This window comes from Stegostoma tigrinum, chromosome 33, assembly GCF_030684315.1.
Source record: "Stegostoma tigrinum isolate sSteTig4 chromosome 33, sSteTig4.hap1, whole genome shotgun sequence".
Classification (NCBI taxonomy): Eukaryota; Metazoa; Chordata; class Chondrichthyes; order Orectolobiformes; family Stegostomatidae; genus Stegostoma; species Stegostoma tigrinum.
In genome coordinates, this window is record NC_081386.1 from 23,476,413 (window position 1) to 24,562,544 (window position 1,086,132).

Here is a 1,086,132-nt window from a genome sequence, read left to right on the forward strand (position 1 = left end):
TAAGGATGTTTTGGAGAGGGTACAGAATATTCTCAAAGGGGAGAGAGACCTGCAGAAGGCAACATTGGAATAGCAAGGGAGTCTTGCAGAGAGAATATAGGAAACTAGACAGGACGTTAAAAAGTAGGTCCTTGAGCAGAGTAATATCTGGATTACTCCCAGTGCCATGTGCTAGGGAGAGTAGAAATAGGAGGATAGACCAGATGAGTGTGTGACTGAGGAGCTGGTGCAGGGGGCAGGGATTCACATTTTTAGATCATTGGAATCTGATCTGAGGTAGAAGTGATCGGTTTAAGAGGGACAGGGTGCACCTGAATTAGAAGGGGACCAATATCCTGGCAAGGAGATTTGCTACTGCCACCTAGGAGGTTTTAAACTAGTGTGGTGAGGGTGGACTAAAGAAGCAGTGAGAAAAGAGATAAGTGTGGGGCTCGGACAGTAGAGAAGAGGAGAAAGTTAAAAAATCAAGGCAAGCAAAAGGAAGGGATATGAATATCATTGCAATTACAGAAACATGGCTCAGGGATAGACAGGATTGGCAACTTCATATTCCAGATAGATGCTATAGGAAGGACAGAAAGGGGGGTGCAGGGGACGAGGGAGTGGCATTTTTTGTTAAGCATGGTATTATGGCTGTACTTAGGGAGGATATTCCTGGGAGTACGTCCAGTAAAGTTATATGGATGGAATTGAGATATAAGAAAGGAATTATTATCTTGTTGGAATTGTATTATAGGGCCCCCAATAGTCAGTGGAACATCAAGAATCAAATATGTAAGGATATCTCAGATATCTGTAAGAATAAAAAAAATTGCGATGATAAGGACTTTTAACTTTCCAAACATAGGCTGGGACTGCCATACTCGTAAGGGCTTGGATGGAGAGGAAATTGTTAAGTGTGCACAAAAGAATATTCTGATTCAGTATGTGGATGTACATACTAGAGAAGATGCAAAACTTGACCTACTCTTGGGAAGTAAGGCAGGAAAAATCATTAAGGTTTTGGGGGACACTTTGGGGCCAATGATCATAATTCTATTAGTTTTAAATAGTTATGGGAAAAGATGGACCTGATTTAAAAGTTAGAGTTCTAAATTGCAGGAAGGCCAATGTTGACAGTGTTAAGCAAGAAATTTCAAATGTTGTTTGGGGAAGGCTATTCACTGGTAAAAGGACAGTTGGAAAGTGGAAGGCCTTTAAAAATGAGATAACAAGAGTTCAGAGACAGTATATTCCTTTTAGTGTGAAAGGCAAGGCTGGTGGATGCAGGGAATGCTGGATAATTAGAGAAATTGAAGCCCTGGTCAAACAAAAGAGGGGTATATCAGGTTTAGGCAGCTAGGATTGAGTGAATCCCTGGAGGAGCATAAGGGCAGTAGGTGTATTCTTAAGAGAGAAATCAGGAGGGCAAAAAGGGAACATGCGATATCTTTGGCAAATAATGTTAAACAGAATCCAAAGAGATTCTACAAATACTTTAAGGGCAAAAAAAACTAGATAGAGAATAGGGCCTTTTAAAGATCAGTGAGGCTGTCGTCTATTCGTGGATCCATAGGAGCTGGGTGAGAGTATTTCACGTCATTATTCACTATAGAGCAGGATATGGAAGCTAAAGAACTTGGGGAATTAAATAGTGATATCTTGAAAAGTGTCTGTGTGAAAGAAGAAGAGATAAATCCCCAGGAAATGAACAGGGAAGCTAGAGAAAAGATTGCTGCAACCCTTGCTAAGATATTTGTATCATTGATAGGTGGAAGACTAGAGGTCGGCTAATGTGGTGCCATTATGTAAGAAAGATGGCAAGGAAGGGTCAGGGAGCTATAGACCAGTGAACTTGATGCAAGATATTGGAGAGGATTCTGAGGGACAAGATTTAAATGCATTTGGAAAGGCCAGGACAGATTAGGGATAGTCGACATAGCTTTGTGAATGGGAAATCATGCCTCACTAGCTTGGTAACATTTTTTGAAGAAGGGACAAACAAGATTGATGAAGGCAGGGCAGTAAATGTTGCATATATGGACCTCAGCAAGGTGTTTTAGATTAGATTACCTACAGTGTGGAAACAGGCCCTTTGGCCCAACAAGTCCACACCACCCCTTAGAGCATCCCACCCAGACCCATCCCCCTATAACCCACACAACCCTGAACACTGCGGGCAATTTAGCATGGCCAATCCACCTAGCTTGCACATCTTTGGATTGTGGGACGAAACTGGAGCACCCAGAGGAAACCCACGCAGATACAGGGAGAATGTGCAAACTCCGCACAGACAGTTACCTGAGGCTGGAATCGAACCTGGGTCCCTGGCGCTGTGAGGCTGCAGTGCTAACCACTGAGCCACTGTTCCACCTTGTTCAACAAGGTTTTGCATGGTAGACTGGTTAGCAAGGTTAAATCACATGGAATCCAGGGGCATCTAGCCAACTGGATACAGAAACAGACTGGCTACAAGAGCAGGTCAGAAGCTAAGAATACTGCGGAGAGTAACTCACCTCTTGGCTCCTTAAAGCCTGTCCACCATCTACAAGGCACAAGTGTGATGGAATACTCCCCACTTGCCTGGATGCATGCAGTCCCAACAATACTGAAGAAGCTTAACACCATCCAGGACAAAGCAATCTGCTTGATTGGCACTATATTCACAAACGTCCACTCCCTCTATCACCAACGCTCAGTAGCAGCAGTGTGGGCCAACCACAAGATGCACTGCAGAAATTCACTAAAGATCCTCAGAGAGCACTTTCCAAACCCACGATAACAAAGTGTGAAGCTGGATGAACACAGCAGGCCAAGCAGCATCTCGGGAGCACAAAAGCTGACATTTCGGGCCGAGACCCTTCTTCAGAGAGGGGGATGGGGAGAGGGTTCTGGAATAAATAGGGAGAGAGGGGGAGGCGGACTGAAGATGGAAAGAAAAGAAGATAGGTGGAGAGGAGAGTATAGGTGAGGAGGTAGGGAGGGGATAAATCAGTCCAGGGAAGACGGACAAGTCAAGGAGGCGGGATGAGGTTAGCAGGTAGGAAATGGAGGTGCGGCTTGAGGTGGGAGGGAGGGATAGGTGAGAGGAAGAACAGGGTAGGGAGGCGGGGACAAGCCAAGCTGGTTTTGGGATGCAGTGGGAGAAGGGGAGATTTTGAAGCTTGTGAAGTCCACATTGATACCATTGGGCTGCAGAGTTCCCAAGCGGAATATGAGTTGCTGTTCCTGCAACCTTCGGGTGGCATCATTGTAGCACTGCAGAAGGCCCATGATGGACATGCCATCTAAGGAATGGGAGGGGGAGTTAAAATGGTTCGCGACTGGGAGGTGCAGTTGTTTATTGCAAACCGAGCGGAGGAGTTCTGCAAAGCGGTCCCCAAGCCTCCACTTGGTTTCCCCAATGTAGAGGAAGCCACACCGGGTACAGTGGGTACAATATACCACCCCAACCTCAAGTTCACCTGGGCCATCTCCAACACATTCCTCACCTCTCAGTCTCCATCTCAGGTAACCAGCTAGAAGCTGATTTCCATTTCAAGCCCACCGACTCCTTCAGCTACCGAGAATACACCTCCTCCCACACACCCTCTTGCAAAAATTCCATCCCCTATTCCCAATTCCTCTGCCTCCGCTGCATCTGCTCCCAGGATGAGGCATTCCATTCCCGCACATCCCAGATGTCCACGTTCTTCAAGGACCGCAACTTTTCCCCCACGGTGGTCGAGAACACCCTTGACCGCGTCGCCCGCATTTCCCGCAACACATCCCTCACACTCCGCCCGTGCCACAACTGCCCCAAGAGGATCCCCCTCATTCTCACATACCACCCCACCAAACTCTGGATACAACGCATCATCCTCCGACACTTCCGCCATCAACAATCCGACCCCACCACCCAAGACATTTTTCCATCCCCACCCTTGTCTGCCTTCCGGAGAGACCACTCTCTGCGTAACTCCCTTGTCCGCTCCACACTCCCCTTCAACCCCACCACACCCGGCACGTTCCCCTGCAACCGCAGGAAGTGCTACACTTGCCCCACACCTCCTCCCTCACCCCCATCCCAGGGCCCAAGATGACCTTCCATATTAAGCAGAGGTTCACCTGCACATCTGCCAATGTGGTATACTGCATCCACTGTACCAGGTGTGGCTTCCTCTACATTGGGGAAATCAAGCGGAGGCTTGGGGACCGCTTTGCAGAACACCTCCAATCGGTTCGCAATAAACAACTGCACCTCCCAGCCGCAAACCATTTTAACTCCCGCTCCCATTCCTTAGACGACATGTCCATCATGGGCCTCCTGCAGTGCCACAATGATGCCACCCGAAGGTTGCAGGAACAGCAACTCATATTCCGCTTGGGAACCCTGCAGCCCAATGGTATCAATGTGGACTTCACAAGCTTCAAAATCTCCCCTTCCCCCACTGCATCCCAAAACTAGCCTGGCTCGTCCCCTCCCCCACTGCATCCCAAAACCAACCCGGCTTGTCCCTGCCTCCCTAACATGTTCTTCCTCTCACCTATCCCTCCCTCTCACCTCAAGCCGCACCTCCATTTCCTACCTACTAACCTCATCCCACCTCCTTGACCTGTCCGTCCTCCCCAGACTGACCTATCCCCTCCCTACCTCCCCACCCATACTCTTCTCTCCACCTATCTTCTTTTCTCTCCATCTTCGGTCCGCCTCCCCCTCTCTCCCTATTTATTCCAGAACCCTCTCCCCATCCCCCTCTCTGATGAAGGGTCTAGGCCCGAAACGTCAGGTTTTGTGCTCCTGAGATGCTGCTGGCCTGCTGTATTCATCCAGCTTCACACTTTATTATCTTGGATTCTCCAGCATCTGCAGTTTCCATTATCTCTGATCACCTTCCAAACCCACGACCACTTCCATCTAGAAGGACAAGAGCAGCAGACATAAAGGAACACCACCACCTTCAAGTTCCCCTCCAAGCCACTCACCATCCTGACTTGGAAACATAATGCCATTCCTGCACTGTCGCTGGGTCAAAATCCTGGAATTCCCTCCCTAATGGCATTTTGGGTCAACCTACAGCAAGTGGAGTGCGGCGGTTCAAGAAGGCAGCTCACCACCACCTTCTCAAGGGCAGCTAGGGATGGACAATCAGTGCTGGCCAGTCGGTGACACCCACATCCCACAAACGAATAAAAAAAAACTACAGGCCAATGAATCTAATATCAGTGGGAGGGTAATACGTGGATAAAATTCTGAGGAACACAGATTAATTTCAACTTGGAGAGACAAGGAATAATTAAAGATCGTGAGCATGGAGCTGTTGGGGAGATCATGTTTAACAAATTTGACTGAATGATTTGAGGAGGTGACAAAGTTTTTTGATGACGTTAATGGTAGTTAGTGTTAACGATGTTGACATCAGTAAGGTTTTTGACAAGGTGTTACATGGAAGAATGGTCAATTAGGTAAAAACCCATTGGGTCCAGGGCAAGAGACAAATTAGATCTAAGATTGGTTTAGAGGCAAAAGGAAGAGGATGCTGATTGAAGGTAACTTGAGGCGTGTGCCCAGTGGCACCAACAGGGTTGAGTGCTGGATTCCTTGCAGTTTGTAGTGTATGTTAATGGTCTAGACATGAATGCTGGAGATTTTGATCAGTAAGTTCATAAATGACATGAAAATTGTTGATGGTAAACTGTGAAGCAGAAAGCCTTGACTACAGGACAACATAGACAGGCTGGTCAGATGGGCTGAGCAATGGCAGATGGAGATTAATCCTAATAAGTATGAGGCGATGCATTTTGGGAGGATTAAGAAGACAAAGGAGTATACAATGAATGGTAGCATCCGAGGAAATATAGAGGACAAGAGGAGCCTTGGTGTGCATGTCCACAGATCCTTGAAGGCAGGACTTCTGCATAAGGTGGTTAAGGAGGCATGTGGGATATTTACCGTTATTAGTCAAGGCATGGAATACAAGAGCAAAGAGGCTATGATGGAGTTGTATGTAATGATAGTTAGGCCAGAGCTAGAGTACTGTTTGTAGCTCTGATTGCCACATTTTAGGAAGGAGGTAATTGTACTGGAGAGAGATGGTCTAGAGTGCTTCACATATGAAGATGGAACATATAGACTGGAGTTGTTAATGTTAGAACAGAAAAGGCTGAGAGAGAGTCTGATTGAGGTGCACAAAATAATGACGGGCACAGATGGGGAGATAGAACGCAGTTTTCCCTTTAATAAAGGACATAGATATAAAGTAAGGGCAGGAGACTTTCAGGGAAGTTAACGATTTTTTTTTTCATCCAAAGGATGGTGTGTTTTTGGAGCTCACTGTCTGAAAGTTGGTAGAAGTAGGAACCATTACAAAAGTTAAGAAGTATTCAGTTGAGTGCTTGAAATGCTGTAGCATACAAGGCGATGGGTCAATGCTGGAAAATGGGATTAGATCAGAAAGGAGGTGCTTGATGATTGACATGGATATGATGGAACAAAGATACTTCCTTGCTGCATTATACTTTGACTCTATAAAGTCACAGCTCTCAAGAATATCATGGTTGTAGATAGAATGTGATGGAAACACAAGGGGAGAAATTGTTGGAAGCATAACCGCTCACTAACAAGCTCTTGCCACAGGATCTCTCTGAACAACCTTGGGTATATGTAAAATAAAATCTGAAAGGACTGCGCATGCTGTGAATCAGAAACAAAAAGCTAAGTTGCTGGAAAAGCTCAGCAGGCCTGGCATCATCCGCAGAGAGAAATCAGAGTTAACATTTCGGGTTTAATAACTGTTCCTCAGGACCTTCCTTTGGTATATGTTATTGCTTAGGGAGATAATAAGGGCTTAACATGTGAAGTGTAAATTATATCTGAAGGTTGTTTCATGCCATTGATATTGAGAGCATGTGGTAAAGACCTTAGAGGATAATGCAACTCCCTGTTTAGGAATATAACCCGCTCACTGTGACGGATCTGTGCAGGATACAGCACAGCAATGTACCAAGCTTTCTTTGGCAGCACTTCCACAGGTTTGAAGGGCAAGGACAGCAGTTGCTTGGAGATAGCAACTTTCAAATACCTGTCGATGTCACACATTGTCTTAATTTGGATATAATTTACCATTTCCTACCTTTCCTGATCAATGTCATGGAAAGCACTACCATAATGGTGCTGAGCGAGCACTGTAACCACATGAAACTGTGAGGGTAGTTGGGGATGGGCAATATATACTCACCTTCTGAGCAATGCCAATACCCAAATTGCAAAAATTGTAATGTGAAGAGGACCTAGGATTCATTGCTTCAAGGCAGAGGCACAGACTGCATTTATTTTTACTACTTTGGATTTCAACATTTTATTACAGTTTTAAGATCATATTCTGAAATTTAGTTGTTTTTGTCACATGTTGATGAAGCCCATCTCAGAGGACATAGAACATAGAACATAGAACAGTACAGCACAGAACAGGCCCTTCAGCCCACAATGTTGTGCCGACCATTGATTCTCATGTATGCACCCTCAAATTTCTGTGACCATATGCATGTCCAGCAGTCTCTTAAATGACCCCAATGACCTTGCTTCCACAACCGCTGCTGGCAACGCATTCCATGCTCTCACAACTCTCTGTGTAAAGAACCCGCCTCTGACATCCCCTTTATACTTCCCTCCAACCAGCTTAAAACTATGACCCCTCGTGCTAGCCATTTCTTCCCTGGGAAATAGTCTCTGGCTATCAACTCTATCTATGCCTCTCATTATCTTGTATACCTCAATTAGGTCCCCTCTCCTCCTCCTTTTCTCCAATGAAAAGAGTCCGAGCTTAGTCAACCTCTCTTCATAAGATAAGCCCTCCAGTCCAGGCAGCATCCTGGTAAACCTCCTCTGAACCCTCTCCAAAGCATCCACATCTTTCCTATAATAGGGCGCCCAGAACTGGACGCAGTATTCCAAGTGCGGTCTAACCAAAGTTTTATAGAGCTGCAACAAGATCTCACGACTCTTAAACTCAATCCCCCTGTTAATGAAAGCCAAAACACCATATGCTTTCTTAACAACCCTGTCCACTTGAGTGGCCATTTTAAGGGATCTATGTATCTGCACACCAAGATCCCTCTGTTCCTCCACACTGCCAAGAATCCTATCCTTAATCCTGTACTCAGCTTAAAGACGTTCTGTATGTAGGAGAGTGTTGACAGGGAATTGGAGAGGCTGATGCTTCGACAACCAACGATGTGTAATTAAAACTGGGAATGCAGCAAGAGGAAAGGGTTAGAGGGGTTCTGATATCTCGAGAGGGCCGTGGAATTGGAGGAGAAAACAGAAATAGTGAGGGGCAAGGCCATGGAGGGATCTGAAAAGCAAGATGAGAATTATTTTTAAACAACTAAGATGTCGCTTGAGCAGGAGCTGGTGTAGATCAGACAGCAGAAGGACAGATAAGGAAACAGACTGGCTGCAAATTAAGGCAAAGGAAACAGCATCTTGGATAATTGAGCTTCCAGAGGATTGCATGTCAGAGAGGAGCCAGGAGTATTTGAGAATAACCAAGTCTGGAGTTGGATGAGAATTTCAGCAGCAAATGATCTGAGACAGGACGACATCATGTAGGTGGAAATTACTGGTTTTAGTGAGGAGATTGGAAGCTCATCTTGGGGTCAGGTGTGACACCAAGTTTGTGAACAGACCGGCTTCATCCCAGACTGTTTCTAGGAAGAAGGATGGAGTCAGTGCCTAGGCAACGGAATTTGCGGCCCGAACTGAGAAGAATGGCTTTCAATTTCTTACCCCTCCTCCCTATTGGGTATTTGAAGAAAGAACTTGCATTTACATGACGCCTCAAACTCCCAAAACTCAATACTTTGGAATGCTGGAAACCTCCGGCAAACTTACTGACAGTAACGATAATAATATTTACTGAAGGATAACTGTTGGCCAGAGCACCAGGGTTAACTCTGCTACTCCACATTAAACAGTGTCACTCACTCATTCGTGTTGACCTGTTAGGGCAGAAGGGCCTGTGGCTTAATGCTTTGTCAGAAAAATGGTGCTTCTGACAGTGCAGTGGTCCTTCAGCAATCAGCCTGAATTGGTTGCCACTGCATGGCTTTAGCCCAGAACTGGACTCAGTTGAGAGGGAGCCGAGAAGGGTTTACATACAATACTGCTGACTGGGGTGGAGTAGAGAGAACGAGGTTAAAACTGGCAAACGGAGGCTGTTAGCACAAATATACAGTGCTAGAGACAGGGCTGTTGTGGTGCAATGATAGTGTTCCTACTTCTGAGCAGCAAACCGAGGTTCAAGACCCATGTGCTCCAGAGGTGTGCAACACCATCTCTGAACAGGTTGATTTGAAATAGCCACTACCTGGAGGCAAGTTCACTCATTGACTCTTTTGGATATATTCAAGCGATCGGGCAGGATATAGAATCTCAGAAACCCAACAGTATGGAAACAGGCCATTTGGCCCATCGAGTCTACACTGATCCTCCGAGGAGCATCTCACACAGACATGGGAAGAATGTGCAAACTCCACACAGACAGTCACCCAAGGGTGGAATCAAACCTAGGTCCCTGGTGCAATGAGGCTGCAGTGCTAACCACTGAGCCACAATTCCACTCCCGGGGCAATGAAGCAGCAAACCCTGCTCTTTGCCATTTTTAAGATCTGTTCAGTGTAGGTCACGATCCCCAATTGCCCAGAGGTCACATTGTTGAGAGTCTGGAGTTACAGGGAGGCCAGACCAGGTAAGGGTGGCAGATTTCCTTCCTTAAAAGACATTAGTGAACCAAATGGCATTTTCTCCCAAATACAAGATCTTCGTTGATATGTCATCCAAAAGATGCCATTCGAGTGTTGTACTCTCTTTTTACTTCACTGGGATGTCAACCTTACTGACATGCTCAAGTCTGTGCAGTGTCCCACAACATTCTAACTCAGTGGGAATGCTTTATTGTACTAAGGCTCTCACTTGTGGTTTTTTTTTGTTTATTTCATCACAGGAGAGGGTGTCACTGGCCAGGCCAGCATTTATTGTCCATCCCTAACTGCCTCGAAGACACACAAGAGTCAACCACAGTGTTGTGGGTTTGGAGTCACATGTAGGCCAGGCCAGGTTAGGATGGTAATTTTCATTCCCAAAAGGACATTAGTGAACCAGATGTGTTTTTGCACCTCACAATCAACAATGGATTCATGAGCATCACTAGACTCTGAAGTCCAGATTTTTATTGAATTCAAATTCCATCATCTGCTATGGTAGGATTTGAGCCTGCGTCCCTAGAACATTACCTGGGTTTCTGGATTAACAGCCCCAGTGATAATACCACTCAGCCGTTGCCTCCACTGGGGATTAGAGTGGCTGCTACCTTCCACAGTTCTTGTAAATCATGCCACAATCTGCAGCACAGCTGTTTTATGATTTTTGCTAGATATTTTGTTTTAAAAGTACACTGTTTTATCTCTCCACTGACAATGCGGAATCACAGCGTTCATTCACTGATCTGTTTTGGCCCTGTGTTTTTGCTTGGGAGAGGCAGCATTACCAGTTGTCTAGGCAGAGTAGATAGATTTGTTGTTAAAAATTCAGATCATTGCTTGAAAAGAGGCATATTAAATAATGATTGGGCTGAACAGAAGAGTGCTGCAATCAGCCAATTAATTTAAAACAAGCACTTCGCAATCAAAAGCCCATTGAATTTAAATCTGATGATTTTGACAACCTCAGAGTAACGCTATTGTAAGAAAATTGATATGTCATCCAAGGTATAAAAGGAGTGGGTTTTTGAAAATTAGGATGAGAACGAACTGCCACTTGAGAAATAAACACCTGGCTCTCACAAATAATTGCTAAGCTTGCTAAGAAACACTATTTTATCCAGGAAAGGTACCACAACACTTCTAACTAAGAGACTTCACAGAGAAAACATCCCTGGCAGCAGGATCAGCGGAAGAAAGGTGTTTATGTCGAGAGAGACAGTGGAAATGGCTCTTAACATTGCTAAAGAGGTTCTTGGTTTGAAGATGCTTCCCAAATTTGCCATGAAAGTTTAGAATAGTTGAGAAAATATTTTGTTTAGACTAAGCAAACAGGCTAGAATTTGTTTTAACTAAAGCTAAGGGGAAAGCTAAAATTGTAATGGAGTTGGTCAAGTATTTAGGCATGCCAGAGAAAATGGCAAGTGCAGTGGAGTTAGAAAATGTGAATTGAAAATTAGACAATTAGAGTTAGAACATAAAGAGAAGAAGTACCAGGTCAGAAGAGGAGGAAAGGGAACTGAAACAGTTTGAATTACAGTTAAAAGCAGAGGGGGAAAAGAAAGAAAGAATTGCTGTGGCCGAACATAAAGAAAAAGAGAGAAGAAAGGGAAAAAGAGAGAGAAGAGAGGGAAAAAGAAAGTTTGAACTTCAGAAGTTGCAAAGTAAACAGAATAGCTGACATAAAAGGATGGAAATAAAGGTGGAAGATAAGTTGTTAAGGGGACTTCTACTCCCACTGTAACAGACTGGGGGCTTGTGTTTTCATTTTAATTATCAGAGATGTTTGACTTCCCCTTTCCTAACAATATCATATACCTAAGTACAGGGAATGGAAACCAAGTGAAATCATCATTCCATGGAAACTTATTGTATTTCCATGTAACTGCTCTTGACAGGGGTCCTAGTTTTTTTTTCTGCTTCCACTGTTCAACTTAAATGCCAGTTCAAGTGCTGACTGCTCTCTTGAGAAATGCTTCCTGACATATTCTCTTGTCCTGAAGCTATAGCTTAATGTTCCTTGTATGTCTTCAATTTGCTGTTAAAATGTGTACTTTACTGGCTGGGCCAGTATTTATTGTCTGTCCCTCGTTGCCCTGAGGACAGTTAAGAGTCAACCACATTGCTGTAGGTGTGGAGTTAAATGTAGGCCATACCAGGTAAGGACATCAGATTCCTTGACCTAAAAATCATTAGTGAACCAGATTTAAAAAAAGGTGCAATGCCTAATGTTTGCCACTAAATTAGCTTTTTCTAATTCCTAATGTTTTTAGATTGAACTTAAGTTTCACCATCTGTCATGACAGGATTTGAACTCATGTCGCTAGAACATTAGCTGGAATCCCAGATTATTAACTCAGCGACATTATCACTGCATCACTGCCTCCATCTGTGCATGCATCAATAATGTCATGTTTCATCATCTCGTGTCAAGGCTTGTAAATCTAGGAATCCTACATTTCCCTCTTATCTCGGTCCTCTGACATCAGGGTCATTGGGTTGGTCTGTCCCTCTGCACCATTTCCAGGGCTTGGTCAGATATTTTGTTCCTTAGTCACCTGCTGAATGTAGACCACCAGGTGCAATCTGGCATAATCTTCCAAAGTACAGACTTAGGTCTGTGCAAATTAGAAATTCACAGGATCAATTTTTACCTTCTCCATGGAGCTTTCCAGCACAGGGTAGGCAATGGCCTGGTGGTAGTATTGCTCGGCTATTGATCCAGAAAGCCCGCTAATGTTTTGGGAATCCGGGTTAGGTGAGTAGTATGGCATAATGTTTACTTTCCAATTGTGTTGAGGAATACCAGGTTCAAAGTAGTACTCTGTTACTTCCATAGTGAAGAATATTGGCCCAAATGCTGTATTACTGGTCAGAATGAGTAGCATGTTGAATTGATTGCTAGTCCCTGTGCTAAAACTAGTTGTACAATAGCATCCAAAGAGAACGGTTTTGACTCTGACACTGTTTCTGATAAGTAGGGTAAATTTCTGAAATCTCTGTGAGTGTTGGTCAGGAGTCTTGCAAGAGGGTTTTGATTTAGTGGCTTTTAGATTGAAGTGCAAGACTTCAAGGAGAATTACCTCAGAATTTCTCTGGAGAGAAAGGGGTTAAACATGTCAACACATTTAACCTACAAGGTTATAGACCAGGTGCTGGTAAATGGAATTAGAATGGGCAGCTTGTTCATTCAAGCTGGAATAGACAAAATTGGCAGTAAGGGCTTCTTTCTGAGTTGCAACTTTTGTATGGTTGCACTCCTAGAAAGATAGTGCGATAGAAAAGCTTACAGATTTTTAGTACATTCAGACAGGTGGAATAAGTCACGTTGATATCTATTGCATTTAATATCTTGGAAATATGCAGAGATGATACACTGCAGGTTATGTGACTTAACATTAGATTTATACAATGCTTTAAAATATCTGCTCTCATGCATTCAGCTTTTTGTTTCGTTTTAGTTTCTGTTTGTTGGTCACCATAATCAGTTTTAATTAATTGCATATATGAGTGGCCTATAGACGTATGTAAAAAAATAAACAGTTGAGCACCACATCATAAATGACTATTCAAAGGAAGTAGGTAAGCTTTTAGGGAAGGATTTCAATCATATGGCAGTAGAAATGGCCATGAAAGTTAATTGAAAGAAAGGAAATCATTGTGGCATGTTTGGTCGTACGTTTACTGTAACAATTGCTGAAAAAGGCGTTGGAGTGTGTCTGCATTACTGTTGAAAGTTGGAGCTTGTAGCAGTTGGTTCTTGTTTCTCTTTGATCAAACTTTGAAATAAAATCAAACCATAGCTTTTGCATTTCACTAAAAATAATGCTGAGGAACATTGGAAGATGTGAACGCTGCTTTGCTCCTTGAACCTTTCATTGAGATCATGGCAAAAAGACAACCTAATTAATGTCTTTGCACCGGCTTCCTAAATATTTGCAACAAAATATCTATCACTCCCTGATTTAAAGTAAACAAGTTAGATAATATCAATGGTCATTTGCAGAAGAGAATTCCAAATTTCGACCATCCTTTTTGTGCAAAGGTGTTTCCTTATTTCAGTCCGGAAAGATACGGTGCTAAGTTTATGACTATGTCTCAGTCATAATTCCAACACCTCCCCTCCCCCCGACAACCCCACAACTGGTGGAAGCAGTTTCTCTCTCTACTATTTCAGAGATAGTAGGAACTGCAGATGCTGGAGAATCTGAGATAGCAAGGTGTAGAGCTGGATGAACACAGCAGGCCAAGCAGCATCAGAGGAGCTGGAAGGGGCTAGGCCTGAAACTTCAGCCTTCCTGCTCCTCTGATGCTGCTTGGCCTGCTGTGTTCATCCAGCTCTACACCTTGTTATCTCTCTCTGTACTGTGTCTGATTAAGGTCAAGAACTACTGCCAGCACCCATCGTCTGAGTGCTACCCTTTGTGTTTGCATTTATGACGTACACCATAAAGATTGTGTTCTTGTTAAGACAGATGTCTTGCAGTTGATTAACCATCACTAATTGCTTATATTACCCACAATATCACAGATTTATGCACAGCCTGGGGTTGGTGCTTACTAATGTTATTGTACATTGCATGCACATAACTGAATACTCTACACTTAGTTCATTGTGCTGAGGGAGTGATTGAAGGTGAGGCGGATAGCTTAATATTGGAAAGCCACAAATTGTGATGTCATGTACATGTCTTAAAGGTACACTGCTCATTTGGCCTGGATTCTATGCAATAACGCAACAGTATCTGCTCCTTTTAATATATTGAAAACTTTGAAAAAATCTCTCCTTAATCTTTTAAATTCCAATGTATGCAATGCTTGTCATTTCTCCTCATGGTTTAACACTTGGAGTCCAGATATTATTTTCATAAACCTATGCTGCTTCCCCCATATCTTTCCTAAGGTGCAAGATCAAACAGGAGATCAGAAAACTTGAGAGTGAAATCTTTTTTCAAGCGACTCATTGCTGCTGCAAATATAGATGACAATGTAACACAGTGATGGTTCAGAGGTTCCTTGTGGAGATTTATCAGGATGGGTGAGTGAGGGGAGTGATCAAGGGGTGAGCGAATAAATGAGAATGATACACAATCATTCTGATGTTGACTCAAGTCTGATGTCCAGTCATGGTAAATAGAATTCCATCAGGTTATTGTCAACGACTAACGCTCTTCAATAAATATTTAGGGCTTTCTTAATGTCAAGAGAGAATATTACACTGAGCTTCTCCCTGACCCTGTAAGCCCCAGTGTAGATCCATCTGTGTGAGGGCAAGAAAAGCATGCGTAGTTTAATGGAAAGATTTAATGAGTCACTTCAGCAGAAGGCAATGGATTCCGCATTAATTTCTGCCAGACAAATGATTGGGCAGCTAAAATTGATGATTTTCCCAATTTGTTAAAGAATTCCTCCAGGTAAAGAACATAGGAAAAACCAAGAGAACAGAGAGGTCAGGAATCAAGCGGCTATCTGAAGGATCAATCCTCTCAAAGTTCCAGAGGTCACCTAAGGTTCCAGAGGGTGAATTCTACTGAGATGACTAACTGCTCTGGATTAATGCTGATCAGTTGTAATGATGCTTTTTGGGATTTTTGATACACTGATATCAGATGTACCAGCGCCCTGGAGAGATTGCAAAACTTTAAACCTTAAATTAGTTTTCATTAAAAAAAACATGAAGTGCAGGCTGTGGCCTGTGAAAGACATTACTAAGGAGAAATATTGCTGTTAGTGATATTCATAACGCTCTTAAGCATCTGATGTGTAGCCCTGAAGACCTAGCTGGAAGTTTCTGGTAGCAACTGATTGATTCTTGAATTCGATCCAGGGCATAATATCTTACTTCAAAATGATTTTAACATTGCATAGCTTCAGAAGCCATCTCTCAGTGAGGGAGCAAGACAAAGACAATATTGTCCAATGTAATCTATCATAGTCACTTCCTTCATCAGAGATATTTGGATCGCTTCATAAGGAGCAGTGTCAGTGTCTGCTCTCCAGATCCCCAACAGAGGCTTGTGTTTGTGTGTTATTGTTAGGCAATTTGTCATCGCCAAAACTGCTCTGCTGATTTCTCAGTTGTTTAATTTGGACATACTGGAACAAACGCTTGGATTTCCATGCAGGAGATAATGAAAGAATTCATTTCTGTGGCCCTTTGAAGGACTACAGCAGGGAACACTTTTGAAGTAATATTGATGATGTGTGAGTCTGTGGAACAGAGAGAGATGTTTCATTGTGCGCATGGGTTCTAATTGTTATTAGTCTCCCAAATACCAGGTCTCAAGTCCTGGGTGTATCTATAGCATGTCTTTATTTCCAACATTGTAGATGCACATTCTGTCTCGGGACTCCTATTTTCTGCACCCATCCCGTCTATTCACATAATCACGAGACACCGACATCACCATTGTGCATTCTCTTGATATCTCATTATTCTACAAGATGGTCTTGGTGTTGCAAATGTTTTCACTAATATCAATAACAGAGACTGTAATATTTATTTATTTGCCACGTGGATGGGCTATAATGTACTTTGGGATTGATGCCAGAATGGTGTGGTTTGAGGGCTATTATAATATGATATGTAGTGTGTTCGTGCCTGAGGTAATATGCTCACATACAACAAATGCATTTTTCTGGGCTAGTAATGGGTTAGGTATTATGGGATTTTGGGTTTTATTTTGTTTCACTTTATAGCTCTTCATTAGACTGATGGCATATTAAATGAAGAAGCCATGTGATTTGGGAAATAATATGCATTATAAAACACCTTATCATGTTGAAATCTCTCTGGGTACTTCAATTAATTCATTTGCAATGCTGTGACAGTTATGTTGACAAACCATAACACATCACCAACAGTAAAATGAAGAGTCGGTAATCTTGCTTCTAGTGGAATTGGCTGAAAAGAAAATTTTGACTCGTTGTCTGTGAGTGGTTTCTCATCATTTTGGAATAATGTCATGGGGTTTTTAATTGCCACATGAGCCACTGAAGCGGTTGGAAGGTTCTTGGGTTTCCTTTTTATGAGACATGGACATTTTTTGTTCATTCCTGACTGCCCATGAACTGAGAGGTTTGCTGGGCCATTTTAGAGGGCAGTGAAAATGTCAGCCATATTTCTGTGGGTCTGGAGACACATGTAGGCCAGACCAGGTAAGAATGGCAGATTTCCTTCCCTGAAGGACATTACTGAACCAGATGAATCTTTGGTGACAATTGATGATAGTCTGACCATTACCAAAAGATTTGAGTTTTCAATACCAGATTTATTACCTCAGTTCAGATCTTATCGACTGTTATAAGACCATAAGACATAGGAATGGAAGTAAGGCCATTTGGCCAAGGGGTCCACTCCACCATTTAAATCATGGCTGATGGGCATTTCAAATCCACTTCCCTGCACTCTCCCCATTGTCCTTGATTCCTTGTGAGATCAAGAATTTATCAATCTCTGCCTTTTGTTATGGTGAAAATTGAACTAATATCTCCAGCATATTAGCCTTGGCCTCAGAATTACCATTTGACATGACCATTTTACTACCATCTCCCTAGAAAAATTGAAACCAAAGAATGTCACGCGCAATGATGCAACAATCCCTCAGTAATTACACAAAAAGTTGAGCCCAGACTTCCAGAGTGAAATCCCTTGGGAGACAATTTACATTATGATTATCCCCACCAGTGTTTTCTAGCAGTAAATTGTCAGAGTAATATCAGTCAGGCCAGCATTGGTGCCAGTCCCTTTCAAGGACAAGCAACTCATTTTTGGGATCTAAGCCTCTTCCCTAGCCTAAATGTTTTTGAAAGGACTCGCCACTACATGGATGGAAGCTGGTATATGTGAGTATGCCAGTTTACACATTAACCTCTGGAACAAGGATTTCCACAAATAGATATCCCCTAACTGGCTCTGCCCCAAGGCATCATTTGTTTTGTGAAAGGAGCCAAATAGATGCTTACTTAATAATTAGATACCTGTCTTTGACTCTCCTAACTTCTGACATACCATTTGCTGGATGATATCAAGAGGTATAATTGCAGAAACACTATCCTTGGGAGTTTTAGCTTTTATTTGGTATTCCAATCACAAATCAAAAGCTTCCGTTTGACAAGCATTTTATCTGTTTCCTATCAGAGTTATGCCAGGCAACCAAAAAGCATTAGAATTTTGGCTAAGATAATAAAATGTGAGGCTGGATGAACACAGCAGGCCAAGCAGCATCTCAGGAGCACAAAAGCTGACATTTCGAGCCTAGACCCTTCATCAGAGAGGGGGATGGGGGGAGGGAACTGGAATAAATAGGAAGAGAGGGGGAGGCGGACCGAAGATGGAGAGTAAAGAAGATAGGTGGAGAGAGTGTAGGTGGGGAGGTAGGGAGGGGATAGGTCAGTCCAGGGAAGACGGACAGGTCAAGGAGGTGGGATGAGGTTCGTAGGTAGCTGGGGGTGCGGCTTGGGGTGGGAGGAAGGGATGGGTGAGAGGAAGAACCGGTTAGGGAGGCAGAGACAGGTTGGACTGGTTTTGGGATGCAGTGGGTGGGGGGGAAGAGCTGGGCTGGTTGTGTGGTGCAGTGGGGGGAGGGGATGAACTGGTCTGGTTTAGGGATGCAGTGGGGGAAGGGGAGATTTTGAAACTGGTGAAGTCCACATTGATACCATATGGCTGCAGGGTTCCCAGGCGGAATATGAGTTGCTGTTCCTGCAACCTTCGGGTGGCATCATTGTGGCAGTGCAGGAGGCCCATGATGGACATGTCATCAAGAGAATGGGAGGGGGAGTGGAAATGGTTTGCGACTGGGAGGTGCAGTTGTTTGTTGCGAACTGAGCGGAGGTGTTCTGCAAAGCGGTCCCCAAGCCTCCGCTTGGTTTCCCCAATGTAGAGGAAGCTGCACCGGGTACAGTGGATGCAGTATACCACATTGGCAGATGTGCAGGTGAACCTCTGCTTAATGTGGAATGTCATCTTGGGGCCTGGGATGGGGGTGAGGGAGGAGGTGTGGGGACAAGTGTAGCATTTCCTGCGGTTGCAGGGGAAGGTGCCGGGTGTGGTGGGGTTGGAGGGCAGTGTGGAGCGAACAAGGGAGTCACGGAGAGAGTGGTCTCTCCGGAAAGCAGACAGGGGAGGGGATGGAAAAATGTCTTGGGTGGTGGGGTCGGATTGTAAATGGCGGAAGTGTCGGAGGATAATGCGTTGTATCCGGAGGTTGGTAGGGTGGTGTGTGAGAACGAGGGGGATCCTCTTGGGGCGGTTGTGGCGGGGGCGGGGTGTGAGGGATGTGTCGCGGGAAATGCGGGAGACGCGGTCAAGGGCGTTCTCGATCACCGTGGGGGGAAAGTTGCGGTCCTTAAAGAACTTGGACATCTGGGATGTGCGGGAGTGGAATGCCTTATCGTGGGAGCAGATGCGGCGGAGGCGGAGGAATTGGGAATAGGGGATGGAATTTTTGCAGGAGGGTGGGTGGGAGGAGGTGTATTCTAGGTAGCTGTGGGAGTCGGTGGGCTTGAAATGGACATCAGTTACAAGCTGGTTGCCTGAGATGGAGACTGAGAGGTCCAGGAATTTTGGCCCCTATTTGACTGTGTCTTCAGGTAACATGAGTGTTGACAGTATCAGGGGACAAGGACAATAGTGACATTAGATCCACAGTGGAAAAATACTCAATTGAGCTCTTAGAATTTGTTGCATTCACCACATAGGGTTGAGTAATCTGTTCCTCAGCATCTACACCATTCATTGCCATGTTTAAATGTCTTTAGAAAGATAAGTGACGGCCAGCACTTTAGGAAGAACTCCCCTGCTCCTTATTGAGTAATAGCGTGATAATCTAAGTAAGAGAGTAGAACAAAGAATACCAAAGAACAATACAGCTCAGGAACAGGTCCTTCAGCCCTCCAAGCTATTCCACACTAAAACTGTATTCACTTACAGGATCCATATCCCTCCATTCCCTACTTATTCATCTATTTAGCAAGGTGTTTCTTGAATGCTGCTATTATGTTTGCTTCCACCACCTCCTCTTGCAGTGTGTTCCAGGCACTCACCACTCTTTGTGTGAAAAACCTGCCTCACATGTCTCTTTAAAACATTGCCCCCACCCCTCGCCCCCACCCCTGCACCCCCGGCCCCCCCAGTCCTGCACCTCAAACCTGTGTCTTCTAGTTATTGACCGCTCCAACCTGGGAAAAAAGCCTCATACTTTCCACTCTATCCATGCCATTCACAACCTTATAAACTTCTATCAGGTCGCCCCTCAACCTCCTGTGTTCCAGTGAAAACAAACTATCCAACCTTTCTTCACACCTTAATCCCCCACATCAGGCATCATTCTGGTAAACCTTTTCTGTACCCACTCCAAAGCATCTACATCCTTCTGGTATTGTGATGACCAGATATTTGAAAGATGACAGCATTGGACACCCCCTAAACTGTACAGGAGTTCTGGCTTGGATTAGTGTTAATCAATCAGACTCAGATTAGAAGTATGGCTAACTTGCATCCTTTTTGAAACTTATCCTATTTAACATACTCGCCTCGGTATGTTAGCCCAGTACCTGTTTGAATGTTGGCTCTTTGTTGGTGTCATTTTACCTTGTGATGCATGATGATGAATTTTGTACATTATACATCAGGAAGAAAACACTCTTCTCTGCGACATTCTGATTGCTTACAGTCCTTGGAACTCTGAGCTCAATGTTCCTCTTAAATAACTGACAGTGATCGATGGGTCCATATCAGGCATATTATAGTCAGGCATCTAAATGCTGTGTCATCTCCGAGGACAGAATGGAGATTAAGGAATAGGGTCAGTGAAATCATCTGGGAAATCATTTCCTGATAAGTTTATTCTCATCAACCAAATTATGCCTACATAAAGCAAAGATAACGTAATTACATGTGAACCCTGAGTGATTGCTTGATAGGCAAGTATTGAGCAATAACTAATTGATCTCTGAAATAAACCTGGAATATATGAAATGAGACTGCAAGAGGTTACATGGCTCTGAAGATGACTGTCCTTTATCAGCAGCATGTATTTCTACATCAATTCACAGAAGCTCTTTATTTATTCTTGGATGTATTTATTATGAAGTACTAATTGTTGAGATCAGGAATACCTGAGTTGGACAAGAGTTGGTATCGATATTGTGGATATTTAAGATTTCCAATATTGCAGGCTCGCAACTAATCAGGCTTGTAACCTACATAATGAACAAGCCAACACTGACATAAATAAAAACAAAAGTGACCTTGGGCACAGTAGCTGCACCAACTAGTTCTGGTTTATGAGGCTGTTCCTTTCAGGTCGTGATCCCCTCTAATAAACTGTGAGTCGAATGAGGAAATACTAAATTATGAATTTACTTTGCTACTCCACTCAACTTCAGTGGCTGAACAACTCAGAAAAAGACTTGAAATCGGCAGCTAGTCCCTGGAAAGGATCAATCCCACTTTCTACTCCTTTTCCCTGCAATAGCTTACCAAGGCTCGACTGGCAATATCTTCCAAGCCCATGGACATTACCATCTAAAAGGATAGGGCCAACAGGCATGTGAGCACCACTATGCCAGCCTGACGTGGAAATGCATTACTGTCCCTTCATTGGCCCAGTGTCAAAATCCTGAAATTCCTTCTGTAGCTACACTATGGGTGCACCTACAATTTTGGTTTAGCCAGCATTGCCAACTCCCATGAGAGAACTTTTAAAAGTCTTATACCAATAACCAGGAGCCCCCTAGATTTGGAGTTCCCATGTACAAAGTCCAAACCTACCACTGAGCCTGGAGTCCTGGGGTCAAGTCCCACCTGCTCCAGAGGTTTGTAATAGAATCTCTGAACAGGTTGATGAGAAAATATCTAGGAAGTTCTTGTGGTGCAATGATAGCATCCCTATCTCTGAGCTACGAGACCCAGGTTCAAGGCCCATCCACTCCAGAGGGGTGTGACATCATCTCTGAGCAAGCTGATTATCTAACAGATCCATATGGGAAACAAGGCAATATCGATGTTAATGGACGGTGGGATGTGGGATTCCAGAAGAGTGCAAGTGGGTCACAGAAACAATCCAGATATAGAAGGCTGTCAGGGCTGAATCACAATTGGATAATTTAAAAAAAAAGACAACTTAATTTTCGTCCTCAGACACATAGGAGGCAATCAATGGGTTTAAACAGCCAATAGAAATTTCTAGAGAGTCTGGGTGCTGGAGTTTCTGGTAGCACAGGCCAGGCAGGTGCCGGAGATATAACCGTGGGTGACTGAGTTACTAACTAACCCTATGCAGGTGAGGTATCTCCCCACTGTGCCTGCTAATGTGGCCAGACTAATGCTGGAGGAAACTGACAGGCATACAAAAGCAGCTGAGATGGTGTTGTATGGATATTCAACACTCAAGTTCCTTGTCTTTAGGAGGTATTTGCTATCTCCCTGTTTATTAGCTTCCATTATAATTCTCATCTACGCCCTACCTTCTCTCTCCCACCCCTTCTTCATCCCTACTTCTGTTTTACCCTTTCTTCTCTCCCCTTACTGTCTCCATGCGTCCAATGTTCTCTGCTGTTCTTCTTCCCTCACCCTTTTGTTCCACAGATCAATGCCTTTATGTTGAAGTAGGCAGCAAAAGATGCTTGGAGATTTACAAAGGTTTTATTGCAAATATTTAGTTTAGCACAAATATCAATGTTCACTTTTCCATTCTGCACTCTTTTCCTGTTCAGAAGCCAACTCTTCACTGGGGAAGAATCCAACTCATTTTTTTGCTTGTTATAAAATACATACATGAGTTAAATTACAAACAGAAACAAAACTCCCCACCAGGAACAAGAATCCAGCTCTCTTTTTTTCCATTCAGAAAACCCACTGACAAATTGACCAAAACACCCAATAAACAAATTAAAAATGCTGCCCTCCAGGAATTGTGTAAAAACCACAGAACCATAGAAGGAGGGCTGCAGTGGGGTGCATATGGGATGGAATTAAACAAAATGGTGCTATTGAGGGAAATAATTCAGTCCTGCTCTTGTGTCATACACAAAATATATATACTGACAAATTATTTTGTATGTCCTTAACCATCCAGTAATGTTGCCCTCCATGCTTAATCACTTTGCATCATTGATCATACAAATTTGACATTTCATTGAAACTGGGAGCAGGAGTAGGCTATTCAACCCTTTGAGCCTGCTCTGCCAATCAATATGATCATGGCTGATTCTCAGTTTGAGTGCCATATTCCCATTCTCCCTCCTACTGTTTGATGTCTTTGAAATCTAAAACAAAACTACCTTTTGTGAATGTATCCAGTGACAAGGCCTCCAAGAATAGGGAATATTTGTATCATGGATTATTATTAACTTCCGTCCCGAATTCCCTCCATTCAGTTGTAAACAATGGCCTTTGCATCTGCAACCCTATTTTAGATCTCATTGTAGCTTTACTTGAAAACTAGTTAATTGTTATTGACCCTCACTAAAGAGCCTTGGCCACACTGACCAATGCTTATTCCTCTCAAGCTGCTACAAGGTATGCCTTGTCTTCAAGTTGTATCTTGACCTCTCTCCATTCCTCTGGCACTTTCTTCATCCTCATTCATTGCAAGTTTCCAACCTTCTCAAATTTCACACAAAATTCTCATTGTCTATATCCTCAAGCCCAATCCAGAGTTGCTCCTTTAGATTCCTTCCCATCCTGCACTATGTGACTCCTCATCCATCTTTATTTCAATCCCCATTTTTTTCCCTTCCCTTCTCTTTTCACCTGTGAACTTAAATGTCCTCCTTTCCTCCCCAAATCTCTTGCTCCAGATAACCTGCCATCCAAATTCACAGTCACAATCCTTGAGATTTCCATTTGCAGGGTTTCTTTACTCCCAAGATCCTGATCACTGACAAGTCCATCTCTGGCCACTTCCTCCTATGCCTCGCCACTTTTATCCTCTTCCATACTTCAAATCTATTTCTATCTGTACCTACCTTTTTGTGGAACAGGACTGTCAACTCCTAAATGACTACAACTGAGCTCCCATTTACTATGAGGTCTATTGCAGCTGTTGATTTGCTCATTGAATTCCTCAGTAGTCCATTTGACCCCCTAACCCTTCGCAAAAGCCTTGGCTCCCCTCATGGGCCCTGGTTTGGCCTCATTATTGATTCTGCCAGTCCAAGCAGTAAAATCTGTGTCAGGCAGACTAACCTGTATCAAATGTTGTTGACCCCATGATTCTTTACAAACACTATACTACCAAAGATCATTCTGAAGAATAAAGGCATCTTTCAGTTCTTTTTTTGTCTGCACTACCATTTATCTCTGTAAACTCTCTCTCCAACTCCCTGTATCCTCACCTTCAACATTAAATGTGAGTTCATAGACTTTTCACTACAATTTATCCCTTCAATGGCCTATATGGCCATTTTCCTTTAGTAATTAAGCAAATTTTCTGGGTCTGAAGCCTTTTGTTCTTTCTCTTGATGTTGAGGTCCACCTCCTACCCATTGCCTGTGTTTCTACTAAACTGCTGGCACCCAAAGTCCCTGTTGGCCCTGATAAAGGATAACATTATTTTCCTCGACTTCGGTACATTCTTCTTCTCTTTCAAAGCCCACGCTATCAACCAATCTCAATGATATTGAAGAATATCAGCCCATCTACAATCGCTTTGTCCTCTTCAAAAACTGCAGGGTTTTTTTTAGCCTTTCGGGTGTCTGACCATCTTGCTTAGAGTGCCTGGATACAATCAATATAAACGGATTTACATTCCTGGTGTTACACTGGAACAAGCCTAACCAATGACATTATCTCTGACTGAGATAATCTCTGTTAACTTCTTTCATCCCTCTTCTGGGAGTGATGAACAATGAGATCTCCTTTAACACTTTTTCTCCACTGTCTATCTCAGTTCTTGTAACAACACTGGTTCATCCTTTCCAATCCAGTTGTAGTCAGAATATCTCCAACAGTGGCCTTGCATCCCATTCCAGCACCTATACCCCTGAAGTGTCCCAAGGATCTACCCTCTCCTCCCTTCCCCTTTCTCACCTCTATGATGTTGTTTCTTGCTGTTATTATTCACAGATAGAGAACCTGTTTCCATTTTTTTTTGGCAAAATCCAGCTTGAACCTGTTCATGACATTACTCAAATCTTCACTATTCTGCCCTGTCAGATTGCTTGCTCCAGTCTTAGATATGATGTAGTTACAGCAATCAGAAGACTGAAGCCACTATCATAAAGCTAGTGCCTGACATTCCTAATATCCACCTTTGTGTTTGCATTTAGTAACAGTGTCTGTGTTTAGGCTGTTTTCTTTTTGCATTAAATTTATTGCAGAATTACGGTAAATGTATAAAACAGGGAATGACCAAGCAACTTCCATGCATCAATGAGAAACTGGTGGCACTATTTGGAAGTCACTCCTTCAGGCTTTGAAGTTATAACCAAACAATATAATGTTTTACAGAGTGGATAAAACCCTGCAAAGTGTTAAACCACAGTAAAACTTAATGTTCTATTAAACTGAGCTGTTTTCACATTGAGGTACAATAAATATTTAAATAAACACTGAATTGGATAACTGCATACAGGCTGTGTACCACAAGCACCAATTAAAGGTGGAACTGCTTTTTCTAACAAATCTGTAAAGATTAGACTGGCTTGTTCTGTGTTATCACTAATAACAAAAAGGTAAATTGTTACATTTCTTTTTAGAAAAGGCACAACTAATAAGAAAGAGAATCCACCCAAAAGAAAATTTTGAGCCAATTTTAAGTTTTTATTTGTTTGTGGTATTATGTTGACAAAGCCACAGCACTATTGCCCTTCCCTAATTGCACGCAACAAAGTGACGGTGAGCGACCTTCATGTTTGTTAATGCTCCAAAATGCAGGGGAAGCAATAGCCTCGTGGCATTGTTGCTGGACGATTAATCCAGAGACCTGGATAACATTCTGGGGATGTGGGTTTGAGTCCCACCACAGCACTTGGTAGAATTTGAATTCAATAAATTATCTGGAATTAAGGATCCAATAATGACCATGAAGCCATTGTCAATTGTCAGGAAAAACTTACCTGGTTTACTAATGTCCTTTAGGGAAGAAAACTGCCATCCTTACCTGGTCTGGCCTACATCTGACTCCAGTCCCACAGCAATGTGGTTGACTCTTTAACTGCCCTCTGGGCAATTAGGGATTGGCATTAAATGTGGCATTCAAACTGTGAATGAATAAAGGAAAAAAAATGCTCCGAGCTACAGTGAATGAAGAGTGATATTGTTCTGAGCCAGGATGGTGTGTGACCATTCTTATTCTTATTGAACCTTTCCTTAGTGGTTTGAAACACCATTTCAGAGGGCTGTTAATTGTTGTGGGTCCGGATCAACATATGGGTTCGAGTTGGATAAAGACAAGAATGTTCTTTCTCTAATGACTGGCTGTGAACCAAATAAGCTTTTTTTTATTCATTGGAGAGAGGTAGGTGTTGCTGCCTGGTCAGCATTTATTGCCCATCCCTAGTTGCCCTTGAATAGGCTGGTGGTGAGCTGCCTTCCTGATTCACTGCAGCCCATGTGCTGTAGATAGACCCACAATGCCCTGAGGGAGGGAATTCCAGGATTTTAACCCAGCGACTGTGAAGGAAGGGTGATATATTTCCAAGTCAGGACGGTGAGTGGCTTGGAGGGGAACATGCAGGTGGTGGTTTTCCCATGTATCTGCTGCCCTTGTCCTTTGAGATGGACATGGGCATGGGTTTGGAAGGTGCTGTCTCAGAATCTTGCAGTGCATCTTGTAGATGGTACACACTATTGTGACTGAGCATTGGTGGTGGAGAGAATGGATCCTTGAGAATATGATAACCGACCAATCGGGCTGCTATGTCTTGGATAGTGTCAAGCCTCTTGAGTGTTGTTGAAGCTGCACACAACCAGGCAAGTGGGAAATATTGCATCTCATCTCTGACTGGTGCTTATAGGTGTTGGACAGGCTTTGAGGAGTCAGGAGGTGAGTTACTTGATGCAGTCTTCTGAAACTCTGACCTGCTCTTGTAGCTAATGTATTTATATATATTTGAGTTTCTGTTCAATAGTAACCCCCAGAATGTTGATGGCAGGTGATTCACTGATGTAACACCATTGAATGTCAAGGAGCAGTGATTTGATTGTCTTTTATTAGCGATTGTCATAGAACATAGAACATAGAACAGTACAGCACAGAACAGGCCCTTCAGCCCACGATGTTGTGCCAACCATTGATCCTCATGTATACACCCTCAAATTTCTGTGACCATATGCATGTCCAGCAGTCTCTTAAATGACCCCAATGACCTTGCTTCCACAACTGCGGCTGGCAACGCATTCCATGCTCTCACAACTCTCTGTGTAAAGAACCCCCCTCTGACATCCCCTCTATACTTTCCTCCAACCAGCTTAAAACTATGACTCCTCGTGTTAGCCTTTTCTGCCCTGGGAAATAGTCTCTGGCTATCAACTCTATGCTTCTCATTATCATGTATATCTCAATTAGGTCCCCTCTCCTCCTCCTTTTCTCCAATGAAAAAAGTCCGAGCTCAGTCAACCTCTCTTCATAAGGTAAGCCCTCCAGTCCAGGCAGCATCCTGGTAAACTTCCTCTGAACCCTCTCCAAAGCATCCACATCTTTCCTATAATAGGGCGACCAGAACTGGACGCAGTATTCCAAGTGCGATCTAACCAAAGTTTTATAGAGCTGCAACAAGATCTCACGACTCTTAAACTCAATCCCCCTGTTAATGAAAGCCAAAACACCATATGCTTTCTTAACAACCCTGTCCACTTGGGTGGCCATTTTAAGGGATCTATGTATCTGCACACCAAAATCCCTCTGTTCCTCCACACTGCCAAGAATCCTATCCTTAATCCTGTACTCAGCTTTCAAATTCGACCTTCCAAAATGCATCACCTCGCATTTATCCAGGTTGAACTCCATCTGCCACCTCTCAGCCCATCTCTGCATCCTGCCAATGTCCCGCTGCAGCCTACAACAGCCCTCTATACTGTCAACGACGCCTCTAACCTTTGTGTCGTCTGCAAACTTGCTGACCCATCCTTCAATCCCCTCATCCAAGTCATTAATAAAAATTACAAACAGTGGAGGCCCAAGGACAGAGCCCTGTGGAACACCACTCACCACTGACTTCCAGGCAGAATATTTTCCTTCTACTACCACTCGACATCTTCTGTTGGCCAGCCAATTCTGAATCCAGACAGCTAAGTTCCCCTGTATCCCATTCCTCCTGACCTTCTGAATGAGCCTACCATGGGGAACCTTATCAAATGCCTTACTGAAGTCCATATACACCACATCCACAGCTCGACCCTCATCAACTTTTCTAGTCACATCTTCAAAGAACTCGATAAGGTTTGTGAGGCATGACCTGTCCCTCACAAAGCCGTGTTGACTGCATTTGATCAAGCCATGCTCTTCCAGATGGTCATAAATCCTATCACTCAGAATTCTTTCTAACACCTTGCAGACGACAGACGTGAGACTTACTGGTCTGTAATTGCCGGGGATTTCCCAATTTCCTTTCTTGAAGAGAGGAATTACATTTGCCTCTCTCCAGTCCTCAGGTACGACTCCAGTGGAGAGCGAGGATGCAAAGATCTTCGCAAGTGGCGAAGCAATTGCATTTCTCGCTTCCCAAAGCAGCCGAGGACAAATCTGATCCGGGCCTGGCGACTTGTCAATCTTAATGTTTGACAAAATTTTCAGCACATCAGCTTCCTCTATCTCTATCCATTCCAGCATGTACACCTGCTCTTCAAAGGTTTCATTCACTACAAAGTTCGTTTCTGTCGTAAAGACAGAAGCAAAAAACTCATTTAGGGCTTCCCCTACCTCCTCAGACTCCACACACAAATTCCCTATGCTATCCCTGATCGGCCCTACTCTTTCTTTGACCATTCTCTTATTCCTCACATAAGTGTAAAATGCCTTTGTGTTTTCCCTAATCCGTTCTGCCAAGCCTTTCTCGTGCCCCCTCCTGGCTCTCCTCAGACCATTTTTGAGCTCCTTCCTTGCCTGTGTGTAATCCTCTCTAGCTGAACTTGACCCTAGCTTCCTCCACCTTATGTAAGCTACCTTCATCCTTTTCACAAGAAGCTCCACCGCTCTCGTCATCCAAGGTTCCTTTATCTTACCCCTTCTTGCCTGTCTCAGAGGGACATATTTACTCATCACTCGCAACAACTGTTCCTTAAACAGTCTCCACATGTCTATAGCGCCCTTACCATGGAACAATTGCTCCCAGTCCATGCTTCCTAACTCATGTCTAATCGCATCATAGTTTCCTCTTCCCCAATTAAATATCCTCCCATTTTGTCCAATCCTCTCCTTCTCCATAGCTATGTAGAATGTGAGGCAGTTATGGTCACTATCACCAAAATGCTCTCCCACCACAAGATCTGATACCTGCCCCGGCTCGTTTCCGAGCACCAAGTCTAGAATGACCTCTCCCCTCGTCGGCCTGTCAACGTACTGCGTTAGGAAACCCTCCTGAACACACCTTACAAAAACAGCTCCATTCAAATCTTCTGCTCAAAAAATTACCTGACTATTTACGTGGTGCAAATGTTACTTTCCACTTGTCAGCCCAAGCCACATATTTTATGCATCTGAACATGAGCTACCTCAGTTTCAAATGATATAGAAAATTGTGTAATTGTGTAATTGACGAACATCCCCACTTCTGACCTAATGATGGAGGGAAGGTCATGGAGGAAGCAGCTGAAGATGGTTAGGCCTAGGATACTACCCTGAGGAACTCCTGCAGAGATGTCCTGGAGCTGAGATTACTGACCTCCCACAACCACAACCAGTTTTCTCTGTGCCAGTTATGACTCCAAGCAAAGAGTTTGCTTCCTGATACCTAGAGATTCCAGTCTTTCTACAGGTCCTTAATGCCACACTCAGTCAAATACATCTTTGATGTCAAGAGCCGTAACTCTCATCTCACCTCTGGAATTCAGCTTTTTTGTTTATATTTGAACCAAGGCTGTAATGAAGTCAGGAGCTGAGTGTCCCTGGCAGAATCAAAACTGGGCGTCACTGAGCAGGTTATTGCTGAGCGTGTGCTGCTTGATAGCACCGTTGATGGCACCTTCCATCACTTTACTGATGATTAAGAGTAGGCTGACGGGGAGGTAATTTGGGGCAGGTTGGATTTGTCACGGTTTTTGTATACAGGATATACCTAGGCACTTTTCCACATTGTTGGATCGATCCCAGTGCTGTAACTGTACTGGAACAGCTTAGATAGGGGAGCGGCAAATTCTGGAGCACAAGTCTTCACTACTGTTGTTGGAATATTGTCAGCGCCCATAGGCTTTGCAACATCTAGTGCCTCCAACCATTTCTTGATATCTTGTTGAGTGAATTGATTTGGCCAAAGACTGGCATCTGGGGATGCTAGGGACAACTAGAGGAGGCCAAGATGGATCATCCACTCGGCACTCCTGGCTGAAGATTGCTCTGAGTGCATCAGCCTTATCTTTTGCACTTGTGTATTGGCACCAATCGGATCGACATGAGCCATCTAGCTGGCACTGCATGGTGCATGCCAGCTGACTGGCCATAAGATCCAACCCAGGGGCAGAAGTAGGTCATTCACAGCATCGAGTTTGCTCAGCATTCAACAAGATCCCTGCTGACCTGAAAACCCTCAAATCCATTTTCTATTTCTGATTAAAAAGCTCTCTAGCTCAACCTTGAATATAAATACTTCCTTGACAGCCCCCCTGTGGTTAGGTAGTCCTGTGACATGATATTCCCCATCATCAGGGTGGCTCGGTGGTTAGCACTGCTGCCTCACAGCGCCAGGGACCAGCCTCGGGCAACTGTCTGTGTGGAGTATGCACATTCTCTCTGTGTCTGCGTGGGTTTCCTCCCACAGTCCAAAGATGTCCAGGCTAGGTGGATTGGCCATGCTAAATTGCCTGTAGTGTTCAGGAGTGTGTATGTTATAGTGGGATGGGTCTGGGTGGGATGCTCCAAAGGGTGGTGTGGACTTGTTGGGCCGAAGGGCCTGTTTCCACACTGTAGGGAATCTAATCTAATCTCTGTTTTAGACAAGTCGCCCCTTCTTCTGAGATTATGCCTTGGCCTCCAAGGAGTCTTAGTTATCATGGTAATGCCTATGACTACTACCTGTTGCCGCCTGAAGCTATGGTTCATGATGTTAGAGGATCCAATGTCTTTTCAACACAGACTAACCAGGAACCTCTGCCACATTTAGCACCTGCCATCAGTGTATGTTGGAAAGATTTACAATTTGCTAGTTGGACTGCTTCGCTGTGTTATGAAGAGTGAGGACCATCAAATTTTGAAGTCAGACTTGGACTCGGAGTTTCTGATTCAGAGATGGATAAGCTTCATACTGCACCACAATGATCTCCACATGATACAACTACTGACATCTAAAAAGACAGTTCAGACCCCGCAGAGATTCTGTGCAATCCAGCTCCATTCAGTTCTACACACAGTAGGCACAATTACACCCTGAGCTAAACTGAGGACGTCTTTCCCTATAACTGCAGGGCAACTGCATGATAAATGTTGTTGCCGTTGCCTCTCATTGAATCACGAAGTTCTTTAATCCACATTGCTGCTGTGTGTTTACCAATTTCTCATTCTCCTTTCCTGAACATGAAGCTGTGGGAACAGATAATGTTACTTCCACAGCTCGGTAAATGGTGGAACTTTCTACCTGAGCATTATTTTAAGCTGCCAGAATGGGATTTAACAAGAGTGATAATGGTTTCAAAACAAGGATCAAAAAACCTGTCACCTTTTTAATGGCATCAATCCTCCTATTGACTGCCCCGTGTAGAATGTGCCTGCCTGTTCCAATGGCCTTGAATGTGTAATAAGTTGATTCTGGATAAAGTTTCCCCACCTTCATTGTGATTATCCCCTCAGGGTCCCAATGTTACACATACCACCCCAAGACTTGAATTTCTCACTTTCCATTGTACTGCTCCCTGGTATTGCCTCTTGACAGTACCTGCCCAAATCCCAGGACTAACTGTGACTGGATTCTGGTCACATCATGGTCAACGTCCTGGATTGGGGTCACATAATATCCATGACTGAATGATGCAGCACCCCAACTGATTATTGTCCACTTTCATTTCACTGAAGATTATTCTCTTTTGATATTTAAACGTGGCCATTTGGTTGAAGCATGTGCAATATGTCTGCAGTGTAAGCTGCTGGTACATACCGTGAGTGTGATGTTGATGCAATATGGTCCAGCAAAATTTCCATCCCTTTGACTGTTCAGTGCAGCAACTATGATAAGCTACATGGCTTTTCTATTTGTGTTAAAATCAAGGCAAGCCTGACACACTGTGAGCTTGTAGGTTCTCACTCATTGAAGTGATAATGTGCTAACAGGCAAGGCAAGACAAACATGCTATGAGCGCCCAGGAAACAGCAAAAAAAGCAAGCTAAGAGTCCTCAGATCCATCATTTATTGATGAATGGTGTTTACCTATTGGATGAAGAGTGGATGTGGTTGCTGGCTGATGAGTGTGCAATGAGAAGGTGGTGAATAGACTTTAGCATGGAGAGCCAAGTGTAACAAGTGGCGAGCTGCATCTGCCAGGAAACCTCTTTGACTTTCAAATTGGGAGTTGGCACCATCTAGTTCCTCACCTGCACATGAGAGAACTTTGGCCTGCATAAAAAATGAGGTGACATTAGCTAATCATGACATGAGCACACAAAGAAGTAAGGTGCTAAGCACTTTCTAGCGAGATTCTCATTCAACTGTTTCAACCTTAAGGGGGAAATCAGACGTTTTCAGAATCATATATTTTCATTCTCTCTCTATTCTTCCACATTTTGCAGCTGTGCCCAGGCCACTCAAGGGCTGGGAAAAATCTGGCCACTCTGTCTCTGTCACACTGTGTGGGTGGAAACTCATTGAGGTTTTAGAGCTCCTGCCCACTGGTTCAAGAATTGGCAAAGGACCCACACTGCTTTTCATTGGGCAGGCCTCCCAGAACTGCCAACCAGGCAGTGGAGAGTCCACTAGTGGACCTTTTCCTGGCAATAAAAGACGGGGGGAGGAACTCCAGCCAACAGAGAAATGTTGACCATTCAGAGGTGGTGATCAGCAACATTTGGGAGGTGGTAACATTTGTAGGACAAATACCTTCCAGAGCCCTAGGATCACAGGATGATCTAAGCCACAGGTAAAGGATATGATTAAGTCATTTATTTTCCCTCTTCCAAGAATAGCACCAAGAAGAGCAGTATGTTCCACCATCTTTCTCTCTTTCTGCCATCACTAAACCTTTGTCTCTGCCCTTTATTCAGTCATCTCTGGTCCACACATTATATTTGACTGCAAATGCCTTCTGTCATGCAAGATCATGCTGTTGTTGAGAGAATGAGGAACGCAGAATAAATGCAAATGCACAATCCTGTTCACATTCTGTGAGTAAATAAAGACAAAAAGATATCATGGAAGATAGTAAGAACTGCTGATTCTGGAGACTGAGATAACACAGTGTGGAGTTGGATGAACACAGCAGGCCAGGCAGCATCAGAGGAACGGGAAAGCTGATGTTTCGGATCTGGACCCTTCTTCAGAAATGCGGATATGATATAAAATGATGTAAAAGGATATCAAGGTTCTGGTTAGATTAATTGAAAATGTTTTATCTGTCTTGATTATTATTGATTGAAGGTAAAATCCAGCCTTGACATCTCTAGCAATATATAGCACATGTTATAAGGCTTCTGGCCCTGCAGTTTTGGTGCTCCAGAGGAATGAGTTAGTGATGAGTATGATGATGAAACAGTGGAATCCGCAGCCATGTGTAAAAGTGATGGAACAGTCTGCATAAGAGAGGGATGTACTTGCCCAGCAGTTCAGAATGTACCACAGCATAAATAAAGAGCATTGAAGAAACCAGACTGAGGTCTAAGTACTCATATGTGGAGGAATCTTCCTGATCAAGAACCAATTACAAGTTACCCAAGGAAAGAAGTAAATATTATGCAACACTGAACCATGATGCATACCTTTTCAGGTAACGTCTTTGCCCAGGTCTCCTGAAAGCCTGATCACACATTCTCACCACTTAATACTGAGAGATTTCAATGTTAAAATTAAATTTATTTCTACTTTTTAATGTTCATAAAACTGACAAGTGCTCTCCTCAAGGAGAATGGCATACTGTTTCATTATTGATTGACAAGCACCAGAAACTGGCTTTCTTGCTTACAAAGGTACATTTGATAGCATGCAGAGCTGGGCTGTGAAGTGGCAGTTGGAGTTTAATCCTAAAAAGTGTGAGGTGATTCATTTTGGAAGGACAAACTTGAAAGCAGAATATAGGGTTAACGGAAAGATTCTTGGCAGTGTGGAAGAGCAGAGGCATCTTGGGGTTCACGTCCACAGTTCCCTGAAAGCTGCCACCCAGGTGGATAGAGTTGTTAAGAGGGCATACAGTGTGTTAGCTTTCATTAACAGAGGGATTGAGTTCAAGAGCTGTGAAGTTATGCTCCAGCTATACAAAAGCCTGGTTCGGCCACATTTGTAGTATTACATCCAATTCTGGTCGCTTCTTTACAGGAAAGATGTGGGAACAGTGGAAAAGGTGCAGAGGGGATTTACCAGGATGTTGCCTGGAATGGAGGGAAGGTCTTACGAGGAAAGATTGAGAGAGCTAGGGCTTTTCTCCTCAGAACAATGAAGGGTGAGCGGAGACTTGATAAAGGTGTACAAAATGATCAGAGGTATAGATAGAGCAGACAGCCAGAGACTTTTTCCTCGGGTGGAGGTAGGTACTACGAGGGGGCATAGTTTTAAAGTGAGTGGAGGTGGATATCGCGGAGATGTCAGAGGTAGGTTCTTTACTCAGAGTGGTAGGGGCGTGTAATGTCTTGCCAGAGAGGTCAGTGGAGTCGGCCTCATTAGGGGCATTTAAGCGGCTATTAGATAGGCATCTGAATGATAGTATAAGGGAGGGGTGGAGGTTAGATAGACTTTAGGTTTAGGGTAGAAGTTCAGTACAACATCGTGGGCTGAAGGGCCTGTACTGTGCTGTACTGTTCTATGGTCTAACTGACCCAAGCATATGTAACAACTGACGTATTTTTAAATCACTGCATGAAGACTGTTAAAGGTACAGCCCATCACATGCGACCTATTCTACACTATTCTCATTTTTCTAAATGATGCTAAGGTATATGAAGGACAGTAGTACAGCTTGCTGAAGGAAAAAACATGTTTCTGCGCAGGTTGTAGAGCCCAGTGATTATCTGTGGCTGCTCAGGCAAGGTAAGCTCCATTACTGACAAAGTCAATGGAGCAACTTTCGCATTGGCTAATGGGAAGGGAAATGTCAAGAGTGCAGACAGAGGCCTGTCTGGACAGGAAGGGATGCCAGAGACATCGTGGAGTCGATCGGAACCAATCTGGCTGATGTATTTTGCAAAACAATTCAATTTCCAGCTGTTATCTCATCAACTAGAAGGAAAATTGTCATGACAAAGTTTTCACAATGAGATTCAAGTGAGCTTATGACAGTCTGATAATACAACACGTGTCTATATGTCAGCATCATACCACTTCGAAATATTCCAAAGTTTTCTGAGCCTGCGTTAATGCGGTATTTGCGTTTGAAAGATGATTGCTGCGCTGGTGCTGATTGCCCTCTATGTTAATTCCTGACCAAATGGAAGAATGTAAATAGATGATTTGGGGTTGGTTCTTGGTCAGGGTGCCCTTCTGTTTTGCAATTTTGTTTGCACTTTCTATTGGAGAAAAGTGACCCACTGTTATTTCATGCCCACTTCAAGAGTGGGGAATAAAATCTAGCACTTTCCTTGGATTAGGGGATCTGGTCTGATAACATATGATATGAGCAAGAGGCACTAAATTTAATATAATTTGAATTTGACACAGTATGCAAAACAGACTCCAGAACATTAGTCTGGGAAATGGGTGCAAATAACAGCATTCCAGACACTGTATCAATCACTGATCCTCCTTCAGTTAGCTCCCATTATCCCAACATCATCATTTTCCATCTAATATCATAGAGACAGCAGTTCAGTGTCAGATCCACATCCATAATTTCCCAATATTCACCTTCAATTTTTTCGCTAAGACAATTTGTAAACATCATCTGTGTGAATGCCATGTGTGTTGGAAGTAGGCACCTGGTATAGTAAGTGGAAGAGATTGAAGGAATTAAGTCAATCAAGAAGAATTTTTCTCATGTTATTAAATCCCTTGGGTTATTTATGCTAAATTGATCCTATTGTTCAGATAATTTGACTTTCTACTTAAAATCTGCCAGATTCGTTCCCCAGAAACACATTGTGAAAAATAGTTAAACTGAAGCTCAGATATGCTGCTCACAAGTCCATCTAACCTTTGCTTTGAAAAAAAATCCTCAGACGTTTTCCCAATGTAGGCCACCTTCTAAAAGAAGAACCTGATGATTTAGCAGATTGATCATTTCTAAGTGGAAGAGCACAAACTTTATTGGTGGGAGGGTGTTTAGGTAAAGAGTTCATAGAACATAGAACATAGAACATTACAGCTCAGTACAAGCCCTTCGGCCCTCGATGTTGTGCCGACCTGTGAAGCCAATCTGACGTCCATCGAACCTACACTATTCCATTATTCGCCATATGTTTATCCAATGACCATTCAAATGCCCTTAAAGGTGGCAAGTCTACTGTTCAGCGCTTTCCCATGTATAACAGCAAGGAGAGGTGGGCAACAAGATGTACAAGTGCTAGAGCAGCTGTACTTGAGATCCTGAACAAAAATAGGAAATAGTATTCCAGTTAGGTGTGGGTTTTTGTGAACCAAATAGAGACAACATAGATCTGCCTATGTACAGGCACATGTAGTATCAAGCAGTGAAGGAGAATGGGACCCGATCAAGGGTCAAGTAGAGTAGACATATTCCCATAGTCATGATCAGAGATAATGGGAACTGCAGATGCTGGAGAATCCGAGATAACAAAGTGTGGAGCTGGATGAACACAGCATGCCAAGTAGCATCTTAGGAGCACAAAAGCTGACGTTTCGGGCCTAGACCCTTCATCAGAGAGGGGGATGGGGAGAGGGTTCTGGAATAAATAGGGAGAGAGGGGGAGGCAGACTGAAGATGGATAGAGGACAAGATAGGTGGAGAGGAGAGCAGCCCGATGGTATCAATGTGGACTTTATAAGCTTCAAAATCTGCCCTTCCCCCACTGCATCCCAAAACCAGCCCAGCTCGTCCCCGCCTTCCTAACCTGTTCTTCCTCTCACCTATCCCTCCTCCCACCTCAAGCCGCACCTCCATTTCCTACCTACTAACCTCATCCCACCTCCTTGACCTGCCCGTCCTCCCTGGACTGACCTATCCCCCTCTACCTCCCCACCTATACTCTCCTCTCCACCTATCTTCTTTTCTCTCCATCTTCGGTCCGCCTCCCCCTCTCTCCCTATTTATTCCAGTTCCCTCCCCCCATCCCCCTCTCTGATGAAGGGTCTAGGCCCAAAACGTCAGCTTTTGTGCTCCTAAGATGCTGCTTGGCCTGCTGTGTTCATCCAGCTCCACATTTTGTTATCTCATATTCTCATAGTTATTTTCTCATAGAGTGGGGTCTGTGTGAGGGTCTGTACATTCTTGCCCCCCGTTGTCAGTCTCAAGCAAACCCAATGCCATGAGTGTTGGTAGTGGTTGTAACTTGACTGAGTTTACTAACAGTAATTGTCTTCTTGTGCACAGTATTTGAGTGAAGCAGCCGGGACCCATCACTCCCACCCTGTACAGCCCCATATCTAAACAGTCATACAGTGCACACAATAAACTCTAGCCAACCAAAGCTGATCAAAGTGAGAGAAACTGAATACATTTTAACAGAGCAAGGGCTGGAGGCAAATTAACCCAGCCTTACATAGCCATATTGTGACTGCATCCAAATTAACACATTTATGATACCACCACACATTGGAAGCTGAGCAATTCCATCCTCAGCACTTTGAAAGATTAAACAATAAAACTCCAAGGATAAGACTGAAATGTCGGAATTGCTCTGCATCTAAAAATAGCTGACTATCGATTATGTCAGCTTGCTGAAGTCATACTTGCACTCCATCGCTCTAATACACAATAGCCATTGAACAAATTCATACACATGTTTCACTAAATAGATAAAACTGATAGGTAAGATCAGGAATGCTGAACAGACCATGTCAATCATTACTGAAATCACAGTGAATATGACTGGCCTCTTCAATCAATCAATCACCTCCCACATTTTTAATGGATTGGCTTTTGGCAGTAGATCAAATCTCTGATTTTTCTCCACCAACTCAATAACCCTTCAAGGTCCAAATGAACACTGTCAAATCCTTTATTTCAGAGTCGTGAATTCAATGAATTCTGTCTTAAATGAAGGCTATAATTTTAAATTAGCAATTTACAGTGATATCCATGGAAGCACATTGTCCAGCACCATTCTTCTACTTAATCTGGACCATAGAAATGTGCAAATAAATAAACAAAAATTGAGGGAAATGTGGATGGAGGTATTCAAAACAGAGAAGTATGTATGAGATAATGGGAACTACAGATGCTGGAGAATCCAAGATAACAAAGTGTGGAGCTGGATGAACACAGCAGGCCAAGCAGCATCTCAGGAGCACAAAAGCTGATGTTTCCTGAAACGTCAGCTTTTGTGCTCCTGACATTCTGCTTGGACTGCTGTGTTCATCCAGCTCCACACTTTGTTATCTCGTATGTACGAGATAACAAGGTGTCGAGCTGGATGAACACAGCAGGCAAAGCAGCATCAGAGGAGCTGGAGGACTGACGTTCCAGGCCTAGACCCTTCTTCTGAAGAAGCGTCCACACCCGAAATGTCAGCCTTCCAGCTCCTCTGATGTTGCTTGGCCTGCTGTGTTCATCCAGCTCTACACCTTGTTATCTCAGATTCTCCAGCATCTGCAGTTCCTACAATCTCAGAGAAGTATGTACACTCACTTTTGGTCATAACATAATGAATATTGGTGTGGGGAAAGAAGGAAGCTGCAAGATGAATATGGGGTAATTGGAGGACAGTTTTAAATCTGTCAACAAAGGAATACTCAGCTAACCACCTTGCAAGAAAACTTCAAATCACTGAGGAATGAATTCCTTGCAAATGTGGAGGTTGGTACAATTACAACATTTAAAAGGCATCTAGATGGGTATATGAACAGGAAGGATTTAGAGGAATATGGGCCAAATGCCGGTAAATGGGGCTAGATTAATTTAGGATATCTGGTTGGCACGAATGAGTTGGACCAAAAGGCCTGGTTTCATGCTGTACATCTGTATGACCCAGTGGCTCTATGAATGTGGAATTTCTTGTGTAAGGCAATGTTAGCTCTCGAAATAACAGAGTGGATCACACCATCATAAACACTGTGGTAACTGTTAAATTTATAACATAGAAGATATAAGATGATATAAAAGTTAGAATACACATATGAATAGATTCAAGAAAAGCTTCTCTTCTTATTAGACTTCTGAATGGACCTCTCAAATTTTAAATTTACTCTTGATCTCGCTCTCTATGCTCCTTCGCTGCAGCCATAACATTTTATTATTTTTCATTACCCTTTGTACTTTGTATGATATGATCTTGCCTGTGCTATACGCAAAATTAAACTTTTCACTGTGCCTAAGTACATGTGAACGAATCAAATATAAACCTGAGATTGTGATCTGAGATGCAGTAAAAGGAGTTATAAGGAGTTGGATGAAGATGTTTCAGTTTTGAGTGCACATGTGATGGAAATGCATTAGCTGTAGCCTCGTCAATCAGTAGATTGTATCTTTATGGTGATGGCTTTTTGTATGTGGAAGTGTGTGTCAACTATTTTGAGAAGAAATTTTTGTTGCTGATTTATACCTGTTGTCCTAAAGTAATTTAAATTCTATTGCTCCTGGAAATTTCTGCTCTCCTAATGTGCTGTGTCATTAGGTTTAATGGGAAGATTATTTTTGAGGATATTGATGAATTATTGTAATTTTGTTCCTCCATGACTCCAAATACTCTACCAACACAAATACTAAAGGTAGTGTTACAATGTGACTGCTTCACCTGATAAATTGTAGTGAGAATGAAAACATAGGCCTCAAAAGTAAAAAAAAAAGGTGTGCGAAGTTAAAAAGCAGCGTTCTAGAAATTCTCAAATTGACCCCTCAAAAAAAAATTTTGACCACTGTTTGGACCCCTGCAGAGGTGCAGATGGCACATATAGTTCACCCATCTCAAAATGGTACCTACTGCTGGTCAGAGCCATGAACAAGCACACAGTAAGCAAAATTCAGAAACTTGGAATAGCGGTCAACCCTGCAACAAATGCCTCCTTAATCAGATTTCCAAATTTTTAATGAAATCTCGAGAGAATCTATGTTTTTAGCCCCTTAATGGTCCAGCAACTAACAATGCCTATCATGAAATATTGGACTCTAACCTTAGTACAGCCTGCTTTGGCTAGTTATGATTGTGCAGTTGTCTGACCCTATCTTCAGTCCTAGCCTGCCAATGCACCTCCCAGTCGCGAACCATTTCAACTCCCCCTCCCATTCCTCAGACGACATGTCCATCATGGGCCTCCTGCAGTGCCACCCGAAGGTTGCAGGAACAGCAACTCATATTCCGCTTGGGAACCCTGCAGCCCAATGGTATCAATGTGGACTTCACCAGTTTCAAAATCTCCCCTTCCCCCACTGCATCCCAAAACCAGCCCAGTTCTTCCCCTCCCCCCACTGCACCACACAACCAGCCCAGCTCATCCCCTTCCCCCACTGCATCCCAAAACCAGCCCAGCCTGTCTTTGCTTCCCTAACCTGTTCTTCCTCTCACCCATCCCTTCCTCCCACCCCAAGCCGCACCTCCATTTCCTATCTACAACCTCATTCCGCCTCCTTGACCTGTCCATCTTCCCTGGGCTGATCTATCCCCTCCCTACCTCCTCACCTATACTCTCCTCTCCACCTATCTTGTTTTCTCTCCATCTTCGGTCCGCCTCCCCCTCTCTCCCTATTTATTCCAGTTCCCTCTCCCCATCCCCCTCTCTGATGAAGGGTCTAGGCCCGAAAAGTCAGCTTTTGTGCTCCTGAGATGCTGCTGGGCCTGCTGTGTTCATCCAGCTCCTCACTTTGTTATCTCAGATTCTCCAGCATCTGCAGTTCCCATTATCACTAGCCTGTCAATGACCTGTTTCTGTTGTGTACCCACGTCCGTCTGTCTCTCTAATTCAATGTATTAATGTGGCATGAGGCAGCGGAGTGGAGCAACACTTGTCATGGTGGAGAACCATTGAAGTAGTTTGGACCACTATAGTACCTCACTGCCAAGGTTCAGGAAGCAACTTCTTCCACCAAGTGAGATAACAAGGTGTAGAGCTGGATGAACACAGCAGGCCAAGCAGCATCAGAGGAGCAGGAAGGCTGACGTTTCGGTCATAGACCCGTGTCCTGTTTTGTTTCTTCCCCAACTTCCAACTCTGAGCCAGGATGTGGATAATCGAAAAGGAAGAAGCTGGCAGTGCTACATAAATGTGCCAAGCACTCCATGGTAAAGGAATTGATTTAACAACTACAAAGCACTATTTGTTCCAAATATACAGCGTGTTCACTCAGCAGTTGGGACATGACTACAATTCAGAATATTCCATTGACATCCCTGGAAAGAAACAGCGTGGAAATGTTCAGTGGTATGTGCAAGGGAGCACTGCAAAATGCTGACGTCCTCTTAGGGTTTTTTTCAGTTGCTATGAGTTGAGTCAAAAAGAAACAATGTGCCTGCTTGTCTGGGGAGTAATCCATATATTGTCTTCACCGAAAAGCTTTGAATGTCCATGGAATGATTCATCTCACGAGTTACTCATTAGAGTCCCAATGCTTTGATGTAACCTGTGTCTGTTACTCAGCAATCAGTTTGAAGATTTGGTGAATAATTCTTCTCCGTACATTGGTCGCTCTACAGTTTGGAGCGGAAATTGGAACCCTATTCCAATTCTAGTCTACATTTGCTTGTTTAAATCAAATATAAGTGTCTGAATAGAAGGCGCGATCCACCCAAAGTCTTTAATTAACAGAAAATCGCAAAAAACCCTACAACGGGTCAAGGAGGATAATTCTTTTTTTAAAGTTCTACTTTTGCAACCAAGATAGCGTCAGACAATGACGACTTTGTACATTTTTCACTGTACTCAGGTACTCCTATACTTGAGTACGTGACAGTAAAACCTAATTTTAAATACGGTTTCAGCAGAAAACGCATCAGCGTTGAGAGGATTCAGAGCAAATCAGAAATTATTCATGTTAAAGATTAGAGTGGAAAGGTTTCTATCATTCAAAGAAGGAATCCTATGATTTAACACGAGTCATTGCCAGATAATCAAGTGGAATGGATTATTACAGTCCCTATAAGATTATCTTCCGGAGGAAGAATTGAACCGTGAGTCACTGTGTCAGAAAGCCAAAGTTAGCAGCTCTCTTTCAGCCTTGCCCTGACAAAGCTTGTCCTTTGAGGCCAGGCGTGTGTAATACTGAGACTGTCTTCTCCGTGGGTCCCCTCAGACAGTAGGAGACTGACAGACCAACCGGCAAGGGACACTGGGGGTTACAGCGAGGCTTTAGGCAAGAGATAGCATATGCATCACAATGAGTCACTGTCTAAGACTCACTGCACAAAGGTTAATCTAGATGTCGGATTTCCTGACAGCTCTGAAATTGCTTCAAGGCAGCTCTCCATCTGAAGTCTTAACATACCACTCAATCTTACCCTGCCTTTAGGAAATGAAAGATTTTTTTTCAACTGTGTTGCTTTTTCTACCAAATCCATGTCACAACTTTCCCAATGCTTGATACGATGTCTCAACTCTGTGTGCGTGTGTTTGTGTGTTTTTCACCCGAGTTATTTAATGCCAATCTCACACTGCGCCGTCCCCAGATTTGCCATTCCCCAGTGATATAGGCACTCAGGAAACTCCTGCAACATTTTTTTTAAAGAAAGGTCATGTTTTATTCAGGCTCTGATTGATTTTAACAATGTCCGCTCTGTTGAAAGTGAAGCAGTTCACTATTGTTCTTATTAAATGGTTTGCCTATAAGTGAAGTTTTGGAAAGAAAACAGTCAGACCACTGCCACGTGATCCCTGTCTTTAGCAAATGATATCATTCTCCTGTCACGGTGCCAGCTCGCAAGATAAATTGGATGTCAGCACAGAGCACTGGGCACCTCAGGGGGCAACACTCCTTGTTAGTTGAAGGGCACTTGCCCTGCCAACCCATCATCATGTTTTATTCGCAGCTGGGACATGCACAATGATTTCCATTTTTTGTACCCCCGCTGTTCAAGCTGCAGAAAAATATCATTTTTAACATAGCAATGTCATTCCATTCCATTCTAATTACGTTGCATTCCAGTGTCATGAGGTGTTGAGCAATGACCGGAAAATTATTCTCCAGTCTGTGACAACACGCATCAACCATGTCATTAAGAGAAGTGTGTTCACTCAGCCGCTCGCTCTTTCTTCATTCGCAGCTTCTGACCTCATTGAGATGCAGGGCGTACTGCATCCCACTTGTTGGCGTGTCTCGCAACAAGAGACCTTTTCAGTGCGAGTGTGATCTGAGCGATGTCTACATTTCCGCCACAACTCTGCGGCAGCTGCGTCAGTCAATTCAGAGACAGCGCAAGAGAGAGAGAGAGAGGGGAAAAACACACAACACACACAGCATGAGAGGAATACTAAAGGGATCAGGTGAATTGGCTTTAGAGGCACTTCAGAAAAAGTAACACAGGAGCTGGCCTGAGCTTGAATTAACACTTGGAATGAAAGATCTTGGCAGACTACTTATGAACTGCACCCACGTCCTTATTAAACCCTCAGTAACACTGCAATGCTGGCCTCTCCTCATGGCCTTGCATTGCACTCACCGTCAGAAAGACGAAAGCAAAGTCGTAAAAAAATCACATAAGACAAAAGGATTCCCAAAATGATTCTAAGTCTATCATCTATTATTGAGGGGCTCCACCAATTTAGATCGCGGTGGGGGAGGGTGGGGAATACCTGATTTCTCCTCCAACTCCATTGTGATTTAGTCCCCTTTTTCTCTTCCTACCTTTTCCTCAGCTATTTTGTCATTGTGTTGCCCCTGATGGGATTTGCATGTAAATTGGTAACTTAATCAGACAACAAAATGTGAGGCTGGATGAACACAGCAGGCCAAGCAGCATCTCAGGAGCACAAAAGCTGACGTTTCGGGCCTAGACCCTGCAGTTCCCATTATCTCTGATACTAACTTAATCAGACAGATGGATGATATAGTGATGGTGGATAAAGGGAAAACTAACATTGTGATTTAGTGGTGGAACAAATAAACCATTCAGTGGCGACTACAAGCATCTCTGGATATAAGATAAAATACATTGAGAGGAGTGTATCGTGACTTATATTTTACACTCACAACTCATGGTGCTACTTGAACCATATTCAGTTAAATAATTACCTCACACTTGCCTACAACCAGCTGCTATCTCACCTTCAAGCTTTCTCATTTGGCATCACGGTGACTCAGTGGTTAAACACTGTTGCCTCACAGCACCAGGGACCCGGGTTCAATCCCTGTCTCGGGCAACTGTCTGTGTGGAGTTTGCACATTCTCCCCGTGTCTGCCTGCGGGTGCTCCATTTTCCTCCCACAGACCAAAGATCTGCAGGCTAGGTGGATTGGCCATGCTAAATTGCCCTTGGTGTTCAGCGATATGTAGATTAGGTGGGTTATTGGGGAATAAGTCTGTGTGGGAAGTGCCAAGGGTTGGTATGGACTTGTTGGGCTGAAGGGCCTGTTTCCACACTGTAGGGATTATATGATTCCTACACATATACCCCAGGTTTAGAATGGTTGGAGTAGAGAACTAATCCTGCCAAGCAATTGTATTTTCTTTTTTTAAAAGGGAGCCCATCGGACTGAAGGAGCTAGATTTAATACAGACATCTAGGTAAACTCTTACCAAACCATAGAGCTAGTCTCCCATCAGAGAGAGAGAAATGTGACTGGTGGTGGGGCGGGTTAACCTAAGGGTCACCACATCTCAGGTGAGGGGAGATGTTGAGAAGGAAAGTCCCTCATAGTATCCTCAGCCATTGCAGGAACTGAATCCACACTGTTGGCACCATTCTACATTGCAAACCAGCTGTCTAGCCAACTGAGCTAAGCAGCTCCCACACAGCATGCATTATTATCACATGGTTTGCTATTACACACACCCCACTGTTAGCCACTAACAGTCCCCATTAGCAGCCATTCATTCTCTTAAGCTGACCGTTATCCACTCCTTTGTCTGTCCTACTGTTCTTCTCTCACTTTGGTCTCCATCTCCACCTATCATTTACTTCTTACCACCTCCTCCCACCCTATCTTCTGCATACAATACAATTGTTTCCTAGCTATTCTCAGTTCTGAAAAAATGTCACTGGACCTGAAACGTTAATTCTGATTTCTCTCCACTGATGCTGCCAGACACGTCGAGCTCCCCCAGCAATTTCTGTTTGTGTTTCCGATTTCCAGCATCCGGCAGTGCTCTCAGTTTTCATCTCACACAAAAACAGCCTGCTTTGAGAAGGGGGAAACTGCCTGACCTTGACAGACAGTGCAACCATCTGCTTGTGCAGTCTACATGGGGTTACCTGGTTCTGTTTTCCACCTAATTTTGAGGATTGGTAAAGTGATTAAATTATTATGAATGGAGATTCAGAATGTAACCTTAGATTCAGAATAGCATTAATACCAGAGACTTTGTCCCACTCATTGGATTGTTCACCATCAGACTGGGATTCACAAGCCTGGCGCCACAGAACCTACAATAGAGCTCCAAGTACCACTGTCATCAAAGTCCCTGATGGATAGACGGCAGTGTGAGACTCGCCTGCTAGAATATATATGTGTATGTTATGTAGTTTCAGCTAATAGATTCATTCATTAGCTGGCATGTCACTGACATATATAAGTAGATTAAGTAAATAAATTTGATTCACATTAAAGTGTAAGTGTCTTCTTGTGTAAATTTTGATCAGGCCTGAAGGAACCTGTTTGCTACTTTCAGCCTGACAATATAACAAAAATCATACAGCACAGGAACAGGCCCTTCAGCCCTCTAAGCCTGCGCCGACACACTTTGCCCTTCCATATTAAAACTATCATCACTTACAGGATCCATATCTCTCTACTCCCTTCCTATGCATATATTCGTCCAGGTGCTTCTTGAATACTGCAACTGTGTTTGTTTCCACCACTTCCTCTGGTAACACATTCCAGGCACTCACTACCCTTTGTGTGAAAAATGTGCCTTGCGCCTCTCTTTTAAACTTCCACCTTTGCACCTCGAATCTGTCTCGCCTAGGAATTAGCCCCTCCAACCTGGGAAAAAGCCTTATACTTTCCACTCTATCCATGCCATTTGCAATTTTACAAACATCTATCAAGTCAACCTCCTGCATTCCAGTGAAAACAAACCCAGCCTAGGCAACATTTCTTCATAAGTAAAGCCCCCATACCAGGTAACATCCTGGTAAACTTTTTCTGTGCCCTCTCCAAAGCTTCCATATCCTTCTGGTAGTGTGGTGACCAGAACAGTACTCAATATTCCAAGTGTGGCCAAACTAAAGGTCTCTAGAGCTGCAGCATAACTTGTCTATCCTTACACTCAATGCATCTTCCAATGAAGGCAAGCATGCCATAGAGATAATAGGAACTCCTTTTTTATTACCTCATCTACCTGCATTGCTTCCATCAGTGATCTGTGGAACTGCACACCCAGATCTCTCTGTGTATCAGTACTCCTAAGGGTTCTGCCTTTCACTGTGTAATTTCCACCTGTGACTTGACCTTCCAAAATGCATCACCCCTCATTTGTCTGGATTAAATTCCATATGCCATTTTCTGTCCATGCTTCCAATTGATCTATATCTTGCTGTATTCTCTGACAATCCTCCTCCAAAAGTTCACCAATATTTCGATCGTCTGCAAACTTACTAATTAGACCAGCTACATTTTCCTCCAGATCATTTATGTCGATCACAAACAGCAGAGGTCCCAGCACTGATCCCTGTGGAATACCACTCGTCATGGACCTCCATTTCTAAAAGCATCCTTCCACAACTACCCTCTGTCTCCTGTGACAAAGCCAGTTCTGTAACCATCTTGCCAGCTCACCCCGATACCATGTGACTTCACCTTTTGTACTAGAATGATCTTTTACATCTGCCCACAGGAGCCTTAGTTTGATGTTCATCTGATTAGCAAATCTCCTACGGTCAGCTCTCACTCAGTACTGGAGTATGGCCTTAATTCTGATGCTGAAACTCGGCAGAAGGTCATTGTCTCCTCCCCTCTTCCCAAAACCAATGACGAAGGGGCTCCTTGGCTGATTGGTGAGACCCCTGTCAGTCCAGCAAAATTCCAGCCAGATATTCCAATTAGACCTTTTCAAGGGAGATAACTGAAGCATTGGAATTGGCATCCATACACACTTCAAAATAAAAACAAAAATTTGAACTGTTTGGTTACAAGGTGAGAAATCTTATCAGTAGCTTGGTTGGTTACTCACCTTGGAGTATTAACGTTTCATTGTTCAAGTCCTGATTCTGGGTTTCAGTGTCGAAATTACGCTGATACCTCAGTCCTGAGTGAGAGCTGAATGTAGGAGGTATGGCTGGTTGGATGAACATTAAACTAAGGGTCCCTTGTGCAGAGATGAAAGATCCTTTTGCCTTACTTCCAGGATGCCCAAAGCAGTTATTCCCCCAAAGAGTCTCAAAAAACTGATTTTCCATTCATTATTGTATTCATTACTGTTTACAGGAGCTTGCTGTACATAAATTGGCCTCTGTGTTTCCCATATCAATGACTACTCCTCAAATGTACTTTTTGTCTGTTAAGAACTCTGTGATGTTGACAAACATGAAAGCAGAACTTTTTGCCAACACCACAGAGTCACCTTTATAAAACTCTAAGCATCACAAACAGGATAAGCATTTTTAGGCATGATTCAGTAAATGTTACAGATACATACACGAGATCTACAATGACTAGAGGAGTTTCTGTAACAACTTTTCATAGTACACCAACCATATTATCTGGCAGTGTATTTTCTTTCTGCCACTCTTCATGTAATATAATCAACCTTGTGTCACACAATAGAAAACAAAATAAAAGAAAGGAATCTTCTGGTAACATTGACTATCAAAGTTAATATGTCTGTAGCCTCTTAATTGGTAACTGAATAAACTCATCTTGTATTTACTTAACAGCTCCAGCATCTTAATTGATTTCTGTATAAATTTAGCATTTGCTTAATGACCATCAGACTGTGGGGTCAATATTCAACTTAGGCAGGGGGGCTGTGAAATGGAAATTTGACAGTTTCTTTTTACGTACTGAAGTCTTCTTCCAAAACTATTTATTCAAGAATGAATGATCAATTGTTAGGCCATCACTAGGTTATCAGCCATTAATGAGAGTGCTTCTTTTGTGAGATTGGGTTACAATAGAAGATTTAGGATTTCAGTGAAGGAGGTGGCTGATTACACATTTGGTAATTACTACAATTATGCTCTTATTCTTAAACCAGCCACAGAAACAGGCCATCCAGTCCATTCATGCTTACACACCACACACCACCCCGGTCCTTCTTCCCATAACCTTATCAATATTATCTTGTATTTGTTACTCACTATTGGGTTGATCTTCCTTTGGTTGAGACAGTAAGCCAAGGTTTGTCTGCCCTCTCAGGTCGATGTAAACAATGCCATATCTCTCTTCAAAGAAGAGTAATGAAATTCTCACGGGTTAACAAGGTGTAGAGCTGGATGAACACAGCAGGCCAAGCGGCATCAGAGGAGCAGGAAAGCTGACGTTTCGGGTCTGGACCCTTCTTCAGAAAATTCTTCATTCTCTAAAATTCTCATGGGTGTCTCATTCCACATCTATGCCTCAATAAATAACTGTAGTGGATTGTCTGGTCATTTATTTTCATCTTTGTTTGTAGGATCGACTAAACTGTCTGCTGTTTTTCTCCAGTGACTTCACTTCCCAAGTAAATAATTGTTTAGAAATGTCCCAGAGCACATTGTAAAGCTGTGAGAGATACAAGAGGAACGCAAGTTCTTTCCTGATGGTGGTTGCCTATAACTGCCATTTGTTTTCAGGATGTGGTCAGAGTTAGAGATGCTGTGAAGAGATCGGATAGAGGTTCTCAACATTACAAGGCATCTACACACAATGGATTGTCCACTGGTGGAAAGGTCAGGACAAGGGGATACTGGTTGAAAGCAACCTGGAAAATACATAATGGAGAGATGAAGACATTTTTTTGCACATGCAGTGAGTGGTTAGGATCTGGAAAGCAGAAAATGAGATGGCGGTGGAGGCAGATTTGATCATGGCATTCAAAAGTGAATTGGACAGATGCCTAAGGAGAAACAATTTTCCAGTGGCCAGTGGAAAAGAGTGAAGGAGTGGGATTAACTAACCTGCTGTTGCAGAGAGCCAGCATGGACACAGAATTGAATGGTTCAAACACACTAGGTGATAGCTGTACTCTTGAATTCATCGTGTTATCAGCTCTTGTTAGCAGCTGGAAGTGTGGAGAAATAGCAATGTCAAAAAGTGCAATGCTAGAATCTCCCACTGCTCGTTATATGCTTCCAGGAACACTCTGAGAAAGAATGGCTAAAATAATTCCAGAGGTTTTTGAAAATGCTGGCTTCCACATTGTGGAGAGCACATTGTAACTGAACATCTCTGTTTCTGCTAAAATATATAGAACACCGAAACAGATTTTCAGAGCAGAAAAGTAACTTTAAAGCTTTGGCTCCAGTGGAAAGAAGCTACCAATTTACTGATTTAGCAATGTTATACAATGGGAGAGTGACTTTTGGCATATATTTACATTAGCACAATGTCTTCTCTGCAAGGAGGCTTTGCTTTCTGTGTGAAACTTTGCTTTGACTCATGGGTGTTTTTTGCTGCATGCGAGAGAACATGATGTCAGCTGCAGCTCATAGGCTCTGAGTCAGGTGTCAAATCCCACCTAAAGCCTTGACAACACAATCTAGGGTGACATTCCAGAGCACTGCTGAGGGAGAACTGAACACTCAGAGGTGTTGTCATTTGGATGAGACATCTGCCTGCTCAGGTTAATGTAAAAATGAATCCCCTGCACCAGTATGCAAAAGAATTCTCCCTCGTGGCTTGGTCAATGGTTATCCCTCTGTCAACAATGCTAAAGTAGATTGTCACACCATTACTGCATTGCTGTTTCTGGGATCTTGCAATGCACAAGTCACTTGCTATGATTCCCGTACTGTGGCTGTGAATTTGTTTAAGAGATTTCATTAGTTGTCATGAGGTCGTGGCAGAACTAACGTGAATGTAAACAGAATGGACTGGGGAAACACAGCAGGACTGGCAGCATCTGTCGAGAGAGAAACAGAGTTAATGTTTCATATCCAGTGTGAGTCTTCCTCAGAACTGAAGGGTGGGCTGGAAAAATGATCAGATTCTATGATGGAGAAAAGGTAGGGAGGGGGAGCAAGGAGAACAGATGGTAAAGGTGCCCCAAAGCAATTGGTAAAGTGTGCTGAAGAGGTGCTCCAGCAATGAAGAGTAAGTTTTACAACATGGATGTAGGTGGGCCCTTTTAAATTGGGAAAAGAGAACCTAGAGTATTTTGTGGGCTCAGATGGAGCACTCTGTGGGATATTATCAGGGCAACCTGCACGGTGGAGGCTGTGGCCAAAAATGGCAACCTGGGATCTTACTAATCCTGGACTCTCTTCCTCTCAGCGCCATTGGTGCACCTATACCACATGGATTCCAGCTCAACATCATGTTCCAAAGGGCAACTCAAGGTGGGCAATACATAGTGGCCTGGTTAGCAATGCTTACATCCCTTAACTCAAAATGAAATAACATCATGGAACCCCAGTTTACAATGGAGGAATGAGTTCAAAGTAGATAGCAATGGGTGGAGCTGGATGAACCCAGCAGGCCAGGCAGCATCAGAGGAGCAGGAAAACTGACATTTAGGACCTGGACCCTTCTTCAGAATTCCTATCGCAGGCGATGCTGCCTGGCCTGCTGTGTTCATCCAACTCCACCCATTGTTATCTCAGACTCCAGCATTGGCAGTTCCAACTATCTCTGAGGATTCAAAGTAGTCTGGTCCTTTCGACATCTAAATTTCAAATAATTATGGCTACTATTGTTTGTTGTGTCAGACGGCTACCATCTGCATCCTTTATAACCCCATTGCAGTCAAAGTGATGGCAGGAAAGTCACCCCAATGTATTTGGAGGTGCAACATACTCACAGGTTGCTCCCCAACCCTTGCCCTAGCAGTCATCCAGTTGCAATGTCTCCTGTCACTATCAGCTAATGTGCTCATGCACATAGCACATTTAAAACGCATAGTCTAAGGACACTCAGACACTGAAAGCTTTAAGAAGGTCATAAATGTGATTACATTTAAAGGGCATCAACAATAGAGACATTAAATCTAATATACCAAAATGTTTCTAAATACGTGGAGCAACTCGGAGACATTTAATTCCAAAGCATAAATTTTGTTTTTGAGTTAATTTATAAACAAAGCTCTTTGATTCTGGTCCCCTCACACAATGGACACTTAGCTCATGAGGGCGATCCAGGGGTAATGGAGCATTTTAATATTGTGGGGCTGCTGCAGCCCTTGCTGTCCTGTAACCTTGACCATCAGTGTAGGGCTGCATCAGGAGACATTGATCTATCTACACAACACACACTGTTATGTCAGCTTTCCCAGACTTGCCAATAAAATCCCATCAGTTCTGAGAGTGATATTGCCAGAGCCCATCTGCCACCCCCAATGGGCTGTAAATCACATTTATTTTACAACAGTAAAACTTTATTGTGTGAAAGATGAGATGTAATTTAGAACAGTGCCAGTGAATGCAGCAGTTGGAGTCTGATGGTCCTTGTGATATCACTTATGATTATGTATTCCTTTGTTCATTAAATAAGTGCAGATTTTCTGCCTGTCCCCTTCCATTAGTTGTATGAAACACAGCACATTCTTGGTAAGCAGGAGGGAGGGACGTTTGAGACCTAAGGGCCTGGAACATGAAACTTTATGGTTGTAATCAGCGTCACTGTGTGAGTAGTAAGTATGCCTTCTCCAAAGGGAGAGACTGTGCGGTGTCATAAAAAAAATTCTCAGGGCTAACTGTGGACATGGATACAAATGCCACTGCAGAGACTGGTGGTGATTAAATTCAATTAATAAATCTGGAATTGAAAACTCGTCTCAGTAACGATGACTGAGTCAATAATTATCGATTGTAGTGAAAGCTTACCTGGTTTTAACCCTACCTGGGCTAACGGTCCCTTTAGGGAGCAAAATGCCTGCCAACCTTACCTTGGTCTGGTCTAGGTGTGAGCTAGCAATGTGATTGACCCTTAACAGCATCTCTGAAATAAGCCAGTGAGCCAATCAATTCAAGGTTAATTACTCGGAAGATAAAACTGGGATGTTCCAGGGCAGCCAGTCAAAACCTGTCCTCATTTTTGGAAAGAGACAACTGAACCATGAAACGCCAAAGGAAATTTCCAAGCCAAATATATGGCCAATGTCCAACATTCCGAACCTGATAGTGGATTTTCAATTTTTTCATTACAAGGGCATGGCTTCCGCAAGTTGGTTTAGAATTCTTTCTCTTTCCTTTTTTTTCTGTATTCAAAAGTGAGATGTGGGCGACCCTGGTTGGGCCAGCATTTATTGCCCATCTCTAGTTGCCCTTGAGAAGGTGGCAGTGAGCTGCCTGTTGTCGACTTTACAAAGCAACAAGAGAAAAGACTGGAAGCTGCCAACAAGTCAATCAGCATCGATGGGGAGAAAAGAGCTGCTCGGCCTGCTGTGTTCATACAGCTCCACACTTTGTTATCTCGGACTTTCCAGCATCTGCAGTTCCCATTATCTCTTCACGGGGAGAACGTCTGAGTTAAAGTTTCAAGAGATGACTTATCCGTAAAACTGAGCAATACAAGGCAAACAGGCAGGCATAGTAACAGAAACAGAGAAGGGATGGAAGCTACATGTGTATATGTATATATAGAAAAATATGGGGTGATCACATCAGCCTGGTGACAAAAATAAATATTGAGACATTAAAGAGACAAAGTGTGTGTTAATAGCCAAGAGGGAGTGGGGCCTAAGCAAACAGCAGAGTTGGGAAGTAGAGGGGACAGCTTTGAATTCCAAACAGGTTTGAAAATGAGTTCCAGGTAACTCAGAGCTAACATCCACAGAGAGGACAGGCCAATTTAGCCAGTCTGAGTGTGGTCTGCATGGGGGTAAAGGAGATAATAAACTTGAAGATTTGCAAGATTGGAGCAAGCACAGTTGCCAAGTTAACTACCCTGCCATTTTCACTTTGGTGTATGATTGGATAGCAAGGTGCATATTTAAAATGTTAGTTTCTCTATTTTGTCTATGTTTGCTGACTGAGCAATAGCATTAGTTTGTTTCAGACTTTCCATTGGCACATGACTTTTACACTGACTACTCTGTCATGGGGGTCCTAAATTATCCCTGCATCTTTCTGATCGAGTGTGTATTTTATGACCCTCTAGTCTCAGTGCTAACTTCAACCGTATCCTCATTTTTAAACCAATTTGTAAAGAGAGATGGAGAGACAACTAAAAAGAGAAGCACACACAAAAAGACAGCACGAGAGGTTTGTGTGAAAGTGAGGAGCAGAAGGCCTTTATTTGATACAGTCATTATGTGGCTGATAATAGAACTGGTAAAAACTGTCATGGTCTCATGCCCACATATGACTATACATTTCACTCACACAAACTGTCATCAACAATAAGTTGCATTTATATAGCGCCTTTAATGTAGAAAAATGTTCCGAGTTGCTTTGCAGAGGCGTAATCAGATAAAAATGGACTAAGAAAGTAAGACCTGTTGGGTGGGACCTGGTCAAAGAGGATCTTCAAGGGGGACAGTGCGGTGAAAAGTAGGAGGTGATTAAGAAATGAATTCCAGAGCCCAAAGTTTGGAAGGCTAAATGCATGCCTGCCAATGGCAGGGTCATAGGCAGGGGCAGAGGGAAACAGAGAATATGCTAGCGTCAGAACCTTGGTAGAATGCGAATTCCTGGCGTGTAGGGTAAGCTGGTGTAAACTTCTGTCCCCTTGTGAGCTAGTAGTGTGGTGGAGAGTTCAGGCCTTCGACCAAGCCAGCAGGCACAAATGCTATGAGTGCTCACAGGTTTGTTGGACTCTACTTTTCTAACCATATCTCGCATTTGTTATTGAAGTATACTGTTAGTCGTCTGATGAAAAGTAGCATACGTTCCTTCCGTCACAAAATTTCTTCTCACTTGGTTTACTTGACATGGAATACCCCTGGCAAGCTGCTTTGATCGAGATTTGTTTAAAACACTCGGATGATTAAAAGTGAGTTACAAAACAGTTACTCAATCCATTGAGTTCAGCTACCAAGTACTGACTGAGCCTCACAAGGTTGTGGATTTATGACACTGTGTTGAACCTTTACCTTCTATCCATCCTGGATGATTGCTCTACCTGACCAGCACTATTATTAAGTCTGAACAGATAGTTTATCTGCAGTTTTGTTCGCTGCAGAGGGTCTGCATTAAAAAAAACTTCTGTTAAGGTTTTTACTCAGAATTTTACAAAACATTTTTAGACTTTTACTGCTTTTAATCAGTTTACGAATTACAGAGTATCAGTCAGCTATCAGATGATGAATATATTGCAAACTGCAAAGACTGTCAGATTCCAGTCTACATGGAATAACAGGGCCTTTAATTAATGAGTCTTTAATGAGCATTCCAGCTGACTGCATTTTCAAGGCAAAAGAATGTTAGAGTTACATAGTCACATACAAACTACTCCATTCATCTGCACTTCTGAACAGGAGACAGAGTAGAGAATTGGGAAGAGGGGCAACGATTGTATTCTGCACCCTGTTGACAGAGATTTGAAACAGATAAATGCTGGAACTTGGCAGCACTCACTTTCCCATTCTCATATCACCGTCCTTCAGCTGTGGTGTTGCAGAAGCTGGGCCAGAGTTCTTGCGGTACATTCATTTGCTGTATGTGTGTGGTGGCATCATAAATGCATTGATGAAGATTTCCTCTGCTCAGCAGTTGCAATAAAATTGGAAATGTGTTTATAAAATAGCAAGAGATACAAGAGAAATATTCTAATAACATTTTTATGATTATGCCACACACAAATTAAGTGCCCAGAATAATTTTTACCCCCTTATTAATTAAGTTCATTGGAGTCAGTGTCACTCCCAGGTTTGATCCTGGTGTCATGTAACCGTAACTCCCAGGATGGTGATACTGTTCAGTGGGCGAAGTGCCGAAACTGGGTAAATAATAACCATTTGATTTTCAGGAACTTCCAAATCTGGAAGTTCACAGTGTAGCGATGAAGAAAATGGTCATACGTAGCAGCAAAACATTACAAGGTGTTGCTTAATTCTCTTTTGCCAAGAGCAACATGACATAGATGGTAGAGATTAAAAACATAATAAGTTAACAGCAAAACAAAGTGTTTTCTGCAGGATTACAACACTTCAGCTCCTTTTGGAGTACTGTTGAAACAGGAACACCCTATCAAAAAAAATGAACATCTGAGCACTGTCTCCAGCTTTTGTGGCTCAGTAGATCCCATAAAATGTCATGTGAATGCAGCAATTCAGAGCCACTTGTATCTCCCCCTCAGTTTATGCCCTTGAGCTCTTGTTCAAAGGTTTATAATGCCAAGCCTTCAGAGGTGCCTGCTATTACTTGGTACACAGTGCCATATCCCGCTGGGCTTCTGAAACATGACTGTTGTCAGCAGCGCTTCCATCTTTTGTTCAGTTGTCAATCCAGCAATTTTGTAAGTGTCCACGAATGTAAGAGAATAGCAGGTAGAGCCATGATTGGGCCACTGTACCTTCACCTTCTCTCCATTTCAGCACAAGTCCCAACTGTACACAAGGGAGTTAAAAGTTTTCTCAATGCACGAAGGAAGCTTGGGGTTGATGAAGCAGAGGACCGGTGTGCTAAGCTCACTGCTTTCTTTGAGACAATGCAGGTTTCTTCAGGTTTTCTGGAGAGTGTCATCTACAACATAGATATTAGTTCTTTGCCCATTTAGTTAGTCTCTGGGAGCACAGGATTTGAGATTACTCGGAACAAACGTACTAACGGAAAACTCTACAATGTGGCTGAGAAGGGATGATACTCAGCAAGTTTAAAGTTCATCGTCACATTCTGATATCCTACAAATGCTCACCATTCTGTCCTTTACTTCCTTTTGCTAAGGAACAGGTCTGCAGTTGGCATTAATCTGGATAGCAGGCAGTCCACAGACAAAGACCAGGTTGCCAATAGCCAACAGTAGGAAGAGGTGGAAGAGGTGTCTCAGTGCAATATAGGCATTCCCTTAGCTCATACAAACATGAGGAGGCAAGATTAATGCCAACTGTGGGAAGCGGCTTTGAGTGATGGGCTCCCATCTGCTTGGCATGAACAGTTGCTATCGCTGGCAGAACATCCAATGCTTTTCAAACGGGCATGTGGTCTACAGATGTTTTACCGGTAACTCACTGGGATACAGCGATTAGGTTTCACTTCACTTTACCCTCCTGTGATAGGCATCAGTGCCTGTGACTCATTGCTCTATGACCTTTAGCTCAGGAAGTAAATGGAATGGAGCTCTTCCTGCCTCCACATCATTAACATGGAGTTTATTTTCTCTTCAAACATTGCTGAGTCTTGTAGCCTGGAAATTAAAAGTAATGTGAAAAGATTTCTGCTTATAAATATACAGATGGATAATACAGGCGTCTATTAAAGCATCATAACTGCAGCACACAAGGTAGCTGACAACAACTTTGAAGTAACAGTTGGTTAACAAAAAAAAGTACAGAATTGGCCACAGTAGCAGCCAGATTCGACCTACAGCAAGCGCTTGTTTGGACAATAAGGACCATCATGGCACCTGCCTTTGACCACTGGGTACTGCAGCTCAGTAGCCCAACCAACCCTAGAATTCTGTTCCTGTCGCACTTCCCTCACTTTATCGGGCAACCTGCAATCATCAGACAATTGCCCTTAAAAGATTTACAACGTTCCAAACATTGTCGATCCCTTATAAGTGACCTCGGAAAGGTTGCCCAAATGTGGTTGATGCAGATTCCTTTCAGCATCTGAATTCACTGCCCTTGCTGAGGGCAGATCAGCTTCATGCCATGGGCAGCTCACCAGGTGAAATCTACCAGAACATAGGAATGGATAAAAGCATCCTCGTCACAAGTTGGCTTTGTGGCGAAGAAATTGGTTGGAACCAGTCATCCGAGGGGGCCCAGTGGGTTGGAGGATCCCAATAACATTGCGGATTTTTCTTCTGTTCTGCCCCCCACCCCAGGCAGAGGCTTCTCGCCTCATTACAATCGGTTGGGACGTGGTGACAGGGTGTCGCCAGTTTGGAGGGATGTTGTTTGGAACCAAACTTCCTTTGCAATTTCTTCACAGGAGCTTTCTGCGTGCAGATACCAGGAAAACTGCCTCAGAAACAACTGTACATTTTATATACAGCAGGCACTTCACTTTTTTATTTTGATATTCCCAAATGAAGCCAAAGTTTACTGTTGGGATAGAGTACATTCAGGAGGGGGCTGGTGTACTTGGTCCACTAGCCGAGAATATCCAGGTATATGGGGGAGGTCTTGCCGAGAGCCTGGAGGATCCGATGAATGTCTTTGATACTCAGCCTCTGCTGTGGCTCTCGCTGCCAACATCCCAGCATGATGTCGTAGACCTCCTTAGGACACACTCTCGGCCTCTCTAAAACACGGCCTTGCGTGATGCATTCAATCACCTGCAACAAGACATAAATGCTCTGTGAGTGTCTGTAATCAGCTCCAGCCGCTTTCCTGTTATACACTAACTGGAGATGCCTTCTGCCATAAGTATGAGTGCATTTACAGAATGTGCAGCAGCAACTGATAATCACTGGTTGCTCATGCACTCACAGTCAAGAATCTGAGTGCCACATTAGACAGCGAATGATAAAATTATCCTACAAGAATGGCCTGATCAGAACAGATGCAGGCCAGTGTGATGTTCTTGTCATTTTCTGTATTAAATACATACTTTCTGAATTTGCTCAATCACAGCCCTTCAGTAACTGACGGGCCATATTCTGTCCTGTCGAACTACTGCACTGCCTGTTCACTAAGAAACCCATCAAGTTTGAAAGACATTATATTTGAGTTTTCATTTCGCTGGTCAGTGTTTTAAACCAAGTGGATTTCCTTAGTACCTACGCAGATCTTCACCTACTTCTATCATCATAAATGAAACTTAGGGAAGACCTTAATCTTCTTTCGGATTGACCTTTCCAATCCCGCCAATCCAGAACTGCACACTCCCTTTCAATGATTCAACAATTTTCAATTCAACCACCAAATGGCGTAATCTTTCCAGATAGCCACCAACCTGCAGGTGAGGACAATTTTCCTAACGTTTCTTTGTAACTTTTATCTGATCACCTCAAGTCTGTCCTTCTCCACTAGTTGAAACAGGTTATTCTTATCTACTCTGTAGAAACCCTTCATTATTTTGTACAACTCTTTCAAGTCACCCCTCAGCCTCCTCTGTTCAAGGGAAAAAAATCACCAGCTTATCTAAATCTTTCCTTATTCCCGAATCTTTAAACCTTTTGTAATTTTATTGTAAAACTCCTCTGCTCTCAGTCTTGAGAAATTATGTCCTTTCTGCAATGTGGTCACAAAAAATTACAGAACATAACTCCAACTGTAGCTGAACCACTGTCTTATACAGGTACATCTTTACAGCCGATCTCTTGTATTCAATAACTTGCTCAATGAATGAATCTGTCCTATATGCCCTCTGTGCCATCTTATCTACCTGATGTGCCACCTTCAAAGGACTGTGGATGTGCACTCCAAGGTCTCTCACTTCCTCTCTCCTTCTGTATGCCCTCCCACCTATTGGATATTCCCTTGTTTATATTTTCCGTCCCTGAATGAATTACTTCATGCTTCTCTAAACTGAATTCCATTTGTCCCATTTCCGCCCACTCAACCAAACCATTTATCTTCCTCCAGTAGTCAGCCATCCTTTTTACTATCAACCACTTAATACTGTCAGTTCGGCATGCAGTGGGGTGTATGTGCAAATGCTGGAGGTTATACATATTCACACACAGATGCTTTGCAAGGGAAAAAGCAACATTGATACTGTATGAGAGGAGAATGCTGATTGGAAGCAAGTCGACTCTTATTGATAGAGATGTTGCCATGGAGAAAGCACCCATTAATGCTAAATGACAGCAGCAAGCTCTTTTTACATTTTAAATCAAGCACACTGACCCTGTTTGGCCAGGCCAGTGCTTTCAGAATTGAACCAGCAAATAGTTCTCACCTATTTTGTTGAGGTGAATCAGAAGGAAAGAACATACATATACATTGCACCCTGTTTCACCTCAACAGAGTAGGTGAGAGCTATTTGTTGGTTCATTTCTCAGACTGCTGGCCTGACCCAACAGGGTCAATGTGCTTGATTTAAAATTGCAGCATTTCCCAATCATGCCTCTTGAATTTAATGCTAAATTATTAATCTTTAACACAAACATCAAGGGAACCAAAACTGAGTCATGTGAACACCATTGCAAGTCACTTTCCAAATGCAAAATCATCCATCAACCATTGCTTTTGATTTCCTGTCAACTTCTCCAATATTCTGTCCTAATACCTACATCTTCTCTGTAACTCTTAGTTAATGCTTCCCTTGAGCTTATTCTGCTCTCCATTAGAAGTTTTTTTACTCATTAAATGCTCTTCTGACTCATTTAAATCTTTCCCCAAACACTTTATTATTTTCTACCTGTCCAAAAACTTGTCATGGAGATGTGATATATGGAATATTCGGTTTGACTATTACTGAAAAAGACACATTTTGTCCAACCTTGTCAACTTGCACACATCAGGTCTTTTCACAAGAATTGGACAACCTTTGCTGAATAATCTTGCATTTGCAAGAAATTGTTAAGACCACCAATTAGGATTGGTTCCGATAGTTTCTGAGGAAGGGTCACTCGACCAGAAACGTTAACCCGAATTGGTTTCCACGGATGATGAGTTGTATAGGTGCTGTGACACCAGCTGAGTTGCTCCAACAATTTCTGTTTCTGAAGATGCAAAGAACATGCATATGCACAACACCATTTCACCTCAACAACATAGGTGAGGGCTATTTGCTGTCTCATTTCTCAGAGCACTGGCCTGACCAAACAGGGTGCTTGATTTAAAATGTAAAGAAAGCCTGCAGCTGACTGTCAGTCAGCATTAATGGGTACGTGCTCCATGGCAACACCTGTATCAATGAGAATCCACTTGCAACCAGCAAAGGGCCCTGCTGAAATCAAGGCAAAAGCTTTGACAAAATGTGTTTCATTCAGCAATACTCAATTTTTGTACTGCCAAATGAGTACTTGAATATTAAATTGTAATTTTACTGGCTGTTTGTATATAGAACTTTTATATCTAAAAAACAGGATAGAAATTTGCATAGTAGTTTGGAAAGAAATAGCGCTCAAAGCTATGGGGGCAAAGTAGGAGGTTGGCACAAGGTCATGTGGCTGGTTTGAAAAGCCAGAGTGACACAATGGGCTGAATGGCCTCCTTCTCTTCTGTAACATTACTGCAATTTTCTGAAGTTCCTTCCTATATCAAAATGTCGGATGAATCATTCGTGGATCAATGGCTTGGCCATGAAAGCTATCACCTTGGCTCTGGAACAATGGCTAAAGGAAAGCTTTATGTGACATGAGATGTAGCCCAGAGTCATTGCAATATGCAAATAACATGGAAAGAAGTTATGTGATATAACCGTTTGTGCAAATGTTCAAATTTAAACTTGAGCAGGGTACACATAAGCTGCCATAAAAAAAATCTCTCTCCACAACATACTGGCTAAGCTTTGACCTCTGTTTTGCTGAGAAAGAGAAATGCCTTATAAAAACCAAAAGAACTGCAGACGCTGTAAATCAGGAACACAAACAGAAGTTACTGAAAAAGCTCAGCAGATCTGGCAGCACTTATAAAGAAAAAAATGTTTTGGGTCCAGCTCTGAGGAAGGGTCACTGGACCCGAAACGTTAACTCTGATTTTTTTTCTTTGCAGACGCTGCCAGATCTGTTGAACTTTTCCAGCAATTTCTGTTTGTGTTCAAAAGAAATGCCTTAACAGTCTTGCAGCAGACAGAACCTCTACTGAAAACCAATAGAGTCCTTCAACAAGAGGCAGTAGGAACTGCTGATGCAGGAGTCTGAGATAACAAGGTGTGGAGCTGGAAGAACACAGCAGGCCAAGCAGCATCAGAGGAGCAGGAAAGCTGAAGTTTCTGGTCTCGACCTTTCTTCGGTATTTTCCAGGGGAAAAGGGATAACTTCAAAGCTAATAGGAACTGTAGATGCTGGAGAATCTGAGATAACAAGGTGCAGAGCTGGGTGAACACAGCAGGCCAAGCAGCATCAGAGGAGCAGGAAAGCTTTCTCTGATATTCTAAAGTTGCATTTTCCTGCATGCTTTGAGTGTGTTTGTGGATGTTAGTGAAACACGTGATCAATCAGCATATTTTGGTTCATCGTATTTTCTAACCAGGAGGATTTTAGCAAGAAATGTAATTTATATTGTGTTTAACTCAAGAGTACCTGTCTTTCTAAATCCTTATGATCCTACATGGCTAAATACAGACTGAATTAGAAAACAGCATCCATTTTTAACTTTAAAAATCTATTGTAGTCAAGTAAAGAATAGGGAAAAAAAAAGCCACATCTCCTCAGCCCTAGTTGTAAAATACTTCTGAAAGCTCTTCTCTTTAATTATCTGTAATAACTCCATAGAGGTCAATGTCCTGCCACCAGGTCACCCTCTACTTACAAATGATCAGACCTTGGCTTTAATACTGCCTCTTCAGAGCTGGCGATCAGAATCTCTAACACTCCTCTTTTTACCTGTCAGCCAAGGCTCCCTAATTGCAGTTGTTAATCTGGTCCAATCAGGGAACTTATATTCTATGAGGTTCAGCTGGCTGTTCTCATTACAATCACTACATTACCTTCCTTTCATACTGAATGGTTTGAAAGGCCATTCCCTTTGTGTTTGTGCTGTTCCTGTTTCTATGTGAAAGCATTTGTAATTCTTTCAGTTTTGCCTTGCCTCCCTCCCTCTAAAACATTTAACAGTGTTTTTTGCTCCTTCATTCCCCGACCCCCCCCCATCTTTGACTCGACCTTTCCCTCTTCTTTACCTCTTTGAGACACTCTGTCAGGTGCCATTAAGCCAAACATGTAACAGAAAGAATGAAATTAGCTATTGTTTATGCACATCAGGAAACAGAAGGGACCTTAATCATGCGGGAGCTTACATCTCCTTGGTATTTCTAGTGCTCAACTGACGTGTTAGGTAATTAATTGCAGGCACTGAATGAAAGCACTATGGAGCCCTTGAGTTAGGAAATCAGTTATTACAGAGAATTCTAAAGAGGAAGCCAGCAGACAAAATAAAAGTAAAAGAATACAAATTAAAAATGGTGGAAAAAAGGTATAGAGTACATGTTAAGCTGTACCTCTCAACTCAGTTGGCCTTGGTTCTGTATTTTCAATTATGTGATAGTTCTGCTTACTGTGGTAGGCAATGCCCAAGATTTATCAGTTAGGCAGAGGATATGGAACAAAGGCAGAGAAAACAGTGTTGTGGTAAACAGTAGGCATGACCTAACCGAAAGGCAGAGCATGTTTGGAGATCTGGGTGGAGGTCCAAAAGGGTGGAGTTCCATGAGAATTGCAGGACAGAAAATAATTCAGGAACTACTGAAAAACTGAATCTTCCTACAGAGAGCACTGGAATACAAGTGAGTAGAAGACATGCCTCAGATGTACAAAGACCTGGTTCAGCCATACCAGAGCAGTCTCGTGAGCAGTTCTGACGGTCACACCTGAGGAAGGCCTGAGGGAGGGAGTGCAGATTGGATTTACGTGAGGAAACCTGGACTCCAAGACTCAAATCACAAGGGCAGAGAAAGTAAACGACGATTGGATTCCTTATAATTTAGAAGGTCAAGAGGTGACTTGGACAAACATTTTAAGATTTGACAAGATATTGATAGGATGAACAGAAAGAAATTATTTTTGCTGGACTCTTAGTCCAGAGGGTGTAGCAGGTCAGAGTGAAGTTTTTATGGAGTGAAATTAGGAAATATTTCTTTGAACAGTGTGCTGGAAATTTTGAACCTTCTTCCACAAGCAGCAACAATTTGTAAATCTTAATTCTGAGATTGATAGACTTGTGTATTCCAAGTTATTTGAGATATGAGGAATAGGTAGGTATATGGAGTTTGGTTGCAGATCAGCCATGATTGAATTGAACAGCAGAACAGGGTCTAAACAACCTCATTCTGTTATTATGAATAGTGTAATTGTGTCTCTAGAGCCATGAGACAGTGTGAAAATTACAGCAGTCTATGGTTAATATCAGTCAGCAAGTAAAACCTAACATTTCCGAGATTAATATCACCAAGGAAGGAAATGGCCAGTATTTTGGGGGTTGATATCACACTGTGAGGAAATGATGAGTGCTCGAGGGGTTAATATCACTGAGTGGGGTAATGATGGGTGTTTGAGGGGTTAATATCACCAACGAGAGACCAGCTAAGACCAGATTGAGAGGGAATAATGAGTAATCAAGGGGTTTAAATCATTCGGAGAATGAATCATCTTTTTCTTCACAGCTACCTAACCTGTATATTTCAGGAAGTGAAGTTTTAGTTGAATTTCCTGCCTGGATGTGACATTGCAAGTCACTGTGTGTCTAATTGACTGAGCTGAGTTCCAATCATGGCTTGGTAATTATGGGAGAATGACACAGATAAAATCTCCCGTTGAAACAGCTCCATGGCAGAGGGCAGTTACACCTCTCCACAACATGAGAACACTATTTTGCTAAACAATATTCTGCAAACAAATAGAAAAGCTCATCTGGCTCATCGTAGACTCAAATACACCACTCACTCCACAGCCTGCAGAGTGCATTTCATTACCAGGTAGGATGTGTGCGTGGATGTATCGGGAACTGAGTGAACATTAAAACAGAATAAATTAAGTGACAATAAAGTAAATGAAATCTTCCCAGCTTTACAAACAAAGTGGTTAATCCCTTCCTCTCATATTATATATGGAGCTAATTTGTTTAATTAATTACATTGCAACCATTGTGGCATTCAGTTGCGATCACCTGTTCCTGAGGACAACTAGCTGGCAAGACAGTGAATCCCAGGAGGGCACCTGTGCCCCGGGGGATGTGGCACGGAGATTGTTAGGAGATTATCAGAGTCTGTGCCACCAAAGTCAGGTTCAAGAGGAATAATGACAACAACAACCTGCATTTATAGAGTGTCTGCAACATAAGAATGGATTCTTGTTAGCTTGTTTATAAGACAGACAATTTTAGGAGCTTCAGCAAAGTCAGGTGTAATGGATAAGTGGGACTTGATGCAAGAGGGAAAGTCAGTAGCAGAGGTTAGTGAGGGGAAAACATGGGAGGTTGTGCAGGAGGACAGTGCGATAATTGAGTGTGGAAGTAACAGAGATACACATTAAGGTGAGTTAAAGTATGTGAATCAGCAACATTACAGGGATGAAAATTGTTCCCTTGGGGTCAGCAAAAACCTCAGAAGATGCTGAAATTACACAGAGTCTGGTTCAATGTGATACATTGTCTAAAAGGAATGAAAGAATTGGTGACAAGCATAAGACTTCCTAGGACAGGAAGTTTGAGGCATCTGAATAAAGTCACACAGCACGGAAACAGACCCTTCATTCCAAACAGTCCATGCTGACCACAATCCCAAACTAAACTAGTTCCACCTGCCTGTGCTTGGCCCATATCAATTCAGGCACTTTTTATTCTGTATTTATCTCAATGTCATTTTAACATTGTAACTGTACCCATGTCTATCACTTTGTCTGTAAGTTTATTCCACAGTGAACCACACTCTGTGTGAAAAACAGTCCCTCATGCTTTTTTGAAATCTTTCTCTTCTACGTTTAAAATGGGTGAATGGACGGTCACATCATCATGATTAAGTCACTTCTCCAGAGGGGCGGGAGGGGGTTATTAATGAAGAAAAAAGGGCATTTTTGTTTTTAAGAATAATTTAAGCAGTAATGAGGGGCATAGATGGGGTAAATAGTAAGGTCTTTTCCCGAGAGTTGCGGAGTCCAAAGCTAGGGGGCATCGGTTTAAGATGAGAGGAGAAAGATTTAAGAGGGACCTAAGGGGGAACTTTTTCATGCAGAGAGTGGTGTGTGTATGGAATGATCTGCCAGAGAAAGTGGTGGAGGCCAGTACAACATTTAAAAGGTATTTAGATGGGTACATGAATAGGAAGGATTTAAGAGGGATATGGGTCAAATGTTGGCAAATGGGACTAGATTTATTTAGGATATCTGGCCAGCATGGATGAGTTTGACTGAAGGGTCTGTTTCCATGCTGTACAGCTCTATGACTTTATGATTGTAAGTAGTTGTTTTTTACAGACAGAAATTGATGCCTAGTAATCCATAAGATCGAGGTCAGGCAGATTTGGTAATGGATAACCACAACATTGGTGTGCCAGCTAGGCTCAAAAGTACCTTGCTTGGACTTTAGGGATCAAAGACAGGAGTGAGGGAAAATTTTGACGGACACAATAGCATACCTGCAAATTAAAAGGCACAAGGTACTTTGCACGATTTTTTAAAAAATTCATTCATGGGATGAGGGCATTGCTGGCTAGGCAGCATTTATCACCCATCCCTAGTTGCCCAGAGGGCAGTTAAGAGACAACCACATTGCTGTGGGTCTGGAGTCACATGTAGGCCAGACTAGGTGAGAATGGCAGATTCCTTCCCTAAACGACATTAGTGAACCAGGTGGATTTTTCCAACAATCAACAATGATATTTGTACCCTTCAGTGCAGAACTGTCCCCAGTTTTCCAAGACAAGGTTACTTACAGGACTTCTTCCAAATGCTCAATCTCAGCTGTCTAGAAGGACAAGGGCAGCCGAGGCAGCAGAGACAACATCACCCTCAAGTTTGTCTCAAATACCATCCCAACATGGAAATATATCACTTTTCTGGTACAGAGTCAAAATTCAAGAAATCCTTCCTGGACAGCACTGTGGGTAGTACCCAGATCATATGGGTTTCAGAATTTCAAGAATGCTGGTCACCCATACCTTGTCAGGGGCAGTTAGGGATGGGCAATAAATACTGGCTGAGCCAATGACGAAGGAATACAAAAAATGATCAAGTGAAAGAATAACAATAAGATATATTATACCAAGGTGTGAAGTGTTAGCAAAAATAAGGATGATATTTAATTGGGAGTACAGACGGAAATAACGCGGGCTAACGGTGGGGAATCTAAGGGGACGGCTGTGACGGCTTAATGTTCAGCATGGACATTGAGTTACACTCAAAGGAGAGAGATACAACAAAGGATTATAAAATTGAAGGGATGAATTACAGATTCATTTTAGTCCAAAGAAATATATGATGGTTGTATAGTAGCTGTTTTACTGAAAAATTACTTCATTGAAGTGGAACGGTGCATGTCTTCCATGAATTATCAAAACATAAAAAGGCAGAGTACTGTGTTAATCATTGAAAAGGAGAATATTGGTTATTCAATGTAATCTGTACTTGGCCACTCAAACTAATGCATCACTTCAGTAAAGCTAACTGACCAATGCAGAATTAACAGCCTGAGAGACTGCAGAGTGAGTTTGAGAATCTTCTGCTCCCAGTGGCTTGTGTCTCTAAGCTCCATGTTCTTTGTAGCAGTGCTGGTCTTTCTCCCCCCCAACTCATCCCAATAACAGAATAGATATCCAGGAATGATGCTTTGAGCCTCTTACCTCGTTATTTGAGAGCTGGAACCAAGGCTGTTTGCCATAGGTGAAGATCTCCCACAGGATCACTCCAAAGCTCCAGACGTCACTCTCGGTGGTGAACTTGCGATACATTATACTCTCAGGAGGCATCCAGCGAATTGGAAGCATGGTGTGACCACCCACCTGGAATACAGTCAATCATTGAACTCCAAGAATGACTCAGTTACAAAATAGTGACAGATACAGTTACATTATGTTGTACCCTGTCACAATATAACACAATTATAAAAATGTGGCACAGTATAAACTAACAGACGGATGGAAAGCTGTGAAATGTAAAAGCCTGGTGGAACGTAATTTTATGGATCTTGATCTCAGCCACATTGGGCAAATGTCACGTTATCCTCTAAAGTGATACATGTAGATTTTCCCAGTTGGTAAAGACTTGAAAACCTTGGCTACACTAAGTATGAAATTAAAACACAAAAAAGCATTGACACCCAGAAATATGCATACATAGATTCATGTCTGCACAAACATACAAAGCTAAACATGATAAGTAACATGATAATATCATAAGGACTAGGAGCAAGGCTAGATGATTTGGTATTTCAAACTGTCTCCACCATTCTACATGAACACAGCTAATCTTGTACCTCAACTCTACCTTCCAGCTCACTCCCTACATCCATTGAATGATCTCTCCACAAAAGTCACAACATTCTGTGGCAGAGAATTCCAAGGATTCACACCCTTTGGAGGCTAGGGATTTCTCCTCCTAAATGGTTGGCCCCTGTGCTCCTGTATTTGTGACTCCCCGTTAGTATTCTCTTGTTAATAAGATGCTGAGGAGACAGTGGCCTGGTGATAATACCACTGGATCTGGACACCCAGAACCATAGGCAATGCTCTGGGGATATGAGCTTGAATCCTATCGTGGCAAATAGCTCAATTTAAACATAATAAAAAACCTGAAATAAAAATACGTATAACGATGATCATAAAAACTTAAATGGTTCACCAATGTCCTTTACAGAAGGAAATTTGCCATCCTTTCCTGTTTTGGCTAGGACTCCAGACCCAGAGCAATGATTCCCCTCCTGACTCTTAACTTCCCTCTGGACAATTAGGGGTGAAAAATAACTGCCTGCCCACAGTGACGCCCACATTCCTAGGAGTTTTGACTGTGCTCCTGAATTTGAGTACATGTGAGAAAAGAGCTTAAAGCATACAGAGCTAAAGAATAAGAAGGCCAACAAGTGCAGTGAACTGATCAGTTACTTGTATTCAAATATATATAAAGAAGAATAGGCTCTTGTGGCACAGTGGTAGTGTCTCTATCTCTGAGTCAGAAGGTCTGGGTTCAAGTCCCAGCTGCCCAGACACAAATGGTAACGCATCTAAACAAGTAGATTATGAAGAAATTAGTTTATTTTAATTGTATGTGTTGGTTTGAAAGAAAACTCTAACTAGAAAGTATGTGGTGGGCTCAGTCCAAGCTTTCAACTTTGAGCGTACAATAATCCCAGACAGGGAGAAACAATCTTTCAGTTTTGAGCCAGTCAAGTCCCTTCAGAACCTTCTCTGTGTCAATGAGATCACTTCTCATTCTTCTTAGCTCCAGGGAATACAGGCTCAAATCAGGGCATCCCCAGTAACTGATCTGCTCAAAGTTTGCTAAGTTGCCTTTGGGTCACAAGTGTTTTCCCTTACAAAGGGTCTTGTGGCATAGTGGTAGTGCCTCTATTGTTGAAGCAGAAGGCTCAGGTTTGAGTCCCAACCTGTTCTGGAGGCGTATTGTAACATGTCTGAAAAGGTTGATTTTTAAAAATATATATTCTTCCTTAGGTCACGGAAACCAAAAACTACGTATAGTATTCAAAATCCTTTTGCAATGAAGCAAGACCTGTTTACTCTTGTACTCCAATCTCATTGCAGTGAAGGGCAATAGCTATTCAACCTTCTAATTGCTTGCTGTACTTTGCTCCTTCTATGAATACACCCAAATACTTTGGAAATTTCAGGCCTCTTGAAAAATATTCAATTTTTCTTCTGTCATTATCGAGGTGAATCGTTTCACACTTGCTCATGTTATAACCCATCTCCCACCTTATTAACTGTCAATATGACACAAAGGCTGCAAAGAGGTAGAGACAGATTAAGTGAGTGACCTTGTTTTAGCAAGTTGTCTTCATCTGAGTCAGTGACACAGATCAGAAGGACAGGTTCAGCAACTTGTTCTGTTTTCTTGCTCAAAGAATTGAACTAATTCTCAGGTTAGAAATGGTACCCCATTCCAAAGTCAAAGAAACAATTGTTCCTTAATTAAAAGTGTCTCTGTTCCAACCAAAAGAAATGAGTTCACATCATTCCCCATGCAATTTACTTCTCATTCTTCCACCCTTCTCTTGCTTCAGCCTGTCTCACTACCTCTTCCCTGTTTTGTTGACCTGCCTTGAGTGCCCCATGATAGAAAGTAGCTGAAGGTACCGAGTGAAACATCCTCCCTGTGCATTGTCTGATAGAAGTCTGCGTCAATTTGAAAGATAGAGATCTTTAATCTCTCTCTGACTTCTCTCTACGTCTCAATTCACCTATATGCCTGTCTCTCTTCATCTCTGTATGTGCCAATATGTCACTCTAATGAGTGCAATAACTGTTATTAAGTCACTTGCAGATGTTACTGTTTAGATAACTCAGCATTTGTTGGAACAGCACATTCATCTAATTGAAGGTTTAGACAGCTGGATGTAGGTTATCACCTGTTACTCATGGTAACTACTGTGTGATTACAGTCAGCTTGCACTGCCCCTTGCTTATATGAATAATAACATTTCTTTTTCCAATTCACACACCCCGACACTCACTGGATTTTGAAGTCTGTTGCCTGTAATGCATAGTTTGTGAAGATCACCCTTGTGTTCAGAAAATGAACAACTCCTCTGGCCCAGTAATGAGTGAATCCCACTGACAAGTGGGTGTATTAAAACAACATCTAGTGTCCGACTAGGGATGTGCATCAGACCCGATTCTGTACATGAACACAGATGAAGAGATGCACCATGAACACCTTTGGGAGTCAACAGGCCAACGTTTCCAGCTACTTATGGTCAACATTATCAGCTTTTCTTTCTCTCTGGCTTACCATTATATATCCCTTTGTTTCCCTAACTGCCTTTCTTCCTGGGCTTTATCTCCACCTTTTTGCTTACCCCTTCACAACCCCGATCCACCCCCTGCCTTCAGCATATATACTACTTTTTCCTAGCTACTAATTAGTTCTGAAGAGGGATCATTGGATCCCGAAACATTACCTCTGTTTCTCTCTCCACAGATGTTGCTTAAGCTGCTGAGTTTTTTCCAAAAAGTTTAATTTTTATTTGTTTTACAACAGTTAATGAAAATGAACTTGGTTACCATTAGTCAGACTATCTGTATGTTTCAAATTTATTAATTAAATGTAAACTCTACTAGTTGTCTTGGTTGAAATTTGCTGCCACGCCACCAGAGTGCTAGTCCAGTGCCATCTTCTTTGGGAATGCCTTGGAGCTGTGTATCTCAAATGTTTGTGCATCGTAAAGTTACTGAAATCAAGCATCACAGAGGATATAACAGAGAAATACAGAACCTAGGAGCAAGAGGAGCCCATTCAGCCCAACAAACCCGCTCCACCATTCAATATAGTCATGGCCGATCCTTTGTTTTAGTGTCACAGTCCTGCTTTATCTCTATATCCTTTGATGCCCTTAATATTATGACAAGTTGTGCCTTTAAGAGGGATTTGTTCTGTCCTGTTTCTCTTGAAGAGGTTGTAAACATGATGCTGAGGTGTCTATTCCATTGAAAGTAGAGTAAATAGTACTTTTTTTAAAAGCAAGGAAGCTTGAGTGGGTGCAGCTGGGCACAGACAGATCCAATGTTTTAGCTTTACTTTCAGTTGTTGAAGCAGGGGTTTTGGAGTTGAAGCTGCTAGATATAGCTCTACCTCCACTGCTGCAAAAGCTTGAGTTCCCTCTTTGCTGCTTGATTCATTTGTCGGGGTTCCTTCTCCTGGACTGGAGGAGATTGCAAGTTCAAGAAATCCGTTTTGCTGAATTTGCCTTTGCCAGAGGGGTGTTTATGGGATGTTGCTTCTATATTAGTACAGTTGAGGAGTAGTACTTAAATAATGCATTATTTTGTAAAGTATTTTGTTTTAGTTATGCCAATTCTTTTTCTGTTTGTATTTTAATTGTGGTATAAAAATGCAATGTGTTTGCTTAAGGCCGAATAGTCTGACTAATGAAATCACATCTGGAACACAGCACTTCATACTCAATTTCAATAAGGTAAAAGTTAGGGCTGGGGCTATCTCCTTGACATGTTTTGAGGGATTTGGTTTGACTTGCAACAACATCTAAAAAATTATCAATCTCTTTCTTTCTTATATGCTGTGACTCAGCCTCCTGCTGTGGAAGTGAATTCCATAGGTTAGCTACCACTTTGAGTGAAGAAATGTTTCCTCATCTCAGCCCTAAGTGACCTACCCCTTATCCCAAGACTGTGACCCTGGTTCTGAACTCCCCAGAGAAAACATCCTCCCGACATGTAGCCTGCCCAGCATTAGAGTTTTATACGTTTCAATCACATCCCTTCTCATTCTTCCAAATTCCAATGACCACAGCCCTGGGTGAACAAATTTCTGTTAATCCAACAGCCTGACAAAGCACCATAATTGCTCAGCACGTAAACCATGGTTAGGTCAAGGCAGGTTCTATGCGATGAGCAGCTTGCAAATCATGTTGGTAGATGCTGGACAGGGAAGGAATTTTACGAGAAATTGACAAGACAGTTTGGAGGCAACAGCATGTTCTGAGACCCAAAAAAAAGTAGGAAATAGAAACTGTTTGGAGCATTTGCTTAAACTTCTGAAGGCATAGAGAAAAGTATCAATAGGAAGAGACTGTTTCAAGTAATTGACAGGACAAAGACATAAATGTAAGATTTTATCTAATGTAACAGCCCAGGAATGGGTATTTTGGCTCACCATGATGCCATTCTAAACTAATCCCATTATTTTCTCTCTGTTCACTTGTGGGACATGGGCATCGATGGCCAACATGGACTGCCTGTCACTAGGGAAGGTGGCGGTGAATGGCCTTCTTGAAACACTACGGTTCATGTGCTATCGGTTGACCCACAATGCCTTTGGGGAGGGAAGCTCCCTGCATGTGATCCATATCCCTCTGTTCCCTGCCTTTTCATATGTCTGTCTAAATGCCTCTTAAATGTTGCTATTGTTATCTGCTTCAACCACCTCTACTCGCAGCACATTCGAGGCACCTGCTGCCCTGTATGTTAAAAAAAACATTTCCGCTGTGTATGAGGCTGTAGAATTTACTCTGGAGTTAATTTGTGAAGCACAAATCACAGCAAGAGAAACTAATGATCTTATTGGGTAGTGGAGGGAGATGGAAACAGATTTGACACGAGGACTACCACTCACATGGAAAAGAAACCCAGCTGCAATTGTTGACCAAGTGACAGGTGGCAATTTGCAAGTAATTCTTTTTCTTCTGCTATCAATGTCATTAATCAGTTCGAAGGGTGTGCAAACACAACTGATTACAGAGAAACATTGTTAAATTTGAGAAAATTGGGTTGCATGTGATTGTTTAATCAAGGTTACCATCAGATGGAACAGAAGAGAGGTCCGAGTGTTGCAGTAACCTGATGTGATGCTTCACAAATCCACAATTTAATGAACAGCAGTCTCCTTTCTCTTATTCTCAATGCCTGCAGCATTTACATCAGTCGCATGGGAAGCAGACTAACAGCTTCATCATGGGAACAGTAAGTGATATTGATGGGATTTGTGTCTCTGAATTGGTAATCGACAGTACAGCAATCTCTGAACTCATCCGAGTCTTTCACTAATCTCTTCAGGCTGAGGGTCTTACAACCCTCTCAATCAGCATGGCAGGAAGGATTACTGGCCAATGTTTAATAAAATATAAATTAGACATTGGCAAGATTGAGAAAATATTATGTCCCGACGGTGGTGCTGTCTTTCAATAACAAGGTCCCCTCCTCCCTCAACATGGTCCCACTTTCTCTTATAGCCCTTTGCCTCCCTAAGGGAACATACAAATTACTATCCAATAAGGGATAATACTATCCAATAATGTGATGGATCAGCACCCTGTTGGGAACATCGTTTCATTTGCTTTTGTGTAGACTTGGGCGGAATTCTGGGTCGCAAGGGGAAAATGCACTGACAACATAAAATCGATGTGTATGAGACTTCTTCAGAGTTGTGATACAGTAGTAATGTCCCTACTTTTGGGCCAGATGCCCTGGGTTCAATTTCCCATCAGGACTTGCTAATCAGCCTATCAGCATTTATATCACTTCCCCAGTATTTGTCAAAGGGGAGAGAAAAAGATTGCATGAAGATACTCTATGAAAAAGTGCTGGACAATGGTATTCACAATAGTTTTATCCTCATGTCACTGGACCATCAGTTTCAGGAGGACTACAAAAGGATTTTGTGTGGTATTATGTTGGTCAGGTTCCATGAAGGTCCTTTCTTCTCCACCTTGCCTGAGACATGCCCACCCTCAGGTTAAACCTTTACCATGCGTCTCTCTCTCTCTCTCTCTCTCATAAGAAAGTAGCCCCATGGTCCCCTGAGACTATGGTGACTTTATCCTTACTGTACACCAATGTTGTACAGTACAATGTTGTAAGAATACCCAAGGTCTTAGTGAACAATGAATTAAGTAATTCACTCCCTCTACCACCAACAATCAGTAGCAGCAGTGTGTACTATCTGCAAGAAGCACTGCAGAAATTCACCAGAGATCCTTAGAAAGCAGATTCCAAACCCACAACCACTACCACCTAGAAAGACAAGGATAACAAATACATAGGGACACTCAACATCCTGATTTGGAAATATATGTCCGTTCTTTCACTATCTTTAAGTTAAAATCCTGGAATTCCCTCCCTGACAGCATTGTGGGGAAACCTACATCTGGACTGCAGCAGTTCAAGAAGGCAGCTCACTAACACCTTCTCAAGGGCCAACTTAGGAACAAGCAATAAATGCTAGTCCGGCCAGAAATGTCCACATCCCACAACAGAAAGAAAAAAGGCTGTTAGTAGCTGGTGTGAACGAATATGCATTACCTCGGTCTCAAGGTGTCAATTCCTTCCTGACTTCACACTGCAGAGTTCTTAAAATATATCACAGAGTTTAAAATTATTTTAAAAATAAACAAGATAAAACTGAAGAAATGAACACTTGGGAACCCAAGGGACCCAGAAGCTTCAAACATGATTCATTTTTGTTCAATGTGGCGCGTGACCGTAGCAACGGGTTTTTGTTTGTGAGACCATGGGCTGCAGTGTCTAATAAGTCTTGGAATAATTAAATCTTCCCATGGTAATTTACAATTGTGAAATGCACTTGGTCCCAGTTAGTATCAAATAACCTCTAATTGATTTTACAGCAACAAGCACAAAGCGAATCCTAGAATTCACTACAGTTGATTTGTTTCAATGATACATCTTTCATGCATCTGTGAAACTAATATTCATGAGTTTCAATCATGAGCTATCATTTAATTTTAGGGAGACAGTTGTTAAGTGATACCCTATTGATATATCATTCATAGTTATCTTGGTTCCTGTTAAGACTGCTAAGTGAGACTGGGCAGCAACAGTTGACGCGTCAATTTTAACACGGAACTAAATAAAAAGCGTTCAAATTGACAACCACTTGAAGCAGCTGCTCCTTTAGATTCAGCGTCTTCAGTGTCAGTTCAGGAATGTTGGTTGTGTTTTAGTGGGAATGAAATCAACAGGAGCTGGGTCACTTTTCACAGAGAGCTTCAGTGACACTGGAAGATAAACAAGGTGTTGTTTATAATAACTCATACTTAATGAGAAACCTCCAACAATAGGGATGTTTGTGCTGAATAAGCAGAGGAAATCTGGAGGTTGGGGTGCAATGGGAAGTTAAAGCTGTGCTCGTCAATCCTGTAAAATATAGAAATAGCCTACGGAACAACAGTGAATGCTGCACTTGCCTTTAATTCTTACAGGTAATAGCTCTACTGAATTAATCCTGTAAAATATAGAAACAACTGGGGCGGCACGGTGGCTCAGCGGTTAGCACTGCTGCCTCACAGCACCAGGGACCCGGGTTTGATTCCAGCCTCAGCGACTGTCTGTGTGGAGTTTGCACATTCTCTCTGTGTCTGCGTGGGTTTCCTCCGGGTGCTCCAGTTTCCTCCCACAGTTCAAAGACGTGCAGGCTGGGTGGATTGGCCATGGAGATGCCACGTTATAGGCTACAGGGGTGGGGTCTGGTTGAGATGCTCTTTGGAACGTTGGTGTGGGCTGAATGGCCTGCTTCCCCGCTACAGGGATTCTACGTCTTCACTCAATTCTGTGACATCTAGTTTGTCAGTGGTATGCTGGGGCTTGATGTACAAATATAAAATGCTGGAGGAAACCCAGCATGCCTGGCAGCAGTATTTGTAGAGACAAAAAGAGTTATCGCTTTTGAGTCGAAAGACTCTTCTTCAGGATGAAGAGGTCCATGCTGTTATTCCTATGCCTGCCCTGGTATTCTCAGCTGTTGGAAAACAGGGATGCAATCTTTCCATCTCCCCTTAAGTCCCAATGAATACCAATTCCCTGATTGGGAAACTACAATATGACGATATAGTCTCAGAATAAGGAGCTGATCATTTTAGAACGTGATGAGGAAAAGTTTCTTTACTCAAATGGTCCTGAAGTTTTAGAGTTTTCTTCCTCACATCTTATTGTATTAAATAAGATGTTGGCATTCTCCCTGGCACTGTGTCCTTACAGCGACCTGTTGGAGCTTTCAGTGTAGCAATTCACCATGTACCCATTGCAATGGCTCCAATCTCATTTGCCAATACAAGTATTGGAGTGCAACCTCCCTGGCATTTTATGCTATTACGTTAAGACCGATCCTTCAGAGGTAAATGTTTTTGCAGAAATTTAAACAAGCAGCCTGGTGCAAAAGCATGAACAGAACCTTTTAAAGGGAAATAAAGAGTTTGAAATTAATATTGAAGAGGCATCTACCCTATCATGAAATATACTGAATGTGGTAGCTAACCTGTTATAGCACATGAGCAATACCATCTTACATGTATGTTGGGCTTTCAATGTAGACAAACATCACTAGACACCTCGTAGAGACAAAACAAAACTTTTAAAAATGGAATACGTGGCCGACGAAGGAGTCATTTTTAACTGTGGTCAAAGGTGTGAGGCAAAGAAGGAATTAAGGGTGGGATGGTACAGTGGTTTAACCAGTGAATTCAAGAGCACGGGCTCAATGCCTATAGTTACAGTTGTCATTTGTGGGGTAATGAGACAATGGATTTACTAGGAGCCAGAATCAGACCAATGGTGAGCTTGAAGTTGATTATCGGGATGGGTGAGGGTTACAAGGAAGAATTTTTTTTTATATACAAGAATGAGAATTTTAAAACAGAGGTTTTTGAGAACTTGGAGCCAATGTAAAGCTGGTCAGGCTTGGTGTTAAAGATGATAACGTTTATTTGATTTTGGGTGACCTGAAGCTGACAAATGTTGGAGTATGGTGGACTGCCCACATGGGCACTAGCATTGCCAATTCAAAACACATGATCAAAGGTTTTGGCATCCGACACGTTCTGCGAGCAGTAAATGTGGGCAGCATTGTAGAGTTGGGAGTATTATGGAGTGAAGTGAATTATTATGGAGGTGATGGTGGTTTTTGTGAAGGAGAAAATGTTGAATCTGAATCTCAGCTCAGCATCGAGATTGTAAACAGCCTGGTTCAGCCTGACAAAGTGGTCAGGAAAAGAGAATCAGTTTGCCCATGAAGCCTGAGGCAATAACTTAGCTCTTTCCAATGTTTGATCTGCAGAAATAATGCTTCAGTCAAGAGTAGATTGAACAAATAGTCTGACAACACAGAGGTTGTAGCGAAGTGGTGATAAGATAGATTTAGGTATCACCATTGCATGTGTACAAATGGATCAAATGCCTGTGAATGATGTTAATGAGGGACTGCATGTAGTTTAGGAAAATTGCCTTGTCGGAGATGGATCTATGCTGAACAGCAGGCATTATGGTGAAGAGGTGGGTCTATGCTGAACAGCAGGCACTATAATGAAGAGATGGGTCTATTCTGAGCAGCAGGCACTATGGTGAAGAGATGGATCTATGTTGAACAGCAGGCACTGTGGTGAAGAGATGGATCTATGCTGAGCAGCAGGCACTATGGTGAATAGATGGATCTATGGTGAACAGCAGGCAGTGTGGTGAAGAGATGGATCTGTGCTGAACAGCAGGCACTATGGTGGAGAGATGGATCTATGGTGAACAACAGGCACTGTGGTAGAGAAATGGATCTATGGTGAACAGGCACTATGGTGGAGAGATGGATCTATAGTGAACAACAGGCACTGTGGTGAAGAGATGGGCCTATGGTGAACAACAGGCACTGTGATGAAGAGATGGACCAATGATGAACAGCAGGCACTATGGTGGAGAGATGGGCCTATGGTTAATAGCAGGCACTATGTTGGAGAGATGGATCTATGGTTAACAGCAAGCACTATGATGAAGAGCTGGAAAGTGAAGCTGTTGCTGATTAAGAGACAATAGTTAGAGTGGCACTGGGCTGGAAATAGGTAACAATGCAGCTGTTAGCTACGCCACGATGAAGGATGAACATAAGAGCTAGGAGCAGGACTAGGCCATCCGGCCCCTCAAGCCTGCCTCGCCATTTAATAAGATCATGGCTGATTTTTGAGACTCAGCTCCACTTACCCACCCACTCACCATAACCCTTAATTTCTTTACTGTTCAAAAATTTATCCAACCTTGCCTTAAAAAACATTCAGCGAGGTAGCTTCAACCACTTCCCTGGGCAGGGAATTCCACAGATTCACAACCCTTTTGTTGAAGAAGTTCCTGCTGGCCTCAGTCCTGCATCTACTTCCCTTTATTTTGAGGCAATACCCTCTAGTCCTAGTTTCACCTGCTAGCGGAAACAACCTCCCCGCCTCCACTTTATCTATTCCCTTCATAATCTGATATGTTTCTTTAAGATCTCCCCTCATTCTTCCGAATGAGTATAATCCCAGTCTACTCAGTCTCTCCTCATAATCCAACCCTCTCAACTCTGGAATCAACCGAGTGCATCTCCTCTGCACCCCCTCCAATACTAGTATATCTCTTCTCAAGTAAGGAGACCAAAACTGCACACAGTATTCCAGGTGTGGCCTCACCAGAACCCTATACAGCTGCAGCATAGCCTCCCTGTTTTTAAACTCCATTCCTCGAGCAATGGCAGACAAAATTTAATTTGCCTTTTTAATTACCTGCTGCACCTGCAATCCCACCTTCAGCGATTCATGCACAAGGACACCCAAGTCCCTCTGCACAGCAGCGAGCCGCAGTTTTTTACCATTGAAAACATAGTCCATTTTGCTGTTATTCTTACCAAAATGGATGACCTCACACTTATCAACATTGTACTCCATCTGCCAGAACTTTGCCCACTCACTTGAACTATCTACATCCCTCTGCAGACTTTCAGTGTCTTCTGCACACTTTGCTCTCCACTCACCTTGGTCTGCAAATGTTGACACACCACACTTAGTCCCCAAATCCAAATCATCTAAGTATATTGTAAACAATTGAAAATTGAAACAGAAACATTGTACGGTCACTGTCACTGTGAAATTTGCCAGCAGCTTTGATATTGACTATTTGATGGTGTGGCCAAAATGTGGAGGAGAGATTCAAGCATTGAGTTGTGGGGCAGGTTGGAATGAATTTGGGATGTCATAGCATGTTTAAGAGCTTTGAACAGGATGTGAATTTAAAGATGTGATAGTAGTTTGCAAAGACAGAGAGATGACCATCGGTATTAGTGATGATGGGAACTGCAGATGCTGGAGAATCCAAGATAACAAAGTGTGGAGCTGGATGAACACAGCAGGCCCAGCAGCATCTCAGGAGTACAAGAGCTTTTGTGCCCCTGAGATGCTGCTTGGCCTGCTGTGTTCATACAGCTCCACACTTTGTTATTGTGACCAACAGTATTCTTGGGGAAGGGGTTCATGGTTTTGAAATGGAAGCAGGTGGCACATCAATACTCAGAAGTTATTGCAATTTAAGTTCAGAAATGTTGGCAGATCAGAGCTTTGGTGGTGGGAATGGAGTTAAGGGAACTGGAGCTGGGTCACTCCTCACAGAGCACATCAGTGACAATGGAAGATAAACCAGATGGTGTGTTTACAATAACTCATACAGAATGAGAAACCTCTAACTATAGTGATGTTTGTGCTGAATAAGGGGAGGAAACCCAGAGATAGTGTTGCAATGGGAAGTCAAAGCTGTGGTGGTCAATCCTTTAAAATGTAGAAATAACCCATGGAATAACAACTGATGCTGCATTCATCTTTAATTCTCACAGGTAATAGCTCTACTGAATTAATCCATTGTCACAATGAGGAACTTACCCTGTAATAATCTGTACTGTAGACATCTCTCGACATTCCAAAATCTCCAATTTTAACCTGCACATTTCCTCCAACCAGACAGTTGCGAGTGGCCAGATCCCTGTGAACAAAGTGTTGTGAGGCCAGGTACACCATACCAGATGCAATCTGTGTGGCGATGTTTAACATCTGAGAGATACTCATTTCCCCTTTCAACCGTGGTTGCCCATCGACCAGAATCATCGCATCTGGGCCACGAGCCCTGTGAAGCAAAGAGTGGACAATCAGTGGGTAGATACAAATTCCCAATTCAGATCAACTGAAATATGACTGTCCTGAACATCTGTTTTTGTTTTTATAAAATATGGAGTTAGACAAGATCATCCCACAGAGAGGCTCATTGAAAATGTGGGACTGGATTACTCTTCGGGCATTGAAGTTGTATAAGGAGAATTCCCATTGCGGCTTTCTCCCATGGCCCAAACGTATAATTGATTCACTATTTTGAACCTTAGATTTTTCAAGCTCTGAAGTATCAAGCAATGAAAAATATGCAGTTCCGATTCAGGCACCTAATCCCGTAAAAGTATTCCTTGTTTAAGCATTCCCAGTCTTTTTAATTCATTCATGGGATGTGGCCTCACTTTTCCGGGCCAGTCTTTTTTAAAATCCATCTGTACTTACCCTGGAGAAGGTTGTGGTGAGCTACCTTGGGTGTGAGCACATTCACTCTGCTCTTCGGAAGGGAGCTCCAGGACTTTAAACCAGTGATAATGAAGGAACAATGTCAGAGTTCCATGTTGGAATGGCATATGAGTTGTGATGGTTTTCCCACATATCTACTGCCTTTGACATTGGTGGTGGTAAAGGTCACGGGTTTGGAAGGTGCTGTCGGAGTAGTAAGAATGAAATAGAAGGTAAAGCTTCCCAAAACTATGCAGTCAAGCTCTCTCACCTCAGGTACAACATAGATCACATATAGAGAAAAGTTCCATGTACCCTCTCTTCCCACTTAATCTGCCTCATCACAAAATTCAGAAGAGCCTCCTCTTCCATTTTGTTTCTCTATAACACATTCCTTCTTCATCCCTCAGAGTTTTTTGACCTTTCTCAATAGAAAAGCACGAATAAAGTAGAAATCTCTGTGTTGACACTGTCCCTCAGGCTATTGGAACTCTCCTGTCAGTGGCAGTACACTGATATCTGACTGCCTATTTGTTAACTTCTGTGTAATATTAGATTGATGACTGAAAAAATAGGTTATCTTTCAGCAGTACAAATACCACAATAAACACGGCCCTTGATCTGTGGTAAATGCACAGAGCAATTTGCGAATGAATGTCAGGATTTTGTTTCAGACATGACGAACAATATAAACAACAGTTAGAAGGGAGTTTCAGTGTGGAATTGGAGAGAGCTCCAGAATGCATGCAGAGATGAAGTTGGCAATTTCCCCCACAATGCACTAGTTGGTTTGTAGCATTTACCCACTCCTTAGAAGGGTCATAATTATATAAGCACATTAGGACATTCCAAGGAATAAAATCAACACCATGGAATTAAACAGTCAAACCCCTGCCATGGGCACATGAGCAGCAAATAGGATAACCTGCCTGGTGTTAGCACTGGAGGAGAATCCCACACAGAATGGGCAAGGGAAGAAAATCCAGAAGTTAAGCACTTGGGAAATAAAATCCTTCATGGATCTAACTGGAGGGTGCAATATCCTCCTACAGGAATACCAGTGGGATAAAAATCCCATTGTCAAGACTTCTAATGTTCCATGAGATTTCACTTAATGGGCAAGTTACATTTAAGAATTATTATGAATAGCATGTTATGATTTTCCACCAGCCCCCTTGGTTTTGAGATGCTCATCTGACATTTGCATTGTACCTCTCAAACCTCTCCCAGTAAACCACACCCGATTGTCTCATTTTTCAGAAACCAAAAGATGCTTAAAGATGAGGAAGGCCATTCCATCTATCTTAACTCACCATAGCCCAATGCTCCCCCATTGCTGCCTCTGTTTATTCATTAAATTATCCCAGGCACCTTCCCCGGACCACTTTATCTGGAAGTTCATTCTAAGTGCTGATCAGTCTTTGCCTGAAGTGAAACCTGGTTTATCATTCTTGTCATATCTTTACTAGTTATAAACCCCTGTCCTCTTGTCCTACTTCCCCTGTTTATTTTAAAGTAGCAACCCAAATGGATCGTTTCAATGCATTTATTACCTTAACTATTAATGTGGGCTTTGGCTTGGTGAGACATGGTATTGCTTCCAAATCTTCATAGAATAGAACACTTGGTAAACTGTGACTGCTTTACTGTCTAAGCTTTGTCTTTCAGATAGCACAGCAAACCAAGGTCCATCTGTCCTCACTGAAGGATTGAAAGATTTTCACTATTGCTTTGCAAAACAGCTGGAGAGGTATCCTGGCCAACTTTTTGTTCCCCAAACAATCTCATCACTAAAAGAGAAGTCTCATTACTGATTGAGGAATTTGTTGTCCACCATTTGGTTTTACAACAATGACTACATTTCAATAATGTTTCATTGACATTCCTGGAATGTCTTAGATCCATGAAACACGCTATAGAAATGCAAGCTCTTTTTTTCTGAAGAGGATAAATATATAGGAAGAAAGGAAGTATTTCATGAAGTTCTGAATGAATATAATGCATCACAATCTGAATCCAGGAGTTTATTATAAAATTCCAGACAGGTTTTAGAGTCATTGTGGGCATTTGGAATCCTCTCAATCTTCGGAATGGGTTCACAGGAATGAGGAATTACTTGTGGAACAGTCCCCTTTGATAATTGCTTCAGTGGAAGTGATGTCTCATACCCCTAAAACCTGATGGAAAAAACTTTTCCAACAAGTTGCAAAAACTGATTAAATGCAGATTTCACTGCAGGTAGAAATATTTTCCCCAATGTTATGGCAGGATTGTACTGTGGCTGGTTTCAAACAGTCTGTCAGAATATTGGCTCTAAACTATCTCATTCCTCAGTACCAAACTGCTATATCCATGAGATGTAAAGAACGATCATAATTTGTTTAAAAAGTAAAACTTTATTCTTAAAATGAATTTTCCTGGTCTAAAAAATTGTCATTGCAACTTGCAGGATGCAAACTGGCCATAATCTCAAGAAGGATTCCAATCCATAAACAGCTGCACCTCCCAGTCGCAATAAACAACTGCACCTCTCAGTCGCAATAAACAACTGCACCTCCCAGTCGCAAACTATTTCCACTCCCCCTCCCATTCTTTAGATGACATGTCCATCATGGGCCTCCTGCAGTGCAACAATGATGCCACCCGAAGGTTGCAGGAACAGCAACTCATATTCCGCTTGGGAACCCTGCAGCCCAATGGTATCAATGTGGACTTCACCAGCTTCAAAATCTCCCCTTACTCCAACGCATCCCAAAACCAGCCCAGCTTGTCCCCTCACCCCACTGCACCACACAACCAGCCCAGCTCTTCCCCTCCACCCACTGCATCCCAAAACCAGTCCAAACTGTCTCTGCCTCCCTAACCTGTTCTTCCTTTCACCCATCCCTTCCTCCCACCCCAAGCCGCACCTCCATCTCCTACCTACTAACCTCATCCCACCTCCTTGACCTGTCCGTCTTCCCTGGACTGACCTATCCCCTCCCTACCTCCTCACCTATACTCTCCTCTCCACCTATCTTCTTTTCTCTCCATCTTCAGTCCGCCTCCCCCTCTCTCCCTATTTATTCCAGAACCCTCACCCCATCCCCCTCTATGATGAAGGGTCTAGGCCCGAAACGTCAGCTTTTGTGCTCCTGAGATGCTGCTGGGCCTGCTGTGTTCATCCAGCCTCACATTTCATTATCTTGGATTCTCCAGCATCTGCAGTTCCCATTATCAAGGATTCCAATCAGTTGTTATGAGGATAGAACTCAGATAGCATCCTTTTTCAATATTATACCTTTGCATTGTGTATGTCTTGCAATAATGTGTGTGTGTGTGTGTGTGTGTATATGTGAGTGAGTGTACATGTGTGTGTATGTGTGTGTCGTTTGTGTGTATGTGGTTGTGTGTCATGTGTGTGTGTGTGTGAGTGTATGTGTGTGTATGAGTGAGTGTATGCATGTGTGTGTATGTGTGATTATATGAGTGAGTCCATGTGTGTGTATATGAGTGAGTGTACGTGTGTGTGTGTGTATGAGCGAGTGTACGTGTGTGTGTGTGTCTGTGTGTGTATGAGCGAGTGTACGTGTGTGTGTGTGTGTGTGTGTGTGTGTGTGTATGAGCGAGTGTGTGTGTGTGTATGAACGAGTGTACGTGTGTGTGTGTATGAACGAGTGTACGTGTGTGTGTGTGTGTGTGTGTGTCTGTGTGTGTATGAGCGAGTGTACGTGTGTGTATGAGCGAGTGTACGTGTGTGTGTGTCTGTGTGTGTGTGAGAGCGAGTGTACGTGTGTGTGTGTGTATGAGCGAGTGTATGTGTGCGTGTGTGTATGAGCGAGTGTGAGTGAGTGTATGTGTGTGCATCATATCTGTGTGTATGAGGTGTGTGTGTGTATGTGGTTGTGTGTCATGTGTGCGTGTGTGTGAGTGTATGTGTGTGTATGAGTGAGTGTACGTGTGTGTGTGTGTGTGTGTGTGTGTGTGTGTGTATGAGCGAGTATACGTGTGTGTGTGTGTATGTGTGTATATGAGCGAGCGTCCGTGTGTGTGTGTGTGTGTGTGTGTGTGTGTGTGTGTGTGTGTGTGTGTGTGTATGAGCGAGCGTCCGTGTGTGTGTGTGTGTGTGTGTGTGTGTGTGTGTGTGTGTGTGTGTGTGTGAGAGAGAGAGAGAGAGAGACTGAAAATCATTATGCGTGATGTGACATTAATGCTTCACCATCGGTCTCATACAAATGAACAATAGTATTGGCCAGAGAAATAGAAACCAATTGTTGAATTGAAACTCACCCCTTAACAGTTGTGTCACATGCTCAAAGCTCCTACGGTTTCTCAAGACATTACCTCTAGAATCTGAACATTGTTGCTTCAGTCTGGGAAGAAGCAGTCTGCTCTTAAAATTGAGTAATTCTGCTAAGAATCTAAGTGGTGATAACAAAGCAAGACTACAGGCTTAGGTAAGCCTACACCTCATCTAAATCTCTTCAAAAACATTGCTCAGGAAGAAGAAAATCTTGTATTGGCTAAATGCCAACTTTACCTCACTGTGCTTTCATCAACTTCAAAAGGAATTCTGCATTTGGTCAACAGCACCCACATGAACATGCCAACAGAAAATATCTTTCACTGGATGCTGTCTTCCTGGAATCAGTCAAAAATCACAATAATCAACGTCAATCTCTTTGATTTATAAGTTATTGGTAATTATAGCCTCATTCCTTTCCTTCTTTATTTTCTTCCTTCCTTGCTTGGGGTATGTATTTGCATTGAACAATCACCTTTTTAAATGCAGGAATAAACCATACTTCCATTTTAAACCCTAGAGAGGGTTTGTGGGAGATCATTTAAAGAATGAACTACACTAACAGAGGGTTCAGAGTGCAATGCATTCTACAGCCTATTTTAAAAAGTATAACAAAATGAGAAAAATTTAAAACACCTCTGCTGGTTGATAGGAGAGGGGAAAGATAAAAGAATTCACTTCACTTCTCCTTATAACACAAATCTGTCCAGCAAAAGCTCATGAAAGAAAAGAGAGAGAACAAGAGGACACATATTTAAAGTGATGCGCACATGAAGCAAGAGTGATGTGGGAATTTTATTGCACACAAAGCACATAGCTAGGGTCCGGAATGCTCCACTTGGAAACGTGGTGGCGGCAGGTTCAATAAAAGCTGTCAAGATGGCTTTGATTTTTTTAATTGGATTGAGCAGGAATATGGGAGAAAAGCAAGTGAATGGCACGAGGTAACAGAACTGCTGCAGGTATGATGGGCTGAATGGCCTCCTTCTGTGCCATTACGATTCCGTGATTTGGTGAAATAATTGAAGGAAGGAATTGCGCACCAAAGGATGAGAAAAGGAAGCAAAGATAATGCGAGAATGGTTGACACAAACCAGATGTTTCATTGTCAGACATCTCCAGCCTTCAGAAAGACTCCACTTATACAAATTGAAATTGTATTCATCCGAAGAGGGTGTATTCTGTGTTTTATTTGTTGTATTAAAAGATATTAAACAGTCAATACAAATCAAACCACATCTGGAACTGGAAGTTTGACTCACTGGAGTCAAACACAACACAACACACTGGAGTCAACACATAACACAAACACACACCCATGCCAGGAAAGAAGAAAATAAAGGAAGAAAGAAGAAAGGAAAGAGGCCACAATTATGACTATCTTACAAATCAAAGAGATTGACATTAATTATTGTGATTTTTGATTGATTCCAGGGAGTCACGGTGTTTTGCGACAGCTTGTTCTTCCTGAAGCATGAAAGTGCAGTGACACTTACAATCAGACTGTTGCTGAACATCCACATGTTTTAACTGAGGGGCTAATGCTATGTTTGCTAAATGTTTATGCAAATGCATGACAAGCAACCAGTGACATTTAATCCAATTCAATAGTTCAATAATGGAAGAAGCATTGGTAAAATAATGCAGCCATTTAGTAGTTTTGACATCACCTTCAACAACTGCTCCTGCTTGCTATCTCAATGAAAGAAGCAACTTTCCTGTAGATTTCCATTGTGGCTTCAAGTTTAATCTGCCTCCAAACAACAGCTTTTTAAAAAATTATGAATGTTTAGGTAATTTCATTCTTATCAACTCATCTTAGGGATTACTGATCACTGGAATAAGGACTGAGGTTACTTGTATAAGTGGAGGTACAACAGAAAAAACTCTCACTTATATAATTAAACAACCGAAAGAACTCCAGCTGAGTGCAATACAACAAAATATGACACTTAAGGAGATACAAGATCAGATGACCAAAAGCTCAGTCAAATAATTTTTAAACAGTGTTTTAAAACAGGAAAGAAAAAGTGGCCAGGGAGACTTATAAAGGTACACGTGGGCAGAATTAATCAAAGTCCACTAATTTTTGAGTGATGAAAGTTGGGGACATGCAAGTGGCCTGAATTAGATGAGTGCAGACAACCTCTAAGGGCTGGATAAAATTATAAAGACACAGAGGGGTAAAGCTACAGAGGACTGGAAAACAGGAATGAGCAAATTGACCAACTGCTATTTTAAACCCCCTCTTTCACATCCTTAGAATATCCCTGGGCACTTTAGAGTCATCGAATTCTGGAGTCAGACAGCGTGGAAACAGACCCTTCAGTCCAAGCAGTCCATGCTGATCATAAGCCCAAACTAAACTAGTCCCACCTGCCCTGCATTTGGCCCATATCCCTCCAAACCTTTCTTAGTCATGAGCATATCCAAATGTGTTTCAAACGTTGTAACTGTACCTGTATCCACCACTTCTTCTGGAAGTTCAGTCCACACACGAACCACTCTCTGAGTAAAAAGAATGCCCCTTATGTCTTTTCTAAATCTTTCTCCTTTCATCTTAAAAAAATGCCCCTTAGTCTTGAAATCCCCTCCCCTAGGGATAAGACCTTTGCTATTCACCTTATCTTGCCCCTCATGATTTAATTAACTGTTATCAGGTCGCCTCGCAACCTCCTACACTCCTGTGAAGAAAGTTCCAGCCTCTCCTTATAACTCATGCCAATAAAGTGCTGTTCCTATCATAATGAAGGGAACACAGCAGCATGCATGTGCACAGAAAGCTCCCACAAGCACATCAAAAAACCCTTGATTTTTTCCTGTTGGCGAAATGTTCGTGCAATTTGTTTCAGATTCTACAATTTAAATATTTATCACGTACAGGGTTTAAATTGAATATTTATGCTGAAGAAATCTCTCTTTTACCAACTGTGTTGTTCTCTCTGAGACACAAACAGACTCCAAATGGCTTGATGTTATATTTACGCTGAATATTTTGATGCAAAGTGGGAATAAAACAAGACAGATATTTCACATTTCCCTGTTGGTTTCTGGATAATAGAAACTTTGAAAATGTAATTCCATGCCCTATCTGCTTCTGACTTGCACGTTCCTCTTTGTTAACTCTGTTGTATGACAGAAAGACTGCCATGTCATTGAATGCTCCCAAGCAGGAGGCAGATAGACCTTTACAGTTGCTTTCGATGATTGCAGAGTAATCATTGCCTCAGTAAAACCAATCAGTTTAACTAGCAGACAGGTTCAGTCTTTCGCTCCTGCTCTTTTTTAAGTGCTGTGGGTTTTTAACCACCTATTTGTTGAAAGCAAAGATCAGAGGGATTATGCAGAGTCTGCTCTGTCTGCTCTCCTTTATGTTCCTTTTCTTTCTCTACACCCTTTCTTCTCTCTTTCCCTTCTGTTCTATTTTAATTTATTTCCATCCTGGTGAAGAGTTTGATTATGGTGACGACATCAGTAATGGTGAGTAGGCCCACAGCGCAGGCTCGGGGCAGCAGAGTTGGAGGCGCATTTGGGTTCCCCCAATGGCTTCTGCTTTGTCGAGGTGGTCTCAATGCTGACTCATAGCTGTTTGGGCCAAGTCTGACACCGGGCAGTAGTTGCATTGACGAGATGGGCCCGAAGCAGACTCATGACGTTGGTGGAGGAGCTGTGTTTGGGCCAGTGCAGTGCCCCACAACATTGGATGGCACCTGCATTAGTGATGCCCACTGAGGACTCATAGTGCCGATGGTGGTGGTGGAGGTGAGGTGGCACTGAAGACTAGCAAGTTTTGGTCCAGTGGCAGTACAATGAAGGGGACTCGTGCCTGATCACCAGGTCCATGGCTCTTGGTGGAGCACTTAACAAGAAGGACTGTAAAGTTGGACACTTTCTTTATTTGTTCATTTTTCTGCTTTCATATTCTGTGTTTTGGTTTATTTTTCTGTGTTTTAAGATGGCACCAAAGAGCTGCGACGCTGAACAATCACTGCATTTTGTAACAGGATACATGTGACAATCAAATAAGTAAATCAAATCAAAGCAAATCAAAACATTTATTCCCAAGAAGAGACGTGCACTTGTACAGCACCTTATCACATCTCAGGACCGTGACATACTCAATTTATTTATTTTTTAAGGACTCAATTTCATACTCAATTTAATTATTTTTTAAGGACAGTGATTGCCTCTTTGTGACAATGGGGCAATTTTTTTTCTATAAAGTAACGATCTCAGTATCCATTTAATCTGGTCCTGGTGGCTGTTCAACGAATGTTGCCCAGGACAAACTGAGTGTGTGAGAATAAATTATACACCCATATCTCACATTTTTTTGTTCTTTCACGGCATTGCTGGCTCACCAGCATTTATTGCCCATCCCTAATTGCCCAGAAGGCTGTTTAGAGTTCACCATGTTGCTGTGGGTCTGGAGTCACATGTAGGCCAGACCAGGTAAGGATAGCAGTTTCCTTCCCTAAAGGACATAGTGACCCAAATGGCCTTTCCTGAAAGTTGGTGATAGATCGTCATCATTAGGCTGTTAATGACAGGTTTTTTAATTGAATTCAAATTCCACCATCTGCTGTGGTGCAATTTGAATCCGGGGCCCCAGAACATTACCTGGGTTCTGGGTTAAAAGTCCAGCACTAATACCACTTGACCATTGCCTCCGCAACGCTCCCAGCCCTTCAACCTTGACAGCAACATTACCCAAACACATTGCACCATTCCAAATGACATGCTTTCCTCTATCCTACAGGACAAGTTGTCACATAACTGGAGGCAACAGGAGCTAAACTGCTGGAGGTAGAGTTCATGCCTTTTAACTGATTGAGGAAAAAGCGGTTGCTATCATTCAAGCAGCTGTCTGAGGCCTAAAAATGTTGGAAATGATGCTAACTTCATTTGTAATTGTCCTTTTGGTATCACAGAAACAGAAAATAGGAGCAGGAGTTGACCATTTGGCCCATCAACCTTACTTTGCCCCAGGCCTGTCTGAGTTTTATATGCTTCAATGAGACATCCTGCTTTCCCCCAACCTAACCTTGCCCCAATGCCTCTCTCATTGAAGACAGCCAACAACTGTCAGGGATTGCTGGAAGAGCAGGAAGTAGTCCAACATCAACCTGGCACAAGAAACTAGCTTTTCCAGCGTGGCCACTCAATAAGCTTCCTTCTCGTCACAACATTGATGCAGTGCCTGATGGTTGACATCTCACTCCTGTCGCAGCACAGACAGGAGTCGTTGATGTGGGCGTGCTGTGGTCGAGCTCAGATATCTGTAATGCATGGCCAGTTTGCTGCCACACAAGCCTGGACTGCTCTCTTGCAGCAAGAGCTGGATAAAATGCAAGTTTCGTCTGCTGCTGCTCAGCCGTTCGAAGGAACTTGCAGGGTGCACAACAGTCCAGCAATCTGTCCTGCAATGGATTTCTCTAATTGCTGAGGTCCCAGCCAGGGAAGTTGGCATTGCTGTCCTCTCTCAAGATGTTGTGTCCTTGTACTCCTGCAGTCGGCCACTGATGCTACTGTTACCCGTCAACCAGGAAACTCACACGGCTGAGACCCTTTCCAAGGTGGTGCAGAGATGCTCAAGGCTTTCCCCGGTGCCATCTGTATTGTTCATGACTGAAATTTTACAGCCTTGCATCAGCCATCACTGGTCGCTGTGTAGGAATACAATGACAGAATAAGGCTACTGGAAGATCAGTGGCAAAGAATGGAAAAAGGTGATTGCTGAATATCTGTAATACAGCCAAGTTTGATTGCAGATTCGAATTACAGTATTTACTTTGTGCTGGCTTTTACTTTCTGCATTGTTGCCCAAGCAGAGGCTATGGTGGTCGGTAAAGGGAGGTAAGGTGTCGGACTATTAATGAATGGGGAATGAAGAATAGGGATGCATTCACAGGCACTGTAGTTAGATAAGGTGATTAGGCTTAGCCAGAAAGGGACTGTGTTGAACCTTTCTCTCTTCCGCTCCTCAGCGAGGGGCAAAATCTGTGTCCATGTTCAGTCCACACACCATCACCAATGGCACACACTCTGTCGATCATTGCAGTGCTCTTTATCATGGCTTGGGCAGAATTGACTGTGAATCCCAGTGGCCTGTTCTATCACATTTAGTTGGATGCAGGACTTCCATCATAGTTACAGTGCCAAACTACATAATGATGAACCTGGTGGGTGGCTGATAACACTTTTTGCCCAATATCCTCAGGTTAGCTGCATAGCAGGCCATTGTGCGCACTGAGATCTTTACGGTCACTATCTGGACGCTTGGTATTAAAATGAATGAATCAGTGCCTAGGGTCATACCCCAGCCATGCAATGGAGATGTGGAATCCCTGTTGCTTATACCACATTTGAGATTTGACATGCGGCATTCACAAAGCATTCTACGGCATCCCGCACCACTGAGGAGTTTGTTATGGTGGAGCTGTATTTTTCATTCTGACTGCTTCTGCCTATCAAGGCAGCATGAGTATCAGTGACCTCCCTTACGCAACAATGGATGGGAAACTTGCCTGGGACAGGTGTATTGTTTCATCAGCTCAGTTTCTTTCCACGGACAATGCTGTTGCTACCCTACTCAGAAGCTCAGAGGTTATGGCTGTGACAAGTTTATCCTAGCAAAGTGCAGCTTTCCTCTTCCTCTGAGGCTCAGCTTGGAGAATTCTTCCCCGAACACTGGGCTCAGTTTGGCTTCCTTCTGAGAGCTCTTCTCTGTCTTCTCCTCCTTCTTTCAGCAGCTTGCCCTGCGCTAGCATACCTCAGTAGAAAGCACAGATGAGAGCGAGTGGTTGGTTCAGAAACCTTAAAGCCAGGGAAACTTCCTTCAGCATGTGCCAAAATACTCCCTGAGACATCATCACATTCAGGTAATCTTTAGAATCTCCTTTCTCCACACACACAACAACAGTCAGTAAATATCAATGAGCAACAAACATATAGGTTATTAAAGATCATTTTAAATAGCCAGAGTCTTACCAGACCATTGTGTTGCTCTTCCATTACAGAGAGACAACAGGTGATGATTTAAACCCAAGGGCTATCACATCTCAAGGTGGTGGGGGCGGTGGGGGGGGGGGGGGTGGTGGTGGTTTGAGAAGGAGGGACCTTCATAGTAGCCTCAGCCAGCGTGGGAATTAGACCTACACTGTTGGCATCACCTGATTGTAAATCAGCCATCTAGCCATCTGACCTAATCAAACCACTGGAGTGGGCATCAATCCTGCTGCTGACAACATAGTCACTTGTCTGCATTTAAGAGGCGATGTTAGCTAGAATGTTACATTATGTTACTTTGCAAGCTTCCAGTGCGTCTCGTTAATACTCTTCTCAATCTAACATCTGGAAGAGCTCCAGAAGTGTGCACTTGCACTGAGATTGCCACTTTAGAGCCAAAATCAATCTTGCTGTGCTGAAAGAACCAGGGTCTCAGGATCTGAAAGATGCAGCCATGAGCCTTTTGTAAAAGCAACAACACTTAAAAGCTTTTCTCAAAAGCACTTCGCAACTTGACTTACATGAATCTTGGTAACTGCCTCTGACAGCCAACTACATCTCCCTCTGATCAAACTCACCATGTAACAAGTTGTGGCATCAATCTGATCAATTAGTTTTATTCTGCACTTCCTGCTGTTGCTAATATTTGTGACAGCATTTGCAAAGATTACAGGGAAAGTAAAACAGATTAGATTTAGCAAGTAGACAATTGCTCAGCAACCACATTGATTGTGAATTTGGTGAGGGAAGAGAGACGGAATGGCTGTCTGAGGTATTTAAAATGATTAAAGGATTCAATAAAGGTACAGACATAGGAACAAGTCCCTCGGGTGAGGGAATACAGAACTAAAGGGCACATTGTTGAAGGTACAGCTCAGAATTAAGTCAAAAAGGACTCTTCCACGCCAAGTGCAGATGAAATCTGATGCTTACTGCCAACAGCATGACTGCAGACACTGGACCAATGGAAATTTCCAACAGTGAGATTGCTAGATATTTTTCTGGTGAGAATATCACGGAAAAATGTAATAAATCCAGGCTACTGTAGCTGAGGGTCAGATCGGCCTTGTTCTAATTGAATGGTGGGTGAAATTTGAAGGGTTGAGTGGTTTCTATTTCAATAGGCAGAAGGTACAACAGAAAAAGTGACAGAAAGAATCTGAATTCTTGATCATGTTGTGTTAACTGCAGGTAATTACGGTGGAGGAGGAACTCCAGGCCATCGCAGTGTCATGTCACTCCTTATCTGATGCGCGCTTTTGACCTTCCATTTCCATTCTTCTTTCCCTGCTGTGAAAACAGCCTGTTTGCTTCTGCATTTCTCCTTTGATGGGCACTTCCAGGAGGAAGCCACTTGCTGCCTCCTTCCTTTCATTAACGGTGACAATATAATTTGTGGCCATTGCTTCTCAGTGACATTTCCATGGCCTGCTGGGCCAGTGATCTAGTAGCTTTTGAATGATTGAATCAGTGAAGTACAGCAGAAACACAAGGCATTCGGAGCAATTTAAATCCCTGAAGGAAGGCCTTTTTAAATTAAAAAAGCTGTTTCTGCGCATCGGTCACCTTTATGGCTGAGTGTTTCCTCTAAACACAATAAGCAATAAAACACCAACCTTTCGCACTGACAACCTCTGTGTTCCCTCTGAATGGATTAGGTTGATAAGACTGCATGCAGAAATGCTACATATCTTCTGCATGCATAGCACAGCAGCATTTTAACTCTCTCCTACTCACCAATAAGCACTATCCAAACTGCACCGCGTTTTATTCCTAATTCTGGGACATTATCTCTGGTTTGACATGCCTAACAGTTCAAGCAGAGTTTTATTCCAAAAGACGTAGTTGTGAGCATAAACTCAATTCCCTTCCTGCGGACTCTAGCCCTCTCCCTGGTAGTAAGCTGAGGCTGAACAAGACTTTTCACAACGTTGGTGCCATATTCCACCAGAACAAGTCTACATTTTTGTGCCATCATTAAGATCAGCTTTTCTTACTCTACAATGCTACCTGGCTCAGTCTCAGTTTCACCTCAGCAGTTGCTAAAATCCTTACTCATTGTCTTTGTCACCTTTGGACATGACTATTCTAAAACAATTCCAATAGGCCTTCCATGTTTCAACTTCTGGAAACTTGAGGTCATTCCCTCGTTGTTTTAAGTTCCAGTTACCCTCTATAGCAAGTTCCTTCTATTCATTCCTGGTTAAATCAAATCTCAACTTTAAATTTTCATATTGTTTTTAACTCCCTCCACAGTCTTGCCCTTCCATATCTCTGTGATCTCGTACGGATTTAACAATCCTCTGTGATCCTCTAATTCTGGCCTCCTGACTTCAATTGCTCCACTATTAGAAGCTGTGTTTGCAGCTCCCGATATTCCAAATTCTGGAAATTCCCTCCATAAACCTCCCTCCAACTCTTCTCCTTCCTTTAAGATGCTTCTTAATATTGAAACAAAAGCAGAAATTGCTGGAAAAGCTCAACAGATCTAGCAGCGTGTGTGGAGACAAATCAGTTTTGGGACCAATGATCCTTCCTCAGAACTTAAAAGTGACCTGCATACATGCCTGAGAAAAACTTTGGTCTTCTATTTCTAAAGCTTTCGGCTTTATGTGGCTTGGCGTCAAAGATTATGTGATAATACCTCTATGAAGTATATTGGGACATCTGATGATATCAGGGTTTCCATGTTAATGCAAGCTGTTCTGGATGTTACCTAAAGCTTCATCCTGGTAATTGTAACATTTGAAGAATTCGTCATTTCTCAATTTCAATTTCTGTTGGAATTGCCTGTAGCTAATGGGATGACACCTTGATGCCTCTTTGCTGCGAGCATAGCTTCCCTGAGGTTGACAGTTCATTTTAGAATCCACAAAAGTCAGGAAGCAAATCATTGGTCAAAATGGGGCTGCCAGCCCTCATTGAATCCAGTTTTGGCCATGTCATCATGTGAAATGGGAGATTGTAGTGCACTTATAATATCATTGCAAGAGTAATTCAGAACACTAGACTATTGTTCTAGGGACATGGGCTCAATTTCCACTCTGGTAGATGGTGAAATTTGAACTCAATAAAAATCTGGAATAAAAAACAATACTGGAATGGTTTCAGAGATAGTAGGAACTGCAGATGCTGGAGAATCTGAGATAACAAGGTGTAGAGCTGGATGAACACAGCAGGCCAAGCAGCATCAGAGGAGCAGGACGGCTGACTTTTCAGAATTTCTGAAGAAGGGTCTAAGCCCAAAACATCAGCTTTCCTGGTCCTCTGATGCTGCCTGGCCTGCTGTGTTCATCCTGCTCTACACCTTATTAACAATGGAATGGTGATTGTGATAAAAACCTATTTAGTTCACTCATGACCTTTAGGGAAGGAAATCAGTCATCTCTTTCTAGTCGGGCCTACATGTGACTCCAGAACCACAGCAATGAGGTTGACTGTTGACTGACCTCTGAAATGGACTGGCAGGTCACTCAGATCCAGGGCAGTGAGGGATGGGAAATAATGAATGACGCAGCCAGCAACACTCACTCCCTATAGAAGAATAAAGAAAATGACTTTCCCTTTTAACTGTCCTGGTCCCATAGTCCAATCGAGATTGTCCACCACATCCATCACCATGGTGCCCCTGCATTCCTACACCAACCAGAAAAGCTCTTCATTATGAAATAGAGGTTCCTTGAGCATCAAACATCGCTAGTATGCTTTTATCATGGAAAAGTATTGTTTTTACAGTGCTTTCCAGTGGGCATATCACAAAGGTCTTTTCAACCATTGCAGTTCTTTCTCTGTGCAATCACTGTTGGAATGTAGGAAATAGTCAATTTGTGCATAGGAAGATCCTGCAAACAGAACAGAGACAATGACCAACTAGTCTGATTTTTGAGTAATACTGTACTGAGAGATGAGTAGCTTCCAGCATTCAGAGCTTACCTCACCTCACAACACCACAGAATCCCTTATATCCAGCTGACAGTAAAATGTGGCCTTGGCTTGACATCTCATCGGAAAGATTGCATGCCTGACACTACAGTACACCCTCAGTATTGCACCTGAGTGTTAAACTAGGCTTCTGTGCTTGAGGGGGTTGTGAATCCAGAACCTTCTGCCTCAGGGGCAATAAATGCTGCTCAGTCAGCCACAGCTGACAGGAGCTAACACCAAAAATTGTCATAGAAAGCACACAGTTTTTTTCAATGGCTCTGCGATTGCTCTAAGCAATAACCTGGCAGCAGTCTTTGATATATGGTAATTCTGGGATAACCTGAAAGGTTTGGCAATCCCAGGTCAAAAGTATTATTGCAGAGTTTGGAAGGGACATTAAAATTTTGTAATTTTAATTACAATGGGTGGGCTGGAGGGGAGTGTGGAGCCATGGAGAGAGTGATCCGTCTGGAAAGCAGATAAGGGAGGAGAGGGAAAATCATCCTTGCTGGTGGGGTTGGATTGCAGATGGCGGAAGTGCTGGAGGATGATGCTTTGGATCCGGAGGTTGGTAGGGTGGTATGTGAGGATGAGGGGTATTCTGTTTTGGCTGTTATTGTGGGCACGGGGTGTGAGGGATGAGTTGTGGGAAATGCAGGAGACACGGTCGAGGGCATTCTCGACCACTGAGAGGGGGAAGTTGCAGTCCTTGAAAAACGAGGACATTAGGGAGTGGAATGCCTCATCCTGGGAGCAGATGTGGCGGAGGCGAAGGAATTGGAATAGGCGATGGCATTTTTGCAGGCAGGTGGGTGGGAGGAGGTGCTTTCTCGGTATCTTCCTATGCTTTCTATGACAGTTTTTGATGCTAGCTCTTGTCAGCTGTGGCTGACTGGGCAGCATTTATTGCCCCTGAGTCAGAAGACCCCGGATTCAAGACCCCTCAAGCACAGAAATCTGGTTTAATACTCAGATGCAAAACTGAGGATGTACTGTAGTGTCAGAGGCGAAATCTTTTCGATGAGATGTTTTTGAGGCCTTTGGTACACTTTATGGGTTAGCCTTGGCTCAGTTTCTGCATTTAAATCCCACGTTAGAGTCTGAGCACAAAACAAACATGGAGACCCTTGCTGCAGTATTGAAGGAGTGCTGCACTGTCTTTCATCTGTTCTGGTGCCTCCTATGCTTTCAAGCCACGTAAATAATTTGGAAGTATGTTGGCAGGAGAAAACAACAGCCAGATGTCTCTCAATGTCGATGCCACTGCTTGAGCACTCAGTTAGATCTCCCATGGCCACAGTGGGCCCTGTTAAACTGAATAAAAAAGAACTGCGGATGCTGTAAATCAGGAACAAAAACAGAAGTTGCTGAAAAAGCTCAGCAGGTCTAGCAGCATCTGTGAAGAGAATATTAGAGTTAACGTTTTGGGTCCAGTGACCTGTTCCTCAGAACTCTGAGGAAAAGTCATCGGATGTGAAATGGTAATGCTGATTTCCTCTTCACAGATGCTGCCAGACCAGTTGGGCTTTTCCAGCAACTTCTGTTTTTGTTCCTTTTAAATTGAAGCTGGACTGGCTAAGGCCTCTCTGCAGTCCCCCAACATCATCAGCATGGCTACAAAGAACATCCAGGCCATAGCTGTGGAGCAGTTTGAATATAGTGAAGCACTGTCACTGATTCAACTTAAAGCTGAGTCTCAGAAACTTTTACTGACCAGGCTATTACTTGCCTCTGAGAGTATGCACACGTGCTTAATTAAAGCTAAATTCTGATGGAACATTGTGTTGTCAGAGGTGTGGTCTTTCACATGTATTAGGATCTCTTTTGTTTTCTATTTACTGAAGTAACTTGGATATATGTGCGTAAGATGTGTTAAGTAGAAGCTTGATGACAATACTAAATTAGGGAACATAGCAAACTATGAGAAGGAATGTTTAGAAAATTGTAAGACCACACACATTAGGAGTGGGAAAGTACATGGCAGAGAATGATGAAGTTGTTCATTTTGGGCAACAGTGAAGTGTATGAAGGTATAATGGTGTGGAGGAACAGAGAATTGTAATCTGGTATACAGAGATCTCTAGAGTTGCACCTTTTTAATCTTACTTACTCCATAAGCAGTATAGACTTACACACCAGGGTTCAAGCCCCTTGTGATGCTGTCTCTTTTAGGAAGCAAACATAACATATGGGAAAAACACGTAGATGTCATGACAAAAATCACAAAATGACAATGTATCTCGGAGCTTACATTAATATAAAAGTGAGGAGATGAATTTTTGCAGGTAATTACTTGACCACAGCTGGAGTATATGTGGACAATCTAATTGACAAAAATATGTTTGGCTTATGGAAAACAAGCAATGAGCATTCACTTGGAGTATGTCAAGCAGAAACGGGAAAGAAAAGACACAAATATTGGAGCAATTTAAAATAAAGAATAAAAACAGACATCTATCAAAACTTGTACCAGTTATGAAATTATTTCAGAGCTTAAACTATTTCTGCTTTTTGACTGATCAGTACACTGGGGAGCACAAACTGAAGACAAGTGGTAGATTAACGACAGAGGTTAGAGTATACAAAATTTTATGAAATAAGCAAAGGATAAGACTTGCATTTATATAGCTCCTTTCACAACCTCAGACATTGTTAACTGCTTTGCAATCTGAAGTATGTTTGAAGTGTAGTTGCTGTCATAATGTGGGAAGTGATGATAGCCAATTCATCCACAGCAAGCTCCATTGAAGAGAAATGTGATAATGGCCAGATAAAATTAGCCAGGACACTTCCTGGCTCCACATCAAAGCACTGTTATGAGATCTTCACTGTCTCGACTGAAAGTTGGCAACTGCCACAGTTGGCATATTGTCACTTCAAAAGAAATTAGTTTTTTTAGAAAGGTGCCACACTATCTGACTCCATAGGGAGCCAGGTGAAGCTGCTGAAAAGGTGCGATAGGCAAAGGTCTTTCAGTGGGAATGAACTAGGGGTTTGGAAACTGCGTGGAACCCCTCATGTTGCATGCCTCATATGGAATATAAACACAAAGACCATTGAGATGAGTTGAAGCACCTCAAAATGGAATATAATGTATCAAGTGATAATGGGAACTGCAGATGCTGAAGAATCCAAGATAACAAAGTATGGAGCTGGATGAACACAGCAGGCCAAGCAGCATCTCAGGAGCACAAAAGCTGACTTTTCGGGCCTAGACCCTTCATCAGAGAGGGTTGGAGATGAAGAGGTCAAGGGAGGGTAGGAGGCCTGGGGGCGGTGTCCAGGAGGAGGACTTGTGTTGGAGGAGGGTGAAGGGGTCAGTGGAGGGAGCGTTAGGCTCCCGGTTAAAGAAGTAAGCGTGGAGGCGAAGGCGGCGGAAAAACTGCTCGATGTCCAAACGTGACTGGTATTCGTTGATGTGTGGGTGGAGGGGGACAAAGGTGAGTCCCTTGCTTAGGACTGACCATTCGTCCTCAGTCAGTGGGAGGTCTGCGGGGAAGGTGAAGATGCGGCAGGGCTCAGTGTGACTGTCTACTCTGGGGTTGCTGGCTGTGGAGGTTGTGGGCGGGGTTCCGTCGGTGTCGGCTGTGGGTGGGGTTCCGGCGGAGGCGTCGACTGTCGGCGGGGTTCCAGCGTCGGCGTCGGCTGTGGACGGGGTTCCGTTGGCATCAGCTGTGGGCGGGGTTCTGTCGGCTGTAGGCGGGGTTCCGGCGTCGGCGTCAGCTGTGGGCGGGGTTCCGTTGGCGTCGGCTGTGGGCGGGGTTCTGTCGGCTGTAGGCGGGGTTCCGGCATCAGCGTTGGCTGTGGGCGGAGAGGAGTTGGCAGCAACAGCAGCAGTGAGGGTGGTGTGTGTGGTGTTGGTTCTGGAAATGGAGGCAATGACTGCAGCAGCGGTCGCGTACGCGGTCGCGGAAGTGACGTCATCTGTGGGGTCACCGGCCGTGACCTCATGGTCAATGGTGGCGGGTGCATGGTGGGGGAGGGGCAAGGACAGGCTGGGGATTTGGGAGGTGCAGGAATCCTCTTGTGGGTGGCAGGAGCCAGTGAGTTTGTAGTACTTACGATTTTTGGTGTCCAGTAAAGCTGAGTAGAACTGGGTGTTTAGTCTGTGGATCCTGCGGAGGATAAAACACAGCAGAGGTCCTCTGCAGGTCTGGAAGAGGGAGGCTCTGAGCTGGGGCAGGCTGGGTTGCAGTGCCTGGAGGTGCCGGCGCATGGCTGCGAGTGTCTGTTTCAGGACTCGCAGGGTGAAACGCTTCTGAAGGGCCTGAATGCTCTGGGTGTAGAGGTGGTCACGGGTTGGGGCCAAATTGGGAAGGCTTGACTGTAGGCTGTAGGCCCAAAACGTCAGCTTTTGTGCTCCTGAGATGCTGCTTGGCCTGCTGTGTTCATCCAGCTCCACACTTTGTTATAATGTACAAAAACGTTTTCTATTGCACTTCTAGCAATATTTAATTTGAAAGGTTTTGGTATGTACTTTTACAAAGTTTATGAATAAAGTATACTTTGGGGAACAAAACAAAATCCACTCATCTTAGACAGTCAGCATCACAGTAACAGAGCCCTGTTCAAATAAAACAAATAAACTCTTTTGTCTTACTCTTAGCGTTAAACACTTTGAAAAATCTTTCAGAGCTTGTGGAGAAGTACAGAAATGCAAATGATTTGCTGTGACAGCTCTGGGAGTTTATGGCTGATTGACGTGCCGAGTGTAAATAAATTCCTACTTATCTAAAGAACAGATAGCAGGCCTCATGGGATTCACACCCTGACTTTTTGCATTGGAATCAGAACATTACTTTGCAGCTGGCAAGCGCTGCGCTTATTGTCAATTGACAAACATTTCAAGAATAATCTGAGCTACTCAGTCTCAGGAATTTCTTGCCTACATTTGTCTCATTCTTTACCTCCCTTTCTTCTTTTGGGACCCTTCTTAATAACGTTTTTCATCCACACCTTCTTGTACCTGAATATAAAACAAAGGAAACTGCTCAAAATTTGAAATGAAAACAGAATTTGAGAGAAAAACTCAGCAGGTCTGGCAGCATCAGTGAAGAGAGAAAGTAGGGTGAAGGTTTTGACTCCCGTATGTTTTCGATCATGCCTCTGTGAAACATCTCAGCACTTTATATGTAGGAGACTTAAAGATGGTGGGGGTCGAGTGGGTAGTATTCGGGGTCTTCAGCCCAAGGTTCATCCATCCATCCGGTTTTTGCCTTTCCTCTTCCTCTCTCTTTATTTTCTAAGATTTTAAAGTGTTTTATTTTGATAAGAAAAACTTACCTTGGAGCAACAAACAGCAAGAGTGAAGCTGACTGGAGGCATGGAGTGGAGGGACTGGGAGTCAGGGCGGGGTGGGCTGGAGACATAGAGCGGAGCGGCTGGGGGTCAGGTCGGGGTGGGCTGGAGACATAGAGTGGAGCGGCTGGGGGTCAGGGCGGGGTGGGCTGGAGACACGGAGCGGAGCGGCTGGGGGTCAGGGCGGGGTGGGCTGGAGACACGGAGTGGAGGGACTGGGAGTCAGGGCGGGGTGGGCTGGAGACACGGAGTGGAGTGGCTGGGGGTCAGGGCGGGGTGGGCTGGAGACATAGAGCGGAGCGGCTGGGGGTCAGGGCGGGGTGGGCTGGAGACATAGAGCGGAGCGGCTGGGGGTCAGGGCGGGGTGGGCTGGAGACATAGAGCGGAGCGGCTGGGGGTCAGGGCGGGGTGGGCTGGAGACACGGAGCGGAGCGGCTGGGGGTCAGGGTGGGGTGGGCTGGAGACACTGAGCGGAGTAGGTCGGAGTCAGGGTGGGGTGGGCTGGAGACACGGAGCGGAGCGGCTGAGAATCAGGGTGGGGTGGGCTGGAGACACGGAGCGTAGCGGCTGGGAATCAGGGTGGGGTGGGCTGGTGATATGGAGTGGAATGGTTGGGAGTCCGGGCAGGGTGGGCTGGTGATATGGAGTGGAATGGTTGGGAGTCAGGGCAGGGTGGGCAGGGAGTGAGGGTGGGGCGGGTTGGAGACACGGAGCGGAGCAGGAACAGTAGTTGGACTAGAGTACAGCGTGGGCGGTCAGTGTCTTGCCATGCTGGTAGGGCCACGTATGGAACTTCTGCACTGAGCTACTGCAACGTATCGTTTGTCTGTAATCCGATCGACTGTAACGTATATCCTTTTCACCATATCTTATTTCTAACTTGTACTATGAATCACTGTAACGTAATGCAACACTTTTTCATCTGTATTCCTCTTTCTGTACCTCAGACGGTGTGCCATGAGAGGTGATGTTGTGCACTTTTTATCGTATTCCTGCACTTGAGTACATTTGACAATAAAACCTAATTGTAATTCTAAGGAAAGAAGATATTTTTTCTCTCACAAGGTCATGAATCTTTGGGATTCTCTGCACCAGAGAGCTGTGGAAGCTGAGTCAGCCAAGGCTGAGCTGTGCAAACTTTTGATCTGCAAAGAAATGATTACTAGGAACAAGGAAGAAAGTGAAGTTAGGGCTGCGGTATAACCTCAAAAGATCTTATGGCTTATTCCAGCGTCATGCTTAATGGTACCGAATGGAATTATTTTTGTTCTACAAATAGCTTGACATTGTACCTGCATATTTACTCATCCTAGTACATTTCAAAAGAATAAATTATGTTTGAAAAGACACTAGGATCATTGAGGAGACCCAAAACCTTCCTACTAAACAATGATTGGCTCGTATCGACCGCAGAGTTATTTATCTTATGGCATCTCCTGCACAAATATTGGTCTGGAAATGGAGGATTGCCTCAAACTGATTTTAGGCACATGCTCTTCATGTGAAAATGGTTTGAGATTTACTCTAATTGACTTCATATCCAAATTGATTCCCTGGTTCTCTGTTGTAATGATTCAGTTCACGCACATTGACATTAAAATTCTCCTCCTTGGTTTTTTTCAATTTCCATGTGGTCTCTTCCCCTTTCTATCTCTGCAATCTTCTGCATAGCCCTCCAATTTTCCTCTAATTTTGGTCTCTTGACCAGACCTGATTATTGTGGAACACTGTGTACAGTTCTGGTTGCCCTTCCATAGGGAAGATGCAGTTAAACTTGAGAGGGTGCAGAAAGGGTTGATAAGGATGTTGCCAGGATTGAAGGGTTTGAGCTATAGGGTGAGGCTGGAAAGGTTGAGGCTATTTTCCCTGGAGTGTTGGGGGCTGAGGGTTGACCTTATAGAAGCTTATCAAATCATTAGTGACATGAATAGGGTGAATAGCAAAGGTCTTTTCCCCAGTGTCCAAGATGAGAGGGCATAGGTTTAAGGTTGGAGGGGAAAGATTTAAAAATGACCTAAAGGGGCAATGTTTTCATGCAGATGGTGGTGTGTGTATGGAACGAGGTGCCAGAAGAAGTGGGGGAGATGGGTACAATTACAACATTTAAGAGGCATCTGGATGGGTATAGGAATAGAAAGGGTTTAGAGGGATAGGGGCCAAATGCTGAAAAATGGGTCAAGGTCAGATTGGGATGTTTGGTTGGCATGGATGAGTTGAACCGAAGGGTCTGTTTCTATGTGGTATAATTCCATGACTATGATTATATAACTGTTTTACCATATTAGGTTTTTCTGAGCACTAGGCTCTGGAACTGCCTCCCTGTGCTTCTCTGCCTTTTTATCTCGCGTTCCTCCTTTAACTCATTGCAAAACCTTCCCCATTGACCAATTACTTTTGGTGTTTGGCTTAGTGTCACATTTTGATTTTTCATGCTTTAGTGAAACACGCTTACTGTCTTAAACATAAGTAACTTGCTGTGTTGGACGGCGATCCAAACCTATGCAGAGGGTGTTGCATGGTCCAATGATAACACTAACATCTTAGAAGACATGGCCTCAATGCTCACTCTTTCTTAGAATCACTGCCATGTGGAAACAGGCCCTTTGGCCCAACAAGTCCTCACCAACTCTCAGAACATCCCACCCAGACCCATCCAATCTGCTCATCCCTGAACATTATGGACAATTTAACATGGCCAATCCACCCAGCCTGCACATCTTTGGACTGTGGGAGGAAACCGGAGCACCTGGAGGAAACCCACACGGACACAGGGAGAATGTGCAAACTCCACACAGACAGTTGCCCGAGGGTGGAATCAAACCCAGGTCCCTGGCGCTGTGAGGCTGCAGTGCTCACCACTGAGCCACTGTGCCATTCTTTTTTTTCTGATGCATGTCAAACTTATGCGCATATCTCATTTAGGGTAGCTTCCTGAAGTCCAACTTCCAGAAGCAGTGATTGCACTGATGTTAAGCTTCCCCAGGGCAGCCCATCAGCCTTACCACTCTGCTGCCCCTCTTCCCTTCATAAGTGTAGCAAAGAAACAGGGGGGAAAGTTACAGGTGCAGCAAGCTCGAAATAAAAACAGAACATTCAGTAAATACATGGAGGTAAGTTAACATCTATTAAGAAATAAACCACAATCAATGGTAGAGGCTTGAAATGCAATACCCTGGCTGCAGATGTTGACTGAGCTGCTAATATAGTTCCTGAATTTTGTGCAATATTATCTCGCCTGAAAAGAAGCAAAGGTTTTTCCACAGAGGCATGGTTGACATGATTGACAACCTAAAAGGAAAAACAAACAGAACTTGTGAATGATCAATTTTGGTCCCACTGTTGCATAAAAGGGTCTGCTGATCCTCAGGATGTTAGACTGAGATGACATTACTGAGCCGTCTTCTTCCTTCAGGCTGCTGGGCACAGAGCTCTCCCAGTGCACCTTCTGAAAGAAGGAACACAAACACATCTCATTCTCCTCCACAGAGCGGACCCTGGGCAGGAAGATTAATTTGGATGCCTCTGAGGCAAAGATCGATGCTTGCTGGCTCTTCACCTCCTGGAGACCCTCCATAACATCGTCAAATAACTCATCCAAAGCTATTCCCTGGGAGTTTTGCTGTTGGATATTTCTGGTTCCCTCCTGGCAAGTGAGTGCGCTGTCTATCTTCTAACATATCTCTAATGTTTAGAGTATGGTTATTTAGTTATTGTGTATTCATAATTACAATGGTCTGTATGATCTTTTTTCAGGAAATAATAGCGTTTTTTCTAAATGGGGCTCCTGTGTCTCTCTGGTTTCACGATCATCAAGTTAATAACGTTTCCCTTGCTACCTCTTCCTGAGATTCAGATTTAACTAAATGAGTCACCTATCAGCTTTAACGCTAATTATCTTGGTTAAGAATAGGCTCTTTTTAGCTGCTCTCTTCATTATTTTAATCTTTAAGGAAACAACTTGAATCATTGTCAACTCTGAGCAGTTTGGACCAAATGGTCTATTCCTGCTCTTAATTCTTTTCTTGTTATGCTTTAAATTTAAGTGGCGTCTAATTCCAACTGCACCCAATCCAGAGGGTTAAAAAAAAGTGAAAAAGTGCGATACTTAGCAATGAATGCATTTTTCGTACTGTTTTGAATTTTAAAACATGAGTTGGACCTGTGTGTTTCATTCACCAGCTTTACTGGTTTCTCCTTCTGCGAAACTGATTCCATCCAACTGCAGATCCTGGTTGTGTTGATCATCATTGGTATGGTGAAGTAGCAAAGCCAGATTATTAATAAGGCAGCCAAAGCTCTGAGCTAAGCTTATACTGTCATAAAGTCATACAATACAGAAGCAGATCCTTCACGCTAAACATAATCCCAAACTAAACTAGCCCCACCTTGCTGCTCCTGGCCCATGTCCCTCCAAACCTTTCCTATTCCTGTACTTGTCCAAGTTTAAACATTGTAATTGTACTCACATCCACCACTTTCTCTGTGTAAAAAAAAGTCCCCCATGTCATTTTCAAATTTCTCTCCTTTCATCTTAAAAATGTGCCCCCAATCTTAAAATCCCTCATCCCAGTGAAAGGACACCATTAATTCTATCCATACCCCTCATGATCTTACAAACCTGTATAAGATCACCTCCCCCTCAACCTGCTATGCTCCAGTGAGAAAAGTCCCAACCTATCTGGCCTTCCTTGATAACTCAAAACTTCCATATCCAGCAAAATCCTAATAAATTTCTTCTGAACTCTGTCTGGATTAATAATATCCCTCCTGTAAACAGGGTGACCAGAACTAGACAAAGTACCCCAGTAGAGGTCTCATCAATGTCCTGTACAACTTCAACATGTTTGTGAACAGATAAGGAGCCATAAACATCATCTGTTGCACCTGAGAGCTGCTGGTTGATGACAGAGGAAATGGTAACACCTTCTTTGGCTGGCACGTACAGCCACAATGGCTATAACAGCCTGGCAACAGATATTAGATATATCAGTTAGCAAGGACAGCTGGCAGCGAGATATGTGATACTTGTTTCAGAACCTCTCTCTCAAACAGTGGCATCAGCAAATGATTCGCCATATAAAGATTCCCCATCTGAAATGGGTTTTGTCACTGACTGTACATCCTCTTTCATGCATGGAAGGGTGCTTACAACATCCAATATCATTAAATATTTAGCCTAAAACATAGGAGAAGGTCAGGCAATGTGACCTAGACTTGGTTCAGCTCAAAATTGAGCTTCACCCAATGGTTAGTGTCTGCTTCAGGTAATCTCTGATACCAGCTTCGGCTAGCTTTTATGACCAGTTCCATTTAACTAAATATATAACATTCATCCAAGCACCCAACAAAGCCACTCTGTTCAAGGGCAATTAGAGATGGGCAACTATAACTGGCTTTGCCATTGACACTCACATCCCATGGAAGAGTAAGTGGAGAAAAACTACCTTTATCTAATGAGAAGCACACTGCCCCATCTCTGAGCACTCATTATTTGCTTTCTAGCTTGGAAGCCCAGACATTCTGCATCAAAAAACAAAAGAAAAGTAATCTGAAGAGCTCAAGAGTTGCTTCTCGAGCAAGGCGGAGTGATAAAAGCTGCAGGTTGGCAAACAGATTTAATTAATTCAATACTTTTACAAGGGAAAAATAACACAACAGGAAGTTTTTTAAGGAAAATATTGCACTGTTTTCTGATGAAATTGGCCAGTGGAGCAAATCACATGAAATTACTGAGTCTGCCGAAATAGCTTCCTCTCCTTGATGATGGAACTGGTACTGATAGTTAAAATTGAGGCATTGAAATAAAGAGAAAAGCAAAATGCTGCAGATGCTGGAAGTCTGAAGTAAAAGGGGAAAATACTGGGCAGGCAACAACAGAACCTAAACAAGGACGTTGGCCTGGATGGGTATTTCTGTTCCTTTCTATACTGATGCTACCTGACCCGCTGAAGATTTCCAACATTTCGATTTTCAGTTAGAGTGTAACAAATGGAAGTTTACACATTATTTCTAAATGCCTGCACTGCAAATACTGGTCGATTGTGCAAAAGTAATAACGAGACGGAGAACCTAAGGAAGCAGAAACTGAGATAACAAAGTATGGAGTTGGATGCAGGCCAGCAGACCAGGCCGCGTCTTAGGAGCACAAAAGCCGACGTTTGGGCCTAGACCCTTCATCAGAAAAATTTCTGATGAAGGGTCTAGGACCGAAACGTTAGCCTTTGTGCTCCTAAGATGCTGCTTGGCCTGCTGTGTCCATCCAGCTCCACACTTTGCTATCTTGGACTCTCCAACATCTGCAGTTCCCATTATCACTGAAGCAGAGACTGAGCTATTTTGAATATGTAGCTATTTTGTTGCCATCGGATTCGTTTTGTTGTTGCATGTAAAAATTTCAGTTCAGAAATGTCAACAGTTTGTCAATCTCTTTCCTATTCTACACTGTTCTCACAATATTCCAATCAACATCGGACGAAGTGGAGACAATTAAGCAAGATCATGTTAAATTCTGGCACTCTACAAGTTTAGCTTGGAATTTTTGAGAAGCCTTGCAAATCTATCAAAAGTGAAAGTGGCAATAAACACACAATTACAGTCACACAATTTCATGTAATTGCATTCAGACAAAACAGCTAAAAGCATTTGGTAAGAAAATCACAATGAAATAAGTCAATTAGTCTTCTGTCATTTGACGGAGGTTATGATTCTGTTTACATTTAAACCTGAGTGAGCAACAACTGAATGGTAATGACATGCAAAAGGGCTGAAAAAATATGAAATTGACAATAGATTGGCAACTGACAACACTTTTATTAAAGTAGTGAAGAACTTCCACTGACTGCTTGATAAAAATGAATAATATTTTATTTAGAAGAATTGAAACAGCAGAAAAGTAATAAATGAGATGCCTAGAATCTGATGCTATTGAAATTTCCAAAAAGTGAATTGATTAAGGAATGAAAGCCATTCTAGAAGCACGAATTAAACACACAATTTCTGGGAATATACAGATCGGAAGACTAAAAGGCAGGTGAACGTTTAAGGTGAGATTCTTTGTGGATATCTGCGGAACAGTTACATGTGAATGTTACAAACAATTTAAGACACTAGCCAGAAAGTCTGTGTGATCTTAGACAGTGCAAAATGCTTCACTCCAGTTAAAATCCACATGTGGAAGAATCGAGTTAAAGATCAAATCAGTGCAGGTTTGTTCTAGTTCACATTTCGGGCATGTAGTCACTGACAGAAAATGCTGTGCCTATGTCACACAGGCAAAGTGCAAACTGCACATATACAAATAAACCTCTCACCAGCAAGCAAACTACAGGAAAATAAAACCAGCACAAAAACTGAAAGAACTACGGATGCTGTAAATCAGGAACAAAATCAAAGTTGCTGGAAAAGCTCAGCAGGTCTGGCAGCATCTGTGAAGGAAAAAATAGAGTTAATAGTTCGGGTCTGGTGAACTTACCTCAGAGCAACCTAGACAAACCTTCTGAGGAAGGGTCACGGGACCCGAAATGTTAACTATGTTTTTTGCTTCACAGATGCTGCAGATCTGCTGAGCTTTTCCAGCAACTTTGATTTTGTTCCAAACCACAGGAAAACCTCACCTGTATGCAATCTCAGACAAATGCATGAGACTTCAGGCATGCATCTATAAATATATAAACCTGACGCACAAATGGCAGGCAAATTTCAATTACATAAACTTCATACATGTACATACCGGTATACAGCCCGCATTCTGACTCGGACACACAAACTTCAAAAAATGTTCTTTCCAGTAAGTCTGATTGTCACAACAGATTTGGAAGCAGATGCTATTTTCATTGCAGCTGTCACTTATGAAGCAATATGTTAGCAACAATTCACATCAGGTCCAATTGCTTGAACAACTGTAGTTAGTAATAACTAAAAACATGAGGACAGAGGCAAAAAAAATACCATTTGAGCAAACCTTCAGGCCGGTACATCCCACATAACTCTATCACAAGATGCTTGTCAGTAAAGTTTTGTGGTTCTTGGCTTATAGATCAATTTTTGTTTGTAAACTGCAAACCTGAAGTTAGTTTGAGTGATGTTTGGACTGAAAGTCATTATGACACAGAAGGAGACCATTTAGTTGATAAGGACCATGCCATTTCTCTACAAAGAGGAATCCAAATAGTCCTTTATCCCCACTCTATCCCCATACTGCTGCAAGCTCATTTCAAACACTCTGAAACTTTGCTTCTCATACACATCCCCACACCAAGTTGACCCTGTGATTAGACAAACCGATACCAATTGTAATCACTGTGATAATCAGGGAATGGTCATTAAGGGACCTCAATTGTACTACAAGAATTGAAATAGCGTAATGCATCATTAATTCCAGCACTTTCTGTGGCAATTAAACACTCTGTAATTGAAAAGTCTTCTCATGGTTCCTTTCTTAATCTCATTTGTGTTGATCTATCATAATTTTTATGACAATTGCAATAAATAGTGTGAAACTGCATCTTTGTTGTAAAATCACCAACTGTTTATATGCCTCTCTGTAAACTGCTCAAACTGCATCCGCACGCTAATTAATTCTAGCTCTGGGCTTCTGGTTAGATTTTAAATATAATCATTACCTTATTGTCAAAGGAGATGAGGGTAAGTGTTAACATGAACTCTAATGTCCAGTTTTCAGTCAGTTTACACTGGAGGCCACCTTTTGCACAACTGTCCTAATAATAACTAAAAACTTGTGTACCGGAACAAAATTTAAATTAAATGGCCCATAGAAGGTTGCTGTTTATTTCAAGGGATACAGCATGGAAGTTAGATTATATAAAGGTCACACCAGATGCAATATGGAGTACAGGGTCAGATCTGTTGGTAAGCCTCAAGAAAGACTTTGGAGAGATTGGAGCACGGATTTGAGGCTCATACAGTTAAGCTCTGAGGACAGGCTGCATTAACTAGGCTTGCATTCCACGTGAGTACAGAATATGCACTGTCGTTGAGGTGTCTACAGAGATTAGCAAATTTGATGGAACAGGCAGAGAGAAATTTTCTTTTGCTAGGGAGGTCAGAGCAAAGAGGTGGAACCTTGAAGTAAGAGTGAGGCTGTTTGGGGAGTGGGGTCTTAGGGGACAACAGGAAGCACATAATCACTACCAAAATGGGGTGGAAATCAGGAATCCAGTCATTGAAAAGGAAGGAGAACAATTGAATATGTCAAAAACCACATCAATAGATTTTTGTTAGGCATGGGTAATAAGGATTTTAGATTCAAGACTGGGACTGGAGTTAAGATACTGATCAGACACGACTAACTGAATGTTGTCTTTTCGGCCTCTTTCGTGAAATGCTAATAATCTATTCTCCAGGAGCAGTGACTCCTGGCGCTAATAAAGAGTTGATTGCTTCACCAAGAAGCAGCTGGTGGCAAAACTGCAAACTGAGGAACACACAAACATATGAAAAGTGATGAACCCGATAAGACCCACCAGCCCTGTGTTCATCTTTGTGAATACAAACACTCCTCAGCCTTTGTGAATACAAACACTCCTCCTCACTCCATTTCTGATCAGTATCTTAACTCCAGTCCCACACCATGCAAATCCTGCATTGTGTTGTGTGGCTACCATCATGCTTAATGGAAGACTATCATTGCGCTTAATGGAACAGACCGAACAGAACTCAAGACTGGGCATCCATAAGGCACTGTGTTCCATCAACAGTAGCAAAATTGTACTCCAGCACAATCTGTAACCTCATGGCCTGGCACATACCCACTCAACCATTACCATCAAGTCAGGGGATCAATGCTGTTTAGTGGAGAGGGCAGGAAGGCATGCCTGGCATTGTGGTTGTTGGAGGGCATTCATCTGTACTCCTTGCAGGATTTCCTTAGGGCAGTGTCCAATTACCTTCAACTGCTTCATCAATGACCTTCTCTCCATCATCAGGTCAGGAGCTGGGATGTTCGCTGATGATTGAACAATGTTCATCACCATTCACAACACCTCAGATACAGAAGCAGCCCATGTCCATATGCAACAAATCATGAACAATATCGAGGTGCGTGCTGACAAGTGGTAGGGAACATTTGGACCATAAAAATACCAGTGACCATCTCCAGTAGGGGACAATCTAACCAGTATTTGACAGTGAATGGTGCTACCATGACTGAATCCCCCAATATCAAAATCCTGAGGTCACCATTGACCTGAAACTCAACTGGGCTTGCCATATAAATGCAGTGGCTATAAGAGTAAGTCAACGACTAGGAATCCTGCAGTGAAAAGTTCACCTCCTGATTCTCCAAAGTCTGTCCACCAGTGTGCTGGAATACTCCCCACTTGCCTGGAGGGTACAGCTCCAACAACACTCAAGAAGTTTGACATCATCGAGGACAAAGAAGCCAACTGGATTGGCACCACACCCACAAGCATCACTCCATTACCACTGATGTTCAGTTGCAGCAGTGTGTACTATCTACAAGATACATTGCAGAAATTCATCAAAGGTCCTGAAACAGCATCTTCCAAACCCACAACCATTTCCAAATAGAAGGACAAGGGCAGCAGATGCATGGAAACACTACCATATGCAAGTTCCCCTCCAGACCACTCACCATCTGGACTTGCAAGTATACCACTGTTCCTTCACTGTTGCTGGGTTAAACTCCTGGAATTCCCTCCTAACAGCATTGTGGGTCAATCTACAGCACATGGGCCAGAGCAGTTCAAGAAGGTAGTTCACCACCACTTTCTCAACTGGGAATGGGCAAGCAATGTTTGCCAGCCAACAATGCCCATGTTTCATGGTGAATTAAAAAAAAGATAGACTATAGGTTCTTGAATTAGCCAAATTCAGTTCATGGTTAGACATAGGGGATTCAACATAACAAGGTCAGATGGAGGAAGACAGAGATAAACAAAGGGAATACTAGTTGCTGGTGGATATAATTTCTTTGATGAGTGGCCCAGTCACTGAAGTTTTTGCTGTTTTCCTTCAAAATAAATGAGGTTGAGGATCAACCTTTGTATGAATTGGAACAGTTCCTCCAACAAAATGTTTGTCAAAAATTCTAGACAAACGTTCTAATTTTAAGAGGAACTCCCATTGAGCAGCACAGTGCCCAGTGGTTAGCACTGCTGCCTCACAGAGTCGGGGGCCTGGGTTCGATTCCACCTTCGGCAATTGTCTGTGTGGAGTTTGCACATTCTCCCCGTGTTTGCGTGGGTTTCCTCCGGGTGCTCCGATTTCCTTCCCACCGTCCAAAGATGTGCAGGTTGGGTGGATTGGCCATGCTAAATTTCCTGTAGTGTTCAGGGATGTGTAGATAAGGTCTGGGTGGGATATCCTGAGGGCCAGTGTTGGGCCTGTCTGGGGGGCTTGTTGGGCCGAAGGGCCCACTCTACGGATTCTATGAAAATTTCTCAGCCCATGAGCGTTGAATCCTGTCATATCCCAGACATACAGGGACAGTTGTGGAGACTCTTCAGATTCAGGAGAGGGGCTGTGTCATGGTAAAGTCATGGACTTACAATTGAGAGGCTCAGACTAATGTTCTTGAGCCAGAGGTTCAAATCTCAACACAAAGCTGGTGAAATCTAAATTTGAAAAATAAATTGAGAATTTGAATGTCACTTATCATAAAAATCCATCTGCTTATGAACAACAATTGAATTTTAAAAAATCTGTCATCCAGAACTGGTTTGATCAATATGTGACTACAGACCCACAAATTGTTTGCTCTGACCTTTCCTCAACAACGCTCTGGGAAGCTACTCAATTCAAGGTCAACATCATGAAAGAATAAAGAAAAACAATTTCCAACCTCTTGGTTATTGGAAGATGCCCAATAGGAGACAGGTGGCACAGCAAAAGTTAAAATGTAAGCATTTCAACAAACTGAAAGAAAATGCGCAAAGAGCACAGAATCCTCGACCAGTTAGTCTTAAAGGGGGTTATTTAGGCTGTGAAACCTGTGCTAGCCTTGTAAAAGGAATGCAGGTGGTCCCACTCCCTTGTGTATAGTTCTACAAATGTCCAACATACTTTGCATAAAGTGAATTTATATTAAATTCATAAAATTACAACATGTTCTATTGCTCAAACATGCTAACTTACCAATCCAGCATGCAATGATGTTTCTGGCCAGGCTAATCTTATGCATCATGAAGTTGAATATTACATTGTTTTTCAACCTTCCTAATTTCCTCCAGTCCTCCAGGATCTGTAAGCTTTGCCTAGAGCCTATTTACTTACCAGGCCAACAACTGATTCAATTACGAGATTGCAACCCTCATTTATCACTTGAACGATAAAGCCATTTCTTGCAGGTCTCTAAAAGATCATCAGGAATAACAGTGGAATGATCTATTGGACAGTACTTTTATGCATAATTGACACTTTCTGTGGGTGTAAGTGTATTTGTAAATGTGGAAATGTAAAAGAGTCAATATGGGAGGACTTGTATCCATTCTCGTGGAATGTTTGAAGATAGGGAAGGCAACTGATCGAGCAGGAGGGTGGCAGAAAACACTCTGCCAGCTTCCCTCCTCCAGCAAGAATGAAACCAGGGCAAGAACATCTGTGATCCAATCTCCTGCTCCACCAATAATTGGAACTCTTAAATGGGCAATTAATGACCATGTGCAGGCTCCTGATGGTCTCTAGGTGGGGGAAGGTGTACTTCTCTCATTTTCAAAGGCTCTCAGTGCCAGGTCAAGGAACCTGGCATTGGGAAGGAGGACTCAGGTGAGATGCCTTGCTGTCACCTTCCGTCCTCCATAATCCTCATCCGACAGAGCCTCTTTTATCATCACTCACCTGCAGCCTGGGCCATTCCTTGATTCTGGGACTCCAGTGCATTTCACTTCAACAGCATTCACTGATTTCCCTAGTCATGCAGGTAAGCAAAAGAGCAGTGGGAGGCATTTCTATTCCTGGGGTCACTGGTCCATGGGAAGACTTACTGGTAGTAACTGAATTGTCTGAGGAGCACCTGATCCTAACCAGCCTTTTTCAGAAGAAGTAACATGAGTCACTCACCAGGAGGCACTCAAGAGCTGTGATCCCTCCAAAAAATTCTCCGAGAGTCTGTGACTGTGTGTGCGCGTGTTTGAAAATGTGTGTGTGTTTGTATGTGTGTGTTTGTATGTTGGTATGTGATCCTGTGCTTGTTAGTATCTGTATGCAAGTGTCCATATGTGAATCTTTGTTCCTGTCAGTGTGCAAAGTGCATGTTGATGCCTGTGGATGTGAGTGTACATCAGTGTAATGAGTACATCTGAGCACGTGTATATGTATTTAAGTGCACACGCCTGCTTATCTGTGCACGTATCCTGGATTTGCATTTCCACCAACGGTACCTGCTATCTCGCAAGAGAATTTGGCGACAAGACAAAATTAAAAATAACTTGGAGGCCCATCGTGCTGGACTCAACTGTGTGGAGATCATCCCGCAGAAAGTTCAACTTAAACTGCCAAGCCACATGGATGAGTATAGAATGCCTGAGTAGATCTTCTTTTGGGGACTATCACAGCACACGCGATACCGAGACTGATAGTACAAATGATATAAGATCACCCTGAAAAGGAGCCTCACAAACAGTGTGAACACATGTCTTGTGAGAGCACTGCAGCCAACTGACCCACATCGTACCAAGTGCTGAAATTTGGATCAGTTTGTTTTGAAAACCACCCATGTCAAGGTCTCAACATCTGCTATGACCTGAGGAATGTCAGACGTAGCACAGCTGCAGACCTTCCTCTGAGCACCAGCAACTTAATTGTCACTTCCATGATCATCCGTGTCAATCCCAACTCAGAACCCTTCATGGTGAGAGGGCCCGCAGAAGATGACAACATCATGTAGAACTTCTTCATTGATTGATTGATTTATTGTTGTCACATGTACCAATGTACTGAGAAGTGTAGTTTTGTGTGCTGTACAGCTGCATTCTACCATTCAAAGTGCATCAGAGTAGCAGAACAGAGAGCAGAATACAGCATTATGATAGCAGAGAAGGTGAGAGAGAGAGAGAGAGATCAGAATTAAGATTTGAGATATCTGTTCAGAAGTCTGATAACAGTGGGGAAGAAGCTATTCTTGAATCTACTCTACACTTATTCAAACTTTTGTATCTTCTGCCCAATGGAAGAGAGCATAGCCAGGGTGGGCAGGGTCTTTGATTATGTCGATTGCTTTCCCAAGGCAGCAGGAAGTGTAGATGGAGTCAATGGATGGAAAGCTGGTTTGTGTGGTGGACTGGGCTCTGTCATACACAAACAGCAGGGAATCTACCACAGTACGTATCTTTATGTTTCTAGAAGTGCTTGTATTTGTCTTTATACAGGTCTGAGTAAATTGGAATGTTTTCAGGTGCCTCATAAGTATATGAGTAATTACAAAGTTTACTGGTAACTGAGTTGTTATGCATGGGTGTAAAAGTGCTTTCACTGTTAACAGAAAGCATTGCTTTAGTAATTAAAACTGTGCAGAAAAAAAATTAAATAAGTCTTTTTAACAATTCTTTAAGAGAACTGAGCTCTCTTTTTATGCTTACTCATGGAAAATGGACATTGTTGGCTGGCCAGCATTTATTGCCTGTCCCTAGTTGCCCTTGAGAAGGTCGCGATGAGCTGCTTTCTTGAACCGCTGCAGTCCATATGCTGTTGATAGACACACAGGGCCCTTAAGGAGTGAATTTCAGAAGTTTGACCCAGTGACAGTAAAGACACGATGATATATTTCCAAGTAAGGAAGCTGAATGGCTGAGAGGGGAATCTACAATTGGTGATGTTCACATATATCTGCTGCTCTTATTCTTCTGGATGGAAGTAGTCGTGAGTTTGGAAGTTAATTCACTTTCTCCCAGCTTTCGTGCTGCAGCCCTTTTTATACAGAAACTTCAATGTCTAAGAGCATTATTAAAATGTTACTCAAACTTGCTCATCAATGAGGCTGAACTAGGTCTGTATGAGCCACTGAAAGCTATGTTGCAGCTTGCTGCTATCATCAATTTTCTGTCCAATTCTAAACAGCCCTCCCTCTGACCTTGTCAATCAGACTGGTAATCCCTGTAAAATGCAGGAAACAAGGGAGCCACATTCACACTTTTAAACATTGCTTGAGGGCTTCAGTGTAAGTGCAATAACATTGAATCAGCTGATTTTACAACTTTTTCAATGGTGTCCTTTATGTTCCTATTTCAAAGCCCAATCTTTTTAAAACTCTAAATTTCTTTCTACCAACAATCTCTAAGTCACTCTCATAAATTATGAAAGATGCAATATCAGTATGTGAAGTAAGAGACAGTAGGGAAACAGAAGATTAACAGCAAAGAGACTAAGCATTGTTGTTGGAAAGGAGAAGACCAGTATTAAAAGGGCAAAAAATTTACATCCAGGAGCTAAGGATTGACTATGGGAAAGAAAGGATTCACATCAAAGAGAAAGGTGGCATTTTAACACCTTGTTGCAATTATAATGCAATTCTGGTTAGTGAACCTGACTGTCTAATATGCACACTTTATGGTTCCTCATTCCCACAGCCCACTTTGAGTTTCTTGATGAAAAAGTGAATGCTGGAGAGTGGGCTGGAAGATGTGACCAATTCACCACCGAAGCTTCTCGAGCTACTGAGATCCCAGCAGCACTCACAGAATATTCACAGGGATCACAATAAGAAGGATTCAATGCTGTGAGCAGAAGTCTCAGGTGAGGTGAATTGGGACTGGGGCATCACCGTATTCTCAGGCAGACATCAACGGTTGCACTAGGCTGCTCCTTTTCATCCTTCATCGGTACTGGGGACTCTCCATGTTTTCTTGCTGTCAGCTTCGGTCCTCTGCAGCGCCATGTTTTACAGGGCACAGACCACAACTCATAACCTGGTGGAGCCAGTTGGAACTTACTGAAGGGAAGTTGCAGATCAAGGTAACTGAACTCCTGTCGGTTCCGCTTATGGCGAGCTCTTAGTTAGCAGTCCAGGTGGTATGACTCCAACTGCACCTCACCTGTGCCTCTGTTGAGAGGGTGGCATGGTGGCTCAGTGGTGAGCATTGCTGCCTCACAGCACTAGGTTCCTGGGTTTGATTCCACCCTTGGGGGACTGTCAGTGTGAGGTTTGCACATTCTCCCCTTGTCTGCGTGGGTTTCCTCCGGGTGCTCCGGTTTCCTCCCACAGCCCAAGGATGTGCAGGCTAGGTGGATTGGCCATGCTAAGTTGCCTGTAGTGTTCAGGGGTGTGTAGATTAGGTGAGGTATGGGGTGGATGGATCTGGGCGGGATGCTGTGAGGGTCGGAGTGGACTTGTTGGGCCAATGGGCCTGTTTCCAGACCGTAGAGACTCTATGACTCATGACTCCCCAAAGCTTGTCCAATGCACAAGTCAGGAGTGTGATGGAATACTCCCCACTTGCCTGGATGGGTGGAGCTCCAACAACACTCAAGAAGTTTGACACCATACAGGACAAAGCAGCCGCTTGATTAGCATCACGTCCACTCCCTCCACCACTGACGCTTTTTAGCAGCAGTGTGTATTATTTACAAAATGCACAGCAGGAATTCACCAAAGATCCTTGGACAACTCCTCCCACAGCTATGAGCACTTCCATCTAGAAGGACATGGGCAGCAGACATATGGGAACACCACCACCTTCACGTTCCCCTCCAAGCCACTCACCATTCTGGCTTGGAAATATATCACTGTTCCTTCAGTGCCACTGGGTCCAAATCCCGAAATTTCCTCCCTAATGGCATTGTGGGTCAACCCACAGCAGGAGGACTGCAGCATTTCAAGAAGACAGTTCACCATCACCTTCCCAAGGACAACTAGGGATGGGCAATAAATGCAGGCCAGTCAGCGATGCCCACATCCCACAAACGAGTAAAACAAAACATTTTGGTCATCTCATCTGATAACCCATATGTGGCCTGGTGTTAATTTTTCTTCAATAAAACATCAGGTGAAATGCCTTCGTACATTTTATTACATGAATGACACTATACAAAAGCGAGCCATTGTTGCATAAAGGATCCAATTTATGTTCAGTGTGGGTCCACTGATGCGGACATAATTAGCGCTTGCTACTCTAATGCTTGTCTAGATCCATTTTAGGATCGGCTGACAGGTGGGTGTGATCTCAGGTCCACTGTTAATCAGTCAAGAAGAACTTAGCTATTTCAGTGTGAATTATCTCACATTTATCAATATTAAAATCCATCTGCCATCCATGTTTAGTTCCTTAATTTATTTGCATTTCTTAGAAATTAAATAAATTTACTTAATTGTTCCCCTGAATGCCATTAATTTCCATGAAACTAGTCATCTGGCCAGATAGGTGGAGTGCACTGCAAATTATATTCTACTGTAAAAATTCTTTTCCTGATAATTTCTCAACATTGAAAACAGCAGGCCACAGTTGGAGTATTGCCTGTAGCTCCCAGCCACCCTATTATAGTGCAGAAAAGATTTACTAGGATGTTACCTGGGCTGGAAGGTTTGAGTTGTAAGAAAAGGCTGAATCGGCTGGGACTTTTTTCCTGGAGCATAGGAGACTGAGGGGTGACCTTATAGAAGTTTATAAAATCATGAGAGGTATGGATATGGTAGATAGCCAACAGCTGTTCTCCGTGGTAAGGGACTCTAAAATTAGAGGATATAGATTTAAGGTGAGGGGGGGAGAGATACAAAAGGGTCCGGAGGGGCAATTTTTTTCACACAGATGGTGGTGAGTGTTTGGAACAGGTTGCCAGATGTAGTGGCGGAGGCAAGTGCAATTTTGTCATTTAAGAAACGTTTGGACAGGTACATAGATGAGATGGGTTTGGTGGGATATGGACCAAATGCAGGCAAATGGGACGAGAATAATTGTGCAAATTGGGTGGCATGGACAAGTTGGACTGAAGAGCCTGTTTATTTGCTGTAAATCTCTTCGACTCTATTACCTTGGACAGAGGTCTTCAGAATGCCTCTAGTCAGAGCCTTGTTCATATTTTCTTATTACTATTCATAATCAGTTGTTGGCTCAGCTAACTAATTTAGTAATTTTTGCATCAACTTTGAGTTTCAAAAGCCTCACATGTGGAGCTTAATTAAATTTCTTCTGAAAATCGAATCAAATGAAACTCATTCGAATGTGCTGATTCACGAATTCAGCTAGGTCTTCAAAAGGAATTCAGCTGATCCATGGAATATGTCATTTCACATTTTTTAGACTCGATCAATCATCTGTTCTTCAATATATTTCCAACTCTAGAATTTGGGTGAACTGACCTATTCCATTTGGGGTGACACAGTGGTAATGTTACTAGCCTAGTAATCCAGAAATGCAGGCGAATGCTCTGGGGGCATGCTTTAAAACCCTTCAAACAATACCAGTGGAACTTAAATGAAATAAACTTTTTTAAAAATATGGACTTGGAAGCTCATTTTAGTAATGTTGACCATGACACTACCATCAGTTATCATAAAAACACATCTAGTTCATTACTGCACTTTAATGAGAGAAAATCTGCCAGTCTTACAGATGTACATGAGACTGACTATGAGCTATCCATGGAAATAGTGTACGAAGCCACAGTTCAAGGGCATTTATGTTTGGGTAAAAAATGCTGGTCTTGCCAGCGGCCCCATGTTCGATTAAACAATAGAAAAATATTGTTTCTATTATAGGTGCAGTTTTTTTACTGTCAATTTCATATCTGTTAGACCTTACTTTCGTAGTTTGTGTCTATCTAGAAACATTTCATGTGAAACTTCAACCAAAGCGTTTTGGAAGTCTAAGTTATACCACACTGTCATGTTTATCACAAATGATCTGGGTTATCATTTCTTCAAAGAGGGCGAGGAGATTGGCAGATCATTTCCATTTAAAATCACATTATTAACATTGCTTACAAATCCTTCTGCTAATTGATTTCATTATTTTACATTGCATTGAAGATTAATGAGTCTTTAGTTGTCCATACCTGTTGGGTGACACTTGCCACGTATGGGCATAGCATTGAGCTGACCCATTTCCTGATACTTGCCAGATTCCACTATAACGACAATTAGGGTCTCTCAAATCTCTTTGCTGTTCTCTTTCAAAGTTCTGAGATTAAAAAAGAGACATCTGTTCTTTGAGATTTATCTGTTTTAAGTCCTTTCAGCTTATCGAGGCTGTCCTCTATTCTGTATTTCACTCTAGCTACCTGTTTTCATTCACTTCTGGGGTGTGTGTGTCACTGATTTAACCAGAATTTATTGCCTATCCTTAGTTGCTCTTGAGAAGGTGGTGGTGATGCTGCCTTAGCAATCCGGAGCGCCTGGAGGAAACCCACGCAGACACAGGGTGAAGGTGCAAACTCCACACAGACAGTTGCCTGAGGGTGGAATCAAACCTGGGTCCCTAGAGCTGTGAGGTAGCAGTGCTAACAACTGAGCCACCGTGCTATCCCTGACACTGAGATACTGACGCTCTGGTCCCTCAATCTATGTGCGGCAGTGCTAGAGTCAAGGAATGTTCATGTGCAAATAAAGAGTGATTTGGTGACAAGGTACCAACCCTTGTGGAGTTATTTCAGGAAAGGAGGTCCACATTCAACTGACCAGCTCCGCTACCAATTGGGAATTAAGTGGTCAATTAATGAGCATTTAAGGATTTTTATCCTGCCACTATGGGTATTAGCGTAGTTGCCTTTGGGCATGTTGGTATGTGGGATGCACAGTACCTAAAACCATGGTGATTGAACCATGTCGAGCTTATGGCATCTTTCAATCACAGGCACTCAGTGCAATAAAGGACTTGACATCTGGAGGTGTAAGAGGACCGGGGCAATCAATTATACGACTCCCCCACCCCCAACTCCGGTCTTTCTGAAACCACACAGCTCTGCTCCCCACCCCCCACCCCTCCCCTACCTTACAAATCTCTGGCCTGGATCACTCTACAGGGGTCTCACTGGACCTCCAGGAGGCAAGCAAGACCTCTACACAATTCCATTCATTGTCACCATGACTCACTTGGAAATCCAGATTCTTTCCCAACTGGGATTCAATTTGGAATTGGGAACCTTGGGCCACTTGGAATAAATTGGACAATTGGGAGAAAAAGATCAAAAGCCAGTTTCTAGCTATTGCTAGAGACTAATGCTAGAACACACACAACCAAACAATTTCATATAGCAGCACCTCGGTGATAGTAAATCTCCTTCACTGCATTCCAATGTAGCAGGTGAAAACCACCTCATGCCATTATAAAGTGGAAATAAATTTAAACATAAAATGAAGCTACATAATCCTGGAACATTTCCTTGTTGAGCAGATGTTAGTGCTGAGGCATTCTGTAGATGCTGTCAAACTTCATCAAACCCACAGTAAAGACATAATAAGCGTTAGAAAAAATTTAGTTGATATTTATGCTTAGCTGCACTGCAAACAAATTTAACATTCAATGCAAGCAGAAATTAAATTACTCAGCTCTGCTGCTTTATGTAAAATGTACAATGTTCCAATTCTACCCCTATTTTTAAACCAATTTCCTCAGTTGCTCACATTGGATGCTCAAAATCAATTCCAAGATGTACGTGCATTGTGTTCCTGATACAATCACAGGCACAAAGGTTAGGGGAATTTTAATTCCTTCTGTCCAATGAAAAGTAAATAAAAATGGTAGTTACTCACCTCCTATGTTGGCGGATGTATTACTGCTGCTGCCCTTTGTGCAAGTGAGACACCCAGCCTGCTTATGTGGGGACATCAGACGTGTGCCAATCAGTCATAAGTACCAATGGGGACCTGTCACTTTGACTAGATGCCAATGCAATTACCATAGTCTCAGTGAGCAGCACATGTGGAAGCCAACTTGCTGATTGAAGCTGGTGGGCACCAGATGAAGGCCCTGAGAGGTCATTCTTCCTCTTTGTAGGATCAGGAAGATTTTCAACAAACCACAGGCCGTGGTATTGCTAAATCAATGCTGAGTTTTGGTGATTTAAACTCAAATATTTAACACTTCATTGCTGGCCACTGAGGTTTGCCAATTTAAATGATTAGTAGAATATAGATTTCTGCCAGTTTTTATACTTCTTTTCTGATCATAAACTGACTGGACAGTGACTGTGAACTGTCCTAAATTGACCACAAGATAACTGGACAGAGATCATAAACTAGCTACAACAATAACTGGACAATGATTGAAAAATGACACACAACTGGGAACGCAATGGCCTAGCTGCATTGTTACTGGACCTTTAACCAAGAGACCCAGATTATGTTTGGGCGATCAGGGTTCGAATACCACTACAGCAGATGATGAAATTTGAATTCAATAAATACCTGGAATTAAGATTCTACTGATGACCATGAATGCATTGCCAATTTGTGGGAAAAAAAATCCATCTGGCTCACTGATGTCCTTAGGGAAGAAAACTGACATCCTTACCTGGTTTGGCCTAGATGTGACTCCAGACCCACAGCAATGTAGTGAACTCGTAGCTGCCCTTTGGCAATTAGGGATGGGCAATAAATGCTGCCTGGCCAGCATTGCCCTCATCCCATGAACGAATAAAGAAAAAATTAAATGAAGATAACCAGATAGTGACTGTAAACTGACTTGAAAATGACCACAAGGTGACTGGGAAGTGATTATAAACTGATTGCAAACCATTACAAACGGCACTGTGAGCCTGTTGAATGAAAGCCTAACATAGCGTAATGAGGTGTGCATTGGAAGAATATTAAGACATCTATTTAGTTTACGTCACTATATTATCCCTGATCTATCAGGATTTTCCATCCCTGTCAGTCACCTGGAATAAAGACCACTCTCCATTTACTTGTAAGCGTCTCACAGATGCACAATGAAAATGCTCGGGAAATTAATCATGGGAAAACAACTACATCTCTGGAACTGAGACGCCCAAAATATATTTACATCAATAAAATTATTGTGGAACCTAGCTCCATCTGTACAATCTGCAATCAAATTAAAACCCATTATATCATCTTGAATCTTACAATTAAGAACTTAAAAAGAACATATGACTTCAATTAGTGCCTCTGAAAGTTGCCTCAAGATATTTGTAGATCAGAGATCATAGAATCCCTGCAGTGTAGAAACAGGCCTTTCAGCCCAATAAGTCCACACCGACCCCCAGAGCGTCCCACCCAGACCCATCTCCCTAATCTACACATCCCAGGACACTACGGGCAATTTAGTATGGCCAATCCACTTAGCCTGCACATCTGTGGACTGTGGGATGACACTGGAGTACATGGTGGAAGCCCACGCAGACATGGGGAGAATGTGCAGACTCCACGCAGACACTTACCCATCCACCTACTTTGCTACCATTTATTTGCCATGTGCCATTACAGCTCTCATAAAGTGCAGCTGATGCACTCACCTCAGGAACTTGTTCAAATCTCCATTCTTCATGTATTCAAAAACCATGATGAGAGGATCACCATCAACACAGACACCGTAGAATTTCACAATGTGTTCATGCCGAAGATTGGTGAGGAGCTCGGCTTCTCGTTGGAAGTCTTTTCGTGCCGAGACAGTGGCATCTTTCAGAGTCTGCAGAGAGTGAGGAGGGTCATGGTTACACTGGCATAATCATCCTTGAGCAGGGAAACTTTGTAAAGCCATTGTGCAGTGTGCAGGCCTAAGCGGGCGGGAATACCGTGTCCAATCTGAGCTGCACACTTTTGAAAGGATGTTGAGGCTTCGGAGAGGGCGCAACAAGGTTTTAATTAGAATCAAACTGACATTGAGGAACTTTAGCTATGAAGAGATTGTGGAAGCTGGGATTGTTCTCATTAGAATGCAGAAAGGAAAGGGGAGTTTTAATACTGGTGTTGAAACCCAGAGACTCTGATGGAATAGTCGGGACACAGATTAAAGACAATTGGCAAAATCACTGAAGATAGGATAACTAACTTTTCTTTTGTTGCAATGTGTAATCTTAAACTGGGGTACACTACATGGAATGGTGCTCGTGGTAGATTCAATACTGCTTTTCAAAAGTGAACTGGACACTTGTTTGAAAATTGCAGGGCCAGGAGGAAAATCTCCACAGTGGATCGAATCGCATAGTTTCTGCAAGGAGCCAGCAAAAGAAGTGTGGACAAAATGGCCACCTTCTTTCTTGTATGTTGCTCTAAACGGGTTTTGGCGAAGTTCTCAAACTGCATCGATTAAACATTAGCCTTATACGGTGGAATTTCAGGACATGTTTGCTGAAAGTGGAACAGTGGGAGGTTATAAATGCCATGAATAAACTTCTCTCAATGCGAATCAGTATAGTTATAGAATCGTAGAGATTTAGAGCATGGAAACAACCCTTCAGTCCAACTTGTCCATGCCTCCCAGTTTTCACAATTAAACAGGTCCAATTTGCCGGTGTTGGGCCATATTCCTCTATACCTATCCCATTCACAAGCCTATCCAAGTATTTCTTTAATGACAAAATTAGACCCGTCTCCACCACTACATCAGGAAACCTGTTCCAGACACTCACTACCCTCTATGTGAAAAAATTGCCCCTCTCCACCCTTTTGTATCTCTGCCCTCTCACCTTAAACCTCTGCCCTCTAGTTTTAGAGTCCCCTACTATGGCGAAAACCTTTTGGCTATCGACCTTCTCCATGTCTCTCATGATGTTGTAGACTTCTATATGGATTCTTCCTCAGTCTCTTACTCTGCAAAAAATAAAACCCCAGCCTATCTAGCCTCTCCTTTTAAGTCAAGCCTTCCAGTTCAGGTGGCACCCCAGTAAATCCTTTCTGCACTCTTTCTAGTTGAATAATATCCTTCCTATAGTACGACAACTAGAAAGTGCAAGGCAGTACACCAAATGTGACCTTACCAATGCCTTAAACAGCTGCAACAAGATGTCCCAACTCCTAAACTCAGTGCTCTGACCAATGAAAGTGTGCATGCCAAAAGCCCAGTCTTTCCAAATGGTACTTGTATCTTTCTAAGGGTGACATCAAGGGGTTAGTAGAAGATTCAATCTTATCAGATGAATAGGTAGTGGATTCAATGTACACTGGTGCTATGTGAGCTGTGACAGATAGTGCTAATATGAGGTCCTGCTGGGTGAATCCATCTCAGTTCAGGAATTTGAAGTAAGTTGTTTCAGTCAGATCAAATAAGGGGAGGCCAGGGCCTACGGCCAAAGTTGTTTGTAGTCCAAGACCCTTCACATTCCACCGCTGCAGAGTTCTACTTGCTCCAGGCCCTGGTCTCCATTCTGCACTGGAGATTGGACCAGAGTTCAATATCAGATCTTAGTTTAAGTCATCAGAGTAAATAGTTCACACACAGCACTTGGATTGCAAAGTACAATCAGAATTGAAAGCTACTCTGCACAAACAACCACAGGGTATTTCAGTGAGCAGGAGAATTATCTTTAGCACAGGTGGTGCACTCACCTTAACTGCCACCAACATCTTGTCCTTGGTTGGGCTCAAATTGTAACATTCGGCCAAGAAAACTTTCCCGAAAGCTCCCTCACCCAGCTCTCGTTTCAGAACAATGTCCCTCCTCTTGATGTGCTGTACATCTGTGAGACCAGAATGACCAAGACAATGAATGCCTGAGATTGAGGCAAACACAGGAGGTTAGACACAGATTCAGATGGTCCCCATTCAGCACCTGTAGGCTGTAAACAGTACGAGGTGGATCCTCTATAGCCTGACAAAAGCTGATTATAAAAGAGTTTAAAAGGTGGGTGTGTGGGGGGGCTGCTGCTGCTACCAATTACTAGGGCAATAGTCTTGTCCAGCCCCTGGCAACCCCACAGCAAACCTGCCTGGTTAAGCTAGTTGAGAATCAACATCTTAACCAACCAATGGGCAATCAAATAAATAACTCAGGGTTCTGAGGGAAAGTCATTGTCCCTGAAATGTAAATTTGTTCCATTCTACAAAGACAGACCTGCTAAGCATTTCCAGCATTTTTCACTTGAGTGTAAGGAAACTGGGGTTCCTCCTCTTGATACTATATTCTGTTAGGAGGGTTCTTTTTCCCTGATTACTACCTGATCCCTGATGGAAAGTGTGTGGCTCTTAAACACAGGGCAGAACTGCACTCTGCCGTAATGGGCTCACTAACAAAGGTTAGGCACTCAGACTGGCAGACAGATGGCACATGTACAAATTAGCAAAGAGGCAAGACTAAATCTGCAGCCTATCAGGATGTTGCTTTTCTCAAAATTGTAAAACCAGAGGCATTTTTTCTAGTCTTGATGAACTTAGACATGGTATTAGCAGTGGGTGTCAGCTCCTGATAGGCAGGTCCCCACTGATCCCATCACAGAAAGTTTAAAGTATTGGGAATTCTAAGTGATGGAAAGCTGGAATTAAGGGAAGATTATACTGGAAATAGAAAAGAGCTATCCATGAAGAGAAAAGCTAAGGCAACTAGCTGTAGGAAAGGACCACACTCCAAATACTGTCTTTATGTTCACAGTACAACATTGCTTTTTAAATCCTCAAACGTGCTTGGGCTAAGTTTAACCAAAGAAGAAATAAATTTACCACATCTTTCCTGTGACCAAATGGAGTGAGTTGATAACTTTAGTCTCTGGATGAATATCAAGATCTGTCACTTGATTTGACATATTGTTGTTACTTGTACCTATGTACAGTGAAAAGTTTTGTGTTGTGAGCAGTAAAGGCATATCATAACAAACAAGGAGATATAGGGTAGTTAGACAGAGTGAGGCATACAAAGCTACAACTACACAGGACGTGCACAAAAGCAAGATCAATATTATATTTGAAGTTAGACAGGTCCATTCAGCAGTCTAATAACAGCAATGAAGAGATAGCAAGGTGTAGAGCTGGATGAACACAGCAGGCCAAGCAGCATCAGAGGAGCAGGAAAGCTGACGTTTCGAGCCTAGACCCTTCTTCAGAAATGGGGGAGGGGAAGGGGGTTCTGAAATAAATAGGGAGGGGGGGCGCGGAAAGAAGATGGATAAAGGAGAAGATATTCATCTTCTTTCTTCAAAATAACAGGAGAAGCAACTGCAGTACTGGAGATATCAAATAGGTTGGGGAATAACAGATAAAGCATCAGAAACAATGGATACTCAAATCTCTTCATTTAGTCAAATAAATGATGCTAGAGTTCAAAAAACTGAGAAAATCCTGCCAATTCTGGTGTGAACAATCTCCAAGAGTGTTAACAGGATCAGTTGTGTAATGCTACACGAAACACAAATACAAGGCACTGAGATTTCTTGGGCTGTAAAGCGCTTTGTTAATATGCAGCAAAAAAACACAGCAGAGCCTCTCAGAACAGTCACGTGGATGCTAGACTCTAGGCAACATGTGTGTAAGGACAACAACCCCACAGAGACTCAATCACACAGACAGCCTGCTAGTGAGCACACCTCACGAAAGCTGGGAATTTATATGAGCAGCCAGAAAGTTCAACAGGGATTGACTTGACACAAATGAAAGGATATTAAGAGCAATGGCCTAGGAAGCCTGAGATGGTCTCTGCTATTGTCAAGCCATACTTTACATGCACAGCCACTCAATCACTGGCAATGGATCTGTATGTGACAGCCCAGGAGAAACAGCTGCTCTGATCTTGATCATTGGCTCCTGCTTGGATTAGCTCCTTGAATTCCACTCTAATATGAAAGGACTTTTCTCACACCAGCTCATAGTTATTTAACAGATGACATTCAATTGAATCAATTTTCTTATCCCTGCAATTTAACTCCATGTGTTCTTCCCGCCAATATTGTAAAAGCTGCTGATTTTCACACAATACAGTCAGAATGAAAGTATCTATGTACATAGAGTAAGGGCTTGTGGAGTGGGAGTGTGGGTAGGAGATGAAAGGATTAGGAATCTACTGTCTCATTTCTAAACTGTAAAGTGCAATTTGTTATTAAAGATGATATGCTGAATACTTCCAGTCCTGCAGAGATGAAAACTCTTCTGTTCGGATGGAGCTGCTTTGTATACATATCTCAGGGCGATGCAGATCTGACTGCAGTTCCAAATATAAATATTTCATTTTCAGGGCTTTATCAGTTACAGAACTTTCACTTTTCATGCTGCATTTACAAGGAGCCCACATGTTTTGGAGTCTTCTCTGTGTGCAGCTCGATGCTTGAATTTCTGGCTCCACCCACAGGCTTAAGCAATCTGGCACCTTTGCAAAGATCAGTGAATAGACTAACACAATCAAATATGAATGAATGACTATTAAACAGTACAGGACCAGGAACACAATTATAGATTCTCGTGTCAGGGTGATAATGTGTTCCTACTTCTGGACACTCTCCAAAGATTTAATGTTTCAGGGAGTTTGGTTGTAAGACAAGAGAGAATGACTGACAGAAGAGTTGATTCCAAGGCCAAATGGGAATCAGGCAAGAAAAGAAATTAAGAAATAAATGATGGGCCTAGAGCTGCAAATGGAAAGAAGCAAATGAAATATAACAAAACATAATGGGCCAAATGGTCTCCTATTGTGTTATAACATTTCTGTGATTCTTGAAATGGAGGAGGGATGGCAGCCTGAAATCTCCCCTGTCTTGCGTTCAATTACAGGCCATCCTTTCATTCTTGTCTCATTCGACCCTTCTTCAAAACCTGCTGAGCGCTTCAAACATTTTCTGATTTTATTTCAGAGTTCAAGCGTTTGCAGTATTCCATTTCTTGATTTGGGTCAATTCAAGCCCATTTAGTGGGTGAAGTGGGTAAACGCTTTTGGGATCTTCCTGGTGCCAGATGTTCCCCATCAGCTCCTCACCCTCCCACCTCGTCTGAAGCTGTGGAAGTCAGAAGCTTGCAGCTGTAACAGGAGGTCAGACTGTAGAGGATATTTCTGATTTGGTCTGACATTCATCCTCACTTTTCTTGTACAGCTGACTGAATGATCAAGAAGGTGAAATAAGGGAAAATCGTTTAAATCACAGGACAGTTACTCAATCTAGCAGTGTTTCAGGTTGTAGAGGTTTCTTCCACTATATTACAATATTACTATGTTACCCACTCACTCCCTTCCTCTTGCAACCTACACATGACCTGAACAACATCCAAGTGACCAGTATTAGGACTGGGATGGGAGCGCACTGTTATTTTCCTAATCCCACTACTCCAGGGTCACAACATAAATTTAATTGCTTGCTTTAGTCTCCAGTGGGGATAATTATTTTTTTTTCATTAGAATGGACACAGAGTGAAAAGATGCATGACCTGGGATTTCCTTAATGAACATGAAATGACTGATATTTAGAAAGAAAACTACTCAATGAAGATGTAGACTTGATTAAAATGAACAATTCTGAACATGAAATTGAATTTCTATCTCTCCAGATAACCGAAACCGCCCCCCAGCCACCCTCCACACACACACACACACACACACACACACACACACACTCTTCAGGAAAAGGTTTTAAAAATCTCTGCAGATCATTCATTTAAAAACACACTTGTAGCTAGTGATGATTATTTTTGAAGGTAAAAGCATAAGCTGCAGAATGTTACAAGGTTTTTTGATCTGTGTAGGCAAGTCCTTAATCAGACACAGTCGTCTCTCAGGTATTTGCAGACATATCTTACAGAGAAAATGTAATTTGAGATGTTCTTTCAGCCACTCTTCTAGAAGAGCAATCAGGTTTCACCCTCATTTCACAGCAACAATATTTCAGAAACAGAAGAGCTGAATAGGAAGCTGCTTTCTCTTCATCTGGCTGTGTTCCAACTAATTCCAACACAAAAATCAAGTACTTTCCATGCCTAATCTATCCAAGCAGACCCCAGCACAGATACCTAATGAAACAAGCAACCACCATAAGTAATATGATTTCCAAGAAACTATGTTAAATAAGGGTGTCAATGCCTGCAGACATCTGAGCAATTCTTTTCTTTCCAAATGAGCTCCAATCCAAACAGAACTTGTATTACATCAGTTTATCACAACCATTTCAAAGCACAACTCTTCAAAGCAATATTACGTTTCAACTGATTTCATAACAGCAAGATGCAATGTAATGATTTCTCAGGAAGCCATCACATGCGCAGGAAGTGACTACAATGGACTTGACAAAACCCAAAAGTTAGGGCCTTATACTACGACATTTCAAAAACTACCTATTTGGCTGTGCAGTGCTTTGGGATGACTGAGGATGTGGAAGGTGTTTTACGAACGCAGATCTTTTGTTTCTAGCTTGAAGACGAGGAGCAGAGGTAGTTGTGTATGATCACGGTCAGTTGTGAAATAACTCCACAGAGGCTGGTATCCTATCATCAAGTCACCTTTTATTTACACATGGAATCCAGCTCCCTGAGGGCCAGCTCTCAGAATGAACAGAGCTTCTGACTCTCCTGTCTATATCTTTCAGCCAGGCCTCCCTGATTGGACCAGATTAACAGCGCCCATCAGGGAACTCATATTCAATGAGTTCCACCCAGCTGACCTCATTACAATCACCACACTTGGTACATGGATATAGTGAATCTGCTCCTAGGTTATTGACCTCTGAACTCTACTGTGCTTTAAATTGTACTAACTAAAACAATATGCATTTATTTTGTTTTTTGTTAGAGGTATGTAGGGATGATAACAGTTCTTATGTGCACAGCAGATTTTATGTGGCGTGCTTTATCCATTCCATTGTTCTTGCTTCTGGCTCTTTCTACACCAATAGCGCACAGACTTAAGAATTAAACGCATTACCATTGTTGCCCCAGTTTGAGGTTCAGATGTTGTTGCAAACCAATTAGTCTGCAGAATCTGGTTAGAATCCCTACAATGTGAAAACAGGCTCTTGAGGCCATTGTGTTCACACTGATCCTCTGAAAGACAACCCATTAGACCTACCCCTATCCTTTTCCCTGTAACCCTGCACTTCCCATGGCTAACCCACTTAGCTTGCACATCCCTGGACACAATGGACAACTTAACATGGCCAATCCACCCAACCTGAACTGTGGGAGGAAACTAAAGCAAACCCATACAGGCATGGGGAGAACGTGTGAATTCCACACCGAGGGTGGAACTGAGCCAGGGTCCCTGGCACTATGAGGCAGCAGAACTAACCAGTGAGCTGGTTCTAACGTCTAGCATTTCAAAGACACTCACATATCATGTCTGAAATGGAAGCGGAAACTTAGACATATCTACTAGCACAGACTTATGGGACCAGAATTTATTTCCCCCAATACCTACATAGTAATGCTGTGGAGTACCTCACAGGGGCTGGGCGCACTCAAAGCTGATTCTAACAACAGAAAATCCATTACATAGTGGCTCTTCATCCTCTTTTTTATTTGTAATGCTAAAGAACATGAAGTTGAGTAGGATAAATTCAGTGAGACTCACGTAATCACGCACAGAAGCATATCTCAAACACAGGTGTGCATGCATTTCAGTACGAATGGCAATTGCACATACACTGTAACAATGACCTTCTGAACAAATCAGACAACTGAACAGCCCAATAGGCCAGAAAGAACATGGAATGTTAATACAGGTCAATTTCCTGGGCTGTTTCCTGAGACTAATGCTTCATTAAGTTGAGGAATAAGAGATTGGAAGAGATGACCAACAGCTTGGTCAAAGGGCTAGGCCTTAAGGGAAAATACACATTGAGATACAGAGGCATTTAGAGAGGGAGTGAAATCTGGTGAATTGGCTGCCAATGGTGTGTGAGGAATGAAATTAATGCAAAAAAAAGGACAGAGTCAGAGGAATGTCAAGGTCAATGGAAAGATTCAGGAGGCAACAATTTTGTAATGTTGATTGTTACAGAGAAGAAATATAAAAATATACACAGAAGCTCACACAATTAATTACACACACATACACCCACACACATCACCTTTCTTTGCACAGCACTATCGAATCACATAACATATCCACTCAGCCTCTGTACAAAACTGACGAGTCCATTACCTCAATGAGAGCCCAGTCACCATGCGCATAGCAACTCACTTATTCACATATTAACCCTCTTCACAGTCTCATGTCTTCCTAAGTCTGTAGCCTCCTCCAACTTTATAGTCCTCCGCAGTTCTGTAGAAGGATATTCTCTCTCAGGTTTCATGTGAACCATCCTTCGCATTTCTCTATGATTCATCAGGAAGTAATCTTATGATGTGAAAGATGAGCAGTGAAGAGACAGTGCTTAGAATGAACACTGAAGGGTTCGCTCCTGTTACTAACCCAGAGAACAGTGAGAATCACAAGAGAATGAACAGAATGAAGAAACTCTCTCAAATTCAGCTAACATCAAAAGCAAATGAAAGGTCTTCCACCAGCAATTTGACAGTAATGAGGTTGTCAGAGCATTGCTGAGGCCAATGAGAAACCAAAATGATGATCTATTGTTGAAGGAACAAGGCATTGTTGAAATGTAACTGAGCACTTTGCACCAATGTTTGCCCAGGAAGAGAAATTTTCCAACTTTAAGGACAACAAAGTGGTTACAGGGATACTAAATGAAATAGCGTTCAATAAGAAATTACTTGAAGGAGAAAAATTTGGAGTGAAATTGGGAAGAAGCAGGAGAATGTAACTCATGAGGTTGTATTTTAAACACAAAGCACAGACTTGATAGGCTGAGTGAGCCTCTTTAGTGCTGTAGTAAGCATCAATTCTGTGATAAATGTTTGACTACATTAAGGGCTTGCAGAGGACTTTTCACTGAGAGTAGACATAATTGTAAAATCAGACACACACACACACACACACACACACACACACACACACACACACACACACACACACACACACACACACAAAGCATATGCCGGAACAGATAACCAAAATTTTGGTCACAAAGGTAGACTTTAAGGAGCTTCTTAAAAGGCAGGGACCTGCAGTGTTTCTGGTGAAGCAGTTTCAAAAATTGTGACAAGATGAAAACTGGGAGTGAGCAAGTGGCCAAAACCGTTAGAAAGTTGAAATCTTAGAGGATCATAGAATCAGAGGAGGCTGCAGATATCGGGAGGCATGGAGCTGGGAAGAAATTTGAACTCAACAGTGAGAATGTTTGAGTTATTGCTGAATGGGGAGTCAATGTGGGACAACATGCACAGCGGCATTGTGTGAATGGTACTTGATACAGGTTAGGGTATGGGCAGCAGAGTTTTAGATGAACTGAAGTTTAAGGCGACTGGTGAAGAGTGTATGGAAAACTAACTCACAGAAATCTGCAAAACACAGCTTTCTGTGTTCAGCTCTGTTTTGACTCTCTCTGGTGAATGCAATAAGCAACTAGATCAATACAGCTTTAGCCTTTTGGAACAGCACACCAAACATCAAGTGTCATTCCTGAATCTCTTGGAAGTATTCAAACAATTTTCCCTTGTTGAACTGCAGTCTGTGCTCCTATTAGCTGCTATTTCTAATACACTAGCATCTGCTCACACCAAGGAATTCACTCTGTAATGCTGAAGTTCCCCACAATAGGAGTCTTTAACACTGTCAGACAAATCAAGTAAAGTGCCACATGTCACATAAACCTGTTGGATTAATTAAAACCTTTCAGCTGACACGGTGTGCTGGGGATGAGGCATATGTGACAGCAATATTAATGACAAATAATTTAATTAAATACCAAACAAAGTGTTATCTTCCCCCGTACATCAAGGGATGATTGTGATGTCAAGAAAAGAGTTTGTTTCAGTTACACCCCCATGCACCCACATGCATTTGACACCCACACATCATGTGCATAATCTTCAGATTTTGTTGCTGTGTGCAGCCTTCAGCTAACTGGTTTTTCAGATTCCAAATGCTGAACCTCACTCTTATGCTAATGAAAGCAATATACAGTGGATGCTGGGGATCCAACCTGAAAACTGAAATTACTGGAGAATCTCAGTAGACGCTGGCAGCATCTGTAAAGGAAGAAATGGAGTGAACATTTCAAGTCCGAGGTCACTTTTCTTCAGAGCCTGAAGCTCCAACGAAGAGTTATGTTGGACTCAATAAGTGCTAACTGTTTTTCTCTTTCCACAGATGATGCCAGATCTGCTGGATTTCTCCAGTGCTTTCTGTTTCCACAGTGTCCCTCATCTGTATGTCTTCCATGAGTTTTAGACAAATGGACAAATCTTCCAAGTCCGTGCAGCAATACATGTTGGGCAGTGTCCCCTAATTTTTATAAAAGATAACCAGCAGAGTTCTGAATAGCAACAGGATCTCAGACAATTGCCCCACAATGAATATTCAATTGCACTTGGGAAACAGTGATATCATGAGACCAATAGTCCAAAAGTCTATGGGCTAACGGTTCCAATCTCACCACAGCAGGTGATAAAATTTGAATACAATTCATATATTTGGACTATAAAATTGATAATAGTAGTGGTGACCATAACTACTATCATTCATTTGTTTAAAAACCCACCTGGTTCACTGCTGCTCTCATCTGGTCTGACTCACATGTAGTTGACGGTTAACTGCCCTCTAAAATGCTGCAGCAAGCCACTCAGTTCAATGACAATTAATGATTGGCCAACAATCCTGGCCTTGGCAATGATGCCGACATGAGAAAATATTGAATAAATCACGTGACTCTGTCATGGCTGCCAAACTCAAACAAAACCTGACTGCTAAGCGTGAGCTCTTTCACTCACTTGAACTTCAGCAGTTCAAGAAGATGGTCAACCATGGCCTTCTCAAGGACAACCAGAGACGGATAGTTACTGCCATCCTTGGCAAGATGGCCATATCGGAAAATAAATAAAAACATTTGTGAGCTGAAGCCAATGAATTGCTGTTGCTCTACCATGATTATTAAACAAACCTTTGCTAGCTACCGATCAATGATCCATCGTCTTTTTGGCAATCATGTAAAGTTCATCCATGTGAGAGGAAAAAAATTCTCTTCATTTCCATCTTAACAGCAAGACCCCTTAATTATATTTTCTGTTCCCTATTTGTGGTCTCTCCTGCAAGAGGAAACTTCCTTTCAGCATCTACCAAGTCTCCTGAGAGTCTTTCATGCTTCTTTCAGAACACCTCTCATTCTTCTAAACTCTAATGGAATCAGGCTCAACCTGTCCAATCTTTCCTCATCAAATAGTGCACCCAAACCAGGTATCAATGGAATGAAGCTTCTCTCAAGTACTTCTAATGCATTTGCATTCTTTCTTCAATAAGGAGGCCGAAGCATATGCAGCACTGAAAATTTAACCTTTTGCAATACACGATAGAATTTCATTTGCTTTCCTCATCACTTGCTCTGCCTGCATTTGAACTTTGTCCCATTCATGGACTCAAATCCCTCTCCACTTCAAAGACCTGCAATCTATCTCCTCTTAAACAATATGCTGCTTTCTATTCTTCCTTCAAATTTACGTTTTTCCACATTATACTTTATCTATCCTTTCTTTTGCCCATTCACTTAAACCATATCCCAGCCCTGCTGCGTATCTTTGGTTTTCTGTGTGTTTGTTTCAGATTTCCATCATCCACAGTATTTTGCTTTTATATCTAGATCCCATTACAGATTCTTTATCTCCTCTTCTTGCTTGCTTTCCTACATATCTTTAGATCATTAGTAATTTAGCAACCGTACATTTGATTCCAACGGGGATCTTATGGCGCAGTCGTCATATCCATATCTCTGGGTCAGAAAGTCTGACTTAAGTCCAACTTGCCCAGTTCGTCCCCTCCCCCCACTGCACCACACAACCAGCCCAGCTCTTCCCCTCCACCCACTGCATCCCAAAACCAGTCCAACCTGTCTCTGCCTCCCTAACCTGTTCTTCCTCTCACCCATCCCTTCCTCCCACCCCAAGCCGCACCTCCATCTCCTACCTACTAACATCATCCCACCTCCTTGACCTGTCCGTCTTCCCTGGACTGACCTATCCCCCCCTACCTCCCCACCTATACTCTCCTCTCCACCTATCTTCTTTTCTCTCCATCTTCGGTCCGCCTCCCCCTCTCTCCCTATTTATTCCAGTTCCCTCTCCCCATCCCCCTCTCTGATGAAGGGTCTAGGCCCGAAACGTCAGCTTTTGTGCTCCTGAGATGCTGCGTGGCCTGCTGTGTTCATCCAGCCTCACATTTTATTATTTCGGGTGTTCATCCAGCTTCACACTTTGTTATCTTGGATTCTCCAGCATCCGCAGTTCCTATTATCTCTGATCACATTTATGCCCACCCTCTGTTTTGTATTAGCCAATCACTCCTCTATCCATACTTAAATGTCACTCTCTACATGATAAACTCTTACTTTGCATAGTAACCTACCAAGCACTTTGTAAACTGTGTTATAACATACTAAATTCAGCACATCCAGTAGTTACCCTTTATGTATGCTGCTTTTCGCTTCCTCAAAGAACTCTAATAAACTAATCAAACATGATCTCTCTTTCACAAAACCATATTGACTCTCCCCGACTGTGATAAAATTTCCGAAACTACAATCTCCTTCATTGCAGTTCCCAGCAATTCCCCATAACAGTGTTCAGTGAACAGATTTGTGGTTGCCTTCCTTTTGTTCCCTTCCTGTCTTAAATAGATGAATCATATTCACCACTTTCCAGTCTGATGGGACCTTTCCAGAATCTAGGAAAATTTGTTAAATTGAAGCTAACATGGCATCAGCTTGGCTCAATAGCAGAAGGTCGTGGTTGTGGCTTTGAATTCCACTCCAGAGATCTAAGATCAAAATTCAGGTGACATTTTGTTGAACGACCGTGGGACTGCTGCATTATTGAAGGGTCTGTCTTTTAGATGTGGCATTAAACAAAAGTCCTGTCTGCTTTTCCAGATCAAGCAATTCATTATGCAAAGCACAGCAGGGGATTTCTCACAGTATTCTGGCCAACAGTCATCCTTCAGTCAAAATCACCAGGAACAGGATAACTGGTTATTTATCCTACTAAAATTGTAAAACCGAAGAAATAGGGACAGAATTAGGCCATTCAGCCCATTTGATCTGCTGCACCATTTGATCATAGCTGATATGTTTCTCAACCCCATTCTCCTGCCTTCTCCCTGTAACCTTTGGTAAGAGTGGAGCATGGAGAAAATAGACGTACAACCTTGTAAGCATCAGCTGTAGTGTGCTAAGTTTAAAAAGGTCCGGTCTTTGAATGTGAGCTGAGAAGGTGAATGGATGAATGTGTGAGTCAGTGAATGAGTGAATGAGCAATAGTTAGGTGGGTGAGTGGGGCCAGAAAAACACACCTCCTGCAGAGTAAGTCTCTCTAAACCCAGCCTCAATAACAGGCCTTGATTTCGTAGCACGCTCTACTTCTATTATCAACATCCATCAATCTTGACTCTTCCTTCTGAGGGGTACTCTTAATCCAGCAGTTATTGGTTGAGATTTTACTATGTACAACATGTAGAAAATACGAGCGGGGTAGGCCATTCAGTCCTCTCAGCCTGTCCTGAGATTCAATATGGTCATGGCAGTTCATCTAACCCAATATTAACTCGCACCTGCTTTCTCCCAATACCCTTTGATCCTTTTGCCCTGAAGAAGTATCACAGAATCCCTACAGTGTAGAAACAGGCCATTCAGCCCATCAAGTCCACACCACTCCTCTGAAGAGCATCCCACCCAGACCCATTCCCCTACCCCTGCATTTCCCGTGTCTGACCCACCTAACTTAACCGAAACATCCCTGGGCACTATGGGCAATTTAGCATGACAAATCCACCTATCCTGCTCATCTTTGGCCTGTGGGTGGAAACTGGACCACCTGGAGGAAACCCAAGGCACAGGAAGAATATGCAAACTCCACACAGACACTCACCTGAGGGTGGAATCGAACCTGGGTCCCTGGTGCTGTGAGGCAACTCTGCTAACCACCATGCCACCTGCCTAACTCATTCTTGAGAGCATTCAATGTTTGGTCTCAAATTGCTTTCTGTGATCAGGAACTCCACAGACTCCTGTTTAGGTGAAAAACTGTCTCCTTATCTGCTCTGACAGCCATGTTTGCTGACACAGCACTATCTAAACTCCAGAAGCAATTCAATCCCTCCAAAGCCTAGAAGATTCCTGCAGGATATGACTGCCACAATATACGTGCAAGTATTTTCTTAAACATCTCAATCCTTGTGGGGAAGAAGTCCTGTCTTTGCACTGAGCATATCAAATGTCATGTTATATGGCAATATCATCGTGCTAGATTTTGAACAGGTCCAGCAAGACAAAACCCATGAAGTACTGTGGGAATCTGCTGCAGAAGTATGTAGTCAACCAAAATTTGTTACTTCATATTCTGGCATGTCCCCCACACTATGATTGCCATCAAGCTGATGGCCCATCTCAAATTTAATGGAGAGTATAAATCGGCATGCTGGGAGTAGCACCAGGCATATCTGAAATGAGACGTTAACCTGTTAAAGCTAAGCAGTGGAAGTAGCATGTGATACACAGAGCTCAATGATCCCACAACCAATGTATCAAATTTAATTCTACGGAGGAACTACATGGGGAGGCAATTTCCTAGTGATATTATGGCTGGACTCTTAATTTAGAGACCCAGGTAATGCTTCAGGGATCCGGGTTCAAATCCCGCCATGGGAGATTGTGGAATTTGAATTCAATACAAAACCTGGAATTAAGAATCTCATGGGATAACAAGGTATAGAACTGGATGAACACAGCAGGCCAAGCAGCATCTTAGGAGCAGGAAAGCCGACATTTCAGGCCTCGACCCTTTCCTGCTCCTAAGATGCTGCTTGGCCTGCTGTGTTCATCCAGCTTCACACTTTGTTATCTTGGATTCCCCAGCATCTGCAGTTCCTATTCTCTCTGATACAATTAAGAATCTCATGATGACCGTAAATCGTTGCCGAGTGTCAGAAAAACCCATCTGGTTCACAAATGTCTTTTAAGGAAGGTAATCGCCATTACATGGTCTGGTGTACATATGACTCCAGGCCCACAGCAATGCGGTTGACTCTGAACTGCCCTCTGGGCAATTAGGAATGGGCAATAAATGCTGGCCTAGCCATCTATGCTGTCATCCTGTGAATGAATAAGAAAAACACAAGTCAGGAATGTGGTGGGCAATTAAACAACTAGCAAGAGGTGGAGGAAAATGAGGATACACAAATACCATCCTCAACAATAGGGGAGACCAGGGCCTTAATGCAAAAGATAAGGCTGAAGCATTTGCATCCATTTTAGCCAGAACTGCCGAGCTATAGGGAGGGGGCTAAATCGACTGGGACTATTTTTCCCTGGAGCGTCGGAGGCTGAGGGTGACCTTATAGAGTCTTATAAAATCATGATGCGTATGGATAGGGTAAAGTCTTTTCCCTGAGGTGGGGGATCCAAAACTCGAGGTCATAGACACAACAACAAAGTTGCTGGAAAAGCTCAGCAGGTCTTTGAAAACAAAAACAGAGTTAATGTTTCTTGTCTGGTGACCTTTCCGCAGAACAGATGCTGCCAGACCTGCTGAGTTTTTCCAGCAAATTTGCTTCATTCCTGATTTACAGCACCTGTAGCTCTTTCTGTTTTTACCAGAGGTCACAGGTTTATGATGAGAGGGGCAAGATATAAAAGGAAGCCAGGGGCAACATTTTCACGCAGAAGGTCATGTGTAGAAGGAATGAACTGACAGAGTAAGTGGTGGAAGCTGGTACAATTACAACATTTAAAAGGCATTTGGTTAGGTACATGAATGGAAAGGGTTTTGAGGGATAAGGGTCAAATGTGGGAAAATGAGACTAGATATATATAGGATATCAGGTCAACATGGGCGAGTTGAACAGAAGGGTCTGTTTCCATGCTGTATATCTCTATGAGTGATGGTCTATCTCAGCGTCCTTCTGAGATCCCCAGCATCACAATTGCCAGTCATCAACCAATTCAGCTGATTCCATGTCAAGGCACTGGATACTATAAAGACTGTGCGAAATCAGAAGATTCCACCAGTATTACTGAAGACCTGGCTTCTAGAAGTAGCCCACACTGTTCCAGTACATCTACAATGATATCTAATCTTGCCATATAAGGAGTGGTTGAGGACTCTGGGACTGTGCTTGTTGGAAGTTAGAAAAATGAGCTGATTGAAACTTTCAGATTACTGAGAGGTCTGGAGGGGCGTGGATGTGGAGTAGATGTTTCCATTAGTAGAACCTGAGGGCATAGCCACAGAATAATAGTACAATCTATTAGAAATGATATGAGGGTAATTTCTTTAGCCAGAAGGTGAGAAGTCTGTCAAACTCATAGCTGCAGAGGGTGATGGAAGCCAGGTCATTGGGTGGTTGTAAACCGAGATAGATAGGTTCTTGACTGATAAGGGGATCAAGGGTTACAGGGAAAAGACAAGAGATTGGAGTTGAGAAACATATCAGCCAGATCAAATAGCAGAGCAGAATCAAAGGGCCGGATGGCTTCACTCTGTCCTATATCTTATTGTCTAAGGTGCCTTGATGGGTTGCTGCTGTGAATTGTGTGGATGTCACACAGTGTTGCTATATGCATCAGTGGTGGATGTGAATGTTTATGTCGGTGAGTGAGTTGTCAATCAGACATTCTTCTTTCTCCAGGACAATGTCAAGTTTCTTGAATGTTGTTGGGTCTGCACTCATTCAGGCAAAAGAATGGATAGCTACTGTCTTGTAGATAGTAAACAGGTTTTGGGGATTTGGGTGGTGATTTAATTACTGCAAAATTATCTTGTAGCTATTGTATTTGTATGGCTGGCTGTGTTTGGTTTCTGATCATAGGTAACTCCCAGCATATTAATAAGAAGTAATGGGAACTGCAGATGATAGAGTTTCCGTTGTGTTCATCCAGCTCCACACTTTGTTATATTAATAAGAGGGTTGGGTTTCAGTCATGATAATGCCCACTGAATGTCAGGGGCTGATGGTTAGATTCTCTCTTCTTGAATATGGTCATTGCCTGACGTTTGTGTGGCATGCATATCACTTGCCACTTACCAGCTGAAGCCTGAATTTTGTCCAGGTCTTTCGTATATGGATATAGATTGCTTCAGTTTCTGAGGAGTCAGAATGTACAAAATATGACGTAGAACAGTCCAGCACAGGTACATGCCCTTCGGCCCACCATGTCTGTGCCAACTATGATGCCATTCTAAGCTAATCCCATCTGCCAGCGAATGGCCCCTATCCCTCCATTCTCTGCCTGTTCATGTATCTGTCTAAATGCGTCTTAAATGTTGCCATGGTAGCTGCTTCTACCGCTTCCCCTGGCAGTGCATTCTGAACACCTATCACACAGTAAAAAGCTTGCCTTGCACGCCTTTAAACATTCCCCCTCTCATTTTAAGTCTTTGATCTCCTGGACCGGGCAACCCTGAGGAATCTTTTCAAATGCTTTACTAGAGTCCATATAGACAAAATCCACTGCCCTGTCCTCAATCATCTTCATCACATCCTCGCAAAATTCAAGCAAATTTGAGAGACAAGGCCTCCCCTACAGAAAGCTATGCTGACTCTCCCAAATAAGTTCATTCTTTTTCCAAATACGAGTAACGCCTGTCCCTAAGACTCTTCTCCAATCATTTCCCTGCCATTGATGTAAGGCTCATCAGCCTATAGCTTCCTGAATTATCCCTGTTGCACTTCTTGAACAAAAGAACAACATTGGCTACTCTCCAGTTTTCTGGGCTAAAGTGGATTCAAAGATCTCTGCCAAGGCCCCAACAATCTCCTCTTTGTCTACCTCAGGATCCTCGGATGGATCCCATCAGACCCTGGGGACTAATCTACATTCATGTTTTTCAAGGTACCCAACATCTCCTCCTTCCTAATATCGACATACTCCTCCCTAATATTCTCATTATCCAAGTCCTTTTCCTGGGTGAATACCAATGCAAAGTACTCATTAATTACCTCATTCACTTCCTTTGGTTCCACACATAAAATCTCAAATGGTCCTACTGTTAGCGAGTTTTGAGAAGATTTGTAGCTCAGGTTGAGGTTCTGGATGTGAGTTTGCTCGCTGAGCTGGAAGGTTAGTTTTCAGACGTTTCGTCACCATTCGAGGTAACATCATCAGTGAGCCTTCGATGAAGCGCTGGTGTTATGTCCCGCTTTCTACTTATCTGTTTAGGTTTCCTTGGGTTGGTCATGCCATTTCCTGTTCTTTTTCTCAGGGGGTGGTAGATTGGCTCCAAAATCAATGTGTTTGTTGATGGACTTCCGGTTGGAACGCCATGCTTCTAGGAATTCTCGTGCGTGTCTCTGTTTGGCTTATCCTAGGATGGATGTGTTTTCCCAATCAAAGTGGTGTCCTTCCTCATCTGTATGTAAGGATACGAGTGATATGAACATCAACTAGCCACAAAACAACATGACCCACTATCACTCGTATCCTTACATACAGATGAGGAAGGTCACCACTTTGATTGGGACAACACATCCATCCTAGGACAAGCCAAACAGAGACACGCACGAGAATTCCTAGAAGCATGGCGTTCCAACCGGAACTCCATCAACAAACACATTGATTTTGGAGCCAATCTACCATCCTCTGAGAAAAAAGAACAGGAAATGACACCACCAATGCCGGAAATGACATCACCAACCCAAGGAAACCTAAACAGATAACTAGAAAGCGGGACATAACACCAGCACTTCACCGGAGGCTCACTGATGATGTTACCTAGAATGGTGACGAAACGTCTGAAAACTAACCTTCCAGCTCAGCGAGTAAACTCACATCCAGGTCCTACTGTTCCATGGCTACCTGCTTGCTCCTAACATATGTACAAAATACCTTTGGGTTCTCCTTAATCCTACTTGGAAGGGCATTTCATGGTGCAATTAACCCTCATTAATTGCTTGTCATTTAAAAACCTACCTTTCGAGTTCTCTCAAAAGCTGTTCAGTGGTAGACTGTTTCAATGGCAGCTCTTGATCTGATAGATCAAACTCACAATTAGTCGTACCTTCCCCTGGAATCTGGAGACTACATTCCTGTATCATCTTGTGAACATAATTTCAACTTTTCACAGACACCTAGCTTCACAGAGCTGCTACTATGTGTACATTTCTCCAAATTTGAATCTTGCTCTGCTGCATGAAACAAGTGCTGTTTGAAGACTCCATTCATCTTTGCTCTTAGCTGCATTGTTTTTTCTGAGCTCCTCACAGTTCCCACAGCTTTTCCTGAGCCCTGATCACAATATTTAGTTTCACCTTCTGGTCCCCAATATGTCCTGAGTCCTGACAGTTCAGTGTCTGCTCCAGGACCATCATTTCAGTTATGACCATTTTCTTCCTGCTTCTATGTGTTACAATGCAAGTGGCCAAAACCCTCTGATAATGAAAAAGAAACAAGCCCCAATCTGCTGTGACAGGATTAGAGGTTCCCTTCTATTACTCCCCAAAACACCCAGAAAAGCTCATCTTTCCCCTCATAATCTGTTAAAAGAATGGCTAAGAAAGAAAGAATATCCCTGATCCACTTTATAAATTCCCAGATTAAAATTCATTTGTTTAACCCTAACAATGAACAAATTTGCAGAATGATTAAAAATCAAATAACTTCCCCTAGGCTACTAACTACTTCCTAAGTGGTCTAAATTTTATTGGAATGCTGTTTAAATAAAAACAAGTCCCACTAATATAAACCCAATTAATAAAAAGCAATAAATTATAACAACCTCTCCAAATTCACACAGAATGCTTTCTGAAATATCCTATTGTCTCCGCTCACTTCACAAATGCCCTTCTTCCAACAATTCTGCTGTCAGGGATGTTTTATCTCCATAATTTCTTCAATGAGGGCTTTGAGCTAAAATGCCATGACACCTTTGATTAATCGGATGAGCTTTCTCTGAGAGCGGATTGGTGCTAACTCTGGCAAGTGCATTCTTCTCTCTTTTAGATGGCAGTTAGTCCACCCTGATTTTCCAAACACCAAATTCCAAATATCTTTTATACCCGTTATGACATAATCAAATTCTTATAATACGATCGGTTTTAGGTTGTCAACACCATCAGATTTAAATTCAGTTGGCTTTCTGTTTCTAGGTGTTTCATTTAAATTAATTGCCCAAATTTAAGCTTGTTATCAAAACATCAAAATAAGACTGTTTCAGAGACATCCTGCAGATGCTGGAGAATCTGAAATAACGAGGTGTAGAGCTGGGTGGACACAGCAGGCCAAGCAGTATCACAGGTGCAGGAAGGCTGATGTTTCACGCCTAGACCCTTCTTCAGAAAAGTAGGAGGGGAAGGGGGATCTGAAATAAATAGAGAGTGGGGGGTGCGGATAGAGGATGGATAGAGGAGAAGATAGCTGGAGAGGAGACAGATTGGTCAAAGAGGCAGGGATGGAGCCAGTAAAGTTGAGTGTAGGTGGGGCGTTAGGAAGGAGAAAGGTCAGTCAGGGAGGACAGACAGGTCAAGGGGGTGGGATAAGGTTAGTAGGTAGGAGATGGGGGTGAGGCTGAGGTGGGAGGAGGGGATAGGGGGGAGGAAGGACTGATTAGGGAGGCAGGGATGAGCTGGGCTGGTTTTGGGGTGCTGTAGGGAGAGGGGAGATTTTCAAGCTTGTGAAGTCCACATTGATACCATTGGGCTGCAGGGTTCCCAAGTGGAATATGAGTTGCTGTTCCTGCAACCTTTGGATAGCATCGTTGAGGCACTGCAGGAGGCCCAGGATGGAATGGGAGGGGGAGATGAAATGGTTTGTGACTAGGAGGTGTAGTTGTTTATTGCGAACCAAGCGTAGGTGTTCTGAAAAGCAGTCCCCAAGCCTCCGCTTGGTCTCCCCATGCAGAAGTGGCCACAACGGAAACAACGGATGCAGTATACCACAGTAGCAAAAGTGCAGGTGAACATCTGCTTGATGTGGAAAGTTATCTTGGGACCTGGGGTGGGGTTGAGGGGGGAGGTGTGGGGGCAGGTGTAACACTTCCCCATCCAGCACTTTTCCCTGCAACCGCAGTAAGTACGCCTTGTTATCTCTGTTATATTAAAAAAAACTGCTGTTTCGGTGCCACCTGTAATGATGTGCTTGTTTCAGCTTTTGAGGCTGTCTGTACCAGCTACTTCAAATGCTGCTCAAAGAAATTTCAAAGTACAAATCTCTTAAAGGAACCACAAATTTTAGCTTCCAGCATTCCACTTTACAATTACTCCACCCAATTTCATAACATAAGTAGCCTTTCCCTTTGACTGTCTCTTTCCAACTGCTGACAATAGACCCTTCAGTCATCCTTGAACTATTACAAGTGACCTACTGAAAGAAATTACTATAAGAACCAAGATAATAAAATGTGAGGCTGGATGAACACAGCAGGCCAAGCAGCATCTCAGGAGCACAAAAGCTGACGTTTCGGGCCTAGACCCTTGGATGGGGAGAGGGAACTGGAATAAATAGGGAGAGAGGGGGAGGCGGACCGAAGATGGAGAGTAAAGAAGATAGGTGGAGAGAGTGTAGGTGGGGAGGTAGGGAGGGGATAGGTCAGTCCAGGGAAGACGGACAGGTCAAGGAGGTGGGATGAGGTTAGTAGGTAGATGGGGGTGCGGCTTGGGGTGGGAGGAAGGGATGGGTGAGAGGAAGAACCGGTTAGGGAGGCAGAGACAGGTAGGACTGGTTTTGGGATGCAGTGGGTGGAGGGGAAGAGCTGGGCTGGTTGTGTGGTGCAGTGGGGGGAGGGGACGAACTGGGCTGGTTTAGGGATGCAGTAGGGGAAGGGGAGATTTTGAAACTGGTGAAGTCCACATTGATACCATATGGCTGCAGGGTTCCCAGGCGGAATATGAGTTGCTGTTCCTGCAACCTTCGGGTGGCATCATTGTGGCACTGCAGGAGGCCCATGATGGACATGTCATCTAAAGAATGGGAGGGGGAGTGGAAATGGTTTGCGACTGGGAGATGCAGTTGTTTGTTGCGAACTGAGCGGAGGTGTTCTGCAAAGCGGTCCCCAAGCCTCCGCTTGGTTTCCCCAATGTAAAGGAAGCCACACCGGGTACAGTGGATGCAGTATACCACATTGGCAGATGTGCAGGTGAACCTCTGCTTAATGTGGAATGTCATCTTGGGGCCTGGGATGGGGGTGAGGGAGGAGGTGTGGGGACAAGTGTAGCATTTCCTGCGGTTGCAGGGGAAGGTGCCGGGTGTGGTGGGGTTGGAGGGCAGTGTGGAGCGAACAATGGAGTCACGGAGAGAGTGGTCTCTCTGGAAAGCTGACAGGGGAGGGGATGGAAAAATGTCTTGGGTGGTGGGGTCGGATTGTAAATGGCGGAAGTGTTGGAGGATAAAGCGTTGTATCCGGAGGTTGGTAGGGTGGTGTGTGAGAACGAGGGGGATCCTCTTGGGGCGGTTGTGGCGGGGACAGGGTGTGAGGGATGTGTTGCGGGAAATACGGGAGACGCGGTCAAGGGCGTTCTCGATCACTGTGGGGGGAAAGTTGCGGTCCTTAAAGAACTTGGACATCTGGGATGTGCGGGAGTGGAATGTCTTATCGTGGGAGCAGATGCGGTTGAGGCGGAGGAATTGGGAATAGGGGATGGAATTTTTGCAGGAGGGTGGGTGGGAGGAGGTGTATTCTTGGTAGCTGTGGGAGTCGGTGGGCTTGAAATGGACATCAGTTACAAGCTGGTTGCCTGAGATGGAGACTGAGAGGTCCAGGAAGGTGAGGGATGTGCTGGAGATGGCCCAGGTGAACTGAAGGTTGGGGTGGAAGGTGTTGGTGAAGTGGATGAACTGTTCGAGCTCCTCTGGGGAGCAAGAGGCGGCGCCGATACAGTCATCAATGTACCGGAGGAAGAGGTGGGGTTTGGGGCCTGTGTAGGTGCGGAAGAGGGACTGTTCCACGTAACCTACAAAGAGGCAGGCATAGCTGGGGCCCATGCGGGTGCCCATGGCCACCCCCTTAGTCTGTAGGAAGTGGGAGGAGTCAAAAGAGAAGTTGTTGAGTGTGAGGACGAGTTCAGCTAGGCGGATGAGAGTGTCGGTGGAGGGGGACTGGTCGGGCCTGTGGGACAGGAAGAAGCGGAGGGCCTTGAGGCCATCTCCATGCGGAATGCAGGTGTACAGGGACTGGACGTCCATGGTGAATATGAGGTGTTGGGGGCCAGGGAATTGGAAGTCCTGGAGGAGGTGGAGGGCGTGGGTGGTGTCACGGACGTAGGTGGGGTGTTCCTGGACCAAAGGGGAGAAAATGGAGTCCAGATAGGTGGAGATGAGTTCGGTGGGGCAGGAGCAGGCTGAGACGATGGGTCGACCAGGGCAGGCAGGTTTGTGGATTTTGGGAAGGAGATAGAAACGGGCCGTGCGGGGTTGGGGAACAATGAGGTTGGAGGCTGTGGGTGGGAGGTCCCCTGTGGTGATGAGGTCGTGAATGGTGTTGGAGATGATGGTTTGGTGCTCGGGTGTGGGGTCATGATCGAGGAGGCGGTAGGAGGTGGTGTCGGAGAGTTGGCGTCTGGCCTCGGCGATGTAGAGGTCAGTGCGCCATACTACCACTGCGCCACCCTTGTCTGCGGGTTTGATGGTGAGGTTGGGGTTGGAGCGGAGGGAGCGGAGGGCTGCCCGTTCTGCGGGGGAGAGGTAAGATTGTTTACTTGCCAACATTGAATGTAAATGATGTTTTGGAACAAACAAATTAGCAACTCCTTCAATCCACCTGTTTCCTGAATGATGCAATTTTTACACATTTCTGGCTTGCACTATAAAACATGGATACAAAAGGAGGATTTCACTGTAAGGGGCTACGTAGCCTTGGCATACCCCAAAATGAACATCAGGCTATCGTCGAGTAAGTGTTATTTGATATGTACTCCTGGATAGTGTTACGATGTTTCTTTTGAAAATTTTCAGGTTAGCAATGCGAGGGGAGGTCTCCATTACAATAACCCCAGCATTAAGGTTATCAGTGAGAGGGGAGGTCTCCATTACGATAACCCCAGCATTAAGGTTATCAGTGAGAGGGGAGGTCTCCATTACGATAACCCCAGCATTAAGGTTATCAGTGAGTGTGGAGGTCTCCATTACGATAACCCCAGCATTAAGGTTATCAGTGAGAGGGGAGGTCTCCATTACGATAACCCCAGCATTAAGGTTATCAGTGAGAGGGGAGGTCTCCATTACGATAACCCCAGCATTAAGGTTATCAGTGAGAGGGGAGGTCTCCATTACGATAACCCCAGCATTAAGGTTATCAGTGAGAGGGGAGGTCTCCATTACGATAACCCCAGCATTAAGGTTATCAGTGAGAGGGGAGGTCTCCATTACGATAACCCCAGCATTAAGGTTATCAGTGAGAGGGGAGGTCTCCATTACGATAACCCCAGCATTAAGGTTATCAGTGAGAGGGGAGGTCTCCATTACGATAACCCCAGCATTAAGGTTATCAGTGAGAGGGGAGGTCTCCATTACGATAACCCCAGCATTAAGGTTATCAGTGAGAGGGGAGGTCTCCATTACGATAACCCCAGCATTAAGGTTATCAGTGAGAGGGGAGGTCTCCATTACGATAACCCCAGCATTAAGGTTATCAGTGAGAGGGGAGGTCTCCATTACAATAACCCCAGCATTAAGGTTATCAGTGAGAGGGGAGGTCTCCATTACAATAACCTCAGCATTAAGGTTATCAGTGAGAGGGGAGGTTGCCATTACAATAACCTCAGCATTAAGGTTATCAGTGAGTGTGGAGGTCTCCATTACAATAATCCCAGCATTAAGATTATCAGTGAGAGGGGAGGTCTCCATTACAATAACCCCAGCATTAAGGTTATCAGTGAGAGGGGAGGGCTCTGAAAAGCACTTAGAATCAGAAAAAGGAGGCAAAATGACAGCACAAAAGGCCCAAGACCCTGTTTGAGAATTAATGGGGCACCTAAGCAACTCCTGTACCACCCCACCACCAAAAAAAACAGAAAAGTAAAGAACTTAACTGGGCCTATGCAGGGTTTTTCTCTTCCTGGCACTAAGTTTTGTTTTGATACGTTGAAGTTGAAGGAGTATTGTGATGCTGTGATATAATCAGTCCTGACTTATTAAGTAAAAATAAGGTCATTGTCTTCCTGCAGTTGCTAGGCCTATTGTGCCCAAACTGAGGAGCATGACAGGAGGGACAAGAATAACATTATATTCCCTGCAAATGTAACTCACCATCTGTACCTATCATGTAAGTGAGCACAGTTAAAATCAGTACTTGGAGAGCTCAAAATCATCACTATTTGTTAACGTGTAGATTATGTTTGGATGGTATTGCTTACTTCACTCCTTCCCTTATCATTTTCCATTTCTTTGCCTCTTCCTGTACTTCTTTTTGGGCCTTTCTCTCTTATCATTAGCATTACCATTAGCAACAAGAGATAGTAAATGCAGAAAGTATCTCAAAATGTACTTATTTTGAAACTAGAGACATTTATCACATTAGAAGTTGTAGTCAAGTTGAGTAGAGTCCTTGTGGATTGGAAGGCAGAATGTTAGAATTTGGTTGTAAAATAATAGGGGCAGAAAATGTGTGGTCCCCTTAAAAGATGATGTGCTTTTTTCTAGGCTTGAAGTTTAAAAAAAAAGTCTGCAGGCAGCAGCAGGTATAGAGACTTTCTGAAATTGAAACATTTGTAATTTTTTGGAACAGCAAACTATTTGAATTTTGTTTTGTGTGGGAATAGTTAGTAGTTAAAAGGGAAATTGTTTGGTTTGTTAGTAATTGTGTTAATTTATTTACTGTTAGAGTTAGGTAAATATATTGTTACTTGTTGGTTACAGAGTGACTGCCCATTTAACTTCCAATTTAATAACAGACAGGGGGCTCGGGTCCAGGATCTGGCTCAGGTCTGGGGCTACTTTTCACACTTCTTTTAACAGATTATGAGGTGAGGCAAGCTTCTCTAAATATTTTGGTTTTCATTATTCACAATGTGGGGTCAACCTTCACTTGGGCTATGGCAGGTGTACAGGCTCTCTCCCAGCACCATCTAAACATTAACAATACCTTGCATTCTCTCCAGGTATTATATAGTGATTTATATGTAGAATCATTTATATCAAGAGTAAGATACAGACTGAATCTCATTGCTGGGTTGAATTGGTTTATATATGGCATAACTGATACCCATGAGTAAGCTGCAGACTGGAATCTAATCAAGTGCTTGGGATGGATCGAATATACAACAACGAATATACAACAAATCAGGAGTGAGTGACTGTATGAATGGAACAAATGTTTATTAAAATGTCACTTGGATGGATTAAAATGAAGGGAAGTTTGGGGTGTGTTGTAAGTCTTAAGTATGCAGGGAATATAATCAACATTTGAGAGGAAAATGGGTAAAATAAAGCAACAGCTGGTGTAAAAGCCAGCTCATGCCCATATTATGGTGCTGGCTTGGTCATGAGAGGGACAGCTGGCTTCATGATTCCAAGCTAAATGAAGCTTTAAAGGAGGTACTGAAATTTTTGAGAAACAACCACTTCTAGCAAGGGTGATTAGTCATTCAGTTCTCCACAACATCTCAGCTTCCAAACAGCCCTGGTTGATTGGCATAGGAACAAAGAGAGTTCAAGTCTGGGTTTTGCTTTCATACTTGTATGATGTTTCTTAAAATATCATTGCCAGAGTTATAAATTCTGGCATTGTAGAAATGAAGCACATCTTTGGACAGCTTTCTGGACGCTCACACTGAACATTCACTAGATGTGTGGGCCTCAGTCAGGACAGAGGTTCCAATTGTCATCCATGCTGTGCTTAGTCATGTCCAAAATGTTACATGGCATAGAATTAAACTCAGAGACATTAATTGCTACTGACATTTGATAATCACAGCAAGGTCAACGAAAGCATTTTTTAAAAATTGACTTCTGGGAACTCAGTCAACTCTCTTACCCCATTTCTGTTGAGTTGAATTCCAATCTTAGGCATATTTTGTGTGAGCTGAGAGTCAGAAAATTAAGTGGGCAATGGGATATTTCTTCAGGACTGGCTGTGGGGGTAGGTTTGATCTCACCGACGCAGAGGTGACTGGTTTGCCAAGTATCTTCGCCTGGCCCATTAACAGCCAGCCTAATCTCTCGGTTACCGCCCATTTCAACTCCTGGCCCCAATCCCTCTCCGATATGTCTCTCCTTGGCCTCCCCCAGTGTCGCAGTGACTCACAACACAAACTTTAGGAAAAACTCCTTACCTTCCACCTGGGCACCCTGCAGCTTGGATAACTCAACATTGAATTCTGTAATTTCAAATAACCTTCCCACCCATCCCCTGTGTCCCTTTCAGTCCCTCCTCCTCCCTTCCATTCCACCTATTGACCCTCCCATTCCAGCTACCAACGGGCTTCATCCCTCCCATTGACCAACCAGGTCGTACCTACTACCAGTGTATACCACCACCACCATTCTGTTCCCTCCCCACCTTCCCACCTTAATTGGCAGCTCTGCCTAGCCCTGCATCAAGCCCTGAAGAAGTGTCATAGCTGAAACATTGACTTCCCTTCCTCCAGATGCTGCCTGGCCTGCTGTGTAATTCAATGACTCTATTGCAGGAAGGAGAAACACCATCCACAAACATGGCACAAACACCTTGAACAAAGGTAACAGCTCAGGAGTAAACAGATTCTCTGTCTAAAAGCTCTGAGTGCCAAATCTATTCCAAAACATGGACCTTGGCACCCAAGGATCCCTGGACACAAATCATCAACTCTGTTTTTCTCTCTGTGGATGCTGCATTTCTCCAACGCTCCCTGTTTTTATTTAAGATTTCCAGCCCATCCATTTTCGCTCCTGTTATTGGCCATGCCTGTGGTGGCAAAGTCCATGTTTTGCAAAAGATTTGGCACTAAGTGTATTTAGTCAGAAAATCTGTTTACTCCTGAGCAGTTACAGAACATAGAACAGTACAGTACTGTACAGGCCCTTTGGCCCATGTTGTTGTGCCAACCTACTATCCTATTAAGATCAAACTACCCTGCATACTGTACATTATTCTATCATCCATGTACCTTTGTTGCATGTGTTTGTCAGGTTTGTCAGAAGTGTTTCTTCTCCCTACAAAATGAGGTAAACTGTTGTTATTTTCTGTTTTTTGTGCCAGTAAACAGGTGGTTGAATCAAAGAATAACTGTAGTTCAGAAAGAGGCCATTTGACCCATTGAGTCTTTACAGACCCTCTGAAGAATATCCCACCTAGATCCACCCCCCTTACCCTATCCTGTAACACTGCATTTCCATTGCCAATTCACCTGGCCTACACAAGTTTGGACACTGGGAGGTAAACAGAGCATCTGGAGGAAACCCATGCAGACACAGGGAGAATGTGCAAAACTCCACACAGACTGAGTCTGGAATTGAACCAGGCCCCATAGCACTCTGAGGCAGCAGTGCTAACCACTGAGCCACAGTGCTTTCACTAGCCTTGCTCTCATGAACCAGGTTGCAAGCTGACTCAGTCATACTCAAGAAATCTCTCCCTGATTTTGTCGTTTTTTTTTATATGTAGGGGAACCCATAACAAAGTTGAGATTGACAATAAAATATTTCTATTCAGCCATCCTAGAAAATTTTTTCAACAAAGTAAGAACTGTTTAAGTCCTTGAACCAAGACCGCAGAGATGAGTAGTTGTAAAGTTGCAATAGTCCCTGAAGACCAAAGTGCTGCTCTCTCATTAGCGAGCGACAAGTGGCCGTGAGTTTAAACTGAACGTGACCATGTCTCGGTGAGGGGTCATGCCAAGATGGTGGGACCTACATCGTTACATCAGCTGGTATGAGCAGTAATGTGAATGGCTTCACTGAGCCCGAGGACAGGAGCAGCGATTGTCAGCCTGAGGGACAGGAACTTGGGAAAGTTACAGAATCCACTGGCTTTGGTAGGAGAGGCATGAAAGACCTGGAGTGAGGGTGGGATGAAAGTCAAACAACAGCCTGAGCTGGCAGGCGTATTAGAGTTGGGCTGAAGTTTGGAGGTTTTGGGCATTGCCTGGACAAGGGGTTTTACAATGAGAAAAGACATGAGACCTATTGTGAAAGAGTGGGGAAAAGGAGGCTATGGGGACCCTATGGCAGCAACCTGGGACACCTGGAGTGTTAGACTGGATGGGTGGAGGCATTTGTTCACAGCTATCCTCCACTCATGACATGAGTCATTACCGCACCAGGGCCTGTGTGGTTAACAGAGTGCAGACGAGTGAATGAGTGAATGAGGACGTGGACGTTAGTGAGTTGGATACCACCCAAACCTTCCTTCACAAAGCAAACTGCGAGAGGAGGAAAGCCTGGACTGAAACACAATCTAGTGAATGCGAATTCCATTGAGGTTTGCTTAGAAAGTGCCTGCCAGATATCAACCAAGGTCATTGTTAGAAAAGCCCAACTCCTTAGCTATGACGCCCACACACACTTCCCTTCTGATCAGGAGTTGCGACCTAATCCTTTATCCTTCTAACCAAAAAAAATGAAAAGAAAGGATTAATGAGTTAACTCTGCGCCTTGGCCCTTTTTAATGGTCATTTTTATGAATTACTCATTTAAAATTTCAAGTTGTGTCTTTGGATTGCTTTCTGAAATTCTTATTTACTGTTGTGCCAAACCTTATCTTACTGAAACTTACTCACCTTACCCCCCACCTCCCCACCCCAAGTAAGTGAATGAGTGAAATGTGGTGCCCAGTGCATAACTTTGGACACCCTGCTCCGTGCCCTGCTGTGCGATGAAATGAGCACTTTACTACATGAGATCCCACAGTCATAGCTCCTGAAAACATGGCGAAGTTCTTGAGGCAGAAACAGTCGTATATTCAGCGAGAGACATTTAGATTTTGAGCTGCAAGAGCTGAAAAGTGTAGTGTTGTTTATGATTCTTGTGCTAACAGACACTTCCAGTGTGTACATGTGCCTCTGATAGCTTCACGTTGACAAGTCGTACGATACTATTTTCCATACACTGCAAACATCCACAAGTTGGTACTGTATTAGTTATTCTATAACTTTTGTACATTTCTGAAATTTCCTTGAAATTCCTCTAAAGGTTTCCCACTAGTCAGTTTAAAGAATACACCCAGTTGTGTAAAGGGCCCTCTTTGTTTTAGCACAAACTAAATCTTTTCTGTCACTGATGCTTCTAGGAGATCCTCTCTCTCAAGTACTGTAATATTTAGCTTCATATATGCCACCACTCCCATCTGTTCCTTTGTAAAATACTTCATTAGTAGGAATATTTAGTGTCTAGTTTGCCCTTTCATGAGCCAGGTCTTCAATATTGCCACCATCCTCACATTCCCAATCTGTACCCTACAACTCACTGTCGATTTATAACACTCCATCCACTCACACAGATGTACTACAAATCAAATTTAAAGGTTATTACCTGCCTTTTTACTCTCACCTGTTGCTCCAGTGCCATCTGTCTCCCTTTCTATCCTCTCTAATGTTACTTCCTGATTCCCATTCCCCTGCCAACATAATTTACACCCTCGCCAGTAAAACAAACAACTATTGGTCTCAGCTCTGTTGAGGTGGCAACCTGTGTAGATCCTCCTCCCTCAGATCCAGTGCCAATGTGCCAGGTACTTAAAAGTCCACCCTACTGCACCTTACCTCCAGCCAGCATACATCTATTCAAATCGTCTTTGTTAACTTTGTAACACATGGGATAAGGAGCAATATGGAGGTTTTGAGCTTTGGGACTCTGATTGCTAGTCCATTTCCCAAAGGCCTTTCTCCCTTTTACAACATACATTATTGGTACAAGAGTGGACCATGACCTCTGATTGTCCACGTTCCCCATCACCATGGCTTAAGGGTCCTGTGGTTGCTTGATGAACTCCTTGGCTAATGGACCCACAGAACATAACTGAAAACATCAAACCGCTGAGGATTATCACAACATTAGACATTGTTTCAAATATTAACTCACAAATAAAATAGAGATAAGCAGACAGACAAAAGTAACACAACATATTGCTCCCCAGATAGAAAATAATAGATGCTTTTACAAACAATCATAAATTATATGTAATTTTTACCCGTTATGTACACAATTACTCTTCCTAAAGCTAGTTCACATGACTGTTTGGAAATGTTACAGGCAAATAGGACATGAACCCAAATCTTCAGGTCTGGAGGTAGGGACATATTACTGCGCAACAAGATCCATGTGTTGCTCTCCATATATGTTTACCAATTAAATGTCTTACAAATGCATTGAAAAGATCCAATTCAGTATAGTGATTTGAACAGACCAGTTTCAAGTAAAATTTCTCTACAGTCTATGGGGCTCAAATTCAAGGGAATTGCAAGCCACAGAAATGGCCAAACGAAGGATAGAGTGAGACACTTTTTCAGTGTTCCATTGAAGTACATGAAATGCCAATCAGATGGGCTGTATAAGGAATGGGCAAACTTTTTCCAGTGGAATAACAGTCAGTCAGTGATGGCAAAAGTGCTATCCCAACATATTTTTATTTGAATAGGCGTCCTTTCCATCCTCCAAGCTACTTGCGCAGAATGTACGCAACATTAGGTTCCAGGTTCCAATCCAAATTGCAGCCCGCTTTCAGATTCCCTTTGTGTTGTGACTGAATTAAAGGGATCACTGCCAAGCTAAAACTAAACAAAAAGGCTTCAGATTTCCTTACACCCTGCGAATGGTGTTTGGGCAACCAACAAAAAATCTGAACAGTGATATAGCATCTTTGAGGATCCAATTATATCCAAAAATACAAAAACCTCATCTATTGAGATGTAATCAATGTTGCAATATAAGAAACATGGTAGGCAATTTGTGCATGGTAAACCTCACATAAATAGCAATGTGTCAAGGACCAAAGAGTCTGCCTGGTTGCGCTGTTGACTGTGGGATAAAATATTGATCAGGGCACAAGTGATAACCTATCTGCTCGTCTTCAAAATAACACTCTTAAATTCACCTGAGAGAGTGGATGGCCTTGGTTTTGATGTTTTATCCAAGAAGTAACATCTTTGGCATTGCATTCTGTATTGCTGTTCTCATTTCTTAGAGTGGGACTTGAATCCACAACCTTTTGGTTCGGGGGTAAGACAGCTTGATTCATGACTGCCACACAATGTGGGATCAATGGAATTGCTCACTAATAATCAGAATCTATTCCCGTTCTATTTCTACAACATTAACATATATTCTAGAGGTCTTCTAGCACAGTGACCTTGCCTCTGATCTCGATGCTCCATGCCTAAGCACCACCTCAGGATTGATGATCAAGTCATGTTCATGAGTGGGCAAACAAGGTGAGTCAATTTGCAAATCTTTCCAATATACACCAAAGGCAGGAAGCAGGACAGGGAGAATTTCCTAGTCAGCCACGTGATAGAAAGGAGACTGGAGCTTCTGTCGTCACTATTTGTAACTCTAAGCACATTGTCACAGCAGCCCTGACTCCTTGAGTGAACTGCAACACACTACCATCAAAATGTGTTCCAAGAAAGCCCCCAGGTAGTTCAGGCCGATCAAGAATTGGGGCATCTCATTAGATTTAGTTATACTTCAAAAGAAAGCAAAATCTTTTTGCCAAAATACAATGAGAATCAGTTGAGTCATTGGACACTCTCGTTGTCTCCATGTATGTAAATAGTGTACTGCATGCATTGGAACTGCCTTTGGCTTTTTCCAATGCAAGAAATGTCAAATTTCAACGTTTGCTTTTCTCTTGATATACAAAGATGGTACAGAACCACTTTAGTACCTGCGTATGTACACAAAGTGTTTTTGTGAACAAAGTGCATTTTTGCAATAAAAAGAAATTCTGCCTTTAAGTTGCTACTGATCTCATGGCCTGCTAACATGTGCATAGCTTGCACAGTCCAAGGCCATGCCAGTATGTCTTTGAAAGATTTATTAATGCCACTGGACAGAAATATTCTTTTTCTTGGGTCTTTCTAGTTACCAGCGTTAGGTTTTTTTTATACACACGTCATTGTTGAAGATACTTTATGAAAGCTGAGCAACCTTGAAAAGAACATTGATGCATTCATGACAGCCAAGGATTGAAACATTGATAGCCATGGCCTCGGGCACTTAAGTCTGAACCATCACAGAACTGAAAGACAATCAATGTGTAGGCTGTGAACAGTTTCTGTTTAATCTGCATAAGATATGTAGCAGAGCAATTACTCTGACTGACACTTACTCCATTGTGAGTTTCTGCTCCTCTGTGGAATATGATTGACTAAGGCCTCACTTTACAACAAACAATCTTTGCAAAAATATACACAGATTTCTCACTGGGATTTCTGCTCTTAACGTCACATTAGAATAAAATGAAACTTTTGCATTCTTCGTAGCTGTTAGTGCTTCATCTGACTTCATTTCTGGAAGAATATTGCCAGTTTGATTTCTACAGTGTACCTGAACTAATGTTATTGTTTTAGTAATGTTTCAGTAGTGGCTGTGCTGACACAAATGTAGATGTTCAATGAGTAGGGTGGCAGTGCATAAGACAAAACCTTAAACCTGGCAGAGAGATTGACCAATGTTATTCACCATGACATTTCAAACAAATTTCTCTTCTGAATCCCAACAGTCAAGGATATTTTATGTTAAAATATTCACTTAATGTTCTGTAACACTGGAATAATGCAGTCATCTTAACCCCTCCTGGAGACATCTTTTTAAAAAAATGGTAATTCAATCAATCAATAAATAAATGTAAAAGGGGTTTAGGAAGGCCTGTGCTTGCATCAACGTCCAGATTTTGATCCAGTTAACAACATAGTAGATCTGAGGAGACAATAAACTAATCATGCTGCATCCATTTGGCTGGGTCTGGCAATTTTGCTCTAAGTCCTATTGGCCTCAGACTTTCTCACTAATTACAACATACTGCCATCTCATTTAAAGCAAATCGTAATGTCTCTCATTAATTAAAACAAACCCACATCTCTTGTAGTAATTGGCAAATCGCAATCTTCCACTAATTACAATAACCTGCGATTTCTCTTACTAATGATACCACACCACCATCTCACCATCACCATCTCTCTCAGTAATGACGACAGATCTCGATCTCCCTCACAAATTACAATTCAGAAGGACACAGGGAAGAACAACCGATGAGTGCAGCATCAGGACCAAACGTGAAACAGTTGGGAAGTACCACCCATTGCTACTATGTTATAACCGATTTGTAACGGGATAGTTGAGTGCAGCGCATCCCTCAATGACCTGTCATGCAGCTGATTAATGATATTCAAGAAATTGAAGGCATAACTATGACTTTTCATTCAGGTCTCCAAAATTACACAACACCTCATTAAACAAAGGAGTGAAGCAGTGTGATTACTCATCACAAAATAGACATTCCTATCTATTTAATCTTGTCTAATATCTTTGCAACAACCTGACCTGATAAAATGCCTTCAACACAGGAAAGGTGGAGAAATGGATTTCAAAGAGTAGCAGAAGAATGGTTAGTGGGGTAAAATGATGGCTTAAGTAACTGTTTTTGAAAAGGTCTCAAAGTTGGAGCATACTAGCAGGTTAAGCAGGTTTTCGGTCCAGAGCAGAGGGTCAGAACAGTTTGAGGGATCATCAAATGATATGGGAATAGGGAGAATGCACAAGAGATTAAAGTGACAAGGATAAAGTTTATACATTAGCTTTTGGTAATGAAGGCATTACAGAAGGCAGGAACATCAAAACAGGGTCAGGTTATTTGGCTCCCTGAGTTTATTCTGCAATTAAGATGATTGTATCTGGTCTACATTTGCCCACCTTGGTTCGATCACCTTTTACCTTCCTGGCTCCCAAAAGCATTGGTCAACCTCAGAATAAATGTAATTAGTGGGACTATCAACTACTGCTTTTTGTGGGCAAATGTCTCATACATCTACCACTCTTTGCATGAAGATTTTTTCCCTAACTACTTTGCTGCATGCCTTGATGCTGATCTTAAGGTTATGTTTGTTGAGTAGCATGGGAATGGAGGGGCATTATAACTGAAGAGAATGTTGTTTGGATGGAGACAGGTATGAACTAGAGTGAATGTGTGCAGGGATTACTTCAAACTAGGTGCCATTTTGATTAAGTTTGAATTTGTGGTGTACATCTCAGATTAGTGTTAAGTGGAAAATTGGAGAAGTTGAGGTTCGAGAAGAGAATCCTTGTGGATTTCATTGATAGTGTAGGCTGACTCAGGGATGGAAAGTAAGGAAATTTTGAGATGGGAAGTGAGGGTGATTTCGATACTGGATTTCAAGTTAAGTTTCAAGGATGAACTGTTGCTGAGTGTGCACAGCACCAGTTTCAGCCAGAGACAGTAAGAACTGCTGATACTGGAGTCAGAGTTAACACAGGGTGGAACTGGAGGAACACAGCAGGCCAGGCAGCATCAGAGAAGCAGGAAAGCTGACATTTCAGGTTGTTTCTGGTCAGACTAACCAGTGACCCCAGAAGATGTAAGGGGATGGATTGCTCAGGCTTTGGGATTGAATGGTGGAAGCTGAACAGGGTAACACTGGTTTTTCCATGCCTGGAGTGGTTATATCTAGACTCAGCTAAATGTGGACTCATTAATGATCATAATCACGAAGATCAGTTCATCAGAGGTCAGTGCATCCTTCTTGATGATGCAGAGTGAAATAAAGACCCCAGGATGTTAGCTGAATATTGGTTGTAATTGCAGATTTGTTGTGGTCTCAATTCCTAACTCCAAGAATTCTGCCATGTATTGAACTGTCAAAATTGCAGACCACTCAGGATGATGTGGAAACCAAGGATTCTGAAAGAAAGGGGAGTTCAGGAAGCAAATCAGATCTGTTGAAGGCTTGTGAATAATTCACATTTGCATCAGCCTGCCAGATTCCTTCAAAGACTTATCTAAAAAAAATCATTGGGTTATTTTTACATACAAGTTAATTCAGCACAGCCGTTTAAAACATTGTCAGTCGTTGGTGGTGGCAGTCCCATTTCAGTCTTGTTTTGTACAGACTCAATGTCCATATACAACAGTATACAGTGTTCTTGAAAACTTCATCCTTATAATCTGCTGCAAACAGGCAGAGTCAGGTTACACTTGACTTTATTGATCAGACCATTGTTTACAGGAGTTGGGGCATCATGTTAAGATTGTCTATGATGTTGATGAGGCCTCTTTTGGAGTACTGTGTGTAGTTCTGGTCAGAAGGATATGATTATATTGGGGAGGATTCAGAAAAGATGTTGCTGGGACTGGAGAGTTTGAGTTACAGGGAGAGGCTAGGTAGTCTAGGACATTTTTCACTGGAGCTTAGGAGGTTGAGAGGTGACCATAAAGAGGATTATAAATTCAAGAGAAGCATAGATAAGGTGATAGCAAGGGTGTTTTCCCTAGGGTAGGGAGTTCAAAATGAGATGGCATTTTTTTTAAGGTGGGAGGAGAAAGATTTAAAGACGATATCTGGGCAATGTTTTTACACAGTGAGTGTCTTGTATGTGGAATGAACTTCCAAAGGAAGTGATGGATGCAGGTATAGTTATAATATTTAAAAGACACTTGGTCAAGGACATAAATATGTAAGGCCTAGAGGGATATGGGCCAAACACAGGCAAGTGGGACTAGTTTAGTTTGGGAAGCTTGGTTGGCATTGGCTAGCTGGACTGAAGGGTCTGTTTCCATGCTCTCTGACTCTATGTATGACTCTAAGGACTCCAGTTGGAAAGCAAACAGGATTCCAAACCTGACATCACATATCTCAGCAATGGGGCTGGGATACAACGTCTCAGCACTGGAAACAATAGAGACTCAGCAAACAATGGGGTCCCAAACCCACTGTCAGACATCATGGTGCCATCAGCAGTGAAGATTACGCAGTGCATCAAATATGAATAAATATTTCAAAGTCTACATACCAGGAATTACTTCCAGTGCTGGATCACAACATCTCTGGCCATTATTGCAAAGCACATAGAAGGTTACCCTTGTCTCCTCTTGTCCTAATGCACTGCTTCTCCCCGTCCTATCCCCTCATTAGCTGCATTTCCTTTAGTCTGCTCGTGTACTTACATCATCCACATGATGAATTTGATCTCTCATTAGCCTGGGGCAGGACTTCTGTCTGGTCCATGAGAGGAACTAATTTAAAATGTAGGGGGGAACATCAGTAAGAATCTTGCTCAGAAGTGGATCTTCAGCGGTTAGAGGGTGCTGGAGGGATTGGGGCATCATGGAAGGCAATGAAAGGGAAAAGATTGTTGCAGTACAATTGGCTGAAATATGCGATTTCCCCCCCACAAAAAAAATGGGAGGGGGCAGAGGTGGGTGAGGAGAGCAGGATGGCAGCAGGAGTAGGTGTCATTGGAAAGGCCAAGATTCTCTGACGCTGATGGAACTAAGACTGAGCAAAAAATCACATGCAAACAGCCATTTTAGAGCTCAGTTTGATCCAAAGAAGGTCAGGAGAGCAGATACCAGCCCTCCCTGATGGTAAAACACTAGTGTAAATGGGCAGCCAATGGGCACAATTCAAGCAAACAACCCATCCAATTCAACAGCAATTCCCCTAAGTATCACCTCCTTCAACACCCCCCCAAACTGCTTACCCACCCCAGGGCAGCAGAACGTTCCGGCCTATGTCTCTGCAGCCAGCTATATAGTCCCAGAAGCAATTTGATGATTTCAGTTGCCTTGAACAGCAGTTGTCACTTTTGGAGAGACTACACTGACAACTTCCATTAACGTGCCAGGGCTTCCCAACCTGATATTAGGATTACGTGACCTGCTTTCACATAGCCCATTAGCTTAGCTGAGCTTATGCCCAGGGTGTATGATCTGTAAGAAGATCAATGCATCGCCATTAGCACATGCCTCCCCACCAGGCCATTCATGAGCCTCCAGACTGCTTCTGATGGTAATCGGATTTGCGTGCAACCTGACAGTGAAGACAGGTCCTTTAAGCTGCATCAGCCAGATCAGCCAAAGTCTTACTAAAGGGCCAAGCAGGCTCGACAGTCCAATGGCCTATTCCTGCTTCTTGCTTAGGCATAAACTCTCTTGAGAGGCACCTCATTCCTCAAAAGATTTATCAATACAGCCCCAGTCACAAACTCTGAAGCTTCCTACACTGAGGTGGTACAGTACATGAAGAAGTAGTTCAAGCCATAAATGGAAAGTAATAGCTTCAGTGATGAGTTAGTGAGTGGTTGTGATAGTTACGGGGTCGCAGAAGAAAGACACGACCGCAACGGATAAGATGGTCACATACGAACACTTCTACAGGTAAAATCTGGTTTGTATTTACAAAGACACCTCTGCCCCTCCTACTATGTGATGATTAGAATTTGCAACTATCTTCTCCCAGAAAGGATATTGCAGATTTGCTGAATGATTATTTGACAACCAGGAAAAGGCTGGTGCTAGATTGGTTGAGAAAGAACAAAGGAGGAATCCTGAGGCAGAATTCAACGGAACGTGAACAGAATGAGCGAACATCATTCACTATCTGGACCTTCAAAGAATTGTCATTTTCTGCTCATAATCTTGATGGGCTTTTCAAATGGGGCTGCTATAAACACAAGGTTGGCATCAATAACACCATTCACTGACGGGCATCCAGACACTTGGAAGAAGCTGATGGTTCTCTCTTTTTCTTTTTACTTTGCTAGGTCAGCATGGAGCTGCACAAACTCAAAGGGTGCCTCAACTGAGCATCGATAATGAGTCCAGCAGTAATGTACTGCAAACTGACTGTGACTAGTACCAGCAGATGCTGCTGATGCACATAAAGATAAGCACTGTGGTCACCTTCACAGTCACAGACAACACAGTGTTCCTGCTCAGAGGATCCTGGAAGCTTTGTAATGACTGGCACCTTAAAGGAATGAGGGATAAAATGGAGATAGAACCTCTCTAACCTCTGTGGCTCAGGCTCCTTTGGGCCAGGAGTTGTCACTTTTTTTCCATCCACAGGAGGATAGTGTTGCCAGCTTGGTCAGAATTTATTGCCCATCCCTAATTGCCCAGAGGCAGTTAAGTGTCAACCACATTACTGTGGGTCTGGAGTCACATGTAGGCCAGACCAGGTAAGGACAGCAGTTTCCTTCCCTAAAGGACGTTAGTGGACCAGATGGGTTCCTTTTCCAAGAATCGACAATGAATTCATGGCCATCATTAGACTCTTAATTTCAGATATTAATCGAATTCAAATTTCACCATAGCGGGATTCAAACCCGGGTCCCTTGTAACGTTACCTGTATCTGCATTAACAGCCCAGCAATAATACCTTGAGGCCATCAGTTTCCCTCATGCCTACATGCAAATGCTAGGCTCTAGTGAGCTCAATTCTTCCATCTTCCATTTCTTTAACGCAGAGAGATAATGGAATCTCCATTATCTCCCATCTCTTAAATTCACAAAATACCTTTAACTGCTCACAACATGCAACTTCAAAGAGCAATAAATGACTCTTGGCCCAAACAATGTTGTAAAATTGCATTCCTCTGTCACCTTCACCTTCTTCAGCTATTCTTGCCTGTGGGATCCAGTTAAAAATGCCACCATCACCATCTCACTCGTGCTAAAAGTCCTCGCCACTGTTGAGTTGGTGTAAACACAGTCATGCCTTCCTCGTGGCAGCCCAATTCATGAATATGCAACATACCCTGGTACCAGAGGGTGCATCAGTGGTGCAGTGAGAAGAAACTCAAGGAGCCTGTTTAGGGAGGAATTTTGCTGAAAGACCTCTTTGCTCTATTTTAGCAGACCACCTAAATATGGGTACATTTTATTTGACGTGCCTACAAAGTAGCTCCAATTCTTCCGGCTAAAGACATGCACAGAGAAGAGCAAATCACTTGCTGAGATCATGCCAGATACCTTGACTGCAGAAGTTCCAACAGCAGAGCTGAACTACAATAAGCCTGAAATGGAGATTCCAGACACTTTTGAGTTAAATAAACTAATAGCGCTCCATGAACAAGCTACCAGCGCCAAATCATCCAACAGCATTTTCACAACACAGAGAAAATAAATTCTGCTGTGGGCGTTGTTAGTTATCAAGATCAGCCATTAGTGACCATGAGTAATTTACAAACTCACTGATGAGACACTGGAAAGCTGTCTCTGAGATCAACCAAGGTCAAGCAGCATGCATTGAATGGCCATACCTCATTACATAAAGATGTGCCAGCATTTAATATCACTTATCTATGGCATTTTGATGTTTTTTTTAGAATATTGAAATGTCAAACCATGAGAGGCTTGTTCACATCTCTGAAAATCCTCAGTCACAAGGAAGTCACATTGGCCGCAATGGAGGCGTTGCAAAATTTATCAAATGGAAAATATATCAGTTTAGAACATTCAGATAGAGTTCCCTGATGCTTTAGTGAGATGATTTAATACCTGGTGCGTGATAGTGAGCCACACAAACTGGCAGGACTTCAGATGTTGCACTGAGTTGTTTGATTTCAGTCAGTGGCTCTACCACTGCTCAGATGCATGCCAGTAGCTAGGGTCCTTAACTCTGTGATACAGATCTAACTCCTCTTCCTTGATCCATGCATTGGCATCAAGGACACATAAATCTCATGGTGGGAACATTACCACTTTAGAAACTAAGGAAGAAATCCTTTTGATTGTAAGAACGAAAAACACATCAGAAAACATGAGTTTTCTCATCTCAGTTCAAATGTTTCCTCAAATCTCTTTCATTTCTGTGTGAGTATCATGGGGTTATAGAGGTCTACATCATTGCAAAAGGTCCTATGGCCCATTGAGTGTGCACTGATCTAAAATAAGCCTCTCTGTTCTAATTCCATTTTCCAGCACTTAGTCTTGAATGCCTTGGCATTGCAAGTGTTCATCTAAATACTTCTCAAATGTTATGAGGGTTTCTCCCTCCACCACCTCTGCAGGCAGTGAATTTCAATTCCCAGCACCATTTTGGTGATAACAGTTTTCATCACAACCCCCCTGAAAACCTCCTGCCCCCTACCTTATGTGACAATACTGTAGCTTTAATAGATCTATTCTGAGATTAGATTCCCTGCAGTGTGGAAACAGGCCCTTCGGCCCAACAAGTCCACACTGCCCCTTGGAGCATCCCACCCAGACCCATCCCCCTATAAACCCACACCCCTGAACACTACGGGCAATTTAGCATGGCCAATCCGCCTAGCCTGCACATCTTTGAACTCTGGGAGGAAACTGGAGCACCCGGAGGAAGTCCACGCAGACACGGGGAGAATGTGCAAACTCTGCACAGTTACCCGAGGCTGGAATTGAACCCGGATCCCTGGCGCTGTGAGGCTGCAGTGCTCATCACTGAGCCACCGTGCCGCTCTTTTGTCCTGGCTTCTTTTTGAATAGAGATTTTAAGACAAAGGTACAGAGCTGTCTATTTAATCCAATGAAGTAAACAGCTTTTGAAGCCAAAGGTGGTGGGGGGGGGGGGGGGGGGGGGGATTAAATTTCAGAACAATAGAAGCGGCCTGCATGGGTGGGGGGTCAAACTCCCACAGAACCAGGATGTTTAATTTTAGTTTCTCAGCAGCAGTTGCTGGGTCTGGAAGCTGCAGTACATCTTTTAAAGGTGGCACAGTGGCTCAGTGGCTAGTATTGCTACCTCAGCACCACAGACCTGGGTTGATTCAACCCCCAGATGACTGTCTGGGTGGAGTTTGCACATGGGTTTACTTTGGCTTCCTCCAATAGTCCAAAGATGTGCAGGGTAAATAGATTGGTCATGCTAAATTGCTTGCAGTGTTTAGGTTAGGTGGATACAACGTGGGGGAATGCAGGGGTAGGGGAATGAGTCAGGGGTGGGATGCTCTTCGGAGGGGCTGTGTGGACTTGTTGGGCTGAATGGCCTATTTCCACACTGTAGGGATTATATGATCACTTCCTATTGCTGCCTCGCGCAGAGTTTTTTCTGGATGTTCTTCCTCCTGTAATGGAGAATTGTTTCTGAGACAATCTATTTTACAGTATTTGCCTTTGCCAAGTGCATGTTTATGGGATGTTATTATCTTGGAACAATTACCTTTTAATAATCTATTATTCTGTCGTTTTCTCATAGAGTTAAGCTATTCCAGTTTCTTTCTTTTGTTGTATTTTTACTATAACATATGCATATAATGTGTTTTGCTTCAAGACTGGTAGTTTGGCCAATTGAATTGCATCCAGAATATAATCCTATCACTTGCCTTTAAAATTAGAAAATGTTAGGTTTGAGGTTTTCTTCTTCATATATGGTGAGGGGGGTTGGGCTGGTCCATAACACTTAAATGAATGACATTTGATCATTGATCCTTCAGCCATTGTTCAGGTGGTAGCACTCACTCCTCTGAGACAGAAGGTTTTTGTTCAAGTCCCACTCCAGAGACTCGAACACAAGAATCCATACAGATTCTCCAGTGCAGTACCCAGGGAGTGCCGAGCTGTCAGGGATGCCATCTTTCAGATGAGATATTAAATACTGGCTCTGTTTCGCTCTTTGGAGGGGTAAAAGATAACACAACACTAATTCAAAGCGCAGATTATTTCTCTCTGGTGCACTGGACAATTTTCATCCCTCAGATGTGAGTCATTTCCTGTCAGCAGGAGCGTGCTCTACACAAATTGGCTGTTGCATTTCCATTTTAGCAGTGTACTTTGTCAGTTGAAAAACACTTTGGGACTCCTTGAGATTGTAAAAGCTGTGACTGAAATGTAAATCCTTTTCAAATCTATATAGCCTCCAATGCATCAGATTGAGCACAACTGTGGAATTCTGAATGCAAGGCAGTCGAAGGAATGCAAAGAATATGCAGTCTGGGGACTCTAAATATAAATAAATCTCCAAGTAATAATATCAGAGATAATGAGAACTGTAGATGCTGGAGAATCCAAGATAATAAAGTGTAGAGGTGGATGAACATAGCAGGCGAAGCAGCATCTTAGGAGCAGAAAAGCTGACATTTCGGGGTCTAGGCCCTAAAATGTCAGCTTTTCTGCTCCTAAGATGCTGCTTCGCCTGCTGCGTTCATCCAGCTCCTCACTTTGTAATCCAAGTAATAATACATGTGAGCAACTCAGAACATTTGAGATCAGCTGAGGACTGGGTTTCAAATGCTGATGAATGTGTGTGTAAATGTAATACTTTGGTGCCTTATTAAGAACTGTTGAAGGTAATTTAAAGAGATGATTTTGAATACTGATATTAATGAGTTGCAGACCTTTTTCTGAACTACTAATCAATTTGATGTTCACTTCTTTCAGCTCCATTATTTTACCATATCCCTTGTTCGAATTCAATTCAATGGAAATTAATTATTTAGGTTACTATAGGGAGATCGGCCCACTGGAATGCGGTATAAACTCCCTGATTACTTCATTGTGCCCTGCTCGATTTTGATACCTCTGAAAGGGACAACTAAGTGACAAGAAACACATGTATGTGCACTCTTCCTGCTCCTATACCCATCAGAACATGAAACACAAGCGGTTCTACCATTGCTATTACTGGTTTCACTCTTGAGTGTCACTCCTAAACCCTAAACCTACTCAATGTAGTAGCATCAACGCCTTCTCTCTAATCAACTTGTTCCTATATAATCATAGCCTGTCTCAGAATCAAGTGCCATTTCAACAGCAACACATATTGTTTCACTATAAAATACTTCCTACACCATCACACCATGTCTAGCATGCAAATACACATTGGTGCTCACAGCCTGTCTGTCTCTCAAATGGATGTTCCTATCTTGTCACAGAGACTGCTGGAAAGGCTCAGCAAGTCTGGCAGCATCTAGTGGAGAGAAATCAGGGTTAATGTTTCGGATCATGTGACCCTTTGTTAGAACAGTCACTGAGCCCGAACATTAACATTGATTTCTCTCCGCAGATGCTGTCAGACCTGCGGAGCTTTTCCAGCAATTCGTTTTTGTTTCTGATTTCCAGCATTTGCATTTTTTTCTGTTCCTCTATAGACACAGCTTGCCTCACATAGAAATTCCTGTTCCTACACTGTCATATGTTTGTGTCATACTCAAATAACTGCACCTTCATCTCCACTACAAAACCATCCTATTCTCCATCGGCAAATTTTCCAATGTTGATATTTAGCCTGTATCCTTCTCACATAACAGGTTCATCCCAAACCAAGACCAGCTTTCAGAAATCAGCTTTTCCTATGTCAATAACAAGCCGGTCTCTTGTGAAAATAGCAGATACACCATCAGCAGCATATATCCTATCCCATTCTGAAATACCTTTCCCAGTCACTGGCTTTCTCAGATTTCACACATGGGATAAATTTCTTCTGACTTTGGACACCCATTACCCCTTCTGCATCATCTGAATTTCCAGGCAAAGTCTGTCTCTCCCCCATCAGCACATGTTCAATTAATGGCAGATACGGAAACACCAGGCAGTGTAGTTGTTCCATGGCTAGCATTAAAGAATCATGTGTTGGGTAATATAGGATGTGGGATACTTTGAGAATCTTGAATTTATAAATGAACAGTTAATTTGATTTAATGGTGTTGTTTGAAGAATAAAGGGTAGCAATGGCGTCTTTAAACGAGTCAGTTTTATAGGGCTTCAATCTAATATGTCTTCTGAGAGGTGAACTGAAGTACAAGCCTTGATTATATTCTCAGTCTCTGAATGGGGCTCGACTGTATAATTGCCTGACTTTTGGTCAAGAGTCTTGCCCTTGAGCCTAAGCACTCTTAAGTTTAAAGATAACCTGCTTCAAACTCTCTAAGGATCTTTGCTTTCTTTTGAAACATTCTCATCTGTTTACCATAGTATGCTGACCTAGAACTGATGCCAAAATTCCTATTTGTGAACACTCTGAAACTAATATTATTCATATAAAAATTAAATGATTGCTTGAAGAATATATCTTATTTATAATTCTATTCAATTCAACTGAATCATTGACATGCTAAAAATAAAGTTTTAAACAGAAAATTGGAAAGAACGGTTTCTAAACTACTAATGAGAGGCAAATTTTAGACAGAGTCTGGTTTGTGTATGGAATGACTTCCTGAGGAAGTGATGGATGTGGGTACTATTAAAACATTTTTAAAAATCATTGGAATATGTACACGAATAGGACGACTTTGGAGGGATATGGGCTGGGAACAGGCAGGTGGGACTAACTTTGGGATTATGTCTAGCATGGACTGGTTGGGCCAAAGGGTCTGTTTAAGTGCTATGTGACTCTATGGCTACTAAATGAGAGGTGAAAAGATGGGATTTGTTGATGCAGTGAATAAAATATTTTTCTTTCCCTTATTCAATTTGGGTTTTTATTTGAGTTGGACCAATGGGGTGAAACACTCTAGTCATTGGCACCTGTTTCGTATTTGAAAGGATTTCTATCTATTTCTCAGCACAGTCCACAAAACACAGTCTATGCAAAAACATTCCTGAAGAGGCACAGAATTGCTGACAGCTTATTTAGAGACTAGGAGGACAGGGAACTAATGCAGTAAGAAATTTCCAGAAGAGGACTTTGCTGGTGAGAAAGATACAGTGCTTGATATTTCAGAAACAAAACCAGAAATTGCTGGAAAATCTCAGCCGGTCTGGCAACATCTGTGGAGAGAAATCAAAGAAAATGTTTCGGGTCGACCTGAATTGTTAACTCTCTTTTTTTCTCCCTATTTAGTCTTTTTTTAAATCCAAAAGGAAACTGTGAATGAGCCACAAAAAACATAAGCCCTGTGTTTTTCTCACCAGCAAAAGCTTCTGGAAATTTCTTACTGCTTTAGTTCTCCATCCTCTCAGCCTCCAAATAAACTGTCAGCAATTCAGTGCCTCTTCTGGAATGTGTTTGCATAGACTGTGTTTCGTGAATTGTGCTGAGAAATAGAGGGAAATCTTTTCAAATGTTAAACAGGTCCCAATGAATGTTTGAATGTTTCACCCACTGGTCAAAGCCAAATGAAAATCCAAACTGAATAAGAGAAAGGAAAACATTTTATACACTGCATCGACTAATCCTGTCTTTTTATCACTCTTTGAGCAGTTTAGAGCTGCAGGAACTGGAACGTATCCCACTTTGAAGCAGACATTTGCTGCAAACACACCTTCGCTCAGAATGTCTGTCAATAGCACTGTATAAATTTTACACCAGAGTTTATTCAGCAGCACCCTGTAGCAATTGAGCTACAGAGTCTACTTGGAGGAAATTATCAATGAAATACAGCGAGCAGAATGGACGACCAAAATTACAGCAGCGTCATCTCATAAAAGCATGGGTGATCAAGAATGATTAGGGAATAACTGTGTACAAATTGTAGGCGTAAAATCAAGCCAGTCACTTCAATCAAAGATAACAAAGTGTGGAGCAGGAGGAGCACAGCAGGTCAAGCAGCATCTCAGGAGCACAATAGCTGACGTTTCAGGTCTAGACCCTTCATCAGAGGTCTAGGCCTGAAACGTCAGCTTTTGTGCTCCTGAGATGCTGCTTGGCCTGCTGTGTTCATCCAGCTCCACACTTTGTTATCTTGGATTCTCCAGCATCTGCAGTTCCCATTATCACAGTCACTTCAATCAGTTGGCTTCCAGGCATGATTGATAAAGGAAACGATATAATCATCTCCACTCTGGCTGGGAATACTGGTGTCACTATCTGCGGCCAATTTTGGCAGCAGCAACAAGAACAAATGGGCAGCCTGATCCCGTAGGTATCCCTATCAGTAAGAAACCTTCTGTTGCAAGTTTTAGATTTGTCTCACCTCATGCATTTCCCAATTAGTCTGCTGAGAATTCCCTTTGGATGCATTCTTGAGTGCCTCGACTGATATCAAGAGTCACATTCAATTTTGCAAAGCCGTTATTCGTCCAGTCTGTGATGTTACATTCATGGGGGGGCATGTGTAGTCTTTTTATTAAATAAACAACACTGCCTTCCCAACACCAGGGTACCATTCTTGAAAATAGGTTTAAAACACAATAAACTAGTCCGAATGCATAGGACAGAACAAAATGAACACTTCACACTTCTTTATTATTATAGCAAACATAGCAGCTGCTCAGTTACAACCTGTCCTCTATCCCCCTGCATTGCATTGTCCACACAACACGCAGTTATATTCCTGTCTGCAGCATTCTGTCATTACCAAAGCCAAGTATCATAGCAGCTGGAAATCGCAGATGAAGACAGAAAATATTGAAAATAATCAAGTCAGGCAGCAATGATGAAGAGAGGAAGAACGATCAGGCTGGAGGTTGATATCCTTACCTCTGAACCACCTGATAAAGGGTAATTGAAGAGAAATGCTGACTTTTTTTTCTCTCCACAGATGCTGCCAAGTGTCACTGGGTATTGTGAGCATTTTCTGTTTTGATTACTGTAATTACTGCTGTAATTACCAATGCAACCAAACACTATGGGTTTAATATATTCCACTCTTTCTTCTTTTACACATGAGATTTGTTACACTGAGGTAGCCACCTCCTCCCTCATATGTAATGTGGAAATATTGAGACAGGCAAATTCTCTCTCACAGGATCCTCGATCATAGATCATAGAACATTACAGCACAGGACAGGCCCTTCGGCCCTCGATGTTGTGCCGACCTGCCATACCAATCTCAAGCCCATCTAACCTAAACTATTCCATGTACGTCCATATGTTTATCCAATGACGACTGAAATGTACCCAAAGTAGGTGAATCTACTACCATTGCAGGCAAAGCGTTCCATTCCCTTACTACTCTCTGAGTAAAGAAACTACCTCTGACATCTGTCCTATATCTTCCACCCCTCAATTTAAAGCTATGCTCCCTCATGCTCGCCGTCACCATCCTAGGAAAAAGGCTCTCCCTATCCACTCTATCTAACCCTCTGATTTTCTTATATGTCTCAATTAAGTCACCTCTCAACCTTCTCTCTAACAAAAACAGCCTCAAGTCCCTTAGCCTTTCCTCGTAAGACCTTCTCTCCATACCAGGCAACATCCTAGTAAATCTCCTCTGCACCCTTTCCAAAGCCTTCACATCCTTCTTATAATGCGGTGACCAGAACTGTACGCAATACTCCAAGTACGGCCACGATTGGTATGGCCAGAGTTGTGTACAGCTGCAGCATAACCTCTTGGTTCCAGAACTCAATACCTCTATTAATAAAAGCTAAAACACTGCATGCCTTCTTAACAGCCCTGTCAACCTCGGTGGCAACTTTCAAGGATCTGTGTACATGGACACCGAGATCTCTCTGCTCATCTAAACTATCAAGAATCTTACCATTAGCCCTGTACTTTGCATTCTGGTTAATCCTACTAAAGTGCATCACCTCACACTTGTCCACATTAAACTCCATTTGCCACCTCTCAGCCCAGCTCTGCAGCTTATCTATGTCTCTCTGTAACCTACAACATCCTTCATCACTATCCACAACTCCACAGACCTTAGTGTCGTCTGCTAATTTACTAACCCATCCTTCTATGCCCTCATCCAGGTCAGTTATAATAAAAATGATGAACAGCAGTGGACCCAACACCGACCCCTGCGGTACACCACTCGTAACAGGACTCCAGGATGAACATTTCCCATCAACCACCACCCTCTGTCTTCTTTCAGCAAGCCAGTTTCTGATCCAAATGGCTATATCTCCCACAATCCCATTCCTCCGCATTTTGTATAAGAGCCTACTGTGGGGAACCTTATTGAAAGCATTGCTGAAATCTATGTACACCACATCAACCAGTTTACTCTCATCTACCTGTTTGGTCACCTTCTCAACAAGGTTTGTGAAGCACAACCTACCCTTCACAAAACCGTGCTGACTATCCCTATTCAAATTATTCTTTTCTAGATGATTATAAATCCTGTCTCTTGTAACCTTTTCTAACACTTTACCAACAACTGAAGTAAGGCTCACTGATCTATAATTACTAAGGTTGTCTCTACTCCCCTTCTTGAACAGGAGAACCACATTTGCCATCTTCCAGTCTTCTGGCACTATTCCTGTAGACAATGATGAGTTAAAGATCAATGCCAAAGGCTTGGCAATCTCCTCCCTGGCTTCCCAGAGGATCCTCGGAAAAATCCCATCCGGCCCAGGGGACTTATCGATTTGCACACTCTGTAGGATTTCTAATACCTCTTCCTTGTGAAGCTCAATCCCACCTAGTCTAGTAGCCTGTATCTCAGTATTCTCCTCAACAACATTTTCGAAAGTATTTACGCTAGAAAACAACAAATATTCATTTAGTGCTTCCCCTATCTCCTCTGACTCCACACACAACTTCCCACTACTATCCTTGATTGGCCCTAATCTTACTCTCATCATTCCTTTATTCCTTAAATACCTATAGAAAGCCTTAGGGTTTACCCTGATCCTCTCCGCCAACAACTTCTCATGTCTCCTCCTGGCTCTTCTGAGCTCTCTCTTTAGGTCTTTCCTGGCTACCTCGTAGCCCTCAAGCGCCCTAACTGAGCCTTCACATTTCATCCTAACATAAGCCTTCTTCTTCCTCTTGACCAGAGATTCCACCTCCTTTGTAAACCACAGCTCCCGCACTCTACAGCTTCCTCCCTGCCTGACAGGTACATATTTATCTAGGACACACAGGAGCTTTTCCTTGAATAAGCTCCACATTTCTAATGTGCCCATCCCCTGCAGTTTCCTTCCCCATCCTATGCTCCCTAAATCTTGCCTAATCTCATCGTAATTGCCTTTCTCCCAGCTATAACTCTTGCCCAGTGGTATACACCTATCCCTTTCCATCACTAAACTAAACATAATAGAATTGTGATCGCTATCACCAAAGTGCTCACCTACTTCCAAATCTATCACCTGGCCGGGCTCATTATCCAGTACCAAATCTAATGTGGCTTCGCCCCTTGTTGGCCTATCTACATACTGTGTCAGGAAGTCCTCCTGCACACACTGGACAAAAAAGTGACCCATCTATAGTACTCAAACTGTACTGTTCCCAGTCAATATTTGGAAAGTTGAAGTCCCCCATGACAACTACCCTGTCTCTCTCACTCCTATCGAGAATTATCTTTGCTAATCTTTCCTCTACATCTCTGGAACTATTCGGAGGCCTATAGAAAACTCCCAACAGGGTGACCTCTCCTTTCCTGTTTCTAACCTCAGCCCATACTACCTCAGTTGACGAGTCCCCAAACATTCCTTCTGCAACTGTAATACTGTCCTTGACCAACAATGCCAGACCTCCGCCCCTTTTACCATCTTCTCTGTTCTTACTGAAACATCTAAATCCCGGAACCTGCAATAACCATTCCTGTCCCTGCTAGGGATCTCATTCTAAGCTTCTCCAAAATCACAAAGACTGCTTAACCAAACCAACAGAAATACTTAGTTATAGTTTACTGCTCACACCGGGAAGTTATTTTTTCCCAAAGCTAACTTGAAAATAATCCATTCTTAACTGTTGATTTTATACTCTGTTCCACAAGAAGAATATTCAGTGCAATACTGAGGCAATAGTAGGGGGTATGTGGCAGAATATATATTCTGCACTAAAGTGACTGAGAATGAGATCTGAAATGAGTCTGCACATACTCAGTTAACACAATAATGGTGCTAAGTCCTGCACTGGTACTTAGGTATTGAAGACAATGATGGAAAGCTAACAGTTGGTTGCAGACTGAATCTGTGGCTGTACATGGCAATATGTGGATCCATGATGGTGCTGATATGGGATTGAATTCAGGAGCAAGGGGAATCTCAAAAACTACCTTGTTCTCTTCTGGAGAGGGTATGATGACACAAGTGCACTTAGTGGATTCTGTTGAAATGCCTGCGTGATATTAATCTCCACATTGTTCAGAAACCTTACCAGAAGCAACAGCAAGCTGAGAATTTATGACTTGATCAGTTGGCATCATTTTCCCACCAGTCACCAAGTACAAATTACAATTTAAGAATGAGTATCAGCTCAGAAACCCAGTGATTCCATATAATTGGCAAACAAACCATTGAAAAAGGTACAGCGAGTTAACACGGCAGGCTGTTGTGATATGGAAAGCACAGGCTGAAAGAAGCAGGTTCACTACTAACTTTCAAAAGGAAACTGGATATATTCTTTAAAAAGGACCCAGCTGCAGGGTTCTGGAAAAAAGGAAGAATGATTAGTTTTTGCAAAGAGCCAACTTAGGCTAAAAAGGACCAACATTTTATTTCTGGGAAGTTGCTGTAAGAATTCCATTAATGTGGTCCCATCAGTCCAAATGCTAGCATTCATTCACCATTTATGGCAAGTGTTTTATGTCACAAAATCTCTTAGGTAGAAACAATGTTCTGTCAACATTAACATGCTGCTCATCCATTCTCCTTGAACACAACACATTCATGTTGGAAAACTGGCACAGTAAGCCCCAGTGTCCCAGAACTGACACTGCCACAGGAAAACAATCTGATGCATTTTTCAACCTGGAGAGCAGTGCATCGGATAAGCACCAAACCCCATCTCACACACAGTGTCTCCAACAACAGTGACACCCCTTCCATCCCTTCACATGATATCTAACCAGATTCCTGTCTCTATCTGGTGAAAGTCTAAAGACTCCAAAATGAAACTCCTTGGATATTCTGAAAACGCATGAAGTTCCATTGCTGATGCCCACCTTGTTCCCATTTCTAAGCAAGCTGACAGTTTATGACACTGTCTGCAATTCTTTCTGAAGTCAGTACTGTCTCATAACTGTTTATAATCCAGCAACGTTGCAAAAGGACTGCCAACCATTTTAAATAAACTTTATTACTTCATTTATAGTCAAACAGGGAATGGCAAACAGCAAACAAAGAAACAATATCTATCTGTTGATAACTTTACAACACTTTCAATCTAAATTTAACTTGTATAAATAAACATTCATCCCATTGGGTTTACTGCATGTTATAGAGCACTGTTAGTAACCAATAAAAAAAAACTCATTTACAGATCAGGATGGCATGTTTTAAGAAACTCTACCTATTGTTGCCTCAATCTATTTTCAAAACTCAGCAAAAAAGCCTTCATCTTCTTTAAGTTTAAGGTCCTGTAATTTATCTGACTATTGTCAAGGAGACTTATTGAACATTTATTGGAGGTAACACTTGTCACAGGCACCACAAGCAGATGGGCAATTTAGACATGGAGCAGTTACAAAGCTGCAGTTCAGGAAAAATTGTTGTTTCATTCATCAAACACACTATCAGTGGTATTGTCTCCCTCCCTCCTCTGCTTTGATGCTCATTGGTGAGCGAGTGGACTGAGGTCCCCCTACAACCACTTCTGATTCAAACTGCTTGGTTTGAAAATATGAATCAAAATTGCCTGCTTTGCAAATTTCCAATTTCCCTCATTCCACAATTGGTAGCTACACTTTCAGGAAACTGCACTTTAAATCCTGCGATACATTTCTAAATCTCTCCCTTTCAGCTTCTGTTTCTCTTTTAAGTTAATCCTTAAAACCTACCTCTTCTGCTCACCTGCCTTAATAAATCTCTATGAAACCTGATGTCAAATATCGGCCGACAACATTCTCCTGAAGTGCTTTGTGATGCTTTCTACATTAAACTGCTATATAAATAAAAATTGCAATGCGGCTTGAGATTTTCGTCCAACAGTGAGAATTATCCTCAGGCTCTCAACTTCAGACAGCTCAATTCTGAGTTTCATCAACTTCAGCTTTCTTTGGGCACTGAGAAACTATTATTTACCTGTACTCCACTGTGTAATTGTATAGAGTTGGATAATTGTACCACATTTCTTTGCTGCATTGTAAAGCTGTATGTTACCGTAAATATTGACAATGTACAGTACTGTTTGCCCCATGGGGTGGTATACAGTAATATGCTGTGTAAATGGCTGGTGGAACATATATGAAGGGTACCTGTGCTGCATTCTTGCTTCCCATTCTTATATCATCGTAAAACCTTGCTAAATAATCAGACAACCACATTTATAATAAACAATAAAACTTTAATTTCATTGAATAAATCTTCTGAAGTCATTACAATTTCACTTATGACTTTGAGAACATGAAAAAAAATTGATCAAAATAACCTGAAGTGAAAAAGGCAGATTAAAGCCTGATTGTAGGCGAGGGGGGAGAAAAGTTTCTTTCCTCTTAGTTTCTCTGAGGCAGTGTGAACTGAAGAATCCTTTTAAGCTGAGTCTGGGCTCTGCACTGGGGACTCTAGGGGTCAGGATGCAACAATCAATTCTCACTGGTCTGCTACTGATTTATATTTGGGTGTTGTAATTCTCAGACACCCAGCCACTGCTTCAACCTTACATACAAATGTCAAGTGGTTTTACATGATGGAGAAGTTAAAAAGGGATAAAGGGAAAAGTGGGCTTGGGGAGACACTTGGAAAGGGAGTGTGACATGGTTTTATTTCTGCAAATATTATGTGACGAGCCATCTTTCCTCCTCTAGAAGCGATGGCGTCGGACCTTGACAACAAAACACCCTCAGCAGTGTCAGAGATAATGGGAACTGCAGATGCTGGAGAATTCCAAGATAATAAAATGTGAGGCTGGATGAACACAGCAGGCCAAGCAGCATCTCAGGAGCACAAAAGCTCCTGAGATGCTGCTTGGCCTGCTGTGTTCATCCAGCCTCACATTTTATTACCCTCAGCAGTGTGTAGATCCGACCTTGGGAGCCAAGGGCGGGGTGGCTGGGCAGAGGCAGGGATGAGGCAAGGGTTTCTTCTGGTTACAGGGAAATTAATTGATACGCCCTTTTCAAAGAAGAAAAATATTAGTTTACATACTTAAAATGGCACAATCACAGACATGTTCCAGCAATGGAGTGGGCCAATTGACCCATCAGATCTATGTCACTGTTTTTCTCAAGATGTGGCACATGTCTTTTCACCCAACTGTCCTGCTCCATCCTCCTATACAGTTCGAACATGTCTCATTATTCAACTATTTCATCCTCAAATTCTGGTTTCTACTTCAGCAACAGTTTGGATCAGCCAACACCACATTCTAACAGGCTAACAGCCTCAGGCTGAGGCATTTTTTCTTAATCTTCCTTTTGCCAATTTTCACAAGGTAATACCCTCTCCTTACTATAGAAACAGTCCAAAGCTTTAACCCTTTGATAGCCTTTTGTAACCTGGAATTTCTCAACTGGGCCATCCCATTTCAACTACTTTCAGCTCTGATAAGGAGAACACTAATTTCTCATTGTTCTATAGCCAGGTGCCTGGGAGGAAGTACTTTGTTTGTACATCACATGCCGTGCTTGAACAGATGGTGACTTCAGAGGACACAGCTCCTTGGAGGGAAACAAACTCGAGTCTTAGCAATGACAAGGCGTGAGCCTAGACTTTTCAATCAATATTATTGTATTGCCACCAATGGCATCAGTTGGGAAAATCTAGTCTTACAGTTTGTTTAGGGGGAGTCATGGGAGGTGCTGGTTACTTCAACTCTTGGCTATGAGACTTGGTGGCATCGAAAAATTCAGATAGCAGTTACTCCATAAAACAGAAGCAAAGGCCCCACTCTGCTGGAACCAGCAGTGAATCACAAACAAAATGACAGAGCTGCACATTTTGTATCAAATAGCACGACTGCGTTTCATTGCTGCCACAACGCCACAACTGCCTTCTGAAAAGTCTTTGAGAGCTTGGCAATCCCAGGTTCCATCCCCAGTGGGTCCTGTCATCTGAAGGCAGTCATTAGGAGCTAGGATCAACCTCAGCACCTCTGCATGAGTGAGAGGCAATAGGAAAATCAGTGAGATTCCCTGCTCCTGTTTACTAACCAGTGACGCCAGCTTGGAAGGGAGTATGGAACAAAGGGAAAGGATAATTGCGAAAATGTTAAGTGACAGCATTGCAAAAAGGAGGGTTATTGTAGAGTCCAATAACCCATAGAAGTATTTCGGAGTGCAGGAACACTAGATTTTCATAGAGAAGGTGGTAATCACTTACAGAATTCTGAAGGGCACAGAGCGTAAAAGCTGGCAATATAACCATTATCTTCAAGAAATAATTTGGGCTTCAGTGCATATGAGAGAAGAAATTTTCGAACCCATAAATGTTCGGGCACCTTTGTTCTTTCTTAGAAAGATGGGAGAACTTGAGGCCCAGTTCAGAGGTGTTGGGGACTGTAGCCTTACTTGGATCTAAGAGGTGGGTAATTCCCTTGGCCACATTATGTGGATGGACCACAGCAGAATGTGAAATTCTCACCCAATGCCATTGAACCATGGCACAGTAGAGGATGTGGGCTCACGATGGCCTCCCTCTCTGATCCCTGCTGCAGTCCAGCTTCTGTGCCCTACACCACCTCACGCAAAAATGACTGCTTGGATGTGAAAGGCTGGTCGGCTGCTTTACTGCGATGGGCATCACATTTAGGTCAGACTCCATTCTCACCTAGCATCATGCATGCATCCACTCACAGGATAGCGGCCAGAAGTCAGTACTTGGGTTGATCTTCACCCTCACCAGTCATTGGATTGCCGTGTCAATTGTAGGCCTGCAACTGGACTTGGGGCTTTCTATCCTGCACTCACTACATCAAGAGAACAGTGAATAGCTGCTTACAGAGAAAGTAAATTAGCAAGGACACGAGGATAGCCACGACCAGAGACATAGGTTTTAAGAACTGAGCAACTGGTGAAACACACTCGAATCTTTGGCATCTTGAATCTAACACTCGCGGTTCAGTAGATCAGGTCCCAGGGTGGGTTAGGTATTGTGGCCCTCGGCTCTTTAAAACCTACAAAAGAAAAAAAACACACAAACAAAATAAAACAAAAAAACATCAAATTAAAACCATGCAAATAAAAATGTAACTCAAATTAAACAAGGCGAAACTGAACTGAAAAACACAAAAGAACCTTTGGCTGCCTGGAGATTTAGCCCTTTCTCAGAAACTACTTGAAGTATGCCATCAGATATAATGGGAACTGCAGATGCTGGAGAATCCGAGATAACAAAGTGTGGAGCTGGATGAACACAGCAGGCCAAGTAGCATCTTAGGAGCATCCAACTCCACACTTTGTTATCTTGAAGTATGCCATGTACAGTTAGCAGCTTTATGCGAGGCGATGGCCAAAGTGTTATTATCGCTGAACGATCAATCAAGAGACCCAGGTAGTGTTCTGGGGGCCTGGCTTCAAATCCTGCCATAGCAGATGGTGGAATTTGAACTCAATGAAATATCAAAATAAGAGTCTAATGATCACCATAGTCAATTGTTGGGGAGGAAACTGCCATCCTTACCTGGTCTGCCCTACATATGACACCAGACTCACAGCAATGTGGTTAACTCTTAGCTGCCTCCCAAACCATAAATGTTGTCACATCCCATGAATGACTTTTTAAAAAAAGTGCACCAGTGACAAATGTTGCTGTTATTTTGTGCTGAGGAGGACCTCATAAAGCACAAATAAGATGAGTGGCCAATTAATCTGTTTTTGGTGATGGTTAAGGGACAAATGTTGGCCAGACAGCAGGAAAATTGTCAGTTTTCAAATAGTCCTATGGGAGCCTAATGGCTGGAACAGGCAGATAGAAACCTCATGCTGATGCAGTATGAGAGGTAACCTCTTCAACAAGGCAACACTGTGTCAGAGAACTAGCTTAAATCATGTGAAAATCTGACAAATCACTCAATTCTATCTCACTAAACGCAAAACCTTTTAAAATTAGCAGCAACAGCTGAAACCTCAAAAGGCACAATCCTGGAGAAAATGGGACTTTGAACATTTTAAGTCAGGAACATTGTTGTTTGAAAGAGACTGGGAGCATACCTCTATTACTGGAGTAATGTTCCAGTTGTACGGAGAGCTGAAATGGGATTTGGAGATAGGTGCCAAGGTCTACTATCTGAATTTGATTCTTTAAAATGCTGTCAAAAACACTCCAGTTGAAATGACAGATGACACAACAGATCCACAGTCAAAGCCTCTCCCATTAAGGAGGTGTAGACTGGAGGTAAGTACCTTACTTGCTGAAACCGGACAGAGCAGGTACACACCAGGGAAAGTAGGAACTGCTGATGCTGGAGAGTCTGAGATAACTCAGTGTGATTAAGGTTATCTCAGGTACACGCCAGGAGCTGGTTACTGAGCAGAAACAGAGCAGGCGTGAGTGAATGTACAGATACAGACTAGGAGTGAGTGACTGAGCAGAAATAGACTGGGAGTAGGTAAATTGGCAGATACAGAGTCGGAACAAGCTACTTAGCAGACACAGAGTGGGAGTAAGTGATTCAGCAGTCACAGCTTGGGAGAGAGTGGCCCAGTAGATACAGACCAGGGGAGAATGACTGAGCAGATAAAGACTGGGATTAGGTTATTGTGAAACTAGAGAAAGAGAAAGAATGATCAAACTGATACAGATTAGGAGACGGTGTGCCAGCATTTACAGTGCAGGGTTGAGTGACCTGAGTAGGTACAGATGGAGACTTAGAGATCAGGGGAAAGCGATCTAGCCGATAGAAACTGGAATGAGTGACTATACAGATACAGATCAGTAGTGAGTGACACAGCAGTTACAGTTTAACGGGCAGTAGCCTGAGCAGATACAGATCTGGAGTTATTGACTATGCAGACAAAGGGGACGGACCCAACAGATACAGACTAGGGAGTGTCATATAAGGTAGATTCTTAAGGGTTTAAAATTAGTGTTATATTGGCTCCACCCATCCTACTGATATCACATAGTTTGTGGGTTGGTACAGTGGATTCCGCTGTAGCCTTCAGAGAAATCAGATATTCTCTGGAAGCTCCTGAACTTCCAATATTTATGCTTTGACCAAATATTGTGATCAGGCAAGAAATCCCCTTGTAATCTAAAATAAAAGCTTCTTTTGATACTTTACTGTATGTTTCGTCCATCAGCAATCACTAGATAGGCTCAAGATAAAGCATAAATAAATGAGGATCAATGGCAGTAAGCTACCTCAAACAGCCCTTACCCAGTAGGGCAAAGTGGGTGAGGTGGCAACTTCTACAGGGTGCCAGTCACGGTCATCTGGGAAAGTACCACAAGAGTGACTCAGCAGACATAGACTCGGAGCTAGTGATCAAGCAGATACAGTCTGGAAGTAAGTGATTGAGCAAACACAGACTGAAAGTGAATGATTCAGCAGATACAAACTGGGAGTGAGTGACCGAGCAGATACAGGCTGGGAGTGAGTGGCCCAGCCGATACAAACTGGGAGTGAGTGGCCCAGCCGATACAAACTGGGAGGTGAGTGGCCCAGCAGATACAGACTGGGAGTGAGTGGCCCAGCAGATACAGACTGGGAGTGAGTGGCCCAGCCGATACAAACTGGGAGGTGAGTGGCCCAGCAGATACAGACTGGGAGTGAGTGGCCCAGCAGATACAGACTGGGAGTGAGTGGCCCAGCAGATACACACTGGGAGTGAGTGGCCCAGCAGATACAAACTGGGAGTGAGTGGCCCAGCAGATACAGACTGGGAGTGAGTGGCCCAGCCGATACAAACTGGGAGTGAGTGGCCCAGCCGATACAAACTGGGAAGTGAGTAGCCCAGCAGATACAGATTGGGAGTGAGTGGCCCAGCAGATACAGACTGGGAGTGAGTGGCCCAGCCGATACAAACTGGGAGGTGAGTGGCCCAGCAGATACAGACTGGGAGTGAGTGGCCCAGCAGATACAGACTGGGAGTGAGTGGCCCAGCAGATACACACTGGGAGTGAGTGGCCCAGCAGATACAAACTGGGAGTGAGTGGCCCAACAGATACAGACTGGGAGTGAGTGGCCCAGCCGATACAGACTGGGAGTGAGTGGCCCAGCTGATACAGACTGGGAGGTGAGTGGCCCAGCAGATACACACTGGGAGTGAGTGGCCCAGCAGATACAGACTGGGAGTGAGTGGCCCAGCAGATACAGACTGGGAGTGAGTGGCCCCGCAGATACAAATTGGGAGGTGAGTGACCAGGCAGATACAGACTGGGAGTGAGTGGCGCAGCAAAACCAGACTGGGAGTGAATGACGCAGAGGATATGGAAAGGGAATAAATGAGCCATTAGATATAGACTGGGAGTGAATGACCCAGTAGATATACAGAGACAATAAATGACTGTGTAGATGAAGAGAGGAAGTAAATGACTCAGTAGATATAGACAAGGAGTGAATGATACAGAAAGGGATTCAGTGACGCAGTTGATATAGACAGGGAGTGAATGGCCCAATAGATACACACAGGGAGTGAGTGATCTGAAAGATGTAGGCAAGGAGTGAGTGATCTAATAGATACAGGCAAGGAATAAGTGATCCAAAAGATGCATACAGTGAGTGAGTGATTCAGCAGATACGGAGTGGGAGTGAGTGACCTAATGGATAGAGACTGAATGAATAAACCCAGCAGAAACAGAAATCTCACGCACACATCGAAAATTTTACAATAAGCAGATTCCATTAAGATATTTCACCAAATGAGGCAGGAATGTATTTTCTTTTTCTCAGAGAATCAATTTGTTTGTCTCCCTTAGGTGACATATTCAGACAGCTCAGATTAGATTGTTATCCTGTTGTGCTCATCCTTAGTGTTTTCTGAAGTTGGCAAGGTCAGAAATTGAACACAGACAATATAAGGAAGCTGTAATATTCATGAGAATATGTTCCCTGAACTAACTGTAAAATTGAAGTAATTAAAACAAATATGCATCAAGGGCAGTTTCTCATTGTCAGAGTCTTTCTCTAGTCTGCAGTTCATATATATTGTTCAGAGATGAAAGGCTTGGAAATGTGTAGTGGAACATTAAATGTTATAGGTAATCATTCAATAAAAATAATAGAGAAAAGAATGGTGATGGCAAAGAGAAAACGAGAGTTATAGAATTCCTTGAGTAGAGTATAATCAAATCCAATTACCTCAGTGAAATCTGCTCCCTGAATCAAACCAATTAACCTCAGTTCATGAGAAGATGAAGAGATTATTCAGCCCCTCTAGTCTGTTCCATCATTTAATTAAACCATAGCCGATCTGTGATTTAAATCAAGAAAAGGTGGAGGTGACAGAGTGGCGTAATGGGTCAGACACTGACCTTACATGTAGGGTGGCAATCTGAGAGATTCTGATGTCTCTGACCATTTTGAAGGTCTTGTGAATGGGCTTCACCCCAAATGACAGATTCAAGTGATGTTATAAACGATGAACAGATTACAACCAACATCTGAACGTCCCGATGAACCAGCAGCTCATTTTGTCAGTTATTTTCACTCTGCCGCAAATGACTGGTTTAATTTATTCCTGGGGGACAGTGGCTCAGTGGTTAGCACTGCTGCCTCACAGCGCCAGGGACCTGGGCTCGATTCGTCTGTGTGGAGTTTGCACATTCTCCTCGTGACTGCGTGGGTTTCCTCAGGGTGCTCCGGTTTCCTCCCACAGTCCAAAGACGAGCAGGTTATGTGGATTGGCCTTGTTAAATTATCCTTAGTGTCTAGGGATGTGCAGGATAGGGTGGATTGGCCATGCTAAATTATCCTTAGTGTCCAAAGATGTGCAGGACAGGTGCATTAGCCATGGGAAATTCAGGGTTACTGGGATAGGGTGGGTCTGGGTGGGATGCTGTTCAGAGCGTTGGTGCAGACTGGATGGGCCGAATGGCTTGCTTCCACACTGTAGAGACTCTATGATATGATTCTACGGTGTTGCCCGGGCTTAGTGACCCAAATCAATCCCCAGATTCGGTCTAAAGTTGTGTCAGCAATTAGAGTCAGCAAAACCGCTCGGGATGCAGCAAACACCTTCCTGACAATGACTCCACTGTAAAAGAAAAGGTACAAATCGCCACATCTCACACAGGCAGGTCATTTAACTTGATGAAAGAATTTGCTGGTTGCTCTACCTTTATATGTGTACTGCTGCAGGACTTGGAACAAGCAATTCATGGCTCCATAAATTCACTAATTAATCTGAAGCCTGCCAGGCATACCACTTCCTCCAACACAGCAGGAAGGGTAAGTAGTGCCAGGGAACTGGAGTCATTTATGGGGCAGTGAATTATTGCAATTGAAATGCAGCAAGCTTGGGATTCTGGATGGTTGAGCCTAAAGGGATCATGGGGTCATTTTGTTGGAGCCATTCTTGTGAAACTATTCACATCATTATATCCTTGAAACGCACATAAAAGCTTGCATCCACACCTCAAATACCATTACTGGTGTGGCATATTTGCATTTGATTGTTGAAAAGTGACATTTACAAAACTGTGATTGATCCGAACTGAACTATCAGGTACGTACCACTCAAAAACTGTGCTCAGACTCCCATTGAGAGACTACATGTGAAAACAACAGATCAAAGATGAAAAGGTGGCAAAAAAGGCTTCTCAGAACAAATGAAGACAAACTCAAGGATTTGCACCAAAAATGCCGGGGAAGTCTGTGCAATTGATTTGGATTTTTCTTGGCTTCAATAAAAATAAAATTTGTAGCATAACACAAGCATGAAAAGTTGAAATGTTGTAAAATTAACTTGCTTATGTAAAGTTATTTTCTTTGTTCAGAATGAGTAAGTCTGAATTCAGCAAAAGGCCTGTTTCCTTCCTGAGAAGCTAACAGCTAGGTTTCATTGAATCTCCTCAGAGACTTTTCCCACATGCATTTACACCTATTACTGCCAGGATTATTTTATCAGGGACTCAGAGTCTTTGTCAAGCATGCCAGCACTTACCAGTTATCAGCCAATTTTTGAGATGTCTTGTGGCACAATGGGTAACGTTGTGGATTCAAGTACCATTTCAAGACTTGATATCCTTGGGAGCCATGCTCATAATATAGCCAAGCAGGTTGTATCAGCCTGAAAAACCTTCCAATATGCTTCACTCATGTCTAGCAGGAGCTACTGATGCTGGACTCTGAGATAATAAGGTGTGGAGCTGGAGGCACACAGCAGGCCAGGCAGCATCAGAGGAGCAGGAAAGCTGACGTTTCAGGTCAGGAAGAAGGGTCCCTACCGAAAACGTCAGCTTTCCTGCTCCTCTGATGCTGCCTGGCCTGCTGCGTGCCTCCAGCTCCACACCTTGTCATTCTTATATGCCTGATGCCAAGTGGTAAGATTAAGTGAGGTTTCTGTCACATTGATGACAAGGCAATGGCAAACCACTTCAGGAACTTTTCAAGGATTACCATGGACCGCGATAAATCTAACGGAAATCCATGATAACCGATACTGCCTTAGAGCATGGCACCTATAGTTCACTGTATATGTATCAGGAAGGCACTGTACTTTCAAGACAACTGTATGTCATCATGACAATATGACATATGATGGTGTAGAATGAGAGGTCATCTTCTTCCTGTCTATACACTCAGTTGCTAGTCAGTCAGTATCGATGTAATATAGTAGCAATGTGAGTCAAGAATATAACTCAGACTGCATACGTAAAGCTGAGATACCACAACAATGTTCATAGTAAACTTCCTGACATCTGACTCAACAAGAACTCTGTTTTAGTGGTATACATTGCATAGCCTAACATATAGGAAACCACAATCACATTAGTACCTTCATTCTTGAGGACTAATGGACAATTACTGAGAAGACCTGGAGGCACACCTTTCAGAAACTGTTAAAGTAACATAATTTATGAAATCATTGAATGATATTGCACAGAAAGAAGTCCTTCAGCGTATCATATCTATGCCAACTCTTTGAAAGAATAATCCAATCTGCTCTCTTAGTCTTTCATTACGGCCCTTTGAATTAATTCTTCTTTAGTCTTTGTTCAATCTTTGTTTGTAAGTGACTATTGAAACTGCTTCTACAATCCTTTCTGACAGTGAATTCCATTTCACAACAACACATTGTGCAAAAAGAAAAGTCTCCTCTCAAGTATTTTGTTCTTTTAGCATAATGTTGGTTCTCCTATTTAAAGGATTGTTCAGTTATTAAAGACAAAATCTTTACGTCAGTGACAAAAATAGTTTTGGTATTGAAACTTGGGATTTTTATGTCTTTCGGTATGTTGTTTGTTTTATTTGTGCTCACCACAGAACCTGATAAGCTGCAAAGTAATTTGCAAAACAATAACATCAGCCACTCTTTCTATATTCCAGATTTGTGGGAGGTTTTCAGTGAAAATTTCAACTGCTAAGCATAATGGTCTAGAATGACATATAACTGTCCAACCAACATTTACCTATCATTAGTTAAACTTGTCCTTGACTGTTTAATCTCCATGTCGTTACATGCTACAAGTTGAACGGTGTGAGAGATGCAAATGAAGCAATGACCTTCACAGGTCACCTGGGGCCCGAATGAACAAACAACTGTGTCCCCTTAACAAATTAGATGGGAAGAGAATGAAGTGAATAGCAAAAGGGTTGAACATGTATGTGTAAATTAAATCAAAAATACTCTGGGTGATATTTAATTTTCCCAATGCAGGCCCTTTCTGGCAGAAAACACACATCTCATCCTTGGGGGAGGCCTGACCAAGTACGGTGTCTCTCAGGCAGTAACTGGCCAGAGTCCCTGGGATTCAGGACCCCATCCTGCCTCTGAGAACTGGCAGTTATCCTGCAACAAATGGGTGTGTTTCCCATTAGGGTCCTTTCCTGCCTCGGATTAACTGGGGGAGGTACTGCTGCCACTGGGAGATGGACACAGGCCCTTTTCAGCAACTACATTGCCCTTCATGTTTACTTCCCTTGAGTCCTGGTCCAATTTCCTTTCAGATCCTCAATTGTTTTCACTTCCACCATCTCATGGGCATGGAGTTCCAGGTGATTAAAGTAAGTCCAAGAGGAGCGTAGGGGCTGTGCTCTTATCAGAGAGAGAGAGAGAGAGAGAGAGAGAAAGACCGCTGGTGGTGGTTTAACCCAAGGGTCACTATGTATCATGCAAGGGGAAAAGTTCAGAAGGTGGGAACCTCTGCCAGTGCAGGAACTGAATTGATCATAGAATCCCTACAGTGTGGAAGCAGGCCATTTGGCTCATCAAGTCCACACAGAACCTCTGAAAAGCATCCCACCCAGACCTGCCCTGTGCTCCTCACTTAAGCCACTATAGGCAATTTAGCATGGTCACCCCACCTAACCGGCACATCTTTGGACTTTGGAAAGAAACTGGAGGAAGCCCATGCAAACACAGGGAGAATGTGCAAACTCCACACAGACAGTCACCCAGGGCTGGAACTGAACCTGGGTCCCTGGTGTTGTGAGGCAGCAGGGCTGACCACTGAGCCGGCCCGATACATCAATGCATCGCAAACTAGCCATCCAGCCAGATATGATAACTGACCACTGGTAAAAGGGGTATTTACCTTGAAATTTCCTGATTTAATGCTCATCAGCCAGTTTCCTAAGTATCTACTGTGCAAATAAAAGAGCTTCATGCTGCTTATTGGAAAAGGAAGGCAATGTGAGCTCAAGGTACAATTTCTTATGAAACCCAATGGTGGGGAATAGGCCTCCTTGGGCAATCTCTCAAATTTCACATTGAATTGAACATCTGCCACTGCCCAAATTTGCTGTGGCATTTGCCAAGGATCAGTGACAACTGTTAGCCTCACTGTTATTCTGAGAAAGTTAAACCTTTCACTCAGACAGAGAGCACAGCTTGCAAAGATGCTTGGTAAAGAAGGAAAGCTGAAAATTAAAATTAATCTTTATAACATATTTATTGGCATTCACAATAATATTCCACATCCTTCAGCAGATGGGCAGCATAGGTGATGGGCTGCCGATGTCTATGTTAAATTGAAAGATTTAAATATTTCTCTAATCGTGGTGCACAAGTGATACAAATTAAACATAATTGTCTTTCTGACCCTTTCAATTGCAATTATAACTATCATGACCCCAGGACACTGCAAAGTGTTTTAAAACCAAGGAAATACTTTGGAAGTGTTGTCACTGTTGTCATGTAGGAACTACATATAATACATCATTTATATTTCATCTGACAAGCTTTAATATATTATTGAACTTATGCATAAGAAATTTCATATAAGTGTCACACTTCCCATAGATGCTTCCTGTCACTGATATTAGTTTTGTGCTTTTATGATCCAGGTTTGTTACAATTCCTTTCAAATTTACTCAAAATGGATGAGGTTAAGAGGAAATATAATGCAGAAGATCAAAATCATGAGAGCTTTATTGAAGTAAGAAAGGAGAAACTGTTTCCAATGCAAAGGGGTTGGTAACCAGAGGACAAAGCCTGGGACAAGATGTTATTCAGAGCCTAATAACAGGGGTAAGGACCCCCTGTGATTGCTTTGGGGATGGTCCTGGGGTCCAGGCCTGGACCATCACTGGAAATGTGATTTCTGTCTTAGCATAGGACACAAATTAATGTTAACTGCCAAAAGAATTAATGGTATAAACTAGGGGTGCAGGCCAATGGGCGGAGGAGTGGCAGATGGAGTATAATTAATGGTAGGGCCTTGGGGAGCGTTGTTGAATAAAGTGTCCTATGGTTGTAGGTACACAGTTCCTTGAAAGTGAATTCACAGGTAGGCAGGGTGATGGAGAAAGGGTTTGTCAAACCTGCCTTCTTTGGACACTGAATGGAGTATAAGAGTTGGAATGTCATGTTGCAGCTGTACAGGACATTGGTTAGGTCACTTTTAGAATACTGTATTCAATTTTGGTCTCCCAGCTATAGGAAGGATGTTGTGAAACTTGAAAGAGCTCAGAAAAGATCGAGAAGGATGTTGCCAGGGTGGGAGGGTTTGAGTTGCAGGGAGAGGTTGAATTGGCTGGGGCTATTTTTCCTGGAGCATCAGAGTCTGAGAGGTGACCTTATACAGGCTTATAAAATCATGAGGGGCATAGACAGGGTGAAAAGACAAGGCCTTTTTCCCAGGTCTGGGGAGTCCAAAACTAGAGGACATAGGTTGAATGCGAGAAGGGAATGTTTCAAAGGGATTTAAGGTGCAATTTTTTCACACAGAGGGTGGTGCATGTATGGAATGAGCTGCCAGAGGAAGTGGTGGAGGCTGGTAGAATATAACATTTAAAAGACAGCTTGATGGGTATATGGATAGGAAGGGTTTAGAGGGATATGACCAAACGTTGGAACATGGGACAAGATTAACTTAGGATATCTGGTCAGCATGAATGAGTTGGACCAAGGAGTTTGTTTCAGTGCTGTACAACTCTATATTGGAAGGGGAGTATAAGTCGACAAATCATTGAAGTTGGCCAGGCAGGTTGAAAATGAGGTTCATAAAGCTGTCAAGCAGCTGAACTCTAAAAACAGCAAAATCAAATATGAAAGTCTTTATTAATGTATCTCAAACCCTGGTTTGACATTGACTGGATTATTGTGTCCAACTCTGGGCAGACCACACACTTTCAAAAAGATGTAAAGGCTTTACAGAGGTTGCAAAAAAGCCTCATGGAGATTGTATAGACATTTTCACAATCGTGAGGAGTATGGACAAGGTAGACAGAGAGAAACTGAGATAACAAAGTGTGGAGCTGGATGAACACAGCAGGCCAAGCACCATCTTAGGAGCCCAAAAGCTGACGTTTCGGGCCTAGACCCTTCATCGGAAAGGGGGGATGGGGAGAGGATTCTGAAATAAATAGGGAGAGACTGTTGCTGTTGGTGGAAGGATCAAGAACCAGATGACCAGCTAAGCAAAAGCAGCAACAGTGATATGAAGAAAATCTTTTTGTGCAGCCTATGATTAGGATTTGGAACGTATTGTCTGAGAGTGTGGTGGGGGCAGATTTAAATGAAACCTTTAAAAGAGAATTAAATAATTATCTGAAGTGAAAGTATATGCAGGACTATGGGGAAAGGTTAGGGAGCAGGATTATGGAGCAGAACTGTCTTCCAAAAATACAGCATATATATGGAGGGGCAGAATGCTCTCCTTCTCTATTTGTAAACATACCCTGATTCTACACCATGAGGATGTTTTCAATACATATTATTTGGAAAGTGTCAGATGGTGGAAGCATATTTAACTTTCGAAAGAGGATTGGAGAAATACATTAAGGGACAGCATTTGTAGGGCCATAGGGAAAGCGCAGGGAAGTGGGATGAATTGGGTAATTCTTTTGAAGAGCCAGCGATGAGTACAATGGCCCTTCTGTGTTGCATCAACCTTTGATTCTGCACCATTGTCTGAATAGGTCTGCAAAATCAAACCTTGACATTCACCTCAACCCCAATCACCCAACTGGGATGTAATCAATTTTAGTGTGAAAGTAAAATAAGGCCTCATGTGAAATGGGTGGCATGCTTACCCAGCAGGAGGGGGTGGGCTCGAGCAACTAAAATTGATCCACCTAGGAACCTGATTAGACTTTTGATTCTGTGATACATATTCTCACTGCCCAATGCTCTGTATCAGACACAGTGGTTCAAGCCATTCCCTTGTAAAGAGGGCTTCCTATGTTTGAACTGATAATACTTGATTCATGGTCTTGTCAGTTGTGGCTTAGTGGGTCTCAGTCTCATTTCTGAGTTACAAGACTCCAGATTTGCCACTCCAGGACTCAAAGACAGCAGAGATAAACTATCCAGTGGAACACAGTCAGAGATGCAGTCTTTTTGGATGAGAACAAGGTCCTACCTACTCTCTCAAGTGGATGAAAAAGATTGCTAGGTACTATTTTGAAGAATAGCAGTGATTTATTCCCTGCGTTCTGTCCAATCTATATCCTTCAACTTACATCAGAACAAAGAGGAAACCTGATCATTATTACTGTGCAAGGTTCGTAAAGAGTTAATATTGAACCTGCGTTATAGAGCCACAGAGTTAAAAAGTACAGAAATAGACCTTTCGAAGCAACTTGTCTACTCCGACCAGACATCCCAATCTGACCTCGTCCCATTCACCTGCATTTGGGCCATATCCCTCTAAATCCTGATCAGAGTTTGGCCTGCTGTGTTCATCCAGCTTCACACTTTGTTATCCCTCTAAATCCTTCCTATTCAAGTATCCATCCAGGTGCCTTTTAAATGTTGTAACTGTACCCAACTCTACCACTTCCTCTGGCAGCTCATTCTACACACACACACACCATCCTCTGTGTGGAAAAGTTGATGCTCAGTTCCCTTTTAATTCCTTTCCTTCTGACCTTAAACCTGTGCCCTCTAGTTTGGGACTCTGGGAAAAAGACCTCAGTTATTCTTCAGATCTGTGACCCTGTTAATTTTATAAACTTCTATCAGGTCACCCCACAGCCTCTGACGCTCCAGGGAAAACAGCCCAGTCTCTTCGGCCTCTCCCTATAGGTCAAATCCTCCAACCCTGGCAACATCCTTGTAAATCCTTCATGAACCTTTTCAAGTTTCACAACATTTTTCTTGTAGCTGCAAGACCAGGATTGAACTCAGTATTCCAAGGTGAGGTAAACTGTTGTTTTACTGCATCATTGATAAAAGCATTTTGACATTAAGACAAGTGCTTCTTGTAGTTACAGCCTACTCGTGGTTTATTGTCTCCCGTTGCTAACTGAACAGGTCCTCAGAAATAGTATAGAAAGGAGGATGTGGGCCTTATGGCACAATGGTCGTGTCCCTATCTCTGGGTCAGAAGGCCTGTGTTCAAGCCTCACCTGGCCCTGAGGTGTTTGAGCAGGTTGATCAATAGTTAACTAGAAAGGAGAATTTGTAGCAGCACTCTACCCCAACCACAAGCCACCAGTTTGTGTTACTGCAGCATCAAACATTGATCTCATAGCTGCTTTGTCGAAGTTTTGATGTTCACAAATTGCTGCCATGATTCCTACAACAGTGACAACACCTCAAAATAAGGTAACTGAATGGTTGCAAAGTGCCTTGGGATATTCAGTGGTTATGAATAAAAGAACTGGGAGCAGGAATCGGCCATTCCGCCCTTGAGCCTGCTCCGCCATTTAATACGATCATGGTCAATCTCATCTTGGCTTCAACTCCACTTTCCTGCTCACACTCCATAGTCCCTCACCCTATTACTCCTTAAGGATTTATCCCCTGCTCAAATAAACTCAATGTCCCAGTATCCAACACACTCTGGGGTAATGAACTGCACAGACACATGACCCTTTGAGAGACATAATTTCTCCTCATCTCTGTTTCTAATTTGCTATCCTTTATCCTAAAAGGCGGCAATTCACAAAATCTGTTCCATTTAAATTTTCAAGGCAACTGTTAGCCATGAATTTGCATCGGATTGTCTTGTTTTCAATCCCTTCCCAAATGGGCACCTGACCATCCTACACAATTTTCTGTAGAATGAACCTTTTGCTTTTTCATGGATGTGGAGGCATCACTGGCTTGGCCAATATTTCTAGTCCATCTTCAACTGCCCCGGGAAGGTTGGGGTGAGTTGAAAAGGTGCAGTCTATTTAGTGCAGGCACACCCTCAGTGCTGTTAGGGAGAGTGTACCCAGGGAGAGTGGATCCAGTGACAGTGAACATCCAGTAATAGGCTTCCAAGTCAGGATCATATGCAACTTGGAGAAATTGCAGGTGGTGGTGTTCCCATGTTGCTGCTGAGCCTGTCTTTCTCGATGGCAGGGAAGATAGGTTTGAAGTCGCTGTCAAGGCAATCTTGGTGAGTTGCTGCATTGTTTCTCATATATGATACACACTGTCACCATGGTCTGCCATGGTGGAGGTAGTAAACATTTACCTTGGTGGCTGGGACAATGATCAAGCAAGTTACTTTGCGCTGAATGGTGTCAAGCATCTTGAATGCTGTTAAAACTGCACCCACTCAAGCAACAATACTCCCTTACACACCTAACTTGTGCCTTATAGATGGTGGGAGTTAGGGGGACAAGTTACTCAACTCAGAATTTCCAGTGTCTGACCTGCTTTTGTAGTATTTACCTGGCCAATGGTAATCACTGTGATGTTGAGAGATTCAGCAAAAATATTACCATTAAATGTAGACAATTCAATGGAGGCCATACTATACCACAGTCTACTGAATTCTTTAATTTAACATAATTTTAAGTAATAGATGGTCATTTATAATATAACTAGCTGCACAATAACCCAATTTATATTTTGTAAAATAACAATTTGTACAACATCCAACTACATAATATACTCTGCAACTCATCGCATTGCTTATGATAATTTAATCTGCAACAAAATTTAGTCAGCAGTAGTATTTATTCTGCAAATTAAGTATATTCTGTAATATATTGTAGTCCAAGTTATAAATACAATGGAGTGTAATAGAGTTTCTTATGCTACCAATTTATCAAGTGCTGTGCATTCATATGAGGTGCTCTGCTATAAATTCTTTCTGTGGTAAGATAGAACATGTAGGTGCTAGAGACTGATTCCATTGAAAAACCTGACAAGTGTTTAGTGATTTTGTGATCCGTTTCTGTTTCTCTCTCTCTCATGTCCGGGCTGGAAGTGCATTGGGGCCACCCTCTTTCTCAGGCACTCATGTTTATTTAATGCCACTGACGAGAACAAAATGAATTTGAATGGCGTTTTCTTTTTGTTGCCCAGCAGTTAAATAATGCATGGTTAAACAAATCCCTGCACCAGATATCACTCTCGGCCAGGCTGCATGAAAATAGGGTGAATGAACAGTGCGCTCGGAAATGATAGAACTATCACTCTGTGACCAAAAAGAGAGGGCTTCAGTTTAACAATTGATTAACCTTACAGCTGGTTTGAAAAGATTCAGTACACTGAGGCCAATGCCTGAAAACCCACTTCTCAGAGGTAACTGCTGACACGAAATGACCTTAAAGAACATGAAGTAAACAAGCCAGTCTCAGGATTGAGCCAGTCTCTGCTCACAATCTATCAATATTGTGGTGGGATGCTGCCAAATTTATCACAGCTGTGATATGCCTAGCAAACCGCTGACACTCCAGCCTCCACCCTGACCATCTCTAGTTTTAATTACTCCATCATTGGTGAGTGTGTCACAGCCCCTCTGAACTCTCAAGTATGTTTCCCACACCTGTCCAAGCTGCTTTCCTCATTAAAAATGCATTTTGAAAACCTATCTCCTTGGCCAAGGTTTTGGTCACCTGAAACAATGTACCTTTTGCCCCTCCATGTCATACTTTACCTCTTAATGCTCTTGTGAAGCATTGTGGGATGTTTCATTATGCTAAAGGCTTTATATGCATTGCTGATTTGATTTGATTATTTATGTATTGTCGCACACAGTGAAAAGTGTTGAATAGTGTCGACACTCACTGCTGCCATCTAAAAACACAGAAAAATAAACCAAAACACAGAACACGAAAGCAGAAAATTGAAGAAATAAAGAAAAAACGTCCATCTTTACAGTCCTTCTTTTTAAGAGCTCTCTCATTGGCCATGGGCCTGGTGACTAGACATGAGTCCCTTCACAACCCTGCTGCTAGAATGAAAGTTGCCAAACTTGGGTGCCATCTTACCTCCACCGTCACCCTCACCAACGTAGATACCACTGATACTGCTGGGTATCATTCTGGCCCAAACTCAACTCCGCCACCACCATGAGTCTGCCTCAAGGAACGCCCCCCACCCTGCTTCAGGGTCTTATACTGGGCCCAAACTCGCCTCTGCTGCCATCTCCAGGAATCTGTGCTGGATGCCGCCAGGGATCTGAACTTGCCTCCACCGCAGCACGATCTGATGCTAGGGCTGCCTCAAAGATGTCCGCACTGCCAGGCCCAGTCGGATTCGCGCTGCCGGATCCAATCGGATTCGTGCTGCCGGGCCCAGTTGGATTCACAATGCTGGGCACAGTTGGATTCACACTGCTGGGTACAGTTGTGCCGGCGCCGTCGGGCCTACTCGGGTCGGCGTTGATGGGCCTAATTGCCACTGCCGATGCCATCGCCATGACCGAGCTCTTCAACAAGAGGTAATTGAAATGAAAGAGAAAGAAAAACAAGAGAGGAACAAAAAAGAAACAAAAAAGCAGGGCAGACGGAGCAGATGAGTCCCGGGCTCATAAGAATTAGTCCACTGCCATCTCACAGAATACCTGGCAGAATCTGAGGAGATTGCTGTAGTTATTTATTTTAAAGTGAACACAACCTCGTGCTGGGAAAGGTAGTTAGGACACCAACACTAGGTGTGGAAAGATTCAGTTCTCACTATTTTTGGCAGAGGTTATTGACTGATTCAGTTCCTGGATCAGAGCTCAGCAGTTAGTAGGTTCTGAGGAAGGGTCACTGGACCTGAAACGTTAACTTTGATTTATTTTGCACAGGTGCTGTCAGACCCGCTGAGCTTTTCCAGCAACTTCTGTTTTCGTCTCTGATTTTCAGTATCCGCAGTTGTTTCAGTTTTAAATCAGTAGGTTCTGCTGGTTCTGACGATCAGTTACTAGTCTGGGTGGTGCCTGTTTTTATTTTCTTTATCAGATGCTGAATGACTTGTTGTCGATCTCCCATATTTCTTTTGTTTGACTGTACAAATCTTCACATCAGTTTTCTTTGTGATTGTCCAGAAGGTGCTGATTCATGTCAGAGTGCCGCTCCAATCCGTGGGTGCACGTTTCAATAGTGATTTTTGACAGGAGTAAGGACCATCACAACAGAGCCTGATCCTGTTCTCATTGAGACACATATAACCAGGAGCACTGAGCCCATCACCCATGCTGGGATTTTCCTGAAATGTTTGGATTAGTTCATCAGTGAATGGCATGACTGAGACAACACCAAGATTCATGGGGAGATGGCATTTTGTTGGACATTTTCATTTAATACGTGTCATTTATTCTGTTCACTGCCTGCAACTCTCAGGTGATGCATTAAATGAACAACTGTGCAGCTATGAAAATATTGCTCCTGATTCCTTACTCATCCCTCATTTTCTTCTTGGAACCACCACAGAAGTAATCAAAGGACTCCATATCCCACTGTAGACCTGCCACTACCAGTCGAAAGGAGAAAGTGGACGGCTTCGTATTATGATAACAAAGTGTGGAGCTGGATGAACACAGCAGGCCAAGCAGCATCTCAGGAGCACAAAAGCTGACATTTCGGGCCTAGTCCCTTCATCAGAGGGCTTCGTATTATGTGTGTTTAGCTGTTCTGTGTTTGATAATGTGAATTTGTTTACAATTAATGCTCACTGGTTTGATTAATTAAGCCTGCGTGTGGATAAACAAATGATTGAAAGAACTGGAAGCCGAAACAATTTGATAATTTAAGTAGAATTCAAACCCAACAGCATGCTCAGGCCCATAAACAGCTGGTACAAGGTTTGAATAAGTGCTGTGATTCACTGCACAGTGGCTAATCTCATCAGGAAGAACACAAGGCTGTAGAACGATTGGATACCCAGCAGAGATTGCTTTGAAAGAGGAGCACATTACTGCAGATGCTGGAATCTGTACCGAAAACAACAAATGCTGGAGCTCACAGCGGGTCAGACAGCATCCATGGAGAGAGAAAGCAAGCTAATGTCTCGAGGCTAGGTGACTCTTCATCAGAGCTGAAGTGATTTGTGGAGGGGCAGCATCGATGCTATTGTTGGGGGGTGGTGTGGCACTGCTAGGTGTAGAGTGCGGGGGGAGACAAGATGTTGATAGTTCAGATTAAGTGATCGGCACTGAGAATGGCGGAACAATGGTGTGTCTTGAAAGAGAAGACAGTCCCACTGGGGTGGTGAGAAGGGAGGCGGTGGGGGGGAGAGAAGACATGATGATAGCGAATGTAACTAGTAAACTAAAAGGAAGGGAAGAAATGGAAGTTAGTTCACAATTTGAAGGTGTTGAACTCAATATTAAGTCCAGAAGGCAGTAAACTGCCTAACCTGAAGATGGGATGTTGTTCCTCCTGTTTGTGCTGTGATTCACTGGAACACTGCAGCACGCCAAGGACAGACAAGTGGGTATGTGAGTAGGACGCTGTGTTAAAATGACCGGCTACGGGAAGGTCGGGGTCATGCTTGTGCACCAACCAGGGGTGTTCTGCATATCGGTCACCCAGTCTGTGTTTGGTTTCTCCAGTGTAGAGTAGGCCACATTGGGTGCAGTGAATACAATACGCAAGATTTGAGGGGGTACAGGTGAAATACTGCTTCACCTGGAAAGACTGTTTAGGGCCTTGGATGGTGAGCAGGGAGGTGGTGAAGGGGCAGGTGCTACACCTTCTACGGCTACGTGGGAAGGTGCCCTGGGAAGGGAGGGTGTTGTGGAGGTCATGGACTAAGATGTTCCGGAAGGAATGTTCCCCGCAAAATGCAGATGGAGGGCATGAGGGGAAGGTGAGCTTGGTGGCGGCTTTCTGGAGAGTGACTCGAAGATTATCGAGGTTCTGAACCAAAAGCTCACCTAGAAGGGTTGTTAAGGCACAGTTTAACTGAAACCGTCAGGAAAGGGCAGTCTAAGGTGTTCCTGCTGAAGCAAAATGGGGGTCCATCCTGTTAGCGAACCTCCTAGTGCCTCAAATGCATGTAAATACAGTATTGTATATGTAAGTGGGGTCTTTGGTTTGTTTGGATAGAGGCAAATTCCAACATTTGTTTGTTTCCTTGATATACTACTGTTTAGAACTGAACTGCATTTGTGATTATGTTTATACACAAAGATATTTTTTATGAATAAAGCATATTTTTGAAATTAGAAAGAAGTGAAAACGAGAAAATGCGAGAAATATTCAGCAAATCAGGCAGCAACTGTGAAAAGGTACAGAGTTAATACTTCCAGTCAATGGCATTGCATCAGAACAGGAACATCATTCAAAAAATGAATCTTCCTTGCATCCAGCTTTGGTAAATTCTTGTCGATGTCTACTATACAATATCCAAATTTCAGGAGCCATGACCGATCATCCCATGGGCTCCCTAAAAAGCAGCTGGATACCACATACAGCACAGTCACATTATAAGAACTTATTTAAAGGATGTGTGAAGGAAGTCTCACATTTAATTAAAAAAGCTGAAAAATAATTTTCTATCGGTTTTGCACACTTTGCCCTTTAATTGTCCTTTAATTCGGAGGCTGAAACAGTAACTCCTATAACTGCACTAGAGGGGGGAAAGCTCACTGCTTACAGATGTCTGCAATGGCTTGTGAATTATGAAGCTTTCACAGTATGAAATTAGCACAGCAGCCGCTGCTATGGAGGTGATATCCCACACATTCTGATTATTTGAAACAGTGAAGCAAGAATTTAATAAGAAACAGAGATGAAGATATTTCTGGGCTAATAGCAGTTCACGAATGAATCTCATAATATCATGTTAAAAGCCGCACTGGAGATAATGGGAGCTGATGTTTGTTTAATATTTATGAAATACAATCTTCTTCTGAAACAGAGATGCTGATATAATTCAGCTTATTATTAAAACACTTCAAATTCAGAAGAAAAACTGTGAGTTCTGTAATGTCACCCAATCCTGCTCTCATGATTGCCTGATTTCTCTTTTGTTTCTACGACATCCATTTTTTTTTGTCCATTGCTTTAAGTCAACTTACTAGGGTCAACTGTGATCAATCCACTCCAGTTAATTATGGTACAGTGATCAAACTTACACTTTCCATTAACCATGAATGAGTCAACCTGTCAACCCAGGACCCAATTTAGTAATCTTCTAAGGGAAGCTCTTTCAAAAGGATTCTGCCTCCAGCTACAGTTAGCATTTCTTGTGCGGAATAGTCCATTTTTAATCACAATCGCAAGGAGTGAAAGAGAAGACACTGCAATGAAACTGAGTCAGATGGAAAGGGGAGTCTTGAAGCAATCTTAGACCTGAGACGGAAGCAGATGAGGATAAAACGGGAGGTTTGGTGAGGCTTGAGGTTGCAGGAATTTTATGAATCACAGAATGGTCATTCAGCCCATCATGTGTGCCCCGAATCTCTGAAATGAGTAGTGTGCTGACAACTATTCCCCTGTTCCTATAATGCCCACACATTCTCCTCTTTCAGGAAAAAAATCCAATTCCTTTGTGAATGTTGTTGGAAATCGGGGTGCTCTTTAAAACTGAAATTCTTTCAGCCTTTCACATTTAGTATTTTTGTGTATAGCCTGAGTGTTATAGCAGTAACTACCCTTCTCCAAATGGCAATAGAGTATACAAGAACAAAAAGGAAAGGTTAGAAGGATCACCAATGCCATTACTTACATCAAACTCGAGTATCGATGTAGCGCTTCCAAAAATAAGAAGTTCTGCTCTTGAGAGGAACAAAATCAAACCTACAGATGGGGATGGGAAATTAGACAATGGCTATCCTGATATCATTGGCAGAGAGGATTTAGACAGCAACAGGTAGGCAGCCCCTAAATAAGTCATACATAGGGCTAGGTGGGGAGAGTCAGTTATAAGTGAAACAATCCAGGGAAACAAACCACCATCCTCTAGGGAGGAGACCAGACGTCTGCTATGTCAGCTCAAGGGAAAAACAAGACTATTCAAGATTACTACCAAAGACTACAAGTTATTTTACAATCAAAGAAGTTTCCTGCCTCTACTTCTCCCTTCTTCAAAATGGCTTTGTGGTCAATAAAACATTCTCATCTGTCATGGATCATATATTTCCTTTCTTTACTAATGTATCATATCTCTAGTGGCTCAGTGGTTAGCACTGCTGCCTCACAGCATCAGGGATCGGGGTTGGATTGTAGCCTCTAGCAACTGTCTGTGAGGAGTTTGCATGCTCTCCCAGTGTATGCATGGGTTTCCTCCAGGTGCTCTGGTTTCCTCCCACAGTCCAAAGATATGCAGGTTAGGTGGATTAGCCATGCTAAATTGCCCCATAGTGTCCATGAATGTGCTGGCTACTTGGATTAGCCATGGAAAAATGCAAGGATACCGGGATAGGGTAGGGGCATGGGTCTGGGTGGAATGCTCTTCGATGGTTCGATATGGACTCGATGGGCCGATGGCCTGCTTCCACACTGTAGGGATTCTATGATTCAATGACTGCTGCTTTCGATAAACTATTCCAAAATTTCTACAAATTGTTGACTGCCTCCAGTTGTGTTCGCCTCCAAAATCAACAAAGCCTCGATTGATCCTACTCCCAGTACACTCTCTGGCAGCACACTGCAGATCTCAACTGCTTGCCTTGTGAGCAAGGTTTCCCTCAGGCTCCCATTGCTTCTTTTGCCAATGATCTCAAGCCTGTGGCCTCTCATTCTTGATGCGGCACCCTTGGGAATGGCTTTTCCCAATCAATTCTGTCCAGATGACCTTTCATGATTTTGAAAACCTTCATCAAAACTACTCTTTGCCAAGGGAAATAGTCTCAACATTTCAAAGGTATTGCTGAAAGGGACGTTCCTCACCCCTGAGGCTGTTCCTGTGTATCTTTCCTGTTCTGTTTCTCAATCTTTCCTAACCTTTCCCAATGTGAGGCAGCCAGAGGTGGATGCAATAGTCAGTTCAGGGTGAACAAATGGGCTGGATGTTCCGAGGAGTGGCAATTTCAGGCAGACTTTTTTTTACAAAAGGAGAAGTCTCTGGATTTCTGACAGCAGATTCTGATCAGGGTTCTTTCGGAAATGTAGAACCATACTTCCATCCTGACGGTTCTCTCATAATGCAGAGCGGTCAGGGGAAGGCAAATATTGTCCCCACTTCAGACCGGTCAGTTGCTGTATTCTGGAAATTAAAAGGCTCAGAACCTCAGTCAGCCGCTTTCATGGATACTGTCCCATACTAAGTAACAGGAAATGTATTGCCGTTCTTTCGCTGTCGCTGGGTGAACATTCTGGAATTCCTTCCTTAATTGCATTGTAGATCAACAGCGGTTCAAGAAGGCAGCTGACCATCATCTTCTCAAGGGCAACTACGGACAGGTCATAAATGCTGGCCAGCTGGCGACAATAAATAAAACAAAACACAACATAAGTGTGAGCTTATGTTGCCAAGTGGGTGGAGGGAGGATTGGTGGGTTGTCAATTTTTTTTTTATTCATTCATGAGATGAGGGCATCACTGACTAGGCAGCATTTACTGCCCATCCCTAATTGACCAGAGGGTGGTTAAGAGTCAACCACATTGCTGTGGGTCTGCAGTCACATGTAGGCCAGACCAGGTAGGAATGCCAGTTTCCTTCCCTAAGGGGACATTGGTGAACCAGGTGGGGTTTTTCTTTTTCCGACAATTGACAATGGATTCATGGTCATCATTAGACTGCTAATTCCAGATATTTATTGAATTCAAATTCCACCATCTGCAGTGGCAGATTCCCAGAACATTGTCTGGGTCTCTGGATTAACAGACCTGTGATAATACCACAAGGCCATCGTCTCCCCCATATTAATAGGGTGCCAGTTGGGTAGGTTGCCAAAGTGAAGAGGCAGGAGGGGGCCTGGGATGTACAATGCCAATTGATAAGGGGTACTGTGGGTGTTGGGGTGTCAGTACTCAGGATAGATAGGAGCCGAGAGAGTGGTGCAAATTGAGAGTAGGTCAGGGTGGGTGAGAGAAACAGGGTGGAGACAGAAGGTGGGGATGGGGGGAACGGTGGTCAGATATATTGTGGGGAAAGGCTGTTTGGTTCCTGAGGCTGACTTGGTTTATTTCCTCTCTGTGTTCACCCCATCAAAGTAAATCATTTCTGTGCCCTGAATTCTATCCACCACTTGTTTAACCAGGAAGTGAAAAGGATGGTATATGAATGGAAACTATTACACTTTCAGCTCTTTGATGGAAGTTAATGATTTTACCTCAGGAACAGGACACACTCTCCAAGATTGGACATGCAGGCAGAATGTGGGGAGAGATGGAAAATCACTACACGTTTTATACTGGGTTAATACTTTATACAAGTGATTATTTTTAATCAATTATCAAATGAATTATCAAATCAAGGGTTTGCTTTTCATGAAATTGGTAAAGCTAACCACCTCAGTCTGTCTGTAATTGATTCCATAATGAGCCTGATACGATCTATAAGTCTTTATCAACATAGCAGCCATTTGTATATGACTATGAATAAAAATTCAGGTCAAAACTTTAGATAAATCTGACTTGGGGATTAGTCAAAATAAAAACTTAAAATCTGAATAATTTACGTATTATGTTTCCCATCATTATTACCAACTGCCAAAGCAAATTTAATGAGAGAGGTGTTAAGATGCAATTATCTGCACTGCACATAGCGGCCTGTTTCAAAATAATTGAATCAGCCACAGGGAATGGAAATTACGACATAATTAATTCAGCAACGTAATCTGGTAAGATTGGGTTATGTTTTAATGGCATTTCCTACCCTTTTAAGGTGCTGTCTTTCTGTGCTCGCTGGCTTCTGAATGCCCCACAGCTTCTCACTAAAGGTCACCATTGCACATGTGCGATGGAAGGCAGTGACTGCCAGCGGGATGCTGGAGCACAAGGCGGTATTACAATTCTGCTTGATCACATCCTCACCAATCTCCCCTTTCACTGTCTATCAGGAGTCACCAGGCAACAATGAGGAGAGTTTGCACCGCCCTCCCTCAGCCCAAGGATGCTGAGACCAAATGTGTGTCTTCTCCTGCTGTCCTGAGTGAAACAGGCTAACTCAGTGGAGAGAAAACCTCTCTGCTCTACATAGCAGTGTATGGAGAACCTCTCTCCATTAGAGAAAGACAAGCCGGTTATGTACAGCGTGAGGGTAATCACTCCACATCATGAGGAGGCCGCACCTCCATGAGCTACTAGTCAGTACGGGGAATGAATCTGGCCTGTTGGCTTTATCCTGCGCCTCACTCTTGCTATCTCTGTCAACTGAGCTAATGGGCCTTCCCTCTGCTGTATACAGCTTAGCAATATGCAGGGTGACATCTGTACCTGAAAATCATCCGTGATATATTGAGCAGAGTGCTGTTTGCACTGTATGGGGCATTCAGACATTCTGTGGACTTTAGTAACCTCTGCAATTTGGGATCAATGCTCAACATCAGACAAGAGTGTTCAGGGAATAAGTGTAGAGACTAAGCATGCCCCTGTGACATTACTGATAAACAAACAGATTTATGGCTCCACAAATGCACACTATCTGTAGTCTGATTTTTCAGGCAAGAGTTTTTTTTTAACTAAAAGATGACAAAATGCCATTCCATATGAGGACTGGCAACCGCTCCACACCTATCTGCACTAATATATTACCACCATTAAACTTCACACATACAGCAATTTTACCTCAATAAGCAAGTGCTTTGAGTTATGTATCATAAATCATTCATAACACAGGTAGGCAGACATGAATGGTATGTTTAATACATGGTTTCTGTAACTTATTTATTAACCTGTGAATCTTGACAAGGAGTTATGTATTATAAATCATCTGCATCCTCAGGCATTAAAAATTTATATGATTTATAATGTATAAGTTCAGTCACTTATTTATCAATGATAAATCCGAATTTTTAGTTTCATACTAATTTAAGTTTGTGACGGAGAGAGGTTCGGCAATAGGTGTTTAACTGTGGGGCTTTGCAATAGAACCTGATCGAGTCTGTACCTGATAAATACAAGAATGTGCTAAAGCAGTCTGGCTGATTTTTCTACTCTCTAGCCTGGGGCACTGAGCGCCAGCAAAAATTAATAAAGCCAACAGAGACCGGAAATTATATCACAGGTTTGAAACAGAATTATAATTACACCATTTTGCCTGATGCTGTCCAATAATATGCTGATATTTCGCTCGGACTGTTAAAGAATATTAGACAGTGATGGAGGAGATCATGAAAGATTGACCATGACTGACACAATATCGCATTGTATGCTGAGGAGAATTGTAGAACTCACTGTAACATTCAACTTAATTTTTTAGCCTTTGCCAGTTATCATCTTTCCCTCCTGAAGAACCTCTGTTATGCATAGGTCCAGACTACATTTTGCGACATCAACCAAGTGATCTATGTATCTCTAGACAATGAGTTATTTCACTGTGGGGGCCTACTCCTGTCCTCACAGTCATCAGCACTTCTGAAAAGAGTCACCAGTTGGCAAACAAACCCAAATGACATTTTTCACTTGGTTTCTGAGCCACTCAATGAGTTGCACTGTGTTAAAATGGGTTAGCACAGATGAGCAAATAGGATTTATTTTAACAGTGTACCACAAAAGTCTACAATATCTATTTAGAAGCAATTTCCATAAGCAAATAGAACTCATGACTGAGAACTCTCAATAAAAGTATGATTTTTTTTTCACCAGGAAATGATGTGAGTGATGGTAGTTACACAATTTGCACTACATCAAAACAATTCCAGTCAGTTAGGCTGTTTTCTCATCAGCCTGTTCAAAGATGCCAACACATACCTCAGGAGCAGGTGAGACTTCATCCCAGGTCTTCTGGTTCTGAGTTAGGGGCACTTCTGTTGTGCCACAAGAACACAGACTTATTTTTTTGACTAATTAGCATTACTATTTAGCAGATGTAGCTACTTCACCTGTTCAGAGATGTCAGTAGACACCACAGGGCTAGACCCCGGACCTCCTGGCTCAAAGGTAAGGACAATACCAGTACACCACACAAGCCAATCATTTATACTAGTCTGGCCTCCTGGTGGTAACTGTCATCTGAAATGCAAAATCATCTTTATTCTAACCAGGGATCGTAGCGACACTATTTTGATTTTGACCAACTCAATCCAGAACAAATGAAATTAATTGTGACATCTGACCTATGATTATGTAAATTAGCCGTCAAGGCACTAGAGGCCTGGGACTATCTAGGTTGTGAGATCTAGCTACCCAGTGGGTTAAATATATAGGTCCTCCGAAAGCTATACTCTGTGAGATTAAGATGATTTTATAGTGTCGTCATCTCTGGGGCTTCAGCTTGCAAATTGAAACACCTGATTGACTGGAATGGAGATATTGCCAAGATCACAGCAAACCATGGTCTTGGATGGTATACTTGCAAAACGTTTAAAGAAGTGAACCTATCAAAGGTTTAATATTGACTAATTTTTGCAATATCTTCAAACATTGTTCTAGGTCACAATGGAGAACCTTGAAGTGTATCAGGACATGGTAGAGAATTTCATACCTTATCGGAGTGTGAGCTCATGGGAAATGGGGATGTAATGTTCACGTTAATGGGATAGCGCGGGCTGATCTTCAAGCAAATATGGGAATGTGATTCCTGATATCACAGGATTTGACGTAGGATCTCATGGAATATTGGAATCTGTTGTAGAATCACTTGAGATATTAGGATTTTGGATCGCACCAGATATTGCCACCTAATATTGGGTCTCAATTGTCTCTCTACTACATTATTTTACCAAATGCCACTTCAATTGCTTTTGCAGGGAAGAAATCTAAAACAAAAGGTATTTGGACAGAAATGAAATGCGACTTCCCATCTTACAAACGTAATCAGAATTAAAGGCTTCAAGCCAACCAAACTCACAATTTAATTATCTATTTAGGTTACACTGCAATATTAAAGCCAATAAGAATCAGAGCACACAGTATTTCATTTTTCTGACTTTATAAGTCTTTACTTAAAACAATGGCTACGTAAATTGTTTAACTTAGATTTTGATAACAGCTTTTGTCACCCAGAATCAAAGCTACCAGTCAAAGCAGAAGTTCAGAATTCCCTGGGTTAAGGTTTGATGAATTTTTCTGCAATTAGCATTGACAGGAACTGGGATTATTCTGATAGATAATAATTGGGTCATCTCAGTAAAAGCAAATGAGCTACCTTATCTCCCTCATTCCTATCATGGAGATTTAATGTTGCTTTCCAGTCAGTTGTATTTCCACAGCAAACTGATCCCTCCATCAAACATCAACTCTCTTTGCATTTGTTTCTTGAAATCTGAAATTGATTGAAATCTGCATACCTATGGAAATGTTCATGCCACCAAGATATAGCATTAGCATTTTAAATCATATAATAAAAATGTGGAGAACACTTTGAGGGAGTTCAAAACAAGGGGTCATAATTAGAGGAATCATGATTAAAACCAATGACCGACAAAACATTTTTCATGCTGTGACTAGCTCGGGCATGGAATGAACTGCCTGGAAGCATGTTGGAGGCAACTTCCACTGATAGAAATCATGGTCAAGGGTGCGAGGTGAAAGCAGCAGATTGAAAGAAGGTAAATGATGCTCCATTGAAGAGTCGGTGCACAGCGTTTCCTCTCATTTTTTTTACTGGCTGCATGGGCCTCGGGGGTCCGTGTGGAGCAGCGACTTTCAGGAACCAGAATGTCAATGCCATGATCGGTTTTCCAACGCCAACACTGTGCATGGAACTTGGAGCAGTTGCTTTTGTCTGCAGTCGCACAGCTTGGAGGGACTGTTGCTGGTGCAGGCACAATGGGCTGAATGGCATCCTTTCACACTGTTAACACTGCTGAGATTCATGAGAAACTTCTTTGTGCGGGCATGGGGTGGGTCAGATACATAACACATTTACAAACAGGCACTATCCAGGGGAAACTAGATAAGTACACAAGAGGGAAAGGAGTGGTAGGATAATAGAACATAGAATTGTACAACACAGGAACAGGTCCTTCGGTCCATGATGTTGTGCTGAACATGATCCCAAATTAAACTTATCCCTTCCACATGTCCATGGTCCATATCCTTGCCTATTCATGTGCGTATCTAAAAGCCTCTTAAATGTCCTTATCATAAATGCCTTCACCTCTACCTCTCCCTCTGACAGCACGTTCCAGACACCTACTGTTCTCTCTGTATCATAAATATTGTCCGCATTACCTTAAATACATGCCCTCTGTGGGTTTCGACTCAGGGAAGGGGGTTGTGTGAAGTACGATAGGGAGAAGTTTTATGTGGAGCATAAAACCTGGCATGGACTGATCTCTGTGCCACAAATTCCAAGTAATTCTAAGCAAAAACTCTTGCTGCCCAGATTTGTGATTGATTTGGTGAACATTGGAGAGTGGTTGGAAGCAGAGAAGGGAGAGCGTGATAGAGAGTGGTCGAGTACAAGGAGAAATGGAAAAAGCAAAGAGAAATGAAAGAGAGGCTAATGGAGAGAGAACATATAACTAACTGAAAAGATAATGGTGTAAAATGAAGAACGCAATGGGAAAGGTGGAAAAATAAAATGAAGGTAGGATTCATGAATGTTATCATGAGATCAAATTCCGTGCATAGGGAAAATAGGGAAGAAGCAGGAAACAGTTGTGATTCACAACCAAGATGGTGGATCATAGCAGGAGATTATGGAGGAGGAGACAAGGTAGAAAGATGAGGCAGTAGCAGATTGTCTGGTGAGCTTGGTTGATTGTGAACGTTTTGCTGGGCAGTGAACAATTAATGACACACTAAGCGCTTCAGTTTTTCCTTCCTTCAAATGTTCCCTGCAGTAAGAACCAAGACCAAACAGACAGTAGCAAGACAGAATCATACAATCCCTACAGTGTGGAAGCAGGCCATTTGGCCCATTGAGTCCACACTGACCCTCTGAAAGGCATCCAGACCCAACCCTCAACCCTATAACTATGTATTTCCCACGGCCGATCCAACCCAACTGCACATCCCTGAACACTACGGGCAATTTAGCATGGTCAATCCACCTAACCTACACATTTTTGGACGGTGGGAGAAAACTGGAGCACCCAGAGGAAACCCATGCAGACACAGGGAGAATGTACAAACGCCACACAGACAATCGCCTGAGTCTACAATAAAATCTAGGTCCCTGGTGCTGTTACGCAGCAATACCAAGTATTGAGCTACCATGTTTCTCAAAATGGCACACAGAGAGCAGTCAGGCCTCAAGATGGCACAGAGAAAGGAGCCAGGAGGGCAAAAGAGAAAAGAAAAATATGTGAGTGACAGTTTCATAACTCAGTACTAGCCTTGCTAGAAATCCACTTACAACAAAATATAAAGTGTATGTTTTCCATACTTCATAGTAAGCTTTGATAGTAAACAGAACAATCAAAAATGACAAAGCTAGGCAATCACAGTAAGAGGAGGTCAAACACCACACGACACCAGGTTATAGTCCAACAGGTTCATTTGAAGACACAGGCTTTTGTCTCGCTCCTTCATCAGGTGTTAGTGAGGTTGGTGGCATCAGACACAAAATTTATGGGCAAAAGATCAAAAGGTTATAGAGCTGATGTGAATGCATTGAACAAATCTAAGATGTCTGTTAAATCTTTAATCTGCTAGAAAAGATAAATATGCAAGTCCCAGAATTGCGTTCAAGACACTGCCCCGAGATAACTAAAGGTTTTATCAATATACCAGAGATGCCTTCCCAGGTCAGACAATGTGTATCAGGTGTGAGGCCTTGTTTCAAAGCTGGCTGTGTATTAACTTGAAGTCAGACTGGTTTTATTTCCAAAGTAGGAATTTATAAAATGCCCCATTGACTGTCTACAAATTGTGTGCTTTCTGAGCAAAATAGAATGTATATGTGTGAGTGTGCGTATGTATAGGTGTGCGCATGTGTCTGAAAAGCGTAATGACAGACATAGGATATGAGCGATAGGGTACCCTTTGTCATCCAGTACGTCCCAAGAGTTGAGAAACTACACCCTATTCTTTGCAACCTTCAACACATTGATGATGATGAGCACCTCACCAAGATCCTTCCCACGCCTCTACTTCTTGCAGTAAACAACCATCAAGCCTGAAACAGACTATCATTTGCTGCAAGCTACCCAGCCTTCAGGACAACATTGTCCACTACATCATACAACCGTGCCATGGCAACCTCTGCAAGACATGCCAGATCATCGACATGGGCACTACCATCACACGTGGGAATACCACCCACCGTGTACACAGCAGAAACTCATGTGACTCGGCCAATGTTGTCTATCTGCAGGCAAGGATGCCCCAGGACATGGTATACTGGTGAAGCCATGCAGATGCTATGACAACAGATGAATTGACACCACACAACAATCTCCAGACAAGGATGTTACCTCTCAGTGGGGGAACACTTCGGTGGTCAACGACAGTTGGCCTCAGATCTTCGGCTAACGTCCTCCAAGGTAGGCTTCGGGATACGTAACAACGCAGAGTCACCGAGCAGAGGTTGATAGCCAAGTTTGGTAACCATGAGGATGGCCTCAAACGGGATCTTGGATTCATGTTGTGCTACAGGTGACCCCACCGCACCATACACTGTCTCATACACACACTCACACACATGCACTCTCATTCTAACACACTCACACACATATACTCACACATTCACACAGACCGTCTCTGAGACACATACTGTCTCTCACACACACTGACACTCACACACGCACACAAATAAAATATACACATAAATTTCTGTTATTGCAGATATATTCTATTTTGATTGAAAAGTACACAATTTGTAGACAGTCAATGTGGCATTTTATAAACTCCTACTTTGGAAATAAAACCAGTCTGATTCCAAGTTAATAAACTTATAAACAGGGCCTCACACCTAAAATGCATTGTCTGAACTGAGATGTCATCTCTAGTATACAGATGAAATCTCTGGTTATCTCAGGGGGTGAGGTGAAAGAAATTCTGGGATTTGCATATTAAGCCTTTCTAACTAATTAAAGATTGAACAGTCAGCTTAGTTTGTTCAATGCATTCACATCAGTTCTATGGCCCTTTGATCTTTTGCCTATAAATTCTGTGTCTGATGCCACCTGTCTCACTGGCACCTGAAGAAGGAGCAAGACTCCAAAAACTCGTGTCTTCAAATAAACCTGTTTGACGAAAACCTGGAGGTCATGTGACTTATGACCTTGACCATCCTAGTCCAACATTAGCACCTCACATCACAGTGAAAGAAGCCACTGATTGTGTTCACAGCATGCTTATATATAGCAGTTAGATCTCACAGTCTTAAAGGGGAATGCCTGTTGGTTATATAGGTCAGGAAATCCCTCAGAAATGTTCCCACATTGTTGGCAGAAGTGAACTGTTTCAGTGTTTCAGTGAACTCCTGCAGGCAGAGTAGCCACAGTTCTAAGGATTTTCCCGCTCCGCAGTTCCCCCCGACTGACCACATGGATTCTGATATTGTTCCTGTTTTTTAAGCATAAAGTGCTTGCTTTGCATACAGTCAAATCGAAGTGATGCTATATCACCTCTTGCTGTTTACAATATCTACAAAGGGGCTGCCAGCGCAATACAAAATTTGCACCAACTAAATCACATTGTTTTCTTCAGTTTCCATTCTTTTGAAACACAAACAAAAGGGCGTGACTTCATTTGTCTACTATGAGGTCAGGTTCACTTCTAAGCACATAGCTGTACTGAACTCTTGAATTAAAATGGGGATGATTACAGTGCACATTTCCAGGTTAAACAGCCACGGACTGAAGGACTTGACTGTCATTCACATAAAAGGTTATCAGAATGTGGTCAGGCAGAGTGGAGCTGGAAGTTCATCCGTCTCCCAGGTTATCTTCAGCCTGCCAGCATGCTGCGCACAAAGCTCACTATTATTCACTCACATCCATTATTCTCTCCAAACACTCCACCCATATCTGTATGAACACAGTTCATTCCTCATAAAAGGCACTTGCGAGCAGTGCTGGTCCCATGTCAAAAGCTAATGTAGTAGCCACATCTTATTCAAAATAGCAATAACAGAACGTCAACAATTAGAACAAGAGTAGGCTATTCAATTCTTCAGTACTGCTTTTCTATTCATTGGCTGATCTTTGATCTGAATTGATATTCCCTGAGGTCTGGGTTAATGCTCTGGGACACAGGCTCAAGTCTCAGCCCAACAGTTGGTGGCATTTAAATTCTATTAATACATTTGAAATTGAAAGCACATGTCACTGATTGTGACTGCTGTTAACACCCGCCTGATTCATCTCTCTCATCAGCCTCTGATGAAGGGTCTAGGCCCGAAACGTCAGCTTTTGTGCTCCTGAGATGCTGCTTGGCCTGCTGTGTTCATCCAGCTCCACGCTTTGTTATCTTGGATTCTCCAGCATCTGCAGTTCCCGTTATCACTGATACATCAATGTCCTTTGGGGAAGGGAATCTGTTGTTCTTACCTGGCCTACGTGCTACCTCGGATCCACAACAATATGGTTAACTCTTGACTGCCACCTGAAATGGTCGAGACAGCCACTGAATTTGAGGGCAATTAGAGATGGACAAGAACTGCCAGTGGCACCCACGACCCATAAAATAATTTTAAATAGTCTACACTACTCCTCTATCATTGAATCCAAATGTCTATTAATCCATGATAACAAAATGTGGAGCTGGATGAACACAGCAGGCCCAGCAGCATCTCAGGAGCACAAAAGCTGACGTTACGGGCCTCGACCCTTCATCAGAAAAGGGGGATGGGGTGAGGGCTCTGGAATAAATAGGGAGAGAGGGGGAGGCGGTCCGAAGATGAATAGAGGAGAAGATAGGTGGAGCGGAGAGTATAGGTGGGGAGGTAGGGAGGGGATAGGTCAGTCCAGGGAAGACGGACAGGTCAAGGAGGCGGGATGAGGTTAGTAGGTAGGAAAAACCTTGGCATGCTGCGTTCATCCAGCTTCACACTTTGTTATCTTGGATTGTCCAGCATCTGCAGTTCCTATTATCTCTGTCTATTAATCTATGTCTTGAGCATTCTCCATACATCCAAAAGGCGCAAGAGGCCTGCTGCATCCACTCATTTCCTTATTGTTAGATGTTTCTAATTGTTACCTTTTCTTGTTATTTTATAGTTATTCCTGTCTATTGCAATATTATTGCTGTCCTTCCAAACACTGCAGTAGCTGTGCTGCCATTGCTACCCAATTTATTTCCAGCACTGCAGCGCTCAGGGTGTCCATCACAGTACCTACACTTTTATTATTATTCTTATTGCAGTTCTTTCTAAGTAGCAGAATGGTGACCATATTGTTTCTGCTGACAATGGTGCCCCAAACTACAATCTCATCTTGAATATTAAGAAGGAATCTAAGGTTACTATCAGTTTGTACTGGCTCCAAGCCAACAATAGCACTTCAATAAATTGATCCATAATAATTTAATCTTTTTTTGGTGAATGACCAGTAATCACGGTTTAAAATCAACACATAGAAAATTAAAATACACTCAGGATATATGTCTCTTAGCACTAAAATACTAGCCACAATTTATTATTTGAAGGATGGTTTAATAAAAGTTATCCCTAAAAATCCTTCCAGTCTAAGATTAAACTCAAAACTTCCACTTATACAGGTACAGTACCCACGCCTGAAAATCCCAGAACTGATCAAAAACCACATGTTTGTCTCTCTCTGGTCCCTGCTTAACATTTACAGCATATCAAGTCATAATGTGCAATGTTATGAGGTGAAAGCAGGAAATTGGTGGTAGGCAATGATACTTATTTGAAGAGCGTGTGCAGACATGATGGACTGAATAGCCTCATTTTGTATTGTAACACTTCTACGATTCCACGGTATGATTAACTCTGTCCACTTGTATTTATTGTTGCATTAATCAGCTGCCCTGGACTGTAGTTTTCATGATCAAAAGATTTCCTGGAATGGTGCATGGACCTTTCACTGAATACAAATGATTTAAGTAGAGGCCAAAAATCTATTGTAGGTTTGCATGTATTGGATAAAGGATAACTCAAAATCCACAGAAGTCTATAATCCAGCAGGGTGCTGAGGGTGCAGATTTGACAGCAGGTGTAGTTTCCTTTCCATACCAAATTTTCATTGTATCTCGATGACTGGAGAATACACACTCAATACTTTGATTCCTCTTAACAGCGAGGCACTGAACTTATTAATTAATCAGGCAAGGATGAAGGACATAGCAAGGTCTGAATGTGCTCCATGCAGCTTTGATAATTTTCAGGTGTTTAGCTGTTTGGCACCTGCGACACAAGTGCTCAGCCTTGGTGTGCATAGACCACGGAGGCTTCATAATGTCTGAAAGATGACATCTTTACATTGTTAATTGACAATCTAAGTGACTTGTGAAACCAGATTGCATCGAATGTCTGGTGCATCCACTCAAATAATTTTCTGCAGGATTCTGACTATCAAGAAACGTGTTCCAGACCTTAGGCAGCTTGCCACTCCTTGAAGATTTCAGCACAGTCCTCTTTCCAGTAGCTCATAAAGTAAGGCGTTATCGTAACCTTTCAAACATGCCCCAATCACTCTCACATCCTGGGGCCTTGTTATGTTAATCAGCTGATGTAGAGAACTACTGACCCCTACTGGTACACCACCAGGAGTTTAGGAGCCTTTCCACTAAGTGTCTCAAGGTATGTTGATCATCTGATTCATTTGGAGGATCTGACATTATCAACAATGCAAAGTTGCCCAAGTCAGGGGTTAGATCTTGTTACAAACCTCAATGTTCAAGCTCCACAAAAAAATCAAGGATACAATAAGCTTTCAATGCTTCTTTTAGTTTTTCCTCACCAACCCATTGTCAGGGAATCCCATTCATTGTATTCATTGCAAAAGACTGAGACAGTGATGATATCAATCCCATCATTGTTTTGTAGTAACGTTCCCTGTTTTACAGCCAGTTGGGGTGAAATTTCCTGACGCTGCCACCTAACACCAGACATCTACTTGTCTCATCTATCCAAAGATGCTGGCAGCCTGTAATGTATGGCAGCATTTTCAACTTCTTGTGGAGAGAAATGGACTAATTGAAGACAGTCAATATTAATTTGTAAAACGAAGGTCATATTTAGCTAATTAATTTTGTTATTTTGTGGACATCACAGGACATATAAATAAAGAATATCCAACAGATGGTTTGCTGAAAGTAATTGAAAGAGTTCCAAAGAAGAGATGTGCCCTGGAACTTCAAGGACATAAAAATTATAATAATAATTATAATAATAAAGAGAATGTGCTGCATGGATAGTGAGATGCAAAGCTTCAGACTGCAACGAGGTCAGATGAATGGATGTTGAGAGGATGGTGGCACATACTGTGCTCCAGGGTTCAGTTCTGGGTCTACTTTTGCTTCCTACCCCAAATAATACTTTTGACGGAAGCACAAATGGAAGAATATAGATGTTTGCTGATATCAGATCGTGAAGGATAATGCAGAAAGCTGCAAGAAAGCATAGACAGTTATTCAACATTGTGTCATGTTTGGACGAGGTAAGGGGAGGAAACCATTCCTACTTGGAGTATCTGAGTGAAAACAGCAGATAAGGAAGAATTGATTAACACATTTAAACAGGATGCAGATAAAGTCTGATACAAAAATCAGGAAAGCACAGATGAGAGTGATTAGGTGAAGGTCAGAGACAGAGAAAAGTCATGATGGACTGAATGGTTTCTGTCTATGGTGTAAGTATCTCTATTCTATGTAAGCAGTGAGGTAATAAATTCTGGAATGGCAGAGAGGGGGTATGTGTGATAAATAGTGAAAGTTAAAGTGGCAGAGATATAGAATGGAGCAAAAAAAACAGATTTCTTATGGGTTAATTTATGGATAAAAATGGACAAATATATATTTTGGATATTATACAGGAAAAACTTGAAGAAAAACATTGAGCAAGGTGCTATTGAACTCCATGGTGGAAAACAGCACAAGCTCAGTAGCTCATTGTCATAAGCATAATGGAGTAATGGACAAACTGACCACAGTGATGGCAAGAAAGAGCAATTGCAACTATTGAGAGAAAGTTTCAAGAATTGGAACACCTTTTACTCAAAAGTAAAAGGTGCAGTGGAAATGAAAAAGAGATTTTCAAAATTCTGAATAGATTTGCGTAAGTAGAGAAATGCTGTTTTCACTGGTTGGTGAATATGGCACGAAAGGACACAAACTGAGGAAACTCACTTGAAAAATGATATCACCTTGTGGTTATTAATGCATAGAATATTTTTGGCGAATGTTAAGAGATAAACAATAAAAATATTTAAAAGGGGATTGGTTAAGCATTTTAAATTTAATAACATGCTGTTTACATGGAACGGGTAAGAAATCTGGATAAAACTAGATAGTCCCAGGTGAAGCAATAGTACCGCCATGAGCGTAATGGGTGAATAGCTTCCTTCTGTAAGTTCTATGATTACATCTGTTGATTGTCATGATGGTGTCCCACAAGAATCTGTTTTGGGGCCTCAGTTATTCGCATCATTTACTTATGATTTGGATAATGGCACAGAAAGTGTTATATCCTAATTTGCTGGTGATATAAAGTTAAGCAGCATTATAGACAGTGCAGGCGATAGCATGAAATTACAAAGGGATATTAATACACTAAGGGAATGGGCAAAACTGTGACAAATGGAATTCAATGTAAGCAAATGTGAGGTTATCCACTTTGGACTGAAAAATGATAGATCAGGGTACTTTCTAGATGGTGTAAAGTTAAACACAGTGGCTGTCCAAAGAGTCTTGGGGTTCAGGCGCTTATGTCTTTAAAGTGTTACAAATGGGTGCAGAAAATAGTCAAAAAAGCTAATGAAATGCTGGCCACTATATCTAGAAGACTGGAGTACAAAGATGTAGAAATTATGCTGCAGTTATACAAAACCCTGGTTAGACCCTATTTGGAGTACTGTGGGCACACCTGGGGGCATCACACCTTAGGAAGAGTACATTGACCTCGGAGGCAGTACAACGTAGGTTCACAAGAATAATACCTGGACTTCAGGGGCTAAACTATGAGGAGGGATTATACAAATTAGTCCTGCCTTCTCTAGAATTTAGAAGGTTAAGGGTGATCTGATAAAAGTCTTCAAGATATTAACAGGAAAAGTCAAGGTGGATAAAGATAAATCATTTCCACTGGCTGGGCATTTAGTACTAGGGGGCACAGCTTGAGAATTATTGCCAGACCATTCAAGGAAGATGTTCGGAAGAACTTCCGTATGCAAAAGTTGGTAGATGTTTGGAACTTTCTTCCACAAACAGTAGTGGATGTTGATCAATTGTTAACTTTGAATCTGAAATAGATTTTTTTTGTACAACAAAGGTATTAAAGTCTGTGGGCCGAAGGCAGGTATCTGGGACTTTGGCCACAAATCAGCCATGATCTCACCGAATGGTGGAAACAGCTCAAGGGACTGAATAGCCTGTTCCAGTTCCTATATTCCTAGTTGCTCATCATTAGTGTTTAGAAGGAGAGGCCATTGAATCAGTTTCATGTTTACTCCAGCACATGATGACAGATATGATTGTGAAAGTCAGGGTTTTATGAATGATTTCTTTGTGTTTTCTGAAGTTCACAAGTGTGAAGAACAATCATTACTCTTCACTGAAAGTGAAGCTCAGGGGCTATGCGTCACTCCCTACAACTACACATCAGTCCACCACCTGAATGGGAAAGTTGCAGCAAGACTCCTGAAACGTGCCAAGGATTTGATGATATTGCAGGATTGTTTCAATAGAAAATAGTTACTCAGATGCTTAAGTGCATTGTCAGGCTCTTGTAGACACTTACTTTTGGTATGTAGGATTCAATCCATACTCATTTAACATTGCTGGTATAGTCCTTAGCTCATAAAATTTTAAAGTGAAGAGATTATGGCTTTATGAGCTGTGGATAGCTTGGTATTTAACCATTACTTGTGAGGATTTGTGCTATTGTTGAGATTGGTTACTTATATGTGGCATCTAGATAGATACTGTTGGATACAGTCTTCAAAGGATAAGTAGCTCTAATGATGATGATAAGATTGGAAATAATAGAACGTTGTGCACTGTGTGAGTGCTGGTGATCACAGTGGGGTCATTGAGATTGTTGACTGCTCCTAATCATCACCTGGACAATCTTCAGCTGACCCAAAGCAAATAGGTGAATGCTTTGCTGTCATAGCCCTCGCTGCTTTGTAGGCATTCTCTGATTCTGTGTGTTCCCTTTTTATGAAAAAAAACAATGTTTACTAGAATAATCTGTACTTATAGAAACTTGCATTGAAAAAATGTGTATGGCTAACTTAATTTCATCTTGCTAATGTCTCCTTTGGCTAGGATATCTCTTTCCCGTCAATAGTGAATCATAATACACCTCAAAATACTGGAACGTTTCAAAAGTTTGGAAGAAAAGACATTCACCTGTACATTTTACAGAAGCAGAGCTCCACTTTGTATCTTAACAAAAACTCCAACACTACAAAAACACTTCAGTCAATTTCAGTTTACCCCTTAATAATTGATGGAATATTCAATATCGGCAGTTTATGTCACAATAGGTTAATGTCCCACTTCACATTCAGCGTCACTATCTATTGTACGACAAAAATCAGATCAGTGTATTTCAATATTCACAGACAAACAGAATCTTTACTGCTAAATATTACCTGAAACACAACTAGAAATCTATAGTAAAAAAAAGGAATTCAATGATCATTTAGCATGAAGCAGTCAGTGGCTTGGCCTCTATTCAGGGATGTTTTCTCAGGTGTACATTTTTATAGACTTGCCAGCTTTACTGAGTGCTGTTCACCGGCACGTATGTTTACAAGGGTCTTTTCATAAATCAGTTATAAATACAGTGGGGCTTCCAAATCTTCTCCCCATTCCTGCTCACTTTCCAGGAAGTCAGTGCCTTGATCTTGGCCTTTGGGAGCAAATTTGCAAATGATGGTAGTCGACACTGACATTATTTCTCTGGGAATTAGAAAGCTCCCAGAAAAGAAACTATCACATAATCAACAGAAGTTTTCCCCCTCGGCATTGCATAAACACCACCAGTTAATTTCTGGAACTTTGTGCCTCAATTTTCTTGGTTTGAAACAAAACATGACAAAGAAACAGTTTGCTGCTGTTCTCCAAAGTTTAGCCTGACCAGCTTTCAAATTCAGTCTTGAACTAAACTCTGAGACAGATTACAACTTCCACCCCAAACTCCCCATGCAAGAAGTGGTGTCTTGCAGGATTTGATACTGCGACTGGCTACTAAATAGTTTTTACAGTGTTTTAGTGCTCACCTATACACCTGCTATTTGTTACTTAGTGTTGTACGGCAAATATAATACGGCAGATGGTGCACATTGCTTTAAAAAACATTGTACTTACGTGTCTCTGGATATTTCCCGAGGCTGTGAGCCTGACGGAAATACTGAGGATTTTCAATCACTGGGATCCGGGTCATCCCAATAACGACAGCGTCTGGTCCAACATCCATAGATGAGGGTGTGATAATCCCATGGTTGATGTGGTGGAGTGGGCTTCCAGAATCTTCCTCACCACTGATCACAGCTACTGGCCCTGAACACAGAAGAGGAAATGCTCATAAAGTTTTCCCATACAACCTTCACCAGGATTAATCACTTTCGAACACGGTATGCCATAAAACAATATACTGCCAAATCTCCACCTTAACAAGACAAACCTAAACATTCACCTCGAATAATTTAACAAGAAACACTATGAATGAGCATGCATTCCCATATACTGTGTGTCTAAGGTTTTAGAATAGATTTGCAGCTCGGGTGACGGGCATTGTGGTTGGTTGGTTCGCTGAGCTGTTTCCTTGTTCCAAAGACATTTCATTACCCTGCTGGGTAACAGACGCCAGTGTGTGACCCGTGAGCAACTCTACTTCTTACATGGATACCTCAGGAACCAGGTATTACCACGCAGTGTGAGATACAAACCACCCATCAACAACACACACGCCCGGAAAACAGCAGAAATGCACTGATGATGTTACCCAGCAAGGTAATGAAGTGTCTGCGGAACAACGAACCAGCCCGGCGAGCCAACCAACTACAACATATTGTGTCTGAGGTGTGGTTCCTCCATTCCTCCATAGCTTCTAAACAATGTTGCTGACAGGTAATTACAGAGACAGGGGATTTAGTGATTATGATTTTGGCAATTAATTTCATTCCAATAACCATTTTGTTTTTTTGAATGTTGCATTCTGTTTGATTGATGTGCATTTGCTCCTCATTCATTGGGGCTTACATCAGGATAGGGCACACACACTGTGGCAGGCATAATTATTTACTCATTATTGGGACTGATGTCCACCGTTTCTTTGATTTGGATTGATTTCCTTAAAGTAATTTGTCCTCTAAAAGCTCCAAATGCCTATCAGAAGCAGTTGCTTTGTATTTAAAATTCCACAGGCCTAGAGCTTTCTATTATCTGAGCACTCTAAGGTCACACTTCTGTTCAGAACAAGATTTGATCTCAGACCGAGTTAAGCAGATTTAAATACAATTTCAATGCACAGAACAGGGTTTATTCCCTTTAAGGGACAGATAAATTGAAATAGACTACTTCTTCAAAGAAAACAAAGGAGTCCGAGTGCTGGTGAGATAACAAAGTGTAGAGCTGGATGAACACAGCTGGCCACGCAGTATCTTATGAGCACAAAAGCTGACATTTCGGGCCTCGACCCTTTACCAGAAAAGGGGGAGCTGGAGAGGGCTCTGAAATAAATAGGGAGAGAGGGGGAGGCGGATCGAAAATGGATAGAGGAGAAGACAGGTGGACAGGAGAGTTGCAGTAGGAGAGAGATTCCCTGAGGTTTGTCTGGAGGGAGGAGGGTAACTTCTTCAGATTAGGCATCCCTGGAAGAGGCTCGCAGTGAGGTTAAAATTGTATCAGAGATAATGGGAACTGCAGATGCTGGAGAATCCAAGATAACAAAGTGGAGAGCTGGATGAACACAGCAGGCCAAGCAGCATCTTAGGAGCACAAAAGCTGACATTTTGGGCCTAGACCCTTCAACCAGCGCTGGTGAGTCCTGGCAGATATAGCAGTGTATCAAGCTCACCTGACAGCCTCATTCTAAACATCCCAGCGTAACACTTCACCTCCCCCTCCAACACGAGCAATGTCAAAAGTGTCAAATTTCTCTTACTCTGATGGCAGGAGCTAATGTTTACCTGAGACTAGAATAAAGAATTAACATGAAACTACCACGACTGCCAATGAAAGAAAATGGGAAATGATCAAAGGTGTCAGAAAATAAAATATAGACTCAACAATCTTAATGTATTGTAAAAGCACAGTGAATGTAGTTAGACGGAAACTTAGATTCTATTAACTGTTTAAAAGTGCTTAATCTCTACCAAATGATCAAAATTTATTTTAACAAACATAGCTTCTGGAATAAAGTTACTTGGTGTTACTGAAGAATATATTCTTGCACATTTTCAATATAATACACAACAATGTAATTTGGTTTGATTTATTATCATCACATTTCCCGAGACAGAGGGAAGAGTATTTATTTTCTTCATTCATTAACAGGATGAGGACATTATTGGCTAGGCAGCATTTATTGTCCATCCCTAATTGCCCAGAGGGCAGTTCAGAGCCAACCACATTGCTGCGGGTCTGGAGTCACATGTAGGCCAGACTAGGTAAGGATGGCAGTTTCCTTCCCTAAAGGATATTAGTGAACCAGGTGTGTTTTTTACCCCTACAATTGACAATAGATTTATGGTCATCATTAGATTCTTAATTCCAGCTATTTTATTGAAATCAAATTCCACCATCTGCCATGGTGGGATTTGAACCTGGGTCCCAAGAATGTTGTCTGGGTCTCTGGATTAACGGTCCAGCGATAATGCCACTAGGCCATTGCCTCCCCTGTTTTGCATGCTGCCCATACAAATCATACTTTACATAAGTACATCAGGGTAATAGAAGAGGGTGCAGAATATAGTGTTACAGCTACTGAGAAGGTGCAGAGAAAGATCAGGTTTAGCATTTGAAAGGTTTGTTCAAAAGTCTGACGACAGTAGGGAATAATCTGTTCTTGAATCTCTTCGGACTTGTTTTCAAACTTTTGTATCTTCTGCCCAACAGAAGATGGTGGAAGAGACTATAACTGGGATGGGAAGAGTCTTTGATTATATTGGCTGTCTTCCCAAGGCGGCAGGAAATACAGATGGAGTCAATGGAATTGAAGACTGGTTTGCATAATGGATTGGGCTGCATTCACTATTTCTTGCAGTCTTGGTAACATTTACTGTACCAAGCTGTGATGCTGTAGCTTTTAGATAATACATTTCTTTTCCATTGTAAACGCTTGTCAATGAAGTGGCTTGAGAAATATGACCATATCACTTTGTGGCACCACATTAAGTCCCTCTCACATTTATTGTTTTTGATTAGTAAGCCAAACAGTTTAACCCAGGGATGATCAACATCGATTTGCAAACGGCCTCAGAAAAGTCCTTGCTGAGTGCAATGCAGCAGCACAAAAAGCAAAATTAAACCTCCATAATTGGATGCTAGGATCTATGGCTGGCAGAGTTGTTTCTCTTGTCATTTATTTTATGCATGAAGGCAGTGTGACAACGGTTTTGCTGAGATGAAAGAAACTCATTATTACTGCTCTTGGAATTAAATGGTGCTATTCAGATATTTATTTACTGGCAAAGACAGGTCTGAATATACCATCTTATTGTGTTCAAGTGAAGCATTTTCTTTAAAGGTAAGTGCTTTGTACAGTTACTCACATTGAAATGCATTTTTCTGGATGCAACTCACACCAAATGCAAACTCCTGAACACTGGACAGCTGCCAAAATAATTGAGAATGTTCCTTCCTTTTTGATTCTGACTTGACTAACACACTATGAAGAGCTCATCCATTCTTTGGATATCGCGAAACAGATATTCAGTATCAAGTTGGATAACTAAATTTGGGAAATTTCCAAACTTGATAGTCTTCCCTGCCTCAGTTGAGAGCAGCCTGTTACACCCAATTACAGTTTCAGGAATGTGAATTGGGATAGATTCTGGTATGCTGTTCCTGGAAGTGGATTCTAGATGCCATGTAAATGTCTGCCCTAGGTCTCCAAAAGGAAATTGCTGGAGAAAAGCATTTTCAGAGAGAAAAGAGAGTTAATGTTTTGACTCTACTCTGAAGAAACAATTTCTGATTTTGTTTCTGATCTGCAGCATCTGTAGTTCTTTGTTTTGTTTTGGTTCTCTGAGATGCTGGGATATATTTTTAGAAACTCATCCCTCACACCTAACCCACCACTAAAGCTCAAGTCCCTCTTACACTTACCATCGGCCTTCTTCATCTACTCAGACCCACAGACCGCATCTAAAGTCCCTCAAAGCCTGTGCCACTTCCATAACCATACACACAGTGCAGAATCAGCAGAACTTGGGAGTCATGTAAAGATGTAAATAAAACTTCTAACAGCCAAGTACAACCTTCTCATGTACACACTTGATAATGAAAAGAACTCCCATTCATGAGACAAAACCAAAATGTTTATATTTCCTCATGTGTTCAATCTAAAAATAAACTTCTATTCAGACTCCACATGAAAGGAAACTAATTCTTTAACTGTCACTTTACATTGTTAACAGAACTGTGAATTCAGAATCCTCACTAAGATAATTGGTAGCTTTTGAAACACAGCCAAGTATTCATAATGACATATTTGACAAAATGCCATCAAAGGACTCTAATTAAATTGCACAGAGAGTTGGAATTCTTTCCATTCTACAGCATCTGCCCTGTCAATCAAAACAGGCCATTTCTTTAAAAATAACCTTTCCTAACTTGTGCCTGATCTTATTTTTCAAATTTAAAAAGCAGCAAATTTTGAAAAACTTGAAATTAAAATTAAACAGACTTTATTCAACCTTGAAGACATTTGCATCAATTCAAGCAATTCATGATTCCCGTTGTGTGGGTTGAGCACCTTAGAATTAAGAAATTAGAATAGACAAAATGTGGTTTATCTGAACTCAGAACGAAGTTCAAATGGCTCTGCTTAGTTCAGGCTTCCTTCTTGTGCAAAGATCTCAGGCAGAAAGTGAATCTGTGGCAGGACTTTGACATTCATGCCATTTTTAAGGGTCCATGGAATCTTCCTGGCCCCACAAAAAGTCCAGCCCATATCTAAGCCTTCCCTTCATTTTGACAGACAAAGATTTATTGACTGTTTGTGCAAATTTCCCTGAAGCATCAGTAACACATCCACATTCACTCAAAACAAATATCATGTGAGAAAAAAACATCCGAATTATGAGCTTTATAGATTAATTTGAATCTTGCACTCGGTCACCTGCTGAAATTACCATTTCACCATTCCCCTGGTAATAAAAAGCACTTTACCAGATATACTTGTCCGTTACTTATTTACATCAAGGCCATGGCACAGACTTCAGCCATTTGGCATCTGCTCAATGCCGCTACTGATACTCCACATCAGCCTCCTTGGAAGCACCCTCATCTAACATATTCAGCATATCCTTTCCATTGTTATTCCCCAATGTGCTTATTTAGCTTTTCTTTAAATGAATCCTATTTTTCTCAATCACTCATTATGATAGCACATTTACCACCCTTCAGGTACAAAATTTTGCCTTGAGCTCTCTGTTGGATTCATCAGTGACTATTTTATATTCATAGCTCCTAATTATGGTCTCCCCACAAGTGGAAATATTCATTCCACTTCTAGCTTATCAAACTCTTCTTATTATCTTAAAAATCAACGTCAGGTTACCCCTTGGCATTCTTTTCTGTAGAGGTACATCCTGGGTTGTTCTAGGATTAAAGTCATTCCTGATACTTATAACCTCTTGATTTGGCCTCTGAATTGTCAATCATTTTACATTTTCTTCATTGCAATTTGGAAGCTGCAGCTGTGCAAAGTACTTCAAATGTAATCTAAATAAGGCTTATTACAATTCCTGGACCTAACCTCAGGAGTGCTTGCCAATGTTCCTAGCATGCAGTTGCCTGGTTAGAGAGGGGGAGGCCTGATGGACTAACCTTCCAATGCAGCATTGCAGTGACTTTGCTACATGTGGACTGATCTGTGTGGAAGAGATAACATGGTGTACTGTGGGCTGATTTAATATGCCCAAAAATGGCAAGTTCTAAAAATTTGATCTAAGAAGTATGAAACAGAGCCAGAACTACTGAACATTGCAAACACCTACAGTATGCATACATACTCTCTGCTAAACCTCTTTCGGTTCCCATCCTCTAACTTTACATATGTACTTTTCCCCAAAGCTCTGGACCCATCTCTCATCCTCATACTTTATATAATTACTTCTCCCCGAAATCAGCACAGGACCTGACCTACAGGTGACCCTTCTCCGAAACCAGAGAGCCAATAATAAAATTCCCGTTTTTAAACCGGGAGTTACTCAAAATAAGTGGCAGATCCATCAGCAAGCAACGAACCTTCCCTGCATTCCTAATGCTTCCCAGTTTTATTGCAGGTTTGAGTTATCAGGGTGCATTTTTTAATTCTAATTTAACAAATATTTCAATGGTTTTTCCAAATCCAGTTTTGTCCATTAATTATACAACCAGGAGTGATATACATATGGTAGAATCTGTTAACAGCAGCAATATGCCATGACCCAGAATAACAGCATGTTTACTCCTCGTGGACAAAGTTAGGAACATTTCAATGGTCCCCTTCTGAATATAAACACCTCAAGACACTCTGTCCCTCCAAATAAACACTAAATTGACTCGCTGTATATAGACAACCTCTACACAACTCCCTGAGAAAGACTGTTCCATGGCCAACACTCCATAGGGAGTCCTTTCTTGTACAAACTCCTTTATACAAAAATACACTCTTCATCCTGAAGCCCCTTTGCAAAAAACACCTTTTTTACTCCTCTACACAGAGGAATTCTTTGCAGCTATGCCCCCTCCACATTAATCCCTTTTCACACCAGGGCCCCCTACCCACACTGACACCTTTGCTGCTTTCGCGATACTGTCAGTCCCTGCACTGTGAATGTGTTCCATTCTGGAATTCATTTGCAAGTTGATTTGCACACAAGTTGGAATACAATACAGGACAACATAAAGGAGCCATTCGTAATTATAGGAAATGTTCACATGTTGGATCTTTAAAAGTACACTTCTGTATGAGGTCATGTCTGTAAATAAGAGAAATCGTAAAACAGGTTTGTAAATCCTGTAGGTTTATCTGGTTAAGAGACACTGACTTTCTTGAATTTCACTCTGAGGCGCAATTACCAGAGAAAACATTGGAGCAGCAAGTACAAATCAGTTGAAGGGGCAATTAGATCTGAAGGGCATAGAGATTGAGAAACTAAAAGGGTATTTGTGATTCAACGAGGAAAGGACTATTTTTATTTCAGCCGATGTTTCCTGTTCTTAAAAAAAACTTGTTTTCTATCTAACAGCACAGTTTGAAGAGCTTCCAGTAAACAATCATTTGTGAACGAGAATTCCGTTTAATAACTAAATATTAAAAATGCATCATATAGGTTTGCGGTGCCCTTGCAAAATGGATAGAACTGCATTGGATAATTGTTTTGTACAAACTCCAAATAATCTTGAGATTCATTCTTTATTTCTCTGTCGATAGAGCTCAAGATTTTATCTGCTGCCCCCTATGAATGTGGCATCTTCAATGATTTATTAACCAGTAACTCTAAATCCCACTTCTCTATGTCATAATACCATTTAAATAACATTGTCTGCCCTTGGCAGTCATTAGTTTTACACAGTGAACCTGAGCCTAAATAAAAATGTAATCGGGCTAAAAAGCTTGAAAGGGGCCTTGTAAAGTTTGTGGATGAGAATATTATGTCACGGAAAAATTTTCAAAGAATAGAATCTTCACTCAAATCCAGAACAGTTTAGCCCTTGAATTGTCCTGGATTATAATAGCCAGGTAATTTGCACCTCTCCCTTTGTCCACATTCCTCCTTATCACAGGAAAATTCTGTCAATGGCATCTTGCCCAATTGAATGGCCTTCATGAATAAACCTTGACATTAAGTGTTGGCAGAGAGCTGAAATTACAGAATGTCTTCAAATTCAAACCCAATCCTTTCCTCACACTATTTTGATGCAGAAACACATGTCCTAGTATGGATCAGTGAATAACTGGCAGCAGGAAGCCTGCTTGGTGTTTTTGCCCCTTTGTACCTGAGATGGCGTCAGGAATGGCGACTTTGTACACTTTGCACTGCACTCCTGTATCTCTGTACTTCAGCACATGTGACAATGAAACCTAACTCACCACCTGTGCAGAAATTGGAATCAGAAAATAAAGTCTGGGATCTTCGAGGTATGCATGGCTGTTATGAGTTGTGTTCATTACTGCACATGAATGAGGAGCAGAAGAGGATGATTCTGTCTCTCAAACCTCCTCTAACATTCAAGGAGGTCACGGCTGATCAGTTTGTGTTTCAAATTTCACATTCCTACTTATCCAAATAACTTTTGATGCCCTTGTTCAACAAGAATCTATCTGTCTCTATCTCAATGCCTTTTGAGGCAAAGAGTTCCAAAGTCAAACAACCCTTTGAGAGAGAAAAAAATCTCACCTTATCTTTGTGCTAAACAGGTGACCCCTAAATGCAGAACAATGGCCTATTGTTCTGTACTCTCCTGTAAAAAGGGAAGATCCTTTCCATGTTCACATTATCAAGACCACTTAGGGCCTTATACACTTCAAGCTAGTCACACCTCACTCCTCTAACCTCCAGTGTAAACCAGTCAGGCCAAACTCTCCGTATGCGACAACCTTCTCATTCCAGGTATAAATTTAGTAAAATTCCTTGAACTACCTCAATTCACTTACTTGCAAGCTCTAAATAAGAAGACTGAAACTGCACTGTCTTTGAGTTGTAAATCACCAAAGCCTGTATAACTGAAATATAACATCACAATTTTCTAAAACAGGCAACTGTGGATGCTGGAAGTCTGAAACAACAAGGAAAATTCCTGAAGAAAGATTTTTGCATCATCTGTGGAGAGAATGCAAAGTTAACGCCTGGAGCCCAGTCTCTCTCTTTCAATACAATTCTGCAGTCATTCTCTGTTTTAGTAATTTTCTGTTTTTTAAAAAAATTCTTCCTGCCAGTATCAACAACTTCATGTTTTCTCACATTATTCACCATCTGCGAGAGTTTTGCCCACCCACTCAATCAATTTATATCTGCCTGCAATCTCTTTGTTTCCTCTTCACAACTTCCTCAACTATTTATGTGTCCTTTGCAAATTTAGCTACCATGTCTCCTCTAAGTCATTGATATAAACTGATATATTCTGAGGCCCAGCACAGACCGCAGTGGGATCCCATTTGTCACATCCTGTCAGACAAGCACCCATTTATATATACCCATTGTTTTCTGCTAGCCAGTCAATCTTCCGTCATCAACTACTCACGAACTGCTTTTTAGGGGGACCAGCTAGTTATCAAATGTTATGTGTTCTACCTTCATGGATGAAGATTTTGTTTTTATTTGGGAAGAGGAGCTGTAAAATTATTATTACATTCGTTTCTAAAATAAGAGTTGTCTTCATCTTTAAAAAGGACAAAGACCCACGAAGAAAGATAACCAGGGTGGATTAGAAATCCTAATATTAGAGTGTAAAATACATAGCCACTTGCATCCAGGAAATCTTACCCTTTGAGCGATCTCACAGTCACCAGCATTACTGTCAACTCCAAACGGTAACAGGTGCACGGGGACAAAAGTTAAGTGTTAATTGTACTAAACTACAACTTGATAAATGCTGTTAAGAAGAGGTAAGGCAGCAGTTGGTGCTGAAACTAGAGGTCCTCTCTTAAATGTTGGTATCCTTCCAAATATCTTAGCCACATTTGGAGGTTGAGACAGCAGCTCCTGGCTGAGAATAGCTGAAGGGAAATATGCTCTCTCCAGTGAGAGAGTTATGTTGCTGCATACTTCCATTGCAAGTTTTAAACAATTATATCTCATAACGAGGCATCACTCAAATAGGTGAGAGCATGAGTGGAGATATAAAAATCTGTAGTTAAAGTCATCTTAAAATACAGTTGTGGCACGTGATTGCTAATCAAAAGACTGTATTGTCAATTCCAATATTAAATGTGTGCTGTTCTCAATTAAATAAATCAATTAGTGTTCCTGCAATATTAAGGTGACAACACCATAAGGGAAATATCTTCACACTGATTAGCTCAGGCAGTCTGAACTTTGTCCTAGTGACAGACATCGAGACTGTTCATAGTTTTATACAAATTGGAAATCTAAGTGTGAATTCACAAAGCCAGTTTATCAGGCACAAGAATCCCCACCTTCGTCAAAGACTTCCCACTGAGAACTTCCATATTAAAATGCCAGTGCAGTTCATTGTTAAAGAAGAGGACGTGGTTGGAAATAATGTGAGAGATAATGGGAACTGCAGATGCTGGAGAATCCAAGACAACAAAATGTGAGGCTGGATGAACACAGCAGGCCAAGCAGCATCCCAGGAGCACAAAAGCTGACGTTTCGGGCCTAGACCCTTCATCTGATGAAGGGTCTAGGCCCGAAACGTCAGCTTTTGTGCTCCTGGGATGCTGCTTGGCCTGCTGTGTTCATCCAGCCTCACATTTTGTTGTCTTGGAAGTAATGTGAGTTAGCTGGATCCAACTGAAATGAAATTCACATACTTAAATGTCAAGCCTCTCCTTTGAAGGCCTGGCTGGATAAACCAAACTTTCCAAAAGTGCCAATCTTACAAACTAAATAGCATATCAAAGAACAAAGCAGCAGACCAGGGTGTAATGTTACAAAGGTGACTGTTATTTTTCAAGAAACCAATCAGGACTTGGAGAGACATGACCAATCCAATCCAGGACTGCTCATGCATGGTTCATGCACTGATAATCCAACCAGCATTCAGGATGTTTTGGACCATGCAGGGAGTATTGGACAGCAAGAATTAATAAGCATGGATTCCTATTGGGTTAATGTACTGAGGACAGAGGGAGAACTTCAGCCAACAGAAAAAAAACAAGAGACCTGTGTGCAGTTGACCAGAGTTTGTGATCTAGTGTCCTGAAGTGGGTCAATTGAAAATCACTGATAACAAAGTGTGGAGCTGGATGAACACAGCAGGCCAAGCAGCATCTTAGGAGTACAAAAGCTGACGTTTTGGGCCTGGATCCTTCATCAGATGAAGAATCTAGATCCAAAATGTCAGCTTTTGTGCCTGCTGTGTTCATCCAGCTTCACACTTTGTCATCTTGGATTCTCTAGCATCTGCAGTTCCCGTCATCTCTAATCACAGTTGAAGATCACTGCTTTATTAAGGAACATGACTTTTGTACTTGTTATGATAAACTTGACAAATTCTATGTTGTTGGACCAGGATGAACAAGGTCAGAAGTCATACAACACCAGGTTATAGTCCAACAGGTTTATTTGAAAACACAAGCTTTCACAGCGCTGCTCCTTCATCAGGTGAAGCGAAAAAAGGCACACAGACACAGAATTTAGAGGCAGAGAGATCAAAAGATATACAAATGGTGTGAGTGGGGTGTCGATAGGCTGAATAATAAGTCTTTGCAGGTGATTAAGAGCATCAGACAGTGTGAGTAAACTGTAAACTGCTGAACAACAAGTGAAGGGATGATATACTATCCAATTAAATGAGGCAGAGAGATAATTACATAAACTTAAAAATAAGATGGTGCTGGAGACAAACCAAATGGCTAGAATAACATGTTAGGTGTAAGAGTTGTATACCAAGAGTCTAACCAAAATAACAAGTAATTCAAAATTGTACAAACTAATTAAGGTAGAGAGATCATAACAAATTATCAAGGTGATAGTGTCAAAATAGGACAGTAAGGAAGATCTTACAGATACAGAACAGTGTGGTGAGGTCACATGTAGTGTGACATGAACCCAAGATTATGGTTGAGCCCGTCTTCATAGGTATGGATCTCTCTACCTTAATTTGTTTGGATCTCTCCAGCTCAATTAGTTTGCACAGTTTCGGGTGACTTGTTACTTTGGTTGACCCTTGTCATGCAACTCTTAAACCTGCTATGTTATTCCAGCCATTTGGTTTGTCCCCATCACCACCTTATTTTTAATTTTTTTGTAATTATCTCTGTGCCTCAATTAATCAGATTATAGGTCATCCCTCCACTTGCTATTCAGCTGTTGACACTTTACTCTCAACATCTCACACTTCGATCACCGGCAGAGACTTGTTATTCAGCCTGCGGACTCTCCACTCACACCATTTGCATGATCATTTGCTCTCTCTCCCATTGATCCATCTGCGTATAAATTCTGTGTTTATATGCTTTTCTTCATTTCACCTGACAAAGGAGCAGTGCTCTGAAATCTTGTGATTTCAAATAAACCTGTTGGACTATAACCTGGTGTTGTGTGACTTCTGACTAAACTTATACCTAGAACAGGCCTTGTAACAAACAGGTCAAGCAAATCTTCAGATTGGTTCTCTCAAACCCATCTTCTATTTGCGATTGGCTTAGGTTTAAAATGAAAGTTAAAGGGTTCCTCAAAATATTGCGCTTGTGTTCCTTATTGAGGAGATCTTGTGCCTCTATTGGTAGCCTTTGAGTCTGAAGGTCCAGATTTTAAGTACCAGTTCAGAAGCTGTGGCCATAACAGAAGCTTTATAGATATATTTCAACAGGTTGATAATTAGTCTGCTAATTTTTTTAACACTTCTTTGTTATTCAAGGATAAAAGTGTGCATGAGATACCAAACAACCCTACATTTTCTCCCTCTGAATAGACATGAATGCTTGACTGCACATTTAATAAAATCATTAATGGGACATAAGTATCACTGACAATGCTTATTCCAGGTTGTTCTTGAGAAGGTAGTGATGAGACACCTTATTGATTTGCTGCCTTCCTTGTTATGTTGGGAAACCATCAAAGTAGTCACGAAGGGAGTTCCAAGAAATGGGTCCAATGACAGTGAAGGAACATTTTCAAATGCAGTTGGGGTGTAACTTGGAAGCAAACTTGCAGTTGGTTCAGTTCCCATGTATTTGTAGTCTTTTATTCTTCCTGTTAGTCGAGGTCATGGGTTTGGATATTATTGTTGACGGAATGTTGATGAATTGCTGCAGTGCATTTTGTGCATGGTACACCCTGCCATGGAGTGTCAGTGTTTGAGATTGGTGGATTTGCTGTGAAACATACAGACTGCTTTGTCCTGGATATACTGAGCTTTTTGAATGTTGTATTCATTCCAGTAACTGGGGAGTTATCCATCAGACCCCTGACTTTTCCCTTTTCGATGGTGAGAAAGACTTTGAGGAATGAAAAGGTGAGATAATCAACATAGAATTCCCAGCCTCTGACCTGCTCTGGTAATCATAGTTTTGATATGGCTCATCCAGTTAGGGTTCTGGACAATGGTGGCCCTGTGGATGTTAATGCAATTTAATGTCCAGTGAAATGTTCCCCTTGTTAGATTCTCTATTTTTAGAGATGGTCATTTGTATTGTGTGAATGTTAGTTGCTACTTAAAATCCTAAGCCTAAATATCATCCAGAAGTTGCTGCATATGGACATGCACTGCCCAACTTGTCCATGCTGACCAGGTTTCCCAAACTAAACTCGTCCCATTTGCTTGTGTTTCGTCCATGTCCCTCTCAGCCTTTCCTACTCATGTACCTGTCCAAATGCCTTTTAAATGTTGGAACTGTACCTGCAACTATCACTTCCTCTGGCAGTGCATTCTATCAATGCATCACCCTCTGTGTGAAAAAGTTGCCCCTCAGGTCTCTTTTAAATCTTTCTCCTCTCACCTTAGCCTTTGCCCTCTAACTTTGAACTCCCCTACCCTGGGGAATAGACTTTGCTATTTCAACTTATCTATGTCCCTCATGATTTTATAAACCTCTTTAAGGTCATCTGTCAGCTTCCTGTTCTCCAGGGAAAAAAATCCCAGCCTCTCCTTATAACTCAAACTCTTCAATATCAGTAACAGCCATACATATCTCTTCTGCACCCTTTCCAGTTTAATAACATCCTTCTTATAGCAAAGCAACTAGAATTGTATGTAGTGATCCAAATCTTGCCTTACTAGTGTTTTGTACAACCGTAACATGACATCAATAATGATAAAGGCAAGTGTGCAAAACACATCCTTCACACCCTGTCTACCTGTGATGCCACTTTCAAGGAACTATGTCCCTGTATGTGCAGGTGTCTCTGTTCGACTACACTCCCCAGGTCATTATTAACTGCATAAATTGTGCCCTGGTTTGACTTACCAAAAACATTTTGAATTTATCGGAATTAAACTCCATCTGCCATTCCTTGTTCCATTGGTCTGGTTGATCAAGTTCCCGTTATAGTGTTAGATAACCTTCTTCACTGACCACCAATTTTTGTGTCACATCTACACAGAGCCTTTTTATTAGTATGTGATCTACTGACATAATTTGCTTCTCACTTATTCACATGTTAACTCTTTGCATTGGCCATGCTACTTCTGTTGCTGAGCGTGACGTGAAGTTTTTTGCTAATCTCTTAATATTTAATGACTATTGTGTGTCAGGGTAAATCTGTTTATGCATCTCCTGTGCAATCACTACCTATATATCTCCTCTTTAGTTTCTTATCCATTTATCCTCTTGTATGTAATTACAATGGACAAATTCCCTCTTAATTTCCTCCGTATATATTTCCCACTTTAATCCACAAGTATATGTATTAGATATTTCATGTAATCTCTACACATAATGCCTAATCTTCATCCATACAAATCCCTTGTCATTTATCTGGCTAGATACTTCTACTCAACTCTCATCTATCAACCTTGTGTTGGTGATAATTGTCTGATCTGATTCCAATTAAACACAAAAGTATGAAAGAGTCTAAGAGCCAAGAAAAAATAATTTGCTCACCAATTTACCAATTAGTATTAAACTCAGTAAGTGACCTACTTCAAAGGTAGATGCTGAGCAAAGCAATTAGAGTACAGTGGGTGGCAAGTAAACTAAATTCAACCACCTATGGAGCTGTTCGATGTTGGAAAGGCCTAAAAGCAGTCCCATTGCTCATACAGAATTTTTATCACAAACACTACAGACTTATTGAAAGTTTATTGAATATAAAGAAGTTGAAAGGAGACAGCGGTAGCATCTTAACCCAATTTTTAGCCCATTAAAAACTGAGGCAAACATAGCACTGGTCGAAATATGTAAAACAAAGAAGATAGATGCGATTAAAATAGTTAATCATATTCCATGTGGTGGACATGAAACAAAAACTGCTGGAATTTGAATAAATTAGAAACTTTACAAATTAATGAGGAAATGCAAATGTCAAATGTCAGTTTGGCATTAAAGTGCCATATTGGGTAACTTTAGAGGAAGTGTTACTTTGCACATAGCCAGCATTGTACTTCAACAGGAAATGATGGAGATACAAGGTCCAAAGGTGCAAATAGATTTCATTTTTCAGCAATGACGTGCCTCACCCTAATGAGGGCAGAATTTGGAAAAAAAATTCCTTTAATAAACACCATTTTACATTTTCAGCTACATCAGATATTCATTAGAGGGTTACACCTTGTGAAATTAAACCCATTGCAAAGGTCATTAATTATCTCTAACACTAAAGCAGATTAATTGCTTAGATCATTCAGCTGGAAACTGCTCTTCCTCCTACTGTTCTGGGAGGGTCTTGTTGATTGGGTACTTAAATATTATTGACCTAATGAAATACAAATTTGAAAGGTGATCTTCTCTAGCAACAGGAAGATAAATTCAAAATTCATTTAAGGATTGGAGCGGAGAGAGTTTTTAACACTTGGCAGCAATAGCAAAATATCAGCAATATTCAAATTCCAACAGGAAAACATTTCTGATTCTTCCCTGTCTCATATAATGCATTACCTTTTTACTGGAAGGACCCTAAACAAACATACATTTCTTACTGAATCAGAGAAAAAAACAAACCTGTCCTCCAGATTCTCACCCAAACCCTATACAATCATATCATGATTCTTTTAATCTGGCGCTCCAGTTACCTTATAATAAAGGCCAGCATGATATTTACCTTCAGAATTGCTGTGGGATAGATCAATGATGACTAGTTATTATTCAAACAGGGGACAATGTACTGAAACTGATGAAAAGTGACTTTGAGGTGCAACTGCGAGGTGTAATCCTCTAATGAATGTCAAAATGTGTACAATCACTTTTGGCAGGGCTACTTTGCTCATTATAGTCACTCTTACCATCAATTGCCACAAGTCTAATCATTAGAATCATTCTTAAGCACCACAACTGTGTACACATGATTGCTCTCATTGCTCACTTTTACTCAGCAGTCATCTAAAGTCCATGCCATTCTGCTCTATGAGTTTCTATCCAATTCATAACATATAAGCACTGCTAATACAGTTAGATTGCTCATAATTACCAGCAAGATTCACCTAAGATATCTAAGTACCTACAGCCCATCCAGTTTCATTCACAATTATCATCAAATCCAGTGTGAGAGTCCTCAAATTTTGTCAAGTTCATCATTATTTGCATCTCTTTTTGTGAAACTTGCTTTTGATTGATCCTCTACTTTGGATTGTTTCCTTTAGATACTGTAGTGATTTTAAAGCTAATTCCAATTGTTCTATTTCAGCTATCTTTCATATATTCAACATCACAGTATTTACCTAAACCTGGAAAAATGCCATGTTAATCTTGTAGGGAAGATGAATTCTCAATCGAGCTGAAGGTGTTCTAACCTCAAATTTGTTACAATGTAATTTTTTTTTCAAAACTTACTCTAATTTTGGCAGATGCTTACGTTCCAAATGTTTTACACCTCGGGCAGAAACAAATGTTTGCACTCAAAAATCCAAAGCAAATTGGGTTTTGCAGCATATGCCATTTTGTGGGATGCAAACAATAGATTGTCTCACCAATGGAATTTGGCAGCAGTCATCCAAATCCACACTAATATAATCAGATTTGTTGGACAAAGAGGGCATTGAAATTCACGTTGCTAGTAACTGAAAGTTTGACCAAGCAACCAGGGATAGCTAAAACCTCACAGACTGCAATGACTGCAGGCTACTCATTACATTATAGAGGTCAAAATCTCAATAGACCAACATAGGCAATTGTGACCAGCAGCAGGAACAAAGCATGCTTATCCCTGCACTGATCCCATTTCACAGGCATTAAAGTCAGGCCACCTGCATCTTTAAGGGAACTTAAGTGGCACCTTTAAACATGGAGAAGCCAGCATCTGCGATGGCCTTCTGGGCATCATGAGCATATCAGGGTGTGTATTCACAGTAATGAATGAACCATGAACTTATGCTGTTCATTTACAGCTGGCTTTTAGATTTCATTTTTCAATTTGAAATAAAACGGCTCAGCTTCAGTCTTAAATAAGATAAAGGTTAGCTTATTGCAAAATTATTTCTGTAGTTATTCGAGTGATAAGGATACTAACTAAATATATACATACAAAGATTAAGCATAAGTAAGGATAAAAGGAACTTATAAAGATACAAGTGAAATTGGTTGCTAAGACTGTTGCAGACCTGTAACTTGCATGAGGCTGCATTTTCCAAAGTGAAGAAGATAAAGCTTGAAATCAGATTTAGCAGCTGTGATAGCTTCTGAAGTTAAGTAGATAGCGTTTGTCTGTAGAAGTAGACTTATTTCATCAGTCGCAATTGGGAGAGATGGTGAAAGTTTTTTTTTAATCTCATGAGTTCTATGGTTACAGCAGATTCAGATTTCCTAGATTCTTTCAGAAGAAGAGCAGTTGATTTCTGTACGCCTTTTCTCTTTGTTCTCACTTTGTCCTTCCCTCTTGGTGGTGCCTCTCAGCGTTCTGCGGGGAATTGTTGTGGTGGGAGTTTTGCTAACAACAAGCTGCTCACAGCTCTGTATGAGACACATCAAAACCTCAAACAATTATTACCCAAAACCACTGCAGCATGCTTCCGCATTAATTGTTAAGATTTGCCCTGGTTTGGGGCATAGATCCATGAGCTTCTTCACCTGTTGCAGCCATTAGCTTGGCTGACTCTTAGTCTCAAGTTGTGATGAGATAGGAAGATGTATTCACACCTCCGGGGGAATCACTGCCAAGGAGTTTCTGTTTCCTCTTGGAAATGTTTACTGAATTTCAAAAAAATCTCTTGAGATTTTCTGCTGAGATAGTTACAATCTGGTTGCAACACCAGCTGAAATCCACAAGGGTAAGTCACATGACATCTGGAAGCCATTTTGTAGGGTTTGTTGCCTATTTTAAAAGTGGATTGGCATAATTTGCAACTTATATATTAACTACATAGTTGTAACATTAGGCTAATGGAAAAGTGCATGTCAAAAATAATGACCTTCAAGTTAAGCCACTCAGATACTGCATAGGGATGGTCAATATCTTCTGAAATTGAGCACCTTCCTCAACAAGGGTTTAGAGCCATTCCTTGTTGAAGCACACTGCAATTCCCAGCAGAGGAGTGTTTGGCTGTGACTTTCTGAGGCATAACAGTAAGATTGCCCAACAACCCAGCCAAGCCTGTTGAGATGAGGACAGGGATTTGTGTTTTCTGGTTGTAGGTAGAATAACACATCCACCACAAACAAACACAGCACATTGCAGAAATCAGACTCACCTAGGCCAATTAAATTTAAGGCACATACTGGTTACAAAGATGTTTTGAACCACCCACTCTCTGTCATGCTGGTTCTTCAGGACTTTCTATTCTGAACACATTGCTCTGCCCTTTAACAATTTGTCATCCTCAAACACAAGCTCAGTTTCCTTTAAAAGCAATGTGATAGTGTGTGTTTTAGCAGTGTATAGAAAAGCACAGGGTCTAACAAAAATCTGAAAGAGCTGATTAGTGAAAAGTGCTGATTATTAAAAATTATGCTATTATGCAGATGCCGGAAATCTGAAACAAAAACAGAAATTGCTGGAAAAGCTCAGCAGCATCTATGAATAGAGATCAGGGTTAGCGTTTCAGGCCCAGTGACCCTTTAGATCATAAAAATCCTTAACTGTGGAAATAGGCCCTTTGGCCCAACAAGTTCACACTAACCCTCAGAGCATTCCACCCAGATCCATTCCCCAACACTACAGGCAATTTGGCATGGCCAAACCAGCTAGCTTGCACATCTTTGGACTGTAGGACGAAACCCATGCAGATATGTAGAGAATGGGCAAACTTCACACAAACAGTTGCCCAAGGATGGAATTGAGCCCAGGTCCCTGGCGCTGTGAGGCAGCAGTGCGCACCACTGTGTCACCATGCCACCAGTTCATCAGAACTGATGCTCGCAAGGAAAAGGTTGATATTTACAGAGAAGATTATTGGGAGGGGGGAGTGTAAATAATACGTGGTGATAGGGCCCAAAGAGGGAGAAATTCATCTGGACAGACAAAAGAGTGATTAAAGGTCAGTCTGGGGGAAAGAGCAGCTACGTCTGGGGACGATTAGTTGCTGACAATGGATGGTGTATGGAATCAACTCATGTGATGGTCTAACAACTTAGTCTCTGAAATAAAAGTCTTTCCTCTTCCCCTTTATTCTTCTAGTGCCTTGTCACTAGTTCATTGAACAGGGAAACCAAGTTGTTCCACTTCCTTTCCAGAGCCTTTCATAAAATAGAACATCTCCACGAGATCTTCCTTAGTCTTTTCTGTTCCAGTCACAGAATCATAAATTGTTACAGCACAGAAGGAGGCTATTCGAGCCGTCATGCCTGTGCCAGCTCATTAAATGAGTTCCATTACCTAGTATCAACCTCTGCTGTCCCATGATTCTCCTGCATGTTATTTTTATTCAAATAATTAAGCAATACTCTCTTGAATGCCTCAGTTGAACTTGACTCGATCACACTCCCAGACAAGCACTCCATGCACTAACAACAGTATTCACTATGCGAAAAAGAACCCTTTTTTTCACTTGCCCCTCACTTGTTTTGCACATCACTTTAAATTTATAAGAGATCCCAAGTTATCTTTTTTGCCATTATTCAGAAAAATGGAGCTATCTATGTAGCCGTGGAAGAAGGGAACAAAAGGAAATGTTGGTTGCTTTCGCTAAAGGTGAGGAGGAGTTTGGGAGGAGTATTTAAACTGCGATAGACCAATTCAGTTGAACAGTGTTTTTCGAAACTGTAAGCATTATGTGATATCATCTAATCTCTCTTATCCAGATTACTCTTTTAAGGTAACTGGGCAAAGGAATTACAATAAATGCAACTACTACATCTCTTTGGCCATGTCTCAGAGCAGGCCAAAGATAAATCATGGTGCCTTTTAGCCTGTAATGTATGAAATATTGCAGACAATGGTATGTAATGCTCTGAATTTCACTGAGTAATTAATGATCTCTATGACGTTCGAGAGATACACCTATTGAAGTATCCTGATAACAACAGATGATCTAAATTTTCTCCATGATAGTTTCCCCTCAATTTTTGGCCCAATGAAGTGCTGATTATTAAAAATTATGCTATTTGAAAGTACACTAATAACACATGACAGAATGCTTTTATAAATCTGTGTACAAGCAATAGGAGGATGAAATTATTGCATTATTTTATTGCACAATTAAAGTTTCTTCCAAAATTTATATCTGGGGAATGAGGCACACCAATAAATTAGTAAGATGGCACTGAAGATTGCTTCTTTAATGATCTGCACAACATTCTCAACAATATAGTTTGTTGGGATATTGACAGCTCACTTGTACTTCTGAAAATGTGCAAAAAATCAATAACTTACAGAGTGCAGCACATTACTGAAGACTGTATAGTGTCTACATATTGAGGGGAATGATGGAATCTCCCAATGAAAGGGCACAGATCAAATTGTATGAATTTGGTCATACAACATGAACCATGAGCAGAAAGAGTTCACTGGTAACAAAGTTAGAGCAATGAGGACCTGTAATTAGAGATATAAATATGATTTACAGGAGCCAATAGTTTTACTCAGAAAGAGAAGACACTTAATTTATAAATGTGTTTTGGTGTGATTGAATCAGCCAAGTATTGTATGTTGGTCATTCAGGTAAGATAGGGATGAAATATCATGAGCTGGCCTTACTCTTAATGAGAGAATTTCTCAATAATAATCCAACAGGCTGAGAAGCATGCAAACTGTGATAGAAAATGTATTAATAAAGAGGAAAAGTCCTTTAACGGAAACATACTGACAATGAAATTACACTGACGAGAAGGTGGCATTGACAATAGGAATGCACGGATAATGACAGTCACTCAAGATACAGTTATGCTGACAATGGAAATGTGTTGACAACAGGAATGAGAATCTATTGACAGTGGGATCCACAGATAATGAGGTCATCCAACCAATGAGGTTCCACCGAAGGGAAACCACTAACAATGAATCACACTGACAAGGTCCTCTAATGACAGGAATATACTCAAAACAGAATTCACTGGCAATAGGAAACTGCTCAGAGGAATACAGACACAATGTAGTTGCCTTCATAATAGAGATGCTCTGACATTGATAATAGGGAAACTGACAAAGGAAAATCCATTGATGATGATGTGTACAAATGTGGCATGTGTGGGTAGACAGTTATCTTTGCATTTACACATACACAACTGTCCCACGCTACATCCTGGCTCCTTCAATTTTGCTTTGAAATTAAAACAAAACTAGAATTGAGTGCATTTCGGATCTATTAAAATCCGATTTTCATGAAGATCTCTCCAACAGAGAAAAATAACTCTCTGAATCAAACTAATCTGTAGCATATTAGTTGGGTAATGGTCTTCATCCTTTTACTTTTCATGCCAATTAACTGAAGAGAAGGTCTTAGAGCCAACAACAAGTTGCTTTTTTTGACACAGTAAATCTTTCCAAAGTGATTCAGTAGATGCAAACTTAAACAAAATGTGACATCAAACTATACGAGAATATTTTAGGGTGAATGGTCAAAAGCTTTGTCAAATAGGTCAGTTTGAAAATACATTATAAAGAATGATAGGAATGATGAACTGGAGAAGTTAAGGAAAGGAATCCAAAACTTAGGGCTGCAGAGCTGAAGGTGTGGCCACCGTTGGTGGGACCATTAAAACTGAGGATGCACAATAGACCAGAGGCGACCTCACCTGGTTGTCAGGCTGGAGGAAGTTACCAAGATTGGGAGGGATGAGGCTATAGAGGGATTTGAAACACAGATGAGAATTCTAAACTTGAGCTGCTGTTTAACAAAAAGGCTACATCGGTCAGTAAAAATAGGTATGATACATGGATGGCACTTCATAAGTGTTAGGGCAATGGCAACAGAGGTTTGGACAAATTTAAATGGACAGAGGGTGTAATGGGAAGATTAGTCAAGTGTGCATTGGAATAGTCAAGTCTAAAGGTAACAAAAGAAAGGTTGAATGAGTTAGCATCAGATGAGCTGAAACAGTGATAGACTCAAGCCTTCAGGGTGCACCTTCTTGACTTTCAAATAATCCAGTTTACGGTTAAGTTCTGACCAAAATGGATTCCACTGGATTTATTATATTTTAATGTGGACTTTGTGCCTCTCATGTCCATATTTGTGTAATAAGGGTTAGAAGTGATATCCAGTGTGAAGAATATTGAGTGCTCTGTAGGGCAGGTTTAAACTGATACAAACTAAACAAAATCTATAATCTTGAGTCATATGAGGAGACATGATTACCAAATAATATGTCAAAATCAATAGCTGAATGTTACCAAATCGGCTTGGGACTTGGACATCTCCTATTAGCCTGGGGCAGCACTTGGTCAATCATATGGTGATCATCATGGCCAGATGGACACTTACAACTCAAAAACAATCTTAGTGTGTAATCAAACTCCAGACACTATGGATACACAGCAGACACAATGACAGAACTGCTTAATCCCATGAGGAATGTGGTCACTTGTTTGCTTATGAAAACTGGGATTATACAGGATTTGCACAGCTCTTATTCCGACATTGAATATCCAGGGTTGGTGTCACTTTCTCTTGGTTATTCCCAAATCAATGAAAAATGTTTATGCGCTCATATAAGAGCCTTGAAAGTAATTTTTTGTTTGTTTCAATTAATGAGAGATCATTTTGGCCCTGGAACATCACAAAATCATTTGTTTACATCAGCAGTTGACCTTACTGAAGCCTCTAGTCTGATTCAATATTATTCTGTAATTGTTTTCAATACAGTGCCTGATAACGATACCACTTTGTTGGTGCGGATTGTAAGTTATATTTTTAATCAGGCCAAGACTGCCTTTAAACTCCTTTCCATAAGAAGCAATGTTTTCCTGTTTAGTAAGTGCAAAACAAAACTGTACAAAAAAACTAGTTGCCTCATTAAAATGCGGTGAATTGGATGGAACTGATTTTGAAGGTAAAACTTGACCATTTGTGGGTTGTCACAATGTTGCATGAAATTCCTTGCCCTCCTCTGGTAATGTATGTCCTAACCTGTTTAAAATAACCACTCAATGCCCCTGTTAAATTAGTGGACAGAAAATGCACAGGCACCAAATATTCATTGAAGTCTTTCAAGTGCTCAGTATCATGGCACAACAACAAGAGCAAGAGCAGCAGAGGCTGCACTTTATAGAGATTGCTGTCAGCTTCATTTAACTTTATTCTATGTCTGAGATCTATGAGCATTCTTATGCATGAAGGGAGCAGCTTATTAACTGTTAACCGTGTGTAGCTGTAGACAATTAATTATTTGAAGCCTGATTAGTTTGGAAAAGGAAGACTTTTTTTTATTAACTACAGCTTTCCACACTTTCAATTTTACTTTTATTATTTTGCTTCTTTTAATTTTTTTTTCCATAGGCCAGAACCTGAACTTAGAAAGCCACTATTAACAAGCAAAGTGCAAAGAACTAAAACAATAAACACCTGCCAAGTGCATGAAATTGGCTTTACACAACTCTCAGCCAGTCTTTGTCAGAGATGGGCTGTGATCTTCTGGGAACACTGGCTGTTATTGGAACCCAAGCTTATGCCCACCAAATCACAAAGCTCAGGTCTTCCTTTTTAAGAGTAAGTACAGGTGTCTTGGACCTTTCTGAACCTTTTGCTAAACATCCAACAATCTCAGAAGATTTTTCCTCCATTTACTGGTTCTTGAAATAAAGCCTTGGGCAGTCAGGAGAGGAGATGGAAGTCTGAGCAATTAGCTGACCATTCGTATAGAGGTCTTAAAAACAGCCACAATCTTTTTAATTTTGCTCAAAATTGGCACCTTGATAAAACTCTCAGACTCACTCAACCAAATGATGTCACAGTTTGCAGCTTTTACTGACTATTTCAAGGAAATATGGGACACCTGTATTTAGTGGTTCTGAACTGGGGCAGCTTAAACTTCACCATGAGAATTGAATGGAGCTTTAAACTGGGATAATGCATCAATCTGACTGCGTAGTGGTTTGCTCACAATAAACAATTAACACACTGGAGAGTATTGGTTTGATATATGGGAAGATGAGGGTTATAGTGTACAGGAGAGCACTGGTGATGCTGCACAATCTATAAAAAATTGTGCAGTACTTGGTGGAAGGAATATTTTGGTATTGGTGATAATATGAGATTTTTGATTATAATATTTGAGATTATACTGGTTATATTCAAATTCCATACTGTCACCAGTAAGTGCTGAATGATAACACATAAAGTGTTTGGCAAGTTGGTGCAGAACTGTTGTAAATATTGTGCTAACAAAACCTAGAGCTGAGAATATCCCTATTGTGAAAGCATCTTTTTGCTTGATAATTTTCCAGTCCCCTGCAGGGTCTGGTGCATATTTACCCAAAGTATATGGAAAGGCAGATTCAAAAAGAATGTTCCTTCAGCTTACACAGCACCTGCACAAATTGAAAAGATAATGAACACTCCTAAGGCCACAGTTTTTTAATGAATTTTTTTTTCACATTGAGAGAATGCTTAGTTCTGTTGGTTGGTTGGAAGGAAAGAGAGAGTACATAGCCAAAGGTTAGGCTGCACTGTAATTTAATTGGATACAAAGCAACAATATGACACTTGAGCTATCAGCGTGAGAACAAACTCAGTTGGGAAATGAATGTTTGCCTATTTTGAGTGGAAGGTATGGTAATTGGGCCTATCACTGGACAGTACTTGTCATAGAGAAGGTCTCAATAGGAAACAAAGTTCAGTTGACAGTGAAGTTAATTAGTTAGAATCATGAAGTTCAATTGTATTCCTATTTGTACTGCATCCAACCTTTTCATTTACAAAATACTGGCAACCATGGTGCTAATGTTTAAATGTCGGGCAGAATGGGTGAAAGGGTTGCCGAGGGCAAATGTGTATTTCAGTCACCTTTTCAGAGGCTGTAGCCTCAGGGACTGGCACCATTGTAACCATTTAGAATCACAGGGAACTGATTAGCTGCTTTCAAGCTTCATCAATCCTTTCTCAGCAACAGGTTAAGAACAAAACCTCATGGAGGGCAGGTCGGTTGAGAAACTGCCTGCTCATTATGTTTTCCTTTCAGCTCTAAACTCCATAAGACCAGCCACTTTACACAGAACATGGTCCTGTAGGGAGAATAGGAAACAGCCACGCTCATGTTAGTTAGAAGTGCAATGGTGTTGATGCCTCAGGGAAGGTCACTAATTCATCACTAAATAGTTTATCAGATCAGCATGGGTTCAAGTCCCACATCGGCTGAGGTTACCATGAAAGACTCTCCTTCTCAACTTTTCCCCTCACCTGAGATGTGGTGACCTTCAGATTAAACCACCACCAGCCATCTCTCCCTAACGACAGAGCTGCACTATGATCCATATGGCTGTGGTGGACCTTTGCCTTTACCTTTATGATGATCAAATAGAGGTCTATACCTCCATAAGTCTTGAGCCCAGCAGAACTGTTTGAAGCCAAGTGTGGAAAATGATTCAGAGGAGGAAACCAGCAGAGCTGGACTAACATACCTCCCAGTCACTGTCTGTAATGCAAAAGGCAGCCTCAACGACTATATTACCCAAGGAGATGTGAAGCTGCAGGTAGCTTGTTCCTTGATCTATTGAGCACTTTGCACATCAAAGTCTGTTTTACTGGAGGCATTTGAGAAAAGGATAAAGAAGCATGGTCATGAAACCCACATTTAAAAGATTTAACTGTAAAATCATGAACTGTAGATGCTGAAAATCAGAAACTGCTGGAAAACTCAACAGGTCTGGAAGCATCTGTGGAGAGAAATCAAAGATAACATTTGGGGTCCAGTGGCCTTTCTTGTAGCTAGGAAAGGGTTGACATATGTGCTGAAGATGGGATGACGGCTACAGGGAAGAGGAGTAAACAATAGTTGACACCTCATCTACCAATTGTTTACTACTCCCTGCTCTCTCTCCACCCTATCTGCTGCATAGATATCAACCTTTTCCCAGCTACCATCACTTCTGAACAAGAGTCACTGGATCCAAACTGGTGACTCTGCTTTCTCTCCATAGATGCTGCCAGGCCTGTTGAGTTTTTCCAGCAATTACTGTTTGTGTTTTCAAAACGCTTATATTGATTTTTAAAGAAGCATTATGTGTTACTAATGCTCTCCCATTGCTCGATTAATCTCAAAGTTGATTATAGCCAAAGATGTGCAGTAGTGAGGAAGTGTTCTAGTATCAGAGGCAAAGTGTTTCAGAGGGGTATTAAATCTATGCTCTGCTCATGTCTGATACTCAGGTGGGTGCTGAAGATCCTATAGCAATGTTTGAAATAAGAGCAGAACTCTCCAGGGCAAAAATCCTCTCTTAACCAACACACCTATTCATTTAAGGTGAGAGGGGATAGATTTACCAGGGTGTTGGAGGGCAACTTATTCATACAAAGTGTGTATGGAATGCGCTGCCAGAGAAAGTAGTTGTGGCTGGTACAACATTTAAAAAGCACCTGGATGGGTGCATTAATAGTAAGGTTTAGAGGGGTATCGGCCAAATGCTGGCAAATGGGACTAGATTTATTCAGGATATCTGGTTGGCATGGGCAAGTTGGACCAAAGGGTTTGTTTCCATGTTGTACAGCTCTATGAGTTTATGAGTTCATCTCTATGCAACTTGGGATGCCGCTACAGAATGGCTGCCAGTTTAGAATACCTTCCAAAAGGAATGATAGACCAGCAGTAATTTTATGGGACACTTCATACAATTTAGAATTCAAATGAACTGCTTGTACAGAGGCACTAACAACAATTTATAAAAAAAAGCCAGGAATGCGGAATCAGAGGAATCTACTGGAACTTTGCAGGGGTGAATTTCTATGCTGCACATCTAATGCCCATTTTCTAAAGAAGGTCTCAGACCCGAAACATCAGCTTTCCTGTTCCTCTGATGCTGCCTGGCCTGCTGTGTTCCTCCAGCTCTACACTGGTATCTAAGACTCTGGCAGTTCTTACTATCTCTAATGCTAGGGTCTCTTTGTTATCGATGATGAGTCATAATGGAGCCAGAAGGCTCGAGTTCAAAACCTATCTGCTCCAGGGGTGTGCGATAACATTTCCTAAAAGGTTAATCAGAAAATATCTGCAATACTAGTACATACACTCACCCACTCATATACCAGAGGGATACCACAAAGACCAGAAAAAAATGTAAATGTAATAACAGAATGGTAAAAATGGATCTGAACATTGATGAGATTGTGGTGAATTATTACAACCGTTTCACCAAACCAATACATTGAGATAAACCAGATCGTAAAACAGTCCATTTCACAGTTCCAAGTTCAACGGACAAACTTTAGTCTCTATCTGAGGAGTCTCTGAGAAACCTAGCATGAATCTTCTGGCAGAAGAGGATTTGATATTGCAAGATTTTCTCAATATAATATATCGTTGTTCAAAGTTTAATCGGTTCCTAACTGAGAACGGACAGTGTTCCCATCTAGGCTGCAGTGTTTTCACAGATTCTTCACCCTCTTCCCCAGAGTGATGTTTTACTAAAAAAGGATGTATTTTGGGGAAAATAACCATGTCAGGACACCATGGCTTCATCCTTCTCCAGTATGCCCACAATACAAGGCAGGCCTCAACTTTCTCCTGTTCCTCTCAACTAGAACACAGTCCTCACCCTTTTCCCACACTGTATAGATAAAAAACATCCTCTCTCATCCCCTGTGCTGAGGATCTTTGAGATCACACTCAATTAACACCAAGTAGATAAAGATGTCACACCATTTGAAATACATCTACTCTCTCCCGCCAATGTTAAATGGATAGAAGCTACCTACATTCTACTTCAAACACTTCCTAGATTCTACAGCCAAAAGATTTTAAATAGTTCTTGCCTTTCTGCATGCCTGTGGGTATGACACAGATATCATTGCTTCCACATTTAACAGTGTACCTTTTACTACACAACACTATCACCTTCAGTGTAAACATCTTTCTGTTAGACATGAAACACTCTTATCTGGATATGAAGCATGGGCAAAAGATTGAGAACATCACCCCATAAAATGTAAAATAATACCCAAGCTTCACAGATCGGGGATATTAATCTTTACCTTCATAGATAAAAGACAGCCACAACCAGCAGTTTTCCCACAGATAAAAGCTCTGATCTACTACAATCTGCTTTCAGCATTCCTTATCTATCATTCTGTGGTAACATTTGTGCACAAGGCTTCCAGGTTGTGTCCTATTTGCAGTCAAAGTGCAAGTACATGTGTTAATGTATTATTCATTAGACTGCACATTATGAGAACCAAGGTAAATTTGAAAGGGAAAGAGCCTATTCTGAGGGGAGCTGACTGCACAATCAGAAAAAAAACACATTCTCCAGTTATTTTGTTGTTGCTTTGGCAAAGGCAGATGGGCAGATGGATGGCTAGGAACACCGGTGGATCTCATCTTCCACAGGGGAGAGAGGATAATGAGGAATGATGTTCTCCAAGGACCTACTGTTTTGCCAAACAGAAAATTGTGTTTATACACAAAGCTGCCAATTGGGATTATCAAAGACGGGGGCAGAAAAACTCCATACACAGATTGCAGCACAGTTTTCCACGGATTGGATACAGCTTTCTATCAGGAACAAATATGGCATTTCTTCAAAAGAAAAATCGTTATTGCAACTCGCATTTTTGTTGTTTACTTTTTCAGAACTGCATTTCTATCATCACTATGGCAACAGCTGAGGCTCTTTTAATTGATTATCAAACTAGCCCGACTTCTGGATTCTCAGCTGATGTGTCGGTGGTGGAAAAGATTTGGGGACGAGTTTGGTGGTGGGGGGAGGCGCGGAATGCGGGGGAGTGTGCGCATGGCAAATTGAATACAAATGACCATTTTCTGCGGATTCTGCTTTACAATCTCAAAGTAAAAAGCCACAGTTTGTTGATTAACTGGAATGATTTATGAGACACTCTCTCTCCAATGTTGCTGCTCGACTCTCAAGGGTCAATTTTTCCAGATCAATAGCCCACCGTCTGAATGCTAAAAAAAACGACTAAGAAGTGGAAAACTGTGAAAAAAATGTCAGAGCAACATTTTTGAAAAGGAATCCCCACAATTTGGCAAACGCAGCTATCGTCCAGATGATCAAGGCTAAACTTGCTTTTTTAGAGGAGGTTCTTCAGGAAATCAAACAGAAGTGTTCAGCCTGGTGCTGTTATCGCTAGACTATTCATCCAGAGAGCTGAGGAATGTTCTGGAGACCCTGCTTTGAATCCCACCATGGTGAAGTTAAGAATCAAACAATGACCGTGAATGCCTACTGTCAGAAAAACATATCTGATTCACTAATGTCCTTTCAGGAAGGAAAGTACCACATTGGCTCCAGGTCCACAGCAAAGTGGTTTACTCTCAACAACACTGACTAACACTTAACTGACTCTTAACTAATTAACATCATTTCAGTTTAGTTTGTAGCCAATTTCTCCCTTTTAAGTCCATCCCTTTGAAGCTTCTTTGGTACTTCATCAGGCACAACATTCTAGGCTGTCTCTCGCAAGCCAGCAACTAAACTGACATCCAAAGTCTCAAGTTTAGTTCTAGTCGCCCTCATTTAAGATAAAAAGAAACAAAAGTCACAGGCTGAAATTAAAAATTCAATCTATCCAAAGGCGATCCAAGATTATGATCCATGGTCATGACACTTTCACTTACAAACCTATTTCTTTATACTGTTATCTAAACAATAAAGTCCATTCTGTCAATAGCCAAACCCTGCTATCAAAGCCTACTCCTCTAATACTCTAACAATCTTTTTAATTAAAGGCCACTCTTCTATATATTAAATGTCACATCTGACACTGTTTTCCTCATTTCCTAATCTTTCAATGAAAACCCTCTCCAATTACTCCAACCATCCCATCTAAGCTCATGTCTCTCTACCCTAAACCTTCACATGAAGTTTGTCATCAATATTCTGTTTCCCTCCATTATGTCCCATTCCACACTCAACTCTAACTCCTCAACAATATAATCAATTCTCCCTCTATGAATGTCCCAAACTCATGTTCCTTTCCACTCTCATACTGTTAATCCTAGACAAGCCCTATTACAGCAATATCTACAAGAACAAGTCAGAGGCTAGGGGTGTAGCAGCAAATAACTCTCCTCTTGACTCTCCAAAGCCTCTAGGCCATCTACAAGGCACAAGTCAGGAGTCTAATGGACTAATCCCCACTTGCCTGGATGAGTGCAGCTTCAACAATGCTCAGGAAACTTGCCAACATCTAGGTCAGAAGAGCCTACTTGATTGGCATCACATGCTCAAACATTCACTCCCTCCAAATCTGACACTCAGTAGCAGCAGTGTGTGCTATCTACAAGATGCATTTCAGAAGATTTTCAATGCTTCTTGGAAGCACCTTCAAAAACACAACCACTACCACCTTGAAAGATAAGGGAAACAGACACATGGAAACCTATACATTCCTCTCCAAGTCACCCACCATCCTGACTTGGATATCTATCACCATTCCTTCGTGTTACTGGGTCAAAATCATGCAACTACCTCCTTATAGGCATTGTGGGTATGCCTACAGCAAATGGACTGCAGTGGATCAAGAAGGCAGCTCATTACTATCCTCTCCAGGGAAACTAGGGACACACAATAAATGCTGGCCCAGGCCGTGAATAAACAAAAAACAGTATTCTATTTTCACTCTGTACTCTAACTCACCACCATGTCGACAGCCTTTGCCACATTTTACCATTTTTCTTGTGTCTTCTGAGCTTTTCCACAAACAATAAAATCTGTCCTTGCCCGATCTTTTTGGTAAAAAAAAAGCCAGCATCCAAGTTTATGGACATTGAATGTTGGTATTTGTTTCAAGGGGAATAGAGTATAAAAATAGGGAGGTCTTGCTAAAAACTATGCAAAGTACTAGTTAGACCACCACTGGAAAACTGTGAACAGGTTTGGTTCCTTTATAGAACAGAGAACAGTACAGGCCCTTCAGCCCACAAAGTTGTGCCAACCTATTATCCTACTCTAAGATCAAACTAGCCTGCATACCCTTCATTTTACAATCATCCACGTGCCTATCCAAAAGTCACTTAAATGTCCCTAATATATTTGACTCCACTACCACTGCTGGCAGTGCATTCCATGCACCCCCACCACTCTCTGTGTAAAGAAACTACTTCTGACATCTCCCTCCTTACAATTAGAAGGCCATTCCTTATGTGGGATGTGGATATACTGGCATTGGAGGCAGTCTGGAGAAGGTGTATGAGGCTGATCACAGATGTGGGGTAACGTCTTATGAGGAGTGGTTGAAGAAGTTGGGCTTGTACTCATCAGAGTTTAGAAGAATGAGAGGCCACATTATTGAAACACACAAAAGTCTTAAGAGACTTGACAGGGTAGATGCAGAAAGGTTGTTTTTCCTTATGGGAGAGTCTGGGACCAGAAAACATTATTTCAGGGTAAGAGGTTGCCCACTTAAGATAGAGATGAAAATGAATTTCTTCTTTCAGAGGATAATGAATCTGTGGAATTCCTTACCACAGAGGGCTATTGAGGCTAGGTCATTAAGTATATTCAAGGTGAAGACAAACAGCTTTTTAAGAAGTATCATCAAAGGTTATGCAGAAAAAGCAGCAAAGTGGAGTTGACGATTACTGAATCGGAGAGTAGACTCAACGGGCTCAACAGCCTACTTCTGATTCTCCATCTTACGGTAGTCAGGTTAGGATTGGGTGGGTGGGTGGTTTAAATCTGGGCTGCATCCACACCAATACTAGCACTACTGAAAGTTTTCTTCAGCTCACGTAAACAATCAGCTGAAAGCTGAAGTATCGTTTCAACAAAAAATGCAGCTAAAAGTGATGAACAGAAAGAAATAAGAGCGAGCTATTGGAGGGAAACGAGTGAGGATAATCATTCTTCTTTTCAGCAGGGTAAAGAGAAATTGATAACATTGCACCATTTGAATTAAAGGCAAGCGTAGGGAAGGTATTAAACCCAACCCATTAAACATTTACCATTATTACTGGTGAAAGGAAAATGAAAGGATCTTTTGTGCCAAACAAGAGAGTAATCAATCTCATGCCAACTCTGACTCTTGAGACAGTCCTTCTCATTCCAAATGAATTCCTCCTTATTTTTCCTCTTTATTTGCCAAGCAGGGGAGAAATGATTGCAAATTTCTGTTGCAAGAAATCGTGACCAAACTTGATTATTTGAGAGATATAAGATCACAACCTGTGAATATCAACATCCCTTGCCCACAGCTAACGACTTAACTCCCTCAGTTATAATTGTCCCTTGATCCAGATTCAGTGTTGTCTTAAGGCACAGGAATAAACCTTTAAAAGGTATGTTCCTGGATATAAAAACACACAAAGCATGCTTTTGCAACTTAATTTGAGACTGATGAGCAAGAAATCTTTTTGCTTTATTTGGAACAAAGGAGATCACAATCAGACAGAGATTACCTCCATATAGTTTCCTAGATAACAGAGTTAATGTATGAATTAAAACTTAATGAAAAACATGCAGCTCCAACACCTGGTTAGTGGTAGGACTGTGTGTTATAATGCTAGGTTAAGCTATGGATGACAGGTGGCTGTGTGAAACCCCGTGGGTATAAGGCCAAGGAAGGCAATTTGCATTGAAGCTTAACATAGAAAGTGAGTGTTGGGAAGAGCTCTGGAAAGATAGTGGACAAGGGTGTAATGTTTCTCCACCTGCATTCAATGCATTGTAGTTTCTTCTGGCACAGATCGCATATATATCATGTAAGGAGTTACTAAATATGACAAATGGCCTTCTACCTCATATATTCTTATCTTCAAATCAAAGAATCATGGATAGTCAGGCACAGAAAAAGGCCAGTTCATGAACTACCAGATTATAGAGTCATAGTCATAGTGCCATGCAGGACAGAAACAGGGGTACAGGGGATACAGGGGAACTTAGCTGCTTGGATACAGAATTGGCTGGCCAACAGAAGACAGCGAGTGGTTGTAGAAGGAAAATATTCTGCCTGGAAGTCAGTGGTGAGTGGAGTTCCACAGGGCTCTGTCCTTGGGCCTCTACTGTTTGTAATTTTTATTAATGACTTGGACGAGGGGATTGAAGGATGGGTCAGCAAGTTTGCAGACGACACCAAGGTAGGAGGTGTCGTTGACAGTGTAGAGGGCTGTTGTAGGCTGCAGCGGGACATTGACAGGATGCAGAGATGGGCTGAGAGGTGGCAGATGGAGTTCAACCTGGATAAATGCGAGGCGATGCATTTTGGAAGGTCGAATTTGAAAGCTGAGTACAGGATTAAGGATAGGATTCTTGGCAGCGTGGAGGAACAGAGGGATCTTGGTGTGCAGATACATAGATCCCTTAAAATGGCCACCCAAGTGGACAGGGTTGTTAAGAAAGCATATGGTGTTTTGGCTTTCATTAACAGGGGGATTGAGTTTAAGAGTCGTGAGATCTTGTTGCAGCTCTATAAAACTTTGGTTAGACCGCACTTGGAATACTGCGTCCAGTTCTGGGCGCCCTATTATAGGAAAGATGTGGATGCTTTGGAGAGGGTTCAGAGGAGGTTTACCAGGATGCTGCCTGGACTGGAGGGCTTATCTTATGAAGAGAGGTTGACTGAGCTCGGTCTCTTTTCATTGGAGAAAAGGAGGAGGAGAGGGGACCTAATTGAGGTATACAAGATAATGAGAGGCATAGATAGAGTTGATAGCCAGAGACTATTTCCCAGGGCAGAAATGGCTAGCACGAGGGGTCATAGTTTTAAGCTGGTTGGTGGAAAGTACAGAGGGGATGTCAGAGGCAGGTTCTTTACGCAGAGAGTTGTGAGAGCATGGAATGCGTTGCCAGCAGCAGTTGTGGAAGCAAGGTCATTGGGGTCATTTAAGAGACTGCTGGACATGTATATGGTCACAGAAATTTGAGGGTGCATACATGAGGATCAATGGTCGGCACAACATTGTGGGCTGAAGGGCCTGTTCTGTGCTGTACTGTTCTATGTTCTATGTTCTAGAAACACATCCTTTCAGTTCAACCAGCAACAATAATTCCAAACTAAACTAGTCCCACCTGCCTGTGCTTGGTGCATATCCCTCCAAACATTTCCCATTTATGTACTTATTTAAATGTCTTTTAAATGTTGTCCTAACATCCACCACTTCCTCTGAATATTCATTCCACACACGAACCACACTCTGTGCAAATAAAAAATGTCCCTCATGTTTTTTTTAATCTTTCTCCTCTCATCTAAAAACATTCTCCTTAACTGAAGCTATCCATTATTTCCCTTCCTTTCTAGATATCCTTTTTGTTGTTTCTTTTTAAACACATCCAGTATCCTTTGATATGATATCATTGCTTCTGGCTTGATGGCGAATATGTAATACATTCCACATCTTCATAACACTCTACGTGAAAGTATTCTTCAAACTTTCCCCCTTTGTTCTTCTGATTATGTTTGGTCTTGTCCCTTTGTTACCAAATTACTAACGACTGATGATATTTGTACTCTTCATCCACTCGAATCCTTTAATATCTTGAAAGCTTCAATCATGGTGCCTTGAAACTTCTCTATTCCAGTTTAAAAAAAACAAGTTTTGAGGCATCCTTTAAAACCATAACCTTTGATTCCTGTAATATCATACTCAATTTTAATTGTAGTCTTTCTATTTTATAATGGAGCACTCAGATCAATGCACACTATTCCAAAATGAGTTTGCACACCACAATATAGGTGCATACAAGCAGTCATTGGGGTTGTGAAAGTGTCCCATTCTTGAGTATGTTTATAGGCCTATTTGTACACAAGTGAGAACACAATGCAGGACAATATAAAATAGCCATTTGTAAGTACAAGGAAATGTTCGCATGTCAGATCTTTAAAATTAATATTCATGTAGCCCTATATGAGGTAATATTTGGAAGTATGAGTATGAATAAGTTGGACTTTCCTAAAGTGCACAATGGACCATTCTAATTTCAATCTAATCTTGATCTTGATTTTGTGCCCCTCCTGCGCAGACATAACCTTGTAGGCCTCAATCTGCCTAAACACCCCATGATCTGTATGTCCTTTATATTACGATCTGCCTGTACTGCTCATAAAACAAAACTTTTCACCGTACTCAAGTACATGTGACCACAACAAATCAAAGCAAATCAGATCAAAAATTGGGGACCCCTGCTGTAAAGCTTCTCTTGAGTACTATGGAAGGATAGACTAATATATATGCACTTCTATACAGTATTGTAATTGAATAGTCATCTTGCTGTTTCTAATTCCATTTATCACCACTGCAGGACTTTTCCAAACTGAATTTGATTGTGGTGCAACAGTGAATAGTGAATGCAGCCTTATAGCGGATGAGGAGATGAGGCAGGTTCATGAGACAAGGACTGACTTAAGATCATTCAACAATGTAAGAGCAAAACTCTTCCCCTTTAATTAATGCAAACTCCTGGAGATAAGAACACAAATATTACTGCACCAATAGTGCGCTTAGTTCCAAAGTCTTAATGCATCCTGTAACTTACTGAATCCTAGCCAACTGTCTGCAAAGATCTATCAATCCACACTAAGGGAGAGATAGATGGCACACACTGTTAGCTTGGGCTGACAATTGAATGATTGGAAGTCAAGGGCTTTGCTCTGCACTGGGTAACTCCTCTCTCTGCATTATCTTTCATCATGGAACCTATGATCCATTTCTCTCCTATCAATGTCCAAAAGGTTAACAACTGAGCCCACCTTCAGAGATGTCAAACCCTCATTTCTGTTAAGAAGAATCAGAGCTCAGTCTTCTGTGACTGCTGAGTTTTGATTCCTTTTCCTGGGCTGAGTTCAGACATCTGTCTCCAAGGATAAGGTTTGTATTGCTGTGGTATTGTTTCCCAATGCACCATGCCACTGGCTGTCTTTGAGGACTTCAGCTCATGTAAATGAGCAGCTCTGTGTTTCTTACTTACTGGTTATGTAAATTTTGGCACAGGCAAAAATACCCTCCAAAGCATTTAAGCTGCGCAGAAATAATGAGACACAAAAAGTTGAGATAAACGACTTCTGCAACATAGCACGAGTGACTATATTTCTGTATCTATTATAACCATTCAATTGAGCCTATCATGGTTGAAGTTTGAAAGATTGGAGATAATTCTGGAAATTATTATGGCAGCAGACCTTAGGCACTCTGTCAAACCCCATTTCAGGGAACAAAAAATCTTTTCTGTTGTGGTCCTTATACCTTTTGTGTAAATTAAGGTCACAAGATTTGGTTTTGTTTTGAGCTTAAAATGTTTCTCATGCTCCCATTTCATCCTCCCCCATACCCAGGTGTTACTTATTACACAGATCACCTTCCTGTATCCCTACGAATGAACTCTATACGTTCATTCTCTCCTTCTCCCAAAGCTGAGGTTCATACTGAAAGACAGTCCCATGCCTTCCAAGTATGAACTAAATCACCAGCATTATTAGTACAATGGAAATGCGGGTGGTCTGTGCCTCTAGCCCCATCAAAGGGCAGCCACTGCATTTTAATAGAATCTGGGAGCTAAATGTCTTCGAACAATGGGTGTGCTCACTAACTTCACCAGATACCCTGAGCACCATGAGGACAATGTAGACTTCAGATCTTTGTCGGCAAGTGTGAGGTGCAGGAATCTGCCTTACTGGTGTCGAAGCACTGATCAGCAGTCCTTACATTATCCCTTGTAATGTAAAAAAACTAGGATATGGATTATGTGGTATTAAAAGATCCAATAGACATTTATTACAGTTTGCTAATACATACTAACATAATCACACCACTTCAGCGCTTGACCTAACATTAAGCTGTTCAGATACAAAGAGTAGCATTCTTCCATCATTGGGTTATGCTACATATGACCTATCTTAGGTTGGCAACTGAGGTCTTTCTACACTCAGATCACATACTATGATACAGGATTGATATCATGAACATATCTCTTAAGGGTGTGCTTACGTAGTGACTATGAGACATAACACAACATTACATTATGGAACAAATGACTGCCCTCTTCAAATGAATGGTCACATTAACTGAGACATTTACTTATGTGCTCCATTTTCTTTCATCAGGAACAAATTTCAGCCCTACAAATGTCAGCTACGGGTCAGTTATACCATTCTTGCCTCTGATGTTTAAGATGAGAGATTCAAGTAGGGCTTTATAGAAATAAACAAGGCTGATATCTCAATGTGATACTGAGGGAGAGCTTCATTGTTGGAATTGCTGTCTTATTAATGTGCCATTAAACTGAGGCCTCATTGGCCTTGTCAATGAATGTTAAAGATCCCATGACATGACTTCAAGAACAGAAAGTGAATTATCTAGAGTACCCTGGCCCGAAGGTAACACTCAACCATAATCACCAGAACAGATTATCTTATTCTACTTATTCTACTACTCTTGAGAGGTTGTCATGATGTGCAAATTGGTGCTGCATTTCCTCATGACAACAGTGACTAAATGTGCAAAGTACTTAATTGGTTGGAAAGTATTTTTGAATGTCCAGGGGTTGTGAAAGACACTGCATAAATGTAAGTGGGATTAAAACTCACTCAGAGATAGTAAGAACTGCCGATGCTAGAGAATCTGAGACAACAAGGTGTGAGCTAGATGAGCACAGCAGGCCAGGCAGCATTAGAGGAGCAGGAAGGCTGACGTTTTGGGTCTGGACCCTTCTTCTGAAGAAGGGTCCAGACCCAAAACGTCAGCTTTTCTGCTCCTCTGATGTTGCCTTGCCTACTGTGTTCATCCAGCTCTACACCTTGTTATCTCTGTACAAATGTAAGTCTTGCTTTCTTACAGAACATGGCCTTTCGATGAGAATCAGAGAATGATGAGTTCCAGGCTGAGCAAACAGAGTGGAATGTGCAGATTTAAATCTGTGCAACTAAAGCAGTTTTTGAAAATTTCCTTCACATTGGACCAAAATCAGATGACAAATTTTATTTGGTGCATTGGGCATAAGGTACATAGAAAAATAGTTTTGAACAAACTATTCCATTGATTAACCCACGCAGCATCATGCATCACCTTGCTGTGTTGCGAATTAAGTGGCTCACTCCTGGCAGATTGTAGATTATTCCTGTTAACAGGGTCATATATTTATATCCCACACACAAAAAACACTTGTCACCATTTGACAGGCTTTTCTCAAGGTCGTGTGTGCATGCGTAAGGCTGTATCATGTTTAATGGGACGAAACCAACTTTTAATTTATGACCAAATTTGGGTCCATTGAGAGATTTGTCTTTGCATCTAAAAGGCAGAAATTTAACACAATGCCACAGATTTGTGGTGGAATAATGAATTGCTGCAGATGTTAAAGTGGTAGATTATTACAAGACAGGAAACAAAGTAAAGACATGCCCCTAGCATCACTTAGATTCAGGCTGCTGGTTTGGGTTTTGAATGTCAATTAATAATTGGAGAAGCTTCAGAGGAGAGGAAAGAAATCATTTGGGGCTTAAGGACCCTCAGGTTATGGAGAAAGTCTCACGGATTCATAGTGGCATTCACTGCAAAATGAAGATGAAGGAGAGAAAAGATTTTGGTTTCTCTCACGTTTAGAGGACCGAATAAATGAGAGGTAAACAAGCTACTGAAGTTGGATAGCTCTAGCTGACACCAGTTAGAAGCCTTAAAAAGCTTTAGGTGGAAAAACAAGGATTAGAAAACCGTATTACCTCTCCATCACGTTGTAGTAGATAGACAGAAACACCTCAGGAAATGCGGTGAATGTGGATTCATTATGCAGAAAAGCAACAGATTAACTGGATAGAAATGGAGGGAGCTGTACCAAGAATATGTCCAGCTGCAGTCTCAAAAACACTCAATTAATTGCAAAGATTTAACTAAACACTGTGGTCAGCCATTGGAAAGGCAGTGGGTTAGTTCTGAGAAAGGGGAGGCGATAACAGGCACGGAAGAGATTATAAATTTGTCAAGTGCAAAGATTGTATAATTTCATTTCCTGCATTTTTGATTGTGGACTACAATGGAAAAATTAACAGTTTTAAAAGCAAAGGACTGAGGAAGGAACTGGTGCACAATTAAAAACAAGTTACTGAAACTCACTAAGTATGGCATTTATACCGCTGCTTTGCTTTATTCAAGAAATGGATGAAGCTAGTTGCAGATGACATGTGAGAAGGGTATGTGTGCAGAGTGAGATTTGGTTGGCAACAAATAGCTAATCGGTTTGTTGCATTGTGACTAATCAGGAATGCTTGATAGTAACTGTCTGATTGGTTACTAGGTATATGAACAGCTTGCAGGTGTGAACAATACCCTGAGAAGTTTTTGGACTGCTGGAAGGGCCTGCTTGTGTGTCTCTGTCTTTGCAGTTAAAAATACCTGAAGCCTTAGGAAAGCCAGTTTTCTTCTCCCACCAGTTCATGTTAACTGTTGCTTTCAACTCATAACTAAGAGACTTTGTCATTTGTGCATCAATCACTCTGTATCTTCTACAAAGATGTAAGAGCAGTGAGAAGATTAATGACCGGAGAGTCTTGGAAAGAAACAGATCACCTCAGCAAACCCTGTGGACTAATGCTATCCAACTGTGGTTTGCACTTTTCTTTCCCCCTCAACCCACAAATCCAATGTTTATTTTGTTTGTCTGTGTGTCTCTCTGTATGCATGCACAAAACTTAGTGTTTAAACCATATATTAGCCATACGTTGATAGTTCAGTTGTTTAGCTGTAACTAGAGCTTTCTCATTTATTTGTAATAGACAGTAGATTAGATTCCCTACAGTGTGGAAACAGGCCCTTCGGCCCAACAAGTCCACAGCTCCCTTTGGAGCATCCCACCCAAACTCATCCCCTTATAACCCACACACCCCTGAACACTACAGGCAATTTAGTATGGCCAATCCACCTAGTCTGCACATCTTTGGACTGTGGGAGGAAACTGGAGCACCCGGAGGAAACTCACGCAGACACAGGGAGAATGTGCAAACTCCACACAGACAGTTACCCGAGGCTGGAATCGAACCCGGGTCCCTGGTGTTGTGAGGCTGCAGTGCTAACCACTGAGCCACCATGCTGCCCATAAGTAGTTGTTGTTAAGTACAGAAACCTGGTCAGTGTTTTCTTGTTAACAAAGTGTGTAGCTGGATGAACACAGTGTTTTCTTGTAACGTGATTCCTGCAGGCAGGCAAACTGGGGACTTTACATGCTTTGATTAGATCATTAACTTTTGCAGTTATCTGGGAAATAGTGGGACTTGAGAGTCAGCGCTTTTTCCTCAAGTCGGTCATAACACAAGGTTATGATGAGGATCATTTACTGCAGTAAGGTCTGTCTGCTGCTTCCAATCCAATGGCATGAAAAGTAATCTCCTTGGGATCATTCAACTTTCTTCTTGTTTTGAAATAATGTTTTTGTTATGGTAGAGCAAGGTAAAGTTGCTACAGCCCCAGAGGGCCATGGGGTTGCTCTCTTATTAGACAGATGGTGAGCTTAACCTGAGGGTCACCATGTCTCAGGCAAAGAGAGAGGTTGAGAAGGCAGGAGCTTCACAATAAACTAAGGATAAAGTTTCAGGTAAAATGATCAAGGTTATGGCTTAAAACCAATGGAACCCGACGCAGAATGATCAAGAAAGATTGCCAGGAATAGGTTTAATTGGTCAGCTGTGCCGTAGAGCTGGCACGTGCACAATGACTGAATGGCCTCCTTTTCAAATGTCTAATTCAATTTCCTCTAGGCTGAGGGCAAGAGCTGATATATTTTCCAACACTGCATTTTTAAGATTACTCACAAGAGCCTGCCGACTCTCTGCCCAGTTGTTATAATGACACCATCTGCTATCTCAAGTCCCTGGGAACAGGGATTGCAGTGGGAAAAATGCCAAATGGTGTCTTTAGTTAAGGGGTCAGAACAGTTCAAACCATTTGCTGGAAGCCAAAGAAAACAAAATGAACAGCTTTGATGATGCTTAGTTCAGTATCTGTCATACATTCTGAGTTGTTAGTGATACCACAAATGATAACAGTGGCTTCACAATGATGTTGAGGTTAATGGACAGTCCCATCCTCAGAGGGCATTGTGCACTATCTTTGACAACACGTGGACACAAAGGATTGAGTCTTTAAAGGAGGCAGCTATCAATGCTTTGCTCTACACGCTCCCAAAGGTTATAACAGCATCAATATCTTGGAGAGGGCACCCGATGCCAGCATAAAATGTGGTAGTGTGATACAGCCACCATATGCGCAGGCCATTGGTGTCATTCCTACTATGAGCAGAGATTTTCAAAATGTTGCTTACATTGTATATCTGAAAGCTAGCCAAATTTAGGAGGTTAAATACAAGACCCATTTTCAGGGGAGGCAGCTGTGCTTAGACAACACACTACCACATTCAATTGGAAAAAAACCCAACATGTTTTCTGCACTAAGATTCGCAATCCCAGATTGGATTTTCCGAACCAATGCCAATGTTTTCCGAAAGGCAGATATTTCAGAGGATACAGGGCAAGCCTCCTAATAGCCAAATGTGCAGTTACATCTGTAGAGATTCAGAGGAAGCCTTATGCCCAGCACCATTGGCAAAGGCTCAGACATGAGGACGAGGCATACTGAATTAGTTGGTGAATGAAGTGTGATCACCTACTACTTGCAAAGCATATAAATTCTGCAATCAATCTGCAGATCAGCTCCATTTTACTCATGAGAAGCGTTAGAACAAGCTTTATACTTTGGAAGGAGAGAATTTGGGAGACATTTTTGAGCAAACTTTTTCAACTGCTGGTCTACAAATTGCAACAATGACAGAGCTCTTACTATCTCTTTTTGTTACAGATCAGAGTTTCCCTTTAAGATGTGCCTTAGTCCTGTATAGGTTCATTCCTAAAACTGGAGTCAACTCAGGAAGCAGTGACACATGAGACAAAATTCACCTGTCCTGCAGATCCACAGTAATGTGGTTGACTTTTAACCGGCCTCTGGGCGATTAGGGATGGGTAATGAATATTGGCTTGGCCATTGATGCCTAAATCCTGTGAGTGAATTTAAAAAAGAATCTGGTCCAGAGTTGTGACACTACCCATTGTGCTCGGGGTTGTCTTTTCCAACACATGACATGAAAAGTTCTTTACGCAGAGGGTGGTGGGTGCATGGAACGCGTTGCCAGCGGAAGTGGTAGACGCAGGCACGTTAGCGTCTTTTAAGATATATTTGGACAGGTACATGGATGGGCAGGGAGCAAATGGACACAGACCGTCAGAAAATAGATGACAGGTTAGACAGAGGATCTTGATGGGCGCAGGCTTGGAGGGCCGAAGGGCCTGTTCCTGTGCTGTAGGTTTCTTTGTTTCTTTGTTTTGTTTATGACATGGCCAGACATAGAAACTTCACAAGCCCAGGCACGATGTGAAGTGTATGATCTATAAATAAGAGTGGTTTAGGCTACATGTCAGAGGGTGGAGGTCCTACTTATGTTTCTACATTCCTACTTGTAATTATTACTTGGCTAAAGCAATGCAGAAATCATGTTTACTGTTCTAATTTATGAGGCAGAGTAGAGAATGAGTCATATCTCTATGACATTCTGATAGGTTGCACTATGCAAAAGCTCTCTGTGTAAATTCCAGTAAATGCAATTTGGCCGGCTTTTCTGACAGGCTGAGGCCCTTTGTTAGAAGGCAGCACCGAGAGATATGTATTTGTTCAATGATTTAACTCTTTGACCTTCCTGGGTGTCTCATTTTGAGAGGCAAGAAAGCAGGTAATAGGCAGCCACTGCTAATATTAGTCAAGGCATTGCTCAGCAAACAGAGAAATATCTTCAGCCTCTTGTGTAGAGCACCATGAGGAAATGGCTATTACTTGTAACTCTATCGTTTGCACTTTCAACAGTGACTGGAAATAAAGCAAATCCGTGTTTATGAAAGTCAGGCTACAGCAATCTTTTAGAGGGTGTCCCTGACTGACCTTGTAGTGCACAAGCTTTGCTGCCTTATTAATGAAGTTGGTAAACTTTGCAACGAACGCAACTGTCAGGAGATGTTACAGATAACCTCACAGTGCATGGAGATGGCGAGGGAAAGTATTATTAGTTTCCCAATTCAATGGCTCTCCTTCCAGGTCAATTGATGGTAGCAGGTGATTGATAAACACTAGCAAATGACTCCATCAAATCTAACAATTTCAATCCAACATTTAGAGTTGAATTTTGCAATGCTGTGTTCAGTTTCACATTCCTTTTGGACCCATTCTATTTATCCTGAATCGACAGACAATTGACCCCAGTGCTCAGCACAGAAAACTGCTTTCCCACGCTCCCCATTGTACCTGATACCTGCCTGCAGTGCTGCACTAGGGCCCAAAATATCTCCCTACACTTGCTGCCTGTATAGGCTGCACTTACCGTATATGCATGTGCATTGCAGCCAGGTAGGGTCCTCCAACAAGGAACCTTGCTCCGGATGTCTGTCCATCTGTCCCATGCCCAACCTCCCACTTCCTCACCCACCACCCTTCCCTGTTACCCTGTTTATTGCTCTGTTTGACCACCCGTACCCACCCGTCCAACCTGTTCCCTCACTTGATGTGCTTTGCAAGCTGCTAACCCCCTCCCAAAGCTCTCCCTGGATAACTGGTGAGTGGCACAGTAAGCAAATGAGTGAGCCCAGGGACAGAAAGTGAAAGTGAAACAGAATGTGGGACAGCAAAGGGGCAACAATGGGTCAGTGAGCAAGAGGCAACAAGTGAGGGGGAGGTGAAGAGGCAGCAAGGGATGAGAGAGGGCTAGCGAGGAGACAGTAGGGGGGTCAATGAAGGAGACAGCAAGCAAAGTGGTGAGTGGGGCAGTGAGGTGGGTAAAGAGTGGGAAGTGAGCAGAGCAAAGAGAGGACGTGTAGTGAGCAAAGGGCAATAGGAGGATGCCAGATGGCCCCATGCCCTGTTCCTGCTGGAAGTAAAGAGCTTGAAGGACATGCCTATCTGTGATATAAAATCATAGAATTCCTACAGAGCAGAAGCAAACCTTTCAGCCCTTCACTTCACACTGATCCTCTGAAAAGCATCCCCCCCACCAAGACTCGCACCCTACGCTTTTCCCTGCAGTTCTCATGACTAATCCACTCAGCCTGCACATCCCTAGATACAATGGGCAATTTAGCATGGCCGATCCACCCTAACCTGCACATCACTGGTCTGTGGCAAGAAACCACAGCACCTAGAGGAAACCCACACAGGCACAGGGAGAACGTGCCAACTCCACTCAGACAGTCACCCGAGTCTAGAATCAAACCCAGATCTCTGGGGCTGTGAGGCAGCAGTGCTAACCACTGAGACACTGTGCGACCTGCATGTGGTGAGCAATTACTCCAGACACCCAAGACTTTACTTCTTGGAACCTTGTGTCCACAGAATTGTGGGTTCAGACAGGGGAAGACCTGACCTGGATTGTTTTCTGTGCCTGCGTGACTCATTACTGATCAGTGTGAATGCTCAGCATTCAACTAATGGTGGGAGGGTGGCCTTTGAGGCAGGAGTGTTCTCTCTGCAAAGGTACATCAATGTTCCCACTGTAGGAGAGACAGAGGCAGGGCACCACCACCTTGAAGCGCCCTTGGAACATTTTTTTAAAAAAACCGAAAGAATTGCGGATGCAGTAAATCTGGAACAAAAACAGAAGTTGCTGGAAAATCTGTGAAGGGAAAAACACAGTTAACGTTTTGGGTCAGGTAACATTAACTCTGTTTTTTACTGGGAACATTTTTTTGACTGTCTTTCCACCTGGAGGGCACTCCCCTCTACAGGGCAGACCTGTCACTGCAGTGTGGCTGTCACAGTATGGCAGCTGTGGGTATGGGCTGGCTCTTCAAAAGCCCCTTCAAGTGCGGCCCTCTCCTGTGCCCTCGAGATGCAGCCACCAAATGTCACCCTTTTGCTGGTTGGAAGCTTCTAGTTTTTGTGGAATCAGAGCTTACCAACCATCTTGTCCCTTGCAGTAAGTAATTTTGCCATAGGTTCGTCCGATTGTAAAGTGGCCTTAGGTTAGAAATGTGCTTGCAAACTAACATTCCAATCAAAAGTGGAGAATTCCAGGCCAACAGCCCAATGGAAATCCGGCTCCACAACTTAAATGAAAATGGCCAACTGTCCATGGCTCACCAGAAATAATGAGGCATAGTGTTCTGAGGAAGTGTCACCGGACCAGAAACATGAACTCTAATTTTTTTCCTTCATAGATGCTGCTGAGCTTGTACAGCAATTTTTGTTTTTGATGTTGACTGTGAGGCCTAGGTCAGGTTAAAGCCCCTGTGTGTTCTACTCCCTGGTTCTGTACACCGAGGGAAATTATCAGGGGGCCTGCAGATGCTTGCAAGTGCTCATGCTGCTTTATGATCAGTTCTGTCAAATTATATCACCCTCAGAGAACTGGTTGATGTTGGGCCTCGGGTTAAAGTTACTTAGAAGAGTTTGCAACCAATGTGGGAAAGATGAGGCAAAATGTGCACTGAAAAGTCTACATCACAGAATTTGCAAACCCCAGGCGTCGCTGCTAGTACAAAATTATAACCTAATGAAAATGGAACAATTCTATTCCCAGTTCAAAATGTTGAAAATGGCTATGATATGGATTCTGCAGAGACCACATGTGGCTGCAACAACAGATTCTATCATTGAGTCAGTTTTATAATCAGTTGCACTGTAGCCACAGCTGACGCAGGAGTTAGGTCCAGCTCTGTTATTGCTTATTAAAATTAAACATTGTGGGAGTTGTTCCTGCCTTGCTCATCAGTAATGTGGCAAGACGCTTGGCTCACTGCAAATTAGGGACGCTAATGACACTGGATTGGAAGAGGTCCCTCAATGGGAAAAGGTAAATGGAGAAGCTTGATGAGATGTCATAAGTGTTTGTTCATTTAACTATTGAACACAATTTTCAAAGATCAGGCTTTATGTAGTGTGACTGTCAATAGGGATCTTAACTTCTTACATTAATCTCCAACTCTCAGCTGTCAGAGCTGTTCACCTTATCATCCACCTCCTCAACACTTCATATTCTTCAAGATGCCTGCTCCTGACTGTCCTAACTGCCTTATTTCTCTCCTCTCCTGTGCTACATTAAAAATGTGGTTACAAAGTTCATACCAAATAAACTCAATGCCAGCAGGTGTGAGCTCCAGGACTCAAGTTAATAGGCATCCCTGTGATATCTCATTATCTTTTCTGATATGGAAATGTCAAGCAGACAATTGAGTAATAATGGGGGATCAAAGTGTAGAAACAGCTCATCTGTGTGAAGGGAAATATGAAGTTTTTGCTCCGCAACTGAAGTCAAAACATCAATTGTGTAAAAATGGTCATCTCCCAGCGATTTGAGTCATTTTAAGACCTTAATTTTGCAACAGGTTACACAGTCCGTTTGTGCTGACTAACTAGCTGCCTAATAGAAATCAGTTTGCCACAGGCCCCACTGAGTTTGTCCCATTTGGAGCTGATCCATTCATTTTGATTTAATCATGTAGCCGATTGGGACACATCTCAATCGTAAAAATAACATCCAGGTGTTCGGGATCAAACCTATTTCCGTGATTCTAAATCTCACTCCGAACGTTTGGTCAAAAGCTGGCGGCTCAGTAAATGTTCCCCAATGATTGCCTGATAGTAAAGGTTATGATCCTGGTTTACTTTTCAATCCTTTGTGTTTCAATTCAGTGACAAAGAGAAAATTTGCGCATTTACAATGCCTTTTCACTTCTCTTAGAAATGTCACCAAGCCTTTCACAAGTAATGGATTAACTTAAACTGCCATAACTGCTCATCAGGGAAATTTTCCAGCTGCTTTGCACATTGCAATATCTCCCAAACAACAAAAAGATGATTAAAGATCAATTACTCCTTCTCTGATGTTTGAGGAGGACAATCGCTGGTGACAACATCAGGACAATTTCCCATTCTTCTCCACATAAATTCACTTGTGCAAACACAGCTGGTAAACGGGTCTAGGCTTCGTGTTTCTCTAGTAGCCATGTTGTGGAGGTGCTGGTGTTGGGCTGGGGTGGACAAGGTCAGAAGTCATATGACACCAGGTTATAATCCAACAGATTAATTTGAAAACACAAGCTTTCAGAGCGTCAACAACTGAAGGAGGACCAAGGCTTTGAAAGCTTGTGTTTTCAAATAAATCTGTTGGACTATAAACTGGTGTCATGTGATTTTTGGCCTTATTCACTAGTAGCAAATCACAAAGCAATTTTGTTCAAGATTTAACTCAGTTGTGGGTTTTTTAAAGTTCTTACATTAGCGTACCAGGATCATTTGAAACCTCAGTGAAAGGTTACCCAAGTGCCTTTCTGTGAGTCCACCTCAGCCCAGGTAAGGGACCCACATCCAGGATTACAAGCTATGGCCACCCAATGAATTTTCAGTAGTTACAGCGGAAGATGATGAGATCAGGAGGTGTGTCCCCCTGGCGGAACCCAAAGTGAACCTTGGGGAGATCGTTATTCCTAAGCAAACACTGCTTGACAGCACTGTCGGTGACACGTTCCATCAATTCGCTGATAATCGAGTCTAGATTGATGGGTAACAATTGGCTGGGTTGGATTTGCTCTTTCATTTGACCTGGTGTGCCATCCTGCACTCTTCAGTGAACCAAGCTGATCCCGAGGTTTGAAGGTAATAGTTGACTGAGGGCATATGCCGAGTCATTAGCTGCAGATTGTGCTGGAGGTGGATCCTGCTGGTGCTGAGGTAACAAAGTGCCTCACGGATGCCCAGTCATGAGTTGCTTGAACTGATCTATGTTGTTCTGTATTACTTCATTTCTCATGGTAATACATCCAAAACAATACAATGGATTGATGGGACTTTGTATCCACAATGATGAAGTGATGGTCACTCTTCCCAGTACTGTCACAGACAGATGCATCTGTGACAAATTATTAGAGAGGATGAGATCAAGTATGTTTTCCCCACTCCAGCTCCCACGGGCTCAGGCCAGCAGCCATGTCCTCTGGGGCTCGACAAAAGTAGTCAGTACGAGTGCTGCCAAAAAACTCCTGATAGTGAAGATTGACTTTCCCAATTGGCATTGAACATGGAGGAGTATGGGTTTATTTCCTGGTGTTTGTGGGGTAAGGGGGTGGTGAAAGGGAGAAGGGCTGTGTATTGTCAGGAGGCTTCCTTGCCCACATTTGACCTGACATTGTGAGACCTCATAGGGTTCAGAGTCAATATTGAGGACTCCCTCCCAACTGTACACCACTGTACCACCGCCCCTGTTGGGCCAGTCTTTCTTTGGAATAGGACCTAGCCAGGGATGGTGATGGTTTTGTCTCGGTCATTGTTAGTAAGGTTTGATTCAGTGAGTATGACTAAGCCAATCTGTTGCTTGAATAGCCTGTGACGCAGCACTCCTAGTTAAGGCACGAATCCCCAGATGATGGTAGGGAACACTTTGCAGGGTTGAAAGTGCTGAACTTGTCATTGTCCATACTTGGTTCACCTTTCATTTCTATTTTGAGGTTGGTACAACTGAGCAATTTGCTAGGCCAGTTTATGAGGCAAAGAGAAGTCACTTTTGGCCATCTGGTTCACTAATGTCCTTCAGGGAAGGAAACCATTGTTCTTACCTGGTTGGGCCTACACATGACTCCAGACCCACAGCAATGTGGGTGACACTTAACAGCACTCTGGGCAATTAGAGATGCAAGTAAATGTTGGCCTGCCTAGTGATACTGACATCCCTGACTGAATTTTTCAAAAAATGACCAAATAGGGAAAACACATATTCTTCCCTAAACACCTCCGCTCGGTTCGCAATAAACAACTGCACCTCCCAGTCGCGAGTCATTTTAACTCCCCCTCCCATTCCTTAGACGACATGTCCATCATGGGCCTCCCACAGTGCCACAATGTTGCCACCTGAAGGTTGCAGGAACAGCAACTCATATTCCGCTTGGGAACCCTGCAGCCCAATGGTATCAATGTGGACTTCACAAGCTTCAAAATCTCCCCTTCTCCCACTGCATCCCAAAACCAGCCCAGCTTGTCCCTGCCTCCCTAACCTGTTCTTCCTCTCACCTATCCCCTCCTCCCACCTCAAGCCACACCTCCATTTCCTACCTACTAACCTCATCCCGCCCCCTTGACCTGTCCGTCTTCCCTGGACTGACCTATCCCCTCCCTACCTCCCCACCTATACTCTCCTCTCCACCTATCTTCTTTTCTCTCCATCTTCGATCCGCCTCCCCCTCTCTCCCTATTTATTCCAGGACCCTCTCCCCATCCCCCTCTCTGATGAAGGGTCTAGGCCCGAAACATCAGCTTTTATGCTCCTGAGATGCTGCTTGGCCTGCTGTGTTCATCCAGCTTCACACTTTGTTATCTCCTTCCCTCAAGGTCATTTTGGAAAATGGACAATGGCCCTCATGAAATTGGATTTAAATTCCACTCCCTGCTGTGGCGGGTTTTGAACCCATGTCCCCAGAATATTATGAGGATCTTTGAAAGGTTTGTCTAGTGACAATACCACATCACCATCACTTTGCCTCATTACTTAGGGCAAAAACTAAAGCTTGGAGTTTAAACAAAAGTATCCTGTGAGATTAAATGACTTTTCTCCAAAATGCCAAATTAATGAAAACCTGGCAGTAGTTTCTAAGAGTATTTAAAAGCCCTCACACCTTAAATCAATGAGCATATGATGAAGAATTCAAAGACAGTCTGACTGAAAGCTTTTAAATATTATTAGGTAAGGTTAACAACAGTAGATGATGTGAGGAGGATAAAAATAGAGATAGATTGCAATTAATTTAGAACAGTAGTACAAAATATTCATTACCTTCAAAGTTTATAGCGACTTAACACAATTTAACAACTATATCTTGAAACTATATGTCAAATATCTATCATTTATTCACTTGTTCATTTACTGCACGTATAACTTTGATAGTTATAGCATAAAACAAAGTCAAGTGCAGTGTAAAATTGTCACTTCTTGGAAATGAAGAGGATCCTACACAGGCACAAACCAGAATTAGGAACTAAACTTAATTTGAAAAATAAAAATCTGTTCATTATGATGCATATTAAGGTCACTTTTAAAATAATGCATTCAATTCTGGTCTCCCTACTATAGGAAAGATGTGAAACATGAAAAGGTTCAGAAAAGATTTACAAAGGATGTTGCCAGGATTGGAGGGTTTGAGCTACAGGGAGAGGATGGGCTGGAGCTATTTTCCCTGGAGAGTCGGAGACTGAAGGGTGGCCTTATAGAAGTTTATAAAATCAAGAGGGGCATAGATAGGGTAAATAGGCAAGGTCTTCTCCCCACAGTAGGGGAGTCCAAAACTAGAAGGTATAGGTTTAAGGTGACAGGGGAAGGATTTAAAAGGGATCTAAGGGGCAACATTTTCATGCATAGGGTTGTGCATGTATGGAATGATCTGCCAGAGGAAGTGGTGGAAGCTGGTACAATTACATCATTTAAATGGCATCTGGATGGGTATATGAGTAGGAAGGGTTTAGAAGGATATGGGCCAACTGCTGGCAAATGGGACTGGATTAATTGAGGATATCTGGTTGACATGCATGAGTTGGATAGAAGGGTCTGTTTCCATAGTATGGAGCTGAGGGAACACAGCAGGCTGGGCAGCATTAGAGGAGCAGGAAGATGCTGCCTGGCCTGCTATGTTCCTCCAGCTCCACACTGTGTTATTTCAGGTTCCAATATCAGCAGCTCTTATTATCTTAGAGCCTGTTTCCATGCTGTACAACTCTACAACTCCATGCCTCCATAAGCTGTCAGACATTTCTGGAGAGTAATAAGAACAGAGTTAATGTTTCAGGGGTAATTCATTTGAATAATTGTGAGTTTTAGAACAAAAAGGATATAGTAGAGGCCGGCCTTAGTTGATAGCGCAGAAACTTGGGCAACATGCATTACATGAAGACTGCATACTAGTGAGACACAGTTGCCGAGACAGCTCTATGGAGTAACAAGAAAGGACAAAGGCAGGAACCAGAGCATCAGATTGTTGGTGAAGATGACGGAAATATTGAAGGATGTTGTTGCAAAGAGAGGGAAGTGGGACAGTTATCTGTTGTGGAGAGAGAAAATGCAGCGAGGTGAGAATGGAAATGGGACTGTTAGAAAGAAGCAGAAGGCTCCAGACTGGATGGAAAGGTGCTGTGGCTAGAGACATAAATACAGTGGGATGGAAAGGGGAATAGATGATGGATTAGCAGGATGAAATGGAAAAGGGGGATCAACAGGCGATTGTGGCAACACCCAGCAATGACATAGCTGAAGAAACCTGCCCTGCAGTCATAACATGCTAGCAGCCAGTAGCCTAACCAGGCTGAGTATGGGAATTCCACCTCTCAGTCACATCTATAGTAATCCCTGCACCACAGGAAATCAGTAGCTGGTGTTGCTGGGATCGTGAGCAGGTCCAGGAAGAGCTGTAGATAGATGCAAGTCAGTCAGGCCTATTTGGGTTCAGAGGGACTGGGGAGGTTGGGGAAGGGTGAAACATAAACTGGAGGCACAGTGCCCGCTGTACACAGAGGACGACCATCAACTGGTGTGCTAGCTCCTTCTTCCTTACTACTTTTCAAAAAGCGTTTTTCAAAAGTGACCTGCCCATACTCACCTGCCTACCTATGCCAACTGTATTATGGCATGGGCAGCATGCAATATTGGTCAGTTGGCTTGATGGAAAGGTCAGTTGCCCATTAGCTACTTATTTAGAAATGGAGGGGGGTGGAGGAGGTTGATGCTAATTTTGGGACAGGAAGAAAGTGGTTCGGAAGACAGCACACTGGCACTGCCTCATAATGATGTTTGTCTCTGTCTAAAACACTAGTGATAACAAGTCATAAATCTTTTAACCAGTTTAAAAGCAATGAAAATGGAAAGCCAGTGTCATTTGGAAAAGTGATACCAAGTGTACTGTGGGAAAAGGGATGTCTTACATAACTATTTGTTCTTCCAATCTTCAAGATACAGTGATTGTAATAAGGTTCGCCAGGTGGACCTCACAGAATATAAGATCCCTGATTGGGGTTGTTAACCTGATCCAATCAGGGAGTCCTGGCTGACAGATAGGAACAGGAGCATCAGACATCCTGTTCACTCTGAGAACCAGCTCTGAGGAAGCTGCATCGATGTCAAGGGCTTTCCATATGTAAATAAGGGGGGACTTGGTGATGGGATACTGGCCTCTGTCAAAGTTATTTCGCAGGGTTTAATTCTTGTACAATTCTTGAGAGATATCATTGGGCTATCCAAAACAAAATCAGAAGTTGCTGGAAAACCACAGCAGCATCTGTAGAGAGAAAGCAAGTTTAATGTTCTGAGAAATGATCACTGGACCTGAAACATTAACTTTGCTTTCTCTTCACAGATACTGCCTGGCCTGCTGAGTTTCTCCAGCCATTTCTAATTTTGATTCTGATTTCCAGCATCTGCAGTTCTTTTTTTTGTATTGGGCTAGCCAACCTCTTCTTTCCATACATTATGTCGAGTCTGATCTCCAATGCTGTAGCCTGCTTTTGAAATCCATGTTCATTCAAACTCACAACTATAGTCAAATTGGTACTGTGAGAAATCTGATATTGCGGACTTGTAAATAATATTATATCTTGCCAGGAATGAGACAATTCACTGTTCAGCCCTGAACAGAGCCTTGCAGACTGGTGACTTTATAGTCTGAGGTCATCTCATTACACTCTCCAGTCCCGAACAAGCCATTGTACAGTTTGGGAAGAGGTCTTCCCACTCCCTACCCATGAATGGCTGTGAGGGATTGGCAAAATCAAACCTGGTTCAACAACATTTTATACTCAGGTCCCAGGCTTCCCACTGGGACTTCTGATTCTGGCCTCCAGGACTGTGATGCACACAGTTCCCTTATTGAGCTCCAGTTTCTCGGTTTGTGCACAATGCTCAATTTAACCAGATTCAGTGCATTCAAATCACAAAGAGATCTAAACTTACTTGCTCGAAATAAACAGAACTCTGTAGGTCGTGCTGGCTTCTACTAAATTATTGCAAGCAATAATACAAGCTCAGGCCATTTGAACCCCCAAATAGCTAGCCATCAGCAACAGCTTGTTTTCTACCCCACATTATTTATAGAAACTGCGGTGAGCCCCCAGGAAACTGAGCAATGCTGGAAATTGATTCTTTTTTCCGTCACTAGAGGCAAGCTTGTGATTAAACTGAAAGAAGTTGCTAAACTCTACAAAGCCTGAGCTAATCCATCTTTCTCACATTGGGAACCCTGCCAGTTCCAGAGCATAAACACTGGGAAAAACAAATTGGATTTTTGATTATTGTGGCATACATTTCCCTCAACGTTTTGTTTCTTTCTCCCACCTGTTTCTAAATGGGTTCGAATTTTGAACGCTGTCAGATCACAGTGCTTTGCTTTTGTAACCAAGAGTGGTTTTTGTCACTAATTATCACGTACAAAGAGACAGACGATCGTGATTTGTAAACGTCGGCGCACTGAGAGATCATTAAGTAGGCACACACTGCCAGAAATGTGAGCAGACAGCTGGTGAAATATTCACCTCAGATTTACTCAAACCACAAAGATACTTCAGGTCACAACAAGGATAAGTGATATAACCTGTCATACTATAGCCATTGTACAGCTGCTGCTGAATGGGGCGGTTTGCCTTTGAGATCAAGAAGGCACATCGTCACTTTCTCAAGGGCAATTAAAGATGGCAATAAATTGCCAGTCAAGGCTTTCATCACAAAGTTTGCTGAATATGTAGATAAACCTCCCTCTTAGGCTGTAACTGTAATTGTAACTGTGACCACAGTCACCGTGTGATCACATTCTGCTAGAAGGTTGGAACCTGTACAGTTCTGAATGTGCTGCTCTGTAGCCTTATCATCATGTAGAGTCTCTGAATAAATATTGTCTTAAAGTCACCCGGACATTTTAGCCTAAATTTGTACAAAGGTCTGAAGAACCATGCTCGAACGAAGATCAGATACCGAGAATGAAGGGACCAAAACAGAGCTGCGGCTGCTGTTGGGCACAGTGCCCCACACACAGGAAACGTTGAAACCAGCAAACTCAATACTAGCTGCTGACTACCCGAAAAATGGTTCCATAAACTCATCAGTCAGAACCTTTAGGGTTCAAAAGTTTTCAAATTGCTCTGATGTCAAACTTTTGTGACTTCATCTGAAGGCAGTTTTTTTTACCCCAATAGATCACACAACATGTAAGTGATAAATTTCCACATTTGTTATGATTATAAATCAGGCAATAGTCTTTTTTAAAAAGTGTACAAAATTCACTGGTCTCTGGTCTAGTAGTATTCAAAAAGACAGTATTACGGGAGCTGAACTCTACAATTAACCCTTCCTGTACCTGACCAGGGAATACTTGATTTGACAATGAAGAGGGGTCGTCCCTTTGTATTTAACCCATGTAGAGCCTGACTTGGGGGTGTTTGATGGAATTGTGTAGATTGAAGTCTACCACATTAATGGCATGGTGAAAATTTAATGAGAATTGGAGCTGTGCACCATCTGTGCTCACACTAGAATAGGATCGGCATGGATCCTCATCTGAATTAATATAAAATTTACTTTTTGAAGTGATTGCTGGTGAATTGGCTTACTTGAGTCAGATATTTTACCTTGGAGGTAGAACAGAGGTCTTGTTGGCATCCTGCGTGAAGCTCCCCTCTGTGGAGCAAAGGGCAATCCGATTATTGTATTTAATATGACTTCCCTTCGGAGATTGTATTCAGCAAATTTTCCAACAGAAAGTTGTCGGTTGCCCAAGGTAACGCTTTAGTGTCCCACGCAGACTGCCTGGGGTTCAATGCTCAACTTCGTTGTTCTTTTTAAAATTCCATCCATCAAATCAAAAGAAAATCACAAACAAAAACAGGTTCCAGCAGGTGACCTTTGACCCATCAGATCATGTACGATATAATAAAGTAAAAAATGACACTTGAATAAAGGAGAATGAGCAAGAAAACAGAGACGGCTCAAAATGATTGGCAGCTCATGGCCTACTAATCTCTGCATTTCGCCAATTGCTTTGTCTAATCTGTCATTTAACACCTCTGAACAGGCTCTTAAAGCAGTTGGGTGCTTAGCTTCTTAATGTATTCTTTTTAGAAGAACTATTTTTCTACATTGCTTACCCATCAGGGTGTATTTGGCAGCAGCTACATCTGACTCACTTTGTTGGTAACCTGGAACTGTAATGCAGCATACATCATAGTTATAAACACACTTCCGTTTGTTAATTCTTATCCTGATCCATTCCATCTTTTAAGAATATCCAGCCCATTAGGTACTCGTCGCCCGTCCAAAGAGCATTCCACCCAGGCCCACCTCCTACCCTACCCCTGTAACTCTGTACTTCCCATGGCTAATCCAAGTAGACCGCACATCCCCGGACACTATGGGGCAATTTACAATGGCCAATCCACCTAGCCTGTACATTTTTGTATTGTGGGAACAAACCTGAGCACCCAGAGGAAACCGACACGGGCATGGGGAGAATGTGCAAACTTCACACACAGCTTGAGGATGGAATCAAATCCGGGTCTCCGGTGCTGTGAGGCAACAGTGTCAACCACAGAGCCACCGTGCCACCCAGGTTGTCTTATTGTTATTAAACAAAATGCATGAGTACGAAGAATACAGAGAAAGCACCCCACATATGAAAGTTAGTAAAAAAAAAGTTCCCATCTTACACAAGATGTCTGTACTTTATGCCCCACATACAGACTGGCCTCAGAGTTTGTGCTCATAAGGCAGTTGAGTTACTCTGCCAGAAGGCTTCGAGATTAGTCTTGTCTTGTCTTGGCTTGCACTCTCCTGGAAAGAAAGTTAGTGCATGTGTACATCACTGTTCATATCCTGAGAAAATCCAAAGTCCTTTCACAATGAAGGGTTGAAATGCAGTCACTGTCGTTAATTTGGAAAATTTGGGAGGCAATCTGTTCCATGTTGGATCCTATAAACTGCAATGAAATAAATGATGATGCACTATGTTTAATTTGATGTTGTTGAGGAGCTAATTTTTGTTTTTTTTTGTTAATTCACTGGTTGTGGGAACCACTTGCCAGACCATCATTTCTTGCCCATTCCAGATTACCCTACAACAGGTGGTAATTATGGCCCATAACTGTGGGTCTGGAGTCACATGTACAGCAGACCAGGTAAGCACAGCATATTTCCTTCCCTTAAAGGATATTAGTGAACTGGTTGAGTTTTTACGACAATCAACAATGGTGATCACCATTAATTTAGCTTTTAATGCCAGATTTATAAACTGAATTCAGTTTTCACCATCAGCTGTCCCCAGAACATTAGCCTTAGGTACTGGATTAAGTTCACTGAGAATACCAGTATATTACTGCCTCCCATGAATGACCAGGGTACTGGGAACTTGTCAGAGCTAAGTGCTCATATGAATAGGGTTATTTATCTATACGTACAGACACATGAGGTGTTATTTTAACATTTGATCAGAACGACTGCAAAATCTTAAACAATACACAGTACTCCTTCATGTAGTATTAGACCAGATTATGTGCTTGAGTGATGATTTTAGGTTTAAAAGATTTTCTGACTCAGAGGCAAAAGCTTTTACTGCTAAACCAAACTCAGAAATTTGTGAGAACCAAGATGACTAGGAATGTATGAGTGTTTGTCATACCATGGAAAGTGTTCGGCGGATATATTGGGTTATACATTGGGATATATTACAGGGGAGGCAATAGTTTCATGTTAATTATCACTGAACTGTGAACCCAGAGACCCAGGTAATGTTCTGGGAATCGGGGTTCAAATCCAACCACAGCAGTTGGTGGAATTCAAGTTCAATAAATATCCTGAATTAAAAGTCTAATGATGGCCATGGATCCATTGACAATTGTCAGAGGAAACCCCATCTGGTTCATTAATGTCCTTTAGGAATGGAAACTGCCATCCTTACCTGGTCTGGTCTACATGTGACTCCAGGCCCACAGCAATGTGGGTGACTCCTAAGTACCCTCAGGGCAATTAGGGATGGACAATAAATGCTGGCCTAGCCAGTGATACCCTTATCACCTGAATGAATTAAAGAAAAATTGTGCATTTTAGAGAAAGATCAAGTTAGCATTTTAGAAGCACCCAACACAATATATAATAGACAGATTCCCACTTCCCACCCAATCACCTCATGAATATGAATGATGAAATATTTGGTCTGGTGTCATAGAGGACTACAGCACAGGAAAATAAAAGCTCTTTTGTCCATTGAGTCTACACCAGTGAAAAACAAGCACCTAACCATTCTAATCGCTGCAGCATAGTGACTCAGTGTTTAGCACTGCTGCCTCACAGAGCCAGGGACCTGGGTTCAATTCCAACCTTGGGTGACTGTCTGTGTGGAGTTCGTACATTCTCCCTGTGTCTGTGTGGGTTTCCTCTGGGTGTTCCAGTTTCCTCCTACAGTCCAAAGATGTGCAGGTTAGCTGGATTGGCCATGCTAAATTGCCAATGATGTCTAGGGTGGGAGGGTCGGTGTGGACTTGATGGGCCGAATATCCTGTTTCCACACTGTAGGGATTCTATGATTTCCAGAACTCAGTCCATCTTCTCGTATGCCTTGGCATTACAAAGTGCACATCTAAAACCTTGTGCGTTATGATGGTTTCTGCCTCTTACACCCTTAGGTTACAGAGAGTTGGAGATTCCCACCACCTGCCAAGCCTCAGCTGTCTGCAGCCTGTAAGCTTACTGTCCTCTGTAATAACTCACATGGGTGATCTTTAAGCAGTTGCTTCATATGGTGATTCTCAGGTCCCTCGTGAAGAAATCTGCTTTCAGAAATATTCTCCTGATTCACCAATAAATTATGCTTCGTTACGTAAAGAACTGTTTTCAATGCAATGAGAAAAATGGTGAAGTAAAACCGAGCAAGGTATGGTGGGGGTTGCTCCACAGTGTGGGACACCATGAAAGATATAGTCTTAACAGACAACTTGAGCATCTGGGAGACACAAAACTGGGCCTTCCAATTCACAACCACAACTCTTTGAGATTGTCATCTAGTAACAGAAGATTCTCTAGACTGTGACAAGTAGGCACAAAAGTAAATTCCTTTTGAACAAGTTTACAATGTATTTAAAGAAGATTGGATTGATGTTGCCACTAAGTACCGAAGCAATTGTTTGGTAAACTGAGCAGAAATTCTCCAGAATCTGATGTTCCTGCTTTGTCAGAGCATCGGATTTGTTCAATCAACATGCTACTGCCCTCTAGATTCTGAGGATTTCAGAATGCTACGTCAAGTTTTCAACCTCTCAACTTTTAATCTGGTTTTAACTGGCTGGATTACAAAACACACATACTGATAGCACTGCCAACAATTCTTTTGTGGGATGTTTCATGGTTTATGCTGCTTTGGTCCATGGGAAACATTTGTTTCTCCGGGCTCCCTGGGCCACATTCTCTAGCCGTTTGTGACAGTGAGGTGTAGAGGAACCAGCAAACTCATAAACCAGACATACTTCAGGGTCTGAGATAACAAGGTGTAGAGCTGGATGAACACAACAGGACAAGCAGCATCAGAGGAGCAGGAAGGCTGATGTTTCAGGCCTTGACCCTTCTTCAGAAAGGGTTAATATCTTGGGGTCTGATTAGAGGGGGAAGAGACGGGAATGCAAACCAAACCTGCCAACATTATTTGATCTAGCCTATACAAGATCCTAATGCGCCACACAAATATTGTCCCTTACACTTCTCTTACTCTTCTGTTAAAGTCATCAGCTATAAAATGACACTCTACACCTTGATACATTTTAAGAAATGTGAAACCGTAATGTAGTCACATGGTTTCAATGTTAAATATATTGGAGTGTCAACAATAACTCAAAATTGGTCGCACTTTCCCTTCTGAGTCAGAGGTGATGAGATCAAATTTCACTCCGGATTCCTGAGCACAAGAAGAGATAATGGGAACTGCAGATGCTGGAGAATCTGAGATAACAAAGTGTGTAGCTGGATGAACACAGCAGGCCCAGCAGCAACTTAGGCCCAAGCTTTCGTGCTCCTCCGCTTGGCCTGCTGTGTTCATCCAGCTCCACACTTTGTTACCTGAACACAATAATCTAGTTGAGGGAATGTTGTGTCTTTTTATGGCTGAAGCTTGGAGTGACACAGTGGCTCAGTGGTTAGCATTGTTGTCTCACAGCACCAGGGGCCCAGGTTTGATTCCACCCTCAGGCAATTGCCTGTGAAGAGTTTGCACGTTCTCCCTGTGTCTGCGTGGGTTCCCTCCAGGTTCTCTGGTTTTCTCCCACAGTCCAAAGGATGTGCAGGTCAGGTAGATTGACCATGCTAAATTGACCTGTAGTGTCTAGGATGTGCAGGCTAGGTGGATTAGCCATGATAAATGCAGGGCTGTAGTGATGCTCTTCAGAGGGTCAGTGTGACCCAATGGCCTGTTTTCACACTGTAGGGGTTTTATGATTCTATGAAGTGTTAGCATGATCAGGTCTTTTAGGTGAAAATCAATAATTCCTATGGCATTATTCTAAAGATGAGCAAGGGAGTGCTCTGGTTTGCTGGCAAATAGTTATTCCTCAATCAATATCACAACAAAATATGCAGCCAGCGTCATGTTACTGTTTTGGGAGTTTCTTGGGGCTGCAGGTTGGTTGCACATTTCCTGCATTCTAACAGTGTGTGCACTTTACAAGCATTTCATTGGCTGTTAAGTGGATTGCTATCACGTGGTTGTAAAAGGTGATTTATAATGTAAGCTTTTCTTTCATTACCAAGGATGCTACGCAGGCTCCAAGCACTGCAGTCTACTCATGAAAAATTTACCTGATCTTCATTCTCAAATCTTTTTTAAAAAAGGAAATTATTTCTAATTAACTTTCCTGTCTTACTTTTGTACAAGTGACATTACCCCAAAATCATCTGCAGCCAGGGCTAATTTATTTATTTCACCTGTAGAATATTTGAAGACACAAGTGAGTCCAAACAGACCAAGAACTGCAACACTTCCAACAGCTGTATCGCAATGAATACAACAGGAGCACCTCTATGGATAGCGACACAGACACATACATAGCTCACTAGACTGTGCTCATGTGAATCATTAGAATTACAGAATCCCTAAAGTGAGGAAGCAGGCCATTTGGTCTGTCAAGTCCACACTGCCCCTCTGAAGAGTATTTCACCCTGGCCCATTCCCCTGCCCCATCCCTGTAACCTTACCTTTCCCATGGCTACTCCACCAAGCTTGCACATTCCTGGACACCATGGAGCAATTTAGCATGGCCAATCCACCTAACCCGCACATTTTTGGACCATGGGAGGAAACTGGAAGAAATCCACACGGACATGGGGAGAACCTGCCAAATCCACACAGTCAGTTGCCTGAGGCTGGCATCAAACTTGCGTCCCTGGCTCTGTGAAGCAGCAGTGCTAACCACTGGGCCACCGTGCTACCCCTTTGGATTACACTTTGAAATAGATTCTGGCACTATCTCTCCTGATCTGAAAAAATGGATCTATAATTGTGTCCTATCTATTTGACTTATTGGAGAAAGTTACATTGCAAAAACATTTCCAATATGCTGACTTGTTCCACAAGTTAGCCAGAGGGAGGCTATCAAAATGCCAGGCATTCTTTATCTCTTACTTTACTCGGGCTACACTCATTTCCCTGTGTTCTTTCTTTGTCCTTTGCCCATTTCCATCTATCTGCTGGCAGCCACTTATTTCCGTTTATATAGCAAGCAAGCAATGCATTGTTTCCATTGACTATTGATGTTATTGCTGCTGTTTTCCTCGCTTATTTTCATGAACATGTTGTGTGGATTGGCCATTCACAGGTAATTCAAATCCATTTGTAATGGGTGATTGAAAGCATTATTAAATCCAGAGGTCTGTTGGTAGCACTCTGCCACGGAGGGAAGCCTGTGCCAGTTACCTTACATGCACAACTGCTTAATGGAAGCAATTTTTTTGTGTGAGACAGAGCTAGGCTGGATTACAGCCCATTAAAAAAAAACAATAGCACAGCAACAGGGAAAGGGGTCACAATTGCACAAGTGATACAAATTCATTCTGGCCTGAATGAGTTTTAGTTATCTTGATGATCCTTCTGAAAGTCTTGGAAGCAAAACCACATTACTGGAATATGCTAATTGGACATTGTTTTTATATTTAAATGAGCTTAATTAGTAAAGTGCCTTTTGCTGTAACTGCAAACACCATTAGGGATTGGAATCCGTTAAAGAGTATGTTAATTTTATCTAATCTGCATACATAGATTAGCCTGATTATAATGTAATTCTGGTGCAACAAACAAATGACATCATACTGTTACATTAAAATGGAGGATGTTTCAGAAGAGGAAAAGACTATAGGGCTCCGGAAGCCTGAAAACCTTTCTTGGGTCAACACCATCTCTTTAGAATCTGCCTGACTTCTCACAGCAACGCACCCAATTCCTTCTTGATCCCAATTATGTTGGTAACTTCAATATTCATCACGGGTAATGCTTTCAAAACCATGCTTCCGCTGCATGAAGGGGATTGCATTGTCTTTACTTCTTAATGCCATTTACTCATGTATACAGTCAGATTTAAACCCAAAACCATTGTCAACACATTATTCGGATCAGTTCTGTCAATTTCTTTCATAATCTGAAGTTCATCCTGTCAATTGATAAGCAGCAGTTTTCTATACATAAGCGCTCAACACTAGACTCTTCCAAGGGACAAAGCAAATTTGTATGTTTTACACAGACAACAACCAGAAACTACTCCAAATTGCATCCAAGATGCAGAATGCATCATCTTTCTCAAATAATTTCTCAGTTAGCAGAAAAGGAAAAACTTCTATTGGGCTCAGTATGTCGAATTGAAATTTCACTGGAGTCTAAGCTTAGTCATTCATGCACACAGACTCTGAATCCGAGAAACAAATTATGCTTTCTGTGCTAATCACAATTTAGTGACAGTTTTGTGCAAAAATTAATTGGAGTGACAATACTGGTCTCATGGTATATGATGCTAACCTGCCACTTTGTAAGTAAGGCCTGGCTACACTGGCAGATGGCTGCTGGTCCCAGAGGTGACTGCTATTGAATTCAATTACTGAGTTCAATTGTAGTCCTGTCTACAATCAGCTGTTTAATACAGGTGGTTGTTTAACTAAGGTGAGCACAAAGGCTGCTTCTTTTTCACATGCCACAGCTATCATTAGGGATGGCGAAATCAGGACAAATCTTGCAGGCATGCTATTGCATCCTGCTGTGTGAACGGAGACTATCATTCTGTTGGTCTGGATAATACTTGAACTTAAGTCTCTGAGGAACAAGGATAGCTGTTGAACAGACTGTGCTCGCAGCTTCAAGTATGATTTAATCTGGCATTTGCTCTCAGTGGGATTGGCATTAAATATACCCACCTGCAGTGATAATTTTCTTGCACAAATGCAATGATTCAGTTGTAGTAGCATTTGTCTCCTACTCTCATTTGTAGGAGCTGAATTCTAGCGTTCTAGACTACGGGACAGCAGCGGTTCAAGAAGGCAGCTCGCCTCCACCTCTTCCATTGCAATTAGGGATGAACAACAAATGCGGGCCCAGCCAGTGACACCCACATCCCATAAACAAGTTTGATAACAACAGTTTCCAAAAGGGCCTGAGTTAGAGAACTGTAGAATCATATTGAACCAAAGTGGCTTGGTCTCTAAAAGTACAGTCAACATAGCTCATTTCTTAAAAAAAAAACTGAGGAAACTGCAGATGCTGTAAATCAAAAAAAAACAGGAGTCACTGGAAAAGCTCAGCAAGTCTGGCAGCATCTGTGGAGGGAAATCAGAGTTAACATTTCTGTTGCTGTTTGTGGCTCATTCCTTCGCTCTGTTCCCAAAGCCATCCAAGTTCATTATTACCAAATAAAACTGAAGGAACTTGAAGTTTGCTGCCCAGTTAATTGGGTGCCTGGGAGTTGACCTTCCAGGGGTATACGATACATTAAGTGTGTTGTGAAAAAAATAGACCATGCAAAAATTATAGACATGAAATTGCAGGAGTTGGACAAAGGATACAGCCTCCGTGAACTAAAAGTTAATTTTAGGACTAAGAACCCAAAATCTCTTCACATGAGAAATAAATTATTTGTGCAAAAGATCCATAGAGAATAGTAGGGAGGGATGGTCTGGAATTATTGAAGAGTTATTTTAACATTAATAAGAATGATTGATGCTAAACAGGGAAGGCAAGAAGACTCAAAGGAGCAGGGTGTTGACAAATGGAACTCTCTGGACAGATGAGTTAAGACAAGCTGCTTGGATCTCCTCTTCTGCAACTGTTTTGTGATCTTGTGAAAACCTTAGCCATTTTGTTTGGGAGACTGACTTAAATGTTCTACCTCATGATTGTGGAACAATTGGCCTTGAGAATCTTGCCTGTGGCACCTCATCAGTGCAGGTGATGCCTGTTGTTAACTTGAATGCTGCACCCCCACAGGATCTGAATTGCACGGTAGTGGTCAGATCGGGATCACTCCTTCAGCACAAACACAAAATGCAAGTGTAAAACTGAAGTTACACTCTTTTAGATTATTCAAAATCACATCTCACTTTGTTAACGCTCACTCTCAGGTCTGTTTTGGGCTCTGACCTCAGAGATGGCTGGTTAAAAAGTGCTTCACTTATTTACAGTGCCAACTTGGCTCAGTGGTCATTCAGTACATTATGGAGGGAACGCTGTATCACTGGAGATGCCAGCTTTTTGTTAAAACATTAAGCAGATGCATGGTGCTTTTGTTTGGGCAATGCGAAAGGTTCAATTGCACTCTTCAGAGAAGAGCAGGGGAATTCTCACATAGTCCTGGCCAACATTCATCCCTGGACCCAAAATTATCAATACAGATTAAAGCACATTTACCTGATTTTGTTGTGTGAGATTATTGTATGAAAATGGGTTGTTATGTTTGTCAGCAAGACTGACTGCACTTCGTAAGTAATTTGCTACCTGCGGACATGAAAGGTGTGACAAGTAAAAAGGAGAAATAAATGTAAACTTATTCTCTCTTTCTTTGCTTCTTTCAAAAATCCACACTCTAGAAATTTGATTTGGAAATGCCCTTGTAGCCATCACTAAATTTCACATTCCTGTACATTAATTTGTAACAACTGACAACACTCTGGGTTACAGAGTTTGGATACAGATGTCCAGAGCTCACTTCAAAAGAAAGAAGAAAATAAATCTCATCTTCCAATGCACCTTGTTTCACAAACTGATGTCCATATGTTGAATTATGCATTAAAATAGTTTTGGACATCTATAAGGGTTTTATTATAAATCTATAGTTTAACACAAAACACCAATTTCCACCATTCCCTTCTGGATCTCTTCTCTGTGCAGAAGCCAAACACCAGTAGGCTAGGGCACAGGCAATTTTAAAAAAACATGAAATATACTCATCACCAAATCTACAAAATCCCTGATAAACAAATTGCAAACATTATCCATCAACGGCAGTGGAGACACCGCTCTTTCTGTTACAAAACCCACGAACACATTATCTCACCACCAATTAAAGACGGAATCCAGCTCTTCATTTTTATTTTGATAAAACTCATCGCTAAAGCACCCAATTAACTAATTAAATAGATAATGAAATCTGCCCACCAGCGACAGTATCACAATAACTAAAGCAAAAACAGAGGATGAAAAGTGTGGGAAATAGTGCACTGTAGCTTCTGCGGTTCCCATGTCTCTCAAAAAGCTTTCAGGATATTGGTGAACACTGTGCACTCCCTCTCCACAGACATTTGATTCAAATAAAGCAGTGGAAAGAGAGGCAGGCAGTTAGGAATGATTACTCCCTCCGCAGCTCACTGCCTAGACCTGTTCATGGCTGACTTAGCCAGGGCTAAGGGGAGCCCCAGGAGGATATCCTCTCATCTGCCTTCCCACCTCTGCACACGGTGTGACCATTACCGATACAGAGAAGTTATTCTGGAGCAAGTGGGACTTGAACCCAGGACTCCTGGCTCAGAAATAGGGATGCCACCACTGTGACACAAGAACCAATGACACTTAATGACACCCTGCTCTGAATCGACTGTGGAGCTGCTCTGGTTAACCTTAAAATAACCCTGTATTCCTAACACTGACAATCCTCTGGTTTATGAAGAAAAATAACCAGCCAAATTTTCTGTGATTGACTTGCTAACCAGTGACCATTACAGGTGTGAATGGGATGGTGGGGTGTGAGAGTTACAAATGGATCAGGTCAGCTCTTGATATCCTGTTAGGGAGAGTACAATCTTCATTTATAGAGCATCTTTAATGTAATAAAACTCTCTAAGGTACTTCATAGGACTGTTCTCAATCAATATTCTAAAGTAAGGGCTATTTGTTAATATGGCCAAAATTCTGGTCTAAGAACCTCTTTGAGGAGGAGGGATAGTTGAAAAGAATAAAGGATCATATCCGCAGGACAGCATACTGAGGCCACAAACAGAGTTCAAACCCAGGGAAAGTATCTCAAGATTGGATAAGCACAACTGAAGGACAAAACACAGGAATGGAATGTTCTGACAGCACACAGTAGCAAGATTAGGGGCAAACTATGTCATTACGGATGCAAATAAATAGCAAAGCAGCAAGATGTGGGAGAGGAATACAGAAGGAATATGACAGCAGAAATTGGGGAATAGTTACCAGGACAGGCTTGTAGCTGGTGGCTTATCAACATACAAACTATTTTCTAATGGATTTTCACTCATAGGAGCTTTTGGATGCATAGCTATAGTTCAATGGTAATTCATTAAGCGTTAATTTTTCTATCTGTGATACTGCTGTTAAAACGGAAATGGTCGAGTAACTCCATAATCAAACTGCAGCTTAAAAAACAGCTGTGAGAATGATTGAATTTTTAATGAGGGTCCTGATGTTGAGCATTTTACTGCAATACTCCATCTCCTCTCCAGACAGCACAGTGTCTCTCCCTTGGAGATGAACTCTTACAGCATTCCTGTCGGAAGTAATTTAAATCAGAGAATGCCCATTTGATTGGTGAGTACTGAGTCTCCACAGCTGAAGTCCAAAACTAGCCCCAGGAGCTCCGGTTCCATGGCGAGGACAGAAAGAGTTCAGAGAGTTCAGCTATCCAACTTTTAGCCCAGGATTCTCAGTCTCTGAGGAGCTGCTTCATAAATGGAGGATAGACACTAAAACACAGCCAGAAAATCCTGTTTACTCTCAGGCACGATAGCACCTGCTTATGTTACCGGATTGTAATCCCGAGGCTAGGGCTAATTATTTATAAACATGAATTCAAATCTTATCTTTGCAGTTGGAGAGCTCCAATTCAGACGATTTAAATTCAACATTTATGAATGAAATAAATCTAGAATCTTTTTTTAAAAACTGGTATCAGTAACCATGAAACAATCAGGCTGATATAAAAACCCTTCTGGTTCATTAATGCCTTATTAGTTAATGTGCTCTTCCGAGTCTTTCACAAGATGGAAAGATACAAAGCATTTTATGGAAACTGTTATAGAGTCACAGAGTTATACAACATGAAACCAGGTCCTTTGGCCCAACTCATCCATGCTGACCAGGTTTCTTAAACTGAACTAATCCCATGCACCCGAATTTGGCCCAAAATCTCTTTAAATCTTTCCTAACCATGTACCTGTCCAAATGTGTTTTAAATGTTGCAATTATAATTGCCTCTACTTCTTCCTGTAGCAGCTCATTCCATACATGCATTCTCTCAGGCCCCTTTTAAACCTTTTCCCCTATGCCATCTAGTTTTGAGCTCCGTACCGAGAGGAATAGACCTTGGCTATTCACCTTATTTATGACCCTCATGATTTTATAAACCTCGAAAACATTTCTCCTCAGCATCCAATACTCCAGGGGAATAAAACATCCCAACCTATCTTGCCTCTTCTTATAACTCAATCCCTCCAGTCGCAATAACATCTTTGTAGATCTTTGTTGTACCTTTTCCAGTTTATTAGCATCCTTACAAAACATTTTCCAGTTTGGCTTAAACGTGACTGCAGACCCACGGCAAAAGTGGCTGGCTCCAAACTGCTCCCTATAAATGCCGAAGCCTAAGTAATATCAGAATCTTTGCAAACAGCATGGGCAAGCAGCAAGCCAGGAAGGTGGTTCACCACCATCTCTTTGGGGGCAAACTGGGGGATTAGAAACAGATTCTGGCCTCATCTGGCCAATTTCTGCACATCAACTTATAAAAGAAACCCTCATCTCTGGGCTAAGATAACAAGGTGTAGAGCTGGATGAACACAGCAGGCCAAGCAGCATCAGAGGAGCAGGAAGGCTGACGTTTCAGGCTAAGACCCTTCTTCAGAAAAGGGGGAGGGGAAGGGGTTTCTGAAATAAATAGGCAGAGAGAGGGAGGCGGATAGAAGATGGATAAAGGAGAAGATGGGTGGATAGGAAACAGACAGGTCAAAGAGGCAGGGATGCCAGTAAAGATGATGTTAGTGGGGAATTAGGGAAGGGATAGGTCAGCCCAGGGAGGATGGACAGGTGAAGGGGATGGGATGAGGCTAGTAGGTAGAAGATGGGGGTGAGGCTTGAGGTGGGAGGAAGGACAGGTTAGGGAGGCGAGGACGAGCTGGGCTGGTTTTGGGATGTGATTGGGGGAGGGGAGATTTTGAAGCTTGTGAAGTCCACATTGATACCATTGGGCTGCAGAGTTCCTGAGCGAAATGAGGTGCTGTTCCTGCAACCTTCAGGTGGCATCATTGTGGCACTGCACCCCATTTCTGACCTCCCCATTTGTCACAGTAGGTTGCAGTCGGAACTGTTGCTGCCAGGTTCAGAAATCTAGATCAAAGTGCGACAGCTCAAGGATAACGTTGAGCATTTACAACTGAGATGTGGAGAAATGTCTTCACTTAAAGGCTTTAGAATTCTCTACTGCAGACATTTGTGGATTCTTGATTGTTTAATACATTTAAGGCTGAGTCAGGCAGATTATTGGGTACTCAGGGATCGAAGGACATGGGGAATGAGCAGGGAAGCACAGATGATCAGAAAATCAGGGACGATCATGCTGAGAGGTGGAAAAAGGCTGAAGGGGGTGTTGGTCTATTCCTGCTCCTATTTTTTTATGTTCTAATTTTAACCAGTGCCACTTTCTCTACATGTGCTTTAGGCCGGGAAGCGGGCTGTTGCTATTTAATGGTTCTTTGCTACATCTCCATACCCACCAATCAACCTCATTGACTACCGTCTTCAGGGGTCACTGGACAAGCAAGAGTAAATATGACCCTCTAGTACATCTCATGCGTAAATCAAGTTCTCACGTTTGTTGTTAGTTCACATCAAACAGTGTGAACTGAGTTCACAGACACTCAAAAGCCCAAAGGCTTTCATGCAATTTCATAAACTCTGTGTCAGTTCACACTAAAATAATCCCATCTTCCCTTGAGTCACTCTCATGAATTCTCCAGGAAATCTGAAGTTAATACTTTTTGCAAATCTTTCGTGCTGACATTTGATGTGATTATTTATTTGAAGACTCAAGCCACAAGAAACCTTTCGCATCTTGGAAACATGTAGGGTTTACATGGAAAGCAAAGCAGTATAACCAGACACAATGTGACCCAAGCTTCACATTTTTGTTACACTTTTGCAGAGATCTAAGGTATTATACAGGGTAAACCATTTAGCACTGAGATCAGGAGAAATGTCTTCACCCAAACAGTGGTGAGTGTGTGGCAATGAAAGAAAGCAGTAGAAGACAAAATATCCAATGGTTTCAAAGCAGACAAAATAAAAACCAAAGGAATTGCGAATGTTGTAAGTCAGGAATAAAAACTAAGTTGCTGCAAAAGCTCTGCAGATCTGGCAGCATCTGTCCAGACAAAAATAGACTGAATGTTTTAGGTCCAGTGACACTTCCTCGTGACTAAGAGTGGCTGGTAAAACATCAATTTATACGCAGAAAAAAGGGGTGGGCGATGGGGTACACAGTAAACAATAGATAAAACCTAAGGAGAGAGAATAGCAGTTGGATAGACGAAGGTCTTGCTAACGATCAGGCTGGGAGGGTGAATAGTTATTAATGGGGACTATTTGTGACTAACAACAGGGGGTGTGTAATGGCAGGCTATTTGGTAACAAGGCCTGGTGTGTGGGGTAGGGGGCTGGGACATGGGAGAGTTTAGGCCCTAAAATTATTGAATCGAATGTTGAGTACAGAGGGCTGCAGGGTCCCCAAGCGGCAAATGAGGTGATGTTCCTCCAGCTTGCATTGAGCTGCGCTGGAACACTGCAACAAGCCAGAGACAGAGATGTTGGCCAGGGAACAGGGTGTTGCATTAAAGTGGCAGGCAACAGGTAGTTCAGGGTCTTTTTTGCAAGCAAGACATAGATGTTCTGCGAAGCAGTCGCCAAGCCTACGCTTCGTTTCCCCACTGTAGAGGAGACAACATTGTGAGCAGCAAATGCAGTAGACTAGATTCTGGGAAATGCAGTTGAAGTGTTGCTTCACCTGGAAGGTATGTTTGGGCCCTTGGATACTGGGGAGGGAGGAGGTAAATGGGCAGGTGTTACACCTTCATCGGTTACAGGGAAAGGTGCTGGAGGGCTGTGGGGAGATGTCGGGGGTGAAGGAAGTGTGGACCAGGGTATCTTGGAGGGAACATCCCCTGTGGAAGGCAAACAAGGGGAGAAGAATATGTATCTGGTGGTGGCATCTTGCTGGAAGTGGTGGGAAGGGTGCCTGATGATCTTCTGGATGTGGATCCTTGTGGGATGTTAGGTAAGGTCAGGTAAGGATGTATAGTCCAGGTAGTTGTGGGAGTCAGTGGGTTTGTTATGGATATTAGTGGCCAGTCTATCCCCAGAAATGGAAACAGAAATGTCGAGGAAGGGAAGGGAGGAGCCAGAGGTCGATCAGGTGAAAGTGAGGGCAGGGTGGAAATTGGAGGCAAAATTGATTAAGTTTTCAATTTCAGATGAGAGATGGAGGCAGCACTGATGATATCATTGACTCCCACAGCTGCCTGGACTACACATCCTCACACTCCACTTCCTGTAAAGACTCCATCCCATTCTCTCAGTTCCTCCGACTCCGTCGTACATGTTCAGATGAGCCAACTTCAACAAGGCAGCCTCCCAAATGTCCACCTTCATCCTCAACCAAGGATTCCCCAGCTCCTTGGTCGACAGGGCCCTTAACCAGGAAACCCATCTTCTGCATTTCCATCCTCACCCCTTCTCTACCATCCTGCAACAGTGATAGGGTTTCCCTTGTCCTTACAAACTATCCCACCAGCATCCACACCTCTAAGATATTCAGGCATCATTTCTGCCACCTCCAGTAAGATGCCACCACCAGACACATACTCCCCTCCCCTCCGTTTTCTGCCTTCCACATGGACCATTCCCTTCGGGATACCCTGGTCCACACTTCCTTCACCCCCAACACACCCCCACAGCCCTATGGCACCTTCCCCTGTAACTGGCAAAGGTGTAACACCTGCCCATTTACCTCCTCCCTCCCCAGTATCCAAGGGCCCAAACATACCTTCCAAGTGAAGCAACACTTCACCTGCACTTCCCAGAATCTAGTCTACTGCATTCGCTGCTCACAATATTGTCTCCTCTATATTGAGGAAACAAAGCTTAGACTGAGTGACCGCTTCACAGAACATCTACGTTCTGCTCGCAAAAAAGACCCTGAACTACCTGTTGCGTGGCACTTTAATGCACGACCCTGCTTCCTGGCCAAAATGTCTGCCTCTGGTTTGCTGCAGTGTTCTAGCAAAGCTCAATGCAAGCTGGAAGAACAATACTTCATTTTCTGCTTGGGGACCCTGCAGCCCTCTGGACTCAATATCGAGTTCAATAATTTTAGGGCCTAAACTCTCCCATGTCCCAGCTCCCTACCCACACACCAGGCCTTGTTACCACACACCCTGACATTATACAGCCCCTGTTATTATTCACTAAAAGACCCCATTAACAACTATTCACCCTCCCAGCCTGATGGTTATCAATTCTTTATCTGTCCAACTACTCTTCTGTCTCTCTAGGCTCTATCCTATCCTACCCCATCACCCCTCCTAACCCCAGTTCTCAGGAAGGATTACCAAACCTGAAACATTAACTGTGTTTTTACCTTCACTGATGCTGCCGGACATGTTGAGCTTTTCCGGCAACTTTGATTTTGTTCTTGATTTCAAAAAGGAGTTGGATATTGCAGTGAGGGCTAAAGGGATCAAAGGATATGGGGGTGGGGGGGAAGGGTGTACAGATTATCAAGTTAGATGTTTAGCCGTGAACATATTGAATGGCAGAGCAGGCTTTGGGGGTTAATGGCCTACTCCTGCTCCTAAATTCTGTTTCTATATTCCATTTTATAATAAATTGAGCAATATAACAACTAAATATTATTTCATATCTTAAATGGCAAACTCCTGGATTCGTAGAGGCAAGAGGACTGGAAAGTTCTTACTGCAATAAGTTGCCAGCTCTAGCTCATTTTGGTAGATGCCAGGTCGGGATTGCCAGCTAGTGGGTAGCCTTTAACACAATTAAATCAAATTAAGATCACTATCCCGAGGCTGCTCTGAATTGTCCCATGAGAGGCCCTCTTGTGGCACCGCGGTAGAGATCCTATCCCTCAACAGGGAGGTGTGTAATAACATCTCTGAACAGGTTGATGAGGAAAATAGGACCTTTTTTAAAAAAAAAAGCCCCCCATGATGCATGTAAATTTCTAATTGGCTGCATGGATGATTGCTGCTGGTGGTCAATAGTTTAAAAACAAAAAATGTCAAGATGATTTGGTGGTGGGAAAGTCATTCAGTCGTGTGTGTGGTAGTACTTGTGGATATAGAGAAATGGTTAAAAAGAAACACACCCAGGGGACTGTTGAGGCACAGTAGTAATGTCCCAACCTTTGAAATCTAAAGGTCTTGGGAGAGTGGAACAGTCCCTGAAGGAAGAGGAAGTTGGGTGCTACTGCAGGGAAGAAGAGGAAAGCCTCTAATGCTGACCAAAGCCTGGCCAATGGATGGAGATGGTCTTCCAGTGGCAGACCAGGAGGACCAGACCTCCGACCCTGAAACTGCCTCCCACAGCTGATATCCTAAAATGAATAAATACCCCACAGGCATTTGGGTATCAACATTTACCAGGTTGATTCCTGGGATAGTCGGACTGACGTATAAGACACATTGGATTGATTATGACTATCAACCACGGTTTAGAAGAATGAGCTGGAAATCCCATAGAAACCTATGAAATTTTAACAGCAGTCGACCAGGTAAATGCAGGAAATGTAGCAGAATTTCAGAGCTGCTCTCAGCATAGCTTTGATCCGGGTGATTGCTGAGGGCACAGAGAGGCTGCATCAGTGACTGAGGGAAGTGGGAGGGATGGAGGGGAGCTAAAAAATGGGCAGCATTTTAAATATAGTTCCCCATCAACTTTTACATGTATCTAGAACACTGCTACACTGTTTAACAATATACAGTTGGTTTGAATTCAATACAACCTCAAGAGCTCATTTCTACAAATTTACCAGTAAATCTATATGTCAAAAGAACAATATTAATTGATTTTTCTTTGAGTGAATGGTGAGGTTGGGGGAGGGGGTTGGGGAGGGGGAGGGTAAATGTGAATTGAAAGTGAAAATGAGTTGCTATTTACCAAATCGGTTTGCAATGATAGAAAAGAGCACCTGCCAATTTGTACAGTTGTGTCCGAACTATCATTCTTCAAAATAGCCGTCACGATCTGAAGAACTGTCAGAGGCAGCAGTGAACAAACTCTTTCCAAGTGAATGCTAGAAGCAGCTGCACTTTGCTGGAGGGCCAGTATTCTCAGTATGGGGATAGGGGTAGAGCGGGGTGGGGTGGTGGTAGGGAGTGCGGTCATGCTTCAGTGGGTCTCCTAATTGAATCCAAACATTCAGCAGCCACTAGTGTTCTGCCTGAGTGATTTTTTTTTGGGGGGCAGGGGGTGTCAGGGAAGGGCCTGGCATGCAAGCAGAGTAGTCCCCACCCTTGTCACCATCATGCACCATTACTTGGTGTGCCAACTGCTCTTCCCAAAACCACAAGAAACTACAGAGAATTGTAAACAAAGTCCAGTCCATCATAGCAAACCAATCTTGCATCTATTGACTCCATCTATACTTCCCACTCCTTTGGGAAAACAATCAACATTATAAAAGATGCCACTGACCCTGGGTATACTCTCTTCCATTGGGCAGAAGATATAAAACTTTGTGTAAACGTACGAAAAGAATAACTTTCTGCTGTTATTAGGCTTCTGAATGGACTTCTCAAATTTTAAATTTAGTGTTGATTTCACTTGGTGCACCTTCTCTGGAGATGTAAAATTGTATTCCTCGCTCTGTTCTATTAGCTTAATGCAGTTTGTATGGTATGATCTGCCTGTACTGCATGCAAAATAAAGCTTTTCATAGATATCTATGACAATAATAAATCAAATCAAATCAAATCAAGTAGCTCAGACAGGGTTGAATTCACCACTGCAGCCTGCCAATTTACCCACAACAGGTATAATGCGACTCAACAGATATTGTCGAAGCAGGAATCTACAGGCATTACCCAGGAAGTTGAAAGGGCTCTTCTATCACTCAGAATGACACAGTTAGGCTGGAGGACAACAACATTGTATCATTTTATATCGCTCTGGTATAATAAAATATCCCTCGGCACTTCAACAAAGCATTGTAAAATATAACACGGTGCCGCGCATGCAGATATCTGGGCAAATGTGCAAAAGCTTGGTCAAGGAGGTAAAGAGGCTTTTTAAAGAATGGCCGAGTGGCGGAGAAGTGTAGGGCAGGTACTTGAGAAGGAAAATAAAGAGGGAACAGATTCAGAGAATAATTGGAAATGTCAACACTTTCCACAGAAGCCCCTTTCCACAAAGGAGCAAATTGGCAACTTGGATGGGACTTCTGCTTCGCTGGATCCTTCTACATCTTTAGTGGAGTTGAACTTTCACTCAATCTGATACTTTGTCCAGATCATCCCACTTTTGCCCAATTACTCTGTTGTAATTTAGGTATCCTTCCAATGTGATCTGTGTCTGTTGTACATCGCAGGAAAGGTCCTTTGGTCCATGGAGTCTGCACCAACATATCCCCACTAATCCCACTTTCCTGCACTTGGCTCATAGCCTTGATGTTGTGACATTTCAAGTACTCATCAAAGTACTTGTTAAAGGGTGTGAGCTTTCCTGCCTCTCTTGCCCTCCCAGGTAGTGCATTCCAGATTCCCACCCCTCTCTGGGTGAAAAAGCTTTTCCTCAAATCCCCTCTAAATCTCCTGCTTAACCTTCAACTTAAAATTATGGTCCCTCATTACTGACCTTTCAACCAAGAGGAACTGCTGCTTTCTACCTACCCTGGCCATGTCCCATATTATCTTCTCCACCTCAATCAGGTCGCCCCTCAACGTTCTCTGTTCTAAAGAAAACAACCTTACTCAGCTTCTTTTCATAGCTAAGTTGGAGTTTAACATTAACCTCCTCACAGTCTTCAATGCTCCCAAGTTTAGTGTTATCTGCGAGCTTTGAAATTGCTCCCTGTACACAAGATATATATTATTTACATGTATTAGAAGAAACAAAGGTCTCAGTAACTACCCCTGAGAAACAGCACTACAGGTCTTCCTCCTACCTAACAAAACGCCCACACATGATGCATTGCCTTCGTTTTTCTGGAGACGATGTTGTACCCAGGTTGTTACTGACCCTTTTACTCCACAAGATATAATGCTTATCACCAGGCTATTGTGTGGCACCACACGGAATGCCTCTTGTAAGTCTATTTACATCATATAGGCTGCCTTGACCTCATCAACCTTCTTGGTTATGTCTTCAGAAAAACAAGTGAGTCAGGTTATGCCTTCCCCTTCACAGTTCTAATCTGGTTCTTCCCAGGTAGTGCACACTTTCCAATGTGATTAATAATTCCAATCCAACTGATTGTTTCTAAGCATTTTCCTCACCACTGAAGCTAAACTAATAAGGCCTGTAATTGCTGGCCTCGTCTCTTCAATCTTTTTAAACAAGGGGTACAATGTTGTATAATTCTTTAGTCCTCTGGAACCACCTGTCAATCCAGGAAAGACTGAATGAACTTTTTCAGTGTCTCTGCAATTTTTACTCTCACGTCCTTCAATATTCCTGGAGGTGTCCCATCCAGCCCTGGTGACTTACCAACTTTAATTCCCAACAACTTATTCAATATCACCTCCTGAGCTATTTTAAACTCTCCAAGTGACAGCTTGGCCTAGGCAGCATCTGCCTCATAGGTGAAGACAGATGCAAAATATTCATTGAGCACCTCAGCCTCTTGTCTTTATGTGCAAATCCCCTTTTTGGTCCTGCACTGGCTCTACTCCTTTACTGTTCATGTGCCCATGAAAGGCTTTAGAATGAGGGCAGCAGATACATGGTGATACCAGCACCTTCAAGTTCCCCTCCAAACCACTCACCATCTTGATTTGGAAAAACATCACTGTTGCTTCACTGTTCATAGAATAGAATCCCTACAGTGTGGAAACAGGCCCTTTGCCCAACAAGTCCACACTGACCCTTTGGAGCATCTCACGCAGGCCCATCCCCCTATAACCCACACACCCCTGAACGCTGCGGGCAATTTAGCATGGGCAATCCACCTAGCCTGCACATCTTTGGATCGTGGAGGAAACCGGAGCACCTGGAGGAAACCCATGCATACACGGGGAGAATGCGCAAATTCCGCACAGACAGAATTTCTGTCTGAGGCTGGAATTGAACCTGGCCCCTGATGCTGTGAGGCTATAGTACTAACCATTGAGCCACCGTGCCGCCCTCTACCACTGAGCCACCGTGCTGCCCCCTACCACCGAGCCACCGTGTCGCCCCCTACCACCGAACCACTGTGCCGCCCCCTACCACTGATCCACCGTGCCGCCCCCTACCACTGAGCCACCGTGCCACCCCCTACCACCGAGCCACTGTGCTGCCCCCTACCACCGAGCCACTGTGCCGCCCCCTACCACCAAGCCACTATGCCACCCCCTACCACCGAGCCACCGTGCCCCCCTTACCACTGAGCCACCGTGCTGCCCCCTGCCACTGAGCCACCGTGCCGCCCTCTGTTGTTAAGTCAAAATCCTGGAATTCCTTCCCTAAGGAAATTGTGGGTGAACCTACAGCCAATGATTGTAATGGTTCAAGAGGCAGCCCAACACCACCCTCTCTAGGGAAACTAAGGACTTGCAATAAACGCTTGCCAGCTAGCATCCCCCACTTCCCACAACTAAATAAGACAAAAGGTGTTACCAAACTGCTCAGAAAAGGTGAGAAGCAAATATGAGATTCATCTTCCATGGCACCAGATTAAATGCCTTTTAATTTACAAAGTCTACTGTCAACTATACACACCTAATGAGTTTTACTTAGAAGGTGAATTCTACCACTTGCTTTAACCGATCATTTGTGCATCACAGGAATTAATTTTTGTTGGAATTTTGGAAACAGTTAGTGATAGGCAAGATAAATGTCTGACAGATGCAATTAGTGACATAAGAACAATATATTTTTTCTAATTACAATATTCTGCTTCTGAAAACAATGGTCACAAGCATTACTCCAGGAAAAGATTTCCCACTTGTACGTTGATGGTTGCCAAAATCATTTGAGTTATCTCACGTGAGAAAAAAAAGCACTTTTAGTATTTACTCATAAATTTAAATGTGCAAAATTATATAGACACTTGTTAGACCTCAGCTGGAGTGTTGTTTATAGTTGTGGACATCACATTATAGAAAAGATGTCAGCACACTGGGCAGAAGCAATTTACATGGATGATTCCAGGAATGAGAAACTTCAAAGAGGAGTATAGATTGAAGAAGTTAGGCCTGTTCTTACGGACAGAAGGCTAAGAGGAGATTTGATGGAAATTTTCAAAGTCATGACCTACCTGGATACAGTAGCTAGGGACTGGTCGTTAAAGAAAAAAGACCAAGAGGGTATAGATTTAAAGTGGCGTGCAAACAAAGGAAGGGTTATGTGGCAAAAAAGAACTTTTTCACTCAGCGAGTGGTTAGGGTCTGGAATGTACTGCTCGGAGGCAGGTTCAACTGAGGCAGTCGAGAGGACATTGGATGGTTAGTTGGAAAGAAATCATGCTCAGGAATATTCAGAAAAGGCAATAGGTTGACATTAGGTATTAGAAATGGTGCAGGCATGAATGGGCTGAATGGCCTCCTCTGTGTCACAGCAATTCTGAGAGTCTGTGTTACACATAATGAGCCCCTGCAGTCAACTGGAATCAACTTCCTGTAATGTGATCGCAGAAATCCATGTCACACCACTGGAGATATTCAACTATCTGAGTTATTCCTTTCAGTTTTCTAAATCCATCACCATTGTTATTTGAATTGGAATAAAATACTGGTTAAGGTAGGCCTCCCAGATGTACTCAGCGTGACATTGTGTTGAATCTATAAAGAGTTTCAAAATAAAAACCTGAAGTGAAAATCGAAGTCCTTTATCTTTCCGCAATTTAACTTCCATCATTGAGTCATAGACATGTGCAGCACAAAACAGACCCTTCAGTCCAGCTCGTCCATGCAGCTGAGATATCCCAAAGTAATGTAATTCAATTTGCCAGCATTTGGCCCATATCCCTCTAAACTCTTCTCATCCAGATGCCTTTTAAATGTTTAATTGTACCTGCCTGCACCACCCTCTGCGTGAACAGGGTGATGCGTCTCTCAAAAGGTGAGCGCAACGCAACAGTTAGTAGAATCCAGTGGCCAGTCTTACACATGTTGATTCAGACAGTCGCAATGCTCCTCCACACAGCAGACTGTAAGGCACCTCTCAGTTTCCATCCTATTTTCCTTCTACATTAGAGGTCGGAGGTGTCTGGCGTCAGCTGTACCACCCCACCCCCCCAATAAGATTTTATTTCCTACATGTTGCTCACGTTGCACACTCCCAGGAATGACATGTAGTGCGTCGGATACACAAGGAGAGCTTCCCACAGATGGTTTCGGAAATATATTCCAGAAATACAACTTCAGATAAACAGCTCCCTGCTGTGTCAGACATGACATTTCGAATTGCCTTCACCAGCCATCTGTATGGTCTCCCTGAGTGAAGCTATCAATTAATGCAGCGATCAGCTAATTTGTGCTGAATGAAGGGCAGTGTGGTACTGTAAACGGGTTCTTACCAGAACTTAAGCTGAAACCAATTACAGTCAATTTTTCTCAGGGTCTGTAGGGTAACATAGTAAAAAAAAATAGACTGGACAATAATTTCCAAGCATAAAATTCAGTTATGGCAAACACTATAACATATGAAAAGTTGTACAAGGTAGGCTTGTATCCACTCTAGCCAGAAGGGTAAGAGTCAACTTTTTTAAAACATATAAGATCCTGAGAAGTTTTCACAGTTTGGATGTGGAAAGGACATATCCCCTCATAGGACAGTCAAGCACTTGGGCTGACTGATCAATACTAAAGGGTAGCCCATTTAAGACAGATGACGATAAATATTTTCACGCAGAAGATGGTGAGTCTTTCAAACTCTCTTCCTCAAAAGGAGGTGGAAAGTTTTGAATATTTTCAAGGCACTGGTGGATAGATTCTTAATAAGCAAGGGGGTGCAAGGTTATCATGGGTAAGTGGAAATGTGGAGTAATTGGAGTAGCCATGTTTTTACAGAATGGCATAGCTGGCCAGAGGATCTGATTGGCCTACACCTATTCCTAACTCATATGTTTTTAAAGCCTCATCTCCTAACTCAAATGAACCTGTAGAATCAGAGAAACAATTTCAGACAATGTAATCTAATGCTTCCCTTTGTAGGCACCAACAGCTATTTTGTCTAATCATTCACAAAAATAACTAAACACCAACAGATGACCTCTCAGGAGAGCACTATTGCTTTTAGTTTAAAAAAATGTGTGATTCAAGTACCAATGATGTGACAAATAAGAGTAGGAATAGTCAATATGGCCCTGTGGACCTCTCCTGTCAATCAGTAAGATCTGACCTTCGTCTCAACTTCACTTTCCTGCTGGCCCCTCATTATCCTTGATAATTCTACAGTTCAAAAGTCAGTCTAAATCAACTGTAAGGATATCCATATACTTTGTCACCTCTGCTTTCTTGGGTGGAGAATTCCAACAATGAACTGCTCAAATGAAAAAAAAATCTCTCCTCCCTCTCTTGAGTGGGTGATCCTTTAATTCTGGAATGGAACTCCCTATTGTTCTTCATGGTTTTCTACATGTTAGTCCATTTAACAGATACGATGAAGACTGTGTTCCAAGTGAGTCAGATCTCTGGCAGTTTATTTACTATCCTAACTACTTACACAGCTTTAATGCAGCTTTGATATCACAAATGGAAACACATTTTCTGGAATCTGCACCTACTGATTCATTATACATTCACACAACTGACTGATGATAGCGACATCTTCACAGAGAGAGAGAGTTACTAAAGGGGAGGCAGATATCTTTACAATGGAATAATACGTGTTGTGGTGTCATGGCTTAAAAGATACGCACTTGCCTGATCTGATAACAATGTGATAATCTAACAAACACACTCCCAATGATTTCTAGATTCATTTCTGAGCAGAAACATTCCTTTCTTGTCTACTATGTCAAGCCCCTTTAGAATCTTGTATCTCTTAATAAATTCACCTCTCGTTCTTCTAAATGGCAACAAGTACAGTCCCAACTTGTTCAGGGACAACTCCTTCATCTTGGCATTCAACATGCTGAATCTTCTGTGAACTACTTTGAATGCAAGTGTACCATTCTAGAAATAAAGAAATTGAACTGTACATGGCACATTGGATGTGATCTCACCAATGGCCTGTACAGTTGTATCAAATAGATTCCATTGGTGCCATGAAGGGATTTGAATTAGTCTAAGTCTCTGTATTACTGGTCAGGTGAAATAACCATTGTGCTACCTTGCCCTATAAATGTCATACAATTCCCATTGGTAATAACTTGATGTGCATCTTGCAGTGAACACCAATTTTAAAAGGCTTGAATCAAAGTCATGAACATCGCATGTTCTCATTCCAGAGCATAAAGAAAGTCAGTTGGAATGTTCCACCTAACCCCATTGATCTGGACTTATAGATAGTGATGCTTTCACCAGTTCAGTAACAGAGCAATCAGAAAGTCCTCTCATCTGGTTGTCCTGAATGCCGTTGGTAAAACATGTGGTGAGCGTGGGTGAGGGGAAAGGGGAGCGATGTGCATTTCCAGAGAAAGCCTTCCAGAATACATAACGAGGGCAACAATCTCTGGAATTTTGGGTCTGTGTGGAAAATGAAGATCTAGTTGGTCACAAAATATGGATGTAGATTAAACATCGGCAAAGTGCCCAAGGATCTTGTCTAAGCATCACACCATGAAGCATCTTCCACATTAAATGACAAGTGGCAACTCAATGGATCTCAGATTGCATGATTTTCAACTGGGAAATCATCCTGTTTTCCTGCTCATGAGGGTATTATAAGCCAATCAGCCAAGTATACTGATGGACATATGCATTCAGTGGTCCTTTATCCATTCTGTATCAGTTGTAGGGGCTTGGTTACCTGAGTTGGCTGGATCGCTAATTTCTGAACCAAAGTGATGCCAACTGTACGGGTTCAATTGTTGCACTGACCAAGGTTATTATGAAGGACTCTCCTTTTCAACCTTACCCCTCACCTGAGGCATGGAGACCCTTAGGTTAAAAACCATCAGCAGCTGTCTATGTCTAGTGACAGAGTAGCATTATGATTTGATAGGACAATAGCAATTTACCTTTACCTATATATTTGTTCATCATCCCTGCGACCTTTCTTAATAGCATTTAATCTCAATGACAGAAAAAGCGCTGGGCTCTCAGTTCGAGTGAACTTTAGACTGACTCTGTATCACAGTGAACCATTATTGGCAATAATTCAGTGCTTCATGTAACTCTGCACCACAAATAAACTCAAGATTAGGCTTTAGTACAATAAAAGCATCAGTTGATTAAAATAACCAATTAACTCAATTGTAGTTTGGAACCTACTTCAATAATTCAAAGTGCTTTCATTCAGTTCAAGGTATGCTAATTTGTCGGCAGTTGTGTGAAGAAGGAATTGTGATTATCAAAATTCATGGTATGCAAAATATTTGGCAGAGGGAGGACATTGGGCCATATTTAAATTCCTAGATGTACCAGGATCCCAGATGTAATTGGTTAATTTTGACCTCTTGGTCATTGTATGTGAACTAATTTAGCCAGTTCTTTAACCTTTTTCAATTATTTGATAAAACAGCTGCAGATTTTGAAATCCTGTTGGTTCCCTTGGAACTGAGATCATGCTGTATTTTCTGATATTTCTGAATTTCAGGTCAGGAGGTTTAGACTTTGGTTCAAATTGGATGGTGTCAAGGATCCTCAGAGCACAAGATACAGCAATGGACAAAGTAGGGGACTAGTGTGGACCCACACCATGTAATGCATCCAAAAGTAACTTTTTTTTAGAAAATCTCAAAATAAAAATTATTAAAACTCTATTAAAATGTACAAGAAAGATGTTTGCTTTTTGGATAATTCTGGTTTTCCGGTAACTGGATTTGAGACACATTACTTGTACATGACATTTGTTGTGTAGCAGTGCCAAACAGCATTTGGTGTTTCGGTGGGTTATGGGCTTCCCTTTTTAAATGCTCAATCAGTGTATGTAATTGTTTGACTTCAAATGAGTTCATGCAGATGTCACTGCCTGTCATTACTGGACTACAGTTTTGACTCCTAACCATGAAAGGAAAATCGCAATGCACTTTTTTTCTCCGTGAAGCCGAAATCTGTAATGATATGTAGTAAGTACTATCAAGTTTGAGAAGAGTAAAAACTAGGAAAGCCACATTCCAGTGAATAGGTGAGAGCAAGCTCATCTTTTATATACATGTAAGTAGGTTACAGATTATGGAAAATAAGAAGCTCTGTTGTGGGTTTTCATATGTCATACTGTGCAACATGTATATTAAGAAAAGATTTTTGGTTGAGTCAGATATCTTGAAGTTTATTTGTAACACTAACTATTGCAAATATTATGATGTCACTGACCAATGTCACAGACATGCATACTCTATGTTCTGTGCTTACTAATGTGATTACACACTATATTTTCATAACTGGCTGACCACACTGACTCGATTACACTGAGAAAGTGACTAAAGATGAGATGCTAGAACAACATACATTGAGATGTCATGTAACTGCTTCACAAGGTACAGGTTTGTCTGGTCTGGTCTTGAATCAATGCCATAATACAACATGTAGCCTTTTCCAAAACAAAAAATAAAAACTACTGGAAAATCTCTAGCAGCATTTGTGGAGAGAAATTAGAGTTAACATTTCGAGTCCAGCAGCCCTTCTTCAGAACTTGCTTTTCCCTTTGATTAATGGAAACTTCCCTTATTGTTAATTGTTTTCCCCCACTAAAGTTGTTATGTATTTAATAAATAGTTAAGTCTTTTGTTTGAGATAAGAAAAACTGGTATCTGGAATTAATCACAAAGTCTGGGATTGGTTATCTGAAAGTTTGGTTAGGGACCATTGGAGTAATTATTGGGCCTTTGACATGAATCAGCTTATGGGGTAGAAACACTGATCAGGCTCATCTATCTGCCACCATGTATTTTTTAGGTTGTTTTTGTAGAAAAGAAAGGAACAAACATGATGCTATATAGGTTTTCTAAAAAAAATGTATTATTTCAGAAAAAGAAAATGGCAAAATCTAAAAATATACAGACATAGGTAAGATTTCTTTTATAAGGACAATGCACATTTTGTTCTCTTCCAGGATTGCTTTCCTGGGTTGGGATTACCCTATTAGCACTTTTTAAAATTGGACCTGTCCATTTTTAAAAGAGAGACAGAGAGAGAGCATTTATGGTGCTTCAGTACAAGGTTTTGGCATGTGTTTTGTAGCACTTTGGTTTTGGTTGTAGATGTAGCTTCAGCCATGGACTTCGACAGATTGATGGTTGATTGTTAGCTTTTCATGAATGCCACACTGCTGTTATCTTTTCAACCTTTGGCAATCATTTACAGCCACTACCTTGCTGCCGTGCCAGGCTTTTAGTGCCCAAGTACTGTCACCATGATATGATTGGCGGGTGCCTATATGTCAGCCCTTGTAGCATACATTGTGAAGACTGGGTTCTTGCTGAGTCACATTGCTTGATCTTTATTTACAACACCATCAACAATGTTACAATATTGTAGGCTGGCACATGAATAGTCTGGGTTCTGTGCTTCTACTTGTAACGTACATGTACATTACTCACAAGTATCCGACTGACCACACTGACTCCGCTGCAGACAGAGACTAACTGATGTCTTTGTGCCAGAATGTTAAGTAACTGTCTCACAGTTACAGCGCTGTATAGTCTGGAAACTATGTCATTGTACAAGCCACTGCAGAATTTTGAGGGTCTGAAACGAATAAACTGGAGTACAAACTACCTTCAGATTTCATAGAAACTTACATCCTAAAGTTTTGACTCTGATGACTTTTAATTAATGTTGGCATGTGTCTGGTGCCAATGATCTCTTGGGAAAACCTGTAACAAGGTGGCAGAACAAATCCACTTTTACACTGTCACTATGCTCACTTATTCTTCATTAAATGAATTGCTAAATAGTTAAGTGTGAGTGAGGCCAGCCTCAGGCCCAACAGATGGAACTGCGCAAGAGAAACAGGTCCAGGAACAAGCTATCTGCAGAATGCATTCGTGTTCCAGCGCTAAGTGACAAGAACCAATTCATTTGTTTTTGTAGCCCTACAGCCGTTCTAACATGGTAAATGCAATCTGATTCTCCGATACATTACTCCACATCTTTAATGCTTCCATGTCAGCTTGGGAATCCGGATTAATGGAGCTCTGGCATTTTTGGTGATCACACCGTCATTAGGCTCTTGGAAATTTGCAGCCTTCGTCTTCCCAATTCTGATGGGAAGTGCGAAGGAGACATGTGCTGCCGAGTGTTGGATTATGGTGTTAACCAAAGTGTAAAGAAAATCAGGCTGTACTGGGATCTTCATAGTCTCTGTGTGGTTCAGTTTTCTCGAGTTTATAAGAGAATACTGAATGTTGGTGGTTGATTAGCAAAAGCAGTGTGATTCTGAAAGAGCCACTGGGATAGAAGAAAACTGCAGAACTTATGAGTGTTTGTTAGTTTGCAAAGTGATGACCTTCTTATACGGGAAATGGGTTGCGCAGATGTTGCATTTTTCTGTAATACAGGAAATGCAGTACTGCAGTCATTATCAAACACAGTTTTGGATTTTGAACTGTTCTTTTGCACTTCTTCTGTTAGGATGTTAGATTTTACATGTCTCTGTTCCTCATTTATTTTGGCCCTACCCTGTAAGGAGCTGGCCAGACTGGCAACACCTGACTAGATGTAGATAAAGGAAATGCAGATGAAGGAATGGATATGAAAAATGGTAACATGGGAACATGTGGTGGATGATGGTTTGACGCAAACCTCCTTGCCTTTTCGAAACATAGAAAACAGGAACAGGAGTGAAACAGAACTGAAGACTGCTCCATCATTCAACATGAACATGGCTGATCATGTAACAACTCTGTACTCTATTTCTGTTTACTCCCCACACCGTTTGACCCCTTGAGCCCTAAGAACTATATCTAACTCCTTCTTGAAAATATTTAATGTTTTGATCTCAACCAGCTTCTGTGGTGGAGAATTCTGCAGGCTCCCCACATGCTGGTGAAGAGGTTCCCTCTCCACTGGGTATGGGAGAGGTGTAACGTACAAGATGATGGTGGGGAGCAGGGGGAATGAATCATGTGGGAGGGGTGATGTGTAATTCGTTATCTGTGCCAAGCACAAATGGCTCAAAAAGTGAATGCCTTCAGCACTTGACAAATGGTTTCCCTGTGCTATCATTTCAATGTTTTGAAAAGGGTAGCAAAGATAATTGAGTAGAACATCATCATAGAATTTACAACATCAGCAATAAGTGTGAGGCATTAGAATGAATTACTTTCCAGAATGTTACAAAGGCCACTTTTTCCAACAGTGCTAACCTGTACTTGAAGCTTCAGGGCATCTAGACTCAGGAATTCAACAGGTAAGAATTTTGTGTGAGCAGTTTGCTCCAAATTGCACTCGGAATTTTATGAAGGAAAATGGAAGGTTAAGCTTTCTCACATTCATAAGCAATGATCTTACACTGAGAACAACCATCAGGTACAAATAATAGAAAGATATTTAAAAAGAAATTCAGGGACACTGTTAGTTAATCAAACAAGAACCCATATTTGTATGAGGCCTTTCATGTAGAAAAACACCCCAGGAGACTTTGTGGAAACATAATCAGACAAAACAAAATCAAAATCAAGTAGCAACTATTGGAGTCATTGTTGGAGACTTAGGATAACAATAGACTTGCCTGATATACATTTCTCCCAATTTCAAAAATTTTACATTTATTACCCAAAATCAATATTATGAAGGATGATCAAAAATTTGCTCAAAGAAGTGGGTCTTAAGGAGGGTCTCAAGAGAGAAAAAAGTACTTTCAAGAACATGTAGTTCTGCAATCATGTATATTTCGTTAATGCAACTTGGCTGGAACGCGGTTGATGAATAGTGGATGCTATTTGGATAATGAAAACTTTCTTCTGTACAGTATAGCGATCTTCTATAGCGATTCCCCTATAACACAATTTCCTATCACAATTTTCTATAGTGCGAGTTTCTATAGGGCGATTTTCTGTTGCGCAAGGTCACATGAGAACGTAACTGGTGCAATCGGAGAACTACCTGTACAACCTAGAAGCAAAACGATTCCTACTTATTTTCCTCCTGCAACAAATGAATTTTCAAGCACCATTTCGGAGTAGCACTGAGAAAGGTTTGTCTTAAAATATTAAAAAACCAGATGGACTTACGGCCTTGAATGTGATCCTACAAAGTAAGTTCACCCCTTTCTCTTGATCAAAAGATCATAACAGTGATATATTGCTGGGTAGGAATTAACATTAGTGAAAGGAATCTCACCACAGCTTGACAGGCATGTGTCACCTCTTCTCTGGAAGGACTGCTGCTCCATCTGCCAATAAGGCACTCAACAGAGTAGTGGACGGCCTTCCCCACAATTAAGGATGCCAGGGCTGGCGATGGCAATGCCACACACACATACACACATACACATACACACACACACACATGCACACACACACACAGTGCCTTAAGTGCTTAATTGTTTAGCTGTGCCACCAGGGAGTTGATGGCTCCTGCAGCAATACAGCCAGCTGAAACTCAGCATTTCCAGGGGCTCGGGCTATAAGTAAGAGATTTTTGGAGGGGATCCTGTAGTAGGTTTCATAGTGAGGTGGTGGTTGGGGGTGAATGGGAGAGCGTTAGTGGGATGTGGTATGTAGGTGAGGGCTGGAGTGGAAAAGAGGGTTGGCAGTAAAGCCAAGAGGCTGACCTTCATTGGGCCACTCCCTTCCGATGTTTTGCCTGTCTGTCACGCACACCGAGTGTCTTTGGAGACTCCATCAGCCCACCACTTGCACAATCCTGCCAAATACCCAGCCAGATCTTACTTTATTGCTTTCCTCAACACTAAGTGCCTCCTCGTCATTGGGATAGGATGATGGGGCCATTCAGTGGCCATTGCTTATTGTTGAGTTTCTTTCAATGGTGGGGTAGGATGATCATTCATGGGCTTTCCTGGACTAAATCAGGGCAGGGGTGAGGGACATAGGCAGCAGGATCCTCTCCCAATACCCTGCCACCAAATTAAATGCCCCACTACAAAACTTACCATGGAGGACGACAATAAATTGTACCCACATTGTCTGGTCGAGGTTCTGCTCAAACATTTATTGCTGGTTCTGAGCTTCATTCAAAGAAATGACCCAGAATGTAAACTTGCTCGCTTAGAAATACAGACACTATTAGTTTCTCTATATTCAGCTAGACATTGGACAAGGACGGTGTAATGCAATTCACTGGCGACGTGAGGCTCAGTTACATAGGTGGCTGCTAACACTGAATCCCATACATTGCTTACCATAAAATGAGGCTGTTAGAGTGGATATTAAAAAAACACAAAGGAAATGAACATTCTGTTGAATATAGAGCATACAGTCTCTGATGGATCACTGAATATAGAGTAAATAGTCTGTGACTGATCAATAATTGGAAAGGCACAGATTATGGTCAGCCAACAACTGCAGAAAGGAACTTCTATAATAGCCCCATAAACATGACAGTAAAGTTAACTTATCTATCAATCTAATCGTGCTGTCAGGGCAGAATTGAAAGCATGTACAATGTCCAGTTTGTACAACCAGAAACTGCCTGTTCAGGCATTTTGATGTTTGAATCTTGCATGTACTTGAATTATACTTATTACAAACCTGAAATAACTCCAGAGGCTGGTGTCCCATTACTGAGCCGCCCTTTATTTAAACATAGAAGCTCCGTGACACTGATTCAGCTCTCAGAGTGGACAGAATCTTTTGTGGCTTGTTTTGTGGGAGTTCACCCATCTCTATACTTTGTTATCTCAGAATCTTAAACTCTCCTATTTATATCTGTCAGCCAGGGCTCCCTGATAGGACCAGATTAACAGCCCCAACCAGGAAATTCATTCTACGAGGTCCATTCGACTAACCTTGTCACAATCACTGCAGAACTGTAATTCCTTCACAGAGCAAACAGTGAAAATCCACAGGGTAAAGTGTACTCCTGGATATCAATAGCTGAAGAGCTTTTTTTTTCCTTTATTCATTCACAAGATGAGGGCGTCACTGGCTAGGAAGCATTTACTGCCCATTGCTAATTGCCCAGAGGGGAGCTAAGAGTCAACCACATTGCTGTGGGTCTGGGGTCACATGTAGGTCAGATCAGTTTCCTTCCCTAAGGGACATTAGTGAACCAGATGGGTTTTTCCCTGACAATCGATTCGCGGTCATCTTTAGATTCCTAATTCTAGGTATTTTATTGAATTCAAATTCCATCATCTACCATGGCAGGATTTGAATCCATTCCCCAGAATGTTGTCCAGGTCTTTGGATTAATAGTCCAGCGATAATACAACTAGGCCATCACCTCGCCTTTTGCTCCACTTTGTTAACAATGCTGTTGTAAATGGCAGGTTTAATCCTTTGCTCTGACAAAGTGTTCTCATTCTCACCTCAGCAGAGAAATGCTATGACAAAACAGCACAAAAGCCCCTCAGGTTCTGAGTTCCATTTTCACTTCTCTCCTTCAATGAATCTACCTTTCTTCATTTTGTTCAACGAGCCCAAATTTCTTCTCTTCAGTTTCCACAGGGACTCGGAAATCTTAAGAGTTTGAAAATGTTGTTCAATTGCTTTCTCTACAATATTAAATATTCAGTGAATAGTAGAATATGTAGGTTTTGTGAATGGTATTTCATTACATTCACAGGGAAGCATCAACATCAATCTAAACTCCAAACAGACACTTTGATGGAGGAGTCTACGAGAGGATAGAAAGAAAAAGGAAATTTGAAAATACCTGAGACACCTTTATTTAGATTTGGATCTTTATTTAAGTTTGCATCATAAATTCTACAAATAGAAACTTACCCTATTCGATCATTTAATTCTGGGTCTGTTTTATTTTAATTAACATAGGCTCAAAATGTGCTTCTAGTTTTTCAGCAGCTAAAGGATTAGCCTCCTGCTATCCATGGAACTCTCAAGTTTTACTTCTTCACCTCAGGAACTGCTGCAAGTCACTTCAGCTCATTTCTAAGAGAGTCTGATTCAAAATTTACATCCCCAGCTATTCGTTCATGACTCGTCCACTGATCGGCGTTTGGTCACTAATGAAGCCACAACCAAAACAGCAATACTTACATTTATGTGGCGCTTTTCATGACAACTGGATGGCCCAAAGTACTTTGCAGCCAATGTGTGGTCACTGTTATACTGCAGAAAAAGTGGTAGGCAAACTGTACACAGCAAGGTTCCATAAATAGCAATGTGGGAGTGATCAGAAAGCCTGTTTTTATGTAGTCGAATGCAGGATATATATTGGCCAAGATAGCTGGAATAATTCCACTGTCAGAAAAAGCACCAAAAGGCAGAACAGGACAAGGATTTAATGTTTCATTCAAAAGTTGGCAACTTCAACAGTGATGCACTCCCAATACTGTTGCAGTGTGCCAGGCGACATTCTTGTACCTGGTCTGGGACATCCACCCAACATCTAGAAGAGAAATTGTGCGTGCCATAATTTGCTGCTGCAGCCGTGATGGTACGAGGCTTTCTCTCAACTTATTGTGGGGCCAGGCAATTAAAAGGTCAATAGACTGGAGAAAAACACTTTAGACGTTATATCAGAGATTCCCAAACCATAGGTAATGATCTTCAGTGGGATCAAAGAAAGAACAATTAGGGACACATGCTCCCCCTCCACTGAGGCAGGAATGCTTATTTTGGAGATAAATCCAGATCCTTAAGGAACTCTTACAATGTGACACTTGTACAGAACTACAATGTCTAGCATGACCTGTGACAACAACTTGATTCAATATTGAGAGATCTACCAGTATTGAGGAGCATCCATTGTTGTCTTGAGTTTCTTTCTTGAGCAGTATTTGTTAACTGGCCTTCAGACTACTTGTGTTTCCGACACACCGTTGACCATCTTCTGCTCACAATTTCTCTCCCTGACCCTTTCTCTCTCATTCACTTCCTCTTGTCTCACCATGCATCTTCCTACGCTTAAACACAGCAAAGGCAGTGAACAGGAGCGTTGGGGATAGAAGCACTGAGTAGAAATGTCAGGGATCAATGGAAAAGAAGTGACTGGGAGGGCTGGGAAAGAAAGTGGCAAGTTGGGAGAGATGGTGACTGGGAAGCAGCAAGTGGGGAATAAGAGAAAATTGAAACAATTAGTAAATTATGAAGAGTAAGTTCGCAAGTAAGAGAATTTATTTCTGCTAGTTAAATTCAAGCCAGAAAAATAAGGATTTAATCTTCAAATTATGAAGTTACTGTTCAGGCATTTAACTTAAACATTACATTTTATGAGCTTTTTTTCAGCATGCTTTTGTTCAGCATGCTTTTTTTAAGGGATACATTTGGAAGGCTATTTGAGGGACAACGATATCATGAAGAGAATTTATTCCTCAATGAATTCTAAGTTTGGCTTGATCACACTTGGGGTATTATCTACAGTTAATGTGTTAATCTTATCTAAATTTTTTTTGTTTTTTAGATTTTTTTTGAAGAAATAAATCACAAAAGAGACTGAATATTTTTAAACATTCTGTTCACTGCCCAATGGAAATTTTCAATTGAATATCTCAATTCACCCATCCACTTTTACTGGTGAATATTGTCGCATACAGGTCTGGAATACTCTGAAACACTATTGATTGAGTGCAATAAGGGTCACCCACAACAGTGACATGAGGATTTGACGGGAGAATCAAGAAGGATCTTGTGAGAGACAAAACCAAAGGCAACGACCTGAATTATCTTTGAGGTAAAGTTAAACCTATTCTTAGGACTTGTACACAGTTGTGGAGATGCAATAAATTACATCTTGTTTATTCAACAAGACTTTTCTCATTAGACCCAGGCCCACAGATAGTTTTTGCTGACCAACAGGAAGCAATGACCTAGTAGCATTATCGCAATATTACTAACCCAGAGATCCAGATAATGTTCTGAGAATCCGAGTTCAAATCCTACCTAGGCAGATGTTGGAATTTTAATTGAAGAAGAATCTGTAATTAAGGTCTAACAATGACCATTGTCATTTGTCAGGAAAAAGCCATCTGGTTTACCAATGTTCTTTAGGGAAGGAAAGTGCCATCCTGACACAGTTTGGCCTACCTGTGACTCCAGACCCTCATAGAATCCCTGCAGTGTGGAAACAGGCCCTTCGGCCTAACAGCAATGAGGATGACTTGCAACTGCCTGTTGGGTGATTAGGGATGAGCACTAAATGCTGGTATAACCAGTGGCAATCACATCTTGTGAATAATTTAAAAAAAAGTATCTGGGTACGTGCCTGGGTGAACATTTGCATAATGAACCCCAGGATCCGGTTGTGAAAAGATTAAAATATCAGAATTATTTGAAGGCATTGCAAAGCATCTTCAAAGATGTACAGCAGATGGAAGGAACTGTAAGACAACACAATGCCATTCTTTGTGGCAATATCAGAGAGGATATCTGTGTGATACTGAGCTTCGTGGAGTGATCAGCAGTTCCAGTAACCTCTCCATGCATCACATGAAACATACGCTCTTCGTGACACATAACCATAATTGTTTAGAGGTATGATCATTTTGGAGTTTGGGTATTTGCATTAGTCTCAGGAACATTTGCTGTTTTATCACCTCCAACAATTAAAATCACATAAGTAGAAATTGTACTTCAATGGAATATATTAAAATAAGTCCCATAAGGAGGTAATTTCCAGAGTTATTGAAACTATTCCACAATGGCAACACAGTAACACAGACAATTTGATTGAATAAAACACTTCTGCATTTTCCAAATGTTCTTGGGAATCCAAACAATAAAAAATCTTAACAAAGAGCTTGCAATGAAGCTAGGATCCTGCAAAATGCTGTGATAATACATTCCATAAAGACCACTGCGATGTCAACTAATGAAATCAAAGTACCATGAATAGTGGAAAACAGAAAAAAGACATGAAATGCTGGAAACACTCAACAGGGCAAAATCTACAGACAGAGAGAAAGAGAGAAAGAAAGAAAGAAAGCAGCGAAAGCAGGGAAAGGATGAAGAGAAACAAGAAAAACAGAAAGAGAGGAAGAGTTAGCATTTTGATCAAAAATCCTTTACTAAAGAACTCTGCTTCTCTCTGCACAGATGTTGCCAGATCTGGCCAATATTTCCACATTATCCTGTTATTATTATAGGAAAGTAATAAATCTTTTCTAGCAGTATGGAAACTTTTCAAATTCACATTGAATATTCTAGGTTTGGATAATTCTTCAATCTTCTAGACTCGGTGGCGTTACAAATTCAGTTGAAGTGCAGGGTAATGTATAAGGATGATATTGACTGGACACTACAGAGTGAGCAAGGCTGAGGGATATCAAAAAGAAAGATGCGGTGGTGCAAAAGAAGTTTTATTTTCTTCACCTGTTGTATCCGCTTCCTTCGACCATAAATCACACATCCGAGAACACAACAACGTGACCGTCTCCCTTTTGTCTCCTCATGGCCCTTCCAAACCCATTCCAATGGGAAAGAGACATTTATTGCTCTTGAATGAGTTTAGTCTCCAACAGTCAGGAAAAGTCAACGGATGCAACCCTGAATCACAATCCAATGTGACCGTCTGTGCCAGAGTCCAAACAAAGATGTACTGCAGCACACTAATACTCGATGAGTCTATAATTCCCAGTGGGGTCTACTGATGATCTCTGAAGGCTGGATCCTGATAGGATGCTGTGATATATAACAATACATTTGCATGGATGCAACAGTCGCCACTGAAAATGAGACGAATAATTTCACTTTAATGAACTCGTTTTCCAAAAAGCAATCTCATTTCTCTCCCCTCTATTTTGGAGACCTTGCAATCCACTTAATCTTTTTCTAATTAACTTTGTTTACCGAAATGAAAATGTTAGATGAGGCATTCTGCTTCGTCCGTGTGTGGCGGTAAGTCAAACGAGAGGTGATGAATTGGTGGGATGGGTGAATTGTCAATGAGACCGACACTAATCCAAAGCATCCCCCACAACTCATTTATATCACTATTTTCAACAGATCCTCTGGCTACATCTGAAACCCAATTAACAGCACGTATGTTATGTATGTAATTTTAAAAAGTGCTCTTTTACAAGACAGATCACTTAGTGAACGATAAGATTTCAAGCATACGCTGCTGCCTTTCAACAGAATGAGGTGGTTGATTGACGCCTGGCAGATAAAATACGAGAAATGTCATAGAGAGGAGAATCACAGACTCAATTAAGGGCTCGTCCAGAAATCTGCAGAGAAAAGGCATCCCAGCTACAATCAGAATGAATGGGGAATGTGGTATGTGGTCCACCCTTTACAAGCAGGAGTGAGAGGAAAACAAATTAGAAAAACGAATAATGAGGGGGAGAAAGAGCCAAGAGGCAAGTGCTATCAATCTGAAATACAAAAGGCAAAATGCAAGTAATATCAGCCAGAGAAAGGGGCTTTCCTCTCACTGCAAGCAGTTTGGGTTATTTAGTTGCACAGTCTCACGAGTGAATGGGGATGCTGCAATTATGTCCTTGAAATGTACTTCCAGCAAGAGTCTATCATTTTCAGTTTTGATGTAAGGTTTATGTGGACATCAAGAGAAAGATCAGGAGAGATAAAAAACAGCCTGATGATTCTCCATTGCTCATTTCACACAACAGCAATTTGCATTTATATAACACCTTTACAGCATTAAAACGTACTGAGGATTTTCACAGGAGAATTATCAAACAACATTTGATGCCAGGGTCAACTATCAAGATATCACATCAGATTACAAAATCTCGTCAAAGTGCTTGGTTTTACAAAGTGTCTTAAAGGAGCAGAGAGCTTTACAGAGACAAAAGGTTTAAGGGAGGTATTCCATAGATTAAGGCCTAAGCAGGTGAAAGCATTGCTGTTAATGGTGGAGCAATTAAAATGAGGAACATGCAAGATGCTAAAATTGGAAGAATGCAGATATCATGTAGTGCTGGGTGGGGTTACAGAGAGAGGAAGGAGGGAGACCGTAGAGGGATCTAAAGACACTGTGGAGAACGTTAAAATCAAGTTGATATGAACTTGGAACAGGCCAGTCAATTCAGGGTGATGGGTGAATGGAACTGGAAGTGCATTACAGTGCCAAGTCTGAGAGACTGCATCAGTCATGTGCCCATCATTCTGTCCTGCTGCCTACCTGGGGATCTACCATCAGCCACATGGTAGTTATCATGAACCCTCACAAATTGTTGCTTGGTAACTGAGGTCAAAATGTCCATCATGTTGATGTGAGGATTCATACTGCCAAGCTGCATTTTAATATCCAAAGTCCCACCAGCACAGAAAGTCCACATTGTTTTAATGGTCCTTTTACAGTCTATACTCATCCTATGGCTTTGCATCAGAAGATGTAGCTCATTGCTCCTGTGCAACATTTGCTTCTTAAGATTTAGGTGACATTCCTCTCTTAGAAACTAGCACCTGTGCAGCATCTGGAATTTATCTCTGGGGACCTGATGTTCTGCCTCACAAGCAAATCAGAAGCAGCATCAGCAAGGTCTTTGTCAGGAGTGACCAGTTCAATGGGTCACATGTCTGCGTCTTTGCTGTTTGAGTTATTAGCCGAAAGGCAGCAGTGAGATTACTAGAGGTGGCAGCCTGAACATCACGTCTCTCATAGTCTCAGGGCTGGTATATCAATCCAAACTGATCTGTTGCTTTAGCAGAGGGGGCACCAATTGATCACCGCTAACCTAATAAAATAAAATCAAAGAATTGCAAAGGCTAGAAATCAAAAATAAAAATGGAAACTTCTGGAAAATCAGCAGGTCTGGCAGCATCTGTGAGAGAAAGCAGCTTTAATGTTTTGGGTCCAGTGACCCTTCTTCAGAACTGACTGTAGCAGGGAAAAGGTTGGTGTTATGTGCTGAAGCAATGGTGGGAGGCAAGTGGCAGAGTAAGTGATTGGTGGAGATGTAGCCCAGACAGGGAGAACAAAATTCGGGCAGAAAAAGGAATGGGTAAAGGCCAGCCTGGGAGAATGAATAGCTGCTAATGAGGGCCATTAGAAGTTGACAATGGGTTGTTTGAGGTAGCAGCCCATGCGATGACAGGGCCTGGTATGTGGGGATTGGGGTAAGGACGTGGGACAGGGTGCTCAGGCCCTAAAATTAATATTGAGTCCTCAGGGGTCCCCAAGTGGAAAATAAGGTGCTGCAAGTTCTGAAGAAGAGCCACTGGACCTGAAACGCTAACTTCGCTTTCTCTCTCCACTGATACGACCAGACCTGCTGAGTTTCTCCAGCAATTTACGTTTTTCATCCCTGGCAATTTCTCAGTTTAAGGCAGTGAGGCTTGGGCAGCGAGAGTGTTTGCACCCAGTTGTACTGAGCGGCTTACCTACCCTGTTGCTAACTGCGACAGATTCTCGAGTTACTCTGATTGCTACTGTATATGCTCAAAGATGCACCTCAGAATCTGTACACATAGGTGGTAATGTTCCTCAAACATCCATCATTTCAGGCACATTTTGAGCCCAACAGAACTTGGACGCGTTCGGTATTGCCCATGGCATTTGGTTATATAATGAGCCTGAGGGAAGTGAATGAAGGTGGTGGGTGACCAAGGAGAAGGGAATTTGAATTCCATAGTATGTCCTATTAAAAATCCGTCAGGCTCACTAATGCGCATTAGGGAAGGAACTCTGCCATTCCTACATTGTCTAGCCTTGATGTGACTCCAGACCCACATCTTCAAGGACATAATTATAAGAATCTACCAGAACATTAAGAGCAACTAGGGAGAGAGTAGGGCCCCTTAATAGCAAAGAGGTCTTCTTTGTTTTATTCTTAGAATCCCTACAGTATGGAAACAGGTGCTTCGGCCCAACAAGTCCATACTGACCCTCAAAGCATCCCACCCAGATCCATCCCCCTATAATCCACCTAATCTACACGTCCCTAAACACTACAGGAAATTTAGCACGGCTAATCCACCTAGCCTGCACATCTTTGGACAATGGGAGGAAACTAGAGCACCCGGAGGAAACCCACGCAGACACAGGGAGAACATGCAAACTCCACACAGATGGTTGCCTGAGGGTGGAATCAGCCCTGGGCCCTTGATGATGTGTGGCAGCAGTGCTAACCACTGAGCCATCATGCTGCGCTCAACTTCAGGAGATTGGGGAGACATTAATGAATACTTCACATCAGGTTTTATCGTGGAGAAAGAAATGGAGGCTAAAGAACTCAGGGAAATAAATATTGATGCTTTGAAAACAGTTCTCATTACAGAAAAGCAAGTGTTGGAGGTCTTAGGAAATATAAAGGTGGATAAATATCTGGGACTTGATCAAGTGCATCCCAAGACTCTGTGGCAGGTTAGGGAAGTAATCGTGGGGACCCTTGCAGAAATATCTGCTTCATCTATAACTGTGGATGAGGTGTTAGATAACTGCAGAGTGGCTAATGTTGTGTCTTTGTTTCAGAAGGGATGTAAGGAGAAGCCTGGGAACTATAAACCTGTGAGCCTGACTTTGGTATTGGGTAAGTTGTTGGAAGTGATTCTGAAAGATACTATCAATATGCATTTGGAGAGGCAAGGATTGATTAGGGATAGTCAGCATGGTAGTGTGTGAGGGAAACCATATCTCACAAACTTGATTGGCTTTTTTGAGGAAGTAACAAAGGAGACTGAGGGCAGAGTGAATAGACATTGTTTACCTGGGCTTCAGTTAAGCCGTTGACAAGTTTCTGCATGGTAGACTAATTAGTAAAGTTAAATCACATGGAATACAGATTGCCAATTGGATACAAAATTAGCTTAACAGCAGGAAACAGAGAGTGATGGTGGACAGTTGTTTTTCAGACTGGAGGCCTGTGACCAACAGTGTTTCACAGGGGTCAGTGCTGGGTCCACTTTTGTTTGTCATTTATATAAATGATTTAGATGAGAATAAAGAAGGCACAGTTAGTAAGTTTGCAGATGACACCAGGATTAGTGGTAGAGTGGACAGTGAAGAAAGTTATCTAAGATTACAAAGGGATAGTGAACAAGTGGATCGTTGGGCTGAGGAGTGGCAGAAGGGGTTTAATTTGGATAAATGAGAGGTATTATGTTTCGGTGAAACAGACAAAGGCAAGACTTATACAGTAAAAAGCAGGGCCTTAGGTCGTGTTGTAGAACAGAAAGACCTAACAGTTCAGGTACATAGTTCTTTGAACTTTGTATCACATACAGAGAGGGTGGACATTAGGTATTTAACTTGCTTGCCTTCATTGCTCAGGCCTTTCAGTATAGGAGTTGGGATATTATGTTGAGGTTGTACAGGATGTTTGTGAGGCCTCTTCTGGAGTACTGTGTGCAGTTCTGGTCACACTGTTACAGGAAAGATATTACTGAGCTGGAAAGGGTTCATAAGAAATTACCAGGATGTTGCCAGGCATGGAGGGTATGAGTTATAAGGGAGAGGCTAGGATTTTTTTTCACTGGAGGTAGAAAGGTCACCTTATTAGATCACCTGTATAAAATCATGAGGGATATGAATAAGGTGGCTGGCAGGTGTCTTTTCCTGAGGGTGTGGGATTTCAAGACTGGAGGCATATTATTATAGTAACAGGAGAAAGGTTTAAAAAGACATGAGGGGCATTTTTTTTTACAGAGTGATTCATGTGTGGAATGAACTTCTGGAGGAAGTGATGGATGTGGGTACAGTTACAATGTTTAAAACGCATCCCTTGAAGCAATGTGGAATAGGAAAAATTGGCCAGCTTTATAATTCAACACAAAGGCCTGATACCCAGAATTCAACATTGACACTAAACTGGCGCCATACCACTTCACTTCCTTCACCAACCCAATTTATACTCTCTCAGAATACTTCCCCAGGAAAATGTAGCAAATGAAGATTGTGGAGATTGCTGGACTTTGAAATGCAAATGAGTGGGTGTTGGATTTGGTACAATTTTCTGGATTAGAACAGCCTTGTAATATAGCAACTGTGCAACCAGTTTGTAAAGGAGAGCAAAAATTGGTGGCATACCCTGCAACAAACGAGACAGCATGGCTCCTCCCAAGCCCCCAACCCAATGTCCTGAGCAAATAGCCCCTGGCCTCTGCTGCAACTGGAATGGTGCCAAGTAGAATCATAGAATCCCTACAGTGTGGAAACAGGCCCTTTGACCCAACACATCCACACTGACCTTTGGAGCATCCCACCCAGACCCATAGCCCCCATAACCCACCTAATCTACACATCTCTGGACACAACAGGCAACTTAGCATGGACAATCCACCTCACCTGCACATCTTTAGACTGTGGGAGGAAACCCACACATACACAGGGAGGATGTGCAAACTCCACACACACAGTTGCCGGAGGGTGGAATTGAATTCAGGTCCCCGGTGCTGTGAGGCAACAGTGCGAACCACTGAGCCACCGTGCACTAACAGAGGCAAAAGAAAAAGGAACTTTCGGTCTACACTTCTGAAGTCACAGGCGACTGATAATCCCTGTGTTACATGCAGCTTTGAGGCGGGGGTAACATTTAAATTGCGCACAAACCATTCCTGAGCCCGTTACTCAAATGAAAAATACTTTGAACATTTGTATTTCAACGTCTGCCTTGTGCTGTAAGAAACCTGCAATTTTCTTCCTCAATCAACGCTCATTTCTGTGCCTCCTGCTGGCAGCTGGGAAGGTGTGCTGCTGGCTTGTAGCAATATTCCCGTTCTGCATTGTTTTCCATCTTGTTAAATGATCAAAGGTTGTCACACACAACAATGTTTTAAAGCAAATTACTACAGAACACTGGCATCATCCTACGAAGGACTTTTTTTCCATTATACATTTGTATTGAGTACACCACACTTTTTATGTAAGATGATGTTTATGTGGTGGCAGATTTATTCTGACCCAGAGTGAATTTTCAGTGAAGTGCAAGATAGGATGTGCCCACATCAACCACCCTGACAGTCAAAAGCAGGTCTGCTTGTATAGAAAATGACAAAGTGGACAGATATAAGCCAAAAATATTGACCATGCTCCCAGCATGATCCTAGAGCTCCAAGGTCATAGGTAAGGCTGTTACATTTGGATTCTTTGCCTCTGGGTGAACAAAAATTTTAAAAACCAGCTTCTGAAATGTTGGAAAAATCAGATTGGGGTTCAGCTGTGCTGCCACCCAGAGTTGAATATCTCTGTATCCTCTGTCAGCCTCCCACAGAAAGAACTGTCTCCTGAGGCAGATCTGAAGCCGCGCAATCATCTGTGGAACTGAGCTGATGCCATCGGGAAAGGAAGGAGAAAATGGTCATGTTTAAAAAAGAATAATCGAAGGGTGACCTTATTAGTGTAGAACTGAGGTGATCGGAACCAGAAGTCTTTCGAGTCTGAGTCCTCAAAGTCAAACCACCATCCACTGTCATATCCTGAGAACAGTCAAGAAGGGACAGTCTGGGTTGGGGAAGGGTGCCTGTGATTTATAACATCCCTTCACAAAAAAACACTTCAATCAGCCATTTTTGGGCCCATTCAATCTCCAATTGTTTATTGCTGTCACGATGTCTTGCCAATTTGTTGTTATTCTTTTTTTTATCGAAAGCAAATCAAAATCAGATATAAGGAGAGTTTAAAAAAGGGTTAAGTGAGTAGTTGCTACAAGAGGAATACGAGCAGGGCTCTATATGAACTGATAATATATATCGCACAAAACTCTGTATTCACGGTATCTGTCAGTTTCAAACTAAAAACGTCACTGAATACGGAAACTAAAGCTCACTCAAGCAACTCAAAATTGGTGTAAGCTACTGTATTATTTATTGTTGTATTAATTATATAACTGCTTTTAGAGGGATATGCTGACAGTACAGAGATGTTTTCACAGATTGATCTTGGGTATGCAGATGTGGTTAAGTTGGGGCTTGTACTTATTGGAGTTTGGAAGAAAGTGAGGAAGCCTTAGTGGAACATGTAAGATTCTTAAGAGATATGACTGGGTAGATGCAGAGAAATTGTTTCCCTTTGTTGGAGATTCTAGAACCTGAAGGTATTATCTCAGAGTAAGGGTACATTGCCCATTTAGGACAGAGATGAGTAAAATAACTCCACTGAGGTGGGTATACCATCACCAAGCCATCCTTCATTTACATGTGCATAGTACTTGTCACTGGTCCAGCTTCCTCAGAGCCAGCTCTCAGTCTGAACAGAACCTCTGGCATTCCTGTTGATATCTATGAGCCAGGGCTCCCTGATTGGACCAGGGTAACAGCCCTAATCAGGGAACTCATATTTTATGAGGTCCACCTGGCTGATCTCGTTACAATCAAAACAATGAGGAGGACCTTTATTTCTCTGGGAGGAATATGAATCTGTTATATTCCTTACTGCAGAGGTATGTTTAGGCTGGCTTAATGCTTATTGAAGACTGACACTGGCAGGTTTTTAATCAGGAAGGAAACACGCGTGAGAAAGATTCCTTCATTCATTCACGGGATGGGGGTGTCGCTGGCTCAGCCAGCATTTTATTGCTCGTCCACGGGGACTCATAACAGTCAAACGCTTGTGTTCCACACCAGGTAAGGATGACACTTTCCTTCCCCAAAGGACATTAATGAACCAGATGGATTCTTCCTGACAATCGACAATGGATTCATGGTCATCATTAAACTCTTAATTCTAGATTATTATTGAATTCAAATTCCACCATCTGCCATGACACTGAAAACGAACATTGATCACCACCAAGAATACTGCTACTTTGATTTATTAAGTATCCATTCCACGTCTGTCGATATCTGTTAACTATTTGGATTTACTTTTTGTTGCTGTATCCCACCAGGAGCTGTCTAACCTGTTAAAAAATTATTATTTCCAGAGTAGAAAGGAGGATTACTAGCACGCTATCCAAACCATTGGCTGGTAGTGGATCATTCTGCAGTGTACACAACCCACTACAGGCCAATAGGAAATCATGAAATCAAGAAGGGCAAGATAGCAAGGCCATTGGTCAGTCTAGAAAACATGGAAGGTGGCAGCTTAGACACTGCCTCACTGCAATATTCAGAATAATTAAATAAGCAGGTAGTCTCGTTGCAATTTTTGTTTAAATCATGTCCTTTTTTCTGCTGTCAGAAAGATCCCCAATGCCAGCGAAAGCATTTTTTTTCTCTGAAATCAGGGGTACAGTATGAATTCAAATGGCAATTGGCCCCATGATAACCACATAAAGAATGGCCAATGAGGAACCAGTATCATAACTGTCCTATTCACCCTTATAAAGGGAGATATCATACAGATAAAATTATTTTTGAAATTATTTTCTGTCAGTGCTAAGTTGCTTTCAAACCAGAAGACAAGGAGCAAAATATTAAAATCCACAGCCCGAACTCATAGCTAAGCGGTTAGCAGCTGAAGCTGAAATGTGAAAAACTGTATATCTGAGTGACACTTATCTCAGTTTCATGGATGTTCTTTTGAAAGTTCTTCCATTATTCTGACTATCTATTTACCAAGGGTGACACTGTTTCATTTCACATACTTCTTTGATGTAAATAAGTGGCTCATTCTGAATTAACAATGCTGTCTGGAGAAGAATGATGAATAACTCATATCACTAACACAGCATTGCAAAGATAATCGAGCAAAGAGAACGCAATAGTACTCAATGATTATTACCAACTCTGACGCAACTCCAGCAGAGAGAGGGGACACTGCACTGACCCAGCTCCAGCAGAGAGAGGGGACACTGCACTGACCCAGCTCCAGCAGAGAGAGGGGACACTGCACTGACCCAGCTCCAGCAGAGAGAGGGGACACGGCACTGACCCAGCTCCAGCAGAGAGAGGGGACACTGCACTGACCCAGCTCCAGCAGAGAGAGGGGACACTGCACTGGCCCAGCTCCAGCAGAGAGAGGGGACACTGCACTGACCCAGCTCCAGCAGAGAGAGGGGACACTGCACTGGCCCAGCTCCAGCAGAGAGAGGGGACACTGCACTGACCCAGCACCAGCAGAGGGAGGGGACACTGCACTGACCCAGCTCCACCAGAGGGAGGGGACACTGCACTGACCCAGCTCCAGCAGAGAGAGGGGACACTGCACTGACCCAGCTCCACCAGAGGGAGGGGACACTGCACTGACCCAGCACCAGCAGAGGGAGGGGACACTGCACTGACCCAGCTCCAGCAGAGAGAGGGGACACTGCACTGACCCAGCTCCAGCAGAGAGAGGGGACACTGCACTGACCCAGCTCCAGCAGAGTGTGGGGACAGTGCACTTACCCAGCTCCAGCAGAGACAGGGGACACTGCACTGACCCAGCTCCAGCAGAGAGAGGGCACACTGCACTGACCCAGCTCCAGCAGAGACAGGGGACACTGCACTGACCCAGCTCCAGCAGAGAGAGGGGACACTGCACTGACCCAGCACCAGCAGAGGGAGGGGACACTGCACTGACCCAGCTCCACCAGAGGGAGGGGACACTGCACTGACCCAGCTCCAGCAGAGAGAGGGGACACTGCACTGACCCCGCTCCACCAGAGAGAGGGGACACTGCACTGACCCAGCTCCAGTAGAGAGAGGGGACACTGCACTGACCCAGCTCCAGCAGAGAGAGGGCACACTGCACTGACCCAGCTCCAGCAGAGAGAGGGGACACTGCACTGACCGAGCTCCAGCAGAGAGAGGGCACACTGCACTGACCCAGCTCCAGCAGAGAGAGGGGACACTGCACTGACCCAGCTCCAGCAGAGAGAGGGGACACTGCACTGACCCAGCTCCAGCAGAGAGAGGGGACACTGCACTGACCCAGCTTCAGCAGAGGGAGGGGACACTGCACTGACCCAGCTCCAGCAGAGGGAGGGCACACTGCACTGACCCAGCTCCAGCAGAGGGAGGGGACACTGCACTGACCCAGCTCCGGCAGAGAGAGGGGACACTGCACTGACGCAGGTCCAGCAGAGAGAGGGGACACTGCACTGACCCAGCTCCAGCAGAGAGAGGGGACACTGCACTGACCCAGCTCCAGCAGAGAGAGGGGACACTGCACTGACCTAGCACCAGCAGAGAGAGGGGACGCTTCACTGACCCAGCTCCAGCAGAGAGAGGGGACACTGCACTGGCCCAGCTCCACCAGAGAGAGGGGACACTGCACTGACCCAGCTCCAGCAGAGAGAGGGGACACTGCACTGACCCAGCTCCAGCAGAGTGTGGGGACAGTGCACTTACCCAGCTCCAGCAGAGACAGGGGACACTGCACTGACCCAGCTCCAGCAGAGAGAGGGCACACTGCACTGACCCAGCTCCAGCAGAGACAGGGGACACTGCACTGACCCAGCTCCAGCAGAGAGAGGGGACACTGCACTGACCCAGCACCAGCAGAGGGAGGGGACACTGCACTGACCCAGCTCCAGCAGAGAGAGGGGACACTGCACTGACCCAGCTCCACCAGAGAGAGGGGACACTGCACTGACCCAGCACCAGCAGAGAGAGGGGACACTGCACTGACCCAGCTCCAGCAGAGAGAGGGGACACTGCACTGACCCAGCTCCAGCAGAGAGAGGGGACACTGCACTGACCCAGCTCCAGCAGAGGGAGGGGACACTGCACTGACCCAGCTCCAGCAGAGAGAGGGGACACTGCACTGACCCAGCTCCAGCAGAGAGAGGGGACACTGCACTGACCCAGCTCCAGCAGAGAGAGGGGACACTGCACTGACCCAGCTCCAGCAGAGAGAGGGGACACTGCACTGACCCAGCTCCAGCAGAGGGAGGGGACACTGCACTGACCCAGCTCCAGCAGAGAGAGGGGACACTGCACTGACCCAGCTCCAGCAGAGAGAGGGGACACAGCACTGACCCAGCTCCAGCAGAGAGAGGGGTCACTGCACTGACCCAGCTCCAGCAGAGGGAGGGGACACTGCACTGACCCAGCTCCAGCAGAGAGAGGGCACACTGCACTGACCCAGCTCCAGCAGAGAGAGGGGACACTGCACTGACCCAGCTCCAGCAGAGAGAGGGGACACTGCACTGACTCAGCTCCAGCAGAGAGAGGGGACACTGCACTGACCCAGCTCCAGCAGAGGGAGGGGACACTGCACTGACCCAGCTCCAGCAGAGGGAGGGGACACTGCACTGACCCAGCTCAGGCAGAGAGAGGGGACACTGTACTGACCCAGCTCCGGCAGAGAGAGGGGACACTGCACTGACCCAGCTCCAGCAGAGGGAGGGGACACTGCACTGACCCAGCTCCAGCGGAGAGAGGAGACACTGCACTGACCCAGCTCCAGCAGAGAGAGGGGACACTGCACTGACCCAGCTCCAGCAGAGAGAGGGGACACTGCACTGACCCAGCTCCAGCAGAGACAGGGGACACTGCACTGACCCAGCTCCAGCAGAGAGAGGGGACACTGCACTGACCCAGCTCCAGCAGAGAGAGGGCACACTGCACTGACCCAGCTCCAGCAGAGAGAGGGGACACTGCACTGACCCAGCTCCAGCAGAGAGAGGGCACACTGCACTGACCCAGCTCCAGCAGAGAGAGGGGACACTGCACTGACCCAGCTCCAGCAGAGAGAGGGGTCACTGCACTGACCCAGCTCCAGCAGAGGGAGGGGACACTGCACTGACTCAGCTCCAGCAGAGAGAGGGGACACTGCACTGACCCAGCTCCAGCAGAGAGAGGGGACACTGCACTGACCCAGCTCCAGCAGAGAGAGGGGACACTGCACTGACTCAGCCCCAGCAGACAGTATACAGATTGATCTAGCCCCATCACAGAGTATGTACTCCTCTCACTTGAAACAATCGAATCTGTGGTTCAGAATATTAGTGTTTACACTCATCAAATGGGTTGGGAGAAATTCACAATAGTGTTAGCTACTTTGTACAAACAAATCTGTCAGAGCAAATTTATTGTTTTATGAAGCAGGAATGAATCCTTCTGTTCTGAGCTTGTTCTTCTACATTCAGCAGAAACATTCAACCTCCTTTCACAACTTTGTGTGTTTTACTCCAAATGGAAGTTTCAACCAGTATATTTCTATCATGTCAAAACCACTTGACCAAAACTGTATGATACATTTTTAAGACTGGTATTTACCCTGGTTGATGCTTTTCCACAGACAATATTTCCAGAGTCACCTTTGTCACTGTGTCCTCTGGAGTAGCGCGACAACTTTTACCTATCCAACCAGTCATGCCCTTAAAGTGGTAGATACCACATTTGTTGGTGTATCAGGAAAATAAATACTTTCTTTTTTGCTGGAAATCCCACAACACCCCCCACCTCCACTTCCACCTCCATGCTCTGTTCCTTATTCTGAGTCAAGGACACATGAAACACATCACTGTTGAAAACTTCTGTACATCAGTTTTCATCTTTAGCCAGAAGCAGAGTTTTATGTGGAGGACAAGCTGAATTTTAAGGCATTGTTGTGTTCCTTCACCATCGCATCACTCCAATAAGTCATTGTCACGTTTGAAGATTATCATTGACAAGGCAGAAAAGCAACAAACCATCACATTACAGAAAAGACAAGATGCACTTTGATTCAATGATGGTAATTAAATCCAAATATCGGTAGTCAAACATGGTCAATTAGTATGGCCCATTATATCAACCATTCAAACTGTTCTTATATTATGTACAGTCAAGTGTGAGCACAGCTTAAATGTCAAATGCAGTATTGGGATCTGTATGAGGGCTTGAATCCAGCATAACCTCAGTACGTCACCTTATTTCAGTAACACTGAAAGGAAGGACACAGATGTTACTGCAGACAGTTTTTTCCCATCCCTATGATCAAAGGAGTGTACATTTATGAAGCCTTCCTTTCAGGGATTCACAATCATTTCTCGAAGTTTGCTTTACAGTGGGTAGGGCAGTGTGCAACATTAATTTGCAAAGAAGTCGTGGAGATTCAGTTCTGCCAATCTTGGGGCATTGAGCCATTACATGTGAGGGCATTCCTATTTTCCTTCCGCACTGCCTTTATGCCTGATGTTTCTGGGCCAGAGCTTCTTTTGCTTAACCCACACAATTAGGCTTGGTTCCCACAACATCACTAATAACGTACTTTCGTACTTAGTGTAAAGACCTTTCCCAAGGTGCTGCAAAGAGACATAAAACAAAATCAAGTCAGAGGAGGTTTCAGGAAGCAGCTTAGAGGCACAGTTGAGGAGAAGGTTTGAAAGAGCTTCCAAAGGGAGGGATATGGGAAAACATTTTTAGATTAAGGGATACAATCCTTTGAATACACAGTGGGGGTAAAATGAAGTGAAAATATACAAGAGATTGGAAGAAGAGAACTGAGAGGATGTGAGCTGTGGCAATTACTTGACTGGAGGAAGCTACAGAAATGTGGAAGGCCTGATGTGATTGAAAGATTAAACCGCACCACAGGAATTTGATATTATGCAATCATGAGCCAATAATCACACCAGCCTATTAGGAACTAGCCTTTCAGAAAAACATTACTGTGATTTTTTAACAATATAAGAACATAACAATTTACAGGATCCTTAAGCAACTGTTAAGATCTACTTGACTCTTGCTAAAGTTCAACAAATGCCACCACTTTTGTACACCCCAATTTAACAATGAATAATGCAACATGCTCAAAACCGATCAGTAGGAATGGAGATTGCTTTGAGAGAACATAGTTGTGACTATGTCTTGGACTGTTGTAGCTGTGTCTATGGATTGTGACTCTCCGATGGACTTAAGCTGCAGGGTTGTCCCTTCATGCATTCTGCCAACTCTGGGTTGTGCTGGGGATTGGACATCTGAGCAACATTTAAAAACTACATTATCCTGCATTACTCTGAGTCCCATGCATCCCTCCTTCGTCCTTGGAGTATTTTTTTTCTCTCTCTCAGCAAGTCCTGAAAACTGTTTATGTACGCAATGAATGCAGCAACGAGGGCACTGCTTCTCTTCTGCACCTCTACAAGTCTCGATCACGTCTCTCCGTTCTGCTGCAATGTCAAACCAGTATCATTTACATCATCATTGATATATTCATCACGCATTATCCACAGAATCTGAAGTAGATGTTATTATCAGGTCCAATGTTGCATAATGCAGCCTTAGTAATTTACAATGAAAAAGGAGACAAAATACTAATATTACGTGATGCACTGATTTGAAAACTTTTAGATGTTAACAAAATTAAGTGTAAAGCTGATTCATGTGCCTTTCAGTTTATACAAAAAGAAGCCTCTCATTTACTGGTTAAGACCCTCTATTATCTTTTCTTCAACACTCAGATCTAATGTTACATAACGAATTGATCACAAGCTTGTTAATGAATACCCTATAATGATGCCCAATGTAGGGAAGTTACAGGACAAATTGTGGTCTCTTGTGGCACAGTGGTAGCATCCCTACTTCTCAGTCAGAAGAACCAGGTTCAAATCCCACCTGCTCCAGAAATTAGAATTAAAATGTCTGGGCAGGTTGATTAGGAAAGTTTCTCTGTGGGAAAGGGAGAAGTGGGGGAGTTTGCACTCTCAGGATGGCCTGTTGCGGGGACAGCATGGTCAAAGAAACGAAAGAGCAGAGGCTCCATGACTGGAATAGTGGGGTGGTAATTGAGACAGGCAAGAATGGATGGAGGCACGCAGAGCAGTCGATCAGAAACTGGAGGAATCCGGATTAGAGCCATTCCTCAAAGTGCATTAGCTGGAGGCAGCACGGTCATTGCCAAAGCACAGTGAAGAATGGAGAAAAGCTGAAACACTCACTGTGAATTGGAGGTAAGGCCAAGCCTGATTTTTAGTGAGGCATGGTAAAATTCCCAAAGCAAAATATTGATGGAGGCTGAACCAATAAATGTGTAGCCATAAGCAAACGGTAATATTGTTCCATCAATCTGATTGGTTGATAATGTCATTTAATTAGTGTGAACTGATTTTGGGATTTCATTAATGTGTGATGTGACGCTGCTAACCCTAGTAAATCAGGCAGATTAGCAGGTCAACTGGTTAGCTGGGAACAGCTCGACTAGTCAATAGGAAAAAAACTTTAGTGGTCAATGGAGATGACTCAACTAGTCAACTGAGAACAGCTCAGCCTGCCAACTGCTTGAGTGGCCAACTGGAATCAAATCAATTGAGATAGTTACCTCAATTTCTAATTGACAACTAGTTAATCAGGATCATTAATGACCTATTTTGAATATGCTGATCACATTACAAATTGAAGACTTATGAAAAAATCAAAAACACTGTATTCACACAAATGATTCAATACATATTCGGCTTTGTTTAAGTCAAAGGATGAGATGAGCAAACCAGTAATGCCAGCATGGAATCTTGCTGCAAGGAAGTTCTAGCTAATGACAGAGTTCAATCATTGCATCCTTCTAACATGAGGATCTGATGGGAATACAAAGTTACTGAGCAATCACGAAACTGTAGAAAGAATTGCCATTGGCTCATTTTCCATTATAATATGCAAAGAAACTGCTGTGCCAGTAACAAATCTGGACTGCTCCTTTAATAATCTCTCATCTTTTAACCAGCGGTGGACTTATGGATGTAAACAGATGCACTGCAACAGCAGCAGGAAAACAAAACTGATCTATTCCAGATACATGACTGATCCAAACAAACAAAGAACACGAATAAACCCACTCCTGATGGGTTTCAATTGACCAAGATTTTACTCATTCATTGAAGAGCGATTGTGTGCTGGGCGACTGAGATCTCCATATTGACAGTTTTGTTTCAATTCACCAACATCCCTCTTCAAGCAAAACCTGAACAAAGTGTTTACATTGCTTCACCAATTCTAGCTATTCATTAACATATTCAACAACATTTTGGAGGTCAACAAATCAACAGAGAAAGTTCTAATCAAAACTATTGTCCATCAATTCCAACAGTTCTTGCATTCTCTTATAAGCGTGATAAATTTGTCATATTGTCCTTGTTTCTCCCTTCACCATCAACTCCCCTCCCCACTCCCACCCAGTCACATAAAACCGGAGGAATGGGGAGGGCAGGAACTCGCATCCCATTACTTACCCTTCATTCCAAATTTGGAACGGCGTCCATATTTGTTAATCATTATGAACAAGACGAGCAGGAGGACACAGGCAAATGCAGCAAGTCCAACAGCGATGGAGACCTGGGGGTGGTGGGGTGACAAAACAGAGAATTAATTATGTTGTCTGTAGAATTCAAAGTACTGTACCCTCAGCATCACCAGGCTCTCTTTAATGTGCCTTTAATGAGCAGCAGCCTGGCTTCTTTTCTTTCCCTTTGAAGTATCAACCCATCAAATATTCATGAATCAAAGTCCAAACTGAAGGGCCATTTTTAATTAAGTTAACTAGCAATTTCACTCACATCACAAGTGCGCTTCAAGATTCAGATTGAATCCTCCCAGATGGCACAATCTGCAACATTGAGGAATATATATAAATAAAATCAGGCCGATCACCCGCATTGTCTGCACCCACGGCAGTAAATATACAAATTCTGTACCTAACATATACTCTGTATCTTGTATTCCAACATAATAAGTGCACATATCCTATAAAAAAATCCAAAAGAACTGCGGATGCTGTAAATCAGGAAGAAAAACAAATTTGCTGGAAAAGCTCAGCAGGTCTAGCACATATTCTGCACTTCAGCATGGGGAATATCATTAATCTGTGCCCTGACACAGGGAACATACATAAACTGTATCTGAAACTGCGGCACATACACATTTCCATTTTCTTACACTCGAACCATCTGCTCATTCTAAGAGTGGCTTCTTACCTGGGGGAGGATAGAGAAAGTGCAGCAAAGTTTCATTTCACAGCACATCATCCAATGTGCATGCAGTGTTTCAGCTTTTATTAATAGAGGGATCGAGTTCTGGAACCAAGAGGTTATGGTGAAGCTGTACAAAACTCTGGTGCAGCTGCACTTGGAGTATTGTGTACAGTTCTGCTCACCGCATTATAAGAAGGATGTGGAAGCTTTGGAAAGGGTGCAGAGGAGATTTACTAGGATGTTGCCTGGTATGGAGGGAAGGTCTTACGAGGAAAGGCTGAGGGACTTGAGGCTGTTTTCATTAGAGAGAAGATGGTTGAGAGGTGACTTAATTGAAACATATAAAATAATCAGAGGGTTAGATAGGGTGGCTAGGGAGAGCCTTTTTCCTAGGATGGTGACGGCGAGCATGAGGGGGCATAGTTTTAAATTGAGGGGTGAAAGATATAGGACAGATGTCAGAGGTAGTTTCTTTACTCAGAGCGTAGTAAGGGAATGGAATGCTTTGCCTGCAACAGTAGTAGATTCGCCAACTTTAGGTACATTTAAGTCGTCATTGGTTAAGCATATGGACGTACATGGAATAGTGTAGGTTAGATGGGCTTGAGATCGGTATGACGGGTTGGCACAACATTGAAGGCCAAAGGGCCTGTACTGTGCTGTAATGTTCTATGTTCTATGTTGTACATTTGCAAAAATACATCAAGGTTTATTTAGGGAATGACAATCTTTATTATGTTATTAAGCACAGCAGTTAGGTAGAACATCAGTTTAGAAGCATTTCAGGTGCAGATTCTTTGCCCTCAAAAATGGTTGGTGGAACCCTATTAGACGTCCTTAAAATTATTAACAGTCTTGATAGGGTAGCAGCAGGGGAAGAAGGAGCATCCAAACGTTGGGGTCATATAACAGATAGCCAAGAATAAATTCAATATCAATCTCAGGTAAAAGTTTTTCCTCAGAGGATGGTTGGAATGTGGAAAATTTGCAAACAAATGAAGCAGCTGAAGTGGATGGCATTGATGCATCAATGGGAAAAATGGATAAATGCATGTAGAAGAAAGAAATAGAGAAGGAGACAGAATAAGGCAGAGTAGGTGGAGGTTCATATGCAAATCAAGGATTGGCTACAGGCTGTGAAGTCCAAATAATAAATACAAAACCTTTTATATGACTTACTCATTGAGTGATATGAAATTCTTAATGTTGTAGACCTTGCATTTTTTAATTGCACTAAAAGTCTGGAGTCATTGCCTTGTAGCTAAATGCATTTTTGACACAAGGCTTGTGCTTCAATTCCTGGGCACATTATTGGTTGTTTATCTGGATCTGATTCAAGAATAGACACTCTTCAAAGTGTGGGAGGTTGGAACTATTGGATGAAAGTATGTTAAGATGCAAGATCTGAAATAATATAGTACACAAGTGACAGAAAAGCCCCCAAATGAAATGACAAACAGAATGACCTTCCAAGGTACCACTGCAACAAGGCATCCTACAATATATTCTTGATACACAAGGTTGTAGTTCTAAAGGGGTTAATGTTCATGCTGATGCGACACATGCAGTGGATGGGGGCAGAGTTCTATTCCAGTTCTCAGAGGGAGCAGCTCCTAGAAATTTAACCCCATCAAATCTAGGTGCTCTTATTGCAACATGCAATAAACCTTATTATCTGAGTTCCTTTTCCATACATACCCTATGTGGTATATAGAACAAACAAAACTAATGGAGGTGGCAGTGAACTAACTCAAACCACCCTGAATGGGTAGCACACACTAGTAGAGGTGACAAATATACATAAGGTGCCAGTAGTGGTCATCTGGAAAAATACCACAATGCTGTTCTTAAAAGCCGATAATGCTAAGAAGCCTTGAATGAACAAGAGAATTCTCATGCAAAATACAGGCCACGTGCACCCTTCACAAGACAGTACCCACTGTACATATGGCACAGGCTGTTTTAAGGTCTTTCCTCACAGTTGCCTGTGATCAATATATTTGATGCATTGCCTACCTTTGGAGTTTAACTAACCTAACTGCAAACTTTTTTTTATTTACAAATTGAAATAAGGTAAGCTTACTTTTCATACCCTGGCTCTGGATATTACTATTGAAAACTACATCCTATTCACACTCCCCAACACTCTTAAACATGCACAGCAAAGCTTGGTATAGGTAAAGATAAAAACAACTAATAGAAAAATGGAATCAGGTTCAGTTGCTGTTTCAACGCTTGTCTGTTACTATTTTGTAGTCTAGTATGTTGTCTGAAGAGAAGTCTTTGAAATTGCAGGGATCATTCTGCAGATTTGATAGCTCAGCTGATCGGTCAGAGATTTGTTTCACAGGTAAGCCTGAAAATGGAATGAGGCTTGAGGGAGATGTTTCTCGTAACCTTCTCAAAGGATTAAGAGGAGGCACATTCACGGCCCAGGGACTACAGCTGTCCAATGGCTTTTAGCTGAGTTCCCTTCTCTTGTCTGATGGAATGAGTCTGGCTCTGGAAAAAAACCCGTGTGTTTGCTAGTTGCAGTTTACCTCTCCTTGTTATATTTCTTAAAGGAAGCAAATATAACCACCATTACAATGTGACCCAGTGAAAATGGTAAATCATCCTCCATCTAAGAATAATTTTAATTACTGTCTGAATCTTTCTCCCACCTTCTGTTGTGACTTTTCACACATCAGTCTCATTTAACAGTGAATATATTTTGTACTTGGAGAAAGAAACCAAAGTCAATGCCTTCTATTTATACTTGTGAAACATACAATGAATTCTCTTATGTCATTGATTTCTGGGAATATTCTTTCATCCCTTCATGAGATAAAAGGTAGCGGTCAAATCCACGAGAGATGTTGACCTGATCTGAGTTCATTTTGAATCAAAGTGAAGATAATATCACCATAGATCCACCAGGCCACAGGGCTGCTCTCTAATTAGAGAGAGATGACTGGTAGTGGTTTTAATTTAAGGGCCACCACATCTCAGGCAAGGGGTGAGGCTGAGAAGGAGAGTCCTTCCCGATAACCTCAGCTGGTGCAGGAATTGAATCCACACTGTCAGCATCACTCAGAATTGAAAAGCAGCCAGCCACCTAACTGAGATAACAAGGTGTAGCGTTGGATGAACACAGCAGGCCAAGCAGCATCAGAGGAGCAGGCTATGGATCAAGTGCAGATAAATGGGATTTGTGTAGTTTGGTGCTTGTTGGTTGGCATAGACATGGTGGGCTGAAGGGCCTGTTTCAATGTTGTGTGACTCTGTGACTCTAAGAAGTGGGTATGTTAAGGCTGAGATGAGGAAAAATTTCTCAGAGAATGGTGAATCTTTAGAATTCTCAGACTCAAAGGGCTGGGGAAGTTCAATCAATCGAGTTTGGTTAAAGACAGAAATTGTGCGGTCTCGTAGCACTGAGGTAGATGACAGCCATCATCTCGTTGAGTGGTGAAGCTGGTTTGATGGGCTGAATGACTTACACTTGTTCTTCTGTTTCCTGATTTCTGCATATTAAAAAGTACAGGAAATACAATTCCCTTCTCCATGTGAATACCAGCTTCAAGGGACTTTTGTGCCCTCTAAGTCAACCAGATTTTATTCATCAATGTCAGTTCTATGATGTGTGCACTGAACAACTGTTAAAATATTACTAAAAACCAATTTGCACTGTACGGCTCAACAAAACCTATGAGTAGGGCCTTTCCAATATAACTCATTGACAACTTCTGTGGATTATGAAGGAGATAAGCTCTTAAAGTGCTTTTTTTCTCTCTCTCATTTCACATCATTCTCTATCTCAATGATCAGTGCCTCTCCTTCTATTTTATAGCTATATATTAAACATAGAATATAAAAATCAAATTCCAGTTCTGCCTGACAATGAGGTATAAAACAAAGCAATACACACTGCAAGCCTCTGTTGATATCTATGTGTGGATAGAAAATGCACCATACATTCACTGGTGCAAACAGGTAAATGTCCATTAATAAAAAGGTAAAGTTGTCATAGGCCTCCTGGAACATAGGGCTGCTTTCTCATTACAGAGAGACAACTGATGGTGGTTTAATGATAGAGGGTCACCATGCCTCACATGACAAGTTAGATTGGCAAATAGAGAGTTATTTCTTCCTGATGCCAGTCTACAAATCCTTGAATTTTGTGCCAGGAGCCACAGCCTTTGACATTGTCCCACAGGTATGAGGCACTTGCTCCCTGCGTGGATGAGGAACAGGGCTGCAGGAAGGATGAGCCAACTCACCACGGTACCATGGTCCAGGGGGCCATTCAAGATGGGGGAGCAAAAGCACTGATTATAGTTGTGGAGGATTTCATCATCAAGGGGATTGGATTAGATGAGATTCCCTACAGTGTGGAAACAGGCGCTTCGGCCCAACAAGTCCACACCGTCCCGTGGAGCATCCCACCCAGACTCATTCCCCTATAACCCACACACCCCTGAACACTACGGGCCATTTAGCATGGCCAATCTACCTAGCCTGCACATCTTTGGACTGTGGGAGGAAACCGGAGCACCTGGAGCAAACCCACGCAGACACAGGAAGAACGTGCAAACTCCACACACACAGTCACCCGAGGCTGGAATCGAACCCGGGTCCCTGGTGCTGTGAGGCTGAAGTGCTAACCGCTGAGCCACCGTACCGTATTGGATAGATAGTATCCATTGTGAGCAGGATAGAGAATGCCACATGGTGTGTTGCCTGCCCGGTGCCAGGGTGTGAGACACCTTTGACCGGCTTGAGAGGATACTAGAGAGGGAGGGGGAGGATCCAGTTGTTGTGGTCCACGTAGGAAAAAAGGCCTGTTTCGGGATTATGAAAATCTAGGAACAAAATTAAAAAACAGGTCTTCATGGATCATAATCTCTGGATGGCTGCCTGAGCCACATGCAAATTGGCATAGGGAGGCGAGGATCAGGAACCACGTGACAAAGAGTGGTGTGGGAAAGTGGGCTTCCTTTCCGTGGGACACTGGCATCATTTCTGGGACAACAGGGATCTATACTGCTGGGATGGACTCCACCTGAACAGGGCAGGGTCCAGTGTAAAAAAGGGTAAATAGGGTGGTTAATAGAAACTTAAACTAGTAAGTAGGTGGGAAGGGAGAAGTGAGTGTAGACAGAGAATAACAATTAATATAAGGCAAAGCAGCAGGTTAGCAGGTGATGAAGAAGCTTCAACTCCATTGAAAATTAGGAAAAAAGTTAAAGGGAAGGAGAACTCAAGAGCTGTTAGCAATGGAGGTAATACGACCCAAAAAGAAGGTGCAAAAACTGGAATAAGGGCATTTTATCTGAATGCTTGGAGCATTCAAAACAAGGTGGATGCGTTGATGGTGCAAATCACGGCAAATGGGTACGATTTTGCGGCCATTACAGAGACATGGTTACAGGATGGTCATGACTGGGAGTTAAATATCCACGGTTATTAAACTGTTCGGAAGGACAGACAGGAAGGTAAGGGAGGCGGTGTTGCTCTGATTTTTAAGGATGATATCAGGGTAGTGGTGAGAGTTGATATTGGCTCCACTGAACAAAAGGTTGAATCCATTTCGGTGGAAATTAGGAATACAGGGAGAAGAAGTCATTGATAGGTGTGGTCTATAGGCCACCAAATAATGACATTGTGGTGGGGCGGACAATAAGCATAGAAATAGCTAATGCATGTATAAATGGTACAGCAATTGTCATGGAGGATTTTAATCTACATATCGATTGGTCAAACCAGGTCAGTCACGGCAGCCTTGAGGAGGGGTTCATAGAATGTATCCGCATTAATTTCCTTGAACAACATGTAATGGAACCTATGAGGGAGCAAACTATCCTAGATCTAGTCCTGTGTAATGAGACAGGAATAATTAATGATCTAACAGTTAGGGATCCTCTCGGAAGGAGCGCTCACATTATGGTCGATTTAAAATACATATGGAGCATGAGAAAGTTAAATCCAGTACCTATGTCCTGTGCTTAAACAAAGGAGGCTATAAAGGAATGAGGGAGGAGTTAGCTAAGGTAGAATGGGAGCAAAAACTTTATGGTGGGTCAATTGAGGAACAGTGGAGGACTTTCAAAACAATTTTTCACAGTGCTCAGCAGAAGTATATTCCAGTGATACGGAAGAACTGTAGGAAAAGAGAGAGCCAGTCATGGATGTCTAAGGAAATAAAGGCAAGTATCAGATTGAAAATAAAATATATACAAAAAAAGCAAAGAGTAGTAGGAAACTAGTAGACTGGGAAGTCTTTAAAGGCCAACAGAAAGTTGCAAAAGAAGTTATAAAGAAAAGTAAAATTGCTATGAGAGTAAACTAGCTCAGAATATAAAAACAGGGAGCAAAAGTTTCTGCAAATTTGTAAATCATATAAGAATGGTGAAGGTAAACATTGGTCCTATAGAGGATGAGAAGGCCAATTTAATAACTGGGATTGAGGAAATAGCCAAGACATTAAACAATTATTTCGTGTCGGTCTTCACAGTGGAAGACACAAATAACATGCCGAAAACTAATAGCAAGAAGGTTATAGCAGGTGAGGACTTAGAAATTATCATTGTCACTAAGGAGGCAGTGCTGGGCAAGCAAATGGGGCTAAAGGTAGACAAGTCTCCTGGCCATGATGAAATGCATCCCAGGGTACTAAAACAGGTGATGGGGGAAAATAGCAAATGCACTAGTAATTATTTACCAAAATTCACTGGACTCTGGGGTGGTTCCCACAGATTGGAAAACAGCCAATGTGACGTTACTGTTTAAAAAATGAAGTAGACAAAAAGCAGTTAACTATAGGCCAGTTAGCTTAACTTCGATAGTGGGGAAATAGCAAGATATCTGCATATAAATTCCCCTATTGGACACACCCAGCATGGGTTCATGAAGAGTAGGTCATGTTTAACTAATTTTATGGAATTCTTTGAGGTTATTACTTGCATGGTGGACAATGGGGAATCTGTGGATGTGGTGTATCTGGATTTCCTGAAGGCATTTGACAAGGTGCCACACCAAAGGCTGCTACATAAGATAAAGTTGCATGGTATTACAGATAATATATTGGCATGGATAGAGGATTGGTTGACCAGTAGAAAGCAAAGAGTAGAGGTAAATGGGTATTTTTCTGGTTGGCGGTCAGTGGCTCGTGGTGAGCCTCAGGGATCAGTGTTGGGACCTCAGTTGTTTACAATTTACATAGATGATTTGGAGTTGGGGACTCAGTGTGGTGTGTCAAAATTTGCAGATGACACTAAGGTGAGTGGCAGAGCAAAATGTGCAGAAGACACTGAAAGTTTCCAGAAGGATACAGATAGTTCAAGTGAGTGGGCAAAGGTCTGGCAGATGGAGTACAATGTTGGTAAGTGTGAGGTCATCCATTTTGGTCAGAATAACAGCAAAATGGACTATGTTTTCAATGGTAAAAAATTGCAGTATGCTGCTGTGCAGAGGGACTTGGGTGTCCTTGTGCATGAATCGCTCAAAGTAGGATTGCAGGTGCATCAGGTAATTAAAAAAGCAAATGGAATTTCACCTGCAATTGTGAGAGGGATGAAGTTTACAAACAGGGAGGCTATGCTGCAGCTGGAGTACTGTGTGCAGTTTTGGTCCTCTTAATTGAGAAGAGATATACTAGCACTGGAGGGGGTGCAGAGGAGATTCACTGCTTGATTTCAGAGTTGAGACGGTTGGATTATGAAGAGAGACTGAGTAGACTGGGCTTATACTCATTGGAATTCAGAAGAATGAGGGGAGGTCTTATAGAAACACGTAAGATTACGAAGGGAATAGGGAAGGTGGAGGCAGGGAGGTTGTTTCCGCTAGCAGGTGAAACTAGGACTAGAGGGTATCACCGCAAAATAAAGGGAAGCAGATGTAGGACTGAGGTCAGGAGGAACTTCTTCACCCAAAGGGTTGTGAATCTGTGGAATTCCCTGCCCCAGGAAGCAGTTGAAGCTATCTCACTGAATGTTTTTAAGGCAAGGCTAAAGAAATTTTTGAACAATAAAATAATTAATAGTTATGGTGAGTGGGCCGGTAAGTGGAGCTGAGTCTCAAGAAGATCAGCCATGATCTTATTAAATGGCAGGGCAGGCTCGAGGAGCCGGATGGCCTACTCCTGCTCTTAGATCTTACGTTCTTATGAATTCAGCATGACACAGGATGTGAAGGCAAGATTGAAGGTCGTTCAGTTGGTCCAGGAAAACACTGAATCATACACGTATTTACTCACTCAGACACACAGACATAGAGTTGTGTACATATTGGATAGTACACATTGATGTATATTCAATAGTGTACTCATTCAATAGCATGCACAAAAGCAACGTAACGTGTAGGTACAGCCAACTTTTTAGTCGTGGTATGTACACATTCCTCTCCGCCAGCAGTAGTTTTACAATAATTAAAATGTTCCCCTAACAGCAAGTGAAGCTGTGATTAAAAATCTTAGCAAGCCAAGAACTTCGTTGTCAACACTGTTGCGTATGATTACCTAAGGATGTTCTGGACCATTATCTCAGCTAAAAATGCCTGCCAGTTGGAATACAGAGCTACGCAAGTTTCCCATTGTGCGATGGTACTCCTGCTATAAGGAGTGAATACATACTTTGCTTTGGCAGGTGGAGGTGTTAATCTCACAGTCCAAATGCAATTAGCAATAAGTGCTCTGATAAAATCTCCCCCTAACTAGTCCACAGTTCCAATGCAGATCATAAGGATTTTTGACACAGAAGAGAAGAGAGGAATACTCTTGGAATCAAGGAAATCCTTCAGATGTTTACTATCAACTCTTGCCAATTGCTTTGCGAATTTGGGTAATGGACCTGAACTGTTAACTCTGTTTCTGTCTCCAGTGAGGCTGTAGGACCTGTTGAGTAGTTCAAGCATTATTTGTTCTTATAGTCAGAGTTTTGTTCCTTCAAAACCAAATCTGGTTCTAAAGGGACCAAATCTGAAATCCCTGAAAATTTAAAAATGCCAATGTTAGAGAATGAAAAAAAAAGAAGGCTCTTTGGGAAGGGGACAAAGTAATGTTAATTTTGACAATGATTACATATATTTAAACAGTGTCACTTGGATTGTGGGAAGGGACAGAGAAATACTGGGAGATGGCACATCTTTTGAAGAATCTCTTTAATTTCATTTGCTGTGCATGGAAATTGAAATGGGCTCTGCCAAAATTGATTGCCAGTTCTTTTTGAGAAGAGAGCAGGAAATTTTGGAAGCAGAATTATTATAATTCACAAGAATGGAAATTTTGAAGGTGCTGAGAAAAGGAAGGTCAGAGGGCACATAGGGCCACTTTGAAGATGGCCATTGATGGTGGGCCACGTTTTGGAAGATACCTTTAGTGAATTATTAGGGTTAGGCGTTGTGAAGGACTTGGAGAGGAAATTTAATATCCACCATTAATTTTAAAAAAGAGGATTATTAGGAATTTGACATCTGTTATGGGTGAAATGTTGCAATCAAGTTTGGAGAAAGTCATCATCAAAAGCTTAAAGGTGCATAAAATTACCATGGCAAGTTGATATAACTTTAACAGTAATCAAACCTGTTAGCAATTTTTGAGGAGACATCAGATCCTATGCATTAACGAACTTTCACTGAGATTGCTTATGCAGATTCAACGAGGCTTACAATACAAGCTTCTCGTGGCACAAGGGTAGTGTCCCTAAGTCTGGCCAGTAAGTCTGCGTTCAAGTCCCACCTCCCCTGTTATAAATGTCCAAACGGGCTGAATAAAATAACTACAATACAGACACAGACCTCATATGTGATGAAGATGCAAAACCATGGCGGCAGCCATCTTTAATTGCCTTGAGAATGGTGAAGGACCTCATCCCTGAGCCCCTAAGCTGGCATTGTTACTACAACTGAAAGGCTTGTGGCTCAGCCAGTTGAGCATTTAGCTCCATCGTGTGGAATCAGAGTTGTATATAGGCCTGACATGGTAAAGGTGGCTGGTGCCCGTCCTGCATCGAACATAGGGCAGTACAGATCAGGAACAGGCCCTACAGTCCACACATTCGTGCAGACCACAAAGCTATTCTAAACTATCCCATCTGCCCACACATGATCCGTATCCCTCAGCTGCCTGACTGTTTATGTATCCATCCAAATGCCTCTTAAACATTGCTATTCTATTTGCTTCTACTACCCTTTGTGGCAGCTTCCTCCAGGAACCTACCAAACTCTGCCTTAAAAACCTGTCTCAGACATCTCCTTTAAACTTGACTCCTCTCACCTTAAACATATTCATTCTGGGAAAAAGACTCTGCCTATCCACCTTATCCATGTCTCTCATAGTTCTGTATACCTCTATCAGGTCAACCTTGGACACTCCAGTGAAAACAATCTAAGTTTGTCTAACAAACTTGCAGGATATTAGTGAACCACTTTTCTTTATGTAATAATCAGGCAAATTTTGTGAGTTTATTTTTTCTAATGCCAGTCTACAAATTATTCAATTCAACTTGATATACTCTTTACTTCAAGAAGGATATGCTTTTCATACAGGGACTACTGCAAAGTTTTGATTTATTATTGGCACATGTGCCGAGATACAGTGAACAGTTCTGTTTTGTGTTCTAACCAGACAAATCATTGCTTACATAAGCACAGCAGTGTAACAAAACAGAATCCAGAATATAGGGTTACAGCTGCAGAGAAGGTGCAGAGAAAGGTCAGCTCTATATATGAGAGGTCCATTCATAAGCGATGGTAGGAATGTTCGATGAGAAGACTTACATTCTCTGGAGAGTTTAAAATGAATGAGAGCTGATCTCATTGAAACATGTAAAATTCTTGCAAAGTTTGGCAGGGTACATGCAGGAAACATGTTACTGAGTGGTTGGCTGAGGACAGTCTAGAACCAGAGAGAAATGTCAGAATAAAATGGCCAGCTGATCAGTACAGAGACCGGAGACTTTTTTTCCCCCCACTTGCAGTGTGGTGATTCTTTGGAATTTATGACTGTCCAGGGCTGTGGATGTTCAAACATTGAGTATGTTAAAAACAGAGACTGGCAGATTTCTAAATACTGAGGATATCAGGAGATACAGAGATAGTGAGAGACAAGGTGTGGGGCAGTGCAATAGCTCAGTGGTTAACACTGTAGCCTCACAGCTCCAGATACTCAGATTCGATTCCAAACGGTCTGTGTGCAGTTTACACATTCTCCCTAGGTTTGCGTGGGTGTCTTCCAGGTGCTCTGTTTTTCTCCCACAGTCCAAAGATGTGCAGGTTAGGTGGATTAGCCATGGTAAATGCAGGGTTATGGGGATAGCATTGGGGGCTAGGTCTGGTTGGCGCAGACTGGATGGGCCAAATGGTCTCTTTGCACACTGGAAGGATTCTTTGATTCTATGAAATGGTTTTGAGTGAGATGATCAACCATGGCTTAGTTGCAAGTTGCAGTGAGATCAAGAGGTTGAATGACCCACTCCTGCTTCTATTCACCAAGTCCCTATGACCTCTATCTATTGAATCTATACTATGGAGTATGCTACACTCGCAGAGATTCATAGATGCAGCAGTTGTGGATTGTTTGACAAACCCCCATAGCATAGACAGTTTCAACTGGCACTCTGCTAAGGCTGTAGAGATATGCAACTTTCAACTGAAGAGTTTTAACGTTGAGGCAATGACACAAGTATTAGGGTAACAGCTGTTTAGTGCAGAGATTTAAATAACGAACAGACGGGATTCCTGGTAAACGAGGATTAGCAATGAAGAACTTGTGGAGTTGGCTGGTAGGGGTGAACAAACGGAATAACTGAGGTGCAACACAAAAAAAATACAGATATAAAACATATATCAAATTAAATGATCATCACAGAGTCAGATTCACAGCAGGGGACAGCTCTGGGCAACAGGTAATAAATGGGTTGCAGACCGTACAAGAAGGACCTCATCAATTATTCAACAAAACTCGGCATTGGATTATGCTCGCATCTCGCTGTTGGCCAACGTGTGGCATTGGGAGAGTGAGATTACAGAGAGGAAGGAGTCATGGGAAAAATTGCAAATGGGCAGTCAACTGCGCCAATGACCCCCGGGACAATATAGTGAGCATCTGATTCAAAATATGCTTCTCACTGCAGGTCATTTCTGTGAAATTACAGCAGTTTGATAATATAACAGCAAATCTTTCCATCTGCACTGGCTCCTTCTGGCAAACACATGAAAACTCAATAGCAAGCAGAGCCCTAGGGCACAGAATGATAATATCAAAGGATGCCAATCTGTTCAGCAAAGGGATCTAACTGTTCAGCACTCATTAAAACTGGATTTACTAGAAAAAAAAATCAGTTCAGATCATCAGATTATGCCATTATTTTGGTGATGTTACTACAGCAACGATGTAAATACTTCCTCTTCGTACTGTAATTGCCAAGAGGAATATAAGAATTACATGGCTAAGGATACAGGAAAGAAACATAAGACAATTAAGTGCAATGATGGCAAAAGAGATGAGAAGGCTAAGCGGTGATCTGTGCTGGGAATAGATAATGGATACCACATTGAGGAGGGACAAATACCGGAGAAACAAACGGGACAGAGGAATCAAACTGGACATACAAGGGGTCAGGAAAAGACAGATGGATATCTGTAAAGAGAAAAAGACACTAGAGTTCTGAGGGATGAGAAAGAGGTTTTGCGAATTTTGGGATAGGGCAGGCCAAGGGGTAAAAGAGAGGAACGCAAACTTCAAAAATAGACAACAATAAGGTGACGGTGCTGTTCTTCTCCTACTAATTTCCATATACAGCACAACACCAAACTTGTAACCCCTGGTCATCCAGTTTACTTGAGCGGCTGCACTTCAATTCTTTTCTTCTTTCATGGAAATGCAGGCAGTCAACATCCAGGAGGACTCCAACAAATTACAGGAAGACATGAATGAATAGGTAGAATGGGCAAAGAATTGGTAAATGAAATTCAACAGAGATAAATAGAAGGTGGGATATTTTAATAGGAAGTGGAAGGAGGCTAATTATGACTTTAAGAATTAGGATTCTCCAGATGGGACAAAAGAATAAAGAGATCTCTAAGTCCAACTACACCAACCACTACTGCTTTGTAGGATTATTACTGGACTGTTAATCCAGAGAGCCAGGTAATGTCGACCTGGGTTCAAATCCCGTCATAGCAGGAAGGGGAATTTGAATTCAATAAGTCTCTGAAATTAAAGACTCTAATGATGACAATGAATTGATTGTCAGAAAAAACCCACCTGGTTCACTAAAGTCTTTAAGGGAGGAAACTCTCAGCCTTACCTATATGTAACTCCAAACACATAGTGATGCGGTTGACTCTTAAAATGCTCTCTGGGCAAATTAGGGATGGGTGATAAGTACCGGCCTAGCCAGTGACACCCTCATCCCGTGAATGAATATGTAAAAAAAAACAGAAGTTATGCCGTGGTTTAGCAAACAGCATTAGAAAATCAAACCAAGCACTGGGCTTTATTTCCGGAGGGATAGAATTGAAAAGTAGAGAAATTATGCTCAACCTGTATCATACCTTGTTCAGAGAAAACTTGGCATACTGTGTGCAAGTCTGGTCATCATATTATAACAATAATGTAGAGGCACTGTCAAAAGTGTGAAGAAGATTCACAAAGTTTATATCAAATACAAAGATGTGTGGATGTTTATATCTGAAAAGGGCTGATGGGCTGGCTCTCTTTTCTGTTGAAGAAATCAAGAGATGGTGACTTAATAGAGACATAAATGATGAAAGGTTTTGATAAGCGAATAGAGAGTGAATGCTTCCTCTTGTGAGGATGAGCATAACTAGAGGCCATCAATATTATGTAGTCACCATATGTGCTATGGTACCAACTTGAGGTTAGGATAATTTGCTGCCACCACCTTCTGTCCTTGACTAGACCTAAGGACCTCCTTAGTTTACAGCAATAGAGGAGAACTACCAATGGTTCTCTCAAGACAAGAAGCTCCAGTCTTAAACAAGTTGTAATCCATTGCCTGACAGTCATCAGGTACAAGCTATATAAGTAAAATGGAAAGGTTGCAAAAACCATGAGAAGATCATAATAACAGACCTGTGCGCTTCAAGTTCCTAAGGCATTCCATACTTCCTGACCAAATTCCTCATGACATTATCAGACTGGGTGGAGCTTAATGCAGTCTCCAACAGTAACCCTTCCAGAACCATTACCTTAGGCAACAGAGCAGTCTTTATTCACAGTGGGTGAATGCAAGACTACAACAGGGAGTGGTTGAAGTGAACAGGATTGACAAAGTTAAATTGGAACTACACAAGAATATGAGGAAGGAGGGATTAGATGCTGAAGATACTCAATATAGATGAAGAAAGACAGGAGGACATCCAAGCCAGCCTAAACACCAGTATAGATTTAGTCCAGTTGAATGGCCAACTTTGTAAGAACAAAGGCAACAGGAGCAGAAAACAACCATTTGGTCCATCCAGCCTGTTTCAGAATTCAATATGATTATGACTGATTTCAAGCTTCACTTTACATCACCAAATGCTCCCCATATCTCTTGATTTCCTGTGACACCAACAACCTGATTACCTAGGCATAAATACGCCAACACTCTGGCATTGACAATTCCACAAATTCACACCTTTGGGTGAAAGAATTTTCCTTATCTCAATTCTAAGTGATCAGCCACTTATCCTGTGTCCCGTGCCTTAATTTCCATGACCAGCAGAAACCATCTCTCATTGTCTGCACTTTCAGAAACATTTATATTTCTAAACCCCAAGGAACATACACTCAACCTACCCAGCAGTTCATCACAGGACAACACCCCCATTCTCGAGACTAATGTCACAAACTTTGACCACATCACTTCCAATGAAAGTATTAAGGAAACCAAAACAATGCACAGTATTTCAGATGTGGTCTCACCAACCCCCTGTACAATTATAGCAAAATGTTTTTATTCCTATACTCCATACTACCTGCAACAGAGGCTAACATACCTTTGTGACACTCAATTGCTCACTGTTTGCCCCTGCATTTGCTGCATAAGTACATCCAAGTCTCTGAACATCAACATTTACAAGTTTTAAACCTTTCAAAAAAATTCTGCTTTCAGTCCCTTAAAGTGACTAAGTTTACACTTCCCCATAGCATACTCTATCTTCTGTCTTGTTGCCAATTCACTTAACCCATCTCTAATTTGTTACAATCCCTCTGTTTTCTCCCCACAGATTATCCTTCTAACCTAATTCTGTATCAGCAAACCTACGTTGCACTTGGTCTTTTTGTCTGAATTATTGACATAGAGTTTTAAATAGCTGAGGCTACAGCACTGGTCCCCATGATACCTTGCCAAATGCAACCTACCAACTTGAAAATAATCTATTTATACTCACCCTCTGCTTCTTATCTGTTTACCAAGTTTCTATTCAAACTCATGTTATTCCTAGTTCCATGAAGTCTAACTTGTCTACTAACATTGTCACTGGCACATTATCCCATGTCTTTTTGGAAGTTCACATATGCTACATCTGCTGGCTCCCCATTATCTACCCTAGCCTTTTCCCATAACCTTTAGCAAACCATGTTGATTAGTTCCAATCGACCCTAAAATTTTCTTCATAGTAAGGAATCACCACTCCCTGGAATTTTCCTGAGCACTAAATGGCTGGAATCTGCTGATAAAAGTATTTGTGTTATCAGGTCACTTCCTCTGCTTCTGCACTTCCCCAGCTTCAAACTGCAGCAATTTCCCAGGGGCAGGAAAGCTGACATTTCGGGCCCAGACCCTTCATCAGAACTGAGCATCATTTCTGATGAAGGGTCTAGGTCCAAAATGTCAGCTTTCCTGCTTGTAAGATGCTTCTTGGCCTGCAGTGTTCCTCCAGCTCTCTACCTTGTTGTCTCGGATTCTCCAGCATCTGCAGTTCCTATTATCTCTGCAGCAATTTCTCTCTCAGCAAATGCACAGATAAATTGAAACCAGAGAAAATCTTCAGGTCCTTCCATCTCCAGGATGATTTAGTCTGCTGTGAGTTACCTTAAACTTGAATTTTATGTCAAATGCCCATCTTTCAATTTCTTCTTTGAGATGATAAAGTCAATGAGTTTTATGGACTTTCAGAATTCACAGAATCTTTTTAAGATTTTCAAATCTAACTTCCAAAACAAATGATCTTTCTGAACTACATGAAAGTAGACACAATGTGCCAACTCAGCAAGCCCATTCGCTGTTTCTGACCCCACATTTCTAGCGATTAACCTTCTAAAGCAGTATAACCACAATGGATAAAGTGCAGTAGGCTTCCCTATGCTTCACCTCTATTTATTCCAATTTCAACACTTATGCTCTAAATCTTAAAACTATGATGACTTTACACCGACAATGCTTGGACCATTAATTACACATTCACAATAATGTTTAATGTTAAGACCTCCTGAACAAGAAATTCTTTTATTTTCCCAAAGACAGTGGTTAAGTCAATTAGCTTTTTCTCTTTTTCTGTTTTTTCTATTCCTAGTTTCATGAATATTGGCATTACATTTGCCAGTCTCAATTCCAAAGAGACTATTCTCAAATCTAAGGTAATTGGAAAAGTCACACCTGCTGCATCCTCTATTCTTGCAGCTTTTTCTTTCTGTGGTTCATCTCTTGCCATATGTAATCTATAACTTGCCCTGGAGTGAAAGTAGACACTTCATATGAATTTATGTTTTATCATCAGCTTCCCATACAATCTAAAATGATAAGAGGTTGATAAACATGACCGGTGACTGAACTAAAATGTTGAAAAAAAACATTGAAAATAACATTGAACAGAAAACAAACTGAAAGCAGAAGTGTGCTGATACATTTCTCGCCACAAAGCATGTTTGCATTATTGTGCACTCTGCAGCCTGTGATCCTCAGGCTTATTGACAAAGTACTCCATTCAACCCATTATCTGGATGATTGGGAAACTCCTGAGGCAAGTTAAGATGATTCAATATCAGAAATGTTTCACCAACAAACTTCAACAGGACGATCCAACCTGACATTTCAAATTTGAAAAGTGACTGCTAAGATAAAAAGGAATTACTTTAAACGTTTTGTCCTTGACTGTCTGAAGGGAAGGATGTACTAGAACAGATCCCATTCATTCTTTGCTGACCCGAGTTCAAAGCAGAATCAAATGGGTTTGACATCTTCCAGATAAATGACAGAGCAATAATTCTGCTTAAATTGGTACTCACACCAAAAGTGTCTCCCTCGGGCTTGTGGGTTACACTGACTGGAGGGCCTGTTGTCACTTCAAATGATGGAACTGGAGAAAGAAAGCACATGGTTACTGAAAGAGCCAGCCAATCAACCAAAAGCCAACAAACAATCCCAAATGGCCCTCCACCTCTGACTCCTCTCTCATTAATCCTTTAAAGGACTATAGTAACAAAGAAAGGACGAGGCAGGACACTGAAGTGGTAAGAGAAACTCACAGCTGTCCTGAGGCAAAGTAGATTCTCTTAAAATCCAGGCATTGGGCTGATTCAAGTGTGTAATTTACACACAGCTCTGCAGTACTACTGATCTTAATTGGAAGTGTTCATAAAATAGACCTGACAGTAGCTGGCTTATACACATCCTGAGTGCCTCTCTCCAGGTAGCATGCTATTTAGTTCAACCCCAGCAGGTGAAACATTCAAGATGTAAGAAAATTTTTGAAAAGAAGTCAGTTGTTCCTGAGTATTTTGAGCAGATTCACCCTTCATGCAGTGGTGAATTATTGACCCATTTAGCATGCAGAGGTTAGGTCCATTTGGACTATAAACAGAGGTAAACTCTTTCTGCACTGTCCCATCAAATAGATCAGATGTAACAAGAGTTAGGAATATTTGAAAGTTTACTTTGCACTGTCAGATGAAATTCTCCCAAGTCACATGTAGTCCATGGTAGAAGCTGTACTCAGCAGAAAGTGCATTTTACACCACTATCCTCCTGTCTGAACACCCACTGCACACCGTCTACTTTAATCTATTTCTTTTTGCCGATTTGCTTTCCTCCCCTCACTGCAAACACTGGCTGCTGTCACATTCACACTTCAATGGATTCCATCAAAAGCCCTCCCTGTACAAATCAACAGAAATGTGTTAGATTGGCAAAGGCTGTCCTTCTCCAGAGGGTGAAGTTATTTGTAAACGGGAGTTTATAGCATCTGGAGTTAAGCCAACCACTAACGGAGAGATAACAAAGTGTGAAGCCAGATGAACACAGCAGGCCAAGCAGCATCTCAGGAGCACAAAAGCTGACGTTTCAGGCCTAGACCGTTCATCAGAAAAGGGGAATGGGGAGAGGGTTCTGAAATAAATAGGGGTAGAAGGAGAGGCAGACTGAAGATGGATAGAGGAGGAAATAGGTGCAGAGGAGAGTATAGGTGGGGAGGTAGGGAGGGGATAGGTCAGTCCGGGGAGGACGGGCAGGTCAAGGGGGCTGGATGAGGTTAGTAGGTAGGAAATGGAGGTGCGGCTTGAGGTGGGAGGAGGGGATAGGTGAGAGGAAGAACAGGTTAGGGAGGTGGGGATGAGCTGGGCTGGTTTTGGGATGCAGTGGTGGGAGGGGAGATTAGCAGCTTAACACCAAGTCTACTGCAGCTGGCGGAACACAGCGGGCCAGGCAGCATCAGAGAGCAGGAAAGCTGATGTTTCAGGTCTCAACCCTTCTTCAGAAAAACATCTGAAGAAGGGTTTTCTGAAGAAGGGTCCAGACCCAAAATGTCAGCTTTCCTGCTCCTCTGATGCTGCCTGGCCCATTGTGTTTCTCCAGCTTCACACCTTGTTATCTCAGAATCCAGCATCGGCAGTTCCTACTGTCTCTGACCAAGTCTACTGTAGCCTTCTTGAGTAGCGAGTGATATATGGAGGCTGAGGAAGCAATAATTTAGAACATGTATAATCATTCTCTTACATCTCTGCTCTTCTGCACCATCTGCCACTGTCATTTTCTTGAACTTAGTATATAATTATTTTTGCATTTCTTTATTCAAAAGGCATTGTCATCCTGAGCAAATGGTGGGCAATCATTTTTAAATAATCCCATGTATCAACAAATCATTCTGCCCTGGGTACCTGATGCCTCTTGATTGAAATGGTATTAATTTAGTCATTCATTTTCTTTGAATAATTATTTTGCCTGATTATGATTGCTGTGCTTTGGAACAAAGAGTGAAAGAACAAGTAAGCCTCTCTGGAACATGCTGCTCGCTAATGTCAGTTTTATTCAAAGGGCCAAGTGGTCCAATCCAAGCTTAGCAGATGAAAAGATACTTACTGTAAAACGGGTTCTCCAGGATTTCTGCAAGGAAGAAAGATAGGACAAAAATTAGTTTGAAAGGAACAACCTTTTTTCCTCCCTTTATTTATGGAATATGCATGTTGTTGTCTGTGCTAGTATTTATTGTTCATTCCTAATTGCCCAGAGAGCAGTTAGGGGTCAACCACATTGCTATTGTTCAGGAGTCACAAATGATCCACGCCAGATAAGGGTGACAGATTATCATCCATTCGTGAATCTGATGGGTTTATACAACAATGGTTACACGGTCACCACTTCACTAAATTTTTATTTCAAAATTTTAAAATTAAGTTTGGATTTCATGATCCACCATGGTGGAATTCCAATTTATAACTCCACAACATAATTTAGCTTTTGATGTCAAGCTGAGAGACTGCAAATATGAAGCTACAGTGAATTTGAAACTGGATCTGTCAACATGAGAAACAGCATTGCTCCTTAACGGCATGTTCAACTTCATGTTTTAATCCATTTCTAACTCTCTGAGGAGCTTTGAATTCAGAAATGTTCCTTTCCTACTGAAATGTCTCAAGACTGACTCGTCTCCCAGAATAGTGTGAACAGGAATCTATAGCTGCCATAACAGTACTCCAGGAAGTGAAGGTAGGCCTAAAAATTTCTCCCAGTGCCTCCCAACATCACCATTATTCAGTTTCTAGGAGACAATATGACAGTGTTTGCAACCACCAAGTTCCCCTGGTGGTCTATCGTGAGCTCCAAAAAGAATTCTTGCTGAAGATAGAAAAAACAAAATCCAAATTGATGCTGCAACCATTGAAGATAAAAGCAGAATCAGGAATGTCCATGATAACTGAAGGTAAGAAAATGGTGTGACTCCAATCTGAATTAAGAACTGAGGAAGTTGGGACTGTTCTTCTTGGAGAGAAGAAGGTTAAGAGGACATCTGATAGAGGCTTTCTAAATCATGAGCACGCTGGATACAGTAGATGGGGAGAAATGGTTCCTACCCGTAAAGGAAACAAAAACAAGGATGCATAGATTTAAGGAGATCGAAAAAAGAAGCAGTGATAAAGTGAGGAAAATCATTCTTCCCAGAAAAGGAAAAAAATACTCGAAGACTAGGAGGTGGGGATCTCATGGAAGCCTATAAAATTCCACCAGGGCCAGACAGAGTAAACACAAGAGGAATGTCCAAATAATCAGGGAATCCAGAAATAGGGGTCATAATCTGAGGGGAACAAGGTAGGCCATTTAGAATGGGCATGAGGAGAAATGTCTTCATCCAGAGAATTCTCCGTCAATGGAAGTGGTCGAGGCCAAAACATTGAATGTCTTCAAAATAAACTTCTCAGGGGTAAAGGGATCAAAGGGTGTGGGGAGGAAGCAGGAACAGGGTAATGAGCTGGTTGATCAGCCCTGATCACATTGAATGGTAGAGTAGACTTGAAAGGCCGAATGGCCTATTTCTGCTCCTATTTTCTATAATTTTTAGATACTTCGATAGAGGCTGAGTGCCAAGGATTATGCAGTTATATGAGAACTACCACTAACGATTTTTCACCATTCTGATGTTGAAATTTATCCAGTGTCTCAACATTAATATGTGTCAACAGGGACCAATGTGACCTCAATGACTCACATAAAGTCTGAACTCCTCTCAAAATACACATTGAAACAGACCAGAAATCATACAGTAGAAAATCACAGTTCATGTACACGGTCCTCACAAAACATTTCAAATGTACAACAAATCAGGCAATATTTGAAGACTTATCAAACAAAGCTAACATTGCAACTCTATCCTTCTGCCATAGAGTCATACAGTCATAGAGCACGGAAAGAGGCCCTTCAGAACAACAAGTCCATCAAATGGAAACCATTCAGACCATCATGTCAGTCCTGGCTCTCTGAATGAGCAATTTGCATGAAGTCACTTTCCTACCTTCTCCCTGCAGCCTTGCACATTTTGTTTTCAGACAAGTGTCTAATTCCTCCTTGAAAGCTTTAATTGAACCTGCCCTTCAGGCAGTGAAAAATGACCTCAGTCACATGTTGTGTGAAAAAGCATTTCCCCATCGCTTTCACTTCTTTTATCAAAAACTTTAAATCTACACCCTCTTGCATTTGATCCTTTCACAGAGGGGTGCAATTTCTCCCTTAAGTGTTTACTCTTTTCAGAAGCCTGCATGATTTGAGCCCTTGACCAAATTTCCTCTCAGCCTCTCTTCTTCAAGGACAATAGTCGTAACTTTTCCAGTTTACCTTCATAAGTGAGGTTCCTCATTATAGGAGCTATTTGGTGAATCGCTTCTGCAGCCTTTCCAATACATTTGCATTTTTGCTAAAGTGTGGTGCTCAGAATGGAACTATATTCCAGCTGTGTCTCAGCTAGTGTGAACACAAATTTCCACATAACCTTCTTGCCGTTATAGTCTTTACCCTAGGATACTGTTCAACTATGCTTGTCTACAGGTGGGTCCATTTGCTCCTGAACCCGCTTTAGAGTTATATCCATTACATTATTTTAACTTCTTTATTTATTCACAGGATCTGGGCATTTATTGCTCATTCATAACCAACCTTGAGATGGTGATGGTGAGTTGCCTTGTTGAACTGCTACAATCTATATGCTGTAAATAGACTCACAATGCTGGTCGGGAGGGAGTTCCAGGATTTTTGACCCGTTCCCCCCATGTTTTTCCTGCCACAATTTCCCTGCATTCAACTTCTTCCATCTGTCCACTCAATCTACCAGCATATTAATGTCCTTCTGAAATTCAACCCTATTCAGGTCACAATGGTTCCCAGTTTTGTATCATCAGAAATCTTTCAAATTAGGTCACCAATATAAAACATGATCTCAACACTGAACCCGAAAAACATCCACTAACACACTGTCATAGCTAACTTTACACCCATGTTGGTACATTTGTATTCATTCTATGAATAATGACTTGGATCACAAGTCTACCATCTAGCACTGTGCCTTTCAGAAGTCCACTACATCACCAGCGTTCTCTGCTAACTCTTCAAAAAAACTTCAGAAAGTTGATTCCATACGACTTTCCTTTATGAAATATTGGCTTTCTTTAATTAACCCAAGTTTGTCCATGTGACTATTAATTTTGCCCTGAATTATTGTTCCTATACGTTTTCACACCACCGTAATTAATCTGACTGTCCTGTAGCTGCTGGGCATTATTTTTTTTGAATAAGGGTGTAAATTAACATTTCTCTAGTCCACTAGCACCACACCATGATGGATTAAAAAAAAGCATTTTCCACTCTCATTTTCCTCAGTATTCTTTGATGGATCTCATCCGGTCCTTGTGTCTTGTCCACTTTAAGTTCAAATAACCTAACCATGTTTCTTCTGTATCAAGTTAAACCTAACTCATGTCTGCATAACTCATCTTTCCCCATGGCCTGGCTAGCATAATTCCCTTGGCAAGTTTAGATGCTAAGAATTAATTTAGTACCTCAGGAATGCCTTCTTGCCCCCATGTGTAAATCCAGTTTTTAGTCCCTAACTGGTACATTTCCTCCGTTTACCATTCTTTTACTATTTATATGCAGGTAGAACTCTTTGGGATTCACTTTCATGTTGACTGACAGCCTCTTTTCATACTCCCTCATTGCTTCACTTACTTGCTTTTTAACTTCGCCTCTGAATCTTCTATATTCAGCCTGGTTTGCAATTGTATTTTTAACGTGACATCTGTCATAAACACATTTTTCCTTCTTTCTTTTAATTACTTTTTTTAAATTGAGAGCGCTGGTTTAATTTTCTTTACCTTTTTCCTTTTGAGGTAATATACTTTAGCTGCATTTCTCTTTGAAAGGTGAAAAATGTTCAGCTGCTGTTTGTCCTCACAACCTTTGGCAAAATACTTAGCCTGGACCTGTTCTCACCCCAGAGGTTAGTTAATTAAGCTTACACTGGATTTTTTTTGTCCTTCTCTATAGTCAGCCTAAACATTACAGATACAACGATCACTGTCACTCCCAACCCTTTCTTCCTTCCAACTAGTAGTGTTGATCAGGAGTGATTGGATGTACTTTATTTGGACTTTCAGAAGACTTTTGACAAAGCCCCATCTAATAGATTAACATGCAAACATAAAGCACATGAGATTGTGGTAGTGTACTGTGCTGGATAGAAAATTGGTTAGCAGACAGGAAACAAAGAACAGGAATAAGTGATTTCTGAAGAAGAGTCTAGACCCAAAACTTCAGCCTTCCTGTTCCTCTGATGCTGCTTGGCCTGCTGTGTTCATCCAGCTCTACATCTTGCTATCACAGGAATAAATGGGTCTCTTTCTGAATGGCAGGCAGTGATGCTGGGATTGTTACTAGGACCCCAGCTATTCACAATATCTGTTAATGATTTATATGAGACAATTAAAGGTAAGATTTCAACATTTGCAGATAGAACCAAGCTGAGTTGAAAGGTGAGCTGTGAGGAGGTTACCGAGATATTGCAGTGTGATTTGGTTAGGTTGAGTGCATAAAGCCTAGCAGATGCATTATAATGCAAATAAATGAGGTTATTTACTTTGTAAGCAAAAGATAGGAAGGAAGCTTATTTTTTGAATGGTTGTAAATTGAAAGAGAAGGTTGTTTATTTTGACCTGTGTGACCTTGTGCGCCAGTCACGGAGGCTGTGCATGTAGGTGCAGCAGGCAGTAAAGGCAGCAAACTATATGCTGGCTTTCATAGCTCGAGGATTCAAGTACAAGAATAAAGATGTTTGCTACAGTTATGCAGAATGAGGCTACATCTGGAATATTGTGGACATATTTGGTCCACTTATGTGAGGAAGGATGTTCTTGCAATAGATGGAGTGCAGTGATGGTTTACAAAATTGATTCCTGGGTGGTAGGGTTGGTGTAAGGCCACAAAGCATAGGAGCAGGAATTGGGCCATTCAGCCCATCGAGTATGCTCCGTCATTCGATCATGGCTGATAAGTTCCTCAATTCCATTCTCCTACTTTCTCCCTGGAACCCGTGATAATCAAGAACCTATCTATTTCAGTCTTAAATGTACTCAATGACCTGGCCTCCACAGCCTTCTGTGGCAGTGAATTCCATAGATTCACCACTCTCTGGCTGAAGAAGTTTCTCCTCATCTCTGTTCTAAAAGGCCTTCCCTTTACTCTAAGGCTGTGCCCTCGGGTCCTCGACTTTCCTGTGAATGGAAGTATCTTCTCAACATCCACTCTGTCCAGGCCATTCAGTATTGTGTAAGTTTCAATTAGATCTCCCCTCATCTTTCTAAACTCCAATGAGTATAGCCCCAGAGTCCTCAAACATTCCTCATATGTTAAGCTTTCCATTCCTGGGAACCTCCTCTGAACCCGCTCCAGGGCCAATACATCCTTGCTGAGATATGGGGCTCGTATGGGGGGGGATTGGGCCAGTTAGGATTCTTTTAGAGAATCAACACGAGATGATGTGTGACCCAATGGCATATAGGCCTCAGACTCTATCTTTGCCAGGGCCACTTGAAGCATGACAAAGCAATGGGAATGTGTTAATGTTTGTCACAGAGCCAGAAGTCACACGATACCAGGTTATAATCCAACAGGTTTATTTGAAATCACAAGCTTTCAAAATGCTCCTCCTTTGTCAGGTGAAAGCTGGCGCCACGTGACTTCTGACCTTGTTCACCCCAGTCCAACACCAGCACCTCCACATCATGGCTGTTTGTAACCAAAGAGCTTAGTATTAGCCCAGATGCTGTAAGTATCTGTTACTGTAAGACATGTATATCTACAGCAGCAATCAATTTCTCATCATTTCTTCTTTCTTTTGCTGACATCTTTGACCATTGGCTGTCATCGAGAAGCAATAATTTCTCTGTAGAAATTCCCTGTTATTTTGAAAACAACTTTTTAGACTCTCTTTAATGTTCTCTGCTTTGATTATGACATTCCTGGTTGGCCCAATCTCTCCACAGGACTCATCTGTCCCTGTTCCCTGTTATAATCCAAGCTTTCCTGTCCCTCTCCAAGGGCACTGTAATGAGTACCACAAAACCATGCCAAACTACATCGCACATTGGTCTTTTGTGACAGGAGTTAACATGAATATTGTCTCATTGGGTACAAAACCCCTGCTGGAGCAAAGCACATACCACAGCAGCAGATAGTCTGGTTAAGCTTCAGCTTGAGTAAAACATTCAGTTCCAGGCACCACACTTTCTTTTAATTCATTCATGGGACAAGGACGTCGCTAGCTAGGACAACATTTATTGCCCATCCCTAATTGCCAAGAGGGTACTTAAGAGTCAACCACATTGCTGAGGGTTTTGAGTCACATTTCGGCCAGAACAGATAAGGATGGCCATTTCCTTCCCTAAAGGACATTAGTGATCCAGTTGGGTTTTTCCAACAATCAGCAATGAATTCATAATCATCATTAGGCTTTTAGTTCAAGATTTTTTTTGTACCGTGGTGGAGTTCAAACCCAGAACGCCAGAACATTACCTGGGTTTCTGAATTAACAGTTCAGTGATAACATAGCTAGGCCACTGCCTTCACAATTAGTGCCCTTGGAGAGGGACAGGGAAGCTTGGATTGTAACAGGGAACAGGGACAGATGAGTCCTGTGGAGAGATTGGGCCAACCAGGAATGTCATAATCAGAGCAGAGAACATTAAAGAGAGATCTAAAAAGTTGTTTTCAAAATAACAGGGAATTTCAACAGAGAAATTGTTTCTTCTCGATGACAGCCAATGGTCAAAGATGTCAGCAAAAGAAAGAAGAAATGATGAGAAATTGATTCACACAAGATGGTATTTAAGATTTGGAATGAACTTTCTGATTTAGTGGTGGACTCAGATGGGCCATGGCAATGAAGAAATTACAAGACCAGGGTGAAAAAGCTAGACTGTGGGAGTAAACAGGACAGCTTGTAAAGTGCTGGTATGGGAATAATGGGCCGAAAGTTTGGCTGTGCTGAAAGATTCTACACTCTTAACTGACCTGTGATGCATTTGCAGCATTTAGTAGATCTGATTGACACTCCCGATGCTCCTGCTTATTATCTTTATGTTTTGGTTGGTCGGTCTATGCCAGAAAAACAGAAGATCACCCTAGTGTCCCAGCTTTATCACAGGTGAAACAGAGGATGAAATCATTCAGAGAAAGAAAATTTAGTAGTAGCACCCTGATTGATGAAGGATTGGATTCTGTCATAAATGGTAACTGAAGGCAGTCACAAGTTACAATCACAATCTGTGCAGCTGGGAACATTGAAACAATCAACTTAGATGAATCAACATGAGCTGCATCGGATGGATAATATTTGTTGCACTTCAATTGTCTCCTTGAGGCAGAAGATTATTTCAAATATCAGATAGAAGCTTTTGTTTTCACTAAAACCCAAAACAACCAGCAGGCATGGTGCAGTAAGCACTGGATTGCATTTTTCTTAGCCTGGCACTTATCATAACTGGAACCGAATACTTTATTGGTCTCCTCAGTGACTCCTGCATATTCCATAAATCCCAACTAGTCTAAAATTCTACCATTTCTATCTTTGTGCAGAGTATATCTCTCCACGCCACCAAATCCCGACCTTTATTAACCTATGCCGTTTCCCCAACCCCCAATTGTTTATCTCAAAATGCCATCCTCCTGTTCAAATCTCAATGTCCTTAATTATCCCTGCTTCCACAATATCTTCTTTTCTGATCTTATCCCTAGTCATGCCGTTGCTTAAAAACCTATCCTCTCTCCAACTGTGTTTCACATTTGATGGTGGAAGCACTATTTGCCTTGGCCTGCTCACAGGAACTCTGTCTTTAAAACCATCTGCTTCTTAGTTATCCTCTCCAAATCCATCTTTTTGGCCTATGGTTCACCTCCCTTATGTCACCCGGGAACCTACGATTCCCCACAAAATTTGTAAACCATCCTGGGGGATGCTTTGTACTTTAAATAATAGAACAATTATCTAATTGCCTATTTTTGGCCTGGATGCAAGTACAAGCTGCCACCCAGTCCAGTCTGGTAGGTTCAGCGTTCTTAAATATTTCCAACTCAGCACGGGGAGACTGACTTTAAATCTGAAATAAAAAAGTTAGTTTGACCAAACACTCAGGTCACCAATGTTCCCAAACTATCCTGCATTCTCCAGAGACTGAATAAAACTATTGTCATTAGTTGATGACTTTAGGTCTGATGGGCACAGATTTAAGGTTTTTAACAAGAAATTTTGAGCAGACATAAAGGAGAACTTTTTTTAAAAAATGCTGCAAATAAGAATGACCAGGAACCTATCATGCATGAGGCTGGTGGAAGGGGAGACAGTCAATGATTTCAAAGAGAGATTGGAGAGACACTTGAAGGAAATCCAAATGTGCAGGTGTGGGGATAAAGTGGGGGAATGGGACTGATTAAACTCTACAGAGGGCTAGGATAGGCTCAATGAACCAACTGGCCTCCTTCTTTGTTGTAATAGCTCTACGTCTCAATCAAAATGAATTTTCTTAACGCCACTTTGGTCCACAACGCGGAAATGTTTTGTTTCAAATTTATCAGCACGAGAAATACTCAAAACAGGTAAATAAAGACATTTGCCTGAAAGACATGAACCATTCAATCTGAAAATAAAGAATCTGCTCTACATCCAATTTGCCAGTGAAAAGAGTCATGTTGCATAGCAGGAGGGGATTGGAGAAGACGATAATTTCAAGAAACATCCCAGAATATATCTACAACAACAACAACAAAAACAAAGTTGCTGGAAAAGCTCAGCTGGTCTGGCAGTATCTGTGAAGGTAAAAACAGAGTTAACGTTTCAGGCCCTTCCTCAGAACATAACTGGAGTTGATAACTCTCCCGAAAGCATCAGTTCTTTACATCAGAAAAACTTAATTTTGAAATAGTGGTAGGTCAGAATTGACGCTCGCAGCAGTTATTCTTAAAAGACAGAGACTGTAAGCCGCTGGAAACCGATGCCCACTTCCTGATTCTTTTAATAAAATGGCTGGAAGGTTTACATCAACCATCAAAAGAATCGAGCTTCCTTTGAGCACTGCTGGTCACAGGTGAAGGAGAGTATTCAAACTCATGCCAGCAATGAAGAAATGCTGACGCCCTTTCTGTGAACCACATAGTGAATATAAGACAGATTTTGGTGCAGCAGCCTTTTGTGAACAAAGCACCAGTAAACAAACAGCAATGTAGCACTGACCTCATGTGAAGCTATGGGAATAAAAGGCCACGAGCTTTTCCTCTCCTCCCGCACAGTTTAATCATTCTGTTTAGCACCGAAGCTCTGCACTTTCACCTCATTTTTATGCAGTTCAGCAATCATTGAAATTGCCAACCTTCTGGATCACAGCTTTGCACTCCGCCTCACCAGGTGCCTGTATTCCCCACAGACAATTCTGTACTTTCTCCAGATGTAAGATATTTGTCATTGTCTACTGATAATTTTTGTCCACTCAGAGTGAAGTTGCTAGCAATATTGCAGTTAAATCATATCTCTTCTGCAATTTGGGTTTGCAGAGTGGCATGAGCACATCAACGCCAACCTTTGATCACAAAACATGCCTTGCTACATGAGACACCAGGCACCCTATCATTGTGCTCATTTCACTCGGTTTCTCTCAGTGCCAAGACAGCAAAGCTGAGCACTCCCGCTAAAAACGCGATCTGGAAATGTATGAATCTTGTGCCCATTAGGCAAGTGGTACATTTTCAGTTCTGAGGAAGGGTCACCGGACCCAAAAGCGTTAACTCTGTTTTCTCCTCCACAGAAGCTGCCAGGCCTGCTGAGCTTTTCCAGCAACTTTGTTTTTGTTCCTGGTACATTTTCACCCTACCTTCCCCGGCACGGCTTTAGAAATGGGATTATTCACACTAATTGAAACTATTGCAGTGGATGAAAATTATGGGCTGGATTTCACTGTTAACATAGTGGTGCGCCCTACAGTACTCCCATGGAAATCAAACACTACAGCTCCTGGGGCCGGTACATGTGCAGAATAAACATAGAATGTTCTGTGATAAATGTATCTACATGAGAGACGTGGTATGGATCAGTCCAAACTTCAAAATATTCAGAAGATAGTCTAAATCCTAACTTTTCTCTTATTTTAAAGCTAAATGTAAAGTGTGTGTTCCATGTACAATTTGATTGGTGGAACTGTCAGATGTAAATCAAAACACACTTTATTCATCCAGTAAAGTTAGAGTCCAACAAAAAAAGAGGAATTGGAACAACAACTCTATTGGGAAACTTAACAGAATAAAAGATTCAGTAACTATTACAAATTAACCATCCCAATACAGCAACATCCCATAAACACAACCTTGGCAAAAGGCAAATTCAGAAAACACATTGATTCATATGTAACTCCAGCAGCAGGAAGAGAACCCCCAGCTTTTGGCTGTAACTGAGAGAGGGGGAAAATTAGCGTCCATTTTTTCAAGGTGCCAATAGCAACTGCTGAAGCTAAAACTAAAAGTCCCAGTTCTGTGGGATCTTGACCACACCCATTCAGACTGCTTCTATTGTTCCAACTTTATATAAAAGAAACTTCACAATCTGTTTACGTCAGTAGCTATGATAGACTGCTCTCTACTTCTGTCTTAAAATCTCAAAAAATACCTAGGAAAAAGTATATCTCTTAAAGCCACAGCAACATCACACACTCACCATTCAAACATACTAAACCGTATGATGTTGCTGTACTTACCTGGTAAATGGTAATATATTTATCAATAGCCATCACACTTGTCCATTTCTGTGTGCCTTTATAAAAGGCATGTAAAGCCCTAATTGCAGTCAAGTGGCCTGTTTCTCATCCCTAACTTTGTGATCTCCTCCAGATCTAAAGCGAGATCTTACTCTTCTCCTCAACCCTCACTTTACAACTCGCTTCTAATTTTGTTTATTATGAAGTGATTTTGGTTGTCAGTGGAATGCTGCACAAAAAGAAACTTATTCATTTCTTCACTGTTTTAGCTAAAACATTAGATCATATTAATTCCTGACTAGCTGATTATAATGGGACCATCAGTGGTCGGTGCCAATGGTGAAAGATGGCAATGAGTAAGGGAACTGAACAGGTCTCCAGGATCTCCACCAGTAGGTGGTGATGGTGAGGGAAGGCCACTGGACCATCTGAAAGGACTCACACTGGGAACAAGGTGTATCCCTGACGGAGAGAAGGCTGATGGGAAAGAAGGGCATACAGAAAAAGAAACTACTGAGCCAAATTTAACATATACGATCATTTCATGCATGCAGTCTAAATAATCCCGTGTTTAGCTTTAATTTCCCTTTCTATTTGTACTGACCTGATGCCAGTAGAATGAAGAATCCCTGCTTCAGGATCTTTGGGACTACTGAGTGTTTAAATCTCATGTTTTATATATGTTAGCAAAACGTGTCACAGTTTTCAGCTACACTGAAAAATGATTTACAATCACCCATTTGTCAACATTCCACTCTGCTTACTTCACAAAGCGTTGGTTTCTCCCACTGAAAGAAAATTAAAATTCTCAATGGAAGCTTTAAAAAACTTCTTAGGGTTCACTGAGGTGAGATCATCTCAGATGTGCAAGCCTAAGCTGGCACAATAAATGGCACAAGTAAATCTTGAATTCATTGAGGTCTAAGAATAGCAGTGCAAAAGGGTTACACATTACACTCAGCCCTTTTACATGGCCACCTGGATGATGCAATTCATTCTGCCAACAATCCTGTGTAAAATTCATTCCTTAATATATATTTGAACATTTCTTCCCTTTGGGTTCTTTCTTTCATTACACAGCTTTCTCTCGCCTGCCTGTATTGGGTTCTCTGGCTCTTGCAAGGTTAAATTTGAACATAAAGAGCCTTTCTACCTCGAAGTTCTTTCAGGAATAAATGAGGATAACTGGATGGCAAAACATTCAGATGTCCAGGTTAAATAATAAGCCTTCCACATAATAATATCCTCCCTCCACAATAATTTCAAATTCAATATTCTTTGGTTTCTTCACAATGAAAAGGCATCCTACTTTAGTATCATTTACAAAAGCCACCCTACCCCATTTTGTTCCAAATCGACGTAATTTAGAAGTGAGGTGAAGAGCATCAATTCCTAGAAAGCTTCTGATCACAAATCATTTCTGACCAAGTTTGTTTTTTATCCATACTGCGAGACGTTCGCCTCAATTTTAGCTTGTGTAAACATTGATGGTGCATTGGATGCAACATGCACCTAACACCTTCTAAGTTAATGTCAGTAGCCTCCTTCACTAACTACTAAGCTTAGTGTAAATGATGCGATTTATCCATGTGGGTGTATATTGTGTGTGTATACATGTATATTTAATATCACAAATTAACAAGTTGGGGTCCTTGGATTGTGGGTTAGTGAGTGACCTGATTTTTTAATGTGTTTGGATTAATAATTGGAAGTATTTCTGTGGGCATGGTGACTTATTTTGAAATAGATTTTGAGGTTTAGATTTAAAATTAATGGTTTTTTCTGCACAACTGAGCAAGATATTGAGCTCTATTTTCGAAGGGCAGGAGAAGTTTAACTGAACTTAAAGGAAACACGTATAGTTGAGGAAGATTTCTTTTCAGTTTTACTTTGAGTTTTGACCTGCCCTGTCAAGTAATGGGGAGACAATGAACTATTATTATTGCTCGACTATTAGTCTTGAAATGCAGCTAGTTTCTGGGGCCCATTTTTGAATCTTGCCACTGCAGATAATGGAATTTGAATTCAATATTTTTGTTGAAAAGTCTGACATTTGAAGTCTACTGAAGACCATAAAACTATTGTCAATTGTTAGGAGAAAGACCCATCTGGCTCACTGATGTCCTTCAGGGAAGGAAATCTGCCATCCTCACCTGGTCTGTCCTCCATGGGACTCTAGACCCACAGCAAAGTGATTGATTCTCAATTGCCCTCTGGAATGGCCTAGCAAGCCGCTCAGTTGTATCAATCACTATGAAGTCTCAACAAAGACACAAAACTAGATGGACCGCCTGGCATCGACCAAGGCACCAGAAAAGACAACAGTAGAAACAAGCCCGTTGGCCCTGCAAAGTCCTCCTTACTAACATCTGGGGGCTACAACCAAAATTAGGAGAGCTGTCTCACGGACTAATCAAGCAACATCCTGACACGGTCATACTCACAGAATCACACAATGTCCCAGACACAACCATCACTATCCCTGGATATGTCCTGTCCCAGAGCCAGCAGATGTGGTAGCACAGTGATATACAGTTGGGAGGGAGTTGTCCTGCAAGTCCTCAATATCATCCTGGAACTCATGAAGTCTTCTGGCTTAGGTTAAACATAGGGAAGGAAACCACCTGCTGATTACCACCTACTGCCCTCCCTCAGCTGGTGAAGCAGTGCTCCTCCATGTTGAACAACACGGGGAGAAATCACTGAGGGGTGGCAAGGGCACCAAATGTACTCAGGGTGGGGGATTTCAGTGTCCACCACCAAAACTGGCTCAGCAGCAGCACAATTGTTGCAGCTGGTCGGATCTTAAAGGTCAAAGTGAGCATTGACTTATTGGGGAAACTTTTTAACCGAAACAGGCTGACAGCCTATTCGTAAACATGATACAGGAATTTTTAAAATGTTGCTTTTAAAGCCTTGCGACTAAAAGAATATGCATGAGAAGAATTACAAAGAGAAACAAGCATCAATCAAATGGATACCAAGGATTTTTTTTCATGAGTTCCTGAACATTTCCTGCTAGACTAATGTAGGAGGGTGAGCTGGGACTTTGGAAGACGTACAAGAAAATGTTAAACTGGATTGAAAATGCAGCAGAAAGTGCAAATGTAAACATTGCCCCTCCTTTTTGGTAGTGCCATCGTTAGCCTTGCAGCAAGTTAAGTCTTTAAAAGAAAAATAGCAACATTTCCCCCTCAACCAGCAGATGACTTGATCATTTGTTTCATTTATTCTTTGGCTACAGATTGGCAGCAGCATTTGCTTAAGGAGACTCAGCCAGTAAAATGATTTTGAAGTGTAGTCAAGGTGTTTTGGGATGTCCTGAAGACTGGAATGAACTCTCACCAGCAATTTTCACACATTAAAAGGACTGAAGTCCAGCAATAGTTCTGGGCCAGGTGCTATACTTCCTAGAGTGCTGAAGGACGTGGAGCAATTCTGCGGGGTACAGGCTGTAATAATGACATATTCATTGGGCCTTGAAGAGTTGCTCAAGATCATAACCTGGCAAATATGAATCGAGCCATAGAGATGTACATTAAGGAAACACATCCAATCGAACCAGATATCCTAAAATAAACCAGTCCCATTTCCCAGCATTTGGCCCATATCACTCTAAATGCTTCCTATTCATAGACCCATCCAGATGCCTTTTAAATGTTGTAATTGTACCAGCCTCCACCACTTCCACTGGCAGTTCATTCTGCATGAAAATGTTGCCCCTCAGGTCCCTTTTAAATCTTTTCCCTCTCACCTTAAACCTATGCCCCCTAATTTTGGACTCCCTTCCCTGAAGAAAAGACCTTATCTATTTACTCCCTCCACGCCTCTCATGATTTTGTAAATCTTGATAACATCATCCTTCAGCTTCCGACACTCCAGAGGAATTAGCCCCAGGCGAATCAGTCTCTCCCAATAGCTCAAACCTTTGAACTCTAGCAATATCCTTGTAAATCTTTCCTGAACCCTTTCAAGTTTCACTACATCTTTCTTTTAGCAGGGAGGCCGGATTTGAACACAGTATTTCAAAAGTGGTCTAAACAATGTCCTATACATCTACAACACGAACTCCCAACTCCTATGTTCAATGCGCTGACCAATAAAGGCAAGCATGCCAAACTCCTTCTTCAAAGTTGGTATTTATGTAAATAGAATTCATTGGAACGGGTTAATTGCGAGGTTCTAGGGCTAGGGAAGATGACCAAGATGGGGACGGCATAAGGCCTTGGATGTTTTTGAAAGCCAAGGGTTAAAATTTTAAAATTGGGACATTGGTTCCAGTGTAGGTCAGTGAACACAGGGGTAATGGGTGGAACAAGTCTACCTGTGAGTTAGGAAATGAGCAACGAATTAAATAATTTTTTTAAAATGAGGGGTGACCTTATAGAGGTTTATAAAATCATAAGGAGAATAGCAAAGGTCTTAGGGTAGAGTAGTTCAATACTAGAGGGCATAATTTTAAGGTGAGCGGAGAAATATTTAAAAAGGACTTGAAGAAGAACTTTTCACACAGAGGGTGGTTCATTTGTGGAATGAATTGCCAGAGGAAGTGATAGTTGCAGGCACAGTTACAACATTTAAAAGGCATTTGGACAGGTACATGAATCGGAAAGGTTTAGACAGATGTGGACCAAATGTAGGGAAGTGGGACTAGTTTAGTTTGGGAAAGCTGGTCAGTATGGATGAGTTGGGCCAAAGGGTCCATTTCCTTGCTGTATTACTCTCTGAGACAGCTGCTAAAATGGGTCTGTGGCAGGGGGTGAGGGATCCAACAAGAGAGTAAAACATACTTGACCCCATGCTTACCAATCTGCTGGCTGCAAGTGTATCTGTTCATCACACTATCAGTAAGACTGACCACCACACAGACCTCGTGAAGACTAAATCCTATCCTCACATACAGAATATCCTGTTGTATATTCCCCTGTGAATATCATTGTGTGGTGTGGCATTGTACTAAATGGGACCGACTCGAATGGATCTAGCATGAGGCATTGTGCACCATCAACAGTAGCAGAATTGCACTTCCGCACAATCTGTAACCTCGTGGCCTTGCATATCCCTTACTCAACCATGGCCATCAAGCCAGGGGAGCAACACGGATTCAAAGACAGGAGTAGCACCAGGCACACGTGCAAATAAGGTGTCAATTTGGTGAAGCTTCCAAACAAAACTACTTGTAGCATAAACAGCAAGTGATAGACAGAATTAAGCAATGTCAATACCGATGGATCAGATTTAAGCCCAGCAAACCTAGCACGTCTAATTGTAAATGGCAGTGGACAATTAAACGACTTACTGCAGGAGGAGGCTCCACAGATATCCCCATCCTCCATAACTGAAGAGGCGACACATTTGCAGGCTGAAGCATTCGCAACAATCTTCAGCAGGAATGATGAGTGGATGATCTATCTTGGTCTCCTCCAGCGGTCCTCAGCATCACAGCCTTCAGCCAATTTGATTCACTCCATGTGATATTAAGAAACTGTTGTGGGCATTGGATACTGCAAAGTCTACGGGCCCTAACAACATTCTGACAATAGTACTGAAGACTTGAGCTCGAGAGCTTGTTGCACCTTTAACCAAGCTCTTCCAGTGCAGTTATAGCACAGCATCTACAATGTAGAAAATTGCCCAAGTGTGTCCTGTACATAAAACTCAGGACAAATCCAACCTGGCCGATTACTGTCCTTTCAGTCAACTCTCGATCATCATAAAGTGATGGATGATGTCATCACCAGTGCTATCAAGCAGCACCTGCTCAGCAATAACCTGATCAGTAATGCTCAGTTTGGGTTCTGCCAGGGCCACTCAGCTCCTGAGCTCATTAACACCTTGGTTCAAACATGGACAAAAGAGCTGAACTGTAGAGATGAGGTGAGAATAACAGTCCTTATTACAAAGGTTGCGATTGACCAAGTATGGCATCGAGGAGCCCTAGAAAAACAGGAATCAATGGGTATCAAGAGACAAAATCTCCCCTGGTTGGAGTTGGACCTGGCACACAGGAAGCTGGCTGTGGTTGTTGGAGGTCAGTCATCTCAGCTCCAGGACATCTATTCTGGAGTACTCCATCGTAGATACCTAAACTCAACCATCTTCAGCTGCTTCATCAATGACCTTCCAACCACTACAAGGTCAGAAGTGGGGATGTTTACCAGGGATTGTATAATGTTCAGCCCCAAATGTGAGACCTCAGATACAGAGGCAGTCCATGTTCAAATGCAACAAGACCTGGGCACTATCCAGGCTTGGGCTGACAAATGGCTAGTAGCATTCTCACCAGATAAAAGCCAGGTCATGATCATCTCCTATAAGTGACAATCTAACTGGCATCCCTTGACATTCAATGGTGTTACCATCACTTAATCCCCACTGTCAACATCCTTGGGTTTACCATTAGCCACATAAACACAGTGGCTACGGGAGGTGGTCAGAGGCTAGGAGTACTTCAGTGAGTAACTCATCTCGTAAATCCTCAATGTCTCTCCATCATCTACAAGGCACAAGTCAGGAATGTAATGGAATACTCTTCACATGTCTGGACGGGACAGGTCTAACAACACTCAAGAAGCCATCAATGACACCATCCAGGGCAATACAGCCTGCTTGATGGCATCACATCCACAATGATACACTTTCTCAACCATTAACACTCAGTAGCAGCAGTGTGTACTATCTACAATCTGCATGACAGAAATTCACCAATGATCCTAAGACAGCACCTTCCAAACCAATGACCACTTCCATTTAGAAGGACAAGGGCAGTAGATATGCGGGAACATCACTAGCTACAAGTTCCCCTCTAAGCCACTCACCATCCTAACTTGGAAATATTGATTCAATATTTTGATTTTACTGGGTCAAAAGCCTGGAACTCCCTCCCTAACAGCATTATGGGTCTAGCTACAGCACATGAACTGTAACAGCTCATGAAGGCAGCTCACCATCAGCTTATCAAGGACAATCAGGAGATAAATTCTGGCCAGCAGCGATGCCAAGGTCCCATGAGTGAATTTAAAAAAGCCATTCAGTAACAGTGGCTGTATAGACCAGAGGTATAGGAAAGAAGGATATAGTGAAATTAGATTACCTTAGATTAAAGAGTTAATGTTAGTTTCATATGAGAAGTGTTTGGATAAACCCTGAAGAGGTTACTTGAAGCCAAATATGTTTAAATTTAGATTTATAAATAGCTCCAGGAAGAAGCTTTCTGCTCTTTCATTCTGTAATTTTAACCAAGAGACTGAAATTTCCCAAGTCGTTAGAGACAGGGACTCTGAGGTGAGTACTGTTTCAGTGGTGTTTTTGAGTAATATAAAAGGAGTTCTTTTAGGTACTGTACCAGGGGTGTGTTTTGAGTTCTATACAAAAGCTGTTCTTTTTCTTTTTAATTTACAAAGGAGTGCTTTAAAGGGATTGTACTTTCACTGCCTGTTTTAAAATTACTCTGCAGCACTGTATGTTTATGTTTCAACAAGGGACCACATTGTTAAAACAAAAATCAATCAAAATATGACCTATCAAGCCAGGTTTCACTCCGGGATTGGAGTTGTACAGTAATAGTATCTGCCTGGATCGAGGCACTAGTCATCCCCATCCCTCTGGTATTTTACCCTGGGTCCCACTGGCTACCTTACTGAAATTATATTTGTTTTCAGCATTGAGAAAAGAGAAAAAAAGCATTCATTTAGAAATTTCAACACAACTTATTCCTTAATTATTTACAATGGTTTATATTTAAAAGCATTTAAAATATCTCTCCTTCTGGAAAACAACAACTGCTGAATATGTTGATTGATCCCATACCTTTTAATAAGTATTCCCAAATCAACTCTTTTGTAATTTGCTGTTGATTTTGAACAATGATACCAGCTGGCTAGCAGTCTACATGGAGTTCAGAATGATATTTAAAAATAGCTATATATTGAATATCTAGAGGGCAGTCTTTGGATCTTAAACTGAAAAGCTGGGGAAATGGTGCAGGGTGCAGGATATGGATAACCCTCATGAGAATACAGCTGCAAGACATCTGGCTACACATTCATTACTAAACAATTAGAAAGTTTCTAATGAAATTCCTCCATCACTATCACCATAAAATGAACGACCTTGAGAAATCTCCACATTATTCCGCCCATATTTCATGCTTACAGAAACTGGGATTATGTTAAAACTCTACCTCAGGTGCAGCACGTTCATTCAATGCACCCAAGGCTACGATAAGAAACAAAACCCAAAGCTGTGTCTTCATGCACTTGGTTGCTGTCCTGGATAGCTGCCACTCTGTAACGCAGATGATCCATCAACCACAAGCAGTAGGTCGTTTCGTACAAATCAAAGCTCATGCATCACCCCAGAATTTAAAATAGCATCAACAATCCAAAGAATGCCAATTATCCTAATCTTTTTATTTTCAACCCACAATTTTTCTGTTAATTCTTCACCTCACTGAGATTTGGGATGTTCTTTGTGGGTTTGGAATGCATCAGCAGAATCTACGCAGATTAGATAAAATTCCATACGTATCTGTGCACGGTCCCATCCACCATTTCTGGGTCAGTACAGTTTAGCTACAGAGCAACATTGATTAGTACTCACTGGGCGGATATCGCATGGATTTGATGCAATATCCCTCCCCTTGGGCCTTAACCCCAACGTCATAAATGTGAAACATTTCGACTTCCGAAACCAGCCATCCATTTTGAGTAATACCTGCTACAAATACCAGATTCCAACTAAGTATGAGTGTTCAGATTGCCCTAAATGCATTTTGCTTCTGATTTGGACAGCTAGTGCAGAAAGGGCATTCATCCCATCACACTGGACTGGATTCAAGTCAGTGGTACCCTTGCAGTGTATAAATTACTGGTGTAACTGCACATTGAAAACAATATTAGTAGCTGCTGTTTAAAAATGATGTTGCACGTAATAAATTGTATATTGAAGTTAGCAACCAGAAAGATTCTGAGGATGAATAGGTTATGAGGATATGATGTAAATTAAGTATATTCTCACTGTTAAGGTGTTAAAAGATTGCCATTTTTAAGATTCTAACGCGACTGGATGCTTTAGCTCATGAGAAGCTGCTTCAGCTTGTCCAAAGCAGAACAAAGGGACATGGTCTGTATTTGAGGTGAAGAGAGGGATTATAGGGGGAGGCAGAATATAAAGATAATCTGCAGAGTCATTTTCATTGCAAATTTACAGAAAAGATTAGTCAGGGGGATGCTAGAGCCAAAAATACAGTATTCATCCGTTCAAATAGAATTTAGATTGATTTCTTTCAATCCTCATATTATGGAATATGGATGATGAGTGACCTCAGTCATGATATATAATAAATGCAGCATGTTGTAATGAACAGCTGATTTGGGCCTATGACTCTCAAAGCTTTTCCCATTAGTGTGGAAAGCAAAATCTCAAAGTCTAGATCTATTCTAAAGGACTTTATCAATTGCCAAAATTAGCTGTTACATCTGCTACCATTGTATCATGCATTTTCCAGGTAGACTGCAAAGTCAATGGATTTTTTCTCTGTCTAGACATTCCTATGTTTGCTTTCCCCAATGAGAGGGTCAAATGGTAAATGGCTCTGAGTCCTCTTTCAATGCTACCCTGTCATCTGCTCCCGAGCTCTATGGCAATCGTTTAAAACAAGGTGATCTGGTCTTTTTCAACTTGTCAACTTCCTCTGGAGATCTCAGCATGTGGGGAGTTAAAATATTGTCAGACTGAGAAAAATGATTGAAAGTTAGCTACAGAATCCAATATCTGGCTAGTCTGAAATCATTCAGAGACAGCAAGAACTGCTGACGCTGGAGTCAGAAATAACACAGTGTGGAGCTGAAGGAACACAGCAGGCCAGGTAACATCAGAGGAGAAGGGTGCTGACCCGGAACGTCAACTTTCCTGCTCCTCTGATGCTGCCTGGTGTGCTGTGTTCCTCCAGCTCCACACTGTGTTATCTTCAGTCTGAATTCAGACCCTGATTAATTTTGGTCAGCTTGGATGGTACTATATCACAGCAAGGTACAACTGAAAACTATCAGAGCTTAATGAAGAGCAAAGTAGGCCTCCCCTTCTGAGTACTTCCCTTCAACATAATACGTCTTTAGCTATTTACTTTTCAGCTTTGGTAGAGTTTGGGGAAGGGAGGCAGAAATGGAAGCTGGATAGTTGGTAGAAGAAGTTGAGTGAAGATAAAGGGACCGAGGCAGAGGAAGTGGCAGGGGGCGGGGGTAAAGAACAGACTTAAGAGGGGAAGTTCTAAAGTATAGAGGGAGGCAATGAGTGGACAGATGGAAAAGTAGGAGGGGAGAGATATCTAAGGAAAGGTAAAGATTAAGCCCAGAGGGCAATATGGCAGCTCTCTCATTAGGGAGCGACACATGGTGGTGGTTTTAACTTGAAGATCACCTCATCTGAGGTGAAGTGTGAGGTTGAGAAAGGGGACACTCATTGAATCTCCGCCAGTATGGGAATTGAACCTGAGCTGTGGGCGTCACTTTGCATTGCAAACCAAACATCAAGCAAACACAGCTGAAGACAGTGGAAGGAATGGACAGACCCTTCGGGATAAGAAATGAATTAGGGAAGGGAGTTAGGTGAGATGGAAGAGAGGGGACATGCTGCATTAAGAGGGCTGGTCAGGGTTGGGGCAGAAATGGGATCAGAGAAGGACTGAGGGATAGGATTGAATGGGAATGGATTTTAGAGAAGAGGTAGACGTGAGGGAAGGACTGGGAGTGAGATTGCAGTAGGTTCAGAATTGGACGGTTCTGGCAGCACAAGGGATGACCCTGAGGCTTGAGTTCCGATTTTAGTTTTTTTTTCCTCATGAAAATTAATTGGAAATCTTGATTAATCAAATCGGCCACTTTTTCATGAGGGAGGATAATGCTAGCTTCCATTTTATATTTTGAAATCCTGTTTATGCTTCATACTTTCTTTGAAGGACCAGATTTAAATTGAAATAAAAGCCAAATGTGCTGGAAATACACAGCAGGTCTGGCAACATCTGTGGAGAAAGAAACAAAGTGATTGCTTTGAGTCAAATAGGACTTTGTTCTTTTTCAAAACTCAATCAAAAAATAGGAAATGCAGTGGTTCTTTACAACCAGGGAATAGTATTCAATTCCAGCCATGCATGACTGTCTGTGTGGAGTTGCATGTGCTCTGTGAGGATTTCGACAAGGTGCTCTAGTCTCTCCCTACATTCCAAAGATGTGCAGGTAAGGTGGACTGGTCGTGCTAAATAGTCCATAGTGTCCAGGGATGTGCAGGTTAGCCATGATAAATGTGGAGGTGAATGGAAAGGGTAAAGGAATGGGTCTGGGCAGGTTGCTTTATGGAAGGTAGGTACAGACTTGATGGGCCAAATGGTCTCTTTCTGCTCTGTAGGGAATCTGATTCTTTATGAGATCAATGTAACCTTTAGGACTGCGAACATGAAATGAACTACATCTTGTTAACTACAAAAAAGACTCCTCTAGTTAGACCAGGATCCACATTGGATCAAGCAGGCTCTGTAGTTTCCTACACTTAAAGAGGATGGTAGCAACAAGAGCTCGTACAGCACGGTAAGCTGGTATACCGATACAACACTGTCCTCAATTTCCCTTCTGTTAAATTACTTAATCAGGTAACTCACAAAACTGACACCATTAACTTGTAAATAGGTCAGTCCTACCTGAAACTAACTTTAATGAGGATTTGTGTGCAGCACTCAGTTTCATTTCAAAATTATAATTTGAAAATTACTGGGCAGAGAATAAAGAAATCAAACAGCAATTTATAACATTAATGGATAATTAGTGACTAATGTTTCAGTTGTTTTAAGAAAAGCTCTCAACTCTCTCTGGTGTTAACAGCTATTTGAAAGGTGCCTGAAACTGGGACAAGCTCGGAATTTGCTGATGCTGCAGATATTAAAATCATGTCTGATATATATGTAGTACAAACACTGTACGAGCACAAAACAGGCATAACAAATAAAATAAATGTACTCCAGAGTACAGGCATATCATGTATAACTCAGGCATTCTATACATAGTTGGTGGAAATGATGCATATACAGAAGTTCGTCAATCCTGAGTTTCCAGTGGGATGCATACTCAAAGATACACAGATAATAGACTGGGAAGCATTGGAGCAAATGTACCAACAAGAAGCAACGAGATTAGATTAGATAGCATGCTGATTGACAATTAGTTGAGAATCGAAGGAGAAAATTTATACATAGTGGTGTAGACCAATTCAGGTAGTCTGCCCCTTCACAGGAGGGGGAAAGCAAAGATAACTGTGGAACATTACAAACAAATGCTGAACCTTACTATCTTGTGACAATCTGTAGAAATGTGTCCAAACATTCTAGTCCTGTGTTTTAATTAAGGTTTTAATCTGTAAACACATTGAAACACATAAGATTCTGAAAGGTAAGTAAGAACTGCTGGTGCTAGAGTCTGAGATTACAAAATTTGGAGCTGGAGGAACACAGCAGGCCGGGCAGCAATCAGAGGAGCAGAAAAACTGATGTTTCAGGTCAGTAGGGTCTGGACCCAACACATCAGCTTTCCTGCTCCTCTGATGTTGTGCTGGTGAAACTGAACTGGTCTGACAGCATCTATGGACAGAATCATAGAATTCCTGCAGTGTGAAAACAGGCCCTTTGGCCCAAAAAAGTCCACACTAACCCTCAGAGGATTCCACCCAGACCCGTTTCCCACACACCCCTTCCCTGTAACCCATCTAATCTACACATCCCTGAACACTACGGGCAATTTAACATGGCCAATCCACCTAACATGCACATCTTTGGACTGTGGGAGGAAACCAGAGCACCCAGAGGAAACCCACACAGAAATGGGGAGAATGTACTAACTGCACACAGACAGTCGCCTAAAGGTGGAATTGAACCCGGGACCCTGGTGCTGAGAAGTATTGTGCTAACTGCTGTGCCACCGTGCCACCCACAACCACTGTACCGCCCACATGGTAAGTAGAGTTAAAGTCTAGTGTGTCCTGTGTCCCCTCTTCAGAACTTCTGGGGCAGAACAATGGCTCTTTGGTTGGTACTGCAGCCTCACAGAGCCAGCAAACCCAGTTTCATTCCACCCTCAGGCGATTGTCTGTGTGGACTTCGCACATTCTTCCCATGTCTGTATGGGTTTCCTCCGAGTGCTCCAGTTTCCTTCCACAGCCCAAAGACATGCAAGTTTGGCGCACAAATAGAAGTTGCTGGAAAAGTTCAGCAGATCTGGCAACATCTGTGGAAGCAACCAGAGTTAACTGAGTTCTGAGGAAGCGTCACTGGACCTGAAATATTAACTCTGTTTTCTCTTCACAGATGCCACCAGACCCACTGAGCTTTTCCAGCAACTCCTGTTTTTGTTTCTGATTTTCAGCATCTGGAGTTTTGACTTTTTTTTTGCAAGTAAGGCGGGTTGGCCAAGCTAAATTGCTCGTTGTGTCCAGGATAGGTAGATTAGCCATGGGAAATGCAGGGCTACAGGGATAGGGTAAATGGGTGGGTCTGGGTGGAATAGTCTTCAGACGGTCAGTGTGGACTTGTTGGGCTAAAGGGCCTGTTTCCACACTGAAGATTTCTATGATCCTCTGCCTGAAAGGGTTACGGATCGTGCATCATCAAATACAGTTACGGCTGAGAGAGGCAGATTTATGGTCTCTCAGGGAATCAAGAGGTGTGGGAAAGTACAGTTGAGACTAATCACTCATAATTGTAGTAAATGGCAGATCAGGATTAAGGAGACAAATGGTCTTCATGTGCTCTTTTTTCTCAGGTTCTTAAGTAAAAATAAAATTGATGAGGAGGAAATGAAAGTCCACAAACGTTGGTATCCTAATGACTACAAAGTTGGAATTAGGAAGATGTAGGGACTTTACCATCTCAACTGGATGAAGTTTTCCTTATAATCTTTCTGCTGTATTGAAGAAAGGATCAGCCTCATCTGAGGCATTTCCTAAGATGGCTGCTGACCAAGACATAGAGTCCTACAGCACAGAGACAGGCCCTTTGGCCCAAACTGGTTCATGCTGACCAAAATGCCAACCTATTTCCTCCTTTAGTCTTCTGAGACCTTTGTGGACAATCAGTTGCAGTTACAGGTTTTGACTAAAAGGGGGTTGAAACATGGCAATATCACATTAAGGCAAGTGGCAGCCTGACTTTAGACATCATGTTGCTGGTGGAAATGACCAGGTTGCTTTTACTTGGCTCTGCATGGAGTGTAATCCTAAAATGGTGTCATACTCTCTTCATAAGTGCTTGGGGTTGTTCATCTGCTGAATTCCCTACTCACATTAGTCATGAAAAGAGTCCTTTTTTGCATACTGAGAGTGCAGGCACTGTCCACCTACACTCTCAATACTCTTGAATCTGTTCTCAGAGAGTAGTTCTACTCTAATGGGCAATTGTGAATGCAAAGTGCTGTCTCTTAGACTTTGACACATGACTCATAGCCAGACAGTTTAATGAGGTGCTGCAGATGCAAATGAATTTTCGACAACACCAATCTGAGAGGAAGTAATGATGCCTTACTGTTGAGGTGAAGGGTCTGTTGATGATTCAGTAAAAATGTGAAGCAAGTCATCTCAAACCAATTAGAGACAGACCCACTGAGACAGTTGTAGGCAATACTTCTGCAGCTTGTACTCAAACTCGAGAGGCATTGGAGAAAGTTTCACATCTAGTAAATGAAGTCCACTGCCTCTGCATGTTTCCTCTGTGAAGTTGCTGAAAGCAGAATATATCTGTCTGACAGGAAAGCAAAATGTGCTGTATCAGGCAATTGTTCCAAAGGAGTTAATGTTAAGGCATATTGGCTCCCCCTATTCTACCGATGTTGCATGCAATCTTTGGGTAGACACCAAGAGTTTTACTCTAGCCTTGGAGTGAGCAGATACATCTATACCTCCCCAAGATCTAAGTGGCTATGCCTGACCATATTTAGTTGTCCTTAATGCTAAGAAGCAATAAACCTTGCTGTTATCTATGAACATTACCTCTGCTATAGGTACAGTGGCATATTCTCTACCATTAATCATTAGATTGGCCTAAGACAAAGGAGGACTGAAAGAAGTGAGCTATCCTCAAACAATCCTCCCCCAGTGCCACAGACTGGTTGAGATGACAAATATTATTCAGTCCAAAGATTGGTCGTGTGGAAAAATACCACAAAAGGAACTCAGAAAATACGTTATTTAGGCATTCAACAGAATTAAAATTACACAAAACCTTGTCACAAAGCAATAATGCACCCATACAGTACTCCTTAATAATTTCTGAGTTCGGTTTCATATAAGTCCAATTGATTATGCATTGTTTAATACAAGCCAAACTCTTGAAGCGTCCCTCTGCCCTGCACACTGAATCTGCCCATGTAACACCTGGGTTATAAACACACATACATCTAGGGTGTCCATGTACTCTGTATCCATGTGCATTATACACTTGCATAATATGTGTACTGAGATATCGCAACTATCTCCAAGCGAGATTTGCAAAAACGTGCATAGTTCCTGTTTGAGAAACTCCACTGCTTGGACTGAAAAAAAATTGAATATCTTCATAAAGTCATTGGAAAAATGTATTCTTAATAGTTTTGGTTTGGTGAATGATGTGACAAAAATGAACTTGGTTCTCCAACAAAGCCCAAAGTAACTTAAATGAGCAATGTAATGCAAGTAATTTGTACAGAAAAGTTAGACATTTTGTAAAGAGTTAGGGGCAGGTTAAACAAGTGCATAAAAACAGGGGTGGATGACGTGTCATACGGGGGTAAGTTTGAACTTGTTCACTTTGGCAGGAAGAATAGAAGAACAGTATAAATGTTTAAGTAGAGAGACATTGCAGAATTCAGCGGTACAGAGCCAAGGATGTGATCAGAAAGCTTTGCTTTGGTGCACTCCAGCTTGTCATTTTGCATGAACTTAGTTCACTTGCAGTTAGCAGTGATATCTAAGGCAATCAGCACAACCCTGAATACCAAGAAACTCCCTTAATAACCCCACATTATTTCAAGAATCACATTAAGGTTGCAGCATTCATTCGAATAATTGTTCTTGATGTACAGAATTGATCTTAATTATTCCTCCACTACAAAAGAAAGGATTTTCATACTTAAATTATTAAGGAATCAGCACTAGAGTACCAAGTTTGCAAATTCAGGGATTGATGTTAAACCCATCAAAGTGATATTTGTGAAGTTCTGTAGTTTTTTTCTTCTCACCCTCTGGCTACTTTGCAAAGGATTAATCTTTGTGGCCTTTCCAGCCTTAAAACAAACCCTTAACTATTTTCTTTCATTGATGACAATGGCCTAATAATCAATCACTCATCAGAGACTGATTAACCCTGTGGGTTAGTTTATCTAAAACAGTAAAGCACATTGTAGGTTATGAAGTAAACAATACAGCAGATCAACTAATTTGAGTGTGTGCAGTTTACCAACACAGAGCAGACTAACTGACGGGCAGTGTTACAACCTTGTATGCACACAGCACATAGAATTCTTAAAAGTGAACTCAATTAAAAGCAAAGTAAACATACAACAATTTTTTTGCTTTGAAAACAGTCTTTAAAGAAATGCCCCTGGTTTCTCTAACTTGTCCCCATCATGATCACATAACTGTCTCACTTCTGATAGACTCTGGGGTTGATGACAAATCCCTTAGTCATGTGGAGTTAAGCTTTTGCAAGTATCCCAGGATGCATGATAAAAACATTTGGGGTACGTACCAGGAAATGGGATACCCAGGAAATGAGCATAGACCGTCTCTGTGTCCAATCCCAAGTCGTTTTCAGCCACAAGTGTATAGTTTCCGTTGTTGTAGTGGGTGGGTTTGTCAAAAAGCAGGCACCCATGGAGCCAGTCTGTCGACTCATCATAGACCTTGGTTTTGATGTACTCGGTCTCATTTAACCGGTGGCCCCGGTGTAACCAATGAATGGTGGGCAAGGGGTTGCCAAAGACGGTGAACTCAATACAATGCATGTGTCGCTGTTCAGGCTCTGTTAGCTCGCTGATATGAGGCGGAACTTCAAATTTGAAAAGAAAAAACAGCATTTAAGCTCATTCCAGTTCAGATGTGTTAACTTTGGATTAAACTGTTTGTCTTATTTATCTCAGAGCAATGCATTTTTGGCTATAGACCTAAACCAAACAGTTGTAATTTTATAACTGCAAATGTCTTAGAATTTCAATATACAGGAAATCTTTACAGGGAGCTCCAGGCCTTTTCTCCAGCAGCTTCTGTGCAGAGGCAGTCAATTGACTCTCTAGCTCCAGCCGCAGGCTTAAGAAATCAAGTAGTGTATAAGGATCAGTGGTCAGACCAGTTTAATAAAACAGAGATGAAAATTTTAACCACCACAAGAGACACTTCAGCCAGGCAAAGATGCAGTGTACACATTCCTGACTCTGCACAGCCCCCAAATCATAACTGTGCCATCTGGTCATTCCTCTACAAGAATAAGCTAAACCCAAGCTCCCTAAAGCATAATGTTTAATCCATTTGGTCCACCTCAAGCAGAAGTAACTGAATGCTGGAACCCCCCATGCCTGTTTACAACAGTAAGCTGCCATTTAATCCATACTTACAGTAAACATGTAACAGCACTGAGGCATTCGTCATCCCCACTACGTTTTCAGCGATGCATGTCAGCAGTTTTCCATTATCCTTCTGATCAACATTAAATAGGGTTAAGTTTACAGCAGAGACCATCGTCAGATTATTGTTGGTCTGGCAGAGAGATGGAGAATAAGGAAAATTAAAAATTCCTGCTTGATCTCATAAAGTAAACACAGGAAATCTTGAAAATCCAGGCAGCTGGTGGCAATAATTAATGAGGGCCAAGATTTGCTGGAATAGATGCTTTAGGTTAATTCTCACATTCTCCAAGGGTATGCCTCTGTTACAAATTAAAAATACAACTGATGTCTGTATCAGAGCAATCACTTGTTTCATTTTCCGGATCTAACGCTCAGACACAGTTTAGAAAAATCAGCCTCTCGACCTGAGCCCCTGGCATTTTAACAAACACTTGAAGGGGAACTGGATAATGCATATGGTATTGGTCTCCTTGACTATGCATTACTCTTCATCTAGGTCAGCCTGCCTAGAAAGCCAGCTCCTCACGGTGCTATTGGTCTGGAAGCCAGTAATGTGCCGATCTCATCATGTCTTTCTGTTTCTTTCTCTTAGTAAACCCTGAATCTCCCACTCACCATTTGTAAAGGCTATGTACATTCCTAATACTGGAACATTGCGAATATTATACACATTTAAACAATTCAGATCACGGATAATGAAAATCAGAATCCCACAACATTTAAGTTTCAATTTCAGACATAGTTTTAGTCAGTCAGAGTGCTACCCACATAGCAGAGCTAATTACTAAAAGCAGAATCTCCGAGCAGCCCCCAGTACTTTGGCTGTATTTTTGACAAGCACTTAGTTTCTGTTGTCTAAGCAGATACAAATACATGAGTGTCAATGGTATATCACTGTGACATGGGCATTGTACTTAGGAATTTTGACAACAAGGAATCCAAAGGACTGAGACAATATTTCCATGGACTAATCACCAAAGGCTGTCTGAAAATCATTTCTGAGCACCAGGGGTGCTGTTTCTTTTCTCTCAAAGATAAAACTTTCTGAAGATTTGATGCAGTTCCAGTCTTTCTACTCTCCAACATGTCACACAATCACTTGATTATCATTTTGAGCTTTCGGCTAGGCACCACGTTTATTTGGAAGGTGTAATTCCTTGAAATCAACTGGGACCCTACACCTCCTCTTTCCTGACCTCGCAAGTGACAGAGTGATACACCGTCTGTGTCTGCCTGTGACAAGCCCTTTAGTAAAGGGAACCAGTCCATTGAGATGGTTATGTATGGGTACAAATTTGCATTGTCGTAAGATTAATAAGACAATTCCACCAGGGACTCATAAGAGCTCAGCAAATAGACTGCCATTCCATTATCGATAAGGCGCTTGATCAAGCCAGGGCATTGTTTTAATGGTAAAATCACATGCCAGGGAGGGTCCTACGACACAGCAAATGGAATGTTGGGCTCCTGTCTGTCATAAGAGGAAAGGAAAACAAAATAGGTGTGTTACCACCAATGCACAGAAATTTGGTGATACCACAGCTGGAGTACAGTGTACAGTTTTGATCTTATTTGAGAAAGTTGCAAGTGCTTTAGAAGCAGAACATAGAAGGTGCACTTTACTCATTCCTGGGATGAACAGCTTATCTTACAAATAAGGCTGAACAGGTTGGAACTGTGCACATTGGAGTTTAGAAAAAAATGAAAGGTGAACCTTTTAATGAAGATCGGATCCTGAGGGGGTTTGATGGTGGAACTGTTGATGGGGGATGTTTTCCCTTGTGGAGGAGATGCGTTTGAGTGAATACTGTTTAAAAAGCAGAGGTCCAACGTTGAAGATAGAGATTACAGCAATTTCTTTTTCTCTCGCAGGTCTTTAATTTGGAGATTTTCTTCTGCAGGAAGCTGTGGAGGGTGTGTCAACAAACTTATTCAAGACTGAGTGAGATAAACTCTTGATAGATAAGGAAGTCAAGAGTTCCGGGGACAGACAGGAAAGGGAAGTTGAGACCACAACAGATCAGCCATGACCTTCCTGAAAGATGAAACAGGCATGAATGGCTGAATGATCTGCTCCTGCTTCCACATCCTATGTCCCTCTAATTATGAATACTAAACTATAACTCAATGATCGCAAAGCATTGTGGTGTGCTCTGGGAGACTAAACAGTGCTTGGCCCAGAGGTAATACCTTTTGGGTCCATTGATACTGCAAGAACTCTTTATTTACAGCTTGATCCATGCGCTCATTATCTTCACACTAGGTTAGAACTTTCCCTTCCAGTTCTAAAGCACGTGACTCTGGAATCTTCATCATTGTGTATGCTTCTGGCATTAATGCCATTACTCATCACTGTCATTAATGCAATCGTTGCAAAGCCATCATGTGGCCCTTTGATAAGTGCCAATTGACAAAGGACAAGTGAAAATCCAGCTCTCTCAGAATCATAGACATGTCATTCGCTATGTGACAGCATGGTAGAAAATAATGTTAAACAGTAGGGGAATAATCAATACTCACTTTCAGCTTGAAAATGAACTTTTTTTGACCAGAGATAATGGGAACTGCAGATGCTGGGGAATCCGAGATAACAAAGTGTGGAGCTGTATGACCACAGCAGGCCAAGCAGCATCTTAGAAGCACAAAAGCTGATGTTTCAGGCCCAGACTTTTCATCAGAAAAGGGGGAGGGGGAGAGGTTTCTGAAATAAATAGGGAGAGAGGGGGAGGCAGATCGAAGATGGATAGAGGATAAGATAGGTGGAGAGGAGACGGACAAGTTATAGGGGTGGGGATCGAGCCTGTAGAGGTGAGTATAGGTGGGAAGGTAGGGAGGGGAGAGGTCAGTCTGGGGAGGATGGGCAGGTCAAGAGGGCGGGATGAGGTTAGTAGGTAGGAAGTGGAGGTGTGGCTTGAGGTGGGAGGAGGGGATAGGTGAGAGGAAGAACAGGGGATGAGCTGGGCTGGTTTTGGGAATGTAGTGGGGGGAGGGGAGATTTTGAAGCTTGTGAAATCCACATTGATATCATTGGGCTGCAGGGTTCCCAAGCGGAATATGAATTGCTGTTCCTGCAACCTTCTGGTGGCATCGTTGTGGCACTGCAGGATGCCCAGGATGGACATGTCGTCTAAGGAATGGGAGGGAGAGTTGAAATGGTGCATGGCTGGGAGGTGCAGTTGTTTATTGTGAACCAAGCGTAGGTGTTCTGCAAAGCGGTCTCCAAACCTCCGCTTGGTTTCCCCAGTGCAGAAGAAGCCCCAACGGGTACAGTGGATGGTGGCACAACACAGCAGGTCAGGCAACATCTGGAGGAAGGGAGCAGTCAACATTATGGGTATTACCCTTGTTCAGGACCTTCATCAGTAGAATGGATGGAACCACTGTGATATGAACATTAACCCCTTCAAAATCTTATTCAACGGTGACAGTAAGATTACCTTTGCAATGCTTGCGTAAAGAACCAATGTGGACATGAATGATCCCCATCTGTCTGACATAATGCTGTATTTCTACTTTGTTTCCAGCTTTCAAAGAACAGCAAATGTACAACTGTCATATGTCAAAATGCTGTTAAAACTTTGACAGTACATTTAACAATTCTGATTGGCAGTCCCAACTTCAAGAGAATAGTGAAATCTTAAGCTTGTTTTTGTCTGGAGTCGTGCTGTTTCTTTTTTAAACATGAGTCTGTCAGAATGACAAAGTCAGTGTGTCAGGTATTAGAAGCGGAGGGCCGAAGAAACTGGAATTCACTGTTTTTGAGTTTTGCAAGGTTTTGTTGTGTAAATTCCTTGGAAGTGAAATTGTAGGTAGACAGGGCGGTGCAGAAGCCATTTGGTATGCTTGCCTTTATTGGTCAGGGCACTGAGTATAGGAGTTGGGAGATCATGTTGTGGCTGTACGGGACATTGCTTAGGCCACTATTGGAATACTGTGTGCAGTTTTGGTCTCCCTGCCTTAAGAGGGATGTTATGAAATTTGAAAAGGTTCAGAAACAATTTACAAGGATGTTGCCAGGTTGGAGGGTTTGAGTTATAGCGAGATGCTGAATAGGTGGGGGCTATGTTCCCTGAATGTCGGAGGCTGAGGGGTGACCTTATAGAGTCTTATAAAATCATGAGGGGCATGGATAGGATAAACAGACAAGATCTTTTCCCCGGGGTGGGGGAGTCTAAAACAAGGGGCATAGGTTTAAAGAGAGAGGCAAAATGTTTAAATGGGATCAAAGGGGCAACTTTTTCACACGAGGATGATGTTTGTATGGAATGAGCTGCCAGAGGGAGTGGTGGAGGCTGGTACAATTACAACATTTAAAATGCACCTGGATGGGTATATGAATAGGAAGGCCTTAGGGGCCAAATGGTGACAAAAGGGACTGGATTAATTTAGGATATCTGGTCGGCATGGACAAGTTGAAATGAAGGGTCTGTTTCTCTATGACTAAATGCTGTGGGTTGATAACTAACATTAGCTTGAGCAGGCAGAAGAAACTTTGGTTTTGTTTCTCATTGAAAGGCGGGCCAACAAACAGCGTTATAGTACCTATGCTATGATCTTCAATCCTGGAATAAGGTAAATATTGCCAAGGTACTGATTCAGAAATGGGAATGATAGTGATTAGAATTCAGAACTGAACAGGAATGATTGGGCATAGTTTCATGGTCAGTGGTTTTGTAGCTATATCCCCCAGTCCTTCATGTACACACTCAAGTTAAATACTTTACTGCACCCATTCTATTCTTGGCCTGCACATTTAAAACCTGAATCCTAAGCTTGCAGTGAAGAATCCAAGAGGCTGTTAATATTAAACTTAAACATCAAACTCTTAAACATTAGGCTTAGTTCAGATCTCTTCTCATGTGTTCCGGAGTGCACTCACTGAGGCAGGACCTATTCTCACATTCTAACACCTGCACAAATACACCAAACAGGGTCCCCTCACACATGCACGCACACTCCTTGACCCGACAGAGTGGCACAGTAATAAGCATTACTGCCTCACAGTGCCAGGGACAGCGGTTCAATGCTAGCTTTGGAGTGACTTTCCACATGGAACTTGCATGTTCTCCTTGTGTCTATGTAGGCTTCCTCCCACAGACTAAAGATGTGCCGTTTAGGTGGGTCAACCATGCTAAACACATGGTTACAAAGACATGGAAGTGGAGAGCCAGTGCAGATTTAATGGGTTGAACTGCCTCTTTCCACGTGGTCAGGATTCTTAAAAGGGAACTTTTTCCATGCAGAAGGTGGTTTGTACATGGAATGAACTGCTGGATGAAACGGTAGATGCAGATACAATTACAACATTACGACATTTAAAAGATATTTGAACAGGCACAGGAAAGGGACAGAGGAAAATGGGCCCATCAGAGGCAAATGGAACTAGTTTAGTTTGGGAAACTTAGCCGGCATGGATAATTTGGAACTAAAGAGTCTCTTTCTGCGCTGTATGATTCCATGACTATGCTTCAAGCATGTATGCAAACACTGCAAGGACATATGTGAACGAATATTCAATCTCCAGGGCGCTTGCTCCCATTTTCTGAACTCAGCGTGTTTTGGATTTATTCACATGTGTCCTGGCTCTGCTCTCTCAGGTGAAGAGACTTATTTACCAGGAGCTGAGGAGACAAATCATTTGCCCTATGCAGATATAATGTGGTGCTAGAAGATGGATAGAAAAGGAAAACAAAATTGCTTCAAATTACATGAGAAGGAAACCTTGCCCTAGGAACGGAGGTAGCCAAGAGGACCAGAATAATTAAGATGCCACACTGTTCAGATTATAGTCAGAGAGCAGGAAGGTAGCAGTAGTTTTTCTGACAACATTATTCTTGTAAATATTTGTAAATTATCAGTCAATGAAAAAATACAGACTTTAAAAATATATGGAGAATGTGTGTTATGGAAGATATATTAATTATGTTAATGAAAAGCAATTTATACATGCAAATTGGTCTAATTAAAACACAGGCTGTCCTATAATTCAAATGCAAACTCATTATTGAGTGATTTAAAAATAAAACTCTGACTCCCAACTCTATAAATTACTTCAAAACAGCGGTTGGTCGCAGACACACTCCATGGGATACTCTCAACATTGTATCACAAGCACACACCTGGGCCGTTCACAAATTGATCACTCATTAAATCGAGAACATGAATAGAAGTATTTTGCATTGAACACACTTCCTGAGGAAATTATACGTTCAGTTGCACACAGATTGAGGTTGAGGTTGAGGTTGGGGTTGGGAGAGGGTGGAATGAGATTGGAGGGCAGAGGAGATGTTGGTGTGGTTGGAGGTAGAAGGGGCATGGGAGGAGGGCAGAGATGGATGGGAGGGGGGAAACGAGAAATGGGTGAGGGGGAAATGAGGGGTAGGTGTTGGCGGGACTAGAGAAGTATAGAGGTGGTGGAAATGGGGTGGAGATAGGGAGTGTGGGGAGATGGGGAAAAGTGAGATTAGAAGAGGGGGAGGTTGGGGGAAGGGGTATGGCGGTTGGGGGTAAATGGGAGCCGTTATGCGTTGTGGGGCAAGTTGAGGGGAGAGGTTAGGGGACAAGATTGAGATGGGAGAGGGGTAGTGACTTGAACAAATCGCTGTACAGCACAGGGACAGGCCCTTTGGCCTTCCAAGCCCATGCTAACCATCATGCCCTAATTAATCTCAAAACAAACCTGCCATTTTTTGATCCATCAAAATCCCTCTATTCCCTCCCTATTCATATATTCATCTAGGTACCTCTTAAATGTCTTTAATGTGCCCGCTTCCACACCTTTACTAGTAGTGCATTCCAGGCTGCTACCACTCTCTGCATGAAAAACTTCCCTCTCACATCTCCCTTAAACTTTCCCCTTCTGACCTTGAAGCTGTGCCACTTGTAATTGAAACTTCAACCCTGGGAAAAAGCCTCTGATTATCCATCCTATCTATGCTGCTCATCACTTTGTAGATTTCTATCAGGTCTTCTCTCAGTCACCGTATTTCCAGTGAAAACAATCCTAGTCTTTTTAACCTTTCCTCATAGGCAGTGCCGTGGATACCAGGCAACAGCCTGGTGAGCCTTCTCTGTACTCACTCCAAAGCTTCCACATCCTTCTGGTAGTGTGGTGGCCAAAACTGCACACAATAATCCAAATGCAGCCTAACAAGGATTTTATGTAGCTACAACATGGTTTGATAACTCTTGTGCTCCACACTCCAGACAATGAAGGCAATGAATGCCATATGCCTTCTTAATCACCTTGGTTATCTGTGTTGCAACTTTCAGGGAACTGTGGACCTACATGCCCAGATCCATCTGAATGTTAGCGTTCCTAAGGGTTCTGCATTTACAATATAATTCACACCTAAACTTGATCCTCAAAAATGCACCACCTCACATTTGTCTGGATTAAACTCCATCTGCCATTTCTGTGCCCAAGTCACCAATCTATCCATTTCCTGTTGTGTACTTTCATAATCATCAGCACTATTAGCAACTCCACCAATCTTCATGTCACCTGCAAAGTTACTAATCAGACCACCCACATTTTCCTCCAGATCATTTACAGATACTACAAACAACAAAGGACTTAAGACTGACCCCTGTGGAACATTGGTAGCTACTGGCCTCCATTTTGAAAAACATCCTTCTACCACTCCCTTCTGTGACCAAGCCAGTTTTCTATCCATCTAGACAGGCCATCCCAAATCTCTTGTGATTTTAGTTTTTCTACAAACCTGCCATGTGGGACTTTATCAAATGCCTCACTAAAGTCCACATAAACTACATTCACAGCCCTTCCCTCATCAATCATCCTCGTCACCTCTTCAAAAAATTCAATCAGGTTGGTGAGACATGACCTTCCCCACACAAAACTATGAAACCTGCCACTAACTAAGTCCATTTTCCTCCAAATGTGCATATAGCTTGTCCCTCAGTATCTTCTCCAAGAGTTTTGCCATCACAGATGTCAAGCTCACCGGCCTATAGTTTCCTGGATTATCCCTGCATCCTTTCTTAAACAAGGGAACAACATTTGCTAATCCTCTGGAATTTCACCTGTGATCAATGAGGATGCAAAGATATCCTCCGATATCCCAGCTATTTCTTCCCTTGCCTCTCTGAGTAACCTGAGGTAGATCTCATCTGGTCCGAGGGACTTGTCTATCTTAATGCAATTTAGGGTTCCCAAAACTTCCTCTTACAATATGTTGACATTCTCTAGGGTATTCACTCACTTATCCCTGACCTCAACATTAGTCATGTGCTTCTCCTTGATGAAAACTGATACAAAGTACTCATTCAGGATCTCCCCCACTTCCTGTGGCTCTACGTATAACTTCCCTCATTTGTCCTTGAGTGGACCTACTCTTTCCCTTGTTACCCTCTTTCCCCTAACATATACATAAAAATCCTTGGGATTCTCCTTGACCCTGTTTGCTAAAGACATTTCATGGCCCCGTTTTGCCTTCCTAGTTGCACATTTAAGTTCCTTCTTAATTTCTCTGTACTCCTTCAGGGCTTCATCTGTTTGACGCTGCCGAGACTTGTCATAAGCTTCCCTTTCTTCTTTTGACTCACCTTACAATTGGTTGTCGTCCTCCTACCTTGTCATCCATGGTTCCTGAATCCTGCCATTCCTATCCCTTAGTTTTGCAGGGACATACATGCCCTGCACTTTAGTCAATTGGTCTTTAAAAGTCTCCCCTATGCCAGAGGTAGATTTCACTCAAATAACTGTTTTGAATGCACATTCTCCAGGTCCTGTCTAATTTGGGTGTAATTGGCTCTTGCCCAAATAAGCACCCTCACACAGGGGCCACTTGTGTCCTTTTCGATGGCTACTCGAAACCTTATGCAGTTACAGTCACCATGCACTCTCCTACTGAAATGTCAAACACCTGTCCTGGCTCATTTCCCAGGACCAAGTCACTAGACTTGGCCTCTTCTCTGGTTGGATTGTCAACATACAGCCTCAAAAAACTCTCCTGGACACAACTCACAAATTGCTCTCCATCCGAGCCCCTGGATCTAAGGGATTCCCTGTCAAGAAGAGGAAAGTTGAAGTCACCCACCACACCAACCCTGTTCTTTTCATACTTTTCCAGTAGCTGACTATATATCTACTCCTCTGTCTCCCATGGGTTGTTGGGAGGTCGATAGAAAATTCCCGACATTGTGATTTCACCCTTGAGCTCCACCCATAATGCCTCAATACAAGATCCCTTCAATTTGTCCTCCGCCAACACAGCTGTGATGTGATCCCTAATCAGCGATGTAACTCCCCCACCTCTTTTGTTTCCCTTTCTGTCCCTCCGAAAACAGTGATATCCGGGAATGTTAAGCTGCCAGTCCTATCCCTCCATTAACCATGTCTCTGTAATGGCAATTTCATTACAATTCCATGCAGTAATCCCAGCTCTTTGTTCATCAGCCTTCCCTGCTATACTTCTTGCATTGAAGTAAATGCATTTCAGTCCTCCAGTCCCTCTGAGCCCTGTGACATCCCTCTGCCTGCCCTTACTCTGTGTTATGCATATCTCTGTCATGCTTTTGTACACACTCCCTGCACTTGCTGGCCTAGTATTCTGGTTCCTAACCCCCTTTCCCACTACTTTAAACCCTCCCAAACAGCTCGAGCAAACCTCCCGCCCTGGATATTGTCATTGCAACCCTGCAACGAAAATCCTGAAGACGTCTTTTATTTCAAATGTCTATCCCTAATTACAGTTGAGATGCTTATGGCAAGCTTATCCATCGAGCTGCTGCACATTTGATGCAGCAATGCTAAAGTTTGATCAATACTGGGTGGACCATCCAGTTTCTTTCCTTTTAGACTTTGTAGCGAATTGATACAACTGCATGCTCACGGATGCTGCAACTACATAGGACATTCTGAGGTGATTAAGAATCAACTACGTTCTGTGGATCCTGAGGCATATATTGGCCAGTGGGAAACCAGGAATTCAGGCTGAGCTAACACACCACTTCAGAACCTCCATCTCTGCCAATGGGTCACGGCCTGAAATAAAGATGAAGCTTTGCCTGCACAAAGGGAAATGACTGGGGTCCGCTCACTGAGTCATTTACTGACCAATAGTCTCCCTGTCTCCCTGAGTTCTGATGTTGAGCACATACTGTTCACAGTTAACATTAATATGTGGTTTACAGTGTGTCATTAAAGCTTCTAAAATTCCTCCAGTTTGGCTTTTCTGCTCCTCAGTGAGACCTGAGCTTGTAGCACTTGATGGAAAGGTTGCTGTTCTTATTTACTTGGTGTAGGGATTGGGATGAGGTTGGCCAGGTGAATCTCACTGAATATGAGCTCCCTGGTTGGGGTGGTTAGCTTGGGCCAATCAGAGAGCCCTGGCTTACAGATATAAACAGCAGTCTCGCATAGCCCTACTGGCCAGAATTTCACATTGGCCCCAGGATGCCCTACCACACGACCACAATCCCCCACCCCCAGTTCCCTGCAATCCAAGCCACCTCCAAAATATATGTTGTGTGTCCCTTCAGAAAGTTAAACAGCAGGGCCTGTACAGTCTGCTGCTGTACACCATCTGCCTCTTGTTTTTCATCCACTACCCGGGCACACCTTAGTGTGCCCATTTACCACGTGGCAGCGGCGATCCCCTGTGGAATGCTCCCTACGTGCGAGTCCTCCCTCTTTCCCTCAGCCAGTCTGGGTTAGAGGGTGTTGTAAGCAGATGGTAACAGCGGATGGCAGTGGCCCATGTACTCCCAGCCCAAGTGTTTATGTTGTGGCGCTGTGCAATTGGAGGACCACTGATTGTGGGCATTTGCGCTCCCTTTTTAGTCGCCCAAAGAATTGTCTATTGTGTTTTTGGTTGCACTTCAGCACCACGTTCCTGATCTTTGGACACGGTGTGGAGGGGAGCGGACAGGTCCGAGGATCTCCTCATGGGTCTGCTCCAGGGCCTGGCCAAGCTGGTCATTAATAGATGCCGGCAGTGGGCTGTGGAGGGAGTCCTCTTCTGCGGTTATGTTTGAGCCCAGGGAAGGAGGGAGGGAGCTCGCAGTGTCCACCAATGCTCTCAATGCCTTTAGGGAGAAGTGAGCATTGCGGGAGGTGGGGTGCTTTATTTCCCCCTCCAAATCCAGCAATGGGGAAGGGCATTAATTCCATCCTCTGGTGCAGATCGGAATTTGCTCTTTGTTCTTTAATATGTGTTGCATGGGCATCTCTGACAAGGTCAGTGTTCATTCCCATTATCCACTTGCCTGTGAGGTGATGGTGGATCATTTTCCTGAACAGTTGCAGTCCACATGAGGTGGGTTAACCCATAATGCTATATGGGAGGTAGGTCCAGGATTCCTTCCTGGTTACAATCAAGGAACATAGATATATTTTCAAGTCTGGATGAGGAGGAAACCTTTCATTTCTTTCCTTAATGTTTTAAGCGTTGGACATCATGGGGTTGGAAGATGTTGATAAGCGGGCCTTGGCAAGCTGCAATAATGCATTTTGTAGATAGTAGATACTGCTGCTAGTGTATACAAGTGGTTGAGAGTGAAAACGTTTCAGGTTATGGATTCCACAAGCATTACCTCTTATGATGCTGCCTATCACTGAAAAATAGTAACATAAACAACATCACTTGCTGGAATTAGTATTCAAAGCACTATCTCTGGCTGAGATACTCTAAAGAACAGTTAGTTTTCTGTAATCCATTACATTGCATCTTGCTCAGCAGTAGCATTCTTGGTTTGGATTCACCAGTGATATTTTCAAATTCCACTGCAAAAAAGAGAGATAGAATCCAGACTGTCGCATCGATGAGTACTGCTTCTCTGGGGTGTTGCCTTTCAGGTAAAATGTTTTGCATCAGTCTGTTCAGTGAATGCAAGAAATCCCAGTACATACTTACAAACGTGAGCAGGGGAATTCTTGCAATGTGTCTTGATGGATTATCCATTTCTTAACCAGCTAAAACATTTACTCATTTGCTGTTTGCGGATCTTTTTGTACACAAATGAAGGGGTGCCCACAAAGGCAACAGGGACATATTTCTATGTTATTTCAGGTCCTGGGTGCTATGCTATAAAACAAAACAGCACATTGGCTTTGAAATATTTGGGGTGCCCTGAGGATGAGGCAAGTGCTATATAAATGTAAATTATTTCTTACTGTGCTGTTCAGTTAGTGTTACCCATCAATTGACTATCGCTACAGTTAAGCCTTGCCTCCCCAACATCTGTATACAAGCGTAAGGAGCAGGAAGATTGCCCTATTTAGTCTCTAGCCCTTATTCCCCAAGCATTCCAACTCATTATAGAGAGCCTAGTTGACATTAGACACTTAGAAGGATCTAGATCTACCAGATGTTTCTAGGAATAGAGGGTTTGAGATATAAAAATAGACTGAAAAGGCTGGGGCTTTTGTCACTGGAGCAGAGGAGGTTGAGGGATAACCTTATTGAGATTTTAAAAATGATGCGGGGCATACATAAGGTGAGTGACAAGGGTCTTTCCCGCAGCCTGGGGGAGTTTAAGACTAGGGGGCATATTTTAAGGTGACAGGAGAAAGATTTAGAAAGGACACGAGGAGCAACATTTTTACACAAAGAGTGGTTCACGTGTGGAATGAACTTCCAGAGGAAGTGGTGTATGTGTGTACAATTACAACATTTAAGACATTTAAGTTCATAAATAAGAAATATTTGGAGGGATATGGGCCAAGTGGAGGCAGGTGGGACTAGTTTAGTTTGCGATCATGCTCGGCATGTACTGGTTAGACTGAAGGGTCTGTTTCCATGCTGCATGGCTCTATGACTCTACCCACGCTGCAATGCTTTGGACGTCTAAATAACCTGATGAGATATTTGATCAGATACTGTAGCATCAGATATCCTGAAATTTCCTGCTAATATCGCACACATCAAAGTTCCAGTCCAGAATGTGAAAGCAGCCCAAATATTGAATAGTTAGTAACACAGCTTGTGAAATTGCGAAGAATCAAGCTCATTAATATCCTAACAGACCACCCTCCAGGCAGCACCAATAATCAAAGCAAGAGGCTGGCATCTGTAAATTTATTATACCATCACGTCGCAAATCATAAAATTGCCTCAATTTAATTCATTCTTGCTTTAAAGGTCAGGGGATGAGGATTACAATCACAGTATGATTCCAAAGATAAAGAGAGTGAGAATGATTAGTGATGACAACAGTATTCATCTTAATCCTCCTTTCTGCTTTGTGCAGCTCCCCCCAACCCAGGGTAATTGCTGATGGTTGCTTCAGTTTATTGCTTGGAAATACTGGGTCTGTCACAATACCTTTGGTCTCCCAGCTGCTGAGAGTTAACAATCCTCCCTCCTGGGCTTTTGCTCAAAAATCACTGGATTCATTTCAACAACTGAGTTTGTAAAGGAGCACCGGCCAAGTCGATTAGAGTTTCATAAACCGTTTTTTTTATTTATTGTCTTCTCAGCGAATTGTCCCAGGCTTTTGTGGTGAACACTGTGGAGGCATTTTGCACATTGATAAGATTCCACAAACAGCATCAAGATGAGTGTCTTGCTGACCTAGCATGAGCCAAAGTTGGAATCAATAAGATATGCCGACACAGTTATGGGCCATTAAACCCACCTGAATTGTGCTAACATTGTGCTCCCCGGAAGCCTTGAATTCTAAAGCAATCCTCCTACTCGATGCCTTAATAAATTAATATTCTTCTTGTTCCATTGTAGTGACAGATCAAAGGTCAGAGGGCAGAGTTTAAAAATGAGGAGGTTAGGGGTAAGAGGGTGACATTTTCACACATTGAGGTTATGAACTACGTTGCCACGGAAATGGACTGTTTAAAATGAGTTCAAGGAGCAGTTAGGTTTGTCACTCAGAGGAGTGAGTGAGGTATCTGCGGAGAACACAGAAAAGTGGAAATGATGTATAAGAAAGAAATTAAATGTGCTTCCTGAAATGATGTAGCAACACAGATGGCCATTTGTCTCATCATTTCTGCGTCTGCCATGAAATGAATGACCGTCTTCCCCTCAAAAGATGCTGCCTGTGGCCATTAGTGATAGGTGCGTAGGTTGTGCCCTCAACAGCACTGTTAGGGAGCGACTGGGCAAGCGATGAAACTAGCAGAAAAAGAGAAACAGAACTTTATTATTTTGAAAAATTGGATTGAAATTCAGCAAGCACCCAGTCAATCCTTTTGAATGATGATGTGTTTCTCTGGTTTGAGATATAAATTGAGACTCTGAGACCTCAATTGGTGACCATCAGCCTTTGATTCAGTTGGATATTCAGAGTATGTTTTTAAAACGGCCGGTTATCTTTTCAGCATAGATGGAATTGTGAAGGGCTAGGGTTTTTGATTAGTTATGTCTCGTGAAAGACAGACTGACTTTGAATGCTCTTTATAAGAACGATTTTGTAATATTTGAAAAATAGGAATGTTGCTGATCAGCAAAACACCTTTCGCATTTCTCTAAACATGCATGTTGCACAAACAACAGTCCAAACAGCAAGGTCACCTGATTCCCTGCCTGTTGCTTCAGCTAACAAATGACTGTCAGTCATTTCACAGTCTGACAGCTTTCATCAAAGATGTGTCTGATCTCCGAGCTGCTCATGTCTGAGAATTCCTGAAGTTTCCCTTCTCAACATCAGCTCCATTTGCCTTTATCAGTGATTTGAATTTACACACTGGTGTTGACTCTGCCACAGCTCTAGGGACAGCAGGCAAAAGGTGTCAAAATTGTGCATCCATCAGCGTTATTAAACAGGGCAGTGTTAGTGCATAGAAATTACACTGCAGTACAGTAATAATTCTGTGTAGAAGCGTTTTACCGCATTGACATTGACAATCTTTCTTGCTTTCAGCAACTATAAACAACAATAGCAAACCTGAAATACAGTGCTCTTGACAATCAGGCAATCAACAATGGTAGCCTTGGACAATAGTTACCTGTGGTCACAGCATTGTCCCACAGTGGCCTATGATAACACTGAACACTGAGATTGCCCATTCGCCTCAGCAACAATAACCTTGAGAATGGCACCATCCCTGACAACAGCAAGCCTTGGCAACGACTGCAACCCTTGGCAACGACTGCAACCCTTGGCAACGACGGCAACCCCTGGCAACGACGGCAACCCCTGGCAACGACTGCAACCACCACTATCATCCTCCCACACACAATATACAACAGAGCAACTGCAAACAACTGCTAGCTCAGCTTACAACAGCCCTTGTCAACACAAACACCACTCCGTCTCCACAAAATTCCAGCACCTACCATTACTACTTTACCGGTTGGTGCAAATGATGGAGCAGATGGTTTTCAGAGGAATAAAATGCTCACGAGTTTCATTCACACAGAGATAGTAAGAGCTGCCGATGCTGGAGTCTGAGATTACACAGTGTGGAGCTGGAGAAACACAGCAGGCCAGGCAGCATCACAGGAGCAGGAAAGCTCATGTTTCGGGTCGGGACCCTTCTGAAGAAGCGTCAGCTTTCCTGCTCCTCTGATGCTGATTGGCCTGCTGTGGTCCTCCAGCTCCACACAGTGTTACCTCCAGAGTTTCACTTTGCCTTTCAAATTTCTGAAGCAAATGACTCACTTCTGAAGAGCAGGATCTTTCTCCTCTGTAACTTCCCGTGGACGTCCCAACAACCGAATATCCAATCACTATTGAGCTTGCAGGCGAGTGGCATGAATTGTGAAATATTTGGCTATTGCATATCACACATTCCTGTAATCATTACAATTCAAAATGTCTCTTATGGCTGCTAAGCACCTTGGAACATCCCATGCCCATGATCGACACTCTACAAATGATCTTAAGTCTCACCTGGTGAATGCCAATGGAGTGTAAGTGAGTGACATTCCAGTCCACATCAGGAAGTGGAGAGCCCGATCCATTACAGGTCACCACCGCATCATCTCCCGCCTTCACTGATAAATCATTGTGACTCACGCTGATCTCTGGCAGTTCTGCACAGCAGTAGGAAGAGAAGAAAGAAGAAAGGCTTACACCTGAATCTTCCAGATTTAACAGACTTATCTCTACAGGCGGAAGGGGCAGGGAACAAAGATTAAAGCAGCAGACAAGATTTTTTTTAAAAAACTGCTCACTCCCTTGTAATACTCTGAACTGAAACTTGTGAGTCATCAGGTTGTGATAACTGGCAGAATAAAGGGACTGAGCACCAACACAATATATTGGTTAAACAAGGTGTAGAGCTGAATGAACTCAGCAGGCCAGGCAGCATCAGAGGAGCAGGAAGGCTGACGTTTCGGGCCTAGACCAATTTCCTGAAGAAGGGTCTAGGCCCAAAACGTCAGCTTTCCTGCTCCTCTAATGCTGCTTGGCCTGCTGTGTTCATTCAGCTCTACACCTTGTTATCTCAGATTCTCCAGCATCTGCAGTTCCTACTATGTCTAATACATTGGTTAGTTGACATATTATCTAGAATGCCAGTCACAAAAGAGACGATTCAGGTTCTACAGGACATAGTCATCTCAAATGTAGTGTCTGTAGTGAAAAGTAGATCAAACATAAGGCAGATACTAACCAGCCCACTATCACTGACAGGTCAAAGAATAGGAGTACATCGCAGAGAAAGAAGGACAATTACGGCTTCATAAAGAGCGTTCAGCATTGTGTGAGAAAGGGCAGATCCTGCCCACTAAAGACAGAAATCGACAGCCCAAAAGCAGGCTATTTGACCTGTCACACTCATGCCACCTCTTTGAAAGAACCCTTAATTAGCCCCAGCCCTTGCTATTTCTGCAGACTATTTCTTCATTTTTCAACTACTTGTCTGCTTCCGTTTAAAAGCAATGCTGGATTTTGTTTCTCTCACTGTTCCTTATTCTTTATTTGATCATAGGATGTAGACATCATTGGCTGGGCCAACATTTACTGCAGCCCAACGGTATCAATATGGACTTCACCAGCTTCAAAATCTCCCCTTCCCCCACTGCATCCCAAAACCAGCCCAGCTCGTCCCCACCTCCCTAGCCTGTTCTTCCTCTCAACAATGCCCTCCTCCCACCTCAAGCTGCACCTCCATTTCCCACCTACTAACCTCATCCCGCCTCCTTGACCTGTCCATCCACCCCGGGCTGGCCAATTCCCTCCCTACCTATACTGTCCTCTGCATCTATCTTCTCTTCTATCCATCTTCGGTCCACCTCTCCCTCTCTCCCTATTTATTTCAGAACTCTCTCCCCATCCCCCTCTCTGATGAAGGGTCTAGGCCTGAAACGTCAGCTTTTGTGCTCCTGAGATGCTGCTTGGCCTGCTGTGTTCATCCAGCTCCACACTTTGTTATCTTGGATTCTCCAGCATCTGCAGTTCCCATTATCTCTGATCACAATTTATTGCTCATCCTGACTACTCTACAGAAGGTGATGGTGAGCCAGAGTACTCCATGCCTAATTCATCTAAAAATAAAAGGAGCCCTGATAGGCTACACAGTTCCTTGAGCTTGTTCCACCATTGAGGATCATGGCTAATCTGACCTCAACCTCAATGCCAATTTCTTGACTGCTCACTAAAAATAGGAATCACAGGATTGTTGCAATGCAGATGGAGACTAATCAGTCCAAGGTATCTACACTGCTTCTCAAACTCTGCTATTCGCCCGCCTTCTTCCAGAATCCAATGCATTCCAACTCTTAACCTTTCGCTGCACAGAAAACATTTTCTTCATATCCGTTTTCCTTCTTTCACTTGTTACTTTAGTCTGTACCCTCTCGTCCTTTCATGAGGAGGATCATTTTCTCCGAGTTTATTTTTTCCAAAATCCTCAAGGTTTTGAATATTTCAGATCAGAATCTCCTTTCATCCTTCTCTTGTCTAAGATGAAGAGTCCAGCTTGTCAAATGTAACTTTATAGCTGAAATTCCTCAACTCTAGAACCATTGTCCTAAGCCTTTTTCACACTCTCTTCAAAGCCTTCACATCCTTCCAAATGTTTGGTGCCCAGAACTGGATGTAACTCTCTAGCTAACCAATGTAGTGTCTTATTTAATTTTGATATTATCTCCTTGCTCTTGTGTGCTATGCATCTGTTGTGAAAGCCTAGGATACCATGCATTTTATTATTTGCTTTCTCAACCTGTTCTGCCACCTTTAATGATTTTTGTACAAATGCACCCAGATCTCTCTGTGCCGAGTGGTTTAAGAGTAATCATGCATATTTATTTCTTTGCTTCAGAACAGCGTTTATTTTTGAATGTAATACCTTTTATTATGTAATAGCTCCATGTTCTTCTTAGCAAAAATTATCACCTCACATTTCTCTAAATTGAACATCATCTCCTACCTATTCATCCACTTCACCAAGTTGTCCATCTCCTGCTGAGGTTCTAAATAGTTTTACAATGCTTCGAAGATTCATATCGTTAACATTTAAGAAAAGATGCCTATGCACCAAAATTCCAGATCATTAATATATGGCATGAAAAGTAAAGGTCCCAACACTGAAACCTGGGGAGTTCCTCGCTCTGTTGCAGATGTAACTTTGTATTCCTTGCTCCGTTAATCAACTTATGATCTTTACCTCTTTGTATGCTATGATCTGCTTGTGCTGCATGCAAAACAAAACTTTTCACTGCACTTAGGTACATATGACAATTATATATCAAATCAAACCACAATAAATCACAAACTGTTTCCTAGCCCAAAACATACATCAACTAGCTGATTATTTTTTCTTGCCAGTTTTGTACCCATTGTTTCTTCAGATCCTTTAATTCCATGAGCTCCAACATTATTCACAAGTCTGTTTAATGGCTTTGTATTGGATGCCTTCTGGAAGTTCATGTACAATGTATTTACAGCACTGCACTGCCCAATCCTCTGTTTGTTGATCTTAAAACGTCAAGAAGTTAGTTAACGTGATTTATCCCAGCGAGTTTTGAGAAGATTTATAGCTCAGGTTGAGGTTCTGGATGTGAGTTTGCTCGCTGAGCTGGAAGGTTCGTTTTCAGACGTTTCGTCACCATTCTAGGTAACATCATCAGTGAGCCTCCGACGAAGCGCTGGTGTTATGTCCCGCTTTCTATTTATCTGGTTAGGAACCAATGCAGGAAATGACATCACCAACCCAAGGAAAGCTAACCAGATAAACAGAAAGCGGGACATAACACCAGCGCTTCATCGGAGGCTAACTGATGATGTTACCTAGAATGGTGACGAAACGTCTGAAAATGAACGTTCCAGCTCAGCGAGCAAACTCACATCCATGATTTATCCCACAAGAAATTCATGCCATCTCTTTCTAACTCACTCACATTTGTTTCTGTGGCTATTGATTTCCCCCCAAGTTGTTTCTAGAAGTTTGCCAACCACCAAAAGTTAAAAGAAAGCAAGATATCAAAAAAAAACTTCTGGTCTTTCCTATCATTGGCTTGGTGAATTTTGTGCCCTGTAGCTACCATTCCAGCAACAATTAGTGGAAACAGTTTTTCTTGACTCACTTTATCAAGGTGCCTCAATTTTCCATATCTCTATTAGATCCTTTCAGGCATGAGATCATCTTAATAGATCTAATCCTCACCCTTCCCACTACCCTGGCAACCTTCCAAAAGTCAGCCATGCAAAACTGAATAGGATAGGATAGGATAGGATTCTTGGCAGCGTGGAGGAACAGAGGGATCTTGGTGTGCAGATACATAGATCCCTTAAAATGGCCACCCAAGTGGACAGGGTTGTTAAGAAAGCATATGGTGTTTTGGCTTTCATTAACAGGGGGATTGAGTTTAAGAGTCGTGAGATCTTGTTGCAGCTCTATAAAACTTTGGATAGACCGCACTTGGAATACTGCGTCCAGTTCTGGGCGCCCTATTATAGGAAAGATGTGGATGCTTTGGAGAGGGTTCAGAGGAGGTTTACCAGGATGCTGCCTGGACTGGAGGGCTTATCTTATGAAGAGAGGTTGACTGAGCTCGGTCTCTTTTCATTGGAGAAAAGGAGGAGGAGAGGGGACCTAATTGAGGTATACAAGATAATGAGAGGCATAGATAGAGTTGATAGCCAGAGACTATTTCCCAGGGCAGAAATGGCTAGCATGAGGGGTCATAGTTTTAAGCTGGTTGGTGGAAAGTATCGAGGGGATGTCAGAGGCAGGTTCTTTACGCAGAGAGTTGTGAGAGCATGGAATGCGTTGCCAGCAGCAGTTGTGGAAGCAAGGTCATTGGGGTCATTTAAGAGACTGCTGGACATGTATATGATCACAGAAATTTGAGGGTGCATACATGAGGATCAATGGTCGGCACAACATTGTGGGCTGAAGGGCCTGTTCTGTGCTGTATTGTTCTATGTTCTATGTTCTAATGTTCTACCAGTGGGAGAAGTCCAATCACACACGTTTCTCTCTTTGCTTTAGTGCAGTGTGTTTTTTTTAAAATTTAAGTATAATACCTAGCAGTTGTACGTTGTTTTGTTTAAGAGTAGTTTTATTAACCTGTTCTACTTTCAAAAATTAGTTTATCTGAACCATTAATTCCTTTGATCTTCTACTAATAGAATGATAAAGTCATTGAATACTACATGGAGAAAGGTCTTTCAGATCTTTGTGGCCATGTAAGTAATCAAATATTGAATTTCTCTCATCCTACTTCCCAGCATTTAGCCTACAGCTTTGCAAACTACGGCATTTCAAATGTTCATCTAAATATGTCTTTAACACTGTGATGGTTCCCACCTCTGCTACTCTTTCAGGAAGTAAGTTTCAGACACCACTACTGTCTGACTAAAAACAAATTCTCCATAAAACCTTTCTGAACTGCCTGTCCCTTAGCTTAAATCCATTCCTCCTAGTCAGTGAACCCCGCAAAAGTTAATTCTTATGGACAGATTCAATCTACACCACCTCAGGCACTTACAAACATCAGTCAGGTCCACCCCCCACCCCCCCACCCCGACTTTGAGAATTTAATTTAGTTGAAAGTTTAATCACCTCGCCTAAACCACATAGCTCATTTTTTCTTCATAGCATGCTGCACAGTCTCATTGATCCTAATCTTGTACAGACTGCCCAAAAGAGCTATAAATTAATCCCTTTACTCTAGAACTAGCCCCATAGACAAGTTTTTCATTCTCAGATATGTATACAGTTTTGTTTTTGATGTTCCTATAGAATCTCCGACATAGGCTTCCATTAACTGATGGCTAGCTGAGAAGTTGGAGGTGCTATGGTAACGTTATGAGACTTTGAGGGCCAAAGGGCCTGTTCTGTGCTGTATTGTAATCCCAAAGGACCAGCCTAACACCCTTGGGTACACAGGTTTGAATCAAAGTATTTAGGAGGAAAGCTGATAGGTTTTGAGATGTCAGAAATATTGGGGGATATTACAGAGATATAGCATTGAAGTAGAAAATTGGCCATGATCTAACTGAATAGTGGAGCCAAAAGGTCTACTCCTGTTTCATTTCCTAAGTTACTTTAATAGTTCTACTTGAAAGACTTTCCATTTCAGAGTTTAAGTTGATAACACAATCAAGCCTGATTCAGATAGTTATGAGTTCTATCCCCTTCCAAGTTTTGAGTATAAAAATCTTATTGCACTCCAATAAATGAGATAATAAAGGAACAGTCTTCACTATCAGGAGAATATAATAGATTGTACAACACAATTTTTAAATAAAAGCAGGCAAGTAAATCTGGGTATCCTAGCCAATGCCTATCTTTCAATCAACACCAGTAATATAAACTTATAAAGGGAATAGATAAGATAAAACCTTTGAGGTTGTTTCCAATGATGAGTGAAACTAGAACGAGGGAATATAGCTTCAAAGTAAGGCAAGCAGATTAACAACTTCGTTGAGGAGGACCTTCTTCACCCATAGGGTTTCCCTGCCCAGTGAAGCAGTTGAGACTGCCTCGTTGAATGTTTTCAAGGCAAAGATTAGATAGATTTTTGAACTTTAAAGGAATTAAGGGTTCTGGTGAGCAGGAAGATAAGTGGAGATCAATCCATGAAAACACCAGCCGTGATCTTATGAAATGGCGGAGCAGGCTTGGTGGGCCAGATGGCCTGCTCGGGCTCTTATTTCTTATGTTCTTAATTCTTGCAATATCCAGCCATTCTCACATTTGATTTGCTTTATTATTGTCATGTGTACTGAGATACAGTGAAAAGGAATGTCTTGCGTGCTAACCAGAAAAATCACAACATACATAAGTACATCAGAGCAATAGAAAAGAATGCAGGATACAGTGTTACAGCCACAGAGAGGGTGCAGAGAATGATCAACTTGAATATGTGAGAGCCCTATTCATGAGTGTGAAAACAATGGGGAAGAAGCTGCTCTTGAATCTGTTGGTATGTATTTTCACACTTTTATATTTTCTGCCTGATGGAAGTAGTTGGAAGAGAGTATAACCAGGTTGGGAAAAATTTTACATTGCTTTAGGTTGGAGTTTAAATGTGTACATGTAAATTAATGAGCATGTTTCCTGCGTTACAATAATGGCTACGCTTCAAAGTTATTTCTTTCGCTGTAGATGCTTTGGGGGTGCTGTATTTACCTCTTCCCTTTTCTCATTAACCTGAAACTGAGGCAAACCAGAGTGGAATTCAGGGCTGGGTAAGAAATTCTTGACAGAGTATATACCTGATGTGCAAGGGAAATGACTAGCCATGAGTGGGGTGCAGTAGAGGTTTACCAGTCTAAATCCTGGGATGGCCAGACCGTCCCATGAAGAGAGATTTGAGGAGACTGCATTTTCCAAAGTTGAAAGGAAGGAGAGGTGATTTCATCAAAACTTTCAAAATTCTTTCAGGGGTGAGACAGGGTGAATGTAGAATGGATGGTTCCCCTGTTTTGAGGTCTCAGTTCATGCTATTTAGGATTGAGAGAGAGAATACAGAACAGAGAACAGTACAGCACAGTACAAACCCTTCAGCCCATGATGTTGAGCCGACCTATTTCTCTAAAACTAAAGTCTATCTAACCTCCACCACTATCTTATACTATCATCCATATGCCTGTCTAATAGCTGCTTAAATGACCCTAATGAGGCTGACTCCACTGCCCTCTCCAGCAATGCATTCCACGCCCTGACCACTCTCTGAGTAAAGAACCTACCTCTGATGTCTCCCCTCTATCTACCTCATTTCACTTTAAAACTATGACCCCTCGTAAAAGCTACCTCCACCCTAGGAAAAAGTCTCTGGCTGTCAGGCCTGAAACTTTTGTGCTCCTAAGATGCTGCTTGGCCAGCTGTGTTCATCCAGTTCTACACTTGGTTATCTACAGTGCAGTGTCTGCAGTTTTAGACTTGCAGGAGAATTTTGATCAGCTATGTAAATCATTTGCACAGATACTGTCTGTATACTCTTGTTAATTCAAAGTAATTTACTTTGAATTATTCATTAATTCAAATTGAAAACTGTGGGAAAAAAGTCCCCTGTGCTGTTTTCTTAAAAGAGCTTAATTTGAATTTGTGGATAATTTAATTCTTTCTCGAGTGAAAAATGAGTGGATTTTAATTTAGGTCAGTTATTTTAGCAGCATGGGCTCAATAACTGTTCCTTTATCTTGGAGTTTCTTTGATGTTCTACAACTTTCTCAGTGACTTGACTCTATTCATGCAATTAAAAATGCAGAGATAACATTGTGGAGCTGGAGGAACACAGCAGGCCAGGCAACATCAGAGGAGCAGGAAAATTGACATTTTGGATCGGGACCCTTTTTCAGAAATGGGGTCCACCTGGCCTGCTGTGTTCCTCCAGCTCCACACTGTGTTATCTCTGACTCCAGCATCTACAGTTCTTGCTATCTCTAAAAATGCAGTGGCTCTGATATTCCTTCTTATCACACTGTATAGAGTTGTCAGTGAAACTTAGGGCATCCAAAGTGCACTACACCTAAGGGCACTACAGTATGGTGGTAGTGTCACTGGACTAATAATCCAGAGGCTCAGGGACAAGTTATAAAAGTCTGGAATTAAAATGAAAGCTGGGAAACCTTGACTGGTTCACCAATGTCCTTTAAGGTGGGAAATCCGTCATCCTTATCTAATCTGGCCTATTTATGACTCCAGATCTACAATGATATGGTCAACTCTTAACTGGCTTCTAAAATACAAGCTACTCAACTTAGGGGCAATTATAGATTAGCAACAAATATTGGCTTTTCCTGTAATAGCAGGCAGAAATGCAGCAAAGAACAGGCAACAGAAGATCTCCAGTGAGAACGAAATGGTGCCTTGGTTGTGGGTATTGGAGGAATAGGTCACTTATCTTCTGGGACGTTCTTGTGATCTGAATTGGAGATGTTGGGGGATTGAAGAGGGTCTCTTTATACGTCCTTAAAATGGGAATCAAACAGCTGTTCTGAGAGAAAGATAAGGTGGGGAGAACTGCTACAATATCACTGGTGGTGTAATCTTAGCACTCAGCCAGGAACTTGTGGATTCAAGTGTCACACTAGAGAACTTAAGCACAAAATAAATCTAGATCAACATTCCAGTGTAAAACAAAGAGAATGCTGCACTGTTTGACATACTGTATTTCCAATTAGATGTTAAACTGAACTCTCATTGACCAAATGTAAAACAGCCAAGAAACTAAGTGGTGAAGTATTTCTGCTGTTATGGTCACAGCCTATCCTTTAGTCCCTGAAATGAAAGATTACCCAGTCATTACTGCTTATGGGAGTTTGCTGTTTGCAAATTGGTTGTTACGTTTCTGACATTACAGCAGATCACAATTCAAAAGGACTGCACAACCATAAAGCGGTTTGGGGTGTCTTAAGGTCTCAAAACTATTTGGTGATGGATACTGATTTTTGTTTAGACCCACAATGTTGTGCCGAAATTTTACCCAAAACCTCAGGTCTTTCTAACCTCCAGCCCTATGTTATACCATCATTCAGATGCCTACTTAATAGCTGCTTAAATGCCCCTGAGGCCGACTCCACAACCTTCTCTGGCAATGCATTCCACACCCCGACCACTCTCTGAGTAAAGAGCTTTCCTCTGACGTCTCCCCGATATTTACCTCCTTTCACTTTAAAACTATATCCCCTCGTAAAAGCTACCTCCACCCTAGGACAAAGTCTCTGGCTGTCTACTCTATCTATACCTTTGATCATTTTGGACACCTCTATCAAGTCACCCCTCATCCTTCGTCGTGTTGAAGAGAAAAGCCCTAGCTCTCGCAACCTTTCCTCATAAGACCTTCCCTCCATTCCAGGCAACATCCTGGTAAATCTCCTCTGCACGTTTTCCAACGATTCCACATCTTTCCTGTAATGAGGTGACCAGAGCTGGACACAATACTGCAACTGTGACTGAACCAGGCTTTTGTATAGCTGGAGCATAACTTAACAGCTCTTGAACTCAATCCCTCTGTTAATGAAAGCTAACACACCATACGCCTTCTTAACAACTCTATCCACTTGGGTGGCAGCTCTCAGGGAACTGTGGACGTGAACTCCAAGATCCCTCTGCTCCTCCACACTGCCAAGAATCTTTCTGTTAACCCTATATTCTGCTTTCAAGTTCGTCCTTCCAAAATGAATCACCTCACACTTTTCAGGGTTAAACTCCATCTGCCACTTCTCAGCCCAGCTCTGCATGCTAGCAATGTCACTTTGTAACCTAGAACAGCCCTCCACACTGTCCACAATGTGACCCACCTTCGTATCGTCCACGAACTTGTTAATCCACCCTGGCACTCTTTTATTCAAATCATTTACAAAAATCACAAATAGAAGAGGACCCAGAAGAGATCCTTATGGTATACCACTCGTAACTGAGCACCATGTTGAATATTTTGTGTACCCTACCGCCCTTTATCTTCTAAGGATCAGCCATTTCTGAAGCCAAGTTCTGTCTAAGCCAGAATGGGCTGCCTAAGGATCTTTCGTAAATTTCTGTAGTGCATCTTGTAGTTTTGATTTGCTTCTGAGATGTGGGCATCACTGGATGGACCAACATTTTATAGCTTGAGATATTAGGAACTGCAGATGCTGGAGAATCTGAGATAACAAGGTGTAGAGCTAGATGAACACAGCAGGCTAAGCAGCAGCAGAGGAGCAGGAAAGCAGCTGTTTCAGGCCTAGACCTTTCTTCTGAAGTTTTTATTGCCTGACTCCGCTTACCTTGAAGGTGCTGAGCTCGCTCCTTGAACTGCTGCAGTCCATGTGCTGTAGGTAGACCCACAATGCAATTCGGGAATGAATTCCAGGGTTTTGACCCAGCGACCATGAAGCAATGATGATAACATTCTGAGTCAGGAAGGTAAATGGGTTGGAGGGAAACTTGCAGGTGGAGGTATTCCCATGTATCTGCTGCCCTTGTCCTTTGAAATGGAAGTGGTTCTAACATCATAGAATCTTTATAGCTTGGAAGAAGGCCAAACGAGTCCACACAGATGCTCTGAAGAGCATTCCACCCAGACCCACCCCCCCACCCTATCCCTGTAACCCCACATTTCCCCACGGCTAATCCACCTAGCTGGTACATCCCTAGACACTATGGGCAATTTAGCTTGGCCAATCCACCTAACCTGCACACCTTTGGAGGGTGGGAGGAAACCGGATCCCCTGGAGGAAACCCACAAGGAAACAGGGAGAATGTGCAAACTCCACGCAGACAGTTGCCCGAGGGGTGGAATCAAAACTGGGTTCCAGGCAATATGAGGCAGCAGTGCGAACCACTGAACCACCGTGTCATCCCAAGGTGCATCAGAAAGTGCTGTTGAAGGATCTTTAGCACGTTTCTACAGTGCATCTTGTAGGTAGCACACACTGCTGCTACTGAGCATCAGTGGTGAAGAGAATGGTGCCAGTCAAGTAGGTTACATTGACCTGCACCCATTCAGACAAGTGAAGAGAATTCCATCCCTCTCCTAACTTGTACATAGTGGAATGACTTTCGTACTCCATTCCCACTTTTGCCATCTCCAACACAAAATGAGTAATTATTCAATCTCTATGCACCCCTCCCCGTTTCCTTTGTACCCGAAATGCAGAGGGGAGCTACAACTCGATTTCCCAAAAGCTAATACTGCCTTAGAGTTTCTTGAAACAGTTTCCACCTTGGCCGCTCAGGAATGACTTTCGCTGCCCAGTCTGAAGGCTACTTACCGCACTGTGGGATGTTCATGTGGGAAAGGAGGATGCTGGAGCTTTCGGTCTTACAGTACAGCTGCTGCCGATCTAACTGAGCTTCACCAGCTTCCTGCCACAGCTGGATCCAGCGGATTTCACAGCTGCAATTGAATAGGTTTCCAACCAGAATACTGAGAAAAGAGGGCAAAGTTAAGAGACGTTTAGAGGAAATTAATCTTCAAGTTAAAATTCACTGTCACCTTTGTGTCAGCATTTGAGCATCCTTGGGCCCAGTGGGAGGCCGACTTCAAGGAGAATCAAGAGGATTGGTCAAAAATTACCCATCATTCCTCTACCCAGGGCCAGCAGACTGTCAATCTGATTAATTCTGCTATGGCTCAGTACAATGCAATGGAGCCTCAGCCCCAGCATCTTCTCTCACACATCTAAAATTAGTGACTTGATGGTGAGGCGTTAATATGGGGGATCTATAAGCTGAGTCTGCATCATATCAGGCCATGATTTTGGTCATTCTACTAAGTGACAGCATAGGAGCTGGCGAGATGGTAGCATAGTTGTAAGGTCACATGAACTCATAATGCAGAGACTCATGATCCTACCCCATGTACATGGATTTCAATCCCACAATGAATCTTAATCCAGTTATTTCATTCATCTATTTTTTGTAATTGAAAACTGGTCTAAGTAATGCTGCCTTAAAACTATGATTCATAGAATCCCTACAGTGAGGAGGAAGGCCATTTGGCCCATCGAGTCCATACCAACCCTCCAACGAGCATCCCACCCAGACCCACTCCCCTACCCTATCCCTGCATTTCTAATAGCTAATCCACCTAGCCTGCACATTCCTGGACACTACAGGCAAATTAGCATTGCCAATCCACCTAGCCTGCACATCTTTGGACTGTGGGAGGAAACCAGAGCACCCTGAGGAAACCCACACAGACACAGAGAGAACGTGCAAACTCTACATTGTTGCCGAAGGGTGAAATTGAACCCGAATCCCTGGCACTGTGAGGCAGCACTGCTAACCACTGAGCCACCATCCCACCCCACAGATGTCATTAAAAACCATCTGATTCATAAATACACTTTATGGAATGACATCTGCTGACCTTACCAGGTCCAGGTCTACGTGTGACTTCAGACCCATAGTAACGTGGTTACTTTTAATTGCCCTCTGAAATGGCCCAGCAGGCTTCTCAGTTCAAAGGCAGTTAGGGATACAGAATGAATGTCAGCCATGTACGTATCCCAACACCAATGAGAAAGCACACAGATAAACAAATGTAGATATGTTAATGGTGAACTCTTGTATTGCATGACTGGTGAGAATACTGTGTATAGGTACCAACCTTGCTGTACCGGGATTGTAAGCTCACCTGATTAACCAACCAATTATCGACGTCTAAGAAGTATGGGCCTTTGATTTGATTAATCACCATGGGTCAGGCCTAGTGGGCAATGTACCACACACAGATGGGATCAATAGCGATCACCAAGTGCCCATGCACCACATGGGGGCCCAGGAGACCTTGGTGGTAAAACAAGCAGTCATTTGACATGAAGAAGCACATCATTGTATCTGAATAACCTACTTCATAAGAATGTGGGCTGGATAAATAGAGACACTGAGTTATTGGAATCAGGCTCATTCCAGCTCTCACACACTTGCGCTGTCGTTGTACCCCATGGAATAAATGGACATTGCAACACATGGAAGGTGCCTACAGTTTCACAAGAATAGTCCCAGGAATGGAAGGCTTTGGAAAGAGGAACGTTTGAGGACTCTGGGACTAGATTTATTGGAGTTTAGAAGGATGAGGTGGGGGTGGGGGTTCTAATAGAAAGTTACAGAATACTGAATGGCGTGGACAGAGTGGATGTTGGGAAGATACTTCCATTGGTAGGAGAGACTAGCACCTGAGGCCACAGCCTTAGAGTAAAGGGAAGGCCTTTTAGAACAGAGATGAGGAGAAACTTCTTCAGTCAGAGAGTGGTGAATCTATGGAATTTACAGCCACAGAAGGCTGTGGAGGCCAGATCTTTGAGTACATTTAAGACTGAGATAGATAGGTTCTTGATTATCAAGGGGATCAAGGGTTACAGACAGAAAGCAGGCGAATGGGGCTGAGGAACTTATCAGCCATAATTGAATGGCAGAGCAGACTTGATGAGCCAAATGGCCTAATTTCTGCTCCTATGTCTTTTGGTCTTACACTGGACAGCATTTTCAAAGTGCCCAACCAAATAAAGCAGAGGCCAGCTAAATAATCAGGAACCACAATATCAGGGCTGTCCCAGTTACTTTTTTGCATAAAGGTCACTGTGATGCTCTATCGGGAAGGAAAAGCTGCCATCTTTACCTGATCTGACACAGGCATGGCTTCAGGTCCACATCTAATACCTACTAAGCCACTCTGTTGTGTCTAACTGCTATAAATTCTGGTTAAGGGAACAAAACTGAATGGATCACCTGACATTAACCAAGGCACCAAAAATGACAATGGTACACCCAGCCTTGTTGATCCCGCAAACTCCTCCTCTCTAATATCTGAGAGCTTGTGTCAAAGCTGGGAGAGAAAAACACCAAGATGGTCATTCTCACAAAATTATACCTTACAGACAATGTCCCAGGCAGCACCAAAACCACTCCTGCATATGTCCTGTCCCGCCAGGAGGAGAGTCCCAGCGGAGGTGGCAGCACAACAGTATACAGGTGGGAGGGAGCTGCGCTGAGAGTCTTCAACATTGACTCCACACCCCATCAAGTCAAACATGGGCAAGGACACAACCTACTGATTACCACAAGCCACTATACCTTCACCTTGGGAATCAGTTCTCCTCCATGTTGTACAACACTTGGGAGGAAGCAAAGAGTTTGGCAGAGGCACAGAATGAACTTAGGTTCGAGGAACTTCAATGTCCATCGTGGCCAAACAGGCTGCTTAAAATGGCAGACTTACAAAAAAAAAGGTAACAAATAAAGCATGGTGGGAAATCGAGCCAAGCATTGGCCACATTATCTATACTAAAGCAAAAACAAGCCACAAACCCAGAGAGGTGGCAGCTTCAGACAGAACAATATACAATTGACCCAGCCCATCTCCAGAAAAATAGGAAATATTGAGTTGTTTTCCAGAACAAAGGAGCATCTCACACCCTTATTTGGAAAAGGTATCTGTGCCCCTAACACCTTCAGGAATGGAAGCCCAAGGCCCACCCTACCATCAACACATCATTGCCTGATTGGGTCTGATCAATCAGGGTGATGAGCTCTGATCAATCCATTAACAGGAATTGAAGATCCTCGTGAAAGGGCACAAAAGCTTCCAGGGATAAGAATCACGGCAACACCACCCCCGGGAGCGGTAACTCAAGACCTACAACCATGAAGAGGAGACTGTCCTGGGACCACCGGGAGAAGAAGTAGTCCGGACAATCATCGCCACATGGACCTGGTGTGGTGGTATCTGATCGTTCAAAATTTAGTTAACATATAATTTAGTTAATTAGATTTATAGTGTTAATTGTTAGTTTGTAATGTATTTTGTCATTATACTATTAATTGTGTTGAAGTAGATAAAAATCATATCTTATTACCATCAAGAGTCGATTCAGAATTTCTTTGCTGGAAAGAAGGATTAAACCATACAATGTGGCAGGTACAGCACCATCATGAAGAGTGGTTCGAAAGCATCACTGCCATTGGTTAATGGAGTGCTTAACTCTTTAAAGAGGGTTGTTACAAATATCCCCAACACCCCCTCTCACAGGCCTCAGCGAGGGAAGCTTTTGGAGCCACAATGTATTTCCTACCTGACGTGGGTCAGAGTTAATATGCTGTCCCATTTTGGCCATTCTCTGTGTGGTGTTGCCTCCTTTAGGGAGAGCAGCAGGTGAGGTGATACACTTGATGTGAATCAGCCTGGGCTTGGAAACAGGATAGTGTCAGCCAGGTGCCTGCTCCTCCAGTGACTCCCATGGGAAGGCATAGGGTTGGGAGTTCTTGAAAACAAAGTACTTCACATCATCCCACTAGGGAACCTATGGCTTGACTAGATTCACACTTAAGGATGGCGATGTAATTAATCTGTCGGAGGCTTCCTGTAGCCTAGAATTGTACTTCAACGCAAGCCAGGATCTGAAGGAGGTGAGAGGGAAATGTTGGAAGAAGATGTAAAAGTGTTGATGGCCAACACAGGATAAAGCTCCTGTTTCTCTCCGTTATCACCCAGTTGTAAAATCTGCTTTACAAGAGACAGTAGGAGTGAGGTGATGAAATGTGAAACACTGGTAACGTTTCACCAGAAAACTCCACATCGGCCTGAGGAGGAGAGAAACAGAATATTTAACTGAGATTGTAAGACGCTTATGAGATTGTACTTACAGCTGGGCGAGTTGCAGTGTCCTAAAGGGCTGCCAGGAAAGGCTGGTGAGATGATTACCCGAAAGATTGCTGCAAATTCAAGAGGAAAGGAAACGCTTTATTAATTATTTTCAGAGGACTGTGCTTGATGTTTTAATGTCAGAAACTGCATTGGAGATATTGTCTAATCAACCTGTTCAGAGATCGTTAAGACACACCAGTGGAGCAGATAGGATTTAAACCTAGACTTTCTGGTCCAGGGGAGAAACTGCACTGTATTCAGAGCTGCATGAATATTAAACACATGCCCTTATTAACATTGGGACCAGTGAATGCGAATTGTTGCGTTCAGCCAACTCCAGGGAAGCGTGCACAGCACCCGAAGTGCAACACCTCTGCTTGCTGCAGTGTTCCAGCAAAGCTCAATGCAGACCCCATTAACAGCTATTTACATTCCTAGGCAGATAGTTATCAACTCTTTTGTTTGTCCAATTGCTCTTCTCTCTCTTTGGGCTCTATCTTATTGTTTACTCCCTACCCCAACTCCCCCCTCCCTATTTTCTGCAAATAAACCAAGCTTCAAAGTCTCCCCTCCCCTACTGCATCCCAAAACCAGCCCAGCTCATCCCCGCTTCCCTAACCTGTTCTTCCACTCACATATCCCCTCCTCCCACCTCAAGACGCACCCCCATTTCCTAGTTACGAACCTCATCCCACCACTCGATCTGTCCATCCTCCCTGGACTGACCTATCTCCTCCCCACCTCCACTCATCTTTACTGGCTCCATCCCCGCCCCTTTAACTTGTCTGTCTCCTCTCCACCTATCTTCTCCTCTATCCATCATCGATTCGCCTCCCCCTCTCTGCCTATTTATTTCAGAACCCTCTTCCCCATCCCCATTTCTGATGAAGGGTCTAGGCCCGAAACGTCAGCTTTCCTGCTTCTAAGACGATGCTTGGCCTGCTGTGTTCATCCAGCTCCACACCTTGTTATCTCGGATTTTCCCAGCTGCCATCAGTTCTGAGGAAAGGTCGCCGGACCAGAAACGTTAACTCTAATTTTTCCTTCACAGATGCTGCCAGACCTGCTGAGCTTTTCCAGCCACCTATATTTTTGTTCCTGAAGTGTTGCCCTGCTCACCTCAAACAAAGTTGTCCCTACATCTGCCCAGTCACAGAGAATGCTGAACCTTTGCATTCACTTTCATCCAAGTAATTCTGTTTTTCATATCACAGAGAATGCAATGCCAAATGAGTATCGGGAGTGATGAGACGAACCAGGCCCATGGCACTCTGCACTGGAGTTTAAGTGCAGCCTCTGATTGAAGTGTGTCAATTAGTGACTGAGAATCAGATAGAGAGGCTCGACTCTGATTGACGAGATTAAATATCCAACATTAAAGTAATTGCGGCTCAATTTGGTGAAGCGCAGATTGATGAATCTCTCCCATCAGCCAACAATAATCTGCATGCCAGGGAGATACGAGGCATACTGTTTAAAAAACAGGGGCCTTCTATTTAAGATTGAGTTTGGGCAAACATTGATCTTTTTTCTCTTACAGGAGTCCTCTTCATCACAGAGCATGGAGGCTAAGCCATAGCTCATTTAGATTTTGGAACAACAAAAAAGTCAAGGATGATCGTTGGGTGTAAGGGTGGGGGGTGGGGGTTGGGTGGTGGCGGAAGCAGCAAAGTGTAGTTAAGGCCATTATCTGCTCACCATGACCCTAAAGAAGAGCAGAGCTGACCTTACTCCCTGCTCCTAGTGCTTACGTTTTTGTGGGGAGTGGCGAGTGGAACTGGCAATATTCACTGGGAGTAGACAGCTTTCTTATATGGGTATGCAGCTAGCTCTACTGCAAAGGTTGCTACTTTCAAGGGAAATACTACACGCCCATCAATCACCACCTCTTCTACCCCTTTGGCTCCACAATCTGTGGAGGAAGTCACACTACGCAGCTGCAGTAGGAGTTCAGTCTGCCAATGTATCTCGACACCCACGCTCTGCAGTGGCCACAGTGGGAATGAAAACAAACAGGTGGCAGCTCAGTCAAAAACTGACAAAGAGACTTTTCAAATTGGGATCTTCATTAAAATTGATGGAATCAAACTGAAGGCTCACCAGGCAAGATTTTGTTATTGATATTTTGCCAATCAAATGTTCAGCGATGTTAATACACACCTCTGGAGCAGGTGGGATTTGAACCTGGTTATCCTGGTAAAGACACTATTACTGCATCACAAGGGCGCCAAGATTTTGTTGCACTGTCCTTGCTGAATGTACACAAGGAGTCATTTTCTTTGTAGCTGAGTCTGCACTTTATGATGAAGTGTTTGGGGTCTCATCACTTCACAGGCATCCTGTTGGGACTGATCAAAAACAATTGAAGCTCAAGTAGAGGGAGGCGCTCCAGGGCACAGCTCACATCTCCTCAGAAGCAACCTGTTCTTGGTTTTCCAAGACATTCTGCTGTTTCTATTGTCAGGTCACAATTCCTTGCCACGTGACTGCTATTCCCATTACCATCTGCATTGCAGCTCAGAGTTTCCACAGTAACCATCCATGCCTGTGCCTCAACTATTACTGACAAGGATTTAAATTCAAACAGAATTAAAATTCTGTGTGTTTTAACCAAATATTCTCTCACAGTGGAACTGTATCCTCCACTGGCAAATCTCAAATCCGTGCCCCTTTTCTGTGCACTGTTAGATACTGCCCTCTAGAGGACACCCACAGAAAAACACACTCCACTGCCCCACCCATCTATATTAACAGCTGAGGAACTCTCTATGGTCCCATCAACAGAACAATCCCTCTACTATTTGCTGATAGTACAAAACAAAGCTATCAGGTTATAGTATTTTCTGGTGGGTTAGAATAGTGAAGAAAGGTGGAAGTGGTCCATATTGTTGAAAGACAGATTACAATATGATCAGAATTAAAAATGGCTTGTTTCTTTAGTAGAAGTGCCACACTCGACCTAACTGAAAGGGGAAAGTGGAACAGGATAGATCAGTGAGATGAGTAGGAATAACAGAGCTTCTGTTTGCTGAGATTTTAAGTAATACATTCATTGTGTGAGAATGAATGTGAGTTCATGAAGGAAGTCCAAAGGATTTCCTTCCCTGTGAAATTTTTGACACAAGTAAAGATCCCTTTAAGAATGAATTTTGAATGTTTTCTACTCAAAAAGTTCAGAAATGTTATTACATACGTTTGGAGTAGCTAGGGATTCAATTGTCCTCCTGGTCCAGGGGCACATGCACTACGCCTGCAACAGAACAGCTCTCCTAAGAATGGACCAGTATAGATATTTTGTATCAACCTGTTCAGATGTGTCATTACACCACTCTGGAGTAGCTGATGCTTGAATCCAGGCCTCTTGCCTCAAAGATAGGGACAGTACACCATGACACAAGAGTCCTTCGAAGAATGAACCTGGGGATTTTTTGTGGAAGGAGGAGTTTGGGGGGGGTTGCAATTTTTTCACCTAATTTTCTAAACAATCTATTCAGAGATGTTATTAAACACCTCTGGGGCAGGTGGGATTTCAACCCAGGCTTCCTGATCCAGGGATAGGGGCACTATAACTGCACCACAAGAGGGCCCTCAACTGAAGAATTTTTAAAAAATTTAACCTGTTTTTCTAATCAACCTGTTCAGAGATGTTGTCACAAATGTCTGCAGCAGGGGATACTTGAACCTAGGCTTCCCAGTCCACGGGCGTGTGAAATTAGAAGCTTTCACAGCGCTGCTCCTTGCACTTCACCCGAAGAAGGAGCAGCGCTGTGAAAGCTTATGAGTTCAAATAAACCTGTTGGACTATAACCAGATGTTGTGTGATTTCTGTCTTTGTTTTTGGAAGAGGTAGAGTGCTTCATCTTCCCTTGCAACTTCACTTTGTTTTAACCCCCTCAACATCTCCTTACTTCTCCTTCACCTTTAATTGTTTTCATTGCCCTAAAAGGACATTATACATTCATCAATCAGTTGGGTGGTACGGGTAATTTACTGGTGGTGGTTAATAGTTGAAAAATTACCAGGGGTGATTTGATGATGTGAAGAAAAGGAACATACAGTTGTACGTAAGAGCATTTATGGATGGGCTTTCTTTGTTTTAGATGGCCATCAAATGGGCAGGAGTATAATATTTTGCTCTCCAATACTGTTTTGATCTTATTCTCACTCTTTTTTCCCACACTTGTTTTTTTTTGTTATTGATATACTTCCCCTGGTAGGCAGTTCTTGTAATTTGTTATACAAGATGTAGAGCTGGATGAACACAGCAGGCCAGGCAGCATTAGAGGAGCAGGAAAGCTCAGTTTTCCTGCTCCTCTGATGCTGCTTGGCCTGCTGTGTTCATCCAGCTCGACACCATGTTATCTCAGATTCTCCAGCATCTGCAGTTCCCGCTATCTCGTGTAATTTGTTAATTGGGTAGTATGGTGGCCAGACTTTCAAAAACAAAATAGGTTGGTTTCTGTTGGGAAGGGGAGAGAGCAAACTGGAGCTTGTATTGAACTACAAAATACAGATAAAGAGTGATGGTTGACAAAGTGACTCCTGCTTTGTGTAAATGTGTGATAAACAAGATAACAGATTGTTCTGACACCGATAACAGGAGAAATGTTACTCCAGGTTCAGTAAAGAGGAACAAAGTAGATCACTGAGACAAATTAACGGTGGGTGCAATGAAGACGATCAAGAAGTCTAAAGTAAAAATGATTGAAGTTAATAACAGCAAGATAACTAATCCAGAAGAGTACAGACTTTAGGAAGTCAGTAGTGAGTCAGCTAAAGTGAAGTGGGAAGAGAAATTGGCACAAGGACTACAGATCAACATTGAGATATTATCAAAAAGGAGATTACAAGGTTGTGAAATGAGTACCTTAAAATGCTTTTATTCTTCATGACGGCATAGATAAATAATAATGCTAGAATCCAACTAAAATTGATGAAAAGGGCATATGTGGTGCACAGATAAGATAAAAATAATAAATACACGCGAGAATACAAGAAAATGAGGAAAGGAGTTGAAAGATAAGAGAAGCAAGGAGAGAGTACGCAAACAGCATCATCAATAGAACAATATGAGATCAGTAAGAACAGAGTTGCTAAATGTGTGATGGAGCCCTGGAGAGGACAGGATAGTAAGTTAACAGAAGATAAATAGAATGCTTCACCTATATGTTGCATCAATTTTTACAAAAAGTAAAAAAAAATTAGGGAAGAGATCTTGAAGTGATGAGAAGCAGAATAAGTTCTTTTTTAGTATTTATTGTGGAGATGCGAAAGTCATTGACAAGGTCAGGACATTTTGTTCATCTCTAATTTCCCATTTTGAGCCGCTGCAGTCCAAGTTGTATGTGTGTGCTGTCATCGCGTCTTATTAAATCTGAAGAAAAGTATTCGTTAAACTAAAGGACGGCAACATGCCTGGCCCTGAAGTAATATAGCCAAGAAATCTTGAGAAAAATGTGGAATGAAATGTATCACATTATTTTTCAGGTTTTTGTTGAAAATGGGATTATCCCAAAGAACTGGTGAATGGCCTCTTTTAAATAGGGTGAAGCGAGTTCAAGTAATTGGGGGTCAATAGTTTAATATCTGTAATAGCGGAATCAATTAAAGTTGAACTCACTAAATCATCTCAATGAAAAGAATTAATTAGAAGCCTATGCAGGTTGTCTGAAGACTGACACTATAGTAGATCAGAGTGGGTGCGGGGTTGGGGGGGAGCGTTCAGTAGACATTTACATGGATGTTCAACAACTTTTGAAAAGGTGCCACACAAAGTCTACTTGAAAAAAAATGAAGGTGTTCAGAATATGGGAAGAGTTCATACTGAAGTAAGAATCGGCTAGATGGAAGGATACAAATAGTAGGATGTCCGACAATTTGAGAGTGACTGCTATGGGTAGTCATGTCTCTCAATGGGTTCCTTACAGGCACTGCTCCTGTTCCATGTCTAAACTGAGCTTTATATCAGGCCAAAGTGTGCAACATGCAAATTTGCAGTTGATACTGAAGCAGGAGGCATGCAAAATCATTTAGGGGATCAGAAGAAGCTGCAAAGAGATAACAATAAGGTGCCTAAAATTACAGATAGAATTCAATGTCCCGATGCGTGAAATAGTACATTCTGGTTAGAAAAAAGTCATAAAATATTTTAAATCATTGAAGCCTGGATGATACGGAAAAACAGAATGATTTGTGGTTCAGATTCACAAGGCATTTAAAATGCTTAATGCACTTAACTAGAGAAAGGACATAAATAAAAGCTAACAGAATATCGGTTTATGGCAAACGACATAGAATATAAATGTTTTGAGGCAACGTCAGAGCTATACGAACCTTCTCTACAACCGGATTTGATCTCTTTTAGAAGATGAATAGTGAAAATTCAACACACAGATTCACCGAACACAAACCAGCATGAGAAAATGTAAATGCAAAACAGTTTTGAGGAAACTGAGATGACAAAGTGTGGAGCTGGATGAACACAGCAGACCAAGCAGCGTCTTAGGAGCACAAAAGCTGACGTTTCGGTCTAGGCCGGAAACGTCAGCTTTTGTTCTCCTAAGATGCTGCTTGGCCCGCTGTGTTCATCCAGCTCCACACTTTGTTATCTCAGATTCTCCAGCATTTGCAGTTCCCATTATCTCTCATCTTTGAGAAAACTGGTCTGCTTTTGTTGAATTAGTGTGCCACTATTACAGGTGTTGAAATTTTGAAGGGATAGAACACAGCGGATGATAACTATCTGCTTTTAGTGTTCAATAGCCCTAGTTTGAAGGGACATAGATTCAAAATAAATATAAGAGATTTAACTCTAAGAAGAGAGTTTTAAATATACAGTGGAAACGCTAGCGTGAAGCATATATATGTATCATGGAGGCTAGAAATTTCAGGGAAATAAATATTGATGGTTTCAAATCAGTTCACATTACTGAGAGGAAGTGCTGGAGGTCTTAGAAAACAAAGGGTGGATAAATCTCCAGGACCTGACTTGTGTAAGGTAGGGATTTGAGGGATGTTCATAGAGCTTGTTCATAGAATCTCTAAAGTATGTAAATTCAGTCCAATAAGTCCATACCTACCCACAAAAGAGCATCCCACCCAGACCCAATCCATCCTGTAACGCTGCTTTTCCCATGGATAATGCACCCAACCGACACATCCCTGTACACTGTGGGTAATTCAGTATAAACAACCCACCTAACTTGCACATCTTTAGACTGTGGGAGGAAACTGGATCATTTGGTGGAAACCCACGCAGACATAGGGAGAATGTTCAAACTCCACACAGGCAGTGGCCTGAGTGGAATTGAACCCAGGTGCCTGGTGCAGTGAGGCAGCAGTGTTAACCACTGAGCCACCGTGCTCGAAATTTTGGGGCTTCTTGCAGAAATATTTGTACCATCTATAACTGGGTGAGGTGTCAAATGATTAGAGCGTGGCTAATGTTGCGCCTTTGTTTTGGAAGGGATGTAAAGAGAAGCCTGGGAACGCTAAACCTGTGAGCCTGACTTTGGTAGTGGGTACGTTATTGGAAGTGATTCTGAAAGAAAGGATTTATATGCGTTTGGAGAGGTATGGAATGATTAGGGATGGTCAGCATGGTTTTGTACGAGGGAAATTGCATCTCACAAACTTGACTGAGTTTTTTTGAGGAAGAAGCCAAGAAGATTGATGAGGGCAAAACAGTAGATATTGTTTACTTGGACTTCAGTAAAACCTTTGGCAAGGTTCCACATGGTAGACTAAGTAGTAAGGTTAGATCAGATGGAATTCGGGGTGAGCTTGCCAATTGGATACAGCAGGAAACAGAGAGTGATGGTGGAGGGTTGTTTTTCAGACTCGAGGCCTATGACCAGTGATGTTCCACAGTGATTGGTGCTGGGCCCACTTTTGTTTGTCAGCCTTTAAAAATAAAGAGGTTGCCCATTGAAGACAGATGAGAAGAAACCTTTCGTCTCAGAGGGTTGAATATCTTTGCAACTCTTTTCCTCAAAAGTGGAGGCAGACTCTTTGAACATTTTTAAGGCAGAGTTGGATAGGTTCTTGGTCAGAAAGTGGGTGCAACATTATAGGAGGTAGGTGGGAATGTGGAGTAATCAAGATCTTCCTGAATATCAGATTGGCCCTGAATATCTGAGTGGCCTATATCTGCTCCCAACTCACATGTTCATCAGGAATAGAACTCAATACATCCCTAACACAGAGAAACTTGGAAAAGATACTGGATCATAAACTCATCATAGTGGTTCCAAGTGTCAGTCCTAGGTATATCATGTTTCAGTCACAGTCTCTAATGGGATCCATTCACGATCCCACCACACAGCATCATAGTCATCAACTCTAATTGTTTAATTGCCAACCATGGGTTTGTGCATTTGACATATGTACAGGACGTACCAGGATGTCCTTAAGTTTAACACGTCCGTCAAAATGTGAAAGTTCATCACCGCCAGCCTCCACACCATTGCACATAGGCAACATTAACAGCGACTCACTAGCTGCAAGTACGGAGCTACAGATACAGCTGCACCATTATGACTTAATTGCCGAGACATCAATGCTTGGATATATGAGCACATGTTCTCTTGCTTAACCTCTTGACAGCAGCGATCCCTGGTCTTGGAGCTTCATCTGTTTTATAGTTAATATCTGCCCTCATCATGTTGGAGCAGCCTATATACAGCTGTTTGTTGTATCTCCCAGGCACATTAATATTTAAATGTCCGAATCATGCGCTGGGCATTCAGCTTAATTATCATTTTCTTTTGTTCATGAGATATGGGCACTGCTGACAAGGTCAACATTTATTGCCCATATCTCACTGTCCTTGAGAAGGGCGTGCTATGCTGCAATTTAGCTACTCAATCCACGCAGCTATAGTGTTGACTCAAAGACAGATTGATGGAGGCTGAAGCTGAACATCCCTGCAGCCACTTCCATTCTCTTTTACCACAGTCTGTGATATGTTTTACGAGCAAGAAGCAGCCTTCACAAGTGATTCTGAGCCATAAAGGAAAGTGATTCGTATACTGTTCCTCGCTGAAAACAAAAACTCTCTCTGCTACATCTCCACAATGTGTTTACTGATAATTCCCAAAATGCAGTTCACACATAATGCACAGCTCCCACTGAACAATACAGCTCAGAATTCACTGCAATCCCTACAATCTGTACGAATGCTTTCCTTGCATAGCTAACAGTTTCAGATATCAGGTCATAGCTAATGGCTGATATTTCCTACACCACACAACATACCAGTACAGATGAATTCCTTTCCATGGATCTATAGACTAAATTTTCGATTTGAAAATGTTCTAAATGATTTCAGTTCACATTGTAGTCCCAGACTGGTCTGAAATGTGATTGACTGAGCAAACATAAAGTGACAGGAATGAAGGCAGAGGTCCGACACAGATTGAGGTAGAACATTGGCTTTCAAGACTGTCCATTCATCAATCTGGCTCAGTTGCTCAGACAGATGGATGTGAGCTGCCCCCTCTCTCTCTCTGTGATGTAAATGACTGGTATAGTCCCTCTATCTTTTCAACAACAACACCTCGGCTTCTATCCAACAGAGACAGATGCAGTGCAAGTCTCCTCTCCCTGTGGAGGGATGTAACTGGCCTGAGGGATCTTGGCTGCAATCCAGCACATTCACAGGATGAAACACTCTTCTCTCTGACACTGCCAGGGAAAGTGAGTTCAAGATGCCTCGGGTGAGATCCTGAGGACAGATACACTGCCGAAAACTAACCTTAATAGAGCAATCATCCTGTATTAATTGTGCAGTTAGATGAGAGAGCCTGAGTCTGAGTGGAAATGTCCTGGTGAAGATTTTGTGCTAGCAGATAATTGTTTGGATGCTGGCTCAATCTGGCTGATAGAGGTAGCATGGGCAGACCAAATGACAATAAACACTCACACTCACACACACACAAGCGCACAAACACACACACACACACACACACAAACATGCACACACACATGGACACACAAACACACACACACACACACAAACATGCACACACACATGGACACACACACACACACACACACACACACACACTCACACGCTTTTTTACCCACACACAGCTGCACATGTGTACATACCTACAGTCAAGCCCACACATACACACATGTCCAAACACAGATGCATGCACTTGCCTGCATTTACATGCACACCCACACACAACACAAAAATAGACACCTGCACACACGGGTCATATTGACTTAAAGACAGACAGAAGTGGATGCACTTAGCTAGATACACATACAATAAGTTGCATCAATACAACATTTGTAGCTGTATAAAGAGGAATAGCAGTCAGCATGCAAGAACAAGAATAAGGAAGAAGAATAGAACTGAAGGATCAGGCTTTTTAGGAGATTTTTGAAGTTAATTAGAATAGAAGGGAACTGATTGAGGCAGAAGACTGCAGCGTGCTGGAGCAAAGTAACAGAAATACATACATACACACACCAACATAAAGACAGGGGCTGATGGATAAACATCCTTATAAAGACATACATGCACGGAGAGAAAGAGACATGGATCTAGAGGTGTATACACACACACACACACACACACACACACACACACACACACACACACACACACACACACACACACACACACACACACACACACACACCACGTGCAGCCAGAGAATCTTTATTATAAGAGTCCTCACCTGCCGGGAGGAAGATTTGAGGTATTCCACAGGGTAATTGTTGGTTTCTACTGGTTTGAGCATTTCCTTTCAATAAGAATATAAATTACTCAGATTTATGTTTTGCTTTGCAATCACTGCCTTTGCTCACTTGCCTTTTACAGAAAGTTCCATTCTGATACTAACCTCTGCATCAACGGGCTGACCTCTGCCTCTCCAGTGTCTGCTTGTGCTTTGTGCAGAGTATAAAGTGGAGCTTGTATATTCTTGACCCCTTTTTGTGAGCAGATAAAACAAGGCTGAACTAACAGGATTCTTTGTGAGTTTACCTTGAGCAAAACCCTCCTGAGTCATTCCAGCAGACAGAGATTCTCAGGAGGGTAATTACCCCTTGAGTTCCCAATCTTTTGACAGTAAAGATGGCCCTCATAAAATCTATTCCAATGGGTGGAGCTGTGATGTGGAGGTGATGGTGTGGGAAGTTCTCACTGACTATGGACAATTTGCTACGAATTGCATTACAGCACCATGCTATTGGTGAGGTCAGCCTTCTGATGGTTAATAGTCCTCTGATTATTAATGGTCCATTCTTGCATTAATGCAACCCTGTATTGCTCATGGAGTATCTGTGTACTGTATGCAGAAGAGGTGCAGCTCCACTGAATAGGTATTACTCCAGTCCTAAGGCTGCAGTAGGCCTCCATTATTAGTGAAGGACCACCTGGTCTGCGAGAGTAAACATTCTTCAGTGAATCTGTTTTTGCTGTCCATATTACTGAAGCGTTGTTTACTAAGATCTAAAACTTCATTCATAAAAGGCATGATCTAGCTTTCTTGGGAGCAAAGTTTCTGATGCAAACAGAATTAATTACAGGCAGTAAGACTACATCAGAGTTCAATGCTAATGAAACATTGAGGTGTGATGATGAGCCAGACATAATGCAGATTTCCAGAGTGCAGTACCACTCAGTGATGAGTTGCTAGTGTCGGGAGGGGTGCTGGTAGAGGGTTTGAAATTCATTTGTGTGCCTTGGCTGGAGTACAATGGCGAACAGAATCTGCCATGTTTGATCACTATTCAGTGTCAGCTTCATGGAAATTGTGCATGTAGGTGCTACAGAGAGAGATAGTTGAAGACTGGATTTGTATATCAGTGACAGAATCCACGTTGAATAAATTGGCACTAACTTTCTAGACTTGTAAATGAAGAATAGGATAAACCACTGGAGAACTACAATTGCGCAGAATTTCCATTACAGAAACAGGCCAAAAGTCTGAGATCTCCTCTGTAGCAGTCTTCACCCATTCTACTTCCATCTCACTATTTCAAGTAAAACTTCTGTTTGTTCATTATCTTGTGCTTGCAAAGTTTCACCTCAAATGCATCTTTTCTGTTAACCTCAACTACATAGTACAGGAGAAAGTTCAACATTTACAGAGCAACACTATCACTGGCGCAAATTAATAAAAGTCAATGCTTTGAAGGGTAGAAGTGTTTTTCAAAAACTATCTCTTTGGCCAAGTTTTTGTTCACCTCTCCTAGAAACACAGTAATGTAGGACAGAATTAAGCTCTTTGAGTCTACTCTGCCATTCAATAAGGTCATATCTGATCCAGTTGTGGTCTGAACCCATTCTCTCGTCAGCCTCAAATAAACTTTGATTCCCTTGTTGATAAAAATAAGCATTATCCAACTTTACCATGACTGAATTTAATACCTCCACTACTTACCTGGGGAAGAGAATTCCCAGAATGTTTTCTTCCTTAGTTTGCGTTAATTTTGTCTGATTATGTTCCTGTAATTAAGTTGAGATTTCCTACATTGAAGAGAGAATGTAAATACAATTTCCTTTTCTGCTTTCAGCTGACAGTGTGTTAGCCATCTCTCTCCTGCCAATATCTGGTGTAGGATGGATATTGACTGCTGTCAACTCTCGCTTACTCCCTGGGGTCAGCAAGACAGTGGAGAATAGGCTTGGAACACTTTGTGCTAAAACTGGGTGAAGGAAAATCAAACATTTCACTCTAAACATCCTCATTGACATTAGCAGGGATCCTCTGTGGGAAGGAAGTTGCCATCCTGTCGGGCATACGTTGACATTAAGCACTTTCAAATCCACTGAAAGAGGCACAGTTGTGATATATTCATATCAAACGTTCATGAACCACAAACTCTTCACAGCACATACACATCACATGTCACTTTCAGAAGGCTGATGGCTGCTCTCTGTCAGTTCTGCTCTACACCATCCATCTTAAAACTTGGTCAACTTGCATCTGAGCCTATTGTTATCTGGAAAGTTCTCTAATGCAATGATAAAACCAATAATTAGCTTTGTCTCTTCTGAGTAAATCATTGTCTTTCTGTCTCTCTCTCTCTCTGTCTCTCTCTCCGTCCTCTTTCCTGTTATTGCTTATCTATCTCGCTCCTGCTATTAACCTCCTGCTTGTCATTTCTGAATCTCCGCCCTGTGTCTGTATTGATGTTCAGCACTTACTAAATCTGTCCTTTGCTCGTTATCCCCCTCATATTCTCCAAGTCTTTAAGTTGCCCTCTCCTACAATAAGCCTGCCTCTAAGGTTCATCCTGTTTATCTTACTCTCTACAAACCGCAATTTCTCTCTCACTCCTTGGGTTAAATTTTCATCCAAGCTTTGGAAAATTCAACCAGTGCATTTTGCACTCAGAAAATGCACACTCAACCTACATTTGATGTCACAAGGGATTTTCATTTTCTCACACAGGAGTTTAGGTTCACAATGTATTTTGTGGGCCATAATGGGGGTGTGATGGGTTTAGCTATGGAAATGGACCAGTTAGACCATCCAGCTTGCCTTGCTAAGACAATAACAACACCTCTAACATTATTTAGCATCCCTCTAAACATCAGTCCCATTCACCACTGCCCTATGACTTGCCATGATGGTTTACATTTCTGATGCCAACCCTTGACCCTCACAATCCTGATTGTCACCTTACATTACCCTGGCTCCTCAATTTGGACATTGACCCACCCATCCCATTTAATTTCCCAAATATCCTCCACCCAGTATGCATTACGTAAAAAACAAAGGTAAATGTCATTCTTATATCGGGCCATGGGGCTGCTCTCCTATCAGAGAGAGAGAGGGAGACAGATGACGGGTGATGGCTTAATATGAGGGTTCCCACACCTCAGGTAAGGTTGAGAAGGAGAGTCCTTCAATGGTAACCTCAGCTATTGCAAGAATAGAACCCTGCATTCTAAACCAGTTGTCAAGCCAATGGGCTGTACAGTTCTCTAGAGCCATGTAATAGCAGTGCTCATTATTTTTACCATTGACGCACAACCAGCACATCTCTAATGATGTAGGAAAACAATGAATTTCAAATTGACTTGAAAGGGTTTGCGAGTCAGATTTCATGGGACTGCAGAAACCTAGGGGCGAATTTTTCCAGCCCCACTGATGTTGAGATTGGGGCCACATGGGGCTCAAAAATGTCGACATGCAGCTTTCTGAAGCCCACTTCTTGTATCGGCCATGTTTACCAAGGTGGATTCACGATCTGGCAGGACTCCCTGAATCACAGAGATGTCAATCTGACTCAGCAAGAGGCTTTTTAAGGGCAATTCAAAGAGGCTGACTGAGGGGCACTGTGGCTCAGTGGTTAGCACTGCTTTCTCACCGTACCAGGGATCTGGGTTCAATTCCACACCTGGGTGTCTGTGTGGAGTTTGCACATTTGCCCTGTGTCTGTGTGGGTTTCCTCCGGGTGCTCCAGTTTCCTCCCACTGTCCAAAGATGCGCAGGCTAGGTGGATTGGCCATGCTAAATTGCCTGTATGTGCAGGGTGTGTAAAATGGATGGATTAGAAGTGGGAAATGCAGGATTATGGGTCTGGATGGGATGCTGTTAGAAGGGGTGGTGTGGGCTTGTTGGGCTGAATGGCCTGTTTCCACACTGTAGGGATTCTATGATTCTAATACCCCAGGTGCAGTCTCACTGATGCCTTAACAAAGGATGGGGCTTGCTGGGGAAGTGGACAACCTGAGACAAAATAATTCAAACGTGAGAAATGCAAAGACAAGGATGTATTTTCCTTTTCCTTTCGGAAAGAGATTTCAAATTGTTCTGATTCAAGTTTCCAAGATTATGTAAAGAGATGCTCAAAGTGATTTGGGCAAATTAATCATTAAGATGAAGGGCTCAAATCTCAGGAGCTACAAGGCAATATTAAGGAAGCTAGGAATAACGGGGAAGTAAGCAAAGCTTTCTGACCCTGTGGTATCAGTTATCAGTAAATGTTGTTGAAGTGATGATCAGTTCAAATCAACAATGGGACATGTTTCTGGGGACTGATGAGAGAGAGACTTGGGATGGAGGGGGAGACGGGGTGACCGATGGAAATGAAACAGAATTGCCTAATTGCATTTTCTTGTTACTAAAAATTCTTCTTTTCCTAAACGGTGCAAAAACAATGAAACGAAAGATTTAATCTGCTTCAGAATGAATAATGAAGCAGGCTTGTCAATTATTAAAGGCATACTTTAATTCTGTAATAACTCTTCCATGTCATAGAAGCAATAGTGAGCTGAGTGACATTTAAATCAATCCCTTTCATTTGTCTTTTATTGCTTCTCATTATTTCCTGTGCCACGTGTTCGTAGTTAACTGGTCAGTGCGTGTCCTTCCTGTCCTGTCCATGTGCTCCTTTGATTAGTCAGAACCCCGGTTGTGCCTACAACACTGCCTCTGAGATCCCATCTTCTCATCCAGTGGTGGGTCGGTGGGCCATACACATGTGCCAACAGGAGGGAGTAACAGTGCACAGACCCTTCTTGAGGACAGGATGTGGGGAGCATCGCAAGCTCCTGGATAGGATATTGCTTACTTACCTCATCCAATTGTAGTGAGCTGAAACAGTTCAACAGGAAATCAAGATTAACAGAAGCAGGAGATGCAACACCTCACTTCAAAGCAAATTTACAACCATAGATTTCGAAATGTTCCTAAATTGTCAATCTGTGATTAATAAGCAGAGTGAAACAGATCCTCCATGTCCTCTCCAAAGCAGAGGAAGTGTGAAGAAGGTGCCCTGGCCTATATATGTCCCCTTAGGCTGTGACGCAGCTAAAGGTTAGGCAGTGCGGCTGATTTTGTGGAGAATGCGTCCATTAAATCTGGACGCTTTGTTCATCCACGCGTGGGACTTGAGCTCAGGATCCTCAGATGGTTCTAGTGTTAGAACATGGTACAGTTGTGGCTAAGTGGTAACCTGTCACAGGGTGGGATTAATGGGCAACGTGTGATTTCTGCAAGAAATTGGGTGGTATGTAAATCTCCCTAAAACCTTTACATTATTCTCTTCTGCCCTCTCAAATATCCATTCCTTTTGATGTGTAGTTGTATCTTTGAGCATGTCCTGCCTGGTACTGAATTCTGGCAGAAATTTCAGCTCTTTTTAAATAAGAAAGAAAACCAATTAATTTTATTGCCAGAGAGGCCTGATCACATTTACTGTTTAATTGAGTCACATTCCCCTGCTGGCAGCACAGCAAAAGAATGGGCCGAATTACGGATTCAAGTCAGCCTTGTATGTATTACTCTGCCCATTGATGTATGTAAGTCTAGACACCAGTATGGACAATCCCAAACTGGTTACAAGTCAACCTATGTGGAAGGAGGAAAGGCAAGAATGGACAGAAGGAAGGAAAAGAAAGACAAAACGGAGCTTTGAGAGAAAGGTAGCAATTGTCATGTCACAGCAGACAAGTGTATACCTTTAAGGGACAAGCTCATGATCACTGTATCATAGCATGTGATTGAGTGGTATAAGGCTCTCTGTCTCCATCTTACTGACCTCTGTCCTCTGGCAGCATGAAACTCTGAAGGAGGTGCACTTCCAAATTGCTCAGCTGGAGCCCTGACACACGAATGTCTGTGACTGTTGTTTGCAATAATAATTACTCAGAGTTGTATTAGAGTTCATTGAATTCTTCAGTACTTCATGACCCATATCTCATCCTTCTGTTATGAGATCTATAGGGTGGTATGCGTATGCAATGAGCTGCCAGAGGAAGTGGTGAAGGCTGGTACAATTATAACATTTAAAAGGCATCTGGATGAACACATGAATAAGAAGGTTTAGAGGAATATAGGCCAAATGCTGGCAAATGGGATTAGATTATTTTAGTGCATCTGGTTGAGCTGAAGGGTCTGTTTCCATGCTGTACAACTCTATGACTCTAAATAACACAAGGGACAACACAAGGGATAAACAATGCCCCAGAAATTGTTCAATCTTTCTGGCAGCACTCTTCAAGATCACGTGGGGATCACATGAGTGAGGGAGCCTTGGTTCTCAAGTGAGGTCGACGACTGGTTAAGAGGAAGAAGGATGCTTATGTAAGGTTTAGGAAATAAGAATGGGAAAGGCTCTAGAGGGACACAAATTATCCAGGAAGGAGCTGAAGAAAGGGTTTAGGAGAGCTATAAGGGGGTTTGAGAAAACCTTGGCAGATAGGATCAAGGAAAACTCCAAGGTGTTTTACACATATGTGAGGAATAAGAGAATGACCAGAGAAAGGGTAGGGCCGATCAAGGATTGTAAAGGGAATTTGTGCACGGAGCCAAAAGCAATAGGAGAGGTCCTTAATGAATACTTCGGTATTCACAACTGAGAATGACCTAGTTGTAGAGGAGAACAGTGTAAAACTGGCTGGTAGATTTAAAGGAGGTTGATGTTAGTAAGGAAGATGTGTTACCAATTTTGAGGAAGTTGAAGATAGATAAGTCCCCTTGGCCTGATGGGATTTATCCAAGGATTTTGTGGAAGGCGACGGAAGAGATCGCAGGACCTTTGGCGATGATCTTTTCATCCTCACTGTCCACAGGTATAGTGCCGGAAGATTGGAGAGTGGCAAACGTCATTCCCTTGTTCAAAAAAGGGAATCGGGATAACCCCAGAAATTACAGGCCAGTTAGTCTTACGTTAGCGGTGAGAAAATTAGTGGAAAGGGCTCTGAGAGATAGGATTTATGATCACTTGGAAAGGCACAGTTTCATTCCAAATAGCATGGATTTGTAGGGGTAGATCATGTCTCACAAACCTTATTGAATTCTTTGAAGAGGTGACCAATCATGTGGATAAAGGTAGAGCAATGGATATGGTATACATGGATTTAAGTAAGGTGTTTGATAAGGTTCCCCATGGTAGGCTGATGCAGAAGGTAAGGAGGCATGGGATAGGGGGAAATGTGGCAGATTGGATTCAGAATTGGCTGACCCTTAGAAGACAAAAGGTGGTAGTGGACAGAAAATAATCAACATGGTGCTCAGTTACAAGCGGTGTACCACAAGGATCTGTTCTGGGTCCTCTTCTATTTGTGCTTTTTCTAAATAATTTGGATGAAGGAGTGGAAGGGTGGATTAGGAAGTTTGTGGATGATATGAAGGTGGGTTGCACTGTGGACAGTACGGAGGGTAGTTCTAGGTTACAAAGGGACACTGACAGCATGCAGAGCTGGGCTGAGAAGTGGCAGACGGAGTTTAACCCTGAAAATGTGAGGTGATTCATTTTAGAAGGGCAAACTTGAAAGCAGAATACAGGGTTAACGGAAAGATTCTTGGCAGTGTGGAGGAGCAGAGGGATCTTGGGGTTCATATTCACAATTCCCTGAGCCTGCCACCCAGGTGGATCGAATACTTATGAAGGCATATGTTGTGTTAGCTTTCATTAATAGAGAGATTGAGTTCACGAGCCATGAAGTTATGTAGCAGCTGTACAAAAGCCTGGTTTGGCCACATCAACAGTATTGTGTCCAGTTCTAGTGGCTTCATTACAGGAAAGATGTGGAGGCGTTGGAAAAGGTGCAGAGATTTTGCAGGAAGTTGCCTGGAATGGAGGGAAGGTCTTATGAGGAAAGATTGAGAGAGCTAGGGCTTTTCTCTTTAGAACGATGAAGGATGAGAGGTGACTTGAAAGAGGTGTACAAAGTGATCAGAGGTATATATAGAGTAAGACAGCTAGAGACTTTTTCCTAGGGTGGAGTTAGCTATTACGAGGGGGCATAGTTTAAAGTGAGTGGAGGTAGATATTGGGGAGAAGTCAGAGGTAGGTTCTTTACTCAGAGAGTGGTTGGGCATGGAATGCATTGCTGGAGGGGGTAGTGGAGTCAGCCTCATTAGGGGCATTTAAGCAGCTATTAGATAGGCATATTGATGATTGTATAAGGGAAGGGTGGAGGTTAGATAGACCTTAGGATTAGGGTAAAAGTTTGGCACAACATTGCGGGCCAAAGGGCCTGTACTGTGCTGCACTGTTCTACTTTCTATATTCTATCAGTGGCCTAGGTGATTGCTTTGCTATTAACTACAAAATACAGTCTAACAGAAACTGATTATCACATTTTCAATTATTTTTTGTGTGGTTATCAGTTACAAAATGCTCCAGCAATGTGTGACATTTTTTTATTGAGCTTACTTGAGTGGGTCACTTAGGAAAGTACAAATAAACCTTCATTTTTAATGACATTCAGGACATAAGTGCCACTGCAGACAAGCAGAACAAGTCAGGAACCAAAAACAGAACGTGCGTTTCTAAATCTCTGCTGGGAACAGGAGGTTGAGTGATTAGGGGCTGACAAACTAAATCATCTCTCAAAGACTTGCATGGTCCGAGTTCAGGCAGCTACTGTAGCCATGGATTTTAGAAGTTGCAAACTTGTCAAGGCTCTACCTTTCAGTGCTCGTCTCATCTTATTACCCAACACTTAAAAGGTGACTGTCATTTTAAAGGTTACATTTCATGTTGCAAAGTTTTATCTTCAGGCACCCTTTCTTGTAGAGTCATAAAGTACTGAGGTTGAATGGGAGGAACCTAGAATGATACACACACTCTTCGCTGTTGGGGATCCTGCTCAAAATGTTCTAATTGTTCATAAACAGGATGTAATGTAAGTGGAAACTAAGAGACTTTTCTGGAGATTCATGCATCAAATATTCTATTTGCAAAACGTCAGCTGAAAGCACATCATTCCTGATGGCTTTCTGTCTTCAACAGATGCTGTACTTCTTAGGTTAAGTGAACATTCTATAAGTATTACTTCATCACCCCCTATTTAGAAAAAAAAAGCTCCCATGTTCAGAAGCCATTTTTAAATATGAAAACCTAGACTATTGCACAAGATAGTTTCACACGGGCTGAATAAGGAATGAAGGCCAGTGTTGATTAGATGGTAGCAACATTAAGATTGGGTTTTAACAGCAAGTAGCTTTATAGAAGAGAGGGAAGAAATCAGATAAAAAGTGTCATAATTTTGAGATCCAAGAAGGAAAGTGTAAGTCACTTTTCTGCTGGTTAGTTGAGACATAAAATAATCAGAGGGTTAGATAGGGTGGATAGGGAGACCCTTTTTCCTAGGATGGTGATGGCGAGCACGAGGGGGCTTAGCTTTAAATTGAGGGGTGAAAGATATAAGACAGATGTCAGAGGTGGTTTCTTTACTCAGAGAGTAGTAAGGGAATGGAACGCTTTGCCTGCAATGGTAGTAGATTCGCCAACTTGAGGAGCATTTAAATCATCATTGGATAAGCATATGGACGTACATGGAATAGTGTAGGTTAGATGGGCTTGAGATCGGTATGACAGGATGGCACAACATCGAGGGCCGAAGGGCCTGTACTGTGCTGTAATGTTCTATGTTCTATGTTCTATGATCACAGGGTAATTTCTCATTAGAGTGGCAGCTGATAGTGAGTTTAACCTGAGATCACCATATGTCAGGCAAGGGGCTAGTTTGAGTGGGCATCAGCTGGTATGGGAATTCCATTTCCACACTATCAGCATCAAACCAGCCTTCCAATCAACTATACTAAACAACCCAAGAATGATGCAATAAGGAAGCAGGAAGACTCAAGTTGCTTAGGATGTGGTACCAACCGAAAGACAAATTGCTGAAGAAGCTCAGCAGCATCCGTGGAAATATAATCAGCTAATGTTTCGAGACCAGGACCCTTCTACAGAAGGGACCTTTCATTTGTGGTATTCAGAGCTTAAGCAAAAGAAGAGAGACAACTTTACTTACCAAAAGTAAAGCAATAAAATAATACAATGTTATCAGCAAACCTTTCCTCTGTCATCGAGTCACAATTAACACAGGCCGATAGCCTAATAGCTCATGTTAAATGTAAGTGTCTATTATTATGCTTTTATTAATAATTAGTTGATTAATACAGCAACAGTGTAATTCTGCTCACGTATTCGGACCATTACAAACCAGGCTGCGATAGTAATGAGGCCCTCAGGGCTATTAACAACAACACTGCCCGAGTACAATTGCATCACAATCATTATCTCAGCCCTCCATGTAATTTGCTCTCCTTCATCATTGCTTGGTTTAGCTAGGCAGAGAGTCTGAACTCCTGATTTTAAGAAGGCAGCATTCACTGGAGTTCCCTGCTGCTATCTCAAGGGAATCGCACAGTCCCAGTTCTCACCCCCAATCAGAGCAAGAATCAGCTCCCAGGTCACTTTATTTAGTGATCAGGTGGACTGTGTTCAAACTAATTGCTGAGCTCGCAATATTCCACAGTACCTCAGGAAACTATCAGTTACATCCTCAGTATTAATTTAATATTCAGTACGTTGAGAAGCTCAGAAATATTTGCATTCAGCTAAAACAAATGCAAGATTCCAGTCCATTAGCCCTACCACCTTTTAACTACACACTGAAGTGATTTAAGCATTTGTACTGAATTCAGATAATTACTGATGCAGGGAATACATTATTTCAAATCTTTTATTGGCAGAGCTACAGAGTAAGAAATTAAAAGCAGGAATCTTTGGTGGTGATATTAATAATTTTAATAAACTCAGCTAACGTTAGGTAAGCCTCAGATAATGCATCATGGTTTATGTTCAAATAGATGGCCTGTTGTGGTGCTGAACCAAAAGGGTTGATTTTAGCTCAGAATTGGAGTCACTGAAGACAGCTGCAAGAGATGAGTGTAAGTCTGATAGTCCTGGCCTTGATGCAGTCTTGTGGCAAAATGGTGGTGTCCCTATCTCTCAGCAAGGAGGCCAGGGTCAAGTCCGACCTGCTCCAGAGGCGTGGAATAACTTCCTGATTCAGGCTAATTAGAAAATATCAAGGCTTGGTCTTGAGGGAAGCTTGTGGCGTAGTGTTAGTGTCCCTACCTCTGAGTCAGGAGGCCTGGGATAAAGTTCCATCTACTTCAAAGGTTTGTAAATAACATCTTTGAGTAGATTCATTAGAATATATCTCCAAAACTAGCAATAAAAGTCCTGAAGTAGCTTTGTGGCAAAATGGTAGTGTCCCTATCTCTGAGCCAGTCTCTAGCTTTATGCCCTGTCACTGGCCCCAGATGTGTGTCAGATTCATTAGATAATATTTAGTCCTGGTCTTAAAAGTGTGGCGCCTTGGAAATATAATGCTTGGGCCTCATCTGTATTTGTAAAATATTGTTCCAACAATCTGCTGTGCAAACAACTTTCTTTTGACCACAACGGTCCTTAATGACCAGAGGTCTCAGAGATACACTTAGGATGTGAAACCTGAGCTCAATCATAAGGGGAAGCAAAGTCAAGTGAAGACCAGGTGATGAGTCCCCAGAGAAGGAAGGCAAGATTTCACAAGTGTGTCGATATAAGTTTAAAGTGACACATCAGTATTCGGACAAAGTGTATGAGAGAGCGAGGGATATAATTTCTTTCTCTCAACTCCCTGTTGGGCTCTCTGCCAGTGATGGCAAGATCAACAGATTGTATCCAGGAAGGCTACACAAATGATAGATAATTTCATTGTAAGGCAAAGTGTTAAGACTCTCATGTGCATGGAGACCCAGTTATTCATATAGCTTAGCTGGTAGGACAGCAGAAAATTATTCAATCCAGGCTGTCCATCTTCTACATATTGATGCTAGTTCCTCCTTACACACAAGTCAGAAGACTGATCCCTAGTGCTGGAGAAATTCTTTACAAAAAAGAACTGGAGAGATTTGAAGGTTAGAAGAGAGGAATCAAGGATTTGTTCTTACAGAGGTACCAATGTAAAACTGGCACTTCTTGAACAATACTTATACAGTTTCAAAATCATTAAAGGTATAGTCAGGATAGATAAATAAGTTCTTTATCAGACAAGAATCCATTGAAAAGTGGAAGATCTTCAGCTAGAGTAGAATAGATGGACACCGTGGAATTACTGAAGACCCAGTTGCATATTGCAATGGGATACTGGGTCATTCTCACTGGACAAATTAAGGTAGCTTTATGATCTGGACCCAGACAATGTTGGAATGTGTGTGATCTATGGGGAGAGGATTAAAGGCTGACTCTTTATCATGTCCAACCCTATGCCCTACCTTGTTAGAATTGGACATACTTGACACATTACACCAAAGAACATAAATGTAAGGTGTATAACTAAAAGTGATTTACATAACACATACAAAAATTACAACAGGGAATTCAGGAGTTGTTACAGCAATGAGGAAGGGAACTCCCTACTATAGAGCCAGGTCAAAGTGAATGGCATATATATATATATCCACTGAGGGAGAATCTAGACAAACACTTGAGGGAGGGAGGGAATATCAGGTTAAAACTGTGGATTTCTATGAGAAAAATGATAGAAAACAGCTGCTGCCATATCTCCTCCATTGGACAATATGACTATCAATGTATCATTGCTGGAAGACTCCTATATTCCTTCCTTCATCAGAGCCCTTCCCACCACTTTTCTTTATTGGATGGAAAGCTTGCCCCTGAACCATCCCAACAAGGCACAGATCCTGGCATCCTGAATTCCAAATCGATCCCAGTGTTTCATAGTTCTTAATTAATATTAGGCACCTAACTATAAAACCCATTGCTCCTTCCCATCCTCTCTCCATCAGCTTCCACGAATATTCATCTTCCAGTCTATTCTTTAAAGTCTTCAGTCTTCAGAGAAGATTCAGATGCCAGTCACGACCAGGACATGGAAGCCACAAGAGACTAGAAAAGGGTAAAACTGTCAATGAGGAATTTTCACGGAAATGTCAAAGCTGAATTGAAGCAGTGAGTGAGTGGAATGACAGATGTTGACAAAAGATGCCATTGAAAATCTTCCACAGCTAAACCCTTTCTTAAAGCAGAAAGCAACATCTGTCAAGCAATTAGAGCCAAACCAATTTATCGTCTGCTTCTATCGCCAATTGTCCTCATCTCATCAATTCTACTGTGTGTTGCCCTACTCATAGATTGTGGATCTTCTGGGAGATGCCTGGATTCAAACCTGAATTCAATGTTGAATGATATGATCCACTCTGCTGTGCTCCCCCTCTCCCCACAGCCAACTGTGTCTGCGATCGCATTCAGCTCCCAGATTTGAAGAGCTTCTGCTGCAGAAACTCCTGACTTACAAGACATGACCATTTTATTGCCATGATGCAGTTAACGGTCTCTTTTCATTCAGACTGCTATTGACAACAGTGCTAAGCCATCATCACCGCTGCCCTATAGTCATCCTCCGTTTCAATGGAAGGGTGATGGGTCCTGTGTCCAAACCATCAATTTCCTAACATTCTGCTCAGAAGGAAAACAGCTTTGTCTTGTTGTATGCATGTACCTGTGCAATTCATTCATTCTCACTGACTACTCTTCTCAGGTGAGTATTCCTGGGGCAATTTTTGAAAGTGCAAGTTATTCGCAAGGACTGTAGAGAAGAGTGGATGGTTATGGAGTAAAGGAGGAAGTTGCTTTTTGCTTCTTATTAACTGTGACTGATTTAAAAGGACACTTACAAAAGTGTAATTAAAGTGAAGCTTTGCAGAAGTTGGAGACCAGAAATAAAAGGAGAAATTGTTGGAGAAACTCAATAGCTCTGGCAGCATTTATGGAGAGAGAAACAGGGTTAATGTTTCAATTCCAATATGACTCTTCTTTGGAACCGGAGGGTGGTTGAAAATGATAGTTTATAGGCTGCTGACAAAGGGGAAGGACAAACAAATAGTCAGGGTGCTCAGAGCAAAAGACAAAGGGAGTGCTCATGTTAGTAGAGGAGTGATACAGATAACAAATAGGTGCAATATGTGTGTACAAAGTAGAAATAAATTAACTTTGCCAACAGTGACACATGGAAACAAGACACTAGCTGGGGGCTTAGCAAAGGGCAGTGATCATATTCTGAAATTGTTGGGCTCAATATTGAACCTAAAGGTTGTAAATTAGGGTATGAGATGCTGTTCTTCCAGTTTACGATTGGCTTCGCTGGAACACTATAGCAGATCTAAGACAGAGTGTTAGCATGAGAGGAAAGATATAAATGAGTAATAATATAATTGTCTTCTAATCACAGTTTCACTTCACAGCTGATTGTTGCTCTTCTGTTTCACTGTGTAGGAGTTAGAACAAACATTTTATTCAAAAATAGGCATACGCTGCAATCTTCATGGCTCTCAAAGGTTACTGTGACCTAACCTGTAACAACAGATAAACAGCTTATATTTTTTAACTCCTCTTCCATCCTCTGCAAACAACTTAACATTGAATGGTGACTATCCTTGTGCAAATGATCCATTAGGAACCCTCCCCAGACTCATATCACAGAGAAAATAAAGCCAGTAGAAGGAGAAGATTTCATCACATCACTCTGGGCTACCTTTATATATAAACATTGGAGGTGAGTATCTGATCTACTGCATTATCCAGAGTCAACCTCCTTCAGACAATTTCAGAATTATTTTCTACTGGATTATATGCAAATTAATTCTGAGCACCTAACTCACCAAGTAGACTTTATTCAATTTATTTATTGTCAGGTGATTAGAACATTACATCTCTGGAAGCTATGTCAGTACTTTGCTTTATTAAATCAGATATTCTTGGGTCATCAGCAATCTCAATCTGTGGACCTTGTGGCTCCTACAATCTGGAAAGCACCCATTTCTACCCAATAAACAGGCAACTAATGGTATGACCTAACAATTATAAGATTGATCATTGAATACATACATGTATATGCAGTGGCACATATCCCACAAAAGGCAGACTAGATAAATACTCTTAGTGATTCAAAACATGTGTATTGAATTGGGTTTGCCTATAATATAGGAAAAACCACAAAGAAATGTTTTTTCTTTCTCTTCCCCTAAATGGGACCATTTAAACAGAAGACATTAACAATGTGAACTCACTGTAACTTCTTCCCTCTGGTTAAGTTAGCACTAACTTTAGACACTTCACCTTGCCGCTGGTGGACGAGTAGTTTGAAACATACTCTGATTGCTATTTCTGGCTGACTTCAATCTAACTGTGGGCTGTCAGTATAATTCTGTGAGTCAAACTCTCTGCCCAGCAGGCCACCATTGTCAGGTGGCATTGTGGCACTGCCCTCTTTTTAATGTCTTAGCAACAACTTAATCGCTTTCCCAAGTTGAGGCCTAACCTTCGAGCTGTGAATGCCAGTTTGACAACACTTCCTATACATCCAGAAACAAGGACAGCTGACGATATACCTCTCATGATTTAATTAAATGAAGTGGCCATTCATCAGCATTTGAATAAAAGTGAAGTCTAATAATGGCCTCAGATGTTTGTTATGGAAAGCAGCAACACTGACCAGCTGACATTGAAATATGACCAGTTTATCAGCTGGTACTCGTGAAGAATGCCTGAACTAATTTGTGGGCCTGAAGCAATGTATTTCTTTTGAGAAATGTTATAGGTATTCTCATTTTAACCCTTCACATGCTGATACATTTGAGAAAGTGGTAAAAATGTAAATATAGTTTGAGTACAATGCAGATTCAAAATTGATACGGTTTGTTCCATTACTCTTGATTGTGATCACTCCACAGTTGATGGTCGCTCCTTCAGATGTGAGTGCAACAGAATTCAGTCTTGAAGCCTCCGTTATCCCTTTATGACCCTCACTGAAACCTATCTCTTTGCTGTAAAATTCTGTACAGCGACCCAGCATCTAATTTTGTGCGTCATTCTCATGATTGGCGTGGGATGTTTCACTCCGTAAAGGCGCTATGTAAAAGCAAGATCGTGCTGTTGTTGCACTGCAGAACTACAGGTCAGAAGATATTATGTTGAATCCCTGTTTTGTGCAGTGTTAGCTGGTCTGTACTGGGGCAGTGTACAGGTGACTTCAGTGACCCTGTGTTAGGGAGATAATGAAATCACCTGAGAATTTCCAATGTATTATCTGAAGTTGCTGCATCAGATAATAATGGCCCAGAACTCCACAGCAATTCCCTTCATGGACAAATAATACAACAACAATAACAGTGCCTGGAGTGCCACTGAAAACAGCTAGTTGGATGAAGTATAGCAGGCAGTCCATAGCAGTGGAGGTACTTTCTCAGGAGACACAGAGAAATTCAGGATGAATGCTTTTTATATGCATAGGTATATGTTCATTCATGAGGACTGATCATGTGCTGCTGCCTCAGCCTAAGCTGTTGTCTCAGCTTTTAGTCAGTAGAGGTTTGGCATTTGCCTTCCCGTCTCAGGGCATGGCTGAAGAGGCAGGTTTGAGTCCACCTCAGTCAGAACAAGAATTGAAAATTTGCTGTTGCTGTCAATCTGAAGCCATTGAAATTAATTGGGCCCCAATTTAAGTTATAGGACAAGTAGGCTATTCAGCCCCTCTGGTGTGCACTACCATTCATTAAGATTGTGGTGACTGATCGTGGCCTCAGTACTACTTTCAATCCCTCCACCACCCAAACAGCAGTATAAACCATCTATAAGATGCATTGCAGAAATTTACCAAGACTCCTTACACAGCTTCTTTCCAGATCCATGATCAGTGCCATCTAGAAGGGCGATGACGACAAACGCATGGCAATACCAGTATCAGCAAGCTCCTTTCCGATTTGCACACCATCCCAATTTGGAATTATATTACCATTCCTGTCAGTGTCATTGGGTCAGAATCCTAGAAATCCCTCCCTATCGGCCTAATGTGTACACTGTCACCAAATGGGTTCCAGAGGCTTCAAGAAGGCAACTCAGCATTGTCTCCTTAAGGACAACCAGGGATGGGCTATCAATACTGGCCCAACCAGCAAGGCCCACAATACTGCAGTCCATGGTAGTGATACTGTTATGAAAGACATTCCAGAATTTTGATGTGGCAACAGTGAAGGAACATAGTTCTAAGCCCAGATACTGTAAAGCTTGGAGACAATCTTGTAGGTGATGGTGTCTTCCTTTATGCTGGTCGAGGTGATGGGTTTGGAAGGTTCTGTATCTCTGTGCACTGGTGCTCGAAGGAGCCAATGCTGATAAATTCCTTTCTTTGAAAAAAAATCATTGATTCAGTATGGCTGAATTCTAGTCCATTGCTTTGTGGATAGAGCAATATTTTATTTCTAACCCAGAATCACACTTGAGATTTATCGATACAGTTTAGTTCAGGGTTCACTGAGTTTACTTATTTCCACTCTATCCCAATGCTACACAGTAACAAACCTCTCTTTACCTGTGAGGAAATTGCAATCAAGCTTTTATAAGTACTAGACAATTTTAAGCAAATCTTTCATTGATTGTCTGTGGCTGGTAAGCAGCTTAGAGGGTTATACAATTGATTAACGTTAAATACAGGTACACAGACAGACCTAACTGTGCAGACAGTAAATTTGAGGCATTCTGTTTAAGTCACACCTTGATGGCTTCTTAACAGTTAAGGGTATAAAATAGGATGGTGACCATAAAAAGAACAAACAAACATTAGAACTAAATTTTAGAGTTCGGCTGACACCAACATTTTAGAAAGGTCACTTTCGTAACAAGAAAAATAAATGTCAGCCAAAATTGAGTTCCAGAAATCAAATCTCCAACGTCAACAGAGAATAAATTGAAGTATTTTGGTTACTGAGAATGAAAAGCATTAATCAAATATTAGACAGATTTGAATCAAGGGCGGGAGCAGTGCACAAAATAATTGATTCCAAGGGCCCCTCTTGGGTTTTCCCTTGCAGGTTACTTTTTGATTTCTAGGGTCTACCTCTTTAGCTTTCAAGGGCTCCTTTTTCATTCTCACTAAATCATTTAATAGTGGATGCAGTCATTCTGTAACAACGTCTTCTGTATTTTGTGTTGTCACTTGGACTCTCACAATGTAGAATAAAATGATAACACACAAGTCAACCATTAATGTCCTAGATACTGCAGTATTTAAATGGGCACAAGACAACAGGCATAAGTTAGCACATTTTTTTCAAAATGTCCAAAACATACAGATCTACATACAAACACGCCTTCCATAAATCAATGCTATTAGAGGTAATGCACTTGCATTGCATTTACAAAAGTTGGCAATAATTACCCTTTTCATTGCATCTCAAATTTCATTCTCAGATTTAAATATAACAACTAACTCAGTGTTCATGATAGTATCATCCACAAGGTTTTCCATTTAGAGGAACTCCTGAACACATGCGCCTTAAGCCAGAAATTCCAGTTGCATTTACATGGAATTCACTGCCTCGGTGATTTAAAGTTTTCCTTGTTTCTACTTAGCTAAGTAGTCCTCTGTTGACAGGTTTAAAATTGTTCTTGATCCTTTGAGGTTTCCCTCTACCTCAACCTCCCAACCTTGAACTTCTCACCCTTCCACTTTTTCTACAGCCTGAAATAATTAGATTTTCTAGCCCTCACAGTTCTGAAGAAGAGTCAGAGTGTGACCACAATGCTAACTGTACCTTTATCTTCGCAAATTCTGCCAGACTGTGTGACCCCACAGTGTCATGACAAATCACCTAACATTCATTATGTCTTCATTCATCAGTGGTCAAAGCTTGCTGTACTGATGGTAACGAGGCCAGGCAGGTGGATCCATGGAATATGAGATCCCTGATTGGGGCTGTTAACCTGATCCAGTCTGGGAGCTCTGGCTGACAGATATAAACAGTAGTGTCAGAAATACTGACATTCTGAGAGCTGACTCCAAGGGAACTGGGCCAGTGTCAAGGACTTTCCACATGTAAGTAACAGCTGACTTGGTGATAGCATACTGGCCTCTGTGGAGTTATTTCACAATCTATCCAATTCAAGACAGCGGGTGGGGTCTCTGAGCTGCAGAGGCCAATTGGAAACCCTTTAGTATAGAAGGAGTTGTGTCCTCTCAGCACTTCTAGAAATGTATGGGAACAAGTGGTTACTGCTGGTGGGCCACACTGTGGGACAGTAACACCAGTACAAGGTGGCCAATGTCCATCTTAGGAGCACTGGGAAAAGTTCCAGAGCACTGGTCCTCCAGTCCGTTTCTGGAAAGCTGTATCTAGGCAACTGCCAGGTTGCTATAAGAGGGCTGCAATCTAGAATGAAAATATTGAGAAGTTTATAACAATTGCAAAAAAGCTGCTGTTTGGGAAACATTACTTTTGAGGCAATCTTCCATCTTGCCAGGTGATGGTTTATTCTGTGGAGCAGAACTCGGAGTTGAGTGTCATCCATTGAGGCTCAGTAGCGTCACTCTGGCCTAGTGGTCGCTGCTGCATGGATTGCTGTGATGAGAACGACCTCAGAAGGCGCTGTATTCACTGGCCGCTGTTTTCTCTGGGTCCTCTTTCCAGCCAGCTGAGCTTTTTCCTTCTGCTCACACCTCTCCTTACCTCCTTCCGAAGATGTCTCGACCATCAGCAATTGTTTCCTTGGTTGTCAGGGTCAGTTATTTGCAAAGGTTAAAAACCATTTCAACAATCAGTGTTTTATTGAGCTGAAGACTGACCTGAAGGAATAAGTGACACAGGGCACAGGGCTTCATTAGCAATGGAGGAGGACATTTTTCTTGGTCCTCAGGCTGTATGGAAAGAAGCTTTATGCTGCTGTCTATGTACAAGGTTAAGAATAGAATTTTTGGTGGAGCTTTGTCACTCAGAAAAATCTACTCCAATAGAGAATGTCAGTAGCTGAGGCCCCAGTTCAGATTCTTCACATACCCCAACAACTTGCCAATAAAAATGACCTTTTCAGTTCTCAGTAGGAGAGGGAGAGTCAGCAGCCTCTATCTCCGGAAAAATGCCTCCATCAGAATAAAGCAGCAGCAAGTGCAGAATGAGACCAAAATCCATTTACTACCCATGTAAAGGATTATGCATTAGGGGACCAGGAATCCAGCTGCACTTTTCAAAAGTAACTGAAGAATGACACTGTAACAAGTGTGAATTTTAGTTTGAATTTAAATTCTAAAATTAATTTCAATCAGTTTCCAACTCACTGGAGCGAATGGAACTGTGAACAACCTCACCATTGGGGGAGAAATTGAATTAATTAAATATGAAATAAATGATGTGATTAAACTGCATTAATGATAGACATGGATAGAATTCTAGGACTAATTACAAGAATATGTCAATGGCAACTGTGAGTAATGGCAGCCTTTTCAGAGCTGTATGGAATCTCCAACTGAATGAATACTTTGGGGCGAGCAAAGTTACAAGTCAAATGCAGAAACAAACGACTGTCTCATCTCAAACAGGGAGATATTCAGGATGAAGGGTCTGGGTTACTGACACGATGACATTGAGAGGCCCAAAAGGAATGAAGACTGAGAAGCAAGCATTTTACATCCTCAGGATTTCTCAAACTCTTCACAGCCAATGAAATGCCTTTGAAGCACTGTCACTGTTGGAATGCAGGAAAAACAGTGTCCAATGAGAAATGTGACTCTGATCGGGAAAGCTGTTTCAGTCATGTTGATCAGGATAATTATTGGCAGGGACCCAAAGCTTAGAAATTCACACTTATTGCAGCTGTCTGGACTGTGAATGCTTGTCAAGCTGAAAAGTGAATACAAACTTAAACTCCAACTTTGGCATCAACCTCTTCCTCTGGTAAATCACCAGGAAACATGAAAATAAGAAATAAAAGGTATATTGCAGTAGGTGGAGGAGAGCAGCTGTGGAATTTGAGAGCTTAAAGAAACAGCTTTCCATTTGTAACAATGCTAATGGCTTGATCAGAGTCCAAGAAGTTTAAGGACTGCAGTCTCTAGCTGCACTCTCTTGTTGTCTTTTCTTATGGTCATTCAAATAAATGGAAATGGAAAATAAGTCTCTTATAAAAGAGTCTGGTCTGGGGGTGTCAGAGGTTGATAGAGGTTGATGGGTAGAGGTTGGTGAACTGAATGGCCTGTACTTGACTTGTGTCCATAAGAAAGTGAAAAGGGTAAAGCTCAAGCACAGGCAGACTCTCAGTGGAAGTTTAACAACACTGTTAAATTCTAGACTTTGGAAGAGGCTCCATCCTTCTGTAATTTCAGCCGCTTAGGGCTTGAACTCCAATTCACATTCACAGAAAATGCTATTATATTAGCTGTTCTTTGCCCGATATCTAGTAACACTTATCACATTTGATCTCAATGTCACACCCTCCCCACAAACAATCAAGGCACAGCAGACAAAACAGTTACAGCAGGAAAAGCAATGTGGCTAGATGGAGTGATGGAGACTGCAGACATCTGGTCAAAATTGGGTTGGAAAAGTTAGATTGATTTGAAGCAAATGTGAAATATTTTGCACCCATCACATGCTACTATGCTTACACGAATATTCATGCATCAAATACTTTAAAAACATTTCTATTATCGTCACCGTAACATATTTCCACCTGCGAATCCAATTTTGATCTTCCTGTGATTATCGTGGCACTAAGGCAACAGTTCCAGTTGTTCTCATATCATGGCATCTCTGCCCAGCCTTCAACCACATGTTTCTTTTAACAGCTGCAGTTTCACACTTTCTGTCATTTGCAATTTTTTTCACAGTGTTAGGGGTGTCTATATGCCTGGTTTGAGAGGTAAGAAATTCCTACTTTCTTCTTTTTACATACATTCTGAAATTGCTCTTCATTAAAGTCATGCAATGGAAATAAGATGGTCTGAAGTGGTGAAGACGTGAATTATCAAGGACATGATGCTTCAGTAATGCAGACCCTTGCTCAGAACACACTTAGAGCACAAAGTTCAGTTAGAGTAGTGTTACTGGCTCTTACAAAATAAAATAAGGGAAACTTCAATCATCTGGGAGGGGTCGCTGCTAGTAGCATGAGAAAGAGACAGCTGTGTGGGGATTGTAGTGGAGTGGAGTCTCCTAGAAATAAAGGATATTAGGGGGCAATCCCTTAAATTCTAGGACAATTGGTCACCCAAGTTTTGGACACTAAGAAAGGAGATTTCATGTTCCTATGGAGATTGGTTTGGAGGCAGGGTTTGGGATAGGGAAAATTGGGGAACACCCAGACGAGAACAAGCTCCTGGTGTCTTCCTATCTTTGAAGAAGCTTTTTAATAATGGGCTGTCAACAAAATTTTCAGAAGCAAGACGCCAATAGTTCAATCTGTGGGGATGGTCTCTGAAGGTGAAGGCAGTTTCTGGCACTGGATTGGCCCTCATCATGTTTGGAGCTGGCTCTCATTCCTCATTTTGGTGGCTTGAAGAAGTGTTTCATTGAGATGAACTGTGCCAAGTGCTATTCAATGCTGAGCAACTAACATGTAGATTCAACCCTGTGTCAAAGTCCTTGGATGGGGCCTCTCATCAGGTTGTTAGTGGACTACTACAGGCTTCAGTCATTATCTGCACTGTGGGGGGTTATCAGGAGCAGGGTGTTTATCGTCCATTGTAAAATCTACCATCATACTGTATCTTCATTTAGTTCAGCTGGAGATAGAAGCGTTCGTAACACCTCCATTTTGAGGAGCTGCCTAGCTCTCTCGCCCCTTCAGCAGCATCTCCTCTTCCAGGCTATTTATTGGACTCTGCTGGTCCAGCCAATAAGACCTTGGAGTCCCTGCTCTGCCCACCATCCTTAAATGGATGGAATTCCCAGATGTGTCTTCTTAATTGGCCACCTCAGAGAAGACCATAGCTGACATCCCATGTCAGCCATGCCTGAGTTCCTGGCTGAGAATTGAGGTCTACATTGGATTTATGATCTGATTGGGAATACAGTCTTGAAAAATTAAATTCTGAGAACAACTGTGCTTGCTTGAGTTTGGATGCTAAATAATATAGTCAACATGTGTAAACTGGCAAAGATAGCATGGACAGAGAAAACTGTTCAATCTGGTGGGAAATCCAAACCAAGGGGAAATATATCTTTAAATTAGAGCTAGTATGTTCAATAATGAAATAACAAAAATACTTTCCATCTAAGAGTTAATGGAAATTTAGAAATCCTAAAGTGAGTCAATGACATTTTCAAGAGTGAGATCAATAGATTTTTGTCCAGTTAAGGGTATCAAAGTGGTGATCTTGTGGTGCTGTGGGTAATATACTATCTCTGAAACAGAAACAGACAAATCAAGTCCTGCTTTAAGAATTATAGTGAAAACAAAATACTGGGAATGCTGGAAACCTGAATTGGAATCAGAAAGTGCACGTCTGGCAGCATTGGTGAAGACAGAAACTGAGTTAATGTTTCAAATTGGCTATGACTATTCATACTTTGAATAGACATACTGGACTTAATAAACTAACCCTGTTTCTATTTCTATGGACGCTGTCAGACCTGTTGAATTTCTCCAGCAGTTTCTGCTCCAAGAATTGTTGGCCATACAAGGTTAATTCATAATGCCACCAATCAGGTTGATATCAACCTGTAAATCCTTCCAACATGCATTGGCCAGGCAGTAAGAATGAGTGAGATTCCTTCTCAGACCCACAATGGAGAGAAAGTTGTATCCTTGACAATCATGATAATGGAAAAAGTGTACGTTGCCATCGCAACCTGAAATCCCTTAGCAATCTGTACCATAGTACCACCCCCAAAAGTTATCAAGAGATATTGAATAAAGGAGGGTCAATTAACTTGAAAGAAGATTGGCTATGAATTTAGTACAAGCAGATTCTATTTAAACTGTATATACTGTTTGGGGTTTCTCTTGTTCTGCTCAAATCTGAAATGTGCTCTTCTTCCAAACACGGTTCTCACCTCCAAAAATGATGGAATCTACATGAGTTTGAAAGTCTGTTGTGTTCTGGACCATCAAGTAATCAAGGAGGTCCCTGCCATTCACAATGTTTGAGGTGGCATATTTTTGTCTCGTGATGTAGAATGATTGAAGAACCAATCAAACATCATTTTAGAGCAATGATTAAAGTACAACAATGACAAAACTTTGAATTAAGGCTGGAATGCTCCATTTCTGGTGAATCCTATTTCTTACAAAGATCTGAAATCAGATTCAGGCAAAGTTATGATACTCAAGCTTTAGAAACTCAAGCTACAAACCCCATAGGAATGCAAAAGCTCTTGGCTTAGTAATTCAACTTGCTACCTTTTTGATGAACACCTGGCATGAATTGATTGTTGAGAAACAGTCAGCAGTGAAAATACAGATTGGTATTGATGCGTGTTCATAGACAAACAACTTACTAATTCGTATAAACTGACATTTTCCCAGTCGCCATCAGTTCTGAGGAAGGGTCACCGGACTCGAAACATTAACTCTGTTTTTCCCTTCACAGATGCTGCCAGACCTGCTGAGCTTTTCCAGCAACTTTGTTTTTGTTCCTGATTTACAGCATCCACAGTTTTGTTTTTTGTTTACTAATTCAAGAGAACATCCAGCACTGAAGTACCAATATTTATTGTCACTTCAGGAACAAGTACTGAAGTGGTTTCAGAGCTCATTAGCTAACCAATGCTGGATAAAAACAAAGCATCCACAGATTTGTCTGCCCAAACTGAACAAAAAAGCTTTTAGCTCGGGACTGAAGAAATTCCACCTAATACAGTGACTCTACAGCTTGATCATAAAGCCTCCGTAAATTAGAGCAGAATTGGAGTCAGTATCTATAAAAAACAATGATTGTAGTAAGTGTAGACCACAATGGAACACAGGACCCTCCCTTATTATTCATTAATGCAAACTGAGATCTTTTAGGAACTATTTACAATGGATAGCCTTGGGATGTGACATTTGCCCTGTGTATCATAAGCAAAATGTATTACATCACTAGTAAAATATTCAGAAGCCCTTGTATTATCATGGGTAAGCTCATTTAGGTGAAGATACAGGAAGGGCTTGAAGGGCAGCAGTTTACAAAACAAATATTGCAAGGCTGTGGGAGATTTAAGCAAGAGTATGTTGAATCTTAGGCACAGAACAAAGCTTAACTTCTAACCCTAAATCATCTTATTCATTCATTTAGTGACGGGATTGGTATGTAAGGTAACATTTTTTTGTAAGGACAGAATGAGCAGAATTTTGAGATGGCACATGAGGTGATGTATCCATACACTAAAGTGGGGCACAATGCATCCCATTTTTGGGAAAGATTCCTCCCATCCTACATTGAAGAAAGATTTGATGCAGTGTATTGTTAGGGTTTAGAAACCAAAAACTCAAAATATTCTACTGAAATCCCATTATGTACACAATTAGCCAAAGCTCAAGGTCAGAATGATTGCAATTACTACCTGAACACCATCAATCCCTATTTAACTTTGAACCACAAAAATGCCAGGCAGTGACCATCTTCAAAAAGGAGAATCTATCCACCTCCCCTTATTATTCAATGTCATTACCAGCACTGAATCTTGGGTTACTATTGACCAGAAACATAACTGAACCAATCACCGTGTCTACAAGAAAAGAGCAGTGGCTAGGATTCTGCAATGATTAACTAATATGCCAATTCTCCAAAGCCTCCAACCACCTCCCAGTCACAAATCAGGAGTGATACCGAATGCACACCATTTGCTTCAATTACTGCACCAACACACAAGAAGCTCAACACCATCCAAGACAAAGCAAACACTTGATTTGCAATCTATTGGGTAGATTAAATATGCATTCTCTCCACTACCGACACACCATTGCTTCAATTTAAACTATCTACAAGATCCATCACATTCACTTGCCAGTTGTTCTTGAAGTGCAACTTCTAAACATGGGATCTCTCCTACCTTTAAGAACAAGTGCAACGGTAGTAGATTTGCCAATTTTAGGTACATTTAAGTCATCATTGGATAAGCATATGGACGTACATGGAATAGTGTAGGTTAGATGGGCTTGAGATCGGTATGACAGGTTGGCACAACATTGAGGGCCGAAGGACCTGTACTGTGCTGTAATGTTCTATGTTCTATGTTCTATGTAGATATAAGAAAATACCATCCACTGCAAGACTCCTCTAATCTACACACCATCCTGGTTTGAAAGTACAATACCCCCATTGTCACTGGGTCAGAATCCTGACTAATAACAGAGTGGGATGTACCACACTGTACCAGTTCAAGGCTGAGGCACCCCCCAACCCCGGCCCAGTTTCTTAAGGGCAGTTAGGATTTGGCTTTAAATGCTGACCTTGCCAGAAATTTCCCAAATCAACAAATAAAAAGTAAATTTACTGTGCAATTCACTTTGAGACAAAGAAATTTCTAAAGTGAATAGGACATAAAAGGGGGTATCTGTTCTTCCCATAATAGCTTAGATTTTAACAGAAAGGAAATTTAACCAATCAACTTTGTTGTTAGGTTATTGACAAATCACCAGAAATGAAAACCAAACAGTCGAAAGAAGAAAATCCCTGAGCAAGAAAAGCAAAGATAGCAGGGACAGACTTTACAGTGTTGGACAGTACAAACAAATCTACACAAGGGACAGATGTTCGTTCAGTGCAAAGTTGCATCAAACAGAAGAAACAAGACATTATTACATACAAGAGACAATTTACTTTGACCAAAAGGCTTGATAAAATGTTACGGAAGCTCCATGGAGAAAAATACACATGATTACAATGAAGAGCGGAGAAGAAGTGGAATGAGTGTCACCCAGGGATCCTGAGGAAGATGAAAGGAAAGAGCAATCTGAAGACAGGCACATTTTAGAGATTGTGGCAAAGAAGGTAGACACAGATAATGATGAGAAAATTGTCACATCTGAGGAAAACAACAAAAAATGGTTTAAACAACAAATTTGAGCAAACACCTAAGCACAAACAGCAACAGTTTACATTCATATAATGTCTTTATTGCAAAGAAGCCTTGCAAGGAGGCAAAACAGAACATTAAGCATTTCTGGGAGATAAGTTGGGGATAAAACTAAATGTCATAAAATAGCCTGGTGGTGGCTTTTGAAGACAATGAGAAAAATAATAACTCGGAATGGTTTACAAAGATTGTTCCAGGATCTATGAAATCTCAGAACAAAGGAGGAGGAGAGGGATGTCAAGTGCAGACCTTTGTGTTAACCTTTGATTGCAGCTGATCAACTGTTCCAGAGCATGCCATCAATTGGCTCTGTTGTTTGAAAAATAAAAACAGCAGATTTCTCAACCGGAGGAATGGTGACAGCGCCGAATGCACAGGAGACAAAAATGTGAGTGCCAAGCTAACCTACAGAAATCGATTTATCTGTCACACAAGTGGTAGGGAGTTATGATTTGACCTTTTGGTCAACAGCTCAAACCAGATGTCCCAGTTTTCCATTAAATTTCCCTGTGACTTGACGTTTCCAAACAGTTGTTCAAATTTTAAGATTTTTACCCTTTCCCTCACTGGAATTGGGAGAGGGGAGGTGAATTTCTTACTACATGTGCCTTGCATGAAACAGACCTGCACCCCACCCACCACACCCCTCCCCCATACCCATCCCCTCCTCCACCACCAGCCCTACTGTTACCAATGTCCTCATTGCGGATGACACCTTTGAAACATTCTACAGGCGAGCATCGCTTCTCTGGCTGGGCATGTTCGAGGAAGCGTCATCACATGACTTCCCATTTTCACCTGGCCTACTCAAACACACCAGGGTTGACTCGTGTAAGTCATTACTAACCCTAATTGCTATGGCTTTTCAACGTGTTTGACTTTTGACCCCATCGCAGGTCACCTTACACCAAATGTAACTGAATATATATTTGAAAAGGAGAAATTTGTATTATTACAGAAAAAGAGTGAGACTCATTCGATAAAAAAAATTGTTGCCATTAGGAGGTTTACAAGGGTATGTTTCACGATGTGTCTGTAAGTGTAGATTGCAATGAAGAGTGTAATTTGACTACTCCAAATTCTATCTGATGAGACATCTGGTGTAATCAATGAGCAAAGTGCAGAGTTCTCACACCCAGGATCAAAGCTGTGAACAATAAACAGACATTCCAGCTTTTAACAAAGTCAAGAAAATAGAGAATTAGAACAGCAATTGTTTTAGTCAAAGAGAAGGCGCTTCTGGTTCTGCGCAAGTTATTGAAGCCAGATGTGGGAGGAAAAATGGTTTCTAGTTGAAAAGATACATTCTGCACTTTTTTTTAAAAGGAGTCAGGGGAAGGTATCCTGTGTGGTTAGAATCATAGAATCCCTACTGTGTGGAAAGAGACCATTCAGCCTGTTGAGTCTGCAACAATCCTCTGAAGTGCATCCCACCCAAACCCACACCCTATCTTATCCATCCCCACTATGGGGCACGCTTTAGCATGGCCAATACACCCAACCTGCACATCCTTGGGCTGTGGGAGGAAACCAGAGCACCCGAAGGACACCCACGCAGACATGGGGAGAATGTGCAAGCCCACGTGGGTAGTCACCCGAGGGTGGAATCAAACCTGGGTTCCTGGCACTGTGAGGCAGCAGTGCTAACCACTGAGCCACCGTGCTACCCTGGTTGGGGTAAGAGGAATCTTTGGAGTGTTCCTTACTGATGGTAGCAGACTTGGGAAATATACCAAAAACTGAAGAAATGTCCCAAAGCAGTCATGTGAACTTACTACTGAGTGAAATGGGCAACATGAACCCACTGAAAGCTGGGAGAGTCATGAGCTGCCTGCTATGAGGGCTATAATTCCTTGGAGAGTGAGATGTACATTCTGTACAAACTTAGGAGCTTATAAAATAAAGACAACAGCAAGATTAGGCTATTCAGCCCTTTAATACTGCCCTGCTATACAGTGTGACTGTTGCTGATCATCTAGCTGTTCCCACTGTCTCTCCTTACCCTTTGAACCGCTAAGAACTATATCTAACCCCTACTTGAAAACAAACAATGTTATGGCGCCAACTGCTTCCTGTGGCAGAGAATTTCACGTGCTCACCACTCTCTTGATGAAGAAATTTCTCTCTCAAAAGGGGAATGTTCCTTTCTGAAGTTTAATGTGTACTATTTTTACAGAAAAGATAGCATTAAATCAAAAGTGCTTCCAGTCACATGTTACAAAAATAGTTTTAAACTTTGAAATCTTGCCATGTCATCTTTTTCTACTACTGCCTGGAAGATTGAGTTTCTTCTTAAACATTAAAAAGTCTCTTGAGGGATCACAACATCGTCAAAAAGCCAGGAGAGACATGATGGGCCAAATGACCCGATCTGTGATGATTTTGTTGTGTTATCATTTGACTACCAGACTGAAATAACTCCACAGAAGCCAGTATCATGCCAGCAAGTCACCCTTTACCTACACATAGAATGTCCTTGACTCTGGTATGGCCTCGTCAGAGTCAACTCCCAGAATGTTAGAGTGTCTGACACTCCTGTTTTATCTGACAGCCACGGTTCCCTGATTGGGCCAGATTAACAGCCACAATCAGGGAGCTCATATTCTATGAGGCCTACTTGGCTGACCATGTTACAAAGACTACTGAACATTTGTGGATTCACTTTAAACTGGGCCAGTTAGAAGTTATAAGATATTCAGAGATTAGAGGTTCGGATTAGGAAAAGGGATATGATTTGTTTCTCAGGTACTGAGTCATATGGAACTCAATGGTGGAAGTTGAGGATGGAGTCAAGCAGTTAATGACTAGTTTTGATTCAGATTCCTGGAAACTGCCATCTGGTGTGTCGGCTGAGCAATGACCAGTACCTGTACATATACAAGACTGATCATGGTGTGAGTAGAAAACAGTGCCTGCAGCCAGCAGCGCCTTCAGAAATACTGGTCATGTTTGCAGACACACACTCTGTCTTTTGTCCCCCTTAATTACACAATGAACCAGAGGGTTGTTTGGTTTATATGGCTGAGTACCCACAGAATCATCAGGGGATCAAGTGAAATAATATTGGACATTTGAGTTGACAGATTTATGTGTTGAGCCATCGTTCACTACAGTAGCAGATTGCCAGTCAGTCACAGATCTCAGTCATGCTGCTGTTTGCCTCAAGCTGTCCCTGGTGCTCCTTTTGTCTCACTTCCCTTGCTGATGATTGTTTTATAAAGATGCTGATGTTCCTATTGAATTCCATCTGTTCCATGTTCAGTTGATGTTGCACGAGTGAGAAACAAGTCTGATTGAACAGTGTAATTAAAAATATAGGATAATTAAAGGGATATTTTCTGCTGGAAGAAGTGTTTGCTAAATTCACTGGCATCTGTTTGCAAACGGGTGACACAATGACGCAAACTACATGACAAGTTGCTTGTATGTGAGGTGTTGCATGGCTCTGAGTCGCTCCACCTTCAATAAGGATTTGTTAAACTATTTCTCTATTAAGATACCAAGTGCTTCTTTATCCCGAAAACTGTAGAAAACCAGAAGGCTGAATTAATTTTTCAATTCTTCAACATATAATAAGCTTAACCTACAATTAGGAACAAAACAAGCAACAATTTCTGACAAGCAGTAGACTGGCAAATAGTTACTTGAAATGTACCCCCAACAGAACACAGGATACCAGTCAATGAATACTCAAATATATACCCAATGGTGTTGGGCTGCATATTCATTACATAGCAGCTATCCATATTGTCCATTGTTGCATAACGCAGTTAGTGGTTAATGGGCAGCACACTGGCTCAGTGGTTAACACTGTAGCAGCAAATTGCCAGGGACTTGTGTTTGATTTCAGCCATTTGTGTGCAGTTTTCACATTCAACCCTGTGTCTGCAGGTGCTCCAGTTTCCTCCCACAGTCCAAATGTGCGCAGGTTAGGTGAAGTGGCTGTGCTATCTTGCCCACAGCATCGAGGGATTTGCAGGCTAGGGGGAATAGCCATGGGGAATGAAGGGCTATGGGGAAAGGGTAGTGGGTGGGATGCTGTTCAGAGGGTCGTTGTGGACTCCATGGGCTGAAGGGCTTGCTTCCACTCTATCGGGTTCTATGATTTGATGATTAGTAGTGGAACAGGTTAATGTATACCACAAGTTCAGTTGCATCAGAATATACAGGTCTGTTTATGGGAAGAGCTAACAAACACTAAGAGTCTTTACTGGTGTTAGCAGGGTCTCTCAAAGGTTTTGTCCTAGTGGACAGTCAATAAAACTAATGTGTATTAATGTGTACTTATACTTTAATTGACCCCAGTGTTTAGGAAGATATTATAATGAATTTAAACTTTAATGTCATAGGCTATTAAGCTATCTATAACAAGTGTATTTGTAGTTCTTTTATTCACAGGAATAGGAGTGTTGCTGGCTAGATTGATGTGGAGGTGCCAGTGTTGGACTGGGGCGGACAAAGTTAAAAATCACATGACACCAGGTTAGAGTCCAACAGATTTATTTGAAAACACAAGCTTTCGGAGCCTCAGTCCTTCTTCAGGTGTTAGTGAGAGAGGTAGTATCAGACACAGAATCTATAATACAAGGTCATAAAGACTGAGGCTCTGAAACCTTGTATTTTGAAATAAACCTGTAGGACTATAACCTCGTGTTGTGTGATTTCTGATGCTGGCTAGATTAGCATTTATTGCCCTTCAGTTATTGTCCCAGAGACAAGCACAACAGTGTCACTTGAAGGGCAGACTAGGAAAGGAAATCTGACTTTCTTACTTAAAGTATATTAAAGAACCAGATGGGCTTTTTTGGCAATTTACAGTGGTTACCTGGTTGCTGTTTGTCTAGCTTTTTATTACAGATCTTTACCGAGTTCAAATTCCATCACTTGCTGTGTTGGGATTTGAGCCCAGGTCCCCAGAATATTAATCTGGGGCTCTGGATTACTAGAGCTATCACATTTATTACTATACCACAATATCCCCCACCAATATTGAGCTTATCTACTGCTGAAAATGTGCACAAGCACTCATTTCTTGGTATCAGTAGCTCAGACTAAACCAATAAGAAAAAATGGTACTGGTGAATCTACCCAAGGTTCTCAGTTACCCCAACATAATATGCTGGCAGCTTGAAGCCACAGTATTTTAGTACCCAGTACAACAAATAGGCATTGCAGTCGTAGAATAATTCTCCCGGGATTTGTTAAACCACAGCTACTCTATAATGTGCGTTTGCTTTCCATATAAAAAGAAGGATATGCATGGAGGCAGTACAGCAAATGCTCCTCATTTCTCCCTTAATGAGGCACAGTAAATTGAGCCTAGACCTTCTGGAATTTTGAGATATGTGAGATGATCTCATTGAAACATTCTGAAGGATTTTGGTCGGGTAGACTTAGAGGTAATTGCTGGTGAATTGTCAAAATGGAGGTACAGTTGTAGGATAAGCTATGGATCATTTCAGACTGAGATGAGAGAATTATCTCTACTCAGAGCATTGCAAATCTTTGTGATTTTCTACTCAGAGAGATAAAGAGGCTCCATTGTTCAGTATGTTCACGACTAACACTGACATGTGTTTTGATCTCCTTAAAATTAAGGCCAAATGGGAAACAGGTGGCAAAGTAAAGTTGAAGTGAATATTGGCCATGATTGTATTCTATAATTGAATAGGCTGAACGGGCCAAATGATTTATTCCTGTTCCTATTTCTTATATTCATATTCCTACAGTCTCTCAATGTAAATGGAGTCATTGGCACAACACAATAAATGAGCAGCAGAGTTCATCTCATCCAAAGTTAGAAATGTGGAGCTTTTTCTCCACCCAAACCCACCACCTTCCCTTCCCATGTCTACAAGCACTGAAATTCTTAAATATGCCAACAAACAAAACAAGCCCCAAAGTGGAGTCCTGAGCTTTCACCCATTGCATTTCCTGAGATTCCAGCTCTCCCCCTACCTCACCCCAACAACTCCTAGTTAATTCCGAAGTTGGAATCACCTCATTTCCAAATTATCTGGAAGAGGGTCACATTTTGAGTAAAAGAGTTCTTGTGAAAAATGAATCAATTTTTAACAGCTTTCTCACTAGGCTCATTAACTGGATAATCATCATAAAAAAGCAGCTGAAAATATCATCAGAAACCAGTCAGTTCAGACATTAGTGAGAAAAGCCTCTTTAAACAGATGCCAGCTTGTTGAACTTTAAACACATTATAGCTTATAACAAATGGTTCAATTTCAAAGTTGTCATTAAAGTAGGAGAGAAGAGAATTCCAATGAAATGTTTTCAATGTCATCCCAATAACACATTACATTTTTCTAGCATATGTAACATTGGGAAATATCCTAAGGAGTTTCACATCATATGATATAAATACAGAGTATGATATATATAATTAACTTGCAAGGATTTCTGTAGCCATGGTGGTTTATTTTAAAGCAGTTTGAGAAGATTCCTTTAACAGAATAAAGGGCTCTTCTTTATCCTACAATACTTCATGATGTAGAAAGCTAGATCGTTATGTTTAAGGTGTGTTAGAAATATCTAGACTTGGGCTGGTTTCAGGGAAACACCCATAGCAGAGAGGATGAGACTTCTTTCTAGCTCTACTTGTATTTGGATAGATCTGTGGAGTTCTTGAGTACAAATGAATGTAGACAGCAACACTCCAGAGAAGGACAGTGTACAGTGAAACAAGATTACTTTACAGGAAGTAGTTAGTGACAGTCCCATTTTGGACATGTTGGGATAAAACCCTGAAGAGATCGGTGAATGATATCTCCAGGAATAAGCTATCAGAGTTTAATGTCTAGGAGTTAAAGTTACAATTATCCTAAAGCTACAATTATCCTAAAGGTATGAAAGATTCTGGTGTGAGTACTGTACAAGGGAAATTAAAACAAAAATTGTAAGGAGTGTTTGGGAATTTATAGGATTATACTTTTACTGTATACGTAATATCCTTTGAGTTTGCGTAAGGAATAAATAGACTGATTTATTCCATCTTATCTTCATTTATTTTATTCAACAATTTAGTTTTTTTCAGTAAAAAATGTCTGCAAAATGGCATGCTTCTGCCTCAGTGAAAGACCACTTCATTAAAAACAAACTAAAATATGATCCATTAAGTAAGGTTTTAGCCTATCTTCAGTCTTGTCCAGTAATATCATCAGTGGGATCATAACACTACTGACATCAAGCCAATGAAATAGATTTAAGAATGGGTGATGAATAGCTTAGTCAAAGAAGTTGATTTCAAAGAGGGTCTTAAAACAATAGAGAGAGATATAGAAAGCAAGATGATTGCAGGAGAAATTCATGAGCTACAGGCATAGATGTCTTAAGGAACTTCCAACAATGATAGAACAAAAGGAAGTGGGCAACACAGAGGCAGCAAAAATTGAAGAAATGCAGTATGCTTGGAGAATTGTAGGAAATTACAGAGAAAAATTTACATACATACATACAAGACCATATATAATGGGTTCTGTGGAATACTGTTTTCATGCTGGACAATCCCTTGATGTGGCACTAAGTTGGCTAATTCTGAGAGATAACATCACGGTTCATCTGTGAAATGGACATTGAGCAGCATTGTAGAGGCAAATCCTCTTAAATGAAGGTTTGCACATGATAGAAGCAGCTGAAATGTACACTACCTCTAATCTGTGCTATACCTGACCTGGGAACATTTGTAAAACAGTGTAAAGGAAACATTATTGCACATCTCACTTTACTGTCTATATCTGACCTGGAAATGCTTGACTAGAATTGATTAGAGGAAGCTTTACAGTACATCTGACCCCTGCTGATGTGGGAGCATTTAATGTCATCTCTGGATTCCTGACTTTCAGGATAGAATTCATACACTTCTGAACAAGTGATAACACAAATCATTTGAAAAATATTTTACCACACGTTATAGACCTGATGGTAAGACCAAGTTTCTGCTGTGTTATTTAACTCATTCACTGAAATCCAACCAGAATAAAACACAACAAGCTGTGGAAAACAGTAGAGTATAGAATGGACAGAAAGATGAGAAGATAATGCAGAGAAAATAAATAAACAGGAATAATAGAATGGCCTTAGACACAAAAATACAATAACCAACCTAACTGAAGGTGGCTACAGTGCTCAACTTATAAAGTGATGAGTGTCCAGGTGAAGCATAATGACAGCCTCAGAACTGCTCCAACACAAATTATAGAGAGGAGAATGCTCAGCTGCCTGTAAGCATACAGGAGAAAGCTCCTTCTCTGTTGTCCTGTAAGGATATAGGAGACAGCTGGGATTGCATCTGAGACTTTCCAGGGCAATATGGCTCAATATCACACCAGATTTTACATTTACCCATTGGGTCATATGAGAAATCCCCTTTCACATTGTTCATAAGCTTAAAAATATATGCTTCAAAGATGCTACAGGATATGAGCCTAAAATTGGAAGGTTAAGGCAGAGCAACCCAGAGCAGGAAGGAATAAAATCACTCCAGTGATTGAGAATCTCAGGACAGAGTGGGAGACAATTCTGAATTTTAATTAGATTCTCTGCACTGCATCACCAAATCCAGCACCTGAAACAACAGGACGGTGTTAAATAAACAGCATCATCGCAGTAAAATATTCAAGGACATCAACAGATCGGTAATCACAGGAGTGCTCAGATCCACTCACTGGCCCAACATTAATTCATTTTTGCTGGTAATGAGTAATTACAGTATTTGTAATTATTATAATTAGTTTTGTCAAACGAGCAGCTGAATTTCCCGTTTTTAACACATTGATGTATCTCAATCCAGTCTTTGCTGGCTATGTACCGTGTGATCTTCACAGTCAAAGCCTCAGCCCACATCTGCAAGTAACAGTCAGTTCTCAAAAAGGAGCTAAAAGTTATTTTGGGATACAAACTAAAATTGCCTTCTCTTTTGGAACAGTAGAGAGTTTGTCTGATGATTTTAGGTGTTAACAGTTCAAATTTAGCTGGGACTCAATGCTATCTAACACCCTTTAACTGCCCTAACTTTCCCCAGAATTTCAGTTTTAATCTTTGTACAGATAATGGGGTAGTTTTAACCTCAAAAAATAAGTGGTAACTTGGGTGAGAGAGGATGTAAGAATTTCAACCCCGGACCAATCTCCATTGAATCTCCTCACTTTTTGTATTTGAGAAGGCGGGTAAACTGTTTAAAATTTTTATGTGTGACATGCCTGGAATCTTCCCTCTCTTCTGGATTAAACGTTAGCCAATTGGTTTCCTCAGGCCCAGGCAACGCAACTGCTAAAGGGAGACAAAGATGGCTGCATGATAAAGAATGCCTTTCTAACACTGCAGTGCAATGTGGGGAACAGAAGTGCTTCTTCCCAGTCCCTAATAAAATTGCCCCAGTCCCTAATCTAATCCCCCTGGGCCCTAATATAATCCTCCCAGGCCCTAATCTAATCCTTCTAGTACCTAATCTAATGCCCCCAGTCTCTAATCAAATCCTCCCGCACCCTAATCTAGTCCTCCTGGGCCCTAATCTAATCCTCCCAGTCCCTAATATAATCATTCCGGACCTAAATCTAATCCTTCCAGTTACTAATATAACCATCACGGCCCCTAATCTAATCCTCCTGGGCCTTAATCTAATCCTCCTAGTACCAATATAATCGTCCCGGTCCCTAAAGTAATCTTCCTAATCCCTAATCTAATACTCCCAATCCCGAATCTAATCCTCCCAATCCCAAATCTAAAACCCCCACCCCAGTCCCTAATCTATTCCTCCCAGTCCCGAATCAAATCCACCAAAATCACTAAATTAATCCTTACAGTCTCTAATCTAACCCTCCCAGTCCCTAAACTAATCTCCCCGGTCTCTAATATCTTCCCAGTCCCTAAACTAATCGTCCTGGTCCCAAATATAATCTAATCTGTTTCCTTCCCTATAATCCAATTCCCCTTAATGATTGGAGCAATCTTACCCTTACCCCCAACTTTATCCCCAACAACCCTATCCCACCCAGAGTCTATCTCAGCTCTAATTTCTCACTGACCACTCAATCTCAATATGACCCTTTAAATTGTCAACACCACTCCTCACAATCTGCAACCCAACTGCAGGATTTCTATCTGCTCCACCACTGCAGCCCTTTCAGAAGCAGTTCTTACTGGACAGGGAATCAAGTTCATCGATCAGACAGATTTCTAAGAAACAACACTGCTGAGAAGAATGACATGAATACTGTGGAACATTTGAACAGTAGCCATGTCTACTCTTTGGAAATTTAAGACCAGTAAAGACTGGGATCCATGTTTCCAGCAACTATTTCAATAGCCTAAACTTTTGTAAATCTAAGTGAGCAAGTCTATCAGTTTACACTTAACAATTTATCTTCATAACACATTTTGCACATACATTAATGTGTTGGAGATTCTAACAAAGAAGTGATGCCTCAAGTAGAAACAGGGCAAGTGAGAGATTGAAACTACTGGGAAAAAAAGACTTCAGTGGCTAAAAAGAGAGGAAGTTAGAATTGTCCATGCCACTTTCAGGGTCAACCAGAACGAGTCCCCAGTTGATTGAGTGCAGTAATTCTCATTGGACTTCTTATGTATCAACTGGTTCTTCCCCCGTGGGTTTAATTCTGGATAGGGAAGTGTGGAAACTGGTATTGGTGCTGAACTATTGGCTTACAAGAAAATTCTTGTAAACATCTGAAAGTTTTTTGTTGTCTAATTCAACAAATGGATATAAGTCTGTTAAACAGAGGGAAAGTGATATGGTTTCAGAATGAATCATTTTGATCTGATGAGGCAATGAGATAAGAGTGTAAAAGATCACTGGGTGAGGTGGAGGCATGTATCTGTAGATCAATGGCCAGATAAGACAAGGATGAAAGGCTGAGCAAACATTTTCATCATTTTATGGTGATTCGGAGATGAGATTGGAGGCATTGACAATGGAGAACGAGGTGGGAAAGGAAGTCTTCCGCGGGGAGATGCTGAAGAATTTGGAGCTGGATACTTGGTATGGACAATGTTGGAGAAATGGGTGTATTTTAAGAGGAGTGGAAGTGGAAAATATTTCAGAAGGGGGAAAAAAGAAAGAGATTGGGGGAAAGGGGCCACCTCTGCAGAATGTCTGCTGGATTTATTAGATTGCCTCAGCTGGTAAATCGAAGGCTTTTATGGGGTGAAGTTGATGAAGCAAAGAGGAGCAACTGCAGGCTTACCAATGATGGAAATTGGTTCGGAAGGAAATTTGTTTACAAGTCTGGTACCCTTCGGAATGCATCTTGCTCTTATGAAAAGCAAAATTTCATGGTGTCTCACTGCTTTTGGGATCCACTTCATGCTACTCATTATGAATCATTCCTGACAATGACGACTGTGTAGCACAAAGTGTAGCAGGCAGAAAAATCTGTGACTCAGAGATCACAATTATCCAAAAGCTGTTACTGCATCTATCACATTCTGACTGTTGCATCAGCTATGACATGTTAACACTTCCTCAGCTACAGCACAACCCAAATATTGCATTACAAGGACATTGTTTCACATAAGTAAATGATTGATTTTTCAATTAAAAACACAACCAGTAGACATGTACTGCTACATTTTCTGAACATGTTCTACTGTGGCTTGTAATTACATAGATAGTGGCCTGTAGGAGTGAAGGCCATCTCAAAATCCTGTCATTTCACAATTAAACAAAACAAAAATGCCTCTTCAGGGCATGAATACTTCAAGATTGCCATTTGAGATCTGATGTGTCTTTTTACACAACAGATACATGACCAGTTTTCATGCAAAAGATTTCTCTTCCTTCTTTGGTCGAATTTCATAACCAGTTTTTGATATTGTGTTGCTGGCAGCGTATTCCAGAAATGTTTAATGAAACGCATTGTGAAGAACTGATAAGGCATGTAAAAGCTGCAGCTTTGCAATTTGCTGCCTGAAGCTGGTCTGGCCTTTGTGAACCAGGCTCTCCTACATTCTGCCTGAATATTTACTTTGCTTATTCAGTTTATCTGACAGAGTATGTGATGGTGTAAGCTTGTGTAAGGTACGGGTCTGATCGGCTGAATCATTTTCTTGTCACTGCTTTTACAAAAATCAGACCCCTGTAACAGAAAGGAGACAAGTTGTCCCTGCTGGCATGGCTGATCCAGGCATTGTACTACCCTTGATGTCAGCTGGTACTGCACTGCCCCTAGTGGATTCACTGGTATTGCATTGTTCTGATGAACGAGGAGACAAAAATTAGATTGATGGAGTGTTCCATGAGATAAAACATGAATGTAGAAACAGTAAACTTTTTTTTTAAATGGTAGAAGATTTCAGAGTTCTGAGGTACAAAGGGATCTTGGTTTCTTGGTACATGAGTCACAAAAGCTAGTATACAGGTACAGCAAGTAACTAAGAAAGGCAGGTGGAACATTGTTGTTTTTTGTCAATGAAATGACAAAATGAAAAATAAAAATATAGGCCTTACTTTTGATGAGACCACATCTGGTATTGTATACAGTTTTGATCACTTTATTTGAAAAAAGGATTTAATTACATTATAAACAGTTGAGAGAAGGTTCACTCAACTAATTCCTGGGATGTATGACTGATCTAATCAATAAAGGATGAACAGGTTGGGTGTAAGCCCTTTGGAGTTGAGCAGATTGGAGGTGACCTTATTGAAACATGCAAGATCATGGAGAAAGTTCACAAGATGGATACTGACAAGGTGTTACCACTTGTAAGGTCGGCAGGCAGAAGATGACCCAGCTTAAGAATAAAAGGTCTCACCTTTTAAGGTGGGCATGAAGAGAATTTCTTCCTCTCAGAAGTTTGTTCGTCTGTGGAAATATCTTTTTCCGGGGTTCTGAAAACATTAACTACATTTCTTTCTCCATGGATGCTGCCAGACTTGCTGAGTTTCTCTCACGCTTCCCATTTTTGGTTTAGATTGACAGCAGCTGCAGTATTTTGCTTGCGAGGACTGCTACACAGCTCTTGCTGTAGTGATTGGCAATGCAGGCTCCCTGATATTGACTGGCACTGCGCTGACAAGGTGGGCTGACTGGAGTGTGATATTTTAGTGTTTCATTAAACCGACAGCATGCACAAGGATCTTTACATGTCTCAAGCTGAAGTTGGAAACATACAATCCCTTTAGATTTTCATAGGCATGCACCCAAACAGAATAGAAAAGATGCCCCCCAAGTTTACATCAGAACATACTCCATGACCCTCGCAAATATAGGGAGGGCTATCCTTTCGAACTGAGATGCAGGCAGGACTGGTTTTCAGTTCATTACATAGCACCAAACTGAACTGAGTGAGCTAAATCACTATAGAACAGAAATTAAAGTTGTAATTTGGGGGAGGCAAACTTTACAAAGCTGAGAGATGGTCTGACAAAATTGGACTGGTCATAGTCACTTGAAGAAAAGTCAGTGGTAAATCAGGGGAAGTATTCAAAAATAAGATTTTGGGGGCACAATGTAGACATGCCCCCCCCCCCAAAAAAATGGTACTGTCAAGTCTACAACCTAGACCAGAAGCATGCAGGATAAGGTAAAACAAAAGACAAAGCTAGGGCAATCCCAAAGATATAATACATTGGGAAGGTCAGTGGAGTACAGAAAGTACATGGGGTTAAGGGAAAAAGGAAATTAGGAAAGCAAAGAAATGATATGAATAAGGGACAGCAAGATTGTAGATGCTGGAAGCCAGAGTCAATAGACGAGGAGCTGGACAAACACGGCAAGTCAGGCAGCATCAGAGTAGTAGTCAATGTTACACAGAGGATTTCAGCCCAAAACATTGACATTCCTGCTCCTCTGAAGCTGTCTGACCTGCTGTGTTTGTCCAGCTCTTTGTTTATTAATGAAGGATATGAATGAATGTGGGTAAAATTAAGGAAACTCCAAAGATGTTTTATCAGTACATTAAAAGCAACGACTAAAGAAAGAATTGAGCCTATCAGAGATGAACTTGGTAAATTTGTGTGTGAGAGCGGAAGATGTGGGCAGGTCTCTAAATGAATATTTTGTTTCAGTCTTCACAAAGGGGAGTGATGATGCAGGCATTCCTGTTAAAGAGAAGGAGTATGAAATATTGCATTATGTTAAGAATAACAGAAAAAGAAGTACTGGAGGAACTGATCTCCTTGAAATGGGCTAAATCACCATGGCCAGCTGAATTGTATTTTAGGCTGTTAATGGAAGCCAAGCTGGAAATAGTGTACACTCCAAGGTTCATTCTCCAATCCTCGTGAGATACAGGTAAAGTTCCAGAGGAGTGGATGTCTGAAAACATTTACTTTTATTCACAAAGGGTATAAGGGATAAATGAAATAGCTAGAGGTTGCTTGCCTGATCTCAGTGCTGGGTAGATTGTGAGAATCAATATTTAAATATAGGATTAACTGTTATCTGGAAAAGTAGAAATTAATCAGGAACAGTCAGTGTTGTTATTTTAAGAGAAGGTTATGACTTAATAACTTAATTGTATTTTTTGAGAAGTAACAAGAAAGACAGATGAGGATAGTGCATTGTGCATTACCAACATGAATTTCAGAAAAGTATTCCCCAGACTAGTTAGAAAAATTAAAATCCAATATATAAAGGCGAATGTCGTGAGTTGGATCCAAAATTGGCACAGTGACAGGAAATATAGGGCAATGGCCAAAGGATGTTTCAGTCAATAGAAAACAGTTTCCAGTGGTGTTCCACAGGGGTCAGATCTGGGTCCCTCACTGTTTGTGCTAAAGTTTAATGAATCCAAGTTAAATGTGATTGAGAAATTCACAGATGACACAAAACTTAGCTGGATGGTGAAAAGAGAGAATGGCTATCAAACATAGAGCAATATCAATGTTTGGTTGAGCAGATGGAAAAGTGGAAAATTGAATTCAATTCAGAGCAGTGCAATGTTTTGTATTTTGGGAGGGTAAAGAAGCAAGGGAATACACAACAAATGACAGGCTGTTGAGATGCCTGACAGCAATGGGAATCTGGAACTCATGGCTTATAAGGCTGGTTGAGGCAGAATTCCTCATAACATTTAAGAATTATTTAGATGTACTCCTGTGATGCTAAGGCATACAAGGCAGTGGATCAAGTGATGGGAAATGGGCTTTGAATAGTTGGATGATTATTTCTGACTGGTGCATACTTAATGGGCTGAAAGGCCTTTTTCTGTGCTGTAGACTTCTATGACTCCATGGGTAGAGGATGGGAAAGACCTTGTCCATAGGCTCCTGAAGAAGGCAGGACAAGCAGACAATTTAGTCATGAAGGCTTTTTGGATAAGTTCCTTCATTGAGTGTTGGCATTGGATACAATATTAGGAATCCTGTGTTGGAATGATACAAGATACTGGCCAGGCCACAGTTATATTTTGTAATAGTTCTGGCCACCATATTGAGGAAGCACACAACTGCTCCAGAAAATGTGCAGAAGAGATTTACAGGAATGTTGCCAGGGTTTTAAAATTGCAGCCATTAGGAGCGAGTCATTAGGCTAGAACTGGTTATCCTCGAACAGAGGAAGGTGAGGCATGGCTTAATTCACACATAAAAACTAATGAGGGGCTTGGATAGGGTGCAAATGGAAGCCTTGTTTCCTGGAGCAAAGGTGTCAGTTACCATGGAGCAGAGAGTTGATGTAACTCATAAAAGAATTAAAAGGGGCATCTGGAATTCACTCAATTCATTTAGGAACCTTGATGTGTACCTTCAGTGTTAGAACCTGAAAGGACACAGAGTGAGTGCTGGAGAGTGAGATTAGAAGGTAGGCTAGTTTATTTAGCCAGTGCAAACATGATGGACTGAATGGCCTCTTTTTGTGCACTAATAGTACTGTGATTCTAAGTGCTAAGTTAGAAAACTGGTCAAGGAAGGATTGGTCAGAGATAATGGGAACTGCAGATGCTGGAGAATCCAAGATAACAAAGTGTGGAGCTGGATGAACACAGCCGGTCAAGCAGCATCTCAGGAGCACAAAAGCTGATGTTTTGGGCCTAGACCCTTCATCAGAAAAGGGGGATGGGGAGACGGTTCTGAAATAAATAAGGAGAGAGGGGGAGGCGGATCGAAGATGGATAGAGGAAAAGATAGGTGGAGAGGAGACAGACAAGTTAAAGGGGCGGGGATGGAGCCTGTGGAGATGAGTGTAGGTGGGGAGGTAGGGAGGGGATAGGTCAGTCCGGGGACAGCTTTTGGAAATCTGCTATTTAAAATGTGTCCCAGACTCCTTCACCTTCTGTTCCAATTCACAGGGACACTGTACTCCCTCTGACTCTCCAATCTCATCACTGAGACTCCCTCCTTTCTAAAACTTTCAGTTTGTCTTAACAGTTCTATCTATCTCCAACCTAGGTTAAGCTGGTACATTTTTCTAACTCAACTTAGAACATAGAACATAGAACAGTACAGTACAGAACAGGGCCTTCAGCCCACAATGTTGTGCCGACCATTGATCCTCGTGTATGCACCCTCAAATTTCTGTGACCATATGCATGTCCAGCAGTCTCTTAAATGACCCCAATGACCTTGCTTCCACAACTGCTACTGGCAATGCATTCCATGCTCTCACAACTCTCTGTGTAAAGAACCCGCCTCTGACATCCCCTCTATACTTTCCTCCAACCAGCTTAAAACTATGACCCCTTGTGTTAGCCATTTCTGCCCTGGGAAATAGTCTCTGGCTATCAACTCTATCTATGCCTCTCATTATCTTGTATACCTCAATTAGGTCCCCTCTCCTCCTCCTTTTCTCCAATGGAAAAAGTCCGAGCTCAGTCAGCCTCTCTTCATAAGATAAGCCCTCCAGTCCAGGCAGCATCCTGGTAAACCTCCTCTGAACCCTCTCCTTGTACAAAGTGACAATCTATTTTCCTTCCTTCACAATACCATACTGACACCTTCCTACATCTGTATCTTTTAACACCTCTGCTGACCTTTCCCTGGATCCTCTCAATCCCTCAGAGTTCAGAAGATGGTTATAAATGAGAAAGACCATTCAGCTTCCCTTACCTCACTGGCTGGCTGCAGGTCCTAGATGCATCTTCCAACCCAAGTCAAACATGAACCAACATCCCCGTTAAGGATGGCAGGCTGACCCCAAGAACTGTCTAATCACAGATCCAGGAGCTCAGGAGCCTCAGCTGCCCCACCACCAATCAGAACACACCAATGTTTGACCACTTCCGCTTTGTGGCGATGAGATGCAGCAGGTCCCCATGCAGAACCCAACAACGAGGACATGTCCTGGAGCTTTCCTACAGACCATGCAAAGTTTGTTCTATTTTCAGTTGACAGTGGGGCCCCAGGCACTCCCATCGAAGCATCATGCAGACTTTAATTTCCCATTTGAGTGACTCAGTTGGGCTTCATACATGCTACCAATCGGCGACTTTTCATAGCGCTAGTACGGTAGAAAAATGACAGGCAGATGTAACACATGCCCTCAATGCCTTCCCACACAATTTCTTCAGACTTACTGCCCCTCAGCCCATGAGACAACAATGGAGAAATTCAGACCAATGAATGCTCTGTTCACAGTATGTCACTGTTGGAGTTTATTCTTTCAAATTTACATTTTATAATTTTGTTTTTATTGTTTGACATTAAATGGGTTTTCCAGGTCTGCATTGGTCAGAGATTTGATGGGTCAAGTCTGTTGAGACCACAACACTTTTTCCAAGTTCATCTTGAGCACTTTGAACTGCAGTGATGGTCCTCACAAGGATAACCTGGGAATATATGAGACATTGGGATAGCAGATGATGCATGGTCTCATTGAATGGCACAGCAGGTTCAATGGGTTGAATGTCCTACTGTTGTCCCTTTTCCCAATGTTCCTAAATAAAAACAACAAGTGCTGGATAAATTCAGGAGAAAGAACAACAGAGCTGATGTTTTGAGTCCAAATGATTCTTCTTCAGAACTCCTAAATTGACACTTGATGAAAACTCACTTTGAACTTAAAATATTGACTCCCTTTTTCCCTCCAGAGATGCTGTCAGACCTACTGGGTTTCTCCAACACTGGGGTTTTTCTTTAGATTCCCAGCACCCGGTGTACTTTTGTTCCTATGGTCATAGACAAGGAACACTCTCTACTGAGTACTTCGGGTGGGAATTCCTATCCATTTGATAACTTGTTTTCTTAAAAATTCATTCATATAACATGAAACAGTCCAGCACAGTACAGGCCCTTCGGCCCACCATGTTGTGTCGACCTATTATCCTACTAAGATCAATCAACCCCATATACCCTACATTTTACTATCCTCCATGTGCCTTTCCAAGAGTTGCTTAAAAGTCTCTGAAGTATCTGACTCTGCTACCACTGTCAGCAACACATTCCAAACACCCAACACTCTCCATGTGAAGGTTCATTCACAGGATCTGGACAATACTGGCTGATCCAGCATTTATTGCCTATTCCCAATTACCCTTGAGAAGGTGGCGGTGAGTGGCTGCAGTGTGTGGTGGGTACGTGTGGAGTGGAGTTAAGGGAGATAATTACTGCTGATCATATACAATAAACAGAATAATGCCATAGAACAGTAGGACTCGGGTCAGGCGATGCTGAGGTTAAAAGGGGGTTGGCCAATTGAAATTTATTCAGATTGGGGATTCAACACACCAAATGGAATCAGGTCCAATTTGGCCATGAAAATGCGATTTACAAATTAGTCAGCCTCATAATCACATTTAATAAGTTAAACATACAACGCGTCTCTCCAGCAGATGTGAAATATTGATGTAAATATTACCTTGCTCCTCTGGGGTTGAGTAATCGAACAAAATTACAGAAAGAGAACATAATAGTCACAAAACTCTACCCATATCTGCACAAACAATGCAGCCCTACAGCAACTCACCCCCTCCCTCATTGTGAGCAGTCAAGTATCTCTCTAAGATTGTCTCACTGCATAATGTCCCCCCTATCACAGTCGTGGCTTAGGGTTGCTCAAAATTGGCTCAGAACCCTCTGAATTCCATTTCCAATTCAGAGAATTGAGGATGAAATGTTGGCTGCCAATTGGTCTGACTATGAAGGAGTTTAACACCCACAGATGTGCCATCTTTCATGAAGTGCTAAAATAGGGCACCGTCTACCATTTTTTTTGGCGTTAGGTTCCTGTGGCCTTTTCTAAAGTGGAGCAAGGGAGTTCTTTGCAGTGTCCTGGCCAACACGTATCCCTCAATCAGCTTCATTAAACCAGAACATCTGGCACTGTTATATTCCTAATTGTAGGGCTCTGTATACAAATCGACTGCTGCATTCTACATATGGCAACTGAATCTCCATCTCAAAAGCAATTCATTAGCAATGAAGTACTTGGCAATAACCTAAGGATCTAAAAGCTATCAGTTCAGTACAAGCTCTTTCTCTATATGCAGCAGGGGCCTTCCTCAATAATTCCAGGAACCCCATCAGCATAATTTAAAACGGATCATGTTGAATTCTAGCCTGCCACGTTTTGTTCCCCTGAGTTGTAGCTTAACAAAAGCTAAAATCCCCACCTTGATTGGATTATGTAGAAGATCAAACTAAAGCAAGTAACGTAATGGACTGTTTTCAGAAGTGTCATTAACATACACAGAAATTTCACCCAGATCTAAAGAGGTCAGATCTGAAGTGCAGACGCCCCTCCACCCCTTCCTCTCACCAATTCACATTTTTTAAGTACTTGTAGGATTTCTTCTAACCCCAAATGTCTTTGCTGGAGTATTGGCACATTGCTGCCAGGTGCAATGGGGTGATAAGCCCAACTTGCCTTTTCCAAGTGTGATGAATGAAAGCAATACTGAGAGCTGGTGAGTTGGGAAACTACAACTAGACCTGATGTGTCCTTGTCTGATACCCATGCATGAGAGTTGCAACAGCTGATTGGACAATAATCTGTTAAATGTGTCCTGGATGAATTTTCTGTCCACACCCAAAAGCTAAGAGGAAAAAGGAACCAGGAGTTGAAAGGTGCTTTAGGTGAACGCTCTGTCCTTACCCCCTCTCCAATTTCCAGATTTCACTCCAGCATTCCGACGTAAGCTCAGGGTCATAACACAAGACATCTCTAGGGATGGAGAGAGATAGTAGGAACTGCCAATGCTGGAGAATCTGTGATAACAAGGTGTAGAGCCGGATGAACACAGCAGGCCAAGCAGCATCAGAGGAGCAGGAAAGCTGATGTTTCAGGTCTAGACCCTTCTTCAGATGCTGCTTGGCCTGCTGTGTTCATCCAGCTCTACACCTAGTTACCTCTAGGGATGGGCCTTCACTTGGGGCACTATTCAACATTGGAAAAAGGCCTAAAATGCAAGGTACTGGAGAAATCCAATGTCAACAGGGGAATATCTATATCCTAGAGTACAGGACATCAGTGAAGGGATAAGTGCAGGGAATAGAACAAATGAAAGATAAATAGTAAAGAGTAACCCAGTCTATTGGAGAAGTTTATTGACTAGAGGAAGAGGAGGGCCTGAGGCAGTTTAGGAATTTGTAATCTTGGTAGGACTTAATGCAAAATTAGACTTCATTTCAGAAAGTGACCATGTAGGGAGGTGTAAAGAATTGGGGATATAAGAATTTAAGAGATGGGAGCCTGAATAGTTGACTATTCACCCGCTTAAGCCTGCCTGCCATTGAATAAGATCAGAGCTGACTTTCCCCAGGTCTTTACTCTTCTTCACATCAGCTCTTCATTCCCCAAAATTCCTCAATATTTTAAAAACCGATATACCTCTTCTTTTAATACATTCAGTGATCTAACCTCCACAACTCTCTGACAAAGCTAATTCTAGACATTTAATTTTCTCCAGAAGAATAAATTGCTTTGTATCTTGGTTTAATGTCTACCCTGTCAAACTCCCTCAGAATATTGGGTGCCTCAATACGGTCACTCTCATTCTTCCAAACTCTAACAAATAAAGGCCCTAGCCCGATTAACCATTCTTGGGAAGTCAATCCCTTCATTCTAGGAGTCGGCCCAGCAAGCCTTTTTGAACTTTATCCAATGTCAATACATCTTTTTGAAAACAGGAGGATTAAATTTATAAACAGGACTCCAAGTGTGACTTCACCAACAGCCTGTGAAAAAGACTTTGGTGGTGAACTCCAACCCCTAGCAATAAAGGCCATTGTTCCACCTCTCTCATTAATTACTTGCTGCACCTGCATGCTACCTTTCTGCGCTTCATGCATAAGATCGAGTGTAGTTTGTTCCTGGATAGGGTTTACAACGTGCTGCTGTAAGAAACAATCACTGGTGCACTCTAAAAATTGGCCTTCCATGTTCCCTTTGTCAATTTGCTCTGTCTAGTCAACATGCAGGTTAAAATCACCCATTGCAGTGCAGCGTTCTTCTTACATGTCTCCATTATTTCCTGATCTATACTTTGTCCTAAATTGGACTCTTGAGCAATGTATAGATGACTCTTACCCCCAAATCCTTTCTCTTGCTGTTTCAGATTCTGATTTCCTTCTTTTTACCAACCACACTATCCCATCTCCTTTTTCTTTCTGCCGATTCTTTTGCAACATTAAATATGCGCAAATGTTGAGTTCCTAACCCTGGTCACTCTGCAACCACATTTCTGTTATAGCTGCCAAGATATATGCATTTATTATTATTTGTGCCATCAACTCATCTATTATGTTACAAATGTTGTGTGCATCCAGAGAAAGAGCCTTAAATCATGACTTTTTACAATTATTACCTTTACTGGTTCTAATTTCTGCTGCACTCTTCAGTTTGTACCATGCCTCCCCAAATTACAAATGTCTGACTTACAAACACACCTATTTACAAATGTGATCCCATACAGCGATGTAATGTTACAGACCCAACATAGACACATTTCTTGTCCTTTGGAACAACTGCTTTAAATTGTTCTGCATTGTGTTTCAACTTACATACAAATTGACTTGCAAATGGACTCCAGAACAGAACTTATTTGTAACCCTGGGACTGTCTGTATTTTAATGCCTCACACTTTGACGATCATTCACCTCTTCACTACTTTACACATCTGTTCTCTCATTTCTTTTAATTTTTGATCTTCTCTTCAACTGAAACCTCACAAACCCCTCAACTGATGAGCTTAAAGTCTTAACATTAGTTATACAATTTGCCAGGATCCTGCTCCCAGCATGATTCAAATGCAGCCCTTCTCAAAAAAATAACTCCCTCCTGTCCCAGTACTGGTGCCACCATCCCATGAATCAGAACACATTTCCCCCACATCAATCTACAAGCCATGCATTCATCTCTCACTTGAATCGAGCTCTGTGAACAACTGCTTTGGTCAGTCCACTCAGTTTCCCTGCAGTCTGTTGTTTCATCCAGTCTGGCAGCAAGAACCTCATATCTGTTGGCCCAGGGGCACTGGCTGAAGCTCCTCCGAAACTTAATCCTGGATCTCAATACTTGTCTCATTTCCAAGCACACTGTCCTGTCCCTGACCACAGACCAAACTGATGTAATTAATCTAAGAGTTATGGCCGTCTCCAGGTATCTCTTCCCCTCCTTGATGCACTACAATGTCTGCAGCTCAGATTCCAGCTCATCAACTCTGAGCCAAGCTCCTGCAAGCAGCCAACACTTTCTGCAGATGTGGTCACCAGTAATCGCACTGGCTCCCACCATCTCCCACCTTCTACACATTGCCTGCCTAGCCTTGTCAATTTTATTTAATTAATTTGGATGTTAAATATTTTAAAATCTGGTTTCTGAACTGTAGTCTCCAGTTGTAATAACATCTAATGATTTAAACCATTTGGTCAATCAAAAGAAATGCTCACCAAACATGATATGTTTTTCTGTAATGCCTGGCTTCAGCTCTACAGGTAGAAACTGGTTGAAGTGGCTCTCTGCTAGTGGTTATTGTTCCCTGGTGTCACTGCCCTGTCTTTTTCACAAGGGTCTGCTTTCCCAGCTAATTGTGCTCCTGAGATGCTGCTTGGCCTGCTGTGTTCATCCAGCCTCACATTTTATTATCTTCTAATTCACAGTGATACTGACTTCCTCCTAGTCCAAGCAATCAGAGCTGAACAAAGCTTATTCATTGTGCAAAATGTCCCATTTGACCTGTATTGATTTAGCACAACTGCCATACATTAGTCCAGATCTGTCTAATGGCATTAATAAAGCTAAATGTAGCATATGTGCTTTGTTGCAAAATCAACGATAGCAGTATGTGACAGATGTGTGATATAATATTTATTCTGGTTTAATCAGATGTGTTTTCAAGATTTTGACATATTTACATGAAAAAGAGATTAATTATTGCAATTTTGTGAATGTGGGTTTTTAACCAGTAACAATAAAGAACATTGCAATATGAAAATATTGCACATTAAGAAATGATTGGCAAAATCCAACCCTTAATCAATAGACTAGTTAAACTGTACAGTCTGAGACGTCGCCAAGTGCTTTCAGCTTCACATAATTGAACCTTGCCAATTTGGGCGTAGCTTCACCGAGTGCCCACTTGGATGAAGGTTATAGAGACAAAGGGACAGCCAGCCGCATGCTCAACTCACTCCTGCCTTTACACATCTGGAAACCCTGGCTGTACTCAAAATTCCAGCCTGCCACTCATGTAGGTTATCACCGCTTCAGTTCAGAATAACACAGGAAGAGGACATTGTCACGTTCACAGCTGTAACTTTGATAAAAAAAAAGGAAATGCTTGCAGTAAAATTGTAAACAAGCAGCTAACAATTAATATTCTGCCTCATAAGCAACAGGAAATTATTCCCGACACAGAAAATGGCCTGACAGCTCATAAAAGAAATAAAAGGCAGGTGAATGCTTGCGGTGGAAAGTGGCTATCAGAACGGGTAGCAAGAGCTGCTGAGGGTCCCTGAGAGATCTGATGAATGATCCCATCAGAATATCAGCTTGACTTTTCCCTTTTAGATCTGACTAAAGAAAAGACAAGTGGCTTCTGCTGTTTTGCTGCACAACAGCCATGCAATTTCAAACACAAGGTAACATTTGTGAAGAGGCCTGATAGAGGCAAGGATTATTATGCTATTAGTGGAAGAGTTGTTGATATATTAAAAGGATCAGTTGCCTTGTGGAGTAGGTGTTTTTCCAGTATTTTCAGCTTTTACTTTAGGTTTCCATTATGCCCAATCTTTCTCTTTTCTTCTACATTCTTTCAGATCTACAAGTGCCTCATTTGACTTTGACTTGTTCATCCATTTAATCATGAGCTGTTCAGCACATTCTGATTCACTAGACAGAGAGCTTTTCTGAGAGGCTGTGTGTTCCAGGAAAATACTTTTCCTTGCTTATTCTACATTTATACTGATGAGGAGCTAGGGTTTTGAATTAAATCTATTACGTTGACAGATATTGCATCTTCTGCGCAACAGGAGGAATATGTTACAGCAGATGAAGGGTTCAAATGATTAACAGTTGCCCCAGGTTCTGTCTTTTTTATTTACAGGCAGACAATGCACGGAGATTGTACCATTTCAATAGTCTGCAGGAGTACAGGCATTAGAGACTAGAGGACACAACTGTCAAGTGAGCCAGAAACAAAAAGTGAGAAATATGGTTGGAGGGCAGGGAAGTCTGAAAGGGAGCTATTAAGTTTAATTTCTGACACAATAAAAATTCAGTGGACAGTTTTAATTTTGATGGGAATTGTGTCATTTTTATATTGCATGGCATAATCAGAAAACTGCACAGAAAACTGCAGTGAGGAGCCCTGCAATCATTGACACCTTTATCAAGACTATACAAACCTGGATAAAGGAAAATCTATAGAGCTCACTATGCACCTATTCCCACCCAGAGCAGAACCCCAGTGAAGGGGAGTCCCTTCCCAGAGATACTACAAAGAAGACTTCACAATTAAATGCTGGGTTTCAGCAGTGACAATCTCACCTGCCAATATCTCCCACTAACTATGTGGTGAGTTACATAATTTTTAAAAACTTATTTGTTTCTGCGATGTGGGCATTGCTGGTTGGCCAGCATTTCTTACCCGTCCCTAGTTGCCCTTGAGAAGGTGGTGGTGAGCTGCCTTCTTGAACTGCTGCAGTCCTCCTAATGTTGGTTGACCCACAATGCCATTAGGGATTAATGCTGGGCATGTTAGAGGTGCAAACGTCACCCCCGGTGCCAAATCTTATCACTTTTAGATGTAAATTGATTAAAACAGGATATGTGTATTGCTTCACGAAGGAAAGAACAGGTCTTTTTTTTTGTACGATCACAAAATACAATGGTGCCAGTTGTATTGAAAGACAACATCATTTTCTGAGTGGGAGTACATTTCCTGAATCAAAGATTTTGCCAAACAATTCAAGCTCATCGCAGCAGTGCTTCATATTGAAGTAACTGGCAGTGTATTGAGAACCTGACTACAAAACTCCACACTCAGAGCAACACCAAGAGGGATATTTTTCAATCAACGGTGAACCAACTGTAAAGAAAATGGATAGGTTTTCAAGTAAGGTGGCACCATGCAGTCTGCTGTTTATCCCCAATCCTCCAAATTACAGGAGAATGTGGAGTCAGCAGAATGTCCCTTCATGTACAGCACCGATCCAGGGACTCAGCAGAATGTTCACCATATATGATCCATTGCTGAAAGGAGATGTTCCACTTCATATAGTAGAATCCAAAGACTCAGAATCCTTCAACTTCCAATCCTTCTTTCTCTACTGAGAGGGGAAAAAAAATCCCAGCTTCTCTAATATCTGTGTAACTGAGGTTTCTCAGCTTTGGAAGCATTGTCAGAAGGTGAAGAACTTCAGTCACGCAGAAAGCTTGGAGAAGTTGAGACGGTTCTCCTCGAAGGCGAGAAAGTTGTGAGGAGATTCCATAGTGGCAATGGAAGAAATGAGGGACTGGACAGAGTAGAGAGGGAGAAACCTTTCCTACTGCTGAAAAGACTGTAAACTCAAGGGCTCAGATTTAAGGTCACTGGCAAAAGATGCAGGGGTAAGCTGACGAAAGCCATTTTTCAGGCAGTGAGTTGTTAGGATTTGTAATGCGTTACCTGCAAATTCAATTGAGCATTTCAGAGGGAATGGGAACAGTCTTTGAAAAAGAAGAATGCACAAATTTATGGGCAGAAAGTCAGAGAGTCCAGGAAAAGTATTTTCCTGGAACACACAGCCTCTCAGAAAAGCTCTCTGTCTAGTGAATCAGAATGTGCTGAACAGCTCATGATTAAATGGATGAACAAGTCAAAGTCAAATGAGACACTTATAGATATAAAAGTATGTAGAAGAAAAAAGAAAGATTGGGCATAATGGTAACCTGAAATAAAAGCTAAAAATACTGCAAGAACACCTACTCCACAAGACAACTGATCCTTTTAATATATCAACAACTCTTCCACTAATAGCATAATAATCCTTGCCTCTATCGGGTCTCTTCACAAATGTTACCTTGTGTTTGAAATTGCATGGCTGTTGTGCAGCAAAACAGCAGAAGCCACTTGTCTTTTCTTTAGTCAGATCTAAAAGGGAAAAGTCAAGCTGATATTCTGATGGGATCATTCATCAGATCTCGCAGGGACCCTCAGCCGCTCTTGCTATCCATTCTGATAGTCACTTCCCACCGCAAGCATTCACCTGCCTTTTATTTCTTTTATGAGCTGTCAGGCCATTTTCTGTGTCAAGAACTAGGTGAATTGCTCCTACAGAGTTAGTAGTTCATGATGGGTTGAATGGCCTCCTTCTGTTCTGTGATTCTACTAAAGGCCAAGCATTGAAAGTGATTGAAGTTTTTAACTACGGGCTGTCACTATGTTAAAACAATAGGAGCCGAACTAGGCCATTTGGCCCCTGAAACCTGTCCCACCATTCAACAAGATCATGCTGATCTTCCCCAGGTGTCAACTCGTCTTTCAGGCCAGCTCAACAAAATTATCATCTCCCTAATATTTCAAAAATATATTGAAATCCTTTTAATTACTTTCAGTGATCTAACCTCTACAACTCTGTAGGATAGAGAGTACTAGACGATCACTACCCTCTTGAAGAAGCAGGTTCTTTGCATTTCATTTTTAAATGAGTGTCCCTTCATTCTGTATCCATTTCTCTACTTTGGGATTCTCCCACTAATTAAAATGTCTTCACAATGTCAGGCTTCAGCATGAACGTGGCACCCTTCCATCGTCACATCCCTATTCTAATGCATTCCCTCATCCATTTAATCTTCTATCCCTGCTTAAGTCCCATGCTTGTCTCAATTGTCTCAAGCCTGGCTGAAAGATTGCATTATTATCAAGTCAAAGCATATGATGTTTTGTGAAACGATGATATGTTTTGTCACTATTCACTTCTTCACAGCAGTCGTTGCCAAACAGAAGAACAGTTTGACAAACACGCCAGTCCAGAGTTAGGATTTTTCAACAGGTGTCCACTTAAAGTTAAAAAAAAATGTGGCAGAGGCTTGCTTTTGACATTCTATAAAAGAGTAAAATGCCTTCTACTGGAGCTAATCAAACTGAGGCCAGAAACACAAGCTTTACAAAATAGTGGTGTTCAATTAACGCATTAAAAAAATCCAGAAAAGAAAGGGTTTGAAAGTAAATTGAACAAAATCAGACCGAAGTTTGTCACAGGTACACGAGCAACAGAGGAAGGTTTGTGAATGAGCCAATTGTAACTGAGTTTCCAAAGAGCTCTGCACATAAACTGTGGGAGCTTGTGGTAGGCAAGAGGTCATTGATTTCCAGTAGAATTTTACGCTTTGTCAGTGTCACAAAAGCAACACAAACCTTCAATCTGAGACCACAGAGATGGCATACAGGAAATGAGGGAAAGTCCTCAGTGATCAGCACCTTTCAATCAATGTTCCAATTATTGCAACACCTTGACATTTAGCAGGTATTATGAAAAATTACATTAGATTTAAACAGCAGTGTCCTGGAATTACTTTGCAAAATAGCACCTAAGAACTACCAGCACTAACTCAGATCCGGAAATAAACTCCATTCAATGAGACATTTGCTGTTACGAGTTGTCATGACAACATTGGATTCAGCATCTTAGCCTTTTAAGGAATTGTTGCAGTGTTTCTTTTTGAGTACAAATTTTAATCTTAGTTTATTTACAGAGCCATTTAATTAAAGGGGTACGGAATAGGGGAGCCTATTTGAACTGTACAACGATATTTCCATTGGTTTCTGGCTGAGGAGCAAGTCCTAATATTGTGGGCAACATAAAGGGACGGGTTGAAAGAATTGTCTCCACATGACAATATGAAATCCATTTCGAATAGTAACAATTGAAACTAAATCAATCTCGACATTTAAGTGGGACTCAAACATATGCTCGACAAACAAAAGGAAAACAAATTGCGAAAGGGAAAGTAAAAGGGGTGGAAGTGGCTCAGGCAGCTCAGCCGTGGAAACTGGACTGAATGACATTCATTCAACCAAATTTATCAATTCTGGGCAGCTTTGTTCATTCGACCTTTATAATATCGGACACTCGTAAATTAAACTGTCAATGTACAACATATTAAAGCAGGGCAAACTTGATGAGTCCAAAATGTCTCATACTGTGATAAAGTATCAGCTAAATGAATTTCAGGCAAATCTTCACAAATCTCCAGCATGACCGACTGTACTAGGTGGCTTGTTTTAGGACAACAAGGATCTCTTAAGTGGATCTGACGAGCTATGTTCTTACCGTTTCAATGCAGTAATTGGGTTTTGAGTAAGAAATCCAACCCATGCAACATCACTTCATTTTGTGCACTCTTGGGGCATTAAAATCTGCTCCTATTCAAGCATTTTTTTTCTATGAGATTTGTAGAAAAATTAAGGACAATTGTGTTTGATAATTCAATGGGCTCGAGTAGATTCCCTGGAGGGTCCAAGTCTGAAATTGAGGCTCAGCAATTAATCAGACTTGGCTCTATTAATCAGCTTAAGATCTATTCGTCAAACTCAGCTCCATGGGCAACTGTCATTGTTTCTCATCTTGAACCAGCGATAGAATTAAAGCTGCAAGTGGTTTTGGTGTCAAAGGTTACTGGCTGAGAAATGCAAGGTGATTGGCCCCGTGCCAAGGTCTGGCAGTCAGTTGCCTTGACACAAACAATATGTGGCAAGACAAACAGTGGCATCTTGATGACTGAGTGCACAATAACAAGATGGAAGAAGTAAACAGTCGCCCCAAAACAAAAAAAAATAAGGCCAGATTGTTACTCAGTATTCAACAATAACGCAGATGTAGATTGCTGTCGATGATGGAAATTCAAAAAGAAAACAGAAAATGCTGTAAACACTCAGCACTGCAGAATCAAAGCTAGGCTATCAGGTCTGTGACCTTTCATTGACACTTGAGGAAAACAAGAGATGTACCATGTTTTGGGTGAGTGAAAAGATTGGACCAAAGTGGGGACGAGTGGAAAGACAATCAAAAGGGAAGGTCCGTGATAGCGCGGAGGACAGGATGAATGAAATGACAAAAGGTCTCATGGTGCATGACCAGAGGGAGTGATTACGGAAATAGTAGATAAAGGTATGTGTAAGGAGGTAATGGTGAACAGGAAAGCACCATCCAAACATATTGTAAAAGAAATTAAAAAAAGAAACAAGAGGTTATTTTTAAAAAGAGCAGCAAAGAAACACAAAGCAAAATGACAGTAGAGGCCATGATTGAAAATAGTTGCACTCAAAATGGAATCCAGAAGGCTACAAAGTGGCCAGTTAAACAATGACGTGCATCTCATTTTGTGGTTTCTTGCTGTTTTCCTCCATCTCTTACTCCTCTTTTATTTCATCTGCATTCAGATGGCAACTATCCCATCATTCACACTTCCTCCAGTCACATCTTTTGTTTCTTGTCCCATTGCCAAACCCGTTCATCTCGCACCATGAAATCTTTTCTTCATTTCATTTGCCCTGCCCTCCAACCTACCTCTTTTATTCCTCTCCCTATCCTCCCTTACCCATGTTCACTTGCTCGAACCATGTTACATTTTTAACCTTTATCAGGGGTAAGCATGGGGTGGGGGAAGGGGAAGGCAGTGGGGTCTAGCTAAAATGTTTGTAATCTGCAGGAGATCTGATCTGTTAACATTAGTTTATTATCAGTGACAACACACTGTTTGTTCTGAGCCTTAGCTTCAGCAGACATGCACAGGAATGAGTTAAAAAGCTGAGATTGTGTGAAATATGGAATAACCACTTTAGACACTTGATTGTTCCTGTGATTGGGTTTTGCTGTAAAACAAACTGGTTCTTCACACATTAGTCTGATCAGTGCCGCTGCAATCACTGCTGCTAACGATTGCATGGTTATTGTGGTTGAATGGACACTCATCATTATCTCTCTGCTTAGTCATATAATGCCCGAATTACAGACATTAGCCACGGTACTTATAGCTTCTAATCCAATAATGATTTGGTTGCGGTCCAGGCTGAGGATTACGCCAATAAAACAACTGCCGACTCTTAACAGGAGAAGTCAGCACTTTAGAGAATCCAGGAAATGAGTCTACATCGGAACAGACTATGCCCATGAAAATGTTTCCATCACGCAAACTCCCATGAGTGGCAAGGAAGCATGCATTGAAAGCATAGAGTGTCACACATTCAGGATGAGTTAAATCCGCATTCATGTCTTACCCCCTCTTGATGTGACTGGCCTTTCATCATCCATCGAAACTTGAGCACATCCAAAGCTCAGTCGTCTGTATCTGCATTTGCAGCAAAATCGCCCATGATCCCAGAACTGACTGACCAGCACTGGCTCGTGGTTCAGAAATGTCTCAACTTTAAAATTCTTTCCCTTGTTTTGGTATCCCTCACTGGCCTCATGACACTCTGCATCTCCACAGCCCTAGTACCTTCCAAAGTACCAGCATTCTTCCAATTCCGGATTCTTGCACTTTATTAACTGAAGAGGATAGATTACTAGGAGGGTTTATGCCACACTTCAGGTTCCCATTTGAGGGGTGGATGTGCATTAGATTGGGATTCAGGCCAAGGCAAACCAGCAAAATTCAACTCAATTCAACAGAACACAGGAACAAGCCCTTGGCCCACCAGGGCTGCACTGATTCCCAATCCTTACTTGTGCCTACTACTTACTGCCCATTCACGATTTCTATCCCTCTTTTCACCTCCCATACAAGTGTCCATCAAGATACACCTTAAATGTTGGTAATTGCCTGCTTCCATCACCTCCACTGGCAGTGTGTACCAGGCACCCACCACCGTTTGGGTGAAAGATTTTCCCCGCACTTCTCCCCTACATGCTCCTCCTCTCACCTTATGCCCTTTTGAAGTTGACTTTTCCACCATGGGAAAAAGCCTCTGAATATCCACTCTATCTAAGCCTCTCCTAATTTTCTAGATCTCTATCAGGTCGCCCTCAGTCTCTGTTTTTCCAGTGCAAACAATCAGAGTTTATCCAACCTGTCCTCATAACTAAAATTGTCCAGACCAGGCAACATTCTGGTAAACTTTCTCTCCACACTCTCCAAAGCATCCACATCCTTCTGGAAGTGTGGTAATCAGAACTGCATGCAATATTCCAAATGTGGCTTAACTAAAGTATTTTTTATAGCTGTAATATAAGTTTCCAACTTTTATATTTGATGCTCTAGCCAATGAAGGCTATTGTGCTGTATGCCTTCTTGAACACCTTATCCATTTGTGTTGCCACTTTCAGGGATCTGTAGACTGGCATGTCAATGCTCCCAAGGGTTCTGTCATTTATTGTATAATTTGCACCTAAATTTGATGCTGAGTGATTCCTGAGTCAGGATTGGTGAAAAAGCTGTCTTGGGGCTTGAGCACCATGTTCAAGTTTGAAAAGAAAGACTGAGACAGTAAACACACCCTCTATTCACTCGCTTTATTCCCAATGCCCTATCCATGACAACCTATGCCCTGTAAACAGCTCCCATGGTCCCTCATAATCTCTATGCCATTTTAGTGCTCCCCATGGCAGCTTATAACCACTATGCCAACTTAGACATCATGTACCCATCTCAAATGGTAATTCAAACCTCCTAAGTCAACAAATACCCATTAGCTATCTCTCATGTTCCTTCTTACCCACTATGTCACTCTATGCCAATCTATCCATCTCCCACTGCCTCCCTCCCTCATGCCCCCAAACATCCCCATGATCCTTACTCACCCCTATGCCAACCTCTTGCCAACTAATATTCCGATTTGCCATCGTTTGCCCTTCCCTTTCTATTCCAACTCACTTATTATCAGCACAGGCATTAATCAGTAGGCATCCTGAAATAAAATAAAATGACAAGTCAATTGAGAATGTTACTGCTGAAAATAAAACTCTCAGTGATGCAAAGTCACCAAAATTGCTTCAACTAAGCCCTTATTAAAAAAAATCTCTCAAATACTCGATGACTTAAACAAAAATTTCATTTAAGTGCTTACTCCCTTATGCCAACAGATACTTCCTTTCAATATGCAGTTGGAGCTATCCATCAAAGGCCTTGCAAAAATTATGATTTGTGAGATCATTATTGCAGCATTAATCCTACAACGGTCTTATAATAACAGGCTCTCTAAAATTCCCAGCAGTGATTCTTGGATAGTTTCATGACAACTGTATATGTACCAACAGGTTATGAACTTCTTACACACAAGTATACCTTTTCACAATTTCAGTATCTCCATTAAAGGATGCCTTACTTTTACCAAAGGTATTCAAGGGCCAGATACAAAGGACTACCTTACTTTACAAAAGGGGAGAAATATTAAATACACCTCCATGCTTTACCCTTTCAGAACCCTTCGACGCCATATACTCCATGTGCCCACCCACAGCAACCCATGCAACCTAATGCCCTCTCCCATTTCCCACGTTCCTATCTACTTCTACGCCAACTGAGTTCCACCCAGCACAATTTCCCTTTTCAGCTATCATGCCAACCCACTGAGTAACTACATGCCCCCATGCACATTGGAGGACAAATATGGTTCTATTACTCTCATTCCTATATTGCATACCATGACCTCTTGAGAAAAGGACTTTCATTCATAAACACATGTTTTGGCTTGTTGACTCTTCTTGACAATTCTTGACAGTTGTCATTCCAAGCGATGTGCACGGCCTGCTCAGCTAATAATCCTAAAGTGCAATTGTCTCCCTTCCAAAAGATTCTTGATCCTGACGCTGATAGGATACCGGACACTCTACTCCCCCAAAGCATTGTAGCTCCAACCCCAAAGGGATTCTATGACCATATCTGGAGAGGTTACTTAAGATCTCCAGAGGGGTACCCTAGCTGGTCTGATCTCCACATATTGCATTTCAGACACCAGAAACTCAAAAGTCTGACTTCAGTACAGCTGCTGCAAAAAAATTAAGAATATGAAAAAATTGTTAAAAAACACTTTTGTTTAATCATGAGGCTGATAGAATATAAAACAAATAAGTGGAAGAGGTGGTGGAGCAGAAAATGATGGAAACCTTTTTAAAAAGGCTGGCTAAATTTGTGCCTGTATCTTGGATTCAGTTCTTGAATACAGATCTAGGTCTTGAATTGTGTTAAAAATATCGAAGACTGACATTGTTATTTGGGTAAAAGACCACGCTAGGATACTATGATCTGAATGTTTCCCTTTTAGTTGTCCTTGTAAACATTTGCGACAAAGACTGGGCTCTGCCGAGACAGATACCTTGAAGTTTATTAACAACTGTTTACATTACTACAATATCAAAGACTAATACATGGTCTGAATTCTATGCTTAATGATGTTATTGTTCGTTCCATACAGATAATTGACTGACTGATTAGAACGACTGAAGGTTCTTCAGCCTTGAAACTGCTCAACCATGTCCTGAAGCAAATCAGGTTCCAGTCACGTCTCGACATCAAGCAGTGTTTCCGCTACCTCCGCCTATCCACCTTCGGTCCGCCTCCCTCTCTCTCCCTATTTATTTCAGAATCCTCTCCCCATCCCCCTTTTCTGATGAAGGGTCGAGGCCCTTTTTGTGCTCCTAAGATGCTGCTTGGCCTGCTGTGTTCATTCAGCTCCACACTTTGTTATGAAGGCAAGCTAAGTTTATTTTGCAGGAATATTGCATGGCAATGATGTCATGTATCTTTATCAAAGGTATATTGCCTGTTCAGTATACAACCTACACACTGACATAATGACAGATTTTGACAGGTGCATTTCATGTCTTCAGTGCTTTACTTCTGCCCAAAACTTGACTACATGGTAATATTTCAATGTAATAAGTTCCACATTGTTTTTGTATTGTGGTTCAGTAGTGCCTAACACTTACTGATAACCAGTTCCAAGGGGGTTTGAACTAAAAGTGGATATAGTTAAAGGGGTACCAACCTTATTGACTATAAACATGAATTTAAATCAGCACCAACATATACTTATTTAGCACCTTTAAAATTAAGAAGGCACATCAATGTGCTTCACTGAAGAGTTATCAAACAAATCCTGACACCAAGCCTCGTGTCTAGTCATCCAGACACGAAATGTTATCTTGCTCTCTCTCCGCAGATGCTACCTGACCTGTTGTGATTTCCAACATGTTTTTGCTTTCAGTACAAATTCCAGCATCTGCAGTAATTTGCTCCTACATATAAAGAAATATTTTTACAAGTGAGAAAATGTTTGATTAAAAGTAGATTTCAAGTAGCATCTTAAAGGAAGAGTAATATGTAAGGATTTGGTATGAGTTAGGACCAGGGTTGCAACAGTGAGCTTATGCTTATGGAAGGTGAAAGATAGCAGATTGGCCAGGGGTGCTAGGAATATCCAGAGCTAAGAGAGATCTTCAACAGCAGATGGGCTGAAGTAGGAGTAGAGTTGGATAATGTTACAATGGTGGAAATTGACTGCCTTAGTGATGAAACTTCCTGCTGTCAGCTGTAATACTGAGGCAGTGAACAGTGTGCCTCCTAAACTGAGATAGTTGAAAGGGAGGGAGAAGCAATGAACAGAATTAGTGAACAGTAAAAATGGATAACTGCATCGTTGACATCATGTGACTACTAGTGATTTAGCTCCTTCAAATCATATTTTGGTATCATTGAATGAAACAGGCAGAATAACCTCCCCCAAAATACTCAAATGCATAGCAGCTTCAAGAATTTTCCTTTCAAAACTTTGGATTTAAACAACAGATCAATGAGTTGTCAGAATTGAAAAAGTGAGTTGTTTGTCAGTGTTAAATCGATTTTCAGATCAATTTGCCAATTATCACTGCACTTGGTTTATTTTAACTGAAAAATATAGGGCAGTAAGAGCCACTGGTAGGCAGAATCTTGGGACAATGCTGCAATTTGATTAGTATAACTGTCTGTATCAATTCATATTCTTAAAAAATAAATGTCTCAGAAGCAGGGTACTATAAAATATCTGAGCCAGCAAAACCATGGATGAAATGTTGGGAAGGTGTATGAGATTGAATTGATATTGGAATCTTTATGGCTATAAGGCACTTTGCTGCTGCATAAACACCTCTGAAATTTCCTGACTGTCAGCAATGCAAGCAACTGATGGCCTGCATTAATATCCCTTGGCAGGATTTACTGGGGTAATGAGCTGCTATAGAGGTAATGGGTTAAGGGATGTTGAGCTGCAAGCTTAGAATTATGTATGTAATCATTTTTGATGAGGAGAATGGTAATAAGTGGAATTGATAGGAAGGAGAGAAGTCAGGATGCAAGCAAATGGGACAGGAAGACCCAACATTGAGAACAAGCTTTAAAAAAATACAGCACCTTCTACTGAATGGCCAGCAAGATTGCAGCAAAGCATCTATCCTTACTTGAAATAGTTTTCCTCAATGTGCATGGATAGGGGTTGCAGTTTTTACCCCCCGATAAGGAAATCCTGGATGTGTTCAACAAATCTTCTGGAGCTGGCCCTAATTATATGTTAATTGGGTGTCTAGTGCATCTTTCAGTGACTGGTAACTTGCAGATTTGCGGGCTTCAGGGAGCACGCTATTGGGTACTGCAGTGGCAATTTAAAGCAAGGGACATCTTCAATAGTCAACTGTTCGAAGAGGATATATTTTGTTGATTGTCATTGCAGAACAGCAACATGGAACAACACCTGGCCTTGTAGACACAGCATTTGAGACGCTGTGGACAAAGAGCTGTCTTATGAGGATAGGTTGGGTTGGTTGGGCAGTTTGGGCCTGTACTCATTGGAATACAGATGAATGAGGGGTACCCTTATTGAAAGATAGGACATTATTAGGGAATTTGATAGAGTAGATACAGAAAAGTTGCTTCTCCTTGTGGGAATGTCTGGGACCAGATGGCATCATCTCACAATAAGGATTTGCACATTTAAGATAGTGATGAGGACTTTTTCTCTCAGAGGGGTAGTGCATCTGTAGAATTCAGTATTGAAGAGGGCTGGGCAGGCGCAGCTGTTAGGTATATTCAAGGCTGAAATGGACAGATTTTTAATCAGCAAGGGAATCGAGAGTTATTGGGATGAATCAGGAAGATGATTTAAGGTTTATCAGATTAGCCATGATCTCACGGAATGGCAAAGAAGACTCAATAAGCTGAATGAATTCCTTCTGCTCCTACATCTTACGGCCTCATGATTCAAGTCAGAGAAAGAACACAGTCCACACAGTAGCATGGTATAATTGCCCACTGTAAAATCCCGGAACGTGCAACTGTAATCTTCAAAGAGACTGCAGCAAGAGAAGGGCCAAATAGAGTCAGTCCATGATGGGTGAGCACCAATACGCTATACCTAGCTGGTGGGAGAAGCATATAAATAATGCTCTTTCCCTCACTATTAGGGTATTATGCCTTGACTGTTGACTGATGCAGCTCCAATTGAACATTTGCCATATGTGTCCAGAAGGCAGTGGCACACAAACTGTGGCTGAAACTTATCAATAAAACTCTTGGAACAATGTGATCTCATCAGGTCTTCACACAGCAAGTGCTTCAAACAAATTATTGCTGCATGATGTATGCCCATGCATTCACATATGTTGGATAGAAGGATGGACCCTTTCAGTATCATGTTAAAAACCAGAAAAACAGGGGTCTGGAACAACACAGCATCTGGAGGAAGAGAAGTCAATGTTTCGGGGATTACCCTTCTTCAGGGCTGAATGTGGGGGTACGGGGAGCTGCAGGTAAAGGCGGGGCGTAGGAGGAGGGTAGCGGAATGATGGTGATAGGTGGACACTGGTAGTAGGGACAATCTGGTTGGCTGATGGGAGGGATAAATCTGGTTGGTAGCTGGAATGGGAGGAGGAAGTGGTTGAAATGGAATGGAGGGTGCGGGGCTGGAAGGGAAGCTAGGGGGTGATTGGGAAGGTTATTTGAAATTAGAGAACTCAAGGCTGTAGGATGCGCAGGTGGAAGATAAGGAGTTTGCAAATTGATTCACTGCGACACTGGGGGAGCTGAGAATGGACATGTCGGAGAGAGAGTTGGGGATGGAGTGGGGGAGTTGAAATGGGCGGTAACCAAGAGGTTAGGCTGGCTGTCTCAGGCCAGGCAGAGACACTCAGCAAAACGGTCACCTCGTCTACTTTTGGTAACAGCAACACAGAGAAGACCACATCAGGAGTATAGGAGGCAGTAGAGTAGGTTGGAGGAGATGCAGGTGAAGCTCTGTCTCACCTGGAAAAGCCCCTGAGCTTCTAATATCTTCAGACCACTTTTCTTGTTGCAGAACAAGGCACAGAGGAATTCAGAGCAAATTTAAATTAGAGAAGGGCTCACGATTCTAATTGTTTGAGTGCTATTAAAATCCTTAAATTTGGCAGTGTAGGGGGAATATGGGCAGGCTTGAAATTATGTCCATCATTAAGACATTCTTGTGTTCTCGCTTGCATGCTAATTCACTAAATCGTTCCAATCAGGCAGACTCTCAAGCATCATGCACACATTGCATTATTAAGTAAGAAATACACATAGCCAGCCTTTGCAACATATATTCTGAAATATACCATTACAGTAAAGCCCTATTCTGTTGCCAATGATGTCAATGCTTGTACACCATCATGTTTGACTGAAATTAAGAGAAGGGAACTTAGTCTATTTTTCTTTTGTGAATCAGAGATCTTCATGCCTCTTAAATCGCTGCTACAATTCTGAGTTTATTTTCGTTAGCACTGACCAGAGGTCAAACACGATCTCTACGTTACAGTGCACCCAGTTCCATCTCCATTACCAGTTCTTGGAGGAATTGCTGCTTATCAATACAAATATCTGCAAAATCGCCTGCGACTATGTTATCTCAAATCACTTGAAGTAATAAGTTCATATCACACGAGTACCAGATTCATATTTCAGGCAAAAGAGGAAGAATTGATCAAAGGACAAGATGGAGTGATTTTATTTCCAGTTGTCCTGCGTAGAATTGTAAAGGCTGAGCTCAAGAATGATACTCTGGTTGTTTGTTTAATGTTACCGAATGCATTTCTTACTAAACTCAAATCTTTAAAGATCTATGCTCCTGACTTTTTTTGTTCGACTTCTTTAAAAATAATTTTAAAATCTAAAGTGTAGTTTCACCTTAAACTTCCTTAGAAGTTTGACTTGGGGCCAGTCTGCTGCATCAAGAGGTGAATTCAGGCAAAGGCCAAACACACAGATGATCGAAGGACCAAGCTTTATCGGTCAATGTCCCTTTACATGCTCTGAGCTACTGCACAATTCAAACAGTTCACATGTGTATGGGCTATCAACATGCTGAACTGTTCCATGTGTTTATTAGAAACCTTGCAAGTATCAGATTCACTAAAGGAATACTTTTAACTTCTGCTGCCATTGGCTTTTCCAAAACGGTCCAGCTACTGCAATATTTTTGATTCTGTTGCCGTAATTCTTTTAGTTGGTAATGATATTGTCTTCAACGAGCATTCTTAGGTATTTAAAAGTTAAACTAAAGCCACTAACACGCATGTCAGTCAAACAATTCCTAATATTTGACACTGTATGGAACACTATGAAAATTACCACTGCTTTTAGAAAGTTCTACTCAAGATCCACCAAGAAAGCCACCCTAAAAAAACTTATCATTAAGAAGTTGTCAACTGAAACAAAAAACAATGGAGAAAACAATTCTAAACATCAAAGATCCTAAGGGGCGGTGGATAGAGATGTTTCATTGGGTACAGCAAATTAAGTGCTCAAAGAACAAATTCAAATAAGAACAATCAAATTTGAATGATGTGCTTTCAGTGTGTTAAATATCACTTCAACAACATGCCAATAATGGCACATGCTGTTACAATGCAAAAGACAATGACTGGCTGAGTACTTCCATGACACTAAAATGGGCCTTCCATTTCTCACTGAGGATAACTGCAAAGAAATGGAGGAAAAGAAATGTAACAAAGGCAAAGATAGTGGATAGGAACTAGGTAGTCCTCATGTATTGTTACCACGTAACATTTGTTACTCTAATACTGACCCAAGAAAGTACTTTAGTCACTAGTAATGAGGCACTTAGTCATGGTATATTGCATCAAAATGTTACTCACTAATGAATCAGATAAGAAGGCATTCAAACAATCACACTCTTGAGAACCCACCAACAAATTATTGCAAAATGGACAATTAAAATTGAACCAAAAGACAAAAAATAAATCTGGAAATGCTAAATGCAAGAATAGATGACATTTTCACTGCATACATGCAACAACTGATAAACTCCATTATCTGGATTATATGGCATGATTAGGTTTTACAATTGTACAATGCTACTCTTAAAGAGCACAGAACATATTTCCCATGGGATTTTCTGATAAAGCAGAATCCACCATGGTACTTAACAGCAATAATTGACTTAACAATGACTTGTTTTCACATGCCATTTCATCTGAACATTGAGCTCTGAAAATCTAACAGCTTTTTAAAAAAAAGTGGACGCTTGATTCTGCTGGTGCTAACTTTGAAGCATCAATCACAATAGAATACAATTATATAATCAGAGAAAGGCTACAGGATGAAAGCGGGCCATTCTTTCCACTGCGTTCTTGCTGGCTTTCTGTAGAAAAGCAACTTGGTGAGTAATCACTCCTGCACCTTTTTATTCTAGCTCCACAAATTTTTCTCTTCAATTAATTACCTAATTTTCTTTTGGAATTTATCACACACATCACATTTTCAGGCAATACTTTCCAGATCCTAACAGCTTACAACATAAAGGAATTAAGCCTCTTGGCACCTCCAGTTCTAGTGTCAACCATTCAAGTTGATGCTTTCCAATTCTTGACTCTTCCACAATCTAGAAGTATTGTGCAACATAAAAACCAAAAGAACAACTCTGAGGAAGCATCAGTCAACCTGAAATGTTAACTCTGATTTCTCTCCACAGGTGCTGCCAGACCTGCTGAGCTTTTCCAGCAATTTCTGTTTTTGTTTGTGTACAAATACTGTGCCACTGTTGACAAGTTTAGTGTCTTCAAAATCCCAGGAAAGTAGGCAATAGATGGGCACCTAGACAGCACAGATCAGGCAAGTAAAATCACAATTACAGTTTCATCTGACCACTTACCTGTCTCATTCCTGAATGTCGTAAAGACATCTACATAATTAACTGACTGACCAATCATTTCCCAATGATCTCTGCAATCAATTGACTGATCTGCATTCATTTTTAACAACTCCTTTTCAAAGGCCACGTGACACTGTTCAGACCTCTTGCACATGGTTGGCATGCTATTAAATGCCCAATGACCAGCCAGCACTGAGATGTCATGCCTCTACATAACCTGATGGATGCACACTGCCAGGTTTTCTTTTAATTCATTCACGAGATGTGGGCATCGCTGGCAGGGACAATATTTACTGCAAGCTCCTAGCTCTTGAGAAGGTGGGAGTGAGCTGTTTACTTGAACTGCTGCAGTCCATGTGTGGTAGGCACACCCACATTGTAATAAGGGATTCAGTCCAGGATTTTGACCTGGTGACTGATGGAACAGTGAGATATTTCCAAGTCAGGAGGGTGAGTGGCTTGGATGGAAACTTTAAGGTGGTGGTGTTCCCAGGTATCCACTTCTCCTGTCCTTTGAAGTGGTTATGGGTTTGGGAGCTATTGTCAAAAGAGCCTTGATGAGGTCTTGCAGTGTATCTTGTGCCTGGTACACACTGCCACTACTGAGTATCAGTGAGGAAAGGAATGAATTCTTGTGGGTTGGTGTCTTTCTCCTGGATGGTCTACAGTTTGTGTGTTGTTGGAGCTGCACTTATCCAGGCAAGTGGGGCGTATTCCATTACACTCCTGACTTATGACTTGTAGATGGTGGACAGACTCTGGGGAGTCAGGAGGTGAGTTACTTGCTGCAGGATTCCTAGTCTCTGAAATGTTAACTTGGCCAAGGTATTTATATGGCTAGCTCAATTCAGTTTCTGGTCAATGGTAACCCCCAGAGACTTGATAATGTGTGGTTCAATGATGCCATTGAGGTCAAGGGACAACGGTTAGATTCTTTCTTGTTGGAGACGATCATTTCTGTTCATCGTGTGGCACAGAAGTTACTTGCCACTTATCAAACCAAAATGGTGGGTCTCCAGCTATTGCTGTCATTTGAAAACAATGGGACACACAAGGGCTCCATCCCTTACACGAATAACAAAAAACACGCTCGAAGGTAGTAAAAACTTGACATAAATGAGTTTTCACACCAGTCTTGAGGGTGGATCTCTCCCTCTTAAATTATGAATGGAAGTTGTAAGAAGCCCCAGAAAACTTATGGCAGTATATCTCTTATGATTCTATTTATAAAAAAGTTCATGTCTCGTAATAAATTGCTCATCATAATAATATTCAGGCAATGGCCTAGTTGTATTATTGCTAGCCTATTAATTCAGAGACCCAGGTAATATTTTGGGGACGTGGGCTCAAATCCCACCATGGCAGATGGTATAATTTGAATTCAATAGTAATCTGGAAAGAAGAGTTTAATGATGACCATGAAACCATTGTTGATTATCAGAAAAAAACCCATCAGGTTCACTAATGTCCTTTCGTCCTTCAGGGAAGGAAATCTGCCTAACTTGCCTGGTGTGGCTTACACGTGATTCCAGACCCACAGCAATGCGGTTGACTCTTAACTGCCCTCTGGGCAATTAGGCCAGGGCACTAAATGATGGTCCAACCAGTAATACCCACATCCCATAAATAAATAAAATAAAATGAAGTGGGTGCAGAGGGTTTACAGCAAAGGAACAGGTTATTCTGGTCAAGTAGAGTTCTGTCGCCCTACCAATATATACTGTGATCTCTTTCTCCCTCATCTCCCCTTCTTATTTTTGTTTTGCCTGGTGGCATAATAGAATGTGCTAATAGATTGCTCTTCTGCATCAAACGTAGCTGAGGGGACTCTCTCATTCTTAACATCTGCTGAAGGCATAGTAGAGGGATTTCCAGGCTGATGGTCAGCTTGATTGGCCTGATTACAAACATACCTTCCATGGCCATTGGGTCTTGAAGTTAGCATTGAACCTGATGAGCCTGACTCAGACGTAGGGCATTACCACTCCACCAAAAAGATCCCATGTACTCTTCACTTACCTCCCTCTCAATGATTCTATGCTTAACATCTCCATATGATCATGAGTTGCCAATTCCCATCATTCTCTGGGTTCTGCTAAAATTGGGATTTGTTCCTGTTGACCCTTACTCAAGGAGAGTCATCAACCAAAGTTTTGGAGCTGAGAATGCAACTTTGCGAACATGTCCCGGCATGTGTCCCACATATCTGCCAGTGCCCCAAATACACCCTGCAATGTTAATGGGGCGAATATAGAACACCAGTGAACAGGCCATATTGGTTGTGTAATATAAATGGGGCATTAAACATGAGGTAGGATGCAATAAATCTATGTTTAACTAGGTAAAAGTACACAGTAATCAGTCACAGCTCATTACACCAGCTCTCATTAATCCATCAGTTTTGGTTTCCATCAGCACATTAAGGACCAAAGAGGCATCTGTACAAGGAGAATTAGCCACTGAAGCAGCGATTTAAATTCCTGTTCTGTATGCTTGATTTATAAGCCAATTTACCCCTATTTCAATATACATTCAACGTACCTCATTCTAATTCAGGTCGATTTGTATAGAAAGGAACTGAAGATGGATGGGCAGCTAGATCAGATAGTTACTTGCAGATAGATACTGATAGCGAATAGGACAGATAGGAGCTTAGGGGCCATCAGCAAATCACTTAATATTTGACTATAAATGACAATGACAGGATTAATTCCAATTTATTATGGTCTAAAACCATCTTTACGATATTGCTGTTAAAATATGTAAAACTTTTTAAGCCTAGGCAAACCACCAGATGATCAGTAGTCACCATCAGTGTAGATCAACTTTTTAACTACCATTGCCACTTACAGCGACACTTCAATGAATATCCAAGCTTTGCCTGACAAGTGACACGTAGTACACATGTCTTAAAAGTGCAAGTTAAAATGGTTATTCCAAATTAAACGTAAAGCTCAGTTACTTCACCTTGACCTTCATCATCATCTGCTGAGCCTCTTGCTGTTAACAAGTTGTGGAGGGTCATCATTGTCTGGATCCTGCATGAATCAACCATCGCAACACCATGGCGACAAGATCAGGGCAAAGGTGCAAAACATTTTAATGAATGAGTTCCTTTTCTCCTCATCATTCTCATTAAACCATATTAAGGTTGCAGTTTTTATCTTCTCTGGATCAATGTCTACTAAAGTTGGCATTTATACACCCTTTTTGACAAATTCATACTTCTGTCACCGATTCACAGGGGTACAGTCAAAAAGTAGCAAAGAAGAAGATAGTAGGAAGAAGGATTTAAATCTCAGTTGAAGTGGTGAGCTTTCAGAAAGGACTTGGGGAGTAGGAGCTGGAGGGGCAGAAAAGGTTAAGCTGGGAACGTCTAAGCCCACAAAGACACAGCCATCAATGGGATAGGAGAAAAGACAAGTTTTGCACAAGAGACCAGAGCCAGAGAATTCCTGCACGCTTCAGAGAGTTTACTTTACAGAGTTTAAGGAAGAACAAGACCAATGATGAATTTAAATTTTAAGATGAGTATTTTAAGTTTGAGGGACCTTGGGGGTCAGTTAGCTCAGTTGGCTGGATGGCTGGTTTGTGATACACAGTAATAGCAACAGTGTGGGTTCAATTCCTATAAGGTTACCATGAAGGTCCCATCTTCTCAACCTTACCCTTTGCCTGAGGCATGGTGGCCCTCAGGTTAATCTCACCACAGTTGTCTCTCTAATGAGAGAATAGCTGGCTGGGACTATGGCAACTTTACTTCAGAACCCTAACTAAATATAATTCAATGATGGGCAACAGGATTTTGAAACTCTGAAACACTGGCATACCCGACTAAACACAACTAAACGCCGGAGGACCACAGCAGGTTAAGGAGAAAGCTTACAGTTACCTGCATGTAAGAACTAAGGATAGATAACAAATGTAGCCTTGCCAAGTGCAAATCATACAATTTTTAACAAAACCCTCATCATGACATTTCAAGGATTTTGTTTTCGAATAATTTCTAAAGTCAATAATTATGGTGAAAATGAGCCATCAATTCTCATACTGCTAAACACCATGAGCAGCAAATGAATGAATAATGACATAAAATTGCTCCTTCAGATGTTTTCCTTAAAGGAGTAAGATCTGCCAGATCAATTCCTGGCTCAGTTTGGAACAGGGGTCTTGGAGCTTAAACACCCTGGCTGGCTGACTGACTGAGCCTCAGCTTGCTATATTTCACTTTTTATTAACTCTTTCCTGGGATGTGGGCGTCACTGGCTGGGACAGCATTTAATACTTATCGCTAACAGCCATTGTCATAGTGATAGTGAGTCGCCTTCTGGACCTGTTGTAGCCCATGTGACATCAGCTAGCAAGGGGATTCCAGGACTTTGATCCAGAGACAGTAAAGGAATGGCAATATAGTTCCAAGTTTGGCTGGAGGACAATTTGAATGTTCTGAGGAAGGGTCATGGGACCCAAAGCGTTATCTGTATTTCTCTCTCCACAGATGCTGTCAGACCTGCTGAGTTTTTGCAGCAATTTCTATTTTTGTTTCTGATTTCCTGCACCCGCAGTTTTATCAGTTTTTATTGAACTTGGTAGACTTCTCTTGTGTCTGTCACCCTTGTTCTTCTAGATGATGTAATGGATAAAAATGTCCATAAAAGACATCTAACTAAAATGCACATATTATGCAGATTCGTTCTTGCAGCACCCATGCTCCATACCAATTTAAATGATGTGAATTTGAGTTCCCTGTCTTCTTTAATTATATTTGAGGGAACAAAAAAACTTGATAATGAAAAGAAGTTCCTTCATTCTATACAGCAAATTAGCGAAAGGTCCTAGACTCCCTAGTGACAAAAATAATCACTGTGGATTACCAAGCTGCAATATGCCAGGGTTTACAATCTATTTCTGTGCCATTGTACCACATTTTCAAAGGACACCAGCTGTAGTGACCATCTCAGCATGAGCTTTCCTGATCAGACTCACAGTTGTGCTTTGTTTTCAAAATGGATTAAGGGCTCAATTTTTCTCAGAGACAGCCCAAATACATTTGACATTCTTTTTTGTTGGGTTAATGATGATACACTATAAAATATGCTTGAAATTTTCATCTCATGTTGCACAGGACAACAATGGATCAAGTGACCAAGAAATCTATTCCATACTGAGCCCTGGCCAGGGCAGAGCTTATGTCTGGAATGAGAGCCTGAGCCTTTAACATTGTAACTTAGGTCTTAGGCTTCTTCCACATTTATTCACCAAGACTCCAACAGACAAACCCCTGCCTCCAACCACTCCTTCACGAATATGTCATTAAGCCACTATCAACACTTGCTTTGCCTAGTTTATGCCAAACTTAAAATGGGAGGGTAGTTAAGAGGTATCAGTTTGCTTACTGGCATATTATATGTGACAAACATTTTATTTCTGGCAAAAGCAAAGTATTATGGATGATGCAAAACTAAAATAAAACAGAAAAGACAGAAAATTTGCACTAAGTTAGGTAGCATCTGTAAAATCAGAAAAAGAATTTATGTGTCAGGCCAATGATCTTTCATCAAACTTGCTTCATCATTCTGCCTTGCACATCACCTCTTTTGTTTTCTCTTTGCTGGTCTCTGAACCACTCCCTTTGGCCCTGCATCATTAACATGACTGGACTATCACAAATATGTACTTTGGGAGGAAACCATTCAGTGCAGGAGCAGAACTTCTGGACAAATGCATCCCTTTTATATTGCACTTGCTGCCTGTCCCTCAGCAGTATAACTGTTTAAAGGTGTCAAAGCCAATTTAGCAGTGACTGAGGAAAGGTAAGGGTCTGTAAGGTAAAAATGAGGAGCTAGGATAATGGATGGGTGAGGGTCTGTATAGTTCAGGGTGGAGAGCCAATTCAATGGAGGCGGGGTGCTGAGGTGACAGTCAGTTGTGAGGGGGCATCAGAGCAGGACTTTGAGCAGAGGTGGTGGGCAAGATGGGGGGGGGGGGGGGGCGGTGTCGTCATTCAATCTAGCTGGTTCATGTTGAGGGTGTTCTGTCAGGTTTGTGATGGTAGGGTGTGGGCCTGGAAGAGTCAGACTGTTGGTGAAGCTTCTAGCAGGCACATATCCGTATGGTATGTAATATCAGAATAGGCAGGGGTTCGGGAATCAGTCCTGGGGAGGGAGTTAGAACCCGACAAGGGACGTGGGGGACTGTCAGTTCCATGGAGGTCAAAGCTTGGAGGGTGTGGGGAATAAGGGTGGTGTCTCCACCAGTGTGAGGTGTCGAGTCAGAGAGAAGCTAGAGCCTGATGTAACAGTATTACAATTGAGGAAAGGTAACTACAGACATGAGAGAAAGAGCTGGCCAGAGTTGATTGGAAGAGGATCCCGACAGGGAAAACAGTGGAAGAGCAATGGCAGGAGTTTCCAGGGGTAATTTCAGAGAAACAGCAGAACTTCAACCCGAGGAAGAGGTAACATACTAAAGGCAATCATGGCTGTCAAGACAAGCCAGGGACAACATAAAAGCCAAAGGAAAAACAGACAATGTGGGAAAGATTAATGGGAAGCCAGCAGATGGCAACTAGAAAAGCAACAAGAGGGGTGAAGATGAAATATGACGTAAATAAGCTTGTAATAGAGTGGTTTTTTTTGACACTTAAAAGATGAGAGAGGCAAAAGTGACCTTTGGACTGCTAGAAAATGAGGGGCAGGAAGCAATATTTGGGAACGAAGAAATGGCAGAGGAACTGAATGGGGATTTTTGTATCAGTTTCACAGTGGAAGACACCAGCAGCATAGCAGAACTTCAAGAGAGTCAGGGGGCAGAGAGGAGTATAGTGGCCATCACCGAGGAGATGATGCTGGGGAAGCTGAAAACTCTGAAAGTGGAGAAATCACCCAGAGCATATAAACTACACTCCAGAGTTCTGAAAGAGGTAGCTGAGGAGATTGTAAAGGCTTGGTGTTGATCATTCAGGAATGACTTGAGTCAGGGAGGGTTTCACAGGACTGGAACATGGCTAACATAACACCACTGTTTATGAAGGGAGGGAAGGAGGCTGAAGATAGGTAACAGCAACTAGTTAGCTTGACCTCACTTGTCGATAATATTTTGGAGTTCATGAGTAGGGTGAAGATTGTGGAGTGCTTGGAAGTGTATGATAAAATAGGGCCAAGTCAATACAGCTTCGTCAAAGGAAGGTATGGCTGACAAATTTGTTAGAATTCTTTGAGGAGGTAACGTGCAAGTTAGACAAAGGAGGCCCAGTGGACACAATCTATCTGGATTTCCAGAGAGTCTATGACAAGGTGCCGCACAGGAGGCAGCGAAATAAGATAAGACCTCACGTGTTCGGCACAAGGCACTGACATGGATAGAGAATTGGTTGACTGAATAATCATAAAGGGTATAAAGGGACCTTTTTCAGGATGATGATTAGTGGGAGAGTGTTGGCACCACGACTATTCACATTATACATTAATGATCTGATGAAGAAACTGAGGACATTATTGATAAGTTTGCAGTTGACATAAAGATAGGTAGAGGAGCAGGTTGTTTTAAGAAAGTGGGGCTATTTCAGAAGGACTTGGACAGGCTAGAAAAGTGGGCAAAGAAGTGGTAGATGGAATATAATGAGGGAAAGTGTAAGGTTATGCACTTTGGTTGGAAGAATAGAGGCATAGACTATATTTTAAATTGGAATAGGCTTCAGAAATCTGAACACAAAGGGACTTGAGAATCATAGTTCAGAATTCTCTTAAGGTTAGCGTGCAAGTTCAGTTGGCATTTAGGAAGGCAAATGCAATGTTAGCATTCATTTCAAAGGGGCCAGACGACAAGAGCAGATGTAAGCTGTATAAGGCCCTGATAAGTTGGAATTTGCAACAGTATGAACAATTTTGGGTGCCATGTCGGAGGAAGGATGTTTCTTTGAAGAGGGTCCAGAGGCAGTTTACCCCAGGAATGGAGGCCTTTTCTTATGAGGAGTCATTCAGGACATTACATTTGCTAACAATGCTAACATTGCATTTGCCTTCCTAAATGCCAACTGAACTTGCACGCTAACCTTAAGAGAATTCTGAACTATGATTCTCAAGTCCCTTTGTGTTCAGATTTCTGCCCCAGGCGAATAGAAAGATGAAGGGGGTCTAATCAAAAGTTAGTATTCTAACAGAGATAATGGGAACTGCAGATGCTGGAGAATTCCAAGATAATAAAATGTGAGGCTGGATGAACACAGCAGGCCAAGCAGCATCCCAGGAGCACAAAAGCTGACGTTTCGGGCCTAGGCCCTTCATCAGAGAGGGGGATGGGGAGAGGGAACTGGAATAAATAGGAAGAGAGGGGGAGGTGGACCGAAGATGGAGAGTAAAGAGGATAGGTGGAGAAAGTATAGGTGGGGAGGTAGGGAGGTGATAGGTCAGTCCAGGGAAGACGGACAGGTCAAGGAGGTGGGATGAGGTTAGTAGGTAGATGGGGGTGCGGCTTGGGGTGGGAGGAAGGGATGGGTGAGAGGAAGAACCGGTTAGGGAGGCAGAGACATGTTGGGCTGGTTTTGGGATACAGTGGGTGGGGGGGGAAGAGCTGGGCTGGTTGTGTGGTGCAGTGGGGGGAGGGGGCGAACTGGGCTGGTTTAGGGATGCAGTTGGGGAAGGGGAGATCTTGAAACTGGTGAAGTCCACATTGATACCATTCGGCTGCAGGGTTCCCAGGCGGAATATGAGTTGCTGTTCCTGCAACCTTCGGGTGGCATCATTGTGGCAGTGCAGGAGGCCCATGATGGACATGTCATCTAGAGAATGGGAGGGGGAGTGGAAATTGTTTGCGACTGGGAGGTGCAGTTGTTTATTGCGAACTGAACGGAGGTGTTCTGCAAAGCGGTCTCCAAGCCTCCGCTTGGTTTCCCCAATGTAAAGGAAGCCACACCGGGTACAGTGGATGCAGTATACCACATTGGCAGATGTGCAGGTGAACCTCTGCTTAATGTGGAATGTCATCTTGGGGCCTGGGATAGGGGTGAGGGAGTAGGTGTGGGGGCAAGTGTAGCATTTACTGCGGTTGCAGGGGAAGGTGCCGGGTGTGGTGGGGTTGGAGGGCAGTGTGGAGCGAACAAGGGAGTCACGGAGAGAGTGGTCTCTCCGGAAAGCAGACAGGGGTGGGGATGAAAAAATGTCTTGGGTGGTGGGGTTGGATTGTAAATGGCGGAAGTGTCGGAGGATGATGCGTTGTATCCGGAGGTTGGTAGGGTGGTGCGTGAGAACGAGGGGGATCCTCTTTGGGCGGTTATGGCGGGGGCGGGGTGTGAGGGATGTGTTGCGGGAAATATGGGAGACGCGGTCAAGGGCGTTCTCGATCACTGTGGGGTGAAAGTTGCGGTCCTTGAAGAACTTGGACATCTGAGATGTGCGGGAGTGGAATGTCTTATCGTGGGAGCAGATGCGGCGGAGGCGGAGGAATTGGGAATTGGGGATGGAATTTTTGCAGGAGGGTGGGTGGGAGGAGGTGTATTCTAGGTAGCTGTGGGAGTCGGTGGGCTTGAAATGGACATCAGTTACAAGCTGGTTGCCTGAGATGGAGACTGAGAGGTCCAGGAAGGTGAGGGATGTGCTGGAGATGGCCCAGGTGAACTGAAGGTTGGAGTGGAAGGTGTTGGTGAAGTGGATGAACTGTTGGAGCTCCTCTGGGGAGCAAGAGGCGGCGCCGATACAGTCATCAATGTAACGGAGGAAGAGGTGGGGTTTGGGGCCTGAGTAGGTGCGGAAGAGGGACTGTTCCACGTAATCTACAAAGAGGCAGGCACTTCTTCAAGGACCACAACTTTCCCCCCACAGTGATCGAGAACGCCCTTGACCGCGTCTCCCGTATTTCCCGCAACATATCCCTCACACCCCGCCCCCGCCACAACCGCCCAAAGAGGATCCCCCTCATTCTCACACACCACCCTACCAACCTCCGGATACAACGCATCATCCTCCGACACTTCCGCCATTTACAATCCAACCCCACCACCCAGGACATTTTTCCATCCCCACCCCGTCTGCTTTCCGGAGAGACCACTCTCTCCGTGACTCCCTTGTTCGCTCCACACTGCCCTCCAACCCCACCACACCCGGCACATTCCCCTGCACCCACAGGAAATGCTACACTTGCCCCCACACCTCCTCCCTCACCCCTATCCCAGGCCCCAAGATGACATTCCACATTAAGCAGAGGTTCACCTGCACATTTGCCAATGTGGTATACTGCATCCACTGTACTCGGTGTGGCTTCCTCTACATTGGAGAAACCAAGCAGAGGCTTGGAGACCGCTTTGCAGGACACCTCCGCTCAGTTCGCAACAAACAACTGCACCTCCCAGTCGCAAACCATTTCCACTCCCCCTCCCATTCTCTAGATGACATGTCCATCATGGGCCTCCTGCACTGCCACAATGATGCCACCCGAAGGTTGCAGGAACAGCAACTCATATTCCGCCTGGGAACCCTGCAGCCTAATGGTATCAATGTGGACTTCACCAGTTTCAAGATCTCCCCTTCCCCTACTGCATCCCTAAACCAGCCCAGTTCGTCCCCTCCCCCACTGCACCACACAACCAGCCCAGCTCTTCCCCCCCACCCACTGCATCCCAAAACCAGTCCAACCTGTCTCTGCCTCCCTAACCGGTTCTTCCTCTCACCCATCCCTTCCTCCCACCCCCAGCCGCACCCCCATCTACCTACTAACCTCATCCCACCTCCTTGACCTGTCCCTCTTCCCTGGACTGACCTATCCCCTCCCTACCTCCCCACCTATACTCTCTCCACCTATCCTCTTTACTCTCCATCTTCGGCCCGCCTCCCCCTCTCTCCCTATTTATTCCAGTTCCCTCTCCCCATCCCCCTCTCTGATGAAGGGTCTAGGCCCGAAATGTCAGCTTTTGTGCTCCTGGGATGCTGCTTGGCCCGCTGTGTTCATCCAGCCTCACATTTTATTATCTTAGTATTCTAACAGACCTGGAATAGAACGAACACGAAGATGATGTTTCCATGAGCGTAAGAAGTTGGCAAGGGACCTTATAGAGGTTTATAAAATCATGAGGGGAACATATCGGGTTAATGGGAGGCATCTTTTCCCTAGGATGGGGGATTTCAAGACCAAGGGGCATATTTTTAAGGCGAGAGAAGAGAGACTACAAAAAAACTTGAGGGACAAATATTTCCGCAGTGGGTGTTTCGCCTGTAGAATGAACTTTCTGAGGAAGTGGTATACGTGAGCAAAGTTACAATGTTTAAAAGATGTTTGGATAAGTACATAAATAGGAAAGGTTTCGAGGGAGAGATAATGGGAACTGCAGATGCTGGAGATTCCAAGATAATAAAATGTGAGGCTGGATGAACACAGCAGGCCAAGCAGCATCCCAGGAGCACCTGGGATGCTGCTTGGCCTGCTGTGTTCATCCAGCCTCACATTTTATTATCAAGGTTTCGAGGGAGATGGGCCAGGTGCTGGCAGGTGGGACGATTTTAATTTGTGATTATGTTTGGCATGGACTGGTTGGACCAAAGGGTCTGTTTCCATGCTCTATGACTCTGTGACTCTAGAAGGATACACTAGGACCCACTGGCACAGCTTTGGTCTGAAAGAACTGGGATGATGAGGAATTTCGTCAGCCCGAGAGTGGTAATTCTAAGGAATTCATTGCGGCAGAGGGCTGTGGAGGCCAAGTCATTGAGTGTCCATATGACAGAAATAGGTAGGCTCTTGACTGATAAGGGGACCAACTGTTCTGAGCAGAAGGCAGGAGAATGAAATTGAGAAACATATCAGCCATGATCAAATGGTAGAACAGACTTGCTGGGCCGAGTGGCACAATTCTGCTCCAATATTTTATTGTCCTATGGTCTGGGTTGTGAGAAGCAGCCTTACCTCCAATTCTCAGCATCTCATTTTCCATCTGGGGACCCTGCACCCCTCAGCACTCAATAAAATTCAATAATTCTAGGGCCTGAGCACCCTCCTTACCTCAGCCCCTACACACCAAGCCCTGTCATCTCACAGGCTATTACCACAACCAACCCACTGTCAGCTACTAATGGTCTCTATTAGCAGCTATTCAATCTCCCAGGCTGATCTTTACCCATTCCTTTGTCCATCCAACAGTTGTTCTCTCTGTCCAGGCTCCATCACCACCTATTGTTTGCTCTTTCCCTCCTCTCTCCACCCCAGCTTCAACATATATAACCAATGTTCCCAGCTACAGTCGGTTCCGAAGAAGGGCACTGTATCTAAAAAGTTGGCTCTGCTTTCTCTCCACAGGTGCTGCCAGATCTAATGAGCTTCTCCAGAAATTTCGGACTTTTGGGGTCTTGAGCATTCGTTCTGCCTACTCAGACCTCTCAAGGTCAATGCGTGGCAGGGGCCTCCAAACCGGTCATCAATGCCATGATCGGTGTGTCAATGCCATCACTGCGTGCAGAACATTGGTCAAGAGTTTTGAGGAATAGTTGGCCAGGGGTGAGGAAGATGAGTAAAGAAAGAGTGAGGAGGCTCAGTTTAATAGTTAACCAGGAGTGAGTATATTTTCAACCCTCTGCATAACGATTAAGCTTAAGTGAATGAGAACTCTTTCAATTCTCCAATTCTACGTAGCATTTTTGCGACATATTGCCCATTAGAGGCTTCACTTTCTCAAATAATTCTATCGGAATGAGCTACATGAGGAATTTCACATGGTCCTGGCACACTACCCCAGTCTGCAACAACGATCTGACCATCAAAATAACTAGGCTGTAACGCTTCCAACTCCCTCCGGTCCTGACAAAAGGTCATCGATCTGAAATGCCAACACCTTTTCACTGTATTTTCCAGTTGGACCTGCTGAACATTTCCTGCATTTTCTGTTTTTTTTTCTGGGCACTTGCAAGTCACCAAGAAGATTGGATGTGAGTGTTGCAAATGAATGCTTATCCAAATAAAAAGCATACAGCAGAGTAATCTCTCCACATCTTTCTCAGTTCAGAATAATAAATAAAAGGGACACATTGAAACAAAGGGAAGAACTGGCAAAGACTTTGTGAGTGTTATTTTGAAAGTGACATTGTGAGTTACAAGTTATTGCAAGATAGCAAAATCTGATACTTCTTTCAATCTGCCTTCTGTCATTTGCACTTCTCAATATCTTTGATTAATAGCCTCTAGGCTTAGATAACTGATTTGGTAATAATTTGTCCAACAGTCAGGGATGCCATCTATAACATGCAAGTGTTCATTACTCAAGTACTGTATCAGGTTATTCGCTGCACACTGTTAGCATTTCAAATTCTAGGGATTGAATGTTTGTTTCTGTGTGAACTTGCATTAGCTTTAGAAAAATACCTGGGGTAAATTTGACTCTTGCCTCTCATATGGCACGTAGGCCTGAGTGTTCATTCTAGTGTTAAGAGTATGGAGACAGGAAAGCTCCCGTCACTGCAAACTAAGAAACTTGGGAGTGTCCCAGATCTTCTAATTTCCATTCTGTGGAGGTGGTTGTGGAAGTAGGGGTCGTTTAGGAATGGGAGTATGGTGCTAAAGGTGCAGAGGCAGGCTGCGTGAAAGGACAGCCTCAGCTTTCTAGGATTTATAATGAAAGGTAAAAAACAAAACTGGGCCTCACTGTGCTCTCTCTCTCTCTCTCTCTCTCACACATGCACGCGCACACACGCACACACACACAATCCAAATCTTAAATTACCACCCATAGTCCTTTAAACCCCTTTATAGTTCCTACACCAATTTACAGCCAACTCATGGTAAGCCATGTCTCCACACTCACCCATGCCCTAATACCTTCCACGGCAATTCTCCCTTTAACCACTAAGGGAAGACCTCAGGCCCCATTTGGAGAAAAAATAAAATAAAGTACAAAGTATCTGCTGATAATTTCATTATTTTGAAAACTTACATTAAAATTGAATTAATTCAACTACGTAATTCCTCATAAAATCAAACATTTATATTCAAAGCCTGAAGTCAAAGACTTTATCGCTGTGAAATGACAAACATCCACTGTAACAATTATAGGTTGTGAAATCAATCATGTAGCACTAATCTTATAACCTTCAGACTCCTATCAACAGACAGAGTGTAAAGGAAAGCCCCAATTTCTTTACCTTCAGACATCTGTTCAATTCAATGGGCAGGAGATTTAAATGCCTTGACAGTTCCAGGGGGTTTCACGTAGCTTTGGAGTTTGACCGTTCAATGAGTTTATTCACTCATTAAGCATATTCATGTGTACTTTTTACCAAAGGGAATTTTATCTCTTTCAAAGGCATCCCTGGACCTCTCCAAAAGGGAAAGCTGTCTCTTCAAAATACTCTGGTAAATTTAAACCACCACCTTAAAAAGCGTAAAGACCATAAATTGTGTATTTGGCATCCCACTAACAAAATTTGAGTGTGAAAGTAAGTGCACTGTTACATGTGCAACTGCCTCTGTGAACCACGGGTGTGTAAGTTCTAACCTGCCCTCTCTCTCCATGCCATCATTTCAAAAATAATGGTTTATAGGTTGATGAGAAGAATATCTGGAATCAGGGTTCCAGTACGTTTTATCTAAGCCAGAGACCTTCTCTGTTCCTGCAAAAGTTTGACCCATATTGTCTGTTTATACTTAGGTAACAGGAAATTCCACCTCATTCAGTCTTAAACTCAAGGCTTATTTTGATTTATGTCTCTACTTTTAGATTTCCCAATGAGGCAAAACATGCAAGTAACATATTTTCATTGGAAACAGTTTAGAGGAAGTTCACTAGGCTGGCACCGAGGATGAAGGGTTTGTCTTATGTGGAAAGTCTGAGCAGGATGTTCCTATGCACAGTGAAGCTTAGAAGAATGAGGGGCGATCTTATTGAAAAAAGTAAGCTTGTGGGGGTGGCAAGTTTGACAGGATAGAGCAAAAGAGTTATGCCCCATTGGGAAATCTAAAAGTAGAGGCATAATTCAGTACAAGGGATCTCTAGTTTAAGACTGAATGAGGCGGAATTTTCTCTCCCAGAGGGTCATCACTGCTGAAACTCCCACGCCTAGCAAGCAGCTGAGTCTGGGTCATTAAATGGTGGAGAAGTCGATGGGCTGAATGGCCTATTATTGCTCCTGTTTTACCTGCTTCTCATGCTGTAGCAGATACATCTTCCTACTTTGGAACTTTGCACAGGTACAGTAATCAGCTCTAAACTGTGCTGTTCTGTTCAAAACTGTATTACACTGTAACTTGCTCATTGTATGAGGAGATTAAATGACAATTAAAGAATTAAGTTTGCAGCAGTAGAGAAGGGTAATGAATTAAAGTACAAAGAAAGGAAGGAAGGGAGACAAGGTAAGATTGGTCAAAGAAAGAGAAAGAAAAACAAAGATAAAATATTTTAAAATCTATATTTTTAAAAATCTTAACAATTGACAAAGTATAGAAATGAGGATAAAGTATTGGCAAAGATCTGTAGCTCAGGTTGTGGATGAGGTTGTTGACTTGCTCACCGAGCTGGCTTGTTTTTGTTCAGACGTTTCATCACCTTGCTGGGTAACATCATCAGTGAGGCCTCCGATGAAGCGATGTTGTTCAACTCCGCTTGGAATTTATACTGTCTGTTTCGTTATTGGTGAGTAGTGTCATTTCCAGTTTTGATCTGTATGGGTTTGTATATGGGGTCCAATTCTATCTGTTTGTGATTCCATTACAGGTGAAGAACCACGCCTCTAGGAATTCCCGTGCATGTCTATGTTTGGCTTGGGCCACTATGGTTACCTTGTCTGAGTTAAACTGAAGGTCTTCATTATCTGAGTGTACCGATTCAAAGGAGAGTTCATCGTGCTGTTTTACTGCTGGCTGATGCTCATGCATTCTGATAGCTAGTTTCCTTCCTGTCTGTCCTATGTAATGTTTGTGACAGTCTGCAACACACTGCAACACTCCAGAACTATTCAGGAAGGAGGAAGAGCACTGATACAAAATCCTTGCTCTGAACAGATATCCCTGCAACTTCATCCACAGATGCCTACTAAACAGGCAGCAACAGGGGGGCACAGTATGCCCTAACGCACTGGTCACGCTGCCATACATCAAGAACATATCAGAACTGTCAACAAAGCTCCTAAGACCACCAGGAATCATGGTGGCCCACAAGCCCACAGCCACTCTACGACAAACACTCAGAAGGATTAAAGAACCCATTCCCACAACACGCAGAATGAACGTTGTTATACAAAATACCATGCAACGACTGCCACAAACATTACATTGGACAGACAGGAAGGAATCTAGCCATCAGAGTACATGCTAGCAACAAAACATCACAATGAACCCTCATTAATATCAGCACACTTGGATAATGAAGACCATCAGTTTAACTGGGGCAAGGTAAGCTCAAGCCCAACATGGGCACACACAGGAATTCCTGCAGGCATGGTTTTCCTCCGGTGGCGCAATCAACAAACATATAGAATTTGACCCTAGATACAAACCCACACAGATCAAAACCGGAAATGACAGTACTCACCATAATGGACCAGACAGTATAAATTCCAAGCGGAGAAGAATAACATCACTTCAGCAGAGGGTCCACCGATGATGTCACCTAGCATGGTAATGAAACGTCTGAACAAAAACAAGCCAGTTCGGTGAGCAAGTCAACAACTTCAATGACATTGGACTTCTGATTCCATGAAATTGATTACTTGGGGCATGTGAATTAGAAGAAATACACTAGATTCAAGAAAGCTTCTTCCCTGCTGTTATCAAACTAATGAATGGGCGTCTCAAATATTAGAGTTGATCTTTCTTTGCACCTTCTCTGTTGCTGTATCACTACACTCTGCACTCTGTTCTATTACCTTGATTACTTATTGAATTGAATTAGCTTTGTTGTCACACGTACACAGATGAGTACAGTGAAAAGTTTGTAAGTCACCATTTAGAGACAGATGGCAGCTTAGAGACAAAGGTACCAGATACAGATTCTTCAGTACAAGGTCTTAGAAAAGAAGATTAGAAAATAAAGAAATAGAAAATCTAGCATTGTAGATATCTAAGGTATGATTTGACTGGTTAGCACACAAAGCAATACTTTTCACTGTTACACAATACGTGTAATAATGACAAATCAAAGCAAATCAAACTTATTGTAGCCTTGACTTCACTTTCATGCTTACCCTCAATAAATTTTGACTCAATTGTTAGAGAAGAATCCATTTTCCTCTGCCTTAAAATACTCATTTTGCATTCACTTCTCTCCAGTGAAGAGAGTTCCACAAACGTATGACTCTCTGGGAGAAAATATTTCTCCTCCTCTCCATCTTAAGTATGGGATCCCTTATTTTTAAATTGTGTCTCATAGTTCTAGTTTATCCCAAATGGCAAACATCCTCTCACTGCTCACTTGGTTGCATTCCCGCAAGACCTTTTATGCTTCAACTAGATCACCTCTCATTCTTCTCAACTGCAATGGATACAATGCCAGTCCATCCGACATTTCCTCACAAGATAACCTTCCCATCCCAGGAACCAGTTGAATGAACCCTTTCTGAACTGTTTCTGACTCAATCAAGAAATTTCTGAAACAAAGTTGTACACTGTACTCTAGGTGCGACCTCACCATGCCCTTTAAATCTAAAGCAAACCAATGCTGCTTTTATATTCCATTCCACTTGCAATAAACATTTCATCTACCTTCCTAATCACTTGCTGTACCTGCAGGGCAATATTTTGCAATTCATACACCAAGTCACTCACATTCCTCTTTACATCAGAGTTCTGCAGACTTACTGGATTTAAATAATTTGCTGTTTTTCTCATCTGCCTGCTGAAGTGAACAAGTTCCCACTTTCCCACATTATATTCCATCTGGAACTGTGTTAGCAATTGTCAGGTTGTTTAACATACAGAAAATGTTAGAATGTAGACTGAACTTACTGTAGCGAATTTAATGAGCAATTAAAGTGCTAATCTAACAAGTTCAAAAATATAATAGGGAGTCTAAGGGAAAGATGTTGTTTGTGTGAAGCAAATGGTAGAGCAGAGTAAATCAACTAGCAACTTCTGAAGATTCACATCTCGTCTTTTTTACAATTGCCAACACCTGCCCGATGATTTGTGCATTAATAACAGCATGCATTGTTAACTCACCTTTACTTTTTTTGCAGTTTTCAGCTCCATTGCTCAGAGCAAAAAAAAACTGTTGGAATGATTGCCTTGATCTGATAAAGCTTAAGAAAATGTAAAGCTGCAGTTCAATTTCAGCTCCCCTTGTCTTGTGAAAAAGCACCAAATTTCCTGTCGATAAACATCACTGTCTTCACAGCCATGGCCTTTCCCCAGGCTGAGAGGAGTGCTTGGATTGTGTAGCAGAGAGTATGGTTGTTTAGCACAGTGTACATCTCTCAATGTTAACTTGTGCTGTTTTGCCCAAAAATGTATGGCACTGTAACCTGCTAACTGTGTGAGGAGATTAAATGATGATGAAAGAATTGAGTCTGCAACTGTAGCAAGAAGGAGAATTAATTAAAAAAAAGTATAAAAGGAAGATGGAAAAGGAAGATAGGATATGGACAGTGAGAAAAAGCAATATTTTAAAATCTCTAACGACAATTGATAACACACAGAAATGAAATTAGAAACTTTTAGGAAGTCCATTTCTGGTTGCAAGAGTTGATTGAGTAGGTGCATGTGAATTAGGAGAGGTCAGCTAACAGTAACCTCTCAGATACAAAACTGTTGAGGACAACACTGGATGTTGCACAGGCATCAAAATTGGATTTCCTCAAAATAATGAAATGTTCACTTACAGAACTATCGGCCAGAACTGGACCTCATTTGAAAGAAATCCAAATTATGAATTTGGGGCCTAAATCCGCTAGGTTTCCCTTTGAAAAGAACTGAGTGCCTCTGAAAGGCCTCCTTGTTGCTCCCAATCATGGGGATAGTTCCAGTTCTTTGCAGGCTACAGTACCAGGGGCAGCTGTGAAGAGAAGCAACTCACCGAGAGAAGAGAAGGAGGGCTCCCAGGAGTGGGCTATTACTCACCGCGGGCCTTGAAGAATACCTCCTGTGCCTCCAGGAGCAGCATGTTCAGTGGCTGTGCTGTACCAAGGACATGGTTGCAGGAATGTGCAACCTCCTTGACTTGCATCTGCAACTTCAGAGCGACGGTTGTCAAGGACACAGTGGTCCTCAGTTTCCTTGACAATGCAGCAAACATCACTGTCTGCATGCCTCCTGCTGTTTTCAATAGAACTGAGGGGGATTTTAATGAGTGTGGCGGATGATCTGGCTTGCAGGAGTGAAAAGCAGGCAAATTGTGAATAATAAGTACACGATATTTAAATAAAATGGACAACAATTAAGAAACAAAATCAGAAATTGCTGGAAAAGCTCAGCCGGTCTGGCAGTATCTGTGGAGAGAAATCAGAGTTAATTTTTCAGGTCAAGAGACCTTTCCTCAGAACGACAATTAAGGATGGCATTAAATGCTGCCCTAACCTGTGATGCTCACAGCCTGTGAACAAATCATAGTCAGAGAGTCATACAGCACCAAAACAGGCCCTTCATCCTTGCCAAACAAGTTTCCCAAACTACATAAGTCCCACTTGCCTGCATTTGGCCGTATCTCTCTAAACCTTTCCTGTTCATGTACCTGTCTGAACGTCTTTTAAATGTTTAACTGTACCTGCATCTGCCACTTTCTCTGGCAGTTCATTCAACATATGAACCACCTTCTTTGTGAAAACAAACTGAAGAACTGCAGATACTATAAATTAGGAATAAAAACAAAAGTTGCTGGAAAAACTCAGCAGGTCTGCCAATAGAGAATCATCGAATTTGAATTGGTTAAAAAAAAATCAGACTTAACGTTTTGGATCGATTCTGAGGAAGGGTCACTGGACCCGAAATTTTAACTCTGAATCCTCTTCACAGATGCTGCCAGGCTTGCTGAGCTTTTCCGGCAACTTCTGTTTTTGTTCTGTGAGAAAATGTTGCGCCCAGATACTTTTAAAATCTTTCTCCTCTCACCTTAAAACTGTGCCCACTAGTTTTGAACCCACCCCCACCCCGACTGCCCACCCCCTGCTGGGGGAAAGATGCGTGCTATTCATCTTATCTGCGCCCTTCATGATTTTATAAACGACTATAAGGTCACCCCTCACTTTCCCACACTCTAGTGAATAAAACCCCAGCCTATCCAGCTTCTCCTTATAACTCAAACCCTCCAGTCCGAGCAACATCCTGGTAAATCTTTCCTGAACTCTCTCCAATTTAAATATCGTTTTTCTGTAGCAGGGCGACTAGAACTAATTTTAAAAAGAGGCCTGGTTGCCTTTAAGAAGTGCAGGTTGGCTTTCCTCAGCCTTAGTCTTACATGGTGCTGAGGACCCTGCTAGGATGCAGCCACTCAGCAGCATACTCAGTGTCCTGCCACGTTTCACAATGAACAAAATGAGCAGGTAGTGTGAAGCCTGCTTCACATGGGGGAAGGGGTAATAGCGAATCACAAGCGCCTGCTATTGGGCCTTACTGGTATCGCCACCCTCCGTGTTTTGCGCTCATAGAAAAGAGACATTGGATATAATCTTCCTGAAGAAGTGGTAAGAAGAGGAGGTATTCGGCAAGTTTGGCTCAGAGAGTGTTACTTGTCACCTTTCTGCCAACACAACAATTAAAGAGGTTGATAACATCCGGGCTTATGAATAACGAGGAGCAGGCAATTTAGCCCCTCAGGCTAGCTTCGGTGTTTGATAAAATCATTTCTGATCCAATTACAGCATCAACTCCACTGGAACTAAGTACTGGATGGGAAAGTCCCAAAGCCCAGGGTCCATCTCCAGCCCCTTTCACCACCCTTCTACCCGATTTACCTCTCTGACCCCCTTCACCTTCATTACCTCCCCCTCTGCCCCTTTACTTCCTCCACCCTGTCTCACTCCCTCTCCACGCCCTCTCCCTCCAAACCCCTCATCGAAAGGTCACAGGTCTCCTTCTGCCCAAGACAAAATTATATCAGCTCCAGACCAGATGAGAAAAAGTTTGCTCATCTGAAGGGCTGGCCATTGCGGTGATGCGTCAGCGTTGGCAGTAACTGGGAGAGCAGAAGGTTCTCTATATACATTCACTTGTGCAAGAGTGAGGGCACAAGGGTCTTAAGGGAGAACAATTGGGAAATAGTATCAGAACATTATTAGTTTTGCTTTTTAAATGGAAAAATGTCAACAGGGCTGCAAGACAAAAATGTTGGACTGCTGATTTCAGAAGAACTTAAGGGGAGTGATTGATTGGGCACATGAATGTGGAGTGACAGTTCAATCAAATGATGGATCTTAAATTCAAAATATATTAATGAAATGACCTAGACAATAAGCAAATGTTTTCAGGGTGGAACTTCAGAATCCCTACATTGCAGAGAGAGGCCATTTGGCCCGTCATGTTGGCGCTGACCCCCTGATAAACATCCCACCCAATCCCCAAAATCACACATTAACCATGGCTAATCCACATGGCATCCACATCCCTGGACCGTGCACATCTTTGGACTATGGGAGCAAAGCCACACACACACACACACACACACACACACAAACACACACACACACACACACAACGTGCAACTCCCCACAAACAGTCACCCAAGGCTGAAATTAAACCCAAGTCTCTGGTGCTGTGAGGCAGCAGAGCTAACCAGTGAGCCATAATGCCCCAATTTTAGGATGCAAATTGTCAAGGTCCTTAATAAATAGTTCAGTTGTGAAGTGGGTGGGGGTGTGGTCACTGGACCCGAAATTTCTCTCCACACATGCTGCCAGACATGCTGAGGTTTTACAGCAAATTCTGTTCTTGCTCCTTAATAAAAAATGAAGGCTTTAATAGCGAAATAAAATACAACGTATTGCAGGTTAGGACTTTGAAGAGGGAGTGATAAATAAGACAGGCAGTCAATTGGAAGGTAAATATCAAGACCTTGGATAAACACAAGGAATTAAAAGGAACTGTTGATAAGAAGCAGAGCCACAGACTTGAAGGGACTACTATATACTTGAAAGGGAAGCGATGGAAGAAATGGTCACTTAGTGGGATTACGGGAGTATCTGAAAAGGATGTTGAAGACAGATTGTTAGAGATAAATATTCAAAAGGGAAAAGGGATTAGAAAGGACTTTAAAGTAGCAAATTCACTAGCTTTTAAGTATGGTTGGAAAAATATTCTTTTTTTCTCTCACAAAGATAGTTCTTGAAATCTAAAATGCTTCACCACAAACAGAAAAATAATTAGATGAGTGAAAAAGGAAATCTTATATACTTACAGCCTCACTCACATCTCTAGGGCATTTCAGAACATTTTTCAATGTCAACAGGCAGACAGAAAGACATGCCCAAAACAGAGAATATGCCATGGGGGAGGAGGCCAATATTTGGATTTCCAGAAGGCGTTTGATAAGGTATTTGCTGAATGTTAGGCCACTTCATAAGATGAGACCCTCATTGTATTGGACGTAGCCTATTAGCATGCATAGAGGATTGACAAACTAATAGAAGGCAGGGTTGACATAAGGGAGACATTTTCACTTTGGCAACCTGTAACTAGTTGACTGTCATAGGAATCATTACGAGGGCCATAATTATTTACAATACACATTAGTGACTTGGATCAGGAAAGTGAATGTACTATTGCCAAGTTTGGGGACGACACAGAAAGAGGTAGGATGGCAAATGGTAAGGTTGATAAAGTGTCTGCAAAAGAATGTGGGCAGGTTAAAAATTTGGCAGATGAACTATAATGTGGGAAAATGTGATGTTTTGCACATTTAGCAGGAAGAACAGAGGAGCTAAATGCTACTTAAATGGGAAAGACTGCAGAAATTTACACCAGAGGAGTCATTAAGAGTCCTCGGTGTATGAGTTACAATAAGATAGCATCTAAGTTCAGCAGGTAATATGGAAGGTTAAAAGAATATTTGCCTTTATTTCAAAGAAAATGGTGCATAAAAATAAGGGAGACTTGCTGAAACTAGACCACAACTGGAATTGAATAAAGAAGAACAAAAAACAAAGAAAATTACAGTACAGGAACAGGTCCTTCAGCCCTCCAAGCCTGCACCGACATGCTGACCATCACAACATAAGCCCCTACCCTTCCGGGGACCATATCCCTCTAATCCCATCCGATTCATGTATTTGTCAAGACACCCGTATAAGTCACTATAATATCTGCTTCTACCACTTCCCCTGGCAGTGAATTTCAGGCACCCACCTCTCTCTGTGTAAAAAACTTGCCTCGTACATCACCTTCAAGCCTTGCCCCTCACACCTTAAAACCACGGTGCCTTGTAACTGACTCTTCCACCCTGGGAAAAAGCTTCTGACTGTCCAGTCTGCCCATGCCCTTCATAATCTTGTCGACCTCTATCAGGTCACTCCTCAACCTCTGTCCTTCCAGTGAGAACAACCTAGGTTTCCTCATAGCAGGCAGCATCTTCGTAAATCTTTTCCGTACCCTCTCCAAAGTTACCACATTGTTCTGGTAGTGTGGCAACCAGAATTGAACACAGTATTCCAAATGCAACCTAACTAAGGTTCTACAAAGCTGCAACATTACCTGCCAATTTTTAAACTCAATGTCCCGACCGATGAAGTAAGCATGCCAGATGTCTTGTTGACTACCTTCTCCACTTGCCACTTTTAGTGACCTGTGTACCTGTACACACAGATCCCTCTCCCTTTCAGTACTCTTAAGGGGTTTGCTATTTACTGTATATTTTCCATCTGGATTAGACCTTCCAAAATGCATTACCACATATTTTTCTGGATTAAACTCTATCTGCCATCACTCTGCCCAAGTCACCAACTGATGTATATTCAGCTATATCCTTTGACAGTCCTCATGACGATCTGTAATTCCACTAATCTTTGTGTCATTGGCAAACTTACTAGTCAAACCAGTTACATTTTCTTCCAAATCATTTATATTTATTACAAACAGCAAAGGTCCCAACACTGATCCCTTCGGAACGCCACTAGTCACAGTCCTCCATTCAGAAACACACCTTTCCAATGCTACCCTCTCTCTTCTATGACCGAGCCAGTTTTTTTTTTCCATCTTGCAAGCTCACCTCTGACCCCGTGCGACTTTACCGTCAGTATCAGTCTGTCACGAGGGACCTTGTCAAAGGCCTTACTGAAGTCCATGTAGACAACATCCACTGCCCTACCATCATCAGCCATCTTCGTCACTTCTTCAAAAAAAACTCAACCAAGTTAGTGAGACACGACCTGCCCTTCACAAAACTAAACTGCCTCTTGCTAGTATGCCCACTTATTTCCAAACAGGAGTATAGGTAATATATACATAATACTGTGAATAATTTTGGTTCCTTGTCTGAGGAAAGACTTTCTGGCATTGGAGGCAATGCAGAGAAAGTTCACTAGGTTGATCACAGGTATGGAGGGGACTGTCTTATGAGGATGGGTTCAGTAGGTTAGGCCAGTACTCATTGGAATTCAGAAGTATGAGAAGACACTTTATTGAAACAAATAATATTCTTAAGGGGCTTGACAGAGTGTATGTGGAGACACTGTTTCCCTTTGTGTGAAAGTCTACTCTTTTAACCTTTTAACCTAAGTGGGAGAGTCTACAACCAGAGGGCATAATGTTAGAATAATGGGTCACCTGTATAAGAAGAAGCGATTTCTTCACTCAGAAGGGAGCAAATTTGTTCAATTCTTTATCATGGAGGATGGATCGTTGAGAATATTCAAAGCTGAGATAGACCGATTTTTCATCAATAAGGAACTCAAGGGTTATGGGGAAAAGGCAGGAAAGTGGAGTTGACGATTATCAAATCTGCAATGATCTCATGAATGGCAGAGCAGGCTCAATGGGTTGAAAGGCCTACTTTTGCTCCTATGTTTTGCAGCATTCGGAACTCAAAGCAGCCCAACCTCTTGGACACATAAAGGCTCCTTGAATCACCTGAGCATAAGGGAGCCTCATGATTAGTGTTTCCATTTTTATTCTCAGTATTATCAAGGGGAGGTGATGGCCTCGTTTTATTATCACTAGACTGTTAGTCCAGAGACCTAGATAACATTCTGGGGACATGGATTTGAATACCACCACGACGGAAGGTGGAATTTGAATTCAGTAAATATCTGGAATTAAGAATTTAATGACGGCTGTGAATCCATTGTCAATTGTCAGAGGAAAAACCCACCTGGTTCACTAATGTCCTTTCGGGAAGGAAACTACCATCCTTACCTGGTCTGGCCTACATGTGACTCCAGAGTCACAGCCATGTGGTTGACTCTTAACTGCCCTCTGGGCAATTAGGGATGGGCAATAAATGCTGCCTAGCCGGCAATACCCTCATCCCACGAATGAATCAAGAAACAAAAAAATTCTGAGGTTGGACAACTAGCAAATGAATGAATAGTTTGATGATCTGTTGGAAATGGATTGCATTGAAGAGGAAATGCCAGTCAAACCATTAGGATAAATCTCTTTTCCTCTGATATAGTGCGTTGAAGTCTATTAATTCATCCAGACAATTGAAAGACAAGCACTCTTTCAATATGGCACCAGATCATAGAGCTTGACTTTTGCTAAAATACTTGACGTCAGACTTTAACAACTTCCAGACTTAGAGGGGAGAGTGTTACCAATGAGCAAGGGTAACACCAAGTAATGAATCAAGCCACCAATTCTCATCAACAGACATAACAAATCAAAGGAAGTTTTCTCTTTGGAAATTTAGTGTCTGTCTCAAACACATAATATGCTGACACATAGATACCAAGCAGCCAACTGAACGAGGTTGCCACTATAAAATATTTATATAGAAATTTCCCTCCTTTCGTATAAGATTAGTGTAATTTACTTCAGTCAGAAAATGAGTACCACTGTAGGTTGAAAGGCCTCCTACTGTGCAGTAATTTCTATGAGCTGATGATTATAATACAGGTCAATTCGCCCTAATCACATTATCAACCACTGGAGATCATGTCGAGTGAACACGTGCTCTTGTCTCCTTCAGAAGATGGAAAGTATTGTTCAGTCAGCCTAATGTGTAAACACTAAACCTGACAGATTTCTTTGCAGCTTGAATAATGTGCAGCAGCAGAACACCACAGCAAGATACCGAGAGCACAATAATGAGAGAGTTTAGCAGAGATAGAATCTACAAGAAGTTGAGAAAAGCCTTATCAGAACACATTTCATACACCACTTCCTAATCAATAGATTTGGATGAAAGGATTTTTCACTGGTCCTCATGTTCTACAAAAGTAATGAAAGCTTCCCTCCAAAACGTCCAGATTTCCGAAAGGCACAAAGGCATTCTTGCATAGCCAAACTCTCTGAAAGCTTCTAAAAGACAAACAGAAATTGCTGGAGAAACTTAGCATGTCTGCCAGCTTCTGTGAGGAGAAAGGAAAGTTGATGTTTCAAGTCCAGTGACTTCAGAATGTTTTTAAACTCTTATTGCTTGACCATTCCTGCTGTAAGATGTAATCTGACATATCACTGCATGGGATGGCAATCAGTAACACTTTCCAAAGAAGGCCAGTGCTCCTCACTTCCTCGAAATTATTTAACAAGCAGCTTCCAAAAGCACGTTTACATGGATTGCAAACAAATACAAAACTAGCCTGGAACTTCCTGAAACAGAGCTTCAGACCTATAGAGTCATAGACTTTTTTTTAACAGCACAGGAAGAGACCTTTTGGTCCACTGTGTCTGCTCCAGTCAACAAACATCCATATCTACTGATCCTACTTTCCAGCATATGACCTGTAGCCTTGTACTCTATGGCATTTCAAGTGTCCAACTAAATGATTCTTAAATGTCGTGAGAGTTCCTGTCTCTACCATCCTTTCAGGCAGTGAGTTCTAGATACTCAACCCCCTTGATGGAAAACATTTTCCTCAAATCCCCTCTAAACCTTCTGTTCCTTACTTTTAAACTGTGGCCCCGGTTATTGACCCCTCTACCGAAGAGAAACATTTCTCCCCATCTACCCTGTTGGTGTCCCTCAGAAATTTTGTACACCTCCATCAGATCCCTCCCTCAGCTTTCTCTGTTCAACAGAAAAGAACATCAGCAATTTGAGTCTGTCTTCATGGCTTAATCACTCCTGCCCGGGCAACATCCCTGGTGACCTGCGTCTGTATCTTCTCTTGTGCTACTGCACCCTTTGTATTGTGTGGCAACCAGAAATACACACAGTGCTCTACCCGTGGCCTAACTTACATTATGTACAGCTCCATCAGTGCCTTCTTCCCCTTGTATTTTATGTCTTGACTAATAAAAAAAAATCCCAGTTGCCTTCTTCACTGTCTTATCTATTTATCCAACTGGCTTCAGGGATTTAAGGACATGGACACACAACAATATCCCTCGGTACCTCGTAGGGTCCTGCCATTCACCGTGTACTCATTTGTCTGGTTAGTCCTCCCTAAATTGATTTGTCCACCGTTCAGCCCACTGATCGGGTTGTGTTAAGGAAAGCTGTTTTCTATTCTTCATGTCACTAATAAAAACCACTGCTTGAAATAATAGAAAGAAGTTTCTCAACCTTGTCACCCTACCTGCTACTGTGCTTTTTGCATCCTAAGCTAATACAATAGCTTTAGTATTCGGAAATAACTTTTAATTGCTTACTTCAATAGAATTTAACTGAAAATTGTTTCAACTTTATCTCTTTTTCTTATACCACACAGCACAAAGAAAAGATGTGTAATCCCTATGGAACATGTTGAATTATCTGATAGAACAATCTGGATAAAGAATTTCTATGCTGAACATTCCTTTATCCATCAATTGATCTGTGCTCCTCACTAAACCTGCCAGAAAATCTGAATCATTGTCCAATTTAATTGAGACTTTAGCTTGTCTCTTTCATTATTAGTGTCAGGCTCAGTGCTTATGTTTCTCTCACATCAGATTGGTCCAGGTTCTGAATCAGCCATATGTCGTAAAACCATTATAGATCGAGCCAAGGAAACATTGAGGTTCTTCACAAAGTGGAGTGCACTCGCTGTCTTCAACAAAGACCAGTACATTGAATCCATCTAAATTACTAGTTAAAAAAGGTACAGTTACAGCCTTGTCTTACACTGGGCATACTCCATCACACCATCTTAAGCCTCATATCAGAGAACCAAAAGGCAGGCATTTACCCCTGCCAGTGGCACAAGGCTCACTGTATCTGACCACTCGCTCATTATACGCAGAGCCTGACATTTTGCTCCATTGCTATTACATATTAACCATTGTGTTTAATGGGCAGCCAAATCATCTACCCTAATGTCTCTCTCATGGCTTAGATTCAGAATCAAGATTGCTAATATGTAAGATGAGATGACTGCTGAATTGGGCCAAACTCTCACATGTACGCCCTGCCAAAATGGCACGTCAATGGACACCATCAGATGGGACTATCCAAAGAAGATCAGGTGAAGTGTATTTAAGAAGGATCTTCAAGTGAACATGTAGCCTGAGCTGAAGTGAAAGAAGCCATAATAGAGCAGAACCTGTGGCAGAGTCTTGCTGTCTTTTACCCCACACAGGTCCAGAAGTATTAAGGCTAAGCAATTAAGGTCAGAATGAGCTATATGACAATAGCAGGGCTAGATTTGTGTGTCATTTCCATTATGAGGTAGGACTGGGCATTGAGAAAACTGGTTAATAGAGTTTTCATTGTGGAAAGATAATATGAACTCAGCATATTACAGCAAGCCTCAAGGCTAATCACACCTTGCGCCATCAGTGCAAGTCATGAACATGAGTCCATGCATTTCTAGCTCAGCAGGACATAGGAACAGACTGAACTGAAGGCAGGCATATCTTTTGATCCATCAGCACTCAAAGCCTGAACATAATATATAACCTTGATTACTTACTCTAACGTTCTCTTTAGTTTTCCAACAAGCCCAATATATACCTAATCTAACTGAGTCTAATTCATTGGTAAGCATCAGAATGAATTTGTTAGTCTGTTTTAAGTTAAATATTGAAGTTTCTATTGTCATTCATCCTCTACCCATCAACCTACCTCGTCTGGCACTAAACTTGCATGTCTTTAATCAGATTACAATGTGAAATAACGTGTGTCTAAATAATTGACACAATAGAGTTCTGGGCCAGATTCTTTGATGCTTTTCCTAGTTTCTTTCAAAACTCTAGTTGTAGGATCCCTGAGCAGACTTTGCTTACTACAGGTACTTCGTCCATGCAAATATAGTTAACGTGTAACTTAATACATAATATGCAGAAAAAAGTTAAGGTTATGTTTTCCCACGCAAAAACGCTTCAGTGAAACCAACAAAACAAGTAGGAGCAGATCAAAGAACGCAAGTTTTGACTAATTTTCATTTTTGAAGAGATCACAAGCATGTTGGTTTGTGGAATATCTATGAGTGCTATTTACATCAATTTCCCTAATACATTTTGTACATTTCTACACAAGAGAATATGAATGAGAAGTCAAACTGGTTGGAAAGTCTAAGCAAGTTAGACGGCATCTGTGGAGAGAAAGCAGAGTTAATGTTTCAGGTATGGTGACCCTTCAGTAACCCTAAAGGAGCATCACTGGGCCTGAAACATTAACTCTGCTTCCTTTTCACAGATGTAGCCTGACTTACTGAGATGTTCCAGCAATTTCTGATTTCCAGCATCTACAGCTCCTTGGTTTTTTTGAATACTATTTAAAGAGGAGTTGTAACAAATCAGTTAGAACGTTGGGACAGAGAACAGGAATAAAGGTGATAAAATGTGAGGCTGGATGAACACAGCAGGCCAAGCAGCATCTCAGGAGCACAAAAGCTGATGTTTCGGGCCTAGACCCTTCATCAGAGAGGGGGATGGGGAGAGGGAACTGGAATAAATAGGGAGAGAGGGGGAGGCGGACCGAAGATGGAGAGTAAAGAAGATAGGTGGAGAGAGTATAGGTGGGGAGGTAGGGAGGGGATAGGTCAGTCCAGGGAAGACGGACAGGTCAAGGAGGTGGGATGAGGTTAGTAGGTAGATGGGGGTGCGGCTTGGGGTGGGAGGAAGGGATGAGTGAGAGGAAGAACCGATTAGGGAGGCAGAGACAGGTTGGACTGGTTTTGGGATGCAGTGGGTGGGGGGGAAGAGTTGGGCTGGTTGTGTGGTGCAGTGGGGGGAGGGGGCGAACTGGGCTGGTTTAGGGATGCAGTAGGGGAAGGGGAGATTTTGAAACTGGCGAAGTCCACATTGATACCATATGGCTGCAGGGTTTCCAGGCGGAATATGAGTTGCTGTTCCTGCAACCTTCGGGTGGCATCATTGTGGCAGTGCAGGAGGCCCATGATGGACGTGTCATCTAGAGAATGGGAGGGGGAGTGGAAATGGTTTGCGACTGGGAGGTGCAGTTGTTTGTTGCGAACTGAGCGGAGGTGTTCTGCAAAGCGGTCACCAAGCCTCCGCTTGGTTTCCCCAATGAAGAGGAAGCCGCACCGGGTACAGTGGATGCAGTATACCACATTGGCAGCTGTGCAGGTGAACCTCTGCTTAATGTGGAATGTCATCTTGGGGCCTGGGATAGGGGTGAGGGAGGAGGTGTGGGGACAAGTGTAGCATTTCCTGCTGTTGCAGGGGAAGGTGCCGGGTGTGGTGGGGTTGGAGGGCAGTGTGGAGCGAACAAGGGAGTCACGGAGAGAGTGGTCTCTCCGGAAAGCAGACAGGGGTGGTGATGGAAAAATGTCTTGGGTGGTGGGGTCGGATTGTAAATGGCGGACGTGTTGGAGGATGATGCGTTGTATCCGGAGGTTGGTAGGGTGGTGTGTGAGAACGAGGGGGATTTACAATCCGACCATTTACAATCCGACCCCACCACCCAAGACATTTTTCCATCCCCTCCCCTGTCTGCTTTCCGGAGAGACCACTCTCTCCATGACTCCCTTGTTCGCTCCACACTGCCCTCCAACCCCACCACACCCGGCACCTTCCCCTGCAACCACAGGAAATGCTACACTTGCCCCCACACCTACTCCCTCACCCCTATCCCAGGCCCCAAGATGACATTCCACATTAAGCAGAGGTTCACCTGCACATCTGCCAGTGTGGTATACTGCATCCACTGTACCCGGTGCGGCTTCCTCTACATTGGGGAAACCAAGCGGAGGCTTGGGGACCGCTTTGCAGAACACCTCCGCTCAGTTCGCAACAAACAACTGCACCTCCCAGTCGCAAACCATTTCCACTCCCCCTCCCATTCTCTAGATGACATGTCCATCATGGGCCTCCTGCACTGCCACAATGATGCCACCCGAAGGTTGCAGGAACAGCAACTCATATTCCGCCTGGGAACCCTGCAGCCATATCGTATCAATGTGGACTTCACCAGTTTCAAAATCTCCCCTTCCCCTACTGCATCCCTAAACCAGCCCAGTTCGTCCCCACCCCCCACTGCACTACACAACCAGCCCAGCTCATCCCCCCCACCCACTGCATCCCAAAACCAGTCCAACCTGTCTCTGCCTCCCTAACCGGTTCTTCCTCTCACCCATCCCTTCCTCCCACCCCAAGCCGCACCCCCATCTACCTATTAACCTCATCCCACCCCCTTGACCTGTCCGTCTTCCCTGGACTGACCTATCCCCTCCCTACCTCCCCACCTACACTCTCTCCACCTATCTTCTTTGCTCTCCATCTTCGGTCCGCCTCCCCCTCTCTCCCTATTTATTTCAGTTCCCTCTCCCCATCCCCCTCTCTGATGAAGGGTCTAGGCCCGAAACATCAGGTTTTGTGCTCCTGAGATGCTGCTTGGCCTGCTGTGTTCATCCAGCCTCACATGTTTTTATCTTGGAATTCTCCAGCATCTGCAGTTCCCGTTATCTAGGAATAAAGCTGATGTGGTTTGATTAATAGTTGTGGATTGCATTTAATTATATGCAAATAATTGACATTAACTGGGGTTTCATTTGGGCCTCTGTAAAGAGAAACAGATTGAAACTGTGTTGCTGAAGTTAGCAGTGTTTTTTTTGTATTTCTGTAAATAAATGCTTAAGTATTAGTTTCAGTTCTTTCCTTCACCACTTGGGCTCCTGGATTATAACCAGGAAGTACTGTGATGTTCTCCAGGATTTTTACACAGATGGCAACTTTTCTTTATATATGGTGAAGGAATAGAAATATATATATATAGTGTATATATTTTCTGTATGAATATGCACATATATATAAATATAAATTTGCAGATGACTCCAAGGAAGCTGTAAGTTGTACAAATGGAAGTTACAGAGACATGGGTAAAATGAGTAGAGAGCTGAAGCTCAATGTGGGGAACCGCGCAATCATTCACTTTAGATCAAATAAAGTCAACTTGGACTTTTTTTTAAAGATTAGAAGTGTGGTGCAGCATTTAGATTTGAGATTCTAGGAATAAAAAAATTGCTGAAAACTTGTCCTTGGGCACAGAAATTAATCAAAAAGGCTAATGGAAAGTTGTTTTATGTCTCACAGGGATTGGAATACAAACGTGTGGAAGCATTGCTCTGATTGTACAGGCTCTGGTTATCTAAGCACCGCATTAGTTCTGAGTTCTGCATTTCATGAATGGAACATAGGCCTTGGAGAGATTAATCAGCAAGTTCCCATGATGGTATTGGGCAAGAAGAGTTAAATTATGAGCCTCAGCAAAATAATGCTTTGTATTTTTTTTAAGTTTTGAAGGTGGCCTCATCAAACCATTGAAAATCATAAATAAATTTGACAGGGTATTTGAAGAGAAACCATTTGCACAATCTGGCAAACATGGTTAGAACAATGAGTCATCATTTAGAATTATGAGTCAGGCCATTTAACAGTGAAATCTGGAAGCATTTTTCTCTCATAAATGGTAAGTAGAAATCTGGAACTCTCCACTCAGGTGGATCTTGATGTTGAGATAATTGAAGTTTTCAAAATTGAGACTGATAGAATTTTGTAAGGTAAAGTATTAAACGGTAATGAACACAGTTGGGTAAATGGATTTGATGTACAGATCAGTCAGAATCTAATAGAATGGCAGCAGATGCTCAAGGGGATGGACTGTTTCTTCCAGCTCCTCTGTTCCAATGTAACTTACAAGTATATTGGAGAAATACATCAAAGAGATTTATTTGAGAAATCTAATAAAAATTAAAATAATACTTTAGTATATTTGGTGCTATTAATATTTAAGCACCTGAAGTTTGGTTACTAAATTAATAACAATGTCATGTGTGAATGCCTGAGGGGTGAGTGTAAGATTCACAATGACAAACTGTACTAACTCATTAGATTCCAAATGGTGCATGAGATACAACGAATGTTTAAAGTGCGACATAGATCATAATCATGGGAGCAAGCTTCCTGATCAGTGGAGAGATCAAATCTTAAGTGGGTAGCCGTTTCATTAGCTCCTTGTATTATATATTTACATTTCAGAAATTGCTGGTGCTTTTACATGGACTTAAGCGTGTAAGCGTGTGTAACAAGTTTTATTCACATTTTTTAAAAATTACTATCTGCTTCATCTCTGGCTTTCAGCTTTGCAGCAGTTTGTTTACTTTTCTGAGTCCACACCCAGGCTTAACCAGTCAAGCTCATTGAGAATCAGCAGTAAGCAGACATGTGTAATCAAACACAGAAAAATTGAACACCATATCCTGCTCACCATGAGCATTTTCTGGTATCGGTGGTGTGGAGATGTTGGTGTTAGAGTGGAATGGACAAATTCAGAAATCACATGACACCAAGTTACAGTCCAACAGGTTTATTTGAAAACACAAGGTATCAGAGCGCTGCTCCTTTTCCAGGTGAACTGGAAGGAGCCACCTCCGTCCACTTCACCTGATGAAGGAGCAGCGCACAGAAAGCTTGTGATTTCAAATAAATCTGATGGACTAACACTTGCCATTGTATGATGTTTTACTTTGGCATAGATGAGACTTGGCACATAATACACTCTTGTTCGATCACAGGCACACATCCTGTTATCCTGTGTAATTATGGGCTCCAGAAGGTTCGTTTAGAGCTACATTGTTTTTTAAAACACTGCTCTTGACAATGGAAGGTATTGCACAAACTGACAATGCTAAAAATCTTCACTAATTGTTTTCCTACCATGGCTTTGGCAAAGGTTTGCAATAAATCCATAAAGTTCCACTTAAATACAGTAAATATTTTAATGAATCTTATCCCAAATAGAGGTCTAGGTTACGAGCAGGCCATCGATAGTTGGGAAAGCTCCTCTCTTACATTTCCATCGGCAATGCGGAATCAGAAGAAATCTACATCCACTTAGCAGACACATTTACTAAACAATTAACATTGATAAAAGCGAGATATAAATATTAATTTCAGGTGCAATCTAAATCAGAGTTTTCAGCTGCCTTTCCCTGTCCCGAGGGAGCTGTGGTGTGATCAGATTTTTGTTTGTTTGTTCTCAGACTGTTTCTACCGTGGCAGCAGATTTATTTCCATTAAATTATTAATAAACATGCTAATACATTGCTATTATTTTCTCTTGGTGACAGAGACTGTCTCCCTTGATTAAGGCAATATTTGTAGGACTCCCATTCCACTCTCACCTTTTAGCCACAATTCTGTATTAATTGGTGGTTCTTCGGCTATCCCCAAGAGGATACTGCTCAAGAGTATTAATTTGTCAGCTGTATATCTCTGGATAACACTTCCACCTTTGAGCCACAGGCTTTGAGTTTGTGCCCCCGACAAGAGCCTTGAGTTCAAAATCTAAGTTGACAGTCCAGTGCGATAAAGAGGCAGCCCAGCACTGTCAAATGTTCAGGCATTTCAATGAGACATAATGAGCCAGCCCTCTCAGATGGATATCAATAAGGGTGCACAAGTTTAGAATATATCTGAGTAAGACGTACTCAGAGTCTGCAGCGAATCACCTTCACGTGGGAATTCATGCACAGGGAAAAGAGACGCTTCAAGTAAGGTTAATTGCAATGAGTAAATCGTGTCAAGTTTTAGTCACATTTAACTGTAAAAGCTGTTAATAAATTTCACTTTAAGTTTTATTAAGTTAAGACCAAGCCAAGGAAGATGAACATATGTAAATCAGAGTAAAATAAAGTTAATGTATGTGAATCCAAGATGGAGGATGGGAGAAAAATGTGGCTGTAAGAACTGCTCCTTTTTTGAAGTATTTTCAGCGTTGGAGCTGATTTGCTTGAATTCTAGGAGCAGTAATTACTATTTTGAAATGTTGCATTGTGTTTGAACTTTGCAGGAAGTACATTTGAGGAAGGGTAAGGCGGTTTGGTTACATGGTGTGGGGTAAGTAGTAGGTACTAACGGTGGCCTAGTGACCACTTGTGCAGTAAATATCAACAGCTGCAGAAACCTGAGCTACAGCTGATATCACTATGGTCTATCTACAAGACTGAGAACTCCATAGATAGCATCTTCACATGGAGGCAGAAAGGGAATGGGTAACCACCAGACAATGCAGAAGAATCAGATAAGTAGTGCAGGATATCCTTCCCAAAATCCAGCTTGCCAATCAGATGAGGCGGCACAGTGGCTCAGTGATTAGGGCCTGGGTTTGATTCCACCCTCGGGCTGTGTGAAATTTGCAGCTTCCCCCCGTGTTTGCATGGGTTTCCTTCGGGTGCTCCAGTTTCCTCCCACAGTCCAAAGATGTGCAGGCTCAGTGGATTGGCCATGCTAACTTACCCAGAATGTTTCGGGTGGGAAATATAGGGATAGTATAGGGGTGGGCCTGGGGTGGAATGCTCTTCAGAGGGTTGGTGCATACTCAATGGACCTAATGGCCTGCTTCCACATTGTTGGGATTCTTTTCAATTTGAATATTGCTGAAGGCTTGTGACTAGTGGAATGTATATCTGTTGTAGATAATGGATTTTTTCTTTAAATGCTCACTTTAAATATTGTCTCAATCCACCACAGTCAACTTGCCCCATACCTTCAGAACTTCCTTTTTTCTGGTCAAAGTCTGTAGCTTCAGAATGATGTATATCACATTGAAACTTAATGCAAAATTCTATCATATTACGATAACTGTTTTCCAAAGACTCTTTTACAACAAGGTTATTAATTAGTCTTTTCTCATGACACGACATTAAATCCAAAATAGCCAATCCCTACTTGACTCCTGAATGTACTGCTCCAGAAGCTCATTTCATACACCTTGGACCTCTCATATCCCTGTCTCAGGTCTGTTGTAGTGCTCCAGCAACACTCAGCCTAAGCTGGAAAAGCAACACCTAATCTTCCGAGTTCCAGCCTCGGGAATCAAGCTTAATAGTTTGAGAGAGTAAATATCTCTTTCAAGCCTATTAGCTACCCATACACACCAGATCCTGCTATATTGGTTGGCTTCCGCACAGCCAACCCATTTTCACCCACTCATTGCTCTCATTGCCACTTATCTATCTACTTTTCTCCCGTGGTTTACTATTTCAATCCCTTTGTCTGCCTAAATTTTTCTCTCTCTCTCTCTCTCCCTCTCTCTCTCTCTCTCTCCGGTTTCCCTCTCCAACTATCTACTCAGTCCTTTCCTACATCACGTAACCTCTCCCCCCCCCCCCCCCCCACCCACACCACTCCTACATACACACCCATCATCTACATAAATACCACTTCTTTCCAGCTGCTATCAGTTCTGAAGAAAAGTCACTGGACTCAACCCATTCACTCAGTTTTCTCTCCATGGATGCTTCCAGACCTGCTGAGTTCCTCCAGCAACCTCTGTTTTTGTGTGTTTCAGATCTCTAACAACTGCAGGTCTTTGTTTTATTTTATGATATTTGTGGGAAGTAAATTGTAAGGAGGATACAAGGAGGGTTCAAGGAGATTTTGACGGAAGAACTGAGTGGAATACAGCACAACAGCTGGAATACAATGTGAATAAGTGAGAAGTTACTTTTTCTACTTTGGTGGAAAAAGTCAAAAAGGAAAAAAAAACATTAAAAAATGGCGAGAGATTGTGAAGTGTATGTCCAAAGGGTTATTGGACTCGTTGTACAGGACTGTCTCAAATTAGCAGGTGCAGAGAGCTGCAAGGAAGTCAAGTGATACATTGTCCTTTGTTGCAAGGAGATTTGGGTAACTGAGAACATCGCTCAGACATTATCTGGAGGGCTGTACATTGTTTCGATCTAAGATGAGATGTAATTGTTGTTGAGTGCAATCGAGGCTTCCCGGATTAAATCCTGGGATGGTAGGATTGTCTATGAGAAAAGATTGAGCAGACAGGGTCTGCATTTCATGGAGTTTTAAAGAATGAGGGATGACTTCATTGAACCTTACAAAATTCTAACAGGGTTTGACAGAATGGATGCAGATTTTTTTTATCTTGTGAGTCTAAAACCAAGGAACACAAACTCAGGATAAGGGGCTGACCATTTAAGACTGAGATAAGGAGGGCACTTCTTCACTTGGAGGGCAGCGAATCTTTGAAATTCTCTAGCCCCAAGGGCTGTGGAAGCTCAATCACTGAGCATGCTCAAGACAGATTAATATATTTCTGCAGACCAACGGCATCAAGGAATATGAAGATCAACTGAGAAAGTGGCGTTAAAGTAGTTGATCAGGCATGATCTAACTGAATGTTGTAAGAGGTTTGATGGTCTGAATGGCTTACTCCGATGTTCTTACATGTAAACATTATTTTGAAGAAGATCAGCACTTTTCTTTTTAAACAGTGTACCAGCCAATACTTGTCCTCAAACAAAATCACAAAAATGATTTCCTGGTTGTTATGATCAGAGATAATGGGAACTGCAGATGCTGGAGAATCCAAGATAACAAATTGTGAAGCTAGATGAACACAGCAGGCCAAGCAGCATCTCAGCATCACTCATGAAGGGTCTAGGCCTGAAACGTCAGCTTTTGTGAACCTGAGATGCTGCTTGGCCTGCTGTGTTCATCAAGCTTCACACTTTGTTAGCTGGTTGTTATAAGACCATAAGACATAGGAGTGGAAGTAACACCATTCTGCCCATCAAGTCCACTCCACCATTTAAATCATGGCAGACGGGCATTTCAACACCACTTCCTTGCACTCTCCCCGTAGCCCTTGATTCCTTTTGAGATCAAGAATTTGTCGATCTCTGCCTTGAAGGCATCCAACGTCCCAGCCTCCACTGCACTCTGCGTCAATGAATTCCACAAGCCCACCACTCTCTGGCTGAAGAAATGTCGTCTCATTTCAGTTTTAAATTTACCCCCTCTAATTTTAAGGCTGTGCCCACGGGTCCTAGTCTCCCTGCCTAATGGAAACAACTTCCTAGCGTCTACTCCTTCTAAACCACGCATTATCTTGTAAGTTTCTATTAGATCTCCCCTCAACCTTCTAAACTCTAATGAGTACAATCCCAGGATACTTAGCCGTTCATCATACGTTAAACCTACCATTCCAGGGATCATCCGTGTGAATCTCCGCTGGACACGCTCCAGGGCTAGTATGTCCTTCCTGAAGTGTGGGGCCCAGTACTGGACACAGTATTCTAAATGGGGCCTAACTAGAGCCTTATAAAGCCTCAGAAGCACATTGCTGCTTTTATATTCCAACATTGCTTTACTCAAAATTGATTCTTTTCTACTTATTAATGTGAGAACTGAACCCTGTGTTGATAAGATCATTATTTAGTCATGACTGAAGTTCACAGAGAGAACACAGCATCAACCTGTGTTCACCTAGCCTCAACGTTTCTGGTGGTAATGCAGAGCAAGTAACTGAGTGCCCAACAATTTCAACCCTCACCCTTATAACACAGCTTTCAAAACACAGAGAAAAACTGCTAAACCACTTATTTTAACTTTAAGATTTATGCCTTTAAGCTAAGTAATGAAGAGTATTTTTATTTGTTCATGGGGTTTGGGTAGGTTTTCCTTGAATGTTTTCTTTCTTGCACACAGACCCCCAAGGTCCATGCACAGCAGTGATTTTCAGAAACTATACTCTGATCCATGCATGGAATGTCAAAAGGAATATTGGAACAATGTGTGCGTCGCTGGCTAGGCCCAGAATTCATTGCCCATTGCTCATTGCCCAGAGGTCAGTTAAAATTCAACCACATTTCTGTGGGTCTGGAGTCACGTGTACGCCAGATCAGGTAAGAACAGATACGAGTGAACTAAATGGGTTCACTTTTTTGTAATAAGAATTGACAGCACATTGGACACTTTTTTTTCACTCCACTTAATTGAATTCAAAATTTACCATCTATGATGGTGGGATTCTAACTCATGTCCTTAGAATATTAGCCTGGGACTCTGTATTATCACTCCAGTGACTTTACCAATACATCACCTCCCCAGCGCTGATCAACAATCTGCTGTGAATGGTACAATGCTCCTGTTTGTGCCTGTGCATCTCTTTAGAGGAGCTTGGTGCATCTAAGTCACAGTATATAGGGCAAGTACAATATATACTTGAATAACTCTGCAAAGGTGGCACTACTGGCTAACCCCAACAATATACAGCTATCATGTGTATCTGGCTAAATTAATGGTGCCCAGGCATCAAGTGCCATAGATGATATAACTATCTACTCAACTTATCCTATACAGTTATTTGGTGCCTCTAATTTTTGACTTCATACTGTTAATACCATCCACTTGATAGCAATCTTAGTTGGAATGACTTTCCGAGTAGCAATGAAAGTGTCAGTATTCATTCCACATTGACTCACAAAACAAGGATTTGCATCCAATCCACCCAATGAAGCAGAACAAGCTGAAATGTATCTACTTTTAATGAAAATTCCTGTGATATAATGGAATATGCAAGTAATAATGGTACTTACTGATTTTGCTCAGACATCAGCAGAGTAGACTAGAAGCAGGCAGCGGACTAGAAAGAAATCTTAGGCATTACTTTGGACAGCTGTATTCAGTAATCTTCAGTGCATAATTGTAAATAACAGATTGCCATGGTACTGACAGAGTGGAAGAGCCTTACTCTAGGGCAAGGAGTCTGGGTTTATTGGTATATATAATCAAATCAATACAACTGTAAAAATGGTATATGCTGTCATTGTGTCCACCTGAACCATTAGAAATGCCTTGGATAGGTTCATTACTACCAAATCCTTCCTGTCGATAGTAGACTACGTTATAGTCAAGAAGTGGGGAAAGACGCCCACGCAAAGTTCTCAGCAAAAGGTAGAGTCCATCTTGATTAACAGAATAGGTTTATTACACACTACTTAACAGCTGGTTACATTATACCTGAGATACATCGTAGTCTCTTGTGAAATATCAGCATAGATTCAAGTATATATTTGTGTTAGCTACATGGATTGAGCACAAGAACAACTGAACACAGGTGACAAACAAACTCTATATCTCCTGCAGGAACAGTCCTTTATATTCTGATGGGTAGAACTCATCATTTGATGCAAGTTAACCCTTTGGGCACTAACTGCCTTAAACAACACATGTATGAAGATACCCACAGCTCAGAGGTACTAAGGAGATTTATCTAACAATGTTAATAGCAGTACTAGCCTAAAGTATAGATTAACACAGTTTGATTTATTGGTGGGAAGTGGTAGAAATATAGAAAAAAATCAGATATCAGTCCAGGGACAAAGCATTAGCATCCCGTTTATTACATGAGGTGTTCAAATACTATTTCAGATTTAAATGAAGTCCTGAAAGATATACTTTGAAAACAGTGCATCTTCATTTGAGCTGTAATTGCTCCTCTTTTGACCCAATTAAATCACACTTCAGCCTCAACACCGAACAGACAACTGAGATCTGAGGCCCCTGTAGGACATGTTTTCTGAGAATAAATGTCTCCTGGAGCGTCTCGTGAGCTTTGTCAGCCTGACAGGTTACAGGGAGCAGAATTGTACACCCCACATCGAGTGTCACAGATTCGGTCCCTGCTATTTTGACAGATAATTAATTTCACTGCTAAATCTGATCAGAGACAGGTTCCAAATTAACAAGAGGAAGTTGCACAGGCTGATGGATATTTCAGCCCTAATTATAAATCATGACCTCATTGCAAAAGAACAATAGTCTGTACATTGTTCAATCTGAAACAGCCTGATAACATGACACACAGATCATTTTCCACTTGAGTGTGTGAAGCAGTAATGCAACACAGCCCTGACAAACAGATCATGGCTTGTTTCCATAAACTGTTCATAATAGCATGAGTATCGGCAATGGATCACCAGCAATTGGCCTAATACATGCTGAAGGCACAGAAGATCAGGCATTGTTTCAATCCTGCTGTTAAAGGACTGGTAGAAATGCATGTCAAGGAAATGTGCTTCAATTTGTTTTATATTTTGTGTTTCTGTTGTTTTTCAGCATTTATTTCTCATTTATTTCATAGTTTTTTTTAAAGAAGAGGATCAATAACCTGGTTCTTGTGTCACAGTCACTATGTGATACCCTGCTGTATCTGAGATTACATAACAAGTAGGAGCTGGTGTAGGCCATCTGGCCCATTGAGCCTGCTCTTCCATTCAATAAGATCATGGCTGATCTTTTGTGGACTCAGCTCCAACTACCTGCATGCTCATCTTAATTCCTTTACTGTTCAAACGTCTATCTATCTTTGTCTCAAAAATAATCAACAAAGTAGCCTCAACTACTTCACTGGGCAGAGAATTCCACAGATTCACAACCCTTTGGGTGAAGAAGTTTCTCCTCAACTCAGTCCTAAATCTGCTCCCCTTTAATTTGAGGCTATGCCCTCTTGATCTAATTTCATCCACCAGCGGAAACAACATCCCTGCTTCTATCTTATCCATTTCCTTCATAATTTTACACGTTTCTATAAGATCCCCCCTCATTCTTCTAAATTCCAATCAGTATAATCCCAGTGTACTCAATCTTTCCTCATCAGCCAACCCTTTAAATTCCAGAATCAACTTAGTGAACCTCCTCTGCATCCCCTCTAATGTTAGCACATCCTTTCTCAAGTAAGGGACAAAATTGTACACAATACTCCAGTTGTGGCCTCAGCAGCACCGTACACTCTTGCAGCTTAATGTCCCTGTCTTTAAATTCCATCTGTCTAGCAATGAAGGACAGTATTCCATTTGTCTTCTTAATTACCTGTTGCATCTGCAAACCAATGTTTTGTGATTCGTGCACAAGGACACCCAGGTCTCTCTGCACAGCAGCATACAGCAATATTTCACAATTTAAATAATCGCCCATTTTGCTGTTATTCCTACCAAAATGGATGACCTCACATTTTACAAACGTTGTCCTTCTTTTCCAGTCCGTTTTCCTAAATCCAATACACCCTGACATTGTCTTTGCCTGCCCTTGTTCAGGGGCTCTACCAAATCCTAGCTTACCCCCATATATATCGTAGTAATCATGCAGCAAGTAGATGGTTTTCTAAAGGCACAGAATGTCTGAATAAGAACTAATCTCCTTCCTTGCCTGTCTTTTCTAAGTGACAGAGGCAACCACATTCTAAGATAGCCACTGCACCCACAGGAAGTGTGAAGTCCTCCAGTGATTGACATGTTTTCCATGCACACGCTGCAGTATCTAACTACCATAAGTAGAAAGCAGAGGAGCACTTTTTGGCCATTATCAGGAGCTGTGAACAGAATGACTGGTCAAGAGGAAACAACAGTCATTGGTATAGTTACAGAGAGATCTGGAATCTTTCACATCATTCTGGACATGAAAGCTGCTATTAAACGAGAAAAAAAGAATATTCCACTTCTTTGAATTGTCCTCACCTTATTGTAGGCATGATACTAAAAAATAAAATCAGCCTAATAACATGTCACATCTATTCATGCAAGTAACTGTCACATCCATTAAAAGGCAGGTGGTTCTGATCTCATGATCATGTTTCAATGCAAGTCCATCTGAGGTTAAAATTTACGTCATCGTCTCTCCTTCTTGCTATCCGATTGTCTCCTATTTCTTCACAATAACATGTATCAACATTTGGCTTTTGAAATTTAGACTGAGCATTACTCAGGCAGAGGTGTGAAATGGACACGTCACTATAACCTTTTCTCACGAAGCTGCAGACGCTGGCGGAATACCTATAAGTTAGAGTTGCAATGTCATTTCATAAATATTCAACACTCGATTATCTTTCACTGTTTCTTTTGTTATTGTTAAAAAAAGGTCTGCAGAACTTCCAAGGTCTTTGTTTCACAAATCGTTCTGCACTTGTTCAAACTCCTGTGCATCATAAGGATGTTTATTTAATGAGAAAAAGAAATAGGCCTGTGGATCATTGATGTTTCAGGTTTCTCAGGCAATGGATTGTAGAAAAAACACATAATCTTTATTACCTCAGCATCTGAATTTAACCACTCAACTCCTAACCCTCTGTAAACCCAGTCTAAGCTTGGGATCACTTACATGTAGTGAAGGTGAGGATTTTTGGCAAAAGCTCGTGGAGCAATCGACCGTAGTCCTGAATTTATGATTGTCCTGGAAATGAGAACAAATACAGGAGGTTACAAGCTCTGTGCGCTCCCAAATCTGATTTATTCCACACCCAATCAAATGAGTGGATTAGATAAACCTTCAATTCCTGATCATTTCTATTCTGCACAAATTAAACATCAGCAGAAACAGTCAGACAACCAAAACAAAAAACTTCAACATTTATGAAAAACGAAAAGTACATTTTGATGAATTCAGATTGGAGAGGTGAATGGATTCTTTGTTCAGCTTTCTTACACTGACAGACATCTGAGATTAATATTAGTACACATTACTTATTGTGACATACAGCTCGATCGAGCTATCAAGCAGCAACTGGGGAATCAGGGATGTGAGGCCGTAGCTGAATCAGACCACTGTGTCTTCTGGCACATTTCATAATGCAACAGGGGTACTGATAATTTAGTATTCTCTATGTTCACTCCAGGCAGTATTTTGCAGCAAGAGGCTAGCTTGGGCAAGCTGGAGAGAAGCACTTGTCTTTTCTAGTAATAGTTCAGTATTCATGGATGGTGGGTCACTACAGATTTACAGCAACACTAGAAGTGAATATGCTTTAACTGTTTTCCAGGTGTGGATTTTAGGATTATACAGTTATTGGCTCACTGAAAAAGACTGTCACCCTCCATACCTTAAACAGATAGTTGAGCTAATTTACTGCAAATAATCTGCAAAGCATCCAGTACATAAATAGGTAATATACAAACAAACTCTCAGTGCAAATTTTGACATAAAGTATTTTAAGACAAGCAGGTCAATCAGCTCAATGAGTCTTCTCTGCCATTCAAGGAGATCACGGCTGATCTAATAATCCTCAACTCCATTTTCCCATCTTTTCCCCATTACCCTCAATTCCCTTACTCATGGAAAAATCTACCTTTATCTTGAATATACTTGACAACTGAGCCTCAACAGCATGCTGGGGTAAGAGTTCCATAGATATAGTTCACTGTTGGGGAAGATATTCCTCCTCTTCTCTGTTTTAAATGGGTGATCCCTTACTCTGCTTTGTCTTCCTGAACTATCCCACAAAGGGAAACAACCTCTCTGCCTTTTCCCTGTAGAGAACCCAAGAATCTTGTCTGTTTCAATAAGGTCATCTCTTAATCTTCTAAACTCCAATGAGTACAGGCCCAAGCTACTCAACTTCTCTTCATAAGTCAGTCCCTCTATGCCCACTCTCAAGCAAGTAAACCTTCTCTGGACTGCCTCCAATGCCAGTGTACCATTCCTTAGACAAGAGAATCAGAACTGTTCGCAGACAATGTAACCAACAATACAATGTTTTAATTGCAATTTAATTGAAAATAAACATATTGAGATCCTCCCTCCAAACACTTCTTAGGTCCAGTTTTGGCCCAGTTACTATGAAGAAAGTACTTCAAATCAAGCAGCTAAACTGAAATGTTTGGTCCATGCTTGATCAAGCCAAAAGGTTGAGGTAAGTTTTCGGGGTTTGTACCTAGTTGGACTCTGTCTTCCAAGTCAATAAGCAGGCCTCCAAATCACCTCAACCTTCCATGGGAATTTCAGATTTGCGGAAGAACTAAATCATTGGACTGACTGAACTACCAAAGCAAAGCAATCATCAGCAGAGATCTGGCTAATATCCTCCTCTCCTGAAAATAAATCTCACAAGTGAAATACATTTAAGATTTTTTTTTGACTTGCCAGAGAATCCTAGCAGGGCCCTTTCTTCCCTGAATGTTTACTTAAGAACTGAACACAATGGAATTGCACAAGGATCAACTGATCTTTTAGGAAGGTAACAAAGATACAATGGGCCGAATGTCAACTTTCTATACAGTATGTTTTAATAATTCCAATAAACCTGATGAAACCATAGCCTCACAAAAATCATTGCATTCCTACAGTGCAGAAAGAGGCCTTTTGGCCCACTGAGTCTGCACTGACTCTCACAAGAACATCCCACCCAGACCCACTGCCCGACACTATCAATGTATAAGGTGTAGAACCGGATGAGCGCAGCAGGCCAAGCAGCATCAAGGGAGCAGGAAAGCTGGCATTTCAGGTCTAGACCCTTCTTCAGAAAAATGAAGACGAGTCGCAACCCAAAACGTCAGCTTTCCTGCTTCTCTGATACTGCTTGGCCTGCTGTGTTCATCCAGCTCTACACCTTGTTATCACAGATCTCCAGCATCGGCAGTTCCTACTATCCCTCTCACCATCAATGTATGATGTTTTTACCATGGCTGACCCACCTAATTGCACATCCCTGGACAATTTTAGTTTTAGTACAGCCAATCCGCCTAAACCTATACATCTTTGGACTACGAGAGGAAACCAGGACACCCAGAGGAAACCCACACAGAGACAGGGAGAACATCTAAACTCCACACAGACAGTCACCCAAGGCTGGGGTCGAAGCCAGGTCCTTGGCACTGTGAGGCAGCAGTGCTAACCACAGTGCCACGCTCCAACCCATGCTGCATTAATTCTCTCATCCTCCTTTTACCTTAATATTGATGACTTCATTGTGGGATTAAATGTGATATGCTCAGGCTTACTGACCATACAAAGTTAGGAACGTAGGCTGTCAGGAGGTTGCTTCAGAGCTGCAAACCAATTTAAGCAAGTGGGCAGGAACATGACAGGTGGAATATAATGAGGTGAAATCAAAGTTACTTATCTTTTTGGAAGAACAGGATGACGGAATACTTTATAAATGGTGAAAGACTGGGAGATGTTAGCATTCAAAGGGATTTCTAGGTGCACTTGTATATGAATAAAGTAAACCCGGAATGCAAATACAGCAAGCAATAACAAAGGCAAATGGTATGACAGTACAATTAAATATTACTGGAAACCCACAGTTAAAAACAAAAGACACTGTATAAATTCATCAGGTAAGGCAGCATCTGCTGCTAACTAACAGTCTCGATTTTAAGCTATTGACTCTGCCACCAGTAAGCAGTGTTTAAAACAAAACACAAACTAGGGAAATCTTGGCAAAAAATACAAATGCAAATGAAAATAAATGGAATGACCTGCGAAGCGTTTGGATGGAGGACCACATTATGTTGCCAGTTAAATTATATTTATCTGGTTTGTAACATTGGCTGTCTCGCATTGAGTCGCTGGTGACATTTTATGACTCACACCATTCTGGTGATCGCAATGATTCAGTTTGTGTGGTCAATGGTAAAGCGAAGCCACTTGGAATCCATTCTTAAAGAAATCTGCATTGAGAGTCGAGCAATCTTTCTGATGAGAAATTTGTTTCTTTTGACATGCTATTGATTATATTGTAGTTTAATGGGCTTTCTGAACAAGCTGCAGTGATGTCAACACACCATCCAAACAGTCAATCATACATAAGAATTCTCACAGACAGCCAATCTGGAAATGAGAAGCATTAATAATAAAATGACTTTGTAAGCATTTTGCAAAGAGCGACATGAAGTTTGGGATTTACAAGTGAGGCTAAGTTGGAAGGTAAAATGTCATGGACAAACTTTTTAAAATTTAAAATCTTTAATCTTAATGAAAGCATTTAACAACATCCCACAATTATAAGTTTTATCTTTTCAAGATCAGATTGGTTGTTGAGTATTCGTTCTCACTCAGATGACCATTAAAAACCCAATCATTAAACAGGCCTTAATTTTTCTGTTGTTTCTGACAGCAACAGAACAGCAGAACAGGGATGATCTCACTGGATCAACTGTCTTCATGATCTAGGGGAAAATCCGCAGAGCAGCCTCTGATGAACCACTCAGCAACAGGATGAAATTTCCATGTTAATCTATCTGTGTGCTAAATCCAAAAGCTCCAGTCAGTTTCAGAGCTGTAATGATGAGGGGTACCAACCTTGAACATCCAACACTCTGCAAACCTCAGATTGTGATATCAAGCACTTCGTCAATTACGTTACAGAATTTGACCTGAGAAGATTTTCAGAACATGGCTTCAAATTTAAAATTACAGGCAGAATATACAAACTGAAGCCAGTCCATTCCCTTGGACTGAGCAGTCAGGTTTCAGAATTCATCATAAGTTCTATAGACAGTAGCCCCTAGATTCAGAGATAACAACGTGTGAAGCTGGAGAAACACGGCAGGCCAAGCAACATCAGAGGAACAGGAAAGCTGGCATTTCAGTTTGAAAATGAAATGAAGAAAGATCCCAACTTGGCCTGCTGTGTTCCTCCAACTCCACACTTCATTATTTCTGGCTCCAGCATCTGCAGTTCTTGCTATTTCAGCCCCTAGGTTCAACAGCCTGTAGCATTAATTTGAACTAGTCTTGAAGAAACCATGAGAGCCATAACACTAATTCACAACTTTGCCACTGCTTAACGCTGAAACCAGTTGACCAACGCAATCTCAATTTATTCGATTTACTTACAGATTCTGGAGTCCAATATAAGGCTCCATATCAAAAGCGTTCAATGTTTGAAGACTCTTCTGGTTCTCGATGTGTCTGTAAAACAGCCAATGAACAAAGAGGTTAGAATGGTTCCAGTCTTAGTTCATAATTTTATGGAACAATCCCGAGAGTGATGCTGTACTGCACCTTAACCTTGCCAGGAGTATGTATGTGAATCTTACCACAAATTCAGTCGTACCAGTTTTCCAGAAATCACTTCACTCTGTGGCATTTTCTTATGGGAAAATGGTGCAAAGAGACCTCTAAACTCCAACTCATCTACCAACAGAAAGCTTGATAAACTTTGATTTGCCATCATCTGTTCATAAGCTGATAAACATAACTGAATGTTGCAAGTGTGGGCCTATCCACCAGCTCTCACTGCAAGAGTTTCACTGATGCACTACTGCTCCCAACATGTATTCAATTTAGATAGCTCAGCGGGTGAAAGGCTGGCTCACCAGCAGTTTGGTGAAACAATATGAAGTATAGATTCTGGAGTCTGAATGCCGTGCTGGCCTTCAATCAGGGAGTGAAAAACCAGCAGCGATTAAATGCCTTCTGATAGCTGAGCGAGTTAAAATGGAGAGCTGCTATTCTCTTTGATGGTCGAGTCTCATGGACTTGACACAGCATTCCATTTGGGGAAGATTAATATTCCCTGTGAAAATATTTCTTGACGTGACCTCAAGAAAAATAGTGCTAATTTTCCTTGGGTCTTACATTAAATGAAGTCCCTTAAATGGTGTGAAAGAAGGAATTTAGATGGTAAGTGGCTAATTGCTATTCTGCTTTCTAAAATCCTGAAAAATTTGAACCACACTGCCACGACTGTCACTGGGCACATCTGCAGCAAAATCAATGGAAATCATGATTTTCATGCATTGAAGTCAATTGCACAATTTGACAACTTTGCCAAAATGCATTGTCTAATTGGTCTGATTTATTGCTCCATACTCAGTATAGGAAACAAACTACCAAAGTTCCAATTGATCCAAGTGAAAAGATTCAACCAGCCCATCAAAAGACCTTCAGCTATGATCATCATTGACAGTGCAGAATTTCTTGGCAAACGAATGATTTCTTTATCAGGAAGCAATTAACATCTGATGAACAGTGGAGTCCTGCAGTCATTTTATTCCATCTCTCCACAGTCATGTAACGATTCTGAATGTGCAGCCTGAAAGCATTCATGCTACCCAGTGCTGGGTAAATGTCAACACTGGTCATTTTATCAATTATCCTTTAAATGCGCAGAATTCACCTCAACTGGTTGATTAATGAGTTGACAACGCTGTTTTAATACACAAAGTAAAATCCATACAATGTATGGCCTGAATCGATTGGTAATTGTCAGCAATGCAGGAAAAATAACATTTAATTAAAGTCTGATTCTTCTAATGATTCCTTCCTTACAATTATCCCACTGGTCAGGCAGAAGAAGATATCTGGGTTGCCTATCCAACATCCCTTTCAAGAGCTACAATTCTCTTTGTGGCACAGAAGAACCTGATTGTGGGGATCAAGTGATCAAAGATAAGTGGTGAAATACTCATCTGTGACCAGTCATGGGCTCAAACAATTTACAGTTGCAATAAATTTTATGCCTACTAACGGTTTAATCAATAATTTAGTGACAAAGGGAAGAAAAAGATTGGTGCAAAACATTCCTGCCTTTTGCCTCAAAGTTTATAGATACTTCAGAAGATTAAAGAACCCACCCATTAAATCACATAATCAAGAGTGAATAAGAATTAGATGTCATTGTGCTAATTCGCTTCATGGAGGCATCAATATTTGATATAGTACTGCTGAAAAGTCATACACCTAAAACATTGCCCTCTCTTTCTCAGTGTGGATGCTGTCTGATCTGCTGAGCATTTCCAACATGTTGTGTTTTGCCTTCAGACCTCCAGCATCCACAGCATTTGGCTCTCTTTTCAACATTTAATGTGTGACACACAAATTCAGAAGAGTTTACCTTATGTTCACCTGAACTGGCTTTGTTAAAATTATCACCGGATAAATGGTAACCTTTTACCACCACCGCAATTCACAGGCTGAGCAGTGTAAGGTTTCCACCTCTGGTTGGACATGCCTTGGTGGCTTCATCCTCCCATCTCCAATGACAAACCCAGTCAAACACCTATTTCCCATATTTTACAAATGAATAAATATTCAAAGGTTGAGAAAATTTCTGTATTAATGCATTTAAGAATTTTCCTTCCAGTGTCCAGGAATTTCACCTTTAGTTGGCAGAGATTCCAAGATGCTCCAGGACGCTCAGGCCAGTGGCTTTGTTATTTATGACCCACTAACAAGCCTGGTGTGGGGGTGAGCAACCGTTACAAAAAAAAGGACACTTTGCAATGCAAGCCCAGGGAAAAACACCTCATTTTCCGCTTAAGTGCTTTATGGCCTCGAGGTCTCAATACTAAATTCAATACCTTCAGAAACTGATTATAACATATTTGTTGTCTAATTTTCATACATTCTCTCCCGCAGCCCTCTTCCAAAGCCGTGTCACTTTTGTGTCATGTTCACTTTGCACTCCATTGAGAAGACCAAGTCGTTCCCTTTCACATCTTCATTTTCACCTTTTCACATCTCTTTTTCTCTTCCTCCACCGTTAACAATCCCTTTGTCACTTGTACTGAGCCTCTCCACCATCTGCCCTGCTGTCCCTTCTCTGCCTCAGTCAAAAGTATCAAAAAAAAGTTTTTCAGCACCTTTCAATTCTGAAATATAGCAGACTCAATCATACCAGACTCCAACAGAGATAGTAAGAACTGCAGATGCTGAAGTCAGAGATAACACAGTGTGGAGCTGGAGGAACACAGCAAGCCAAGCAGCATCAAAGGAGCACAAAAGTTGACGTGTCGGATCAGGACATTTTTGAAGAAACATCCCAACCTGAAACATCAACCTTACTGCTCCTCTGATGCTGCCTGACCCGCTATGTTCCCCCAGCTCCATACCATGTTTTGTCATTCTAGACTCAAAATGTTAACGAAATGTGGGGCTGGATGAACACAGCAGGCCCTGCAGCATCTCAAGAGCACAAAAGCTGACGTTTCGGGCCTAGACCCTTCATCAGAGAGATGCTGCTGGGCCTGCTGTGTTCATCCAGCCTCACATTTCATTATCTTGAATTCTCCAGCATCTGCAGTTCCCATTATCACTGATCAAAACGTTAACTCTGTTTCTCTATCCAAAGATGTTTCCAGACCTTTTATTTACTAATTCACACAATAAGGGCATGGCTGGCTAAGCCAGCATTTATTGCCCAGAGGGCAGTTAAGCGTCAACCACATTGCTATGAATCTGGAGTCACATGTAGGCCAGACCAGAAAAGGATGGCAGTTTCCTTCCCTAAAGGGCATTAGTAAACCAGATGATTTTTTCCCAACAATTGTTTCACAGTCATCATTAGAATTGTAATTCTTGATTTTTTTTAAACTGAATTCAGACTCCGTCACATACCACAGCAGGGCTTGAACCCAGGCCTCCGAACATATTACTTGGGTCTCTGGATTAACCACTCAGCAATAATACCATGAAGTCATTGTCTCCCCTGCTGAGTTACTGCCACATTCTCTGTGCTTGTTAAAGGACACTTCAACTGGGGTGACGAAGAAGAGGAACAGGGCTGAGAAGTAAGGGAGGGCAAGCCTGTCTCAACTCATTGAACTTAGAAGGGTCCATCTGTACTGTCTTATCGATGAATGAAAGAGCTTGTACATCATCTGCAGATCAACCGTTGGTACTCTGTTGCTGCCCCTGCTCCATCTAATGGCTGACAGTGGGAGTGCAGAGCAAGTACTGCCCAATGAGGAGAGATAATGGGAACTGCAGATGCTGGAGAATCCAAGATAACAAAGTGTGGAGCTGAATGAACACAGCAGGCCAAGCAGCATCTCAGGAGCACAAAAGCTGACATTTCGGGCCTAGACCTTTCATCAGAGGATGCCCAATGAGGAGCCTCGTTCTGCCATCATTGTCATTAAGGCAGTGGCAGATAAGAGGCTTTATAAACAAACCTGCATCTAGTTGCTTACAAGATCATGGAATGGTGTGCTGGGGGTTTCCTTGCTGAATCAGTGCCTTGCTGAGGTACAGAGTGTTAGGAACTGGGAGGCTCTGCTGCGAACTACATTTACCTTACTTTATGCTGATCCCCCACTGTCTCGTTTGTAATGCCCCTTCCTCCCTCCACCTCTCCTGGCAACACCCACTGGATGACCCCTGTCCTGCCATCACTCACTTCTAAGCAGTGACAATCCGAGATCTCGGATGGACCTAGTACCAGCAACTTCCTTTGCACTCCCAGTGGAGCCACAGCTCAAACGGCAGGCCTTGATACAAGAGGAAGGCCCCTGTTGGCCTGTCAAGTGCCTGATTGGAATGGGCTATCACAAGCCTGTGACATGCAGTTTAGGTGGATTGGCTGTGGTAAATTGCCTGTAATTTCAAGAGATGTGCAAGCTATGTAGGTTAGCCATCACAAATATGGGGTTATGGGGGTAAAGTGGGGGGGAGTGCTGGGTCAGCACGGGATGCTTTTCAGAGGGTCAGTTCAGACTAGATGAGCCGACTGGCCTCTTTCTACATTGTAAGGACTCCATGATTCGAAGCCCATCCAACAGGAGGCACCGACAGTCTTTCTGGCCCTCTCGAACGTTATGTGCTTTGTATTTTGTGTTCAATCGTTCGAGCCTGAAGTGATCGGGTTCAAATTGAAATAGCCATCTTTCTGGTCCAACAGGAATAGTGCTATTATGTTAACAATATGATGCTTATTGTTTTACTGAGAAGGTTTACAGATTACCTGAATGTGACCTGCATTACTGTAGAGCCCGTGGGGAGGACACTAGCCCTAGCTCTGTCTCCTACAGTGTCCTTCTTTACTCTGACCAAGTCCACGTGATATAATCACAACAGTGACACTTACTTCACTCCGTTAAGTTTAAACCCTTTCAGACCCATCAACAACCCGCATAAAATACCACCTGCAGAAGAGATTTGCCCAGCTGTGTGTCTTGAGCAAAACGTAGACTATGATTATAGGTTTCACAGTGAAGATTTACTTCCCCCATTATTTCCAGGGTGTTATTTGCACCTTTTAGAAACTTTCACTTCCCAGAGTGGAAGACAGACCCCGAAGTGAGCTTGTGCACTGAAACATAAGGGTCCTGAGCTTGCAGACAGCAATGGCATCAAACAGGGTATAACAGCTTTGTCCTTGTTCTAACTGACCCGAGGTCTCGTAGACCTCCTCCTCCATTTTCACTGTGGGGTCAGAGCAATTCTCTTGCATCAATTCGCAGTCACGGCGCAAAAAATTGTGATCAGAGATAATGGGAATTGCAGATGCTGGAGAATCCGAGATAACAAAGTGTGAAGCTGGATGAACACAGCAGGCCAAGCAGCATCTCAGGACCACAAAAGCAGACATTTTGGGCCTAAACCCTTCATCAAAGAGGGAGATGGGGAGAGGGTTCTGGAATAAATAGGGAGAGAGGGGGAGGCGGACCGAAGATGGAGAGAAAAGAAGACAGGTGGAGAGGAGAGTATAGGTGGGGAGGTAGGGAGGGGATAGGTCAGCCCAGGGAGGACAGATGGGTCAAGGGGGCGGGATCAGGTTAGTAGATAGGAAATGGAGGTGTGGCTTCAGGTGGGAGGGAGGGATAGGTGAGAGGAAGAACAGGCTAGGGAGGCAGGGACGAGCTGGGCTGGTTTTGGGATGCAGTCGGGGGAGGGGACGAGCTGGACTGGTTTCGGGATGCAGTAAGGGGAGGGGAGATTTTCAAGCTTGTGAAGTCCACATTGATACCATTGGGCTGCAGGGTTCCCAAGCGGAATATGAGTTGCTGTTCCTGCAACCTTCAAGTGCTCCTGAGACGCTGCTTGGCCTGCTGTGTTCATCCAGCTCCACACTTTGTTATCTCGGTGCAAAAAATGTTTGGGAATCATCGACTCAGAGGCATTGCAAGAAGAGCATCTTCTTTCTCCTACAGCACTATTTTCTCAGCAAGCTTTCTCACTTTAACAAATTTTCTTAAAGGCACAAGATGATAAATGCTATTCATCTCCTAAAAAATGGACAAAAATTCAAAAAAGGGTATAAATTAACCCCTAGACTCCTTCAAAGAAAGATGGGTTATTCCGACTTTCCCAAGAGTAAAGTCCAAGAACGTCTGCAGAAAACACACCCCTACCCCCAACCCCCAACCCCACCACCTCCATAAATGTTTATGGACGTTGTTTGGTTTGTGTTGTTTGTGTTTCTCTTTCTGATAATGTGAAAGCAATGAGTACAATTTTATACTCCCTGCTGGAATTTAACAGATTACATTTTAAAAATAATATTGCTGAAATACAACATAATAACGTCCCCTACTACAAGGTGTCCTATTTCACCAGGCATTCTCCATCTCCCTCGCATTCCCTCTTGTTATTGGCACTTTCTCTTCACAGTTTCATATCACAGTCTCTGCTAGTGAGTGATATCCTTATAATTATTTGACAGGCAAATTGTATTTTGCCTCAGTTATCCTGGAACTCCTGCAATCTGTTCTCATCACTAGTGAGTAGTAACTTTCTGAAATGCACCAGCACACAGTATTTTGGGGGGATAGAGTCTTCAAACTCTGGCCTAGATCTTAATGATACCTCCAGACACATTTGTCCATTCTGGTCGTATGTATTCCTGGAGGTTTCACCAATTCCTGTTTACATTTACCCTCTTCATTTACAAATACTTTCTGACAAATAAACAGTGTGTTTAAAGGAAATGCAAGTAGAAGAAAGTTTAGTGCCCCCTCATAATTGTTTTTCAGTTTACTCGTAGTACTGTCCAGGAGATTCAGCTATGATTACTGCAGTGTCCAAGGTAATCCTGGAAGGACAACCACACAGACATCAATCTCGCCCAAATAGCCGAAGTTGATGCTCGCTGGAACTTTAAACCAATCTGAGTTGGAAACCCAACCCTGATCGTAGTTGGCACCCCGGCCCAATCCAGACTGGCAATTGGCGCATCCCTGCCGCATCTTCACCATCCCCCCAGACCTTCCACTGACTGAGGACGAACGGTCAGTCCTAAGCAAGGGGCTCACCTTTGTCCCCGTACAACCACACATCAACGAATACCAGTCACGGTTGGATATAGAGCAGTTTTTCCGCCGTCTTCGCCTCCATGCCTACTTCTTCAACCGGGAACCCAACCCTCCTTCCACTGACCCCTTCACCCACTTCCAACACAAGTCCTCCTCCTGGACACCACCCCCAGGCCTCCTACCTTCCCTCGACCTCTTCATCTCCAACTGCCGTCGAGACATTAACAGCCTCAACCTCTCCACCCCTCTCACCCACTCCAACCTCTCCCCCGCAGAACGGGCAGCCCTCCGCTCCCTCCGCTCCAACCCCAACCTCACCATCAAACCCGCAGACAAGGGTGGCGCAGTGGTAGTATGGCGCACTGACCTCTGCATCGCCGAGGCCAAACGCCAACTCTCCGACACCACCTCCTACCGCCACCTCGATCATGACCCCACACCCGAGCACCAAACCATCATCGCCAACACCATTCATGTCCTCATCACCTCAGGGGACCTCCCACCCACAGCCTCCAACCTCATTGTTCCCCAACCCCGCACGGCCCGTTTCCATCTCCTTCCCAAAATCCACAAACCTGCCTGCCCTGGTCGACCCATTGTCTCAGCCTGTCCTTGCCCCACTGAACTCATCTCCACATATCTGGACTCCATTTTCTCCACTTTGGTCCAGGAACTCTCTACCTACGTCTGTGACACCACCCACGCCCTCCACCTCCTCCAGGACTTCCAATTCCCTGGCCCCCAACACCTCATTTTCACCATGGACGTCCAGTCCCTATACACCTGTATTCCGCATGCAGATGGCCTCAAGGCCCTCCGCTTCTTCTTGTCCCACAGGCCTGACCAGTCCCCCTCCACCGATACCCTCATCTGCCTAGCTGAACTCGTCCTCACCCTCAACAACTTCTCTCTCGATTCCTCCCACTTCCCACAGACAAAGGGGGTGGCCATGAGCACCCGCATGGGCCCCAGCTATGCCTGCCTCTTTGTAGGTTACGTGGAACAGTCCCTCTTCCGCACCTACACAGGCCCTAAACCCCACCGCTTCCTCCGTTACATTGATGACTGTATCGGCGCCGCCTCTTGCTCCCCAGAGGAGCTCCAACAGTTCATCCACTTCACCAACACCTTCCACCCCAACCTTCAGTTCACCTGGGCCATCTCCAGCACATCCCTCACCTTCCTGGACCTCTCAGTCTCCATCTCAGGCAACCAGCTTGTAACTGATGTCCATTTCAAGCCCACCGACTCCCACAGCTACCTAGAATACACCTCCTCCCACCCACCCTCCTGCAAAAATTCCATCCCCTATTCCCAATTCCTCCGCCTCCGCCGCATCTGCTCCCACGATGTGGCATTTCACTCCTGCACATCCCAGATGTCCAAGTACTTCAAAGACCGCAACTTTCCCCCCACAGTGGTTGAGAACACCCTTGACCGCGTCTCCCGCATTTCCTGCAACACATCCCTCACACCCCGCCCCCGCCACAATCGCCCAAAGAGGATCCCCCTCGTTCTCACACACCACCCCACCAACCTCCGGATACAACGCATCATCCTCCGACACTTCCGCCATTTACAATCCGAACCCACCACCCAAGACATTTTTCCATCCCCACCCTTGTCTGCCTTCCGGAGAGACCACTCTCTCCATGACTCCCTTGTTCGCTCCATACTGCCCTCCAACCCCACCACACCCGGCACCTTCCCCTGCAACCGCAGGAAATGCTACACTTGCCCCCACACCTCCTCCTCACACCTATCCCAGGCCCCAAGATAACTTTCCATATTAAGCAGATGTTCACCTGCATATCTGCCAATGTGGTATACTGCATCCATTGTACCCGGTGTGGCTTCCTCTACATTGGGGAAACCAAGCGGAGGCTTGGGGACTGCTTTGCAGAACACCTCCGCTCAGTTTGCAATAAACAACTACACCTCCCAGTCGCAAACCATTTCCAATCCCCCTCCCATTCTTTAGATGACATGTCCATCATGGGCCTCCTGCAGTGCCACAACGATGCCACCCGAAGGTTGCAGGAACAGCAACTCATAATCCGCTTGGGAACCCTGCAGCCATATGGTATCAATGTGGACTTCACCAGCTTCAAAATCTCCCCTTCCCCTACTGCATCCCTAAACCAGCCCAGTTCGTCCCCTCCCCCCACTGCACCACACAACCAGCCCAGCTCTCCCCTCCACCCACTGCATCCCAAAACCAGTCCAACCTGTCTCTGCCTCCCTAACCGGTTCTTCCTCTCACCCATTTCTTCCTCCCACCCCAAGCCGCACCTCCATCTCCTACCTACTAACCTCATCCCACCTCCTTGACCTGTCCGTCTTCCCTGGACTGACCTATCCCCTCCCTACCTCCCCACCTATACTCTCCTCTCCACCTATCTTCTTTTCTCTCCATCTTCAGTCCGCCTCCCCCTCTCTCCCTATTTATTCCAGAACCCTCACCCTATTCCCCTCTCTGATGAAGGGTCTAGGCCCTAAACGTCAGCTTTTGTGCTCCTGAGATGCTGCTGGGCCTGCTGTGTTCATCCAGCCTCACATGTACAGCCCATTCACAAGGACCTCCAGATTTTTTTCATCATTATTCAATCATGGGATGAGGGTGTTGCTGGCTAGGCAGCATTTGCGGGCCATCCCTCATTGCCCCGGTTAAGAGCCAACCACATTGCTGTGGGTCTGGAGTCACACATAGGCCAGACCACTTGCAGCAACAAAATGGAGTGCCAATTTCCCTCTGTCTATTACTTCTGGATCAATGGACAGGAACAGGGGAATTGTGGGTGGTAAGCAGGAGTTGGGGGGTGGGGTGGGGAGGTGAATGAAACTGGAATCCACCGGAGAGAAAGCATTGTTCTCCAAAAGAAAGCTTAACATAGGAAAAGCAAAAATCCCAAACAAACAGATACTGCTTCTTGGATGGGAATTGCTGATGGATTGCATGCCAACAGATACATGCCTTCATTTACTGGCACCCAGCTGCTGGATTCATGGGACAGGGCAAGGTAAAGGTGCCATTGTCCCAAAGGGTCGCCCTCTCTTGTCCTGAGGGTCACCATGCTTCAGGCGAGAGGTGAGACTGAGAAGGCAGGACTTCCATTGTGAACTTAATTGATATGGGAATTGTTAACATCCCTCCATATTGCGAACCAGCTGTCTAGCCAGCTGAGCTAACTGCCCGAGCCCCCAAGATGTGATTAGGGACTCTGCCTTCACTTCCAGTTTGGAGGTTTAATGAAGACAGTCACTGAAGAAACCCAAAAGAGTGCCTTCAAAATATTAATCAGCAGCAAATGCATTCCATTGTTCACTTTGTTCCAGCATATTGGAATGTAAATTTAGCCCCATTTTAGTTTGAACATTGACAACTTTTTAGATTTGTTTAGCATATTTAACAAAATTAAACATACCGAGGCACTTCATAAGAGCATTAGAAAGAGTGCCAGGTAGGGAGCAATTGAAGCTGGAGGGCCAAAGGCTTGGGCAAAGAGGAATTGGAGGATCTTCAAGGTGGAAAGAGAGGTAGATAGGCCAAAGGATGGATCTCCAGAGACTGTGCATTAGATTCAAATCCACTGTCTTCATTGGTGGAGCAATCAAAATAAAGGATATGATACCATTTCACCTGACTTTGCCCAAACTTTGTGAAGCTTAGGGGATATGGAAAATATTAAGCAGCAATAGGCAAGGTTAATCAAGATCACTGCATCAAGCAAGACCAAAAGGCACAGATTGAGAAGGAAAGAGCATTTAACATTACCAGATAATGTTAGTGCAATGAGCAATGTAGGGTGTGTGCGCTTGGAGGGGTTAGAAACTATAGACCTATTAACAATCCAGTTTGATGATACGTCCAAGGTATAATTTGGGTGAATGAGCTAAATTGACCCTTTAGATCCTGAACCCCTCCTAAACAGACCCTCTACTGTAGACACCGTGCAATAAAACTGAACGTCACACATGATGAAGGATTTTCAACGGCACAGTAGCTGTTCACTGAAACAAACAAAAATAATATCAATGCCATAAAACAAGCAAGAAAAACTCAATCACAGACTGATGGCAGCAAAAATAGTTTCTTGTCATTTGTGACTTGATGCCTGACAAAGTTACTATTAACAAGAAGCAGCGAAGGTTTTGCTTCAGTTCCATGTGATTTTCACAAAATCATCATGATGAGCCATCTTGAACTCGAATTCAGATTAAGTGAATAATGAATCTTGCACAGCATGATGCTCATACTGTTCTGTGGTGAATTAGTTTGGACGAAACCGTTTAGCATTTCAACTTGCTTCGATGGAGTTGGACAGAGTTGTCTAATTACAATGTAATGTTAATATGAGCATGTCAAGAGGAGTTCCATTGGATCACTCGTGATTTATCAAATGTTTTGTGTCATTTGTGTTGGGGTAAAACCCAGCTCCGTGATCACTCTGTAAAGAGAGAGGCTGTTTGGAATACCAAGCCTCTTCTTCTACATCCCCTCACACATCACAGCAACAAACTCCTGCTCCCCATCATTCCAAACCTTCTGCTTTCATCACCACCACGACATTCCTATTTATAAGAGTATTGCTGGAAATCCAAAAATGCACTGGACAGCTATCATGTGCTCATGGGAGTTGTCTGCTCTACTCCTGGTGGGTGAGAGAGTCAGACACAACAGGTAACTTTACCACATTGTTCAATTCAACCCTGCAGGTTGTGCTTAAATCCTACTCTTGGCAGAACACCGTCCGTTTTGCAACTGCTCTCATTAATGAGATGCATGTGGCGCCAAACCCGCAAATCACTCAGGCGCAGTCACACGGGGACATGAACAAATTGTGCGGGTGAAATAGCATGGACGCCCGACACATGAAAGCAAACTAGCGGGAGCACTGCCTCTCACAAAGCCAGTAAATTCTGTCAGCTGTGGAGACATACAGGATATCACCACTTTCCTCTCTTAAGGAGCTGCACTTGTCGCCAGTGAATTCTCAACTGAGACGGAGGCAATAAAAGAATTGTATCAATTCAATGTCATCTATCATTGCTCGTAGTCTGTCTGAGATTTGTTGAAGGAGTCATAGAAACGGATATGAGGGAGGATATTTTGTTGTTGATGGAGGCAGATGCTGAATGGGCAGTCCCCAAGGCCATTTTTCTCTGAAGTGGGGCTTAGGGCCTTACATCCACCTGCTACTTATTTCATTAAACGTCCATAAATTCTATCATCAGAGGCCAGTCAGAGTTTTCCAGTTGCTCTTCAAGTCCCTGAAAATATCGGAAATGGTGCAGATGCTTGGAGCCAGGCTGTTGGCCAGACTGGTGATTAGGATGTGGAAGATAACACAGTGTGGAGCTGGATGAACACAGCAGGCCAGACAGCATCAGAGGAGCAGGGAAGATGATGATTCAGGTCAGGATCCTTCTTCAGAAATGGGGCCCCGGCCCGAAACGTCAGCTTTCCTGCTCCTCTGATGCTGCCTGGCCTGCTGTGTTCATCCAGCTCCACACTGTGTTATCTCTGACTCCAGCATCGGCAGTTCTTACTATCTGTGAGTTAGGATGTGGAAACATGGTCCTCTTCCACCTCAAAACTTATATCCCCCACACTGCTGGAGAGAGGCAGTGCTCATCAGCACCACAAGGAAGCAGTGGTTCCTGCTGTTCTTGCAACACGAGAATCAGGACAAATAGGCTATTTGGTCTATCGAAGTCCACTATTTGATTCGATCATGGCTGAGAGAATCATAGAAATCCCTACAGTGCAGATAGAGACCACTTGGTCCATTGAGTATGAATTAACCCTCTGAAGGCCATCCCACTCCATAGCGATGGCAGGCTATTGTATGGCAGGGATATAAAGCTATGACCACTTTGTAATTTTCATATAACTTCAAGATGGAGGTATCTTCTGTCTCTTTCCAAAACAAATCAGCATCCCTGCCCTGAAAATGTGACAATGTTATTGTATGACTGCTAAACAGCCAACTATGAATCTTGGGAACCCACTCACTGGCCATCAATTGGCCTATCACTGAAAAATTGCTTTCGATCTGTTACAGGGTCAGGATTTGGAAACTTTCCAGTGTTGAGTTCCCAACTTCTGAAGCAGAACCCCAACTGGGGTGTACCTCCTGAGGTGGTTGAAATTTCCATAAACACTTGAAAGGATAACTTAGATTGAGGGGTAGAACTTTGAACCAAATCCATTCATGGTATCTTTGGACAGATAGAACTCACCTCTTTGTAGCATATTCTACTGTGGTTGAAATTACTCAACGATTATTTGTGAGTAGAATTGCTCAACACACCATTCAACTTTCCATGTTCCATGCTTAAAGGAAAAAGATTGAGTCAACACATGAAGCGCCCTCCACTTCAATTAACAATGTGGGCTATCCACAGTAGGAATCTTGCTGTTATCAATGTGGTTTGTACCTAAAAGAGTTCATATGCATCCTGACGTAAGCTCTACCTACCAGGATACCATCCACCTAGACTGAGCTAGCCAGTGATTTAACTTGGTTCCAGTTCAGAGTTAGGTCTATATAGCTAACAGTAATATGCAGCTACTTTAAAGTGTAATCTGAGATCTTATAAATGACGCTTGTGTAATTCAGATGTAATGTAACTGGTTATTAAATACAATGTGATAAGCAAAATTTGTCAATCAAGACTGAGCCTGAGTATTTTGCTGAATACTTTTTGTGGGTATCCATCTCCACTTGGTATCACTAATTTAAGCTAATACCAGCAAGAAGAACTGATGGAGGTGACATTACTCAAGGTATCTCAGGAGGTTCCCCTGGACATTACAACAGTTATCTTGCCGACACATTACAACAGTTACCTTGCCGGCAGAACTGTTATTGAAAACTGGGCTATCATTTATATTTATAAAAAGGCATTTGTTAAAAACTTGGCTCATCTGTGTCCTTAAATAGCATTTGAGGATAAGGGGAAGATCACAAGGAAGCATGTGTCCAGTTGTTGCTCAGTGATCACTCTCGGTTTGATCATTTGCTCTTCCTTAATTACTGTATTGAGTCCAATTTGATGACCGTACTGTTCGTCAAAGTGGTTAATGCTCCAAACTAGCACTTGACACTGTACTGAAAGATAAACTATGCACATACAGTCAGTAAGCATCCTATGATCATCCTAACTATCCTCATTGATCAGGAAATTGTAGCTGGTATCTTGAAGAAGTCAAAACCATGTCAATGTGACCAAAGACTGGCGATCGTTCAGGAGGATATTTCAATTCAAGGCTGTAAAATCTGACGCAAAATTCTCTCTTCTCCATTCTGCTGTGATATTTCTAACTTGGGCACACAATGTCTGAGACTGGAGTGCACGCTGTGTGCTGGAGGATAATAGAAAAATCTGGAAGCTGCTGTGTGGGAGAGGTCCATGGTGCTCTGCTAATCATCCAATTAGTATGCCACCTCCTTTATGAACTAAATCAAACTTTAAAAAAAAGCTCCCAAAAAGAAAACATTTGGCTGGAGGGATGATAACCCCTTTAATATTTGCAATGAAAGCTTTGTAAATCAGGCGAGGCTTCTAACCGAGGGGTCCACCTGCCAGGACTAAGGAAACGAAGTTAAAATTCTGCCCAATGAGATAAGAGGCAATAACTGGCGGTAAATAATCATTATCAGATTGAAATGTAATGAAAAGAATGTCCACTGAAAATACAGTGACACTATGATGAGACAACACAGCAAGTATGTCACACTTTTTGCAATTTGCTCATTTAAGTGTCAGTGCATGCATGCAGGATAAATGCTACTATTAATGAAACATTAAACTGCTTATGCCCTTTAGGATACTGGTTAACCTGCAGTACGTGTCCAGCATTGCTTCAGTTTCATTGTTTAGCATCCTGGTGTCTTAAACATTTCGGTCCCTCCAACACTAGTGTAAAGTGAGAGCAGTGTGTACTATCCACAGGCTGACACTGCAACAATTTTCCAGGGTGACTTCAGCAGCGCCATGACTGAGGACAAGAGTAACAGGTTTAATAGGAACACCACCACCCGCAAGTCACATGCCAACCTCACTTGGAAACCTATTGCCATTCCTTCATCATCACTGAGGCACAATCCTGGAATGTTCTGCCCCAGCAGCACAGTCGATGCACCTACACGACATAGAAGCCTGGAAAATAGGAGCAGGAAAGGCCATTCGGCCCTTCAAGCTTGCTCCGTCATTCAGTATCATCATGATTGATCATCCAACTCTGTATCCTGTTCCTCTTTTCTCTCCAGATCCTTTGATCCTTCTGACCTTAAGAACTACATCTAACTCATTCTTGAGAATGTTCAATGGCTCTCATTCATCACCATAACTTTCTGAAGAGTATCAGGAATGGGAAATAAATGCTGGCCTTGGCAGCTTTGCTTACATCTCAGAAATGAATTCAAAGACCATAATTACAAAGGACAGGTAGTTACATGCTTTAATTACACAATCACAACTATCAGAATTGCAAACATTTTGCTGCCACCCAGGCCCCTCACCATCAAGAAAGCAGTAATCGAGCAAAGGTCATTTCACAAAACCCAAGATTCATTGTCCAAGTTTTTCTCCAACTCTAGCAATATCACTTTCCTTGACTTGGTGTTAATGTTGGCATATTGGAAACTAACCATGTGAGGGTTTTGATCAAGTTGTCAGCCTTAATCACATTGCTCAGGTCTCCTGCAAGGAGAAGGCATACCTTTGGAGCCACCTCGTGGAGACTGATGTTTTATCAATGTAGCTTTCATTGTAAAGGCAGCCACTGGCCTCCTGAAGTCACCTTCACGTCAGTGCTCTCACTCCTCCTGCTGCACCTTCAGCATTGGCCTAACAGTGAGGGTGACTGGTGGCCCTATCCACAGGTCTTGTTACACAGGCCTCCTGACACAGAGCGTGGCCACTATCCTCAACTACACAGGCCTCACACTGATTATCTCCAGAAAGAATCATAGTCGCTGGGAGGATTGAAATTCAACCCAGAGATTATGACTCATGGGGCAACATTCAGCCCATGATTTCTCTGTGCTGCCCTCCCAGATGGCCATTGTCATCACTCAATGGTATTTGCTTCCTTTACCCAGTAAGTGGTGCTGGGAAACATAGTATAGGGAAATTCACTGCCTTCCTCTCTGTTTTATCTTGAGTCTAGTCTTGATTGGTGATAGACGATACACCATAGCACAGTATCTACAGAAGAGGCACTTTTCTTTGATAACAAGAAGGTTAATTGCATAAAAGCAATAATTGGATCTAAGAGGCACAAGTCAGAACTGTGCTGGAAACTCCCTTGAATGAGTGAAGCTTCAACAATGCATGAGAAGCTTGACATCATCCAGGACAAAGCAGTCCACTTGACTGGTACCATATCCACAAGTATCCACTCCCTCCCCCACAGACGCTCAATAGCAGCAGTGTGTACTATCTGGAGGATGCACTGCAGAAATGCACTTAAGATACTTAGACAGCACCTTCCAAAGCAATGACCTCTTCTATCCAGAAGGACACGTTCTCCTCCAAGCCACTCACCATCCTGACTTGGAAATATGTTGCTATTCTTTCACTGTCACTAGGTCAAAACTCCAGAATTTACTCCCTCAGAGCAATGTGATCAACCAATAGACTGCAGTAGTTAAAGAAGGAAGCTCACCATCACCTTCTCAAGGGACAACTAGGGATGGGCAAACCAATAACACCCACACCCCACAAGTGATAAAACAAACAATTACTTTGGTCGGGCATAATGACCAGAAAATTAGGGGTCCGGGACAAATATCTCTGCTCTGTCTGAAGGCTACAATAGAACTCCTTGTCTCCACCACAGATTTTGCAACAATGTAACATGAACATTAACCATTCAGAGCTATTACTTTATGAAATATTCTGTTTCAGTTGCCAACTGAGCTGCTTTATCTTTGCACACAACTGTTTGTAATTTCAGATGCTGAAACGCCCTGATATTGACTACTCATGCTCCAGTCAGACGAGAGCATGGAGATGGGAGAAAGGGAGCCCAAGGACAGAATGATGGAGTCATAGAGGTCTACAACACAGAAAAAGGCCCTTTGGTCCATCGGCTCTGCGCTGGTCAAAAACAACCATCTAACTATTCTAACCCCATTTCAGAGTTGGAACTGGTGAAAGGGGTGAATAAGTGACAACTGATGGCATAGCCTGAGAAACTGCGTCTTTCCAGATTGGAAATTGCCCTTTCCTCCATTTTCCCTGCTCCTCATCTTCCAAGAAACAAGGAAATTGAATACAGAATGGGTATGTACCTGATGTCAGATGCACATAGAGTGTCTCCTACAAAAAGATTCTTCAGAGCAATTTAGGAAACAAATAAGGACTGCAAATGTCTTAGCCCTCAATTGTTTGAGGATTCAAGCAAGACGTTTTCACAGTTCACAGGGCCAGAACTGAGAAGGTGCAGTTATGTCAAACCTACAGATTTGATAGGGAAGCAATATTTCTGTGGTCGTTGGTTAATGGGAAAATGATGGTGTTGGGCAATAGGTCTTTTTGGTGTTTTACTGAGTATTTTAAACCTTTTCAGACTGTGTTATATTTAGATAGCTTGGTTTGGTTTATTTTACTTTCATTCCTTCTTTGTATATTAAACTTCTGCTTAATTCTTAAAATCGAATCTGCTGACCTATGTGCTCTAATTTCAGTGAAAGACTGTCGCGTTAACTAAACAAGAAACAAAATATGCTTTATCAAGGCAGATTGTACTCTCGGAACAAACTTATCCAGTAGTAACATCAGCTGGGATCAAAATGATTTGTAGTATCCTTAAATTTACTTTCCCCTATTTGCCACGGCCTTTGAACTGTCAGTAGCTGATCTCCATAAATACCGATGAGTGTAAATGAGATGCTGCTGATAAAGAAATAAATATGGGATTAATGACATGTCTGCCTCCCCCTCCACTGTTTAATTCTATCTGACTACTTTAAATTGTGGTTTTCCATCATCCGCTGTAATTGAAAGTGGAAGATTGGGTAGGAACCATTCATGAAAGATCGTATCCAACCCTTCTGTAACTATCCCATAAAAACACATTGATAAAAAGTTTAAAAAAATCAAAAGAGCTGTGGGTGCTGCAAACCTGTAGCAAAAACAGAAGTTACAGGAAAAGCTCAACAGGTCTGGCAGAGAAATTAGAGTTAACGTTTCAGGTCTGGTGACCCTTACTCAGAACCCAGGACAATAAAAGGATCATGAATTTGTTTCTTTTTTGTATATAGATATGCCATTAGAAGGAAAGTGGTTCACTCTACAGTTTCTGATATTCTATATTATCCTACACCTGAGAGAATGTTGCATGAATACCAGCAATGCCTGCAGGCCAACTTTTCAAGCAATGTTAGGTGAGTAATGGCATTCCCTATAACCCAATACTTTAGATGTAACAGATATCAAGGGACACAATAAGGTAAGTTTATGAGTATCTCTGTCTCCCCACCCATTTAATGCAGAACAAATATAATTAATTCTCTGCTAGCCCCACAGCATAGTCCATTTCTGCATTCTACCGTATGCTAGATAGATCAGGAGATATGTGCATACATGTGAAATCTCTCATGCTTCAATCCTTAAAGTGGAATGTTTTTGTCCTTCTCGGCTGAGGAGCAACCCACTGATTCAATTGTTGTTATTCAGTTGTGTCTGGCTTGATTGATTGATTCAGCTTGTGGTCTGGGATTAAATTTCCCTCTACTCAAACAGCAGGGCTTCCTCAGCCAAATCTTAGATAGCTGTACATGTGAGGACTTATCTCAGTAGGGTCCTATATTTCTATAGCCATCACTCATTGGATGTGTAAAAATAAATAGATTTTACAATCAGTATTTCAGCAGCAAACTGAAACCAGAGTGCATTCTTGGGGCTGTGAGTTGCGGTACATTTACATTTTACTGTTCACGGAACTGAAATACATTGTATACACATTCACAAAATTCTGCTAAATATAATATGCAGATCTATGTGCAAACATAGTATATACACACATATCAATGTATTCAGCAAATCCATCAAATATTCAAGAAGCTAATAATGTAAATAACCTAAGTGACTTGTAAAAATGAAGTGTGAGCAGTCGGTACCTTGAGTGTGTTTCCCAATACAGTATTAATTGTCGCTATGGTGGTGATTTTATTTTCAGAGATGTTGGAGCATTCACTCTGAAATCTAATTGTATTCATACCTCTGCAGTGCCATGCCCAGCCCCACACCTACCTTGCTACACAATGTACAGAGTGACAGTTATAGGTGAATCTGGAGCCAAAAGGTTGGCAAATGGAGCATAATGTGGGAAAATGTGAAGTTGTTCATTTTATAAGGGAGAACACAAGAACAGAATATCATTTAAATGGAGGGAAAAAAACTGCAGAATGCACTGCAAAGGGGCTTTGTCAGGGGATGGGGGGGAAATTGTGCACAAAACACAGAAAGCTAACGCACAATTGCAGCATGTAATCAGGAAGTTTAATGGAATTTTGATCCCGATTTCAAGCAGGTTGGGTATAAAAGAAGAGAGGTCTCATTACAACTGCACAAAGTTCTGGTGAGACCACATCTGGGAGTACCGCAAGCAGTTTTGCTATTTCAGGAAACATATTATTTTATTTGTGGCAGTTCAGTAAGGATTGGATGGTTTCCAGTATGGAGGTATCATCCTATGAGCAAAAACTAAACAGGTTGGGAGTCTACCCCTTGGAATTCAGAAGAATGAGAGCTGATCTCATTGAAACAAGTAGGATTCTTAAGGGATTTGACAGGATAAATACTGAGAAGATACTTTCTATTGTGGGGGAGTCGAGGACCAGAGGGCATAGACTCAGCATTAAAGGGGGTCAATTTAGGGCTGAATGAGCAGGAATTTCTTCTCTCAGGGGTTTGAGTGTCTTTGGAACTCCTTGCCACAGGGAGCAATGGGGGCTGAGCCCTTGTGTACATTTAAGGCTGGGTTGGATAGATTCTTGATCGGTCAGGGAATCCAGAGTTACAGCATCTGATAGTTACATAGAACTTTTGAAAAAGTGGACATGAGAAAAGTCAAATCAGCCATGATTATATTGAATGGCAGGACAGGCTCAAGGGGCCAGACAGTCTACTCATGTTTATACTTCTCACGGTTTGCAGCAGTGCAAATACAGATCCTGCTGTTTTCCCCACCTAGCTTGCCTTTCATATTTGTTACTCAGTCTGGTTGGCACGTCCAAAATAGCATGATGCTACAATGACTTCTTGGCAAGCCCCAGCTCAGTTTGACTCCAGTCAGGCAAAGCATTTAGATAGCACCTTTTACAAACATGTGATTCCAAAATGCATTTGATAGCCAATGGAGTCCTTTTGAGGTAACACCATCGTTGTTAGAAGGGAAGCAGCCAGTTTGTGCACAGCAAGCTCCCAGCATCTGATAGTTACATAGGAACGGGCCCTTCAGCCCACAACATTGTGCTGAACATGACACCAAATTAAAACTAATCCCTTCTGCCAGCCCTTGGTCCACATCCCTCCATTCCTTGCATTTTTATGTGCTTATCTAAAAGTCTTTTTGAATACCCCTTTCGTATCTGCCTCCATTATCACTCCCGACAGCACATTCCAGACTCCATAAGACCGTAAGACATAGGAGTGGAAGTAAGGCCGTTCGACCCATTGAGTCCTCTCCGCCATTTAATCATGGCTGATAGGCACTTCAACTCCACTTCCCTGCACTCTCCCCGTAGCCCTTAATTCCTTGTGAAATGAAGAATTTTTCAATCTCTGCCTTGAAGACATTTAACGTCCCGGCCTCCACTGCACTCCGTGGCATTGAATTCCATAGACCCACCACTCTCTGGATGAAGAAATGTCTCCTCATTTCGGTTCTAAATTGACCTCCTCTAATTCTAAGGCTGTGCCCATGGGTCCTAGTCTCCCTGCCTAACGGAAACAACCTCCTACCATTCTCTGTGTAAAAACTTGTCCCTCATGTCTCCTTTGAAGTTTTCCCCTTCACCTTAAATACGTGTCACCTAGCATTAGACATTTCAACTCTGAGAAGAAGATTCTGATTGTCAGTTACTGGACAATTTGTAAGATTAGGTTAGCTGAACAACAAACAGTGGCCAGGACACCAGAGTCAATCCCTTAGCTCCTCTTCAAAGTCATACCATCAGAACTCTTGCATCCATCTGAAATGGTAGTTTAGGCTTCAGCTTAATATCTCAGCTGAAGGAAAGCATGGCACTCCTGCTGAACCGTACTTGAGTTTCAGCATAGTGTTTCATGCTAACCTCTCTGGAATGGCCCTTGCATTGTGATCTTCCAAGTCGGATGCAAAAATGCTCCCAGTTGAACTGCAGCTGGCACAGCAAGCATTTGAAAGACTGAGAGAGTGAACTGCCTACTCTAACTTGGCTCTGATTTTTTGGTGCAGACAGAAGGGCTCTCTGTTTTAGCCAATACAGTGGAAGGGTCTGAATCTATAATGTCATCCTTGTTGTCACCTTTTTAGGTGCAAGATCATATTTTATACATTTGTAGTTCAAGGAGGTAGATACACATATAAAACAGTATCTGCCTTTTGTCTGATCTTTTCAAGGATCAGATCGGAGATACATCTTGTGCCCATTAGATCTGATTGGAAAAAGATCTAACCTAGCTTGAGTGCTTTGGAGAGCTAGAGTCTCCATAATGGATATGGTTCCAGGACTGCTCTGGGATGCCCATTGGAAAAGGTAAGATTCTTTTGGGATTGCTAAAGGAAGATCTAAATGTGCATAATAAAGTGGATAACTCATTGGACTGTCAAATTAGCTATCAAAGCATATGGATCTTGTTCTCTTTAAATAATGGTAGACTGTCTGTAATGTGAAAATGAAGAAAGACCAATTGCTGTTTCACTCTGCCTTGAGAACTATCATTACAGGATTAATGCACCATAACTGGTTTCGCAATCTATATTATCATAGTGGAGAGCCTGTCAATGCAGTCAAATGAAAGCTCTCAACGCTTTTAAAGTCTTTGAAATGGAAAAATGAATAAAAATACTTGTTCTCACAACAGATTAAAGGAATTGAAATTCAGTGAATTTATCTTTAATCCAAAAGATAGGTTTTTTTTGCAAACAGTGAGTTTATTAATAGATTTGAGAAGTTTATTTAATTTTCGCAAGGATCCAGAGACCTGTCCATTGTAGATGAGCTAGGATGAAGGGGACAAGGTTGGCATGAGATGGTACCAAGTTGGTAATAGAAGACCCTGGTGTAGAAATGAGCATAGGTTGGCATGGAAAAAGTGAGTGGCCACAGAGGATTAGCAGATGGCAAATAGAATCATAGAGTTATATAGCAGTCTAACTAGTCCATGCCAAATATAATCTAAACTAAACTAGTCCCACCTGCCTGCTCCTGACACATATCCCTCCAAACCTTTCTTATTCATGTACTTATCCAAATGTTTTTTAAATGTTGTAATGTGCCCACATTCACCACTTCCTCTGGTAACTCTACTGGCCCTTCGCTGCAGGTGACAAAAATCCAGAGATTTGGTACACATTTTTCCCGGTTGGGAATTGTCTCAATTCTGCATTTCTGACATAGAAGCAAAAATTTAGGCTTAAATGACTGAAGATCATTGTAAACACACAAGCATTCCCAAAAGGAAAGTAAAACTAGGAATGAAAATATTCAGTCAGACTGAACGTGTTCAAATACCACGGCAAGTTTTTAATTTAAATTGAACAAATCTGAGGCTGAAGGGAGAGGGGAGATCTAATAGAAACTTACAAGATAATGTATGGTTTAGAAGGGGTGGACGCTAGGAAGTTGTTTCCATTAGGCGGGGAGACTAGGACCTGTGGGCACAGCCTTAAAATTAGAGGGGGTAAATTTAAAATTGAAATGAGACGACATTTCTTCAGCCAGAGAGTGGTGGGCTTGTGGAATTCAATGCCACGGAGTGGAGTGGAGGCCGAGACGTTGGATGCCTTCAAGGCCGAGATCGACAAATTCTTGATCTCAAAAGGAATCAAGGGCTACGGGGAGAGTGCAGTGAAGTGGAGTTGAAATGCCCATCAGCCATGATTTAAATGGCGGAGTGGACTTGATGGGCCGAATGGCCTTACTTCCACTCCTATGTCTTATGGTCATATGATCATTTTGATCTTGGAAGCTCCCATAAATACGTATACCACTGTGACAGTAAAAACCCAACTGTTTCATTCCTTCCATCTACTGCTGGTCTGCTCTGTACATTCTACTTTTCACGTTCTCTTTTGAGGACAGGGGAGATATGTTTGTGTTGTCTCCAGTAAAAAGCATTGTGGTCAACCAACTGAATAACTGGAGGCAATGTCTGAAAAGAAACTCTCAACACAAACTGGAAAAATAAAATGGAATTCTTGAAGAATGTCAACCAAGCTCCTTTTCAGTGAGGGGCAATCTAATTTCTCAGCAAAGGCAGGAAAAGACTCAGAGTTTCTGTAATTTGTAATTTCTGAATTTCCATATAATTTTTCCCTATGCCGCACGATAAAACAAGCAGCACTCCAAACTTTGTCCAAGTCTGGGCCAAATGATACATTTCCATAACAGATGATTTAAAACGCTGTCACTTAATTCATCCTGGTTAAAAACAAGTGGTGTTCTTCATAATAAGGGTCTAGGCCCAAAATGTCAGCTTTTGTGCTCCTGAGATGCTGCTTGGCCTGCTGTGTTCATCCAGCTCCACACTTTGTTATCCTGGTGTTCTTCATATACCTTGTTCTAATTTATGTTTTCATGGATGGCTAATAATTGTGTTTGCCTTCCTGAAAGACCTCTGTATAACTAACCACATCGCCCATAGATGCTAATGGGAATTGACATAGAGAGACTGTCTCCACATGTGTGACAATCTAGAATGAGAGGTCAGAGTTTTCGGATAAGGGGTAGCAGCGTTAAAACAGAGGTGAGGAGAAATACCTTCTCTCAAAGGGTTGTGAATCTGTGGAATTCACTGCCATACAGTGCAAAAGATGCTGGGACTTTGAATAATCCAGGAAGGAGAGCGACAGAATTTTAATTTGTAACAGATTTAAGGGTTATGAAGAACTGGCATGAAAGTGGAGTTTAGATCTAGATGAGATCAGCTGTAATTGTGTCAAATGGCAAAGCTGGCTCGAGGGGCTGAATGGCCTACTCTAGCTTCTGGTTTTTATGTTCTTATAAGTCTGACCACATCAAATGAAAAGACTGATTGGCTGAATGTTTTCAGGCAAGTAACCTCTGATCTGCATGTCAAATACTTTCTTAAATAGCGAATAAAAGTGTTCAAAACCTTTTTAAATCCACAATTTTAAAATTGTATTTATGTACTTTTTTCTCTGGGATTCCTCACAGTAGTGTCTTTAAGATTACTTAATTCCTGCACGTTTGGTAATCCAAAGTACATTGCCAGAGTACCTTCATGCATGGTCTTTCTGGCAGAAAGCTCTAAATAATAATCAGAGCAAGGAGCCCTGTCTGATTTATTTCCCCTTTTTAAATTCATTCATGGAATGCAGATGTTCCTGGCTGGGCCAACATTCATGACCCATCTCAAACAACACAGGAGAATATGGTGAGCTGCTTCCTTGAATTGCTGTACTCCTTGGGGTATAGGGGTATCCACAGTCCTTGTAGGATGGGGGTTGCAGGATTTTGGCCGATTAACATATTTCGAAGTTAAGGTGGTGAGTGGCTTAGAGGTGCATTTGTTAGTGCTCCCTTGCATCTCATGCCCTTGCCCTCCTATGTGAAAGAGGTCATGGGTTTGAAAAGGGTAGTTGGAAAAGTCTGGCTCCTTAATTCAGTGTGTTATGTACTCACCCAGCTGTGGTATGTGGTATGAATCAGAACAATGTCGAGATGACACTGGTTTTAAGTCTATAACATGTTCATTAAAACATGTAACATGCCTTTTAAAACACTTCAGCAACCATAGGGCCTCTACACACTGCTCACAGCTCAGGCTCCTCAGTCATTCCCTGGAAGCTTTTCTTTCTACTTTTGCTCTCACAACTGCCTACAGGCATAAATCAATCAAGCTCAGTGAACAATGTTCAGCCAAGAGACCAATACAACCGAACACAGCTCCAATAAACCACTGAACAATACACAGGAGTGCTGTGGGAATCTAGATGACCCCAAACACAGCTGCACTCTAAGGTTTTCGACTTCAACAAAGGCCAGAGATGTTTTTGAACTGGCATGTCTCAGTGCCACACCAGACAGTAGAAGAGCCAACCGTCAGGGCAGTTTATGGGCTAATGCCTTTTGTACAACTTCTCAATGCTCTTGCTGCTTCTATCGCCATCTGTTGAGTATCTGCTGTACCTCTGTGAGGAAATGGAGAGAATGCCCATACTAATTCCAGAACAGAATGGGGATGAACTGTGCTGCGTCCCTTGGTTGAACATCTAGCCAAACGTCTCAGTGTCTGAATTCATGGCTTATGTGGTAGACCCTCAAAAGTTGATTTCCTTCAGGAGCAGAGGGGACATTGAGGCAGAGACAGAATTTTCAAACTCAACAGCACAAAATGCCCTCTGACCACATCGTTGTTCCCACTGAATAAGGTTTATTTGACTGGCCTAGCTTGTATTTCACAGTAATCGTTCATTTCCATTAGGTGGGTCAATAGAATGTTGTTTAGGCAAATAAGAGGCAGCAAGAAATCATAGTGTGATAATCATTCACGATTCCATTATCCTGCAGGTAAAACAGATAGATCAGCAAGACATGAAAACACAAACAAGCTCAGAAAGTTAATCTCAACATTCTCAACATTGGAAACAGGGAAAAATTAGATTAACTTTTGATTAGATTTTAGAATGACAACACTAGAAATGCCTCGTGAATTCAAGGTTTACAATCTACAATGGCATGTAGATAATTACGAAAAACGAGTGGACTTGTTGGGTATAGTAATAGTATCCCTAACTCAGAGCAATGAGATGCAGGTTCATACCTCACCAGGTCCTGAGGTGTGCAATGGCATCTCTGAACAGGGTGACTTTCAGAAACAAAAACAAATAAAATTTGATTTCAGCGCAGTCTATGGATCATACAGGTAAACTTCAAGAAATGTTTTGATTGTGATATTCATGTCTGTTGCTAGCATTTACTTTACTTATTCATGGGTTGTGAGCCTCATCATAATTTATTGTCAATCCCGATACAAATCATGAACTTTCACGGCTATTTCACAAATAGTCAAAAGTCAACCAGCTGTTGATGTAGCATGAATTACAAGTACTGGTTCACGAATTTTTCATCTGTTTTGTTTTTTATTTTTGTGGTTGATGTTAAAACCACAGATTGATTGGCAACTTATATATGTAGAACCTACAAGCGCAGAAATCAACAAGTTAATTCCAATGATTGGCTGACAAATTAATCTTGTAGTTCCACGAGCTCCATGATGCCAATGCAGTTTTCTTATTGGATGCTTGAGATGAGAAAATCCAGAGAGTGAAGGAATTTGGCCTACCAGTGGGCATGTGAGATGAACCACTTTCAACCTCACCTATTGATCCCTTGGTTTGAGTATATTAAGATGCTTAAATTTTCTTTCTACGACTTCCAGGCACATAAAACCAGAAACGATGCTTCCTGCACCACTATCTGGAGGTTTCAATTGGGGCTGGTCTTGAGATGGAAAAGACCAACAATGTTGGTGATGGAAGCTCCATTTGGTGTGGAGTTGAAGTTTTCAGGGGACATGGCCTGGAAACTTCAAAATTTGGAACAATTAGGCACCATAGCAAGCGGGGATGAAAAATGGGCAGACATGTAAGCATGTCTGCTGCTGAATCCATTTGAATGTCTTCCCATTTTAATTAATGGAATTTAACAGGATGGGTTATCACTTTGGAAAAAAGAAAACAGGCATGGACTATTTTCTAAATGGTGAGAAAATTCGTAAAGCAGAAGTACAAAGGGATCTGGGAGTGTTAGTCCATTATTCTCTAAAGGTTAACTTGCAGGTCGAGTCCATAATTAAGAAAGTGAATGTAATGTTGCCGTTTATCTCAAGAGGGTTGGAATATAAAAGCAGCGAAGTGCTTCTAAGACTTTATAAAGCTCTAGGTAGGCGCCATTTGGAATACTGTGTCCAATTTTGGGCCCCACCCTTCAGGAAGGAAATACTCGCCCTGGAGCGTGTCCAGTGGAGATTCACACAGATTATCCCTGGAATGCTAGGCTTAACGTATGATGAACGGCTAAGGATTCTGGGATTGTATTCATTAGAGTTTAGAATGTTGAGGGGACAACTAATAGAAACTTACAAGATAATGTATAGTTTAGAAGGGGTGGATGCTGGGAGGTTGTTTCCGTTAGGCGGGGAGACTAGGACCCGTGGGCAGAGCCTTAAAATTAGATGGGGTAAATTTAAAACTGAAATGAGACGACATTTCTTCAGCCAGAGAGTGGTGGGCTTGTGGAATTCATTGCCGCAGAGTGCAGTGGAGGCCAGGACGTTAGATGCCTTCAAGGCAGAGATCGACAAATTCTTGATTTCACAAGGAATCAAGTGCTATGGGGAGAGTGCAGGGAAGTGGAGTTGAAATGCCCATCAGCCATGATTTAAATGGTGGAGTGGACTTGATGGGCTGAATGGCCTTACTTCAACTCCTATGTCTTGTGGTCCTATGGTCTTATGGTTATATTCCATGCATACTGTACTGCCCAAAGCTGTCCTCTCAAGTTACCACTCAAGCAATGATGAAGGGTCCAAGCACTAAAAATCAAGATTTACTCCCAACTTCATAGCAAACAGCTGTCTTATAGATGACGGAGATTTTCCTGTCAAAATAATGATGAGGCTTATGGCACTTCCAGTTATTTATGTCCAAATGCTACTGCAATGTCAAGCAATTGTCAGATGTGTGGTCGCATTTAAATCTCCAACAATTTCCCAAGTTGTGCATTCTGCCAGTTAGCTTCAAGAAAACTGCATCACAACAAAAATGTATTGGCAAATTAGGTTGCTGTATTTGTGCAGGAGATTCAAACGCAATTTAACCACAAAACGTTCAGCATGTCCATTGCCCTCTGTTATTCTTTCATCAACATGATCAGGACGAGCTACTGTCAGTCAATCTCTTCAGAAATGAAAGTCAGTTTTTGCAAGTGTACAGGTTCATTCCTTCATGATTAACTGATAGAGATTTTGGAAATACAACATTTGAAATCAGCTGTTTTTAAACTTTCTTTTTCTTTATGTAGTCTCTTGTCTAATCTTTCCTTCTTTCCCTATTTCTCACTTGACATTGAATTCATCTACCTCTTTCCTAAATCCTTCAATCTAATTCCTTAAGGAGATACAGAGTTGCTTATCACTTTACAATTTCAGCAACTTGCCACAAAAAAAATGTCACAGCAAGTACCATTGGATACTCAACTACAGTAAATTATGATTAAATTTTCAATAATTCATCCAACACATATTATCAGAATAATCCTAAAATTGCTACTTTTCTGGTTTTACAATTCAAATTGGTTGCAGATTTTTTTCGGTTCAGGAAAAGGGGACTCCTGTATGTATTTATCAATAAACACAGGAAATCCTGCAAGGTCAAGTTAATATTACCAGGCATGCCTGATAGTATGTCAATATTTTCAGGAGAGGATTTTATAAGAACTTCCCAGAAGTGCGCCAGTATTTTCAGAAACCCAGCATTTGAAATTTGTTTCAACCATTTTGGAAGATTTACTGGAATCTACAAATGTTTGGTACTGTCCCGTGTTATTATCCCATGAAGAAAATAAGTCAATATTTGCAGGAACACAAGCTGCTACAGAAGTATGTGAACATCTGCAACTCGTACCCAGGATTCTGCCAGCACTTCCAGCCCTAACACCTCCACAGCCCAACAGGTATATGTGAATATTTGCAGGGAGCCAGCACCTCCTGCCATTCAATCATCCATTGAAACCATCCAATGGAAACGGTTTGTAAAGCACTGGGAGAGCCCACAACACTGCTTCCAAATGGAGAGGCATTCAAGAATCTAAATGTAACACAAAACTGAGGCATTGGCGAAGGTACTTAATAAGGCAATTGGACAAGAGTACTGGAAAAAACTTCAGCTTTGTTACTCAAATTTAATTTGATCGCAAACTCCTGGATGTTGAATCAAACAAGCAAACCTTTGAATTCAAAGATGGATATTAGGGAAGCTTTAAATCCCAAATTGGTAAAGAGTGGGATGGGTCATTAACAAATGGAAGGATAGCACGAGAGAAGTTAGTTGAACCAACATCAGACAACATGTTGGAGCCTGACTGAATATATCAAAGAATGCTAAGGGAAATACCTCAGTATTGGCAGGGGCCAAAGAAATTATATTTTTAGTTTATGTTGATTGTGCCTCCATATTGGGAGACTAGAAACCATTCACTATAACATCGGTTTTCAGCAAGTGAGGCAGGCCAGTTAAATTTGATATTGATAGTCGAGAAGAATTTGTATTCCATAATTAAAGATGATGTTTCTAAATATTAAGATGAAGATTAAAGAGAAGAAGCTACCACAAATTTCAGAAGATTATCCTTGACACAAGAGTTCTTTTTAAAATATTAGCATAGAGGAAAGGCAGGGAATGTGGCATTTATGGGTTTTCAGCAAGCATTGGATAAAGTTACACACAGAAGACCATCAGAGAAGGTTACAGGGGATAGAATCGGTGGGAAGCATAGCAAATCAGATTTAAAAACAGTTGGAAAGGAGGAAGAAGAGTTTTACCAGAGCGGCCAATAGGAGACAGTGTTATGAGATGCATTTTTGCTGCTGGCCGTTTATAGTTGTCAGTCATACACCACCTCGCCTACTCGTTCCCTCGACCAGAATTGCACAGTAGTTGCAGTGTGGACTGTCATGTTAATGACAATGGTCTGATGACTACTTACTCAATAGGAATTGATCAACTATGTGGATCCATCTATTTAAAAATGTAAAGCACATTATAAGTTATAGAGAAGACAACATAGCATACCAACTGATTAGCCCACAGCTGCCAGGAAGTTACATAGAACATAGAACATTACAGCACAGTACAGGCCCTTCGGCCCTTGATGTTGTGCCGACCTGTCATACCGATCTCAAGCCCATCTAACCTACACTATTCCCTGTACGTCCATATGCTTGTCCAATGACGACTTAAATGTACCTAAAGTTGGCGAATCTACTACCGCAACAAGGTTTGTGGGCCACGACCTTCCCTTCACAAAACCATGCTGACTATCCCTAATCAATTTATTCTTTTCTAGATGATTATAAATCCTATCCCTTATAACCTTTTCCAACACTTTACAGCACAACACAGCGCAGATGAAGTGCTTAAAGATAAATTCTTTTGAAGGCAAAGTATGCAAACAATATGCACTACCTACAAAATTTACTACAGTCATTCATCAAAGCTCCTTTGATGGTATCTCCCAAACCCGCCACCACTACTATCTAGAAGAATGAGAGCAGCAGTTGCATGGAAAAACCACCATCTGCAAGTTACCCTCCAAATCAGTCACTGCTCCGATGTAAAATTATATCAGCGATAACAAGGTGTAGAGCTGGATGAACACAGCAGGCCAAGCAGCATCAGAGGAGCAGGAAAGCTGACGTTTCAGGCCTAGACCTCTAGGCTCAAAACATCAGCTTTCCTGCTCCTCTGATGCTGCTTGGCCTGCCGTGTTCATCCAGCTCTACACCTCAGATTCTCCAGTATCTGCAGTTCCTACTATCTCTGTAAAATTATATCACCCATTTTCTCACTGTTACTGGGTGAAATCCTGGAATGCACTTCCTAACAATGCTGCTGGTGCATATACACCATTAATACCCACCATCAAGAAGACAGCTCTCCAGCACCTTATAAAGGGTAACTGAGATGGGGAGTAAATGTCGGCCCAGCCAATGATACCAACATCCCATGAATGAATACTAAAGAAAATCCTGGAAATAGGTCATGAGGGAGCAGTGTTGAAATCTTCAACTGGCACTAAATTTTAAGGCACAGCAATAAAGTCTCAGGTCTGAACAGAACTGATAGATAAAATGGTGCAATAGGTTAAGAGCTACAGATGGAATTCAGTAGGAGTGAGATGGTACATTTTGGTTACTAAGTAAAGAATAATTAAACTTTGATTAAGAAAAGGTTTCCCATTTAACAGAATTTTAAATCACAGAAAGTCCATTAATCCCAACCAGTATGTGAGAGTGTTATGTCCTACATCAACCTTTCCTCACATTACTTCACTGTCTTAGCATTTAGAGGAGATAAAGGGCTTTAGATATGACAGAAGAAAGGGGAATGTAGAAACTAATATCTGTCATTACCATAAAAAGGGAGAATTAGGTGAAGGTTTGAATTGTGACAACTTGAAGTGAGATCAATAATGAGAGCAAGAATTGGTTAGCCAATAGTCAAGACAAGGTCAAGAATAATGAAATAAGAGATATTTCAAACAAGGAACAAATTAAAAAGATAGGGATTCAACAGTTTATCATAGAGTGGCTGGAAGAATCAAATGATTTTCTTGAGCAAAATACAAAAAGCAGACAGCAGCTGAAAGAATACCAATTATTGTAGGGGCCAGGTTTAAAGTGATGATAAGCCATACAAAGAGTCAAATATTCCTAAGCAGAACATCTTTAGGGCAAATTTGGAAATGTCTGAAAATCTATAAAAATGCAAAGGTCAGTTTCATGTGAATTATGAGGAATCGATGTTATTCATTTTTAGAATTCTCAAGCCAATGAAACAGGTATGTTTTTAATTTCACTAATAGAATAGCAGCATCAACGATGAATCATGTCATCTCAAACAAAATTGGTAAAATGCAAATGAGAGAAATTAGTCAGAAACCTGAAAGGAGGAAAGAAATTACTGATTATTTTAAGGGAATCAATGAATAAGCATTTAACAAGTGTACGTCTGGGTGGTTAGTGCTGTTTCAGATCAATGTATTTCAATATATGTGTAATCTAGCCAATCCAACAGATACAATTTATTTTTATCAAACTGGCTCTGACTGTAAGCTAATGACATCTGAAATCAGGTCATTACATTAATGCCTGAATCTTTGGCCCCAGCAAAGGAAAATAGAGTTGGAATCATCCCTGGGTCCACAAACCTGACCTTGAAGAAAGTCCCTCATAACTTTGGATTTAGTTTCCAGGCTGAGGTCGGTTTAGGGGTTATACAGAATTGTGGCAGGTAACCATTGAATCATTACAAAGGCTGCCAGGTGCAGAGACATGTTGGACTAAAGGTCCGCCCCAGTGTTTTTTAAAAGTGTAAAATAAAGTGTATTCCTCTACCCCTCATGCCTCACACAGTCCCCACACTCCATCCATGCCACGATATGCAACACTTTGGCTCCTTATATGTTTTATTTCACCTCATTCCCATTCACCTACCTACCCTCATGGTCCCTATGCTCTCTGTGCCATTTCTTATCTCTCTAGCCATTCCCCTTGGACCACTATAGCACTTAGGCCAAACTAGTGTCAAATAACACCAATCCATGCCCCCCCACTCACCACCCTTTTCCCTTACATCCACGCCTTTAATCCAACATAAGCAGAACTCAAGGCCTATGCTGAACTTAAATAAAGTTCTTAAATGCCTATCAATGAATTCACTATCTCAAAAAGAACTTGAATACATCAGTACTCAATCATTACCTTTACATTCCTCAGCTAAAACAAATAATTGGAATTCCAATCCAAACAGTCTGCAATCCTTTGTACCAATTAATAAAACTGTGAAGTGACAATCCTAATTATAATAACAGAAGGTTGTGACATCAGTGATGTAGCACAAATGCATCAATGATAAAGCTTAGGCTTATGTCAAAAGAGAGAATGAAATTGCAAGCAATGATTTTACTTGACAGGGCATAGAGTTATTTTTGAATGTTTAAAGGGCAGAAGTTTTAAAGGCTTCACATGTTTCTTTGACAATTACATTTTAGACTACCCTTCTGACAACAGCCTTGGCAATTCCGATGAGCTTGACAGTCCAAGGTGTCTATGAACATTTTACACACACATATGTCAAATTTTAACAATTGCAAATGGCTTCTGAATTCTCCTAAAGCACCTGCCCTCCTGTATAAAACTATAACTGAATGTATAAAATTATGAAGGGCATAGACAAGAAGAAACCTTTCCCCTTGTTGGAGGGATCAATGATCGGAGGGATGCATTGTTTTAAGATAATGGGCAGGATGTTTAGAGGAAATTTGAGGAATTCTTTTTCTCTCCAAAAACCCAGAAAGTGGTGTGAATCTGGAACTGACTGCCTGTAAGGGTGGTAAAGGCAGAAACCCTTATAGCATTTAAGTAGTATTAGAAGCCAAGGCACAAAAGGCTATGGGCCAAGTGCTAGAAAGTGGGGTTAGAATAGTTATGTTGTTGTTTTTGACTGGTGCAGCATCAAAGTGCTTTTTTCCTGTTCTGCAGACCTTTATGACTCTATGACTCTGGCACAATACACTGGGTTTCTCACAAAAGGGAACTTATCTCTCCAAAAGGGCATCTCACATCCACTCCAAAAGGCTGTACAAAATTTAAACCATATGCATTATGTTTCCCCACTGCAGGCAAATGAAAATCAGACAATGGTAGGATCCAAGATAATAAAATGTGAGGCTGGATGAACACAGCAGGCCAAGCAGCATCTCAGGAGCACAAAAGCTGACGTTTCGGGCCTAGACCCTTCATCAGAGAGGGGGATGTGGGGAGGGAACTGGAATAAATAGGGAGAGAGGGGGAGGCGGACCGAAGATGGAGAGTAAAGAAGATAGGTGGAGAGGGTGTAGGTGGGGAGGTAGGGAGGGGATAGGTCAGTCCAGGGAAGACGGACAGGTCAAGGAGGTGGGATGAGGTTAGTAGGTAGCTGGGGGTGCGGCTTGGGGTGGGAGGAAGGGATGGGTGAGAGGAAGAACCGGTTAGGGAGGCAGAGACAGGTTGGACTGGTTTTGGGATGCAGTGGGTGGGGGGGAAGAGCTGGGCTGGTTGTGTGGTGCAGTGGGGGGAGGGGATGCACTGGGCTGGTTTAGGGATGCAGTAGGGGAAGGGGAGATTTTGAAACTGGTGAAGTCCACATTGATACCATATGGCTGCAGGGTTCCCAGGCGGAATATGAGTTGCTGTTCCTGCAACCTTTGGGTGGCATCATTGTGGCAGTGCAGGAGGCCCATGATGGACATGTCATCAAGAGAATGGGAGGGGGAGTGGAAATGGTTTGCGACTGGGAGGTGCAGTTGTTTGTTGCGAACTGAGCGGAGGTGTTCTGCAAGTTGCGAACTGAGCGGAGGTTAAATGGGCAGGTATCTCCACAAACCTCGAATCTGCAATTTACAAGCTGCCCCAATTCTGCACCCTAGCCCCCACTTCCATTGTGGAACATTGTGGGGACTGTGTTTGGAGGCAGGATGCCTGGATTTTGGATTCCACTGCCATTCTCTCAATGATAAAGAGGCTGCCTCTTATTGCAAAAATTCAAGATGTGAGGTGCATAGACATATGGCGTTGCTTTGTTCACACTACAGAAAATACACCAAAAGCTTGATGAAAGCCTTAAAGGGTGACTAGAATTGGAGAATAAAATTAATTTTTCAATGAAGATTGTGTTAAAATGAAAACTCTCTAAAGAATTAGTTGATATTTAACATGCTTATCCCACACTGCCATAATTTGGAAATCTATAATAAGTACCCTACTTTATTCAGTCTACAAATGAAATAATAGATTTCTCTTTATTATGTTCCTTTTCCCAGTAACCGCTGTGATTTAAAACTCAGAGAAAGTAGTTTTAGATTCTTTCTAAATTGACTAAAAACAAATTGAAAATTTCAAACCAATCTTTTTGACCATTCTGTCGTTCTTTCTAATCCGGTTCACTCCAACCCCATTCTGTGAATTTCCCCAATCCCTTCCATTTATTCTGACACCTGCTTTCTGCCCATTCATGAACATGACATACTTCACCCCTTTCACTGTTGTTGTCCCCCCACGTCCAATCCAATAATGTGCTTGTTCAGGGATAATGACTCAGGACTAGGTTTTGGCCAGGGCATCAACATAACTTCCCTTTTTATCGTCCTGGTATTCTTTGAACTGTAGACGTCATGTCACACAGCATGTAGCTATCCCTGCTTCTGAGCCAAGAGCCGCAGATTCAGGTTTAGAAGAAGTGATGACGTAGTGGTATTACACAATTAATCCAGAGACCCAGATAATATTCTGGAGACCCAGGTTCAAATACCACCATGGCAGATGGTGGAATCCGAATCCAATAAAAGCCTGGAATTAAGAGTATAATGATGACCATGTAATCAATGTCAGCAAAAACAATTTGGTGAACTCATGCTCTTTAGGGAAGGAAATCTGCCATTCTTACCTGGTCTGGCTTAATTGCAACTCAGGCTCCACATCAATGTGGCTGACTCTCGGCTGCCCTCTGAGCAATTGGGGATGGTCAATAAATGCTGGCCTGGCCCATGATGCCAACATCTTGTGAATGTTTTTTTTAAATTCTCACTCCAGCACATGATGGCCAAGACAGGCATACGCGTAATGTGGCCAAACAGATTAAATTTCAACAAGTAAATCCTTCCAATTCAGCTCAATTGCAGACAAGAGTAAGAGAGATTTCTAGGCAGTCAAGTGATGGGAAGGAATTGGAGACTAAGTCATCACTATCCATTGTAAGTCAATCAGTCTAGCAGTTGCATTTCCTACAATTATTATTCTCATGCTTCTTAAAAGAAGTGACCAGTTTGTTGTCACTTAGTACATAAATTAAGAGGTTTCCACATTTGCTTAGAAATGACAGATCAGCATTTGAGTAATGAAATGAATCATTGGAAGTTGATATAGACATGTAAGCAGATTGAAGGATGTGTGTACAATAAGACTTGCATATTCACACATGCATCATGCGGATCATCATAAAAGCCTTGGTGAGATTAGATTCAAGGATAAAATTAGTGTCAAACAATTCTGTTAAATGTAGGCAGCCACATTTCATCTGCTGGAAAGGATTTGTGTAGCTTGAATCATTCCTCACTAATGTCAAATCTCAAGCGGCATCATCAGCACAGTTATGTCAAGAGGGAAGGCAGGAAAATAAAAGTGAGCTTCAATTCTTGATTATATGAAATGTGGAATTGCATTGAATGAGAAATATTCTGAGGTTCCTCAAACTCTCACTTTTTACGCTCACAGACCAAATACTTTCAGTTACTATTCTGACATCTTTACAGACAGATGTCCTCAAGTCAAAAAAGCTTAGAGGTATTGTTAAACCACCGTGTTACAATATCCAAATGCTTTTAACATCTTAATATTTATTTAAGCTGTCAATCAGCGTTTTGATGGCTGGTTTGAGTGGCTTACACATTCATTCAAGCTGTGAAAACTGTTTGAAAAACTCTCTCTCCTCCACCTGCCCCACAGCTCTGAGATCTTTGCACTCATCTAATTCTCTAACCACTCTGATGTATCTCCAATTTTAACTGGAGGCTGTGCCTTCAGTTTTCTTTTCTTTAAAATCTGCCATTCCCTATTAAAACCTTTCTGTCTTATTTCGTGTATCTACTCTGTTAAGACCCTCCTTCAGACATAATTCTTTGAACAAGACTTTGGGGCATCTGCACTACCATATTGCTCAGTGTTAAATTTGTCTCCTCTGTGGAACGCCTTGTAAGTTTTTTTTAAAATTACATTAAAAGATGCTAGATTAATGGTTAAATTACTAAGGTGTTTGCCTCTTTGCATGGCTTCCAGGTCATATAGTTGAAATCTCTTTGGTTCTTGCAAATTCTTGCAAACTCTGTGTTCAAAATAACATTCTGACCATTTTTTTTAAAAAAAGCAGATCTTCACAGAACTAAAAGATTAAAATCCATTGAGAAGGTGGACTAGAAGCACACAGATGCAGAGACAGAAGACTGTTACAGTAGCGGTATGTTAGTAGCAGTTTTCATGAAGCCGGGGCTGGAGAGAAATCTTGAGCTACATTAGAGTGTAAAAAAAAGGTCCAGAAGCTGAAGGCTATAAAGGTGACAGGGAGGGAGATATCTGACAAAGCTATTGAGACATGAGTTCAGAAACTCTTGTTAAGGGATATGTAAGCTGAGTTAACAGTTTATTTTCAGGGTCTTAGGGAGAGACATTAACTGAAAAAACTGCATTGAGTGAATGTGCAGGAATTTGCCAAAATGAAACTGATTCTCGCCTTGCCAGTAGAGTAAAAAGTTTTAATGTGGAAGTAGGGGTGAGATTTCATTGAGATTTTGAGGACTGTTATGGAGTCAAAAGGTATGAATCTTTCATTCTAATATAATAAAATGTGAGGCTGGATGAACACAGCAGGCCAAGCAGCATCTCAGGAGCACAAAAGCTGACGTTTCGGGCCTAGACCCTTCATCAGAGAGCTCTCTGATGAAGGGTCTAGGCCCGAAACGTCAGCTTTTGTGCTCCTGAGATGCTGCTTGGCCTGCTGTGTTCATCCAGCCTCACATTTTATTATCTTGGAATCTCCAGCATCTGCAGTTCCCATTATCTCTGAATCTTTCATTCTGATGTTCATAATGAGCTTGTTCCAACTATTCTAATACAGTGTAATATTTTTATACAGTTTGTGCTTTTTTGAGTAATGAATGTTATGTGCAAAAACAAAGTTGCTGGAAAAGCTGAGCAGGTCTGGCAGCATCTGTGAAGGAGAAAACAGAGTTAACATTTCGGGTCTGGTGGCCATCCCTCAGAATGTTTATGTTCCTTTGTTAAAAGTTCATTGGCAGCCTAATGTAAATATGTTCATTTGCTGGCCTCCATGGGAAACAAAATAAACACCTTATGGTCTATCAAGCCAGGTTTCTGGGTCATCACAACATTCAAATAAATTGGTTAACGGCTAAGTTGAAATAGCATATTGCTATGGAGATGCGTTAACTAAAATATTAATTCATAACATCATAAATTGCACATCTGAATCCAGGAAATCAGGATATGGAAACAGATCGGGGAGAAGTCAGAAATGATAAAGGTGAGAAGTAAATTGAGGTAGTGGTGGATAGGAATCCTATCAGTAATCATACGATCGGGTGGAACATAATGGAAGAGATAATTAGAATTTGTCAGAAAGGCACTGAGATAATCATGAGAGATTTTAATTCATGTATAGACTAGAAAAGTCAGGTAGTCAATGTAGCCTATTTAAAGAGTTTACAGAATGTTTTCAGGATAGCTTCTTCAAACCCCATGTTATAGAACTGACTGGTGAGCAGGCTATAGTAGACCTAGTATTGTACAATGAGGTAGGGTTAATTAATGAGCTCATTGTGAAGGTGCCCTAGGTAGTTCCAAATTTAGCATAATTGAATTTTACATTCAGTTTCAGAAAGGAACAGTTCTGAAACTATTTATTAAAATTTAAATAATGGGAATTATAAGAACATGAAAGCACAGCTGGCTAAGGTGAATTGACAAATTAAGTTAAAAGATAATAAAATGTGATGCTGGATGAACACAGCAGGCCCAGCAGCATCTCAGGAGCACAAAAGCTGACGTTTCGGGCCTAGACCCTTCATCAGAGAGGGGGAGCCACTCCCCCTCCCATTCTTTAGATGACATGTCCATCATGGGCCTCCTGCAGTGCCACAATGATGCCACCCGAAGGTTACAGGAACATCAACTCATATTCCGCTTGGGAACCCTGCAGCCCAATGGTATCAATGTGGACTTCACCAGCTTCAAAATCTCCCCTTTCCCCACCGCATCCCAAAACCAGCCCAGTTCGTCCCCTCCCACCACTGCACCACACAACCAGCCCAGCTCTTCCCCTCCACCCACTGCATCCCAAAACCAGTCCAATCTGTCTCTGCCTCCGTAACCTGTTCTTCCTGTCACCCATCCCTTCCTCCCACCCCAAGCCGCACCTCCATCTCCTACCTACTAACCTCATCCCACCTCTTTGACCTATCCGTCTTCCCTGGACTGACCTATCCCCTCCCTACCTCCCCACCTATACTCTCCTCTCCACCTATCTTCTTTTCTCTCCATCTTCTGTCCGCATCCCCCTCTCTCCCTATTTATTTCAGAACCCTCACCCCATCCCCCTCTCTGATGAAGGGTCTAGGCCCGAAACGTCAGCTTTTATGCTTCTGAGATGCTGCTGGGCCTGCTGTGTTCATCCAGCCTCACATTTTATTATCTTGGATTCTCCAGCATCTGCAGTTCCTATTATCACTAAGTTAAAAGATAGTTTAATGGAAATGCAGTGACATCCACGTGAGGAGACATTTCAGAGTACACCAAACAGATATATTCCAACAAGTAAGAACACGTCTAAGGAATGTAACCAGCATCTGTGTTTAACTAGAAATGTTAAAGATAGTATCAAATGAAAACAAAATCATATAGCTGTGCAAAGAGACGCAGCAGGTTAGAAATCTGGATAGGATATTAAAAGAAACAGCCGATAATCAACAAAAAATTAATGAGGAAAGAAAAACTATTTAGAGTATGAGAGGAATGTAGTTAGAAATGTAAAAACTGTCAAAAGCTTGAGTAAACATTTATAGAAGGAAAAAAAGTTAAAAGAGAAAGAATTAACAAAGTGGGTGTTAGTTTTATAGAAAGCGAGACTGGAAAATTAATATGGAAAATAAAGAAATAAGCAGATGATTTGAACATGGCATTTGGCATCAATTTTCATTATAGAGGATGAAAATAACATCCCAGAAGCAGGAAAAAAATCAGGAAATAGAAGGCAGGAAAGAACTCAGGGAAATCACATCCGCTAAAGAAGCTGTGCAAAGTAAATTGTTGAAACCGTAAATACTCAGGTCCTGATGGACTTCACCCTAGGATCTCCAAAAAAGTGACTTAGACTTAGAATCCCTACGGTGGCATGGTGGCTCAGTGGTTAGCACTGCAACCTCACAGCGCCGGGGACCCAGGTTCAATTCTGCCCTCGGGCAACTGTCTGTGTGGAGTTTGCACATTCTCCCTGTGTCTGCGTGGGTTTCCTCCGGGTGCTCCGGTTTCCTCCCACAGTCCAAAGATGTGCAGGCTAGGTGGGTTGGTCATGCTAAATTGCCCGTAGTGTTCAGGGGTGTGTGGGCTATAGAGGGATGGGTCTGTTTCTGGATGGGATGTTTCAAGGGGCAGTGTGGACTTGTTGGGCCGAAGGGCCTGTTTCTACACTGTAGGGAATCTAATCTAGTGTGGAAACGGCCCTTCAGCCCAACAAGTCCACACTGAGCATCCTAGCCAGACCCAACCCCCTACAGCCCACCTAATCGACACACCCCTGAACACTATGCGCAAATTAGCATGCCCAATCCACCTAGCCTACACATCTTTGGTCTGTGGAAGGAAACCAGAGCACCTGGGCGAAACCTTTGCAGACACGGGGAAATGTGTAAACTCCACACAGACAGTTACCCAAGGGTGGAATCATACCTGGGGCCCTGGCGCTGTGAAACAGCAGTGCTAACCACTGAGCCACCGTGCCGTCCTAGTGAGATAGTTGATGCATTAGTTACAATTTTCCAAAACTCCCTTGATTTGGAGGCAGTCCCATTACATTGGAAGATGGCAAATGTAACTCTTATATTCAAAAGGTAAAGGAGGCAGAAAGCAGGAAATTACAAGCCAGTTAGCTTAACATTCACCACCAGGAAAAAGTTCAAAGCTTTTATTGTAGGGCTTTTGAGTAGTTCCAATGTAATTAAGCAGAATTTTATGAAAGAGAAATCATGTTTGACCAATCTACTAAGTGCTTTGAGGAGATACTACATGTTGTGGAGAATTTGGAACTAGTTGATGTACTGTAGTTAGATTTTCAGAAGGCAATAAAGTTTATTGAGGAAAATAGAAGCTACAAATATTGGCAAGGATTTAAGCTTAGCAGATAACAAGGAAATAGAGAGAATCATAAATGGTTTTCTTTAAGCTTGGCAAGATGTAATGAGTGACATACCGCAAGGATCGGTGCTGGATATGGTTAACAAATTTGCTCTTAGCACAGAGAGACCCAGGGAAGTAAGTTGTGAAGAGAACATAACGAGGCTACAAAATATGGGAATAGGTTATGCTAAGTGAATGGGCAAAGTTGTGGCAAATGGAGTACAATGTGAGAAAATGTGCAATTGTCCATTTTGGAAGGAAGAATAAAAATAATATTGAAATGGTGAGAGATTGAGAACTCTGAGATGCAAGGAGATCTGGGTATCCTCCTGCATGAATTAAAAAATAAAATCAGTTATGAAGGTCCATGAAGTAGTGAGGAAAGTTAACAGTATGCTATCATTTATCACAAAGGTAACTGTGTACAAAATTAGGGAGGGTATGCATTATTTGTACAGGATACCTGTGAGACCACATTTGGATATGGTGCACAGTATCGATCATCCTTTTTAAGGAAAGGTGTAAATGCAGTTCAGAGAAGGTTTACCAGATTAATACCTGGAACAAACAAATTGTCATAGAAGGAATTGTTGGACAAGCTGGGCTTGTAGCCACTGGAGTTTAGAAGGATATAAGTTGACTTTGTTAAAATGTATAGGTCCTGAGGAACCTTTACAGGGTAGATGTGAAGAGAGTACTTCCTCTTATGAGAGAATCTAGAATGAGCGGGCATTATTTATAAATGAGGAATCCCCTACTGAAAACACCAATTAGGCAAAATGTTACTTCTTAGAGAGTCAGGAGTCTTCAGAACTTTCTTCCATAAAAGGTGGTGGAAAAAACATCTTTGAATTAGATAGGCGTAGATAGATTACTATCAAGTAAAGTGCTTAAGATGTTATCAGGGGTATGTGTGAATGCAGCAATAAGGTTGCAATCAGAACTGCTGTGATCTAATTAAATGGAGGGGCAGGTATGAAAGGCTGAATGGCCAACTCCTGCTCCTAATCTTTATGCTAGCATGCATATATCCTTGTACATAAAAGTATTTTGAACTTTTTGGAAAGCACACTTTTCAAAACAAGGCATGCTGTCCACACCTGTATGAACACTGCATTTGCAAAAATACAATTGCTTGAATGGGGACATTGAGGCTATTACATGATCAGAGAGAGGTCACGTGACCCAGTATTTCGGTGCAGACAGTTTGAGTTTTGAACACAGACAGTACAATCCTTATCCCCTCCCTTTCTGTAAAAATCCCTCTCATCAAAGTTCATGAGTTGAAAATCCACTGTATGACCTCATCACCACAAATGGCAGATTTTTAAAAGGAGTAGTCTGTATCAATACTGGTATGTCCAGGAAAAGATCATTCAACTTGTCATGATGGATCCAGGAAGAGACCTCAGTGTCAACTCTTTGTGTGCAAATTGAGTCTTAGCTGTAGATCAATATTTGGACAATCTGTAAAAGTTGTTTTTTCTCCTTGAATTTAACTTTTACTTTACAACACAGAGAAGATAACACTGCAGAGTTACTTTTTTTAGGCTCGGGGGAGATTGTGCACATATTACTTTTAAAGGAAGATAGTTGGATAAATTGCACATTTTACTTCTTTTCAAATTTAAACTTTAAATGTAACCTTTGCAAGCTTCACTTGAATACAGTTTTTTTGGGCTATAAACTTGTTCTTTAGTAGCTAATTCATGCAAATTTATTTACATAAATATATCCCTCTCCTGTTATCTTTAATAATTTATCTACAAAGACACCCAGGCTCTCCGCTCCAGCACACCTTTTAGAATAGCTGAGAATAATAGCCTTTATTATGAACTGTCTTTCTACACTCTTTGGACCTATCTACTTGCATCACCTCATGCTTCTTCACAGTGAACATCATCTGCTGTCAATCTGCCTACTTTACCAACATGTCAATGATCTTTTGAAGTTCTATACTTTCTTCCTCATGATTTACAGTTCTCCCAAAACTTGTGTTGTCCTTTAACTTTGAAATCATCTCTTGCATACCAAGATATTGATTAGTTATGAATGTCAAAAAAAAGCAAGGGTCTCAATAACAAGCCCTAGTGAACTCCACTACAAATCTTTTTCCAGTCTAAAGAAGTACCCTTTAGCCATTACTTTGTGTCTTATCCCTCAGTCAATTTTACATCCACATTTGTACTATCACTTTTATTCTATGATCGATGATTTTACTCAAAAATTTCTTGTGTGGCACTGTATCGAGCACCTTTTGGAAGTCTATCAATAGTCTTCCTCTTATCAAGCTTCTTTGCAAACCATTAAAAAAAAACTCCAGCAAGTTAGTTAGACTTGATTTCCCCTGAGCCATTTCAGCCAAGCAAAACAATTTACATTTTTCCAAATGGCAGTTCATTCTATCTTGAAACAATTCCTAAATGCTTCCCCACTACTAAAATTAAGCTGACTGAATATGATCCCCGAGATAATGGGAACTGCAGATGCTGGAGATTCCAAGATAATAAAATGTGAGGCTGGATGAACACAGCAGGCCAAGCAGCATCTCAGGAGCACAAAAGCTGACGTTTCGGGCCTAGACCCTTCATCAGAGAGGGGGATGGGGGGAGGGAACTGGAATAAATAGGGAGAGAGGGGGAGGCGGACCGAAGATGGAGAGTAAAGAAGATAGGTGGAGAGGGTGTAGGTGGGGAGGTAGGGAGGGGATAGGTCAGTCCAGGGAAGACGGACAGGTAGAAAGGTGATGTGGCTGTGGTACCTGGTTTGCTTCAGGACATGGTCGAGCAGTTTCAAGGCCGAAGAGATTACAAGAGAGTTGCAATGGGAGAGAGATTCCCTGAGGTTGGTCCGGAGGGAGGAGGGTAACTTCTTCAGGTTAGGCATCCCTGGAAGAGGCTTCGCAGTGAGGTTAAAATAGTATCAGAGATAATGGGAACTGCAGATGCTGGAGATTCCAAGATAATAAAATGTGAGGCTGGATGAACACAGCAGGCCAAGCAGCATCTCAGGAGCACAAAAGCTGACGTTTCGGGCCTAGACCCTTCATCAGAGAGGGGGATGGGGGGAGGGAACTGGAATAAATAGGGAGAGAGGGGGAGGCGGACCGAAGATGGAGAGTAAAGAAGATAGGTGGAGAGGGTGTAGGTGGGGAGGTAGGGAGGGGATAGGTCAGTCCAGGGAAGACGGACAGGTAGAAAGGTGATGTGGCTGTGGTACCTGGTTTGCTTCAGGACATGGTCGAGCAGTTTCAAGGCCGAAGAGATTACAAGAGAGTTGCAATGGGAGAGAGATTCCCTGAGGTTGGTCCGGAGGGAGGAGGGTAACTTCTTCAGGTTAGGCATCCCTGGAAGAGGCTTCGCAGTGAGGTTAAAATAGTATCAGAGATAATGGGAACTGCAGATGCTGGAGATTCCAAGATAATAAAATGTGAGGCTGGATGAACACAGCAGGCCAAGCAGCATCTCAGGAGCACAAAAGCTGACGTTTCGGGCCTAGACCCTTCATCAGAGAGGGGGATGGGGGGAGGGAACTGGAATAAATAGGGAGAGAGGGGGAGGCGGACCGAAGATGGAGAGTAAAGAAGATAGGTGGAGAGGGTGTAGGTGGGGAGGTAGGGAGGGGATAGGTCAGTCCAGGGAAGACGGACAGGTAGAAAGGTGATGTGGCTGTGGTACCTGGTTTGCTTCAGGACATGGTCGAGCAGTTTCAAGGCCGAAGAGATTACAAGAGAGTTGCAATGGGAGAGAGATTCCCTGAGGTTGGTCCGGAGGGAGGAGGGTAACTTCTTCAGGTTAGGCATCCCTGGAAGAGGCTTCGCAGTGAGGTTAAAATAGTATCAGAGATAATGGGAACTGCAGATGCTGGAGATTCCAAGATAATAAAATGTGAGGCTGGATGAACACAGCAGGCCAAGCAGCATCTCAGGAGCACAAAAGCTGACGTTTCGGGCCTAGACCCTTCATCAGAGAGGGGGATGGGGGGAGGGAACTGGAATAAATAGGGAGAGAGGGGGAGGCGGACCGAAGATGGAGAGTAAAGAAGATAGGTGGAGAGGGTGTAGGTGGGGAGGTAGGGAGGGGATAGGTCAGTCCAGGGAAGACGGACAGGTAGAAAGGTGATGTGGCTGTGGTACCTGGTTTGCTTCAGGACATGGTCGAGCAGTTTCAAGGCCGAAGAGATTACAAGAGAGTTGCAATGGGAGAGAGATTCCCTGAGGTTGGTCCGGAGGGAGGAGGGTAACTTCTTCAGGTTAGGCATCCCTGGAAGAGGCTTCGCAGTGAGGTTAAAATAGTATCAGAGATAATGGGAACTGCAGATGCTGGAGATTCCAAGATAATAAAATGTGAGGCTGGATGAACACAGCAGGCCAAGCAGCATCTCAGGAGCACAAAAGCTGACGTTTCGGGCCTAGACCCTTCATCAGAGAGGGGGATGGGGGGAGGGAACTGGAATAAATAGGGAGAGAGGGGGAGGCGGACCGAAGATGGAGAGTAAAGAAGATAGGTGGAGAGGGTGTAGGTGGGGAGGTAGGGAGGGGATAGGTCAGTCCAGGGAAGACGGACAGGTAGAAAGGTGATGTGGCTGTGGTACCTGGTTTGCTTCAGGACATGGTCGAGCAGTTTCAAGGCCGAAGAGATTACAAGAGAGTTGCAATGGGAGAGAGATTCCCTGAGGTTGGTCCGGAGGGAGGAGGGTAACTTCTTCAGGTTAGGCATCCCTGGAAGAGGCTTCGCAGTGAGGTTAAAATAGTATCAGAGATAATGGGAACTGCAGATGCTGGAGATTCCAAGATAATAAAATGTGAGGCTGGATGAACACAGCAGGCCAAGCAGCATCTCAGGAGCACAAAAGCTGACGTTTCGGGCCTAGACCCTTCATCAGAGAGGGGGATGGGGGGAGGGAACTGGAATAAATAGGGAGAGAGGGGGAGGCGGACCGAAGATGGAGAGTAAAGAAGATAGGTGGAGAGGGTGTAGGTGGGGAGGTAGGGAGGGGATAGGTCAGTCCAGGGAAGACGGACAGGTAGAAAGGTGATGTGGCTGTGGTACCTGGTTTGCTTCAGGACATGGTCGAGCAGTTTCAAGGCCGAAGAGATTACAAGAGAGTTGCAATGGGAGAGAGATTCCCTGAGGTTGGTCCGGAGGGAGGAGGGTAACTTCTTCAGGTTAGGCATCCCTGGAAGAGGCTTCGCAGTGAGGTTAAAATAGTATCAGAGATAATGGGAACTGCAGATGCTGGAGATTCCAAGATAATAAAATGCGAGGCTGGATGAACACAGCAGGCCAAGCAGCATCTCAGGAGCACAAAAGCTGACGTTTCGGGCCTAGACCCTTCATCAGAGAGGGGGATGGGGGGAGGGAACTGGAATAAATAGGGAGAGAGGGGGAGGCGGACCGAAGATGGAGAGTAAAGAAGATAGGTGGAGAGGGTGTAGGTGGGGAGGTAGGGAGGGGATAGGTCAGTCCAGGGAAGACGGACAGGTAGAAAGGTGATGTGGCTGTGGTACCTGGTTTGCTTCAGGACATGGTCGAGCAGTTTCAAGGCCGAAGAGATTACAAGAGAGTTGCAATGGGAGAGAGATTCCCTGAGGTTGGTCCGGAGGGAGGAGGGAGGAGGACCAACCTCAGGGAATCTCTCTCCCATTGCAACTCTCTTGTAATCTCTTCGGCCTTGAAACTGCTCGACCATGTCCTGAAGCAAACCAGGTACCACAGCCACATCACCTTTCTACCTGTCCGTCTTCCCTGGACTGACCTATCCCCTCCCTACCTCCCCACCTACACCCTCTCCACCTATCTTCTTTACTCTCCATCTTCGGTCCGCCTCCCCCTCTCTCCCTATTTATTCCAGTTCCCTCCCCCCATCCCCCTCTCTGATGAAGGGTCTAGGCCCGAAACGTCAGCTTTTGTGCTCCTGAGATGCTGCTTGGCCTGCTGTGTTCATCCAGCCTCACATTTTATTATCTTGAATATGATCCCCTACTAGTTTATGTTCTTTCCAGAAGCTTGTTTTATTGCCATTGAGTTACTACAGCAGAGGAGAAAAATGTTTCAGAGGGAGAAGCACCATAGTTACCAAAAACATTGCAATTTTTTAAAAAGTGTGTTCATAATTTAATTATGTCTCCAGCATCAATTTTTGTAAAATGCATTCATCTATGAGGCAAACTCAATCTTTTATGTATTAACATATCAGTAATTTAAACAGAAGAGCATGACCAAGCTTTTGGAACTGATCTATTCAGTAACTTGAAGCTGCATTAGTCCCAGGAGAATGGCAGAACAAAGTAAGTGTTCTTAGAAAAAAAATTAACATTTGTTCTTGAAGATGCTTCCAGCCTTCAGAGGAAAATTGTTCTGAAGGGCTTTTGTTTAAAAATCAAAAACACTGTACTTTAAAAGTGAAGAACTTATTCCATAATGGAATGGTTCTGCCCACTCCTTTCTACAACTGTTCATTTCAATGTCTAAAGCTCTTTTGAATGGAGTTAATTTTTTCTCCCCCTATTGTACAACTCCTGAAGGGAAGACAGAAAGCAACTGAGGAAAAGTGCAAAAAACTGAACAGGTTGGATTGTCGTTCGTTGTCTGCAATTCTCACTGTCCAAAGAAGCTTCTATAGAAGTTATTTTGATAAATTCAGACAAATACAGACAAAGCCACATGCACAGGCCTATAGGAAGGAAAGAGTAAAAGAAAGCAAATGAGGAATAGGGAAACATGTATTCAGAGAAGCATGAAGGTAGTCAAAGAGGGAAAAGCGGGAGCAAACAAGATAAGATACACAGGTGTATACAAAGATACATGCGCGCGCACTCACGCACACACAGCAGTAAGAAGGCAGACCCAATGACGGCAACACAGAGAGAAGGAGCTTTGCTGAGGGTAAAAAGAGTCAGCTGGTAGATATGGAAAGAAAGATACAAAGTGAAATTGGGAAATGGTCAGTATTAGCATTGTGAATAAACTTCAGTCCTTCACTATGTTCCACATATTTTGGGCAACCTATTGCAGCATGCAGCTCAAACAAATAAATGCTAAATCTGTGATACTGGGAATCTGAAACAAACACAGAAAAACAGAGAAACTCAGCAGATCTGGCTGTACCTGTGGGGAGAGAAACAGTTTGTATTTCAGGTTTGATATGACTTCTTCAATTCTGATCTGTACATAGATCACACATGGGTGCAGAGAAAATGAAGAGGCTAGCCAGTGAAATCTATCTATTAGCCCAACACAAATAAGGATATCAAACAATTGGTGATACTGTTTGAGGCAAATTAACTCCATCAACTTCAACATTCACAAGAACATCTCATTTCTCATAAGATTCTTGATGCAAGATTGTAATTGATCTGTGTCCAAGAATTTGAGTATACATTGGTGATTGACTAATGCACCAGATTTTAGTTAAACCACTAGTGCTACAGTTGTTGATTAATCGACTGCCACATTCAGTATCGTCTCAACAAATTGTGTTCAACAATAGTCTACAGTACACTAGTATACCTCCCAAGACATGAGCAAGAAATGGAGTATTCAGCAAACCACTTTGTAGCCTCACTATGCTCCATCTAATAGTCTTACAGAATTCACACAGTGAAGTCCACAACTACTAATTGCACAGTTATTGGTCACAATACTTATATAGCCACGCAAGATCTATGGACTACTTTTCAAGGCAATAGTTTACTCTCATGGGAAGGTCCTCATGTTTGGAAGGCAGATTTACACTCTCAGTCCTTCCATCATACATTCTTCACCCATACACGTGCACAGCGCATTGTTGGAAAGATGAGATAAAATAGTACAAATAGCTTTTGATCAAAATGCCCTTGTTAAGTGATCAAAGACAAGGATCAGTCCATTGTTGCCTCATACACTGTTATACAAGAGCAACAGAAGAGAAACTACAATTTTGTTGAATAAACATTGAAAGTTAATCCGATGTCTGCAATATTCTGGTGTATAGATGATAACAGATCAAACTGTTCCACTCAGGAGGAAAATCTAAATAACTTATTGCCAGAGAATGAAAGACTTGAACCATTCAGCATGAGAGGTGACCAAGATGTAAAGCACTCATAGACTACAAGCCAAACCATCACCTTCTGTCTTTCACTAGGTATGTATATAATCAACATAATCAACAAGGATGCAAACAATTATCCCAACTTGAACCAGAAAAAAGTAATAAAGTTCACACAAGTACGTGGATTCCTGGAAAGATATGATAACATTGTGTCCAGTGCAGTCATACAATGTTATCATAAAAATGTGATCAAATCCTACAATGACATAGACAACACATTCACGTTTTCATGACCACCCATCATACTAGAAGATAAGTCTGATACAAAAAGTATCACACACAACAACAACAATATATTTTTGATGCATGATGCACGCCCATTACCAATGACAGGTAACAGAACACTGTGTGAAGTTACACAGCCAAATTATAAACAGTTCAGATGGACTAGGTCAGGTTGCATTGTAGGTCTGCCAAAGTGTTATCTTAATGTATAATGACAATGTGTTGAAGTTTATCTTTAAAATATAATTGTTAGAATAGTTTTCCTGTTCTTCAAAGTGAAAAAGGGAATGTTGTATGACTGCACAGATTTCAAAAAGGCACAACACCTTTAAGCTACATGATATTATATAACATGTGACACTTCATAAGACCATAAGACATAGGAGTGGAAGTAAGGCCATTCGGCCCATCAAGTCCACTCCGCCATTTAAATCATGGCTGATGGGCATTTCAACACCACTTCCCTGCACTCTCTCCGTAGCCCTTGATTCCTTCTAAGATCAAGAATTTGTCGATCTCTGCCTTGAAGGCATCCAACGTCCCGGCCTCCACTGCACTCTGCGGCAATGAATTCCACAAGCCCACCACTCTCTGGCTGAAGAAATGTCGTCTCATTTCCGTTTTAAATTTACCCCCTCTAATTTTAAGGTTGTGCCCACAGGTCCTAGTCTCCCTGCCTAACAGAACCAACTTCCTAGCATCCACCCCTTCTAAACCATACATTATCTTGTACGTTTCTATTAGATCTCCCCTCAACCTTCTAAACTCTAATGAGTACAATCCCAGGATCCTTAGCCGTTCATCATACGTTAAACCCACCATTCCAAGGATCATCCGTGTGAATCTCCGCTGGACACGCTCCAGGGCTAGTATGTCCTTCCTTCAGTATAAGCGATCTCCATCTTACTCTCTGTACATTCATTCAGTTGGCAGTCAGTCAGTCAGTTAGTCTGTTAGTCACCCAGTTAACTATATATGTAATATACAGTAATCTAAATAAGCATATAATCAAGACTGTACATTTTAGTCTGGGATGTCATGACAGTATACAGAGTTATTTGTCAATACATTCCAAAATGACTGACTCAATATGAAGCAGGTTCTCTGGACTAAAAAGTAGAAGATCTCTGAGCACATCAACCTCCAGGATCATCACCTCCTCCCTGGAATGCTAAACTACTCTGATTGTATTACTCTGTGACCTTCTTACTCAATTTCCCACTGAATCATGACGACTGACTCACAAGCACAGCCACTCCTCCTGACTGCTGATTGGCTGTCTTTTGCTAAATGTTAGAAATAATGCCACATTAAGGTTGGCGAGGCTAGAGCTCTTTTTTTTAAACAAATATGCCATGTTACTTATTTGGCAGACTGCCTGCAAGAGATATCCTGTTACATAATAGCCGACGCTCCAGTGCAGCTGTGAATCTGGCCCCCTGAAATACTTGCAGATAGAAAATAATTCATGGCTCATGACAGATGGTACAACAATATATAACATTCATTAACCAATGCCAGCTCCAATCTCAGCAGTAAGGTGTCAAGTCAAAAACCCAGGGTCTCAACACAGAATGAACTGCGAACCACTGTGAAAACTCCTAAAAATCGGCACACCCAAATTTCTAGCTCAGAGAAATGTGTCCGTTTGTAGAGGAGATCTGAAGGAGCTTGATTAATAACAAAGCACCATCTATGGAAACTGGGCACCAAATTTTAACATATATCAAAAATCAGAGCTACTTCTGCAAGCTGTGGGAGGGGCTGTAGGTCCAGTCTATCTATTGGCTCTGCATTTTCACACCTATTCAAAACAACCATTTTTCTATGGTGAAATCCAAGTAATATATAGCTCATTTGAGTCCATGCTAAATCCCCATATCAAAATGATGATTCTGAAATAATAAAAATCCGATTTGCTGCAGAACACAGAATGTTTCCAAATTTCGATTTTGTTCAATTCCATTTACCAAATCATACTCACTCACTGAGCCAGGTCTAAATCCTCTGCTGTCAGCACACAGGTTATTACAAGGGAAATCCTACCATCTTAAAAACATTATATCCCCAGAATCCACATTCATTTATTCATAAGACCCTGATTACTTTTTCATGTATAAAATATGCGTATCTTTAAATTTAAATCTGCTGGGCAAATATTTTCCTGTCCCAATTACTAAATATTTGCTCAATATTTGCGCTTAAGATCAGACTTGAAATCCCAGCAAATCCTCAATGTTAAAGTTTTTTTTTCTGTGAATCTAATACAGAAAATGGAAGCTTCTCATGTAACAGTTTGTAAATCTCCACACTAAATTTGTTGGACGGCTCTGTGTTATTTTATTTAATGTTCAGTTGCTAAGCTGAAAGCAGCATAAGCAGCCTTTCTGTTCTGTTAAACCCACCAGAAACAGTTAATCTCATTATTATTTTGATATCACAAAGGCTCCATCTTAATACTCTTACCAACAGGACTACGTTAATAACTAAGAAAGCTTTAATAACAAAGACATTGCCACAATGTTAACAAACACCAGCTTCATTTGCAGCTCAAATTTCATATTCTGATTGGTTTAAAAGCATGCGAGCAAGACTCTCTTAGAAGCTCAATACACCATCTTGCGTAGTGCCAAATCTTTCATTTCAACCAAGTCCATCTCATTACTATCAATTGAGTCTGTTAATCTCAGCGAGCTTCTCTGTTATCATGGGGATGTGTGTGGGAAGAAGTTGCTTGGGGTCAGTCCAGAGACATGGCTGAGCTTAGGCTGCTTGCAGGATAATCTTTTTACTCAACATAGTTTACAGTCTTAAACCTAACATAATGCTGTACACAAGATCTTCCCTTGTCAAAGCCTACTGCCATGTGCTCTCTTACAGCACTACTAATGTGAGTTGATTCTGTACATACTCAAGCATGAACACTTCACAGTTTTCTGCTCCATCATCCAGTTGATCCTGTGGATGTTGAGCCTTGTAAACAATATATACAGCCAAACCTACCATCATTTTCATCAACCTGCCACCGGATTGCTGACATTTCAGTCCAAGATATTTGAATTCAAGTAATCTTTACCCAAAAAAGACACGTTATTCAATGTTACTGGAGATTAGCACATGACATCTCTCCACTTGGCAAGGAACTGATGGCCATATTTGCTCATCTCCCACTTCCTGGACATGGCATGGTCCCAGTATTGAACTCTCAGTCTTTGGGAAGGGGTAAAACATTCTGCTTTATTTGTAGTTTTGGGGAGGTAAAATTCTTTACCCTTATGTCAACCACAATTCAGTGGGTAACTGTGTTATTTTTAATTTGGAAGCTTGTGGATTTGTAAGGCTGAAAAATAAAACCTTGGCTGAAACTTTGTTGAAATGTTGCATTGTTGCCTCATCTGAAAAAAGTGGATCCCTGTTAAACCAATGTCTGTCCTCTCAGGTGGAGGATGTTTAAGTGTCTGTTGCAACATTTTGAAGCTGACAGGGGGAATTAACCGAGCCGTCATGCCCCTTGGAATGCCTTGAGGTCATTGATGTAGAATCAAGTCTTTCTTTTTTGGCTGAATAATCTTCCACACTTACCAGGTTATTTACCCTGCTAGAATAATGCTGCAGTACATCTTTCACTGAAGCCGGGCTATGGGCCAAGACTACTGCTAAGCTGCTTAGATGCAGTGTGACCTTTTTGGCCTGAGAAAGAGATGACGTCCGGCATCTTTCTAAACGGGTAGATTGATGCCAGTCTAACATAGCGACTTCCTGCTCGACAGCATTCCAATTAGCCTCGTCATGTACTTGGCATTCCTTTCAGGATATTAATGAAAGGGCCACTTGGATGTCAACCAATTAGGGGCCTGACATGCCAACTGGTGCTTTTTGTCATCACTTTTAACTGATCAGAAGAATCAGTCAATGCTCAATTAAAGTAGGCATTATTATTTCCAGTTAACTGGTGAACCAAATAGGTGAGGCTATTCAGAACAGTGATAGAAGCTATAACCTGGCAATAAGGGGACTTATTTCTCTTTCTCATTTAAAATGTTCCTACTTCAAGTCATCACACTGAAAATGAGACATCTAGGGGGCCCATGTTCAGCCAATGACCCAAATGAACCACAAAGTTTGAATTTTACTAGAGAAAGGAGGTATTCAGCAAGGTCCCCAACACTCCACCCACCCCACCAATGTCCCCTCCCCTAGCCTCCCTGGAATAGAAAGTTGTTCATTTCAAACTGTAAAAGAGCCTACGGCAGGGCCATAATACACTGAGGGTAGTCTGAATGAGGTGACAGGGGAATGTACATGGCCCTCAGCGGGCGGAGGTGCCACTATCAAAGGCTGCTAGCCTATTTAATTGGCCAGCAGCTCCAGAACTCCTGGCTGTGCCAGAGCTCTGTTGTAGGCGTTACCAGATCTTCAAGTTAAAACAGGAGAATGATGGTATGGAGACAGGTGTGTCCAGGAGATGCAAAGGGGCAGGGGAGGGATTCAACCAGGAGGTGGGGCAATGAATGGTGTGAGGCAGGTCAAATTTTGGAGAAAACGTAGTGAAGAACAAAGAAAGGTGCAATATCTGGGATGGTGTGCATCACTGTCCCCTAAAGACACCTGCAGGTAATGTGACAACTCCCTTTGTTCTTGCTTTTTCTTCAACCTGCTCTCAAAAAACAATACTGCCTACTCCCACCTGACAACTATATTATGGTGAAGGCGGCATAATGCTGACTTGTCGGTTGGCTTGGTAACAAAATCCATTGATCTTTAATGACTAACTCACATCTGGTGGGCGGGTTGTCAATTTCAGAAAATGACAACTAACATATTATAGGGGACAGCTCAGGGCTGAGCAGGAAGACAATGGGCAGGTCACCCTTTCATATTTTATATGCTTCATGTCCCTCACCAAAGATTCATGTCACAAGAGGCCATTAAATTCAAATGTTTGTGTTTACGAAAAGATTATCCACATTTTGGGAGAAGGAGATTTCAGGGGTATCTGTTTGCAAGATGTAGGGCTTGGTAACCTATGGTTGGAATATAGAACTTCTACCATCATTCTTCCTAGAATTCTCCAACCCTTTTATCAGCTGAGTTTGAAAGGCTGTATGCTCTGGAGGTGCAGAATCATATGTGAAGTTTAAATCCATATTCCCATTTAGGTTGCTAATATATTAAAGTTTCTGTTACTAACAGGCCCCAGTTTTCTGTTTAAGGTTTATCCAGTAATGCTAAAAACAGCACTTTTGAAACACACAAAATATAAGTGGGCATAAAAATATGAACAGAAATATGCTTGAGTTACTTTGGTGTTGAGGTTTAGGTGGTTACATTTGATCCTAGGTCTTTTGTATAGGGGAACAGTTCAAAAGAGTTTATGTTTGAGTTATACTGAGCTTCATCCAGTCTGAAAATATCACAAAGCTCTGGGTGGAGAAGCATTAGGAGTCTGGCACTGCTTTAAAGTTGGGTAGAGTACTTGTGGATTAGAAGTCAGGAAATTTAAATTTGGAGTTTGTAAAATGCTGGTGGGTGGGGCGGGTTGGTGGGGAGCCAGCAAGCAGTCCTTCCAAAAGATGATGTGCTTTTCCTATGCTTAGAAATTCAAAAAGGATGCCTCTGCAGCAGCTTGAGGATTTGCAGGTGCTCACAGTTCCCTCAAAGTGAAACGCTTGTATCAAAAAGCCGTATAGCTAGCAGACCAGCAGCAGTTTTGTTTAGTTATCAAGACAACAAGTTTTGATTTTTGTCAATCAATTTGAAACAGGCACTTAGAACTAAAAACCAATTAAATTTAAATCTGATGGTTTTGACAACAAAGGACCAACCTTATTATAAGAAATTGATACGTCATCATGGGTATAAAAGGAGATGGGAGTTGAGCAAAGACAGGAGAATTAACTGCCATCAGTTCTCAGCTCTCAAGAGAAAATTGTGGGCTCTCACAGTTTTCTCTAAGATTTACAGAAAGCACCACATAAACTAAAGGTGCCAATGGCACAACTAGTTAATATTCTTGAAACATTCAATGGAGGAGGAACAGAACATTCCAGAAGACACATCACCTGGCTGTAATTTCAAGAGACTAAAGTCTATGTTTTTTTTTCATTTTATATACATGGGACTTGTATTTATTGGAACAGCATATTTTTTTTAAAAAAAAGACAGATTATAGGGTGAGGCACTCCTCTGTGGGTGTTCCAGTTTTAGCTCTCTGAGGGGGGTCAACCTCTGCTTCATAACAGCACAATCTCTAATGGAGACAAGGCATGTCCTTATGTTTCGCTTATTTAATCAGCTCAGGGCTAATGCAAACTGAAAACAATTACTGTTATAAAACAAACTATTGTGATCTAAGAGAAGAATCTTTTCTGCTGAGACTTATTTGCAGTCCAATTTCTACCACAGACCACTGATTAGCCCATTAGATGAGCACAGGAAGGAGGATTCATGATAATAGTATCCCCCAAACACAAGCCACCAGAGATCACTACCCAGGTGTTCTATACAGTCAGGCTTTGGTACCCAATTCCATACGCCTGTGTGTTGGATAAATCTGGTCTAACATGGTCTCAATAAAGGAGACTGTAGCATAGGAGTACCTACGCTTGGAACAAAGGACTACTTGGATATAGTTGAACAAAACCCACCTCTCATCTCTCCGGGGCCAGGCCTCCATCTACAAGAGACAAGTCAGGAGTGTAATGGATTACTCCCCACTTGCCTGCAGCTCCAACAGCACTCAAGAAGCTCAACATGATTCAAGACAATGAAGCCCCATTGGTCGGTACCTTGGATACTTGCTGCCTCCACCATTGTGGTTACCTCACTCACCATCTTCAAGAAACGCGTTTCACTTAGGTGTCTTTGACTGCGCCTCCTAAACTGCGTCATCACAAAACAAGACCACTAGATGCAAATTCCCCTCCAATCTTGATCTGAAAATATATCGCTGTTACTTCATCACTGTCGGGGCAAAATTCTGGAGCTCCATTTTAAGCAACATTGAGAATATACCTTTTTCAGATAGACTGCTGCAGTTTAAGAAGGTGACTCACCATCACCTTGTCAGGTCAGTTAGGAATGGTCAATAAATACCAGCCTTGGTAGCATTGGTATGGCAGGTCAGCACAACATCGAGGGCCGAAGGGCCTGTACTGTGCTGTAATGTTCTATTGTCTATGTTCTATGTTCTATGTTCAATGTCAACATACCATAAATGAATGAATGAACGGGACATTGTGGAAAATTATAGGGGACAGGCATTAAGGGAATTGGGACGTGCATGTGGAAGTGGAGTTAGTGTAAAAGTACAGTGATGATCTTACTGTCTGTTAAAGCAGGCGCAGGATGCCACATGGCCCACTCTTGCTCCTATTTCATGTATGGTATTCTCAGTTCACCACCGTTGCAAGGCAGAACCATGCCACCCAAGGATCGCAAACATTGTGAATAAAGGCACATCAGTATGAATGATACATTGGAACACACTCTGGGGGATAGAGTGCTAGATTGGATAATGTTTTTCTTTTGTAATAGGGCAACATAGTACAAAATATAAGTTCCAAAGTACAGTTAAACTAAAAGCAGCAGCATTTCTTCTCAAATAATATGCAAACATATTCAGTTTAAAATAATTTGGTCAAGTAATTAACATTTTCATTTAATAAGTGCCTGACACAGTTTGACAGACTCTAACTTATTGCTATCGTTTCCCTTCATTCATTTTAATGAAACTTTGAACCCAATTGTGAAATTCACCTGAAATCTAAGGTTTGCGTTCAACACTTCTGTAACACCACACAGCAATCTTGTAAAGTTACTACAATACTGATCCCATTTTTATTCTCCCTGTCAACAACACAATGAAGTATGAATTGGAAACTAATATAGTAACAGTCAAATGATAAGAAGTGCAACATGACTCACTTCGTTAGAAAGGACGAAGTGAGAGCAAAACGGACAATCTCTAAGACTGAGCACAGGTAGAAAGTAACGTAGTCTGTGCTCAAATAATTGATGATTGCAGGTCAAGGAGTAGCTAATAAAGCATAAAGGATGCTCAGGTTTATAAATAGTACAAAAACAAAGCTCTTGAGATATACATTGATAATTTTTTTTATAATTAGGAATCTTAAGCTCTGAGGCAGGGGTAAATATGTTTATAATTCTGTATGAGTGACTTGTTCTTCCAAGGGTCAAAACCCCTTTTTTAATCAATAGGTCAAAACAACAGTTGCAGCATATCACATAGAATCACTTAATGTGGAAGCAAGCCATTGGGTCTATCAAGACCACAATGCCCCTCCAAAGCGCAGTCCACCAAGATCAACCTTTCACTTCCCATGGCCAAGCCCCCTCCCTGTGCATCATTGGACCATGGGAGGAACCCAAAGGAAACCCACACAGACACAGAGAGAACTTGTAAACTCCGCACAGACTGTTGCCAGAGGCTGGAATCGAATCCAGGTCCTAACTGCTGTAAGTTAGCTGCACTGAACACTGAGCCAACTGCCACACTGTGACTTAGACTAAATTATTGGACAAGCTACCTGGTGAGATAATTGCTGAGGTGTTTAACAAGTACAGCTATTATGATACAGGGAAATATAAAGAGAAGCCAGAAGCAAGTTCAGTTTAGAAGAAAAAGTTCATAAAAGATGTGCTATTTAGCAGTCTCAAAGTAATCAAAGTAGAAGCTCCTCGCCTCCCAACCTTCCAGTGCTGGTAATATTTACAAGCTGGACATCAGTTAACCCTTGATTTCTTATTGATTTTTCCCAACTTCTCTCCTTCTCTTGTTAAACTACTGAATTGTGCACATCCATCTTGTATTACTAATGTAAAAACACAACATAATGATCCTCCCCATCTTCTTTCAAACATTTTTCTTTTCTGCTGCAACAGTTAAAAACAGGAGCTGCTTCCCAAAAACAGTGGAACAGAATTCACATATTTCACACAGTCTACCGCATCCAGGACGACTAAAACTAATTTCAGGCAGTAATCTCCAATTCTTGTCTTTTGCCCAATTTTCATTGGTCCCTTAATGACAGCCATGTCTTCAGCTGCCAAGTGTTAAACACTGGAAATTCCCTCTTATGACTATCCCACTACTCTATCCAACACTTCTTAAATCCTGCCTCCTAGATCATGCTTTTTGTCACTTTTCCTTACATTTTCTTCAGGCTCCCAGTGTCTACAGCCTTGGGCCATTTGATTAAGTGGTGGCTATTGTATAACTGCAAGTGGATATTGTTGTCATCCTTGAAGTTTCACCATTTGAAGGGAAACTTTTTTTTACATGAAGGCATGCAGGGCCCTTTGATTTTACCTTGAGCGAAAAAGGAAACACAGCTAAGCCATTTATTCTCTCTTCATCACTCATACGCTCTCGCTGTTTTTCTCTTTCAGTCCATCAAGGTAAATGAGAGAATTGAAGAATTCACTGATTTGCATTCAGTCCAGCTCTGCTCTGCAGTCAATGGGAAACATTTTGCTCATTTCTTCTGGATTAATTACTTGTTCAACCAGCAGGTCAGCAAGAACATGTAATCAGCTGGGTTCCGTGGCCGAGCCATTGGCTACAGCACTGTGAGTATTGCTTTTTGTACGGAAGTTAATTCTAACATCTTCATATTGATGGGGTAATTTCTCAATACTCCACCTCTTGTGATTAAAAGGAATTGAGCCTTTTAATGCAAAAAATACTGCAAGTGAAATGTGAAGCAGGGGATAGTGGCTCAAGATTCGGCAACAACATGTCAAATTCAAGCAGTTGGCTTCATCGCTCACAATTTCAGCTCGCAAGAACTGGGCCCAAATCAAAATTTCATTTCATTGTTGAAACTAACTGAAAGCAATAAGATCCTCCTACTATTATCATGGATAAATTCAAAAGCCAATTTGGTCCACAAACTAGTCCAGACTATTTGACAATCACTACTTCATTGAACAAGAGTTAAAATAATCTAATTTAAAGGGTCACACACAACCAAGGGCCTTAGTATACCTGGTGCACGTTGGTAAGGTTCTCCTCTGCAGTCATCCATTTGGGAATTTTCACGGGAGATACACAATGAGTACAGGCAGTGGCCACGATCATTGTAAAAGTTCAACAGATTTTCCTTTAGAGGACAAGGGGAATGAGGTTTGTGGGAAGTTGTCCAATCATTGAGTCATACAGCTCAGAAACTGACCTTTCAGTCCAACCAGTCCATGACAAACATAATCCCAAACTAAACTAGTCCCACCTGCCTTCTCCTGGCCCATATCCCTCCAAACCTTTTCTATTTGTGTGCTTATCTGAATGTCTTTTCAACACTATAACTGTGCCTGCATCCACCGTCTCCTCAGGAAGTTCATTCCACACGCGCACCACCCTCTGTGTAAACAAAAATGACATTCATGTCTTTTTTAAATCTTTACCCTCCTCGCCTTAAAAATGTGCCCCCTAGTCTTGAAATCTCCCATCCCCGTGAAAAGACACCTACCATTAACCCTATCTATACCCTTCATGATTTTATAAACCTCTAGCAGGTCAACTCCCGACCTCCTACGCTCCAGTGAAAAAACTTTAACAGCACTTCAAGGAAAAGAAGCTGGCAAAGGAATTGCTGCTTGGCAAGGTTTATTCTGTAATCTTCTGCAAGGGATATTTCACAGCGGGTAGCTGAGGATTGTTTCATTATATTGTTAAGCCTTTATTTATGGGAATGAAACAACAGATGGTGGTTATTATTTACCTGAGGTATCAGAAAGACGCTGCAACACTGGGGTGTGGTTTGAGCTGTGGGATTCTGTAGTAAATAAACTTTATCCAAAAGCAAAAGGTACCCTTGAGTTCTAATTCCTCAAAAATAGGAATGAATACACTCAACAGATGAAGTTACTGCTCCACCCACAGTCAGCATCCCATTGAGAGTCGGTGCAGCATCAAATGTCATTGTTTTACAAACATCACTTTTAGATATAAAAGTTTGAATACACTACTACAAATAAATTCAAGAACAGCTTCTTCCCTGCTGATATCAGATTTTTGAAGGGGCCTCTCAAGTGTTAATTCTGATCTCTCTCTGTCTCTGTGCTTTCTCTGTGGCTGTAACACTGTATTCTGCACTCTGTTCTGCTACCCTGACGCACTTTGCATGGTACGATCTGACTGTATAGCATGGGGAAAGAAATAAAAGGGACCTAAGGATCGACTTTTACATGCAGAGTGTTGTGCGCATATGGAACGAGCTGCCAAAGGAAGTGGTGGAAGCTAGAACAATTACAACATTCGAAAGGCATCTGGATAGGTGTATGAATAGGAAGGGTTTAAAGGGGTATGGGCCAAATGCTGGTAAATGGCACAAGCTTAATTTGGGATACCTGGCTGGCATAGATGAGTTGGACCGAAGGGTCTGTTTCTGTGCTGTACATCTCTATGACTTTATGAAACAACAATAAATCAATCAATTTATAGAAAACAACATTTGAAAGGAAAGAAGAACAGAGTAAAGTGGATTCTTCATAGTTTGGAATTGGCTACTTTGACTACAAGAGTCTTTTCTTTTCCTGCCAGTGCACCAACTTAAGGCCATAAGACACAGGAGCAGATTTAGCCCATTCAGTCTTCTCTACCATACAATGTGATCATGGCTGATCTGGTCATTCTCGACTCTACTTTTCTCCATAAGCCTTGGTCCCTTAACTGATCAAAAATCTGTCTATCTCAGTCATGAATATAGTCAGCCTCAACAGGCTTCTGTGGTAAATAATTCTACAGATTCACTACCCTTTGAAAGAAGAAACTCCTCCTCATCTCTGTCTTAAATGTGCGACCTCCCCTGTTCTAAGATTATACCCTCTGGTCCTAGACTCTCGCAGAATGGGAAACAACCTTTTTGCATCTACTCAATCAAGTTCCCAAAGAGTTTTGTGTATTTCTAGACTAGAAAAGGCTCCCTAGACAAAGTAGCCAATCCCAAAATATGACGATTCTTTCTTACTGTGTTTTTCTTTCCTTTCTAACGTATTGCATTGGATTGTCGTCAAAACTCTTTCTAGTTCTCTCTTGAATTTAATGGTGCTACCTGCTTCCACTAATGTGCTTGGCAGTCTGTTCAACAGATTCCCTATTTTCTGCATGGATTATATATATCTAAGATCATTGTGCACTTCCTTTTCTCAGTGCATCCCTGATTGCAGTTTGTGATTAAGTCAAACAATTTATTTGTACTCATTGGTTCAAAGAAAAACTTGCAGTCTCTAATAAAAAATATTCCCAGTTTTTATTGCCTTTTCTCTTTGTCACCTCTCATTGTCCTAAATTCTAATGAATATAGGCCAAACCTATTCAATCTCTCCTGATAAGACAGTCCCTCCATACCTGGTATCAGCCTAGTGAACCATCTCTGGGCTGTCTCCAGTGTTGACATATCTTTCCACAAATAGGTGGCCCAAAACTGATCAGAGCATTCCAGCTGTGCTCTGACTAATGCCCGGTATAGGTTTAGCCAAACCTCCCTACATTTATACTGCATTCCCTTTAAATAAAGGCAAATATTCAATTCAATGTTAGATTTGGATGCTTTCTTTTTTGTGGTTTACATGAGGACTCCCAAATCACTCTTCTATAAGTTTCTGCAGCATTTCTCCATTTAAATGTTATTCACCTCCTCTATTCTTCCTGCCGAAATACATTACCTCACATTTCCTACAATATATTCCATCTGACAAGTTTTTGCCCATTCACTTAACCTGTCCTATCTCTCTGCAGACTCGAAGAAAATGTTGGTTGAAGGCAAAATGGTTATGAATGCAAACAAAACCAGCGATTGACAGAGCTCTAACTAAGCAAGCTTCAGAGAAAATACAAGCACCATTCACAAGGCCACTCACCCCACCAAACCAGATAATGAAATCAAACACCTAGAAGTATAGTATATAGGCGACCCAGCCGAGGCTTAATTCAGTATTTGGTTTAAAAATGCGCAATGTAAGTAAGCAGTCCTTGGAGAGATACATTAAAGTTTTAAAGAGTACTTGTTCTAACCAATACGCATCAGTGAAATTGAAACATGCATTTAAAACTGAACATGATGTGACAATTATGTAACATTACGGTTGAAGGTAGCTGTATGAGTAAGTAACACTGGTGGAATTAATTGCAAGTCAAGCTTCTCTCTTGCTTCCAAAAATACTTAGCAGCTTATGTTTGCTAATTATCTTCATTTCCAGCCTGGCTTCCTGCGATGGGTTTTGTCGATATCCATTTGTAACAGTCAGTGTGGACTAAGGTCCAGTAAGGGGGCCTTTGATTGCCAGGAGATCAATTACTGCTGAGCTTTCACTTCCTCTTCACCCAGAGTCTGTCAATATAATTTAAAGAAAGAGAACTTTGCAGTGGAACAGTTGCCAGCCAGTAGCAGAAGAAATGTTGACACAAGTGACAGAAACAGGGAAAGAAGCCGGATCAGGTTCAAATCGAACTCTGTGGCTATGTGAATAAGTTGAAAGCAGAGCTTCGCATGAACATTTCAAACAAGAACACTGGAAAGAACTCTCTATGCAATCTAGTCTGTCACACACAACTGAGAATGATATCTCAATACATTTTCTGTGTCACCAATAGTCATGCGATCACCTGGAAATAACAAAACAACAGATTAAAAGCCGAGGTCAATTTAGGTGAGAATAAAATCTGGGAAATTTCTTTTAGACCCTGAGTATTAAAGTAGTCCAATATATTAGGTTAGTGTGTCGACATGTGCCATTAAGAGGGATTTGTTCTGTCCTATTTCTCTTGAAGAGGGGTGTTATAAACATGGTACCAAGGTGTCTGCTTCATGGAAAGCAGAGTAAGCAGCTTTGGGATTTTTTTTTAATTAGAGAAAAGAAGCATGAGTGGTTGGAATCAGAATCACACAGACCCAGCGTTTTAATTTCTGCTTTCAATTGAAGTAGGGTGTTTAAAGTTAAAGCTGTTAGTTATAGTTCTCCATCTGCAACTGCAAAAGCTTGAGTTCCCTCTCTGCTCCTAGATTCATTTGGTCAGGGCTCCTTCCCCTGGACTCGAAGAGATCACAAGTGCTAGAAATCTGCTTTGCTGAATTTGCCTTTGCCAGGGGTGTGTTTATGGGAACCTGCTGCATTGGAACTGTTGATGAGTAGTAGTTAAATAATACATTATTTTGTAATAAAGTTACGACAATTTTTTTTGTAGGTATTTTAACTATAGTTAAGAATAAAGTGTGTTTTGCTTAAAGCCTAATAGTTTGACCAATCAAATCACATCTGAGGTAAGATTTAAAATCTAGGCTATCTCCTTGATATGCCTTGAAGGGGTTTGGCCTGATCCCTAACACTGGTCCTACTAATTCTTTGCACTACTGTGACAGTAATAGTTACAATTGCAATCTATTGATAGGGCACTCCTATATTCATTTACCTCATTCCTATTATGCCATCCGTTCCAGTAATCCCTAACTGAATCCTCCATTGCTCATTAATTATAAAAGTAAACTCCAACATTCCAAGGAATCCAGTTGTCCCAAATGATAAGTATTCCCATTTGAGTCACGGATTAGTCACATTCAATCATCTTTGAGTCAGCTTTAATCTATTTTAAATCTGAATTTAGAGAGGAGAAGGGGGGAATTGCAACAATTTTAAATAAAGAGGAGAACAAGTTTAATGATTTCAGTAGGATTGAAGCTGCATCGTCTTTACCCTGAAGGGTGGATGTGTGTGTGTGTGTGTGTGAGAGAGAGAGAGACACTTCAGCTAAAAGTGTGAGTCATCCAGAAGCTTCCTATGGTGAATTGAATCTGCACAGTCTACAGCCCACAGGAATTCTGACTGTGATGCCAACCCTCAACAGGTGTGTTACTTGTCAAACTGGCTCATCTGAGTCATCACGAAAGAACACAATAGGCAGATACTAAACAGCTCTTCAAAAACAATTCTGTTCAATTCAACAACAATTAGTATTTATGTAGCCTCTACTGCTGTAAAAGGTGCTTCACATGTGTGGGGTATAGAACTAGTTTTGGGTCCACAGGCGAAGATCTACAGTGATATGGGCAGATTGGAAAAATTGGTCCTGCTCTCATTGAGGAAGAAAAGTTTCTATGGGGGATTCAAAAAAAGATCAGATTTGAAGCAAAGCATACAGAGAGGAGCAACCCCGTTTGGAGGAAGTATTGAGAACCAGAGGACATCAGTTAATGACAATTGACAGATGAAGCAATGGCAAAATAAGAAATTCTTGTCTTTAAAAAAAAAACAAGTGGGTATAGGGTTTGGATTACCCTGTCTGGTTTCTGCAGATCCAATCCCAGACTTCAAAAGAGAAATGAATAAATATTTTGAAGAGAAAATATATACAAGGCAATGGAGAAAAGGTAAAGAATCGGGACTGGGTGGACTGCATGATGGATCAAATGGTGTGCTCCTTAGCTGTACTGTTCTATGATTCTTTGAGTCATACAAGAAAATGTTAGGATTAGTGAGCAGAAGTTTTGTTAAACAACAAGACTTCTAAACAACAAAACAGATTCTTCCAAAGTGAGAGAAGAAGAATAATACGGGTTCAGGGAGAGAATTCCAGAGCTTCAAACAGAAGCAGCTAAAGACAAAATTGTCAATGGTGGGTTGATGAGAATTAAACTTGACCGGTGGCCAGAAAAGATCTGGGAGAACTGTCAGACTGAAAAAGATTACAGAGAGAGAGAGAGGAGTGGGCCCTTAAGAGTTATCATGCTCCTTCATGCTCCTCATGGATCAGCTGTATCTGTGCCAATCCAGATTGGATTCCTGACCTGGGCTGATCCTGAGTAACATCACATCCAGCATCACTTGAATCCCAACAGAATTCCTGAGTTTCCACCTCCTGCTGAACAACTTTTTGGGAAGTACACAAAGGTAGGATATCACTATCGTCACTCACTGTCCAAGGGACTGACACGTTGCGTGGTGTCGCGGAGATAATAGCTGACGCCAGTCATGCTATATATCATTGCTTTGTTCCTAAAAACACAGCCAGAGGAAAAGAATAGAAATTGGAAGTGAATAACAGTTCAGGGAACAAACCCACACACAGTGATGCAGCCAGTTCTCAAGGAATGCTGCATTAAAAATGATAAACAGAGTCCCAGACAAAAGCAAGCGAATAGATCAAAAGAATGAGTAAGCACTGAGAGGGTGGCTATGGGGGCGTTTGGGGCTGTTTTTAAAAAAAACACACAGATTTTCTCCGTCCCAAAGATGCATCAGCATTGCAGCATGATAGTTAATATTCTGTTAGCAAGGAACTGAGCTGAACAACAGCTCGGAGAATGTCACACCATCGCCCCCAACAACGTATCACGTCATACCTTAAAAGTATCTTTTTGCCATTTAACCCTCCTCCACATTATGATTTCTAGACTGAGCTCAATTCTTATTATCTTTAAATGACATTAAACTTCAAACCGTTGCATACCAACAGCCTCTCCCATAACTATTGATTAGCAATATATTTTAATAACTCATTCTTTCTTAGAAACCCAGGAATGTGAGGCTCACTCCTGTCTTTTCCTACTAAATTCAGCTTGCTCTTTGCATTAGCTTAGCACGAATTCCTGATTCACCCTCATTAGCGCCCTCCATCCCAGGCTTCATTCCCCAACCTGGGCCCCATTCCACACACCAGGACTCACTCCACAACCCAGGCCTCAGGTCCCAGGCTTTAATTCTATCCCAGGCTTCATTCTGCCCTCCCAGGCCTCAATCCACACCCCCAGGCCTCAAACCATACCCCATGGCCTCACTCTGCACAATAGGCATGATTCTACACCCCATGTCTCACTTGTGGGTTGCCAACTACTGTTTGATCTGCGTAGACCTGACTAAGCACGTGGGGCCTGAGTGACCATGTGCATGAAACAAACATGGAGGGCAGCCCAACAGCAGAATGGTGCTGTGGATGATGGAATTCAAAAACCACATAAGCACCATGTTGCAGATTTCTGTATAACATCGATAAGGTGTGAGAAACACCCACATAGAATGGGAAAGAAGGGAGCACTCTGAAAATTTTCCAGCAATGTGTGTACTTAAGAATATCCACTGGCAACAGTTGAACCCAACCAATATAACAGAGGGTGATGAGTGCTAAGAGAGACCATTGCAGACCTGGGCCTGCAACACACAAAGTAACAGACCCTGAGAAACAGCATGCATGCTTCTTGGGGCGGGGGTGGGGGTAAGATTATAATAGGAACAACACAGGAGCTCAGCTGCCTTGATTATGCTGATGCACAAGATGAATTATGTTGGGTACATCTCATGACTAATTGCAATATACCTAATTTTAAATTGGATATGTGTAGGACGTATCCATTCTCTCAGATGAAATATCATGGCTGTCGGCAAGAATTCTTAGTCTATCTTTCATAGAGTTTTGAGATGCAGGAGACATTAGAATCAGGCTGAGAATGAGGTGTATGTTACACTTTGCTACAATAGGAACAATGTCACAGAAACCTTTTATGTCCTTCCTAATCATTCCTCCCCTTTATTAAGTGGAGGTGCTTATATGGATTTGAATATTGTCTGGTTAGTTGAATAGTGACTCAGTGCACCAGGAATCAGCTTCCACTACAGAAACACTATCCCTAGGAGTACAGGAAGATACTGCAGATCTTTCACTCCTCTCAATAGCGAAGCTGCAAATGGTAGGAGAAAAATGACCAAATACGAAGGTGATCAGCCAGAAGACAGCTGTTCTCGATGTTAATTTGCTCTTTCAAGACAGAGAAACAGTCGAGGAACCTATGTCTTAGCTTGAAACATCAACAGTCCTGTTCCTCAAATGCTGCTGGCCTGCTGTTTCTCCACACTGTGTTATCACTCATATTGTTCATTTTGAGAAAACAGAGTTCCGGGACCTTCCTTTGCTCTTAGAACTGACTGGTACTGTTTATGAAGTCTCTGTTGCCTCTTATGAGGAGAATCACACATTAGTCAATGAGGGTGACAAAGGCTCAAAATTGCCTGCTTATCCCATGCAACCCAATAATGGCAAGTGACAGTCAGTACAGCATCAGCAAACACAACTAGATGAGGACATTCCTTCTTGTGACATTCTGGAGCACCATAGAGAAGCCAATGCAGCCTGTTCCATCAAACTTACCTTAAATGATCTTCACTGAATCATCAAATCCCTATAGTGCTGAAGCAGGTCATTTGAGCCATCAAATCCATGCCAACCCACCAAAAGGTATCCCATCCATACCCACCTCCATACCCTATCCCTGTAACCCTGCATTTCCCATAGCTAGTCCACATATCCTGTATAGCCCTGGACACCATGGGCAATTTAGCATGGCCATTCCACCTAACCTGCATATCTTTGGACTGTGGGAGGAAACCGATGCACCTGATGGAAACCCGCGCAGACACAGGGAGAACATGCAAACCCCACACAGACAGTGTGGAAACAGACCCTTTGGTACAACTCGTCCCTATTGACCTGATATCCTAAATTAATCTACTCCCATTCCCTAACATTTGGCCAATATTGCTCTAATCCCTTCCTATTCATATGCCCATCCAGATGCCTTTTAAATGTTGCAATTGTACCAGCCTCTACCACTTCCTCTGGCAGCTCATTTCATACATGCACCACCCTCTGCATGAAAAAGTTGGCCCTTAGGTCCCTTTTAAACCTTTCCCCACTTTAAACCTATGCTCTCTAGTTTTGGAGTCCTCTACCCTAGGAAAAGGACATTGGCTATTCGCTCTATCCATGGCCCTCATAATTTTATAAGCCTCTGTAAGGTCACCCCTCAGCCTCCGACGCTCCAGGGAAAAATAGCCCCAGTCTTTTCAGCCTCCTCCTGAACCTAAAACCCTCCAATCCTGCAACATCCCTGTAAATCTTTTCTGAACCCTTTCAAGGTTCACAATGTTCTTCCTCTAGCAAGGAGAGGAGAATTGAATGCGGTATTGCAAAGGTGATCTAACCAATGTTCCGTACATCCACAACATGATCTCGCAACTCATCTCCTGAACGCACTGGCTAACAAAGGAAAGCAAGCATATCAAATGGTTTCCTCATTAACCTATCTACCTATGACTCTACTTTCAAGGAACTATGAACCTGCATCGCAAGGTCTCTTTGTTCAGCAAAACACCCCAGGACCTGGTCGTTAAGTGTATAAGTCTTATATTGATTTGCCTTTCCAAAATGCAGCACCTCACATTTATCTAAATTAAACTCCATTTTGCACCCCTTGGCCCATTGGTCCATCTGATCAAGATCCTATTGTACTCTGAGATAACCTTCTTCACTGTCCACTACACCTCCAATTTTGGTGGGCTCCAATGATGTGGGGATTCGTCACTGCTGGTAAAATGCAAACAGATGGCAGGGTGAGGGTTGATCTCAGGGCATATGGACAGCATAATGTTTACCCTGGAGCTCCTAAAAATATCAGCAGAGGTGGGCAGGCCATGAAGGTCAGAACCCGCTCCCCCCAACCCCCCAACTGAACTGATTTTACCCTTATTCAATTCTGAGAAAGGGTGACCGTACCCAAAACGTTAACTCTGATTTCTCTTTACAGGTGCTGCCAGGCCTGCTGCGTTTTGGCAGCAATTTCTGTTTTTGCTACCCGGTTCAGCCTTTCCCTGGCATCCAGTGTATCATTTGGATCACTGTTCATTTAGGAGAACCTATTAGGACAGGGTTCATCAGCTCCAATTCCGACAAATGTTACAAAAGCAGTTAGCAGTGAGCTCTGTATTTATTCAGAAAGGATAACTGCTTTGAATTTACAGTCAAAAGGGAAGAATTAAACACTTCTGAGAGTTGAATGGCTGCACACAGCTGTCACATAACCTTTGCACAAACAATTCTGGAATTTTCTGTAGCAGAATGAATGAATCAAACAGAACAAACAAACATTGTGCAATCTTCAACAGCTCTAACCTGGGTTAAAAGGACATGCCCATTGCAAATTAAAGTTCTTATAAAAGCTTTTTATTGATTATAAACTGGTTACACAATTTAAATCATTGCATGAGTTAATGGTTCAGTTCGAGTGCCCTTCCTCAGAACCTAGTTCAAGGGTCACTCAACCTGGAATGTTAACTATGATTTCTCTCCACAGAAGCTGCCACACCTGCTAAGCTTTTCCAGCAATTTCTAGTTTTGTTTCTGATTTACAGCATCCACAGTTCCTTCGGTATTTATTAAATCATTGCATCTTTCATATACATGGTCTGAAGATTAAGAAGATAGTTCAGACAGACTCATATCCCTCCCAATAACAAGAAATTCCTATTCCAATATTTATGGATTCAGTTCCCCTTTATGAGGCTTTTTTTTTGCACTGTATTCTGTGATGTATAATGAAATGGCTTTTCGGCAGTAATGCAGTAATGATTTTACACATGTAAACCTCGAAATTATTGTTTGCAATATTGGCAAAAAGTGGACGAGACAAAGGAAACAAAAGAGATGAGAGTGGGAGCAGAGGGTGAGAGATGGAGATAAGTGTGATATGGGTAATTGAGACTAATGTGAGAAAGGGGATAAGAATGAGAAACAGAGATGGGAGGCAGAAAAGACAAACTTGTGAAAATATTGAATGACTGCTACTGCTGAAATGGTTAAAAGAAATGTTCAAATTTCTTAGGAAGCCAAAAACAAATAAGGAGGCAGGGTCAATTTCATGGGGCTCCATTTCTTCAGGAGTCCTGCTGTTTGACACATGAGCAATGGGAGCGACAAACCTGATGTCTCTACTTTGACTCTGTGTGCAGGATTTTCTCTGTAATCTTGTGAATGCCACTATCCAACTCAAATGGTGGTCAGGAATCTGCATTGTGTGGGGAACAGTCCCTGCTCTGCCACTTTACTCAAATTGGTCAATTCATGGCCGGAGGACAGGCTTGTCAACCAATTGGGCTTGGGGAGTGGTTCTTGAAGCTAGAATACCTCCAGTTCTGGATGTGAGTTTGCTCACTGAGCTGGAAGGTTAGTTTTCAGACGTTTCGTCACCATTAGAGGTAACATCATCAGTGAGCCTCCGAGGAAGCGCTGGTGTTATGTCCCGCTTTCTATTTATCTGGTTAGGTCTCCTTGGGTTGGTGATGTCATTTCCTGTGTTGGTGATTTCTTTTTCTGTTCTTTTTCTCAGGGGGTGGTAGATTGGCTCCAAATCAATGTGTTTGTTGATGGAGTTCCGGTTGGAATGCCATGCTTCTAGGAATTCTCGTGCGTGTCTCTGTTTGGCTTGTCCTAGGATGGATGTGTTGTCCCAATCAAAGTGGTGACCTTCCTCATCTGTATGTAAGGATATGAGTGATAGTGGGTCATGTCGTTTTGTGGCTAGTTGATGTTCATGTATCCTGGTGGCTAGCTTTCTGCCAGTTTGTCCAATGTAGTGTTTGTCACAGTTCTTGCAAGATATTTTGTAGGTGACGTTTGTTTTGTTTGTTGTCTGTATAGGGTCTTTTAAGTTCATTAGCTGCTGTTTTAGTGTATTGGTGGGTTTGTGGGCTACCCTGATGCCAAGAGGTCCGAGTAGTCTGGCAGTCATTTCGGAAATGTCTTTGATGTAGGGGAGAGTGGTTATGGTTTCTAGGCCCGTTTTGTCTGTTTGTTTGGGTTTGTTGCTAAGGAATCGGCGGACTGCGTTCATAGGGTACCCATTCTTTTAGAATACGCTGTATAGGTGATTTTCCTCTGCTCTGCGTAGTTCCTCTGTGCTGCAGTGTGTGGTGGCTCTTTGGAATAATGTTCTAATGCAGCTTCGTTTGTGGGGGACAACACCCACAAACGAAGCTGCATTAGAACATTATTCCAAAGAGCCACCACACACTGCAGCACAGAGGAACTATGCAGAGCAGAGGAAAATCACCTATACAGCGTCTTCAAAAAGAATGGGTACCCTATGAACGCAGTCTGCCGATTCCTCAGCAACAAACCCAAACAAACAGACAAAACGGGCCCAGAAACCATAACCACTCTCCCCTACATCAAAGACATTTCCAAAATGACTGCCAGACTACTCGGACCTCTTGGCATCAGGGTAGCCCACAAACCCACCAACACGCTAAAACAGCAGCTAATGAACTTAAAAGACCCTATACAGACAACAAACAAAACAAACGTCACCTACAAAATATCTTGCAAGAACTGTGACAAACACTACATTGGACAAACTGGCAGAAAGCTAGCCACCAGAATACATGAACATCAACTAGCCACAAAACGACATGACCCACTATCACTCATATCCTTACATACAGATGAGGAAGGTCACCACTTTGATTGGGACAACACATCCATCCTAGGACAAGCCAAACAGAGACACGCACGAGAATTCCTAGAAGCATGGCATTCCAACCGGAACTCTATCAACAAACACATTGATTTGGAGCCAATCTACCACCCCCTGAGAAAAAGAACAGGAAATGACATCACCAACACAGGAAATGACATCACCGACCCAAGGAGACCTAACCAGATAAATAGAAAGCGGGATATAACACCAGTGCTTCCTTGGAGGCTCACTGATGATGTTACCTCTAATGGTGACGAAACGTCTGAAAACTAACCTTCCAGCTCAGCGAGCAAACTCACATCCAGAACCTCAACCTGAGCTACAAATCTTCTCAAAACTCACTAATACCTCCAGTACTAAAGATTCAGAGGTTGGCAGCTCTAAGTTAAATAATCTAGTAAATACTGTACAGGAATTGCATCCTTCCAGCTCTTTAATATTGTCTATTCATTTGTCCATGTTGAAATAACTATACATTTTGAACAGGAGTATGAATCATGTCAACACAGGACAGACGAGCTCCAGCCAGACACAAAAGGTATTTCAATTAGACACGGATGAGTCAAATTCATGTAGAATAGGTTCACATTCTGTTTGATTTACACAATCAAATAGTTCAGACTTCGAACATCCCTGTATCTGTTATCCTTCCCCAGACATGTTCTGATCAAGGCAGATCAACACAACACCAGCCCAAGATAATAAAATGTGAGGCTGGATGAACACAGCAGGCCAAGCAGCATCTCAGGAGCACCAGCCCATTCAGTTTTATTCACATCAAAATCCAGGGTAGCGCAGTACAGTCTTTTCACACAAAACCACAATCGACTTCAATCTTGTGTGCTACATCTATTCTTGTGATGCAGCTTCTTCTGGCCTGGAGCACAGACTGTGCTGAGCATTTTACCGAACATCTCTATTCAATCTGAAAGTGTGATCTCCAGCTCCTAGTGTAACATAATTCGATTTCCCATTCCGAGCTTTCCCTGCTGCTCGTTCCCTACACTGTTCCAGCCAAATCATAGGTAAACACCAGGAATGGTCTCTCACCTTTCTCCTGATTCCCCACAGTTTCTGGTTAGAACACTGACTATAGCAACTTCAAGCCTTCACTATCCCTCCATAAATTTTCAAAATTTCTCTCACCATCTTTTTCGCAGAGGCTCGTTTTGCAATCCTTTTTACTTCTCCTTAAATCTTTCTAATACCATTTCACTCTCAAAAATTATTTATGGCCATTTCCCAGATTTCATAAAAGGTAAGCATTTACTCACGTGGTCTACAACACATCAACTTCCAGCCAATGGTCAATTTATTTTTAATGTTTAAAGCTCAAGCTGATAGTACACATCAGAAAATCACAGAACCAAGAATTAGGCAGATACTCTAACGATGATATATGTTTCATCATGTGCAGCTCAGCACTGGATGTGCAAGTGAATATTTACCCTAATTTGATCAGAATGTTGATACTGCACTTGCTTCCTTTACCAAGTCACCTTTCTCCCTTCTCAGCCTCATTAAAGGGTCATTTATCTTTCAGTTTCCAGCTTTGATGAAGTTCAGTATCCTAGAAACACGAACATGTGTCTGTTTAGAATGCTAAGGACCTTCTGTGTAGCTCCAGCATTTTGCTTTTCTGATTCAAATTATCGAGTTTGAGCTATTCATTCCAAGTTCATAATTCTGTCTCAAAGCAAACCCTAGATCTCAAAAGGCCACTTCAGGAAATTCCTGTGTTGGATCATATTCGAGGAGCATTTTTACATTCCCATGTAAACATGACCACTCTTGGTTTACTCCTTCAATGTCTGTGAACAGTTAGAATATCAGGTGACTTGATTTTTTAAACCCTGTATGATTTTGAACAGTTGAGGTTTAAAGTTCTGTTCAATCCCATTCACAGATCACCCTTGATCAAAAATATAAAGCGGAAAGTAGTATTGGTAACGATTCATTCTCCTGTCCACATTGTTATTCTTTATCCTGTTTTTATCTCAACCTAGAAGTCTCCAATAACAATCTCCAGATCTAGTTCTTCTATTCTAACACAGAATCCCTCAATACCCCTATCTATCAATTGCTCTATGCTTAATCTTCAAGTTTAATCACGACCTCCACAGCCCTTCTCCACAAAAATTCGTTAATCTCCTTCAGCCTTCGTTTGTACTTGGTTTGAATTAACCAAACTGGCAGGCAGCTCAGAGCCATTCTCCGTTGTCTCTGCATCCTTCCCCAAACCTGGCAACTATGACTGGACACAGTGCTCAGTGTGAGCTTTCGTTAACAGCATCAGTAACACTTCCAGGGTCTTTTATTCAACTGATTTACTCCCATCCAACACTTTGAAGCTGTTGCCAAATACTGTAACGGTACTCCGATAGGTCAATTTTCTTGGCCAGAGCCTTTTCTGGATGCACTTTTCTTGTTATGCTCTTTACTCTCTAACCCTGTTTTCTATTTGAAGTACAAATGTGCATTATTTTGTTGCAATAAACTTAATTCTAACTTGCCTCTTCACTTCCAGTGACACTGCTGATCTCTCTGGAGTTTAACAGTCGATATCTCAGCATCCTGCTTCTCCAACAACGTGTTACTTCTAGATTTAGACATTCCCACATTAATGTTTTCATCTGGTATAAATATCACAAACAGCAAACATCTTTTGACTGATCTTGATTACAATTTTTGTCTTATCTACCCAGCATGAAACTGATATGAATCAGATAATTGCCTGATCTGCACATGGCCCTGATGTTTTTCTTCACTAAAGGGAGAGAAAGACACATCTTATTCAGGAAGTTTCCCACCTTGTGGAAAAGATTAAAATTAGCTCCCGTGATACATTCCGCACTAACTTTGGCAACACATTCTGCTAGGGCCTCAGAATATTTCAGCCTAGCTAGATTTGAGATGTTTGCTGCTTTGCTACTTTGAAATTATTCATTTATTTTGACTCGTTCCTTTAGAAGTTGACTCCAACGTTTTCCAGCTGCCAACAGCAAGTTCACAAAATGCTCGGGTTTGAGCTTCTGGGAAACTGAGAAAATGAATCATTACTTTCTTGTTTTCTGCTACAAAAGCTGCAGATTATTCTGACTGCCCCCTTATCTCCTTCACAGGCTGACAAATAAACAGAAGAGAGAAAAGAATTAAAAGCACAGGTTGATTATCATCATTAAGATGACTGGAGAAGGAAGATCATTTTGGGTTGCCATTTGAAAAAGATGTTGGTTGGTAACTGTTGGTGGCCAGGGACAAGGGTGGCCAAGAGGTTTAAAGGAATTTAACAGAGTTGCATTCCTTGTCCTGAAGAAACCAGAGGTTGAAAATCCTTGCTTCCGATAGTGGAGAATTGATGACACCCTATCTTCTCCATGTTCACAGTACTTCCAATGGAGAATGAACAGGGGGAGGTTTGGAGCAAAGCCTCCTCAGAATAAATCAGGTATCAGAGTGACTTTGTGGTTTGGTTACTGTACTACTCATTCAGAGTTACAGGTCTGGAATTTTACAACCCTTGCTATTCTCTATCCTCCCCAAGCCATGTACCTCCAGGAACCAGGTTGGAAGACCAGGATTGGAGTGTTCAGAAAGATCTGCCTGTCCCTCTGCTGATTGAAACCAGTTGTGGTCCTTAAGTGCCAACACTTGGAGGTGGACTATCCTTGAATGGTGTTGAAGCTACAAAACTCAGGAGGGTAACTGGCTGACAATCATACAATAGTCGTAGTTTCCCAGCCGACAGAGCCAGGGAAACCACGACTTGTCAATGGGATGTACCAGCTGTTGTGAAACCCTCTGACCATAAATTCAAATTCCATCACAGCTGTTGGGAAATTCAAATTCTACCAGTTTAATAAGTTTCCAAAAGGAAAAGTTATATTGGTGGAAATGAATAAGAAATTAGCACACTGTTGTAAAAACCTATTCATCCTTTCAGGAAGCAAATCTCCTTCCTCTTCCCAGTCTGTCCTACACATGACTCCAGACTCACAGCGATGTAGTTGACTTTTAGTTACCTTCTGAAAAAGCCTAGCAAGCCACAATATCTGTTCAAGAAAGTGACTCCCAAGGGCAATTATGGATAGTCAGCAAATGTCAGTCTTGGTAGTGAGGCCCCAATTTTGCAAATGCATTTTAATAAATGGCAAGTATCAATCAGCACATATGAGCCAAGTGTGAACAGTTGGTCACTGCAGAGCTGGAGTACAAATTCAAGGCTGTTATTTCAGTGCTATAGCTGCGAATTCTGAAATGTAAAAGATGCTGTCTTTCAAATGAGATATTAAACCAACTGCCCATCTGTCTTCCTGCTTCATGGTTTCTCTTCATTAACCATCTATCTATTCCAGTCAGAGCAAATATGATCATAAAATGACTTGCCAAGGCTCACATTCAAAGACTGAGCTATTGACGTGAGACCCTCCTGGCAGATCTACAATGTGGGTGTTGTTTCTTTATAGGTTCTTCTTGATGTCATCCATTATAAGGAATCTGAACTCGTCTCCCATTGAGAAGCTGCATTCTCATGTAACACTCCAGGATGCCTATTCCATACCTGATCGATCTATAACTTCACTCCATCCTTATCTACCCGGCAGTTGTCATGAGCCTGTACAAAACAAAACTGCAGCAGGGAACTTGATGTTCAGCATGGTTTCACATTTGAAAATTACTACAGGATTTCATTTTGTTCCATTGGCCTTGCAAACTAATGTCACAATGAATCCTGTCTTCTTGTATCCTGTTGTTTTAGTAGAATTGCTTTCAAACCTGACCACTCCACGATTTGGCTGCTGGGCATATCAAAATTCATGGGTGCTTCATTGGTATTGCCAATGTGTCTTCAAAGGTACTTGTGTTTTTCTAGTGTTTTTATTGATGAGCTGTTGGAAACTGATAATTGTGGCCTCAGGGTCTCTCACTCGTCTGAGTAATCTTTATCTACTGTCACAACACCTGGAAATTGTTTCATATGAAGATGCTACACTAACTAGTTGTTGGTCTTAAATCCTTTCAGGTCTCAGGGTATGATTTAGTTTACTTAGACATATACACGCACATTGTCATCTGAAAGGCAATGTAACCATTTTAACAATTCTCAAGGACTCAGTTTGATCTATGTTTCACAAAATCAGACCAGTAGCTGTTCCTGTTCTCACAGCACATGTCATTTTGAGCGTCTCTTTCAGGACAGGTTCCTTCCTTCATTTTTGTACCAGTTTCTCACCAACAATAAATTCCCACATTGCAGCACAGTTACTTGACGAGTTAGCAAATGTTACGACCTTTAGCTCGAAAGCAACTTTGTACATCATTCCTTTTGCTAAAGGTCCTACTTCTGCTCATCAGTTGCACAGTCTACTCTCTGCAGCTGTGTATCTACCCTACACTGTTTTTTGACAACATTAAATACAACAATAATCAGAGATATAACAGATTCCAATTTCACTCTTAATCATAGAGTCACAGATTCGTACAGCATGGAAACAGACACTTTTGTCCATCTAGCCCACATCAACCATGAGCCCAAACTAATCTAGTTCCAGCTGCCTGTGTTTGGCCCATATCCCTCTAAGCCTTCGCTAATCATATGCTTATCCAAATCCTTTCAAATGTTGGAACTGTACCTGCATCTATCACTTTCTCTGGCAGCTCATTCCACACATGAACCACACTCGGTGTAAAATAGATGCCTCTCATGTTCTTTTTAAATCTTTCTCTGCTTAATCTAAAAATATGTACACTAGTTTTGAATTCCCCCATCCTAGGGAAAAGACCTTTGCTACTCAATATTACAGTATGTTACTTTCCTTTTATCTTTCAAACTTCCTGTGTCTTTAACTTAATTCATCTGTATTGATAAGCATGTCAGGAAAGTCAACGACAAATTATAATAACTCTTAAACTTGGTGAGCATTCTTCGTCTCTGCTGACTTCCATTAGATCAATAGTGTTTGCTGAGAAATTTCACATTGATAAGCTATAGCAATGTCTGGAGAAATTGGGTGTTTTCTTCTTCTCTATCATTAGGAAACTGGGTGATGGTGTTATTTCCCAATTCCTCCGCCTCCGCCGCATCTGCTCCCACGATGACGCATTCCACTCCCACACATCCCAGATGTCCAAGTTCTTCAAGGACCGCAACTCTCCCCCCACAGTGGTCGAGAACGCCCTTGACCGCGTCTCCCGTATTTCCCGCAACATATCCCTCACACCCCGCCCCCACCTCAACCGCCCAAAGAAGATCCCCCTCATTCTCACACACCACCCCACCAACCTCCGGATACAACGCATCATCCTCCGACACTTCTGCCATCTAAATCCGACCCCACCACCCAAGACATTTTTCCATCCCCACCCTTGTCTGCCTTCCGGAGAGACCACTCTCTCCGTGACTCCCTTGTTCGCTCCACACTGCCCTCCAACCCCACCACACCCAGCACCTTCCCCTGCAACCGCAGGAAATGCTACACTTGCCCCCACACCTCCTCCCTCACACCTAACCCAGGCCCCAAGATGACTTTCCATATTAAGCAGAGGTTCACCTGCACATCTGCCAATGTGGAATACTGTATACATTGTACCCGGTGTGGCTTTCTCTACATTGGGGAAACCAAGCGGAGGCTTGGGGACCGCTTTGCAGAACACCTCCGTTTAGTTTGCAATAAACAACTGCACCTCCCAGTCGCAAACCATTTCCACTCCCCCTCCCATTCTTTAGATGACATGTCCATCATGGGCCTCCTGCAGTGCCACAATGATGCCACCCGAAGGTTGCAGGAACAGCAACTCATATTCCGTTTGGGAACCCTGCAGCCCAATGGAATCAATGTGGACTTCACCAACTTCAAAATCTCTCCTTCCCCCACCGCATCCCAAAACCAGCCTAGTTCATCCCCTCCCCACACTGCACCACACAACCAGCCCAGCTCTTTCCCTCCCCCCACTGCATCCCAAAACCAGCCCAGCCTGTCTCTGCCTCCCTAACCTGTTCTTCCTCTCACCCATCCCTTCCTCCCACCCCAAGCCGCACCTCCATTTCCTACTAACCTCATCCCACCTCCTTGACCTGTCCATCTTCCCTGGACTGACCTATTCCCCCCCTACCTCCCCACCTATACTCTCCTCTCCACCTATCTTCTTTTCTCTCCATCTTCAGTCCGCCTCCCCCTCTCTCCCTATTTATTCCAGAACGCTTACCCCATCCTCCTCTCTGATGAAGGGTCTAGGCCCGAAGCGTCAGCTTTTGTGCTCCTGAGATGCTGCTTGGCCTGCTGTGTTCATCCAGCTTTAGACTTTATTATGATGTTTGTCCAGGTTTTAGTTCCATAATAAAGAAAGAAATTCTACTGTGGTGATGATCTGTTCTGCAAGTATCTGTTCCAATGAATATCTGGGTTGGGTTGGAAATAATTTGCTTTAATGCTTGCTATGTTCTTTAGACCACAGCACAACTTTGAGCCAATTTTTACTCCCAATTTTTTCAACTGATTTGCCTGAAGCCTGTGTTTGAAGAATTTTCTTACCCTGCTTGTTAACATTATCAACAAGTCAAGAGGTTAGAATTTGTTAAACCACTTATACACATATTTACTGTTTCCCAGTTCAGGTGAAGGTATAACTTTTTGTCTTTCTTTCCCCTATGGAGTGACACAATGGGTAACACTGCTCCTTCAGCATGAGGGACCCAGGTTCAATTCCACCCTTGGACGACAGTCTGTGTGAAGTTTGAATGTTCTCCTCATGTCTGCATGGGTTTCCTCCGGTTGCTCTGGTTTCCTCCCATAGTCCAAAGATGTGCAGGCTAGGTGGGCTAGCCATGGGAAATGTGGGGTTACAGGAATGGGGTGGCTCTGGGTAGGATGCTCTTTAGTGGGTCAGTGTAACTCAATGGCCTGTTTCCACACCAAGTTATTCTAAGGGACCAAAACTGCTTTGGGTCTAGTAAATATTCTCTGTTCATGAGTGATCAGTCAGGACTTATCCCCTTTGCTGCTAGTGGGCTTTTACTTAGCTCACTTGAAAATGGAAGTTTGCTCACACTATTACTGGCTGGAAAGGGCTTTTATTCAGACCTACAGTATTTCATTTTTTTTTTAAAAGGAGCTTTTTCATTCAGAGATTTTATTTCTTTCAGAGTGGCTATTCAGGTGTGTAGCTTTTCTGACTGCCAGCTGGTCTTCAAGTTTTACAGATGGTTTTTGAAAAAGATATCTTTTTGGAGTTTACTTTTCAAAGTGATTTCTGGCTGTTTTGTGATCTTCACTAGTGCCACGCTTTCCTAGGCACAGAATCCCATCACTGACACCATCTTATGTCATGAAGCATTAAATCCATATCAGTGAGTTTGAATTCAAGTCAGAGTGTTCAAACATAGGCACTGTTGAGAACCATCTTCAGGCTTGGTTTGCTTTAAAATGCTGTTTATTACATATGTAGACTACTGATTACAATACATGATAGTCAGTGGTATACTAGGCTTTAATATTGCAATTACAGCACTAAAAGACTATTCCCTGTACTCCGCTGCCTAATGTTTCTCTGCATGTGCTTTTGTCTTCTCTTCGTAACTCTCTCCACACTGTGTTATTTACGTCCTTTCAGGAGCGGCTCTGTGACATCATCACAAATTTGCTCCAGGGTCCTAAAGCCTTACATAACAGTGACAACATCTCGGCATATGTCACTACACCAGACTCCAGCTAACCAAACAAAAGCAAGTGTGGACAGTGAGGGAATGAATTTTCTTCAAAAAATCTTATAATTCAAACTCACTTCCATATCACAAATTTATATTGAGTTTTTGCCTTCCCAATAAACATTGCTCATCTTAGCATTCAGGCTGCTTTTCACGAATGTATAAGGAAATTAGGAGCCGCTGGAGATTATAAATAAGTTCAGTATGAATGATCTGTTCGATAAATCTTGTAAAACCATTGCAGCTACTTTTCTGAAACTACATTATTTACATTCGATAACACCTCCCTGAGGTTTGGAGAGCTCAACATCACAGCAGATGGGCTCACAGAGCAAATATCTTTCACCTCATCAGGAACAGAGTAGTTACAAGTAAGCAGTTGCTGTTTTATTACTCATGGTGATAAACCAGACTCACATCACAGCTCAATAATTATAGAATACTGCAGCACATAAGGGGCCATTGGGCCTCTCAGCATACAGGATTCTGACAGGTCAGAGTTGACTGCAACATGCCACCCCTAATGGAATGTATAGAGCTGTTGATAATATTGTGGGAGGTTTTACTACGCAGCCAATCAAGTTAGGTAGTTTCAGGTCAGCTGCTAACATGTGAATCACTTTCAGCCTCTCGAACCCACTCCATCATTCCACAAGATCTTGGCTGATTTGACTGTAACTTCAAATCTATGTTCTTGCCTATCATGAGAATATTTCACTCCCTCCAACACCCTCCATCTTTGCTTTGCAAGAATCTATCCACGCTTCTCTTAAAAAAAATTCCAGGACTCTTGTCATTTAGACAAATAACCTGGACAAGAATTCAGGAAGCTTGGTCAGTAAGCTCATGGCCGACACCAAAATTGGTGGTATAACGAACACTGAAGAAGATTATCTAAGGTTGCGAAGGGATCTTGATCAATTGGACTAATGGCTGAGGAGTAGCAAATGGAGTTTAATTTGGACAAATGTGAGGTGTTGCATTTTGGTAAGACGAACAAGGATAGGGCTTAAACAAGGACTTAGTCTGATCTCTGCTTCACAAAATCAGACCAGTATCTGTCCCTGTTCTCAGGGCACATGCCATCATTGAAAGTTGCTTTATAGATGTGGTAAAGGCAGCATTTGGCATGTCCAGGCCATTGAATATAGGAGTTGGGATGTCATGTTGTGCTTGTATAGCACTTTGGTCAATTCCATTTTTGGAGTACTGGATATGGTTCTAGACACCCTGCTATACGCAGGAGATTAACAATTTGAAGAGGGTGCAGAAAAGATTTACAAGGATGTTACCGGGACTGGACAGTTGGGATTATAAGGAGGGGCTGGATAGGCTGGGACATTTTTATCTGGAGCATAGAAGGTTGAGCAGTGACCTTATAGAGGTTTATAAAATTATGAGGGGCATAGATGAGATGAACAGCAAAGGTTTTTTCCCGAGGATGGGGGAGTTCAAAATGAGAGGGCATAATTTTAAGGTAAGATGGGAAATATTTAATAGGGACCTGAGGGGCAACTTTTTCACACAAAGGCAGGTTCATATGTCGAATGAACTGCCGAAGGAAGTGGTAGCTGTAGGTACAGTTACCACATTTAAAAAGGCACTTGGACAGGTACATGAATGGGAAAGGTTTAGAGGGATATGGGCCAAACACAGGCAAATGGGACTAGTTTAGTTGTGGAAATTTGGTCAGCATGGACAAGTTGGACCGAAGGATCTGTTTCCTTGGTGTATGACTCTATGACTGTATGACTCTACTTCTATCACCATTTCATGAGCTATGTTCCAAAGAAACATGACAATCTATAAGCAAAAAATACTTCACCTCGTCTCTGTTTTAAATGAGTGACCCCTGATTTTTAAAAACAGTGACCCCGAGCCTAGATATTCCCACAAAAGGCAGCATCCTCTCTAAATTCGAGATGTCTCAGATTTTTTTCAATAAAGTCACTGCTTATTCTCCAGAACTGCAGTGGGTCCAAGCCTCACCTGTCCAAACTCTCCTTATAAGACCACCCCTTCAACCCAAGCATTACTCTAGGACGCCTTCTCTGAAAAGCTTCCATCGCATTTAAGTCCTGTCTTGAATCACTTGACCATCTTCAAGTGCAATCTCACCAGTGCCCTGTATAACTTTTCTGAAGAAGGGTCTAGGCCCAAAACGTCAGCCTTCCTACTCCTCTGATGCTGCTTGACCTGCTATGTTCATCCACCTCTACACCTTGTTATCCCCGTATAACTCCCTATTTTTGTACTCAGTTCCCAGTTCCCCTCCAATAAATGATAACATTCTATTAGCTTTCCTAATGACTTGCTGTACCTGCATACCAACATTTTGCAATTTGTGTGTGAGATCTCAGAGCTCTGTAGTCTCTCCCCATTTAGATAAGATATGGAATCTTAATTGTTTTAAAGCTCTGAGTTAGTTTTGTTAAGTTTCTTTGAGGGTTTCTCTTCACTAGACCCAGCAAGATGTCTTGGCCATAACTTACCGTTCGAGCCTCATTCGATAGTTACCTTGCCCCTATGGTGCCCTCCTCACCAGTCCTAGCCCCATTCTATTACACGCTGTACCCAGAACAAGGTGGCACAACTGCAATATCTCAGAATGGACTCGTACCAATACCATCTTTAAAAGCCCATTTTGCACCTGGGCATGCTCTGTCAGCCTGGAACCACCGTACATGATTCCTAATATTTGCCCCTGCCAGGCAGAGATGAGAAAATTGGCACCTGCTTAATGGACAGGGGCCTGGACATCCTGCTGGTGCAGAAGTCAGATATTTATTTCCTCAGGAGGAACGGTTGAGGCTATGACACCAGAGCATGCCAGCCTCGTACCAGGTTACCACCTGGGGTCAGTACAGCTTCAGACATCTAGAGGAATGCATAATATTGTAAGAAGAAGGTCACTGTCCTTCGCCACTCTGCCAGCGTAAGTTTTCTCTTATTGATTCATGGGATCAGGGAATGCAAAGTACTGGGCTAATGGTAAGATTCTTGGTAGTGTAGATGAGCAGAGAGATCTCGGTGTCCATGTACACAGATCCTTGAAAGTTGACACCCAGATTGACAGGGCTGTTAAGAAGGAATGCAGTGTTTTAGCTTTTATTAATAGAGGGATCGAGTTCCGGAACCAAGAGGTTATGGTGAAGCTGTACAAGACTCTGGTGCGGCCGCACTTGGAGTACTGTGTACAGTTCAGGTCACCGTATTATAAGAAGGATGTGGAAGCTTTGGAAAGGGTGCAGAGGAGATTTACTAGGATGTTGCCTGGTATGGAGGGAAGGTCTTACGAGGAAAGGCTGAGGGATTTGAGGCTGTTTTCGTTAGAGAGAAGAAGGTTGAGAGGTGACTTAATTGAGATGTATAAAATAAGCAGAGGGTTAGATAGGGTGGATAGGGAGAGCCTTTTTCCTAGGATGGTGACGGCGAGCACGAGGGGACATAGCTTTAAATTGAGGGGTGAAAGATATAGGACAGATGTCAGAGGTGGTTTCTTTACTCAGAGAGTAGTAAGGGAATGGAACACTTTGCCTGCAACGGTAGTAGATTCGCCAACTTTAAGTACATTTAAGTCGTCATTGGATAAGCATATGGACGTACATGGAATAGTGTAGCTTAGATGGGCTTCAGATTGGTATGACAGGTCAGCACAACATCGAGGGCTGAAGGGCCTGTACTGTGCTGTAATGTTCTGTGTTCTATGCCCTGCCTTCTCAACCTCACCCCTCATCTGAGGCATGGCATCCTTCAGGTTAAACTACCACCAGTTGTCTCTTTCTAATAAGAGAGCAGCTCTATTGTGCAGTAGGACTATTGTTTAGGGATCCAGTTAATTTTTTTGAGGACCAGGGTGCAAATCCTGTCATGGCAGATGGATTTGAACTTTTTTAAAAAATGCAATTAAGAGCCTAATGATGATTGTAAAACTATTGACGATTGTTGGAAAAACTAATGTGGCTCAGTAGTGTCTTTAAGGAAGGAAACCGTCATCCCATCTTCTCTCTAATGCCTCACCGTCACACTACCTTTGCCGCTGTATTCACCTCCCATCAAGGTTCGTGCTCTGTCACTCTCACTATTACCTGCAATGTCTTCTTTCCCTCATGAGCAGCCCCCCCGCCCCAGTCCCTGACACCAAAAGCACTGCAAGCCCTCTGCACTGCCCACTCACTCACTCACGACACTTTCCCGTCTGCACCAACAGTAACAACAGTGCCAGCTACTTTGATCTCCCTAAAAACCTGTTCTTCTCTCATTCCAAAAGGAAAGCAGTCCATGATAAAGGCAGAAAGAATCAGGTCAGGTTGGTTTTTGATGATCCTTAGGATGACAATTAGCAACACTACTTCAGATAAGTCACAGAATTGTAGAAGTCTTACGGTTAAGGAAGAGTCCATTCAGCCCACCTTGCCTATGCCAGCTCTTCAAATGAGCATAATTACCGAGCACAAACTTCTGTTTTCATCCCGTATCTTTGCATATTATTTTTATCCAAATAATCATCCAATGCCCTCTTCAATACCCCAACTGAACCTGTCTCCACCACATTTCCAGGCCGTGCATTCCATATCCAACCACTCACTAGGTGAAAAAGTGTTTTCTCATGTCATGAGATAATGGGAACTGCAGATGCAGGAGAATCCAAGATAATAAAGTGAGAAGCTGGATGAACACAGCAGGCCAAGCAGCATCTCAGGAGCACAAAAGCTGATTTTTCGCGCCTGGACCCTTCATCAGAGAGGGGGATCGGGTGAGGGTTCTGGTATAAATAGGGAGAGAGGGGGAGGCGGACTGAAGAGGAGTGGACAGTATAGGTGGGGAGGTAGAGAAGGGATAGGTCAGTCCAGGGAAGATGGACAGATCAAGGAGGTGGGATGAGGTTAGTAGGAAATGGAGGTGCGGCTTGGGGTGAGAGTAAGGGATGGGTGAGAGGAAGAACAGGTTAGGGGGGCAGAGACAGGCTGGGCTGGTTTTGGGATGCAGTGGGGCGAGGGAAAGAGCTGGGCTGGTTGTGTGATGCAGTGGGGGGAGGGGACGAACTAGGCTGGTTTTGGGATGCAATGGGGGAAGGGGAGATTTTGAAGCTGGTGAAGTCCACATTGATACCATTGGGCTGCAGGGTTCCCAAGCGGAATATGAGTTGCTGTTCCTGCAACCATTGGGTGGCATCATTGTGGCACTGCAGGAGGCCCATGATGGACATGTCATCTAAAGAATGGGAGGGGGAGTGGAAATGGTTTGCAACTGGGAGGTGCAGTTGTTTATTGCGAACCGAGCGGAGGTGTTCTGCAAAGCGGTCCCCAAGCCTCCACTTGGTTTCCCCAATGTAGAGGAAGCCACACCGGGTACAATGGATACAGAATACCACACTGGCAGATGTGCAGGTGAACCTCTGCTTAATGTGGAATGTCATCTTGGGGCCTGGGATGGGGGTGAGGGGGGAGGTGTGGGGGCAAGTGTAGCACTTTCTGCGGTTGTAGTGGAAGGTGCCGGGTGTGGTGGGGTTGGAGGGCAGTGTGGAGCGAACAAGGGAGTCATGGAGAGAGTGGTCTCTCCGGAAAGCAGACAAGAGTGGGGATGGAAAAATGTCTTGGGTGGTGGGGTCGGATTGTAGATGGCGAACGTGTTGGAGAATGATGCGTTATATCCGGAGGTTGGTGGGGTAGTGTGTGAGAATGAGGGGGACCCTCTTTGGGCGGTTGTAGCGGGGGCGGGGTGTGAGGGATGTGTTGCAGGAAATGTGGGAGACGCGGTCAAGGGTGTTCTCGAGCACTGTGGGGGGGAAGTTGCACTCCTTGAAGAACTTGGACATCTGGGATGTGCGGGAGTGGAATGCCTCATCGTGGGAGCAGATGCGACAGAGGTGGAGGAATTGGGAATAGGAGTTGGAATTTTTGCTGGAGGGTGGATGGGAGGAGGTGTATTCTAGGTAGCTGTGGGAGTCGGTGGGCTTGAAATGGACATCAGTTACAAGCTGGTTGCCTGAGATGGAGACTGAGAGGTCCAGGAAGGTGAGGGATGTGTTGGAGATGGCCCAGGTGAACTTGAGGTTGGGGTGAAAGGTGTTGGTGAAGTGGATGAACTGGTTGAGCTCCTGTGGGGAGCAAGAGGCGGCGCCGATACAGTCATCAATGTAACGGAGGAAGAGGTGGGGTTTCAACAAACGATTCTTGTCGGCTCCAGAAGGCAAAAGAGAAAAAATATTGATCTTGTCAATCTCAGTTTGTCAGATTAGCTGAAACACGTTAAATCCCTTGCCAGAAATACATATCTACCATCGTCTCAATGAGAGAAGGTTTTAAAAATTGAAGGCAAATCTTAACATGACAAGCTTTATTTGAAGTCAATGCTTGTAATGCAAGCCGAGCACATCGGTATGGTGAGTAGCACAGTGGTCTCGTGGACTGTGCAAAGTATGATTATGTGAAACTGACACCAACTGTTAAAGTGACATGTTAAATGGCTGCTCTTTGCAGTACAAGCCACCCTTGCCGGAAGCGCATTTCCCCAGCTCTCTCTACACACACTGACATAAAATCTTTCCAATATTTGGTGAATGTCTAGACACTGCATCTTGAATCATTGATGGGGCTTTGAGAAAGCATACACATTGCACCTGTCATGAATATTTCGAAAAACAAAGTAATGCAAAAACCTCCAATACTGGATTTCAAGCACAAAAGCCAGAGAAAATTAATTTTCAAGAATTATGTTAAAAAAAACGCATCAATGTCATGATAATGAAATGTGAGGCTGGATGAACACAGCAGGCCCAGCAGCATCTCAGGAGCACAAAAGCTGACGTTTCGGGCCTAGGCCCTTCATCAGAGGTTGGTTGTGTCTTGCTGCTGAGTCACAGCAAACGAGAGCAGACAATTCAAAAATTAAATTCAAATGATATATCAATTGGCTCAATTTCAGGACTACAGTTAATGGACGCATTATGGCCCAGCTTGTTCTATCTGATATTTCATAACTTCCCATTCTTGTAGCTGGAGAAGCAGCAGAGCCATTAAGCCACCAGTTTGGATATTCTTCGGAACTTCTTTACCAGTGATTGCAACTGGATTTGCATTAAGTACAAACTAGCAAATAATTGACACCATTAGAACAGAAAAAAAATCATTCCAGCTGGCCTGTATTTACCTTTCACCCGACCCAAATGAACTTTAATCATCACACTTCATCCAACTGTACTTACATAGCCTTTTATTTTTTTTCCTCTCATGTACTTATCTTGCTTCAGCTTAAAAGGCACCTATGCTATTCTCTCGAATATTCAAAGATATTGAGCAAGTTCCACAGCAAAGTTTGAAATGCTGGTGGACTAGTTGAAATAGAAGCAGCTCCTGCCATACTGTCAGATTGAGAACAATTGCTGTTCTTCAGACATTGTGGCGTCAGAGGAAACATGTAGGAAAATTCAGGGACATGTGGCAGTGCTTACATTATTCAGAACAATCTAAAAGGGCCCTTCAATGTTGGACACCAGCAAAAGGGAAAGAAAACTGAGATAACTCACTAATTAGTTCAAACTCAGTTTGGTTTTTAGGAACAATAGGAGTTCTATGGTTAGGAGTCTTATTATAAAGGAGAAATGGACTAGGAGTTAGGGAAGACTTCAGCTTCTCTAGATCTGAAGGCACCAGTTCTTTTTTTAAAAACTTATTCACCGACAGGATGTGGTCAATATCTATTGTCCACCCTAATTGATCTTGAGCAGGTGGTAGGAAGTTGTTTTCTTGAAAGATTACAGTCCTTGTGATGTAAGGATGCTCACAATACAGTTAGTGAAAGAGTTCCAGGTGCCAGCCACTGGAAAGGAATGGTGATATTGTTCCAAGTCAGGATGGTGCAGGTCTTGGAGGGGAATCTGCAGGCAGTGGTGCTCCCGTGCATCTGCTCTCTTTATTGCACTATGTAGCAGGAGCTGCGAGTTTGGAAGACACTGTTGCAGGATTGACGATGTTGCATTGCATCCGTGAGTGGTGCGCACAGTTGGCACTTTGCATGGTGAAGAGAGAATGAACATTAAAAGTGGTAAATGGTGTACCGGCTAACCAGGCTGCTTTGTTCTGAATGGCGCCAAGCTTCTTGAGTAATATTGGAGATGCATTCATTTAGGCAAGCGGGGAGTATTCACCTGACTTCTGCTTTGAAGATCAAGAACAGGTTTGGAGAGTCAGGAAGTGAGTTACTTGCTGTAGAATTCTCAGCCTTTGACCTGCTCTTATCATCACAGTATTCATATTGCAAGTCGAGTTCCGTGTCTGATTAATGCATTTCCCAGGATATTTAATCTAATGACATTTGTAAGAAATGATACTGATATCCCTTCCAGGTCTTCTATTTCATTCATATTAATGATGTTTTAACTGTTTTAAGCAGTGATAAACTCCGCTGCTTTATAAACTCCAGAACATTTCAACTGCATCCCTTCATGGGAAAGAATGTTGCATCTGCAATGCCAAGACACACAAGGGGCTGGGATGAGTACTGGAAAATGGGATTAGAATAGTTAGGATCTTGCAGACTTGATGGACCAAAGTGCTATTTTGTCTGCTGAAGACCTCTATGTGTCTACATTAATATTTGGGAATTCAGTGATGGAAATGTCATTGAATGTCAAGTGGTAATGGTTAGATTCTCTCATGTTGGAGATGATTATTGCCTGGCATTTACATAGCATGCATGCTACTTGCTATTTTTTAGCCCAAGCCTGAAAGTGGCCCAGAGATCACCGTGTTTGCAAACCGATTGCTTCAGTATTTGAGGAATTGAGTCGGGTGCTGAACATTATCAGCAATCATCAGCAAACATCCCCACTACTGACCTTATGAAGGAAGGAAGGTCATTGATGCAACAGCTGAAAATGGTTGGATCTCAGTCAATATCCTGTGGCTGAAAATATTAACCTCCAACAACCACAACCTTTGTTCTCGGTGTGGCCCTCAAGAAGGGACAGTGAGGAAGAATGTGAATATCGCTCTCTTCGGACAAGGTCTTAGATTTTAAGGTAACAACAAACTGGATACAGGGTGAGAATGGAAATGGGCAGACGTAGTATGGGGCCCTCCAGCTTTGAAAGCCTGTTGTCCTTAGCTTGCCAATTGACCCTTAGTGGCCTTCCTGGCTAAATTAACATCAGACTACAGTTCAGGACACTGGAAATTTTCTTCATGATACAAAATGTAAAACCCTGCCCCTTGAGTTGGAAAGTCGAAGGTTTACTTAAACTCTTGACATACAGCAGGAACAATTTGGATTGATCGCAATAACTACTACACCAATCTTCTGGGGAACATTACAAATTGTGATTCTGTAGTCATCATATGTTATTATGTATACAATACTGTCATTGCAAGCAAGTTTAATGATGGATCATAAAGAGTAAGGGAAGCAGATTTGTTGTCATACACTCTTGGCCCTCTCTCTTGCTTTATAAAGATACACTTTCCTAGTATAGCTTCTGTTCTGTTTTGTACACTGTCAAGAAGGATTTCCATCCATCCCTTCCTACTCCCCTAGATGTATGTTATTACTGAGAATACTGGATGGAAGGCTCAAGTTCACAGAGCCAGACATCACCAAAATTTGAACAAAAAGATACACTGTCTTTCTGCAATAAAATTCAATTATTTTATAAAATATCCACGTACAGACAGCATTCGTTCTTTCCTATGTTTAAATGCTTCCCTAGTGTTTGAACCAGAGGTACCAAAGCTACACAGATCAGGACAGGCCCAACCTCATTGAGGATCGTGGTTAGACCACACCTGGAATGTTGAAAACAATTTGCATTTCCATCCAATGGAGGAAGCTGAAGAGGTGTTGCTGTGGGTCCAAAACAAACTTGCAAGGATAATACTGGAGAGGTTATATCTACAGTAATCTCCCTGGTATCTGGCACACAAGGGTAGGGCAGCTACTGGTTATATCAAACTGCCAGTGGATGAGCAATACTATTGGGTGAACACAACATGTCACTGGCACAAGATGACAGCAAGTTTTAAAACCAAGCAGTACAAACCAGCAGGTTCCCATTTCAATGTGGGACTCATCATCCAGGAGAAAGAGAAATTAATATTAATACACACCAAGACAACAGGTGATTGACATCACTTTCAAATTAGAAACTTAAGGTTATGCAGATTAAGACATTAAAAATAAATTAACATGTCAGTAGGTTAACTCTTCTACAAATTGCCTTTAAAGTCATTAGACGATTAATGAAAAGGCAGCTTGTTGCAATTCATCAGCAGAATGGACTCAGAACCAATGCTGGAAGTGAAAGCAATTATTATACCCCCTAAAGAGTAACCAGATTGCAAAATTTTCCACATTGGACAACAGTATTGTAGCACAGACAAATCGGTGAGATTTACTGTTCTAAAATTGCATGTTATGCTCATGTGCATAATCAGACAGATGAACTGAATACCCCACAGGGGCATTTATAAAATTATAAATATAATTTAAATTTAATGGAACTTACTGGAAATGATTACTACATTGCAGTTGTCTGTCCTTATTGACAGAATCTCTATATAAATCAGGAGAACTGTAACCTTCATGACTAATTTTAACCCTTAGGCAAGCTAATGCTTTAGTCTGTGATATATTCATTTGTCAACAGCTCCTTTAATGTGATTCATAAATTGCACTGGGAACACATCAACTGTCACAGTTGTGATGCTTGGTTGGTTTCCAATGATTCTATGTGGAAGTAAGTTTTGAACCCGTCAAAAGTCAACACTGCTTGCAAACTGAAAAGGTCAGGAAAGATAGGGACAGAAAAATAAGATAAAATTAATTATTAGAGCTTTTGAGCTAGTACCAAGAAAGGGAGAGACAGGAGAAAGAATAGATACAAGACCAGCTTTGTTAAATTCCAATTCAAGTTATTTTACAGGCAACATTTTCTAATGCAAAACTGGTGCATGATTATAATTACTGCTGTAATGTTAATTACTGCTTTATTTTTCTTGATGATTCCTACACAGTACGAGCTGAACAGAAATGGAATCAGCTGGCCCAGGGAGACAGAGATTTCCCGGACCCTTTGGCAACTGAAAGGAATTTCACACTCAAAGACATATTACATTGAGTCAGCATCATAACTGGAAATGGCAGCTTTGGCCAAGAGCTTGTCCATCACTGGGCAAAATTCTAACATTAAAACATTTCTGAAGCTGAAGGTGGGAACATTATGTCAATCTATTTGCAAACATAATGGAATAATTCTCTGCTCGTCATCACCGTGATGAAAAAGGAAATTTACAGAAATATTTTCAAGTAAAATGTGAAACCAAGACAAGCAGCGTAGAGACCAAAGAATTGATCAAATAGGTGCTTCTTCAGAGGATCTTGAAGGAGGAAAGGGAGATGGAGAGGTAGAGAGATTTAGGGAGTTAGCTCCAGAGTTTCAGGACTTGGCATCAGGTAGCGCCACCACAGATTAAACATGGGAGATATATAAGAGGTCTAACCCGAGGGTCAGAGATATTGCAAACGATTACCGGATGTTATAGATGGAGGCAAAGGATGACAATTTGAAAACAGGGATGCAAATTTTAATATGGAGATGCTGGTTTACCCTGAAATCAGTAGAGGTCAGTGAGCACAGGGATGATGGGTGAACAGATTTAGAGTGAGTTAGCTCACAGGCAGAGTTTTGGATGAGTTCTAGTGAAGGAGAAGAATGAGAGTGTGGAGGAATAGTCACTTCCTGAGATCAAAACGCATGAGAGTTTCAGCAGCTGAGCTGAAGCCAGTGTAATTGGGCAATTCATGGAGGTGAAACTAGGAACTCAGTTTTCAGGGTTCAATTTACAACCCTGCTTGCAAACAATGTGATTCAGCCTCTAAGAAACCAAAAGGTTCAAAGCAAAGAAAACCCTGATAAATAAAAACAGATTTTCAAAATTGCACAAGGTTTTATTTTTGGACCTTAACCAAAAACCCTCATGCAATTCAAAAGGGCAGCATAGAGCCATGGATGAGTCTGAAGGACTGTACCTGAGCCTTGAGCCATTATCCTAAGCTATTCCTCAGGGGAATCTGGTATCGTCAGCATCCAAGATTGTCGTAAAAGTTTGAGAATGATTCATAACAGGTTCCCAGATCCCCAAGTCTGGAACATTTAGAGCTCTCAGTCTAGCCATGATCCTCACTAATCAGGAATGTCAGGTTGAACATTTTAATCCAAATGGGCCTCAGATGGCTAGGCCAGCATTTATTGTCCAGTCCTATTGGTCCAAAGGGCAATTAAGAGTCAGGCACATTCCTGCAGGTCCAGGAGTCACATGTAGACCAGTTAAGGATGGCAGCGACCTTCCATAAATGGCATTAGTGAACCATACAGATTCCTCATCTGACAAACAGCGATGGTTTCATGGTCATTGTTAGACTCTTAAATCCAGATTTTCATTGATTTCAAATTCCACTATTTGCTGTGGCAGGATTCAAACATGGGTCCCAGAACATCATCTGAGTCTCTGGATTAATAGTCTTGCACCACCTCAGTTTCATTGTCTGAAAGCCTGATCTCATCTTATATCTCAGTTTGACAGTCTCATCATCTCCCTGATGCTATGAAAATGGGTCAGAGCTGATTCAGCAGGTTTCATCCATCGACAGTCAGGGCTAGCTTTTCAAATCTTTTTTCTTCCTTGACCAATTTTACAGTTGGCTGCATTTTAAAGAGAGTCTCGATTTTCTCATTGCTGAAACCAATTTAGTACAAATGAAAGCATTATGTTCTGTACTGCTGATCTTTGACGTCACTGGGATTCAGGCAGTTGTATGAAGTTTGCTGGCTAACAGAACATTATCAACAAGCCAAAGATTTAGTCCTTTGCCTTCAAATCACAGAGCTGCCTTAAAACTGGTTCTGTCTTCCACTTAACATTCGACAGTGAGCAGGGCAGAGCCAGTGTCAATTCTGAACCTCTCGTTTCCCCTCATAGACCATATTCATGTTGTGTTTGTCACTCTGCTGCTGAATCAACTCCAGCCCATTTTCATCCAGCTTGCAGGAAAATTCACAGCTTTAAGACTACAGGAACAGGTCAGAGGCTGGGAATGCTAGGACACGCAACTTACCAGCTGACCCCTGAAAGTCTGTCCACCATCTACGAGGCACCATTGAATACTAACAAGGTTCATTATTCCTGCAAGTGAGAAGATGAACTGACATTTCTGACGGCTCCCATCACAAACTCAGTTTTTGTTACAGCTGCAGGGTCAAGGGGTTGAACCCTGACATATGGACATTAATCTTGACAGTACCAACCTGTCTACAGTCAATCAAAAACTGGCATCCTCAAACAACATCAGGCTCTATAGATTATCTCGTCAATGATCACTGACTGCTGTGTCTCCTACATTACAACATGGGTTTCTTTCCAAGGCTGTAAAGTGACATGGGATGTCTTGATTGTCAGTCTGTCAGGATCTCATCTGAATCACTCTTGACTTTCTCTCTTCCATTGATAACTATTTATCTCCTTATTGTATCACTTTACACACACGCACACACACACCTTTGCGCATGGAGTCTGCGCTGTCAGTCAATGTCAATCTCCAGCAGTTTCCCTGTCACCATCACTCTCATCTCCTCCCTCTTTCCAGTATGTCGCCGTCCAGTCTGTCAGTAACTGCCCACTGCGTACAGCAGTTTGATGCAGTGTGTGACAGTTCACTACAGAATGGGAAATAAAATTGAAACGGTGCATTAGTTCATTCAAAATGTTGCCATACAATTACGATGAGAGGCCAGCCATGTCAGGGTAATCTTGACAGGAGCTAAGAAGATTAAACAATGATCTCCAAGATCTTCAAAACTTTTAAGGGTTGTAATAGAAACAACTAACAGTGGTCTGATTCTATTGCTCAGTGGCTTTAAGATAGTGGAACATCCCAACATTCCTCGGGAGCATTATAAAACAGAGTAATAAACTGAGGAGATATTAGGTCTGCTGGCCAATATTAAATGTTGGTTAGACATGTCAGTCTTAAGGAGGTAGAGAAACAAAGAGCTGGAGAGGAGCAGGAAGCATATTCCAGATCTTTTCAACCTAGGCAAATGAAATCATGGTCACCAATGATGGAGCAATTAAAATTGAGGGTGCATGAGAGATCATGCTAGGAGAGCACTGAGACCTCAAGACTAGACAGGTTAGATTCCAGGAGGATGTTCCACGTGGCAGAAGGAGTCTAGAATCAAGGATCTTAGTTTCAGGATAAGGGGCAAACCTTTCAGGAAGAAATGATGATGAAAAATTTCTTCACCCAGACTGTGGTGAACCTGTGAAATTCGCTACCACAGGAAGTGGTTGAGACCAATACATTGCGCTTTCAAGGAGGTGGTAGATACAGCTTTTGTAGCTAACGGGATCATGGGATATGGAGGGGGCAGGCAGGATTAGGGTAGTGAGCTCAATGTTCAGCCATGATCACGATGAATGGTGGAGCAGGCTTGAGGGGTTAGAATGGCCTTTTTCTGCTCCTATCTTCTATGTTTCTATGTTTTGGAAGGTTGAGCAGACAGAAAAAAATTAAAATAATGAGAAAAATGTTAATGTATAACTTATAAACAGTATCCGTTCAGTATTTTGTATTGGAGCAGAGACCACAAGAATATTTACTCAAGTATTTTACACTTCTTAAGGATTTTGGTCATGTGAATTGTGAAAGTAATTGAGACATTAATTAACTTTGTCACTAAGAGTGAGAAGCAACACTAGAGGAAAGCTTTTTTTACACAGTGGTTTGTTGGAATGTGCCTTACTGTAGAAAATGGCAATGACAGAGAACCATTGCATTTTTAAAAGGGATAAATGGCTAAGTATGCAAAGTGAAGGAAGAAACTTGGGAAATGAGGAGAAACCCTGCCAGTGAAATTTGTTTTTGAAAGCTTGGCACTAGCACAGTGGCCAAGAGATTCAGGAGAGATGGAATGAGCCAGAGGCTGATTACAAAATTGGGCTTTCGGTTCCTTTCTGTCTTTGTCGTCTTTCAGTACCCATTTCTTCTTTCTCCTTCTTTGTAAGTACCTGCCTCTCAATTAACAATGAATGTTAACAGTATTATCTCTGCCATTTATCTGTCAGTGTATTGATGGTTGAAGATATATATACATATATATATATATTATTGAAAGAAAAAAACTAAGATTGAACAAATATGACTTTCAGCAAGGATTACTTGAGCTTCTGACAGGGAAATAACCTTCAAACAGTAAACAGAACATCAAACTCCAGGTTGATAAATTTAAATATGTAAAGTACTTTATTGCATTCTGCATACATTTCTTTAGAAATCAGTTCCAGATTTCTCAGAAAGGACTTTACATACAATTGTAATTCTAAAATTGTGAGTTTATTTGGGAAGTGATACTGCAATTTACATTTGAGAAATAATGCACATCAGCAGCCAATGATACCTGCACTTTGCTTGTACATTTCCTCTCAGGCCAGGACAACTCATTAAACTGGGACCTCCTCTCTTTAGAATCAGTCTCAAATAATCTGAACAACTCATTCAGGAGAATGGGGTGTTTGCATTGCACAAGATATACTAATGCTGTGTTAACTCCATATAATCAAGATTGGAATTCACATCCTCAAAAAAAGCACAAAAAAGCTGTCAATTGCATAATGCTGATTGGCAAGGGATGTATGCCAACGACTTTCTTTTCAATGATGAAAAGCCCAACTTTTCAAGGCATTCAGTAGAATCCAAGTAATGCACAGAAAAGAGATACAAACATAAAAGCAATGAGAGAGCTTCAATCTTTCAGCATCTCTACTACTGTCTGTGTATCTCTTATCCTTTCTTCCTGGTTTTATCTTTGTTTATTCCTATTTATGCATTTCCCACAAGTGTGTCTGCATGTCATTCTTCTATACCTGGTTTTATAAAATATCAAATGGGAGCTATGCATCAAAAGTATTCAACTGACTGCAATGCACTTCAGAGAGAGGCTCAAAGTTATGAAATGTGCTATATAAATGCAGGTATTCTTTCTCTTAACCTCCAGCTCTCCATGCCTCACTCAACGAAATTCCTTCTCCCTGTTTTTCCCTCCTCTCGTATCTAATCTCACCTGCTTCCTTCTGTTCAGGTCTGCGATTGGTTTGGATAATGCATGTTGCCTCTGGGGATACATGAGTTGAATTTATTGAAGCTGGATTGCAGAATACACTTCAAGAAATCCGACCACCATCAAAACAAACCTGTGATGTGAAAGAAGAGTTTTCCCCTGGTTTTGTCTTGGCATGATCACAATTGATAAAAAAGGACTTTCTAAAAATAAATACATGGCTGTAGTCAGAATCATTTCTGGATTCTAACTCCCTGCAAAGAAAAATTCCAAATTTTTTCTTTATTTATTATCCCTTGACAGGTTTGCTGGGAGGAGGAGCCAAGTCACATGTTTAAGTCAGGTTATGCCTGTGACTGGATGGTTATTTAGGGGAATGAACTTCTCAAATCATTAGATCAAGGTTGTTAGCATCCACAGTTGGTAATTAAAATGAAATTACTTATAAATTATCTACGGCTTCGGTTGGGGGGAGACACTAGCCAAGTGGCATCATTGTTACACTATTAACCTAGAGACCCAAGTAATGCTGGGCACCCAAGTTCGAATCCCACTATGGTAGATAGAGGAATTTGAATTCAATGAAAAAAAAATCTGGAATTAAGAGCCTAATGATGACTGTGAAAATGTTGTTAATTAATATAATTTAGGGAAGGAAACAGCTGACCTACATTTGACTCCAGACCCACAGAAATGTGGTTGATTCTTAATTGTCCTCTGGGCAATTAGGAATGAGTAATAAGTGCTGGCTTAGCCATTGATGCCCACATCCTGTGAATGAATAACAAATTAGCTTAGCATGCAGGTTATATCCCTTTTGAGTTAATTACTTCCAGATTTATATCATTTATAAAGATTCACAGAGTCTATACAGTGAGGAAGTGGACCATTTGGCCCATCAAGTTGACATGGACCCACTGAAAAGCATCCCACCCAGACCTACCCCACAACTGTATCTCTGTAACCCTGCATTTCTCACCTAGCCTGCATATCCCTGGACACTATGGGGCAATTTAGCCTGGCCAATCCACCTAACCTGCACACCTGTGAACTGTGGGAGGAAACTGGAGCACTCAGAGTAAACCCACGCAGAGACAGGGAGATTGTGCAAACTCCACACAGACGTGCCTGCGAGTGGAATCAAAACGGGGCCCCTGGCGCTGTGAGGCAGCAGTGCTAACCGCTGAGGCAGTGTGCCACCCCAAATTGAAATTGTTCAATGTAAACTATATGCTTTTTTTATCTCCCCATTTAACCAAGGGCTGATGTTGTGCTGCTTTGTGACTTTTCAAAAATGTAATGTATTTCCTGTGTAGGCACAGGGTACACCTACTAGCTAAAACAACTTCCAGAAATTTTTACCTCATTCGATCTGTTCCTAGACTTCAAAACCAGAAAAGCGTCTCTCATAGGGGGAAACTGAGATTCAACGAGCAGCGTAGGTTAAAAGACAAAGGACCGAAGGGCCTTGAGCTAAATTGGCACAAAAGACTTAAGACAAAGAAAAGGGATCCTGTTAGAAGGAAAACAGGCACGAGCAGTGAATCCAACAATGAGGAGTTGTGCGGCTGGGCTCCTGGTAGGTGTCCAATGCATACTCAAGGATTACAGATATTTCAGGATTTGACCTATTGCGTTACCTATGAAGCAAGCTGGTTGCACCTTTCCGGAAGCACATCACACAAGACAAACAACAGCATTGCCTCATCATGACATGAAAAGGCAAAGCAAAGTGTCTCACACAAACATTCACCATAGCAACAAACCAATGTTAAAAGGGGTTATTGGATATAGGGGTCAATGCACTCACAGTTGGAACGGTATCATTAAAAGATTTCCCCTGTTTGGAGATATTATACACAGAATGAAAATGTTAACAGTAAAGCTCAGAACTTGAGTTTCCAGCTGTTTAAAAGTCTGAGAATATTTTACAGGATAATGCCTGTGGGATCTCATTAATGCTGCTTAAAGTCTGCAGGATCCTATAGGAAAAAAATTGCAAATGTGCCTGTGTTTTTTTCAAACACATCAAATGTCAGTTCTGGCAACTGGCATGGAGGATATTCTACACACCTTCTGAACCAGCAGATATGGGTTTCAATACTATATCTAACATATAACGGACAGGATGTAATTCTAACACTCAAAAAGTGGGGGGGTCCCAGAATGATCAATCACTTGGTCTAGTCTTTAAATCTTAGGGTCTAGGCCCAAAACGTCAGCTTTTGTGCTCCTAAGATGCTGCTTGGCCTGCTGTGTTCATCCAGCCCCACACTTTGTTATCTTGGATTCTCCTGCGTCTGCAGTTCCCATTATCTCTCGTTATAGAAAGTTCTGTTTTACTCATTTTAGCTCAATTAGCTGAACAGCTGGTTTGCGAAGCAGTGTGATGCCAACAGCATCGGTTCAATTCCCATCACCGGCTGAAGTTACCATGAAGGACCCTCTTTCTCGAACTTCCCCATCGCCTGAGGTATGGCAGCCCTCAGGTTAAACCACCATCATTGTCTCCCTCTAATGAGAGCGCAGGCCTCTGGTCTGGTAAGACTATTGAGACACAACAGCTCCAGATCTTTCCTCTCCAGCACAGCGCAAGTCCCACCTCCCTCAGATGGAAGGATGAAAGAAATTACCTTGTGATGTGGTGAATTTTCCTACCTAATTTTCATACCAAATAAACATTTCACACCAACAAAAGCAGGAAGAGCATTGATTCCTAAAAAGAGATAGTGCACCAGAGAGAAGTGTTTTCATTTTTATACTCCCCTTAACACAGACAAAGATTTCAAGCTACGTTGAACATTGGCACAAGTAAAACAGAAACCAAGACAGGAAAGGACAATTGAAAGTGTGGACAACAGGTGGATTTGGAGAGGAATTTTTAATGGAAAGAGAAGCAAGAGAAATTCAGAAAGTAGGACCCATGTGGTTGAAGAGCCTGTCTGCACCAACACGTGAGGAAAGAGAGGTTTTTCCAATACGATCATCAAACCGTGGCAAAACACAGGTCCTCAAATTGGCAGCGGCAGAAGGAGTCTTGTGATGACAGGGCAGAGGTGAGGGATTTAAAAGGGAGGCTGTAGGGATCTTGTCGTGAGCTTTGGTTTCACCAAATCAAATGATAAAAGTAACCCAACTTTCACAGGATCTGGAGGTGAGAATGGGAAATTGTCAGAGATCATCTCTCACCGAGATATTGGGAGACTGAGGGAATGATTAACTGCATGAGTGGAAGAGTTATTATCAGGGTAACATGGGAAAAGGATGATGAGTGCTGAAGACAGAAAATAAGGAAATGACGGTGAAGATTAATATTGCTGAAGATGAGATGATGTGCATAAGCAAATTTGAAGACAACATCGGGGTCACCATGGGCACCTGCATGGGCAATAATCTGTGAGAATGTTAAATCAAATGTGCCAAAGGTAGCATGGGCCAGGACAAGTTAAGTGATAGATTAAAGCTGGACCCAAACCACTACTACAGTAGCCAGGGTAGGACTGGTGTGCAATATAGTATACCAAAGAGGTTTTGCTAAAGAGGGAAGGAATGATTGCATCAAGAGATAGTAGGAACTGCAGATGCTGGAGAATCCTCGATAACAAGGTATAGAGCTGGTTGAACACAGCAGGCCAAGCAGCATCAGAGGAACAGGAAGGCTGACATTCTGGGCCTCGACCCTTCTTGAGAAAATGGCCCGAAACATCAGCCTTCCTGTTCCTTTGATGCTGCCTGGCCTGTTGTGTTCATCCAGCTCTACAACTTGTTATCAAGGATTTATTGTATGTGGGCCAAGCTTTTGTAGAAATCAAGCTGTTGATTTATTTGCCAACAGTGGGTCTATGGATGGTAAGGTTGAGAAGTGCAATGGGGGGTTTGATTGTTCTGCATTTGATAAAGTGAGTCTGACAATGAGTCTATGCTCACTATGCTTGATTGAACAAGCCAGTGTGTGGGCTCTGAGCAAAACTTACCAAAAGCTGAGCAAACTGCAGTCATTTTGTGATTGCAGTGGTATTTTAACATTCCTATAGAATAAAACTGTTGCATATTTAGCAACTATCTGTAATGTATTATTTGCATTGTTGTCCGAAACAGAAAATATACAAAAAAAGGGCCTCGTTCACAAATGTTGAGGAGGTAAAGGTGGATGGGGTGGAAAGGTAGAGAGCTGTAGGCAAAGATACAGAGTTGAGAAGGGTTAAGAAAATAAATCCTTCAATTGTTCAGCCAGAAAGCACACATAGCCTAGGAAGGTGCCAAGTTCAAAGTTCAAAAAGTCTCATTTCAATGATCTAATGAGCAAGGAGTAAAAAAAGACTGCACAAAAGGAACTTCCTTACATGTTTAAAAATGAAGAGAGAGGATAAATTGAACTTAAGCCTTTTAGAAAATGAACCTGGATAGGCAGTATGGGAAACAAGGGAATAGCAGGGGAATTAACCAGATGCTTGCACCAATCTTTATGGTAAAAATCCTTCAAATGTTACATTTTACTAAAAAATATGGAGATAAATTCAGTGACTTCACCATCACTAAAGAATAGTATTAGACAAACTAATGGGGCAAAAGGCCAATAAGCCGCTGGCCCAGATGGCTTGCATCCCCATGATCCTTAAAGAGACAACTACTGTGATAGTGGATTCATGAGTTATAATTTACCAAAAGCCATTGGGATTGGAAAAATGCTAATGTGATACCCCCAGTCAAAACAGGAGGGAGGCAAAAGTGGGTAACTATAGGCCAATTAAACTAGCATCTATTGTTGAAAAAATATTGAATTGGTTATTCAGGTAGTGATATCAGAACATTTGGAAAATGATAACCTAATCAAATAGAGTCAGCATGGCTTCTTAAAAGCGACATTGTGTGTGGCTGACTAATTTATTAGAGTTTTCAAGGAAGTCTCAATGAGTGGACAGAGGGGAACCAATAAATGTGTTGTATTTGGACATCTAGAAGGCGTTCAATAAGGTATCTGTCAAAATGTTAAGATACAAGATAAGAGCTATGGTATTGGCATGGATAGACAATGGATCTTGGGCAGGAAACAGATGGGAATAAGGGGTTCTTTTTTCACTCTGGTGAACCATGACCAGTGAGATTTCAAAGGAATCAGTGCTGGGTCCATAACTTTCACAGTACGCCTTGATGACTTGGAGAAGGGAAGTGAATGTACTGTAGTCAAATTTCAAACAACATTAAAATAGGTGAAAAAGCAGGTTGTGAGAGGAATACAAACTGTTTACAGAGATATATAGATAAGTTGAGTAAGCAGGCAAATAAGATGTCAAAGGAATATAATGCGGGAAAATCCAAGGTTATTTGTTTCGGGAGGGAGTACAGAATACTATTCAAATGGAGAAAAAACACATAAAAGTTGTAACTCAAAAAGAACTTGTGTGTGTCGTGCATGAAACACAGGGGGCTAGCATACAGGTGCAGCAGGAAGGCTAATGGAGTGCTGGCCCTTGTTTCAATCAAGTTGGTGTATGAGAGTAGGGAAGTCTTACTGTAACTGTACAAGGTGCTGGTGAGATCACAACTGGGAGTACTATGAGCAGTTTTGGTCCCTTATTTAAGAAAATATATTATTTCATTGGAGGCAGTTGAAAGAAAGTTCACTTGGATGGTATCCAGTATGAAGAGATTGTCTTATGAGCAGAGGTCAAATAAGTTGGGATTCTACTCACTGGAGTTTAGAAGAATGAGAAACAATCTCATTGAGACATATCAGACTCTTATTGGGCTTGACAAGGTAAATGCTGAGAGGATGTTTCTCCTCATGGGGAAGTCTAGGACCTGAGGGCGTAGGCTCAGAATAAAGGGGTACGAATTCAAGACTGAGATGAGGAGGAATTTATTCTCTCAGAGGATAGCAACCCTTTGTAATTTCTTGCCACAGAGAGCTGTGGAGGCACAGCCTTTGTGTAGTTTTAAGGCAGAGATAGGTAGATTATTGATCAGTTAGGGAAACGAGGGTCATGGGAAAGGCCGGAAAGTGGACAATGAATAATTTCAGATCAGCCTCAAAGGATGAAGCAGGTTCAAGGGGCCAAATGGCCTACTCCTGTTCCTATTTCTTATGGTCTTATGGTAATTTACAATTGTAATAGCACTGCTATGGTTGGCAACAGCATTCAGTTAGAGAAGAAAAGCCAGTTCGGGCTCACACATAATCCAACAAGGAGAAAATAACAAAGAGAACTAGGGCAAAATTCAACCGGGATTTTCCTCTAAGTGGCCTGATTTAAATCAAATAAAATAATGTCAGAAAACATGAACAAATGAGCAAACCTTCACCTTGGCCTCATATTTCCTCCCTAGATCTTCAGCCAGAAGGACAACAGATTCCTTTTCACTGCCTGTCACATGTATATGGTGGGGGGGGGGAGAGAATAGGCAAATGTCACAGTTCCCCCTCATCAGCACCAATGTACCCAGCTCCAGAGATCACAAGTGCAATGGTAAGAATCTCGAGGGTCAGGGTGAAAGGCTGGAGCTGAATTAATTGATGGGAGGAGTTCTATTTGTGGCTTCTCTTGTTTTTCTATAGCTGCCCTAACCATAAACATCCATCCTCAGTCCAATAGCTTTGTAAAAGGTATGATGAAACTTTTGGGGCACAGTTGTCCCTGTGAAAGTAGGATCCATCTTCAGGAATGAATGAGGAAAGCGATGATGAGGTGAGGCGTATAAACTGTTAGTGATGTGGACCTCACTAATTTCAAATCTAATGTTGTTCTTGCTTTTGTGCCCCTCCTGTGCAGCCGTAACTTCTTAGGCCTCGATCTGCCTAAACACCCCATGATCTGTATGTAAGATAACAAGGTGTAGAGCTGGATGAACACAGCAGGCCAAGCAGCATCAGAGGAGCAGGAAGGCTAACGTTTCAGGCCTAGGAACATCAGCCTTCCTGCTCCTCTGATGCTGCTTGGCCTGCTGTTCATCCAGCTCTGCACCTTGTTATCGAGGATTCTCCAGCATCTGCAGTTCCTACTATCTATGATCTGTATTTCTTTGTTTGCTATGATCTGCCTATGTTTCCTATAAAACAAAACTTTTCACTGTACTTAGGTACATGTGACAACAATAAATCAAATCAAATAATGGATCCTGACCTACAAATTTAAATATTATGAAAAGAGGCGACTGAACAAAATTTTTGAAGGTGTCAAGGGTGTGAGTTGTATTTAATTCCTTGCAGTTGGAGAACTCGGAACTCACTGGCATTCCCATGCTAGGCATTCCTGAAGGAAAAAATTTTGAAACAGTAATTATCAGTTTTGAATACAATTGCTTTGTAATGTGTAACTCTGTAAATTAGTGCTTGATAAAAAAAAGTAAAGATTGGCTCCAATTTTTTTAACATTTACATTGTCTTTCTGTGGCTACAAAAGTGGAGGTAAATTGAAATTCCATTCAAATCCTTCCCTGAAAATACTGTTTCTTTTGAAAAAAAGGCTGCTGTTCCAAAAAAATGACTAGCCAGAGAATTGTCAGATACAAAGCCTTACTCCAATGTACAACTTTGGTGACAGCGACCCTCTGTGAAAGGCTGAATTTGGGCAAGATTATGGACTATGTAAAGGTGTTATCAGAGAGAAGAGTCACTCATTGCCACACACAGCTCGAAGAAAGGTAACCACATTCTAAAATACTTCTCAGAGGCCTGATCTAGTCCACTGGAGGAAATAGTTGGGAAGTTGAAGGAGAAATTGAATCCTACACTTCCTGTATTTCAGACAAAGTGCAGGCCAAAAGAGCATCAATTCCTTGTGGTGCTTTTGTCCAAGAGTGCCTGAAATATAACTCATTCTAAATTGGGGGCTCAGTGTGGGCTATGTGGCTAACATTTGCAAATGAGCTGCCTAATGCTCATGTTAGACTGCCTTCCCTAAGTTGAACAATAGGGAGTAATTCCACTGAATGGAAATTAGGGCCTGAGAATATATCTGGCTGATGCAACCTGGATAAGCATGTGTTGGCACATTCCAGCAGGTGTTCCAAAGCTAGAGTCATCTGCCTCACTGCCAGTCTCTAAAATATGATCGATAAAGCAATACACTTTCCCAACAATCATCTCTCCATTCTCCTATGATTCAGAAAAGTAAATCACTTTGAAGTTGATGGCACCAGAAAATAAATTACATGTTATACCAAAATGTCAAATGTTTTGTTGTAATCTCAATGAAACAAAACAAAAAGAGGCCTCCTACAGAACAGCACAATTGCTGTGTATGGCACTGCCTGTGAAATAAGAACAAAGTTGACTGGGGAATTAAAAGCTGACAGTTGTTTCACCTTAATCCTCGCCCTTGTCCCACTGCTTCTTTCCCCTTCTTGCCTTCATACATTCCTGAAGAAACTGATTCTCACCAGAGTTCTCACTTGTGAGAGATTATCTAGAGCTCCTGGCAGCCAATTCTGATATAGGTGTCAGGTGAGGAACAATTTCAAGCAGGGTCACCAGAAAAATCATAGGTTCCCATTCACTCACATTCAGGCACCAGAAACTAAGATTAAATTAAGATACTCTTCCACAACCCCAGCTATTATATGTAAACCTTCACTCTGTGCATAAATAGTGTGCCTGTCCTTTATCGTATTTTAGGAATCTGCACGCAATGAGCTAGATCAACACTGGAAAATTACTCCACAGACACTTAAAACAGTCAACATGATAGCTTTTGACATTTCACTGCAACTGTTCACCAAACTCTCAAACTGCAGAGATTTCCAATGCATCTAGTGAGCAGCTGTATCCTGCAGTTTAATTTGAGGACCCACATTTTGTTTAAACACAGTTTGTATTCTAATACCTCAACCTACTGCACACTTAAACTACAGGATTAATGACTTCTGGTCCCACCTTCGTAAATGTAAAGTGTTTTAATTATTTCTCCAAATGGTTATTTTAACAGCTCATTAGTCACTAAGTGCCAGAGAGCAACCATTACAAACATCAGATTTGCATTATTTCAAATTGTCCTATTACTGTAATTATAAAACAGCAGGTTCCTACATAAAATTGCTTTTTGTACTTTGTGGTGTGACGGTCACAGCAGTGTGTACTTCAGATAAAACATGTCATATGTAATTATAGGGCCAGATAATGCACTGAAGATCTCTGAGGGCCCACACCCCTCCCCCATGTAATGAGGCATCAAGGCTGGCAATCGACTCCAATGGGTTCAGCACAGGCCAATAATCAGTGAGAGCTTAAATTAAAATTAAAGATGCCGATCTGTGCTTGAGTGCCTGAGCCTGTTGCTTGGAAGAGAATGTGAAGGAATTGCCCTGTTCGGGTTTGTCTTTCAGTTCTCCTCCAGTGCCACCTTCACCATTTTTACCCCGGGAATGAAAACAAAACCCCTCCTTGTGTTTCAAGCAGTCATCAGTCCTTCTTTTGGCACCCCCTACTGTCTCCAGCAAATATTTCAGGGAGTGTCTGAAAAAAACATTGAAATGAGCTGGCTTCATGTCATTGGGCAAGGCCAGGTTTGCGTGGAACTCAAACAGCACCTCAGGATCATTTATCAGCCCCATTAAAAGCACAGGACATTCCAGCAAAGGCAGCATCTTCTGGTACTATACTCTATATGGGCCGAGAGCCTGATCCCATTCTCTCCATTTCCTCTAACCTTCCTCTTGTTTTGTTGCCTGTCACCAATTCCATTTTAACACAATTTATAGATTCTGCTTTAATGCAGCAGAGAATGGCCAATTTCTAAGTGTCCTTCACATAAAAGATTCTGGAGGATAAAATTCCACGATGCTTTTGCAATTATCTAAAAATTACTGCCCTTTAGCACCTTCTTGTCAAACTAGTCTTAAAAAGTCTTACCAAGATAACAAGGCGTAGAGCTCGATGAACGCAGCAGGCCAAGCAGCATCATAGGAGCAGGAAAGCTGATGTTTCAGGCCTTCTCTGCTCAAAGTCTGTCAGCAAGTTCCTTTATGTTCTTACGTGTAACGAAACAGAAACTCCAATATTTCAAACTGCTCTTCACAAAATGAAGCCAAGGAGGTGAAGGGGAAATTGGATGGAGATGCAATAGATATTGATACACAAAGGGAAAGATGCTTTTCCTTGTGCTGCTGGCACAAGGAACAAGGATACAGATTTAAGTTTTGGGGAAAAGAAGTACTCAGGGATGCAAGGATTTTTATTTTATATGAAGGGAGTTGTAATATTTTGAAACTCATTGCCTATGAGGCTGTTGGCAGTCCCAGCGATTTCAAAGGAAATTGAAGGGTTGGGTGACACTTAAGGGAAATAAACTTGCAGCATATGGAAAAGGTAGAGGGAATAGGACAGGTTGGATTTCTTGATAAAGAGCAAACGTGGTTTCAATGGGCTAAATGGCCTCCACCAATGATGGATTCAATAATGGTTGTAATTATTTTGTTGTATTCTTTAAATGGAACACCAAAAGGTGTGGATTCATTTAGCTTTGCCATATTTGACTGGGATAGAGCACTAGAAATCAAGCTCCTTGTTAAGTTAAAAGTTAAAGATTCTATCAAAGTATGCAAAATTCCCCAATTTACCTGTCTTTAAACCCAAGGTAACAGAAAGCATTGCACTTCACAAAATTACAGAACATCCTAGGTGAATATCATACTTGTTAGTGAGTGATTGCTGATTATGACAATTTATCAGAGAAAAATAAATTTTAAACTACAGATAAACAATTATCAATCATTGATATGTAGCTCCAATAGTTAACACTCTAACACCCTTATAGTCTCTCCCTCAACACAAATAAGAAAAATATAGTTATGGGCAGAGGGAAAGATTGGGAAGGCAGTTCCTAGTCTGTGGGTTTTGCTCAGATTATCGTTTTGCTCATCATAAGTCTTCTTCCTCAGTGATCCTTCATCAGATTCTTTCAGTTCCTTTCAAGAAGCATACGGTCACTGGTTCACCTAGTAAAGCAATTTGACTCAGCAATCAAAAGTCACAGCTTACAGCAACTGGCAATGAAAAATAAACTGGCAAGTTTCAAGCTTGAGAAACATTTTACTACATATCAAAAACAGCACCTTCTCCTCCTGAAGTTTGATTTTTTTTCCACAATCTCATTCAAACCCGAAGGTGTTCAGCCAGCCAGGAGCCAATTATTTATTGGCAGGCAGAAGACCTGATAACTGACCACTACTCCACTGACCCATCAGCGATTTATTGCCAGCCAAAATTCCATTTGTAAACACACCTTGGTGCCAGTTCGTCTGCAAACTAGACTTCCATTATTATTTGAACAAGCTGCTGTGTTACTAATGTTTACAATCAGTGTTTGCTTAAAAAGTGCAGCAATCCTTCAATAGAACTTAGATTTTAAAAAAAATCTTTTCACATTTCAGTACTTAGTCAAAACTACAGAAAACTAAAAATATTAATGTTTACATTAATATTAATGTTAATAAATATTGTTTAGAGGAATCTCTATGCACAATTTGTGTCTCAGGTGCCTGTGGCTATAGTTAGCTGATAACATCAGGGTATTTAGCTTATTTGCATATTGATATCTTAAAGGAACATCGCTCTAAAGGTGATAATACACCATTTATCTGCTATCCGATATTGAAAATGTTTTCATATGGATGAGTAAATGTAACAATATATGAGAACATTTGCACAGATCCCAAGCAGAACATGAGCAAGGTGTATGGATGCAATATTTTCCCCTAAAATGACCACTTAGAAAAATGTTGCCATGGGTGGCACAGTAGTTTAGTGGTTAGCACTGCTGTCTCACAGCGCCAGGGACTTAGGTTTGCTTCCAGCCTTGGGTGACCCTTTGTGTGGAGTTTGTGTGATTTTGTGCATGCATGGATTTTCTCCAGATGCTCCGGTTTCCTCCCGCAGTCCAAAAATGTGCGGGCTAGATGGATTGGCCATGTTAAATTGCCCACAGTGTGCAGCAGGTAGATTAGCAACGGCTAATGCAGGGATATAGAAATGGGGTGGTCTAGGCAGGATATTTTGGAGGGGCAACATGGACATGATGGGCTGAATGGCCTGCTTCCACAATGTAGGGAACATATAAGCCACAAATGGAAGGTTTTGAGTCACAACTAAAATTGTGAACAGAAATGTTGAACTTATGTCAAAATATTAAAATGAATAAATGGAAAATACCAGAAGTCCACTTCACGACAGTGAACAACCAAAAGAGATATCATAGTCATAGAGTTCAACATCAGAGAAACAGGCCTTTCAGCCCATCGATTCTGTATTGGTCAAAAATAACCACTTTACTGTTCCAATCTCAGCAGGACCTCTGAGAATTTTCTATGAGTTTCTGTATCGATTCCAGGAATTACTGCACCATTACTGGCAATAGCAGAAAAGTGTGTGTTCGAGGGTAAAGTGCCAGGGGTGATGCTGGCAGTGCCATCTGAGAAACCCTTTCTTCCAGATGGCAAACAGAACTTCAATGAAGAGGTGAACAGAATTGTCCAGCGCGTTTTGACAAAGAAAATAAAATGTCCAACTTTTAGTGTCTGATCAGATTGCACAGCTGCTGCTGTGCTAATAGTAAGTGGGCACAGAGATGTGCCTGAGATGCAGAAGGTTCTGAATGCCCCTAGACTCTTATTCACTTAAAAGTAAGACTGAAGTGATATTTGCAGCTGCAAAAGCAGGATGAGGCAGAATGGTAATGAGGCAGGGAACAGCATGCACATGATGGCACAGCAAGATATCAGATGCCACACGATGCACACGCTTTGCTAAACTTTAACTGAGCTGCTACAGTACTCAGGAATAGCAATAGCATTCACGACACGGATGGAGTTGTTTTTCAATATAAAACCTGATTTAGCTTCAAGTCCTACTTTGCAGCAAGGGAGTTGTTTGCATTTCAGAAACACTACATGAAGGATGCACAGTGCACACATAAACAGTACCATGGTACCAGCGTGTCTCCACATCTTTACTGCTGGTTCTTTGATCAACCGGAGAGATTAAAAGAACATTAGATATCAAAGTGAGATCAGTCACCAAAGACAGCAGAAAGGCTGAAGTTAGTCAAAATACAACAGAACAGCAGGGGCTGGAGGAGAAAATGTACCCTTAAGCCATATCTAGGGAGGAAGGGACAGTGCAGGAGGGCCAGTGGTCAAAAATTGGTCCAAAAGGAGAAATATTTTTCCTGTCAAGGATTTATTATTGTCCAAAATTTCTTGGTTTATCCCAGACACAAGGGGAGGAGGGTCCTCTGCCATTCAGGGAAATCACCATGTCAATCTCAGCAGCCACTCAGTGGGCACCTTGATGGGCACAATTTGGCCACAGAGGTGACCCCTCATACCAAGATCCTCACCAACACCCACAACCATCCCAAGCCCAGTTCTTGCCAATGTTTGTCTGACAGGTGCTGCCACCCACCCCCCTCCCCTCAGACTCCTAGAGGCCTGGCTGTGAGGGAACACATTGATCCTCCTCCCCATTGCGATCCCAACAGTGACCACTATTCCCATGACACTCCTGAGCTTCTGGCACTTTGATTGGCTGGCAGCTTTTGTAGGGCAGGCAGCTCTCCTTAATTGTTTGATTGCTGCTGACAAATTGCAGCCCAGGTTATGCCAGAAACCATCACCCCTCAACTTTTTCAAACCCTCAAAAACCCCATTCACTCCGTCCTTGCTTGTTCCCCATGCATTGAGCCCTAAGAACTATATCTGACTCCTTCTAGAAAACATTCAATGTTTTGGCCTCAACTGCTTTCTGTGGCAGAGAACTGCACAGGTTCACCACTCTCTAAGTGAAACAAATCTTCCTCATCTTAGTCCTAAATGGCCTACCCTATACACTTAGACTGTGAACCCTGGTTTTGGAATCCCTGGTAACTGGGAACATTTTTTCTGCATTGACCTTGTCTGGTCCTTTTAGTGTTTTACAGGTTTCTAATCCACCTTCATTCTTCAAAACTCAAGCGAATATAATCGTAACCATCTAGTCCTTTTTGCCTTATGCCAGTCCTGCCATTCCAGAAATTCCATGACTTCTTGAACTACTGTGTACTTTTGGGTTTGGTCAATCCATAATGCCTTCAGGGAGAGAGTTCCAGGATTTTGACCCCAGTGACACTGAAGGAACTCCAAAATATTTCCCCAAGTCAGAATGGTGAGCAGATTGGAAGGGAATTTGCTGGTGGTGTTGCTTTCAGGTATCTGCAGCCCATGAACTTCTAGATTGAAATGGCCATGAGTTTTGAAGGCGATGTTGAAGGAACCTTGGTGAATTTCTGCAATGTAACTTGTAGATGGTACATACTGTGTCAAGTGTTGCTGGTGGGCAAAGTGGACATGGTGTCAATCAGGTGGGATGGTGGCAATCATTCTGAATTACACTCATCCAGGCAAACTGGGAGTATTCCATCACACTCCTGATTTGTGCTTTGTTGATGTGGACAAGCTCTGGGGAGTCAAGGGATGAGTTATTTGTTGCATTATTACGTGATTGTGCAAAATTGTGGCAGTTCAAAGTAAACAAGAGTGAGGTTTTCCATTTTGGAAAAAAAGATGATATGCCGTGGACATCCAAAGAGACTTAGGGTTCAGGTGCATAGATCTTTTAAAATGCCATGAACAGGTGCAGAACATACTCAAGAAAGCATATGGAATTCTTACCTTTCTATCTAGAGGGCTGGAGTACGAAGAAGCAGAAGTTACATTGCAGTTATACAAAACCCTGGTTAGACTCCACGGAGCACTGTGAGCACATCTGGGCGCCACACCTTGGGAAGAATATATTGGTCTTGGAGGGAGTACATTGTAGGTTCACAAGAATAATACCTGAATTTCAGCAGTTATGAGGGGAGACTGCACAATGTGGTCCTGTTTTCCCTAGTATTTGGAAAGTTAAGGGGTCTTCATCAAAATCTTCATGCCATTAACAGGAAAAGGCAGGGTAGACAAAGATAAGCTATTGCCACTGGTTCAGGATTCTAGAATTAGGGGGCATAGTTTGAGAATTAGGGTCAGACCAATCAAGAGAGATGCTAGGAAACGCTTCTACACACAAAGGCTGGAACTTCTTTCCACAAATGGCAGTGGACGCTGGATCAGTTGTTAATTTTAAATCTGAGATATATAAGTTTTTGTTAAGAAAAGTATTAAGGGATATGGGATAAAGGCAGGTATGTGGAGCTAAGCTACAAAGCAGCCATGATCTCATTGAATGGCAGAACAGGCTCAACGGCTGAACAGCCTACTCCTGTTCCAATTCTCCTTGTAGCCATAATATTTATACGGCTCATCCAGTTCAGTTTCGGGTCAGTGGTAACCCACAGGATGTTAATAGCTGGGCATTCAGTGATGGCAATGCTATGGAATGTCAAGGTGTGATGGTTTGATTGTCTCATGTTGGAATTGATCATTGCCTGGCTCTTGTGTGGCATGAATGCTACTTATCACTTATCAGCCCAATCTGAATATTATCCAGTACGACAAAACAAGATCTGAAATAAAAACAGAAATTGCTGGAGAAATGCAGTTGGAAGAAAGATCATTGGACTTGAAACATTGACTCTCTTTTTCTCTCCATAGATACAATTTGTGTTTTTGTTTCTGGATATTATCCATGTATTTTTGCATTTGACCACAGACTGTTTCAGCACCTTTCAGAAACTGAATGGTGCTCAACTTTGTGTAATCATCAGTAAATATCTCCATTCTGATCTTATGATAGAAGTAAGAGTATATGGTTTTCACAGTTGCCTGACTATGATGAAAATCACCTGACAGTGTGAAAATGTTCTACAATACAGGCTATTGTTGTGCATTTGAAAAATGCAGTTCATCTAACTATTTCTCCATGGAGAGTGCAACCTTTAAAAATGAGAAGCACCAATAATTGAATCATACAACTTAGAAACAGGCCCTTTGACCCAACTTGTCAATGCCAACCAGATTTCTTAAACTGAACTAGTCCAATTTGTCTATGTTTGGCCCATATCCCTCTAAACCTTTCCCATCCATGTATTTGCCCAAATGTCAGATGGCCCTCTATTGTCCTTAAACAGTAGTGTGTTGCATTTGTTCCACATGCCCTCTACCTGCTTGGACAGTGTCTCCTATTCCTCTTCTTCTACAAGCCTCTATATACAACACTGACTTGAACAACTTCAGACAGTAGTCAAATCTTTTTGTTGGCTTCTCCTGTTCAAATCTTCTGCTCTCATTTCCATTTTGGAGCTGTGTTCAACACAACGCCTCTAAATTTTCTTTCAAGCCTTTTTTTTAAATCACCTAAGTTAGTTGATTTTGGCCATCACCCAGCACTTTCCGCCTGTTTAAAACCGACTCAGAGCCAATTAACCTTTCAGTTTCCTCCTTGTGTTTGGAATTGGCGTTGTCCATCTGGACAGTCTGTAAAGACATTACTACAGATACCTGTGAGACTCCCAGGAACATGTCTCTAACTGAATCATTGAGCTCTTTAAGACACCAGACATGATGCAGTGGTAGCACTCTTGTCTCTGAGTCAGGAGGCTGTGGCTTCAAGCAGCACACTGGAAGCTCGACAATAATTCTATCCTGATACTCTGAAAGAAGGGTTACTCTGTTGGAGATAATGGGAACTGCAGATGCTGGAGATTCCAAGATAATAAAATGTGAGGCTGGATGAACACAGCAGGCCAAGCAGCATCTCAGGAGCACAAAAGCTGACGTTTCGGGCCTAGACCCTTCATCAGAGAGGGGGATGGGGGGAGGGAACTGGAATAAATAGGGAGAGAGGGGGAGGCGGACCGAAGATGGAGAGTAAAGAAGATAGGTGGAGAGGGTGTAGGTGGGGAGGTAGGGAGGGGATAGGTCAGTCCAGGGAAGACGGACAGGTCAAGGAGGTGGGATGAGGTTAGTAGGTAGCTGGGGGTGCGGCTTGGGGTGGGAGGAAGGGATGGGTGAGAGGAAGAACCGGTTAGGGAGGCAGAGACAGGTTGGACTGGTTTTGGGATGCAGTGGGTGGGGGGAAAGAGCTGGGCTGGTTGTGTGGTGCAGTGGGGGGAGGGGATGAACTGGGCTGGTTTAGGGATGCAGTGGGGGAAGGGGAGATTTTGAAACTGGTGAAGTCCACATTGATACCATATGGCTGCAGGGTTCCCAGGCGGAATATGAGTTGCTGTTCCTGCAACCTTCGGGTGGCATCATTGTGGCAGTGCAGGAGGCCCATGATGGACATGTCATCAAGAGAATGGGAGGGGGAGTGGAAATGGTTTGCGACTGGGAGGTGCAGTTGTTTGTTGCGAACTGAGCGGAGGTGTTCCTCCGCCTCCGCCGCATCTGCTCCCACGATAAGACATTCCACTCCCGCACATCCCAGATGTCCAAGTTCTTTAAGGACCGCAACTTTCCCCCCACGGTGATTGAGAACGCCCTTGACCGCGTCTCCCGCATTTCCCGCGACACATCCCTCACACCCCGCCCCCGCCACAACCGCCCCAAGAGGATCCCCCTCGTTCTCACACACCACCCTACCAACCTCCGGATACAACGCATTATCCTCCGTCACTTCCGCCATTTACAATCCGACCCCACCACCCAAGACATTTTTCCATCCCCTCCCCTGTCTGCTTTCCGGAGAGACCACTCTCTCCGTGACTCCCTTGTTCGCTCCACACTGCCCTCCAACCCCACCACACCCGGCACCTTCCCCTGCAACCGCAGGAAATGCTACACTTGTCCCCACACCTCCTCCCTCACCCCCATCCCAGGCCCCAAGATGACATTCCACATTAAGCAGAGGTTCACCTGCACATCTGCCAGTGTGGTATACTGCATCCACTGTACCCGGTGCGGCTTCCTCTACATTGGGGAAACCAAGCGGAGACTTGGGGACCGCTTTGCAGAACACCTCCGCTCAGTTCGCAACAAACAACTGCACCTCCCAGTCGCAAACCATTTCCACTCCCCCTCCCATTCTCTTGATGACATGTCCATCATGGGCCTCCTGCACTGCCACAATGATGCCACCCGAAGGTTGCAGGAACAGCAACTCATATTCCGCCTGGGAACCCTGCAGCCATATGGTATCAATGTGGACTTCACCAGTTTCAAAATCTCCCCTTCCCCCACTGCATCCCTAAACCAGCCCAGTTCATCCCCTCCCCCCACTGCACCACACAACCAGCCCAGCTCTTCCCCCCCACCCACTGCATCCCAAAACCAGTCCAACCTGTCTCTGCCTCCCTAACCGGTTCTTCCTCTCACCCATCCCTTCCTCCCACCCCAAGCCGCACCCCCAGCTACCTACTGACCTCATCCCACCTCCTTGACCTGTCCGTCTTCCCTGGACTGACCTATCGCCTCCCTACCTCCCCACCTACACCCTCTCCACCTATCTTCTTTACTCTCCATCTTCGGTCCGCCTCCCCCTCTCTCCCTATTTATTCCAGTTCCCTCCCCCCATCCCCCTCTCTGATGAAGGGTCTAGGCCCGAAACGTCAGCTTTTGTGCTCCTGAGATGCTGCTTGGCCTGCTGTGTTCATCCAGCCTCACATTTTATTACTCTGTTGGAGTTGCCATCTTTTAGACGAGAGGTCACATTATGGCCCCATGTGCCCTGACAGGTAGGCACATGCCAATACCCACAACCCTGAGATAATCCGGACTAGTATCTCAACGTGCAGCTAACAGTACTGCCTGAAAGCACAAGGTAAAGTTGTATGCATGGGAGGTCTGTCCCGAAAAGTTAACTGTAGGGGTGCCAGTGGTTACAAAATGGCGCCATCATCCATACCACAGATACAAGCGACAGACCACAAAGCTCAGGTCCTCATAAGCTCAACAGCACTTACTGACACATGGCTCCTCTCATCCTATCAGCTTGCAGTCCTTAAAGACATGATCTCACACATACATCTATCAGCACCATCCATTTCATGAGTACAGATCTACTAACTTGCTAAATTCCAGAAGGTTTAATTTAGAAATGTAAAACCAAGACCAATCTGTAACAGATATTCTCTTGGCAAAAAATTAGGCACATTCCTTCAGGATAGGATGTAATAGATCTCATCTGGCTGGGCGGGACACAACCTATGAAAGGGGTAGGGTTAGCAAATGGGGTCAAGAATGAATGTGCTGATAATTGCCAGCTCAGTAATAAGGCATCTGAATCTGGTTATTTATACATTTCAGGTTAGATTGGCAACTTCCTTGATTTAATTAACCAAGATGTGGACAAAGCAGTGAAATTAAAATGTAAGGCCAGTGTGACCAGCATGACGAAGGAAACTTGAAATTCTTTAAAATCTGCCCATTATTTGAAAGAATTGGAGTCCCAGAGAAGGGTAATACCTGAAACTTTGACTGCTCCTTTCCTGCAGATGCTGCCTGGCTTGCTGTGTCCTTCCAGCCTCCTGTTTGTCTATCTGGAAGCATTCACTGTCACTACCAAGTTTACAAGCTTGAAATTCTGCTCCCCTCCCTCAACATCTATTATGGAATAAATCTCTCCCTGTTTTCAATCCTCTCACGTTTCCTGTATTCCCTTAATCTCCTTTTACCCAAACTGCCTCCCAAGCTCAATCAAAGGGTCTTATGACACATGCAGCACCACCAGCAGCAGTGGCATTTTGGGGATGTAGGCATATCAATGGCTATGCACCCACACCCAACAGGTAAAATGTCATCTGAAAGTGCCCGAGCCAGTCAGGACCTCTGTGAGGGGACACTGAGTGAGAACAGCACCAATGCCACAGAGGTGGCTAATGCTACCAGGTGGTCCTTTGTGAAGCTAAAAAGAGTGACTTGAAAAGGAAGCAATATCTCACCCAGAATGGTAGGCTACCTACATTGCCCAATTAGCCTCTGGAGTGTGATATCTGCCATCTTACCCATCACTGGAAAAATGGCATGGCACAGAAAAAGTATTGGACATGGTACCTGACATCTTTCCTTATCATTTCTCCAGCCTTGATATCATTAGTGTGCTCAAAGAACCCAGAAAATCCCATGCTTTGTGTGAGCCTTGGGTCACATGTAGATCAAGGATCAGATTTTAAGGCTTTGTGATAGCTTGCTTTCTTTTCCAGATATTAACCCACTGTTAGCTCCTTAACCACTATGTATCCCTTTACCCACATTTGTCATAACGCTTTATATTTGTCTCCCCCTCCATCCTCTTCACTCTTCCATTCCCTTATTTAATCTATTCTCCTCTTCTCCCGTGCTCATCATTTGTCAAGGTTAAACTTGCGACATTCAATAGCACAAACTAAAGTGATTAAGTCATTCAAAATCTCTTTGCTTAACCATTAGGATTGAGTGCAACCAGCCTGTTCAGGAAGATTTTTTTTGTGCTCTCTCTTCATGCCGTTTCTCCTCACTATCATTATCCGCACAATCTTAGTGTATTTAATGGAAACATAATGAGATCTTCCTAACTCTTCATTTGTGGTGCAGTGGTGTGACCCTACCCCGGACTGGGAGACTTGGGTCCAAGTCCCAACAGCTCCAGAGGTGTGCAATAGCATTTCCGAAAAGGTTGATTAGAAAAATAGGTTAAATAAAGTCAAACTATCACATACACACGGTCCAATCTGATTCCTGTATGCAAATAGGTGAATGAATGAGTTTATGCTCCAGTTATTTCAAGCAAACCGAAGCCTTTGACAGCACATATTCAGATAAGGATGTGATGCAGATCTGGTTAACTTTTCCTTGTCCAGCGTTTTACTTCATTTCAGGGCATCATTGGAAGGAGAACAACTCCAACAATAATTGGTAAACAGATATAGAAGGAAAACTTTGAAATCATGAAGGGCATAGAAAAGGTGAATGACAAGAGTCTTTTGCCAACTTTAGGCATGTTCCAAACTAGGGGGCATATTTTTAAGATGAGAGGAGAAAGATTTAAAAAGGATATGAGAGGCAACATTTTTTTTGAAACAGAGCGGTTCATGCGTGGAATGAACTTCTAGAGAAAGAGGTGGATGCAGGTACAGTTACAACATTTAAAGACATTTGGATAAGTACATGAATACAAAAGGTTTCGGGCCAAATGCAGGTTGGTGGGAATAGATTAGCTTGAGAAGATGAGAGCATAGACTGGTTGGAGTGGAAGGGTCTGTTTCCGTGTTGTGTGATTCTATGACACTGAAACTCCTGTTCAACATGTGGTCAGGAACTCCTTCAGGAGTCAGATGTATTTGGTCTGAGAAAGGCACTGCCCATTCTAGGACACCCAAATAAAGGGGATCTACAAAACCCAAGCTAACAGCTGCTTATTTTGTAAATGCACTCTTGTATTTTGTGAACTTCCACATTGCAGCTTCCATTGCAACACCTCACTGATCAAAGGGCTGTACTCTGGCACAGTGTGAAAAGAGGCCTTTCAACCCACCATGTCCATGCTGGCCATTAAACATCCATCTATTCAGATCCCATTTTCCAACACACGGCCTGTTGCTTTGTAGGCTATGTCATTTCAAGTACTCCTCTAAATTGTTTTTTCAATGTTTTGAGAATTCCCATGTCTATCACTCTTTCATGAAGTGAGTTTCAGATACCCACCATCCTCTGGGTGAGAAAAAGCTTTTTTCAAATTCCCTGTAAGCCTCCTCGTCCGTCCAAACACTCACACACACACACACACACACACACACACACAAACACATGGCTTTCCTCTGCATTCAACTGCTCATTATTGGATTCACTGTCTGACCACTAAAGGCAAGTATCTCAAATACCTTCTTAATCACATTAGCCACCTTAACTCTTGCTTATGTCAATATTGACAGGCTGCCTATTCTTCAAATTTTATTGAAAAGGGCAAGCTTAATGATATTTGTCAGAAGCACCTTAAGCATCTCAAAAACATGTCAGGCACAATCAAGATACTTTGAAAGGCAGTTGCCACTTGCACAGAACAAATAATGGAGCAGCCTGTTGTTACACAGCAAGATCCCAAGCACAGGTAAAACAAACAACTAGGTATTCTGTTGGTGGTGGGGCTGTGATCTGGCTGGCTCTGTGAAGGTCCTAACCAATGTACCCTACAAATCTGGAAGTTTAAAGCTGTAACATTCTGAAAAAATTGTCAGGGCACTAAAATTTAAGCTTGAGCCCATTTCAGAACTCATGCTTTTAGTTCATGAATATCACTGACATCTGCAATTAAAAATAGAAAATGTCAGAATTAAATCAGCAGGTTGTTAGAAAGAGAAACAAATTCATGTTTGTGGTCTTCACATTTTTAAAATTTTGGTTTAAAAGATTGAAGTGCAGGAATGTTGAAGTACATTCCACTCATCTTCTACATTGCAAATTGGAAAGCCTCTGACTGTTCCTTTGGCTTCAAACACCCACCCGTTTCCCTAAATTATACTGGGATCCTCACTCCAGGTTTTTAAAGGACCATCTCAAATCCTAATTATGGATTGCTTCCCCCCTCTACGGATTCAATTCAACACCTGGGAGCAATCCCAAAACCCACTTCCCACAAGCAAAAGGAACATCCCACCATAGATTTGAGACTCATTTGGATTTAGTCTTGATCCGAAGAGGCCAAAATTTATTTGTCTAGTAACATTGGTTTGTATGATCATGGCACAGGTTTTAAGAACAATATAGATTTACATGCTATTATCACTTGTAATTAATATTTTTCAAGCTGGGGAGTGCTGACTCCATGAGGAGAGATAAAGAGAAGAAAGGGGTGGAATATATTGGGTGTGGGGGATTGTTGAGAGGAGTTAATCAGAGACCAATGTACAGTCCGTGGCTTACAATTCACGAGTAGCCAGAGAGGTGACAAGGCAAAAAGGTTCTCGTTTTCTTTATTAATTCACGGGATGAGTGTGTCACTGGTCGGGCAACATTTACTGCCCATCCCTAATTGCCCTGAGGGCATTTAACTGTCAACCACATTGTTGTGGGTTTGGAGTCACCTGCATGCCAGACCAGGCAAGGTTGGCAGTTTCCTTCCTTAAAGGACATTAGTGAACCAGATGGGTTTTTCCTCCCCAACAATCAGCAATGGATTTATGGTTATCAATAGGTTCTTAATTCCAGATATTTATTGAATTCAAATTCCCCCATCTGCCATGGCAGGATTCGAACACTGGTCTCTAGAATGTTATCAGGATCTCGGGATTAACAGTAATACCACTAGGTCATTGCCTCTCCGCTAGTTTGAACGAAACTTTTAGATAATGTTGACTAAAATATCAATTTTTGGTGTGAAATCACAAGCTGGGATAATGGAGCATTCCCAATCAGAGGGATAGAGCAATCGGGACTGGGTGTGGATGGAGGAGGAGTGGTGTGAGATAATCAATTACCTTTATTGCAGTAGGCATTTCCTTACCTTTCCAGAGCCCTATGGTTTCACAGGTTCGAAAGAAGTGCATCTATATACATCTTTTGTAACCTGAAGACCTCCGAAAAAGTGTTTGACAGCCAAGAAACTACTTTCATAATGCAATCACTGCTCTCATGCAGGTTAATATGATAGGCAATTCACACACAGGTCTGTGGCAACCTTCCTTCTCTTGAGATGAAGGTTTCCGCCTCAAAGATCCACTCTGTTCAGCTTCACCTGGCTTCACTCAGGAACCTAGCACTGACATGGCAATCTCTACAACAGAGGAAGGCAGGAGGCCCAGAAAGCATATGATTTGCTGTCCTCTTTGAGTCCTCTTCTTAGCTCCTGAAGATTTTCTTTCTACTCGCCTCTTATAATGACCTTCTGGTCAGCCTCCAGAAATCACAGCCATCACTGGCTGTCTCACTGCTGCCGTTGTCATATCTTACTTCAGTGTCCTTGAAGTGAAGGCGTGCATGCCCAGAAGGTTGAGACTCACTGGGGCCAAGACACAAACCAGGAAGTCTTTGTGTGAATGACAGTAATCCAACTAGAGAGCCAATGCAGAAAGTTGTTGATTCACAAACAAGAAAGGCTCAAGAAAGATATATATAACCAGATAATGTCTCAGCTTAAAGAACATTAAGCAAGGGCAAATTACTGCAGATGCTGGAATCTGTACTGAAAACAACAAATGCTGGAGATCACAACGGGTCAGACAGCATCCACGGGGAGTGAGCAAGCTAATGTTTCAGGTCTAGATGACTCTTCATCAGGCCTGAAGTGGTGAAGTGTGGGGGTGCAAGTATTGGGTATAGGGTGCTGGTGGAGAAAATATATGTTGAAAGATCAGATTAAGTGATCTGACTGTGAGAATGGCACAACTATGGTGTGTTGCCTGCCAGATTTGAAAGGTCAGTAACTGGGATGGTGGGAGGGGAGAATATTATAACAAGCGAAGAGAAAGGGAAGAAATGGTGTTAAAGGTGTTGAACTGAATATTAAGTCCAGATGGCTGTAAAGTGCCAATTCCGAGGATGAGATGTTGTTCCTCTAGTTTGCACTGGGATTCACTGTAACAATGCAGCATGCCAAAGACAGATATTTGGGCACGTGAGCAGGAGGCTGTGTTAAAATGATTGGCTTGAAAAGGTTGAGGTCCTACTTGCACACTAACAGGGGATGTTCTGCAAAGTGGCCACCCAGTCTGCATTTGGTTTCTCTAAAGTAGAGTAGGCCACATTGTGTTTGGCGAACTCAATACACAACATCAGAGGAAGTGCAAGTGAAATAGTGCTTCACCTGGAAAGACTGTTTAGGCCCTTGGATGTTGAGCAAGGAGGAGGTGAAGGGGCAGAACTCCACCTTCCCCTCACTCCCTGTCTGCATTTTGCAGGGATCATACACTACTGGACATGCTAGTCCATTCCTCGAACACCAACATCACCTCCCCCTTCCCATGGCATCTTCCCATGTAACTATAGAAGGTGCAAACATGCACCTTCACCTCCTCCCTGCTCACCATCCAAGTTCTTAAACAGTCTTTCCAGGTGAATTGCATCAGTGATAATGGGAACTGCAGATGCTGGAGAATCCAAGATAATAAAATGTGAGGCTGGATGAACACAGCAGGGCCAGCAGCATCTCAGGAGCACAAAAGCTGACGTTTCAGGCCAGGTGAAGCACTATTTCACCTGTACTTCCTCTGATGTTGTGTATTGTATTCGCTGCATCCAACGTGGCCTACTCTACTTTAGAGAAACCAAACTCAGCCTGGGTGACTGCTTTGCAGAAGACCCTCCTGTTAGTGTACAAGCAGGACCTCAACCTTCTCCAAGCCAGTCATATTAACACAGCATCCTTCTCACATGCCCAAATATCTATCCTTGGCATGCTGCACTGTTACAGTGAATCACAGAGCAAATTGGAGGAACAACACCTCATCTTCATACTAAGCATTTTACAGCCACCTGGACTTAAAATTCAGTTCAACACCTTTAAATTATGAAATATATCTTCCTTTTCTTTTAGCTTGTTATCATGTCCTCCCCTCCCACCATCCCAGTTACTGACCTTTCAAATCTGGCAGGCAACACACCATTATTGTGCCACTCTCACAGTCAGATCACTTAATCTCAACGACTAACATCATTTCTCTACCAGCACCCTGTACCCACTAACCCCACTCCCTGACTCCCCACTCCCATCCCTCTCCCCCAAATGAAAGCAAAAACACTGTCTCCTCTACACTTCAGCTCTGATGAAGAGCCATCTAGACTCGAAACATAGCTGGAGCTCTCTCTTCCTGGATCCTGCCTGACCTGTTGTGAGCGCCAGCATTTGTTGTTTTCAGTAACATTAAGCAGGGAACCAGGAGAATCAACAGCCCATCAAATATTCCCAAGGGACCCGTTAGTCCAGTTGAGAAAGTAGATTCACAACAATTTAATGATTCATTGGAAATACTGCAATGAAGTATCGATCAAGATTTCAGCCAAGGGTGCAAAGACTGAACCCTCAATTCAGAGCTCTATCACTGAATCAATTCTGACTGTTGAAATAAACTTTGATTTTCCATATTGCATGGTCTGAAGTCTTCACAGATAAAAATGCACAAAAGAATGGAGAAAGTTTCATTTTAGCAGATGCTGAATTAGTGGTGGAAAACCATTAGCCAGGGTAATATTTTTTATAATCTTGTAATTGCGGTCTGCCTGAAGCTCCCTCCATTATTAACACTCTCCTGCTTACTTGATACACATATTAAATTATTCAGATACAGCACTTCTCCCTGAAAGAAATAGCCTGTTGTCTTCTGCTTATGTTTGTACACCAAGGACTGATCCCATCTTCTTGACGAATTAGAAAGTTGAGGATGTTTGATAAAGTCATATTGAGTCAGCAAGGGTTGTGTGACAGCTCTGTAAACACACTGATCTGAAGATTTTCTGTGCCTGACCTTTCACACACAGCTGTTCTGGAAATACAACAATAGCTTGCTTTTATACGATGCTCGAGATTAAAAGCTTTCCCAGTTCCAATTTGTACAAAGCAGTTAGGGGGGCGTGGGGGACTGTTGAGAGCAGAGGGACAAGGAGCACTGAGGGAAATGCACACATTCACAAAGGAACCTAGGAAAAGGAGCAGGCCATTCAGTCCCTCAAATCTATTCTGAAGTGTTATTGGATTGTAGCTTCTACCTGAATTCTATCCACATGCCTTGATCTTGTCACCTTCAATATCCTTGCCTATCAAGAATTTATTGAACTCAGTTTTGAAACATGCTGTTCAGAAAATGCATGCATCAAAAGCAGTTTATATTTACATATTGCCCTTTGCATTAAGGATGTGATTGCTTGTGAACGGGAAACAGCAGGTTTCTGGAAGTCCTGTCAAACACAGGTTATGAAGGAAGCAAGTTTGGAAAGGTGTTAACGGAGAATCCCAGAAGATGAGTGACGAATGGTCCTGGCTTTAGAACAGTGGGAAGGAGGGAGCCAGTTTGTTCTCATCTAAGAGCAGCCACATACAAGGGACAAGGAACTGGGTTTAAAAGGCCACAATGCAAGAAATGGAAGACAAATGCCAGAATATAGGAAAAGGGGAATAAAGAGTGGAAGGTGGACTGGAATACCAAGCTTAAGAGGGAAAACTATAGAGTGGACGAAGGCATCAACAAACTTGAAAATAAAGACAAGAAATGTGCAATTGATGTGATGAGATTGAAGTGATAATGAAGAATTTATACATGTATCTTGTCTTTAAGCAAATTCACTTTTAAGGACTCCATGGCTGTGCATATGAAATGTTATGACCCTTCCAAGAATTTGGTCTATTTGGGGTTTCAAGCTGCATCACACAAAAATCAGTTGGTTTGGTGCATTGTCTTCTTCAAGAATTATAATGCTTCACTGTTTGAAACTAACCAGAGGAGTTGGTCAGTCCCTGATGAGCAATTGATTATTAGATTATTATCAATATCACTTGTTAAACAGAGCTGTAAAACAATGTGTTGATTAACCATACTGTACTTGAACAATCAGCAAACAACATATTAAATGAGTGGAACATAAGTTTGACAGTGTTAAACTTAGTTAACATGCAGGAGACGGTCTTTGATGTTCATTACAACTTTGCAGTGTCAAAAACCCAGCTCAACTGACAAATTCCCATCGAGAAGCCAGTTTAGCACTTTTGAGAAAGACAACTGATCATGAAGTTTTCCAGATTGATAACAGCAAGGAAATGTCAAAGACTTATTATCAGAAAATTCCCCAGTTTAAACTGGGACACAGCAGACCTCCTGATACAATTTGCTGTCTGTTTTACATCAGGCTGAGTTTCCCATTACTGAATAGCCTACATTTGTTGCCTTAACCCTAACCCTAACCCTTGTACTGATTTCCTTGCTTGGCCATTTTCAAAGGGCAGGTAAGATCTAATGGCATTGCTAAGGGTTTAAGACTTACACATGGGCCAGGTTAAGATTATCTGTCAGTGTTCTAAATTTCACATTCCCATCTACCCGTCAGAAACTTTGATTCACTTGCCTAACAAGAATCCATCTGCTGCTCACCTTAAAACTATTCAATACCTCCACCACCATCTGAGGCAGAAGTCACACAACACCCCACCCCAAGAGAAAATAAGAGTTCTCACCTCAGTCTTCAAAAATTGGCGCCGAGTTTTAAAACAATGCCCCATAGTCTGGACCGACCCATCAAAGTAATTATCCCTTCTACACCCACCTTGCCAAGATTGTTCAGGGTCTTATACACATCAATCAAGTCACCTTTTGCTTTCCCTCTCTCTAAACTCCAATGAAAATGGTCTGTCCAGGTTTTCCTCATATCCCAATCTGTCCAGTCCAAGAACCAATATTAAATAGCCTCTGAATTACTTGCAATCCATTTCCAACCTTCATTAAATAAGGAGGACATTAAATCTCCACACATTGTTCAAAATGCAGTTTCACCAATGTCCTGGATGAGTGAAGCAGAACATCCCAAATTTGATGTTCAACTCCCCTCAGAAGAAACAATAGCATCCGTTAGGTTACAGCTGTAAGTGGAATGCACTGCTAATCCAGGCCCACTACTCCACCAGTCACACTATATAACTTTAATTATTTTCATTTATTCAGCTAAACAGCCAGTTGTTTCCCTTTGGTCATGCCACCCAAAATTTTTAAAAAAGAGAGTTCTACCAGGCTTCTTTTACAAAGTCAAAATAATAGGCTGGTTTTCCCAAATCTCATGCAGCGCCACTTTTTTTTAAAATGAAAGGAGCGAGCTCAACATTTCAGCAATCAAATTCCCATCAGGAGTCCTTTAGAAATGCAGGCCTCTAATTCCATTCTGATGGTTCCCTCTGATACAGAGAGGCAAACCATGTCCAGTTTTCATAGCAGTCAGCTGCCTTCTCCTGGATTGTAAGGCTCCAGAATCACACACAACCACTTTAACAGCTGCTGTCGAGTGATAAATCCATTAAGTGAGGATAGGGTGCCAAGTGAGTACGGGGTAGTATGCCAGCTGGGCAGGATGCCAAGTGTGTCAGATGGCATGGAGTAAAGTCCTGGGTGGATAAGGTGCAAGGCTGTTAGGTGGCAAGAGGACCAGGTAGGTGATGCAGAGTGTAAAATATATAGAGACAGGTGGAAGATATCGGGTTTAATGAATGAGGTCAGAGGCAATGGGAGGGGATGGGGGAACCTCTGGGGCTGAGGCAGATAAGGTCCAGAGCAAGGGTAAGGGGAGCAGTAGGGTCAGAATGGAGGTACAAGGTCATTGAGCCTGGAGTGGGGTAAAAAGGGTTGTGTGGTAGGTGTAGTGTAGCAGAAGGGGAGGGAGAAAGCAAATTGGATCTGGAATGGGGGTGGGGTAGAAAGCAGGTGAATGAAAGAGTGTGCCCAGAACAGAGCTTTGCAGGTCAGGATTTTGGATGTGAGTGTGATCTGGGGGAGGTGTAGTCGGATGTTTGGCGAAAAAAACCTTTTTAATTTGTTAGGTGTCCAAACTGTTCATTGTCATCTGGTTTTTCACAAGGTCTTTAAACATAGATATGTAGTCCCAACCACATATTGACTTCTTAATTATCCTGAATTTTTGTGACTCATGCAGTTGAACACCTAGATCCATCTGCAACTCTGAATTCTGTAATCATTCTCCATTTAAATAATACTCGATTTTTTTTTTCTGTCAAAGTAAACTTCTTCAAATTTTCCTCCATCTGTCAGATTTTTGCCCACTCACTCAACCTCTATAACCTTGTTGTGTCTGCTTTGCAGCACACTTTCATACTTATCGTTGTGTCATGGCCATATTTCGTTATCATGCCTCACCTAAGTCATTGATACGAATTGGAACAAAGTTGAGGCTCCAACACAGACTCCTGCAAGCCCCTGCTCATCACATCATTCCAATCAGAAAAACAATTGCATTTACAAATCCACTTCCTGTCAGCCTGCCAACTTGTAAGCTGAAGGCCGGAAAGCTATCTATTAAATTGTTTCAACAGTGTATTAACCCTAAGGTTGTGTCAGGTTCATTTCCAAATATACTGAAAATCCTAAAGAGAAAGCCAGTCCCACAGTTGAATGGGTGTCTATGCAACATGAGATTGAACAGATGAGCAGTTGGATTATTTAGTTTACGTCATTTCCTGCACTGTGTTTGGTTGGAACTCTGCAAATCTCTTCCATGTTTCAATTTGTGCCATTATATTGCAGCAATAAAGGACCACAGAATGAACAGTGCCCATTTAAAACGTGGTCACAATGTAAAGTCACTGACGTGGAAGAGTTTGTCAATGCAATTAAAGATGTGGCTAAACACATCTCTCTGACAATGTCTAAAAGTGAGATGTTTGTCCATACACATCTTCAGTTTTGGTGTGGCTTCATTCAGCAAAGAGTAAGAGTTATTTCCTGGGTTCAAATACCTCTAAACCCAGCTGTTCCATCACAAACAGTATTTACCAAAGACGGTGAATCATTAAGGTAACAAGGTGTAGAGCTGGATGAACATAGCAGGCCAAGCATCAGCAGAAGAGGAGGAAAGCTTACATTTCTGGCCTAGACGCTTCTTCAGAAATGGGGGAGGGGAAGGGGATTCTGAAATAAATAAGGAGAGAGGGGGAGGCGGATAAAAGATGGATAGAGGAGCAGATAGGTGGAGAGGAAACTGACAGGTCAAAGAGGCGGGGATGGAACCAGTAGAGGTGAGTGTAAGTGGGGATGTAGGGAGGAGATAGATCAGTCCAGGGAGGATGGACAGGTCAAGAGGGTGGGATGAGGTTAGTAGGTTGGAGATGGGGGTGGGGCTGGGGTGGGAGAAGGGGATAGATGTGAGGAAGAACAGGTTAGAGAGGCAGGGACAAGCTGGGCTGGTTTTGGAATGTGGTAGGGGGGAGGGGAGATTTTGAAGCTTGTGAAGTCCACAATGATTCCATTGGGCTGCAGGGTTCCCAAGCAGAATATGAGTTGCTATTCCTGCAACCTTCGGGTGGCATCATTGTAGCACTGCTGGAGGCCTAGGATGGACATGTCATCTGAGGAATGGGAGGGGGAGTTGAAATGGCTCGAGACTGGGAGGTGCAGTTGATAGTGCGGGCCGAGCATAGGTGCTCTGCAAAGCGCCCCCCAAGCCATACTACAGCTGCACCTCCCTTGTCCCTGGGTTTTATGGTGAGGTTGGGATTGGAGTGGAGGGAGTGAAGGGCTGCATTTTCTGCGGGGGAGAGGTTGGAGTGGGTGAGAGGGGTGGAGAGGTTGAGGCTATTGATGTCTCGATGGCAGTTGGAGATGAAGAGGTCGAGGGAGGGTAGGAGGCCTTGGGGTCGTGTCCAGAAGGAGGGGTGTGGTGGAGGTGGGACAAGGGGCTGTAGGGTGAGGGTTAGGCTCATGGACAAACGCGTGGACAAGGGAGACACAGTTGTAGCATGGCGTAATGACGTCTACGTCACCGAGGCCAGGCGCCAACTCTCTGACACCTCCTCCTACCGCCCCCTTGATCATGACCCCACTCCCCGACCACCAAACCATCATCTCCCAAACCATCCACAACCTCATCACCTCAGGTGACCTCCCACCCACAGCCTCCAACCACATCGTTCCCAACCCCGCACCACCCGCTTCTATCTCCTTCCCAAAATCCACTAACCTGATTGCCCCAGCCGACCCATTCTTTCCGCCTGCTCCCGCCTCATTGAACTTATCTCCACCTATTTCGACTCCATTTTTTTCCCCTTGGTCCAGGAACTCCCTACCTATGTCTGTGATACCACCCATGCCCTCCACCTCCTCCATTACTTCCAATTCCCCAACGCCTCATTTTCACCATGGGCATCCAGTCCCGATATACCTGCATTCCCCATGCAGCTGGCCTAAAGGCCCTCTGCTTCTGCCTGTCCCGCAGGCCTGACCAGTCCCCCTCCACCGACACCCTCATCCGCTTAGCCGAACTTGTCTTCACCTTCAACAGCTTCTCTTTTAATTCCTCCAACTTCCTACAGACAAAGGGGGTGGCCATGGGTACACACATGGGCCCAAGCTATGCCTGCCTCTTCGTAGGTTACATGGAACAATCCTTCTTCCATACCTACAATGGCCCTAAACACCACCTCTTCCTCCGTTACATTGATGACTGTGTCGGCGCCACCTCGTGCTCCCACGAGGAGCTCGAACAGCTCATCCACTTCACCAACACCTTCCACCCCAACCTTAAGTTCACCTGGGCCAACTCCAATACCTCTCTCTCCTTCCTGGACCTGTCTGTCTCCATCTCTGGCAACTATCGAGAGACCCATATCCATTTCAAGACCACCGACTCCCACAGCAATCTAGAATATTCCTCCTCTCACCCACTTTCCTGCAAAAATGCCATCTCCTATTCCAAATTCCTTCGCTTCTGCCACTTCTGCTCCCAGGACGAGGCATTCTACTCCCATACATCTCAGATGCCCTCATTTTTCCAAGGACTGCAACACCCCCCTCCCCCCACCCCAGTGGTCGAGAACGCCCTCAACTGTGTCTCCTGCATTTCCTGCAACTCATCCCTCATACCCCCTCCCTGCAATAAGAATCAAAACAGAACCCCCCTCGTCCCCACATACCACCCCACCAACCTCTGGATCCAACGCATCGTCCTCCGATACTTCTGCCATCTGCAATCCGACCCGACCACCAAAGCCATTTTTCTTCCCCACCCTCATCTGCTTTCCGGAGGGACCACTCTCTCCGTGACTCCCTTGTCTGCTCCACACTCCCCCCCAGCCCCACCACACCCAGCACTTTTCCCTGCAACCACAGGAAGAGCTACACCTCCCCCGTCAGCCACATCCCTCGCCCCAAGAAGACTTTCCACATCAAGCAGATGTTCACCTGCACATCTTGCTCATGTGGTATACTGTATCCGCTGTTCCTGTTGTGGCCTCCTCTACATCGAGGAAACTAAGCAGAGGCTTGGGGAGCGCTCTGCAGAACACCTACGCTCGGTTCGCACTAAACAACTGCACCTTCCAGTTGTGAAACATTTCAACTCCCCCTCCCATTCCTCAGACGACATGTCCATCCTGGGCCTCCTGCAGTGCCGCAACGATGCTACCCGAAGGTTGCAGGAACAGCAACTCATATTCCTTTTGGGAACCCTGCAGCCCAATGGTATCAAAGCTTCATAAGCTTCAAAATCTCCCCTTCCCCTATCGTGTCCCAGAACCAGCCCAGCTCATCCTTGCTTCCCTAACTTGATCTTCCTCTCACCTATCCCCTCCTCCCACTCCAAGCCCCACCCCCATCTCCTATGTACTAACCTCATCCCACCCCCTCGACCTGCCCCAACTCCCTGGGCTGATCTAGCTCCGCCCTACCTTCCCACCTCCACTTACCTTTACTGGCTCCATCCCAGCCTCTTTGACCTGCCTGTTTCCTTTCCACCTATCTTCTCCTCTATCCACCTTCTTTCCGCCTCCCCCTCTCTCCCTATTTATTTCAGAACCCCCTTATCCTCCCCCATTTCTGAAGTAGGGTCTAAACCTGAAATGTCAGCATTCCTGCTCCTAAGATGCTGCTTGGTCTGCTGTGTTCACCAAGCTCTACACCTAGTTATCTCAGATTCTCCAGCATCTGCAGTTCCTGCTATCTCTGAATCATTCAGGTGCATCCTTGAAGATAGACATTCAGGATTATGAATTACTTGGCCAATGTTTTACATTCAACATCAATGCCTGACAGCACAGTAAGGCTTCAATGCTAATCTGGACATACATATCAGTAAACGTGCTAAAGAGACTGGAATAGCCAACCATAACAAATGTTACAACATGAACAAAATGGACACTACTCCTAATGACAAGTCCAAATTTGCAACCAATGGACTTGCAACTCAGCATAGAACATAGAACATAGAACAATACAGCGCAGCACAGGCCCTTCGGCCCTCGACGTTGTGCCGACCTGTGAACTAATCTAAGCCCCTCCCCCTACACTATCCCATAGCTGGACAGCAAACTACAATATCACTTCCTGGATAATAAAATGTGAGGCTGGATGAACACAGCAAGCCCAGCAGCATCTCAGGAGCACAAAAGCTGACATTTCGGGCCTAGACCCTTCATTCAGGATGCTGCTGGGCCTGCTGTGTTCATCCAGCCTCATATTTTATTATCTTGGATTCTCCAGCATCTGCAGTTCCCATTATCACTGATACAATATCACTTCCTGGATTTGTTTAAAAACCATGAGTTGTCAAGTAACAAAAATGATAGGATTCATCCTCACGGTTCATTGTATCCACACGAGAGGTTGTTTCCGCTTCTAGCAGGAACAAGAACTAGGGTTTATTATTTTAAAATTGGGGTTTATTGATTTAAAGCAAAGCCTAGGCAAAATGTTTTTCTCAGGGGGTTCGTGAATCTTTGAAACACTGTTCCTGTGAAGGTGGTGAGGTGATACTGAGTTGTTGAATATTTTTAATGCAGATATATCTAACTTCTTATTAAGGAAGGGGTTGAAAGGTTATCAGGGATAGATGAGAATATGGATTTGAGGTTACTGATATAATTTTATTGAATGTTGGAACAGCTCAAGAGGTTGACTGGCCTACTCCTGCTCGCGATGTGTATGGTTGCACAAATGGGCTGCCCAGGGCACACAACTTAATGTAATATTTGAATCTGAATCTTTATTTGAATAAAACAATGGCCTGCTGAGGCTGGAGATCTTGAAAACAACACAGAAATTGCTGGAGAAACTCAGCAGATCTGACATCATCTGTAGGAAGAAAGTGGAGTTAATATTTCATGCCGGGTGATTCTTTATCAGAATCAGTGAAGACTCTGATGACGAGTCACCAGACTGAAAGCATTAGCTCTGTTTAATCCCCCACAAATGCTGCCAGATCTGCTGAGTTTCTCCAGTGATTACCATTTTTACATCCTATCTTATGTATGTCTTTGCATAATGTCAACTGGCAAAATGGTTTAGTGAATTACCACAGCCAGATTTATGTAAGTTTTTCAATCTCATGGTGAAAGATTCCTTCATACTTGCACATGGCACTGCAGTGCTGTGGTTATTGTGCCCATTTGACATTGCTCACCTATTCACCAATGTACCACTTAACGGGCACCTGAATATTTGTACTGCAGCACTATATCATGGCGATCTAGACCCGCCATCATTGTGTGAACCAGTATCATTGAACCTATGAAAATTGTATTTTTTTAAATTCGTTTACAGGATGAGGGCATCACTGGCTAGGCCAGCATTTATTGTCCATCCGGAATTACCCAGAGGACAGTTAAGAGTCACCCACATTGATGTGGGTCTGGAGTCACATGTAGGCCAGACCGGGTAAGGATGGCAGTTCCTTCTCTAAAGAACATTAGTGAACCGGATTGGCTTTTCCGAAAATCAACAATGGATTCATGGTCATCATTAGATTCTTAATTCCAGATATTTTATTGAATTTGAATTCCACCATCTGCCATGGTGGGATTCAAACCCAGGTCCCCAGAACATTATCTGGGTGTCTGGATTAACCGTCCAGTAATAATACCACTAGGCCATCACCTGTAATATCCAGCCTTGACTAGGATATTTTCTCTTCGTCTCTTCTTGCCATTCACTGACCCACCTCTCCTGTGTTAATATTTTGCTCTCCTGCCTCAAGCCTGCCCTTTGATTTGTTATATCTACCCAAGATTAATGGCTCTCTCACCTCTGCCAGCCCTTTGTTTAGTTTAAATACCTCTCTACTTCCCTGCTTAAGAGTCTTGCTAGAACCAGGCCCAGCATGGTTTAGAAAGAAACCACTGTGTAGACATTAGCACTACTCTTTTCTGAATGATTTACAGGCAGGCTGTCTGATATTGCCATTCTACTCCAAAACAACATACCGACTCCAGACATTTTTGGAACATCCTTCAGGCAGGGTGTAGATCGTAAGAACTCCTTTGATGGGGGGATTAGTACCAAGACATAGGGAGAGGGGAATCTGATGATAGCAATGTGAATGAAAAGCCCTTGAGGCAAGGACACAAGAAATAAAATGAACCACAAGGACGGAACTGGCTAAGCACCTCATCACCAGAAATTAGCATATCATCAAAGCCTGGTCAGCTCCAGCCAAAGAACCAGCCCAATGTGTGATTAATACCTCTCCATACATCACTTCGAGATGATGGGGTGATGTTTAACTTCAACATAGGATATAGTGTATCGTATACCTCTTTCATCCCCTGCCTGATCTTCCTTTTCATTGTCGTCAATGAAAGCCAATCAGCATGTTTAAATGGTGAGGTCTATTGTAGGCAGGGTGAAACGTATTTTCTTATAATGGGGGAGGTATATCCCAGGAATGACATGCAACAATTGGCACTTTTAACGTGGAGAGTCTAAAACTGTCAGGGTGCATCATAGGCACCACAGGGAGGGGCTTTATCCAAATCCAGGATGACTGATGTTAATCTGGACTGACAACGACACAACTCAAACATTCCGTCACAATATCTCCGTGAAATCACTAAGAAATTTAAAGGGACTGTATAGTTAAATAAGTCACCCGCACACTTAAAAAATAAACTGCAGAATACATTGAGATAACAAAGTGTAGAGCTGGATGAACACAGCAGGCGAAGCAGCATCAGCAAAGCAGGAAAGCTGACATTTTGGGCCTAGACCCTTTCCCGGAAATATTTTTCAGAAATGCTTTTCTGAAGAAGGGTCTAGGCCCGAAACGTCAGCGTTCCTGGTCCTCTGACAATGCTTGGCCTGCTGTGTTCATTCAGCCGTACACCTTGTTATCTCAGATTTTCCAACATCTGCAGTTACTGCTATCTCTGCAGAATACATTGACTGTCAGCCATTCACAGAACTGCAGAATACAACACAGGCACAAAACACTTCCAATTTCTTAATGTCCATCATCCCCACTTCTCCAAACACTTGCCCAGATATTCTGATGGCCTGATAGTTGCTGGAGCAGCACAGACTGGAGATGAATGGGCAGAATCCCCATTTTAGCTCACTTTGTGAGCACTGCCCAGGAAATTGATACTTCCAAAGGGCAATTCTCCATCATCTAGAATCTTTCGACAAAGTTCCTTAAACTCAAAGAATTGAGAGAGTCAGAGTCACGTAAGCTTAATAGTTACATGGGTCAGATGAGAAGTTTCAAAAACAAGGTAACGATTTAAATGTGTGACCAAATCACCACTGACGAGATGCTTGACTCCTGACAAACCCTGAGACTTGACAGTCCCCATCCACCATGACCCCCGACACACCTACCCTGAACAAGCACTTCCACCCTGGGGAACCCAACACCCCTGCTCCCCCAGCACTGTACCCTGCACAACACCCTGACCCAACCCTGCTGGAACTGATACCCCACCATGAACTTTTACTCCTAAGACCAAATCTTTCTGGAACAGACAACACCCCACATAACAGAGAGTGTCCCCCAACATACCCTAGGCACTATCCACTTATCTGACCTCCTCACCCACCTGAAAGACAATCCCCTCACCCACCCGGAACACATTCCTGCACCTCCAAGCTGCCTAGTACATAATCCCTTCACCTATCTACTATGCATCATTCATCTCTTCACACACATCTAGCAAACAATCCCCTCACCCCCAAATTATCTGGTACACAAGCCCCTTACCTACACAATCCCTTCACCCATCTAATACACACCTCTCATCCCTTCACATATCTAGTATACAATCCTCTCACCCACCTCGTACACAACACATTCATCTACCTGGTACACCATCCTCAGTACCCCCACCCCCCATCCTTCTGATACATATTCCCTTACCTACCCACCTCTTCTGTACCTCAACCTTGACTGATTGAGTGAGTGATCGAGACAGTCACCTTCAAAACCAACATTGTTTTATCCAGAAATTTGCAAAGTGCAGCCATTTCTTTCAGGTGAGCAATCATTTCACACTGCATCTTTTTGCTTCCACTCTTGATAAACTAATTATTTATTCTGAGTAATCAAGCTCATTAGAGTTTAATGACTGCTGCCCCCACAGCAGGCACAAAGTGAAGTGTCTACACACAGAAAACTTGTCCATCAACAACACATTTACATCACTTTAACAGAGAATGACCCAATTACTTCACTAGACTCACCAGCTAGCTGTCGGATGTGAGAGATGATGCTAAAAGCAGCAGCATATTGAGCTCAGCAGACCCACCAGACTTAATTTTATGACCAGCCTCAGATCCCACAACAAATTCATTCATCTCACTGCTATCTTTGAGGGGCTGGTAGACTTTTGATGAAAATATATCAAATGATCAAGTAATGAACAGTCACAATGGAAGGATTTTTCAGCCCAGCTTTTTTGTATAGATCAGCTCACCGCCCACCCACACTCTCAGCACATCTTTTAACCCTTACCCTTTTCACAAGGTCAGTGTATAACAGTCTATCTTGAACTATGTTTTCATTGACTGACTGAAAGATGCCTGCCTCGTGGTAAAGATGACATTACTGTGGCAACCAAGAGGCACATAAGTACTGTAATAGACTTCTGCATGTTCCTACATCTGCCCCCCACTGCCCTGCCCCCCAACCTTCTCATCATTCTCCCTAATCTCTTCTCTCTAGGAATAGGTTCAATTCTTGAGACAAGCTATGCAAACTCTTCTAAACCTGATGACTCAATCTACAGCTTTATTGCTGTATAATATAAGTATGATACAAGCAGAAAGCCTCGGGCCTGGATTAAGCAAAGCAGCACCTCTTACACCTTCTGTTCCATACAACAGGCATACAGTAAGATCGCATTTCTCAATATTGTGTGGTCTCTCAGAGTGATTTGCAGCCAATGAAGTATTTTTCAAAGTACCGTTCCTTTGTGTTCAGCATGCTCCCAAAACAGCTATGTGGCCGTGGCCATATAATATGTTGTGATGCAGGTTGGATAAATATTGGTCAGGATTCTAGTGGAAACAACACTGCCCCTGCCCCCAACCCCAACTCCTTCTCTAAGAAACAGTGCTATGGGATCTTTAACACCCACCCAAAGCTGGCATGGGCATCCGTGTAATGCCTCATCCAAAAGACAGCACCTCTGCCCAGGCAGCGTTCCATTGACATCATGCTGAAGGGTCAATCTCGATTGTCCTAGAGTAGGACAGCAACTTACAACCTTTTGATGCAGAGATAAGAATGCTGCCAATTGAGACATGACATGAGAAAGACTGTGCAAAGTTTATCCCATTGTTCAACAATCCTAATTTCACATATTATTGCAATTTTGAGCTAAAAGGACAGTCACAGGTCAGAGGATACTCAGTCGAGCTTTGATCAGTGAGAAAATCTCCATCCTCATCATTTTATTTGCAGACAGATTAATTAATGACATCTCATAGAGTCTTGCTATTTTTAGGACGCCGTGCTAATGTGCCAGTGTTGAAACAACACGTCAGAGAAATGAAGGATAATTGCTTTAAGCTCTCAGTGTCAGAAAGGCCCTCAGCAACCAAGCAGACAGAGGACACCTAGATGTCACGCTGACTGCTTTAGACTTTTCATGTCGCCCAACTAGACCTGTTAGCTTTTGTGTCTTCTGTCAATAATTCACAATAACGCACTTCTGGACAGAGAGTTGGGTTTTGAAATGTCGCAAATACCCAGTTAAATGCTGCCATTTCTTTTTCAACTCACTGGTAAATCTAAAACAGATTTAGTTAAATGCATGAATCAGCTCCCCAAAGCAACAGCTGATCAGAGCTTGCAAAGGCCAGTCTATGAGAGTTGGCAAGACCTGTCATAAGGTGAGTGCATTGGTGTTGCTGGCATGTAACAGAGAAGAGTCACTGCTTCAATTGGAAAAGGAGTAAATCTTCAAGCACAATAACCATACAAGTCAAAAAGTGGTGCACTAAGAGTAAGTGTGGGACAAAAGGTAATCACAGCTGTCAGCAGTCATTAAATTTTCAAAGTGGCATTTACAATCAGGAAGAACGACATGAGCCTAGAAAATATGGCTTCTGATAATAGCAGTTGAATGTTTAATGTATTTACAACATTACTCTGTCTGCTGTTATATTGAAGCACTAATCCATTTAAACAGGTTACTGTTTCCTTAAAACAGCAAAGAGAGGAATGTCATATGAACACATTAAGCATTCATTCAGCATCATGCAGAAACTGTAATTCTTAGATCATTGATTGATAACCTGTTTGAACACAGTAGTGGTGTTTATCTTCCCCTGCAATAGACATCAAAATATGTGACAGTAAAATCAAGTCACTGCCAGTTCCGCTTCCTGATTGCTCTGTGCTGAGGTATAGGCATTATCCCAAGTTGGACTCTTCACCTGTGCTGTCAGCTGACCTTAACCAGAGCAACAATAAGCTGATTACCACCTCCAATGAGTGTCCAAGCCAAGGCAGCAAAGAACAAGAGAATCAAGCAAGTGTCACTGGACTCAAAACATCAACTCTTTCAATTTCACCAGAGATGCTGCCAGAAACGCTGCGTTTCAGCAGCTCCATTTGTTTTTGGTTTCAATGAGATGGTCATTCAGTTATACACAAGTACACGAATACTGCTGATTTGGCTTTAGCAAGAACAACTAAGGATGGGCAATAAATGCTAGCCTAGTCAGCGATGCCCACATCTTATGAATAAATTAAAAAGAAAACATAGACCACACGGCACAAGCTCAAATCAAAACTTTAAAATAAATGAGTACGGTGGCTCAGTGGTTAGCACTGCTGCCTCACAGTGCCATGCGTCTCAGTTTGATTCCAGCCTTGGGTGACTGTCTGAGTGGAGTTTGTATGTTCTCCTGTGCCTGTGTGAGTTTTCTTCAGGTGCTCCAGTTCCCTCCCTCAGTCCAAAGAGGTACAGTTTAGGTGGATTAGCCATACTAAATTACCCATAGTATCCAGGGATGTACAGGCTAGGTGGATTAGCCATGAGAAATGCAGGGTTGCAGGAATGGGGTGGATCTGAGTAGGGTGGTCTTTGGAGGATCAGTGTGGACCTGATGGGCCAAATGATTTGTTTTTTAATTTCATTCACAGAATGTAGGCTTGCCAGCTAGGCCAGCATTTATTGTCCATCTCTAATTTCCCAGAGGACAGTTGAGAATCAACCACATTGCCATAGGCCAGACCAGATAGAGATGGCAGATTTCCTTCTCTAAAAGACATTAGTGAACTAGATGAGTTAATTCCAGATTATTATTGAATTCAAATTCCACCATCTGCCATGACCAGTTTCAAACCCAGGTCCCCAGAACATTACCCAAGTTTCTGGATTAATAGTCTAGCAATAATACCACTGGGCCATTCCACACTGTAGAGATTCTTACATCACAGCTAGAATGACAATGATGCTGTATGAGAAGTATGGACAGACTGGATTTATTTTTACTGGAGGTTAGAAGAGTTAAGGGATGTCATGGTCGAAGTCTGTAAGTTCCTGAAATGTCTTGACAAGGTGGATGTGGAATAGATACAGGCATAGAGTTGTACAACACAGAAAGACTATATTATCCAACCAGTCCACGCCGAACATAATTGCAAACTGAACTAATCCCACTTGCCTGCTCCTGGTCCATATCCCTCCAAACCTTTCCCATTCGTGTACTTATCCAAATGTCTTTTAAATGTTATAACTGTACACACAGCCACCACTTCCTCAGGAAGTGCATTCCACACGTGAACCACCCTCTGTGTAAAACAGTTACCCCACATATCTTCTTTAAATCTTTTTCCTCTCACCTTAAAAATATACCCCCTGGTCTTGAAGATGCTTCCACTTCTGGATGAGTAGAGAAATGTAGGGCACTATTTAAAATTAGGGGTTACTGTTATAACACAGAGATGAGCGTGAAGGTTTCTCTCAGAGAAAGTTGTGCAACTTTGGAACTCTACATCAGCAGGCAGTGGTGGTGGGAGGGTCAAGTCATTGTATTGGTCGATGGATTTCGGTTGGGGAAAAGGGTCAAATGTTGTCATGGGTGTATGGGAATGTGGAATTTCAAAAGGAAAGCAATGTTATTGAAAGGTGGAACAGCTCAAAGGGAGAATGGTCTTGTTCTGCTCATGTTGTTTGTAGGATGGCTGCAGCCCAACTCCCTCTGCTGGACGATCAACAGTGTGCATGCCCTCTCTTGGCTGGGTTGCCTGTAGTGATGTGTCGGAGATTGGGGTTATTCATTGGTTCAGTGCTAAACATTTCACACACCCATTCCTCCCACAACATGGGGGAAAATCTCACCTCGGAGAGCCACTGACTAATTAAATGGCCACAGGTTTTAACCCCAGCAGCGCCATCGAGACCAGTGGCCAGTAGTAGGAGTATAGGCAGTTCCCAATGCACTCTGAAACCCAGGGTTTCTCTGGGTTCAGGCTGACAGGATCCAGCAAAGGCTGAGGGTGGCTGGATGTGGATGGGCAGTATAGTGGTTAACAGACTAGTGGGAAGGTAAGGTGGGGTAAGTAGTAATGCTGAGGGAGCAGGGTTGCTTTCATCGAGTACACAAGAGTACCGACAATACTAGTCAGAGCAGATTGATGGCCTCATGTGGCTATTCCCTTGACATTTGTGGCCCTAATTAGCCAGGGCTAGGTGGGTTGACAACACCTTCCCTTCTGTAAAATACCACAACAGGTGGGTAGGTGGGGGGAGGGGGTACCATTCCCCGTCCAGGACACCCAATTTTATAGTACCCTCCTACCTGTCAACCTGCTCCCAGAGGTTGTAAAATCCCACCAGTAGGAAAATATTCAAGCAGACCAGTTGGCCTATTATGTCTGTGCTGCTAAGAAAGACCCTGCCCCATCCAAATTCCATTTTCTGGCTTTCGATCTCCACCCCTGGCACTGATGGAAGTTCAGTTGTGCATTAGGCCTTTGAAAGGTGACCAGGATTTCTACTTTAAAGGGAGCAAGCTATCCTAGATCTAGTCCTGTGTAATGAGACAGGAATAATTAATGATCTCACAGTTCAGGATCCTCTCCAAAGGAGCGATCACATTGTGGTCAAATTTAAAATACAGATGGAGTGTTAGAAGGTTAAATCCAGTACCTATGTCCTGTGCTTAAACAAAGGAGACTATAAAGGAATGAGGGAGGAGTTAGCTAAGGTAGAATGGGAGCAAAAACTTTATGGTGGGTCAATTGAGGAACAGTGGAGGACTTTCAAAACAATTTTTCACAGTGCTCAGCAGAATTATATTCCAGAGATAAGGAAGAACTCTAGGAAAAGAGAGAGCCAGCCATGGATGTCTAAGGAAATAAAGGCAAGTATCAGATTGAAAAAAAACACATACAAAAAGAGCAGAGAGTAGTGGGAAAGTAATAAACTGGGAAATCTTTAAAGGCCAATAGAAAACCACAAAAGTAGTTATAATGTAAAGTAAAATAGATATGATAGTAAACTAGCTCTGAATATAAAAACAGGCATCAAAAAATTCTATAAATATGTAAATTGTAAAAGAGTGGCGAAGGTATACATTGGTCCTTTAGAGAATGAGAAGGCCAGTTTAATAACTGGGAATGAGGAAGTAACTGAGACATTAACCAGTTATTTCATGTCAGTCTTCACAGTGGAAGACACAACTAACATGCCGAAAACTAATAGCAAGAAGGTTATAGCAGGTGAGGACTTAGAAACTATCAATATCACTAAGAAGGCAGTGCTGGGCAAGCTAATGGGGCTAAAAGTAGACAAGTCTCCTGGCCCTGATGAAATGCATCCCAGGGTACTAAAACAGGTGATGGGAGAAATAGCAAATGAAGTAGTAATTATTTATCAAATTCACTGGACTCTGGGGTGGTTCCTGCAGATTGGAAAACAGCCAATGTGACGTTACTGTTTAAAAAATGAAGTAGACAAAAAGCAGTTAACTATAGGCCAGTTAGCTTAACTTCATCATTAAGGAAGAAATAGCAAGGCATCTGGATATAATTTGTCCCATTGGGAACACCCATTGTTCATGCAGGGTAGGTCATGTTTAACTAATTTGGTGGAATTCTTTGAGGTTATTACTTGCATGGTGGACAATGGGGTACCTGTGGATGTGGTGTATCTGGATTTCCTGAAGGCATTTGACAAGGTGCCATACAAAAGGCTGCTACATAAGATAAAATTGCATGGTATTACAGGTAATATATTGGCATGGATAGAGGATTGGTTGATCAGTAGAAAGTAAAGTGTAGGGGTAAATGGGTATTTTTCTGGTTGGCAGTCAGTGGCTAGTGGTGAGCCTCAGGACCCAGTGTTGGGACCTCAATTGTTTACAATTTACATAGATGATTTGGAGTTGGGGACTCAGAGTGGTGTGTCAAAATTTGCAGATGACACTAAGGTGAGTGGCAGAGCAAAATGTGCAGAAGACACTGAAAGTTTCCAGAAGGATACAGATAGTTCAAGTGAGTGGGTAAAGGTCTGGCAGATGGAGTACAATGTTGGTAAGTGTGAGGTCATCCATTTTGGTAAGAATAACAGCAAAATGGACTATGTTTTCAATGGTAAAAAGTTGCAGTATGCTGCTGTGCAGAGGGACGTGGGTGCCCTTGTGCATGAATCGCTGAAGGTGGGATTGCAGGTGCAGCAGGTAATTAAAAAGGCAAATTAAATTTTGTCTGCCATTGCTCGAGGAATGGAGTTTAAAAACAGGGAGGCTATGCTGCAGCTGTATAGGGTCCTGGTGAGGCCACACCTGGAGTACTGTGTGCAGTTTTGGTCCTTACTTGAGAAGAGATATACTAGTATTGGAGGGGGTGCATAGGAGACTCACTCGGTTGATTCCAGAGTTGAGAGGGTTGGATTATGAAGAGAGACTGAGTAGACTGGGATTATACTCATTGGAATTCAGAAGAATGAGGGGAGATCTTATAGAAACATAAGATTATGAAGGGAATAGATGAAGTGGAGGCAGGGAGGTTGTTTCTGCTAGCAGGTGAAACTAGGACTAGAGGGCATTGCATCAAAATAAAGGGAAGCAGATGTAGGACTGTGGTCAAGAGGAACTTCTTCAACAAAAGGGTTGTGAATCTGTGGAATTCCCTGCCCAGGGAAGTGGTTGAAGCTACCTCGCTGAATGTTTTTAAGGCAAGGCTGGATAAACTTTTAAACAGTAAAGGAATTAAGGGTTATGGTGAGTGGGTGGGTAAGTACAGCTGACTCTCAAAGATCAGTCATGATCTTGTTAAATGGCAGGGCAGGCTCGAGGGGCCGGATGGCCTACTCCTGCTCTTAGATCTTATGTTCTTATGTTATTGAGAACAGGAGGAATAACTGCGCACATCAGTAGCATTCCTGTAGTGCAGGTTCAGTCACTGCAGAGCTCTGTGATTTTGTTATTGCTTGTCTGAAGATATATCACTGGACATTGTGGTGTGGGACTGAATTGAGCTTTGAGATTCATGGCACGCAGAGGTCAATCCAGTTTTAGCTTATGAAGGCTGCAACCTTAAAATAAACAATTCTCTGCTCCCTGTGTGAACTCAGTAATATCAGCAGCCAGGATTCGAGGGGAACTAACAGGGGCATGCTCACAGAGGATTTTGAATCAGCTCTCTGCTTAGGTTGCAGAGCGTACTACTCAGAGTGTATTTGAGCTCAGCGCTCTCCATGAAGACATACACATCTGACCTTTTAAAGCATGATTTGAACACAAAGATAGTGTGTGCTTAATCACACAGAATGGCTGCCAATGCTTGGGGAGACTGCTCTGCCCGACCGTATGTCCTGATGGGTTTCTTTTAAAAATAATTACCAACAAGTTGGAATCTCTCACTCACTGCCTCTATCCCCTGAAGATGATGTCCTTTATCTGACACACACAGTCAGATAGGCCTTGTCCGATTGCCCACGCCTTGGTTGTACACTAGACACAGACTGGCAGATCTTCGTCCACATCTACAAATAACCTCAAGACAAGAGTGGCTTGGCTGGTACTCCACAGTGGAAATTCTGGCAGAATTTCTTTTTCCATCTCTCCCCTTCCATAGGCCAGGATCGTTGAAGGCTATTTGTTAAAATCATTGGAAATCAGCTGACCCAGCGCAGTTTTTCAGCTTTTCACACTGATTGGGTTATTGTATCCCCTTATTCATGCCTTCACTTTTTCCCTTTATGGGATGTCGATATTGCTGGCAAGGTTAACATTTCTAATTGTCCTTGAACCGAGTGGCTTACTCAGCCATTTCAGAGGGCAGGAGAGAAACAATCATATTGCTGTGATCTGGGGTCACATGTATGCCAGACTGGGTCGGGGTGGTAGAGTTCCTTCTCAAAGGAGAATTCACCCTAAGTACTATGTTAAAATAGGACATAATAAACAGGAGCTGGAGGAGACCATTGGCCTCCTAAACCTGCTCCGCCATTCAATCCGTTCACAGCTGATCTTCAGCCATAACCCCACTTTCAGGCCTTTTCCTGCTATTCCAGAAGATCCCAAAAACCTGTTTCAAGCTTAACTATTTTGGACAATGGAACATTCACAACAATTTGGGATGAAGAATCCGAGAAGTTCACAATCCTTTGAGCGAAGAAATTTCACCTCATCTCAGCCCTAAATGATGAACCCATATCCTGAGACTGTTTTTCTCAGAGTTCTAGAATCCTCAGTCTGAGTTTCTGTCCTATCAAACCCCCATTGTATGTAAGGAGTTGGCTGCTGGATGACACATGTACTACGGAGCTCAGTCTGAACACACAGGATATCCCTTTGAAGCTCAGGTTAGTGAGGAGGGTCAAGTACATTTTATTCCCATTATAGCAAGACTTTTCCTTCTTTGTGGTTATAGAATAAAGGAGCTGCATCGGATAAAAGAGCCCATGAAAGAATAGCTCTACTTTTCCTTGCTAAGATTACTTGGAGAAGCTTATTTGTCTGCTTTCTCTTCACGTCCGCTGTAACAATCTGACCATAAGAAATTTGTTTGTATGAAAGTTAGCACAAAAAATACAGAGGCAGGAGTCAGAGTAGGTCATTGCTCCAATAGTGAAAATACTTTTGCTTTGCAAAACAGAAATAACAAGTAGCCGGGAAAATTAACCTTTTGGCATTCATTTTTAAAGATACACTAGCTTCCAGTAATTTAGTTAAAGCGATCATTATTAGTGCAGGGCAAGAGGTTAATTGAGGTTAATTGAGAAAAACTGTATTAGTCAGTAATAGGAAAACAGCAGTGGTGACAGAAGATTATTTATTAAAGCAAGTTTAATTTTATAATCAAATGGTTACTTTAAAACAATTGGAATAAAGCAAAACATCTGCAATTAATGCAGCTCAATGAGTAATTTGTTCCATTTTTATCATTTCTATTTTGTTCTTAATTATGTTTTAATCATTCTCAAGAAACTTCTCAAAGGCAGTTTCATTCAGTTGGTTCAATTAATCGATTCATGACAAGTTTATTTGCACAAGATGTTTCTTCAGTGTATCTGTATTTTCATATCCTCTGCACTATTGACTATATTTAATGATTTTGCCACATTCAGTCACGTCCTTGAGAGAAGACAGAATCAATGGTGAAGGTTCCAAAAATTAGAAGTGTAAGATATCAGAAAAATTGCACAAAATCATACAGCACTGAACAGATCATTTAACACATCAGATCAGTGTTTGTTTTAACGTTCATCACGGCTTCCACCCATCTCTTTTCACATAGCCTGATCAACATTCTGTTCTTCTCTCTCTCTCTCATGTGGTTAGCCATCTCCCCCTTAAATGCATCTACATGATTCTCCTCTACTGTTAGTTACAGTTGCCACTCTCTTGCAGATGCAATGTTCATCTAAATTATCTTGCTGAAAGCATATTATGCAAGAATGGGATCATGGTGAGCTCTCAATTTTTGAGTAGCCTGCCAACGTGTATTTCTAAGCCTCACAGAAAATCATTGAAACCCCGAAGAACAAGAAGACACTGTTCAGCTCATCCTTTTTTTTACCTCATTTCATTCATGGGATGAGGATGTTACAGCTAGGCCAGCATTTATCACCCATTCCCAATTGCTCAGACAGTAGTTAAGAGGCAGCCACATTGATGTGTGTCTGGAATCACATGTAGGCCAATCCAGGTGAGGATGGCAGATATTCTTCCCTAAAAGGACATTAGCGAACCAGATGGCTTTTCCCAACAATTGGCATGGCCATTACTTAGGCTCTTAATTCCAGATTTTGATTTTTTTTATTCGCCTCTTTCTACTGATTCCAAATCATTGCTCCCATTCCTCTGCACTTTCTTTGCATTTTGTCTCATTCAACTATGACCTCTGTCCCTCTAAAGTTATACATATCTGAATATTAATACTTAATAATGTATAAAGTCTATGTTATTGACTCTGCACTCTTAATTTTGCATGCCTATCACACACCCCTTCTTCTCCATTCACTGACCAGTCTGTAAGTAAACTTTCAATATTTAGTCTCTCAACTTCTCAATAACTTTGTAGAATTTTACAGAATGGAATTCAGTCCATTGTGGCTTATATCTCTGTAGCAGCTATGCAATTAGTCCTATTTTTGTGTCCTTCTTCCATAACCTTCATAGAGTCACAATATCATAGAGATGTAAAGCTTCTCATTTTCGACTTTTTCAAAAGCTACTGTAGGTTCTGTTTCTGTCATTTGTTTCTACTAGGATTCTCCATGCCTCAGCAATCTCCTGTGTAAGGGTACACTTCTCCTCACCTCTTCCTTCACTTATGATCTGAAGTCAAGCAACTTCTAGGTACAGACTTAACAATCACTGCAGTGAACTCTCTACCTATCTATGCAATGACTGTAAAAGCTAGAAGAAAACCTTTTAGTCTACTCAGAAGAAATTACTAGATCGGCAGGGGAACCAGAGAGATCGAATTCACAATTATGAATGTGGCTATGGAAGAGATTATTAAAGTTTTAGGGAGGGAGTTCCAGAAGAAGGAGAGGACTTAGGTAGCTAAAATGGTGCCATTAATTGTCGGTTGTTGGTTGTAAATGGTGGGAAGGAGAAGGATGTTTATAGAGGGCTGCACCAAAAGATAACATCAAAGCACAACATGGCTTTGCTGAAGATGCTGCAAATTAGGGTACACAGGTAACATTCCTGCCTCACAGCACCAGCAATCCAGGTTCGATTCCAGCCTTGGGTGACTGTTCATGTGGAGTTTGCATGTCGCCCTGTGTCTGCGTGGGTTTTCTCCAGGTGGTCCAGTTTCCTCCCACAGGCCAAAGATGTACAGGTTAGTTTGATTTACCATGGTTAAAGCAAAACCATGTGGGGATGGGGTGGGTCTGAGTGGGATACTCTTCAGAGTGCCAGTGCAAAATTGATGGACTGCATGGCTTCTTTCCGCGCAATAGGGATTCCACGTCAGATAGGATTACCCTTTAACAGCGTTTGTTATTGACAGAGTGTCAGAAGATGAGTTAGTGAAAGCCAACATCACAAGATCTAGTGCAGGGTGCAGAATTTCAGATAAATGGGACAGTGTTGGGTAACATTTAGCCATCCATTTGAGAAGGCAAAACTTGAAACAACAAAAGGACACTTGAGGTTTTTAGTCACAAGGGTGATGGAACAGAGGTGCAAAGAGCCTTCTGAACTGTCTGAATGATAGCTAGGATATGAAGTTAAAAGCTATGCTCATGGTTGAGCAAGGCACTGAGGTTACATATTGCCTGTTTCAGCTTAAAGTAGATAGGGCTGGAAGGTGAATAGTTACAGCAGCAGTTCAGGGAACATAATCCAGGCCAAGAACATGAGGCTTTTAGTGCAAGTTATAGAAGTGACTCATTCGTTCAATGTTATCTTACTAGATCTCTTCTGTGCCCTCTATTTGAGCCTGACATGTTTTCTAAAGCAAGATACCCAACATTAGGCACAAGATTCTACCTGAGGTAGAATCAACATATTGACATGGCAGTATTGACTCTTTTTGTACTCTGATTTATTAAATCTAAGATCTCGCTAGCTTTTTATTACAACTTAATGAACTTGAACTTTTAAAGATTTGTTTCGATATGGCATTACTTTCTTATGCTAAGTTCATAAAACCTAGCATCCAATATATTGGTTTTTCATCTCAAAGCAAACTTAACCCTCACTATTAAATTTCTGAAAGTAACAGGCCTTACTATAGATTGAAGAAAAGTGAGTAAAACACATGCACTATTAAATTTGCAGTTATACTAGGATTACATGTGCCATAAACCACCAGGCAGGATTCTCCTGTTCTGTTTTTCATGAGATGTGAGCAATTACTTTTGAGAAGATGAGAGTCATAGAATCATAGAATCCCCATAGTGTGGAAACAGGCCATTTGGCCCATCAAATCGACACTGACCCTCCAAACACCATCTCACCCAGATCCACCTGCTCTCCCCTATCCTTATAACCCTGCATTTCCCATGGCTAATCCATCTAGGATACACATCCCTGGACACTATGGGCAATTTATTGTGGTCAATCCACCTAAGCTGCACATGTTTGAACTATGGGAGAAAATCAGAACACCCGGAGGAAATTCATGCAGACACGAGGAGAATGTACAAACTCCGGACAGACAATCACCTGAGGGTGGAATCGAAGCTGGAACCCTAGTGCTGTGAGGCAAGAGTACTAACCACTGAGCCAATATGTGCATGATGAGAGTTAGCCACTTCTCAAACCACCTTCTCAAACTATAGCAGTCCATCTTTAAGCAGGTTGGCTCCTACCGAGTAGCTTGTTTTTGGCTATTTCAGAGGGCAGTAAAGAGTCAACCAAGTTGCTGTGAGTCTGGAGTCATATTCGGTCAGGACAAGTAAGAATTATGGATTTCCTTTGATCAAAGACTTTACTGATTTTTTTTTAATTTACAATGATAGTTGATGGTCATTTCAGGGCACCATTAATGAGAACATATTTCAATTTCAAATTTATTAAATAGTTGAATTTAAATTCCATCAACTGCTATAGTGAGATTTAAACGCTGATCCCAAAACATTCATGTGGTCTCTGGAGTACTAGACAGTTAACATTATCAACAAACCATCAGCTTTTGTCTGAGATAACAAGGTGTAGAGCTGGATGAATACAGCAGACCACACAGCATCAGCAGAGCAGGAAGGCTGACATTTCGGGCCTAGACCCTTCTTCAGAAAATGTCCTTTTTTCTGAAGAAGGGTCTAGGCCCGAAAGGTCAGCTTTCCTGCTCCTTCGATGCTGCTTGGCCCGCTGTGTTCATCCAGCTCTACACCTTGTTAACTCAGATTCTGCAGCATCTGCAGTTCCTACTATCATCTTTTGTTTTCCTGTTTAGATCCAGAGTCTCATTATACACACAGAAAGGATAAAGTTGCCATGGTTTTTCCAAACCATAAGGTGGCCTTTGATTAAAGACACACAATGGGTGTGAATTAACCGGTGGATCATCATGCTTCAGGAAAGGAGAGAGGCTGAGAAGAAGAATCCTTCATAGTAATCTCACCCACTGGGCGAAACTGAACCTATGCCATTGGTAACACTCTGCATTACAAACCAGCCACCCAGTCAACTGAGCTGGAGGTGCTCGAAATATTGTGGGTGAGAGGAGAGGGGGTGAGGCCGAACTGTGGGAGATGGGTCAGACATGGTTACTTTGGCTGCAATATTATTTCAGTCAGAGAATGTTAGAGGAACACAGTTGATCTTGGTAAAATCTGTGAACAAAGAAAGAGTTAATGTTTCATGTCCAGTGTGACTTCTTCAGAATGGACTTGAAACATTAACACCATTTTTCTCTCAGCACAGATGCTGCTGAGTTTCTCCACCTGCGCTTGTTTCAGAGTTTCAGCATCCACACGCTCTGCTTTCTTTTTCCAATTACACCTTCCTCATCCCCCAAGCTCTACAATGGAAAAGGTACAAGAGCAGCAAATTGTGGAATAGGTGGCTCATGTCATTCAACGTACGATTCCAACTTTTCTCAAGACTTCTCCTGTCAACTTTACTGAAATTAGCTTGGAAGTATTTAACATCACTCCACTGAAATCAATGACAATGGCTATTTTTCCTGCATTAAAGTTTTCACATCACTGCCACTCAAGACTTAAAATAATGGTGCTACATTCCAGACACTGGTGTCTTATTAGCTTCATAATGCATTCACTGAATCAGACTTTCACTGTTAGATGACTTTTAAATGATGCTGAAAATAATTTTGAGCTCCTAAAGAATTGGTTTCCTGTCAGACTACAAATGATAACTATCTCGGAGCCAAAGACAGTTGGGTCAGCAAAAAAAACCTAAAGCCACAGTTACACAGATTGTATTGTTCTGGGTATAAACAAACAGTCATAAAACATCAAAGTGTCATTTACACCAACCGGTGCACATTTATCAGCCTTTCCAGTCTTCAAGCTAAAACTAGCTTCAGTGAACATTGCTCACTGCCTGTTCTGAGAGCTTATTACTTTATTTTTATTTTTTCGTTGAGATTGTCACCAACCTTACAGCTCAAATTATTCAATGAAAATACAATTAAATAGAGGTAATTCAGCAATGTCAAGCCTCTTCCTTCTTGGCTTTGTACATTACAAAGTGTGAAGCAGCTTAGTGAAATTTACAATTCAAATAGCTCTTCAAAAATTAATAATCAACTGGACCATCAAGTTGTTTGATTTCCAGCATACAATTCTGTTTGTGATGTTGTAAAAGAATCAAGTTCCTGTGAAGAATATTGAAAATGATTATTATCAATTCACTTCCACCAAAGAAAATGTCCTCATTATCCATCAGTTGTGCCACTCCTGACTTGTCAGAATATTTGCTGTAGTGAATGCGGGAATCTGGTAGTTGGATGACTGGCTTGTTATGCAGTGTGACACCAACAGTATGGGTTCAATTCCAAACAAGCTGAGGTTACCATAACAAACATCTTCTCAACAATTCCCTGAATATGAGGTGAAGTGGCTGTCAGGTTAAACCACCTCGAGTCATCTGTCTCTCTATCTCTAATGAGAGAGCAGTCCTATGGTCCAGTGAGACAATGGTAATTTTTTCCTATGTTGAATGCACATCTGTTTTCCAAAATTTAGCATCACTTTATCACTGGAAGGTCAGCAGATCTAATGGCCTAGCCATGATAGTCATGGTGGCAATGCCACACAAACCTTCCAAAGTCTCACTCTGTTTGCTTCTTTCCTTCAACTGTTTCCAAATTGATTATTATAGTTGCCCAACCTACAGCCCACAGGTCAGAACATTCCACATAGCCCAATATGTGTTATTTCCTGACAGCGTGGGCCCTGAATGGCAGTGTCTGGCTACCATATTTTCATCCCACAAAGTCAGAGATGGGCTGACATTGGAGCTGCCTTCTCCTGAAGTGGCACGGACACAGTCGTGAGTGTCAGACCCAGAGACAAGGCTGTCCCATCCCTGAACTGATGAAAGGTTCTTCCCTAGTGCCATCTTGATGCTACATGAAGTAACTGGAGGTCATCATAATTTCTGCATAATGGGTGAACTTGGAGCTGTGGGTACTCAATGCCACCACTGGCTGGTACATTGCTTCCCTCTGAACATTGGCCCAAAATGAAAAAGTCCTCAATGAGCTCCCAATACATTACTTTATCTATTTCTTTCATGCTCTGTTGCCTGTGAAGATCCAGATCTGTGGCATCAGCTCGCCCAGCCTTTCTCTGCTCCCTCTGTAGGGGCTGCCCTCTGCCAAATGAGCATGCAGTGGATTACAAAACAACTTGCACAGCTGCCCAGCTCAGATGTTGTACCCGACACAAAAATCTTAACTCTACAACCCCTGAGCACACCAACATCTTGACTCTACTGCCCCTTATCATTCCCCTCATTCTGCAATTACAATAGAGAGGGTAGACACATTGCAATCCCACGACTGGTGCTAATCTCTCCAAAGGAAATCTCATCATACCTTAAACATGAATAAAACTGGTGGACATGAAAAGCAAATTAATATATTTACAGCTTTTACAATGTTATGAAATGATCCAAAGTGTGTAGTTATTGCCAGAGTAAGGATACGGTTTGGTCTCTGTGGCCTGTCAGTTTGAAAAGGTTGGGCACTCTGAATTACTGTCTAATTTACACTCTCGTGAACTTGAATCTTTCTCATCTTCCAAAACAACTATGGCCATAATACAAGTCTCGACAAGTTCAATGCAATCTCATAGCAACTACTGCCCCCAATTCCTTTAATAGAGACATTGCATGAATGTGATTTTCTAACTATATATGATGGCTAGTATAAACAGGGGAGAACTGGAATGTGGATGAAAATGTCCTTTCTTTCTTTCTTCTTTTGCAAATGCAATCTTAATGAATTAAATTTGAATTGGTTATGATTTTTTCAGTTCCATTTACGATATTTGCAAAGGGAATGTGTAAGACAATGGCACAAATCCTACCCACATCCAATCAATCAGACTTAAGGTCTATGAAGAGAGTTTGATCTCGATCCAGAAGTGACCTATAAAGTTTAAGTTTGTATGTCTTAGTTAAATAGCCAGACCAGGGCAGCTTGTTGCCATCTGCAGAAATTGCCTCCTGATATGGACCATATCAAGTCATAGATTGTCTATGAAATGCAATTTGTATTTTGTAACAATAGGATAACTGGCAACTGGTGGCTTAGATACTGGCTGTATCCTACTGCATATTTTTGCAAACAGTTGCTTAGTAACACTGTCTCCTTTTTAGCTTAAGTGTAATAATGTTCCTCATTTATCAGTGTGAAAAGGGAAGACAACAATTCAATAAATGATAAGAGGATAGGGTCACAGAGTATACAGCATGGGAACAGATCCCTCAGCTCAACTCATCCACGTTGACCACATTCCCAAACCATACCTGTCCCACTTGGCTGTGTTTTGCCCTTATCCCTCCAAACCTTTCCTGTATTTATCCAAATGTCTTTGAAATGTTGTAACATTACCTGCATCCATCACATCCTCTGGCAGTTCATTCCATACATGAACTACTCTCTGTGTAAAAAAAGTTGCACCTCATTTAAAACTTTTCTCCCCCACATTAAAAATATGCCCCCTAGTTTTCAACTCTCCCACCCTAGGCAAAAGACCTTTGTTATTCACCTTATCCCAGCCCCTCATTATGTTATAAACCTCCATAAGGTCGCCACTCAATCTCCTATGCTCTCGTGAAAAAAGTCCCAGCCTATCTTTATAATTCAAACCTACTCTGCCAAACAGTCTTCCTGTACATATGATGTTCCTGTACACTTTATGCATAGTGCTGTTTCAAGCCGGCATGCAATCTCCTGTGAACTGTTCATGTCACAGTTTCCTGTACCCTGTTAATGTATAGGGCTACATCAGACGGACACAGTCTCCCAATACACCATTAATAGTTCCCACTTGAAATAAATTAAATGTTTTGGACATTGAAATTGCCACCTTAGAACATCACAATAATGCAAATGGATTCCAATTTTTGATATAGGGGACAGCCCAGCTTTAAAGCATATGTTTAAACTGATGGAGATTGCACGTCTCATTCAGCGTCATACAGTTGGCTTGCGATTTTCACAGAAAAACAAGCTATATTACAGAACATGATCCCAAGATGCTAATTGAATTGTCAAAACCGAACATAATAAAAAAGAAGTTCACTGATTGAATCACCTTGAAACCAATGCATTGCTCAGAAATCTTTATTCAGTGCAGATTTCCAGTTGTTTTTTGAGTTTGCAGCTTTCCTCCAGGGGTGGTTTGTGTCAGCTTTTTTAAAGCTACTTGGAAACTTTTCAAAGTGTTATTGGTTGACACAAATTATGCCCTTTACTAGTGCCCTTTAGTTGAAGGAAATCTGCACTCCTTCCCTGATCTGGCCTATATTTGACTTTAAATCCACAGCAATGTGGTTGATTCTAAACTGTACTCTGGACAAATGAGAATAGAGGGGAAAAAATAGCAGATTCCTTCCACAAGATCGAACATCAAACACTTACAAACCTGCTGGTCATTTATCGAATTTTCTGGCTTTATTTCTACATTTCCTTCACTTGGTATTTTGCTGCTTTCATTTTCTCTCAGGAAGTGAAATTGCGGTGGTAATTTGGTTGCGAAATCAAATTCATGAATACAGACATTGACTAGGCCTCAATGGCTAGGACAAATATTATTTTATAAAATTTAAATCCTCACAACCAGCTATGAAGTAACAATTTTAGCGTAAACAATGACGGCTCTTTCTTTGGTAAAGAAAGTGCATCGTGCCATCTTGTCACTACTGGGTCATTGTAATGGTATGTTGTTAAGTACTGTGTTTATTAGCTCTGTAGCTTTGATGTATGGGGATTATAAATCATTGCACTGGACCCAATCTCACTACAATCACACTTGCATGTGGAATTAAACATATTAATGTAGATTTTAAGTTCTTCATTACAAAATTCTGGATAACAGTCTCATGTTCTTTTTCGTTTTCATTGCAACAAAAGAAAGAATATATTACTGACCACACATTTCATGTTGAAAGCGTTTTCATTCACTTTTTCACCAGATTTGCTGACCGATGGCTTTCAAATCATTTTGCTTTGAAGCCATTTCTGACTTGTAAATTTGCAACGGTTCAACTGGACAGGATGACAATCCCTTGCTGCCCAGGTTAGAAATATTGACTCAGATCTTTTCATCAAATTAACAGCAAGGCTTATGGGGCTTTCTATTATTTATTTGCAAATGCTACAGCACCTTCAGACTTTCAGCTGATGCACAGTTAAACACAAAGTACAAAAGCTGTAATTAAAGTTGTAGCATTTCATGTCTGGATCACCACTGAAATACAATGAATGGCAGAAGGTGACTTGCAGAGCCAATGTGAACCAATGACATAACTGAAAGTTAAATTAACACACTCAAGACTAAGTGTCATTTTAGTAACTTGGCAATTGTTAATAACTGCAACCGAGACATTCTCTTAGCACTGAAAATTGATTGTTACAAGTAGTAGGTCATATTTCTTCATGTTTTCATTGTTATTGGAACTAAGACATGCATAAAGCATGTTTTTTTTTCAAAAAAAAATTTATGACTTTTTTCACCATTTCTTAATCCAACCTTTATTTCCTTAACAACATTTTCCTTGCTGCAACAGATTGGAAATTAAGTTTACACAGAATATTTTACACTCCCTATTAGTGTTTCCACTCTTAATTTTCCAATCCTTCAATCTGGTTGCTTTAAGACATGGTACAGTTGCCTGTATTATTCACTCAGATCCCAGATACTTGCTTTGCTTAGATGTGCTGTGATGAAATCAGGTCTCACTTTCAGCAACTTACCCTGCACAAAAAAATTAACAAGTCAAACTTTTTTCTTTTTTAATTTTTTTTAAATTTGCTGATCACCACAGTAAAACACATGTATAGCCTATTTAATACTTACAAGCAAAAGTCAAACTTGCAATGACAGAACGAATTAATGGCAGGTGCTTTTAGGTGCCCTGTCCATTAGAACATCGAATTGGACAGTGCAAAATTTATACGAGTGCACTGACCAGAAAATACTGAACAGACACTAAGGGTTGGATATTTAATGCTCCTGCAACAGTGTTTTTGTTGGATACTTAACTCACCACCTTTGGTTTCAAATTAGGATAAATAAGTTATAGATTGTAGTTGTACATAAATAATTAAACAATTCAACTTATTTAAAGTCCAATCACCCCAATGCAATGCTGATTACATAAAGTGGTAATGTCTCTACCTCTGAACTAGAAGTCCAGGGTTCAGGTCTCACCTGCTCTAGAGGGGTGTAACAAAATCACTGAACTGCTTGACTAGAAAATATCTAAAAATGTTAATGTCAGGCTGGACTGGAATTCCTGTGCATTTTTTGAAATGTTGCACACAGCAGAAAGGAAGAGTAGCTATCACTAGCACCAACCTCAAACCCCAGCAAGAAGACAGTATCCTATTTCTTCCCAGTTAACTAACTTTAAAAAACATTTCCCCAATCCTCTGACCACCTCCATTCTCCCAAAAGGTGTCAAAAATACATCTGCACAGATGCTCCCCTACTCACTCACCTTAATCTGGATTCCATCAACCCTTTTACATGAATCTGCCTGATACTTGTCGGTGCCCACAGTGGGTCCTTGGCACTGCCAGGTTGGCTATGGCTGCCAGCTTATAGCTCCAGGGAGTCTGCTATCTTCACACGGAGGGGTTGGAAGTCAGGCTGTCCAGCCATTGGTCAGCTGACTCCTTTGGCACATTGCCAACAATTTTTCACATGGGTGTGTGCAGCATCTAGCTGCCTCCACCCTCACTGCCAACATTAATGTTCCCAGACTTTAACTCTGCCAGATGGTGGGGAAAACAGACCTGTGTCAAATACTAGTAAAGTACCTGCAGCCACAGGTGGAGGGATGAGGGCGGCTCTTGTGGTGTTGTCGCAGTGTCCCTACCTCTGGCCAGGAGTCCCAGGCTCAAGTCTCACCAGCTCCAGAACACATTAATAATACCACTGGCTGAGGTGGGAGTAGGTTAACTCAGTTAGCATGATGCAGAATGACACCAACAGCCTGAGTTCAATCTTGGTACTAGTGATAAGATGTCTCTTTGCATTGACTCACACAGAATGGTCTCTCCCACTCCCAAGCTATGTATAACCAATTGTGTCTCTCTAATGAGAAGAAATAGCTTTGTTCTTTTGTGGATAATGGCTAATTACCTTGCTTACCATTGCAATGCCCCATTGACCGTCATTTTAACTCTGCACTTTTCACAGTCTCTGCAGCAGAAACTCGTTTATGTAAGAGCAGTGATATTTTTCCCTAATCAATGCTGTTACATAACTCTATAGCAGCTGGGACTTGAACCCAGGCCTCCCACTCCAGGGGGTAGGGACACTACTGCTGCGTCACAAGAGGGTCCTGAGCCCTGAACAATGAAAATTACAATTTTGACTCAAAGCAGCTGATTGTTGAGTGCGATGCTAAAGGAACCTGAATGTCAGCATAACAAGTACACGTTAGTGTCTTCTGAGTTCATCCCCTGCCATCGGTTCATGTCATACTTCCATTGAGCTGTCTCAATTACTCTGTTGTGCTATTGTTACCTTGTTCAAGTCTTTTTAATTAGAGCAAACTCATGAACTACATCAGGTTACACCACTGTCCACCTGGATGTTTGATTTACTCCCAGTCATTAATAAAATGGAATCCTTTTAATGTTAATGCTTTGCTTCTATCTCCTTTGTATACTTGCTATTTCACACTGACTTGACTATAGCCTTGGCACTGCCCCCCAGAACCTTCGCACTGCCAGGAAAAAAGAATCTGGGAGTGTTGGTCCAGGATTCTCTAAAGGTTAACTTTCAGGTAGAGTCCGTGATTAAGAAAGCAAATGTAAAAGCAGTGATGTGCTTCTGAGACTTTCTAAAGCTCTAGTTAGGCCCCATTTAGAATACTGTGTCTAATTTTGGGCCCCACACCTCAGGAAGGACATACTGGTGCTGGAGCGTGTCCAGCGGAGATTCACACGGATGATCCCTGGAATGCTAGGTTTAACGTACGATGAACGGCTAAGGATCCTGGGATTGTACTCATTAGAGTTTAGAAGGTTGAGGGGAGATCTAATAGAAACTTACAAGATAATGTATGGCTTAGAAAGGGTGGATACTGGGAAGTTGTTTCCATTAGGAGGGGAGACTAGGACCATGGGCACAGCCTTAGAATTAGAGGGGGTCAATTTAAAGCAGAAATGAGGAGATATTTCTTCAGCTAGAGAGTGGTGGGCCTGTGGAATTCATTGCCACGGAGCGCAGTGGAGGCCGGGACGTTAAATGTCTTCAAGGGAGAGATTGATAAATTCTTGATCTCACAAGGAATCAAGGGCTACGGGGAGAGTGCAGGGAAGTGGATTTGAAATGCCCATCAGCCATGATTAAATGGCAGAGTGGGCTCGATGGGCCGAATGGCCTTACTTCCACTCCTATGTCTTATGGTCTTAAGGTCTTATCTGATGACTGAACTTGTTCACAGTGACTAAGGGCCCTCCACTGTTGAACTGATTTCATTTTAAAATGTGGGGCAGCACGGTGTCTCAGTGATTAGCACTGATGTCTACCAACACCGGGAACCTAGGTTTGTTTCCAGCCTCGAGCGACTGTCTATGTGAGGTTTGCACATTCTCCTCATGTCTGCGTGGTTTCCTCCCACAATCCAAAGGTGTGCAAGTGAGGTGGATTGGGGCCAGGCTAAATTGCCCCATAGTGTGCAGGAATGTGTAGTCTAGATGAATTAGCTACGGGAAATGCAGGGTTACAGAGCAAAGGGTTGGGTCTGGTTGGGATGCTTTCCTGAGGGTCGGTGTAGATGCGGCGGGCTGAATGGCCTGTTTCCACACTGTAGGATTTCTATGATATTGGGGATGTTAGACTTGACGAAATTCAGTATTCAAACATGGAACACACTTGTCTGAAGTTCTTCTTTGCTCTATTTAAGTAGAAACATATGTTTACACATTCAAAAACATTAAAACTAACGCAGTGAAATGTAGCAAAAATAGAAAAAGAAGGGTCACAAAACCCAAAACTTTAATTCTGCTAAATTTCCACAGATGCTGCCAGACCTGCTGAGCTTTTCCAGCAATTTCTGTTTTTGTTCCAGACTTCCAGCATCTGCAATTTTATTTTTGTTTTAAAAAAATGCTTAGCCTTTAACAAAAATTATTACAGTATGGCAATTCCCATTCATCTTATTTTATGGGCTTCACTGATATTTCTTTCTTACCTGCCTGAACGAGAAACTGTAACTATTAGTAGCACGGCAATTTGCATCAAAAATGAAGCCTTAATGTAATAAACTATAGCAAGGTGTTTGATCTGTTATAATTACCTAAGGTTAATCATCAGTCCATCTACCAACCCTAACTATCAATCCCAGCAGCTACAAAACCCGTTCTATACACCTTAACTTTCTAAACTACACAAACGTCAGCTAAACTATCAATACCAATGAACATATCTACTCGTCCAAATTATCAGCTACCCCTTTGTTATGCTGTCAGTCTCGCCATATAACCTACTGCAAGTAATGCAGCATTTTTGGAGTGAAAGCTTTATGATCATTTGTGAAGGTGAGTATATTTTCCAGTAGAGGAATAAAAAACCTCCAGAAGGCAGTGTGGCATTAAAAACTTTCCAGGAATGATCTGGAAAGGGCTTGGATCGGTACCTGGAAGTATGATGTTATTGCTATTACTGAGACTTGGTTGAGGGAAGGGCATGACTGGCAATTAGTTGTCCCAGGATATCGATGCTTCAGGCGGGATAGAGAGGGAGGTAAAAGGGGTGGAGGAGTTGCAGTAATGGTCAAAGACGATATCACAGTCGCACTGAAGGAGGGCCCCATGGAGGACTCATGCAGTGAGGCAATATGGGTAGAACTCAGAAATAGGAAGGATGCAGTAACAATGCTGGGGCTGTACTACAGGCCTCCCAACAGCGAGCGTGAGATAGAGGTACAAATATGTAAACAGATAATGGAAAGGTGTAGGAGAAACAGGGTGGTGGTGATGGGAGATTTTAATTTTCCCAACATTGACTGGGATTCACTCAGTGTTAGGGGTCAAGACGGAGCAGAATTTGTAAGGTGTGCCCAGGAGGGTTTTCTAGAGCAGTATGTATGTAGTCCAACTCGGGAAAGGGCCATACTGGACCTGGTGCTGGGGAATGAACCCGGCCAGGTGGTTGATATTACAGTAAGGGACTACTTTGGAAATAGTGACCACAATTCCGTAAGTTTTACAATACTCATGGACAAGGATAGGAGTGGTCCTAAAGGAAGAGTACTAAACTGGGGGAAGGCCGACTGTACCAAGATTCGGCAGGATCTGAGGAATGCAGATTGGGAAAAACTGCTTGAAGGTAAATCCACATTTGATATGTGGGAGGCTTTTAAGGAGAGGTTGATTAGCCTGCAGGAGAGACATGTTCCTGTGAAAATGAGGAATAGAAAAGGCAAGATTAGGGAGCCATGGATGACAGGTGAAATTGTGAGACTAGCTAAGAGAAAAAAGGAAGCATACATGAGGTCTAGGTGACTGAAGACAGACGAAGCTTTGCAAGAATATCGGGAATGTAGAGCGAATCTGAAAAAAGGGATTAAGAGGGCTAAGAGAGGACATGAGATATTGCTGGCAAACATGGTTAAGGAAAATCCCAAAGCCTTTTATTCATATATAAAGAGCAAGAGGGTAACTAGAGAAAGGATTGGCCCACTTAAGGACAAAGAAGGAAAGTTATGCGCTGAGTCAGAGAAAATGGGTGACATTCTTAACGAGTACTTTGCATCGGTATTCACCAAGGAGAGGGACATGACGGATGTTGAGGTTAGGGATAGATGTTTGCTTAGCCTAGGTCAAGTTGACATAAGGAAGGAGGAAGTGTTAGGTATCCTAAAAGACATTAAGGTGGACAAGTCCCCAGGACCGTACAGGATCTATCCCAGGTTACTGAGGGAAGTGAGAGAGGAAATAGCCGGGGCCCTAACAGATATCTTTGCAGTGTCCTTAGACACAGGTGAGGTCCCAGAGGACTGGAGACTTGCTAATGTTGTCCCCTTGTTTAAAAAGGGCGGCAAGGATAATCCAGGTAATTATCGACCGGTGAGTCTGACGTCAGTGGTAGGGAAGCTACTGGAGAAGATACTGAGGGATAGGGTCTATTCCCATTTGGAAGAAAATGGGCTTATCAGTGATAGGCAACATGGTTTTGTACAGGGAAGGTCATGTCTAACCAACTTAATAGAATTCTTTGAGGACGTGACAAAGTTGATTGATGAGGGAAAGGCTGTAGATGTCATATACATGGACTTGAGTAAGGCATTTGATAAGGTTCCCCATGGCAGGCTGATGGAGAAAGTGAAGTCACATGGGGTCCAGGGTGTGTTAGCTATATGGATAAAAAACTGGCTGGGCAACAGGAGACAGAGGGTAGTAGTAGAAGGGAGTTTCTCAAATTGGAGACCTGTAACCAGTGGTGTTCCACAGGGGTCTGTGCTGGGACCACTGTTGTTTGTGATATATGTAAATGATCTGGAGGAAGGTGTAGGTGGTCTGATCAGCAAGTTTGCTGATGACACTAAGATTGGCGGCGTAGCTGATAGTGAAGGGGACTGTCAGAAATTACAGCAAAGTATAGATAGACTGGAGAGTTGGGCAGATAAATGGCAGATGGAGCTCAATCCGGGCAAATGCGAGGTGATGCATTTTGGATGATCAAATTCAAGGGCGAACTACACAGTAAATGGAAAAGTCCTAGGGAAAATTGATGAGCAGAGAGAGATCTGGGTGTTCAGGTCCATTGTTCCCTGAAGGTGACAACGCAGGTCAAAAGGGTGGTCAAGAAGGCATATGGCATGCTTTCCTTCATTGGGCGGGGTATTGAGTGCAAGAGTTGGCAGGTCATGTTGCAGTTGTATAGGATTTTGGTTCAGCCACATTTGGAGTACTGTGTACAGTTCTGGTCGCCACATTACCAAAAGGATGTGGATGCTTTGGAGAGGGTGCAGAGGAGGTTCACCAGGATGTTGCCTGGTATGGAGGGTGCTAGCTATGAAGAGAGGTTGAATAGATTAGGATTATTTTCATTAGAAAGACGGAGATTGAGGGGGGACCTGATTGAGGTCTACAAAATCATGAGGTGTACAGACAGGGTGGATAGCAAAAAGCTTTTTCCCAGAGTGGGGGACTCAATCACTAGGGGTCATGAGTTCAAAGTAAGAGGAGGAAAGTTTAAGGGAGATATGCGCGGAAAGTTCTTTACACAGAGGGTGGTGGGCGCCTGGAACGCGTTGCCAGCGGAGGTGGTAGATGCAGACACGTTAGCGTCTTTTAAGATATATTTGGACAGGTACATGGATGGGCAGGGAGCAAATGGACACAGACCGTTAGAAAATAGATGACAGGTTAGACAGAGGATCTTGATCGGCGCAGGCTTGGAGGGCCGAAGGGCCTGTTCCTGTGCTGTAGGTTTCTTTGTTTCTCTTTGTTTCTTTGAACAGCTGACTGTTCATACAAAGATAATGTCAGATCAGACAGATAAAAGAGAGGGGGAGTTAGTGTGCCCACTCACGTTCCATGGGAGTCAGAACAACCTTTAGCCCTCCTTCAAAATACAAGGAAAATGCGTGAGGTGTAACCTGAGATTTTGCTCTATTGAAGTCTCCTGAATTATTCTTGCACTATCACAGAAGCAAGCTTTTCCAGCCTTATCTATCAAATGTGTATACTCTGCCCTTCTAAATCTGGATTACAACACCAGCCATTCCTCATTCCTTCTAACCTGCCAATGCTCTCCCCCCGCTTCCCTTTTCACATCCTTTGTCTCAACTGGCATGACCCAGTATAACCTGTTTTCTCCATAAATCCCTTTGTCTTTCACCCAACTTCAAATACCTCCCCAATTCTACCTCTTCAAAGTCAACTTTGGTCATTGACTTAAAGTCATCAAATTCTTACAGTGTAGATGGAGGCCATCTGTGGCTTACTGCAAGATCAATTTAGATATTCCCATTTCCCGGTCTTTGTCTGTAGTCCAGCAATCATTTTCTTTACTGGCGCTTGTGCCATTCTCTTCTGAAAGACCCAGTTGAATCCATTTCCACCATACTTTCAGGATTCCATTCCAGATCTGAAACATCACTGCATGGACACTGTTTTCATCAAATCGCTGTTATCGTTGCAGTGGGTCCTAGCGGTGATTGGAAGTTTAGGTAAGATCAATAGGGATTGCTAGAAGCTGGGGAGTTAAGCTGACATTTTATTCAACATTCTTCTATCTATTTGGAGGATAAAGCTTAGCACAAGGTTTAACACAGAACCATCTCTCATCACCTAAAAAAATGATCCTTGTTGACTGTTTACATATCTGGCAATGGCCTTTTACACTACAATGTCACCATTGATCTTTTTGCAACCACCTTAAATCATTATCATCTGGTTCTCACCATTTCAGCCAAAGGCAACAGGTTCTCCTGACTTACTCTGCCTAGGTTTCTCACGATTTTGAATACCTCAATCAAATTACTTCCCTGCATTTTTAACTCCATTCCATATCCTCATTTTAATATGGATAAATCACCTTGCTATGACAGTGAAATAGGGGAATGCGTTTCAGTAACATGCAGTAAAAATGGGATCCCATCGTGCCTCAGCTATGTCATCCTTCTGAGGAAACATTGTGAATGAAGCCTAAAAATCATGGTCCAATCATCCCTTCGTTATCTGTCCTACGACAGACCCCATCCCTGGCCATGGGGTTTATTCATGATGTCTTGGCCAAGCAAGTGGCTCAGTCACAAAGAGTCATTGGCAGTTCCCCTCAGGGCATTTAGAGATGGTTCAAGAAAAGTGGCCTCACCAGTGCAACCAGCATTCAGCTCAGAAAAGGCAAACATCGAAATTGCTGGAAAAGCTCAGCAGGTCTGGCAGCATCTGTGGAGAGAAATCGGAGTTAATTTTTAGGGAACTCCGAAACATTAACTCTGATTTCTCTCCACAGATGTTGCCAGACCTGCTGAGCTTTTCCAGCAATTTCTATTTTTGTCTCTGATGTACAGCATCTGCAGCTCTTTCAGTTTTCATCCAGAGAATAAACATTAAAAGGAATCCAGTCAAACTTTTACAGCTACAAGCCTCAGATTGTTTGAATAATAAGGTTGGTTTTATGTGCATCCACAACATTAATGGAGAGTATGGTTTGCTGACTCAACATTTTAGCGGGGGTCAAGGTTGGGGTGGGGAGGGGCAGTGCAGGGAGACCATGTTACCAAAAATTCCAGCGCAGTTACCTGCAGAGCTATTCATCAGGTTCGGAATGAAGGATTCAAAATATCTCCTCCAGATGTTACAGCACTGGGGACAACTCAAGGTTGTGTGACGTTGTTGGTATTAACAGTTCCACAGCACAGGGTACAGTTTGTACTACGTTTGCAGCAAGGAATGTTATTTTTAAAGAACTTAGACATTTATAGCTATGGAAGTGGGTCACCTCCTCACGGGCCGCATTGAGATATGAAAGTGTAAAACTCCACTGAAATCCAAAGGAAGATCAACAGCTTGATTGTAGAGGAGTGGTTACTGTACTACAAATGCCATGGCTTAATGAATTTTTAAAGAGTCAACATCACTTCGATGACTGTGAACTCAGCTGGGGCAACCACGCTCACTGCTTATCTCCATCAAGGTAGAGGAGCTCACTGTTGTTCTCAAACAGCTTTCACTTCTCTGAAAAGTCACCTCGAAAACAAGATTATATAATTTCCAAAATTAAATACGTTTACAAAGCCATGGAAATCTCATTTACTGTTTAATTTAATTTGATTTTCTTTTAAATTATCTAATGGCACTAGGCTTATGTAGCACAGTCATTCACCAATTGCACTGACATTTGCCAATGTCAATCTTACTCTGGCACTTGCTAAGATTTTAGAGTATTTAAGAAGAGCCATATCAGACTCAAAATTTTCTTTCCACAGATGCTGAGTTTCTGCAGGATTTTATGGTTTTGTTTCAGATTCCCACCATCTGCATATTTTGCTTTTATTTTCACACTGTTATGACAGTTCCTCTCCTCAGACCATAAAATGTAGGAGTAAAAGTTGGCCATTGAGCTGATCAAGCTTGTTCTACTAACGGCCCCTGTTCCGCCATTCTTCCTATGTTTTTCATTTACACAGTATTAAGATCTACCTTTGCTGTTCCAAAGGCATTGGGCTTTAATGATTCCAGCAACTCGATCTGTAGAATTACTAGACGGTAAAGATATTGTTCTATGAGCCACTGACCACCAAGTTGTATCAGGCAGTCTGCACAATGGCTCATCGTAGGATAGGTTTATAGTCATCATTTTCTTAGAGGATTATCTGTCGATCCTATTTGGTCTGGTGTGGTGTAGGAAAAACACTTGCTAGCCTATCAACAAGAGGCACTTGTTTTATACAAGATGTAGTATATTGCATGTAAGGGATCACAGGAGAAGAATCACAGAAATGTGATGAATGTAGAAGGAGGTCATTCTACCCATCATGTTTGAACCAGCTCTTCAAACGAGCATCATTACCTAATGCCAATCTCCTGCCTTTTTATCAATACCCTTGCACATTTTTAAAATTTTAGCACAAGTTACACCTATCTCTTATTACCTATCTGTAATGTTTTTCAGGAGGATTTGAATGGGAGGTCTTAATCCTTCGAAATCCTAAGCTGTTTTCCTACCAGGTCTTTATGGCATCCATATAGTGGGTCGTGCTGAAGGGGCTCCTCAGTTACTTTACTTTTCATTCCTGCTCTGTTTTGGTAGCCCGGCATATATTGTTCACTCCAAATTGGCCAGAGGACAGATATGAGTCAACTACATTGTTATGGGCCTCCAAATGTTTGTAGACCAGGTAAGCGAGATCTCCTTCCATAAACATCAGAAAAGCAGATGGATGTTTACAAACTTTATTAGTAGTTACTTGGTTGCCTTTAGGGTAGCTTTTTAATTCAGATCTTTATCGAAATCAAATTGCGTCATCTGCCAGGGCCATATTCAGACCAAAGTTCCCAGAACATCAGCTTGCTTCTGGATTCCTAGCTCAGTCACAGCTCCTGTCTCCCTCTAAATTTACCCTTTCAGACCCTTATACAATTATGCTACAGCTCCCTGAAAACATTTTTTTCATGATTACTACTGTACGTCTGTTTGCAAAATTACATTTACTACTACTTTATCTACGTTCTGCCAGCTCCCTCTACCTCCACCACCCAACTTCCTCTGACTTTACAAACTCAGGTAGGTTTCAATATTTTCTCAGAATGCATTCTTTCTGGACCTGGATATTGCCCAATCTCTGGATTCAAGACTGCTGACTTTAATTCTGTTCTTGACTGTGCGCGGCCTAGAAGTCTTTTCAGACTACAGGTCCTTTAATCTCTTGGATTTCCTTCATGGAGAATATCTTTCCTGCTGAAATCGGCAACAGTTTCCCATTGAAACATGTGGAAAGGCTTTCACCTCATGTATTTAGTTCATGAAGAATGGCTCCCCTGGAGTCATAGAGATGTACAGTACTGAAACAGACCCTTCGGTCCAACTCACCAGGTATCCCAAATTAATCTAATCCCATTTGCCACCATTTGGACCATATCTAACCCCTTTCTATTCACGCACCCATTCAGATGCCTTATAAATGTTGCAATTGCACCGACCTCCACCAGTTCCTCTGGCAGCTCATTGAATACATTCATCACCCTCTGTGCGGAAAAGTTTCCTCTTTGGTCACCTTTAATTTTTTTCCACTCTCACCTTAAACCTATACCCTCTAGTTTTGGACTCCCCTATCCTGGGGAAAACACCTTGTCTATTTTCCATTTTCATGCCCCTCGTGATGTTATAAACCTCTGTCATGTCACCCCTTAGCCACCAAAGCTCCAGGAAAAATTTGTTGAAACAGGCGTGATAAAAGCTTTCCTACATGTGTAAGTTTTAGAATTTGTGTTTTAAAATAGCAATATCTGGGTTTATTTACTTTGGTAAAAGTATTTTTAAACTTATATAGAGGTTAGATGGTCCTTCCAGAACAGTGAGCAATTCAAATTTACGTCAGACAGCAGGAACCCCCTGGTGTGTTAATGGAAGACTGTTTTTACAACACTGATTTGTAACATAGAGTATAAACATCAAAATTCATTAACATGTTTACAGTTCAGGATAATCAAGAGTTGAATTTAGTTTAGGAAACTTAGAGATTAAATGTTTTAGGGCGGTTTGATGGAGTCCTGACGGGGATCAGAAAAAAACATGGTTTCTCTCCAAAGAAGAAGGGCTCAGGGGAAGCACAGTTATCTCAGTGGAAAAGTACAATTCGTGAAATTTCCAGAGCAGGAGCATTTGTTTATAATTCATCAGATTATTTAAAAGTTGTGCAGGATCAGATGCTCAGATTTGTAAGGTATTCATACAAGAAGATTTTATAGTTCACAGAAAGAATTTGGAAGAATTAACTAAGTCAATGTTAAAGATTTGAGATAGAGAGTAATTCCTCTGGATTTCAACTACTGTAAAGTGATTAAACTGGGAAATAGATTAAAACTTGTTTAGCCAGTGTTTTAAGATTCTTCTTAGACTGTGTTCTACAACTAGATTACTTGTTTGTTTTTATTTTCATCTTTTATATAATAAATTTCTGTATGATTGTTAAAGAAACTGCAGATTTGTGGGACTATGTTTTAGTAAATACACCACCATAATTAAAATTAAAATAATGGTCTCTCAAGCCAGATTTCATTTTGAGATCTGACTTGTTCAGTCCTACCATTAGTCAGAATAAAACACAGTCACTTTTTTTTCACTATCCTGGATCTCTGAACCAGGAAATTCATTCTTTTCCATATTCTGGGCTTCTGGAATTGGTCTTTCCTTCTCAACACGGTTTTCAAAGAGTTGTATGACCCACATATTCAATCTGTTTCAGCGGATTTTCATCCTCTGCTGGCAAATCTGAGGGTTAAAGTATGTCAGTTCTTTGCCTGATCTTGTTGAATAGGTTTTACACTTTCACTTGGCCTCAGTGATTGCAGGACTCGCAAAACCAGCATGCTCACTTCCGCAGCTCTGTTATTTGAAAATTGCCCCTTGTTTGGTCACTGTGACTGAAGATTCTTCCAGGGAAAAAAATGAATATTGAAATTTCTGTCTTCCAAATGACCTCAGCATCTGACATCAGACTTAAAACTTTTGCTCACCAAGGTATGTTGCACTTTGAGTTAGCTCAGTTTAAAATGCGTCAATGAGTTCAAGTAACATATGCTGTTCACTGACAATGTGGATACTAGTGTTTCCTCACACTAAGACATGCTGATCCTTGCAGTCTAAACTTCCTTTGGTGAGGATAGCAAAGGAAAACATTCCTGCCAAACATGAGTCGTCGCAGGAGTCTATCTCCCTTACTGTATGAAACGCATTTCACATGTTAAATTAGCTAATTTCAATGTTTTCTTTTGGGTTCTGCCATGAGTCCAGAGAAAAGGAGGGTGGAAGGAAACCTCATCCTTTGGTGAGCGAGAGCACAGGTTGCCTCATACAGCATGGTGACATTTCTCTTGGCACATTCACTACAGCTTCAACACTCAATCTGAGCTGTAAGCACTTTTCTTTGTGTCTCACCTTCCGAGTCTATAATTTTGTAACTTCTTTTAAAAAAAGTTTTTCCTCTGCCTACCAAGGATTTTGACTTCAATTGGGGAGTCTTCAATTTCAACTACTCCTATAGATCACCCGAAGGAACTACTTTGGAGTGACTAATCCTCCAGCTCCAGGCAATTCTTATCTCTCTCATTGCAGCACATCACTTACCAGTTCTGAAATGCTTTTACCATTGACTCTAGGTTCTGTTTTGTTGAATCTTTTCTTTGGGTTTCTTCTGTAGTGTTCCTGAATGTTCAGCTTTTCCTGTTGCCGACATGAGAAAGACTCCCGACAGTAGTCGCAGGCCTTCGTTGCTGCCAGAATGTGGTTTGCAGCTGCTGAAGAGCATCAGCACTGCTGTTCACTATGTTGTATGAGGCAGCCTGTACTAGTGCTCACCATATAGTGAGGCTTACTGCTACCACCCTCCTTTAGGGCAGGGATCCACAAGGCCTGCTTGGTCTGATGTGGTAGAGGAAAATTACTTATAAAGTGAAATGACAAGTGGCTTTTGCTCAAACAAGATGTACTTTGTTGCACATTAAAGCTACTGAGTGCAAGTAGCACTGATGGACATTGTCACAGAGACTATGAGGAGGAGTTAGATGGTAGGTCAAAATCCTAGGCTGTTCCCCCAACAGGTCTGCTTGATGTCTTCATTGAAGTGGCTCTTAAGGCACTGCTCAGTTTAAAACTCTTCAGACTCTTAAACATTGTATAATAATTATGATTATGATCAGTAGGCATCAAGTTAGTTAAGTGGCTATTCTGGCCTTCAAGCTAGGATCTTAGGGTAGATTCATAAAAGCCCTACTCTGTGGAAGCAGGCCATTCACCCATTGAGTTTACAGCAACCCTCCAAAGGGCATCCCACCCAGACTTACAACACCATCCGCCCCAAGTAACCCTGCTTTTCCCATGGCTAACCAACCTAATTTGCACACCCCTGAACACAATGGGCAATTTAGCCTGGCCAATCCATCTAAGCTGCACATCTTTGGACTGTGGGAGACAACTGTAACACCTGGAGGAAACCCACACAGACACAGAGAGAATGTGCAAACTCCACACAGGCAGTCACCTGAAGATAGAATTGAACCCAGGACCCTGGCACTCTGAGGTAGCACGGCTAACCAAGAGCCACCACCCTTTGGTGGCACGGTCAGTGGAGGAAGGAGTTGTTAAATCTACTTAAACTTAACAAGGTCTTCAGATACATACCTAAGCATTGTGCAGCCAGTTTCAAATCCCTTTGAGTAAACAAAGAGCTGTCTGTTTTCACTGAGGTTGTTACCAGTAGAACATAAATAAGTCCAATAGGTTTATTAATATTGTACAATTATCTTCTCACTATTTAGCACAGAATGAAATTGCTCAATGGCTAAATTCATACTTATGATATTTTGTAGGAAACCTATCCAAAATCCAAAATGCAAATGCATCAAGTGAGATTAGAATGAAAGATGTAACAAGTCAGCAGTTCACAGGTAGAAATGATCTATGTGCATCTTGTCCATGCAACTAAGCTAAGAGAAGAAATGACAGGGTCAATGATTTTGACTGATTCCTCCATGTGCCTGATACATTCTGCCTTAATATAAACTCCATGTCTACTGTGCAGTGAAAGCTTTGATCTAAATTTCTCTTATTGTACTTGCCTTTTGGGCAAGTTCATGCATCGCAAATATAATGCAACACCAGTGATCTGAATTATTGTCATTATCAAAAATTCAGTGTAGAACATTTGCCTCATACATCAAATCAACTTTTCTCTCACCTGGTTTTAATTTGCACTCCAACAAATTTTGTTACTTTACAGGAGACTGACAAGAACTGCTCATTCTTGATTAACATTTATGCTATGCAAATTATTTCACAGTAGTAAGAAACATAAACTGGTATTATTAACAATTATTGACAGAGAATGATGATCTCACTTCTGCCTAAATTCCAGTCCAATATTTCAGCCTTCAGAGGTTAGTATTTGTCCTGGAATCTTCTGGAAAAGAAAGCGACATTTCAGGTTGTGGGGAAAATCTAAGGATGATTTTGTAGATCATTATTTGTGTAATCATCTTGCAACTTATCAGCCATTGTCAGGTGCAATCAAAGCAATGTGGGGGCTGTGATGGAGGCGGGTAGAATTTAATATCTACAATCACAGATGGGTGGACCCTATCTGACACTCTACAACTGTCACCATTTGATGAACTACAAGGTATTATTGAAAAGAAAGACACGTTTTTCATCTTGGACTCATCAGGGTGAATGCGAGAATGTCAGATTTCAACTGATCACGCTAATTTATATAACGGGTGCTGATTGATTGTCAAGTCAACTCTGATTTGTTCAGACATTGCCATGCAGAATTAAAATGAGGATCTACAGGCTCTCAAAGTTCCCTGGTAATTGATAGAATGCATAAGGCTTGAACATATTCCTTTGATGGGAAGAGACCAGGTTTCTCTATATGAATTATTTCATTTCCAGTGAGAATAAATGGATTATGTTATGAACTTGACTCATTGCCTTATAATGGCTATTATGAACCTAACTCATTGCATTAAATTGGCTGTTCATGCAACTAATGGAATTCTTGGGATTATAGAGCAACTGCTGCCCAACTGTAGAATCACATCTAACAATATGTTTTTGTTCTGGGTTTCTCAAATGCAAACTAATTAGAAATCATTACCTGGAAACAAAAGAAATTTGTTCAAGCCTTGTGCCATTTTCTGAATTACAAGGCAGCTTAACATGTACTCCTTGGCCTATCAGATATTTTTGTCTGATTTGTTATGATTTATTGTTGTCACATGTACCTAGGTACAGTAAAAAGTTTTGTTTTGTGTACAGTAGAGGCAGATCATAACATACAAAGGTCATTGGGTGCCAGAACAGGGGGAGAAATATAAAGTTGTGGCTGCAGAGAAAGTGCACAAAAAGCAAGATCAACATTAGATTTGAAACTTGAGAGGTCCATTCAGCACTCTAATAACAGCAGGAAAGAAGCTGTTCTTGAACTTGTTGGTAAGTGTGTTTAAGCTTTTTTCAAAGCCAATTTGCCATGCAACCAGAACCCTTTTCTTTCCCTGTAGTATAAATTGTTGTGATCATTTGAAATTTGGCATTCTTGTGTTTGTCCTCATGACTGCAGTAAGAAAAGATTCAGCAGGATGCCTCTCTTCTAAGCACATTTTTAAATTCTGCACATACCAAACAACTGCCAAGTAATGGCTATTCAGAAAAAGGTGTAAATTCACAGCCATTCAATATTTATTTGAAAAGATGCAGAGATTGTATTTTTTCGAGGGGCACCCCATTCATTGGAAATCAATGAAGAATGGAATACAGCTTTTGGAGGTGACAATAAAACACAGGCATGAAAGTTGAAATGTGATTTGTTTTCAAAAGACTTTTACTTTCTTTTATGACTTATTGTTTTCATCAAGATGAGAAAAGTCAGTGTTGGAGCAGAGAACATTTTCCACTTCAGGACCCAGTGTGAGCATTAAGCATGTTTGCTCAGAGCAGTACAGCTACCACAGAGATGAGACACAGCACCAAGTGTGGAGAATAATGTTGAGGGAATATTCTCTCAGTTTCACAGAATTGTTGCAATTTGGAGCTCAAGACAAGGCTACGCAGCCCCTCTTGTCTATGCAAATAAGAATAGCTACTGCTATGATCAGATATATCACCAAGTGTCAACAATGTTGTTTGAGGGATATTCACACAGATTTATAGAATTGTTGCAAGTTACAGCACAAGTGGAAGCCACTCAGTGGAAGCCATGGAAGTTTCCATGCTAACAAGTAGAGACACAGCCTATTCCCACTTCTTCATGATCAATCTCACCATTCTCTTCCAACGTCTATCAGCCAGCTGAGTGGGACTGGCTTCATCAGGTTCTACTCTGACTGATCCAGTCATAGGCAGAAAATTCCCCACATTGGCCACTGTCCTTGCCATAAAACCATAAGGCCATAAGATATGGAAGCAGAATTGGGCTATTTGGCACATTGAATCTGCCCTGTCATTTGATCATGGCTGATATGTTTCTCAATCCCATTCTCCTGCCTTGTCTTCATACCCTAGATCCCCTTACCAATCAAGAATCTACCTGCCTGTGTCTTAAATATGATCAATATCTTGGCCTTGATATTTTTCTGTGCAATAAGTTCCACTGATTCACTACTCTCTGGCTAAGAAATTCCTCTTCATTTCCATTCTATAGGGCAATCCCTTCGGTCTAAGGCTGTTCCCTTGGATTGTAATCTCTGTTGTAATCTCTCTATCCAAGCATCTCAATATTTCAACGAGATTCTCCCTTATCCTTCTAAGCTCTAGTGAGAACAGGGTCAGTGTCCTCAACCAGTCCTCCTATGGCAATTCCCAGGATCATTCAAGTAAATGTCGTCAGGAACCAAAAATGTTCACAATATTCCAAATACAGTCCAACATGTGCCTTGTACAGCCTCTGCAGTACATCACTGCTCTTGTATTCTAGCCCTCTCAAAATGAATGCAAAAATTCATTCTTGTCCTCACAGTGTTACCTCTGTATTTCAATAGGGTCTGTACCAGGCTCACTTCTTTATCATGACTTCATGCTGTCTTTTGGTGATTCCATCTGAAGACATGATGTCCTGATGTAACCTGATGGCAGAGCCTCTGCATTGTTTATTGTTTATTTGAAATTGTTGACCCAAAATCCAATCATGGATGAGCCTCGAGTTGCCCCAATTAAATATCGGATAGAACATAGCTTGTGTCTGCTGCTCTAGCCACAAGCTCCCTAACCACCACTGATTCAACCTCGTCCCTGGCCACTGACTGAGACTGATCCATTAAAAAATATAATCAGAAAGCATATCTCAAAAAGCCCATTATCTCATTCCCAGTTGATCTGAATTATTAAATCTTATGGCAGAATCTTCTGGAATTATAAATCAAATGGTTTTACTGCTTCAAATCCAGAGAGGATTTCACAACCTGGCCCAGTTTTCTGCAGTTTCAACAATCACTGATTTTATCTCAAATATTATCACTGCAGAATCACATATTCCACAGGGCAGATTTGTAACAGTCACCATCAGATGACTGGTAAATCTAAATCAAGAATATTCTCCACCAGGTACACACATCACCAATCAGGAAGCCTTTTTTTTCAGCTCTGTGCTATTTACAGTTTGGGACTTTATCCTTGTATAACAGTTACGTTCTCTAATTCCTGCAGAGAGGCATTCAAACTGAACAACAAGCCACGTTCATTAGCTAATGGTTTATAGCAACAGTATGAATGGAAATTACTGGGCATAACTGTAATCAAAGGAAGTTTGTAGTAGGCTGGATAAAACATATAAGAATAATTGGGCACAGAAGAGGTAATGTGGGATTGTAAACAGCACATCTATTTCCATTAGAAATACAATGCTGAGAACTACAGGTTTAATAGCTCAACACTCACAGAAAATAAAATAATGGTAAATGTTAGCAGGAGCTGGTTAGTGGAGTTCCTATACAATGATAGTTGAATCGCAAATGGCGCGACTTTAGAAATAGGATATCCTATTCTAGAACCAGCTGGAATAAAATAATTGCTGCCACATCACATGTTTGGGCTTTCAGAAATCATTTGGTAAAGACCTAATCGTGACTGCGGATGAAACAAAAATTCATGACCAGATAGGGAACTGGTTTAATATAAGGAATAAGAAATCACAGAATTTTACAGGATAGCAAAAAGACACTTAATAACATTCATTATGACTGATAGCCTTCAAGATTATTTTGGAATCTCCAAGATTGAAAAATTATTCCCTTAGATACTGTTTCCTAGGCCACTCAACAATGTTGTGATATATATTTTCTTTTGGAACTCTTACATCTATTTGAAACAAAACAAACATATGAGGTGGGAGAAAATGTTGACTGATTTACATCAATCAATCTGTTAGAAAACACTGACTGTTTAATATTAGTGTCTGACAGTATTGTGATGTCTGGCTGACAGCAGTAGGCTCTGGGCACAAGGTGATGGGAAGTGCGGGGGTCATGTTTCATCACCTCTTAGAATCTGTCCAGGTGGAGTTGGCAATCCCAAGGTCTGGATGCAGAAACCGATTGTGAAGCTTACTAAAGCTACTGCCAACACCGAAATAGAATGGGCAATAAGGAAGCGAGAATGAAAAATTTGCAGAGGGTTGAAATCAAAAGCATATGTACTGCTAGGCAACTGCAGCCTATTGCACAATGGGGGAAAACTGGCAGTACAATACATTGAAGCGCGTCGAATTGCCAGACAGAAACCTGGAAAGGAACCGAGAGTCATGGGTAACTTGCTCAATCAGAGAACAAGGAGATGTAATTAAAATGACAAACTGAATGTAAATGAATACATAGTTGGAAAAGTGGTTTATTTGTCTGCGCAGGTTATGCTGGAGTTTTATAGAAAGCTGTAGATCTCAGTCCAAATGCTGGATGTAATTATGGTCCACGCACTTAAAGGAAATACATAGACAGAAACATTGCAAAGAAGGCCAAACAAAGACAAATACAAGTCAGATGATGGTCACTGGTTGAAGGTATCCAATGTAAAGCCAGCCAATAGGAAGGTCCTGTTATAAATGCAAATTAAGGATAACAGCACCCTGAGAGAAAATCTTGGATAAAGCTATTGTTTTCCGCAGAGCATGATAAATGTTTTTAACTATCAGGAAAGGAAAAGTAAAGCTATTTGGGTGATAACTTTGACTGAAATTTAGAGGTAATCGAATGAAACTAAACGATATAGCAATGTTGTTGCTGTAATTTCTGGCCTTATTTCATGGTTTATATGCCTGTATTCCTGCTTCTTTAACCTTCTTGTCCTGCCTGTTTTACTTAGATTGCTATTCTCAGTATCTGCAAAAGAGTTTCTTAATCCTTTTGATCAAGATTTATGTGGACAATTATTGTTGAATCTCATAAAGGCTTTCAAAACCACACATTACTTTATTCCCTGATCCAATTCAGTTTAGTCATTGATCAATTGATTTAGACCTTATTTAAAAGAAACAGTATTTTGCAGCTCTGAGTCAAATTGGAAAATTAAAAGTTCAATTGGTTGTAGAAAGTCCCTGAGGTTCTGGTCTTTTGCTCACAGTGACAATTTTGCAATTGCAGGCAATCAGGAACCTCTGTGAGTGACAAACTCACCACTTTAAGCTCCTCCTTACTTGTGATGAAATACAAATGTAACTTTCTGTGCCTGATGGATTGGTTTGAAGTGAAACTGTTGACTTTGGTTGTTTTAAAATTCTCTATCTGTGCCCAGCCCCATTCCCAACTGGCAACCCTGAATCTTCAGTCCTACCCCCCAGCCCTTAGTCTGCATCTGCACATCCCATCCCCAACCCCATTCCCTATTCCCATCCAATTCTCTCCTGTGAGTACTCATTCTTCTTATTGGTTACAGTCATATTTAATGCACTTGAAATTGCCACTGTGTAAGTAATTCTTGCCTTGGGGCAAGGAAGATGATCATGAAATGTAACAAATTGGGAGAGGATTTGTGGCTTTCTCCTCTTCAATTCATGACAACGGTAGCTCGCCATCACCGCTCCTCAATATTCCCTTAAATTGCTGCATCTATGTTGAGAAAATGAGGTAACCAATCATGAGAACTTGGAAGTGACATTCACAACCACAAGAGCCCTTCAATAAGTATGGTTCTGCTAGCCTACTCTCCCTCCCCAGTCCAGGATGGAAACAAACGAAACTGGATTCTCACCCCAGCAGTTGGTAAATTAAAGTTTATTTTCTCACTTCCCGCTTCTCCCTCATGTCTCTCTCTTCTGTCTTAATCATAGCAAAACTTACTATCCCTCTTTTTATTTGTCTTTTTGTGTCTAATTTGAAACTAATTCAGAATAGTTTCTTCTCCATCATTCCTCTGGTACTTGCCCTGTTTTTAAATCATTTTCTAACAAGGTCTGCTGTTTACCAAGGTACCAGATGCTGTATGATTGCTAATAACCCACATTTCCAGCAATAGATACTTGCAAACATTTTCACACTGAGGCACAAGGGAAAAGAAACATCAACTAAAATGTGCACGCTGTGAGATGCCCCATCCAGCAAATTCTGGACCATTAATTTTGATAATGTTTAACACAAACTATTTCTTTTCTCTTCACCATGTGCTATCCAGTGTTCTTTTTGTTGTTCAACAATTAATGTTGCCATCTAGGCTCAGTACATTTTATGTGACTGCAGTTTGGCACGTTCTAGGTCCATAAGTTCATTTGGTAGCTCAATGCCAAGTCAAAGTCAAGGGCAGTATTTTTCTACTACGTCCAAAGACAAAAAATAATGTGACGTGAGAGCATTTGACAAAATCCGGAGCAAATAATTTATAGAGGATCCTCTGCACTCACAAAATGACTCAGCTACCTGGAGAGGTAAAAGCACCCCAGATCATAAGGAACATGAAGGCTTCCCTGAGGGTACACCAAGTCATGGAAACCTAAAAACATAGTTAGAATAAAAAATCTAGGTTTAACTGAATAATACGATCTTTTCCATCGAAACATATCTCCAAGGAGAAAAAAAATCACTGATTTTGCAAATGTCACTATCATTAATTGCTAAGCAACAAAAAAAGTGTTGGTTTGACAAACGCTCAGGAATCATTTTCTTAACTCATATGTAAAGGTAGCCTGCTCAGAAAGCTATTAATACACCCACAGAACACACTGATGGACTAGTGTTAGAGGATAGTAAATAGTGTTTGAGAAACATCATGACTCAGGTTTTGTGGTGGTGGTAATGGCAGCACGTTCTTCTGCATTCATGATCTTTGCTCCTGGGAGCATCTCCAGGGCCTGAAGTTTAGAAGCTCCTGAGTGGGAGAAACAGAAGTGAGAAGTTCAGTAAAATAACAAGGTCCTGCTGTCAGGGATGTTTCCCAGTGGCAGGCAGGGGGCAACCTAGCTCACAGATCAACTCCGCGCTCCATGTAGGCAGACAGTTTTCATTATTAAGACCCCTATCATGAGTCATTAAGCAGGGCCACCGGTATTTTATTAGCTGCAGGATAGCCAGCCAGCATGCAGGGAGATCGCCAGTTTCAAGGATGCTACCTTCCTGTGACTGTCAAGTAAAGACTGGAGCCAGAAACTCCATGGGCCAAAATGTGGGACACAGGCAACAAAGGCATCATCTGTGATCCCCATGATCCCCTCAGAGGTGTTCTCCAACAAACAACAGGGCCATGTGCTCACTGTCACCTGAATTTATTATTTCCATCTTCCTGTTCAAAGTTTCCTCCCTGTTTCATCAGTGCCCACCTCTTCTATCCTTACTTGACAGAGGGCACAGATGTGACAAATTAAGAGAGCACCTCATGTAAAATGCTGTAGGCAAATGCAGGCTTGGGAACCTGAAGTTAGTTTTAATGTTAGGGACACAGAGCTTTTGGGATAATTCAACCCCTGGAGTTTGCACTATTCAGAAGTTGCTGTCAGTGATTCTATCCTTCAGGGGATGCGCTATTGAGTCATTTTCAAACTACAATAAAAGAAAATCAATCGTATTGACAAAAATTTGTACTCCTAACTCTATTAAATCCAAAGCAGAAACACATGAAAAAGATATACTTTATTAAACATGATCTTACAGGAATTCAATGGAGTATTAACTTCACAATTACTGCTAAACATTCCACCTATCCCTACAAAATTTATTTTATATGTATGGAATGTTAACTGTTAAAATATATCCACATTTATGCAAGTATGTTTGCTCAATTTGTTTTTTTTTAGCTTCCACAATAATTTGATCAATAATTTTGCTGTTTGAAAATTTACATTAAAATTGAAGTGCTCTTAAATTCTGAACCAGTTGTGACTGAATAGCTTCAATGTGATTGGCTGCCTATCTGCTGGCTGACTGCTATTACTGCTGCTGCATGCCTTGAGATCCCATTGATTTGGTACCAGATTTGAATAGTCAAAAGAGGAAAATCACAAAACAGAGATCACTAGATCTTTGTGAACAACTTTCTTTGAAGTCAGCAGAGAAGGCTCTTGGATTGCTTTGCCCACAATATTCAAGTTTGTGCAGGTTTATAAAATTGTTGGTTACAGTGGTGGAGCTACAATGTCACAGAAATATCAGGAAAGAAATTTTCACAAACCAAAGCCAATTCATCATTGTCATCTTTCTATATCTAGAATGTTTGAAGGGCAAAGGAAACCTTGTATTTAGTGGAATTTTAATGACGTATGTATTTAAAATGACATAACCTTCCATCTTTACTTTGCATGAGACCTCAGCTGAGCCTTGAAAGATAGCTAATGTCTATCAGAACACCAACACATTGACATCTTCCCACCAATCTAATCTGAAGTCTCTTAGGTGTCAGAAGGTATACAGGTCCAGTGCTGACCAAGGAGTGCAATATGCTGCAGCTCGTTCTGGAGATGTGATTGACTGTAAGAAAGGCCAAAGTGCATCCCAGGAACCTCCTATCAAGACAGTGGCCTCACAATGAGGAAATACTACAGAGGTAGAATTGTAATAAAACACCAACTTAGGCTTTAAGAACAAACTCAATATCCTGTGACATCTGCGATAGAAAACAGCAGGACACATTCGTTACAATGCATTTGGTATATCTGTTGAGGGCTTCTTGTATCAATTCAGGATTGAGACTCATTGGATGGCATCAGTGGGAATGTTATGAATTGCTCAGCAACAGGACACTGCAGATGTTTTTTTTCTCTGTAGGGAATACAGAAAATGTAAACAGAACTCTTAACGTGTGGGCCACATTTCCAATTAACACTGTTCCACAGTCACTAATGGGTTTTTCCTTGCAACTTCTCCAGTCTGTCCAGTTCCTCTCACTGCTATCCTCATTGTGTCTGTAAGGCTGTCCTTCTGTTAGTCCTTTGGAAATACAGAGGCTTTGCAGTGTACAACAATAAATTATTGCTGCGTATTGCAAAAAATCAAGACAAAAAGGATGATGCCACTCTCAAGTGATACATGTTGATTATGCTGGAAGTTTACAGCAGAATCTCAGTCAAGCTGAGTTCTGAAAACTTGCAACATACCCTGTCCAAGCACCCACATCTTAAATAAAATCCAAGGAAAACATCACTTAAAACCTAGAATGAGAAATTCACAAAACTGCTATCTTTCTGAATTCCTTTGACATTCAGTTCCAGATGTGGAGGGTTTATAAAATTAATCTGTTTATGTGTGGAATGGTGGGCATGGGATTTTGCAGATTTCTGAGATTCTGTCAGTTTATCAGAAATTGCCGAAAGAAAATGCACGTGACACTATTGTAAGAAAGGTAAGAGCACAGTGTCATTTCTTTTGACAGATCTGTTGCAAGGAAATTTATGTCTCTTGAAACCTCTGTTTCAGTACTTACTATTTTGCTTTTATGCCACAAATCTCATTTGTGGCAGTCTGTCTCAGCCACGAGTCTATTTAAATGATGTAACTATCACCACTGGAGTGTAAATGTTGTGGAACATCGGAGCATTAGGATATATTGGCCCAAGAGCAGCAATTCACAGAATCACAGGATTGTTACTGGCCCAGTGGAAACAGAGTCTTCTTGAACAACTCCCTTGCCCCATCCACATACAAGTCCTCTCTTGCCCACTAAAGTAAGAAGTAAAAGAAAGATGTTTGCTTGTCACATGCTCAAGAAAAGAATAAACAAATTTCAGGTGTCTAAGGACTTGCTCTCTGATCCACTACTTCAACAACTTCTTACTGAGATGTAGTGACTTTCTCCCTGTCATTAGTAAATGACTGCAGGTTTAAAACTCCTTGGAGCCTGTCCAAAACATCGGAACATCTGCTGCAGACTGAACCTTCAACCCATTTCAAGCACAACCTGAAATTTTGCAAGTAATTAAAAGTCCCCAGGTCCCTGACCAGAAGACTGAACAATTGAGCAATCCATCCTGAAAATCATAGGAAAAGCAGACATAGGAAAGTACCATCCCATCACCCCAACCCCTCCCATCTTCCCTGTCACACTGTCAACGAACAAAATCAAACTGGAGAAAGGAAATGCTTTGAGGCAATTTGCACTGAACTCACACAGACTGTCACTTGCACAGTGAATGTGGAACCAGTTGAAACTCCCACCCAACTCACTGAATATTGGCGCAGCTACAACAGCCTGTCACCCAACAACATCTATAATCTACTCAGTGCCTTTAAGGGAATAAAACTTCACAGGATCCTGATAAAGCAAAATATGACTTCTAAAGGAAATAGAAGATTAGATGAGCAAAAAGCTTAGATGACAACATAGGTTTTAAAGAGTGGGTCTTAAAGAAGACTAACCTAGTTGAGGAAGGCAGTGGCATCGTGGCATTATCATTAGACTAGCTATTGTAGACTCCAGGCTAATGTTACTGGGACACAGGTTCAAATGGCAGATGATGAGATTGAATTCAATGAAATTTTGGAATAAAATGCTGGCCTCATAATGACCATGTAACCAATATCAACAGTTATAAAATCCCATCTTATTCAATATTGTCATTTAGGAAAGAAAATTTGCTGTCCTTAACTGGTCTGACTGACATGTAACTCCAGACCCAGACCAATGTGGTTGACTCTCAACTGCCCTCTGGACCATTTGGGATGAGCAAAAATGTTGACCTAGACAATGACACTTAAATCACATGAGCAACTGTTTTCTTTTTAAATGAGATACAGAGAGGAGAAGTAGCTTCTTGAGGAAATTGTAAAACATGGAGCCTTGGCAAATGAGGACATGGCCACCAACAGCAAAGCGAATAAAATCAGGGATACTCATGAGGCCAGAATTAGAGGTGTACAAACAACTTGGAGGATTATAGGACTGGAGGAGGTCACACAGATAGGCACAGATGAAGGGTTTGAGAAAAGAAAGGAGAATTTTTGAAGTTGAAAATGGCTTGGCCATGAGCCGATATAGGTCACCAAACATAAGGGATAGGGAGCAGAGAGTGTGAGTTGAGGCACAGGTGTTAGAGGATCTTCAGTTAAGGAAGTGAGCATAGAACATAAAAGAAAACCCCAGCTCAGTAAACATGGATCAGACAGGAATAACCTGTCAGCAATCGCATGGACCAGGTACCCACCAAGGATGGGGTATTACCCACTGCAGGAAATTTTATTTAGTTTGTTCACAAGTGACAGGCTTTCCCGTCTGTATGTACTTCACTAGAATCACACAAAGCCCAAGTGCTGCAAGAGGATCGCCAATGCCTCAGTTCTGCCTTTGAGGTTAAGGGGCATGTCGCTTAAACAAGAAAGCCCAATTTTATCAGATGTTTACTGTTAATTAAAGCTGCTGTTTACACGTTCCTGCAAATTTTCTGCCCAAATGTTAAGAAGTTTGTGCAGTTGACATTTATTCAATGGATGCTTGACTGAAACAGTTTGATTAAATGAGTCCCAATAAGGGCAAATAATTAAGGTCAATGCTCATTACTTGAGCTCCTAAAAAATCCAAGTGTTCATGTACCAGCAATCTTAATCCATTCAAGAAAAAAAAAGAGATTGAATTGCCTTTGTGATCAGCTTTAGTTTATGTACTCTGTCACAAAAATGTATAAAAGATCACACGTCTACAGATCTCTGTTTCAAAGTGCCTCCACAGCATAGCCTTCAATCATTGCTGCAGTATAGAAGCAGCCCTTGGAAAATATAATTATCCATTAGATAAATTCAGTCTCGTACATCTTGTAGTCTCTTTGCAACCTCTAGACCATATCCTCTGTCGCTATTGCAACCATTCTGGTCTTATCTCTGTTTCATCAAAGCTCATGTGATCTGTCCTTCCGTGAATTTCTACTTTTCCTCCTAAATTTCCAGTACACAGTCCTGCGTCGTCATCCTCCATTTAATAAATGCCATGTGCTCCAAATAAGTTTCATCACACTGTTCACTTCCGTTAATTTATTGTTTGCCAGCAACTCTGTGGGGCTCTTGTTTGTCAGTCCTCCCTTCTTCCTACAATGTACAGAACTTTAAAAATCAAGTTTAATGTTACTTTCTAACTATTGTTTGATTTGCCTCATATTTTTACCCTAGTTTCTATCTTGCTTTGTTCCTTTACAGCAAGTAATAAGTTTTAAAATCCACCTTTTTAAAACAAACCATATTTAAGGGACCTGTCCATAAGGTCACATTTATTGTCTGCCTCCCACCCCTCCCCCCGCACCTGGATCACAGTGGGCTTTCTTTCATGAGCTGCTTTGGTCTTTGTCTTGATGGCGTTGTGGTGTTAGGTGGCGGGATTTTGATCCAGGGATGATGAGGGAAGGTTCGTGAGTGTCCAAGTCAGAATGCTCTGCTATCTGGAAGGAACACTTCAAGTTTATTATTTTCTGACAATTTCACTGTCTTGATTCATCCTCAAGTTTATGGAGGAAGGAAATAAATTTGAAATAAGCTTGGCATATAGATGTGTCACAGTCTGTAAACTCTACATTCTGCAGACACCGAAAACTCACGTTAGAAATTTGGGATATTAAGTTCCCTAAGCCAGCAATCACTCAATTTTGTAACTCTGTTTTTGGATATGAAATAAATTGACAATCAGGAATAACATTGATCTGTCACAGTGCGGAAGAATAAAGGGTAAATTCCATCAAAGATTCCTCTAACAGAATTTTACATAAATGCTAGAATCTGGCCTTTTTTGCTTTCAAACCCAAATTGCTCTTCAGTAACTCCTTATTAAATTGACCAAGTGTTGGAAACTTTATTTTAAAAGCAGAAAGATTGGGAAGTGAGAGCTGGAACTAAATGCACAGATTAAAAATTAATGCAACAGTGATACAATTAGATCACATTAAACACTGTTCAGAATGCTTTCTTTAGATATGAAATGTTTGACTGCTATATCAGATATCATTCCCTCAAATGAAATTATTTCCTCACAGAATATGAACTAGAATATCTAGTAATTACATTGTGCTCACTCATTGAACCTACCATATAGTCTGCATTCTGTAATGTTATGTTAACCAATAGCTTTTTTGAAACACATCTGAATTTATGTAGCCACTCGAGGCTACAAATGCCCCAATCTATCATGCATCCTCTATTCCACAATGCAACAATCTCCATCAGTCAAACACATCAGCTACCATTATGGCTTGGACATATGCTACCATTCCTTCATCATTACTTGGTCAACATACTGGAATTCCCCACCTGGCACCATCAACATAATGAAACATCAATGTAACATCCTTAAATGATGACACACTGGATCAATGATAAAATCTAATACAAGATTATATTCATTACAGCTCCTGTAATTAAGAACATGCTGTAAAAACACACAAACACTTAGCATATATTTTTAGTACACCCTCCAAATGCAAAATTATTGTGAAGAACATTTTTGTTTCTTTCCTATTAGTTCTACAGCACAAGCTAAATAAGGTTTACTCCATTTAGATCAGGCAGCTTAGAATAAATAGTTTTGCCATCAGGATCTCTTAAAATCCTAGAAAGAGTAACCGAGCTTGACAGTGCGAGGGAGCTGATTAACATCAGTTAAAAACACAGGATGCTAGGAAGCAGCCAGGTAACGGAAAGGAATTGGACTTTCAAGCAGAGCTCAGTACCCTGGCTGATTTTTCTCCAGGAGCACGGGTGAGAAAATATTATGGCTCAACAGTGTTTTAATGAACTATTTCCAACTTGTGATTTTCCTTGGTCCTCTGGCTCTGTAATGTGACTATTCCCATTTCTACTAGAAGATCCCACTCTCTCTCCTTATTTTCCCACCCTAAGTCATTTATAATTGGGGAATTGGTTTTTAAAAAAATACAACAGGGAGCGATGAATATCTCCCTCATCCATTCAGCTAAGAAATAAAGCTTGATTTGGTGTTAAGGCCACACGCCCCTCCATCTGCTTGTTGGCACATATTTATGTGCACCAAGAATATGAATTTGTAAAACATTTGGACAGCACTTAGGGAATTTTATCAAATAAAATTGATGAATAAGACTAATTCATGGCCCACATGCACTCAAAGGCTTCTACACATAGTATTCAAACTCTGCACACTCAATATTAGGCCACGCTTTACTTATCATGGCACTGTCACCTCAAATAGAAGTTTTTTTAAAATTGCATTTCAAAACCATTTGGCTAAAGTTGATGGGTGCCACAGTCTAAGCATCTGTTGTCAACAGAAAGCCATTTAGAATCAGGATCATGGAGTCAGAATTGTCTTCAAATGGCAATTTGACTTGATAAATCATAAATATAATCATTAGGTGGGACTATACTTGTTTTGATGTTTAGCTTTATATTCATTAAGGTGGATCAATATCAGCGTAACCAGTTCTATCTGTATGCTAATCCCAGCAAAGGGTGTTGGAAAGAATGAACCTCGCAACCCGTTTGAATGTTTAATAGCAGCAATTGTTTGTTGTTTGCCAGATGCAGTTGTAAGCTGTTTTTAAATTGGTTATGAACTAGAAACATTTGGACATAACAGATGCCATCACCTCAAATACTGGAGCCTACCACTTGGCAAGCCTGTACTACAAATGAGAGTTACATTTATAAATATAGATCCAATAACTGCAGACAGTTACTGTGAGCTATGGGCCCATTCCCTCATACACACCATGGATTTTCTTGTTAAGTTGTGATAGATTGCCCTCCATAAACAGTGCCATTTCTAAGCTTTTACCTGGAACTGAAATGGTACAACCATTGTAAAGATGTTTAAAACCAGCAGGAATTGGTAGGCACCATAGATTCACCAGACAATTTTGGTGTGAAAGATCAGTAAGTTTGATTTCTATATTCTGGAATAACAATTTTTTAAAAATGCAGCAGACAAATATTCCAAAAACTAACTTGCCTCAGGGAATCCTGGAGAAATATTTGATCTTAATAATGTAAGACACCACTTGAAAACATTAGCAAGTCTTTCGGATGCTGATTGATCTCTTGTGCATTTTCAATGTTTTATTTATTTATATGTCATACTTCCAGAATGCTTTTGAATATATTTTATAATTTAGAAATTAAATATTGCAAGGGGCTGTGAAATAAACTTGAGTAAAGATATAATTTAAGCAAAAAATTATTTGCGATAACGAGATTAACAGCGTTGCATCTTTACTAGTTCCAGACAATTTACAAATGACAGGTTGTTTTGAAATGTTTTCCTGGGACCATGTGTGTGTACATTCCCTTGTGATTAGATTAACTGTGTTAGCCTGCTCAACATGCAGCCTTCAGCAGAGTCTGAAGTCAATGCATCCGTGGATTTATTGACCAGTTTAGAATCCCACTACCTTCAATGGTTGAGTCGTTTTAATTTACAAATGTTAACAGAAGCAGAGCACAGCCAGTGCAATACAGAGCTGTTAGTTTAATTTAGCTTCCTATAGATCGCCATTAAGTAACTTATTTTCCTTGAAAAGCACATCAATTGTTCACAGTGCAACTGGGTGGGATAATACAATGCCCAAGGCCAGGAGATGATTTTTATATGTATTCCTGGACATTTGTACACTATGCCATTATAAATAGATCTACAAAGATATTCAATTGTAGACTGCAATAAATTAATTAGAAGGATAGAAACTTGGTACCCTTCCTTCAAACATAAACTCTTAAGATGCTCTTCTCTTCCACCCCCGTGTTACAGATCCTTCACTTTTCACTTTGTCATTGCCTTCCTGCTCTGACTCATTCTGCCACAAAGTCTATCACTGTCACACCATGTCACAGCCTGGCATACTTTCTTAACCTTTACATATGTATCCTTGCTTTTCCAGCTGTGGTATTTCCACATTCTCTCTGCCAGTTTTTCCCATGCTCCATCCCTGATCCCTACTCCCAGCTAGCTTGTGTCTTCATAAGGTTTTTTATCCTGGTTTCTATTCCTCAGCTGAGTCCTCCATTCCCAGTTCCCACATCCTCCAACAAATCCCTGATCTCAGTGCTTAACCTTGGTCTCTGATCCTTGAGTCCAAGACAGATCCCTGATCCCAGTGCCTGACACTGATCCCTGAGTCCCAGATAGAACACTGATCCCAGTGCCCCTAGTCCCCGGCTCCCAGTAATTGAGCCTGTTTCAGTGATCCAAATCCTGAACCAAGAACCTCCAATCTGAAGGATCTCCTTGAAGGACGCAGCCATTTCTGCTTCTGACCACTCTGACCTTCTTGCTGATATTCTGACTGACCACCCCATTTCTCTATTTTGCTAAACTGTGTTGCTTCTGTTGCTTCTGGGGAAATGTCATAATCACAACGAATTAAGAAAACGAGAGACCATTTACCAAAACACACACGAACTTCTGAACTTGAATTTTTGATTTTAGAAGATGGACCAGCATTCTGAGATAAGTTCTGAGCGGCTAACCAGTGGGACTGTGACGGGATTATTGACAGGGTGTTGTCGCTCTGTCTGACTCCTGGGAACACGTTGGAACTTTGCAATGAACCGAAACTCCCTCCGACTGCAGCCACAGTGGGCTCACTCCAAGCAGTAAATCCGTGTGCAGCCCATGGATTTCCTCCAGCACCTAGCATGTGCACTGGAACATCCAGTATTAACATATCAGCCGGTACTTGCCGAGCTTCTCGTGACCAATAACCACCGACATGCGGATCTTTCACCGACTTTTCGGTTGGAATTGGACGTGAGAAGCATCGAGCCTGTTTCTGACACGCGGAGCGCAGCCGCGGTTTAAAATGTGATCCTGCAGCCTCCCCTATGTGTTGGTATGTAGACTTGCCAGAGAATTGCACATCTCAGAGATTCCGGCTTTCAAGATTTCATCTGAACCTCCCTAAATAGCCGCGGCAGGGTTTAACGAAGGCGGGGTATACTGCATTCTACTCTTTGATTTGAGTAGTTCATGTCTGACAAAGCATGGATTTTGGGGAAGTGGGGGGGGGGGGGGTGGTGGTCGGCTTCATCAAATACTGTGGCTAATGAAGATGTTGTAACACAACATCGCAGAAATGTCACAGGCGGAAATAGGCGCTTGTTTATTTCTGGAAGCACCTTCTGAGACTGTCTAGTCTGTACAGGATTGACAGCAAGTGACGTGCTGGGGTTGCAAGAGAGAGAAAGGAGAGGGCATGGAGGAGGTGGGGGTAACAGAAGAAAGGAAAGGGTAAGAGGGAGGGAAGAGGGGATGGAAAGGCGGGGAAAGGGCAAGACGGAAGGGAGAGGAAGGGAAAATGGGGAGAAAGAGGGAAGGGGAAAGAAGAGGGGAAGAGGAGAGTGAAGGGAGGAGAGGGAAAGGTGAAGGTGGGAGAGATGGGAAGAGGGGAGGGCACAGGGGGAAGCTGGGAGGCAGAAGAGGGGAGAGAAAGGAGGAGAATGGGAGGGGGAAGGGTGAGGTGGGAGGGGTGGTAGGGGAAGCGGGGGAGGAGCGGAGAGGCATGGGGGACGTAGGGGAGGGTGGAGAGGTGGAATGGATCTGTATGAAAAGCGGACTTGTTCCAAGGGACAATACCTCTGAAGTCAGTGAACCTCAAATAACTTCGCGGGGGGGGGGGGGGGCGAGTGGAGAGTCCCTCTCCCGTCTTTAACCCCGGTGGGACTCGGCTATAGCCCCGAGGGAGACAAGGACAGCTCTGGGAAAGAAAACGAAGCTTCACCAACCCGGTTCAAACTCTGCCCAGGCAGGGCAGTTCCTCCCAACTGACGGAGGGAGATGCTCACCTCTTACTGGGGGGTCGGAGAGTGGGGCTGGAGATGAAGGGTAAATGAGAGAGAGAGCGGGGTTGGTGAAGCTAAGATGGGGGTACAGAGAGATGAAGCGATACAATCAGAAAAGAAAGAGAAACAGAGTCCGTGAGCCACACAAGGAGGCAAACCCTCGGAGTCAGGGGATAGTGAGAAGCGGGGAAAACAGGCAGGACAGGGAGAGGAACCTCTAGAGGCCAGAGCAGGGAGGGAGAGAAGGGGTTGGCGAGGACACGAAAAGGGAAGCAGGACGACAAGAGAAAGAAAAAAAACAATTAGAGAGAGATTGAAAGACCCAGATATTAAGTTGAATTGAGTCAAATGAGACGAGCAGAGATAAAGGCATGAAGCAGCTCTCATACATTTGAGACGGGTTTTGAAGTCCCGCTTTGAGGACTCCAACCCTGACAGACCCCATGCTCTGCTCAGAGGCAGCCTCGACTTTCTTGAGATGAGGGATTTGTGAAGCGAACCTTCGTTACCCTCAAAGCGGTCTGCCAGACCAGGCACTGCATTGGCCGCTGATGCTGTTTGTCTCGATGGCCAAATGCAGGGTCTGAGACAGACAGTTCCGGCTGCAGTTAGACCCCAGGTAACACAGACTCCCAGCTCCGGGCTGGGAATGGGAGCAAAGAGGTCCTGGGAAAAGTGGGGATGGTGGTGGTGGGGAGTGAGCGATCATCAGATTCGCTTCTTTAAACTCCATTCCATCCTCCTCCCCCACCACGAATGAACTTTAACCCCAGAATATAAGAAATGACCCTCACTCTGTCCTTGTCTCGTTGCAAACAATATTTTATCGCCTAGTGATTCCCACCCACTTTTAAAAACTCGATACTTTTTGTCAAAAAAAAGGAATAAACTGAGTGGCATATCTCTGTAGAAGAAAGCAGAACGCGTGAGGGGGGCATCTTTAACTGCACTGCGGTGTTAGCAAGTGAAAAAAATAAAGTCCCACATTGATAACTTGAAAGTCCCAGCACACCCGCGCTCCATAAACATATTATTGCCATTTTGAATATGTCAGTAAGCAATTCAGTGATAGCTGCTTACTCTCTGATTATACATAGCCCATCGTTACAGAGCAATGTGCAAAGGGGGACAGGTCTCTGTACAATAAATAGCCAAGTCCTGTACACTGACTCAAAGCCCAGCGACTGCAAGGAACGTGAGTCGAAATTAAAACACACACAGACGCACGCACACATACACACACACGGGAAAAATGAGAAACCAGCAATTACTTACATTTCCGTAACGTTCTCCATCTCCTGCAAGTCCAGGACGGGGAAAATGGTGACATTATCGGGTTGGTTGCAGTAAATCTGGCTGATTTTGCAGATACAGTTCCCCGGGCAGGCCTGCACCCACAAACAGTTTTGCAAACTACAAGTAACGCACAGAATCCTCAACAGAAATCCCCGCGCAGAAAAGGCAGGCCAACGCGACATGTTCAGTGTGTCAAAACTGCTACAAGCTTGTCCGGAGCCCTTTATAATCGCCCCCCCCCCCCCCTCACTTTGCCAGGCGTTGCTCACACGCTCCCATAGACAGGAGACAGAGAGAAAGAGCGAGACAGAGGGAGAGGATACAGAGAGGGAACCGGCAGGAAAAACCGCGTCTCCTCTTCAAAACATCTTCACGTCCGCCGGCTGTGTGTATTTGCCACCTTCGTTTTTCAGTTACCTCGACAATTTCAGCCTCGGATTCAGAGGAGAGAGAGGGGGAGAGGATTTCAAAAAAAAAATCCAACCACAGTCACCACAAAGGATGCGAGCAGGACCAGAGCGAGAAATTGACCGGCCAGAAATTCCAAGCGAAACTGACACCTGGGAGCCCAGGAGTGGTACAGATCCAAAGCCAAAGGGAGGGAGTGTCGGGGGGGCTTGTCCAGTCACAGGCACAGGGACGAGTTAGACTGAGATACAGCGTCGCGGGGATGCTGCGTGCTGGGGCTGAGAAAATAAGAGAGAGGGAGAGAGAGCGAGAGAGAGAGAGTGGGAGTAAAAAAAAGAATCAGGAGACGTGATTAGAGAGACATGATGTAGAGCTGGAGGCGAGCGTGCCCCGTTCAGTTTATAGATTTCCAATCCGGTGCATTACCAACATGAGTGAAATTAAAGCCATCCCCTCACCTCCCTCCCTCATCCTCCACCTCCCCCTCTCCGTGGGATTCTGTAAATGACTGTGTAACAGGAATAAATCGTTTTTTAAATCCAATTTTCCGAGATTTAACAGTTAAAAGTTACAAATTACAGTCAGCGGATTTCAACTAAAAATGCCAACGTTACATCTGCAGAGAGATAGAGAGAGAGGGAGAAAAAATAGCGGGGAGGGGGAGCTGGAGCGGAGACCACGGATGGAGGATTCGGGGTGGTCTACTGCAGCAACCAGGAGGTTCACTTTTGGCAAAGCTTCCCTGACCCTCCTGCAAAGCAAAAATCCGCCTGCAGTTACAGAGCTCAAAAGGGAACACACACACACACACACACACACACAGTGGAAATGTGCCAGGGAGGGGGACCAGCAGAGTGTGAGACGCAAGAGAGAGGAGAGTGTGTGAGAAGGGGAAAGTGAGATGAAGAGAATTTGTGGGAGACAGGCTGGAAACAGAGGCGTGCTACAGAGAGTTAGGAGTATGAGAGGGACATAGAGAGAGTGTGCAGAATAACGAGGGAAGAGAGGAGAGTGAGGGATGAGGAGATTCTGTAGTAGGAGAGGAGTGTGTGAGGAAAAAGAGGAGTGTGAGGGACTAGTGAAAAGTGAGAGAGAGAAAAGGACATTAGGGAGAAGAGAAGAGTGTGAAGAATAGGAAATGCAACAGAGGAGTGTGTGATGGAGGAGAGGAGAGCAAGGGAGAAGGGGAGACTGTGCCAAAGAGTGGAGACCATGCAGTAGGAGAGGAGTCCGTGAGGGAGAAGAATGTGTGAGGGAGTAGGGAAGAGTTTTGGGGAGGAGAGAAGTGGGTGAGGGAGGAGTCTGAGAGAGGAGAGTGTGAAGGAGAAAAGAGTACGAGGAAGAAGTGGATTGTGTGAGTGAAAAAGGTAATTGTGAGGGTGAGCATGTGAGGTAGGAGAGAGGAGAATGTGAGGCAGAAGAGGAGGGTACAAAACAGAAGGGAGGAGAGTGTGCAGTGGGAGAGTAATGTTTGAGGAAGACGAGAAGTGTGAGGGAGGAGTGAAGAGTGTGGGAGAAAAGAGTATTATAGAGAATAGCAGTGTTTGAAGGAAAAAACAGAGTGTGAGGGAGAAGACAGGAAAATGTAAGGATGAAGACAAGTGTGTGGGGTAGGAGAGAGGAGTGTGTGAGGGAGAAGAGGAAAGTGTAAGGGAAGAGAGAGAGAGGAACATAGCAGAGGGAAAGGATGAGCATGTGAGTGGGACAGTGATAAAGGTGAGGGAGAGGATTGTGTGAGTAGATTGTGAGAGGTAGAAGAGACTGAGAGGGAAGGAGAAGCAAATGAGATGGGAAGATAGGAGCATGAGATGGAGAGTGAGCATCATAGAATCATAGAGATTTTACAGTGTGGAAGCAGGCCATTCAACCCCTCGAGTCCATTCTGCTCCCCCAAAGACCATCCCACTCAGACCCAGCACCCTGCCCTATCCCTGTAACCCTGCATTTCCTATGGCTAATCCAGCTAGCCTGCATATCCCTGGACACAGGGCAAATTGGCATGGTCAAGGTGTGAAAGTGAGGGAGAATTTATGAGTAAAGAACAGGAGTAGGCCACTCAACCTCTAAAGCCTTCTCCATCATTCACTAAAATCATGGCTGATACAAATACTCCACATTCCAGCTTGCTCTCAGTAACATTTCACCCCTTTGCTTATCAAGCACCTAATTCAACCAAAAATATTTACACTCAACTTGACTGCCTTTCAAGGAAAATGTTTCCAAAAGCTCATGATCCTCTCAGAGAGAGAGAAAAAAATACTCTCCTCATCTCTGGCTTAAATGGGCAACTGCTAGATGTAAACAGTAACTCTTAGTTATAGTTTCTCCCATGAGAGGACAGTTCCTCTGTTTCTGAAGAGAGAGTGAAAGAAAGACGGTGTGTGTAAGGGAAAGAGTAATGGAGATACGTGAAGTCGACTTCCAGTTAGACAGAGAGAGAAGAGTTGAGGATGGAGTTATCCTTCTGGAGTCACAGAGAAACCAAGCAGGGAAGAACTTGAGAGGTGTCGAAGAAACTTTGAAGAAAGTGTGAGGACAGGAATTCCAGACACAGATTAGAATGTTATCAGAGTAAACCCACTAAATTTTGGACGTAGAAGCAAAATATTTTAGAATATTGCAGAATTTATTTTATTATTTTGTTTTACAAGTTGATTAAAAACAGGAGCTGCCAGTACTTAATTTTATTATTGATTAAGATAAACAGATCATCGAAGAGTTATGAATAGTTAGAGAATATTTGGTGTGTTCGCGCAGCATTTTACAAGTGAATCTGGGATTTTGGCAATTATAGGCGGAATCACAGGCTCAGATTCACTGCAAAAAAGCTTCACATCAAAAACACTTTGCAATAAATTTATAGACAAATAAAAGTGTAGAAATTTCTATATATTATTTGTCTATAAATTTGTGATAGCCTGAAATAACCTAATGCTGATAATTCTGCACAACTGAACTAGAATTCTGTCATATGAGTCCATGGGATCATTATTGACTCTGAATCCCTGACTGTCTTCAACTCATAGATTTTTATTGCATACAAATACTGTTCCGAGAAGAGCAGGTCTGAAGGTGGGAATATTGCAGTCTCAGATTCACTTCTGTATTCCCTAATGTTTGCTCACCACAAATCAGGAGTGTGTTGGAATATTCTTCACTTACCAAGATGAGTGCAGCTCCAACAACATTTAAGAACCTTCACAAAATTAGGTACAAGACAATCCACTTGAATGGCACGCCATCCACAAGCTTCAGCATTCACTCCCTCTCCCACCACTGACACTCAGTTCTGTCACTGTATACCATCTTAAAAATGCACTGCAGTAACTCTCCAAGATTCGTTCAACAAAATCTTCCAAACACATTCAGAGATTGTAGGAACTGCTGATGCTGGAGTCTGAGATAACAAGGTGTGGAGCTGGATGAACGCAGCAGGCCAGGCAGCATCAGAGGAGCAGGAAGGGTCTGGACCCTTCTTCAGAAATCCAAACTCATGACTTCTACTATCACAGGGGGCCACAGAGCTGCTCTCTTACTAGGTAGCCTAATGGTGTTATCACTGGATCCAGGTAATGTTCTGGGGATCTGGGTTTGAATCCTGCCATGGCAGATGGTTGTGTTTGAATTCAATAAAAATCTGAAATTAAGAGTCTAATGATGACCATGAATTCACTGTCAAATGTCAGGAAAAATCCATCTGGTTCACTCATGTCCTATAGGGAAGGAATCTGTCATCCTGACAAGGTCTGACCTACATGTGACACCAGACCCATAGCAATGATGTTGACTCTTAGCTGCCTTCTGGGAAATTCAGAATGGACAATCAATACTGGCCTGGCCAGTGATGCCCTCTTCCTGTGAATGAATTAAAAAAGAAGTGATGAGTTTAACCTGAAGGTCATCATGCATTATGAGGGCAATGTAAACAAGGTAGACTTTCATCATAACCTCAGCTATTGAGGGAATTGAACCTGCGCTGTTAGCACCACTAAACAGCCATCAACCAACTGAGCCAACTGATCTCCAATAAATGGAAGCAGACACATGAAAGCACCACCATCTCTAATTTCCTCTCCAAGCCACACACTAGATTGATGTGGAGGTATATCATTGCTCCTTCATTGTCATGGGGTCAAAATCCTGGAAGTCCCTTCCAAACAGCAATAGGGAGCATCTACACCAAATGGACTACAGTATTTCAAAAGGACAACTCAGCTGGAATTAGGGATGGTTAATAAATGCTGGCCTAGCCAGCGATGCCCATGTTCCATGAAAGAATAAATAAAGAAGGATGTGGACATGCACAAAGTAGTGCATTATAGATCTTATTTGCTGTCAGTAACTAAAACTGTGCTAACTGTGCATCTTGTGTCGAAGAAGTGCTTGGTGGGATGTGACTTCCTCTACTATTGTAAAATAATAACCAAATCAAACAAAAAATAAACTTGTCAGCTTCTGAAGGCACTTTGCCAAAATACAAATCACAAAAGAAGCTTAAAATTAAAATGTTATTTCGGAAAGTGATAAGGCACCCTTCTTCCCTGATTTTCCAGCACCCTGACCCTTTAAAAGTGTCACAAGGAAAATCAATGTGACATCATTCAGGACTGCTTCTCTCCCATCTTTCACAACAACCGGAATGATTTGTGTGTCTGCCTGGATTGAAAAAAGTTGCCCAGATTCTTCAAGAATTAAAGAAGCAGCCTTGGGAGAAACCATTATATTTTAAAAACACTCTATTTCTTCCCCCTTTTTCATTGAATACCTATAGTCACAGAGCCTTAGAGTAATACAGCCTGGAAACAGGACCTTCAGCCCAAACTGGTCCATGCTGACTGTGGTGCCCACTCAGCTAGCCTTCAAATATTAGCTGGAGCAATATTACTGATATTTAATAATAAGCTTAATTGAATTGTCAAGGCTATCCAAGAATACTTATGAGAATATGTTCAGCTAGAAGTGACAATGTCAAGTCCCTCTCCTCTGGCCATCCCCTGCTAAAGCACCTCTGCCACTGTTGATCAGATGATGTTATTTCCCATCCACTTGCAACTCCCCTGAAATAATTGAATCACCTACCATCTCCTCGGCCCAACCCTTGCTTTTGGGATAGTTCACATCTTCAATAACTGAAACATTTCCATTCTGAAGAACAGTCTTACTGGGCTTGAAACATTAAGTCTGTTTCTTGCTGCTAGAAGCATTGAGTTTCTCCACCATTCTCTGCTTTTTACTGAATTCAAGGGTCACACACAGAAATGCACCCAACCCCGAATCTAATTAATCACCAGCTCGTGCTATATATAAGAGGGAGGAAATAACACCCATGAGATGACAGTATGACAAACTATAATTTCATGCTAATAGTCAAAAAGGTTTGTCTAAGAATAGAGATTTCCAGTGCAATAAGGATTAGGGGATTTGTCTTATTTGTGATATGTTTGTGGAGTCCCATTTTCTGTGCAATCAACAGACACTGTTAGTGCCTGTGAGCAATGGCACTGCGTGCGTGTGTGTGTGTGTGCGCGTGCGCGCGTACACGTGTTAGTAACTGATCTGTCATCTCAGCTGGATTTATTTTATGATCCCTCTACAGGGATGTATTGCAGGAACAAATGAGTTTCTTTGGCATCACACATAACAATGCTCTGCTATTAGCAATGAGGCTGATTTTCCTTATCTGTTGCAAATCATGTTGAAAAGGCACAAAACTGCGCTAAGTCTCCTTGAATGCTCAACTGCCCTCAAATTTCCTGGGTCAGTTCATTTGTGGCACTGTTCAGGTGCAGATCAAGCATAAAGCAGCAATGTGTGCGGAAAATTGCCAGCAAATAAAACTTAACGGGGTAAGGACAATTAAAGGTGAGAGTCATAATGGGGATGGATTCTGAAAGTTTGAGACTGAAAGTCTCATAAAGCATGTATGTTTCCACACCTAGGCTTTGCCAAGCTGGTTGGGTAAGGTATTGAAGAGTGACAGATCACTTGAGGCCCTGTGTACAGGCTGACATGTTCCAAAGCTTGCATAATCCAGACCTGTGGTAGCACATTAGCAGAAGGGGCCCTTACTGTTGGTGGTACTGCTCCATGTCTCATTCTACTGATCCAGACACAGAGAAGGTATTTTCCCTGTGTAGTAGGTGCACAAAGTCTGCAAACATAATTGGCACTATCATGTTAGGGACAACCAAAAAGTCTTTGTGATTAATAATTATCTCGTCATCCCTTTGTCCAGTACCATATAAAATCTACAGACCACAGATTGGGGTACTTCTGAAGAGCCAGCTTACATGCAGTTAGTCTCCTATCCTGTGCTTCTATGTGCCATTGTGTATTCTGTGGCAGTCTACACTGAACATTGAAACATCAGCCTGCAGTAATCATCTTCAAGCATGTATTCTGATCACCTCTGCCTTCAGCTGTAGCTGTAGATGACAGGTCCAAGGTCAAAGACCCCTAATGGGCACCATGCGCTGCTGGCCATAACACTGTGTATGCATCTCCTTTCCTTCTCAGCACCAAAAGACAGGAAAGGAAATGCTTTGATTGTCCTGCAACAATGCAGCCAAAAGAAACAAGACCAACTGTGATAGGTCTCGTGCGAAAAAGTAATAGAAACGGCTTCTGCATACTAAAAAAATGCTCTTCTGATTTACCTGCACTGCTCATTGCCTGGCAACACCGGTTGCCCAGTTACATTGGGCATTCATTCATTTCAAAGGAATCACGAAAAAAGCACATGAGGCTCAGAACAATAATTGTGCGTCATTTAAACATTATTAAAACAAAGAAACCATTCATTTAAAGCTAACAATCCTTTTCCCAGCCTTTATCATGTGTTTCAGGAAACGAATGCGAATAGGCTGTTCTGATGGGGACAATTGCCCTCACTCCCATCAGCCATCATTCTTCACTTGCTAGGTTTTTTTTGTCAGTTTGTACATGTTTGTGCAGCCACCAATCTCTTCTATGAATACATTTCCCAAAGGACACGTGGTCTGGTGTGGATGAGGCTAGCCATCTTCCACAGAGTCCTTACTCTTTGAGTTTTGACTCACTCAGTCTCTGATATCTGTTCAGCAATTGGTTGAAATCGGACTGGGACCGGTTACTGACAAAAGCCTCATGATGCAGTCTATAACTCTGCGTTGGAGCTTCAGATTTCTTCTGTTCTCTTGTGTCTCTTACCAGGTCTGAAATACTTTTTGTCATTCTTTGAAATAGTCTTCAATGTTGAGTGTTGCCACAAAGTTTTGTCTCCCATGATTCATCAGCTCTTCAGATCTCTTCCAATGATCTTCAATGCTTATTCGCCTGTTGAGGATGTCAGTCTGTGTTCAGATCTGATTCAGATCGCCACTGCTGACCAACATGTTGTATGGTGAAGTTAAAGCTAATATTAAGAATTCCTCTGCTGCTCACCATGTTGTATACGCTGCCACAAAATCTTCTGAGTGTATGAGTCACCAAAGGAGACTAGAGGAAATACAACTTCTGGTCTAACTAGGAAAGTCTCTTGTAGTTAACAAGATATTGGTTTATTGATCTCAGCAACAATTTACATGCTAGAAGAGAACAGTAGTCTTATTACAGAGACTGTTACCTGGTCTTGGGTCTGATTTCTTGAAAATTGTCATCACTTTATCACAGTAGATGGTGCTCATGGCACTCAAACAGTATTAACCCTTTCAGACCCATATAAATCGGATATTGGAATATGAAAACTGAAGTAGCTTATTTTGAATTTTAAACTTCACTTTCTGCTCAATGAGGTGAGGTATTGTGAGGAATTAAGTTCTGTTTATGGTGTGGGTCTCCAATCTTAGCATCCAAAACTTCCAGGTCAGGTACAGCAACAATTGTTTTTCTTTATGTGATATAGATTGCCAACCTTAGCTATTAATTGTTAACTTAATGGTTACTCAGACCCCTTCAAAGGACATTTAAAAGGCCAATTAACAGTGTGAATCTGAATAAAGTGTAGGCCAAGCAGAATAGGTTGAAAAATTCCCTTTCTCGAAAGACTTTGAGAAGCTGGTTAAAATATGGCAGAGAAGTGGTCCTTCTACACTCACTCATCAAACATTGCGATCAGGTATTGAAATGACTTGACCCAGAGTAGGGCAGTTTTTACACTTTCCCGTTTTTGGGCTAGTTGCTGATCACTCCAGATATAATATCGATAGATGAAGGAGTCGGACCAAAAGGTTTGTTTCTGCGATGTTTCACTCTATGACTCTATGAAAGCTCCCTCCATGCTGCCTGACTAATACTTGAAATTCAACATCACGAAAATCACCCCTATTCAGAACGAAATATTTTAATTCATCAAACAACAACATGTGAGACTTATCAAAATTTTATATTTGCAGATAAAATTATGAAGGTTTCATCAGCTATTTACTGTCCACTGTTGAAAGTCATGGTGAACAATGCCTTTGCTTCTCAGTGTTGCTTTTCTTTCTTTTGCTCACATATGCTGCCTCCATGCTTTCCTGAGCCTTTGCTTTTCCCTCATGTTCTTTCAATTCTGCTTGAACAGTTAAAGCACCTGCATTGCATACTGCTCTGTGATGGTAGTGATGCCAGCAACTACATTCGGGAGACAATAACTCTCATGAGGACGTGAACTGCTTCCTACAGGGTACAACTAACAGAGTCACTGCCATTATTAGAATTGAGAAGGAGTCAGGTATAAACAAAGTGGAAATGGGTGGCAATAATTTGGCAATGGACATCAGTAGGTAGAAAAAAAAGGAAATAAAGGCAGCAAAGGATGGTAGTGGGTTGATGTGATTTGATTTGATTTATTACTGTCACGTGTACTGAGATACATTGAAAAGTATTGTTTTGTGTGCTAACCAGACAAATCATACTTTACAAAGTACATCAGGGTAACAAAACAGGAAGCAGAATATAGTATTACAGCGACAGAGACGGTGCAAAGAAAGATCAACTCTAATAGATGAAAGGCCTGTTCATAAGTCTGATAACAGTAGGGAAGAAGCTGTTCTTTAATCTGTTGGTACGTACCTTCAAACTTTTGTGTTTTCTGCCCAATGGAAGATTGTACAAGAGTGTATAACCAGGGTGTGAGGAGTTTTTGATTATGTTGGCTGCTTTCCCAGAGGCAGGGAGGAGTGTAGATGGACTCAATGGAAAGGAGGCTGATGGACTGGGTTGCGGTCACCTCTCTCTGTAATTTCTTGTGGTATTGGTTCAAACAACAGCCATACCAAGTTGTGATGCATCCAGATAGGATGTTTTCTAAGGTGCATCTATCAAAAATAGTAAGAATGTTTGTGGACATGTTAAATTTCCTTAACTTTCTGAGGAAGTGAAGGCATTGGTGTACTTTCTTGACTACATTGTTGATGTGGATGGACCAGGGCCCAATAGTTAGTGATATTTATTCATAGGAACTTGAAACTCTTAACCACCTCCACTGCAGCATTACCTAAACACCGATATGGGGCACATCCTCCACTCTACCTCCTGAAGTCGATGTTCAGCTCCTTCATTTTGCTGACTTAGAGAGAAAGCTTGTTGTCTTTACCCCCATGCCACTAAGCTCTCCAACTCCTTCTTGTACTCTGTCTCATCCTGGTTTGAGATCTGACCCACTACAGTGATGCCATCAGCAAATTTGTAAATGGAGTTAAAGCTGAACTTGATCACATAGTCATGAAGGAGTATTGTAAGGGACTGAATACGCAGCTTTGCGGGGCACTGGCATTGAGGATTATTGGGAAGGAGTTGTTGTCATCTATCCTAACTGAGTGCTGCCTCCAGGTCAGGAAGTCTAGGATAGAGTTACAGAGTGAGGAACACAATCCTAGGTCGTGGAGTTTGGAGATGAATTTGGTTGGAAATATGGTCTTGAAGGTGGAAATGAAGTCAATAAATAGGATTCTGATGTCGATGACCTTGCTATTCAGATGTTCCAGGGATGAGTTTGGGGCCAGGGAGATAGCATGTGCTGTGGACCTATTGTGACAATGGGTGAATTGTAGCAGGTCAAGGCAATCTGGGAGGCTGGAGTTGATGTCTGCCATTACTAACCTCCTAAAGCACTTCATTATGATGGATGTTCAGAGTCCTGGGTGCTAATCGTTAAAGCATGTTGCCTGATTTCTCTTTGGCACTGTGATGATAGTGATCTTGAAGCAGGTGGAAACCTCAGGTCAGAGTAAGGAGTGATGAAGATATCTGCAAACACTTCTGCCAGCTGGTCCATGCAGGGTCTAAGCGCACAGCTCAGGGCTCCATCTGGGTCAGTCGCTTTCCTTGGGTTCACTCTCAACAAGGCCGACCTGACATCTGCAGCAGCGACTGTGGGGCAGGTGACATAATTTCACTGGCCTTCTGTTCAAAATGAGCATAAAATGCTCAGCGGGGAGGGATGTACTGTTTTCAGTGATTCTGCCCGAGTTCACCGAGGAAAATAAAGGGGGATGGAGGCCAGTGGAACAGGTCAGTATGCAGCAATGAAGGAGATAGAGAATTGATGAAGGAAAGTAGAGTGGGTCAGAAACTGGGAATGTTTCTTTGAGATGAGAGAGTACAGTTAAATATTAAGTAAGAAGACTGTTGGAGGCATTTTCCTGTACTGTGAAGGAGAACTGATGCAGTTTTGTGTATATGGAAAGGTCAGGAATGATGCTTGTCAGCTTGAACTAGAGATCAAGGGATAGGAATGCCAGGCTAATCTGAGTAACACAGGGAAAGGCAATTCCATGTATGGCTGACCTGGCAAATCCATCTCTAGGACACAACCAAAAACTATTCAGCCTTCCCAACAGTTTGCCTCAAACAGAGATTGCCTGAAACGTATTTCACACAGGGCACAGCAGGTTGCAAAGAAAGGAAGCATTCATCCAAAATGGCACTGTGCTATCTCTGCTACTGTGTCCCTCATGTCAGCATGGAGCTGACCATTTCTTCTGTAAAGACTGATGAATAATCCATAAAGCAGAGGCAAATGTTTTACCACTGATATCGTCATGTTCGTTTAATTGCTTCCGATTGGCCTCTTAAATCAGTAAAGTTAAAAGAAAGCCTACAATGAATGTTACATCAGAATAATTCATGAAAAAAACAATAACTTGTACCTGTGAGAAACAGATGAAACACAGAGATAAAAGGCATGTCAGAAAAGGAAAAATAAATATTCAGAGCACAACCCAAAGGGGGTGAATTACACCAAAAAGGCCATATAGCACACCAGGCATGCAAGACAACTTGAAGCACCATTGGCAGCATGGGTTAAGAGGTTATAAATGGTTGGGATCAGTTGAGGAAAATGGATGGTATCATGAGCTACATGCCAGGTCAACAAGAGATCCAGGCTCATGATTGATGGGATGAAAATCGTTGTCAGCTGACTATAAGATTGCACGGGGACTGGAGTTGCAAAATAGAATAGGCTTGTTCAGCTAAATTACAGGAGGTTGTATGTGACACTGTTCGACAACAACAGCAAGCTAATAGGTGCCTGGAGTAGGAACGATGAAGTGCTACGCCTGGCCAGTAAAGAGTTTTAGGTTGAAGCATGTCACGGGGATAAGTTAGAGAATTTAAGAGAACCCAAAACGAAAAAAAACTCTGTTCATTGCACCAGTCTTCCTCCATCCGCCATCCGCAATCCGCAATCCACATTAAATTATTTTATCCTGAACTTCACACACTGAATTTTGAACAATGACTTCAAAGAACACTAATCTCCAACTCAAAGCTTTAGTGAATTACAATTAAATAAACCTTTGACTGATAGCAATAAAAGAAAATGATTAAATACATTACAGCTCAGACAGCATCTGTGGAGAGACAGAAGGATTGATTTATCACTTCAGGTCAATCATAGAATCACTACAGTGTGGAAGCAGACCATTCAGTCCATGCCAACCCTCCGAAGAATATCCCAACCCAGATCCATCCCAATGATCCTGCATTTCCCATGGCTAACCCACCTAGCCTACACATCCCTGGACACTGTGGGCAGTTTGGTGTGGCCTATCCACCAAGCGTGCACTTCTTTGGACTGAGGGAGGAAACCCACACAGACACAGGGAGAACATACAGACTCCACACATCAGTTAACCAAGTCTGGAATCAAACCTAGGCCTCTGGTGCTGTGAGACAGCAGTGCTGACGACTGAGCCACCAAGCTGCCCCAGCTTTCATCTGCCATTAGAAATGGGGAAAGGATCATTCTCAAACAAATATTGAACAGAGCAAGGCTTAATCAACACTTTAAACCATGGACTGCTTGAAATGGGATTGAGATCAAAAAAATATTCCATTCCCCAGCTCAAATACCAAGTGTCTCAACAGTAAATAGTTAAGATCAAACTTTCCTTTTGATTGATTTTCCATGCAAATGTTCACATATTTGACAACTTATTGAAAATAATGTGTGATGTTATCATTTGATTTTGTTCAAGTGTCTTTACTTTTCTGATCACCTTATTGGTAACTCTATCACTCTCCTGATTCTTACTGTTGCTTTGAAATATGTCACTGGAGCAAAATCATGTTTAATCATTTAATAAACCATGCGTATGATTTCAAGTTATATACTTTCTCCTTAATGACATCAATTGTGATTAAATCTTTGAATTTTTTCATTAAATCAATCAATCTGCCTTTGGTAATTTGAAAACTAAGATTAAGTGAAGTGAGCAACTAAATTCAGAGCTGGAACAATGCCCAAATCTGGAGTAGAATCTGAATATGGAGTGCAGCATGCAACATTGGGATGCAAGTGAGCCTTAAAGTTGAAGTGGGGTCAGAGTCGCACAAGAGTTTGGCCTGGAACATGAAAGGAAGAACGAGACAGGGGGCCAAAGACTGGCAGTAAATCCAAGGTTGCGATATAATCTAGTGTTGGAGCAGAAGCTCAGTTTCACAAGCTAGGCTGTTTGTGTAGGGTTTGGAGCCTTGATGTGGGACTCCATCCATGATCCTAGAGATAAATTTTGGTTTGCAAAGTGTTTTTCTGCAGTATCTTCAAAAGTTTTAGAACAAAGAACATCTAATCAGCATTTGTAATCAGTTTTATAGCCATTTAGCCAATGTGTTTGACTTTAGTACATTTCTGGAAGTTAGATGGCAATCTGATAAAAACAGAATTGGGGAGTGATTTAGCAGACTCACTGCATTTGACAGTGTGGTGTGGCTGGATTACAGTGAGAAAACAAATCGTCTATAATATAATGCCTGCATCCTAGACTCAGTTTGGAATCCAGTTGTTCGAGGAAATTTTTTTTAGTACAGCTAAATTATACATAAAGTCATAATGAGGGGATGTTTGAGGGCAGGTTACATCTTTCTGGGAGTTCTTGTGACACTGTGGCAGCATCGCTGCCCATGGGCTAGAAGCTCTGGAGCCAAGTCCCAGCCTGGTACATCCTGGATATGCTTGTATCATGGTCGAGCAGTTTGTCAGAAATTAGGGTTTAGGTAGTGGATCATTGCCACAATGCACCAAATGATCAACCCGTTCCATTGGTCTTTGGGTACCTTGTGGTGCAACAGTAATACCCCCGCCTCTGGGTCAAAAGGTCCAGGTTTTATTCCCACTTGCCCTAGAGGTGTGTCGAAGCATGTTCAAAAAGGCTGAGGAAACTAACTGCATTTTTCTGATTTTTCTCTCTGTGCAGAAAAGAAAACGAACAAACATTGTTTTACATTAATGCAACGTCCTATTGAAGATTCTATTCTAAAACCAGTGTTGAAATCAATCGTGATAAGATGAATCAACAATTAACAACAACTTGCAGTGATACAAGGCCCTTATTGGACTTGGATTAAGGAGGGTCTTAGCGGAGTAGAGAGAGGTGGAGAGGAAAATCAGCCTAGGGCTGTGGGTCCTAAGCAGCTGATGGCATGGCTGTAAATGATGGGAGAGGGACATGAGAGTGAGTAAAAGGTCAAAGAAGAGGAATTGAGAATTTGAAGGGCAGTGAGTCATGTTGTAAGGCTGGAAGAGGCTGCAGAGTTAGGAAAGAGAAAATCACAGACTAATAGAGTTATGCAGCATGGAAGCAGACCCTTCAGTCCAACTCATCCATGCTGATCAGCTACCCTGAACTAATCTAGCCCCATTTGCCTGTTTTTGTCCAATATTGCTCTAAACCCTTCCTATGCATGTACCCATCCAGATGCCCTTTAAATGTTGTAATTGTGCCCACCTCCACCACTTCCTCTGGCAGTATAGCTCATGAAGAAATTTATAGACTGAGGTAATAATTTTAAAGAGAGGCATTGGTATGGCTTAAAACATGGATAAGACAGATTTCAGAAGGTTTTGTAGTGCAGTGGATTGTATTCCAACCTTCAAGTCTGAAACTTCCAGTTCAAGTCCTGTCCTAGGATTTGGTGAGCAGCCCGGGTGCAAACAGCTTGTAAACCCTTCTAACCCATGTCAGTTGCAGGAGAGAACCCTGACTAGCCATGTTTCAAATGAAGTTGGAGTCTCTGCCATCACTATCGTAAGCTCTGGACTGCAATATGCAGGTAAGAGCAACCCAGACGTTCAGATCAGCAGCAGAGTTTTGAAAGAGTTGAAGCTTACAGGGGTGTAGAGAATGCAAGTCTGTTCAGAAGAGGTCTGTAATAATCCATAGACCATAAGACATAGGAGCAGAAATCTTCAGTATCATTGGTTCAAGAATGTGAAACTCTCATGCATACTAGCATTGTGGTATGTATACACCACATGAACTGGGTTTAAATGGCTGTAGAGATGGTTACCAGTACTGGGACAAAGGAAATCAGGCATGCACAATAAAACAGAATTGAAGGAAGACTGAGGGTTGTAGGGCTGAAGAACACAATAGAAATATCATCACTACAGGCATGAACCTCAAGCATACTGTATGGCCTTTTATACATTTACTGGGAAAGACTTCAGTTCCCATGTAAGGGCTCGGCAATCTAACAGTGCATTCACAGTGCTCAGTGATGCTGGAAAACAATCATCTCTGGGTTATTGCAGAGGGAAAGTGCTGACTCCATGCAGATGACCACAGGACGAGTACAGGGAAGCTCTGTAGCAGCAGTTGGCTATCTCTCTGCATTCCTGAGCTCAGCAGGGATTACAGGATCAGATGACACTGTAGAGTTTGGGCTTCAGGATGGCACCTAGTCATTGTGATGTCAGTACTGCTTCCGAAAGGGATCTCATTTTGAGTCAGGCATTATGACTGAAGTTAGGGCAATGTGAGGATCCTCCATTAAACTGATTGGCAGTGGAACCTGACAGAATTTGTTCCAATTCTGAGCACAGGGCTTTCCCAACTCTGTGCTGAATACTGGAATGTAAAAGAATTTGTGCTGCTACAGCGTCCTTCAAGACATGTGAGTGCTAACTTTGCAGAACAATGAAAAATTCATTTTGAATCCCAATTTTAGCTTTCGAGACAGACATAAAATGAGCTGCCCATTCACCATCACTCATTTTACACAGTTGCACAAAATCAGAATCTACCCCAATGTGTTTAACAGCAAGAGCAAAACATAAACCTCTACCAGCAGATGCAGCTATGTCGCCTCATCATGAGTATCATCGACGACATCAGGTTGAAGCAGTTTGTAAGTTTACAGCGAAAGCAAGAAAGAGCAGACAGAACTAGTAAGAAACAGTGCTTGCGGGTTGGAGAACAAAACAAAGGCATAACAAATACAGTGAGAGGGAGGTGCGGATGGGCATTACTGAGAGGCAGAAAGCAATGAAAGAGATGCAGAAGTGAGAGCGTAGGAGAAAGGTAAAAATAGGTCTTGACAGAAGCAAGAACAGAAAAGTATAAAAGAGAAAATGAGAGATACTGAGAGACAGTTAAAGTGAAAGGGAGCACACAAAGTGGCAAGACGTTTAAAAGATATTTAAGCATCAGAAAATGCCCACATTTGAAATGATTGCATAGCAAGGACCAAGGAGGCAGTGGGTCTTTTAAACCATTGCCTCTTTATTTCTGCCTTCAAACATGACCAAAATGACAGGGCATGGCTCACTGATGAAAACTGAAAGGCCATGATGTAGAGTCCAAAATCTGATGTTGACAGGATATTGTCTGCCTCATAAAGTACCCCATAATCTGACACTAATTGGCACTAACTGTCACCAAGCAATCTGAGTCAGAAAGGCCACAGGATTGATGGTGAAGTTGAGAAATGATCAGGAATGATATCCAGGGGTTTTTTTTCTCTCATCTCCCACAGAAAGAAGCTTTTAGCTTTTGGTTTGAACCCATTAACGGCAGAGCAACAAATATCAGCAAATTGCTATGTGCGGCTTTCACTGTAGAATTAGAAAGCTCTGCGGTTCAAACTATCCCTGATTCCACTTCATAATATTGATCATTAAAAATTTAGTGGCCCTTTTTCCAAATGTTTTTAAGATGCATTTGTTTTCTTACTTTGAATAAAGAATGGTCTTACTCTAGCTCAAAGTATGCTGCTAGTGAATTGTTATCTATTCTTTTGATGAACAAGTTAGAAAATTAAAATTATGCTTTAACCTATGAAGTTAGCCTGGATTGCTGCTTTAGGAGTTAAATTGAGCACAAGGCAACTCACTAACAGCGCCATCTCTTGGACAGTACATCAAACTGCAGGAACACAGAATGCCACCTGTCCAGTCCATATTCAACCTTAATAGGGAGGATTTAATAGGAACAAACGGGTAAATCTGAAATAGAAATGAATCTAAGGGTTCATGAAGTTTCAGATAATCAGGAGAAGACAATCAACTGAAATATTTTATGTTTGTCAACTCTAGAAACAAGGTGAAAGATATCAGTTAATACCGGTGGTTCACAGTAAGAAAAATGCTCACATCTATGTTACATTTCACAGTCAATGAAGCACTTTTCAAAGTCTTATATTGTCAATGGAGTGGTTGTGTCACTACCTTATACCAGCGCTTCATTGCTCTCAAGAGGATGTGGTGAGCTGCTTTCTTGAACTATTGTACTTCCCATGGAGTTGTGAGGGAAAGGGTGATGGGAGATGCTGATGCACCCTAACAGCACTGTGTGGGTGTGAATTCCAAGATTTTGACCCAATGTCACTGAAGGATTGTGACCCAGTTCCAAGTCAGGATTGTGCATGACTTGGAGAAGAACCTACAGGTGATAGTGTTCACATTCATTGTGGGAAATACAACAGGCAGTTTTGCTCACAGCAAGGTCTGACAAATAGCGCTGTGATTTTGGCCAAATCATTTGCTTTTTTGAATGATGCTGGTTCAAGAAAAAATATTGATCAAGGCGCTGGGGAGAACGTCATTATTCTCGTTCCAACTAATACCAGGGCATCTCTTACATGTACATGGAAAGGCATTTAGGACATTAGATGGATTTCAGAACAGATAAAGGGATGACAAGGGGAAGAGGAATAGTAAACACAGGACTGATGGTGTTGTATCTAAATGCACGCAGTATACAAAATAAGGTAAATGTGCTTGTGGTGCAGATTGAATTTGCCAGATATGATGTGGTGTGCTTTGTGGAGATGTGGACTAGGAGCTGAATATCCAAGGATATACATTCTATCAAAAAGACATATAGGTGGGCAGAGGGGCTGCCTTATTAGTAAAAAATGAACTTAAATTGATAGCAAGAAATGACATAGGGTTGGATGATGTAGAATATGTGTGGGTAAAGTTGAGGAATGCAATGGTAAAAAAAACGTAATGAGAGTTATGTCCTGACCTCCAAACAGTACTCAGGATGTGAGCCAAAAGAAACACCAGGAAATAGAAAAGGCATGTAAGAAAGACAAGGTTACAATGGTCATGGGGGATTTCAATATGCAGGTGGACGGGGAAAATCAGGTGGGTAGTGGATCGCAAGGAAAGGAGTTTGTGGAATGTCTACGAGATGGCTTTTTGGAGCAGCCTGTGGTGGAGCCCACAAGGGAACAGACAATTCTGAATGTGTAATAAGGCGGACTTGTTAAGGGAGCTAACATGAAGGAGCCCTTAGGAGGCAGTGACCATAATATGATAGAATTTACTCCGCAATGTGAGAGGGCGAAGCTGGAAACAGATGTAACGATATTATAGTGTAATAAAGGCAATTACAGAGGCTTGAGGGAGGAGCTGGCCAGAACTGACTGGAAGCGGAGCCTATCAGGAAAGACAGTGGAACAGCAATGGCAAGGGTTTCTAGAAGCAATTCAGGAGATACAGCAAAAATTCATCTCTCGGAGGAAGAAACATACTAATGAGAGGAGGAGGCAACCATGGCTGACAAGGGAAGTCAGGGAGGCTGCAGAAGGATTTAGATAGGTTGCAAGAGTGGCCAAAGAAGTGGCATATGGAATACAATGTGGAAGGTTGTGAGGTCATGCACTTTGGTAAGAAGAATAGAGGAATAGACTATTTTCTAAATGGTGAGAAAATTCAGAAATGTGAAGTGAAAAGGGACCTGGAAGTCCTAGTCCAGGATTCTCTTAAGGTTAATTTGCAGGTTGAGTAGTTGGTTAGAAAGGAAAATATAATAGAACATAGAACATAGAACAATACAGCGCAGAACAGGCCCTTCGGCCCTCGATGTTGCGCCGACCGGTGAACTAATTTAAGCCCCTCCTCCTACACTATCCCATCATTATCCATATGCTTATCCAAGGACTGTTTAAATGCCCCTAATGTGGCTGAGTTAACGACATTGGCAGGCATAATGTTAGTATTTATTTCAAGACAACTAGAATAGAAAAGCAGGGATCTACTTCTGAGGCTTTATAAGACTCTGGTCAGACCACATTTAGGATATTGTGAGCAATTTTGGGCTCCGCACCTAAGGAAGGATGTATCAGACCTGGACCAGGTCCAGAGGAGGTTCATGAGAATGGTCCCAGAAATGAAAAGCTTCATACATGAGGAATGTTTGAAAACCCTGGGTGGAGACTCAATGGAGTTTAGAAGGATAAGGGGGGATCTAATTGAAACTTACAGAATACTGAAAGGTCTGGATGGAATAAATGATGGGAAAATGCTTGGAATGGTAGGAGAGACTAACACTAGAGGGTACAGCTTCAAAGTCAGGGAAGATCTTTTAGAACAGAAATGAGGAGAAACTTCTTCAGCCAGAAAGTGGCGAATTTATGGAATTTATTGCCACAGAATGCTGTGGAGGCCAGGTCATCGAATTATATTTAAGACAGAGACAGAGAGGTTCTTGATTGTTAGGGGGATCAAAGGTTACAAGGAGAAAGCAGAAGAATGGGGTTGGGAAACTTATCAGCCATGATTGAATGGCAGAGCAGACTCAATGGACTGAATGGCCTAATGTATGCTCCTATGTCTTGTGGTCTCATGGTCTTAGTTTAATTTCTCACCCAAAAAGCAATACCCCAGTGAAACACTGAGCTTCCCAGACAAAGAAGCTCTGTTTCTGCCCTGTTTTCAGTCAAATGACATCAATGTCTCTTCGACTGGATTGATGTTTTTGATCACTATCTGTTGACTTGGCCTGGACCATGTACTTACATGGAAACATTACAACATTGGTCTTGAGTTTAACTGATGTGAACAATTATTTAAAAGTCTATTGGCTTAAGAGAAACAATAGCCATGTAAGGTGCTTGAAGCTAGGGAACCAGTACATGTGAAGGGTACAGAGAAAAAGAATATTACAAAAGAAAAGTGCTCTGAAGGCTTGTGATAAATTACTATTGCTTTAGAGTTTGGGTTCTAAAGTGGATGAACAATGTATAGCTTTACATTGAAATGCAGTTCTACATTGTTTGTATTAAGAGGTGGCACTATCTAGATCTAGTTTCAATGTAGATTTCTGTCAGTGTTGAATAGAGTTCCAGAGAAGTGTTTACATGCATTTTAAATGAAGTTTTTAACCCCTTGATGTTTAGAGTTTAGTGCATTATTGGAAAGGTAGAACAGAGGAAAAAAAAGCTATTGTTGCCTGCTGATAGGATTATAATAACAAAGTCAGAACAATCCAAAAGAAGTCAGACATTAGCGGGTTCATTGAAAGAGAGAAGGACTTTAACAGCAGAAAGGCTGTTAGTTTAACAGTTCCCAAAACAATCAGGTCAGAAGGGGAGAGGTCCTACTTGGTTAGAAGGAAAGTCAGACACAGGTAGATGTGGAGCTGTGGAGAGGGAAACATCACACAAGGGTTTTGAAAATAGAAGTTTATTGAACCGTGTCCAGTAATAAGTGAGCTGTTTAAGAGCCTTGGGAAGCGATATTAACCTAAGAAAACAGCATAGGCTATTTGCAGATTAGAAACCTGTCAAGAAGATTTAGGGTGAAATGATGGCTCAATCATTAGCACTGCTGCCTCACAGTACCAGGAACCCAGGTTCAATTTCACCCTCGGGTGACCGTCTGTGTGGCCTTTGTACATTCCCCCTGTGACTGCGTGGGCGTGTTCCAGTTTCCTCTCACTGTCTAAAGATGTGCAGGGCAGATAAATTGGCCATAGTGTCCAGGGATGTGTAGATTAGTTTGGCTTTGGTGGGATACTCTGAGGGTCAGCGTGGGCTTGCTGGGCCAAATGCCCTGTTTCCACACTGTAGGGATTCTATGATCTAAGAAACTAACCAACACTATGCCAACTGAACAAAATCTTTAGCATTGAGATCGTAGTGATACCTCACTGAGGGTTGAATGCCTATAAGGTTGTTGTTGGGTTAAAAGGATTGAATCTCTTTCTCAATTTGTATTGAGATTGTTCAGATTGTTCTTGTACAGTGTAACATAGTTCATGTTTCCATTTTGTGTCCTAAATTTTTATGTTTTTATTTCAAAAGTACATTGGCTGCCTCTTATGAATATATTCGGTAACGGACAATCACAGTAGCCAAATTTGAAAAATAAAGTTTATTACCTGCCAAGCCAAATCTCCCTCTGGAATCTGACTTGCCCAGTATACCAGCAGCTTGGATCATAACAAAATCATTAGTTTTTGGAACAGCACACACAATAATAATTTTGTTTTTAACCACAGTCTAGGTGCAGAGATAGGTTTCTATATGTTTCATTAGTATACAAATTTAATTATACGTGGCTTAAACCAATTATTCTCCAGTCAGCTGATTTGTGACTGCCACATTTTAATGTTCCTTTGGTAAATCTTCATGTTTGTCTTGAAAAAAACTGCAACATTTGAAATTTGTGTTCCCTTCACTCAAAATAGAAATCATTTGTCTTTTGAAAGCTGTAGAGGTCACTCAGCACTTGTAGGCTGCAGACTTGATTCCCAAGTCATTTGTGACATTTTTAAACTATGTCCTAGATTTTATATCATCCACAGACTCACATGAGGAGACTTGAATAAGCGAGTTTGTGGTGTTTTGTGAAACTGAAAATGTATTTTCTAATTCTCCCTTCTAAAGGCATGGTGTAATACTCAAACCACAGGCACAGTGTTTGGAATAGCTTATGAGGAATAGATTACAGGAGATTGAAATATCTACATTTTAATTTCACTTCCAAGCAGTGGCTGCTGGTTTATCAATCCAACTTCAAAGCTGTACAATCCTCATGCTTCTGATATTCATAAGCTATACAAACGTTTAAAGTAAGTACTTACATTTTTGATTACCTCAGGAACATAGTATCATAGAATTATAGAATGATACAGCAAAGAAGGAGTCTACTTATCCTATCATTGCTGTGGAAGGGCTATTCTATTAATGTCACATGTTTATTCCTTCCCTTTAATCCTACAATCTTTCTCTTTCAAATAATTATTGAATTCCCCTATGTTGTTTTCCACAACCCTTTCAAATGGTCTTGGTAGAAATAATGATTCAGTAGGTAAAACAGTTTTACCCTTATGGCATTTCTTCCTCCTTTGCCAATGGCTTTAACACTGTCTGTTCTGGTGGACCAGCCAAGTGAGAACAGTTTACCCTTGTCAAAACCGTCCACAGTTTTGAGCATTTGACAATCTTCTCTAAACTTTCTCTGCTCGAAGGAAAAGAACGATGTCCCAAGTGTTTCATAACCATCAAAGTACTTTTGAGATAGTCACTTCCGTGTGTAGGAAAATGTGGCAATCAATTTACACATAGCAAATTCTCACAAAAAAAAACAAATGGAATGCCCAAAGTTCTGCTTGTAAGTTACTTGTGATATTTGTAATTATAGTCACAAGGTGCTCACCTCTCCATCTCAGCTCCTTCACTCTGGTGAATTTGGCAGATCCCGCTTTGGTTTCCAATGAGGAGACCTTGACTTCATGAAAGGAGGCAGAGGCCTAGTGGTATTAGTGCTAGACTGCTAATCCAGAAACCCAGCTAATGTCCCAGAGACCCAGGATCCAATCCCACCAGAGTACATGAATTCAATTTTGTTTTAAATCTGCAATTAAGAGTCTGATGATGACTGTGAACCCACTGTCGATAGTTGGAAAACCCATCTGGCTCAGAGAAGGAAACTGCCATCCTTACCTGGTTTGGCCTACATTGTGACTCCAGACCCACAGCAATGTGGCTGACTGCTTGGGGCAATAATGCTGACCTAGCTAGTGACACCTTTACCCTGAGAATGAATAAGAGGCATAAAAATGACCTTGCCCCATCCCAAAGGAGGGTGAGATACAAGTTCATCCCGTATGACAAATGAACATTCTGGCGGCAGTAACTGTTAACAATTCTAAACTCTCTGGGGCAAAGGAGGAGGTGCGTCCAGATGATCTTTGAATTTGAAGGTGATGGGGAGAGGGAATTTGGAGACAATAAGGTAACTGGGAGAGGGTATCAATGCTTACTTTTGCTCATTATCCTATACTTCTGCTAGAACAGAAGCATATGGGAATGTCAAGGAAAACAAGATCAGATTCAGCTATGATGATACCAGTGGTTGTATAATCCTTTGTTACTCAGTGTGCAAACTAAGCTTGATCAGTTTGATGTGGTACTGGAAAATAACCTGCATGACCCATACTCTAGCATCAGCCAATTTCTTCAGTAGAGTGGGAAGAAAATTGGCAATGAGAAGATACACAATTTTCATCAGGATTGAGCATAAAGGTGCGTTATTTCCTGAGTACAGTAATGTGCAGTGATTTGTTGTCATCAATGTTGCACCTATAATCCCCAGCTGTTGGTTAAGGACAGGATTTTCTCTCAATATTTCTGCGTGACTTAAGACTGTCACCAGAAACAGAAGCTGAGAGTGGCATCAGGCTGCTTCTTTCCGACTCTCACCTCTTCACCCTTGCCGGATTGTGGAAGCTTCTGAGAAAAAATTATCTGTCATTCACCAATCGACAGAATAAAAGGTTGGAGCTGTGTTACACATACTTCTAGACACAACACAACATGTCACTGAGCGATGGGACCAGTTCCACTTGGGCTTAAAACAAGTATCAGGGAGAGCTTTTCTACTCAAAGATTGATAAATGGTTGTATGGGAAAAGTCTGACAGGCTGACGGTGAGGGCAAAAACATTAGCATGGCTCAAAATATAACTGGAAAGAGAGACTGAGGGTCATGGAAAAATCAGCTGTGTTCAGCTGGTATTTTGCTCTGATACCTTTGCTATCTTTCTGTTCTTTTAGATGTCCCACAATCTGTGACACAGACCAGGGTTTTCCCACATAGAGGCAACACCTGTTTTTGAAGACTCCATGTAAAGATTCAATCAGATCTAATATATTCAGTGGACAATACCAACTAAATGTTACCTGCTTAATCCTGTGCCAATCCATTCCAACATTCGAGAGTTTCTCCAGTGGAAAGCAACTCATCTCTCTCTTCAGCTACTAATCAAGCTGACACATAAATTGCACAATTTGTTGGTTTATTGTTTAGCTGACGAGCAAGTGCAACATGGTGGCTCAGTAGTCAGTGCTGCTGCCTCACAGCTCCAAGGATCTAGGCTCAACTCCACCCTTGGGCGACTGTCTGTGTGGGGTTTGCTGGTTCTCCCTGTATCTATATGGGTTTCCTTTCACAGTCTAATGATGTGTAGGTTAGGTAGACTGGCCATGCTAAACCTCCTCTAGTGTCCAGGAATGTGTAGTCTAGGCAGGTTAGCTATAGAAAATGCAGCAATCAGGTAAGGGAGTAGGCCTGGATGGAATGCTCTTTGGAGGATCAGTACAAAACCAAGGAGCTGAATGGCCTGCTTCCACATTGTGTAGGGATTCTATGATTTTGCTGTTTGACAAGTTTACAGTGCTGTCCCTTATTTGGTAGACAGCTCTGAATCCAGAAGCAGGTTTTTTTTAGCCACACCAATCTACAGAGCATATCCCATGAAACCATTGTTAATTGTTGTAAAAATCCATCTGACTCTTTTTAGGGAAGACAATCTGCCACCCTTACCTGATCTGGCCTACACATGACTCCAGACCTACAGCAACATGATTGACACTTAACAGTAAGCCAATCAGTTCCAAGGCAATCAAATGTTTGTCCTGCTAGCAATAACCCACATCTCAGGTAAGATTAAAGTGAAGAATCAAATCTGACCCAGGAGACAAAAGTCATATGAACATCAGAAATTCCATTTGTGGAGATGAGAATTTTTTTAAAAAATTAATTCATAAGAGGCAGGCAGTGTTGGCAAGGCTAGAATTTATTACTTATCTCTATCTGCCTTTGAACAGAGTGGTTTGCTAGGGTCTACAATAATATCATGGACCTGAAGTCAAAATATAATCCAGGCAAGACAAGACAAATCACAAGCAAAGAGTAACCACTTGATAATAGCCCAAGTTTAATGAAAAAGTGGAATCAAATTGACCCAAATATTACTTAAAATTATTTCTTAGAGTCTTTCTGAAATGAATGGTGAAAATGTGTTCCCCAGCAGCATTAGCAAGTTGGGTCTGGGGGAAAGGAGTATATCTCTGCCTGTCTGTGATGGCCTCATGCTTAATTTTAACACTCATTATCTCGGGTCCCATCTGGAAATGAAGGAGGTGAGCTATAGCCCGGCAACCATCTGAGGAGGGAAAAGAAAATCATCCACTTTCTTGTTTTCAGAGATAGTGTATAATAGTAACACTAGTTATGAGGCAGCTGAATTTGAGTTAGTACATGTGTTAAAATATCTATCAAAGAACATTTCAAAGGTAAAATAAGTAATGTGTATGTCAATCAAGATAGGAGTTAGGAAGTCCAGTTCCAAGCAATCACTACTTCTAAATTAATGCTGGTAAATAATGATGAGTCATTTGTAGAGTCAGCACAATTACAAGCAGTAATTCGTCCTGCTGACTTCCTTCAAGCTGTCAAGATATTCTATGTGAATGATGCAAATAAATAAACCTCTTTTTTCTGTATCTTTTTGGTATGTTGCTGGTCTGATTTACCATCTATAACAGAAATTTCGCCACAAGATGTTAATTAACCAGTTCCATAAATGGGACAATTCCTTGGTGACTTGCCCAAGAATGATTCCACTATTTAGAGAAGGAAGACTTTGGTTTCCGATTAGGTCCATCCCAGCTGTTCATCATACGTCATTCTCAGTTAGAGTTAGGTTTAGAATAAAACTGTCTCTGCACTCTCCCTGCATTTCAGGATGATACACAATAAAATACAAGGTCCCATAAAGACACTAATTAAAAAAACAGACTTGCATTTAAAAAGCACTTTTCAGGACCAATGTATATCTCAAAGCATTTTTACTGTCAATCATAGAAAAGCGCTTTTCTAACGAATACAGTCCCAAGTGACCTTGCAGACTCTGAAAGACTATTCAAGCTTAAAACTGTGTGGTGCCCTATTGTTGAAACAGCTCAAATTTAGAAAATTTGAGCTGACGCCTTTCTGATACAGAAGTGAAGAGACTTTCATTCACCATTCTTGGAAAGAGACAGTTCCAGTTATATGATGTCTCACGGTCAGTATGCCAGTATACATTTATGAGATGTGTTCATGATGTTAACATCGTATCATGGTATATATTTGAAGCATGGCACACTACTGCTGCCAGTCTGTGTAACTTATTGGCTTCATGTGAGCACAGAGACTGCTGTGCTTGAAAAATGTAGTATTTGTATGCTGTAGCCAGCCATATTATACATCCGTTGAATTCTTCAATACCATGTTATCTGTGTCTACTCTCTTCTGTTACTAATGATAACATAAACATTGCCACATCAGGTAAAATATCCTCCTGGAGACAAAAATCACATAACCCAAGATGTCAAAGCAAAAGTTTTGTGAAATTACACAGTTACTGCTGAGTGTTTGTCTGGGCCTTTGGTTGAACTAATTTCCAGTACAACAGTCAGGATAATGTTACTCTGCACACTGTTCTGAGGTTGAATGACAAATTGCACCATCTTCGACACAGATAACAAGAAATCATTGGGCTGCTTGCTAGATTGTTGTGCATTTCAGACTAATAGTTATTTCAATTCTCCACTGAGCATAGTGATAGAAAGCCAAGAAGGGAATACAAGAAAATTCCTTTCACACACAGTTAGTACTGTCTTAATGGAAGTTTAAATAGGTAGTCAGTGTGTGGACTGCAAATCTTCCCAAATTCCTCCTCTCTGTTCATAATAGTGTTGTTTTACCAACCTGCAAATACATTAACCAACATCTTATGGCAAAAGTCCGAAAGATTAGACAGGAATTTCAGCATGACTAATAGCTTATATTATGTATGATCACTAGACTCTGAATTAAACTAAAATCTGTAGTCATCCATGGTGAAATATATGGGAAGAGGGTGTAAATTAAGAGTGTAATTGAGTGAGTGTTAGATTGGAGAGAGAAAGAAAATTGCAATGTTAGTCTGCGAAAGGAAATCCTGCATTGAAGCAACATGAATCCTCTCTTGTTTCCAGTTATTTTTTAATTGTATTAAAATGGTTAGCAGCTTGGATAACAAAACTGAACAGTGTGAGACACTTTGGATGAGGGAACAAAATGTAATATCCCAGAGTTTGCAAATGAAACCAAGTTGGGTGGGGAGGTGAACTGTGACGAGGATGCAGGAATCCTGCAGTGTGATCTTGACAGTTTGGGTGAGTGGGCAAATCAATGACAGATGCAGTATAATTTGGATCAATGTGAGGTTATTCACTTCAACAGCAAAAACAAGAAAGGAGATTACTACCCAAATGGCTGTAAAGTGGGAGATGGGAGTGTGCAGCGGGACCTGGGTGTCCTTGTGCACCAGATGTTGAAGGTAAGCTTGCAGGTGCAGCAGGTGGCAAAGAAGGCAAATGGGATGGTACCCTTCATTGCAAGAGGCTTAGACTGCAGGAGCAGGGATGCTGCAGTTATACAGGGCCTTGCTGAGGCCGCACCTAGAATATTGTGTGCAGTTTTGGTCTCTCATCCTGAGGAAGGATGTTCTTGCTTTCAAGGGAGAGCAGCAAAGGTTTACCAGGCTGATTCCAGGGATGGCGGGACTGAAGTATGAGGTGAAATTGACAAGGTAAGGACTGTTTTTGCTGAATGAGGGGGTATCTCATAGACACTTATAAAATTCTAACAGGACTAGACTGGTAGATGCAGGGAGGATTTTGCCAATGGTGGATGTGTCCAGAACCAGGAGTCACAGTCTGAGGATTCAGGGCATACCATTTAGAATGGAGATGAGGAGACATTTCTTCACCCAAAGAGTGGTGAGCCTGTGGAATTCATTACCATCGGAAGTAGTTGATGCCAAGACATTAAATGTATTCAAGAAGTGGCTGGATGTAGCACTTGAAGCGATTGATAGCAAAGGTTGTGGGGAGAAAGCAGGTTTAGGCTATTGAGTTGGACGACCAGTCATGATCGTGAAGAATGGCAGAGCAGGCTTGAAGGGCCGAATAGCCTCCGCCTGCTTTGATCTTCTCTGTTTCTCTGTTTCTTTCAGAAATTACAACACTTTATTGCAAGTGGATTTCAACTTTATTATAGAAGTATCAGACTCAGGAATAAAAAATAAATTAAGTTCTAGAGCAAAAGGTACAGATGAGACCACATCTGGAATACTGTGTGCAGCATTTGTTCTACATATTAAAAAGGATGGGCAATGTTGTTGAAAGCAATAGAGTGAGCATGGTCTCAGAGGGTTGTTCTAAGATGAGAAAAATGAAATTGAGTCAAGATTGTTTTGAATTTAGAATGAGAGACAATCTCATCAACACACGTAAGATTCTGAGGGGCATGTTGTTTAAGGGCTTCAGGACCCTTGAGCAAGTAGAGATAAGGTCACAGAGTTGCACATCACTGAGACTAAATAGCATAATTTGGGTGGAATTAGAACAGACTAGAGTACACTGTGCTAGACAGTACACTATGCTGTACCAGCAGACAGAGTCTTCAGAGCACATGGGCATGAACACATAAAGAAGATAAGTTAGTCCTTATCTAATGTAGTCACAAGATCAGGGCTTAGTATATACATGACTATCAGGCGTAGCACTTTTTTTTATTCACAAGAGTGGGCATCTCTTGTGAGCTTCCCGAAATTACCCATATGGCAGTAAGAGTTAACAACATTAGCAACGGTCTGGAGTGACATGTATTTCAGACAAGGTAAAGATGGCAGATTGCATTGCCTAAAAGACATCAGTGAACTAGATTTTTGGTTTTCCTGAAGATCAGCTACAGTTTCATGGTTACCAATGGACTCTTCATTCCAGATTTTTATTCCATTCAAATTCTACCAGGAATTTGAATTTGGGTCCTAGCACATTAACTAGATCTCTGGATTAATACTCAACTGAAATTACCACTAGGTCATTACCTCCTCAATATTAGCATAAAATAAAGTGATACTATGAATTCTCAGTAAGAAGACAATTCTTGACATTCCCTTCTTCTCAACCACTCTGTCCTAAACCCAAAAAATCATACCATGAAAGGGGATTTGATTGGGTAGATTCTACTGCTCAGACTTTGTACAACATGGGCCACAGTATCAGGATAAAGAGCTGATCAGTTCAAACTGAGACATGGAGAAATTATTTCACTTAATGGTTTTGAAACTTTGGAAATCATTGCATGAGAGGATTGGTGGACGTTTCATTGTTAAATATATTTACGTCTGGGGTGGAGAATTTGGGTCTCTCAAGGAATCCAGATGTACGAGGACATGAATAGGAGAGTGGAACTGAAACTGAAGGCTAACTATAATCATGTTTGTTAGCCGAGTAGCCTTGAGGTTTATGGTTTACTCCTGCTATCTGTTCTTAAGGGCAATAAAGTCACATGTATAGTCTAATGTCAGACATAAGGCAGACCAGGGAGGGGCTAGAAATCAGAGTCAGTTTGATTTTCAGAAAACAAACAGGGTTTTTTTTACTGAAGTTGGTCATAATATATCATCATCATTTTTTAAATTCAAATTTACATCTTGCTATGGTGGGGTTTGAGCCTACCAATTCTGTCTGGACAATAGATCCATTTCTATAATCTCAGTCATGCATGTTGATATTGTAGTCATGTAAATTGAAATCACAGTAGAAACTCTACTATTGGGAACTGCAAATCCAAAACATTAACCAGAATATTTCACACAGGTGCAGCCCCACTCTGAATGATCTGCCACTTGGACTGTGTATTTCTGTATGCCCAGCTTTCAGTTTGCCTTGTTTCTCAATTTATTCTTTCATGGAATTCTCTGCAAATGGTTCTTGCCTATCTCAAATTGCCTTTCAACTGAATGGCATGGTAGACCTTTACAGAGGACAGTTAATTATTGTCTGCATGAGACAGCCTCATGTAGAGGCTAGACTTGGTAATGAGTTCCTTTCTCAGTGAACAAACAATCAAGGCCACCATTGACAGGTTTATATTCCAGATTTACTAAACAAATTTAAATTCACAAACTCCCATTTTTGGATTCCTATTCCAGTGATATTACCAGAAGTCATGATTTTGTTTGATTTTTTGCATAACTTGTTGAGTACTTGTGACTCCCTTTCTTGTGTATTGTCATACTGGTTCTATTAACAGCTTCAGAACAACCCGGTGCAGCAGGGAAAACGATGGTTTCTTCCAACTCATCCAAACCAACCAAATTTCCCAAACTAAACAGGCCGCATGGTGGCTCAGTGGTTAGCACTGCAGCCTCACAGCGCCAGGGGCCTGGGTTCAATTCCAGCCTCGGGCAACTGTCTGTGTGGAGTTTGCACATTCTCCCCGCGTCTGTGTGGGTTTCTTCCGGGTGCTCCGGTTTCCTCCCACAGTCCAAAGATGTGCAGGCTAGGTGGATCAGCCATGCTAAATTGCCCGTAGTGTTCAGGGGTATGTGGGTTACAGGGGGATGGATCTGGGTGGGATTCTTCAAGGGGCGGTGTGGACTTGTTGGGCCAAAGGACCTGTTTCCACACTGTCGGGAATCTAATCTAATCTAATCTAATCTAATCTAATAAACTAGTCACACCTCCCTGCATTTGGCTCATATCCCTCTAAACCTTTTCTATTCATGTACCTCACCAAATGTCTTTTAAATATTGTAACTGTAGCCGCATCTACCACTTTGTCTGGCAGTTCATTTTGCACATGACCCATCCTCTGGGTGAAAAGGTTGCCCCTTGGGCTCCTTTAAAATGTTTCTCCTCTCACCTTAAAAATATGAAATCTAAATGCATTTAATTAATTCATTGAGGAAAACTTGGCTATTGGATAATTCAGACAGTGACTGCAAGGGATTACAAAGCATTTTTCTATTTACTTGTGGGCCGAGGGCATTGCTAGCTGGGCCAACGTTTAACTCATGTCCTTAGTTGTCCTTGAAGTGGAAATGAGCTGCCTTCTTGAACTGCTGTAGTCTATGTGCTGTAGTGTGGAAACACAATGTCATTAGGGAGGAAAATCCAGGAATTTGACACAGTGATACTAAAGGAATGGTAATATATTTCCAAGTCAGGATGATGAGTGGCTTGGAGGGGAATTGAAGGTGGTGGTGTTCCCAAGTATCTGTTGCCCTTTTCCTTCTTGGTTTGGAAGGTACTGTCTGAAGAAGGGTCCCATCCTGAAATGTCAACTTTCCTGCTCGTCTGATGCAGCTCCACACTGTGTTGTCTCTGACTCCAGTATCGGCAGTTCTTGCTATCTGTGACTGTCTGGGGTGACTGTGGAAATTTCTGCAGCCCATCTTAGTAGAGAGTACACACTGTAGTGACTGAGCATCAGTGTTGAAGGAAGTGAAAGTGGTGCCAATCAATTGAAATCCTCTGTCCTAGGTGGCACCTAGCTTCTTGAGTCTAGTTGGAGCTGTACTTATTCAGGTAAGTGGAGAATATTCCATTTCACTTCTGGCATGTGACTGATGGATGGTGGACAGGTTTTGGGAAGTCTGGAAAGAAAATGCTCACCATAGAATTCTAATCTTCTGATCTGCTCTTTGGTCACTGTATTTTGTTTTTGGCCAATGGTAAAACCCCACGATGTTTATAGCAGGGAATTCAGTGAAGATATATGGCATTGTGCTTCCAGGGATGTGACCAGCAGCAGGGCTCCTAGCCTCTGACCTCCTCCATTGGCCACTGTACTTATGTGGTCAATGGTAATCCTCACAATGTTGATAATGCTGGCTTTAGTAATGATAGTGCCATGATTTGTAAAGGTGCACTGTTGAGATTGTCTGTTATTGGAGATGGTTGGTTATTGGAGACAGTTGATGCCTGGCATTTGTGTGGCATAAATGTTATTTGCCACTTTGCAGTCAAAGCCTGGATATATCCAAGTCTAACAAAGTGTGGAGCTGGATGAACACAGCAGGCCCAGCAGCATCTCAGGAGCACAAAAGCTGATGTTTCGGGCCTAGACCCTTCATCAGAGAGGGTCTAGGCCCGAAACATCAGCTTTTGTGCTCCTGAGATGCTGCTTGGCTTGCTGTGTTCATCCAGCTCCACACTTTGTTATCTTGGATTCTCCAGCATCTGCAGTTCCCACTATCACTATTATCCAAGTCTTGTTGCATTTGAACATGGACTTCTTCAATATCCCAGGAATGGTGAATGATGTTGAAAATTGTGCGATCGTGTGCAAACATCCCCATTTCTGAGTTGATGGTGGCGGGAAGGCCATCGGTTCAAGATATTAATATTTTGCCATAAGCAAAACCAGACTGACGAGGAGTTGAAGTCTGCACAAACATCCTTTAATCAATGATGAGTTTCTGTAAATGATTAAGTGTTTAGTTGACCAGATATGGGTATGCAGCTACAATAGTCAGAACCTTTCCTAGGCTCATGTTGTTCTTGATCACAATACTCTATGATACACAAATCCTAGAAATTACCGGGAAAATTCAGGAAGACAAGCTTGGTGAGTATTTCAGTTCTGATGTTGGAACTTTCTCAGCTTCAGTTTCTTGCTCCTGCACTGTCTTGCCAAATACAGCTTGGGGCAAGAAGCTCAAGTGGAGAGATCCAATCCTCAAAGTTGTGTAATGTGGAAATACCACCCCGATTATATTTCATACTCAAATGTCAAATGTACTCTAATGCCAATAGACAACACTGTCTTTGGAAATCATCCAGAAAAGTACAATATGGAAAGAGTATTACTGAGTAACATATACATTTATGCCATTTTTCTCTGTGTCACTGACATTCAGTTTGTGCTGACTCTCTTGCACACTTTGTTTGGCTGTGCCTGTGTATTCTTCATCTTTTTGGCCCCCAGCCCCACCAGGATGTAGAACGACTTATGATTCTTCTTAGAACTTGCTTCCATTCTGGTTCTATGAGATTTGGGGTGGCTGGTAAATCCAATCCATAATCTGCTCCATGTCTCGTTCTCAATTGCACACACACTGTGTGTCTGTCTCTCCTCTCCGCACACTGTGTCTCACATGCATACATGCATGCTGCCTCTCTAAAGCACTGTCTACTCATATCCAATCTTGTAGGAAGTCTAGATCTCTTATCATGCTATTTATTCCCTAGCTTTACAGTCTGTCCATCCACTAAATACATGGATTTCAAAATCCTCATTATTATTTAAAAATTTTTCCTTGTACTTTTCCAGTCATATCACTACATTCAATTCAAGACTCTCAATAAAGAGCTGGCAGACCCTCTACCTGAATCTGGATTGCTGTACAGTTCACTCTCCCCTCCACTAAAATGAAGCCTTCAGATATTTCTCCCAAGCTCTTGGGAAATTCACTCCTCTAACTCTCCATGTTATGTCTTCTGGTTACTTTTGGCTTCCAGCGGCAAGAAATAATCACATTTAAGGCTTGGAAATATGAGACCTGCAAACTTTAATGCAAGTTGCAGTGCTGCCGAGTTAGTAAATTGCTTAGGCCTGTGTTACACATAACCAGAATCTCCTGAATAGCTATACGTGTGTGTGCACTCATCGCCACCCCAATCCCAGAACACTTACACATACAATTGGCTCCTGGCAAAATGGTTTCTAGCTTTTTGCAGAGTAAAACATAATAGTTAACAGAAATAACTTATGTAAAATCTTGCTTCTTCAGCGTTTCCTTAAGACACTTGCCTATCTGACTTTAATAATGAGAATGGGGATCAAGCGAAGGAGTTGAGCCTCCTATCAGAGATGACTTGGGCTTGCCATAAGTTTTGCAGCATCCATTCATAAACTACCTCATTGCACAATTTTCACACTCTTCTATTTGCAGATTTCCTCATGTGCTGCAATGACCTACCTTGCCTGTATGGTAAGGAGATTAACAACATAAATATACACAATGGCAATGAAATGAGAATGTCAGTCACATGATTTAAGCAGCAGAAGCTGGAAGAGAGAAAAAGCTCAAACCTTGTGTGAGGTGAACGTGAGTGTAGATCATTCTTTATACATGGGGTTCTTCCAGAAATTTGTTGCCAGCAGCACTGTTTTGGGAGAGTTAACAGAGTAACACCCCAAACAGACAACAAAGCATTGTACTCCTGTTAGTCACCCTTTGTCTCTCTCACCCAAATATGTTAAAGATATGATTTATTTGAATTAAGGTTCTTGATTAGAAGCTAATCTCTTATTTTATGGAAGGTGCTGGTTAGTAGTGTTAGTTTTATTGTAAGCAGTGCATTGTAAAGAGTTATGGCCTCCTGTAAACCAAAAGACAAACTATTTAAATTATGTTTGATCCACAGTATATCAGACAGTGCTACAGGCAGAGGGAGAGTCTGAAAGTATCACAGATTGAATCTTCATCATTCAAAGCTCCTTTTGAAAATCGTTTTAGCTCATGCAGTAAACATATTCATCCAGCAAATACAGTCACAAATTAACTTACGTTCCGACTCATAGGTGCTAACGCATTTTAATATATTTCAATTTCCCTAATTAATTAGCTATTGGAGTTGAGTGCAGCACACAGTCTTGCATATTAATCAATTAAATCATTTTCAGAACTTTCATAATCATGTGAAAGGTTACTAATTAATTGTCCTAACTGACACACCACAGATGTACAAATAACTCAATACCCTAGCTATAAAACCGGTGATTGGAAACCATTTCACAGATCTCAAATAATTACATTCAAGCAATGACACCAGCCCCTCTCCATACCCCCTGGTCTGGCTTAAGATCTAAAATTGCACAAACCTGGTTGAACCAGAGACTCACCGCAACTGATAGACAAGTCCCTCAGAAGCACAGGTTCTGTGTTATCACAGCTACTACATTACAAGACATGACTTTGGACAAGTTCGAAATATGTGATGGATTAGTTTCTCACCTCACAAGTCAATTAACCCAACTGGCCTGAACCAGATGTGCCCCTCTCAGTGAACATTCCTCCACAACACAGATACACATCAGATAACCTTTTATCAGTGTTACTCTTGATATGCTACTGACTTTGAGTTCAGTCCATTCGCAAGGTGTGTTCCCTTTACCAAACCAGACCAAGTCAGCTGTCTTTCCTGCTTCCCAAATGGATGTTTAGTATTTTCCCATGAAAGACTCCACAGTATGCAATGCAATTCCAACTAACGTTCAATGTGTTGTTCAAGTTAAATGAAATCTCCTGAAATAATTAATTCCAGTATGTAACAATTATCTTGTGAGTAAAGCTTAAACACGTTGGGACTGTACTCACTGGAATTTAAAAGACTGAAAGGTGATCTCATTGAAACATATAGGATTCTTAAGGGGCTTGACAGGGACAATACTGAGAGGATGTTTTTCCTCATGGGAAGTCTAGAACCAGACAGCATAGTTTCAGAATAAAGGGGTACCAATTTAAGACTGAGATGAGGAAGAATTTCTTCTCTCAGAAAGTTTGAATCTTTGGAATCCCTTGCTACTGAGAGCTGTGGGGGAAGAGTTTTTGTTTATATTTAAGATTGAGATAGGTAGATTCTTGATCAGTCGGAGAATCAAGGGTTATAGGGAAAAGGCAGGAAAGTGGATTTGAGGAATGTTGACCAACCATAATCTAATGGAATGGCAGAGCTGGCACAAGGGGCCAAATGGTCTGTTCATGTTCCTGATTCTTATCGTCTTATGTGAATCACACATAGGAACACAATTTTCAAAAAACTGAAGATGCATCAATACCGACAGAGGGGCAAGGTTTCCCTCAGTCTGTTAATACTCACTGGATTATTTTGGTCATAAGATGAAAGCTTATGCTAAATAAAAACCAAAAGAACTGCAGATGTTGTAAATCAGGAACAAAAACAAAGTTGCTGGTAAAGTTCAGCAGGTCTGGCAGGATTTGTGAAGGAGAAATCAGAATTAATGCTTCTGGTCTGGTGACCCTTCCTCAGAACTGTTTTAAAACAATTTTGCCCCAGTTTGTCTGCAACTGAAACCCATGTTTCTATCTTTGTTACCTCTAGATGTGACTTCTCCAAAGTACTCCTGCCTCACCTCGCATATTCTACCCGCTGTAAACTCATGATTATCCAACACTCTGCTGCAGTGTCTTAAGTCACAGCAAGCACTATCCCCATATCATCACTAGAGTGCTGACCTATATTGACTTCCAATCAAGCAACATCATGATTTCAGAATTATCAGATGTTTTAAATTCCTTAATGAGTTTAGTCCTCGCTAGCTCTGGAATCTCTTCCAGCCCTGCCACCCTCCATGTTAGCAGTGTTCCTCTAAATCCAGTTAATTTTTCCCTCTACCATTAGTATCCATACTCTCAGCTGATAGAATCTGAAATATCCTATCTACACTCTTCAACTCTTTAACCAAGACTTTAAATATTTGACCAAATTATTCTTATGTGGCTCCATGTCACACTTAGATTCATAATATTACTGTGAATGGCCTTGGATATTTAGACCATAAGAAATAGGAACAGCAATAGGCTATTCGGCCTCTCAAGTCTGTTCTGCCATTCAATAGGATCATGGCTGATCTGACACTCATTACATCCACTTTCCTGCCCTTTCTGCCATTAATTTACGATGAAGGTGTTATATAAATATAAGTTGTTGTGATTAACCTCCTCAGTAGATCTATGGAATGAATGTTGCTAGACTTTACATAATGTCCTGACAAAGTAGTCCTAAAATCTCTTGGTGTGTTTCCAAGGTCTTCTCCATGTCGTAGGAGCAGGAAAACATGTAATGATGAATATTCCTTCAAAGAGCACTTGAAATCTATATTGCACTGTGTTTCTTCAATATAGAATCTTTAATGGGCATCAATAAGTATTTTAAGTGAGTCTCTGGGCAGCCATTCATAGCACTCGTCTCAATCTCTTACAATAGTGTCTTGTGTTAATAAGCTAGACTGCTGTTGATGTGTAAGACAGTGTCTTGCTTGGCCTACTCAGAAGCTGGTGCAGGTGTGGGAGGAAAATGCTGCCACCCACCAATCCCAGTCTTTCATAAGACTGTAATCATATTCTTTTAAACTTGGCGTAAGTGGAAACTATCCCTACTACGTTACAATGTTATAGTCATTGAGATCATACGACCTCAGAGCTTTTATCATTTTATACAAATAACATGTGTTTTATAATCCTTCTTTTGCATTACAGAGAAAAGAGACATGCTGGGGAAGTTTTCACCTTGATCTCATCAGGACAGATGTAAGAGAGCCAAATTTTAAAAGGACGAACAATTGTTACAGTGTAAATAGAAGGCCTGATTGGTTTGCAGATCAACTCTGATAGATGGAAGCATTATCATGGAGAATCTCACAGGGAACTATTGCTCCTCACTTTTGTTTAATTAGCTTAAAAGTGCAATCCTGGACATGTTCCTTTTGCCTGCAGAGGACTCTGTGCAGAAAAGTATGTCACTTCTAATAAGGGTAAGTAAGAAAAAGCATGTGACTGATCCAGAATTTTAATCACTCTTTAGTATATTCATTCTTTAGTTAAATCTAAATTTCATTCTTTTCAAGTAACATCACACATGGACAGTGCAGTTATAAGACTTGCCAGATTGGGGAAAGTATTCTGTAGCACTTGAACTTAAGATCCTACAGCTTTAATTATACCATTCAGCATAAGATGCTAAATGGAGATGGCTGTAAACCAAAGAGGAAATATGAAAGTCATTTCCTCTTATGTACTGATTACACAGTAAAAAGATCCCATTTATCACATCAGTGTGGTATTAAAGTTGAAATGGTGGCCACAGAAAAAGAAATTAAACTTTACCAGTAATTTGACAACAGCATTTCACTGGGAGTCATTAAGATGTCTGGTTGGGATAAGGAGCAAAATTAAAATTACTCTTCACAGCTAGCCTCATTTCATGAGATTTCATAGGAAAATGCTTGTTAGCTGACACATTAAAGGCATCATTCAGCAGGTTGTAAAAGGTGAATTATGCGTCTATTATGAAAACTAGGAGAAGTTAATGAGAGGACCATAGTACATGTCGACTATTGGACCTCACAGCAAATGCTCAGTTGCAGTGATTCAAAGCAAAATTTGGGATGTATTAGCACAAAATCATGTGTTCAAGATCTATTCTTGGGCTTGAGCATACAATCAGAACTAACACTCTTGTTGACTACTTCCTATCATTGTACAGGGCATCAGTAAGATCCCACCTAGGGTGCTGTGTGCACTTCTTTTCAGGAGGGACAGACTTACATTGGAAGCAGTTTCAGAGAAGGTTCACTGGGCTACTTCCTGGAATAAAGGGATCATCTTAGAAGGAAATGTTGAGCCAGTTGGACCTTTGCTCATGGGAAGAATGAGAGATGATTTTATTGAAGCATATAGATTCTGAGAGGGTTTGAGTGGATAGATGCTGAGATGAAGCCTCATAGGAGGGCCGATACTATGAGACACTGTTTCAAGGTAAGGGACCTCCCATTTAAGACATGACAGAGGAATTTCTTCTCTAGAGTTTGTTAGTATTTGGAAATCTCTCCCCAGAGATCAGTGAAAATTGGAACATTAAGTATATTCAAGGTTGAGTTGGACGGATTTTGATTGACAAAGCAATGGAGGATTATCGGATGCAAATAACATACTGTAGTTGTGGCTGCATTAGATCATCTAAGGGCTTATCGGCTGGCAGAGAAGGTTTGCGGTATGTAATGATCTACTGCTGATCCTATTTTTCATACCTGAAAATACAAAGGGAATGCTGATTTATGATGAGGTCTTGCTGTTGGATGAAGTGGTAGACAATGGATTATCCTTGGCTCATTCAATGACTGATATTGAAGAAAAACAAAGCTTTTTGGTGTCAATGCCACTCAAACAAACACCACAAAATGCAGATGCTCTGATGATTCATGTCACTGCAGTTTGTGGGACATTGGTGTTCACAAATGGCTATCATGTTCAGCCGCAAAACAATAGGGGCAACATTTCAATAGCATTGAGGATGCTAGGTTTGCTATACAGCTGTGTTTTTTTTAAGTGTACATAAACTCAAGAAACTAATAAAAACTGACCAACAGCTTCAAGAAAAAGACTAAGATAAATACCTCAGTCCACCCAGGTAAGCTGAAAGCTCACAAACAAGCATGAATATAGCTTTAAGAAAAACAAAAATAATAAATTAGATGAAGGACACATTGGGATACATCTGGTTAGTACTTAAACTGCAGCGATAGGCAACAGAAGCAATTCCATAGTTGTAAAAGCTATACTCAGAGAAACACTGGTCAGAAGATTGAGGCTATGTTTTTTTTTACATAACCCAAGTTCTTTTCATTTTGTAAGTGTGGACATGCACTGTCAGCCCTAATATTCCACCACATTCATCCTGGAGGAAGGCAAATTGAAAGTGCTGTTCATAGCAAGGATGAATTTAGAAATGATTTAAGGGCCAATGTTGTTGAGCACAGTAGTTTTATTACCAAAGAGATCCAGGGAACTTGCAAACATCCCAGGGAATTTTGATCTTTGTCATTTTATCTGAAGTTGGTTTCAGAAAATTGAGCCTTTCTGTAAGGTAATACTAATTTCTATGAGGAAGTTGTTAGAGATCTTTGCAAGTTAAAAGTTGCTGTGAGGTCAGCAACAACATTTTACAGAATAAAATATGAATGAGGGTGTTGATGACATCTATTAACACTTGGACATGACTATGTCAAACAAATACATGAAGTGTCTATTTGCAATTGCCAGTAGCAGTTTATCATGTTCCATTCTCTTGAATCTGTTACAGAGATTTATTTACTGTACTGGAAGTAATAATTGTTAAACATTGTAAATTATGAAAGCTAAGCTTATGAAAATTATGCTTTGCAAAAAGTGGAAGCAGGGTGGGGTTCAAGTATCTGGTCTGAGGCTAACCTGACTATAATCTTGGTGCTGTATTCCATTATATCTTTATTCATTGTTACAACAATTCTTCCCTGTTCCCCATGGATGGTGATCATTTAAATTCTAATAGTGCGGCTTTTGTCTCAGTAACACCACCAAAACAGAAAAACTATTGCCATTTATATCTAAACAAACTGGAAATGACATTTAAGAGAGGTATGGGAACAGATTCCTTGAGTATATTTAAGGCTGAGATAGACAGATTCTTGATCAATCAGAGAATAAGGGATTGTGGCGAACATTCAGGAAAATGGACATGAGGAATGTTGGGCCAGCTATGATCCCATTGAACGTTCGAACAGGCTTGAGGGGCCAAATGGCCTACTCTTGTTCCTGTTTCTTATGGCCTTAGATTTACTGAACATAAGGATGAATGGCCATCATAGAAGCAAAGTACCGTCTTATACATCACAGAGTCAAATTCACAAATATAAGAAGCACCGTGTAATGTGAAAGTTCAAACATAAAATTAGTTGTTTCAAGCTCATCCTGTTTTATTTTTAAATCATCACAATTGCATAAGCAATGATCAATAAAATGAGTTCAGGCACACAAACAGGAAGTCACCTTTCTTAATGCAAAATCTGTTTGAATCAAATATGTATTTAACAGAAGATGAGCATCAAACTCTGAAAATGCCTTCAAGAAAATGAACGTTTATAAGTATAGCAACTTTGTAATTTGTTTCTATGGAGAAAATACAAGATAAGTGTAACCTGTAACTCCCCAGAAATCGCCATCCATTACAATAATAACAACATGCCTTTAGCACAGTAAAACAGCCCAAGGCACTCCACGGAAGCATTATGAAAGAAGATTTGACATTGACAAAAAGGACAGGTGACCAAAAGCTTGGTCAAAGATTACACCCTTCCCATTTTTAAGCAGCAAGATGTGCACAAGGTAGAGAGGCAATGTGGTTTCAGGAGGGAGTTCCAGAATTTAGTGTCTAGGCTGTTGAAAGCACAGCTGCTAATAGTGGAGGAATTAAAATAAGGACATGCAAGGAGCAAAAGTCATAGAGTCATACAGAAACAGGTCCTTTCAACCAAACAGTCCATGCGGACCATGTTGCCAGACTATGTCTGTCGCACCTCCCTGGGCTTGGCTCATATCCCTTTAAACTTATCCTATCCGTGTACTTATCCGAATGGTTTTCAGACATTGGAACTGCACCGACATCCATCATTTCCACTGACAATTCATTCCACACATGAACCACCTTCCGTGTGAAAAAGTTGTCCCTCAAGTCCTTTTTAAATCTTTCTTCACTCACCTTAAAAATATGCCTCCCGGCTTTTAACTCTATGGAAAAGGCCTTTATCATTCACCTTATCTGTGTCCCTCATGATTTTATAAAGCTCAATAAGATTACTCCTCAGCTCCTATAGTCCACAGAAAAAAATCCCAGTCTTCCCAGTCTATTCTTACATCTCAAACCCTCCATTCCAGGCCAACATTCCTGGTAAATCTTTTCTGAACCCTCTCCAGCTTAATAATATCCTTCCTCTGACAGGGCAACCAGACTGCACACAGTACTCCAGATGAGGCCTCACCAACGTCCTGTACAAACTCTATACTCAAAGGTCTGAGCAACGAAGGCAAGTATGTGAAATGCCATCTTAACCTCCCTGTGATGCAAATGTCAAAGCATTATAGGCCTCAACTCCTAGGCCTCTGTTCTACAATACTATCCAGGGGCCTACCATTCATTGTATAAATCCAAAATGTAATATCTCACATTGATGCAACTGCCAGTCCTCTGCTCATTAACCCAATTGATCAGGATGTCTTTGTAATCTTAGCTAATCTTCTTCACTGTCAACCATACCACCAATTTTGGTGTCACCTGCAAAATTATTAACCATGTCTTCTGTATTCTCATCCAAATCATTCATATAAATGACAAACAAAAGTGGGCCTGCACCGATCCCTGTGGAACACTGCTGGTCACAATCCCCCAGTCTGAAAAACAACCCTCCACTGCCACCCTCTAGTCTCGTACCATCAAGCCAATTTTGTATCTAATTGGTAAGCTCACCCCAAATCCCATGTGTTCTAACTTCACTAATTAATCTACCATGGGGAACCTTGTCAAAGGCTTTACCAAAGTCCAAGTAAACAACGTCTACCACTCTGCCCTCATCAATCCTTTTGGTGACTTCATTAAAAAACTCAATCAAGTCTTTAAGACATGATTTTCCTCGCACAAAATCATGCTGACGATCCCTAATCAATCATAAATTTTAATTAAATAATTTAGTTTAATAAGAATTGAAGGAGAACAGAGATCTCAGGGCTCATAAAACGTTTCTGGCTCAGATTTATGCACAGTAAAGAGCAGGTGAAAGTAATGATTTGTTAACTTGTTCCTAGCTGGACTGTGCTCTGCATTCTAAATGATTAAAATTATTTGAAGTGGTACCGCAATCAAATTGACAACATGAACAATGTCCAAAACCAGCCAAAAATAAGTCAATCTTACTTGTGTGATGTCTGCTTAAAAATCTCAACAGATGCCATGTTGGCAGTTCAATAAGTTAATGGTAAAGACAAACAGAAAGTGCTGGAGAAACTCAACAGGCCTGGCAGCATCTAGAAACAGAGGTAACATTTCAAGTTTCAGTTATGAGCTTGATTTGAAACATTAACTCTATTGCTCTCTCCCTACATGTCGCAGACCTGCCGAGTTTCTCCAACATGTTCTGTTTATATTTCAGATTACCACCATCCGCAGTATTTCACCTTCATTTCAGTGGCAAAATAATATGTTGGTGAAATCAACGTTTGTAACAAAGGCCTGCCTAAGAGCAAGAATATTCCCTCTGTCATCTGTACAACTGTATGCGAAACCATGCAAACACTGCCATGTTATGTTAAGGACAAAGAGAGTTAGCAAGATGGTAGAAGATATCCTTGACTGTTATAAAAGCTAATAAAAACAGCAGATGCTGTAAATCAGAAACAAAAACAAAAGTTGCTGAAAGAGCTCAGCAGATCTGGCAGCACCTGTGAAGAGAAATCAGAATTAACATTTCGTGTCCAGGTGACCCTTCCTCAGAATCTACTGAGGAAGGGTCACCAGACCTGAAACATTAACTCTGATTTCTCTTCATTGATGCTGCCAGACCTGCTGAGCTTTTGCAGCAACTTCTGTTTTTGTTCTTGAATGTTATGCAGCCTCCCACTAAATGCTTTGGTCCCAGGCACTGCTGTGCAGAGAGGATTCAGTTTGCCCTTTGCAAACAACAGTATCTCAAACTATGGCGCGAAAATGGAAAATTGATTATCCAGATTTATGATTTCGTTAGATGGAGAGCATGAAGGAAGTACCACCCATCCCCCTACCTGACCTCTCACTATTCATATTGTTAAATGAGTGTTCTGTCTCCTGCTTCTAAATCTTGACATTAAACTTTTATCTGTAATCAAATCCAGTCAGCCAAGCCTAAGACCCAGTCAAAGCCCATCATCGTCAATTATGATTTGATAACATTCATTGGTACACCTAGATTGAAGGACATATACAGATGCATTAATCACTTGCAGTCAAACTGGAAACAGTGAGTCATTGATTTAGAGCCTCAACTATCAGTTCACCCATTTGCATCCATTTTTATCCACTCTAATACTTTGCCACTTGCTGAGGAGATGTTGCTTCTTTTACCATTGGGCTAGTCATTGATGGAAGTTGACTCCCCCACAACAAAATCCAAGTCTCAAAACCCAGTGTGCAACAATGAGCTGAAGAGTTCAAATTTCAAAAGACAGACAACTAGTGTCATCACAATGGCCAAGAAATGTTCTGTTTGGGGGACAGGAGAAGGGAATCTCACAGGCTTCCCAATGCAGACATTTAGACCACGAGAGAAAGAATGGAACTTGAGTGATGATCTTCAAGTAATATTATTCTTAATAGTACTTCCTTTTCTTTTCCCTGGGAGATCATGACTCACACTAGGGTAATGTTGCATTTGACCAAGCAGCCCAGATAATAAATATGAATTAACGTAATCACATTAACTGTGCCTGATACTGCCTTTATCCAATGTCCAATACACACTCCCTCCTTCTGTTCAGGGCCATTAGATAATCATCAGAAATGAGCACTTTTCTTCAAAATTACAAGATTTCATTTGCACAGTGGGTTTATTAAACATCTGTATTAAATGTGAAAACATATATAAATATAGAAGAAACTTAATAAGACAACCCAAGCACTTTTCTGCCTCCTGGTCTTTATTAATCAGAAGATAAAGATCTTCTTCAAATACTTGTAAGGTAAAAATCCTATTTTTTTTGGCTGGGAAAGAAATGATCTCAGGCTACATCAGACTGTGGAACACGACTTTCTTCTCTACTAATTAACTTGCTTAACTCCATTCATATAATCTCTCCTTCAGTTTATTAAATTTACTTCACTCATTCTTTCAAAAACTTCACTCACCTCCAATGCATTCATTTCACAGCTCTCTTTCTTGTCCACGTTGCTTCAACTCATTTCAGCAGCTGCCTGACAATTGAAAGGCTGGATCTCCAGTTTTAGTTGGGTACTTCTCTACAATCTTTGGCTCTTTCAATGTCAAACACGAGTAAACACAGCTAGTGGCTGATGGACTGCTCCTAACGTGACACAGTTTGAAGCACTAGCTTTAACCTCTGTTCGCTTACCTAGGTTCATAACTTAGCTAGATCATCTGCAGTGACATTGTGTGCACATGCATTCCAGCTTCAGGCTTGGCATTCTCCTTTCATTTAAAGTGTGAAGTAAAATAAATTGGATTTTCATTAGATTGAACTTAATTTAGATAAATGTTGCAATCCCATTGGTCTTCAACAGAGGCACTACGTTCTGAAGCACTAAGACACTCTGATCAGAAATTGCCAAGTTATATTTCCAGTCTGCACTGAGTTTTTGATTTAATTCTAAGGAGATTCTGGTGCTAGAGGTGGGAAGCTCATTCTCTCATCTAAATGTTTCCCAAAGCCCCTGCTGGAATGTGTGAGTGTGTTGATGTTGACTGAGGTCAGGATCAATGTTGCATGCAATATTTGGTGACATCTGTTGTTAATAGTTACACCTGAAATGATCTTGGTAATCCATATGACAGGTATCTGCTGATACTGTACAGTGGCAATTCAGTATAAAAGCGTAGGGCAGCCAAGGTTCAGCACCAAGGTCAGCGCCCACACCACGGCCAGCACTAAGGTCAGCACTAGAGACAGGCACAGCACCATGGTGAGGTTTGTGTTGGATTGCAAGTGCCAAAGCCAAGGTGAACATCAAAACTAGGGCCAGCAGCAGAAGCTGTGTCAGTATCATGTTTGGCACGAGAAACAGGACCAGGGCCAGTGCTGTCAGAATGGATAGAGTGGGGTGTAGGGATTGGGGTGGAAAGTAAAGAGAAAGTCCTTAAAACAAGAAATGCATGCATCAACTAGATAGCTTTGCAATGGCAACATTTTGTGAATACCTAGAGATAGCTGCTAACTATTCTTTGATTGTAGTTCAACATTTCAAAATATTGGCTCAGATCGGCGGCATGATGGCTCAGTGGTTAGCACTGCTCCTCAAAGCGCCAGGGGCCCAGGTTTGATTCCACCCTCGGGCTACTGAGTGGAGTTTGCACATTCTCCCTGTGTCTCTGTGGGTTTCCTCCGGGTGCTCCAGTTTCCTCTCACAGTCCAACGATGTGCAGGCTAGGTGGATTGGCCATGCTAAATTGCCCATAGTGTTCAGGGATGTGTAGATTAGCAGGGTAGGTCTGGGTGGGATGCTCTTTGTGTCAGTGTGGACTTGTTGGGCTGAAGGGCCTGTTTCCACACTGTAGGGATTCTATGAAAAAAAGATATTATGAGGAATGACAATCACGGTCAGATTGTCACTCCAATTGTTTTCTTTATGTTAGTACTGAGCTCTGCATTTCCAGCCAGGAGTTCTTATCCCAGCTACCTCAGAAATGGGCAGTGCAGCTGAAATTGACATATTTCCCCTGTAATGCAGGGGAGTTGGGGAAATTCAAACCATGTTCCTTTTTGCAGTCATGTGCCGTGTTTTAACATTTAAATGTCCAGCAACACAGCCAGACACTTTGACAGCTGCTGCTAAAAGGTGTGTTTGTCACTAGCATGTAGAGTTAAGATGGCATTTGCTTAAGGATGCCGAGTGGGTAGGGTGCCAGAATGCTAGGTGCGTAGGGTCAAGTTGGGCAGGTAAATAGGGTGCTAAGTGGGTAACATCAAATAATGTGCCAGAGAAGTAGGTTACCAGGTGAATAGAGTATCAGATAAATGATGGACTACTTGGTAGGTTAGGATGGCAGCTATGTTGACCCTGGGAGTGAAGGAGAGAGACATCTGGACTGGCAAGGGTTGGAGAGCTGTCAGGTCCAACAGTGAGAGGAGTGTTTGGAGCTGGGGTGGATGTGATGGAAGGGAGGTTTGGTGGGGCGGGTGTGGGAGGCGAAGAGCACGGCTCACAGCTGGTAGGCTGTCGGGCCAGGAGGTCAGGGGATCACCAGCGAGATGATCAGGTTGTCAAGTCCCAGGAAGGTGGGACTGTCTTGTGTTGGGGGCCTCATTTGGGGGCCTGGGGACATAATGTGTCTGGGGAGACATAGTTAGGGATGTGTGATGAAAGTTAGATGGGGGTTTATCTTCATAGTTATGCAGGGATTAGACTAGCGTATTAATCATTTCACGTCTCTTCATTAACTACTTAGTGGAAGAAAAAACCTTTGAATTCTCTGATGTTTAGGGATTTACTTGGAGGCTTCCAGATGCAGGTAAATTTCCTTCTGGAATCTTCAATTTTCTGAGTAATTCCCATGGACTTTGGCTGTCTCTGAAATTCCACAGGGTCCCAACATGCTACTCCAGTCTGTGCAGGAGGAAATCTGGGTCAGAATTTCTATCCAAGCCATACAGAGGGTAAAATGCACCCAGTAACAGGGACCTCAGTCACAGCAGTTAGTAATGATAAATTCTATATGTATTGATAAATACATGATATGTTTGCCAGCTGTAACTCTGTTAGCAATCTCACCTCAGGCATAAAAAAGTTGCACGTTGAATTTCCACTTCAGTGTTGAGCAGAAAACTGGACACCAGTGCGGTATAAAAGTGGTTATTATTTTTTTAGATGACACCTGAAATCAAGTCCCTATTTGCTCTTGTAAATTAATTTGAAGGAAAGCAGAGGAGTTATCCACAGTGCCCTGACTCATATTTATCACTCAATCAACATCTGAAAGCAAATTATCTAATCATTATCACACTGCTTGCTGTGCACAAACTCTGTACTGCATTTCTACAGCAAAATATAAGACTGTAAAGAGCTGATCATGAAGAACTTTGGAATGTCTTCAGATTGTTAATGGTGCAAAACAAATAGAAATATTTCTCCTTCTCTTGCGCAATTGTATCTGAAATTGTGACTAACTGACTCAGCCACAAATTTGTATTAATGGGAAGAGCTGATTTGGTTCAGAGATAATGGGAACTGCAGATGCTGGAGAATCCAAGATAACAAAGTGTGAAGCTGGATGAACACAGCAGGCCAAGCAGCATCTCAGGAGCACAAAAGCTGACGTTTCGGGCCTAGACCCTTCATCAGAGAGGAGGATGGGGAGAGGGAGCTGGAATAAATAGGGAGAGAGGGGGAGGCGGACCGAAGATGGAGAGAAAAGAAGATAGGTGGATAGGAGAGCATAGGTGGGGAGGTAGGGAGGGGATAGGTCAGTCCAGGGAAGACGGACAGGTCAAGGAGGCGGGATGAGGTTAGTAGGTAGGAGATGGAGGTGCGGCTCGGGGTGGGAGGAAGGGATGGGTGAGAGGAAGAACAGGTTAGGGAGGCAGAGACAGGTTGGACTGGTTTTGGGATGCACTGGGGGGAGGGGATGAGCTGGGTTGGTTGTGTGATGCAGTGGGGGGAGGGAACGAACTGGGCTGGTTGTGAGATGCAGTGGGGGAAGGGGAGATTTTGAAACTTGTGAAGTCCACATTGATACCATTGGGCTGCAGGGCTCCTAAGCGGAATATGAGTTGCTGTTCCTGCAACCTTCGGGTGGCATCATTGTGGCACTGCAGGAGGCCCATGATGGACATGTCATCTGAAGAATGGGAAGGGGAGTGGAAATGGTTTGCGCCTGGGAGGTGCAGTTGTTTATTGCGAACTGAGCGGAGGTGTTCTGCAAAGCGGTCCCCAAGCCTCCGCTTGGTTTCCCCAATGTAGAGGAAGCCACACCAGGTACAATGGATACAGTATACCACATTGGCGGACGTGCAGGTGAATCTCTGCTTAATATGGAAAGTCACCTTGGGGCCTGGGATGGTGGTGAGGGAAGAGGTGTGGGGGCAAGTGTAGCACTTCCTGCGGTTGTAGGGGAAGGTGCCGGGTGTGGTGGGGTTGGAGGGCAGTGTGGAGTGAACAAGGGAGTCACGGAGAGAGTGGTCTCTCTGGAAGGCAGACAAGGGTGGGAATGGAAAAATGTCTTGGGTAGTGGGGTCGGATGGTAGATGGCGGAAGTGTTGGAGGATGATGCGTTGTATCCGGAGGTTGGTGGGGTGGTGTGTGAGAATGAGGGGGATCCTTTTGGGCGGTTGTGGCAAGGGCGGGGTGTGAGGGATGTGTTGCGGGAAATGCGGGAGACGCGGTCAAGGGCGTTCTCGACCACTGCGGGGGGAAACTTGCAGCCCTTGAAGAACTTGGACATCTGGGATGTGCAGGAGTGGAATGCCTCATCCTGGGAGCAGATGTGGTGGATGCGGAGGAATTGGGAATAGGGAATGGAATTTTTGCAGGAGGGTGGGTGGGAGGGAGGAGGGGTATTCTAGGTAGATGTGGGAGTCGGTGGGCTTGAAATGGACATCAGTAACTAGCTGGTTGCCTGAGATGGAGACTGAGAGATCCAGGAAGGTGAGGGATGTGTTGGAGATGTCCCAGGTGAACTGAAGGTTGGGGTGGAAGTTGTTGGTGAAGTGGGTGAACTGTTCGAGCTCCTGTGGGGAGCAAGAGGCAGCGCCGATGCAGTCATCAATGTAACGGAGGAAGAGGTGTGGTTTGGGGCCTGTGTAGGTGCGGAAGAGGGACTGTTCCACGTAACCTACAAAGAGGCAGGCATAGCTGGGGCCCATGCGGGTGCCCATGGCAACCCCCTTTGTCTGTAGGAAGTGGTAGAGCTGACTTGGTTTTCTGGTTTCCGGTAAGGTGAATAATAAAAATGACAACCCTATCTCTGGCTCAGTTATTTGCTGCATGTTAAACATCTATGGTATCCAAATTTTCCAGAAAGTTCTTGGCATCTAGCTATTCTTGACAACAATGACCCCAACTTGTTCTCAAAATGTATGGAACACTGGCCTCTGGATCCCTCCTCCCAATGATAAAATATTTCCATTGGTTGGGGGTTCCAGAACTAGGAGGCATAGTCTGAGAATTCAGCTCAGAGCAATCAGGAAAGATGTGAGGAAGCATTTTTACACACATGGGGTGATGGACGTTTGACATTTTCTGACACAAATGGCAGTGGATGCTGGATCAGTTGTTAATTTTAAATCTGAGATATATAAATTTTTGTTAAGCAGAAGTTTTCGAGGATATGGGATAAAGGTGGGTATATGGAGTTAGGTCACCGATGAGCTATGATCTCGTTGAATGGTGGAACATACTTAAGGGGCTGAATGGCCTACCTCTGCTGCTGTGTTCCAAAGCCAGAAGCGTCTGCTGAAGTCAGGGAAATTGTTACCTGGTAAAGTTAGACTAACTAAAATCCAGTCTAACTCCTAATCAGCTGTTCAACCTACCTCACACACCCTCCACTGGGCTCTCCAGGCTCTTAGCACCCACAGACACTAACCTGATATCTGTCCTTTCCACCAGGGACTTTACTCTCTCACACCATCAGAGTTGACATTCCCCTCATTATGCCCAGGACCAACACCCCTGTCAATGGACCTGACACCTCCATTCGTCACTCTGGACACAAGCCCACTTCTTCCATTCCATACCCAAGCCCCAATCCCCCACTGCCGGAGCCAACAATGCCACATTCCCAGACTTGATCACTCTGCTGCAGACTCTGTTTAACGTCACACATCCCCCACCTCTCTGGACCCTACCCTGATACAAGCTACCCACCCTGACCAACCCTAAGCAATCCATCACTGAACTGCCCCCTCGCCACCTTGTGCTTTCACATCCTATCTCACCACCCTCGGCCAACACCTTTTCACTTGGCATCCTGCTCCTCATCCTCTTGGCACACTAACCACCTTGCATCCTACTTACCTGAAAGACTGCCTCCTACCAATTGTCACCCTATCCTCCTGGCATCCTAACCTTCTTCCAAATCCATGACCAATTCCATCTAGAAAGTCAAGGGCAGCAGATACGTAGGAACACTACCAGTGGCAGGTTTCCCTCCAAGCTACTCACCATCCTGTTGGGAGTATATTGCTGTTTCTCTGCTGTCGCTGGGTCAAAATCCTGGAATTCCCTCCCTGAGGGCATTGTGGGTCTATGTCAGCACACTGACTGCGATGGTTCAAGACGGCAGCTCATCACCAACCACCTACTGAAGGGCAATTAGAAACAGGCAATAAAAGTTGGCCAACCAGTGACACCCACAATCTACAAATGAATAATAAAGAAAAACGTCACACTTATCTTGCATACTTACTATTTCACAGCTGGTTTCCTGTGATGTTGGACCTCCAAATTTCAATGTACAGCAACTAACTGCTGTGAAAGGAGGCATAGCTTTCTTTGAGGGATGTGAGCCTCCTTTCAGAATTAAAGTTTCGCTCCACTGTTCTGAATAAGTTCTAACTGGAATCTCCTATCAGAAATCTGGAGCTCTTTTGTTTCCCAAAAAAGGAGCAGACTGGCAATTTGTGAGAAATCTCCACTCCTTGAAAAATCCAGCCCAAGATAAATAAATTGGATTAACCAACTGGGAAAAGTGAAAACCCTACACACTCATTACAACTGCCCAAAGAGGATCCCCCTCGTTCTCACACACCACCCTACCAACCTCCGGATACAACGCATTATCCTCCGACACTTCCGCCATTTACAATCCGACCCCACCACCCAAGACATTTTTCCATCCCCACCCCTGTCTGTTTTCCGGAGAGACCACTCTGTCCGTTACTCCCTTGTTCGCTCCACACTGCCCTCCAACCCCACCACACCCGGCACCTTCCCCTGCAACCGCAGGAAATGCTACAATTGCCCCCACACCTCCCCCATCACCCCTATCCCAGGCCCCAAGATGACATTCCACTTTAAGAAGAGGTTCACCTGCACATCTGCCAATGTGGTATACTGTATCCACTGTACCCGGTGTGGCTTCCTTTACATTGGGGAAACCAAGCGGAGGCTTGGGGACCGCTTTGCAGAACACCTCTGCTCAGTTCGCAACAAACAACTGCACCTCCCAGTCGCAAACCATTTCCACTCCCCCTCCCATTCTTTAGATGACATGTCCATCATGGGCCTCCTGCAGTGCCACAATGATGCCACCCGAAGGTTGCAGGAACAGCAACTCATATTCCGCCTGGGAACCCTGCAGCCTAATGGTATCAATGTGGACTTCACCAGTTTCAAAATCTCCCCTTCCCCAACTGCATCCCTAAACCAGCCCAGTTCGTCCCCTCCCCCCACTGCACCACACAACCAGCCCAGCTCTTCCCCCCCACCCACTGCATCCCAAAACCAGTCCAACCTGTCTCTGCCTCCCTAACCGCTTCTTCCTCTCATCCATCCCTTCCTCCCACCCCAAGCTGCACCCCCATCTACCTACTAACCTCATCCCACCTCCTTGACCTGTCTGTCTTCCCTGGACTGACCTATCCCCTCCCTACCTCCCCACCTATACTCTCTCCACCTATCTTCTTTACTCTCCATCTTCGGTCCGCCTCCCCCTCTCTCCCTATTTATTCCAGTTCCCTCTCCCCATCCCCGTCTCTGATGAAGGGTCTCGGCCCGAAACGTCAGCTTTTGTGCTCCTGAGATGCTGCTTGGCCTGCTGTGTTCATCCAGCCTCACATTTTATTATCTTGGATTCTCCAGCATCTGCAGTTCCCATTATCTCTGACACTCATTACATGAGGTCATCTGTTCATCAGGTTCATCTGCAAACCCAAACATTTTAGCCTTTTAATATAGAGATAGCAGAAACTGTCAATGCTGGAGAATCTGAGGTAACAAGGTATAGAGCAGGCCAAGCAGCATCAGACGAACAGAAAGGCTGATGTTTTGGGTCTAGGCCCTTCTTCAAAAAGTCAGTAATTATTACCTGTCAATAATTATTAGCCTTTTAGTATATGTATTTCAGTTAAACCACAATTTCAAATCTTTTCTTCATGCAGAAAAAGCCAAACCATAACTATCAGACTACAGATCAAAGGGCATATTTCTGTATTCCATGAATTTCACAAAGAGATCAATATCCACAATCTAATATTTAAATTTTGCGGGACAAAGTAATTCGTCGTCACACCCATAGGACGCAAGTAAGAAGGCAATGAAATATTCTCCATCTGCTTCGATGAGTGCAGCTTCAACACCATCCAAAGCACTCCAATTAGTGGGCACCCCTTCCACCACCTTCAGCATTCACTCCCTCCATCATTAACATATACTGACAACAAGGTGTGTACTATCCACAGGATGCATTACTGTAACACACCCAGGATGCATCAACAGCACCTTTCGAACATGCATCCAAGAAGATACAGGCAGTAGATGCACTCAGTGCAAATTCCTCTTTATGTTACTCACCAGCTTGACTTGTAACTATATCAAGGCACCTTCTCTGCCACAGAATGCAAATCCTGGAACTCCCTCCCTAACAGCGACATGGGTGTACCTGCACGGCATGGATGGTAGCGGCTGAAGGAGACACCTAATTATCACTTTCTCAAGTAATTAAGGACTGGCAATAATTACTGACCCAGCCAGTGTCAATCACAAACGTGTAGGAATGGAAGAAAATATCAGATGGAATTCAGACATAAGTTACTCCATTGAGCTGTTTTTATTTGTGTTTCATTCAGGGTTGAGCTATATTTATTTATGAGCTGCTACCAACCTCAGCCCTGCCAATGACTCCGATGCAGTACAATATAATCATGAAAGAGTGATGGCATACCATGAGGGTTAGAAACATACCCTGAAGTCTAAGCTTTGAGAATTTATTGTTTCTAAATATCTGGCTAACTAACTCCTGAGAGAAAATAAGGAGGTTAATTTATGCAGCATGTCACTCGGAAATGTCCAAAGCACTTTGCATACGATGTATGGCATTTATGTGCAGCATCTGTTAATAAGGAAAATACAGCAGCCATCTTGTACAGAGCAAAATCTCACACAGGAGAGCGAAATGAATGGTTGGTTTTTCAGGTTTTGATGATATTGGTTGACTAAAGAAAGGTATTTTTAATCAGCCTGTTCAGAAAGACTACAAGGGAAGCTGGCATTAGGTTAGAAGGGGGCCAGTTAGTTTATTTGGCTGATTTGTGATGCCAAAAGTACAGGTTCAGTTCCCACTCTGGCAGTGGCTCCTACAATCGTCCTGCCATATCAACCTTGCCCCTTGCCTGTGGCATGATGACCCTCAGGTTAGCCCATCACTAGTCACCTCTCTCCAGTGAGACAGCAGGACTGTGGGGACCCATCTTTTACTGGCTGTGTGGGTCAGAAGTCAGGACTACAGCTGCTGTGAATTATTGGCATTTTGGACTGATGAGCTCTTAAATAAACTTGAGAGACCCTGCAAGACATGGGGAAGTAAAGCAATTGAGGAATGTCAAGTATTGTAGCAATACTCGGCTAACACTGAGTGAATTTGCAGCCTACCAAAGACTGCCATAACTGTTTTGGAATTCAATATTCACATTCCATCTCACTGACTGTGAAAGGCCATTTCACTGTTGTGCCACAGTGCTTCAATGGTTCTTGATATGAAGTCTGGTTACACTGTGAATAGTTCAGTTAAATAGAGGGATAGAAAATGTTTCATAGAGAAAAAAATGTTTTGAAGGATAGGGTGACCAATAAGTAGATTAAATAAGTCCAAATGCTCGAGTCCAGAGCCATGAAATGGACTGAATGGACTTTGTCTTAAATTCTGTTTTTGTTTTAAATTTCTTTTTCTTTACTATATTATCATGGAAGGACTGTTATTCTGAACATTTTATTTCTTAATTTTTTAGGTTTATTACTGTGACTTTGTACTTTTGAAGGACTGTAATGCTGGACTTTTTATTTCTTTATTTTTCTTTTTATTTACTAAGAATTTGCACTCAAGAATTTGTACCATGGCACTTTGTACCTCTGATGGTGCCAAAAATAGCGCCATGTAAACTCTTCACTGTCCTCATGTGAGGACATGCGACAATAAAACTAATACAATTCAGAATTTCTGGAACGCTCAAACCATTCCAAGCTTTTTAAATATTCTGCTCATCTAATACTCCAATCTTCTTGTCAAGAAATGGATGGGATCTGGGCAGAATGCTGGTTTGACTGATCTCCAAAGTTCGGATATTAGGCAGAATATAAAACTTGCTTTCCACTCACTTCTGTAGTTTATCAGCACTGGCGCGTGAGGTTAAAATCATCTTTGATTATCAAAAACACAATTGTCACTGAAGTGGTAGTCCAGATACTTAAGTTACAGTTCTGAGGACATCAGTTCAACGCCCACCATGGCAGATGGGGAAATTTAAATTCAATAAAATCTGGGGAGTTAAGACAATGTTAATTGATTGTCAGATAATCATTGTTGTTCGTTGTAAAAACCCATCTTGTTTCGCTAATGCCCTTCAGGGGACAATTTCCCAGAATGGGGGACTCAATTATTAGGGGTCACAATTTCAAGGTGAGAGGGAAAAAGTTTAAGGGAGAAATATGTGAAAAGTTCTTTATACAGAGGGTGGTGGGTGCCTAAAATGCGTTGCCAGCAGAGGTGGTAGAGGCGGGCACGATAGCATCATTTAAGATGAATCTAGAAAGATACCGGAAATGGGCAGGGAGCAGAGAAATACAGATCCTTGAAAAATAGGTGACAGATTTCGATAGAGGATCTGGATTGGCGCAGGCTTGGAGGGCGGAAATGCCTGTTCCTGTGATGTAGTTTTCTTTGTTCTTTGTTTTGTAGGGATGTTATAACTGGTCTGGCCTACATGTGACTGTGGACCCATTGCAATGTAGGCGCCTAATAGACTCTAAGTAGACTCTGAGCTGCCCTCTGAAATGGTCTGGAGAGTCATTTAGTTCAAGGACAATTCGACAATGAATGTCAGTGCCACCCATGTCCAAGATAAGAATTTTATTTAAAAATGCACTTATTTTGGAAAATTATAACGATAATTTATTTTAATGTGCCCTTTTGAAGTAAATGTGAAACAGTATTTTTGGATACCCCAGGATAGCAGGTTAACAGGACATTGTCATGAACTGTAAATTCATGACTGTCACAAAGCACAATTCCTTTAAAATAAAAATCATGGCAGCTCCAGAGGACCACAGTCTTCACTTTTGTTGGAGAGACAGATATTCGTGAGTCTAACCTGAAGGTTACCTTAGGCAAAGGTCTCCATGGTAACTTCAACTACTATAGGATTTAAACCTTCTCTGGTGATATCACTCTCTAAACCAGAGATAATGGGAACTGATGAGCTCTCTGATGAAGGGTCTCGGCCTGAAATGTCAGCTTTTGTGCTCCCTAGATGCTGCTGGGTCCGCTGTGTTCATCCAGCCTCACATTTTATTATCTTGGATTTTCCAGTATCTGCAGTTCCCACTATCACTCACTCAATAATGGGAACTGCAGATGCTGGAGAATCCAAGATAATAAAGTGTGAAGCTGGATGAACACAGCAGGCCAAGCAGCATCTCAGGAGCACAAAAGCTGACGTTTCAGGCCTAGACCCTTCATCAGATGAAGGGTCTAGGCCCGAAACGTCAGCTTTTGTGTTCCTGAGATGCTGCTTGGCCTGCTGTGTTCATCCAGCTTCACACTTTATCACTCTCTAAACCAATTTGTTTACACCGAGTCATCAACTGTTGAAGTTGTTTTGAAAAAATGTCTTGATCACAGACAGGGATATTTTGAGAAACAGTTTGGTAGAATAAAATGAAGACCCATAAAGTTAGTATTTCCACAAGCAAGAGATCAGAGACTGGTGAGCCTTCCTCATCTCAAAATGCCTTCAGTCAGCTGATTAATTTTACAGTGCCTTTAAGGTTATAATTGGATAGGCTGATCGCTATGTCCTTGCCTAAGTGTAATCCACACCCTCATTTAATTTGACAAATTTCTGGATTTGCACTTTCAGCTATTTCAGTCTTTTTCACATCTCAACTACTTTAAAATGAAAAGACCATTTCCCCTAATATCTACCCTTGCTGAAGGGGATAATTAGTTGAAAAAACTGTCAAGTATTCTATTGACCTGGGGTTGTGAAACTGCAGTTTCAAGTTTACTTTCTCCTTCCATTTTCTAGCTTGTGTTCTATAAGGATGCCTCAAGGCGTTTCTTTATTATTTGCCTTCTCATACAGCAAAATAGAAATATAATATGAACTATGGTGTTATGTCTGGTGCCTTCCTTAACCCGTAGGGCATTTCAAAAGCACAGGAATCTTTACAGCACTTGAGAAATCCTGCTTTTTATGTACTTATTGATCATCCCATCTCATCACATGTTTGGCCTATAAAGCAAAATTCCCATTAGTGTTTAGCAGTGTAACTAACAATTTCCAAGTCATCCAGACTGCATATCTGGAGATGCTGAAGTATTCTGCACAGCTGGGAGAGATATCAGCCTTTCAGGATCAGTGGGATGGAATGTGATTATTGAAATCCAATACAGTTATGATGACCTTGCACAAGTTAAGAAATAGCTTCAGTTTCTGCAGTCTTGTTTTCTGTGCGATACATAAGCACAATGTTGTTTTTAGTATTTAACATGCGGAGACAAGGTTGTTTTCAGCCCTGAAAATGAGTATGTTGGAGGTAGGTTGGAAGGTAAAAATGTTAAATATCTCAATGCCAACTTCAGCCCATCTTCAAATCACCCACTTCCGGGTTTAATAGAGGCGAGGTAAAGGGGCTCTATTTTTCATTGGCTAATGAGATACTCGTGTCACTAGCATGGCCAGCATTAATTGTCCACCCCTCATCTCACTGAGAAAGAGGTGGTGAGCCACATTCTTGAACTGGTACAGTTTTTTATTCATGGTGATACACACTGTGATATTGCTGAGGGACTTCCAGAACTTTAACCCAGTTGAAGTCCAGAGATGGTGATATATTTCATGGTCAGGCCAGGGTATGACTTGGAGGGAGGTTTGCAGGTGCTCAGTGTTCCCATGTACCTGCTGCCCTTGGTCTCCAGGTAGTAAAGGTCTAGGGCTTAGAAAATGCTGTTGAAGGAGCTTTGGTGAGTTGTTGCAATGCATCTTGTAGATTATACACACTGCTGTCATTGAGAGTTGGTGGTGAAGGAAATGAATGTTGAGGATGGTGGGTGGGGCATCAATCAATGAGGTTGTCCATTTAAGTATTATGATGAAACAAGCAACCTTTTTTTATTGCAGTTCTAACGTTGAACAACCAGGTTTCCTGAGGACTTTTTCTTTCCAGAATTCTAACCTGTCCACTTCCCTGCCTTCAATGATTCACCCTTCCCCCTCTCCAAGAGATACACCTGACATTGGACCCACACTCTGCCCTAAGACACCCACTCTGGTTGGGTTTATACCATAACTCATCCCCACCCACACACCCAAAATGGCAGCTGCAGAATTCACTCCTTTATCTGTGCCTGCTCTGCATTCCTAAACACATAATCAGTCATTAAGCCAGACTGCTGTGCAACAATTCTGGTTCAAAGAAAACTCTGCTTTATGTTTTGGTAGTCTCTGGCAGAACCAAATGCAGTAGCTTAGGTAGATTCACTGCCACCAATCCTTCTTATTTGTATTAATTTAAACCACTAATACCAAGTAGGGAAGGATGTTCACATGTACTCCTCAGCAAAACATAGATTCAGTACTGATAAACAGAATGGGGTTAGAGTTAGGATTGGTGTTACCTTGTCTATTAAATAGCTAGTTACATTGCATCTGAGCATCCTTTGATTCAGCCTCAGACTATACTTAAGAATGAGTACACATTACATATATTCAGTAACACAACTTAGAGACATCTGAGTAGTCACTTGGCTCCTTCAAGAAACAATCCTTCATATCTCAGTGAGTGAAGTTTATCTTATGGTGTCAGCTAACCCTACAGGACCTAAATGACTTATACTACAGATGTCTTCAGTGCACGCATCTGAAACTTTGTCTCTGCTCAGAAAAAACACTGCAATCAATGTTAGGGCAATATGACTCTGTGTGAAGACTAAGAATTGTATGTATATCTCACCATGATGGGAATACCTTATCAATAATGATGACATGCGTTGAAGTAATGATTTCAGTACAGTAAAATACAATCATAAACTACACAAAGAGATATTTAAAACAGATCTATTGACTTGATGGGTAGTAATGGATTGAAGAAGCATAATAGAGAGCAGACAGGAAAGTGGAATAGAGGCTGAGATGAGGTCAGCTGAGAGTATAAAATGGTGGAGCTGATTCAAGGGGCTGAATAGCCTACTTCTATTCCTCATTCTTACGTTCTTACGAAATGGCAATATAAAACTGCAGCTTGTTAGAAATATCCAGCAAATTGTCTAACCTCAAAAATCGAAAGAATTAGCTGATTTTATCCTTTAATTCATACAGGGAAATTTAAGAGACCCCCAGCCTGGCAACGGCACAATCTCTTGCTCCAAACTTCTTTCATCTTCTAATTATTTTCTTTAATATTTGGATTGCAAACCCTAGCTCTGATTTCAGTGTATTAAGCTTTAGATTGTCATGTTTCCACAGGATATAATCCTTTCTTTATGCTTTCCCGAAAGAGTGCCAGTTAATATCATTCTGTAAGCTGCCTGAAACCTCCCTCGCCTGTGTTAACATATGTTGGAGATTTGCAGAAAAGATCATTTGCGAAACCAAATTCTGGCAACAGTCAAACAGAATCTATTGCAGAAATGAGAACAAGACATACAGGATCGAGAGTCTGGTTGAGCCCCTGAACCCCAAGTAAAAACAAATTTGGCTTTGGAAGACAATGTAAGGAGGATAATAGACTGACTTCTCTTGTGGAATTGAAAATTGAGAGAGGTAGAACAATCAGTGGCTGAACAATTAATTCTATTTGTTTTTCACTCTCATTCAAAATTAAAATTGGCCTTGACGATATTAGTCAGAATAGCGGTTGATCAATACAGACCAGGAATGTCATATATCCCATTACTGTGTCTTTTGACTTTGTAGATTGTTGCGAGTGGAGGCTGTAGTTCACTTCAGGTATGAGGTTGGCGCAAACAGCAAATGTGTCTAAATATCATCTAATGATTCCAGATTGAACCTCATATGACATTCAATGGATCAATAGTGCATGCAGTTCTCGAGGGGAATGCCTAGTGAATGAGCTCCAACAGAAACCTATTCACTTATGCAGAGTTAAAATCAGGCCTCATCTGATTGTCAGATGGGCTATGATACACGTACCCAAGGAAGCACACCCCAACCGGGAGTCAGAGCCTTCAGCCTTGGAAGAAATGCGACTTGTGGTGAATGGTGACAAAATGTCCTGTATAAAAATTAGCAATGCAGTATGTGATCCATCTCATTCATTGGTGCAGAAATAAACAAAAGAGAATAGGTAATGTTTCCAAAATTAGGGTCATCAATATAAGATACAGGTCCTTGGCTTATTGTCTGTTGATCATCAGCTATTAACTTGTCAGCGAAGGCTTTTGCTGTTGACTCCCACTGTCGGGGAAAGGACAAAGATATGGGTCTCAATTCTACTTCAGCCAAAATGGGAAATGAACCTACACTAGTGGATGTTATTTGATACCATGCATTAGCCAGCTAGCCAAAACAGCTACAGGCCCCCAAGTAGTCATTTATAATTCCAATAGGTAAATCAAGTGAAACTTCATAAAGGCAAATGATAGCTATAATGTGGAACTCACTAAAGTTATTGAGATAAGTGTCATAGATGCACTTAGGGGAAACTAGATAAAAACTTAATGGGAAAAAAACAATGCAAGACAATGCTGATAAGGTTAAATAAGGTATTTTGGCTGGAGCCATGTGTACAGCATAAATACTTTAGCTGACCATTTAGGCTGAATGGCCTGAAACTATGCTGTACATGCAATGTGATGCTTTGTAAAACACACCATCTTAATTGTTACAGTATTTTAAACAGAGCAGCGAACAAGAGTGAATAAAACACAAGATAGGAAAAAGCTGGATCAGCTCATCTACAGTTTAAGCGACCATAATACCCACATTGCACACAATAGGACGATTGATTTACGGCATTTTATAATTTTTTTATTACTACAGCACTGTAAAATTGATAGGTTGCAATAAAAATAAGAACCACTGGAGGATCCATTCTCATTACAATGTTTTACACTGCACAGAGGTGCTAATGGATAACTATGAAATACAAGCAAAAAGGCCAAACTGTTAAAGTCAATGAAGATCTTTCTCACATTGGCCATTAATATGGTGTCTTGACAGTCACTGGGGATGTAAAAATTGCTCATTTATATAAAAATTCTTATTGGTGGCTTTCAAGTTGGAAGTAAAATATGGAATGAAATACATTTCTCTGTAGGTTTTCTTTTGGTATATTCTGGTACAGAGGCAGTTTCAAAATCAAGCATCTCCTATTTAAGGCTGATATATAAGAAGAAATATATTCTCTCAGAGTATCATTAGTGTTTAGAATGGTCTCCTCTGATGGGCAGGAGAGGCCATGTGTTTGAACATGTGTAAGACTGTGTTAGACTAAATTTCAATCAATAACGGAATCAAGGTGACAGGTAAACATTTGAAATTAATTCCACATCAAATCAGTGATGATCTTATTAGTTGCTGGATCTGGCTTGAAGGAGCAAAATGGCCGACTCTTGCCCTTAGCTCTTATGTTCTTGCTTTCTCAAGGTGAGTGCAATATAAAGTGAGTTTGGACAGTCTCTTATCAGTTCCCACGGGAAGGAAAAAGCAACAAAATCCATCCCTAGATCAGCATTGAACTGGTCCATTAGCTCTGTGAAGTGGTAGAATGGCCCCAGTACAAAGTATCACAGCTTCTTTGCTTTATCTAAAGAGGGGTCTGTGGGACAATACAGAGAGATCATTACATTGTCAACGGATGTGAAGCTGGAAAAGCACATTCCTAATCGATGTGAACCTAGAAAAGCACACTGCCCACGGATGTGAAGCTGGAAAAGCACACTGCCAACGGATGTGAAGCTGGAAAAGCACTTTCCCAATAGGTGTGAAGCTGGAAAAGCACACTGTCAACGGATGTGAAGCTGGAAAAGCACACTGCCAACGGATGTGAACCTGGAAAAGCACTTTCCCAATAGATGTGAAGCTGGAAAAGCACACTGCCAATGGATGTGAAGCTGGAAAAGCACACTGCCAATCGATGTGAAGCTGGAAAAGCACAGTAGGCAGACAGCATCCGAGGAGCACGAAAATCAACATTTCAGGCTTTTCCAGCTGAGGAAGAACCACCGGACCCGAAACATTAACTCTGTTTCCTCCTTCGCAGATGCTGCCAGACCTGCTGAGCTTTTCCAGCAACTTTGTATTTGTTCACATCTACTGACTCTGGCTTCCAGCAACTACAGTCCTTGCTGCCTCCAAGACCTTTGCATTACAATTAGTCACTTCTGACCCCGATGTGGGACTGCCTGCAGGGAGCATTGAGCTTTTGGAATAAGAAAATATTCGGTTCTTCTGCAACTTTGAGCACTAAATTCTGCCAAAAAGCAAAGAGTTCTTGAATTAGACTCTGTGTAATACAATAATAACAGATAGCACTGCACATTTCACATTTATACATTTCATCCTCATGTGACATCAATAGTTGCCATATAATTACAGGTATAACCCCTGCCCTAAATCCCATATATCTCCCACAGAAATGAGCGGGTTAGACATTTCTGCCTTGCTGTCCTTGATCCAGCTGTTAAAGAGCAATAGGTAGGTTCTCACACCGATAAGCCTCCACTGCTAAGGAAATGAAAAGCTCAAGGTTTGTGGGAAGCAAGAACACTTGTGAGGTATGAATCGCATGTCAGCTTTGGAATTAATAGTGATAACTTGCAGCCTCTGTGCTATTCTCGGATTTGACAAATGACAATCCGGAAGTGTTACTACATTGGATCATATTGCATTATATTTCACCACTGATACATACAGCGTCTGCTACAACAAAATACTGAATTGACCTTTATATAATCTGAAAGTGGCAGTGATGCTACCCGGTCCATGATTAACAGTAAAACAGCATCACTTTGAAACATTAACAAAAATGCAGGTCCTTGACAAGGAACTTTCTCACTCTGCAGCCACAATCCGAGAGAAATTGCAGTCAGCCAAAGAATTTTTTTTTATTTATTGATGACATGTGGGCATTTTGGGCTAAGCCAGCATTTATTGCCCATCCCTAATTGCTGTGAGAGCGGTTAAGAATTAAGCACATTGCTGCAGGTCTGGAGTTAAACGTAAGCCAGACCAAGTAAGGATGGCACCTTCCTTTGTTAAAGGACATGAATGAACAAGATGGATTCTTAACAGTAATTGACAGTTTCCTGGTTATCGTAAAGTTTGAATTACATCTAGATTTAATTGAATTACAATTTCTGCAACTGCTGATGTGGAGTTTGAGCTCATAGTGTTTGAAATTCTTAGATTATTAGTTTGTTGACATGACCACTATTACCACCTCCTTAAATTTGAATGAAGCAAAAACAATTTCCCAATCCATGCACTATTGTCAAGTATTTTCCCCCGTTCAGACATCACATAAGTGAAAATATCTGAATATTTTAAAACCTATGTTACTATACACTCAATGCTATATATAGAGTGACTCATAAATTAGATACAGAAACATTTCTTCACTCAGTGGGAGATCAAACTGTGGAATTCACTACCAGAAGGCCAGGTCACTGAGTGTACTGAAGAAAGAGATAGATAAATTTTGGGATTTTAAAACCGTCAAAACATATGGAGAGATAGTGGGAATAAAGTGTTGGAATAGAGGATCAGTTGTGATTATATTGAACGACAAAGCTCATTGAAGATCGAATGGCCTACTCCTGCTTCTACTTGCAAAGCCAATCCAGTGAGGAATTCAGAAGAAAGTGGTTAGATTGTGGAACAGATGAAGTATTTAGATAAATACAGACATTACTTTTAAGGGAGAGCTGAATCAAGGATAAAGGAATAGAAGAATTTGCTGGTGGATTATCAGAAGGAGGCCTCCAACATGCAGAAATGTTGATTTGGGTTGATTGAATTGTGCTCTGTTTTGAAGGCAATGTTATATTTCCAGTTAAGTAAACATTTACGCTTATCAAGAATTTGAGAAATAAAAAATTACAATCTGCGGCTTTCAGACGATTGAGAAAAGTTATTTAAGTGTTGATTTTAATCTAAAACATGACTTGTTTAGAGAAGGAGAGAAGACATTGAGGTGAAATTCACTGCTTTCTCTCCTCCCAAAACCCTGAGCATTTTGAGTCACTAGTGGTCATCGGGCTGGAATTCCACTTTTCCAACTGACTCACTGACTTATATGTATAAATCTCACTCCAGGTAATACTTCAGACCTGACAGCAAAGCAACATCAGGATATCGCTGGTGGATTAAATGTCAGAAACCAGAGCACAAAGCATAAAATATCTGAATAATTCAGGCTGCAGTGTGTGTTTAGAGTGACCTCATTAGTAACCCAGAAGTGAGAGAAATGCATTTAAAGAAACCACTGCATTGTCACCAAGGAATAAAATGCAGAAAAGCAACATTAGTGAGTATTAAACCTACATTAACGTAAAGTACTGCCAGCAACCCTCTGACATCTATGCACCCCAAATATTCCACTGCTATTTGAGGTAATGCCATTGGATGGGAAGAAAAAGTAAAAAGAAATGGCCAAATAAATGCTCAATTGAAAGTCTTGCTGATCGAATGCTTGCAGCAAAGTGGTTGCTAGAGACTGTCATGTTCAATTGTTTGTGTCTTGATGTATTAATCCACTTTCTAATTCTTTAATCTTCTACCACACTTAATAACATGCTTCCTTCCTATTTCTTCATTTTTTTCTCTGTAATCTTTGGGTAGTATTTGAGTGGAAGATTAAGTCTGACAGATACAGTCCATTATAGGGAAGAATTCATGTATTTGAATGGGTTGATTAAGTAGGAGTAAAATCCATGATAGGGAAACTTGTACATAAATAGTGAAAGGAGGTTAAATATCTTGGTAGGGAATACATTTAAATGCATTGTCGAAGAAGATTGAATGGATGGAATACAAATAATATCAGGGCAGATGGTACATGGATTTTGGAGTTGGAATGAATGGATGGATTAGAATCTTTGGTAGAGTGAATTGCTGGCTAAAGATGTTTAAATGAATTGGGAGAATAACTTGACAGAATAAATTGTCTAAGATATTCGGAATGAAGGTAGATGGATAAGTTAAAGTGAATGAAATGTTAGATTGCACAGGATAGCATATATAAATAAATTAACTGCATGAAGTTGAATTTATGATTGGGAGGCAACGAAATAAATAGATTTGATAGCTGAGTAGCTTTTTGCATCCATTCTATCCTGAGTTTTGAGATGTTAATGTTGAAACTGGTAATTTCTCCCTGACCACTGACACTTTCCATCATTGCCAGAAGGACGAAACATTTTTCTTATATATACACTCAACACTGTCTGTCTTATTCTTTATTGTCTTTCTTTAGTTACCCAATGAAGTGATACACAGCTTTTCTCCTGAAACATTGTCATCCTGACAGAGAGCATATACCCCTAATGAAGTTAGTTAAGGAATTACAAGACTCGGAACGAGAGCCATAGATATATTTTCTAGTCAGGATGGTGGGGATTCTGAGGGGATCTGGGCAGTGAATGTATTTCCAAAAATATTGTGGTAGAGGTCACAGAGAAGATGGATCTCTAGCAAGAACCCCAGAGTGCCCCATTGATCATGCATAGCACAGCCATAGTATAGTACAGATCAGGGAAAGAAAGGTAAGTAGCAGAGGCTGAACGCCAGATTTTGTTGTATCTTCATGTACATTGGGCAGGTAGAGAATTTTGACTTATGATTTAATTCAGCCTTTGAGGAGCCAGGTTTTGAGCTACTTTTGCACATACCCAGCAACTGTCCTGCCCTTGAAGCACAGAGATTATCACATCAGGCCCTGATCACCTGACCTGATCTCCCATCAAGATGTTGATTACTTGGTGATGCTTGTGGAATGGGATTGCGAAGGCTGTTTCTGTTTGTAATGGCTAAGACCAGCACTTGTGGAGTGTGAATATTACCCAATACTCCACTGTTAAAAGGCAGGCTTTGTCTTTCTCATTTCTTATATTTTTCCTTTCTGTAGTGCTTCAATAAACTGCTTCAACTAAATCTATGGTTATGTTCTGTTGAAGAATTTCCAATTAGTTAAATCATTATGGCAGGCGCAGGACTTGGGAGCCTTTTGTGCATGGCTGGGATTAAGTTCTGCAACCAATAAGTTTTGTCTAACACTATAGCCCTTGAGCTCCTGTGCTGCCCAGAACATGAAAGGGCCCTCAATCTGCTTTCTTGAAACAACAGTTGGACTCTTATAGCTAAAGCTTATAACGTATATCAAGCATTGATACAAAATACTTGGAGGTGGTTTAAACACTGAATCCAATGTAAGACAATCGCAGAATTCCTACAGAGTGGAAGTAGGCCATTCAGCCAATTGAATCCACACTGACCCTCTGAAGACTATCCCATGTACACCTTCCTCCCTGTTCCTTTCCCATGACTAATCCAGCTAAGATGACAAAGTGTGGAGCTGGATGAACACAGCAGGCCAAGCAGCATCCTAGGAGCACAAAAGCTGATGTTTCAGGCCTAGGCCCTTAAGCAGATCTCTGATGAGGTTCTCTGACGAAGGGTCTAGGCCTGAAACTTCAGCTTTTGTGCTCCTAGGATGCTGCTTGGCCTGCTGTGTCCATCCAGCTCCACACTTTGTTATCTTGGATTCTCCAGCATCTGCAGTTCCCATTATCAGGAATCCATCTAGCCTGCACATCTTGGGACTGTGAGAGGAAACAGGAGCAAATCCACACAGTCACAGGCAGAATGTGTAAATTCCACACAGGCAGTCACCTGAGGGTGCAGTGAATCTAGCACTTTGGTGCTGTGAGGCAGCAGCGCGAACAACTGAGCCACCGTGTCACCATATACCAATATGTGATGTACTCTGTTCGAGTCTCACCAAAAAAGGGACCAGTTAACAGGGGGTCTGCTGACAATACAACGTGATGCCAAAAGCATGGGTTCAATTCTGCACTAGGCGAGATTACCATGAAGGGCTGCCCTCTCGCCTGAGGCATGGTGATCTTCAGATTAAACCATTAACAATCAGCTCTCTCGAATGAGACAGCAGCCTTATGGTCTGATAGGACTATGGCAGCTTTACCTTAGTACTCAGGACATACAGGCTTTATGTGGTGTTTGTAACTCAGCACCTTTCCTTAACTTAATATTTTCATTTTTTTCTTGTGGAAATTCAATTTTGAAAAGTAAACTGAAAATGATGTGTTTCTTCTGCACTTGTGCCTAAGATATGAATAATAAATCTGGTTGGAATTTGCAGGAAGGTATGAGTGTAAACACAAAACATAGTGAAGCCAAGATCTTTGAGATGAGATAAGGAAGCTGTTCCCACAGTCTATGTTGCTCGCATGAAAACAGTTTCAGAGGTTTTCTGGTGGAATTGACAGACACTTGAAAAACCTAAGACCACTTTTCACTTGTAGTCAATTGTCTCCTGAGATTCCAAACATCACAGATACAAATTGACAAATGGCTGAAGGCAGTGGATGCTGCAAGGGCTATGGGCCCCAACAACACCCCAGCAATATGGCAAACTTTATTTTAACTAGCACCTTATCAACCATCATTCTTGATAAAGCAAAAATTATATACCTCAAATACTGCAGTCTACTGAGTATTTATATTATAAATAATGTATAACAGTGATGTTTATACCCCCTGAACTTACGTTTCTATTAATTATTGTGTGTTTTTGCATTGATTTTAGAAGGTGTGTTAATGTTTTTATGTAGATATTTTGAAGGATGTTGATGTCTTGAAGCTTCGCTTGCTTAGGGTTTACTGAGGTTTTGTAAACCACTTGATTATCTGGAATAATTAACCCACGGGCACTTTCCTGGTCCCGTTAGACACTGGTTAATAACAACTTTGTTATAATACCGAAGACTTCTGTTCCAGAATTAACTGTATTTTGTGGAGCTAAGCCAAATGCGGATACGACACTGTCATCTGCTCAGTAAAATGAAATACTGTTCAGATAAGCCCTATCCACAAACATAAAACAGGAAAAGTCCAATTGTGCCAATTACTGCCCTATCAGTCTACTCTCAATCAAGAACAAAGTGACCGAAGAGGTCGTTTACAGTGCTATCAAGTGCCACTTGCTCAGTAACAACTGCTGACTGACAGTTTGGCTTTTGCTAGGGCCACTCAGCATCTGACCTCTTTACATTCTTGATTCAAGCCTGGAAAAAGAGCTGAACTGGTGAGGTTAAGTGAGAATGACTGCTCTTCACATCAGAGCAGCAGTTAACTGAAAAAGACATTAACAAGTCTTAACAAAACCGGAATCAATATGAAACAAGGGAAAGCTCTCCACTGGTTGGAGTCCTACTGCCACAAAAGGTTGCACTTGCTGGTGGTCAATCTCCTTCATCCAAGGATATTACTGCAGAGTTCCACCGGTTAGCTTCCTTCAGCTTCTCCACCATTGACCTCCCCTCCATCGTAAGGTCAGAAGTGGTGATAATTGCTGATGATTGCACAATGCCAAGCATCATTCTCAACTCCTCATATACTGAAGCAGTCCGTGCCCATATGCAGCGAACCTGGACAATAGCTAGCTTTAAGCTGATACGGGTAAGTAATATCTGTGCCATACAAGTGCCAGACAATTTCCAGAAAGGGAGAATCAAACTATTATTCCTTGTTTTTCAAAAGCATTACTACTATGGAAATGAAATTCCATGCGATCAACAGCCTGGGATTACCATTTTGACTTCCGGCCCAAGGTGTCAGTGGAGAAGGGCTCCTGTGCCAGAATTCATCCACTTCGACCACTTTTCTTTCTCTTTTTCTTTAATTTTCCTCTCTTTTTGTTTAGTTACCTTGTCCTGAGCTTGGATGGCATTGCCAGCGGTGATAGTCCAGGGCACAGACCTCAGAGCAAGCACTGGACCTGAAATTGGCAGCAGCTGCTGCGGCAGGGTCAACGTCAGTGAGGTAGGCCCAGCGGGAAAAGGTCATGCCTGATTATGTCAGACTTGCAGATGAGGTGGCCCACCCAGTGGAACTGATTAAACAACATCAATTCACCAAAGCTGGAGATGTTGGCTTGAGGTTTGGCTTGAATGTTTGATGTTAGCCATCTCAGCTCCAGGATATCTCTGCAGGAGTTCCTCAGGGTAGTGTGATAAGCCCAGCCATTTTCAGCTGCTTCATTGATGAGCTTTCCTCCATCAACAGGTCAGAATTAGGGATGTTTGCCAATGATTGCACAATGTTCAGCCTGAGGCATAACTCCTCAGTTACTGAAGCAGTCCATGTCCAAATGCAACAAGATCTGAACAACATCCAGTTTTGGGTAGAAATTAACATTCATGCCAAATAAATGTCAAGCAATGACCATCTCCAAATGGTGTTACCATCTATGAATGCTCCATTATCAACATCAACTCTACTGGACTTGCCGCATAGGCACAGTGTCAAAGGCCAGGAATACTGTAGTGAGTACCTCATCTCCTGACTCTCCAAATCCTGTCCACCATCTACAGGACACAAGTAGGAATTGTGATAGAATACTCACCACTTGTCAGGAGAAATGCTGCTCCAACACTCAGAAGCTTGACACCTTCCAAGATGAAGAAGCCTGCTTAATTGGTACCACATCCATAAGCATCCTCTCCCTCCACCACTCAATAGCATGTAGTGTGTACCATCTCAAGGATGAACTGCAGAAATTCACTAAAGATTCTTAAGCTGTATGTTCCAAACCCATAGCCAGTTCCATTTAGAAGGACAAGGGCAACAGATACATGGGAAAACTACAATCTGCAATTCCCCCTCCAACCACTCACCATCCGGACTTGGAAATGCATTACCATTTCTTCACTGCGGCTGGTTCAAAATCCTGAAATACCCTCCCGAAGGGCACTGTGGGCGAACCTATACTATGTGCACTGCAGCAATTCAAGAAGGCAGCTCAATGCCACGTTCTCGAGGGTGACTAGGGATGGGAAATAAATGCTGGCCCAGCCAGCAATACCCACCTTCCATGGAAGAACTGATTAAAAAAAAATGCTGAATTGTTTTTCTTGCTTTTGGGGCCTAAACATTGCTGTCAAACCTCTGCCTTTGTTATCCATCCAAATTGCCCTTGAGAAACTGGTGGTGAGCTGCCTCCTTGCAAATCAAAGTGGTGTCAGTATGCACACAACGCTTGCAGTTCCCATTATCTCTGATGCTTTTCTTAGTCATGCTTTTATGCATTGGCTGAATGACACACTCGGAGAACAGTCATGAGTCAAACACATTGCTGTGGGTCTAGAGCCAGATGTCAGCCAGGTCAGGTAAAGAAACAGACTTCCTTATCTGAATGGTGCATGATGAACCACAAGGGCTTTTACTATATCCAAGTAGTTTCTTAATTATTACTGATGAGAATGACATTTTATTTGATATTTGTTGATGCGTTGAATTTATTCCCCCCAGAGGTGTTGAAATTCAAACTCATATCTCTGTAGCATCAGTTTGGGACCCTGAATTATTCATCTCATAATATTCACGCCATAACTCTGCACCTTAACCAGCCACTTGTAGTACATATGACTCCTCATATTGTCTGGTATTCATGGGAAAGAAAGTCAGTAAGACAATTTTTTAAACATCTTAAATCCAGTGTAGAAAAACATGAATGAAAGACTAATGGTGTAGAATCACAAAATGTACAGTCTAATTATCTTCAGCCTATCAATTGAATTAAAAGTAGTTTTCCTCAAAGGAAGGCTCATACTCACATTATTAGAAAGTTAATTGCGCAATTCCCATTCACTTTCAGACAAGAATATTTCTGTAAATTCACTTTGTTAATTTTATTGTAGGTTTAAAATTTCCAAGTGTATTTCTTTATCATTCCTGGGATTCAGTCACTCAGTCTGGAACAATCCAGTGATCATAGGGACAGACACCAGGAGTTTCTGCTTTACAATTATTTCCAGTGTTTCTGTAACATTCATCACTGAGTGAGTTCCTGGTTTCATTGCCGTGGACTCATTGCCAAGCAATATGAAAAGGGCTGGCTTTTCATCTTTAGGATTTGGGAAATTTGAGACCTGGGTTCAATTCCGCCCTTCAGGTGATTGCGTGGAGTTTGCACATTCTCACCGTGTCTCTGTGGCTTTCCTTTGGGTGCTCTGGTTTCCTCCCGCATTCCAATGATGTGCAGGTTAGGTGGATTGACCATGGGAAATGCAGGGTTACAGGGATTGGGTTTGGGGTGGATCAGAGAGGGATGCTCTTTGTAGGGCCGGTGTGGACTTGATGGGCCGAATGGCCTACTCCCACACTGTGGGGATTCTGCGAAAGATGGGATTTTAATTGAGGGGTATGGGTAGATGTTTAAAACTTAACTTTTAAAAGATTCCCTTATTCAGGTAATGGATTAAAATAACTCTGAAGCGCTGTGAACCACGAGTCTCTGATAATTTGGCCTGACTCCATGAAAATGGCAGACGATGAGGACATGCCAGTTCTAGCATGGGGATGGTCAAATTTGGAGTGCCAGGCTCGTATCCATGTTCTAACCTGGTCTTGGCCCTGACATGGCATGAGCAAAACTTTGACACCCTGGGAATGGGGCCAGGCTTTACAGAATCTGGAGCCCACTACCACTAAATATCTCCACAGACCCTCTCCAGTTCCTTGAAAATCCGACACACACACTCTATTCACTACAGTGCTAGGAAACGCATGGCACCCTTGAAAACAGTCAAAACATTCCACCAAATCTTTCCTGAAACCACCTACTGTTTTGGACATTTCACTCACTGTTCAGTCGTCCTTGCTATTTTTGACATTGTGACAAATTTCTAAGTATTCCACCTCCTTCTAAATCATCAAAGTTACAAAGACTGAAGGATGGGGATTATTGGTTGCTCAACTGCTGTTATCTGTCCTAATGCTATTTTGTTGTTCCTTCCCTGGAAATATTCTTTGGATAATATACACCCAATTCTCTTTTAAATTATACTTTAGTTCCTGCTTCATTTACTAACTGAAATATTCCATATTCTAACAACCCTCTGTGCAAAAAGGGCCTTTCAAATTCCTTCCTATTTTTCTAACAATGTTTGTCACTCTACGTTATTCTGTTTCTGAGTTGTTGTAGTGCTTTTGATCTTTAAAAGCAAATTTATCAAACTGTTCCACTTACCTGCAAGTTATTGCTGATAATGATTTCATGAGTAGATTGCTGAGAGATATTGTTGACTCTTGTATAGTCTGTTCCTATCTGGCAAGTGCCCATGATTGGCCAGCTAATTGCTTAGTCTTCTTCTTGATGCAGAATCAAACATCTGGAAGAGCATTCAATTTACCCATAAGTGTTTTATGACATACTTTATCCTTGCTCTCCATATACATCGAGGTCAAGAGAGTGTCAATGCTCATTTATTAACTCCATTGTATTTGGACAGTACTTGACATGTTCCCCACCTTTCAAGAACATTGCCTTAGTCATACTGCAAATATGTTTTGGAGTCTCTTCCTTTAATTTCAGGGATTTTTGACAATATGTGGCACACGAACAATAATTTCCAGGGCCGTGCTTTGGGACTTTTTTTATCTGTCTGGAGCCACATTAGTAATGTTTTTTTGTCATCTTCCAGTAGCTCCTAACAAGCTTTGCAGAGCTTCCGCTATTGCACCTCCTATTCCTCCTTTTACTTTAGTGCTCTCCAGTGATTTCCATTTGGACTCAATTCATGAATATTTCACTAATCTGCTTTCATGTCTGTTAAGTCCCTTAGCCTTCATTTTTCTAACAAGTGAGATGCATATGTCCTCAGCAGCCACTAATTTGGTTGGCTGTTAATGTACTGCACATCAGCAAGGTCCCAAAATCTGCCATTTCGTCATCCCCTCAGCTTAATGCTTGCCTACTTACTCAACAGTATCTGCAGCAAAGGTATTTTTCAGTCTAATTCTTTAATATTGAGTGTGTCATATGCTTATATATCTTGTTCCTTCCCCAGCCTGCTCTCCCCAACCTTGTCCAATTAGCATTTCTCTTTCAGCGACCTAACAAATCACTTCATTGTTGTTTTTAAAGTTAATTTTGTTTTCTTACAAAGAACCAAATTCAAATTTTTGTGCTCCATTGCTGAGCTGTGGTCAAGCCCAACTGATAAGAACTTTGATTCCATTTACATAACAAGGGGAGAGCTCTTGGCATAGTTCAAGCAGATGAATTCCTTCCGCAAGCACACAGTTCCTGTCCCATCAGAGGACCAGGATGGTACAGCAGTATCAGGGCAAACAGTTGCCAATGTTGGTTGTAGGTATTGTTGGAGGTTTAATCACATAATATCTGATCACATGACAGCTACAATCATTGCTGTATCTTTTCTCCAAACTCCTTGAGCATGGGTTCTACTGTAAGCCTCAGCCAGAATCAATCCACACTTGGATTGACCACTCAGTCAAACTGAGTCAAACTGGGGAGATTGCCTGAGGGCACATTAATCCCTGTGGGAAATTCCCCAAAAAATCTCTGAAACTTAATGAAAACCAAAAGAACTGTGGATGCTGGAAATCAAGAACAAAAGCAAAGTTGCTGGAAAAGCTCAGCTGGTCTGGCGGCATCGGTGAAGGAGAAAATACAGTTAACGTTTCGGGCCTGGTGACCCGGTTCTGAGGAAGGGTCACCGGACCCGAAACGTTAACTCTGTTTTCTCTTTTTCAGATGCTGCCAGACCTGCTGAGCTTTTCCAGCAACTTTGCTTTTGTTTTTTAATCTCTGAAATTTAGCTGAGCACCAACATTTATAATTCGCACCACAAAGAGAGATTCAATAGGAATTATAGCACAGAATCACTGCCAATGCCTGTATTAGCAACAATCATTTGTAAGCCTTTTCCACCCCTTAGTCATGTCATGTTCTTCCTTTTAAGACATATTTATCCCATTTTCTTTCAAACAATTTTCTATTCTCAAACTCAAAAGCCCATGTGTGAAACATATCCAGGTTTAACAGGTCTCAGATGGAGGAACTTCCATCTCTCTTCAACTTTTGCCTTCCAGTTGGAAAGGTCAGCTTCATTCCTCCTGTTCCCTATTTACCCAACAGTAAAACAGCAACATTTCTCCCGCACGGTTTACTCACCTCAAACTGACTGTACTTCCACCACATCTCTCCCACCATGTATCTGCTGCTCACTGCTTGACTCCCCTCCCACAATCCACTTGTTTCACTGTTTCACAACCCAAAATCCCCCACTTCCAGTGTCCCTCCCTCACTGTAAACTGTGCACTTGGCAGTTTCAGCACCATGGAATTATCAAGACGGCCTTGGGCCAATCATTCCCAGGCGTCTGTGGGAATGCTATCATTCACCAATGAGATCTTGAGGCTATCTGAACCTGTGAATCACTGACCCAAGACCATTCAAAGTGGAGGAGGAGAATAGGGAAGGCAACAAGGACCTCGAGACTTGCCAATGGGAAAAAAAAACAGAAGCCAGGAGAAGGAGAGCACTGACACAACAACACCCCTCCCACATTTTTCCCATGACCACCTTCCACACCAAGCGTAACAGAGTCTGTAGAAGCTGTACCGGTCTGTACAACCCCCTGTGGATTCATCCTACGAGTGGAAGAGAGTCATCCTCGTCTGTGAGGGAGCACCAGTGATGATGAATTATCAGGAGTTTTTGAGTCACAGAATTTGAAGGAAGCGGGAGGGCAAGTGTTGCAATGCTGCAGCGGAACACCTACAACACAGCATTTCCAGACTGCTTGTTGTATTGCCTGAGAAGCTCATGTATCATCCTGAGACAGTTGGCAATCTTACCATGGCATCCTGAAACCGCACCAGGTCTTTAGGAGGACCTCCAACAGCAGACGATCTACACCACCATTCAATGGTGTAGATGAGTTATCAGACTAGGCTGACACTCCAGCACAATAACGAGAGCAGCTACATTATTGGAAGTACTATCTTTCAGGTGACGCACTGAACTGAGGCCCTGTCCACCCACAAGCTGACAGCACTCCTCACTTCCTCAGTCACCATTCTAAGATTGTGTGTGCATTTTCTGGTTCCATCCCCAACCCCTTTGTAGACATTATCACAACAACTGCCTTCAGCATAAGCTGATTTGTGATGCCCTTTAGTTTCTGGTAAACAAAAAGCTGCTTCAGCCATCTTACTCCCTCTGCCCATGTAGAATATGGAATGTCCCACTTTAGTTACCTCTTTTGTTAATCCCTCCCTCAGGGCATTCAAGCTGAGTTCTATAGGCTCCTGTTTCCTTCTTATCCTCATTTTTCTTCCTGTCACCAGCTACTTCCCTGGTGACATCTTCCAGGGCTCTCCATTACCTATTCTGATTAACCTTAATTCCTAAAAGCCTCGTTTATCTCTAACAATCATTAATAGCTTTTCAAGACTCCAACTCTTACTGACAAAAGTATTTCAACAGGAGAACACACTGACAGGTTCAATGTTATCTGCTTCCTCAAACTTCATCTTCTATTGTTTCTTCCATCAGTTTTCCCACACTGTTTCACATAGAATCTGTGTTTCATAGAATCCCTACAGTTTGGAATCAGGCCATTCAACCATCAAGTCCATACCAACTCTCCAAAGAGCATGCCACCTAGATCCACACTCAAACCCTACCATTTCCATGGCTAACTCACTAGCCTGCACGTGCCTAGCCACTGTGGGCACTTTAGCATGACGTAGTTGCGCATGTCCTAGGACAGTGGGAGGAAACTGGAGTATCCGAAGGAAACCCATACAAACACAGGGAGAATGTGAAAACTCCACACTGACAGTCACTCAAGTGTGGAATTGAACTCAAGTCCTTGGTGCTGTGAAGCAGCGATGCTAACCACTGTGCCATCCAAAAAATTGCTTAAATCTGTGTCTGCTGTGTTTGCTGACTCAAAATTTCCTTGCTAGCAGGGAAACGACTGTTCTGAATTTTCATCAGATTTATTGAGTACATGGCTCATGACAAGGACTTTAAAGTGGAGATGTTCTGGTTGTGGAGGGTTTTGTGAATTTGTCAAAATTAATATTGAGTTTTTACTGATGCATGACCATGTTATAACATAGAATTCAAATTTAAAGTGTGTAAGTATGAAGACCAGAACTGTAAACAGCAATCTAAATAAGACCATAAGACATAGGAGTGGAAGTAAGGCCATTCGGCCCATCGAGTCCACTCCGCCATTCAATCATGGCTGATGGGCATTTCAACTCCACTTCCCTGCACTCTCCCCGTAGCCCTTAATTCCTTGTGAGATCAAGATAAGCTAAATATTGTTGTATATAGATTTGACATAACCCTTGCTTTTGAACAAATATGTTCTTGAAATATATTCCAGTTTGCTTGCTGTTTGGATAATAAAACTTTGTTAACCTGTCTGGTTTCCTGCAATGACTCATGTTACCTGTACTTTGGAATTCTTTTGTCCTCTGGCCCATTCAGTTTTATTTTCCAAAGATTTTGTGGTTCCCTTATTTCTAGAAAAATTCATCAGCTCACCAATGATCTGAAATACACGACATTATCTCTTAAAAAAAGTGCATTAATATCTGTTGAGATTACAAACTAGAGCACAGTGAGTCTTGAAACAATGGTAATGTTGCATCCTTCGACAACATCATTGTGGTAAAGTGCATGAATTTCCATCCCTCTATAAGTAGAGTCGCAGAGATGAATTCACATTAATGTAGCCAATTCAACAATTTTGAGAATAAATTTCATTGGGAAGCCTCGTCAGGAAAAGGTAATTTTTAAAAATTCTTTTTAGGTTCATGTCAATCTGTGAAGGATTGGAACTCATAGTACTGGTCTTTGTCAGCACTGATTGCTGCTTTTCTTTACAAACTTACAGGCAATGGCCATTGATGTGTCATTATTTCCCAGGCTATTTCTGGTTCTGTATGCTTACTGATTCTCCCCCGACTGTTCTGGGCTGTAAATCCATCTGACACTTCAAATAGATGGAATTCTTGATCTCAAAACTTACCCCATCTCACATCAACTCCTACCTGTTGCTCCAGTTGATGTCCCAATTGACAGCTATTATTATTTGCATCCTGTTGCCTCTTCTAATTCAACATGAAAAAGTGGAAGCAATGCAGGTGAACAAGGTAAAAGCGACAAGAGAAATCCCATCGGAGAGAAGAGGAGAACTTCTTCAAGGTGAACATTCTTAGAAGAGAAGTGACAGTGAAGTAAACATAATGCAAAAGCAAAATATTCATCAGAAAAAGTTCTGATGAAAGGCAGTTGATATGAAAACTTGAGTTAAAATTTATTTTTATTGAGAATGAATATAGAGGTGTTCTTATAATGAAAAAGGGACTTCAATGCAGAGGTGGGTCATATTTTCTTTCAGAATTATATTTATTCATCACATTACAGATACAAGTGCCAAATTTGAAGAGCATGTAGGAAGTTCTGAATCCTGCTGGAGGAGGTTCTCCTAGAGGCTTTCTAGGAGAGCAAGGAAGTTCCTTTCCTTACAATGGAAACAAAAAACCAGCCTGACTGGTGAAGTCAACGTGGACAGAGATGGTTGGTGTTCGCTCCAGTACCACAACAAGATAAGTTATCTGCTGTACTCAGCAGGTTAAGTCCCCCAAACCACGCAAGCTTCATGTTCCTCTAACTGTGAGTCAACGTTGTATAGTTATAACTGCAGACGACTCTCATACAGAAGCCTCATTTGGAACTCGTGTCTGTCATTCACTGCAGCTGCCAATGTATCACATGGAATGACAGTGTTACTATGTCTTATACATCTGACAGGGTTTACACTTAAAACACAAGGAGATGCAATACTCATGCACCATCAGGTCATTAACTTTTAATCAGAACTGGGAGATCAAATACGTTTGACAACTGTGCAATGAAGTGTTGCCTGGGACCAACGGCTGAAGTTGACCGTCTTTGAGTTGAGATCCCTCCACTGTCCTTTTAAGTTAAACTCCACTCGTCTGGCTGAGTCAGGTTTGCTGGTATCAGGCTGTTGCATCAACACAAGCTGGAAGAACAGCATCTCATTTTGCACGTGGGGACTCTGCCACCTTTAGGATTAAATATCTTTTTTTTTGTGAGAGCCTGAACACTTTCTTCTAGGTCCTTTACTCACCCCACTCCCAGATCCTATCATGATATGGGCTTTTTTCAGCACTGTCAATTATTTTCACCCATCAATGGTCCTCAGTAGCTGATTTTCTTTCTCCCCAGCATACTACCTTCCATTTCTTTGTCTGCCTAACTGTCTTTCTCTGCCTCTAGGCTCCATCTTCACCAATCTGCTCACTTCTTCTGCTCACATCCTGCTACAAACTTGACTTCACTTTCTGTGCCACCTCTTCCTAGTTATTAATAGCTCTGAAGAAGGGTCACTGGACTCGCAAGCATGACTCTGCTTTTTCTCTACTGCTATGTCAGACCAGTTTCTCCAGCATTTTTTGTTTTTGTTTCGGATATCCAGCATCGGCAGTTCCTTGTTTTATTTTAGTGTAACTTCCTCAATTGGGCAGTTTGTGAGCCCAGTCAGGCTTCACTGTTAACATTGAAAGCACTTAACGACAACAAACCAGACTACATATGATAGATACCTCTCATGAACTGATCAATATGGAGAGGCTTTGTAGCTAATACAGTAAACATTTGCTCAAAGAACTATCTTGGTTAGAAAAGAAATAGTTAACAGAAGAAGTTGGTAATCACTGGAGTTTGAAGGATGAAGTCTACCTGCGAAGTATGCATTTCATTTAGATATTTATAGTCAGATTTCTAAACACACATGTTACATATTTTTGGCAAACCAGATTTTATTTTTGGGTGGCACAGGGGCTCAATGGTTATCACTGCTGCCTCACAACACCCAGGGCCAGAGTTCAATTCCAACTTCAGACAACTGGTCTGTGAGGAATTTGTACTTTCCCCCTGTGTCTGTGTGGGTTCCCACTGGGTGCTCTGCTTTTCTCCCACAATCCAAAGCTTAGGTGGATTGGCCATGCTAAATTGCCCATAGTATCCAGGGATATGTAGGCTGGGTGGGTAAGCCATGGGAAATGGGTTAGGGTTGGGGGGCCAGATCTGGGCAGGATGATCTTCAGAAGGTCAGTGTAGACTCAATGGGTCAAATGGCTTCTTCCTGTAACACAGGGATTCTATGAGAATTCCAGTGGACTGGGCTGTTCATGGGTATGAATGGAAATTCACTTGAAAGGTTCTAAGGACTTAATAGGAAAAAGTTAACCCATTATCATGAAATTTAACTTTCACTGCCCGCCCAATTCCATTTCTTTTAAAAGCTCCCGGGAACCCTCAAAACGTCCACTTGTTAACTGGGCTGTCATCCATTGATGCTTCATTACCTGATGAATATTCACAGGATTTTCCCATTTTTGTTTCTGATTTTCTGCATTTCAATTTATTTTTCTCTTGCCGTTTCACTCCGGGTTGTAAACACGCTTCTTGTTCTACTTGGCTCCAGGTCCCTCTACATTAATTGATTTGCTGGGGTGCATTGATAGAGCTGAGAATCAGAGCAGTTTCTTCCATCATTTACTTTTCAGCAACAGAGCACTTGATGCTTTTCAGTGATAGGGTTTTAATAGCCACAGTCACAGAGTTGTAGATATCTACAGAGCAAATCAAGGCCCTTCGGCCCATTGAGTCTCCACCAGACAAAAACAAGCACCGAACTATTCTAATCCCATTTTCCAACCCTTGGCCTCGTCTGCTTTGACATCACATGTGCACATCTTCAAAGTAATGAGGGTTTCTGCCTGTAACACCCTTACAGGCCACAAGTTCCAGATTCCCACCACCATCCGGCTGAAAAATAAATTTCCTCACCTCCCTTGAAACCTCCTGTCCCTCATCTCATCTTTCATTTATTTAGTGAAAAGCTGCAATGAAATAACATGATTTCACTGCCTGCATGCAGCTTCTATGTGGTAATTCTCTACAAAGGCTCTGTGGAAGTGAACAGCTCACAATGAGGAGACATATGACCTTGTGGAATTATCGCAGATCCAGAGACTCAGATAATGCTTCGGGACGCAAGTTTGAATCCTTCCATGCCAGATGGTGGAAAATGAATTCCATAAAAATTCTAGAATAAGAGTCTAATGTTAACCATAAAATGTTGCCGATCATCAGGGAAAAATATACCTGGTTTGTTTTCGTCCAGACATTTTGTCACCATGCTGGTAACATCATCGCTGAGGCCTCCGATGAAGCGATGTTGTTCTACTCCACTTGGAATTTATACTGCCCAGTCCATTATGGTGAGTAGTGTCATTTCAAGATTTGAACTGTAAGGGTTTGTATATGGGCTCTATGCATCTGTTGATTTTATTATAGGTGAAGAACCATGCCTCCAGGAAATCCCATGCAATCCTATGCTTGGCTTCAGCTACTATGGTTACCTTGTCCCAGTTAAATTCCAAGCAGAGTTGAACAACATCGCTTCATCGGAGGCCTCACTGATGATGCTACCCAGCATGGTGATGAAACATCTGAATAAGCACAAGCCAGCTCAGCGAGCAAGTCAACAACCTCATCCACAACCCGAGCTACAGATATTTGCTAAAACTTTACAAACTCACCTAGTTCACTAATGTCCTTTAGGGAAGGAAATTGCCATTTTTATCCTGTCTAGGCAATAAATACTGGCCGATCCAGCGATGTCCTCATCTTGTAAACGAATTTTTAAAAATACATGTGATGCAGATCAAAAGCCCATCATTCTGTGGGGCAAGTTCCAAGTACAGAACCACCTCCCATTACATAACCATGGCTGGCTCACTACCACTTTATGACAAACTACAAGCTCTTAGTTATGTCCCAGTCTTGAGTGGGATAAATCATGGATGTCGTTTTGCAACCCATCACCCAACCCCGAAATCCTGAGCCCAAATCCATGCTCCATTATAGATCCACATTCTGCCCCTTCTTGGAGAAATCACCAGTCTGGGATCACAATCCATCATTCCATGTACAAACTTTTAGCGCAGACCTTATCTTTTCCCTCCATGCTGTAAAGTGAGAGAGGCTGTCTCTCAGGTTTGATAAGGACGTTGATAAGGATCCTTAACAAAATAATTGTATGTAACATTGGCCCAGAGCAATTAAATTGAAGATATTAAGATTCTCTTCAAAAACTTGATAAAACTTGCAATACAGGAACCAGAAAAGATTAAATGACCCCAAAATGCAATTGCTATCCTACACAATCCCACAGGATCACTGTAACATTGAATGAAACCAATGCAATTTATTGAAATATTTAAATACGTTTGCAGTTCACTGGCTCCCCCAGGTCAGACAGTTTCTATAAAACTGGAATGTTACAAGAAAACATCCACCAACATTACTGTAAGGAGAGATGGGAATCTGCCCAGAATTAAGCTCAGCCGAAGCAGATGGAGACAGTGAATACATTACACATGGTACAGGCATTAGTGCAACAAATGGAGAATTAACTGGGGAGAAAGTGTCTTCCATTGAGGTTCTCTAGCTGTCAGGTCATTTCCTGACATAGGCGGACAGCAGGTCTGTTCAAACCGATCACTGGAATGAGCCCCTTCCTTGAGATTGGAAGGAGGCTGTTATGTTCTGAGAGGCAGCTACTCAATTCATTAACCGTCACACACCAAAATTCTGCACATAACTATCTACGATTAAAAGCACAAATAGATGGCAATCCCCACTAGGCACAATGAATAGATACATTGCTTTTCTTTTTTAAAGTCTCAGTACATGTAAGTAAAGCTTTCCCAGGTGTTTTTTTTAATTCTCTGGTGGGACCCAGGCACTGTTGGCTGGCCAGCATTTATTAACCGTTCCTAACTGCCTTCTGAAGGTGCTGATGAGCTGCCTTCTTGAACCACTGCAGTCTATGTGCTGTAGGTTGAATAACAATGCTATTAGGAAGGGAATTCCTAGATTTCTGAGCCCAGTGACAGTGAAGGAACAGCAATATATCGGGATGATGAGTGGCTCAGAGGATAAGGTTCAGGTTGTAGTGTTTCAATATATCTGCTGCCGCTGCCCCTGTCCTTCTAGATGCATGCATCTGGAAAGTTCTGTCTAAGCATCTTTGATGAATTTCTGCAGGACATTTTGTGGATCATACATATTGCTGGTAGAGAGAGTGGATGCTTATGGATATGGTGCCAAACAAGTGGTCTGCTTTGTCCTGGATAGTGTCAAGTTCTTGAGTGTTGCTGGAGCTGTACTCATCCAGGCAACTGGGAAGTATTCCATCACAGTCCTGACTTGTACCTCATGGATGGTGGACAGGCTTTGGAGAGCCATGAAGTGAGTTATTCGCTGCAGTGTTCATAGCCTCCGACTTGTTCTTGTAGCCTCTATGTTTATACGTTGAGTTCAATTGTGTTTCAGGTCAACTTTAACTCCAAGGTTGTTGATAGTGGTGGATTGAGTGATGCTAACACAATTTAATGTCTAGGGGTGGTGGTTAGATTGCCCCTTATTGGAAATGGTCATTGCCTGGCATTTGTGTGATGTACATTTTACTTGCCACTTTTCAACCCACACCTGGATATTGTGCAGATCTTGTTGCATTTGAACATGGACTGCTTCAGTATCTGAAGAGTTGTGAATGGTGCAATCATCAGCAAGCATCCCCACTTCTGACCTTCTGATGGAAGGAAGATCATCGATGAAGCGGCTGAAGATGGTTGGTCCTAGGACACTACCCTGAGGAACTCCTGCAGAGGTGTCCTGGAGCTGAGATGATTGGCCTCCAATAACCACAATCATCTTCCTATTTGACAGATTTGACTCCAACCTGTGGAGAGTTTTCACCCCGATTCCCATTGATTCCAGTTTTACTGGGGCTCCTTGATGCCTCACTCATTCAAATGTGCTTTGATGTCAAGAGCTGTCACTCTGACCTCCCCTCTGAAATTCTGCTCTTTTGTCCATGTTTGAACTAGGGCTGTAATGAGATCAGGAGCTGAGTGGCCCTGGCAGAACCCAAACTGGGTGTCACTGAGCAGGTGCTGTTTGATGGCACTTTTGATGACACCTTCCACCATTGTACTAATGACTGAGAGTAGACTGATGGCATGGTATTTGTCCAGGTGAAAACTAATATTTCCTAAATGCAAAGTTTTCAGGAGTGTGATAGGGTTGCTTTTCCTGACTTACGTGGCCTGGGTTCAAGTGCCACTGCCCCAAAAATGTGTCGTGGTATGCTTGGAAGTGCCTTTTGTGTCACAATGGTAATGTTCCTTCCTCTGAGCCAAGAGGCCTGGTTCAAGTCCAACTTGCTCATAGCATACATAACACACACACACAAAGCATATCTGAGCATGTTGAATTGAAATACCTTCTTAAATCTTCAAGGCTCTTATAGTGCAGAGGTCGTGTACCTATGAGCTATCAGATCCAGATGGTAGTCCCACCTGCTCCAGAGGTATCATAACAATCCCTTTGCAGGTTGTTTAGAAAATATCTGCAAGGTGTTCATATTGCATTAACCCTCCCGCTCCCGGAACACTCCTCACTCTAGCGAAGGTAGCAATCCTACACTATGCTTCCCTTGCCCAAATCCAACCTGTGAAATTGCTACTCTCTCATAAAGTGTCCTGGTATGACAGCGCAGGAGAACGTGATCAGGGGGACCTTTCTAACGTTCAATTTAGCTGTGTTGCATACGAGATTAGGCAGGTAGTTACATTGTAGATGATGCTCTTGGTGATTGAAAATAACAGAAAATCAGGAGCAAAAAGCAAACTTCTCAATTGGAAACAATCATGGAACTGCCTCCCTCGTATCACATTCAAAACCACCCATGATATTCAGTGCATATTCCAACTTCAGACAAATTGCCAGAAAATATTTTGTTCATTGTGCAGAGAAACCATTTCACAGCCGCAAAAACCTGTCAGTGTGACTGACTGCATTACCAAATACCTATTTGTTACATGTGGCTGATGATGAGGGAAGTCGACTTATCTCACAAAACACAGGGTCTGTCAGGGACTTGCAGAGGTGATATTCCTATATAACAGTGACTACACATGACACCGTCCTTTGGCAATACATTATTCTGCAAAGTTGTAGTTCGGTGGCATAAATGGTCATGAGCAAATAAATTTTTAAAGCTGTAAAATGCCACCAGGTCCTGCTCCTATGACGTTGCTTGGCCTGCTGTGTTCATCCAGCTCTACTCCGTGTTATCCCAATGGGGTTAATCCTGCATTTCTGTACGAAAGGTCAAGGAGACAAATGTGTCAGATATACAGAGAGTCAACTATCACATCATCATTGTGGAGGAACTTGCACTCACTATCATTTAAAAAAAATCAAACCCTTTTATGGATGTTTGAAGGATTGCTGTGCACATTGGCTGTTCCAAATTAGTTTGGTGTCCCTGGAAAATACCTTTGTTTTAAATTATGAATGATTGAGGTGCAGCATAAAAAATGTTTTGGGGCGTTAAAAAAATAAATTAACATATATTCCAGCATGTCTTTTCAGACTAAGTGATGGATGTGAGTTTGAATAGTTTGTGACACAGTATTGCTCTGGCAAGACCTGCATAGATAAATAAAGAGGAAACGTAAATCATAAAAATCTGCTGTCATAATGTCACAAGTTTTAAACCTAAACACAGTCAACCTGGAACTTGTCCATTTGGGGATTTAACAAAGGTGGCACTGGTGTGAGTCAGGGAGGCATTGGACAGCCTAACAGTTTCTAAGAAGTAGAATTTTTGAAATATCTTGTGAGGCGCATGCCTAAAATCGAATCTTTCGTCTAGGTTTAACATGAGCTGTTGCAGCTTGCTGGGCCTCAGAATACCGAGACGCTAAGAGAAAATGAGGACTGGTCTGTTGAGCAGGTTAATGCTTCTTTCCAGCACTGCTTGTGATTTAAGTAAAACAGAAGATTTTCTTTCCAAACATCCATCCCAAGACCACAATGTACACTTGTCAGCCTCCCCAGAGATCAGGAATAGTCAAAATCTCCCCAGTCAATCTCTCCACCACACACAATGACTCCTAACCCCTCATCCCTGCCTGCAGCACTTTCCAGACCCATCTATAACTGTAGCCAAATCCCCACCTCCATTCTTTACCTACTTGGCCACAAACACCTCTGACCCACCTAACCACACAGTAGGCACCCAATATGATCTTTGCTACAGACTTACCTGGCCCTGGGTTCCAGCTGCCTCCATAGCATTCTTCACCTACAGGGAGCAAAACCCGTACATCAAGCAGGTTTACAGGCAAAAAATGCGTTAAAAATAGGACACACACAGCACAGATGTAAGTTTTGACAATGTTTGAGGAGATTCAGATTCTAACTTATCTGACCAGAACTCCTTCTTATTAAATGGCAGATCAGGCTTGACAGGCTGATTTGCAAACTACCGCGCATAGTTCTTATGTTCTTCCATTGAGCAAACCCTTCTCAGTAAACATCGAGGCTAAAGAGTTGAATTAATTCATGTCATTATTTCGGCAATGCATCAAAATGCTTTACAAGCACTGAAGTACTCTGATCTGCATTGACTATAGACGAAAATGGTGTCCATTTTGTGCCTTCAGTGTTACATAAACAGCAGTGTCACCAGGTAATTGGCAACAAAGATTGACATGACATTGTTGATGAAAACACTTGAAGACCATTTTATCATTCAAGTGCAATCATTGAGGGAGATGGAGCCAAAAGGGATCTGGCTCTGAAGAAGGGTCTAGACCTGAAACATCAGCCTTTCTGCTCCTCTGATGCTGCTTGACTTGTTGTGTTCATCCAGCTCTACACCTTGTTATCTCTATTGGCTCATTATGTCTGTGTGATCCAATTAGACTTTTCTTGCCCTGAAGATGCTTTACTCTTCAAATATTTATATAATTCACTTTTGAAAGTTATTATTGAATCTGTTTTTACCTGTCTTTCAGGCAGTGATTTCCAGATCATAGCAAATTGCCACGGAAAAACATTTTTCTTCATGTCACCTCTGGTTCTTTTGTCAAATTACCTTAAATGCGAGTCTTCTGGATATCAACTTTGCTGCCAGTGAAGACAGTTTTTCCTTCCTTCATTATCAAAACCCTTCATGATTTGGAAAGCCTTAATCAATTCTCATACTCTTCTGAAATCCATGTAGAACAATTCTAACATTTTCAGGTCTCTCTTCAAAATTCCCACATGCGCTGTTTATTTTTTTGATTCCTTTGAACAGGAAATGGGCATTCCTATCTCAATAGCGAATGTGATCTTTAATAATCCTAGTACCAATTGAGAGGGCCTCACTTTAACATGAGTAAACATTGCAGGTTCTCCACTTCGTATCAATATCTTTGTAAAGCAAGTTAGCCAAGAATCTCAGAGATAGTAAGAACTGCCGATGCTGGAGTCTGAAATAACACAGTGCGGAGCTGGAGGAATTTTTTTTGAAGAAGGGTCCTGACCTGAAACATCAGCTTTCCTGCTCCTATGATGCTGCCTGGCCTGCTGAGATGGAGCTTTTTTGAAATATATGTTAAAATTGAAACCATATGTGCGTTGTATTACTATATGGCCACATTAGGTCCTGGACCAAAATAACACAGTGTAGAGCTGGAGGAACACAGCAGGCCAGGCAGCATCAGAGATGCAGGAAAGCTGACGTTTCGGGTTGGGACCCTTCTTCAGAAATAGCTCTTTCTCTCCCACCATCTTAACTGATCAAATTGACTCTATCTTTTAATGTTTGGTCTACTAAATTAATTAATGCCCAAGAAATTGACAACAATGGTATGGTTGTTTCCAACTATGGAGGGAGGATAAAGATTACCTACCTGTCCTTCATCAATCCAGTGGCTCATTCTGGAGAGTTTGAATGGAGTGCCAATAAAATCAGAGTCACTGTAGTAGTGTCCATTGGAGATTTATCTTCTTAACTCCACTTTATACACATAACCAAAAGCTACTTAACTATGTAAGTGAGTACGGGTATCGTCTCCAGAGCCAGACAAGAGCAACAGTCAAGGCTTTCATATGCTCACAGACAGTGGTTCCTGTGGGGAATGAACTACCAGGGAAAGTAATGGATACAGGTTCAGTTACAACATTTAAAAAGCAATTGGATAAGTTCACGAATAGGAAAGATTTGGAGGCATATGGACCAAGGGCAGTCAAGTGGGAGTAGTTTCGTTTGGGATTATGGTCAGGGTGGACTAGTTGGACTAAAAGGTCTAAATCCATGCTGTTTGACTCCATGACTCTATGATATTGAGTTCAGCTCCAAAGTTCACATTAAAGCATGAAAACATCATATGCAGCATTGGGAAGAAGCACAGAAGCAGAACTGAAGATTGGTTAGCTGTTCCTGGAAACAATCCTTTACATCCTGAAGAGGGTGAGCCTTACCTATGATGCCAGTTAACTCTTTCCAGGCCCAACTGCCTTATGCTACATTTTGCACACTTTTCAAGTGGCCCAGAACTTGGTAACTGAGCAGAGAGAGATGTCATGAAATAGCTGAGTGATGTTTTTTCTTCACAAATGTCCCTGCTGAGGGAGCCCTATGAATAAAAAAAGCAAAAAGTTCAGTAACCACATCCAGATTCAGGTCATATCTATTTATGCAGAAACCAAACATTTCAATATTTTTCAATTGGTCTCAATCCTCGGGGGATGTTAGTTTTGTTGTATCACAAAGTCTTAGTGCTAATATTCATTGTTGGAAAATTCACTGATGGCAGCCTGGTTAGAGGCTCCTGAAGGAACAGTCATAAAGAGGCATATGCATGGGGAATGGAGACAGAACACCAGTCTGTAATTTGCTATCAAATAAAACAAGCACGTTTAATAGATAATAAAATGTGAGGCTGGATGAACACAGCAGGCCAAGCAGCATCTCAGGAGCACAAAAGCTGACGTTTCGGGCCTAGACCCTTCATCAGAGAGGGGGATGGGGTGAGGGTTCTGGAATAAATAGGGAGAGAGGGGGAGGCGGACCGAAGATGGAGAGAAAAGAAGATAGGTGGAGAGAGTATAGGTGGGGAGGTAGGGAGGGGATAGGTCAATCCAGGGAAGATGGACTGGTCAAGGAGGTGGGATGAGGTTAGTAGGTAGATGGGGGTGCGGCTTGGGGTGGGAGGAAGGGATGGGTGAGAGGAAGAACAGGTTACGGAGGCAGAGACAGGTTGGACTGGTTTTGGGATGCAGTGGGTGGGGGGGAAGAGCTGGGCTGGTTGTGTGGTGCAGTGGGGGGAGGGGACGAACTGGGCTGGTTTAGGGATGCGGTGGGGGAAGGGGGGATTTTGAAACTGGTGAAGTCCACATTGATACCATTAGGCTGCAGGGTTCCCAGGCGGAATATGAGTTGCTGTTCCTGCAACCTTCGGGTGGCATCATTGTGGCAGTGCAGGAGGCCCATGATGGACATGTCATCTAGAGAATGGGAGGGGGAGTGGAAATGGTTTGCGACTGGGAGGTGCAGTTGTTTATTGCGAACTGAGCAGAGGTGTTCTGCAAAGCGGTCCCCAAGCCTCCACTTGGTTTCCCCAATGTAGAGGAAGCCACACCGGGTACAGTGGATGCAGTGTACCACATTGGCAGATGTGCAGGTGAACCTCTGCTTAATGTGGAATGTCATCTTGGGGCCTGGGATAGGGGTGAGGGAGGAGGTATGAGGGCAAGTGTAGCATTTCCTGCGGTTGCAGGGGAAGGTGCCGGGTGTGGTGGGGTTGGAGGGCAGTGTGGAGCGAAGAAGGGAGCCCAGCCCAGTTCGTCCCCTCCCCCCACTGCACCACACAACCAGCCCAGCTCTTCCCCTCCACCCACTGCATCCCAAAACCAGTCCAACCTGTCTCTGCCTCCCTAACCTGTTCTTCCTCTCACCCATCCCTTCCTCCCACCCCAAGCCGCACCCCCATCTACCTACTAACCTCATCCCACCTCCTTGACCTGTCCGTCTTCCCTGGACTGACCTATCCCCTCCCTACCTCCCCACCTATACTCTCTCCACCTATCTTCTTTTCTCTCCATCTTCGGTCCGCCTCCCCCTCTCTCCCTATTTATTCCAGAACCCTCACCCCATCCCCCTCTCTGATGAAGGGTCTAGGCCCGAAACGTCAGCTTTTGTGCTCCTGAGATGCTGCTTGGCCTGCTGTGTTCATCCAGCCTCACATTTTATTATCTTGGATTCTCCAGCATCTGCAGTTCCCATTATCTCTAGCACGTTTAATGGCACTTGCCGTTATGGGTATGCAAATGACCCAGGGATATTCCTGCAGTTGTGAAGTTACTAAAACTCAACGGGTCTGTGGAGAGAAATCAGAGTTAATGTTTGAGCCCAATACCCCTCCTTCTGAAGGCTCTGTGCAGTTCTGAAGAAGAGTCACTGGGCCCAAAACGCTAACTCTGATTTCTCTGCACAACTGTTGCCAAACCTGCTGAACTTTTCCAGCAGTTTCTATTTTTGTTTAAGTTGCTGACTGAGTTACGTTGTCTTGCTGTTGGCCTCACAAAAATAGCTGCTCCTCCTCCACCACCTTCCCCACCACACAGACACACACAGACATACACAGACAATTTTTAAGAGCTTACAGAACTCACATGTTAAACTCCTGAAATGAAACTTGCAGCAGAAAACTAGTTTTGGTACTTTAAAGGCATAAATGCCCTCTTAACCAGGTGGCAATCTCTAATATAAGCCAATCAACTTTGTTGGGCCAAAAGGAGACCTATTTAAATTATACAGCCTGATGTAATAAATTCTTCTTAGAAAGTTAGAATATTACAGTTTCAAGATTCAAATGTCCAAAATCTCAATTTTCTCTTCAATTTCTTTCCTTCTTGAACTGTGCTCAATTCATTGATCTCAAGGGAGATGATACTTTCATTGGCCTTCCTGTTTCCTATTACTACTCAAAGACCCATGATTGGATTTTCATGAATAGGTGAGGACAGAGGTCAGCAGCACTGCCTACTGCGAACGAATAGCCTACCTAGAGTCATTGTTCAGGCCCATGCATTTCAGTCAAGCTACATCCAAAGAACATATCCCAGAAAGGAGTCAAAAACTTCAGCGGAGAAAAGGGAAAGTCATAATGAGATGAGCGTACCTGGAAGTGCTAATTCCAGAGATCTAAACAGAATTCAGATTTATTAAAAAAAATTTCCATTGAGGCAGAGAGTGATGATGAAGAGCAAAGCTTTTTCTAATCTGCCACATCCAGCATTCTCAACTTCGCTAGTTGCAGGGAAAAGCTCAACCTGCAGTCTCCCTTCAAACACTCACAGGTTAAATAAAAATACTTGCATCAATTTAATGCCTTTCACCACCATCCAACATGTCAAAACACTTTACAATCAGTGAATCACTAGTTTTTAAAGTAGAATGTACGAACAATAGCAGCCAGTTTAGGCACTGCAAGCTACCACAAGCAGCAAGTGATAATGACCAGAAAACCTGTTATGACTTTTCCTTTGAGAGATAAATATTAGTCAAGACTCTGTGAATAAACCCACCTCAAAATAGTGCAGCATGTTAACATTTACCTGAAAAGATGAACAGAGCTTCAACTTAATGCCTCACCCAAAAAACAGCACAGCCGTAACATAGCACTGCTGTGCCAGTCTTGGTATTTGTACTGAAGTCCTGGCAGGGAGTTGAACACAGTACCTTGTAAATCAAGGATAAAATTGCTATTGACTGTGTCACAACCAACACGACCAGGTTGATGCAGATATGAACTCCTGCCATCCGATCAATAACCCAGCAACATTAACTTTAGAATTCATACTGAGTTGTTAATATTTACTTGGTTCTAGAAACCAAAGTGACTGTGCTGTACCTTAATCTTCCTCAACAGAAGAGCAATATCCAAAGTCCAGAGCATCTTGTGAGATGAGCTGACATGAGCAATTCCTGTTACATTATGTTGCTGCTCTCTTAACCAACTGCATTATAAATCTGTACACTCCATTGTAATGTGTTTACAGTAACAGAGGTTGGCTATTGTGTGCTGTATTGTTTTGGAGTCTTGAAATCACTTGGCTGTTTACAGTACATCAGTTTATCACACTAGAGAGAGGTCAACCTTTTGTACTGTATGGATAAGTTAGACATCACAAAGCAACAGGATAATAAAATGTGAGGCTGGATGAACACAGCAGGCCAAGCAGCATCTCAGGAGCACAAAAGCTGACGTTTCGGGCCTAGACCCTTCATCAGAGAGGGGGATGGGGGGAGGGAACTGGAATAAATAGGGAGAGAGGGGGAGGCGGACCGAAGATGGAGAGTAAAGAAGATAGGTGGAGAGGGTGTAGGTGGGGAGGTAGGGAGGGGATAGGTCAGTCCAGGGAAGACGGACAGGTCAAGGAGGTGGGATGAGGTTAGTAGGTAGCTGGGGGTGCGGCTTGGGGTGGGAGGAAGGGATGGGGGAGAGGAAGAACCGGTTAGGGAGGCAGAGACAGGTTGGACTGGTTTTGGGATGCAGTGGGTGGGGGGGAAGAGCTGGGCTGGTTGTGTGGTGCAGTGGGGGGAGGGGATGAACTGGGCTGGTTTAGGGATGCAGTGGGGGAAGGGGAGATTTTGAAACTGGTGAAGTCCACATTGATACCATATGGCTGCAGGGTTCCCAGGCGGAATATGAGTTGCTGTTCCTGCAACCTTCGGGTGGCATCATTGTGGCAGTGCAGGAGGCCCATGATGGACATGTCATCAAGAGAATGGGAGGGGGAGTGGAAATGGTTTGCGACTGGGAGGTGCAGTTGTTTGTTGCGAACTGAGCGGAGGTGTTCTGCAAAGCGGTCCCCAAGCCTCCGCTTGGTTTCCCCAATGTAGAGGAAGCCGCACCGGGTACAGTTGATGCAGTATACCACATTGGCAGATGTGCAGGTGAACCTCTGCTTAATGTGGAATGTCATCTTGGGGCCTGGGATGGGGGTGAGGGAGGAGGTGTGGGGACAAGTGTAGCATTTCCTGCGGTTGCAGGGGAAGGTGCCGGGTGTGGTGGGGTTGGAGGGCAGTGTGGAGCGAACAAGGGAGTCACGGAGAGAGTGGTCTCTCCGGAAAGCAGACAGGGGAGGGAATGGAAAAATGTCTTGGGTGGTGGGGTCGGATTGTAAATGGCGGAAGTGTCGGAGGATAATGCGTTGTATCCGGAGGTTGGTAGGGTGGTGTGTGAGAACGAGGGGGATCCTCTTGGGGCGGTTGTGGCGGGGGCGGGGTGTGAGGGATGTGTCGCGGGAGATGCGGGAGACGCGGTCAAGGGCGTTCTCAATCACCGTGGGGGGAAAGTTGCGGTCCTTAAAGAACTTGGACATCTGGGATGTGCGGGAGTGGAATGTCTTGTCGTGGGAGCAGATGCGGCGGAGGCGGAGGAATTGGGAATAGGGGATGGAATTTTTGCAGGAGGGTGGGTGGGAGGAGGTGTATTCTAGGTAGCTGTGGGAGTCGGTGGGCTTGAAATGGACATCAGTTACAAGCTGGTTGCCTGAGATGGAGACTGAGAGGTCCAGGAAGGTGAGGGATGTGCTGGAGATGGCCCAGGTGAACTGAAGGTTGGGGTGGATGGTGTTGGTGAAGTGGATGAACTGTTCGAGCTCCTCTGGGGAGCAAGAGGCGGCGCCGATACAGTCATCAATGTACCGGAGGAAGAGGTGGGGTTTGGGGCCTGTGTAGGTGCGGAAGATGGACTGTTCCACGTAACCTACAAAGAGGCAGGCATAGCTGGGGCCCATGCGGGTGCCCATGGCCACCCCCTTGGTCTGTAGGAAGTGGGAGGAGTCAAAAGAGAAGTTGTTGAGTGTGAGGACGAGTTCCGCTAGGCGGATGAGAGTGTCGGTGGAGGGGGCCTGGTCGGGCCTGCGGGACAGGAAGAAGCGGAGGGCCTTGAGGCCATCTCCATGCGGAATGCAGGTGTACAGGGACTGGACGTCCATGGTGAATATGAGGTGTTGGGGGCCAGGGAATTGGAAGTCCTGGAGGAGGTGGAGGGCGTGGGTGGTGTCACGGACATAGGTGGGGAGTTCCTGGACCAAAGGGGAGAAAATGGAGTCCAGATAGGTGGAGATGAGTTCAGTGGGGCAGGAGCAGGCTGAGACGATGGGTCGACCGGGGCAGGCAGGTTTGTGGATTTTGGGAAGGAGATAGAAACGGGCCGTGCGGGGTTGGGGAACAATGAGGTTGGAGGCTGTGGGTGGGAGGTCCCCTGAGGTGATGAGGTCATGAATGGTGTTGGAGATGATGGTTTGGTGCTCGGGTGTGGGGTCATGATCGAGGAGGCGGTATTGAGGCGGTTGATGTCTCGACGGCAGTTGGAGATGAAGAGGTCGAGGGAGGGTAGGAGGCCTGGGGGTGGTGTCCAGGAGGAGGACTTGTGTTGGAAGCGGGTGAAGGGGTCAGTGGAAGGTTTGAGGCGGTTGATGTCTCGACGGCAGTTGGAGATGAAGAGGTCGAGGGAGGGTAGGAGGCCTGGGGGTGGTGTCCAGGAGGAGGACTTGTGTTGGAAGCGGGTTTTTGAGGCGGTTGATGTCTCGACGGCAGTTGGAGATGAAGAGGTCGAGGGAGGGTAGGAGGCCTGGGGGTGGTGTTTTTGAGGCGGTTGATGTCTCGACGGCAGTTGGTTTTGAGGCGGTTGATGTCTCGACGGCAGTTGGAGTTATATTGTGCCAGGAAGAAGAAAGAAATTGAAGTAAAAGGACATCAAAGAAAAGAATGGCGAGATAACAGGAGTCAGCCGAAAGGTCAATGTTACAAGTCTCATAGAGTGAGGAAGACAGGCCAGAGGTAGGCAGAAAATACTAAATGATAATTGGACTGACAGAATATGTGGGAGGCAATAATGTGTAAGACTGATAACAGAATTAAACTCCATATGGAGAGAGATGATTGAAGGACAGTATGTTGTTCTGAAGTTAGAGGCCAAAAAACTGCAGATGCTGGAATCAAAGGTAGACCCACACAGAAGACTGAAAGCACACAGCATCTGCAGGAAAGGAGCAGCCAATGTTTTGGGTATTACCCTTCATCAGGACTCAAGTTTTTTCTGATTTTTATCCAAATGAGAACACCTTGCAGGCACAATTTTCCTGTACTTTGCCTCCATGCAATAAGTAGAAAATTGAAAAAAATACTCTAACCCAGCAGATCTCAGACCTTGGGGCATTCTGTCTGCCCCAAGCAGTCAGTAAACTCTCTCCTGGTCCATCAGATGGGTTACTTTGCTCAATTTTCCCTCACCTTTTTCCTGGCACACACCCAACCATACCAGTCAACTTCCATTTCTGTTTATTCTGTTATGGGATGCGGGTATTACTGGCTAGGCCAGCATTTATTGTCCATCCTTAATTATCTAGATTCAGCCATATTATTGTGGGTCTGGGGTTACATAGGCCAGACCAGGTAAGACCAGCAAGTGCCCTTGCTTAAAGGGCACTGGTTAACCTACTGAGCTTTTACAACAGTGGTTACATGGTCACCAATCAATTAGCTTTGTTTCTAATATTTCTAAATTTTTGCTGAATATGGAGTTAGGCCACAGCTCAACCATGCTATCAGTGAATGGTGGAACAGCTTTGAGGGGCTGAGTGGTCTATTTTGTTCCTATAATTCAAATTCCACCAGCTGTCATGGTGGGATTCAAATCTATGTCCTCAGATCTAGTGACATTAGCACTGAGCCAATGTTTCCCTACTACTGCGTGCTCTGCTCATGGCTCACTGCAGGAGATTCAGACGTGTTCTTTGTGTTGTGAGCACAGGGTACCCTTCGCGCTCATCCCACACAAATCACTTCTTCCTCTTCAAGGCTTATATACTGTCTAAATCAAACTGATGGGTTTATGTGTTAAACAGCTAGAAAGTATTTTATTTATGCAGCAATGTTTTACCACAAGGAGGTGTCTCATCCAATTTATGTTGGAAGGTCAATTGGAAGAATCTGCACTGGCAGAATTACTCAAGGGAATATTAGACACATGAGATCTTGCTGCATGAGATTAGTGCCATGGAATGGTTATCATTCAAGACCTCTGTATGTTCTGTCTTATTGTATTGACATATGTTGTTATTGCCCTGTACAAACACATTAGTGTTAAATGGGAAGGCTACACGCTTTTCAGGTGACATTTGGGTTCACATAATTCAGAACATATACTAAAAAACTGGAATGATACAGAGAAGATTTTCATAATGCAGAGTTATCCATCGATTAAGACAACGGGACTGACATTGGTCTCAAAATTAGCAGTATGGAACAAGTTTGTCACAAATTGATGGCCTGCTATACAATGAACCAGTTTTTAATTGTTCAGTAAAAGTTTGTTCTTTTCTTCATTCATTGGTTGTGATTGTCACTGGCTGGGCCAGCATTTTATTACCTCTTTTTAACTGGGGTAGTACAGTTGCTCAGTGGTTAGCACTGGTGCCTCACAGCACCAGGCACCCAGGTTCGATTCCACCCTCAGGCAATTGTCTGTGTCAAGTTTGCACATTCGCATTGTGCCAGCACGTGTTTTCTCCAGGTGCTCCGGTTTCCTCCCCCGGTGCAAAGATGTGAGGGTTAGGTGGACTGGCCAAGCTATTCTATGTATTCTTGGATTCTAGATTGCCCATAGTGTGCAGGTTAAATGGATTAACCATGGAAAACGCAGGGTTACAGTGGTAGGGTGGTGGCTCCGGGTGAGAAGCTCTTTCGAGGGTCGCTGTGGACTTGATGGTCCAAATGGCCTGCCTCCACATTGTAGGAATTCTACAATGTTCTATTATTATGACTGTAATTACCCTTGAAAAGGTGTGGGTGAGCTGTCTTCTTGAATTACTGCACTCCCTGTAGGTCAGATGCACCGCAGTACTCTTTGTAAGGGAGTTCCACGGATTTGCCCCAGAAACAGTGAAAGAAAAATGATGCAGTTCTAAGTAAAAGTAAAATAAAGTGGATGCTGGAAAACAAAAATAGAATCATGCAGGTCTGGTAGCATCCATAGAGAGAAAAACAGAAGTTAATATTTCAAGTCTGACATGAAGATCCATCATCATAAACTTGCAGACCAACAAACATAACAAGCAATGGGCATAACCCAAAAATCCACATAGAAGATGAGAAAAAAAACAAAAATCTTACAATAGGCACGTTCCTTCCTCAGTTCCTGCAGCTGACAAATTCCTCCCTATAATCTCCCAAAGAATTATGTTGACACAGATTTAAATTTCTGCTATTTCAGTTCTGGGAGATCAGTAAAACATCACATCCAGGTGCATATTGTTTGAATCAAAAAGAACCTACAGGGAACAGTTCACATTAAAGAGAAGGGAATTCTCTAATTAGTTTTTAAACAGCTGGTTTGTATAAACAAATGGATTACTGATCAGTCTGTGTTGGATTTGTTGCTTTGAAATCAGCGTCACTTCTTTTAGCTGCTAAAGAAAATTGACACTAAGTCCAATAGTGAGGACTTTCATACAACAGGATAAATTACTTCACAGGACTACCTTAATTAGAGAGCTCTTGTGATGTAGCAAGTAACATTCTTGTCTCGAAACCAAGAACTCCAAGTTCAAGTTTACCCCAAGATCTGACGGCCAAAGAAAGTGAGTTCTTTACACAGAATGATGAGTATCAACCTGAAAAGTATCCAGCCCACAGAACAGGAAGTAAAAGTGGGCCTGATTCTTGGCCAACCATGTGATGGAAAGAATTTTACAACAAAACACGGCAATCCAAAAATCCAGTTCACAACAAACATATTGTAATGGCAATAGATCATAACCATTGCCATTACAAAATGTTTGTCACCTCTCAGGCATGTTGGACATTTAATTTAAACATATTTTGTTTTAAGCGAGGGCTTTCAGCCAAGAAATGACCAAGAATGTAAATTCTAGACAATGTAACTGTCTGGAAGGCTATGCAGATTATCCCAAGTCTCAAGGGGGACCCTGAAATATTATACCTGATGGGTATCAGGGAAGATTCAGAGAACGGGTCTCCAAAGGGATAACTGCACTCCAGGCTGAACTATAGTCTTCCATGAGTTATCTCAGATTGTGAACATGATGGGAGAAAAGAGAGATGTGTTGTATTTTCCCCTTTCAAGAATATACACAAACAGGGGTTAAAACCTAATCTCAAGCCTGTCTGCCTGTGCTATTTTGTGAAGTTATATGCTGTAAGGACCACAGCTGAGAAAATTCTTCCTCATTCCTGCACTGCAGATAATAAAGAAAATAAGTCTCTCTCCTTGTTCAAAGGCAGCAAGCGAGCGAAACTGCAATTAAAAGGACTGGAGACAAAGGCCTTTCAGCTGACCTGCAAGGTCAAACATCTTAAGATCAATCAATTATGTAGCAACACTAATGCTACCAATATTACCCAATGTATCAGTCTCAATGTTCCACTATCTACTCTTCACAGAACTCACAAACGAATTTGTATATGTTCTCTAGCTTCTGTCATTTCTTTAGACTCAGTTCTCATTTTCTAATCTGCTACTATGTGGGTCACATCATTAATTCAACTTATTCTTAGGAACTGACTATCTCACTCCTTGGTAAACTCAACAAAGCCTGTCTAAATTGGCTCCTTTGAAAACATAAATTTGAGGCAAAGGCATCCATAAGGAAGAGGAGCTTGTTAAAATTAACCTTGTTCCGATTCGTCAAGGTGGGTGTATGAAGTAGGACAGCCAGTTTATCCTTCTTCACTTAGCATCTGGACAACTTGGGGCATCCTATCTGGAACATAATGAATTAAGGAACCTCACCCTGGTCTGGTCATAACAGTGTAAAAGATATATGTTGTCAGAACAACGTAGAATCCTTTAGAGAACAACAACACACCATCACCGAATAAATAATTAGCTAAGAACAAAGAACAACATTACACTAAATCAAGAAGAAGCTGGAGACTAGAGAGTTGAGGGAAGGAAGACATAACTTTAAAATTAAAATGGCCACATCTTTCATTAAAAGAGTGGTAAAATAGTCAAATACTCACCCACAAAAAAGCAACGGATCATAGAATCCCTACAGTGCAGGTCCAGGCCATTCAATACACACTAACCCTCTGGAGAGCAGCCCTGCCAATCCCACTCCCTACCATATCCCCAAAACCTTGCAAGCCTCACAGCTAATCCACCTAGCCTCCATATCCCTGGACTATTTAGCATGACCAATCCACCTAACCTGCACATCTTTGGAGTGTGGGAGCAAAGCGGAGAAAACCCACACAGACATGGGGAGAATGTTCAAACTCCACAAAGACAGTCGCCCAAGGGTGGAATCGAACGTGGATCCCTGGTGCTGTTAGCTAGCAGAGCTAACTACTAAGCCACTGTGCCACCCAATTGTTAGTTCAATGAATAATTTTATATAAAGATTGATAAATTTCTGTTGGACAAAGGTATGAAACGATCTAGATGAAGGAAAGATGCAGATCATCAGGGATGCCAATGGGTGGTGGAAAACTCCCAAAAGACTGAATGGCCTATTCCTTTTCCAATGTTTCTACACACATTACAACAGCAATTTGCCTTTAAATAGCACCCTTAGCATAGTGAATACCCAGTTGAGGTGGTTTGCAGATTAAATATGAAGAAAACCATGTAACAGGAAGCTGCAACAATAAACTATACACTACTGTAAAAACTAATTGTGTTGCCCATTTTAATGAACAACATATAATACAATGACTATCCTTAGTGCCTTGGGAGATTTTATTACATTCACAAAGTGCAACAGAAATACCACTTATTGTTGTAGTGCAATCATGAGCTACACTACAGATGCGTGGACATGATTAAAAGCAATTGCAATGGCTGAGCTGGTGACTACCACTTTAGCCCAGTCATTACAGAGAGAGTGCAAAGGTAGAAATGAGATGCAAAGAGCCTTTTGCCTAAGGAGGAGAAATTGGATGAAATGTTAATAATAAAGGGGAGAAAATAAAATGTGACTAAAATGGGGATGTGAGCATTGATTTAACCTGGCGCACCTAGACCTATTAAAGGTCCATTTTGATAAATAATTGTTGTTTTAAAAGAGTTTGACTGTGGGTCCTGGATGAACTATTGATATAAGCCGAGACTATGGTGGGAGATTTCAGACTGGGCAGTTGAGGGTCATTGGGGAAGTTAGTGTATTAGCATGATGAGCCTTGATGGGAAAGTGCGTACCACAGGAATTAGCTTTGATGGATGAGCTAGGACACTGGGGACTGAGGGGGAGGATATTTTGATGGCAAAGTTAGAGTAGTAGGATGAACTTCAATAAAAAACATGTGTGTTTTGGAAGGATATGTTTTGACATAAGATTGGAGATGAACTTTCATGAATAAGTTAGGGTCCTCAAAAGTTGAAATTTGATGGGCTGAGGTACCTTAAGCAAACTTGCTTCACTTGGGTTCTTAATCCTTCTACTGCCAATAAATCAGAGAACTGAAAGTTGAAATATTTGAGCTATTCATTTACGGTCACATATATGTATAAAGATGCAGTGAAATGTGTTTTGGCACTACAATCTTGTGCTATTTTAAGTTACAAAAAGAATAAAAAGAAATCACATAAATAGACTTCATCTTCCATACAAGGGGTCTCCAAACACAGCTCCAGGGCCTCTGCAAAGTTTCCCAGGCTTCAAGGAGCCCCTGATCCTGGTACAGAAATGACAGCCTTGCCTAGAGTCCATGCTTCAGGTATACTGCAGCCAGGAGTCCCTGCCGTGGGCATCACCCTGCTGCAGCCAATGACCCAGCGGGCAGTGCCATAGACGATCACCTGCTGAATCCAGAGTGCCTAGTTCTGGTACGGATTTGAAACCTTTCCCACAGTCTCTACACGTCTACTGTTTCTCCCTGTTGTAACTGCATTTGAGTCTGGGCAGACTAGATGATTGGCTGAAATCCCGTTCAAACACACACACATAACATGTATGCAGTTTCTCTGCTCTGTGAACAGTGCTTGTTCCTTCCGTGTTCACAATCCCCGTTACGATAAGTTGACCAATTCTCTCAGACCCTGATGTGATGTTTGGTTTCTGTTCCCCAAAAGCAAACCCTCCTCCTCTTATATCCTGAAACTCAATGTTCACAAGTGAAAATGACTTCTATGTCCTGATGAATCAAGAAATTCCGTCAGCTTTTTGTCTATCCCAAAATTGCATTAATTTTCACATTGTTCCTTCTGCTTCTTTATTCCCACAACTTGACACGTAGCCTCACCCTGTGAATAAATAATGCATGGATTAGAAATAACAGAACATGGGCTTTGATCAAATTATTTTACAGATTGTAGCAAATAATAAGTAAAATTGCACTTCAAAAATCAGTCTGGGAGCCCTGTTGGGAACATTAAGCAGAGAGCACTAGGGCAGTGAAGGGAAATTGGATTCCAGCACTTGGGCCAAATAAGATTCTCTTAATCTCATTTTCTAGCTTCATCTAAACGCAAAGAGTCCATGTTGCAACATCGTTTCATGGGGTCTGATCGTGACAATGTTATTTGGACTATTGTGCTGCTTTGTGAAGATAATCAATCTTCTCACGTTCAAAAATAAATCAACCACAAAGAGCTAAGAAAAGGGCAACAATAGACTTGAAAGGGACAAACACAAATCTACCGAATGATTTCTGTTTAATTTTAAGTGATTCAGAGGCAAACATTCAATGGCACACCAAGGCACAAATACTGAGCAGAATACATCAGATTGATATTTCAGCTGCTCTATGAAAGCATGTAGAATGGAACTGCACTCCAAGGATATGATCGTTTCGATGATTATTGTAGAATGGGGACAATTAGCTTCGGCTCAGCAGTGGCTGGTCAGCAGCAAGATTAAATTGTGGATTTTAAACAGAAAATGGCAAAAGCAATTCGAAACAAAAAACATTTTCCAGTAGACAAGATAATTCACCAGTTCAACTGTAACTTAAAGATGCCAAAACAAAATGAGAAAAGAAGGCCACTTTGAACTTATCTATATTTAGCACGAGGTGGCATGTTGCTTGAATTGCAGAAATGCATGTTTCTCTTCCTATAGGTAGCTGTAAACATCTGAAAGAAAGTTTTTGAAATGTCTAACAATGTGGCAGAAAGCATGAGGGATTGGTTAGTACAGGAAGACATACCGCTAAGTGACAGAGAACTAAATAAATCATGAGTAGTGCAGTATTCCACGTATGTCCTTAACAAGAGATCTGCAATCAGCCTAGGGATCTAAACTTGTTAAAGCAGCACATGCAAGTCTAAGCTTAGATTGATTGCAGAATTATTTTTATGTTAGTTTTTCATCAGTCATCCTCTGAGCTACTTTTTACTTCTAAACCATAAATGCATCAATCAACATATTTGCTTTCTTCCTTACATCATATGTGACAAGGTGGGTGAATATTTATGACAATCGAATGTTAATCCACTATACTCTGCGTGCGTGATCATTGAATCCCATCTTTGTTGATTGTTTCTGAGATGAAGAGAAATTTCTTCACCCAGAGAGTGATGAGCCTGTGGAATTCGCTGCAACAGAAAGAAGTTGAGGCCAAAACATTGAATGTCTTCAAGAAGGAGTTAGATATAGATCTTAGGGCTACAGGGATCAAAGAGTACAGAGAGAAAGGGGGCACAAGGGACTGAGTTGGATGACTAACCATATTTGTATGAATGCCAGAGCACATGTAAAGGGTTGAGTGGCCAACTCTCTCCTAATTCTTTGATTCTATCATCAATATATTTCCAGCTTGTGGTCCATAGTCCTTATTTGCTGGAAGAACAACATCTAATCCTTGTATCCTCTTTGCTCTTGCTGCTGACACCAATGTGTCTATTTCCTTCCCACAACCTGCACATTTTCTCTTCCTCTCTGCATTTGGCATGCTCTTCTGCCTTCTTGCCCTTCCTCTCAATCATGCTGTGACATGCTTCGTGGCTGCCTCCTACAAGCTGTTAAATCGGTACTTATTTTCCTGCCATCTTTTCATCATTCTTTCTTTCCCAGAACCTCAGAATTCCCTCCATTTTTCCTTGCTGCTGCACTCACACTACATGTTTTACATGTTGTTTTCTCTTGCAAATTGGTATAGGTTTGAATTGTAAAGGAAGGCTGAATAGGCTGGTACGCTTTTCATCAGAGCGTAGGAGGTTGAGAAACGACCTGATGGAAGTTTATAAAATAGTGAGAAGTATGGAGTGAGTTCATGGTAGTTGTCTTTTCTCTAGGATGGGGAAATTCACGGTTGGGAGCACATTTTTAAGGTGAGAAGAGAGAGATTTAAAAAAGACATGACAGGTAAATCTTCTACACAGAGAGTGGTTTGCTTGTGGAATGAATTTCTTGAGGATGTGGGTACAATCACAATGTTTAAAAGACATTTGGATAAGTACATGAGTAGGAAAGTTTGGACAGATATGGGCCAGGAGCAGACAATTGGGATTATGTTTGGGGTAGACTGGTTGGACCACTGGGCCTGTTTCCGAGCTGTATGACTCCATGACTCTGCATTGCCAACCCAAATGCAAACTCCCGAATAGCTACTGAGAAGGTGCTGGTGAACTACTTGCTTGAACTGCTGTAGTGCATATGTTGAAGGTAGTCACAACTTGTTATTAAGTAGGGAGTTCAATGATAAGTAGCGCCAGCAACAGGTAAACCAGCAGATGCTAGGATAAGTGGTGGGTACCAGGTGAATCTTCTTGGTTGAAGAGAAGGGAGCTTCTTAAATATTTAAGTACTGTATAAAGTTGAAGAATAGGTGATAAGGAACAAGTTTTTCATGTATTACATTATATTTTAATACACTTAGGGAGGTTAGCCAAGATTATTAATCCGCTTGAAAATAGATCCTACAACCAAAATGTTTTTAGAGTCATGATTCTGGAGGGAACTTGATTCCCATTGGCGGTAATACTAACCTTGAAAAATTCCAAAAGTTACATGTTTGAACTATAGAACCCTGGTTTAATTGAGACTGAGCTAGTGATAAGGTTGTACAGATATCTTATTCATTGTATCCAGTCAGCATATTTTGATAAATTGCATTTTGTCCTCAGTTTAGGCGCAGTTGACATGAAGTAAAGTCATCCCTTCAAATAAATCTCTTTTCTTCTTGGCAACTTAAGGGTACTTTGGCTCAGATTTCACCAGAAGAAACATTCATTTAGGACTTGTCAGAGGGGATCAAAATCATTGCAGTGCCATCAATCATAAACATCACAGCCAGAGATGTCAATCACTACTGCAGAGAAGTCTGTTGGAAATAGAATGTACAGATCATGCATCATTCAGTACATCAACCTTTCCTTTGTGATGCCATTTCCCTGTGAGAGTTTCATTTTCATTTCACCAAATCAAGAAAAAATAATAGGAGCCTGCACATCTTCTTGCCTGCATCTCAAGCCTCCTCCAACCCAACTGGGTGGCTCAGTGCATGGGACACACAAATATAGGAAATTCTAAGCTACCGTCCCACATGAGCTAGCTCTGAAGCCTTCCTTCAGTGAATATCCTCACTGCCTAATCTAATGTGAAGGGCACTGAAAGCTGGCTGAGCTACTTCAGCAGAGGCAGTTGCTGAGCATCACAAAATCAAAGACATTAAAGCTGAGTTAGAAGCCATTTGGAAGATAATTTGTGGGCTGATCAGTATGTGTCCAATCCACCCTAATCATGCTTTCCAGTTCATGATCCACAATCCTTGTGGCAATGATGACTCAGAAACTCAAAGTACTGTGAATATTTTCGACTTGTAATTCCAAAATATGCTTTCTAAAAGACGGCTAAAGTTGTGAAAAATGGCTGTGAATGTAAGTGGCAGTCTGAAGAAAAAAGGAGTCGTGGGATTTTACATGCAAAGGGAAATTCATACAACAGCCCTTCAAAAAGGGAGTGATAAATCAAATAGTTTGGACTATGATCTCTTTTATGGCCAGAAAGTCAATGAGTGGCTGATCCCCTACTCAAAAGCAAGTCATTTCTTGTGGATTACATCTCCAACTGCAGGCAGATTATATGTTTCTTCCCTTTGAAGAATACGCAGGAACGGGGGTTAAAATGGCATCTTCAACTCTACTGAAGTGTGCTAGTGGGACTCAGTGTTCTCACAAGGGTACAAACCTGGTTACAAGTTTTAACATGCTGTGATGATTACAGCCAAAGATCTATCCCCTAGTGTGTGTGTGTGTGTGTGTGTGTGTGTGTGTGTGTGTGTGTGTGTGTGTGTGTGTGTGTGTGTGCACGCACACTTGTGAGAGAGTGTTTGTGGAGGTGAGGCAGAAAGTGATGAAAATGGGAGCTCAGAACAGAATTAATTGTACAAAAATAAATCCCCAGCAAGTTTCACAACATTTGGTACAAAATAATATCAGAAATCAGATATGGAAGATGTGACATAAAACATCAATATTGCAGCAGCTTGAAAACTTAGCTTGCTGTATGATAAGCAATATAACAGGAATGTGTTATGTTATATTTTTGAAATCAAGAAGAGATACACAGAGACCTGTACAGTTTAGTTATTAAATAGCACTTCTAGTTCATTTGGGGCTCACAAGATCATCGCGTGTGAATTTGAATGAAAAACACAACCTAAGTAACTGACTTCAATCTGAGGCATCATCAACTTAACCTGAAAATGGTTGCTAAAATGCAAAGGCTGTACTGCAGTAAGGTTGATAATCCATGACTTCTGATGCCACAAGAAACATGGAAATTCCTGTTTGAATCTGTGCATCTAGAGTTTCATTCCATATTTCCCAGAGAACTGTACATATTGAAACATCCATTACAGTGAGCACATGCCCCTGCATCAGACCTTGAGAATGAATTTCATTTAAAAACTGGAATAAATCTGTCACACGAAATAGATCCTAAAAAAAAAATCAGCCACTGATCCTTAGACGTTCCTAATCTCTTTTGCAGCTCCCTTGGCAATTTAAAGATTGACTATCCCCATTGCAGTTAATTGAATATGTAACTAATCTAATACGTGTAATGCACACATTCACCATATTGATCTATTTAATATCAGCAGCTCTGATAGGATCATCCATTCGCACATGCAATGTTCCATCTAAATAATCAGAGTGTAACTCAACTTGTTATTAAGATCAAATTTTCTTATTAAAAACCATAATGCAACCAGTTTATGTTACATTTGAGTGCTATTAATTGAATTTCTCAATTATGACCAGTAGCTACGGGACACATTTTAAAACATAAATTTCTATAAATAATTCGAAGAAAATGTAATCATGTTTAATTAATACTTAAGGTTAACATTAATGAGATTGACAACAAAATGCCTCAGGAGACCTGCAAAATATTTCCTTCCTGAATGCGTCTGAGGATGGTAGTTGCTCTTGGAGCTCCTTTCTGATACCAGCTTCACAAATATTGTCACATTTACCCCAACTCCAGCACCCCTCCCGTGCCAGCTCACATCTCTTGCTTGTTTTGCCAGTTTTCTAGGTGAATGTGAGCTTTCATCACAAGACTTTTCACCAACAATAGCCCTGCCCATCACACTTCTGCCACTGGTTACTCATTCTGTAAAATTCCCTCAATGCATATTCCACTTGCCCCACTTCTGGGAAGTCATAAGACAATTTATAACCTGATTGGTTGCTTCTTGACTATTCGCTGATCAGCCTGCTCCCCCGTTGCCTGCCAATATTTCAATATTTTAGTAAGCAGTAACCAAGGATATTCAAGGAACATGAAAAATAAAGCATGTTTTGTTTGCAATACCCCAATTAAGCCAGGTCAGTAGTGAGGGTGGACAACCCTCTCTTTTTTTGTCTTGGGAGTTTTCTGGAATATCCTAGTTGTTAAATACTCTGCCAGAGAGGGAGCAAAACATAGCACAACATCACAGGTGTGGTTCAGTTTAGAAACATAAAAACCATTAGCAGAAGTATGCCATTTGGCCCTTCAAGACTACTCCCTCATTCAATATAATCACAGCTGACCTTCTACCTCAATGCCAATTTCCTGCTTTCTCCCTATACCCTTTAACGCCTTTAATATATAAAAATGTATCAATTCTTTTCTGGAATTAATTCAGTGAATTGGTCTCCACAGCCTTCAATGACAGAGGATTCCACAAGTTCACTACCCTTTGAGTGAACAGACATTTCCTCACCTGAGTCCTGTGTGGTCCACCCATATCCTGAGACTGTGACTCCATTGGTTCTGGACTCCTGAACCAAGAAAACCATCCTCCGAATCCATCCAATCGCCTTAGCATTCTATGCATTTCAATCAGATCCCCTCTCATCCTTCTAAACTCTAGTGAATACAGATCGAATCAAACTGATCATTCTTCATAGGACAGTCCTGCCAGCCCCAGGATCAGCCGAGTGAATGTTTGCTGCCCTCCCTCTACGACAGATGTATTCTTTCTTAGATGGGCAGATGACAACTGAATGTAACATCCACACGTTGTCCCTCCATAGCCCTATAATTGAGTATCTATCATGGAATCATAGAATCCCTACAGCGTAGAAGCAGGCCATTCAGCCCATCAAATCCACACCAGCCCTCCAAACAGCATCCTACCCAGTTGAACCCTCTACCCTATCCCTGCAATCCTGCATTTTCCCATGGCTGATCCACCTAACCTGCACATTTTTGAAACCAGAGCTCTCAAAGAAAACCCACACATTCAGATAGAGAATGTGTAAGCCTGAGGCAGACAGTTGCCCCGAGGGTGGAATCGAACCCATGACCCCAGCTTATGATTGAGTTAGATTAACAGTTTAGACAGCACTCAGAGTTGCCAAAGTGTGTTTGAGAGTGGGAGACATTTACAAACAAATACTTGTACTTGTGGCCAGAAAACACAAAAAAAACCTCAAACTGCGATTAATCCCACAACTGAATAGCTCTCATGATTCAAACTGAGCAGACTGCTAAATGAAAAAGTGGCCAGGCCATATGGAACCAAAATGGTTTCTGGAGGAGAAAGGCAGAAAGCAGAGGTAGCAAAATGCTTCAATTTGGAATCCTGCACAATTATTTTTACAGGGACGACAAAGTCAAGAAACCTAATGATTAAAACAAAATTTAATTGGAATTAGAAAACTTCAATTAAGCTTTTGTCGTTTAAAGAACTCTGCCTTGTTGTGTGAAAAGATTATTTTTTAAATACAGATCTCCTGGTTTGAAGTTAGACTTTTAACAGGGGCAGATTTCAGAAAATGTATTCATGAACTGAAAATCTTATATCTGGGTGCTCTTCCAGGCAACTTTTTCTATTATAAATTCCTGCGTGCATTTATAGAAATCCTGTCTATGTAAACTGGTCATGCTTTAATTACATTCTCAGGAGTGGTATAATTACACTGTGACAAGTTTGCCACAGTCAGCTCTCATTACAAATGTGGACATTGGAATTTATAATGAAAGTAGATTTTAAAAAGAAAGAAATATTTGAAAAATTGATCAGGCAAATCTCTTTGAACAATCATAGCTGTAATTTGATGAAAACAGTAGCTGGGATGATCTCCCATTCCAGCTGAACTTGCAATATCGATTTTTAACCTCTCATTGAATCCCTACAGAAAATGACCATTCAGCCCATCAAGTCTGCGCTGACCCGCAGAGGATCATTCCACCCAGACCCCCACCATATACCTGCAACCCTGCATTTACCATGACTAATCCACTAGTCTGCATACTACGGGCAATTTAGCATGGCCAATCTATCTCACCTGCATGTCCTTGGATTGTGGGAGGATTCCAAAGCACCCAGAGGAAACCCAGACAGGCACAGGGAGGAGGTGCAAACTCTACACCGAGAGTGACAACAGGCTGGAGTTGAACCAGCGTCTCTGGTGCTGAGGCAGCAGTTCTAACCATTGAGCCACTGTGCCAATGCTCCACAGTGTTTTTGTGGGAGAATCTATAACTGCAGGTCATAATTTTAAAATAAAAGGTCGCCCATTTATGACAAATATGAGTGGAACTCAGGGGGTTGTGCGCCTTTGGAACTCCCTTTCTCCAAAGACAGTGGATACAGAATATTTAATTTTTTTTAAGGCAGTGCAGATAAATTCGGGTTAAACAAGGGATAAAAGACTATAAGGGGCAGACAGGAACGTGGATTTAAAGTTACAAGCATTTCAGCCATGAGTATATTGAATGATACGGCAGGCTTAAGCAGCCAAGTGTTCAATTCTTACTCCTGGTTCATATTGACATGTTCCAATAATGGGAGAGAGGGACAGACAGTGTTTTTGTGTCCTTGCAGTTATTTGCTCACATTGCTTTCCATCTTTCTTGTTTGCCAAAAGCTGCAGTTGCTGTACGGTTTATTTTCAGATTCTGCTGTTGATATTCTTTTTTTTCATTTCTCATCTCCCAATGCATGAATTTAACATGCAGCTTTGATATTATAATCCCAGCTGATGTTAATACTGAACAGGTCAGATTTTGGCTTGGTAGATTCTAACTTCAATGTCAGAGGTCTGTTACTGAGCATGTTCTCGAGAGTCTGTAAGTGCTCTTTTAACACAGAGAATAAAATGCTTGTTAAGCAAAAAAAAAGGCTTGTACTTGACAAAACTGCTGGAAAAATATTATTACAAACATTAGAAAAAGGATTTAAACTTGTACAATATCTCTAAGCCCAGCAATGCTTCTGCAATCATCAAAAACAGCAGTGAAGATTCACCAGTATCTCCATACTAAAGATTATTGCTCCAGCTGCACAATCCGTTTCTTTCTAGTAAATCCTGCATATTCATCTGATATTTTTCCCTTCAGCTAGTATCTCTTTCTGAGTCACCTAAGACAAACTACAAACCAAATTCACTCTTACCTTTAACTTCAGAATAGACACAAGTGCCCTAAACTCAGATTTTAGCAAGATTTGTTACCATAGTTCCTGCTTTTACTCCCTAGCACACCCACACACTCACTGTCTGACTTCCAGATTTGTCAGTTGTCTCTGTGTGTCACTAGTCAAAAGCACAGATTTTTAAAACTTCAAGGGTTGTGAATCTCGTTACAAATGCGTGTATACGATCAACAGTCCAAATGGATCAGGACCAAGCTCATAAAAACAATACAAAACTAGTATCTTGCACCCACTTCTGAATGCAAAGTCTCCAAACGATATACAAAATATGAACTCAAAGTTATACAGTGAGTGCATCTTGATTAAAAGGATAATTCTGAAGCAGCCAATGTCATATATTCCATTCCGATTACCTGAGCTTGCCAGTTGTTCACAGTAGCCACTTTAGGACAGTCATGCCCTTTTTAAAATCATTTCTGGTCCATGAAAATTTCCAATATTAAATATTAAAACCAAATGGTGGAAGTTGAATATTGATAGTCCACTTTCATTACGATTGTAACATTTCAATAAATGTCATTCTGAGCACTGAGCCTTGTGATAGTTAATGAACCAGGGTGAGCTGCCAGGGTCAATCTTTAGCAGTTATGGTATTTTGAGGCAAGCAAATTACTTTTGCGAATTTTTTTTGACGCTATAAGTCTCCATAAGCTCTGCCATATCCACCTCCTAGCAGGACAAAGGCAGCAGTTGTATGTGAATGCTACTGAAGACAAGTTCCCCTGCAAGTTACACCTCTTCCTCACTTGAAAATGTATGAGTTTCTTTGCTATCACTAGGTCAAAATGTTAAAATTTCCTTCCTAACAGTACAGTGGGCTCACAGCCACCAATTGGACTGCAATAGTTCAAAATGGCAGCTCAACATCAACTTGTCAAGGGTAGTGGGAAACAAGTAACAAACTTGGGTCTTTCCACCAACACTGACATTCCACAAATACATTTACAGAATAGATTTTCATCTGAAAGTCACCTTAATACAGGTGACAAGGACGAAAACTTGATCAGTTATGCATTTATGTTGAAGTTGAATCTCACATGTTCTTCCAGGATCTCTGAATCAAAAAATCCTCAGCGGAATTACAGTTCCTGGTGTTTATAGGCCAAACTTAGATGGAAGCATTCACATTGAAGCGTTTTGAACTCACTGGTACATACTCAACTTCTGATTGAGGTAATCAGCCGTCATGATTTACACAAGATGTTAAGCACAGTCTGTGATAAGCTTTGCTCTGTCAGTCCGCAACACTGCACTAATGTTATTGGTACACGATTGTCACGATTGAAAGAGTTTACCGGTTTAACTTGGGCAATGACTTCCAAAAATACATTAATTGCACATCTATCAATTAAATGACAGTAACCATGCTAAGCCTCTGATTACTTAGCAGAGTAGTCATCAAGAGAAAGGCAAGATAGTAAGAAAACCACTTTTTTAAATAATATTAAACCAGCCCGTCCTATTCCATAGATCAGCATCATTTGCCACTACAATAGTTTCCCTTCTTCCCTCCAGAATATTCAAATTGTCTCTTAAGTTCACTTTCATGCTATCTGTTTCAGGGTTTTACCCTGGTAACGTTTCTATATGTCCATTATCTCTTTTCTGCTTCCACCTGACTTCCTTTGCAAACTTATATCTCTTTTCAATTTCTGCCCTCGTCATTTGATCCCTGCCTGTTGGCAGATTGGTGAGACAGTGGCTGTGTCCTTAGCTAAGGAAGAATGTACTTGCCTCACTGATTCCTAATTGAAAGGGATTGCCTTGTGAAGAGACATTGAGTATAGTATATTGATATTCCCCAGAATATGGAAGAATGAAAGGTTTAAGTCATTGAGATGTATAAATGTTGAAATAGATTTGACAGGATGCAAGCTGAGAAGAAGTTTTCCCTGTCTAGGGAACCTAGACCTTTAGATCACTGTCTCAGAATAAGGACTTGGCCATTTAGATCTATTACAATCCCTTAGAGATGGAGAACCTTTAAAAAGGCATGGAGGGGTCTAGGCCCGAAACGTCAGCTTTTGTGCTCCTGAGATGCTGCTTGGCCTGCTGTGTTCATCAAACTTCACACTTTATTATCTTGGATTCTCCAGCATCTGCAGTTCCCATTACCTATGAATTTCAAAGCTGCTTGCCGAAATTACAGAAGGATAAGGTTTCACTTTTAAGATTTCTTTGTAAAAAATGAAACATTAATGGACACATAGCTAATACATTCAAACTAAAAAGCAACATTCTCTCTGATCCGTGTGGTGGTCGTCCAATGTTTTGCGCATGGCAATGGGAATTGGCACACCTATTTCAGCTTGATTTCCGGTTCCAGAAATTTCTGCCTCGCACAGATCTCAAAGGTCCCTGCAGTCAATGGGAAAATTAGAGGCATTGTAGAAAAGTAGAATTGAGGTACCATAGCGTTGTTGTTGAATGGGGTTTATCATTGACAAGAAGCTGAACTGGACTATCCATATGAATGCTGTGCTGACAAGAGCAGGTCAAAGGCATTGAATCCTGGAGAAAGTAGCTCACCTCCTGACTCCCTGAAGCCTGTTTACACCTTGAGGCATAAGTCAGGAATCTGAAGGAGTACTCCCTACTGCCTGGGTGAGCATAGCTCCAACAACCCTCCAGAAGTTTGACTCCACCCAGGATAGAATAACACAATAAATCGATACTACACGCATAAACATTCACACCTTGTACCAATAACATTTGTAATCAGTTGTGTGTACCATCTACTAAATGCACTGTATCAACTTGCCAAGCCTCTTTAGCTGGCACATTCCGAATGCATGACCACCACTATCCAGAGCAGATATGTAGGGGCACCACCATCTGAAAGTTCCTCTCAAAGTCACTCACCATCTAGACCTGAAAATATATTGCCTTTCCTTCAGTGTCACAGGATCAAATTTCTGGAATTCCCTTCCTGAAGGCATTGCGGTGTAATTGCACTAAATGGACGATAGCAGTTCGAGAAAGCAACTCACTGCCAGTTTCTCCAGGGCGACTTGGATGAGCAGCGATTGCATGTCTAGCCAGTGACACTCACATCCTCTGAATGAACTTAAAAAAATTAGTGGAGCAGACCAAACAACCAAATCCTGGAGCGATTTGCTATGTTCTTATGTAATATTTATCATTGAATTCACAATCACAATTCCCCATACCCTTCTCCAAAGAAATCTGCCTTTAATTTCATTAATTACCCTTCCTCGGAATTTAAGTTGTTAAGGCCCAGAATCACTTGAGTTGATCATTTCCCAAGCAGTGGTAATTGTTAATAAAGAAGGGAAAGTCACTGTACTCTTGTCTTATAGGGCTGCTTTCTCATCAGAGAGAGACAAGTGGTAGTGATTTAACTGGAGAGCCACCATACCTAAGATGAGAGCAGAGTCCTTCATGGTAACCTCAGCTGATGTGGGAATTGAACCCATGCGATTAGTATCACTCTGTATTGCAAACTAGCTAGCCAGCCCTCTAATAAAGCAGTGAATGGCACTTCATGGAGGCTATGCTCTGCTGGCAATTAATAGTGTACAGTTATTTAGACTTTAGAACATCACTGGCTAAATCTACTTTCAAGATGCTCCTTACTTGCTAAACTGTGTTCGTTCATAAAATAGAACCTGATAAATCAGCTCTGCTCAGAATGTTGACAGTTGCTCCCAAGGCTCAATTTTATGATCATTATTATGCCATTTATTAATTAATGATTTGCTAGTGATAGACTGTCCAGCCTGAGTGTCTCTACCTAGCAGCTTCTGGGAATCCATTTCAGTCAATAGCAACCCTCACTTATGGAGAGTGAAAGTGGACAAGGCTGATGCAAAGAAACAAGTTGCTTGCTGATGAGTGTTTCCTTGCACAGAGGTGATATAGAAACATAATGCTGAGGGAAATGGGATTCTGAACTTCAGGGCTCAGTTGTTAGCACTGTTGCTTCATAGGGACCCGGGTTTGATTCCATCCTCGGGTGACTGTCCATGTGGAGTTTGCACATTCTCCCTGCTCTACATGGGGTTCCTCCGGGTGCTCCGGTTTCCTGCCGCAATCTAAAGATGTGCAGGTTAGTTGGATTGGCCATGCTAACTTGCCCAGTATTGTCCATGGATGTTTAGGCTAGCTGGATTAGCCATGGAAAATACATAGTTACAAGGGTAGAGTCAGGGGTTGGGATGCTGTTCATAGGGGCAATGCAGGCTTGATGGGCCAAATGGCCTGCTTCCACACTGTAGGGATTCTATGATTTTTGCCACTAACTTTAATGTTGGCAACTAACGTTTGAAGTTCCAAGTTAACTGCCTGCTTAAAACTGTGGAAAAGTAACTAGGGAGACCTTCGAATGGCACAACTCGCTGTCATACTTCAAAAAAGACCAAGGGTGGAAGAGGCCCAAATTTCCTCATAATTTCTGACAGATATGCACCATGTCTCCAGCAGGATTCCTGTAGAACATTCTGGAAGCCAAATGTTTACCAACACTGGACGTTCCCACTCGGCTTCATAATGGGTGGAAATTTGACTTGCCTTCACAAAAGCAATGGTGTTACATGGCAAGATAGCAAGGGACAAGTTCCCTGATCTGGGAGTGACTGCTCGCTAGCATGGAACCTTCACAAGGCTGGATGTTGATACACCAAACTAGACATGACAATATACCAGCACTACCAATAGGTACAACTGGGTCCCAGCAGTGGGAGGGGGAGAAAAGGGTTCAGGCCAGAAAAGTTGTCTTTTATCCCTTAAGGTAATGTAACAACCCCCACAATAGATCACCTCAAAGGGAAAACAGACAGTGTAAGCAATAGGATGGACTGATGCACAAGGCAGAATGGGGTGGAGGGTATGGGGGGGACGGTGTTAGAAATATGAAACATAGGCTTCCTACAACAAGTACATGTTAACAGTAGGAGATGTGGACACGCTATAATATGATTAGGTAATATAACCACGTGTGTTAATTTGAATAAGATTGCATATAGTCACATGTACTAACATGAAATGTGAAATATGAAGCCAACATTGGACAGAGGTAAAATTGAAAAGTGTGTGGAAGATGTTACTTGTAGAAATAGTCAATTGAAAGCTTCTTATCTGTAAGTGCAATATAAAACCTTTGTTCTTGTGATGAAGAATAGAGTTATGCACCACTTCCTGTTGTGTAACTCTCCCAGGTATGCCTAACTAAACTTGTAAAAGAGAAACTTGAGTTTCAGCTTGGCCAAGAGGAAATAAAGGATAGAACTCATCCATAACAAACCCCACTTACACTTACACAAGAGGCTGAGAGAAGACACCAAGAATACCCAGTGAGCTTGTGGTTGGAATGCCAACCTCCAAGATAGGCCTGGAATCGTCATAAATTAGTGCATTCCTGGACACTTCAACCAGTAGCCCAGGAGAGATGTCATATCTTGCAATGGTTTTGCTGGTATTTTCTGTTGGCCACTTTTGTTTATTAATTACAGAAACATCAACAGGTGGAAGGATCAGGTGGAAATGAGACATCAGGCAGTGAATCTTCCCAGAATGCTGAGTTGGTAAAGTGACCTGGTGTCAATTTTACAACAGATTGCGTAGGTGGGTGCTGGCCACCCATTTGTTTGATGTTCCCTATGGTAATCTGTTACCCTTACATTAACGCCAGCAAAACTATCCAATGTGAACTTGGGAGAACACAAGTCAATAGCTGTTTAGAATTACAGGCTATTGTAGTTTTCAGAGCCGGGTCTCTCATTGTAGCACCCTAAATACAATGCAGTTGATTTTTTCACTCATGGTTCACCACAGATTCTTTACTACAATGCAAAATCAGAACTTGTGGAATTAGAATAAATCCCATTCCAAATACTCCTCCCACATCCACAGAAACATAATCTTACCCCTAGTTGGAATCTCTGCAATGTTCCTGGATTTATGTCTTAATTTTTAAATATCAACATCATGGAGTAGGTTAAAAAGTAATATTTTCTTCAATTCAGGCAATGGGTCAGGAATCCCAAGTTTTTAGTTCCAAAAGTGGCCAATTTGAATATGTTAATTTGAGCAGATTTGGACTAAATCTCTTGCAGATCTTGTTAGACCCATAACTAATTCAACCTATGTGAATATCAATCTGCTTTAGCTCTACCTCAACAAGACAAGGACATATTGATCAATCTCTTTGTTAAATTGAAGCCTCAGTGTAGAAGTTGGTTCATTTGTAAATCTTGCACCAACATCTCCAATGCATTGCAAACTGTTTGATTTGTTTGAATTTAATAGCCCAATATATCACAGCTGGAAATATTTCTTTATTTCCAAACTGAGTTCTCTTTTACAGTAGAATTTATTGTCAGTTTCATAAAACCAAAACAATATCCTATATTTAATTATTTGGAATTTTGATCAGTAATTGCTCTGATTATTTGTTCTGAAACAGGTTACACTGTGTACTCAAGTGGTGAATTGCGATTTTGAATGCCATTGCAAGTCCGTTTTGAATTCACCATAAGCTCCAACAGCATTGAGTTCATGGAGCTAATTGGATTGTTTCGCATGTACAAAGTGTGCTGTAGAAAACTATGAAGGTTGTCAGGCCAAACGCAAAGCATGCATTTTATAAAATGTATGCAACTATCAAGAGATAACACACTTGGCGCTGTTACGACAACAGAATTAATAGATATGTTTCAGAACAGTGCACAGAAATCATCAGCATTCATAAAAGAGAGATCAACAGCTCAGGATGAAATCTTCACCAGAGGCCAATGCATTAGCCTGTCTTTTTTCATACACTGTGACCAAAATGCTGTGCATTTCCAAAAGGTTGTCCTCAACGTTTTGGCATTTGCCATTAATTTAGTTTTCTTCATAATCACTTGGAGCCTCTCTCTTTTTTAAGAGGAAGAGGAGTAACAGCGAGGAATAAGTAAGTAGAGGAGAGGAAAGATGATGGAGTAAAGTAGAGCCAAAGAGACAAAGAGCAAGAGAGAGACAAGGAGAGGAAGAAATTGAAGGAGTCAGCCTCATGGTCACTTCTATTGACATCAATTTTTATTCCCTGCTTTTTATAAATTGAATTTAAATGCACCAACTGCTATGGTGGGATTTGAACTCACGTTCCCTGCATTATTAATCCAGTAATTTATTTCATCAGGTCCCAGTCCTGGCACTACAAACGGAAAACGGCTGTCATTTATTCTGTAACCTGGCAGTGTGTGCTTTTCTTTGTCAATTCTTTATACAATGACAGAATCTGTTGAGAAAGTGACACTCAATTACTTTCCCAATGCAGTTCAGCAAATATTAATTACTACAATCCAACACTGCTCAACCAGGACAACAGCTGCTGCCAGAAACAACATACTGCATTTCATTTCCAAACACCTTGCAATTTGAGCTAAGGGAAATAGAATGAAAATGTTAAAAACCATTTTCTAACAAATTGAACAGAACACAAACGAGGCGTAACAACTGCCTGCTAAAGTCAACCACAACAGCCATCCTTCACTTCCAGAATGTGAATTTGAATCCAACTCATACATATAGGCTGGAAAGGTTTCTCTCTGTATCAAGCAGCTAAGATTTTCAATGAATTACGAGTGGGCAGGTTTGAGCCAGTCTGTGTTGCCTGAGAGTACACCAATTGTCTCATTCTTGTGAGTGGGGACATATGAATTCGATTGTATCAGTATTCATCATCTTCGCAACATTAATCAATGAAAATTCATCAGCTATGCAATTCAGCTGCTTTAATTGGAAACAGCAGGGAAATACTGCACTGCTTGGTGTCATGAAACAAAGAAAAACAAACAAAAGGGTGCACTTTTAGATGTGGACAATTAATACATCATATAAAAGGCAAAAGATACACCAAATCAAATCACAAAGTTATTTAAGAAACACTGAAAGAACTGCGGATGCTGCAAATTGTTCTGAAGAAGGGTCAGTGGACCCGAAACATGAACTCTATATTTATCTCAATAGATGCTGTCAGAGCTGCTGATTTTTGTTTTTGCCAGCAGTTCCTGGTTTTGTTATTATCACAAAGTTATATTCCTGGTTGGTATATCGTCCAGTTGCTGCCATGCCTGCTGACCACAGAAAGCTTCAAATCTGCCTGTAAACCTCACATGCTCCATCTTCAAGGCCAGCCAGTTTTGGATCTAGCTGCCCAGTGGTGCAAGTGATGGGGGAGGGTGGGGATGGTGGTGTTGGGTGGTGTTGCTGTGGCAGAGGCATCTGGTATTCTGGTGTATGGGGGTCCACATAGTTGGAGAGGAGGTGCAGAATAACAGCAACATCATGGGTTAAATCCCAATACTGACTGAAGTCGGTTTTAGAGACAAGCTCTTCACCTTGCTCCCTTGGGATTTCATGGTATGAGCATTGCTTAGCTACCTGGAGAGAGAGAGAGAGAGAGAGAGAGAGAAAGTGAGGGAGGGAGAAAGAGAGAGTGAGAGGGTGGAACAGAGTGAGAGAGTATGAGAGAGAGCAAGGGATTATTCACTCATTGGTAATTCATTTGGGAAACACTAGCATTGAAATTCAATTAAGTACGTTCACATACCCAAAACAAACATCGCAGTCAGGCCGTGAGCCACAATTGTTGGCCACCAAGGAGAGCCAAGGTTCACAAACTAAGTTACAATAGGTGTGCTCCTAACCCTGCAGGTGCTTCCAATTGGATGCTCACCTGATGGAACCCCAGTTTCGCGTGTTATGACATTGTTCAAAGGTAAATTAGACCTCTTAAGTGGGAAGGGCCTTTAGCTGCAGACTACTTACAATGGGCTACGGGAGGCACAGCAAAGCTGTAAGAGCCCCCACTGCACCCACCCTGGTTTCTCAGACAATGTGTTTGAGTGTCAGTAGAAATGACCAGCAGGAGGAAGAGTACCTCTTAATAGGCCTGGAGATGGGAGGTTTTCTTGACAAAGTACCTGGAACAAATGGTGGCAAAGTGCACCTATTCAAGAAACATCACCTTCAAGACAAGGTGACCATTCAGAAAAATGTTGAATAACCCCATGAATAAGTAAAGTAAGTCCACTAATTACCTATCTTTGGTCTATGGTGTGCCTTGTATCCCTTGTATCTGGTGCCCCAGAACGCACTCACCATCCCTCCTTCAATTACCACCACTTTCCGATGATCATTGCAGCCCATGTCTCTCTCTCTCCGGCATTTTCCCTCCTTTGGCAGCTTTTTACACTCTTCTCATTTGTGTTTTTTTTATGTCTTCGCACCTCTGACACGTTTCATGCAATAGTAACACTTTCACATCACAAAGAAACTGGAATTATGCTACTGAATACGGATGCTATTTAATAATTCAATTTATTCAGCTGCTCAATAGGCCAAGCAAGAAAGCATATTTATTTGCACAAGACAACTGAAGTTATGATAGGTCAGTGCCATGACAAGAGTACAGGAACAATCTGTGTGGAGTTTATTTGTTTATCCATAAAAATCAGAGATCTTCACTTACCTGAGAAATTTAGGTGTATGGGTCAGGGTTGCTAATATCGGAAGGTTGCATCTTGAGATGGGGGGACAGGATTAATAGAATGGATGATCTTCTTGCCATTTATTCCCTATTTGTAGAGAACAGTAGTTCCTGGAGTGAGATCCATACAGAAAATCTCAGCTTCCGTAATGCAGAATGATGCCAATGTGTAGGCCATGTGGTCAAGTGCCCAAGATGTCAGGGTCAAGAGTAACAAAAGCACAATGACTGGAGATACGCATTGCAGCCCCTCCACCGTTACTCCACTCCTATCTTTTGTTCATGCTCTGTCCCCATGCTCTCGCTCTCTCTCTCTCTCCCTGCTCCCCACCTCTCTCCCCATGCTCCTGCGCTCTCTTGCCGTGCTTCCCACTCTCCCCCTGTGCTCCTGCCGTCTCCCCATGCTCCCACTCTCTCTTTGTGCTGCTGTTCTCTCCCCGTGCTCCTGCTCTGTCTCCTTGTGCTCCTACCCTCCCAATGCTCCCACTCTCTTCCCCGTGTTCTTGCTCTATTCCCATGCTCCTGCTCTATCCCTGACTTTCTGCTCTCTCCCCATGCTACCACTCTCTCCCCATGCTCCTGCCCGCCCCATGCTCATGCTCTCCCAGTGGTCCTGCTCTCTCCCCATGTGCCTGCTCCCTCTCCCTGTGTTTCTGCTCCCTTTCTACATGTTCCTGCTCCCTCTCCACTTTTGCATGTTCTCTCTCCATGTATTCCTGTTCTCTCTCATGTTCCAGCTTTCCCTGCATCCCTAAATGTGATAGCGAGAATCTGCAGTGAGAATCAGGAAGGTGTCTCCATTGTTCCAAACATTCACCATGACCCCTGACTGTTAACCCTCCCTTTCACAGTGCCCTGCAACTCTTCCAACACATCCTTGAACCTGACCCCTGAGAGGCAAAATACCATCATGACGCTGGGTCTATCATTACAGAAGCCTTGCTAGAAATCCTCTACCACTATACCAAACAGCTGGAGTACCGCCAGGGCCACAGCCTTGGAAGTGGCTGACCTCTGTATAGGAGCCGTTACTCTCACTGTTTTCCTGAGGCTGAAAAATGATCTGCATGCAAAACAGACTGGGAGATTCTCTTGATATCTGCCCTGGCCCCAATTTCTGTCCGGTCAACATCCATTCCCGTTCTGATTACATTTCCTCACACTTCAAGCTGGCCAAGACCTGAAATGTGCTGCCTGTTAACCTTTCCACCTGCTGATGCCTCATTGTCCCCCTTTTAGCAGCAGCTCAAACTCTAAAGCCCAGAACTTGTGTTGCGCCAGATGAAGGCTACTCCCGCACACATGGTGATCCAATCTTCCTGGAGCAGCCAAGAATTCCCACAACTTCTCCATGTTTCATATGCTTCAGAATGTTGGACTGTCATTTCTAAATGTTGCTGTTTTTTTCTAAAAAAGCATTTTTATCCCTCTGTAATGTCCTTATAAATATCCACAAATCCTCAAGCTCTCTATTGGTGGAAATCATTTCATTGAAATGCAGCCATTTAATTTCCTGAGAAGATATCAGAAATTATTTTCTTATCAGTCATTCCTTTTACTGCCACTGTACTCTGTTCCAGAACTGTAAGAAGGGATTACATGAAAATACCTGAGAAGATTGAGAAAAGCAGCGAATTTGAACAGGGAAATCTATTGTCATTTGTTATCAGCTAGACATCTCCTACAGAGCATTTGAGCCACTATATCATCACCACTATATCATCATTGTCTGCACCTTGGTGTTTCCTTTGAAGAATATAAAGGGAATTTAATTGATGAAGCAAACTCCTGGTTTTGAGGAATAACCGTTGTTCACAAATTATACATTCAGGGTACAAACTCAATCAAGATTAATAAGTGACTTTAAGTTTTTCAGGCAAAAGGTGAGTTGAGGTTTCATTTCCAGGGGAATCCCAGAGTTGGACCCTTGGAATTAAAATGCCCACGTGAATAAGCGCAGAAAGGGTCAGACAAACAATCGAGAATTAAGAACCTAGTGATGACTGTGAATCCATTGTCAAATTTCAGAAAAAACCCACCTGGTTCACTAATGTCTACAGAAGGCAGAGAGTTGGGATAAAAGGCTCTTTTTCTAAATGGCAACCAGTGACAAGTGGTGTCCCGAGGGTTCAGTGTTGGGGCCGCAGCTGTTCACCTTATACATTAATAATCTGGATGAAGGGACTGGGGGCATTCTGGCGATGTTTGCCGATGATACGAAGATAGGTGGACAGGCAGGTAGCACTGAGGAGGTGGGGAAGCTGCAGAAAGATTTAAACAGTTTAGGAGAGTGGTCCAGGAAATGGCTGATGAAATTCAATGCGAGTAAATGTGAGGTTTTGCACTTTGGAAAAAGAATACAGGCATGGACCATTTTCTAAATGGTGAGAAAATTCGTAAAGCAGAAGTACAAAGGGATCTGGGAGTGTTGGTCCAGGATTCTCTAAAAGTTAACTTGCAGGTAGAGTTCGTGATTAAGAAAGCGAATGTAATGTTGTTGTTTATCTCAAGAGGGTTGGCATATAAAAGCAGCGATGTGCTTCTGAGGCTTTATAAGGCTCTAGTTAGGCCCCATTTAGAATACTGTGTCCAATTTTGGGCCCCACACCTCAGGAAGGACATACTAGCCCTGGAGCGTGTCCAGCGGAGATTCACACAGGTGATCCCTGGAATGGTAGGTTTAACGTATGATGAACAGCTAAGGATCCTGGGATTGTATTCATTAGAGTTTAGAAGGTTGAGGAGAGATATAACAGAAACTTACAAGAAAATGTATGGCTTAGAAGGGGTGGACGCTGGGAAGTTGCTTCCGTTAGACGGGGAGACCAGGACCTGTGGACACAGCCTTAAAATTAGATGGGGTAAATTTAAAATGGAAATGAGACGACATTTCTTCAGCCAGAGAGCGCTGGGCTTGTGGAGTTCCTTGACATGGAGTGCAGTGGAGGCCGGGACATTGGATGCCTTCAAGGCAGAGATCGTCAAATTCTTGATCTCACAAGGAATCAAGTGCTACGGGGAGAGTGCAGGGAAGTGGAGTTGAAATTCCCATCAGCCATGATTAAATGGCGGAGTGGACGTGATGGGCCGATTGGCCTTACTTCCATTCCTATGTCTTATGGTCTTATGGTCTTATGTCATTTAAGGAAGGAAACTGCCATCTTTACCCAGTCTGGCCTACATGTGACTCCAGACCACAGCAATGTTGTTGACGCTTAACTGCCCTCCGGGCAATTAGGATCAGAAATAAATGCTGTGTAGCCAGTGATGCACTCATCCCGTTAATTAATTTCAAAAATCCAAGAATTAAAAACAAGATCCTTGCCCCAACGCAACATGCCTAAAAACCTTAGAGTTACCAGAAAAGTTGAGTTATCACAAATGGCACAAAAAGTATTTCCATGATTTTTATTTGTCGTTGGAGAATTATACCCTGGACATCAGCTATCTAAAAGGTTACCTGTTAATATAACATTAGCTGTGTAGAGTTTGACCTGAGATCGAGTCGTTGCATTGTCCTCCAAGAAGTTTGATGATATTGCATCATTTTTAAAGACAAAAGCAATATCTTAAGCAGCATCAGGATTCAAGAAGACAGGGCAGAATCTTCTTAGGCCCTAAACAGTGTGGGCTCAGAGCAGATCTTTGGAAGGATTGCATGAGAAGTGGAGAGAGGCTTTTCCTGTCATCAGGAGTGGCAAGCTGCATTTCCCTATTAATTTTTGAGAAGAGATTCACAGTGCGAAGTGAAAGGCTTATTAATAGGGATTATTGCTCATTATAATTTAATTTCAGCTCATTAATATGCTCTCTATTATTCTACCAACCTCCAGACAGCAACTAGGCACCTAGAATTCCCAGCATGGAGACTGGTGACTCCAGCTCACTACCAGCTCCTCTAACGCTTCATCCTGGACACATGGAACCAACTTTTCAGGATCCATGGGCAGCGACCACACACACCCCATGTTCATGGGCCTTGGCATCTGGAATATAACAGCCTTACCACACCCTTAATGCACACTTCTGATCCACACGGTAGACTTCTGCATTTTAATACTGCACCTTTAAGCACACAGCAACTTTCCCTGGCATGCTGCTGCAAGAATAGTTTGCTTGCAGGAACAGGCTTCCAACCCTCAAACTGGACCAAACTGCATCTCAGGTCTGCTTACTCACTTGCCCACTGCCCTACTCACTTGCCCACTGCCTTACTCACTTGCCTTCCCAGATGTTCACAGCCTTGCCTTGCCTTTTACCACTTTGCACACTCCCCCACCTAGCTCCCCAGCAAGAGCAATTAGAATCACGGTGTGGAGCTGGCGGAACACAGCAGGCCAGGGGACATCAGAGGAACAGGAAAGTCGATATTTCAGGGTGGGACCCTTCTTTGACTTGATTTGCTTTGGACTCAGATACAAAGCTGGAAAACCTGTCCTGATCATCAGGAGAGGTCAGGTGGGCAAGTTGGTAACATCACTGTACTCCATCAATTTCATAACTGCATCATGTGCTCACAGTATATGTCTCAAACACTCTCCACAGTAGCAAGGACCGCCTACTGTCCAGGGGCTTGGACAGAGTCATTTGGCTGCTTGGGGTGGGCAGGGTCAGGGTCCACTTGTCACTGGGAGCAAGGAGCCAAATATTGGGCACCCCATCATCCATCTTGGATCTTGCTGCCTTATTTCTCTCGGAATAAGAGAAACGGAGGAATTGTGGGAGAAAATGAATGGCACATCTGTAAATGCGAGCGGAGGTAGGGGAAAGGCGGTAAGGAGTCCTGAGTGAATGACTGAGTCGGGTGCACGTTGGTTCAGCAGTTACACTGCTGCCTCTTAGCACAAGGGACCAGGTTTGATTCCAGCCTCAGGTGACTGTGTGGGGTTTGCACAGATTTCCTCCAGGTGCTCCTGTTTATTCCCAAAGCCCGGAGATGCGCAGGCTAGGTGGATTTTCCTGGGTTACAGGGATAGGGTAAGGGGCTGCAGGTCTGGGTGGGATGCTGTTCAGTGTGACTCAATGGGCTAAATGGCCTACTTCCATGGTGTCGGGATTCTACAATTTGTAGCCGATATACAAGGCAGGGAGTCATCAGAATGATATTAGAAAAGATGACTTAAAGATGGGCCAAAATATTGGGTTCTGAGAGTAGCTTTAAAACACTATGGTGCAGTGGAGGTGCAGATTTGAGGGTATATGGCTGAAAACCTGACTACCAATGGCAAAACAAGGGGAGGCAGATAAACAATGTCATGGATCCAAATAGACAATCAGTTTGGGCCAGAAAGCATGACTGGAGGCAGGGCTAGTAAAGTGACAAGCCATGAAGGAATTTGTAGGTATGGATGTTGACTTTTGAACTGGAGCCATTAGAGGTCCATTGGGAGCCAATGTAAATTACTAAGGAGTGGGATGTTGTGCACAGGAGTTGTTATCTAGGGTAGTATAGGAGTATCCAAATTTTGGACAAGGTGATGCTAGTGATGTTTGGGAGGGGGCGTCAGTTAGCTTGGCTGGCTGGTTTCTAATGTAGAGTGATGCCAAAATGGTGGATTTACTTCCTGTACCATGAAAGACGCTCCTTCTCAACCTCTCCCTTCATAAGAGGAGTGGCGATCTTTAGATTAAACTACCATCAGACATTTCCCTCTAATGAGAGAGTAGCACTATAGTCTAGTCAGTCTTTTACCTTGTGAAAGCGAGCACATGGAAGGTCAGTAAGGGTAGCATTAAAATAGATCACTCTCAAAGTGTCAAGAACATGGATTTCAAAAGCATGGACACCAAACAAGAATTTATAGTATGGTCTTGTAGTCTTATTAAGTGAACACCCAAACTCATTTTTAAAGCAGTAACTAAGCAGAAATTCATTCTATTGTTCCTGGACTTCTGTACCTCCAGAGCGAGCATCACTTCATTTGCCTATTATGTAACAATTAATACCACTCCCAAAACGCAATGTAGAAGCATTGGATAAATTTTAAAAATTGCAACTGAAAAAAAACAATTATAGCACCTAACACCATTTAGAACATGCACTGAATTACTTGCAAAGTTCATTCATAGGAGATGAACAGAACAGCTTTCATGTATAAGGTGAGATCCCACCACAGAAAGGAGAAATGTGGCCAGTTCATCTGTTTTTAATAAAACATGGTCTGAGTCATGACATTGGTAGAAGCCTATGCTCGGCTTTGACCAATGTTACATGATTTTTTAATACCCACCAAACAAGCACCAGACCACTCATCCAAAAAGATGTGCCTTCATTAGTATTCCATTGAAGTGGAAGCTTATATTATGAGGTGATTTTATGAAATCGCACTCTGTGTAGAGCCCTGACACCAAGTACATTTCTAACTGGAGTTCATGTGACCTGTTCCTGTGCTTTTGTTTTGACTGTAATGAGGATCCATCCATGTGAACTCAGGCACTGGAGTGAAGCTTAAACTCTCAACCTTCTAATGTCAAAGTGGGAATTGTACCCATTGGCTACAGGCATGTTAACTGTCAAAATTGGGGAAGACTGATGAATGCCTCAAACAAAATACTGTTGAACACTTAACCAGCTGACGAGGCAATGGGCAAGTTTAAAACCAAATGGTCCTGTAACTTCTTATTAAATTGCATCTCAACAATTTTATCAGCGTTTTTTGGTCATTTCAATTGATGTTGCTGAGAAGACTGAAATTCAGAAGTTTCATACATATCATTAACAAATGCTGCAGTGGGGCTTGAACTTTGCAGTGACTTCAACTGCAGCTTTACCTAATATTCCATCAGTTCTGTGAGGGAAAAAAAGAACTGAACTACACAACAGGGGACATTATTGCAGTGCTAGCCCTTTGAAGGGAGCTATGAGATTCAATTATCCAAAATTTGTTTTCTGGGTCCCTTTAAGGACATGTCCATGGGTAATATTTGGTATCTTCATATATTTTGGTGTATTATTTTAGAAGTATGCCTTGATTATTTGTCTTGCCTTTGTTTTGTTCTTCTTTGTTTTCCATTTCAATTTCTAATTTATTTGACTACATTGACATTCCACTCAGTTGTGTACTTTTGCCATCTTCCATGCAAACACATTTGTGTAGGTCTTTTCTGAGGGATGTTGAACTGGCTGATGAGAAATTTAAATTGTTAGTCTCCACTTCATTGTCAAATTGTGTCATTGAAAACGCTCAATGAAATTCTGAAACTGTACTGTGCATAAGCCCAGTGATGAAAAGTCTTAATTGTCTCTTTAGACCAGAATGCAGCTTTGAGAGAAAGCAGTTATGTTTTGGGAGGGGTCAGAGTGCCAGAACAAATGAATAAGTACAACATTGGAACAGGCCCTTCGGCCCTTCAAGTATGTGCCAACTGTACCCTAATTAATCTAAAAGCAAACCTGCCATTTTTCCATCTTTATCCCTCTATTACCTCCCTATTCACGTATGCAGCCTCCTGCCTCTTAAATGTCTTCAATGTGCCCGCTTCCACCACCTCTTCTGGTAGTGCATTCCAGGCTGCTACCACTCTCTGCATGAAAAACCTCCCTCGTAAATCTCCCTTAAATTATCTCTCTCTGATCTTGAACCTGTGATTGAAACTTCAACCCTGGGTAAAAGCCTTGACTATCCACCTATCTATGCCTCTCATAATTTTGTTGACTTCTATCAGGTCTCCTCGCAGTCACTGTATTTCCAGTGAATACAATCCTAGTCTTTTTAACTTTTCCTCATAGTCAATGTCCTAGAGACCAGGCAACATCCTGGTGAACCTTCTCTGTACTCACTCCAAAGCTTCCACATCCTGCTGGTAGGGTGGTGGCCAAAACTGCACACAATACTCCAAATGCGGCCTAACAAGGATTTTATGTAGCTACATCATGGTTTGATAACTCATGTGCTCCACGGTCCAGACAATGAAGGCAATGAATGCCATATGCCTTTTTAATCACCTTGGCTTTCTGTGTTGCCATTTTCAGGGAACTGTGGACCTACATGCCCAGATCCATCTGAATGTTAGCGTTCCTAAGGGTTCTGCCATTTACAATATAATTCACACCTAAACTTGATCCTCAAAAATGCACCACCTCACATTTGACTGGATTAAACTCCATCTGCCATTTCTGTGCCCACGTCACCAATCCATCCATTTACTGTTGTGTACTTTCATAATCATCAGCACTATTAGCAACTCCACCAATCTTCATGTCATCTGCAAAGTTACTAATCAGATCACTCACATTTTCCTCCAGATCATTTATATACTGTTCCTGGTTAGATGCAAGTCATAGTATTGAGGGCTGTCTTGGTGCGGTGATTTTGTCTGTACCTCTGGGATAAAAGGTTCAAATCCCACCTGCCCCAGATGGTGCTACAACAGGATAAAATAATAGAAAATTGACCCAGAAATGACATTAAAACTGTGTGACTCAAATAAAATCCATCTTGTAGCACAGTGGTAGTGTCTCGACCTCTAGGCCAGAAGGTCCACCCTCTGCTCTGGATGTATCACAATGCACCTGAGCAGGTTAATTAAAAACAAAAAGTTAGCAGTTTGAAGAGTAACCCCCTGCCTCAAGGTAAGAGCACCAGGTTATTGCAGGGCAGTGTTCTCATTGGTCATGAGCTACAAATATTTGCCTTAGAAGTTGTTACTTTTGGAGACAGAGGTACAAAAACTTGGATTAAATTCTTCATAGGTGCCTTCAACAAGGGCATAATATGAGAGTGCATTACAAAGATTGCTGCACTTGCCAAAGCATAGTGTTTATTCCACAACACTTACTGGGGACACTTGTCAGAACAGCCAAGGTTAAGAATAAGGCATTTGCTACAGAACTGGTATTCGCATGGGATATTATGTCAGTGGGTATTCGTAATGGGTGGTTTTGCTGTAAAACAAAGTGAGAAAAGTCATTCTCATTAATTTAGGATTGGAAAAATAATCCATTAGTAGGTATCAGTAAAATGTAGACTTAGTCATTTTAGAAAAGCCAATTTTTGTAACTAACTTTTTTGTCAGAGAGAAAGAGGCATGGGAAGGGAAAGACTCAGACACAGGCAGCTGTACAGTTGTAGCTGCAGCAGTTAAGACGGATTAGAAGGTTAGCAGTTCTTGTATACTGGGAAACTAAAGTTAAACTCTGAAAGGTGTGAAATAATTTATATTAATGTTAGAGCAAAGTTAGCTAAGCTAAAATTTTGATAGACTTCATGAATAAAGACATCAGGTTCAAGAAATCAAGAAAATTGCAGAAATTCATGGAACTCCAGAAAAACAGAGTGACACGTTCTAAGCTAATGTAACATGCCATGTCTCAGTTAGTGAAATCTTTAATAGTAACCTTTATTGTCTAATAAAAACTGTTAGTTTGCCTTCTAAATTAATGATTGCCTTCTTTGCCTGCGTGATTATTCATCCACAAGGATCATATACATCTTGAATTTAGTATAAAGTCCAGATCCGACACAATACAATGCAAAAAGTGTGTCCTTTGGGTAAAACAAGTAGTGACACAAAATAAAATACGCTGTATATATGTTAGGGGATAAATGCTATTGAACTAAAAAAATTCCTGTATCGATTGAGTTAATATCTGATTTGACTAAGCTGACAAATGAGCAACACAGGAGAGCTTATTGACAAGAGATTGTGAACATTTTTGTGAAGCCAAAGGCCAAGTTTGCTAAAGTTTCATTTTCTCCCACATTGATTAAGAAATTGACTATTTGCTTTCAGTAACAGTTGTGAATGCTGGTGGATACATGAACAACTAGCAAAACAAGTGTCGGTGTACAAAGGGTTTTGCTGAAGAATTTGCAACAATAACCACCAAAATGAGTCATTTGTGAGATCAAGTAACTACACAGCTCACTGGACACACTAAAGGCTTTCGGTCCTGATAACATCCTGGCTACTGGGCTGTAATCCAGTGCTTTAGGAATAACTACGTTGTGTGCCAAGCTGCTCCAGTACAATGGACTGGCTTCTACCCAACCAAGTGGTGATATGTTTCTCCCCACCAAGAGCAGGACAAATCTAATTGGGCAACTACCACTCTGTCAGTCTACTGTCTTATCACCAGTGAAGTGATGGAAGATGTCACGTACAGTACTTTTGAATAGCACTCACTGGATGACAACCTCCTCGTTTTTGTTCTTCCCACAGGAACATCAGATCCAGACCACATTAAAGCCTTGATCAACACGTGAACAAGAGCTGAATGCCACAGAGAAGCAATAATGACTGCCCTCCACATCAAGGCAGCATTTGACCAAGTGTGGCACTATACAGGCCCTGGTAAAATGGAAGTAAATGGGAATAAGGGAAAAACTACAGGTTGGAGTCATACCTAACATACAGGAAGATGGTTGAGCTTGTTAGAGGACAATTATTTCGGCCCCAAGACATAGCAAGAGAAGATCCTCAGAGTGTTCCAGAGACAAATATCTTGCATAGCTTCATCAGTGATGGTCCTTCCACTATAAGGTCAAAAATGATGATGTTCACCTTTACCTTGCTTACTTAGATAATGAAATAATCGATGGCTGTGTCCAGCACCCCAAAAAATATCATTCTCTCTATCACAAGATCGGTATGGCAGCATTTGTGCCAATTACAAGATGCACTGCAACAACATGGCTTCTTCAACAAGCACCTCACAAAACTATGATGTCTATCACATACAAGAACAAGGATAACAGGTTCATAAGATCACCACCGTCTTTCAGTTCGCTTCCAAGCCGAACACCATGCTGACTTAAAATTAGGTCACCATTCCTTCATATCTCGTTAAAACCATGGAACTCCCTCCTTATTAGCATTGTGGGAGTATCTACAACATGTAGACTGCAAGAAAGCGTGTCATGACACGCTAGAAATCAAGGCCAACCTTTTCCTGGAGTCTTCAAAAGTGTGAAAATTAGATTAAACCATTGCATTTCCCAATTTTACCTCACGGTCTAACTCAGAGCAGAGGTACATGCACACCAGATTCTTTCACTAACTAGAAAATAACTACAATGCAGGGCAATGCTGACAGCATCGGTTCAATTACCATTACTGACTTAGGTTACCAAGAAGAAACCCCCTTCTTAACATTTTCCCTAACCGGAGGTGTGGTGACCCTCAGAGAAAATCACCACCTGTTGTTTCTCTCTTTCTCGTGAGAGAGCTTCCCTATGGTCTAGTAAGATTATGGTGGCTTAACTTTCTTTTTTGATACACAATCCAAAGACAAAGAGAATAAAAAGATGTTGTTTTTACAGGTTATCACTACCACCTTCTGAAGACCAATTGAAAAATAATATGTAGCCCATGAATTAATAAAATCAGACATGTGGCATCACTTGCTGAGTATTTCCAGTTTTGCTGGTTACATTATAATATGAGATTCAGCCCTAGAATCTGGAAAGGGCCCTATCGTCCATTTTGTTACCTTTTTAAGAATTATCCCATCCTGATTTTCACAATCCTATCTCTTCCTTTCCTCCATTTTAACCTCTTCTCCTCTCTTGTTTCTTCATGGTTTTTAGTTCTTCTCATTCTTCCTTCTTAACTCATTTAATACACTCTGGTTGGTCATTCCCTTTCATTTCATAAACCGTCTATCCTCATTTCTTTTCCTCCTTCCATTTCTATCATCATAGCCATTGTACACCACTGAGAATAATTGATTTCTCAGAAAATAGATCATTCTGTGTTAAGTGCCAGCAGTCATAAAGTGAGCAATTACACACTTTATTTGATGAATACATCTGTTGTTTCCATCTCCCGAAAATATAGATTATAATGTAAATGCAATGGTTCAGTGCTGGCACTGATGGGAATTTTCAAAATACTGAGCTGATTTGTCACCGTTTCACAGAAAAGTGATCACTGATGGTTTGTAAGAGAAATACGTATCAAATTTAAAATGGAGAACTCAACTTTTTCAAATTATCAGATTATGTTTCTCTTGCTATTCAGCATCTTGTCTGATGTCCAACTTGACTTCAATGGAAAATTGGGCATGCTGTGAATCGGACTGTTCATTTATGCCCCTTCACCATAACTCCCCATCTGTAGTTATTGATTTTTCCTTCTCAATCACTGCTAATTCGATGATTGCCCTGGCCTGCAGGATTTACATATCTTGTAGCATAACGACCATAACTGAATTCAGTGTTTCAGGAGAAGGCATACTGTAAAGTAGTGTAACTCATATTTCACTGATATATATGCCCCGATGCACTCACTGTCTTAACTATTTCATTGTAGTGTCTGAGTGGCATAAAGAGTTAGATTTCACTGCATAAAACACTGACTGAGACACTGTATACATCACCACAGGAAGTGATGCAACATCACATGATCTTACATGATCTTGCAGCCTCATGGCAAGTTTAAGCCACTGTAAGATAAAGTTGCTGGTTCCCTTGAATGAGCAGACTCTGCAAATATTCCTTCGCAGCACAGTGATGTGACAACAATGAGGCAATACAGTGGCTCAGTGGTGAGCACTGCCGCCTCACGGGACCCAGGTTCAATTCCAGCCTCAGGCACCTGTCTGTGTGGAGTTTGCATACTCTCCCTGTGTGTGTGTGGGTTTGCTCCTGTGCTCCAAATTCCTCCCATGGCCCAAAGATGTGTAGGTTAGGTGGATTGGCCATGGGGATTACAGGGTTACAGAGATGGGTTTGGCCTGGGTGGGATGCTCTTCAGAAGGTTGGTGTGGACTTGATGAGCCAAATGGCCTGTTTCCACACTGTAGGGATTCTACAAGGCCAAGAATATATTATTCTCTTGACAATGAATGTGACATTTCTCTTCTTTTCATTCTATACATACATGCTTTGCTGCATTGCATTCAGAATAAAAAGACTTCTCCAATAGACAGAACATCCATTGTGATGAAAACTCCTGGAGTCAAGGTGGAGACCCAAGTTTTGGAGCATCATGTTCTCTTTGTTCTGATTTCTCACTGGTGTAGCCATACTGTCGGCTCACAATCCATTTTTCTTCGTTGTCCTTTGCCAGTTGCTTAATTTTTGCCAGTGAGCCCACTTTCAAATCTTAAACAAAAAACAATCTGAATCTCCCTAAAAATTGAAAGTTGTAGCAAAATTGCATTTTCAGGGTCTAAATGTTACACAAATTTTCTAAAACTTATTAAATTTGTGTGTTCAGTGCTTGTTGGCGCAACCCAGTTGACTTACCATATTTCTTGAATAATTTAATCTCCTGAGACTGAAAAAAAATGCTGAAAGGAACTAAACAAATAGTGTAAAATTAGTCTATATGGTAGGTAGATGGAGGAGGGCACTAGACTTCTATAGGCAGAGAGTCAGTCACAACTCACCTCATCACTTCACATCCACAACTAATTAGTTGAGATAGTTTGGTGAAGTCATTCAAGATGTAGCAATCAATTACTCACAACTTTATTGCAATAAATCTAATGTGAAAATTACTTCATTTCAGAATACTAAGAGAATAAACTGTTTATATGTGTGTGCAATAAGAGCTCTGCTGTGTTTTCTTTCTGAAATCATTCTTATATTGAATGGACAACTAACTAAAAGTAATGACAACAAACTCCACTCAATTGTTTTCTCACTGCAGGCTCCCAGGACCCATCCATCTCGATGCAATATCTGTCACCAGAAAATTTATCTGTAGTTCCTAAACGTTAACTAAAATAAATAATGGTGCAGTCACAATGCTCTGGTGAAGCATTGTTCCACCCTATAAATTTCTTGTATTTTCAGACTTGACAAAAGCAAAAATCATTTTCTAAGGTGTTGCATGATAAGAAAACACAGAATAGATCAGGCCAAGCTGATTGATGCTCAATCAGTCAAACATAATGCATTTGTTCTTTCCCTCTGGCTTTGTACTTTGAAGGCTGAATTTCCAAATGAGTCAGTAATAATGTTAACATTTTATTATACACCCTACCATCAGCAGGACGAGGATTACATTCTACCTTGACTTGAATCACCAACGTTTCCATTTCTGCTCCGACACGTCCAATGATTTGTTCATAATTACCTTAAAAACAATGTCCCCAAACGAGATTTTCCTGCCAAATCTGGAGCCACCTTTTGGCCATTCCTCTCTCACACAGACAAGCGCTTTTAGGTACTGTTGCAGGAAATAGTCTCTCTGAGGAAAATTTAAGTAGCAGCCAGATCTTGTGCACCAAGAATGAATCTTCTGTTAAGTGGAGATTTCAAGGGTCAAACAAGTATTTGTGATAGGGGCGCAGACAGGAGATTCTGCAGCCATAATCAAGAATTTAGGCTGGAGTATTTGGTCCCTGGTGCCAGGGTCAAGGGCGTCTCAAAGCAGTCGCTGCCTATAGTCAAAGAGACGAATGAGAAGCGGAAAATTGTAATGTACATTGGTAAGAACAACACAGTTAGATAAAGAGTTAAGGCTTTGCAGAGTGGGAAGGATTATTACACTGGAGCAAGTTCAGAAAAGATTTACCAGGATGTTGCCAGGATTGGTGTAATGAGGAGAGGCTGGGACTTTTTCTCACTGGAGCGTAAGAGGTTGAGAGTGATCTCATAGACGTCTATAAAACTATAAGGGGCATAGGTAAGGTTAACAGCAAAAGTCTCCTCCCTAGGGTGGAGTTCAAAGCTAGCAAGCATATTTGTAACGTGAGAGGAGAAAAATCTAAAAGGAACCTGAGGGCAACCTTTTCACACAGAGGGTGGTTTGTATGCGAAATGAACAGCAAGAGGAAGAAATAGATGCTATAATAGTACCAACAGTTAAAAGAGATTCAAAATTGTCTCAATTTTTTGAAGAAGTAACAAAAAGGATTGATGAGGGCAAAGCAGTAGACATGATCTATATGAACTTCAGTAAGGCTCTCAACATGGTTCCTCATGGTAGACTGATTAGCAAGGTTGGGTCACTTGGAATACAGGGGCCACTGATTTTCATCATTAATATAAATGATTTTGATTTGAACATTGAAGGAATGGTTAGTATGTTTGCAGATGGTATCAAATTTGCAGGTGTAGTGGGCAGCAAAGAAGGCACCACAGAGTATAATGGGACCATGATCAGATGGGCCAATGGGCCAAGGACTGGCAGATGGAGTTTAGTTTAGATAAATGTGAGGCGTTGCATTTTGGAAAGGCAAATCAGGGCAGGACTTATGCACTTAATGGTAAGGTCCTAGAAAGTGTTGCTGAGCAAAGAGGCCTTGGAGTGCAGGTTCATTGTTCCGTGAAAGTGGAGTCACAAGTACAAAGGATAGTGAAGTGCATTGAATATAGTATTTGGGAGGTCACATTGTGGCTATACAAAACATTGATTAGGTCATTTTTGGAGTACTGTGTGCACTTCTGGTCTCCCTGCTATAGGAAGGAAGTTGTGAAACTTGAAAGGTTCAGAAAAGATTTGCAAGGATGTTGCCAGGGCTGGGAGATTTGAGGCATGGAAAGAAGCTGAATATGCTGGGGCTATTTTCCATAGACCATCGAAGTCTAAGGAGTGATCTTATATGAGGGGCATGGATAGGGTCTTTTCACAAGGTCTTTTCCCTGGGGTGGGGGAGTCCAAAACCAGAAGGCTTAAGGTTTAACGTCAGAGGGGAAAGATTTAAAAGGTACCTAAGGGGCAACTTTTTCACACAAAGGGTGGTGCATGTGTGTAATGAGCTGCCAGAGGGAGTGGTGGAGGCTGGTACGATTACAACATTCAAAAGGCATCTGGATGGATATATGAATAGGAAGGGTTTAGAGGGATATTGTCCAACTGCTGGCAAATGGGGCTAGATTTATTTAGAATATCTAGTCGGCATGGACATGTTGGGCCAAAGTGTCTGTTTCCATGTTGTGCATCTCTATGATTCTATCATTCTATGGCATTTGGCTTGGTACATGAAATAGGAAAGGTTCAGAAAGAAATGGGCCAAAAGCAGGCATTTGGGGCTCATTTAGTTTGGAAGACATGGCTGCCACAGGCAAGATGGAGCGAATGGTCTGTTGCTGTGATGTAAAAATCCATGATTCTAATCGGCCTTTATAGTAAAGGGTTTTGAATATAAGATCAGCGATGTCTTGCTGGAATTGTATAGAGCCTTAATGAAAGCATATCTGTAGTTTTGAGTGTAGTTTTGGTTTCGTTGTCGAAGGAAGGACATTCTGGTTGGAGAGGGAGTGCAAACAAGATATACCAGGCGGAGTCCTGAAGATTGACATTCAGAATCCCAAACATCAGGACACCATTATATACCCCACTTAATACTTACCTTCAAATATTTGCTTGTTTCTCAAAACTTGATGTGTCAGGATCCTTGTTACTACATGACTGGTTCGAACTGTTGATGTTTCAGTGTTACTGATTGAGCTGAGAATATCTGCAGGTAATGATTATTGACAGCACTGATCGCTGGGCGATCAGAAAATCAATAGTTAACCTCTATTTGCTGCACAGATTTGGCATTAAAATTACTGAATTGATGGCGCAGCCAACACTTCCTCCCAACTCCTTCTCAATCACTCCTCCTTCTTAATTTTCATTCAAAACCTAAACATGCTTTCCGTCAGCTCTCTGTTATTATTTTTGGCCATTAGAAGTGTTTCAGGGATCCAAACATTAGAATAGAAATTTAACAGCTCGTGGACTTGGTTTCCAGCTGTGAATGAAACTTGCTAATCTTCTTTCGTGATTTTGTGCAGTTTCCCGATGTTTGTATGGTACGGGGAAACAGTTTTCATTCTGGGTTTCTCATTAGGCAGTGACTGAGAGCTGGATTGGTGCAGCCTATTAATGAGCCAACCACTTGCTCTGCGGCACAGCCAAAATGGTGATACCACACTGCAGAGTGGCAGCTCCAGTTAAACACCAAAATAAAGGATGCATTATGCAATCCTGTACCCTGTGCCCTGCAACAGTCTTTTCTGGTTTCCAACTATTCCCAAGCGTAGAGGGGATCTGATTGAGACGTATAAGATTATCAAGGGATTGGACACTCTGGAGGCAGGAAGCATGTTTCCGCTGGTGGGTGAGTCCAGAACCAGAGGACACAGTTTAAAAATACGGGGTAAGCCATTTAGAACAGAGTGGAGGTAAAACCTCTTCACCCAGAGAGTCGTGGATACATGGAATGCTCTGGCCCAGAAGGCAGTGGAGGCCAACTCTCTGAATACTTTCAAGAAAAGGATGGATAGAGCTCTTAAGGATAGTGGAATCAAGGGTTATGGGGATAAGGCAGGAACAGGATACTGATTGTAGATGATCAGCCATAATCATAATGAATGGTGGTGCTGGCTCGAAGGGCCAAATGGCCTACTCCTGCACCTATTGTCTATTGTCTATTATCATAATAGACCAGGAGAGAAATATCAACAGGTAAGAACACAGGATAACGATAGAACAAGCAGCTGCATAATAATATTGCAGATGACAACATAGCAATAAGTCATAGCAACAGAGTAGGGACAGTGCAGAAACGTGGTAGGGGAGAACAGAAACAGTTCAGAGGTCAAATAGAAAAAGGGCAAGGGATAAAGAATAATATGGCAGGTGTAGTAAAACAACAGAACAGGCAGCATAGCAAACTACTGGCATAGCAACTGAGCATAGCAACCGGAGATAGTTGGCATAGAAACAGGGCATAGAGCCACTTCCGGGCTTCTGATACAGTATTTGTTGAGCTAATGATGGAATTTAAAAAAATAACTCTTCACAGGTAAAGTACTTACGCATCATTACATAATGAACTAAAGTTAAAAAAAAGTTATTTATTATAAAGGAAACAAACATTGGGTGAACTGGTTACTAATTTTGGAAAACAACAAAGAATTTTCGGAGAGAAAACCAAGTACAAAACGACTCCAGTCAGTAATCAAAATTCTAATTTCCTCTTGTGCAGTAAATCAGCAAACATTTTGCATGGTGTAAGGCGAGAAGAGGAACAGTGAACACAGATGTAGATTTATCAATAGTGCTGTAAAATTATGAGATGTGAAACCAAGGCCACGCCCACTCTTGCTGATGGATGTAAAAAAGCAGGTAGCATGGGCACACCTTTCAATTGTTCCATGGGACATGGGCAACATTCATTGTCCCTTCCTAATTGTCCTTGAGAAGATGGTGGTGAACCATCAGGTTGAAACATTGCAGTCATTTCAGTGCAGATAATCCTTTCATGTTACGTGGAAGCTGCTCCCCCAGAATTTTTATCCCGGAACAATGAAGGAACTGTGATAGACTTCCTTATCACATTGGTATGTGGTTTCAAGGGGAACTTGTATTGTTCTTATGCATCTGCTACCCTTGCCCTTCTAGTTAGTAGAGGCCATGTGTTTAGTAGGTGCCTTGGTGTGTTGTTGAAATACATCTTGTGGCTGATACAGCATTGCTGCCACTGTGTGTGTGTTTGGAGGGAGTGAATATTTAAGGTACTTGACGGGGTAAAAATATTTGTCCTGAATGGCATAATAAAGATGTACAGATGTCATTATCATTTTAGGAATTTGAATTTTTTAATTAGTGGTAGATGTATTTTAGTTTCATTTCTGTGAAGGTAGCATTTTTACAAACTGTCAGAAAGTTATTTGAAATAGTGACCTAAATATATATATGCAAAGCAAGAATGTGATTCGATCAAGTTCCAGCAGGACATCTTTCGTGTTAATTGATGGTATCAATGTACTGAATAGCTTATAATAGACAGATAAAACAGAAAAGGGATCATTAGTTTAGTTTTGGCTTCACAAATAGTAATTTCAAAATTTTAGTTCAGAAAAACCCAAAGTTCAGTTTGGAAGGTAAAATAGTTTCTCCTACAGGAAAATCACATCAGTTCAGGGGCAACCAAAATGAGTTCTATGACCTTCCAAGCTGGGAAAGTTTGGATCAAAATCTTCAAGTTGTTAGAACTGAGAAAATTTAGGTCATCAGAATTACAAGAGGTTCATGCCAGTAGGCCAGAAAGGAACTGTAAAAATTATTATCATGGAATCCTTAATTGAGTCTTAACAATCCAAGGAAAAGAAACTGGAGAGTTCAGTAAAGCTTTAAAAAGCTGCCATAAGAGTGATGTTATTCTGACAGTAAATCTCTATAACGGATAGTGTTGGAAAACTTATTTTGATGTTTTAGTTATGTTCTTCTGTGTATTGAAATGGCAATGTATAACCTATATATGAATGGATATGATGTACAGGTATCTTACATCTATCAGCTACCATTACATTTCAGATGATAAACACAAACCAATTGTCACCATTCAAAGTCTCACCTCTTGATATCAATCCAGCAAACGTTTCCACTTTTGATCCCGAGCCTAAGATACATGAACTGCAACATCTGCGGCCTTTGATAGCTTTCAGTATTAAGTTTTCTATGTAAAAACAAAAGGACAGAGCAGGGCAACAGCTAAACCTGAGAAACGTGCTCCAGATTCAGAGCAGATTTGAGCAAAGCATTGGGAGATCAGAAGAACTCTGCGATCTGATGACACTCACAAATTCTGGATTTGTGTATTTGCTGATTATTTGTTTTTATTTCAGATTACTAGCAATTCCCCTTGACAGCATGATTCTTTGCTGTGTCCCTAATGGAATGTTATCTGAAATGCCACTCACACCTGGTAACTCTTAATTGATAATCTACTCAAGTGTATTACTATTTTCGTGTAAGTGAATTGCCAAGTGAATGGACAACAAAATCGTTGTTCACTCTGTGGAATAAATACGGAACGAAAGCTGTACTAGATTGTGCTATGAAGCAGTAATAGAATTGAGGATTTCTGATGCATACTGCAAAAGACTGAGCATCATGATTGTTTTACAGCCATTTCAGGCACAAGTATCAGCTGTTATTTTAATACTGCACTCAATACCTGGACTCCCAAGAGCAATCCCGATCTATATCTCCTGCTATCAAAGGTTTTGCACTGCAGTCATACTTCCCAATGGTACCAGTGACCTTATTTAAGTTCACCTGCCCAAACATAAATGTACATGGGAAGAATTTCACACCTCCCCAATGTTTTTGAATACGGTTTCTGCCTTGTCATCACTCAGTTGGGAAGAGTGTGCTGATAATCGAGCCCCACTATTCCACAAACTGTCACATATATGTAACTACCCAGTTAAGCCAAGAAGGTGATCAATTTCACTGAGGGATTGCAAATCAGGACAAAAGCAATTTACACCATGTTTCATCATTGACAGAAAAATAACTCTAATTATTGTAAACTAACATTCTTGAACAAATGGCAAAAGGTGGATTACTGATTTACTACTGCATGACTTAAGTTGCACCTCTTTAGAATTCCAAACACACATTAATTTCCAAATAAGACAGGCAAAAATAGAAGGCTTGACACAGATATCCTAGGTGGGAATAAATGACATGGATAAACACACCCTGTACTTCAAGAGCCTGGATTATTTGAGTGAGATTGGTTGTTTCTCAAAGTTCTTTTGATTCTGTCAGTGATTGCCTGTAGAGTAATGGGCGACCTTCGATTCAACAAATGATCATATGGTCTTCCTTTTGTTGGAACTATTTCTTTCCAGAGTCTTCAAATTTTTTATCTTTTTCACCTTTAGAAAGACATAATGAGAGAACTGTTTTGTATTTGATGGCTTCTGAATGTCTCTGAGTGCACGACACAGAGGGGTCTGTAAAAACTCCAGCTGTACCAATCCAAAGGTTGTTGTTGTACAGTTTCTCCCTTACCTCAGGCTCTAGGTGCCAATTGATCTCATGAAGTATATATCTTACTGCACTAAAAATTAACAAAATCTTGTTAGCTAAAGTGTACACCATGAAATCCCTCTTGAACATCAAGTTGAAATCATGCTTCTGGTGCCTTTAATTAAATAGAGGTCCAACGTCTATTTTCTAGCTTATAGCCTGGAATCTATAAACCAGAAAATAATCAAACTTAATAGGCAATTGGGCAGAGGTCCTGTCTTTGCAGACTGGTTGACGTCGAAGTGAGCAGACAAACATATGAACATATGTCTTGGATCACAGCATGTATCCAAGTGGCTCTTTTCAGATTCGGTTAAACATAGTTAAGAGAAGGCTCAACGGCAGCAATTTGCTTAAATATGAATCTTCATTAAGTAAGAATAATGACTACGATGATTATAATAAATGATTATAGTGGTAATAATAAATGGAAGAGAACAAGAAAAAATATCAAAAAAACTCATGTCCTTCTGCCCTTCAGGGACCCCTCAGCCGATGGCTGGTCTTAGGTTCATTCCTGGTACTGTTCACAATTCCAAGGCAAGGTGAAGTCCAGCAGCAGCAGTAGCAGCTTGAAACAAAACTCTATCTCCCTTATACAGTGTGACAAACAGCCAGCACAAAGAAAGCAAATACGGAAAGACAAAATTTGGCTGGTACAGAAAACACAGGATGGGAAAACAAGTACATGTGTCATCTTCAGCTCATAAAGGACTATTCACAGGACTCATTGATAATGGGAAGTGCAGGTGCTGGAGAATCCAAGATAATGAAATGTGAGGCTGGATGAACACAGCAGGCCAAGCAGCATCTCAGGAGCACAAAAGCTGACGTTTCGGGCCTAGACCCTTCATCAGAGAGGGGGATGGGGAGAGGGAACTGAAATAAATAGGGAGAGAGGGGGAGGCGGACCGAAGATGGAGACTAAAGAAGATAGGTGGAGAGAGTATAGGTGGGGAGGTAGGGAGGGGATAGATCAGTCCAGGGAAGACGGACAAGTCAAGGAGGTGGGATGAGGTTAGTCGGTAGATGGGGGTGTGGCTTGGGGTGGGAGGAAGGGATGGGTGAGAGGAAGAACCGGTTAGGGAGGCAGAGACAGGTTGGACTGGTTTTGGGATGCAGTGGGTGGAGGGGAAGAGCTGGGCTGGTTGTGTGGTGCAGTGGGGGGAGGGGACGAACTGGGCTGGTTTTGGGATGCGGTGGAGGAAGGGGGGATTTTGAAGCTGGTGAAGTCCACATTGATACCATTGGGCTGCAGGGTTCCCAAGCGGAATATGAGTTGCTGTTCCTGCAACCTTCGGGTGGCATCATTGTGGCACTGCAGGAGGCCCATGATGGACATGTCATCTAAAGAATGGGAGGGGGAGTGGAAATGGTTTGCGACTGGGAGGTGCAGTTGTTTATTGCGAACCGAGCAGAGGTGTTCTGCAAAGCGGTCCCCAAGCCTCCACTTGGTTTCCCCAATGTAGAGGAAGCCACACCGGGTGCAGTGGATGCAGTATACCACATTGGCAGATGTGCAGGTGAACCTCTGCTTAATGTGGAAAGTCATCTTGGGGCCTGGGATAGTGGTGAGGGAGGAGGTGTGGTGGGCAAGTGTAGCATTTCCTGTGGTTGCAGGGGAAGGTGCCGGGTGTGGTGGGGTTGGGGGGCAGTGTGGAGCGAACAAGGGAGTCACGGAGAGAGTTGTCTCTCTGGAAAGCAGACGGGTGGGGATGGAAAAATGCCTTGGGTGGTGGGGTCGGATTGTAGATGGCGGAAGTGTTGGAGGATGATGCGTTGTATCTGGAGGTTGGTAAGGTGGTGTGTGAGAACGAGGGGGATCCTCTTAAGGCGGTTGTGGCGGGGGCGGGGTGTGAGGGATGTGTTGCGGGAAATGCAGGAGACGCGGTCAAGGGTGTTCTCGATCACTGTGGGGGTAAAGTTGCGGTCCTTGAAGAACTTGGACATCTGGGATGTGCGGGAGTAGAATGCCTCATCGTGGCAGCAGATGAGGTGGTGGCGGAGGAATTGGGAATAGGGGATGGAATTTTTGCAGGAGGGTGGGTGGGAGGAGGTGTATTCTAGGTAGCTGTGGGAGTCGGTGGGCTTGAAATGGACATCAGTTACAAGCTGGTTGCCTGAGATGGAGACTGAGAGGGCCAGGAAGGTGAGGGATGTGCTGGAGATGGCCCAGGTGAACTGGAGGTTGGGGTGGAAGGTGTTGGTGTAGTGGATGAACTGTTCGAGCTCCTGTGGGGAGCAAGAAGCGGCGCCGATACAGTCATCAATGTAACGGAGGATGAGGTGGGGTTTGGGGTCTGTGTAGGTGCGGAAGAGGGACTGTTCCACGTAACCTACAAAGAGGCAGGCATAGCTGGAGCCCGTGCGGGTGCCCATGGCCACCCCCTTAGTCTGTAGGAAGTGGGAGGAATCGAAAGAGAAGTTGTTGAGGGTGAGGATGAGTTCAGCTAGGCGGATGAGGGTGTCGGTGGAGGGGGACTGGTCGGGCCTGCGGGACAGGAAGAAGCGGAGGGCCTTGAGGCCATCTGCCTTTAGTCCAGGAGCTCCCTACCTACGTCCGTGACACCACGCACGCCCTCCACCTCCTCCAGGACTTCCAGTTCCCTGGCCGCCAACGCCTCATTTTCACCATGGACGTCCTGTCCCTATACACCTGTATTCCGCATGCAGATGGCCTCAAGGCCCTCCGCTTCTTCCTGTCCCGCAGGCCCGACCAGTCCCCCTCCACCGACACTCTCATCCGCCTAGCTGAACTCGTCCTCACACTCAACAACTTCTCTTTTGACTCCTCCCACTTCCTACACACTAAGGGGTTGGCCATGGACACCCGCATGGGCTCCAGCTATGCCTGCCTCTTTGTAGGTTACGTGGAACAGTCCCTCTTCCGCACCTACACAGGCCCCAAACCCCACCTCTTCCTCCATTACATTGATTACTGTATTGGCGCCGCCTCTTGCTCCCCAGAGGAGCTCGAACAGTTCATCCACTTCACCAACACCTTCCACCTTCAGTTCACCTGGGCCATCTCCAGCACATCCCTCACCTTCCTGGACCTCATCCCCTATTCCCAATTCCTCCGCCTCCGCCGCATCTGCTCCCACAATGAGGCATTCCACTCCCGCACATCCCAGATGTCCAAGTTCTTCAAGGACCGCAACTTTGCCCCGACAGTGGTCGAGAATGCCCTTGACCGCGACTCCCGCATTTCCCTCAACACATCCCTCATACCCCGCCCCCCGTCACAACCGCCCAAAGAGGTTCCCCCTCGTTCTCACACACCACCCCACCAACCTCCAGATACAACGCATCATCCTCCGACACTTCCTCCATCTACAATCCGACCCCACCACCCAAGACATTTTTCCATCCCCACCCCTGTCTGCCTTCCGGAGAGACCACTGTCTCCTTGACTCCCTTGTTCGCTCCACACTGCCCTCCAACCCCACCACACCCGGCACCTTCCCCTGCAACCGCAGGAAATGCTACACTTGCCCACCACACCTCCTCCCTCACCACTATCCCAGGCCCCAAGATGACTTTCCACATTAAGCAGAGGTTCACCTGCACATCTGCCAATGTGGTATACTGCATCCACTGTACCCGGTGTGGCTTCCTCTACATTGGGGAAACCAAGTGGAGGCTTGCGGACCGCTTTGCAGAACACCTCTGCTCGGTTCGCAATAAACAACTGCACCTCCCAGTCGCAAACCATTTCCACTCCCCCTCCCATTCTTTAGATGACATGTCCATCATGGGCCTCCTGCAGTGCCACAATGATGCCACCCGAAGGTTGCACGAACAGCAACTCATATTCCGCTTGGGAACCCTGCAGCCCAGTGGTATTAATGTGGACTTCTCCAGCTTCAAAATCTCCCCTTCCCCCACCGCTTCCCAAAACCAGCCCAGTTCGTCCCCTTCCCCCACTGCACCACACAACCAGCCCAGCTCTTCCCCTCCACCCACTGCATCCCAAAACCAGACCAACCTGTCTCTGCCTCCCTAACCTGTTCTTCCTCTCACCCATCCCTTCCTCCAACCCCAAGCCGCACCTCCATCTCCTACCTACTAACCTCATCCCACCTCCTTGACTTGTCCGTCTTCCCTGGACTGACCTATCCCCTCCCTACCTCTTAAAGAAATCACTTCTGTTGTGTCTCCAATATTGCCTGCTGCAGGGCATATTCCTTTCACTTTTCCTTTCATTTGGAGAATGCGGTTTCTCCTAAGCCTCTCCACCTTTGCTGGAACACTATTGCTGTCTGATAGGTGTTCAGCTTCAGCCATACTACCTTATGGTTCACCAACTAAACAAGGCTTCATCTCCACTTTCGTGTGGCCTCTCTGAGGATTATTCTGGTTCCCTGTAAAGTTACCATGAAGATATCTGTTAATCAGATCTCTGTATCTGTCCTGTCTCCTTTCATCACCTTCGCTGGTCCTTGTTGATGACCTTTGTTGTTCTAACTCTTTTGATTATTGTCTGGATCCTTTGAAATACTGATGGCCTGTCTTCAACTCTGTTTATTTCAAATGACCCTTCCTAAGACCTTAAAAGCCCATGGATTTTATTGGGCCCTGTTGGCTTCTAAATCTCTCTGATTTTGTGTTGCTTTGCTGTTGCCCATTGATCTAGTTCACATGGTGCTTCTTGACGCCCACTCTAACTCTCATGGGTTTTCCTACCCTCCATAGTGCATCCAAACCTCTTTGGACTCCCAGGTTTGCTGTCAATTGTGCCGGTTTTCTCCAGCCTTTCTAGCGTCTCTGAACTGGTCACTTCTATTTGTGCCAGCCAAATCATTTCTCAATAAAATATTTATCCTTGGCACTGGCAAACTTGGCACGACACCCACATTTCCAAGGCAAGTCCAGTACATCACACAAGCCAACCTTCCATCCATAGTTCTTGCTGCCTCGGAAAGGCAGCAAACGTCATCAAAGACCCCTCCCGCCACATTTATAATCTCTTCCAACCTGTTCCATTCGGCAGAAGATACATGAGCTTAAACACATGTACCAACAAATTCAAGAACAGCTTTTTCACCACTGCTATTAGACTTCTGAATGGACCTCTCAAATTAGTGTTGACTTTGCTCTTTGTTCACTTTCTCTGCAGACTGTATTCTCTGCATTGTATTCTTTGATCTATTCTGCCACCCTATAATCTTTGGATGGTATGATCTGCCTGTACTGTAGGCAAAACAAAACTTTTCACTGTACCTTGGTGCTAATGATAATTATAAACCAAATCAAATCAGAAAGTCAAAGAACTAACAGCTTCACTCTCTTAGTCAAACTCTAACCAATGGTGCTTGTAGGTCCATGAGCCCTTCTGTCAGCACACTGGTATTTAACTCACTTCCAGATGAAAAAATCTCTCTTTTCCCACTGGCAAGGTCTGTGAGCAGCTAGTGCACTGAAGAAAATTGAGTTCTCTCTTTGGCTGTTTTATACAGTCAGTGGACACCATTCCTGTTGTCACAAACTTCTGAGGGCCATTCTGGTCAACATGCCTGAGCAGATGCTCGCCTCATTTAAAGACACAGAAACCAGCCTTTCAGCCTGAGTGTCTATGGGAGGCTGGAACCACCAATTTCCCTGTTCAAGCCCTGGCATCCCACAGTGGATGAATTTTAAATCCCCATACTTATTGATCAAAGGCAAGTTTCTTAAGCTTTACCAATTCAATGTTGTCAGGTTTTTTCCTTGGGTTGTGGAATTTTTGCCACTATATCTCTGGCACTAACTAAAATTAGCCCGTTTTTTTGCCTCGTAGTCAATTATACTCACCTCGGATGAGAGGCAGTAAACTTCACAAGCTTCCCCGTCACCCCTCCTCACTAGACGTAATAAAATTAAGGGGTGATCAGCATGTTCCAAACGATTAATGAATGAATTGGAGTAAGGGCAAAGTAGTTTGTCTCTTCAAAATGTGTTGAATAAAAAGAAAAAAAATTAATTAATAGTTCGTTAATAGACGAAAGTTGTCATAGGCGATTTGGTGCTGGGAAAAGCCATTTGGTTGTGTATGATAACTCCTCTGCATTAAAAAGAGGGAAATAAAAACAGAAGAATATATTACTGCATGGTCTTGCCTGAGGTTTGGTGACCTTCAGGTTAACTCATTACCAGTTGTCTCTCTCTCACAAGAGAGCAACCCTATGGTCTGTTAAGACTGTAGCACCTTGGAAGGCTTCTGTCTTGCAATGCTTGTGGCCTGCTTGACCCAGGAGGACTGGGTTCAAGTACCACCTGTTTCAGATGTATGCAGGTTGATATGAAAATACATTTGGGGCATTTGTGGCACAGTGGTACAGAGCTTACCTCTGGACCAGATAGCATGCATTCTGGCACCCCACACTTGGATCACATCACATCTGTAAAGGTTGATTAAGTGCATTACAATTTGATGTCACATTGTACAGCTGAAATTCACTCTGCCCACTTGTAAGTCTAGATCTAAACAGAGAGAAAATGAAATCTTCTTAACGTGGTCCAATTATAACATTGGTTCAATTTTTGGAGTGCAAGATTCTCATTAGAACAGACTTCTACCAAATGAACATGCAGAGATTTTTCTACAGTTATACATAGCACTGGTAGCACTACATTGAGAGTATTGTGTGCAGTTTTAATCTCTTTATTTCAGGAAGGACTCAACTGTTTTAGGAGCATTACTGATAAAGCTATTTCGCTGATTTCTGGAATGAAAGAGTGACCTTGCGAGAAAAGGTTGATCATGTATCCCTTGGAATTTTGAAGAATGTGGTGTGATCTTGTTGAAACATGTAAAATCCTGAGGGGACTCGGCAGGATAGATGCTGAGAAGATATTTCTACTTACAGGAAAGGCGAAGGGACATAGTTTAAAAATGAGAGATCTTCTATTTACAACATAAATGAGGAGAATTTTTTTCACTCAGAAGATTTGAGCCTATGGAATTTCTTTCACAGAGAGCACTGGAGCTAGGGCTACTTGAATATTTTAAAGGCCGATTTAAGTAGTTCTAAAGAGTATTGGGTGTTGGTAGGAAAGTGTAGTTCAGCCCATAATCAGATCTGTATGATATTGTCAAATGCAGAGAAGGAAAAAAGGGTTGAGTGATCTACTCATGCTCTAATTTGGACATTGTATAGGATGGATCATAGGACTAAAACTTCATGATGATGTTTGACAGCTGCATCAGAAAGTAGATAGTATAGAATGGGCCGAATGGCTAAAATTGTTGATGATATTTGACAAGCTGGATAACCTGGAATGAGTCCTGTGAATGAAATGTGAGGCTGGATGAACACAGCAGGCCCAGCAGCATCTCAGGTGCACAAAAGCTGACGTTTCGGGCCTAGACCCTTCATCAGAGAGGGGGATGGGGAGAGGGAACTGGAATAAATAGGGAGAGAGGGGGAGGCAGACCGAAGATGGAGAGAAAAGAAGATAGGTGGAGAGGAGAGTATAGGTGGGGAGGTGGGGTGGTGGGGAGGCGGTATCAGTCCGGGGAGGACGGACAGGTCAAGGGGGCGGAATGAGGTTAGTAGGTGGGAAATGGAGGTGCGGCTTGAGGTGGGAGGAGGGGATGGGTGAGAGGAGGAACAGGTTAGGGAGGTGGGGACGAGCTGAGCTGGTTTTGGGATGCAGTGGGGGACAGGGAGATTTTGAATGCCAATGTGGTATACTGTATCCACTGTACCCGTTGTGGCTTCCTCTACATTGGGGAAACCAAGCGGAGGCTTGGGGACCGCTTTGCAGAACACCTCCCCTCGGTTCGCAGTAAACAACTGCACCTCCCAGTCGCAAACCATTTTAATTCCCTCTCCCATTCCTTAGACGACATGTCCACCCTGGGCCTCCTGCAGTGCCACAATGATGCCACCCGAAGGTTGCAGGAACAGAAACTCATATTCTGCTTGGGAACCGTGCAGCCCAATGGTATGAATGTGGACTTCACAAGCTTCAAAATCTCCCCGTCCCCCACTGTATCCCAAAACCAGCCCAGTTCGTCCTCACCTCCCTAACCTGTTCTTCCTCTCACCTATCCCCTCCTCCCACCTCAAGCCGCACCTCCATTTCCCACCTACTAACCTGATCCCACCTCCTTGGCCTGTCCGTCCTCCCCGGACTGACCTATCCCCTCCCCACCTCCCCACCTCTACTCTCCTCTCCACCTATCTTCTCCTCTATCCTTCTTCAGTCCGCTTCCCCCTCTCTCCCTATTTATTTCAGAACCCTCTCCCCATCCCCCTCTCTGATGAAGGGTCTAGGCCCGAAACGTCAGCTTTTGTGCTCCTAAGATGCTGCTTGGCCTGCTGTGTTCTTCCAGCTTCACACTTTGTTATCTTGGATTCTCCAGCATCTGCAGTTCCCATTATCTCTGATTTTTTAAAAATTACCTCTGGGAAGATCAAAGGAACAAAACTAAGTTCAAAACCTCCATCAATCTGACTGGGTTGATGTAAAGTTGAATTTGAGTGAGATACAGGATACAGGCTCAGACCCAATTGGACGCATACGTTGGATTACCACCCACTGAAATCATATAAATCGAATGTATGAAATTGCCTGAATCCTATAGATGAATTCCGGGACAGGTCAGTGAAAGGTTAAACCACGGAAAGATGGTGCAGCCCAGAGACCAAGTCCAGCCGCCATTCCTAAAGCAGGTTTTGAACGCAGGTTATGATGAAGGAAGTAAATTATAAGAATGTATATGTGTTAATGTTGCAATCTTTTTCCTACTGTTTTACACAGACCTTGTAATGGAATGCTTACTGTATACAAATAGGACAGATATTGCTCATTTCTCATCTTGAAGGATTGTGATGACATTAGTAGAAGTGGACCATCAAATTTTGAATTTCACAACCTGATTATAACATTTGTGACAGATCATAGATGAAGCTTTAAAAAAAAAAGAAAATTTGCTGACTTAAGTTGGCTGCGGTCAGCAGCTGACCACAGGTTAAGTTACTTCATGAAACTATCAATAAACAAGACTCAGCCAGAACTGAAATTATGTCAACAGAACAGCAGAAACCAGCACATTTTTTCTTTTGATATCTGTTTTTCTGTAATTTTCACATATTAGGATGAAAGTTGCCTGCAGACTATCCAACTTGGTGGAAAAAAAAGCCATGAAGTCAGAAATGTGAAAACGTGAATGAAGTGTAGTTCAGGTAATAGCTTTTGGGCAAAGAAACAGAGAGAAGAATTATGGGTTTTTCATAGCAGATAAAGACCACTTGCTCTCTCTCTCGCTCTCTCTCTCTCTCTCTCTCTCTCTCTCCGTCTCTCTCTCTTCCTTTTACTCAATCTCTTGTACAACAACACCTGGTGAAAAGAAAATTGAACAAACATTAATTCCCCAAGAACTCAGGGATATCCACAACTTTTGCCAATATAGTGGATGGAGTCAGCTAATTAAATAGGGATGGTCTTAGGTTAAACCTAACACCTCAAGGATCCTGAGCACTTTTAAAATGCATAGTTTTGATCTTCCTTTTTGCACTCTTTTTTAAAACTTCATACTTCTGTTTGTGTATGCGGGTATTTAATGCTGTGTTTCATTAATTTTCTCGGCATTTGTAAACAATAAACATCCTTATACTTTCACTGAGAAAATTTTGTATTTTACGAAATTCAATGAGATCACTCATTATCCTTCTAAACTTCAAAAATATGGTCCTAAGCAATCTAATCTCTCTTTATACATCAGTCCTGCTATCCAAGGAATCAGTCTGGTAAATCTTTGCTGCATTCCCTCCATAGCCAGTACATACGTCCTCAGATAAGGAAACCGAACAGCACATAATACTCCAGACATGATCTTACCAAATCATGGTACTGTTGTAACAAGTCAGCCCTGTTCCTGCACTCAAATCCTAAATAAGAAGACCAATATACCATTTGCCTTCTTCACTGCCTACTGCAGCTGCATGCTTACTTTCAGTGACTATTGCACAAGGTCTGGTTGCCCTGCCTGCTTTCCCACCCTCCATCAGTTACTTCCCAAATTACAAGAGGTAACACTATAAAGAACAAAGCACAGGGACAGGCCCTTCGGCCCTCCAAGCCTACGTCGACACATTTTGCCCTTCCATTCTAAAACTGTCTTCATTTACAGAATTCATATCCCTCTATTCGCTTCCTATTCATGTATTTGTCCAGGTTTTTCTTGAATACTGCAATTGTTGTTTGCTTCCACCACCTCCACTGGCAAAACATTTCAGGCACTCACCGCCCTTTGTGTGAAAAACATGCTTCGCAATCTCTTTTAAACTTACACCCTCGTACCTTGAACCTGTATCCCCTAGTAATTGACCTCTCCACCCTAGAAACAAGCCTCTACTTTCCACTCTCTCCATGTCATTCACAACCTTATAACTTCTATCAGGTGCCCCTCAATCTCCTGCATTCTGGTGAAAGCAAACGCAGTCTTTCCAACCTTTCTTCATAGCTTAAAGCCCCTATGCCAGGCAACATCCTGGTAAACCTTTTCTGGACCCTCTCCAAAGCATCCACAACCTTCTGGTTGCATGGTGACCACAACTGTGCTCAATGTTCCAAGTGTGACCTCACTAAAGTTCTATAAAACTGCAGCATAACTTGCCTATCTTTACACTCATTGCCTCTTCCAATGAAGGCAGACAGGCCATAGGCCATTTTTACTACCTTATCTACCTGCACTGTCACCTGTGGACCTGTACACCCAGATCTCTCTGCATGTCAATACTCCTGAGGGTTCCGCTATTCACTGTATAATTTCCACCCATATTTGATCTTCCAAAATACATCATCTTACACTTGTCCAGATGACTTCCCAATCTTATTCATACCTCCACAAGATGCTAAACTAACCATTCCCTCCTTACCAGAAAGGATCATTTCTATCTCACTTGGCTCACAAAACAAACTTAAAGCACTCAGCATATTTTATCTACTTTGCAATTTTTTAAAATAGCTGGAAGTTTTGGTGACAAATTTATGTAAAGAATTTATTTCGGGTTTTGATAAACTGTGTGGATGGAGTCTGCAAGTGATTGCCATTGATTGGCCAATTATGGGACAGATACATATGACAAAGAGGAGAGCTATTAAATTATACAAACAGAACATGCAACCAATCATTGAATCAAATATTGAGTGGTTGTAGCAATATGTTTCTCAGGGTTGAGATCATTTTTATTCATAGTGTGATTTAAATTCTTTCAGATAATATTGCAAGCAGGGAGAATATTTTAATAAACAGAAATGAAAAGAAAATCAGCAAATAATGAAAACCTGAAGTAAAAGCAGAAAATGTTTGAATGCAAGATGTATCAATCAGTGCCCATTGTGTGTGTCAAAAAACTTTACCCTCTTTATGGGCAAATTCAAATTGTAATTTATTTTAATTATTCAAAGAGAATTCCAGTCCTAAATGAATACTAACCAAATGTTCAGCCAAAATCGAGTGCATTCAAAAGTGTTTTGAAAGTCAGGGGTGCTCTCATTCACTGTCAAAATACCAGGGAATGGCCCAGATTCTCTGGTAGTAATAACGGTGAAACTGTCAATGTTTCATTCCTTCTCTGTAATTAATTTTACCTTCTGGAATCTGCATATGAACAGCCAAACGTGGAAATCCAAAGGTTGCTTTCTGCAATTCTGAATTTCACTGTGGGGTGTCCTACAGGTGTTTGCCAAACTAAAATAAGTAGAAATTACTGAACTGATGAAACCCTGTCCTTTCAGATGATCTGTTCCACTGTAAAAACTCCTGAACAGATTAAACTGATTTGTTCCATCATAAAAACTCTTGAACAGATTACACTGCATTTAAAGGTGCAATTTTAATGGCATATTAAGTTCATAATCACCTCTAAAGTCTCTTTGAACTTGCCAAAATGTATTTTATATTTGTGAAATGTCAATTTTTTCAATTATGATTTTCAAAAAAGACATAAAATTTAACACATATTTTAAACATTTTCTAATGATATTTTAGTTTCTATCTTATTCTCACATGTTGCCTCGATTTATTTTGCTCTCTGCGAAACTTGCATCAGAAATGAAAACTTCAATGCACTTCTTTGTTTGATCTGTGAGAATATCCCAATGTGATTGCTGTTTGAGTATATCATCCTTGCTGGATGCCTAGAGATCCTCTTGAATGGACATTGAAATCAACATCAAGAATGGGAAATCCACATCAATGAGATTGCTAGGTCCTTCTGAGCAAATTCCTTCAAGGTCTGTAGTGAGCACTGACAATCGAAGCTGAGCCACAGTTCAAAGCTTTGCTGAAAATGTGCAACAAAAGGTCAATAACTGGTAGCCCATTATCTAATCACAGCTCACAACAGCATTACATTGTCATACAACATGACCAATCACAACGCTCTTTTTCCTGAGCAGCCCAAGTTAGCAGTAAGAAAATCTGTTTATCGATTAGAAGCTTTAAATTTGCACATTCATTGAATAATTTGAATTGCCAATTTCCTAATACACATTTAAATTAAATGGCAATTATCAAGTGATTGAAGTCATTATCAATGGGAACAGGAGAAGGGCAGAGATCACTCTGTTACATTTTTGACACTGTGGCTTTTTCTGAGAACCGTTGACTTTAGTCTATCATAGCAATGATTCTTTTGTAGCACAGAGCCAATATCCCAGAGGAACAAGAAAATAATGTTTTTAACGAAACATTTGATGGGATTTTTGTTTTAGTTAGTGGACTGTGTGAAATTTTACCTGAAGACAGTCAAATTAATGGATATATTCTGCAAGAACAAATGAGCTACATCCCTGATGTGGACCAAAGAATTCTGAGGTTTCCAATAAATTGCCAAATGACACAACTTTACTCTGGAAATAAAGTCCTTTAAGTGCTAAGCACAGCAATGATTAAAAAAAAACACATGCCTGAAAATTCCAGAATACACCAGAAGAAAAATTGGTTAAATAAAAGACTTGCAATACCCTTAGCAAATTTCTATCGTTAGTAGTGTTTACTGGTAAGGAACAGTTCTGAGATTCCTTTTGATTCCTAGTGCAGTTGGAATTACCCGCAAGGTTCTTTGCCCAGTGGGACTGATCCAATAAATGAAAGAATTACTTTCCCAGGCCTGGGGAGAGTGGGATTTATTCTTGCAGCAGCTATCAGGTTTCCCACTGGACAAACAAATGGATGTCATGCCACCTCCGTGTGTTTATTTTATGTTTAATCGAATGAAGAGCAGAGCAATGCCTTTTCAAATGTTTATCGGAAGGTTTGGGGAGAGGTGCAAAACTCATCTCACTATTGGACAGAAGGGAAGAGGATTTGTTCAAGGGAGCAAATAACTTAGAAGGTGAGCAAAGAAAAGAACTTGCATTTGTATCATGCTTTTCACAAAAACCTGACATCGCAAAACCTTTTTTCAGACAATTTAAGTACTTTTGAAGAATAATTGCTTACGATGTCAACAGGTAGTTAACGTGGCTTTGTGCATGTGAAATTGTGTCTCACTAATTTAATTGAGTTTTTTGAAGAACTATTGAAGTGGGTTGATGAGGGCAGAGCGGTGGATGTGATCTATTTGGACTTCTGTTAGGCGTTCAACAAGGTTCCTTGTGGTAGACTGGTTAGTGAGGATGGATCACATGGAATACAGGGAGAACTAGCCATTTGGATACAGAACTAGCTTGAATGTATAAGACAGAAGGTGGTGGTGGAGGGTTACTTTTCGGAATGGAGGCCTTTGATCAGTAGTGTGCCACAAGGGTCGGTGCTGGGCCCATTGCTTTCATCACATGTATAGAAATGACAATTGAGCATAGGAAGTATGGCTAGTAAGTTTGCAAATAACACCAAAATTGGAGGTGTAGTGGACAGCGAAGAAAATTACCTCAGAGTACAACAGGATTTTGATCAGGTGGACCAACGGGCCAAGGAGTGACAGATGGAGTTTAATTTAGATAAATGTGAGGCGCTGCATTTTGGAAAAGCAAATCAGTTCAGGACTTATACACTTAATGGGAAGGTCCTGCAGAGTGTTGCTGAACAAAAAGACCTTGGTGTGCAGGTTCATAGTTCCTTGAAAGTGGAGTCACAGGTCGAAAGGATAGTGAAGGCCATGTTGGTATGCTTGCCTTTATCAGTCAGTGCACTCAGTATAGGAGTTGGGGGATCATGTTGCGGCTGTATAGGACATTCTTTAGGCTACTTTTGGAATACTGCATGCAATTCTGGTCTCACTGCTATAGGAAGGATGTTGTGAAACTTGAAAGTGTTCAGAAAAGATTTACAAAGGATGTTGCCAGTGTTGGAGCGTTTTAGCTATAGGGAGAGGTTGAATAGGCTGGGGCTATTTTCCCTGGAGCATCAGAGGCTGAGGGGTGACCTTATAGAGGTTTATAAAATCACGAGGGACGAGGATAAGGTCAATAGACAAGGTCTTTTTCCCAGGGTGGCAGAGTCCAAAACTAGAGGGCATAGATTTAGGTGAGACGAGAAAGGTTTAAAAGAGGCGTAAAGGACAACTTTTTTCATGCAGAGGGTGGTGGAATAAGCTGCCAGAGGAAGTGATGGAGGCTGGTACAATTACAATATTTAAACAGCATTATGATGGGTAAAATGCTGGCAACTAGACTGGATTTATTTCAGATATCTGGTCAGCATGGATGAATTGGACTGAAGGTTCTGCTTACCTGATGTATATCTCTATGACTCTGTACAGAAAGGAAAAACAGCAATGTGAATGTAATATGAGTCACTTAATTAAAATTTGGAGTTTTTCGATCTATACTTACTGATATTCTGTGGTGAAGTAAAGAAACTTGAAATATAATCTAATTCATAAATAACTGTTATTTACATGGGGTTATAATGAAGGAGTTTTGTCAACAACCCTTAACATCAAATATATCAATACTGCCTGCTCTTATCTCTTTCACAGAATGATTTGCCACACAGGGCTGTGGGGGGTACAGCTGTATCCTGCACTCATAAACCGGTCAATCAACCCTAATAATCCAGCAATACGTGACTTCAACTCCCACAGTGACAGTTTGGAATCTTACTTTAGAACGTGGAGGTAAAAACTTACAGTCAGTAAAAAAGTAAGCCAACAATTGACTCTAAAGACCCAAAACTATCATGAGTGAGAAGTCACGGATTATTCCTACCATTTCTCATGTCACAGATGCTGACCAGTCTGCTGAGTATTTCTTGCAGTCTTTGCTTATATCACATCATGAATTTGTTTAGACAAAGGAAGATTTTGCTTGAGATCCACTCCAACTCCAGTTTGAAGAAGAGTCATGTTGGACTAGAAACATAGAACATAGAACATAGAACATAGAACATTACCGCACAGTACAGGCCCTTCGGCCTTCGATGTTGTGCCGACCTGTCATACCAATCTTAAGCCCATCTAACCTACACTATTCCATGTACGTCCATATGCTTGTCCAATGATGACTTAAATGTACTTAAAGTTGGCGAATCTACTACCGGTGCAGGCAAAGCGTTCCATTCCCTTACTACTCTCTGAGTAAAGAAACTACCTCTGACATCTGTCCTATATCTTTCAGCCCTCAATTTAAAGCTATGCCCCCTTGTGCTCGCCGTCACCATCCTAGGAAAAAGGCTCTCCCTATCCACCCTATCTAACCCTCTGCTTATTTTATATGCCTCAATTAAGTCACCTCTCAACCTTCTTCTCTCTAACGAAAACAGCCTCAAGCCCCTCAGCCTTTCCTCGTAAGACCTTGCCTCCATACCAGGCAACATCCTAGTAAATCTCCTCTGCACCCTTTCTAAAGCTTCCACATCCTCTTTATAATGCGGTGACCAGAACTGTACACAATACTCCAAGTGCGGCTGCACCAGAGTTTTGTACAGCTTCACCATAACCTCTTGGTTCCGGAACTCGATCCCTCTATTAATAAAAGCTAAAACACTGTATGCCTTCTTAACAGCCATGTCAACCTGGGTGGCAACTTTCAAGGATCTGTGTACATGGACACCGAGATCTCTCCGCTCATCTACACTACCAAGAATCGTTGACTCTTTTTTTCTCTCCACAGATTCTGCAAGGCCTGCTGAGCTTCTTCAGTACTTTATGTTTTTAGCCCAACGGCTCTCAGCTGCCCTCTCTCCAATGGCTAACAGATCATTCAGTTGCATCAGTGAAGGATGGGCAAAAAGTTCAAGCTTAATTGACAATGCCTTCAAAAGTATAACTTCAAAAAGACCTGCCCTCTTTTCTAAAATCTGGGAAAGAGTAACTGATCCTTGTTTTTTGATTTCTCTACAGCTATGATACTGTTTGCTTTTACACTGGCCTCGATAACAAGCTGTTTTACATTGTAACGTCTTCTATCACTGCACAGCACAGGAAATCAATGTACAAAACATGTCAGAAATCAACTGCCATACCATAAACAGTCAACCTGGTTTCAGATAACACTGGGAAGTATTACAGTGTTTAGTGCAACATAATGCTGTATCTTTGTCACATATGTTGCACTTGGATTTTTAATCATCCTCACTCTTTACAGACAACTGTTGGAAAATAGCAGCAAATTGAGAGCAGTGACAGGACGGAAACAAAGTCTTACTGTTTAGATAACATTGATAAATCACACAGGCCTTTTGGAATGGTTTATAGTTTTGTCTGAGGCCCACAACTTTGCTGTTGTGCAGGATCCCTCTGTGACCTAACTGCTACTCATCAGGTAAACAAGCAAGAAGTATGTCCCAGCAAAGAATATTCATTTTGATTTTAGCGCAAACCTAAAGCAATGACAGTGAAGCCAGTGAATTGAAGTCTCCATTTAGGAAGGGACATTATTTCAAACATAGAGTGATTTGGTGACAGCTCTGATTCAGACCTGAAGGGCTGATTGATGGAAGTCACTTGATAAATGGGATGATTATGATTCCACTGCAGCAGTGAGGGAGAGCCACAATTAACAGGTTTCATGCTGAAGATCGATAACTGCAACTTGACTAAATCAATTTAATAAGCTTTTCTTTCTCTCCCCTGGTTTTCTTTGCTCTTTGCCTGACAGTGTTGACTCTTACTGGCGTGTGATTGAGCCACTTCTCTGATGCCTCATCAAAGTACCCGTTGTTTGACAAGAGAATGATTACTGGCAAAATATTTAACTGTGGCCAGCGTCACAATTAACCTGATCCTGTCTGCACACATGCATACACCATTTCCGAAATGACGTCACCATAGTTTAACTGCTCCACAGAATTTCTCTGTCACTAACAAGAGACAACTTATGAAAGTTTAACCTGAGGGTCACCACACATCAGGCAAAGGGAGAGGTCGAGAAGGAGAGTACTGCATGATAACCTCAACCAGTGCAGGAACTGAACTGGTATCACTCTGTATCGTGTACCAGCCATCCATCCAACAATCCAACCAACCCCCACAGGCTTTATGTTTCGAAGAAGAATCAATGGAGCAAAGAATCTGTGAGGTTTTTAGCTTAATAAAAAAAAAATGAAAGAACTGCAAGTGCTGGAAATCAGAAACAAAACCACAAAATTGCTGCAGCAAGTCTGGTAGTATCTGTGCAGAGAAATAAGAGTTCACATTTCAGGTCCAGTGACCCTTCCTCAGAATATTCTGAAACGTTAACGCTTATTTCTCTCCACAGGTTTTTAGCTTGTTCATTAAGGGAGATGCTGGGATTAATTCAAGCATTTCAATGCAGACTCCTACGTGAACCAGGTCTGCAATATGAGTGGTCCTCTTATCTATTGATTTAACATGAGAATTATGGTGACAATCTCCCACCCTCTTTCATGTTCGTAAGCCAATTGGCCTCATTCTGGGAGGTCACAACTCAAAAACAATTGAAATAAAAGAGCAGATATCTGTAGCATGCATTCAGTTGCCCCTGGAATATTATTGTTAACAGTTAACAGTTAATGTGTTCCAAGGAGAGACCTGAAGTACAAATCCCAACAGAATAAGTAAACCAGGCAGGCAGTGAGCTGTGAGCTGCTCTTTCTTGAGGCTGTAGGTAACAGTGTTGCTCCTTCAGAAGCATCTTACACAATGGGCTTTGACTGCAGCGCCACGATGCAGCACATTAATTCACTACATGCACATTGCTCTTGGCAAAGAGCAAGCAAAAAAAAGAGAAGCTGCTGAAAATCAGCCAATCCACATCAATCAATCAGTGATTGCTCAGGGACTAAATGAACTGAACTGATGGTAACAGCAACAATGTGGTCAATGTAAGCTGAGACAAATATTGGATACGGTCTGCTGTGTCCCTTCACTCAGATCAACCTTAAGCACAAAAATCAGCTCTTAAAGGCACAGATTCAGGCTTCCAAAGCTCCTTTGGGGTGAGTATTCTGATATTTGATCACTGCTCCCTATTACATTAATTGGTCATAGATAGCCTGGGGAATGGAAGAAGTGTTGAAAGCAGCCTCCACCCTCAAGAGATTCCTCCCATCCAAGTGAAATAACTCCAAGGAGGCTGGTATCCCATCACCAAGTCACGCTTTATTTACATGCGCACGGTACATAGGCTCCAAACAGCCAACTCAGAGCTAATCCCTAGAATGAAGAGACTTTATGGATTTCCCGTTTATATCTGTCAACCAGGACTCCCTGACTGGCTCAGGTTAATAACCCCAAACATGGATCTCGCCATCAATGAGATCTGCCTGGCCCTCATTCCAATCACTACACAAAGGTAACCTTGTCCTTCCCTCATGTTCTCCACAAGTATAGGTCACAAGATTGAAAGATGAGGCCGTAGGCACTGAACCACCAAAGAACTACCTGCAAACTCACCAGAGTAGAATTCAAAAGCCAAACATCTGAAATCGCTCCCCTGTAGAGCTAACTATGAGTTAAACACACTCCAAGGAAATAAACATTTATCTAAGGATACTAAGCTTCTTATATTGTCAATTGTTCTATGATCATTGCCCCTAGACAAGGTAAGCCAACCCTGTCAAGCTTATTGACAGCCTGAAACCTCAGTGAAGCGAAATTTCAGATCATTTCACATCATGAAAGGAACTTCATTATTTTTTTCTAGCTATTGACTGGATCAACCCCACAAGTTCTCAGGCCATCGCTTTACTCAGGGAACATATATCTGCAGGTAAACTGTGGCAGAAGCAACTTACCTAAGGTAACCAATGGCAGCACATAGAAACTTACCTTCTGAGTTTTAGGACTTTGTTAACTGCTTGTGGATTCATGGGGAATAAAGTGTGAAACTACAAGCTTTTAAAACTTGCCTATAAATATTTATTACATGAATTAATTCTTGATTACATTGTAGTGGTGTGTGCTATATCATAGAGTATATAATAATTAATGATAGCTGAAACATGACAATTCAAGTTTAAACGTGCATAAATTTTTAAAATCCATCTTAAAAGTTATGGATATTCACAAATCATAAGTGAAGATTATATGCATGGGCCTGTGCAGTTTCTTTACAGGATTTAGTGTCTTTGCCCTAAACTGCAAGGGAAGTTCGAATGTCACAACTTCAACTTTCGAGGGTGAACTGAAGGATGCTGCTGTAGTCCTGGGCTATTCTTTATTTCATTCTAGCTCTTTGACTCTCTTCTTTGTAGTCCAACAGGCTGGCATCGTTCATCATTAAATCTCATAGCGACTAAGAGTTCCTGAAGATCATGGTAACCTATCCTGTCCCGAAGTACATTTGAAGTACACTGGTGCAGTGTTAGCAAGGGCTAGGGATACATTTCACAACTTCCTCAGTTTGCGATGCTATCCCAAACTCCCCTGGCAAATTTCAAATTTCCATACTAATTAAATTCTGTCTTAAATGGAGCCAGATTTGGAGTTTTCTTCATAGTACCACATCGAAGTCAAAGCATGAGAAAAAGGACAAAAAAACACCCTGAGCTTCCAGTTGCCTGCCATTTTAAGACACCACCCTGTTCCCTGGGAAACATTCCTGTCTCAGACTCACTGCAGTGCACCAGTCAAGCTCAACACAAGCTGGAAGCACAGCACTTTATTTTCCATTTCGGGACCCTGCCGCCTTTGGACGCTATATTGAGTTCAATAACATTAGGGCTTGAGCTCTCCTATGTCTTGATCCCAAATCCCACATAGCCTTGTTATCACACAGCCTGCCATTACACACAACCAATTGTTGACCACTGATAGTCTATCTTCTGCACACACACTGTGGCTCAGTAGTTAGCATTGCAGCCTCACAGCACCAGGGACCCAGGTTCGATGCTGGCCTCGGGCGACTGTCTATGTGGAGTTTGCACATTCTCCCTGTGTCTGCGTGGGTTTCCTCCAGGTGCTCTGGTTTCCTCCCACAGTCCAAAAATACAGGTTAGGTGGATTGGCCATGCTAAATTGCCCTTAGTTTTCAGGGGTGTGTGGGTTATAGGGGGATGGGTCTGGGTGGGGTATATCAAGGGGCAGTGTCGACTTGTTGGGCCAAAGGGCCTGTTTCCACACTGTAGGGAATCTAATCTAATCAAAACTGACATTTTCCTACCTACCATCACTTCACAGGAAGGGTTAATCGATCTGGAATGATTTTGTACCACAGATGCTGCCAGGCCTGCTGACCCATTCCAGCAATTTCTGTAGTTTTTTATGGAAAAGGGGCACTTGGCCCGACCGGTTGAAGTGGATCTCCGTAGTAATATTATCTTCCAATGTATCTTGTAGATACACAGTGAACAATGCCCAGCTGTATGGCAGAAGAAGCTTGGAAAGGGTCAGTATCAATGGCTGAAATTGAGCTAATTTTCATCAATAATGTTGTGTATTGGACTCCCTTCAATTTAGCATTGCAAGTGTCTAATGTAATAGTGTGCTTCCAGCCCATAGGTAATTGATGCAAGTTTGAGTTGCATCACTTTTCTGTAATGTGCTCTCCTGTTTCAGTATACTACGGAATGTCACACAGTGCAGAGGGTCATTAACATAATCCACATGGTGCTGCAGCTGCTCATTGCTCATCCTCTGGCACCACAATTTGCCACTTCCCTTAGACACATTATATAAATCTTACCTCCTGAAACTTAATTTCTGCATCCTCTGGGGTCTGTGAATCTTGTTGGCAATTGCAAACATTGATAAGAATGATGCAAGGCACTGTAATGCATTAACGTGCTGGAGAACAGGGAAACGTTGTTTTTCCAAGCTGACAATAATAGAGGAGAGACATATGTTACAATGCTACATCCAAGAAATGTCTTCAAGTAGAGCTTGTATTGCAGTATACTTTGTGATGCTCTGCCTGTTGGGGAGTGAGAAGGGAACAGGACTCAACAAGAGCAGGGTGTTATTAGCCTTGACCTTGACAGAGAGCATCAATTTGCACCATTTCTACTCTTTCAATCCTCTCACATACAAGATACTGCAGGCAAACCACTGCAGTGAAATTACTGCACCCATTCAGTTGGGATCTGTCTTTCAATGAAGAGTGATTTTGTCCTCTGGGTGGGAAAGTTGAGATACTGTAGCCTTAAGGAAACATATAATCATAGACACAACCTCAGCATGCATCCTGTCCTGTGTGTCATGAACTAAACAGGACAAATGCACCCAAGGAGTGTTGGAAGGATGTACGATGTTATTTTAAAATGTTAGTGAGATAGCATTTCCAGCAGGAAGAAAGGCTTACATTTATATAGCCCCTTTCCTAATGTCCGAAAGCACTTTACAACCAATGGTGAAGTTGTGAAGTTGAGTCAGTGAAGTGGGAAAAGAGATAGCTATTTTGCATGGAGCAAAGGCCTAGAGAAAGCAATATCATAATAGCCAGCTAATCTGTTCATGTGATGCTGAATGAGGGGGGAGTATTGGCCAGGAACCCAGAGAAAACACTTCTATGAAACTAACACAGGGAATGCTGGATAAACTCAATAGGCCTGGCAGCATCTGTGGAGAGAAAAACAGAGTTAATGTTTCGAGTCTGGTATGACTCTTCCCTAGTCGGTTCTGAAGCAGAGCCAAATCAGACTTGAAACTGTTTCTCACTCCACTGATGCTGCCAGGCCTGTTGCGTTTATCCAGCATTCCCTGTGTTTGATTCAGATTTCCAGCATTCACAGTATTTTGCCTTCTTTGAAATGGGTATTGTGGATTCTTTTTCCAATTGAACAGATTTACTTCTGTAAAGGAGATTTGTGTGCCCAATGGGTTTTTAACAACATTGGTTGCAAAGTCATCATTAAACCAGCTTTTAAATTCTAAATTTTCATTGATACAATTAGCACTACCTGCTATGTTGGGATTCAAACTCATGCCTCAAGAACATTAGCCTGGTTCCCAGGATTATGGGTCTAGTGACAATACCACTCAGCCACCACATGGTCTAGGGACAACAGCATTACCACTAACCCACAAACAGAGCGTAAGTGTGTTGCATGTGGCTGCGTTGCATATTAATCAATCAAAACACAGTGTTTTGGTTTTACGAGGTCAGATAATTACTATAGGAATCTGTAGGGCAACATTACGTTGGCTGGTTTCATCAGGCCTAATCTCTTCTTTGACAGCCAGGCCGGCTGGGTGCTGTAGAGAGCAATTACAGTGGCTGCGATTTCCTGCCAGGCATTTTGGATGACATTTTCCCCAAGGACGATCTCCCTGAATCTCAAGCTGGGCAGCCTTCCTCTCTCCCAATGCAACAACATGATGCTGCCGTGTGGGCAGGAGCTCGCCATGAATATGCAATTAGCTTCAAAAGAGGAAGTTCTGGCACAGAGAGCCATGTGCCATCAGTCAGCAATACCTCTTGTAATGTACTATTCCTGTCTGTGTCAGAGATTCCTTCCTCCTGCAACATTGTGTGAAGGAAACCAAAGTGTTTCCTTCAATGTCCTTACTCGAACAACGCCATTAATAAGCTGGTTCATCTCACAACACTTTTTGGGTCTTGCTGTGGCATTTGTCACACTCAGCAAAGCAGAAACCTGGTGGGATAAAAAAAGCAATTAAAGTGTACAGAAGCTTGATAGCACCCTGCAGGACCTCGAATAGCCTATCCCATTTTAGTCAAAAAGATGCAAGGAACTGATTCAAACCCAGAGGAAAGATCCACAGCATACGAGACAATGTGATTGACGGAGTTACAGAAAAACCTTCTCCGTTTTGAAAGGAAGTGGAAACCAGGCCACTTCTGGAGAATAAGAGATGCAGAGAAGCTAAACCTGTATACATTTACTAAATGTTGTCAGTTGTCAACCAGGAGGCGTGGCCTCAAAAGAAGATGCAGACCAGTTTTGGCTGGAAATGAGAAGGTTCTTTGTAGAAATGGTCATCAACCCGGGTTGGGGATTCTGGCTAAGGCTGTGAAACCAAAAAAAACGTTCTCAGTAAGATAGCAGCCAATGTGTACAAATCAATGGAGTGCTATGATGGTCAGGAACATCACAGGAAAACCCAAGCTTGTCCATTTTCATGACTGGGGACAGAGGATCATTGGCTAAGACTCAGGAGTGGTAAGGTTGGCTGATGTCTCCCTTCTGCAGCTGCTGAGAGCTAACTCCATTCACTTTGAGCATTGGGTCTGGGACCTTCTGATCTGTAGGATGCATTGGGTCCCTTTTGAGACATCAGAGGAACCATGACGCTTTACACAAAACAACAGAGGAACTGAGAATGTCGTTTTAGTGTCTTTTCCATTGGAATGGGGGAGGGGTGAAGATTTGAAGACACATTGAATGATTTTTTTCAACAGGCTCTGGGCATTACATCTATCCCACATGAGCTACAATTTAGGCCCACTTGACTGCTGACTTTTGTTGGTAAAAGACACTGCCTTATCCAACAGTGACATCTCTCATTTTGTTGAGCCCCTGTGCAGGATAAAATGCTGTGAGGAAGTAAAGAGATTTATCATTTTAATTGCCCACAGATTATGTTGAATGGGTTTTTCTCAGAGTGAGGCAAATGTGGACTGACAAAATCATGTGTGACTATTTTATCGTCTGGCCGAGCAATTTAAAGAAACAATGGATTTGCGTATGATTTACTTTGGAAGGTCTCCTTGGGATCACCTTGATTTAAGAGATACCACTCATAAACTGATAAACATTTCAACAGAGATTCACAGCTGGACCAGTTAGAATAGTAGCATCCTCATCATCTAGTCAAAAGGTCATAGGTTCCTGTCTTACCTGAGGACATGGAATGAAATATGAGTGATACAGTGAGGAGCTGTCACATGTTCAAAGGTGTTGCCATTTATACAGCTGTGCTTGGCTGAACATAAAGGATCACTTGTCACTCTTCAACGAAGAGCAGGTCCATTGTCCTGGAGGCTTACACTATTGTAAAGTTATCCAGAAAATAGCTTTTGTGTTTTTCAAGAGTACAACATTGACACAACGATGACATTTCCAAAATATTTTGTTGCCGATCAAGTGCTTAAGGATGTTCAGGGTATTACAAAGATGGAAGTACTTTCTTTCTTCAGAACTATATCCTCTAATGTCAGTGATTCCAAATCACAGATTAAGAAAAAAAATGTATGCATACATTTCAAGCTGTCCCCATGCATTGTTAGATAGGGGGCTGTTCCCATGGCAGCTAACATGCTCAAAAGCAGGAACTAGAAAATGGTGGCTTTTGGTTATGCTCCCATGCCATTTACTCTGATGTACCGAAAGATTTACCCTTGGTCTCCTCATATTTCTTCTTTACTTGTTGGCTTTTGGTGTCATTATAACATGATGTTAATTCTCACATGTATACAGATGATGTATAGCTCAGTGTGAACATCACTTCTTTGTCTTCAAAATTATCAGATGTTTGTCTGACTCCCAGTACAGGATGAGCAGGAATGTTGTAAATGTTGAAGTCATCAGTCCTCACTGCCAACTCCATTCACTCAGCCCAGCAGCTGTCTGAGGCTCAGATAATCTGTCACATTTTTGGGCCTGAATGTTCATAAAGACTGAATGGGTCTATGCCTCAGTCAAAGCCCTAGATCCAGAAATCTCAACCCCTGAGCTGGCATCCAATATTTTCTCCAGGGAGAGGAGTAGGGTCTGGTTGTACTTAATACACCTGTTGTACACAGCATTTGTAAAGGTGTAGCTGCCTTCACACTGCAGCAAATTTTGTTGCTGGCATTTCCAAAACATGTCTTGTGAGTTTCAGGCATTTGAGAAAAAGCTCAAAAATTGTTGGAGCCATTTGCAGTGGTAGGCACCCTTTTACAGGGAGAAGGTATACCTCTGGAAAAGGTAAGGTATCACTCTGGGAGGAGTCAAGAGTTCTCTATTAGAGGTGAGGAACCCTTTAAAATCGCTATAGTAGATATGTTTGTGCATTTAGAAAAAGTATAAGCTCTATGAATCTGGCATACTTTTCTTTTTTCAGGACACTTTTCATCTAGCTGTTTGACAAATCTTTTAGCCATTGAACCAAAAAGCCCTGATGCATGGAAGCTGATTCCTTCTTGGGGGGAGAGAGATAATAGGAGCTGCAGATGCTGGAGAATCTGAGATAACAAGGTGTGGGGCTGGATGTACACAGCAGGCCAAGTAGCATCAGACGAGCAGGAAAGCTGACTTTTCGGGCCTAGACCTTTCATCAGAAATGATTTCCGATGAAGGGTCTAGGTGCGAAACGTCAGCTTTCCTGCTCTTAAGATGCTGCTTGGCCTGCTGTGTTCATCCAGCCCCCCACCTTGATATCTTGAATTCCTTCTTGGGGTTTGTTTCAAGTTGGACATTCAGCAGTTTGCTTTGCGAAGGGATATACTCTGCTATCAAGGAGGAACAAAGGCATTAGGTAGAGAAAGGGAGATGCCTGTTCTATTGAGGCCTTGACAAGATCACACAGACCTTGGTAGTCTTCCTGAATAAAGAATGCAGCTCGTCAGTTGGATGGTGATTCCCAAGGGGTCTCCAGCCAGTCAACTGTTTTGCTGGTCTTCACAAAATGGCATTCATTGAAAGAAAGTCTGAGTACAATATGCAACATCACATACCTTAACTTCAAGTCTTAACCAAAGAAGTTACATGTTCATATTGATCATGAACAAAATCTATTCTTGACAAGTCTATATGTGCTTGGCAATGTAAAATCCTGTCTAATATTGAAAGTAAAAGTTATAAACAAAACTGTCAAAGGTAATTTCATCACTTCAGACAAAGAAGGGACCCAACAATAATGGGAGAAGAGGCACAATCACGGGAACTGATCATCAAAGAGTGAACTTGCTTCATCTTTGGAAGAATCTGTGCTCAAAAGGAGGTGTTTAATGGGAATCTGACAATCACTGGGTAAACACTTAAGGGAGCCCAACCTACCATTAGAAAGATGTCAGGGGTCCACAAGATTTGACCACTCTGGAGTGATTGAAAGACCACTTACTGAGGACATCTTTGGCCATTGCATTACTACAGTATCTTTATAATGAAGAAGAGATTAACAAGATAATTGTATTACCCGACAGAGTTTGTACTCAACCATGTGCATGTGTTAGTGAGTAACTTTTAATTTAAGTTCTGCATTTTTCCTTTGAATTTGCATTGAAAGTTTATTCAAAATGCAGTATAGGTCATAGTAGAATAGAATTTTGTATTATATGCTTGATCTAAGAAAGTTTAACACTTTGTTTACGTGTTTGAGTGGGCTCTCATTGTTTCTCATAATGTCAATACCATAGAGTAATACTGAAGGTTGCTTTACGTGTCTGTGTGGATCAGTGTTAGGTTTTGTTTGTTAATCCTGTGAAATACCTTGGGATACTTCATGACATTAAGACAGTAATAATTTGATGTGGTTGTTGGTGGGTTGCAGGAATTCGATTGAGTCATGCCAATGGGGTCAGAGATGGCCTGGCACTTGCATCCACAAAGAAGACAAATCAATTTTTTTAAGACAGTTTCTTACATCAGCCCCTCATGTGAGAAACTAATCATAGAACTGCATGAAGTAGGAAGAGTTCTGGGCAACATTCTCACTCCACTCTCCAAATGCCTCCAGCAACTAAGTGGGCAGCTGAATGCTCACTGGCAGGTTGCAGATGGGCAATAAAGATTGCTCGTGTTATGATACTATTACTAGAATCACTGGTAGTATTAGATTCATAGAATCCCTACAGGGTAGAAGCAGGCCATTCAGCCCATCAAGTCCACACTGACCCACCAAAGAGCATCCAAGCCAGACCTGCTTCCACCCTTTCTCTGTATCCCTGTATTTCCCACGGCTAATCCACCTAACCCACACACCTCTGAACACTGTGGGAACTTTAGCATGGCCGACCCACCTAACCTGCTCACCTTTGGACAATGGGAGAAAACTGGAGCACTCCAAGGAAACACACGCAGACACAGGGAGAATGTGTAAGCTCCACTCAGACAGTCGCCTAAGGCTGGAATTGAACCCGGGTCCCTGGTGTCGTGGGGCTTGAGTGCTCCCAGTGCTATTAGCAGTGCGGCAGCTCCAAACCCTTCTGTAAACGTATTTATTCTCTGCAGCTTGTACTGACATTTCTATGCTGATTGTTTATATTCCTGGAGAATCTCCTGCCACTCTCATTGTTCCTGGTGCTCTGTTACTGCTGCTGTTACTGCAGATGGTGAGCCTGCTGCTGTTGAGGGTTCTGCAGCCATTATGGCTTTATTTGTCCCCGCTTTGTTTTACGATTTTTTCGTTTTGCTGTTCTTCTTGCTCTTCCTACTTTTATTTTTTATCTCTGCTGTCAACTTCACTCCTGCTGTTGCCTTTAAATTATCCTGCATTGTGTTGGCATTCCTGGCATATTCCTATGGGGATTGTGCTGTTGTCGTTATGCTGTCGTGGTTTTGTTCTTGTGACTTTTCTCTTCATCTGCTGTTTCTGTTTACTTCCCTGCTCACTTGTAAAAGCAGCGCACACTGAGCAAAGGACCAGTCCAATACAGGCAAGCATAAGCAATTAAAGCAAACAGAGAGAATGTGGGACAAATTCAGCAGGGTCTGGCAGCATCTGTGGAGAGAGGAACAGTTAGTGTTTCAAATCCGGTGTGGCTCTCCTGCAGAACTGAAGAAGTTCAGAAATCTTCAGACTATAGAATCACAGAATTCGTATGGTGCATAGAGAGGTCATTTGGCCCATTCAGTCTGCGCTGACCCTCCAAAGTGCATCCCACCCTGATGCAGACTCCCACCCTATCCCCATAACCCCTCACTTCCCATGGCTAGCCCAACTTGTGTGCACGTTCCTAGATACTATGGGCCAATTTAGTGTGGCCAATCCATTTAACCCACACATTCTTCGACTGTGGAGTCTTTAAACATTAACTGTTTCTCCTGATGTAGAGGCTGCCAAACCTGCTGAGTTTCTCCAGCATTCTCTATATTTGTCTCAGATTTCCAGCAACCACGGTATTGTCCCTCATTTAAAAAAATAGCATTTGTATCCAAATTCATTTCTATTGCCTTTCCAGAGCTGTGAAATCTGCCTCCTCATTCTTAACTCATACACCCTGAAACTTGAAAGGAAAGATATTGCAGGAAGCTTTGATGTGGAAAACACACTAATACAATCAAATCTAGGGCCTGTCTGATACCAGAAGGTAGATAATACCGAGGTATCAAATTTGTCACGAACTGGAAAGTAATGTAGCAATCTCCAAGTGCTATAATTCCAATTGTTTTGCCTCAAATTTCTCCATCTACGCAGTGTTGAGGTGATTGGGTGTGGGTGAGTTTGTGCGCAGAGATTTTAGCTGTAGTGCTGCAGCTGGGCGGCTGGGAATGAGGCCTAACAAATTATGGATAGAACCATGACAGCAGAAACTTTCACCTGAAGCACGCAGGGAGCTGTACATTGATTTTTTGCAACTAAAGTTCAGACATCTTTATGTCTCCATCTCAGTGTTATCACAGTTATATGAGGTGAGGGATTTAAGCCTAAAGAACACAGTACTTTATTGGATAGTGTCTGCCTGGGCTTAAGAATTAATTTTCTGCTGAAGAAAGGCTCCACAGCGGGTCTGGAAAAAGCTGGAGAATAGACGGAAGCCTCACGCTGCAACCTGTGCCCTCCCTGATCCTGTGGCTGGACTGAATAGAATTATAACAACGTTAATGAGGGAGAAATTGTTGGCAATTGAAAAACACTTGTAAATAACTAAGGTTAGTGAAAAACGAGAAGCCATGCAGGAAATGAAGAAGGTGGGAGAGGCAAAAATCCTTTGAGGGGAAAGTGCTGATAGTATTAATGTCTGAAATTCCGTTGATGGTAAAATTCCGCATGGTAAGTCCTGGAGTGATTTTAAATTCCAGACTTGCTTTCTAAATCCAGGCGCCAGCTCACTAGCCAGCTGTTTGGATCAGAAATTCGGTGGCAGGAGTCTGTTGCCAGGGAACAGACGCAACTTTTGAGTCAGTTGGAAGAAGGCTAATGGGAAGGATTTGTGTGGGGATGGGGGAGATTTTTAAAAATCACTTTCGTTCTTAGGATCTGAGCATTGCAAGGAAAGCCAATGCGTATTTCTCATCTCTAATAATCTTTCAGAAGGCGATGGTGAGCTACAGTTCATCAAATGCAGGGACCCCCCACCCCGCCCACCCTGTACAAAGGGAGCTCCAGGATTTTGATACATCACCATTGAAAAAAACAGAAACATAGTCCCTATTGAAACATACAAGATTCTTCAGAGAAGGTATAAGTTAAAAAGTTGTCTCCCCTTATGGGACAGCCTAGCACCATAGGGCACAATCTTAGAGTAAGGTGTTTTTAAGACAGAAATGAGGAGGAATTTCTTCTCTCAGAGGGTAAGGAACTTGTGAAATTCTTTACTGCAAGAGCTTTGAGGCTGGGTCACTAAGTGTATTCTAGGCTGCGATATCCAGATTTCTAATCAGTAAGGAAATCAAGGGTTATGAGGAAAAGCAGGAGTTGAGGATTATCAGATCAATGGCAGAGCAGACTTGATGGGTGGAAAGGCTTATAATCATAGAATGCCCTATTGTGTGAAAACAGGCCTTTCGGCCCAACTAGTCCACACTGGCCTCAGAGCATCCCACCCAGACCCACCCCCCTATAATCCACCTAATCTACACATCCCTGAACACGATGAGCACTTTAGCATGGCCAATCCACCTAGCCTGCACATCTTTGGCCTGTGAGAGGAAACCCACGTAGACACAGGGAGGATGTGCAAACTTCGCACAGACAGTTACCCTAGGATGGAATCGAACCTGGGTCCCTGGTGCTGTGAGGCTGCTGTGCTAACCACTGAGCCACCATGTCACCATAATCTTATGGTTTTAAGTCATGATGTGTGGTGGCTTGGAGGGGAACCTGTATATGAGTGGTGTTTCTGTGCTCCTGATGCCTTTGTCCTCCTTGATGGTAGAGGTTATAGGGCTACAAGATATTGTTAAATAAGCCTTGGTGGGTTATCGCACTGCATCATGCAGATGGTAGCGAAGAGAGCGAATTTTAAGGTGATGCCAGCCAAGTGGATTGTTTTGTCCTGCATGGTTCATGAGCATTGCTGACATCAGGCAAGTAGAGAGTATTCCATCATTCTCCTGATGTGTGCATTGTCACTGTTGGACAGGCTTTGGGGATGACTTAGGAGGTGAGCTACTCCTTTCAGAATTCCCAACCTCTGACCTGTTCTGAGTTGACAATATTTATATATGTACTCAGGGCAAAGTAGAGAAAGCAAGGGGAAAGTACGCCTAAGGCTTTGTCGTAGAGTGTGCAGGCACCCTTCTGAATCTTCGAAGAGAGATTAAAATGCGCCTCTGATTCAGCCCATGTTTTTTTCGTTTCCATCACTGCACATCTGCCCAGGCCGTGGACCTCGGTGAGCTAGCTAAAGGCGAAAGAGATGAAAGAGTGGAGCTAGTGGGAGACACAACCAGGAAAAATTGGAGAAACCTGAGAACCTAGGCAATAGGGGAGATATGAAGGAAAAACAAAAATGCCAGAAGAAAATTATTTCAAAATGGGTGTCGTGCATATGTGAATTGATGGACAGTAAAAGAATAAAATGGGAAGAAGGGAAATAAAACCTCATTAGAGTAGACTGCTGGTAATGGAGCAATTGTGGGCATCTCATTACAAGCACTGAATTGAAATTTTTATTCATTCTTGTTAAAATGCTTAACCATTTTAACGGTGGTCTCTACAGTACAAATGACCAAGCTATAATTATTTTATTACAAACCTGACACTGCTTTGAAGCAGTGCAGTAAATAAAATTAACAATTTCTGAGTGTCTGTCACTAACATAAAGCACAGACTCTGAACTCTGTGCTGTCCCCGATAAATCTATTTTAAATCGTTGTGTTTTCATTATTGTTGTACATTAATCTATCAATGCAGTGCATTTCGTCCATTGAGATGAGCTACAATCCCCTGTCAGGAGTCTCTCATCTCATTCATCTCAATTACAAAATATAAAAAGAAATGTTAGCAGCCTGGCTTAAGTTTCAGTTTCAGGGTACATTCTTCTTAAAGAAATCAGCTCCATGGCATTCTCACCAATGTTTGCACTTAGATATGTTCCAGATCCAGGGAGCATGCAACTATCATGAGCCAGCCAATTTTGTCATTTTTCAACCCCTTTGATTGAGACACAGATGCCAATGACACTCCGTTGGATTCACTAAGATCCCATGGGCGCTAGTGGGAGAAGGCCATTGAGAGATATCCCCTGCAGTCCTGGCTTCACCGACATGCATTAGTGAAATAGCTGGTCTGCTCATATAGAACATAGAACATGCAGCATAGTACAGGCCCTTCAGCCCACAATGATGTGCCGAACTTTTACCCTAAACCTAAGTCTATCTAACCTCCAGCCCTGTCATCCATATGCCTATCTAATAGCTGCTTAAATGCCCCTAATGAGGCTGACTCCACTACCCTCTCTGGCATTGCATTCAATGTCCCTACCACTCTCTGAGTAAAGAACCTATCTCTGACATCTCCCTTATATCTACCTCCACTTGCTTGAAAACTATGCCTCCTCGTAATACTTACCTCCACCCCAGGACAAAGTCTCTGGCGGTCCACTCTATCTATACCTCTGATCTCATTACTCCTTGTCAAATCTCGCTCTGCATAAAGCCAAGACTGTATTTCCTGTGTTAGAACACTACTGCCCATTGAATTTACTTCATTGGTTGTAAACATGTTTTGACACAGCCTGAGGTAGTGAAAGGTGCTATATAAATGTATGTTCTTTCTTCCAAGCAGTTTGAATGCAAAACAAACACACATCATAGTAACAAATCAATTATTGTAAGTAAAAGCTTTTGCTATTAGAATAATAACCACATCAAATGTGGTACAGTTCTTGATTTGAACATCAAAGGATTGTGAAACCCTTTGATCTTAACTCTGTCGATGTCAGACCTTCCCCACCGCCATCTCTTCATTTTGGTCAGCTTCACATTGTTTTTTTGCCAGGCTATCCGGAGCAACATGATCTCCAATGGAAGTTCTCTTGTTTTAAATTCATTCACGGAATGTGGGTGTCACTGGCTAGGCCTGCATTTATTGCCCATCCATAATTGCCCAGAGAGCAGTTGAGAATCAACCACATGGCTGTAGGTCTGGAGTCACATATAAGCCAGACCAGGTAAGGATGGCAGTTTCCTTCCCGAAATGGCATTAGTGAACCGAATGGATTTTTACTGTCAGTCGACAATATTTTCATGGTCATCACTAGATTCTTAATTCCAGGTTTTTATTAAATTCAAATTCCACACCCGCAGAGGGATTTCAAAGAAACCCTACAGTGTGAAAGCAGGACATTCAGCCCATCAAGTCTACACTGATCCTCTGAAGAACATCCCACCCAGACCCACCCTGTAATTCTATTTCCCATGGCTAGTCTACATAGTCTGCACCTCCCTAGATGCTATGGGGCAAGTTAACGTGGCTAATGCACCTGACCTGCACATTTTTAGTGCGTGGGAGGAAACCGCAGCACCCGAAGGAAACCCACACAGACACAGGGAGAATGTGCAAACTCCATACAGACAGTCACCTGAGGCTGGAATTGAACCCAGGTCCCTGGCGCTGTGAGGCAGCAGTGCTAATCATTGAGCCACCATGCCACATTCTGGCACTAGCCTAGGTCCCCAGAACATTACCAGGGTCTCTGGATTAAGAGTCCAACAATTATACTACTAGGCCATCAGCTCTCCCTCCCACTTTTTGGGTCCAGAAGCATAATAGGATATCGGCATCCAAACAGCTGAATCATATCTCCAACAACTGAGTAATTTTCAGTGGCTTTTCCTGAAAAGCATGCCAGGAGTAAGCAGAGAATCAAGAATTCACAAAACAGAAAAAAAATCTAAAATTGTCTCATAGCTAGCTCTTCAAAAACTTATCTCATTCTGTTTGGAATTACAATATAGTTTTAGCCTCGACAGCTACATGTGACAAAGCAATCCATCTTCTGATAATTCTTTTGTGTAAAAGCATTTCTTCCATCTTCCCTCATCAGTCTTCTTGTGATAATCCTGAATCAATCCCCTCATTGCTCATTCACCAACCAATGGAACCAATCTTTCACTATTTACCCTCTTAAGACCTTTCTTTCGTGCTTTGCAAACCTCTATTAATCCCTCTTAACCTTTTCTGTTCCTGTAACAAAAAGCCTCAAATTTTTAAACCCTTGTTCACATATGTTTCTCGCTTCCTTTGTCACTGCTCTTTCACCAGGAATCCAACCAGCCCATCAGTTCTATGCATAAATCTCCCTTAGCAGGGTTAAATTGGGATTGACAATATGTTTGACAAAGGTATGTGTTTACCTATTATAGTTCTGAGGATTTAAAGAGGCTTCAAATTAAAGCCATAGTTGGAGGGATTGCTCATAATGCTTATTTTTCAATTTTACTCCACTATTTATGTTTTCAGTACTTCTCAAGACCAACAGTCAGTAACAAATCCTTCACTATGTGGGTCATTCAAGAAGGCAGAACCTGGTCCTGTATCAGTTGGAACAGGGATAGAACTGCAAGTTTTAGGCACTAACCAGACTCATACTAGTCATTCAACCAACTGAGCCAACAACCCTCCAAACTACTCTGAGTTGCTATTGCAACATACACTTCTACTGCATGTAATCACCTGGAGCCACAGACAATAATGCTAGGGGCTCCAATACTTCCCATCACTCAGCTGACCAGGAATCTCTCTCAGTCTTACCACTAATTTGGCATCTGTTAGAAGGATGCACACGTAAATACACAACCTTTTTTGTCACATGATGAATGCATCCTCTGTCGCTATTAAAATGAAGGGCCACTGAACCCGAAATGTTGACTTTGGTTTCTCTCCACAGATGCCGTCAGACATGCTGAGTTTCTCCAGCAATTTCTATTTTCATTTCAGATTTCAAGCATCTGCAGTTTTTTGTATTATTTTAATGAACCAGCTGAGTTTTCCCAACAACTGGCAACATGGTGATCATTAGAATATTAATTCCGCATTTTTTTTCACTGAACTCAATTCCCTCCATCTCTGTGATTTAGGCAGCCGTAATTTGCAATGATGAGTAATGACTGAGAGCAATTCAGAAAGTAAGAGCCATGTCTATGTGATGGCAGTCAGGCATAATTTTGTCAACAATTAGATGGAATTCTGAATCTTCAATACTTTCTGAAGGCTGCACATTTCCTCTGTGTAACTTCGTTGATGGGACAAAAACACGATTTACTAAGGGAAAAAGGACACCCAAAAATAGTAAGGCCTGGATTTTCATGGAATCTCAAATGACCCCAGGACTCCAGATTTGAAATATCGACCCCCATTTCTGACAGACCCTTTTTTGGCCAAGGGTGGCACAGTATCTAACACTGCTACCCCATAACACCAGGGACCAAGGTTCGATTCCAGCCTCGGGAAACTGACTGTGTGGAGCTTGCATGTTCTCCTCATGTCTGCATGGGTTTGTATTAGGTGCTCTGGTTTTCTCCCACAGTCCAAAGTTGTGCAGGCTAGAGGCATTAGCCAGGCTAAATTGCTCATAGTGTCTAGGGAGATGCAGACTAGGTCGGTTAGCCATGGGAAATGCAGGATTAAAGGATGGGGGGTGGTGTGTCTGGGTAGGATGCTCTTCAGAGGATTGGTGTGGACTTGATGGGCTGAACGGCCTGCTTCCACAGTGTAGGGATTCCATGGGGGGATGGGGAGGGGACAAGGATGTGGGATATGATTCACACCTGAGAGGAACTTGGACCCAAGTCAGCTGAGTTCGATCTGAGATAACAAAGTGTGGAGCTGTATGAACATAGCAGGCCAAGCAGCATCTTAGGAGCACAAAAGCTGATGTTTCGGGTCGAGACCCTTCATCAGAAAAGGGGGATGAGGAGAGGATTCTGAAATAAATAGGGAGAGAGGGGGAGGTGGACCAAAGATGCATATAGGAGAAGATAAGTGGAGAGGAGAGTATAGGTGAGGAGGTAGGGAGGGGATAGGTCAGTCTGGGGAGGACGGACAGGTCAACGGGGCGGGATGAGGTTAGTAGGTAGGAAATGGAGGTGAGGCTTGAGGTGGGAGGGGGGAATAGGTGAGAGGAAGAACAGGTTAGGGAGGCAGGGACGAGCTGGGCTGGTTTTGGGATGCAGTGGGGGGGAAGGGAGATTTTGAAGCTTGTGAAATACACATTGATACCATTGGGCTTCAGGGTTCCCAAGCGGAATATGAGTTGCTGTTCCTGCAACCTTCGGGTGGCATCATTATGGCACTGCAAGAGGCCCAGGATGGACATGTCATCTAAGGAATGGGAGGGGGAGTTCGATCTGACCTCAGTTTTGCTGGAGTGAATTTTTTGTTTCCCACATTTGTGACTTATGGTTTTCAAAAGTAGACATGAACGTGCATAAAACGTGGATAATGTGAGGAATTGTCAAACAGTCACATAGGAAATCAGTCTATGTCTCTGAGTTGAAACAACAAACGCAACTTGCAGTTTTAGTTGCTATTTATTGTGTTAAATCCTGAGCATTATCATTCTTGTATTGATTACTTCCATGACTTTCATACAATCTTGTGGAGAGGAGGGGTGTGTGGTGTCAGAGTGAGGCTGTAAATTCACAGACTGATTAACAGCTCCAAAAGGTTATTAAATGTTCAACTGTCTTTGATCTGGGTAATGTTTTTATTTTAAGATATTAAATACATGAAAGGATTGAAATGTATTGAAAGGGCTTTTGATCAATTAGAGTGTGTGTTATAAAGTGAATTCTGTGATAAATACTTAGAAATTTGCACCTTCTCAGCATAACTCCTGAAGTCTGCCCACTGCTGAATTCTGGGTGAATTGACACGGAGTGAGCAAGTCAAAGAGTTGTGGGCGGGTGTGGGGTGGGTTGTCATTGTTTGGCATTAAGTTGATATAATAGCTCAAAGGGGCTATTGGGTGGGGCAGAGGACAGAAGCTGGTATGCTGAGTCTGTGGCCCCAAGGTGGTATGGTAAATGGACACAGGTTGGCAAAGAAGATATGAGATACAAAGAGGTTGGTGTGACAGGTATGAGGGGCCATGGGGGAAATGGGATATAAATTGGCATGGATCAAGTATAGGTAGTGGGTAGCAGGGGTGAGGTGTATGAGGATCCAGGCCTAAACAGCCGAACTACTTTTATTACAACCAGAATGAAGACCCCAGCACCAGGACAAGTCTTTCAACCAGCCTGTGTCAGCACTATTTCCAGGCTGGCGAGACTTCGTGAGACTCCCACTCCCCATAATGAACATGTGACTACTGTACCCAAGGCAGGGTGGCCTAGCCAGAAGATTTCCTGACTCCATGTATTTGCCTTGGGTGTAGTGATCCAGGCCTGGGTATTCACAAATGATGGCTATAACTTATTACTGCTCTCCAGATCTTCTAGGGTGAAAGTAGACACAAAGTTATGAAGTATTATGAGTGCAGGTCAGCACTATCTGTGAATCAGACCAAGTTGGATTTGGGATATGGATGTGTTTTAATCTCAGTGAGTGAAGCAACAGGATGCAAGGCTGCCTCTCAATCACAGCTCCTCTGGTCCTAAACTGCCATTTCAAAACATTAGCAGATCATCAGTAGTTGACATTCCCAGAACATGTTAGGAGTGTACATAATTCCAGGGTGCCAAGGTGGGAAAAAGTCCAACAGATCTACATGGAAACATGGACTATCAGAGCAGAAGTTGGACATTTGGCCCTTTGAGCCTGCTTCACCATTTGATATGATCATGGCTGATCATCCAACTCAGTCTCCAGATTCCACTTTCTCCCCATACTCTTTGATCTCTTTTTCCCTTAGAAATATATCTAACTCCTTCTTGAGCACGTCCAATACTTTGGCCTCAACTGCTATCTGTCACAAAAAATTGCACAGACTCACCAACTGGCTGAAGAAAATTCTCCTCATCTCAATGCTAAATGGCCTACGACATATTTTTAAACATTGACCCCTGTTCTGGACTCCCTGGTCATTGGGAACATCTTTTCTGCATTACTCTGTCTAGCCCTGTTAAACATTTATAGGTTATAGCCCCTCGTTCTTCTAAACTCCAGTAAATATGATCATAACTGATTCAGTCTCTCTACTGGGTTGTGGATTGCGTCCATATCCAATTCAATGCAGGTCAGGGGTTAGTGATTGGGAATTTGAATTTTGACTGATACTGATCCTGCATCAGCTACTGCTTTTGGCAATTTTATCTCAATCAGATATCACCCAGCAGAATGGAGGAAGCATTACAAACAAACACCAGACCATGGGCAATCTATGCCTTGGATTCTTGAAGCTGACATGTCAGCATTAGTTTGTCACACTATGCACAGAACATGATGACTGCAACACCAAGCCTCTTATCTAGCTTTCAGTATGGAAACCACAGCCTAAGGCATAACTTTAACATTTATGTGATGCCAAGAAGCATGTTTTATTTTTCAAACAAGGAATGGTAGATATCTAGAAATATCTTCCCCTTTCCGGAGACCTGTTGAATCTGGAGGTCAATTGAAAATTTCAAAACTGGGATTTATTAAGTTATTAAGGGATAAGGAGTCAAGGCCTGATCAATGGAATTAGAACACAGATCAGCCATGGTCTCAAAGAGCAAAGAAAATTACAGCACAGGAACAGGCCCTTCGGCCCTCCAAGCCTGCGCCAATTGAGATCGAGTCTCATTGAACAAAAGAGCAGGCTTGAGAGGCTGAAAATCCTACGCCTGTTCCAACATCCTGAAATCTAAGTTCAATTCAGGTGATGTCTACAATGATTTCATGTCAAGTTTAAATTGTTACAAACGTCAACTTAGCATGAGAGTCACAGATTAAGACAAGTGCCATACAACAACAAGGCATGTAAAGCCAATGTAATTCATATCCTTCGCTTTAGTGAAGCGAATACTTGTTTAATTAGTTGGTTTCAACAGGTGGCTGACCTCGATTTACCAGGTTATTATTTGAATACATTAACAAAACAATGGATTTCTGTAGAAGGCATATCTCCACATTTCGGTTATCAGCTGGGAATTTCCAATGGAGCTCAACAATGATTTAAATGAATTTTAGCAAGAGCTGCATGGATGATTGCAAAAGGCCTCAGCCTTCACTTTATTATAACCTTGCTCCTACGTGGAATCTAGTGAGGGAGGCAAAGACATTGCAATGATGTAAAGTTAATGGAGCCCGACATATGATTCCAGCCAATTTAAAAGCCAGATGCTGGGAAGGGACTTGGAAGCAATCTATTACCTGTAATACACAGTGTTTTGTAACAGGCTCCATAATGTTGCAGAAATTGAAATAACTTTGAAAATTACCATTTGAAAACTGAAGTACAAGAATGAGAAGTTGAAATGAATAGTTAAAAATGAATAGTTAAAATTGTTTCTTTTTTACATTACTTTGTTACAAATTGTGCTGCGGAACTAGAAAATTCCTAATTGTACAGGTGGCCATTTATCCCAATGTGTCTGCATTGACTCCTCAGCAGAACTTTCTAATGAATATCATACTCTTTCCTGATAGCCCTGCAAATTTTATCCTCCCAGGTAAGAGTGCAGACACAATGGGCTGAATGTTTCTTTCTGTCTGCCATAACAATTCTATGATAGTATGAGCTACGTTTTTAATTTACTTGAGTAAGTTTTCGCAAATCATGCCATGCTTCCAGAGTCTCTACGTTAAATAATTTCCTCATCTTCTCTCTGATTTTTCACCAATTATATCAAACCAGTACCCTCCTATAATTTATCTTATTGTCACTGGAAATGGTTTCTCCTTAGCTGCTCTGTCAAAACCCATCTTCATTTTGATCAGCCCTATTAAGTCTCCCATTGCCTTTTTCTTCTAAGGATAATAATACCTATTTCTCCACTCTCCACAGATACTGAAACCTCTTATATTAGTAATGGCAGGCAAGAACCTTTGGGTTCATCCAAACTCTTCCATGTTTCATGTATCACAATATATACATAACTTCACTATTTGGAGACCTGAAAGTGAGATGCAAAGACAGCAAAATTAACACTCACATCATGCTGACATCCATGACTTCTAGATCTTGACTGTTTGGGAGGGTATTAGAAAAGGTGAGCAGAAAATGAAAAGTGAGAAGAGGGACCAGAGAAAGTTGAGGCCGGCAAAACGTATACTGCTCAGCCCATTGTGTTCCTGCGTTGCAAGTGTGGCAGATGCTGCCAGGCCAGCAATGTGTTCATGTGCCACTTGAAGGGATGCTTAGCACAGAATTGACACCACAGCTCAAGCCATTGTCTAACAGGATGGAAGGCTTACACAAACAACCTGTGAGCCACTCAAAACCATATGGGCTCTTGGGAGAAATGAAAACCAGATATGGACCAAGGACAATTGACGTTGTTTGAGTTGGGGATGGGAGAGACAAGAAGATTCAAGAGGACATCAAAGAGATTGATGCTGGAGGAGATCACTCCTAAATTCTCTGAAATTCCTATCTTTAGTAAGAGATGATAAAACAAGCCCAGATCTCACTCAATAAATTGGTTTCCACAATTTAAGATAGCAGTCCGTCCTGGGGTTTACTGTTACCTGGGGGGGGAATGGCATCCTTACATCTAACCTATCTAACCTATTGCACAACCTAATTTTGTAACAGTTGATCACCATTAGCCTATTTAATTAAAGCAATATAACTGGACAACAATCTGTTCTTTTCATTATCTGACAAATTGTAATCAGATTACTGCTAAATTTATGCTTCTTTCCATTGCAAAGTCCTGACTAATTTAGCCTATATTGATAACGAAGATACTTTATACAGGGCATTAATCAAATAATCTGTTTTATAAGATAATGGTTCTGAAGGAATAAATGTTCATGTTACATTTAACTCCATCAATTTTTTGCCATCAAAAAGACTTTTTGGCCCCTACAGTATGAAGCAAATGTATTCTGTCGAGCTCCCATAAGACCTAATAATTATGCCTGACTAATAATGTAGTTAAACCTATTGTAACCATATGATATACTATCTTTTATTTTCTTTATTCCTTCACGGGATGAGGGCATCTCTGGCTAGGTAACATTTATTGCCCACCCCTAATTACCCAGAGGGAAGTTAAGAGTCAACCACATTGCTGTGGGTTTGGAGTCACATGTAGCCCAGACCAGGTGAGGATGGTAGTTTCCTTCCCTAAAGGGCATTAATAAACCAGATGGGTTTTTCCAACAATTGACAATGACTCACAGTCATCATTAGATTCTTATTTTGAGGTGTTTACTGAATTCAGACTCCACCATCTGCCATGGCAGGGTTCGAACCTGGGTCTCTGAAATAACAGCCCAACAATAATGCTGTCCTCCTCCCCTTATTATCATTATTACGACTGCACTAATAATGAAGGACAGTGCTTCTACTCTAAAGAATATGTGGTTGTATACCCTCTTTCACTGGCCATTAGACAGCTGTTACATTAAATATTAACAAAGGATTAGTGACAGTGAATGATCTCAAATAACATTTACTCTGAACTATATACCAGCAGAGATGGCAGCAGAGAAAATCAGAGAACTACCAAATAGTGAGCATTGAAGTGGATTTGCTTTTCTATACTTTCAGAAGGCTTTTAACAAAGTCCCACCTAAAAGATTAATATGAAAAATTAAAGGATATGGGATTGAGGTTGTATATTGAGATGGATAGAAAATTAGTTAACTGGCAGGAAACAAACAAACAACTAAACAGACCTCTTTCTAAAGGCAGGCAGTGATTAGTGGGGTGCCTCAGGGTTCATTACTAGGATTCCCGCTATTCACAGTATAATGACTTACATGAGACAAATATCCACACTATGGGGTGGATATTTCTCTCATGTAAGTCCTTATATTGGTTGAAGAAGCAGATGTCACAGCCCACAGAGGTAAAGGATATGGCACAGGGGGAATAACATTAAGGGCATGGCAATATTACCAGTTGGGCTGGAATTTAACATACAGAGGAAAATGTGTATGTTGTGTGCTATCAAAAATCTTCAATGTGACCTTGCACACATGTCTCAATGTCAACTTCACCAAAAGACTGAAGGAGATCAATAACCTCCCAAAAAACAAATGCTGAATGAAGCTATGGTTAACCAACCCATTAAGGAGCAGGCCAGCAGAAGACTGATACTCATAATGGAACACAAACAGAAAGAAGAATTCCATGAGATTACTTACCTTTGTTTAAAAGAGTTGTTTAATGCTATTAACATACAGGAAGTCACAAAATGTGTAGGTCTGGGATGGAAAAGTTCAAACGGAAAAGTAAAACAGAACAAATAATGACATGACAAATACTGTTGAATGTGCGGTGGTCTTTCAGTAACATGAACGAGAGTCTGAAAAAGCCTATTTCACCAGCAAAGGAATTGCAGAGGATGAGTGAACACGTCAAAGCTGATCAATAGCTCGAGGGAGTCAAACTGCATTTGATTCCCTGGGAGCCAGATCAATGCCCACAGATTCAAGATACTGTCAAAAAGAAGGAACTGAAAGATGCAAGTATCTAGGATACTACTTAAAGAGACTACCTCTTCCCATTTGAAACTTGGTGGAGAAACTCAGGCTATGACAGGAATGGAGGTATTTGTTTCAAAACAGCAGCAGTCTTCCAGGGTTTACATTCATGAGATTAAAGATTCCCTTCGATGATGCTATGGATAAACCACCTGAGCTAGCAGCAAAGAGTTTCTCTGCAAGGAATATTCAGAAGATTAAGCATCCATCATATAAGAAATGTGACTAATATAAAAGTGAACAAGAACAATGTCTCCACAAATTGTCAGAAATAAAAAAATCCTGATCAGGATCAAGGTCAATAGCCCTCAAATGAAAGACCACAGGTTCTTCCAAATAAGTAGACAGTGTTTTATGGGAAAAGTGGAAAATGTCTAGACTTCCTGCATCTGTGAAGTATGAAACTTGGGAACATGGAATAATGGTAAATGTAATATAGTCACATGCACAGTTAATCCATTATGGGGAATAAAGCTTACGAGATGATGTTTTGCAAGATAGTGGCTCTGAAGGTGTTAACACCCATATTATTTTGAGCTTCATTTACTCTGTTAATGACATATTTAGTCTGTGGATGGAGCCATTGAGTTCTACACTAATCTTCTTAAGGAACAGATGTATCTGTATAGCTCCCAAGAGTCTTAGTAATCATGCTCAACTAGTAATGTAGTTGTATTTATTGCAATCATGCAATAAACCATTATATTAACTATGAACAGTGCCTCTTCTGTAAAGACATCATGTTGGTGTAGGCAGGCCCTAGACTAAGTGTAGGCAAGGAGGATTGGCAGCAGCAAACAATCCTTACCCTGAATGCTACTCTGGAGAGTTGACAGATACAGCAAGGTACCAGTAATAACATTCAGGATAATACCAGATGACATTTTACTACACTCTTTCATAAACCTCAATATCACCCACTATTTGAGGAGATCAAAACTGGGCACATTTGTGCACACAAGTCTTGATCACTGTTTTGTGCAAGAACAAAAAAGTATACTTGTCTTATAATCAGTTATCCTATAAAAATATCTCAACACCCTGTTTACTCTGACAATTACTCACAACATTGAGCAAGTACTTTCCAAGATTTATGCTCTAGAATACTTCATCTGTTCCTTCTCCGCTCCATTAAATGTTTTTCTCTGATGGATGTATGACCATTTAGAATGCAACCTGCTAACATGCATAAGTACTGCACTTAACTAAATTGAACATCGTTATCTCAACACAATTTCAACCCCTCAGCATAGTGGGATCTGCTGCAGCAGGCACGCATGATCTTCAGATTTGGCTCGTCCACAGATCTCAGCATCATCTGCAAATCTGCAGATGAAGCCATCGATACCAACCTCCAGATCATTACAAAAATTGGTAACAAACACCATTCCCAATGTTGGTTGCTGCAGAGCTCCCGAGACCAGATTTCTAACGGATTCAAATCCAAAAAGACTTTCTACCTCTGACCTGTCTGCTGGTTTCCAAACAACTCAATACCTTACCAGTTACAGCAGTGGGAGGCTTTAATCCTATGGCATTGTCTGTTGTGTTTCACAGGATTGTAGAAGTCTAATTTGACAATGTTTACTAGGTTTACCTCATCTTTGATCTTTGCAATTATTTAATAAAATCTGCCAACTTTGAATCTCCGTTAGAAACTAAGCTTTTTACGGCATGACCTTTCTTTGAAACTATGTTGGCTGTCCGTCTCTAACCAAACAATCATATATTCCCCTTTCATGATTCCCTGAAGCATCATTTTCTACTAAAGATGTCAAGCAAATGGATCTGTAGTTTCAATGGTCCTGTGTAACTATCATTATCACTACTTTTAAAAGGTTGGGGCTATATTAGCCTCCTTCCAGTCTGTAGAATCATCCCAGGCCATTGATATCCTTCCAAACCACCTCTGCAAGCTTTGGCCTGAAGATGAATTTATTCATGGATTTTGAAATCCAGCTGAGGTCTAATGCCTGATATTTCAAGGTTACAATTTGTGCCATCTCTCAGAGTGAAGCTAGTATTATTGAAATACGGTTCCACTAGTAGATCGTATAAGTGGCCACTTATACTGGCATTTATACTAAAAATTGGGGCTCCTTACAGACAATTTTATCAAATACGGTCAAAACGGCAGCAGTAACAGCATTCACGTTCCTTTCCAGAAATGTACTACCCACCGTATTGGTAAAGGGGGAATGAAAGATATTACTGACTGAGGAAGTTATCTATCTGCAGTGAAGAAGAGTAGTGATGAAGCTGACACAGTCTGCACAGCAATATAGAAAGCGAGAAAAATTCTTGGCAGAATGAATATAGGATTAAAAAACATCAGGTTATGCGGTTTGGCAGGAAGAATAGAAGAATTGAATATTTTAAATGGAGAAAGACTGCAGAAAACCACAACACAGAGGGACATGGGAATCATTATGTATATATCACAATAGGCTAGCACCCACATTCAGCAGGTAATAGGGAAGGCAAATGGACAGTTGACCTTTTTTAAAACCTGAACAGAGAATTAAAAAATGGAGTCTCGCTAAAATTATATAAGTCACTCATTTGGCTGTAGGAATACTGTGAACAGCTTTGATTCACCTTTCCAACAAAAGTTGAACTAACATTGGTGGCAATCCAAGGAAGTTTTACTAGGTTGATTTCAGGGATGAAAGGATTGTCTTATAAGGAAATGTTGAACAGTTTGGGCCGGTATGCTTTAGAATATAGAAGCATGAGAGGTGACCTTATTGAAACATACAAGATAATTTGAGGACTTGACAGGGTAGATGCAAAAAGGTTATTTCCCCTTGTGGAAGAGTTTAGGAGCAGAGAGCATCATCTCAGAATAAGGGGTCACCTATTTAAGACAGAGCTGAGGAGAAAGGTATTCTGTCGGAGGATAATGAATCTGTGATTTTTTTAACGAGGAAGGCTGTTGCAGCTCAGTTGTTCAGTTTATTCAATGTTTAGGTAGACAGATTTTTAATCAGCAAGCCTTATGGGGAAAAGGCAGGAAAGTGAAGTTGAAGATTATCAGATCAGCCATGATCTCGTCATATAGTGGAGTGTACTCAATGGGCTGAACGACCTGCTTTTACCCTTACATTTTATGATCTTATGATCTTTGCAAATAAGGGTAGGGTTGTCGGTGGGAGGCTGGTATTGGGGGAATGGGGGTGGGGGTGGGGGTTGGATTGGATAGCAGAATTGGATAAAAGAAATCTGTGTCAGTACTGTGCCTTTAACAGAGTGGTGTTTTTTGCTGTTTTTCTTGTAGAGGAGTGTTGTCGCAATAGTGACAGAATGTCTCCTTCAGACAAGCAGTTGACAAACAGCTATTGAGTTCTCCCCGGATGTGTGTGTGTTCTTTTAACAATGACACAAAAGAATTATGAGTGGGCGGAATCAGGGCTCACACAGGCCCAGGAAGGCTTTTACTTTTGCTTGTAACTAGCGAGAAGGCTGGCTGCTCAGCCAAATGCTTAAGTTCTCAGCTGCTAGAGTGAGGCCTTAGACAGCAAGGCTTCCTCTTAAAAATCAAATCAGTTCTTTCTTCTGGACTGGACAGAGACAGCAAGTGAGAACCAGAACTGTTTTATTGAATTGGATTTTCGCTCATGGGTGTGTTTTTTGGGATGCTCCTTGCATGCGAACAGTTGATGATTCACAGTTAAAAAGTACAGAATCTGGTTAAGTATTTCTGTGGAGTTGAGGTTCTGCCAATTCATCTCTTTTGTGTTTTCACTGCGATGTAAGAATAAAGTGTGTCCTAGTGGTGAACCAATTGAATTACATCTAGAGCATAGCACCCCACACTTGTTTTTAAATAAATAGAAAATTAGAGCCTGGGCTATCTACTTGCAAAACTGCGGGAAGAAGGGGTGTAGGGGAGTAAGCAGCTCCGGTCTACGCCATTACAAATCTGAAAATCCTATGGTGTCACAGCAAAGATTGCTGTTTTTACCCCAATGCTCCACACCTACCTTCAACCATCGCCAGCCCATCAGCTCAAAAGGTTGTATTCATCTGCTATGGAAGAGCAAATTAGCATGAACTACATTACAAATTTAACACTTCTTCTTTCCCCAGTTCCCAAGCACCATGTACCATTTCAAGGTCAATTGACCACGAAACCATTGCAGGTGCTTGTGTGATGAAGTGAGAGTGCCCCTACCTCTGGACCAGGAGGACTTTGTTCAAGTCCCAGCTGTTCCAGAAATGTGTAACAACATCTTTGAACAGGTTGATTAGAAAATCTCTTCAATCACACTGAGACGTGCTACTCTCCATGACTAAGAGATGGTGCGTTTTCACCTTATAACTGTTAAAGGGAGTTGGTTTCGAGGTGCTAATTCCTGAGTAGGTGTAACAGCAGAAACATTTGTTTAACAGAGTCATGTGTCACCTCAAGTGCACTGAAGGTGTTTTGATTTCATGAGAAACAAACTGCAATTTATGTTGAACCTAGAAATTGGAAAGACAGCTAGTGCTTGCAAGGAGAAGTGTTTAATTATTTATGAATAAAAGCTTATTGTCTCATTTGAAGTATATTATCATTGAGCATTGTTAAAACTAATCTGCACGTTCAGTATCAATGTTGCTCCTGATCAATGTAATTGCTGAATCTTGACTGAAAATCTAATGCAAAATGGATAAAATGTAGCCCCTAGGCTGATGAGATGATAAACCTTTGAATGGTGAAAAAGATAGCCATTAGTAATGTGTTGAAGAGGCAATAGGTAGACTCTTCTGCTGTAATTTATCCAAAACCCAAACTAACAGATAGCTGCCACTCCTTGGCATCTGTTTCTCAAAGGTGATTAACTCATTGTGGGCTGTACAGGAATATTTATGATTGCACATTGTGCTGTGCTAGTGTCTCCTAATTTTAATCCTAAATCTAATTCTGTTTCTGTCATGAATTATAATTTAATTATTCCAGCATTGAAGTGTTTAGTATCTTTTGATATCTCCCATTTTATGCCAACTAGAAATGCACGACACATCCGTGCAATTTCCAGTTCACATTTTGCTGCAACTGCGTTTATTGTTATCGCAGGAACATGTAACTTCAAAAAGCAAATCTCACTTAAAATGTGCATCACTTATATCCAGCACAGACCCCATCGCAGTGAGTGAACCTAGTGTCCACCCCATGGCAGCGAGTGGGTTCAGCACAGACCCCATGGTGAAGAGTGGGTCCAGCATGGATCCCATGGTGAGAGTAGGTCCAGTATGGATTCCATGGTGAAAAGTGAGTCCAGCACAGATCCCACAGTGAAGAGTGGGTCCAGCACGGATCCCATGGTGAAGAGTGGGTCCAGCATGGATCTCATGGTGAAGACTGGATCCAGCATGGATCCCATGGTGAGAGTAGGTCCAGTATGGATTCCATGGTGAAAAGTGAGTCCAGCACAGATCCCACAGTGAAGAGTGGGTCCAGCACGGATCCCATGGTGAAGAGTGGGTCCAGCATGGATCTCATGGTGAAGACTGGATCCAGCACGGATCCCATGGCAGAGAGTGTGTCCAGCACAGATCCCAAGGTGAAGAGTGAGTCCAGCATGGACCTTGTGGCAATGAGGAATCCCAGCACGGACCCAGCGGTAGTGAGTGACTCAGTGCTGGCCACATGTTGTTGGGAGAGCCCAGTGCAGACCCCATGGTGGTGAATTAGCTCCCATTTACTTTTCCAGGATAAGCATGGGACCTGGCATCGAAATTGGCAGCTACCATATCAGCAGAGGCAATGTCATCCAGGTAGGGCCAGCAGTGAATAATGGTGTCTGAAGATCGACAATTTCATCATTGGTTGGGTCCAGCAGTGGGAGTGACAGAGCAGTGGCAGAAAGCCATCACAGTTCCATCAATGAAGTGGGCCCAGAGGCGAGAATTGGGATACTGTCGTTAGTGTGTCCAACGCAGGTGGTGGTGAGGCATTGGTGGAGGAGACTCTGCCCAACGGCAACAGATGGCACTTGAAGAGTGGCAGAATCAATGTTGGTTGGGTCTGGTGTAGATGGCAGCAAGGTGTTGGAAATAGAATAGTGGTGCAGGTGCTGTTGATCAGCTGGCTAAAGGCTGATGGATCTCTTTAAGCTACATCTTTCTTTTTATGTCTTATTCTTAAGTTATTTAAAATGGCGCCAGATTGTGGTGACAGTGGAAAAGCTTTTCACTGTATTTTACTGTTCTCCTTCCTGTAAAATATACACAACAATAAAATCAAAAATCAAACTACTCGAGTCAAAAATCATATATACCACAGGGACAAGCAGCTACTAAAGGGGAGGAGCAATGAAGTATCTGTACATTAAAAATGTTAATTGGAGCACACGGGTTATTCTCTAAAAATAGAAATGAAACAGCGAGTACCGATGTTCAAGATTCAATTGAAGGCAAAATACTGCAGATGTTGGAAATTTGGAACAAACACAGAGAGTGCTGGAGAAACTCAATGGACCTGGCAGCATCTGCGAAGAGAGAAACGCTAACTCTATTTCTGTCTCCACAGATGAAACCACACCTGCTGAGTTTCTTTAGCATTCTCAATCCTTAAGATTTCATTTCTTGAAGGATGAAAAGCTAGAGGTTTATGGTAGATAAATAAATATTGCCCTTGAAGTGGTGGGCAGAGAGAGGAATGAGCTGAAGTTCATTGAAGCACAGTTCAGTTCATGGCTGAGAAACTCCCTGGCAGAATGAGATAACAAGGTGTAGAACTGGATGAACACAGCTGGCCAAGCAGCATCAGAGGAGCAGGGAAGTTTGACGTTTCGGGCCGAGACCCTTCTTCAGAAAATGAAGCTTCAGCTTCACGCCATGTTATCTCAGATTCTCCAGCATCGGCAGCTCCTACTATTCCTGGCAGAATGAACTTGGTTTGTGCAGCTGCTGAAATGCATTACGGTTGGGAGGTTTGTTTCAATATTTCTTCACGCACTCCTTTGGCGAATAATGGGGAGGTGATGAAAGCATTTCCCTACAAGTTGAAACATATCAGATACACTTTTTTTGTGGTCAACAAATTCTGACATCACCAGAGTTTCCAGCACAGAGGTAGGGACATTGTAGGGTTTTGTTTTATTTATTCACAGGATGACAGCATCACTGGCTAGGGCAGCATTTATTGCCCATCCCTGATTGCCCAGAGGGCAGTTCAGAGTCAACCACATTGCTGCGGGTTTGGAGTCACATGTCGGCCAGAATGGCAGTTTCCTTCCCTAAAGGACATTAGTGAACCAGATGTAATTTTCCCCAACAATCAGCAATGGATTCATTGTCATCATCGGACTCTTAATTGCAGAGTTTTGCTGAATTCTACCATCTGCTGTGGCGGGATTCGAACCTGCGTCCCCAGAACATCTTTTAGGTCTCTGGTGTACCAGTCCAGTGATAATACCACTAGGCAATTGCCTCCCCATTGTAACAAAAAAGACTCCTGGGGGTTGGATGTTACAAGTAATGTTGAGATTGAGGGCCTGTGTTCAGTTCCCAATGTTTTTGTACTAATCCTCAAATAACACCATGCTGCCCAGAAACCAAATGCAGTTGACTTTCCTGTCTTCAAAAAAGATTCAAGCATAGATTTGTGGCTTAAACAGAAACCAGTTGATGCTTCACTGCATGCAGTAACATACGCCAATAAACAGTAACTCATACAGACAGTAAAACACAGATTTAGAGCAACATAGGTCATTCTGCAGTAACGCAGATAAACACACATGAACACAATAACGTACACCATCACATATTAACATATGCTGACATGCAGAATCCTGCAGTAACACTCAATAAGACAGACTAATACATTGTAAAATACACAGACATGTAGCAACACTCAATGATGTACCAGAACAGAATAATACATTGTAGGGACTTGAAGCAAGTAGTAGGAGAGATAATGAATCCGTTGGTTATAATATTCAAAATTCGCTGGAACGGGGAGGTTCCAGTGGGTTGGAAAAGTGCTGGTATAGCACCCATATCCAAAAATGGAGGCAGCAATTAGGAAACTGGAGACCAGTTGGTTTAATGTATATGTCATTCAGAAATTGTTAAAAACCATCACTGACGAAATAATAACAGGACATTTAGAAAATCAAAATATGATCCATCAGAGCCAGCATGGTTTATGAAGGGTGAACTATGCTTGACTAATTTTCTAGACTTCTTTGAAGATCTAACAAGAAAACAGGATCATGGAGATTCTGTAAATGTACATATCTGGATATCCAAAAGGCATTTGATAAGGTGCCACACAAAAGGTTAATACACAGGGTAAGATCACAAGGGGCAGGGGTAATTTATTATCTTGGATACATGATTGGTCAACCAATAGAAAGCAGAGATTTGGAATAAATGTGTCTTGTTCTAGTTGGCAAGATATGACTTATAGAGTGCCTCAGAGTTTAGAGCTGGAGCCCCAACTATTTACAAAATAAAAACAGAAAGAACTGCGGATGCTGTAAATCAGGAACACAAACAAAGTTTCTGAAAAAGCTCAGCAGGTCTGGCAGCATCTGTAAAGGGAAAAGAAGAGTCATCATTTCAGGTCCGGTGACCCTTCCTCAGAGCTGATGGAAAACTCCCCCATGTCCCAGCCCCCTACCCCTCACACCAGACCTTGTTACCACATAGCCTGCCATTACATACCCCCTGTTGTTAGTCACTGACAGTCTTCACTAACAACTATTCACCCTCCCAGCCTGATCGTTAGCAACTCCTTTGTCTGTCCAACTACCTTTCTCTCTCAATAAAAACCAAAAGAACTGCGGATGCTGTAAATCAGGAACAAGAACAAAGTTGCTGGAAAAACTGCTGAGAAATCAGATCTCCTGAGCTTTTCCAGCCACTTGGTTTTTGTGTCTTTCTCTTTCTTTGGGCTCTATCCTATTGCTTACTCCCTACCCACCTCTCCCACCTCCCTATTTTATGCATGTAAACTGATATTTTCCCGGACATCATCAATTCTGAGGAAAGGTCACTGGACCCGAAATGTTAGCTCCGTTTTCCCCTTCACAGATGCTGCCAGACTTGCTGAGCTTCTCCAGCGACTTTGTTTTTGTTCCCAACTATTTACAATCTACATTAATGGGTGGATGCAGGGATAGAATACACTATAGCCAAATTTGCCAATGATACATAAAATAGGTGGAAAAGTAAGTTGCAATGAAGAACTAAGAAGTTTACAATTGAATGTGGATAGGTTAGGTAAATGGGCCAAAATGTGAAAGATGAACTTTAACATGGATGAGTGCGAGGTCATCCATTTTGGCCGAAGGAATAACTTATCTAAATTGAGAGATATGCCAAAGTGGTTTCAGTGCAGAGGGGGGGTCTAGGCCCGAAACGTCAGCTTTCCTGCTCCTCTGATACTGCTTGGCCTGCTGTGTTCATCCAGCTCTACACCTTGTTATCTCAGTGCAGAGGGATCTGGGTCTCCTTGAGCATAAATCACAGAAAACTAGTATGCAGGTACAGCAGATACTAAGGAAGGCAAATGGAATTTTGGCTTCTATTACTAAAGGAATAAAGTATAAAAGGGAAGTGTTGCTGCAACTGCGCAAGGCATTAGTGAGATGGTACCTCGAGTATCTCTTACTTGCACAGGGATGTAATGCATTGGAGGCGGTTCAGAGGATGTTTGCTAAATGCCAGAGATGAGGGATTGGTCTTACAAAGAGAGATTGTGCAGCTCGGACCTATACTTTCTGAAGCCTAGAAAAATAAGAGGAGATCCAACTGAGGTTTCAAAGATGTGAAAAGGGATTTACGAACTAGACACAGAGAAAATATTCCCTTATGTGTGGCAACCTAGAACAAGGGATCATAGTTTTAGGATAAGGGGTAGCAGATTTATAACAGAGATGAAGAGAAATTACTTCTCTCAAACAGTCATGAATCTGTGGAATTCATCACCTCAGAATATGGCAGGTGCTGGGACATTGAGTAACGTTAAGGAGAAGATAGATTTTTAATTAGTAACAGTTGAAGAGTTATGGAGAGCGGGCAGGAATGTAGATTTAAGACCAAGATGAGATCAACAATGATTGGATTAAATGGCAGAGCAGGTTTGAAGGGCTGAATTACCTACTACTACCTGAATTACCTGCTACTCCTGGATCTTTTGTTCTTACATTCTAAGAGCATGTCAACACAGAGCAGCAGACACCAATATATAATGATATTGATACTCGGCGATTTACAGAAACACATACCAACATTCAATAATGCAGTGTGCACCATGGCACAGTAATATAAGATCAGATGTTAAAAGTACACACTGATTTGTTAAAAGTTATTTGATCCATTTTTAATCAATTTTTACTTAATTTTTAACCTGTTCAGAGATGTTATTACATACCTCTGGAGCAAATGAGACTTGAACCCTGGCCTTCTGGTCCAGAGACGGATCACTACCACCCTAAGACCACTGCTGAATAATAAACACCTATAAAAACCAAGTCGATAATGTACATAACTAATAGCCGTAGATATATTTATCAGCCTGAATACTGTAGTATCTCTGATAGTTTAAATATCTCCCGCTCCTTTACGTGATCTGACAGTATCATTGCTTCCAGTCTTTCATCTCTTATTACAAGTCCCCTGTTACTTCAAAGTCTCAAATATTTTAACTATTCATTGTCCCAGGAGGATCCGTGACACTGTGAATACTCTTAACCATTTAATATCTGACTGTGTGTATACACTGACAGTTTTAAATACCTGACACTGTGGGTACTTGGAGCAGATTAAAATCTGACACTGTGCGTATTCCAAGTGGCACAGCATCAGTGGCAAGGAGAATGCTGCAAGTCTATCCATGAATAATGTTACTTTTGTATGTATTTTCTTAACTTTTTCATCAAATTAAAAAGATCAGTGCATTAAAGTCAGCGATCAGACTTTCTTCAGAGGGAACATTCTGGCTCAGTGACACTGGAGCGAAAGGGCAGATTGTTTAAAGAGTAATAGCTGTCAGACTGTTTAAAGAAGAGCCCAAGGAGATGTCTTGACTGTGTAAATGAACTACCCAGCCTGAGTTGAGGAGAGCCAGATGGAATGTTTAGTCAGACGTAGGAACAGAGCAGAAGCATATTTGTTTTTAGCCTTGAACAGAAACAAAAGATGAGTGAAAGAAATCTTCAACATTAAATCCACTAACTGAGCTGTGGGGAATTGCAATGAATTAACTCTAATCGATGATCCTCATATCTTGTGTTAGAAATCCCTCTTCAATCGATACTGATCAATGCGAAAGCCACCTGTTTATAAGCTACACTGAACCGATTCCTCTCAGGCAGGATTGTGCTTGTTAAAAGTCAATTATCTCCTCACTTTACCGTTCTGCAGCTCCTGTGGGTGAATATTTATTGCGCAGAACTGTCTACAAAGACAATTTTCTTGTTGCCAGGTGGCGGTGACTGCGCCCCATAAGCCCACAAGCAGTGATACTTCTCCCTGGGATTATATCATGCACTGATATGATTCTATGTGCACTAGCAGGAGGCTGAACAAGAAGCCTCTGCCCTATATCTATGTATCCCGTAACTGGAATGACACTCCAAACGGATGAAGAGAACATACGGACAACAAGTCAAACCAAAATATTTGAGACTGGATCCCTTACATCGCTCATTGTAGGCCATTGACATTGAACTTAAGTGGTCAATTTATCTTTATTTGTGGACAACTGCTAACAAGAGTCAACTTTGTGCAATTAATATGCCCTTGAGTATTGGAACAAAGTGGGCAGGCTCTGACACTTCATTAGCTTCAAGTTCATCAAACAATGGGCCCCCAGCATCTGTACTTCATGTTGCAAGGCCAAGTAAAGGGATTTTGCATTTTTAGGCCAGTTTTCAAAATCTCAGAGTTCCTAATTTGCTTTATAGCCAATGATGCAATCTCAAAGTATAATCACTTCTGTCAGATAGGGGACTGGAGCAGCAAGGTTCCATAAAGAACAATGGGCTGAGCCTTACCATATTTTGGCAAAGTTTATCAAACTTCATGGAGTGTTTCTCTCCATGACCCCTGTACTGTTTCTTGCACAGTCATCCCAACCTCACCTCAATAACTAGCCACCCTGCCCCTGTGACCCCTCTCTGGTCTGATGCCAGCTGTGCTCTACCACGCATCACAGATGGAAAAGCTCACCACTGGCTAGATATTACAGGTTAGACTGGTATCCTGGGCACTGGTGGCATCTTTAAAACACCACCATATACACGTGCAAGTGTTGGTATTCCAAAGCCGCTCCACACAGCAGCACACACTCCTAAAATCCATGGTGGATAATCAGGGAAATTGGTCCTACAACTTGCCAACAGGGACCTTGACTTCCTGGTGGATGAGGTCATGCAAAGGGAGGAGTCTTCTTCCCTCAGGACTGCCAGAGGAGATCACATGGCCAGAACCTGCTAGACTGGACAGAGGTCGCTAGCCAGATCAGGACAGCCTGAACCATCTGACAAAAGCTCAGTGGTTGGCACTGCTGCCTCACAGTGCCAGGGACCCGGATTCAATTTCAGCCTCAGGCGACTGTCTGTTTGGAGTTTGCACGTTCTCCCCGTATCTGCATGAGTTTCCTCCGGGTGCTCCGGTTTCCTCCCACAGTCCAAAGATGTTCAGATTAGGTGGATTGGCTATGCTACATTGCCCATAGTGTTCAGGGATGTGTAGATTAAGTGGTTTGTAGGGGGATGGGTCTGGGTGGGATGCCCTGAGAGTCAGTGTGGACCTGTTGGGCCGAAGGGCCTGTTTCCACACAGTAGGGATTCTAAGATGATACTTGTCTATGAAGAGAACAGACATTGCCACTGCATCGCATTCCTTAGGAAGGTTCAGTCTTAATCCTGCATGAAATGGTGAGCTGATCAGCACTCAATAATCAGGGAGCGACTTGTCCTGAACAAACATGTGGATCACCTGAAATCTGGTGCCTCGCAAACCGGGTAGGAACCAAACTTACACAGCCCCTCAAACGGCCAGGGGGCCTGCCAGAAACTGTGGATCCTCCCTCTCCATCTAGCGTTGAGGAAACCTCAGAATCTGAGATGGATGCAGCTTCGATACCATTACCGCCAGAAGAAGAGGTGGAAACTCTACCGTGATACTCTGGATGCAAGAGATGGGCTGCAGTCCGGTACATGCTGCCCATGTCCAAGTTAGAGGAACCTGACCTTGGGTGAAAACATCCCAAGAGAAACCACTAGTGAAAGACCAGGCCTACATCTCAGGACTTAGCCGGGGAGGGATGTGGTGATTGAAACCATGGATCCATTGACTATGAGATCCTTCATTGAAGATGTTAAACTGGGACAATCCAGGAGCCCTGCTGACAGATGTAAACAGGGGATTCAAGTGTCTTCTGACTTCAGGGACTGACTCCAAGCTGGCTGGTTGCAACCAGTGTGCTGTGCGCTTGTAAATAAAGGGTGACTTGGTAACAGGATACCATTCTCTGTGCAGTTATTACAAGGATTAACTTTGGCAATTGCAGCAGCGCATCTGGTTGTGTTCATGGTTGGCCTAAGCTAATCCTGTGTCTTGTACAGCCCATACATAAACAGACAGAGAAGTCCTTCATTTCATCAGTCTAGGGTAGGCCTTGCAGATGAATGGTCACTGTTAATCAACACTCCCAATGATGGCTCTCTTCTATTCATGACAGCTGGCTCAGAACAGACATATTGTGACACTATTTGTGGAACAACAGAGAATACCTGTTATTAAGAATCAGCTTGACCTAGTACAAATTAAATTCCATTTTTTTCTACAGGAGATTATCCAAAGCATTCTGGTAAAAGGACTTTAAATAAAAATCAGATCACAGCCAGAGACCTGACTGTGCAATAATTATTTATTGACTTTAATCCTATCTATTTTGGGATTATTTAACTGGGGCTTTAATGAATTTGTTTTGTGAACTGTCCTTGGTTTAACTGGAAGCCATAATTTTTCATTTAAGCTGATTTAACAATGAAAACTGTTGCAAATCCCACCTGACTCATGCTTTGGGCAGTCTTAAGAGGGTCACAATGATCTAATTGCTTTCACCTTTTCCGAGACAAACTTCTGGAAATAGGAACAGTATCAATGCAGAACTGCACTTGCCGCTTTAATAAGGGCGCTATACACATTTGGTTTCAATGTTTAAGGAAAGATGTAAGAAGTTAGAGAAGGTTCACTCTACTGATCTGTCTGATGAGAGGGTTATCTATAAGAAAAGGTGGAAATTTGGGCCTGTATTCATTGGTATTCAGACGGACCCAATGTGATCTTATTGAAACATATAAGATCCTGAGGGGCTTGACAGGAGAGATTCAGAAAAGACGTGTCGGCTTTTGAGAGAGAATAGAACCAAAGGGCACAGTTTAAAAGTAAGGAGTTTGCCATTTAAGACTCAGATAAGGAGAATATATTTCTCCTAAAGGGTTGCAAATCTGCGGTGCTCCCCCAAGTGAACAATGGGAGCCAATTCATTGGGCTTTTTTTAAGGCAGGGAGAGGTAGAGTCTTGAGTGGCAAGGGATAAAAAGGTATTGAGAGTAACAATGCAAGTGACCTGAAACTACAATCAGATCAGCCATGAAAAGGCAGAGCAGGGCTCATTCAAACAACAACTGGCCGGCTGGGACAGTGAACTCAAAAGGATAACAGGTCTCTAAGGGAAATCATCTCACATCATCTCAGTCCAAAATGATTCCTTTTCCTGGCATTACGTTCCTTAATTCTGGACTCCCCCATCAGTGTGAACTTCTTCCCTAACCTACTTTGTTGAGCCATCTCAGACAGTTTTTGTTCCTAGGAGGTCACTGCTCACACTTCGAAACTCCACAGCTTACAGGCCCATCCTAATAAACTCTTCCTTTTCGTAACAAAAAATGAAATTACTTGCACAAACAAGTTCAAGACTCCAATTATTGCAGCTCTATAAAACTTTGGTTAGACCGCACTTGGAATATTGCGTCCAGTTCTGGTCGCCCTATTATAGGAAAGATGTGGATGCTTTGGAGACGGTTCAGAGGAGGTTTACCAGGATGCTGCCTGGACTGGAGGGCTTATCTTATGAAGAGAGGTTGACTGAGTTCGGTCTCTTTTCATTGGAGAAAAGGAGGAGGAGAGGGGACCTAATTGAGGTATACAAGATAATGAGAGGCATAGATAGAGTTGATAGCCAGAGACTATTTCCCAGGGCAGAAATGGCTAGCACGAGGGGTCATAGTTTTAAGCTGGTTGGAGGAAAGTATAGAGGGGATGTCAGAGGCGGGTTCTTTACACAGAGAGTTGTGAGAGCATGGAATGCGTTGCCAGCAGCAGTTGTGGAAGCAAGGTCATTGGGGTCATTTAAGAGACTGCTGGACATGCATATGGTCACAGAAATTTGAGGGTACATACATGAGGATCAATGGTCGGCACAACATTGTGGGCTGAAGGGCCTGTTCTGTGCTGTACTGTTCTATGTTCTATGTTCTATGTTCTAAACCACTCAGTTGTCCCCCTCAGTCCTTTGGGAGCCAGGAATTATTTAACTTTGGCCATTGTGCAACGCAGCTGATATTGCGTCAACAATGTGGTTTGTGTTCCTGATTTTCCAATTCCATCAAAGACAACTGAAATGAATAGAGGGAGAGGTGTATATCAGGCTATTGTTTTACAATATCACCCAGTGGCAAAATCACACAGAAGGTATAGACAGAACATTAAACCATGAAGATATCACAATTACAACAATTATTATAGTTGCCCAACATCCACACACGTTCAATTCCCACCTTACATTGCCCAAGGGCCACCATCAACAGACAGCCTAGTTGCTTTGGCTATCACTATCCAGAGGACGTCAGTGGAAATGATAAAAGTACAGCAAAAAAAACTTGCAACTTTAATGTATTAGAAGATTCCATTATATTCTTAACATTAGAACCTATTGTATTCTTCACTGATTTCCTCATTTTATAAGACGTTTCATTTTGTTCACAAAGTTCTGTTGTCGAATCAACCTCGACACATTGCCGCAAGGGTGCTGAAGAGAATGAATACTTCAAGCATGCTGCAAGTGCAACAGCTTCAGTTGTTTTAAGCACACAATTTTCAGCTCTAACGGTCAGGTTAATCTGCATTAGAAACCAGTTTCCACTTCAGTGAACAGAGCTGAAAACAGTACTGTTTGAACCCAGCATGGATGGGATAACAAGCTAAAGCTAGAAATCGCAGCTAAAAGCTGAGGAATTATGTATTCTGAGTGAACTTTGCTTTGATGGAGGATGTTATTCCTGGCGGCTGGAAAATCTTTATGAAGTACTTCCAGGCCAGGTTCAACACAAGTTTGAGTTACTGCTTCCACTATTTCCAACATTAACTAATCACGAATCCAGGGTAGCATGATAAAATCAAGAGTAAAATTTCTTTGTTGTGTGTGTTTCATGCCAGTAATGACTCAGTTGGTAACAGTCAACCTGTGAGGCACAAAGTTTGGAATTCAGTTTCCTCTTCAAAATATCAAAGCTGTAACCCTCCAGTATAGTAGGGAAATAGTATGAAATATTAATGGTACTGTCCTTTGGATGAGTTATCAAAGTAAAGTGGTATCAGCCTCCTCTGGGAGACATTATCCCATAGCACAGTTCCCAAGAAGAGGGAAAATCATCCCTGGCATCCTGGTCAAAATATCATCATTCTACTAGAAGAAAACTTAACTGCGCAAGCTTGGAGGGCCAAAGGGCCTGTTCCTGTGCTGTAATTTTCTTTGTTCTTTGTTCTTCAACTCAGCTAGTTATTATCACATTCTTCTTTATGTAAGGTTGCTGTGCGCAAATTGGTTGCTTCACTACATACATTAGGATAGCGGCTACACACCAAAGATGCTTCTTTGGCTGTGAAGCACTTTGAGATATATGATGGTTGTGAAATATTTTGTAAAAATGTATGTCTTTCCCTCATTTTCTTTCATACCTCACAGTTTGACCTAATAATCAGTGATTTTAGTGAAATGATGGGTAATAGATGGGTCAGATACAGAGTCATAGAGTTGCACAGTGTGGAAACTGACCCTTCAGTCCAACTCATCCTTGCAGACCAGATATCCAAAATTAATCTGTCCCATTTGCCAGCATTTGGCCCACATCCCTGTAATCCCTTCTACTTCAAATATCCATCCAGATGCCTTTTAAATGTTGTAACTGTACCAGCCTCTGCCAGTTCCTCCAGCAGCTCATTCCATACACACACCACCTTCTGTGTGAAAACATTGCCCCTTAGGTCCCTTTTAAATCTTTCCCCTCTCATCTTAAGCCCATACTGTCTAGTTTTGAACTCCCCTCCCCTGGGAAAAAACACTTTGGCTCTTCACACTATCCATGCCGCTCATGATTTTATAAACCTCTATAGAACATAGAACAGTACAGGCTCTTTGGCCCACAATGTTGTGCTGACCTATTATCGTACTAAGATCAATCTACTCCGCGTACCCTACATTTTACTATCCTCCATGTGCCTATCCAAGAGTTGTTTGAAAGTCTCTAAGGTATCTGACTCCGCTACCACTGCCAGTGGTGCTTTCCACATGCCCACCACTCTCTGCCTCCTATGTACCAGGGAAACAAGCACCAGCCTATTCATCTTCTCCCTATAACTCAAACCCTGCAATCCTGGTAACATCCTTGTAATTTTTTTCTGAACCCGTTCATGTTTAACCACATTTTCTAATAGCAGGGAGACCTGAATTAAATGCAGTATTCCAAAATGACCTAGCCAAGGCCCTGTACAGCCACAACATGATACCACAACTCCTGTACTCAGTGCACTGACCAATAAAGACAAGCAAACCAACTGCCTTCTTCACCACCCTGTTTACCTGTGACTTTGCCTTCATGAAACTATGTACCTTGAGGTTTGGGAAGAAAATGAGCATAGGTTATTGAGTTGGATGATCAGTCATGATCAGGTTGAATGGTGGAGCAGGCTCAAAGGGCCAGATTCCTAACTCCAACTTCTATTTTCTATGCTTCTACGAAATCAGTGTTATATTCCTTAAGGTTGAGATCCATTTTCCAAAATTGAGATGTGGAGAAATTTCTTAACTCAGAGAGTTATAAATCTTTGAACTTCTCTACCAGAGAGGGTTGTGATGTCTCGTTGTAAGATTTATTCATGAATGAGACAGATAGGTTTCCAATCTCAGGAAATCAAGGGATATGATGAATGGCCAGGAAAGTGAGTTGAAGTGGAAAATCATCCATGATTGTCCAGAGTAGCAGAGCAGGCTCATGGGGTCAAATGGGCTACACTTGCTCCTATACTTTATGTTCTAAAAGAAGTCAATACATGGAAGCATAAAACACATTCATTCACGAACACAAGTGTACAATTGTGTACAGTTGAAGCATATACTTGAGCATACACTCAAGCAGGACTGAATATCTGCACAAGTACATGATACACACACTTGCAAATATACTGCGCATACACATATGCATGCATGCAGAAGTGGCTAAGCACAATCATATACATGTCTGCAGGCAATTACATGTCCTTGTGTAACTCTTCCACCACAGATTACAAGGCAAAAGGGTCAGTCAGTTAGCTCAGTGGTTTGGTTTGCAATATAACACAAACAGCATGAGTTCAATTCCTATACTAGCTGAAGTTACCATGGAGATAACTCACTTTCCCAACCTCTCTCCTTATCTGAGGCGTAGTGACCCTCAGCTTAACCCATTGCCAGATATTTCACTCTAATAAGAGGGCAGCCCTATGGTACAATAGGGCTATGGCCACTTTGCCCTTTTTTACAAGGCATATCTGATGTGGGACAGGAGTGAGGTAAAGAATATTCACAAGTGTACCTGTTCAGAAACTAAAACTTCAGACAAGAGGTAACAATCAGTTATATCCTTGGCAGCATCTTGTTGAGCTGTAATTTTTGTTGACCGGTGATGTTTTGATATCATTCCTACCACAGCAGACACAGTTTATAACAGAGCAAGGAGTGGGTTGGTGATAGAACATAGAACTTAGAACATACAACATAGAACAGTACAGCACAGAACAGGCCCTTCATCCCACAATGTTGTGCCGACCATTGATCCTCATGTATGCACCCTCAAATTTCTGTGACCATATGCATGTCCAGCAGTCTCTTAAATGACCCCAATGACCTTGCTTCCACAACTGCTGCTGGCAACGCATTCCATGCTCTCACAACTCTCTGTGTAAAGAACCCGCCTCTGACATCCCCTCTATACTTTCCACCAATCAGCTTAAAACTATGACCCCTCGTGCTCGCCATTTCTGCCCTGGGAAATAGTCTCTGGCTATCAACACTATCTATGCCTCTCATTATCTTGTATACCTCAATTAGTCCCCTCTCCTCCTCCTTTTCTCCAATGAAAAGAGACCGAGCTCAGTCAACCTCTCTTCATAAGATAAGCCGTCCAGTCCAGGCAGCTTCCTGGTAAACCTCCTCTGAACCCTCTCCAAAGCATCCACATCTTTCCTATAATAGGGCGACCAGAACTGGACGCAGTATTCCAAGTGCGGTCTAACCAAAGTTTTATAGAGCTGCAACAAGATCTCACGACTCTTAAACTCAATCCCCCTGTTCTAGTTACACAGTTCAAATGGCAATGATAGACCAGAGTTTGATCTCACATTTGTAGCTCTGTGCCTTCTGTTATTACGCTTTTGAAAGTGCCCAGTCTCTCTCTACAGTGAAGATTCATCAACCTCTTGGAACCCACATTAAAATCCTGCTCACAGACTTCAAGCACTAACCTGCCTTTTATGTTCTTTGGCATCAAAAGAAAAAGAAGGCTACAGCGAATCATGTAAGGATGCTGCAATCATTTGACTGTAGGCAACTCAAACCCACCACTCCAGCATATAGCTCTGTTCTTGCAAAAGCACTTTCAACTATTTTAGATTCAATAGACTCTTGAGTTTTTCTGCTCAAAGACTAATGAACCTCCACCTGATCCCAAAATGCCAATGGAAAGCCAGGCTAAAGGCAGATGAAGGAGCGTCTGTGTTCTCCACAATGAAAAGTGTTGTTCTGTCATTATCCTGCTGCAATCAAAATTGAAAAACATGATTTTTCTTTGTAAGATTTATTGGGCTTCCCAGTACAGAACCTAGCCATGCAGAGAGAGAGAGGCAAACACCTCACACTTATGTTGAACAGTCCATATTCTGAGAATTATCCAGAGTGCCTCAGGCAATAACTTGTCGTCTTGACGCAGCAATCGCTGTTGCTTTGGAGTCAAATGCACAGCAAGATCACAGAGAAGAGAGGAGCTGCAGTCTTATTCAGAAATTTATGTTGTCTAATAATATAGTTTCTTGGGTCAAGAACTATGGTTTGAGTGATCTTCCTACTTAAGATACACTTACCTGTTTGTAGAATATACCAGGTGGTTGGATCACATTTGTAAAGTCACGGACTTATTTATTAATAGCCATAGATTACAGCAACTGGAAAGAGCAAATAATTGGCTATCTTCAGGCTTCAGATGATTTTACTGCAGAACATAAATAGCACCTTCACTGCCAGAGGTTTGATGCTTTAATCTCCCCATGATGTCAGTATAAATACTGAGACCGCATGCCCAATGGTAGCACCATGCATCCTTTATTATTCATTAATATGTTGTTTTAGCCTGAAAGGGCAAGATGTGGCGGCGCAGGTTTGCAGGGCCGAAGGGCCTGTTCATGTGCTGTATTGTTCTTTATTTGAATCAAAATGCAATCAAGCAACCCAGAAGAAAAAAAATCAATACAACTTACTTCTACTGGGTTCAGATTATCTCATGTGCTTCAAAATGGCATTCTGAACATTTCATTTCCAAGTATTACTGTTCTTTCTTTCACTGGCTCTTCCCTCTGGGAAGTCAAGATTACTAACTGTCCAAGTGTGCACTAAGCACTGGCCAACACTGCTAGAAAGTAATGTATGGGGATGTCAAGTGAGGAAAAATAGCTGTGATGCCCCTCGTGACTGAATTTAGTGCAGACCATCTAGGGTCACACATGAAGAATTATCGCGAAGCTGAGAAGTCAGGGGGTGATGGATGTCTGCATAAGCTATACCCCAGCAAAGGTCAGCTCCTTTGTTTTTTTAAGCAGAGTGGAGCAAATTGAGATCAGGAGGAACAGCTGGTGTTTCTAACTGCCAGTAAGCAGACAAATGCATCCCAACTTGCCACTGTTTGGGAGTTTGATGGTAACTTTAACCCATTTATTACAAATGGGTTGATACTCCTATTAAGTCAGCAAAGAGAACATTGCTTTTTGAAAGCATTGAACATTTATTTTCAGCCTCGGGAGGATTCACTGCTTCATTGGTAATAAGGGGTGAATGTTTTACTTTGCAGGAAAGTTCAAGGTTAAAGCTTGTACCTTTGATTCACAGCAATCAGACAGTCAGGAGCCAAATGCATCTGAACAGTTTCAACACTCCTTTGATTTAAAGCACCAGAGTGGGACTAACTGAACCAGCATCTTCACTGGGGTAGCAGAGTAATGAATGTAATGACTAATGGTCCCTCCCAGGCAGTAGAGCAGGAACAAGCTGTGTGCCAGGAGCTGTAAACTGTGATTACAATGGGAATGTAGGCCGTTGTCATTAAAGAGACTAGATTGCATCAGTTTGAAAAGAGCTGAGGAAGTTTATATCAGAGAATCAATCCAGACGCACATCACAAACACAACAGAGAGGCCTTTGGTTCCCTTGTACTGATGACCTTCAGACTGAAGCACCTTTCCACCAGGGATCGAAAGTTCCATATAAATAACTCACTTGATGGCAGTTTGGGGGGGAGGGGGTGCATGCAGATCTATTGAACAGTTTGTGGTGCTTTCAAATGGTATATTTCAGAAAAACCGCACCAAAGGTGCACCAGAAGCCTCTTACCCTGCTATAGCCATGAGCAACCTTAGGATTTCACCAAAGCCTTATTTAAAATTTATTAGTGGGATGTGGGCCTCACTGACTGGCCAGCATTTATTGCCTATCCCTAGCTGCTCTTGAGAATATGGCAGTGGGCTGCCTTCTTGAACCACCGCAGTCCAAGTTGACCCAGAACACAGTCAGGATTTTGACCCAGTGACAGTGAAGAAACAGTGAATTATTTCCAAGGCAGAATGATGAATGGCTTGGAGGAGAACATCCAGTGGCTGGTGTTCCAATATATCTGCTGTCATTCTAGATGGAAGTGGTCATGGGTTTGAAAGGTAAAGTCTAAGCATCTTTGGTAAATTTCAGCAGTGCATCGTATAGATGGTTCACACTACTGTTACTGAACGTCAGTGGGCAAGAGAGTGGATGTTTATGGCTGTGGTGCAATCAAGCAAACTGCTTTGCCCTGGATGATGCCAAACCTCTTCAGTATTGTTGGGGCTGCACTCATCCAGGAAAATGACATGGGCCTAACTTGTGCCTTGAGGATGGTGAACAGGGTTTGGGGAGTCAGGAGTTACTTGCCTTAGTATTTCTAGCCCCTGATCTGTTTTTATAGCCACTATTTATATGGCAAGTCCAGTTGAGATTCTAGTGAATGGTAAGCCCCAGACTAGTTGATAGTGGGGGATTCAGTGATGGTAATGCCATTGAATGTCAAAGTGTGGTGGTTAGATCATTTTTTTAATAGGAGATGGCTGTTGCAAGGCATTTCTGTGATGTGAATATTACTTGCCACTCATCAGCCCAAGTCTGGATATTGTCCAAATCATGTTATATTTGAACAAGAATGCTTTAGTATCTGAGGAGTCATGAATGGTGTTGAACATTGTGCAATCATCCGTGAAGATCCCCACTTCTGTCCTTATAATGGAGGGAAGTTCAATGATGAAGCACCTGAAAATAGTTGGGCTGATGACACTGCCTTGAAGAACTCCTGCAGAGATGTCCTGGAGATGAGAGGACTGACCTCCAACAATCACAATCATCTTCTGACGTGCCAGGTATGACTCCAATCAGCAGAGAGTGTGCCTTTGATGCCCATTGATTCCAGTTTTACTAGGGGTCCTTGACACCACACTTATCGAATACAGCCTTGATGTCAAGTTGTTGCCATTCTCACTTCACTTCTGGAATTCAGCACTTTTGTCCACGTTTGAACCAAGGTTATAATGAGGTCGGGATTTGAGTGGCCCTGGTGGACACAAACTGGGAGTCACTGAGCTGGCTATTGCTGAGCCGGTATTGCTTGACAGCACCTTTGATGACAACTTCCATCACTTTACTGATGAACTGTGAATGGGAAAAGTTATTGTTTCATAAAGCACCACTTTTAGAGAAAGAGAGATTAGAATGTGGAGCCTACTGTCACAACGAACAGTTAAAACAATTAAAATAAATGTGTTTCAAAGAAAGCTGGAAAAAAACAACAGAGAAAGAAACCAGAAGGACCTGATAATGTTAGGGTAAGTTGGATGGAAGGAGGTTTGTGTGGAGCACAATCTTCACTCCAGATTGTGTTGAAATCTGCAGGGAAGAGGTTGGAGTGATGGTTCTCCTTAAGAGAGCAAGTAAGGATCATCAGGAAGGTGTTGGCCCAGTGGTATTATTGTTAGCTTACTAATCCAGAGATCCAGTTCTCATTGTGGGGACCTGCCTTCAAATCTTGCCATGGCAGTTGGTGGAGTTTAATTCAATTAAAATCTGGAAGCAAAAGTCTAATGATGGCTGTGAAACAATTGCCTATTGTTGGGAAATAAACTACCAAGTTTTGCTAATGTCCTTTAGGGAAAGAAGGAAACTGCCATCCATACCTGGTCCAGCCTACAAGTGACTCCAGACGCACAGCAATGTGTTGACTCTTAACTACCAGCAACACAATATTCCTGTGAATGAATAAATTTTTTAAAATGTTCCAGAATACTGCTGAAAGGACACATATGCTGCTGTCAATTGGTTACTTGTCCAGTCTTGGCCACAGTATCCATGTCCAGGCATCACCCAGTACCTGGGCACCCTTTTAAAGGATGGCCAGTTAGATAGAACACCAGAGGTTAGACAGCATCTATGGAAACACAGTGAAAGGCAGTATGAACTGTCTTTGCTGGAGTCAGAGATAACACAGTGTGGAGCTGGAGGAACACAGCAGGCCAGGCAGCATCACAGGAGTAGGGCCCTTCCCCTGACGCAAAATGTCAGCTTTCCTGCTCCTCTGATGCTGCACAGAGGGTAAAGAACATCTATGGAACCATAGTATCTGCCTTCAGAAGTGGGGTGAAGCACCTGATGTGGCTACATGATCATCTAGAGGCCCATTTCAGTAGCAAAATTCATGATGGTAAAATTGGTCCATGGGAGCAGTGCAAAAGCAAGTCAACAATTTACAAGACCTTTCCACAGTGGTATATCAATTACTAGTTGATATTCCTTTGGAAACTTAATTTCCCAGTTTCATTACATGAGAATTTATAACAAAATGAAAACATTGGCAATATTTTCCAAGTTATTCTGATCAGCTTGACTGACCAAAGCGTAGCTCCTCCTTTGAGATAGCATTGATGTTTCTATAAGGTTGATTTCCAACATCTTCACTCATATTATTTACCACTTTAGCAGAAGCTCAATAAGTACTATTCAAGATGATAAAGCAAACATTAGCTACAAATTTTCTATCAGCCCATTACAAGTTTTGGATGAGATAGTAGAACAGCAGATGCTGGAGAATCTGAGATAACGAGGTGTAGAGCTGGATGAACACAGCAGGCCAAGCAGCATCAGAGGAGCAGGAAAGCTAACATTTCGGGCCGAGAGATACTAGGAACTGCAAATGCTGGAGAATCTGAGATAACAAGGTGTAGAGTTGGATGAATATAGCAAGCCAAGCAGCATCAGAGGAGCAGGAAGGCTGACGTTTCGGGCCTAGACCCTTCTTCAGAAAATTCACACCCATTTTCTGAAGAAGGGTTTAGGCCCGAAACACCAGCTTTCCTGCTCCTCTGATGCTGCTTGGCTTGCTATATTCATCCAGCTCTGCACCTTGTTACCTCTAGTTGTGGATGTTCAGTTTAACCCTGTGACTGTGAACAGATCTGTAAAGTGCTGCATTTTGAAGGATATGGACCCGTTACGTACGTTTTTTAATTATCTTTTTAATTTGTGTGGAAGTAGTATAAATCTTTACAGTCTTATCTGCTGCATAACTAATGTCACCAACAGAAAACAACACAGCAATGACCCATTGTAATTACCACAGTGAGAGTTCCATAGCTGAAAGTGGACACTCTTCCCACATCGAGTGGAGCTTTGTTTGTCAAATGCTTGATAGTTGGGTTCAACACAAAGAAAAAAAATTTCTCCCCACTCCCCCATTAAAAATCCCTTAACAGCCAATCCCTGGAAGTCCCCTAATGAGAAAACTAGTGCTAATTGGGAGCAGCAATATCTTTAGAAAATCAGGGGATATTTTTATGTAACATTTTTATTGTCTTTGTATAAATTGCAATAAAATTGTTCTTGGCTATGTGACAAATCTTTAAATTGTCTGTAAATATTTAAAGCAGAATTTCACATTAATACCCTTGAATAGATACGAAATCAAGTCCTGTTATTAATCCATTTTATTGTTTGCTATAGTCAGAGTTACAATTTTGCAGAATGTACTTTCCAATTACTTAAATTAATCTAAGAATCTGGACTCTCTTTGCATTTTGCCCATCTTCTTGTTTGGCCCTTTCTGCTCCCACACACCATAAAAATCATAACCAATTCACAGATGGGCAGGACGATTTCATTGGTGAATCAGCAATTGCCTCTTTTCTGAATTGCAACCCTGCTGATTTCTCACAATAACCTTGATTATTTGCAAAGTACAAATCAAATCAAATCCCAGGGAGCCCATTTACCATCAGCTCGAATCAAATCAGTCACCGTACAGGCTCCCCTGGATACAACCGACTCTGTTGGCAGTGATGTAATGAACGTCCTAATCAGTCTGCAAAATCAGATCGTGTTTAAATTTCAACAATTTCACTTTGTCACCTCATGCCCTCCTCATTTTGCAAAACCCAAAAAGAGCAGAAAGATAAGACTGTAAAAATGAAGTGTAACAGAAAAAGAGTAAACTTTACTTGTTTCAAAATTCCACCCACCCCAACAACCGTTCAGTTTCTCTCCCATTCCAGAGGCTTTGACTCTACATGTGCTCTAGATTCTGCTCCCCTTCTTAGGCAGTCCTTGGGACTGACAATAATTTGTTTCCACTTTGCTTTGATGGGCTCTGAACTGTCTGATGTTATATTATATGATCTGCGGACTCTGCCGCGGTGAGGGGCAGGTGTTGCTTGAAGAGATGGGTGTGGATGGGTTCTTTGGAGGTTGGTACACTCCGTCTGATGCCTCAAGTTCACCCCTGAATGTTCCCGACAATATCTTCTGATGTGCTCCTGAATGAACTCTTTGGTCAGTGAGAGGCCAGCAATTCCTCTGAATGGTTGGGGATGATTAGTCTTCTTGAGAATGTTTTGTAGACATCTCTGAAGAATTTCCACTGTCCTCCTGAGAGTCTCTTGCTGGTCCCTCTAAGCTGCTCAGCCATGCAACCACTCCAAATTTCCTCTGTGTTCCCGTGCAGACCAATCAGAAGTGAATTTTTGTTTTAGAAGTGAAAGCCACTTTGCAGGCCTCACAGGACCACACACTGAAAAAAATTACAGGAAAGTATTGGCCATGACCAAGATCTGAGTAGAGCAGGTGCTTTGGGAGCTTGGTGTGTGGTGTATATAACACAAGTCCTGCCCAGCAGAACTGTTTGAGTATTTAGTATCCTGATGTTGGTTTGGCTACATCATGGAAGGTCATGGCTGTCAAATCTGTTTGAATTCTTTGAGGAGGTAATGAATAAGTCAGACAAAGAAGAGCCAGTGGGTTTAATTTGTTTAGATTTTCAGAAGGCCTTTAACAAGGTGCTGCACAGGAGGCTGCTGAGTAAGATAAGGGCATATGGCGTTGGGGGAAAGATACTGGCATGGATAGAGGACTGGGTAACTGGCAGAAAGCAGGGTATGGGGTAAAAGGCACCCTTTTCAGGATGACAGCTGGTGTTTTAATGGAGTTAATACAAGGTCTGTGTTTGGAAGTGCAAGCTTTCACGTTATACATTAACGATCTGGAGAAAGGAGCTGAGGACATTGTTGTTAAGTTTGCAGACGGCACAAAGATAGATGGAGGAACAGGTAGTGTTGAGGATGTAGGGAGACTATAGAAGGATTTGGACAGGCAAGGCGAGTGAGCAAATAAGTGGCAGATGAATGCAATGTGGGAAACTGTGAAGTTATTCACATTGGTAGGAAGAATAGAGGTGTAGACTATTTTCTAAATGGGGAAAGGCTTTGGATATCGAAGCAAAAAGAGACTTAGGAATCCTAGTTCAGGATTCTCAGAAAGTTTTCATGCAGGTTCAGTTGGCAGTTAGGAAGACAAATGCAATGTTGACATTCATTTCAAGCGGACTAGAGCTCAAGAGCGGAGATGTACTGCCGACGCTGTATAAGGTTTATCTGAGCGTTTGTGGAATATTATGAGCAATTTTGGGCCCCGTATCTCAGGAAGCTGTACTCGTGTTGGAAAGGGTCCAGAGGAGGTTCACAAGAATGATTCTAGGGATGATGGGTTTGTCACATGAGGAGCGGTTGAGGACTCTTGGTCTGTATTTGATGGAGTTTAGAAGATGAGGGAGAATCTGATTGGAAATTCTAGAATGCTGTTTGGCCTGGATAGTGTGGATGTGAGGAAGATATTTCCACTAGTAGGATAGATCCAAGAGCACAGCCTCAGAGTGAAGTGATGACCCTTTAGAACTGAGATGAAGAGGGCTGTGGATTCCAAGACATTGAGTGCATTTAAGACAGAGATAGATAGGTTCTTGATTGGTAAGGAGATCAAAGGTTACAGGGAGAAGGCAAGAAAAACTTATCAGGCATGATCAAATGGTGGAGCAGACTCAGTGGGCTGAATGGCCTAATGCTTCCGTGCCTTATGGTCTAATGAAGATGATATTGCAGCTGGAGCATTTTTCTTGCCACCAGCTTTGTACGGTATTGTGAAGATGTCGCCAATGTTTGTTCACCAGAGAGTTGAATAGCCTACTGGAGGTTATCCAAATATCTGAAGCTCAAGAATCACTGTTGCCCAGTGAACCATGGCCTTAGAATTGGGTTTTGGGTTTCCATGTGTAGTGAGTACCCACAGGTAACTATTATTATTTTGGGTATGAACTAGAGAGCAAAGATATAAATTCTGACTTCAAACTTCCGGTGAGGAACTTCACACAGTGGAATCATGTATCAGAAATACAGTACAATGCATTTGATTCTCCAATCATTTGAAAGAATGGTTGGAAGAATAGGCTCAGTTTATGCCTGAAAGTTCAAAATATATTCCCTGGGGATGCTTCAAGCACCACACCCTGAGCATCAATGGCATGTTTAATTATAGACATCAAGAAATAGCATCACTGAATAAGGCCATTCAGCCCACTGTGTCTTTATGCTTCACTACAAAGGCAACTCACTCAGACCCATTCACCCTCCCTGTCCCCATCGCTCTGCTAGTTTTTCCTCTTGAGATGCTGACCTTACCTGACAGATACTTAGGCCTCCTCACTAGAGGCAACAATGACCAAAAACTCTGGCTGCTTTTGCCTGATCCTAGCCCACGTGAATTGTAATGTGTACAGCTGCAGTATTCAGACTGAAATCAGGTCACTTATAAAAGATTGGGAATTTGGAAATTTGTTGGCCCATTCAATTCGAGTGTCATAGAAGCAATGCATGAGTCTGCATGTTTATATCTGTTTTAATGTGTTGTGGAAGGGTCTGAAAGGGTTAATACTTAGGCACCACCCTCTATGTTGATCTGCTAAGAGAATAATTTAGGGTGAATTTTAGCTGGAATAATAGTGTTGAGAGGCCATTACCTGCTCTCTTCTCACTCTACAAAATATGTCATAGACTCATAGACATTTACAGCACAGATAGAGGCCATTCAGCATGTCATATAAATGCTGGCCATCAAAGATCTGTATAGCCTATCTGAAGCCTATTTTCCAGCTCTTGGCACATAGCCCTGGAGGCTATATACAATGCAAGTACAAGCTCCCATCACTCTTCCAGAGAAAAACACACTTCTCCTCCACTCTCCTCTTAGCTTTCTACCTCTTCCATCTTAAATCTATGTCCCCTGTTTATTGATCTTTCACTAATGGAAAAAGTGTTTTCTTATCTAGCCTGTCTATGCCTCTCTTAATATTATACACCTCTTTCAGTTCCCTTTACTGCTGTAGGAAAACAACCCCAAACTACCCAACCTTTTCTCATCTCTCAGCATTTCCATCACAGGTGGTATTTCTGGTAAATCTCCTCTGCACCCTCTTTAGTGCAACCATATTTTTCCTATAATGTGAGGACTGATTCAATGCAACATTCCAGTGGCAGCTTAATCAGTGTTTCATGCAGTTCCAGTATTACTTCTTTGTACTTCTCCACGTTCCAGCTAATAAAGGCAAGTACCCCCTAAACCTTCTTCACCTCTCTATTAACGTGCCCTATTGCCTTCAGGGATCTGTGGATATGCATTTCATGTCAAGGTTTTGCACAATTGCCAGTGAAATGATATGGATGCTACAAATCTCATTCTGAGACTGGGGCCAGAAAGTCGTTCTAAATGGAAGTAATTTTTCCAAATGTTTGTTTAAAAAGTTCAAATTAATAAAGAAAATGCAACTCACAAAAACTCTACAGATTTGTATTTGGAATTCAGTCAAAATCAATTTAACAGTAAAAATCATCCAGTAGCATCAGTAATGCTGAAGAAGGCACAAGGTATCTGTTGATGTTTAAAATGCAGGGCTGAGTTATTACACAGGGCCCCCAGACTGCAGAAAATAGAAACCTTTTATGTCTATTACAGGGAGACACAGTCATTACTTACTACCAAAGGATGGGGTATGCCTGACCATGCTCTGAGCAACTGGTAACCATGTGAAGGAAGAAAGTGCTCCAATAGCTCTGCTGACAGACAAAACTCTTACGGTTAAATATCCACATCACTGGCTGTCTCTCATGTTTGGTTTTCTTGAAAACTCATGAACACCAGGAAGAAATTCAACTCAGTATTCTCCCAATGTAAAATCAGCATTAAGCTTCGAATTTTTTTAAATCATTCATGCGTTGAGGGCATTGCTGGCTAAGCCAACATTTATTGCCCATCCCTAATTGCCCACAGGGCAGTCACGAGTCAACCACATTGCTGTGAGTCTGGAGTCACATGCAGGCCAGATGAGGTAAGGATGACAGATTTCCTTCCCTCATGATTTTTTCCAACAATGGTTTCATGGTCATCATTAGTCTCTCAATTAGAGTTCAAATTCCACCACCTGCCATGGCAGGATTCAAACCCAGGTCTCCAGAACAATAGATAACAAAGTGTGAAGCTGGATGAACACAGCAGGCCAAGCAGCATTGTGCTCCTGAGATGCTGCTGGGCCTGCTGTGTTCATCCAGCTTCACACTTTGTTATCTTGGATTCTCCTGCATCTGCAGTTCCCATTATCTCTGATCACAATTTTATCCCCAGAACAATACCTGGATTTCTAGATTAGCAGCCTAGCAATTATACCACAAGGTCATTTGTTACCATGACATAGCACCCTGATCTGCACCAGATGCAATATTGGTTTGGGTGGTTTTAGTCATCCAGGATGCCCAGTCGAGACAGGTGGTAGCCACCTTAAACATGCAAAACTACATAAGCTGTAGAAAGGGAAGGGACACTTGGACACTATGCCTGGGTGCAGAAATACCCTTGGATCCCACAAACCTGTTGCAGCTTGCTGACATCTTCTTCAAGCTGTCCAACCCCTCAGAACTGTCTCCCCGCTCCCTGCCGCAGACAACAGACCTGACCCATCAAGCAACAAGCAAACAGGTAGACTGACTTCCAGCTGGGCCTGGGGCAGTCAGGTGCCCATTTGACGCCCACAGCTGTCTGACCATATTTCTGAGCAGCCCAGCTTTGCACCAGTCTAAGTTCTGCCCCAGAACATCCCCACCCCCCAACCCAACACTGTCACTAAATTCTCATGAAGCTAAAGGTGAACTGCATTGGTATTGTTGCTGGTCTCATAATCCATGAATCCCTGGCAAATGTTTGAGGACATGGGTTCGAAACCCACTTTGGTAGATGGTGAAATTTGATTTCAATTTTAAAAGTCTGGAATAAAGACAGATGCCTAATGGTGGCCATGTAGCCATGGTTGTAAAATCCCAACTTTATCTTCAATGCCTTTTCAGGAAGAAAATCTGCCATCCGTACTCATGTGAATCCAGACCCATGGTAATGTTCAAGAGATAGTAGGAACTGCAGATGCTAGAGAATCTGAGATAACAAGGTGTAGAGTTGGATGAACCCAGCAGGCCAAGCAGCATCAGAGGAGCAGGTTGACTGACCTTTTGGGCCTAAATCCTTCTTCAGAACTGAAGAAGGGTCTAGGCTTGAAACGTCAACTTTCCTGCACCTCTGATGTTGCTTGGCCTGCTGTGTTCATCCAGCTCTACATCTTGTTATCCCACGGTAATGTGGTTGACTCTTAACAGCCCTCTTAAATGGCCCTACCAAGTCAGTCATATCAACAGGTAATTAGAGATGGGCAATAAATACTGGCTCAGCCAGTGATGCCTATGTCCCTTGAGCATCTAACCAGCAGGGATGATGCTTAAGAGGGAGGATATAACTTATAACTTGGGTTAACACTATTAACTTGGATAAATCCATAACAGGAATGAATATTCTTAACAGGAATAAACCTCACTAATAGGATAAAACTTAGAAACCTTACCAATAAGAGATTAGTCTTATTAACAAAAACAAATGTGCTAATCGCAATATATCTTGCTAACATGGATAAAGCTTAACTTGGATAAACCTCACGAAGATGGGTAAACATTACTGGCAGGAATAAGTCTAGATAAGTAACAAATCTATTCGAACAGACACAGAAGAGAGAAAACATGGTTTTTCATTGTAGAAAGCAGACCTTTGCAGGTTTAATATCCTCAGTGTGCCAGTTAATGTCTTTATGTTAAATTCCTGTGTGGGCTGTTCTAACACAGATGCTGTTTTGTTGCTTATTTTAACAGATTAACCAGTGGACCACCAGAGGTGTTGAAATCCCTTCATACATCCATTTATTCAGAAACTAGACTGTCCTTTTCAGGACCAACTGAGTTGCCATCACAGTTTCGAAAGTTGATGAGGGAATGACTGACTGGCATTATTCTATAAGTTGTCATGCATTTTCATAACATGTTTGCATTTGCCTCAACAACTCGGTGGAGTGTATCAGATCTTATTGCTACAAATAATGAATTGGCATTTCTGGGAAATATATCTTTTAAGAAACAAAACTGATTTAGAAGTTGTGTTTAAATGTTAATTGAGGAAACAAGAGCAGCTAACTCAGAGAGCCAGCAGAGCCAGGGCCATAGTAGGGGCTCTGTTGGTATAATTCCTATTATATGTATTCAAGTATCTCAACAGCACACATTTCTATCAAAGTACCATGATTTGCCACAGTTGACCAGTATTCAATAATCCCTACTATAATGAGAGATATATGATGTATTTGTGCTAATATCATTTCTAGAGCTTGCATTTTCAAATAGTGGCATAACACTGGGTGTGAAGAGTTTTTTTTAAGAAACCACGTCAGACAGTCCTTCGGGAACAATGACCTAATCCAGTTTGTGGAAGAAAGAAGGGATCGCCTGGATTGTTAATGGATTATTGTTTTTATTGTTTATAATTGGCAGTGTAAACATTAAAGGCAATTGGCTTGCTTTTGAATACAGTGATCAATTATTGATATTAGCTTAGAAAACTCACAGATTGAAAGCTTTTAGAGCAGTTTTCGGAGAAGAGTCTATTAGAGTCAAAAGCAAATCTGACTGGAAAGGAGTACACAATGGTTAGGGAAAGCACAGTTATGCCAGTAAAAAGTTTAATTTGTGAAACTTCCAGACAGGGAATGTTTGATTAGAAATCAAATGATACGGTGCCACACAAAAGTTTAATTCACAATGTTGGATCATGTAGGATTAGTGGTAATCTATTAGCCTGGATAGGCAACTGGCTGATGGACAGAAGGCAGAACCAGGATGGCAAGAAATAATTCGTGGGGTACCACAGGGTTTGGCCCTTGGACCCCAACTATTTACAATGTACATTAACGACTTGATAGATGGCTCCACAACCAAAAATGTGGATGACACAAAAATGGGTGGAATGGCAAATTGCAATGAGAAGAAGAACTTTACAAATGGATGTAGATAGATTAGGAGAGTGGCCAAAATGTGGCAGATGGAGTTTGACATGGATAAGTGTGAGGCCATGTATTTTGGTCTGAAAAATGGGAAGGAAACCATGGGGTGATCCGGTGCAAAGGGATCTGGGTGTCCTCATTCATGAGTCACAGAAAACTAGCATGCAGGTACAGTGGAAAATAAAGAAAGCAAATAGAATATTGGCTTTTATAACTAAATAAATAGAATATAAAGGCAAGGAAGTATTGTTGCAACTATACAAGGCATTGGTGAGATCACACCTGGAGTATTGTGCACAGTTTCGGTCCCCTCATTTGAGGAAGGATGTGGTGACATTGGAGGTAGTCCAGAGGAGGTTCACTAGATTGATTGCAGAGATGAGAAGTTTCTCATATGAAGAGAGATTGAACAGTTTAGGCCTATACTCTCCCAAATTTAGAAAAATGAGGGGAAATCAAATTGAGGTAGTCAAGATGATAAAAGATATGGATAAGCTCGACGTGGAGCTGATGCTTCCTCTCGTGAGGCATTCTAGGATGAGGGATCATCATCTTAGGATAAAGGATAGCAAATTTAAAACAGAGTTGAGGAGTACAGCTGTTCTCTTCTCCCAAAGGGTTGTGAATGTTTAGAATTCACTCCCCCAAAGTGCGATGCATGTTGGGACAGTAAGTAAATTTAAGGAGTTCAGCAGATTTTTAATTGGTAATGGGTTGAAGGGTTCTGGGGAGAAGGCAAGCAAATGGGGTTGAGGAGTGTATCAGCCATGTTCGAATGCGGAGCAGACTTTGATGGGTTGAATGGCCTAATTCTGCCCCTATATTTTATGAATTTATGAACTAATCTGCAGACTATGAGTGGGATGATAAGTACATTTGCAGATGACACGCAGATTGGCTTGTGGTTGACAGTGAGGAGGAAGGTGTTGGGTTACCGGAGAATATAAACCGATTGGTCAGATGGGCAGATCGGTGGCAGATGGAATTTAACCCTGAAAAATGTGAGGTGATGCACTTTGGAAGAAGGAACAAGGTGAGAAGGTACTCAATGAGTGGCAAAACACTATGAATCTCAGAAGAACAGAATGATCTTAGGGTGCTTGTCCACAGATCTCTGAAGGTGCAGGACAAGTTAATAAAGTAGTTATGAAGGTATACGGGACACTTGCCTTTATCAATCATGGTAGAGATTATTAGAGCTGGGAGATCATGCTGGAACTGTACAGAATTTTAGTAATGCCACAGATGGAGTATTGCATATAGTTCAATTCACCATACTGTAGGAAGAATATGATTGCCCTGGAGCAGATGCAAAGGAGATTCACTAGGTGTTCTCAGAGATAGCAAGAACTGCCGACGTTGGAGTGGGAGATATCACAGTGTGTAACTAGAGGAACACAACAGGCCAGGCAGCATCAGGGGAGCAGGAAAGTTGACTTTTCTGAAGAAGGTTTCTGACCTGAAACGATAAATTTCCTGCCTGACCTGCTGTGCTCCTCCAGCTCCACACTGTGTTATCTTCACTAGGATGTTGCCTGGAATGGAACATTTCAACAATGAAGTGGGGCTGGATAAGGTCGGGTTGTTTTCTTTGGAGAAGAGAAGGTCGAGAGGGGACCTGGTAGAGGCATATAAGAACATGTGGGGCATGGACAGGGTGGATAGAAAACAGCTGTTCTCCTTAATTAAAGAGTTAATACCAAGAGGATATTATTTTAAAGAGAAAAGCAAGGGTTTAGTGCAGATTTGAGGAGAAGATTTTTCATCCAGAGCATGGTGTGCATTAGAATGTGCCATCTGGGATGATAGTTAAGGCAGGAAATCTCATAAACTCTAAGAAGTATTTGGATGAGCCCTTGAAGTGTCAGAACATTCAAGGCTATGGGCTGAGTGTTGAAAAGTGAAGCTAATGGAGGTGATAGTACATTTTTGGCAGTACAGACTCGATGGTCCAAAGGGCTTTTTCTGTAATGTATGATACTATGACTAGAAGCTGAGAAAGTCAAAATCTCAGTTTTGTGAGGTGTTTGTGTAAGAAGACTTCACAACACACAGGAATGAACTGGGAAAAACGAGTTAAATCATACTTAAAGATTTGACATAGAGAGATACTTTACCAGGATTTTAATCTCTCTATTGGACATTGTACAGAAATCAGATGAGACTTAAGATATTTCAAACTCTATTCTATATAGAAAGCTTAATTTGTCTTTCTTTTCCTTAAATAAACTTCTGGTTTGTTATAAATGCACTGCAGTTTTGTGTAACTATGTTTACATTATTGACCGCCATGTTAACTGATAAATAACTTATGACCTGTAGAGCCAGGTTTCATCCTAGGATCTGACTTATCTACAACTGCCATCAGCTGAGATCATAACATTACTCTTGCCTTTTTTCCCCAAGTTTACTGCCCTTTACTCTACATTCTTACTTGTTGAAATATAGATTGCACAGGTATCATGTGCCCTCAGGAACTACAAACAGGAAGCCATTTCTCAAAAGTGACCTGACACATTGAAGATCAGTGAGCAATTTAACTATAACATGCTTGGCCCATTGAGAACAAGCTGTCCTCATCTGTTGTCCACGTGTGGAATTTTCAGCAATAGCCAGCTGTTTGTAATCGGGGTTCTTCTTTCCAAATTTTTCTTTCTTCAAGCCAATAACACTGAAGCCAATACTACTTCTTCTGCAGCCAGATCAATGACTTCAATACAGAGCAGAAATTCAATTTTTGGATCTTATAAAATAGAACTCAGCCCAATACAGCACAGGAAAAGGTCCTTTGGCCCAACATGTCTGTGCCAAACATGATGCCATTCTAAAATAATCCCATCTGCCTGCACACAATTCATATCCCACTGTTCCCTGCCTGTTCATGTGTGTGCCCTGATGCCTCTTAAATGTTGCAATAGCATTTATTTCCACCATCTCCCCTGGCAGCATGCTGCAGGCACCTACCACCCTCTGCATAAAAAACCTGCCTCACACATCTCCTTTAAACTGTCCCCTTCTCACCTTAAACCTATTACCCTAGTATTTGACATTTTCATCTGGGAATAAGATTCTAACTATCCACCCTATCCAAGCATCTCATAATATTATACATTATCTTCTATACATTGTAATTGTACACTGGATGGATCCCTTCACCCATTGAACCAATGGGTTAGCTTGACAGTTCTGCTCTTTGTAAACAGCACCGTGTTTCCTTATCCTTCTTTCCTGCTCCTCAGCCTCATTGTTGATAAAACATTCATCTAAAAGCACAAGGTGGCTTGATAGAAGTTGTCTCCATTTTGACCAACTGGCAACAAGTTCTTCCTGGTTATTGATATCAATGACACTGCAGTTCAAAATGGCTTCGGAGTCTCTCTGTTGAATTTACTTTTTTCTCCCCAGCGGCACTGGCCATTTGAGAGCTGAATGAACAAGACCAGGCCAGGGAGATACTTTTCTCCCATGTGTACACAGTGCTCAATCCATTGTAATTTGTTTCGCAGCACTTGTGCCTGAATACAAGTGGAGCAGACTTCAAGATGCCACTGACTTTTGTTTGATGGTTCTTCCCTTGGACGGAGAGGATGTAGCAGTTATGTTACTGGTGGAATTTCTTAAGCACTTTGATGGTTCACTGACGTACATAGGCCGGGACACACTGCAGCACAGGGACTGGAACCAAAACCTTCCCCAATAAACCTATTAGCTTTGACAAGTTATTAGAGATGGTTCTGTAGTGCTGGAGGGAGACTCTGAGACAATTGGCTGTACAAAAACTGTGCATAAGTGCAAACAGCTTGGAACACTGTTCAAATCTATATTTAATATTAAAATGAAAACCAGCTTTATGAATAAGTGGATTCATATAAATTCAGATAAATGGACTGTTCATGTGGTACTAAGTTGGGTAACCCCACTCCTGATTTTTTCCATACTTGCTTGACCTGCAGAATTTGGAAATCTAGCTGAATTACTTATGAAACCAGGTTGGCAAATGTCAATTAATTAAAGTCACCAGTTTGTCATGAACGTGACAATAATGCAAACAGGCAGAACACCAGCCTTTGTCCAGTTGATGGATTGCAGTTTGTAAATGGGTTTGAGTCTTAGTCCAGGGTCTTGCTCACAATTCTCTTCTATTTATTCTACTTCATCCACCTTTAAGATAGCACATTTCAGAACACAGCAACTCTGCCTTTAAAAAAAAGTCCTTCCTTCCCATTGGTATTTTTGTCAATGAGGTAAAATCTGGGTCCTTTGTTCTTGACCCTCCTACCAGAGGAAACAGTTTCGCCCTAACTACCCTATCCTTCATAATGGCTAAGACCTCTATTAAATTACCTGTTAATCTGCTTGAAAGAGAATAATCCCAAGTTTAGGAGCCCCTCCACCTAAATCACATGCATCTTCCCCAATATCAATTTGTAACTCCTCAACAGACTCACCCAAAGCTTTCAGGTCTTTCCTAAAAATGTGATTCTCACAACTGGTCACAATACTCCAGCTGAGCTACTGAAGTGGTGATTTTTTTAAAAATATTGTGTTAATAATGAAGCCTCCAATTATACAGTGAGAAGTAATTGTGAGCTAATTAATCCAGTTCTTAATTAACTCCCCAATCCATTTGTCCAAACTGAAAGGGCTCCCAATTATTTCAAGCCCATTACCTGTTGAAACACTCATCCTCAAACAGATTTCTTAAAATATTATTGTTAAAACATTCAGTCCTTTCAGGGATTAGTGCCCTATGTCAAGTCAATTAAACATAGTGAATGCAAAACCTGCATGCTAAGGAAGGTTACAATAATTATTAGCTGCAGTTAATTGATAAGGAGAATGAATAACATTATCACATATAGCCTTGACTTTTAGCACATCTTCGTTTCCAAGAAATCCCGTATTAATATCAAGGTTCAACGGGGAATCTACCTTCTCTGTTTCTCCAGCTATGAAAATAAGCCGGTGTAACTGAGATCAGTAAACCAATATCATACACCAGTGTTCTTTCTTTCACTCATTGCACGTAAGTATGTCTTTGTTGCAATTAAATAGAAAAGTTATCTGAGGCGTATTGAAAATATTGATGCCCCTCATCTTCCAGTTGGTCCCAGAATTCAATGTATCTTGAGGGTACCAGTCAGGTCAGCACATACTCAACTTAAGCAGCACCAAAGAATGGTAGTGCAGCAATCTGAATCACTGAGGTTATCTCGGTGTGTGATTTTGCCCTTTTCTTTTCATAAAGATAATGACCCATTATCTCACAGCAAAGCAATCCTGTTCCATAAACATCACTCCAATCACTTATTAATAAAGAAGGATGAATTCACAATTGGGCTTCAGTGTCTGGACTTGAGTGATGCAGAGGAAGTCTCCATGGCCGCAATGACCACTCATTCGGCTATGGGAGAAATTACACCCGAAAATAGGTTGGGATCCAAGGAACATAAATTGGAGGCCCCAAGAAGCTTCTATATCTGCAACCTCAAGATGAATAATTGTCCCTTCCTATCTTTCCTGAGATGCCAGCGTCACTGACAAGGCCATCATCCTTCATTACCCTTTGTTTGCCATGTGATTCAGACTCAACCACATTGTCGTTGGTGTGGAATCACAAGTAGGGCAGCCTGGCTAAGAACACCAGATTTCCTTCTCTAAAAGTTATAAGAGCAACTGATTTTAGTTTAATTTCAGATTTGTTGTCTAAATTTAAATTAAATCATGGATATCGTAAGCATGCTTTCCAGAAAGGTCAATTTGCTGCCATTTTCCCAGCTAGCCTGCATGATGGAGATGTGGAAACTTCAGTTTACTTAAAGAGAGCTGTCAGGTTAACAGATGCCATTGTTGCCCATTAGTACTGGTTCTGCAACAGTCTAACAGGTGGCTGTCATCATAACACCAACTCCAGCCAACAACAACATCAAAGCCATAAAGCTTCTCCTCACAAAGTAATGGCTAATGTGCTAGAAAACACAGGGGCCAGGAAAAGGGCAGTGGTGCCAGAAGCAATTGACTCAAATGCAAAGATTACTGGATCCATAACACATGGAGGTGTTTTATCAACAAAGTCCCAAGAGATCACTTGGACACTTTTCACCTGACAACTAGCTCACATTCTGACATGTTCCATTAAGGAATCAGTCAACCAAACACACACAGACAGCAAGCAGAAGGAGAAGGCAACATGGCATGTAACATTGAACACATTTACTGCACAGACTATTACACAAGCATCTGTAGAACTTAATGGAAGACTGCCTTCCAATTTTAGATGTCCTGCAGCTTGTTCTTCAAGCTCATTCACATCCACCGTTCCACTTTGGCTTCTGAGCATTTTCCTGATCTTCTTCAATTGTCAGGTCTGTTTGAACTTTGAAATCCTGCAGCACATATCGCAGTGGAGACTATGTGGAATGATCCTATAATAAGAGCTCATTGAATCAAACAAGCATCGCTTCAGAATTCCATTCAAATATTAGTCACAGCATTTGCGCTGATTTAATTGTAATGCATTATCCTGTTTATTTTGTATGAAAGAAAGAAATCCATCATAATGTACGATTGCTTTAGGCCCCGAAGATTTCATGTGGTCAAATTACTGAATCTATTTCCATCACCAGTTGACTGTTTTTAGGTAAAGGCCATGAGTTGCCTAGAAGAAGCTATTGACTGCAATATTGTGTAACTGTGGTTCACATGAGTATGAGTTCAATCAATTCCCATTCTTGTACAGCATAGAATTGTACACATGGCAACAGATAATAATGCAGATACAGTCAACGATTCACTCTGATGGCTAGACAAGGCAGCTGTCCAGTAAAAATGTCATTATGTCATGCTGGTTCCAAACTGAACTTAATATATGTGTTCATCTGACAGGAAAAGTGATGCATAAGTGTCGAGCAAACTGTCTATACATATGTTAAAAGTGCTTCGCTGGAACAGCCAATACTTCAGCATCAGGGACTCTTTTGCTACCACACCTCAATGGATGTTGGGATATACCTGCAAATTCAAATCTATCACTGCTTATCTACGCAGTATATCCTTAGGATTTAGCACTCCATAAGACCATAAGACATAGGAGTGGAAGTAAGGCCATTTGGCCCATCAAGTCCACTCCACCATTTAAATCATGGCTGATGGGCATTTCAACACCACTTCCCTGCACTCTCCCCGTAGCACTTGATTCCTTCTGAGGTCAAGAATTTGTTGATCTCTGCCTTGAAGGCATCCAACGTCCCGGCCTCCACTGCACTCCATGGCAATGAATTCCACAAGCCCACCACTCTCTGGCTGAAGAAATGTCGTCTCATTTCCGTTTTAAATTTACTCCCTCTAATTTTAAGGCTGTGCCCACAGGTCCTAGTCTCCCCACCTAATGGAAACAACTTCCCAGCGTCCACCCCTTCTAAGCCATACATTATCTTGTAAGTTTCTATTAGATCTCCCCTCAACCTTCTAAACTCTAATGAGCACTCCTTTGTTAGTTGAGGTATCTCATCCTGAGATAGACCACATAATGTCCATTAAAGCACCAAACACCATATCAATTTCACGCAACCAGCAATTTTGAGAACAACATTAAAAACTGGGGTGGGGGAAGAGTGCAAAACATGTTTTACTGCACACAGCTGAGATTCAGTTATGTTAATACAAACGATGCACATGATAAATGGTAATGCATTATTGGTGTCTATGATAAACGGTGCAGCACAATTAGCGCGTGTGAGAAATGGTTACATAGAATTACGGCATGCAATAAATGGTAATGCATAATTAGTGCATGTGATAAATGGTAACGACCAGAAGAATTCGAGTCTAGTGTAGCAATAATGTGATGAGTGACTCACAGCAAACTGAGATTTCTTAAATACCTGCATTGTATGAATAAATCCTTTAACACAGGACTGGCCAGCTGCACACAGCATGACATAAACAAGAATATCAGAGGTCAGCTTCTTAGCTTCTTATCAGGCATTCCTTGTTCTTGGGAAAGAAGGTTATATTTATTGCTCAGACCTATTTACACTGAAACAACAATGCTGAGCCTTCTCCTTGAAACGTTGTCATACAAGAATGGGTGCTGTGAGTTCCAAGAATCCAGTGAAAACCGAGAAATAATTAAATATGTTCAAATCAGGAAAATGTATGCCATGGAGGAGCACTTGAAGGTCTTGATACTCTGACAGCATGCTGCACTTGTCAGTGATGGACATCACGGCATAGGGCAACACTGTGAAGCATAGGTGCAATGTTACAGCACATCCTGTAGTACAGCACTTTCTGTCAACACGTAATCTATAGAGGGTTAGATACTGCGCCCAGTTATTGCAATCTGCTCTATCCCAGATTGTCAGCAAGCTTCTTGATTGGTACTTTACCAACACCCAACTAAGCAAATGGTCCATCACTTCCTTAGTTTAATACTAGAGAGAGTGGACAGAGTTTGAAGCATCGGGAGATGAGAATTGGCTGCAGTATACCCAATCTCAGCTATTCCTACTGTCATTCATATGGCTAATTCAATTAAGCTTCTGGTCAAGACAGTTTCCAAGATGTTGGTGATGGGAGTATCTCTGATGGTGATGCTTTTAAACCTCAAGGGTTGATAGCTAGGCTTGTCCTTGCTCGAGATAGTAATTACATAGGACTTGTGTCACAGTGGTTCGCGTGCAACTTGGCTGTTATCCAGGTTCAGTGACAATCCAATATGTGCTGTTTCATTATCAGAGCAATGGCACTGAACACAAAGGAATTATCAGTGAGCAATTCTAACTATAATGCTATGGTGAAAGGAAGATCATGTGTGAAGCAACTAAAGATGATTCGGTCAAGAATGATGCCCTGCAATGATTTTCTGAGCTGTTATGCCTAGAGAAATTTCTTCACTCAGACAGTGGTGAACGGTTGAGGTCGAGACATTGAATAATTTCAAGACGGAGTTAGATATTGTTCTTTGGGCTAAAGGTATCAAAAAATATCGGGAGAAAATGGGAACACGGCACTGAACTGGATGATCAGTAATGAACATGTTGAATAATGGAGCAGGCTCAAAGGCTGAATGGACTACTTCTGCTCCTGTTTTCCGTGTTTTCATCTTCTTCAAAGCTTTAAAAGTCTTTCTTTCTGTATAAGAAAGCTTCCATGAATTGTAATTTTCCCCATTGATCTCATTATCCTTAGCTTTACACAGGCTCAGCAATGCCACTCTTGGTTAAATGTTGACTTTGATGTTGGGGATAGTACACTTGCCTCTCAAAATCATTCCTACTCACAACAAAGCACATGAGTCAGGAACATGACAATTCATGAGGGAACTTGTGACTCCTTGGAGACTGCAGGAGGTAAATAATGGTATAAGCAATCCTTTAAAGGACATCAGTCAAGTGTAATTAAATTAGGTTATTTATAATTTAATAGTGGAGATCAAATGTACCATCCACTACAAGAAAAATAAGTTCAATATTTATAGTATCACATTGTAACAATCATCTCAAAGTATTAAACATGAATTATTTTTGAAATACTATGCCAAACACTGCAACCATTTTGCATAAAGTAAGTTTCCTCAACAGTTGTAAGATCAGAGAGGCATAGAAATGTCAGTTCAATAGGAGCACATTCAGCCCCTCTTACCTGCTACCTTAACAATCAGAAGTAATCAATTTTGTTCTCAAGCTCCATCTGAGGAATATACTTCCATATTTAATCTAGTTTACTCTTAAATGTCACAATTGAAATGGCTTCACTATTCATTTTTTTCTAATATATTATATATACTATTCCTAGATGTCCAATTACGCCCTTGTTGGTCAAGAATCTATCAGCCTCTGCCTTAAAAATATTCAGTAACTTGGTCGCTTTTGAGAATGGAATGTAAGTCACCTCTTTCTAATGCTGAATGGCACCATCTAAAATACAAGAGCAGGGCCTCAGTTTAACATCTCATCTAAGAACTAAAGGACAGCTCTTTACTTAGGAAAGGACTAGCTCAATCTGAAAAGTTAGTCGAGATCATTATCTTTCATCCTGGAGCCATTTTGAATGCTCCATCCTCTGACTTGGATCAACACTGCTACTAATTGAAACAACACTGATTGAGAACGAAGGTCATGACACATCTGCAAATCTTACATGGCTAATCATTATTCCAATATCAAGGAGCATTGCACAGCCTTATCAAATTTTAATGAATTAGTTATGGGCCTGTGTTTACAGCTTTTATCAACTATCACATTTCATTTTTATAATGCCTTAGCAACTTTTTAAATGTGCGCCTTAATTATTAATACAATTTTTACTAGATAATGTACATTTTATTGATGGATGTTCCACATCTTTTAATTGTATGCTTTTTGGATCAATTTCAATGTATTTCTTATTATCAGCAATTGGTGTTCACATCAACAGAGGTCAAGTGTGTTCAAAATTAGATTGGACACAGAAATAAGCTCCATCTGCCTATCCTCAGTCTTGTACAGCGCAGTTAGAATTAGAGTAAACCTCGATCTATTCAGTCCTATCAAGCACCACCAGTTGAGGTACACTGAATGCTCATTGAAGAATAAATTTCCATGACACCATCCATTGGGTACAGCAGGCGGTCAAAAGCACTGCCTGCTTCCATATCTATCAATGCCATTCCACAATTGACTGAAATGTTATTTGCAACAGAGGAAAACTGTGAACACTTGTCCGTACCCTCTGAAAAATGGGCTGTCTACTGCAGCATGGTGCCCCGTTGAGGCATCTGTCACAAGAATTTGTGAATTGCGCTCCCATGTAGCAAAAGGTGACTTACAAAAACACAAATCCTGAGAAGCAAGGCACCTCGTAGCGTACAGCTGACCCCAATTCCACCAAGAAGCTGCTTCTCAAAGGGATACAAGTTTGAACAGTATGATCCTTGAGCAAATGAATGGCATTGTTAATTCTCAAAGACACGCAATTGAAAAAATGATTTGATAAGATCACTTCTGAGCAATGTCTGCTTTTAATCTTTAATAGCAACACACCACAGTTCCATTTATCAGCAGCAGTTAATGCCACAAACATCTCACAAGACTGCAGCCCAGACGGGATGCATTTATTAATATATTGATGTACATTCAGTTAAGTGCCCTTGATAGCCATTCTTCACATGTTAAGGGTGGTGATGCAGATCCTGGCTGGCTGCTTAGCCCATGGGATTAAACAGTCGGTTTCTAAATTTCAAGATTAAACCACTGAAACACTAGTAATGGGGAACACATTAAATAAGCTTAAGTTTTACATGAATCACGTCAGACATAAGTAAAAAGTTTGTTTGAGAATCTTGTGCTAATGGCAAAGTTGTTGAGTTCTGAAAGACAAGTCGAAACTTTTCATTCCTATTGTGCCTGTCATTGAGGCTGTGAACAGCTGTCATGTCTCATCTGTGAAGCACATATAAATGCTAAGATTCTACTGGTGCTGTTGGTGAAAACACTTCCCAATGCAAGATTGAACTTCAGAGTGTAGGAAGATGCCAGATCTGACTCTCAGAGCATGCATGAGCTGGCCAATCTCAGCCCAGAGCTTGGCCAGACAGAATGAAGTGTTCCCAATGTTTCTAAATTAGGGAGAGAAAACTTACAATCAAAATTCCTGCTCCTAATCACCTTCCTGTTTTCTCCATCACTGGGCAGTTATTAAAAATTGGAACTATAACGCTTTTCCTCTTTCATACATCATGGGCATTTAAGACAATTGAAGTAGCCCTTTTGATCAGAAAAAGGAAGAAAGACTTGTGTTTATATAGTGCCTTTCATGATAACTGGACAGCTCAAAATACATTAAAGCCATTGAAATAATATTGAAGACACTGTTGTAAAGTTGGAAAAGTGGCAACCAGTTTGCACAAAACCAGCAATGTGATGATGGTCACTCTGGGGTTAACTTCCCTGGCCTTCTTCAAAAATTAGTGCTATGGAAACATTTATATCCACTTTCAAGGTCAATCTGAGTCTCAGTTTAACAGCTCATCCGACAACACTCCCACAGTACACAGTGGTCCATCACCCTGAAATTTTGTGCTCAAGTCCTGGGGTGGGATTTGAACCTTGTATCTCAGAAAGGAGAGTGAAAACGGTCTCCATATTGTTGTTTGTCTTTTGACCCAATAACTCATATAGGTTTTTACTTCATCCTTGTGTTTAGGAAATATCTGTTTCTTTGTAGACCACTGTGCTGAATGGAAAACTGGCCACACATCTCCAAGATTAACTCATCCTGGCTGCTAAAATTGTAAAATTTGTCACCCGTCTCTATTCTTAAATCAGCTCCTCAACATTTCAAATTCCAAGCTTCACATCAACTAATCACTAACGCTTCATCTATTTCATTCAATTCACTGTTGAGCATAGCCTTCACCCTTGGTGATATCACTTAGCTGGTGCCTCACTTAGGTTTTTCAATGAAAAACTATATTCCCATTCGCTGTTTTTGAAAACAACTGCCTTCAAAAACCATCACCTACTTGAGGTCTCCATCCACCCCCAGAAACACTGAAGGCGGTTTAAGATCCTCCTTGATGTTATGAGGGTACAAAATCAACTTCACTGTGTAATCTATAAAAAGTTGTGATACTTCATGGGCATCATAAAGCATCAGCAATGAAAAGAAACAAAGTGATCCCACGCAGTCTTAATGTGCTGCAAAAATCTTCATTAGCCAAGTGCAGAAATTAGATCAAGCTTTGCCCAGGGCAGACAAAAAAGAATGTAGTTTATTGGAACTTTCAGTGCTTCCCATGTAGATCTGATTTTGTGTTATGTACAAAGTAAGGATGAATTTTGCATTTAATATTTTATGATTTTAAATCTGACTTCCAGGAGGCTATTTTATGCACAGGGATTGGTCGACATGCACAGAGAACGCCTTTGAATAGTTTTAATTACACAGCCAACCTTTCCAAATGAGCAAATGTTCTCTTGAATTAAAACTCTTCAGGCTGAATCCTATTTTTGTTCTGATGGTGTGGGTGCAAGCTCCGTTTGGCACTGTCACTGCTTGTTTTGCGTGGCAGTGAGAATCCCAGTTTCACACTCGATGTGAATACAAATGACAGGGATTGGATTCTGTTGATGGGTTGCTGGGTATTTGTGCCTAGCACAGCTCTGAGCAACACAAAGATTGGATAACCCAGGCACTGTCCCTCACTGAGGCTACTACAACGGCTCTGAACTGGGACATGACACATCTTTGTAACCGGCCCTCGGTTGCTGAAGGGGGATATCAGTCATGGTTCTGACCCTGGATCATCCCCACCCCAGCACCCCACAATGAGAAAGTGGGTGCACAAGAGAAAAAAAATCGGCTGGCAACTTTATCACTGTCCAACACTCCCCTTATTGCTCTTTTAAATGCAGCATATGAATTAGGAACAGGAGAATGCCATTTGGCACTTTCAGCCCACTCTATTCAATAAGATTATGACTGATCTAACTATGCCCTCAACTCCACTTTCCTGCCTGCACTGCGCACTACTATTCATTCCCTTGTTTGTCAGGAATCTATCGACCTCTACCTTAAAAATGTTCAATGATCACCACTCTCTGAGGAAGAGAATTTCAACATCTCACAAACCTCTATGAGAAAATGACTTTTCCCAAAATAAATTTTAAAATATGAGACCCTTTTCTTTTGAACTCTGTAGTTTAATTTTCAGTCTCTCAGCCCAAGACAGAAAACATCAGCATTCTTCCTTCTGAGTCCCCTCAGAATCTTACGTGTTTCAATTAGGCGACCTCATGGTTAAGTAGTTCATCAGTACTCCAACAAAAACAGAAATTGCTGTGAAAGCTCAGAGATAATGGGAGCTGCAGATGCTGGAGAATTCCAAGATAATAAAATGTGAGGCTGGATAAACACAGCAGGCCAAGCAGCATCTCAGGAGCACAAAAGCTGACGTTTCGGGCCTAGACCCTTCATCAAAGAGGGGGATGGGGTGAGGGAACTGGAATAAATAGGGAGAGAGGGGGAGGTGGACCGAAGATGGAGAGTAAAGAAGATAGGTGGAGAGAGTATAGATGGGAGGTAGGGAGGGGATAGGTCAGTCCAGGGAAGACGGACAGGTCAACAGGTGGGATGAGGTTAGTAGGTAGCTGGGGGTGCGGCTTGGGGTGGGAGGAAGGGATGGGTGAGAGGAAGAACCGGCTAGGGAGGCAGAGACAGGTTGGACTGGTTTTGGGATGCAGTGGGTGGGGGGGAAGAGCTGGGCTGGTTGTGTGGTGCAGTGGGGGGAGGGGGCGAACTGGGCTGGTTTAGGGATGCAGCAGGGGAAGGGGAGATTTTGAAACTGGTGAAGTCCACATTGATACCATATGGCTGCAGGGTTCCCAGGCGGAATATGAGTTGCTGTTCCTGCAACCTTCGGGTGGCATCATTGTGGCAGTGCAGGAGGCCCATGATGGACATGTCATCTAGAGAATGGGAGGGGGAGTGGAAATGGTGTGCGACTGGGAGGTGCAGTTGTTTGTTGCGAACTGAGCGGAGGTGTTCTGCAAAGCGGTCCCCAAGCCTCCGCTTGGTTTCCCCAATGTAGAGGAAGCCGCACCGGGTACAGTGGATGCAGTATACCACATTGGCAGATGTGCAGGTGAACCTCTGCTGAATGTGGAATGTCATCTTGGGGCCTGGGATAGGGGTGAGGGAGGAGGTGTGGGGACAAGTGTAGCATTTCCTGCGGTTGCAGGGGAAGGTGCCGGGTGTGGTGGGGTTGGAGGGCAGTGTGGAGCGAACAAGGGAGTCACGGAGAGAGTGGTCTCTCCGGAAAGCAGACAGGGGAGGTGATGGAAAAATGTCTTGGGTGGTGGGGTCGGATTGTAAATGGCGGAAGTGTCGGAGGATGATGCGTTGTATCCGGAGGTTGGTAGCGTGGTGTGTGAGAATGAGGCGGATCCTCTTGGGGCGGTTGTGGCGGGGGCGGGGTGTGAGGGATGTGTTGCGGGAAATACGGGAGACGCGGTCAAGGGCGTTCTCGATCACTGTGGGGGGGAAGTTGCGGTCCTTAAAGAACTTGGACATCTCGGATGTGCGGGAGTGGAATGTCTTATCGTGGGAGCAGATGCGGCGGAGGCGGAGGAATTGGGAATAGGGGATGGAATTTTTGCAGGAGGGTGGGTGGGAGGAGGTGTATTCTAGGTAGCTGTGGGAGTCGGTGGGCTTGAAATGGACATCAGTTACAAGCTGGTTGCCTGAGATGGAGACAGAGAGGTCCAGGAAGGTGAGGGATGTGCTGGAGATGGCCCAGGTGAACTGAACGTTGGGGTGGAAGGTGTTGGTGAAGTGGATGAACTGTTCGAGCTCCTCTGGGGAGCAAGAGGCGGCGCCAATACAATCATCAATGTACCGGAGGAAGAGGTGGGGTTTGGGGCCTGTGTAGGTGCGGAAGAGGGACTGTTCCACGTAACCTACAAAGAGGCAGGCATAGCTGGGGCCCATGCGGGTGCCCATGGCCACCCCCTTAGTCTGTAGGAAGTGGGAGGAGTCAAAAGAGAAGTTGTTGAGTGTGAGGACGAGTTCAGCTAGGCGGATGAGAGTGTCGGTGGAGGGGGACTGGTCGGGCCTGCGGGACAGGAAGAAGCGGAGGGCCTTGAGGCCATCTCCATGCGGAATGCAGGTGTACAGGGACTGGACGTCCATGGTGAATATGAGGTGTTGGGGGCCAGGGAATTGGAAATCCTGGAGGAGGTGGAGGGCGTGGGTGGTGTCACGGACGTAGGTGGGGAGTTCCTGGACCAAAGGGGAGAAAATGGAGTCCAGATAGTTGGAGATGAGTTCGGTGGGGCAGGAGCAGGCTGAGACGATGGGTCGACCAGGGCAGGCAGGTTTGTGGATTTTGGGAAGGAGATAGAAACAGGCCGTGCGGGGTTGGGGAACAATGAGGTTGGAGGCTGTGGGTGGGAGGTCCCCTGAGGTGATGAGGTCGTGAATGGTGTTGGAGATGATGGTTTGGTGCTCGGGTGTGGGATCATGATCGAGGAGGCGGTAGGAGGTGGTGTCGGAGAGTTGGCGTCTGGTCTCGGCGATGTAGAGGTCAGTGCGCCATACTACCACTGCGCCACCCTTGACTGCGGGTTTGATGGTGAGGTTGGGGTTGGAGCAGAGGGCTGCCCGTTCTGCGGGGGAGAGGTTGGAGTGGGTGAGAGGGGTGGAGAGGTTGAGGCGGTTAATGTCTCGACGGCAGTTGGAGATGAAGAGGTCGAGGGAGGGTAGGAGGCCTGGGGGTGGTGTCCAGGAGGAGAACTTTTGTTGGAAGCGGGTGAAGGGGTCAGTGGAAGGAGGGTTAGGTTCCCGGTTGAAGAAGTAGGCATGGAGGCGAAGACGGCGGAAAAACTGCTCTATGTTCAACCGTGACTGGTATTCGTTGATGTGTGATTGTACGGGGACAAAGGTGAGCCCCTTGCTAAGGACTGACCGTTCGTCCTCAGTCAGTGGGAGGTCTGGAGGCATGCCTACTTCTTCAACCGGGAACCTAACCCTCCTTCCACTGACCGCTTCACCCGCTTCCAACACAAGTCCTCCTCCTGGACACCACCCCCAGGCCTCCTACCCTCCCTCGACCTCTTCATCTCCAACTGCCGTCGAGACATTAACCACCTCAACCTCTCCACCCAACTCACCCACTCCAACATCTCCCCCGCAGAACGGGCAGCCCTCCGCTCCCTCTGCTCCAACCCCAACCTCACCATCAAACCCGCAGACAAGGGTGGCGCAGTGGTAGTATGGCGCACTGACCTCTACATCGCCGAGGCCAGACGCCAACTCTCCGACACCACCTCCTACCGCCTCCTCGATCATGACCCCACACCCGAGCACCAAACCATCATCTCCAAAACCATTCATGACCTCATCACCTCAGGGGACCTCCCACCCAAAGCCTCCAACCTCATTGTTCCCCAACCCCGCACGGCCCGTTTCTATCTCCTTCACAAAATCCACAAACCTGCCTGCCCTGGTCAACCCATCGTCTCAGCCTGCTCCTGCCCCACCGAACTCATCTCCACCTATCTGGACTCCATTTTCTCCCCTTTGGTCCAGGAACTCCCCACCTACGTCCGTGACACCACCCACGCCCTCCACCTCCTCCAGGACTTCCAATTCCCTGGCCCCCAACACCTCATATTCACCATGGACGTCCAGTCCCTGTACACCTGCATTCCGCATGTAGATGGCCTCAAGGCCCTCCGCTTCTTCCTGTCCCGCAGGCCCGACCAGTCCCCCTCCACCGACACTCTCATCCGCCTAGCTGAACTCGTCCTCACACTCAACAACTTCTCTTTTGACTCCTCCCACTTCCTACAGACTAAGGGGGTGGCCATAGGCACACGCATGGGCCCCAGCTATGCCTGCCTCTTTGTAGGTTACGTGGAACAGTCCCTCTTCCGCACCTACACAGGCCCCAAACCCCACCTCTTCCTCCGGTACATTGATGACTGTATCGGCGCCGCCTCTTGCTCCCCAGAGGAGCTCGAACAGTTCATCCACTTCACCAACACCTTCCACCCCAACCTTCAGTTCACCTGGGCCATCTCCAGCACATCCCTCACCTTCCTGGACCTCTCAGTCTCCATCTCAGGCAACCAGCTTGTAACTGATGTCCATTTCAAGCCCACCGACTCCCACAACTACCTAGAATACACCTCCTCCCACCCACCCTCCTGCAAAAATTCCATCCCCTATTCCCAATTCCTCCGCCTCCGCCGCATCTGCTCCCACGATAAGACATTCCACTCCCGCACATCCCAGATGTCCAAGTTCATTGAGGACCGCAACTTTCCCCCCACAGTGATCGAGAACGCCCTTGACCGCGTCTCCCGTATTTCCCGCAACACATCCCTCACACCCCGCCCCCGCCACAACCGCCCCAAGAGGATCCCCCTCGTTCTCACACACCACCCTACCAACCTCCGGATACAACGCATCATCCTCCGACACTTCCGCCATTTACAATCCGACCCCACCACCCAAGCCATTTTTCCATCACCTCCCCTGTCTGCTTTCCGGAGAGACCACTCTCTCCATGACTCCCTTGTTCGCTCCACACTGCCCTCCAACCCCACCACACCCGGCACCTTCCCCTGTAACCGCAGGAAATGCTACACTTGTCCCCACACCTCCTCCCTCACCCCTATCCCAGGCCCCAAGATGACATTCCACATTCAGCAGAGGTTCACCTGCACATCTGCCAATGTGGTATACTGCATCCACTGTACCCGGTGCGGCTTCCTCTACATTGGGGAAACCAAGCGGAGGCTTGGGGACCGCTTTGCAGAACACCTCCGCTCAGTTCGCAACAAACAACTGCACCTCCCAGTCGCACACCATTTCCACTGCCCCTCCCATTCTTTAGATGACATGTCCATCATGGGCCTCCTGCACTGCCACAATGATGCCACCCGAAGGTTGCAGGAACAGCAACTCATATTCCGCCTGGGAACCCTGCAGCCATATGGTATCAATGTGGACTTCACCAGTTTCAAAATCTCCCCTTCCCCTACTGCATCCCTAAACCAGCCCAGTTCGCCCCCTCCCCCCACTGCACCACACAACCAGCCCAGCTCTTCCCCTCCACCCACTGCATCCCAAAACCAGTCCAACCTGTCTCTGCCTCCCTAACCGGTTCTTCCTCTCACCCATCCCTTCCTCCCACCCCAAGCCGCACCCCCATCTACCTACTAACCTCATCTCACCTCCTTGACCTGTCCGTCTTCCCTGGACTGACCTATCCCCTCCCTACCTCCCCACCTGTACTCTCTCCACCTATCTTCTTTACTCTCCATCTTCGGTCCACCTCCCCCTCTCTCCCTATTTATTCCAGTTCCCTCTCCCCATCCCCCTCTTTGATGAAGGGTCTCGGCCCGAAACGTCAGCTTTTGTGCTCCTGAGATGCTGCTTGGCCTGCTGTGTTTATCCAGCCTCACATTTTATTATCTTGCTGTGAAAGCTCAGCAGATCTGGCAGCATCTGTTGAGAGAAATCATTGGGTTGAGTGACCCTTCCATCGATGTTCCAACCTGAGTAGCTGCAGCAGGGGAGGTGGTTACAAGGAGGGCAGATCGTGACACAGGGCAGCACTGGGATAAAAAGGTAAGGACAATCTTCAGGTCACAGGCTCCTGTCACTGGACAGGTATCTGAATGGCTAGGCAGACCCTATGCAAATGACTTTGCACGGTCAATGGAAGAATGTTGGATCAGAGTTGGCAGCTATGGTGGCACCTTGGTAATGTGGCCAACCAGGGTCTGGTGGAGTTTGTGAGCCTCTAGTAGCCTTCTTGCATGCAACATACTGACATATTGGCATGTGGTAATGGTCTCTGCTGTTTCTTGCTGAGTCATTCCAACTTCCAGGTTGTTCCACAATCACTTTGCATTCAGCAAAACTAATTTTGCCCATCTACGACTGCACAGAAAAACAAAGAAACGTGGATGCTAGGAGCAGGATAGGTTATTCATTCCTTTGAATTAGCTGTGTTTTTCAATATGATCATGGCCGATTCCTTATCTCAATACCGTATTCCCGTTTTGCCTTACTCCTGATGCCTTTCAATCTAAAAATGCATCTAACTCTTTCTTGAATGTATTCAGTGATTTGGCCTCCATTGCCTTTTGTAGAGAGAATTCTACATGTTCACTCGGCTTTGAACGAAGAAAAAATCTTAAATGGTGTACCCACATTCCAAGCCTGTATCTATGTTTCCCTGGTTCTATATTCCCCAACCAAAGGAACATCCTCCCTGATTCTAGTTTGTCTAGCCTTGTTAGAACTTTATGCACGTCAGTCAGTTCCTCTTCTAAACTCTAGTGAACACAGGACTGAACATCCCAGGGAGTGGGCCCAGGTCTTTCCTCGTATTTCCTGACTAGCCATCCCAACTGGTCTTCCTTTCCTGCTACCAGTAATAAGACAGATCGGGGGATTCAGATAGAGGCAAACATATTGCTGGCAGTGATGGTATAAGGAGAATCACAAGCTTAACTATTGGCTGAAAGGCTTAAGAAAATCTATGAGCAAACAGAAAAAAAAATCACCAGGGGCAATGAAAATTGATTGCCATGAGAAACTTGTGCTCCTTACCTGAGCATTTATCCTAATGCTGCAGGATCTCAAGTTCATTGGGGTATCTGGGCCAATATTCATTGAATTTTTGAAGATTGAGGAGTGATTTCATTGGAACATGTCAGATCCTAAGAAGACTTAACAAGGTGAGGATGCCTTCTCTTCAGGAGAATCCAGAACTGGGTGGGAATGGCACAGTTTCAAAATAAGGGACCTCCCATTTAAGATGGAAGACCAGGAGAAATTTATTCTCTCAGAGGATCGTTTGTGTTTGGAGTACTTGCCCCCAGAGAAAGGTCATTCCAAGAGTCATTGAGCATATTTAAGGCTAAGTGAGTCTAATTTTTGATTGACGAGTGAGTCAAGGGATTATGGTGTCAGGCAGAAAAATTGAATTAAACCCAATCCAGTTGGCTAAAATCTTTTTGCCTGGCACAGCATGCTCGAGGGAGTGAATGGTATACTGCTGCTGCTGTTTCTTACATTCCTAATGGACTTTCCATTTCATGTCCAATTCACCCAAAGGGCAGCCAAGATCCATATGAATATGGGTTTGATTTGTACCACAGCCAACACCAGGATGTCACTGCGGTGCAAAGTGAGCACTCAAGAACTGACCCAGTAGCTGAGCAGTCATCGTCGGGAGCAAGGAGAAAAGATCCAGATAAAATAGTGCAGGAAGCAAGCAAGCAATAACGAGACGACAATGCACCATCGTGTTCTTTTTTTCCGTTAGTTTTAACCTGCAGTAAGTTCAGGAAGTATGTGCATTATTCCATGCCACGTCCTGCTCACTCATCAACCATGTCACTGCCAACACTCTGAGATCTAGTTTGCATCAACTTAAATTTCTCAAACCTTGTGCCCAACTCCATTTATGACCTTGTTCTTCTCACAAGTTTGTGTCTTTCTTCAGTTCTTTAACACTTCCCCATTCGACAAAATGCCTGATCCTCTGAATCTGGTCTTTTGCATGTTCCCAACCCTCCCCTATTTCACTGTTGCAACTTAGTCATCAACCAGCCAAGGCTTTGGAGCTGTGTCTCTTCCCTAAAGCCCATCTAAGTGAAAACTCGGAACATTTCTTTCCAAACTTTGCGACAGCCTCGATGTATATAAACTAAATTTTCACGCTTGCAAACTCTCTTATTGCTAGGTTATCTCATTGCTAGGTCAATAACAGCACTCAAACCTGCTGCAGATTTCTTTAGAGTGCTGCTTATTTATTTTTAAAGAAAATATTCTGAGGTGTTTAATGGAAATTACCACCCCACACATCAGACTGGTAAGCTCATGGTTACTACTCATTCCTCCTGCTTCACTCAAATTGTAGGCATTTTTAATCTGCCTCTTCAGGGGTATTAAGACACATTTCTGGAGCAGTTAGGACTTGAACTCAGGCCTCCTGGCTCAGAGGTAAGGAGACTATTACTGTATCACAAGGATCTCTTAATTTAAATTGCATAGAATTCATAGCACAGAAAAAACGCTATTCAACCTTTTTGCAAGTATGAAAATGGGAAGAGTGCCTTTCAAAAGTACCATCCAGATGCCTATCAAAAATTGAAATTGTACCTGCCTCCGCCACTTCCTGTAGCAGCTTGTTCTATACATGTCCCACTCTGTGTGAAAATGTTTCCTGTCGGGTCCTTCTTAAATCTTTCCTCTCTCACCTTAGATCTATGCCTTCTAGTTTTGGAATCCCCCATCCTAGGAAAAAGACCTTGGCTATTCAGCCTATCCATGCCCCTCATGATTTTATAAACCTCTATAAGGTCACCCTCAGTATCCAACATTCCAGGGAAAAAAGCTCAGCCCATTCGGTCTATAAATCTGTCCCTTCAGCCCTGACAATGTTCTTACTGTAAACCTTTTCTGTACCCTCTAGAGTTTCACAGCATCCTTCCTATACATGGGCAACCAGAATTGTACGCTGTATTTTAAAAATAGCCTCATCAATGTCCTGTATAGCCACAGTATGATGTCCCAACTCCTATACTCAATGTTCAGACCAATGACGGCAAGTGTGCCAATGGCCTTCTTCATCACCCTGTCTAGCTGTGGCTCTATACTCAAGGAACTATACACCTGCACAGCTAGGACTCTTTGTTTAGCAACACTCCCCAGGGCCTTACCATTAACTGACAAAGTCCTGCCCTGATTTGCCTTACCAAAATGCAGCACCTCACATTTATCTAAATTAAACTCCATCTGCCACTCCTCGGCCCATTGGCCCATTTGATCAAAGTCCCATTGCACTCTGAGATAATGTTCCTCACTGTCCACTACACCATCTATTTTAGTGTCATCTGCAAGCTTACTAACTATGCCTCCTATATTTACATCCAAATTATTTATATATATATATATATATATATATATATGTGTGTGTGTGTAGTGAAAAGCAATGGACACAGCACTAATACTTATGGCACACCACTGGTCACAGGACTCCAGTCTGAAAAACAGTCCTCCACCAATGACTTCTGTCTTCTACCTTCAACCCAATTTGGTATCCAATTCACTAGCTCCCTCTGGATCCCACAAGGTCTACCCTTACCAATCAGTCTACCATGCGAAGCCTTGTCAAATGCTTTGCTGAAGTTCATATAGTTAACTTCCACTACTCTGCATTCATCAGTTTTCTCTGTCACCTTTTCAAAAAAAACTCAATCAAGTTAGTGAGATACGATTTCCCACGTTAACTATCCCTAATCAGTCCTTGCCTTTCCAAATGCATGTAAATCCTATCCCTCAGATTCCCCTCCAACAACTTACCCATCGCTGATGTCAGGCTTACCAGTCTATAGTTCCCTAGCTCCAGTAAACATATCCTATTCGGAGGTACTTATCTAGTTTTACTTTAATGCATTGATGTAATTTGCCACAACCACTCTATATAATCACAAGTCCCACTTCCTCACCATTGTCTAAGTAAAGGCAATCTCTTCAGTTCCCTTTTGAATGCATTAATTGAAGAATCTTCTGATTACAGTTCCGGTTTGTCCCTCCCAATAAGTGGAAACATCTCTACATTTACTCCATCAAATCTCTTCATAATTTTAAAGATGATTATCAGGACACCTCTCAGTGTTCCTATTTTCTAGATGTCATACAGGAGGCAATTTCGCCATAGCAACTGTTGGACACATCCAATTTGATGTTAGATATTTCCTAATCAACCAGTTCAGAGATATTATTACAAACCTCTGGAGCAGATGGGATATGAACCCAGGCCTCCTAGCTCAGAGCTAGGTGAAGTACAATTGTACCACAGGGGCTCACCCAATTTGAAGCTACGCAATACACGTTAGTCATTAACACATTTCATTTATATTCTTTTGCTCATTACTTAACCCATTTTAATATTACAATAGCAGAAAAAAGAACTCATATTGATACAGTAACACATTCGCTGATAAAATCACGCTGTCACGTTTCCATCCTATGCAAAAGAAGCTGACCTTGTGTTAACAGGAAATTGTACTTGCAGGATTGATGTTTTTTTAATCAGTTAGAAAGGATAAAGCTGATGTGAGCTGGGTACTTGAGTTAGACTGAGTTAAGTAGGTCAGAACTAGAAGGCAGAATTAACAAATAAGACAACAGATTGAAAGATCTTCCTTTCCTCCCACAGCCTTCTGAAGAAAGCAGCCTTGCTGAATAACAACATGAGTTAGTTAAACATCTGCTAGGAATGAGACAGCAACCTTTGTTCAAGGACTCGGGAGATATTTGCAGGGTGTCCCAGGTGGGCACAATTTCCACCAGCTGACTCTGGTGGTTATGTGCAGCTCTGGAAGGGGTGACTGTGACTAAGATTTTGCCATTACTTTACCCCCCACATATTCAAAGATCCAACTCATTCAAACACTTTGCCCCCTACATTAATTCAGAAAGTGCTATGCCAACAATGAATAGAAAGAGAGTGAACATGGGTGAATCTCACATTACATCAGTTCAGGCTTTTAATTGAAGCAACTATTGTCCTAATGCTCCTGAAGAATCAAGTCTTTAATCATTTTGCCCACTCAACATTCTCATTTCACTGCAGATTCCTGCTTGCTGCCGAACTCAGGAATCAGCCAACATTAAAGCAAGTGATGCATTGTGATTGGGGAAATGCTCACTGATTCCCACAAAGCCAACTGGGTATTATCTAACTGAATGATATGATCTACTTTCAAGATGAACAAACCTCATCCATGAGATGTGAGCTGTATATTTCTGGAAAGGCAAGGACTGATTGGGGATAGTCAATGTGGGAAATTGTATCTCACTAACTTGATCGAGTTTTTTTGAAAAGGTGACAGAGAAAATGTCTAAGACAGCACAGTTTTAAAGTTAAGCACGATTTCAGTTTTGTTCCAATGGTCCCAAACTTCACCTCCCAGCCCCTTCCATCTGAGGGGATCCTTGCCCAATCTTTTATGTGCAAACCTATAGGAGGTTCAACTGTCTACTGGGTTGCATTCCAAGTCCAAGAGGATATGATTTCTCAGCTGGGTTCACTGTATTGCAATCAAAAGAGGGATCCTGAGACCAGTTGTAACACTTTTGTTCCTAGTTAAGCAGAAATGACATCTAAATTTTGTCTCTTTATGAAGAGCATTGCATTAGGGAAACTCATTGGGAAAAGTTGCTGAGTTTGACATTGTGAGACTAGTGCCAGAAAGGATCAGCAATACCTCATTACATCTACTTCAAAGCCCACTATGTTAAAATATAATTTCAGTTATTTAAGAACTTAAACCAGACAAACAGTTCAATGGTGTAATGGGGAGGTCTTATATTTTAAAGATACTGTTTTTCTGATGTGTCAATAAAAAGTGACACCATCTATTCTCTCAAAGGATTGCAGAAGGTGTCATAGCACTATCTGGAAAAGGCTGGGCTTAAGGCTAAAATTACACAGCAATCAAAAGCCCGCGAAGTAGATGAACAAGTTAATTATCTTATAGTCGTTAGTTGGACCTAGCGGGCTGTGTGTTCAAAATGGCAGTGGATAATTATTTAAATAAAACCATGCAACGAGTTATAGGGGAAAAGCAGGAGATTAACGTTAAATTAAAATCCTCAGACAGCCAGCTCTGAAATGACGGGCCAAATGACCTTCCTCTGCACCACAACGATTCTGTGATACCATAGCAACTACACCTGCTAATGACTTATTGTGACTCACAGTGATGTATCCTATGGATATGAAAGGTGCTATGTAAATGAAAGTTACTTTAGTCTTTCTTGTAAATGCTTTATACTTTTTCAGGGTTTTGCCAGCAAGTCTATCATTTGTTGCTCACCCCTAATTGCCCCGGAACTGATACATTTCAGAAAAATCAACCACACTGCTGTGTGTCATGGTTCATCAATCGACACCATCCTGATTTGGAAAAATATTGCTGCTCCTACAGTGGCATTGGGTCAAAATCCTGAAATTCCCACCCTAGCGGAATTGTGGATTTACCTCCATCACACGGACTGCAGCAGTTCAAGAAGACAACTCACCACCACCTTCTCAAGGGCAGAGAGGGATGGGCAATAAATATTGGCCAAGCGAGCAATGCCCACATTCCATGAGTGAATAATAAACAATGATGTGGACACCAATACAGAGCCCAATTTTCAATTCCAGATTTTACTCGAATCATAGGATCTCTACAGCATAGAAGCAGGCTATTCAGCCCATCAAGTCCACGCTGACCCTTTGAAGAGCATCCCACACAGACTGACCTCCCTACCCTATCCCTGTAACCCTACATTTCTCATGGCTAATCTACCCAGCCTGTGCTTCGCTGGTTACTATGGGAGAATTTAGCATTGCCAACCCACCGAGCCTGCACATCTTTGGTCTGAGGAAGCACCTGGAAGAAACCCGCGCAGACACAGGAAGAACATGCAACCCCACACAAACAGTCGGTCCAGGCTGGCATCAAACCTCAGTTCCTGGGGCTGTGAGGCAGCAGTGCTAACCACTGAGCCAACATGCCACCTCGTAAATTCCATCAGGTGCCCCGGCAGGAATTTAACCTTAGAGCCAGAGCATTAGCCTTTAGACATCTGGATTACTCACTCAGTGGCATCACCACTGCACCACCCTCTAACATTCAGAAAATGCTACAAATAAAAGCAAAAAGAAAGAAAATCTTGTTTATATGGCACCTTGGTTGTGCAAGATAATGATTTTGAAAGAGTTAAAAGTTGATGTTGCATTAGCTCCAATTAATCCGGTGAAGTTACACAAAGGCATTGCATGGAGACAAGAGGGTCTATATTAACATTTGTAGGGAGCAGATGCATTTTGTACAGCTCCACAGAGTCCTCAGTAATTATGCCTGACTAATAAACTGCATGCAATGCTGTCTGTGCTTTAGGCACTTTGACCAGTGACCTCAGCCTGTTCACTAAGGGCCTCTTTTTTTTCCTTTATTCATTCACAGGATGAGGGCGTCACTGACTGGGCAGCATTTATTGCCCATCCCTAATTGCCCAGAGGGCAGTTCAGAGCCAACCACATTGCTGTGGGTCTGGAGTCACACGTAGGCCAGGCTACATAAGACCACTAAAGGACATCAGTGAACCAGGTGGGCTTTTCCAACAATGGATACATGGTGTCATTAGATTCTTAATTCCAAATTTGTTTTATTGTTTATTTGCATTCAAATACCACTATCTGCTATCGCAGGATTCAAACCTGGGTTCCCAGAACATAATCCAGGTCCTTGGATTAACAGTCCAGTGATAATACTACTAGGCCGTTGCCTCTTCTGTTTACACTCACCGGTTATCTATCCTCTACAACCAAAAATTAGATATGCCCCACACAGTGTAGGCAAAGGAGGGTTGGGAGCAACAAACTACCTCAAATAACCCTAACCATTGCCACAGATGCGATAGATACAGTAAGATGCCAGCAGTGGCAATTTCGGCAAATACCCCACCTTCCTGAGTCTCAAGATGTCCCAAAGTCCTTTGCGGTGAATTTCGTACTTTTGAGGCAATGCTGCTGTTGCATTGTAGGAAACAGCCAAATTACACACACCAGCCTGACACCACAAGTAACCAGTTAACTTGTTGTGATAAAAACCGAAAGAACTGCGGATGCTGTAAATCAGGAACAAAAACAAAGTTGTTGGAAAAGCTCTGCTGATCCACCTGAGAGATGCGCAGGGGCTCAGTTGATATCCCCTCTGAATTACTCAACTCAGGACGTCTCTCTGCCTCAGCATTTTGGCGGACCCCCAGTGAGTAATTTCAGGAGCTCCATATAAAACTTCTTTATTGGCTTGGAAGGAACATTTTTTAAGAGAAGAGATTTCCCTTCAGTTTTGGTTTTGATGCAGAGACATGTTTCACATGTCGGAAGTGTAGGATTGAGCTGCTTAATTAAACATTTTAAGCTGATGTTATTCCTATCTGAAGTCTCTTGGAAAAGATCACACTGAAAGAATAAAATCTATTGTTAACCGTGATCAAGACATAAATATTCAGAGAAGCAGCTGGAAAACAATTTTTTTGAATTATTTACATCGATCATATACTTATATAATCCTAAATAAATATCGCAGTCTGGCTACATAGCCCTACCTAATGAGATTATAGGCAAAGCCAAGATCTTGCAACTTACTATCTTATTTGATTTGACTTTCAAACCAATGGGCTGTCATCTCTGATCTGCAGTTCAGGGTGTCGTACGCTTATGACTGACAGCATGGAGTGCAAACAGGGAGAGATTAAACTACAATCGGGTCCCACTTATCTCACAAACTGACTGAGGGGAGAACTTGATACAAAAGAAATGTTTTAAAATTGTGATTCATGAAGCATCTGCTTATTGGATTGAAAGAAGAAAAAGAGACTGCATCAGATGAGGCTCTGAGATGAAAAAACACCCAGAAAAATGTCAAATGTGCACAACAAGTCAGTCAGTAAATTAGAGAGTCAGTAGAATAAATAAGTCAGTAAATATGAGGGAAAGCAGGAATAATGGTTTACACAGAATAGTGATGCCATGCCCCCACAAGGGAGTGTCCTTAACCTGAGTCATGCTGAAAAAATGAAATATGTGAGAAGAAACGCTTTAGGTAATTGGAAAAAAGAGCATTTAACTGAATTGTACAGTCAGACTGGCTCAGGTTTGATTTGCTGCTCTGTGCTTATTTCAGCCAAAAGTTTGAGAAAAGACAAAGCTAAGGCGTGACCTGATAGATGCCTTTAGATTTCTGAAGGGTTTTCATATGGCTGATGCATGGGAATCCACAGTTGAGGAACATAAATGTAAGATAATGTTACTAAATCCATTGTGGAATTGATGAGAAAGGTCTTTATGCAGGGGCTAGGGGGAATATTGTTCGGACCTATGAAAAGTTAAATCATGTGAGAGCTGAATACAAGACAAATACGAAATGTTAACACACATTATGTACAAGCAATACAGATAAACATGGTCAGAGCTTAGCCAATGCCTCCTCATGATTCAGGTCTCAGTTCCATGTGATCTGACATCATCATGACAGACCTCCTTATGCACATGCTCAGTAGCAACTTTTGGCAAAATCAAATCAGAAAGTGGTGAAGGAACGTAGCAGGTCCAGCAGCAACTGTAGAGAGAGACACAAAGTTAATGTTTCAAATCTAATGTTCTGAACAATCATTATCAGACTCAAAACATTAACAGTTTCTCTCTCCATAGATGCTGCCAGATCTGGTGTGTTTCCAGCATCTGCAGTATTTTGCTTTTATTTATGCTGTTATTTGCATATTGGTACAGCTCATCTTTCAGACCACACTCAATACCGTAGGGCAGTAATATTTAACAAAGAACTGCAGATGCTGAAAAATTGAAGTAAAAACAAGGCATTTACTAAATCAAAGTCAATGAATTTCATATATTCCAAGATCATCACATCAACATCTCTTGAAGCTTTGTTTGCTCCTCAGAAATTTATCATATATATTTTAATGCAGAGTGCAAATGGACACCATTCATTCTACCACAAAATCCAACATATTAATATACATGGTGTACAGATTCCTAATAGGTAGCTCACAAGACCTCAACACTTTATCCTTCTTTAAATTAATAGCCTTCTTTCATACTTTCTTTCAATTTCTTACTTTATAGTTTGACTTATTTTTAACTAAATCAGGGTTTGCCTTCTCTTCCATATCCTTGCTGTCCATTAATACTCAAACAAAATGCTCATGTAGTAATTCTGCTAATTTACGGCCACAAACTCCATATCCCTCCTCTTAGAAATCCCAGCCTACAATTAAGACATACATTTTTGCAAATGCACTTTAGAATAAGTTACAGTTCTTTCTAATTATTGTGTTTCTCTGTTTACACACACTCCTCCCTTTCCTTTTTAGCACTTTCTTAAATGTTTTCCTTATCTCTTTGGAATCTGTCTTTTTTTGCACCACATCAATGTCAACACGTACTTTGTCATCAACACAAGTTGTTCCTAATTTCATTTTTCTGCAGAATTCTGATTCATGTAAGTGTCTGATTTTTAAGTGGTATTATTTTTGCTTTTTTTTACAACTTTCTGTTGTTAATTTGATGTTTTTTTTACCAATTTTGCTGACTGCTATCTTCCACAGTTTTCTTCAGTTTTCTTTCAAAAGTCTGCTAAGTTTTAATCTGTCCATATCTTCTTTCCTGCTGAGGCACTGAACCTTATCATATTATGGTCCATACTCCCAAGGTGCTTGGCCTCATTTAATTCATCTGCCTGATCTATTTCGTGTCTCAAATCTAGTTCTGGCAGCGTCTGGCCCCTTGTAGTTAGGTGAACACATTGCCCGAAGGTGTCTTGCACTTATTTCACGTGTTTCAATTCATCCTTGTACGTCTATTGCTGCTCTGTGCCAACAAGGCTTCCAAAAACAAAATCATTTTAGCATTCTAGCTCATCTCCGTGATCTGTCTACAGTGTAGTACAGAGATAATTCTAGCACTGCCAGAGGGATCAACTTCCAAATGAGTCTTAGTAATCCAACTATAAATACCCATGATTAAAGGCTCTGTTGTATACAGCCTTAATAACAATCTGTTTGGGCTTCATAGTGCAGTTGTAGTATCCCTATATCTGAGCCAGGAGGCTGAGGTTCAAGCCTCAACTCTTCCAGAAGTGTGTAATAACATCTCTGATTAGGTTGATTAGAAAACAGGGGAAATAAATAAACAAGGAAATAACAATCTGTTCATTCAGGGGGAATCATTTCTACAAGAGATGTGGTCAAAGGCAAGGAGGGTATTTAATTAGAGCAGTAGAAGGTGTACCTAATCCTTGATGTGTTGCTGTCTCCACCAGTATTAAGTTCTGAAAGGGAATGCCCTTGGCCAATTTCCCTGGCCTCTTGCTATTGAAGGCACTGAAACAACCACTTTATGACCACAAAAGCGCCTCAGTCCAATGCAACTGGGAGTAACGGAGCTGCACAAGCTGGCCTACTGAAGAGTGGCCCTGCCCTAGGGAAAAGGAGCGTTGAATGTTTGCAGATGACTCTAAAGTCAATGGAGTGGTGGACAGTGTGAAAGAATGTTGCAGGTTGCAGGGATACTTGGATATACTGCAGAATTGAGCTGAAAGGTGGCAAGTGGAGTTCAATGCGGATAAATGTGAGGTGAATCACTTTGGGAGGAATAATAGGAAGGCAGAATACTGGATCAATGGAAAGGTTCTTGGTAGTGTGGATGTGCAGACGGATCTTAGTGTCCATGTACATAGATCCCTGAAAGTTGCCACCCAGGTTGATAGTGCTGTTAAGAAGGCTGAGGGTGTGTTAGGTTTTATTGGTAGAGGGATTGAGTTCCGGAACCATGATGTCATGCTGCAACTGTACAAAACGCTTTTGCGGCCTCATTTGGAATATTGCGTGCAGTTCTGGTCGCCCCATTACAGGAAGGATGTGGAAGCATTTGAAAAGGTGCAGAGGAGATTTACCAGGATGTTGCCTGTTCTGGAGCGCAGGCCCTATGAAAAAAGGCTGAGGGATTTGGGTCTGTTCTCATTGGAGAGAAGGAGGCTAAGAGGGGATTTAATAGAGACATACAAGATGATCAGAGGATTAAATAGGGTGGACAGTGAGAGTCTTTTTCCAAGGATGATGACTTCAGCTTGTACAAAGGGGCATAGCTACAAATTGAGGGGTGTTAGATTTAAGACAGATGTCAGAGGCAGGTTCTTTACGCAGAGAGTGGTAAGGGCATGGAATGCCCTGCCTGCCAATGTAGTTAACTCAGCCACGTTAGGGGCATTTAAACAGTCCTTGGATAAGCAGATGGCTGATGATGGGATAGTGTGGGGGGATGGGCTTAGATTAGTTCACAGCTCGGCGCAACATCGAGGGCCGAAGGGCCTGTTCTGCGCTGTATTGTTCTACGTTCTATGTTCTATGTTCTAATGTTTGATAGCTGCTAGATAGTGAATCACTTTGATCAAAGACACTCAGTGCCTCATTGAGAACACACACAAGGCAGCTGGGTATGGTTGGTTGCTGAGAGTCAGCTCCTCTCCTTCATACCAACATGGCAGGTGATGAAATAAAATAAAAAAGGTCTGGAACATAAGATTAGCCTTCAGTAATTTTAACTGCAAAACCATCAATTGTTGTGGCCTCTAGCGTGTTGTAAACTCAGCGGTATAAACAGTCCATCCATGAACACCACAGGTGTCCTGCAAGACACTTGACTGAAGTCATGTGCCTTCTTATAAGATATGGTCCTTAGAGCTAAAATAATCAAAGGATATGGGGAGAAAATGGGAATAAGATACTGAGTTGGATGATCAGCGATGATCATATTGAATGGTGGAACAGAATCGAATGCCTTAAACCTGCTTGCATTTTCTATGTCTCCATGTTTCCCTTTATGATGCCCTTGCCTAGAAACCTCCGCTCCTCTTTCCATCTCTCAAACAAACTACCCATGTTCAGCTTGGATCCCTAGTCCTCAGTGTTGTATTACCAGCAGCAGCTGGGAACCAACTTGAGGGAAAAACATACCTGACCTCATCCTTACCAAACTGCCAGCTCCAGATGTATCTGTCCATGGCACAAGATCAACCACCATGCAGACCTTGTGGAAGTGAAGTTTCACCTTCAAGTTGAGAATAGCTTCCATCATGTTGTGTGGAACTATCACCGTGCTAAATGGGGCAGACTTCGAACAGATCTAGCAACTCAAGAGTGGGCATCCATGAGGTACTGTGGGCCATCAACAGCAGCAGAATTGTACGTACACCCGCACAATCTGTAACTTCATGGCCTGACATATCCCCCACTCAACCAATACCATCAAGCCAGGAGATCAACCCTGGTTCAACGGAGCATGCAGGAGGGCATGCCAGGAGCAGCACCAGGTTTATCTGAAAATGAGGTGTCAACCCGGTGAAGCCACCAAACAGGACTACTTGCACACCAAACAGCGAAAGCAGCAAGTGATAGAGCAAAACGATCCCGCCACCAACGGATCAGGTCTAAGCTCTGCAGTCCTACCACATCCACTCATGAATAGTGGTGGACAATTAAACAACTCACTGGAGGAGGAGGCTGCACAAATATCCCCATCCTCGATGATGGAAGAGCCCAGCACATCAGTGCAAAAGATAAGGCTAAAGCTTTCACAGCAATCTTCAGCCAGAAGTGCCAAGTGGGTGATCCATTTTGGCCTCTTCCAGTGGTCTTCAGCATTACAGATACCAAATCCTCAGCCAATTTGATTTACTCCGTGTTGTAACAAGAGAAAGTCAGAGACATTGAAAATGCAAAGTGTACAGGCCCTGACAACATTCTGGCAATGGTACTGAAAATTTGTCTTCCAGAACTTGTTGCTCCCCTAGCCAAGCCATTCCATACAGTTACAACACTGGCATCTTTCCACATCAACAATGTGGAAAATGTACATAAAAAGCAGGACAAATCCAACCCGGCCCAATTACCGCCCCATCAGTCTACTCTCAATCATCAGTAAAGTGATGGATGGTGTCATCAAAAGCGCTATCAAGTAGCACCTGCTCAGCAATAACCTGATCAGTGACGCCCAGTTTGGGTTCTGCCAGGGCCACTCAGCTCCTGACCTCATTACAGCCTTGGTTCAAACATGGACAAAAGAACAGAATTCCAGAGGTGAGGTGAGAGTGACAACCTTTGACATCAAGGCTGCATTTGACCAAGTGTGCCAACAAGGAGCCTTAGTAAATGTGGAATAAATGGGAATCCAGGTGCATGCTCTCAGGTGGTGAGAGTTATACCTGACATGTAGGAAGATGATTGTGGCATTTGGACGTCAGTCATCTCAGCTCCAGGATATCCCTACAGGAGTTCCTCAGGGAGGTATCCTAAGCCTATACATCTTCAGCTGCTTCATTAATGACCTTGCCTCCATCATAAGATCAGAAGTGGGGATGTTCGCTGATGCTTGCACAATGTTCAGCACCATTCGTGACTCCTCAGATACTGAAACAGCCCACATCCAAATGCAACAAGATATGGACAATATCCAGTATTGGGCTGACAAGTGGCAATTGACATTCGCGCCACACAAATACAAGGCTATGACCATCACCAATAAAAGACAATCTAACCACTGCTCCTTGACATTCATCGGTATTAGCATCACTGAATCCCCCACTGTCAACCACCCAGGGGTTATTGACCAGAAACTCAACTGGACTCACCACATTAACACAGTGGCTGCAAGAAAAGGTCAAAAGCTAGGAATACTGTGGCAAGTATCTCTTCTCCTGACTCCCCAGAGCTTATCCACCATCTACAAGGCACAAGTAGGGAGTAGGGAATACTTCCCACTTGCCTGGATAAGTGCAGCCCAACAACACTTAAGAAGCTTGACCCCATCCAGGTCAAAGCAGCCCACTTGATTGGTATTACATCCACAAACATTCATTCCCTCCACCACCGACACTCAGTCGCAGCAGTGTGTACCAAGATGCACTGCAGAAATTCACTAAAGATCCTCAGACAGCATCTTCCAAGCCCATGATCACTTCCATCTAGAAGGACAGGGGTTGCAGATATATCTGAACAACACCAACTCCAAGTTTCCCTCCAAGTCACTCACCATCCTGACTTGGAAATATATCACTATTCCTTCGCTGCACTAAGTCAAAATCCTGAAATTCCCTCCCTAATGGCATTCTGGGTTAATTCAGATCAGGTGGACTGCAGCAGTTCAAGAAGTTAGCTCACCACCAGCTTCTTCAGGGCGTTTATGCACGGCACAAGGGATGGAGAATAAATGCTGGCCAGCCAGCAATGGCCATGTTCCACAAAGTGAGTAAATTTTTTAAAAGCCACATGTGGCACTGTCTAGCATGGAGCCATCCGGCCTTTAATTGGTTCAACACCGCACAGTCTTTCCATACCCCAAGACCTTGTGAAAAAATAACTGTTTCTCAGCCCAAAGGCTATGTTACATTGAGAGATTGAGTGGAGATTGAACTCGTTCAGAACCATTACCTCATGCAATACTAATTTTGATCATTTTTCTTCTTCATTTCATCTGCATGCTATCCTGTTTTACCTTGGAGGTGTATTGGTCTGAATACTGAACAAACGCCTTGCCCACATTTGAACAATATTTGGAATTGGCAGAATAGAGGGAGCCTAATTGATGTACACTGCTGCCATTGGAAGCAATCTCCGTTTGAAATCTCACCTGGAAAGTGGCCCCTCTGGAAATGTTAGAATGATCTCTGTGCTGTGTTTTCAGCCTGGATTGTGTGCCACAACCTTCTGATGTAGATTTGAGAACACTACCAAGTGACGTTGTGTTGTATTTGGAAGTTTGTTACTGAACTCAAACACATGCATTCAAAAAAAGAAGTAAAAATGTGCGCTGAAACATGTAGAACTGCAGTGACACTTCTTTTAATCTTAGTGTGTTCAGCCTGCTATGTTCTATATCATTTTGCGTATTCATTTGTTATTGCTGGCAAGAACAGCCATTGCTGTTCATCTGCAAATACCCTCACATTGTGAGTGGTGATCTACCCTGTTAGCACAACTGAGTGGCTTGCGACAACAGAAGTAAAGTACTGCAAACGCTGGATATCTGAAATAAGATCAGAAAATGCTCGAAATACTCAGCAAATAAAACAACATTTGTGAAGAGCGAGAAAAGTGCTAACGTTTCATGTTAAGAATCTTTTCTCAGAATGAAAGAAGAAATGTAACCCTTTTATTCAAGAAGAAAGGCGGGGAGGGAAAGTTGAGGAAAACATTGGCCTATTGACTTGATGTCTTTGTGAAGAATGTGTTAGAATTGGCTATTCGAGAGCTGAACGCAAAGAAAAACTCAAGGTAGGTGAGAAAACTCAGCATGGTTTGATTAAAAGGGAATCAAGTTTTTGCTAATTTATTCAACTTCTTTGAAAAATTAACTTGTGCCATGCATAAATGGAAGTTTGTAAATCTACTGTGGTCAGATTTCCAGAAGGCATTTAATAAGATGACATACAGAAGGTGATTGCAGAAATTAAAAGTTCACATGTAGAGGGTAGCAGATGAGCCAGAAGATTGGCTGGCAGGCAGAAAACAGACTGCATGCATAAATGGTATTTATCTGATTGACAGGGTGTGACAAGTGGAGTCCTGAAGGAGACAGTGCTAGGACCTCAACACTTTACAATTTACATCAATGAATTAAATGAGGGGTGCATAGCCATAGGAGCTAAATTTGAAAATACGTTGTGAAGAACAAGCTGACAGATAGAGATAGGTTGAGCGAGCTGCCAAAAATTTGGCTGATGGAGTGTAATGTGGGAAAATATGAAATTGTTCACTTTGGCAAGCATATTTTAAAAAACAGGGTATTACATTGACCGAGAACAACTGAGGAATTCTGAGTTGCAGAGGTATTCTACGGGTACTTATTGACGAACACATGTTTGATTAATGAATTTCTGCATAGGACAGTTTTAACTTTACTGTCTAAGATTCCAATAATGAGCACCTGATTCACAATAAAATGGTTCTTACCTGACTCCCAGCAGAGCTGAGGAACAACTGTGCACCAAAACTCAGCAATTCTGTGCAAGTTCCAATTTATTTTGCATATTTTACGTCAATTTTTCTGTTTTACATTAATTCCATTCTGTATTTATTTGACATTTACATGGGTTTCTATGGGAATATGTGTTTCAAATAACACAGTTTCAATTAACATGGTGATTTTTATATTGAGGACTGCCTGTTCTAGTGCATCAAACACAAAAGGTTTATCTGCAGGTACAGGATGTAATCAAGGAGACTAGTGTGCTAATAGTTTATTACAAGAGGAATTTATTAATTTATAACAAGAGGAATTGAACATAAATGTAGAGATGCTGCACTTTCATTATTGAGAGCATTGGTGAAAACTCGTCTTAAATAATGTATACAGTTTCAGTCTTCTTATTTAAGAAATGATGTAAATGTGTTGCACGCAGGTTAGAGAAGATTTTATTTGATTGATATCTGGAATGAGTAGAATCTCTTATGAGGCAATGTTGGACAGGCTGGGCTTCTTTCCACTAGAGTGAGAGTGACTTGATTGAAGTGTGGAAGGTCAGAAAAGCCTTGACAATGTAGACATGGAAAAGATGTTTCCTCTTGTAGGCAAATCCAGAACTAGGGAGCAAAAGCAGAAGTTGCTGGAAAAGATCAGCAGGTCTGGCAGCATCTGTGAAGGAGAAAAAATATCAGAGTTAACATTTCAGGTCCAGTGACCCTTCCTCAGAACTGATGGTAGTTAGGAAATGTCGGATTATATGCAGAAGATAGGGTGGGAGGGAGGGTGTCAGGAATAATTGATAGGTGGGGATAGAGCCCAAAGAGAGAGAAGAACAGTTGGACAGACAAAGAAGTGGATAACAATCTGGCTAGGAAGGTAAATAGCTGTTAATGGGGACAGCTAGTGGCTAAACAATAGGTAGTGAGTGATGGCAGGCTATGTGGTAACAAGGCCTGGTAGGTCGGGTAGGGGGCTGAGACATGGGAGACTTCAGGCCCTAAAATTATTGAACACAATATTGAGTTTGGAGGGCTGCAGGGTCCTCAAGCGTAAAATGAGGTGTTGTTCTTCCAGCTTGCGCTGAGCCTCGCTGGAACACTGCAGCGAGCCAGAGACAGAGATGTTGGCCATGGAACAGGGTGGTGCATCAAAGTGGCAGGGAACAGATAGTTCAGGACCCTTTTTGCAAGCAGAACTAGACGATCCATGAAGTGGTCACCCAGTCTATGCTTCCTGTCCCCAATGCAGAGAACACCACAGTGTGAGCAGTGAATGCAGGAAACTAGATTGAGTGAAATGCAGGTCAAGCACTGCTTCAATTGGAAGGTATGTTTGAGCCCCTGGATACTGAGGAGGAAGGAGGTAAATGGACAGGTATTACACCAGAACTAGGGGGTACTGTTTAAAGATTAACCATCTCAATCTTACAACTCAAATGCAGCGAGTGTTGTATGGCTTTAAAACTCTCTGCCTCAGAAGACAAGGTGATGTGAAGCCTCCCTCTCCCAGACCTGCAAAGGACCCCTGCTGTTTTTTATCCTCCGCAGGATCCACAGACTGAACACCCAGTTCCACTCAGCTTTACTGGACACCAAAAATCGTAAGTACAACCAACTCACTGGCCCCTGCCACCCACAAGAGGATTCCTGGGCCTCCCAAATCCCGACTCTGTCCCTGCCCCTCCCCCACCATGCACCCGCCGCCATTGACCATGAGGACACGGCCGGAGACCCCACCGATGACGTCACATCCGCCTCCGCCGGCCACAGAACTTCCGGAACCGCTGCTGCAGTCACCACCTCCACGTCCAGGTACTACAGCCCACACACCACCCTCACCGCAGCTGCTGCCGCCCACCCCGATCCTCCAACCGCCGACGGAACCCCGCCCACGGTCGACGCCGACGGAACCCCGCCCACGGTCGACGCCGACGGAACGCCGCCCACGGCCGACGGAACCCCGCCCACGGCCGACGACATCATCGCTCCGCCCACAACCTCCACAGCCTGCAACCCCAGAGAAGACAGCCACACTGAACCCTGCCGCATCTTCACCATCCCCCCAGACCTCCCACTGACTGAGGACGAACGGTCAGTCCTTAGCAAGGGGCTCACCTTTGTCCCCCTACAACCACACATCAACGAATACCAGTCACGGTCGGACATAGAGCAGTTTTTCCGCCGTCTTCGCCTGCATGCCTACTTCTTCAACCGGGAACCCAACCCTCCTTCCACTGACCCCTTCACCCGCTTCCAACACAAGTCCTCCTCCTGGACACCACCCCCAGGCCTCCTACCCTCCCTCGACCTCTTCATCTCCAACTGCCGTCGAGACATCAACCGCCTCAACCTCTCCACCCCTCTCACCCACTCCAACCTCTCCCCCGCAGAACGGGCAGCCCTCCGCTCCCTCCGCTCCAACCCCAACCTCACCATCAAACCCGCAGACAAGGGTGGCGCAGTGGTAGTATGGCGTACTGACCTCTACATCGCCGAGGCCAGACGCCAACTCTCCGACACCACCTCCTACCGCCTCCTCGATCATGACCCCACACCCGAGCACCAAACCATCATCTCCAACACCATTCATGACCTCATCACCTCAGGGGACCTCCCACCCACAGCCTCCAACCTCATTGTTCCCCAACCCCGCACGGCCCGTTTCTATCTCCTTCCCAAAATCCACAAACCTGCCTGCCCCGGTCGACCCATCGCCTCAGCCTGCTCCTGCCCCACCGAACTCATCTCCACCTATCTGGACTCCATTTTCTCCCCTTTGGTCCAGGAACTCCCCACCTATGTCCGTGACACCACCCACGCCCTCCACCTCCTCCAGGACTTCCAATTCCCTGGCCCCCAACACCTCATATTCACCATGGACGTCCAGTCCCTGTACACCTGCATTCCGCATGGAGATGGCCTCAAGGCCCTCCGCTTCTTCCTGTCCCGCAGGCCCGACCAGGCCCCCTCCACCGACACTCTCATCCGCCTAGCGGAACTCGTCCTCACACTCAACAACTTCTCTTTTGACTCCTCCCACTTCCTACAGACTAAGGGGGTGGCCATGGGCACCCGCATGGGCCCCAGCTATGCCTGCCTCTTTGTAGGTTACGTGGAACAGTCCATCTTCCGCACCTACACAGGCCCCAAACCCCACCTCTTCCTCCGGTACATTGATGACTGTATCGGCGCCGCCTCTTGCTCCCCAGAGGAGCTCGAACAGTTCATCCACTTCACCAACACCTTCCACCCCAACCTTCAGTTCACCTGGGCCATCTCCAGCACATCCCTCACCTTCCTGGACCTCTCAGTCTCCATCTCAGGCAACCAGCTTGTAACTGATGTCCATTTCAAGCCCACCGACTCCCACAGCTACCTAGAATACACCTCCTCCCACCCACCCTCCTGCAAAAATTCCATCCCCTATTCCCAATTCCTCCGCCTCCGCCGCATCTGATCCCACGATAAGACATTCCACTCCCGCACATCCCAGATGTCCAAGTTCTTTAAGGACCGCAACTTTCCCCCCACGGTGATTGAGAACGCCCTTTACCGCGTCTCCCGCATCTCCCGCGACACATCCCTCACACCCCGCCCCCGCCACAACCGCCCCAAGAGGATCCCCCTCGTTCTCACACACCACCCTACCAACCTCCGGATACAACGCATTATCCTCCGACACTTCCGCCATTTACAATCCGACCCCACCACCCAAGACATTTTTCCATCCCCTCCCCTGTCTGCTTTCCGGAGAGACCACTCTCTCTGTGACTCCCTTGTTCGCTCCACACTGCCCTCCAACCCCACCACACCCGGCACCTTCCCCTGCAACCGCAGGAAATGCTACACTTGTCCCCACACCTCCTCCCTCACCCCCATCCCAGGCCCCAAGATGACATTCCACATTAAGCAGAGGTTCACCTGCACATCTGCCAATGTGGTATACTGCATCCACTGTACCCGGTGCGGCTTCCTCTACATTGGGGAAACCAAGCGGAGGCTTGGGGACCGCTTTGCAGAACACCTCCGCTCAGTTCGCAACAAACAACTGCACCTCCCAGTCGCAAGCCATTTCCACTCCCCCTCCCATTCTCTTGATGACATGTCCATCATGGGCCTCCTGCACTGCCACAATGATGCCACCCGAAGGTTGCAGGAACAGCAACTCATATTCCGCCTGGGAACCCTGCAGCCATATCAATGGTAGCCAGGTATCAATGTGGACTTCACCAGTTTCAAAATCTCCCCTTCCCCCACTGCATCCCTAAACCAGCCCAGTTCATCCCCTCCCCCCACTGCACCACACAACCAGCCCAGCTCTTCCCCCCCACCCACTGCATCCCAAACCAGTCCAACCTGTCTCTGCCTCCCTAACCGGTTCTTCCTCTCACCCATCCCTTCCTCCCACCCCAAGCCGCACCCCCAGCTACCTACTAACCTCATCCCACCTCCTTGACCTGTCCGTCTTCCCTGGACTGACCTATCCCCTCCCTACCTCCCCACCTACACCCTCTCCACCTATCTTCTTTACTCTCCATCTTCGGTCCGCCTCCCCCTCTCTCCCTATTTATTCCAGTTCCCTCCCCCCATCCCCCTCTCTGATGAAGGGTCTAGGCCCGAAACGTCAGCTTTTGTGCTCCTGAGATGCTGCTTGGCCTGCTGTGTTCATCCAGCCTCACATTTTATTACCGTGATGTGAAGACTGTTATGCTGGTATTTCTTTCGGAACTAGGAATCATATGCCAGGTCAACAAGTGAATAGGAACACTACTTACTATGCTCGCACCTCCACAGCATGTTCCAGACTGGCCCTAAGGTCTGCCCCTCCATGTGACCTCACCGGCTTTCTTAAAGGGACATCATCCCAACTAAATACATAATGGCAAATAAATGTTATTCAGGCAAAAGTAAATAGATCTTCGTTCTTCGTTAGACAGGGGAATCAGGAGTAGTTGGAAATGTGGAATTTGAAATACAGGCACATCATCTCGGTGAATGGCAGAGCAGCCTCTGGGGATGGATGGCCTACTTTCATTTTATAAGTTTCTAGTAGGTTTTAAGCAATTGAATAAGGGATGGAGGGAAGAAGTAAAAGGAGGATTGGAGATGGAGTGGAAGGTGGGGGAAGTTAACTGACAAAAGATTTCATGTTATGAAAAGACAAAGGGAGTGATAATCTTTGCATTAAAGAAACAAAATATACATCCTGTGTGGGTGCAAATAGATAATGATCACAAATCGAAAATAATTTTTTTGGAAGATTAATACGGGGATATGCAATAAAAAGAACAAAGTTGGGGACAAAATGTTCTATCTGAAATTGTTGAGTTTAATATTGAATCCAGGAGGCTGCAAAGTGCTGAGATGAAAAATAAGGTGCTGTTCCTCAAGTTCACTGGTACAGACTAGAAGGCCAAATATGGAGATAGCCACATGACAGCAAGGGAGCAAGTGGCTTGCTGGACCATTTCAGAGGCCAGTTAACACTCAATCAAATTGTTAAAAACCTGAAGTCACAAATAGGCTAATCTGGATGAGAATGGCAGATTTATTTCCCTCAAGGACGTTAATGATGGGTTTTTTTATAATAATCTACTGTTTTCATTAACACCTTTACAGCTTTTCACAATTTCTAGATATTTTAATATGCTCAACTGTTGCGAGACTTGAACCCGTGTCTCCAGATCATTAAGTGATGCCTCTGGATTACTACACTTCTGACAAAGCATTCTATGTGAATGCATCACGGCTTAGTACGACAACTGCTCTGCCCAGGGCTGTAAGAAACTACAGGGAGTTTTGATCACAGCCCAGTCCATCACAAAAGTCAACCTTCCATCCATTAACTTCATTTATACCTCTTGCTGGCTTGGGAAGGCAGCGAATATCATCAAAGACCCCTCCCAGCCCAGTTATAATCTCTTCCAACTAGTTCCATTGGGCAGAAGATACAAAAGCTTAAACACACATACCAACACTTTCAAGAATGGCATCTTCCCCACTGTTTTAGAATGGACCTCTCAAATTTTAAATTTAATGTCGATTTTGCTCTTTGGGCACCTTTCCTGCAGGATTGTACTCTTTGCTCCGTTCTATTACCCTCATGCATTTTGTATGGTATGATCTGTCTGTACTACATGCAAAACAGAACTTTTCACTGTACCTAGGTACCTGTGACAATAATAAATCAAATCAAATCAAAAAAGTTTGTATTCTTTGGATTTATCAGATAAAAATTTCAAAGACTCATGGCACCAAAGGGTCTTCTGATGTCTTGCATAGTTTGCAGGAGGAGATAAGGTGCTCTGTTCTAGCTTTTGGATGGAGCAGATTCATCTGTACCAGCTCCCTAACAACATAGGAACTATCCCTGTCCAAAAGTAATTGCATTTATTGTTATAAGGTAATGAATCTTAATATCTGAGAACTGTATCTCTTCCGTAGATACTCTACTGGGGTGCGTCCTTCACCACAAGTCAGTAGTTAGGCTAAAGACAGAGCAAAGCCAAAGGAGGAGACAAAAGGCCAGCATGGTGGCTCAAAGGTTAGCGCTGCTGCCTCAGAGAACCAGGGGCCTGTGTTCAATTCCAGCCTTTGGTCACAGTCTGTGTGGAATTTACACATTCTCCTCATGTCTGCAAGCATTTCTTCCAGGTGCTTCAATTTCCTCCCACAGTTCAAAGATGTGCAGATTAGGTGGCTTGACCATAGTAAATGTGGGGTTATGGGGATAGGATAAATGAAGCAGATCTTGGAGGGATGCTATTCAGAGGGTTGGTTTGGACTTGATGGGCCAAAAGGCCTACTTCTGCACTGTAGGGATTCTATGACTGTGGTGGCAAATTGCCTGGAACAAGCCTTACTGACTGGTAAAGGTAGCAAATGCCACAACTTACCAGAAAAGGACATCTAGGAAGGTACCACGACTCTTAGCAAGCCTAGGTGACAATGGAAGTTCAATATACAGCAGTACAATGGGAAGAAACTTAATTTGATGCTCAAAAAGTACAGGTGCCTTGTGAGAAAAACCGGCAAGCACTTGCATGAAGGTCATGTGAGACTGGAAATGTACTCAAAACATTTCAAAAGTGAAAGATAAATCTATTGAACAAAACTTGCGTTTCTTGCAGTATCTTGTAACAATCTCAGGGTGCCCCAAAATGTTCACAGCCAATGAAGTACCTTTGATATGCAGTCACATTTGAAATGTACAAGGCAATTTGTGCACAGCAAGCTCCCACCAAACACTGACATAGTAAGTGACCACATAATCAGTTTTACTGATGTAGATTGCGAGATTATAGTTGGCCAGGTCACTAAATGGGAAACTGATGTGAATCAACAGACATAACTTACTGTGGGCATTAATATTGCTTCAAGGCTACAATATAAAACTAAAGACTCTTAATGTTCACTGTCAAGAAGGAGAACTGGATGTGGGTCATGAAGGGTGTGGCATGGCATATTTTTTAGCGTTTTTTAACGTTACATGCATGCCAGCAGAGAGAGGGAGGGTGGAAGCAGCAGGTTAAACTCGGGCATTAGGAACTCTCCTGCTCCATTTGGCTCCATTTGTCAAAATGAGTATTCAAAAACAAAATGAAATCAGCCAGGAGTGAGCCAAAACAAAGTTCACTGCAGTTGCAACAATGTGGGCAGACCTCTGTCCCTGCTTTCACACAATCACGACTCTAAATCAACTGAAAAGAGAAAAAAAAGTGTTAGGTAAATGCAGCAGGACAGCCACAGGTGTGAAAAGGGGAAGAGATAAGGTAACATTGCAGGAGAGACCCTTCATCAGAGCTGTTCAAAACCTTCATCAAAATCCAATTCAGTCTGCCTTGGAATCCAGTCCATTCAAAATCCGTATGTGACTGAACTGCTAAGTTGGACAGAAGCAGAATAGAGAGCCCTGGAGCAGATGTGATGAAGCATGTGACAGACATTTCAAGTACCTGGTGAATTTTGATAACTCTCTTACACTGTATCCCTTCCTGTGTTAAGCCGTTCAGGCTCCTTACACAAGGGAGGGCCTTTAAATGATTCTTATTCTGAGGATATTGCTGCAGGCCCTCAGATTTTATCATCTGCTGCAGGTAATAGATGGGAAAGCAAGATCCCATTTCAGCCTCATTTGACAAACGGAATACTTCACAGAGCAGGTGAAATGCAAGGCTCACACAGCCTGCAGCAGGTTATCGAGACTGACCTTGGCTTATCAGGTTGCACATCTGATCTTTGAGTTGATTAAACCTTTTGAAAACTAAAGGCCTCATGTTATATGGATTAGCGCCGTGTTTACGTTGTATGCTGGGACTCACATATTGTTCTTGACACGAGAAACACTTGTGCCTGTATTTTTTTAAACACTTTTCAACATTACTGTCCAATAGTTGAGCTCTCCAGTGAACAGCATTCCCACAAAAGAAATAAATGGAAACTCTACACGAGAGAATTTATAAGGGCTGCAAAGCCCCAGACAAGTAGACACGTGAATGCAATTTAAGGGTCAAATAGAGCTCTTGAAATCCAGTGGTTCGATGGTAAGTTGTTATTTTGTAGATAAGTGATTATAAATTGCAGAGTTCACACCTTTGATCATCAGACTGTTGTGTCTGTTGAGCATAGCTGGCCATGAATGGTGACCTCAGTGATTTCAGGCTTTAAATTGAATTTGTGGGGCTAGAGAGCTGGCAAAGACTACTGACCAGGTTACTCTACAGAAGGCTGAGGCAATGTTACAACCTCCGCAGACACTGTTAGTATTTCAGTTGATATCTGAAGTTATAGTTAACAGCTAAAAGGGTGACATGAGAAGAGTTCACATTTTAAGAATTTTGCAGTAACAAAATATGATGTTGAATGAATACTATATATGTAAGCAAGTATATTTTGAACCACAACACAATACATTTCCTATTCTCTTACTGCAACCAAAAATACACTTTGCAGATATACTTTACACTGTCCTTTAACTAGATATTTGATTCTCCTAGACCTAGTCGGAGATAAGTCTGACATTCTGATGGTGTAGTTTTATTCTTTTCCTTTCTCAGTCTGGGAACTTTTAGTCAGAATTGTCTTTCAGAGTGAGGTTTCTCTTCTAGAGATTCTTCCTCGAATGCAGATTAGGAGAACCTGTCATCTTCGTTTTAACCCCTAATGAATTTTGTCATTTTACTGAATATGAGCTCCTGCCCACATTTCTGCAAGGTGAGCCAGAATATCTTTCTAACTACAGCAGCTGTTCCTCTCTTGGATTCTGGCAGGCTAACATTTTAAGTTTTCAAGGATATCTTAAACACTTCCTCCATCAAATCCATGGCAACATGAATCACAGAGGCCCTGTAGCCAGTCAGAAGTGCTGATTAGCTATTCTTGAGACTTGAACTCTCTTTTGGTTTGGACAAATTAAAACCACAGCTGTTTACAACCTGACATTCTCAATGCTTTTCTGTGACTTTGAAAGCTTGAAGCCTATCTGTTAGCACATGGATCATTGCATTGTCTCCAAGTGTAAAAGCTGTAAGCCTTCTCAGCAAACAAACAAATGACACAGGACTGCAGTTGGCAGAATTCAGAACAGGTTACATGAGCTCTCCCCACCAATACTGCATTTTTACCTTATAATGAAGACACAGATCTAAAACTCATTATCGCAACAATGGAATCAATGGGCCGAATAGCTTCCTTTGGTGCCAATATAACTCTGTGAGCTCGGGGCACAGCAAATGTAATGGTTTTAAAATGTAGTCACTGTTGCATTATAGGAAACATGGCAGTCAACTTGAGGATAGCAAACCTGCACAAATAGCAAGGGATTAAATGATCAGAAAACCCAATTTTAGATGTTGTTTGAGGAATAAATATTGACCAAGTTACCAATTCCTCTGCTCTTTTTGAAATAGGGCCATGATATCTTTTACATCTAGTTTAATGTCTTCACGGAAAACAGTACGTTTGATTTGGACAATCCTTCAGCATGACACTACAATATCAACATAGATTTTGTGGTTAAGCCTATAAAGGTCTGTTTAAACTCACACATTGGCAGGAGCTAACAGACTGGACCATAGCCAATCGACTGCCAGCATGCAAGCATCCACCTCCATGCATTCACATCAAGTGAAAGTACAAATACCCCTGAGGTCCAGAAGGCTGAGGGGAGATCTAAGTGAGGTTTTCAACATTATGAGGGGACTGGACGGAGTAGACAGGGAGAAGCTGTTTCCACTTGTAAAAGGGACAAGGACGAAAGGGAAAAATACAGGCATGGGCTATTTTCTAAACAGTGAGAAAATACGTAAATCAGAAGTGCAAAGGGATCTGGGAGTGTTGGTCCAGGATTCTCTAAAGGTTAACTTGCAGGTAGAGTCCGTGATTAAGAAAGTGAATGTAATATTATCGTTTGTCTCAAGAGGGTTGGAATATAAAAGCAGCGATGTGCTTCTGAGACTTTGTAAAGCTCTAGTTAGGCCCATTTAGAATACTGTGTCCAATTTTGGGCCCCACACCTCAGGAAGGACATACTAGCCCTGGAGCGTGTCCAGCGGAGATTCACATGGATGATCCCTGGAATGCTAGGTTTAATGTACGATGAACGGCTAAGGATCCTGGGATTGTATTCATTAGAGTTTAGAAGGTTGATGGAGATCTAATAGAAACTTACAAGATAACATATGGCTTAGAAAGGGTGGACGCTGGGAAGTTGTTTACGTTAGGCGGGGAGACTAGGACCCATGGGCACAGCCTTAAAATTAGAGGGAGTCAATTTAAAGTGGAAATGAGGAGACATTTCTTCAGCCAGAGAGTGGTGGGCCTGTGGAATTCATTGGCACGGAGCGCAGTGGAGGCCGGGATGTTAGATGCATTCAAGGCAGAGACCGATAAATTCTTGATCTCACAATGAATCAAAGGGCTACGGAGAGAGCGCAGCGAAGTGGAGCTGAAATGCCCATCAGCCATGATTTAAGTGGCAGAGTGGACTCGATGGGCCAAATGGCCTTACTTCCACTCTTATGTCTTATGGTCTTATGGAATAGACTTGAAGTGATGTGCAAACTAAGCAAGGGTGATGTGAGAAGGAAGTTTATCAAGCAGCGAATAGTTAGAGTATGGAATGCAACATCTGGAAACGTGGTGAAGGTAGGTTCGATTGAGCCATTCATTGAAATTTTTTTGGACGGTAATGGCGAACAGGGATGTGGAGAACAGGCGAGTGATTGGCACCGGATAATTGAGCTAGTGCAGGCACTATGGGCTGAATGGCCTCTTTCTGCACTGTAATAATTATTTTATTTTGTGATGAAGACCCCTGCAGTTGAAAGAACTCTGAACACAATTTTTGGAATGCCCACTTGGTCGAGCCATTGGAAGTAATGTAAGAATGCAAAATTTAAAACAAAATCCGGGAGGAGGAGATAAAATTTGGGACTGAAGAAGTTGCTTTTAAATCTTAAGAACCTTATGTGTCAAAGCCTTTGTGGTCCAGCCTATTATTCTAAACAATTTCAGATTCATGAACATTTTCAAAGCATTGGTATTTAATCCCATGGAACCAGCCTTCAGTTTCTTAATGTCTGGCAGGGATTCTGAGCAAGTAAAATTATTTTAATCTAGAAATCATTCGGGCATAAAATTAGGATTTCAGAAGAAATCTAATTTTAGCCATACTTTTCAGCGATCCGCAATTTCTATTATTTTAATCCTTCAACCCTTTAGAATTCACACATTTATTAAGGAAAATGACAAGACAAGAGCAGAAGATGTCATGACATCATTACAAAAAATGTAAATATATTCATCATTAAATAACAACCAGTTCCACAGGAAATCATTAAGAATTTTCTGTTTATTGCTGTATGTAACATCAGTTGTGCTCCACCCACACGGTTCCTGAAACTCAAGCCTACCAGTCCAAGCGTTGCTTTTGTAACCAGCAATTTTATTTAACAGAATCACTATAGTGCGGAAACAGGCCATTCTGCCTATCAAGTCCACAGTGACCTTCTGCGGCACATCCAACAAGACCCACACCCCCATCCTTTCCCTGTAACCCTGCATTCCCTGTGGCTAATCCACCTAGCCTGCACATTCCTGTGGGCAATTCAGCATGGCCAGTCTACCTAACCTGCACATCTTTGGACTGTTGTAGGAAACCGGAGCATCCAGAGGAAACCCACGCAGACATGGGGAGAATGTACAAACTCCACAGAGACAGTCACCCAAGGCTGGAATCAAACCCCAGTCCCTGGCACCATGAGGTAGCACTGTTAACTGCTGAACCACCATGCCAGCCCTGCTATTGGAATTAATTGGCATTAGGCTACAAACAATATGTTCATTCTTACGTGGCAAAAAGCAATAAAGGCACTTCGTTGGATGCAGAGTGCTTCCTGAGGCCATAAAAGGTTCTATCTAAATGCAAATCCTTTCTTTGAATATTGCTTACCATTCTGAAGAGACACTTAGTAAATTCTTTTTCTTTGGCAAAAGCAAAGTGAAAGCAGGGAGACATGTAATATAATGAGAAGTAGGGAAGAATGGTGTAAGCAGGCTGCTTAACTTAATCTTTGAGCACAAACCTGAGAAGGCCAGAGGACAGAATTAACAAATCCCTGTTGTGCATAGAGATTAGGCCTGCCCCCACAATCAGTGATTGCAGACAGGAGGAAGCAATTAATATTCTGTCAATTAGGCCCTTTCTGAAAATAAAATCACTCAATAAACACCTCTGATTAAGAGCAGGAATGAAAGATTTTACAAAGACGAAATATTTGGGCTTTTGGATCAACGTTTTTCATTCTGTCCATGGTTTTCCATGCAGTTAAGTGAATGGGCTGGTGACAGCAAATGTAGGAAGCTTCAGCTGAACTGCTAGGTTAGCTCTGTTGTCCCTGAGACAGAATGGTTCGAGCTCCACTCCAATCCTTAACCTACACTCCACGGCAGTATATAGGGTGTGCCAAATTGTTGAAAGTGCACATAAAGGTATTGGTCTAGAATTTGTTGGGCCGGGATATCGCCAAGCTAGCTCTGTAACTTAAATCTTTTCCCTCGAGCATAGGCTTGAAAAACCTTGATGCCACAGGTCGAGTGATTCGATAGCGGCACTGCTATTGCCACATCTGAGAACATGGCGAATAATGTAACCAACTGTCCATCTCTTTATAACCAATGGAAGACAAAAGAGAAAGAGACAGAATTAGGAGCAGGGAAGGGGAAAGGGTGAATAAGAGTAAATTAGATACAAAAAGAAAAATAAAGTGATCACAAGATTGGATTAAGTGTGATAGAAGGGAGACAATAAAGCAAGAAAATAAGTTAAAATGTAAAATTCTCGATATGAGATATTTCTGGGAACAATTTACTGCCTGCACAAATGAACCTCTGCCATCCTAATTTTTTCATTTCTTGCCCTTTGACACTATGTGGTGCTATAGCAACAGCAGTCTCATCTTGAAAAAGACATGTCTACTGGACTTCCTCAGGGCTGTGTCCTAGGCCCAACCATCTTCAGCTGCTTCATCATAAAGTCAGAAGCGGGAATGTTCAGCAATGACTGCACAATGTTCAGCGCCATTCGTAACTCCTCAGATACAGAAGCAGTCCATGTCCAAATGCATAATATCTGGACAATATCCAGGCTTGGGCTGACAAGTTTCAAGTAACATTCATGCCACACAAATGCCAGGCTATGACCATCATCAATAAGAGGCAATCTAACCACTGCTCTTTGATATTTAATGATATTACCATCACTGAATCCCCCTCTGTCAACATCCTGGAGGTTATCATTGAACAGAAACTCAACTGGACTAACCACATAAAAACAGTGACAACGAGAGCAGGTCAGAGACTAGAAATACTGTGGCAAATAACACACCCCCTGACTCTCCAAAGCCTGTCCTCCAAGTACAAGGCACAAGTGTGGAGTGTAATGGAATACTCCAGTGCAGCCCCAACAACACTCAAGAAGTTTGACACCATCCAGAACAAAGCAGCCGGCTTGATTGATATTCCATCCACAAGCATCCACTCACTCCACAACCGATGCTCAGTAGCAGCAGTGTGTACTATCTACAAGATGCACTGCAGAAATTCACCAAAGGTCCTCAGGCAGTACCTTCCAAACCCATGACCACTTCCATCTAGAAGGACAAGAGCAGCAGGTATATGGGAACACCACCACCTTCAAGTTCCCCTCAGCACAATAAGCTGTGGATTTTAACCATTAAGTCAGACATTTCATGAATATGAACCTGTCACTCTCCGTCTCCAGCAAGCAACAGAAAATACCTGGAGAAGGAAGATTGAGGAGCAGCAAGTCCTGATAAGCCAAAGGGATCATGTCAACAAACCCTGTGAATAGGGTTCATTGAGTTGCCTCCTCACAGTCTTTCCCTCCACCCATAACACCAAGGCAATTTTTGTGTGTACATCTGTCTTTCTGTGTGCGTAAGTGGGCTTTTATAAAGGGGATTTTTAAAATAGCAATTCTTGTCAAGTATGCTGTCCATATTTTCTATCCCCCTGAATCTAAATGGTATAAATTGGGGAATTTTGCATATTTTTATAAAATCTGTACCTTTTGTGATGACTCTGGGAATGCTGGATCTTGTTTCTCCAGTGTACATCCAAGGAGATGTGACAAGGTAAATGTTCTTGAGATACAGATCAATCTTAATAATTGAATGGGAGAAGAGTCTCAAAGAGCAGAAGACTATCTTTATGTAATCTACGTTCCAAGTTGTTAATCATCTTTCAACTTCTCCTCAATGAATCTATGTTAGTAACACTGCAAAAAATTGCATAATTGGTAAATGGAGAGAAAGTCCATTTTATGTACCAATGTTTATATGAATTGTATTCCATATAAATTTTAAACAGCAGCTGGTTCCAACATTCCCAACATCCAGCAGCTCACCTTTTTGGTTTTGATTTATATCCAATATCATTCTGCTGAGGAATCCATAAGAGCATAAGTTGGGTTATGCGAAAGGCATCTTTCCAGAAATGACATGCCCAGAGTTGGTACTTCTGGAGAAAATTTTAAGTCATTAATACGCACTTTCAGCTGTACACCCTGATCAATGGAATCCTGTCAAAGGCAGTTAAGGTGAGAAAGAAAGAATGAGCAATCGAGAGACCAACTCAATCATTGTGTGCATCTTTCAGAATGATGAAGAATTATGCAGAAGGTAATATAAAACTAGGACTTTCAAACTCTGAAAATATATAAAGCCTCTTTGGGAACAGAAGTGATGGGACTACAGATTCTAATTTCTGAAAGGTGATGGTTGTCAAGTTGACCTTTGAGATATTTGATACAGCCTTTGAAAAAGGGAGTGCTCATGGCACCATTGCTGGGTCATTCTAGATTAATCCTAACAAAAGTACCTCCCTGCCTGGAATGTGCTTTGGGATGTATAGAGGTTGTGAACGGTGCTATATAAATACAAGCCATGATTTCTTTTTTTATTGCCTTCACAGTAAAGTATGGCATTTAGTCATTAGATATTTCAGTTTGAGTATCCATTTAATGTTTCAGTTTCTGCTTTAGTGGCAATGTTCCTTGGAAATCACTCAACAAAACATTCCCACTGAGGATGACATCGTGAAACCGTCAAGAAAAAAATAAATTTATTTGGGGACGGAAAGGCCAATCAAGCCCAGGAGACCCAGTGCTATTTTTTAACAGATCAATCTAACATATCCATCTTTTCACTACATCTCTCAATCCCTGTCTCTCTAAAAACACTAATTTATTTGGTTCACAGTGAAGCCTTTCCCTGGTGCCTTGTTCTGCAACTCAATTTCCATTTTGAGCACAAAAGGTTCTGTCAATTTCTCTTTTTTACTCCTAACTTCCTCAATTTTAAATTTTGACTTCCTAGAACTTGAGCTTTTCCTTTTTATGAACAATGTTGCGTGATCTATTTTATCCGTTCCTTTCATAATCTTGAAAACTTTCAATCGCATCATCTTAAAATATCATCTCTTCTGAAGGGAGAAAAGGGCTTGACCCCCTTCATCTTTCTCTGGGATTACAGCTGCATGAACTTTGCCTCTTTCCACACTCAAGGGGAATAACTGCGGTAAATGCGGAGCAGGCAGTAAAACGCACAGAAGCAATGAATGTCAGTGTGGATTGAGGCAAACAGTTCTGAAATGGTCTGCCCAGGAGTATTACCATTTCAATGCAAAGAACTAAAAAAATCCTTCAAGGCTCATCAGAATGAAGCTGCCGAAGGGGGCAAACTTTTTCTCAGATACAAATTCAATCTCACAAGGTTCACAAATCCAATCAGGAATGGAAATAACTTTTTATCAGAAAATGGCACTATTGGAATAAACCATTATGGTCAACCAAGATGGATGGAGAAAATTTGGGGAAGCTAACAATAACGGAGGGATGGCTTGTGCTGCCATTCACATTATTATGATCAAAGCAGTCTTCAGTCCATGCAAAAGATAGTGTACCCCAAACCAAGATAACAGAGTGTGGATCTGGATGAACACAGCAGGCCAAGCAGCATCTTAGGAGCACAAAAGCTGGCGTTTCGGGCCTAGATCCTACCCCAAACCAACTGTGTTTTCTGAAGAAGTCGCTGGACCTGAAATATTAACACTGCTTTGTCTCCACAGATGCTGCCAGACCTGCTCAGTTTTACCAGCAATTTCTCTTTTTGTTTCTGAGCTCTTTAGAAGTTTGTGCACATTTTAAAATGTATTGCCTTTACTACTGAGTGTTGCCCTCAAAGCTCTCTTGGTGCGTTCAGTTAATTTTCAGAAGAACTTTCTTCATTTAACTGGACACAAGTCATGGTTTTCCATGAATCAGCAGTGCTGTTTAATCTCTTGTGGAATGCCTTGAGAACATTCCTAAAGAACATCCTTTGGGAATCAACTGACACAACCTGATTCTGCACTAAAATTCTCTTCCCATAACTCATCAAACAAATTAATATTTTGTGATATTGTCCCCCGAAGAGAGTAGTATTGTACTCAAATCTTTCTCTTTCCGCAGATGCTGCAGATCTGTGGGATTCCTCCAACACTTTTGTTTGTTTTTACTATTGTGGGATTACTATTGAAAGGGAAAGACCAATTTAATAATTCCACTGAGATCATGCATCAGAACCACAGGAAGCATTTTAATATGGCCCTCCTCACAGATGTAACTCAGTCAGCATGTATCTCCTGGATGGTTTGTTCACCCATCAAATAAGTGCACAGAACAAGAGAAAACTGCTGCACAAGAGCCAGTTCAGCATCTGGCCACCATCTCTCCTCCTTTCCCTCAAGCAGGGAAGAAAGTTCTGTTACTGAAACTGTGCTTTGAGGAAGAAGCAGAGACACAGCCTCTCTTCTCCTAATTCATTTTAAATTTTAACCCCAGTACTTTTACTGAGTTGATTGCATGAAATCAACACTGTGCCACTCCAACTCTAGCTTCCAATCTAAAGTCCCCAAGAGGGCTGGTGAAGTACAATAGCAAATAAAAACCACAATACACCACACTGTTCCTCTTCATCTTGTGCTTGCAGTTTTGAAGCATTTCAAATTATCAACTTGCATGCCCCTTTTCCTGAGTGTGTGTTTCTGATGGGAGTCTCTACCCATCAGCTGCTTTCAACAAGAAGTAACATATGCTCTTCCTATGATTTCTCAGATGTAAAGAGAGATTACCCACCAGCAGCGTGCATCATCAAAAAATCCTTTGCAGGAACTTCCTACCGGTTTGAGTAGTGATCAGTAATTAGCCACAGTCCATCTCCATCTCCTTGCTTCATTGCTGTGCTGAAAGCCAGATTTTTTGTCCCAAAATCTTTGCAACTATGTGACAATTTCTGAACTCTTTGTCAGTCCACCCTACAGTCCATAGATTGATATCAAGTCTCAATGTTACTGTCACACAAGTGAATAATCGCCCTCAACTTTTTCCTTGTCTATGCATTCATGTGATGTTGACCTCATTGGCAAGGCCAGCATTTGTTGACTATCTTTAATTGACTATTTGGAAGTGATGGTGAGCCATCTTCCTGAGCTGCTGCCATTTGTATGGTGGAAGCACACCTACAGTGCTGCTAGGGAATGCAGTAGTTCCAAGATTTTCACCCAACAACAGTGAACACATACAGAGAATGCTGGAGGAACTCAGCAGGTCTGGAAGCATCTGTGGAGAAAGAAACAGTTAGCATTCCACGTCTGTTTTGACTCGACCTCAGAGCCGCTGTTGATTTTAAGATATAGGAGCAGAATTAGGCCATTCAGCCCAACAATTCTGCTCCACCATGCAACCATGGCTGATATGTTTCTCAACTCCATTCTTCTGCCTTCTTTCCATAACCCTTGATCCCCTTACTAATCAAGGCCTGGACCAGAGAGAACAGAGCGCAGCAAGTTCCGAGGGAGACAGGTTAGAGTGGGTGAAGGGTGCAGAGAAATTAAGGTGGCCAACGTCATGCCAGCTGTTCCTAATGCAAAGCTCAAACATGGGCAAAAGGCCAGAGAGGGACCCAAGTAGAGCACTGGAGACAGATGTAATAGTCTGTATGGCAGGGACAGCACTCAGCACACTGAACAAATGGCTGATATCATTCCAAGTAAGGATGGTTTCGGCTTGCAGGGGATTTGCAGAGGATGGTGTCCCATGCATCTGCTGCCTTTCTCCTTCCAGATGGTGGAGGTCACAGATTTGGAATGCACTGTTAAAGACCATCTTGGCTTTGGCAATGTCCTGCCAAAGGATACAGCCAACACTTAAAACTTTTAAAAGATAATTCAACATGATCACTTCAGACTCTGTTGTCTGTGGTGGCCAAAGAAAAGAAATGAAGAAAAACATATAAATACATTAAGTTCTTTTTACAGAGTAAACAGAGCATTTGGAACTTCTGTTCATATGACAAAACAATCATTAGGATCTCCAAGTTCTCACATCTGGATTTCATTTTTGAAGAAATCTGAATTCAGTTTAATGTTTTATGCAATTATTCATTTAATTGTTGCTGTGATGGTGTAACGGTTTCCTGCCCTATTAGTATATCAGTAAGATGGGAGAGGTCAGCAGACATAGTTGAACCACCACAAGAGTTATTTTTTGACACTCTTGTAAATTGCAAGCTCAACTGCTTGCTGTGAAAAAAATTATAGCTTTCTAATTATTAACCATCACCACATCCACCTCACGCTACCATTAATTCTATGCTATTATGAGTCAGGAAGAGATTTCAAATAAACAAGATTGTTTAGGATGTGTTTATCATTAGAAAGCATATGAAAAATAGACTGAAATATTCAAAACACATTGAATTTTAGATTTAAGCAGTATTGGTTTTCAAAAGAGAAAGCGCTTCACAGTTAGAGAATGATCAAAGAACAATCCTGCTGTTACATATTCAAATACAATGGTCATATCTGGCACAGCAAGGTCCCACATCAACGGCAAAATTGATAGGGGCATGACCTGGTTTTTGATTGTGTTGATTGCAGAAGAAATGTTGGACCCTGATACCAGACAAACTCGCTGATTTTGTTGCAAGACAGCTTTGGGGCGTTCAATGTTGGCCTAGACAGGTAGATGGAGTCTTAGATAATAAAATGTGAGGCTGGATGAACACAGCAGGCCAAGCAGCATCTCAGGAGCACAAAAGCTGACGTTTCGGGCCTAGACCCTTCATCAGAGAGGGGGATGGGGTGAGGTTTCTGGAATAAATAGGGAGAGAGGGGGAGGCAGACCGAAGATGGAGAGAAAAGAAGATAGGTGGAGAGAGTATAGGTGGGGAGGTAGGGAGGGGATAGGTCAGTCCAGGGAAGACGGACAGGTCAAGGAGGTGGGATGAGGTTAGTAGGTAGCTGGGGGTGCGGCTTGGGGTGGGAGGAAGGGATGGGTGAGAGGAAGAACCGGTTAGGGAGGCAGAGACAGGTTGGACTGGTTTGGGATGCAGTGGGTGGAGGGGAAGAGCTGGGCTGGTTGTGTGGTGCAGTGGGGGGAGGGGACGAACTGGGCTGGTTTAGGGATGCGGTGGGGGAAGGGGAGATTTTGAAACTGGTGAAGTCCACATTGATACCATTAGGCTGCAGGGTTCCCAGGGGGAATATGAGTTGCTGTTCCTGCAACCTTCGGGTGGCATCATTGTGGCACTGCAGGAGGTGGAGGAATTGGGAATAGGGGATGGAATTTTTGCAGGAGGGTGGGTGGGAGGAGGTGTATTCTAGGTAGCTGTGGGAGTTGGTGGGCTTGAAATGGACATCAGTTACAAGCTGGTTGCCTGAGATGGAGACTGAGCGGTCCAGGAAGGTGAGGGATGTGCTGGAGATGGCCTAGGTGAACTGAAGGTTGGGGTGGAAGGTGTTGGTGAAGTGGATGAACTGTTCGAGCTCCTCTGGGGAGCAAGAGGCGGCGCCGATACAGTCATCAATGTACCAGAGGAAGAGGTGGGATTTGGGGCCTGTGTAGGTGCAGAAGAGGGACTGTTCCACGTAACCTACAAAGAGGCAGGCATAGCTGGGGCCCATGCGGGTGCCCATGGCCACCCCCTTAGTCTGTAGGAAGTGGGACTTGTAACAGCTTGTAACTGATGTCCATTTCAAGCCCACCGACTCCCACAGCTACCTAGAATACACCTCCTCCCACCCACCCTCCTGCAAAAATTCCATCCCCTATTCCCAATTCCTCCGCCTCCGCCGCATCTGCTCCCACAACAAGACATTCCACTCCCGCACATCCCAGATGTCCAAGTTCTTTAAGGACCGCAACTTTCCCCCCACAGTGATCGAGAGCGCCCTCGACCGCGTCTCCCGCATTTCCCGCAACACATCCCTCACACCCCGCCCCCGCCACAACCGCCAAAAGAGGATCCCCCTCGTTCTCACACACCACCCCACCAACCTCCGGATACAACGCATCATCCTCCGACACTTCCGCCATCTACAATCCAACCCCACCACCCAAGACATTTTTCCATCCCTTCCCCTGTCTGCTTTCCGGAGAGACCAATCACTCCGTGACTCCCTTGTTCGCTCCACACTGCCCTCCAACCCCACCACACCCGGCACCTTCCCCTGCAACCGCAGGAAATGCTACACTTGTCCCCACACCTCCTCCCTCACCCCTATCCCAGGCCCCAAGATGACATTCCACATTAAGCAGAGGTTCAACTGTACATCTGCCAATGTGGTATACTGCATCCACTGTACCCGGTGTGGCTTCCTCTACATTGGGGAAACCAAGCGGAAGCTTGGGGACCGCTTTGCAGAACACCTCCGCTCAGCCCGCAACAAACAACTGCACCTCCCAGTCGCAAACCATTTCCACTCCCCCTCCCATTCTTTAGATGACATGTCCATCATGGGCCTCCTGCAGTGCCACAATGATGCCACCCGAAGGTTGCAGGAACAGCAACTCATATTCCGCCTGGGAACCCTGCAGCCTAATGGTATCAATGTGGACTTCACCAGTTTCAAAATCTCCCCTTTCCCCACCGCGTCCCTAAACCAGCCCAGTTCGTCCCCTCCCCCCACTGCACCACACAACCAGCCCAGCTCTTCCCCTCCATCCACTGCATCCCAAAACCAGTCCAACCTGTCTCTGCCTCCCTAACCTGTTCTTTCTCTCACCCATCCCTTCCTCCCACCCCTAGCCGCACCCCCATCTACCTACTAACCTCATCCCACCTCCTTGACCTGTCCGTCTTCCCTGGACTCACCTATCCCCTCCCTACCTCCCCACCTATACTCTCTCCACCTATCTTCTTTACTCTCCATCTTCGGTCCGCCTCCCCCTCTCTCCCTATTTATTCCAGAACCCTCACCCCATCCCCCTCTCTGATGAAGGGTCTAGGCCCGAAACGTCAGCTTTTGTGCTCCTGAGATGCTGCTTGGCCTGCTGTGTTCATCCAGCCTCACATTTTATTATCTTGGAATTCTCCAGCATCTGCAGTTCCCATTATCTTAGATGGAGTCTTAGTTTATTGTCACATCTGAAAGCCTGCCTTTCTACCAAAACAGTGTAGGCTCACTCCTACACACAATTTCAGCCTAGATTATGTGCTGTAGCCTCTGATGTGGCAAAGAATCCCACCCAATCTCACCCAAAGTCAACCAAGTCAAACCAATATAAGGTGTTACCAAAATTTTCCGCAATAAATATTTGGCAGAAATGAATGGACACAGCTGGTACAATGCATTATTTTAAATTAATTTTGGAATGCTTTGCTGCCTGGTCATTCTTCTACAACTGTTCTCATTCACCTCATTGGAGTAAATCTTAGCCTGGGCCCAGTTTCAGGACAATTTTGCACCAAACCAAGAGGCCCCAGGATCAATGGAGAATTGTCCTTTGGCATCATCAGCATGCTTTTGCAAATATTTGCCAGTAGTCATGTCTTACTTGGGCAAAGAGATCAGTGTATCCATTGGTAACATGAGATGCGAGTATGGACATATGAGGTGAGATTGATAGAGTGGGCCTACATTCAGCATAGCTTAAAAGAATGAGAGATGATTGCATTGAAACAAGTAAAATTCAAAGAGGAGTTAGGTAATGGGAGACCATTTTCCTGTCTGAATAATCTAGAACTCAGAACCATTAACCTCAGGATAAAGGATCAGCCATTTCGGACAAAGAGGAGGAAAAATTCTCTGCTCAGTGGTTCTGAATCTTTGGAACTCTCTACCCCAGGGGTAGTCCTGAATAGTCAATCATTGAGGATGCTGAGGTCAGCAGACTTTAAGAAACTAGGAGAATCAAGGGATGTGGAAGATAGGCTGGATGAGTTGAAGAAGATCAGCCACAATCTTATTAAAAGCTGGAACAGATTGATGAGTCACATGAACTTCTCTTGCTCCCATTTCTTGAGGTCAAAGAGCAAAGAACAATCAGAGGGAAGCGAAGAAGTGAACAGTGAACTTCTAGGATTCAGAATACATTGTCTGAAATGGCAGTGGAAGCGGATTCATTTGTAATGTCAGAAGATAATTGAACAGAAACTCAAAAATAAAAATCTATTGCGGGATTCTCAGGCAAGTGCACTGGAGTGAAAATCATTGGATAGCTCTTACTGGGAATAAACACTGGTGTAAGGGGCCAAATGGCTTGTTTCTGTGTTGTAAGATACATGATTCTATAGCTATCACAGCGTGTACTTTGTTGACAGCTAAATCCCAGACATTGCACTTTTCTATTTTGTCAAAGTACATCATTCGTACAAGGATTGATAGAACATTGGATTCTATATTTGAAGATAAAACTGTACTGTTACACACAAAACTACTTCAGACAACTTAGAACTACGTAGAGCTACATAGGACGTTGATATTTAACAGACACTTCTGACCTGTAGCATCGCTGCTCTGTTCCATCTACAGATCACATCACATCCTGTTTCACTTCAGGAAGTGAAAGACAGCACTGTAAGATATTCTCTCTTAAGGGTGTGACAATGTTGTCACTTTAAAAAGGTTATTTTGTCCTGGGATTTTTTGAAGAGAGTTTGAAAAGGCAGAGATGTTGACGTGGCTGCGGAAGCCAGCTTAAGTCAATAGGTTAAGAGGTCTTTAGATTTTTTTTAAAGTAGTAGTAACAATGGAAGGGGAGTAGCCAGATGCCCCAGATCAGGCTTTCATCATTTTTAGCTTCAGCAGTTAAAAACCATTTGGGTCTCCAAAGAGATTTTGGGAACTGCAGATCCTGGAGAATCTGAGATAACAAAGTGTAGAGCTGGATGAACACAGCAGGCCAAGCAGCATCTTAGGAGCACAAAAGCTGATGTTTCAGGCCTAGGCCCTTCATCAGAAGAGTTGGAGCTTCAGTAAATGACTTCTACCTGTTACTTTCTCTGAAATTTCTCTTGATGTTGAACAGCATATAAGAATCTGTGTCTGAATTTACTGTTTTGCCAAGGGATGTGTTATGGGATGTTGCTATATTGGAACACTTAATTAATAATAGGTACTGTATTTATTATTTGGTAAAGTTTTCCAATAGTTAAATTATTCTAAATTCCTCTTTCTTTTGTTTCTATTTTAACCATAGTTATATTGTCATAGAGTCACACAGCATGGAAACGGGCCCTTCAGCCCAACCAGCCCACGCCGAACGTAATCCCAAACTAAACTAGTCCCCCCTGCCTGATCCTGGCCCATATCCCTCCAAACCTTTCCTATTCATGTATCCATCCAAATGTCTTTGTAATTGTACCTGCATCCTCCACTTTCTCAGGAAATTTACCCCACACACAAACAACCCTCTTTGTAAAAACTTTGCTTGCTCTGTCATTTTTAAATCTCTCTCCTCCCACTTTAAAAATGCGCACCCTTGGCTTGAAATTCCCCATCCTAGGGAAAAGACAACTACCATTAACTCTACGTCTTCCTCTCATTATTTTATAAACTTCTATCGGATCACCTCTCAACCTCTTACATTCCAGTGAACAAAGCCCCAGCCTATCCAGCCTTTCCTTAATAACTCACACATTCGATACCCAGCAACATCTTGGTCAATCTCTTCTGAACCCTCTCCAGCATGATAATAGCCTTCCTATAAATGGGCGTCCAGAAAAGAATGCAGTATTCCAGAAAAGGCTTCATCAATCTCCTATACAACCTCAAAATGACTTCCTAACTCCCATACTCAAAGGACTGAGTGCCCGGGCACCCAGGTCATGACATGGACTATGCTGCAACTCAGCACTCCTCGCTCAGTCACTTCGCGTTCACTCACTTTGTGCCTACTTTGATTCTCACAACATCATTGCCTTGCTTTGTCGGGCCATACCTTGATTTGTCTTTTGACTCTTTGCCCCTCAGCCAGAGCTTAAAGGCTCATAGTACTTTGAAACTTTCTTGCCCTACAGTGCAGACACAAAGCCAGGTTAACATGGTGTGAGGCTGGATGAACACAGCAGGCCAAGTAGCATCAGAGGAGAAGGAAAGTTTGACGTAATGGGTCGAGACCCTTCTTCAGAAATTAGGGAGGGGAGGGGATTCTGAAATAAATTAGGAAACAGGGAGAGGTGGATAGAAGATGGATAAAGGAGAAGATAGAGTGAGAGGAGACAGACAAGTCAAAGAGGCAGGGTTAGAGCCAATGAAGGTGAATGTAGGTGGGGAGTTAGGGAGGGGATAGGTCGATCCAGGGAGGACAGACAGGCCAAGGAGGTGGGATGAGGTTAGTGGGTAGGAGATGGGGGTGGGGCTTGAGGTGGGAGGATGGATTAGGGAGGAGGGGACTAGCTGGGCTGGTTTTGGTATGTGGATAGAGGAGGAATATGTTAGAGGATGCCACAACAGTATATCACATTAGCAGATATACAGGTGAACATCTGTTTGATGTGGAACGTTTTCTTAGGGCCTGGGATGAGGGTGAGGGGAGGTATAGGGGCAGGTGTAGTACTTGTATCGGTTGCAGGGAAAAGTGCCAGAGCTGGTGGGGCTGGAGGGGAGTGTGGAGCGGACAAGGGAGTCACGGAGAGAGTGGTCCCTCCAGAAAGCACATAAGGGTGGGGAGTGAAAAATGTCATTGTTAGTGAGGCCAGATTGCAGATGGCGGAAATATCGGAGGATGATGTGTTGGATTTGGAGGTTGGCCAGGTGGTACGTGAGGACGAGGGGGACTCTGTTTTGGTTATTGCCGATAGAGTGTGTGTGGGAGACATGGTTGAGGGCATTCTCTATCACTGTAGAGGGGAAGTTGCGGTTCTTGAAAAAAGAGGACATCTGGGATGTACAGGAGTGGAATGCCTCATCTTGGGAGCAGATACGGCAAAGGCGAAGGAATTGGGAATAGGGGATGGCCTTTTTACAGGAAGGTGGGTGAGAGGAGGAATATTCTAGGTAGTTGTGGGAGTAGGTGGGCTTAAAATGGATATCGGTTTCCAGGTGGATGCCAGAGATGGAGACAGAAAGGTCCGGGAAGGAGAGAGATGTGTCAGTGATAGTCCAGGTAACTTAAGGTTGGAGTGGAAGGTGTTGGTGAAGTGGATGAACTGTTCAAGCTCCTCTTGGCAGCAAGAGGCGGCACTGATACAGTCATCAATGTAGCGGAGGAAGAGTTGGGGTTTGGGGCCTGTGTAGGTACGGAGGAGGGACTGTTCCATGTACCCTACAAAGAGGCAGGCATAGCTTGGGCCCATGCAGGTACCCATGGCCACCCCCTTTGTCTGTAGGAAGTGGGAGGAATTGAAAGAGAAGTTGTTGAGAGTGAGGACAAGTTCAGTTAAGCGGATGAGGGTGTCAGTGGAGGGGGACTGGTCGGGCCTGCGGGACAGGAAGAAGCAGAGGGCCTTTAGGCCATCTGCATGGGGAATGCAGGTGTATAGGGACTGGATGTCCATGGTAAAGATGAGGTGTTGTGGACCATCTGCAATCTGACCCCACCACCAAAGATATTATTCCCTCCCCACTCTTCTGTGCTTTCCGGAGGGACCACTCTCTCCATGACTCCCTTGTCCGCTCCACACTCCCCTTCAGTCCCACCACCCCCGGCACTTTTCCCTGCAACCGAAGCAAGTGCTACACCTGCCCCTATACCTCCCCCATCACTCCCATCCCGGACCCTAAGAAAACTTTCCACATCAAACTGATGTTCACCTGCACATCTGCTAATGTGTTATACTGCATCCACTGTTTCCGTTGTGGCCTCCTCTACATTGGGGAAACCAAACGGAGGCTTGGGGACCGCTTTGAGGAACACCTACGCTCAGTTTGCAACCAACAACTACACCTCCCAGTCACAAACCATTTCAACTCCCTTCCCCACTCCTCGGACGACATGTTCATCCTCGGCCTCCTGCATTGCCACGATGATGCCACCCAAAAGATGCAGGAACAACATCTTATATTTCGCTTGGGAACCCTGCAGCCCATGTGGACTTCACAAGCTTCAAATCTCCCCTCCCCTGACCACATCCCAAAACCAGCCCAGCTAGACCCTGCCTCCATAACCATTCCTCCCACCTCAAGTCCCACCCCCATCTCCTACCCACTAACTTCATCCCACCTCCTTGACCTGCCCATCCTCCCTGGATCGACCTATCCCCTCACTAATTGCCACCTACATTCACCTTCACTGGCTCTAACCCCGACTCTTGGACTTGTCTGTCACCTCTCACCCTATCTTCTCCTTTATCCATCTTCTATCCGCCTCTCCCTGTCTCCCAATTTATTTCAGAATCCCTATCCCCTCCCCCATTTCTGAGGAAGGGTCTTGACCCGAAACGTCAAACTTTCCTGCTCCTCTAATGCTGTTTGGCCTGCTGTGTTCATCCAGCTTCACACTCTCTGATGAAGGGTCTAGGCCCGAAACGTCAGCTTTTGTGCTCCTGAGATGCTGCTGGGCCTGCTGTGTTCATCCAGCTTCACACTCTCTGATGAAGGGTCTAGGCCCGAAACATCAGCTTTTGTGCTCCTGAGATGCTGCTGGGCCTGCTGTGTTCATCCAGCCTCACATTTTATTATCTCACACTGTGTTATCTCAGATTCTCCAGCATTGGCAATTCCTACTGTCTCTGTAACAAAGCCAGGTTAGTTGGGCATGCTCATCAACAGTCATTAGGCAAGGAATAGGCATGTTGCTTTATGGCACTGCCCTGTGTCAATCTCACACCTACACCATGTGCCAGCTGCTAAACACCAAACGCATTCTGTGTGCATCAAATGAATAGCCGGAGGACGTACTCCTCAGTCAAGTCCAAGAAGACAACCTTCAGGCAGGTTATGCTGGCTCAGTAAGTTAAGGACAGTCAGCGGTATCATTTCAAGTGCTTTAGGATTCTCAGTCTGCTGCTCGGGCTGACAGATTCAGTGTTCTGTATGTCTACAGTTGATGGCCAGCCCTATTGCTTGGTTGCAACCAATTCAGGGGGGCATAGGATGATGGTCAGGGAGTTGTGCAGATTCACTCAAAGGCCTAACCATTCATCATTCACGTAGTCCACTGGCAGTCCTGGGGCTCTGGTGGTGAAAAAGATTGTAAGGGACCTCTGCTGCATATGGAGGCTGGGTGACTTAATTGTGGGAGTTGGAGACAGCATCCTGGAATTCAGAGGAGATTACAATTGTGAAAGGGAACATCTCGTTAGGCAAAGTAGAGCATTGAAGGGAAAGGAGTAATGTGGAACTGGGTGTCATCAACACTCAGCAGTTACCCTGGCTTAATGTGGGGACAGTGCACTTCTAGACCTGGCATGGTTATTAATCTGACTGCAAGGTGGGTGTATGGTAAAGTGGGTAGATACAGGCTCAGGTAGATGGATTGTGTGGGGATGTGGACAAATTCAAAGTCCACGGGGTTGATGGGAAGGCTATCAAGGCAGGAATGTTTCGATTTCAGGTTCACCAATGAAAAGAGGCTCTTCCTGAAACTCACCAGTTAGGGACCGACAGCTGCTTCCTTCTATCGTGCTCTAAATAACATGAGCAATGGAGATGGAAACACCGTGACCAGTCTCCAGGCTGGACGGGGTAAGTTTTCATTCTGTGAGAGATGCGGGGGGGGGGGGGGGGGGGGGGGTTCAAGTTCGACTGATGTCAGACCTTTCAAAGGGGCAACAGAGTAACACAGACACCTGTCCACTGAGGCAGAAAGATACCTGCAGGCACTGCGTGCTGTACATGAACCTTAGGCATTATCCTGCTGTGTGCAATCTAAATCCTGGCCCCAAGACATATTTGCCTTATCATGCAACAATATTAATCAATCCCACTAATGCATTTAGATGTATTGGGATGAAAAGGAAGAAGAAGACATTATGAGGACACATAGGTGGCACTGGTAGTATGTCATTACAAGTACATCATCACCTTTGTAAATACTTGTTCACTGTTCTTCATCACTGCGTTAGAGAATGTCATTTTAGCTGAAACTACAAGAATAAAGCTAATGAGGTTAACTATCCTTAGTGTCACACAATGTTTTAACGCTGTCAGAAAAATAACTATCGTTTGTATCGTACCCATATTAGCATGAAAATTTACTGAGAATGAAACAGGAAGCATCAGATGTTGTAAAGGCTTCTGTCTGTTTGTAAACTTAATTTTTATTGAAGAGCATGAACTGCATGCTGCATTTGCATTTAGGATTTTACAGGGCAATTTAACATCTGCAGCATCAATACCTTTACAGTCAATGAAAGATGAATTCACACAACTGCATTCCATTGAACGAGGTTGATAATGAAACGCTGCTTGTGTTGCTTTGGTGGGTACTGCTATGCTGTAGGATCTTGAAGGTGCTGTTCCATCTGAAGAAAATCCTCATATTCTTACTCAGAACACGTTGCAGCTCTTACTGATCCTAATTATCCACCATACAGTTTCAATGCATCATTCAGTTCACCAGAGCATAGATTCAAAGGGTAAGTACAGCAACAAATCCTCAGACATGACCTGCATGGAAACCTGATATGGAAGAGTCATCCTATGGCTCTCGGTGAACCCAGGAAAAAAGGTGTTGCATTGCCTTGACATCATAACATGGCAATCTGACTGCCACCTTTAGATAGAGTTTGGCAACACTGCCCTTCTGTCATCTGCCCCTCCATCCATCAAAGATGTGGCTCTCTTGCATCTTCACCATATCATTAAAGCACCTTTGGCTGGAAATGTTGCATGATGGATTAGTTTCACATTTGCTGAAGAGCAATGCTGGTCCTGGCTTCCAGACTCTTGTGTTTCTCATCCATTTGTGCAAATGCTCTTACTGTGGCAGACACAGGGATGACCAGACCTTCACTGCCTGGATCCACTGGGGACAGTTCCAATGAGCCTAGGTGCACAATATCCAAAACAAAACAGCTGTTTAGTAATGGGATCATTTAGCAGTCTCAGTCACACAAATAACATTCAGACAGCATCCCCCATACATGGACATGGAGACCCCAGGCAAGGAGGCTAATGGGATGCCTCTGCATGGACCTCGCACATTGTTGGCCTTTATCAGGTGGGTGTTGCTAAAGCCATTTGTTGTACGTACAGTACAAGATGACACGTGTGAGAATAATATGAGAGCCTCACACCCCACTGCCAAACCACCCCCCATCCCCAGGAAAGGCAGCATTGCATACTGGATAATGAGGTGGATGTTTTATGGTGCAAGGTGTGAAATGAGCAGCTCCTGCACCTTGTGCTACCAATGGAACCGCGGAAGGTGAGTGCAACTTCTGCAATGGAGGAGAATCTTTACAATCCATATGACATGACTTGTGGCTCACAGCCATTAGTATGATTGAACATTGTGGGGTGTCATTGCCCTTTGAAGGGCCTCACATTGAACAAAAGTGAAATAAAAACCTTACTCCACCCATTCCAGGCATGGTGTCAGCCATTTCTCATTTCCATTGCATATTTATGATTTCATTGGGGCTGGGGGCAGCACAGTTAATGCTGCACAGAGTGAGATTCAGGTTCAGCCTTTCAGTCTGGGTCACACCCACCACCTTCATTTTCCTTCCCCCTTTGTCCTCCCTGTCAACACCATCAGCTTTGATCATCCCCACATTCCCAACCAATCTGTGTATTTAACTCTTCATCTCCTCATTTACCCCTGAGCTCCATGCATGCACCTTACTCATGTCAAACATTACAATGGACTGTCTCTCCATTGAAACTATCGTGGTGGTGGTTGTCTATAACCACTGCTCACCCCCACTCCCAGCAGCACCCCTGATAATGCTGCAGCAGGGCAGCACGGTGTCACAGCGGTTAGCACTGCTGTATCATAGCACCAGGGACCCAGATTCTATTCCAACCTCTGGCAACTGCCTGTGTGGAGTTTGCACATTCTTTCTATGTCTCTGGGTGCTTTGGTTTCCTCCCACAGTCCAAAGATGCACAGGTTAGATGGGTTGGCCATGCTAAGTTGCCTACAGTGAACAAGGATATGTAGGTTAGATGGATTAGCCATGGGAAATACAGGATTATAGGGATAGGGTATGGAGGTGGGTCGGGATGGGATGCTGTTCGGAGAGTCTGTGTGGACTTGATGGGCCAAATGGCCTCCTTCCACATTGTAGGGATTCTAGTTCCTACTTAAAATGTCCACCTTCGTGTTATAATCCGCTTCGCATCCCAGCATGCTGCCTCTAATTTACACAACTGAGGTTCTCAATTTCACCATCATAACATTGGGCCCTATAAACCCCCTTGAATTCCAGTGAACAGACAACCTGGACTGACTGCCCCAATGGACCCTCTCCATCGACAACTCAGCCCTAACCAATGAATGAACAGGCTGATCTCTGTCAGCCCATTGTTAAAAGATTTATTGGGAGACCTAGAATTTCATGTCCATCTTCTTTGAGAGATTAAGAACATCTACCTTTCTCCACTGTATTCCTTATGGCTGCAGCAGATTGTATGGAATTTAATGCAGTCTTCAGTATTAACCCTTTCAGGGCCATTACCTCAGTCAACAGATAACAGCTGCTTTAAGTACCCATACAATAAAGCTTAGCAAGTTTTAGCCACGAGACTAGCACCTGCATGGAGCTGGTATGTGGAGTCCCATTACTGAAAATGTTTCAGCTGAGAAACAGGTGCTGTGCAAGACAATTTCTATCCCATTGCACTCTGCAGGTGGTTGAGAAAATGCACAAACAAGCCTGTAGTTGTTTTCTCAGATTTGGTTTTTGGAAACCCCTAAATATTCTCAAAACATTAAATTCTCATTAAATTGGGACTATGCCAGGACTCTTGAATCTATGTTCATGTCGTGCCTCTTGTTGACTTGTCATCGACTGTTACTTTTTTCTCTGAATCAATGGTAATTATTTTATAATGCATACAACTGCCATTCAACCAGCACCTATAATTTAGCTCCAACTCCAACACACTGTCATAAATCATGTGATAATATCAAGACCTCCTGCAGGCTACACTCAAAGAGTTTCAGGAGTACTTTCAACTCCCATTTTAATTGCTTCTATTTTAATAGAATAGTATTTTTTTAATGATACACAGAGCATAAATGAAAGAACACAATGTCCTCTGTTCTGGAGGACTCAGAATAGAGCAGTATATTAATCAAGGGTGACTTCAATCAAATTGGCAGATGTAGCCACAAGGATGAATTTGGGACAGCTTTCTAGATTGTTATGCTGTGGATCCAACCAGGGATCAGGCTTTTGAATCTAGTAATGTGTAATAAGGCAGATTTAATAAGTGATTACAGACTAAAATGAAAGTATAAAAACATGGAATTGCTATTAAAACAATACAAGGCACCGGTTAGATGTTGACAGGGAGGGAGACAGTCTAGAGAAGGTTCACTAGGCAGATACTGCTTGTGGAGAGACTGTCTTATGAAGTGAGGTTAAATAGATTGGGCATGCACTCATTGGAATACAGAAGACTGAGAGGTGATCTTAATGAAAAATACAAGGTTTGTAGGGGGCTTGACAGGGTAGATGTGGAGAGCTTGTTTTCTCCACGGGTGACTAAGGGGCCAGGGAGCATAACCTCAGAGTAAGGGACTGCCCATTCATTTTCATTACTTCTCTTCAAGGTTCGAGAACCTATGGAATTCTTTACATCAGAGGGTTGTTGAGGCTGGGTCATCAAGTATATTCAAGGCTGAGCTAAACAAACCTAACAGTCTGAATATTCCATCTCTGCTCCTACATCTTATGGTCTTATCCCTGAGATATGGGTGGGCTGGCAGGACGCTGGTATTTTGTTACCCTTGAGAAGATGATGGTCAGATGCTTTCATTAATACAACCGAGTGTCTTGCTAGGCAATCTCAGACAGGAGTTAAAAGCCAACCTCATTGCTCAGTTGCAACCAATTCAGGGGGGCATAGGATGATGGTCAGGGAGTTGTGCAGATTCACTCACAGGTCTAACCATTCATCATTCATGCTGTGGGTCTAGAATCATGTAGACATTGAGTGGGTACAAATTCAGGCCAAGAATTTTTCGGATGATGAGGTTTTTCATGAACCCTAGACTCTCTCCAAATATTTGCTCACCTTGTGTCCCTACCCTACGATTGAGACAGGTTTCCTTGGAGAAGATTATGAAGGTCCAAGACAGAGCAGCTGGGGAAACATGGAAATTTCAAGAACAGCGGGGTACAGATTTAATGCAACTGACAAAAGAATAGTGGTGAAACAAGGAACAACTGCTTCATGAAAAGAATGATTAAGAACTAGAATGCATGGATTGAGAGTGCAGTAAAGACATTGAGGCATTTGGGAGAGTGCCGAATTCATATCTGAACAGCTAAGATATGCAGAGCCACTCGAAAAATGCAGGAGAACAGCAAAAGATGAATTGTGTTGTATTTTGCTGGATAATCCTAAATGTGCTAGAAAGTACATTGACAACCAGTTTAGGATTATCAGTCAAATTTGCAGAGCGATGCACATATATGTCCTGGAACCTATGTAAAGTTAATACACGGAACAATCTTATTTGCAGAGAGACAGGTCATGTGCAATCATTGTAACTGTTTCAACTCAACTTGTTTTGGGCTCTAGGGAGAAATTCATTTGCCAGTAATCCCCAGGGTCGGGGAGCATAGTACAGCATGTTTGCATCTCAGGCTTCACATTTCCACCTAATATTTTTTTTAAAACGCTAAAGGCACTGCTATTAAAACAGCAGTGTGCCTGTCTTGTAGAGACCAACACAAAAGCAAGCCCAGAGGATGCAGCTAAGATGAGTTGGTCAGGGCTGGCGTGAAACAAGCCAGAACACAAAGAGTGCTGAGAAATATTAAAGCTCAGAGGCAACCCGGAGGTAAGGTCAGATTAGTGAAACTAGCTATCTGCAAGAGAATTAGAATTGTGCCCATGAGTAGATGCTGGTGTGGAGTTTCAGGAAGCTAATGGAATACTGTTTCGGGAAGAGAATGAAGTACCTGGATATGAGCAGACAGTAAGGCAGTTGTAAAAGAATAGCTATTGAGGAGATTTCAAAGCCAGAACTTCGAAAGTGAATATTTGCAAATCCTTGTAAAGGAATCAACATTAGTGAGATTTGGTAACCCAACAATGTCACTCCTGTCTCAGTAGGTTAATTAGAAAAACATGGGAACTGTCTTGACAATATGTTCTGTGGAGTGTTCACCTACAGTTTGTCTGTTATGTATATTTAGTTCCCTTTAATCCTGGAAATTTGAGTATAAGTTCTACGTATATTACAGATTGTTTTACTTTTCCAACATGGTATAATGAAGTTTTGTTTCTCAAAACCATGGAATCTTGTCACTTTATTGCCTTAGTATGTAACCAGGGTCTCAAACGCTCCTTTAAAGCAAAGGTTCTTGAGGTGGTAGTCTTATCCCTCAGTTTGCTGGGGTGAGGCATATAAATAACAAGCGGGGCAGAACACTGACACTTCACTGGAGGTGCACTCATGATGTCACCTCGCAGGGTGATGAAACGTTTGCAACCAAACACACCAGTTTGACGAGCTTGTCTACAACCTCATCCACAATCCAAGCTACAAATCTTCTCAAAAACTTCAAAGGTTCCTGGTCCCGAGCCAAACCCTGATGTAAATTTGGTGAACTCATCAGAGTTCGTAACAGAATCAAGCCATTTCATTTACCAATGAGGAGGGACACCAGTATTACACTGTTGCAAAAAGATATCAACCACTCTCCAAGGGAATAACTCATTTAAACCAACAAGATCTGGTGGGCCGCAAGTTCTAATATCTGATCTTTTCTTCTCTTTAGCCATGAAGAATGATACTTTCATCTGAAATAAAGTAGAACCAATCATAAAGCTTTGAGTTAAGACATCAGTCTAGAAGTGGTGCTGTTGAATATACACTGTGGTCTTTATAACATTCATTCTACTTTTTATGATTCAGGATCAAAATCTTGAATAAAATTGTGACTGTGGGTGGGGCATGGGTTTACAGGGCATTGATGAACAGGCTATGATTGAGTATGGGCCTCATCTCCTCCACTCCTCTATTCTCTCCTCCAGTACTCAACTGCTCAACACTGTGACTAGATGCATTTATGAAATTCCAGGAAACACAAGCATAAAACCATGCAGTCTGACACAGCCCAAGGTCTTCAGGACCAGACAGAAAACAGAGATCAGCAAGAAAGCTTTTGTTGACCACATACAATGTTGGAAAGTGAAGCTTGTGGAATAAAATATGAGACTACTGTTTGGGCAGCATGGTGGCTCAGTGGTTAGCACTGCCACCTCACAGCGCCAGGGACCCAGGTTTGATCCCAACCTCAGGCAACTGCCTATGTGGAGTTTGCACATTCTCCCCATGTCTGCATGGTTTTCCCCTGGATGCTCCGGTTTCCTCTCACAGTCTAAAGATGTGCAGGTCGGATGGGTTGGCCATGCTAAATAGCCCACCGTGTCCAGGGATGTGCAGGATAGATGGGTTAGCCATGGGAAATGCAGGGTTATAGGGATAGGGTAGGGTTGATGTGCACTTGATGGCCCAAATGGCCTGTTTCCACACTCTAAAGACTCAGTGCGGCTCTTCCCATTTTGCCTCCCAACTGGAAATCTGCCTCCAAGATGTTACTTACATTAACAGAGAGCAGAAACTCAAGGATTTAAAATCAATCAGAAGTATTAGCAGAAACGTAAATATCACTTTGTACTGCCAGAGATTATCTTTCTTCTTATTGAAAAACCAAGTGAATGGTCAAGGTCAGGAAAATGCTTGTAAAGATTAGGAGAAGAGATCAGATAAACCATAAATTAGTAATTGGGTGACACTATGTTTAGGAATTAAAAGTGTGTGCATTGTTGAAAGCAAAGAAAATAGATGCTCACAAGACAGTCACACACGGGCATGTTGATTTGCTTTGTGTACTCTGCAAGTAGCTTTCCTGTTTAATCTATGCAGTTTTGCATGGTGAAGTATTTTCCCCAAGTACTGTATGCAATGTACATAACCTGTGAGCGGCTATAGTCGCAAGACAGATTTCACCAAAGTGTAAATGCATAAATAATTGACCACATCTGCCTGTTATCTTTCAGTTTCCTTTTTAATTTGTTCCACACTGCGACTGGAAGAGATTGTTGCTGATATACAGCAGCTGATTGAGCTGCTGGAAATTGAGATTGAGGTTGCGGTGATTGTAAACCATTGATATCTCGGATAGACTGAAAGGATATTTGGAGACAGCTGGTACCAGGACGATAGCTTTGTGCATAAACTGGACATAAGCTTCATCAATATTTGAACATAAAGTCCTGGGTGAAATAACTCCACAGACGCCAGTATCCTGTCACCACGTCTGCCTTTATTTACATGTGGAGAGCCCTTAACGCTGATCCAGCTCCCTCAGAGCCAGCTCTCAGATTGAACAGAACCTCTGACACTCCTGTTTATATCTGTCAGCCAAGACAAATATAAACCGGATTAGACTAGATTAACAGCCCCAATCAGGCAACTCAAATTCTATGAGGTCCGTTTGGCTGATCTTGTTACAATCACTAAACTGGACACTAATTATTTCAGAGGTATGAGCAAAAACGAATTAACTGCATATTGACGCCACCACACATAGAATTTAGCCAGTAAACATTGGTGGAATTTTCCAGATCCAGTTTGGGAAAATGGATTTAATTAGACGAGATGATTACAGAACAGAATCCCACCATCTCCCCATCTTTTTCCTCTTCCATTCTGAATGGGAAAGCCCAAGCTTCACATTCCCACCACACTAACTGAAGTCCTTAAGAGGCAAATAATCTGTATGTGATTGAAGGCTAGCCCTAAGGTGGAGAGTCAAAGAAAACAATACCCTTGTTCCTTGCTTCTGTATCCTCTCTGCCTGCTGCCTTTATCCTGCAGAACCTACATCCTTCCTACAATACTAACCCACAGACAATCCCCCCATCCTTGGAAGTCCAGGGCTATTGTATCAGCAGAAAGCAGGATCTCCACTGTGCCTCAGCTCAGTTCTGGTAGACCCAGAGGACCAAGACTTCCTGGCCAAGGGTCCTACCCTAACTCCAATAGAAAGCCCGCTGTCAGCTGATCATAGAATCATGGAATCATACCGTAACAGAAGTAGCCCTGCCTCTCATCAAGACTGCACTGCCAAAAACTACACTAAATCTATTCCACTTTCCAGCACTTGGCCAAAAACTTGAATCTTTTGACTCTTCACGTGCTCACCCAAATGCTCTTAAAGGTTGTGAGGTTTCCTGCCTCAATTATCTTTCCACCACACACTGGTTCAAACAAATTGGGCCTCAAATCCCCTTTAAATTTCCTGCTCATCATCTGGAAATTATGGCCCCTGGTTTTTGACTGTTCAACTAAGGTAAACAGTTGCTTTGTAACCATCCTGCCCATGATCCTAGTAATCTTATCCGCGTCAGTCAGGTCCCTTGTCACCTTTCTCTGTTCAAAAGAAAACAACCCAAGATTATCCAGCCTGTTTTAACAGCTAAAATATTCCATCTCAGCAACATCTGGGTGAATCTCTTCTGCACCTCTTTTAGTGCTACCACATCCTTCTTGTCGTCGAGTGACCAGAACTGTACCCAGTATTCCAGCCAGCCAAATACCAAGGGTAGCTTGGCTTTGTGACTGCTGCGTCATCACTTTGGCTGTGAGAAGTAAACAGCAAACTTTCAAACATGTCAAAGGTACAAAATTTGCCAGTCGCTTGGAGGATATCTACTGTGTGGCGAGCTATTCTGGAAAACAGTGCATAGAAAAAGGGGACCAGAGTTAGGTATGACAAATGCTGCAGGAGTTGGGTAAGTAGTTAATGAGGTGAGGCTGATAAAACAGTAAGAAATCTCATTAGACCTCACAGTAAAGAGCACTCTAAAAAACTAAATGCAATTCACACTTAACCAATTGAACATAAAGATTCACCCTGATGCATTAAAAAGGGGATAACTAAAACTTGCGTGAAAAGGAACAATTTGTAGGGTTTTGGGCAGAAGGCAGGAGAATTGGAATGAAAAGGCACAATTTTCATTCAGAGATTCAGACATGGTGGGCTGAATGGCCTCCTCCTGCTTTCTAATGATTCTGTGATTCAAAGCAGATTTTCTCAGAATCTGATCCTTGCCAATTCACCCTTGGGTTTCTTAAGGCCATTCCTGAATACAGAGTTAGCATATGTTACACTTCCTCTGCCTAGAGGTGCAGAAACACTTGATGGTAAAAACCTGAAGCTAGACATTAATGTGGAAATTTGCTTATTGATTAATCATTAATTAGCTCAGAGACTGGGGGCATATGTAGTAGAGAGGAGGTTCTGCTACAAACAGGCAATCACTGGGCTTAATGAGCAATTATTGCATGAAATGGTTGAAAGGCAGGATACTTTTGCAGGATAATCTTTGTCATCCTTGTCCTCGCTTAGGGCTGAAAATATAGCATTAAATATTCAGCGAAATAATCAGCCCAAGCAATTCATTCCTGAAATGGGGTAGCTGGACCAGTGCCTTTTGATTTTGGCAGGAGTAGGGTCAATATAAAATTTAGACATTTATACTTGATCAACGGTTCAATGAGCAGATTAATAGAGATGTCAATAAGCTGGATCAGAGATATTGTACATTTATTTTGCCACCAATAATATTGTAATGACTTGATAACTATTGACAAACATATTGAGCCTTTGAAAAATAAGAAACAGTCTGGGTGAAACACAGATCATTTCAGTTCTTAGATACAATACTGGCGATTGTAACAAAATTAATCAACGTTCATTGAAGAATCCTCCACTTTCATTCATACATTTGTTTTCTTTCTAAATCATATTCCCCTTCTCTCTCCACACCCATTCATATTTTCTCTGTTACTATCCTTAAGCTATAATCTATCCTTAAACTTCTCACACTCCAGTCAAACATTGTTGTCACCATTCTACATATGTATTTCTAATTCACATTGAAAGGCTGCTCATCCAAAATAAGTGACACAATCAAACCTATCTCCAGCCTACAGCCAATATAAAAACATAAGCTTTCAAGCAGGACTTTCTATGAGGTGAATTGGAGCATAAACCCCATTCTAATTTTTCACACACTAAATGAGGAGTACTGTTTTGACTGAGGTTGCAGAGACCACAGTTTCCTTCTCTAGCCCCACCCCTCTGCTAGTCACAACAAATAAATATAACCAGGTTGGAGACGCAGTCATTTTTATAGTTCTCTCATGCATAACCCTACCCCCTAAATGGTGTCCAGCATCTCCTGCTTTCGCTTATTTCCGTTGAAGATTGCACCTGGCATGGACCAAAAATGGTAGATTTAAACGCATCCTCGCCTTAGAAAGTACACTTCACAGTACAATAGCTGGATTCGAGGCTGAGTCTCTCCTCACTCACTGTGTCTCTTTCTAACTGACCAAGTAGAGATTGCCAGGAAGGAGCAGAATTAATGTTATATTTCATAGTTCAGCTTGTAACTCTTGAGTGGTAGCTCAGAGATGGGAAGGCCAATTAATGAGTTGTACCAAAAATGAGCTGCCTAGCAACATCTACTGAAATTGTGGGTGGGCAAGTCCAAGGTCAGCTGCCTGCCTCAGTATCAGTTGAGACCCTAAAGTGGTCAATTCATGACTATTGAAGCACCTCACCTCATCAGGGCTAGTATCAACCCAATTGCTGGCCTGTCACAATACAGTGTGCATGGCAGCTAAGACCATGAGGCCAGGGTGTGGGATTGAGGGAGGGTAGAGACTGGGGAGGGGAGTGATGTCGATTCCCCTCATTGGCACTCAGTTATTGTTTGAGGGACTGGACACTGGAGACTGCAAGGGTTGGGGGGTGTTAGGGGTCAACTGCAAGCTACCCTCCTTTTCACGCTACTGATTCCCACAACAAACCCCCATACACCCCTTGCTCTCCACATATATCATCCCAGAAAATCCTGGCTCCATTCCTGCCTTTCATTTCTGTGTGGCTTGGATGACTCAGGATTCCTAGGACTGCAATACCTGTCCTTCTGGCAGACCCCACAATCTTCTGATTGGTGCTGCTGAGCACAGGATCTTCTGGCTTATGATTGGTCACCAGATGATGGCAGGTCCTGCTCCTCAGAGGCTTCTTAATTCCAAGGGAAGACTTACCAATGGCTTTGCCACTGCCTATTGGGCTGAGGTTCCAGCAGGCTCTCTTGAAGAGGCATGCAGCTTGCAGGCAAGACTGCTAAAATCTCAAAAAGATTCTACCTAGTGGTTCACATTGGCCCTGGAACAGCACAGATGCTTAATCCTGGTGGAGGGTGTAACATTAATACTGTGAAAATGGAGTCCATCATATGCTTTGTCTTGTATCTATCACATTTACTGATTGGCCTGTCAAAAAGGCAGCTTCCAGATTAATGCTGCACACCTTCTGCTTGTCAGCACTATGTCAGTTTGGACGGGAACATTGACAGCTTGGAGGCTGCAAGTTTCAGATGAGTGGGAATAAATGTAAACACTCGGTCTGATGACTTTTCAGCTAGTTTCAGTCTTATGTCCACTCGCTTGCCAATTCACCTTTTTTTTTAATTTACTTGTCAGCTGCCTTTCACTTATTTCCCTTGAAGATTGCATCTGGCATGGACCAAAAATGTTAGATTTGAACTCATCCTCACCTTAGAAAGTACACTTCACAATACAATAGCTGGATAGTTTCGAGGCTGAACCTCTCCTCACTCACGGTGTCCCTTTCTAACTGACCAAGTAGAGATTGCCAGGAAGGAGCAGAATTAATGTTATATTTCATAGTTCAGCTTGTAACTCTTGATAACCTGTACACAGAAAAAGAAAGACTGTACTTCCGTATAACATATACTCAGTGGATACCTGATCTGAAATGAAAATGGCTCCATCAAGTCTCAGTTTTGTTTTTGTTAATTTCCCGCACAAACAATACTGTACTTAGGCATGCTGATTAACATTTGACATTTATTCAAACAACTTCAGGGGGACAGTCTTTTATAGGCTGGCTCACAAACTCTGATAGTCAGTCCAGCTCTGCCCAAACTCTGTTCAGTATACATAGGAATACCATCAAAATTTATGACTCCACGATCAAATATGCACATGTCCTTTCTATTACATTTTAAATATTTTCTGTCCTAAGTCTTTCTCTTAATCTGTGTGCTGGAATCTGTTTCTACTTTCTAGTCTGCTCTCAAGGCATTGGGACTACAAGGTTCTTTTCGAGAGATTACTGCTGTTGTGGACCATTGCAGAGTACTAGTTTCATACCCTGCTAAAATGTACCTTACAGTACTAGCTTGTAAGGGTGTTGTCTTATCCTGTTGTAACTCCTTTTTGTAAAATAGAAACCGATGGAACTGTGGATGCTGGAAATCAAAATCAAAAAAAATTTCTGGAAGACCTCAGCAGGTCTGACAACATCTGTCGCGAGAAATCAGTTAACCTTCCTCAGAAATTTGTATCAAATCTTATTTAATCCCCACTCCAGTTCAATGAGCAAACCACAGATTTAACATTGACTCGTTTACCATTATCGCATGATCATAGTTGTGCACAGAGTTCATCTCAGTCCCAGGGATGTGAGCAGCATTCTTGCTTCACTCAACAGTGATAAAAGAAAGACAGCCGTTCTATAATAGAAATAGAAGGTGCTGGAGAAACTTGGCAGGCCTAGCAGCATCTGTGGAGAGAAAAACAGAGTTAACCATTCGAGTCCAGTATGTCTCATCTTAGAAACTGTAAGGTGGATGGCTGGAAAAAGGATGGGTCTTATTGCTGGAGAGGAAAAATGTGGAGAGGAAAGCCAAATGGAACTGATGGTATAATGCAGCAAAAAAGACAAGCTTTTGCATCTCTATAGTCAACTAACCTCAACAAAAACGTGCCCGAACAACTCAGTGGGGAAAGTAATTGATCCAAGCTGGACTGAACCCTAAAAACCAGAAGGGCTTTAATCGAGGTCTGTGGTGAATTTGTTGGCCACAGTCGGATGGCAGTGGAATCATTACTAATGGTCTCACCTGCCTTCAAAATGGGAGAAGCAGACAGAGAGTCATACAGCATGGAAACAGACCCTTTGGTCCAACCAGTCAACACTGACCAAGTTTCCAAACTAAACTAGTAACTCCTATATGTGTTTGGCCCATATATGTTTGGCTCCAAGCATTTCTTATTCATGTACTTATCTAAATGTTTTTTGTATATTGAAACTGGACCCACATCCACCACTTCCTCTGGAAGCTCATTCCACAGGTGAAACGCTCTCTGTGTAAAATAATCATCCTTATCTTTTTACAACCTTTCTCCTCTCACCTAAAAACAAACTTGCCCCCATTCTTGAAGTCTCCCAACCAAGGGAAAAGACACAAAATTCTGGTTCTTGCCTGCTGTTTATGGATTTCTGCTGGCAAGGACAAATAGAGGAAATAGGGCCAAGCGTGGTTATGATGCCTTCACAGTATAACAGCTGAAAGTCTAGCTTTGCTTCGTGAAGTGCTGAAGGACACCCACTACCTTTGAAATGTACTGCAGCAATAATCAACTGCTTCAGGATGAAGAGCAGTGTGAAATAGGAAGGCCATTTCTGAGTTAGCTTTCACACTCTGCCGTTGTCTGATGTGAAAATCGTGATTAGTAATTCAAATTGTCAAAAGCCATCAAGCATTTCTATGGACAGGCTGATTGCTCTTGACACATATAATGACAAATTTATTAACTCACATGGAAATATCCAGCAAGATCGTTATTGTTCTGACTGAATTGTTTTCCTTTGAAGTCTTCTCCTCCCATTGCGTGTGTGAATCCACATCTGAAGGAACCTTCCCCATACATGGTGGGAAGATGGTGCAGATCTCCCACATTGTGCAATGTAGCCTGAAAAGGCTCAGTGAAGAACCCAGAAAGAACAGGATTGTCTTGCAGCAGATTGAATGGACAATCAACTGATCGTCTTTCCAAACGATTTGGTTGTTAACCTTCACATTCCTTCAGCTCCACCAACCTGGCCTTGGAAGAAATTAACAGCTCACCAAGGACTCATTTGTAGAGCTGTCAGCTTTGTTCAGTTGAAAACAGTTTTGTCTCTAAGTCAGAATGTTGTTCATTACAGTGACTCTCCAAAGCTTTGAGGCACATCCTCAGTTGACGCTCAGACGGGGCTTCCTCTATTGAAGTATTCTGGATGAGATATTAATCAAACATCTATCCAGAATCATCTAAATCAGTGCATCTGGTACACAGCAGGAAGACATGTCATCAAATTCCCCTTTCCCATTATAGGTCATGAGCTGGATTTGCAGTTTGCTAGTCATTGCCTCTTGGACCACTGATAACAGTAAACTTTTTATTCATTAATGGGATGTATTCATCTCTGGCTAGGCAGCATTTATTGCCCATCCCTAATTGCGCAGAGGGCAATTCAGAGTCAATCACACTGCTGTGGGTCTGGAGTCAAATGTAGGCCAGACCAGGTAAGGACAGCAGGTTCTCTTCCCTCAAGGACATTAGTGAAACAGATGGGTATTTCCTGACAATTGACAATGGGATTCATGGTCATCTTTAGATTCTTAATTCCAGATATTTTTTATTGAATTCAAATTCCACCATCTGCCATGGTGGGATATGAACCTGGTCCCCAGAATGTTATCCGGATGTCTGGATTAACAGTCCAGTGATAATACCATTGTCTCCCCATTACCTTGTTTTCATAGAGGTTATAGATCCCATGATTCCAAGTCAGTAAGTGTTATGGGGAAAGAAGACAAAAGGGAGTTGAGCTTGTCAGATCAGCCATGATATAGTGAATGGTAGAGAAGACCCGATGGCCTGACTGGCCTATTTATGCTTCTGATGGTCTTGGGTGGGTCTGCCCCAGTATGGAGAGAACCAGCAACCAGAATAACATTCCTCAATAACTAACGTGAACTAAAAATGAAAACAAATGGTCATTCAGCTCATAGCTGCCTATAGCATCTTATTGTGTTTGAAATGGCAGCCTTTCTAGCAAGTGAGTCTGTTAAAGTGTTATCCTGGGATGTGGGCATCACTGGCCAGGCTAGCTTTTGCTGCCTCTCCCTGTCCCTAATTACATTTGAATGGAATGGCTTGCTAGACTATTCGTGACAGCAGTCAAGAGTCAATCACATCACTATGAGTCTTGTAAAGAAGACCAGATAAGTGTTGTACATGCTTTGGAACTGAACATCACCAGCAAAACAGTGGATAACTGCCACCAATCCTCCTTTCTAAAATCATGTTGAAATCACCTGCAGGACAGGTGTGACTTGAACCCAAACCCACTTTGCCAGATGTGAAGACATCACTACTGCATCATGATAGAGGCCCTAGTTGGATAACAGTGATAGACAATGAACCATTTGTAAGCCTTAAACAGAGGTTGCACTTGTACTAACAAGGTTTATTTTACTGTATATTGTCAATAGATACTCATTATATTGGCTGGTTACATGAGGTAGAGTGATTGACCTTCATATCAAGGTTGTATTTGACCCAGTGTGGCAACAAGAAGCCCTAGCAAAACGAGAGGCAATGTGAATCAGACAAAATTCCCAGCTGGTTGGAATCTTACCTAGCATAAAGGTTGTTGTTGTTGCTGGAGGTCAGTAATTTCAGCTCCAGCACATCTCTACAGGAGTTCCACAGGGAAAGGTTTCAGGCCCAACCATCTTCAGCTGCTTCATTAATGACGTTTCCTCCATCACAAGATCAGAAGTGGGAATGTTCGGTGATGATTGCACAATGTTCAGCATCATTCATCACTCCTTGGATACTGAAATAGCCTATGTCCAAATGCAGTGAGACCTGCACAATATCCAGACTTGGGTTGACAAGTAACATTCATTCCACGCTAGTGCCAGGCAATAGCTATCTCCAACGTGAGAGGAAGTAATGATCATCCTTTGACATTCAACAGCATTACCATTACTGTATCCACAACTTTCAACATCCTGGGGTCTATTTTTAACTAGAAACTGAACTGGACCAGCTGTATAAATACTGTGGCTACAAGAGCAGGTAAAAGTCTAGGAATAGCATGGCAAGTAAGTCAATTCCTGACTCTGCAAAGCCCGTTCACCATCTACTAGGCACAGGTATGATGGAATACTCCCCACTTGCCTGGGTGAGTGCAATTCCATCAATAATTAATAAGCTGACACCAACCAGTCAAAACAACCTGCATGATTGACACCATATCCACAGACATTCAGTCACTCCACCAATGAGACTCAGTAGCTGCAGTGTATACCAGCAACGAGATGCACTGCAGAAATTCACTGAGGCTCCTGAGGCAGCACCTTCTAAGCCCACAACCTCTACCATCTGAAAGAAAAAGGCAGCAGATACAAGGGAACACCAGCATCTGCCATCTCCCCTCCAAACCACTCCCCATCCCTGACTTAGAAATATATTGCTGTTCCTCCAGTGACATTGAGTCAAAATCCCACAAACACACTCCCAATCAGCTTGTGGGTCTACCTACACCCACCAGTTCAAGAAGGCAGCTTACCATTACCTGCTCAAGAACAACCAGGGATGGGCAATAAATGCTGGCCTAGTCAGTGAAGCCCATGTCTCCTGAATGAATAAAACAATCAGGAGACACTGATGACAAATAGATTGGTGGAGTTTTAATGTGGCTCCCAACATTAATCCATTCAGAACCAATGCCTTATACGACAGTAAGAATGACAGCTTTCCCCTCCTGAATGGTATTACTGAAACAGATGGGTCTTTAAAACAACTGATGAATGTTTCACAGTCCTCAATTATTGAAACTAGCTTTTAATTCCAGGTTTATTCATTCAATGTATTAATTAGTTGGATTTGAGCTTCACCAGCTGTAATGGCAGGATTTGAACCCAGAGCTGAGTAAGCACTTCAAAAGAAGTTGATTGCATATTTCACATTTGAGATGCTGACCCAGGTACTTGCAGAAAGGATGTGATTGAGGCCAAACACAATCCAAGAATTCAATAAGGTCAAGTTCATGAAGGTCCTACCTCATTTGAATCCTGTAGCTTCACAACTCATCGTATAGTTTGACCTCCTAAATTGGTAGCAAGGCTGGCAAATGGGAAAAGAACTCCAGTGGTAGGAGAGAGAAATGGCTGGCAATGAGGATGTACAGTAGTGTAGGGATGATCAGGCTGAAATTGGACTGGGAGCTCTCATGGTCAAATGGCACTGGAGAGTGAGATAGAAAAGCAAAGCAGTCCTCGTGTGTCTCCTGACTTGCTGTTGTCATGGGGTGTCTACCGTGAGGCATTCACTGCAAGCGTCTATCTTCCAGCAAGTCAATAAAAACACACACTAAAGTGTTTTCCTGCAAGCTCATAACACAGAGATTAGCATTTGATTGATAATTGAGACATTTTTGGTGATGCTTGCAGTCAGAAGAGCTGGAGACCAGAGCATGCGCAAGGCTAAAAGTTTCCTCGAGGTGTCTGTAACAGCATTCCTGTTCCTTCTTGCCGTTAAGGAATACTGAAGGAGATACTTATTCTGAGGAGCCAGCAGGACACTTGTCACTTTCAATGACAAACCTTAGGAAATCCAGGCAGCAGGGGTTAATTTTAAATTGGGCTCCTATCTGCATGGAAGGAGATTGATTTAGATAAATAGTGGAATATACAGATGCCTGAGCTTCCACAACAGGAAAAATTGTGGCATATGCGTGTGTGGTATGTTGCTGTTAGGTCATACAGATTTTTCATTTTAACCTCCCCTCTCCTGAACCTTCACTACCTAATGTATGTGTGGTCTGAGATTAAATCCATTAGCCAGCCACAGTATGCTGATAGCTCTCTCACCTCCAAGTCAGAGCCTAATGGATTTAGGTTCTGCATCATGAGACTTGAGTGCACAATGAAAATTGATATTCCAGAGCAGCACTAAGGGACTGCTGCACTGTTGGCCATCAGATGTCAAAGCGAGATCCTCTTTGCTCTTCAGGATGCAGTTAATGATATAATGACATTATTTTGGCAAAGATCTGGGATATGGAGGAAGCAATTTCTAGATATTTTAGCCAATATTTATCCATCAGCAAAAACCAAAAACATATAATCTGATCATTGTCATTTACTGTTTGTGGGAGCTTTCTGTGCATGATATGGCTAGCTAGTTTCAGACATTACAACAACAAATATGCATCAAATGTACTTAATCCAGTGCCAGAGTGACAAGCCAGACCTTTAAGGATCAAACAGAGGCTCCAGAATTGATTGGCAGCCGAATGATCGACCTTCACATGTAAGAACTATAGCCTTTTGGTGCAATGGTAATGTCCCTATTTTTGGTTAATGGGTCTGTGTTCAAGTCCCACCTGCTCCTGAAACGGACTTAAGATTTAAAAAAGATGACGTTTCCTGTCCCCTTTTTATTGTAGTTACACTGTCCCAGCGGACATCACTTGTAATTTTGGAATTGGGTCATTGGCTCATGGGTTCTTAAACTAAAAATAGAGTTCTTAATTCAGTAAATTTGGTGATTGAATTGCTGGTTGAATGTCTAAAATAAAAATACGGACAATAATTCTCAAATGATCATGTGGAGCAATGGTAGTGTGCCTGCCTTGGGGTCAGAAGGTCCTAGTTTTAAGTCCCAACTGCTCTCAAATTGTGATATCAGAGATAATGGGAACTGCAGATGCTGGAGAATCCAAGACAACAAAATGTGAGGCTGGATGAACACAGCAGGCCAAGCAGCATCTCAGTAGCACAAAAGCTGACGTTTCGGGCCTAGACCCTTCATCAGAGAGGGGGATGGGGTGAGGGTTCTGGAATAAATAGGGAGAGAGGGGGAGGCGGACCGAAGATGGAGAGAAAAGAAGATAGGTGGAGAGATTATTGGTGGGGAGGTAGGGAGGGGATAGGTCAGTCCAGGGAAGACGGACAGGTCAAGGAGGTGGGATGAGGTTAGTAGGTAGATGGGGGTGCGGCTTGGGGTGGGAGGAAGGGATGGGTGAGAGGAAGAACAGGTTAGGGAGGCGAAGACAGGTTGGACTGGTTTTGGGAAGCAGTGGGTGGAGTGGAGGAGCTGGGATGGTTGCGTGGTGCAGTGGGGGGAGGGGACGAACTGGGCTGGTTTAGGGATGCAGTTGGGGAAGGGGAGATTTTGAAACTGGTGAAGTCCACTTTGATACCATTAGGCTGCAGGGTTCCCAGGCGGAATATGAGTTGCTGTTCCTGCAACCTTCGGGTGGCATCATTGTGGCACTGCAGGAGGCCCATGATGGACATGTCATCTAAAGAATGGGAGGGGGAGTGGAAATGGTTTGCGACTGGGAGGTGCAGTTGTTTGTTGCGAACTGAGCGGAGGTGCTCTGCAAAGCGGTCTCCAAGCCTCCGCTTGGTTTCCCCAATGAAGAGGAAGCCACACCGGGTACAGTGGATGCAGTATACCACATTGGCAGATGTGCAGGTGAACGTCTTCTTAATGTGGAATGTCATCTTGGGGCCTGGGATAGGGGTGAGGGGGGAGGTGTGGGGGGAAGTGCAGCATTTCCTGCAATTGCAGGGGAAGGTGCTGGGTGTGGTGGGGTTGGAGGGCAGTGTGGAGCGAACAAGGGAGTCACGGAGAGAGTGGTCTCTCCGGAAAGCAGACAGGGGTGGGGATGGAAAAATGCCTTGGGTGGTGGGATCGGATTGTAGATAGCGGAAGTGTCGGAGGATGATGCGTTGTATCCGGAGGTTGGTGGGGTGGTGTGTGAGAACGAGGGGGATCCTCTTTGGGTGGTTGTGGCGGGGGCGGGGTGTGAGAGACGTGTTGCGGGAAATGCGGGAGACGCGGTCAAGGGCGTTCTCGATCACTGTGGGGGGAAAGTTGCGGTCCTTGAAGAATTTGGACATCTGGGATGTGCGGGAGTGGAATGTCTTGTCGTGGGAGCAGATGCGGCGGAGGCGGAGGAATTGAAAATAGGGGATGGAATTTTTGCAGGAGGGTGGGTGGGAGGAGGTGTATTCTAGGTAGCTGTGGGAGTCGGTGGGCTTGAAATGGACTTCAGTTACAAGCTGGTTGCCTGAGATGGAGACAGAGAGGTCCAGGAAGGTGAGGGATGTGCTGGAGATGGCCTAGGTGAACTGAAGGTTGGGGTGGAAGGTGTTGGTGAAGTGGATGAACTGTTCGAGCTCCTCTGGGGAGCAAGAGGCGGTGCCGATACAGTCATCAATGTACCGGAGGAAGAGGTGTGGTTTGGGGCCTGTGTAGGTGCGTAAGAGGGACTGTTCCACGTAACCTACAAAGAGGCAGGCATAGCTGGGGCCCCCAACACCTCATCTTCACCATGGACGTCCAGTCCCTATACACCTGCATTCCGCATGCAGGTGGCCTCAAGGCCCTCCGCTTCTTCCTGTCCCGCAGGCCCGACCAGTCCCCCTCCACCGACACCCTCATCCGCCTAGCCGAACTCGCCCTCACCCTCAACAACTTCTCTTTTGACTCCTCCCACTTCCTACAGACTAAGGGGGTAGCCATGGGCACCCGCATGGGCCCCAGCTATGCCTGCCTCTTTGTAGGTTACGTGGAACAGTCCCTCTTACGCACCTACACAGGCCCCAAACCACACCTCTTCCTCCGGTACATTGATGACTGTATCGGCGCCGCCTCTTGCTCCCCAGAGGAGCTCGAACAGTTCATCCACTTCACCAACACCTTCCACCCCAACCTTCAGTTCACCTGGGCCATCTCCAGCACATCCCTCACATTCCTGGACCTCTCAGTCTCCATCTCAGGTAACCAGCTTGTAACTGATGTCCATTTCAAGCCCACCGACTCCCACAGCTACCTAGAATACACCTCCTCCCACCCACCCTCCTGCAAAAATTCCATCCCCTATTCCCAATTCCTCCGCCTCCGCCGCATCTGCTCCCACGACAAGACATTCCACTCCCGCACATCCCAGATGTCCAAATTCTTCAAGGACCGCAACTTTCCCCCCACAGTGATCGAGAACGCCCTCGACCGCGTCTCCCGTATTTCCCGCAACACGTCTCTCACATCCCGCCCCCGCCACAACCACCCCACACCCGGCACCTTCCCCTGCAATCGCAGGAAATGCTGCACTTCCCCCCACACCTCCCCCCTCACCCCTCTCCCGGGCCCCAAGATGACATTCCACATTAAGAAGAGGTTCACCTGCACATCTGCCAATGTAGTATACTGCATCCACAGTACCCGGTGTGGCTTCCTCTACATTGGGGAAACCAAGCAGAGGCTTGGAGACCGCTTTGCAGAACACCTCCGCTCAGTTCGCAACAAACTACTGCACCTCCCAGTCGCAAACCATTTCCACTCCCCCTCCCATTCTTTAGATGACATGTCCATCATGGGCCTCCTGCAGTGCCACAATGATGCCACCCGAAGGTTGCAGGAACAGCAACTCATATTCCGCCTGGGAACCCTGCAGCCTAATGGTATCAAAGTGGACTTCACCAGTTTCAAAATCTCCCCTTCCCCAACTGCATCCCTAAAGCAGCCCAGTTCGTCCCCTCCCCCCACTGTACCACACAACCAGCCCAGCTCCTCCACTCCACCCACTGCATCCCAAAACCAGTCCAACCTGTCTTTGCCTCCCTAACCTGTTCTTCCTCTCACCCATCCCTTCCTCCCACCCCAAGCCGCACCCCCAGCTACCTACTAACCTCATCCCACCTCCTTGACCTGTCCGTCTTCCCTGGACTCACCTATCCCCTCCCTACCTCCCCACCTATACTCTCTCCACCTATCTTCTTTACTCTCCATCTTCGGTCCGCCTCCCCCTCTCTCCCTATTTATTCCAGAACCCTCACCCCATCCCCCTCTCTGATGAAGGGTCTAGGCCCGAAACGTCAGCTTTTGTGCTACTGAGATGCTGCTTGGTCTGCTGTGTTCATCCAGCCTCACATTTTGTTGTCTCGAATTGTGATATAGCAGGTTTACATAATTTCATTCAAGTAGCTGCAACAAATTACCTATGCTATATCAGCAGATACCATTGCAAAGGATCATGCAGACTGCATTTTGTCTTTTTGCAAAAAACAATGAGCTCAGAAGAGTCTGGAGTACTTTATATTCATCAATAACAATTTTGATGTAGACACCCCACCTTGTGTCTCCACTTTGTTTTGGTTTGTGATATGCCCATGGTGGGCAGTGTTTGTAATTGGGCATCCTTTTAATTTTATGGTGCGTCAATATTAGAAGTAAAGAGCTATGCTCTGGAGGGGAGGTTGTAGCATAGTGGTCGTGTCATTTGTCGAGTATGTCAGAGCCCCAAGCTCAGTTGGATTCAATAGAAGATTTGGAATAAAAAAAAGCTACTCACTGTTGCCATTAAACAAAAAATAATCTGGTTCCTTATTGCTTTTGAAGGAAAGGAAATCTGCCACCCTTACGTGGCCTGGCCTACATTTGATTCCATACCCACACAGGCTATTCTGTGGCACACTAGGAGTGTCCAAGGCCATGTCTTACCATGTCTGAACAGGTCATAAATATCATTATTACTGAAGAGCTACACTCTTCCCCAATGAAATGTTGCTTTGTCAACAGGGAAAGATGAAAACTGATATTTGCACTGTACTATAGAATTGTAATAAGACCAGTGTAAATCCCTAAAAGTCCCTTGCTGCTAAATTCTTTGTGAGGCTATTGGTGTGTAAAACAATTGGATGGTCTTGAGGACATGAAAGACACTATCTAAATGGAAACCTTCATTCTCAAAATTTTCCATATTCTAAGAGCTATGTTTGACCCTTCCTATAACCGCCATCATTCATCAAAAATATAAGAACTGATAAAGTTTCATTCGGCTCTTTGAGATTGCCACTGAACAGGTTATACATAATGTGTTCCATTGTACCTCTCTATTTCAGCCGGTCCCTTATCAGGTCTCAGCAAACTCCCTGTACACACATCACCAAAGTTTTTTTTTAAATGTAAAAACCGAAAGAACTGTGGATGCTGTAAATCAGGAACAAAAACAAAGTTGCTGCAAAAGCTCAGCAGGTCTAGCAACATCTGTGAAGGAAAAAACAGAGTTAACATTTTGGGTCCGGTGATTCTTCCTCAGAATGGGTCACATTTTTAACACGTGCCTCTGTGAGATGAAGTGTGATAATGTGATAGTTGTACTCCTTGTCATCTGTGAGTAACCTCTTAATTTGAAAGGGGAATAGAAAACATATGGAATGAATCAGCAATAATTTGGTACTTTAAAAAATGAGCAAATAGCACAGAGTGGAAACTAAATACTTTAATGTGAAGGGCATAAGACAGGAGCAATATACAGCAATTAACTGGCCAGATTGTGCCATCAGAGTGTCCTAATGATGTGAAAGTTTCAGCATTGAAAACCCATTAATAAAGTCCTGAATAACCCCAAGGACTGCAATGGTCACATGGCAGAAGGCAACTCACCACAGCATTCTCCAGGACAATTAGCATTTGGCAATGAGTACTGGTCTATCCAGTGATACCCACATCCCATGAATAAATGAAAAAAGATGATGCATGGACAACCTGTGAGAACTTCCAAAGCTTTTCTTCTTGCACCCATCAGTACATATTCAAGAATGCCAAATTTCAAACAAGCACAACTTATGCTATAGGAGGAAAGGGTGCTGATTGGTTGGCAAACCGACTTGTGGAACCATATATAAACCCTGATGCACTGATGGTCTGGGAATTGCACGGGAGTTGAAACTTCTGGTGAGTATTTGTCCAGTGTTTGGAACCCTCTGAGTTAGGATTGTGGACTTTGGAGTGTTCTGATGACTTACATGAATAGTTAGCCAGAAACAGCAAAAGGAATGAATGCTGTTTAAAAAAAAGGCACATAGCTTGGCTTTCCAACAGAAAATGTACACTGCAAATTTCTGAGGCCTCTGGCATCGGAGATTTGTCCCAGAATTGCAGGGACAGATTCAGGATTTTAAAAAGTAGCTGTCACCCAACAGCAAATGCAGTTCTCAGAACATTCAGGTTAATATATCTGCATTGGAAAGATGGTTACTGACAGTTAACATGCAAGTACAGCAGCAATTAAAAAGACAAATAGTATGTTGGCTTTTATCTCAAAAATATTTAAGTATGGAAGGAAAGACATATTGATTCAATTATACAGGGCTTCAGTGAGACCACACCTGGAATATGGTGTGTGGTTTTGATCGCTGTATCTGAGGAAGAAAAGATATACTTGCTATAGAGGGAGTGTAGGTTCATGAGTCTAATCCATGGCTTTCTATTCGGTTCTTCTCTCAGTATTGATTCTTGTAATTTGCCCACTATGAAGGTCAAACTGAACATACTATAATTATTTCATCAACCCCTTGCACCTATTTTGAATAATGGCAAAAACAGAGACAAAAAATAGAACTTGCTGGAAGAATTCAGCAGATCTTGCAATATCTGAGGAGAGAGGTCAGAGTTAATGTTTCAGGTTGAGTGACCCTTCCTCAGAACAGATTAATGGTACAATGTTAGTAAACTTCCAATCTCCTGGTACTTCACCTGAATCTATTGAGAATTGGGAAATGATCCTCAGAAGACTCATTATTTCCTCCCTGGCTTCTTTTAACAGCCTAAAATGCAATTCATCCAGCCCATTGTGACAAAGAGGCCATTCCTTCCAATACTTCCTTTCTCATTGTGTTGACTTTAATTTCCTATTTCACACTAGCCCTGTTTAACTGGACTGTCCAAATCATCCATTCCATTTATAATGACAGGTACAAAGCACTCCTCAAGAATTCTATTGGCATCTTCTGTATCCATGCACACCAGGTTACCATATACATTTCTGACAGTCCCTGTTCTTTACTTACTCATCTTTTTGCTCTTAATGTATTAATAAAATATCTTTGGATTTTTCTTGATTTTTCTAATTAATATTTTTTCATAACTTCACTTTCCTTATTTCCTTTATCACTTTACCCCTGTACTTTGTACACTCCCCTAAGCTTTCAAAAGTATCATATGTTTTGAGATTTGATACTTTTCTTCTTGATCTTTTGTGACAATGTTGTCACTTTAAGAGGTTAATTTGTACTGTGTTTTTAAGGAAGGTTGCAATGTAGGGGTACCAAGCTGGCTAGTTGAGACCACTTGTGTAAACATCCTGGGAGGCCTTGGGTTTTTTTTAATGCAGCCCAAATAGGTGTGGCCAGATCTTGCAGATCAGAATTTCTGAGTAACATCAGAATCCATTGGGGTCTCAAAAGAATTGGAAGCTTCAGTGATTGTCTCCTCACTGCTACTGCCTCTGAGTTTTCTACTGATGTTTTCCTCCTGGATTGGAGAACTGCACGTGAGAACCTGTGTCTGAATTTGCCTTTTGCCAAGCGGTGTGTTTATGGGATGTTTTTACAATGGAACATTTAATTAGTAATAGTTATTGTATTTATTATTCTGTTAAGTTTTCCAATATAGTTAAGCTGTTATAAATTCCTCCTTCTTTGTTTGTATTTTAATTGTAATGTTTAAATAAATTGTGTTTTTTTTAATGTTATGTTGTTTGACCAGTTACATTGCATCTTGGACAAATACTTTACATTTTCCTTTAAAATAAGAAAATGCTAGGGTCGAGTCTATCTTCTTAGAATATTTTGAGGGGATCTGGTCTGATCCAGAATACTTTGCCCGTATGCATCTGAATAGCATGCGTGTTGTAGGTTTGACAGTACCATCTTTTTGTCTTTATAGGGACATGTCTACGTTGTGCTCATAGAATCTTAATTTTCACTGCCTCCCATTGATTTGCTGCTGACTTCCACTCAAGTAGCTAAATCTACTTCACTTTTGTTTGATCATCACTCAGCTTTGTAAAATTTCCCTCACCAGTCTAGAACTTTCACTACTGTCTCATCTTTGTCTCATTCCACAATGATCTAAATTTGGTTATATTATAATCACTATCTCCAAAGTGGTCACCACTGCTACTTTGTCCACCTGCTCAGGTTTATTTCCGAAGACTAAATCTGGAATTGTGCCTGTTTTCATGAGGTGTGTTTCACGTTTGTTTAGAAAAACTTCTTTCAAACGAATGTCAATACTTTTCTGTCCTCTGTGCATTTCACACTTTGCACAGAAACATAGAAAATAGCAGAGTGCGCCATCTGGCCCTTTGAGCCTGCTTCTTCAATCTGATCATGGCTGATCGTCCAAATCAGTCCCCTGTTCCCATTTTCTCCTTTTGATATCTTTAGATCTAAGAATTATACCAGTAGATATTATTGTCCAGTTGTTTTTGTGCTCAAATATTTGCTGACATATTAGCTCCTCCAACTAACTACAGTACACTCCCAACAATGTGCCTGCCCCTTTCTTATTTCTGTGGACAACTTATTTGGCCACATTTATTGCTAAGTTGAGAATGGCATTCCTTCTCAAAGCTATAATTGATTCTTGTACAAATAGTGCTACACACTCACCATTTTATCCATTTCTCTATCCTCCCAAAAACTTTATATTCAATGACGTTGAGCTACTCCCTTGCCTTTCTTTAAGCCAAGTTTCTGTAATTACAGTAATATCAATCTGCCTTGTGTCTGACTGGCGTCTCGGCATTATTTGCTATTCTCCTAGTATTTGGTATCCATACATTTCAATGCTTTCAAATTCCTATACTGTACAGTATTCACTTCATGGGCCGAAGGTCCTGCTCCTGTGCTGTACAGTTCTGTGTTCTATTTTCTATTTAACCTTTGATTGTTCTGTCTTTCCAAGACACTTGCTAAATTTCTGCTTTAGTCGTAATCTCCAACTCAGAGGTAGACCACTTGGGACTGAGATGAAGAGGAACTTCTTCACTCAGAGGGTAATGATGTTTTTGTAATTCTCTACCCTAGGAGACAATGGAGTGTCAGTCATTGAATATCTTCATGACAGAGATCAATAGATTTCTGAATATTAAAGGCATCAGGCATATGAGATGGTATTGGAAAATGGTGCTAAGTAAATGATGAGCCATGATGAAGTTGAATGGCAGAACAGGCTCAAGGGGCTGAATGGCCTATTCCTACCTTAATTCCCTTTTTTACAGCTATTTCCCCACCCTCAACTCTCCACCACCCCAAACAAAAGTAGTCAAAAGCAAATTTGATCAAAATTAGCATCAACTGGGAATAAAGTTTAGAAATGATGGTTATGATGTGCAGCTTTTGCACATTATCTTGCTTGAAAGACCTCTTGGATTTTTCCAAGCTCGCTGGTTTTTTGACATGACTCCAGTCTCTTTTTGTGACTCAGCACGTCCCAGCATACTGCACTGAAAGTGAATTGTGCTTCATATCATTCACTAGATTTCGCTGCCTCCTGGGAGTCAATCAGAAGAACCTAAGAAATAAGAAAGAATGAAGTGGTGAGCAGTTATCCCACCCAACAATGCCATTTTGGCTACAGAGCACCGTGAGCTGCTTGACCAACTGTGCTATCCTATGTCCCTTAAAGTCTAAACAATGCAACAACTGTCTTGGCATTACTAAAGTTTGTCACATTGAAAGGCAACAACAATTTTGTAACTGCAGCTGGTATGAAGATTGCTTGATTTTTAAAAATAATTTCACAGGATGTGGGCGTTATTGGTTCGGTCGGCATTTATTGCCCATCTCTGAAACCCAACCGAAGATGGTGGTGATAATGGGAACTGCAGATGCTGGAGAATCCAAGATAACAAAATGTGAAGCTGGATGAACACAGCAGGCCAAACAACATCTCAGGAGCACAAAAGCTGACGTTTCGGGCCTAGACCCTTCCTTCATCAGAGGAAGGGCCTAGGCCCGAAACGTCAGCTTTTGTGCTCCTGAGATGCTGCTTGGCCTGCTGTGTTCATCCAGCTTCATACTTAGTTATCGAAGATGGTGGTGAGCTGCCTTCTTGAACCTCTGCAGTCAATGTAAGATAAGGACACTCACATCACTGTTGAGAAAGGAGTTCCAGGATTTTGACCTGATGATACTGAAAGAACCACAATATATTTCCAAATCAGGATATTGAGTAGTTTAAAGGAAAATTTGTAGGCGATAGTGTCCCCATGTATCTGCTGCCCTTTCCTGTAGGTGGTAGTGGCCATGGGTGTGAAAAGTGATGCGTCAGAAACATTGGTGAGTTAATGCAGTTTACCTTGTAGCTAGTACACACTGCTGTCATTGTGTGTGAGTGTCAGAGGGAATGGGTGCTGAAGTGATGGTTGGGGCTCAGTTAAGTGGGATGCTTTGTCCTGAATGTGATCAAGTTTCTGGAGTCTAGTTAGAGCCACAATCATCCAGGCAAGTGGAGAGTTTTCCATCACTTTCTCAACTGTTTATGTGAAAAGCCACACAAGCTGCATCTTCAGGAGACAAAATGGTCACCTGTTTAGTTTTCATCAAGCCATTTTGAAATATCAGCAGTAAACCTTCATTCCAGAATGCAGGGTGTTGTACATTATTAGAAAGGAAGGATTGCATTTATTTTGTCACAGCTACCAGACATTATAGCCAATCAAGCACTTTGAAGCAATGTGGCTCTTTTAATGTAAAAATAAAGCAGCTGTCGATGTACACACAGGAAGCTCCCACAAACAGCAATGTCGATTGGGACAAAAATGTTGTCCATGACACCCACTCGTCCTCAAAGTAAAACCAGAGAATCTTTTATGTCTACCCAAAGCAGGGGACGTGGCCTCAGTTTAACACCAAACCCAAAAGATGGCACTCCAACATCTACTGGCATCGTAATTCTAAGACCTCAACCTGGACCTGAACTCACAGCACTATGATGCAGAAGCAAAAGAGTTATTAGCTGAGACACAAGCAAGTCAGAAGAATCAAATAAGTTTTCCGTAAACTTCATAATAAGTTGCTGCTGTTTCATTAATCTATAACGAATTCATGACCATATGTTTCAGTTGGGGTGACAATGGAGAATGTTTTGAGAATATTAGAAATATTAGTCATTTGTATTTACTGAATGTTATTTTGGCTATTCATTGAATATCAAAAAAGATAATATGACATGGGTTACGTTAACTCTAAGCTGGAATTCTGTTGCTAGGCACCTTCTGGTAATTGTGTCACATATAGTGCAGCAAAAAACAATGGATTCAGGTCTAGGCCTGAAACATCAGCCTTCTGCTCCTCTGATGTTGCTTGGCCTGCTGTGTTCATCCAGCTATACACCTTGTTATCTCTGTGGATTCATTGAAATGGGGATGGCAGATCTCTCAGTTGTAAAAACATTTTGGGTCAGACAAGTGTCGGTGTGCTACAGCCCACTAAAAGGAATGGATTGATTGTCTGTTCATCATCCAAGTCAACACTGCCTGCAACAAAAGCTTTTGAAACCTTTGCTGTTCACTGTTGAAACTCTATTAATTTCAGGCAGCTGTTGCCAGCGTAATATGTTCAGAGAACTTCAAGTACCCAGACTGTTGAGATGAAATGGAGAGAGCAAGAGGGAGAGAAAGAAAGTGTCACATAATGAAGATGTGCACTGTTACACAGCACATTCTGAATGTACAGGGGTAATCTGATCTTGCCGTTGAAATAGGTCTTAATTTTTTTTCAAACGTTGCACAAGGAAGTACAGTGGAAACATGTACATTCCATTCGACCCATCATTTCTGTATATCTAATAGACTTGAATACCATTACAGCAAAGAAATCTTGCTTCAATTGTTTAGAACACAGACTAGATCGCACTTAGAGGCATTGTATGTAGTTTTGGTTCCCTTGCCCAAGGAAGAATATATTTGCCACATTGGGGGTGTAGTAGAGGTACATTCCCGATATGATCCTATGAGGAAAGGCTGAGGATATTGGACTTCTATTCTCTGAAATTTAGAAAAATTGGGGGTGATCTCCTTGAAATTTACAAAATTCTGAAAGAAATAGACAGTAGGTGCATTATGAATGTTTCCCCTGGCTATGAGGTCTAGTACGAAATGACTCAGTCTCAGAAGAAAGGCAAACCACCTCTCTGTATACCACGCCAGAGTCCAGGGAGTCAGCAGCTACACACTCAGGGCAGACACTGTTTGCAGCATTACAGAGCAGGCAATAATTTAATTGCACTCAAATTCAGGACTGGCAACTTTTCACTTGCTATAGCGATGGAGTAGGGTTTTACGAGGATGAGCAGTGGTGAGATAAGTGAGGGGAGCTCCAGAATGCAGTCATCTCTGGTCAACGCAACCCAAGTTTTCTTGTTCAAGCAATGATTTGCAGCTTTGCTAATGGAAACTAGATTTATTAAAATCATTAATACCAGGGCAGGATATTGTTGGCCCCATTTGGGGCTGCTCTTTCAAAGAACCAGCACAAACAAAGTGTGCTGAATAGCCTCTTCCCATGGTGTGATATTCCATGATTTACCATTGTTGAATTACAAGGTTATACATCACATTACAGGGAACGTAGGTGTCTTTGTCATTGTCGGTTCATGTGAATTGATGGATTGGCTCCGATTGTCAGACCTTTCCCTCCTGTTGATCCTGGATTTGTTTCTCACTCACTTCTCTCTCTCTCTCCCAAGATATTATACGCTTGAGGATGATGGATATTATCAGATGGAATAAAGAAGATCCCCATTTCCAAAACCTTCAGCATTTCCTATGGGCGTGAGGATAGAAACATAGGAATCTGCCTTGAAGCTGTACTAACTATCCCTTCCCCACCTACTCCTCTGACCTCCTGCCCCACTTATGTAAGCCCAATTCCATTTCAAAAACCAACCAGAATTTTTGGATCCCTATATTAACCGGCCTTCTCAAGGATCTTAACTGACACAGCCTCTGCTTGTCTGGAAGCTTCCTGCTCCTCCGATGCTGCTTGTCCTGCTGTGTTCCTCCAGCTCTACACCTTGTTATCTCAGATTCTCCAGCATCGGCAGTTCCTATTTTCTCTGGAAGCTTGTTGTGTGTTTTCAGCTCTGTGGGGAATGAGCGGTCTTTAATTCCACGGTCTCAGTGATTGTGCCTAAAGCTCTCCCTCTAGTCCAGGATTTGTGATCCATGTTAAAGAGCCTAGAACTGGCCTTTACATTGTGTTTGCCACAGCACAGTCACTGGTTCCCAACACACAGGCACGGGAGTAACATTGTTTGATTTGCCAAGATGAATAAACTGGGAACAGCTGTGTGTGTGTTTTTTTTAGCAGATTACATAACCAGCCCGGCGAATTTACCTTAGTGTTGCCAGCTGCTTTGGGAGTTCGGCATATCAGCAGGCTGGAGCATTGGACCGAAACTGGCGCAGTATAAAAGTAGATTATGTCACTGAATGTTGTTGTTGCACATTGCAACACAGCTTAGCAATTTCAGAAAACATAAAAAGGTCATAAAAATGGCAAGCAGTGGAGAAACATGGCAGCTTCCCAATCAACATATCAACCTCACAGTTACTGACAGAGAGAGAGAGAGAGAGAGAGAAAATGAAAAGAGATTTTGCTCCAAAAGGCACAAATATTCCAATGAAACGGGAGTCTGGAAGGATACGAAGAGGAAATCGACTTTTGAGTGACGATCATTTAGAAGTTGCACATTTTATAACAAATTAACTGCTTTGATAGCATGGTGCTGCCTCACAGCGCCAGGGACCCAGGTTTGATTCCACTCTTGGGTGACTGTGTGGAGTTTGCATGTTCTCCCTGTATCTGCTTGTGTTCCCTCCAGGTGCTCTGATTTCCTCTCACAATCCAAAGACGTGCGGGCCAGGTGGATTAGTCATGGGAAACGCAGGGTTGCAGGGTCAGAGTAGGGGCCTAAGAGGGGTGCTCTTTGGAGGATTGGTGTAGACTTGGTGGGCCAAATGGCCTGTTTTCACTCTGTAGGAATCCTACGACATTATTGAACAAAGCTCCTCAAAGTGACCCTGTGTTAATTTTAAGGAAATGAGTGATGAATCCATGCAAATTATATAGTGGGTCTTTGGTGATGTTCAACAGCATGAATTGGGAGATGAGATGATAATGGAAACAGGGTTTCTGTGCTGACTGGGAAGTGACCAAACAGTTTGAATCCTGCAGGTTTCTAAAGCCGCATCTGGTTCTGGGGGGCATGTAAACTGCAGTTGTCTGTTGAATGGTCGCACTTTCTGTGTGGACCTGTGCGGTGAGTGTCAGTGAACTATTTGTCACTAGCAACCATCGCACACTGTGCCTGATCTTGTGTTTACCAGACATTCATTTAGGAAGAGGAACTATTACTAATGTTTACTGCATCCAATCCAGAAGTATGGAGGTCAACTGTAGCCACACAGCACAAAACTGACTGGAATCAGGTAACTTAGTGCAGATTGGCTGTTGGAATCAATAGATCTTTGTCTTCAGTTAATAATTTTTTGTTTTATTAATGAATGGAATGAGGGCATCGCTGGCCAGGCAGCATTTATTGCCCATCCTTAATTGCCCAGAGGGCAGTTATGAGTCAACCACATAACTGTGGGTCTGGAGTCACATGTAGGCCAGATCAGGTAAGGAGAACAGTTTCCTTCCCTAAAGGACATTAGTGAACCAGGTAGGTTTTTACAACAATCAGCAATAGATTCATGGTCATCATTAGATTCTTAATTCCAGGCATTTTTATTGAATTCAAATTCCACCAACTGCCACGGTGGGATTCGAACCCTGGTCCCCAGGACGTTATCTGGGCCTCTGGATTAACAGTGCAGCAATAATACCGCCTCCCCTCTATCTCGCTACGGACCTCCAGGACAATCAGCTAAGAGCATCACAGGAGCACCACGAAGCAGGGGCTAGGATAGGCAGTAGCTCACCATTGGAATAGCTCAGCCCTAACCAGATAGCGCAGTTAACAGTTGGGTGCTAACAGACCAGAACATTGGCAGGATTCAACAGTATCTCCCTCGTTTTAGGTTCATGAAGACATTGAGAGGGGCAGGCCACACTGTGTTAGGTGTAATGGACGTCATTTTAACATTATACATAAATTAATGATTGATACTCGATAAACATGCCACAGTCCCAGAAGACCATAGGGCTGATCTTTCATCAAAGTGACACGTTTGGTGGTGGTTTAATCTGGGGTTCACCAAACCTCAAGTGAGGGAACAGGTTGAGAAGGAGAGTTCTTCATGGTGACCTCTGCTAGTATGGGAATGATTGAACCTAATTGAGATTGGGAAAAAGATGGTCTCTGTCAGGACCCGTGTGCTTTCCTGTGCCAACCAAACTCCAGGGCATCTCACATGAGCAATTCATTTTCTGGCCATTGCTGAACATACAAACAAGAAACTAGCGTAGACCACTCAGCCCTTTCAGCTAGCGCCATCATTCAGTAAGATCACGGTTGATCTGATTTTAACTTCAACTCTACAACTTCTTGCACATCCCCAATGATCTTTCATCCACGCACACATAGAATCCCTACAGTGTGGAAACAGGCCCTTCAGCCCAACAAGTCCACACCGACCGTCAGTCATCCCACCCAGACCCTTCCCCCTATAAAGCACCTAATCTACACATCCCCGGGCACTACGGGCAATTTAGCGTGGCCAATCCACCTAGGCTGCACGTCTTTGGACTGTGGGAGAAAACCGGAGCACCTGAAGAAACACACAGACACAGGGAAAATGTGCAAACTCCACACAATCACCCAAAGGTGGAATCAAACCTGAGTGCTTGATGCTATGAGGCAACAGTGCTAACCACTGAGCCGCCGTGCTGCCCCAAGTAATCAAGAACCTACCTACCAAACCCTTAAAAATATCTAAATAATCTGATCCCACTGCCTTTTGCAGAAAGGAACTCCAAAAACTCCCAGCCTTCTGAGAGAAAAACATGTTTCTTCATCTCTGTGTTAAATGGGTGGCCCTTTGTTCTAGATTCTCCAGCAAGTGGGAATATGCTTTCCACATCTATCCGGTTAAATCCCCCCCAGGGTTTTAGAATCACAACAGTCTTCAAAAGAGGTCATATGATCCTTTGAGTCTACACTGACTTTCTGAAGATCATCCCATCCAGAACCTGGCCATTTCAACTCCCCCTGCCATTCCTTAGACGACATGTCCATCCTGAGCCTCCTGCAGTGCCACAATGACGCCACCCGAAGGTTGCAGGAACAGCAACTCATATTCCGCTTGGGAACCCTGCAGCCCAATGGTATCAATGTGGACTTCACAAGCTTCAAAATCTCCCCTTCCCCCACTGCATCCCAAAACCAGCCGAGCTCATCCCCGCCTCCCTAATCTGTTCTTCCTCTCACCTATCCCCTCCTTTCACCTCAAGCCGCACCTCCATCTCCTACCTACTAACCTCATCCCGCCTCCTTGACCTGTCCTTCCTCCCCGGACTGACCTATCCCCTCCCAACTCCCCACCTATACTCACCTCTCCACCTATAATCACCTCTCCACCTATCTTCTCCTCTATCCATCTTCGGTCCGCCTCCCCCTCTCACTTTATTTATTTCAGAATCCTCTCCCCATCCCCCTTTTCTGCTGAAGTGTCTAGGCCCGAAACGTCTGCTTTTGTGCTCCTGAGATGCTGCTTGGCCTGCTGTGTTCATCCAGCTCCACACTGTGTTATCTCCCATCCCTGTCACCCTGCATTTTCCAAAACTAATCCATTTGCCAACATATCTTTGGGCAATTTAGCATGGCCAATCCACCCAACCTGCACATCTTTGGGCTGTGGGAAGAAACTGGAGCACCTGGGAGAAGCCCAAACAGACACGGAGAGAAACATGTTAACTCCACACAGACAGTCATCCCAGGGTGTAATTGAACCAGAATCCCTACTGCTGTGAGGCAGCTGTGCTAACCACTGAGCCACCGTGCTGCCCCATCTTATATGGATCAATTAAATCACCTCTGACTCTCCTGAACTCGTGGTGACAGTCATAAAGAATTTTTGAATTATAGTGAAAGGTTGCAATCTTGCAGAAATTTCCGCAGGCCAGCTTGTGCAGAGTACCAGCAGATTTTAGCCTGTCTAGTTCTCTGGAAAGCATCCCATTCAAGTTATCTGTGATCCCAGGAACCAGAGCCAGCCCAGAGGCAGTGAGCAGCTTGATTGCTGAGGGGAGCATTACTGTCAGGCAGCTCAGACCGATTCCACCCACCCCTCTGTCGATTAGGGTCATTATCAATCCATCATTCTTCCAGGGCTTGCATCAGGCGCCGAGCTGGCTGAGATGAACAACCTCAAAAGGCAGAGCCTACAAACCAATACAACAAAAAAAAGGACTCTATCATTAATCGTAAAGATTTGAAGAGGGAATGCTGCCCACAGCAAGCTGACCATCATACAGAAGGAGTGCTTAATTATAATGGAGCTGCTCAGTTGAGTACAAGGAGAGGCAGCAGTTCACAGCACTGCAGGTCAATGACATGGAATTGAACATTGTCAGACATCAACCTTCCCCCGCAACCTCACGGGTCCCATCAATAACTTCACACCAGCCACTGAGGGCTCTATTAACTCCTGCCTTCAGCTTCAAATAATCTATAATTAATGTCAACCAGAATAAAATATATAGAGGGAGATGGAGAGTGGACTAGAGATTAATTCTCTTCAGATATTTTGATTGCTTGTTTGGGCCACTGGGACTCATCTATTCTTCCAGCACTATGAGTGAGGTCATTGTTGGAAAGGCTGTGGAGGTGGTGTTGAAGGTGGGAGCAGGGGACGATGGGGGTTACAGTGAAGATTCTGGGTGATTTTGAGGATGAAGACAGTGGGGGTGGGAGGCTATTGTGAGGGTAAAGATCGGGATGCGCATTGGGGAGGATTGGGGTGGGGGTGGATCGGGTGAGAGGGGGTGGAACTGGGTGAAGGTGGGGATTGTGGCAAGAGCATCGGTTTGGGTGTATAAAGGTCACGGTTGGGAAGAGGGTGGAAATTTCAGCTAAGGCTGGGGATTGAGGTGAGGGCAGAGGATCGGGAGCAAATAGCAGAGCTCTGAATAGGTGGGCATTCGCAGGGAGGGGGAGGGAGAGCAGCAGAAGTGGGGATCGGGGCAACAAAGTTGAGAACTGGAGTGGTTTGAGATAGCCCCACTTTCTCTTCCCACCTTTCCTGAGCGTACTGGTTTCCACACAGTACAGACCAGCAGCTCTCACTCAACCTTACTCAGAATTTCCTGTGTGAATCTAAAGAGCCAGCAGGATATTGTGTGGTATCTGAGTGTATTTTCAAGCAAATTAGTGCTGATATATGAGTCGGAGTGAAGAACAGACTGAAAAGATCACTGTGACTTCACATTGTTATAAAATTGCTGATTCTTTCATTGTGTTCATCTTTCAGTCGCACACTTTGGCCATTTAATGACCTGCACTGCCCTCTGGTGGTTAGTCACATCATATTGACGACTGAGATAACACGGTGTCGAGCTGGATGAACACAGCAGGCCAAGCAGCATCTTAGGAGCAGGAAAGCTGGTGTTTCAGGCCTAGATCACTCTTCAGAAAATGATTGAGGTGCATTTTCTGAAGCATCCCTCTTCTTCTGATGCTGCTTGGCCTGCTAGTGATTGTTTTTAATATTTGAAGATTTTTGGAGCTGTTTGAGGCTCAATAGTTCAGCAAACATCATTGACTATCAGATGATTTTAGTTCATGGGGTGCGGGCAGCATTTATTCTCCATGTCTAATGAAGGTGGTGGTGAGCTGCCTTTTGGAACCACTGCAGTCCTTGGTATGAAGGACAAAGGTTGTTTTTAGTACACTTAACTTTGAAACAGGACTATATATCACAAGCTATCCTAGCGAGTTGGGTGTAGGGATAATGTTATAATTATAATATTATTATAATAATGTTACCAATTTTGCCCATGATTAAAAATAACATGGTGGGGATGTCAGGAGGATATAGAAAAGGCTTTGGATGATTTAGACTGCTGAGTGAATAGACATGATCTTGACAGTGGAAAAATAAATGTACATATATGAATGGCTGTGAACTTTGGTGGGATAGTCAAAAGTGTAGGGTGTTAAATCTGAGAGATTAGAAAGTGTTGGTGTTGAAAGGAACCCACATGTCCTTGCTCATAAGCCACTGAAAATTAACATTCAGGAGCAGCGAGCAGTTCAGAAGGTAAAGTTTACTGAAAAAGGATTTGAATACAGAGACGATCAAGTCTTGCTTTGATTGTAGAGCACACTGGGTGGATGCACTTGGAGTATTGTATGCAGTTCCAGCTCCCTTGCCTAAGGTAGGATGTAATTTTCATAGAAGAAAGACAATAAAGTTTCAGCAGGCTGAGTCCAGGGATGGTGAGAACAAATTGCGAGGAGAGATTGTAGATACAACGACTGTATTCTCTGGAGTTTAGAGGAATGAGGAGTGATTTCGTAGAAAGTTACAAAATGCTTCAAGGGCTAGTCAGAGTGAATGCAGGAAGTTTCCTCTCACTGTGAGGTCCACAGCCAAGGGAGACAGACTCAGAATAACGGAAACCATTTAGGACGGAGATGAAGAGAACTGCCTTCGCTCATAGGGTGAGCAATATTTGGAATTCTCCCCCCCACAGGACTGTGGAGGCATAATCACTGTTTATATTCAAGGCAGAAGATGATGTATTTCTAAATATATCACAGTATATGTGGCAAATGTGTAGGAAAATGCATTGAGTAGAAGATTAGCAATTATCTAGTATGCTCAAGGAGCTAAATGGCCTCCCCCACTCCTATTTCCTATGTTTCTTCCAGAAATGTCTCAAAAACATGCATGGTCTTTTCATGATATTTCCCAAAAACAATTAAAGTTTTAGAAAGAAAGACTTGTGTTTGACAATGGTCTAGAAACATGAATTATATTTCAAGTACATGCAGCATGTCTTTCAATTGGTCACAGTGGTTGGCCAGACATTACTCAGCAACTTCAAACTAAAATAAAACATAAGGAGGCGGAATGCAGTATGCGTGTCACTCAATGTGTTTCAGATTTTTTCATGTTATGGGAACACTAAAGCTAATCAAATACATGCAAATGACAGAAGGTTTGCTTAACATACTTTTTACCACCTACACAATTTCAGATCTCGTGATTGCATCTCTCAGTTGATTTAAAACAAAACCTGAATTGTTCTGATTGATGGCTACTGAACTGGCTTGACTAGCAACTTTACCAAGTGTGACTTATTCAGAGTAGGGAGCTAATGTCACCCTAGCTATACTTCTGAATTACTTTGCACAGTATCTTTCAGCTGCACCATGGGTCACTGCAATAATGGGTGATTACCCTCAAATCGGCTTTTTTTTGGATATGACAGGTGATGTTACACCTTAATACCCTTCCTTCCATTAACCTTCTCCCATTTACCCTGATTGGAACCAACACCAATATGCACTGACTGATGTGCACCAGTCACTGAGCTCTGTTATAGCCAGCAAGTCCCGGAATTGGTCTTGTGTTATAAGCCAAATTGGACTTCTTCAGTGTCATATCAGACTTGAAAGTGTTACCTGTAAAATGTTCTCTTCAGACACTTAGACCTGTTTATTTCATAAAATGCATTTACTCAGATATGAGGCAAACAAAGAGCTGTGGTTCAAACATAGTTTTATTAAAACACTCACAAGTTAAAGAATCAACTCACACACAATAAATTTAGTAAACTTTATCCCAAACAGGATATTTTATTTTGGCCTTTGGTAGCCTCGGACTCTTTGCATTCCATCAGGTCTTGTTTGCAGAAACTGTTTAACCAGTTGCTTAGGCCGTCGGCCACAAAATGTTAACTCGGTTTCTCTCTCCATAGATGCTGCCAGACCCACTGTATTTCTCCAGCACATTTTGTTCTTATAGCCTCTAACTAAATCTGCGCTGACCAATAGTAATGAGGCCATTCATCTCCAAATGCCAGTTGATTTTGTCCCAGATTGCTGGCTTTAAATGCTTCTCCACAGTTAACAGTCGGCTGATGGCCTGCGGTTGCAAAGCTTACCGCGCTCTTTTTTTTCAACCAAGTGTAAGTTTGCAATGCTCCAGTCCCCTGGTGCCACCAGCATTTCCAGCAGGCATTGGAAGATTGAAGCTTCAGCCAGCTCAATTTCCAACTTTATATCCGTCAGTAACCCAAGGTGCTTTGGTCGCTTTTGCATTTTGAGGGGTCCCAACATTTTAAGTGAGTCTACTTTATTTATTTTTATGCAATCCAAAGTCTCCACTGCATCCCTTCACCATCACATTGGAGGCATCCTCTTCTCTAATGAAGCCAGATGCAGTTGTGTATCATATGTGTCAGAATGATGCAGAGATGACACTAGTTTCTATGTGTACAACAAGTTTTATATCAATGCTTTAAAATGTCTGCTTTGCAACTCTTTCAACAGCTTGTTTCTTTTTCCCTGAGTCCACACATAGCCTTAACCAACCCAGAAAGTGTGCATTAATAGCAACCAGGCTTACATAATCAAGCCCAGAACAACTGAACACTATACAAAGTATTTAGGCCCTGTCCTCTACCTTGAAAATAAATATCCTTCCTGTTTCGAAATCACTTCCACCTATGGTTTGATTAACTTTTACAGGGATTGGAGGGTTTGAGCTATCAGGAGAGGTTGAATAGGCTGAGGGGTGACCTTATGGAGGGTTATAAAATAGTGAGGGGCATGGATAGGGTGAATAGACAAGGTCTTTTCCCCAGGGTGGGGGAGTCCAAAACTAGAGGGGCATAGGTTTAAGGTGAGAGGGGAAAGGTTTAAAAGGGACCTGAGAGGCAACTTTTTCACACAGAGGGTGATGCGTGTATGTGGTGGTGCCAGAGGAAAGAGTGGAGCATTTAAAAAGCATCTGGATGGATATATGAACAGCAAGTGTTGAGAGGGATATGGGCCAAATGCTGGCAAATGGAACTAGATTTACTTAGGATATCAGGTCGCCTGGATGAGTTGGACCAAAGGGTTTGATTCTGTGTTGCTTATCTCTATGACTCTATTTATATGTTATAATTTATCTTCACTTTAATGTTAGCTGCTTGTATATTCTTCTTCCCTTAGAGTCCTAGAGTCTTACAGCACAGAAACAGACCCTTTGCACCAACCAGTTCATGCTGGCCAAGATTCTTAGTCTTTTTTCCTAGATCTCCTCTGTACATTGTCTGTTCAGCTTGATTTTCTATTCTATCATTTATCTTGCAAATGTTGTAGATTATCATTTAGCTGTCGCTCATTTAGCCCCAATTTAGGACTGAAAATACCTCAATCCTTATCTCTTCCGAAGAAAAAAACAGATGCTAGATATAGACAACAGCAACACTATGATTCTTCCCCTAGTATTTCATAGGAATTATGCTATCTCCAAATCTGACTCTACGAAATTACTGGGCTTAGAAGAAAGGTGTGTTACTGACAGTAACAGGTAGAAGGTTCAGTATAGCTACAGGATGGCGCCTTTGTAGTTTCTGGATGAAAATCAAATCTCAGTCTTTTCTTAAAGCTTTTTTCGGCAACATGCTGCTCCTTTATTTGCATTAATATCCTGACAATCACTACGATCAAGCTACAGATGTGACCTACAGCAGCAGGTTTCACAACAGCCTAAAGAACAGTTGTATCCGAGAGGATTTAAGGACGGCTGCAAACTGAGTTGTTATATGGACAAGCAAAGAAATGCCCTCTGCTGTAATGCTATGTACGGCTTCAAACAGAGTGTGTTTATGATGTTGTTAAACACAGTAGAGAAGTCTGCTCCAACACACGCATTAAACAGCAGAAAGCTCCCCGCATGGTGATTTCTTAACGAACTTTCTCCAACCAGAGGAACATAGTAAGTCCAGAAATGCAAAGCAGTAAGGTTCAATTGTTTTCTCCTTATATATTAATAAATTGTACAGAGGCTGCCAACCTGAGTCCATAGAGTCCCTATAATGTGGGGACAGGACCTTCAGCCCAACAAGTCCACACTGACCCTCAGAGTATCCCACCCAGACACTTTGGGCAATTTAGCATAGCCAATCCACCTAGCCTGCATATCTTTGGACTATTGAGCACCTGGAGGAAACCCATGCCAACACAGGGAGAATGTGTAAGCTCCACACAGACAGTTGCCTGAGAGTGGAATTCAACCTGGGTCCCCGGTACTTTGAAGCAGATGTGCTAACCACTGAGCCACCATTCTGATGGCCTACATTGGCTACTGTTTTCCTAAAATAGAGATGTGGGCATTTACTCATTCAATGCAATTCTGCTCCTAATAGAAAAATGGTTTAATTTTTTAAAAGTCTGTACTTCTTGAAAAGTTATTTTCTTGCCAATCCAATGTGACATTAAAGGAAGCATCTTCTTTCAGGTGGAAAGAGGGATCCTAGTCAACGTTCATCCCTGAACAAACATCATTAATCACAGATTATCAAATCATTTATATCTCTGCTGTTTGTTAACCCTGTCCTCCACAAATTGGCAGACACACTTTCCAACATCTGTGCATCTCATAGCATTACACAGGGAATGAAGAAATTCTGAAGTGCGGCTGCTGTTGCAGAGAAGGCAAGATCAGCTGCTGACCTGTGCACAGCATGATCTCACAAACAGCTACAAATTAAGTGACCAGAGCAACTCTGTTTGTGATGTTGTTGGAGGTTTATCTGGAAGGATCCTCTCCCTTTCCTCCTTGCATTAATGCCAGAAGATCTTTTACTTGCAGGGAAGCCAAGCTTCACTTTAAAACATCAAGGAGAAGATTGCTCCCTGCACTTCAGTGAAGAAAATACTGCACGTACTAGAAATCTGAGGCGGAAACGCTGCAAACCCTCAGCAGGTCAGTCAGTTTGGGGCAAAACAGAAATGTTTTCAACATGGTCAAAAAATAAAAATGTACAACACTTAAAAAGGAAAGCAATCTTTGTTTTTTTTTGCCATTTCCCCCTCCCCTTTTCCAGTTCAGATTAAAGATCCATACCCAGAACACAATCTTGTTGGGTAAGAGTTGCCAACATTTGTCATCTTAATTTGTTTCTGTGTAACACTGATTCTCCCCTCTGATGGTCAGCAACTATTAAGCAAAAACAATGAGGGTAACCTTGGAACTGCTATAAAAGGGTGGCACGGTGGCTCAGAGGTTAGCACTGCCACCTCACAGTGTCAGGGAGCTGGGTTTGATTCCACACTCGGGCGACCGTCTGCCTGCATTTTGCACATTCTCCCTATGTCTGCGTGGGTTTACTCCGGGTGCTCCAGTTTCTTCCCACTTTCCAAAGGTGTGCAATTGAGGTGGATTGACCATGCTAAATTCCCCGTAGTGCCCAGGGATGTGGAAGCTAGCCTGATTAGTCATGGGAAATGCAGGGTTATGAGGAACAGGGTAGGGAGTGGGGTGCTCTTCAGAGGGTCGGTATGGACTTGATGGTCAGAATGGCCTGCTTCCATACCGAATGAATTCCATGTAAACTCTGGTTCAGCCTCAACTGCTGTATTATGTCTAAGTCTGGGCACACCCTTTAGAAAGGCTCTGACTTTGGTGACAAAAGGATTAATTAGAATGTTTCCAGTCACAGGGGCCTTTGGTCACATGATCAGAGAAGCTGGGATTGTTCTCCTTAGAGGTTGAGAGCTGTGTCAGAAGTGTTAAAGTAACAAGGATAACCCAGACAGATTAAAGCCATTCCCATGGCAAGGAGGTACAGAGGCACAGATTTAAGATGCTTCGCTAAAGAAGCAAACAGCAAGAAAGAGCAGTTCCCCTCCGAAGATCCTGAGAGTGAAGTCTGAGGTTGCGGTGGAAGCTGATACAGTCACGCCTTTCAAAGAGGAACTGGGTTGAGGATCTGCTGAGAAAAACAAAATTGTAAGGCTACAGGAAGAGGCTGGACAGCACGACGAGCTGAGCTTCTCTTCCAAAAACCTAGCACAGATATGATCGACTAGAATGGACTCCTTGAGTTTGAAATGTCCTTCTGCAGGTCCATCGTGAAAACCATTTGTCTAAAATAGGGATTCCCAAACTTTCCTGCTGAAAACCTTCAGCCGGTGGTAATGAGACCAGAGACGCAGTGAGACTGCATGCTGAAGCATCATATGTAACACAAACCAGAGTCCATTGCCCTTAAAATAAAGATAGGCCTGTGGCTCTTGAAAGAACTCAGTGTGAATGTACGTTACATAACAGACTAAAGTAGCCATTCTGATTTTTGTATCAGCTGGTACTGGATGCCCAAAGCTGGAATCAATGAACTTATAGTCAGTGTCTTTGGAGGAAGGGTCAGATAATGCAGTGACTCCCTTCTAACTCCCATCAGTCGATGCATTATCAAGGAAACAAGATATTTGCCTTAATCTTGTGCATAACCAGAAGACTCACACTCTGAGATTACACAGTAAAAAGGCCCACACCAACTGATGCCCACATGCACACTTCTTGCAATGTTCAATGGAGGATAATCGAAGCAGGATTCTCAAATGATTTTGCTCCTCCCCAGTTCAGAACCACTCAGGCCCTTTTGGAATATTTATGGTTCTGTGTCTATCCCTGCTCATTCTGTTTTTTTTAGAATTCCATAGAGACACCATGCTTTTTTTTCCAAACGATAAAGGTTGTGGACCCTACACACTAGCTTGCTGTTAAAGAAAAGCCATGGTTTTGTAAGACAACGCATCATTTTGCATCAATCACATACCATAAACCAAGGCACTATTTACCCTTGTACTGTAGCAATCACTTGTAAAATGTAACTGTGCTTTCATTTCTTTGCTGGTCATGAATGTGAACTGGTTGAGAAGGAGTCCTGTGATGAAGGTTTATCTCAATGTGGTGAGAAGATGGAGCCACGACAGAAGAATTTTCAATTGAAGATGTCATTTCTGGGTCAACAAAAGCTTTGTAATTAATACAGACCATGGAGACACACTCTGACATGGACATGTCCTGAGTTGGAGACTTGGCTATAGACTTGGCCTTATCTACAGCAGTTGGCTGGGGCAATGGACATTCTGATGGGTGTCCATACCCTTTTCCTGCCTCAAGATAGAGAAAATCCACACTCATTATCAGTAAACCCCTGGAAGGTGGTAAGGACTGCAGATGCTGGAAACCAGAGTCTATGGGTCTGAGGCTGGGAAGGCACAGGAGGTCAAACGGCATCAGAGAAGCAGGAAAGTCAATATCAGTCCTGACAAAGGGTTTCAGCCTGAAACATTGACGTTCTGCTCCTGTGATGCTGTTTAACCTGCTGTGCTTTTCCAACCTCACACATATGGCCAAGATGGCTACTCATCATTCAATTAGAGGACCCACTCAAGGCTTTACCTTAAATGGCATTGGGCAGGGTCAAAAACGTGTATAAAGACACACTTTGAATAAGTTGACTTTGCCAGCTAGGTATCAGCATTCCTCCAAAGAGGAAGAGTAGGCTGATCGACAACCACAAGGACCTGCCAAGATTTGCATTCAGGGGTGCACCACTTGAGATGAACCCGCAGGAATGTTAGGGAGCTGGGGGCATGGGCATTTTTTGTTAGCCTGGAGTTTGAATAAAGGTGTTTTTCATTGTTGGAACAATATTCAAGTTCTGTGCTCGCTTGACATCGGAGTAAAATCTAGAACCTTGAATAAAGCTCAAAGAGCGCAGGATGACTTTACTCCTACTGTTTCCAGTCTGTGGCTTTAATCAGGGTTCTGTTTAAGCACATCCACCTTCTCACTGGCCATTTAACTCTTAAAGATGTCGCACCTTTCTCCTCAAATAGTGTTCCTTACGCAATGAACTTTATATCGGCTGATCTTTGGTTGCTCAGATTATTCATTCTGAATGCTTAACCATTGCTATCATTTTCCTTGACTTTAATCACCTTGATCCTGAGGGCATCGACTGATTGATTCCCTGACTACTATTAGTTCCTTGAGGCTGATCAAGAAGTGCAGAAACTCCTCAAAAAGCGCAACAACCTCGAACAAGAACTGAAAACAACAAATGCTGGAGATCACAGTGAGTCAAAAACTATCCACGGAGACAGTGCAAGTCAACGTTTCGAGTCTAAATGGCTCTTTGTCAGAGCTTCAGCTCAGCTCTGTTGAAGAGTCATCTACACTCAAAATTTTTGTTGCTTTCAGTACAGGTTCCAGCATCTGTAATAATTTGCTCCTAATCTGGAACAAGTTCCCATTAATGGCAAAAGAATCCCAGCAGCTTCCCACAAACAGAAAACCCTCAACTTCCCTCCTCTCCCAGAAACTCCTCATAAATCACAGCAAAATGCTGATGACCTACAACGGTCCCATAAATCCCAGGAACCATATGCAGCAATATGGTTGGACAGGAGCTCCCAGTACTCATCCTGAAATGCACAGCCAGACCTGCAAACCTATGAAAATGTCCAGAGGGCAGGAGTATTTCACAGCGTCTCGGATTCTCTCTCCTTTGGGAGAGTGGAAGTGGAGAGAGGAACAGTGACTGAATTTTTTATGAAGGCAATTTTTCAGTTCAGTGGAAAACAATCACACTAAATAAGCCTCTGCATATGATATTTTAGGCTGAGATTGTGATTCAATGCCATTATAATTACATTTTTACAGGGCTGTATAAATCAGTTCTTTGCATTACAGAAGTCAGATAGTGCCCCTGTTCCCACCACCATTCCTGAAGCTGTAATGTAATTACAGCAACTCTGTGCAAATGAAGCTGGCTACATCAGTGAAATAGTGGATATAGAACATAAAGGTCCCATTGCTTCCTATTCGTCACAATTGTCCTTGTCATCTTGTTGAATTCAACCAGGCGATTGATGAAGCTCCGAATATCCTTTGCTCTTCAATGATTCTGAATGGATTATTTCTGCATGTGTTTGGGGTTTTAAACAACTCACCACCCAATGCTTAAAGGAAAAGCAATTTACTGCAGTTTTAAGCGATCTTACATCCTGTCACCCCCCTCCCCCCCCCACCCCCCCCCCCCCCGCCGGCTTTCTCACAAACCCAGCTTTGCAGACTGTCCTGCCCACTCCGACTCTAACAGGTTGGTCAGGTGAAAACTTGGCTGTATTTTTCGGGCCACAGTTGGGGTCCGTGCAGAGGCAGATGGGCTCAGAATGTCGCACTGCAGCTGGTGATCCAGTCTGGAGCTCCATCCCTCCCTCAGTGCCATTTCCCAGAGGCAAGCTTGATGGTGGCCATGGAAAATGAACAGTAGTGAAAGGCCACATAATACATATTTGCAGAGACCAATGGAATTTTCAACTCAGCTTCCAGACCTCCCTCGAGAGACGAAAGAACAAAGCAAGCTGCCTGAAGAGGGCAGAAACAATTGAGATGTGCATTAATATGATTGTTCCTTTCAGTGTGCTTTCTGAGCCCAATGTGGAGGCCCACCAGCTGAAAACATTTTTAAATGTAAAACCTTTAAAATATGGAGGTGCCAAGAGTAAAAGATGCATCCTTTCTATCTCTTATTTGAACGTCAGGCCTTTTAACTTTCAACACTGAAGAACCACTTGGCCAGTTCAGGAAAACTACTTCTGTCAGGTGCCTTTTCTCACAGATTGCAAGGTTCTGACCCCAATTGGACCCCTATGTCAGGGTCCCAAAACTCACAGGGAACCCCATTGTCATAGCAGCTCTACAAGTGGAAATGTTGCAGTTTCTGAAAATCATGAAATTAAATCATGACATTCTGGAAATAACCAATGGATCAGGCAGTTTCACTGGAAAGGGAAACACTGATGATGACCTTCCAATTCTGATTAACAATCTTCTCACATAAACAAATGTATAGAATTGTCCCAAATACAAACTCTGTGAAAAGCCGGATATCCCTCGCTAATAGTGCAATACACTACCTGATGAAGGATCTAGAACATGACAAATTTCCCATTTAAGCAAAGTGCTATGGTTATAGATTGGCAGAATGTGCAGACACACTGTAGGAGATTGAGTATTCAATGGTCAACTGCTATTCTTTTAAAGCTCCACAGAATCTTCATTATTAAACAGGGGCACGGTAGCTCAGCGGTTAGCAGTGCTGCCTCACAGCAACAGGAAACAGCGTTCAACTCCCCCCTCGGGCAGCCGTCTGTGTGGAGTTTGCATATTCTCCCCTTGTCTTTTTGGGTTTCCACTGAATGCTCCAGTTTCCTCCCACGGTCCAAAGATGTGCAAGTTAGTGGATTGGTCGTGCTAAATTGCCCATATTGTTCAGCATATATGGGTTAGGTGTGTTAGCCATTGGAAATGTACAGCTACAGGGAAAAAGTGGGGAGATGTGCCCGGGTGGGATGCCCTTTGGAGGGTCGCTGTGGATATGTTAGGCCAAATGGCTTGTTGCCAAACTGTAATGATTTCTGGGATTCTGTGATGTAAGGAGCTGTATCTTCACTGTCATGGCAATGTGTTTGTACCCCAAATAAGCATAGTTAAGAACTCAAGAAAGCCTGTTCTAAGTTTGTTCATGATCACAGAAAGTAAGCAGTTTAATACTCACTGAATTGGAAAATGCCTCCTGTTCAAACCAAGCACCATCAAACAAGGAAAGGGCAAAGGTTGACCTCTTCACCTGATTGTAACATCACTTCACAGTAAACTAACCGCTCCTGTGTTCCTGAGAGGATCCTATTAAAGTGTGAACATTGTAATGTAGGAAACATGGCAGCCATTGGCATACAGCAAAGCTCCTCAAGCTCCAAAGTGATGCTGACCAGTAAGCTGTGTCATTGATTGAATGGTAAACGTTGGTCAGGGTACCATTGACCCTCCTCCACTGTGAAATAGCACTACCTAGGAGAACAAACAGGGCTTCAGGCAAACGGTGTATCAGAAAGAAGGCAACTCCAACATGCTTCATTGTGTTCTGGAGCATGATGTGTTTCAGCACTTGTCATGAATTGGTGTATGTAGCAAAACCTGCGGCCATGCTATCAAATGTACACCTGTGCTTAATAGTTTCCAGTTAGAGTGGACAAAAATTAATAGCTGAATAAACAGTATTTTTCTTTCATCGTTGAATTGCTTCCTGAGCTACAATTGTAGTTGTTGGCACATTCCAACCGGTAAATTTAATGTTTTTTTAAGCTCACCCTGGTTTACTTTTTTTTCCCGCTTGCTGGATCTGGACACTGCTGTTAAGACCATTGCTGATCTCCAATCACCCTTGATGTTGTGATGACCAATAGACTTAAACCACTACAGTGCACCGTAACAATTCGTTAGAACTGAATGGCATATTCATAGGGCTACAAAGAGGCAAGAACATTCCCCTAAATTTGGAATCTCATTTAGAGTGGGAAAGATTTTAATTGTGCATGCATAAAGGGGAACTATGAAACCAGATAAGTTTTTCAAACAACAGATTCCTAGTCATCATTACTGATGCTAACTTTTTAATTCCAAGTTTAATCATCTCACTAATTGAAACTCAACTTGTTGCTGTGTTGGGATTTGAAGTTATGTCACTAACTCAGCTCTCTGAATTACTAACTCTGTAACCTAACAACTAGATTGTCTCAACCAATGAGCTGGAGTGTCTATATATGTCAATCATTTCCATATATGTAAGTGTTGAGTATCCATTCTGTACCATGTGATCAGTCAAAGTCACCAGATCTGCCTTTAACTTTTCTGGAAACTGTCATCTCAACAACCATTTGCATCGCAGTCTGTAATTTGGCTGTCTCATACATATACCACAGCTGGCTGACCAAGCCTATTAAACAGATTAATGGACGATTCAGGCAATTGAGCAGGATAAACAATACTTAAGTTCTTAAAGACCAGATGAATATCTGTAATATCTGCTGGAAAAGTATGAAGGAAACTTTGCTGAAATAATTCACTGTGAGGCCAATTGGGTGTCACTAGCTGTCCTTGAAGCTGGAAGGTTGAATGCTTGAATGGATGATTTGGTCATCATTGGCTTAATTTGACAGGAGGGAAGTCACAGCATTTTGCCTTGTTAATGTTAATGTTACATAGAATTTTATACCAAGGAAACAGCCCAGTTGGCCCAACCAGTTTGTGTTGGTATATATAATCCATGTGAACCTATCCCAATAAAGAGAAGTTTCTCAGCTTTTCTGTCTCTGGAGTACTTCTTGCCAATGCCATGTCAGCTGGCAAAGAAGACAACTGCAGCCTACACAGATGGCATTGATAATACCACACAGTGGGTGCAGTAGTAATGCTCCTACATCTGAGCTAGGGGACTGGTTCCAAATCCCAACTGCTCCAAAGCTGTGTCATTGTGTGTTTAAACAGGTTGAATAGGATGATATCTCCATTTGCACATACACACACGGCCATCACTGACGTCCAGCTACCCACTCACTTGCATTCTTGGCATCAGCTATTACACTCTCCATCACACTCCCCACTCCCCCTGGTCACTCCCCACACCGCTCGGTTACTCCCCACTCCACTCACCATTCACCACTCCAAGTGCCTCACCCCACTCCACCTATTCACACCCCATGCCTCTCGGTTGCTCCCCACTCTGCTCGTTACTCCCCACGCCGCTCAGTTACTCCCCATGCTGCTCAGTTACTCCCCACACCTCTCAGTTACACCCCACGCCTCTTGGTTACTCCCCACGCCTCTCAGTTACTCCCCATGCTGCTCAGATACTCCCCACACCACGCGGTTACTCCCCACGCCACTCGGTTACTCCCCACGCCATTCGGTTACTCCCCACTCTGCTCAGTTGCTCCCCATGCCGCTCGGTTACACCCCACTCCCTTGGTTACTCCCCATGCTGCTTGGTTACTCCCCACGTCCCTCTGTTACTCCCCATGCTGCTCAGTCACTCGCAACACCTCTCAATTATTCCCCATGCCCCTCAGATAGTCCCCACTCTGCTGTTACACCCCACACTGCTTGGTTACTCCCCACGCCACTCGGTTACTCCCCACACCACTCAGATACACCCCACGCCGCTCGGTTACTCCCCATACTGCTCGGTTACTCCCCACTCCACTCACCATTCACCACTCTAAGTGCCACAGCCCACTCCGCCTGGTCACTCCCCACCCCACAGCTTTCTCCCTCACATACTTATCTGGCTTTCCCAAGATCCATCTACCTTATTCACCACAACCATTTCTTTGGCAAGATCCATCTTTCAACCTAGTGCTTTCCAAGGAATTTTCCACTATGACCCCATTGAAAATTATCATAATCCTCCACTAAGAATTGTGAGAATGGGGAGGGATTGGAAAGGGGGCAGGGTGGTTGCCATTAAAGAGTGGTATTACAGCTATAACTCAATCACAGCTCCAGGGTGGCCAATGTCCCTCAAAGGTTGCAATCCCAAAAAGTGAGTATGCAATCCCACTTGGGGTCCCAAAACCCACTGTAGGAAACTGTGCTCCCACTGTTCTTTAGGTCAGGGTAATATTTCCCAATTTCTTTATTGGATTCCTTCGCAACCAGCTTGTACTTATGTCATTTAGGTTTTGGCTCCCCCCCCCACCCCCCCCCCCACCCCCCACAACAAGCAGAGGTATTTTCTTTGAATCTCCCCTATTAAATCTCATTGTAATTTTAAACTCAGATATTGGGTCAGCCCCACAGCTTTCTATTTTCTGGTAGGGAAACTTTTCGGGATGATTCAGCAATTCTGTCACTCAGGTTGTATATTTAAGTAAATCCCTGGTGTTGTGTGGATCAATAGCTCTTATGAGCAGTTTTCCCAATAATGTCAGCAACACTTACCTTGCAAAAGACACTGTTTTCACTATTGATTGGAAGTAGCTGAGAAAACATAAGGTTAATTTGAATTGTGATTTGTTTATTTTTTTCTTGGGATCGTGGTAAGTTATCATCTTCTCTAAATAATTGATTCGTGCTCTGTGTTTTCAAAATGAACTTCATAATACAGTGGCTCGATCAGCTGAAATTTCGAATCACTTTTATTAAAACTATTGCACAACAACAATGTTTTTCATTGACACAGCAGTTTTAACGTCATAAGCACTTCATGTGGAGGATTATCAAATAAAATGCAACACAGAGCCATGACGAGGTACGAACATACACATAAACAATAAGCAGAAATAGGCCATTCAGCCCCTCACGCCTGCTCCACCATTTATAAAGGTCACGCTGATCTCAATATAACCTCAAGGTACCTTTCACTATCTTACTAACGAAGAATTTATCAGTCCATGCCTGAAAAATATGCAAAGACTCAGCTTGTAGACAAGGGGCTAATGCAAATCATCAAGCCCAGTAGCATTGCTAATTCACCAGAACCTGGAATCACAGTCTAAGGATAGAGGGTAGGCCATTTACCTTTGAGATGAGGAGAAATTTCTTCACCCACTGAGTAATGAGCCTACGGAATTCTCTGCCAAAGAAAGTGATTGAGACTAATACATTAAATCGTTTCAGGAAGGAGTTAGATATAGTTAGCTAAAGGGATCAAAGAGTAATGGGTAATGTGGGTGTTGGATGACCACGCATGATTTTATTGAATAGCAGAGCAGGTACAATGGGCTGAATAGCCTTACCTATTCCTAATTTCTAGGTTACTAAGTGATACATAGCTGCAGAATTTTGAATTAGTTCAAGCATAAGGAGAGTGCACAGGAAGCTGGCCAGAGTAAGATTAGAGCTGTCAGTCTGCACAGGTAACAAAGATATGGATAACAGTTACAACAGCAGATGAGCAGAGGCAGGTTAGGCGTTAGGTGATGGTACAGAAGTGGAATGAAGTGGTCTTGGTGAACGAGTAAATACAGAAACCTCACTTTGGTCTCAAATGGGATAAGGTTTCAAATCAGACAGTTACCAAGGAGGGAAATGGGGGTTAGAGTCGAGAGAACTATGTTAGTGCTGGGGACTAAGACAACACAAGTAAACTGTGTCACTAAGGGTGATTTATGTTTTAGAAGCTTGAAGGCTGTGTAGTTAAAATCCAGGCAGTCCTTCGCTCCACACAAATCCTTTAAACTTGCAGCTTTGAAATTCCATTTGAGCCCCAACCCATTGTATTCACTTCATTGCACAAAGCCAAAAATCACAAAACACCAGGAGCTGCACATCGAAAGTTTGTGTTTTCAAGTAGACCTGTTGAACTATAACCTGGTGTCATGTGATTTTTGACTTTTTCCACCAAAGTCCAACACCAGCACCTCCACATCATTGTAACAGAGAAGATTCACAAGAACAGCTCCAAAGATGATGAAGTTCAGTGATGAAGATAGATTGGATAAAATAGAACAGCTTTACCTGAACACGGAAAGGCTGAAAGGAGATTTGATTGAGATATTCAAGGTCATTTGGGACCAGATGACCTTGAGGTGGATAGAGGCAGATCACTCCGCCTTATAAAAGAATCAAGGACAAGAGGGCACAGATTTATAGTCATCGGTAAAAGAAGCAAAAGTTACATGAGGAAAAGCTTCTTCACACAGTCAGAAGTTCAGATCCGGAATTCCTACTTGAAAATGTGGTGGAGGCTGGTTCACATGCAACATTCAAAAGGGAATTAGGCTGTCACTTAAAAAACGAAGAATGTACAGGGCTGCAGGGAGAAGGTGGGAAACTGATACTAAATGAATTGTTTATTCAAACAGCCAAAACAAACATGATCGGCTGAATGGCCTTTTTCCTCACTGGAACAATTATATAATTCTGTGTATTCAACTAAATTTACCTTATTTGCATGTACACCATTCGCCTCATCTAACTCCTACAGACAGCAGGGTAAACATTTTCACCATTCTCTGATAAAAAGGTCTATCATCAATTCCCTAATGCATATATTAGAGACTATCTTTTATCGATATCTTCATAGGTTAGGACTCCCTTAAAAGGGAGGGATGGGAAAGAGGGAGTAATTGTCACCAGAGTCAGGCTCCAAATTGGGTTATTTCCAGTTGGGATTTACTTTTACAGATTGTGTATCATTTTGTAGTTGAAATAAAGCACATATTTACGACATTGACTATGAACATTCCCAGGTTTGAAAGTAAAGGCTCAGGATTATGTCCTTAAGCTCCTACTCTGGGGAGGAAAGATGTTGTGTGAGAATTAATTTACTGTATTTGGATTGATCAAAGTTTAGCTGCAATGAATCTGCTGAAACTCCACATCGGGGACCACCAAGCGCTGTACATTCTTTTACACATTTTTGTGCTAATTGTATCAACTCCTTTATCTAAACAGTTCAGACTATAAATAGATCCTGTGAGCCACCCTATGCATTATAGAAGAGACCTGCAGGCATTGAACAAACACATTTTGACAAGGAAACTTTGGAGTGTACTGCAGTGAACAGCTTCATGTTATGTGTGATAGCTTTCTGCTTTCAAGTGTTACACACAGAGGAATGAAAAGGATTAGGTTTCCAAGGGCTAACCAGTTTAAAATTTCCCATTCTGTTTGCTACACTGTCCATCTAACAAGTGTTTTTCTCCCTTTGGGTTTTTTAGGTAGATAGAGAGTTAGCTCATTAATAGGTAGGCAAGCAGACAGAGATGCACTCCGAAATACTGAGGAGACAGACAGACAGGCAGGCAGACATAGGACAAATATACAGAAAGAGAGGTTGACACACAAAGAGACAGACAAACAAGACAGGAATACAGATCGATAGACAGACAGACAGACAGACAGATAGACAGATAGATAGATAGATAGACAGACAGATAGACAAACAGACTGATAGACAGACAGACAGATAGGCAGACAGACAGATAGTTAGATAGATAGATAGATCAATAGATGGAGGAATGGATGGATGGGACATAGAAGCAGGCAAACACATTGCTAGACAGACTGACATATGGAGGAAACAGATAAAGGAGAGAGGCACTTAGGCAGGCAGAGATATAGTGAGATAGAGAGATGGACAGGAGAGACAGACTTTTAAGTATGTATGTAGTGGTCATTTCACAGTGATCCAGGATCATGTAACACACGATGGCTGCTGTATCAATTGCAATTCCCCTGCCTGATGTGAATTATGAATCAAGATGTCAAGCAGTGGGGTATTTATGAGCCGAAGGTAATTTAATCTTAATTTGAAAGGAAAATTAGCATCAGAATTGTTTGTCCAGCAGAAACAGATCACCTGTGCCTATAAATCAAACTTTTTACTCTTTATAGAGAGCAACTCAACAGCAAGAAAAAGCATTTCAACACTTTTTTCCCTATGGAATTCTATCCAGAGATCAATGAAACATGTCTTGTCTGATTCTGTCACCTTAGTTTGTTTGTGTGCTTATACATGGCCTATCAAGCTTCTCCTTCTAGTATCTAACCCGCAGCCCACTGTGTTTGTTACTCAAGTCCCATAACTCCCCCATTCCAGATGAATTATGAATGACCCAATAAAAGTCCGACTGCCCCGCCTGTGAGGGGATTCTGGTTTGAATGATCTTACACAAAAATGTGCATCTTAAGTGACAGCATTTTAGATCCAAGACAGGAGCTGAAGGAAATCACTGTAGGACATGGGTATATACAACTTTAGTGGTAGGAGTAGTACATGGCCCTTTGAGTCTGCTTCACCATTCAGTAAGATCATTGCTGATCTGGTTGTAGTCTCAGCTCCATTTTCCTGTCTGAACCTTATAACTCTTGACTCTCTAGTCTATCAAGAATTTAACTCTGCCTTGAATAAACTCAAAGGCCCAGCCTCCATTATTTTCTAAGTGAGAGAATTCCACAGACTAATGACTCTCTGAAAGAAACAAATTGTCCCGGTCTCCATCTTAAAAGCAAAACCTCATATACTTTATCTGTGTCCTATAACTCTAGTCTCTCCTACAAGGGGAAACTTCTGAATCCACCTGCCAAGCCCTTTCAGGATTTTATATGATTCAATATAATCACATCTCGTCCTTCTAAACCCCAGTGGGTAAGGACTCAGTCTGATCACCCCTTATTCACAAGGTAGACCTTTCACCCCTGGAAGAGTTGAGTGACTTTTTCTGAATTGATTTTAATGCAGAGATATCCATTTTTAAATAAGGAGAGAAAAATTAGGTGCCCTTAGAATATTAGCCTAGGCGCTTTGATTTCTAAATATTGGGTTTGAAGGATCTCAGTTGGCTAAACCTAACTGTGCCACTATCGAGAGGTATTGCCAGTGATAATGTTAAATTCTCACTTTGGGAGCCACTGATACACAAAGGGAGAAAGTCAAAGGCTCAAAAGTAATTGTAAGGGAGTTTATTGAGTTCGCTAGGGAACATTAGTTTACATGTGATACATTAGATAAGTAGACAGGAAAGATATACAAGCTGCACCAATCAGGGGTTGCTCACAGATCCCAGAGGAAGAATGGATAGTGAGAATAGAATATGTTGATCTCAGCACCTTGTGATGGCAACATTCTGTTCTCTAAACAATGTATCGAGAATAAAAGCAAAATATTGCAGATACCGGCAATATAAAACAAGCACAGAGAATGCTGGAGAAACTCAGCACATCTGGCAACATCTGTGGAGAAAGAAACAAAGTTAACTTTTTGCATCTGATTTGGTTCTTCCTTAGAACTGAAGGATGTTGGAAAATGGCCTGCATTTTCCAATCCTTTTCAGTTCTGAAAAAGAGACACACTTGTCTTGAAATACTGTTTTTCTCTCTCCATAGACATGCTCCAGTATTTCTTTTGTCTGTTTCAGTGTCTTTGGCAACTGTTCGCCCAGACAGCTTCCATCTTCCTTGGTCAACCTTCCATCTGAAGGTGCTGGCTGCCTAAAGAGGACTGCCTTGGTTCTAAGCACTCATTAATGTACTTTATTTTAAGGGGTTACTATTTTGCCCTATGCTAAGTGCTTGATGGAGTTTTTCCAACCAGTGAATACAGGATAGGTAACCAAGCTGCTAGGGAGGTCATCTTTCTCCTCCCCATCACTTTAGCACAAGGTTACTTCTTAGTTTACGTCAGGTTGTGAGTCAGATAGTTAGTTCAGTTGGTGGCTAGACAGCAGGTTTGTGCTATTGAGTGATACCAACAGTGTGAGTTCAATTCCTGCACCAGCTGAGGTTACCATGAAGGACTCTCCTTCTCAACCTCCCCCCTAGCCTGAGGCATGGTGACCCTCAGGTTAAATTACTACCAGTTTTCTCTCTTTAATGCGAGAACAGCCTTATATGGTCCAGTAGGACATTGGTGACCCTACCTTCCCAAACATCTGCAAATAAGAGGATACTATGTGCTGTTTTATTGACTTAGGAAAGTTAACAAGGGACATTGATACTTCAAGAAACTCTTTATCCAGAGAGATAGAAAACAGTTCCACTCTAAAGCAATGTCTACCAATTACATACTTATTCTAAAAACTTATTTGGAGTTCCGTTCTTTATAATAAGCAGTTACAGTTGTCAAAAGAAACTCGTAAAGTTAAGGATGCTCTTACAATGGATGAGAAGCCAGGTGGGTTATGTTAGAAATAAACAGAATTACTGCACGGATACTGTTTCTAGGATCAGAATCCCATCAATTTCTAATGGATTCGATCATCAGATTTGAACGGAGATGTCTGAATCAAAAGTACTGATCAGCCATGAAGCCTTAAAGCCTTGCTATGGTGCCATCTGTCTTTGCATTTCAGACTCCATTTCCAATGCATTGGTAAGAATGAGTGAATTGAATTTATTATCATATGGATTATGGAGAAAAAGTTTATAGGGGGCAAATCCCCCAAGTGATATTTTGCAGAGCTCTGCTAGATTGATTGGAGCAGTAAACAATGAGTCAAGGCAAGAATAAACACCCGAGAAAGCATCCCTTCACTTAATTTCACCTCTTCAAATGCAGATCTACTACTGCAAATCACCAGGGATGTGGGTTTGATTCTGGCCTTGAGTAACTGTGTGCAGCTTGCACGTTCTTCCATGCCTGCGTGGGTTTCCATTGGATGCTCTGGTTTCCTCCCAAAGCAGTGCTATTTCGGTGGCTTGGTCAGGCTAAATTGTCCATGGAGTCCAGGGACATGGTGGTTAAGTGGATTAGCCATGGGACATGCAGTGTTGTAGGGATAAGGTTGAGAAAGGTGTGTTTTCTTGGTCAGTGCAGACTTAATGGGCCTAATGGCCTCTTTCTGCATGGTTATGGATTCTAATGTGATTTTGATTCTGATTCACTACTCAATCCAACTGAACATTTAATGGCACTTTAACACAGGGGATGAGAGGATGAGTCTACTAATGTACGGATAAGTACGTAGGTGGAAATTCTTTTATTTAAGAAATGAGCAATAGTTTTGCAGAAATCATGAAATCATCTTTGCTCCCAGCAGTATCTGACCTGATCGTCAATCAAATCATGCGTTTCTTTTGCTCAGCCACAAGAGGGGGCTGTTTCTAGACACAGTCAAGCAGCAACCACTCCATCGCATTGTCTCAAATAAATTAAGCGTTTTTATTTAATGAGTAAAATATGTGCTTCCCACTTTTCCATCATTTCCACAATCATCGGTAAATAAGTACAACATACAGAGCTGCACCTGTCAGATTACAGGAAGATGTAAAAGAGATACCTGGGCAAATGACAGTGTGCTGAAGTGACAATCTGAGAGATTAGGTTGATGGCAGGAATCAACAGAGTGCATGGATGGGGTGGGAATGCTGTACGAGGCTGTGGATCTAAAACTCAACAACAACTAAAGTATCCTCAGCAATCCCCCAACACATAGAGGGCAATAGCTTGGCATAATCTGTGGACACGCTCAGCTGTGTATGAGTGTTAGAGTTTAAACTGTAAAGTGTCTCAGGATCAATTTGCTTTCCAAGCTTTTGCTCTCTCTGGGCATTTTAAGCCAGGTTACACTTTTAAGTGGCTCTTGGCTCTCTATTCTCTCAGGCTAAAGCATAGACAATTCACAACAAAGGAGGCCATTCAGCCCATCAAGTCTGAAATAACTCCACAGAGGCCAGTATCTCCTCACCAAGTTACTGTTTATTTACATGTGTGGATAGTACTTGACACTAGACAAGCTCCCTCAGAGCCAGAGTGTACAGAACCTCTGACACTCCTGTTTATATCTGTCAGCCAGGCTCCCCAGTTGGATCAGATTAAAATATAACATAACGTAGAACATAGGTCGGCACAGCACAGTACAGGCCCTTCGGCCCATGATGTTGTGCCAACCTATTATCCTACTAAGATCAATCTACCCTGCATATCCTACATTTTACTATCCTCCATGTGCCTATCCAAGAGTCGCTTGAAAGTCTCTAAAGTATCTGACTCTACTATTACTGCTGGCAGCGCATTCCACACACCCACCACCTCTGATATTTCCCCTTTATCTTCCTCCAATCACCTTAAAATTATGCCCCCTCATAATAGTTATTTCTGCCCTGGGAAAAAGTCTCTGACTATCCATTCTATGCGTCTCATCAACTTGCACACCTCTGTCAAGTCACATCTCATCCTTCTTTGCTCCAGTGAAAAAAGCCCTAGCTCCCACAACCTTTCCTCATAAGACCTGCCCTCCAGCACAGGCAGCATCCTGATAAATCTCCTCTGCACGATCTCTAAAGCTTCCACATCTTCCCTATAATGAGGTGACCAAAACTGAACTGAATATTCCAAGTGTGTTTTTTATAGAGCTGCAGCACAACTTCACGGACCTTAAACTCAATTCCCCTGCCAATGAAAGCCATCACACCACCTGCCTTCTCTAGAGCTCTATCAAATTGGGTAGCAACTTTGAGGGATCTATGGATATGGATCCCGAGGTCCCTCTGACAGATTAATTAGGGAACTCATATTCTATGAGGTCCACCTGACTGATCCTGTTATAATCACTATGATGTCTGCACTGAGTGACAACAAACAATGTTGCATTACTCCACCTTCCTGCACCAGGCCTGTAATTTTTTAAAATATATTTATCCATTTCTGGGATGTGGACATCGCTGGCTGGCCAGCATTTATTGCACATCCCTAATTGTCCTTGAGAAGGTGGTGGTAAGCTGTCTTCTTGAACCACTGCAGCCCACATGCTGTGCAATGACCCACAATGCCCAAAGGAAGCAAATTCCTGGATTTTGACTCAGTGACACTAAAGGAACGGCAATATATTTCCAAGTCAGGGTGGCGAGTGGCTTGGAGGGAAACTTGGAGGTGGTCATGTTCCCATACATCTGCTGCCCTTGTCCTTCTAGGTGGAAGTTGCCGTGGGTTTGGAAGGGGCTGTCTGAGGATCCTTCGTGAATTTCTGCAGTGCATCAGTGCAGTGCAGGGTCTTTTAAGTTCATTAGCTGCTGTTTTAGTGTGTTGGTGGGTTTGTGGGCTACTCTGATGCCAAGAGGTCCGAGTAGTCTGGCAGTCATTTTGGAAATGTCTTTGATGTAGGGGAGAGTGGTTATGCTTTCTGAGCCCGTTTTGTCTGTTTGTTTGGGTTTATTGCTGAGAAATCGGCGGACTGCGTTCATAGGGTACCCATTCTTTTTGAAGACGCTGTATAGGTGATTTTCCTCTGCTCTGCGTAGTTCCTCTGTGCTGCAGTGTGTGGTGGCTCGTTGGAATAATGTTCTAATGCTGCTTCGTTTGTGGGTGTTGGGATGGTTGCTCCTGTAGTTCAGTATTTGGTCCGTATGCGTTGTTTTTCTGTAGACGCTGGTTTGAAGTTCCCCATTGGCTGTTCGCGCTACTGTGACATCTAGGAATGGCAGTTTATTGTTGTTTTCCTCCTCTTTTGTGAATGTTATGCCTCTTGGCATCAGGGTAGCCCACAAACCCACCAACACACTAAAACAGCAGCTAATGCACTTAAAAGACCCTATACAGACAACAAGCAAAACGAACGTCATCTACAAAATACCTTGCAAAAACTGTGACAAACACTACATTGGACAAACAGGCAGAAAGCTAGCCACCAGGATACATGAACATCAACTAGCCACAAAACAACATGACCCACTATCACTCATATCCTTACATACAGATGAGGAAGGACACCACTTTGATTGGGACAACACATCCATCCTAGGACAAGCCAAACAGAGACACGCACGAGAATTCCTAGAAGCATGGCATTCCAACCGGAACTCCATCAACAAACACATTGATTTGGAGCCAATCTACCACCCCCTGAGAAAAAGAACAGGAAATGACATCACCAACGCAGGAAATGACATCACCAACCCAAGGAAACCTAACCAGATAAATAGAAAGCAGGACATAACACCAGCGCTTCGTCGAAGCCTTGATGATGTTACCTAGGATGGTGACAAAATGTCTGAAAACAACCCTTCCAGCTCAGCGAGTAAACTCACATCCAGAACCAGGAGCATATATCTCTTACCTCTTTATCAATACTCAATTCTACTCCGACCTCCACCATTCTGTAGCTTAAATGAAGTTTTTTTTATCACTGCATACACCATAAAGACCATCTACTCCAAAATATTGCTAAGTCCACACCTAAGCCTGAATTAACCCATCAGCCATGTCCTCACAAACTAAAATCCTCAAAAGTGCCAATATCATAAACTTTGTCCGTGCTTATAAATTATATAATAGCCTGCCCAACTTTGTGTGTCCCCTCTTCCAACGCAGAACCTCAATCACGGGGGATCACTTCCTAAACTTCTCTGTATTTTCCTCGACTCTCAAAAACATATCACTTGGATTGAAAAGGAAATTGACCCATTTAGATAGCGTTGTCACAAGGTATATGTAACTTAATGTGTCTTAAGGTCCAGAGGCACTGCACCACAAAAGCCTCCTTTTGATTTGGGTTGCGCTAACAACGCAAAATTGTGCCTCCAAAAGGCACCGTGAGCTTTCAGCAGCAGCAGAATTGCACTCCAACACAATCTACAAGCTGGTGAGACAATAAGAACTGCTGACGCTGGAGTCAGAGATAACACAGTGTGGAGCTGGAGCACAGCATGCCAGGCAGCATCAGAGGAGCAGGAAAGTCAATGTTTCAGGTCTGGTTTAGAAGGGTCCCGACCAGAAATGTCAACCTTCCTGTTCCTCTGATGCTGCCTGGCCTGCTGTGTTCCTCCAGCTCCACACTGTGTTATCTCACAATCTACAACCTACCGGCCCAGCATATCTCCCACTCTACCCATACCCTCAAGGCTGGAGATCAATCCCAGATCAATGAAGAGTACAAGAGGGCATTCCAGGAGCAGCACCAGGCACACCTAAGAATGACGTGTCACTCTGGTGAAGCTACAACCCAGGACTACTTGTGTGCCAAACAGCAGAAGTGGCACAAAAACAGAAATTGCTGGAGAATCTCAGCGGGTCTGGCAGCATCAGTGAAGAGAAATCAGAGTTAATTTTTCAGGTTCTGAGAAATGGTCGCTGGACCTGAAACGTTAACTCTGATTTCGCTTCGCAGATGCTGCCAGACATGCAGAGCTTTTCCAGCAACTTCTGCTTTGTTCCTGAGTTACAGCACCCATGGTTCTTTCGAATTTTGTTTAGCAGAAGCTGTAAGTTTTTGCCACATCCAGTTGAGAACACGAGTCATTGGAGCAGAAGACTCCACAAATATTACTGTCCAAAATGACAGGGGACCCTAACTTGTCAGTGCAAAAATTAGGGCCCAGAAGGGCCAAGTAGATGATCCATCTTGAATTCTTTCAGAGGTCTCCAGCACACATGTGATATCAAGAAATGGTCAAAGGTACTAGATAATGCAAAGTCTATGGTCCTTTATGATATCTCAGCAATAGTACTGAAGATTTGTGCACCCTCACCAAGCTATTCCAGTTCACTTAAAATACTGGCAAATACCCAACATTGTGGAAATTTGTCCAGGTATGTCCTGCATACAAAAAGCAGGAAAAGTGCAGCCCAGTGCAACCTTTCCTCTATCATAAGGTCAGAAATGGAGTTGTTCACTGATGACTGCACAATGTGAAGCACCATTTGCAATTCGTCAGACACTAAAGCAGTCCATGTTCAAATGTAAGAAGTCTGGGACAATATCCAGGCTGGTGCAAGTAAGATTTGTACCACATAAATGCCAGGTAATGACTGTCCCCAACAAGAGGGAATCTAACTATCACCCCTTAACATTCCCCATGGCGTTATTATCACTGAAAATCAACATTCTAGAGGGCACCATTTACCAGAAACTGAACCATATAAATACTGTGGCTGCAAGAACAGGTCAGAGCCTAAGAATATTGCAGCAAATAATTTATCTATTAACTCCTCAAAGTCTGTCCAGTACCTACAATGCACAAGTCAGGAGTGTGATGGAACACATCCTCTTTATCAGGGTGAGTGCAATTGTGACAAAACTGGAGGGGCTTGACATCATCCAGGACAAAGCAGCCAGCCTGACTGAGACCACATTCACAAACATTCACTCCTCCTGCCACTGACGCTCACTAGCAGCTGTGTATGGTATCTACGAGATGAACCGCAGAAAATCACCGAAACTCCTTGAACAACACTTTCCTAACCCGCATCCACTACTATATAGAAGGACAGGATAGCAGACATAAGAACAGCACCACCTGCAACTCCTTCTCCAAGCCACTCACCATGTTAACTCAGAAATATCTCGCTGTTCTGGATGTGAGTTTGCTCGCTGAGCTGGAAGGTTAGTTTTCAGGCGTTTCATCACCATTCTAGGTAACATCATCAGTGAGCCTCCGACGAAGCGCTGGTGTTATGTCCCACTTTCTATTTATCTGGTTAGGCTTCCTTGGGTTGGTGATGTCATTTCCTGTTCTTTTTCTCAGGGGACGGTAGATTGGCTCCAAATCAATGTGTTTGTTGATGGAGTTCTGGTTGGAATGCCATGTTTCTAGGAATTCTCGTGCATGTCTCTGTTTGGCTTGTCCTAGGATGGATGTGTTGTCCCAATCAAAGTGGTGTCCTTTCTTATCTGTATGTAAGGATACGAGTAATAGTGGGTCATGTCGTTTTGTGGCTAGTTGATGTTCATGTATCCTGGTGGCTAGCTTTCTGCCAGTTTGTCCAATGTAGTGTTTGTCACAGTTCTTGCAAGGTATTTTGTAGATGATGTTTGTTTTATTTGTTGTCTGTATAGGGTCTTTTAAGTTCATTAGCTGCTGTTTTAGTGTGTACCCAGGGTAGCCCACAAACCCACCGACACACTAAAACAGCAGCTAATGAACTTAAAAGACCCTATACAGACAACAAATAAAACGAACGTCATCTACAAAATACCTTGCAAGAACTGTGACAAACACTACATTGGACAAACTGGCAGGAAGCTAGCCACCAGGATACATGAACATCAACTAGCCACAAAACGACATGACCCACTATCACTCGTATCCTTACATACAGATAACGAAGGACACCACTTTGATTGGGACAACACATCCATCCTAGGACAAGCCAAACAGAGACACGCACGAGAATTCCTAGAAGCATGGCATTCCAACCGGAACTCCATCAACAAACACATTGATTTGGAGCCAATCTACCATCCCCTGAGAAAAAGAACAGGAAATGACATCACCAACCCAAGGAAGCCTAACCAGATAAATAGAAAGCGGGACATAACACCAGCGCTTCGTCGGAGGCTCACTGATGATGTTACCTAGAATGGTGACGAAACGTCTGAAAACTAACCTTCCAGCTCAGCGAGCAAACTCACATCCAGAACCTCAACCTGAGCTACAAATCATCTCAAAACTCGCTATATCTCGCTGTTTCTGCACTGTTTCTGGGTCAGAAACCCAGAACTCTCTTCCAAACAGCATTTGGGAGTACTTGCAACTAATGGACGACTGTAGTTCAAGAAGGCAGCTACTTATCTTGGAACACTGTAATGTTAACCCCTCAATATTTTTAACTTATTTTCAACTCTTAATTAAGCAACTTCTTCTATTCTTGCGCTTAATATCCAAGAATTGTACTTCGGTACTTGTGCCCAAGACGTTGCCATAAGAAGGCAGATACTGTAACAGTTTTTCATGTACTCCTACAATGGAGTACACATGACAATTAAAGGATATTGTATATTTTATATTGTCTGGTTTCTCTGTAACCAAGTTGCAGACAACTCCAACTAAAATATTATGAATGAATTTCCCTGGTGTCCCACAATACCAATGCGGACAAATCAATACTAACAAAAGCGAGTACCAAAGCAAAAGATTCCTATGTTATTGGGAACAAAATTATAATAATTTTAACTACTAAACATGCTATCCCTCCAGATTCAAAACATCCTTCTCTGCCACTGCAGTCATCTGCAATCTGACCTCAAGAATATATTCCCTCCCCACCTTTATTTGCTTCTGGAGGGACTGATCTCTCCGCAACTCCCTCGTCCGCTCCACACTCCCCACTAGCCCCAACACCCTGGGCACTTTTCCCTGCAACCGCAGGAGGTGCTACGCCTGGCCCTACACCTTCCCCTTCACCCCCATCCGAGGCTCCAAGAAAACCTTCCACATTAAACAGATGTTCACCTGCACATCCACTACTGTAGTTCATTGTATCCGCTGTTCCTGATGTGGCTTCCTGTACATCGGGGAAACTAAGCAGAGGCTTGGGCACCGCTTTGTGGAACACCTATGCTCAGTTCGTGACAAATGACAACATCTTCCAGTCGAGAACCGCTTCAACTACCCCTTCCACTCCTTGGACGACATGTCCATCCTGGGCCTCCTCCAGTGCCACAACGATGCCACCGAAAACTGGACGAAGAGCATCCCATCATCCACCTGGGAACCCGAAAACTCAATGGTCTCAACATGACTTTACAAGCTTCAAAATCTCCCATTCCCAACCTCAACACAAAACCAGCTCCCCCCTCATCCCCGCCTCCCTGACCTGTCCAACTTTTCTCCGACCTATCCGATCGTCCCACTTCACTGACTAATCCCCACCCCCACTTCCTACCTACACTCACCACACCTTTATTAGCCTCATCAACCCCCTCCTTGACTTGCCTGTCTTCCTTCCCATCTACCGCTCCTCACTCCTCACTGACCAACTCCCATCCCAACTCTCTATCTACACTCACCTTTACTGGCTCCATCCCCGCCTCCTTGAACCGTCCGTCTTCTCTCCATCTATCTGCTCCACTATCCACTTTCTATCATCCCCTCCACCGCTCTCTATTTATTTCAGAGCCCCCTTCCCCTGCCCCATTTCTGAAGAAGGGTCCAGACCCAAACATCAACTTTCCTGCTTCTCTGATGGTGCCTGGCCTGCTGTGTTCATCCGGCTCCACAACTTGTTATGTCTATCCCTAATCCTATTTGGCCACTTACAGTTACAATATCTCCTGAGTCTCTCATAAACTTACACAGTCACTCTCTTTGTGGCTCTGTCTCTGGGTCTGTAATGCTGCTTTCTTCTTTACTCTGGATGGTCAGCTGGTCTCCGCCTCTTGCCATGCTGGTTTCCTCAGAAGGCCTCAGACAATTCCAAGAGAGAGATCTGCAGGTGAACTTATTTTTATACCCTTTGGATTGTTTTCTGGAACTTTCTGTAGTTCTGATCAATTGGGGGATATGCTTAATTGTTTGAAACAGGAATCAATCATTTAGATGGCATGCTACAGTCAAGCTTCTTTGTCTAGTGGGACTGATGCCTTTCGGTCTGGGCTGCATTTTATTTAGTGGATAAGTTGTTGGGGTATCTGTGCATTTTACATTATGTTAACGTCATTAGCACCTGGCTGCTATGTTTGCACTGTGCCTAGTGTGTGGGTTTTGTGATTTTGGAGTTTCACTTGGCCAATGTACCCAGCATCCCTTGCGCTTCGGCCAAGTTGGCCAACTGTGTTTTAGCAGCCAGAAGGTGGCTACAAAAGAAAATAGGGATGGGTAACCAGCAAAGCCTAAATCCTCTGAGCAAATAAATAAAGACCAAAATTGTGCACAATACTCCATTTGTGTTGTAGCCAAGGTTCCTTACAAGTTTCACATAGCTTCTCTACTTTTACAGCTAGATCTCTGAAGCAAAATTGTAGACCTCATTTCACCTCTCATTCGTCTGCAACACAGATGTTTTTTCACTCCCCTTCCCCTACAAACAGGCATAATTAAAGCCAGGAAACAGAGGCACAGAAAACATATGCACAGTATCATGCATGGAGAAACTGAATGCCTTTATTTTTAATCAAAAGAAAGTATTTTCCAGTGAATTAAAAATAAAATCCTTAGTGGCCTTTTATTATTTCCTTTCGCTGTAACCACGTTTTTTGCATCAATTCATAAATCACAACGATCAGGGACTAGGAAATGTACTTTTAAAAAATAACCCTACTGGTAACAAAGAGAGACTTTGGAGATATTTCTGGTTTTCACTTCTTAATGTAAGCCTGCAGGAGACGCTCCAGTTGGTTTACAGAGGACAACACTGGGAAATCAGGCAGGATTACTGCCTAATGACTGATGCTGATAAGTGCACTAGAGGATATATACAGGATTACAACATGTCCAACCTTGCCCATATTATCAATGCACCATCGTATATCCCGTTGCCAGTGTTCAGGTAGCGACATAATGGATGGATGTTCAGATGAGACCTTAGAACAGAAAGCAATTAATTTAATTTTCTATAAGCATGAGACAGAGAAGGACAAATGCAGTTTCATTGTTCAGATTTCTTTTAAACATGAGGGTCATCATAACCTACCATCTTTATCCCTGCACTCATGAAATTAGTCAGCCATAATCAAATTTCATAGGTGGTATTAGTTGCAGGTACAGCAGAAAACTTTCCATCAGCTCATCTTCAGCAAACACCTGTAACTCTTCCTTGTACGAGGCCGGCACTTGCAGAGAAACAGCTTGTGGAGGTGCCGGTGTTGGACTGGGGTGAACAAGGTCAGAAATCACACGACACCAGGTTATAGTCCAACATTTGAAATCACAAGCTTCTGGTGTCTTACTCCTTCTTCAGGTGTTAGTGAGAGAGTTCGTATCAGGCACAGAATTTACAAGTAAAAGATTGAGGCATCACACCATTGTTGAGGAGGTACTAAACAAACCTAAGGTGCCGTTAACCCTTTAACCAGTTAGAAGGTTTTAATTGATTAACATATATATGTAAATCCCAAATTCATTTGAAATCACTGTCCTGAGAGAACTAAAGGTTTTATCAGTAAAAAAGAGGTGACATTTTAGGTCAGACAATGCATGTTAGTTGTGAGGCTTTGTTTAAAATCTGCTTGTATTTTGGTTCAGAGTCAGGTTGGTTGTACTTATGGGCAGCATGGTGACTCAGTGGTTAGCACTGCAGCCTCACAGCACCAGGGACCTGGGTTCGATTCCAGCCTCGGGTGACTGTCTGTGTGGAGTTTGCACATTCTCCCCGCGTCTGCGTGGGGTTCCTCCAGGTGCTCCGGTTTCCTCCCACAGTCCAAAGATGTGCAGGCTAGGTGGATCGGCCATGCTAAATTGCCCGTAGTGTTCAGGGGTGTGTGGGCTATAGAGGGACGGGTCTGGACGGGATGCTTCAAGGGGCAGTGTGGGCTTGTTGGGCTGAAGGGCCTGTTTCCACTCTGTAGGGAGTCTAATCTACTTCTAAAGTAGGAATTTATAAAACACCACATGGACTGATTGTCTGCTTTTTGAACAAAATAGAATGCATCCGCAAATTCAAATTCACCCCATAGAGTTTCACATACATGTATGTGTGTGTATGAGGGGGTGAAAGAGTGTGTCTGTGTGTGTGTGTGGAGGGAGAGAGAGAGAAAAAATGGTGTGTGTGGGAGAGAGTATGTATGTGTGCATATGTGTTTGTTGGGGAAACAGAGAGAGGCTTGAGAGAGAGCGTATGTATGAGAGGGGATCTGTGTGATTGTGTGTGTGTTTGTGTAAGTGAGTGTGTGTGCAGGTACGCGTGTGTGTGAGTGAGTGAGAGTGTATAGTGTGATGGGGTCACCTATAAAGCAACATGAACCCAAGATCCCGTTTGTGGCCATCCTCCCGGAAACCGAACTTGGTTATCAGCCTCTGCTCAGCGACTCTGCGTTGTTGTTTATCCTGACGTTCACCTTGCAGCATTTTTATCTAAAGATCCGAGGCCAGATGTCCTTGACCGCTGCAGTGTTTCCCTACTGGGAGAGAACATCCCTGTCTGGAGATTGTTGTGCACTGTCAATTCAGCTGTTGTCGTGGCATGCACGTGGATTTGCCAATATAACATGCCCTGGGGCATCCTTGCCTGCAGATAGACAATGTTGGTTGAGTCACATGAGTATCTGCCATGCACACGGTGGGTGATTTTCCCATGTGTGATGGTAGTGCCCATGTCGATGATCTGGCATGTCTTGCAGAGGTTACCATGGCAGGGTTGTGTGGTTTTGTGGTTAATGTTGCCCTGATGGCTGCGAACCATGGTCTGTTTCAGGTTTGGTGGTTGTTTGAAGGTGAGAAGTGGAGGCATGGGGAAGATCTTGGAAAGGTGCTCCTTATCATTGATAATTTATCAAAAGCTTTGAAGAACATGGTGTAGTTTCTCCACTCCCAGGAAGTACTGGACCACGAAGCGTACCCTGTTGGACGTATCTTGTGCCTGTGTGTGTTCTGAGGCGGTCATTATGGTTTTTGCTGTGGCACGTCAGAACTGGCGATCAATGAACTGAGCATGCCCCGAAGCATAGTATATTGGCAAAACCATGCAGTCACTACAATAACAGATGAATGGACACCACACAACAATCTCCAGACAGGGATGTTCCCTCTTAGTGAGGGAGCACTTCAGCGGTCAAGGACATTCGGCCTCAGATCTTTGGGTAAACATCCTCCGAGGTGGGCTTTGGAATACACAACAACACAGAATCGCCAAGCAGAGGCTGATAGCTAAGTTCAATTCCCAAGAGGATGGCCTCAATAGGATCTTGGGTTCATGCTGCACTACACGTGACCCCATCACATTCTACACACACACACACACAAATGTGAATCTTTGGGGTGAATTTGCATTTGCGGATACATTCTATTTTGTTCAAAAAGCACACAATTTATAGACGGTCAGTCAATGAGGCATTTTATAAACTCCTACTTTAGAAATAAAACCAATCTGACTCCAAACCAAAACACAAACAAATGTTAAACAAAGCCTCACACCTAACATGTACAGTCTGACCTAAAATGTCACCTCTTCTTTGCAATGATTAAACCTTTAGTTATCTCAGGGCAGTGATTTCAAATGAATTCGGGATTTACATATATGTATTAATCAGCTAAAGCCTTCTAACTTATTAAAAGTTTAACAGTATCTTAGGTTTGTTTAGTTCCTCCTCAACAATGGTGTGACCCTTTTATCTTTTACTTGTAAATTCTGTGCCTGATACAAACTCTCTCATTAACATCTGAAGAAGGAGTAAGACCTTGAAAGCTTGCGTTTTCAAATAAACCTGTACTATAACCTGGTAGCATGTTTTCTGACCTTGCTAATAAATAGCTTCAAGGTTAGCACAATTTGTCCAAAAATCCAAGCTACAGTTCGATGGGATTAAGCCAGATGTGAAAGAACACATAGAGAACAGCAGTAATCAGCTGGATCAGTTTCATATTACTCTAACAATCCCTGGACCATCTGTAGCTTGCTGTGTTTCATGGGTACTGATTGGTTCTAATTGTTTTGTGCCAAATTTCTCTCCTTGTTCCCTTAACTGGAGATCGGTATCACATGGGTCGGCCACTCTTCTTGACACCGTGACTGCACTTGGAGCAAAACAAAGAACGTCAGCAGGATCTATAACCAAAAGGGGTACATCGAGAGTGCAACCTTCTCCCAATTTAGTATTCACATTTGGGGCTCTTTTCTCTCAAAATGAGCAGCTGGCATCCAAGGAGGTCTCAGGTTATAAAGGGTTTGATAGCTTGTGTATGCAGTAGGTATTTTTGCTTTTGGGGAATCCAAAACTAGGGATCATAAATATGGCAGTTACTAAGAAACCCAATAAGGAATTCAGGAAAAGCTTTATCATCCAAGGAGAACGTGACACCACATGGAACGGTTAAAGCGGGTGCTGTAGCTGCCTTTAAGGACTACTAGATAACCACATGTGAAAGAAGAATATGTTGATTTTAAGAAGTAACATGCAAGATTATTCATATTTTGTGAGCAATGCGCACAAACTCAGCATATATTTCCACCCTGAACTGGTTCAACACCTTAGAGGGGAATGGAATTGGTTCAGGATTAGGATTGATTTAGAGTGAGATGGTGATGTAGTGGTATCATCACCTGTGCTCATTACACAATTAGAAGAACAATGGCAGCAGTTATATCGAAACATCATCGTCTGTAAGTTTCCCTCTGAGTCTTCCTAAATAAAAGAAATATCGCCATCCACCACTGTCCTGGGTCAAAATCCATAAGACCATAAGACATAGGAGTGGAAGTAAGGCCATTCGGACCATCAAGTCCACTCCGCCATTTAATCATGGCTGATGGGCATTTCAAATCCACTTCCCTGCACTCTCCCCGTAGCCCTTGATTCCTCGTGAGATCAAGAATTTATCAATCTCTGCCTTGAAGACATTTAACGTCCCGGCCTCCACTGCACTCCGTGGCAATGAATTCCACAGGCCCACCACTCTCTGGCTGAAGAAATGTCTCTTCATTTCCATTTTGAGTTGACCCCCTCTAATTCTAAGGCTGTGTCCATGGGTCTTAGTCTCCCCTCCTAACGGAAACAACTTCCCAGCGTCCACCCTTTCTAAGCCATACATTATCTTGTAAGTTTCTATTGGAACTCCCCTCAACCTTCTAAACACTAATGAGTACAATCCCAGGATCCTCAGCTGTTCATCGTACATTAAACCTAGAATTCCAGGGATCATCCGTGTGAATCTCTGCTGGACACGCTCCAGCGCCATTATGTCCTTACTGAGGTGTGGGGTCCACAGTTGGACACAGTATTCCAAATGGGGCCTAACCAGAGCTTTATAACGTCTCAGAAGCACATCACTGCTTTTATATTCCAACCCTCTTGAGATAAATGACAACATTACATTCGCTTTCTTAATCAAGGACCCTACCTGCTAGTTAACCTTTAGAGAATCCTGGACCAACACTCCCAGATCCCTTTGTACTTCTGCTTTATGAATCTTCTCACCGTTTAGAAAATAGTCCACACCTGTACTCTTTTTTCCCAAAGTGCAAATCCTCGCATTAGCTCACGTTGAATTTCATCAGTCATTTCATGGACCACCCTCCTAAACTGTCTAAATCTTTCTGCAGCCTCCCCTCCTCCTCAGTACTACCTGCCTGTCCACCTATCTCCGTATCATCAGCAAACTTTGCCAGAATGCCCCCAGTCCCTTCATCCAGATCATTCATATATAAAGTGAACAGCTGCGGCCCCAACACTGAACACTGTGGGGCACCACTTTTCACCAGTTGCATTCCGAGAAAGAGACTTTTATCCCAACTCTCTGCCTCCTGTCAGACAGCCAATCCTCAATCCAAGCCAGTAGCTCACCCCAAACACTATGGACCCTCACTTTACTCAGCAGCCTCCCATAAGGCACCTTATCAAAGGCCTTTTGGAAGTCTAGATAGATAACATCCACTGGATTTCTTTGGTCTAACCTACTTGTTACCTCTTCAAAGAATTCAAACGGCTTTGTCAGACACAACCACCCCTTACTAAATCCATGCTGACTTGTTCTAACCTGACCCTGCACTTCCAAGAATTTAGAAATCTCATCCTTGACAATGGATTCTAGAATTTTACCAACAACCGAGGTTAGGCTAATCAGCCTATAATTTTCCATATTTTGCCTTGATCCTTTCTTAAACAAGGGGGTTACAACAGCAATTTTCCAATCATCTGGGACTTTCCCAGACTCTAGTGACTTTTGAAAGATCACAACCAAAGCCTCCACTATTTCCTAAGCCACCTCCCTCAGACCTCTAGGATGTAGCCCAACGGGGCCAGGAGATTTATCAATTTTTAACCCTTTTAACTTTTCTAGCACTTTCTCTTTAGTAATGCCCACCATACTCAACTCTGCCCCCTGACTGTCCTTAATTGTTGCGATACTATTCATGTCTTCCACTGTGAAGACTGATGCAAAGTACTTATTAAGTTCTTCAGCTATTTCCTTACCTCCCATCACTAGCCTTCCAGCATCAGTTTGGAGCGGTCCAATGTCAAAATCCTGGAATTCTTCTCCCTGTTGGGGCTGTGGGACTAAATAGGCTGCAGCAGTTGAAGTAAGCAACTCACTACCACCTTCTTGAGGCCGATTAGGGATGGGCAACAATTGCTGGGCCAGCCAGAGAGGCCACACTCCCTGAATCAATAAAACAATTCCAGTCGTGCAGGGTAAGGCTGTGAAGTCATGGATTCAAATCCCACCCAAATGGCTAACGGAATTTATATTCAATTAAGAAAAATCTGGATAATAACGCCAGTCTCAGTACTAGTGAGAATGACAATTCTAACTCATTGTTCTAAAAGCCCATCTGGTTCACTAATCGCATTTAGGGAATGAAATTTGCCATTCTTACTTGGCCTGGCTTAAATGTGACTCCAGACAATGTCACCCAGTTTAAGGGCCAGAAGGACGGCTAACAAATGCTGGTCTTGCCAGTGGCACCCATATCCCCCATGAAAGAATAAAGAACGAGTGATATCTTGACATCTGTTAAGAGTTAGAGAGTTATCAACAAAACTGCTAGCTTTTTTTTCAAAACAGTTGAGGGAAGGAGCTTTGTCCTTCTAAATCATGAGAGGCTGGACAGAAGGGACTTGAATAATAAAAAAGGGATTTTGGGTTGAGATGAATTGCAGGGAAGAATAATCATTTCTCAAACTGTGTTTTCATGTGCTGGGATCATGAAAAGGTTAGTACCGGGAAATAAACCAGGCAAGGATAAGCAACACAGCTTTGGAGGAGTGAACAGCTCTGGAGGCTTGCTTGGTCTGGAGATTTGTTGGTGAGACTTCGCAAAAGTTTTCCTCAAGGGATCAGCAGAAGTTGTTAGTTTTCCCATATAATATGGAAGAAGATTAAGTGAGTTGATGGAGTTCACAATACAGTGGCTTATACAAGGGCTGTGGAGAGTGATTGCATGGGCTGAGTCCATGACAGAAAAAGAATGAAGGAACTTCAAGTGAAATGGAAATGCTCAAGTGTTAGAACTTGTCAAAGCTGTTCACAGTTCATAAATCACTGTTGCTCTGTAGGCAAATGTTGGATGTCCTTAATCCGTATTGAAAATTTGAAAAGCAGCAATGAGATAAATGGCCAGCTGATCCATTTTTGAGGCAAGAAAGTTTGTGAGAGGATTTGATAAATGTCGAGACGCTGACGAAATAAACTTTTGGAAGACTCATCAATCATCCTTCTTCACTGTTAATTTGTTACACATGTCCTTAGTCTATGGAGAAAAGAGTTCTTTTGTCAGATCTTTTGAATTTGCTTGAGGCTTGTTAGATTTCTACAGAGGTGACCTTTACTTCTGTGCTCATGGTCTGATTTCCTATGCTGCGGGTGAGATAAAAGTGAGAAGGAGAAAGAAAGTAGGACAGGAAATCTGTGATCTTTGGGAATGGATAATAATATCTTTTCTGTTTCTGTGCAGTCTGATGCTCTTACATCCAATGAAATGTACAGGGAAATGGCCTCTGGTTAAATATCTCACTGGTTAATCATGGGTTATCACCATCCCTGAGAGCTAGCTTGTGTATTTGTTTTTAATTGTCCACTGACTTATTTTAACTTTGCTTTTTGCTTCTTCAATGATTTACTGGCTGAGGACATGGCTGGTTGGGGGGAGGGCGCTGGTGGGGGAAAAGTGGATGTGGTACACAAAACTGCCTTGTCTAAGGGAATCAGCTGTACTCGTTTTAATTTTTATAGTCATAGAGATATACAGGATGGAAATATACCCTTCAATCCAATTAATCCATGCCAATGAGATATCCTAAATAAATCCAGCCCCATTTGCCGGCATTTGGCCCATATTCCTCTAAACCCTTCCTATTCATATACCCATCCAGATTCCTTGTAAATGTCGTAATTGTACCAGCCTCCACCACTTCCTCTGGCAGCTTGTTTCATACACAAACCACCCTCTGTGTGAAAAAAAGTGCCCCTTAGGTCCCTTTTAAATCTTTCCCCTCTCACCTCTGACACTTCAGGGAAAATAGCCCCAACCTATTCAGCCTCTCCTTATATTGCCGATTTACCCTATTCATGCCCCTCATTATTCTATAAACTTCTATAAGGTCACCCCTCAGTCTCTGGCACGCCAAGGAAAATAGCCCCAGCCTATTCAGCATCTCCCTACAGCTCAACCCCTCCAACCCTGGCAACATACTTGTAAATCTTTCACACAACGACATTAAGAAAAACTGTGTGGATGTTTGTGGATAAGCAAGTGCAAGGAAAGGCTATTTAGACTCATTGTTCTGGCACATTAACTCTCTCATAATGACATCAATTGTAATTTGAATAACTCCAATGTTTTCTTTGCCTTGACTGAACAGACGATTTCAAGCTTTGAGTGAAGAATTTTTACCTATTATCTATTTTACATTAACTTTCCACCAGTCCCATGTACGTCCCCACTTTTTAAAATCTTACTTTGAACTATTATTCCGGGGTTGCCTGAATGAATAGTCTGACCTTGTCAGAAAAACTGTCTGCCTCCTCTACCACCTACAGGGTCAATGGCTGAGACTGGCATTCGCACTCTATGACAGCTTAATCGGAATTCAGCCCACACGTTAGGTCATCAGTGAGTGGTTTGAGACGAGACAATTATTCAAGCAACAACTTGTTAAATCTTTCAGCAAAAAGAGAAACACTGAACAAAAAGTGGTTAGAAATCTCCCGCTTCCTCAAGGACAGGGGTCCTTCAACACATCAGTACATTTGTCAGGCAATTTTCTTCTTTGAATCGATGTAAAACTGACACTCCCTGGGAAAGGGTTGTGAATGTCACTCAGCTAAATGTAGGGAGATGGCAGGTTCAGCCCACAGAGTGCTGAGATCTGCATTACCCTCGGACTTTGAGACTTAAGTGGTTTCCATTAAGTAACTCTGTGCTATTTATAATACCCATATATTGTATTCCAGTGCAATCAGGGACCATTAACGTCACACCCGCATTGATGTGGATAACAAGCATAAATTGACACCCTGCATACGTTACATGTGCATAGAAGAATATTCAACAGCATAAAATGGACATTAGGCCTGATTAGGCCTATGTATCCACACTCAGTCCCTTCTCCTTGTGGAAACACATCATTTCTTGACTCTCTCTTTACTGCCTACTTTAATGTCTTTCGCTGGTAACTTAGTCATTACTCTGTATGTTGCATTTGTAGTGCACTAGTGAAACCGATGCCCAATGTGCAGAACCCACACAGCTCATGGCAGCACCAAAGAAAATATGTCAGATTTGTGCAAAAGTAAATCTGACTGAGGTGTGACACTATCGCCATCAAATCTTCACTGCTCTTTGTATGAAAAAGGCACCTTCACACAACCACTTGCACAGTCCGAAACAGGCGCTGTGAGCACCCAGAGTAGATTTTGCTTGTACTCATATCTTGTTTCCAATTAAATAATGCATTCTTTGGTTATTGGGAAATTGAGTAAGGACTGTTAGCCTACCTTCTGCAAAATATCCCAGTGTGGGCTTAACCCAGAGATCATTACACATGAGTATTAAAACGGTTGACCGATGTATTGTACTTTACTAAAATCTTTGTGTTCATTAACAAGCACACTGCAAAGCAAGTTATTTTACTAGAAACAAAACTGTGTGAATTATGCTCTACAACATTGTAAGATTTTTGTCCTCCATACCTTTAACTTCTTTCTCTTATTGTTCCATGTTTCTTTCCCTCTCTATTGAAGATGTATAAACTTTTGCTCAAGTATTATTTCACCTTCTTTACTTGTCTTAATTCATCTCATCAGAGAGTCAATGCCAGTTGATGCAGCCAATGCTATTTGACATGAGCGGGATTCACAGCCCAGTCCAGCTCTCACACAAGGTTCTCACAAAGAGATACACCTTCCAGGTGAGGTCACTGTATAGTCATTTTAGTGAGTGTTATCACTCACCTCGACCAGTAAGAAGCTTAGTTCTAGTGGTTGAGTCTCTTATCTGATGTCAGGTAACTCGACTTAGTAAGCTGAAGGAGCAAACTTGGAGTATTTCATTATGTCTGGTTCAATAAACGTATCCATTAAGCCATGAGAATATTTTCTTTTGAATGTATTACATCTTTTATTCATACAAAGGTCAAGAGCTTGAATTCGAACCAACGAAGAAATGACAGTATATTGCAGAAAGATGAAAAACAGAACAACTTAAATGTCCTATGTTATCTTGGGTGAATAGTTACCATTAAGAAGAAAGGCTTAAAAAAAAAAGCTTCTGCTTACTGGAATAGAGGTGTTCAAAATTCTGGAAAAGTTTAATAGATTAAAACACTTTTTCCTCTGAATGATAAATCAAAGATGGCATAAGCTTCAGATTAGTATTAGCAGTAAAGAGGATGAGCATGAAAGTCACGTTTCATGCAATTTGTGTTGGAATATGAAATGTGCGATTGTGTGGTCTCTGAAGCTACTTATCATGGCATTTAAGAAAAAAAGTTAAGACATTTAGACAAAGATATCAATGAGTAAAGAGAAAGAGCTGGGAAATGGAACTAAATAGGAACCAAACCAACATACCAGGAACAAAAACAAAACTGCTGGAAAAGCTCAGCAGGTCTGGCAGCATCTGTGGAGGAGAAAACAGAGTTAACGTTTCAGGTCCGGTGACCCTTCCTCAGATCTGAAGAAGGGTCACCGGACCTGAAACGTTAACTCTGTTTTCTCCTCCACAGATGCTGCCAGACCTGCTGAGCTTTTCTGGCAACTTTGCTTTTGTTCCTGATTTACAGCATCCACAGTTCTTTTGGTTTTTATTCGGAGACATACCAGGTCAGCTTTGTTTTCTGTTGAAATTCCTGATTCTGCAATTATATTGAATGCATAACTGGAGGAAAATGAAGCAACTAATTTATGACCATATAGCAGATAGTCACCAAGGTGTGAATCAGGACCCCCATTCACATTCATATCACATTTTCATATCAGATGACATAAATATTCATGATTTTGTTAAGCTGTTAAAAAATATTTACCAACCATATTGGGATCTGATCCCTTGTGCCCAGAATATTAGCCCAAGGTGCTGAATAACAAGTCAGAGACATTACACTTACACCACTGTTTACCTTTAAATGTATGGGACAGGTGAGCAGTTGAGTTCTCCATCTTCCTCCCATGAGGAGTTTGCATGGAGCTAAACCATTCTGGAGTGAACAATATCCCAGAAGTGAGTTATTAAGTCATACAGCATGGAAACAGACCATTTAGTCTGACTCGTCCATGTTGACCATGTTCCCAAACTAAAGTAGCCCTCCCTGCCTGCAATTGGCCTATAATCCTCCAAACCTTTCCTATTCATGAGCTTATCCAAATTTCTTTTAAATGCTGTAATGGTACCTGCATTTATTCACTTCCTCTGACTGTTCATTCCACACACTAACCACTCTCCATATGAAAAAATGCCCCTCATGTCCTTTTTAAATATTTCTCCTCTCACCTTAAAAATATGCCTCCTGGTTTTGAACTCCCCCATTTGAGGGAAAAGACTTTGCTATTCATCTTATCTGTGCCCCTCATGATTTTACAAATCTCTATAAGGTCACCCCTCAAACTCCTATACTCCTGTGAAACATGTCCCAGTTAAAACTCAAACTCTCTATTCCTGGCAACATCCTGGTAAATCTTTTCTGAACATTCTCCAATTTAATAATATCCTACTTGTTATAGAGTGATCAGAACTGCACACAGTACTCCACAGTACAACCTCAACTACATCTGAAGTCCTAAACTCAAAGGTTTGAGCAATGAAAGCAAGCATGCTTGACACCATCTTAATTGCATGTGATGCAAATTTCAAAGACTTATGTACCTGAACCCCTAGGTCTCTCTGTTCTAGAACGCCATCCAGGGCCCTACCATTAATTGTATAAGTCATGTTTTATCAAAATGCAATGTCTCACATTTATCCAAATGAAAGTCCACTTGCCACTTCTCAGCCCATTGACCCAACTGATCAGGATCTCTTTGTAATCTTAGATAACCTTCTTCACTGTCCACTACACCACCAATTTTGGTGTCATCTGCAAACTTACTAACCATGCCTACTATATTCTCATCCAAACCATTCATAGAAATGACGAACAAAATTGGACCCAGCACCGATCTGTGGAATACCATTGGTCACAATCTTCTGTCTGGAAAATAACCCTCCATCACCACACTTTGTCTCTTACTGTAAAGCCAATATTGTATCCAATTGACAAGCTCACCCTGAATCCGATGCAATCCAACTTTACTAATTAGTCTATTGCTTTTGAACATTATTGCTAAAGTCCTAGTAAATTAGGCTTTACTAAAGTCCAAGTAACCAACATCTACCACTCTGCCCTCATCAATCTTTTTGGTTACTTCTTTAACAAACTCAATCAAGCTTGTGAGGCACTATTTCTCTCATGCAAAACCGTGCTGACTACCTCCAATCATTCCTTGCCTTTCCAAATGCATGTGAATCCTATCTTTCAGAATCATCATGCATTTTGAAATTGTGTTTCATTCTTCTTCAGCAATGTCTGCACTTCTCTTTCAGCTTCATTATCAGTTTAAGGCTGTATTGACGAGCTGGTAGTGTGGAAAAATCCAAATAACACCATGAACTTACTGATACACTATTTGCTGAACTGAGAGTTCATTATTTGAGGTTCCACAGTCTGGGATGCCATGGGTTGCAAAGATCTCCTTCTCTAGGTCATTGCTGCTTCAAATATGTTTCCCTGCAGTTGCTTTACTGTATTCATGTTGAATAGTATTCCACAACCATCAAGAACATCCTGTCTCTGTGTTGGAAGAGGTCCAAGATGTTTCCATGACCTTGCTGGAAAAGAAGATGAAATCAACAGTGTTTGTGTCTTCTGGTGATGAATAATTGTTACTGCTTCATATCATTTCTTGTAATGATTTTGAGAAGACTAGCAACCAAACAGCTCTTGATGCAACCAATGCAGTAAATCAAATCTCAGGGTCTCACAATGACCAATCTCTCACCATCAGGAGTAAATTATCCAATACACAAATATCCTACCTGATCTTAGTGTGAGATTGGGATTGTAGAATCATAGAATCCTTTCAGTAAGGAAGCAAGCCATTTGGCCCATTAAGTCCACACCAACCCTCGAAAAGGCATCACAGCCAGGCCCATCCCATTCCTGTAACCATCCATTTCCCATGGATAATCCACATTGCCTCCATATTCCTGGACCTGTGGGCAATTTAGAATGGCCAAATCACCTAATCTGCACATCTTTTGGAGGAAATCCAAGCTCCCGGAAGAAACCCAAGAAGACATGGGGAGAATGTGCAAACTCCACCCGGTCACCAAGGCTGGAATCAAACCCAGGGGTCACTGGTGCTGTGAGGCAGATGTGCTAATTATTGAGCAACCCTACTGCCAATTATGCAAACTGAATTTTTGTCACTTTTCGAAGGTGTACTCTATGATCAGAACACATGCTTTATCAGATTTCTGTGCATCTCTGATTCAATTCGGTTGGTGAGTTGTTATCAATGAAAGCCCAAGTAGCTGTTAATTCATCCTTTTCTAACACTAAATATCTTTGTGCTGTCTCTGTCTGTATGTGAGATGCATCATGAACTGGCCTACACTGTCCATCCATCTGTATCTGAAAGCATACAGCTTCAAGTTCTTTAGTAGATGCATCTGCAGCAATGACAGTCATAGTTATCTAAAATATCAGGTTATATCAAATTCTCTTTAATTTTTTTCAAAAGACCTCTGTTATGCTCCTAGTTGTAGACAAGTAGATTGGATAAGAATGTCCAGACCTGGTTCACAATACCCATGAACGTCTGGAGAATCTATGTGCGTCGATTGTGTCTAATGTGTCCTCTTGAGCCACATTCTCTAAGTACATTCGCTACTCTCTAAAGCTTCCCTGAGCCATTTGCCCACACAAAAAATGGTGCCAGTGATTCATCACCACTCCATGCTTTTAATATTTGGTGTTACTAAGTGACCACCATGGATTATACAGAGCAGAACAGAAGATCACAGCATGTGAGGTGGTGCAGTAGACTAAAAGCATTTGAATGTAAAAATATGATGGTTTATCCGTGTGGTATCTGCTTATAAATTACTGGTACTCATAGCACTCTGTTACTTCTTCTGTCAGTGTGACTCTGATCTATATAATCTTTTGACTGCATTCCATATGAGTGAAAATGCTAGAGGTATTTATATACTAAACTTAACATGAGCTGATTTGTTTGATAAATGGCACTTTGCTACAGGACTCAAATTCAAAAGCATCACTCCCACATTCCACATGCAGTGCTTCACCTGGCAGTGATATTGGCCACAATGGCAGCCTCATAAAACGTTTGTAGCCATCAACGAGGAGCAAGTGAAGGTGGGGGCCAATCCATGCCTACTCCTCTGATCATAACACTACATAGATTTAGGTGGCTTCTGGCTCAAAGGAATGAAGGTGATAAACTGAGCCTTGCCGAATGGCCACATTACATGGTTGCAGCAACGTGAAAAGTCCACCTGCAACACTTGAGATCTTGAACTGCTGTCTCAGCTTTGCAGATCATGGGAAAGTAACAGGTGCAAACCAATGATTGGAACATTTCAATCAAGAGTATTGAAATCATGGTACTCATGGCTGCCACCACAGTAAACTGTTCCATTGATTGACGCAGATGAATGCAACACTGACAAGACTGACACTTTAATTTCCTGGTTCTTTCTTTCGCCAACTGAAATAGCACGTGACAGCAAATGTCTACTCCTGTAACACAAGCTGACACTTTCAGCAGCAACGCCTTAACTCCAGTTCTCTCGTCTTCAGCAAATGCCTGCCAGAGCCTCGTGCAGCAAGATCATTTATAACATCACTCACCTGATACAGAGAAAATGCTCTGAGGTCGGATGAGGATTTTAAATCAATGCAGAAGGGGTGAGGAGCCATGGTGACTGACAGTGCTGGCTGGTAGGTGAACAGATCAGCACAAGAAAGAATGAGTGCTAGAATTCTGAATGTAGTAATTTTGCAGTCAGTATTAACCTGAGCAGCAAATAATTCCAGACCAGGGCATCACTTATATTCCAAGTGTACAGTGCAGGTTTTCAACATGGTGTGCACAATATGTAAACACAGAAAAAAGTCTTTTGATCGAACAGATTAGACTAGTGTTTGTGTTCCATGTCAGCCTTCGCCTCCAGCCCTTTCATCTAATCACATCAATATAGTCTTCTAGTCCTTTTATCCCTCATGTGCTTATTTACTTTGTGTTCAATATGCTCATTGCTTGTCTCAGCTATTCCCTATTCACATCCTAACCACTGTCTTAGTGAAGAAATTTGCTCAATTCTCTTTTGGATTTATTAGTGACTATTTTACATTTATAGCCTCCAGAAACACATGGTCATTACATTTATAACTATGTGGTGCTAGGCACACTATTCAGAATTTATTATCTAGACTCTAATAGCATGATTTCTGCTGATGTATGCAAATATAAATCATATTTGTTGCTACAATAGTACTGTTTCCTTTATAGCAACTTGCCCATTTGCCAGTCGGTTTCAAGGAATATGTCAATGTTTATACAGCACTCCCAAGAGTGTTGCAAAAACAACAAAAACTGGAGATCACAGTGGGTCAGACAGCATCCATGGAGAGACAGCAAGTTAACGTTTTGAATCCAGATGACTCTTCATCAGAGCAGAAGTGAAGTGTGAAGGGGGCAATATTTATGTTATAGTTAGGGATGGGGTTTGGGGGTGGTGGGGTGTAAAGTGTTGAGAGAGAAAAGATGTTGATAGTTCAGATTAAGTGATTGGAATGTGAGAATGGCAGAACAACGGTGTGTCTAACTGTTAGACTTGAAAGAAGTGACACTCGCACTGGGGTGGGAAGAGAGGAGAGTACCAGAAAATGTAACAAGCAAAGCTAAAAGAAAGGGAAGGAGTGAATTGGCTCACAATTTGAAGATGTTGAACTCAATATTAAATCCAGAAGGCTGTAAAGTGCCTAGTCTGAAAATTAGGTGTTGTTGCTCCAGTTTGCGCTGATTCACTGAAGTAATGCAGCATGCTGAGAACAGACATGAGGTTTTGTGAGCAGGACACTGTGTTAAAAAGACCAGCTATGGAAGGCCAGGGTGATGGTTGTTCTGCAAAGCGATCACCCAGTCTCGATTCGGTTTTTCCAATGTACAGTAGTCTTACAAGTATTTCCAGGTCATACAACATTCTTCAGATTGCTGCCCCTGCTGCATCCTACAATTCATGATCAACACCATGTGCTTTCATATGCGCATACTCTATCCCCTCTGCAACATCGACTCACCTCTGTCAAAGCTGCGATATTTCCCAGTTTCACTTCATCCTTCGCATCAAGAAAAGACTTTTTCTCTTTCTTTCGGACATCAAGTCAGGCAAGCTCCAGCAACTTACAGACTCCTAACATCCATTCTGCAGACCATTGCTTCACACCCAACCTCTTCCAGCCCTCAGGTGCCATCACTTTCTGTGCCCCTGAGGCCATCCCCCCCAACCCCAGCCCTTGCCGTGATTCCACGATACCTCCTGACGTTCCCCTCTCTAAGGCTGAACATAGTGCCCTCAGCAAAGGTCTGAGTTTCAAACACTTACACACCCACCTCAATAAATTTTGGGCTCGTCATGATGTTGAATTGTTTTTCCACTGTCTGTCTACTCGCTCATTTTTTTCAGGTAGAGGCCTGGACCCCTTCCCCTGGCCTCTTACCTGCCCTCAATCCCTCCCTTCATTGAAAACTGATGTGACATCAGCCCTCTCAATTTCTCTGCTCCTCTCACACACTCTAAGCTGTCCCCTTCTGAAATTGCCACACTTCGCTCTCTCAGGTCCAACCTTAACTTTGACCTTAAGCTGCCAACAAAGGTGCTGCATGAACTGCATGAAGGGTCTAGGCCCGAAACGTCAGCTTTTGTGCTCCTGTGAACTGCATGAAGGGTCTAGGCCCGAAACGTCAGCTTTTGTGCTCCTGAGATGCTGCTTGGCCTGCTGTGTTCATCCAGCCTCACATTTTATTATCTTATAAAGGTGCTGGTGTAATCAGGCGCACTGATCTTTACCTGGGAGGGGCTCAACACCAACCATGAGGCACTTCATCCTACCACCCCTTGGGCCGTGACCCCACATCCAACCATCAAGCCATTGTTGCCAAGATTGTCACCAATCCCAAAACCTGTGGAGATCTTCCACTCACTGTCTCCAACCTGGTAGCCTCTCGACCCCAGACAGACCGCTTCTTCCTCTTTTCCCAAAATCCACAAACCAGACTGCCTTGGTAGGGCCATCGTATTAGCCTGTTGCTGCCCCACCAAGCTCATTTCTTCCTAACCTTGACTCCATAATCTCTCCACTTGCCTAGACTCTGCCCACTTACATTCAAAATTCCTCTGATGCCTCCCATATTCACAATTTCCAGTTCCCTGATTGCCTCCTGTTCATCATGAATGTCCAATCCTTCTATACCTCCATTTCCCACTAGGATGGTCTGCAAGCTTTTCCTTCTTCATTGACTAGAGGCCTGATGACTCTCCATCCACCACCAGCCTCCTCCATCTGGCTGAACTTTTCTCTCAATGAACAATTTTTCCTTTAATTCATCTCACTTCTGCTATAGATTGGCTTTGGTGAACTGCATGAGTCCCAGTTATGGCTGCATCTTTATGGAGTATGTGGAACATTCCGTATTCAAGTCTTATACTGGCCCCCTCCCACAAATCTGCTCTCAGTGCATTGATGACTGCTTCATTACCGCTTGTTGTCCCATCTGGAAGTTGAAAATTTGTTCATTTTGCCACGAATTTCCACTCCTCCATAACTTCCTCATCATCCATTTTCAACATTTCCCTTCCTATCTTGGCCCCTCTGTCTCCATTTCAGGAAATAAACTATCCACTGCAATCTACTACAAAGACAGTAACTCCCACAGCTACCTTCACTGGACTGACCCCACACCTACCTTCACTACACTGACCCCCACATCTAGCTTCACTACAGTGGCCCCCCACACCTACCTTCATTAAACTGACCCCCACAGCTACCTTCACTACAGTGGACGCCACAGCTACTTCACTACACTGACCCCCACATCTACATTCACTACACTGACCCCCACATCCACCTTCACTACAGTGGACCCCACAGCTACCTTCATTAAACTGACCCCCACAGCTACATTAACCACAGTGACTCCCCCACAGCTACCTTCAATGCACTGGCCCCCACACCTACCTTCACTACACTGACCCCCACAGTTACCTTCATTGCATTGACCCCCACAGCTACCTTCATTAAACTGACCCCCACAGCTACCCTCACTGCACTGACCCCCACTGCAACCCTCACTGCACTGACCCCCAATGCTACCTTCACTACACTGACCCCCACTACCTTCATTAAACTGTCCCCCACAGCTACCTTCACTGCACTGACCCCCCCGGACAGCCACCTTCACCACACTGACCCCCATACCTACCTTCACTACACTGACCTCCACAGCTACCTTCACTACACTGATCCCCACAGCTACATTAACCACAGTGACCCCCCCACAGCTACCTTCACTGCACTGAACCCCCACAGCTACCGTCACTGCACTAACCCCCATACCTACCGTCACTGCACTGACCCCCACACCTACCTTCACTGCACTGACCCCCACACCTACCTTCACTACACTGACCCCCACACCTACCTTCATTCAACTGACCCCCACACCTACCTTCACTACACTGACCCCCCACAGCTACCTTCACTAAACTGACCCCCACAGCTAGCTTCACTGCACCGGCCCCCACACCTACCTTCACTACACTGACCCCCCACAGCTACCTTCACTACACTGACCCCCACAGCTAGCTTCACTGCACTGGCCCCCACACCTACCTTCACTACACTGACCCCCCACAGCTACCTTCACTACACTGACCCCCACAGCTACCTTCACTGCACTGACCCCTACACCTACCTTCACTACACTGACCCCCCCACAGCTAGTGTCACTGCACTGGCCCCCACACCTACCTTCACTACACTGACCCCCCACAGCTACCTTCACTACACTGACCCCCACAGCTAGCTTCACTGCACCGGCCCCCACACCTACCTTCACTACACTGACCCCCACACCTACCTTCATTAAACTAACCCCACACCTACCTTCACTACACTGACCCCCCACAGCTACCTTCACTACACTGACCCCCACAGCTAGCTTCACTGCACCGGCCCCCACACCTACCTTCACTACACTGACCCCCACAGCTTCCTTCACTGCACTGACCCCCACACCTACCTTCACTACACTGACCCCCACACCTACCTTCACTGCACTGACCCCCACACCTACCTTCACTACACTGACGCCCCCGGACAGCTACCTTCACTACACTGACCCTCACTGCACTGACCCCACAGCTACCTTCACTACAGTGACCTCCCAACAACTACCTTCACTGCACTGACCCCTACACCTACCTTCACTACACTGACCCCCACAGCTAGCTTCACTGCACCGGCCCCCACACCTACCTTCACTACACTGACCCCCCACACCTACCTTCATTAAACTGACCCCCACACCTACCTTCACTGCACTGATCCCCACACCTAGCTTCACTGCACTGACCCCCACACCTAGCTTCACTGCACTGACCCCCACACCTACCTTCATTAAACTGACCCACACAGCTACCTTCACTGCACTGACCCCTACACCTACCTTCACTACACTGACCCCCCCACAGCTACCTTCACTACACTGACCCCCACAGCTAGCTTCACTGCACTGGCCCCCACACCTACCTTCACTACACTGACCCCCCACAGCTACCTTCACTACACTGACCCCCACAGCTAGCTTCACTGCACCGGCCCCCACACCTACCTTCACTACACTGACCCCCACACCTACCATCATTAAACTAACCCCCACACCTACCTACACTACACTGACCCCCCACAGCTACCTTCACTACACTGACCCCCACAGATAGCTTCACTGCACCGGCCCCCACACCTACCTTCACTACACTGACCCCCCACAACTACCTTCATTAAACTGACCCCCACACCTACCTTCACTACACTGACCCCCACAGCTTCCTTCACTGCACTGACCCCCACACCTACCTTCACTGCACTGACCCCCACACCTACCTTCACTACACTGACGCCCCCGGACAGCTACCTTCACTACACTGACCCCCACAGCTACCTTCACTGCACTGGCCCCCACACCTACCTTCACTACACTGAACCCCCACTACCTTCATTAAACTGTCCCCCACAGCTACCTTCACTGCACTGACCCCCGCGGACAGCTACCTTCACTACACTGACCCCCACAGCTACCTTCATTACACTGACCCCCACAGCTACATTCACTACACTGACGCCCATACTGACCTTCACTGCACTGACCCCCACACCTAGCTTCACTGCATTGACCCCCACACCTACCTTCACTACACTGACCCCCATACCTACCTTCATTAAGCTGACCCCCACAGCTACCTTCATTGCTCTGGCCCCCACACCTACCTTCACTACACTGACCCCCCACACCTACCTTCACTACAGTGGCCCCCACACCTAACTTCACTACACTGACCCCCACAGCTACCTTCATTAAACTGACCCACACCGCTAAATTCATTAAACTGACCCACACAGCTACCTTCACTGCACTGGCCCCCACACCTACCTTCACTACAGTGACCCCACAGCTGCCTTCACTGCACTGACCCCCACACCTACCTTCACTATACTGACCCCCCACACCTACCTTCATTAAACTGACCCACACAGCTACCCTCACTGCACTGACCCCCACTTCAACCCTCACTGCACTGACCCCCAATGCTACCTTCACTACACTGACCCCCACTACCTTCATGAAACTGTCCCCCACAGCTACCTTCACTGCACTGACCCCTGCGGACAGCCACCTTCACCGCACTGACCCCCATACC

The 1,086,132-nt window shown here is 42.4% G+C and overlaps 1 protein-coding gene across 2 annotated transcripts; it reads right to left on the bottom strand.

The window, feature by feature from the left end:
• Positions 1–53,570: 53,570 nt before the first annotated feature.
• Positions 53,571–721,005, bottom strand: LOC125467326 (NT-3 growth factor receptor-like). 2 transcript variants are annotated; one of them, XM_059639207.1, is made up of 18 exons: positions 720,279–721,005; positions 532,728–532,802; positions 528,273–528,344; positions 406,857–406,925; positions 402,482–402,636; positions 391,223–391,365; positions 375,395–375,536; positions 374,533–374,832; positions 347,077–347,100; positions 345,009–345,079; positions 327,059–327,161; positions 218,084–218,275; positions 124,945–125,075; positions 122,913–123,085; positions 79,355–79,595; positions 66,834–66,992; positions 57,511–57,726; positions 53,571–56,628 (listed from the first exon to the last, which is right to left on the bottom strand). In XM_059639207.1, the coding sequence occupies exons 1-17, from the start codon at positions 720,479–720,481 to the stop codon at positions 57,541–57,543; spliced, it is 2,439 nt and encodes an 812-aa protein (XP_059495190.1). In that variant the 5' UTR covers positions 720,482–721,005; the 3' UTR covers positions 53,571–56,628; positions 57,511–57,540. The 2 variants fall into 2 exon arrangements, with proteins under 2 accessions (XP_059495190.1, XP_048418964.1); XM_048563007.2 differs by having other exon boundaries at positions 53,571–57,726.
• Between the last annotated feature and the right edge of the window lie 365,127 nt (positions 721,006–1,086,132).

What these genes read in the sequence shown, in the direction of transcription:
- LOC125467326 (XM_059639207.1), bottom strand. Translation starts at nt 720,481, where the DNA reads ATGTCGCGTTGGCCTGCCTTTTCTGCGCGGGGATTTCTGTTGAGGATT. An exon ending in ATGGAGAACGTTACGGAAAT is followed by an intron (nt 532,803 to 720,278) that starts GTAAGTAATTGC and finishes GCTGTTTTACAG; the next exon opens with ACACATCGAGAACCAGAAGA. An exon ending in ACAGTACAGATTATTACAGG is followed by an intron (nt 66,993 to 79,354) that starts GTAAGTTCCTCA and finishes ACTGTATTCCAG; the next exon opens with GTGGGTGGTCACACCATGCT.